This window comes from Panthera onca, chromosome B4, assembly GCF_046562875.1.
Source record: "Panthera onca isolate mPanOnc1 chromosome B4, mPanOnc1 haplotype 2, whole genome shotgun sequence".
Classification (NCBI taxonomy): domain Eukaryota; kingdom Metazoa; phylum Chordata; class Mammalia; order Carnivora; family Felidae; genus Panthera; species Panthera onca.
This window is the reverse complement of record NC_138345.1, coordinates 35,857,183-36,831,997: the sequence shown is the minus strand read 5'-3', so window position 1 is coordinate 36,831,997 and position 974,815 is coordinate 35,857,183. Positions and strand designations below refer to the sequence as shown.

General features: G+C 38.5%; 6 protein-coding genes, 1 long non-coding RNA gene, 2 other non-coding genes and 6 pseudogenes across 53 annotated transcripts; 7 read left to right on the top strand and 8 right to left on the bottom strand.

Moving 5' to 3' along the window:
- The first annotated feature begins 56,634 nt into the window (after window positions 1–56,634).
- Window positions 56,635–218,520, top strand: WNK1 (WNK lysine deficient protein kinase 1). 21 transcript variants are annotated; one of them, XM_060658778.3, is made up of 30 exons: window positions 56,635–58,446; window positions 128,348–128,520; window positions 143,140–143,360; window positions 146,027–146,184; window positions 169,750–169,838; window positions 171,652–171,871; window positions 172,946–173,279; window positions 174,369–174,556; window positions 182,774–182,857; window positions 189,639–189,785; window positions 191,068–191,526; window positions 192,284–192,565; window positions 193,288–193,376; window positions 193,470–193,632; window positions 194,054–194,170; window positions 194,492–194,665; window positions 194,902–194,959; window positions 195,086–195,208; window positions 195,778–197,225; window positions 198,354–198,437; window positions 200,445–200,528; window positions 201,180–201,240; window positions 204,077–204,150; window positions 205,471–206,126; window positions 206,791–206,993; window positions 208,424–208,618; window positions 209,543–209,635; window positions 211,884–211,925; window positions 214,833–215,020; window positions 215,527–218,520. In XM_060658778.3, exons 1-30 carry the CDS (start codon window positions 57,679–57,681, stop codon window positions 215,842–215,844), a joined length of 7,293 nt encoding a protein of 2,430 aa, XP_060514761.2. In that variant the 5' UTR covers window positions 56,635–57,678; the 3' UTR covers window positions 215,845–218,520. The 21 variants fall into 21 exon arrangements, with proteins under 21 accessions (XP_060514761.2, XP_081652214.1, XP_060514760.2 ...); XM_081796088.1 differs by having other exon boundaries at window positions 189,636–189,785; window positions 209,543–209,614; XM_060658777.3 differs by having other exon boundaries at window positions 189,636–189,785.
- Window positions 218,521–219,066: 546 nt separating this feature from the next.
- Window positions 219,067–252,786, bottom strand: RAD52 (RAD52 DNA repair protein). Of its 6 annotated transcripts, none has more exons than XM_060658799.3 (13): window positions 252,679–252,758; window positions 243,418–243,628; window positions 236,333–236,434; window positions 235,134–235,235; window positions 234,459–234,552; window positions 234,221–234,288; window positions 231,086–231,204; window positions 230,155–230,230; window positions 222,226–222,422; window positions 221,943–222,082; window positions 221,223–221,303; window positions 220,407–220,622; window positions 219,067–219,792 (listed from the first exon to the last, which is right to left on the bottom strand). In XM_060658799.3, the coding sequence occupies exons 3-13, from the start codon at window positions 236,414–236,416 to the stop codon at window positions 219,731–219,733; spliced, it is 1,239 nt and encodes a 412-aa protein (XP_060514782.2). In that variant the 5' UTR covers window positions 236,417–236,434; window positions 243,418–243,628; window positions 252,679–252,758; the 3' UTR covers window positions 219,067–219,730. The 6 variants fall into 6 exon arrangements, with proteins under 6 accessions (XP_060514782.2, XP_060514783.2, XP_060514781.2 ...); XM_060658800.3 differs by having other exon boundaries at window positions 243,425–243,628; XM_060658798.3 differs by lacking the exon at window positions 243,418–243,628 and having other exon boundaries at window positions 252,679–252,786.
- Window positions 237,634–238,055, top strand: LOC132694903 (large ribosomal subunit protein uL14 pseudogene; annotated as a pseudogene).
- On the top strand, window positions 244,668–245,185 carry LOC132695404 (large ribosomal subunit protein eL31 pseudogene; annotated as a pseudogene).
- Window positions 252,787–287,324: 34,538 nt separating the features above from the next.
- LOC132695405 (WD repeat-containing protein 31 pseudogene) lies at window positions 287,325–288,411 on the bottom strand (annotated as a pseudogene).
- A 3,576-nt stretch (window positions 288,412–291,987) lies between these two features.
- LOC132694906 (protein mago nashi homolog 2) lies at window positions 291,988–292,693 on the bottom strand. The gene has a single exon (XM_060658820.1). The coding sequence runs from the start codon at window positions 292,689–292,691 to the stop codon at window positions 292,245–292,247; it is 447 nt and encodes a 148-aa protein (XP_060514803.1). The 5' UTR covers window positions 292,692–292,693; the 3' UTR covers window positions 291,988–292,244.
- Window positions 292,694–301,263: 8,570 nt separating this feature from the next.
- LOC132660451 (U6 spliceosomal RNA) lies at window positions 301,264–301,366 on the bottom strand. The gene has a single exon (XR_009601799.1). It is a non-coding gene; the product is annotated as a U6 spliceosomal RNA (small nuclear RNA).
- A 1,842-nt stretch (window positions 301,367–303,208) lies between these two features.
- Window positions 303,209–827,200, top strand: ERC1 (ELKS/RAB6-interacting/CAST family member 1). Of its 13 annotated transcripts, none has more exons than XM_078450206.2 (20): window positions 303,209–303,311; window positions 343,649–344,473; window positions 399,496–399,912; window positions 415,998–416,072; window positions 422,803–422,958; window positions 424,221–424,313; window positions 427,853–428,020; window positions 448,704–448,871; window positions 477,788–477,925; window positions 479,269–479,409; window positions 481,379–481,519; window positions 491,349–491,542; window positions 510,922–510,933; window positions 529,013–529,148; window positions 555,041–555,172; window positions 593,141–593,301; window positions 695,549–695,693; window positions 736,657–736,755; window positions 782,171–782,359; window positions 821,559–827,200. In XM_078450206.2, exons 2-20 carry the CDS (start codon window positions 343,805–343,807, stop codon window positions 821,694–821,696), a joined length of 3,372 nt encoding a protein of 1,123 aa, XP_078306332.1. In that variant the 5' UTR covers window positions 303,209–303,311; window positions 343,649–343,804; the 3' UTR covers window positions 821,697–827,200. The 13 variants fall into 13 exon arrangements, with proteins under 13 accessions (XP_078306332.1, XP_078306336.1, XP_078306339.1 ...); XM_078450204.2 differs by having other exon boundaries at window positions 303,241–303,468; XM_078450211.2 differs by lacking the exon at window positions 821,559–827,200 and adding an exon at window positions 738,244–738,310 and having other exon boundaries at window positions 303,241–303,468; window positions 782,171–782,283.
- Window positions 523,191–523,297, top strand: LOC132660419 (U6 spliceosomal RNA). Its single transcript, XR_009601770.1, has one exon. It is a non-coding gene; the product is annotated as a U6 spliceosomal RNA (small nuclear RNA).
- LOC144616849 (Y-box-binding protein 1 pseudogene) lies at window positions 582,587–583,523 on the bottom strand (annotated as a pseudogene).
- Window positions 674,232–674,749, top strand: LOC132694908 (SRA stem-loop-interacting RNA-binding protein, mitochondrial pseudogene; annotated as a pseudogene).
- Window positions 755,237–755,587, bottom strand: LOC132694907 (small ribosomal subunit protein eS26 pseudogene; annotated as a pseudogene).
- A 29,018-nt stretch (window positions 827,201–856,218) lies between the features above and the next one.
- On the top strand, window positions 856,219–961,393 carry WNT5B (Wnt family member 5B). Its single transcript, XM_078450216.2, has 5 exons — window positions 856,219–856,818; window positions 947,993–948,144; window positions 949,379–949,626; window positions 954,789–955,081; window positions 959,970–961,393. The coding sequence occupies exons 1-5, from the start codon at window positions 856,813–856,815 to the stop codon at window positions 960,426–960,428; spliced, it is 1,158 nt and encodes a 385-aa protein (XP_078306342.1). The 5' UTR covers window positions 856,219–856,812; the 3' UTR covers window positions 960,429–961,393.
- Window positions 905,842–913,164, bottom strand: FBXL14 (F-box and leucine rich repeat protein 14). Of its 8 annotated transcripts, none has more exons than XM_060628177.3 (3): window positions 912,592–913,162; window positions 911,106–912,113; window positions 907,281–909,711 (listed from the first exon to the last, which is right to left on the bottom strand). In XM_060628177.3, the coding sequence occupies exons 2-3, from the start codon at window positions 912,038–912,040 to the stop codon at window positions 909,624–909,626; spliced, it is 1,023 nt and encodes a 340-aa protein (XP_060484160.1). In that variant the 5' UTR covers window positions 912,041–912,113; window positions 912,592–913,162; the 3' UTR covers window positions 907,281–909,623. The 8 variants fall into 8 exon arrangements, with proteins under 8 accessions (XP_060484154.1, XP_060484156.1, XP_060484158.1 ...); XM_060628176.3 differs by lacking the exon at window positions 912,592–913,162 and adding an exon at window positions 912,215–912,329; XM_060628171.3 differs by lacking the exon at window positions 907,281–909,711 and adding an exon at window positions 905,842–906,022 and having other exon boundaries at window positions 911,106–913,162.
- Window positions 961,394–966,507: 5,114 nt separating the features above from the next.
- On the bottom strand, window positions 966,508–972,979 carry LOC132694910 (uncharacterized). Its single transcript, XR_009617527.2, has 3 exons — window positions 972,691–972,979; window positions 972,489–972,572; window positions 966,508–967,488 (listed from the first exon to the last, which is right to left on the bottom strand). It is a non-coding gene; the product is annotated as an uncharacterized LOC132694910 (long non-coding RNA).
- Between the last annotated feature and the right edge of the window lie 1,836 nt (window positions 972,980–974,815).

The following is a 974,815-nucleotide window of genomic DNA, read 5'->3' as shown; positions in this document are numbered from 1 at the left end:
GTGTGGGATTGTATGTTACTGTGTATAGTTTAGCCCACCCTGACTGGTACAGGGACTTCATCTTTATCTGTAATGTTTTATTCCTTCTTTTTACTTAAAAAAAATTTTTTTTAGCAGTGATTGATTTTTGAGAGGCAGAGAAAGACAGAGTGCGAACAGGGGAAGGGCAGAGAGAGAGAGAGAGGGAGACACAGAATCCGAAGCAGGCTCCAGGCTCTGAGCTGCCAGCACAGAGCCCGACATGGGGCTTGAACTCACAAACTGTGAGATCATGACCTGGGCTGAAGTCGGACGCTTTACCAACTGAGCCATCCAGGCGCCCCTCTTCTTTTTACTTTTAAGGTCTAAAGAACATATAACTGTTAATAGTTATTAATTTTGAGTGGAGAGTTTGAGTGTTAATGTTACTCTCATTATTTTTTGGTATTTAAAAGAAAAGTCATCTGGAATGATTTTTCACAAAACATTTGACATGCTGCGGGTAGGGATAATGTAGCAGGAATGTGTATTTTGGTAAACTCCCCAGATGAATTTGATAATGCTTCCCTACTTCTTCTCTGATCCAAAAGGCAATCTCTTCCTTTTATAGGAGGAGAAACTGAGGCCTAGAAATAATAAGTATCTTGTTCTCCACAGCATTATCAATAATAACCAAGTTATGGAAGGAGCCCAAGTGTTCATTGACTGATGAATGGATATATGTGGTATATATACACAATGGAATATTACTCAGCCATAAAAAAGAAATGAAATCTTGCTATTTTCAATGACATAGATGGAGCTATAATGCATTATGCTAAGCAAGATAAGTCAGAGAAAGACAAATACCATGTGATGTCACTCATATGTGGAATTTAAGAAACAAAGCAGATGAATATGGGGCAGGGGGAAGAGAGGCAAATGAGAAAACAGACTCTTTTTTTTTTTTTTTTTTTTTTTTTCTTTTTCTTTTTTATTTTTTTTTTTTTTAATTTTTTTTTTTATTTTTTAATATATGAAATTTACTGTCAAATTGGTTTCCATACAACACCCAGTGCTCATCCCAAAAAGTGCCCTCCTCAATACCCATCACCCACCCTGCCCTCCCTCCCACCCTGCCCTCCCTCCCACCCCCCATCAACCCTCAGTTTGTTCTCAGTTTTTAACAGTCTCTAATGCTTTGGCTCTCTCCCACTCTAACCTCTTTTTTTTTTTTTTTTTTCCTTCCCCTCCCCCATGGGTTTCTGTTATGTTTCTCAGGATCCACATAAGAGTGAAACCATATGGTATCTGTCTTTCTCTGTATGGCTTATTTCACTTAGCATCACACTCTCCAGTTCCATCCATGTTGCTACAAAAGGCCATATTTCATTTTTTCTCATTGCCACGTAGTATTCCATTGTGTATATAAACCACAATTTCTTTATCCATTCATCAGTTGATGGACATTTAGGCTCTTTCCATAATTTGGCTATTGTTGAGAGTGCCGCTATAAACATTGGGGTACAGGTGCCCCTATGCATCAGTACTCCTGTATCCCTTGGATAAATTCCTAGCAGTGCTATTGCTGGGTCATAGGGTAGGTCTATTTTTAATTTTCTGAGGAACCTCCACACTGCTGAGAAAACAGACTCTTAACTACAGAGAACAAACTGATGGTTACCAGAGCGGAGGTGGATGGGGGTATTGGTTAAGCGAGTGATGGGAATTAAGAAGGGCACTGTGATGAGCACTGGGTGTTGTATGTAAGTGTTGAATCACTAAATCCTATACCTGAAACTAATATTACACTGTATATTAAGTAACTGGAATTTGAATAAAAACTTGAAATAATAAAAAAAGACCAATCTAATGCCATAGCCATTAGGTCTTGCTATAATAATCTTGAATCCAATCCAAGCTTGTTACAGGAAATAGTCCTATGAAGATTTTCTGCATTTGTTATAAAGCTACTATCTGGGACATTGTTCATTACATTACACAACAGCCCCTATGTGAGAAAAACAAATTTTTTAAAATTGAGTTCCAGGAAAATCTTTTTCTATTGTGGATAATTGGTAGGCATCCACCTTTCTTTTTAACTTGTTTCCCTTTTCTTTATGGTTACCAGGAAGCTCAGAGGCAAACATGTCCTCACTATGTATGGTAGCCTTCCTGATTTGCTTCCTCTTAGTTTAAACAATCATGATACTAACTTTATTGTGTGGACATCCTTTGTTTAAACTACCTCAAACTTCCTCAGAAAACAAAAAGGAATAAAGCATGAATCTCTCTATTGACTGTGCTTTACTTCTCCTACAGCAAAGGAACCTCAATCGCAGGAGAAATCTGCTTATCAATCCTTAGCACAACTACGATGCTAAGTAAAAGCCCAATATAATCAAGATGAGTCTCTAACCTGGGATTAGTTCTGATCTCCCACACTGGTATAATAAGGGAGTTCTCTCTGTGGAGGTATATTTTGGGGTGTACTTCATATTTCTAAAGCAGTTTCTACAACTATCTCTTCCTTTCCTTCCCCCACAGTATTTTATACTAAACATCCAAATGGGAAACACAGAGTCAAGATAATTCAAAGGGCTCAGCAATACACCTAACTGGTAAATGCAAGCAAAGGAATCACAGAAGTAGTGAAAAAAAATAGCCTCGTGCCAGTAGACAGGATACTTCAATTCTATTTCCAGGGGTGCCATCGCCTTGCTCTGTGACTTGGCTGCAGTAGGATTTGGTTTCATTTCTGTATAATTCGAACTCTTTGTCTCAGTATTTTTTTTTTAATGAGAAATAATTACTTTCTTATATTAAGTTTTCAAAATAAAAAAAATGATACAAATTTTTTAAAAAACCAAAGAACCAAATAAAGAGTTAAAATATCACACATTAGGAAGCATGTGATCAAAGACACGCTGTGGAGGAAATAAGTTCCTCAGGCATGTAATGGCTTGTGATACAGGAATGAAATCTTAGTCTCCAGGGTGGGACAAGGGTGATGTGGGGGCAAAATAATTTAAGACGTGATTATTTTTCAGCATTCTAAGAGCAGCTTGATTTTATAATGGAAAGGAATGAGAGGAGTAGAATTCATGCCAACATGATCAACTAAGGCCTGTTCCCAAACTAGTACTCTGATGAAATCTATCTTCAGAATTGCTAAGTAGGGGGGCATCTGGGTGGCTGAGCTGGTTAAGGGTCCAACTTAAGCATCCCACTTCACCTCAGTTCATGATGTCATGGTTCGTGGGTTTGAGCCCCGTGTCAGGCTCTGTGCTGACAGCTCGGAGCCTGGCACCTGCTTCGGATTCTGTGTCTCCCTCTCTCTGCCCCTCCCATGCTTGCACTCTGTCTCTCTTTTTCTCAAAAAAAAAAAAAAAAAATTGCTAAGTAGGTATACTTAGTGGTCAATCTGGCGATGTGAGTATTCTCTGTATCTCTGCTGGAGAATCATAATGCACATTAAGGCAGTGAAGGTTGAGAAGCTCTGCAGAAAAGAAACCTGCTTTAACTTTGTTAAACACTGGATGCTTTGTACAAATCTTATTTGAGCATGGAATACTTTGTCCACTCACCTCTTTTAATGTCGTCCACGTCAGCATGAGGAATGTGAATTAAGGCACGATCTTGGCCTCTGAATCAGGAATCTTGGACTCACTTGTGTGGTTCTGTCACAGTGTTACTGAGTACGGGGTCAGACCTGTTAGGGTCTTGATTCCTCCACCTGAAAACTGAGGAAGATACCACTTGTCCACATTTAATAGGGAAAAGTTAGACAATGTCCAAGAGGGCTTTGAACACCCTGGAAACCAGGTTCCACGGAAACAGTGTCATTATCTCAGCCACATCAGCACAATAGGATAATAAGTCACATCATTAGATACAAATCTGGACCTAGAGATGCTCCATCCACACTTAGCTTCCTAGCCAGGTCTCTGAAGGGATTTGTATAAACTCCATACACTTCAGTAAGCAAACCCATTTAATGGTGGTGCCTGTTTCAAACATATACTGAGAAGAGAAGAAGGCAGAAATAAAGAGGGCAGACAAAGTGAAGAATTAGAGGGTGCAGCAGCAGCAATAATAATAGTTAACATCTATTGAGTACTTACCATGCACGAGGTAAGTAGTTGAAACCAACTATATTTAAACTAATCCCATTTATTTAAAAAGAACTTTTTTTTAGCATTTCTTTATTTTTGAGAGAGAGAGAGTGAGTGAGTGGAGGAAGGGCAGACAGAAGGAGACAGGATCTGAAGCAGGCTTTGCCCTGTGAGCACAGAGCCAGATGTGAGGCTCAAACTCATAACCCGTGAGATCATGACCTGAGCTGAAATCATGAGTCGGCCGGGCCACTTAACCAACTGAGCCACCCAAGCACCCCTAAACTAACCCCATTTAATGTTTACCAAAATCCTGATAAAAACATGTTCATTATGACAAAATTGAAGTTTAGACAGAAAGTTTAGTGACTTGCCCAAGGTCATACAGGTATTAAGTGACAGAGCTAAGACCTGAACGGGGCCTAACTCCAGAGCTCATGCTACACTAATGTTTCCTAAAGTGGTTCACATGGGATGATCTTAGGTGCTAAAAAATATTTTTTATTGTAATAATTTTGCATCTTGATGTATATTAGAAAAATATAATATGCATAGCAAACCCATGGTATCATTAATGAATATTATAGGTGAGGATAAACAAAAAATTTAAAAAGTATATTTTTTTAAATATTAAGAAAATTATAGGTGGTATGTGGAAACGTCAAAAATCATAAAGGTAGTTGTTCTACTGACTGAAGTTGGAGAATCTCTGCAATATACGCTTCCATTCCCAACAGAGAGATTAGAGGCAAAAAGCCAAAGGCCAGTTGGATTCACTGTAATGAGGATTGGAGATTGTTTCTGTCTCCACCCCAAAAAAGTGTCCCCTAGGTTCTTTAGAAGGAAGTGGGAGGAAATGAAGTTCTGTGAATGCTGAAGGGTGGCAGCGGTTGCTGTGTTTACCTGGATGGGGGTGGGGGTGGGGCCGAGGAAAATATCTATGATTGTGAGATCTGAATCACAGAAAATCACACACTGACAAGTACTGCCTCCTACAGAGAAGGAAACAATGCCTTCGAATCTTTGGCAACCCTCTCCCTGACCTCCCAACTATGTGCAGGTGCCTGGCAGACCTCCCAACTATGTGCTGTTGCCTCTGTGAAGAAGCCTTAGTTAAGACTTCTTGGTTGCAAAAGAAACCCACTCAACTAGTTCAGGCCAACAGGAAAAAGAGGAAGAAGTATAAGCAGAGGGAGTTTGGTAGATTTACTGGGTTTCTTATAGACCACAAAGTGGAACCAGAAGTACAGATCAGGACCCAAGACTGATGTCTGTTTCTTTGAGTGTCTCATCTTTGCTTCTCTGAGAATCTGCTTTATCTTCTCTCTTTCATAGCATCATCAGACATGACCATCTGGGCTCTAGCTTTCCATCACTTCACAATTCTGGCTCCCAAAGGACAAGTACCAGTGTTTTTAGGCCTTAATTCTAGATTGCCACAAGAGAATCAGTTTGGCTCAGCTTGAGTCAGGAATTCATTGCTGTCCATTGTATTATAGCCAAGGTATAACAGACTCTTCTGAAATCCAGCATCTCCACACTAGTTGGTATTGGGTCCTGTGAATTCTAATAGACAAGACTTGGGTCAACTTCCATGAAATTATGTTTCCTGTGGTCCCCATCTTTGTTGCTCTTTCAGTTCAGCAAGTTCTATTTTGATATTTGGTGTTTCCAATAAATGAGTGGATTTCCTGCATCAGTAGCAATGTTTCTTTCATGGTACCAACTCTGGTTTCCTTGAGGCTTGAAGGTGATGGACACTCACAGGGTGATAAAACTGTAATCATCTGAGATATAAAGGAAAAGAGGTAAGGAGCTGGGCCATCAGTAATGAGTATAGAACACCCACTAGCACTGTGCGAAGAGTTCTGAGGAAATGCTGAGCGATGAGGCTGATTATGATTATGATGATAGTAATGGTGACAAAAGACATTAGAAGCATGAATGTCATGAGAAAACATGAGAATATGGATAGACAAAAGAAGCAAATAGATATTACTGTGTAGTAAAAAAGAATTTTGAATTAAGGACTCAAAGACTTGGCTTTGTTTTTTAACTAGCTTTGTAATCTCAAACTAATGACTTAGCTAATTTGGGTCCTTATCTATAAAAATTGGGATGGTCCTCTAAGTCAGAAATTTCTATGGCCGTACAGTCTATAATTCTATAGCTGGAGGAGAAAAAAGATCTTGGAGTAAATGGGGTGATTAGAGCCAGATGAAGACCGGAAAGGTCTAGTTTCTTAGGAAGATAAATTTTCAGAGGTATTTGAAAAGTTTGAACACAAGTTTTGGTAGAAAGGAAAAAGCAAGGTTTGGGGTAATAAGCAAGGCCTAAGATAATGGCTAATGAGTAGGAATGGGAAATGTAATGCTGGAGAAAGAGCCCTGGACCAAAATGTGATCTGGATAAATCATTTCTCTTTTCTGGGTCTCAGCTTCCTCCAGTTCTGTTTTTCAGAGAAGAAAATTACACAGGGAAGAAATTGGTGATTAGGTTTGTCTAGCTGAAGCAGAGTCTGAGTGGAGTATCAAAAAAATTGAGGTGGGTTGGAGAGAGGAAGGCTGGTGAGGTATCTTGAAACCCGTATTAAGGAATTTCCCTGACTCAACAGGGCAATTGGTTTTTACCATTAAATTCTCCTTGGTTTTTCCCATTAAAATTCCAAGATTGGTACCCTCTCTTCCTCATTGTAAATATTGATTAATCCTATAGAACATTGGCAACGTTTAGGGGAAAGAAATCAAGATTGGGACAAACTATTTTATGCATTGGCAACAACAGCAGGTCTACAAGATGACTCCAACAGACCTTAAATACAGGAAGATAATGTCACTGATGGCAGCTAAAGAAGATGAATTCCAATTCTAGAGAGGAAACAAAATAGGCAATTTCAAAGAAAAAATTCTTCCAATATGCAGAATTACAATCTCCGAACACAACAGTTTGCTGGGCTCTGTTTTGATTTTAATGACTGCATGACTCAAGATGAGAGGCAGCAAGTTGAAACATGAGTAGCTATATCTGGGGGGAAGTCGGTGGCGGGGTGGTTGGCAGGAGCTCATACTCACGCATTTTTCAAAGAAAGTCCTTAAGGGATCCTAGCAAGTCAACTGAAAGGAAACCTTAGTGTCTTAGGCTAAAAGAAGAGTAGAACAAAAAGTCACTGGGTAGAGGTAGAAGATAGAAGGGAAATAGGAAGTATGTAATGGGTCCAGAAGACTTACTTTATTTTTAATTTTTTGTTTTTAATTTTAGAGAGAGAGCACTCGGGGGAGAGGGGCAGAGGGAGAGAGAGAGGGGGAGAGAGAGAGAGAGAGAGAGAGAGAGAGAGAGAGAATCTTAAGCAAGCTCCATGCTCAGCCTGGAGCCTGACAGCAGGGCTTGATCTCACAACCTTGGGATCATGACCTGAACCGAAATCAAGAGTAGGATGCTCAACTGACAGAGCCACCTAGGCGCCCCGAGGACTTACTTTTTTTTTTTTTTTTTAATGTTTATTTATTTTTGAGAGAGAGAGAGAGACATAGAGAGAGACAGAGCATGAGTGGGGGAGGGGCAGAGAGAGAGGGAGACACAGATTCCGAAGCAGGCTACAAGCTCGGAGCTGTAGCACAGAGCCGGACGCAGGGCTCAAACTCACAAACCGTGAGATCATGACCTGAGCCAAAGTCGGGTGCTTAACTGACTGAGCCACCCAGATGCCCCGCCAAGGACTTACTTTTTAACTGTATATTAAGGTACAGGAATTCAATGAAATAGCCTGAGTTCTCTTTGAAGGACTTTAGTGTGTTTTCCCCCTTGTAGCTACACTTAGACCAGAGTACCAGCTTTCCTTACAGAAGGAGAGAGAAGAGAGGAGAGGAGGGAGGAGAGAGAATGATGAAAATGATCACTGTTTTCTCTGAGATAAAACCCCAAGCTCTATTCTATTCTGAAGAAAGAAAACTATCTCTCTGGGATGTTTTTTCTTCACCCATCGCGTCTTATTCAGGAATGAATAACAAAGGGAGTGAAATGAAAGAATGCTAACATTTACTGAGGGCCTTTTGTGTGCTAAGCACTTTCTCATCTACTTCTGTTTCTTTAAATCTTCACATTTTTACAGATGAGGAAATTGGAGGGTCAGAGTATTTAAGTAACTTAAAGTTTCCCCACAGTAAAAGGCAGAAGTGGTATTTGACCCCAGTTCTTCTGACTATTAAGCCCTGACTCTTTCTACCCCAAAGGACAGTGAAGGCCTCTACTGTAGGCCATTAGCCACCAGGGGGACCAGATAAATTGCATGACTTAGAGTAGGGCTCTCAAGCTTGAGAATGTAGCTGAGTCTCCTGGAGGGCTTTTTAAAACCTTGATTGCCAGACCTCTTCCCCAGAGATTCTGATTCTTTAGATCTGGAGTGGGGCCTAAGAATTTTCATTTCTAACAAATTCCCAGGTGCTGCTGATGTTGCCAGTCTATCCAGGGCAGTACTTGAGAATCATTGGCTTAGAGCTAATAGATGTCGAATAGTGGAAAAGCATCTCCCAGTGTCTGTTCTAGTGACAGCGGAGTTAGGGAATGTGCCAGTGTCACTCTTGAATAGGAAGGTTGGCACATCTCAAAGTGTCCTTAGAATAGAATTCTCCATGTTCTGAAAGCTTATGGAACCATGTTTTCCTGATTTCTAATGCCATGGCAAGATCTCACCAAGAAAATATTCCCATTCACTAATGTGTACAGTTACGGGATTGTACCCTTGTGAATTTGTCTAGCTGCTAAAATTTACTTCTGGTGATGCTTTTCTTTTTTTTTTAAGTAGGCTCCACACCCAGCCTGGTGCTTAAACTCACGACCTTGAGATCAAGAGCTGCATGCTCTACTGACTGAGTCAGCCAGGTGCCTCTCTAGAAATGCTTTTGAGTTTATATGTACACATATGTAGAGTTGTGAAAAATGCGAGTTGCCCAAAGCACAAGTATGTTTCCAGCTGAGGTCAAATGATGTGATGTTCTGCCTTGTTGTTTCAGCTCTCATTCTGTAAATAAGTGTCCTATTCAAGGTCTATTTAGTGCCATGTTTTTCACAGTTCTGTACTTTTTGTTGGTGATTTTGCTGTTTTAAAAGGCCTCCAAGTATCGTGCTGAAGTGCTATCTAGTGTTCTTAAGTGCAAGAAGAATATGACTTGCCTTACAAAGAAAGTATGTGTTAAATAAGCTTTATTCAGGCATGAGTTATAGTGGCTGTTGGCTGTAAGCTCAATGGTAATGAATCAATAATATATATTAAATAAGATGTCTTTAAACAGAAACACACATAAACGATGTTAGTGACAATGTTGTGACTAGAGACTCATAGGAACCTAACCTTGTAATTTCCCTAGGAACAATGTTTCAGGATTCACTAACTCAGTGTTCACAGTGACTTCATAGAACAGAACTAGCATGAAAAATGAGAATTGAGTGTATATTGTGAGGAATCTGAGGCGGTAAGGTGCAGGAAGGAACCATACAAATCAAGACAAGAAATGAGGTCCCTGGGTGGCTCAGTCGGTTAAGTGACCTCCAGCCTGACCTGACCTCCAGCTCAGGTCATGATCTTGTGGGTTTGTGAGTTCGAGCTCTGTGTCGAGCTCTGTATTGGGCTTTGTGCTGACAGCTCGGAGCCTGGAACTTTGGATTCTGTGTCTCCCTGTCTCTCTGCCCCTCCCCTGCCTGCTCTCTGTCTCTCTCTGTCTCAAAAATACACATTAAAAATTAAAAAAAAAATTAAGACAAGAAAAAAAGGAGAAAAACTTGAAAATTGACCCAAAGACTATGTAAGGCTTGGCAAATGCAAATATATGTACATAAATTATAGGCAGATCTAGTTATCTCGTGTGCAGAATATAGGAAAATATTAGTGATAACAGTTATTGTAACACCTCAGCCTTCTGCTACTCTCTCCTTGCAGATAATACATGGTGTTTAAAGAGTGAATCTTATGCCCCCATTTTCATCAACTCTGTCTTTCAAGAACTGTCAGAACTCTTTGTACTAATGCCAGGCTTCTCACATTTAGTACCCAGGCCTGGAGGAGGAAGGGCAGGGGCCTCACAGCTGCTGTTTATCTCACTCCTGTTGTAACCAGAGAACAATGGATCCTGCTGATGGAGGGATGAGAATAATACTTCCATTGTTGGCAAAGCAGCTAAAGATGGAGCTCTGAACTTGGAGATCAGTTCCTGCTCATCTCCTTTGGTTCTGAGTTTTTTCAGGAGTTTAGCTGCTTTTCAAAGATGTGCTGTTATTCTGGGAAGTTGGGAAAGAAATCAAGTATACAATACAACGCAGAATCATAACACACTAAAAATGCAAATAATTGGCTTAAAACTCAGACCATACTTAATAAAGAGGACTCCCTTCTCGGAGGTTTGGGTGGGGTTTGCTCTGTGAAATCCCACGTCCTCTGCGTAAGCATAGCACACAGGGAGAGGTCTAGCTTACATGTATGGGATAGTGACAGGACTCTCACTGAGTCAGAACAATTAAAGATCATTGTCAGTTAAGTATACAAGGTACCTTTTTTTTATGTTCTAGCTTGAAAAGTATGTGACTTTTATATGCATCACTGGGGTTCAGTCTCACAGAATCAAGACAGATTCTATGTGCTATTAGCCGTTCCATTTCACTCCTACCAGGTACAGTTTTTTCCTCTGGGACAGTTGATGGCCCAGTGTGAAGGGGCTAAGGGTACCTATTTCCTCAACATTATGCTCACAAGTTTATTTTTATTTTATTTTATTTTTTTATTGCTTTTAAAAAAAGTAGTTTTTTTTTCAAGTAATCTCTGCACCCAAAGTGGGGCTCCAATTCATGACCCAGAAATCAAGAGTCACATGCTCTATCAATTGAGCCAGACAGGTGCCCCTATATTGTTTTAAGATTTCATTTTTAACTAATCTCTGCACCCAACATGGGGCTTGAACTCACAACCCCACGGTCAAGAGTTGTGTGCTCCACCGACTAAGCCAGCCAGGTGCCCCTATGCTCATGGGTTTAAACTCTGTTTTCTCTTACAGCGCATTTGCTTTGTCCTTAACTACCACTTGATGGAACGATGTGCTTATATTCATCTTCTGTGGGTTGGTTTTGTCTCATCTTTTGCTTGATCTGCTTCATGACAACATTCACATTCTATTAATAGAATGTACTATGTTTGCATTTGAAATATTCCTACAGTGACAGTTCTTAGTAATTGGTCAGGAGGGGGTTGGGACTTGAAAAGTGAGTAGGAAGAAGGTAAAATATGGTGAGATGACTGGAAAGAGGGAGTGGGAAGCAGAAGCAGTGTTGCTGCAAGTAACTGTAAACTTTAAATATTCAGAATATTAAGAGAACCAACTCCCCAATCATGTTCTCATATTGTTTAATTTGTTGCCCTTTGATTTGAATATTCAATTGGATAATTTTCCCCCATGTTTATTATTTTCTCTATGTATCTCATTTCTCATCCTCTAGTTCTTCCTTGCTCATCTTTGTTATTCTTTTTACACCCAGTTCTCTGGATTCCCTCAACTTTCTTTCCCACTGTTTCTGTTGGTTCTAAAACCCCTATCTCAAAGCTTTCATAAGACTTTGTATATCTATAATAATAGTTACACATAGAGTGCTTATTCTGGGCATGAAATTATCCTAAGCACTTAATACACATTAAGTCATTTGATTTTTTTTTTTTTTTTTTTAGGAGAAGAGAGAGATTGCGAGCTGGGGAGAGGGGAGGGGCAGAAGGATAGAGAGAGAATCTCAAGCTAAGCATGGAGCCCGACATGGGTCTTGATCCCTGGGATCGTGACCTGAGCCAAAATCAAGAGTTGGACGCTTAACCGACTGAGCCACCCAGTGCCCCTCATTTGATTCTAAGAATACATATAAGAGATAGATTCTAGTAGGACCCTTAGTCCCAGGAGGGGACTGAAGCACAGGGAGGTCATTACCTAACCAACGTCACACAGCTGGGAAGTATAGAACCAAGGATTCAAACCAAGGATTCTGGCTCTAGAGTCCATGGTTTTAACCATCACACATAGACCCCCTTACAGTGCCTGTGGTGCATGATTTTCTGTGCTTCTGAAGCTTCCCTCAGCAGGCTCTCACAAAAACTAATGTGTTGGACATGATGGTATGCCACCCAGACCCCCCTTCAAGGATGGACTTGTGGCCCCAGCTATTTCGAATATAACTAACAGCTACAGGTTTCAGAGCTTATCTCAACTGCAGACAGCCCCCTAGATCAAGGTCATGTTCTTCCCAAGGCAGCTCATATCCAATGACCAAGGAGGGTATAAAGACTGCTATTTTGGCCAAACATGAAATTACTTGATGAGCCATCTTAGTTCTACACTTCCCTATGGGGTTAGGATGAAGCTGCATGGCAGCTCAACTTCTCCTTCTACTCAGTTCTATTTCCTTCCCCTTTCTTCCACAGTTGTTCATCCTAAAGGCACTCAAATAAACTGAGACAATTACTATAGGCCTCAGGCACACACAAAAGACTACAATCCCACTCTGTAGACTAAAATGAAAGGAAAAGAGACAGATGTATAGAAACTGTAAAAACAAAGTAAATATTGATGATGAATTTTAAGATTCAGACTTATCATCTTGTATCACTTTGGTCCAGTTTCTTCCATTCATCATTTCTTGGTGATTTTGTTATCCTCTAAACTTTTATGTAACAATATGGCAATTCTTCAAAAAATTAAAAATGGAATTACCATATGGCCCAGCAATCCTGCTTTTGAGTATATATCCAAAAGAAGTGAAAACAGGGTCTCAAAGTGGTATTTATATACTCATGTTCAATAGTCAAAATTGAAAGATGAATAAACAAAATGAGGTATATGCATACAATGGATTATTCTCCAGCCTTAGAAAGGAAGGAAATTCTGACAAATGCTGCAAAAATGATGAACCTTGAAAGCATCATGCTAAGTGAAAAAAGCCAATGACAAAAAGACAAATACTGTGTGACTCCACTTATATGAGGTGACTAGAGTAGTCAAATTCATGAAAATTGAAAGTAGATGGGGCATCTGGGTGCCTCAGTTGGTTAAGTGACTGACTCTTAATTTCAGCTCAGGTCATAATCTCGTAGTTCATCGGTTCGAGCCCCTCATGGGGCTTCACACTAACGGTGTGGAGCCTGCTTAGGATTCTCTCTCTCTCTCCTTCTCTCTTTGCCCCTCCTCCACTCTCTCTCTCAAAAGAACAAAAAAATAGATAAAACTAAAAAAAAAGTAGAATGGTGGCTGCCAGGGGCTGCGGGTGGGGAGGAGAAAAGAGGAGCTGCTGTTTAATGGATACAGAGTTTCAGGGTTGTTGTTTTTGTTTTTTTTAATTTTTTAAATGTGGTTTTTTTAATTGTTTATTTATTTTTGAGACAGAGAGAGACAGAGCATGAATGGGGGAGGGTCAGAGAGAGAGGGAGACACAGAATCTGAAGCAGGCTCCAGGCTCTGAGCTGTCAGCACAGAGCCCGACGCGGGGCTCGAACTCACAGACCGTGAGACCATGACCTGAGCTGAAATCAGACGCTTAACCGACTGAGTGACCCAGGCGCCCCTAATTTTTTTTAAATGTTTATTCATTTTTTGAGAGAGAGACAGAGACAGAGCATGAGTGGGAGAGGGGAAGAGATAGAGGGAGACATAGAATCTGAAGCAGGCTCCAGGCTCTGAGCTGTCAGCACAGAGCCCAATGCGGGGCCCAAACTCACGAACTGCAAGATCATGACCTGAGCCAAAGTGAGTCACTCATCTGACTGAGCCACCCATGTGCCCCCAGAGTTTCAATTTTACAAAATGAAATGAGTTCTGGAGATTGCATAACAATGTGGATGTGTATTACTGAACTCTGCACTAAAAAAATAGTTAAGATGGTAATTTTTATGGTAAATTTTGTGTCAGTTAAAAAAAAACTTTTATGTGGTTAAGATGTCAAAATTAAATTTGGGCAAGGAAGCATTTAAGAGAACATTTCTCAAACTTTTTCCTGTGTACACAATTCTCTGAAAAATGGTCATAGGCCCGAGATCCTGCCCAGTGTAAGCCTTTGAAGGAGAGAGGTAAATCCTTCCCCACAGGATACAAGCAGAGAAAGACAAAGCCTAGAAGAATCATGGAAAAGAACAAGCAGTAAGTTCTCAGGGGAAATAGTGCCAAAGGCAGGAGTGCCTGCCACAAACTTTAACACGTGGTGGCTGTGGGGACAGGTACTTCTTGGGTCCCACAAAGAAGATCTGAAGGCAGAATAAGGAAGAGAGTGGAGAGAGTGCACAGGTTCATGGCTCAAAACCATCTGGAGTTGGTTGTACACCACAGTCAAAGGAAACTGCTAGGGAAAACCTTTTGTTGTGAATCTCAGAGGACAATCACAACAGGTGCTAAACAGGAAGAACCAGAAAAACAGTTCTTGAGCCCCATTCAGCAACTCTGGAGAAAATGCCTAGAAGGACGCAAAGACTGACATTTTAAAAACAAAGATGGCAGTGCAGGACAGATAGGGTATCAGACAAAGGATTCTGGCAGTTTGTGGCAGAAGCTGAAGAGACGCTGTGATAGTGCATCAAAGTTTCCCTTGAATCCTTGGGTGCCAGGTGGTGATTTGGCCTTGGCCTTGGCCTTAGCTCTTGACAATGAAAGAGGAGCCAAACAAATAGGTGAAAAAGAAAGCTAAACCTTCTAGGGATTTGATTTCAGAGTAACTCTAGCCAACTGCCCAACCCGAAACTACTTTTCTCAATGCATTGTCACTACCAGGCACTGCAGCTATAGATATCCTGTTTGACACACAATTGTCTTTCCCAGAGAAAGTTGTTTTATTAATTTAAGATGGTACAGATTTGCCCTGGATGTTGCTGAAGGGGTCCCTTTGAAGAACTTTTAGCATTATATCCTCCCACCCTCCATCCCTTCTTCCCTTCCTCTCTTGCTCCCTCACTTCCTTCCTTCCTTCCTTCCTTTTGGTACTTTTTTTATTATGACAAAGGACACAATATAAAATTTACCATTTTAAATATTTTAAAGTGTGCAATTCAGTGACATTAATTACATTCACAATGTTGTATAACTATCACCAGTGCCTATTTTCAAAACTTATTTGTGACCCCACACAGAATCTCTGCCCATTAAACAATAATTCCACATACCTCCCTCCTCAGAGCTTGGTAACCTCTGATCTATTTTCTGTCATTATGAATTTATCTACTATAGGTACCTCATATAAGTGGTATCATATAATATTTGTACTTTCGTGTCTAGCTTAGGTCACATAGTATGTCTTCAAGGTTCATCTTTTTTGTAGCATGTGTCAGAATTTCCTTCTTTATTTTTTTTAAATTTTTTAAAAAATTGTTTAATGTTTTATTTAGTTTTGACTGAGAGAGAGAGACAGAGCATGAGCAGGGGAGGGGCAGAGAGAGAGGGAGACACAGAATCCGAAGCAGGCTCCAGGCTCTGAGCTGTCAGCACAGAGCCTGATGCGGGGCTCAAACTCACAGACCGCAAGATCATGACCTGAGCTGAAGTCGGACATTCAACCGACTGAGCCATCCAGGCGCCCCAGAATTTCCTTCTTTAATAAGGCTGAACAAGATTTCATTATAGGTATATCATATTTTGTTTTTCCATTCATCTTTTGAACACATGGTTCTTTCTATCTTTTGGCTATTGTGAAGAATTCAGCTATAATATGGATGTAAGATATCTGTTTGAGTTTCTACTTTCAATTCTTTGGGTGTATACCCAGCAGTAGAATTGTTGGATCATATGGTGATTCTATGTTTAGCTTTTTAGGAACTGCCAAACTGTTTTTCACAGTGGCTGCACTATTTTACATTGACATCAGCAAAGCACAAGTATTGCAATTTCTTTACATCCTTACCAACTTTTGTTATTAACATTTTTTTTAAGTTTATTTATTTTTGAGAGGGCAGGGGGAGAGAATCCCAAGCAAGCATGGGAGCCCGATGTGGGGCTCAAACCCATGAACTGTGAGATCATGACCTGAGCCAAAAATCAAGAATCAGATGTTTAACTGACTAAGCCACCCAGGCACTGTTGTTTTGGTTTTTTAAAATAGTAGCTGTCCTAATGGGTCTGAAGTGGTATCTTAATATGGTTTGTATTTTTCTAATGGCTAGTGATATTGATCATTTTTTTCATGTGCTTATTTACCATCTATATATCTGTCTTGGAATAATATCTATTCAAGTCTTTTGCCCATTTTTGTATTGGGTAGTCTCTTTCATTGTCATTGAATTGTAGGAGTTCTTTGTATATTCTGGATATTAACCCTTTAGTAGATATATGATTTGCAAATACTTTCTTCCATTCTGTGAGCTATCCTTCCACTGTCTCTCTTTTTTTAATGTTTACTTTATTTGAGAGAGAGAGAGAGAGAATGAGTGGGGAAGGGGGAGAGAGAGAAGGGGACGGAAGGTCCAAAGTGGACTCTGCACTGACAGCAGTGAACCCATGAACTGTGAGATCATAACCTAAGCCAAAGTCAGAGGTTCAACTGACTGAGCCACCCCTGTCTTTTTACTATTTTGAGTGTTCTTTTATGCATAGATGTTTTAATTTTGATTATGTTCAATTTATTTACTTTTTCTTTTGCTGCCTGTGTTTTTGGTGTCAGATGCAAGAAATCATTGTCAAATTCAATATCATGAAAATTTCCTTTAAGTTTTTTTCTAAGCACTTTATAGTTTTAGCTCTTGTATGTAGGTCTTTCAACCATTTTTTTAAAAGTTTTTTTGTATATTGTGTAAGGTAAAGGTCAAACTTCCTTCTATTGCATGTGTATATTTAGTTTTCCCAGCACCATTTGTTGAAAAAACTATCCTTCTCCAGTCTTATTTTCTTTTATGTTTATATGTTTTTAGACTCCCTGCATGGTAAGGAAAGTGAGAACTACTCAAATTGGAAGCCATATATAAGTAAAATATATTATATTACAGTAAATATGGTAACAAAACCAGATAACTATGATATAGAACTATGTTAATGTTACAAATCCACGTTTCACCTATGTTATAATCCCTACCTCTGCAGCTTGAAATGCTTCTTTCTTTTATTGATCTCTTAGCATTCATTGTCTATAATATTTTTTATTTTGCATGAGTTTTTTTTACTGAAGTATATTTGACATTAACATTGTCTAGGGGCGCCTGGGTGGCTCAGTCGGTTAAGTGTCCAACTTCAGCTCAGGTCATGATCTCATGGTTCATAAGTTTTGACCCCGCATCAGGTTCTATGCTAACAGCTCAGAACCTGGAGCCTGCTTCGGATTCTGTGTCTCCCTCTCTCTCTGCCTCTACCCCGCTCACACCTTTCTCTGTTTCTCAAAAATGAATAAATGTTTAAAAAAATGTTTAATTGTATAAATTTAAGGTGTTATAATATTTTTAAAATTATTAATTGGCTCACCCTTTACTCTAGCCCCAATTTTTTTTTTTTTTTTTTAGCTTATAAACAACAGAAATTTATTTTTCACAGTTGTGGAAGCTGGAACGTTCAAGATCATAGTGCTGGCATTTTCAGTGCTTAGTGAGGGCCCACGCCCTAGACTGCACCTTGTCCATAGCTAACAAATCAATGCTGGCTGTTGGCAGGAAGTGTCAGCTCTTCCCCACAGGGTCTTCTCTACCCCATATGGCTGCTTGAATGTCCTCACAATATGGTAGCTAGCTGTCCCTAGAGGGAGTAAGAAAGAGGTTTGTATGATCTCTCAATAGCTGGATAACTCATTGTTACTCTCTCAACTTCATGTTAAAGATCCAATTAGACATGATTTTACATGCATTCAAGGTCCTCTAGTACCATGTCATCAAAAGGAGTAGATTATGGAGGCTGAGAAGTCTCATGATCTGCTATCTGCAGGATGGGGGCCCAAGAAAGTTGGTAGTATAGTTCCAGTCCAAATCTAAAGGCCTGAAAAGCAGGGGAATTAATGGTAGAAGTCCCATGGAGAAGCAACCAACTTTTCTCTGGCATAATTTTTAATGTTCTGTGCCAGAACTCAGAGAGTGAGGTGAGGGACACCTACAGAATCCACTCAGCACTCATGCATATACAATCTAGAAGTACAGAGGAGTCAGTGACCCACGAAACTAACCTTGAGCCATGTGATCAAGAATCAATCCTACCTGATCTAGAGTGGATAATTCTAAGTCCACAAAAAGCCTTAAAGTGAAGGAGACGCAATTTCCTATAACAACCATTTTCAGAGCACATCTTCGTATTGGTTTTCTCTCCTTTCTTGTTTTACTCTCCTTACCTCTATGCAATTACTACCCCCCACCCCCAAATACTTTTACTCAAGGCTTGGTTTCAATCCTTGCTTTCCAGGAAGAACACAGGCTAATACGACAACCTTAGTCTTTTCATATCTCTGGTATCTATTTTTAGCTGGAAATAACAAGTGATTTCTTATAACCAGTTAAAAAAGGCTAAGAGGAAAGTAGATGTTGGGAGTCAGCAAAGATTTGACTATGTGATTAAGATAGAAACACTTGATTTCTGGGGCGCCTGGGTGGCTCAGTCGGTTAAGCATCCGACTTCGGCTCAGGTCATGATCTTGCGGTTTGTGGGTTCGAGCCCCGCGTCAGACTCTGTGCTAACAGCTCAGAGCCTGGAGCCTGTTTTGGATTCTGTGTCTCCTCCTCTCTCTGCCCCTCCCCTGCTCATGCTCTGTCTCTCTCTGTCTCTCAATAATAAATAAACGTTAAAAAAAAAAAAAAAAAAAAAAAAGGAACACTTGGTTTCTGTATTAGGCTAAGCCAAGGCAATAGCCTGAAAATAGCCATTATGGAATCAGCTATTTTGAAGTCACTGTCAGTTGACTGGAAGCTATAATTTCTCCTGTGTGTCATTATAGTGCCTCCTTCACAATGCAATGCTCTTTGCAGGGAGAGCTGGTGTGATAGCTTTTCATGTATAACTGTGTCACACTTCTTCCCCTTGTTTGCTTTTTTTTTTTTTAATTTTTTAATGTTTATTTATTTTTGACAGAGAGACACAGAGCGCAAGTAGGGGAGGGGCAGAAAGAGAGGGAGACACAGAATCCGAAGCAGGTTCCAGGCTCTGAGCTGTCAGCACAGAGCCCGACACAGGGCTTGAACCCACAAACTGTGAGAGCATGACCTAAGCTGAAGTCGGACACTTAACCGACTGAGCCACCCAGCCATCCCTGTTTATTTTTAAAGCATACAATTCAGTGGATTTCAGCAGATTGACAAAGTTATGAATCATCACCACTATCTAATTCCCATACATTTTTATCACTCCAAACAGAACATTAATAGCCACTCCTAGTTCTCCCCCTCTTCCAAGTCCCTGCCACCCATGACTCTACTTTCTTTCTCTATAATTGGTCTATTCTGGGCACTTAACATTAATGGAATCATATAATATGTGGCCTTTTGTGTCTGGATTGTTTTATTTACCATAACATTTTCAAGGTTCATCCATGTTATAGCATGTGTCGGTACTTCTGGGGTTTCTTCTTGACATTGACCAGCTCCTTGCTACCAGCTGGGTGTCCTGCAATTCAGTTCACTTCTGACACTAACTCCTGGAGTTAGCATCAGACTCCACAAGGTTAAGGGGTCAGTCCCACAAGACTGCCCCCACTGCAGACACCAGCTGCTTCTGGGGTCCCCAGGCTACCCATATTTCTGCCCAGCCAACTACAAATTCAACCCACATCTTACGTTTGATAATTCACTAGAATAACTCTAGCTCACAGAACTCAGGAAAGCACTTTACTTATTGTTACCAGTTTCAACTCAGAACAGCCACATGGAAGAGATAAATGGGGAGGGTTAGGGGAGGGGAGGTACAGAGCTTCCATGGCCTCTCAGGGCATGCCACCCTCCCAGCACTTTGATGTGTTCACTGACTTGGAAGCCTTCCAAAACCCATTGTTTAGGGGTTGTTTTTATGGAGACTTCATCACTAATTGATTAAATCATTAGCAGTTGGTGATTGAACTCAATCTTCCGTCTCTCTTTCCTTCTTGGATGTTGGGAGTGGGACTGAGACTTCTAGCACTAATCATGGGTGGTGTTGCTTGCAACCAGCTCCCACCGTGAAGCTAGATAGGGGTCCACCAAGAGTCACCTTATTAGTGTGACCTCAGATACGGTTGAAAGGGGCTTGTTATGAACAACAAGAGACTCTCCTAGTACCCTATCACATAGGAAATTCCAAGGGTATTAGGAGCTCTGTGCCAGGAACCAGGAACAAAGACCAAACATCTATATTTCTTATTGGACCAAAATGCTTTATTCCATTTTATGGCTGAATAACATTCCAATGTATAGACATACCACATTTGTCTATCTATTCCTCTGTTGATGGACATTTGGGTTATTTCTACCTCTGGCTATTGTGAATAGTACTGCAGTGAACATGCATATACAATATTTGTGTGGACATATGTTCTTTGTTTTGTTTTTAGAGAGAGAGAGAGTGTGTGTGTAAGTGTGCAGGGGAGGGGCAGAGAGAGAGGAGGAGAAAATCTCTCTCTAAGCCCTACATGGGGTTCAATCCCATGACCCTAGGATCACGACCTGAGCTGAAATCAAGAGTTGGACACTCAACACACTGAGCACCCCAGGGCCCCCTGTGTGGACATGTGGTTTCTTTCCTCTTCAGTAAATACCTAGAAATTGAATTGCTGAATCAAATGGTAACTCCACATTTAACTTTTTGAGCAACTGCCAAACTCTTCCAAACACTCTTATTTTTTTTTTAATTTTCTATGTACACTATTTAGATTTTATCTTCCAATTAACTTTATCAATTCCTTAAAGGAAGGACCAATGTCTTCTACCTCTCCCCAACTGCCACAGTATTGACCCTAACACTCTGCACCTAGTAAGAACTCAGTAAGCATTTGTGTGTGATCATGTAATTAAGACAATATGGCCTTTATCATGGGAGTCTGTAGCAAACACAGTCTTATTGCCAGCTGGTTGGTAGACATATATATATGGCTTTGTTTGCTTTCTTTACTTTTCATACTTTAGGCAACTGTTGTTATGTGAAAGAAGGAGTGGGATTAGAAAGAATGGCTTAGGGGCGCCTGGGTAGCTCAGTCAGTTAAGTGTCTGACTCTTGATTTCAGCTCAGGTCATGATCTTATGGTTGGTTGGTTCGAGACCTGCAACAGGCTCCATGATGATGGTACGGAGCCTGCTTGGGATTCTCTCTCTCCCCCCACCGCCTGCCCCTACCCCACTTGCTCTCTCTCTCTCTCTCAAAAATAAATAAATAAACTTTAAAAAAAAATAAAAAAAGAAAGAATGGCTTACCCAGTCCTTCTGGCCAAGTGCTTATACAGATTCCCAGAGAATGTTTATCAGTTCTTATTCAAAGCACTGTATCCAATTTTTTTTTTGTAGTGTTTATTTTTGAGAGAGAGAGAGGGCACACACAAGTGGGGGAGGGGCAGAGAGAGAGGGAGACACAGAATCTGAAGCAGGCTTCAGGCTCTGATCTGTCATCACAGAACCTGATGTGGGGCTTGAACTCATGAACCGTGAGATAATGACCTGAGCCGAAGTCAGACACCTAACCTACTGAGCCACTCAGGCTCCCCATGTTTTGACCTTATTTTTGGAAAGACTCTTTCTACCTGGCAGTACAATGTTTCCTGGCAGCAGTTTTGGCTTCTCATGATCTCCTTGACATAAATACTAGAAAGCAAATCAGCTACCATGAGCCTGGATAAATTCAATTTACCATCCTACTGGTGACAATGAGGCCTAACGTCAGGCAGAAGTTTATTCTTATTTGGGTGGAAACTCTGTAGATACCCTCAGAGTCTAGCTATCCATCTATCATGATAGTGTCTACTATTCTCCACCACCACCTCCTCTAGAAATTCTTGACACACCAACCTGTACCTCATGTTCAGATAACAAGTACCTAATCTTGTTCTTGTAAAGGAACACATGCTGAAATCCTCTTCTTGTTAAGGAATGTAGAATGATTGGAAAACATAGTGTTTCAGGACCCATTCTTTAAAACTTCCTGCCATGTCTATCTCTGCTTACACCTCTGATTTGGTCTTGTCAAGCCCATGGAAAGGGGCCTGGTACTCCTGGGCAGCCATTTGTGGGAGAGGACTTCAAGTGGCAGGTGAGGTCAAGTCCAATGGTGTGCAGGGCCTAGGCTAGAGCATGCAACCTGAGGTTTTTCAGTAGATCCCAGCATTCCTGAGTATTTTCCAATGCTGAGAAATGAATTTCTGTAATGATAATAAAAACTAAGATGTCCTGAAATGCTCAGCTCAGCTCAAGGGTGATATTTGGAAGTTCTCTTTGCCCTCTGCCTTCAGTTTTTCTGCAGCTACTGCTCTATCATCCCCTAAAACTTTCTGAGCCAGAAATGGGAAGAAAACATGGAGACAACTGGAGGCTGGCTCGCCTCACATTGTCGTGTTCCAGCAAGAACTCCAAGGAGTCCAAAATTTCTATTTAAAACAAGACAACATCGGGGCGCCTGGGTGGCGCAGTCGGTTAAGCGTCCGACTTCAGCCAGGTCACGATCTCGCGGTCCGTGAGTTCGAGCCCCGCGTCAGGCTCTGGGCTGATGGCTCGGAGCCTGGAGCCTGTTTCCGATTCTGTGTCTCCCTCTGTCTCTGCCCCTCCCCCGTTCATGCTCTGTCTCTCTCTGTCCCAAAAAAACAAAAAAAAGTTGAAAAAAAAATTAAAAAAAAAAATAAAACAAGACAACATCATGAAAATACATTTGTCTAAGTAGAGGATATATAATTTTTTAATTAATTAATTAATTTACATCCGAGTTAGTTAGCATATAGTGCAACAATGATTTTGGGAGTAGACTCCAACGATTTATCCCCTATGTATAACACCCAGTGCTCATCCCAACAAGTGTCTTCTTCAATGCCCCTTACCCATTTAGCCCATCACCACTCCACAATCCCTCCAGCAACCCTCTGTTTGTTCTCCATATTTAAGATTCTCTTATGTTTTTTCTCCCTCCCTGTTTTTCTATTATTTTTGCTTCCTTTTCCTTATGTTCATCTGTTTTGTCTCTTAAAGTCCTCATATGAGTGAAGTCATATGATATTTGTCTTTTTCTGACTAATTTCACTTAGCATGATACCCTCTAGTTCCATCCATGTAGTTGCAAATGACAAGATTTCATTCTTTTTGATTGCTGAGTAATACTCCATTGTGTGTGTGTGTGTGTGTGTGTGTGTGTGTGTGTGTGTATATATATACACCACATCTTCTTTATCTACTCATCAGTCAATGGACATTTGGGCTCTTTCCATACTTTGGCTATTGTTGATAGTGCTGCTATAAACATGGGGGTGTATGTGTCCCTTTGAAACAGCACACCTGTATCCCTTGGATAAATACCTAGTAGTGCAATTGCTGGGTTGTAGGGTGGTTCTACTTTTAATTTTTTGAGGAACCTCCATACTGTTTTCCAGAGTGACTGCACCAGTTTGTATTCCCACCAGCAGTGCAAAAGAGATCCTCTCTCTCTCTGCATCCTGGCCAATATCTGTTGTTGCCTGAGTTGTTAATGTTAGCCATTCTGACAGGTGTGAGGTGGTATCTCATTGTGGTTTTGATTTGTATTTCCCAGATGATGAGTGATGTTGAGCATTTTTTCATGCATTGGTTGGCCATCTGGATATCTTCTTTGGAGAAGTGTCTATTCATGTCTTTTAGCCATTTCTTCACTGTTTTTTGGATGTTGAGTTTGATAAGTTCTTTATAGATTTTGGACACTAACCCTTTATCTGTCATTTGCAAATATCTTCTCCCATTCCATCAGTTGTAGGGCTTACAATTTTAGGTAGGGGGACCAGAAAATGCCTCACTGAGATGACATTTATGTAAAGCACTGAAGGAGGTGAGGGAGTGATCCATGTCGCTATTGAAGTAAGAGAGTTCTGGCAACAAGGGGACAGCAAAGAGGCCAGTGGCTGGAGTAGAGTGAATGATAAGGAGAAACATTGGAGATGAGATTGGGAATCAGTGGCTAGATCATGTAGAGAGGAAGTAGGCCATTGTAAGGACTTCAGTTTTTACTTCGGGTGAGGTGCACACTCAGTGGAGGGCTATGAGCCGAAGAGTGACACGGTTATGACTTACATTTTGGAATGATTACTCTCATATATGTGCTGAAATGAGTGAATGAGTGAAAGAAAATGGGGCAAGGAAGAAAATAGAAGAACTAGTTGGCCTTTACTTAACCTGGAAACCAAGAAACAACACTAGAAATGATCTCTTAAAAAAAAAGCGTAACTCCTGATTACCTCCTCACTACATTAACGACCCATGTAAGTGCCTGAACTGCTTGCTGAGGGTCTCTCCTTGGGCTTGCACTTCTTCAGGAGGGGCAGGGAAGACACTTGAGCTCATGAGAGAAAAGTGGCTGGTTGCTGGTGAGGCTGGAACAGGACCGAAGCAGCTCCTGTGTCACTAGAAACCTGATGCTTTTCAGTTGAGTCAGACAATGCCGTGGCTCGGGAATGTTAGGGAAACCTGCCAAGTTTACAGTCCGCCTCTCTCAGCCTAGACAACTTCTGAGAGGAGTGTATCTTTTGAATTTGAAGAAATGAGACAGAGCAGAAGGGAGAACTAACGATTCTCATTAGTATAACAAGCAGACTATGTCAAAATGTGTTGCTGAATCTATTTTGTTCCAACTGTGAGAAAGCAAGACTTATCCATAAACCAAAAGGAAGCCGTAATTGTGGGGTTTAGAATTTAAGGAGCCCCAAAATGGCTTCTCTAGATAAATTTATCTCTGCTAATCATTGTTTACCTCTGTTGTATTCTTTTATTATTAATTTTTTTTAAACTGGAAGTGAATTTTTTTCCTGGTTATAAAAACACATGTAGTACATGGTTAAAAATTTAAGCAGTACAAAGAAGTAAACATGTAAATTCTCAATAATATGAACATGAAAAGTCTTTTTGAAATTCATCTACATATCTCACCTTATCCCAATAAAAATGCTGTCAGATTTTTTTTTTTACAACTAGGCAAGGCAATACTAAAGTAAATGCTGTAAGCAAATATGCAAAAATGGTGATGAAAATTCTGAAAGAGAAAAATAAGAGGGCAAATTAGCCCTAAAAATGAAAATATATTATAAAATTACCATAATTAAAAGTCTGGTAGTGGCACAGGAATAGACAGATTGGTGGTATAAAATAGTATCCAGAAATAGACCCAGGTATACATGGAAATTGGCTGTAAGATAAAGGAAGAATTTCAAGATTTGGAGGGAAAAGATTATTAATAAATAGCATTGGGACATTTAGCTTACTATCTAGAAAATAAAATAAAATCAGATTGTTATCTCATTCCTTATATCAAAACAAATTCCAGATGGATCAACTATTAGATGTTTAAAATGAAACCATAAGAGTGCTGGAAGAAAACATGGGAGAATTTTTAAAAATAATTCTGGGTGATGTTATGGGCTAAATTATATTCCCTGAAAATTCATATGATGAGGTCCTAATCCCCAGTGTCTCAGAATGTGACTATTTTTGGAGGTAGGTCTTTATTTATTTTTATTTATTTATTTTTTTGGAGGTAGGTCTTTAAAAGGGTAACTAAGTTAAAATAAGGTCATTGCTGTGGGCCCTAATCCAATCTGACTTGTGTCCATAGGAGAAAAGGAGGTTAGAACACAGAGACGGGACCACATGAAGACTCAGGGACAGGGCAGCAGCCTAAGCCAAGGAGAGAGGCCTCAGAAGAAACCAACCCTGACGATACCTCAATCTCAGACTTCAGGCCTCCAGAACTGAGAGGAAATAAATTTTCTGTTGTTTTAGCCCCCCAGTCTGTGGTACTTTGTTATGACAGCCCTAGCAAATTAATACAGGTGACTAACATCTTTCTCATCAAGATACGAAATTTAGAAGCCGTAGAAGAAATGATTGATACATTTAACTACATAAGCCTTTAAAATTTCTGCACAGAAATGAAAGCAACTACAACAATTTAAAAGCCCCCCCCCCCCCCACCAAGTTAAAAAGACAGCAAACTGGGGGAAAAATATGACACTCAAAAGGGCTAATCTCCTTAATTTAAAAAAAAAAAAAAAAAAAAAGAGCCCAACATTGCCAGATCTTTCTTTCTTCCTTTCTCCCTCCCTCCCTCACTCTCTCCCTCCCTCCCCTCCTTTTCTTTCTTTCTTTCTTTCTTTCTTTCTTTCTTTCTTTCTTTCCTTCTTTCTTTCAAAGCTTATTTATTTTGAGAGAGAGAGAGAGAGAGAGAGAGAGAGAGAATCCCAAACAGGCTCCTCACTGTCAGCAGGGAGCTCGATGCAGGGCTCAAACCCACAAAGCATGAGTTCAGCACTTGGGCTGAAATCAAGAGTTGGACACTCAACCAACTACTGAGCCACCCAGGCACCCCCCCTCTTTGTTTCAGTAACATCTGGAAATTCTAAATTTTATGTGATAACTCCTAGTGGTTTCACACTGAATCCTAATTTAAATTTTAAGCACTGTAGAGGCCAACACTGTATGAGGCTCCTAGTTTAGGACCTCTAGCCTAGATTACCACCACAGGGGGCCTTCCCTACAGCAGATGAGTACAGAGTGGGCTGTGACTTTTTTAAGATCTCACTGCCATTGAGAGATACAAAAAGGGATTTCTCCTTAGCCATCCAGAATGAATCTCTCCCTCTCCCTTTCTCTCATTGTTTCTCTCTCTCTTCCTCTTCTCTCTCTCTCTCTCTCTCTCACAGCCACAAACACACCCATGTACTCACCCAACTCTTAACTCTTTTTTTTTTTTAGTTTTTTTTAAATTATTTACTTTTGAGTGAGAGAGAGACAGACAGAGCACAAGCAGGGGAGGGACAGAGAGAGAGAGAGAAAAGGAGACACAGAACCCGAAGCAGGCTCCAAGCTCTGAGCTGTCACCACAGACCCTGATGCAGGGCTCCAACACGTGAATGCGAGTTCATGCAAGTTCATGACCTGAGCCCAGGTTGGACCCTTAATCGACTGAGCCACTTAGGCACCCCTTAACTCTTAACTCTTAAATATAGTTTGTAGTTACATTATGGAAGAAAACTATTTCCCCATATGTGACATAATATTTACTGACCCTTCTCTGCTCAGATGGGAATAGCTTTATGATTCTGGTGCGGAGCTATGTCAGTCACTTCCTTTCCCTCTCACTTTCAATGGTAATATGAGGCTCAGAGGCCTCTACATGCGTGAGGAACAGGAGCCTTTACAGAGCTGTCAGTTGATTGATGGATACACTGAGAACCTAAAGTAGCTTTTTAAAAAAAAACTCTCTCTGTGCTTTAAGCCAAATCACATTCCCAGGCAGACATCTCTAGAAGGGAAAGAGGAAATGGGAGACTTTATGATCCACTTGCACAAGAACCTTCTCCTGTGACTAAGCATGTGGTGAAAGTTGGGGAAATATGCCTATTTGCGGGGGGCCAGGGAGGAGGACGCATGTGTATAAAAATGGATAATTTGAAATTTTAACTATGGTTAATTTGGGTAGGGATATTTGGGATGATTTTGATTGTCTTCTATGTAATTTTTTATATTTCATGCAGTTAACTTGTACTGCTTTTATAAACAAGAGGAAGAGCAATAAATGTCATAAAAATGACGTTGTATGTTAATCTCATCTTCCTAACTAGACTGTGTAAACTCTCTGAGAGAGGGACACATTTTTTTATCCTTTCCCATACCTATATTTTAGGGCTCATAATAGGCACTTAAACTGTGGCTGACAATCATTAATTTGAAGTCTTTTCCAGAACTAGTCCCGACAAAACTCATCTAGGCAGAGTAAGTCTTGCCTGGGTCAGAATGACCCTTGAGGATCCATCTGAAAAGCAGAATCTGTGGGTCAGATATGTATTATCCTATACTGACCTCCTAGGCACATCATCATGCCCACTGGGCACCAAGTTTCATAATGCTATATTCCAGGACTCTGCACCAGGAGTCTGTTATTTGGTATTGTTTTAAACTTTGGATAGTATTTACTGGTTTACAAGATCTGTCTATCTATATCTATATCTATATCTATATCTATATCTATATCTATATATCTCTATCTATCTATCAATCATCTTCTAGCATTATTGTGAGGTTTAATGAGATAATGTGAAGTACCCAATACAGTGCTTAGGATGTAGTAGGAACTCCAGGCACATAAGCTCTACCCCCCACCCTACTGTCATTTCCCACTTTGCAGCAAAGCTGGAAGAAGGCACAAAGTCAAAAGAGAGATGAATGGATGACAGCTGGCAATAAGAAAGATGTTAGTCAAATTCCACAGGATTAAATGGCTGTGAATCAGAGGTGTTAAGGTCCACTCCCAAGATTCCAAAGAGCAGCTTTTAGTCTTGCAAGAAAAGTTGGTCAAGAGAGGGATAAGTGAGAGGCCTGCTGGAAGAAAGAAGAAGTAATTATTCCTAACAGAGGGTGAAATTGGTCTTGGGATTCTTTCACTGTAATGAGTGACTATTTTGTTGACCAGAATTGGATTAGCCCAGGGGTATTTAGAGATCTATGTATCTCCCTGGGTCATCTGCATTTTACTGAGGAATAGGAAGATTAATTGCAGGCACCTGCCAGTCTGGTCATCCTACTTAATGTAACCAAGCCTGGAAAGTTCCTCTCATATTCCGGAAGCTGCTCAGTCTCCTTCTTTGATGAGGTTTGCCCATCTGTCCGGAAAAAAGTTCAGGCCACATTTTCCCATGCAATAGAAAAAGCCAATCTCAACAAAACTAGACGTTTGTCCTAAAAATATAGAAGATTAGCAACCTATGTCTTCAGTAAGGATCCCCAGAAACAGATTGAAAGAGGAGAAATTACAACTGATACCAAAGAAATTCAAGGAGTGACAAAAGACTACTATGAACAATTACATGCCAATAAACTGGACAACCTAGACGAAATGTATAAATTCCTAGAAACATATAATCTTCTAAGACTGAGTCATGAAGATGTAAAAAATCTGAATAGATCAATTACTAGTGAGGAGATTGAATCAATTACTGGTGAGGAGATTCCAACCAGCAAAAGTACAAGACCAGAAGGCTTCCCTGGTGAACTCTACAAAACATTCAAAGAAGATTTAATACCTAGCCATTTTTCAAACTCTTCCAAAAAACTGAAGAGAGGAAATGCTTCCAGACTCATTTTATGAGGGCAGCATTACCCTGATACCAAAACCAGACAAGGACACCATGAAAGAAAGAAAGAAAGAACGAAAGAAAGAAAGAAAGAAAGAGGAAAAGAAAGAAAGAAAGAAAGAAAGAAAGAAAGAAAGAAAGAAGAATTACAGGTCAATATCCCTGATCAACATAAATGAAAAAGCCCTCAACAAAATATTAGAAAATTGAATTCAACAATAAATTAAAAGGTTCATACACCATGGTCAAATGAGATTTATTCCGGGATGCAAAGATGACTCAACATCCACAAATCAATCAACATGATATACCATATTAACAAAATGAAGGATAAAAATCCTACATTCATCTCAATTAATGCAGAAAAAGCATTTGACAATATTCAACATAAATTATGATAAAAACTCTTAATAAAGTGGATAGAGATGGAATGTAACTCAACATAATAAATACCATATATAACAAGTCCACAGCTAACATCAACAGCAAAAAGTTAAGAGCTTTTTCCTTAAGATTAAGAACAAGGCAAGGATGCCCAGTCTTTTCACTTTCATTCAAAATAGTATTGGAAATCCAAGCCAGAGCAATTAGGCAGGAAAAATAAATAAAAGTCTCCAAAGTGAAAAGGAAGAAGTAAAACAATCACCATTTGCAGGTGACATGATTTTATAGGTAGAAAACCTCAAAGACTCCACCAAAAAATTGTTAGAACTAATAAATTCAGTAAAGCTGCAGGGTATAAAATCAATGTGTAAAAATCAGTTGCAATTTTATACAGTAACAATAAGCTAGCAGAAAGAGAAAATAAGAAAACAATTCCATTTACAATTGCATCAAAAAAAATAAAATACCTAAGAATAAATTTAACCTAGGAGTTGAAAATCCTATATAATGCAAACTATAGACATTGATGAAAGAAACTGAAGAAGACACAAATAAATGGAAAGGTATCCTATCCTCATGGATTAGAAGAATTAATTTTGTAAAAATGTCTATATTACCCAAAGTAGCCTACAATTCAGTGCTATCCCTATCAAAATTCCAATGGCATTATTCACAGAAAAAAAGCAAACAATTCTAAAATTTGTATGGAGATACAAAAAAAATCCTGAATAGCCAAAGGAATCTTTTTTAAAAAATATTTTTAGCGTTTATTTATTTTTGAGGAGGGAGGGGAAGAGAGAGGATGACAGAGGATCTGAAGCAGCTCTGCGCCAACAGCAGAGAGCCAATGTGGGGCTCAAACCCACGAACCGCAAGATCATGACTCAAGCCAAAGTCCAACATTCAGCCAACTGAGCCATTCAGGTGCCCCATAGCTAAAGGAATCTTGAGGAAGAAGAACAAAGGCATCATCATCCCTGATTTCAAACTGTATTACAAAGCTATATTAATCAAAACGGTATAGTACTGTCATAAAAACAGACACATAGATCAACAGAACAGAATAGAGAGCCCAGAAATAAACCCAGGCATATATGGTAAATTAATTAATAACACAGGAAGCAAGAATATGTGATGGGGAAAGGACAGCCTCTTCAATAAATGGTGTTGAGAAAACTGGACAGCCACATGCAGAGAAGAAAGCTGGACCACTGTCTCATGCCAAACACAAAAGTTAACTCAAAATTTATATTAAAAACTTGAATGTAAAACCATAAACCATAAAATTCCTAAAAGAAAGCATAGGCAGTAAGCTGTGACTTTTTGCATCTGACTCCAAAGGCAATGGCAACATAAGAAAAAATAAATGAGATTGCATCAGACTAAAAAGATTCTGCATAGCAAAGGGAATCAGCAACCAATTGAAAAGGCCACCTACAGAATGAGAGTGCATATTTGGAAATCCTATATCCATTAAGGAGTTAATATCCAAAATGTGTAAAGAACTCATACATTCAATAACAAAGGAACAGACAATTTAATTTAGAAAATGGGCAGAGTATCTGAATAAACATTTTTCCAAAGAAGACATATAGAAGACCAACAGGCACATGAAAAGGTGCTCAACATTACTAATCATCAGGAAAAGGCAAACCAAAACCACGGTGAGATATCACCTCCCACCATCAGAATGGCTATTGTCAAAAGACAAGAAATAACAAGTGTTGGCAAGGATGTGGAGGAAAGGGAGCCTTTGTGCACTATTGGTGAGAATGTAAATTGCTGCAGCCACTATCTAAAACAGTATGGAGATTCCTCAAAAAATGAAAAATAGAACTACCATATGATTCAGCAATTCCACTTCTGGATATTTATTCAAAGAAAATGAAAACATTAATTTGAAAAGGTATATGAACCCCTGTGTTCACTGTAGCATTATTTACCATGGTCAAGATATGGAAATAACCTAAATGTTCATTGATACATGAAAGGATAAAGAAGATGTGATTAATATGTGTGTGTATGTGTGTGTGTGTGTGTGTGTGTGTGTGTGTGTGTGATACTGCATCTCTTTTATATATACCACATCTTTTTTTTTTAATTGATATATATGATGTGGCTAAAAAGAAAGATGTGATATATATGTATGTATTTATGTGCATATATACATAAATAAATATTTAAAAAATAAATTAATCAAAATTTAATAAAAATTTTAAAATTTAGTTTCTCAGACTTACTAGTCACATTTCAAGAGCTCAATAGCCACACGCATAGCTAATGGTTACCATTTGAGCAGCATAGATATAAAACATTTCATCATTGCAGAAAGTTCAGTGAGACTCCACTTTTGCCTAAAGTTTTGTGTGTTTTATAGGTTACAAAAAATTATATTTGGGGCTAGAAAACTGCCAGTACACCCCAGCTGGCCCCTTCTAACACAGCCAGGAAGCTATGGTCTTCATGTTCCAACTATTATTATTAATGAGTATGTAGGTTATTTGATTAAAAGTAGAAGGATCTTTGTTTCAGATAAATGAGTCTTTACAAGAGAAGCAGCCCTTGAAAATCTATATTTGTGGATGAAATTGTTCTACTTTTCTCCTGGAACTACCAGGAAATAAGTTAGCTATCAGATCAGAGCAAACCAAAATTTAAAAGGTTCTCGATGAAAAATGAATGTATTGTTACTTGACTTATTAATATCATTGTTTATAAATTTTTCTAAATTAATAATCAGAGAAAATCATCAGCCAGAACATTGTTTCATTACCCAAGTCTGTAATGAACTTGGTGAATACAGCAGATGTATTCCCTTTCTTAATTAGCCTTTTGGGAGAAACCATGTTTTGAATTCCTGACTGCAGCCCCAGGAGCCTTATACAAAGCATGCTAAGATTAAGCTCTAGAGGAGATCTGTACCAAAAGCTCATTATTACATATGATTTGGTGAATCTTGAACAGAAACTGGCTAACATGCCAGATGTAACCAGCTAACAAAGTAAAAGACTGTGTCAACACCAAAGACAGAAACCAAAAAGGATGTGACACAAACATATTAAAAAGTTGTACATCAAAAAATTGTCAAAAACAAAATTAAAGGGGCACCTGTGTGGCTCAATTGGTTAAACATCCAACTTCAGCTCAGGTCATGATCTTGCAGTTCATGAGTTCGAGCCCCACATCAGGCTCTGTGCTGACAGCTCAGAGCCTGGAGCCTGCTTCAGGTTCTGTGTCTCCCTCTCTCTCTGCCCCTCCCCTGCTCACACTCTGTCTCTTTCTCTCAAAATTAAACATTAAAAAAATTAAAAAAAAACAAAATTAAAGACAGATGACTTAAATTTTAAAATATTGTTATATATGTGACAGAATCGATATCATTAGTATGTAAGAAGTTCTTACAGATCAATAAAAAATGCCTCAGTAGAAAAATGACCAAAGTGTAAGCAAGTCACAAAACAATAACAACCCAGAAGGCTAATAAATAATAGACATTTAGTGTCTAGAATAGTACCTGTCACATGGTACTCAGTAACTATCCACTGCATGAATGAATGTTAAAAAATGTTTGACTTCAGGACTAAACAAATAACTGCAAATTAAATAACAGTGAAATATCATCTTTGCCTGTCAGCTTTGCAACAACGAAAAATAATAACTGTTGATGGGAGGGTAGAGAGGTATAAATTTTTGGTGGGAAAGTTGACAATATGGAAAAAGCTTTGTCTAAACCTTTGACACAGCAATTTCTAGGAAGTTGTTCTATGAAAATTCTTTGAGGGGTGCCTGGATGGCTCAGTTGGTTAACCATCCAAATCTTGGTTTGGGCTCAGATCATGATCTCATGGTTCATGAGATCAAGCCTCACGTTGGACTCCTAGCTGACAGTGTGGAACCTGCTTGGGATTCTCTGTCTCTCTCCCCTCTCTCTCTGCCCCTCTCTGCTTTCGTGTGTGTGTGTGTGTGTGTGCACATGCACACACACACACACACACACACACACACTCTCTCTCTCTCACACACAAATAAATAAACTAAAAAAAAATTTTTTTTAATTATTTGAAATGCTCAAACCTATGTATACAATGGTAAGGTAGATGACACATATTTTTTGTTGTTTGTTGGGTCATTCTTTATAATGTACCCTCCAGGGCTTAGTATTTGGTACATAGACATAGGATGCAACCAAGTCAAGCCACTCCTTCCACAGAATTATCCAAGTTGGAGATGGAAAAGGAGTTTTCTCTTTGTCCTTGGCATTCTGGCTGTCAGGGTTAGCTTCAGAACTGACAATGACAATGTTCTGTACTAGAACGTGGCCATATACAGAAGTAGAAATGACATTGAAAGAAGGAGAGAGACAGAAAGAGAAAGTATTCTGGTGTAATTTGAGTCAGTAGATCCAGTTAACCCTAAGGCTAGTCTACATTCTTCGTTTCTGTGGTTGTATTACGTGAGTAAATTAATGCTACATTTTTGTTAAATTAGCATGACTGTGGACTTCCTATGAAGATGGAAAACAGGGACCAAACTTACCCTCTCACCCAAAACAACTAAAATATTACAAAAGATATTTTTTAAAATAATTATTTTCAAGACATTGAATATCAGGCCATGAAGAACAATGATCCCCGAGAGATGGGAAACAAATGAGGTAAGCCCTATGTTTGCCCAGCTTACTGCCTTGAGCAAATTTCCAGATGGTGGCATGGAAAGGTGGAATCTAGGGAGAGTCTGGCAGATTCCCTGGGGTGAGGAGTTGGAGCAGAGAGTCCAGGGATATCAAGACAGGTCAAGTTTGCAATGTAGAATACTAGTAAGGAGACAGCAATGTACACAGAGAAAAATGACTAACAACAACAACAACAACAACAACAACAACAAAACTCTAGAGATCTTCAGAGGGTCCCTTTCAAGTATGCAGCAGAATACTCCCCAACACATGAATGTGAGGAAACTGTTAAAGAAAAGAACCACTTGAAAGTATTGTGGGAACAGTAACTAGAACTCATTGGGACCAGAATAGTGCCTGTTCCCACCAGCCAGACTGGCAAGCTCATAATTCACAAGGCATTAAGTAAAGTACTCAGAAGGATCTTACCTCAGTCATAGAGCAAAATTGGCCCTAGGCTAAATGTTGCTCTGGGCCTGCCTAACAAATTTTAAAAGCAAGACTTGAAAAGATCAAACTGTTTCTAAAAAACTGTGTTCCAGAACAAATTTAAGAATATAGGGGAGCCTAGGTGGCTTAGTCAGTTAAGTGTTAGACTTCGGCTCAGGTCATGATCTCAAGATTCATGAGTTTGAGCCCCATGTCGGGCTCTCTGCTGACAGCTCAGATTGTGTGTCTCCCTCTCTCTGCCCCTCCTCCACTTGCATTCTGTCTCTCTCTCTCAAAAATAAATAAAACATAAAAAAAGAATATTTATGGAACTACAAAAATATCCAGCATTCACAAAGAATGGCATTAATAAAATATGACTGGGCATACAAAGAAGCAGGAAAATATGAACCATAATGAGGAAAGTAATTAATCAACCTGACCCAGAAGTGATGCAGATATTAGAATTATCAGGCAAGAACATTAAAATAGTTATTATAATTCTATAGGTTTGAAAGTCTAGAGGAAAGATTAGATATGTCAAGTAGAGACATGAAAGATGTATTTTTTTAAGTTTATTTATTTAGAGAGAGAGAGAGAGAGAGAAAGAAAGAGCTTGTGTAAGGGGGGGAGGGGCACAGAGAGAGGATGAGAGAGAGAATCCCAAGCAGGGTCCACACTGTCAGCACAGAGCTCAACCAGGGGCTCAAACCCATGAACCATAAGATCATGACCTGAGCAAAATCAAGAGTCGGACACTTAACCGACTGAGCCACCTAGGCACCCCATGGAAGATATTTTTAAAAACCCAAATTGATGGGAAGCAAGCTGATGCAGCCACTCTGGAAAACAGTATGGAGGTTCCTCAAAAAATTAAAAATAGAACTACCCTATGACCCAGCAATTGCACTACTAGGCATTTATCCAAGGGATACAGGTGTGCTGTTTCAAAGGGACACATGCACCCCCATTTTATAGTTTATAGCAGCACTATCAACAATAGCCAAAATATGGAAAGAGCCCAAATGTCCATCGATGGATGAATGGATAAAGAAGATGTGGTATATATATATATATATATATATATATATATATATATATATATACATACATACAGAGGGTTACTATATATAGTATATATATATACTATATATATAGAGAGGGTATATATATATATATATATATATATATATATATATATACACAGAGGGTTACTAGAGGGGGTGTGGGTGGGGGGATGGGCTAAATGGGTAAGAGGCATTAAGGAATCTACTCCTGAAATCATCGTTGCACTATATGTTAACTAATTTGGACATAAATTAAAAAAAAATAAAATTAAGTATCATGTTGGAAAAAAAAAGAGGAATAAGATACTAAATAAATAAATAAATAAATACCCAAATTGAACTTTTAGAAATGAAAGCTATAACGTATGAGATGATTACTATACTGAGTGTAATTAATGGTAGATTATCCACAATGTTTTCAGAGTTCATGCTTGTTGTAGCAGGTATTAGTGCTTCATCCTTTTTTATGCCTGAATAATATTCATTGTATGGATAGACCACATTTCATTACGCCATTCATTAGTTGATAGACATTGAGATTGTTTCTACTTGTTGGCTGTTGTGAATAATGGTGCTGTGAATATTCATGTGTAAGTTTTTAAGTGGACATATGTTTTATTTCTCTTAACTATATACCTTGAAGTAGAATTTTTATACTTCTTTATCCTTCTGATCTCCATTTATCATATGTGGAAATTGCCTAATTGTACCTGGAATTGTGGGAATTGCATCATAACCCTTTGTGTAACTTTTTGAAGAAGTGACAGTTTTCCAAAGCAGTCACATTACTTTACATTTCTACCAACAGTGAAGTCCAATATACCTATTTTTGGTTGTTGTTCCTTGTGCTTTTCCTGTCATATCTAAGAAACCATTGCCTAACTAAAAGTAACACAAAGATTCAGTCTTATGTTTTCTTTTAAGTGTTTTATAGATTTAACTCTTCCTTTTGGGTCTATGGTCCATTTGAGTTAATTTTTGTGGGTGGTGTGAAGTAGATATTCAATTTCATTTTTTTGCCTGTGGCTATCCAATTGCTCCAGCACCATTTGTTGAAAAGATTGTTCTTTCCTGCTGAGTGGTCTTGGCATTCTTGTTGAAAATCAACTAATCATAAATGTAAGGGATTATTTCTTGGACTTTCGATTCTATTCCTCTGATCTATGTTTTTATTTATATGCCAGTTCCACCCTATGTGGATTACTGTAGCTGTAGTATATTTTTGAAATCAGGAAGTGTGAGTGCTTTAACTTTGTTCTTCAAGATTGTTGGCTATTCCCTTGAGATTCCATACAAATTTTAAGATCAGCTTTCAATTTTTGCAAAGGAGCCAGCTGAGATTTTGATAAGGATGATGGTGAACCTGTAGTTTAATTGGAAAGTATTGCATCTTAACAATATTAAGTCTTTCAATCAATGAACATGGGATGTCTTTTTATTTATTTAGGTCTTCCTTGATTTTTTTTCACAGTGTTTTATAATTTTTAGTGTATAAGTTTTATACTTTTTTTTGCTAAATTTATTCCTAATTATCTTATTCTTTTTAATTTTTTTTTTCAACGTTTTTTATTTTATTTTTGGGACAGAGAGAGACAGAGCATGAACGGGGGAGGGGCAGAGAGAGAGGGAGACACAGAATCGGAAACAGGCTCCAGGCTCCGAGCCATCAGCCCAGAGCCTGACGCGGGGCTCGAACTCACAGACCGCGAGATCGTGGCCTGGCTGAAGTCGGACGCTTAACCGACTGCGCCACCCAGGCGCCCCTATCTTATTCTTTTTGATGCTGTTGTAAATGGAATTGTTTTCTAAATTTCATTTTTTGTTTCTTCATTGTTACTTACAGAAATACAATTGATTTTTCTATATTGATTTCTTTTTCTTTTTTAAAATCATGTTATTTATTTATTTTTTAATGTTTATTTATTTTGGGGAGAAAGAGAGCATGATCAAGGGAGGGGCACAGACAGAGGGGGACAGAGGATCTAAAGTGGGCTCTGCCCTGACAACAGTGAGCCCAATGTGGAAGAAAGAGGCAAACAATAAAACAGACTTTTAACTATAGAGATCAGACTGAGGGTTGCTGGAGGGGAAGTGGCCAAGGGGATGGGTTAAGTGGGTGGTGGGTATTAAGGAGGGCACTAGTTATGAGGAGCACTGGGTGTTGTACGTAAGCGATGAATCACTAAATTCTACTCCTGAAACTAACATTACACTACATGTTAACTAAGTGGAGTTAAAAAAAATTTTTTTTAATGTTTATTTATTTTTGAGAGACAGAGAGAGACAAAGAACAAGCAGGGGAGGGACAGAGAGAGAGACACAGAATCCGAAGCAGGCTCCAGGCTCCGAGCTGTCAGCACAGAGCCCGAGGCAGGACTTGAACCCAGGAACCATGAGATCATGTCCTGAGGCGAAGTCGGATGCTTAACTGACTGAGCCACCCAGGTGCCCCATTAACTAGCTGGAGTTTAAATAAAAACCTGAAATAAAAAATAAAGTCATTTAAAATTTTTATTAGTACTGTTTAACAATGAGGAGTCGCAGTTTATTTACACCAGCAGCCCTAGGGGCAAGGGGAATACATAGTGAGTAGCAATCTGTATAGGTTGGACTAATTATGCAAAAACAATAATCTCCAAAACAATGAGTAGCAATCTGTATAGGTTGGACTAATTATGCAAAAATAATAATCTCCAAAACAAAGGACAGCGGTGAGCTTCGATACAGTTCCCCAGTGATCCCAGAATGTGATAATGCCAGGCAATGGCCCCCAGACGTGTGGTGGTGGGAAATAAGGTATGGAAGAGAAAGCCACAAACCACAAAAATGTGTAAAAATCCCTTCCCCCCCCCCCCCCCCACACACACTCAGATATATAATAGAATTGCAGGGTGATCAATATACCTAATTGAAGGAGGAAGGAAGGATAGGAATTCTGCTGTTAGAGAGAGGATAGGTAGAGAAAGAGAGTTCCTAACCACTATTAACTATATGGTAGGGAGCATTCATGCCCCAGAAAAAAAAGGAGTTAGTTTATCCCCTCAGGGTACCTGTTGGACCAAGCCCACCTCATGCCCATCCAAGATAAGCCTAGGGCTACTGCCCTAATAATGGGAAAGCAAAAAACAAAAACAATAACCAAGAGGGAGGTAATATGAACCAACGATTATTCAAAATTACTTTTCACTTTTTCTCCTCTAGCCAAAAGAAAGACCAGAAAGGAAACAGTAATGTCACAATCAGAGCTTCCTGTCTGTAGGAAGAGTAGACCATGACATTTCCTTCAGCCTAGACATTATTTAGAAGTAGGCCAGAGTTTCATTTAGACTCTCCTTTCCTTCTGCATCCACTCAGAATGAGGTATCTATAAAGTCAAGGGCAGATAACCCAAAATGATTTTAGCTCTAACCAAGGTTTAACTTTCTAAAATGGTATCACAATTCTTGGATTGAGGACCAGTTTGTAACTTGACCTGAACTCTGACCAGGACAATTCTAGGAGGAGAATGCAATAATAGACAGTCTTTTAAAACGTTTTTTCTATATTGATCTTGTATCTTTAAATTTGCTAAACTTGATATTAGTTCTAATAGTTTTTTAGTAGATTCCTTAGGAGTTTTTTAATATATAAGACGATGTCATCTACAAATAAACATGGTTTTCCTTTCCCATCCATTCTAGTTTAATTGCCCTGGCTTGGACCTCTAATACAATGTTTAAAAAAACTGGCAAGAGCAGACATTTTTGTTTTGTTCCAAATCTTAAAGGAAAGCAGTCAGTCTGTCACCGTTAACTATGATGTTAGCTATGGGTTTGCATTACGTTTATGTTTTCTAATTAAGCATCTTGCTAAATTCATCCTGGTCTTTCACCAGTATTTTACACATAGTTTTGAAGTTTACTAATCTCTCAATCACCTATTGGGTATTTAGAATTAACAGAGCTAGTTTTTTTTTTTATATAATTTTATTTCCTGGGGGGCACCTGGGTGGCTCAGTAGGCTAAGTGTTTAACTTGGTTTCGGCTCAGGTCATGATCTCATGGCTTCATGGCTTTGAGCCCCATGTCAGGCTCTGTGCTGGCAGAGCGGAACCTGCTTGGAATTCTTTCTCTCGCTCTCTCTGCCCCTCCCCCCATTCACGCTGTATCTCTCTCTCTCTCAAAATAAATAAATAAAGTTTTAATATAATTTTATTTATTTTTAATTTTTTTAGACAGAGAGAGAGAGAAAGCGAGTGGGAGAGGAGCAGAGAGAGAGGGAGAAAGAGAATCTTAAGCAGGAATCAGAGCAGGGCCTGATGTAGGGCTTGATCTCACAACTATGAGATCATGACCTGAACCAAAATCAAGAGTCAGACACTCAACCTACTGAGCCACACAGCTGTGGCCCCCAAATGGAGCTAGTTTTATCCTCAGTATGTGTTATACAAACAGTTGAACCCAGCTACCGGTTTATTTCCACTTCATGCTGGCAGTAAAAAAAAAAAGATATTTTTACCATAACATTAACCTCCTTCAAGGCTCTCTTAAGCTTCATGCAAATATGGTGGAGGCATAGCATAGTTTTTATAATCCCTTTAATGGCTATTTGAATGATCACAATGCCTTGCACATAGCAGGTTCTCAACAAATATGTGATGTACCGTTGTGGGTTAACTGATAATAGGAGAAGGCATAACATGGAAAAATAAAATCCAAAGGTAATCCAAACTTCAAGTTTTAGATAGTAATTTTTATCCCAGCATCCTTCCCATAATTTTTTCCCTAAGCTCCTTTATCCTTTTGTCTTCTTTATCATATATGTAAGTAGCCTAAAAGGCAAGTCAAGAGAAGAAAAAGGTCTGAATAATCCACAGTCTAGTTTGAACCTGAATTATTAAAAGGAATTGGTATACAATACTATGTTTTTATAACAAATTTTTATCATCAGGAAAATTAATTCTATGTTGGGACTGGGGAGACTTCTGTATTCAACAAGCATTAGCCAGTTTCAAAGGAATATTGTAGGTTTAACATGCCTGGCTAGTAGAAGAATGTCAGAATCATACAGCAAATAATTTAGTTTCCTTAGGCCATAGTTTATCTCTTTTTAAAATGGGGGGTGGAGTGGGAAATAGGACTAGATTATCTCTAAGGGCTCTTCTAGCTTCTTCTAGGACCTTGTTTTATGATTCTATTGAAGACATTTTTTTTTGTCTCTAGGAAGGTATTATTTTATATGCTACACTAAATATAATCCAAAAACACAATGTAGATATAAACACTTTTCCTTTTTATTTTGGGATGGTGGAGAGAGGTGCTAGGGAATTTGTCTAATGTTGACAAGGATCAGGGAATGAAAGAATCTTTGAGTTGAAAGAGTCCTACTCTCCAATGTGGAAATTCCCTTCAATATCACTGAAGATCAGTCATCCAGCTTCTGCTTGAACATTTGCTGTAACAAGGAGTTCGCTGGCTCACAGGACAGTTGATTCTAATTTAGGGCAGCTTTAATCATTACCAAATTCTTGCTTATATTAAGCTGAAATCTGTCTCCTAGTAACTTTTACCCTTCTGCCCTTTGGAGTCACACAGAATAAATCTAATCCATTTTACACACAAGTCCTTCAGACATTTAAAGAATGTTACCATGTCTCCCCCAAATTCTCTTATCCATGCTGTTTCTCAGGTTTTCACTGTTTCTATAGGACGTAATGATTTCCAAGACTTTTGCCATCCTGGGCTCTATTAACTGGGACTTATTTGATCAATTTCTTCTTTAAAAATAGTGCTCAAGGAGCACCTGGGTGGCTCAGTCGGTTGAGCATCCGACTTCGGCTCAGGTCATGATCTCGTACTCTGTGAGTTTGAGCCCCAAGTAGGGCTCTGTGCTGACAGCTCAGAGCCTGGAGCCTGCTTCAGATTGTGCATGTCTCTCTCTCTCTGCCCCTCCCCCGCTCATGTCTCTCTCTCTCTCTCTCTCTCTCTCTCTCTCTCTGTCAAAAATAAACATTAAAAAAATAAATAAATAAAAATAGTGTTCAGAACTGAACACCATATTACAGATTAGTGGTTCTTAAGCTCTTTTTCTTTGATGGGGGAGAAATCAAAGACACACCTTTGGGAGTCCAGTGAAAACTATGCATGCTCTCCTTTAAAAGAATGTAGACAAAAAACTCATCATTGCATAGGCTATTCTGGGAGTTTGAGAATTGTCTAAAACCCACATCTGTAGACCTCAGTTATTAAATGGTATTTATGGAGTATAACAGGTCTATCACTTTCCTTAATTGAATATTTGATAAAGTCAAAGGTTTTTATCCCATGTTTGTTCATTTGAATATTTAGCTTGTCAGTTTTGGCAAATAGTGTATTTCTTCCCTCCCTCCTTCCCTCCTTCTTTTTCTTCCCTTTTCTGTTGTTGTTAATAAAATATCTCCAAAGATTACTTGTATAGATCATTATTTAATTTGTTATTTTTTACATTTGCTCATTTTTGATAGAGAGAGACAGAGCACAAGTGGGAGAGGGGCAGAGAGAGGAGACACAGAATCCAAAGCAGGCTCCAGGCTCCCAGCTGTCAGCACAGAGGCCAACGGCTGGGCTCGAACTCAAGAGCAGTGAGATCATGACCTGAGCCAAAGTCCGATGCTTAACTGACTGAGCCACCCAGGCGCCCCTACAGATCATTATTTAAATGTAAGGTTTTTCTTAAATTTTTTAAAATGTTTATTTTTGAGAGAGAGAGAGAGAGAGAGCGCGAGCACATGCGTGCCCATGAGCGGGGGAGGGGCAGAGAGAGAGAGAGAGAGACAGAATTCGAAGCGGGCTTCAGGCTCCACCCTGTCAGCATGGAGACTGACATAGGGCTCAAACATGACCTGAGCTGAAGTCAGACACTTAACCGACTGAGCCACCCAGGTGCCCCTTAAATGTAAGTTTAGATCTTTTATACATATCTCTGTAAAATTTTATTTTGATCATTTGGCTTGTTGAGATCTTTTAAAATATTGGTTTGATACTCACAGTATTAATTAGCAATCTCTCCAAGCTTCATGTCATCTGAAAATTTAGTTCGTGTTTCTTGTAGTGTTTGCAAAAGACAAATTGTTGAATAGCACAGGCAAAGGACAGAGTTGTGTGGCATATTCCTGAAGAACTCCTTTCAGTATATTAGCTATATTTTTTGACACCTTTCAGCTCACATTTCTCCATCTGCCCATAAAAATGACCTAAGGGGGACACCTGGGTGGTTCAGTCCATTAAGCATCTGACTTCAGTCAGGTCATGATCTCACGGTTTGTGAGTTCAAGCCCCGAGTCAGGCTCTGTGCTGACAGGGTGGAGCCTGGAGCCTGCTTCAGATTCTGTTGTCTCCCTCTCTCTCTGCCCCTCCCCCACTCACGCCCTGTCTCTCTCTCTCTCTCTTTCCCAAAAATAAAAATTTTTTTAAAATAAAAAATGACCTAAGGGATTTTGTACTAAGCCTTGATAAAAAGAAAATGACACTATAGCTTACTTTTTTTTTTTTTTTTTAATTTACCAGGGTTGTACTTTTATCAGAAAAGAAAATGAAGGGCTCCTGGGTGGCTCGGTCGGTTAAGTGTCGGGCTTTGACTCAGGTCATGATCTCGCTGTTCATGAGTTTGAGCCAAGCGTCTGGCTATGTGCTGACAGCTCCGAGCCTGGAGCCTGCTTCAGATTGTGCATGTGTCTCTCTTTCTGCCCCTCCCCCACTCCTGTTCTGTCTCTGTCTCTGTCTCTCTCTCTCAGAAATAAATAAAATATACATTTAAACAAAGAAAAGGAAATGAGATGGGGCACATGGCTGTCTCAGCCAGTATAGCATGCAACTGGTGATCTCCGGGTCGTGAGTTGGAGCCCCAACTTGGGTGTAGAGAGAACTTAAAAATAAAGTATTTTTAAAAAAGAAAAGGAAATGAGGATTATTACAAAGAGTTCAGATTGTTTTAGGATTGATACATATTTATCATTTTTTGCAGCAGTAGCATGCACTCCTGAGAAGATTTATGCAAATAATATATTAATAATTACTAACAGCCTGGTACTGTTCTCAATTTGTTTATATCTACTTATTTATTTAACCTAAAAACCTATGAGGTGGGTACTGTTAGTATCCCCATTTTTTATAGATAAGGAAGAAGGCTGAGGGAGGTTAAGGAATTTGTGCAAGTTAAATAGTCATTAAGTGACAGGATTTGAACCCAGATTGTTTTTTCCTGAGAACTCACATGCAAATTTAGTCTCCTCTCTCATGATTTCTACCCTGCTTCCACAGTACATATCTGTCAAAAAGAATGAACACAGCACCCTTAGCACTTGGTATTTGCACAGAAAAGTATGCTTTAAGATAGACAGGTTTTTCTAATCAGTAAATATGAGGGGGAAAAATGCTAAGATTCAGTAAAAGCCAATGCCTTGGTCTACATGGAGGTTCTAATGTGACATCAGACCACCTACTAGTCAAGTTTAATCATTGGCTGGGTGGCTAGGGCCAAACTGTTCCCTTTCTATTTTTCCCTGTCTGTAATTCGCTTTCGCAATTTCCCCGTCTGCTTTCTCCCATTCTTCTTCCTTCCTCAGCAGGATTGTGGGAAAATGGGAAGAAGAGTAAGACTATGTGAAGAGCTTTCAGTTTGAAAGACAATACAAAATGCTGTTAAAATCGATCTGTACTGAACAATAATCCCTTAAAGACCATTAGCACACTCTAGTAATTAAAACTACAGTAAAATAACCAGTTTTGGTATGCCTTTACATCAACACTTTTTATTTATTTATTTAATTTTTTTTAATGTTTAATTAAAAAAATTTTTTTAATGTTCACTTATTTTTTTAGAGAGAGAGAGAGACAGTGTGAGCAGGGAAGGGGCAGAGAGAAAGGGAGAATGCAAAGCAGGCTCCAGGCTCTGAGCTGTCAGCACAGAGCCCAAGGTAGGGCTGGAACTCATGAACTGCATCACCTTTTATTTATTTAAAAACAATTTTGTTAAGTTTATTTATTTAGAGTGAGAAAGAGAGAGCACATGTGCAAGCTGGGGAGGGGCAGAGAGAGAATCCCAGGCAGGCTCCATGCTGTCAGCACAGAGCCTGACATGGGGCTTGAACTCAAGAATGGTGAGATCATGACCTGAGCTGAAACCAAGGGTCATGTGCTCAACCGACTGAGCTACCCAGGGGCCCCATGTCATTACCTTTTAAAAACACAGATATGCACCCCACTTAGAAAACTATTTAATCCTAAATTAAATGTGAGGATTAGGACAGCTGGCTTCAGTTAAATTAAGAGTTACATAAATAGCCAGCTGCAAGTTTAAGGATTATTGTTGATGAGGGATTTTAACTGTGGAGTGGACTGTTGTCAGGACTAGGCAGGTCAAACTTTGACACAACATTGATTGTCCCTGGTGCTTTTATTTTTTACCTGAAAAAATATGTATAAAAACTGACTGGGAAGGTCTTTTAAAAATCCCATTTTATATTAAATAAATACCCAAAGCCTATAGTGTGTTAGAAGCTGACAAGGTATCATACTATCTAAATGGATTTGTTGACCTTTCAAATGGAGCTTGGCTCTCATGTCGATTTATCACAATTTCCTACTTATTTCCTTCCCCACCTTTTCCCCATTGTCAACTCTTGTTATTCTCAGTGGTCATGGAAAAAATATATTAGTTTGAGAGCCTTAATGTGACCAAAACAACACAGACTAGCAGGTCATCTCTCCTCCTTACTGAACTATTTCTTTCCTTTCCTTTCCTTTCTTTTTTCCTTTCCTTTCCTTTCCTTTCCTTTCCTTTCCTTTCCTTTCCTTTCCTTTCTGGTGTAATTGGTATACAACATTATATTAGTTTCAGATGTATAACATAGTGATTCTATATTTGTATATATTGCAGAATGATCACCACAATTAGTCTAGTTAACATGTGTTTACTGAAGTATTTCATTTGGGCTGATTATAGAGCCTCTAAGAGTTAAAAGCCTTTAACACAAAGCTTGTACCAAAAAACAGAATCTCATTAGTTGTTCATTTTGGTCTTCCCTGCAACTCCTCAAAAGAATGCTCTAGTGATAGTATCCAGCCCAATTATATATTTTCTACATGTGATTAAAATGCAATGGGATTATTAGCTTGCATAGACTTCGAAATGGGGGTGCCTGGGTGGCTCAGTCGGTTAAGCGTCTGACTTCGGCTCAGGTCTAATCTCAAAGTTCATGAGTTTGAGCCCCGAGTTGGATCTGTGCTGACAGCTCAGAACCTGGAGGCTGCTTCAGATTGTGTCTCCCTCTCTCTCTGCCTCTCCCCTGCTCATGCTCTCTCTCTTTCTCCTTCTCTCTCTGTCTCTCAAAACTAAATAAACATTAAACAATTATTAAAAGAAATGGTCTTTTTATGAAGTAAACTGTCATTGTATTAATGTGAAAATAGAAATCAAATTTTGGAAAGGAGGAATGAGTTTAAAGATGAGTTAGGGCAAATTGGATGACTGGGTGAATCCAACTGGAATGGAGAGGGAAAGCAAATGAGGCTCTAGATCCTTTTTTATTTTAATTAATTAATTTTTTAAAATTCTTTTTTATTATGTTTATTTATTTTGAGACAGAAAGAGAGACAGACAGAGTGCAAGTGAAGGAGGGGCAGAGAGAGGGAGACACAGAACTGAAGCAGGCTCCAGGCTCTGAGCTGTCAGCACAGAGCCAGATGCAGAGCTTGAACTCAAGAACCGCAAGATCATGACCTGAGCCAAAGTTGGACACTTAACTGACTGAGCTGCCCAGGCCCCCTGTTTCTTTTATTGTTGAGTAGCATTTCATTTAATGGAAATATCACAATTTATTTACCCATTTACCTGTTGATAGATATTTGGTTGTTCTTTTTGAGCTGTCATGAATAAAATTGCTTTGAAATTTTTCATATAAGTCTGTGTGGACATACGTTTCCATTTCTTTTGGGTAAATGCCTAGCAGTGGATTTGTGGATCATATGGTAAGTGTATATTCAGCTTTATTAAAAAGTCTAACTATTTTCCAAACTGGCTGTACCATTGCATTCCATTTAGCAATATACAGGAGAACCAGATGTTCTACATCCTTGTCAACACTTGGTATTCTCTGTCTTTTTAATTTAGACATTCTCATGAGTATGTGGTACTATTTCATAGTGGTTTCAATTTCATTTTCCTTAATTACTAATGATGTTGTATGTCTTTTCATATGCTTATTTGTCATTCATTTATGTTCTTTGGTAAAGTATCTGTTCAATCTTTTGCATACTTTTTTTTTTTTTTTTGCACTGTTTATCTTAAGGTTGAATTGTAAGAGTTCTCCACATATTCTGTTTACAAATCTTTTCCCAGATATCTTTTTTTACAATATTTACTCTCAGTCTCCGGGCTTTTCATTTTTGTAACATTCTTTTATTTATTTATTTGTTTATTTACTTACTTATTTATTTTAAATGTTTATTTATTGAGAGAGAGACAGAACACAAGTGAGGGAGACACAGAGAGAGAGGGAGACACAGAATCTGATGCAGTGCTGACAGCTCAGAGCTCGATGTGGGGCTTGAACTTACAAACCATGAGATCATGTCCTGAGCCGAAGTTGGATGCTTAACCGACTGAGCCACCCAGGCGCTCCTATAACATTCTCTTTTAAAGAACAGATTTTTTTTTTTTTATGAAGTCCACTTTAATAATTTTTTTCTTTTATAGTTTGTGCTTTTCATGTCCTAAAAATTCTTTACCTAACCCAAGGTCACAACGATTTTCTTCTGTTTTCTTCTGGAAGTTTTAGAGCCTTAACTCTTATATTTAAGCATATGATCCATCTTGAGTTTATTTTTGTGCATAGTATGAGAAAAGAATCAATGTTTATTTTTTTCTATATGGCCATCCAAATGTTCCAGCATTATTTGTTGTAAAGTTATTTGTTTTCCCTATTGAATTACCTTACCACCATTGTCTATGTGTCTTGGCATGTTCTATTCTGGTCCAGTGATTATTTGTTAATCTTTATGTCTGTACCACACTGCCTTGACGACTGCAGCTTTATAGTTAAGTCTTGAAATCAGGTAGTATAAGTATTTCAACTGTGTTCTTTTTGCAAATTGTTTTGGCTATACCAGGTTCTTTGTATCTCCATATAAATTTAGAACCAGTTTGTCAATTTCCATGTTTAAAAAGATTGCTGGGATTTTGATTGAGGTTGTGGTGAATCTATACATCAGTTTGGGGAGAACTGACATCTTAATAATACTGAGTGTTCTGATCTATTTATTTAGGTCTTTAATTTCTCTCAGCAATATTTTGTAGCTTTTAATACCTAAATCTTGTACATAGTTTGTTAAATGTTTTCCTAGGTATGTTCTTGGTATGTTTTTTGACTCTATCTTAAGTGATACTTAAAATTTTGTATTTACATTTAAAAAATAAAAGTTGTATATATCTAAGGTGTACAACATGATGAGCCATTATACATATCCATAGTGAAATGATGAGTATGGTCAAGCTAATGGATATACCATCTCCTCACATAATTACCATTTTGTGTGTGTGATGAGTGCACCTAAAATCTACTCTCTTAGCACATTTCCAGTGTTCAATACAGTATTATTAAGTATAGTCATTCTGCCTATACATTAGCTCCCTAGACCAAATCATCCTACATAACTGCAACTTTGATTTTTTTTTTTTTAACGTTTATTTATTTTTGAGACAGGGAGAGACAGAGCATGAACGGGGAAGGGTCAGAGAGAGGGAGACACAGAATCTGAAACAGGCTCCAGGCTCTGAGCTGTCAGCACAGAGCCCGAAGCGGGGCTCGAACTCACGGACCGCGAGATCGTGACCTGAGCTGAAGTCAGCCGCTTAACCGACTGAGCCACCCAGGCGCCCCCATAACTGCAACTTTGTACGCTTTGACCAACATCTCCTCATTTCCCCACTGTTACCTCCGCCCTGCCCCTGGTAACCACCACTATTCTCTGATTTTATGAGTTTGACTTTTTTTTCTTTTTCCTTTTTTAGATTGCACATGTAACTTAGATCATACAATATTTGTCTTTATCTGGCTTTTTTCACTTATCATAATGTTTTCAAGTTTCATCTATGTTGTCACAAATGGCGGTATTTCCTTTTCTCTCATGGTTTAATAATATTTCATTGTATATTTATACCACATCTTCTGTATCCATTCATTTGTCAGTGGACATTTGGGTTGTTTCATATCTTGGCTATTGTGAATAACACCGCAGTGAACATAGGAGTGCAAAAATCTCTTCAAGATCCTATTTTTATTTCCTTTGGATTTCATTTCCTTTCCCAAATTGGGATTGCTACATCATATGGTTCTACTTTTAATTTTTTAAGAAATCTCCATACTATTTTTCACAACGGCTGCACCAAATTACATTCCCACCAATAGTGTAGAAGGATTCTCTTCTTCACATCTCCTCACCAACACATTATGTTTTGTCTTTTTCATAATAGCCATCCTAACATGTGTGAGGTGTTATCTCATTGAGGTTTTGACTAGCATTTCCCTGATGATTAGTGATGTTAGTCACCTTTTCATATATCTGTGTGCCATTTGGATGTCTTCTTTTGAAAAATATCTATTCAGATCCTTTGCCCACTTTTTAATTAATTAAATTAAATTTATTATTTATTTATTTATTTTGCTACTGAATTGTAGGAGTTCCTTATATATTTGGGATAGTAATCCTTTATCAGCTATCTGGTTTGCAAGTATTTTCTCCATTCTGTATGTTGCCTTTTCATTTTTCTACTTGTTTTCCTTGCTGTGCAGAAGCTTTTTAGTTTGATGTTAAGTCCCACTTGTTTATTTTTGCTTTTGGTGCTTATGCTTTTGGTATTATATCCAGGAAATCGCTAATTTTGTTAAGTTACCTATTTGTGTTTTCTTGTAGTTCACTGAATTTCTTACAGAGGATTATTCTCAATTCTTTGTCAGACAGTTCATAGATCTCCTTTTGTTTAGGGTCCATTATTGGAGCTTTATTAGTTTACTTTTGTGGTATCATGTTTCCTTATTTGTGATCCTTGTTGCCTTACATTGGTGTATGTACCTTTGAAGGAGTGCAGGCTGGCTTCAGCAGGGAAAGCCTTTTACAAATCGGCCCATCCAGAGATCCTAGGTGGGTTGTCTGGTGGTGTCCATGGGTGGGCTTGCTGCTGGAATCCTTGGTCAGGAAGATCTGGTGCTTGGGTCAGCAGTTGGGCAAGATTGGTGCTTGGGTCCAAAGGGGTCAGCCTGGTGCCTGAGTCCATGGGGCATGGGCCTGGAGCTTGATCTCATGGGGGCAATCATAGTGTGTGGGTCTGTGGGGCTGGCCCAGTACCAAGGTCTACTAGGGCAGGCCTGGGCCCTGATTCTGCTGGAACCTGGGACCTCAGGGGTCAGTCTGGCACTGGGGGTAGGTCTGGGGGCTGGAGTCAGGGGAGCTGGTCTGGAGGGTGGGGCCACCTGTCTCTGAGGTAGACCTAGTCGTGGGGTCTACAGTGAAGTTGAGTGTTTGCTTCTCTCTTCTTCTCCCACTGGGAGGATATATCTCTCTGTAGTGGACTGCCTGGTCTTGAGGAAGGAGTGACAGGAATAATGTGAAACTGTCTTTCCTACCCTCCCAATGCATCTTTCCTTATTTCTTTGCTCCACCCAGTGCTATAATACCCACCTGAAATCTTTAGCTCTTGTGAAGGTATTTTCATGTGTAGATATTTGTTCAAAGTGATGTTTCTGTAAGGGATCAAACACTGTAAACTTGCTGATATCTGAAAGCCAAATGATATTTTTAAATTTTATTTTTTATTTTTTTTAATTAAAAAGAATTTTTTTTTTTTTTCTTGAGAGAGAGTGCACATGTGCGCTAGCAGGGGAGAGACAGAGGGAGAGGGAAAGAGAATATCCCCAGCTGGCTCCACACCGAGCTCAGAGCCCAACACAGGGGCTTGATCTCACCACCATGAGATCATGACCTGAGCCAAAATCAAGAGTCGGCTGCCCAACAAACTGAGCCACCCAGGTGCCCCTAAATGATATATGTTTACATTTTAAATTGTCCATTGCTTATATATAGAAATGCAATCAATTCTTGTATCTTAACTTTGTATCCAGTGTCATTGTTAAATCACTTATTAGTTCTATAGGGTTTGTTTTTTAGCTTCCTTAGTATATCCTATATATACCATCATGAGGTCTATAAATAAAGGCAGTTTTACTTCTTTCTTTATAGCGTGTATGTCACTCATCTTTTTCCTTCTCTTATTGCATCCAATAGGATAGCCAGTACCATGTTATGAAAAATGGCAAGAGTGAATATTCTTACCTTGTCTGCCATCTTAGAATTTGTTCTTTTACCGCTAAGCATGATGTTACTCTAGGTTTTTTGTTTTTGTTTTTGTTTTTGTTTTTGTAGATGTACTTAATCATGTTGAGAATGTTCCCTTTTATTTATGGTCACCTGAAGTTTTTTTTTTTAATTAATATTTGTTGAGGTTCGTTGCATGATTTTTCTGAATCTATTGAGATGTGACTAAAAAAATGTCTTTTCAGTTTCCCAACACATTTATTTTTTCAATGTTTCTCATTCCTTGTTTAAATCCTAACTTCCTAACCCACCCATTAATGTTTGTTTTCCTGAAGACTTTAGTTTTTCTTTTATTATTTTTGTATTAATTTTTTTATTAATCTCTACATTCAACATGGGGCTCAAACTCACAATTCTGAGATCTAGAGTTGCACTCTCCTCTGACTGAGCCAGCCAGGTGTCCCTTTTTCCTGAAGACTTAAAAAAAAAAAAAAAAACATTTCTTATAGTGAAGGTCTGCTTGCAATGGATTCTCTCACCAAATACACACCTGAGTTGGGTGGGGTAGTGGCGGTAAAACACACCAACAGGTGTATTTTATAGTAGCTTCCTAGGTAATTCTGATACATCTCTTCCTGTGAGAGCTTGTTAAGGCCTAGAACATGATAGGGATTCCTATTTAAAAAAATTTTTTTTAATGTTTATTTATTTTTGAGACCGAGACAGAGTACGAGCAGGAAAGGGGCAGAGAGAGGGAGACACAGAATCTAAAACAGGCTCCAGGCTCTGAGCTGTCAGCACAGAGCCCGACGTGGGGCTCAAACCCACGAACCGCGAGATCATGACCTGAGCTGAAGTCGGACGCCTAGCCGACTGAGGCACCCAGGCACCTCAATAGGAATTCCTATTTTTAAATATTTTCCCCTATGTTCTTTCTAGATGACATAATACACTTATACTTGGTAATGTCGTATGATGGAATCCTATGCAGCCATTAAAAATTATGTTTCCGAAGAATATTTAATGACATTGGAAATGCTTATAACATAATTATAAATCTTTTTATCACTCTGGAAAGAAAGATACCTAAACATCAAAAGCTGATATTTCAAAGACTAGTAGAGTTTGCTGGGGATTTTTACTTTCATATTCTATTGTATTTTTCAAATTGTATGCAATAAGTGAGAATGTATTAAGATATTCAAACAATATAGATAAGAGTACTCCCCAGAAGTAATCTCCCACTTTTAATTTTGGAGTGTACTGCTCACATTTTTACTCCGTGCATTTAAATACATATAGAAACATGATTTAAAAAACACAACATATGATCTAGTACATATTATTCAGCAACTTGAGTTTTTCACTTACTATTTTTATGCCACTACATATATATTAACCTCCTTCTCTTCTAGTGTTGCATGATGTTCCCAAAATTAGATATACTATAGTTTTACTATTATAGCATATATGCAGATTGTTTCAATTTCTTATTACAGACAAAGCTGTAGTGGATCTTCTTATAGATATTTGTCAGTGCATATATGCAAGGATTTTGGAAGGCAGTTACCAGGAAGGGAAACTGCTAGCTCAAATGCTGTGCACATTGTACATTTCATTTTTTTTTAATGTTTATTTTTGTGAGAGAGAGACAGAGTGCGAGTGGGGGAAGGACAGAGAAAGAGGAGACACAAAATCCAAAGCAGGCTCAAGCCTCTGAGCTGACAGTACAGAGCCTGATGCAGGGCTCGAACCCACAGAATGTGAGATCATGACCTGAGCCCCAAGTCCGACACTTAACTGACTGAGTCACCCAGGCGCCCCACGTTGTACATTTCAGTAAGTACTAACAAATTACCCACAGGAAAGGTTTTTCTATTTAAAAAAAAAAATTTTTTTTAACGTTTATTTATTGAGAAACAAAGAGAGACAGAGCATGAGCAGAGGAGGGGCAGAGAGAGGAGGAGACACAGAATCCGAAGCAGGCTCCAGGTTTTGAGCTGTCAGCACAGAGCAGACATGGGGTTTGAACTCACAAATGGTGAGATCATGACCTGAGCCAAAGTTGGATGCTTAACGGACTGAGCCACTCAGGTGCCCCCCAAAAAGGTTTTTCTAATTTATGCTATCATTAGTAGCACGTGAGTTTCTCCACACCCTTGCCAACACTTGATATTATAAATACTTAAAAATTTTGCCAATTTTATAAGGGAAAAGTATATGTCTTGTTTTAATTTGCCCTTCCCTGGTTATTGAGTTTCATCAAGTTTTTAAGCTTATATCTGTCATTTGGATTTCCTCCTGTCTCAACTGTCTTTTCATATCCTCTCCCTTTATCTATAGGATTGTACTATCCTTTGTGATAGGTGTTATTTATATATTTTAAATATTAGTCTTTTGTTATACAGGTTTCAAAATTTTCTGTCAGCTAATTGTGTTCTACTGAACAGAATTGTCTATTTCAAAATAGTCAAGTATTTTTCTTTATGGCTCTTGGGTAGTTCTTTTTTTTTTTTTTAAGTTTATTTATTTATTTTGAAAGACAGAGGTGGGGGGAGGGGCAAGAGAGAGGGAGAGACAGAATCCCAAGCAGGCTCCATTTTGTTAGTGCATAGCCCACTGCAGGGCTCAAGCCCACATACCATGAGATTGTGACTTGAGCTGAAATCAAGAGTTGGACACTTAACCAACTGAGCCACCCAGGAACCCTTAACTATGAGGATGGTAATTTTGTGACGGGTAGGGGCAGACATTGAAACTAATTTGTTTTTCAAATAAATAACTAGTTGTCCAAACACTGTTTATTAACCTTTCTCCACTGACTTGAAATGCCATCTTCCTCATATATACATAAGATTGTTTCTGTATTAACTTTTCTGTTCTATTATCTATGCTTATCTCAATGTCATAATCTATACTTTTATAATATGCTTTGATAGAAGGCAAGTTCCACCTTCCCCCTTATTTCATTTATAATAAAAAAACGGTTTTAAAAAGTCTATTCTTCACTGTTTAATTGCCTGACTCTCCCTTCTTCCTTGGGTTCCATATGACAGGGAGGTAACATTAAAAATATCCATAGGCAAAACAACGGAGCATGGAAAAGGAAGGAGAGAAAAAAAAGAGAAATGTTTTCAAGATGGTGTTTTTTCCCCCCTATACCTCAAGAAGCTACCCTATGAAATATGCCACGTACAAAATAAGGTAGATTTTGTATGTTTAGCCACTGTTGAAATCAAAGCTGTCTCTGGCTTTCATTACTAGTTAGTAACAAATGGCAGGCACCATCTAAACATAAAATGGATGGGAAATAGAAACATGACTCAATTTGAGAAAATGAGCAAGAGCTAAAATGAACGAAGAATATAGTGAGAGAAAATAAAATACTGGTATTATTTTTATGGACCCATCTGTCAGGAGCTAAAAATCTCTGAGCTTAGTGTGTCCATTGTATCCTGAGTTTTTTCTGCTACCTCTATTTATGCCACGTGATGTTTTATATGAATTATAGAGGGAACAATTCTTTACTTAATAATTGAAATGACAGAGAAAGAGAAAGTACTATTAGGGATATTATAGTAATGAGTAACAGAAATATCTTGTTAATTAGAAGTTGATAGGCATTAAAAAGAAAACCCAGCAAGTAAGTGTCTGTAGTAAAATATACACACTAAACAGTTTAACCTTTAAATCTACATGCCATTGTACACAGTATGGTTATATTCAACTTAAAGTTGTACCTGTTCTCAGAGTAAAGCTAACGTTACACAAGTAGGAGCAGTCTTGTGGGCAAGGGTGGCTTTAGTTCAAGTTAATTAAGTTACTTTCAATGAATTTAGTTGTTTGTTGTTGAAAAAACATGTTGATAAGGCGTGATTGTCAAGGGTCTTGGGTACAATGCAGTGTGTACTCTAGTTACCCCCACTGAATTTATATTTTAAAATGTTCATAGTTTGTTAGCTTCATGAAACCTAGCAACCCTTGTTGCTAAAACCAAATTTTTGTAAACCTGAAAGTGTACTTTTTTGAGAAAATATTGAAGAATAGTGTAACTATTTTACATATCCGATGAAATGGAGCTCATCCCGGTAACCTGTGGGCCTTTCCTAGGAAACTCGCGCTAAGGAATCTTGTCAAGTTGCTTTCAAACTACTCATATTCCAAATGCGGTGCTTGGCTAGCAAGTGTGCTTCTGAGTTCGCTCTATAGTGGGCGCTGGTGAGAGGCAGGAGCCTGCGGAGAGGCAGGAGCCTGTGTACGCTATGTTGCGGTTGCGTACGTTTAAGATCCTCCCGCTTTCACCCGGTGGGCTAAGACTCTTAATTGCCATCTGACGGGTCTGGCTTTTCCCACTCTGTCTGGTGCCCCCTGGTGCTCATCACCTGTACAATCTTGAGTAGTTGCTAGGAGCAAAGGGGTCCAGAGAGCCTAAGGATGCTTTCAAGGAAAGCATTCCATTACTGTGAACTACATAGATCCAGATTTCCTCTATGTCCAAAGCCGCGGAATAAGTTACACATGTACATTCGTGCACCTCTAGAAAAAGGGTATGTTGTTTTACTAAGCCTCCAAGCAAACGAAAGATGGAAATTAAGCTCAACCGACTACATAGGCAAAAGTCAACTCAGCTCTCCCAAGTTTGTGGTAAAAGACGCAAAGATCTGTATCTTTTCTCGGATTCTCCCCTCCACCGCACCGTTAGTATTTTTCTGGCAAAGCAAAGGATTCGCTATGAATCCTGGCTTTCAGGAGAGCAGCCCGTCTTTGAGAATCAGAATATCTGTCTTGGAGCTGGAACTGAGAATGTGGCCTTAATGGCTATGGAAGGGAAGAGGATAAGAGGTAATACTCCCCGTCTCCTTCCCCAACGCATTTAACCAATATTAATCCCATGCACAATCTTCACAAAGTTTCTTTGACCCCACAGAGGGAGTCTTCAGCCCCTCCGGCTTTCTGAGCTCAGGTTCTAGTTCTCTTTGCTTTGCTTTCCTCCTCCATCCCCACACCCCTACAGTCAACGCTACTGCGGCTCTCTCCATTAAAGATGAACAACAGATCATCCTTCATTGCATGGCAACCTCTTAGCTCTCTCTCGCCTCAACGGAGCATGATGGAAGTCTCTCCTCTCGTCCTGCCTCCCTCTTCATTTTTTTCTTCCTTCCCCTTCCCCGCAAATTAAACCCTAAATAATGATTTTCCTAGCTAGCGTTGACTTAAGGATGGGGTTTAGCGACCCACCGAGACGCTCCCATCAGCCTTCCAGAAGGGGCGGTTTCCAAAGAAAACTACAACTCCCATGAGGCATCAGGGTAAAGCAACCACAGAGCATCACGGGAGTCGTAGGCTCCCTCGTCCTCAGTCCCTTTCATCCTTCTAATGCCAAAACTACAAGTCCCAGGGAGCCTCGGTACTAGCACGCCTGCGCGAGAGCCCCGAGAGCAGGGTGGGGGTGGGGCGCCCCGGGCGGCGGGGGGCGGGGTCCGAGCGGGCTGTGTGGAGGCTTCAGACGCCCGGCGCCATTTAGCGCGGAGAGTTTCCCCAGCGGACGCGGCTCTTCACACTCGGCCACTCTGCGCCCCCATCTTCGGTGACAGAAGGCGCCCGGTGGGGGTGACTACTCTTTCCTCTCCCTAACCCCCTTCACCCAGTCCTCTCGGTCTCCTCTACTCTCGGCCCAGAGAAGCAGCGGAGCTCGGGCCCCGCGGTGAGCGGCCCTCCCCTCCCCACCGTTCCCTCCCTCCGTCAGCCCCCGGCACCGGCCCGGGAGGAGACGAGGGTTTGCCAGGCCCGGGGCGGGCGGGGAGGCCTCGGGGAAGGGGGGGCCCGCTCCTCAGGCACCGAGGCTTCGAGGCGTCGGCCCTTCCCGTCCGGTTGATGGGCGCCCTGTGAGACTGGTCCCCCTAGCTGGGGGCGCGTGTGGGAGGAGGCGACCGATTGACCGGGAGCCCCCGGCCGGCCCTCCCTCGCCTTCCTCTGCCCCTCCCACTCTCTTCGGCTGTGGGGCTGCCACCGCTCGGGAGTCCGCGCCCGTCCGTTCCTCGCGTTGCCGCCGCCCCCGGGGCCTAGCCCGCCCAGCTCGGGAAGCGGCGGCGGCGGCGGGGAGCTGGAGCCGCCGCCGCATCCGCCGCATCCGCTTCGACTTGGTGCCGGCCCCTTGCCCTGCCCCTCATGACTGCGGCGCCTCCGCTGCTCCAGCCTTCCCGGCCATCTCTCGCCGCAGGATGGATGCGGACCGTGAGGCGCTAACCCCCGTGGCTCAGCTCCTCGATCGCCCTCCGACGAGCCCGCCTCGTGAGCCGTATCAGCCGCCGCAACTGGGCCCAGGGGCCCGCGTCTCCTTCGGGGCGGCTCGTCAGTGCTGAGTGAGGAGTCGGCCGTCCAGGTGGATCCGAACCCGCCGGCGGCGGGAGCAGTCGCAGCGGACCCGCACACCGCCGCCGCTCCTCGGGCTCGGCCCCTCGCCTTCTCTTCCTTCACGAGTTCGAGCCCGCTCGCCTCGCTCCAGCGGACCGACCATGTCTGGCGGCGCCTCAGAGAAGCAGAGCAGCACTCCGAGCTCCTTGTTCCTCTCGCCGCCGGCGCCTTCCCCCAAGAATGGCTCCAGCTCCGATTCCTCGGTGGGGGAGAAACTGGGCAGCGCGGGGCCCGACGCCGGAACTGGCCGGACAGAGGAGTACCGGCGTCGCCGCCACACTATGGACAAGGACAGCCGTGGCGCGGCCGCCACCACTACCACCACTGAGCACCGCTTCTTCCGCCGCAGCGTCATCTGCGACTCCAACGCCACTGCGCTGGAACTGCCCGGCCTTCCCCTTTCTCTCCCCCAGCCCGCCGTCTCCACGGCGGCTCCGCAGAGCACCCCGCCGGAGCCCCACCGCGAGGAGACCTTGACCGCCACCGCCGCTGCCCAGGTAGCTCAGCTGCCTCCCGCCGCTGCCGCCCCCGGGGAGCCAGCCGGCGCGGGCGCTGTAGCCGCGACCGCCCCCAGCAGTACCGGCAGAGACCGCCAAGTTTCCCAGCCCAACCATGTGGGGAGCAAAGAGGAGCCTCCGTCGGCCAGAAGTGGCAGCGGCGGCGGCGGCGGCGGCAGCGCCAAGGAACCACAGGAGGAACGGAGCCAGCAACAGGATGACATCGAAGAGCTGGAGACCAAGGCCGTGGGAATGTCCAACGATGGCCGCTTTCTCAAATTCGACATCGAGATTGGCCGAGGCTCCTTTAAGACCGTCTACAAAGGTCTCGACACTGAAACTACTGTGGAGGTCGCCTGGTGTGAACTGCAGGTATAGCCCCACTTCTTTATCTTTCGGTGGTTTGGATCTAAATTTGGCTTGGTTAAGCCAGTTTATCGAATTCATCCTTTACAAGTCATTATCTAACTGTTCGCTCGGGGGCTGGGGGCGGGACGGGGCGGGGCGAGGAGTACCAACTTTGCAAGAGATAGAAACTAGAATTTGTGCATGTACCTAGGGTACCCGACGTAGGGTAAGAATTATTGGTAGCCAAAGAGATTTGATACTGGAGAGGGAGTGATGAAAATCATCTGAGTACAAATGCATTACCTACTTGTTATTGTTTTAGTGTCTGGCAGGAAACTCGGAATTAGTGGGAAAGTTTCTGAATTAGGAAAGTACAGAGTCTTCTTGCCTTGTGCATTTCCATCTCATCAGAGGCTCTGCACTGTTGAGCTCCTGGTGTGTTACATGCGCGTTTCCATCCCTGACATCAGGCTGTACTTTTAAAATAAGAACGACCTTGTTCACGAATGACCTTACTTTGGATATATCCTAGTTGGTGATTGCACAGGCATTTAGTATAAACTATATAAAAAAGATTTTCTTCTGAATAAATGCCTCGGGACTAGAAAGGTACAGTAAGTGTTTGATATTGTTCCACCGAATGAAGCTTAAGCCTTTTGGTAGCTGGCAGTTATCTGACAGTGTTAATTAAAACTAGTATGTCTTCAGTCCGTTCTCTATACAGTGAACAGTACAAGAACCCATGTACAATTATAGAAGTGCTTTTAGAGTTGTAATGTCACTATTGTTATTTTAAACTTGTTATGAAAGGTTTTTAAGCCAAACTTTTACGAGAGTCTAAAGGACTCACGGTGCTTTGCTTTTAACCTCTCAGAGAGGTTTTCATGGGGTAAATCATGGTGTGTCATTCTGGTTGACAGATATATTCTAGGTTTAAATAGCTAGGTTTGGGTAACTTGTTGCTTGACCTACAGCAGCTTGCTTGAATGTTCTCCTCGTCCGGAAGTGAACATAGGTTATTGGAAGAAGCAGAGTTCCACTGAGTGAAAAAGTTAGATACATTATACACGAAAATGCCTGTTATCCATATTCTTCTTGTCAAAAAAATGGACCAAAATAGGATATGAAAATAACAATAATCTAGAAGTTTATTTTATCCATTAACTAATATGTTAATACTTAACCCTTTGAATGTCACTTTCCAAATGACCAAGGCCATATCAAATGTGAAGGGAAGTTAACATGTGGAAGGAGGTGAACTTAAAAACTGACAACTTCTTTAGGAACATAATAATTTCTTAAGTTTTACATAAATGGTGTAGAACTTCTAAGGCATTGTGAAATAAAAGGAACTCAGTTTTATGGTGATTTGTATTGGAAAGGGTGCAGCTTTAAAAAAAAATCTTGTCAAACTATGACTTTATTCCTGTTGATCATCCTCAGAAACTTAAGTCTGATTCCTTTTGGTTTACAGGCAAAAATTCCGTTTATTCTCTACATACAGACACTTTTCTCTTGTACAAGGGGTGCCTATTACTGTTGATCCTGGATTTTATTCTTCTGTTATGGTTTTATATTTGAATAGGTACCTTTTGGATACATATTTTTTTTAATTAGTTACCTTACTTTCTTAAGACTGGACCCAAGTAAACGTTGATCACTTTATGGACTAATTTTGTTAGTTTCAATTATTTAACCTTCAAGACTTCTCAGAATATAATTGTGTTTTCCTTAATCAATGGTAATCTTTTGATAGTTTATCTTGGAACTAATGATACAGTGGAAAAAAACTCAATTTGCCTAATGTCATAATTTGTCCTCTCAGTTTTTCTTTGAACTCATGGCTTTTTGGATTTTTGTTCTCTGTCTAGACATGGGCATGGTCAAATTAAAGAATATCTGATATCCTTATATATAATATCACCATCTTATTTTTAAATCAGTTAAGGATTTGGCTGCAGAACCAAATCCTAGTTCACTGAGTGGTACCCTGGTTTAGAAACTTCCTTATGTCATTTGACTCTGTTTATGCAATTTTTCATTTTGTTTTTTAAAATATGATTTTTCTAGCCCCAGGATGTTTTATACAGTATTTTTGGTTTTTTGATCAGTACATTTACCTAATAACTTATTCATTAGGTTAGTTTTGAGTTTTCGTTTTTGGATACAAGTTAAAGCATTATTACTAAATGCTAAATTAGTAATAATGCATTACTAAATTACTAAAGCATTGGGAAGAAAGGAAAGCCTTTTTCACTAAATGTATACTTCTAACGTACATATTTTTCTGGAGGAAGACAGAAATTCTGTATTCAGTTGTTAAATAGTGTATTAAAATTGGAAGAAATCTTAGGTTATTCTGCCCAGCTACTTATTTGATAAATAGCCTGAAATCATGGAGCAGGTAGATGACTTGCATAGATTGGTAAAGAATAAAATTTAAACTGGTTAGGATCTAATGATTTGGGAAATGTTAAAGCTTTTGTAGTTTAGTAGGTGGCTAATTAGTACATCTCAAATGAAGCAGTTGTATTTTGGTGTGGAAGTTGCTGTCAGATTTGGTTTAGAGTATTGATTTTATCAATTTAAATGTACAAATAGGCTTTTTAGGATAGAGAATGGGTGAATGTGGTATATAAATCAAACTTGTTTCTGTCAAGCTAATTTTAAGAGTCACAGTATGCAAGTATCAATTCCTAATAAATAATACTAGGTAATACTTTGATACCACAGGATCTTAGCTGATAACTGATCTTTTAAGCTGCAGATTTCTTTACTTGATTTTATTAGGCAAATAACATGCCTTAATTTTAGTACTCTGTTGCCTTGGTCAGAAAATGTTATTGCCCAACTTTGCAGAGTTTATTGCTTTTCTGTAGAGACATCTTGGTTTTTTTAAGAAATGTAGCATAACTTTTTTAAAGAAAATGTATTTATACATAGATTTGTGAATGATTTTGGTTACTTTAAGTACTTTTCTCCCCAAATTGCTTCTAAATAGAGTTCGCTTGGTAACTTGATATATTCACTTTATATTCTGATAAGATTGTTTCCAGATCTACTTGGAAGGGGAGGTCAAATCATAAATCTTGGTTAAGCTCCAGTGTACTTAGTGCTGGCTTTATCTGGCTTTTTTTTTTTTTTTTTTTTTTTTTGGTAAATTAAGGCTTATGTCTCATCATGAGTATCATGAGTATGTGATGAGGTTTTTTTGGACTTAATTTTCTTTTTTTTTTTTTAAGCTGAAGTATAGTTGATACAGGTGTTATTAATGTTTTATGAAAAGTTTAGCAATGCTGCAGAAATGTGATGTGGTTTGTGATTAAGAAACCATAACTTATTTCTTTGCTTTAGTTCTTAAAATAACCTATTGAACTGAATCTTCCACTTGAATATTGATTTTTTTTTTTTTTTTTTGCCCTTTTTTACATTTGTGCCAAATTCCGTGTTTTTCAGGATGAGAATCTGCAGTAATTTTCAGTCCCAGGAACAAGATTTCAGGGAATAGTCTTTGGAGTTTTGTTTGTTTTAAAGCCTCAGAGTAACTGATGAGTATAAACAAAATTGAGATAACACAAATGTAGCTGTTATGCAAATTAAGGAATGATTGGTAACTTGTTTGAAGTAATCCTTTTTCCCTTCTAATAATACAGAATAGAATTAAAGACAAGATAATTTTGTTAGGTAAGATACGCTTTAAAATGTATGTAAATTTATTGCTGTAGGAAGTAACCTTTGTGGTACAGGTGTTGAGAATTATATTTAGGTTGACTTTTCAGTGATATTTCTTACTTAATCTTTGGGGTTTGAATGTTTTCCTTTTCTGTTATTTACCTTTTTTCTCATCTTAAGTATCACAGTTGTTCCTAGTGGAAGATTGTTTTTGTCAAAAACAAATGGGGACTGGGGCGCCTGGATGGCTCAGTCAGTTAAGCAGCTGACTTTGGCTCAGGTCATGATCTCACAGCTTGTGAGTTCGAGCCCCCACATGGGGCTCTGTGCTGCCAGCTCGGAGCCTGGAGCCTGCTTCGAATTCTGTGTGTCTGTCTCTCTCTCTCTCTGCCCTTCCCCTGCTCACACTCTGTCTGTCTCTCTCTCAAAATAAATAAACATTAAAAAAACAAACAAACAGATGGGGACTCTATTATTATCTGGTGGTTGAGTTCATTTCTTGACATTCAGGTTTTAGTGCATGATCCTGGTCATTTGAAAGTCATTCTACTTAATCTCTTTGGAAACATTCAACTAAAACTGGGCTCTCATTTTCAGAAATCATTCTAAAGCTGTTATTTGGGTTTTCTAATATAGATTTAAGATTTTTTAAATGAAGCTGTAAAAGTAGCAAGAGTAGTTATGCTCAAATTATAATTTCTGAAAATGTTAGTATAACATGAAAAAATTCATTAATAGTTATTAGGTTTTGCTGTATCAGTTCTTTATTTTTAGCATCTTGCATTTTATTTGAGTTTTTTTTTTTTTTAAGTTTATTTATTTTGAGAGAGAGAGTGTGTGAGCAGGGGAGGGGCAGAGAAAGGGAATTCCAAGCATGCTTCTGCACTGCCTGCTCAGAACCCCATGCAGGGCTCAATCTCACGAACTGAGGTCCATCATGACCTGAGCCAAAATCACAAGTCAGACGCTTAACTGACAGAGCCACCCAGGTGCCCCTATTTGAGGATTTTTTTTGGTTTTCTTTTCTTTTTTTTCCTTTTTTTAACAGGACCACTGTAGTGGGCAGAAATATGTGAGACTTAGCATGCACCGCCTGAATTTAGATTTGAAGAGGGCATTATTTTTCTGCAGTATAATATAGTAAATAAGAACTGCCTGGAAAAAAAAAAAAAACTGCTTGAATTCAAATCCTGACTCAGCTAATGATTGTGTCACCTTGGGCAACTTTGGGCCAATTTCCTATCGATAAAATGGAGTGTAATAAGAGTACCTACTTTATAGAGTTGTTGTGACAATTAAATGAATTAATATAAATGTAAAACATTTGTGGGAGGACCTGGCACATAAGTATTAACTGTGATGATACAGCATCTCTTTACGCTTTTTGAGGATATCCGTGAACATTTTGTTTGATTTGAAAAATCATGTAGCAAAACTCTTTACTGTTGGCTGTCACTCTTACAGGGGGAACTTTGGGGTTGAACATGTTGTTATCAGTGCTTTGAAATTCTTTAGCTTTACCTGTCTTCTGCCTTACTTTGTAATTTCATGACCTGTCACTTTCTCAAATGCCAGCCTTTCTGAATTACTGCCCTCCAGAATTTGCTAAGATCTTTTTCCTTTTGGGATCATTCTTACAGTATTCTTCAGATTGATTAGAAGTTGTTTATATTCTTTGTTTACTTCACTAGTCATTGAGCTCTTTGAAGGTATAAGTTCATTCTCAATATACTTTAGTAAATACTATATTCTTTTCTAAGTTAAAAATAGTTGTAGATCTCAGGGATGTTTTCTCCATACTTTCCTCTCTTTGGTCCACAGCTCATTCTCTAATCTTGTATTTGGAGAGTTTACTGTAGTATAATACAATACCATATAATGGAAAAGACTTCGAAGGCAGAACATTTGGGTTCTATGTTATTCAGTTATCTGACCTGAGTAAGGAACTTAATCTGTAATGCTGACTTATTAGTAACATGATTTAACTGGATTGTTGAAGATAACTGGAAAACTATGTGAAGGTGCTTGAAAACTGTAAAGTGTTACAGACAATAAAAGGATGATGGTGCTTTAAAAAATCCAATTTGAAAGGCCATAAGTTATTGCTTATTACAAATTGGTTGAATATTTTAAACTTCTTAGTTAAAGTTGGGTTTTAAGAACTTTTTGGCTCTTACTTTAGGAATTGTATTAAATCTTAAGACAGGGGAGCAGCTTTTCAGACTGAAGAGAAATTGCCAGAAGCTCTTCTTTTTTTTTTTTTTATTTTATTTTATTTTATTTTATTTTATTTTATTTTATTTTATTTTATTTTTAACGTTTATTTATTTTTGGGACAGAGAGACATAGAGAGAGACAGAGCATGAACGGGGGAGGGGCAGAGAGAGAGGGAGACACAGAATCAGAAGCAGGCTCCAGGCTCTGAGCTGCCAGCACAGAGCCTGACGCGGGGCTTGAACCTACAGACCGTGAGATCATGACCTGAGCTGAAGTCAGCTACTTAACTGACTGAGCCACCCAGGTGCCCCAAGAATTTACTTGTTGGTATTGCGACTTGAATCTTAGCATTTCAAGATAGACATATTAAGTGTGCTATACTAAATGAATGTGTTTAATGATTTTTGGAAAAGAATCCTCAGTTAAGCTGTTTGTCATCACAAGCAAATAATACAGTTTCTCTATGAATTTAAGCTTTCTTAAGAAATCTGCGGTCCATGAGTTCGAGCCCCATGTTGGGCTTTGTGCTGACAGCCTCAGAGCCTGTAGCCTGCTTCGGATTCTGTTGTCTCCATCTCTCTCTGCTCCTCCCCCACTTGCACTCTGTCTCTCTCTCAAAAATAAACATTAAAAAAATAATAATTTAAGAAAGAGTGTTTAGAAATCTACTTGATATAATCATCATATTCAGGTTAGTTAAGAAGAGCCACACTAATTATTTCTGTAGAAATAATTGCCTTTTATGTAGCCAAAGTTCAGCTTCTCAGAGACAGATGTCTTTTTTTGTCAGTATGTGCATGGTGGATGGTCTTATGTTAATCAAACACAAACTAATATATAAACCAAACAGTGAGAGGTAAAACTAATTAGTAAATCAAATCATTATTAATATGTACATTTTCTCTTAATAGAAGTAAAAGTTTCTTTGGAATAATGACAAGATCATCTTAATGGCTAATAGTTTTGAGCTAAATAACCTGGTATATCTTTGTGGATACTCTCCTTACTTGGACTGGTAGGTCATTGTGGATTAAGGTCACTTTGAGAAATGCAATAGATCATCTCTTTAACATGCTGAAGAATTTCTAGATATCATTATTATATTTATATTTACATGCTCTTTGAATGCTTCACACACCTCTCCCACACAAATACTCAGGTATAGGCAGTGGAGAGTAACTAAAGAATTTTAAGCAAAGAAGTTAGGTAGATTTGCCTAGTGGTAATTGTGGAGAGTGGACTTAAGGAGTACAAAGGATATGTAGAGTTTAGTTAGGGGTATGAGCATGAGATTTCTATGGCCTGAATGAGGGCGGAAGTAGAGGAGTATAATCTTTAAATATTTAGGAGATAAAATATCTAGGATTTAGTGATGAATTGGCAATTTGGAGGAAAAATGAAGGAGATAAAAGGGTAGGGATAGATGATTGTGCTGTCAGGTGAGGGAGGGAATAAGAAAGAATTACGGGTTTTGTTCTTGGGGGGAGGGGAAAGCCTGTGGAGATATATATTCAATTTGACATGTTAAGTCTGAGGTACTTGTGAAACCTCCGTGAAGAAGTTCAGTAGGCATTTGGATATATTATTGAAGCTCAAAGCATAGGTCCAGGATATAACTGTAGATTCCCAAATGTCTGTGTTAGTCATAGCTGAAATAATGCAAGTAAATGAATTCATCTAAGGAGGGGATATATATATATTATATATATATATATATATATACACACACACACACACATACATAGAGAGAGAGAGAGGGAGGGAGGGAGGGAGGGAGAGAGGACAAGACAGAGGAGAATAATTTTCCCAGGGCAAAATGGGTGGGCAAAGGAAAGAAAGAACCCAGGGGTTAGACTAAATAGAAGAATGGCAATATCAAGGGAATAACATTTAATTTTTTTTTTTTAACGTTTATTTATTTTTGAGACAGAGACAGAGCGTGAACAGGGGAGGGGCAGAGAGAGAGGGAGACACAGAATCTGAAACAGGCTCCAGGCTCTGAGCTGTCAGCACAGAGCCTGACGCGGGACTCGAACTCACAGACCTGAGATCATGTTCTTTATGCCATCTAATATGGGATATACCCATATTCCCATATCCCCAGGTATAATACGGCGAGATCATGACCTGAGCCGAAGTCGGACGCTCAACCGACTGAGCCACCCAGGCGCCCCTCAAGGGAATAACATTTAAAAAAAGTTTTTTAATGTTTATTTATTTTTGAGAGAGAGACAGAGCATGAGTGAGGGAGGGGCAGAAAGAGAGGGAGACAGAATCTGATGCAGGCTCCAGGCCCTGAGCTGTCAGCCCAGAGCCTGACGTGGGGCTGGAACTCACGAACCACGAGATCATGACCTGGGCTGGGTTGAAGTCGGACACTTAACCAACAGCCACCCATATACCCCTATCAAGGTAATAACATTTTAAGAAAGGAATATAGCAGAGAAGTTCAATTTGCATAGTAGTAATTTTGGAGAATATATTTTAGAAGGACTAAAAAAGAATTGTAGAGATTAGTTAGGCTTTTGAAATCGTTTATTGCATTTGACTGTTAAGTCATTAACAACAAAATTTGCAATTATCTAAGAGAGAAGTGAGTAGGGGTAGATATAACACTGGTAACATCCTAGATTTATGTACTGTTCACTAGCCTCCTATGGTTATTTAACTTAATTAAAATGAAATAAGTTTTAAAAACTGTGTGTTTCAGTTGCACTAGCCACATTTCAAGTGCTCAGAAGCCATGCGTGCCTCCCATATTAGATGGCATAAAGAACATTTCCATCATTGTGGGAAGTTCTTTTGGAATGTGCTGTATGTAGATCTGGGTTGAATTGTGTGTGGGTTTTTTTTTTGTTTTTAATAGCTTGATTGAGGTATAATTTATATACTATAAAGAATATACAGTGTGGTGCTTTTATAACTTAAGTTACATATTTTTAAAATGTGTTCTGTATTAATAAAGTAAAAATAGCCATCCTTTTTTTGAAAAGATGTACAAAGGATGCTATCACAAACAACACATATACATGCAGAATTAACAAAGATAAACATTATGTCACATTTGCTCCAGATATTTGGTGATCCTACAGTTTCAGAATAGGAAATTTGCAGTGGATTTAAGGGAATGGCTGAGGAAGGTTAAGAACTAGAGACAGTAGGAAGACTAGGCCATTTCTTTAGACAAGTATGAATGAGTACGGGGCAAGAAAGATTGGCTAAGTAGAAGGCATGATCAAGGATGAGATGGATAGATAAGCAAGGAAAGGTCTTCAAAAGTTAAAGCATTGAAATACAGTATTTTGTCTGTTTTCTCTGCCTCAGTATCTCTTTTTTGTCTGCTTATTCTGCCTTAGTATCCATCCTAAGGGTCTGTCCTAAGCTAATTAGTTGTTTTAGTTTTGGTTATTCTTTGTGGATAGTTACATTTAATCTAAGTAAGTTTTCATACACCATGCAATTTATCAACTGGTATCCAGAATATTCACTTATGCATTGAGAATAATGTCCTGGTTAAACAAAGTTTGCTTCTTTCCTATAATCTCTGGCTTGCATGTTATATTTATTTACATAATAGTGTGGTGATACATACTTTATAAGTGAGCCATCTCTCTGAAATGACCATCTTTGTGTGTCTCTTGAGGAAACAGCCATATTTCAAATAAATTTTTATTGCAAGAAATATCCTGAATTACTCTACTGTTTCTAGGTTGTGGTAAAAATGGACCATTCTACAACAAAAACCCTAAATACTGCATAACTTCCTAAGGCCTTTTTTGCAAAGTGTTCCTTGTTAATTAATCTAGAAATATATTGATAATTACTAATAGCTAGCTAGTAAGAGCTCTTTTTTGTGACAGGCACAGTACCATGCCCATAATTGTTAAAGATTTATCATTTTCACAATAGTACAAGGAAGATACTTTCTTTTTTGTTTATTTTTGAGAGAGCCGAGCACAAGCGGGGGAGGGACAGGCAGACTCTCTCTCTCTCCCTCTCTCCCTCTCTCCCTCTCTCCCTCTCACCCTCTCACCCTCTCACCCTCTCCCTCTCCCCCCTCCCTCCCCCCTCTCTCCCCCCTCTCTCTCTCCCTCCCTCCCTCCCTCTCTCCCTCCCTCCCTCCCTTCCTCCCTCCCTCCCTCCCTCTCTCCCTCCCTCTCTCCCTCCCTCCCTCCCTCCCTCCCTCTCTCCCTCCCTTCCTCTCTCCCTCCCTTCCTCTCTCCTTCTCTCCCTCCCTTCCTCCCTTCCTCTCTCCCTCCCTTCCTCCCTTCCTCTCTTCCTCTCTCCCTCCCTTCCTCTCTCCCTCCCTTCCTCTCTCCCTCCCTTCCTCTCTCCCTCCCTTCTTCTCTCCCTCCCTTCCTCTCTCCCTCCCTCTCTCCAAAGCAGGCTCCAGGCTCCCGGCTCCCAGCTGTCAGCACAGAGCCCAGTGTGGGCCTTGAACCCACAAACCGCGAGATCATGACCTGAGCTGAAGTTGGATGCTTAACCGACTGAGCCACCCAGGCACCCCAAGGAAAATATATTCTTAATTTTATATTTGAGGAAACTAACTCAGGTTTAATAACTTAAGATCATGGCATACCTTGTTTTTTCCCAACTGCAGAATACTTCAGTTAAACAGGATGGGGAGGTTGAATCCTAGTGGAATTCTAAGTCTTTTTGCTCTATTTAGCAATTATAATTCATTGTTGAGCATCTTACACCTTTTATATATACTTTCACTTCATGAAATAAATCTCTACTTAAATGGCCTTTTAGCCAGTATACACATGTAGCTCTATAAGGAGGGAGATGGCAGGATTTTTTAAAATTAACTTTTGGGTGTGTTCAGAGTTTTTTAGATGCTATTTACATTCATTGGTTATCACAGGATGTTCTGTTTAGACTTAAGTATTTAAGGTGAAGCAGTATTGTTTCTAAGGGTCTATGTGTATTAAATTTCTATCTAATAGAGACAAATTGAATGGCTATAGTATTGTTAGGATTTTTGTCAATGGTCTTTAGCAACTTCTATGTATAAAGATTGTTCATTTTCAAGTTTTACATTGTTAGTAAAAATTAAACTTCTAAATTTCCAAAATTGTTAGGTATCAATGCTATTTTTACTCAACCAGGAAAGCAGAATTAAGGATATTGGAGTACTTAATGAACAGATCAACATGTTAATTGCTATTGTATAATTTCCATAGGACTTAGTTTTATTTACTTTGAAGATTGACATTATAGTTTGTTAGTTTAGTTCTTGATACTGATAGTATGAATTGACTTTTTCCCCCTTGATTTTTTTTTAATCTTGTTATCTTTTTTCCCTTCTCTTCACTGTTTACTTTGACATATTACATATACTGTTGATAAGGATTTGACTCTCTTTTTGTATGAACTCCAAATAGAAATCTCATTTAAATTACATAATTATGTTTTGAAATCCTCTGGAATGAATAATTTATTCAGCATTGTTAGGGGAATAAGATGTTACCTCACCTCCAGTAAGATTTACAGATAATGAGATTTTCTTCTTGAAAATATCAAGACTTTGTATTAACAATTTAATAAAATTCTTAAAGTGTATCAGTTATTATTTGCCTATGTACCCACTAGCACAGACTGATATATCATCCCATAGGCCTGGATTCCTGGATGTTCTTTAGACTAAAATGGTACTTTGAAGTCAGACAATTACCCTGTTATATACCAGGGGTAATCCATACTTGGGCACAGAAGTATGTGCAAACCACGTAAGCGTATCTTGCCTCAAATTATGGCAGATTGTTCAAAACATTCTTTTTTTAGTTAGAGTAGCTAGGTCTGTAGAGGTTTCCAGCTTCAGCAATGTACTGTACAAATCACCCATCCCTCTTTCATCCCCAAGCAGAGGTTTAGGCTTTCATTCTCCCTTCCCTCAAGGTATGTTGTATTATTGTGTATGTTCAGGATGGGGCAAATTTTCCTGCCAGTGGACCTCATTCAGGGTCATTTAAGTCTGTCAGAATTTCTGATAGTGGTAAACTTAAAAAGGAAAGTCTTGGAGTCCCTATGTTTACCAAAAGACTTTTTTTTAGCCTTTTTTTTTTTTTTTTTTTTTTGCATACTTCTACACACTTTCTCTTAACTCAGTACTATTTAATGTTTTTTATTTTTATTTTTGAGAGAGAGAGAGACAGAGACAGAGACAGAGCGTGAACAGGGGAGGAGCAGAGAGATAGGGAGACCGAATCCGAAGCAGGCTCCAGGCTCTGAGCTGTCAGCACAGAGCCGGACGCGGGACTCGAACTCATAAACCGCGAGTTCATGACCTGAGCAGAAGTCGACTGAGTCACCCAGGTGCCCCTTAACTCAGTAGTATTTAATATTATTGGTGGGGATGCTTTTATCAAGTCAAAAATAGAGCCTGCTGTGTAACTTCTCTAGGGCAAGAGATATCTGTTTGCTTCAATTACATGATTGAAAAGGGCCACTCAAATGGTTCTTCCCAGAGCAAAGAAGGTGACTCCCAGGTGCATGGCTCTTTTCTGCCTAGACAAAAAAAGCCACCAACAATTTTTAAATGGTAGACTCTCAACTAAATATTAATTTTGCCTGACCAGGTACCCTACTACATAGAGGTGCTAGTTTAGATATTATTTTTGGTGGGCAAATTATTTGTGTTGCATTTACACCTTTGTCTCTACAGATACCGCACCCCTCTCCCACCCCCAGATATAAGTTGGGAGGGGGTCATAGTGATACTCTGCTGATAAGCATTTGTTGGCTAAAGTGTAGCTTTGATTTCTGTGATAAGAATCTTAACTATTTTCTATCCTTGCAAGGACAGATGTGAAACTTCCATATTTGCCATAAATACCACTATTACAGGCTTTCACGGGTCTTATCGACATTCTACTTTCACATTCTTTCTGTTGTTGCTTTGGGGATATGATGCAGTTTTTAACCTTAAAGGAAAATAGGTGATACAAACGGTCTTGCATTTACTTTGAAATTGTAGGAGATCTTGAGTATCTTATTTTAATGCTTTAAACATCTGTCATCCTTAACCCTCTTCACAAATAAAGATGGCTTTTTTAACAACCAGTACTTAGCTAACTTGCACAACAGGATTTTTTTTCCTTTTGTATTTATATGATAGGTACTGTAATGCCTCAAAAAACCTTTTCACTATGAAATATTTAACATAACAATTGTCCCAGATAGGCCAGAGCTGCTTTCTGTGTCCTTTTGTTGACTTGTCCCTATTGTTTTTTGGTGATATCCTTACTTTCTGTACAAGATGTTCTTTCCCCACACTGGCCCTTGGAGAAATGGAGGCAGGTTCCTTATATAAGGAACATAGAATGGAATTCAGAAAGGAGCGTCTAAGTTCAGGTGTGCTCATGGCTACTGGGGCATTGCTGTTTCCAGATTTTTTAGTGAAGAGTTAGGAAATATTTATAAGTGTACATAGTTGTTTGTCCTCTTTGTATATATGTATATATATAGAGTTGTCTGTATACATTGGAAACCATGGGTTCACAATGATAGATCTAATTCCAGTTCAACATGGAGTTCATTATGGTTTTTCCTCCAAGTATATTTTCCTTCTCCAGTAGTGAGAGACTTGTTTCTCATCATGCTAAATATATGGGCGAATTTGCATAGTCCATGTTAATGTAGAAATGGCATAATAAGGAATATATATTTGATCTTTGCCCCTGGCTCATGACAGAGCTCCTAAACCTCTTGGAATTTCCGGAATGATCTCTTGCCCTAGGTATCTTCCATTTGACTGCTCCAAGATTGTATCCTTTAGAATTAACTGGTAAGTAAACTGTTTATGAGTTCTTTGAGCTACTCAAGCAAATTATCAAACCTGAGGAGAGCATCATGGGAACGCCTGATTTATAGCATGTTGGTCAAAAGTATAGGTGGCAGCTATACTGGGACTTGCAGCTAGCATCCAAAGTGGGGGCAGTTTTGTGGGACTGAGCCCTTAATCTGTGTGGTTTGCTCTCATTTCAGGTGTTAGTGTCAGGAGTGAATTCTAGAAAATTGAAACATTTGTTGATCATGTGAAAAACCACGCATTTGGTGTCAGAAGTGTTGAGAGTAAAAATATGAGTATGAATATAATCTCTTAGCCCCTCTAGGCTTAAGTCCCCTCTGGCACCCTTCTCATTGTAGGAGAGCTGCCATCTTTTCCTCTAATACCTTCCTCTCTGGCAGCAGTATCCTTTTAAAATTAATTTACTATTTCTACTTTCACATTCTTTCTGTTGTTGCTTTGGGGATATGATGCAATTTTTAACCTTAAAGGAAAATAGGTGATACAAACGGTCTTGCATTTACTTTGAAATTGTAGGAGAAGATTACAGTAATCATCTCACTGAAACTCAGAATAATTCCCAATAAATGCAGATAACTTCTATGACTTATAATATCAAATTCAGTATTAATGTTTTCTAAGGTTTTTTTGTTGAAAATTCAGCATCCAAATTGAGATGTGCAGGTGTAAGTGACATACTGGATTTTGAAGACTTAGTAAAAAAAACAAAGTTAAAATATTCCAATTAAAAAAATCGATTAGATGTTGAAATGATCATGGTTGGATATATTGAGGAAATAAACATTAATTTCATGTTTCTTTTTACTTTTTTAAATGTAGCTTCTTGAAAATTTAACATTACATATGTAGCTCACATTGTATTTCTGTTGGCCACCTGTGATTGTGTTAAAATAAAATGCTGTGGAAGAGTTGATGCTACAGTAAATTAAATGTGCTATATATAGTCTTTTAAAAAATGTTAGCACCTTCCTTTTTGTGGTTTCTTTTATTAGCACCCTTTACAAACCATAATTCTTTTGCTATTGCTGAACAGAGAAATTTGGTTTAAGTCTTTTCTATTTGGTTTGTGATGCTTTTAATACCTGATTATTTTATGAAAATTGGCATTTAGTCTTTAAAATTTTGGGGCGGCTGGGTGGCTCAGTCAGTTAAACGTCCAACTTCAGCTGAGGTCCTGATCTCACAGTTCGTGGGTTCGAGCCCTACATCGGGCTCTGTGCTGCCAGTGCAGAGCCTGGAGCCTGCTTCTGAATCTGTGTCTCCCTCTCTCTCTGCCTCTCCCTCACTCACACTCTGTCTCTCTCAAAAATGAATAAACATTAAAATTTTTTTTTAATATTATCTTGTATTTTGTTATTTACCAGCATGTCTATATCAGAAATGGTACTTCTTATGGTCTTGTTGAGTATTTTAGTTGTTGTTAAGAATATTAGAAGTCAGTTTTTACTGCACATATCTTGAAATATTTGTAAGTATTTTTGTCTATTTCATATAAATTGCTAATGCATGTTTGGATATATACTGAATGTGTAAACTTGCTGCTTTATTTATATTCTTTAATAATTTCTGGCCATTGTGTCTCCTTAAATTTCTTAACCTATCTAGTGCCCTTATTCATATTTTAATCCTATTGAGGAAGAGGTTAAATTGATTTTTTTATATCATTTGCTTATAAAAGAGATACTATTTGTAGTTCACCTATTTGGTTATGTTAACATTTTCCAAACCAGTTAATTCTTTGGCTAGTTGGTCCTATATAATAATAAGGGTGAAAAGATTAGTGAAAATATCTCTAACTAATAAAATTAGAAAATATCTGAGATGCCAAGACAGTGCTTTTCAAAATCTAAATGGTAATTTAATAACCACAAAAGCCTACTTTCCTTTTTGTATAAGAGCCTTTTGATAGCCATTGTTTAGAGCTAAATGCTATTTGATTTTGACTCAAGTTATCTGAGTTATAACTTCATTTATTTCCACCTTAGGTTTTGTGTTTTTTTAATTCTTTCTTTTTTTTTTTTTTTTTAACGTTTATTTATTTTTGAGACAGAGACAGAGCATGAATGGGGCGGGGGGGGTGGGGGGGTGGGGGGGAGGGTCAGAGAGAGGGAGACACAGAATCTGAAACAGGCTCCAGGCTCTGAGCTGTCAGCACAGAGCCCGATGCGGGGCTCAAACTCACGGACCGTGAGATCATGACCTGAGCCGAAGTCGGCCGCTTAACCGATTGAGCCACCCAGACGCCCCTCCACCTTAGGTTTTGTAACCATCCTTAAATCACGTACAAAAAAGATTTTTAAGAAAAAATTTTATAGAAGTAATAATGCATTCTCATTATAAAAATAAGGAAATTTGACGGGCATGGCTCTCAGTCGTTTAAGCATCCAACTCTTGATTTTTGGCTCAGCTCATTATCTCATTGGTTTGTCAGATCGGGCTGCACGTGGGGTTCTGTGCTAACAGTGTGGAGTCTACTTGGGTTTCTCTGTCTCTCTCCCTCTGCCCCTCCCCTGTGTGCTCTCTCCCTCTCAAATAAATAAACATTAAAAAATTAGGAAATATGAGGGAAAAAGGAAACAAAAATGACCTGCAGTGAATCCCTTCATCCACAGATAAGTATTGTTACCATTTCTAACAGTCTAACTTCTGTGTTTGATTTTTTGTTTTTTATAAAGTGTGATCAGATTGTGTGGTGGTAGCTTGCTTATTTTACTGTGTAGCAAAAGCATTTTCTCATTTAAAAATTTGAGGTGTTTAGATCAGAACAACAAATACTGTTTGTATATTGTAATCCTAATTGGGGTATGTGTTCTCATAATGGTGATTGTTCTGTATACTTAGCATAATTTGCCTGATTTACCTCACAGGGGAAAAAAATGTGTCTTATGTTAAAAATTAGAAACTTTAGATAAAGATACATATTATTTGTACACTGTCCATTGTTTTTGAGACTTTGTACTACTACTGCATACTGCACATGCAGTTGTGACATCAGTTTCAGAACTAACATTTAGATCTTAGAGTATATAACACTTGAATTCCTTCCTCCTTGCCTATGTATTTCTTTTTAATTCTCAAGAGAAAATCAACTAGAATGTTTGGCCCACAAAGGCTAACGTTTAGTTATAACTAAATCTAGGAAATTGGTCATTGATGCATTTGATCACTCTGAACAGAAATTTAAAACTCATGGTTCCAAAGCTGATTAATATTTTCACTCTCAGCCTTTTTTCAGAGATTTGCAGAAAATTCATTCACTACCTCTGATGATCTTGGGCATGGTCAGAATATTTTAAATCAATAGTTTGCTTTTAGAACAGCATGACTCTGATGGTGAAGTTTTATGAGAGCCAAGTATTAGGGGCCTTCAATAGTACATTGAAAGTTCTTTGAGGAAGTTTAGTTTTGTATATTGACTAAACTACAGGGGGAACACCCTTAGTGTGCTTTTTTTTATTTCCTACCCACTCAAGATGACTTAAATCTTCTTCCTTTATTGAAATTTTCAGTTAAGTCCATTCTAGAGCATACCAAAATCTAGGAAATTCTTTAATTTTTTAATTTTTTTAATGTTTATTTATTTTCAAGAGAGACAGACAGAGTGTGAGTAGGGGAGGAGCAGAGAGAGGGAGGGAGACACAGGATCCAAGGCAGGCTCCAGGCTCTGAGCTGTCAGCACAGAGCTCGTGCCCGACGTGGGGCTCAAACTCACAAACCGAGATCATGACCTAAGCTGAAGTCTGATGCTTAATTGACTGAGCCCCTCAGGTGCCCCTGAAAATCTAGGAAATTCTTAATGAGTTTAAAGGGAATTACTTCCTAATTGGTTTTTTCCATTGTAGAAATAATATATACTCAGAGACCTTTTAGAAGACAGGAAAAAATAAAAACAAAAAATAACCCCACTAGAGGTCTTTCACTAAAAGGACAATACCAGTGTATCAGTTTGGAATATTTTCCTTTTCTCTCTCCCTTAAGATGGGTTTTATATCTACTCAACAGATACTTATTAAACTCCTCCTATATGCCAGGTACTATCTTAGTTGGCAAATAAGTTCCCTGCCCTCATGGAACTATGTTCTGCTGCATGTATAATTTTATGATACTTTTATAATTCATTAGAACATAAGAATTAGTATAAACATTTTAACAGCTGTATGATAGTTCCTTATGCAGAAACATCATGATTTACCCCCAATTGTTATTATTTTTTCTCTCATAAATACAGTACGCATGAGTCTTAACCTTACAGAAATGCCATATTACCATTTTACTAAAATTTAATGTGTTGTGTTGTGACCTCACCTAATTTTGTTGGTCATTATTCCTTTGTACAACTCCTCCTTCCTCCAGTCTTTGGATAGCTTCACATAGTCCAGAGTGTTATCAGGAAAGGGCTTTCCAGTCTTCCACCTGCACTGCTTATCAATGACATGCTATTTATATAAACCTGGAAGGTTCTTTTGAAGGCTGACTTACAGAGAACTTTGGGTAGTAGGATCATTTGCAGATTTTTTAAAACGAAGTTCTTAACATTATTGTCTCTCTCTTACTCTCACTTCTGCTCCCATCCTCTTCTTCCATATGCCACTCCCAGTGGGGGCCAGGTGTATTGATCTTGATCTGGGTGAATCCTCCAAGCCCCTTCTTTTCCCCCAGTTTCTACCTCTTCAGCTGTTCATTGTTTCCATCCCCTCTCTCTGTAGTACAGGCCAGCTGAACTTCTCTCTTTGGGCATGGGGTTTCTCAAGACAGCTAAGGGGATTGTCTTCTAACTGCTAGTTCTAAAATAACACAAAAGACCTTGAGACAATGGCTTTGGAATAGGGGAAAGGAATTTACCTATTGCCTTGCAAACAAAACACATGTTAATATGCCAAATTTCACCGTCTAGACTTTTTTTTTCAGGATTAAATTTCAGAATGGAATTAACTGGTTTCTAAGGTTATGAACATTTAAATATTTTCTATAATCAGATTGTTTTCCAAAAGAGATATGTTCATGTATAGTTTCAGCGACCCAAGTGAGAGCTATTTTATCAATACTATCATCTTAAAAACTTCTCACTGCTTTATATTTTATTCTTTCTCCTATATACCTGATAACAAATTATATATTGTCTTCTATCCTTTGATTTATTTTGCCTACTTTCAGGTGCTTTTCTCCCCTAATCAATTTTCACAAATTCTTCAAAGCAAAATTAATAGTCCTTTGTTTTATTTTTGGAAAATCAGTGCTGGGAATTGAGTGTCAACAATATAATACTCTCTTTTTTCCTTCATTAAACTTTTTTAGAGTGGTTTTAGATTTGTAACAAACTTGAGAGGTACAGAGATTTTTCATACACCCCATACTCCCCCTCCCCCCATTCATAGCCTCCTCCATATTGATGTCATTGACTAGAAAGGTACTTTTTTTCTTTTTTCAGCCAAGGATGAACCTACCCTGATACATCATAACTACCCAAAGTCCAAATTTTTCCTTAGGGCTTTTTTCTCAGGGTGTTATACATTTGGTGGGTTTGGATAAATGTATAATTACTTTTATCTATTATTATTATATCATACAGAGTATTTTCACTGCTCAAAGAATCTTTGGTGCTGTGCCTATTCATCTGTCTCAGTTTCACTCCTAGCAACTACACATCTTTTCACTGTCTTCACAGGTTTGTCTTTTCCTGCATGTCACGTAGTTGGAATCATACAGTACACACACAGTCTTTTCAGATTGGCTTTCTTCTCTCTCTCTTTTTTTAAATGTTTATTTTTGAGAGAGAGAGAGAGAGAGAGAGAGAGAGAGTGTGTGTGTGTGTGTGTGTGTGTGTGTGTGTGTGTTTGTGAGTGGGAGAGGGACAGAGAGAGAGAATCCCAAGCAGGCTCTTTGCTGTCAATGTGGCAGATGAGGGCCTCTATTCCACGAACTGTGAGATCATGACCTGAGCCAAAATCAAGAGTTGGACGCTTAACCCAGGTGCCCCATATAGGCTTCTCTCACTTAGTAATGTGCATTTATGGTTATTCCATGGCACCTTTTCATGACTTGATAGCTCATTTGTTTTTACTGCTCAATAGTATTTCATGGTGTGAGTATACCAGTTTATCCGTTCATCTACTAAAGGACATCTTAGTTCCTTCCAAGTTTTAGCAGTTATGGATAAAACTGCTGTAAACATCTGTGTTGCAAATTTTTATGTGGACTTAAGTTTTCTACTGCTTTGGTTAAATGCCAAGGAGCATGATCAGATGGTAAGACTACATTTAGTTTTGTAAGAAATTTGTCACATGTTTTCCAAAGTGGCTGTATCATTTTGCATTCCCATGAGCAATGAATAAGAGTTGCTGTTGTCTACGTGCTGGCCAGCATTTGAGATTTGGTGATCCAGATGTTGGTCATTCTCATAGGCTTGTAGTGGTATCTTATTGATGTTTTAATTTGCATTTTCCCAATGATCTATGTGGAACATCTCAGATGCCTATTTGCCATCTGTGTATCTTCCTTGGTGAGGTATCTGTTAAGTCACAGGCCCATTTTTTTTTTTTTAACAAGGTTTTTTTGTTTTTTTATTGTTGAGTTTCAAGAGTTCTTTGTATATTTTGGATAGTAGTCCTTTATCCAGATGTATCTTTTGCAAATATTTTATCTGTTTATTTAATATTTACCTCTGGCTTGTCTTCTCATTCTTTTATGTTGTCATTCTGTTTTCTTTTTTATTAAAAAATGTTTTTAATGTTTATTATTTTTGAGAGAGACAGCAAATGGGACGGGCAGAGAGAGAGGAGACATAGAATCTGAAGCAGGCTCCAGGCTCTGAGCTGTCAGCACAGAGCCCAATGCGGGGCTTGAACTTACAAGCTGTGAGATCATGACTTGAGCGTAAGTCGAATGCTCAATCGACTGATCCACCCAGGCACCCCTGTTACTTTTAATTATAGTGAGCCTTCCCTCTAAAGTTAATAAGTGAATTTCTAATTTCTCATCTTCCTGATCTTGATATTAAAAACTTAGTTTGTCATTTTGGGCATATTTTTGCTAGAGTGTTAAGATACAAATTTTAATTTAACACAGAAATAGATTTTTTTTTTTAAGAAATGCATTGACTAGAAAAATCACCAAATTTCTGTTTTATTTTTTAAAAAGTTTTTTTAATGATTTTTTTAATGTTATTTATTTTTTAGAGAGCACGAGATCTCAGGGGAGGGGTAGAGAGAGGGAAACAGAGGATCCAAAGCAGTCTCCACACTGAAGCACAGAACCTGCTGCAGGGCTCGAACTCATGAACTGTGAGATCATGACCTGAGCCCAAGTTGGACGCTCAACTGACTGAGCCACCCGGGTGCCCCTGGAAATAGATTTATTTATTTTTTTAATTTTTTTTTTATTTTTAAAAATATTTATCTTTGAGAAAGAGAGAGGGGTGGGGGAGGGGCAGAGAGGGGAACAGAGGATCAGAAGCAGGCTCTGTGCTGACAGTAGCAAGCCCAACATGGGGCTTGAACTGACTAACTGTGAATGGTGACCTCAGTTGAAATCAGATGCTCAACTGACTGAGCCACCCAGGTGCCCATGGAAATAGATTTTTTTTAATATTTATCCTTTTATTTTTCCTAGCTCCTCTTCAATGTTTAAAATTTTACCTTTACAGTTTACATTAGTGGTTATTCTCTCATTTCCATGCTTTTGTGTTTTTTTTTTTAATTTTTAAATTTTGTTTTAGAGAAAGTGTGAGTGGCAGAGAAGGGCAGAGGGAGAGAGAAAGAATCCCAACCAGGCTCCACACTCAGTGTGGAACCCAGTGTGGAGCCCGATCCCTTAACCCTGGGATCATGACCTGAGCCAAAATCAAAAGTCAGATATTCAACTGACTGAGCCACCCAGGTGGCCCTCTATGTTCTTTATTAGTATTTGGAGAGTAAATCAAGAGATTATTTACTGTGATGAGGTAAATAGCATATCAAGTAAGATGGCTTCTTGTGACACAGAACAGTTTTTAATTTAGTTGTCTTTAAATTTCTGCCTTGGGGCACCTGGATGGCTCAGTTGGTTGAGCTTCTGACTTCAGCTCAGGTCATGATCTCACGGATCATTAGTTCGAGTCCCGCCCGCATCGGGCTCGCTGTTGTCAGCACAGAGCCCACTTCGGATCCTCTGTCTCCGTGTCTGCCCCTCCCCTGCTTATGCTCTCTCTCTCTCTCTCTCTCTCTCTCTCTCAAAAATAAATAAAAACATTAAAAAAATAAATTTACGTCATACTGTAACAAGTTGTGGTGTGGGGTCTTTTTTTTTTTTTTTTTTAAGTTTTTTAAGTAAACTCTATACCCAGTGTGGGGCTTGAACTCACAACCCTGAGATCAAGAGTCACATGCTCTTCCAACTGAGCCAGCCAGGTGTCCCAATGACAGATGTGTTTGTATTACTGACTGCTTCTAGGGTCTAACGTGAGGTTTGGTCAAAAGTTTGAAGTGTATGTGTGTTTGTGTTTGAAAGACTTGAGAAAGGGGTGGGGATTTTGTACTATTTATGGGCCAGGTCCTGTGTTTTACTTATGTTCTCATCTAATTCTTGTGACATCTACAACTCAGTCACCATCTTACAGGTGAAAAGGCTGTAAAAGTTAAATAATTTGCCAAGATCATAACCAGCAAATGGTAGAAGTGGAAGTTGAGTATGGATCTTTCTTGTTTCTTTTCCTTTTCATTTGCGTTTTAAAAGCTAACATGCTTCTCTTCAAACTTTTAAATTATCATGTAGTGCACGCTAAAATGGATTGTTCCAAGTTGTGTCTGTGTGTGACTTAAAGACCAAATTGATAATTCTTCAGTTTTTAATCTGGTGTTTGAAGTATGTGAAGTTAAAATTGGGTCTCAATGTATTCCTCCTTTTATGGCATTTGTAAGTGGTCTGGGTGCTTTGAGAAAGAAGTTGTATGGTTTAGGGGTACCTGGGTGCTCAGTCGGTTGGGCGTCCAACTTTGGCTCAGGTTGTGATCTCGTGGTCTGTGGGTTCAAGTCCCGTGTTGGGCTTTGTGCTGGCAGCCGGAGCCTGGAGCCTGCAGCCTGCTTTGAATTCTGTATCTCCCTCTACCCCTCGCCTGCTTGTGCTCTCTCTCTCTCTCTCTCAAAAATAAACAAACATTTAAAAAAAGAAAAAAGTTGTATGGTTTTCCAAGGACTTCTAAGAGGCAGTAAAAGAAAATAGGGATCAAGGTAAGAATATGAACTGAGGAAAATTAACCAACCAGTAAGCCTGTGTATGAGTCATTTTTGACTAGAGTTTTTATATATACCTTGTGGGTGCCTATTCAGAAGTGTTGAAGACAAAGGATTGGACAGGTGACCTTGGTCCCTTTTATTACTATTCTGTGATTTATTGAGAATTACGTGCATATGTTAAACTCATTCCATGATGCACAGTGTTATCTCACTGGGTAAAAATCAGTCAGCATCTGTGCTTTTCATTTGCAGTTTCTAAATAGCTAAAGAGTTAGATTGATTTCTGTGTGGAAGACCAGATTTTGTCATGGAGGTAGATGTGTTTGTTACTTTCAGCCAAACATAATCTGCTAGAATTTTGAGATAGAGCTAGATAGGGTCTACCATGGAACTATTAACCAGCTATATAATTTCTCATTATTATTTTGAGCAAGGAAGCATTTGTAGAGAAACAGTGAAGGCAAAGCTGGCTCTAAGTGTGCTACTTCTTTTGAAATGATAAATGGTAAATATTTAGTATCAGAGTTCATTGTAGTTACTCAAGGAAACAAATACTAATATTACATGTATCTATTATAGAAACTACTTACTACAGACTCAGGAAACTTTAGAATGTTTGGCTCCCAAACGTTTACAGAATTTTTCATCTTTGCATCTTGTTGAGATATGACAGGATTGTACTATTAAACCTAAGCTTTGAGTAGTATTTAATTTTGAGTTGTAGCCACAGGTAAATATAACTCAAACATATTTCATTTCATTTTCTAAATTTTATTTATTTATTTTGAGAGTGTGCGTGTATGAGTGGAGGAGAGTTAGAGAGATGGGGAGAGAGAAAATCTAAAGCAGGCTCCATGTTATCAGCGCAGAGCCCAAAGCTGGGCTCAGTCCCGAGAACTGTGCGAACATGACCTGAGCCTAAATCAAGTGTCAGGTGCTTAATCGACTGAGCCACCCAGGTGCGCCCCTCAAACATATTTCAGAAGTTTTGATGACGGATACCTTGTTAGTTGGTTTAGAAGGACTTAAAGCTTCACTTATTTAATACCCTAGCTAGAAATCTGTAGTAGTAGCTGGCTTCTGGTTTCCTGATGATTTAAATCAATTTTCACCTACAGGAATTATCTTCCAACCTAAGTGATTTCACATCATTGCTCATTATATAAGGGTTAAATTTGTTTAAACTGTTTAATTAAGCTGTGGGAACCAGAACAGGGCTACTGTCTAATAGTTTTTAATATATAGATTTTTTTGTACCTGTGAGTATGATTTTTTTTTTTTTTTTTTTTTTTTTTTTTTTTTTTAATTAACCCCCAACACACCCTGGGCTCCACCATCTGGCCCATGTACCTGTGCTGGTTGCTGATTGGCTCCCACGCTCCGCCAGCATGCCCCTGCCCACCCTGCACCCACATCTCTAAGGCATTGCCTATTTTCCTATATTTTCGAAAAATGAGTGAATAAACTTGGCAGCTCCTGTATTTGGCATGTGAGTGGTACTTGCTTTCAGATTTAGCGTTCTCTGTTAGGAAAATGTACTTGATTGTGTTGCTGTGAGTGTAATTTAAACATACACACATACATGCATATTTATTTATAAATTCCCCTTCCCTTAATCTTCTAAGAGAAAAATTCATATTCAATCTTGTGAATTGGCTGGACTGTAGATTAAAAATATTGGATTTTTTAAATGTTTTTACCACTCTAGCACAGGTTTGAGAAATAATAAGATATTTCTCTTTGTTTGGGTGTGAAGGACACTGCCTGAGTCAGTTTCCCTTCTCCCTCCCCTGTATTTGTTTAAAATTTCTATGTGCCTCTGTAAGGCAGAAGTCAGAAGAAATAACTTTATATCTCTGCTATTCCCAATGTTTAGCAATTTTTAAAATCTGAATTTTTGTTGGTTATCATTAACAGTTTAAATGTAAACACTGAATGTTCTTTATAGAACTAATTTGAGGCATGGAGGCATTCTTTGCAAGAGTTGTGAGTTTGTTACGGATATTGGAAGAGAGGATGTAGAAATAAGGCTTCGCTTGTAGTATGCAGTGATGATGATCTGCCTACTTTCAGCTATCACATATGGTTAGACTTCAGTCCTTACATTTTTCTTCTCTTTACTGACTTAGTTGTTGACTTATTGTCATGAGATGAGAATTAAATATTTTGCATATGCTTCAAGGTTTTAGTATTCTAAATGAGATCTCTTAAGTATAATGTTTATATAGAGTGAGGTATACAGATCACAAAAAATATGGTCTGATTTAATTAGATTTGTAGAGTTTGCTTCTAAAATTTGGACAGAATATAGAAATTTAAGAAAGTTTCAGTTATACTATGGCTTTGGTCATGCATTTTCAGAAGCAGTGTGTTGCATTCCTAACTGTAATGTATTGCATGCACTGCTGAGCATAATGGGAAAAGAAAAGTGCCATAAAAACCTAAGTACCAAGTAACTAGCTGGAAAAAGCTTTTAATGGGAGAGCTGGTGAGGTCATTAATCTGTTAGAATAGTATTTGAGGAAATGGTTGCATGTGTTAAGTTGCAATTTCTTTTTGTTATTAGAAACCAAAATAGGAAATTCAGAATTAGCACTTAAATGCTGATAACTTTTTTTTTTTTAAGTGCCTTTTTGCAGCCCAATTTAGTGCAAAGAGAATTAGAATGGGAGACTTGGTTTTAATGCTAAGTATTGTATACAAGAATGACCTTGGATAAGTATGTTGTCTTATTAGTAAAATGGGTGGTAGAATTGTTAAGGATCCTTTTAGCTTTAGGCTGTTGCTTTAAATGTGCTTCTTATCCTCTCTTGAACAATCAAAAAGGAGGATTTTTAGTTTGATTCAGTTTGATTTCCTCCAACAGTCATCCAGTTACTAAATGTATAGATTTTCTGTAGATAGACTGCTTTGCAGTGGCTTTCAAACCTTTTTGACTGAGACCCATTCTGAAAAATACTTTTTACATTATATTATGACCCAGCACATACACAGATAAATGGACAAGTTTCACTAAATACCTTACTAGCGATGAGTTATGTTTTCTGTTCTATTTCGTAAGGGGGGGGGGGGTAAGTCTTTATAATCCACTCTTTGAAAATGTTTTCTTCATTTAGAGTGTAAACTTGAAGCCGGTTCTTTAAGTTAAATTAAGCAATAAGTCATTGATAAATACTTGCCATAAAATGAAAATATAGTGGCTATATGAATTTTAGCTCCTGCCTTTGTTTATCATAACACAAGCCTTGAACACAGTGTTCCTTCTTACTAAGGAACAAATGATTTGGAATAACAGCTGAAGTTAGGCACATGTAAAGTTCTAAAGTTGCTGGTCTTCAATGTAGGTAATTTAATGATCTGTTTGTATTGTTCCATTTCTTATTTAGTTCCTTATTAATAGGCACAATACTAGCATTGGCTGTAACAAACTCTTGCCACTAGAAATCTTCAGCACTTTTTTGAATTTGAGTTTTTGGAAGGTATATTGTGGCAAACACATTTAATTTTGAGGAGTTCTTGTGCTGTTATTTTAAGTGAGTTTTTTGCTTTTGTGTTCTAACCATCAAAATACTTTTTTTTTTTTTTAAACTTGCCAGTCTTCTAGTTCTATATCAGATTCCTGTATCTCTTCCCCCTGCCCCCTCCATATTGAATTCTTACAGGATTTATAGCTTATGTTTTCTAATCTAAGGATTAAGATAAGGTTTTCTAGGAATATTACTTAATATTTGTATGGCCCTGGACATCTCACTCCCTTAAATTCAGAGCCTTTTCCTTATCTGAAAATGTTAATTTTGTGTACTTGACTGGATTATTTTAAATAACAGCCAAAATATATAGTATATTAACAGTACAGTGTGAAAATTTATACTATTTTAAGTCATTATCATAGACTTGACTTTGGAAATTAACTTCTGAGGTTTTTTTTTTTTACCTGAAATGACCCTGAAAGTTTATGAGCTAATTATCATTTCATTGAAGCTTGAATTTGAATCCTGAATTCTGAGAGAAAATAGTGTAGAGGCAGTTAAGTAGCTATTTAATCTAGCAAGTCTAGAACAGTGCCAGTGTTCTGTAGTACATGATCTTACTCAATTTTCCCAGTAACCTGTACATAGAATTTTGTCATCCTCTTTTATAGATGAGAAAACCAAGGGAACTATTTGGTAGAATAACGTTTGTAAAATTAGGGATCCTCCCCTGGGACTTAGTTGTGTATGATTGAATATATCACTTCATAGCTCCTAAATTTCTGACATTAATTAGAATTTAGAAATCTAAATCCAAGGAAAACATGATGGAAGTAAAATAGAGACTTCAGGACACCTGAGTGGCTCAGTTAGTTAGGCGTCCGATTCTTGGATTTTGGCTCAGGTTGTGATCTCACAGTTTGTGAGTTTGAGACCCACGTTGGACTTTCTGCTGACAGCTAGGGCCTACTTCTGATTTTCTCTCTCCCTTTCTCTCTCTACCTCTCCTCTGCTCACACTCGCTCGCTCTCAAAATAATTAAATAAACATAGTGAGAGACTATCATAAGTATACTTATCTATGACAAGTTAAATAGATTAAAAAAAATAAATGTCTTAAATCAGCACTGTCCTAAATAGAAATATAATGTGAACCATAGATGTAGTTTAAATCTTCTATTAGCAACATTAAAAAAAAAACAAACCACAAAACCCAAATAGGTGGAATTAATTAAACATTTTATACAGCCCAATATATCTAAATATCATTTCAACATGTGATCAGTATAAAAATTATAAAGATGTTTTATAGTTCTTTTTTCTATTAAGTTTTCAAAATCCAGTTCATATTTTACACTTAACTGAATTCACACTAGCAACATTTCAATGAAGTACTCAATAGCCATATTTGGCTAGTAACTACCATTACTGGATAACTCAGTTTTGAGGTTTCCAGTTTTGTGTGTATGTGTATGTGTTTTTCCACATCTGAATGCTAAGAACCTCATTAAACTATACTTGAGTCACCTTTTCCTAGCATCTCAAGAAGTTGGTGATAGTTTTAAGTTATGCCAACTTAGTGAAACTGTTTGCAGGTATAGATGAAATACGAGTGTCTGAGTTCTCAGTTTCAAGTTTAAGAGAATGTATTTATCATAAAGGTTTTCATTATTAGAGTACTAATCCTGGCTCATTATGCATATTTTGGAAGATATAGAGGTGGAAAGAAAAACTGCCTATTTTTCTTATATGCAGAGGAATATTAATCGGCCATAAAAAAGAAGGAAATCTTGCCACTTGCAACAACGTGAATGGACCTTGAGAGTGTTAAGTGAAATAAGTCTGATAAAGACCGTTATGATCTCATTTGTATGTGGAATCTAAAACAGAACAAAACAAACTGAGCTCTTAAGATACAGAGAACAGGTAGGTGGTTGCCAGAGGGGAGGATGAAAATGGGTGTAGGGAGGTCAGAAGGTATAAATTTCCAGTTATAAAATAAATAAATCCTGGGGATATAATTTACAGCATGGTGACTATAGTTAAATACTGTATCACATATTTGAAGGTTGTAAAGAGAGTAGAACTTAAAAGTTCTCATCACAAGAAAAACAGTTTTGTTTTGTAATTCTGTATGCTAGACTAATCATTTTACACTACACAAATACCAGTCATTAACATTGTACATCTGAAACTTGTATAATGTTATATGTCAGTTATACTTCAGTAGAAAACAAACAAAAACCCCAAAACTTTCCACCATCCAAAAATATTGTCAGTATTTTAGTGAATTTTCATCCAGTATGTTATCTATGTGCAGGTTTTTCTTATGGTTTGGTTTTTGTCTTTCATATGGTCACTAGTGTTTTGTTTTATAATACATAGTTTAGTATTTAACATGAATATTTTTATGGCGTTTTTGTTTTAAAAGTAGTTTTATTGAGGTATAATTGATGATACAAAAAAAAACTGCATGCATTTAAAGTGTAAAATTTCATAAGTTTCGATACATGTACAAATCTGTGAAACTATCACTATAGTCAAGATAATGAATGTATCACCTCCAAAAGTTTCCTTGTGTCCCTTTGTTTGGCTTTTTTCATTCAGTATAATTAGAATGTCACCGTGTTTTAGCACGTAACAAAAGCTCAGTCTTTTTATGATTGAGTAGTATTCCACTGAATGGATGCACTAAATTTGTTTATCTGTTTACTTGTTGATGAACATTTGGGATTTTACAGTTTTTGCTATTTCAAAGAGGGCTGTTATGTATATTTGTGTGCAAGTCTTTGGATATGGGTGCTTTCATTTCTCTTAGGTAAATACTATGAGTGGAGAGGCAGGGTCATATGTTAGGTGTAGGTTTAATTTTTTGAGATACTGCCAGTTTTCTAAAGTATGCCATTTTTCATTTCTACACGCAGCGTGCGTGTGCGAGTCCAGTTGACATACAGCTTCACCAGTACATGGTATGGTCAGTCTTTTTTTGTGTTTTTTTATTTAAAAAAAATTTTTTTTAACATTTTATTTATTTTTGAGACAGAGAGAGAGAGAGAGAGAGAGGGAGAGAGAGAGAGAGCGAGCATGAACGGGGGAGGGGCAGAGAGAGAGAGGGAGACACAGAATCAGAAGCAGGCTCCAGGCTCTGAGCCATCAGCCCAGAGCCCAACGCGGGGCTCAAACTCTCAGACTGCGAGATCCTGACCTGAGCTGAAGTCGAACGCCTAACCGACTGAGCCACCCAGGCACCCATGGTCAGTCTTTTTTTTAATTTTAGACATTGTGGTTTTAATTTGCATTTCCCTAATGAATAATGTAGTTTAGTATCTTTTCATATGCTTATTTGCCATCTCTATATCTTTGGTGAAGGGTCTGTTCAAATATTTTGCGTCTTTTTTTTTTTTTTTTTTTCTGTAGGTTTGTTTCACTGTTGAGTTTTGCAGGTTCTTTATATATTCTGGATACAAATCCTTTGACAAGTAAATGAACTTGTAAATATTTTCTTATAGTCTGTTGCTTTTCTTTTCATTTTCTTCACATGCCTTTCAAAGAGCAGTAGCTTTTAATTTTGATGAAGTCTAATTTATCAATTTGTTCTTTTATAGATTTTCCTTTTGGTGACATATCTAAAAAAGCTTCGCCAAACCCAGCATCACAGAGATTTTCTAAAAGTTTTGTAGTTTTAGGTTTGCATTTAGGTCTAGGAGTTAATATTTGTATATGGTATGAGGTATAGATTGAAGTTCATTATTTTCATGTATGAATATCTAATTGTTACAGCACTGTTTGTTGAAAAGACTGTTCTTCACTGAATTGTTTTTGTACTTGTGTTGAAAATCAGTTGCCTGTCATTCATCTTTTGGTCAGTTTTACTGAGATACTCATATATCATAAAATTCACTCATTAAAAAATGTGTTTTTGGCTTTTACTATATTCACTGAGTTGTGCAACTGTTACCACAATCAATTTTAGAACATTTTAATCACCCTAAAGGAAGCTGTTTATGTTAGCAGTCACTAATGAAGTTTTATATAAATTAATAACTTTTGATAAAAGTTGAAATGTTACTGCTTCTGCTCCTTCCTTCCCAAATTTTAAGCTTTGATAACATTTTGTATCACACTGATAGTAGTCTCCAACAGTTTTGCAACTTTTATAGTATGACTATATCATAAATTAATCATTTTTGAGGGGACATTAGGCTATGTATTCAGATTTATACCTTCGTGGTAGTATAAGTAATATATTAAGTATTCTTGCTTAGTGCAGACATGTTTGTGTAGGATGGATCCCCATAGCAAAATTGCTAGGGAATTAGGTATGCACATTTATTATTTAAGTTTTCAGTTTTATAATTCTGTACTTACATAATTTGAAAAGGTAAATAGTTCTGTGCAGATGACTGCACAGTGAAAATAGCAGTGCCTCTGTCCTCTTTCTACCTTCCTCTTCCTATTTCCTAGTCCCCAGAAGTACCTACTTTCAGTTTTTTTGCTATTTCTTTTGGTGTTTACTTCCATGTATCTTTGTAACATACTACAGTTCTTAAGTTTTTCAGTTTCAGCATTATCTTTTAATTCTCCCTATGGATTAATTCTCACATCTTTCATGCATACTTTTCTCTGTCATTTCCCCAATGAAGTTGGAGTATTTATTTAGTTTTTACATCATTATGATTATGTAAGTGCTCTACAAAGCTGAGCTTAATAATAAATATGATTACTTCATTGTACAACCTTTTGCTTTCTCTAGAATTAATACTGAGTTTTTGCTTAGTTTTCTGTGTATTTATTACATGTTTTCCCTAAATTTCCCTACTGTTTGAATCTCCTGCCTAGATATTCTTCCATTTTGGAGATGCCTCTCTTAAGGACTTATACCCTTCACCAATCTATACTGATTGCTTTCTAGGTTGATGCCCAGTCTAAGGGTCTAAAATCACTCACTTATTTTAGGAATTCCTTTTTATCTCTGGCTGATGTTGAATTTTGTTTCTAGAATCCCATTTATTTCTTGATCTCTACCTCATTTTTGAAAGTATACCTTTTTTGTTGTTGTTGTTTTAAATGTTTATTTTTGAGAGAGAGAGAGAGAGAGAGAGAGAGAGAGCACGAGCGAGCCAGCAGGGGAGGGGCAGAGAGAGAGAGGGAGACACAGAATCCAAAGCAGGCTACAAGCTCTGAGCTGTCAGTACAGAGCTCCACATGGGGCTCAAACTCGTGAACTGGGAGATCATGGCCTGAGCCAAAGTTAGACTTTTAAATGACTGAACCACCCAGGCATCCCTGAAAGTATACCTTAATAGTTGTTTGAGAATGGGCATGTGGAAGAGGTATATATTTTTTTAAGACCTTGCATTTCTGAAAATCTCTTCCTTTCCCTTTCTTTTACTCTCCTCTTTAATTGGTATTTTGGATACTGAATAGATAAGAACTAATTTTCCTTCAGAATTTTAAAGGCATTGCTCTATTTCTTCTAACTTCCAGTGTTGCTGTTAACGTCTGATGCTTCTAAGATTCTCTGTCCCCTGTAACCTATATTTTTCTTTTCGAAGTTTTTAAGTTTCTCTCTATGACCTGTGTTTTGAAACTTCACAGCAGTATGCCTTGTTGTGGGTCTTTTGTTTTTTGTTTTTTTCCATTATGGCCCTTTGTGTCTGGAAATTCATTGGTTATCAACTCAGATAAATTTTCTTCTGTTTTATTTCTTATCCTCCATTTTCTCTGTTGTTATATATATGTTGTTTCTCCTAAACCAGTGGTCTAATTTCCTTATCTTTTCTCCTTTTTTTTAATGTATTTAATTATTTTTGACACAGAGAGAAGAGAGAGAGTGTGTGCACAAACACAAGTGGGAGAGGGGCAGAAAGAGGGAGACAATCTGAAGCAGGCTCCAAGCCCGTCTGAGCTGTCAGCCCAGAGCCAATCGAGGGGCTCAAAATCATGAACCATGAGATCATGACCTGAGCTGAAGTTGGAAGCTTAACCAACTGAGCCATGCAGGTGCCCCCCCCTCTTTTTTTTTTTTTTTAATATCTTTATGTTTTAGTTCTATTCTCTAGATTTCTTCTTGGAAGATCTTGGATTGACCATGGTATTGAGATTTTTTTTTTTTTTTTTTTTGCTATCATATTTTTTTAACTTCCAAGAAATCTTAAAAAAAAAAGCACCATCTTATTTCACGTATACGAGGTTTCCTCATTTTAGAGTCTTTTTCTTTTTTTTCCTTGAAGTTTTCAATTCCTTTTAAAGCTTCTGCTCTTTCCATTTCTTTACTGATTTTAGTTGTTCTTTGATATTAAAGGCTTTCTGCAAGTATCTGATAAGGCTTGATAATGTGCTGTATTTGAGTTGGGCATTGAAAAACTGAAAAATTTTGATGGCTGGGACTCTTTTACTGTGAGTCTTATTGTGATTTGATTGGATTGTTGAGGAACCTGTTGGGGAACCTAGATGTTAGAATCTTTAGATCTTTCCATTTATTAGTCAGATTCCTAGTTTTTTGTATATGGCGAGAATAGCTTATGGTTTATGTGATTTCTACTCTAGGGGTTTTATTAAAACCACTTATAGCTTAATATGTGGGTATTTTAAAATTTGAAGATCTATGATCATTTGAATAAAGTGTTTTTATTAGGAGACAATGTTCTGTATTTGTTCATCATATTGCTTAAATGACGTATATTCTTGCCTTGTTCAACCACTTGATTAATTTTTGAGAAACATGTATTAGCCCTATAAAATCACTGTGAATTTTGGGGCTCCTGGGTGGCTCAGTCGGTTAAGTGTCTGACTTTGGCTCAGGTCATGATCTCACAGTTCGTGAGTTCTAGCCCCACGTGGGGCTCTGTGCTGACAGCTCGGAGCCTGGAGCCTGCTTCAGATTCTGTGTCTCCCTCTCTCTCTGCCCCTCCCCTGCTCACAGTCTGTCTCTCTCTGTCTCTCAATAATAAATAAACGTTAAGAAAAAATTTTAAATCACTATGAATTTATGAGTTTCTTTTGTATCTCTTTCTGGATCATTTTATTTATTTATTTATTTATGTATGTATGTATGTATGTACTTGAATGTTCGTTTATGACAAATGTTTCCCTATTGAAGCATACTAACCATACAGATAATTTAATAATCTAGCTAGTCATTCTCAGCCATGCTGTCGTGTATGTCTTTCTTCATTCCTGCGTACCACTTTCCCCATTCCTCACATATATATACCGCTAACCCCAGCCTTCCCCCTCCAGTGGAGCTCTGTCCTGCTTCTTGGTGTGCATTTGCTGTGCACTCTTCTTGGAATGCCTTACACCTTTCTCCATCACCCACTTACTGAATAGTCACCTTAGATCTTCACTAGAATAGGACAATGTGCTCTAAGTGTTTGCAAGGAAGGAGTTGGGAATGGGATGCCATCCCCAAAGAGCTTAAAAACTGTAAAACCCCAGGGGGCGCCTGGCCGGCTCAGTTGGTAGAGCACGTGATTCTTGATCCTGATCTCAGGGTCATGAGTTTGAGCCCCGTGTGGGTGTGGAGCCTACTGCTGAGTTCTGTGGTTCAGGTTATGAGGATCGTTGTGTTAATCCTCAGATCAGTTTTCTAGGTGTGCATGATGGTTTAGTGTTGATCTGGCTGTATTTCATGGACACATGACACAAAAAAAACTTCCATGCTGTTCTGCCATCTTGGCTCCTCCTTGAATCATTTTAATTTAGATCTATTTCTTATACAACGCTTAGCCAGAGTAAAAGTTTTAAAAAAGCCTGTTCAAAAGGTCTCTTTTATTTACTTATTTACAAAGAATTTTTTAAGTTTATTTATTTATTTTGAGAGACAGAGTGAGCAGGGGAGGAACAGAGAGAGAGGGAGAGAGAGAGAATCCCAAGCAGGGCCAGAACTCATGAACCATGAGATCATGACCAGAGTTGGATGCTTAACTGACTCAGCCACCCAGGCACCCCCAAAGGTCTCTTTTGATAGAGAACTATAACTTATTCACATTTATAGTGATAATCGATTATTTGGAGTTGGACTTCTCCCTGCCTTCTCTGTTGTTGTTGTGGTTTTTTTTTTTAAGTTTATTTATTTATTTTGAGAGAGAAAGCACGAGTAGGGAAAGGGCAAAGAGAGAGAGAATCCCAAGCAGGCTCCTTACTATCAGCACAGAGCCCAATGTGGGGCTGAATCCATGAACTGTGACATCATGATCTGAGCCCAAGTTGGATACTTAACCTACTGAGCCACCCAGGCACCCCTTTGTGTGCTTTATTTTTGCCTTTCTTTTTTTGGCCTAATTTTCTTTGATGCATTTTTGTCTCTAGTGCTGTGTACATTCCACATTTTTTGATAATTCATGTGATTACCCTAAAATATGTGTTGAAATCTGACATTCTCGTACTAGATTATTAATTTTTAAAATGATACAGTTTCTCTTATGTCTTGTATAATGAAGAGCACAGGCTCTAGATGAAGACAGCTTTGTATTTGGATCAAGGATCCTAGTACTAACCTTGCAGGGGTGTTGTTAAGGGTGTTAATATACATAAGACTAGAACAGGGCCTGGCACTTTAGTAAGGAATCAATAAATATTATGCTTATACTAGGTGTCAGTTATTAACAAAAGCTTGAAACTATGTTACTATGTTAGTATAGTTCTTGTGTAGCAGTAGGTGATGCTTGCCTGGTTCTGAACCTGTTTCTGTATATTTTAAGAAATTCATTTATATCCTTTTTACAATGTTGTTTTCATTGTTCTGTAATGTGTGTGGGCTGTTCTGTAGGAAGGACTCAAGTCTGTCTTCTGTTCAGCTGAGTTTTCTCCTTTTATTTCTTATGTTTTGACCTTTATTTATTATTTATGACCCTTTCTTTTTTCTTCCATCCCCTCCTCCACCTTCTGGACAGGTTCATCCAAAAATGTTAACATCTCTGAAGGTGGTCAGGAGTATCTGAATGCTTTAATTACACATTCTGTGTATTTGTGTGTAATTTGGGTATGAGAGATAGTGTCAGGGTTCTCTAGAGAAACAGGACTAGTAGGAGATATTTATTATATGTGTTTTTTCTACACCCCCAAGCAATTCTTTGACACCACCTAAGTGTTGGTATCCTGCAGTTTAACTCAATTTGGACACTATGTACCTGGAGATAGTGTCCTACAAAACTGCCCCTGCTCCTGCTTCAGGCACCAATTGCAAGTCTAGGTTGTTAGCTGTGCTATCTGGCTATAGATCAGAGGTTCCAACAACTTCCCTATCCTGTTTAGTTAATATGCCACAGCAGCTTCCAGAACTCTGGAAAACGTTTTAGTTACTATATTACTGGTTTATTATAAATGGATATAACTCAGAAACAGCCAGATGGAAGAGATGTATAGGACAAGGTGGCAGGGAAGGGACACAGAGCTTCCATGTCCTCTCCAGGTGTGCCACTTGCCCCAAATCTCCACGTGTTCCCCAATCTGAAGCTTTCCAAACACCATCCTTTTGGGGTTTTTATGGTAGCTTCATTGCAGTGATTAAACTCGTCTCACAGAGCCTGACACGGGGCTCAAACTCAGTGAGCTGTGAGATCATGACTTGAGCTGAAGTCTGGGTGAGCTGGGTGACTGAGCCACCCAGGAGCCCCCAAAAAAGATCTTTTTATTTTTATACATATGGTGAGACAAGAAACATTCATTAGTCTAAGTTTAAAACACTTCATAATACTCACACTCTCACCTTTTGGCTCCAATGGGGAATAGAAGTTGATTTTACTCAGAACCTATAGGTAGAATGCCCACAATGGAGGAGGGAGATTAGGGCATTTTATATGTTCATCATTATATCAAACCGTCTGCCTTACCCCCCCCCCCCCAAGACCTCAATGCAGCTACTCCTCTACCCTCAGGCTAAAAGTGAGAGAGTTGATTAATAAAGTTTTCTGGAGAAAGAAATTCGCTACATGGAAGTTGGGGAGGTGGGGGAATAATGAAAGTTGTAGGCAGAAGAAAACAGAAGTCTAAAAGTGAGAGAACTTGGCACAGAACTACAGTAGTATATATTAAGTATATAATTAATATAATTAATTGATTAATAAAACAATTTTTCCATTTTTATAATATTGTTATGGTTACAAGACAAAAACCATACAAATAGGAATAGGTTTACATTGTTTAATATTAAAGCCATATGTAAATGTTTATAGCAGAACCTAAAAGTTCCTTCTTGCCCCTACCCTGCTGCTTTTACCTTACCCCAGAGGCAACCATATGTTTGTGTGTGCTTCTAGTTCTCCATGCATTTACACCAATATATGTTCCCATTTGGTGGTGGGGAGCTTGTAAACATTGTTCTTTGACGTGCTTTTTCTTTTCCTTAACTCTGAATCATGGAGATCTTATCAGGTCCTGTGGAACTCTGAGGAAAAGAGATATGATTTGGATTCAAATACTGCTAGCCATTAAGCCTCTGTTTTCTTTATTTGTGAAATGATAATGATACTATCTACCTTTTAGGGTTGTGACCGAGATTAAATGAAACTATCTATGGGTTCTTTAACATGGTACCTAGTTCTTGGTAAACTAACATGTGGTAGCTACTATTATTAATAAACAAAACCAGTATACTTTTATATTGTCCTCCTATACCTGAGAAATGAACTTATAGCAATAAAGTTCAATCAACCTACCCTCTAAATCTAGAAAATAAAATCTTTATGGGGTCTACCACTGATGGCAGTGATGACTGTTACCAAATGATTAAAGGAGTGTTTCATAAAGAACAAATCAGACCTTTCTCTGGTTTTTAGAAGCATTGAGATACTAAGCTATTAGTTGTTTATGGAAGAACTTTATAAAGCAGAGCTCACCAAAGTTTGATGACCTGAAAAGTCTATAAAATAATGAAGGAGAAAGCATATTGGTTTTCCTAATATTGTCATATTAAAATAAGAAGACACCCACAAAAGAGCTAAGTAGTAAATTTAGGAGAAAAATAAGGATTATATTTCTCTATTCAGTGGGTAGTAATCATTGGAACTAATTATTTCAAGGAAAAAGAGGGGGTAATAAGTTTTTAAAGGATTTGGATAATAGAAATTCATATTGAGTGACAGTATTGTTTTAGGACTCCCTCCACAATCCTTTCTGAAGGAAACAGACCATTTCTTCTCACTATACAGTATATATGTTCTTTTCTGGCACTGAGAACACTGGATTAGAGAGACCGTAAGTTTAACTAAATATTGGCTTTCTTAAATTCCTTTGATGATGGTTTGTATTATTTTATTAGCTTTACATTTGCGTTTTTAAAAACAGCTCTATTGAGATAATTCACATATATTACAATTCATCTATTAACATATAATTCAGTGGTTTTTAATATAGTCACAGAGTTGGTGTAGCCATTATAACAGTCAGCTTTAGAACATTTTCATCACCTGCCAAGGAAACCCCATTTCCCTCATTTCTCTCTCCAACCCCTCCAGCTTTTTAAAAAAAAAAAAAAAAAAAAAAATTTTTAACGTTTATTTATTATTTTTGAGACAGAGAGAGACAGAGCATGAACAGGGGAGGGGCAGAGAGAGAGGGAGACACAGAATCTGAAACAGGCTCCAGGCTCTGAGCTGTCAGCACAGAGCCCGACGCGGGGCTCGAACTCACGGACCGTGAGATCATGACCTGAGCCGAAGTCGGACGCTTAACCGACAAAGCCACTCAGGCGCCCCTCCAACCCCTCCAGCTTTGAGAAGCCTCTAGTTTATTTTCTTTCTCCATAGATCTGCTTTTTCTGGACATTTTATATAAATGAAATAATACAGCAGATGGTCTTTTGTGAGTGGTTTATTTCCCATAGCATAATGTTTTCAAGATTTATCCATGATGTAGCATGTATCAGTACTTTATTCTTTTTTTTTTTTAAGTTTATTTATTTTGAGAGAGAGGGAGAGTGTGCGTGCATACGTGCGTGGGTGAGTGGGGGAGGGACAGAAAGGGAGAGAGAATCCCAACTAGGATCCATGCTGAGCGAGCATGCAGCCCCTTGCAAGGCTCAATCTCATGATTGCAACCTGCGCTGATAACAAGAGTTGGACGCTTAACTGACTGAGTCCCCCAGGCATCTCAGTACTTTATTCTTTTTTATGGTTGAGTAGTATTTCATTGTATGGCTATCCTACATTTTTATTCATCAGTTGACATTGTGTTTTGCTTTTTTTGGTTATTGTGAATAATGCTGGTATGAACATTAATGCACTGGTTTTCATGTAGACATATACATTCATTTCTCTTTGGTAGATACTGAAGATAAGAACTGCCAGGTAATAAGGTAGCTTGATAGTGAATCCTTTAAGGAACTGCCAGCCTGTTTTCCAAAGTGGCTGCACCATTTAACATTCCCACAGCAATGAGTGAGGGTCCCAGTTTCTCTGCATCTTTGTCAACACTTTATGTAAACCTTTTTTACTCTAGCCTCAAGTGAGTGTGGTGTCTTATTGTGGTTTTGATCGCATTTTTCCAGTGATTTGTGATGTTGGGCACCTTTGTAGCCATTTGTAGATCTGTTCATATCTTTGTACATTTTTATTTTGGGTTGTCTTTTTATTGTCAGGTTGTAAGAGTTCTCTATATAGGCTTGATACAAGTCATTTCTCAGAGATAAGATTTTCAAATATTTTTCCCACTCTGTGGGCTCTTTTTACTTTCTTGATAGCATCTTCTAAGCACAAGAAGTTTTCATTTCAATGAAGTCTCGTTGATTTTTATTTTGTCACTTGTGCTTCATATCTAAGAAACCATGCCAAACCAAAGGTCACAAAGATTTACTCCTATGTTTTCTTCTGTTTGACAGTTTTAGTTCTTACGTTTAGGTCGCTAATCCATTTGAGTTGATTTTTCTATATGGTGCAAATGACGGGCCAATTTCATTCTTTTTGCAAGTTGGCATCCAGTTGTCCAAGCAACTTTTTTCCCCCAAAAAGACTGTTTTTTCCCCTATTGAATTGTCTTGGTACCCTTATTTAAAACCAGTTGACCACAGTTGTTAGGGCTTATTTCTGGACTCTTCCATTGTTTATCTTTATGTCTTTCCTTGTGCTAATCCTATACTGTTTTGATTACTGCAGTACTACTTTGTAATAAATTCTGAAATCAAAATGTGAGTCCTCCAGTCTTGTTCTTTTTTTAAGATTGTTTTGACTTCTTGGGTGCCTTGCATTCACATATGATCAGCTAGTCCATTTCTGCCCAAAAAGGCAGACTTTAGGAGGAATTTTGGTAAAGATTGCATTGAATCTGTAGATCAATTTAATGATTATTGTCTTCTTAAGAATATTAAGTTTTCTGAACCATGAGCATGAATGTCTTTCCATCTGTTTAGGTCTTCTTTAATTTCTTCAACAATGTTTTATGCTTTCCAGCATACAAGTCTTACATTTCTTTGGTTAAATTTATTATGAAGTGTTACATTCTTTTTGATGCTATTATGAGTGAAATTTTTTAAAAGTTTATTTATTTATTTTGAGAGAGAGAGAGAACAAGCACTGGAGGGAAAGAGAAAATCCCAAGCAGGCTCCATGCTGTCAGCACAGAGCCCAGCACAGGGCTCAAGCCTGCTAATCACAAAATCATGACCTGAGCCAAAATCAAGAGTCAGATGCTAACTGATGGAGCCACCCAGGTACCCCTGCCCCTTTTTTTTTTTTTAAGTTTATTTTTTTTAGTAAGCTCTACATCCAGTGTGGGGCTAGAACTCACTACAGAGATTAAGAATTGTATGCTGAGCCAGCCAGGCGCCCCTGAAATTTTTTTTAATTTCGATTTTGAATTGTTACTGTGTGGGAACACTACAAGTCTATAGAGAAACAATTGATTTTGTATATTGATCTTGTATCCTGCAACCTTACTGAAGTTTTTAGCTCTAGTAGTGTTGTTGTGGAAGATTTTTTTACATGCAAGATCATGTCATCTGCAAATAAAGGTAGTTCTACTTACTTTCAAATCTAGATGTCTTTAAAAAAAATTTTCCCTCTAATGGTCCTACTAGAATTTTCAGAACGGTGTTAAATAGAAGTAGTGAGAACAGATATTCTTGTCTTGTTCCTGATCTTGGAGAAAAACATTCTCTCTCTCTTTTTTTTAAACGTTTATTTATTATTTTTGAGAGACAGAGTGTGAGCAGGGAGGGGCAGAGCGAGAGGGAGACACAGAATCCAAAGCAGGCTGTAAGCTCTGAGCTGTCAGCACAGAGCTGGACGCAGGGCTCAAACTCACAAACCATGAGATCATGACCTGAATCGAAGTCGGATGCTTAACTGACAAAGCCACCTGGTGCCCCTGGTCTTTCACCATCAATTTTTTTTTAATTAAAAAAACATTTTTTTTTTTTTTTACATTTATTTTTGAGAGACAGAGCACAAGTGGGGGAGGGGCAGAGAGAGAGGGAGACACAGAATTGGAAGCAGGCTCCAGGCTCTGAACTGTCAGCACAGAGCCCGACGCGGGGCTCAAAGTCATGAACTGTGAGATCATGACTTGAGCCGAAGTCGGACACTTAACCGACTGAGCCACCCAGGCGCCCCTTTCACCATTAACATTAAATATTATGTTAGCTATAGATTTTTTCGTAGATGCCCTTTATTAGATTGAAGTTGTTCACTTCTAGGTTGTTGAGTGTTTTTATCATGAAAGGGTGTTGAATTTTGTTCATTGCTTTTTCTTTGTCAACTGAGATGATCACGTGGGCCTTTTGCACTGTTAATGTGGTGTATTGCATTGATTGATATTCAGATGTTAAATCATTGTTGCATTCCTGGGATAAATCTCACTTGGCCATGGGATACAGTTATTTTTATTTGTTGCTGGATTTGCTTTGCTTGTATTTTGGTGAGGATTTTTGTGTCTATATTCATAAAATATATTTTCCATAGTTTTTCTGTAATGTCCTTATCTGATTTTGACATTAGGTTAATACTGGCCTCATAGAATTTCTATTCTGGTTTTTGGAAGAGTTTGTCAATGATGTTATTTCTTTAAACCTTTGATAGTGTTTATCAGTGAAGCCCTCTGTGTCTGGGCTTTTTCATTGTGAGAAGTTTTTAAAAATTACTAATCCCATCTCCTTACTTGTTATACATCTTGTCAGATTTTCTATTTCTTCTTGTGTCAGTTTCCATAGTTTATGTCCTTCTAGGAATTTTTCCATTTCATCTAGATTACCTAATCGGTTGCTGTTTAGTTTTCCATAGTATTTCCTCAATAGCAGGTCATTTAAATTTAATGGGATTACTGGAGCACCTGGGTGGTTGGTTCAGTCAGTTAAGCATCCAGCTCAGGTCATGATCTCATGATTCTTGCATTTGAGCCCCGATGTTGGGCTTTACAGTGACAATCAGAGCCTGCTTGGGATATATTCTCTCTCTCTCTCTCTCTCTCTCTCTCTCTCTCTCTCTCTCTCCCCCTCTCTTTCTCTCTCTCTCCCTGTCTGTCTCTGTCTCTCTCCCTCTCTCTCCCCCTTTCTCAAAATAAGTAAAGTAAACTTAAAGATTTTGAGGGGAGCCTAGGTGGCTTAGTCGGTCCGACTTCAGCTCAGGTCATGATCTCACGGCTGTGGGTTCAGGTCATGATCTCACGGCTGTGGGTTCAAGCCCTGTGTGGGCTCTGTGCTGACCGCTAGGAGCCTGGAGCCTGCTTTGGATTCTGTGTCTCAGTCTCTCTCTGTCCCTCCCCCACTAGTGCTCTGTCACTCTCCCTCTCAAAAATAAACATTAAAAATTTTTTTTCAAAAAGATTTTGAAAAAATTTAATAGGATTACTAATATCGCAGGTTGTTTTCTGTTTGTTCCCTTTATTACTTTTTATTTATTTATTTTTTAACATTTACTTATTTTTGAGAGAGAGAGAGACACACAGGGCACAAGTGGGGGAGGGGCAGAGAGAGAAGGAGACACAGAATCTGAGCAGGCTCCAGGCTCGAGCTTGTTAGCACAGAGCCCTACTCGGGGCTTGAACTCCGGAACTGCAAGATTATGACCTGAGCTGAAGTCAGATGCTTAACCAACTGAGCCACCCAGGTACCCCATCATTTATTACTTTTTAAAAATCTTTTTGCCTTTGGGTTAATTGAACATTTCTGTTTTATCTCCATATTTGGCTTAATAAGTATTTGCCTTTTTTTTTTTTTTTAAATCTTTATTTTTGAGAGAGAGGTAAAGCGTGAGTGGGGGAGGGGCAGAAAGAGAGAGACACAGAATCCGAAGCAGGCTCCAGGCTCTGAGCTATCAGCACAAAGCCCAGATGGGGCTTGAACCTGCAAATCGTGAGATCATGACCTGAGCCTAAGTCGGACGCCTAACTGACCCAGGCATCCCAGTAAGTGTTTTGCTCTTGATATTTTTAGATGGTTGCAAAAAATCCTGAGAATCATTTTAGACTTCTTTTTTCCTTTATATCTTCAGTACTTCCCATTTCTAATCAACCACATTGTCCCCTTGATTCTGTCTTTTCTGTATCGATGCAGTTGTTACCAAAAATGACTTTCCTAATAAGTCTAAATACATTTCTCTAATACGTGTTTCACACCAATGCCAGTGTGATCTTTTGAGAATGCAGATCTGATCACATATTTTAAAATTTTCACTGGTGTTCTATCCTCTATAATGTAAATTTGTAATATAAATCTATTACAAAATAGAAGTCTCCTTATTGGGGTATGAAGTTGTCTCAACATTTTACTGATGTTTATCCATCATCCTCTATTATCTTTTATGCATACTGTTTCTTTTCATTTCCACGCTCATGTTGTTATTTTTAAATTCCTAATAAATTCATGTTCACTTTAAAATAAATAAATATTTACCTTAAAGATCTAAATTGATCTTTTTTTTTTTTTTTATCTCTTTGCTATACTTGGGTATTCTTCTAATATTGATTGTATCCTTATTGTGATTGTTTCCCCAGTACACAGATTCTTTGAGACTCTTATTTTTATCTTTAGATACACATGTATCCAATAAAGGTTGAACAGGGTTTGGCTAGAATTTGGTACCATTTTCCTATTTTTATGATTCCTTTTTTTATAAGGCAAATAACAGATCATTGGTTTTCGGTTAATAGTAATACAAAATTTCCTTTTATCCGTAAGTTTTATAAAAATATGGACTTTTGAATGTTAAAAAAAAATTATGACAATATAACAGTTCAAATGGTGGTATTGAAATGATTGGAGGGTAATTGTTGCAGTTGCAAGGTCAGATAATCTACCCATGCTAAACCTTTTTTAGTCCATCAAAGACAGCCAGTTTATATTCTCTGCTTTGTAAGATGAAAAGATAATACCAATCTTACTCTCTTTTCTTCAATTCTATCTAATCTTCATTGTATGTTTTTTAAATTAGCAACATGATTAGTATTAACAATTTTTTTTCTGTCCTTTAAAAATATCTAAAAGTGAAAATCAAGTGTTTATGACTGCCCATATTTATGTCTGAGCCAAGTAGAATGGATACAGTTCCTTTACTTTGTACAGCTGTTTTTCTTACAGTTTCCAATTACCTTTATGCTTTTCTTATCACATTTTCTTTTTTTTTTTTTTAAATTTTTTTTTCAACGTTTTTTATTTATTTTTGGGACAGAGAGAGACAGAGCATGAAGGGGGGAGGGGCAGAGAGAGAGGGAGACACAGAATCGGAAACAGGCTCCAGGCTCCGAGCCATCAGCCCAGAGCCTGACGCGGGGCTCGAACTCACGGACCGCGAGATCGTGACCTGGCTGAAGTCGGACGCTTAACCGACTGCGCCACCCAGGCGCCCCTCTTATCACATTTTCAAGTCTGTTTTTAATCATCCTGTCTAATATATTGAGTCTTCTCACTCCTAGAGAATTCTTTCAGAGTTTTCTATACCCCTGTTCTGGACTTGCTCTCTATACTAAGTATACTGCACAACTTGTCTGTCTCCCCCCCCCCCCCCCCCCATGGGTTGAATCTCCTTCCTATCCCCTAGATAATTTTGGGTTTTGGAAAGTTGTCATAATAGGAACAGACCTCCTTTTCACTATCATCCATTGTATTAGGTTGTTAACAACTGTTGTAAGTATGTTTTTCTGCTTTTGGAAATGTTTTGATTCTTGGATAATTTCCACTCCTCTATTTTTCTCTGTTCTTTTTTTCTGGGGCATATTTATTTGTATGTTGAAACTCTTGTAATGACTGTACTCTCCCCTCCTTGTACCTCCCTAGCTTTGCTCCTACCCCTTTGTCTCTCTTTTTTTTTTTTTTTTTTTTGACGTTATTCTTACAAGCTTTCTTTGGGTTTTTATTTTGGTGAGCATATCTTTTTTTTTTTCTTTTTAACATTTATCTTTAAGAGAGAGACAGAGTGCAAGTGGGGGAAGGGCAGAGAAAGAGAGAGACAGAATCTGAAGCAGGCTCCAGGCTCTGAGCTGTCAGCACAGAGCCCGACGCGGAGCTTGAACCCACAAACCGTGAGATCATGACCTGAACTGAAGTAGGACGCCTAACCGACTGAGCCAGCCAGGCGACCCTGGTGAGCATATCTTTAATTTGTAAGAATTCCTTCTGGTGTTCTTCCCTTCATCATCATCTGTGATTGTTTTATATTCCTAAAATTTTTAAGGTACTGTAAAATTTTTAAAGAAATTATGAAAATGAATATTGATGTAGAATGAGAAAAGAATCACAGCTTAAAAGAACTAATACCAAAAATACCATAAAATCCGGAAAAAAATTTTTATTAACTGACTTAGCTCTGAATCCTTTTTTCCACTGCATTTTTTGGCTTCATTCTCTTTGATCACCTTTTCATTTGTCAAGGAGTTTGTGATATTTTATAGAGGGAGAATAAGGAGATCATTCAGATTATCCTCTAGCATTCAAGTTTCTTACTACATAGTTGTCAAAATGTTTTTTTCCATTTCAGTCACTTGCAGTAATATTTTTTGAGTTAAAAATATAACACAAAATTTACCATTTTGATAATTTTTCTGTGTATAATTCAGAGATAATAAGTATATTCACAATATTTTGTAACTACCATTACCTATTTCCAGAACTTCTCATCATCCCAAACAGAAACTCTGTTTTCTGTTTGGTTTACTCTAATTCCTGAATTTTTTCTTTTTTTCCTGAGATAATATTCCCTTCACTCCTCCTTTTTATGGCAGGGTGAGGAATTTTATCTTTTTTTTTTTTAATGTTTATTTATTTTTGAGAGACCATGAGGAGGGGAGAGGCAGAGAGAGAGGGAGACACAGAATCCAAAGCAGCTCCAAGCTCTGAGCTGTTAGCACAGAGCTTGACGCGGGGCTCGAACCCATGAACCATGAGATCATGACCTGAGTCGGAGTCAGACGTTTAACCAACTGAGCCACCCAGGCGCCCTGGGAATTTTATTTTTACAGATTCTCCTCAAGTCTGATGATTGTCTACTGATATTTAAGAAAAAGGCTTACTGTGAGCTCTGAATGTGGGTGGACTAGTTGTCAAACTTCACTTTCCCATGAACAGTCAGGGAAATGACTGATTCATTTTAGAATTCATTCATTCATTTTAGAGACAAAATGACAGAACTACTGTTAAGGGGTTTGTTTAGGGGTACTAACTTCTGCTTTAATTGCCCCATTAGTGGCTTTGATTTCTTTAGAGTAAACCATAGTTTTTTCTCTCCCTCCCAAGGGTAAAGTCTTGGCTGAGCATTTTGCTGTGTATAAGAAACTGAAGGGGCATTGATTAGTCTGCCCTACAGACATTTTTCTCTTTTTCATCTGATCTCATTTCTGCTTTCCTGAGCCTTTTCTTTTAAGAAAAGGATTGGCTACCTTTTTTAGGTACCGTCTGTATTCTAGGCTGTTACTTTTTGGGCCAAAAATGTCAACTTTTGCCAGACATCTGTCATCTGCTGAAGACTCTTCTGCATCCTCTTATATAGTTTTGCATTTTGTATTTAGTTCTCTAATTTTCTTGGGTTACTATATTAATGGGGTCTGGAGGGAAAATAAGTAACAGTAAGGTAAGATGTTTATACTGCCATCTTGACACTCCTGCAAACTTCTCAAATGATGTTAATGATGTTGAATTTCCTTTCTGTATGGAGTGACAATCTTGTTCCTTGGTTTTGGTTGTTTGCTTAGCAGAGCTAAAAATTGGTGTATGGGGGCAGGGAGGTTTTAAGATGGTGGCTGACAACTGCAGATACAACTTTCTTATTTTTTCACTAAAATAATCATGAAATCAGGAATGAAAGGAAACTAATAATACTATAAATGAAAATTGATTGACATAAAGACAGAAGTGGGAATAAGTGTTACTAATGATGAGGCACATTGAGCCAGATAGAGGAATACTATGTGGATTTCAGCACATGGAGTATATTCTGACCTTGTTTTTTGAAATAAGGATTTTTTTTTTTTCCCTGCTGATCTTTATCCGGTGATCTTTATCCCTGTCATTTGTTCAAAAGTCAGACCTGGGGCCTGAGCTAACCAGAAAGTTGAGCAGCCATCAACTTCACCCACTCTTTTATGAGGTGAACTGAGTGTCCCTTTTCCATGCCTCAAGTGTGTGCCCCTCACAGATTTTCTGTATGTAAGCATGTCAGTAAATGAGGTGGTGGGGAGAAAAAAAGGACTGTGTAGGTGGTAACTCTATTGTGCATGTAGTGTACTTGGGATTGTTCTCCAAAATATGGTACATATACTTCTAGAGATAACAGATTTTTTTTTTTTAGGTGATATATGAAAGAGCATTTTAATGCTTTTATATTTGTTTTAGTTACCAGCAATACTAATTGGTTAAGAGGATGCCAAATTAGGTATTAAGTAAAGTTCTGTGTTATAAATAACATTATCAAGTAAATGTTATTATAGCTGGTATTGGTTTTGGACAAAAGTTGTGAAAATGATAGGCAAGTGACAGAAGTTTGAGATCTCCACTAGATAAAAGCTTATTAGGAACTTGCAGTAGTATTGCTATTTATGAGCATAAATAGAGGAAGATCTGTCCTTGTTCAAGAAAGAGCCAAAAAACAAAGCAAAACAACAAAAAATATATATATATCTAAGAAGAGAATCCAGAAGAATCCAAAAGTATTCCAGGAGTATCCAAAGTATAAATCAAAATGCCACCATATTCAGTAAGATTCACAAAGACTTGGCTTATGGCATGTGAGAAAGAAAACGAGAATATTTTAACGAGGTATAAAGAAAACAGTAGAGTTTAGATTCACATTGAACTTAGTAAAACAACAACAAAAAAAGAGCTACAGAACGCAGAAGAAAGAAAAATTATAATGATGACATAAAAAAATAAATGAGTTCAGAGAAGAGAGAAACAATATATGGATACTTGATATTTCTAAAAGACCAATAATTTGGGGGTGGATCCTCAGTAATTAAAAAATTTGGGGGGGTATGGTTGGCACACATTGTTACATTAATTTCACGTGTGCAACATAGTGATTCAACTTCTCTGTACATTATGCTGTGCTTACCACAAGTGTAGCTACCATCTGTCACCACACAATGCTATTACAGTATCATTGACTAATTCCTTGTGCTGTGCCTTTCATTCCTGTACCATATTCATTCCTAAAGGACCAATAATTGATAGACTAGAAGAAAGCTTTTCTGAGTTTTGAAATAGAAGTTCTTTGTACATAGATTGAAAGAACTCATTTTATTCTAATCAGAAAACCAAGACAAGGGACTCACATCTTAGACACTCTCTAGCAAAATAATTGAAATTTAGATTGGGAAGGGGTGCCTGGCTGGCTCAGTCGGCACAGCATGCAGTTCTTTATCTCGGGGTGATGAGTTCAAGCCCCTGATTGGGTGTAGAGATTACTTAACAATAAAATCTTTAAAAAAAAAAAAAAGGGAAAAAAGTTTGGGGAAAGGTCAACTTATAAATATCCATGTAGAGAAGTACTTTTATTTACTAAAGATCTAAAATCATATTCTTCACTCCAATATTAGATGCTAGAAGACCATGGCATCTACTGTGCTTAAAGGGAGTATTGAAACAAGAATTAAGGCATCAAGGGTTGAAGTCATCTTATAATGACTAACAATATGTAGGAAAATGGTTAAAATTGTAAACATGGCAGTAAAGGGAATATAAATGCCATGTGAGGAACAGTCTGTGGCATCAAAAAGGAAACAATAGTCAATCTACAGATTACTTTAACAACTAAAGTAGGTAAGGTAAGTGGTAAACATGTTTTGAATTCAAAATAAGGCACTCCAAAGATCCTGCTACTAGATATAAGTTAAAGAATGTTGTTGGACAACTTAGAAGTAAGTACTAGTAGAATTAAATAAGGTATCTTCCAAATCACTGAGGGAAAAAAATGAAAAGGAAAATAATTCCATCGTATACCTATATTCAGCCATTATGACTAACAAAATTGTATTCAGCCATTATGACTAACAAAATTACAGTTTTATTTGGTTCAACTTTATAATATGGTTAATTGTATTTCTGCATTTTTTAAAAATCCTGAAATCTCCACTCCTTTTTGAGTTTAAGTGCAGACACCACACCCTTATTACACTTCGAATTGTTTTTGTTTTAGCATTGTACTGAATAATCCTGTATATTATTTCAATAAGAATTTGGTTTGGCAGAGCTGACCTTAGGATAATAACGTACTGTTGATACAGTTCCATTATGACTGACTGTGAGATACCTTTGACTTGTTGCTGAAGCCATGATACTAAACAAATCTTATTTCTTTTTTTTTAATTAAAAAAAATGTTTATTTTTGAGAGAGAAAAAGAGCATGAGTGGGGGAGGGGCAGAGAGAGAGGGAGATGCAGAATCCAAAGCAGGCTTCAGGCTCTGAGCTGTCAGCACAGAGCCTGACATGGGGCTGGAACTCCCAGACTGTGAGATCATGACCTGAACCAAAGTTGGACACTTAACTAACTGAGCCACCCAGGCACCCCTATTTCTTTTTTTAAAAAAAGAAGGTAATGGGGAAAAAAAAACACCTTTATTTTACTTAATTTTGAATTACTCTTTGAACAGAAGTATGGAGGTATAGGGGATTGGAATTGATTTCTATGGCAGAGTTTAAAGGTTGAGACTGGGGAATTGTTTATTTCTAAATGAAACTATTATATACTTCTACATAAACTGAACCTTCATTGTTGAGATGGGTAGTAAACAAGATACTTCTGAACCTGCAATTGATTTCCTTGTTGTCATTAAAACTTTCCAGCCAACCCAAGGTCATATGTAAAATACAGTTAGATCTAATTTTGTAAAATTATGTGGATGTGTTCAATAAATAAGAGCTTTCTTCCACAGTATCCATATCTTGAAAATGATGAACAAATTTAGCTAAAAGAAAATGTGCATGTTCTTTTTCTTCTAATTGACAAGCAGTTTCTAAAAGTATTCCAGGGGTGCCTGGGTAGCTCAGTCAGTTGAGCGTCTGACTTCAGCTCAGGTCATGATCTCACAGCTCGTGAGTTCGAGCCCTGCATCAGGCTCTGTGCTGACAGCTCAGAGCCTGGAGCCTGCTTTGGATTCTGCATCTCCCTCTCTCTCTCTGCCCCAACCCACTCGCATTCTGTCTCTGTCTCTCTCAAAAATAAATAAACATTAAAAAAATTTTTTTAAAGTATTCCAACTAGGGTGCCTTGGTGGCTTGGTTAAGTGTCCACTTTTGGCTCAGGTGATGATCTCAGGGTTCGTGGGTTCAAGCCCCGCATTGGGCTCTGTGCTGACAGCACGGAGCCTACTTCAGATTCTGTGTCTCCCTCTCTCACTGCCTCGCCGCCCCCCCTCCCCCCCGCACTCTGTCTCTCTCGTTCTTTCTCTTATAAATAAATATTAAAAAAATTTTTTTAAATAAAAGTATTCCAATTCAGAGATCAGTGTTATGGATTGCAAATTATAGTTAGGTAAATAATGTTTACTTTGAAAGTCCATAATTATTGCCACTAATTTGACCAGGGTATTGCTGCTAATTTGACAAGGATAGTCAGGTATATTCTGAGGATGGCTTTCTCTGTTGGAATAGGAAATTAGTTCATTAAAAAAGATCATAAGCAAGGGACAGCTGGGTGGCTCAGTTAAGCGTCTGACTTCAGAAGTTCAGTTCTCTCACAGATCGTGAGCCCTGCATCGGGCTCTGTGCTCACAGCTCGGAGCCCGAAGCCTGCTTCGGGTTCTGTGTCTCCCTCCCTCTCTGACCCTCTCCCCCTCACACACTCTCGCTCTCTCTCTCACTCTCTCTCTCTCTCTCACTCTCAAAAATGAATACACATTAAAAAAATTTTTTTAAAGATTATAAGCAAAAAAAACAGATTCAGAAAAAGTTCAGAGATACCATTTATATAAAAATCAAAATATATAAAGCAATATTATTCATGAATGTATACATAGGTTGTAAAACTAAAAAAATACACATAGGGGTGATGACTGCCATATTCTAGATAGTGGCTAGGTATGGGGAAGGAAAGAAAGAAATGGTATTTTTATTTCATATAAAATAATCTAAAGCAGATATGGCAAACCATTGTGACAAATGCAGAGAAGCTGGATATATAGATACGTATAACATTTCTCTCTGCTTGGAAAAGTTCATGTAAAGTTTCAAAGTATTTAAGTTCCCTATATATCCACTGATCATATCATAACTGATTTTTTCTAATGTTTTTATTTATTTTTGAAGGAGAGAGAGACAGAGCATGAGCCCGGGAGGAGCAGAGAGAGAGGGAGACATAGAATTTGAAGCAGGCTCCAGGCTCTGAGCTGCCAGCACAGAGCCCGACGCGGGGCTCGAACTCACGAGCCGTGAGATCATGACCTGAGCCAAAGTCAGACGCTCAACCGACTGAGCCACTCAGGCGCCCCTGATTTTTTAAAAAGATACATTAGGGGCGCCTGGGTGGCTCAGTTGGTTGAGTGTCCGACTTCGGCTCAGGTCATGATCTCACGATTTGTGAGTTCAAGCCTCCGTCAGGCTCTGTGCTGACAGTCCAGAGCCTGGAGCCTGTTTCAGATTCTGTGATTCCCTCTCTCTCTGACCCTCCCCTGCTCATGCTCTCTCTCTCTCTCTCTCTGTCAAAAATAAATAAACATTAAAATAAAATAAAAAGATACATTAAAACCAATTCATTGGGTGAAATGACACTTGGATTAAGTTTTAATAATCATTAATGGGAACTAGTCTACTTCCAAATTAAACTTATTGAGAGGTTAGTATTGAGGTAGAATTATTTATTTGCCTTGGAAATAAGAAAATGTGAGATTTGTAGCTTACTTTTTCTCTTATTTAGGGAGTTGATATGATTAGTAGACATAATTTTTTTTTAATTTTCTTTTTTAATTAATTTTTAATTTACAACCAAGATAGTTAGCATATAGTGCAACAATGATTTCAGGAGTAGATTCCAGTAATTCATCTCCTATGTATAACAGCCAGTGCTCATTCCAACCAGTGTCTTCCTTAATGCCCCTTATCCATTTAGCCCATCCCCCCTCCTATAACCCCTTTAGCAACCCTCTGTTTGTTCTCTATATTTAAGAGTCTCTTATGTTTTGTCCCCCTCCTCATTTTTATATTATTTTTGCTTTCCTTCAAGTTCATCTGTTTTGTATCTTAAATTCTACATATGAGTGAAGTCATATGATATTTGTCTTTTTCTGACTAATTTCGCTTAGCATAATACCCTCTAGTTCCATTCACATAGTTGCAAATGGCAAGATTTCATTCTTTTTGGTTGCCGAGTAACACTCTGTTATATCTACACACACACACACACATCCGTATTTATATACATACATACACATACACACCACATCTTCTTTATCCATTCATCTGTTGATGGATTTGGGGGTCTTTCCATACTTTGGCTGTGGTTGATAGCATTGCTGTAAACATTGGGGTGCATGTGCCCCTTCGAAACAGCACACCTGTATCCCTTGGATAAATACCTAGTAGTGCAATTGCTGAGTTGTAGGGTAGTTCTATTTTTAATTTTTTGAGGAAACTTCACACTGTTTTCCAGAGAGGCTGCACCAGTTTGCGTTCCCACCAGTAGTGCAAAAGAGATCCTCTTTCTCCGCATCCTCACCAACATCTGTTGTTGCCTGAGTTGTTAATGTTAGCCATTCTGACAGGTGTGAGGTGGTATCTCATTGTGGTTTTGATTTGTATTTCCCTGATGATGAGTGATGTTGAGCGTCTTTTCATGTGTCTCTTAGCCATCTGGATGTCTTCTTTGGAAAAGTGTCTATCTTGTTTTTTGCCCATTTCTTCACTGGATTGGTTTTTGGGTGTTGAGTTTGATAAGTTCTTTATAGGTTTTGGACACTAACCCTTTATCTGATATGTCATTTGCAAATATCTTCTCCCATTCTGTCGGTTTCCTTTTAGTTTTGCTGTTTCCCTCACTGTGCAGAAACTTTTAATTTTGATGAGGTCCCAATAGTTGATTTTTGTTTTTGTTTTCCTTGCCTCCGGAGACGTGTTGAGTAAGAAGTTGCTGAGACTGAGGTCAAAGAGGTTTTTGCCTGCTTTCTTCTCTAGGATTTTGATGGCTTCTTGTTTTACGTTTAGGTCTTTTACCCATTTTGAGTTTATTTTTGTCTATGTTGTAAGGAAGTGGTCCAGGTTCAGTTTTCTGCATGTAACTGTCCAATTTTCCCAGCACCATTTGCTGAAGAGACTGTCTTTATTCCATTGAATATTCTTTCATGCTTTGTCAAAGATTGGTTGGCTGTATGTTTGTGGGTCCATTTCTGGGTTCTCTATTCTGTTCCATTGATCTGAGTATCTGTTTCTGTACCAGTACCATACTGTCTTGATGATTATAGCTTTAATACATCTTGAAGATTTTAATACATCTTTTAATACATCTTGTGATGCCTCCAGCTTTGGTTTTCTTTTTCAGGATTGCTTTGGCTATTCGGGGTCTTTTCTGGTTCCATACAAATATTAGAATTGTTTGTTCTAGCTCTGTGAAGAATGCTGGTGTTATTTTGATAAGGATTGCATTGAATATGTAGATGGTTTTGGGTAGTAGCAACACTTTAATAATATTTGTCCTTCCAATCCAGGAGCATGAAATATTTTTCCATTTTTTTGTGTCTTCTAAAGTTTCTTTCATAAGCTTTCTGTAGTTTCCAGACATTATTTTTCTCTTAAGTATAAAAGGATTATATATAATATCTCATATGTATTTCAAGATATACATCAAGTACCTACCTAATGTAGGAAGTAGAACATTATCTACAACTTTGAAGTTGTCAATGTGCTTCTCCCCAGTAGCATCCCCTTGCCTCCCTTATCCTGAATTTTGCATTTCATTTTCTTAAGTGTCAAGAACAGGGTCCCTCAAAATTAAGTAATTTTAGAGTTTTGTGTGTGTGTGTGTGTGGTAAAATATACATAACATTAATTTATAAAAATGTACCACTTTGTAAGTGTATAATTTCAGTGGCATTAAGTATATTCACAGTGATGTGCAATCATCACCACCATCCATATCCAGAATTTTTTTTTATCATCCCAAACTGAAAATCTGAACTCATTAAACACTTTCCATTCTACTCGTCCCTCAACCTCTGGTGGTAACCTCTTTTTTATTTTTTGTATCTGTGAGCTTGCCTATTCTAGGTACTTCATAGAAATGGAATCATGTAGTATTTGTTTTTTTGCATCTGGATTATTTGACTTAATATAATGTCCTCATGTTTCACTATGTCATAGCATGTGTCAGAATTTCCTTTTTAAGGCTGAATAATATTTTGTTGTACATATTTATCACATTTTGTTTTTACCCATTGGCTATTGTGAATAATGCTTATAGGAACACCAGTGTACAAGTACTGACACCCAGCTTTTAATGCTTTAATGCACATTTTCTTTTAGCTAATATACCAAGGAGTGAACTTAACTGGATCATATGAAATTCTATGTTTAGCTTTTTGAGAACGTGCCATATTTTTCACAGTGGCTATATCATTTTACATTCCTACCAGTAATGCACAAGGGTTCCAGTTACTCTGCATCCTTGGTAACACTAGTTTGTAGGTTGTTTTGTTTTTTTAAATAATAGTTATCCTAATGGGTTTGAAGTGGTATCTCATTTTAGGTGTGTTTTAAAGGGAAAAGCTTAGGGGACCTTAATGTGACTTAAATTATTAAAATGTTACATGTGTAAATATACAACAGACTACACAGTCATACACAACTGTAAAATCAAAGCAGACTTGATTTAAATGCAAATTAAAACCAACTAAAATTAAATTAGTGTTTATCTAGTAGTCTGAATCAAATTGTTGCAGCAACCCTTCCCTTGTAAATAACTTAGTCTGGGAGTACCTAGGTGGCTTAGTTGGTTGAGCATCTGACTTTGGCTCAGGTTATGATTTCATAGTTTGTGGGTTGGAGCCCCATGTCAGGCTTTGCACTGGCAGAGGTGGAGCCTGCTCAGATTCTGTCTCCCTCTCTGCCCTTCCCCCCCATTCGGTCAGTCTCTCTCTCTCTCTCTCAAAAATAAACATAAAAAAAATTTATATGTAACTCAGTCTTACGAGAATGTCTTTTTCAGTTACAAATTATAACTTTAGCAATTTTATCTTTAAATAGTAAAGAAATTCAGAGTAAATAGTTGACTGGGGAAATATGCTGACATTAGGATATGCCAGTCTATCTGCAGCCAAAATTAATTTATTTACAGAATTAACAATACATGGAATTTCTAAATTGCCACTTAGGTTATTTGATTGCTAATGTAATTTAAAAAATAAACTGTCTCTGGGGCGCCTGGTGGCTCAGTCGGTTAAGCGTCTGACTTCGGCTCAGGTCATGATCTTAAGGTTTGTTAGTTTGAGCCCGGAGTCATTTGAGCCCCATGTCGGGCTCTGTGCTGACAGCTCTGAGCCTGGAACCTGCTTCGGCTTCTGTGTTTCCCTCTCTTTCTGCCCCTCCACCACTCACACTCTGTCTCTGTCTCTGTCTCTGTCTCTGTCTCTCTCTCAAAAATAAACTTTTAAAAACATAAAAAAAAAAAGTTACAGAGAGGGAGGGAGGCAAACCATAAGAGATTCTTAAATACTGAGAACAAACTGAGGGTTGATGGGAGGTGGGAGAGAGGGGAAAGTGGGTGATGGGCATTGAGGAGGGCCTGTTGGGATGAGCACTGGGTGTTGTATGCAAACCAATTTAACAATAAGTTATATTTTTTAAAAAAGACAATAAAAAAGATACAATGTCTGAAAAATGAAACTGTTGCATTCAACATACTTGGTAAGTTTTTAAATAAACTTATGGCATGAAAAAAATAAAAACATAATAAAAATAAACTGCTTTTTGGTCAACTAGTTGAGTCAGAATATGCATATATAAATTTGTAATTGTCTAAGTACAGAAGTCTTTTACCTATTCCTAATATGTCTGTAGTCCCAAATTAAGGAAATGCTAACTTGATGACTTTTTTCAGCAGTCTTTTTCACTACAGTGTAAAAATGGCCAAATGTGAATTAAATTCAGGAATACATATGGGATAATAAATCCCTATGAGTGGAGTAGCTGCCACAAAAATAATGCTCTTTATGTAATTATTTTCACAGTCTTGAAAGCTTACATGCAGTATGTTGAATTGTCAAAATAATTCTTAGTCAAAAAAGATGATGTTTCCATTTTATAGACATGGAAACTAAGACTCATGTCGATTACTTTAGCTATAGGAGTGCACAAGAAGAGATAAACATGGCATGTGAGAATATAGGAATCTACTCTCTGTGGTTTGTTATTTGGAAGTGTTGGGGAAACAAGGTGGATGAGAGTGGCTTTTGAATTTGGATTAAATGTAATATTTTTCAGATATATTTGTCATAAATCCTCCCTCTGGTAATTGATTCACTGGGGTTAGGGTAATGCCCCTAGAACCTTCTTGAGTTAGTTGACAAGTGCTCCAGAAAATTCTTATAATTAGGCAAAGTTGGTTGATTTTACACAATTTCGAGCAAGGAAGGGACTTGGCATGATAAAAATAGTGTTTGGGGGAACGTCTGTGTCTAAAGGATAGTTGAAGTAGGAAAAGTTAATAGTTATTTTGACATGAGATAGTTGTATGTTTTACTAGTTTGCAGCAGTGGAATGAGAAGTGGAGAATGATGGAATTACATCATGGGATTGAAAAGTTCACCTTCGTATTGCCTGGGAAGACAAAAAAAGAGAAATTGGGCCATTTAAATGGATAAGCTAATTTGTGGAAGAAACTTTGTAGGGTTGGAGATATATTGAGTCTTGGGTCATAAATTGTGCAGTAGATATTTGTAAATATTAATTTGAATTCCAGAATTAGTAAAGCATTACATTAAAATAGATCCTTTCAAACATGAACATAAAACTTCATTAAGGCAGGTGCACTTGTGCAAATTGGGCTTTCTGTTTTTGTTTTTACTTAGAAAATAAGCTTTCTGCATTTCTGGGTCTCCCTGTAAAGTGGAAATATTTATTCCCTGCCCCCAAGTAGGTATGAGAAGAAGGGAGAGGTTAAGACTGAGCTGATAAGGAGAGGATTCTAGAAGAAAAGTGATACACAAGTATTTAAATTTAATATGAATGTGCATGTTAGAGTCTTCTCCCATGTTCATTAGTTCTCTATCCTCCAACCCTCCCCCCCCCACCCCAAAGATTTAAAAAAAATTTTGCCTTGGTCTTGTTTCCTTAGGTGAATACCTTGTCATGCACATTAAAAAGAAAATGAATTGGGGGCACCTAGGTGGCCCAGTCGGTTAAGCGGCCGACTTCGGCTCAGGTCATGATCTCGCGGTCCGTGAGTTCGAGCCCCGCGTTGGGCTCTGTGCTGACAGCGAGCCTGGAGCCTGTTTCAGATTCTGTGTCTCCCTCTCTCTGACCCTCCCCTGTTCATGCTCTGTCTCTCCCTGTCTCAAAAATAAATAAAATGTTAAAAAAAAAAAAAAATTAAAAAAAAAAGAAAATGAATTGTATTCTTATATACTGGACTTAATTTTATTGATTTCTGGATGAAATGAGACAAGTTTTGGATATCAAGCTCAGTGAATTCCCTGATGAGATTCTTGCTTTACAGTGTGTGCCTACAGCATTTGCTTTCCTGTGGGGGCAGATTCTTACCTGGATGACCCCACTAAGTTTCAGTGCTAATAACTCTGAGTTTTCAGTTCTGTTCTGTTGGTTTCCCCTTTGGCAACCTTTCATTGCCCCCATTTTAAAAACTTTGGAAACTTTCTTGTATCCACTACAGGGTATCATTTGTCTCTGACATATAAAATTTCCTTCCTATAATGAGCAAGAAGTTTTTAATCTTTATCCCTGTCCACATTCAACTTCCCTTCTTGTCCCTTTCTCAGCCCTTTTGCTTTCTTTGCAAAGTTTTATTCTAAGGCCCTACCTATAACAATTGGACTTTAGCCCTCTCAGTTAATTGCCTTCACATTCAAATAAACTTTTGAATTTCAATAAAAACTTTTGAATTTATGTGAATGGCTAAACGTGTTCTGAGTTTTGCTATTTACAATGGATACTGTAAGTGAATATTTAGTGAAAATAGTTTTTTTTTTAATAGGATTAATGTGTTTACTTTCTTTTTTGTGGTTCAGCTGTTCTAAGCTGTTTTGTAGCGTTAACATAAAGCTTTCTATATTTGCCAGGTTCTAGGTATGTTTGAATAGTTTGGTTTTTGTGGCCCCCTCACCCCACAAAGAGATGAGTGGAGAGAATCTCTTAGGCTCCAAATTTATATATTTGTGGCCCAGATTTGGGGATGAATTGGAGGATGCTTAATGATAGAACTATATAAAGTAGTCTAGTTTGGGAAAGCACTGTTAACTTTTTTGTGTAAGTAGATCTTTTTTTTTTTTTTTTTTTTTTCTGCTTTGGAACAGATAACCTTTTTGTAAATAAATGAAATGCAAATAAAGATGCCAGATTGGGGAAAAGGGACTGATTGGGAGGAGTTATAACACCAGGGTTTGTTTTGTTTTGTTTTTACTATTCTTTTGATGACCTTTTTTGTCTCTGAAACTGGTACTTACTATTTCAGAATAGTTCTTAGAAGACTCCATGGAGAAGCAAGTAACACAATGTCATTTTTAAATATCCCTCTACCCTCCCTCACCCCCATAATTATCATTATCTATTGACCTGTTTAGGAAAATTCAGCTAACTGGACTCTTTTCTGTAGGACAGACCCAATTCCTCTCTTAAGGGTACCAGACAGGAAGGCTATAAAGAAATTTGTAGGGAGTTTACTCTGTAGATTTGACCACTTAAAATCCAGATTTAATTTTCACATTATATTTCAAAACACCTTAAAAATACTGTTAATCGTTTTTGTTGTTAATATTTAAGAGTTTTTGTATGAAAATCATTATTTTGCTTCTATTATTTATTTTCCCACCTTTCCCCAGGCCTTCAAACTCTAATTATTCTGGAATTTTCAAGAAAAAGAATACAAGTTACCTACATAGTTTAAAAAACAAAGTATTTCATAGATAGAAGTATAAAATACTTCTGTCATCCTAGAATTGTTATTAGACCATGTAGGCCTATAAGAGATAGATATGCCAGACTTAAATAATTATTTATATGATGCCTATCTTTCAAAATACAGAATATTTCTTTAAAAAAATTCTTTATCAGGCGATAACTGAAACTGATGCTGCATTCAAAAGCAATGTTTCAAACTGCTTTCACCTTGAAGACAAGTTTTTATTTCTATATCCCAATACCCACAAATAGTATCACTTTAAAAGATGGAAGAGATGCCCAGATCTTTGCTGAGTCAGTGTGGTGCAAAAAATGATAAGAAGGGAGGACTCCAATATTGACCTAAAATATTTTAATCAAGGAATTCCAGGCACTTCTCCCCACCCATATTTTGATGTATAAACTTGTCATCTGTGGTCTTAATTTAGCGGTAAAACTTTGAATATTGCTAAAAATAAAATGCTACAGAAGCTTAAATGCTAATAAAACTTGAGGGCCAGGTATTTTGGGGGTTTGCTTCTGGGGCTAATTAAGCAATAAGGATAGAATTGCTACTTCAGAAAATACTTAAATTTGAGAATAAAGGGAAAATGCCTCTAGAGGATGTTTAAAATAACTTCTTAAAAGCAAGCAAATGAAGATGTACAAATTGCTCTAAGGCCATTGTACTAAATACTAACATTGTGTTTCTCACCCAAGAAGAAATTGCATCAGCACATAATCCACGGAGCACTGTTATTTGGATGGTACTGAGATGAACAATTGTTTTAGTTGTGGCCCAGCTCCCCACTTCCACCCCTCAGCAGCCTGGAACTGTGCGTGTTATAGGAGGTCATGTGACAGTGATCCTTGGTTTTGTTCATTTAGCCTGTCAGAGCAATTTTATGTAGGTGGAAAGAAATGAATGAAATGAATAGAGTGGGTTAGCTGCATCAGCTCTAGTTTATACTGAAGATAATGAATGATAATGTTTCAAGCCCCCAGGAATATCCAGCTTGATAATGCTGGAGAGAAGGTGCTAAAAAGCAACAGTGGCTAATCTGTTCTAAATCTCATTTGGTTATTTAAAAATTTTATCATTGTCTTCATGATAACTTGATTGGCATGGTAATATTTAAATAATATATATTCCTCTTACTGTACCTTCAGTTATAACTTAGTAAAGAGACTAGTCCTTTTCAGTGAACCCTAGTTAATAACAGAAATCTCAGTATGACTTTTCTGAGAAGAAAATAGTTAGAAACTTTACAAAATGTTTAAGATGTTTGTTTCTAGTATAGTAAATGGAACATGAGCTTTGAATCAAATCTTCATTTAATTCTTGGTTCTGCTTTTCATGTGAACTTAAGGGATATATTAATTTTTTTTTCTGAGTCTGTTTATTGTGTAAAAGTCATACTACCTAGTATTTCACAGAGTTTTTCTGAGAATTAATGAGAACAGAATTAAACAACCAGCTAATAAGTAGGAAACACTTGGCAAGTATTTTTAAAACCCCAACTGTCCTTACTGGTCTGTGAGCTTGTTGGTTTTGATCTGTTTTATTATTGTCTTAAAATGTTGGGGTCTGTTGGGGTACCTGGGTGGCTCATTTGGTTAAGTGTACGACTCTTGATTTTGGCTCAGGTCATGATCGTGAGTTTGAGCATCTGGCTCTGCCCAGTCAGCGCAGAGCCTGCTTGGCATTTTCTCTCCCTCTCTCTCTGCCCCTCCCCCGCTCTCTCTCAAAAATAAATAAATAAACATTTAAACAAATTTAGGGGTGCTAAAATAATTTACTTCTGAGATATTTTATGAAATGCTCCTAGATTAAAAAATAGATTTAGTCATAGGTACAAGTTGACAAATTATTGAAAGAAGCACCAAATTACTTGTTTGAGTTTTTTCTTCACTTAGTTGATAGTCTGTACTCATGCAATTACATATTTCTAATTTTAAGTAAGGTTCTCAGACCCCTTAAAATAAATCTTGAATAATTTTCAGGGAGGATAAAAATTACAGGTATTTAAAATAGCCTCTCTTGCAGCAGAGGTGACTTCTAGGCAAAATTAGATAAAAGTTAGTATTTCAGTAGAATTTTAAGACTGTCATTTATTGTGTTCTCAAGGAAAATTGGTTGTAGTTTTTAGGTGAAGAAAAAGTCCCTGAGTTCTTTTTCTCCCCTTCCTTTTTTGTATTTTGTTATAAATAAGTAGTTGGCAACTGTTTAACAATGGGCTTTTACAAATTATTTTTAAAAATCAAATGGCAGCAGCTGTGGTCTTTTTTAGACTTACTGAAATTCAGAGTCAATTTCAACTTCAATTCTTATCTTTCTTTTAAGTCCTAGAAGTTTCTTTTATTCCTGGGAAATGCTAACTGCTTGTTAAGGATATACACGCACTTCTTTCTTTTCTTGGAAAGCACTTTCATGGATTCATTCAACGTATGGCTATTTAGCAAGTTATGCTAGGTTGTCAGATACCAAAGATAGAACACTGAAAAAGCATTTTGTCACTGCTTTTAGAATAAGTCTCAATGCAATATGACTTGTGATTAAGTGATACAAAAGAGGCATATACATAGTTTGTAAAAACATATAAATAAGGAAGGAGGATGATAACCTAGAGTAAGAGACAGGGGAGGTGTCCCTGAGGAAATGAATTGAATTGATCTTTGAAGGATGACTGGGCATTAACTAGGCTAAAAAGGTTGATAGAAGGGCATCCTAGATAGAGGACATGGCACGTATGAAGGACCTGTATGGGAAGGAGCATAACATGTTTGAGAATGCAAAAGGTTAGAGTGATAAGAAATGAGGCTTGAAGAAAGGGCAAGGACCATATTATGTGGGACTTCGTAGGTCACAGTGATTTTTCACCTTTGTCCTAAAGGCTGTAGAAAGTTATTAAACAGTTTAAACAGGATTATGACAGTATTTCATTGAATCTAAAACTGCAGTTGTGTGATGCATTCTAATTTCAGATATGTGAAAAATGGTATTTTTAAAGATTATGTAGGCATACCTTAGAATTGATTTAATTGGCACTAAAAAATTCTGACTGTATATGGCAAAAATGGAATAACAGATTGTATAAGGGTAAGATTAGGTTTGGGAAACAACTTAGTAGGTTATTGCAGGAATTCAGAAGAGATCATGATGGCTTGAAATAGGATAGTGGTGGTAGAGAAAACATAAGTAAATTACTTTGAGTAAGTTTCAGCAGAAAATTTACCCAAGCCTTGTGTACTTTAAAACATTATTGAAAACTTGGAAATACAGATGTGATAAACAGTCTTGAGATTTTAAATATAATTAAAATTTAAGTAAAATAGACTGATCTGTGCTAGTGTCTTTCACATATAGTAACAATTTCTGCCCAGAGTTACGTATCAGTTGAGAGAAAACATCTCACAGTTGAAGGTTCAGTATGTCTTTTAAACTATGTAAGAATTTTGTGAAAGCCCTCTACAGAAAATCAGTCAGACTTAAATTTAATTTCCTATTTGTACAACAGTGACTATATTTACATAATTTATATTTAAGCTATTACTCTTTTTTTTTAATGTTTATTTTTGAGAGAGAGAGTGTGTGAGTGGGGGAGGACCAGAGAGAGAGGGAGACACAGAATCCAAAGCAGGCTCCAGGCTCTGAGCTGTCAGCACAGAGCCAGACGCAGGGCTCAAACTCACGAACTGTGAGATTATGACCGGAGCCGAAGTCAGACGCTTAACCAACTGAGCCACCCAGGTACCCCAAGCTATTACTCTTAAGTAGTACACTCCCTTATCCTGTATAATGTATGTTCCAAATTTCAGCTAAAATGGTCTAGTGTAAGTAGTTTCCAGCAGTTCTGAACTATGGGTGAATAAACAAATTTAAATAAAATATAAGTTTAGATCTCATAGTTCACTGTTATTAAAGTTTGAATCTCCTCACCTCCAATCTATATCCTACGTTTCCAATGTTTACTTTTTACAGATTCTTGTGGTCTTAAGCATTTCAAGTGTTACATGACCAGAACTGTGGGGACTTTCATGCCTGTGATCTCACTTTTAATCCTTAGAGTATCCTGCTGATATGGGTTCTTCTTACATGCCTAACTCTAGCTTGTGCACACTTGTGCACACAGAATTGGGTCTTTTGTGATATGCTCTCAGTATATCCGGTTTTTTCCTCTTTATCATACTGAATAAAAGTAATGCCTGTGCCTCTTACAGTGTAAAGTCTAGAGAGCAGGAACCTTGTCTCTGATGCTCATCATATCCTGTTGTCTGATGACAGGGTACTCAAATATTTGTTAAAATCAAGCAAATGTTTATGAAGATACACTATAATTGCTAAAAACTAAAATGGAGGTTGCATGCTACAGAAGATAAGAATATTTATCAAGACAGTCAAGAAGGTAGACTATATATTGGGGTGTCTAGGTGGCTTAAGCATCCAACTGTTGATTTTGGCTCAGGTCATAATCTCATGGTTTGTAAATTTGAGCCCTACATCGGATTCTGTGCTGACAGTGTGGAGCCTGCTTGGGATTCTATCTCTTCCTCTCTGCTCCTCTCCCGCTTACGCATGCACTCTCTCTCTTTCACAATAAATAAACATTTAAAAAGAAAGTATACTATATGTTAAAACAAATAATGTCAGTTTTAGGTAGAAATCATAATTCATTTGGCTCATGTGTTCTATCTTTTTTTTTTTTTTTAATGTTTTATTTTTGAGAGAGAGAGAGAGAGGGAGGCACAGAATCCAAAGCAGGCTCCAGGTTCTGAGCTGTCAACACAGAGCCCAACACGGGGCTCGAACCCACAAACTGTGAGAGATCATGACCTGAGCCAAAGTTGGGTGTTTAACTGACTGAGCCACCCAGACACCCTGTCATGTGATTACTGTCTTGTAATTGTGTTCAGACTGAATTAACTTCATAGTTTCTTTAAGTTTTCTTATGTATAAGCAATCAAGGGTTTTTCTTCTTTCTGTATAAATTTTCCTTAAATGAGGAATATTTAGGAATGAATGTATGGTAAGGAAGATTTTTAAAAAACATTGGGAAGTTCTATTATAGATCAATAAATAGAAAATAAAACAAGCTGAAAACTCTTCCCACTGTAAAACACTAGATATTTTGAAAATTTTGATCAAAAGCACAATAAAAACCTATCCTTTTAAGTGCATAACTAAGCTTGTAGATATGTAAGGATGATCTCCCAAGATCTAAAAACTAAGAAGAAACAAAAAAGTAGAGTGGGAGAAGTGTGAACTGACACTAGGACTTTTCTGAGACAGTTGCCAGTCTCATTAATAACTAAGGTATGGTTTTACCATCTATCTAATGATAGATGAAGTCTCAAGCCCAAGCAGGTAGTGGAACTGAGATGCAATAAAGTTGTTCCTTGAAGAGCTACACCTTTAATGAAAATATGGACTAGAGAAAAATTAAGTTTCTGAGACATGGAAAACAGAAGGTTCTTCAGGTCAGGTGAAAAAAAGTTTACCCTGAAAATTTATAAACAAGGACATGTATTGACACACATAATAAGATTTGAGTTTGAACTGATTGCATGGAGTTAATGGCCAAGACTAGTAATATTCCTAGGACATTAGGCCTAAACAAACTCTGAACTGATCCACCGATTTACCGGGATACATCCACAACTGGGCATATTCCAAAATATAAATCACAGTTTAAAGTAACCATTTTATGGGCGCCTGGGTGGCTCGGTTGGTTAAGCATCTGACTTCGGCTCAGGTCATGATCTCGCAGTTTGTGAGTTTGCACCCCGCGTCGGGCTCTGTGCTGACAACTCAGAGCCTGGAGCCTGCTTCGGATTCCGTGTCTCCTCCTCTCTCTGCCCCTCCCATGCTCATGCTCTGTCTCTCAATAATAAATAAACGTTAGGGGCGCCTGGGTGGCGCAGTCGGTTAAGCCTCCGACTTCAGCCAGGTCACGATCTCGCGGTCCGTGAGTTCGAGCCCCGCGTCAGGCTCTGGGCCGATGGCTCGGAGCCTGGAGCCTGTTTCCGATTCTGTGTCTCCCTCTCTCTCTGCCCCTCCCCCGTTCATGCTCTGTCTCTCTCTGTCCCAAAAATAAATAAAAAACGTTGAAAAAAAAAAAAAATAAAAATAAATAAACGTTAAAAAAAAAAAAGTTAAAGTAACCATTTTATTCAATATTGTAAGTCACATGAAGAAACAAACCACCACAAGTGAACCAAAACCAATAGGCAAAATCAGAGCCCCAGTAACTCAGATAAAAGTATAATTGAACTGAGCCTTTAAATTATTTTAAAGAATTAAAGGACTAAAAACGGAAATGACAAAAAAACATCAAGTTAGTGTTGGAGTGGGTAGTGAATGACTGATTTAATAAAGACACAAAAAGAGATTCAATAAATCAAAATGCATTACAGTTAAAAACTAAATGGCAAGTGCTACTACTTTCCTCAGTCATCTGGTTTTATATACTTTGACTTTGTCCTTTCACTCACTGTCTGTTCTCTAGAAAAGGAACATTTTAGGAGGATAACCCAGGATCTCTGCTGCCATGGACCTGAGTCTCAGTGGACAGGGTATGACTTGTGGATGATTGCAGCCTTTGGTTGAGAGTGGGAATAGAAGTGATTAAGGACTGTGAAAGGGGATTTTATGGAACTTTGAGAGAGGTCAAGCTTGCAGTGATAATTTAGAGATGGAACAGAAGGAAGGTCTGCAGAAGGTGCTGGGAAAACTTACAGGTTCATGAAGCAGGGAATGAGAATGAAGGTTGTAGAGGTTCATTGCAAATTCAGCTGCCAGTTATCATGTCTCATTCAAAACTCCATGTGTTAGGGTTACCACTGAGTGGGAAGGGACAAATCCTACCCCCAGGCATTGGGCCTGGTGAAGTGGCAGCAGAATTCCTTCCCCACTGAAACTATTAGTTAAGTGCCTAGCCTTCTTGTTCTTTTTTCTCTCCTAGCTTTGTTTATGATGCTAATGAGGAGAGTAGGGACTGGAGTGGTGGCTTGAGTACTTCTGGTGACAGATTGACAACTTTGTTTTATTTTCTTTATGGATGTTTAAATATGTGCCTCTCTTACCTATATACCTAGCCCTCTAAGACTTGTATGGTTAGTTGGAAGTGTTCATATTTTTTGTGTTCATTCATCACTTATTTCTGGATCAGGGACTGAGACCTTGCCACATGTCTTTTGTATCCCTTGCTCCTTTGGACTTTAAAGTTTGATTAATCTAAACAAATTTTTAGGAGGTAATAACCAGTTTAGATCTAGTAGTAGCTTAGGAGTGACTTAGTGAGCAAGATCTCAGAACATTGTCCAGAAGATAAAGAAATGGAAAATGAGAGAGAAGTTAAAAGATAGGAAGAATGGAGTAGGTTACACACAAAAACACAGACACACAGCACATATAAACACATACGTAAATCTTAGAAGAGAAAGGAATAGGAGAAGGCAATATTCAAAGAGATAATAGTTGATAATTTTCCTGACTTGAAGACAAATACTTGAAACTTGTGGCTTAAAAGCACACTCAGCGCCATTATATATACATAAAACTAGATGCCTGGTAGTGGAAGTACAGAACACAATTTAAAAAAAAAAAGTCTTGGGGCACCTGGGTGGCTCAGTTGGTTAAGCATCTGAATTCAGCTCAGGTCATGATCTCACAGTTTGTGGGTTCAAGCCCCACAACAGGTTCTGTGCTGATAGCTCAGAGCCTGGCGCTGCTTCGGATTCTGTGTCTCCCTCTCCCTCTACCCCTCCCTGCTTACACTCTGTCTCTCTCTCTCTCTCAAAAATAAATAAACATTAAAAAAATTTTTTTTAAGGCTTTAGAGCAAGTAGAGAGAAAATACAGATAAATTTACAAAGGAGGACATTTATACTGACAGCTGTAGTAGACAACAGAACACCGCAAAACAGTATCTTGAAAATGCTGAAAGAAAAATAAGCCAACCTAGAATTCTACACCCATCTAAATTATCATTCAAGAGTCGTGATGGAATAAACATTTCAAACAAATTAAGATTACACCACTATTGGAATGTTTACTGAAAGAATTGTGAAAAATGTATTTCCCAAAAGAAGAAAAATAAGCCCAGATAAGGGAATAAGGAGCAAAATGGAAATGTGAATAAAAAGATATGTGGGTATATATAAGTAAACATATACTGTTTAAATAGTAATTATAATGTTGTCTTAAAGAGTAGTAGGATAGTAGGGAACTAAAGTATCAGGCAAAAATAATATATAAGATAATTGATATCAGAGGAGTGATGAGAATAGTACTTTTTATGGTATATAAATTTACAATAAAAATTTTTTTAATATATACTACTTGGGAAAAAGAGTTGTTGGGAGAGCAGATTATCTGTACAATCTCCATGTCGTTACAAGTTCTATGCCTTTAATTAAAATTCTTGATAATAGCCTGATATTTTAGGTGGTTTATGCTGTAATTTCTATATTATAAAAATAAAAGTCTTATTGGAAAAAATAGCTAAGATAATTTAGAAAATAAAATTGAAGAAGGTGTTATAGGAAGTGGTTCTACCAAGAATGAATTATTATTTTTTTTATTTTTTAAGTTTTTTTAAAAAAATGAATTATTTTAAAACTATAACAAGAAAGCGTGATATTAGTGCAGAATAGACAGACCATTGTAATAGAATATAGAATCCAGAAATAGAATTACACTTATATGGAAAGGATGGATTGTTCATCCAATAGTATTGAGTTATTGGTTAATATAGAAAAAAACAGCCAGTCCTTCTTTTATCCAACCAAATAAATTACTCAACAAATAAATTCCCAAGTGTGGCAAACAAAACAAATTTATATTTTAAAAAGGAAAAACATATGGCCTCAGTGTCTAGAAGAATTACTTGAAGACATAAAGCCACAAAGTAAAAGATAAATTGAACTATAGTCAAATAAAAACATTGAAATCAAAAGACTTCATAAGCAAGGTGGAGATACGAAACACAAATTGAGAAAACATATCTGTAACATAAAATTAATAAAGAATTAGTATCCAAATTTATATTGAGAACTTCTACAAAGAAGGAAAGCAACAAATGATATGATTGGACATCTCACAGAAGAAGAATATGAAGTAGCCTGCAAAGAAAACAAAGTTTTTCTCACTTATTTTTGACTCTCAAAATGTAAACTAAACAATAGGATATGAGTTTATACCCATCAAATTGATTAATGTCTGATAATACCAATTGCTGGTGACCGTGTGCAGCAGAAACCTTCATACAATGCTATTAAGAGAGTATATTTGGTACAGTCCCCTTGAAAAACAATTTGTTGATACCTATGAAAATTGAAGGTGCCTATTTCTTATGTATGATTAATTCTAGACATGTATCCTAATAGTATTTTTTTTGTGCCTCAGATCTCCTTTGAAAGCTAGAATAATGTTTTAAGTCTGTATAATAAAATACATAGGATTAAAATGGAAACTGATTATACTGAAATAGTTACAAAAATTTTTAAATATGTGATGTAGTATGCATTATTAGTGCATACTAATAAGAGCAACTGAAAGATCTAATAGCTGTCAATTTCAAAGTAATTTGATGTAAATGGTATTTTGAGATAATCTATAACCACTGTTACATGATATCAAAATATCTAGGGCTATTGGTGACAAAAATCACAAGGATTGCTGAGTGCTCTCAGGTATATATATTCATAATTGATGTATGGGCTTATTTCTGGACTGTCAACACTATTCCTTTGGTCTATACATCTGTCCTTATGCCAGTACCACACTGTTTTGATTGCTGTAGCTTTGTAATAAGAACCTGTGTCCTAGACACACACTTTAATGTATGTCCAGGGAGATTAATACTGTAACACCACTGCAGTATTGAGTAGCAAAAAATGGGGAAGAGTCTAAAGATTAATCAATAGGAGATTATATAAATTGTGATATATTTAGACAGTGAGTAACTGTAACAGTGATAATGAACAAAGCCAAGTTACAGTAATATGGTAGATATCTTGTAGTCTCCTTGTGTATCATCACGGGTGATCTCAATACTGAATGAAAACAAGCTTTCAAAGAAAACATACTCTGTAACATCATTTTATGAACTTTTAACATTTTAACCCAAAGTGTAAATACCCATTTGGGAATGGTATGTCCAAATTCAGGCTAGTGGTTATTAAAGGGTAAGGAATAGTGACGGGGGAAGGACAATCTAGTTACATAGGAGACTTTAATTATATCTAGAATGTTTATTTATGTGATGGACACATTATTGTATGCCTGGAATATTTTGTTAAAATATGTATTGCATGTTTTGATAGAATATTAATATGGCAGAGATAGTTTCAGTTTTAATATATAGAATAATTCAGAGTTTGTTTGTTTGGGATTTTGTCAAGGGAAGATCAACAAATTGTTTTTCCCTAGTTCATTTCAGAGAAGTGAATTAACTTACATAGTGCCAGGTGCTTTAAACATGTGATAAAGCATACCTAGTAGATTAATATATTCATAAAGAAAATTCTGATCAAAGCAAAGACAGAACTAGAATTTATATTTAGATCTTTTTACCTCCAAAATCTCATACCATATTGTTAAGTTGCATATCTAGCAATAAATGACTTATTTTAGAAGTGGTAAGTTAACTGCACCTACAAAATGAGACCATCTCTGAGGCATACATTAACAATAAAGATGCTGAAGTAATCTCAAGCATGACATTATAATCTAGTTTTCTTAAAGATACTTTAGCCTGTTGTCATACTGCTGAAAGGCTAAAGAAATTATTGGTCTTTAGCAACTGTAGTGTTCCTGTTTGAAACAGTATTGATCATCATAATTTAGTACACATTTAGCATTTAAAATTATTTTTGTGTGTTTTTCTATTTGAACTATTTTATTTTTATCCAAGTATAATTAACATATAGTGCTATATTAGTTTCGGGTATGCTGTATGATTCAACAATTATACCTTTCTCAGTACTCATCATGATAGTGTACTCCTAACAGCATTTAAATTTAACTGTGTGACTTCGTGTTTTGTTATTTTAAACCACGTTCTGTTCTGGTTCTTGATTTTAGGATCGAAAATTAACAAAGTCTGAGAGGCAGAGATTTAAAGAAGAGGCAGAAATGTTAAAGGGCCTTCAGCATCCCAATATTGTTCGATTCTATGATTCCTGGGAGTCCACAGTAAAAGGGAAGAAGTGCATTGTTTTGGTGACTGAACTAATGACATCTGGAACACTTAAAACGTAAGTCTATCAATATTATCAAAATTGACCAAGAGGTACGAAAGAACTTGAATTTTCCTATTTTATCAGTCCTGCTTTTGTCACCCAGTGTACCATGGAGGGAACAATCGTTCCAACTGTTATTAGCACATTTTCTTGCCCACAAAGTCCTCTGGTGTATAAAATGATTTGATAATTATTCAGTAGTAATATTAAAAAGAGAAGTTATTACAGAATAAACCTAGTTATTTTAAACCCTGTTGATTTGGGGTTCTAAAATTGAATGGCTAAGGGATTGTGAAATCAAATGGCAAGGTAGCCCTCTAGTGGTTAAAATGAGGTTGAAGCTTATTGAGAGGACTTCTCCATTTATTTTTATCACCTTGTACAGTTTTTGCTGCATCTCTGCAACTATTATGTCAAATGCAAATTGTGCTGTAGCAGTTATCACTAGTTTCATTTGTTATAGTATTAGAAATTAATGCCCAAACAGCTAGACTCATCATTTCTTTCAGGAAAACAGGTCAAATGCAGAAATTTCTTGTTCCCTATTACAGAGTTTTAAAGAGTTGGAGTTTAGCCTTTGGGAATCACAGGTGTTTTCCTCACTCAGAGAGGAAAGTACAAACGACCCTTGAACAGCATGGAAATTAGGGGTACTCACCCTCCATGTAGTTGAAAATCTGAGTATAACTTTTGAATCCTCCAAACAATTACTTAATGGCCTACTGTTCCAGCCTACTGGAAGCCTTACTGATAACATAAACAGTTGATTAACACATATTCATATATGATATGTATTATTTACTATATTCTTTTTTTTTTTTAATGTTTATTTTTGAGAGAGAGCACAAGCAGGGGAGGGACAGAGAGAGAAGGGGACAGAGGATCCAAAGTGGGCTCCATGCTGACAGCCCAGTGTGGGGCTCGAACTCATGAACTGTGAAATTGTGACCTGGACCGAAGTCAGACGCCTAACTAACTGAGCCACCCAGGCACCCCTTATTTACTGTATTCTTATAATAAAATAAGCTAGAGAAAATAAAATTATGAGAAAATACATTTACAGTGCTATACTGTAAAAATCTGCATATAAGTAGACCTGCAATGTTCAAACCTATATTATTCAAGGGTAAACTGTAGTATAAATTATATGGTTTAAATTTTTTTATTGTGAAGGAATTGGATTTTTTTTAAGTATCTTTTTTTGTTTGTTTAAGTTTATTTATCTTGAGAGAGAGAGAGAGAGAGAGAGAGAGAGAGAAAGCCAGGCAGGGGCAGAGAGAAGAGAATCCCAAGCAACCTCCATGCTGTCAGTGCACAGAGCCCGAAGCGGGGCTCAAACTCATAAACCATGAGATCATGACCTGAGCTGAAACCAAGAGTTGGACACTTAACTGACTGAGCCACCCAGGTGCCCCAGATACAGATTTTTTTTAATTGTCTCTTTAGTATGTATTAATTTCTGACTACTTTTCTTTAGTTAATACTACTGAACTGATTCATCACAGGTCTTTGAAACATAGTTTTATATTTCCTGAATGTAGTCACTTGCATGTGTTCTTGGATGCTTAAGATTAACACACTGAAAAGCCAACAAATTATTTCCCCCTAGCAAATTCTAGTTTCCACACCCAGCTTCTCAAGTATTTATGGCAACATCTTTACCCTAGTCATCCAAGCTTCTTGTTATCCAGATGTCTTTTTCTTTCACTAGACTGTGCTCCCTAGCACTATGCTTTAAACTTGGTAAGTATTTGAATGAATTGAGGGAAATTGTGTGGTAGTAGTAGTTTGTGTGTATATCTTCATCTTGAGATTCTTTTCACCAGTTTGGACATATTAATGGACTGTCAGTAGTCTGTCAGGCATATCCTACAGGAGTACTCTATAACAGTTTATTTGTTTTAAAAAGTTTATTGAAAGGCTTTGGGTAACATAGACTAAGCTTCTTTGGAATTCCACTCCCACCCCCACCCCCACCCCCACCCCCACCCCCACCATCAACAAACTAAAATGTGGAATATAATAAAAGCTTTTTCAGTACATACCCAAGTTTTTAAAGAAAGAAAGAGTGACCTCCAGATGAAAGGACAAGTGGAGGTAACTAAAGACCTAAACAGTAACCAATGTTTTGGCAGTCTGTTGGGTTTTCACATCATATATAGGGCTTGAGTTTTGGATACCAAGAGTTTTATTGTCCATGCCAGGACAAAAGGCCTTAGAACTCAGCAGAGAGGGGAACTTGAACTTAGCCTGTGTCAAAACCTGAATTATTAATAAAAAGGGAGAACTCTTCACCCCAGCCAGTGAAAGCTACAAGGAATTTTGCCCCTCTGCCCAGCACTTAGGATAAGAGGGGGAGTCCCTATGAAAAAAACCAGAAATCTCAGGTCATGTGTAGATGGCTCTATAATATAAATGTAGACTACCAGCTTGGTGCAGGGATCACAAATCAAGGAATGAAGATTCTAATTGGTCCAGAATCCAATGAAAACTCCGAGGGACATTTTCAGCATTTCATTGGTCATTATGTACGTGGATAAAACAGTCCCCAGTGAAGGTGACCTCACAAATTACAAGTCACACACAGTAATATGATGATCAGATACAACTGGAAAATAACATTGGAATCAAAGATGCTATTGACAACTCTGAAAGTGAATACAAAATAAGCTTATAAGTACAAAAAGATGTCACTAAAGGTATATGTAAGTATATACAAGTATATAAAGTGATAAAAGGAGAGAAACCATGATTAGAAACCATAGTGAAGGAATATAACTACATCAAAAAAGTTCAGGCAGGGGCACCTGGTTGGCTCTGTCAGTAGAGCACGCAACTCTTAATCTCTTGGGATTATGAATTTGAGTCCCATGTTGGGCATAGAGATTACTTTAAAAAAAAAGAAAGAAAGAAAGAAAAGAAAGTTCAGGCATAATTAGAAAAGATCCAAAGACTTCTAGAAATAAGAATAAATCATTGGAATGCCTGGGTAGCTTAGTTGGTTGAGTGTCCAACTCTTGAATTCAGCCCAGGTTATGATCTCATACTTCATGGGTTCGAGCCCTGTGTCAGGCTCTGTGCTGACAGCACAGAGGCTGCTTGGGGTTCTCTTTTTTTTAAGTTTATTCTTTAGTTTTGAGGTGGGGGGGGGGGGGAGAATGAGCAGGGGAGGAGCAGAGAGAGCAGGAGAGAGAGAATATCCCAAGCAGGCTCATGCTCCACTGTGAGCCTGATGCACTGCTTGATCCCAAAACCCTGGGATCATGGCCTGAGCCAAAATCAAGAGTCGGATGCTTAACCAGCTGAGCCATCCAGGCATGCCCCCCCATCTTAATCATTTTTAAATGTACAGTTCAGTAATGTTAAGTACATTCACATTGCTGTGCAGCCATTCTCCAGCACTCTTCAAACCTGCAAAACTAAAACCCATTAACATGATTACCCATTACCCATTACTCCAGCCCTTGGCAACCACTGACTGCTTTCTGTCTCTGGTTTTATCTGATCAAGATATTTCATATAAATGGAATCATAAAATAACGGGGTCTTTTGTGTTTGGCTTCTTTAACTTAGCATAATGTTTTCAAGGTTCGTGATGTAGCATGTATCAGTATTTTATTCCTTTTTATGACTACATAACATTTTGTTTCATGGATATACCACAAATTTGTTAATCCATTTGATCCATTTCCACCTTTGGCTATCGTGAATAATACTGCTATAAAACATGTGTGTATAAGTTTTTGAGTATATGTTTTCATTTCTTTTGGGTGTATGACTACAAGTGGAATTGCTGAGTCATGGTAATTCTATGTTTAATTTTTTAAGGAACGATCAAACTATTTTTCACAGCAGCTGAACTGTTTCACATTCCCACCAACAATGTATAAGAGTTTCAGTTTCTCCATATCCTTGCCAACACTTGTGTTTTGTATGTTTGTATGTATGTATGTATGTATGTATGTATATATGTATTTTCATAGCCATCCTACCAGGTGTGACATGGTATCTCATTGAGCATCTTGTCATGTGCATGTTGGCTATTTATCTTTGGACAAATATCTATTCAAGTCCTTTGCCCATTAAAAATTTTTTTTTTTTATTGTTGAGTTGTAAGAGTTCTTTATTCTGTAAGCTAAACCTTTCTCAGTACATGATTTGCAAATATTGTCTCCCATTCTATAGGTTATATTTTTACTTCCTTGATAATGTCCTGTGATATACAAAGTTAATGTTGATGAAGTCCAACTTACTTGTTTTTTCTTGTTTGTACTTTTGGTGTTCTATCTAAGAATCTGTTGCCAAAACCAGGGTCATGCAGATTTATCCCTAAGTTTTCTTCTAAAACTTCTACAGGTTTGTCTCTTATATTTAGGTTGTAGTTTTAATTTTAAGTAAATTTTTGTGTGCAGTGTGGGATCCAACTTAATTCTATTGCACAGGGATGTCCAGTTATCTAGCACTATTTTGTTGAAGAGACTGTTCTTTCCCTATTGAATGGCCTTGTACTCCTGTCAAAAATCCTTGAACTATAGATCTATGGGTTTATTTCTGGACTCTTGATGCTATTCTTTTGGTCTACATATCTGTCCCTATAACAGTATCACACTGTTTTGATTACTGTAGCTTTTGTAATATGTTTTCAAATTCAGAAGTGTGAGTTCTCCAATTTTGTTCCACTTTTTCAATATTGTTTTGGCTATTTGGGACCCCTTGCAATTCCATGTGAACTTGAGAATTATTTTTCCATTTCTGCAAAAAGGCTGATAGAATTTTGATTGTCAAATACAGTTATAGATACGTTGAATCTGTAGGCCACTTTGGGTAGTATTGTCATTAACTATATTAAGTTTTCCAACCCATGAACATGAGATATTTTTACATTTTATTTAGTTTTTCAATGGTTTTTTCTAGTTTCCAATGTTTAAGTCCTTTGCTTTGTTGGTTAAATTTATGCCTAGGTATTTTATTCTTTTGGATGCTGTTGCAAATGAAATTATTTTTTTAATTTCCTGTGTAGGTCGTTAATTGTTGGTATATAGAACACAACTCATTTGTGCATGTTGATCTTGCACTCTTGCAACTTTGATGAATTCTGTTATTAACTCTAGTTGTGTGGGTTGGGGGCGAGAGTATGTGTGTTCGTTCTTTGGGATTTCCTATATATAGGATGTTGGCATCTATAAATAATAGTTTTACTTCCCTTCTAATTTGAATACTTTTATTTCTTTATCTTGCTTAATTGCTCTGGCTAGAATTTCTAGTACAATGTTGAGTAACAGTGGTTATCCTTGTCTTATTCCTAATCTTACTGGGAAAGCTTTCAGTGTTTCACCATTAAGTACGATATAAGCTTTGGGTTTTTCATAATTGTTCTGTCATGTTTTCTCCTTATTCCTAGTCTGAGTATTTTTATCATAGAAAGATACTGGATTTTGTCTAATGCTTTTTCTGCATAAGTTGAGATGATCATAGTTTTTTTTTTCCCCTTTGTTCTATTAATGAAGTATATCATGCTGACTGATTTTTTTCTAAAATTGAGAGATACTTCCATTTCATGGATAAATTGCACATGGATAAATTCCATGTGGTCATGGTGTATAATCCTTTTACTGTGCTGTTGGATTCAGTTAGGTAATGTTTTCTTGATGACTTTTGCATCTATATTCATAAGAGATATTGGCATGTAGTTTTCTTGTGGTGTCTTTGCTATCAGGGCTGTACTGGCCTCATTGAATGACTTAAGTGTTTCCTCCTTTTCTACTTTTTGGAAGAGTTTGAGAAGGATTAGCCTTTTTCCTTTAAATGTTTGGTAGAATTCAACAATGAAACCATGTAGTCCTGGACTTTCCTTTGTTGGGAGGTTTCTTGAGGGAATGTTCCATGTGTTCTTGAGAAGAATATATATTCAACTGTTGTTGGGTGTCATGTTCCACATATTTCTGTTATGTCTAGGTGGTTTATAGTGTTGTTCAAGTCCTTTACTGCCTTAATGGTCTTCTGTCTAGATACTTTACCTGTTTTTGAAAGTAGGCTATTGAAGTCTCCAACTATTGCTATAGAACTGTGTACTCCTCCTTTCAGTTCTGTCTATATTTGCTTGGTGTATTTAGGAGCTCTGTTTGTGTATTATGTTTATAATTGTTCTAATCTTCTTGAGAAATTGACCTTTTATCAATATATAATATTCTTTATCTCCTGTATCAGTTTTTTATTTTGTCTATTTTATCTGATACTAACATTGCCACCTCACTCTTTTGGTTACTGTTTGCATGGAATATCTTTTTCTGTCCTTTCATTTTCTGGGTGGGTCTTTGAATCTAAAGTGAGTCTGTTGAGACAGCATATGGTTGAATCGTGTATCTCCATTGTGCCATCTCTGTCTTTTGATTAGAAAATTCAGTCCATTTATACTTGAAGGAATTAGTGATAAGGAAGCAATTTTGCTAATTTTTTGGTATATTTTAATACCTTTTTTGTTCCTTGTCTCTGTTGCTGTTTTTATTAATTGATTTTTTTTTTTTATTGTACCATTTTAATACTCTTCTCATTTCCTTTGTACGTGTTTTTTAGATATTTTCTGGTGGTTACCTTAGGAATTACAATGAACACCACAAACAGTCTTGTTTGAAATGTTACCAACTTAGCTTCAGTAGCTTCAGAATCTTTGCTCCTATTATACAGCTTTGCACCTCTTTTGTGTTTTTGTAGATTTTGCAAAGATGCAAATTGCATCTTTATTCATTGTGTTCCCATTAATTCAGATTTATAATTAGTGATTTATGTGTTCGCCTTTTAAATCATGTAGGAAATGAACAAAGGAGTTACAAACCAAAAATATGTTAATACTGGTTTTTATATTTAGCGATGTATTTACCTTTACCAGAGATTTTATTTCTTCCTAAAGCTTCAAGTTACTGTCCAGTGCCCTTTTGTTTTAGCCTCAAGAACTTGCTTTGCATTTCCTGTAGAGCAGGTGTTCTCACAACAGGCACCTCAGCTTTTATTTATCTGGGCATGTCTTAATATTGCCTTCATTTTTGAAGGATACTTGTGCTAGATACAAAATTCTTGGTTGATGGTTGGAAAACCCCTTTCAGCACTTTAAATATGTCATTCCTCTGCTTTCTAGCCTCCATAGTTTCTGCTGATAAGTTGGCTGATAGTCTTGTTGAGGATCTCTTGATCATGATGAGTTGCTTCTCTCTTGCTTTCAAGATTCTCTCTGTCTTTGACTTTCAGCAGCTTGAGTGTAATATATCAGTGTGAATCTCTGTATCCTTCATGGAGTTTGTTGAGCTTCTTAGATAGGTAGAATCATGTCTTTTAGCAAATTTAGAAAGTGTGTGGCCATTATTTTATCAAATACTCTTCTCCTTTCTTATTTGGGTCTCCAATTATGCATGTTGATCAGCTTGGTGGTATCCCACAGGACTCTTAGGCTCTATTGAGTTTTCTTTGTTTTTCTTTTCTTTCTGCTCCTCAGACTACATAATTTCAATTGACATATTTTCAGGTTTGCATGTTCTTTCTTCTGCTTGTTCTATCTGTTGTTGAAACCTTTTAGTGAATTTTTCATTTCAGTTATTTCATTTTTCAGACTTCTGCTTGGGTCTTTTTAATAATGTCTTTATTGGTATTCTCTGTTGAGCTAAAATTTCCTGTACTCTAGTATTTAGCAGCCATTGTTCTTAGTATTTAGTCTTCCAATTTTTTAGGATGGATACCATAATTAACCCTATTTAACCATGAGTTAGTTGTCAGTTCATATTAAATAATTCAGCTTTGAAAAGCTGATTAGGAGCTATGGTTATGAGGGCAGGACTTTTCAACTGCTAGGCTTTTCTTCAAGGTGATTGGGCATGCGTCAGCCATAATGAAGGACTTGGAGATTCTGTTATCAGGGAGAGCCTTTATTCAGTCAGTCAGTCAGTCAGTCAATCTTCTGCACTGATGGTATTTGGTTGTCACTTTTTTCCTATTGGTTAAGGTGGTACTTAACTAATATCCCTAGCTTTAGCACCACTTCTCATTGTCATATTTAGCTTTTCTGGGTTTAGAAATGTCCCGTTTATAGTTGTATGGGCAAATTGGATCTATTCTTGTCCACAATCTTCCCTTTCAAATAGTGCTGTGGTAATCATGTGTATACCTATGTCCTTATTTATTTCTGTAGAAAGGTTTCTAAAAACAAAAAGTGACTTAAAGTACAGTAAAACCTTGGATTGTGAGTAACTTGTTCTGCGAGTGTTCTGCAAGACGAGCAAACATTTCTAATAAATTTTAACTTGAGAAGCAACTGATGTCTTGTAATACGAGTTGTATGTGATGCTTGATCACAACTGAGCCAGTGGTTCTTGAAGTTAGCTTTAATATACAAGTGCTTTGGGCTACAAGCATGTTTCCAGAACAAAATATACTCACAAACCAAGGTTTTACTGTGTATGTGTAGTTTTATTTTAATTATATGTATATGTTGATTGAATTAAATGTAAAAAGAAAACTTAATAGTCTCTACTAGAAGTGGAAGTGACTTGGTTATTAACATTGTCTGAAATGTATGCTATATCGAAGGTTTTAAAATCCAGAATGTTTAAAAAAAATTTTAATGTTTATTTTTTAAAGAGAGAGCGAGAGAGAGAACGAGAGATGGCACTAGTGGGGGAGGGGTAGAGAGAGAGGGAGACACAGAATCTGAAGCAGGCTCCAGGCTCCACGCTGTCAATACAAAGCCTGACGTGGGACTCAAACTCACCAACCTCAAGATCATGACCTAAGCCGAAGTTGGATGTTCAGCCAACTGAGCCACCCAGGCATCCCTAAAATCCAGTATGTTTAAAATTGAACTTCATGAAAATTAAAAATTTCTGTACATTGATATTATCGATAGAGTAAAAAGAGAATTCACAGAATGGAAGAAGATATTTGCAAATCATTTAACTCAAAAGGGATTAATGTCTAGAATATACAGAGAATTCTTAAAACTCGACAACATTAAACACAGCAAACAATCCTATTCAAAAATGGGCAAAGAAAAAAAATGGGCAAAGGACCTGGATAGACATTCCACTAAAAAAGATATACAAATTGGCCAAGAAACACATGAAAAAGATGCCCACCACGACTAGTTATTAGGGAAACACAAATCCAAATCACAATGAGATACCACCTGATTCATACCTGTTAGAATGGCTAGTATCAAAAAGACAAAACAAGTGTTGGCAAGAATGTGGAGAAAAGGGAACAATTGTGCATTGTTGGTAGACATATAAATTGATGTAGCCATTATGGAAAACAGTATGGGGTTCCTCAGAAATTTAAAAATAGAACTACCATATGATCCAGCAGTTTGACTTCTGGGTATTTATCTGAAGAAAATGAAGACACTAATTTGAAAAGATATATGTACCCCGTGCTCATAACAGCTTTATTTACAGCAGCCAAGCCATGGAAGTAACCTAAGTGTCCATCAGTGGAGGAATGAATAAAGAAGTGGTGGTGTGTGTGTATGCATGTATATACACAATCTGTATATACAATAGATTATTATATTATTCATCCATAAAAAAGAAATTTTGACATTGTGGATGGACTTGGAAAGCATTATGCTAAGTTAAAGAAGTCAGATAAAGACAAATACTGTATGATCTCACTTCTATGTGAATCTAAGAAAAATGAAAAATAAAATACCCAACAACAAAAACCAAACTCATAAATACAGAGAACAGATTGGTGATTGCCATAGGTGCAAGGATGGAAGTGGAATGTGTATAATGGGTGACGGTGGTCAAAAGGTACAAGCTTTTAGTTATAAAATAAGTTTTGGGGGGGGGGCGCCTGGGTGACTCAGTCGGTTAAGCGTCCGACTTCGGCTCAGGTCACGATCTCGCAGTCCGTGAGTTTGAGCCCTGCGTCGGGCTCTGTGCTGACTGCTCAGAGCCTGGAGCCTGTTTCACATTCTGTGTCTCCCTCTCTCTCTGACCCTCCCCCGTTCATGCTCTGTCTCTCTCTGTCTCAAAAATAAATAAACGTTAAAAAAAAAAATAAGTTTTGGGGATGTAATGTACAGCATAGTGACTATAGTTAATAATGCTCTATTATATATTTGAAAGTTGCTAAGAGAGTAAATCTTAAAAGTTCTCATCATAAGAAAAAATATCTGTGTGGTGATAGATGTTAACTAGACTTATCGTGGTGACCATTTTGCAGTATATACCAATCGTCTTGAAATCAATCATTATGTTGTACATCTGAGATAAATATAATGTTATATGTCAATAATATTTCTACTTAATTACCATAAGATCTAACACTTTCACTTGTGGGTTTATACCTAAAAGAATGAAAGCAGAGTCTCAAAGAGATATTTGTATACTCATATTTATAGCAGCATTATTCACAGTAGCTAAAAGGTAAAAGCAGCCCAAGGGTCCATTAAGGAAAGAATGGATAATCAAAATGTGGTATATATGTACAGTGGAATATTTTTTAGCCTTAAATGGTAAGGAAGTTCTAACATATGCTGTAATACAAGTGAACCTTGAGGGCGTTGTGTGAAGTGAAATAAGCCAGTCACAAAAAGTCACATACAAATATACTGTTTGATTTCACTTTATGAGTTACCTAGAGTAGTCAAATTCATAGAAACAGAAAGTGGAATGATAGTTGCCAGAGCCCAAATGGAGAAGGTTTTTGGGAATTACTGTTTAATGGGTATAAAGTTTCAGTTTTTAAGATGAAAAGAGTTCTGGAGATAGATGGTGGTGATGATTTTCTATTAGTATGAATTACTTAGTATCACTGTAAAATGGTAAATATTGGGGTGTCTGGGTGGCTCAGTCAGTTGAGTGTCTGACTCTTGATTTCTTCTCAGGTCATGATCCAGGGTCACGGGATCTGCACTGAGTGTGGAGCCTGCTTAAGATACTCTCTCTTGGGGCACCTGGGTGGTTCAGTCAGTTGGGCATTGGCTCAGGTCACGGTCTCATGGTTTGTGGGTTCAAGCCTCGGGTCGGGCTCTGTGCTGACAGCCCAGAGCCTGGAGCCTGCTTCGGATTCTGTGTTTCCCTCTCTCTCTGTCCCTCCCCTGCTTGCACTCTGTGTCTGTCTGTCTGTCTGTCTGTCTGAAAAATAAATAAAAATTAAAAAAAAAAAAAGATACTCTCCCTCTTAAGGGAGCCTAGGTAGCTCAGTCAGTTAAGCATCTGACTTCAGCTCTGGTCATGATCTTGCTGTTGGTGAGTTCCAGCCCTGCATCAGCCTCTGTTCTAACAGCTCAGAGCCTGGCTCTGGCTTCAGATTCTTTGTCTCCCTCTATCTCTGCCCCCCCTCTCAAAAAAGAAACATTTAATAAATATTTTTAAAAAAAGATATTCTCTGTCCCTCTGCCCCTTTCCCCGACTCGCACGTGCATTCTCTCTCAAATAATTAATTAGTTAAATGGTATATATTATGTGCATTTTATCTTAACAAAATGGGAAATCCACTGTGTTGAATTTTCTCAAAAACTTGATACATAGGAAAAGAAATTTTTTTCTAATTTTTTTTTCAAATGTTTACTTATTTTTGAGAGACAGAGTGCACGGGGGAGGGCCAGAGAGAGAGGGAGACAGAGGATCTGAAGTGGGAAGTGGCCACTGCGCTGACAGCATAGAGCCGGATGCAGGGCTTATACTGAGGAACCGTGAGATCATGACCTGAGCCGCAGTCGGTCACTAAACCGACTGAGTCACCCAGGCTCCCTTGAAAAAGAAATTTTTAAAGAGCAATGTCCTTCATGAATATCAATGCAAAGATAATAATATAATAGCAAATTATATTATAAAATAAATAATAGCAAATTGGATCCACCAATCCAATATATCAGAATCAAAGAGGGTATCACAAAGTTGGTTTAACATTGAATTAATCAATGTTATTCACCACATTAACAGAATAAAGGAGAAAATTCATATGATCATTTCAAAATATGTGTAAAAGTATTTGACAATTCAGTATCTATTTGTGGCTGAAAACTCTTATTCAAACTAGGAATAGTGGGGAACTTCTTCAAACTGAGAAACAACTTCCACCAAAAAGCCTATAGCTAATGTTGAGCTTAACTGTTTCCCGTGAGATGAGGAACAAAGCAAGAATGCTTTTTTTAACCACTTACATTCACTGTGGTTTTAGAGGCCCACCCACTGCAATAAAGCATAAATATAGGGAAAACTAGTATTACGGGCATAAAGATTGGAAAGGAAGAAATAATACCATTGCCCTTGATTGCAGATTATGTAATTGTTTACATAGAAAATTCCAGTGATTCTAAACAAATTTTTTTTTTTTTTTAAATTTTTTTTCAACGTTTTTTATTTATTTTGGGACAGAGAGAGACAGAGCATGAACGGGGAAGGGTCAGAGAGAGAGGGAGACACAGAATCGGAAACAGGCTCCAGGCTCCGAGCCATCAGCCCAGAGCCTGATGCGGGGCTCGAACTCACGGACCGCGAGATCGTGACCTGGCTGAAGTCGGACGCTTAACCGACTGCGCCACCCAGGCGCCCCCTTTTTTTTTTTTTTTTTTTTTTTTTTTAATTTTTTTTTCATAAACAAATTTAATGAAGTTAAGAGATACAAGGTTACGATATAGTTACCTGTTATATTTTATATAATTGATCATTTTATAAATGATACAGACTCAACTTATCCCCAAAATTTTATTAAACAATTTTTCAGTTATACAGAAAAGTTGAAAGAATTACACAATGAACACACATATTCACTCCCTAGATTCTGTAGTTTATTAACTTGCCGTATTTACTTTACCACATATGTCCTTCTGATTATTCCCCTATCTTAATTTTGTTCATTCCAAAATAAGTTGTTGCATCAGTAATATTTCACATGTAAACACTTAAGTGCTCATTTCATTAGAGTTCTCATACTGTATTTATATGCTTTGTTTTTCCTTACAGTGAAATTTAAGTACAGTGAAAAGTGTAACAGTGGTATCATTCTGTGAGTTTTGACAAAAGCATTTACTCATGCAGTAAAAACTATTAAGTTATAGAACATTCTTATTATCTTAGTAAGTGCTCTTATGGCTCTTCCTAGGTAGCCCTTCCTCACCCTTCAGAGGTAACTATGTTTCAATATTTGTTTAAACTATAAAACCAACTTTCACCATTAGTTTTCTTTGATTACCTCATCCAAGTGAAGTAGAATTTCATTTTAGTTCCTGTATTAGCTTTTTAGTTAAAACCTGTATGTGTGTGTGTGTGTGTGTGTGTGTGTGTGTGTGTGTGTGTGTGTTTTAAAACAGTTGCTGTGGAGATTGTGTTTATATCTGTAACTTTTCACAATAAACTTTGGGTTGATACTGTACAATTTCATGTAAAGTAAAGGAACCTTACACAGATAAAGTTTCAATTATCCCTAATACTTGTTTTTTATGCTATATAATTTTTATGTATGCTACATTCACATATTCTATAGAACCTATAATACAGTGTTATAAATTGTCCTTTAATTAGCCATACGTATTTTAAAGATAGCATGAGGCTAATGTAATATTTTATATCTTCATACTTTTCCTGAATATTTTCAGAAAAAAAGCCAATCCAGAAACTTTATCTTTCCCTCAGTGAGTAGCATCAGAAATCTCTGTTCCATTCGTTTAGCCATTAGCTGGGCTGCTTTGAATCTGCTGCTCCACATATACGTATTTCAGAGGTCAACCAGAGATTTGGGCAGAATGAATATGCAGGATTTGGGGCTTCTCTTCAGTATCACACTTCTCTGTCCTGTCCACTGGAACTCTCTGTGGTGATGAAAATGTTTTATATCTGTACTATCCAAATGGTAACCACTTGACACATGTGGCTGTTGAGCACTTGAAATGTGGCTAGTGCAGCTGAAAAATAGAATTTTTAATTTTACTTAATTTATATTTAAGTATATTCACATTTATTTAGTGAATACTATATTGAGCAGACTATCATGATAGAAAGTTCTGTTGGATAGCACTGTTCTAGCTGCTATGGTCATCTTGAACTCTGTCCTCCATTCCTCAGCTAATAAGGCTGTAGGCTTTTATTTAGATTTGAGCTGACCTACAGAATCAGGCAGGAGCCTTTCCTCAGCTGAGGAGATTTAGAAAATAGGAAACTCAAGCAGTGCTTTCTTTTTTCCCTAATATGAACTCCCTTCCAATTTATGCCAGATTTTGATTGCTCTCCAGAGCCTTGAGGTAGTTGTTTTTTGTATATTTTTACTACAGTTTATAATTATATCTGTATCTAGTAAGAATTATTCCACCATTTACCAGAAGTCAAACTCTATCCCTTAACTTTTATTTTTTATTTTTATATCTGTTTATTTTTCTACCTCTTAACTTTTAAGTTATTTTAGTAGTGACCCAACTTTAAGGAATTCATTTTTTTGTGCTTTGTTATTAGAATTCATTTACCAACCACTTATTATCATCCTTTCCCCTTTAACTTTGCTAAAAGTATCACTAACCTTTAAGGTTACTGAATCTTAATATTGTAAATTTGATACTCCCATCTCAGATATGTTAGAATTTAATGGAATTCTTCAAAGCAGCAACCTCGTATCATTGATAACCTGTTTGGTATACTTTGCCTTCTCTAGGTATCTGAAAAGGTTTAAGGTGATGAAGATTAAAGTTCTAAGAAGCTGGTGCCGTCAGATCCTAAAAGGACTTCAGTTTCTTCATACCCGAACTCCGCCTATTATTCACCGAGATCTTAAGTGTGACAACATCTTTATCACTGGCCCTACAGGCTCAGTCAAGATTGGAGACCTAGGTCTGGCAACCCTGAAGCGGGCTTCTTTTGCCAAGAGTGTGATAGGTATGTTTCAGGTGTAGCTTGCATCCTAGCTGGGTTTCTGATATTCCTTTTATTTAGAAACTTGACCCTCTCAGAGCTTTTATTATGTGAAATAAACTTTCAGAAATCCATAGCTTGAACTCAGGAAGTGATCGTTTCTACTTATGAGATGTGGAGTTCTCTGTATGCTTCTAGAATCATCTTGAAGACTAACGATGTTTTGTAAAATTATGTGAAGTAATGTGAACTTTGTTGATAAAACCTTATGTAACTATCAATCTTACTGGGTTATCCTGTTGATACTTAGTATTATATAATTATGTATGTAATAAATATAGTTACTTTCCTATAAAGGAAACTGAATTTATATGCAGTTTAGTTTCTAAAAAAAGTATTAGATATATATTATTATTCAAAAGTATCTACCTGTTAAGACTTTATTTTAAAATGTGAAAATAAGAGTTCTGAAAGCTTGGTTTTCTCAATTATTTTCTTATAGTTAGCTTCAGAAGATATATCTGAAAGGAGACTTTTTTTCAACCTTAGTGGTATTTGGGGTTGGATAGTTCTTTGTTGTAAGGGCTTTCTTGTTCATTGTAAGATTATTTGGATGATGCCAGGAGCACACCACACCCCCTTTAAACTCATCTCCCCCCCCCAACCCCACCAGCCAGTTGTTAAAACTAAAAATGTCTCAGGACATTGCAAAATGTCCCCTGGTAAGAAAATTGTCCCCTCTTGTTGAGAATCACTGATAACAAAATTGTCCCCTCTTGTTGAGAATCTCTGATCTAAAGAACAAGGCTGTCCTTTCAGACTTTCAACTACATGTTAGAGAGTTGCAGCTGGGAAAATAATTTAATGCTTATTATTTTGGTAAGCTTTCACTCTCTGAAGAGAACATGACAGTTTGAACACTTGAAATCACATGTACTTTATTCTCCCTCTCAAAGATGGCAACAATAGGGAAACCATTCATTTTTAAGTGGGCTAGAATTTTACGTGTTAATAAGAAAACTATATAATACCAGTAATGTATACATTCTTATCAAATAGTGTTCTCTTTAGAGGGGTACCCAGGTGGCTCAGTCAGTTAAGTGTGTCTGACTTCAGCTGAGGTCATGATCACACAGTTCATGAATTAGAGCCCCACGCCTGGCTCTCTGCTAACAGCTCAGAGCCTGGAGCCTGCTTTGGAGTCTGTGTCTCCCTCCTTCTTTGCCCCTTCCCTGCTCACACTAAGTCAGTCAGTCTCTCTCTCTCTCTCTCTCAAAAATAAGTAAACATTAAAAAAAAATAGAATATTGTGTGACTTGGATTAGGAATGCTGTTTTTTAATTTTTTTTCTTTTTTTTTAAATTTCTTTTGATTTTTTTTTTTTTTACTTATTTTTGAGACAGAGACAGAGCATGAGCAGGGGCAGAGAGAGAGGGAATTCGAAGCAGGCTCCAGGCTCTGAGCTGCCAGCACAGAGCCCAACGCAGGGCTTGAACTCACGGGACCGTGAGATCATGACCTGAGCTGAAGCTGGATGCTTCACCGACTGAGCTACCCAGGCACCCCTGTTTTTAAATTTTCTTAATACAGATTAACAAGAAGAATTGGAAAAGTTATTTAAAGCTGAATTTCCTTTTTTGTCTTGTTATAGGAAAAGGAAACATTTATTTCTTTGACTTTTTAGCACCTTAAAAATCTCTAACCTGGGAGAGGTGGTTTTTTTTTCCTATTTTGCTTAAATCATTGTGTGTAAGCCTGTTCTTGGAAATATCCTATAATTTGAAGTACCCAGAATTAATTTCTTTGGAAACATTAGAAAACCTGGTCTATGGAATCACACGTGCTATGCTCATAACTCAGTCTGTATTTGACTTCTCTATTTGTGTGTGTTTGGTTTTTGCCTGTAAAATGTCCCTTACTATTTCTTTATATGCAGTAGGCTTATTTGTGTACTGCAGGTGGTATGGTAAGTCTGTGAAGAAAGGGGCTCTGGAGAGTGGCCTTTATAGACAATTACACTTTACTTTATTCTTTTAAAAAACACGGAATATTAGATTTTTCACTGCAAGGTCTCCTTTAAAAAGTGAAACTGATCAGGTGGAATGTTAATGGCAAAAAATTAGCCATGAATATTATCCTTGCATCTACCATACAGTAGGGGGCAGACAAGTATTTTGATCTTTTTTTAACTTGTCCTGTCTTACTGGTGCCATTATATCTCTATTTCTTTCTAGTCTCTTACCTTTTCCTTCCATTTGTTTTCATGATGAGTTATATTAATTTATCTCATATCCAAGTCTCTGTTTTGACATTGTATAACAGTAATCCGTTTGGAACAGTAAACAGACACTTGACCCTGTTCCAGTTTCTTTTATGAAGGCCATGCAGCAGAAGATCTGTAAGATACTTGGTGGGACAGACTAAGATTTTCTTCCTCCTCCCTGCTCCTGCCACTCTACTCTCTCTTCCCTCCCCTTCCATTCCATTCCCTCTCCTTCCATTCCCTTCCCTCCCCTCTTCCCTCCCCTCTTCCCTCCCCTCTTCCCTCCCCTCTTCCCTCCTCTTCTCTCTTCCCTTCCGTTCCCTCCACATTCTTCTCTCTCACGGGTCAACCCCTCTGCTTCTCCCCCAGGTGAGTAACATCTGTAGCTTCTGCTCACATTAAATCTGAATTGTTCTTTTAATTTAAGGTACCCCAGAGTTCATGGCCCCTGAGATGTATGAGGAAAAATATGATGAATCTGTTGATGTTTATGCTTTTGGGATGTGCATGCTTGAGATGGCCACATCTGAATACCCTTACTCAGAGTGCCAAAATGCTGCGCAGATCTACCGTCGAGTGACCAGTGTAAGTCTTCCCCTAAATGATTATTGAGCTTAGGTCACATCTGAAAAGGAATGCCAAGGTGGATAACATCGAACATGCAAAAGGAAACAATGGTAGAAAGCACACTCAGTTGTTGGGGGAAGAGGGAGTTGAAAGATTTTATTTCTCTGATTTAGTGAGAGCAAAAATAAAGATCAGAAAGTACCACTATATTCTGGATCCTCCTTGCCTTCATTTAAACTTTTCTTTTGAGATATATTTAAACATACTGTCATTACTAGTTTTCAACCCCCTGTTTATTCATCTAAGTTCTCATTCCTTCCCACCATAAAAGGTTTTATCTGAATTAAAAAGTAGTGCTCTTAAGTTGCTTTGTTCACAGACTTTTCCTTAAATGTTTTAAAATTTATTTATGAATTTATTAAATCATTTATAAATACCACAGGGTTTAAGGCCTAACAGTAATTTCTGGATCATCTAATAATACCCTAACCTATTAAAATATTTCCCGTTATATCGGCTTATAGTCAGTGTTTAAAATAGGGCCCATTGGGGGGTGGGGGGGAGGGGAGGGTGGGTGATGGGTATTGAAGAGGGCATCTTTTGGGATGAGCACTGGGTGTTGTATGGAAACCAATTTGACAATAAATTTCATATATTAAAAAAAAATAGGGCCCATCAACATCCACGGAAAATATTTTACTGTTACGTTTCTCTCTTTTTTTAATGTTTTTATTATTTATTTTTGAGAGAGAAAGAGAGAGAGTGAGCAGGGGAGGGGCAGAGATAGAGACACAGAATCCGAAGCAGGCTCCAAGCTGTCAGCACGGAGCCTGATGTGGGGCTTGAACCCGCAAACCATGAGATCATGACCTGAATCGAAGTCAGATGCGCTCAACCAACTGAGCCACCCAGGCGCCGCTGTTACGTCTCTTAATGTGTAACTATTATCCCCTACTTTTTTTTTTGTCTCAGGCTGGGTAGGGCAAGAGAAATGTAGTAAACGTAGTTAGTTTAGCCTTCAGAGAATTCTAATTAAGTATTGTAATCACTATTCCACAGTTTTGCCCTTAGAAAGTTCATCTGCTTTACCTCTTAGAGTTCTGTGAATTTCAATTTTAAGTCTTTTATTCTTATTCCCCTTTCTTCCCCCAGTACCTAATAATTTACATCATCATTTTTTTCCTTTAAGGGTAAGATGGGCTATTTACTGGGTAGTTCCCCCTGTATTTTATTTAGAATTCTTGAAACCTCAAGAAGTATATTTGATTTCTTGGTTTTTTTACTCACTAGTTCCTATTTATCAGGTTCTTGGTTCAAAATAACTCTTAGATACAAGCCTTCTTCATTCCCATTGTCAGAACTCTAATACTTTTACTTCACACCTTACACTATCATCTTGAAGTAGTTAACGTTATGAATTTGTTTTTCTGCTTCACTTGAACTAGTTGAACTTTCTTGCTATTTCTTTTTGGTGTAAGGAACTTAAAATGATACCAGTTTGCTTGTGAAAACATGTAGAAATTCTTATTATCTTTACTATTCCTTACTTTTATCTAAACACCTTTTTAAGTCAGGCCACTTCTCTTTTTATTGTCTTGCACATATGCCACATCCTTCCCCTTTTCCTGTCCCATTTGTACATGCCATTTACATTCTGTACATGCTCTTTTGCTATCCAGTCAGTTCTTATACTGTATTTAACAGACTTCCCTAACAAAATTTTTTCTGATGGTCCTCACTGAATAATGATTTCTGCCTTCTCTGAGCTGAGCTTCTCAACTGATTGGAATCATAGTTTTATTTGTAATTGATTATTTTACTTATGAGTTCAAAAATTGAATTAATATAAAGCATTTAAAATGATGTTTAGTGTTATATGTATAAGTACTTGCTGTTTATTTTTATTGCTTTATATTCTTTAAAATTTGTGATCTTATCTCTACAAAATATTTCTGTTTAACTCTATTCTTATCTTTAGTACCTGTTAGTATCCCATATATAAAATAAGTCTCCAGTGCAAATACATGTGACATTTTCTGGGTCCCTGCTACATGCCAAGTCCAGAGTAATTAAAGATGAATAGTATACATAGTCCCTGTCTTCAGAAAATTAGCTCTAATATAGAAGACCAGTGTATAAGCAAACAGTTGTAATTACAGTATGATGATAATAGCTTATTGGCTGTTTGTATGTCTTTTTTTTTCTTTTGGAACAATGCCTATTCAGATCCTTTGCTCATTTTTTAAAAAAAAAAATTTAACATTTATTTATTTATTATTATTTTTTAATGTTTATTTATTTTTGACAGAGAGAGAGGCAGAGAATGAGCAGGGGAGAGGCAGAGAGAGAGGGAGACACAGGATCCGAAGCAGGCTCCAGGCTCTGAGTTGTCAGCACAGAGCCTGATGCGGGCGGGGCTTGAACTCACAGACCGTGAGATCATGACCTGAGCTGAAGTCGGATGCTCAACCGACTGAGACACCCAGGCGCCCCAACGTTTATTTATTTTTGAGAGAGAGCAGGGGAGGTCAGAGAGAGAGGGAGACACGGAATCAGAAGCAGGCTCCAGGCTATGATCTGTCAGCACAGAGCCGAATGCAGAGCTCAAACTGACGAACTGTGAGATCATGACCTGAGCCCAAGTCAGACGCTCAACCGACTGAGCCACCCAGCCACCCCCTTTACTCATTTTTTTAATTGGGTTATTTGTCTTTTTATTATTGAGCTGTATGAGTTCTTTGTATATTCCAGATAGAAGTCCTTTGAGATAGATGATCTCTAATTATTTTCTCCCATTCTGTCAGTTGTCTTTTCTTAATAGTGTCACTATCTTGCTAGTACCCTTTGAGGTACAAAAGTTTTTCATTTTGATGAAGTCTGGTTTATATATTTTATCTTTTGTTTTGCTCACGCTTTTGATGTCATACCTGAGAATCCATTGCCAAATCTCAAGTCATGAACATTTACCCCTATGTGTTTTCTTTCGGGAATTTTATAGTTTTAGTTCTTTTTTTTTTTTTTTTTAATGTTTTTATTTATTTTTGAGACAGAGAGAGACAGAGCATGAGCAGGGGAGGGGCAGAGAGAGAGGGAGACACAGAATCAGAAGCAGGCCCCGGGCTCTGAGCTGTCAGCACAGAGCCCAGAGCGGGGCTCGAACGCACAGACTGTGAGATCATGACTTGAGCTGAGGTCAGACACCTAACCAACTGAGCCACCCAGGCGCCTCTAGTTTTAGTTCTTACAATTAAATTAGATCTTTAACTCATTTTGCATTTATTTTTGTTTATTTTTTTTAATGTTTGTTTATTTTTGAGAGAGACAGAGAGTGAGTGGCGGAGGGGCAGAGAGAGAGGGAGACACAGAATCTGAAACAGGCTCCAGGCTCTGAGCTGGCAGCACAGAGCCCAACGCAGGGCTCAAACTCACAGATTATGACATCATGACCCAGGCTGAAGTCAGACGCCCAACCGACTGAACCACCCAAGCACGCACCCCTTGTGTTTATTTTTGTATGTGGTGGTGAGAGGTAAGGATTTTAACTTGGTTCATTTGCTTGTGACAACTATCCAGTTGTCTCAGCACCATTTGTTGAAAAGACTAGTCTTTCTCCATTGAATGGTTTTACCCTTGCTGAAAATCATAGGCATATGGGTTTATTTCTGTACTCTCAGTTCTGTTCCATGGATCAATATGTCTTGTTTACCATTGCTTTGTAGTAGTAGTAAGCTTTGAATTAGGAAGTGTGAGTCCTTCTATTTATTCTTCAAGTTTTGTCTCTTCTTGGTCTTTTGTAACTCTGTATAAATTTTAGAATCAGCTTGTCAATTTTTACAATTCAGCTGGGATCCTGATATGTATAGCATTGAACGTATAAATAAATTTGGAGAGTATTGCATCTTAACCATACTGAGTCTTCTGGTTCATGAACATGGGATGTTTTTCCATTACTTAGATCTTTTGTAATTTTTTTCAGTGGTGTTTTATAGTGTTCAGAGTATAAGTCTTGTATTTTTTTTATTGTTTATTCTTGAGTAATGTATGTGAGGGGTACTATTATAAATGGAATTGAATTTTTATTTCAATTTTTGATTGTTCATTACAAATACTTTTGGTTTTTGCATACTGATTTTGAATCAACAAACTTACTGAATTAATTCTAATAGTTTTTTAGTAGATTCCTTAGGATTGTCTATATACAAGATCATTTAATCTGCACATATAGCTCTTAGAAAATACAAGGCTAGGCAAGCGTGGGTGTGTGCTTTCCTTGTAAGAAAGAATTGAAAAAATAAAGTCTGGCTCTTAGTTTAATGAACAGAATTTCAGGATAAAGTTGAAAAAACAAAAAACTGGGTAGGTGTTGGCTTCTGGGAATTTTCTGATGAGAAAAAAGAGACCTGTTTTTTGATATGTCAGATTCCACTCCTGTTGTATTTATACAGTCTGTGTGTGTGAGAAGATGAACACATAATTCTCAACTTTTTCATTGAAATAACCAATAAGAGTATTTTTAAAAATTAACTATAGGAATAATAAATAAAGTTTCATAAAAGGATAATTTGCCCTTTAAGGTGGCTTGGAGTTTATTTCCTTTCATTAACTCTCCAGATTTTGCTAGAAATGACAGAATGGTTGACAAAATACTGAATTAAAACAAATCTGAACCACCCAGTTGTTTTGATAGGTCTTATACAAATCCTTGCTTGAATTCAAATATGTGAATTTAATCATTTATTCTCTTACATATAATATTACATTAAAGTTACCTCACCAGATCTACTCATACTAATTTTTTAAACCTAATTTTTTTTACGTTTATTTATTTGTTTTGAGAGAGAGGACACATGTGTGCAGGGGAAGGCCACAGAGAGAGGGGGAGAGAGAGCAAGCTCCACCTAGTGCAGAGACCAACTCGGTGCTTAAACTCACCCAACCATGAGATCATGACCTGAGCCTAAGTTGAGAGTTGGATGCTTAACCAACTGAGCCACCCAGGTGCCCTTTAAACCTAATTTTCAAGGAAGAGTTAAGAGTTGGAGTGTAGAGAGACACAGGAAACTGTATATACCTGAAATGTAAGGTGGTTCACCAATATTTGATAGTTTTCAGGGGGTGTTATAACAAAGTACCACAAACTAGGTGATTTAAACCAGCAGAAATTTATTGTCTCAGAATTTTGAGACCAGAAGTCCAAAATGAAGCTTTTAGCAAAGTCATGCTGTCTCTAAAACATGAAGGGGAAAACTTTTCATTGCCTCTTACCTTCTTATGGTTTGCCAGCAATCCTTGGCATTCCTTGGCTTGCATCTGCAGCATTTCAATCTCTGTTTCACATGGTGTTCTCCCCCTCATCTGTCTGTGTCTCCTCTTCTTATACAGACACCAGTCAGATTGTATTGAGGGCCCACCCCACCCCAGGATGACCTCATCTTAACTAATTACAGTTGCACTGCTCCTTTCTTCTTCTTCTTCTTCTTCTTCTTCTTCTTCTTCTTCTTCTTCTTCTTCTTCTTTTTCTTCTTCTTCTTCTCCTCCTCCTCCTCCTCCTCCTCCTCCTCCTCCTTCTTCTTCTTCTTCTTTTTATTTTGAGAGAGAGAAAGAAAGCTCTAGTCAGGGAGGGGCAGAGAGAGAGGGAGAGAAAGAGAATCGGAAGCAGGCTTCATGCTGTCAGCACAAAGTCTGGCGTGCGGCTCAAATCCATGAGCTGAGCGCATTAACCATGAGATCACAACCTGAGCTGAAGTCAGAGGTGAAGGTACCCAGCAATGATCCTATTTTCAAATAAGGTCAGATTCTGAGATACTGAAGGTTAGAATTCATATCTTTTTTTAAGAGAGAGCAAGCAAGCAGGGGAGAGGGGCAGAGGGAGAGAGAGAATCTTAAGCAGGCTCCACACTCAGCACAGAGCCCGATGCGGGGCTTGATCTCAAGACCCTGGGATCATGACCTGAGCTGAAATTAAGAATTGGGTACTCAATCAGCTGAACTACCTAGGTACCCCAGAAGTTTGACATACCTTTTGGGAGGGCACAGTTCAACCCATAATAGTTCATGGGTTCATCCAGCAAATATTTAGGTCTGCTTTCTTTGTTCCAGACTTTTTTCTGGATACTAGGTATTGCATATTCTTGTTAGGTAAAACCCGAATCTTTGTCTCTTAAGAGCTTAATAGGGGAAGGGGAAGAAACAGTTTAACCCAGACAATTAGTTACCTTATGGTATAAAAACAATTATTCTAGGGATAGGTACTTAATGAAAGCATGTAAGAGTGGTGCCTAATTGAGTTTGGACAGGTTGGGGAGATTAGAAAGGGAGAGATTAAGATAGTGTTGCATGTGAGAAATCTATATATTTGTATGTCTATAGAGTTTGGAAGCAGGAAAAGAAAGAAAGGATAAAAAGAAGAAAAGAGAGCTTAGATTATACTCCAACATTTGAGGAACCATTGCAGCACTTTACACTGGGTAGTTGTAATAAGATCAGACTTAAATTTTAAATTTTTAAAAAAATTGTTCTGGCTCCAGAGTAGAGAATGGATTTATGAAGAAAGACTAAAAGCTAAAAACCCTATTTTAAGAGGCTGTTGCAGTAATCTGAAGGAATGACGGATAGATTAGGATTTACAGTAGAGTGAATGGATGAGATATGAATTAGAATTCAGTTAAGCTAAGTTGTTCTTTTTGACTTACCATTTATGAAAATAAATATGGAATAAATACCCATTGTAAATATATATCCTCTTAAAATAAGATGAATCTTGGTCATTAAACTTGATTATGAAGTTAAATATATAACGTTAGACTTTCAGACTATAAAATTTACAATTTGTATATGGAATAGTTTATATATTTTATTTACTAACCATATATTGCTTTTCTTCATCCCATCATACTCTAAACCAGGGATTAATGAACTCTGAACCATGGGCCAGATCTATCTTGTTGTACAGTGTACAACCCATGACTAAGAACGGTTTCCACATTTTAACTAATTGGGGGAAAAAATCAAAAGAAGAAAAACATATCATGTGAACATTTCAGTGTCCATAAATAAAGTAATAAAGCACAACCACACTTGTTTCTGTATTATCTTTGTTTTCACACAATACAATGCAGAGTGGTAACTGGAACAGAATGTGTGTTCCAAAATGTGCTGTTTGGGCTCTTACCAGAAAAAGTTGTTGAGAGGCACCTGGGTGGCTCAGTCAGTTAAGCCTCCAACCTCAGCTCAGGTCATGATCTCGCTGTTAACCGAGTTTGAGCCCCACGTCGGTCTCTGTGCTGACAGCTCAGAGCCTGGAGCCTGTTTGGATTCTGTGTCTCTCCCTCCCCTTCCCCCTCCCCCTCCCCCTCTCACACTCTGTGCCTGTCTCTCAGAAATAAACATTAAAAAAATTTTTTTAATAAAAAAGAGAAAAAGTTGTTGACTTCTATTGTAAACACATGTCACCAGAACTTTAAAAATTCTCCACTGAAGAGTTCTGTAATTACTAATCTGTAAAAATGATGATAATGTTCCTCTAGTAGGATGCTATTAATATAAGAATCTCAATACAAGCAAGTAATTACTTAAATTGTTAACTAAAAATTTGTGGGTAGTCTTTTCTCTCAGTCAGAAGTGGAACTATGGATTGCCTGGGTGGCTCAGTCAGTTAGTTAAGTGTCTGACTCTTGACCTTGGCCCAGGTCATGATCTCATAGTTCGTGAGTTCGATCCCCATTTTTTCAGTGGCCACATTTTTTGATATTGGCCTAAGAAATAACATCTTAAACCCAGTATTATTGCTTGAGGTGATCATTCTGGATTTTAAACACCAGGGTTTATGAACCAATAACTTTTGTTTACCTTTATATCAGTGCTGAATGTTTGATATCAAACAGACTAGATATGAAATACACATTAGATAGGCAAATATTTAAACATTCTCTGCTATCTCTCAGCCATACCAGCCTCCTTTGTTGGTCTTGGAATATTTCTATTTTGAAATGGGAATAAATTTTGTTATGTACCAGCAGACCATGGCTCTGCTTTTTTGTAGGCTGCTCTTAGAGACACTAGGAGGAATTGACTGGGCTGTCTCTATTATTTAGTGATAAGTGTCTCTGATTAATTTGCTAATTCACTTCCTTATTATTTTTCTAAATAAAGGTTGGTATTGAAAATGTTTTGAGGGATGATGGAATTTTAGGTTTTCTTAATATAAAATGAAGTATAAAAATAACTGCTATTTACAGAAATCAAGTTATAAACTTTTATGGTAGTACCAGTTTTTTAAAAATGCAAGTTTTATAGGTGGCCAGTATTAAATTTTATCCTTTTTCTGTACCTAACCCAGCAAATATGATTAACTGATTAAAAATAATGACTGTGGGGTTGCCTGGGTGGCTCAGTGGGTTAAGTATCCGACTTCAGCTCAGGTCATGATCTCATGGTTCATGGGTTCGAGCCCCGTGTCAAGCTCTGTGCTGACAGCTCATTGCCTGAAGCCTGCTTCAGATTCTGTGTCTCCCTCGCTGTCTGCCCCTCCCCCACTCACACTCTGTGTGTGTGTGTGTGTGTGTGTGTGTGTGTGTGTGTGTGTCTCAAAAATAAAGATTAAAAACAATTAAAAAAAAAATAATGACTGTAGGATGAGTAGATGAAAAACATAGCTAAACTGTTGATTTAAAAAGTTGCTCACCAGAGGCTCACGGCCAAAATGAGTGTTTTAGAGTTATATGGCTTCAGACTGTTAGGCACAGCACTGCCATATGATCAGATAAAAATTTATATAAGAAATTATTTGATAAAAGTAAAAAAAAAATTTAAGAAAGGCATTTGAGACACTAAAAAACAAATGTATCTTTATTTGCATATGCAGACTCTAGTTCAAAACCCCCTTCTCAAATGAGAGAAGTCTTTTCATGTTAATTTAATAGAACCTAGAAAGACCAATATCATTTTCCACATTCTTAGTACTTACCCTGTTTTTATTTTTTTCCCTTTTTTAAAGATAAAATTCACATACCATAAAAATTCATTTTAAGATGTAAAATTCAGTTTTTAAAATATATTCATGCTGCACCTTTCTATCACCCCCCAAAAGAAATCCCATATCCATTAACACTCACTCTCCATTCCCCCTTCCAACGAGCCTCTGGCAACCACTCATCCATCTACTTTATGTCTCTCTGGATTTGATTTGCCTGTTGTGGACATTTAATACAAATGAAATCATATGATATATACCCTTTTGTGTTATGCTTTGTTTGTTTTTCTGTTTTGCCTTTTGTGGCATGCTTTGACTTAGCATAATGTTCTGAAGGTTTATCCATGTTGTAGCAAGTATTAGCATTTCGTTCTTTTTATAGCTGAATAATACTCCATTGTATGGATGGATATACCACATTTGTTTCCCTTTAGTTCTATAGTTCCTTCTCCTTCTCTCGTTGTTAAACTGTTAGAATCTATAGCCACCCTCCCTTCTGGAAAGGGACTGCAGAACAGAAAAAATGAAATATATATTGTCTTAAAAGATACTGTCCAAGAATTTGATTTATCAAATCTTTGTACATACTGTACTGATAGCATAGCATATGACACATTGAGTCATTTAGTAATAGTTTGAAGAATAAATGATTTAATTAAAGGAATCCCAAATATAGTCAGTTAGACACTTATTTAAGTTTGGGAGGTTGAATTAACCTTGCAAAACAGGAATGAAACTTAAGGTCACCTTTGAAGTTTTAACAAAGCTATCCTAAAATGAAATTGAATAATACTAAGTAGAAACAGATAACACATATAAAAGCAATATATTTTCTATAATGGGTAAAACTATTTGGTACCAAAAGAGCAGAAAACAAAAACTTAAAAAGTTAAGAGTCAAAATTCCAGGACAAGAAGGATATGTGAAAAAGTCATCTATGCATGTATTTTCCATCGATTATCAAATCTCATAGTTGTAATTTCTAAACAACTATTTTATAAGTAACTCTTTCCATTATGAGGCTAGGTCTGTATTTTGTTGGAAGTGTTTCAGTATAATTTTTACCCTATAATCACTCTCACTTTATTCTCTGAGATTTCATAGGGAAAACTAAATCATAAGTTCACTTGCTAGTACCTCTGACATTTCAGGACAATTCCTGATTCATGGATCCTTTCTCATTGAGATCCATCATTTTCAGTTTTTAGAACTACAGGTTTCCCTCACTGTCCACAAACAGAGCATTCCCTTGAAGTCTTTTGTAAGCTGAAAAGGCATAAAAGGGAAGGAATAATTATTATTAATATAGATTCATATTAAATTTTTTGAGCATTCTCAGACTCCAATTATAACCTCTTTTAAGATTTTCTAATACCGTAGGATATATCTTGCTAACAGATGCATAAAATAAGTTAAAGCGCAGATGTTCACAGGCACAATTTAAAGCTATGGTGTCTTGATGCTAAATGTAGCTCCCAGGGGAAGGAGCTCAGCTTTGCCACTCTTGCTTTGATGGCTCACTGCAAAACAGGCCCTGAAATCTACTTTTGCTTTTTTTCATAAAAGCAAAAATCCTTTTTGGATTTCTTTTGGTTAGTGAAAACAGGTACTCATGTAGGTCTTTCATAAAAGCAAAGTGGTGTGGGGCACCTGGGTGGCTCAGTCGGTTGAGTGTCTGAGTCTTGAGTTCAGTTCAGGTCATGATCTCATGTTTGCTGAGTTCGACCCTGCGTCGGGCTTGGAGTTGAGTGTGGAGCCTGCTAGTGATTCTGTCTCTTCCTCTGCCCCTTGCCTGCTTGTCCTTTTTCTCTCTCTAAAAAACTGAAAAAAAAAAAAAACAAAAAAACACAAAAAACCAAACTGTCATAATGTAAACTTTCCAAAAGCGGGGGATACCTGTTCCTTTGGATTTCTTGAGGGAATGTGTAACTGGAAAAGGAAAGTGCTCAGCAGTTGTTTCCTTTGACCTAGAAGAGACTAAACAGGAAGAAGAATCATAATTGGAGATAAAGAACTTGATAAGGTTATAAGACATTGCAAAGGCCTGGTAGAGGTTTGAGATTCTGTCCGTTAAGATACTTTGAGAAGAGATTAAGATAGCAGCTACCAGATTTGAATGATTTAATTCAGTGACTGTCAAACTCTTTTTACCAGGACGCTTTATAATCATAAAAATTATTGAGGACCCCAGAAAGCTTTTGCTCACTTATGTTATATCTATTTTACTGTATTAGAAACTAACACAGTCTTATAATGTAATAACATAATAAGCCCAATAATATGTTGACATCAATAACATTTTTATAAAAAAATGTTTTTGTCCAAAACTAATTTTATTTTTTTTTTTTAATTTTTTTTTTTCAACGTTTTTTATTTATTTTTGGGACAGAGAGAGACAGAGCATGAACAGGGGAGGGGCAGAGAGAGAGGGAGACACAGAATCGGAAACAGGCTCCAGGCTCCGAGCCATCAGCCCAGAGCCTGACGCGGGGCTCGAACTCACGGACCGCGAGATCGTGACCTGGCTGAAGTCGGACGCTTAACCGACTGCGCCACCCAGGCGCCCCTCCAAAACTAATTTTAAAGATTTAGTGAAAAGACAGCATTTTTACATTTTTGCAACCATCTTTAATGTCTGGTCAGCAACAAGACAGCTGGGTTCTCATGTCTGCTGTATGAAATCTGTTGCAGTATTTTTTTTTTTTTATTGAAATATATAAAGAAAAGCTGGCCTCACACAGATATGTCATTGGAAAAGAGGTACCTTGTCCATCCCCTGAAAGAGTTTTGAATACTACACTTTGAGAGTCTCTAATTAGATCTTTGCTATGCAAAGTGTAGTTCCCCCACCAGCAACATTGACATGCCAGGGCACTTGTGAAAAATGTAAAATTTTCACTTCATCCCAGACAGCTCAAATCAAAATCTGCATTTTACGAGTTCCAATGGTGATTCATATGTACGTTAAAGTTTGAGAAGTATGAGCTGGAACAGTGATCACCTGACGTCCCTTCCAGTCCTGTGTAACATAGACTAAATAAGATAATGCCAAAACGTTATTTGAAAATAATTATTCCATCATTCATGAAATTTTTTTACTAGCATTAAAAGTAACCAGACTGGGGGCGCCTGGGTGGCGCAGTCGGTTAAGCCTCCGACTTCAGCCAGGTCACGATCTCGCGGTCCGTGAGTTCGAGCCCCGCGTCAGGCTCTGGGCCGATGGCTCGGAGCCTGGAGCCTGTTTCCGATTCTGTGTCTCCCTCTCTCTCTGCCCCTCCCCCGTTCATGCTCTGTCTCTCTCTGTCCCAAAAATAAATAAAAAACGTTGAAAAAAAAAAAAAAAAAAAGTAACCAGACTGATTTAGAAATTTTATCCTACTTAATTGCATTTTTTTTCCTGACTTATTGAGGAGTTGCTTTTTTACTTTTTTATTTTATTTTTTTACAGAGAGCATATGAGTGGGGGAGAGGGTCGGGGTCAGGGAGTAATGGGGGGGGAGAATCTCAAGCAGGCTCTATGCTCAGTGTGGACCCCGGTGTGGAGTTCGATCCCACAATCCTGGGTTCATGACCTGAGCCAGAATCAAAAGTCAGACACTCAACCAATTGAGCCACCCAGGTGGCCCAGGAGTTGCTTTTTTAAAAAGCAAAATAATAAGTCAAGCTGTGGAAGAGATGGAATAAAAAGCTTGAGAAGTTCTTTAAGTCAGTGGAGCTGTGTTAGGATTCTTAGTTTCTAGCGATACTGCAGGCATTCACTTGTGCTTTATTTTTCCTCTCAGCTGTGAGAATTTAGTTCTGTATTATCTACAGTCCCTTATTCTGTCCTGTCAGTCATTATATTTCTTATCTGGGAAATGCTGTCTTGATTTCACCAACCTCCATCTGTATCTTCTGGCTTCCAATTAAGAATAACATCATCCATGTCCTTTTTTAGTTTTCTAAAATTTTTCTCATGTTTTGAGTGCTGAGATAAATGTGAGGATTGAAGTAAATACATAGATTATATAATGATTTATATAATTATGTAAGCAATAATGATGACTCTTGTGTTGAAATGCACCCTGATTGTTAAGTCTGCTTTGGATATAAATTTAACTAATGTTTTAAAGTGTATGTTAGCATCAGTGCCTAACTATTGGTCATTTAATAAGGAAGCATGTTGGTTATCTATTCAGAGCTCATAGGGCTCCCTGATGCAAATCCCCCACCACCCCTACTAATGCCTTACCACCACCATCAGCCAGTGCTCCTGCCACTCCATATTTCTGGTTTCCATCCCAGATCTACTATGTATACCTTAGTATAGTCAGTAAACACTGACATAGTAATTACAGTAAAGAAGGTGGATTTCATAGACATAAAGAAGTAGGGGATTTTGATCTCCTTCCAGAGGGTCAGAGACAGTGTTCCAGTAAAAATATGTTTAAGCTGAGAACTTTAGTGGCCTATTGTGACAGAGGTGGTGAAGCAAATTTTGTATGAAGTAATTATCAGTAGCTTCAGCTCCTTGGCACTCTTTATCAGGAATATTTTAGGATTTTTGGAAGAAAGTCATGCCAGTATCATTCTCCTCTATATTCCCATCATACTCTACCTCTGTTTTATTAATATAATAATTATTATGTTGATATTAACTATTGTTCCTCCCCTCCCCCATTAGAACTGAGCCCCTCAAGGACAGGTTTCTTTTTTCCTCTTAGAGAGCAATTCACTACTACATGTCTGACCCTGCAGTGGTGCACTGTCATACAAGTAGTGGGTGACAGCAGTGTAAATATTAATAAATAATACATCATTTGTGCCAGGCATTGCATCAAACACTTTGCATATGTTACATAGCTTAATTCTTCCAGTAACCTGGGGGTGGTAAAGAGTAAATGCTACTATTATCAACATTTTGTGAATATAGGTCTGAAGCCCAGGAAGTCTAGCCCAAGATTACATATTTAGAAAATAACAGAGCATTCTGTTATTTTTGTTATTATCTGATTCCAGATCCCCTGCTTATATCAAAATGCTGCATCAAATCCATAAATGTCAATTACAGTGTCAAATCTGTGACCTAAGGGTATTTAAACTTGTCTGTGTAAGTGCTGATGTGGAGGGGGTAAATATAGACTGTGGTTTAGTAATTACATTCTATAGTGCACTGATAATAAATTGTTGCATGTCATTGTTCTGTACATGCAGTTTATTCAGGTCTGTACTTGAAATATTACTTGCTCAGAGAGGCTTTCCCGAAAATATTTTTTAGTGTGCACACACTTCTATCCCCTGATGGTTTTATTTTTCTTCATGGCTTTTGTCACAGGTTTATAGTATTCATCTGAAGCCCCAGTTAGTATACAAATTCTATGAATTGGAGATTTTATTTGACTTGTTCGTTGGCTGTATTTGTAGTATTTAGAGACTGGCAAGTCATAGGCACTCAGTATTTGTGAAATGAACACACGGATACAGAACTGTAGAGAGTGAAACCCAATTTTACGTTGCCTGTGGAGGAACTGGGCTCTGGAGTTGGGTCTCCTTGAGTTTAAATCCCAGCAATGTCCTTTCCTAGCTGTGATACTTTGGGCAAGTTATTTAACTAATCTGAACCTAAGGGGTTTATGAGGATTAAATGAGTAATGTGTGTAGAACATAACAAAGTGCCTGACATGCAGTTATCAATCAGTACTTAGTAGGTATTGCTGTTATTATCGTTAGCATCGGTATTACATGCTTAGTAGTGAATTACGTTCTCTCATTCCATTCTTTATCCAGTGACATTCAGTAAATCACAGTTATAAAATGTGTTTAATGAACTTAAAGTCAAGTTTTTTTTTTAATTTTTTTTTTTTTTAACGTTTATTTATTTTTGAGACAGAGAGAGACAGAGCATGAACGGGGGAGGGTCAGAGAGAGGGAGACACAGAATCTGAAACAGGCTCCAGGCTCTGAGCTGTCAGCACAGAGCCCGATGCGGGGCTTGAACTCACTGACCGCGAGATCATGACCTGAGCTGAAGTCGGCCGCTTAACCGACTGAGCCACCCAGATGCCCCTAAAGTCAAGTTTTAGAATGAATGAGCTAACATTTATTTGTTATTTTGCTTCTTGCCAATAATCTTGAAAGTGCTTTGCATATACTATCTTATCTTTATCCTGGTAAGTAGATAATATATTCATTTCACAGATAAGAAAATAGAATCACAGGTTAAGCATTTTGTCCCATGGACATGCAGGAGAAATAATAATAATAATAACAATAATAATAATAATAATAATAATAATGGTGGTAGTGGTTGTGGTGTCAGAAATCAAGCATCACTAATATGACAATAACAGACCTTAAAGTTTTTTCTTTACTTGTTTTTTAACTTTTTTTTTAGACCTCGAGGGAAAAACATCTGAGAGTAAGGAAATTAGGGTACATGGACAGCATAAGACTGATATAGCATGTTTTAGCCCTGTATAGAGAGGTTCACAATACCTCGTTTAAAGGAGAAAAACTTCAGTTGTCTTGAAAATCTGCCATTGGTAATGAGAAAATCCAAATAAGAGTAATGAGCACAATTTTTGTCTGCTATTAAAAGAATAGAAACTACAGTAAGCAATGTCGTCAGTTTTTTTTTTTATATGAAGGATAGTGCACTTGAGGTTGGAGCCATACACAAGCTTTCATGAATCCGGAGAGTAATGAGCCTTGGGGAATCATGAGGTAAACTAATTTCCTTTGATAGAGCTAGGTAGATTTTGTAGGAAGTTTGAAGAGGTTTGTTTTCCAATGAGATCATAAGGTATGTTCAAATTCCTGTAAACTAATGGTTCATACCAATAAGAATCTGGCTGAATCCAGCCTCATAACAACCAAGTTAGAAATAATGGGGATTTTTAATTACTTTGTTTGTGTAATTTGACTTTGTCACTGATTCCATTAGCCATTGGATTGCAAGATTTGAACATTCTGTCTGGGAAAAACAGAACTAAAGCAGTTAGGGTGAAATTCCTTTTACTTTTTTATATAACAGATTACAATTCACCCCACCTTTTTTTTTTTAACTGAAACAAGTGATTCCTGATTAGATAGTGTTTGAAAAGTTGAGGAAAACTGTATGTTTTTCTTTAGCAGCTGGAATTTTTATAGTAATGCAGAGATCTAAATCCACTGGAATTAGCTGACATGATTCCTTTATAAATTTTATTCGTGTTTCCATCCAGTAAATTTGGATTCTGCATGTAAAAGAAACCTATGTGTATCATGGGCTATATCTTGGGGACGTTTTGCATGATTTTCAGAGGCATTTCATTATTCTGTGATTTGATTAAAATTAAAGCTTCTTAATCAGATTGTTATTCTTAAACCAAAGAGTTCTGAGTATCATTCTTAATGTTTTAGGTACTAAGGAACTTGGGAAATCCTTATTTCAGAATTTCTCAAAAAAGCTGTTTTGTTTTTTTTTATATTTGCTGAATGTTGCTGTATAATTCACAGGGCGTTAGACTATAGAATAAAAACTGCTAGAATATAGAATGATAGTTTCTATACTTAAGTATGTTATAGCAATATTGAGTTTCTTGGTATCTTAAAAGTAATTTACATGCCAAAAGATATATAGATACTTTGTAATTGCTACCTTCTCATTATATATGATTTGTAGTATACCTTGAAAGAAGTGTAGAACTCAGTTGGCTAAAAAAAGTGGGGAGTAGTAAGAGTATTCTTATTAGTGAAAATGTGCACTAAGTATTTGGTGAACAAGTAACCGGTTTGACTGGACTTATTTTGGGGAAGAGAAGAGTAGAGAAGAAGGTGGAAATTGGATTGTGAGGGCTTTTCACACCAGATCAAGAAAATTTTAAAAACCGGAACATGGGCTAGAAGTAACATTGAACTAGGCATTGTGGAATCTGGATTCTAGGTTTTGCTTTACCATTGACGACGAGGCCGTTACCCATAAAAACCGATTCTGTTTTATTCTAGGTGCTAAAGATGACACAGTGTATCTGGCAGGTGTCTAATAAGGACTAGAGTGGACTAGACTAGATACTTCATAGATGCCAGTTGAATTAATGAATTGATTCTAGCTTTGATATGGCATTAATCTCTCTGGGCCAAAATGGTCTCATTTGAATAAGGAGGACCTCTCAGATTCTTTCTAGATCTGTGATCCTATGGCAGTCTTGTAGATGTGGAGAACTATTAACCATTTTTGAGTAGTGTAATGTGAGTTAAATGATGTCAAGTGACTGGAAAGGGCTAAATGTCAGATGATTAAATGAAGCCAGATGGTTGATCTGGTCACAATATAAAATACAAATTGGAGATGGAGAGAATAGAAACAATGAAGCCCATCTGAAATTGGTTAAGTTTAAAGAGGTGAGGTGTTAATAATCTGGACTTTGGTGGTCACAGTTGTTATGCAAAAGAAGCAGTGATTTTGAGAGGTAACAAAGAAATTAGCAAAAATCTCATTTTGCCTGGCCAGAGATCTTTGACTGTTGGAAGGACAGTAGGAATACTAGTAGCAGAAGTGTTTACCAGTTGCTTTAAACATTTATCTTTGTTTAAAGAGCTCATAGAGAATAATAATACTTAAGTATTTTGAGAGAAGTAAGCATCCAAGAATGACTAAGTTTTCTGTTCTGGATCATGGAAATAGTGATGATACCACTGAAAGAAATGAGGAAATTTAGAGAAAAGCACTGACTTAATTAAAGAGAAAGAAGAATTAGAGCTTAGATGTAAACTCTTGTACATATATGTGAATGATATTTTTATTGTATATGTTGAAAACTCTTATTTTGATATATAGAAAAGACTGGTCTAGATATTTGTGCCTGTATTATACCTCTGTCCAAAAAAAGTGATCTCATTGTGGTTTTGTGTGTTGCCCAGCAGAATTTTAAAATCCAGGTAACAAGTCACCTGTTTTCTAGCTCTTTCATTTTCATTTAGCTAGCATAGTCCTAAGCAAGCTTACTCTCAAACATTTAAGTTAAAGGTAATGCTGGACCACATTACTGTATTTCTGACTAATACCTGACATTCTAAACTACCTAGTTAGTGATGAATTGTGTTGAGCCAAAGATCAATAACAACTAGTACTTTGAATAGGACTTTATTCTGTTACCCATTATAACAGTGCAATGAAAGTGCTTTTTCTACCATCTTTGTTAGTGACATGAAGAAAAACCTTTCCTTAATCACTAAGTCAAAGTAGTAGTTATGTGGGTCCATGAGATCTTCCTGGAAAATGGGAATATCTTTAGGTTTATATGCATGTTGAGGCTTTTAATAAAAGGGAAGGGAGAAGAGTAAATTTTTACCATTTCCATGTACTAATTCACAGCCCTTTTTTTTTTTTTTTTTTTTTCAATGTAACATAAGAGAGTAGTAAGGCTTTAATATCACCTCTTTTTAAATTAGGTAAACATTTAAAACTAGGTAATTATTATCCACAGTTTTCGAGTGAGTTTAAGGGATGTGGTCCAGGTCCCACACACAAACCTGGTGTATGAGAAGTTGACCTGAGAACCCAGCCCAGTATCATGATTTCCTTCAACAGTGTTCTTTTGGCTACACATTCAGAGTTTATGTTTTGGTTGTTGAACTCAATCCCTATTTTCATTTAAAAGCATAGTTCCAACACGATGAGGGGTGAGAGAGTGTTTAGATAAATAGATTTCTAGTGTGGGTTTTGATGTCAAGGAGGCAGAACCTGTGGATATAATGGGTGGAGCTTTGAGCAAGTAAAAATCTCATTTTGCTTGTCCTAGGTTCTGTTGCTTTTAGAGGAGAAACAGGAGGTGCAGAAGCAGAACAGTTTCCCTGTTGTTCAGCCTGTAGCTTTGTTTAAAGGGCCTATCTAGAATAGTAGATTATTGGCTAAGCAGAGCAAACGGAGAATTGGAGAGTCTGAGAGTTGGAGAAGCATGGCTAGTGTTAAACAAGAATCTATGCTTCGATCTGACTTTGATGTCTGCCTTACTTATGCTGTAGGCTAACTTACTCTGTTAATTTAGGTCTTATCAATTTCCTCTCTTTTCCTCTAACTGTAACAAGTGTATTTTGCCTTTTGTGATGGATTTTACAAAGAAAGACTTCTGCTCAGTGTTTGTCATCGTAAATTCTCATTGTTGCTGCTGCCCTCAAAAGGATTGTGTAAATGAGGTGGGTAAGAATTTCTAATAAATACAAAAGGTATATTGTAGCCATTGGGTGATATTTGAAGCAAGTATCAGTTAAAGTACTGAAATTGTTTACTTTAGAATGCTTTTTAAAATACTTGATGTTTTGTGGTTTAGTTAACTTGCACTACATTTCTTAGGGGAGGAAAGAGGCTTTTCTCAATTCTGAATGGTTAGGAAAAGTTTTACTTTTATGAAAGGATACATAAATGTTACCCTAACACATTTGAAACCTAAGCTTTTAAGAAGCAAGTGCTGGCAGTTTTTAAGAGCTAGCTAGAATATTGAACCAGAGAATACCATATTACGACTCAGTTTTATTTTTCCCCAGATTAGTTGGCAAACCATAAGTATATAGAATTCAAAGAAAAATTGAATCTATAAAATCCATGTATTATGTGTTTTCCATTTTTCTTAGTTCAAATCAACATTTTACAAACATTTATATCAACTCCTGATGTACCTTTGGAGGGAGTCACAGTTGTTTTCTTTCTTTCTTTTTCTCTTTTTTGGCTCGAAAATTGCACAAAAGTGGCCTTTGTTTTTGTTTTAAGAGAATACATAATTTTTTTAAAACCCAGAAATATCTTAAATTAGATATTCAAGAAGGTGTTCAAGAAGCGCTTTTGTTGAATGCAGGGAAACATGCTACTCTCCCCGTCAAAAAAACATATCATGGCACTGTTGCCTAAAGAGAGATTCCTGTTAGTTACAAAAGTAAGCAAGAATATTTCTAGAGACAGTGGGGTTGCTGGGTGTAGAAGAATGGAGTGAGCGAGTGTTTCTCCTTAACCAAATTTTTCTTATGTGTAAAATATTTAATCTGCCAATTTATCTGCCTTAGTACTCTTTTTCTGTTTTGTGTTTTTAAACCTCATTCAGAAGAGGTGAGCAAAACTTTGTCTGTACTGGTCAGAACAGGACTAGACTAGTATTTAGTGAGGCTAAATCAGGTAGTAAAGAAAACGAATGACATTAGGAGGATTTTAAAGGCTCTAAGTTGATCGTTTTTGTTGAAGTATATGCACTATGGAGTAGAAAAGATGAAATCTTAGCAAAATATTTTTTCATCATTAGTTTTGTTCTGTCTGGTGCTTAACACCAAGTTTTAGAATAATCTAGACCTTTTTTTTTTTTATTTAAAAAAGTATGTTACCAAAAATATTTTAAAATGCATTGAGTTCTGCCTATTTCTTCACTGGATCATATAAATAAATAAAATAATAAAAAATACATTGAGTTCTTTCATTTCTTAAGAAGCCTGTAAGTATGATAAATGTATCAAAACCTGTGCTTGTTTATTTCAAGCAACTTTCTATTATGTTTCCCAGATGACTTTTCTGTAGGTCACTTTCAGTGTTAGGTTTCATGCTCATTTTTACATTTTGTGGGGTCATTTTCAATATATAATCCCCATATATTCTTCTCAAATGGTTCAGAACACTTCTGCTAGATATTTTGATAATCCTGGCTTCTTGATGGTAGCTGAGTGGTAGCTGAAATTTCTTCTATCTTTTTCATTATCTGTGTGGGTAACAGTAAGCTGAATTAATCTTTTAATACCAGCTGCTGGACTGGTAAGGTATGTCTCAGTTTTATTGGTTACCTTGGCACCTGCAATACCTTTTTTAAGTTGGCAGTGGCAATCAGATTACCAATTATATAGCACTGTTACAGAACTTTCTATATTTGAATCTTGAATAGCTTAACCTAGTAAATTTAAGGTGTTATATTATGCACAGTTTCTGGTTTTACCAGTATGACCTTATATAGCTCGTTTGTTCAACTAATAATTCTATTTATAAATAGAAATTCCTGTTTGTAAAGTAGTGAATGTTTATATGGGTAGGATTAGCAAGAGGATTATTTATTTTTAAAAATAACCAAGGATGAAAGTAGGTTCACTCTACATCTTGGTGATTATTTTTCAAGAGAATTCTTTGCTTCCTTTTAACCCTAAGATTTATTATCTTTCGTGATTGCCTCTGAATTCAAAAGGGACTTTAGGTCAGCAAACTTAGTAATTCAAAGAGCTTGCAATCTAGATACCACATTTGATTCTAGCTGCCGTGAATGTAGGTTGGCAAGTTGGACAGGTACTGTCCCCATTTGCTAGATGAGGAATCTGAAATCATCATTCCAATATGCCTGTGCTAAATTGGAACAGAACTTTAATATAATCAATATATGTGTGTTTTATTAATATGTAGAGTTTTTACTGTCAGGAGGCCAAAGTACATTCCCCTAAAATATATAATGGAATAAGAAGCATTTTTCCTAATTATATCTGTATTCTCTTTGACCACTTTCCTGTAATATTTGAATTGACTTTACATGCAAAGGCCAAGTATGTATTAGTGTCCAGTTTTACCAAAGAACATTCTTTTAGACAATTTTCTGCTGATAGTAAATGTTCTACAAACTTGATATACAGTATTTTAGATTGTTCTTCCCATTATATTTATAAATAACATCTTTAAGGTTTGCTTTTATAGTTTTACATGTTTGTTGTAGAACATTAAAAACAAATATAACACAAAATCTCCAGTGTTTCCACTACCAGAGAACTTTCAGGGAGCATCATCCTTTTTTTTTTTTTTTTTTTTCTCAAAATAGTTCCCATTTTCTTAAGCCCTTTAGTTTGAAATACCATACCAGCAACCTTTTGCTTCAGCAGCATTATTTTTCTTACTCTTATTTGAATTATTATATGAAGGCAAAGACAAGTTGGGAAAACTTACCTGGATTTGAAAAATAAGAAAATTAGGGAAAATAAAATAGTGATCTTTGTAGTCATTACTTAGAAATGAACCTTTTTGGGGCACCTTGGTGGCTCAGTCAGTTAACAACGTCAGCCCAGGTCGTGAATCTCACAGTTCACGGGTTTCGAGCCCCGTGTCGGGCTCTGTGCTGGCCACTCGGAGCCTGGAGCCTGCTTTGGATTCTGTGTCTCCCTCTCTCTCTGCCCCTCCCCTGCTCACACTTGCTCTCTCTCTGTCAAAAAATAAAAAAAAGAAATGAACCTTTTAGGGGCGCCTGGGTGGCTCAGTCAGTTAAATGTCTGACTCTTGATTTGGGTTCAGATCATGATCTCACAGTTTAGTGAGTTCGAGCCCCATGTTGGGCTCCATGCTGACAGTGCAGAGCCTGCTTGGGATTCTCTGTCTCCCTCTCTCTCTGCCCCTCCCCCACTTATGCTGTCGTTGTCTCTCTCAAAATAAATAAACTTAAAAAAATTTATTAAAAAAAAAAATGAACCTTTTAAATACATGGGTTTAACTTTAGGGTCAGTCCTACTGACAGTTCCTTGCTGTGGAAAGTTAGCCCTAGAGGTAGAATCCTCCAAATCAGGAGTTTGAATAACACAGTTGAATAACTGATGAGAATTAGAGTTGATCCTTGATACATGTTATTATAATCCATGCATTTCTGTGATTTGTCAGATTATTTTCACTAATTTTGTTTTAATTGATCTTGTCACTGAGACTATAGATGATTAAAATTTATATACTTTATTCTAACTTTTCTAGGACCTCTCCCTTCTATTTCTATATTCGTATTCCCTGTGTTTTATGTGTTTATGTGCCACTTGGACAGTATATCAGTGCAGCTACTTCAATCCACGTGGTTGCTTAGATAAGGTGGGAATAGCAAATGAGGTGATTTTCTCCATATCACCTCTCAGTATTTTGTTATTCTTACATCTTATGTATATTTTCTATACATTGCTGAAATTTTTATTTGCAAACAATTTACATTTTATGAAGATTCTAAAATACCACTAGGATACTATATAGTATTACATATAATAGTAGTGAGTTTTCTTCTGAAAATAGTTAGAAATCTTGTCTTTTATATGGATCTGATATATCACTTTTCATTTTATGTTTCATATGTACCAGACAATTTGCTCTTCTGTTATCATGCCAAAACAATCCAAATCCTTAACTCCTGTACTCACTGAGTTTGTTGCAGAGTACTGTGATAATAGAATACCTGCCAAACTAAGCATGTGAATTCATGCCCATTCGTGGATTCACTGTTCAAAGTAGTTAAATACTATGTTGATTAATGTGTTAGGGAACAAGGCTGAACAAAAGATCTAACCAGTTAGAGCATTTGGCCTTCTTTTTAGCCAATAACTTCCTTTACCTGAAACACAGCCGAAGATGTTGACAGTAGCCTAAATTTTTCCCTAGCCACATATAGAGGCTATGGAAATAAGAAACCCCACTATCTGACTCTTCTTGTTTTCTTGCCGTGGTTAAATTGCCTCTACTTAGCTCTGACCCTGCAATGGACCAGCTCCTGCAGGCAAATCAGAAAAAAGCCAGGATGGTAAGAAGGCAATCTAATAAAAGCTTAAGAGGCAATTCAAAATCAAAGTTCAAAGACCCTGCCATTATTAAATGTTTCTGTTGCTATTTTTATGTTTCTCAGGGAGTGAAGCCTGCCAGTTTTGACAAAGTAGCAATTCCTGAAGTGAAGGAAATTATTGAAGGATGCATAAGGCAAAACAAAGATGAAAGGTAAGTTGCCACTTTTAACTTAGGTATTGCATAAAAACATAAAATGTAATGATATGTCTGAATACAGTACTCAATCTAAAGTGTATTTAATATTTCACTTGTGATTAATTTCTCTATTTATGTCATGGAATATCTTTAAAATTAGCATTCTGGGGCTGCCTGGTTGGCTTATTTGGTAGAGCATGTTACTCTTGATCTCAGTGAGTTCAAGCCCCACATTGGGTATAGAGATTACTTTAAAAAATAAAAATGTTTAAAAATCTTTAAAAAGTAGACTTCTGTCCATTTAAGGTAATATTGAGACTTGATATACTGAAATGTTGTGAAAATGTAGTGTCATAGGGTTTAAGTGAACCAGAACCATCTTAAACATAGCTGCTACATTCAGATACAACTACTTAACCTGTAGCGTCAGCGTAATTTATAAAACTCAATAGGGTTCAATCTCTTTCTAACCAGCAGATCTGTTTGTTAGTTCTTTACCCATTGAATTCTAAAAGGTGAAATAAAATCTTGGCTCTTGGAAATCAGCTCAACTATACAGGTCTTGATTTGCTGTCATTCTGCCAGAATTGAAGAGCAAAACATCAAAATTCCTTTCAGTAAAAAGAGACAAGTTTGCCCAAAGCTTAGGAGGAGATCTGGCTTAGTCATTTGTACTAACAGGACTTTTCTCAGAGGAGCGGCAAGTATCTGATACATCATACAGCTGATTCATAACCCGTCAGGCATGGCAAAGAGCCAGTGTCTGTTTATGAAAAATAATCTACCCTCACCATCCCCACTCACCTTCCAAAAAAGAAAAAGAAGACCAGCCAGTACAAATATAAATTGTAAGTTGAGTATAATCTATCTCCTTAAGAATGAGAGCAATCAGGTATATCATCCAAATTAAAGAATTCAGTATCTTCACTTCTCCAGTCTCATTCTCTTTTCATAACTCTGTTATTTGGAAGAGCTTAACATCATGATCTTTAAGACTGTCCAATAGAAATTTAGTTTGGGTTTCTAATTTTATATACAGTGTTTGGAAAGGGGAGTCCTTAATCTTCTAAGAACTTTTTTTTTTTACTATAAACAAAGGAGTATTTGTTTCCAGTCTTAAAACATATTGCTATTTCTTTTCTGGATGATACAGTTTACTAGATTACTGGTATTTTGAAACCATTTATCTAAAGAAGATTATTCCACAATCAGACTTTTTGCCTAGTACACAAATTGTTGAACAAGGAATTGAATTTATTGGGGTAAATAAAGTTGTAGTAGAAGGTAAAGAACTAGAAATCAAAAAACCTATTTTCAAATTTTGATTCAACCATTAAGCCTTCTAACTATGAGAAGATTTTCATCCTCTCTGAGCCTCCATTTCCTAAAAATCAAAATAATACCTTACTGGCTGTTGGTGAAGGATTAGATGAGGAAATTTTGTTAACTATAAATTAACATATGAGGAATTTTTGTTAACTGTAAATTTCTACGTAAACTATGTGGTATTTTGAAGCTATCATATTCTGTGTATTATTTGCTGTTACTAGTACATTGTTAACTAATATGAGATTAGATCACTTCGATTAAAAAGTATCACTTTCAACTTTTATTTATAAATGAGACTGTTCTGATGTTCTGTAACTTGAGATCAAAACTGTAATCACTATTTACACGGAGCAATGTAGAAATGAGTTATAAAATCTTTGTTTTTTTTTTAATAGTCCTTTTTTATTATTCCAAGCATGACAATAATCAGCCACACTTGAAAATTATGTTTTAAATTTAATGGTGTTTTGTTTTTGTTTCACTTCCCTCTCTTTGGTAGATATTCTATCAAAGACCTTTTGAACCATGCCTTCTTCCAGGAGGAAACAGGGGTACGGGTAGAATTAGCAGAAGAAGATGATGGAGAAAAGATAGCCATTAAATTATGGCTACGTATTGAAGATATTAAGAAACTAAAGGGAAAATACAAAGACAATGAAGCTATTGAGTTTTCCTTTGACTTGGAAAGAGATGTGCCAGAAGATGTTGCTCAAGAAATGGTAAATTAGCACTGATCTGCTATTTAAAAATTGATACAGACTTACAAATATTGGTATTATTGAGCAAAAAAGTTTATGAAGCAGTGTGGATGGCAGATCTCATTGATACAAAATTGTATTGATTAATGGCCCCAAAGTTATTTTTATTTAAGGAAAAGATAAATAGATGTAGATATATAAGGATGGATGGATGGGTCTAAAATGTATTCTGAAGTAATGTGAAAGAATGTAAGGTCAAATGACTCCTAATCTAGATAAACCTATAGAGTTCAAATGACAATTTATATTTTCTAAATACATAAATACTGATCAGTTATTGGGATAAACTCTATAAATACACTGTGAATTGTTTTTACTTGAGGGAGTTTTCAAGATCAATTTTTAGTAGGCAGCCTTTGATCAATCACTTTTTGAATTATGTCTAAAATATAACTTTTCAGAAATGAAACACTTCACCAATTTTAGGGTTGCCATAGTGCCTAAAATAGTGAATATAAAGAGATACTCCTAGAATATCTCTACTAGAATTTGTAAGAACCATTCAATAGAAAGGGTCAGGTATGAAAGAGATATTTATTTTAATTGTTAGTTTTTTATACCATTAGAGATTTGTGTTTTTATTTGTTTTTTTTTTTGTAACTTTCATGTATTTACCATGGTTGTTTCTGGTTAAGTTGTTGCCTAGTGAAACAAAGTTTAAAACAAGACAGATTAATATTAATAGTTAATGTGAGTGGGGAAATCGAGTGACTAGAATAAAATGAGCCTTATTTGGTTTAAAACCTTTGGTTTTAGGTTCCCCATTGTTTTGTTGTTATTAGGAGTGAAGGTACACCCACCCTGAGAGTTTCTACAAAGATGATGGCACCCACCCTATGAGTATCTATAAAAATGGTGGAGAAATGCATAATGCAGACCAATAATTTCACAATTTGGTTAAGACCAGTCCTTAGAGAGGTCTTTCTCTTCCCCCTTCTTCCTACTTTTTTCCCCACACCTGCTTCTTTTGTTTTATATTTGGTTTGCTTTCTTTTGATATTGTACTGCTTCCTAACGCACTCCTTTATCCTGTAGGTAGAGTCTGGGTATGTCTGTGAAGGTGATCACAAGACCATGGCAAAAGCCATCAAAGATAGAGTATCATTAATTAAGAGAAAACGAGAACAACGGCAGTTGGTACGGGAGGAACAAGAAAAAAGAAAGCAGGAAGAGATCAATCAGAAACACCAGGTAGAACAACAATCAAGTACTTCCCAGGCAGGAGTCAAACAGATCCCATCTGCTAGTACTGGCATGCCTCCTGCTTCTACCACATCAGCTTCAGTTTCTACACAAGTAGAACCTGAAGAACCTGAGGCAGATCAACATCAACAACTACAGTACCAACAAACTAGTATATCTGTGTTATGTAAGTATTTTGGGAAGTGGACAAGTATGCTAAGGATACTCCTAAGTGATTTTTCATCTTTTTACTCATCATTTTTCACTGGCCTCTTGGTTTGAATCATGAAGCCAATATATAATAAGAAATTTGAAGTAATTACCACTAACAGACTAGGACAGGACAGTAAGGAAATGTGATTAGGATATAAAATAATTTGGGGCTCCTGGGTGGTTCAGTCAGTTAAGCATCCGACTTCGGCTCAGGTCATGATCTCACGGTTGTGGGTTCAAGCCCTGCATCGAGCTCTGTGCTGACAGCTCAGAGCCTGGAGCCTGTTTCAGATTCTTGTCTTCCTCTCTCTCTGCCCCTCCCCAGCTCGCGCTCTGTCTCCTTCTGTCTCAAAAATAAATAAACATTAAAAAAAAAAAAAGGATATAAAATAATTTTACAGGTTCCAACATCTTAGAAGTTCCAGTTTATAGATTTCTACTTTTCACAATTCCTTAAAATAAAATGTAATTATGAAACTAATATTACACTGTATGCTAACTGGAATTTAAATAAAAACTTTTTTTAAAACTTACATCTGCAAAAATAAATGAATAAAATGAAATATAACTAATAATGAAAAATGAATAAATTTATCTTAGCTATTTGTAATTGAATCCATTAATCTGGTTCAGCTTTTTTAGCAAAGCTGAATAACATGTAGACTAGAAACTAATGTACCTCTTAGTTTTTGATTGAACTACCTCCTTAATACTAAGAATGCACTGCTCTCCAAAGTTAAGACTTTGAAAGCTACATCAAACCTATGGCTGACTAATAGCATTCCATTTTAGTTCCCTTATTCTTCAGGTAATAAGATTCTATGACAGCCATGCAGTTTTTTTCTTTTTAAAGACATTAAAACTTTTTTCCATATGGATCCTTCATGTTTTTAAGCATAGAAATCTACTTAGTAAAATAACTAGTATTCATTTTTTATTTAGTTCAGGTCTTTACAAAGAAAAAACTAACCCTAGAGTAATGGGTTTGTGATGGGAAAATATAAACCTCCTTTTTGTGATGTATGTCTCTCTGTGTTTTTTTGGCAATTTATTTCTCCCTCAGCTGACGGGACGGTTGACAGTGGTCAAGGATCTTCTGTCTTCACAGAATCTCGAGTGAGCAGCCAACAGACAGTTTCATATGGGTCCCAACATGAACAGGCACATTCTACTGGCACAATCCCAGGGCATACAGCTTCTGTTGTCCAAGCACAATCTCAGCCTCATGGGGTATATCCATCCTCAAGTATGGTAAGTAACTGCATGAGAGAGTGTAAGCCTATAATGAGGGCCAATAGATGTAATATGTTAATTTCAGATTCTTTCTGCTATCCAAGTAATAGCATGAGTTTGAAGTAGATAATATAGATGGTATGTTTCTAAAGGAAATAGGTTTATTATAGAGTACAATTGGAGTAGTTCAGTTAGGCTAGAACATAAACATTAATGTATGAGAATCAGCTAAACTTCCTAGGTGAAGAAACTATGTACAAGATTTAGACTAATCTGTATTTGATTAAAGATAATGCCCTCTTTAGCACTTTAGAGTTGAAACTGTTCAAATCAGCATAAGTTGGACATACAAATGATTTGAGGGTGGGTGTGTGGAGTGTTTTTCAAAAGCTTACTTACTAAAAGAATTACTAAGCATCTTTTATAAGATTTCTTATTGTATAAAACACAGGTAAGACATTCAAACCATTAGAATGCTGCATGTGAGTACTTTAGAGTGAAGAAATCCTTTATTTGTATGACCATTTAATTTAGCGCTTGTGTTCAGTTAACCATCAGTTGCTATGCGTGTTCCTGCCTTAAAGTCTGTGTTGGACACAAATTCCTTCCCCAGTATACGTTCATTTGCTTTTTCTCTTTATTTGGTATGGTTTTATTACAGATTTATTTTCAGAATCCACTTATGGAGATTATTTCCTGAAATATTTTATGCATCTATGTAAACACAGATACACACACACTGCCCCATATTTTACATTAGCCACTCTTGCTTTTCATATAGAAAGTGTTAAAATAGGTATCAGGTAATACCCCATTTCTTTTTTTGACCCTCTGTGAAGTCTTCAGTGCTAAATAAAGTACATCATCTGCTTCAGGAAGGAATTAAGAGAATAACTGGTCACTGTATAGCACTTGTGTAGTGAGATCTTTAGACAGATTTTTTTTCTCTTTCTCAGAAAGCTTTTAAATCAGAATTTTGTGGAACTTTTGCTCGACATTAAATGAAAATCTTTCTCTGTTAAGAAAATACTTCTGCTTGCTCTGCTCTTTTGTCCTACAGCTTGGAATAAAAGACGTTTGTATGTTTCAGAGTCCATTCATGAGTCCTGCATTGGCTAAGTCTCAAGATGAATGGCCACAGTAACGCAAAGAAAACGACTAATACACTAATGTTTTCTACTTTTCTGACCTTTTAAAATAATTAAGTAGGGTAGAAGAATTTACAGAGACTATATAGATGTATTTCCGTGTTCTGACAAATATTATTTGTCAGCATTTCTTGTTCGTTTCTACTCTTGTTCTGGTTGATTTTTTGTGGATCATCATAACTAGATTTCTTTTTAACTATTTTTAATCTCTTTGCTTCCCTCATCACAGGGTAATGAACGTTAGGCGTCTCTATTTTAGAAAAGGAAATAGAATGATCATTTATGATTTTAAATATTTGAGCCACAAAGATAGTTATATTTATTTATTGATGCTCTAAAAGCAGACTGTTAATGACAGCCTTGCCTTTTAATGACAGTATTCTGTGGAGGTATATCATGAAGAGTCATCAAATATTGAGGATTTTTTAAATCTTATGATTCTTTTTCTTTCTTAATGCAGAAAGAATTTACTATGGCTTACAATAATATATCACTTATATGTGCAATAAAAAAATTAGAATAAAAGGGAAACAAGGGTGGAAAAAAAAATAGAACCAGGAATGAACTAAGTATGATAAGTATGATGATGCTTAAGTACTTACTACTGGTAGGCCACAAATTTCGTTCAAAGCATTCTGTGCAGCCAGTTTTGGAAAAGAAAACACAATCAACTATACAGTTCACAATACCTAACGGGAAATGACAAACTTGCTCAGGACAACTTTAACAGTATTAGGCATACTCCTTTTTAGCTGTATTAAAGTTTTTATGTTGAGACACTTCAAACTTTATAAACCTAAGTTGAATCTCTGATAAGCCAGAAAACTCTTATTTAAAGTTTTACTCTTCAGAGACTCACATTTAAGGTATTTTTCCATTGACTACTTTGGTAAAACTATAGAATGTGTCTATGTTGTGAATTACTTCTAGAAAACTAATGCTTTTCCTGTTAGAAAATGAGTTTTTACTCTTTACAGATAAAGATAGGAAATGTAATAAATAAAATACTCTGAGACAACAATTTTTTTTAGTCTGATCCCTTCTAAATAGAACTGAGAAACCTCTGAAATTTCCAGAGTTCCGGCAAAGTAATCCAGTCTTAAAGTCTTCTACACATTATAATGTACATTAAACTAATAGAATTAATTCTTTCTTAATCTTAGTAAGTTTAAAAAAAAACTGTAAGCCAGTATTCATTGTATTCCCTATCTATTCTACTACCTCAGTCAGTTGGCTCTTCTTATTCATACATTCATAACAATTGATGTAATTTCAGAATATTAGGAAGATAATTGATCGTTATCATGGTGGTTCATAAAAAGCCTGTACGTGGCCAACAGTGTAGAGAGCATAGTTGTGATCTGCCAGGTGTGCTTTGTGGAATTATGCCTCCACAAAAAAATTGGATTTGCTGGATTGGGGGAGGATGGACAGTTCTTTAGGTCAGCTATGCCCTATTATCATTGTACATTTGGTTATTTTTTTTTTTCAAAGTATTGTTTTTCATGTGTGTGTTTGTTTTCTGTTTAGCCTCGTCGTGGCCGTAGCATGTCGGTTTGTGTTCCCCATCTTTCTGCTGTTCCCTCTCTGTCCCGCATCTCTCCCAGTGCTCCTTCCACCCCACCACCAGTGCTGTCTGCACCTCTTTCTCCTTCCCTCCTTCGGATTGCCCCTGAGGAAACTTTTGCCGAAAAGCTTTCTAAAGCATTGGAGAGTGTCCTGCCTATGCACTCTGCCTCTCAGCGCAAGCACCGACGCTCCAGCCTGCCTTCCCTCTTTGTCAGTACTGTATGTAACTGTAAACTTCCTGACAAATGAAAATTTATTACCAATGAATACATCCAGGCATCAAGAATTTTAATAAAAATTAGATAAATAAAAAGGACTACACTTATGCTTTCAGGATACCAGTTCTTCCTATAGGAAACTTTTTTGTTACAGGCTTTAAGGGGGGGAAAAAGCAAGGAGGTAATGAGAGAGAATGCTTATAGTGCCCTGGACACATATCAATGTGTACACAATAAAATTTAGTTTTTATTATATTCTCCTATCCCTAACTGACCTATACGAATCCTTGCATTTTCACATATTAATATAAAGAATATGTATTACTTCATTTTAAATTCATTGATTTAACCAAAAGCAGTTTTCTCTTTATCAAAAAAGTAACTCAAATACGTTTTCTCTTCACGTCATTCTAAAGAGACACTAATGAAGCTGAATGAGTCCATTTTTTCCCCCATAGCAAAGAGTAATTGAAGACTGAAAGTTGCTTTTAATTCTTAGCGGTTTAAAGTGATGGTGTTGGCAAACTAAAACATACGTTCCCTCGTGGAAATTTGTCTCTTAGATTGATCAAATAAGGTGGGATCTTGACCCTAATGAATACATTATTTTTTGGAAGGTGCAAAAATGGTAGTTTTATTAAAGCACAAAAACAGGACTCATGGGCAGAAAGAGCTGCTGTGACCCTAGTGAATACATTAGATACACATGTAGTATATAAGATTTTCTTTGGCCCCATTTGTATCTATAAAAGATCTGTCTCTTAAAGTTGTGTTAAACACTGTGGGACCTTGCTGCTGCTTTTCCAGATAGAGAATATAGTTAACATTCTGATCTAGCAATATCAAAATATTCAGATTTGTACTTAGGAGAATGATTAGCCATATATATGTTATGGCTTTGGGATACTCCTTGAATAAACAGTAAAATGAAGCATTCTGGTCTGAAATAGAAGCCCTCTTTTAGCTGTTGTGAAGAAGCAACAGTTGAGCCATTTTGCTAACTTGATGGGGACTATCCCTACTGAAAGAATGAAATTAATCTACTCTTTTTAAGAAGAGTCCATAAAAGTGAATTATTACAGTGTACACTGTTTGCATTTGGCTAGGTAGGATTCTAAAATTATAGAGTCTTATGACTGTAACTGCCTATGTGAATAAAAAAGTGCTGTTAAGTCTGTTATTTATATTATCCTTTTCACTTGATTTGAACACTAAATTATTCACCCCTTAACTAGGATCAGAGAAGTGGACATTCAGCAATTTGACATCTGTAACATGTTTCATGTAGTAAAATTAACTGCATCTAGTTTAAGATAGATAGGGGGGAAGGTATTTCTGTCAGTAGTCAGTAGTGTGTCTTTTACTGTCCACCAAAAATACTTCTTTTGATTTCTAGTTAGATGACATACTGTTAGTTGATAATAACACTGAAGCCTCTAACAGCACAGGATAATAATATAGAATATAGGAAAACTTTGTATAGCAGATTAAAGTGAAGTACCTTTCTTATATCTTAAAAATGTTGAGCTTACTATCTTCCCTTAACTCTTACTATTTTAATTCTTTTTCCACTGATTTAAATATACATTAAGTCTTAAGAGTGAGAATATTAATTGGGGGTAAAAACAGAATAAACACTTAGAAAATTCTTCCATTTCCTTAGAAGATGTTGTGGAAAAGCAGCTCTTATCTAACGCAAAGAATCCCACAGAATAACTTTATTGACCCTGGATGTATTTAATGGATTTTTACTATGCACATAATTTCCAAAAGCATTGTTATTTCTTTATTAATTATAAATTTTGTGTAACCGTTTCATAGGGTTACACAGAGCTACCCAGTTTTGCATGTCTAATGTAATTTCACATATGAATGTATGAATTACTTGTCTTATTCATGTTGATACAGCCTCAGTCCATGGCGCATCCGTGTGGGGGGACCCCAACATACCCAGAATCACAGATATTTTTCCCAACTATTCATGAACGTCCAGTTTCTTTTTCACCACCTCCCACCTGTCCACCGAAGGTGGCCATTTCCCAGCGGCGTAAGAGCACCTCCTTCTTGGAAGCCCAAACTCGCCACTTCCAACCCCTGCTGAGGACTGTTGGCCAAAATCTTCTTCCACCTGGTGGCAGCCCAACTAACTGGACACCAGAGGCCGTAGTTATGTTGGGCACTACAGCCAGTAGAATAACTGGAGAGCCATGTGAGATACAGGTCCATCCTATGTTTGAACCAACTCAAGTTCACGGTGACTATAGACCTGGACTAGTACTTCCAGAAGAAGCTCACTATTTTATTCCTCAGGAACCAGTGTATCTAGCTTACCAGGCCCAGGTGACAGAACAGTATGAGGGTATTCCATACAACTCACCAGTACTGTCAAGTCCTATGAAACAGATACCTGAACAGAAGCCAGTACCAGGGGGCCCTACCTCAAGTTCTGTCTTTGAATTTCCATCTGGACAGGCTTTCCTGGTAGGACACCTTCAGAATTTAAGATTAGATTCTGGATTGAGTCCAGGATCTCCCCTCTCTAGTATTTCTGCACCTATCAGTACTGATGCTACACGTTTGAAATTTCACCCTGTCTTTGTTCCTCATTCTGCGCCCGCTGTGTTAACTCATAACAATGAGAGCAGAAGCAATTGTGTATTTGAGTTTCATGTTCACACTCCAAGCTCCTCTTCGGGAGAAGGAGGAGGAGTCTTGCCTCAGCGTGTTTACCGAAATCGACAGGTTGCAGTGGACTTCAATCAGGAAGAACCACCTCCTCAATCAGTTGGATTACATGGCCGCCTACAGCCTGTGACTGAAGAACAGCGTAATTACCATGCCCCAGAATTGACCGTTTCTGTGGTAGAGCCTATCGGACAGAACTGGCCAATAGGAAGCCCAGAATATTCCAGTGATTCCTCACAAATTACTTCTTCAGACCCCAGTGATTTTCAATCACCTCCCCCTACAGGGGGAGCAGCTGCACCTTTTGGCTCTGACGTCTCATTACCCTTTATCCGTCTGCCTCAGACAGTGTTACAAGAATCCCCACTTTTCTTCTGTTTCCCCCAAGGAACCACATCTCAGCAGGTTTTATCTGCCTCATTTTCTTCAGGAGGATCTGCACTCCATCCACAGGTTATAGGAAAACTTCCACGATTCTTTTAAACTACCCTACTATGCATCATTACATTTAAGTTTTCTATCCCTCCTTTCCATTTATGTGGATTATTTTTAATTTTATTCGTAATAGTATTTCTCCTTTTGGGGGGATTATAAACTACTTGTACATAAGAACAAAATATGAGAGAGAAGCTGCCTCATTTACCTATAATATGTACAAACCCTTGAAAAAGAGAACACAAAAACTAGAACTTTAGTCACTCGTCAAAATCAGTTACTTCTATCCATATGTAGAATAATTTCGATTTGTAGTGAGAATGTAACTGTCTATCATGTAAAGTTGACTCATCGTTGATTATTTATAAATATTAATATGAAGTATTTCTCTCTCCCTAGAAACAAACATGGCTAGTTTTTGGTTTTTTTTTTTTTTAATAGGTTTTTTTTCTGTAAAATTAAAAGAACGGAAAATAGGGAGTTTTTTAAAGAGTATTAAGAATACACAAAATTTTGATTAGTTTGGAGGAATCTTAAAAGAGAAAAGAAACATCTTAAGAATTTAGGAACAAATGAAAATGCCTTTTAAAATGGCATCATTTGAACAAGTCACTGTGTATTATATGTCCAAATAAAATGCTAATCCATAAAATTGATTCTAATTTTTAGCAACAAAATTGTAATCTAGTGTGGGTGGTAGGATTTTTTTTTTTGTTTTTAAGAATTTGTGATAGATGTTGCAAGCTGAGAAACAGATATCTCAGGCCTTGGTTTTTTCCTCAACAAATTAAATTTTGTTATTTATGGGTATGGGCATATGTACTCTCGCAAATAAAGACAAAGTAATGGGCATAACAGAATTCAAGTGGAGTCAGTATTAACTGTCATATATTCCTTTGATATATTTTATCAAATGTATAAGTCTTATAAAATCTATATAGGAGACTTTCCAATTATATATTCAAGGCATTGCTTGGATCTTTTAAATATTCCACTCTTATAAAATACTGTATGTTCTTGATACTTTCTTCCTGTGTTCTTCACTCATAAGGGGCATAAACAATCCCAAAAGTGTACATAAAGTATCAGTTATTTAGAATAGTTCTAGGAAGCAAGAAGATCCAGAAATGAAAATTACGTTGCATCGGCATGCAGTGTACTCACTGTGTGCTCACATTAATGCACTGCTTGTCAGCCTGTATTATAAATCTTAACACACTGCCAGCCATTCTTCTTTAAACTTTCCAAAGTAAGCCATCAGGCAGTAAATTTACATACTGCAGAAAGAATGAATACTTAATAGTGGTTAAGATGCAGTGACATGTGTCAAATCCAAGTAAGCTTCAAAGAAACCCCTCTAAACTGAAATGGAACACCAAAGTTTGTGGGCCTTTTCATTTCCTTAACTTACCTACGTAAGAAATCCTGCATTCATTTCTCACTTTCTCAATTATTTTAACTTAGACTTCTAGGTCAGGGTTTCTCAAATTCAACACTTGATGGTTTAGGTTGGATAATTCTTTGTTGTAGGTCGTGGTTCTGTGCACTGTAGGATGTTTAGCAGCATCCTTGGCTTCTAACTAGTACATGCCTGTAGAAACCACCTCCCCCAGTTGTGACAACCAAAAATGTCTCTAGATACTGACAAATGATCCCTGGAAGGGCAAAATCACTTCTGCGTGACAACCATTACTCTAGGTTAGTGACAATGACAAGTTTTTTACATTTTTAGTAAAAGTCACCCTAGCACTATAAGAAGTAGCAAAAGGAACCAAATTAGCACTCTCAAATACCCTTTGTCTTTAATTATTCCAATACAGGGTTATTTCACATTGGTAGTCATGCTACTTTTTCCTGATTATTATACTTTCAGTAACAATTTTATTATGAATTTTACTATTTTGGTCAGCTAAAATTATAGCCCAAACACAGCAGTAGTAAGTTAGGTTTTAACCACTAGTGGTTTTTGCGTGGGATCAGGATACATTCTGTGATATAATCTGTCTCTAACCCTTTCTTACAAAAGATGCCCCAGTGGTCTCCCATACATACTTAATCAAGCTAATGTTTCATTTTGCTCAGGCAAACTCTCAGGAGTTTGAATGTTTATTGCAAAAGCCTGACCTCTCTGTACTTACATAGGGCTTCGCTAATTTGTTGTATTCACTTTTTTCCTTCAGGCACAGGGGCAAAGCCAGGGTCAACCATCCTCAAGTAGCCTAACAGGGGTTCCATCTTCCCTGCCCATACAACATTCTCAGCAGGTGAGAACAACTAACTCATTGCTACATTTTATATATTAATAGTAACCAAAACACTGCTTAACATCTTTTCATGAATTAGATTCCTTACGTAAATAAATGGTTTGCCATGTTCTTGAAAGAAAAATCAAGAGGCATAACATTTCTTTTAGAAACATTTTAGAAAATCTTCCCTTTTGTTTAATGTATTTTTAAATTATCTACTAAATTTAGACATATGTTGAAATTCAAAAGAATCGTTAACTGATATTTATCTGCCTTCTTAAATACATGATTCTACACATAATCTAACAACACAAAGAATGTCAGTTTTCTTTTTATATTTGTGACTTATCCTTTTATGAGCATTTTGCTATTGCTTTCATTGTATTTGACTAATAATGCTATACTCCTTTTTAATTAATTTCTAATCTGTGAGATGGGGTATCAGATTTTATGCTGAGAGAACTGAACAGCTACGTTAGGAACTTTTTAAACATTTTTAAACTTTGATTTGGGGAGTTTATTCCTAAAAGTCCATAGACCTCAAAAGATTATAGTACAGTGCTAATGTATTCAACAGCAAAACTAGTAATTCTAAAATTAAACATGTATAGTTCATTACTGATATTAGTTAATAGCAATTATTTGCATGGGAATAAGGCTTTTTTGACACTATTGAATATTTTAGCTGTTTCAAATAAAATTGATAGCCACCACATTTGTCGTAAAAACTTCCTGATGAACTATTTCATTGACAGTTCCCTGCGAAGTGTGTTTTCCCAGCTACCAAGTCATAAATTGGTTTCTGTTTCTATTAATATTTTATTTTATTGTATTGTATTGTATTTTATTGTATTTTATTTTTAATGTTTATTTAGTTTTGAGAGAGAGAACAAGAGACAGAGCATGAATAGGGGAAGGACAGAGAGAGGGAGGGAGACACAGAATCTGAAGCAAACTCCAGGCTCCAAGCTGTCAGCACAGGGCCCGACTCGGGGCTCGAACTCATTAACTATGAGATCATGACCTGAGCCGAAGTCAGATGCCTAACCAACAAAGCCACCCAGGCACCCCTCTATTAATTTTTTTAAACAAAGCTTTTAATTTTTATTACAGATGATCTCCTTCCAGGCTAGCATGTAATCATATAGTCATTTGATACTAGTTTAAATTAGTTGTTCCTTGTACAGGATTAGTTTGGTTATATGTACATTTATGTGGTGACCAACAAACAGCCCTGTCTACAGAATTTAAAGGCTGGTAATCATATGCTTTGTCTTGCTCCTGCTTTTTCTTTCAGACAAGTAGATGAATCTGTATATAATTACAGTTAAATTTGAGTAGTCACATTTTTGCCAACCTTAACAAATTGTATTTCAGTTCTATTAACAACCTTTAATGAAAATACAAATTAAAAATTACATGAAGCTGTTTTGAGGGCAGAAGTGCTATCAGGTTCCACTCCTACTTTGTTTATCTTTGGACACAGGCCAACACCAATAAACCTGAGTAAATTTAAGTGCTTGCTCTGTTCTTCCTTCTCCAAAGGAATTTGTTATGTATATTATATGTGGGCATATAATATGTATACTTACTAGCAAATGAAGATAGTGAAACAAACCATTCAGTTTATTAGTAAGAAAAATATGTGGGGGTAAAGGGAGGACAATTCCATAAATGGTCAGGTTAAAAGAATTTAGGTAGTTGACTCTTCTGGGAAAAAATGTAGCTAAATATGGCTGTAATACAATCAAAATTTATGTGTCAGTGATGCTTTTTGTAGATACTTTTATTTTGTGAATTATGTTAAATAGAGGATGATATTTAAATAGAATCATAAAATTGGGCCCTCAAATTATATAAGTATATGCAGTCTAGAATACTTAATTTTTTCAGGGTCGCATAGCCAGTAAGTGGATAGAACTAAAAGTTGTAAGCCAGAATTCAACATTTCTAGAATAGGGTTTTTTTCTATATTAAAGTTCTACAGGGACTTATGATTCTGGAGAGGTACTCAAGAATCTGCATTTATTTGTTTCAGCTACTGGGATTTCATTTTTTTTTTTTTTTTAAAGGTTATAAGCTCTGTCTCTGTACTATATGGGTGGAGTTTATTTTTAGATGTGAGTTTCATTTTTTTACACTGTCGGTTTCCAACCCTACCTTCGGAAACCATATCTCTAATTTTATTAGAGTGAGAAGAGAAATGTCCTTTAGCTGAAATTTACTTTATTCCATGGGTTTTTCTGGACTGTAACCAATAAGGGATTGCTTTTTTCATGTTTTGATCAAGAGTCCCTTCTAGTGGTATGTGTATCTTAATGAGGTTCCAAAAATAGCTTCCTCCTACTAGAAAACTTAGTAGCTCTTTGCCATGTATGCCATAAACCACCTTACTTAATAATTTGTTAGAGGGGCACCTGGGTGTCTCAGTCATTTAAGCATCTGACTCTTGATTTTGGCTAAAGTCATGATCCCATAGTCATGGGATCGAGCTCTGTGTCGGGTTCTGAGTATGAAGCCTGCTTAAGATTCTTGCTCTCTCCCACTGCCCCTCTCCCCCACCCATGCTCACTCTCTTATAGCTCAATAAATAAATAAATAAATAAGTAAAATAATAATAATAGAGCCAATAATAATTTTATATTTTATTTTATGATTAATTTTTATACTACTACTACTATTATTATTATTTCTTATTATTATTATTTCTTCCATTGAACCTTCAGGTATTTCTTAACTTTGTGTTCAACTGAGGCTCATGAACATTTTTTCCATCAAGCACCCTTCCTTATTCAATAGATAGTACATAGTCTGTACAGGCTATTTGAACTGGTTTCATAAGGCAGGTTTATACAAAACATGTTTCCAAGTTGCTGTGCTAAACAATACCTATTTGGCTGAAGTGTTGTTTATTAGCCAGTGAGATTGTGCACAAAAAGATGACCATCTATTCCTGGCCTACCCAGGGGTGCCACTTCTCCCTAAATACTCTAAGGTATAATTGGCATACGTGCCTCTCACTCTTATTTTAAGCAGAGTGATGGTACATGTCTATAAAACTGTTATTTCTCAACAGTTCTCTCTCTCTCTCTGTCTCTCTCTCTCTCTGTCTCTCTCTCTCTTACACACACACACACACACACACACGCGCGCGCGCGCACACACACACACACACACACACACACACACACACACACACCAGTAATTAAACAGATTTTTTGTTTTCCTAACTGAGTTCATGCTCCCAAGGACCATGTGCTAGATAGGCACTGAGGGTCAAGATGGATCAGATATGACTACTTTCAAAGAGCCTAAGTAATCTAGGGGCGCCTGGGTGGCGCAGTCGGTTAAGCGTCCGACTTCAGCCAGGTCACGATCTCGCGGTCCGTGAGTTCGAGCCCCGCGTCAGGCTCTGTGCTGACAGCTCGGAGCCTGGAGCCTGTTTCCGATTCTGTGTCTCCCTCTCTCTCTGCCCCTCCCCCGTTCATGCTCTGTCTCTCTCTGTCCCAAAAATAAATAAAAAAACGTTGAAAAAAAAATTAAAAAAAAAAAAAAAAAGAGCCTAAGTAATCTAGTAAACATATATGTCAACACCTACGAAACAAATAAGCGTAATAGTTAAGATTTATATACAATGTGCAAAGCATTTTACCTGTATTTTTATTTAATCCTTGTATGAACCCTGTAAGTATACTGTCATTATTTTCATTGTGCAGATGGGAGAGCTAAGGTAAGATCTGGAGAAGATGAGTAATTTATCCAAGCTTACACAGCTTATAAGAGGTAGAAACAGAATTTAAATCCAAGTAGTCTGACTCCACAACTCACCACTTAACTGCATCCCAATTATGCCACCAAAGGAGAGAAATTATATCTCTTTCAAGCAGGAAGGGGAATATCAAGAAGGCTTTATGAAAGAGATAGCATTTGAACTGAACTCTGATTGTGAGTTAAACTCATGTAAGAATAAAGAGTGTTCTAGGCCAAAGTGGCGGGGGTGGGGGGGGTCAGTATAAGCAAGGTAGAAAACAACAAAGGTAGAAAACTGAGAACAGAAACCTTTAGTTCAGTCTAGCTAGAACACAAGTAAGTAAGTAAAGGTATAGGTTCATAAAAAAGTTGATTGAATCCACATCTTGATGTAAGCTTGGTTCTGCATTGATAGAAGTGAGAGAGAGTTAAGCATATGCTCATCTGTAAAGTGGTGTATTTTTTTCCTCAAACTTTTCCCTTTCTCTTAGTAAAGAAGGAAATGAACATATTGAAATTTTTATCATATTTGCACATTACGGGCTTTCACTGTCCTTTATTTTGAACAATAAGCAAAAAAATGTTAATGGAATAAAATAAAACTGGTGAAAACATGTGCTTGTAAGGACCTTAAAATAAGTATATGTAGTTGGAGATGTTTATAGACAACATCTGACAGAACTGGTTTTAAAATAAAAGCTAAGAAATTAAATATAGATTTGGTCCTTATTCTTAAGGGAGCAACTTCACTATTCCAGGTTCTATTGTCATTGTGAACAACTTATTCAAAGGTCACTGTAAGGAGGTAATACAAAGATTACATGAATATGAACCTATAAGTTACGACAAAAGCAAAAAAATCCAGCTGTCCTAATGCTATTTATGATGCTTGTCACTGAAAATTTTACACAACTTACAGGGAAAGTATTATACTATGCTCCAGAAAACTAGAGCCTTTGTAGTATAGCTCCAGTGAAGATAAAGAGACTGGTTTATTATGTGGGAAGAGTTTGAATGAGGGAGGCGGAGCAATATTAATATATTATATTATATATGTTAATATATAATTTATATATATAATATATAAGTTAATATATGTAAGTAAATATATGTTAATATATTTATGTAAATGTGCCATCTTATTTAGAGATGTAAATTAATGACTCAGATAATGGTAGACGTTTCAGTGTGAATTCCTTACAGTTAAAATATATTCAAGTTGACCAAAAAGATTCTCTAGTTTTTTATTCTCCTTTCTCAGTGAAAATATGGAAAATTATTTTATAATCAGAGTTGCCTTATATTTGGATATATATATCTTATTAGTTTTTGAAAATAAATGTTATATAATCAGTAGCCAGTTGTTCCTGATTTAAGTTAAAATAAGAATACATTATCAGAAACAAGAAAAAAACAAACACGACTATTGTCATCATTGTGTGTCAGCATTTTAGGGGGTGATTTTAATTGATACAGTGAGAGCGAAGTAAGAAATAAGTATCAGGAGAACAAAAATATTTACAGATTATCACCTAACAAAATCTAGGATGTTCATTAAGGTGGTCAGGATCATAATATATATAAAACAAATAAAAATAAGTAAGTCTTGGGAATGCAGTGTGTAGCATAGTGACTACAATTGCTATGGTATTGTACATTTGAAAGTTACTAAAAGAGTAGATCTTAAAATTTAAAAGTTCTCATTACAAGAAAAAAACTGTGTGTGGTGATAGATGTTAAGTAGGTTTCTTCTGGTGATCATTTCACAACATACACCTATATTAAATCATTATATGTCAGTTAAATCTCAAGTTTTTATGTATACATATACTTATAAACAAATAGTATATCTTTTTACCAGCAGTATCTAGTTAGTTGTATAGACCAGGACATACGTAAAGCTACTGGTTGTAGCATTATTTTAAGTATCAAAAAAATCAACCAAAATGTTCATCATTAGGATATTGATGCCATTGATAAGTTAAATGAAAATAGCATGTTAGAGAACTGTATTTATAGAATGAACATGCTTTTATTTCAATATGTAATTGTGTGTAAATGACCAGTTATATATAGAAAAAAATCCATAAAGGTGATGACCAAACCATTGATAGTGGTTGCCTCTAGAGAAACGAGGTTAGGATATTTCATTTAACTTAACGATCTGATACGTTGGCTAAGAATTTTTATTACAAGCAGCTATTGTTTTGTGTTAACCAAAACAATTTTAAATTACTTAGAGACATTAGAGAGTCTTGAAAGTCATTTGTGAAGTTCAGATTTTTGTTAGGCCAGAGGGGGCCATTAACTTATTACAAAATTTAGTTTTGGGAGTACAATTATGTACCATACATTAAGTTTAGATGTATTAAACCAGAATGCCTAACATGTGGTTGATTCCTAAATGTCACTTATTCCTTTGCCCTGCTTTGAATTGAGTGATTGTGTCCTTGTTTTCAAAGAAGGAAGTATCTTTTTGGCAGTAAAATGAGCAGTCTCTAAGGTATTACAACTAGTAAATGGTAAAGCTAAAATTCCACATTCAGTGTTTTTCTATTTTGTGGCTGTAATCAGAGCTATTCTTCAAGCAAATTAATTACACGGTTGCAAAAATACAATGAGAGAAAGAGCTTAAAGGGAAGAGATTGGATTTGCTTAATATAGGACCAAAGTAAGAACAGATATCAAAAAAATGGGAAAAACCAGAAGGAGATACTGGAGGAGAGAGGACCTATTTGGATGTGTTATCTAAAGATCTTTGTGAATGACCTACTGTGGGGGTAAGGGGGATGATAGGTGAAGAACCAGTAGTGACTCAAATTCTGAAACATTGGTTAATTGCTCTTCATGGTACCATCACAAATAAAGAACACCAGAGGAAAAAGAAATAAATGTGTGAAGGGGAATTGATGAATTTGGGTTTGTGTATGTCTTGATTACTAATATTGTCATTTATAGATACAGAAGGCTTTAGGCAAACGTACTTCCTTAGAACCATGCTATTAATGACTTGAAACAAAACTGAATAATTATACTTTATTTTCAGCAGCAGGGAGTACAGCAGACTGCCCCTCCTCAACAGACAGTGCAGTATTCACTTCCACAGACATCAACCTCCAGTGAGGCCACTACTGCACAGCCAGTCAGTCAGTCTCAGACTCCACAGGTCTTGCCTCAAGTATCATCTGGAAAACAGGTAGCTCTTCATTTCTAAATAGATGCTAAATGGAATCTCCATGTAATTTATATTTTCTCATGGATAGGCTTCTATCTTCTCTAATGTTGAAATACCAAAGTTGGTTATTTTCACCACAAAAATGAATTGACAATTGTTCCTTTTGTGCACATGAATTAGTTAATGTAAATAGGTACATACTGACAGCATTCACAATCCAAAAATGCTTAACTTTTAGGTTTATCAGTCTGAAGTCAGTTGGACAAGTATTAGAACTGGTGGGTTAAGTAACAGTGCTTGGTAACTGAACCTATGACATTTTCTAGAATTGAGTTAGCTATATCTAATTATTCTAGGTTTACAACTATGCTGTATTTTTCATGCAGATTTATGCATTTTTTTCCTCTTTCATTGCCTACTGACAGTAAGTCATAAAAACCCCTTATATGGAATCATGTTCTGTTGTTCTGAGTCGTCCTTTGAATCACTTGAAAAGTGCCCTTTTGAAGGTATATTCTACTGGATGACCTATTTTAAACTTTAACGTTGGGGCTTGTTGTCCTTGTATTTTGGCACAATGTATTGTTTCTGTCGTATTTCATCGCATCTGAGATACTGTCAGTTGTCAAATGCACCATTATGTTATGTAACCAAGTACTGACACACCATTAATTGTAAGATACATCTTAGTTTCACAAAGGTTAAAATGACCAGGTGGTAGAGAGGGATGATTCCATCCTAGAGTCAGTGAAATACGGTACTCATACCTACTTTCATTGGCCAGTGTTAGACTTAAGAATTGTAGAAGCAAAAAATAAAAATAAAAAAAATAAAGAATTGTAGAAGCAATACAGATTGAAATCTAATTCCAGTAAGAAGGGATTTCATTTGAATTTCAGTAACTACTATAATAGCAGTCATAGATGTAGTGACAACAAATATACCAATGGATTAGGGTATGTGAAATATGTCTAAATAGAGCTGTAAAAAAACAAACTCTGCTTTCGGAAGTGTCTTCTTTTATTGTCGAACGATGAAACATTAGTAAAATTTCCTACAACAAAAGATTTGAAACAGCCGGTCTGTCAGCCTCTCTGTCTCCTGTTATCCTTTCCCTATTCTTGTGTGGCACATTAACTTAAACTAATGTATGCAGGTTTGGGTTTTTGGTTTTTTTTTCCTTCTTTTTGGCTAACACATAAATCTTGCTTTTGGCAGCCTTGCTTTTTTCTTTTCTTTTCTTTTTTTTTTTTTTTTTTTTTTTTTTTAAGTCTGTCTGTTTTGTTTTTCTTTACCTTCCCAGCTTCCAGTTTCCCAGCCAGTACCAGCTATCCAAGGCGAACCTCAGATCCCAGTTGCGACACAACCCTCAGTTGTTCCAGTCCACTCTGGTGCTCATTTCCTCCCTCTGGGACAGCCACTCTCTACTTCCTTACACCCCCAGTATCCTGTCTCTCAAATTCCCATATCAACTCCTCATGTGTCTGCGGCTCAGACAGGTTTCTCATCCCTTCCCGTTACAATGGCAGCTGGCGTTAATCAGCCTCTGCTCACCTTGGCCTCATCTGCTACGGCAGCTGCGATCCCAGGGGGACCAACTGCGGTTCCTAGTCAGCTTCCAACCCTTCTGCAGCCTGTGACTCAGCTGCCAAGTCAGGTTCACCCACAGCTCCTGCAACCAGCAGTTCAGTCCATGGGAATACCAGCTAACCTTGGACAAGCTGCTGAGGTTCCACTTCCCTCTGGAGATGTTCTATACCAGGTATTGTTTTGGCTAGCAAAAAGGAGGGCACCAGAGGGTTTGGTTCTAATAGTAAACCATCAAGGACTTGAAAACCTAATAGTTGAGTGTCAAAATAACTAGCAGTAACAAAAGTGTAGCTGATCTCAACTAGAGAAGCTAATACAGTAAAATTCAGAGAAAAGATACGATAGTAATGTTGAATGATTCATTTCCATTTTTCTCAAGACACTTCCTTGGAGGAAGATGGTTCTCTCAATATTTGATGTAAGCTGACTAAATGCTAGATATGGCTAATAAGAGAGTAAGTACATCAGGCTACTTTTTTTTTTTTATAGGTAAGGTAAATAGAGTTGCCAACATGGTACCAATAAAAAGCTTCAGATTAGCCTGTCTTGATATGACTAGAATGATTACCTTGAAGAGTTTTTGCATTCTCTCACTTTAGATTGGCTAGAAAACTGATATTTTTCTAGAAGGAATTAGTTTGTTCCTCCTATTTAAATCTGAAAGAGGAGAAAAACCAGTAATTTAAAGTGTAGTTGTAGAGTCCCGTCCCCTAAATTGAAACCAGTATACCATTTCATTTCAAGAATCATCTTTAAATCTCCTTTAAATTATTAGAAAGAGATGGGACTACTACTATTCTTCTTTACTATGTGCTTTCGTTTTTTGTTGGTTTGTTTGGTTGGTTGGTTGGTTTTTTGTGCATGTCTTGCTGTTTTGCTAATTTGATGTCCCAACCTGCACTAACTCACCTTCCTCATTTCTGTCACAGGGCTTCCCACCTCGACTGCCACCACAATACCCAGGAGATTCAAATATTGCTCCCACTTCCAGCGTGGCTTCTATTTGCATCCCTTCTACAGTCCTATCCCCTCCCATGCCGACAGAAGCACTGGCTACACCGGGTTACTTTCCTACAGTGGTGCAGCCTTTTGTGGAATCAAACCTTTTGGTTCCTGTGGGCAGTATAGGAGGACAGGTTCAAGTGTCTCAGCCAGCAGTGAGTTTAGCACAACAAGCCCCCACTACATCCTCCCAGCAAGCAGCTCTGGAGGTAAATGGAATTACTGCATGTTTATATATATAAAACACACACACACACACACACACACACACACACACACACACACACACAATGGGATAAAAATGACAAAGAAGAAACATAAGGTTCCCCTGTTTAGAACTCATGTGGAGACTATTTTCAAACTAACTTCTAAATGACTTTTTCTTCCAGCAGAATGAAATGCCATTGTGGGGGCCTTGTTGCCACTGGCTGTTCTGTTGGGAAGTGAGTGTGCCTTGGAGAAGATTAACCCTATTAGCACTTCACTTCTCTAGCTAGTACTTTAGTCATTATTCTTAATCCTTTCACAAATTCTTGCCATGGCAGTCATAAAAGTATCTTATCCTGCTGTGCTCCCAGTAATCATTTTTGCCCTATTAGGAGAAAGATAGGAATCATCTTTGCACTTTGCTCTGCCTGTCCTGTTGCACACTTCTAGGAAGATGCTGGCTGCATGCAAGTTGTACTTTCTCACTCCCTAGCAGCTATGTCGGCTGATGTCACACCATGCAGTCTATACCGAGACTTAGCTTTAGAAACTTCCTTTGGAATTTTAAGACCACTGTCTTTAGATGCTGAATATTGAGAATTACTAGTAAATTTAGTGCTTCTAGGACTTGGGAGGGATAAGAAAAAAAAAGTGTAGCTTATTGGAGATGATGAATAATAAAATGTATTACTGCCAAGATTTCCATTATCCTTTCTATTTACAGAGTACTCAGGGAGTCTCTCAAGTTGCTCCTCCAGAGCCACTTCCAGTGGCACAGGCACAACCTACCACTTTGGTCTCTTCTATAGACAGGTATGTAAAAGTAAAATTCTCCTTCCTTAACTGGTAAGTGGTATAAAACTTCAAAACATCAAACCTTTAAACACTGAACTTTATTTTTCGAAGTGCACATTCAGATGTTGCTTCAGGAATGAGTGATGGCAATGAGAATGTCCCATCATCCAGTGGAAGGCATGAAGGGAGAACTACAAAACGGCATTATCGAAAATCTGTAAGAAGTCGCTCTCGTCATGAAAAGTCCTCACGTCCAAAATTGAGAATTTTGAATGTAAGTATTGCTACTGTGTGAGTTTCATATAGTTACTTAATGTCATTTAAATATTTCTAAGGCTCAGGTATAGTTATGAAAGTTTAGAATTTTCTAATCACCCAAATAATACTGTTAAATTCCATATTTTTATGGTAAGGCACTATCTACCTTTTAGAAAAAGTTTTAATTTGTAGAACAGAGACTTTACACTCCTTCCAGACCCTTCAGTGGAAGATGAGGAAATAGCTCAAAGGCCAATATTTTCTTAACGTTTTCTTGCTACCAGTTTAAGAGGTAAATACCAACAAGTCTTCAGGGAATGGTGGTAGCATGAGGCTTAAGTTCAAGTGATAATCTGCATTACTTTCTTAAATTTAGTAATGGAATAATATGTAATATGGCTTAGATATGAAGTACTTTTTCTTTTTTTTCTTTTTAGGTTTCAAATAAAGGGGACCGGGTAGTAGAATGTCAGTTAGAGACTCATAATCGGAAAATGGTTACATTCAAATTCGATTTAGATGGTGACAATCCTGAGGAGATAGCAACAATTATGGTATGTCTGCATTTGGAGTTCCAAATTTTGCTTTAGTACTTTTTTAATAACCACTGCCCTAAGCAAATGTGCAATATTTTGTTATCTGTTTTGCCAGTTCTGTATTTATTTCAACGTGAATATAATTAGCACACCAAACCTGTGATTTAGAGATATTTTTGTCTAGGACCTGTCTAAGTGTTGAAGAATTAACTTACATATCAATGAATAATAGTACAGGTGGTGTGCAGATAGGGCAGAAGTTACAAAAGTGGCAACTGGAATGACTTAAAACATGAATAACACTCTACTAATCAGACTGACATCACATTTCTTTTACAGGTGAACAATGACTTTATCTTAGCAATAGAGAGAGAGTCCTTTGTGGATCAAGTACGAGAAATTATTGAAAAAGCTGATGAAATGCTCAGCGAGGACGTCAGTGTGGAACCAGAGGGTGACCAGGGATTGGAGAGTCTACAGGGAAAGGATGACTATGGCTTTGCAGGTTCTCAGGTAAGTTCAGCATTCCCATAGTGAAGCTTTGTTTATTTAAAATATTGCTATAGTGTTAAATTTGCCATGCAACATGTTCAATGATACCACATTACATCAATGGCTAAAATTATCAAATATTTATGTCCTCTTTGCATGGGGCCAATTGCTTTGCCCAATCTTTAAGATTGTGTTTAGGGGTGGTGGGGGGAAAGATTGTGTATGAGAATGAATTTGGTCACTTTTGTTTGTTGTAGAAATTGGAAGGAGAATTCAAACAACCAATTCCTGCATCTTCTATGCCACAGCAAATAGGTGAATTTCTTTCCTTTCCATGTTTGCTTTTAGCTTTGACCTAAGAAATTTTATACTAATGAAATCTTAAAGCTTCATGTTGGTGACAATATATAGATAATGCAGTTAAATGGTTTCTTTTTACAGGCATTCCTACCAGTTCTTTAACTCAAGTTGTTCATTCTGCTGGAAGACGGTTTATAGTGAGTCCTGTGCCAGAAAGCCGATTACGAGAATCAAAACTTTTCACTGGTGAAATATCAGATACGGGTAAGGAATTGCTTCTACCACAAACCTATATCAATCCCATATCATCTCTGCTATACTGGAAGCTTGGTCATCAAGCAATAATTCAAATGATGACATAGACAATAAAGAAGAGTAGAAAATTGAGATTATAATCAATAGGCAAACATGGAGGAGCGAAATAGAGGATGAATAGAGAGGCTTAAAGAACAAGAGCCAGAAAGGACAGCCACCCTAGATATAGCTTGTGTAATAAATAATACGTAGATACATTAATATGTTTTGTTTCTCCATTTAGGACAATTGTATATGCTTTGAGGTTGCTCTTTTTTTATCTTTCTTTTTGCTCTTTTTTGAAAATTTTTTTAAATTTTCTTTTACCCTCAAAATAGCTATTCATACAAGCTAACTTATTTTCATCAAACTGCTCTTTTACTCTGCTGTTTTAGAAAAAGCCTGTCATTTCCTCGGGAGAAGTTTTAAACCTTGTTGGTATGTGGCAGTGTTGGTAACCCAAAAACAGATTGTTAGGACAATTTTGAATCTACCCTTTTAAAATGGACTGATTATGAATTTTGTATTCTCCTTTGCAGTTGCTGCCTCAACATCCCATGGCGCTGGAATGAACTTGTCTCATTCTGCTTCATCCCTTAGCCTACAACAGGCGTTTTCTGAACTCAGACATGCCCAAATGACAGAAGGGCCCAATACAGCACCTCCCAACTTCAGTCATACAGGACCAACATTTCCAGTAGTACCTCCTTCCATGAGTAGCATTGCTGCAGTCCCAACCACAGCAGCAGCCACACCTTCAATATCAGCCCCTGCAACTAGCAGCCCTCTTAATGACATGTCCACATCAGTAATTCAGTCTGAGATTCCAGTGCCCACTGAAAAAGGGATTGGTGGAGTTGCCACCTGCACAGGTGTGATACCGTCAAGTGGTCTCCCTGTACCTCCTATATCTGAATCACCAGTATTTTCCACTGTGGTTTCAAGCATTACAATACCTACAGTTGTCTCAATATCAACAACATCCCAGCCAGTTCAGGCTTCTACATCTGGGAGTGTTGTTTCTAGCATAGGCACTTTGCCATCTATACCAGTTTCAACGTTAGCCTCTGCTGTGGGCAGTGCTGCTGTCTCAGGTGCTAAGCCTCCACCTGTAGTATCTCAACAAGCGACAGGCAGTACTTCTGGGGTAGCCACGTTAACATCCATTGCTGCCACCACTCCATTCCCGAGCATAGCTTCCCAGCTGCCTCTTCAGCTGAGCAGCAGCACCTCTGCTCCTACTCTAGCTGAAACAGTGGTGGTTAGTGCACACTCACTAGATAAAACATCTCATAGCAGTACAACTGGATTGGCTTTGTCCCTGTCTGCATCATCATCTTCCTCCCCTGGAGCAGGATTATCTAGTTCTGTTTCTCAGCCTGGTGGGGTGCATCCTTTGGTCACCCCATCAGCTATAGCTTCTACTCCTGTCCTTCCTCAAGCAGGAGGACCTACTTCTACACCTTTATTACCCCAAGTACCTAGTATCCCACCTTTGGTACAACCTGTTGCCAGTGTGCCTGCTGTGCAGCAGACACTAATTCATAGTCAGCCTCAACCAGCTTTACTTCCCAACCAGCCCCACACTCACTGTCCTGAAATAGATGCTGACTCACAGCCCAAGGCTCCTGGAATTGATGACATAAAGACTCTAGAGGAAAAGCTGCGGTCTCTCTTTAGTGAACACAGCTCATCTGGAGCCCAACATGCATCTGTCTCACTGGAGACATCACTGGTAGTAGAGACCACTGTCGCACCAGGCATCCCAACCACTGCTGTTGCACCAAGCAAGCTCATGACTTCTACTACAAGTACATGCTTACCACCAACAAGTTTGCCATTAGGGACAACTGGTTTGTCAGTTATGCCAGTGGTCACACCTGGACAAGTTTCCACCCCAGTCAGCTATGTGTCCGCCCCAGTCACCACTACGTCAGGAGTGAAAGCTGGAACTGCTCCATCAAAGCCACCTTTAACTAAAGCTCCAGTAAGATTCTTGTTTTGAAATAATTTGATAAATATGATTATTCTTTCCCCCAACCCCGTAAGTGCCTTTTTTCAACTCAGCCTTGCAAATTAGAAATGTAGTTATAAAGATGGCCTGGCCTATAGTAGACATTAAGTGTTTATTAAATAAATTGAAAATTATTTTAGGATATATATACATTGAACACAAGAGACCTCCTTTTTTTGGAATATGGCAAGATTTGGGGGTTAATTATATTACATGATTTTCTAAGGCTATATAATAATCAGGTAAAATACAGACGTTCCTTCCTCATTGGCACCAGCTAAAGAAATCTGTATCCCAAAAGGAAGCTAAATGCTTCTGCTAGCAATTATACATAGTAATAGCAGTTTACAGTGATCTTTGTTTCAATGAGAATGAAGCAGATTTTCTGCTTTGCTTCAGTTCCACAGTTGTACAATTTGGGGTGTACAAAAACTGGAAGTTGGTGATGAATTTCATATACAGGGAAAAAGAATCTAATCCTAGGAATAAGTTAACTAAAATGTGTTTTCCAATTCCACTATGGTGGATTTCCTCTCCTTCTATCTTCAATCTCTCTGATCTTCTCCAAATAACAAGGCTGTGTTTTTTCTACTATATTCTGTGCTTCACTTATCTTTCTGCATTGCCATTGATTGTAAAATTCTTCTTATAGTCGGCCAGTAATAGAGGCTGTGTACAAATTGCTTAATAGTGTTAGATTTCTGATGACTTTTGTTATCAGACCTGCCCCTTGGTTATTTCTGAATTGTTTTCTCAGAAAAGTCTTTGTTTTAGGAAAAGCCTGATGATACTGTACCAAAACAGTGGCTCAAGAATAACTGTGCCTCTCATGTCCATACAGCCTTTGATTCTGTTTTCCCTAGGGAATAACCTTCCACTAAATTTTACTATTCATTTTATTGGTATGTAGTAGTAACCCCATAATAGTATCATGGTTATAATGTCCTTTATTTAAGATAGATACCAGAATATAAGCCAGATGACAATCATGCCTTAACTATAGATATATTTTATTCTTATATTTCTGCATTTGAATTAGTTGATTTACTGGCCAGTATATAGTCTTTCTCATGGACTTGAATTTCCCTTCATTGTCTGTAGGTGCTGCCAGTGGGTACTGAACTTCCAGCTGGTACTCCACCCAGCGAGCAGCTGCCACCTTTTCCAGGACCTTCACTAACTCAGGTGCCCCAAGACTTGGCAGATTTCTTTTTGTGCTCCTACTTTTTCCTTCACAAAGCTTATTTAAATTCTCCATTGCATGATCTTGGCTTCTGGCTCCTCTTTAGTTTTGACTTAGTAACAACTTTCTCTTAAAACAGTGTATATAGCTAATGATCCAGGCCTTATTTAAAGTAAGAAGCTTCGTGGTTCTTTTGTTCAAGTCATCTAGAACACATTTGATATTAATATTTTTTCATATTTTATGAAGAAAGAAAATAGCAGGGTTTACATTTTACCAGACAAATATAACTCCTATCATTCACAGTTTTCTAGAATAGTGAAATTGCATCTGATGAATGAGATTAGGCTCTAGACCATTGTGGAAGTAAAAAATTACAAGTAATCAGAATTAACTTTGAAAGTTCCTTAGGAAAAGATAACTGATAATGCCCCTTTTCTGTGAGTTCAACCAGTTTTTTCTCTAATGTTTGACATTTCTTTCAGTGACCAACAAATAAAGTAATTGGCTTAAATATAGATGGATATAAGGGTCATGTTTCATGAAAAATATGTCTTTTATCTTTCAATACAAAACCTACACAGTTTAGTTAGCGTGAGATTACTCATACAGGAACTGAGAGCAGTGACATGAATGTGAGATTCCTGTTTCACACTCAGATCTGCTCATTGGGTCTACCCAATGGTGATCAGAATTGCCTGCAATATTTAAATTATCATTTCCCTTTTCTACCCTACCCCACCACCCCACACATTTATTTAGTTGAAGTCCCGTAAGGAAAGTAGTTATTATGAAGCCATTATAACCATGAAAAAGCTTCTGCCGTGAGCAAAGTAGTAAACATTGAAACTAAAACAGGAATTTATTTTAGAATTATATAGAAGAAAAACATAAATTGCTAACACAAGAAGTCTGGATTTATCACTTCTACAGCTGTACAGTAGAATATAAAGAACTTGCCATGATAGAGTAATAACTCCAAAGAGAACTCACTCCATCAGTCACCACATTTTGGAAAAAATACATTGTGAAAGTCTGTAAGTTAGGGGTTTTACACCTGTTTTCTCATTAAAAACATGTATTCAGACACGTATTCAGGCTCAAATGTGATGAGAAACAGCAAATAAGATGTGAGGAGGTGAGGTTTAGTGGATAATGCCTATATAGAGAGGGAGAAGGATAAATGAAGGCTGTAGAAGAATAAGTGATAGAAGCCAAAATAGATGTGGGATTATGGCCTGTATCAAAAGTAAAAAGTTACTGGCCTTGTGATGAATGGTGGTAAGACCTGGTTAACAGGTTGGAATGCCCAGACCTCCAGTTCCTTTTTGCTGCCATTTATAGGGTATAAGAAGTATAGATTAAGACCTAAAGAAAAGAATAGTATCCTTGATAGTGATCAAATACATTAATGCCATCTTTTATTCATAAGGACAAGTTCTCAGAAAGATGTACCAAACTGAAAAAGAAAAAATTAATCTACCAAAATATCTTGATACATTTTTCAGAATATATATATTTTAAGTTTATTTACTAGCAGGGTGAGAGGCAGAGAGAGAAAGGAAGAGACAGAATCCCAAGCAGGTTCTGTGCTATCAGTGCAGAGCATAATGTGGGGCTCAGTCTCATGACCCATCAGATCATGACCTTAGCTGTAATCAAGAGTCAGATACTTAACCAACTGAGTCCCCCAGGCACCCCCAGAATATATTTTTAAAGAGAGGACAGGTAGAAACTTTTGTATCACTTTAAGGAACATCAAACATAGACTTCAAAACTGTAAAAACATAAATATGACTGAATTTCTCTAAGGCTTGGGAAATTGACATAAAATATCATTCAAGCAATATAAGTTAATATTTAATATATTGAGTTTTATATTCAGTGACTAGACAGATGTTACGTTGTGTCAATCTAAAGCATCAAAGAGTATTCCTTATTTAGATGAGCTATATGTAGTGCTTCTGAATATGCCAAAGACCTCTACTTATTGTAGTTGTTTCATTCAGTCCCAGCAACCTCTGGAAGATCTTGATGCTCAATTGAGAAGAACACTTAGTCCAGAGACCGTTGTGGTGACATCTACAGTTGGGGTAAGTTTTGAAAATTTTGCCAGAATCTTTCCATAATCCTAATATATCACATTCCTAAAACATACTCTAACCTATTAATACCTTTAACACCTACAGAGTTAAAAGCATTAATTCAGAGTCTTTGCTTATTCCAGCAAACAGAAATAAAGCAGATTAAGATTAACACTGACCCAGTGGTATAACTGTGGAAAATATTTTATTGATTTGAAAGGTACTTTTCTTGTCTTGCCTCTGGTTAGAATTATACCATAGATGAATTCTATGGGTTTTGTATTTATGCTTTGGAGGAAGCTGTGCTTTAAAAGTTAACTTCTTCCTTTTAAGCTTGTGATACAATAATGTTCTGATTAAAACTATTTTTTTCTATTATTATCCAAGTTATACTCTTAAGTATCCCAGGATAAAAACAAACAACAATATAGAAGCAACTCAGAATTTTTTCTTAAAATTTTTTTGTTTTTGTTTTTTTTTTTTACATCAGACTTACTTTTAGGCTTAAAAAAAAAAAAACTCTGTTGGACACAAGTGTTTCTTCACATATACTATATTTCTGTTGCCCTTTATAAAAACCAGAGGAAAGGCAGCATGGCAACAGTTTAAGAGTGACTGAAGCTAAAGATTTTGTGGTATCTGTGTGTATGTGTTTTGCAGCCTGTGTCCGTGGTGGCTCCAGCAGCAGTTACAGAAGCAGGAACACCGCCTCAGAAGGATGGTGAGAAGCATCCTTCTTCCTCTTATGTTATACCATTTCCAGTCCTCTTTATAATTGATTATAGAGTTTACTATCTCAAAGACATTCTTAAGAATGTAGGTGTATTTGGAACAGTTTTAAAGAACAATTTTACGTATTTCATAACTTAGGAACTTTAATACTAATATTTGGAACATGTAATATTAGCATGCAAAAGGTAATGATAGTTTCTCGGAATAAGACCCTTTGTTATTAGCTAAGATAGACCCTTGCTAAGAGAGAGAAGGAAATTCAGGCCTATTTATAAAAGTTAATTTACCTTAATCTCTTGGCTTTTGTGACACTAGATAGATAGAGGTAGAGATAAGCTTGACTAGCATGGATGCTAGAAATACAAATATATATTGTAATCAGTTTAAACATTATTTTTTTCCATTTCTGGAGTCTTTAGAATTGGCGTGTTTGTACACAGTCTCTTGGCAAAGCATATTTCCAGATTTTGTAACAACTTAAAATTGCCATGAGAACTTTTATGAGCATGCTCTTGGTCATGAGTTCATATCAGCTACTTCTTTTCTGAATTTTGTTGTAAATCTCTTTTCACTGCATCACCAGTCCCCCCACAAAGTAGGAAATTTAAAGCTTCTATTTTCTGTCACCTTTTCTCTTAGAACCATTTATATTCAAAAGGGAAAATAATTAAACATGAGCTGTATTTATTCAGTGTGCTTTTGTGTAACACTTAATATTGTTCCTTTTGTAGTTTATCCATTCTCCTCACTACCACCTACATATGTTTCCCTGTATAACTATTAATAAGATTACCTGAATACTCAGATCTTTCTTTCTTCCTTAAATTCTGAATTTCACTTAAAACCTCTCTAAATTATCTTCAAGGCAATTATATTCTGAATTCACTCTCATTTTAAAAGAAGTGACTTGAAAATCAATGGAGGGGCACCTGGGTGGCTTAGTTGGTTAGTGTCTGATTTCGGCTCAGGTCATGATCTCACAGTTTATGAGTTCAAGCTCCGCATCAGGCTCTCTGCTTTCATTGAAAAGCCCATTTTGGATCCTCTTGTCTCTCTCTGTCTCTGTCCTTCCCCCGCTCATGTGCATCCCCTCCCTACCCACCAAAAAATAAATAAACATTAAAAAAAAATCATTGGAACAGACTAGAGAAGTTTAGAAATGGACAAACTATAAAGAAGAAATATGAAAAAGGTGGGCTTTTAAATCAGTGAGAAAACGCTAGGATATTTCAATAAATGCTTTGTGACAACTGAACAACCATCTGGAAGAAAGCTTAGATGCCAGCCTTGACCAACATAAATTCCAAATTGGTCAAAGATGAAAAATGATAATGTAAAATAGTGCTGTAAAAAAACATACAAGAAATCTTTTTCTTTTCTTTTTTTTTTTTTTAACTGTCTGAAGTAGGATCAACAAACTTTCTGTAAAAGGCCAGAAAGTTGTATATTTCAGGCTTTGCTGGTCATATAGTCTCTGTCACAATTACTCGAATGTCCTATTATAACCCAAAAACAGCATAGGCTATACGTAAATGAATGAGTTTGGCTCTGTAGTCTAATAAAATGTATTTACAGAAAGAAGCTGTGGGCTGAATTTGGTCCATGATCATAGTTTGCTGATCCCTGATACAGAAGCAATAATAGATTCAAAACTTTCTGCATGGAAAAAAAAAGCCATGATGTCCAAAGATAAATGAAAAACTGGGCAGTGGTGGGTATTCATATCACAGAAAAGACTAGTAAGTGATAGCATTTCTAAACCTCTCATTGGTAAACTTAGAAGTTTAATAGCCACCAGTGACTTAACACAACCTCTTTAGAGATCAATTTAGTAATGTGTCTCCAAGTTTTAAATGGGTATGATTCAGCACATCCATTCTTAGGTATTCCACAGATTCATAAGAAAATACTTGGTAGAACACTTATAATAGCAAGAAGTTCTGAAAAACTTAAATGTCCATCCACAGAAGCCTGTTTAAAATATGGTACTTTGTATACATATAGCATACATACAGACAGACATAAAACACTGCAGCCATTAAAAAGAATGAGAAATCAATATGGAATGCTAAGATACATTGTAAAAATATCAAAATCAGTGTTGTATAAAATTGAGCTTACTAGTTGTATAAAATAAAGAAAATGCTTGTATATGTCTATATTATCTCTAGGAAAAAAAACCTCAAGTGGTTGTCCTTAGAAAGGATGACCTAGGTGGCTTGAAAGTTGTTCAAAACTATTTATCAGTGATTCTGACACCTTGTACTTCCTGTTCTAAGATTTTTGCCTAAGTGTTGTATAAACCAAGTTGTCATAGATGATTTTCATTTTAAAAATGCGTCTTTGATATCCTAAGTAAAATCTCATAATTCTCTTCATTTATTTTTATCTTTGAGTTAAAGAATGATAATTGAATTCTTACTACCCATTAACCTTAGTTTTTATAGTATCTCTTATGTTGTAGTTAAGCCTTGAAGCTGCTTTGCTTATATGTAACTTTTATTCCTCCAAACAATAACATATCATCTGTACATGTGTACAAGGAAAAGTAGAGGACTAATGATAAATTTTCAGACTTTGACAGTATTTCACAAACAGTATCTTTCAGACTAAAGGTATCTAGTAAGGAGAGTAAATAATAACTATTTTCCTTTTTGGACAAAGCCCAAGGAGAAAAGAAGGTAAGGAAATTTTCCTTGCCTCAGACCATTTTTCTCACCTCATAGGTACTTTTATTTTGCTGTATTTCTGACCAAAAGGAAAAGAAGCTAACTAAAAAGAGATGCCAACTTAAGTTCTTTTTCTCCTCCATGTACTTGTTTCAGTTTCTCAAATCACAGAAGGTCCTGTCCTGGGAACTAGTTCAGGAACTGGTGTTTTTAAGATGGGACGATTCCAGGTAAGACCATTACTTTCCCTTGCCTTGATTTCCTCTTTGGGGTGAATAGGTATATAATAAAATTATTACTTACCTTTGGGACACAATTGCCAATTTGATGATATATCTTTTTTATAGTTCTTTATCATTTTACCCTCTTAAAAATAATACATGTTTAAAAAAAAAACCTTCTGGGGCACCTGGCTGGCTCAGCCAGAAGAGCATGTGACTCTTGATCTCAGGGTCATGAATGTGAGCCCCACATTGGATGTAGAGATTGCTAGAAATAAATAAATATGTAAACTTTAAAAAATAATAATAATACATGCCAATTAAAGGAATGCAGAATACTTAGTACAGTAGAGAAACAGTATACTGTCTACCCCATCTTCCTACCTACCTCCTCCACCCAGGATTACTTTTTAGGGTGTGTTTCTCCTCATTCCTTTTTCTATGTACATGTGTGTACAATTGACCCTGCTTTTCTGAATGAGATTTTACAGCTTTTTTCCCCAATCTAGTAGTTGGTTCACCTAACCCATTCTCCTATTATTAGTCATTAGGTTGTTTCAAATTTTTCTATCGTAATAAGTAATGTAACAGGAAACATTTTCTATGTTTAGGACAATTTTTTAGGATTAATTTCTGAAATGAAAATACGGAGTCAACATCAAGTGATACATCGTTTTCTTTTCCCAGGTGGTCCAACTAGTGATTTATTTATTTTTTTATTTTTTACTACTTTCACAACTGCTTTCCAGTTATTCTCATGGTAGCACTGGGAGTTGGGGATAGCAGTTGATATTTTTCTCATTTGTAAACTGAGGTTCTGAGAGTTTGTACTGGGCTGAGTTTATAATACATGGACAAATTAGAACAAGGATCTGGATCCTCCTTTTGGTCCCATTTAGTTATGTTGATTCTTGAAGCTTAGCTGGCATTTAACATTCATTGTCTTTAATCTTTGTAGTTTTCATATTCACAGGCAACCTTCAAGATTCCATTCCCTGTTATTTATATTTCCACAAGGACATAAATCTAAGTCTTGTATATAACATGAGATCTGGAGGTAAATTATTAACTTAGTAAGCTTAGCCAGCCACTGAGAATCTGTATCTAATCTGTACATCTCAGTACAGATCTTGTTCTCTATAATGGTATTCCATTTATTTTCACAGTGAAGGTGGAGGGGCTTATGTAAAGAGATACTGACTGGGAAATAAAGTGATTCAATTTTTTTTATTGAATTTTTTTTATTATTTTAATTCAATTTTTTATCATTTTAAAAATTGAATATTGGGGATTTTGTTTTTTAATCTCACTTTTGTCTCTTTCCATCAGGTTTCAGTTGCAATGGATGATGTCCAAAAAGAGGGTAAAAATAAGTCAGAAGATGCAAAGTCTGTTCATTTTGAGTCTAGCACTTCAGAGTCCTCAGTACTATCAAGTAGTAGTCCAGAAAGTACCCTGGTGAAGACAGAGCCTAATGGGATCCGTAGCATCTCATCAGATATGCCAGATAGTGCCCACAAAACTCCTGCCTTGGGAGCAAAGTCAGAAACTGGGCAGCCTACAAAGGTAGGACGCTTCCAGGTGACAACTACAACGAACAAAGTAGGTCGTTTCTCTGTATCAAGAACTGAAGACAAGATTGCTGAGGCAAAGAAAGAGGGACCAATGGCATCTCCTCCTTTTATGGATTTGGAACAAGCTGTTCTCCCCGCTGTGATACCAAAGAAAGAAAAGCCTGAACTGTCAGAGCCTTCACATCTGAATGGGCCATCTTCTGACCTGGAGGCCGCCTTCCTAAGCAGGGATGTGGATGATGGTTCAGGTAGTCCACACTCCCCCCATCAGCTGAGCTCAAAGAGCCTCCCTATCCAGAATCTAAGTCAGAGCCTTAGTAATTCATTCAACTCCTCTTACATGAGTAGTGACAATGAGTCAGATATTGAAGATGAAGATTTAAAATTAGAGCTGCGAAGACTACGAGAAAAGTAAGTGTATTTTCTTCTGTAAAAGAATAATGGCAGAATCATAGTAAGATCTAGCTCCTGGTGCCTAGTATTCTTTTCACTGCAATATGCTTATATCTCATTTCTTTCAAACAGAGGGTGCTATGCAAAAGCTAGTTTCCTCAATGTAGTTCTCATTAGGTCTTGTATTTATAAGGACCCGTAGCATTTCTACTTCTAGAACTTCTTCAGCACCTTTGTATTATTACTATATTATTGTTTTTCTTAATAGCACTTTTTATCATTATTAACCTAATTTAATAGTCTACCAAATGAATCTAGTAATGGATGTAGATTATGTGGCAGGTTTTATAGATCATATTTGACACACTGGTCCAGAGTAGCAAATTCAGTACCCCTGTGTATGCCTCAAAAATCAGGAAATCTTTTCTCCTAACATATCATCAACTACTTGTTGGTTAGGAGCTTATTGGAATTTGGCTTGGGTAATGGAGGCCAAACAATAATGAAGTAACAAACTAGAATCTCAAGGTAATAGAAGAAATTACGTTAAGTACACTGAGGGGGGAAAGATTCATGAGTAGTAAGTAAATACTTGAATAGAGTTTAAAGAATATGTTGTTAAATCTCATTTGAACAAAAGTGATTATCATGTTTTTGATTCATGTTTGGTTATCTTTCACAGACATCTTAAAGAGATTCAAGACCTGCAGAGTCGCCAGAAGCATGAAATTGAATCTTTATATACCAAACTGGGCAAGGTTCCCCCTGCTGTCATTATTCCCCCAGCTGCCCCTCTTGCAGGGAGAAGAAGGCGACCCACTAAAAGCAAAGGCAGCAAATCTAGTCGCAGCAGTTCCTTGGGGAATAAAAGCCCCCAGCTTTCAGGTAAAAAGCCATGGACTAGGTCAGCCTTGGCTGTCCCATCTTTTGTTTCTGTCTCCTGACTCTGTATGTAACCTATTGAGCCATTTGTTGTTTTTGTTAAATTTCAGAGGAGTTTGACTTTCCTAATATTCTTGCTTCCTTGACTTTTCCACTCCTTATATTTATAGTACCTCTATTTGTTGAGTCTATGGAAGGGTGAGTACTATGGCTTATTCCATTGTAACCCATATTACTAACTACCTCCATTACCCAAGCCACTTACAGTTGTTCTTAAGGATAAAACACTTAGCATTGCCTGGTTACTCATATAATTCACATTACACCAAACTCATAGTCAATTGGAAGAAAATACTTTAGTAAAAGTTCAGGTAGGTTTTTCCTTTCAGTGAATGGATTATCCATAATTGCAGCTGGGATGAATGTAAATTTCATTTAGATGTTTGGATATGTCTTAGGTGGTAATTTTCCTGATTAAAGTTTTTATTTCATTTATGTATATTGAAATAAAGAACTTGCTCGTGGCTGTAATAAAAAATAATTCATAATCTCTTGTAATAAACTACAGTTTGTCTATTTTAATGGTGATAGAATTCTTACCCTTTGGTGAAATTATGAGAATGTTAACAGATAATTGGTTGTAAAGTGAAAGACTGAAATAAATTTATACCTCATAGTTGTTCTCCAGGTCTAATATAAATGTGTTGGAAAGCAGTTGCAAACTTCTTAGCAGCTTTCCATTCTCTGGAAGCTTTCAGAAACCCAAACCATTTCTCTAGTACATCAGAACCCATTCATTAGTAGAAATGTGATTATAAAGGATATCAGCTAATTTAGATCCTGATCCCAATTTTGACATACTTTTTGAGTGGCCTGCTAGTCTGCCAATTAGTAGGGAACAGAGAAATTGGTCAATTTCAAGACAGTTGACTAGGGAATAAAAGCCACCTGCCACAAATAATTTTAAATGTGTATTACTCTGTAGTCATCTGCATTATTTTTGACACCACTTTTGTACTTGACCTGACACATACTTAGAAAGAAAACTAAGCAGAGACTGCCCACCAAACCTATTTGTATCCTGCATCAATTCAGTGTTACAGGTTTTTAAAAGCAATGATGGAATTGTAAAATGGAATTCTCCCATATCCACTGCGTGTTCTACTCAGCTGAGACTTGGGAACCATCTAGGTTATCTAAACTAAGTCTTTCGGAATAGTTACTCCAGCCCTATTGCCTATTGATTCTCATGTCATTTCTCACTTCCCCTCCCATTAGTGAGGCCTTTTGTTCTTTCATCACTTACAGCTTTTGACCTATTATTATTAGTCACTTAGTGGGGCACATTGAAGAATAAGAATATAAGAATAGTGCCTGTTAAGTTTATTGAGAAAGCTGGACATGTTTCCTCATGCCACTTTATCTTTTGGCAGGTAACCTGTCTGGTCAGAGTGCCACTTCAGTTTTGCACCCCCAGCAGACCCTCCACCCTCCTGGCAACATCCCAGAGACTGGGCAGAATCAGTTGTTACAGCCCCTTAAGCCATCTCCCTCCAGTGACAACCTCTATTCAGCCTTCACCAGTGATGGTGCCATTTCAGTACCAAGCCTTTCTGCTCCAGGTCAAGGTAAGCAATCAAAGCAATCAACATGTTCTAAAAACATGAAAATGGAGATACTGCCATATCCGCAACAAAAGCCTGATGAGCATCCTATTAAGGTCAGTTGGAAGACCGGCTGACCAGAACACAGCCTGTGTATTAAAACACTTTCGGATCTTGAGCTGGAAAGGGAAGTTGAGTAATGATTATATTAGGTGAATTCATTGCTCCTATCAGATGAAATAGGTTTTTTCAAAGGATTACAGCAAAAGGTTGTATTGTGACTTACATGAGGACTTAACCAAATTAATGACTCATTTGGGATTTGCAACATACGCTTTAATACTAGACTGAGATTTCCTGGACCAAAATTAAGGAGTTTTAGCAGTTTCTGAAAGCTAATGCATTTGCCTAGCCAGTGTAGACTTTTTTAACTTGTAAGTATGGGAGTAGCATTCTAAGATAAATAGCCCTACAATTCGATTTGTTACCTATAATCTACTTCCTAAATAGAGTTTTATTTATTAATGATCATTTAAAACCTTCCTGTAGCAGAACGCTGCTAGTAACGATAGAACGAGAATTGGAAGAACTTAGGTGTCTGGGTGGAAAAGAATAAGAGAAGAGTTAGGTAACTTGCTTAGGTGCTTTTGCCACAATATCACAGATAGTAAAGGTAGATCATCATTGGACTAGGTAAATGTGCTTGCTTGCCGGGAGCACAAACCAGCTAGCATTATTATTCACACTGGGAAAAGCTTCAACATTTTGCAAAGTAAGGGAATTGAGACCTAATATTTCCTGTCCTACCTATCTGACATTTCCCTAGAAGCTTGTTCTTCTGTGTGCCATCTTAGCGCATTTCACCACTCCAGCCTCAAGTTTCTAACATCTTGTAGTTGTGTTCTGTCTCTTCTCTCTCTGTTCTTCCCTGTTTTTCCCCTCTCACAGGCTGTGCGAAGTTTAACTGTGCATCTGAGCAGGTGACATTCAAACCTGGTGGCAGGAGGACCCGATTTCTGAGTACGCCCTGCTTGGCTCTTTGTGTGTAACACCTTTACTCCTTCCTCGTCCTTGTTTTTCTGCTGCTTGGATCTGATGTTTCATGCAGTCCATTTTCATTTGTCTCTTTGTATATCATCTACTCAGTGGCTTGGCTGAACTATTACCCTCAGAAGTTTGGGTCTCTATATTAATTATGATAAAAGATGTAGAAATAAGAACAGGTTTCTATAAACTTCAAAATAACTTTCTGGTAGAATTGCTTCTTTATAGATCCATGACAGAGTAGAAAAGGTGGTAATGCTGTATAGACTGCAGGGTCATTTGGGATAAAGACTGAAGTCCATAGTCCTACTCACTTCCACCCCTTGCTTTGGCATTAGAAGTGACAGAAAGCATCTTGACCACTGATGTACTTAGATCCTGGCAGCAAGGGAAAATTACACCCTATTTTTTTATTCTTTTTCCGAGTAGGTTGAAATCTTTTTTTTCTTCTCAATTTAGCCTGGCCATCTGTCCATTGAAATGATGCTAGAATCTCTTCATTGGATCCTTTCACCACCCTTACCTTCTAACTCCCTAAAGTTGATAGTTCAAAAAGGGTTTCAGTGTAGTTATTCTGATCAAGCATTTATTCTCAAGAACCAGAGCCCAGGGCCTGCCAGTGAAAATGGTCTCTTTAACATGATTGCTAGGATTTCTTAGCTTTCTTAAAAGCAAGGCACAATAGTAAATCACCCAATTTCCCAGCCCATCTTCCCCAAATATGAAATGAAGATGATGCCTCTCTCGTAGGGCTGTTGTACAAAAAAATAAGATCATGTGCACAAACACTGGTAGCTCTTGGGAAGCACACATCATTTTCTTCTAATTAGCCAGTGCCTACCTGAAACATAGTAGGTAGTCAATAAATGTATACTGGAATAAAAATTTTAAAAACAAAAATAAGGCTCAAGTAGAAAACCTTTGTTAGAGTTTGGTTAAAGATCTTCATTGCTGAGGCCTCAAACTTCTGATGTGGTTACTGAAGTGCTTTTTAAATGCATGTGCTAAGGACATCACTGTTGCTGAGGTTCAGAGGTCCTTGGGCCTCATGTATCACTATCCAGGACTATTGAACAAAGAAGGAGGTGGAAGACATTATCCAGTTTGGTAGTTTTCCAAAGCATGTGTGATGTTTGGTTACACTAGGCTGGACCAAGCATGTTAGCACCTTGACACTTAAATAAGCATATGTCCAGCTGGCAAGATGAGATGACATTAATAGGAGGAGACAAGTGTTTCAAAGTAGGTTGCGACATGTCAGGCCTATGCTATACAGCCTGAAACGTCGAAGAGGGAAGAAAGAGAACCAAGGCTTTTTTGTGAAGAACAATGTGAGTGATACATTTCAGATTAATTAATTAAATAAATTCTCACCACACTCTTAAAGGTAGGTGGTAGCACACAATTGTTCAGATGAAAGTGGTTAGAAATAAAATCTTACCACTTCCTTTCGGGTCTAAAACGAGAGGCCCTACATCTGTTGAAGGCACACAAGTATACATCATGTAAGCCTTGGTAAACAAATTACGAAAGGCAGATTTAAAGCAAATAGGGAAAGGAAAACAGGCATTTATTTACCAGGTGTAGGGTCTTTTTAGTTTGGGATGCGTTATTCTGTGCTCTCAAAATAGATTATGGTTTGGAAGCACGGCTTGGCTTAACGCTTTATTTATGTTCAAAAGTTGCTTGTTTTCCACATACTTTTAAAATTTTTTCTGGAGGGGACGGGGTTAGTATGTATGTCTAGGATTTGGAAATATATTAGCCGATTTAAAAGGATTCAAAACTGTAACAATGGTACTGTTAAGTCTACTGTGGTAGGATTGTTTAATGCATTTTATCGAGTGCTTTTTAACAACCCAGTAGGAGAAACAGAAAGTGGGACGGGGTCAGTGGAAAGACTGCTTGGGTATTTGAAATTCAAGCAGTAAGACCTGAGAGACTGGAGTTCTTCCCCCAGGTTCCCCCAGAACCTTAGTGCAGAGCATTACTTGTAGATACAAAGACTGGTGGAAGCTCAGCCGTCAGCCAGGTGCCACTGGCCATCAGATAACCACGTGAAGGCTGACAGCTAGCAAGCTGCGTCCCATAGAACTGTACCCATAGCAGGGTACTCCCAGGTCCCACCAACTTGTCTCTCTTTCTGCTTTCTCTTGCTGGCACTTTGTGTGCTGTTTGGAGATTCTAAATATTTTACACTGATGTTTCTTTGTCTTTAACACGTTGCTCTCTCTTTGTGCTTCAGGGAAGATGGTGAAAAAAGTCTGTCCTTGCAACCAGCTCTGTAGTAATTATCTTTTCTTTCTGTTATTTTTGGTCCTTGATTGCAAAGCCTGTTATCCATGAGTTCTTGGAACCCTGAAGCTTCACAACGCCCTCATTTCCCAACTTCCATCTGTCTAGTTCTGCACCCTGTTCTGATATATTTTTTAACATGCTTAATTGCTGACCTGTGACTATCCTTACAGATTAAGAAATCACCTCCTAGTCAATGCTCTCACATGATGACCCTCTGTGATCCTGGCTTTGTGACAATTATGGATTGATGATGCCCATGATAGAGAGAGAGAGAGATCAGGGATGCCTGGCTCTTTGGGGAGAGCCCTTTAGTTAGCAGATATGTGCCAGCCGCTGTTCTCCCACTGGAAAATCAGCACTGGTCAAAACATGGAAAAGTCCACATCCTCATATCACAGCAGGAGGCGTCTGCTAGATTGTGGAGGAGAAAAGTACTACTTCGTAGAGTCTGGCTTCTTAGGCTGATGGCTTCTCATTAACGTGCATGCAATTCAACTACCCAATCAGCCACCTAGACAGTCAGAAAACTCTGTATTTGGGGTACTGGGCAATAAGCTGTGACTCATAGTAGGTTATCGTTCATGGGATCTGGTGGTGGGACATAGGGGAAATGTATTATGGCAGGAGAAAAAAATGGATTTGGGGTGGTAAAATATATACTACTTCCTAGAGCTTTGCAGCAGAACTGAGAAAGGTCTAGAGGCTACTCAGTGTACTCTCTGGAAGGCAAGTAGCATCCTCAAAAATATATGTATTATAAGTGTTTTTAAACCATTTCCTACTAAAGTGGACTAAATGCACTATCCATGCTTCTAGCTTTTGTAGTCAACTTTTCCCAGGCATTAATTTCTCGTCAGAGAGGGATGTGTTTGTTTCCTTCTTTAATGGGAAAGCCTGTTTTCAGAAGCCAGAATAAGGTTAACTGTACGGCCAACCTCCTCATGGTATAAACCCCACCTTCATAATCCAATAGTGTGTAAGACAGATGAAAATGAAAAATGAAATTTGGTTGTAAAGGAGCCTCACAGCATCAGAGACGACTAGCATGAGACTAGAGAGGTGTGACCCCAGCATGAGCTCTTTGTGAATAAGCAGTGTTCACCTCTACTGAGCTTCTCATATTTGGCTTGTGACAGTTCTTCTCACTTGTGATTGTTTCTGGTTTTCGTTTTGATTGTCTCACTCATCATCAAGCTCACCAGTTATTGTTTAAACAGGAAAATAGCCCTCATGCATGTGATACGCTTGCTTTCTGGATTCTATTACTGTCACGACTGCCACCCTCATTGCTTGTGCTTCCCACTCTGTGCTTCCCCACCACGGTCTCTCTTGCTTTTCAAGGAAAGCTGTTTGTTTCCTGTGCTTTTATCCTTTTCCACTTGGGTTTCCTGTCCCACAGGAGAACTTACTCCGCCCTTTACGCTGTATGTGCAGTAGCTATCCCCTTGTGGCTCCAGTGGGCCCTCAGAAGTGAGCTAATACACACACTGCAGTAATCCATGTCTTGCCTTGGTGGTAAGAAGCATGTGACCTTCCTCACTCTGCAGCTTCACCTCAGAATTAGCTGTTCCTCTAATACAGACGTGCTTGTGTGTGCCATTCCCAGGGCAGTGGGGTATAAACTTGAGACCAGCAGTGGATTATAAAGGGCTTTTAAATGGCAGAGTTGCTTCGGGCATGCTGCTGTGCTCTGGTGCTGCTTCGACCTGGAAAGCAGGAAAATGGATGCATTTATTTAGCCCCCAGCATTATTTGGATATCTTAAGGCCTAGTGGCTCACAACTTACCTTAGTAGCTTTTATTTATTCTGCAGCAAATGTGAATTCTGGTAAGAAAGTGGGGGGTGAGGGAAAAAAAACAAGATTATGACTTTTCTTTCCCTCTTCCCTAAAACTTGCCTCTTCGAATAATCTTCAGTGTGCCCTCCAGCAGAGCCGAAATCAGGCAGGACACAGACTCCTTCTTCCTTTCTCATCAAACCATAGAAATAGAATTCCTTCATCATAACCTCAAAGCTTCCTCCTTCCCTTTGCACTCCTTCCTCAGCTGAATGTTCCTGTTGCTTCCACATACAAGTGCTTGCTTGCTCTCCTGGGAAAGGGGGGAATGGGTGAGAATCCACAAACCAATTGAACCAATTGAGACTGAGGTCATCTTCAGGAAAACCATGTGTTCCTGGAGTTGAAAGATTCAGGCACACCACAGAGAACCTTCCTCATGACTAATCTTGGTTCTTAACTCATAGGCAACTGGGAGAGATTGAAGCCTTCATTCCTCCCGAGTTTGTTTACAAATTTGTGTGTACGGGTCCAGGTGAAAAAGGTTTTTTGAACCGAGCATGCTGTTTCTTTTATCACCTCTTTCTGTTAAAGAATGGCTAAAGACTGTGGCACAGTATCCACATGGTGTGGGAAGCCCATCTTTTCCTGGGCCAAGCATCTACCTTTGCTTTCCTTTAACTCCTACTTTAACCCTGCCTCAGTGCTCGAGAAATCCTCTTTTGCCCTGCATTCTGCAGCATTCTAGAGCCTCACTGACCATACCACACCTCCCTCATCAGCGTGATGCTGGGAATAGAGTACTGAAACTTACTTTCCGTACTCTAGATGCCATGGGAATGGGCAGAAAGGGGTCCCTCCCCTTTGTGCCTACCACCATCTTGAGTTTTTTAGCCTCATCTGCAACTCCTGAAGAGAACCTGTTTTCATTACCCTCTTATGCCAAAACATTTGGCTAAACAAGACCTTGGAACCTTCCCGTCTTGCATGGCTTCCCAACTCATCCTCTCCCCATTCAGTGGCTTGCCATTCATCATCCTGTGAAATTTTCCCTCTTCCTGAAGCCAAAACCCAACCTCCTTTTAATGGTTGTATTCTGTTGCTTCTTTTAATCCTAGGGACCAGCAGCACAAATACTGTCGGGGGAACAGTGAACAGCCAAGCCGCCCAAGCTCAGCCTCCTGCCATGACGTCCAGCAGGAAGGGCACATTTACAGATGATCTGCACAAGTTGGTAGACAATTGGGCCCGAGATGCCATGAATCTTTCAGGCAGGAGAGGAAGCAAAGGACACATGAATTATGAGGCAAGTCTGCTTCCCTTCTTGACATTTCCCTAATCTGTCAAGAGTATCACTTAGCACACATCTGAATTCAGAGAGGATATCAAGTACCCAGGCTAGTGCTTAACATTTCATGCCACAGCCTTCTGTAGTAGCTCATGACTTTTAACCCCTTTAGAAACAAACAAAAATCACCCGGTTGCCCTTTTATTTTTCTTCCCTGAATTTCTAGCTCCCTGTTTGTCAACTAAAGTTTTTTCTCCCCCTTTCTTTCGAAGCCTTGAACTACATATGCATATGTACACAAGCACATGACTCTGCCCACTTCCAATCAGAATAGTTATTCTACCCTAACATGTTAAGTATAAAAAGCCGATAATTATTATGGAAGGTTTGGTGCGAGTTTTGGTTTCGCTATACCCTGTAAGATTAGACCAGCCCCAGTCCTAGAATTATATTTCAGTACTACCCATTTCACACCCATGGGTTACACCCACACCGGACTTTACATGTAGTTGTTTTGTTTTCAGGGCCCTGGAATGGCAAGGAAGTTCTCCGCACCTGGTCAGCTGTGCATCTCCATGACCTCAAACCTGGGTGGTTCTGCCCCCATCTCTGCTGCATCAGCTACCTCTCTAGGTCACTTCACCAAGTCCATGTGCCCCCCACAGCAGTACGGTTTTCCAGCTCCCCCCTTTGGCACTCAGTGGAGTGGGACAGGTGGCCCAACACCACAGCCACTTGGCCAGTTCCAACCTGTGGGAACTGCCTCCTTACAGAATTTCAACATCAGCAATTTGCAGAAATCCATCAGCAACCCCCCAGGTTCCAACTTGCGGACCACTTAGACCTAGAGACATTAACCGAGTAGATTTGGGGGCAGGAGATGGAATGCTGAGGGGTGGGCGGGAGGGGGGAATGGGAAAGTAGCCTATATACTAACTACTAGTGCTGCATTTAACTGGTTATTTCTTGCCAGAAAGGAATGTTTTTAATACCGCTTAGAGCCCTCAGAATTGAGAATCTCCCTCCCCCTTCACCATTTATTGGAGTGGAACAAGAGGGAAAGAGCAGCTTTCTTGTGATGGGGCAGTTTCAAACTTAGGCTTTCCTGTTCTCTACACCCAATAGCAAGGGCTAGGAAAGAGAATCATTTATCAGAAAGCCACAAGAGAGCTCAGTCAGTGGAAAAACCAAACCCCATCTGGATTTTCAAGTGGGTGGAGCTCTAAATGTTGGTACCCACCCCAAATCCCTTATTCCCTCAAGAATCCAAACCACAACACAAAAAAACAAACAAAAAACCTATTGGGCTCTCTCCTACCCTGTTCCCCCCTCCCTTTTTTTTTTTCTTTCTTTCTTCTTTTGTTTCTTTCTTTCTTTTTGCTCTTTAGAACCCAGTGAAAAACACCAGGGGACTGAGGTTTCAACCCTTTCTTATGATAGGTCATTAGTGCTTTTAAGCAAATGATATTAGCAGCTTTGACTGCAGCATTAGCAATTAGGAAAAAAAATTAAGTTCCCTGCGGACATGTAACTTTGCCATCAGTTTTGATGTGGAAACACTGTGATATATAAATGTTGTTGGACAACAGTAGTTTTAAGAGTAAAATACGAAAGGTTTAAAAAGTTGAAAAAAAGCAAGCTCTGTCCTTTACTTATTGAGACACTTTAGATTTTTTCCTTTGTATTTCCATTGTAGTAGATAAATAAATGTGAATGTAAGATTGTATAAATTACTGAACTTGAATACTTCTGTTCTCCCAGTATTGCTTGCTGGATATTTTAGTGCCTTGGACTTCTACTGCTTCTGCCATTAGCACCAACTTCTCATCAGACCCCAAATCAGCAGAGGGCGTGTGAAAGGATAATAGGTCCATGTGACCCCAGCAGAGGATTATGCCAAAGGGAAACTGAAAGAGTATTTTTTTTTTTCTCTTAAGTCATTCAATTTTGTCTAGAGCAGGTGTAAGATGAGCAGGGTGAGAAGTTAAGTTGACATCAGTGGTTGAAAGCAGAAAGTTCTGTTTCAGGAACAGTGAGGAGGGGTTTCATAACAAAATTGGACAATTTAAAAGATTAAGGGTGGTGTGTGATAAATGAAGAAAAAGGAAGACTAAGAATGGGAGAACAAACTCGTTATGAAGATATGTGATGCCTGGCCTGTGGGTGCCATAAGCCTTACTTGAGCCAGGCTGGAACAGACAAGACCTAGTAGAAATGGCTGAATATAAAGGGAGTGGGGGCTAGTTTTTAAGTTGGGAAACTGATAGTGAAGAGTCACAGATGGAGAAAGTTGCTCTAAGAAAAACTGTATGGATTGCTTTCCTCTTGTTGCAAATGTCTCCTGCATTTCCCAGCTTGGGGTACTGTATTTTGTGGAAAGTGGACCCACATCTGAATTAAGCATTGTAAGAAAGAGTGCTTATTCCTACTCATTTCCTATGTGATGTCCAGATGGTTGCAGAATCCTAAGTCTGTTGTGCCACCTCTTTTTCTAGAACTGCAACTGATATTCTCACATTTTCATATAAACAAATACTCCCCTTAAGTAATAACTGCAACCAATCAGTATTATTTAGTGCTATGCCTAGTTGTAATGGGCAGTTCTGTTATTTTCAGAGCTTTCAGGAAATACTCCTAATTGGCTATGTTTAGATCTCTGTTATCTCTGAAGATGGGGAAAGAAGCTAGAACTCTTAATTTAGGGGGTGCTTCTTTTCACTTGAGTTGGGAAATTAACATAGTGCTGATCTCTGACCCACCTCAACTGGCACATCCCAGGAATCCCAATAGGAAGAGCCTGGTTGGCTGTCCTGTCCCGCCGTTCCTTCATGGGTCCTGTGTTAAGTTAGCCTAGGTCCCAAAGACGCAAATGAGAGCTGAAGGTTTAGGAAAGTAGAAATTAACAGGGGTTCCAAGCCCTACTTCAAAGCTGTTTACTTATTTATTCTCTGCTTAAGATCCTTGGGGAGATGGTAAGAGTAAGAATAGAACAAAGAAGGTGCTGAGTAAATGAGAAACGGACCACCTAAGATGAATGAAACTATACTTTCTACTGGAGGAACGAGGGAACCAAATGCAGCACATTATTTTTTGTTATTTTGGCTTAATTTTGAGATCTCTTCACTTACACACAAAAAGTAAGAACTGGTTTTATTTACTGTTGATTTTTCTTCCCTCCTGTGGATGAAATAACTGAAGCCTAGAGGAATGAACTAGCGCTACTGAACTGTTTAAATTATTTTTGTGTTAATAGTACACTTTGAGTATCTTTTTCCACATTACAAAAATCTTTCTGAATTATAAATGTTTTCCTTACATTATTTAACAATGTACACTGTTTAGAAAAACAAATAAACTAAATTCAAACCTTGGGGGTTTCTCAGCAGCCGTTAATTGTACATTTTGCACTAACTCTGGGTGTTGCGCTTCTTGTAAGATTGCGCTTTGTGCTTCAGTTTGTTACCTTTGTAGACTTATTTAATGAAACCATTCAAATAAACCAAACTTGCTTTTGTTGAGCTGTGGGCTTTCATTTCCAGCAAATTCCCTTTTCATAATCTCATTAGCTCACTTTTGAGTTGTGTACAATTTATATAACTAGATTCCTAACTCCAGGACCTCTTTAGCAGTCCTGAACTAAACTAAGATTATGCTTCAGAAAAAGAGTTTTTTTCTGATGAAAGTGGTAAGGGTGTCAAAATCAAAAGATGAACATATGACCAAATCCATGTAACAAGAGGTAGTAATAAGGTAAAAGGAAAATCGGGGTAAGCTACATCATCTTCCGAAGGAACAGAAACGGCTGCCTTCCTGTACTTCAGGAATTCCTTGCCGCGGGTTCATAGCTTCCCACAGATGGGTGTTTGATGCAAAAATTTATAAAAGCCACAGCGTGAAGATCAGATAAAAGGCACAGTCCAAGGTACTGTTTTACTTAAAAAGTAAACCTGCAAACTCATTATTTGGGGAGAAGAATTATGAAACATCTGAAACTATATGAAAAAAACATTTTTTGAGATACAAAGCCACCTTCACATGTGAAATGCAAAAATATAAACACCTACTTACATTTTTTGTTAAAAAGAATTTATTTTGCTTTCTTAAAATGCCTTTTCTTTGGTCCTAGATCATTCCCTTGATAAGGAAAAAGACCACAGGACAGTGACTTCATAAACCTATAAAGGAGAGATTATCATAGATGAAGATGGCAGGCTGGATTGATGCAAAGTAGCAAAACCCCACTCTAGTCTTTGTTCTTAGGATACACAGTGTGGTGTGGACAGCAGTAAATGTGGAGACCTAAAGTTCAAAGAAGACAGACATTAACAATAACTTGATATAGGTGGTGGTTAAAGTCCGTGCTTCATAGTATGGCTTATATTGCTTGAAGGCAGGTAGCCACTGATGACTCCTGAAATGCCTATACTTACTAATGTAAGAGCTTAGGAATAAATAGAGAAGAGCCTCAAGAGCCAGAGAGAAGGTGTTCAATCGTAGAGCCTCCCCACTGCAGTGTGTGACAAGCTTTTTAAAAGGGCTTTCTGACTGCTCTGCTCTGTCTGCAGTAGGCTCCAACACTCAAATCCTCAGGTAAAGTTCAGAATGAAGCAAGGTAAATCCTTGGAAATAAAGCTCATTCCCTAGGAATGATGAAGAATTTCATGACCAAAAAGTAGTTTTCGAAAGTCCTTTTTGTGACAAAGTCCAATGATGTGACCGGAGCCTCAGTTAAGATGGATCCAGTTTCCTTTTCTTCAAGTCTTGGTTCTTGTCATAGAAATCACAGTTTACTATGGAAGAAAAAAAATCATTTAACTACGACTGCCATGATTTTAAAATAAACTGACAGCTAAAATTTGAAAGGCCAGTGGGGCAGCTGGGTGGCTCAGTTGAGCATCCAGCTATGGCGCAGGTCATGATCTCATGCTTCGTGAGTTCGCGCTCACTGCTGTCAGTATAGAACCTGCTTCAAATCCTCTGCCTCACCGCCAACCCCCCCCTTGCTCCTCCCCCATTCATTTGTGCACGCGTGGTCTCTCTCAAAAATAAACATTAAACCTAAAAGATGAATAAAAATTGTTATGAGGGTAGATCTTTGTGTTATCTCTAGATCAAGTTGCAATGCCAAACATGATGGGCCTACTTTAATAGATAAAGTTCTTCAGTCAGTCATGCTTAAGCTTCCTACTATCAAGGGTTATAAGGAGTTACACCTGAAGTCAGGGCCCCCAGAGGAAAAGTTCTGGCGTATAAGCCAGTTATCTTTCATTTTCTTACACTGATATTCCTCTGGCAAAATATTATTATACAACTTCTTAAAATGGAATTCATCATTCTTTCTTTAAAATGCAAAGAATTAACCCAAGTCCTCCCTTCAATTTTTGTTGCTGAACACTCTCGCTACCTGTTATCTCTTGGTTACTGTTGTGAGTTTGGAGTTGCCTGGGTCCAGATTTTGCTTGTGGATCCTGGTGACAGAGGTCCTGTGGGGTCCTATTCCAGGTCACCACCTGGTGTTTCAGGACTGGTGTGGCAGGGGTCTGGAGTGGTTCTGGCCTAGACAAGGGCTTCACATCACTGTCCCCTGCATCTGGATCCATATCCCACATTCCAAGACTGTCTGCAAGGACAGAGATCGTGGGAAAACGCAGCATCAACAAAGAAGTGTTCTCACAAAGCACTGGGAAAAACGTCATAAGAAATTCCATGTCGTGAGTGGACTATGACAGCTTTTGGAATTTCTTTCTCCCCATCCACTAAAAGTATGCCAGAGTTTCTCTTAGGACCATAGATGAGCTGAGTATGTGTTGTCACAACTGCCTGCAGTCCATTACGTGTCCTCTCTTTTTCTAAAACTTTGTGGGGCTATAAGATTAAAATGAGGATTTTTATGTCTCTCTTAAAATGTATTAGTGACTACCAAAAGTGCATTTCATAGGTTTCATTTAATAAGTACCTATATTGGGGCGCCTGGGTGGCTCAGTCGGTATGCATCAGACTTCGGCTCAGGTCGTGATCTCATGGTTCGTGGGTTCAAGCCCCGCACTGGGCTCTGTGCTGACAGCTCAGAGCCTGGAGCCTGCTTCAGATTCTGTGTCTCCCTCTCTCTCTCTGCCCCTCCCTCACTCACATTCATCTCTCTCAAAAAAAAAAAAAACATTAAAAAATAATAATAAGTACGTATATTAATGCTTAAGTCATTCCTTTAGCTCCTACTGACCTGTGAGGAAGTCTTTCTCCGTGTGTGGTTCAGAAACAGTTATGGGGGTGCTGTGCTTCACAGGAAGTGCTGGCAGTGCTGCTACAGTTCACAGGAGAGCAAACGAGAGAGGACAAAATCAGAATCACTCAGTTGTTGGAGGGAGCACCTCAGAAGTGCAAAGCTGCCTAGAGTTACGCTGGTTCCTAGCACAGCCAATAGGAGATCCAAGATTCCTGGTCCCATTCCTACCTACATACAGATCTGCATGAGGCTAAAATCACGATTCTCTTTTCTTCTCACTAAATTGGGGAGAAAACAAGGTTCATTTCTCCTAAAGCAACTATCCAGTTAGTCTGGGATAAGCCCTTTGTTTCTACTCTCTGGGAAAGACAATTATCTTCAAACAATTTTGCCTCATGTTCACAGACGTCTCAGAAAAACTTTCTAATACGGAGATGGCCAAAGTAGCTGAAAGGGGATAAAAAAAGTTATATACCCTAAAATTTCTAGTTCTAGATTATGTCAAGGCCCCTTTCCTTCCCTGAAAATAGATGAGGGCGTCTTTAGAAATGGGGAAATGCATGGCAGGATTTCACAGAGTCTTAATTGCTTAGACTCTATCCTGACCTGATGTCCTACTGAGTTCTGGTTTGGACGTAACCGTACATACTGGCAGAGGATCAGGCTAGTCCCTCGGGACACCTCCCCAGGGCCTCCGCTCTCATCCTCCTCACACACCCTGATTCTTCTTTTCCGCTGATGGAGCAGATAGTTGCACTTGCTGTTTCTCCATTTGTTCCCGGAACTGCTGCTGCAACTGTTTTTGCCGGAGCTTCCGCTGGTACGTGGCATCGCTCTCCATGGCGGAGGCCAGGCTTCTGCATCAGAAGAGCAATAAGGCGGGGCTGAGTTAATGAAGTAAACTCCTGAGGGAGGACACAGACCAGTCTGCTAGCTCAGGAGGTGAAAATGGAGATCAGGAAGACTGAGAAGAGAAAGAGAGGGAACCGAGGCCTCATACCGGGAGCTGCCGGCCTTGTCTTCCTGTTTCACGAGATGGGGATCATCTGAGCGGCTTGGTTTACAAGGGGAGGTCACCTCCTGTGGTTTCGGGGGTCCCAGAGTCACGTTCTGCCGGCAGCTGCTGTATCTTGCTTGTTCCACAGAGGGTTCAAAATCTTGTCTCTTTGCTCTAGTTAAATCCACTTCAAGAGGCAACTAATAAGGGAAGAAAGGAGGTAAATAACTTCTTCCAAGTGCACTTCCCCTTCCTTTTCCCTGCCTTCAAGGTCTAGATTCCTGGAAAATGGTATTTGACCATCCACTATCCATCGTGCCCTCTAGATCCTGAGAAGCTGAGACAAAGGATCCATACTTCGATCTGTGCTTCAACTAACATTTTTAATTATATGGGAGAAGTAAAACAATTTCATTTTCTACTTTATACCTTTCTGTAGTAATCAAATTTTGGTAAAAAGGAATCTTACTTTATGATTCAAGGCAAATGTTCTATATATCCTAATTTGAGTCTTTCGTGGGCAGCTGGATCTGTCTGATGCTGTCTACTTTTTGTCTCTTTTTCGTGGAAATGATCACACATACTCCTTGTGGAGGCCTGTACTTTCTCTGGCCTTTCTTCCAGGACTTCCCCCAAAATACAACACTCCTCAGTACAACACTCACAGGTTGCTGCGGCACAACTAAGTGTCCTTCAAATGACAGGAGGAAGAAGACTTGGAAAGCACTGACGTCTCCCAATTTAGGGTAGTTCCTGCATCTCACCCAATGTGAGAACTAACTGTACTTCATGGCATTTGGCAAAATGTTCTACTTCCAGGCCCTGAGCACTATAGAAACCCAGAGCTTTTCACTTGGGAGAACTGTCTCGATTCATACGGATGCTTATTTTAATAAAGATAATCTGAGGGGCACCTGGTGGCTCAGTCAGTTAAGCGAATGACTCTTGATTTCAGCTCAGGTCATGATCTCACGATCATGAAACTGAGCCCTGCATTGGGCAATGTGCTGTGGAGCCTGCTTAGGATTCTCTCTCTCAAAAAAATAAAATTTTTAATTAATAACCTGAAAATAACTTCATTACATTATGAAATTTCTAATCTACATTGGAAAGTAAATGAGTAGGTTAAAAATAAATGAGCTTGGGGCACGTGGCTGTCTCAGTAGGTGGAGCATGCAACTCTGGATCTTGGGGTCATGAGTTTGAGCCCCACAATGGGTGTAGAGATTATGTAAAAATAAAAATTTTTAAATAAAATAATAAAATAAAATAGCGTAGGCAACACAGATGAACACTGAGGACATTATGCTAAGTGAAATAGGCCAGTCACAAAAAAGCAAGTATGTATGATTCCATGTACAGGAGGTACATACTTAGAGTAGTCAAAAAAACGAGGCAGAAGGTAGAATGGCAGCTGCCAGGGGCTACAGGGAAAAGGAAGCAGGAAGCTACTGTTCCACGTTCAGTTTGGTAAAAAGAGAGTTCTAGAAATGGACAGTGGTGACAGCTGTACAACAGAAGGAAGGTTTTTAACACCACTAACTACACTTAAAATGGTTAAGATGATAAGTTTTGTTATGTATATTTTACTACAAAAAAAAAATGAACTTTGAAAAAAGTTTGAAAGACTCACAATGCTAAGTGCTGCCAGAGACCTGAAACAGCTGAAACTATAAACCACGGTGCAGGAGTGTATGTTAATACAACCACACTGAACACTGGAAAGATCTAAAATGAAGCACATGCCTATTCTCTGACCCTACCCAATAATTCACTCCCAAGATAAATGGGTGTGTATGCACCAAAAGACATCTAAGAATGCTAACCGCAGCCCTATTCAAAACAACCAAAAACTACTCCAAAACTCCGTCTATTAGACAGAATGGGAAAATGAGCTGTGCTGTATTCACACAATAGAAAAGTATACAGCAATGAAAATGCTGTGACATGAGTGAATCTCACAAACATGTCAATTGAAAGCCAGACACAAAACAGTTCATACTGTTTGATTCCCCAAGGTGCAAAAAGGCCAACTAACCTATATTGTTAAAAGAGGTTTTCCTTAGTAGTGATGAGGAGGGGAGAGCTTTGCAGTCACTGCAAGGAACACTATTGAGGCTTCTGGGACACTGATAATATTTTGATTTGATTTCAGATGGTTCTGTGGCTATACTCATCAAGCTGAACATTTATGATATGTGTACTTTTCCACATGTTTATATGTACATGTTAACACTTCAATGGATTTTTATAAAGCACAAACTATACAATTTCATTTATATAAAGTGCAAAAACAAAAAAACCTACAAGACTGGGGCACCTGACTGGCTTAGTTGGTAGAACATCCAATCCTTGATCTCAGGGTTGTGACTTTGAGCCCCACATTGGGTGTATATTACAGAAAGAGAGGAAGAAAAGAAAGAAAAGAAAAAGAAATGAAAGGGAAGGGAAGGAAATCTATGAGGCTAACAGAATAGAGAAGTCTGGACAGTAGTTACTTTTCAAAAGAGAAGTCAAGGTAATGAATGGGAGTGGCAAATAGGGGCTTTGGGGTACTGGTAATGTTTTTTTTATCTGGGAGATAAATAGCTGTGTTCACTACTAAATATTCATCAGGCTGTGCCATTATGAATTATACAGTTTTCTGTGTATAATTTGCACTTCATTTTAAAAATTCATTTAAAAACGGGCACCTGGGTGGCTCAGTCGGTTAAGCCTCCGACTTTGGCTCAGGTCACGATCTCACGGTTCCTGAGTTCAAGCCCCACGTCGGGCTCTGTGCTGACAGCTCAGAGCCTGCAGGCTGCTTTGGATTCTATGTCCCCCCCCACCCCTTCTCTGCCCCTCCCTTGCCTGTGCTCTGTCTCTCTCTCAAAAATAAATAAACATTAAAAAAAAAATTTTTTTTTAATTCATTTAAAAACTAAGAGTAAAAAAGAAAGGGAGGATGTTAGCGGAATGGTAGACTCAGAAGCTCCATGGGCCCTTCCCCTAGAGACACTGAGTTACCAAGATACAAACTAGAATACCTTTCTGAGAACCCCGGTGACCAGCTAAGAAGCGACAGGCCACAAGCCAGCATAAAACCAAGACAAGATTCCAGCAAAAGGGGTAGGAAAACTCCTGGCATTTTGTGTGGCCACTTGTGCCCCCGCCCCTGCCCCTACCCAGCAGTGAGTAGCACAACCAGGAGGAAACCTCACGTACTGAGCTCTTCCTCTGGGATGGAAACAAAGGAATAGACTGTGTATCCAATGTTGTGGCTTGTCTAGAGCTGCCCATGGCATTGCTTTCTGTCTCACCTGACTCAGCACAATGATGGGACCAGCAACAGAGTTTGAAAGCCACTAAAAACAGAGATGAGCACAAGAACACCTTGGAGCTACAGTTATGCAGTCAGATGCCAGGAGGAGAAAGAGATCATAAGAGGTTTGAGAGGTCCTAGAACCTCTAGGTGGGCCAACTGGTAAAGTTCTTCCCCTGCACAAAACCAGTACATAAAGACTGGGACTGGTGGTTGTTTTCTTAAATGCCACATCTCAACAAAAGATCATATGGCATTTAAAGAAACAGGGAAATGTGGACCAAACAAAGTAACAAAATAAAACTCCAAAAACAGACTCTAAAAAAAATGCAACCTATAAACTGCCTAACAAAGAATTTAAAATAACTATCATAAATGCTCAATCAGCTAAAAGAGAACACAGACAGCTAATGAAATTAGGAAAATGATGCATGGATGAAATGAGAACATCAACAAAGAAAAACTATTAAATAGCAACTAACATTGGGGTGCCTGGGTGGCTCAGTCGGTTAAGCGGCCGACTTCAGCTCAGGTCATGATCTCGCGGTCCATGAGTTCAAGTCCCGCGTCGGGCTCTGTGCTGACAGCTCAGAGCCTGGAGCCTGTTTCAGATTCTGTGTCTCCCTCTCTCTGACCCTCCCCCGTTCATGCTCTGTCTCTCTCTGTCTCAAAAATAAATAAACGTTAAAAAAAAAAAAAAAAAATTCTTTAAATAGCAACTAACAAGTTCCAGAGCTGAAAAATATAGTAACAGCTGAAAAATTCACTAGAGGGATTCTACAGCAAACGCGATCTGACAGAGGAAAGGATCAGCCCACAGGAAGACAGGTCATTTGAAATCATCTCAGAGAAGCAAACCAAAGGAAGAATGAAGAAATATGACCAAGCTTAAGGGGGCCTATAGGACACTTGTCACACTATATATTACAAGAGTCTCAGAAGAAGAGAAAGAGAAAGGGGCAGAGAAATTATCTGAAGAAATAATGGGCCCAAAACTTCCAAAATCTGAGGAAAGAATATGTATAAATTCAAGAAGCCCAAAGACGCTAACTAAACTAAACCCAAAGAGGCTCACACGAAAACACATTATAATCAAACTGCCAAAAGTCAAAGACAACACACTAGTTACAAACTACCAGAAAGAGAAATTAAGAAAACAAACCTATTTACAATTGCATCAAAAAGAATAAAATACTTAGCAACAAATGAACCAAGGAAGTAAAAGACCCATACACTGAAAACTACAAGACGCTAATGAAGGAAACTGAAGAACAAATGGAAAGGTATTTCATGGTATGGATTGGAAGAATTAATATTGTTAAAATGCCTAAACAACCCAAAACAATCTACAGATTCAATGTAATACCTATCAAAATGCCAACGGCATTTTCCACAGAAATGGAAGAAACAATCCTAACGTTTGTATGGAACCACAAAAGACCCCAAATAACCGAAGCAATATTGAGAACAAAGCTGGAGGCATCATGCTACCTGATTTCAAACTATATTACAAAGCTATAGTAACCAAAACAGTATTTTCATAAAAACACATAGATCAATGGAAAAGAAAGGAGAGCTCAGAAATAAACCCGTTTATATGATCAACAAATTTATGACAAAGATGCCAAGAATGTACAATGTCAAAAGGACAGTCTCTTCAATAAATGGTGTTGGAAAAATGGATAGCCCATGCAAAGAATGAAACCAGACCACTATCTGACACAATATACAAATATACTCAAAATGAAGTACAGACATGAGTGTAAGACCTGAAACCATGAAACTCCTAGAAAAAAACACAGGTGATAAGCTCCTTAACACTGGTTTTGGTGATGACTTTTTGAATGTGACACCAAAGCAGAGCCAACAAAAGAAAAAATAAACAGGCGGGACTACATCAAACTAAAATGCTTTTGTATAGCAACAGAAACTGTCAACATGAAAAGGTTACCTACTGCATGGGTGAAAATATTTGTAAATGATGGAACTGGAGGGTATTATACTAAGCAAAATAAGTCAGTCAGAGAAATACAGATACCATATGTTTTCACTCATATGTGGATCTTGAGAAACTTAACAGAAGACCATGGGGGAAGGGAAGGGGGAAAAATGTTACAAACAGACAGGGAGGGAGGCAAACCATAAGACTCTTAATACAGAGAACAAACTGAGGGTTGATGGGGCGTAGGGGAGAGGGGAAAGTGGGTGATGGGCATTGAGGGCACTTGTTGGGATGAGAACTGGGTGTTGTACGGAAGCCAATTTGACAACAAATTATATTTTTTTAAAAAATTTGTAAATGATATAATCAATAAGGAGTTAATATCCAAAATATGTAAAAAACTCAATAGCAAGAAAATAAACAATCCAATTAAAAAATGGGAACTGGATCTATATAGACATTTTTCTAAAGAAGACACACAGATGGTCAACAGACACATGGAAAGATACTCAACATCACTCATCATCAGGAAAATGCAAATCAAAACAACAATGAGATATCACCTCACACCTGTCAGAGTGGCTATTATCAAAAAAATAAAAAATAAGCGTTGGCAAGGATGTGGAGAAAGGTGAAACCTTGTGCACTAGTGGTGGGAATGAAAATTGGTGCAGCCACTGTGGAAAACAGTATGGAGGTTCCTCAAAAAATTAAAAATAGAACTACCATGTGATTCACCAAGTCTACTTCTGGATATTTATCCAAAGAAAACAAAAACACTAACTCAAAAACATATCTGCTCCCCATGTTCATATGGAAATAACCTAAGTGTCCATCCACGGATGAATGGATAAAGAAAATGTAGTACACATGCAATGGAATATTACTCAGCCATAAAGAAGGAAACTTGCTATTTGCCACAACGTGGATGCACCTCAAGGGCATTATGCTAAGTGGAATGAGTCAGATAGAGAAAGACAAACATTGTATCTCACTTATATGCAGAATCTGCAGGAGAAAAAAAAAAAAGAGCTCATAGGTACAGAGAACAGATTGGTGGTTGCCAGGGATACAGTAGGTAACAGGCAAAATGGGTAAAGGGGGTCAAAAAGTATAAACCTCCAGTTATAAAAATACGTCATGGGAATGTAATGTACAGTATAGTGACTGTAGCTAATAATATTGTATTGTATATCTGAAAGTTGCTAAAAGAGTAAATCTTAAAAGTTATCATAAAAAAATGTATAACTAGGTATGGTGATGGATGTTAATTAATTAGACTTATTATGTCATTCATTTCATAACATATACAAATATCAAATTATTATGTTGTATACCTAAACTAAAATAATGTTATATGTCACTTATATCTCAATTTTTAAAAAGTCAAAGACAAAGAGAAATCTTGGAAGCAGCAAGAGAAAAATCATCAACAAATCAACAGGCCACAACACAGATGAAACGAGGACATTACGCTAAATGAAATAAGTCAGTCAAAAAAACCAAACAGTATGATTCCACTTACATGAGGCATCTAAAGTAGTCAAATTCATAGACAGTTAAGTGGAATGTGGTAACCAGGGGCTATGAGAAGGGGGAAAGGGGAGCTGTGTTTTGGGTATAGAGTTGCAGTATCTCAAGATTAAAAAGTTCTGGAGATCTGTTTCATCAGTGAACTGTACACTTACAAATGGCTAAAATGGTAAATTTTGTTATGTGTTTTTTACCACAATTTAAAAAAGAGAGGGAAAAAAACCTATGAGTGATATCCCTAACAAACACAGATGCAAAAGTCCTTAAAAAAAATACAAGCCTGGGGCACCTGGGTGGCTCAGTCGGTTAAGCATCCGACTTCGGCTCAGGTCACGATCTCACGGTCCGTGAGTTCGAGCCCCACGTCGGGCTCTGTGCTGACTGCTCAGAGCCTGGAGCCTGTTTCAGATTCTGTGTCTCCCTCTCTCTCTGACCCTCCCCCATTCATGCTCTGTCTCTCTGTCTCAAAAATAAAAAAAAATTAAAAAAAATAAAATACAAGCCTAATAACGTGTAAAAGGATTTTAACAAGGGAGAGTGGAATTTTGACAGATGCCAAATGACACACGCCTCTGTTAGGGTCTCCACCCCAAGAGCCCCTCGAGTACAAGACAGGGAATGCTCCCCGGGGCCTCAGAGAATGTCATGGGGAAGGCAGCCACTCCTCCAGGCACCAGGATCATTCCAGAACCTGACTCAGCCCAGGCCAAGAGTGACTTCAGGGGATACACGATTTCCAGACCCCTCTCTCGCAAAGGCTCAGCTCGTGTGATAGGCAGAGATGGAAACAAGAGGATCTACACCTTAAATCCACTCCAGCTAAGGAAAAGCAAGAAGGTGGAAGAGGTGTGGTTCTCAGTGTTTCTAAGAAATGGTGGTGCTGCAGGGTTCTCAGACCATTCCCGAACACAGCGCTCCATGTAGAAGAAACAACTAGCATACATTCTCTGGGCTTCAATGTCCTCATCTGTAAAACAAGGCCATTGGTTCCTGTTGTTCTGATATTCAAACAAGTCAGAAATACACATTCCAGACCCTCTAAAGGGCTGAGTCTCCCCTTCTTCTCTCTCCATCCCCAAACAGTCACCCATGACACAAGGGAATCAGTAATATCTTTACTGCAATGCATTCCATTCATCCATTTCTAACATACCTGGCGTGGAAGCTTATTTAGTGACCTCAGATAGTCTTTGTCCAGAATACAATTTCCAAGTGCATTCCCAAAACTTCTAAGGGTAAGGAAAAAAAAGAGTGAAACAGGTTGAGAATTATTACATGGTAATATCAGAGAACACAGTTAAAATCTCTGTGCAAGTTGCTTCTCAACTGTGGCAGAGAAGGACCCCAATATACATCCAAAAATGTTTACTGAGCACCTGCCACATTCATGCACTGTTTTAGTTTTAGGTTCTCAGAATACAGCACCATCCCTGCCCTCAGCAAGAGGCAAGGACTATGAAAAGACTCCTTAGCTACCTCCTGCCGTGGAGCACAAATTCCAGAGCAGAGATTTCTGAAGACTGCTCCAATTACCCAGCAACAGTGGGCTACACACACTTAGAGCACAATCCTCCCTGACAGAAGCTCTTCACTCGGGATGCCTGGTTATGTACCGCAAGTTTGTAGTGGATGTTCATTCATACATGTGTTTTTCTAGTGATTCAATTCACTTCAATTCTCAAAGGCCAAAAAAAAAAAAAAAAAGGCAAAATACCCTGTTCTATGTAACTAAGCTGTACATACACAATGAAAAACTGCTTAATGGGGAAGCTGTCTCTGTACTCATGTGGAAAGGTCTCCGATCCATGACTGAGGCAGTGGGTGTGCAAAATCGAGCACAGAACAGAGAAGATAGTATTCTACCATGTGATCCCAAGAGGGGAGACTGACTAAGCATAAAGCAGCATGGGGGACACGTGGGAGAACAGGAAACGGGGCCAAGAGGTACAGGAGAGAGGGAGACTCAGGTTATTTTGATTTTTGTACCACATGAACGTATTACATTCTAAACAAACTAAAACAAAACAAAACTGCTCTGAAACAAGAATCAAAATGAAGCAGGTTAGACTCTAGCTTTTGCTTACCTCAGCGCCCGCTTCAGCCCATCTGTCACCGCCTCCTTCCTTGCCTTCTCCAAAGACAAGGCTTTTGACTTGAGGCCCTCACTGACCCCATAGCCCACATCTTCATGATATGAGCCGTCCTGTGGGGGGAAGAGCCCAACATGAAGAGCTGCAGTCATGTGTCCCTGTCACACAACTCTTTTTGCCCTGACCAGTGCCCACACTGGGCACATATTAACTCAGGAGCCTTGCTAAAGGGCACATGAATGGGCACCAAGAACTGTAAGAGAATTAATTTCCAGCACTATGTCCTTGATCTTATCTACTGGGAAGTATGTGAGACAATTCTCCCTTCCCACCTCCTCTTTTACTTAAAAAAGGCATACAGCTAACCCACCCTAAATCTCACTAGGGTGCATGACCCCAAGGTATAAAAACCTCTGGGACACTAAACAAAAAGAAAATGTGAAATATTATATTTAACGACTCTAATGATTGGATATTAAATCTTTTCACCAGTCAGGTGGTGTCCATTTCTGGCTTTCACCAAAAATGAAGGTAGACCTGATTGAGTTATTAGCTGATAGAGAACCAAATATAATTTTAGATGATAGCACTGTGATTTTTTTAAAAAAAATTGTAATGTTTATTTTTGAGAGAGAGAAACAGAGACAGAGACAATGCGTGAGCAGGGTAGAGGCAGAGAGAGAGAGGGGGAGACACAGAATTCAAAACAGGCTCCAGGCTCCAGCTGTCAGCACAGAGTCAGACACGGGGTTTGAACTCAGGAACAGTGAGATCATGACCTGAGCCAAAGTCAGACGCTTAACTGACTGAGACACCCAGGTGCCCCCGCCCCACACTGTGATTTTTTATATAACTCAGAAAGTTAATTCAAAGAAATGAGTGACACTATAACAAAACTCTCCATTCCCAGTTTATTATGTGAATAAGGTTTTTCAGTACTATTTACTAAAAATAAGAAGTTAGAATAGAATTAATGTTGAATGGTCTGTCTAGGAAAAAGTAATATTAAACTATGGATATATTTTAAAAATTTAATTTAAAAAATAAACTATGGCTATATAAACTACCCAAAAAGAAAAAGCCTCATCCATCTAATTAAGAAATACATTTTCCACAAAAATTTATTTTTATTAAGTATACAAATTTTAATGTAGTTATGTTGTCTCCCTCACAGACACAACTGACTAATCAATTGTGTGTTAATAATACCTATAATAGTAATTCAATCCAGATTTTGTATAATTTATTTTTTTTCTTAACATTTATTTATTTTTGAGAGGCAGAGCAAGACACAGCACAAGCAGAGGAGGGATAGAGAAAGGGAGACACAGAACCCAAAGAAGGCTTCAGGCTCTGAGCTGTCAGCACAGAGCCTGACAGGGGGCTCAAACCCACGAACTGTGAGATCATGACCTGAGCCAAAGTCAGACACTCAACCAACTGAGGCACCCAGGTGCCCCAAATTTTAAAAAATTTAAAGACCTAAGGTCACTGAAAATTTACTCAAAAAAATTACTTTTATATATACATACACACAGAGAGGAATTATACTAAGGTTATTAACAAGGTTCCAAACATATACATTCCAAACATTGTTTTATATATATTGATATATTATATTAGTATAAAGCCACTGGTGAAATAGAACAGGAGTTCAAGAAGAAACAATGTAAAATTTCTCATGATTAAAGAACACCTTGCTCGTGTATTTTTTTAAATAGATGAGAGTATTTAATCATCTATTATTGAAAATCCATTGGTATATTTAAAAATGATGCAACAAAAAACTATGGGAGGAACAGATAAAGGAGATTAAGAGTACACTTATCCTGATGAGCCATGAGAAATGTACAGAATTGTTGTATCACTGTATTGCACACCTGGAACTAAAATATCCCAGTATGTTAACTATATGTGGATAAAAAAAAAAAAGGAAGAAAAAGATACAATACATTTATTTTAGAATGTCAAATTTGGGGGCGCCTGGGTAGCTCAGTTGGTTAAATGTCCAACTCGATTTAGGCTCCAGTCATGAGCTCACAATTTGTGATATCAAGCCCCGCATCGAACTCTGCACTGACAGAGCAGAGACTGCTTGGGATTTTCTCTCTCTCCGCCCCTCCCCAACTCATGCACACACTCTCTCTCTCAAAAATAAATAAACATTAAAAAAAAAAAAGTCAAATTTTACAATATGCCAAGAAATATACCCTTGCAACTACAGCTTTCGCCCATTACCCAGAAGTAGAACATTCTTATGAAAGCTTTCATTTGCCAAAGTAGCATAAAACAAAGAAGTACCATTAATTTGTATGGAAAATTTTTTGAGCATTCCCAGATTCAAAAACTAACCTCTTTTGTGGCACGTGGGTGGCTCAGTCAGTTAAGCATCCAACACCTGATTTCTGCTCAGGTCATGATCTCACAGTTTTGGGAGTTCAAGCCTGGCACTGGGCTCTGTGCTAACAGTGCAGAACCTGCTCAGGATTCTCCCAATCTCTCTGCCCCTCCCCTGCTCACGCAAGCATTCTCTCTCCCTCTCTCTCTCTGAAGACAAACAAGTAAATAAATAAATAAATAAATAAATAAAGGCCTCTATTAGGCTTCTCTGATACATCAGGACACATCCTGCTAATGGAGGCACAAAATAAATCAAAATAAAGCATATTTGCTCACAGATATAGTTCAAAGCTATAGGAGCTTGATGCTGAGGAGCTCAGCAGGGCCACTCTTGCTGCCAGGGTTCACTTTTTGTCATAAAAGTGAAAATCCTCTTTGGATTTCTTTCATTTAAGTGAAAACAGGTACCAGTGTAGGTCTTCCATAAACGCAAAGCGGCATAGCACAAACTTTTGAAAGGCAGAGGACCTGTATTCATACTTACGGTGAAAACTTTTAGGAGTAAACTTAAAATGTGCAAGAAAACAAGGGTTTTTTACAATTCATTTAGGGACACATGAGTAAGAATGTTTGGCTACCACCATCCCAAAGAACACTGGCTGAGCCACAGCTCTAGCGCCTAGCTCTCCAGCTTGGCTGTGCCACCGTCCAGAGAATTCTCTACCTGCTCATTCTCTCTCACCGCCCACCCGATCCTCAGAGGCAGCAGGTCTATTCCATCACCCTCACCTTCAACTGGACTCTCACAAATGCACAGACTCCCACGTAGAACTTGCCATTGTTAAGGTCAACAAAATCTAGGAGTGGGAAAGAGAACCAGTTGAAGAGGATTCTGATCCCTGTGCCTCACCCACATTCCTCTGCTGGCAACCAAATATACCTACCCTACATCCTCACCCACAAAATACTCTCATCAGAAATTAGTGCCAAAGTAAGGGAAAGAAGTTGCCATTGCCAGGAAACATACCCACATTCTGCTGTGTGATAGAGTGTGCCCAGCCATTGTAACCAAACATCTCATTGGCCAGATTAATTACCCTGTGACCCTCGATGTAACATACCTAGAAAAAGAAATTAAACAGGGGGAGAAAAGGGGCTTGTAAATTCCTTGCCATACTTAAATGTGAATCAAAATTTACTTAATTTATTCCTTACCAGCTTTTTTGGCAAAACTGCCCTTAAACATTCCAGGGAAATTCTCAGTGACCTTATTTCAAAGATCTTCCAGAAGAAACCAGTTAGAACTAATATTTTGTCTGAGGGAAGGGACTAAACTCAGAGGGGCAAGATATCCACTCACCTAGCAGTTTCCAAAACTCAGTTCCCAAAAATGTACAAGGCTTGGGTTGACATATATTATAGAAGACCAAAAATATACACAGAAGATACAATTAGAAGCAAAAGAAACATTTTTAAAAGATGGTATAAAAACCCCAAGATGGCAGGTATGGAAGTCTCAAGACAAAACTTGGGTCACTTCAGATGACACTGAAGGCTGGAACCCATCCCCTCCCAAAGACACTCAGAAACACCTAGGACTAGAGACCTTCTGAATCCATGAGGACCCAGAGAGGGAGCTGGCGAGATCATCTGAGTAGCCAGCTATATGGCACCCACTTCTTAAGCATATAAACTCTCCTACCCTCTGGCCGCCTCCAGCCATTCGGCTGCTGATGTATTCTGGGCCCAGCCTTTGCCTCAGAGCTTTCTGGATGGCCTGATATTCTTCGGCTGTGTACTGACACTGCAATCCAGAAAGGAAAAATTAAATTGGCATTTCCTCCATTCCTTATGTCAGCAAGTCTCCCAACTGTTTTGGTCTCCAGACAGTTTTACACTCTTAAAAAGTACTGAGGATCCTAAAAGCTTTTGTTTATGTAGGTTATATCTATCCATATCAGGAATTAAAACTGAGAAACTCTTAAGGCACATCTTCCATCAGCCATCAAAGCAACGTCATCACATGCTGTGTATTCCCTTGGAAGTCCCACTGTTCACTCGCTTACAAGAGAACGAGTGGAAAAGGCAAGTGGTATGTTAGTGTTAGTATGGAAATCATTTCGACCCCATGGACTCTGAAAAGGTCTTGTGGACCCTCAGGGGTCACTGGACCACATTTTGAGAGCCAATGCCTTAGGTGTTACTACCATCCTTACAAAACTTTCTCAAGTAAACTTGAGAATTCATAAACTGAAATGTCCCACCTCGGGGTCTGTATATGACATTTATGCCCGCAAGGGAGTAGGGGAAATCCACCATCCTCTCCAAAGTTTTATACCTCTTCTCTAATTCAACAATTATTTTCCATTGTATACACAGATAATATACTACTACTTGTTTTGATTTTTGTCCCCTTGGCAGTCCTCCCCTTGCCCTATGTAAACAAAATAAATGCTCACAAACAGATCTCTGGTAAAGACAAAGATAGAATTTGAGGGGACAAACTAAGAATCTCTTTTATGTGCACAGCATATCTCCACAGAGAATATGACACCAGAAACTCTGGATGCCTCCAAAAAGGGAACAGGAGTGATGGGGAAGTAGTGAGACTTTTCATTCGCATATAGTCTACGTTCCATTTTGAATGTTATACCATATGAATATGGAGCCTATCCAAGAAAATAAACACAATGTAAATCTAATCTCCAGTACCATCAGTCTTTTGGTGCTAAAATTCCAAAATGCCCTGAGAGTTCACCAGACTCCCAAATAATGCACCTAAAGGAAAAACCACTGATGATAAATAGCGCCCACGTATATGACAGTGCTCTACAAGTTACTTTCTCATATCTTTTCACTTCACCTCATTCTTGCCAGGTATGAGAGAAAACACACAGTTACCTGTCCAAAGCATAACACAGAACTGCCACCAGCAGAAGGATGGCTGCCACGGCCTCCGAGAATCGCCTCCTCAGTCATGGACATGCTGATTCTGGGGGACTTCTACAGAAACAGAAGATTAAAAAAGATCTCAAAGAATGCTAAATGTAAAAGGCAAGAGCCTCTACTAAAACTCAGATGAAAGCATCCAGATGCAGTATCCTACAAATCACTTTATTTACTTGACACTTTTTTATAAGCACTGCCCCAGTCAAGGACTAAGTTCCTCAGTGCTATCATCCAACAGGCCACTGAGATCCTTTAGCGTCCACTTCTATCTTTCTGTTAAAATTTTTGCTGGAGTGGGGGTGCCTGCCTGGCTGGCTGGAACATGCTAGAGCATGCAACTTTTGATCTCAGAGTCATGATGTCAAGCCCCATGTGGAGAGTGTAGCCTACTTAAAAAATTTTTTTTCTTCTTACTAGGGTGATGGTGCTGTTAATAAAGGTGATTTTTAGGAGTGCCTGGGTGGCTCAGTGGGTTAAATGTCTGACTTCAGGTCATGGTTTAATGGTTCATGAGTTAGAGCCCCATATCGGGCTCTGTGCTGGCACTGCAGAGCCTGCTTCAGATCTCTGTCTCCCCTCTCTCTGCCCCTCCCCCATTTGCACCATGCTCTTCTTTCTCTCTCAAAAATAAACATGAAAAAAAATTTTAAGTGAATTTTACAATTAGAATGTATTCTAATTGCAATATTTATAATGCAAAAAGCCAAAATTACAAAAATTCCCAAAGGACAGGAAACACTCACCTGATTACTACCTACTATATAAGCAACATGATCCTGGCTTCAGTGGGGTCAAAATAGAAATATAAGCCACAATAATTGAACTGAACTGCTTTCCAGGAACTAACAAGCTAGCTGGAAGGAGAAGACTAATAGACAGGAAAATTAAAGAGCAAGAGAAGGCAGTACAGACGACCCTAACATTCAGGAAAAGTACAGCGTTAGACCAGTCAGGTCCCTTACAGCATCACCTGGGAACTTATTAGAGGTGCAAATCCTCAGGCCCTACCCTAGACCTACTGGATCAGAAACTAGAGATGAGGCCCAGGAGTCTGTACTTGCCCACTGAGGGATTCGGATACACACTCTAGTTTGAGAGCCAATGCATTAGACTGAGATTGGCAAATGTTTATAGTCCACTAGAAAACAGAATGACCCTCAGAAGGACCCTCTACCTAATTACCCCACACCTGTCTCAAATCAAACGGATTCAGAGTTAGGCCTCAGCCTTTCTGTCCCCTTCTGGCATTCCAGATGTGGAAGTGAGGATGTGGTGAGTCCTCTGATGTGAAATTCCAATTTCCCTGGGTCTTCCAGTAGGAGCCATGATCCACTATGCTGACCACACAGGAGCCCAAAGTCTGTATATCATCTCTGTAAAGGGGATAAGGCACTAAATACACGTCCTGCTGCTGGTGTGGGTGACATGGTGATGGCCACAGTGAAGAAAGGCAAACCAGAGCCCAGAAAGAAAGAAAGTACATCCAGCAGTGATAACTGGATAATGAAAGTCTTACCGGAGAAAAGATGGTGTGTTTTTCTATTTTGAAGGTAACACAGGGGTCACTGAAAACAATAAAGGTGAAATGACAGATTCTGCTATCATGGGACCAGTTACAAAGGTGTGTACAGACCGGCACCCCAGGACTGCATCCAATGCTGGTGTTATTGCATGATCCTTTAGTGTATTTGTTAAAAAAAAAATTAAGAATTATTTGCTCCTGATGTTTGCCTTCCTGTTCTTTTCTGCATGTCATTCTTCTTGGCACCACCTAGCCCTGGCCTACTATTATAGAATACAGTTACTCAGTGCAAACTTGCTGTGGGCACGTGCAAAATAAACAGTACTTGGCAAAAAAAAAAAAAAAAAAGGCTTGTGCCTCAGCAAACTTACGTGTTGTAGTCTCCAGGTTATTTGCTGACAGTAAAACTACAAATCTAGGAATATCAAGTAGTAGGACTCTCCATACAGCATTACAATACAACATTTAAGGGCTCAAGTTCTGTCAGCTTCTGCTTCTATCACCCACTGGCTGCTTGACCAAGGGGAAAATCACATAATCTCTCTAAATGATGTTTTCTCATCTAGAAAATGGCCGTAATAATACTATCACTTCCTAAGGGTTCTGTCGAGATTAACATGATGCTGCATGAAAACTGCATTAGAATAGTGCCAGATGAAGTACTAAATAAATGTTGGCTACGGCTAGGTGCATGTCAATTTTCATATATACAGGATGATGGAAATGCAAAAAACTATTTAAATGATCATAAAACCAGGGTGCCTGGGTGGCTCAGTCAGTTAGGCATCAGACTTCGGCCCAGGTCATGATCTCATGACTTGTGAGTTTGAGCCCCACGCCGGGCTCTGTGCTGACAGCTCAGAGCCTGGAGCCTGCTTCAGATCCTGTGCCTTCCTCTCTATCTACCCCTCCCCCACTCACACTCTATCTGTCTCAAAAATAAATAAAGATTGGGGTGCCTGGGTGGCTCAGGTCATGATCTTGCAGTTAGTGGGTTCAAGTCCTGCATCAGGCTCTCTGCTGTCAGCACGAGCCTGCTTCAGATCCTCTGTTCCCCTCTGTCTCTGCCCCTCTCCTGCTTGTGCTTTCTCTCCTTCCCTCTCAAAAATAAATAAATAAACTTTAAAAAATAAACATCAAAAAAAATTTTACATAAATGATCATAAAACATTACATTCCAGCTAAGAATGAGATATTTAAACCTAGCACTAAAAAAGGAATAGCCTAACTAGATTAGTCAATAATATCTAAATTGCTATAACACAATCACTATATTGGACACCTGAAACTAATTATTACACCTTATGTTAACTAACTAGAATTAAAAACAAAAACTTAAAACAACACTTCACACACACTGGTATGGCTACAATAAAAAAGACAGTGAATAATCAAGGTTAGCAAGGATGTGAAGAAATTAGAACACACACACACACACACACACAATCTGTTAAAACAGGTGATGTGCTGTGGGAGCAGATATGGGCTAAATGGGTAAGGGGTATTAAGGAATCTACTCCTGAAATCATTGCTTCACTATATACTAACTAATTTGGATGTAAATTTTAAAAAATAAAAAATAAAGTTAAAAAAAAAAAAGAATAAAACTTAAAAAACAACAAAACAAAAAACAGGTGTGTGCCTGGCTGGCTCAGCTGGTAGAGCACATGACTCTTGATCTCAAGGTCTTGAGTCCAAGCCTCAGTTTGGGGGTACAGTTTACCTTTAAAAAAAGATCAGAGGCCTTTGGGTGGTTCAGTAGGTTGAGCATCCAACTCTTGCTTTTGGCTTGGGTCATGGTCCCAGGGTCGTGGGATCAAGCCCCACATCAGGCTCCAAGCTGAGCATGTACCCTGCTTAGGATTTTTCCTCTCTCCCTCTCTCTCTCTCCCTCTCCCTCCCTCCCTCCTGTCTGCCCCTTTCCTCCACCTGAGTCCTCTCTTTCTCTAAAAAATAAAAAAATAGGGGTGCCTGGGTGGCTCAGTTGGTTGAGAGTCCGACTTCGGCTCAGGTCATGATCTCGCAGTCTGTGAGTTCAAGCCCCATGTTCTGTGCTGACAGTTCAGAGCCTGGAGCCTGCTTTGGATTCTATGTCTCCCCCTCTCTCTGCTCCTCCCCCTGCTCATGCTCTCTCTCTCTCTCTCTCAAAAATAAACATTTAAGAAAAAATTTTTAATAAAAAAATAAAAAGACCGAAACTCAAAATTGTTACAGCAGGAAATAGTGAAATGAAGATCTTATTTAGAATGTAATTGTAAATGGCAGAAAAGAGTTAAAAGAATGAAATGGATCTGTCTCCAAGGGGTGGAGAACAGTGGAGCAGGGATCTTCTTTTTCAAAATAAAACTTTTAGGGGTGCCTAGATGGCTCAGTCGTTTAAGCATTCAACTCTTGGCTCAGGTCATCATCTCACAGTTTTTGAGTTCGAGCTCTGAGTAGGGCTCTGTGCTGACAGCACAGAGTCTGCTTGGGATTCTCTCTCTCCCTCTCTCTCTAACCCTCCTGATTGCTCTCACTCTCTCTCCGAAAATAAATAAACTTAAAAAATTTAAATAAAACTTTTAGCACTATTTCATTTTCCATATATGTACATGTATTATTTTAATAAAAACAGAAATTAAAAAATTAAATATCTACTATATAAAGCAGAGGTTGGGGGGCACCTGGTTGGCTCAGCCGGTTGAGCGACCAACTTCAGCTTAGGTCACGATCTCATGGTTCATAGATTCGAGCCCTGCATCAGGCTGTGTGGACAGCTAGGAGCCTGGAGCCTGCTTCAGATTCTGTGTCTCCATCTCTCTCTGCCCCTCCCCTACTCACACACTCTCTCTCTCTCTCTCCAAAATAAATATTAAAAAAAAAAAAATTTAAAAAACAGAGGTCAGCAAACTTTTTCTGTAAAGTGCTAGAGAGTAAATATTTTAGGACTTGCAGGCTATGTAGTCTGTCATGACTACACAACCCTGGCATTTTAGTGTGAAAGCAGCCATAGATAATATGTAAACAAATGGGCATGGTTGTGTCCCCATAAGACTTTATTACAAAAAGAGGTGTAAGATTTGGTCCACAGGCCATAGTGTGCCATACTTGCTATAAATAATGTTTTGAACGTTAAAGTCAGATGTGGTTCAACACCCAGTTCCACTCAGTAAGTTACTTACATTGAGCAATTGCTCAAACTCTCTGTGCCCAAATTTCCACATCTGTAAAGGGGAATATTCATAACAGCAACCTCATAAATTTATCATATGATAATGATGTGATTAATAATTATATCCAACAAAAATCATTAGATACTAAAAAGTTGTTGGGAGATGTTCACAGTGTCTCAAATGAACACCTGTCGACTTATTTGTTAAAAACAAAGGGCTATATATTGGGAATGTACCTAATGCTACAGAATTGCACTTAAAAATGGTTAAAAGGAGGGTTGCCTGGGTGGCTTAGTAGGTTAAGCATCCAACTTCAGCTCAGGTCATGACCTCACAGTCCGTGAGTTCCAGCCCCACATCCAGCTCTGTGCTGACAGCTCAGAGTCTGGAGCTACTCAAATTCTGTGTGTGTGTGTCTCTCTCTCTGCCCCTCCCCCACTTGCATGCTGTCTCTCTCTCAAAAATAAACATTAAAAACATTTATGTTTAATGGTTAAAATGATAAATTCTATGTTATATATATTTTGCCACAATAAAAAAAAAAGAGGGAGGGGCGCCTAGGTGGCTCAGTTGGTTAAGTGTGCAACTCTTGATTTCAGTCCAGGTCATGATCTCACAATTGTGGGATACAGTCCTGAGTCAAGCTCTGAGCTGACAGTGTGGAGCCTGCTTAGGATTCTCTCTCCCTCTCTCTCTGCCCCTGCCCCACTTGTGCATGTGCACTCGTGTTCTCTCTCAAAATAAATGAACATTTTTTTAAAAAGAAGGGAGAGTAATTTAACATAATAAAGGTTCATATATCCTTCATGCAAGATCTAAGAGTCTGGTGGCCCTGGCCATCCTGTCGCTGTGTCATCTAGCACACATGACCTCCAAGGTCATCACTGCAGGGGTAGAAAGAGTTGGAAAAGTCACACTGGTTCATAGCTGCCTTAGGCCAGAAGTGATATGGATCACTTCTGGTCACAGTTCACTGGACAGCTCTTGTCACAAGGCCCCAACTTAATTGCAGTAGAGGCTAGGAAATTTAAGGTATTTGAATATTCGGTGACTACTGTCTCTTCCACATCCATTCCCCCCCCAACCCCACTCCAATATGAACCCCTAGAAGGCAGGAGGTTCTTCTTGATTCTTCTTGGCACCCCAATGACTAGCATGGAACCTTGCTCACGCAGGGCTAGGAAGGGAGGGTTTGGTGAGTGATTAAATACATAATGTAGGATATGCAGACAAAGCATATTTTTTAATTTTTTACAAACTAACTTTATAAGGCAAGAGTTACACTTCTCACACTTAAAAAGCAACTTGATACTTTTCTAAACAATATCTTAAAAGATTCAACCTCTTATGACAGAAAAGGACAACTTCGTCCCTGCCCATAAAGTAAAACATGGAATCATTTTTCTTACATTTTTTCCAGTTACTTCTTCGGGGGGGGGGGGGGGGGGGGGGGGGAACAACTTACCTTTTCTAAAACTGTCCACAACCATTTTCCCATTATAAAATTAAAATATCTTTATTGTAGAAACATCTATTAAAAAATAAGGAAGTAAAATTTGGCTGGATCCCCACCAACAGATGACTTTTTTTATATGTGATTGAGTTTGTATTATGTTTAAATTTTTTTTTAATGTTTATTTATTTTTGAGAGAGAGACAGAGCATGAGGAGATGGAGAGAGAGGGAGACACAGAATTTGAAGCAGGCTCCAGGATCTAAGCTATCAGCACAGAGCCCAATGCAGGGCTCGAACCCACGAACCTGAGATCATGACCTGAGCCAAAGTCGGATGTTTAACTGACTGAGCCACCCAGGCGCCCCTTACAGTTATTTATTTATTTTGAGAGAGAGGGAGAGGGAGAGGGAGAGAGCATGAACCCCAAGCAGGCTTCATGCTTATAGTGCGGAGCCCAATGAGGGGCACAAACTCATAAACTGTGAGATCGTGACCCAAGCCGAAACCAAGAGTCAGATGCTTAACCAAGGGAGTCCCACAGCTGCCCCAAGTTTATATGTATGTTTAATGTGTACATGTGTATGTGCATATTTGTTAAACAAAAGGAGAATCAAGTCTGGGAAGCATATCTTATCCTGCACCTCAAATCTTCTCGGCCTTGCCTGTCTCTGAGGCCTTTGATCAGTTTTTCCACCCTGGTTGTCATTAGGTGGAACAAATGGGCATGAGTTTTAAATGAATGCACATAGGTACAACCACTGGTCCCTTACTTCCTGCTCATGGTAATGCCTCTCACTCCCACCCCTGGCCTCCCTCTTGCCTTTGAGGTGTGAGAACCTGTGGGGTCCACCTGATGTCCATACATGTACAACCTGAAGTTTGAGGGAGTTAATATACCAGGGGCAAACCTTTTACCAATAAGATGCAGAAGCTGAGGGAGAAATTCTTCTTCCTTCGGGTGTATTGTCCTGGGACACAGTACTTCAGACATCCTCCTGAGAGACAGCTTTAGGAAACCAGTCAGTTGTACCTTGTTACCAAGCGGTGGCCAGCTTGGACATGTACTCTTGAACCGACTTAATCTCCTCTCCTCAATTCCCCTTTCCTTACTTCTGCTTCCTGAAAAAATAACAGCCCATAAGCTTTTGTCTCAAGCTCTAGGTTCTGGGATACCCAGATATAGAGATACCATGGATGCTCCGCTAATTATCCCTTCAGCTCTTACCACAGTAGTGCACCCTGCCCTAACTTCCAAATGCCAACATTTGTATCTCTTTACCTGAAGGCCTTTTTTGGCATCCAGGGCCCATTTTTGTACCTGTTCATGCTAAGCTAGAAGTGTCAGAGAAATGATGCCCCTGGGAGCAGCCCTCTAACAGTGACTGACTAGAGCTGGTGTTTAAGGACCCTAGATTTCTTACCCCCTTTGTGAGATAACACTGAGCTGTGAGTTCTACATTGGCTCAAGTTCCCCAGTCAAATTAGGTTTGGTTGACCACTGGTGGTGACTGGCTTGACCATGCATGCTCCGTGGACTGCCTTTTCTTTCCCATCTCACTTCCCTCTGCTCTACCAGTACATCCTGGGCTCTACTCTCAGACAAGCTACCTACATTTGGCGAAAAATGTAGGGAGAGCAAAAGATACCTTTACAATGGAAAAACCTGGCAGATGCTTCCTTAATTAGGTAATCAAACATAATGTCACCAGTAATAATCACATCATAAGCTTCCTGATGGATACACTGAAAAGGTCACATCACTTAGAAAGTATTTCTACCAATTTAATCATGACTTTAACTAAGAGGAAATAATCAGACAAGTTGAAATCTACAAGGCTTGGACTCAAACTATGTCAATGTCAATGTCTCAAAAAACCAAAACAAAGCAAAACAAAGAGGCTACTGAATGCCTCTAGATTAAGAGACTAAAGACACACAATGTCTTTTTGCAACTTATTCTCAAGTCATTCAACTAATAAAACATCATTCAACGAATAAAATGTGTGTGTGTGCATGTGCAAAGAGAATGAGAGGAAGATAAATCGAAGTAACAAATTTATGAATCCAGGTGAAGGATACGCAGGCCTCCCTTGTATAACTTTTCTGAAGGCTTCAAATGTTTCAAAACAAAATGTTAGGAAAGACTTCCTGCATAGACAAGGTTATGGCAGCTACATAAATCCAAATATCCCAATACATCCAATGCAGATCAAAAAAGAGGAACAAATAAAAACACAAATATCCTGTATCTTCTAATATAATTAGAAGACTGAAGCTTCCTTTTCAAACCAGGGCCCCGGCAGAATGGCTCCTGCAAATAAGGGCGTTGAGAAGAAGGGCCGTTCTGCCATCATTCTGCCATCAACGAGGTAGTGACCAGAGAAAATATCATCAACATTCACAAGCACATCCATGGACTGGGTTTCAGGAAGTGTGCCCCTCAGACACTCAAAGAGATCTGGAAATTTGCCATGAAGGAGATGGGAACTCCAGATATGCATGTTAACATGAGGCTCAACAAAGCTGTCTGGGCCAAAGGAGTAAGTAACGTTCCAAACTGTATCCATATACAGTTGTCCAGATAATGTTAATGAGGATGAAGATTCACCAAACAAGCTCTATATGTTGGTGACCTATGTACCTGTCACCACTTTCAAAAATCTACAGTTAATGTGAATGACAACTAATCGTTGATTGCCAAATAAAGGTATGCTGCAAAAAAGAAAGAAGAGGAGAAGGAAAAAGAAAAGAAGAAAACTGAAAATACTACAAGTTTCAAAATGCCAGCAATTTCTGGTGGAGATATTTCTCAAATGTTCATCATAACCCTTCAAGGAAAGTAAGGTGAGATGTAGGTGGGAAGAGAAGTGCATACAAGAAAGAGGAGGATGGAGAGCATAAGATGGAACTAAAATTGCTCCCCAGAAAAGAAAACCCACTTTTAGTATGAAGATACTAACAAAGAGTTTCGGTAGGTCAGAGCAGTCCAGAAATAAAAGGTATACACAACTCAAGGAGGCAGTCTTGGAAAGCCAGTGTTTCTGGAGAGAAGAGGGCAAAAAGGAATGAGAGGTGCCCTTGAAACTGTGCCGTAAAGGGCAGATGACAGATCCTGTAAGATAAGAGAATATTTAAAAGTCAGGGGACATATAATCATGCCTCCCAAAAAGCCTTCTAATAAAGAAACCATACTCACTACACTTACAAAAGAATAGAAACTGGGGCACCTGGGTGGCTCAGTCGGTTAAGCGACCGACTTCAGCTCAGATCATGATCTCACAGTCTGTGGGTTTGAAACCCGCATCAGGCTCTGTACTGAGAGCTCAGAGCCTGGAGCCTGCTTCGGATTCTGTCTCCCTCTCTCTGCCCCTCCCCCGCTCACGCCTCTGTCTGTCTCTCTCTTTCTCTCAAGAGTAAATAAACATTTTTTAAAAATTAAAAAAAAAGAATAGGAACTATTCTTGATAGGAATCTTGTAAACCACCTGACAACCAATGTTGTTCACAAAATGCAAAATAAAAAAAAGTCCATGAACTTAAAGACAGTGCAATAGAATTATACAATCTGAAGAGGAGAAAAAGACAGACTGAAAATAATGAAAGAGCCTCAGGGTCCTGTGGAATAATATAAAAACAGCTAACACAGATATAATTGGAAGTCTCAAAAGAAGGGATTAAAGAGAATGGAAAACAAAAACAAACAAAAATTTGAATGGCTTGAAATTTCCTAAATTGGGTGACACGCATATATTTATACATTTAAGGTCAGCAAACCTCAAGCAGGATAAATACAAAGAAAATCACACTTAGACACACCCTAGGCAAATTGCTGAAAACCAAAAATAAAGAGAAAATCTTGAAAGCAGTCAAAGAAAAATGGCCCATCATATACAAAATAATAATAAAAATGATGTCTCCACCTTACAATAGTTTAAAAGACATACTTAGGAATAAATTTAAGGAAAGGTGTAGAAGACCTCCCTGTTGGAACACTACAAACAGTATTAAAAAAAAATTAACACCTAAGTAAAAAGGGAGATGTACCATGTTCATAGATTTCAAGAGTCAATAACCATTAAGATGTTAATTTTTCCCAAATTGATCTAAAGATTAAATGCCATCCCAGTCAAATTCCTCACAGACTTTTTTGTAGAAATTGATAAAATGATTCTAATATTTATATGGAAAATGCAAAGGAACTGCATTAGACTGTCCACATCAATCTTGAAAAACAACAAAGTTGAAGGACCTACACTATGTGACTTCATGACTTACTATAAAAGCTCCAGTAATTAAAATAGAATTAAAACTGACATAAGAATTGATCGGTGGAACAGGAAAAAAAGCCCAGAAACCAACCACCACTCAAACAGTCACAAGAATGCAATCCCGGGGCGCCTGGGTGGCTCAGTCGGTTGAGCGTCCGACTTCGACTCAGGTCATGCTCTCGCGGTCTGTGAGTTCCAGCCCCGAGTCGGGCTCTAGGCTGATGGCTTGGAGCCTGGAGCCTGCTTCCGATTCTGTGTCTCCCTCTCTCTCTGCCCCTCCCCCATTCATGCTCTGTCTCTCTCTGTCTCAAAAATAAAATAAAGTTAAAAAAAAAAAAAAAAAAAGAATGCAATCCCAATCGGAAAGGTACAAATGTAATGCAATGGCATTTTCAACAAATGATCTGACAACTGAATATCTCTATGGGGAAAAATGTTCATAGTTTTCACAAAATATTTTTTATACCATTCACAAAAACCAGAGACAAATCATAGGCCTAAATATAAAAGCTACAACTACAGGGGCACCTGAGTGGCTCAGCTGGTTAAACATCTGACTCTTGATTTCAGTTCAGATCATGATCTCACGGTTTGTGAGTTTGAGCCCTACATCGGGCTCTACGCTGATAGCACATGGAGCCTGCTTGGGATCCTCTCTCTTCCTCTCTCTCTCTGCCCTTTTCTGCCCATCTCTCTCTCCTCTACTCACAAAATAAATAAATAAAAATTTTTAAAAAGCTACAACTATAGGGGCACCTGGGTGGCTCAGTCGATTAAGCATCCAACTTCAGCTCAGGTCATCATCTCACAGTCCGTGAGTTCAAGCCCCACGTGGGGCTCTGTGTTGACAGCTCGGAACCTGGAGCCTGCTTCAGATTCTTTCTCTGCCCTTCCCCTGCTCACACTTTGTCTCTCTCTCTCTCTCTCTCTCAAAAATAAAAAAAGATTAAAAAAAATTTTTTTTAAATAAACATTAAAAAAAAAGGAAAATAAAAAAAATTTTAATAGAAATAACATATAATCCAATAATTAAACTACTGGGTGTTCACCCCTCCTTAAAAAATGAAAACACTAATTTGAAAAGATATATGCAGCTTTATGTTTATTGCAACATTATTTTTTTTTTTTTAATTTTTTTTTTTTTAATGTTTATTTATTCTTGAGACAGAGAGAGACAGAGCATGAACGGGGAGAGGCAGAGAGAGAGGGAGACACAGAACTGGAAGCAGGCTCCAGGCTCCGAGCCATCCGCCCAGAGCCCGATGCGGGGCTCGAACTCACAGACCACAAGATCGTGACCTGAGCTGAAGTCAGCGCTTAACCAACTGAGCCACCCAGGCGCCCCTATTGCAACATTATTTTAAAAAGCCAAGATATGGAAGAAGTCTAAACATCCATCAATAGATGAATAGATAAAATGAAAAAGGATTGAAATCTTGACATTTGCAACAACATGGATGGATCTAGAGAGTATAACGCTAACTGAAATAATTTAGTCAGAGAAAGACAAATGTCGTATGATTTCAGTAATATATAGAATAAACAAATGAATACATAAACAAACACAAAACAGAATCAGACCTATATGGTTGCCAGAGGAAGGGAGTTGGGAGGATAGTCAAAATGAGTGAAAGGAGTAGAAAATAGAGACTTGCAGTCATGCAACGGGAATAAAAGGCACAGCATAGAGAATACAGTCAATGATGTTATCATAGTGTTGTATGGTGACAGATGGTAGCTACACTTGTGGTGAGGCCAGCATAACATACACAGATATTGAATTACTATGTCATACACCCGAAATTAATGTAATGTTGTGTGTCAACTATCTTCAAATAAAAATTTTAAAAATCTTTTCCCAAAAAATAAATAAAATTTTTTAATTAAAAAAAAAAGCTACAACTATAAAATTTCTAGAACAAAATATATGACTATATCTTTACATCCTAGAGGTGGTCAAGATTTCTTAGGACTCAGAAAGCTATAACTATAAAAGAAAAAAATGATAAACGTGACTACATCAAAACGTAATGCTGTGCTTATCAAAGGACACTCTATGAAAATGAATAGGCAACCACAAAAGACTGACATCCAGGATATAAAAAAGAAAAAGATATAACTCCTACAACTCAATAATAAAGACCAATAACCCAATTTTAAGTGGTCAAAATCTGAGCAGGCACTTAACAAAGAAAGATATACAAATGTCAATAAGCACAGGAAAGTGTTCAACAGCATTAGTAATCAAGGACTAAAATTAAAACCATAATGACACACCCCTCTGTACCCTCCAGAATGGCTAAAAATAAAGATTGCAGCACCAAAAGTTGGCAAGGATGTGAAGCAACTGGAATTCTCATACACTGTTGACTAGAAACAAACTGGTAAAACTATTCAGCTGTAAGCACATGCCACCCTTCAAGAAAAAAGAATAATGACTTGAAGATGGAGCCTCAGGTTCAGAGGGTAGAGCAGCAGCCACAGAAGATTATCCCCAGGCCTTGAATCCTAAATGGCCCTTTATGTGCCCTGGAGATCAGTCCTGTTAGGTAGGTGTAGGTACTTGCCTATTCATTTTCATAGAGTTGTCTTTGATGAGAAGTTTTAAATTTGATGTAATCATATTTGTCTTTTTTTTTTTTTTTTAAGTGGGGATTGCTTTCTAAGTCTTGTCTAAGAAACCTCTACACACCCCCAGGTCATGAAGATATGCTTTTATATTTTCTTCTACAAGCCTTAAAGTTTTATAATTTTGGAAATAAAACTGGTAATTTCTTTAGAAATTAAACATGCATCTGCCATATGACCCAAGAATTCTTCTGAAAGATGGTTTCTGAGAGAAATAAACACATATGGCCAAGAAAAGATTTGTGGGACGGAAAGGGAAAGAGCTTGAACCAGGGCAGGGGCTGTGAGCAAGAAATGGATGAATTGGAGAGATATTAAGAAGGTCAACGAGATTAGCAAGAATGTTTTTATTCTTATCCACTTCCTTTTCACCTAAAAGCATTTCTAATTATACACGAAAGGAGGGAGGAAGGAGTAAGAGGGAATGAGGAATGTTACATATGGAAATTTTTCTCTTTTGTCTGACTTTTTCTCATCTTTATTAAAGACTGGACAGGCAGGGCATGATCATGAAGGGTATTGTAAGCCACCTTAAAAAACTTGAAACATTGGGGTGCCTGGGTGGCTCAGTTGGTTCAACTTCCAATTCTTGATTTCGGCTCTGCGCTGGGCGTGGAGCCTGCTTAAGATTCTTTCTCTCAAAATAAATACATAAATATTTTTTTTTAAAAAAAGGTTCTCTCTCTCCCTCTGCCCCTCTCCCACTTGTGCACGCACACACTCTCTCTCAAAAAAAAAAAAAAAAAAAAAAGCTTAAACATTAGCTTGTAAACCATGGGAGAGCAATGGAAATTTTAAACTAAGTCAGTTAAGTCTCTGAAATCTCTTCTTTGTCAACAGTGAATAACTGAGGAAGAGATCAGTTAGAAGTTTATGTTACCACAGTCCAGAGAAAAAATGATAAAGGAAAATCATGGAAATGTTGAGAAAGGATGGACTCTGGATATGGTTTTCAGGAGGCAGAATTGACAGAACTTAGTGATGAGGGAGGTTCTGATTCCAAGGGATAAGAACAGCAGGATTGGGTATTAAGGCTTTTTCTTTTATTTTCATTTATGTACATGCTGCTATATTTGTGAAACTTCAAATGTTGTCTGTTCTTTCAAGTTTTATGCACCTTACACTCTAAGAATTAATCTATGTTCCTACAGCCTTTTAGACATACATCAAAGCACATATTGCACTGTAATCCACACTCAGCCATTCAAGAGCAAAAGAGCCATATACTGGGGCGCCTGGGTGGCACAGTCGGTTAAGCGTCCGACTTCAGCCAGGTCACGATCTCGCGGTCCGTGAGTTCGAGCCCCGCGTCAGGCTCTGGGCTGATGGCTCGGAGCCTGGAGCCTGTTTCCGATTCTGTGTCTCCCTCTCTCTCTGACCCTCCCCCATTCATGCTCTGTCTCTCTCTGTCCCAAAAATAAATAAAAAACGTTGAAAAAAAAAATTTAAAAAAAAAAAAAAAAAAAAAAAAAAAAAGAGCCATATACTAATTACCGATAATTGGCATTAGTGAGCCAATAATGAAATTGGTTATACAGGCAATTCTCATTATTCAAGGTAGTCTATAAAGTCGCCATGAACCCCAAATTATCAAATACCAAACCACTACTCCTAGGAGAAACACAAGATTAGGTTCCTGTGAGCCTCTGGTCACAATATTTTCTTACATCAGTCAATACATAATCTTGTTTGATGTGTGTTTCTGTTGAAAGATACCTTATTCAATACATATTAACTCCTTAACATTGAACCCACAGCCAGCAGCATATAACTCCTACCTGAACAAGCTTATCTAAAGGAAGCTTTCCTTTCTCTGTGAGACATCACAGGCTTCTTACACTGGTAATGCTAGACAGCACTTCAGCAATATGCTTGGAGGCCATTCCAAACTGAAATCGCTAACAAAAAGTATGAAAATGAGAAAAATGTGACACTAAATATACTTAAAAGCACCGTGAGTGTTGAATTAGGGGTTACAAAGAAATTTTAGTGAGTAGGTGAATTCCCCAAAACACATTCCATGAATAATGAGGACTGAACAGGGTTTTTGTTTTGACATAAAACTTCTCTCCCACAGCTAGCTCAGTTATATTTTTCATACTCATCTCCAGCTACACCCAGCTCGTATCACAAGGTAACAACAGGTCATGGCACACATCACACAGAAACAGAAATATTTCTCTGCTTTCACTACAGTTAGTGGTCTAAGAGACAAGACTTTAAAAAGACAAACTTCCCTAAAAGATCCCAGACCCAAGGCCACTAAAATATCTGAGCCAGTCCCGGAGTTAAATAATGCTGGCTTATGAGAATTTAGTTCAAAAATGTGACTCAAACTGTGATTTGTATGGAGGAAAAAGGTCTAGTAATGCAAAAGTAATGCAGAAGTACAAAAAACTCAAATGTCCATTAACTAAATGGACAAACAAAATGTGGAATATCCCTACAACAGATTGTTACTCAACCATAAAAAAGAGCGAAGAACGGGCACAGGCTAGAACATGCATGAACCTTCAAAACATTATGCTACGTGAAATAAACCCATCATACAAAAAAACAAAAACTGTAGGATTCCACTTCTGTGAAATATCTAGAATTGGCAAATTCAAAGGCAAAAAGATGATTACTGGGGTGAGGATAGGAGCAAATGAGAAGTGCCCGCTAATGAGTTGTGGGTTTCTTTGGGGGGTGATAAAAATGTTCTGGAACTAGACAATGGTGATGGTCGCAAAGCCCTGTGAATATACTAAAACCACCTAACTGTTTAAATGGATGAAATGTAATCGTATGTGAATTGTATCTCAATTAAAAAAAAAAATCTATAAAGGCTAAATATGCGGCTAAACTTGAGTATGAAATTCTTTAAAATGGATAATTCCTTCCCTCCTGATATTCATCCCAACTCCGTGCAGCTACCGACACAAACTTCAGCACCCTTCACTCCGGTCAATAAGCAGCCTCTGGAGCTCTCGCGCCGTGCAGGGGGCCGCCACAATTAACAGTACGCTGCTGCACCCCCGTCGTGGCGTCTCGTAGTGTTGGTCCAAGTTTCCTGTGCCCCTGTCCCTCCTAACCACACTCTCAGCAAGCCGTGATCCTGACCCCTACTGTACTAATTAGTACAGGCCTCGGGACACAGGATCACTCTGCCGTGGCCAGGAAGAGCTCAACCGCCGCCCCAAGCGATCTGCTCAGAACCTGCGACGCCCCACGATCCACAGTCCCCAGCCGGAACCACCCCAACTGGGCCGTTCCCCCCTCCCTCCTCACTTACGCGCTTCTGGCAGCGCGCGGTGCACGCAGGGAGCTCGGTCTACGCTATGTACAAAGGGAACCTAGTTTAGATAGAGCCGCGCAGAGGAGACTGGGAAAGCAGTGCCAAAGAACCCTGGGAAGAAGGTCCAAATCAAGAGCGAGCCCTGGGCGGGGAAGGACAGGAGGAGGAGCCGTAAATCAAGGCGGGGAAGGGGAGAAGAGCCGCAAAGCAATCTGCCGAAGCCGTAAAGCAAGCTGGAAGCACGACGCTGACCTCGATGTGCAAAACCACTCCTCGCGTCACTCCCTCTGCCTCCATTTATCCCTGCGGCTGCCTGTAATTCTTGCAGCTGCCCAGGTCTCGGCTGCCCCCTAGTGGGCCGGGTGAACTCACGTGGGGCATTCCAGCGCCTTCATGAAAGACCTCAACAAACCCAATCCAGATAGAATGAGGCGACTGGGCGGAGTAGGAATTTCTCAGTACCCGGCCGTGCACGCGAGGGATTGTGCAGGATAAGAAAAACATGCTTTTAAGTCTTATTAAGAATGGTCATCAGAGCCCTTCATAGATTCCACCCCAGAAAGGAACAGCAAACCGAGGCAGTGTGGACATGTTTGCTCACTAAGCCTTCTTCATCTACTGCCACCTCCGCACACACCCGCTCATCACCTGATGGCTTCTTAAATTAGCTGGGACCGGAGGGAAGTGACAGTATGGCGACATGGGGGAAGGGAGTTCTTTAGAATGGCCCTTGGAACTGTGCCTTGCAACTGGGTGATGACTGCACATCCTGTCAGAAATGTTCAAAAACAAGATTAAAATGTTTAGTCATCACAAGCCCGTCTTAATTACTTAAGAACTCCAACAAAATCATTCTCATACATTTTCAAATTGGTTGTTTCAATACACTCCTTTTAACCAGACGGTTCATTACCTGAGCAACAATACTCCAGGGCAATACATCTAGTCATTTCCTGAATGACTACTCACTCTTCCTAGTAACACCATGGGAAGCTGAGTAAAAAGTCTAGAATCAGACCGAATGCATAAACAATGTATTTGGTAAAGGGAGCATTTCAAATTAACCAAGAAAGGAATGGTTTACTTTTAAAACGGTGCTGGGACGATTAGTTAACTGTCTGGGTTAGATTTCTTATCAAAACGTACAATAAAATCAATTACAATTAATTCAAGAGTGAAATGCTAAACACAGAGATACACATAAAACAAAGTAAAAAATATAGAGATGAGCATCCGACCTCAGAATGGAGAAGGGTTTTCTAAGTATAAAATGAGAAATTGTAAGGTAAAAGATGAACAAATGTAACCAAATAAACTTTTTAAACTTCTGGAAGTTGAAAATAAAATAAACTTTAGAAGTAAATAAGAAAAAGAAGGACTATCATGAATGGCAAAGAGAGCTTGTGTATAAAAAGTTCTAACAACTCAAGAATGACGTGGGGCACCTGTGTGGCTCAGTCACTTAAGCCTAGGACTCTTGATTTTGCCTCAGGTCATGATCTCATGGTTGATGAGTTCCAGCCCCGCCTCCTGCTCTGTACTGAGAGGTTGGAGCTTGCTTGGGATTCTTGGATTGTCTCTCTCCCTCTTTCTCTGCACCTACCCTGCTTACACTCTCTCTCTCTCTATCTCTCTCTCAAAATAAATAAACTTGAAAGAAAGAAAGAAAGAAAGAAAGAAAGAAAGAAAGAAAGAAAGAAAAAGAAAAAGAAAGAAAGAAAAGAAAAGAGAATAACAGACAGGGGAGCCTGTGGCTCAGTCAAACCTCAGTTAAACCTCCGACTTAGCTCAGGTCATGTTCTCCCCGTTCATGGGTTCAGCCCTGCGTGGGGCTCTGTGCTGACAGCGCAGAGCCTGGAGCCTGCTTCGGATTCTGTGTGTCCCTCTTTCTGTCCCTCGCCACTCACACTCTGTCTCTCCCTGTTTCTCAAAAATGAATAAACATTTGGGGCACCTGGGTGGCTCAGTTGGTTAAGCGTCCGACTTCAGCTCAGGTCACGATCTCACGGTCCGTGAGTTCGAGCCCCGCATTGGGCTCTGGGCTGATGATGGCCCAGAGCCTGGAGCCTGCTTCCGATTCTGTATCTCCCTCTCTCTCTGACCCAACCCCGTTCATGCTCTGCCTCTCTGTCTCAAATAAACGTTAAAAAAATATTAAAAAAAAAATGAATAAACATTTAAAAATTAAAAAAAAAAAAAAGAATAACAGGCAAATGGGGTGCCTAGGTGGCTCAGTCTGTTGGTTTGGACTCTTGATTTTAGCTCAGGTCATGATCCCAGGGTCATGGGATAGAGCCCCACGTTGGCTCCACGCTGAGCATGGAGCCTGCTTAAGATTCTCCCTCTCACCCTCTGCCCCTCTTCCTCTCTCTCTCTCTCTCAAATTAAAATTAATTAATTAATGTTGTCTGTTAATATTCAGTGTAGGTGATACTCTTACACTGCTAATAGGAATATAAACTGATGCAACCTTTCAGGAAAGAAAACTGGCAATATATATTGAAAATATATACCCTCTGACCCAGGAATTCAACTTCCAGGACCTTATCAACTAAAGAAAATATCAGGGATGTACACAAAGATTTCTACCCTAAAAATTACTGGAAACAAATTAAAATACCACATTATAGGATCTGTTCAATAATACAGCCATGAATGGGGCGCCTGGGTGGCTCAGTCAGCTGAGCTTCCAACTCTGGCTCAGGTCATGATCTCATGGCTGGTGAGTTGGAGCCCCGGGTCGGGCTCTGTGCTGACAGCTCAGAGCCTGGAGCTTGCTTAGGATTCTGTGTCTCCCTCTCTCTCTCTGCCCCTCCCCCACTCGTGCCATGTCTCTGTCTCTCAAAAATAAATAAACATTAAAAAAATTAAAAATAATAATAATAATACAACCATTAAAAATCATGTTTTGAGGGGCACCTCTGTGGCTCAGTCAGTTGGGCATCAGACTCGATTTTAGCTCAGGTCAGGGTCCCAAGGTGGAGGCTGCTTGAGATTCTCTCTCTTTCCCTCTGCCCCTCTCATCAGCTTGTGCTCTGTCTCTTTCTCTTTAAGAAAATAAAAATAAAAAATAAATCATGTTTAGAAAAATGTCCATTGACATGCAAAAATGTTCAAGATCCTTTCCTGTGGAAAAAGCAGAGTCCCAAACTATACATATAAAACAGCTTACCTGCATCCAGTAGGATAGCTAATAGTAATTTTAAAAATAGAAAATACTGAGGCACCTGGGTGCCTCAGTTGATTGAGTGTCCAACTTTGGCTCAGGTCATGATCTCATGGTTCATGGGTTCAAGCCATGTGTCGGGCTCTGTGCTGACAACTCAGAGCCTCAAACCTGCTTTGGATTCTCTGTCTCCCTCTCTCTCTGCTCCTCCCCTGCTCACACTCTGTCTCTCTCAAAATAAATAAACATTAAAAATTTTTTAATAGAAAATACCAAGTATTGATGAAAAGGTAGAAAAATTGGAACCCCTGTACACTATTGGTGGGAATGTAAAATGGGGCAAACACTACAGAAAATTGTATAGTCATTCTTCAAAATATTAATGGAATTACCATATGATCCAGCAGTTCTACTTCCAGGCATATACCCTAAAGAATTGAAAGCATAGTCTTCTGTTTTTTAATGTTTATTTATTTTTGGGAAAGTGCATGTGTGCAAGCAGGGGAATGGCAGAAAGAGAATCCCAAGCAGGTTTCATGCTGTCAGCACAGAAATAGGCTCAAACTCACAAACTGTGAGTTTGCAATCAGGAGTCTGTCACTTAACCAGGCCACCCAGGTGCCCCCAAAGCATAGTCTTAAAGAGATATTTGTACACCCATGTTCATAGCAACATTATTCACAATTGACAAAAGGAGAAAGCAACCCGTGTCCACTGACAGCTGAATGGATAAGCAAAATGTGGCAAATACATACAAAGGAATATGATTCAGTCTTAAAAAGGAAGTAAATTCTAAGGTAACCAATTGAACTTGGGTGGCTCAATTTGTTAAGCGACCTACTCTTGATCTCAGCTCAGGTCTTGATCTCAGGTCATGTTGTAGTCCATGCTGGGTATGAAGCTTACTTAAAAAAAAAAAAAAAAAGTAAATTCTGACACATAGTACAATATAGGTGAAATTTAAGGACATTATGTTAAATGAATTAAGCCCATCCCAAAAAGACAAATACTGTATGATTCTGCTTATGGGAGATACCTGAAGTAGTCAAATTCATAAAGACAAAAAGTAGAAGAGTGTTACCAGGGGAGAGAAAAGGGGGAAATGGAGAGTTGTTATTTCATGGATATTGAGTTTCAGTTTTGCAAGAGGATAAGAGTTCTGGAGACTGGTCGTACAATAATGTGAGTGTAGTTAATACTACTGAGCTGTACACTTAAAAATGATAAAGATGGCAAATTTTATATTATGTGTATTTTACCACAATTAAATGTTTTTTAATGTTTATTTTTGAGAGAGACAGAGACAGAATGTGAATGGGTTAGGGGCAGAGAGAGAGGGAGACACAGAATCTGAAGGAGGCTCCAGGCTCCAAGCTGTCAGCACAGAGCCCGACACGGGGCTTGAACTCACAAGCTGTGACATCATGACCTGAGCTGAAGTCGGACACTCAGCCGACTGAGCCACCCAGGTGCCCCACAATTAAACTTTTTTAATTAAAATAAAATAACTTTTAAAAGCTTGGCTACAATGAAGCAAATCAATTGCATACCTTCAAAAGTTTCCAGTGAACTGATTAATACCTCATTCTTAAATGTGAGAGCAGTAAAGGATCCAAGGAATATCTTTGACATAAAAGCTATCCAGGGGCGCCTGGGTGGCGCAGTCGGTTAAGCGTCCGACTTCAGCCAGGTCACGATCTCACGGTCCGTGAGTTCGAGCCCCGCGTCAGGCTCTGGGCTGATGGCTCAGAGCCTGGAGCCTGTTTCCGATTCTGTGTCTCCCTCTCTCTCTGTCCCTCCCCCGTTCATGCTCTGTCTCTCTCTGTCCCAAAAAATAAAATAAACGTTGAAAAAAAAAAAATTAAAAAAAAAAAAAAAAAAAGCTATCCAAACAAATGCAAAAGCTACCCAAGAGACAAGGCATAAAAATACTTTAAAATAAAAATACTTTTTTCAAAAAAAAACATAAATAATATTCTCAGATAACAAGATACTGTATTCATGAAGGGAATAGTATGTTCTAGGAAAAAGAAAGATACATTTAAAAAGATCTTAAAAATTAAAAATATGACAGCTAGCATAAACACCTCGCTAATAAGTGTGGAAGATAATGTCAAGGAAATTTTCCAGACAATTGATCAAAACAATGGATAATAGACAGTAAGATAATTAAAGTATCAAAGAAATACAATATCTGATGAATAGCTATTCTGGAAAAGGAGAGTAACAAAACACCAGGAAGAAATTAAAAAAAAAAAAAAAACACAGAAGAACTTTTCAGAACTGAAAGACATAGATCTTCAAACTGAAAGGACCCACTCTAGGGCTGGGTATGATTAATTCAAAAGGAGCTACACTGAAAGGGGCACCTGGGCAGCTCAATCGATCAAGCATCCAACTCTTGATTTCGGCTCAGGTCATGATCTCACAGTTCATGAATTCAAGCCCCATGGGCTCTGTGCTGACAGTGTTGAGCCTGCTTAGGATTCGCTGTCTCCCTCTCTCTCTCTGCCCCTCTCCCACATGTGCTTGCTTACACTCTCTCTCTCTCAAAATAAATAAATACACTAAAATAATAATAATAATAAAACAAAAACAAATATTTGAAGAAAAAGGAGCTACACTGAGAAGTTTTAGATCATAGGAGGTGGAGGAAATATCTTAAATGAAAATATCCAGAATGAAAACCAAAAAAGTATCATTACATATAAAGTATCCAGCTACATCAAAAGTATCAGGAATCAGAATGACATTGGACTTCCCTAGCACAGCAATAGAAGTTAAAAGACACTAAAGCAATGCCTTCAAAATTCTGAAGGAAAACAATTTCCAACCTAGAATTCAATACCCAAATTATCAATAAACTGAGAGTAAAAGTAAAGATATTTTTATTTAAAAAATTCTTTTAATGTTTATCTATTTTTGAGAGAGAGACGAACTATAAGCAGGGGAGGGGCAGAAAGAGGGAGACAGAATCTGAAGCAGGCTTCAGACTCTGAGCTGTCAGCACAGAGGCCAAGGTGGGGCTTGAACTCATAACTGTGAGATCATGACCTGAGCCAAAGTCACTTTAACCAACTGAGCCACCCAGGCATCCCAAAAGCAAGGATATTTTTAGACAAACATATCTTCAGAAAAATTTTTTTTCACTTGTTGCCCACCTTTTCTCAGCAGGGAGAGAAGACTATCTCCATCAAAATGTAAAACAAAACTAAGAAAGAGGAAGGCATAGGATTTAGGAAACAGAACCCAACACAGAAGAAAGGCCGTGAAATTTCTGAGACGGTAAGAAGTAGAAATCTCAAAAAGGCAGCTATGCCTTGGGAAATGGACAGCACAGACACTGTAGAGTGTGAAAGAGAGATAAGGCAGGAGCTACCACCACAACCTGTTGTCTTTGTCTCCAGACTCTTCATTTTCATTGAAAAAAGTTTAATGAGGCTCTACAGGAGCTCTACAGGGGCTCTACAGGAACTTATTGTATTATCAGAGACTTTCCTCTACTTGAAGGGCATTAATTCCTAATTTCCAAAGCTATATTTTCACCTTGAAGAAACCCCTAGTTTTTCTTTTGCAATCCCCATGACCTTATCACTTATGACATCCCATTAGAAGCTGGTTTCGAGAGTGCAACTCTTAAAATTAATGGTGACTACATAGATAAAATATATAATAACTATAGTACTTATATGGTGCTAACTTTGTCCCAGGCTCTGTTCTAAGCAGTTTACATGTATTAACATGTTTAATCTTACAACCTTTACAAAAACCTCAGGAGATAACCAGTGAGATAACAGATTCACTGGATCTAAGATGTCAAGTTTAAGACTTCCATTATTTGGGGTGCCTGGATGGCTCAGTTGGTTAAGCTTCTGACTTTGGCTCGGGTCATGATCTCATAGTTCTGAGTTCGAGCCCCGCGTCGGGCTCTGTGCTGACAGCTCAGAGCCTGGCGCCTGCTTCAGATTCTGTGTCTCCCTCTCTTTCTCTGCCCCTGCCCCATTCCTTCTCTCCTTCTCTCTCTCTCTTTCTCTCTCTGTCTGTCAAAAAATAAACATTAAAAAATTAAAAAAAAGACTTACCATTATTTTATTTACCATTAAGAAGGAAAAGAAAAAATTTACAATTAATGATAAATACTTGCTCACTAATATGAAATTTACACCCCATTACTCTGTTTCCTTGCCTTTTTGCATGTACAAAAATGTTTAGTTTCAATGCCAATTTATACTGTAATCTTTCGAAAGACACATCTGGTGTACTAAGATTGCATATAGTTCATTTCAAGTATGAACAATATGAACTGACAATTATGTCACAATTGCCATCTGGGTGACATTAATTGAAATAAGCACCCTGATTTCAGAAATGTTAAAATAATTTTATCTTAGAATCACATAAATTATCCCCAATTTGCAGATACAGGCACAGAGATTTAGTGGTTTACCAAAAACCCACCCAGATAGTAAGTGACTTAGCCCCAACTTTGAACTCAGGTGGTCTGGCTTCAGAGTTAATGCTCTGGCCACCAAGAGACTTTCAGAGCTGAGTAAGATTACACTTTATGCATCTTCAATAATCATTCCATTTCTGGGGCGCCTGGGTGGCTCAGTCGGTTGAGCCTCCGACTTTGGCTCATGTCATGATCTTGCAGTTTGTGCGTTTGAGCCCCGTGTCTGGCTCTGTGCAGACAGCTCAGAGCCTAGAGCCTGCTTCAGATTCTGTGTCTCCCTCTTTCTCTGCCCCTCCCCTGCTCATTCTCTCTCTCTCTCTCTCTCTCTCTCTCTCTCAGAAGTGAATAAACATTTAAAATTTTTTAAAAATAACAATCATTCCATTTCTGCTAGTAGAAACCACACAAGGTAAGAAACCTTGTCTCACAAGTCAGCAAATCTATTTTTTGACTTTAATTGGAAGAAAGTGCTTCTATATCAAACGTTTGTCCTTCTTTATTCATTCTTTGAGACCACAAAAAACAAGTTGAATGCCTCTCTCATATGACAGTGTTTTCATTTTATTTTCCCAAATAAAGAAGGGACTGGTTGTATTGCATTCATTCAACAAGTATTTATGAACATTTATTATGTGCAAAATAACATGCAAGGAACTGTAGAGAATACAAAGAGAATGAAAAACAGTACCTACTCTTTTTTAAAAAAATTTTTTTAATGTTTATTTATTTTTGAGACAGAGAGACAGAGTATGAACGGGGGAGGGGCAGAAAGAGAGGGAGACACAGAATCGGAAGCAGGCTCTGAGCCATCAGCCCATAGCCCGAGGCAGGGCTTGAACTCACAGACCGTGAGATTGTGACCTGAGCTGAAGTCGGACTCTTAGCAGACTGAGCCACCCAAGCGCCCCAAAACAGTACCTACTCTTAAGGAACTTACAGTGTAGTAGGGAAATAAGATATATACAGAAATAACTACTACACAGTCTAAAAATACGAATGATAAGAGGTCCAGATAATGGAATTTGAGGTGAATGAAGATGTTACTTCCAAAGAGTCACCAGGAAGACTTCATGGAGGAAGCAACATGTGAACTGGAATTTAGTATCTGTCTGAACTGATATCAGAACTTAAGCTGTAGAAGGATAGACACTGTTCTTAATGTAACATCCTAGGAGCATTATTTTAAAGTTTATTAAATTTTTGGAAATGCTTTTTCTGAAGTAATTTTAGTAATTTGGTTTTTTTTTCTTTTTCTTCCTCTTGCTTAACAACGGATAGGTCTCTACCTCTACTTCTCTTACCTATTCTTCCATTATTCCATTCAGTACTGTTTGAAATAAGCTTAAGGATCATCTCATTTAATGTTTTTCAAAATCTTAGAAAAAGTATCCTTTTTTAAAAAATGAAGTTGAGGGGAACCTGAGTGGCTCAGTTGGTTGGGCGTCCAACTTCAGCTCAGGTCATGATCTCACAGCTCGTGAGTTAGAGCCCAGTGTTATATAAATAAACATTTTAAAAAATGAAATTGTAAATATAATCAACAGAGAAAATACAGTGGTTCTGTCCTAATGAAATTGGTCTGGGAACCTGAAGCCCTGTTCTCTTAGCCTTAATGCACCTCTGCAGAACAATCTGAAAATCACTACCCACTCCCCACTCCCCATTCAAAGCTTAAATTAACTGGCAAATAGTCAAGGCAAACAAGTCAGCCAGTGTTTGAACATCTGTCTTGATCGAATATCATAATTTATGCAAAAGTAAGTTCTACATATAAGTAAGTAAGTTATAAGTAATACAAGTAAGTTCACATATATCTAAGTGAACTAAGTTATTATTTTGGAAGTACCGTAGAGGGCAATTATATTGAAATCAAAGACCCAAATTTGAGTCTTACCTCCTCCATTTATTTACGTCTTTCAAACTTTGGGTCTCATTTTCCTCACTTAAAAAAATGGAAATAAAATAGAAAAACTCAGATTAAGGGATATTGTACAAAATAACTAGCCTGTACTCATAAAAATGCCAGAGTCGGGGCTTCTGGGTGGCTCATTCAGCTAAGCATCTGACTTCGGCTCAGGTCATGATTTCGCAATTTGTGAATTCAGACCCTGAGTCCGGCTCTGTGCTGACAGCTCAGAACCTTGAGCCCATTTCAGATTCTGTGTCTCCCTCTCTCTCTGCTCCTCCCCGCTCTCTCATGCTCTGTCTCTCTCTCCCTCCTGCAAAAATTAATAATCATTAAAAAAAAAAAACCCAGAGTCATGAAAGATAACGAAAACTGAGGACTTGAACACAGGAGACATGAAAACTGAATGAAATCTACGATTTCAAATTTTCTTTTTCTTTTTTAATTTTTTTAATGTTTATTTATTTTTGAGAGAGAGACAGAGCATGAGCAGGGGAGGGGCAGAGAGACAGAGACAGAGACACAGAATCTGAAGCAGTCTCCAGGCTCTGAGCCTTCAGCGCAGTTTCTTCTTTTTCTATAGATGGTACTACTGGGATAATTGTCAAAATTTGAATAATGCCTGTAAACTAGCTAACAGAATTATATTGATATTAATGTCTTTATTTTAAAATTTATATGGTGGTTGTATAAAAGAATATGCTTGTTTCTAGAAAATACACATTGAAATATTTAGCGGTAAAAGGTTACAACTTTCAAATAGTTCAGAAAACAGACAAACAAATATAAAGCAAATGTAGTTAAATGTCAACAGTTGGAGAATCTGCGTGTAGGGTCTATGCAAATTCCATATACTACCACGACTTTTCTTTAAGACTGAAATTATGTTAAAATGAAATGCTTTTACAGTGGAGGTAATACCTGCTTATGTACTTCATATAATTTTGAGAAAGATCAAATAAAGTCTTGTGAGTCAAAGAGCTTTATAAACTGTAAGTTTTCCTACAAATGTAAAACATAATTATTGCTACTGAAAAGAGCTTTATAACCTATAGGGCTCTCTACAAATGTAAAACAATTATTTTTACTGCATTTTTATAGCTTCCACAGAGAATAAATCTAGTTCTGTATCCATTAACTCAATTATAGCTCCTCTGAGAGAAGGCTTTTAATAGTCAAGAAGGATTGCCCTTTGGTTTCATTGTTTTAGAGGGTCAGTGATCAACAGTAACTTTATTACCTCATTTATTACAAAAAAAATCTATATCCTAAGAAATTGTCTCTCGTTCTGTATTTACTGCCTGAGACTAAATGTCCTCCAATGTCCCTTTCCAACACTGGAATTTCATGATTTAACAAAAGCAATTCAGAAAAGCTATACATGGAAGGCCTGGTGCTTCTTATCCCTGTCCCATTTCACAGCTGAACCATGACACTGTCTTCTCTGACACTATGCACTATTTGACCAAACTATGGTAGGCTGGCACATAGTAGGTGCTCCATACTGTAATATATATAAATAAACCTTAGAAGGCAGAGTGAAAGACTTCTGCAAATTTGACCTAGCCCTTCCTTCCTTCCTTCCTTCCTTCCTTCCTTCCTTCCTTCCTTTCTTTTCTTTTCTTTCTTTTTTAGGGAGAGAAAGCATGCATACGCATGCAAGGGAGGGGCAGAGGAAGAGGAAGAGGGAAAGGGAATCTTAAGCAGGATCTAAGCTCAGCTCAGCACCGCTTTGGGGCTGGATTCCACAACCCTGGGATCATGACCTGAACCAAAATCAGGAATCAGACGTCCAACTAACTGAGCCACCCAGGTGCCCCTCTTCCTTATTTCTGTTGTGTTTCTTCTTTTGCCTGATATATTAGTTAGAACCATAAGAAATAGCCTTTTTTTACAGGTCCAAAATGGTTGAATATCAGTAATTTATTATTTGAACTGATTTATTACATATATATTAGGAGGTGTTCCTTATTTATTTATTCTGGCACTAACAGATTTGTAGTCTTGGATTATTTAGGCTGCTTTCCCTCCCCCACTGAATTTGGCCCTTTCAACAACTCATTAATCCTCCTACTAAAAAGCGGGCAGAGAACTAGAACCTATTTTGCTATAGCAATTCTGGCAAAACATTAGGTAAATTAGGTTGAGATTATTGCCTTCAATGTAACCTGGGAATTCCTGTAGATTTTCATTGTTCATGAAATATCAGTTTCCTTTGTTGCCAAGTAAAATCAAAAGTTGGTTGTATGCAATTGTTCTTAAGCTAATGAAAGTCTTGGAGGAACTAATTTGCATATCAATGGCAGAAATAAAAACAGGCACCATTGTTTAAGTTCTGAAAGAAATCTTCTGCAAGAATCTGGGCTCTCTGCCTGGTATCATTTCAGTCTTTCTTGTTGACAAATTCCTTATTTATATAAGGTTTTCACTGTGTTGGACTGTAATTTATCTGTTTACTTGTATGTATCTTCCTCAAGACTATGAATTCCTGGTAGGAATTTTGTATGGTGCTAGGCACAGAGCAGGTTACCCATAAATAGCTACTGTGGGGGGGGGGGGGGGAGTAGGGGCGGAGGGTGGGTATAGATGACTTAATGTAAATTTTTTGTTGTTGTTTTTGCTTTTTTGGGTGTTTTGTTTTGTTTTTTGTTTTTTTGAGACAGAGAGAGCGCTTGAGCAAGAGAGGGGCAGAAGGAGAGAGAGAATCTTAAGTAGGCTCCATGCTCAGCAGGGAGCCCAACATGGGGCTCAATCCCATGACCCTGGGTTCATGACCTGAAGTGATATCAAGAGTCAGATGCTTAACTAACTAAGCCACCTAGCATCCTCAAGGTAAGTATTTTTATCTCTCAGTCCAGAATCTTAAAGATAGCCTTCATAAATTGTCCCTTTAATGCCTTAGTTATGTTTTCATTTAAAAGAATCAACTTACACAAGCAATAAAAGCAAAAATAGACAAATGGGACTATATCAAACTTAAAAAGCTTCTGAACAGCAAAAGAAACAAAGTGAAAAAGCAAACTATAGAATGGTAGAAAATATTTGCCCACCATGTATTTGATAAGGGATAATATCCAGAATTCTAAAGAATTAATACAACTCACTAGAAAAAAATGTTCAATTAGAAAATGGGCAGAGAAGGGAGCCTTGGCTCTAAAGCGTCTGACTCTTGATTTCGGCTCAGGTCATAATCTCACAGTTTGTGAGTTCAAGTCCTGTGTTGGGCTCTCTCTCTGCCCCCTCTGCCTCACTCTGCCCCTCCTCCACTCACTCACTGTCTCCATCTCTCAAAATAAAGAAATAAACATTAAAAAAGAAAGAAAGAAAATTGGCAGAGGAACTGAACATATGTTTTTTCAAAGAAGACATACAAATGGTTAACAGGTACATGAAAAGTTGATGAACATCACCCACTAATTATCAGGAAATGCAAATCAAAGTCACAATGAGATATCACCTCACACCTGTTAGAATGGCTGTAATCAATAAGATAAGGAATAACAAGTTTTGGCAAGGATATGGAGAAAAGGGAACCCTTTGGTCTCTGTTGGTGGTAATGTTAATTAGAAAACAGTATTGAGATTCCTCAAAAAAAAAATAATATTAACATATAATCCAGCAATCCTAGTTCTGGGTAACTATCCAAAAGAAATGAAAACAGGACGTTGAAAAAATATCTGAACTTCCATGTTCATTGCAGCATTATTCATAATAGCCAAGATATGGAAACAACCTAAGTGTCCTTTGAGGGATGAATGGATAAAGAAGATGTGGTGGGTAGATAGATAGATAGGTAAATAGATAGATAGATAGATCAATCAAATGTTATTCGGCCATAAAAAAAAAAAGTAAGGAAATTCTGCCATTTGTGACATGAGTGGATTCTGAAGACATTATACTAAGTCTTATACCCAGTATACTCTCAGTATAATGAGTACACTCATTGTACTGAGAGAAAGACAAATACTGCAGGATATCACTTACATGTGGAATCTAAAGAACCTGAATCTGTAGAAATAGAGTAGAGTGGTAGTTACCCAGAGCTGGGGCAAAGGGTGGAAATAGGGAGTGTTAGTGACAGATCTGCAGTTAGAAAATGAATAACTTTTGGGGATTTAATGCATATTGTAATCATAGTTAACAATACTGTATTATATACTTTAAAGTTGCTATGAGACCCCATCTTAAATGTTCTCACCAAAAAAAAGAAATGATAATAATGTGGCGTGGTGGAGGTGTTAGCTAATGCTACAGTGGTAATCATGTCTCAATACCTAGTGTGTCAACTCAACATATTATATACCTTAAACTTACATACTGTTATATTTCTTTTCTTTTTTTTTTTCAGGTAGGCCCCATGCCCAACGTGCGGCTTGAGCTCACACCCTGAGAACAAAAGTCACATGATCTACCTACTATGCCAGCCAAGCATACCCATAATGTTATATTTCAAGTATATCTCAATTAAAAAAAAATCAGTTTGATTTATGTCATTGAAATGAAACAACTATTATAACTTTACAACTTTATAAGAAACTGCCAAACTATTTTCCAGAGCAGTTGTACTATTTTGGTTTCCCAGTAGCGATGCATGGAAGTTAGTCTTGTTCTTGTTCCACATCCTCATATACACTAGGTATTACCAATCTTTTTAAGTTTAGCGGTTCTAGTAAGTATGCAGTTCGCTCTAACTGTGATTTTAACTTGTTTTTTCCTAATGATTAATGATGGCAATCATCTTTTCATGTGTATATTTCCCATCTTTGTATATTCTGTGGTGAGGTGCCTATAAAATTACTTGTCCCTTTTATTTATTTTTTTTAATTTAATGTAATTTATTTATTTTAACTTGTCCCTTTTAAAGAAATCAGATTGTCTTATTGAAGTGTAATTATTTTATAAAGTCTTATTGTTTTGTAATATTTTCTCCTGGACTATGGTTTGCCTTTTATCCTTTAACAGTGTCTTTTGAAGAAAAGTCATTTTTAATTTTGATAAAGTATTATCAATTTTTTATAGTTTGTGCTTTTTATGTCTATTTAAAAAATCTTTGGTTGACTCAGTGTCAGAAAGATTTCCTCCTATGTTTTCTTCAATAACTCTTTTAGTGTTAGTTCTTGTATTAGGTGTATGTTCCTTTTCAAGTTGGTTTTTGTATACGGTGTGAGCTAGATGTCAATATTCTTTTTGTTTGCATATGTGTATTAAGTTGTTCTGGCACCATTTATCGAATAGATTATCCTTGCTCCGTTGAATTGTACTGGCACCTTTGTCAAAAATAAAACAAAACAGGGTTGCCTGCGTGACTCAGTTGATTAAACATCTGACTCTTGATTTCAGCCCAGGTCATGATCTCATGGTTTCTGAGATTGAGCCCTGTGTCAGCTCTGCACTGACAGTGCAGAGCCTGCTTGGGATTCTTTTTCTCCCTCCCTCTCTGCCCCTTTCCCACTCTCTCTCTCTCAGAATCAATAAATAAACTTTAAAACAAACAACAACTCGGGACACCTGGGTGGCTCAGTCGGTTGAGCATCCGACTTTGGCTCAGGTCACGATCTCTCGATCTGTGAGTTCAAGCCCTGCGTCGGGCTCTGTGCTGCCAGCTCAGAGCCTGGAGCCTGTTTCAGATTCTGTGTCTCCCTCTCTCTCTGTCCCTCCCCTGCTCATGTTCTGTCTCTCTATCAAAAATAAATAAACGTTAAAAAAAAAGTTTTTTAAATAAATAAATAAATAAAATAAAACAAACAACAACAACAACAAAAATAATTGACCAAGTATATGACAGTGTATTTCTGGACTTTATATTCTATTCTATTGGTCTATATGCTTATCTTTACAACAATACCACCATTGATTACTGATTACTGATTATTGATTACTGCAGCTTTCTAGTAAGTTCTGAAATAAGTAGCTTAAGTTTTCTAAATTAAAAAAAAGTTTTTTTAATGTGTATTCAGTTTTGAGAGACAGAGTGCAAGCAGGGGTGGGGCAGAGAGACAGGGAGACACAGAATCTGAAACAGGCTTCAGGCTCTGAGCTGTCAGCACAAAGCCTGACATGGGGCTCGAACTCATGGGCCGTGAGATCGTGACCTGAGTCAAAGTTGGATGCTTAACTGACTGAGCCACCCAGGTGCCCCTTAAGTTTTCTAAATATTTTTCAAAATTATTTTGCCTATTCTAGGTCCTTTGCATTATGTAAATTTTAAGATAAGCTTGTCAATTTCTTCCAAAAAAAAAAAAATCCTGCCAGAACTTCACTTTGGGTTATGTCGAATCTATAGATCCATTTGAGGGAGACTATCTTAACAATACTTCTGGTCCATGAACATAGTATATCTCTCCATTTATTTAGGTATTCTTTTTTTTTTAATGTTTTATTTTTTCACTTTATTTTTGAGAGAGCACAAGTGGGTGAGGGGCAGAGAGGGGGGACAGAAGATATGAAGTGAGCTTTGCACTGACAGCAACAAGCCTGATGGGGGGCTTGAACTCACGAACCAGGAGATCATGACCTGAGCCAAAGTCAGATGCTCGACCAACTGAGCCACTCAGGTGTCCCAGGAATTCTTTTTTTTTTTTTTTTTTACAAACTTTTTCTTTAAGGTTTATTTATTTTGAGAGAGAGAGAGAGAGCAGACATGGGAGGAGCAAAGAGAGAGGGAGAGAGAAAGAATCCCAAGGAGGCTCCACATTGTCAGTGCAGAGCTCAATATGGGTCTTGAACTCACAACTGTGAGATCATGACTTGAGCTGAAATCAAGAGTCAGACACTTAATCACCTGAGCCATGCAGATGCCCCTATTTAGGTATTCTTTCATTTCTTTCAGCAATATTTGTAGTTTATTAAATTTATCCCTAAATAGTTTATATTTTTGATGCTTTTAAAATGGTATTTTTTTTAGTTTCAAATTGTTTGTTACTAGTCTACATAATATGTAATTGATTTTTTTATCTTCTGCCCTTGTTAAACTTACTTATTAGTAGCTTTTTTGTTTTTGTTTTGCTTTTATTTTTAAAAAATGTTTAATGTTTATTTATTTTTAGAGATAGAGACAGAGCATGAGCAGGGGAGGAACAGAGAGAGAGGAAGACACAGAATCCTAACCAGGTTCCAGGCTCTGAGTGAGCTGTCAGCACAGAGCCTGACATGGGGCTTGAACTCACAAACCATGAGATCGTGACCTGAGCCAAAGCCAGTCGCTTAACTGACTGAACCACCCAGGATCCCTAATTAGTAGCTTTTTTTTTTGTAGTTCCCTTAAAATTTTGACATAGATCATTATGTCACACCTGTGGATAAAAACTGTTTTATGTCTTACTTTTCAGTCATATGCCTTTTTGTTTATTTAGGCTTCTTGTATTGATTAGGATTCCTGTTTGTTGAATAGACATGATAAAAGCAGACATTCTTAAAATTTTTCTCAATCTAGTGTCTTTCAGTCTTTCATCATTAAACCTAAAATTAGCTGTAGGTTGGTTGTTCTTTTTTTTGGTAAATTATTATTTTTTTACTGTATTTATTTTTTGAGAAGGAGAGCAGGGGAGGAACAGAGAGAGTGGGAGAGGGAGAATCTGAAGCAGGTTCCAGGCTTTCAGTGCAGAGCCTGCCACGGAGCTTAAACTCATAAACCATGAGATCATGACCTGAGCCAAAATCAGGAGTTGGATATTTAACCGACTGAGCCACCCAGGTGCCCCTGGTTTTTTTTTTTTTTTTATTAATAGATGTACTTTATCAGATTGAGAAAGTTCCTTTCTATTACTACTTTACTGAGAGGTTTTTTTTTAATTTTTTTTTAATGTTTATTTATTTTTGAGACAGAGAGAGACAGAGCATGAATGGGAGAGGGTCAGAAAGAGAGGGAGACACAGAATCTGAAGCAGGCTCCAGGCTCTGAGCTGTCAGCACAGAGCCCGACGTGGGGCTCGAGCTCACGGACCGTGAGATCATGACCTGAGCCGAAGTCGGACGCCCAACCGACTGAGCCACCCAGGCGCCCCAACAGAGAGTTTTAATCATGAATTGATGTTGAATTTTCTCAAATGCTTTTACTGAAGCTATTAAGAAATCATATGATTTTTATTTTTTAGCCTGTTAATATGAATCACATTAATTTATTTTCTGATGTTAAATCAATCTTTCATTCCTGGGGAAAACCTCACTGAGTCATGAGATGGTTTTCGTATTGCTAGATTTGATTTGCTAAAGCTTATTAGAGATTTTTGCATTTATGTTCATGAGAGATATTGGTCTATATTGTTTTCTTATATTTGTCTAGTTTTGGTATCAGGTTGAAACTTGTTACACAAAACTATCTAGGAAGTATTCCTTCTTTGATTTTCTGAAATAGTTTACAGAGAATATATATTATTTTATCACTGACTGGCAGAATTCATTAGTGAAGTCATCTGAGCTTGAAATTTTATTTCTGAAAAGGCTGAAATTTTATTTCTGAAAATATTATTATTATTATTATTATTATTATTATTATTGAGATATAGGTGAAATATAACATTTGTTTCAGGTGTACAACAAAATAATTATATATTTGTGTATAGTGTGAAATGATCACTACAATAAGTCTAGTTAACATCCATCACCACACATAGTTATGAATTTTTTTCTTATGATGAGAACTTTTAAGATCTACTCTCTTAGCAACATTCAAATATTCAATACAATATTATTAAGTATAGTCATTATGCTGTACATTACATTCCCAGGACTTATTTATTTTATAACTGGAAGTTGGTACCATTTAACCACCCTCACGCATTTCACCCACTCTCCATCTCCTACCTCTGGCAACCACCAGTCTGTATTTATGAGTTTATTTTTTGTTTATTTAGATTCCACAGGTAAGTGAGATCATACGATATTCGTCTTTCTCCATCTGATTTATTTCACTTAACATAATACCCTCAAGGTCCATCCATGTAGGCACAAATGGCAAAATTTCCTTCTTTGTTGTGGCCAAATAATATTCATATGTGTGTGTGTTAGTGTGTCACAATTTCTTTATCCAGTCATCCATCAATGGACACTTACGTTGATTCAATGTCTTGGCCATTGTAAATAATGCTGCAGTAAACATGGGGGTGAACATAGCTTTTCAAGTAGGTATTTTCACCTTCTGTGTGTGTGTGTGTGTGTGTGTGTGTGTGTGTGTGTGTGTGTTTTAAGTAGACTCTACACCCAACATGGAACTCAAACTCCTGACCCTGAGATCGAGTCACCTGCTCTACTCATTGAGCCAGCCAGGCACCCCTCACCTTCTTTGGGTATATACTCATAAGTGGAATTGCTGAATCATATGGTAGGTCTACTTTAAATTTTTTGAGGACACTCCATACTGTTTTCCATGGTGGCTGCACCAATATTCATTCCCACTAACAGAACACAGCACAAGGATTCTCCTTTCTCCACAGCTTCACCAACTCTTACTTCTTGTCTTTTTGATAATAACCGTTATAACAGGTGTGAAGTGATATCTCATTGTGCATTTTCTTATTGACTGATGATGTCAAGCATCTTTTCATGTATCTGTTGGCCATCTGTATGTCTTTTCTGGAAAAATGTCTATTCAGTTCCTCTTTCCATTTTATTAACAGTTGGGTTTGGTTTTGTTTTGATTTGGTTGTTTAGTTACTATTGAGTCATATGAGGCTTTTAAAAATATTTTGGCTATTAATTCCTTATCTGATATATGTTTTACAAGTATTTTCCCCATTTCAATAGGTTGCCTTTCTGGAAAGGTTTTTGTTTTTGTTTTTGTTTTTGTTTTTGTTTTTGTTTGTTTTTAAGTTTATTTATTTATTTTGTGTGAGAGAGAAAGCAGGAGTGTGGGACGGGCAGAGAGAGAAGAGAGAGCTAGAGGAGAGAGCACTGGCAGTGTGGAGACCCATTTGGGGCTCAAACTCAGGAACTGTGAGATCATGACTTGGGCCAAAGTCAGACACTTAACCAACTGAGCCACCCAAGCACCCAAGGTTTGTTGGGTTAAAAAAAATTTTTTTTAAGATTTTATCTTTAAGTAATCTCTATACCCAATGTGGGGCTTGAACTCACAAACCTGAGATCAAGAGTTGTATACTCTATCAACTGAGCCAGCCAGGACCCCCTGGGAAGGTTTTTTAGTACAACTTCAATTTCTTTTAGAGATGTAGATATATTTGCTTTATCTGTTTATTTTTGAGTTAGCTTTGGTAGGCTTGCCTTCCAAGGAATTTTTTCATTTTATCTAAGTTGTTAAATTTATTGGCATAAAGTTGTTCATAGTAATTCCCCTTCATCCTTTTAATATCTGTAGTACCTGTAGTGATGTCTCCTTTCATTCCTGATTTTGGTAATTTGTGTCTTTTTTTTCTCCATTAGTCTAGCTGGGGGGTTTATCAATTTTATTGATCTTTTCAAAGAACCAGTTCATGGTTTTATTAATTGCTATTTTTTTTTTACTTTTAAATTTTATTGATTTTTTTTACTCTTTGATCATTTCCTTTCTCCTGCTTACTTTAGTTGTTTTTTCTTTTTTTTTTTTAAATTTTTTCAATGTTTATTTATTTCATATTTATTTATCTTTGAGAGAGAGAGACAGAGTGCAAGTGGGGGAGCGACAGAGAGAGAGGAGATGCAGAATCTGAATCAGGCTCAGGGCTCTGAGCTGTCAGCACAGAGCCTGACACCAGGCTCAAACCCATGAACCAGAAGATCATGACCTGAGCCAAAGTCAGACACTAACCGACTGAGCCACCCAGGAGCCCCTAAATGTTTATTTATTTTTGAGATAGAGTGAAAGCAGGGGAGGAGGAGGGAGGGCAGAGAGAGAGGGGAACTGAGAGAAGATCTGAAGTAGGCTCTGTGCTGAGAGCAAAGAGCCAAATGTAGTTCTCAAACTCAAGACCCACGAGATCATGACCTCAACTGAAGTCAGAGGCTTAACCGACTGAGACACCCAGGAGCCCCTGCTTACTTTATTAATTAAAAAAATTTTTTTAAATGTTTATTTATTTTTGAGAGAGAGAGACAGAGAGAGAGACAGAATGCAAGCTGGGGAGGAGCAGTGAGAGAAGGAGGCACAGAATCTGAAGCAGGCTCCAGGCTCTGAGCTGTCAGCACAGAGCCCAACATGGGGCTTGAACTCATGAACAATGAGATCATGTCAGCTGCTCAACCAACTGAGCCACCCAGAGCCCCCAGGCCCTGCTTACTTTAGTTTGAATTTCCTTTTTCTTTTTTTCTAGTTCCTATAGTGGAAGCTAGACCTTCAATTTTTAAACACATCTTATTTTCTTTTTTTCTTTAATGTTTATTTCGAGAGAAAGAGAGAGAGAGAAAGAAAGCAGGCGAGGAGCAGAGAGAGAGAGAGAATCCCAAGCAGGTTGTCTGCTCCTAGCACAGAGATCAATGTAGGGCTCCATCTCAGAAACCTGTGAGATCATGACCTGAGCTGAAATCAATAGTCAGATACTGAACTGACTGAGCCACCTAGGTGCCCCAATAGTGTAATCTTTTATATTTAGGTCTTTAATCTAGAATTTTCCCTTAAATGCAGTATTTGCTAAGGATCCATGAGGGATGTGACCAAAGCATTCCAGATTTGCAGCTTCTTAATTCTGTTACTAATAGGGCAAGAGATTCTTAGATCAAATTTTTCCTCTAAAATTTTTAGAGAAAGACTCTGATTGACTAGCTTGAGTCAAATGCCCATTATTATGGCCCAATTAGTAAGATGCCTTACCAAGTGCTAGGTAGACAAAACAATAGTCAATTATAGAAGTGGTAAGATAAGGAGTGCTTGGGTGGTTCAGTCAGTTAAGCATCCAACTTTGGTTCAGATCATGACTTCACGGTTCATGTGTTTGAGCTCACCTCAGGCTCTCTGCCATCAGCACAGAGCCTGCTTTGGATCCTCTCTCCCTCTTTCTGACCCTCCCCTAATTTCTCTCTCTCTCTGTCTCTCAAAAAAAAAAAAAAAAAAAAAAAAAAAAAAAAAAAGAAGTGATAAGATAAATATACCTATTAATTAGAACTTAAAGTTAAAAGTTATTTAGGCTTCAGATATAGGAACAGTTGCACCCTATTTGAGGAATCAGATAATTCTTCATGACAGAAATGACATTTTCAATGGACTAAGTATGGGTAAGATTTAGACACATAAGAAATTATATGTGTAGTGACTTTTAAGTAGAAAAAAACAATAAAAATCCAAGGGAAGGAAATTAGGACTGTGTCCTAATTGGATGAATGTGCCATATTTGGACCATTGGACACAAAAAAGTATTTGTAGAGGACAAATTGCCCAATGGCAATTACCCCAACTCTTCACCTTGCTAACAGAACCCCGATTTGGGATGACAATGAATCTTGATTGATCTAAGTTTCTTGTGGCAATTCAGTCCCCTTTTGCCTGATACTTTCCTAGACTCCCTTGAACAAGAGGTAGCCATATGACTCAGTTCTGGACAACAAAATGCCAGTGAACATCTCCTGGGTTCTTCTCTGTCTATTCACTTCTATTTGGCACTATACCAGGCATCTTGTGTCCAAATGGGAAAGGACAAGAAAATTACAGTTGCCAACCCAGAGTCCTGACATCATCAAAACCAGGTTCAGCTTCATGGGCCCAGTCACACAGGCCTCAGCACTTAGAGCAAACTTATACTTAGTTTAGTACTCTGCTGTCATTGTCCTAAAATTAGGAATAATCTTTAAGAAGAGACCATGCATTACCATTTTGCACTGGGCCTCATAAATTATGTAGCAAATCCCAATTGGAGTGACAGTGTTAATTCTGGAATCTCTTATTTCCAAAATTCTTGTTAACAGTAAGTATCTTGTGGACTAGCGCACTGTTGTTGGGTTTTCTGTTACTTGCAGCTAAACACATTTTGATACAATATATAAATTTGAAGCAAGATTTACCTATAACAATGTTTCCAATAAAATCACTGGATTCTCTGGTGTGCCTGGCTGGCTCAGTCTATACAGAGCCTTTCTTTACCTTGGGGGTCAGGAGTATAAGTCCCATGTTGGATGCACAGTTTACTTAAAAAAATTTTTTTAATAGAAATCACTGGATTCTCACTTCAGAAAGATAAAGACTGAAGTTATGGAAAGAGCATGAATTTTGTGGTCAGGCAGCTCGTACAACCTGAGCATTTTGCTTTAAGCCTCTGAACTTCAGTTTCCTTTTTCTTAAAATGGGAACAGTTGACTCTAGTCAGAGTTGCAGGATTAAATGAGTTAAAGTGTGAAGCACACAGCTTCATATCTAATATTTAATAGATCTTCCAGTAATGTTTGTTACATTTGTTCTCAGTTCTATACCTTACAATAAGCCCACCTGATAAAAGCATTAGAATTCCATGCAGATCAAAGTCCTTGCTTGGGAAAATTGCCTTCAGATCTCGGTAATAATAATAACAACAACAACAACAACAGCAACAATAACAAACATTTCAGAGGCTAACAAGTAGATAACATTGTTTAACTTGAAGAATTAAAAGAATCTGAAGAATGAAATACAATTTTTACTTATTAAGAATTACCATTTTGGTATAGACATTGGCAAAAATGGGCTTTATCCCATTCATTTTCTCCTGTTATAAATAATATTTGTTTGGAGAGGGATCCATCATTTATTTATTTTGCTCACTGCTCTCATTTTGGGCAGTGCTTGGCAAGGCAGCTTCATCTCTGCTCTTTGCACCTCAGCTGGGGTGGCTCGACTGGGGCCTGGAGGAGTTGCTTTTCAACATGGCTCATTCACATGTGCTGACTCTCAACTCAGATTTCTGTTGTAGATAGAGGCTGGGGGCCTAGATTCTTCTCCAGATGGGCATTTCCACAGACTGCTTAGGATTTCTCACAGCCTATGACTAGACTGTAAGAGCAAGCATTCCAGAAAGGCAGAAACGTGTGTTGCTTTTTATGACCTAGCTTTAGAAGTCACATAACATCCACCTGGAAATGATAAGCTGTGTTTATGTGAGAAAATATAGCCTCGCCTCTCAATGAGATAGTGGCAAAGTCACAGTTTAAGAAGAATGTGTGAAATGGGAGATATTCCATTTTTGGCAAATACTATCTGCCACAGAATGGTAATGATTCGGGCCAGGACATGAAGTGGTTGGCAAGCCCATCATGTACTTTACATTTAACTCAGGCTGAAATTGGAAGAATCTGCCTGGGGGTGGGGGGTGGAATTGATGCAGTGATTCAGAAGTCCTTTTATTTTACATAAAATGAAGGTGGGTGGGGTGCTTCAGTGATAGGATAGAGTCTGGCTTCAGGAGATTGGTTGGCATTTTCCTCAAACATCACTATGTGGGTATTAGTAACTCGGCCAGATTCCAAATCCAGTAATAACATTCTGTTTCTTTGAATTCTCCATGATCCCCATGGGACATAGCATTCTTTCTGTTTCCTGTCCTTGTCTATTGTATGATGGCAGCTACACTACTTACTGAGTCACTGCCACTCTATTCACCAAAGAAAGATGTATTTAGGCTTATAGTTTAATATTTTCACAGAGGAATTCTGAAGAAATCAAAATTTTAACCTTGTTTATTCAACAGTACACTAAGTGTTCAATATGCATTATCTCATTTAATTTTCAGAACTTCTCTGAGAACTAGGCACTATTATCACTGCTATTTCATAGTTAAGGAAGTGCATTTTAGAGAAGTGAGGTAATTGGCAAGGTTAGGGAGTATCAGAATAGCAACTCAAACCAAGTCTGATTCCAATGCCTCTTAACTCTACCCTCCTTTTATGTTTAAATAAATATTTTTATTCATTTAACACATTTGTTAGGCCCTATGGTGACTTAGCATTTTTGCAGACATGATAATTCACCTGTGAACAAAGCAGGTAAAGTGTGTTCTGTCATGGAACCTACTTCTAGTGGGAAGAGAATAACATGCCAGTTGAGATGTTGAGATGACATTAAATGAGAGTGAAGTCTGATGATGACTTGGTGAAGACGTGGCTAAGTTTGGGGGCAAACTGAGCAATTCTGGTTGGGAACAGCAAATACAAAGGTCCAAAGGTGGGAAGGATTTGGGGGAATCCAACAGGAAATTGGTACAAGATGTAGGGAGCAAGGCCACAGAGGTCAGATTATGCAAGCTTTATAAGCAGGGTAAAGATTTTGGACTTTATCTCAAGCGATAGGAGAAGTCCTTCAGAGATTTAAAGAAGATAAGTGATTTGGGGCACCCAGCTGGTTCAGTCGGAAGAGCCTGTGTCTCTTGATCTTGGGACCATGAGCTCAAGTCTTATGTTGGTTGTAGAGATTACTTAAGTGAATAAACTTAAAAAAAGAAGATAAATGATCTGTTCTGGGCAAAAACATCACTCCAGTTGTGTGGAGAACAGACTGTAGGGGAATAAGTGCAGATGAAGAGGACTGGTTTGGAACTGATAGATGGTGGTTTAGTGAAGCTATAGAAAAGATAACAGATTTGGGAAATGTGTTTACAGAGAATCTGTAGACAATCCAAATTTCCAAATTATAGCGCTTGACCATAGTTTGAATAATGGAGATAAAGAAAGTAACTGAGGATCGCACTTGGCTCTTGGCTTGAGTAACTGAGTAGGTGATGGTGCAGTTGGGGAACACAGAGGGTGGAGCAGGTTTGGAGGAAATCAGGAGGTGTCATTGATATACATGTATAATATTTAAAGCCTGGAAGTGGATGAGATCATGTAAGAATTAAGTGTATAGAAAGAGGAGAAGGAACCCCAAGACTGAATTCTGAGTACTCTAACATGGAGAGGCAAGACAGAGAAAGAATAAACAAAGAAAAATGAGGGGTGCCTGGGTGGCTCAGTTGGTTTAGTGTCCAACTCTTGATTTTGGCTCAGGTCATGCATGATCTCATGAGTTCGTGAGTTTGAGGCCCGCATTGGGCTCTGTGCTGGCAGCATGGAATCTGCTTGGGATTCTCTCCCTCTCTGCCCTTTCCCTGCTTGCATGCGTGAGCACTCTCTCTCTCAAAATAAATAAACTTAAAAAAAAAAAAAAAGAAAGGAAAAAGAAAAGGAAAAGGGAAAGGAAAAGGAAAAAGAATGGCCAATGATGGGGCGCCTGGGTGGCTCAGTCGGTTGAGCGTCTGACTTCGGCTCAGGTCATGATCTCACACTTGTGGGTTTGAGCCCCATGTTGGGCTCTGCGCTGACAGCTCAGAGCCTACAGCCTGCTTCAGATTCTGTCTCTCTCTCTCTCTCTCTGTCTCTCTCTCTGCCCCTCCCCCGCTGGCACTCACTCTCTCTCAAAAATAAATAAACATTAAAAAAAAAAAAAAGAATAGCCAGTGAGGAAAGCCAGGAAATTATTTATTTTAAGCTGATTTGTGTTATTCCAAAATGTGTATGTTGAAGCCCTAAACACTAGTATCTCAGAATGTGGCTGTCATTGGAGATAAGGCCTTTAAAGAGGTAATTAAGTTGAAAGGAAGCTCTTAGACTGGGCCCTAATCCAATCTGTCTGGAGTCCTTATAAGAAGAAATTGAGACCCACAGAAAGATGCCAGAGATGAACAAACATAGAGGAAGGACCGAGTGATGGCACCGCAGGAAGGAACCTGTCTGCAAGCCAAGGAGAGAGACCTCAGAAGAAACCAAACCTGCTCACACCTTGGTCTTGAACTTCTAGCCTCCACAGCTGTGAGAAAATTCATTTCTGTTTTTTAAGTCTCCCAATCTATGGTATTTTATGATGGCAGGCCCAGCAAAGCAATAAGGTATTTTATTCCAGAAGCAAAAAGAAGAACATGTTTGAGAAGGAGGGAATGTTTAGCTGTGTAGGACCTTGACAAGGGTCAGGATGAGATAAGGATGAAGAAATGATCAAGAAGATATCTTGATGACTCTGAAAAGAACAGTTCTGTGGAAGCCCAAGTGGAATTGACAAAATGGGAAATGAGGAAGCTGAAATGGCCCCCATGGACCACACTTTCAAGAAGTGTCAGGAAGGTAATCTGAGAAATGGGTGTAGATGGAGGGCAATGTGAAGTCAAGGAAGACATTGTTTAAGACAGTTGTTAGTGCAGGTTTGTCTGGGCTTATTCTTCCAAGATTTAAGGAGTATGAATGAGACTGTAACAAAAATAGAGGAGCAAATTTTTTTAAAGAAAAGATTTCATTTATTTAGCTTAAGTCTCATGCTTCCATGTGAAATGTGTGGGTTCTTTCTGTTTTGCATAGAGTGCTGTATAAAATGCCAGTTAACAAATATTTTACCAGCTACAGGATCCTATAGTATACAGTAATAGTTAACATTTCTCATTCATTCATGTATTCACCTTTCATTAAATAGATATCTATTAAGATACTCCTTTGTGGAAGATACAAACGTAGACATGGAGGATAGAGCAAAGAACAAAAGAAGTCCAGGCTTTCATGGGGCTTGTGTTCTAGAAGGCAGAAGCATAATAAGTAAACAAATAAGCATGTAATATGGCTGGAAGAAGTAAGTGCAATGAAAAAAATGAGGCAGAAGCTAGAGAGTGATGACAGAAATGGTATTACTATTACTATTGTTGTTATTATTATTATTTTAAGTAGGCTTCATGCCCAGTGTGGAGCCCAGTTAGGGGCTTGAATTTGTGACCTTGAGATCAAGAGCTGAGCTGAGATCAAGAGTTGGACACTTAACTACCTGAACCACCAGAAGCCCCAGAAATGGTACTCTTTTAGATGGAGTGATTCCTTGGGGAAGCCATCTGATAAGGTGACATTTGCAAATAACTAAATGAAATGAGTGAGAGGGTATAGAGAGAACTACACTCCTTCTCCTGTTGTGTGTCTCCTTTTCTCTCATGATATTGTCATGCTCACAACACTTCTGATACCAGATGTGTGGGTTTTCCACACATCAAGCAATTCTCTGCAACACTGGCTGGGTGTTCTACAGTTCAAATCATTTGTGACACTAACCTGACTTAGGCAGACCCCACAAGTTAAGGGCTCAATCCACAAAACTGCCCCTCGCTTCAAACTCTGATTATAAGTAGAAGGTCCCCAGGTTGCCCACCATTTTTGCCCAAGTTGGCTACAAAAGCAGAGGTTCCCATTACCTTTCCTTTTTGGATCCAATTATTTGCTAGAACAGCTCAAGAGAAGAAACACTTATGTTTACTAGTTTACTATCTAATAAAGGATATAATAAAGGATACTGATGAACAACCAGAAGAAGAGATACATATGAAGAGGGCCGGAAGGGTCCTGAGCATAAGAACTTATGTCCTCATGCACTTGGGGTGTGCCACCATTCCAACACATGGATGTGTTCACCAACCCAAGAGCTCTCCAAACCCCACTTTCGAGATTTTTGTGGAGGCCACATCACATAGATATGATTGATCATTAACTCAATCTTCAGCCCCTCTCCCTTTCCCAGAGAATGAGAAGTGGAATGAAAGATCTTTCTGGTGACCAGCCCCCATCCTGAAGCTATTGAGAAGCCCACCAAGAATTACTTTATTAAAACAAGAGATTCTTCTATTACCCAGGAGATACCAAGTTTTCTAAATCTCTGTGTCAGGAACCAGGGTCAAAGATCAAATATTAGAACAAATGATAACTGCTAGTGCTCTCATCACTTTGGAAAATATAAGGGTTTTAGGAACTCTGGGCCAGGAACCAAGGATAGAAACCAACATATTTTTATATTTTTTTCTTTCTTTCTCTAGTTTTATTACATTGTGTAAGCTTAAGATGTATTATGTGATAAATTTGATATACATATGTACTGTAAAATAATTCCACAATAAGGTTAGTTCACACATTCATCACCTCACAAGTTATCTTTTGTGTGATGAGAACTTAAAAAATTTTTTTTTTAGTTTATCCACCTTGAGAGAGAGAGCACACATGGTAGGGACAGAGAGAAAGGGAGAGACACCTCTAAGCAGGCTCTGTGCTGACACAGAGATCATGACCTGAGCCGAAAGCAAGAGTCAGATGCTTTACTGACTAAGCCACCCAGGTGCCTCTGTGTGATAAGAACTTTTAAGATATGTTCTCTTAGCAACTTTCAAGTATACAACATGGTATTAACTAGAATCAGCATGCTGTACATTACACCTCTAGAACTTATTCATCTTGTAACTGGAAGTTTGTACCCTTTGAGCACCCTCAGCCATCCTTGTCCCTGCCCCCTCTACCACCAATCCACTCTGTTTCCATAAGTTTAGGGTTTTTTTTTTTATTCCACGTATAAATCAGATGATACAGTATTTGTCTTTCTCTGACTTTTTTCATTTAGTATAATGACCTCAAGGTCCATTTGTGTTGTCACAAATGTTAGGATTTCCTTCTTTTTTTTGTGGCTGAATGATATTCCATTTTATTTGTACAGTTCACCCTTGAACAACATGGGGTTGAACTGCCTGGCTTCACTTATACTTGGACTTTTTTTTTTAAGACTTGAGAGTAAAAGCCACAAGGCATTTACTTACAACTGCCTACCTCAGTCCCCATGGGACCAAACCGAGGGTGACTGGCACAGAGGACAGGCTTGCTGTCCTCTGAGTATATGGGGAGGCCACAGAGGCTGTCAGCAGCCCCTGGTTTATTCCGTATCTTGACTGTTGTAAATAATGCTGCAATGAGCATAGGGGTGGGGAGGAGGAGTATGTCTTCTCAAGTTTGTGTTGTTGCTTCCTTTGGATATATACCCAGAAATGAAATTGCTGGATCATACGGTAATTCCATTTACTCTGAGTAAGAAGGAAAGCCATTGAAGTATTTTGAGTGGAAGAGTGACATTACCTATGTAAGTTCTATTTTTTTATTTTTTTCAACGTTTTTTATTTATTTTTGGGACAGAGAGAGACAGAGCATGAACGGGGGAGGGGCAGAGAGAGAGGGAGACACAGAATCGGAAACAGGCTCCAGGCTCCGAGCCATCAGCCCAAAGCCCGACGCGGGGCTCGAACCCACAGACCGCGAGATCGTGACCTGGCTGAAGTCGGACGCTTAACCGACTGTGCCACCCAGGCGCCCCTACCTATGTAAGTTTTAAAAGGATCTTACTAGCTTCTGTGTTCAAACTAACGGGGGCAAGGATGTCATAAAAGGAGATTAGTTAGAAGCCTATTTCAATAACCTGGATGAGAAGTGATAGTGACCTGAGCTGGAAATAGAAGTGTTGGACAGAAGTAGTTGGATTCTAGATAACTTCTGAAGGTGTAACTCAAAGATTTGCTGATGAATTGGGTATGGGCTGTGAGCGAGAGGAGTCAAGAATTTTTCTTTAACTTTATAAAAATTTCAGGGTGATTTTTGTTTTAATCATAAATATTACTCTTAGTTGTTGAGTGGGTTATTCAGCTATTAGAACCAAAGCAATTTAGTCAAACTTATTACATATGTGTTAGCACAATCCATGTCACTTGGTTTTCTACTGCTGAGCCCCTGAAATAATGTTTGCATTTACTGTTTATAAAGCCAAAGGGTTTTTTTTTAATTAACAAGCCCAAGGATTCACTAAGGAATATATTGTTTGCTCTACAAAATGTACTGAGTTATTAGCATTTGAGAAAAATGTCCAAATCAGTCTAGGCAAAGGTGTTAAACTAAATTTATTTATTTATTAAATTCATTTTTCATATTGCTGCTATTAAGTTGGCCTCTTTTTCTTTTCCTTTTTAAAAAAATATTTATTTATTTTGGGGAAAGTGCAAGTGGGCAAGGGGCTGAGAGAAGGGAACAGAGGATCCCAGGTGGGCTCTGCACTGACAGGCTGACAGCAGTGAGCCCAATGTGGGGCTCGAACTCATGAACTGCAAGATCATGATCCGAGCCAAAGTCAGACGTTCAACCAACTGAGCCACCCAGCTGCCTCAAAGTTGAACTTTTATGGGGCAAAGACAGATTTTCACATCTTTTCCATTTTTTCTTACAAATGAATCCTGAAAGGATTAAATACAGCTGCTTTGAAAACTTAAATTTGAGCAAATTCTGAGTGAAAATGTCTGTTATATATATATGTATCATATATAATCAATCTCTTTTTTAAAGATATTAGCAGATTAGTGGTGTTTGGCTGGCTCAGTTGGTAGAGCATACGGCTCTTGATCTCATAGTAAGTTCAAGCCCTATGTTGGGCATAGAGCCTACTTTAAAAAGAAAGAAAAAAGCAAAAAAGCATTATAGTACAATGTGAGCTACATAGGTTATTAAACTTTATATGCCCCAAGTTTTAAATATTTAATATTTTAGATAGACATCTACAAAAAATGTGTTAGACACACCTTTGCTTTTACAGAAGATCGGTATACATAATTCAACACTTTCTTGCTGTCTCAGGGTCTGTATTATTAACACCTATTATTAGTGTATGTATTATTATATATTATGGTTATGTCGTGCTCAAGGCCTCCTGATACACATGAATTAGCCTTTTTGCTTCCTGATTATTGTCCCTCTGGCAGAGACTGCTAGTTGCCTACCAAATCTATTATCTCCCTCTTTGTTATGAACAGAATTCCAAATTTTAGCTGCTCAAACTTCTTTTAAGAGTTAGATATATATTTAAAAAATTTTTTATTTATTTATTTTGAGAGAGAGAGAGAGAATAAGAGAGAGAGCAGGGGAGGGGCAGAGAGAGATAATCCCAAGCAGGCTCTGCACTGACAGCACAGAGCCCCATGTGGGGTGCTCTCACAAACCATGAGATCATGGCCTGAACCAAAGTTAAGAGTCAGATGCTTAACTGGCTGAGCCACCCAGGTGCCCCCAGATAAAAGATTTTATTTCTCAACTTTCCTTATATGTAGATCTGAACAGGTGACTAACTTCCAACCAATAAGATTTAAGTAGGAGTGTTGTATGGAATTTCTAGAAATCTCCTTAATATGAAAAATGTATTCTGCTTTTCTTCTACCTACTTACTATTGGTTTTATTAGTGTCTGTCTTGGACCCTGAGGGGATCTTGAGATTAGAAACCATGAACTAAAGATAGCAAAGTGGGAAAATTGGAGCTTGGGTCCCTTAGTGAGAACTGAGAAATGTCTTCTTCATATATCTTACCTACTCTTCCAGTGATGTAATCTTAATTTAGTCTTTATTTCCAGAATCACATTCTTTTTTTGGTATTGTTTTATTATCTCATTTTGCTGATTAATGTAGGCTTTGGATTCTTACATAGCACAATGTAATATAGTCAAGAAGCTATCCGTAGATTATATTTAAAAAAAAAAAAAGCAAGATATTTATAGACAAAAATAAAGGAACATTTCTTTTAACCAAAATTCTTCCTGAAATTCTTGTAGTTTGAAAGGTTGGCCTATTAGCAATCATGGTTGACAAAGATAATTAGCTGTTTGGTTATAATGACAACTGGAGGGGTGCCTGGCTGGCTCAGTCAGTAGAGCATGCAACACTTGATCTCAGGGTTGTAAGTTTGAGCCCCATGTTGGGTGTAGAGATTACTTAAAAAAATAAAATCTTAAAAAAAATTCCAACAATTGGAAAGAACAGCAACAAAGTAGGAACTGTGAAACATTGATTTAGAAAGGCAGTTGGGAGTGGGCATTAGGAGGAAGTGGTTGCAAATGGTAATTGAGAAAAACATTTGGGAGTAGGTGGTTCATGAGACAAGGTGCTATCTGAAGAAGAAAGTGAACTGACAAATGAGTTATTTTGGGTAGGGTATCATAGCAATTTTAACATTATATTAAATACTTTTCTCATCAAAAACCAAAGCCAAGCATATCCCTTGCTGAGACTTTGGATGGCTGTATATAACTATTCTCGTCTATGAAAATATAATTGTAGGAAGTTACCCAAGCAGAGACATATAATCCATATGTATACATTCATATGTTACAGGGTACAGAAGCCATTGTGGGGAAGGACATGGTATTTTTTTTTTTTAAAGGCATTGTCATGAAGGCAGAAAAACTACCTCTCCCTCTAGTGTGAGATTTGGTAACTAAGATAAAACTAATAAGTAGAATTTAGAATCCTGTACAACCCCTAATGGAGGAAATAGGAAGCAGTGTTTATTTTTTTTATTAAAAATTTTTTTTCTAATATTTGTTTATTTTTTGAGAGACAGAGACAGAGCATGAGTGGGTGGAAGGGCCGAGAGAGAGGGAGTCACAGATTCAGAAGCAGGCTCCAGGCTCCCAGCTGTCAGCACAGAGCCTGATGCAGGGCTTGAACTCAAGAACCATGAGATCATGACCTGAGCCAAAGCAGGATGCTTAACTGACTGAGCCACCCAGGCGCCCCAGAAAGTAATGTTTAGAATCTATTACTAAGTTCACCTTTAAGTACAGTTAGATAGGTCAGAGCCACAAAGGTGAATAAACCTGACAAAACCTGTGGGTAAGATTTTAATTTTTTAAAAGTATAATTTTTATTTATATTCTATTTGTTTATTTAAATATACTAATGATAGTTATAAATAAATATGGAGGGGCGCCCAGCTGGCTCAGTCAGGAGTGCATTTGACTCTTGATCACAGGGTTGTGTGTTCAAGCCTCACATTGGGTTTAGAGATTACTAAAAAAAAAAAAAAACCAAATAAATAAATTAAAAAAAAAGGGAAAATAATCACATTTGCTAGTTTTTCCTATAAAATTTGTGGAAAAGTTCAAAAGTATAATGCCTAACAGGAACATCTTATAACTAGTATCTTCTACATAATTATATTAATTATTTTGGAAAGCAATTTGGTAACTTTTATTAAAAGCCAAAAAATATTTTTTTCAATTATCTCATTTTGAGAATATATACAAAGGAATTAATTATAAAATATGGAAGGAATATACACAAAACTTTGTAAACACAAAGCTTGAAGTAACCCAAATGTCCAATATTATTTGCTCATTCATTTATTCATTAAGCAATTTTTTCTAAGTGCCAACTATGTTCCAAGCACTAGGCATAAAACAGGGAATAAAAGAAAGTTCCTTCCCTCATAGAACTTATATTTCAGAGGAGGAGATAGAAAATAAATAAACAAGCATTGTACATACAGATACAGATATAGATGTATATGTAGATATACATATATTATACATATATACATATATATATACATATACATGTGTATATATATATACATATATATACATGTATATATATATATACATATATATATATACATGTATACATATATACATATATCTACATATACATCTATATCTGTATATCTATCTATCTATCTATCTATCTATATATATATATAGTATGTCAAATGGAGAAAAATGAAACAAGTGGGTGGGGGGCAGGGAGGACATGGAAAGATGGCTTTTCTTTTGTTTGTTTGTTTTTTGTTTTATTGCCCCAGCATGTAGAGAGATAGCTGTTCTGCATAGGGAATCAGGGAGGCTTCAGGGATGGTTACAGCTGAGACCTGAAGGAAGTAAGAAAACAACCCTTGAAGCCATCTGGCAGAAGATGTGCCCATGAGAAGGAGCAAGTCTTGAGGCAAGAGCATGCTTGGCATGGTTGAGAAACAGCAAGGAACTCAGTACAACTGGCACAGAATGAACTAGAAGGAGAATAGCAGATAAAGTCAAAGAGTCAGAGGGAACTAAATCGTGTAGGAATTAAAGGCCATTATAAGAATTTGGATTTTACTGTGAGCAAGGTAGAAAGCCACTGGAGTGCTTTGAGCATGAAGGTGAAATAATGTGATCTAGCTTTTAAAAGGATGGGGGGAGGGGTGGGGAGTGCTCCTGGGTGGCTCAGTTGGTTAAGCATCTGACTCTTGATGTCAGCTCAGGTCTTGATCTTGGGGTCCAGAGTTCAAGCCCCAAGCCTACTTAAAAAAATAAATAGTTTCAGAATTACTATTCCATTGATGCCACTAACAATAAATCTAAGTAACTTTCAAATATTTTTGTAGTTATTAGACTATATATTATTTTTAATTTCTTTAAATGTTTATTTTTGAGAGAAAGCACAAGCAGGGGAGGGGCAGAGAGAGAGGGAAACACAAAATCTGAAGCAGGCTCCAGGTTCCATACTGTCAGCACAGAGCCCCATGCGGGGCTCAAACTCACAAGCTATGAGATCATACCTGAGCCAAAGTCAGATGCTTAACAGACTGAGCCACCCAGGTGCTCAACTATATATCATTAAGGGTACATAGTCAGCATGCTATGTTCAGAAGTAACTTGAATGAAGTTTTTGTCGATATGGTTATGTATCTGAGTAGGTGAATTCCTCTGCTAAAACTTGCATATAGTGAGAAGACGCTGTCAGCAACAGCCAAGGAAGTCAAAGGTCTTGATCCATCCAGGGATAAGGTGAACAGGCAGGCTCCAGTAAATCTTCACTTTGCAGTCATGTGATGAGGTAGCAGTTATAGACATCAAGGCCAATGGTCTTGGTAGAAAGACACAGGATGCAACAGGGAATACTCCTTATATTCATATTCTGTTTGTATCTGCCTTAGGTCCCACAATGTAGTTCCACAGCCTTGCCTTCCAAAGCCATTGCTGTAGGAGATATACTTGTGTTTGTCCTCACTGAGCTTGCAGTAGGTCTGAATATGCTTCTTTGCAGGAAATATATGAGCTACCTATAACCCTTGACCATCCCATAATCTAATGGTTTTATCTTCAGAAGCCTGTATGGTTTTGGGGGGACCCAGAACAGATCTGTGACCAGGTCCCTGGGGTGAAAGCTTTCTTTGAACACTGTCCAGTCCCAACATCCCACAGAAGCAGGGTGTTGTCCTGAGAGCCAGTGCACAGGTGTGACGAGTCTAGACTCACAACCAATCCAGTGAGCACCATAGCGTGATGGCAAGAGAACCACTGCCTTGGTTGTAGGGCACCATCCAAGCCCTACATCATGACCATCCTGTCATGGCTGTCAGGCTGAAGACCTGGCTTGGTTTGTTAATACAGGCTATCTTAATGATTCCTCCTTAATGTCCTTTGAACCACATTTCTAGTTTTCCAGTTATAGGCCACAACTGTCTTATCTTTCCTGCAGAGACATACAGGTATGAATTCAGAGCAGCAACAACAGAGACAGACAGTATCCACGTGAGCTGGGCTATACTCCTGACAAGTTTTAGTTTGAATTCTCTCTTCTACAATTCCATCGAGCCTGCTGTATTTATAAGCGCTGTGTTTGGGTTTGCTTTGCAGCTTCCCCATCACTGCATGGAACCCACACAAAGCCTTCTGAGGAGGAGCTTGCTTTGGATGACGCCTGAGCAACAGCATTCCTTGTGGCTGGAAGTTGTGTTCCTCCCAAACGAATGGCATTTTCTTGGGAGGCTGCCATTCAATGCTTTGTAATGTTTATCCTTTGGAAAATAGTTCAGGCAGCCACTTCCTAATCTCTGTAATTACAGCGGGCTGGCCAGGCTGGGAGCTGAGACCGGTTGGGGGCGGGGTGGAGGGGTCCACAGCCACCACACTCCACCGCCTCACAGGCCTCCGCCCCTAGCAACGAGGCTCGTTGCTAGGACATGAGGTGTTTTGCTAAGAGTTTTTATCATAAATGGGTACTGGATTTTATCAAATATTATTTTATTTGTGAATCTTTGATATAACTTTTTAATATCTTAATGTAGTAAATTAATTGATTTTCTAATATTAAATCACATTTGTACACTTGGGTAGGCCCAACCGAATTATAATACACTGTCTTTTAAATATATTGTTGCATTTGGTTTACTTAATATTTTTGCACCTTTAGTCATGAGTATTGTTACTCTGTAACAACGTTCTTATACTGTCCTTGTCTGACTTTGGTATTAATGTTTTATTAACTTCAGTAAATGAGTTGGATTGGGGGCATTTTCTAACTCTATTTTTTATAAATTCTCCAGAAGAGTTGAAAATAAGTTTAAAATTATTTGTTCCTTAAATATTTTGTAGACCTGATTTGTAAAGCCTTCTGGACTTTTTTTTTAATGCAAGAGTTTTTAATATTTAATACCAAGAAAATTTCTTTGTTATAGAAACATTTGGGCCTACTATTTCTTCTTCGATCAGTTTTGGGAAGTTATAAACTATATTTTTCTAGATATCTCCACATGTTCACTAATTTCTTTGATCACTATACTCCTTTCAGAACTTTTTCTAGGATTTGTTCTCTTTTTTAAAAAATGTTTATTTATTTTGAGAGAGAGAGAGTGAGTGCATGTGCATGAACGGGGGAGGGGCGGGGGGGGGGGAGAGGGAGAATCCCAAGCATGCTCCACGCTGTTAGCACAGAACCTGACTTGAGGCTCTATCCCACCAACTGGAAGATCATGACCTGAGCTGAAATCAAGAGTTGAACCCCCAACAGACTGAGTCACCAGGCGCCCCTAGGATTATTTTTTTTCTGAAATATCATTTACATTTTCCTTTAATGAAGATCAATTAGTAATAAACCCTGTGCTTTTGTTTATTTGAAATGTCTCTGTTTTGTCCTTGGTCTTATAAAATAGCGTTACTGGGTACACAATTCCAAGATGTCTCTCCTCACTTGAAGATATTATTCTGTCTTCTGGCTTCCCTTTTGTGTTAACAAGTCTGCTGTCACTTTAATTACTGTGCCTTTGTAAGTAAGCTGATCTTTTATTTGTCTGATGTTATGAGTTGAATTGTATCACTCAAAAAGATATGCTAAAGCCTTAAGCCCCAGTACCTAAGAATGGGACCTTATTTTGAAATAAGGCAATTGTGGATAATTAGTTAAGATAAGGTTATATTGGAGAAGTCATTAATCCAATATGACTGGTGTCCTGTTAGGAGAGGAAAAGAGACACACACATATGAAGAGATATCATATGATAATGGGGGCAGAGATTGAAGTGCTGCAGTTACAAGCTAAGGACGGACAAGGTTTGCTACAGATCATCAGAAACTAGGAAGAGGCAAGGAAGGCTTTTCCCCACCAGTTCAGAGGAAGCATGACTGCTGACACCTGGATTTTGGACTTCTAGACTCCAGAACTATGAGACAATAAATTTCTCATATATTAAGCCACCCACTCTGTGGCACTGTGTTACAGCAGCCCTAGGAAAATAATGCAACTGATTTTACAATATGCAGTCCAAAAAAAAAAAGTGTTGTCTTTTATGTTGTCAGTTTCAGTCAATATTCTAGGCTGGATTTCTTCTTACTTAGTATTTTTAGTGACCTCTAATGTGTGGATTTATGTCTTCTATACATATGGAAAGTCCTCACCCATTACATGCATATAAGCTCACCTCCATTCTCTCAATTCTCTTTTGGGGACTTTAGGCAGATTTAAATTAGGAAACTGCCTTCATGTCCTTAGCCTGCCACATTTTCATTCCCTTGTGTTTTTGTGATGCTTTCTAGGTAGAGGTTTGTGGCAGAGAGGGATAGTTGTCGTTCACTAGCCCTTTTCTCCTTATTTCAGTAATAGAACTTCTTAAATTTGATGGGTCCATGACCATCCACAATAAAGGCTATATTTCCAGTTTGTCCTTGAGCAAAGAATGACCATGTAGTGAGCTTTTGCCATGGAAATAAGCAGAAGTGGTGTGCACAAGTTTTAGAAAAAAATTTTTTAAAGGTAAGGTCAAGAGGCGCCTGGGTGGCTCAGTCAGTCGGTTGAGCGTCTGACTTCGGCTCCGCTCAGGTCATAATCTCCCAGTCTGTGAGTTTGAGCCCCCCCACCCCCCCCAGCCATCGGGCTCTGTGCTGATAGCTCAGAGCCTGGAGCCTGCTACGGATTGTGTGTCTCCCTCTCTCTCTGCCCCTACCCCACTCATGCTCGCTGTCTCTCTGTCAAAAATAAATAAACATTAAAAAATAAATAAATAAAATAAAGGTAAGGCCATGTCTTTTTCCTTCTCTCTTGTCTTCCCCCATTCTACTCCATGAGAAGAGTATACTTTTCCCACAATTATTTTGGATCTGGTCGTGCGATTTACTTTTGCTTTGGTTAATATAATGTGAGCAGGCAGGACATATGACACATCTGAGTGCAGCCTTCAGAGGTTTTTGTTTTTGTTTTAATATTTATTTATTTTTGAGAGAAAGAGACAGAGTACAAGCGGGGGAGGGGCAGAGAGGGAGACAGTATCTGAAGCAAGCTCCAGGCACCCCTTCAAGGAATTTTTGTGGCTCAGCCTCTTGTGTTCTGCCTTCCATCATGAGGAAAATATAACGCAGGTGACTAGTGTTCCTTATGTCCCAATCCTTGAATGGGAGACATGTGAGACTGACTGAATTTGACTTGCACTTAGATCAGGGACACAGCAGCTGAACTGCCCCTCCCTCCAGCTGTCAATTTCCGACTAGGTGAGAAATAAATATTTGTTATTCATAAGGCACCGAGTATTTGAGGACAATTCTTTTGTTTTGTTGCAAGCCAGCAATTTATTGAAATTATGTTTTTTAATGATTTATTTCCCACTGTTCAGCTATTATGAATAATGCTATTACACTCATATACAAATTTTCATGTTTTCTGTGGACGTTTTAAACTCTCAGGTATATACCTAGGAGTGGAATTGCTGGGTCTTATCATAACTCTATGTTTAACTTTTCAAGGAAGTGCCAGAATGTTTTACAAAGTGACTATGGCATTTTGTGTTCCCGCCAGGAGAGTATGAGGGTTCTGATTTCTCTGCATCCTAACACTTGTTAATATAAGTCTTAAAAAAAATTATTATAGCCATCCTAGTGGGTGCGAAGTGATATCTCATTATGATTTTAATTTGCATTGCCCTTATGACTAATGATGTTTAGTGTCTTTTCATGTGATTTTTGGCTATTTATGTATCTTCTTTGGAGAAATATCTATTCATAATTTGGACCCATTTTTTTTTTTTTTTCAGGCTTTGATATGTTTTATTGGAGCAAAATCTCAACAAAAAGTTGCTTTCATTTACAGAATTTAATATGTGTGAGGACTATCTAAACCACTTGGAGCCAAGTGAGAATAACCATTAAGCCTGTTTATGTATTTTCTTATTTTCAGTGGGCATACAAAACAAGAGTTTCACATTTATAAAAATCCCAATATTGTAAATGACAAACCCATCCCTTAATTAAATATAAAAACAGCTTTTAAAAAAACATACAACTTAGATTGGTTTAATCTTGAAATGTAATCCAATAAGACTAAAAACTAAACATTTCAGGTCCTGTACCAAGTAGTAAAATACTCGAAGGCCTTCAGGATCCTTTGACTGATTTACATCAATAAGAGAACCTATTTTTGATGTGGTAAAAGAAATGTGTTCATCTCCAATTACAATTTCAAGTTCCTGTCGGCCAACTCTGTCAGGGGGAGGCCACAAAGCATCATCTTCTTTTGTAATTTCACTGTCGTCAATGATTCTCTTCAGTTCTTCCATTACACTCTTGTGTACATAAGCCTCCTTTCTGATCATGACGTCATTTTTGTAGTTGCTGTTGTTGGCATATCTAAGCTTTCCGTCTGGCCGAAACTCGAACTCCAGGAACTCGTGTCCAAACTTGCCCTTGTGCCCTACGTAGTAGCGCAGGTAGAAATCACTGGCCATAGCCATTTTCGTCCTTGGACCCATTTTTTAATGGGGTTGTATTTTTATTGTTGAATTTTAAGAGTTATTTATATATTCTGGCTATAATATCAGATATATGGTTTGCAAAATTTTTTCCCATTCTGTGTGTTGTCTTTTCACTTTTCTGACAGTGTCTGAGTTAGTCTATTAGGGCTGCCATATCAAAATCCCATAGACTGGATATGACCTCACTTAACCTTTATCATCTCTTAAAAGGCCCTGTCTCTGGGGGTGCCTGGGTGGCTCAGAAGGTTAAGTGTCGGACTCTTGATTTTGGCTCAGGTCATGATCTCGTGGTTCCCCGAGTTCGGGCCCCCACACTGCACCCCGCATTGGGCCCTGCATCTGGCTCTGTGGTATCAGCGTGGGGTCCACTGCAGATCCTCTGTCCCTCTCTCTGTCTGCCCCTCCCCCAAGCTCTCTCTCTCTCAAAAATTAACATTAAAAAAGAAAATAAATAAAAGGCCCTGTCTCCAAATACAGCCATGTTGTGGGGTAAGGTTTCCACATATAACTAATTAGGAGAACACAGTTCAGTCCAAACAATCTGCCTTCTGGGTATACCCTTCTCACATGCAAAATACATTCACCCCCAATCCCAAATTCTTAACTCTTTCAGAACCAAATCTATGTCCAAAGCCTTATCTAAATATCATCTAAATCAGGTATGGATGAGACTTGAAATATGATTCATGCTGAGGCAAAATTCCTCTTCCAGCTGTGAGCCTGTGAGACAAATTATGTGCTTCCAAGACAGAAAGGTGAGATAGGCAGATCATGACCTGAGCCAAAGTCGGATGCTCCACAAAGCCTGGAGCCTGCTTCAGATTCTGTGTCTCCCTCTCTCTCTGCCCTTCCCCCGCTCATGCTCTGTCTCTGTCTCTCAAAGTAAATAAACATTAAAAATTTTTTTTAAATTTTTTAAATAAATTAAAATTTAATGTTTATTTATTTTTGAGAGACAGACAGAATGCAGGTGGGGGGAGGGGCAGAGACAGAGGGCGAGGCTCCAGGCTTCAAGCCCAATGAGGGGCTCAAACCCATGAACCATGAGATTGTGACCTGAGCCAACGTCAGGCGCTTAACCAACTGAGCAACCCAGGTGTCCTTAGACATCCCCATTTTAAAAGAAAGATATCAGAAAGAAGAAAGGGGGTGGGTCCAAAGGAAGTCCAAAACTTAGCAAGGCAAATTCCATTAGATTTTAAGGCTCAAAGTAGTCTTTTTTGGCTCAGTGGTTTGCCCTTTGGGCTTAAGGGGGTAGCAGCATTATCCTCTTGGTCCTGGGCAGCAGTTTTGTTCCTGAGAGATTGGTTGGTAGCAGCCTGACCTACTGAAGCCAAGGATACAGCCTTGCCCCCCCAGACCTGTATCCTCTGAGTTCATGGTAGGAATGATACAGCCCTGCTGATCTCTGAATAGCTTTTGGTGTTATTCCTCCCTTTCCTTGAGGATAATGGGGACTGGCAGCCAGAGAACTCTATTGTTTTATCCTGTAGAATCCCAGAAGTCTGACAAGATTCCTTTACTTTGTTGATTCTATCCCTTTTATTCCCAGCTGGCAGTGTTTCTTCTGGTATAATCTCACTTCTTTCCTGGATACTTCTGAGATGGCTAAGTCCATGAATCACACTATGGGGAGAAAGAATTTTTTCTCTTATTTCAAGGTCCTTCTAGCTGGACTAAGAATCAAATTGATATGAGACAGATTAACAAGAGAAAATCAAATTTAATTGCGTACATACAGGGAATCCACACAGACAGGAAATTCCAAAGACATTCAGGCAACATGATGCTTATTTTTTTTTTTTTAGTTTTTTAACGTTTATTTGTTTTTGAGGCAGAGAGAGACACAGCATGAACGGGGGGGGGGGGGGCAGAGAGAGAGGGAGACACAGAATCGGAAGCAAGCTCCAGGCTCTGAGCCATCAGCCCAGAGCCCGACGCGGGGCTTGAACTCACGGACCGCGAGATCGTGACCTGAGCTGAAGTCGGACGTTTAACCGACTGAGCCACCCAGGCGCCCCAACATGATGCTTATATGAGCTAAAAAAGAGGTATCTGAGGATATAAAGGGGAGAAAAGACTACTAGCAGGAAGGTGAAAGATGTTTGGAAAACCAAGGTTACTCTAATATGTAGATAAGTTTCTTAGGTAAAGAGAAATCTCTGTTAATAACTCTCTTCCTGGTACAAAGAGGCAGTTGAGGGGGAGGTAAAATGCTTTTTTTCTGAATCTGCTGGGTTTTGTTTTTAATTCAAAATAATGTTCATGCTAAAGTGGCCCATCTTAGGGCAGCCTGTCCTTGGACTCTACAGCACCTATGATCTCTTTATCAAATGATTTTTCTAGCCACACCCTTAGTGTGCTCTCCAGAATATACTTTTCTTATTTCTAGTATGGATAGTAATTGGGTTCTGCACCCAATTCCAACTTGTGGGAAGGAGGTGGGTTTCCCCACATCATCAAGGAGTAATTCTCCAGATACCAGCTGGATATCTTACATTTCCACTCAGTGGACAGTATCTACCCAGAGATAGTATCAGATCCCATAGGTTATGGACTCAGTCCTACAAGACTCCTGTCACCCCCCTCTCTTCCCTACACCTTCATATGTCAGATGCAAGCCTATGTTATTATTTGTGCTTCTGGCCAACTGGCTATAAATCAGAGGTTCCCATGCCCCTCTCTTTGGGATTGATTAACTTGCTAGAGTGGCTCACAGAACTCAGAGACACATTTTCCTAGTAGATTACTGGTTTATTATAAAAGGATATAATTCAGGAACAGCCAGATGGAAGAGAGGCATTAGGCACAGTAAAAACATGGTAAAAGGACACAGAACTTCCATGCTCTCTCCAGGTACATCACTTTACTCATACCCTCCTTGTGTTCACCATCCCAGAAGCTCTCCAATCTCATTCTTTCGGGTTTTTGATGGAGGCTTCATTATGTAGGCAAGATTGATTAAATCATTGGCTATTGGTAATTGATTCAAACTCCAGCACCTCTCTCTTCCCAAGAGCTGGGGATTGGTGGGGAGACTGAAAGTTCCAAACCTCTATTCCTGTTTGGTTCCCCTGGTAACCAGCTCTCATCCTTAGGTGCTTTCCAAAAGTCACTTCATTAACATAATCTCAGTTGTGGTGGAAAGGGACTTGTTATGAATAACAAGACACCTATTTCACCTTTATGTCTCTGAAGTGATTTCAGGAACTGAAGACAGGAGACCAAATATTATGACGAAAGATGTTCCCGTTGCTTTTATTGTTCAGGAAATGCCAAGGGTTTTGGGAACTGAGAACCAGGAACAGTGGACAAAGACTGAACATATTTGAGAAATATTTTTTGGTCCTCTGAATGACCAAATATAAATCATAATATCACAGATAGGCTAAGAATTTTCCAAATCTTCATTTTGGTTCCTTTTTGTTGAATAATACCTTCTATTTATCTCTCTCTTCCTGCATTTTACTATAACTAGTAAGAAGAAATGAGACTGCACCTTTAACACTTTGCTTAGAAATATTCGACTTTATTACTTTATTTTTTTAATTTGAGAGAGAGAGAGAAGGAGAGAGAGAGAGCTGGAAGAGGGGAGGAGACAGAATCTGAAGCAGGCCCCAGGCTCTGAGCTGTCAACACAGTGCTGGATACAGGGCTTGAACTTGCGAACTTTTGAGCAGTGAGATCATGACCTGAGCTGAAATCAGAGGCTTAACTGACTGAGCCACCCAGGCGCCCCATCAACTTTATTACTTTTAAATTATTTCCACAAAATACTAGAACACAATTTGGCCAATTTCTTTGCCATCTTATAAGGGTCAGTTTTCTTCCAGTTTTCAGTAACATGCTCCTCATTTCTGCTCCAGATCTCACCAGAATCACCTTTAACATCCATTTTTGTACCAACAGCCTCTCTTCAAGGCAATCTAGGCTTTTTCTTTCTTTTTTTTTTTTTTTAACATTTATTTATTTTTGAGACAGAGAGAGACAGAGCATGAACGGGGAGGGTCAGAGAGAGAGGGAGACACAGAATCTGAAACAGGCTCCAGGCTCTGAGCTGTCAGCACAGAGCCCGACGTAGGGCTGGAACTCACGGACTGCGAGATCATGACCTGAGCCAAAGTCGGACACTCAACCGACTGAGCCACCCAGGCACCCCTATCTAGGCTTTTTCTAACAAGCACCTCAAAATTCTTCTAGCCTCTATTCATAATCCAATTCCAAAGCCACTTCCACATTTTTTTAGGTATCTGTTGCAGCAAAATCCCACTTCTCAGTATCAAAATCTGTACTAGTCTGGTAAAGATACCATAACAAAACATCAGGGACTGGGGGCTTAAACAACAAAAATTTATTTCTCACAGTTCTGGAGGCTGAATGTCTAACTAAGATCAAGATGTTAGCATGTTTGGTTGGCTTGCAGATGGCCATCTTCTGGTTGTGTCCTTGTGTGGCCTTTTCTCTGTGCATATGCCCCAAGTGTCTCTTCCTCTTCTTACAAGGACATCAGTCCTATGGGATTAGGGTTCCCACTCTTATGACCTTATTTAACTGTAATTACCTCTTTTAAGGCCTCTCTCCAAATAAATTGAGGGTTAAGGGAAAGGGTGAGGAACTTTGAAAGAACACAATTCAGTCCAAACCAGTATACTTGAAGCACAAAAGATTTTTTTGTTGTGGTAAAATATAATACAACATAATAGTTACTATTTGAACCATTTTTGACTATACAGTTGTGTGGCATTAAATATATCCACATTGATCTGCAATCATCATGACTATCATTTCCAGGACTTCATTTTTCCCCAAACTGAAGTTTGGGAAGTACTCTAATTCCTAAATACTAATGTTATATTCTCCTTGCTCCAAACCCCTGTCAACCACCCTTTTACTTTCTGATTCTATGACTTCAAATACTCCAGGTTTATCGTATGGGATGGAATCATATAATATACAGTCCTTTTGTGATTGGGTCATTTCACTTAGTATAATGTCTCCAAGGTTCATCCATGTTGTAATGTGTCAGAATTTCATTCCTTTTTAAGGCTGAATAATACAAAAGTTTTTCATTTTGGTGAAGTCCAATTTTCGTATTTTTTTTTCTTTTGTCACCTATAGGTTTGGTTTCACAGCTAAGAAACAATTGCCTAATCCAAGGTCACACAAACTTATACCTATGTTTTCTTTAAGAGTATTACAGTTTTTGCATGTATATTTAGGTCTGTGGTCCATTTTAAATTAATGTTGGTATATGTGAGGTCGGGGTCCAGTTTCATTCTTTTGCATGTGGATATACAATTGTTATAGCACCTTTTGTTGAAAAGATTATTTTTTCCCATCAAATTATCTTGAAGTTCTTGTTGAAAATCAATTGTCCATAAATGTATGGGTTATTTCTTAACATTCAATTCTATTTCACTGATATATATGTCTATCACTATTCTAGTACTATACTATCTAGATTACTGTAGTTTTGTAGTCAGTTTTGAAATCTTGAAGAATGACTAATTTTTTTATTAAAAATTTTTTTAATGTTTATTTTTGAAAGAGAGAGAGAGAGTGTGAGTGGGGGAGGGACAAAGAGAGAGGGGGAGACACAGGATCCAAAGCAGGCTCTAGGCTGTCAGCACAGAGCCTGATGTGGGGCTCAAACCCACGAACTGCAAGATTGCAACTTGAGCTGAAGTCAGATGCTTAACTGACTGAGCCACCCAGGCACCCCTGTTCTAATTATTATTTTTTAATTGTTTTGGCTATCCTGAACCCTTTACATTTCCATGTGAATTTTAGGATCAGCTTGTTAATTTTGGGGGAAAAAAGGCAGCTGAGATTTTGATAGAATTGTATAGAATCTGCAGAAAAATAGGGGAATATTGCCAGTTAAATACTATTAAATCTTCTGCCACCATTTCTTGATGAACTATCTAGATTCATGATTTAGCTTGCTTATAAATCCTGTACCATGTGTCTGCCTACCCTCTCAATATAGACTAACAATTCCTTGCTCCTCCATTGGTTACTTTTCCTACTTCTGACAACACGTTTTAACAACCAGAAAAGTTTTGTCAATAATAAACATAATCTCTTGAATGCTTTTATCGTTTACCTTTCCTTCCTATGTTCCACATCTTAAAGTTAAAATACCGTAAAAGGGTATTTTTACCTTTATATTGTCAACAACAGTATAATTTATAAACTATGCTTTAACTATGTCAAGTTATTTATAATTTATTAATATGTTGGGTCTAAAAGTTGAACACCAGAAAACAGCATTTTCTAAGCTTTCTATCACGGTCATTCAGTTGAATTCTCTTTTCTTCAGATTTCTCTCCCAGTAGCCTAACCTTTTGGGGCTTCCCTGAATTAGATCTTCCCTGTCCTCCTGAATTAGATCTAGTGACCCCTAAATGTATTGTCAAATACGCTGTTTTCTACCTCATTTTGCCTGAGCACATCTTCAAGAAACTCTTTTTTTAAAAAAGGTTATGTGGGAGTATAGGGGTGCCTGGGTGGCTCAGTTGGTTAAGTGTCTGGCTCTTGGTTTCAGCTCAGGTTGTGATCTCAGGTTGTTATCTAATGGTTCATGGGTTTGAGCCCCATGTCAGGTTCTGTGCTGGCAGCCTGGAGCCTGCTTGGGATTCTCTCTCTCCCTCTCTCTGCCTTACCCCTGCTTGTGCTCTTTTTCTCTTTCTCAAAATAAATAAATAAATAAATATTAAGAAAAAGGGGGTATGTGGGAGTTTAACTTTATGAGTCCCTGCCTATCTGAAAGTGTTTTCATTCTACTTCATTCATTTTACTTAATGATGATTCAGGTAGGAATGGGACTTTTTTGAAAATTAAATTTTTTTCTTAGGTTTTGAGGTCAAGAAATATTTCCCTCAGAAACTTGAAAGTCCGGGGTGCCTGGGTGGCTCAGTCGGTTAAGCGTCTGATTTCAACTCAGGTCATGATCTCACAGTCTGTGAGTTCGAGCCCCATGTCGGGCTCTGTGCTGACAGCTCAGAGCCTGGAGCCTGTTTCAGATTGTGTCTCCCTCTCTCTCTGACCCTCCCCCCGTTCATGTTCTGTCTCTCTGTCTCAAAAATAAACGTTAAAAAAAGATTATAAAAAAAAAAACTTGAAAGTCTATTTTCTTTCATTTAGTGTTGATGATAAGAATTCTAATGTAAGCTTGATTCTTATTCTTTTATGGGTCACTTTTTTTCTCTTTGGAAATTTAGGATCTGAATCTTCTCTTTGTCTTTGCATTTGTAGTATTTACAAGGTTGTTTTTTATTTGTTTTTGCTCTGTACTAGTAGACACTTTAAGCTCTGGCAGATTTTCTTCCAGGATTTTTGAGTAATTTTCCATTTTCTATTTACTTTGTTTTCCTCTTTTTTTATATTAGTCCTTTTGGATTCTTACTCTTATATTTTCTCTTGCAATTTCCATCTCTTTGCATATTTTTTCTATTTAAAAAAATTTCATTGGCTTAATCTTTTAACACTTCAAGTGAATTTATAATTTTGGCCATTTCTTCTTTCTAATTTTAAGACTTACTTTTTATTCTCGGATTGTTACTTCATCTGGGTATACTGGTATACTATTCTTGTTTCCTAGGTGTAATAAGCCTAGGAGCATCCCAGTAATTATTTAAAAAAAATTTTTTTTAAAGGTTTTATTTATTTTTGAGACAGAGAGAGACAGAGCATGAACGGGGGAGGGGCAGAGAGAGACAGGGAGACACAGAATTGGAAGCAGGCTCCAGGCTCTGAGCCATCAGCCCAGAGCCCGACGCGGGGCTCGAACTCACGGACCGCGAGATCGTGACCTGAGCTGAAGTCGGAGGCTTAACCGACTGAGCCACCCAGGCGCCCCCCCCAGTTATTATTTTTAAAGTTCTCTGAAGTTTCTCTATTTCTTCTATGGCCATTCTCTGTTTATCTTTCTCCCCTTCCCCCGCCCCCTAAATTGGAGACTTCTTTTGAATATCTAATTATCTAATCCTTGATTGTCTGTTCATGTTTAAGATGAGGTAATTGGAATGCTGATTAGGAATCTTGTGAACTTGGGAAGGTCTTGCCAACTTGCACAACTTCACTCAACGGTGAGTGGGTAGAAAACTAGCTATTGTGCCAGAATGAAGACTGCTTTAGTCATTAAATGTTCAAATAGCTGCCCAACTCTTCCCCAGAGATTATGAGAACTCTTGATTTTTAGCCTGGGATAAATGCCTGGTTATGGTATCTGAGATAAGGGAGGGCTCTTCTGTTCTATGCAGAGATCTTTATTTAATCTCCCTGTTGGCTACAGCACCATCTGAACCTATTCTACATTATGGTTTCTTTCATTTTGTTTAGTCAGACTGCACTCACTTGGTATGTAAAATTAAAAAAATTTGGTGGTCTCATTCTCATTTTCTATTATGTATGAGTTTGTATCATTTTTAAATTCCTTTATTAGCATTTTAATGGGGTCTCAGGAAGAAGAGGTAATGAATGCATGCGCTTAGTTAGCTAGCTTATATATATTTTTAAGTACAGTTGACAAGCAATGTTACATTAGTTTGCAAATATGGAACACTTCATAAATTTATATGTCATCCTTGCACAGGGGACAGGCTAAACTTCTAACATTCCAATTTTAGTATATGTGCTGCCAAAAGGAGTACTCACCCAAGCTTTAATAAAAAAAAAATACTAAATGTAAGTTAAAAAAAATACTAAATGTAAGTTTAAAAAAAGACAAGTGGAGCAGAGTAGGACATAAGAAAAAACAACTAGTGGAATGGCAAAAAACCAAACAACTCCCTCCCAAAACACAGAAAAACATACTACCACAATTCTGAGTCTGTGATATTGATAGTATCCTGTGTATGTATAATTTAGGGCTTAGCACAGAAACGCTTCAGATCCACACATTTAGTGACATGTTGGATCTCAGACATCTAGTTCACACCCCATTTTACAGTTAAGAAAAGCAGAACTCAGAAGTGAAGTGATTTTCCCAAGGTCACACAAATAGAGAGTGGCAGAAGGGACACTAGGATGTGACTCCTACTTTCCTCTTACCTCACCACACTTCTGGGGAGTAACAGGATGAGCAGATCAGCAGTTAGATGAGGAAGATTTTGAAAAATAATCGACATAGCATGGATTTTTTTGGGGGTAAAAAGCCACATGTCTAAAAAAAAAAGAAGTATTTTCGGATGCTTACTTGGCAGCTATACAATCTTCTCTGGCAGCACAGTCTGACAATTGGTAGGCATATGTGGAATGTACTGAAGGGGGCGACTGTACAGCAGGACGGGGAACTGCAATAATCCAAGTGCTTGGTGATCTGGGAGGAAACAGAGTCTGGGCAGCATGAAACAGAATTTGGTGAATGAATGAATGTGAATACTGAGGGAGGGAGGGGAAAATGTTAGTGGGATTATGAAGGAGTGTGAATTGGTTAATTGTAGAGAATAAGCAGGGGCAAATGAGGACTCAACTCCTTTTAATGTCATTTTAAATTATTCAATGCAACCTAAAAGGCTGGGAACAAATATAATTTACATCACTCCTTCTTTCTGGTTCAGGGATAGTTTACCTAAATTCTTAAATTAAAGGATGCAGTTGTCCTCTTTGCATAGCTCCAACAAAAGAAAATCTACGAGACAGCACAAGAAAACTGGGTTTCCTGAATAAGGTACCATTTGCTTGGCCGACTCGCCTAGCTGCTGTGAAGACTGAGTGAGACAACGTAGCACCGCATTTGGCACATTGCGGGAACTGAAAGTGGACCTCAAATTCCGCCCACGTTCTCCTCTCCCGCCGCGCTCAAAAACCACGTACACTAGCGTGGGTCTTCCGCGAAGCCTAAGTTCTTTCCCTAAGGTCCAGTGGACAGCCCCACGGCCACATTCGCAAAAGCTAAGGGTGAGGGCGAAAAAAAATCCAATTTCCCTCCGACAAAGAGTTCCCACCGCGGCCGCGGGAGCGCAGCCCGGAATGTACAATTCTAGACCAACTCTCAACAGCAGTGACTGTCCTGGGGCTTGTGTAACGGGCCCCGCCAAGGAGGGGGTTGGGCGACTCTAAGGTTTGGGAAAGCGACGATTCCGCTCTTCGGGCCTGGCCGGTCCACTTCCTACGGCAAGCAGAAGGAGACAAACGGCGCCTTGCCTCGCTCCCACCTACAGCCTCTTCCCGTAGCCGGCTCCCGCTCTCCCTTCCCGTGGCTGCAGGGGCCGCGCGTGGGGGGTGTGTACGCCCCGCGACCGTTGCCCTGCTTGGGCGCGCAGCCGCCGCCGGAACCCTGAATCACCCCACTCCCAGCCCCTGACCCGTCTTCCTCTGGAAGTCGCCGGAGGCCTGCGGGCTGCCAAGTCGCGCTCCCAGGAGAGTGCAGGAAAGCTAGGTGGCCCGGCCACGAGGAGGCGGAGCTCGCGGTGTCTCGCGGCCCGGGCCCGGGCCCTGGGGCGGGGCTAGGTGTCTCGCGCAGGGGGCGGGGCGTAGTGACGTCGGCGGGCGCTGGGGCCGTACTGTGGCTGTGGCGGCGGCGGCGGTAGTGGTGGCGGCGGTGGTGGCGGCTCCCGGGAGGCAGCAGCAGCAACAGCAGCAGCCCTGAGGAGGGTGAGACGGCCGCCGTGGCGGCAGCTCGGAAGTCGGGCGGGACCGAGAGCTTCCCGACTGCCGCTGGCGCTGAGGTTTTTTGCCTTTTCTTAGCCTGCTTCCTCACGGCCCTGGCTAGGGCTGGGCAGCGCGCCCCCGGGGAGGGGCGGAGCTGTAGGTGAGGCTACAAGACCCCCTCCCCCTCCTCTCCCTACCGGGGGAGGGGGGATGGGAAAGTCCGGGGAGGGGCGGACCCCACCCCACCCCACCCCAGCCCACCCCAGCCCACCCGCGGGTTCCACCCCACAGAGCTCCAGGATTGGGCGGGAGCTGAAGCGATAGATGAGGGGAACCCGAGGTGGGAGGTGGGAGATAGGGGTTCTGGGTGCTTGGAGAACGGAGGGTTTCTGAGACGTGATGTTGAGGGCGAGGTAGTGGCGAGATGGAGAAATTGGGGAGCCATGAGGAGGTTGGGGTGCGGTCAGGGTGGATCTGTGTGGTTAGGCGACTGATGTAAAATATTGAAAGAGGTGAGGATTTTTTTCCCCCTTCTGTTAAATGGTAAGATAGGAGATGAAGGGTTGTATTGCAAAAGGAAGAAGAGCTGTGGATGTTGCCTTTGAGGCAGTTGGAGAAGCTGTTGCACTAGGTCTCATATTTCTACTTTAGGGTTATTATGGTTATTATTTTTCTTCTTCCTGGCGGGGTGGGTCGGAAGGGCAGAGAATCCCTCTGCTTTTGGCGCAGGTGGGTAATTGGTGAGGGTGGCTGGGTTTAAAGTTTTACACCCTTCAAGAAGAGTGAGGTCTTGGATTAAGACAACTTCATTCTGGCAGCAACATTAGGGAATAGGTCCCATTACACCTAGTTCCTTAAAGGTGTTACCTTCCAGTCTTTTTTCTGTGCCTAAAAGATCACTTTATACCACCTTATTTGCAAGCTTTATCCTGGCCTCTTAAGAGAAGGCCTGAAAATCAGGTGGTTGCTTTGGAAGACACGTTTCTGAGTAATGGTTGCAGGTGGTTGTGGTTGACTGCTTTGGATGGATAATTTGAACAGTTCTTTTGGAGCTAATTATATGAAAAATACATGTTTTAAAGCACAGCTGTCTTTTACAACTTGTTTTTCAATAGACTTTGACATTTGGGCATTTTGTGTTCAGCACAATTATTCGTGCTTATTTTTATTTCTCAATTGCAGATGCTATTAGACACTTTAAAAATGAACTGAAATAGCTTTTTTTTCTAGGTCCCTCAATTTCTGAGAAATGTTCTTGGAGTCAAGTGCTTTTAAGATGCTCTTTAATAACATTTTGGGGGCATGTGTCTGACTTCATGGAGAGATGTTACTAAGAGTAAACAGTATTCAGTGTTCTTCACATCAGTGTTTCACAACTTTATACATTAAATCAGAATCTCTTCTCAATTCCTGCTCCCTATTAGATTACAGTATTCACTGACCTTACCTATCAGTGTCATTTAAGATGTTTCTTACTCAGAAAATAGGTCCTGTGATATACATGTATTATGTAATGGGTGGAAGTAGGCATGATTCTCAATAATTCATTTATGGAGGAAGAGCAGCCGTCATGAAATGGAATTTAAGCAGTGACTTTCCCAAGGCTTACTCAATTTATTTGGGAACATAGCCAGAGAAGTGCTTTCCTGTTACCCAAGAGAGAAATATACAGATTTGAGTGTCAGTAGTTGTAGATCATTGCCTTTTTTAACATGCCTAATTAATGAGCAGACTATTATCTTCTAGAAAATAGTTCTGCTTGAAGAAACTTACAGGCAACAGATGATATAATAGATATTAAGTGAGAAAGAGTGTCTCAGGTTTGTAATTCTAAAGAAAAGATTCAATTAAATGTATTCAGACAGGTCAAATTATAAGTTGGTAAATGAATACTTTTGGATTACTTAGAAGCAAAAATTAAAATTCACATATCTAGTTTTGCCTTTTAAATTATACTTTGATTTAATTGGGTATGCATGAGGACAAATGTGAACTAAAATGTCAGGTGAAACTATATATATTGCTAACATGACATTTACATTGTTGACAGTGGGATGCAATTCTTTGTAGGAATGCAGTCATGGGATTTGGGGGAAAGTATAAGGTAGAAGTGATCTATTTCTCCTTAGAGTTTTTTTTATGCCAGAAAAAACACTACCTATTATTTTTCAAGAAAAGTCACTTGCTAGTCATTACTGTGATGTTCTTGTTGAATCTACTGAAGTCTCCCTTGTCCCCTTTTTTACTAAAGTCAGGTAGGTATGTCTGTGTTAATTCAACATTAATACTGGGAGCAGGATAAAAGTGAAGGTTCTGTTAGCAACAGCTGCTCTTTTTCTACTCTCAGTTAATGCTTTTATAAGGAGTAAAAGAGCTGTTAAATGTGCATTTTCACATACTGTATCAAACACCTTGATGGAGGAAGACCAGAGAATGAAGTATTTTGGTTAACCAAATCCGTATATTGATTATCAGTTTTCAAACAAATATAATGTAATAAACAGCATCAAGGTTATGTAGAATATAACTTATTTCTATAAGTCTTCAATATCCGAGCCTTGGGACACTGACTCATTCAATGGTTATTTACTGAGTATTCTTCTGGGTACTTTTTTTAGCCATTGAGGATACAGTAGTGAACAAAGCTGTCAAAAATCCCTGCCTTCATGGAACTTACCTTCCAGATACCTTTTGGGGAAATGAAGAGAAACCTGGCAAAGAAGATTGATAAGAGGTCATTGGGTTAGGAAAACCAGGAGAGTGTGATTTACTAGAAATGAAAGAAAATAAGTTTTCAAGGAGGAGGGCATGATCAAGCGTGTCATTGTTTAAAGATGTGTCAGAGTGTTGGGTAAGGGAGGATTTTGCATGATTATTGTGTCTAATAGAAATATGACTAAATGCTTTTTAGTATGAGGTGACACAGATGCAAGAATTTGTCAGTTTTTAACTTACCTAGATTGATTTTTTTAAAAAGATATATTTCACTTTTTATTTTTTTCAGAACAAAATAGGCAGCCTATGAATGTATAATACTAAGGACAGATATGATCTTTTATTAACTTTGTTTTTTAAATATATTATTAACTATTATACTCATTAAAAAAATAGGTAATACACTTATCAAATCATAAGATATAGGTAGAAAAGAGTAAGACTCCTGTCCCATCACGTTGTTCCTGAAGGCAATCACTGTTTCCAATTTCTTGTTTTTCCTAACCAGTGAAATTTTGTGCAGTAATATGGTTTAGCTATTTTATTTTATTTTTTTAATGTTTATTTATTTTTGAAGGACAGAGAGAGAAAGAGAGAGAGAGCAGGGGAGAGGCAGAGAGAGAGGGAGACACAGAATCCAAAGCAGGCTCCAGGCTCTGAGCTGTCAGCACAGAGCCTGATGCAGGACTTATGAACCACAAGATCTGACCTGAGCCAAAGTTGGACCCTTAACCAACTGAGCCACCTGGGCGCTCTGGTGTTAACTATTTAAAAAAATTTTTTTTTAACGTTTATTATTGAGAGACAGACACAGAGCGTGAGCAGGGGAGGGGTAGAAAGAGGGGGAGACATAGAATTTGAAGTAGGCTCCAGGCTCTGAGCTGTCAGCACAGAGCCTGATGCAGGGCCCAAACTCACAAACTGCAAGATCATGACCTGAGCCGAAGTCGGTCGCTTAACCAACTGAGCCACCCAGGCGCCCCATCTGGTGTAACTATTTTAAAATCGCATGAATAGAACAAATATTTTATCTTCTAGGTTTTTTTTTTCCACCTTAGTATTTTCATAATTTAAGTCTAGCTACCTGCATACCTTTTGTTTTTATTTTCCAACAGCTTTGTTGAGAAATAATTCACACACCATACAGTTTACTCATTTAAAGTGTATAATTCAGTTTTCTGGTGTGTGTAACTACCACTACAATTAATTTTAGAACATTTTCTTCATCCCCCAAATAAGCCCCAAACCCATTAGCAGTCACTTCCCTGACTTTTGATTTTTAAGTATTGTTTTGTACATCATGGGGGGAAAATGTTTGTGAAATACTTGATTACCAACTAAATGGCAATTAAGCCACTTAGTGTGTATTTTTAAATATTCTGTGCATAAGTTTGTGTAAAAGTCAATTTAGCATTTTATTTGGTTGAGTACATACTTGTGAAATGTGATGAAGTGTCTTGTTTTCATTATTCCTTCATTTATTACTCCTAAAGCTTTTGATAAAGTGCTTGGATTATAGTAAGTACTCCATAAAAATCAGCTGCCCTGATGGTGATGATAGGGTGTGGTGATGGTGATAATGATGCCTGATTTGTGGAATTCCTTTAGGATATTATGGAACCTCAGGGAGTTCTCAGGAGTCTGGAAAACGAGACCTTTTTTTCTAGGAGGAAGGAAGTGAATCCTGAAACCTTTAGGCCAGCATTGTCCAATAGAACTTTCTGTGATGATAGTCATGTTCTATATACCATTTGATACAGTAGCTACTAGTCCCATGTGCCACTGAACACTTTAAATGTGGTTAGTGTAATTGTTGAGTAACAATTAAAATTATTAATTTTGTTAAAATTAATTTAAATAGCCACCGTGACTAGTGACTGCTATATTTGGCAGCACACTGATACATTTATAGATTGATGAATCTAATACTGAACTCTGGCAGTATTTTAGAATACGTTATTTAAAAGATAGTTTTAGAAGCCTTGTTAAGGGATACAGTGATCACTGGGATAAGACGTGGATTTACGAGGTCACTTCAGACAACAATTCTAGTTTTCTAGAATTGACATGGTCCCTAAACTGATGAATAAAGGATTTGTAGTAGTTATAAGATATCTAGACTTCAGCTAGATCTTTTCATGCTGTCTTTGTGGAAAATATGAGTTATTTTATGACGGACTGTCATGTGTTTTCTACTGAGCAAATAGTAGATACTTGCTAAATATTTGATGAATGAATAGATGAGACTACAATTAAGTGAATTCCCAACTGGCTGTGAATGGCTATAGCCAGAGAATAGAGTGTTGATGGGTTTGAGGAACTGCTGTTAGATCCATGTATATATTGAAATAACCCAGGGGTGGTGGTATAAAAAGGTAGTGGCAGTGTGAACTAGGTGCCAACATCTCCTCCCTGAGTGTGGAGGATGTCCAGGTGGTCATTAGCTGATAGTGAAAAGGCAGAGGTAGAAGTCTGTGTTGCTGAAAAACATGAAAGTCATGCTTTTACAAAGATTTTACATGGGGGTTCAAGATTTTATATGGTCTGGAGGTGGCATTGGAAGAAAGAGGGGTACCATTCTCATTTCCCAATATTGGGTGTGGAGTGTGAGAGACTTGATAACCTCCACTTGAAAGGGCTGCTTTGAGACTTTCTTCATGATGGAATGAATTTCCTTGAGTATTTTTCTACACTGGCTTCTTATCATCACTTAAACTTTATTTTTATTACTTATTTTTTTAATGTTTATTTTTGAGAGAGCACGAGCAGGGGAGGTGCAGGGAAAGAGGGGGACAGAGGATCAGAAGTGGGCTCCCCATTGACAACAGAGTCTCCAATGGGGGGCTTGAATTCACAAATTGTGAGATCATGACCTGAGCAGAAGTTGGATGCTTAACTGACTGAGCCACCCAGGCGCCCCTTGTTACTTATTCTTATTGTAATTAAAAAAAAAAGTTTATTTATTTTGAGAGAGAGAGAGAGAGAGAGAGAGCGCGCGCGCGCGCGCGCGCGCGCGCATGAGTGGGGGGAGGGGCAGAGAGAGAGGGAGGCACAGAATCGGAAGCAGGCTCCAGGCTCCGAGCTGTCAGCACAGAGCCCAATGCAGGATTCGAACTCACAGACCGCAAGATCATGACCTGAGCCGAAGTCGGAGGCTCAACCGACTGAGCCACCTAGGCGCCCCAGAACCTGTTTTTTAAAAATGTTTTATTTAGTTTTTGAGAGAGAGCATGAACCAGGGAGCGGCAGAGAGGAGGACAGAGGATCTGAAGCAGGCTCCATGCTGACAGGCTGACAACAGCACCCATCACTTAAACTTTAAAATGTCTCTTGTCTTAAAAAAAAAAAAAAATAAACAAAATGTCTCTTGTCTTAACAAAAATCTCTTCTTCATACTTTCTCTTAGTTGCTCTCTGCTTTATAGCTACAGGTTTTTGAAAGACTTGTCTACATTTGCTATATGTCTCCATTTTTTCACCTGTGATTCTCTTCTCACCCTATTTCTGTATTGTTTCTGTCTCCACAATTTCATTAAAACTGTTTTGCTGGGTTACTAATGTGTTTAAAGCCAATGGCTATTTTTTTATCCTCTTATTTAACCTGTTAGCTGTACTACTTGTCTATTGCTATGCAACAAATTACCCCCCAACTTAACTTAAAACAACAAACATTTATTGTTTCACAGTTTCTGTGGGTCAGGCATCTGGGTGTGGTGTGTCTGATTCAGGGTCACTCATAAGGCTGCAGTCATCTCAAAGCTCCACTGGGGGAGGGTCTGTTTCCAAGCTCAAGCATGTGGCTGTTGGCAGGCCTGAGGTCCTTGTTGGTTGTTTGCTGGAGAAATCAGTGTTTTTGCCACTTGGGCCTCTGCATATGAGTACTTGCAACATGGCACCTTGCTTCTAGATTGAGAGCTCTGTGGAGAAGGATGGGAAATATTAGCTACAGTTTTTTGTAACATAATCTCGAAAGTGCCATTCTATCACTTGATCTATTCTGTTCATTAGATTGGAGTGTCTAAGTCCAACATATGCACAGGGAGATTCCACAAAAGCATGAATACAAGGAGGCAGAGATCATTCAGAGCCATTTTCAAGATTGCCTACCACAGCAGCATTTGATACAGTTTATTTCCTCTTCCTTTATAACTCTCACTTTTGGCATCTTCAGATCATGCTTCTATATTTCTTCCTGGTTTTCTGGGCTTTCTTTCTGTCACCTTTGTTGAATTTTTCTTTATCCATTCATTAAGTGTTTGAATTTCTATGAGTGATCTCATCTTCTATTTCATTTTTCATCTATATGCTGAGTATTCATTTATCTGACTTTAGCTTTTATCTCTTTGCTGAGTGTAAGGACCATTGTTACTTAATATTTCCATTTGGATGCTCCTTAAACTCAGAACAGCCAAAACTAAATGTATTATTCCTGCCCTTCTCTGGTGTTCCTTAATTCAGTGACACTATCAGTTGCTCAAGCTAGAAATGTGTGTAGTATTGTTGATTTTTCTCATTCCTCTACCTTCCGTTTTACTATTCCTGTTGATTTTATAAAAGTCATTGCTGTCCAATGATGGTGTAAATGTTTTTATGAGGTAGTGCATCCCTTGTTAGATTCCAAGCTTTGAATGAATGTTTGCTAGGTGATTTTTAAGGTTCCTTCCACAGTTTTGAGGCTGTGTTGGCAACTAGTGTAGAGTTTTGATTAAGAAACACATGATCAGAGGTGTGCTTTAGAGATGTAGCAACTCTTGAATGCATTAAAAAAAAAGACTGTTATTTAGGTCAATTTTAGGTGCACATCAAAACTGAGTGGAAGGTACAGATTTCCCATAGACTGCCCGCGCCCCCCCCCCCCCCCCCACCATGCATAGCTTCCTTCATTATCAACATCTCCCACCAGAGTATTACGTTTGTTAAAATTGATGAGCCTTGATCAACACATCATTATGGTTTGAAGTCCATATGAACTTTCACTTTTAGTGGTTCACCAAGAATAAAACTAATCCTATATTCCTTTTATTTTTCTTTATTATGGTGTGCTTTGTGACGAATGGACAGTAGTTTTCATCAGACAGTCCTTATGTATATACATTTTCATTTTTCACTTATTGTTTTACTTTTGGTGTGAAAGCCCTTTGTGTGGAAATTAGGTAACTAATGGAAAAAGATTGTCTGAACTTTAGTTAAATATCTCTGAAATTGTGAAAATATTTCAAGAAATAAGTTTGGACCTTAAACATAATTTTATTATAGGAATATAGTTTATCAAGTAAAGGAATTAATTTCTCTTAGAAGTCCTTTTTTTAATTTTTAGAATTATGTTTATATATTTATTTTTGAGAGAGAGAGAGAGGAAGCCGGGGAGGGGCAGGGAGAGAGGGAGAGAAATCCAAGAAGGCTTGGTGCTGTCAGTGAGGAGACTGATGCAGGGCTTGAACTCATGAACTGTTCTAATTTATAGGAGCTGAAACCAAGAGTCAGATGCTTAACTGACTGATCCACCCAGATGCCCTTGAAGCCCTTCCTGAATGTAACACACATACAGAAAAGTACATAAAGCAAATGTGTAGCTTCACAAATGTATCAAATAAATACTTGAATAACCATCGTTTAGATCAAACACTAGCACCTTGCTAGCATTCCAGATACTTTCTTTGCCTCTTCCCAATCACAACCTATTCTTTCCACCATAAAGGTTACTGTTGCCTTGACTTTTATGGGAATCATTTCCTTGCTTTTCTTTATATAAACCTGTATTTAGTTTTGCCTGTTGCCAATTTTTTATACATGGAATCATATCGTATGTATTTTATGCTTGGCTGCTTTGACTTAAAATTTTGTTTGTGAGATTTAGATTTGCTGTATGGAGCTGTAGTTTGTTTATTTTCATTGCTAAATAGTCTTCCATTGTATAAACACCACAATTCAAATATCAATGATGAATATTTAGGTTGTTTCCAATTTTGGGTCATTAAGAATTATGCTGTTATGGTCATTGTTTGGTGCAAGTCTTTTGGTGCATGTCTGTCTGTCTTTCTTTGAGAGGGTGCATGTGAGCGAGGGGTAGAGAGAGGATGGGGGTGGGGAGAGAAAGAGAGAATCCCATGAGGGGCAGAGAGAGAGAGAAGCAGGGCTCACCCAGTGCAGGACTGGAGCTCACCTGAAGCAGGGCTCGAACTCATGAACTGTGAGATCATGACCTGAGTCAAAGTCAGATGCTTAACCGACTGAGCCACCCAGGTGCTCTTGGTGCATTATTTCTGATGACTACATAGCCAGGAGTGAAATTTCTGGGTCATAGAGTATGCATATGTACAATTTTAATAGATAATTGCCAAATAATCCTGTGTGGTTGTACAAACTTACATGCACCAAAACAATATTTGAGAGTCCTTTTGTTCTGTATCTTTGCCAGTACTTGATATTGTCAGTGTTAATTGATTTTGGCCATTCTGGTGGATTTATGGTGGTATCTCATTGTTTTGATTTGCATTTCACTGATTACTAGTGAAGTTGAATAACTTTATGTCTTTTGGTCATGTGGAGACCTTTTGTGAAGTGCTTTTTATTATTTATTTATTTACATTAAAATTTTTTTAATGTTCATTTTTGAGAGAGAGGGAGGGAGAGCGAGCAAGCAAGCATGAGCAGGGGAAGGGCGGAGAGAGAGAGGGAGACACTGAAGCAGGCTCCAGTCTGAGCTGTCAGCACAGAGCCAGATCCAGGGCTCGAACTCACAAACTGTGAGATATGACCTGAGCTGAAGTTGACGCTTAACCGACTGAGCCACCCAGGCGCCCTGTGAAGTGCTTTTTAAAATATTTTGCTCAATTTTTCTGTTGGTCTTTTCTGTCCTAATTTATAGGAGTTATATATTTTGGATATGAGCCCTTTGTTGGTTTTTGTGTTGCAAATATTCCACTCTGTTCTTCTGCTTGCTATTTTGCTCTCAATAGTGTTTTTTTTTTAAATTTTTTTTTTTTAACGTTTTATTTATTTTTGAGACAGAGAGAGACAGAGCATGAACAGGGGAGGGTCAGTGAGAGGGAGACACAGAATCTGAAACAGGCTCCAGGCTCTGAGCTGTCAGCACAGAGCCCAACGCGGGGCTCGAACTCACAGACCGCGAGATCACGACCTGAGCCGAAGTCGGCCGCCCAACCGACTGAGCCACCCAGGTGCCCCTCTCAATAGTGTTTTTTGAAGAACAAGATTCTTGTTTTTGAAATTTCTAAAACATTTATTTTGAGAGAGAGAGAGTGTGTGTGTGTGCGTGCATGTGCATGGGGCAGGGGCAGAGAAAGAGAATACTAAGCAGGCTCTGGTTGTCAGTGCGGAGCGTGATTTGGGGTTCGATCCCATGAACCGTGAGACCATGACTTGAACTGAAATCAAATCAGGCAGTCAACCAACTGAACCACCGAGGCACCCCTTGAATAAGATTTTTAATTTTAGTATACTCTAGCTAATATTTTTTTTATTATTAGTGCTTTTTATGTCTATATTAGGAATCTTTTCCTACCCTAAGGTCATGAAGTCATACCTTTCTTATATAGCACTGCCTATTAACATTATAGTCTGTCTATAGTTGATTTTTTTGTGTATGCATGTGGTTTTTTTTTCCCCATATAGTTAGCTGATTTTCTCAGCACCATTTATTGACAATTCTTTCCTTTTCAAAACTGCTCTGTAATAAATAAAGGCTCTTTATTCTGTTTTACTGGTTTCTCTATCTTGGTCCAGTGCCAAACTGGATTGTAAGTCTTAATATCTGTTGAAGTGCTTTCACGTTTTTTTTTTTCCTTCTTTTTTTTTCTTTCCCAAGAAGGTTGTTGTCTTCTTTTTCTTTTTTTAAAGTAAGCCCTAGGCCCAACATGGGTCTTAAACTCATGGCCCTGAGATCAAGAATTGTATGCTCTAGGAGCTCCTGGGTGGCTTAGTCGGTTAAGTGACCGACTTCAGCTCAGGTCATGATCCCACGGTTCGTGGATTTGAGCCCTGCATCGGGGTCTGTGCTGACCGCTTGCTCGGAGCCTGGAGCCTGCTTTAGATTCTGTGTCTCCTCTTCTCTCTGCCCTTCCCTGCTTGTGCTCTGTCTCACTGTCTCTCAAAAATAAATAAATGTAAAAAAAAAAAAAAAATTACAAAAAAAATTGCATGCTCTACTGACTGAACTAGCCAGGCACCCCCGAGAATGTCTTCTTGACATCCAGTGTCATAATCAGTAATCAAGATAGTATGGTATCATCATAGGGATAGCTATATGTAAGAGTAGAAGAATAGAGAGTCCAGAAATGAACCCACACATTTATGGTTGGTTGATTTTCAATAAAGGTACCAAGGTAATTCAATGGAGGAAAGGATAGTCTTTTTTTTTTAAATTTTTTTTTTTTTCCAACGTTTTTTATTTATTTTTGGGACAGAGAGACACAGAGCATGAACGGGGGAGGGGCAGAGAGAGAGGGAGACACAGAATCGGAAACAGGCTCCAGGCTCCGAGCCATCAGCCCAGAGCCTGACGCGGGGCTCGAACTCACGGACCGCGAGATCGTGACCTGGCTGAAGTCGGACGCTTAACCGACTGCGCCACCCAGGCGCCCCAAGGATAGTCTTTTTAACAAAAGGTACTACAATAATTGGATACCAATATGCAAAAAAGTGAACCTCAGACCTTACCTCACAGGAGAAAATATTTGAGACCTTGGGTTAGGGAAGGATTTCTCAGATATAACACCAAAAGCATGACTCATAAAAGAAAAATATTGACAAATTAACCTTTATCAAAGTTAAAAAAAAGTTTTGCTTTTTTTTTTTTTTTTTTAGATTTATTTATTTTGAGAGTGCATGTGTATGCACACATGAGCAGGGGAGGGGCAGAGAGAGGGAGAGAGACAATCTCACGCAAGCTGCATGCTGATGTCATGGAAACTGATGCAGGGCTCAATCTCAGGAACAGTGAGATCATGACCTGGGCTGAGATCAAGAGTCTAGTGTTTGAGCCACCCAGACACCCCAATAAAGCTATTTTTAAAAAATAATGTTTTGGTTATTCTTGGCCTGTTGTATTTCCATATAAATTTTAGAATCAGGTGTCAAGTTAAAAAGAAACATTGGTGTTCTGTTTGAAATTACATTGCATTGTGTAATGGTTAGCACTCTGGACTCTGAAATTACATTGCATTTGTAGCTTATTTTGGTTTTAACTTTTTTTTTTTTTTTTTTGAAAGAGTGCGTAAGAGCACTAGCTGAGGAGAGGGGCAGATATGAGAGAGAGAGAGAGAGAGAGAGAGAGAGAGAGAGAGAGAGAAAGAGAGAGAATCTTAAGCAGGCTCCATGCTCGGTGTGGAGGCCAACTTTGGGCTCCATCTCATGATGCTGGGATCATGACCTGAGCCAAAATCAAGAGTCAGACGCTCAACCGACTGAACCACCCAGGCACCCCATTGATTAATTTGGGTAGAATTACTTCTTTATAATGTGGAGTCTTTGAATCATTGAATGTGGCATTTTTATTTATTTATGTTTTTCATTTCACATCTCAGTAATGTTTTATAGTTTTCTGTGTAGTACTACATATCTTTCATAGATTTAGTCTTAGGTTTCTGATGGTATTATTATAAGTGGGATTTTAAAATTTATTTTCTATTTGTTGTTGGTAGATGGAATAAAGTTGAATTTGAATATTGAGTCTATTTTGCCAGGTTTTGACCAAATCTGATGATTTTTAATAATTTTATCTGTAGATTCTCTTGGCTTTCCCATGTATATAATCATGTCATTTGTGAATAATTACTGTTTTGTGTCTTTCCTGCAATTCTTATATTTTTTTTTCTTGTCTTACTTTTGGCTAGAATCTCTGGCATGTTGAATGGGTTGGTGATAGGAGAGATCCTTGTTATTTTCTTGTTTCAAAGGGAATTTTTTTTAAGTTTTCACTATTAAGTATGATATTGTCAAGCATATACACATAAGGTAGGACAGGTCCTTACTGATTTGACTGGTATAATGAGCCTTCAGATTTAAGCATTTGATGGAGAGGGGCCAAGATGGCGGAACAGCATGGAAGTTGTTTTTGCGTCTCTCGTCCCTGAAATGCAGCAAGATCAACACTAAACCATCTTGCACACCTGAAAACTGATTTGAGGATTAACACAACAATCTGCAAAACCTGAACCATGGAACTCGGTAGATTTAAGTAGTTTATCACTTATGTGGGCAGTGGAAAGATGAATAAGCCAAAGGTGCCAGCTCCCTGTGACCCTTGTCCCACACATCAAAAAAGTCAACACCAGATCAAAAATATTGCCAATGACTACACTATGAGCTGTGAGACACCCTGTTGATGGAGGGGCCTGTTCTAATTTGACACAAAAGGGTTCTGCAATCTGTAGCTCTGTTCTGAGATGGGTAGGCCGAAAGTCACATGCCTCATCAGAATCCAGACAGTTATGAGAAACTGTTTCATGTCATCCTCCAAGGGAGATAGGGAAGTGATGGGAGATGGCCTGGTAGCAGCTCCTTATGGGCCTCCTATCCTTTCCTGATTTGGGGGATCACAGGGCGTTCTGCCAAGACTCTAATAAGCTCCAGATTGCCCGGTATGGAATAGCAGAACTGTTCCCCTATGGATACTTGTTGTTGGCTTTTGCACATATTCTTTGTTAGATTAAGAGTTTCCTTCTACTCCTATTGTAAGAATAGAAGTATTTAATCATTAATACTAAAAATCTACCTGATGCATTTCCATATCTATTGAGACAGTAAGAATTTTTTTTAACGTATTAATGTGGTTTATTACATGGATTTTGAAATAGAATTTTTACTGGGTAAAGAGTTTCTAAACGTTTGTTTTCCTTTATTAGCCTTCACTTATTTGGGAAAAAACCTGTTGATGAGACTTTGTTTTCTTTGGCTGCTTGCCTTTTTTCCTCCCATAAGTATACATGTAATTTTGTCCTTGTACATATAGAATTTACTGTTGCTGACCTTTCCAAGGAAGAAAGACTAATACGAACTTATGATTAATCAATAAGAAGTTATTAGAGATAGAAGAGACTCACAGGATTTCTTATGAAACAAGAAATAGCTATGTTTTACATCTTTTTGAGTACATCCCTGCAGATATTTTAGGATACATCCATACAGATGTTACACAGGTGACTTTTCTATCTTTATGGCAATACTGATTTCACTTTCATTAGTGGCAGATAATTTTGAGTATTTCAAATAGTTCTGCTTTCCTTTTCTAAACTGCTGTCTTAAATTTGGGCTGGACTTTTGCTTGATGTTTTTCTCCCATCAGTAAGTTGAAAATAAGTACGGAGAGTTCTTGTAAGTAGAGAAAGTAGAGTTCTTGACTGTTTCACTCAATTTTTCTGGTGGCTTTTCTGCTGGTCTGCTGGTGGTTAATTTTATAGTATTGCCATGTTGCTGAGTCCATTTTGAAATAATTTGGTTTTTCTTATGCTTAGGGCTTGGTATTTTTTAATTTTAATAGAGCAGCAATTTTTATCTGTTTTTCTGGTTATTAAAAATAAGTTAACTGAAAACACTCTTAAATGCAGAGAACAAACTGGTGGTTGTCAGAGGGGAGGTGGGTGGAGGGATGGATGAAATAGATAATGGGGATTAACAGGTAAAAACTTTCCATTATAAAATAAGTAACTCATGGAGATGAAAGGTACAGCATAGGGAGTATAGGCAATAATATTGTAATAACGTTTGGTGAGCACTGAGTAATGTATAGAATTGTTGAATCAATATGTTGTGCAGCTGAAACTCATATAACACTATATGTGTTAATATAATATTAAGTTAAAAAAATATGTTATATAATATTTATTAATAAATAATATAATATATAATATATATTAAATAAATAATTTACATATATTATATAGTAATGACGATATTATATATAACTATTATAACTATATATAATATATAACTATATATATAACTTATATGTTATGTATAACTATATATGATATATAACTATATATAATAACTATTAATGAGCAATATTATATATATAATTATATATAATAAATACTAAATTATATTATATTAATTAATATATAATATTAACAGTTAAAAAAATAAATTAATGGAAAATGGATATAAATTCTTTGGGTTTATAGTCACAGCTATATATGTATAATATAATTTTTGGCCACAACTATATATGTATAAATAGTTCTACATAGCAAGTATATGTGTGTATTTTTTATTAAAAAATTTTTTTTTCAATGTTTATTCATTTTTGTGAGAGAGAGAGAGAGAGAGAGAGAGAACAGGGGAGGAGCAGAGAAAGAGGGAGACAAAATCAGAAGCAGGCTCCAGGCTCTGAGCTGTCAGCACAGAGCCCGACGCGGGGCTCAAACTCACAAGCTGCGAGATCATGACCTGAGCTGAAGTCAGACGCTTAACCGACTGAGCCACCTAAGGCGCCCCTTATTATGTGTATTTTTTAAAGTATTGATCAGGATTTCCTTGAAAAATTCAAAAGTGGATTGGTTCTTAACAAATTCATGTTAAAATTCTTTTGAATAGCATAACAAAAATATCTCCTTTACCAAATTTTTATTTTCATAGTTGTTCAAGAGTATGTGTCTATTTCCCTTTTTCTTTTTTCCCCTTTCTTCCCTCATTCAAAAGAAATTTATGTAAACTCTAATATACTTTATTCATGTACTATGATGTATATTGTGTTCTGTGTTAGCAATATAATGTTTGAAACATTTTCTGTGTCCTCAGAATGCTAGTGACTGGGAAGGAAGACAAGTAAACAGGCAATTTTAATGGAGTGTGATAAGTGTTAATGATATGGACAAGAACTGGAGTAGAAGGGAGTGGTGAAAGATGAGGCTGGAGATTGGGCTTGGATCATGAAGAGCTATGTAAATCATTTTAGAGTCTGGCATTTTACCTTGGGGCAATGGCAAGGCTTTGGAGACTTTTGAATAAAGTTTATATAAACTTACATTTACATTTTATAAAGAACGTGTAGGAGCAAGCTAAGTGAGGAGGCCAACTAGGAGGCTGTGGCCTTAATCCCATTAAAGGTTGAAAACCAAAATAGTGTTAAGTGGAAATAGAGACACATACAGAGTTGGAAGCTTTAAAGAACACAGGACTGGGTAATTCAGAATCAGTGTGTGTGTGTGTGTGTGTGTGTGTGTGTGTGTGTGACATATGTACATGCACTTTTGTGGGGGGAAAGGACAGTTGGCAGTTGATGGGGAGGGAGGAGACTAAGGTGATTTTTCAGACTTTCAGATGGAGCAGGTAGGCTAGAATAGTGCTGTCTAGTTTTAGTAGGTACTAGACATATATGACTATTTAAATTTAAAGTAAATTAAGTGAAATAAGATTTAAAATTCAGTTCTTCAGTGCACTAGCCATATTTCATGTGCTTAATAGCCATGTGGGACTAGTGGCCTCTATATTAGAAAATTCAGATATAGAACTTTTCCATTGTCACAGTTCTGTTGTACAGCACTGGTCTGCAGTTTTTGGTACTTACTACCTTTTCCCCTCAAGTCAGAATAACAGGTGGTATTTGCCCAAGTTTCCCAAGAATTCTGGCTCCACAGTACATTTTAAGGGATTCTGTGAGTCTCACACAGTCATCACCACCACTACCACCAACAACCACTCATCATCAGATATAGAACACTTCCATAATCAGAGAAGGCTGTTGTTGGAGCACTGAGCTAGAGGGATAGTGATTGAGCTATTGATTGCTGTGGTAGGGGCAACAGGAACCTCTAGAAAGTGCTGCATAGTAGGAATGTGAGCCACATATGTAATTAAAATTGTAGTATTCACATTATAAAGTAAAATTATTAGATTTTATAATTTTTATAACATTTTATTTAATCCAGTACATCCAAAATATCATTTTCAATATGTTGAAACATATCATATTTGAAAAACTATTAATGAGCAATTTTACATTATTTTTTCATACTAAGTTTTTGAAATCAATTGTATAGTTTTATAGCATATCTTAATTCATATGCTAAGTTTTTAATTAGAAATACTTAATCTGGGGCACCTGGGTGGCTCAGTCGGTTAAGTGCCCGACTATGGCTTAGGTCAGCATCTCATGGTTTGTGAGTTCGAGCCTGGCGTCAGCCTCTCTGCTGTCAGCATAGAGCCTGCTTCAGATCCTCTGTCCCTCTCTCTCTCTGCCCCTCCCCCACTCATCCTCCCTCCCTCCCTCTCTCTCTCTTCCTCTCTCAAAATAAATAAAAACTTGAATACTTAATCTGCATTTAGATTTCATAAAATTTACAGTTGAAAAGTGGATACACATATCCAATTTTTCCCAAATGTGCTTAAAAGTTTTCTAGTAACTGAATTATCAGCATTTAAATTTAACATTTTTTTTTTTTTTAATTGGACATGGACCCCACTGTGGGGTTTGAACTCACAGGACCCCTGAGATTAAGACCTGAGCTAAGATCAAGAGTCAGATGCTCAACTGACTGAGCCACCTAGGTACCCCTTAAATTTAACTTTTAATTACAGTGACATAAAGTGAAAAGTTCAGTTCCTCAGTTTCACTAGCCACATTTTAAGTGCTCAGTAAGTACATGTGGTTAGTGACTACCATATTGGGGAATGCGGCTCTGGAATAACCAAGTGCATTCACTTGATGGTTGGAAATTCAGGTCTAGTAGCTCAGGAAAGAGGTATAGACATAGCTAGATGGCAGAGACTCTGAGGAAGAAGGAGATAAAAAATAAGTTTATGATTTGGACAAACTAACATTAACTTTTTCTGTGCTTCATTATAAAAATCTATAAATGTATCTGGTATGAGTAAAACAGTAAGATGAGTATGCAGCATATTGTAGTGGTTAAGAGTCTGACTTTAGAATCAGATGTGTGATCACGGGCAACTTTCTGAGCCTTCCTAAGCCTTATTTTCCTCATCTAGAAATGGGACAATAAAATCTTTCCCCTGAAAGCTTTGCTGGAAAAGTTAAAGGAAGAATTCATGATGAGTATTTACCACATGTAATACCATGTGTCATTTTTAACTTGCCATTTCTTTCTTGTGGAGTGTACCATCAATTTAATAATTTATTAAAATTATACATGTTGATATAAGCTGAATCCTAATTTCAGAAACTTTAAATTATGAAAGAATATATATCTTAAAATACAATAGAGGTACTTACTGTTCATACTGATGAGTACTCTTTATGATCCACATGCTATGTTGAATGCTTTACATGATGTGAAAAGTTTTTATTTTTTTAATGTTTATTTTTGAGAGAGAGAGAGAGAGAGCGAGCGAGCATGAGTGGGGGAGGGACAGAGAGAGAGGGAGACATAGAATCCAAAGTAGGCTCCAGGCTCTGAGCTGTCAAAACAGAGCCTGATGCAGGGCTTGAGCCCATGGACTGCAAGTTCATGACCTGAGGTGAAGTCAGACACCTAGGTGCCTCAGTGATCTGAAAAGCTTTTAAAAATGCAGTGTAGCATATTTCTGTTGTAAAGTTTCACATAAGCACATTTTGTAATAGAAAATCTGTTTTAATTCTGGAACTTTGAAATGTATCATGGTCTAAGTTTTTGTTTTAGTTACTCCAGGAACTGTTGAATTCTGCTTGTGTCTCTTTGGATACTCTTAAGTTTATGATTTTGTAGTACTCTAGGCTAAATCTATAGAATTTAAGGGTCTGTAATTCTTCATTTGTGTATATACATGTAAAGAATTATGATTAGGGGCGCCTGGGTGGCTCAGTTGGTTTAAGCGTACGACTTCGGCTCTGGTCATGATCTCGCGGCTTGTGGGTTCGAGCCCTGCCTCGGGCTCTGTGCTGACAGCTAGGAGCCTGGAGCCTGCTTCTGATTCTGTCTCCCTCTCTCTCTGCTCCTCCCCTGTTCATGCTGTATCTCTCCCTCTCTCTCTCAAAAATAAACATTAATAAAATTTTTTTTTAAAGAATTATGATTAAATACCCTTGGTAGAGTTTATTCAGAGAAGCGTGGTAACAGGAGCAGAATGGACTCTCCCAGGTCAAAGAGAAAGGAATTATGTTTTTAATGGCTCTACAAATTCTTTTTTTCAACTTTTTTCCTTAAGTCTCATCTTGCCCATTACATCTGTCAGCGTGCCATTTTTCAGGTGTACTGAGAAGACAAGAAACTTTTTTTTAAAATGTTTTATTTTTGAGAGAGAGAGCACGTGCACGCGTACACACACACACACACACACACACACACACACACGAGTGTGGGAGGGGCAGAGAGAGAGGGGGACAGAAGATCTGAAGCGGGCTCCCTGCTGCCAGCGAGCCCAGTGTGGGGCTTGAACTCACAAACTGTGAGATCATGATCCAAGCCGAATTTGGACACTTACTGACAAGAAACATTTTTATAATGCTTACCCCATATGTGTTGTATACCTGGTATGTGCTAGGAAGTCTTGCTGTCTTTTTCACTGTAGTTCCTGTATACTCAGGTCCGAAATAATATTGGACATTTTGCATCTATATTAGGAAACAAAGTACTTTGAATACACATGCTTCTATTATTTTAGGGAAGAAAATCAAATATTGGGTGCCTACAATTTTTCACTTTAATTTTTAACATTTACAAAATGTTTCAGACATGCAAAAAGATAGAATTGTATAATTAATACCTGTGTACCCACCACCTAGCTTAAGAAATAAAATAGTGTAGAGTTAAAAGCTCCTTGTGTAGGCCACCTGGTTGGCTTAGTCGGTTAGGTGTCTGACTTCAGATCAGGTCATGATCTTATGGTTCATGAGTTTGAATTCTTCATTGGGTGAGGTCGAGCCCTGCTTCAAGTGAGCCCTGCCTCTCTCTCTCTCTCTCTCTGCCCCTTGTAGGATTCTCTTTCTGTGCCCTTCACTCGTGCACTCTCTCTCTCAAAAAAACAAGGCTCCTTGTGTAGCTTTCACTGATTATAAATGTCTTGACCAACAATGGTGTGGATATTTAATTTTCTCCACTCATACAGGTCTAAATACAAGATTTTTTTGGGTCAGAATTCATAAATTCTCAGATTTTAGAAAGGGGATATGATGCATATACTTACTATATGTTGTCTAATTTTCCAAGCAAGATTGAGGGAGCATCTTCCAGTTCCTTCATCAAACACAGAGGTGTTTTTGCATCTGTTCAGGTGTGGTTTTGCCACCAAATTGGTTATAAAATTTTTTGATTTTCAGAGATTTTTGGAATTCAAGTTTGTGGATAACGACTTATGAACATGTGCATCTATTTGTTCACTGTATTTATTATTTAATCAGTCTTGTAGGATTTGTTCATCTTTCTGTTGAACTGATCATAGCGTAGTATGAGATGTATAAAGTGAAAGGTAATAAGGTTACAATTCAAACAATTTAATATTTTAGGATTTTAAGATATCAGAATATCAGTAAGGGCTGAAGTGGTTTGGAAAGGCTATACAACCTAGAACTGGACTCTTTTGACTAAGTGGCACAGATTGTGATAGAAGTAGAGAACAACTATGATTAATAACCTTGTATATGCTTGTAAGTATCTGTTTGATAAGGTGTTTGTAATGGTGAGAACTTTGATAGACCTTACAATTAACTTGATTAACTGATTGATAAGAATTATTAAAAACTACAATTACCTTGACTATAACTGAGTTAATCACCTTCTCACCCTTCTACAAGGAATAATGAAATGGCAGCTGTGATAAGTGTTAAGTGTTATCGCTGCTGCCAGCAGAGGTGCTTTTGGCTAGGGATGTCACTAAAAACAGTGCTACTATAGCCACATAGTTCTGTAATTTTTGTTCTCTAGGAGAATCAGATTAAGGTTATACAACCTGATGCATGGTGTTTAACACAGTTGATAAGCTGTACATATACTGAGGCTGGAAGCAGAGACATTTGTGCTTTCTTTAACTGATAGGTGGTGGTGATGATGATGATGATGATGATGATGATGATGATGATGATTTTGAGAGAGTGTGCACATGAGTGGGGAGGGGCCATGGGGGAGAGCAGTGTCTTAGGCTCCCTGCCCAGCACAGAGCCAGACTTGGGCTCGACCTAACGACCATGAGATCGTGACCTGAGCCGAAATCAAGAGTTCTTAAAATCAAGGTTCTTAACAGACTGAGCCACCCAGGCGCCACTATTATTATTATTATTATTATTATTATTATTATTATTACTTTTAACCTACTTTATCAGCCAGGGACCTAACCCATTAATTAGTGTATAATAGTGCTGAATGGTTGAGGTCCTAATTTACATCTTTATAGTGAGGAGTATGAGTGTGTGTGTGTGTGTGTGTGTGTGTGTGTGTATAAAAGTAATGCATGCTCACTGTTAGACAATTAAAAAGAAAAGTATATGTGCAAGGGAAAAAGTGGTTCCATCTGACCTTTCAGAAATAGTGTCTATCTTCATCATTTCTGTGTGTATACAAACATACATATGTGTAACCTTTTGTATACTGATGGGATTGCATTATACAGTTCTTTTGTAACTTCCTTTCTCAGCTCCCTCAAAACATATCATAGATGTCTTTATAGAGGTCAGATACAGATACAGAGATTTAAGAACTTTTTTAATAGCAGTATTTTATAGATTTGAGATATCAATATTTAACTTCTTGGTAGAAACTTGTTTTCTCTCTTTTTGCTGGTACAAATCATACAATAATGAACATCATTGCACATATATCCTAAACCAGTGAAATTTTAAAAAGATGCTTATTTTGAGAGAGAGAAAAAGCAAGTGCATGCGTGAGTGGAGGAGGGGCAGAGAGAGACAGAGAGAGAGAATCCCAAGCAGGCTCTGTACTGTCAGCACAGAGCCCAATGTGGTGCTCTATCTCAGGACCTGGGAGATCATGACCTGAGCCAAAATCAAGAGTTGAACTCTTAACCAACAGCCATCCAGGCACCCCAAACCTGTGAAAATTTTGTTTATTTTTATTTTTTTTAATGTTTATTTATTTATTTTTGACAGAGAGGCAGAGAATGGGCAGGGGAGAGGCAGAGAGAGAGGGAGATACAGGATCCGAAGCAGGCTCCAGGCTCTGAGTTGTCAGCACAGAGCCTGATGCAGGGCTTGAACTCACAAACCGTGAGATCATGACCTGAGCCAAAGCTGGAAGCTCAACCGACTGAGCCACCCAGGTGCCCCTAAACCTGTGAAATTTTTAAAGTGGGACTTCTAGGTCAGAGGGCGTACACACTTAAAATTTATTGATAGATTCTGCCAGATTGTACTTGAATGGGATTTAAAAAAATAACCATTTTTTAAAAATGTTTCTTTATTTTTGAGAGAGAGAGACAGAGTGCAAGCAGGGGAGGGTCAGAGAGAGAGGGAGACACAGAATCTGAAGCAGGCTCCAGGCATGACCTGAGCTGAAGTCAGATGCTTACTGACTGAGCCACCCAGGCGCCCCTAAAAAGGTTTTTTTAATGTTTTTATTTATTTTTGAGAGAAAGAATGAGTGGGGGAGGGTCAGAGAGAGGGAGACACAGAATCTGAAGAGGGCTCCAGGCTCTGAGCTGTCAGCATAGAGCCCGACCCGGGGCTCGAACCCGTGAACTGCGAGGTCATGACCTGAGCTGAAGTTGGATGCTTAACCAACTGAGCCACCCAAGTGCCCCAAACTTGATTGGGATTTTACAATTTTGATCTGTTAATCTTTTCATGGAGTGCTTAAGACAGCAGCATATATCTTGCCCCTAGTGAATTTGTATAACCCTTTAACAAAATGAGCAGGATCTTAAAGATGTTTAAATACAGTGTTTAAAATATTCAATTCATTTTCTGATAATAAATGCTAATTAGTGATGAGTATAACCCATCACAGTAGGTTGGACTAGTAATTTTGAGATTTAGTCATAGTTTCATATATAATGCTTTAAATAGCTAATGGGTGATATATTTTCTAGTTCACCTTACAAATAACTCATAGCATGTCTATGGCAGCCTATCCAGTTGTAATTGATTTGAAGTAGGTTGCTATGTTGCTATTGAAGGATTTTCTGCTTTTGTTAGACTTATGAATATTTGGTGTTCCTTTGGAGATTCAGGTTGTAGAGAGCTATTATTATCTTTCTAATCTGTGAGGAAAGAGTTGAGACTACCATTTGTAAGTTGTATGTTATGCTCGTAGCTATTTGTGGGATGAATGAGAATTAAAGGCTGACATACAATCATTGTGTGTGGAAGCCTTTTTATTTTTAGGCCTGTGGTATAGTCCAGGATTCTGAGAGGGTGTATATGGGTGTCTGTGGGGTGGGGCCCAGCTGGGGTGTGTTTTCTCTCAGGATGTATATAGATACTGGTACCAGTGCTCTTCTTATAGGGAAAAATGATTCTGAGACTTTCTGGTATTCTCTTTATGGTTTTCCTAACTTAGTTCACAGGCTTTGTGTGGTGAGTATTTATAACGCACAGGTCTGAACTGAGTTTTGTTGTTGTTTTAAGACCTTGCAGAGATTTGGTAGTGAATATGGGAAGTAGGATTTAGCATGTTAAGAAAAACCCTAGATCACAAAGAATTGACCTCCACAAGCTATGTCTCTTTCACCTTCCATGTTTTTCTGTTTTGTCTCAGCAGCAGTTTGGTTCCTTTTGGAGGCTTTGAAGTGCGTTATTTTCAGCATTACTGCCCCCCCCCTTTTTTTAATGTTTTCTTAATGCGAGTTGGGAAGGGGCAGAGAGAAAGGGGGCAGAAGATATGAAGTGGGCTCTGCACTGACAGCAGTGAGCCCGATGTTGGGCTCAAACTCATGAGCTGTGAGATCATCACCTGAACCGAAGTTGGACACTCAACTGACTGAGCCACCCAGGCATCCCCATCATTACTACTTTCCTTGTGGCCATCTGTATATTCTGGTTAAGATATAGAAAAAAACACTTTTCCTAGGAGCAGTTAAAATTGAAAATTTCCAGAAGGAACTTTACTAAAAGAACTTAGGGAGGAAAACTCCAAATCTCAACTGCCCCCATATAGAAAAATATGAGAAATGGTTTGTTAAAAGCAGTCCATGTTTATTGTAAAAATTATAAATTTACAGACAGGATGCTACTTTCTTATTCTAACTTAATCTTTAGTTGATAGTTGTTGGACTGGTTAGAGCTTATGTAGTATATAGATTCATTTCCTTCCACCTCAACTCTGTCTCAAGTTGATGTTGGTGAATGGATATTATACAGAGATGTAGAATGGCTTTCATATTCTTGATGGCCTGACCTTCCCACTTCTTTTCTCCCCAACTTTATCCATCTGTCTATAAACATACAGTGACTGAATGCATGCTGTGATGCGCTAATGGGTAAGAGGTGTGTGTGTGTGTTTACTAAAATACTATTTTCATGGAGTATATGGTATAGTAAGAAATACAGACAAAACACATAAAGTATATTCATAAATTGTAGTACATTCTAGGAAGGGAACAGGCAGAATTACATGTTCTCTGCAGTTCCTATTACTACTTGGTTCTGCAGTGAGTAATGTTTACATTATCATCATATTTTAAACTATTTATTGGTTTTCTGTTTCCAGAATTGATTTGTAGACCAAAGAAGACAATTGTAGATCAGAAAATAAATGTTATATACCTATATGATGTAAAAGTAATGATTAGGGTGATGCATGTGAGGTACTTGGGTGTACTGGAAACCTAGATTCCTCATCTTACCTTGAGGTAGGTGATGGGAGGTTAAGAGTTTAAATTTGGTGGAGGAAAAAAACAAACAAAGCATATTACTTAAAATTATAAAGGTAACCATTAGAATAATTAAAAATAAACTGTAACCCAATAAAAATTGGGAAAAAGGTGGTTATGAGCAAAATTCCTTGTCTTTTATGGGGAGAGACTCAAGAAAATGCTTAAAGTTTAGATAAATCAACAAATAAATGCTTATTCATTCATCTAATATATTTATCACCTATCTTTTATGTGCTATGCCCCATTCTAAGTGCATAGGTACAACAGTGAATAGAAAAGGGAAAATTTACTGGCCTCATATAGCTTTCATCCTAAATATATCTTTTTAAAAAAAATTTTTTTTTGATGTTTATTTATGTTTGAGACAGAGACAGAGCATGAATGGGGGAGGGTCAGAGAGAGGGAGACACAGAATCTGAAACAGGCTCCAGGCTCTGAGCTGTCAGCACACCCCGACGTGGGGCTCGAACTCCCGGACCACGAGATCATGACCTGAGCCGAAGTCGGCTGCTTAACTGATTGAGCCACCCAGGCACCCCTGTCTTTTTTTTTTTTTTTTTTTTTAAGTTTATTTTGAGAGAGAGAGGGAGGGTTTGAGAGAGAGGGAGAGAGAGAGAGAGGGAGAGAGAGAATCCCAAGCACGCTCTGCGGTATTAGCACAGAGCCTGACGTGGGGCTTGATCCCAAGAACTGTGAGATCATGACCTGAGCCAAAATGAGGAGTAGGACACTTAACCGATTGTGCCACCCAGGTGCCCCGTGGAACTTTCTTTCAGTCTAGTGAAGGAGACTGATAGTATCAAAATGGTGAGGTGAAACAAATTGCATAATATGTGGTAATAAAAGCTATGTAGAAAAGGCTAAATAATTTAGAATTATGGAGATAGCCACTAGACTTAAAAGCAGAATGGTTAAGAGTGGTTATCTGTAATGAGAAGGATTGAGGAGGAGAGACTTTAACTTTTATTGTTTGAACTTTTATTTCTACGTGCATGTGCTGTTTAATAGTAATATTTAATGTTATAGCTATAAATATATTAACACATAGTACCAAATTGGACACCAGATATATTTGACTGCAAATATGCTTATAATTTTTTGGAGATTATTCTTTCTTTCTTTTTTAAATGTTTATTTCTGAGGGAGAGAGAGAGAGCACATGCATGCATGAGCAGGGGAGAGGCAGAGAGAGAGGGAGACAGAGGATCTAAAGGATCTGCACTAACAGCGCAGAGCTGGATGTGGGACTTGAACTCATGAACCATGAGATCATGACCCAAGCTGAAGTCAGATCCTTAACCAATTGAGCCACCCAGGCACCCCTGAAGATTATTATTTAAAAGGAAAGTCATAATATCAAGATCACAAGATAACACTTCATACAAGTTAGGACAGCTGTAGTAAAAACGATAGACAGTAACAAGTGTTGTTGAAGATGTGGAAATATTAGAACTCTTATACTTTGTGACTGACAATGTAAAATGTTGCATGGGCACCTGGCTGGCTCAGTTGGAAGAGCAGGGACTCTTGATCTCGGGGTCACGAGTTTGAGCCCCAGGTTGAGGGTAGAGGTTACTTAAATAAATAAACTTAAAAAAAAATGTCAAATGTTGCAGATGCCTTGGAAAACAGTTTGGCATTTCCTTCAGATGTTACAGGGAGTTTTCATATTGCTCAAATAATTTTACTCTGTGGTATATACTTAAGAGAATTGCAAACATATGTCCACACAAATATGTACATGAATGTATCATGGTAGAATTATTTATAATAGCAGAAACCCAAATGTCTATCAAGTGATGAATGGATGAGCAAATGTAGAATTTCCATTTAATAAAATGCTGTGCAGCCATAATATGGAATGAAATGCTGATACATGCTACAACATGAATGAACCTTGAAAACATTATCCTAATGAAAAGAAATAAGACACACAAGGCCTCATATTATACGATTCCATGTATATGAAATATCCACAGTAGGCAAACATATGGAGACAGAAAGTATATTGGTTGCAAGGGCCTGGGAATGGGAAATGGGGAGTTACTGCTTATGGGTTTGTGGGATTTCTTTCTGCAGTGGTGAAAATATTCTGCAGTTAATGGTATAGTTGTACTGCCTTGTGACTATACTAAAAATCACTGAATTGTACACTTTAAAATTGTGAATTTTATAATATCAAATTAACATCAATTAAAAGATGTTGAAATAAAAATAGAAAGGCATACAAAGAAAAGTATGTTGTTTCTCAGTGGAGCGTGGAAGGAGAAAAACAAGGGTATTAGAATAAGGGGCTTTTATCAAATAAATGACCATCTGGCCTTTTTAATATGTCTCCCACTTTCAATTTGATAATGTCTATCAGTGAACTGTTGTTGATGATAATGTATCATAGCCCTTAAATATGTTGGGCTGGGAAAATAAAATTAACGAGCATCAGCAGCTTGGAAAGAGGCAAGACTGTATAGGCAATAGGCTGTTTAGAAGACTGCTGTAGTAGTACTGGCCAGACAGGATGAGGTTGTAGCTGTAGGGAAATGAAATATATTAGAAAGATAAAAATTGATGGTACACAGTGATTGATTAATTAATGAGAGTTGAATGGAGGAGTGAAAACGGAGTCAAAATGAATTCTGTCAAAGTAGGGAACATAGGAGGAGAAGCGCTTGTCTTAGGGAAGATGTATGTGTAGTTAGAGGTGTTGAGTTGCCTATGGAAAATCTTGGCAGACGTATATAGTAAGTAGTTGGTCATACAAGTTTGCAGGCCAAGGGAGAAGTAAGAGTTGGGAATATTGATTGAGAAAACCTAAACTAAAGTAAGCACCTACCTAAAATAGGTGATAGTTGAAGCAAGTTGAGACAGTGGTTGTGGATAAGATTGCCCAGGGAAAGTAAAATAGCAAGAGACAACAATATGGTTAGGGATAGAGCTGTATGCTGTATAACAGTGTTTTAAAGATAGAGGAAGAGAAGCCAATAAAATGTATGAAAGAGGGATTATCTTGGAGAAATAGTAAAACCAGAAGAGTAGTATCAGAGAGACCCAGGTAAGAGTTTCAAGATAGAAGTGGTCAGTAGTGTCAAATGCAGTGAAAGTAAAGAGAATCCGTTGGTTTTGGCTATAAGGAAACCATTCTGGCTTTATCCTAGAAGTGGTAGTGAGAGTTTATAGTACGTAGGGCCTCATGCCAATATATTTCTGTTGGATATCTTTATACCACCCATTCCTGAAAAAGTTTTATTTTTTGTCCTGATTATAAAAATAGTATGTGCTTGAGAAAAATCTATAATTTAGTGAGAAAGTGAGATCACCACCAGAAATCTTACCCAGGGTTGTACATCCTGCTGAAACCTCCAAAAAAAAAAAAAAAAAAAAAAAAAATTGGTGGTGTCTGTGTTTATAACTTTTTCTTTTTTTTCCTTGGTTTGACAATAGGATCACAAACATTTTTCTGTATCATTAAGTATAGAGCTACATCATCATTTATAATGAGGTGGTATATTAGTTTTCTAGGTCTTCTATAACAAATTACCATAAACTTAGTGATGTAAAAAACCAGAAATTTATTCTCTCACAGTCTTGGAGGGTAGAAGTCCAAAGTCAGTATAGGCAGGCCTTGCTCCCTGTGAAGGCTGGAGAGAGAATCCCTGGTTGCTTTCTTCTTGGCTTCTGGTGGCTCCTGACAGTCCTTGGCATTCTGTGGCTTATAGCTGTGTGACCCTAGTCTCTGCCTCCATCTTTACATGTGTGTCTTTCCTGTGTGTCTCTCCTGTGTGTCTCTCTATGACTGAATCTCTTTTTCTTTTCTCATAGAATCACATCATTCATTGGATTTAGGGCATACCATAATCCAGTATGAACTCATCTTAACTTGATTATATCTGCAAAGACCCTATTTCAAATAAGGTCACATCCTGAGGTTCTTAATTGACATGAATTTTGGGGTGACACTATTCAACTTGTTGCAGATAGTAATTCATTTTATAGTTTTGCCTTAACTTATATAGCCAATGCCCCATTGTTGGATATTTAGATTGTAACTTTTCACTATTGTGAACATAATGAGGACAGAGAATAATATATGCAATAGAACCCAGGTGATCCAGCTGGGCACCTTTTGGCTCTCCCTTGCCCCATCTTAACAGTGGATGGACATGTGTGGCAGTCCTGGCCTGAGATGAATATGATGATCAAGGGCTGAGGCCCCTTTGGGAATGAAACTTGATGTTGCTATCAGATAAGTCACTAAGAGCTGTAAACAGGGAGAAATTAGTATAGGAGGGAGAAGATGAGTACGATTTGTGTTCTTGAGAGATTGATAGCAGCAGTAGTTTGTTCTAGTAACCTTCCTCTTCTGTAATTCCCCTCAAAAACAGAGGCTTATGAAAATCATGGAGGAGCTGCTTCCTTTTCCTGTGTGGACAAATAATTTTGCAGTGCAAGGGGTGGACTGTACTGTTCAGATCTCCTGTTGTGGGTAGCATAACTGCCTCACTGTCTCCACTGTATTGCCTTTGTATTTTTGTCAAAAATGAGTTGTCCATATATGTGTGGTTCTATGTTACTTTTTAAATTATGAAAGTAATTCATATTCCTGTTACAACCTCAATCAGTGTAGAAAAGAATAATGTAAAAACCCATGTCTCCTCATGGCTTCTTGAAGCCACACGTTCTTCTAAATTAAAGAACATATCTTGTATATCTTGTATCTCTTATTACATACAGACTTACCTTTTTTTTTTTTTTTTTTTTTTAATTTTTGAGAGAGAGCACGAACGGGGTGAGGGTGTGCAGAGAGAGAAAGGGAGACACAAAATCTGAAACAGGCTCCAGGCTCTGAGCTGTCAGCACAGAGCTCAATGTGAGGCTCAAACCCACGAGCCATGTGATCATGACCTGAGTTGGGGTTGGACGCTTAACTGACTGAGCCACCCAGGCACCTCACCTTATTCTTTTTAATAGCTGCACAGTATTACTATAATTTTAGACTATTACCAGAGTCTTGTTATTTCAAAGAATTCTGCAGTTTTTTCTTACTCAATTTTCCCACTTGTGTGAAAATATGTGTAAGATGAATTCCTAGAAATATGATGACTAACATTTATTGAAAACCTACCAAGAACTACATAGATATTTTATACTTACTCACTCATTGATTTGGTCCTTATAGCTAATTTTTGAGGAAGATACTACATCCATTTTATTGATGAGGACACTGAGGGTCTAAAAGATGTATTTATTTGTTGAATCTTATACATTTAAATAGTGGAGCGAAACCAACCCAAGCCTTTCCTACTAGTTACTGCATGACTAAGCCTCAGGAGCACAGTAAGAATTCACAAGAAGCTTGTTGGGATGAAATGTGTATAAGGTCTGTGTATTGAATTTTGTTACTGCATATTTTTATACTTATTCCCCAGAAAAGATTTCAGGTCTCATTTTTGTTTTTCCTGGTTGGGCATAGTGTTACTGATATGCCTTAATACAAAGGGCAACAGTGTTAAGGAGGATAATATAAAAATTATGCCCATGTATTCTGAACACTATTGCTTGATGATTTGGAATTCTATTTTTAATTTTTGCCATTGCACTTCATTTGGGGAATTAAAAAAAACTGACTTAAAAATAAATTTAAAAAATGACACTTATTGTTTTAAAAATAAACCTAATAATTTTAATTTTTTATATGATTCCCATCATTTTTTTATTTTTAAAAAAATTTTTTTAATGTTTTTATTTATTTTTGAGACAGAGAGAGACAGAGCATGAGCAGGGGAGGGGCAGAGAGAGGGGGAGACACAGAATCCGAAGCAGGCTCCAGGCTCTGAGCTGTCAGCACAGAGCCCGACGCGGGGCTCAAACCCACGAACTGTGAGATCGTGACCTGAGCTGAAGCCGGACGCTTAACCGACTGAGCCACCCAGGTGCCCCGCTATCATTTTTTTAAAGTTTATTTATTTATTTTGAGAGAGAGAGAGAGAGAGAGAGAGAATCCCAAGCAGGCTCCACATTGTCACTGCAGAGCCAGATGTAGGGCTCGAACCCATGAACTGTGAGATTGTGATTTGAGCCGAAACCAAGAGTCAGATGCTTAAATGACAGAGCAACCCAGGTGCCCCAAAAGTAAACCTAATGATTTTAAATGTTAATTGTCTTGTGCATGTGTATATATGTGTATTTTCTTTTTAATTGAGAGAGAAAGAGGGTACACATGCACACATGTGCACAGAGAAGGGGCGGTGGGGGGAGAGAGAGAGAGAGAGAGGGACAGAGAAAGAGAGAAAATCTTAAGTAGGCTCCCCACACTCAGCCCGATGCAGGGGTCGATCTCACCACCATGAAATTATGACCTGGGCCAAAGTTGGACACTTAACCAACTGAGCCACCCAGCGGTCCCAAGAAGAACAGTTTTCTTAAAAAATTGAAATCTTTAGGGGCGCCTGGGTGGCGCAGTCGGTTAAGCGTCCGACTTCAGCCAGGTCACGATCTCGCGGTCTGTGAGTTCGAGCCCCGCGTCAGGCTCTGGGCTGATGGCTCGGAGCCTGGAGCCTGTTTCCGATTCTGTGTCTCCCTCTCTCTCTGCCCCTCCCCCGTTCATGCTCTGTCTCTCTCTGTCCCAAAAATAAAAAAAAAAAAAAAAAAAAAAAAAAAAAAAAAAAAAAAAAAAAAATTGAAATCTTTAAAAAAATTTTTTAAGTTTATTTTGAGAGAGCGTGTGTGCATGCAAGGCAAGTGCACACACTCACAAGAGTCGGGGAGGGGCAGAGAGAGGGAGAGAGAAAGAATCCTAAGCAGGCTTCTCAGTGTCAGTGTAGCCTGACATGGACCTTGAACTCATGCACTGTGAGATCATGATCTGAACTGAAAATCAAGAGTTGGATGCTTAACTGACTGAGCCACCCAGGTGCCCCTTAAAAAATTGAAATCTTGACCATTCAGTACATTTCTTTATGATTTTCAGGCATAATGTTAGAAGACAAAAATACATAGCAGTATGTATAGAGAAGGAGGTTGTCAATTTATGGAATTTGTCTTACATTGCATTTAGTTGCGGTTTCCATAAATGAATTTCAAGCTTACTACCACCTTCTGAATATAAGAACGATCTTAATGAATTGTATTCAGATTTATGTTAACTTGTGGATTCAGCACACATTTATTACATATTTGATATGTATTAGGCATTATGCCAGGTTTTGGAGATAAGACATTCCTTTGCTTTTAAAGAAGCAATTAATTAACCAAAATATAGTAAGTACATTATTTTAGAAACTCTTGGTTCCATAAGAGGGGCACCTAAATTAGACTGAAGGATTTACGGGTTTGTGTAGGACCGTGACTATTAAATTTAGTTTGGAAGAATGAGTAGTAAGTACTCAATGAGTAGTAAGTAGTTAGCCAGTTGCTGGGGAGGAGGAAGGTCACAGAAGCAAGAAGAGGGCATGATATTTTAGGAAATTGCACGTACTTGATCATGGTTGTCACATGGAAAAGGAGAGTGGTTAAGTAAGCTGCCTTCAGGAGGTAGGCAAGACCGAAATCATGAAAAATCTTATATACACTGCCAAAGAATTTAGATTCTTATTTTGGAAAGCCATCAAAGGAAGTATGTAGGTGTGTTCATGTCATATTTAATTTTTAGAGCAGTGGTTCTTAAGCTGTTTTGTTCCAACATCCCTATATACTCTTGAAAATCAATGAGGACTTTAAATAGCTTTTGTTTTTGCAGGCTGTATCTATTACTATTTACTATATTGGAAAGTAAAACTGAGAAAAATGTAAAGCATTAGAGTATACAAGCATACATTCCATTAGTGGTCAGTGGGATATACCCCATGTCACGTAGCCTCTGGAAAACACTCCTATACGTTTGTAAGAATGTGTAGTGAAAAAGGCAAATAATATCACAGTATTGTGAAAATAGTTTTGCTCTCCTGAAAGGGTCTTAGGGAGTCTTGGAGGCTCCTGACCCACTTGGGGAATCGTTGTATTAAAAGATCATTCTGTCCCTATCAAAATAACACCAGAATTCACAGAGCTAGAACAAACAATTGTAAAATTTGTATGGAACCAGAAAAGACCCTGAATAGCCAAAGCAATCCTGAAAAAGAAAACCAAAGCTGGAGGCATCACAATTCTGGACTTCAAGCTGTATTGCAAAGCTATAATCATCAAGACAGTGTGGTACTGGCATAAGAACAGACTCCTAGATCAGTGGAACAGAATAGAGAACCCAGAAACAGACCTGCAAACGTATGGCCAACTAATCTTTGGCAAAGCAGGAAAGAATATCCAGTGGAATAAAGACCGTCTCATCAGCAAATGGTGTTGGGAAAACTGGACAGCGACATGCAGAAGGATGAACCTAGACCACTTACTTAAGCCATACACAAAAATAAACTCAAAATGGTTGAAAGATCTAAACGTAAGACAGGAAGCCATCAAAATCCTAGAGGAGAAAGCAGACAAAAACCTCTTTGGCCTCGCCCACAGCAACTTCTTACTAAACACATCTCCAGAGGTAAGGGAAACAAAAGCAAACTGAACTATTGGGACCTCATCAAGATAAAAAGCTTCAGCAAAGGAAACAATCCGCAAAACTAAAAGGCAACTGATGGAATGGGAGCAGGTATTTGCAAATGACATAGCAGATAAAAGGCTAGTATCCAAAATCTGTGGAGAACTTATCAAACTCAATACCCAAAAAACAATCCAGTGAAGAAATGGGCAAAAGATATGAATAGACACTTTTCTAAAGAAGACACCTAGAAGGCTAGCAAACACGTGAAAAAATGCTCAACATCACTGATCATCAGAGAACTACAAATCAAAACCACAATGAGATACCACCTCACATCAGTCAGAATGGCTAAAATTAACTCAGGCAATGACAGATGCTGGCAAGGATGCAGAGAAAGAACTCTTTTGCATTGCTGGTGGGAATTCAAACTGGTGCAGCTACTCTGGAAAACAGTATGGAGGTTCCTCAAAAAATTAAAAATAGAACTACCCTATGACCCAGCAATTGCACTACTAGGTATTTATCCAAAGGATACAGGTGTGCTGTTTCAAAGGGGCATATGCACCCCAATGTTTATGGCAGCACTATCGACAATAGCCAAAGTATGAAAAGAGCCCAAATGTCCATTGACAGATGAATGGATAAAGAAGATGTGGTATATATGTATACAATGGACTATTATTCAGCAATCAAAAAGAATGAAATCTTGCCATTTGCAACAACGTGGATGGAACTAGAGTGTATTATGCTAAGCGAAATTAAGAGAAGGATGAGTATTACATGACTTGACTCGTGGAAAGATACAAAACAAATGAACAGAAGGGAAGAAAAATCATATAAAAATAGGGAGGGGGACAAAACATAAGAGATTCAAATATAGAGAACAAACAGAGGGTTGCTGGAGGGGTTGTGGGTGGAGGAATGGACTAAATGGGCAAGGGGCATTGTGGAAGACACTTGTTGGGATGAGCACTTGATGTTGTATGTGGGGGAAGAATCAATCATTGGATTCTACTCCTAAAATCATTATTGTACTATATGCTAACTAACTTGGATATAAATTAAAAAAAATATAAATCATTTGGATGTTGTAAATGAAAAAAAAATTTTTAATGTAAAAACAAAATAAAATGAAATGAAAAAAAAAAAAGATCATTCTGGAGGCACCTGGGTGGCTCAGTCAGTTAAGTGTCCAACTCTTGATTCCGGCTCAGGTCATGATGTCGTGGTTTGTGAATTCTAGCTCCACATCAGACTCCACTCTGACAGTGTGAGGCCTGCTTCAGATTCTCTCTCTCTGCCCCCCCCCCCCCCGCCCATACCCCCTGACCCCTTCCTTCCCTCTCTCTCTCTCTCTCAAAATAAATAAATGAACTTAAAAAAAAAAAGATTCTGGCAATGATGTTGAGAATTGTTTAGAACCTACAAAAAGCAACACATTTTCAGTTGTGATGGAGCATGCACATGTGTATGCATATGGCTACCTGAAACGAAGGTTTCAGGAAACAATTCTGTATTAGTTATCTTTTGTTGTGTTAAAAGTTAAAATTTACTAGATTAAAAAACCAAACATCTCACAATTGTTATGTAGAACATAGCTGGCTCAGGGTTCCAGCTCAAGGTATTTCACGAGGTTGCAGTCATCTGAAGGCTTGATTGGGGTTAGAAGATCTTTTTCAAATCTATCTCACATGACTGTTGGCAGGGGGCTTCAGTTTCTTACTATGTGGCTCTCTGTGTAGGGTAGCTTGAATATCCATACAACATGACAGCTAGCTCCTCACAAAGTGAGTGATCCAAGAGAGTTACCCAAGACAGAAGCACCATTGTCCTTTATGAGTTAGCCTTGAAAGTGATAACATCATCAGAAGCAAATTATTAAGTCTACTTCATATTCAGAGAGAGAGCAATTTTGCTTTCCCCCTTGAAGGGAGTAGTATCAAAGAATTTATGGAGATACCTTAAAACTATCACAGTACTTGTCAGGAGAGTGAGTCATTCATGAGTCTTTTCTTTCCTGTATGCCTTGCTGGGTATGCTAAGTATACAAGGCCCTGAGTGCTCTTAACCTGGGCCATTTCTCAGGATTGTGTTTGTAGCAAGCCAAATTGAGGAATGAGGTAATGTTTTCCACTAGGACAGAGAAGGCTTACTGCTTGTTATGAGTGGTGGACTCCCTAAACTCAGTGTCTTCAGCTGCAACGCAAAGCCATTGCATGTGTAGCATCTCTTTGAGTTCCTCTTGCTACCTGTGGGACTTCGGGGTAACAGTGAGCCAATGTAGACATGATGCTTATACTGTTTGCTGAGCTGTGAGTAATAAATTGTTTTTGTCTCTGAACCAGGAGACTCATGTGTTCTGTCTGATAAGCAGAGGGAGACTTGAAACAACCACAACAGATACTAGATAGGGAACTAAGAAAATATGGATAGGAAGCTAAGTAAAGGACCCTGGGGACAACATTATGGACTCAAACTGTACAGCTGCATGATTTTCTCCAGTAGCAATCAGGATTCCAGTTGTATAATCAGTGAAGGTATTTCTTTTGGATTAATCAAGGACAAGGGAGTTTGGAGCGTGAAATTTTTTTCTTCAGACTTTCATGGTATAATTAATGTACGCTAAACTGAATGTATTTAAGTATATAGTTTGTTGATGGGTACCTGGCTGGCTCAGTCAGTAAAGCATGTGACTAGATCTTGGGGTTGTAAGTTTGAGCCCCATGGTGGGTGTAGATTATTTAAAAAAATAAAATCTTAAAAAAATATATAATTTGATGAGTTTTGACATGTATACACCTGTGAGACCATTACCCCAGTCAAGATAATGAACATTTGCATCACCCCAAAAGTTTCCTCCTACTCCTTTTTGATCCATGCCTCCCCCGACCCCATCCCCAGGCACACACTGATTTGCTTTCTGTCATCAGAAATTAGTCCTAGAATTTTACATACATGGAATCATACTGTATAACTTTTTTTGGGTCAGAATTCTTGTCAGTTATTTAAAGTGCAAGAATTATTATTTTGTGGTTGTATGCCTGGCATATTAAAAAAGAATTTTTTTTTTGAACACTATCTTCTCTGAAGCTTATGAGATTAAAAAGCCAGTATGAAGAATTCAGAACTAGTAAATTTCTTTCTTTGTTGTGTATATGAATATAGTTCTGATAATAACAAAGACTCCACATGCAAATACCGTTTTGGATCTGAAAGTGACTTGGACATTAGAGTGCACCTTCTAATATTGAAAACTTGATGGGAATTTTTGTTATTGGATCTTAGCCTATTCAGTATGATTTAGTTATATGATTACATGAAAACAGAATTCTGAACAAAAGCACAGTTGGGAATTTTTTTCTGGAATGTGGCATTTTGATGTTCTGATGGCATGATTCCTGAGACTGAATTATTCCTCCTTATGTTGTTAGTTTTACTTTGTTCTTTTGCCCAACATCTTTTAAAAAAGACTTTTTCCTTAATAGAAAGGTAAATGTGATTATTTAAGCTTTATACCTGGAAAACCTAAAATTGCCCCAAAGAGTACTAGATTAGCAGGACACACTGCCATAAAACTGTGGAAGCCTTTAATATTCTATGGACAGTTGAGATGTTCTCATCAGCAGATGATTGTGGTTAAGTACAGTAGGTAAGAGCTTCCAGGGCTCTGGAATTAGGTGCCCTGATTCAAATCTTCACCCTACCACTTTAGATGTCACTTAACAGCTAAAAAACTCACTTTCTTCATCTCTAAAATGGAGATAATGACAGTACCTGTGTTATGGGAGCCTTTTATAAATTTTTTTAAAGTGTTTATTTTTTGAGAGAGAGACACAGAGTGCAAGTGGGGGAGGGGCAGAGAGAGAGAGGGAGACACAAATCCAAAGCAGGCTTCAGGCTTTGAGCTGTCAGCATGGAGCCTGACTTGGGGCTTGAACCCATGAACTGTGAGGTTGTGATCTGAGCCGAAGTTGGAAGTTAGACACTTAACTGACTGAGTCACCCAGGTGCCCCAAGGGAGGCTTTTAAATATTAAATTAGATCTTAATGTTAAATATTAAATTAAGCTAAATATAAGTTTTTAGCATAATGCCTGACATGCAGTAAATACTAAATGTTAGCTTTTGTTATTATTATTGAAGGGATTGTGGGTAATAAATGTCTCTTAAGCAATATTCAGATTACTTAAAAAAAGAAAAAGATTTGCATCCCTCTTTGATCTTGAAATAGAATTCATTCAAACAGTAATATATAGGTAATTATTTGTCACCTACCTCACAGTCCAGATAAATTATGAGAAAGGAGGGCTGCCTAGCTGGCTCAGCTGGTAGAGCATGTGACTCTTGATCTTCAGGTTGTGAGTTCCATCCCCATGTTGGGCATAGAGCTTACTTTAAAAAAAAAAAAATCATGAAAAGAAATTTTTGCTTTTTGAGCTAAGGTTAGTCCTGGAGAGAATTTCCTAACATTACTAGTGAAATGTTGCAATTTCTGAACTTGGTGTACTATTGCTATTTCTGAGATGGAACCGTAAAGATTTGGGCTCTGTGTATTTTCTCTTCTGCTTGTTGTTACCCTAGGGCTATCTTTATTAAGATGAGACTGCCAGTGTATTCGTATTTCTAAAGAATAACCTGTTGGAGTTTGACTAAAGTATATGGATTCTTTAAAATCATATTTTTGACTGTGAGTTTCTTGGGTAGTGTTTTCAGTGAAGAATACTTCTTATTTGAGAGAGAGAGTGTGAGTCAGGGAGAGGGGTAAAGGGAGAGAGTGAGGGAGAGAGAGAGAGAGAGAGACAGAGAGAGAGAGAGAGAGAGAGAGAGAGAGAGAGAGAGAATCCCAGGCAAGCTCCATGCTGAGCACAGAGTCTGATATGGAGCTTGATCTCATGAGATTATGACTTGAACCAAAATCAAGTCTGATGCTCAACCAACTGAGCCTCTCAGGTGCCCCTGATTTATTATTATTAAAAAATTTTTTTAATTTTAATTTATTTTTTGAGAGAGAGTGTGAGTGGGGATGGGGCAGACAGGGAGACACAGAATCCAAAGCAGGCTCCAGGCTCTGTGCTATCAGCACAGAGCCTGACGCCAGGCTGCAACCCATGAACCGTGAGATCAAGACCTGAGCTGAAGTCAGACCCTTAACCGACTGAGCCACCCAGGCACCCCAACCCCTGATTTATTTTTGAGAGAAATGTATAAAGTAGATATCTGTGATACGTGTTTTAATTATACTTGTAGAATATGAACATATTTTCCTTTTAAATAATTCAAGTTTTATTGTAGTATGAATATAAAGTGAACCTAAAGTCTCCACCAACATTTTGTCCCTAACCTCTCCTTACAATACAAGTTACTTTCCGCTAGTCCCATTTGGCATTGGCACGTTTTCAAATTTGGCATTTCCCTTGTAAGAATTTTTTTATATATTTTGTATAGATATTTATACATATGATAGGTGTGTGTGTATATATAATGTTTTTAAAACCTTTTTTAATGTTTATTTTTGAGAAAGAGCATGAGCAGGGGAGGGGCAGAGAGAGAGAGAGAGACAGACACAGAATCTGAAGCAGGCTCCAGGCTCCGAGCTGCCAGCACAGAGCCCAACACAGGGCTCGAACTCATGAACTACAAGATCATGACCTGAGCCAAAGTCGGCCACTTAAGCAACTGAACCACCCAGGTGCCCCATGTTAGATACATTTTTCACCTAGTTTTTGGTTTTTCTTTTAATTTTGCTTATAGTATTTTTTGGTATAATACTTTGCCATTTTGACATTATCAAATCTATTATTTGTTTTTCTTTATGGTTTTTGCTTTTTGTTTCTTACTTAAGAAGCCCTACCTTAACTCAAGTTCACAAGGATCTTCTAGTACTTTTGATAGTTTTAAAATTTTATATCTTTAATGTACATAGAATTTATTTCTGTGCATTATGTGAAGTAGGGATATAATTTATTTTTCCAAACACCAGTTCAAACCCCATTTATTGAATGATTTGTCTTTTTCTCACTCTTTTGAAATGTTACTTTTAGGATATACTAAACTTACATATATAATTTAGACGTATTCCTGGACTAGTACTGTACAATTTTAAATACTATGGCTTTAAAAGGCTGTAAGTCCTGAGGTGCCTGGGTGGCTCAGATTGTTGAGCATCTAACTCTTGATTTCAGCTTGGGTCATGATCCCAGGGTTGTGGGATTGAGCCCCGCGTTGAGCTCTGTGCTGAGCATGGAGCCTGTTTGAGATTCTCCCTCTCTCTCCCCGGCTCCCTTCCTCTCTCCCCACTCCCCACTCCCCCTTTGCCCCCTTGCCTAAAAAAAAAAAAACAAAAAAACAAAAACGGAGGGGGGCTGTAAGTCTTTATGAGAAATCCTGGGGGTCAGTCAGATGTGGTTTGGAGTCCAGATTCCCCCCTACCCCCAGTACCCAGTGGGCATTATGCAGTATCCTGTAATCATATACATTGTTTTCTCAATGAGTGTATGAATGATCACACTAAATGAGATAACCTATAAACAGTAGCGACTTCATACCAGATCAGGTTAGGTTTTACTGCTAAGTGAGTTAAGAAGAAACAAAACTTACTTTTAGAGCTTTTTTGATTTTTGCATTACAGGTAAAGGATCATGGACCTGTAATTTATCTTGCTATTTAGGGAACATCTTCCTTCTTTGTTTTTCTGTTGCAAATTGTTTATGTTATTCTTACACCTTTACTCTTCTATTTGAATTTTAGAGTCAGCTTGTTGAGATATATGGAGAATTCTGGGAGATTTTCATTGGGATTTGCAGTATTTGGGAAAGAACTGACAACTTGTACATTATTTTCTTGTCCATGAATATGGATAACTTTCCTTTTGTTCAGGTGTTCTTTCAGTAGAGTTTTACAGTTTTTTCCAAAAATGCTTGCATATTTTTATTAGATTTATACCAGTTTTATGGTTTTGTTGCTACTGTTGGTGGGTTTAAAAAAATTGCATTTTTCTAATTGTTATGATTAATGTACAGGAAAGTACTGATACTTATATATTGATCTTGTGTCTGACTGATTTGTAGAGTTCTATTATTTTAATAACTTGTCAGTTGATGACTTGGGTTTTCCAGTTAGAAAATCATATATTCATACATTGAGTTTTATCTTTTCATTGCTAGTCTTTATACCTCTTATTTCTTTTTCTTTTCCATTTGCATGGTATGGTTTCAGTATTCAGTTTTGAGACATGCAAAATACTGTTAAAATGTTTACAGTGAAATGCGCTATAAACAAATTTTGAATGAATGAATAAATAGATGATAGGGAAATCTCAAGAAAAGTTTCTGAGAGGGAAATGTTTACTATTGGAGGATTTAATGTGTGATCTTTTCATTGCAGATATGGTGTAAGGTATTTCTTCAAGACTGGACAGCCGAAGACCTGTTATTTCTGATTAGCCTTAAGCAGACTTATAGCCACTGAGAAACCTCACAGAATTTCATATTTTGCTTTCTGCTGTACATCTTTCTTGGCACCTGTGTTCAACCTGCAACCATGTATGGAAGTGCTCGCTCAGTTGGGAAGGTGGAACCAAGCAACCAGAGCCCTGGGCGTTCACCTAGGCTTCCACGTTCCCCTCGCTTGGGTCATCGTCGAACCAATAGTACAGGAGGGAGTTCTGGAAGCAGTGTTGGAGGTGGCAGTGGGAAAACCCTTTCAATGGAGAATATTCAATCCTTAAATGCTGCCTATGCCACATCTGGCCCTATGTACCTAAGTGACCATGAAAATGTGGGTTCAGAAACACCTAAAAGCACCATGACGCTTGGCCGTTCTGGGGGACGTCTGCCGTATGGTGTCAGGATGACTGCTATGGGCAGTAGCCCCAATATAGCTAGCAGTGGGGTTGCTAGTGACACCATAGCATTTGGAGAACATCACCTCCCTCCTGTGAGTATGGCATCTACTGTTCCTCACTCTCTTCGTCAGGCAAGAGATAATACAATCATGGATCTGCAGACACAGCTGAAGGAAGTACTGAGAGAAAATGATCTCTTGCGGAAGGATGTAGAAGTAAAGGAGAGCAAATTAAGTTCTTCAATGAATAGCATCAAGACTTTCTGGAGCCCAGAGCTGAAGAAAGAACGAGCCCTGAGAAAAGATGAAGCTTCCAAAATCACTATTTGGAAGGAACAGTATAGAGTTGTGCAGGAGGAAAACCAGGTTAGTTTTATATATATGTTTACCTTTATTGATCAGATTCATGTATATAAATGAAATAAGCTATTCTCTTTCTTTTTTTTTTTTAAGTTTATTTTAAGAAAGATGCACATGTGTGGGGGGGAGGGGCAAAGAGAGAGAGAGGGGGAGAGAGAGAATCCCAAGCAGGTTCTGTGCTATCAATGCAGATACCAGTGCAGAGCTCCACACAGGTCTCAGACCGTGAACTGTGAGATCATGACCTGAGCCAAAATTAATAGTCAGATGCTCAACCAACTGATCCATCCAGGTGCCCCTTAAAGGAGAGTTTTACAGTAGCCACCTCATTGTTGATTTTATACTTTATTTTGGGGTTAGTTAAAAATTATGAAGTGATAAACTTAACTTGGATTTCTTTAGTGTTCCTGAATGATACTAAGAATTAAAGAAGGAATTAGAAATGATCTGTCTTTGATGATGTGAATCTGATTTAAGATTTCTGTTGATTATTTTACCATTCTATTACTAATACTCAGTTCAGGCATTTATATCTGCTGTTTTGGTTATTATTATTATTTTTAATGTTTACTTATTTATTTATGAGAGAGAGACAGAGCGTGAGCAGAGAGAGGGAGACACAGAATCTGAAGCAGGCACCAGGCTCTGAGCTGTCAGCACAGGGTCCTATGCGGGGCTCGAACTTTCGAACCATGAGATCATGACCTGAGCTGAAGTTGTATGCTTAACTGACTGAACCACCCAGGTGCCCCAAATCTTGGTTTTTGAAGAAGGTTGCTAGTTGTATTGTTATGTATTTTAAAGCCCCAAACTTACTTTCTCAGTAATAAAAATTGCTTTTCTCTGATCATAAAAATAGTACTGGAAAACACAGGTATGAAATCAAAATTTATCCCAAATTCTCTTATAACTTTGTTTTTCCATCATTAACATTTTGCTGTTTCTCCCTAATGAACTATTTCTGTGCATATACACATATACAATTTATACAAGTAGAATATTATAGGTGTTAACATTTTGACCTTTTTTAGCCAACATTTCTGCTGTATATTAAAGCTCTATGATGTGTATCTGAATCATTATTTTAATGCCTATATATTGTGCGTGTACTAGTTAAGCTAACATCACAGTTAAAATGTTTCAAATTTATTTGATAGTACAATATGAATTAAAAACTAAACCTTTAATTCATTTGAATGAGCTTTCAAAATAATTAGAAAGTATGAGAATTTTCTTCTTTGTGAGATATATTATAACTTCAATTACTTTGCTTTTACTTTTTAACCAGTGATTAATTTGTCATCACACACAATCTGAATGTGTTATTATTATACTTAAATCTCTTAGCAACCCAACCTTTTTAAAAAAGAGGAAATGTCCTTTAAAAAGTATTTCCTAGGAATTTTCTTGAGTTTGAGTCTTCAAGACTTTAACAACGTGAAAAGAAAGAAAAGAACTAAAAGAGACCCCCGTGTTAGATCTTAAAAGTAAGGACAGGGTTCCTAATGTTGGTTCTGATATATTTATTTATTTAAAATATAGATATCCTGGTCTTGCTTCATAAATAGCTTTGGAGACAGAATCCAGCAACCTATATTTTATTTTTTATTTCTTTTAAATGTGTATTTATTTTAGAGAGAAGGCATGCGAGAAGAGGAGGAGCAGAGAGAGAGAGGGGGACAGAGAATCTGAAGCAGGTTCTGTGCTGTTAGCAGCAAGCCTGGCCTGGGGCTCAGCCACCCCCAGGTGCCCCAAGTTTGGGATCTTTAGAATGGAGTACTTCTAATTCTTTAACTAGTCTAGACATAGGGAATTCATGATGATTCTCCTGTCATCTTTGAGCTCAATTGTGACAGAAGGGAAAAGAAACAAGGGACCGTTGGCCTGATGCTTTTCAACCTTTTTTTCTGCCTACTACACTTCAGGGTAGTGACAGACTCCTATACATAATGATTATTAACTGTGACAGTGACCCTTAGTAGAAGGAATGTGTGTACAAAAAAAAATATTTAAAATCTTAGGTATTAGATATGTTTATTTAAAAAAAAAAAAAGCCATCCAGGTGATTGATAATCTCCTCACCTTGAGAATCATTAATGTACAAGATAAAATATTTAGGTGATCTATGACAATAGAATGGGGAAACACATTTTCTTCAGTTCACATTTATGTTCTCAGAAAGTGAAGTACAACACCAAAAGTTTATCATTCCTAAATAAGAAATAATAGATAACATTCTGAAAGTTTTTACAGTTTGGTGTTGAATTATAAATATCAAGAGAGAAAAAATAAGTTTGCTTTATTTGGTCTTGTGGTAAGGTATCAATATAGCACAGGTCTTAAAAACTGGGTCTGTATTTTGAGGGTAGGTACTAGGTTTTTTTAATTTATAAAAATCAGATTGATAAATTGGAGTACAATAGTATATCAATGCTCAAATATGAGGTACTTTGTATTTAGACAGGAGTCATAGTGCATGATACTTGAGTATTATTTAATCTCAAATGTTAATAAAAATCAGTTTACTTACATTTACCTGAGAAGTGGCTCAGCTATAACTTATTGTTATAAATAGTGAATGAATGAACAGTTCCCTTTATAGTTTCTACCTTTCAATATATTGATAGTGTGTTTGTGTGAATAAATGTAATGTGTATAAATGGAAGTGTATATATAATTTAAAGTGGATTTTGGTAGAAGTTGAATGGAGATAACTGGATTTATTGTTGAATTAGCTAGCCTCTGTGTACCTTTCTTGATGATGCTGAAAATATGCCTTTCACCAAGATGGTTTTTATTATCAAACAATTTGGAAATGTCCATTTTAACAGGAAAAAAATTAATGGTATATGTCTTTATTTTCAAATAATTGAGGCAGCTAATTATGCCTATACTTTGAAAGCTGTGTGGGTAAAAAGCAATATCCTTTCTAATTACCAAGCTACATTGAAAGGCAGAGTATTTGAGTCTTCTGCAAAGAGTGTAGTGGGGACTCAGCACTTCAGTCCAGTGGAAGTGAAACAGTCCACAGGCTATGATGCCAAAAAAACCATATGCACTGAAGGAGGGTGAACACAGCCTTATCTAGATTCCGCCCCTTGCCCTAATTAAGCACCAGTGCTGGCAGGAATATATTCTTCCTGTACCCTCTGTAATTACCACACAATCCTAAAATTGTATAACTTTGGTCCAAAAAGCAAAGGGTGCAATTTTAAAGTAAAGTGAGACATTGCAGTGAGATACAGAGAACTGGGAATGCTAATTAATAGATTATAGTGAGCCAACAGTGGGCCCTAATTAAACTCTGCATTCATTATACCCTCCAGAGCCCTGAGAGGTCGGACATTTTCCACTTTACAAAGAAGATTGGTTTAATAGGATTTACAGTAATTAAACAAATTTCCTCATTCCAGTTTGAGAGTGGGGATTTAGATGCATTCTAAATGTTTGATCTGATTGGGCCACAGAAGTTTGTTCTAGAATCCTGTCAAATGTAAAAACACATTTGCTAAAAATTGCTTAATGTGTATGGTTCATTATTATGGAGTCCTTTTAGAAAATTGTTTCTAAAATAAATACCCAGGTGTTTTTATATCTCATACTCCTTTTGTTGCTGAACTTTCAAATGTTGGTGGCTAGAGATACGAAACAATGCATGGTTTTTAATTTTTTTATTTAAAAACATTTTTTTAAGTTTATTTATTTTGAGAGAGCAAGCCAGCATACAAGTGGGGAAAGGGCAGAGAGAGAGAGAGAGAGAGAGAGAGAGAGAGAGAGAAAAAGAGAAAGAGAATCTCTAGCAGGCTCCATGCTGTCAGTGCAGATCCCGACATGGGGCTCGAATCCACAAATCGTGAGGTCATGACCTGAGCTGAAATCAAGAGTTGGCCGTTTAACCTCCTGAGCCACCCAGGTGCCCTGGGACAATACATGTTTTAATAGGAAAGACCTTTCTTTTTTTTTTCTTTAAATTGAGAATGAGGAAGTTTCTTAGTGTATGTTTGGTGAAGAATAAAAGTCCAGCTATGAGCTTGGTTGAATTGCAGAGCTAAGGCTTTGGATGATTTATGTTTTATTTTATCTAACCAACCTTTAACAAGATATTGTCATACTTCTTTTTTTGATATTATGCCTTGTAATATTTCTCTTATGTTGATTTCACTTGGAAGCTTAGTTTTGAAAATAATTATTTTAAAGCACTTTCATTGGGATTTTGTGTGGTGAGAGTAAATTCTATCTAATACTCTAGTGTGGCAAGTGACTTTAATGTTTTTGTGTATTTTTTTTGTTTTTGGACTCTGATTTTATTCAGGACTTTGATTTTTGAATTTTGATTTTATTTATTTAAGGATCAAGAAAATTTTCAAGTTCAGAAATACAAAAAGATAAACTAACCCTATATAAATCTTTGGTCATTTGTTCTCATTGTTAGGCTGCTGGTGGCTATTAACATTTTTAGTTTTAGGTTGTACCTTGATTTGTCACATGGTGAAAGCTATTTGAATTTAATGTTTTTGTTTTTTTTTAAATTTATTTTTGAGAGACAGAGTGTGAGCAGGGGAGGGGCAGAGAGAGAGAGGGAGACGCAGAATCTGAAGCAGGCTCCAGCTCTGAGCTGTCAGCACAGAGCACGACGCGGGGCTTGAACCCACGAACTGTGAGATCATGACCTGAGCTGAAGTAGGATGCTTAACCAACTGAGGCACCCAGGCTCTCTGAAAGCTATTTGAATTTAAATAAGCTTTTTCATGAGGTTCCTAATTATTTCACTGTCACTTATTAATTTATTTTTTAAGTAGGCGCCATGCCCAGTGTGGGGCTTGACTCATGACCCTGAGATTGAGTCCCTCACTTTACTGACTGAGCCAGCCAGACGCCCCTGTTTTACTCTCATTTAAAGTCTGATCTTAAAATCTGGAATCTGTGTCTTGGACTATTTATTTAACTTTTCTTTTTGATAATTCTGTTTTAACATAGAGATGAATTATGAATGATAAAGCAGAATTATGAGAGATAAACTGTTTAACTTTTCTTTTGATAATTCTGTTTTAACATAGAGATGAATTATGAATGATAAAGCAAAATGATTTATTGTGGATAAATTGGTATGTCCGAATCTATTTTCTGGATGTAATCTTTTTTGGTGTTTCAAAAGTGAGATGTGTTAAAGGAACTATGTAGCATGCCCTGAGAAAATTAAGTCAGATGTAAAATAGATACGTTCCTTTGGGGGAGTTAATTATTTTGAGAAGGAAAATTTGTTCATGTTTGGCTTCTACAAGTTTAAGCTACCTTTCCATTGGATTTTGTCATATCCGAAGTATGAGGTGGGGATAAGAAATTGGCTTCTTGCAGAATTGGTAAATTTGCTCTACTTTGAATGTAGTGAAGTGTTATGAAAAATGATTCAGTGAATCTAATAAAAAATGTTGTGCAAATATCTGATAAGGCTTATTTGTGAGGAGGAATTTGCCAGAGGATTGCAGCTGCTTCTTCCCTCCACATTCTCTTCTTGCATTTCACAGTGCAGTCTAGTGATTTCATCTCAGTGACAGAATAGTTTTTAGGGATTTGTTAATTTATAGTAACTTTGCAGATAGTAGCTTAAATATGAGTTGGGAAATCCACTTTTGATTTTCTTATGTCAAAGAAACCGGAAAATGAACTTGTTTTTTTTAGTTATGTTGAATAAGGGAGGACAGAGTTTTACTTTTTATTTTATTTTTTTAAAGTTTGTTTATTTTGAGAGAGAGAGTGTGCATGAGTGGGGAAGGGGAAGAGAGAGAGAGGGAGAGAATCTCAAACAGGCTATGGGCTGTTAGCGCAGAGTCTGACACGGGGCTCAGTCTCACAAACCTGAGATCATGACCTGAGCCGAGATCATGACCTGAGCCGAAATCAAGAGTCAGATGCTTAACTGAGCCACCCAGGCTGCGTCCCCTCCCCCCTTTTACTTTTTAAAATCATACCGCTCCTAGAACTTGACATCATGTTATGGGTGCCCTGTTTGCCCAGAAGGGTATTGGAGGGGCCTAGAAACCATGCTTACAAGAGGTGGTTGAGAGAACTAAAGAAGGGAAGACTTAACGACATTTTATTTTTATGCTGTGTATTTGATACGCAGCCATGTAGAAGGGAGTGTTTTTTCTTTTTCATTACTTTTTGGGGGGGGAAGGCAATGCTAGAAAAATGAGTGCAAATAAGAAGGTTATAGATTTCTGGCTCCATTGAAGAATATACTGTATTTTCTAACTAAGCTATATCCGTTTGTTGGAAGAGTCAGTTTCAGAAAGTAAGGCTTGACCATCACTAGAATTGGTTACAGGGAAGCCAGAATGTCTTTGGCAACTGTGTGGGTGTGCTTAGTCTATCAGCTCTTCAGAATGTCTGAAGTGGTGTAGAGTAAAGTGGTACTTTGTGAAGAACCATTTAGGGAGTTGCACTCCCCATCTTCCCACCCCCTTTAATCCTTCCCTCCCTTACTTTTTCTCTCTCTTCTTTTTGATAGCTTTATTGAGATACAATTCAGTTCATCCTTTAAAGTGTGTAATATTTTTCTTTCTTAATCTGGGATTTATTTGAAGAGGAATTTGAAGAAAGTAATAGGAAGTTGCCCCAGGGATTTCTTGAACAAGGAAATGAATGACATAACAAAAAGTACTATTTAGGTGCAGTTTTTATTGTTGTCAGCAGAATGGATTGAATCAAGAAAGGCAGGGAAAGAAATTGACTTTGTTGCAAAAGGTCTGGATTAATGTGGGTAATAGGAATGGAGAAGAAGGTGCATAATCATGAGGTATTTTCAAATGAATATTTGGATATCGACTATTATGGCAAGAGAAGACTGTGATGGACCGTGGTATTGAAATGGGGGAAATGTTTTTTTGCCATTGATGAAAAGTGGATAGAAATTAGAAAGTGGAACTGGAAAGTGTGTTTGGAAATAAGAGACTAATGACTTTGACATTAGGTCCATACACATAGATGTTATTATGTGTATGCTTGTTAATGTTGGAAAATTTACTGATCTAGTTAGTTCAGTATCACAAACTCTGCTTGTGGGAGTAAGGAGTGGAGAGGAGGAGAGAAGCTATTAAATGGTTTATGTTTTATATGTATTTTCTCACTGAGCTATTTTTGTGTTTTGATCTTCTTCATTGTGGTATTTTTCTTTGAAGGCAGACAACTTGAGTGAGTCAATTCCTAAAAATCACTGTTCGTTAAAAAATGGTGATAATGGTTGATATTCCTGTCATAAACAAACTTCAGTAATAGATGTCCTTTGTCTTATTTTAGTTAACAAGCTCATTGAAGATCATGAGCTTTGCATAATGAATTTAGAGTACATTTGTCAAAAAGGGAAATATTGCAGAAAATGTGCTTTCAGTGAGAAGATGATTAACTTTGTATTGTTATATGTCCTATTGTTGTCCTTAATCTCATCTTATGGACAAGATTAAAAATGCTTTTTTGAACTGTATTGTTCTTTTTCTGTGTTGCCATATGCATCTCTAAAAATACCAATTTTTTTTTCTTGGAGTTGGGAAGTTTTTAACAGATCTGTCATAATTTTTTCATATTACTCGCAGTAATGCTAATTGAAACTACTTCTTTCTCTTTGTTCTGGCACTCTTTCCTCCTTACTAGGCTCATGGTAAATTGTTACATTTTGACAATTAATGGAAAATACTGGGTTGAAGTGACACCTGTCTAGCTTTTACAGTCATCTGTGGAGGCCTTGTGAGCTAAGGTGAGAAGTAGTTCAACTTTGATATGCACGCTGTACCATCCTTTAACAGCAGCTGGTGGGTTATATACTTCTAGAGTTTATGATATGCAGAGACCTATTTCATTTGAAATCACCCTTTGGATAATTATTCTGGTCTTGGATGACCCCTAAGACACTTGTATGATCCCTTTTAGCAGCAGTTCTCAAATGTTTTGGCCTTAGGATGTTGTATACTTGTAAAAGTTATTGAGCCCCAATCAACTTTTGTGTCTGTGGGCTTTATCAATATTTGCTATATTAGAGAGTAAAATAGAAATTTAAAACAACTTATTATTAATATATTTAAAAGTAAACCCATTAAATGTTAGCAAAAGTAACATTTTTAATGAAAAATAGTTTTGTAAGTCTGATGTCTGGCTTCATAGAAGATAGCTGATTTTCATAACTGCTGCTGCTTTCAGTGATCTATTGTAGTTTTTGTTTGGTTAAAGTATTTGAAGAAAATCAGGTCTCACATAAATAATGCGGTTGGAAAAAGGAGGATTTTAAAAGCCTTTTTAGATAATTGTGGATATATTTTGAAACCACACCAAAATTCAACGAATAGTAGTAGTTTTTTTTTTTCTTGATACTTCATTTGAGGTATGTTTTATATGCCATAAAACTCATTTAAGTGTATAGTTCAGTGACTTTTTTAAAGTAAATTTACTGAGGTTGCAACCATAACCATAATCCAGTTATAGAACATTTTCATCAGCAAGTGGTAGTTGCACTGTGGAATTTGAAATCTTATCAATGAGTTTTCCATATTTTGTTACATTAAAATAAATTGGTCTGTCTTGTACTTTAAGCAGATTTTCATATGTAGAGGATGCACATGAATACATATACTTTCTCCAACACTTGAAACATTATGTATTGGTCATTTGGAAGATACTGGTTCATTGTGTTGTGCAGATCTTCCAAATGTTGCAATATTTCATTAGACAAATTAAAAAAATTTACATTCATTAATATTCTTATCTCATCCGAAAAGATTTGGTAAGCTGTGAAGCTCACCAGACAGGAAATAGAAGCTTTTCAAAATTCTAATTTTTGCTTGAAAATTCAGATTTTATTATTGGCAAGATATGTTGTCAGTTACTGTTTTTGAAGTGACATGTTTGGTTCATTAATTTTTGAGAAAAATTTAGCCATGGATGAGTTTAAATAATCATAGTTTGTCATTTCAGTCTTTTACATTAAAATGATGTTCATTGACTTAACCATTGTATTTCAATATGCAGCAAAAGTGCTTTATGCCTCTTTGAATATGTTACTTGAGCAAAGAGAGACCTGAGTGATGTGACTGGGGTAAAATATTACAGGCAGAAGGGACAAACACTCCAAAGGCCTTAGGGATCTTCTGACTCTGAGAAGAGGTTGCCGCTAAGGTTCTTTACTTGTTTATTCTTTAGCTTAATGTTCCTGTTCTCTTGTCTGTTCAATGTTGTAATAAGATGTTATAGTCTTTTTTTTTTTTTTAAGTTTATTTATTTATTTTGAGAGAGACAGAAAGAGAGAGTGCATGCGCATGTGCGCGGGGCAGAGAGCGCGTGGGGCAGAGAGCACCCGGGACAGGATCCAAAGTGGGCTCTGCTGACAGCATAGACTTTTGCCGACATCAGCAAGACTTTAACTTCTTTGTCATTGTTTAGGAAATTATACTGTTTCTTCAGTCATAGTGAGTAATGGGAAAAGACTGGGTAAAACCTAATAGGTCAAAATTTAGCTCAGACAAATTAAATAGAAGAAGGCTTCACTAGTCTAGAAGGCCAAAAAAGTACTTCAGAGTTTTAGAGTGAGTTTATGTAATTGAATAAAAAGTCCTGCTTTGAGATCTATTGATAATGTTTTCCTTTTCCTGCCAAGCTATGGAAGTGTTCATCTGTTATTTTTTTTGCCTTTTTTAAAATTTTTTTATTTTAATTTTTCATTATGAGAATTTCATTTTATTTTATTTTTTTTAATTTACATCCAAATTAGTTAGCATATAGTGCAACAATGATTTCAGGAGTAGATTCCTTAGTGCCCCTTACCCATTTAGCCCATCCCCCCTCCCATAACCCCTCCCATAACCCTCAGTTTGTTCTCCACATTTATGAGTGTCTTCTGTTTTGTCCCCCTCCCTGTTTTTATATTATTTTTGTTTCCCTTCCCTTATGTTCATCTGTTTTGTCTCTTAAAGTCCTCATATGAGTGAAGTCATATGATATTTGTCTTTCTCTGACTAATTTCACTTAGCATACTACCATCTAGTTCCATCCACGTAGTTGCAAATGGCAAGATTTCATTCTTTTTGATTGCCAAATAATACTCCATTGTATGTATATACCACATCTTCTTTATCCATTTATGCATCGATGGACATTTGGGCTCTTTCCATACTTTGGCTGTTGTTGATAGTGCTGCTGTAAACATTGGGGTGCATGTGTCCCTTTGAAACATCACACCTGTATCCCTTGGATAAATATCTAGTAGAGCAGTTGCTGGGTTGTAGGGTAGTTCTGTTTTTAGTTTTTTGAGGAACCTCCATACTGTTTTCCAGAGTGGCTGCATCAGCTTGCATTGCCACCAACAGTGCAAAAGAGATCCTCTTTCTCCACATCCTTGCCAACATCTGTTGTTGCCTGAGTTGTTAATGTTAGCCATTCTGACAGGTGTATGGTGGTGTCTCATTGTGGTTTTGATTTGTATTTCCCTGATGATTGGTGAAGTTGAGCATTTTTTCATGTGTCAGTTGGCCATCTGGATGTCTTCTTTGGAGAAGTGTCTATTCATGTCTTTTGCCCATTTCTTCACTGGATTATTTGTTTTTTGGGTGTTGAGTTTAAGTTCTTTATAGATTTTGGACACTAACCCTTTATCTGATATGTCGTTTGCAAATATCTTCTCCCATTCCATCGGTTGCCTTTTAGTTTTGCTGATTGTTTCCTTCGCTATGCAGAAGCTTTTTATTTTGTTGAGGTCCCAGTAGTTCATTTTTGCTTTTAAGTATTCATCTATTATTAAATGCTAGTTAAAACAAATTTTTTAATGTTTATTTTTGTGTGTGTGTGAGAGAGAGAGTGAGAGAGACAGAGCATGAGCAGGGGAGGGGCAGAGAGAGAGAGGGAGAGATAGAATCTGGTCAGGCTCTAGGCTCTGAGCTGTTAGGACAGAGCCTGATGTGGTGCTCAAACTCAACGAACTGCGAGATCATGACCTGAGCTGAAGTTGGATGCTTAACCGACTGAGCCAACCAGGTGCCCCATTAAATGCTAGTTTTAATGTTTATTATCATTTATTTTTGATTTAACAAATATTGGGCATCTACTTTATATCATTGTATTTTTCTGGTGAACTACCCTAACTAGAAATAAAACTGAAAGCACTGTGAAAACTTGGTAAGGTGGTAACTTGTTGCCTTGAGTTTTTAGACTCCTGAATTAACACATTAAAATTAAAGTAATTTTAGTGATTTGGAGGATATGTGCAAAGAATACAAACATTTTTCTCTTGGAGTTTTTTCAAACATTGTCTTATTTTATAGGGTAAAATGGATATGAAGATAATAGATTTCTAGAAATATATAGTAACCCTTAGAAGAAGCATCAGTGAAAGAAAGAGCAACAAGTTGAAAAAGGCCAAAAGAACCAGTGTTTTGTTGTTGTTGTTGTTTGTTGATAGCATATATTTCTTTGTCCTTTGAGATTTCTTGGGTAGGCTTTCTTAATAGCCAGTTAGTTTTACATGTGGATAATCAGTAACTATTCTCCTTATTGAGTGTTTTGTGGTAAGGATTCCTCTTTGTCTCATCAGTTACCCATTTTTTACTGTAAAGAAGTTAAAAAGGGGACAGTATATATTGATATATTTTTGGTTGGAGTTGTGTTCACACTAATACTTAATTTAGTTCTTCACTCTCTGACTTTGTTTAATATAACTATATCCATAACCCTGAAAGAAAGAAGACCTAAATTCTTCAAGAATACTGCATACTTTAAAAATTAGCTTTTTTTTTTTTTTTTTTTTTTAAACCAGCAAAAGATAGGTTTATTTGGGAATAACAGAGAATTGCAATCCGGGGCTGGCCAAGCTATGGCAAAACCATAGATGAGTCCACAGAATTATCTCATGAGCAGTGCCTGAGCTCTTTTTTGTTGCCCCAAAAAAGAAGAGAGCAAATCATCGAGAATTTCTTGACATTAGGAATCTGTATTACCATTGCTTAGCTATTGGAATGCATTGTAAAATTTGGAAAGAGAGAGAGCTCAGTTTTAAAGACTAAGAATATTGGCAGGCAATGCATATTAAGCCATACTCATGGAAAATTTTGTATAACTTTTTTTTTAGTTAAAAATATATTTTTTAAGAACTTTAATTCCAGTGTAGTAACATACAGTATTATATTAGTTTCAGGTGTGCAATATAGTGATTCAACAGTTCCATATATTACTTAGTGCTCATCTAGATAAGTATACTCTTAATCCCCTTCACCTAAATCACCTGTCCCTCCACACACCTTCTCTCTGGTAAATCATCAGTTCTGTATAGTTACAAGTCTGATTTTTGGTTTGTGTCTTTTTTTAGTTTTTTTTATATTTTTATTTTGTATTTTATTTTTTAGAGAGAGTGTTTGCATGCTAGTGGGGGAGAGGGGCAGAGAGAGAGGATCCCAAGTAGGTTCTATGCTCGGTGCAGAGCCTGATGTGTGAGTGAGACTCAATTCCATGACCCTGGGATCATGACCTGAGCTGAAATCAAGAGTGGGATGCACAACTGACAGAGCCACCCAGGCGCCCCTTCTTTTTTTTTTTTTTTTTTTTAGTGTAACTTTTACTATTTAGTTTGTACTTGAGCAATACAATATCTTTTTCCTCTCACTAAACTTAAAATAAGGGACTGTTTTTGAACGGTGAGCCCATGATTATGCTGCCTTCTGCTAAAGTTAAATTGTATATGTTTAGGCTTGTTAATTCTGTATGTTTCATTTTGATTTGGTTTTTAAATTCTCTGTATGGTAAAAAAGAGAAATTATGTATTTTTATTTTCTAATACTGCTGGCATAAGATATGAAGAGAAGTTGTCACTGTTTTACTACACAATACCTTTTTTTTTTTTTTTTTTTTTTTGGCCCTGAAATAGAGAATTGGACAGGTTAACATGTAAGTTTTCCTTCATGCTGTAAAATTCTGTGATGAAGAAACTTTTTCATTTTTTTAAAGCTTATTTTGAGAGAGACAGAGGCAGTGTGAGTGGGGCAGGGGCAGTGAGAGAGGGGGAGAGAGAGAATCTCAAGCAGGTTCTGTGCTGCCAGTAGAGTCGGACGCGGGGCTTCAACTCATAAAACCACGAGATCATGACCTGAGCTGAAACCAAGAGTTGGATGCTTAACTGACTGAGCCACCCAGGCACCCCTGTTTTTAATTTTCATAGTATTTTAAAAGCACAACTGAAGGAAGTGTTTTTTTTAGGTTTGTTCATTGTTTATATTGAGTTTTTATTACACATTTTATGAAATCTAGGGGAAATATCTGTAACTCAGGTATTTTCATTGTCAAAAAAATATAGTGTTATAGTTTGGAGTAACGAGTTTTGGACAGCCATCTGTCTCTATTTTTCTTTGTATACCAGCCAGTATCATTGCTGTTGTTGGTCTGAGATAATGGTATTAAAATGAAAGTAAAACTTTAATTAGCTGTTCACAGATAAATATTTGTTTAAGCATAATATTGAAAATAACTTTACACAGTTGTATTATGTGTGTTTACATTATAAACCTAATGGGAGCAAAGTGAAGACTGTTGTATGAGATTTAAAATCTGGGAAGTTGGGGGCCTGCTGGGTGGCTCAGTTGGTTAAGTGTTCGACTCTTGATTTCGGCTCAGGTCATGATCTCATGGTTTGTGGGTTTGTGCCCCGTGTTGGGCTCTGCACTGGCAGTGCATAGCCTGTTGGGGATCCTCTCCCTTCCTTGCTCTCTGCCCCTCTCCTGCTCATGCTCTCCCCCTCTCTCAAAATAAATAAATAAACTTTAAAAAATCTGAGAAGTTGTAAGAATATATTCAGAAAACATTCTTAACTTTGATTATTTTTCATAGATTGATCACCTGAATAATTAGTAACTTAACTCTTGCCACATGGCTCTTCTTCATGGGCATAGGAACTTAGAATAGGTGCTGGATTCTAAGGAGAGAATCACACTTTTATGAGTGTTTCCATTCTTTCCTGTAATTTCCTGGGGTATATTTCTTACTTCTCTGTGAAAGTGTGTTATCCACAGTACAGAGCATTTTCAGTAGATGAGGCAGATAAGGAAGGAGTCTATTTAAATGATAGCAGATAAATTCCTGATTTTCTCTTAGTATTTCTGACAATAGGTACTTATTTTCAAGATGAGGTGTATTGGTTCTCAGTTGTTGGAAAATTATGCTAACATTGGCTGCTCAAATAAGTTGGAGGCAGGAGATATTTTTTGGATTTAGGGTAGAGAGGGCCTGTGACGTTTAGGATATCCCTTCGTATTAAAAAATTCCCCCACATTCCATGATTTTCAAATGTCTTGCCAGAAATTTACGTAGGTGAAATATCTGTTTCTAAGATCCTAACTACATAAATGCGTGCATAATTATATTAACGTTTTTTGAATGGCTTCAATATATGCTGAATTTTCTATCAGTGGGACTACTGTGTAAGTTGATGGAAGATTGTATTTTGTTTGGAACATTACCTAGAGTTTTTCTTATTGGAAAATCACTTTAGCAGCAGCGTTGCCTTGTTGGAAGCAACCACTTATTCAGCCCCTATTTGGGAGTACATGTGTCTCTGGGTGTAGCTGTGCCACAGCATTTACACACACACACACACACACACACACACACACACACACACTTAGCATTGACATATTAACACACATTTTATTATAAAATCCTTTTTTTTCATAGAGCATTATATTTTTTGATTTCTGTGAGGATGGGCTTATTATCCTATGAATTTTCATTTTGGATAGTAAAGGTTACATCACAAAATATTTGTTATTAAAAGGGAAGGGGTGGCTTTGGGTCTGATGAGCTTGAGAATCACTGGTGTAGTGGACAATGAATTTTAAAGAGGGAGACTTGCATTCTTCTTTTGGTCCTGTCCTTGCGCTTCAGTAACTAGGTGTGTTGTTTAATCTTTTTGGACCCAGTTTTTTCATCTGTAAAACCCAGAGAGCTGGACAGGTGGTCTCTAGAGAGTCTTTCTTGTAAAATGATCTGATTTTATTTTTGTCAGTCATTTGAATGGAGTTCTCTAGTAGTCTCTTCACCTTGATTATAATGCCCTAATTTAAGACCGATTCATATAACCAAGTTAGCACTTCTGGGAATGAGAAGTACTTGACTATTATTGATGTTCTTTCCAAAGTAGGCAGCATAAAACTAATGCTTGTATATAAAGAACAGAGAACCTTCATGGAGTTTTATCAGTTGTCAAATGGAAAAAATGCTGTTATGGTTGTGATAGTAAATGAAATTAAAGAAGATAATACGTGTAAAATTATGGACAGGGTTACCTGACATAATAGGTATGCAATGCAATAGATGTTGAATGAGTCAAATATTTCATCAATACAAGTAATAATTGTATAACACTTTTTGAAGTATACAATGTACCTTATAGTCTGCTCTGAGAAGGGAAACTGTAGCGTGGGATCTGTTTTTCTGGAAAGTGGGTCACAATAGATAATAAGTTTCATTTGGATAACTAATCACTAGCAGTATAGCCTTAATATTCCTGAAGGAGTTACCAGGAACTTTGAGTAGGGTAATTAGTGCTCAGAATTTTCAGTTACAGTCATATCCATTATTTAACATTTTTATTTCCATAATGACTCATCCATGAATTATAGAGTGCTTTCCCAAAAGGAATGTAATACTGCTGGAAATAATTTTTTTACTGCTCTGTTTTCTTTTTGTGGTGGAGTTCCTGGCTGGTTAGTTAGACCCAAAACTGTCCATAAATAATTTAAACTATGTGCCTTTGTATGAAGAAGACTTAACCTTCAACAAGGCGGTGGAGATTTTTTGAGAATGGGTAACACAATGCTTATATTTACCCATCAGGTTTATTTTATGTGCTGTCCTTTTTTTCTTTCTTTCTTTCTTTTTTTTTTTTTTGCTGAATTTTGCATAACTATATGTCACTAAAAAGGATGCTTTGCTCACATTGATCTTAAAAATGTTGCATTACAGTGTTTTGCAGGGATTGAGAGGGATTAGGGTGGTTGGAGGGGTGTTGTTAGGTGAAGGGTGGGGCAGTGGTAAAGGTTGAATTTTGCCTTGTGGTTCACTTTACCTCCGTATTTGGGAAGTTGCTTGCTTCTTTTTTTTAAATTTTGGGCAAATGTTCATAGGCTGGAAATGTAATGCAGATAAAACTGCCAGTGCTTTCTGTAGAATTTGAATTGAATTTGTTTCTAAATTTTTTGCATGTGTATGGTTTCTACCTGCTGTGTTGTTACTCTTCCTAGTAGTGAGATAAGAATCACAGTATTGGAAGAATTATACAGTGTTGGTGGTTTTTCTTCCTCTTACCCATTCCATTCATGATTTGACACTAAGAAGTTTGAAAAAATGTTTTTTATTACAAGAGTTAGCTGGAATTAAAATCTAACGCTTGATTATGCCCAGGTTAAGGTGGCATGTTATAGTCCTTGACAGCTATTGCCACCTTTTTCTTGTGACAGATGGCTTCCCCTCCTGGTTGTAATCCACGGCTGGTTTTTTTCAAAGAATGAATGCCATGTGTTCTCCATTTTGGCTGTGATTATCTTCTGCCCACTCATTGGCTTCAGAGGAACTTGAAATTGGATGTACTTGCTGCTGGCATTTATGGCAGGAAGTGGATACAACTGTGACTCTCTTTGCCAGGTGTTCATTTATTAGAAGAATTGTAGCTTCCTAAAATTAAACATTATTTCTTTGTCATACCAAGAGTAAAGTGGAAAAAATAAAGTGAATTTTATTACTTTTTTTATTATTACTTTTTGGATATACTTTTTACTTCATAATGAATAGTAAATAATATTTGGTGGTATATTTATTACAAAATAGGTTTTTAAACCTGAATTTCACATACTCAAAGATTCATGATATAGAGTGCAGTCTGTTTGTACAAGATAGATCTAATAGATCTAATTTTACTGAGTATAATAAATATAATCTTGAAAGGGATTTATATCATTGAGTCTCCAAAAACAATTGAAATTGTTTGTGATGTATGGTATTGAACTTTGATGGTATTGAACTATATTTGAATATGCTTTGTGGTACATATGGGCAATAGTATCTGTTCATTTTAACTTTCTTGCTTAGTATCTCTCTAGTTCATTGGTGGGTATAAATGATATCGTAGGGGGCCACCTGGGTGGCTCAGTTGGTTGGGCATCTGACTTCGGCTTGGGTCATGATTTCACAGTCCGTGAGTTCAAGCCCCACGTCGGGCTCTGTGCTGACAGCTCAGAGTCTGGAGCCTGCTTCAGATTCTGTCTCCGTCTCTGTCTGCCTCTCCCCTGCTTGCACTTTGTCTTTCTCTCAAAAAAAAAAAAAAATAAAAAAAAAGATATTATAGGCACTGAGGAAAATTGTAAGTTTAATCTGAGCCTATTTAAATCTGTAAAAATTCTATTCATATTTGGAGGTATGATGTTTGGCTTAAAAAAACACCTTCTAGCTCAGAGTAAACAAATACAGGGTGTTTCTTGATAAAAAAGGAAACTATAAACAAGTACTTGCATATTCCTGTCATTAGTGTTGAAGTTTATAATTTCTGTCCTCAGAAGTTGCTGTTCTATCAAGAGTCTCCTGTATTTGGCTGAGTAAATTTAGTGTAATAATGGCAAACGTATTGTCCACCCATGGCAGACAGCGTCTAAATCTATCTTGTTAATCTTTCTAGCTGAACCTAGCTAGCTCAGTGGTTCTCAATCTTGGTTGCATATTGGCATTACCTGAGGAATTAAAAAAAAAAAAAAAAGATGCCTAGTCTCATCCTCACATCCAGAAATTCTGATTTAAATGGGACTGGAGCATGGCCTCCATGTGGAGATTTTTAAAAGCTCCCTGGCTGATTCTCATATTTGGTTAAGGTTGAGAACCTCTGGATACTACTAATGTATAAGAGTTGATACTTGAACTGAAACCTGTTTTTCAATCCTCTGTCCAGTGAGTTGGTTTATAAATATACTATAATCTTTGAACATTTAAAAATAACTTACAATTTGGACAGAGTATATTTAACATTGGAAATTCAGAGTATAAATATAACCTGGAGGTGATTAAGTTGTGCCACTATTTTGTGAAATTTTATTTTTTTTAGTATTTATTAATTTTGGGGAGAGCACAAGCAGGGGAGGGGAAGAGAGAGGTGAATAGAGGATCTGAAGTAGGCTGTGCGCTGTGACAGGCTGATAGCAGCAAGCCTGATGTGGGGCTCGAACTTGTGAACTGAGAAATCATGACCTGAGCCGAAGTCGGATGCTCAACTGACTGAGCCATTCAGGTGCCCCAAGTATTTTGTGAAATTTTGAAAGAATTAGTTTCACAGGGTAATTAGAAAGGTGAATGAGCATGGAACAAGAGGTGGTCATATTGGAGTGGGAATACCCAAGGCATGGGGCTCTTGTAAAGAAGATGAGACGGGTGAAAGGAACAGAGTAAAATCAGAATGAGCTCTGGTTCTGGGCCACTTGTAATAAGGGGATGGACTGGGAAGTCTGCATGGGATCTAAGTGTTGAAGCAGAAACTGTACTTCTTCCTCACTGGGCAGGTGTAGCTGGGGCTTACCCTTCTAGAGACCAGGAAGTGATGGTAGTGAAATGAACGGAATGAGAGGGTTCCCTTTCACATCCAAACTTGTTCTCTGCTCAGTGGCAAAAGACTGAAATACCTCTTATTATTAGAGCATTTCTCAAGCTTTAGTGAATAAGGATCACCTTTACATTTATGGATCCTGCTTCCAACATTTATGGTTCAGGACTGCTGGGATAGGGCTCTAAGTCTGTATTTTTAATAAGCACCTTGGTCAAAGTTAACCAGACTTTTTTTGTTTGCTTACCTTCTTCACAATGCTTGCCTTATTTCTTATAACTGTTCTTTATTTAAATTTTTAAAAAAAATTGACTCAGTTTTAAAAAAATGGAATCTTATTTGTGAAATCCTTACTGATACATGTGGAAAACATATCACTTGGACTTAACAAAAAGCTGTAAAAGTAAATACATAACTTTATTTAATAAAGCTTATTTATTTATAGAGAGAGCACAAACAGGGGAGTGGCTGAGAGAGAGGGAGATAGAGCATTCAAAGCAGGCTCCCCTCGGCTAATAGCAAGGAGGGCTCAAACTCATGTGCCATGAGATCAAGGCCTGAGCTGAAATCAAGAGTCAGTCACTTAACCAGCTGAGCCACCCAGGTGCCCCAATACACAATTATTTAAAAAAGGTTTGTATATGTATGTTATCAATGAAGATTATCTTGAATATGATTTTGAGAAGTGTCTGCCTAGTGATTCTTTTTTTTTTTTTTTATTTTTATTTATTTTTGAGACACACACACACACACACACACACAAAGTGTGAGCAGGGTAGGGGCAGAGAGAGAGGGAGACACAGAATCCGAAACAGGCTCCAGCCTCTGCGTTGTTTGCACAGAACCCAACATGGGTCTTGAACCCACGAACTGTGAGATCATAATGTGAGCCGAAGTTGGACACTCAATTGACTGAGCCACCCAGGTGCCCCTCTTTTTTTTTTTTTTTTTCATTTTAGAGAGAGAGTGTTAGCAGGGGAAAGGGCGGGGGGTGGAAGAAAGAGTATCTTAGAGATTGAGAAAGAAAGAAAAGAAAGAAAAGAAAGAAAGAAAGAGTATCTTAAGCAGGCTCCATGCTTAGTGTGGAGCCTGACACAGGGCTCAGTTTCAGGACCTGAGCAGAAATCAAGAGTTGGATGCTTGGGGCACCTGGGTGGCTCAGTCAGTTGAGCGACCGACTTCGTCTCAGGTCATGATCTCATGGTTTGTGAGTTCGAGCCCCGCATTGGGCTCTGTGCTGACAGCTCAGACCCTGGAGCCTGCTTCTGATTCTGTGTCTCCCTCTCTCTCTGCCCCTCTCCTGCTCCTGCTCTGTCTCTCTCTGTCTCAGAAATAAATGAACAACAACAAAAAAAAGTTGGATGCTCAACTGACTGAGCCAGTCAGGTGCCCCGTGTAGTGATTCTGATATAGCAGTTTCTCATTATATTTGGAACTATATCAAATAGAGACAAAAACTTTCATTTGGACTGAGTAGTTTTCAGCTATGGTTGCACACTAGAATTGCCTGTGGTGGTTTTTTTTTTTTTTTTATGTTTATTTTGCAAGAGCCAGAGAACACTGCGTGAGTGGGGGAGGGACAGACAGAAGGAGAGAGAGAATCCCAAGCAGGCTCCACACTGTCAGTGCAGAGCCTTACTTACGCAGGGCTCAGTCCCACAAATTGAGATCATTACCTGAGCCAAAATCAGGAGTTGAATGCTGAAGTGACTGAGCCACACAGGCGCTTTTAAGATACTTTTAGCCAGTCCCCACCTCCAGAAAATCTGATTTAGCTGGTATAGGATAGGAGCTAGGCATCAGTATTTTTAAAGCATTCTCTCAGGTAATCATAAGGTATATTTTAGGCTGAGAATTTAGAGTTTCATTTATATATATATATATTTTTTTTTCCAATGTATATTTATATATGTAGTCTGTATATATTTTATTGAAAGAATCTTTTTTTTAATGTTTATTTTTGGAAAGAGAACACACACGTGCATGAATGGGGGAGGGGTAGAGACAGAGGGAGACACAGAATCTGAAGTCAATTCTAGGCTCTAAGCTGTCAGCACAGAGCCGGATGCAGGGCTCAAACCCATGAACCATGAGATCATGACCTGAGGTGAAGTTGGAAACTTAACTGAGCCACCCAGGTGCCCCAATTTATTATTATTTTTTAAAAAAGTTTATTTTGGGGGAGGGGAGAGAAAACGAACAAATGGGGGAGGGGCAGAGAGAGGTACAGAGGATCCAAAGTGGGCTCTATGCTGATAGCAGAGAGCCTGATGCAGGGCTTGTACCCATGAACCATGAGATCATGATCTGAGCCAAAACCAAGAGTTGGATACTTAACAAACTGAGCCACCCTGGCACCCCACTTCTCCTCTTTTCTATTCTTGATGAATGGTAAGATTTTTTTTTTTATCTAGTCAGATGGCCCTCAAACTTGAGTGTGTATCAGAATACCTGGGGAGGGGCACCTGGGTGGCTCAGTCAGTTGGGCATTAGACTTCGGCTCAGGTCGTGATCTTATGGGTTCATGAGTTCGAGTCCCGCATCGGGCTCTGTGCTGACAGCTCAGTGCCTGGAGCCTGTTTCGGATTCTGTGCTTCCCTTTCTCTCTGCCCCTCCCCTGCTCACCCTCTGTCTCCCTCTCTCTCTTTCTCAAAAATAAATAAACATTAAAAAAAAAAAAAAAGAATACATGGGGAGGGTTTGATAAAGCACAAATTGTTGGAGGCTGCTCTCATAATTTCTTTTTTTTAAATGTTTATTTCATTTCATTTCATTTATTTATTTATTTTTAATTTTTTTAAATTTACATCCAAATTAGTTACCATATAGTGCAACAATGGTTTCAGGAGTAGATTCCTTAGTGCCCCTTACCCATTTAGCCCATCCCCTCTCCCACAACCCCTCCCGTAACCCTCAGTTTGTTCTCCATATTTATGAGTGTCTTCTGTTTTGTCCCCCTCCCTGTTTTTATATTATTTTTGTTTCCCTTCCCTTATGTTCATCTGTTTTGTCTCTTAAAGTCCTCATATGAGTGAAGTCATATGATATTTGTCTTTCTCTGACTAATTTCACTTAACATACTACCATCTAGTTCCATCCACGTAGTTGCAAATGGCAAGATTTCATTCTTTTTGATTGCTGAGTAATATTCCATTGTATATATATATCACATCTTCTCTATTCATCCATCGATGGACATTTGGGCTCTTTCCATACTTTGGCTATTGTTGATAGTGCTGCTATAATCATGGGGGTGCATGTGTCCCTTCAAAACAGCACCCCCTATATCCCTTGGATAAATGCCTAGTAGTGCAATTGCTGGGTCGTAGGGTAGTTCTATTTTTAGTTTTTTGAGGAACCTCCATACTGTTTTCCAGAGTGGCTGCACCAGCTTGCATTCCCACTGCCCTCATAATTTCTGGAGTGGCCTGGAGGGGGCTTAAGAATTTGTACCGACAGTATCCCAGGTGATGCTTATGCTGCTGGACTGTCTGGGCTAGAAATCTAGAACATTAGACTTGGACTTATTTTTTCTCCATCCAGAAAACTTAAAAAAAATGATAAAACAAATATAAACCCATGTTTCCATTACCTAGAATTAGCAGATGTTAATGGTGTGTTGAGAAGTATTTATTATGAATTAATATTCCCTTTTTGGTCATTACAGGCTATAGGTATCTTACTTCACACTTTTGAGTACAAGGAATAAAATATGGTGATTTTTCTGTGTTTAAGATCAGTGATTTTTACGTTAAGCTGTATTTTTCTATTTAAATAGTTTATTTATCATTTATTTGAATAGTTTACAGAATTAATAAGCTGTATTATAACCTGGGAGAAGGAAGGGTAAGCTGTTATGTATGGTGGTATAAGAAGTTTGACAGTGTTGTGAAAACAGGAACTCAGAACCTAAAGGGATAACTGTATCATTTGTTCAGTTCTAAAATAGCATGTTCTCCCTAAATATAACTGACATTCTGAACAAAGAATGTCAAGAAGAAAGAGTATTGATGGGTGTTATTTATTTAGTAAACACAAATTCATAATCAGTGCCATGCCATCGACTTGATTCTGGAACAGTTATGGTAGTTTTCATTGCCTGGCTTTTTGTCATGCTTTAAATAGATGTTTCATTTTGGTACAGATCTCTCTAGCCAAGTTAGTTTTGTGAGATAGCTATGATGCTGTTTTTATATTTTTCTGAAGGACATTGTTAATCACCTCTGTGTTTGGTTTTTTTTTTTTTTTTTTTTTTTTTTTTTTACATCTTGGAGTTAATGTAAGGATACCCCAAACTTGCTAGCGTCTGTGAATTTCCCTCACCACTTTTTGTAGTAAAGATTTGTGCATAGCTCTGTAAAGTATGGACTTACTATCTAATAGCAATCCTCTCACCCTCCCTTCCTCTTCTTCCCTCCCTTCCTCCCTCCCTTCCTCCCTCCCTTCCTCCCTCCCTTCCTCCCATCCATACATCCATCTGTCCATTCATTCATTCGTCATACCACAGTATGTCTTGTAATTATAATCTTGACACACTTGTTTCTTTCTCCTTTCGTTCCAGACTCTTTTCCTGTTTGCTTTCCTTCTTAGATTATTTGTTCCTTCTTCCTAGAATTCTTTATCTTCAGTCATAGAGTATACCTTAGGAAAATAATGCTTTCCATTTTTCTTTCAATAGGGAGGCTAGCTTATATTTGCAGCTCACATAGTAAGTATGTGCACGTATAGATAGATAAAAGCAGAGACCATACAGATTACTGAGATGTTTGCTTCAGTTTTTCGTACAATCTGAGGATTTACTCTTTTCTGCGGAGACTGCCTCTTCTTTTTTTTTTTTTTTTGGGCAAATGAGAGTGTGGTCTTTAAGCCAGCCTTGATTTCCTGGGTAGTTATTTGATTATTTTTCAAGTGTTTGTAGTAATTGGAACTAATGTGTCAAAGCACACTACTTATTGTATTTCTGGTTTCCTGGTCTTCTGGATTCAGAAAAAAAATAGGGTATTATCATTGTTTCTTAACTGAATTTCCCATATTCATGGATAAGGATCTGAAAATTCACAAAGAAGACATTATTTTACATATTATATGCTGTAGAAATACAGGTATCCAAAGTTTGAACTATCACAATTTTCAGTTCATGAGAATTAGCCAAACTTTGAAATCTAAGGCTAGTCATTCATTAGCTGACTGCCTTTCTTGTAGAGGGCTGCTCTAAAGCCAGATGATTTTCTAGGACCTGGGTATGTTTTATGATGAACATCACAAAACAACTACATTTGGTTAGAAATAGCACTTTTAAGATATTCGTTTTTGCCTGTCATTCATGTGTCACTAGGATTCTTGCCCCAACACTCCTTTTAAAAATAAATCACTTAGTTTGTACCTTGCCTCTTTGTATATTTACCTGACCTTAGATGGTGCAAAGTTCAGCATTTAGGCAAAGCGGGTGGCAGTGTTAACTGTTTTTCTCTGGTATGTCACTGTGCATTATATGGGATGGAATGCTTTGTGGGTCTTCTGTGGTTTCCTGATGAAAGAAAGCTGGTCCAGCTGCATTCACTGTCACAAGATGACCTTTGTTTCTACTAGTCTCTACTTCAACATACCATTGTCTAACCAGTCTATCAATAAATATTTATTGAGTGCCTACTGTGAATGCCCAGTAGTATGCTGAGTGCCTTGAGTGATTTTTTTAAGAAAGGGGGAGTGGGGAGAAAGAGAAACAGGCATGCTTGTGAGGAGTTTAAAACCATGTTGTCATGAAATATATATGCTCTGTGGTTTCATAAAGATGAGTTTTAGGAATGGCAGAATTCTAGAGTATTTTGGCTTAGACTAGCTTCAAGATTTGAATTATTCATAAGAATAAGCTGTTTCTTCACTGAGGTGCCACTTGTTCATGTAAGTGGAATATTATTTAATGTTAAGAATTTCCTTAAATTTGGAATTTATAGATCTAAAATAATTATTATATCTTAAAATACATAGTGTATTTCCCACAATTTCAGGATTTATTTATTTATTTATTTATTTATTTATTTATTTATTTCACAATTTCAGGATTTAAAAAAGTTACTGAAATGGAAGGGTACTCATATATGGTATATAAATTTTTGGAAGAAGTATGGAGTCATAACATAGTGTTAAAAGCACACGAACTATGGAGTAGGGCTGGGGTGGTTCTTCTCAAGGTGATTTAGGGCAGGTTTCTTTTTTTAATGTTTATTTATTTATTTTGAGAGAACCTGTGAGTAGGGGAGGGGCAGAGAGGGAGAGAGAGAATTAGGGCAGGTTACTTTTCTTCTCTGTGTCTCGGTTTCCTTAATTGTTTAAAAAAATTTTTTTTAATGTTTATTTATTTTTGAGAGAGAGAGACACAGTGTGAGCAGGGGAGGGGCAGAGAGAGAGAGGAAGATACAGACTTTGAAGCAGGCTCCAGGCTCTGAGCTGTGAGCATAGAGCCCGACATGGGGCTCAAACCCACAAAGCACAAAATCATGACCTGAGCCGAGGTTGGACACTGACTGAGCCACCCAGGCACCCCTTGGTTTCCTTATTTGTAAAATTAAAATAATAATAGGGCATCATGGGGGATATGCGAATTTTATATGAGTTAAAATATAAAATACATAGAGCGTTTAAAATACAGACTGGCATGTGGTGAGCACTAATTAAATGTTAGCTGTTTTATTTTTATTATCTTTTTTTTTTTTTTTTTTTTTTTTTTTTTGAGAACGAAAGAGAGTACATGCACACAAGTGCACATGCATGGGGTGGGAGGGGCAGAGAGAGAAGGAGTGAGAGAATCTTAAGTGTGGAGGCCAACTTGAGGATCTCATAACTGTGAGATCATGACCTAAGCTGAAATCAAGAGCTGGATGCTGAGCCATCTGAGCTACCCAGGCGCCCCTATTATAATCTTTTTTATTTTTTATTTTTAAATTTTATTTTTTTAGAGAGACAGAGATAGTGCAAGTGGGGGAAGGCAGAGAGAGAGAATTCCAAGCAGGTTCTGTGCTAGCAGCACAGAGCCTGATGTGGGGCCCATGAAACTTGTTGAGATCATGACCTGAGCCGAAATCAAGAGTCATACACTTAACTGACTGAGCGACGCAGGCGGCCCTAATAATCTTTTTTTAAAAGTTGAAATTCAGCATAGGAAAAACTGTTTTTGAAGAATACTCACCAAAATATTTTAAGTGATTTTCTCTGATGAGTAGCATTGTGGTTTTTTTCTTTTTGTTTATCTGTAATTCCTTTTTTTCCTCTTATGATGGGCATGCTTTTCTTATAAAGTAAAAGATAATGAGGAATAAGATTTAGTCTGAATGTTCATATGAATTGTTATACAGTGAAAGCTAGACTTTCATTTACTTGCTAGTGAACTAGTAAATATTTGAGTGGTATTGAATGGGCTATGAGGGTATGATTTTATCTTTAAGTTATTCTCAATTTAGTATAGGAAACATGGTAGGAATACAGAAGGGAAGAAGTTCTAAAGGCTCTCTTCTTCAATTCTCCATCCACCTCTTTCAGAGTGTGCCTGGCAGGTGCAATACCAACATTAAATTTGCAGTGACTGGTTTACTCTATTTTAAGGTTGAATACAACTTAAAAATTTTTTTTTTGATAGACCTCTAAATATTAGGAAATTTTCTTAGATTGAGCTAGATGTACTTGCCCCTGTAACTACTTGACATTTATTGTAGGTTTTCAGTTTGGAGTTAGGTAGGATAAATCTAATGTTTCTTCCAGGATAATGATATAATAGAAAAGGAGTTTATCAAGTGGATATTTGAGTAGTTTACAGAATTGCTGGCAGGCTTGTGAGACTTAGCTTCTACCATGTTCTGTATACTGGGGCCATAAAGAAAAGCTGCCATTGCTTCACCGGATCCTAGGGGAAATTCTTCAGCTGATGTTTTGATGCCACTTAATGGCCAAGAATTGACCTTGTAATCACTGGGAAACTGCTGCTATTTGCATCTCCCCCACTTGGATTCCTCTGTCACCATCTGCACCAGTAAAAATGGAAATAGAGCCTCTTTCTTTTTGTTACTCAATTCCATGTCAGTCTTATATGTATACATCTGAGTGGCAGGGTCCAGGTCACATGCCTGGTTCTAGCTACAGGGGAGTGTGGGAATTTGAGTTTTTACTCTTACCTTGGGGAAGCAGGACTCGTGTACAAAGGCTACTTGAAAGATTATGAGAACAAGCACATGAAAATATGTTCAACATTATTAGCCATTAGGAAAATGCAAATAAAAACGGTCCACTAGGATGGCTATAATAATGCATAATAATGAAAAAAAAAGGATAACAAGTAAGGATGTAGAGAAATTGGAACACTTTTACATTGCTGGTGGGAAGGTACAATGGTTCATCTGCTGTGGAAATCAATTTGGCAGTTCCTGAAAAAGTTAAATATAGAATTACCATATGACCGTGCAGTTTCACTCCTAGGTATATGCACCAAAAAAAAAAAAAAAAAAAAAAAAAAAAAAAATGAGAACTGACATTCTAACAAGTTACGTATATATACCTGTTTATAGCAGCATAATTCACAATAAGCCAAGTTGGAAACAGTCCACATATCCATCAGTGGATGAATGAATAAACAAATTGTGGTATATATACACAACAGAATGTTACTCAGATGTAAAAAGGAATGAACTTCTGATAACTTATTGTGTGGGAGTACCTCCAAACCATTATATTAAGTGAAAGAAGGCAGATAAAAAAGGTCACATACTGTTTGATTCTATTTCTATGAAATATCTATAATAGACAAATCTGCAGAGCTAGAACACCAGTTGGTGATTGTTGGGCTGTGGGGAGGGTGTAGTGGACGGAACCTGCTTAATGAGTAAGGAGTTTTACTTTGGAGGAATGGAAGTATTTTGGAACTAGATTAGAGGTGGTGGTCGCACAACATTGTGCATATACTAAATGCCACTGAATTGTTCAGTTTAAATGGTTGATTTTATGTTATGTGAATTTCACCTCTCAATTATTTTTTAAAAAGCTTATGAACAGCCATTAATACAACAGATGTTCACTATGAAGATGATGATGATTTATTTAGTATGGGCTGAAGGCTTCACATACATTGGTTCTAATGTTAGGGACAAGAAAACAACTCGATTAGTGGATTAAAAAAAAATCTTTACAGTTTAAAATACTGACATTGACTCACTTTAAACCTAGTTTATCAATCAAATAGAGTGAACTTTTGAAATCTAATCAAAGACTGGCCAGTAGGGAGCACTCTTGTTACTTAACCTTGCTCTGATTATGTTTAGAGCATCTTAAGTCATAAGTTTAGATTTGTTGTATGAATTTGATACTTTGGAAATTGCTGATTATGCTGATTATGAACTTGCAGTTCTTTGAATTGTGTTTTATCTTCTAATTTTCAATATTGCAGTTGAAAAGCTGTTTTCTTTTTTCCATAGAAGTTTGTATTTGAAGTTCGGTTTTCTTTATTTAAAAGAAACTATGAAAGTTATAGTTAAGAATTTAGTAAAAATATGTGTTCTATGGCATGTTTAAAATAAATAGTAAATTACTTTTTTTTTTTTTAAACTTGGAAAGGGATTTCCTTTTCGGTAGTCCATTTCTTTTCTTTTTTTGTTGCCTTGTTTATTTTTTAAAAATGTTATTTATTTATTTTGAGAGAGAGTGAGTGAGTGGGGGAGGAACAGAGAGAGAGAGGGAGAGAGAGAATCCTAGGCAGGCTCTGCACCTGATGTGGTGCTCAAACCCAGGAACTATGAGATCATGACCTGAGCCAAAATCAAGAGCTTGACGCTCAACCGACTGAGCCACCCAGGTGTCCCTGTTTGTTTGTACCTAGTTCTAAATCTTGATTTTAAATATACTTTTTTGTGTTTGTCAGATACTGATGTTTTAGGCATGACTGTTCCATTGAAAACAGTGTATGAATGAAAGTTTGCCTCCTTCAGTAGCACTTTGAATTTAAAAACTGGTGGTCATTTTTTTCATGAAAAAAAAAATTTTTTTTTTAAGTAAGGTTTATGCCCAATGTGGCACTTGAACTCATGACACTGAGATCAAGAGTTGAATGCTTTACCAACTGAGCCAGCCAGGTGCCCCCTGGTGGTCATTTTTATGAAAAATTTTAGTAACATTTAGGCGTTAACATTAATATTTCTTTTTAAGCCATAGTGATTCTAAAATTTTGAATCATTTTAGCGATATGTATTTTAATTTGACATAAACTAAATGCTTTTTTGGTCATAATTTGTAGAGATATGTCATATTTCCTATATATGCCTAAATAAAAATACAAGTTTCATGATAAAACATTTGCTATCTATGGGAATTGTACTTAGATATTTTAAGTGTTATTTTTTTTTCCTGAGAAAATAATGTTGGTTGTCAACCACTAAATTGATTTGACAACTCATTTTGTAACAAGTCAGCTTGAAAATCACTAGTATCGTGTTTCTTCTATCACATGGACACCATCAGGTTCTGTAAAATTTCACTATAGGAAGGTTAGGGTTTGGGGGAGACTACTCAAAATATATGCAACTTTGTAACCACAACAATTAACAGAAATAATAAATGGTACCTCAGGAGATAACTTGGATAGCTCCAGGGTGGCAGGTCATTTTGGCTGGAGTCTGTTCCAGCAGCTATTGAAAACTCATAAAAATAATTGAGTGGACAAGCTTGCTTGCAGTGCTGAGACAATGCAGATGGAAGTGGATTTCTGAGCACAAGAGGAAGTGCAGCCTGCCTTGAGCAGAGAGCCAGGAGTGCTTAGGGGTGTGCTCCTGTTGGAAGGGAGTGCCCTGGCTGCAGGTGCTCATTTTTAATTTTCCTAAAATAGAGCAGAAAGGATTCCTGTTTATGCAACAGCCAAGCTGAGGGCATTTTCCTTTCTGCTGAAGGCTGTAATTCTGCTTCTGCCCTTTGTTGTTTCTTTGCCTAGGAAAAATTGCTTATGAATCAACACAGCTTTGATGTGATGATAGTTCTCTATTTATCATAATTATGTATGAGCTAATACATAATATAAAAACATAGTTTATAGCAAAACAGACTGTATGTGTGTCCTTTGGAGTTTGCCGCTCTGACTGTATTCCATTTTAGCCCCTGCTTTTTAGAGTAATTGCCATAGCTGGTTGTGTTAGCTTGACATTTCAATTTCAAAGATCTTATTATAGTCTTGTTCCAAATGTCAAGCAGTGACTTCAGAGTTTCTGAATGATAGACATAAACTCTTACTAGTGCTTTGTTGGAGCATAAGATGATTCTACAGTTTCTTTATTTCTGTCTGTGTCTGTAAACTCTCTGTGTATTGCTTAGATGAGAATTTCACTTGAGTCTAGAGATTACATTTATATTGTCTAATGGAGCTTTTATGTATTGATTTCAGGTTATTTGCTAAGTTTAACACTACTGTGAATTTTGAACTTGGTTAGAAACTTGATGACACTAGGTGGGGAGGGGATTTTCCCAGGAAGCAGATTTTACATATAGGCCAAATTTAAAAAAAAAAAAAAATTTTTTTTAAGTTTTTTAGAGAAAGGAAGAGCATGAGCAGGGGAGAGGGGCAGAGGGAGCAAGAGAGAGAATCTTAAGCCATAACCCTGGGATCATGACCTGAGCTGAAATCATGACCTGAGTTGAAGTCAGGAGTTGGAAGTTTAACTGACTGAGCCACCCAGGTGCCCCAATATTTTCTTTTTATTTTCTAATCTGAATTTACACTTATTTCCTTAATCTTCCTGAAATTTATTTTATAATTTTGTGTGAGGATAGCATACTTATTTTGGTATTTTCCTAATAATAATTCCTAATAATTTCCTAATAATTGTTAAATGATTTTGATTGTGGCATTTCCTTTTTCTTTATTAAGTGCTTAATTATTGTAAGATCTTTTCCATTAGCCTGTCGATATTCTTTTTCTAGTACTACATTGTACTAATGCTCGTTTGGCATTGAAAAAATTTTCCTTTATGTAAATATTTGCGTTCTCAACTTTTTATTCTTATGTGCTGCCAGATATTTTTACCCCACTCTTTTTACATGCTAGCTGCCTCAGGTCTCAGCTTAAATGTTACTTCTCCAAAGGGACCTTTCCTGTCCACTCTATCTAAAGTAGGACCACCTGCTCCTAACCTGCCATGTTATCCTGTTTATTTTTTTTCTTTTCTTCTTAAAGTTTATTTATTTTGAGAGAGCAAGAAAGAGTGCATGAGCACATGGGCAGAGAGGGAGAGAGAGAATCCCAGGCGATGTGGGACTTGAACTCATGAACTGGGAGATCATGATCTGAGCTGAAATCAAGAGTTGGATGCTTAACTGACTGAGCCACCCAGGTGCCTCTCTTTCCTTTCTTCCCTTCCCTCCCCTCCCCTCCCCTCCCCTCCCCTCTCCTTCCTCCCCTTCCTCGCCTTCCTCCCCTTCCTTCCCTTCCTTCCCTTCCCCCCTCTTCCCCCTCTTCCCCCCCTTCCCCCCCTTCCCCCCCTTCCCCCTCCCCTCATGTCATTCCTCCACTCTTCAGACCCACATATTCAGTTGGTCTCTTGAAACCTTTTCTCAGTATCTCAAAGGCTCCTTAAATTCAGCTCATGATTTTTCCTCAATTCTTGTCCTTCCCTATTTTTTCCCATTTTTATTTATGGTACTACCACTTGTCCAGGGTGTTTAAGTCATGAACTTTAGAGGCTTCCTTGATTCTCTTCACGTGGACATTCAAATTCTGGTGATTTGTTTTCCTTCTTAAATATTTCTCTAAGCCATCTGTTTTTCCACCCCCACTGCCACTACCATCATAGTTTGGTCATCATCGTTAGCTAGATTATTGCAACAGTCTCCCAATTTTCTCCAGTCTTTCTCCTTCCCCATAATGTGCAGCCACATTGCAGCCAGTTTTAACTTTTAGTGATGTTTGAGTCCTGGCTTCACACTCACTAGTTATGTGAGTCTCTCCAAACCTTAGTCTCTCCTTACCTCTTAGTCTCTCCAAACCTTAGTTTCCTCACCTGTAAAACAGTTATAATAAATCTTACCTCATGTAGCTATTGTAATTTAATGGCATAATATATGCTTGGTATGTGGTAAGCACTTGGTAAATATTAGTGATGATGATGATGATGATAGTACTCTGCTCAGAACTTTTTAGTGACTTCCTGTTGCCCTTAAAGTCTATTAAAACTCTTGCCACACTTCCTTTAAAGTTCTTGGTGCTTCAGTCTCCTTAGTTCCTCAAATGTGTCCTGCCTCATCCTTCTGTAGGGTCTTCATGTAAGTTGTCCTCTCTTCAGAGAATAAGTGTCATTTCTTTAAATAGTTAATGAACATAAGTTAACCTGTTCAAATCTCATTTAGTCCTCAAATCACATTTTTTTGGTGAACTTTTTGAGACCCTTCCAAGGTGGGTAAGGTCTCTTTGTTATATATTTTCTTACTTCCTTGAATTTGTAGCTTTTCTCCCTGTTTGCATTTATAATTGTGTATATGTATGTTCATGCATGTGTGTATGTGTTTTGATTAATGACCATCTTACCTATCTTTATGTGGACACAGACCATGTTTATTATTCCTACTTACCATTGTGTCTATAGCAAGGAACATAATGCCGGATACATAGTAGCTACTAAAAATATTTCTTCCATCCGTGCGGGATTATACTTTAGTATTTTTTCTTATAGTTTTCATTGTTTAGTTAAGTTTCTTTTTCCATGGTACTGCCTCCTTATCTTTATAGGCAAAACTGTCTGATGTAGATTCATTCATGTTAATTACTAGCTCTTGTTATTGATAGTGAGGAGTCCTAGGGTGGCCAGAGTTGTTCTTCTCAGGATCTGTGTTATTCTTCTGGTATTGAAATAGGTTAGGGGTTAGTTTTTCTTCCTATGATAAAGTACTGGTCTTGAGTTGCTGGGGGCTTCATGTTTTTGTGGCACTGCTCTATAGGTTGGAATTAAAATTTTCTTTTGCTTAAGTCTATATTAGAAATAAATATGAAATATTTTAGGTTCACTAAAGTCATTAAATATTCCTTTGCAAACATCTCATTTAAATTTTCTCGTTTTTGACTTCTGGGGAAGATAGCAGAATAGGAGGACCCGAAACTCACCTTTTCTCGTACATACAACTGGGTAATACATCAGTGCAAATAAACCAGAAAACAACCTGAAGACTGGCTGAATAAACTCCACAACTAAATATAGAGAAGAGGCCACATCAAAGAGGGTAGGAAGGCTGAGGACTCAGTGGGTCTGACTTCTGGAGGGAGGGAGCCGTGGGTGTGAAGAGGGATGAGAAATAGACTAGCACACTGGGGAACCTGCCTGGGGAAGGTGAATCCCCAAAGCACTTGGCTTTGAAAATCAGAGGGACCAAATTTTCTGAGTTCTTACAACCAACGGGAAAGCCTGGAACTTTAGAAAATCAACAGACTCACCTCCAGGAGACCCTGGAGGGCAATAGGAAGCAGAGGCCCCACTCTTAAAGAGACAGCACCACAAGTAGCCCTTGGAGATGCTGCTTAGAATCAACAGTTTGAAAAATGTCTGGGGCCTATGGGAGGGAGAGTTGTTTACTAAACTCAGTTTGCTGAGGGACTTCTCTAGGAAGAAAGGAACTGACTGGCACTGGCTCCCTCCCCTGCCCCCCCAGCATAATCAAACTAGAGCTGTGCTGGCGTTCACTACCTAACTTGCTTATACTATGCACCACCCCCTCCAACCTGGCCTGTGTCAATCCCAGTCAGTACTGTGTGTCCACACCTAGAGAAGACCTGTGGAAATCTTGCCAACACTACGTCTCCTGACATCCTGCAGAGGATGACCACACTTTGTTAAAGCTGTACCTGCTGCCCGTGCATGCACTTTGTGGAGCAGCCCTGGCTGGTCTGATCTTAGCAGCAGCTGCTTATCCCTGTGGAAGAGAGTGTATGCCTGCCCACTCCTTTCAAGAGCAAGAGACTTAGCTGACTTTCCTAACACACAGAAATGGACGCAGAGAGTTAAGCAAAATGAGACAGAGGAATATGTCCCAAATGAAAGAACAGGACAAAAATCACAGCAAGAGACCTAAGCAAAATGGAGATAAGTAATATAACTGATAGAGAAAGTGATGATTATAGAGATACTTACTGGACTTGAGAAAAGAGTGAAGGATATCAGTGAAACCCGTAACACAGATAAAAAAGAACCAATCAGAGATGAAGAACTCAATAATTGAAATTAAAAATACACTTGATGGAACAGATAGCCGGCTAGAGGAAGCAGGGGAACAAATTAATGACCTGAAAGAGTAATGGGAAGTAATGAAGCTGAGCAAATGAGAGGGAAAAATGCAAAATGAACACAGACTTAGAGAACTGAGTGATTCCATAATATGGATCTTGGGAGGAGAAGAGAGAGCAAGGGGCAGAAAATTTATTTGAAGAAATAATAGCTGAAAACTTTCTGAATCTGGGGAAGGAAACAGATATCCAGATCCAGGAGACACAGAAATCCCCCAACAAAATCAGCCCAAAGAGGTCCACACCAAGACACATAGTAATTTAAATGGCAAAAAGTAGTGATAAAAGATTTATTGAAAAAATTTTTTTTAATGATTATTTTTGACAGAGGGAGAGAGAGATATAGAGCATGAGCGGGGAAGGGGCAGAGAGAGAGGGAGACACAGAATCCGAAGCAGGCTCCAGGCTCTGAGCTGTCAGCACAGAGCCTGACGCGGGTCTTGAACTCATAGACTGCAAGATCATGACCTGAGCCAAAGTCGGATGCTCAACCAACTGAAGCCATCCAGGCGCCACGATAAAAATTTTTTTAAAGCAGCAAAAGACTGTTACAAACAAGGCAACCCCCATAAGGCCATTTGTGGATTTTTTCAGTAGAAATTTTGCAGGCCAGAAGGGAGTGGCATGATCTGTTCAGAATGCTGAGAGAGAAAAATCTACAGTCAAGAATACTGTACCTAACAAGGCTATCATTCAGAATAGGAGGAGAAATAAAGAGTTTCTCAGACAAAAATTAAAGGAGTTCATGACCACTGAACCAGGCTACAAGAATTCATAAAGGGGACGCTTTGAGTGGAAAGGAAAGACCATAAGTGAGAATATGAAAAGTAGGAAACACAAAAACAGTAAAAATAAGTATATCTGTAAAAATCAGTCAAGGGATTCACAAAAGGATGTAAAATATGACACCATATACTTAAAATATGGTGTGGGACAGGAGTAAAGAATGGGTTCAAACTTAAGTGACCATCAAGTTAATATAGACTGCTACCTGCAGAAAGTGTTATATACAAATCTATTGGTAGCCATAGATTGAAATCCAGTAAAAGAGATGCAGAGAATAAAGAGAAAGGAATTCAAATATATCACTAAAGAAAGCCAGCAAACCATGAAAAAGAGCAAGAAAGGATCAGAGGAAAACTATAAAAGTAACAAAAGTGGCAATAAATATATATCTATCAGCAATTACTTTGGATGTAAATGGACAAAAGGGTGACAGAGTGGATAAAAGAAAAAGGCTCATCATATGCTGTTTACAAGAGACTCCTTTCAGACCTAAAGTCACCTGTAGATTGAAAGTGAAAGGTTGGAGAATCATTTATCATGCAAATAGATGTCCAAAGAAAGCAGGGATAGCAATACTTACATTGGACAAAGTAAACTTTATTTATTTATTTATTTATTTATTTATTTATTTATTTATTTAAAATGTTTTATTTATTTTTGAGAGAGACAGAGAGACAGAGTGTGTCACTAGCCATGAAATCATGACCTGAGCTGAAGTCAGACAACTGAACTGACTGAGCACCCAGGTGCCCCCAGAATAGACTTTATTTACTTTACTTTTTTTTTTTTTTTAAATTTACATCCAAGTTTGTTAGCATACAGTGCAACAATGATTTCAGGAATATATTCCTTAAGGCCCCTTACATATTTAGCCCATCCCCCCTCCCACAACCCCTCCAGTAACCCTCTGTTTGTTCTCCATATTTAAGAGTCTCTTATGTTTTGTCCCTCTCCCTGTTTTCCTATTATTTTTGCTTCCCTTCCCTAATATTCATCTGTTTGTATCTTAAAGTCCTAATATGAGTTAAGTCATATGGTATTTGTCTTTCTCTGACTGATTTCCCTTAGCATAATACCCTCTAGTTCCATCCACGTAGTTGCAAATGGCAAGATTCTCTGTTCTTTTGAATGGAGTTTAATACTCCATTGTATATGTATATATACACCACATCTTCTTTATTCATTCATCCATGGATGGACATTTGAGCTCTTTCCATACTTTGGCTATTGTTGATAGTGCTGCTATAAACATTGGTGTGCATGTGTCCCTTTGAAATAGCATACCTGTATCCCTTGGATAAATACCTAGTAGTGCAATTGCTGGGTTGTAGGGTAGTTCTATTTTTATTTTTTTGAGGTACCTCCATACTGTTTACCAGAGTGGCTGCACCAGTTTGCATTCCCACAGAATAGACTTGAAAGCAGTCTGTAACAGGAGATGAAGAAGGACAGTATATAGTAATAAAGGGGACAAAAAGATATAACAATGGTAAATATTTATGCAACCAATATGGGAGCACCCAAATACATAAAACAGTTAATAACAAATATGAAGGAACTTACTACACGACTAGTAGGTGACTTCTAACACCCCACTTAAATCAATGGACAGATCATCCAAACAGAAAATCAACGAAGAAATGGTTGCTTCATTTTTAACCTTTTTTTGAAGTTTATTTATCTTGTGAGAGAGAGTGGGAGAGCATGTGCGCTGAGTGAGCAGGGGAGGGGAGAGAGAAACGGAGAGAGAATATCTCTGTGCTGATAGTGCAGAGGCCGATGCAGAGCCTGATGTCACAGACTATGAGATCATGATCTGAGTTGAAATCAAGAGCGGGACGCTTAACCAACTGAGCCATCCAGGTGCCCCTAAAAATGATGGCTTTAAATGACACACTGGGGGGCGCCTGGGTGGCTCAGTCGGTTAAGCCTCCGACTTCAGCTCAGGTCACGATCTCATGGTCCATGAGTTCGAGCCCCGCGTCGGGCTCTGGGCTGATGGCTCAGAGCCTGGAGCCTGCTTCCGATTCTGTGTCTCCCTCTCTCTCTGACCCTTCCCCGTTCATGCTCTGTCTCTGTCTCAAAAATAAATAAACACTTAAAAAAAAAAAAAAAAAAAAAAAAAAGACACACTGGGCCAGATAGATCTAACAGATACATTCAGAACATTCCATCCTAAAATGACAGAATGCATATTCTTTTGAAGTGTACATGGAACATTCTCCAGAATAGATAACATATTAGGCCATAAAACAAGCCTTAACAAAATTTAAAAGGTTGAAGATATATCATGCATCTGTTCTGCCCACGATGCTATGAAACCAGACATCAACCATAAGCAAAAAATTTGGAAAGAGCACAAATACATGGAGATTAAATAACATGATACTAAACAATAAAAACTCTCAATAAAGTAGGTTTAGAGGGACCATACCTCAACATAATAAAGGCCATATATGAAAAAGTCACAGTGAACATCATACTCAATGGTGAAAAACTAAAAGCTTTCCCCTAAGGTCAGTAACAAGACAAGGGAGTCCTTTCTCATCACTTTTATTCAACACAGTACTGGGTCCTAGCCACAGCAATCAGATAAGAAAAAGTAATAAAAAGCATCCAAATTGGCAAAGAAGAAAGAAAACTTTCACTACTTGCAGATGACATGATATCATATATAGAAAACCTGAAAGACTCCCCGTCCCACCACCAAAACTGCTAGAACTGATAATTCAGTGAAGTCACAGGATACAAAATCAATCTACAGAAAACTGTTAATTTCTATGCAGTGATAATGAAGCAGCAGAAAGACAAATTAAGAAAAACAATCATAATTGTACCCAAAATTATAAAATACCTAGAAGTAAACTTAACCAAAGAAGTGAAAGACCTGTGCTCTGAAAACTGTAAAACACTGATGAAAGAAATTGAAGAGGACACAAGAAATGGAAAGACATTCCATGCTCATGGATTGGAAGAACAAATATTGTGGAAATGTCCATATTGCTTAAAGCAATCTACAGATTTTTTTTTCAACGTTTTTTTTATTTATTTTTGGGACAGAGAGAGACAGAGCATGAACGGGGGAGGGGCAGAGAGAGAGAGGGAGACACAGAATCGGAAACAGGCTCCAGGCTCCGAGCCATCAGCCCAGAGCCCGACGCGGGGCTCGAACTCACAGACCGCGAGATCGTGACCTGGCTGAAGTCGGACGCCTAACCGACTGCGCCACCCAGGCGCCCCAAGCAATCTACAGATTTAATGCAATACCTATCAAAATACTAATGGCATTTTTCACAGAACTGAACAAACAGTTCTAAAATTTGTATGGAACCAAAATGTCCCTGTATAGCCAAAGCGGTCCTACAAAAAAACAAAAAGCAAAAAACAAAAACAAAACTTGAGGTATCACAATTCTAGATTTTAAGTTATTATAAAGTTGTAGTCAAAACAGTATGGTACTGACACAAAAAATGATTCATGGAACAGAATTAAAAGAAAATAAACACACAATTATATGGTCAATTAATGTTCTGCAAAGGAGGCAAGATTATGCAATGGGAACAGGACAGTCTCTTCAACAAATGGTTTTGGGAAGACTGGAGAGCTACATGCAAAATAATGAAAAGTGGGCCACTTTCTTACACCACACACAAAAATAAATTCAAAATTGATTAAAGACCTCAGTGTGAGACCTGAAACCATAAAAATCTTGGAAGAGAACACAGACAATAATTTCTCTGACACTGGCTATGGCAACATTTTTCTAGATATGTCTCCTCAGACAAGGAAAATAAAAGCAAAAATAAACTATTGAGACTATATCACAATAAAAACCTTCTGCACAGAGAAGGAAACGGTCAACAAAACTAAAAGGTAACCTGTGGAATGGGAGAAGATATTTGCAAATGACATATCAGATAAAGGGTTAGTATCCAAAATATGTAAAAAACGTATGCAACTCAATAGCTCAAAAAGCAAATAATCCAATTAAAGAATAGGCAGAAGACATGAACAGACGTTTCTCCAAAGAAGGTATACAGATGGTCATTACACATGAAAAGATGCTCAACATCACTCATCAGGGGAATGCCAGTCATACCTCACATCTGTCAGAAAGACTAAATCAAAAACAAGAAACAGTGTTGATGAGGACGTGGGGAAAAAGGAGCCCTCGTGCACTGTTGGTGGGAATACAAACGGGTACAGCCACTGTGGAAAATAGTTTGGAGGATTCTCAAAAAATTAAAAGTAGAAGTCCTCTATGATCTGCTAATCACACTACTGGGTATTTACCCAAAGAATACAAACACACTAACTTGATAGGATATACACAGCCCTATGTTTATTGCAGCATCATTTACTATAGCTAAAGTATGGAAGCAGCCCAAGTGTCCATCAGTAGATGAATGGATAAAAAAGATGTGGTATATATTATGTAACGGAATGTTATTCAGCCATAAAAAACAATGAAATCTTGCCATTTGCAATGACATGGATTGAGCTGGAGACTATAATGTTAAGTGAAATAAGTCAGAGAAAGACAAATACCATATGATTTCACTCATGTGGAATTTAAGAAACAAAACACATGAGCAAGGAAAAAAAATAAGATAGAATCAAACTAAGAAACAGACTTTAAACTATAGAGAACAAACTGATGATTACCAGATGGGAGGTGGTGGGGGGATGGGTGCAGTTGGTGATAGGAATTAAGAGTACACTTATAATGTTGAACACTGAGTAATGTATAGAATTGTTGAATCACTATATTTTTACACCTTAAACTAATATAACACTATGTTAAAAATTATTTCCTTTTTTTTTGTTTAGATATCTTAGTTTAAACAAGTAGGTTTATTTAACATGCAAATTTTCCCTGTAATATGTGGATCAAAGAATTTGTTATGAAAATCTGTCAAGAAAAACAATTATATAGGGGCACATTGGTGGCTCAGGTGGTTGAGCATCCGACTTCGGCTCAGGTTGTGATCTCATGGTTCGGTTCTTGGATTCAAGCCCTACATCGGGCTCTGTGTTTACAGCTCAGAGCCTGGAGCTTGCTTTGGATTCTGTGTCTGCCTCTCTCTCTGCCCTTCCCCCACTCATGCTCTGTCTCGGTCTCTCAAAAATAAATCATAAAAAAGTTAAAAAAAATGGTATAGGCATGGGGCGCCTGGGTGGCGCAGTCGGTTAAGCGTCCGACTTCAGCCAGGTCACGATCTCACGGTCCGTGAGTTCGAGCCCCGCGTCAGGCTCTGAGCCCCGCGTCAGGCGCTGGGCTGATGGCTCGGAGCCTGGAGCCTGTTTCCGATTCTGTGTCTCCCTCTCTCTCTCTGCCCCTCCCCCGTTCATGCTCTGTCTCTCTCTGTCCCAAAAATAAATAAAAAACGTTGGAAAAAAAAATTAAAAAAAAAAAAAATGGTATAGGCATGTATTCCAGTTCATATATTGTTTAAAAATGCTTTAAATATTAGTAATCAATAGGTATCTCGACATTTTCAAATACTTGATACTAAAACCTTGTGTGTTTGTTTATTTTTGCAATAAATATGAATAGGATAGAAGGGAAACTGTTGAAACTGTTGATTATTGTTGCTTTCAAGTTTTCAGGGTCCTCATGTCAAAGATGACTTTATAGGAATCTTTGAGATCAAAATTTTAGTATTAAGATTAAAGTAGTTTCCTGTTGTGGGGATTCTCAGAGAAAGATGTCATTTTCAGATGAAGGGTGAGAGGAAGAGAGAAATTAGAATTCTTCCCAATCTCTTTTTCTTTTCTCATTTTTTTCTTTTAGAGACAGAAGGTTCTATGGGTAGAATGTATGTGTATTTTTAAAGAATTCTCGTGCCTCAGAATGAAGGCATTCTGCTCTGCCTTCCATTCTCCAGCTTCATAATGAAAAACTTTGAGAATACTCTGTTTTTTCCTTATGGGTGGAATTGAATACATAATCATTTGGCTTTTTGCTTTTTTTTTGTTTTGTTTTTTTCAAATAGCAACTCCTTCCATTTCTACCAAAAGTTTCTTCCTAGGAAAGTGGTTATATGAGTAATGGAAAGTGTTGTATGATTAATGACTCTATAGGTATGAAAATTCTAGGCTTGATATTTGTACCCTTTCATCATCTGTATTCAGCTGATTGTATATTAAATTAAAAAAGCTAGATGACTGGTAAAGTTAAAGAACACACTCTGCTACCTAGCAGTTGCATCACATGTGTACAAGGAGATAGATATACATGCATTTAGTATAATAGTGAGAAGGTGGAAAAATACCTAACTCTTCCTCAGTAGGCCAGTGGACAAATTGGTATTTACTCATAATATGGAATATAGGTACAAAATCCCTTCCTCCAAAATACTAAGGTCAGATGTATTTTGAAATTTAGATTCTTCCAGGTTTTGAGGGGTAATCCAGTACATATTACGTTTGTGTTGGGCAGCACTAAGTAATCCAACATACTAATAATGTATCTGTGGTGAAACTTGGGAGTATTCACATTAAATGAGAATAAAGAAATGGTTCATAGTCTCAGCAATTGAGGGCTTGTTGGATCATATGGTAGTTCTAGTTTTAATTTTTTGTGGAACTTCATACTGTTTTCCATAGTGGTTGCTCCAGTTTTCCGTTCTCAGTCACATTAAGTTGAGTAACAAAACAAAGTTGCAAAGAGAAGCATGTACAGATGACATCATTTATGTGAATTATAAACAAGTAATTGTGTGTGTGTGAGAGAGAGAGAGAGGGAGATCTGAAGAAAATAAGGCAAATTGTTGAGGTGATTTCCGTACTTTGTTGCATGTTTGAATGAATCTTTATAACCCTAAGTTTCTGTCTTTTTCTCTTTTACCTTTTTAAGAATGTATGGCTACCACTGAATTAGGTGATAGAGCATCCTACAAAGCATGTTTAGAACTGGAAAAGTTCTTAAATTTCCTAAATTACTGTCCTTTTAAGTGAAGTCATTACTAGTTGTTAAATTATCTTGAATATCTATTTTTTCCTTTTCAAACCTGTATCTTTTTCGTTTTTAATGTTTTTTTTGAGTGTAGTATACATACAGGAAATACTCCAGCATCATAATTCTATGAATTTTGACAAATGCCAATACCTTATAAAGACACAATATTGTCATCATCCATAAAGTTCGTTGCACCCTTTCCTGGTTAGTATCCTGCCCTCCAACAAATAGTGTTCTAATTTCTTTCACCTTAGATTAGTCTTGCCTGTTGTAGAACTTCGTATAAATAGGATTATCTAGTCTGTACTCTGTTGTGTTTGGCTTCTTTTCAGTGTGTTGTTTTTACATTATCCATGTTTAATGTATCGATAGTTATTCTTTTTAACATTGAGTAGTTTTCTTTATATGGATGTTGCATAAACAGTTTATCCATTCTCTAGTGTTTGGCTATTCTGAATAAAGCTGTTGTCAACATTTTTATACACATGTGCTTGTGGCCATGTTTTTATTTCTCTTGAGGAGATATCTAGGAGTATAGTTGCTGGGTCATAGGATAGATGTATGTTTAATTTTATGAGGAACTGGCAGACTAATTTCCAGAGCATTGATGTAATTTCACATTCTGGTTGTTTCACATCTTTGCTAACATTTGGTGTTGTTTAAATTTTAGTTATTCCAGTGGGTGTGTGGTGGTGTCTCATTCTGTTTTAATTTTCATTTTACTAATTACTAGTGATATTAGTTTTTCATTTCCACATTGGCTAGTTGTAGATTTCCAAAGTGTCTTTCACTCATTTTAAAAATTTTAAGTTGTTGGGGCACCTGGGTGGCTCAGTCGGTTGAGCGTCCGACTTCGGCTCAGGTCATGATCTCACAGTCTGTGGGTTCAAGCCCCGCATCAGGCTCTGTGCTGACCGCTTGCTCAGAGCCTGGAGCCTGCTTCAGATTCTGTGTGTCCTCTCTCTGCCCCTCCCCTGCTCACGCTTTGTCTCACTCTGTTTCTCAAAAATAAATAAATGTAAAAAAAAAATTAAAAAAAAATTTTTAAGTTGTTTATTTTTATTTGTGAGTTTCAGGAGTTGTTTATATATTCAGGACACAAGTCCTTTGACAGTTACTATTTTTCCCAGTATGTGGCCTATCAATTTATTTTTATAATGATCACTTTGAGAAAAATTTTGATAAAATTCTATTTTGATTAAGTCCAGTGTGTCAGTTTGTTTGTTTATTTATTTTTAATGCTTGTTTATTTTTGAGACAGAGAGACAGAGCATGAGCAGGGGAGGGACAGAGAGAGAGGGAGACACAGAAGCAGGCTCCAGGCTCTGAGCCGGCAGCACAGAGCCTGACATGGGGCTCGAACTCATGAACAGCAAGATCATGATCTGAGCCGAAGTTGGATGCTTAACTGACTGAGCCACGCAGGAGCCCCTGTCAGTTTTTAATTATACCAAGTGTGCTTTCTAACATAGATATCTCAATATCTTTTATTTAAAAGTATGCAGGGAGATGAAGTGATGGTGCAGATCACTTCAAATGCAAATATGATGTGGTAAGTAAACTCCTTGCAAATATGGGTGCAGGAGTTAAATAGTTGTTTGAAAATAATGGTCACAAATATATTTATTGGGGCTTATATGATAGAATTGGTGAGAGTCAGGAAAGCAAATTTATTTTCCCTTTAAATACCCCATGAAGATTCCATCTGGTGTTCTTATTTGCTTTTAACAGTGCCACTGAATCATGAAGCAGTCTTTAATACTATCTCTTTACTACCTAAATTCATTTCTTTTCTGTTTATTAATTTTTCAAAAAATTTTGATTAATTACTAAAGATTTCTTTTATCTGCTTAACATTTTTACAGAAGCATGTGCAAGGGTCTTAGACATACCCTGTTTGATGATTGCCATGGAAATTATTAAAGGATTGTGTACAATAAATATTTATATTTATATCTCAGTTACTTTCAAGGAAGATTCAAGATTTTATCTATAAAAGCGTCATATTTTTGTTGTTGTTGTTGTTCATGTTTTTATCCCCAGGTGCCTTTTTGTTCTTATCAAGCTTCTCTTTCTGTCTCTTGTTAATTACACTTCTAAAACATTTGTGTAGAGAAATGCAGTTAAATTTTACATGTTGATCTGACATTTACCAGGTTGCTGAACTCTTTTTTTTTTTTTTTTTTTTTTTTTAATTTATTTTTGGGACAGAGAGAGACATAGCATGAACGGGGGAGGGGCAGAGAGAGAGGGAGACACAGAATCGGAAACAGGCTCCAGGCTCCGAGCCATCAGCCCAGAGCCCGACGCGGGGCTCGAACTCACGGACCGCGAGATCGTGACCTGGCTGAAGTCGGACGCTTAACCGACTGCGCCACCCAGGCGCCCCTTTTTTTTTTTTTTTTTTTTTTTTTTTTTTTAATTTATTTTTGGGACAGAGAGAGACATAGCATGAACGGGGGAGGGGCAGAGAGAGAGGGAGACACTGAACTCTTAATGATATAGATGTCTCGTCTGTAATTTCTTCTGAATTTTCATCATATAATCTTTGTATAATGACTGTTTCTTCTTTTCTAATTCTTCTACTCTTTATTGTCTTCTCATCTTACTACACTTGTTCTTAGTATTTCTAGAACAAATTACAGTAGTGGACTATGGCAGTCTCTCAGTTGCCTGTATTCAGTTTCATTCTGATTTGCTTAATAGCTAGATTTGATTTTTATAGGAAAGCATGTTTAATAAAAATATAAGTATTGAAATAAGATATGAATAATTTTGGTTGGTTTGGTCTGGTTTACTGATGTTCTCTGTATATGTTTTACGTAATTTTCTCCAGACAGAATTAATTTTACAAGTAATTTTGTTTGGCTTCATCTCATTTTGAAATTTTTTGGTGATCGTGTATGTCAAAGCATCTTAAACAGTAGTACTGTTTAAATGAATGCTTTTCTCTAAGACTGTAAGGTTATGATCTTTCTGTACCTTCAATATCAGTCTTCCTTGCTTCTCTTCCTCTGGAGGAAAAGGTGGGGGAAGGAGAGCGAAATTCTATAGTTTCTGATAAGCTGTGGGTACACAGTGACTTCATTGTTGACATAGCTCTGTGGGACACAGACATTAGACCCTGTCAGCTTTACGTTGTGTGCAGCTGAATGTCAGCAGGGACTCCCTTCAGATGGCCAAGTTTCTTGCCTTCTGTGTGTATTCATTCAGCAAAATCTACTCTCCAAAGCAGCATTGCCAAGATTATATCACTTTCATAGCTGATTGGCATCACTTAGCTCTTTGTTCTTTACTCTTCTTTCTTTTTGATTCATATACCAGTATTTCTGTGACCAAGATTGGGGATTTCATTTACCTTTGTTTCAGGTGTTTGAAACTGTTGGGTTGTAAAGAATGAAGAAAGAAGTGAGTTTGATACTTGAAATGCTGCTGGAATGAACACTATCTTTTTGGTTGCTTATAGTTCTGCCATTGCATTGTTACTGCTGAGTGTTTTCAAGTTAAATACAATGGAAGTGGTTGTCCTAGGATCTCTTTGCTGGTCGATTTTACTTTGAAGATTTTTTTTTTCCAGTTATTTTGATGTCATTTATAGTGAAATGAATCTCTTCAATCCTGATATTGCTTAGCATAATATTTTTACCATTGTAATTTCTGGTTTGGGATACTGTCCTTTCTTTCTGCACTTCATTCACCAATTCCTTCTTTCCTCTTTCTGTCTTTCTTTTAGTTGGGGAAATCAGAACAGTTTTCTGGAGGAGATAATGCCTGAGCTTAGAATAAAAGGACAAGTAGGATTAAACTGGGAGTGAAAGAGGGAAAGGGCAGAGGAGATCACATAAGTAGAAGTTAAGGGGTAAATAATAAATAATATGGTGCTTGGGTATCTAAAAGCAATTTGGCATTTCTAGGACTTGTACTAAAAGCAGTTTATTGTTACTTGAATTGTTGATTATCTCTGAGGTCATAAAATATTAAATGTACAGTTGACCTTTGAGGAATGTGGGGATTAGGGGCACTGTCCTCTGCACAGTTGAAAATTTGCATGTAACTTTTGACTCTCCCTCACCGCCCCCCCCCCGCCCCCCCCCCCCCATTAACGGTTAATAGCCTACTATTGACTGGAAGCCTTACTGATAACATAGAGTCAGTTAACACATATTTTGTATGTTATTATGTATTATATACTGTATTCTTACAATAAAGCAAGCTAGATGAAAAGAAAGTGTTATTAAGAAAATCATGAGGTCCCCTAAAAAAAAAAAAAGAAAATCATGAGGAGGAGATAATGCATTTACTGTACTGTTTATTGAAAATAATATGTGTGTAAATGGACCCATGCTGTTCAGACCCACGTTGTTCATTCAAGGGTCAACTTATTTTGATAGCATTTTCATTTGTTCTTTAACTTCCATTCTGGGTTGTACTAGCATAAAGATATAGGTTCTACGTTTTTCCTGGATTCAGTAGTGGAGAGTAGTTGGTAGAATTCTGGTATAATTGCTTGTTCATTATCTTCACTCTTTGTCTTTTTTCAGAAGAGAATGAGCGTAACATAAGGGTAATTTAATTAACCATTTGAATTCTGGTGTGTTGTTTCTTAATCTGAGAACTTGGGTTTGGTTAATAGTTGATAGTTTACAGTATACTTTTCTGCACAGAAAATAAATCCTTGTAGTCAACTGAAAGAATAGTAGACTGATGATTACAAGAAATGAATTACCTTAGAGGCTTTTCCTCAGTCTCTGAGGTTTAGCCTGGTTAAATTTCTCACCGACTTCCTTCTAAAGTGATAGAAATTAAAATACTTTCTTTTCATATTAAAGATTCACGAGTCTAGCTCATAGTGATCTCTGATAGGTTCTTAAGCTTCATTTGAATATCTTGCATGTAGAATTAAGTGCCTTACATGTATGTGTCTCATTTCTGTCTTGAATATTCTTAACTTTTTAAAAAAAATGTTTATTTAATTTTGAGAGAGGGAGAGAGAGAGTGTGAGCTGGGGAGGGGCAGAGAGGGAGACAGAGGTTCCAAAGCAGGTCCTGTGTAGCAGAGAGTCCAATGCGGGGCTCAAACCCATGAACCAACCACGAGATCATGACCTGAGCCAAAGCCAGGCACCCAAATGACTGAGCCACCCAGGCTTGAATATTATTCTTAATCTAAAATTTAGAATAGGGTGTAGTGCTGATGAGTAACTATTATGTTGTTCTTTTTTTTAACTATTATGTTTTATCAATTTGTAAGCTTTATTTTTGGATAAGAACTCCATGTGCTTTGTATAGTATTAAAACTATGAAAGATTCCTGTTGACTGTTGATTATCTGAAAATGCTTCTCTTTGCTTTGGATCAAACATGAATAAATCCAGAGACACCTGGCTGGCTTAGTCAGTGGAGCGTGTGACTCTTGATATCAGGGTTGTGGGTTTGAGCCCCACGTTGGGTATAGAGATTATTTTATTAAAAAAAAAAAAACAAACCCATGAATAAATCCAGAGGATATAGTTAAAATTTTTTATTAGGATTGTGTTTCGTATTTTGGGTAGTTTTTATTTAAGATAGAATTTTTAAAAATGTTTTATTCATTCAAATGTTTATTCATTTATTCATTGGTTCATACTTACAAAGCAGGTTCCAGGCTCTGAGCTGTCAGCATAGAGCCTGACTCAGGTTTTGAACCAATGAACCCTAAGATTATGAACTGAGCCGAAGTCAGACCTTTAACCTAGTGAGCCACCTAGGCACCCCTAAGATAGAATTTTTTGTGTTAGTTGGTAAAGAATTGTTACAGAATATGAGTTAATCATTGTATTATAGGGGAAAGATACAGCTCTCCAGGGACTTGATTTGCATGTTCTACTAGCTGTTACTTTCAAAATAATTTCTCAAAATTTGTTTTTCTCAATCTTTCATCAAAAACTTATTGAGCACTTAATATACTGAGCACTGTGCTGTACCTCATAGTAAAGAGATGACAACCGTTAAAGTCCTAGAAAGTTTTTATTGAAGACAGAGACAAATATATTTCAGATTAGTCTGGTAAGTGCTATTGTTAGGGATATAGTAATGTAGCGGTACAGATCAGAACCTCAAATGGCCTGAGGAAGCTGTAAGCTTGACTCAGATGACTTCAGTAAGAATTATTATGGGCTCTTTTGCATCTTACATTAATGAAATTTACTTAATATATACATTTACATGTTTCAGAATAAATTGTTCTTGATTTAACATAATAGGGTGCAATACTGGTATTTTTTCTTTTTTTAAAATGTTTATTTTTTTGGGGGGGACAGAGAGAGGAAGACAGGATCCAAAGCAGGCTCTGCACTGTCAGCGGAGAGCCTGATGTGGGGCTCGAACTCACAAACTGTGAGATCATGACCTGAGCCGAAGTCAGAAACTTTACCACGTGAGCCACCCAGGCACCCCTATACTTGTATTTTTTTTAACTGGTCATCTTGACACATAGTTCATGGAGTTCTCTATGATATATTGTTTGAAATGATGATCACTTTTTGTATCCATAATACAGTAGTCTCTCCTTTGCATCGTTGCATTTCCTGTGCTTTCAGTTACTGGTGGTCACCTGTGGTCTGGAAGCAGACCTCATTTTTCCTTCTGACTTTCTTGTTAGAAGGTCCCTTGTAGCCTAACACTGCCTCACAATGCCTACCTCATTCACCTCACTTCTGTTTAGTCATGTAGGCATTTTATCATGTCACATCATCATCAGAAGAAGGTTGAGTACAGAACACGAGATTATTTTAAGGGAGAGACACCACATTCTCATAAATTTTTATTAGTATACTGATATGTTCTATTTTATTTTAGCTTTGTTGTTAATCTTTTACTATGCCTAATCTATAAATTTTATCATAGGTATGTATGTATAGGAAAAAACATAGTATATATGGGATTTGGTACTATGCACAGTTTTAGGCATCCATTGGGGGTCTTGGAACATATTCCCTGTAGATAAAGAGGGGACTACTGTATTCTTTTTTTCTAACTAAAAATAGCTCTAGACTACAAAATTCTGTCAATTTAGAAATCAGGATAAACTGGACCAAAGCACTCTGTTATTCCAAGAAATTAATGATTATTTTTGGGAAGTTACGCCTTAGAGGAGCTTCTGATATTTATCTAAAATATGTTATATGAAGAGCTGTGGTGATTTTTTGGCCATTTGTTTCAGATGTATTATTTTTCTAATAGAAGTCATAGTCTCTGTCGGAGATTTAAAAATGTTCATTCCTGTTGTTCACAATACTCTATCATTTCATTGAGGCAGAGTGTCATATAATAATAGCACAATCCTTGGATTAAATTTTAAGCAGTTACTGGGGCACATGGATGGCTCAGTTGGTTGAGTGTCTGACTTTGGCTCAGGTCATGATCTAATGGTTTGTGGGTTCAAGCCCCACTTCAGGCTCTGTGCTGACAGCTCAGAGCCTGGAGCTGCTTCAGATTCTGTGTCTCACTCTCTCTCTGCCCCTCCCCTGCTTGCGCTCTGTCTCTGTCTCTCTCAAAAATAAACATTAAACAAAAAAAACAATTAAAAAAAATTTAAGCAGTTACTTTTCCAGTCTTTCCAGATCACCTGAATGTCAGAGTGAAAAGTGGTAGACTACTGAGTGTTGGTATAACATTTGGAATATCAGAAGTCGGAGATCATTTTGGAGAATGTCATGAGGCAGAATTCCCAAATAGAAATTCTCCTAATGTCTTACAACTGAGGTCTTCCCGCTAAATTCAGTATGTCTTTTTTTTTTTTTTTTTTGGTTGATCATTATAAATGTCTATGGGATGTATAGGTTTGCTCAGTTTATCATCTGTATGAATATGCTGGAGAAACAGTAGCATAGTTTCTTAGCCTGTTGCTTCTTTCTTCTCCCAAGGAATTTGGCAAGAATTTTTGTAAAGTAAAGCTAGCTTGAATGTAGCCTAAAGTAGGGATTTATTTCAGTGGAGAAAATTGCTGTGTAGCTTTCTAGGCTACCAGTCAGACCATCATTTTATTTCTATTTTGTAGATAAATGGGTGCAAGCAGAGCTGAAATTATAACATTAATGGTTATAATTTCTATATTGTCAAAATAATTGCCATGCCAGATTTAATCAAATTGTAAATGCTAAAGTATATGTGAGGCTATTAGCTGTAGTCAACACCTGTTTCTCCTAACCTGAATGAATTGGTGATGAATGTCCAAAAAAGGAGGAACAGTTGTACCTAGCAATCAGTTTCATTGTTGAATTTAACTTCTGATACTACCCTCACTCAGGCTTTAACTGGGTTTTTTGACTTTCAGATGTAAAGAAGGAAAATAGAATTGATAATAAGCTCTAGAGAATTACTAGCATTTTGACACATCTTTTCATTAAAGATTTTGAAGTTCAACAACTGTTAAGAATCTTTAAAATGTGATGCTGAAAGTTAAATGCATTTAAAAAAATCCTATTCCTGAATTAAAATATCTGATAGTCTTATTATAAATGTATTCTTGGTAAGAAAAAAGCAGTGGTTTTCAAAAGTTTGAAGATTACCAGAATTGAAAATTCACTACTTGCTAAGCCTAATAGGAAAACTAGAAATTATGAAATAAACAGTTGATGTGTTTGCACTGAAAAAAAAAAAAAAATCTCTATGATAGTCACCATAAAATTTGTTGGAAGAAAAATGACGGACTTGGAAATATATTTGTAACATACACAGTAGGCAAAAGGTTATTTTCCTAAGTGGATTAGGAAAATTAAAAAATGGGCAAAGAACAAGGACAGATGAGTAACAAAGGAAGGAATACAAAGTGCCAGTAGATATGTGAATAGGTATTTAGCTGTGCTTATAATCAAAGAAATGCCAGAAAAAGAAAATACCTACAGTTTTCAAATATATGGGGAAGTGGCGACTCCCAGATATTGTTTGGTGGAAGTTTAAATGTGTCAGACCCTTTTAGAGATAATTTTTAATATATAATCAAAATTACAATTGCATATCCTCCAATTCAGCAATTCCCCTTTGAGAATTTATCCCCAGTAAAAATTTGGATACATGTACAAAGATATACATATGAAGGTGCCTGTTGTAATAGTGAAAACAGAACCAACCTAAATATTTATCAATAGTCATAAATAATTTAATATCCATAAATTGGAATTTTATGGCAGGTATCATTTTTCCTCATTTTCTTTATTACTGTAAAATACATCTTTTATCTACCATCTTAGCTACTCTTCAAGTGTATCGTTCATTGGCATAAAGTACATTATGTTGTGCAAACATTGCCACCATCCATCTCCAGAACTCTTTTCATCCTGTAAAACTATACCTGTTAGTGACTTCCCATCCCTCCCCAACCCCTGCTTTTTCCAGGCTTTGGCAGCCACTGTTGTTCTTTCTGCTTCATATGTTTGACTAATCTAGATACCTCGTGTTAAGTGGAATCATATAATAGTTGTCTATTGTGGTTTAGTTAGCATTATCCTCAAGTTTCATCCATGTTGTAGCATGTCAGAATTTCATTCTTTTTTAAGTTTGAAAAGTATTGTAAGCACTTTTAAAAATTTGTTTTTTATTTTATTTTTATATTATTTTTAAATTTTATCTATTTCTGAAAGAGAGAGTGCAAGCAGGGTAGGGGCAGAGAGAGAGAGGGAGACCCAGAATCTGGAGCAGGCTCTAGGCTCCGAGCTGTCAGCAGAGAGCCTGATGTGGGATGCAAACCCAAGAACTGTGAGAACATGACCTGAGCTTAACCAACTGAGCCACCCAGCCGCCCTTTTTAAATTGAAAAATATTTTTTTTTAATGTTTTTTTATTTTTGAGAGAGAGACCGAGTGCAGGCAGGGGAGGGGCAGAGACAGAGGGAGACACAGAATATGAAGCAGGCTCTGGGCTCCTGTCAGCACAGAGCCTGATGCAGGGCTTGAACCCATGAACTGGGTGATCATGACCTGAGCCAAAGTTGAATGCTTAACTGACTGAACCACTCAGGTACCCCTAAATTTAATTTTTGAGTGGGGTAGCACATCTATTTTGTTCAAATTTAAGAGGAAGGTTGGGAGGAGGGAAGATGGGAAGTGATTGCTAATAGGCCTGGGATTTCACTAAGGGGTGATGGAAGTGTTCTAGAATTAGATATGTGTGTTTGATGTACAACTTTTAATATGTTGAAAACTGAATTATACACTTAAAACAGGTGAACTTTATTATATGTGAGTTATATTTCAATAAAGCTGTTACTAAGAAGATTTCAATGTCAATTATACTTCAGTTAAAAATTTCTGGAGGAATAAAAAAATTTCAAGAGGAATAGAATAAATTTCTAGTAAAGTGTTCTTATAAGTTGTCCTTCAGCTATTCTAGTTTTACTTTTTAAAAAATTATTTCTTGTGTAACTTTCCAGAAATATTTTTATTTCTTAAGAATATTTTATTTTTTACTTACAGTAGATAGTAAATATTATTCCCTTTCTTTAACAAAAGTGGTAGTAAATTGAGCACGGTTTTCTGTACCCAAGCAATTATCTCTGAAATCTGTTTCTCTTATTTTTAGGTAAAAAGGTGGTTTTTGTTGTTGTTGTTTTTTTAATTACAAAAGGATTACATGGTTAGTTAGTACAAAAAAGTATGAAGAAAAAATGTAAAAGCTATTCATACCCAGAGATAGTCGTTGGTAATTAATTGCTTGTATCCTTTTAGACTTTACTCTAGATGTATATACACTTTTAAAAATTAGATTGAGATCATCCTATACTTAGTCTTGTGTGGTCTGCTTTTTTACACTTAAAACAGTATATTGTGACGATAGATTTAAATCACTAAATACCAATCTACATTGTTGTTGTTATTTTTTTTAACGTTTATTCATTTTTGAGAGACCGAGCATGAGCAGGAGAGGGGCAGGGAGAGAGGGAGATACAGAATCAGAAGCAGGCTCCAGGCTCTGAGCTATCAGCACAGAGCCTGATGCAGGGCTTGAACCACGAACTGTGAGATTGTGACCTGAGCCAAAGTTGGATACTTAACCGACTGAGCCATCCAGGTGCGCCTACATTGTTATTTTTTTATGGATGTATAGTATTAAATTATGTGGACATTTCTCATTTACTGTAACTCATCACCTATTAATATCTATTTAGGTTGTTTCTAATTTTGTCACTATTATAAATAAGAATAAGTATCTTTGTACATACATCTTTGTATCCTTGCCAGATCATTTATTTGAGATATTTACTGTACTGCTATTTTGTAGTCTGCCAGAATTTTTCAACAATGTATGTTTTATAATCTGCAAAGATTTCCATGATATTATTAAAATCTCTGTGAAAAAATTGTGCAGGTATATAAATCCTTATTTTAAATATGAGGAATCTGAAATGCAGAAAGTGGCATTGTATCCAAAATTGCATAGCAGTTAGTGTGAGAGCTGGAACTAAAAGTCATGTCTTCTGATTGTGGGTTAGTGTTCTTTCCACTATGGCATACTGCCAGTCTTTAAACCTTTAATACAAAGAGTGATTTTTGTTGTTGTTGTTTCTTCATTTCTAAAAATATGAATCTTGTGAATACTTTTAGATTCTTTGTCTAACGTGCTGGAAATTTTCCATTCAGATTAAAGGTTCATATACCTTCATTAGGTGTACAGGCTAAAGATATGCTGTCTCAAACATTTTGTAATTTAACTGCATTGACATCTTTGTTTAATTACTCACCTATATTATTATCCTTCCCTGTATGAAAAGCTCACATGGTGAGGTATTTCCCCATCCCCCTGGTTTTTTTTTTTTAAGTTTTTAAAAAAAATTTATTTATTTTGATAGGGGTGGGGGGAGGGTGGCAGAAGAGTGTGAGCAGGGGAGGGGCAGAGAGAGAGAATCCCAAGGAGGCTCTGTGCTGTCAGTGCTGAGCCTGACACTAGGCTTGAACTCACAAACTGTGAGATCAAGACCTGAGCAGAGATAGAGTCAGAGCTTAACCAACTGAGCCACCCAGGCACTCCTTCTCCTCCCCTTATGAAAGCTTCAAGTTATGTTATTTTCTTCGGGTAGCACTAGTTTCTGTGGGCTGGGAAAATTCCTTTGATTTCAATGACAGGTCCATCATTTACTGTGTGATCTTGGGCAAGTTACTTAAATCTCTAGATTTAAAAAGACCTGACAGACTTTGGCTCAGGTCATGATCTCGCAGTTCTTAAGTTTGAGTCCCATATCAGGCTCTGTGCTGACAACTTGGAGACAGGAGTTTGTAGATTCTGTGTCTCCTTCTCTCTCTCTGCCCCTCCCCTGCTGGCTTGCACGCTCTCTCATTCTCTCTCTCTCTCAAAAATAAACAGTAGTGGGTGCCTGGGTGGCTCAGTAGGTTGGGTGTCTGACTTCGGCTCAGGTCATGATCTCACATCTCGTGAGTCCAAGCCCCATGTCGGGCACTGTGCTGACAACTCAGAGCCTGGAGCCTGCGTCTGATTCTGTTGTCTCCCTTTCTGTCTGATCCTCCCCCACTTGCACTCTTTCTTGCTCTCAAAAATAAACAAACATTAAAAAATATTAAAAAAAATAAACAGCAAAAAATCTCCAAGACTAGTGTCATCATCAGTAAGAATAATAATAATAGTAAAAAAGTAGTAAAAAAATTAATAGTACACATGTCATGAAGATTAAATGAATCAACACATAAAAAGTGTGTGGCATGTAGATGCTACTCATTAAATGTTAGTATTATTTAATGTGTAAACTTACTTAAAAAGTCATTTTGTGTTTTGATATCCTTTGTATTATTTGGTGAAACTTTTGTATGATGTGTTTGTATTCCTGTAGATTTCCCCTTTCTCCTCCCCTCCCTTTTAGTTCTGTGAATATTTCTGTTAATTTCGAACAATGCCTTTATTTTGTCATGGCTTATGCAAAGTGAAGTTCTGCCATACTTCTCTTGTTTCCTTTTGGGAGTAATAGAGGCTAAATTATTGACATTTTATAGATTATCTCAATCATATTTTTTTTAATTTAAAATTTTTTTTTTTTTCAACATTTATTTATTTTTGGGACAGAGAGAGACAGAGCATGAACGGGGGAGGGGCAGAGAGAGAGGGAGACACAGAACCGGAAACAGGCTCCAGGCTCCGAGCCATCAGCCCAGAGCCTGACGCGGGGCTCGAACTCACGGACTGCGAGATCGTGACCTGGCTGAAGTCGGATGCCCAACCGACTGCGCCACCCAGGTGCCCCATCTCAATCATATTTTAAGACAGTGTAAAATTACATGAATTCTAATTTGTTAAATTCAAGTTCTGAGAGCCCTGGTAGCTACTTTCTGACTTTCCCAGTCTGCTTTATTTTTTCTTCTTGAGGAGGGAAGCTGACTTGGGGTTTTCTGTTTTGTCTTGGTTCTAGCACATGCAAATGACAATCCAGGCTCTCCAGGATGAATTGCGGATCCAGAGGGACCTGAACCAGCTGTTTCAGCAAGATAGTAGCAGTAGGACTGGTGAACCTTTCGTGGCAGAGCTGACAGAGGAGAACTTTCAGAGGTTACATGCTGAGCATGAGCGGCAGGCCAAAGAGCTGTTTCTTCTTCGAAAGACTTTGGAGGAAATGGAGTTGCGTATTGAGACTCAGAAGCAAACCCTAAATGCTCGGGATGAATCCATCAAGAAACTTCTGGAGATGTTGCAGAGCAAAGGACTTTCTGCTAAGGCTACTGAAGAAGATCATGAGAGAACAAGACGACTGGCAGAGGCAGAGATGCACGTCCACCACCTAGAAAGCCTTTTGGAGCAGAAGGAAAAAGAGAACAGTATGTTGAGAGAGGTGAGTGCTTTTTCAGTTGTCTTGACTTACTGATTGTCTCTCCCACCCCGCATTAGTCAGCATCTTGACTTAGATAAATTTACATACTCCATTGAGTTAGCCCGAAGGGAATTTCTTCTTTGATATTTAAGTGCTTCACTGATTTCTGATTTGCTCTCTTGTATGAGATGGCATTGACTAGTATGTATACTGGCTTGATAAATTTCTGGGTCTTTCTGCCCCCCCCCCCCCCCCCCCCCCGCCCCCAATCTGGTTTCTGTAGACACATTTTATTGCTAGAGGGACACAGAATTTTCTTAGTTTGTTACTCATCTCTTGATTTGTTCATAGAGACACACACAGCAAAAACAGAATCAGATTACCTAATTATTGTTTAATTTCAGAATATTATTAAGAGAAAAAGTGTTTACTTCAGTTTAGATGTGCTTATATAGTCCTTGTTAGTAGTAATGGATGTTTGCTCTGTGGTTGCCATAGAAACTTGCCTTGCTCTAAAAGATATGTAATAAAAATCATTTGCTGCCATGGAGGCACAGTGAGAAAGAATTATATAGAGCACACTGTCAGTTATTTTTTATAGAGGAAACTCAGATTTAAGCTGGCCACTGTGACTGTTGATAACCTTTCACTTTTCTAGGTAATGATTCATTTTAAGAAAACATAAATGAAAAATACATCTTCCTTTGAATTAAAAAAAATCGACAGCTGTAATTCTCTATATGTGGCCAGAGACTTCAGATAACTTTCCCATTTGGATACGGAAAAAAAATCACAGAATTGTGTTACTGTCAGTCTGAATGAAGTATGAGGAAAGGAATTAAAGCATGGAATATTCCCAAAGCAGCAAAATAGTAACTGTAGAAGGATACTTCTATATTTGTAGTTCTATAACTTCTCCTTTTGTAAGGAATATGAAATATTTACAGTGAGGACATTTTATTTTTGATAAAGAGGAAATTCAGTGTTTTTTAAAAACATGATTTTATTACATAGTAAATTCATGGTAGCTTATTGTAGTAAAATTAGCAAAAACTTAAAATCCCAGGTATCATTACCTACTGATAACTGTTATGCATATGTTTCCAGTCATTTTTATTATGTATACATTCCTTCTGCATTAAAAAAATTATTTATTTATTGTGAGAGAGGGGCAGAGAGAAAGAGAGAACCCTAAACAGACCTCTTGCTGCCAGCACAGAGCCTGATGCAGGGCTTGATCTCACAACCGTGAGATCATGACCTGAGCCCAAATCAAGAGTTGGATGCTTTACTGACTGAGCCACCCAGCTCGCCACCCTTCTGTATTTCTTTCTCTTAAAAAAGATAGAATACTGTACATTAGTATTGTCTAATAGAAGTTTCTGTGATGATGGAAATGTTCTGTATCTGCTTTGTTCATTATGGTAGCCACTAGTCACATATGGTTATGGAGCTCTTGAATTGTGGCTAGTGTGACTGAGGAACTGACTTAAATTTTATTTCACTATAACTAATCTGGAATTAAATTTAATTAAATTTAAATTTAAGTATCTATGTGCAGCTTGTGGCTACTGTGTTAGTGTAGTATGCATAATGTAATGTCACATGCTTTTCTTGATAATGTATTTGACCATCTTTTGTCAGGTATATGTAGAGTTTTGTAATTTCAGATGAATTTATAACGTTTGATTGAATATTGAAAATTTAGACCACTATTAATTTTTCAGTAGTATAAAACTGCTGTGCTGAATATCCTTAACCATATATCTCTGTACATTAATTTTTTTCTTTAGGATAAATTCCTAGAAATGAATTTGCTTGAAAGGTGTGTACATTTTTGAAACTGAATAATCTCATCTTCCGGAGTGATTGGACCAGTTTATCTTCCCAGCAGTGTATATAACATGTTGTTAGGATTAATCAGCAGCTATGTACATTTTAGGCTCTTCACATTATCAGACTGTAATATTTTAGGAAATTTTCAGTCAACTGGTATGTTACAGGCACATCCTGAGTTTGTTTCAATTTACATTAAAGACTTTATATTTTAATGAGATTACTTAGAGCCTGGCCATAGACTTTTGTTAGAGAAGTTGTAATAATCTCACACAGCATGCAACCTGAAATGTTTCCCAGCATCATGAATTTTGAGTGTTATGTTTTTACTGCTTCTGTTCTGAATGTTTCAACCTATGCCCATTTATTTATTTGAAAGCATTTTAAATTGAAGTATAGTTGACACAGAACATTACATTAATTTTAAGTGTACAGTATAGTGATTTGACACCTCTGTACATTGTGCTGTACTCACTACAGGTATAGCTACCATCTGTCACCATACAATGCTAGAACAGTACCAGGGACTATATTTCTTGTGCTCTCCTTTTATCCCTGTGACTTCTTCATTCTGTATCTCCCACTCCTCTTTACCCATTTTGCTTATCCTTCAACCCATCTCCCCTCTTGCAACCATCAGTTTGTCCTCTATAGACTCTTTCTGCTTTTTGTTAATTTATTTTGTGTTTTAGATTCCACATATAAGTGAAATATATGGTATTTGTCTCTTTCACTTATTTCACTTAGCATAATACCCTCTAAGTCCATCCATGTTATCGTAAGTGGCTAGATTGCATTCTTTTTTATTATGCCTATTTACTTTTGAGTTTTGGAGTTAATAAATTGTGAACAGTTAAGGAGTGTGAAAAGCTACATTGTTACTCTGGCAGAGAACAGAGATGTGGTGAATTTGAAACAGTGGTAGAAAAAAACATGAATATAAGACTGATTTTTCAACTAACAAGCTCTACAATATCAAGTCCCACTTACGTACATAGTGTGGAAGAAATATAGGTAGGCCTTATCAATCATACCAACACACAATTCTAGTTGCTGTTAGTAACATAGCATCATCTTACAGGAAAACACAGTCATACAAATTAAAATTACTTAAGAGCAGGTGGAAATGATTGTTTCAGAAACAAATGTCTAGAATTCTAGTTCTCTTTTCTGTTTCTCCTATTTACCTTCAAGACTTAGACCAAATTTTAGTTCTTTGAAGTTTTCCTTGTGTAGCTGTATACTTAAATGTAGATGAACCAATCCTATGATAGTATATTTATATTTACCTGTATGTTTCTTCATTGTTTGCTTCATTTTTTGCATCAAAGATACATTTTTTAAATATTTTATTTATTTTATATATATATATATATTTTTTTTTTTTTTAAATATTTTTATTTATTTTTGAGAGAGAGAGAGACAGAGCATGATGGGGGGAAGGGCAGATAGAGAGAGGGAGACACAGAATCTGAACCAAGCTCCAGGCTCCAGGCTCCAACCTGTCAGCACAGAGCCTGATCCTGGGCTCAAACTCATGAACTGTGAGATCATGACCTGAGCTGAAGTCAGACACTTAACTGAGCCACCCAGGTGCCCTTAAAGATTTTATTTTTAAGTAATCTTTATACCCAACATAGGGTTCGAACCCACAACCTGGAGATAAACAGTTGCATGCTCCCCTGACTGAGCAAGCCAGGCGCCCTCAAAGATACATGTTTTTAAAAAAATCTTTATTTTACCAGTGTTTATCAAATACACAGTGGGTACTCAAGAAATGTTCGTTGAGTAAGTTGAAATGTAGGCCAAAAAATTTAAACCTAGAACTTACAGAAAGAAGGATAGCATTTCAAGTTTTTTTTCCCCAGTGAAACCACTGGGTTCTCAAATCTGATGAAGTTTGGAAAACAAGTTAAACTCAAAACTAATTTTACTTATGAGTTTAGTTATACATATTATAAATAAAATATTAGCAGATAGAATCAGCATTATGATAAAAGGATAATACTCTGACCAAAAGGAGGTTATTCCAGCAATGCCAGAATGGCTTAATTTATCATACACAGTTACAATTTGTATTAGATAAAAGGAAAAGAGAATCTTGTGGTATTTGATGGCTGTCTGAAATATATTAGATAAAATGTTACAGAATTTTGATTGAAAATGAAACAAAATGAACTAAAAATAAGAATTGAATACTTTTAAATAAGATTTAAATAAATAATAACATAATAAATGTATATAATAACCACATTTCAAACTAATAGCCAGCATCAGGCTTACTGTGCCATATTAGAAATTCCCACTGAAGTTAGAAAGAGGTCAGGGGCACCTGAGTGGTTCAGTCAGTTAAGTGTCCAACTTCTGCTCAGGTCATGATCTTGCGGTTCGTGAGTTTGAGCCCCGTGTCAGGCTCTGTGCTGACAGCTCAGAGCCTGGAGCCTGATTTGGATTCTGTGCCTCCCTCTCTCTCTCTGCCCTTTCCCCACTCATGCTCTGTCTCTCTCTGTCTCTCAGAAGTGAATAAACATTAAAAAAAATTTTTTTTAGAAAGAGGTCAAAGATGGTTGGGTTCATCAGTATTTAACATTATTCTGGGTGTGTTACATGGTACAATTAGGTAAGGAAATGTAATAAATAATATCAGTAATGGTAATGGAGAGGAAAAGGCTAATTTTTCATTATAGTGTAGATGGGAACATCAATATAAAGATGTCACCTTACCCCAGATCTATAAATTTAATGTAATCCTACTGGGAATGATTTTCAAACATGCCTTAATGATGTTGTAGTTTATTTGCAGAAGAACAGTGTAGGAACACTTGCTTAAGCAGATCATGATACACATATTTTATTTTTATTTATTTTTTATTTTATTTTATTTTTTAATTTTTTAATGTTTATTTTTGAGAGAGAGAGAGAGAGAGAGAGAGAACGAACAAGAGCAGGCAGGGGAGGGGCAGAGAGAGAGGGAGACACAGAAACTGAAGCAGGCTCTAGGCTCCCACCTGTCAGCCCAGCCCCACACAGGGCTCGATCCCATGAGCCATGAGATCATGACCTGAGCTGAAGTTGGGTGCTTAACTGACTGAGCCACCCAGGTGCCCCTTTATTTTTTATTAAAAAAATTTTTTTTAGTGTTTATTTTTGAGAGAGAGCGAGAGAGCGAGAGAAAGCAAGTGAGTCGGGGAGGGGCAGAGAGAGAGGGAAACATAGAATCTGAAGCAGGCTCCAGGCTCTGAGCTGTCAGCACAGAGCCCGATGTGGGGCTTGAATCCATGAACTGTGAGATCATGACCTGAGCCGAAGTCGGATGCCCAACTAACTGAGCCACCCAGGTGCCCCATGATACACGTATTTTAAACCCAGTGATCTTAAAATGTACTGGCACAACAGTGGATAGCTGGATCAATGAAACAAAATAGAAACCAGAAATAATACGGTTTTAAAAATCTTATTTTGTTTTAGAGAGAGAGAGAGCAGGGGAGCAGGGCAGGAGAGAGACTGAGTATCACAAGCAGGCTCCACACTCAGCACAGAGCCCAAAGCAGGCTCGATTCCAAAACCCCAGGACCACAACCTGAGCCAAAAATCAAGAGTCAGACACTCAACTGACTGAGCCACCCAGGCACCCCGGAAATAATACAGTTTTAAGTATATGATGGATGTTTTAAATAGTGGCCATCCATTTGGAAAACAGTTACATAGTTACATCAAATTCTAGATGAAATAAAGAGCTACTTTATAAAAAATAAAAACTAGAAGAAAATGTAAGTAAAAAGCTTTTAATATAATTTTGAGAGAGGAAAGAATCTTTCACTGCCGTAGGAAGAACTTTAAAGAATTAAATTTGTGGGGGCGCCTGGGTGGCTCAGTTGGTTGAGTGTCCGTTTCTTGATTTCAGCTCAGGTCATCATCCCAGGGTCGTGGGATCAAGCCCTACTTTGGGCTCCATGCTGAGTGTGGAGACTGCTTAAGATTCTTTCTCTCCCTTTCTCCTTCTCCCTCTTTGCCTGCCCCCCACTCATGCATGCTCTCTCTCTTTCTAAAAAAAAAAAAAAAATAAAAGAATTAAATTCGTGTATGTTAGAAAATACAGTTAACAAAAAGTTAAAATGATGATTTGGGGTAAAGTTTTCTAATGTATGGCTAACCTGATACATAAAGATTGTTTCTAAAACAAGAGACTACTGGCACCACTTTTCCTTTTTTATTTATTCAACAAATAACTATTGAGCCTTCGATATGTATTTGATCCTAGGATGGGCATGGGTATACATTTTTTTATGTCAGACCACATGGTCTCTGCCCTCCTAGAACTTAAAAATCTAGTGGGAGACAGTAAACTGATAATTATGGGATGTAACTACATGATTGGGTGGAGTCTAATTTTGTTGGGGAGGGGATTTCTGTAAATAGAATAAGCTCGTATGAGGAGGTGCCCCTGAGGTAAGGAGATTGGAGGAAAGACAAGGAGAAAGTCATGCTGAACATTTGGATAAAACTGTTTCATGAATAAAGGTTAAAAGTTGCGAAAGGCCTGATGGGAAGGAATTTTGAAGGAGCAACAAGGAGGCTAGAGGGCAAAAGCAAATTGTATAAGGTGAAGGCTGGCATCAGATGACAGGGTGAAGAGGTATCCAAGGACAAATCCATTCCTTTCATTCTTCAGATATTTACTGGCACTAAGCATGTACAAAGCACTAGGGAAATAGTGAACAAAACATGCCCTTTGGGAGATAAAGCACTTGCCTTCATGATCCTTGCAGGTAATGCAACAGTTATATTCAAAGTGCAAGAAAAATCCATTCCAGTATTTAACCAAGGGAATGTTAAGATCAGGTTTGCTTTTTACAATTTACTCTGGTCATGTTGAAAATAAATAGGGGAGGGAGAGTCAAGAGTGGACAAGGAAGTCTAATAACAGCTCTAATCTAGGGTAGGTGAGTGGTGACTTGAAATGACTTTTGCACATTATCGCACTAGTAGATCAAGGGAATCAAAAAGAATTGTGAGTTGGCAATACCAGGATATCCATAGGTTTTGTTATTTATTGGATTTTGTGTTCATCTTTAAAGAAAAAGAGTATTTCATCAATCCTAAGACTCACAGTTTTTCTTACTTTAGCAATATGGCATTGAGTTAAATTTTATCCTTGGCAGTATCTTACAGTCTGTCAACAAGGCAGTAGTGGTGCTGATTTGTTTGCCTGTGCATTCAATCATAGCTGCTCAGTTTGTTACCACTGTAGTTGAGGGTGTGAGCTTTGTTGGTATTTCTCATGTTAACTTTAATTGTTCAGTATGTCATCAGTAATATCATGTGATGAATCAGCATTGACACCAGAGTTGCTGGCATGGGGAAAGTTATGAAAACAGTTCAAAATGGCATATAGTTAAAATATGGTTAAATAAGTAAAAGAGAACTCTAAGTTCTACTTTATAGTCAGTATAAAATAAAAATTCTGGATGATAAAGCTTTGTGTAATTATTTATTTGGAGGCATTTCCCCCCTTTCTTTCCAGTACATAAAACAATAGTATATATTATAATCAGTGGCATCTTAGATTTGATGAAATACTGTAACATTAAAATAGCATTCCAGTAGCATTTGTGATTAGTTTTCTATTTTGTTTATAAAAATTATTCTGTAGATAACAGATAAATAATTCCATCAAAGAAAAGCCAAAGAAGACAATAATAAATTTAAATTAAGCATTGTGTTTTCTTTATGCTAAATTACATTGTTGTGGGACTACTTATTGTTAGATTTTATATTGTTTACTGTAGTACCTTTCCTTTGATTGGTAGAATAGTGAAGACATATGGTGGACAAACATTGAACTACAGTCAAGACTTGGCTTGGTCTGTGCTTGGGGTTTGGGCATACAGAGTGTTAAAGAGCTTTACAGGTAATTCTGTTATACACCATAGTTTGAAAACCCAGTTTTGGTTCTCAGTCTGTTGGCAGAACACACCTAAGCTGACTATGGACTTTTTCGGATCTGCATACCAAACATTATCTGTTGGCCAACTAAACACATTGTTTATATACCTATATGTGCTCTCAATTTTAAAAGTGTAAATGCTATTGTGGTAAATAAAATATAAATTTGTTTTAAAACATTAATACATTCATGCTGGTTTTTATCTCTTTAATATTTCAGTCAACAAACCTTGTTAGTATAACTTCTATCATGTTGGGGTTTACAGAAATGTTTGAGGTTAAAAGTATTAATATTTGACTAGGTTCCAGCATAGGAATTCTGAATCTAACTAGTGTATCTGAGGGATGCCTGTTATCATTAGCAGTTGTAAGGTATAAGCAGAGGAGATTGAGAGAAAATGTGTCATTTGTGCCCTATTTCTATTTTGACAAGAAGATGATGTTTTCTCAGAATAAAGCCATTACTAGAGGTGGTAAAAGGGTTAAAGTACAATGGTGTCTGAGAGATACAGAAAACAGTGAGGATTCTTTCCATTTATTCTCCCCTTCTTCTTTATTTCTGTCTCCTCTGTGTTTTGAGTACACTAAAGCCAGAACTTGTATGGAGGATTGAATCTGTAAAGGGGCCTCACAAGTAATCTGGAGCTTCTACCCTTGAACCAAGGGTGCTGGAGGCTAAAACCTGAAACTTGAAAAAAGAAATTTCAGACATAAGTACTACTTGTCAGTCACAAATACTTCTTTCTCTCAGTTGTGTAAGTAAAAGTTGACTTTTTAAAAGAAACTGCCAAAGAGAGAAAAATACGAAGATTTATTCCTAACTTGCTTGTTTTCTAACTCTAGGTTAGTTATTATTCTGGTAAATTAATGAGAGAAAATGAACATATTTTCTGTTGTTTACCACAGTTGACAGTGTAACAAGATCCAGATAATTCTACCTGTACTTTAATTGTTTTTGGATGAGAAATTTCAGGCCACTGGAGTGAAATAGAGTGAGCAAATAGAATATTCTAGTTCTTGTATTTATTTGAATAGTACATTCATTTCTATTTCCAGTCTCTTTATTAACAGTGCATGAGTCAGAGGCTTGATGTACTCAGTTGGAAAGGGGAGTTTATCAGCTCACTGACTGCAAGATGTGTTCATAATGAGTTTTAATGTGCAGGCCTCTGAATGGAAATTTGTTACGAATGATAGGTTTTCAAATGTCTTAATAGGAAAGCTTTATGCCTGTGGATGGTTTAAAATGCAGCCTAGTTCCTTAGCAAAGGAGGATTTTTTGTTCAAATGGATTTCTATTTTCTTTATGTTTTGCATATGTGGTTGCTAGGATTTAAAGTAAAATTGTTATAATTTAACTTTATAAAACATTTGGAAATTGACCTTATTTGGAATTAGGTAATAGGAAAGAAGTCAGATAAAATTAATTTGTTCAGTATCTGAATTGTGAGGTATCAAGGAAATGCAGTTTTAATATTTTCAAGTAGATATAGAAACACCAAATGAGAAATGTATAGGTTATAGGATTTTATTAATCGATGAAGATTATTTACAATTAGTAGGATTCATTTTATTTTTCTATATGTACACTCATTTTATTGAATAAATATTACTAAATATCTGCTGTGTGTCCAGTTGGTCATCTTATTTACAGTGTGGAGAATAGGTTAAATGTGTACAAACTCGAGGCTCATAGGAAGCCGGTGGATTTGTTGTTTTAGTGTAGGTGAGAAATTATTATGGCTTAAACTAACGTGTTGAGATTTTGTCCTGCATTAGTGTGTTCTGGATTTTACTGTCTTCCTTAAATGAAGTGTTGTGGATTAACTTGATCTTTATAGGACTTGCTTTTAAATTCTGTTAGAGCTGATCTAGATAGCCTTTCCTATAGAGGCCTTAATTTCTATATAGAGAATTTTGAAGATCTGGGAAGAATGAAAGGAGAGACTGGTGTTTGGCTTGAGCTACTGGGAGAGCAGTGCTGTTTAGTGAGATGGAGAAGACTTACCTCTCATCACACTCATCAGATGATTGCGACTTCTAAGACTTGGACTTTCTGGTGTCTCTGTTAAATGCCTCTGATGTTTTCTTTATTTTGGCCCTTTGGAACTAAAATTTCCTTAGCCTCATGTGAGTTCAGGTAGTTGCTCAATTCATAGCTCTCTGGGTAGTTGTTCTATCCTTAGTAGTTGTTGTTTGACGTTGTGGAGTCTTGCCCTGTGCGTACATACTTAGTATTTGGCCAAATACTCAAGGGGACCCCTGTCAAATTAGATACTGCTGCTTTTATGGCTAGCTTCCTTCTCTGTGATACTCTGCTCTGCACATTTTCACTGTCTTTAGGAGTCTTATCCATTGATCTGTCTTCTGAGCTCTGTATGACTGCTCTTTTCTGTTTGGCTTTCTCTCCTTGCATCATATTCTGAAGAGCTGGTTTGGGCCATCACATTTGTTTCTATTCTTTCAAGGATCATAGATCAGTGTGCCTTTTTCCAGTGTCTGAAAACAGTTATTTCATGCATTTTATCTAATTTTAAAATAGTTTAAAATGAGTACAACAGGAGGGTCAGTCTTCTATTCATTTTGGTCAGATCATGTTGATTTTGTAGAGAATGAGAAGTGAATGGGAAACTCGTTGAAAGATTCAAAGCAGACTAAACTCCCATGGTTTGTTGATGCTTTATCAAGACTACTCTGGTGCTCTCTTGAGAGTGGACAGAGGAAATGGAAGGAAATGAACAGCTGTTGTAGTAATGTGGGGTTAAACTGAGCTGGAAATGGAGTACAATGGAATAATTCAAGAAATATTTTGAAGATGGAGCAATCACTGCCTGCTACTGAATTTTGAACATCTGGGAAGAATGAAAGGAGACACTGGTGTTTGGCTTGAGCTACTGGAGGGTAGTGATGTTTAGTGAGATGGAGAAGACTTACCTCTCGTCACACTCATCAGATGAATAGCTAGATTAAGGAAGGTAAAATTAAGTTTTGTTACAGATAATAAAAGTTAAATTATCTACTAGACCTCTAAATAGAGATGTCAAATGGACAGTTGGATAAAGGAGTCTTGAAATCAGAGCAGAGGACAGGCCTGGGAATTCACTAGCATTTCAATTGAATTTTAAGCAGTGTAGAAGATTAGAGAGTTTCGATGGAAAAGAGAAGAGAGTTTAGGGACTGGTCACCTGATCACTATAGTATTTAGGGGTCTAATTTTGAAGGAGGAACCTGTAAGAGAAATAGAGGAGCCCTTGGAGAAAAAGAAAAATAGGAGAGTGTGGTGTCATAATAGTCAAGAGAAAATGTGTATATAGGAGGGAGTGGCCCCACTGCTTTGAATGCCTCTGAGAGTTCTAGGAAGATGAGGACAGAAAGGGGTCCACTAGATTTGGCACCCTGGAATTCATTAGTGATATGGATGAATTGTTTGGGGAGGTCGAGAAAGAATTAATTAAAATAATTAAATTAAAGTAACAGTCTTCCATTGTGTTACTAAGGAGATCAACTTTGGGAGACTGTTGCTGTAATCCAGGCTAGAGATGATGGTTCCATAATCTCTAGGAGCGCTGAAGAGTCTGGGTTCAGAAGTTATATAGCCAAAAAATAGCCTCAAATCCATCATGTTCCTTTATTGGTTTAGTCTAGACAGTGGTGCTCCTGGTGCAGGACACAAACACGGTAGCTTGTTTGGCTGACACCACTGACACTGCTCCCTACCCTTGGAATCTCTGCCATTCCTGAGACTGGGAACTTGAGGTGGCTGTTGCCTCTGCCACTCATTGACAGAGTTGTCTCTATTCATGTCCCTGCTTCTGTTACAAGATTCTGATTCAAAGTAAGTGATGTATGTGTCTCATTGGGGAGATTAGGTCTTGTGTCTGGGCTTTAACTGCAGGAAAGGCTGGGGAAAAAAGTAGGTGGCATTTTTAACTTCTTTTGCAGAAGGACTCTTGGCTTAAAATGTAGAATCCCCAAATGTAGAAGGGAGATTAGATACCATGGCAAGAAAAAGTGATAAGTGTCCACTACAAGAATAGAAAAATATATTTTCCAGTGCATCCATGGAAAGGTAATACAGTTGACTTTTGAATAATGAGGAGGTTGGGAGCTGACCCCTATGTAGTTGAAAATCTGGGGCGCCTGGATGGCGCAGTCGGTTAAGCGTCCGACTTCAGCCAGGTCACGATCTCGCGGTCCGTGAGTTCGAGCCCCGCGTCAGGCTCTGGGCTGATGGCTCGGAGCCTGGAGCCTGTTTCCGATTCTGTGTCTCCCTCTCTCTCTGCCCCTCCCCTGTTCATGCTCTGTCTCTCTCTGTCCCAAAAATAAAAATAAAAAATAAAAAAAAAAAAACGTTGAAAATCTGTGTAGAATGTCTGACTCCCCCAAAACTTAACTACTAATAATCTACTACTGACTGTAAGTCTTACTGATAACATAAGTGGGTGATTTACACACATTCTGTGTGTTATATGTTATTTACTGTATTCTTATAATAAATGAGCTAGAGAAAGGAAAATGTCATTAAAAAATCCTAAGAGAAAAACATTTGCAGTATTTTACTGTATTTATTAAAAAAATAAGTGGATCATTACAGTTCAAACCCTTGTTGTTCAGAGATCAACTGTAGTCGAATCTGTGGGACTGGGGAAGGGCTTCCTTGTATGATTGGTGTGCACATTGTTCAACCAAACAAAAGCTTCCTGCTGATGGAGCAGATGTGGCCTAAAACTCAACCAGTGCTTCATGGTGAGGTTGCATCTACCCCAGAGGGGTTGCTATTGTCTAATTCATTTCAAGTTTCTCTGTGGGCTAGTGGAGTCCCTGGATTGGGGCAATAGAATTGAGAAGAGTTCCAAGGATGGAACTTAGAAAATGTCTGTGCTTAGGATAGGAGAAAGGGCAGAGAATAAGCATTTAGAGCTAGGATAATTCATTAATGGAAGGCAGTTAGAAATCTTAAAGATGTTCTCCCTTAACACTCTCTGTTTTCATTTAAAAAAGTCAGCTACTACATGGAGTTCAGAAAAGATGTGGATGGACAACAGCTCTTAGATTTAGAAATAAGGAGATCCTTTTTTGATACTTTAGAGAGAGTGCTCCAATACAGGGATGAAGATGAATACTAGCTGATAATTTATTCATTTATTCAGTCTTTCCTTCATCTAGCCAAAGAGGAATGGATGTGGGGGAGAAATCATTTTTAATGATTGCTTACATGTCAGACAGTGTCTGGAATACAAAAGGCAATTTTGCCCTGAAGGAGTGTACAGGCTGGTATGTTAGAGAAGAAGATCATTCCAAATAGAGTGTACTAAGTGTTAGAGGAGGGCTGTGTAGAAGTAAGAGGAGGTGTACATAATTCAGCACATGAGAAGATTCCCTCTTTAGCTAATTCTTGAAAGTTTGGTAGCCATTCATTATTCATTCATTCATCATTCATTCTTTAAATGTCTCTTAAGCACTTACTGATGTACCAGCTATTGTCCTAGGCACTTTGGATTCAACAGTGAATGAAACAAAGACCCTGGCCCTCTATGTTCTTATAGAGGCACATAACATACGTTAGAGGGTACATGCTATGGGACAAGAAAAAGTTGAGTAAAGTAGAGGGAAAAGGACATATGGGTTCTTTTTTGTGCATTTTAAGTTTTCAAATAAGGTACATTACACTAACATTAAACATTAATTTTATAATGAAAAATTTCAAGCTTACACAAAAGTAATGAGAATGGCATAATGAATCTCCATATGCCTATCACTCAGATATACCAGTTACCAAAATTTTGCCACACTTGCTTCATGTGTCCTATTTTTGCTTTTTCTTCTTTTTTTACCAAAGATTTAAAAAGAATTCCTGACACGATGTAATTTACCTCTACACACTGTAGTACGCATCTCTAAAACATAGGGACGTTTTCTTGTATAACTACAATATGATTATCACAACTCATAAACCTAATACAGAAGAGGCATTTGAGTCAAGACTTGAAGGACACAAAGTCCTCTCTATGAGCTCAGGAAAGAGAGTTTAGGCAGTGGGAACATCTGGTGTAAAGGTCCTAAGGAACAGGACAATGCCTAGCATATTTGAGAAACAGCAAGGAGTCCTGTGTGGCTGAAGCATGGTGACTGAGGGAAGAGTGGTAAGAGATAAGGTTTTGTAGGCCACTGTGAGGGGACTTTGACTCTGCTGTGAGTCAGACAGAGAGCCGTGACAGTTTTGAGTAGAGGACAAAATTAATTTTGTCAAAATTAATTAATTGGACAAAATTAAATTTATATTTAAAAAGGTCATTCTGGGGGCGCCTGGGTGGCGCAGTCGGTTAAGCGTCCGACTTCAGCCAGGTCACGATCTCGCAGTCCGTGAGTTCGAGCCCCGCGTCAGGCTCTGGGCTGATGGCTCGGAGCCTGGAGCCTGTTTCCGATTCTGTGTCTCCCTCTCTCTCTCTGACCCTCCCCCGTTCATGCTGTGTCTCTCTCTGTCCCAAAAATAAATTAAAAAACGTTGAAAAAAAAAATTAAAAAAAAAAAAAAATAAAAAGGTCATTCTGGGGGTGCCTGGGTGGCTCAGTCGGTTAAGCGTCTGACTTCGGCTCAGGTCACGATCTCACAGTTCGTGAGTTCGAGCCCCACGTCGGGCTCTGTGCTGACAGCTCAGAGCCTGGAGCCTGTTTCAGATTCTGTGTCTCCCTCTCTCTGACCCTCCCCCATTCATGCTCTGTCTCTCTCTGTCTCAAAAATAAATAAACGTTAAAAAAAAAAAATAAAAAGGTGACTCTGGATGCTCTGTTGAGAATAGAATGTAGGGGAGAAAGATAAAGAGAGGGGGGCCTAATTAGGAGCTTGTCGTTGGATTAGAAGATATATTTTTGTTAGTGGCTCGCTCCAAATGGTCATAGTGGAAATGACAAGGAGTGCTTGCATTTCAGATATGTTTTGAAGCTAGAGTTAAATGTATTTCCTGATTGACTGACTTGAAAGAGAAAGGAAGGCATTAAGAAGATTCAGGTTTTTCACTTGAGTAAGTGGAAGGATGGAACAGCTTTTGGATCACCTCCAAGAGTTTACTCTTGGGCCTGGAGAGTTTGAGGTGTTTGTCACACATGTGGATCGAATACCTTGTTGAATATTTAAGGCTGGAGTTAGGGAGAAAAGTAGCAGAAAGCGTGGTCAGAAAGGGTGGTATGTATTAATAGTGGTTTGCACTATACTTTCAGCAGCCAGCTGGTGTGAATGTGGATGTTAAGAAGATACTGGTGTTTAAACTGGTGTTTAAACTGTTTATAATTTAGAACTTTTATCAGTTCTTTCTGTCAGTCTTTCAGAAAGAGGTAACTCAGTGAAGTGTGCAGTTCTGTTTTCTTTTTCTCAAACCATTCTTTCTGGTCAGGCAAGAATGAATAAATTAGGTGAAAGGTGCAATTAAAGTATTATACATTCCTTTTGTTATGGTTAAGTATGGTTCAGATGGAAAGTATTCATCTGTGTATTCTTGGGTCACTAGAAGTTGTCCCAGAGTATTTTGAAAATGTTGACTGATTAACTCAGAGACATTCACAAAATCTGACAGGAAATAGCCTGAGGTGGTCCAATAACTTTGCTGTAACCCTGGAAGGCCATGAATGTGATACTACTACCATCAGTTCCTTTCTTCCTGATTCTGAACTCACTAAAATTTAGATTAAAAAGAATAGCTATGTTTTTATGACATTTTATAAATTTAAATATGAACTACTTAGGAAACTTGTCCAACAGCCTTATCTTCTTTTTTCTTCCCAGTTGTTGCCCTATTGGAGAGAGATTTTCATCATAGGTAGCCAGGTTGTTACTCTGGTGTGTATGTTATGGAAAGGATGTGGTTAACACAAATGCTAAAAGCTACTAAAAGCAGCTTTGTGCAATGCAGACTGATTGTGACTACCTTTATTTCTCCTTTGAAAAAAGACTATTTCTAATCTTCCTTTTGGATTGTTTGGAGTTCTGATTTGTATATCTTAGAGTCATGTGGAGGATTGATACACCAATCTCGGGTTGTGGTGTAGTTTTCATCTGTTGTTCTAATGTCATCTCTGTGACTAAATTTAAATAACTAGGTGTTCGAGATGGGGACTCTTTGTGCCTGTGTATTTGACCCACATACCTCCCTAGCCTTCTCTGATCTGCTGGGAAAGGTCTGGTAGACAGGGATCAAAGTGTCACACGGGACTGGGGTTATCATCTGTTTTACTCAATTATTCCCTCTTCCCTGTCCTTCCCTACCCTCCCCATGAGCAAAAATAAGAGTGAAAAGGAGACACTTACTCTCTTTTGCTTCTCTTGTATAGGAGATGCATCGGAGATTTGAGAATGCTCCTGATTCTGCCAAAACAAAAGCTCTGCAAACTGTTATTGAAATGAAGGTAAGAGTCTCCAAAGAAGCTTATGAGTCAGTTTACACTTTGAAGTGATTACATACTTTCATGTGTGAGTTTTAGAAAGTGGTATGTAACAATATTTTGCTTATTTTGTAGATTTAAGAAGAAATAGTAAGACAATGAAAAGACACTTTAAAAGAACTTTAGTTTTATTCCCTTTTAGTTATAGATCATAAGTCAGATGGGACCAAAAAGTTGTCCAGAATTCCTTTAAATCGGCTGTGTTTAAGCCTTTTGATCTCAGGACCCTTTTATTCTTTTAAAATGACAAGCTCATTCATTTATTTTTAGAAAATGTCTGCCTAATATTAACTCTAGTAACCATAGTTTGTCAATTGTTCTTTCATGTAAAAATGATGTTCCATGAAAAAACCTAATTCAGCTTGCAATTCAAAGAGGCACACAAGTGCTATTCTAAGGAACTACTATCATACTTCAATGTGCAGAAATGCCTAGCTCCTTCCCATTTCATCACACAGAATATTAAAAAGATGTGTTCCTAAGGTTTGAGATTAATTAAAAGTAATAATTTTTACTGCTTCATTAAGGACATTCTCAAAGGAAGCAGTCTTTTTAAAAAAATTTTTAAGTAGGCTCCACACCCAGCATGGAGTGCAATGTGGAGCTTGAACTCATGACCCTGAGATCAAGACCTGAGCTGAGATCAAGAGTTGGACGCCTAACTGACTGAGCCACCCAGGCATCCCCAAAAGGAAGTAGTCTTTTAAAATTTTTATTTCTTGAGGCTCCTGGCTAGCTCAGTTGGTGGAGCATGTGACTCTTGACCTTGAGGTCGTGAGATACCTCGAGGTCATGAGTTTAAGCCCTACATTTGGCCTAGAGCTTACTTAAAAAAAAAAAACAAAAAACAAAAAACTTTTTTTAATAAATTTTTTTTTTCTGTGAGTACCCGATACTGAAGAGTGCAGTCACTGCTAGCGTGGTTTGGTGCTATTGCCTGTTGTCTTAAGACACAAGCAGTTTTTTCCCACCATTGCTTTTATACCTGAAGTGCAAATGGTAACATAGTGGAGAGGGCAAATCAAATCATGGTATTATTATGAAAATAGTTTTGACTATGCAGACTTCTTGAAAAGGTCTGGGGGGACCCAGAACATAGAACATGGACCATGCTTTGTAAACCTCTGCTTTAAGTTAATGAATAGGTAGAAATCTTTAGGCTTTATGTTAGGTTGATTAAGAGCTTGTCTTCTTAAATTCCTTGGATTCAAAATTTGGCTTTACTTGAATCAGTTGTATGACAATAGAGCAAGTAATTCCTAACCTCTCTATGCCTCAATTTCTTTATGGCTAGAAGGCGATAGTAATAGTATGTATCCCATAGGTTGTTTTGAGGTTTAAATTAATTATAGCAAGTAAAACACTTTGAATACTACCTGGCATATAGTAAACTGTTAGCTGCTGCTCCTGTTACTATTTTTATGAAAAACATATTCTTTTTTTTTTAAACAACATACTCTTTCTTACAAAAGCTGAAAGACTTATAGGTAAGTCTTAGCTTCTTCATATTCCCTAAATCTTAGCTTCTTCCTATTCCCTAAAAAGTTTGACACTGTTTTTGTTTTGTGGGCCTTTATTCAATAGTTGTTGGTATGACAAGAATATTTAGTTATTAGTATATAGTTTTATGTAGAGAGATGCTTAAGTACGGTTGTAAGAATTTCTCTCTGAATTTAAATGATTTCATTCTAAAATTTTGTTTATTTGTGTGTATTTTTATTTCCAGTGGGGAAAGATTTACCAAACAAATTCTGAATTAGTGGAATTCTGGGTTCTTTGTAGTTAGGCAATTAGTAAGTAGTCTTGAACATAATCTTGTAAAGAGTCTTTAGAAAGGTTCAATTGTATGTTCTTATTTCCCACAAATCTATTTGTATGTTTTATTTCCTGAGCCCTGTTGAAAAGTAAGAATAAAACACATGAATATACCTATGTTTCCAAAATTCTTTTACTTCCCTTTTGATAGAATGGGGAAGTGTAATAATTAACAGGCAGTGGAGCTATTTTAAGTTGTGTTAACTTTCGGCCATTCTGTTAAGAAAGCCTGAGATAATGGTGGCCCAGTTGGGTCAGGTGGATGCTATCCTGAAATCACAGCTGAAATAGTTGAGTTGCTGAGAGTGTGGCATGATCCTGAGAGAATTATGAAGATCTAGAATAGTCTTGGGGGGAAATGGGAAAAGAAGATGATTGATAGACAGTAAAAGAGCCCAACTATCTTCAAGGTGATGTAGTTTTCTTTTTTCTCTCTTCCGCCTTTTCTTCCTCCTCTTCCTCCTATCTTTGCCTTCACCTTCCTTCTCTTGCTTTCTTCCCTCCTTCCATCTTCTCCTTCTCCACTTCCCCTTCTGCTTCCTCCTCCTCTAATTTTTTTCCTTTTTCCTTTCGCAGTGGAGGAACAGGGAAGAATTACTGTACTGCTATAGGTTACAGTTTTGCTAGGTAGATAATGGCAGAATTATTGGAATGCACATGAATTGAGGATGATGGTGAGAGAGGAGTTTGCATGATCAGTCCAAGAATGTAGTGTGGATAGAAAGGAAGAGAATTCAGACTGTACTGACAGGTTGGGAGAAAATGTGACCATTAGTGAGGTGAAGATCTCTGTGAGGTTGAGGAATGGCAAATAGAGGATGATGGTGCACTAGGCCTGGGGAGAAGCCTGCAATAGGCCTGGGTGATGATAGGATCCAGAGGGTAGTCCTGTCGACTGGATAGCTGAAGTGGACTGGTGGTTGAGGTCATTGAAATTCAGACATTGAAATCCTAGGATGATGGCAAGAGTGGCATTTGAAGGGAAGATTGATTGTGAGCCAGGTGCCAAAGACGTTTTTCTAATGGCCAAGAGGGATGGGGAAGTAGTGAGGAGGGGGTAGAGTGAAAAGGAGTATGAGCTGTAAAATAAAGGGAGCAGCATTGAGGAACTGGGAGGTTGCCTATACTTTTTCCCCTGCTCCTTTCTGGTACTGGGGGATTAGTGACCCTCATTGTAGAGAGTTCAGGGAAATTACATCCTTTTGGAAAGCCAGGTTTTACTTGGGGTAGGGAGACAACTTTTGCAAAAGAAAAAGTGAGGATTTGGGAAATTTAGCAAGCAACAGGGGATTTCAATAGGTTAGTGGAATTGGCTGATTAATGATGGGGAGACCCAGAGCTGGGGAAGTACAGAGTCGTAAGATGAAAAGGAATTTATTTACTTAGTTATTATACATTGTAGGAGTAAGAAACCTTGTTAGAAGGACTGTTCTCAAATAAACCCAGTCTCAGTCTGATTGAGTTGGTGCTAGAATTAGTTGAGCATATCAGATACTACTTTTCTGTCCTGATTTCAGCGAGTAGCCTGCCACGTCTCTTATCTGGGCAGTCAGTGCCTTCTTCGTGACTTTCAGTTACAGTTTGGTCCCTTTTGGGGAGGAACTTTTATGGGACATGATTTGGTAGTGAGGGTGCTGATTTGGTCAAGAGCTGCCCATGTGTTTGTGTTGGAGTTAGAGGAGAAAATGGATAATGTGTCTTGGGGGCCTTATGGCGGCTTTGTAGAGTTAGAGGCTGTCTGTGTGATGTGTGGAGCTTGAGTTGATTGCTGGAGGTGATTTTGTCTTGTGTGAAGCACCAGTGATGCTAGAAATACACTCCTTCTTTCCACTGGCTCCCTTTCATTATCCATCTTCCCCTCCCAAAACTAATGTCAGAGGTAAACCACATTTCATTTGCAGGTTAGTCGCATGTGTATGCCTAGTATTTCAGTTATTATTCTTTTTTTTTTTTAAGTTTATTTGTTTTGGCGGGGGGGCAGAGAGAAAGGGAGAGAGAATCACTCTGTGCTGTCAGCATGGAGCCTGATGTGGGGCTTGGTCCCACAAACTGTGAGTTCAGGACCTGAGCCAAAATCAAGAGCTGGATGCTCAACCGACTGGGCCACCCAGGTGCTTCTTTAGTTATTCTTAAGGGACTACATCCTGATCTTTCTAGGAAGATTTATAATAATGTTAAAGGTGAATTTTCAGATAGTGCAATTGAAATAGTTTACAGGCATACCTCGTTTTATTGCTTCACTTTATTGTGTTTTGCAGAAACTGTATTTTTTACAAATTGAAGGTTTATGGCACCCCTGCATCAAGCAGGTCTTTTGGCACTGTTTTTCCAATAGCATTTGCTCACTTCGTGTCTCTGTGTCACATTTTAGTAATTCTCTCAATATTTCAAACTTCTTCATTACTGTTCTGGTGATCTGTGATCAGTGGTCTTTGATATTACTACTGAATGTTTTGGGGTGCCACAAACTGTGCACATATAAGATGGCAAACTTGAGAAATGTGTTCATTCTGCCTATTCCACTGACCTGCTGTTCCCCCGTCTCTCTCCCTCTCCTTGGGCCTCCCTAGTCCCTGAGACACAACGATACTGAAATTAGGCCAAATAATAACCCTGCAGTGGTCTCTGAGTGTTCAAGTGAAAAGAGGCTCATATCTCTCACTTTAAATCAAAAGCTAGAAATGATTAAGCTTAGTGAGAAAGGCATGTCCAAAGCTGAGATAGATTGAAAGCCAGACCTCTTGCACCAAACAGCCAAATTGTGAATGCAGAGGAAAAGTTCTTGAAGGAAACGAAAGGTTCTACTCTAGTGAACACACGAATGATAAGAAAGTTAAACAACCTTATTGCTCATATGGAGAAAGTATTAGTGGTCTGGATAGAAGATAAAACCAGCTACAATGTTCACTTAAGCCAAAGCCTAATCCAGCACAAGGCTCTAAGTCTCTTCAGTTCTGTGAAGGGTGAAAGAGGTGAGGAAGCTGCAGAAGAAAAGTTTGAACCAACAGAGGTTGGTTCATGAGGTTTAAGGAAAGAAGCCATTTCCATAACATAAAAGTGCAAGGTAAAAAAAAAGAGCAGGTACTGATGGAGAAGGTGTAGCAAATTATCCAGAAGACCTAGTTAAGATCATTGATAAAGGTGACTCCACTAAACAACAGATTTTCAATGTAAATGAAACAACTTCCTTTTTTTTTATTGTTAATTAAAAAATTGTTAATGCTTATTTATTTTGAGAGAGAGAGCGAGAGCAAGAGTGAGAGAGCGCACAAGCAGAGGAGGGACAGGGAGAGAGGGAGACACAGAATCTGAAGCAGGCTCCAGGCTCTGAGCTGTCAGCACAGAGCCTGACGCAGAGCCCAAACCCACAAACTGTGAGATCATGACCTGAGCCGAAGTCAAATGCTTAACCAACTGAGCCACCCAGGCACCCCTATATGAAACAGCTTTCTATTGGAAGAAGAAACCATTTAGGACTTTCATAGCTAGAGGAGAAGTCAGTATCTGGCTTCAAAGCTTCAAAAGATAGGCTGGCTCTCTTGTTAGGGGCTAACTCAGCCGGTGACATTTAAGTTGAAGCCAGTGCTCATTTATCATTCCAAAAACTCCGAGGGCCTTAAGAATTATGCTGATTCTACTCTGGCTGTGCTCTGTAAACAAAGCCTAGATGGCAGCGCATCTGTTTGCAGCATAGTTTACTGAATATTTTAAGCCCGCTTGTTGGGACCTACTACAGAGAGAAAGATTGCCTTAAAAATATGGCTGTTCAATTGACAATGCACCTGCTCACTGAAGAGCTCTAATGGAGATGTACAAAGAGATTATTGTTGTTTGCATGCATACTGACAAAATATTCATTCTGCAGCCCATGGATCAGGGAGTCATTTTGACTTTCAGGTATTATTATTTAAGAAATATATTTGTGAGGCTACAGCTGCCATAGATAGTGATTCCTATGAAAGATCTGGGCCACGTAAATTGAAAACCTTATGGAAAGGATTTGCCATTCCTGATGCCAGTAAGAACATTTGTGATTCATGGGAAGAAGTAAAAATATCAACCTGAACAGGAGTTTGGAAGAAGTTGATTCCAACCCTCTTGGATGACTGTGAGGGGTCCAAAACTTCAGTGGAAGAAGAGCTGCAAATGGAGTAGATATAGCAAGAGAACTAGAATCAGAAGTGGAGCATGAAGATGTGACTGAGTTTATTGAATCTTATGCTAAAACTTGAACATTTGAGGAGTAGCTTCTTATAGAGGAGCAAAGTGAGTGGTTTCTTAAGATGGACTCTACTAGTGAAGATTGTTGAAATGACAACCAAGTATTTAGAATATTACATAATCTTAGTTGATAAAGTAGCAGCAGGGTTTGAGAGGGTGGACTCCATTAAATTTTTTTTAAATGTTTATTATTTAAAAACATTTTTTTTAATGTTTATTTTTTGAGAGAGAGAGAGAGTGTGAACAGGGGAGGGGCAAAGAAAGAGGGAAACACAGAATCCGGAGCAGGCTCCAGGCTCTGAGCTGTCAGCACAGAGCCTGACGTGGGGCTCGAACCCACGAATTGTGAGATCATGACCTGAGCCAAAGTCGGATGCCCAGCCAACTGAGCCACCCAGGCGCCCATATACTCTCAACTTTAAACAAAAGGGTGCAGACTGGAGGAGGAGACAGAGGAAAAATCATATTATAGGTACGAGCTATCTTCCTTTCACCTAAGTGGCCATAAAGGATATATTAATTTAGAAGCAAGACACCAGTTGCTAGACAGCAGTTTTCCTGCATATTTATCTTTATTGAATTCAACATCTGTAAAGACTGAGATTTTCAACTTCTCTGATTCTTTGTGAATAATGTCTAAATCTTCCATTGTCTTCAGGATTCAAAAATTTCCTCTATGGAGCGTGGACTCCGAGACTTGGAAGAGGAAATTCAAATGCTGAAATCAAATGGAGCCTTGAGTACTGAAGAACGGGAGGAAGAAATGAAACAAATGGAGGTCTATCGGAGCCATTCTAAATTTATGAAAAATAAGGTAATGGTGTGTGATACTGTAATTTTTAAAAGAGGTTTGAGAAGTTGATACATATTTCTGTTTCCTTAGTGATGATGAAGAGCTTCACATTGTTTTATCAAACTTCAGGGAAGAAGACTTATAATTCTTTCGAATTGAACTTTCCCAGAATTAAAGTTAGAATTACTGATAAATAGTTATTTCAAGTTTTCCCTTAAAAGAAAATTATTCATTGTATAATGCTGATAATGTATTGTCACAGTTTAACATTTATATCTGTTAGTACTTCAGAGGTGATTCAATAAATTCCATCAAATTGAGTTTTTCTCAGAACATGAGACACCAAGTTCTTTACCTCTTGTGTAGTTGTATTTTAATAGTCAAACCCTGAGAGGCTGAACCCAGTCCCCCTACCTTTTTTTTTTTTTTTTTTTTTCCCCTGAAATGGCTTAAATCATGTTTTCCCTTCAAATACAGTTACATAAAAAGGAAGGCCCTTTGGTCCGTTCCCTAGAAAAGATCCATTTGTATCAGGTTTATTGTTTCCCATGTGTACTTCTGATATATCTATAGTAGGATACCTACCAGAGAGACATGTCAGTTCATATGTATTAACTAGGCACAATATTTTTTCCTTAGATCCAAAGCCATTTAGTTTGATTCTATACCTATTTAGGCAAATTGGAAGATCTAGTTTATTACGGCTATCAATTTGCTAGGTTTGTTTTGGTTTAATTAAAAATCTAATTGTGATGATAAAATATTAGCTAGAAAATAAATACCTCCTGCATCCCAATTGTATTAGTTCGCCAGTTTCTCAGAACAGAAAACTATAAAGGAATGATACACCATTATTCTAACTCCCTCTCTGGTTTCTAGTTTCTTGCTGTGGTATCCATACCTGGCATAAAAGTCTGTAAAATATTCCTTTATTATTTTAAGAATCTGTTATCAGTGACTATTGACAATTTATGTTAATTTTAGAACTTAACAATTCACATATCCAACTTTCTGTTAGTTTGTATTTTTCACGCTAATTTGAGAACAAAATATGCTACAGTATAATTTCTGCTTTCCATTTGCTGATGGGCACATTTGAGTCCATTTAAAAAATCCTGTGAATGAAAATAGAGAATCATCTAGGGTGCTTTGAAGAGGGAATTAAGGGAACAGATTTGATTGTGTTATTTAAATTATTGTCATTTCCAGTTACTGCTCTGGCTGAAAAGCAGATAATACCTAAATTGACACATAAGTGAAAAAGAATAACAATGTCGTGACAGGTAGAACAACTGAAGGAGGAGCTAAGTTCGAAAGAGGCTCAAGGGGAGGAGCTGAAAAAGAGAGCGGCTGGTCTTCAGGCTGAGGTCTTTGCCGTAAGATTTACTCTTTGTGAGCAGTGATCCCACAGTGGGACCCTGCTGGCTCTGGCTTCTGGGTGGCTTATACTTTCATTCTCTTTGGTTGGCAGCTTTGCCCAATACTAGCACTAACCAGCCTGCTCTGCTCTTTAACCGACTCATGTTCACCAGTTTGACCCATATGTCACTTTGTGTGCAGTGAGCCTTCACATGTTCTGGAAGCCCTATATCTGGTTCTTTATTGTTGCTTTTGTCACTGTATGGATTGTACTTCAAAATTTGTTTTTTCTTAAGTCCTTTCCTTTTGTAGATACTTGCTGTTTATATGAATGATGATCTCTCTTCTTTGGTATAAGAATATGTAGATATTCTAGGTTGTAGTGTTTATCTGAATTTAAAATTCTTTTTTTTAAAAGTGAGGTATAATTGATACATGTACAACATAATGATTTGAGATCTGTCTATCTATCTGACCTCTACAGTAAGTCTAGTTAACATCCTACATAGTACCCATGCATAGTTACAATTTTATTTTCTTCTTGTGATGAGAACTTTTAATATCGACTCTCGTAGAATTTGAAATTCTTGAGTAAAGTGCTTTAACTTCATATGTATTATCTTTAAGTCACCATTAGGTGATTTTACAACAGATGTTACTTTTTTTAGAACAGATATATAGAAAGTGATTTGCTTAGAGTTATCTAGTAAATTAGAATTAGCATGAAACATACTTTAAGTGTCTAAATCTAGTTTAATCTTCTGTTTAAAGAACTTAAATTCCATTTCAAAATACAATAAAAAAATAATAAAGTAGCTAACATGTAAGTAAGCATTTATAACCTGCTAAGGTAGGTATATTATCACCCCCAAATTATAGATGAGGAAACTGAGGTAACAGAGTGGTGCTTAGGAAATATAACTAGTGCCTGAAACCAGTATCGCACTGTATGTTAACTAAAATTTAAATTAAAAAAAAATATATAGTTAGTAAGGGGCAGAGTTTGGTTTTTATGTAAGCAGTCTGATTCCAGAACCCGTGCTGGTAAGCTCTTCAGTCTACTTACTGCTCTGTGGCTAGGCCATGTGCACATATGTCACACAAATGTCAGGAAAAACTGCTCCTGAAAGTAATTGTGGGATAAGACAGGAATGCAGCATTATTAAAACAAAACCAAACAAAACAAAACTTGTGCTAATTTGATATTTTTGCTATTTATGGACCACTTTATAATACAGATAATAAAGTGACATATTTTGTCTAAAAGGGACTAATTTGGTTTTGGTTTACAGTAACTGTATTATCTAGAGGAGTAGTTGATCTATAACTTTACTTTTTTTTTCCTTACCTATTATAAATATTTCTTTGTTATACCAAGCAACAGGATAAGCACATTCCATACATTATTTTATTTAATGTCTAAATACAGTAACATTAGTTTACTTGCTCCATTTTACTGATTAGGAAAACAAGACTTAGAGAGGTAATTACTCAAAGACACACTTATCCTCAGGTGTGATTGCAAAGCCTTGTGCTCCTAACTTTTATGGAAAATGTGTGCTTCTAAACTCTGCTTTCCATTTAGAATATTTTCTTCCTTTTTCATTCTTTATGGTCAATATAGTAATATTTGAAGATTATTTAAAAATGTAGATGCTGAGGAAACAAGGATTTTATATTTATTTTTAATCACATGATTGGAAGTAGTTGGAAATTTGAGTAATCTTTAAGCCGTAATAGTTCTTTAGCTGAGGAAGTGATAAAATTTTAAACATTTCTCCTAATCAATTCATACCATAAGTGTATTTTTAGTGCAACCTGTATGTTAAGGATAGAAAAATACTAATATGTGTTTTTTGTTAGGAAAGGGATGTCATGAAAGATGCCACAGCATTACAGTATGTGGTAACTCAGGGTACATCTGTATATTACAGGATGAAGATAGCTGCCATTTACAATTATCTTCCACTGACATTCTTAGTATCCTATAGTAGTTTGCATACAATAAACATATAGAAATATTTGTTGAATGAATGAATAATTAATTAAATCTGCAAATAGAATTTTCATGCATATGAGAAAAGGCTTGTCTTGTTGCTAAGCAAGAAGAGTAAATTAGAAATTAATTTTTAGTGCTCCTTAAAGTCTAATTTTAATTTATTTTTTATTTTTAAAATATTTTTATTTATTTTTGAGAGAGAGAGAGAGAGAGACAAAGCATGAGCAGGGGAGGGGCAGAGAGAGAGAGAGAGACATAGAATCTGAAGCAGGCCCCAGGCTCTGAGCTGTCAGCACAGAGCTTGACATGGAGCTCAAATTCATGAACTGCAAAATCATGATCTGGGTTGAAGTCAGTCACTTAACTACCTGAGCCACCCAGGCGTCCCAAAAGTCTAATTTTAATTAAAGTAATATTTATTTCACACTTCCTCATGTGAAATTGTTCTCAAAATTGTCCTTTATACCTCAGATTATTATAGTACAGATTCTGTAGATGTAAAAAAATACAAAGTACTTTTCGTTTCATCAGTAATGCTGAAATAAATTATGGACTTCTTATGGGATTTATACTTCTGGTCATTAATCTGTTAGTGCACAGCTAGCTACCTTGCTAGGCACTAGACAGAATGTAAAAGCAATTCTGATTTTTGTTTATTTGTTGTACATTTACAATAAGAGCCTATTTAGAAAATTCTTAGATGTAAATGAGATGTTTGAAATAAAAATTTTTTAAAGTTAAGATGAGAAATTTATGGGAGAATGAATGGATGCCTCTTGACTTACGGATTTTCTGTCAGATAATTCAGATTCAAATTACACATGTAGATTCTTATGGCTGAGCTTTTATGCATTTAAGTCATATACTTTTATCCACCTAGTTCATACGACATGTTGTAGATGATAGAACTTTGTTGGTGGAATCTTTTTTTAGGTCAGTATCTCTAACTCCTCAAAATTATGTGATTTCTAAAAGGCACAGGTTTATAATGCCTTAAAACACTAATGGTGGCTTTTTAAGATAAGGATTTTATGTAAACTTTTGTTTGTGAATGAAAAAATAAAAAGTATACTAGCAGCAGCTTTCAAATTTCGCTTTAAATGGCAATGCTAGGAGGTTTTCTTTTTTCCTTCTGTTTTACATCTACACTAATCCTGCTTTATGTTTTAAGAGGTCTGACTTAATAAAATGAAAACTGATCAGCACAATAGTATTCAGGTGCTTCCTGCTATCTCATAGTAGTCTAATTGGGATTTTTCTCTGTCTATTCTTTTTCTAAGAGATTTTGAAGAGTATTTAGGAAACACAATAATTGAAAACTGGGATATCCCTATTTGTTGAAAACCTGTTTTTTTTGTTTTTGTTTTTTTGTTGTTGTTGTTGTTTTTTGTGGTGGGTGGTTATCCAAGATTAGGTGATACAAAAAGATAAATTGTGTTTTGTCATAAAACTAATGCTATAGTTAGTATTTTGTGACTCAGATCTGTCAAAAAGATTCAGATCAGAGGTGATTGTTTCATTTCTTTTTTACTTACAATGTTCTGTTTTTTCCTCTAGATTGGTCAGGTGAAGCAGGAGCTGTCCAGAAAGGACACAGAACTACTAGCCCTACAGACAAAGCTAGAAACACTCACAAACCAGTTTTCAGACAGTAAGCAACACATTGAAGTGCTGAAGGAGTCCTTGACTGCTAAAGAACAAAGGGCTGCCATCCTACAGACCGAGGTAAAATGAATTCTGGAATTTTCAGGGAGCCAATTCCTTGGCACCTTTCACGTTCCAATTCCTTGGCACCTTTACCTGTGCTGTTTTTGTTAGATTTGGGAGATATGAATAATGTAATGATTAATTCTTTAGCAGTGTGATCAGTTACTGTAGTAAAAATGTAACTATCTTGTTTCAGTTCTTAGATCTAATAAATTAAATCTGGTGCAGTTTGTGTATGTTTTTAATTCTTTAGATGTTCCCTAAGTTTGTGCTTCTAACATTATGAAATGTAACGGTAGTTGTTAAAAAGAAATCTAAATGAGTATTTTGTTCTGACCCATGTGAATTTTCTAGTCGTGAATGACAGTGACCTTGGTTACCCTGTGTTTAGATTATTAAGTGTTCTTAATTTTTGATATAATGAATAGCTTTATGTAGGCAAACTGCAGAATCTAGAAGTGTTTTAGATAGATCTTGTTTTGAATCATAGATAGTTAGATGATGTGCCTTCGTATCCTGTGTGAAAATCAAGTTATTATTTTTAGAGATCTTAGATTATTCAGTTTTTCAGCCCTGATTTTAGGTAGGAATACCCTAAATAATTCCATACAGATGAGAATCTGTCATAATTGTAATGATCAAAGAGAAGGAATTCATGATGTTATTTTGATTTACTATCTTAAATATTTTTTTAAAGATATAGTGAAATAGGGAATTTAGGTAGAAATAGGTAAGTAGTTCTGCTTTATAGAAGAAAAGGCATACAATGTGGATTAGTTTTTTTCTTTTCATTTAAAGAACCAGATAAGTAAATAAGGGCATAGTTAGAGAAAAGGGAAAAGAGGAATTAGGAGTAAAAAGAAGGTATAAAAACATAGACCCAGAAGATTGAGAATCTTCAAGTGAGGAGGAATGGGTAAATGGCCAAAACTCTTTCATGTAATATTTTATTTTTGTACAGTTTGGGACTTTGCTGAAAATGAGGGATTTGGATGATATGTTTGTAATTTTCCTTATAACCTATACTGTTTCTATTTCAGTCATGTCTCATGTTATCATGATAACTTCATTTTCCCTCACAGGGATATTTTGGATAAAATTAGATTTTGGCTGCAGGGCCATAGTTTGAAATTCAGCTTTACCACTTATTCTCAGGTACATGATCCTGGGTTATTTAACTTCATTGTGCCTCACTTTCCCCACATCTGTAAGATGACAAGAGTAGGAGTGTCTGCCTCATCAGCCTAGTGCCTGGCACGCAATAAAATCTTTGTCTATTCGTTATTGTCATCATTATAGCTATTGTAATAAAATCAGCTAATATATAATCTCTGAAAATATTAAGAGAACACAGTTGGTTTTCTCTTCATTGGCATAAAGTTTGTTTAAAAGATATGCAATTTCATATGTTTATTTAGCTAATTTTATGTTCATCCAGGGAATTACAAATATAAAATTATCTGGAAAATGTTACCTGCAAAATTACTAATGGCTTTATTAGAATTTTTCACCCCAGTAACTGGTGTGCATGCAGTACTGCAAAAAGGTCAGAAGAGGGTGCCAGTGTTTTAGAGGTGAGCCTATGTCCAAGTTTACTACTGTGATAGCATTGGCTGGTGGTTGCAGGTGTGTGAATCAGAGAACCAGGCAGTTGGTTAATGATAATGCAAACATTTAAAAGCTTGTCACAGTCGATAATAAATTACTTTTTCCTCTTGGCAATCCATCCTTTTCTTTGTACCCCTCTCAAATAATGTTCTTATTCGCTAGGTCTCACACAGATGGGCTTGTGATTGATTTCTTGTACCATAGAGACTAAAGACTATTTGTGGTCATTCTTGAATGGTTCTTATATTTGTTTTTAGCCATTATGGAAGTAACTGAGTTTCAGTGATTACCCCTATAAGTTACTAGGACAAATTGCTCAAATATGACTATCTCATCCAAAAGGATGACAGTGTAAAAGCTAATGTCCTTTTGAATCTAGGATGATTATATGAATGTGATATGCCTATTTGTTAGCATGTACTTTTTTTCTCAAATTACTTTGGTGACATTTGACCAGGGTCACTTTTTCCAAAGCATCTTTCTCATGAGAGCCCAATAAAAGGCAGTTTGAACCAGCTCTTTGAACAAATTCTCATATATTTTCTGTAATTTGCTCTTAACTGATCTAGTTCTCATTTCTTCAGCTGTCTTGGACTTTGATCTAATGCTCACATCGCTAAGCGTGTGTGAAAAAGAACATGGATCAAGGAGTTTTTAAAAATCCTTAAAGTAAAATGGGGATATGGGAAAGGACCTGATTTTTTTCTTTTCTTTTTTTTTTTTCCTGTTCATGGTCCAGGGAATGAGGCCCTCTTGTGATGGGCAGTGTACAATATATATAGTATCTCTGGAATTGCTCCTGTTTTATGAACATCTCTTCTAATCTGTTAACCTTCACAGAAGTGGTCTGGATCTAGTAACATAGTGGTTAAAACCATGGGCTTTGGAGTCAGACCTAAATTTGAAATGCAACTGTCTGTGTTCATTAGTTATGTGATGTTGGATGAATTACTTTACATCTTTAATCCTTTATTTCCTCATCTGTAAATGAGGATAATGATAGTACCAGCTTCCTAAGGTTTTTGTGGCTAGAATAGATGTTTAATTATGTAGCTCTCCTCTGAATTTAGAGGGAATTATTAAATGCCAGTGGATTTCAAATATTTTTAAATATTTATAAGCACTTTTATTTGATCTCTGTTGTTTTATGTGATCCTCACATTAATGGTATGGATTAGGTAAGATAAGGATTGTTGTTTTTATTGTTGAGAGTTACATGAAGTTTTAAATTAGCACATTACTTTTGATTGGCACTTGGGGCCACTCTCACTAATACCCTGGGACTTTCAGGAAATTATAATATAATATTTTCAATAAATTTTCTATTTTATGCCCACTTTCTTGTTTCTAAGTCTTGATGACATACCGTGGACTTTACAATGAATTTATTTTGTTTGAGTTCTCAATGAGCAGAGCTGATTTTATCAGTATGTTAAAATAATGGAAGCCTTATTGCCTCAAAGCAGTACAATTTTTTTGTTTTCCAGAACATTTAATTTTAGAATTCTATTTATTTTTTATTTTTTTAATGTTTATTTTGAGAGAGAGAAAGAGAGTATGCCCATACACACAAGCGGGGTAGGGGCAGAGAGAGAGAGAGAGAGAGAGAGAGAGAATGAATCCCAAGCAGGCTCCATGCTCAGTGCAGAGCTTGATCTCATAAACTCTGAGATCATGACCTGAGCCAAAATCAAATATCAGATGACACCCAGGTGTCCCTAGAGTTCTGTTTATTACAGGTGAATGGTATCATCCATTTCTTACTGACAGTTTATAGGAAGTGACTTTTCTTTCATAGTTGGTCAGAGACTCAGCATCCAGCACAAAGTAAAGAACTGCCCAGGCTCTAGCATGTTTAGGCACTGGAGCTTAGGCATTGTTGTTTGACATGCACCTTCTGCTTGCATTCCCAACCAAGCACCCCAATATGCTGTGCTCTTCAAACTAGAGTTTTGACTTCCCCAGTATATTTAGAGTTAGTAATACACCCTTAGGGCTAGAGTGCATTTGAGAGATAATCTAGTTAAAAAACATATTTGATAATACCTAACATTAAATGCTTTCTGCATATCATGCAGGGGTGTATACTTTCTTTCATTTTCTTAGTTAGCATTACAGTAATCTTCTAGCAAATAAGAATTGTCATAATGTTTTATAGGTGGCACACTGAAGCTTGGAGAGATGGAGGTTACATGACTTACTGCCTGGGATTCAGAGTCTGATCAATTGAAACTCCGAAACTTATGTTCTTGATCATAATGCTATAATGCCTCCTTGTGTGGAATCTGAATATATGTGTATATATGAAACAACTCAGAATAAAGGAGGACTTGGCATCATGTGGTGGTTTGGGATATTTTTCAGTGACTGTTTCTCTCCCAGTGTTCTAGGTGGATCATTGTTCCATTACCATTGTGAGCAGTGTTTAGCCAGGTATGAGTCATGGGGTAGTGGTGGGGGCAGGTACTGCAGTATAACATTGGTGTGGTATTCAAGTGAGCTTGTGAAGATGGCCTGTCTAGCTTCTGAGTGCCCCTTCTTCCTTCTCATTCTCTCTATACCTGAGTAGAAGATCATTTTAGAGAAAGAGTGTTGGCAGAGTAGAGGTACATATTACTATACCAGAGGCTTTCAGATCTGGGGGGCTTCCTGCCACCACCACCAGTCTTCCAACTCCAGTGGTGAATTAGCACCATTCACAGTGGTGAACGTGTCTTGTTTGTGGAGATGCTAATAATGATAAACTTGAGAAAATGCCAGGAAAACATAAGTGTTAAGTATTGCTGTTAATATACTAGGAGAATAAAAACAGTGTATAAATTTCAAATCTTCAGTATAAAATTTAGTCTATCTAGTGGAGAATAGAAAAGAATGAGGCAGTGAGGATGGGGAGAAACAAGATGGTATGTAGACACCAAAAATGTTGGCCAAAATTGTATGAATATGGGAAAGGCAATATATGCAATGAGTTAAACGTAGATTAAAATACAGACCTCGAGGTGCCTGGGTGGCTCAGTCAGTTAAGCATCCAACTCTTGGTTTCAGCTCAGGTCATGATCTCACAGTTCGTGGGTTCAAGCTCTGCATCGGGCTCTGTGCTGTCAGCGTGGAGCCTGCTTGGTATTCTCTATCTCCCTCCCTATCACTCCCCCCCCCCCCCCGCTTGCACTGTCTCCCTCTCTCTCTCAAAATAAATAAATAAACTTAAAGAAATAAATAAACTTAAAAAAATACAGACCTCAATTGGGCTAAAAAATAAGATACAGAAATATCTTGTCAATAAGAGTTAAGCATAAAACAAAAAATAGCAGAATTAAAAATAAAAAATAGATAAAATTTAAAAAATAAAAGGTTTATCAAGAAAATATGCCCTCCCACTTATTTTAACATTAATTAAATTATCTTTTAAGGCAAAGAAGTTATAAAGCACAAAGAGCGATGTTAGGTACTGATAAAAAGAGCAGTAGATCAAGAAAATAAGATGATTGTGAACATTTATGCATCCAACAGCATTGCCTTTAAGTGTGTAAAACAACAGTGGTGAGAAATAGATGAAACCAACAGTTGCAGTTGCTCATTAGTACAGATTGCTTTCAGAACTTGATCAAAGAAACAAAAGTAAAAAACAATTCCGAAAATTTCAATAACATTAATAAGCTCAAATAGGTATTCTGTAAAATATTGCACTAACAAATACAGAAAACACTTTTTAAGAACTTCTTGAATAGTCATAAAAATCAAATGTGTTAGGCCACAGAGGATATGTCAAAATTCCCAAGAATTAAAGTCACCTGGACTGTGTTCTTTGACGCCAATGTAGCAGAATTAGAAATCAGTAATGAAGGGGCGTCTGGGTGGCTCAGTTGGTTGAATGTCCGACTTTGGTTCATGTCATGATCTCATGGTTCATGAGGTCAAGCCCACATCTGGCTCTGTGCTGACAGCTCAGAGCCTGGAGTCTGCTTTGGATTCTGTGGTTCCCTCTCTTTGTGCCCCTTGCCTACTCACACACTCTCTCTCAAAAATAAATTAAAAAAAAAAAATCAGTAATGAAGAATTGCACCATAAATAAATTTGGAATCTGAAAATGTAGTACTTTTAGTATAATCGACACATAATATTACATTAAGTTTCAGGTGTACAACTCAGTGATTTGTTTATATGTTATGCTGTGTCCACCACAAGTATAGTTACCATCTGTTCCATTATGTTGCTGTTACAATATCATTGTATTCATTATGCTGTGCATTTATTCCTGTGACTTACTTATTCCATATTTAGAAGCCTGTACCTCCCACTCCCCTTCACCCAATTTGCCTAACCCCCCACTCCCCTGCCCTCTGGCAACCATCAGTTTGTCTTCTGTATTTATAGGCCTGATTGTGCTTTTTTTATTTATTCATTTTTTTGTTTTTAAATGTCACTTAGGAGTGGAATCATATGGTATTTGTCTTTCTCAGTCTGACTTACTTCACTTAGCATAGTATTCTCTAGGCCCATTCATATTGTCTCAAATGGCAAGATCTCATCCTTTTTATGGCTGTGTAATATTTCATTGTATACATATCATGTTTTCCTTATCCATTTGTCTATTGATGGACACTTAGATTACTTCCATATCTGGGCTTTTGGAAATAATGCTGCAGTAAACATAGGGGTGCATGTATCTTTTTGAATTAGTGTTGAAAATATACTACTTAATGACCATGGGTTGAAGGAGACTGGAACAGAAAGCAAAAGAAAATCTGTGGGGTACAACTAATCCTCTAGTATCTAGAGGTAAATGTCTAGTTTTTATGTTTATTGGAAAATAATAAAGAATAAATGCAAATAAGCTAAGTATATAAGTCTGGAAACTAGGAAAAAAATAACAAAACCAAAGAAACAGTAAAATGGAGGGTAACAGATACTAAGTAAGCAATCAGTAGAGGATAAAATAAACTAAGTGTTGTTTTAAAAAGGCTAATCAGATAGGAATGTCTCTTACAGAATGATAAAGAAGTAACTACTAGCACCATACAATTTAAAAATAATAAAAGACATTTATAAGCAATTATATTCTGATAAGCTTATAAAGACAGAACAAAAGAATACATTTCTGGAAAATATGACAAAGTAGGTTCAAGAATTAATAGAAAACATGAACAGTAATCATTATAGAAAATTAAAATGGTATTCAGCCTCAACCCTATCTCCTTCTAAATCCTGTGACTCGGCTTGCCAGGAGAACTTTATAAAACATTAAAAAATAATCATTTTTTATATTTAATGTTTTCCAAAAAGTAGAAGAAGCAAGAAAGCCCAAGACTCTACAAGAGGATACAAGGAAAAAGAAATAAATTCAGAGATCTGTTATCAATAAGTGGTATGATTTAATACTGTAAGATATCAGTTCTCCCCAAATAAGTGTTTACATATTTTTCAATTCCAATGAAAATACTCAGCAGTGTTTTTTTAGAAACTCATTTTACTTTAAGTTTTACATGGACAAGTCACAAAAAATGTATCATTTCACTTGTATGTGGTACCTAGAGAAGTCAGATTCATAAAGATAGAAGGAGAATGGTGGTTGCTATGAGCTGGGGAGAATGGAGAAGGTTTTTTTTTTTTTTTTTTTTTTTTAATGGAACAGTTTTTGTTTCGTAAGATGAAGGGAATTATGGAGATTAGTAATACAGCATTGTGAATGTACTGAACACCATTGACTTATACACTTAAAAATGGTGAAGATGGCAAATTTTATGTTATGTGTATTTGACCACAATTGAAAAATTTTAAAACTTACGTTGACAAATAAAGCTATTCTAACATTAAAGTGAAGAAAAAGAGGAAAAGATGGGTAGATCTGCCTTAATAGATTTGAAAATATACCACAGAGCCATAAACCAACCTGAATATTCACCCTGGAATTGTGTAGTACTGGCAAAGGAATGGGCAAATAGACCAGTGGGAAAAAAGAGAGTTTAGACATGTATATAGATGGGACCATCATAAACTAGTGCAGATTAAAAGAATGTTTAGACAATTGACATACAGAGAATGAAATTGGCCGCCTATCACATACCAGATAAAACAGTGGACTCCATATTGATTAAAGACCTCAGTGTGAAAGGGAAACCTATAAGCCTAATTATGAAATGTATATTAGGTGGGATACATTTAAGATACATTTTAAATGACGCCATCAAATTTAAGTATTTCAATTCAAGAAAGAACTCTACTGGCAAAGTTAACAAATATGTGACTGATTAGAAGATATTTTCACTCCCTCCCAAAATAACAAAGATTGGAATATAGAATAAAAAAACAATGCTTATAAATCAGTAAGAAAAAGAGACTATAGGATGAGAGAGAGGATTTAAGTAGGCAATTAACAAACAAGGAAGCCTAAAGGGTTAGCAAATAAATATAGCATGGGATCCTCAATTTTGGAGACAATGAAATATATTCCATTGTTCAAATTGGTAAAAATTAGAAATTGAGTTAATATTCAGTGCTTGTAAGGTATATGGCATAGTTGGCTCCCACTGACTCACAGGAGAACATATATTATAAGGGTGCTCACTGTAGAACAAGGAATTGAAGGCGGCCCCAATGGTTATTTCTAGAGGGGTTGGATAAGTAAAATATAGTGGGTATATACCATGGAATACTATGTAAAAGTCAAAGGCAGTGATCTTAGAAGTAATCATAAGGTCATGGATATATATAGAAGTAAGAGAATGAGGTATATAGCATTCATATGAGTTAAAAAATATGTATAAAAAATAAGCCTCTGTATTTTTAAGTTAATGCATATTCAGTTACATATTAAATATATTAGAATGGCTGCATATTGATGGAGGAATGGATGTTGGATGTGGATGGAAAAATAATAAGGCACAATAGAACTTTGCATGGGTCAATGATAGTTTTAAGTGAACTGAAGATTGAGTAATTTATTTCTTTCTCCAAGTTGATGAAAGTGTGAAAGCAGTAATTCTGACTGTGTAACTACTGTGAGGTATGTCGGGTATGGTGTATTTACCACATTGATTCTCAGAGTTGTTTTGGTTTATCTCTCTGACAGGGCAGATGTCTCTGTTTTTTCTCATCCCTTCCAACACCGAGCATCTGTCAACAAGGACTCTAAGTACAGTTGTTCTGAAGGGTTATTCTTTTTGGTAACTAAGGGGCTTATATTTTAATGCTGACATGTGGAGAGCAGACATTGGCCCTAAATGGGGTACAGATTTGAAACCGAGTAAATCTAGGACTTTTGTGAGAAAAAGTGGATTAGAAAAAAATTAATCCTACCAGTATTAATTGATAATATTAGAAACTGACTTACCTGGTTTTAGAGTTGGAGGAAAGGTGTCTTCTCATGAGCTTTGAGTTTGAATATGCATAGCTGCTGCCAACATAGATTTCAGCCTAGTCCACACAGATTCCCACAGATAAGAGCCATGCTTAGAATGAACTTACTACCCCAAATTAGTTAATCACCTATGGAATTTATTCTGAACCAATATCAAAAGTAAGAACAAATAAGAATGTTTAGACCCTTAGGAACGTTGGATAATAGAAAGAGACCATAAATGAAATGATTAAACTAAAGGATGGAGAAGTAAGCATAGGAGCACTCTTTAGAATGGAAGAAAAAAATACAACTTATTGGGCTGTTGTTTCAGGACCATTGTGAGTAAAAGCTGAGCAGTGTAATAAAGGGCAACACTAGCTGTAGTTGTTTAGTGTCTTTTAATCTTGGCTTTGCCAGTTACTTGTTAATGTAAGTTGATACTTTCTGTGCTTCAGTTTCCTCATTTGTGAGCATAGCATTACCTTCTAGAATGTTATGAGAGTTAGTGCATGCACATATAGCACTCAATAAATACTACCATTGTTACATACATGAAGGAAGGATTTAAAACATGAACAAAGGGCAAAACACTATACATAATACCAGGCAGGTTGTTAAAGAACAAAACAGAGTTTTAGATATGAAATATATAATAACTAGGGGTGCCTGAGTGACCCAGTCAGTTAAGCATCTGACTCTTGATCTCGGCTCAGGCCATGATCTCATGGTTCGTGAGTTCGAGCCCTGCATCAGGCTCCATGCTGATGGTGTGGAGCCTGCTTGGGATTCCCTCTCTCTCCTCTCTCTCTCTCTCCCCCTCCTGTGCACTCTCTCTTTCTTAAATAAATAAATTAATTAAAACTATTAAAAGAAATACGTAATAACTAAAGTGGAAGAACAATGTAGTAGTAAACTGCAAAGTAGAGCTGCAGAGACAGTGAATTGGAAAATACATCTGAGGAGACGTTATCCGGAGAGCAATAGGACACATAAGAAGATAGAAATTAAAGAGAAGTCTGTCGAAATAGAAATCTAACATATATAAGAGAGTTTCAAAAGGGGAGGATAGAGGAAATGGGAGGCAATTTTAAAAGAGATAATTGCTGAGAATATTTCTGACCAGATGATAGGAATGGACCTTCTGTTAAGGAGCAAATAATTCTTGAGCAGGAAGATATCCTCACCTACCATAAATCACAATGAAACCATAGATAAACTGATTTTAAAAGCCACCAGAAATTTGGGGTACCTGGGTGGCTCAGTCTGTTAAATGTCTGACTCTTGATTTTGGCTCAGGTCATGATCTCATGGTTTGTGGGTTCAAGCCCCATGTTGGGCTCCACACTGTCAATGTGGAGCCTGCTTGGGATTCTTTCTTTCCCTCTCTCTCTGCCCTTTCCCCACTCACTCTCACTCTCTCTCAAAATAAATAAATAAACATTAAGGAACAAAAGCCACGAGAGAGGAAAGATAGTTTACCTATGAGGGATTAACAGGCCCACAGTAGGCTTTACAACAGCAACAATAGGAGCAAGAGAGAATATGGTAGAGTAAAACCTTCAAAGTTCAGTGAAAACCTTAGACAACTGTTTCTTTCTTTTTTTTTAATTTTAAAAAAATGTTTATTTTTGAGAGAGAGAGGGAGGGACAGAGAGAGAGGGAGATGCAGAATCTGAATCAGGCTTGAGGCTCCAAGCTGGCAGCACAGAGCCTGATGCGGGGCTTCAACTCAAGAACCATGAGATCATGACCTGAGATGAGATCTTTAACCGACTGAGCCACCCAGGTGCCCTCTCAGTTCATAATTCTGAACCCGGTGAAACTATCATTTATCACTCGAAGTAGATTAAAGAAAGACTTTTTTCCAGACTACCACAGACTGAGAGTTTACTCCCTATGGATCACATAGAAAGAACTGCTAAAAAGAAAAAATTGTCTCTACAAAGAATGGGTGAGATTCAAGAGACAATAGTAGAAAAGGGTTATTAATGTGACAAGTAGGAAAAAAAACAATCAAATATCAATATAAGAATTTGGCACAAACCTAACAACAATAGTGTCATTAATACCAGAACTTCAAAATTAGTTAAGGTTATCCAGTAAAAGTGAAGACTTTTGGAGAAAGATCATAAAAGGTAGAGTTTATCACTTGCTTCTCCTTGTTGGTATGAGGTTGCTAAATGATAGAGCAGGTGAAATTCCGCATCTAGATTGCTTTTGTCTTCTCCATCCAGAAGAATATCATAGGACTGAAAAGAGTAGGTTGTATATTCTAATAGTGGAAAAATGAAAATGAATACCCAAGATGTGTGAGAAGAGAAATTATAAGAAAGTATTCAAGAGATCTATTCAAAGTGTGATTCTGAGATCAGCAGTGTCTACTCGCCTAAGAACTTATTGGAAACAAAATCTTGAGTCATACTTTAGACCTTTGAATCAGAGTCTACATTTTAAGCATCCTTAGTCTGTAAAGTGCTGTAAAATGTTTTGTTTTGTTTTGTTTTTGGCTAGGACAGTTTAAATCCCAGGTGCAAATTAAATTACTAATCAGTTATTGATTATCATTTAGGAATCATGAAGATAATAGCAGTTTTTAAGATTGGCTTTGAGCAAATGGCACTATGATTTTCAAACAAGAGAACAAAGAGGATTGCCACCTCTGTGCACCTAAGCTTTTTCCTAAGTGCTATTTTATTTTATTTTTTTAATTTTTTAATGTTTATTTTTGAGAGAGAGAGAGAAACAGAGCATGAGTGGGGGAAGGGCAGAGATGGAGGGAGACACAGAATCCGAAGCAAACTCCAGGCTCCAAGCTGTGAGCACAGAGCCTGACTTGGGGCTCAAACTCACAGACTGTGAGATCATGACCTGAGCCAAATTCGGATGCTTAACTGACTGAGCCACCCAGGTGTCCTGCCCCCTAAGTGCTATTTTAGAATGGAATATTGAAGGATCTTGAGGTGGAAATGGTCATTACTGAAAGTCAACATTAAAACTAGGTCACCTCAGGGATACCTGTGTGACTTATTCAGTTGAACATCTGACTTTGGCTCAGGTCCTGAACTTGGGGTTCACAAGTTCAAGCCCCACATTTGGCTTGCTGCTGTCAGTGCAGAGCCCTCTTTGGGTCCTCTGCCCCCGTCTCCCTGCCCCTGCCCCACTTGCATTCTCTCTCTCAAAAATAAATAAAAACATTTAAAAAATAAAAAAAAAAATTAGGTCATCTCAGGCTAATTTTATATTATTCTTGTATCTGGTAAGATATATAAGATATATCTTATAGTTTATTATCCTATATCTAGGATTTCCAGTCTGGAAGATCAGGAGTATATGAGAAATGTAGTAGACCTATACCTCTTCAAGGCGCTGGCAAGGCAGTGTAAATAAGATGGAGAAATGGAAGCTGGATAAGATGGTAATTAGGTTTTTTCATAACTATAAATTTACTTTTCCCAAAAGGTGATGTTTAATGATGTATGTTAACTTACATAAAAATTTCTGGTAGTATTTATTATGTATCCCTCGAATGTTAACTCTTCCTTGTTAAGTATTTTTATTAATGAATCAGATGGAAAAAAATATGGAGGAAGGATGGGTAATGTGCATATTAGATAAGAAATTCAGCATTCCAAAAGATCTTTAAAGAGAGTAATGGGCTAAACCAAGCAGGATAAAAATTTAAAAGGATGACTGTAAAAATTGTTAATTTTCCATCTCTCCCTCTCTCCAACAAAAAGCTAGCCCAATCAATCAATCAATCTACCAAACCCATAAAAACTGACAAAAGCATCTGTGTAGTGGCTGCCAGAAAACCCCTTCAAAAACAAAAAAACATATGCAATCTTCATTTGTTTTGAAAGTGCCTAGATAAGGGTAAAGTAATCAGACGTAAAATATTGAGTTCTGGATACAGTGATTTAAAGGATGTTGGCACACTTAAGCATGTTTAGATGCAAAGAGTCTGAAATCATGGCATATTAAGGAATAGTTGAAGGGTAGCTTGGAAAAGAAATGCTCTTGGGAGTACATGATAGTCTGCATGTATCTGAATGGCTATTACGTAGAAGAGCATCTGGCCTAAGGGGTTGAACTTGGGCCAGTGGATAAAACTACAGAAAAAGCCTTTTTTTTTTTTTTTTTTTCTTTCTTTTCTTTTAAAACTTCTGGATAAGAGATAGCTTTTATGCCTGGTAAAAGCAGAGTATGGGCAGCCTCTGGAGAGGAACTGTGTACCTGAGTTTTACTGGAGGTGTTCAGATACTAGAAAAGCCTGCTTAAAAGGGATATAGAGACCCAGGATTTAGAGGAGAGATTCAATCAGGTAAGCTTACCAGGTCCTTCCAATGAGGAAATGGTCTCTTTCTGTGATTCTGAGGGTTTCCGGCACGATTATAAGGCTTACTTAATTTTAGTCTGGTACCAGAATGAGGAAGTGTTACAGACTTAGAGTGTTACAGGCTTAGAGAGGTCAGGGTAGAAGAACTAGGTTGGCCAACTGCCCTGCATTATCAGATTTGCAGAGACCAACATTAACATTTCTACTGAGGCTACATAGCTGAATATAGCTTATTACTGTATACTTTGTGTAGTTGTTATTGTGTTGTCTTTACTATGAATTTTCAGGTGGAGACAATATTGACATTGGTTTCTTAGACTAAATTTGCAACTTTTCTGTGTGTGTGTCTTCGTGAGTAAAGTACAAATTATGTACTGTGGAAAGGCACATCTACATCCTTGGCCTTTTTGATGTTTCTCTGAGCTCTTCAACTTTTTGTCAGGTATAAGGCTTTAAACAGCTCAATGCTGTTTGCCAAAATAGCCTTTTAAAAAAACGTTTACTTGTGGGTGTTGTCAGTCTTATGGTCCAGCGTCCTTCATTCAGCCTCCATTCTAGATGAGATTAATGAGAAATGTGGTGATAGGAAATTATACTTAGTGATCTTGGGCAAATCACTTAGTTTGGGCATTGATTCATCAGCTTGAAAAAAGTTTTTTTTTAACATTTATTTATTTTTGAGAGACAGAGTGAGACAGAGTATGAGTGGGGGAGGGGCAAAGAGAGGGAGGAGACAGAATCCAAAGCAGGCTCCAGGCTCTGAGCTGTCAGCATAGAGCCTGACGCAGGGCTTGAACTCACGCACTGCGAGATCATGACTTGAGCTAAAGTTGGATGCTTAACTGACCAAGCCACCCAGGTGCCCCTCATCAGCTTTAAAATACACAGAGTTTAGATTAGTAATTTTTAAAAAGTTTATGAAATACTGCCAAATACAGAAAGAAATGCAGAAAGTAATATAATAAACACCATCAGATTTAATCTACATTAATGTTTGATCTCATTAGGGGATCTTTAAAGGTTCTTTAAAGGAAAAGGTTCTAAAAAAAAAATTTCTATTCTATTCTATTCTATTCTATTTTATTCTATTCTATTCTATTCTGTTGTATTCATTTTAGAGAGAGTGTGAGCAGGGGGAGAGGGGCAGAGAGAGAGAATCCCAAGCAGGTTCCACGTTTAGCACAGAGCCTGACTTGGGCTTGATCCCCTGTCCCTGGGATCATGACCTGAACCATAGTCAAGAGTCGGACATTCAACCAACTGAGCCACTCAGGCACTCCAAAATCTCAGTCTAAACTAAATATTCAGTGGAAATCTGGGTTAAGTAGAATATTTTGTTAAAATCTCAGGGTTTTAGAACTGTTTGAGGTTAGGAATAAAGATTTGGAAGCTGTCACAATGGATGTGGTGGCTGTAGCCTAGGATTGAATTGGTTTCTCCAGAGGAAGTTATATAAAGTGAGATGTGAGGAGGGGAAAATGACAGAGGAGCCTGTGAAGAAAACTGAAAAGTTGTGGTCAGAGAATCAGAAAGGAGTGAATCATGGCAAAGCCAAGATAGGAGTTCTAGTAAACAAGCTATTGTATCCATGCAGTTACTACTGCTATTGTGTATTTAGATTCATGATGTAAATAAGATAGCTTGAGAGTTGATAGCTTTTGATCAGAAGTGAGTCCAGAAGAGCCGGGTAGCCATTTTTCTGTTCATGTCCAATGGTAGAGAAAATCTTATAGAGAAAAACCTTCTGTGTTTTTGAAGTTGGCATAACCTGTTTGCCACAGACCTTGACGCTTGGCAAGCTAGGTGGATGCTGTTCCTCCAGTGCAGTTGATGTGAATAAACAAGGTCTTATTCCTCCTACCAGGAATGGTATTAGGGTGATGATTATGTGTCCAGCTCGTCTCTGAGGGGCTTTCCTGAATGTGTTTTTTTGTGGTTTGCAAAATATGGACCTCACACAAAATTGTACTGTGAACTTAGCTCACTCCAAACCAAAAAGATCAATGTAGAATTCAGAGCAACTACTCTAGTAGTAGCAGAGTGGTTTTTGTGGTTATTTTTATCTTAGATCTCCAGACAAACACATTTAAATTCTTCATTGCACAAAAAAAGTAGACCAAGAAAAAGTGTATTACAGTAAGTGATTTGAATTGAATACTTCGTAAAGACAAGATCATTTAGTAATTCTAATTACTATGGACTTGAGTATTTCTGTACCTAATATTTGTTATATGAGATCTATTTTATACCAAAGCCTGCATTTCCAGCTACTCTTACACTGAAGGTTTGTATGTTTAATACAAGAGTTTTCATTTTTTACTTTTTTTTAGTCACCAATTCCTGTGGGTCTCATACCTGACATTCCCTCAAAATGGCATGCAGGTATCTATGACTGGTTAGCACTGGCACATTTCCAAGGTCACTTAGCTGAGTGAGGGATCTAATGTACAAATGCAGCTAGGATATCTAGGTACTTTTGGTAAAGAAGTAGAAATATGAGGTCTTATAGTTATTGTCCTATGAGACTTTGGTACCAACAGAATGAGAAACATTTAGAAATGCTGAGGGATGTATTTCTGCTGTATTCTGATTTCTTACCCACAGAAGGAAAACATTTCATTTTTCTGAAATTAATGCTGAGAAGAACTGAGAGACAAAGAAATTAGGCAGTTAAGACTTATCTACAAATTTAAATGTCTGGACTTTTTGCCTTTATAATAAGAATTCAATAATATATTTCAGGGATATTGAGTGAAATGTCTTTTAGGAGGTTGCTTTGTCTTTGCTTGTGTTTATTGGGATATGTAGTATATGTGTTTGAAGTAGAATATTCAGGGGCACATGGGTGGCTCAGTCGGTTAAATGTCCCACTTCTTTCGCTCAGGTCATGATCTCATGGTTCATGAGTTTGAGCCCTGCATTGGACTCGACAGTGACAGCGCAGAGCCTGCTTGGAATTCTCTGTTTCCATCTCTCTCTGCCCCTCTCCTGCTTGCTGTCTCTCTCCCTCTCTCAAAATAAATAGATAAGCATTAAAAAAGAGAGAAGTAGAATATGCAGTATACAAAATACAAATGAGAATGTAGAAATTAGGTGCAAATGATTTAGTATATGATTTATTTTTAAATTTTCTGACGTGTACTTTTTTAAGACTTTGACCTCTTTAACTGTGCAGAACTGTGATTTCAATAAGCACCCTCTTGAATCACCGTGACTGATGCCCTGTAATGGATTCAGCTAATAGGAACCAAATCTGATACTGTCAAATAGGATTAGTAGCCACACAGGCCAGCTTGAGCTATGCCTGAATGCCAAGTGGATAAGGGTCAATGGGCTCTTTTGGCATCTTAAGCAGCCTGGTTGTGAATTTCATATTCCACAAAGGTCTTTGCTCTGTGGTGGTGGTCCATTTCTTCAAATTGAATCAATATTCAGTTCTGACATTGTCTTGTGGACTTTTTTGTTTCTTTGCATGGTAGAGTGTTTCTGATTTTAATAGGTTGGTGATGGAAAACCAAGGAAATGTAAAGACTTTTGTCATCTTGCACTTTAGAAAGGACTGTTGGGGAAATCATGTAATTCATCTTTTTTGCATTGAATTTTAATTCTTGCTCTGAGGTCTTTAGTGCTGAATTCAGGCACCAAAACTGTGTATTTTTAGTTGTTATATTTCTTGGATTCACTGGGTTTTATTTATTGTAGTTCTACTGTTTGTCAGTAAACACATTTTTTTTTAAATCACTTTAATCTTTTCGTTTTCCATATCTCTGAGAAAAATTTTAAATAGGCTGGCTATCTTAACACATGTCGTTTACATTTCATAAAGTATTCAAGAGAAGAACACATTTAGATCTTCTTTGATTTCTTATTTGTAATTTTCAGCATATAGATCCTTTATAAGTTTTGTTAGGCTTATACCTAGGCATTTAAATTTTTTTGGAGTGATTGTAAATGGTCATAAATTTTGAAAATTGAAATTCAGTATTGGATCCTATTTTGCCAGCTTATAAAATATCTACATTTTTAAAGCAACTATCAATATTCCTGTATTTTCTTTAGTATTATTGTTAAGAATGAAATATTTCAGGCACATAAAATACAGATTAAATAATAAAACACTCTAAAATAGTATCATGATGTGCAGAAGTTTTAAATTTAAATTTAAAAGTATTTTTCTATATTTTCCTTCTAAAAGTTTTAAAGATTTGCTTCTCAAATATAAAATCTTTAATTTACCTAGAATTTATTTTTGTGTATGAGTTAGAGATCTGACCCCCTTCATCAGTATGGGTAGCCAATTGTTTAAAGACAGTTTATTGAATACTCTGTCCTTTTCTCGCTGCTTGCAGTATCACCTCTGTTTTTTATATGTATGGGTTCCTGTATGTGTGGGTCTGTGAGCTTGGCTCCCGTTTCTCTTGCAAAGGTCTGTTGGTTTCTTTCTTTCTTTCTTTTTTTTTTTTTTTTTTGGTTTCTTTCTTAATAAATACCATACTTTCTGCTTTTGCTTTTTAAGAAATAAAATTTATTGGGGCACCTGGGTGATTCAGTTGGTTAAGCCTCTGACTTCGGCTCAGGTCATGATCTCACAGTTCGTGGATTCAGGCCCTGCATCGGGCTCTGACCACTGGAGCCTGGAGCCTGGAGCCTGCTTTGGATTCTGTGTCTCCCTCTCTTTCTACCCCTCTCCAGCTCACACTTTGTCTCTTTCTCTCTCACAAAAATAAATAAACATTAAAAAATTAAAAAAAAATTTATTGACATAAACTGCATATATTTAAAATGTACAGTCTGGTAAGTTTTGACACACACACACACACACACCTGTGAAACCAGTACCACAGTCAAGATAATGAATATGTCCTACAGATTTTCATGTATCTCTTTGTAATTCCTTTCTTTTACTTTTCCCTGATATTCTTTACTACTCCCTCCTCTTCCTCTTCCCAGGCAACCTTGATCTATTACTGTTCTATTCTATTACTGTAATTAATATACATTCTCTAGAATTTTACATATATGAAATCATATATATTCTTTTTTGTCTAGTTGTTAGTGGGGTAGTGTATTACAGAATTAGTGGTTAAGATTGGAGGATCTGGAGACAGACGAGTTAATCTTAATTCCTGCTATTGTTTATTTATAGCTACTTTTTCTCAGTCCCAGTTTTCCAGGTCGCCAGGGGAGAGTGAAGTTTTCCACAGGGATAATGCAAGTGAAGAAGATATGATGCTTGAGGATAGAATTGTGAGGATTTTTAATTTACCGTAGGTATGGTTGGCAAGCACATACATGACTGTATGCAGAAAGGTTCAGAAGTCTGAGAGTAGAATGAAGAAAACCATTTAATAGAGAAGAAAAGATGTGTAAAATGAATATGACTAAAATAAAAAGGAGGTGCTATGAGGCTGTGTTGAATGATTGTTCAGGCTGGGAGAAAAAGAAGTAAAACCAGAATAGGGATGAATGATAGAGAAGAGATTTTAGATCAGAGGTTATGCTGTGCACAAAGAGACGACTTAGTAGGCTAGAAGAAAGAAAACAGTTGTGTTTCAGAAATAAGAATTTAAGAGTTTGAAAGTTCTTAGGTGGACCTTTCCAGAATATAATAAGGTTACCATATTTCCTATTAAAATAGAATACAGGAAAATTAGAAGTGACAGGTATTTATTGAGGGGACATGGTAGAATTTGTGGTAAAGAATTATAAATGGAGCCTAAAAAGATTACTTCCCCAATTTCTGGCTTGGTGGGACTAGTGACGTTGAAGTGGTTGGTAGAAGTGTAGTTTAGCAGAGTAAAATTTGGTTTATTTACATGTTTTTCCTTTCCAGCACAGACCAACATAATTTGTAAGTATGTAATGACTTAACTATAGCAGTCTCAAATGAGACTAGTCTCATAGGATATTTTCCATAATACTTAGCAGTAAGTGTTACCATACACAGTATTGGGTCTCAAATACCTTATAGTTTAGATATAATATTAGATTGTCCTTGAGAGTTTTGGTGTACTTTAAATGTGAGTCATTACTCATGCTACCTGTTTTTTCTTTGTGGGCTGGTTAATTAGCCAGGAGAAATAATACAGGACAAGTTCTAGGTTAAAGATGTTTTATAGAAATATACTTGATGTCTTAGATTTGCACTTTCACTGTGGAAGCCACCAGCCCACATGTGGCCATTGAGGCTTGAAATATGGTAGTCCAAATTGAGATATGATGTAAATGTAAAAATTACAATATGCATTGGACTTTTAAGACTTGGTATAAAACAAAGAATATAAAGTAAAATGGCTCATTAATAGTTTTTAATATGGATTACATGTTTGAAATGACAGTATTGTAGATAGATTAAACAAGATACAGTATTAAAATTAATTTTATCTCTTATTTTTTAATGTAGCTGCTAGAAAGCTTAAGTTTCATTGTGATTTGCATAGGACTTAACATATTTCTGTTGAACAACACACTGTCTTAAGATGAAAGAAATGTATGTACCTCCCTCGTTTGCTATAATAGATGTGTTACTATTTGCTGAACTTTAAATCTAGTGGAAAAGCAAAACAAAGAAACAAACCCAAAATAAATTTAATGTGTGAGTATGCTTGATAAAATTTGCTTTGAGTGGATTTAAAAATATGCACTATTATTAGGTTTCTAGTTATTTGAAAATTATATTTAATGAGAGGTGTTAAACTTGGGGGGATAAAGGTAACTGGATGCTAGGCTTCAGCTGACTAGGCTTGGGGTCTGAAAATAGACCTTTGCTTTTTCCTTTGTACAGATGTCTCAGTGCATTATGGGATTGTCTGTCTAAAAAGCATCACATTCTACCATTAGTTTGTATTATGTGATACAGTAAGTGTCATGCTTGGTGATTGATACTTAGGGTTTTCTTTCTAATTTTAGATTTCTAAAGCAGTGTGGAATCATTTGGGAACTTGTTGGAAAAACTAATTCATTTAAAAAAAAAAAAAAAAACCCACAACTAATTCATGAGCCCTAAACCCATTGAATCAGAAGCTCTGGTGGCTGGGCCTGGCAATCTGTTTAAACACTCCAGATGGTTGTAATGCACCTAAAGTTTGAGAAGCATAGTTGTAGATTATACTACTTTTATAGAAGTGGCAAAACTCAGTCTCTTTATAACAAGTCTCCATTTTGTCCCTTGATTCAGATATATTTATCCTGCTATATCGTATATTTAACTAATGTAAATTTTATTTTTGTTACAAAACTGCTCATAAGGTTTATGGTTTAGTTTCTAAATAGCAATGATTATATTTAGAGTGGTATTTTATTGATTCTAATGAACGCTTACTATATAAGTATCATTTGGGCAATTGTACACATCTATTTGGAAGGAATTACATTCCTTTCTTTTCATTTAATCATTTGTAAAAATGTCACATTCTTAGGTGGATGCTCTCCGATTGCGTTTGGAAGAGAAGGAAACCATGCTGAATAAGAAGACAAAACAAATTCAGGATATGGCCGAGGAGAAGGGGACACAAGCTGGAGAGATACATGACCTCAAGGACATGCTGGATGTGAAGGAGCGAAAGGTTAATGTTCTTCAGAAGAAGGTAAGGTGCAGGTGTTCTGAGTTTAGTTTCCTACACTTACCATACATCCCCATTCCTACCACTAAGTTATACCTAAATTCTGTCAAAGTTTCTTTCTTATTCCACTGTTTATATTTTTATGGTTAGTAAATGAAAGTGTTGTTGCAGTAGGTAGATTGTTAAAACTGCTCTGTATATTCAATTTTTAAAGTAAATGCGCTTAGTGTCCATAGTATTTTTGATGCTGCTGTTTCTGAAAAGTGCCTCATAGGTCGCTTTGTAGGTTACTTGTAGGTTCCTCATGATTGTAAGAGGCTAACTCTGGAGTAAATAAGAAAAGTATCAATAATTATTCCCCTCCCTTTTTTTAAGCTTAAGTAAGGGATACTCTTGAGATAACAGTTATAGTAGACAGTAGTATTTATTGCTCATCTCCACTGAGATGACAGATTAGAAATATTCGATCTTGTTCCAGTTTATTTTTAACCTCTACCTGGGGCACCTGGGTGGCTCAGTCAGTTAAGCGTCTGACTTTGGCTCAGGTCGTAATCCCAAGGTTCATGGGTTTGAGCCCTACGTTGGGCTCTGTGCTGACAGCTCAGAGCCTGGAGCCTGCTTCGGATTCTGTGTCTCCCTTTCTCTCTGCCCCTCCCCTACTCATGCTCTGTCTCTCTCCGTCTCTCATAAATAAATGTAAAAAAATTTTTTTTTATTTTTAACCTCTAATAGCCAAGGAATAAAACTCTCTTTACTAAACCTCACATTCAGTTCTTATTTATTCATTCATTCATTCATTCATTCATTCAGTGCCCATGAGCATGGGAGGGGCAGAGAGAGAAGGAGAGAGAGAATCCCAAACAGGCTGCATGCTCAGCTTGGAGCCCAATGCAGGGCTTGATCTCACGACCATGATACCATGACCTGAGAGGATATCAAGAGTTGGACCCTTAACCAGCTGAACCACCCAGGCGTCCCTCACCTTTTCTTTGTAGTACAGAAGACCATGTCCTGTATTTTACCAATAGTATATTAGTTTGGTTTTCATTTGCTTTCTGTATGTAAACATAAATATTTGATCACTTTAAATATCTGTTGACTATATCTTGTCAACAAGATAAATTGTTTAAATTATTATGCATATAATCTCCTCATCACTCTTTCTCCTGACATGCTTACTTTTAAAATAATTTTTGTTATTTTTTAGTTTTTCTTTTTAAATTTTAATTCCAGTATAGGTAACATACAGTGTATACAATATAGTGATTCAGCGATTCTATACCTGTGTCAGTGCTCATTGTGATAAGTATACTCTTAATCCTCTTTACCTATTTCATCCATCCCCTACACACTTCCCCTCAGTTAACTATCGATTTGTTTTCTACAGTTAAGAGTCTGTTTTTTTTTTATTCGTTCTGTTTCTTAAATTCCACGTATGAGTGAAATCATATGGTATTTGTCTTTCTCCGACTTTTTTTTCACTTAGCATTATGTTCTCTAGCTCCATCCACGTTATTGCAAATGGCAAGATTTCGTTTTTTTAAATGGCTGAATAATATTCCATTGTATGTATATATACACCAGTCATCTATTCATCTATTGTTGGGACACTTGGGCTGCTTCCATAATTAGGCTATTATCAATAATGCTACAGCAAACATAGGGGTGTATATATATTTTCAAATTAGTATTTTTGATTTAACAAATTTAAAAATCTGCATCTGTTGACTACTTTTTATGAAAAATAGTTTACTTATGATCTCTCCCATCTTGATTTTTGTTGGTAAGCTTTGTTGTCTTATTGAATCCATAATACTTTATGGATTTACAATGTGTTGCTTTTCAAGGGGGAAAGACATTTTTACTATAATTATAATTCATATTGTTTAGCTTTTACTTCTGTGTTTAAGTGAATTTAATGTTTGTTACTAGTTTTACAGTGTCACAGCTAACTATTGCCAAGGTAAAATTTTTTTTCTTTTTTTAAATTGTTTTTTAAATTTTTTATTTAAATTCTAGCTAGTTAACATACAGTGTAATATTTGTTTTAAGTATACAGTGTAGTGATTTAACACTTCCATACATTATCTGGTGCTTGTTACAAGTGCCCTCTTTAATCCCCATCACCTATTTTACCCATCCCTCCACTGACCTCCCCTCTGGTAACTGTCAGTTCTCTATAGTTAAGAGTCTGTTTCTTGGTTTGCCCTCTCTCTCCCCACCCCCCTCTCTTTTTTTACATTGCTCATTTATTTTGTTTCTTAAATTCCACAGATGAGTGAAATCATACCATATTTGTCTTTTTCTGACTGATTTATTTTACTTAGCATACTCTCTAGCTCCATCCATATCATTGCAAATGGCAAGTTTCATTCTTTTCTGTGGCTCAGTAATATGCCATTGTATATATATGCCACATCTTCTTTATCCATTCATCAGTTGATGGACATTTGGGCTGCTTCCATGTCTTGGCTTTTGTAATAAGGTTGCTATAAACATAGGGGTGCATATATCCCTTTGAATTAGTGCTTTTGTATTCTTTGGGTAAATACCAAGTAGTATGATTGCTGGATCTTAGGGTAGTTCTATTTTTAACTTTTTGAGGAACCTCCATACTATTTTCCAGACTGGTTGCATCAGTGTATTCTCACCAAGAGTGCAACAGGGTTCTCCTTTCACCACCTCCTCACTAACACCTATTGTGTCTTCTGTTGTTGGTTTTAGCCATTTTGACATTTTGATATGAGGTGATATCTCATTGTGGTTTTGATTTGCATTTCCCTGATGATAAGTGATGTTGAACATCTTTTCATATGTCTGTTGGACATCTCTATGGCTTCTTTGGGAAAATGTCTGTTTATGTCTTCTGCCCATTTTATAATTGGGTTATTCATTTTTTTGGTGTTGAGCTTTTATAAGTTCTTTGTATATTTCGGATACTAACCCTTTATCAGATATTTCATTTGCAAATATCTCTCCCATTCCATAGGTTGCCTTTTAGTTTTGTTGATTGTTTCCTTTGCTGTGCAGAAGTTTTTTATTTTGATGTAGTCCCAATAGTTTAGTTTTGCTTTTGTTCCCTTTGCCTCAGGAAACGTATCTAGAAAGAAGTTGCTATGGCTAATGTCAAAGAAGTTACTGCCTGTGTTGTCTTCTAGGATTTTTATGGTTTCAGGTCTCAAATTCAGGTCTTTAGTCCATTTTGAATTTCTTTTTGTGCATGGTATAAGTGGTCCAATTTCATTCTTTTTCATGTTGCTGTTCAATTTTCCCAACACCATTTGTTGAAGAGACATTCTTTTTTCCCTTTGGGTATTCTATCCTGCTTTGTGGAAGATTAATTGACCATGTAATTGTGGGTTCATTTCTGGGGTTTCTATTCTGTTCCATTGATCTGTATGTCTGTTTTTGTGCCAGTACCATACTGTTTTTATTACGGCAGCTTTGTAATATAACTTGAAGTCTGGAATTGTGATGCCTCCAGCTTTGCTTTTCTTTTTCAAGGCTGCTTTGGGTATTCAGGGTCTTTTGTGGTTTCATATAAATTTTAAGATTGTTTTTCTAGCTCTGTGAACAGTGCTGTTGGTATTTAGATAGGGATTGCATTAAATGTTTAGATTGCTTTGGGTAACATAGACATTTTAACAATATTTGTTCTGGGGCATCTGGATGGCTCAGCTGGTTAAGCTTCTGACTTCAGAGTTCCCTGAAGTTCGAGCCCCATGTTGGGCTCTGTGCTGACAGCTCAGAGCCTGGAGCTGCTTTGGATTCTATGTCTCCCTTTCTTTCTGCCCCTCCTCTGCTCAAATTCTCTCTCTTAAAAAAAAAAAAAAATTAAAAAAAAGCAATATTTGTTCTTCTGAATGGTGAGCATGGAATGTCTTTCCATTTCTTTGTGTTTTCAATTTTTCATCCATGTTTTATGTTTTTCAGAGTATAGATCTTTTGTCTCTTTGGTTATGTTTATTTCTAGGTATCTTAATTGTTTTTGGTGCAGTTGTAAATGGGATTGATTCTTTAATTTCTCTTTCTGATGATTCATTGTTGGTATATAGAAATGTAGCAGATTTCTGTAGATTGATTTTGTATCCTGAGACTTTATGAATTCATTTGTCAGTTCTAGCAGTCTTTTTCATGGAGTCTTTTAAGTTTTCTATACATAATATCATGACATCTGCAAATAGTGAAAGTTTGACTTCTTCCTTGCCTATTTGGATGCCTTTTATTTCTTTTTGTTGTCTGATTGCTATGGCTAGGACTTCCAGTACTAAGTTGAATATAAGTGGTAGAAATGGACATCCCTTTCTTGTTCCTGACCATAAAGGAAAAGCTGTCAGTTTTCCCCACTGAGGATGTTATTAGCTGTGGGTTTTTCATATATAGCCTTTATGATGTTGAGGTATGCTCCCTCTAAACCTACTTTGTTGAGGGTTTTTATCATGAATTTTTGCATCCACGTTCATCAGGGATCTTGGCCTATATTTCCTTTTCATTGTGATGTCTTTATCTGGTTTTGGTATCAGGGTAATGCTGGCCTCATTGAATGAATTTGGGAGTTTTTATTTTTGGAATAGTTTGAGAAGAATGCATAGTAACTCTTCTTTAAATTTTTGCTGGAGTTCACCTGTGAAGCCATCTGGTCCTGGACTTTTGTTTGTTGGGAGATTTTTGATTATTAGTTTCTTTGCTGGTAATCGGTCTATTCAAGTTTCCTATTGCTTCCTGTTTCAGCTCTTGTAATTTGTAGTCTAGGGATTTATCCATTTCTTCTAGGTTGTCCAATTATTAGCATATATTTTTTCATAATATTCACTTATAATTGTTTGTATTTCTGTGATGTTAGTTGTTATTTCTCCTCTCTTTTTTGCGATTTTATTTGGGTCCTTTCTCTTTTCTTTTTGACAAGTTTGGCCAAAGGTTTATCAATTTTATTAATTTTTTCAAAGAACTAGCTCCTGGTTTCCTTGATCTGTTCTATTTTTTTTCTTTAGTTTCCGTATCATTTTATTTCTGCTCTAATTTTTATTATTTCCTTCCTTCTGCTGACCCTAGGCTTCATTTGTTATTCTTTTTTCTAGCTCCTTTTGGCGTAAGGTTAGGCTGTTTATCTGAGATTTTTCTTCTTAAAATAAACCTGTATTGCAGTAAACTGCCCTCTTAAAACTACTTTTGCTGCATCCCAAAGGTTTTGGGCCATTGTGTCTTTATTTTCATTTGTTTCCAGGTACTTTTTATTTCTTCTTTAATTTCTCAGTTGACCCATTCATTGTTTAGTAGCATATTGTTTAACCTCCATGTATTTCTGGTCTTCCCAGACTTTTTTCTTGTGGTTGACTTCTAGTTTCATACTGTTGTGGTTAGAAAAGGTTCTTGTATGACTTCAATTTTTGTGTTTGTTGAGGCCCCTTTTGTAACCTAGTATGTGATCTGTTCTGAAGAATGTTGCATGTGCACTTGAAAAGAATGTGTATTCTGTTTTAGGATAGAATGTTCTGAACATATCTGTTACATCCATCTGGTCCAGTGTGTTATAAGCCATTATAATAATGTTGGATGCATATATATTTATAATTGTTATATCTTGTTGGATTGTCTCCTTCATTACTGTATAGTGCCATTCCGTCTTTTGTTACATACAGTCTTTGTTTTGAAGTCTAGTTTCTCCGATATAAGTGTTGCTATTCCTGCTACTTGACATCATTTGCATGATAAATGTTTCTCCCCTCACTTTCAATCTGGAGGTGTCTTTAGGTCTGAGGTGAGTCTCTTGTAGGCAGCACATAAAAGGATATTGTATTTTTAATCTATTCTGATACCCATGTCTTTTGATTGGAGCATGTAGTCCATTTACATTCAAACAAATTATTGATAGATATGTATTTATTGCCAATTTATTACTTGTTTTGTGGGTGTTTCTGGAGATTTTTTCTGATCCTTTCATTTTTTTCTTTTTTTCATGTTTTTCTGATTTTCTTTAGTGATATATTTGGATTTCTTTCTCTTTATTCTTTGCATGTTTATTAGTGGTTTTTGATGTATGGTTACCATTAGGTCTGTATATATATATATGTTACCAACGTGTTCTGCAAATATCAGTCTATATTCAGGTGATGGTCATTCAAGTTTGAACCGATTCTTTTCTCCTCTCCTCCCCATTTATAGGTATATGTTATTATATTTTATATCCTTTGTATGTGAGTTCCTTGACTGTTTTTTACAGAAATATTCATTTTTACTGCTTTTGTTTTTCCTGCCTTCATACTGTCACTTTTGGTTTCTTTTTACTACTCAAAGAGTCCCCTTTAATATTTCCTGCAGGGCTGGCTTATAGTGCTCATGAACTCTTCTGATTTTTGTTTGGCTGGGAAACTCTTTATTTGTCATGCTATTCTGAATGATAGTCTTGCTGGATATATTGTTCTCAGCTGCAGATTTTTCCCATTCACACTTTGAATATATCATGGTACTACCTTCTGGCTTGCCAAGTTTCTGTTGAAAAATCTCCAGCTAGCCTTATGGGTTTTCTGTTGTAAGTTAATGAGTTCTTTCATTTTGCTGCTTTTAAAGTTTTTTCTTTATCACTGTATTTTATAAATTTAATTACAGTATGTCTTGGTGTTGGCCTGCTTTTCTTGATTTCTCTGTGCCTCCTGGATTTGGATATTTATTTCCTTCCCCAGATAAGGGAAGTTTTCAGCTATTACTTCTTCAAGTAATTTTTCTGCCCCCTTTTCTCTCTCTTCTTCTGGGACTCCTATAATACAAATGTTACTACATTTGACGGAGTCACTGTGTTCCTTAAGTCTGTTGTTGTCTTGCATAATTCTTTTTTCTCTCTTTTGTTCATCTTCATTGCTTTCCATTACTTTCTCTTCTAATTCATTCCTCTGCTTCTTCCTGCCTGCTGTTCAATGCATCAGGTGTGTTTCTAGTCTCATTTATTGCACTCTTCTCTCTTATGGATTCTTTTTAGCTCTTTTATCTCTGTGGTAAAGGTGTCACTGATGTCTTCTTTTCTCAAACCTCAAACTCAAATGAGTATCCTTATGATGTTGTTTTGTTTTTTTAAGGATATGTGTATTTTTTTTTTTATTTTAGAAAGAGAGAGTGTGTGAATGGGGGAGAGGGGCAGAGGGAAAGAGAGAGAATCTAAGCAAGCTTTATGCTCAGCACGGAGCCTGAAATCAAATCAAGAGTCAGATGCTCAACTGACTGAACCACCCAGGTGCCTCAGGATTGTTGCTTTAAATTCTTCATCAGTCATGTTCCTTATATCTATTTTGCTTGGATCTCTGGCTGTGGTTTTATCTTGTTCTTTCATTGGGATAAATTCCTCTGTGTTTGCATTTCGTCTAAGTCTCTGTCTTCTTCTCCGTGTTAGAAAAGCCAGTTAATGTCTCCTGCTCCTGAAAGTAATGGATTTACGAAGAAGAGTTAAGGTAGTGTCCAGGGTTTGGCATCTCAGGGACTGCCTCTGGTGTGTGCTCTGTGCAGTCTGCTGTTGTGTTCTGGTTGTTCTGTCCTTCAGGTCAGTTATCTGCAGAGGCTCTCCTTGCCTCCTGTGGGCAGTGTTTTGTCTCTGGCCTGGATGTGGTGAGTTTTAGCTAGGTGTGGTCTGGTTGGCTTGTGAAATGAGAGTTGTCATCATTTCCACTGTAACTGAGGCCTTGCCAAACTCTCTGGTCCAGAGATGTGGTATGGGCAGGGCTTTGTGCTGGTCTTCTGGGGGAGGGGCCTGCTATGCTCGGGTTGGGGCAAGGGTGACTGAGAAGGGCAGTTCCACTAGAGCCCAGGGGCATGGGGCTTAGTGTAAGCAAGTTAGTCAGCCTTTGGGCACTGTGCTGCCTCTTGCAGGTGGTTCTGTGTTTAAGATGAGGGGGTAGGGGAGGGAAATGGCTTCGTAAGCTCCCTTGTTCCCAGAGAGGTGTCTCCATGAATGCTGCCTCTGAGGGTAGCGCTCCAAGAAGAGTGAATAATTTCTGCACTGTGTACCTCAGGTGTTCTTCACATCTCTGTTTCCATGCTGTTTGCCCCCAGGTCGTTTGCTTGCCTTCTGTCCAGGAGCTGCACAGTGGATGTGGCTTCTTCTCTGCCTTTAGTTGTGGAATTTGTTCTGTCAATCCTCAGGTTGATTTTGGGGGAATTTAGGATGATTTGATAGTTATCTAGTTGTGTTCATGGGAGGAGGTGAGCCTAGGGTCTTCCCTGCCATTTTCCTGCTTTGTACTCCAAGGTTTAAATTTTTATTTAATTCTTGATTGCCCTAGAATTCCATTGAATAGGTTTTCAAGAAAGGTCATAGGTATGATGTTTTCTATGTTCTTGCTTATTGATTATGTTATTTATATTATCTTCTTTACATTTTATAACTAATTGTTACAGAGATGCAAAGAATATAGAGAATAATGAGTAATGGTAGTTACTCAGCTTAAGTAAAACTTCAGGGGTGCCTGGGTGACTCAGTTGGTTAAGCATCTGACTCTACTCTTGATTTCAGCTCATGTCACAATCTCATGGTTGGTGAGATCGAGCCCTGTGTTGGGCTCAGTGCTAACAGCACAGAGCCTACTTGACATTCTCTCTCTCTTTGCTAGTTACCACCTCCCCTACAATAAATTAAAAACTTAAAAAAAAGAAGTGAAAATTCAAATACAGTTTATGTTCCTTGGCATATCTTTACTTGATAGTATTGTCCTCCATTCTGTCCCAGAGTTGAACACTTAATTTTGGTACTTATGAATGCCCTCATATATTGGATCAGGATGCATACTTTTGTACTTTTATAACCTATGTATATATTAGTAAAACATAGGTAATATGAGAAGTATTTACCCTGACTGTAACCAAGAGAATGTAAAATAAGACCAGATTAACATACAATTTTATACCTGTACTTTTATGCTATGTTGGTGAAAATTAAGAAGTCTGTGACAGTATCAAGTGTCAATAAATATGGCACCTGGTTTTCTTGAAGAGCACTGTTGGATTTTTAAATTGGTACAAATATTTTGGGAAGGAGTTATGAAGTTAAACATAAGCATACCCTCCCCGATACAGATACCTTAGATGAACTCCAGTATATGTGTAGGAATGCTCATAGTAGCCTTATTTGGCTATAACAAAACAAAACTGGGAAACAGTCTACAAATGTTCATTAAGAGAAGAATGAATAAGTAAATTTGGTGTAGTCACACAATGGAGCCTCTTATTTTAGGGCAAAGGAATGTTTAGGATAAAAATTCAGCAGAGTCATTTCTTCTAGATATAGGGAAGGCAAGGGAAATGGCATAAGGAGGGATATGTAAATATCTTAATATAGGGAATGAGTTTGTATGTATTTAACTTATTATTCACATACTTCATAACATATATGTATATAATAAATATTATTTGACATAAATGAAAATAACTAAGCAGATTAAGTGTTGTTAAACTTGCATGGTTGGTACATTGGTGTTTATTAGTTTCCCTTTGTTTGAATATTAACTTAAAAAAGGCTTAAGAAGAAAAACCCCATCTCTCTTTGTATATATCTGTATTTTCTTTGGAAAAGAAAAACTGACTCTTGGTTTTGGTTCAGGTCATGATCTCATGGGTTTGTGAGATTGAGCCCCTCATCAGGCTCTGTGCTGACAGCGTGGAGCCTGCTTGGATCTCTCTCTCCCCCTCTCTCTGCCCCTCCCTAGCTTGCAGTCTCTCTCTCAAGGTAAAGGAATAAACATGAAACAAAAAAAAAAGAGAGTAAAGTATCTTTAAATTTTTTTTTTTTTAACGTTTATTTATTTTTGGGACAGAGAGAGACAGAGCATGAACGGGGGAGGGGCAGAGAGAGAGGGAGACACAGAATCAGAAGCAGGCTCCAGGCTCTGAGACATCAGCCCAGAGCCCGACGCGGGGCTTGAACTCACGGACCGCGAGATCGTGACCTGAGCCGAAGTCGGACGCTTAACCGACTGAGCCACCCAGACGCCCCAGAGAGTAAAGTATCTTAAAAAAAAAAAAAAGAAAAAACTTTTCATACATTTCACTTTAAATTTGTTCCTAATTTTATAATTCTAAAATTAGAGCCATCTTTCTCTAGAAGTTTGTTTGTACATTTTGAAACAATGTTTGATACAGATGTAGAGGCTTATTTGATGAAGTTCAGCTGTCTGATTAAAATTTTTTGTATGAATTCTCTGGCAAGTGAATTCATTCATCTTATGGTCAAATGTATCCAATTATGATGAATTAATGACTCGGACAGTTTGAGCCTTTATTCTTGAACCAGAATTTGGCTACTTACAGTGTTTGCTGATTGAGATTAACTTGGGGCCATATTGAATAAGTATAATTCTCCTTCTGTAGGATGACTTTTTAGATATTGGGAGCTTGCTCTTGGACAGCCCTCACATCTTATTTTCCTAGGTGAAATATTTCTGTTCCTCTCAATGTTCTCATTTGCCCTTAATTTTTCTGATGGGAGTTATTTGTCTGAACTTATTTTTCTTCCATACTTTACTTGACCAGTTGGAATTTTGGATCTAATTGCAAGAGAGAGAATTAGAACATTATGAATATTCTGTTCTTGGTCCTAGCTGATACGTGATATTGGCAACTCTCTGAAACTCACTAACCTTCAGTTTTTTCATTTATAGACAGGGTATAATAGTTATTTCAGGAGGTTTTTGTTAGATGATGTAATGTGTATGAAAGTACCTTGGAACCTATAAAGTGTTACACATTGTGGATAGAAGGTGTTAATATTGTTTATTCTTACTTAATTTTACTTTGCTAAATTCAGCCAATTAATCTTTGAGGATCTTTTTGAATCTTGATTTATTTAGTTTGTCTCCTTCAATTTTATGCCTTCTACCCATCTGTGAGCATATTCTTTATACTTTCATATAAGTGATAATATATTGAATAGGGCCAGAAAAGACTTTTGTGGTATATTGTACATCTGTCAGATTTATTTCTCAAAACAATTCTCAAAGCTCTTTTTGTCATCTAAAAATTTTTATTCTTGTAAATTTGTAGGTCTAGCCATTTTAAAGATTCTTCTTTCTCTTCCTCATTCAGACTCTTACATATCTGTCTTAAAAAATCTGAGTCAGTTGGGGCACCTGGGTGCCTCAGTCGGTTAAGCATCTGACTCTTGATTTCAGCTCAGGTCATGATCTCATGGTTCTTGAGTTTGAGCCCCACATCAGGCTACGTGTTGACAGTGCAGAGCCTGCTTGGCATTCTCTCTCTCCCTCACTCTCTGCCCCTCCCCTGCTTGTGCTCTCTCTCTCTCTCTCTTGTAAAATAAATAAGCTTAAAAAAAAATCTAAGTTAATTGGAGAGATCACTCTGTATAATTCTTTCTTATAGTGATGCCTGGGTTATTAGCCAGTGATACACTCAACTGTTTTTGGCTTTTTCAGGACCACTACCCATACATTTTTCTAGATTTCTAAGCAATGTATATATATATATACATATACATATACATATACATATACATATACATATACATATACATATACATGCATATATATATATATGTGTGTATATATATATATATATATATACACACACACACACACACAATGGAATATTGTTTGCTGTTTCTCCATTTCTTCACTACCACATCCACTTACAGTTGCATAGTCAAATTGTGTTTGTGGCTTCCCAGTATTCCTAAACTGTCTTCATTCATCCATTCAGCATAGTACCTTCTACTATATAGTAGGCACTGTGCTAAGTACAAAGACAAATAAGATGTGGTTTCTGCTCTCCAGAAAGACTTTAGAAAGACTTTAGAAATCTAAAGTCTTAGATTTCTGGGAGTCAAAAAAGTGGTGATACAGATAGTATATAGTGGGGCACAAAGCAAGGAATTTTAGATTTGAGCTTGTGTGAAATTGAATGAATGTTTGCTAAGCAGATGGGAAAGGAGTGAGACATCCCAAGCTAAGAGAGCAGTGTGAATGAAAACATGAAATAGTGTTCTTTTCCACATTGTCATGCCTTGGAATTCTGCCTTTGCTCTTCAAACATTTTGTAATAGGAATTCTTACAAGGTTCTGGTAGAGCACTGTCTACAAATGACTTTTCTTTCTTATTATGAACTCTCCTATTACCTGGTCACTGGGACAATTATTTCCAGTTCTTACATAAGGAGAAAGTTTTCAGTGAATATACTCATCTTTATTTTCCTTTTAGTTTATTTAGGAAACTAATAGAGTTCCACTTTTCTTTTCTCTGGCCTTGAATATTTACTGTTAAAAACTAGAAATTTATCTGCAGTAGGTAGTGAGATACAACCTTTCAGGTAGAACGTCAGCTATTCCTGGAGCAAAGTCTTAATTCTGCACACTTAACCTACTTTGCTTCTTTATACAGAGACTTAGTCCATAAGGAAGAGGGGTAAGTTAATTGCTTTCATCTTTTTTCTTATTTCTGACATCTGCATTTTGTAATCATTTTTTTTCACAAATATTTATAATGGTATGTTTAAGTAATATTTAAATATTTTAATATTTAAGAAGGAATGCCAGGAAGCATATTACTTTGGCATTACTTTTGGCATATTAGATATTCATTTAAAACATCATTGTTTTCTGAGAATAGTAGCAGCTGTGATAGTGGCTGGATTGTGAGTCACATACTCTGCACTATTTTTGACTCTGTCTCAGCCACCACTGCCCACCCACAATCTTCTAACTCTCTAGGTAGTTTATGTATTTGTGTGCACTGGAATAGCCCTGTGCTCAGAGAATAAAATGGGACAATAGCAGATGGCTAGGCATGCTGTACAATGGGATTAGCATTGGGCTCCTCCTTCTCAGGGTTCTCCCCTATGGTTTAAAGTAGTTTTGTGTTACAGTAAATTTCTTACCTTTATAGTAAATTACTGACCTGGAAAATGTAATTGAGCATTTGAATCTGAGCTGCATTCAGAAATCTGTGTTAAAATTGTACAGCTTCTTGCTTGATTGATTATAAATGATAATGTTGCTTGGAGTTTAATTTGCTGATGCAGATGTTACCATCATTCCCGTCTGTGCTTCTGTAACTTCTGTGTTTTGCCTTACTTGTTTCTCCAGTTTTGTTGGTTTTGGTGTTTAGAGTTTAGATTTAAGAGTAGCAGAAAGTTAATTAATATATAGAATTAGAAGGTTGCAGGTGGTTTGTTTGGTCATAGATTGGTTCTTAAAATTTTCTCTGTTACTGGGTAACAAAGAAAGTTTTGGGTAGCAAGTCAGAAAGAATAAGTTTTTAAATATATTTTATTTGTTTTCTTCATAGTATTGACTAAGGTAGTGTTCATGTCTTCACTTTTTCCTTAAAATGGAAAGGAGAATATGGTTTATACTAAAAACAACATTTAGTAATTTTACTCCGAGAAAGTTAATATTTTATTTATGTATGTTTTTATTTTATTTTTGAGAGAGAGAGAGAGAGAGAGAGACAGAGTGTGAGTGGGGGGAGGGGCAGAAAGAGAAGGAGATACAGAATCTGAAGAAGGCTCCAGGCTCTGAGCTGTCATCACAGAGCCCGACGCGGGGCTTGAACTCACAGACGATGAGATCATGACCTGAGCTGGAGTTGGACACCCAACCGACTGAGCCACCCAGGCGCCCCGAGAAAGTTAATATCCTTAAAAAATTCTTATTTTTAATAAGGATTAATTGCAGTGTTTTCTAAATGTTATTTTTAAGTCACAACCCAGCTGTTAATGAAGCTAAAATTAAGAGAAGACAAAGTCAGTCTTCATATAACCTTCCCTTTCCCCACCCTGCCACCTCTTTTTCAAGTAAACCTTAAGGAGGTCAACAGCTAAACTTGGAAAGTCTAATTTAACTTCCAGTGTGTCAACAGATAACTATTTTTAAGTGATGTTGATCTTATACAAGTGACATTTTGTAATGATTGATGCGTTATTCCCTATGGAAAGTTTACCGTGTTATAAATTGTTTTAGTTATGATATATTCCTGCTTACCATCCCTTCTCCTTCCAGAACATTTTTATCTGAAAAAATAAAAACAATAAAACAAACACAGCACCCATCACCCTACATTCTGATAATTCTGATAATCTAGAAACAATAAATTTCAGATATAAGCAATTAAAACAGCAATAGCAATAGCATTGCTTTACAATAGATGGAGAAAAACCTATTGCTATATAAATGAACTATTTCTAAGGCTTAGTGACTTAAAGAACCATTTCAGATTGTTTACTTATTTGTGAATCATGAATTTAGGAAGGGCTCTCAAGTAGTTTGTCCCTGATTTGTTTGGTGACAGCTAGGGGTGTCTGCAGTTGGATGATCCACTGCCAAGCTGGCTTTTTCACTTGCATACATTCTGCATAGGTACTTCTTGGCCTCTGGCTGCATGGTTACATGATGTCTTTTGCCTCAGGGCTTCTGCATATGCCCTGGGTATACCACAGCATGATAGGAGTAGTCACACTTCCTATGTGCCACCTGATTTCCACAGTCACAGGTGTTAGAAGCAGAAGCTGCCTGATGAGTTAAGGGTTATATGCTATGAATTGGTTTGGAAGTGTCAGAGGATTCCTTTTGCTGTATTCTGTTTGTCATAGTAGCCACAGGATTGATCTTGATTCAGGGGGTCAAGAAATAGACTTCAGTTCTTAATGGAGGCATGGCAAAGCCACATTGCAGAAGAGCATGTAAGGTGGGAGGTATTGCTGTGGCCATCTTTGGAAAATATCTGCTCCAATTCAATAAAAATGTTGAATAAGAGATTGAGAATATGAGAGTGAGAGAGAGAGACAGAGACAGACAGAGAGAGAGAGAGAGAGACAGAGTGTGTGTGTGTGTGTGTGTGTGTGAGAGAGAGAGAGAGAGAGAGAGAGAGAGAGAGTGATAAAACTCCTCTCTTTTTTGTTGTCTTTTGATGTTGCAGCTTTATTAATCATAATGGAAGAGGAACTTTTCTGTTTCTGTGTTCTACTCAGTGTTTTAATCTGTTATTCATAGAGTTTCTACTATCATCCATTGTTCCTAACAAGTCCCTTCAAATCAGAAAAAATTCTAAGCAGTTGAAATTTTTTTACCAAGTTCAGGAATTATCACAGGGTATAAAAATACGAAAAAAGAGTACAAAGGAATAAGGTGTTAAAAAAAGGTACAAAGGGTGGACTCATAGCAGAAGGTAAATTAATGCTACACATTTATTTTAAAGATTCACCTCAGGTGAGAAGTACAACTGTCTAGATGAAAAGTTTGCGTATTAGTGCTCTAATGTGGAAGATAGTGCTATCTAGAAGATAATTGGACTGAATATGTGTGTAGATGATACATTGAATGCAAAAGGATTTTAAAGTCTGTTAAGAATAGAGAAACTTGGCTAAATTGTTTTGTGTTATTTGGGAGTAAAACAGAATACATCTCAGGCTTAGAGAAGCTTCATGCTTCATTGATGGGTGTTGTGGAATTCTGACTTTTAAGCCAGCACTATGGGTTAATTAAATGGGTTTTTAAAAATAGAGCTATAATTCACATAACATAGAATTTACCATTTTAAACTGTAGAATTCAGTTGTTTGTGTATACTTACAAGGTTGTGTAACCATCACCACTATTCAATTCCAGAACATTTTCAAAAAGAAACCCATTCCTGTTAGCAGTCATAACCCCTATCCTCTGGCAATGTCTAACCTACCCTTTTTCTCTATGGACTTGGCTGTTCTGAATATTTCATATAAATGTAATAATACAGCATGCAGCTTTTTGTGTCTGGCTTTTTAAAGGTAATGGGTTTTAGGTTCATTCATATTGTTGTACTTTATTCAGGCATCAGTCTTCATTCCTTTTTAATGGCTGAATTGGAATGAATATACCACATTTTGTTTATCCATTCTTCAGTTTGTGAACATTTGGGTTGTTTGCACCTTTTGCCTATTACGAATAATGATTCTACGAACATTGATGTACAAGTTTTTGTATGAACTTGTGTTTTCATTTCTCTTGTGTATATATCTAGGAATGGAAATGATGTTAACTTCAAGTTTAACTTTTTGAGGAACTGCTAAACTGTTTCTAAAGCAGCTATATGATTTTACATTCCTATCAACATCTGTTATTTTTCTTCTATAAATAGCCATTCTAATAGATATGTAGTGGTATCTTTTTGTGGTTTTCATTTGCATTTCCATAATGACTCATGATGTTGAACATCTTTTCATGTACTTGACCATTTGTGTATCTTTTAGAGAAATGCCTATTCATATTATTTATTTTTAAATTGAGCTATTTATCTTTTCATTGTTGTGTTCTGGAAAGTCTTTATATATTGGAGACTCCACCCCTATCAGTTATGGGATTTGCAAATATATCTCCCCTACTGTGGTTATCATTTCACTTTTTTGGTAGAGTCCCTTGGTGCACAAGAGTTTTAAATTTTGATGAAAGTCAATCTATCTGATTTCTTCTTGGTTGCTTGTGCTTTTGGTGTCCTATCTAATAAACCTTTGCCTAATTGAAGGTCACAAAGATTTCCTCCTACATTTTCTTCAATGAGTTGTATAGTTTTATTTATTTATTTTTAATATTTTATTTTTTGAGAGAGAGCTTAAGTGGGAGAGGGGCAGAGAGCAAGGGGATAAAGGATCTGAAGCAGGCTCTGCACCTACAGGCTGACAGTAGCGAGCCCAGCATGGAGCTTGGATTCACGAACTATTGCAACCATGATCTCAGCTGAAGTCGGATGCTCAACCAACTGAGCCACCCAGGTGCCCCTATGAGTTTATATAGTTTTAGATTTTATATCTAGATCTTTGACCATTCCAAGTTAGTTCTTGGTGTATGGTAGGGGTCCAACTTCATTATTTTGTATGTGGATATATCCAGTTGTCCCAGCACCATTTGTTGAAAAGACTGTTCTTGGGGCACCAGGTGGCTCAGTTGGTTAAGTGTCTGACTCTGGCCACAAGTCATGATCTTGCTGTTCTTGGGTTTGAGCCCTACATCGGGCTCTGTGCTAACTGCTCAGAGCCTGGAGCCTGCTTCTGATTTTGTCTTTGCTCTCTCTGCCCCTCCCCCGCTCATCTATTCATTCATTCTCTCTCTTTCTCTCTGAAAAATAAACATAAAAAAAAAAAAAAAAAGACTGTTCTTTCTCCATTGAATGGTCTTAGGACCCTTGCTAAAAATCAGTTGGTTGTAGACATGTGTGTTCATTTCTGAACATTAATTCTATTTCTGAGCTCTTAATTCTATTCCATTGGTGTATGTCTATCCATGTGTGATACCACTCTGTCTTGATTACTCTAGATTAAAAAAAATTTTTTTTAATGTTTAGTTTTGTGAGAGATACAGACACAGTGGGGGAGGAGCAGAGAAAGAGGCAGAGACAGAATCTGAAGCAGGCTCCAGGCTCTGAGCTGTCAGCACAGAGCCCGACATGGGGCTTGAATTCACGAACTATGAAATCATTACCTGAGCCAAAGTTGGATACTTAACTGATGAAGCTACTCAGGCACCCCTGATTACTATAGATTTTTAGTAGGTTTTGATATTGGGAATTGTGAATCTTCTACCTTTGTTCCTTTTCAAGATTGTTTTTTGCTTTTGGGGGTCCCTTTTAATTCCATATGAATTTTGAGATCAGTGTGTCCATTTCTGTAAAAAAGAAATTTGGAAATTTGGTAGGGACTGTGTTGAATCTGCTCATCAATTTGGAGAGTATTGCCAGACAATATCAAGTTTTTCAGTTGATGAACATGGAGTATCTTTCAACTTCTCAAGGTTGTCTTTAATTTCCTTTATCAGTGTTCTGTGGTTTTCAATTTATAAGTCTTGAACTTCTTTAAATTTATTCCTAAATATTTTTTTCTTTTTGATGCCATTACCAATGGAATTGTTTTCATTTCATTTGCAGATTATTAATTTTTAGTGTGCAGATACACAACTGACCTTTGTATATTGATTTTGCCTTTTGCAATTTTGCTAAACTTGTTTATTAGCTCTAACAGTGTTTTAGTGGTTTTTTTAGTATTGTCTGTATGTAAGATTATGCCACCTGCAAAGAGATGGCTATACTTCTTCCTTTCCAATGTAGCTGCCTTTTATTTTTTCTTTCCTAATTGCTATTCCCAAGTTGTTCAGTACGATGATGAATAGAGGTAGTGAAGCCTGTATCCTTGAATTGTTCTTTACCTTAGGAGAAAGGTTTTCATTTTTCATCATTAAGTATGATGTTAACTTCGGATTTTTTCATAGATGCCCTTTATCATGTTGAGGAAGTTTCCTTTTGTTCCTAGTTTATTGTGTGTTTTTATCATGAAAAAGTGTTGTACTTTTTTTTTTTAATGTTTATTTATTTTTGAGACAGAGAGAGACAGAGTGCAAGTGGGGGAGGGGCAGAGAGAGAGGGAGACACAGAATCTGAAACAGGCTCCAGGCTCTGAGCTGTCAGCACAGAGCCCGACGCGGGGCTTGAACCCACGGACTGCGAGATCATGACCTGAGCCGAAATTGGACGCTTAACCGACTGAGCCACCCAGGTGCCCCAAAAAGTGTTGTACTTTGTAAAATGCTTTTTCTGTATTTATTGAGGTGATTGTGTGATTTTTGTTCTTTATTCTGTTCATATGGTACATTATATTGATTGATTTTTGTATGTTTGAACCAACCTTGCATTCCTAGGATAGGGATGGATGTGATTTTAAATAGCCTTGTCTTCATCTGGAGAATTGTGGAAACTTATTCTACCAAAATTACCATGTTGGCAGTAGCAGTGGACCTGAGAGAATACAGCCTTTGGATAAATGCTTTATTTTTAAGTGTTGCAATATAATATAAATAAGAGCTATTTAAGAGCTTATACTGTAGTGCTTTGTAAAATATAGAAGTAATTTTGACCTTTGTTAAAATACTGTTTCCTTTGACTTTTAACTGTGTTTGAATACTTAGTGAATAACTTGGAGATCTATGTTTATCTGGGTCCATTTGCTGTTGATAGAGTGCCATATAAATACTCTCAGAGTCTTACAAGCTCTAGTTCAGAGTGCCCTGATTTGTTTTGACTGAGCACACATTTTAAACTGGAAAGTGGTAGTTAGCATGCAAATAGGAAAGGGTCAGATCTCTATCATGATAAAGATTATTCTTACAGGTCTCTCAGGAGACCTTGTAGCAGGAACTTGTCAGAGTAATAAATAGATAGATAGATAAGTATCTAGAGAGGGACAAAGGATTAAAAAAAATACCTGATCAAAGTTTTGAAGCACAGTCAATATTTTCTTCTGCTTAAGAACTGCTTATAATTTGACATGAATTAACTTGCATTGCATTCTCACCTGTGGGAATGGCTGTTTGGATAGATGCCCAGGTACCTGTCAACTTTAGTTAAGAAGTTGAAATAATTAACCACCTGAAGAAGTTATTAAATAAATCAGACTTCGATGGAGTAGCTTTTTGTGCTGTTTCTTCTTTCTACTATATCAATATGTACACCCTAACTAGAAAATAGCTTCAAGCATCAGACATGTGTTTTGTCCTTTGTTTTCCTGTACTTGCCAGATCTGGTTACTTTTTTCTCCTAATCCTTTTTTTCCTAGAGGAGTTTTTTGGATTAGAAAATTCATCCAAATCTACCAAGGAAAATTTATTAAATCTGGTAAGATCCTTAGGTTTCCATTGCATATACACCAGGAACCGTTGTTTGGATCTATTTTCCCTGCATGTCACCCAGGCCAGACTCTTATTTTATATACAACAAATTTGGCAACATGGTTTTTTGTTTTTTTTTTTTTTTCTTTTTTCTTTTTAGAGAGATGTGTGCACAAGTGCAGGTGAGGGGCGGGGTGGGGAGGGGAGAGAGAGAGAGAGAGAGAGAGAGAGAGAGAGAGAGAGAATATGATTGAATGAATGAGTGAATCAGTCAATCCTAAGTAGGCTCAATGCTCAGCAGAGCCTGATGTGGGGCTCAGTCCCACAATTGTGGGATCATGAGCTGAGCTGAAATCAAGAGTCAGGCACCCAACTGACTCACCCAGGTGCCCCAGTAACATAGTATTTTTTATAAAGCAGCTAAGTGAGGAATTTTAAGTGAAGTGTGTATTCATTTTAAACAACATTCTGGGTAAAAGAATGCCCCTGATGAATGAGCTTTAACACTTCCCCTACCCTTTTGACAATCTGATGAAAGCCGTGGGTTCTCTCCATATAAAAATGCACATAGCTCATTTTTGGGACATCATACATCCAGGTCATCCATGAACTCTTGATTAAAAATGCCCCCCCAAAAAAAAAAAATGCCCACCATCCATGAAACAGACAAGTTTGAGATACAAAGGCCTCTAGGTTTTACAAAACCATAAAATTATGTATGTGGTTCAAATACAAGGGAAGTTGAGGTCAGTTACAATTTCATGTTAACTGTCATTTAACTAGAAAGAGTATATCTGCTGGATATAGTGGATACTGTGGTGAGTGACCTATATTCCCCTTGAGGGTCTAAGGATGTATTCGCCCAGGTGCTGGAAGTACTGTTGACATAGTCCTTAGTTGTTAGCCCCTGTGGGCTAAAGAGACCTCCCTTGCATAAAGGCATACTGCTTTCCATGGATGTCCTAAATTTATCTCTGAGGATATAAGGGTTTGAATCCATTGCCCTGACTTGAGACAACTCTGAAAGATCATCCCAGATTCAGAGTTCCTCATTGGGTCATCTGAATCTTTTGGGACTTTGTGGCATCTGAATTTCTCCCTCTGCACAATAAGGCTCTCTCCCTACCACCTTCCTTTCCACTGGTATTAATCTTAAGAGCACCCTCTAATAAACTTCGTGCAAGTAAAATCTATCTCAAGGTCTGCTTCCTGGGAAACCCAGCCTTGTCACATTAGGGTTGAGTATTAGTACAAGTTAGCGTACAGGCCATGAAAGGAGGCTTGGCTAAAATAAAAGTTTAGTGAGGGGCGCCTGGGTGGCTCAGTCACCCAGTTACTTTGGCTCAGGTCATGATCTCATGGTTATTGAGTTCGAGCCCTGTGTCAGGCCCTGTGCTGACAGCTCAGAGCCTGGAGCCTGCTTCAGATTGTGTCTCCCTCTGTCTCTTCCCCTTCCCCACTCACACTCTGTCTCTGTCTCTCTCAAAAATAAAAACATTAAAAAAAAAGTTCAGTGAGATGAACTTTAATTTAGACTCAAAATATGTGAAGCATCTTATCAGTATTCCTTCAGACCTTATATTTCCAGTGGTTTTTGGAAATCTAGGTTTCTTTGAATTCATTAGTTGTCTCCCACTTTTTTTTTTTGACCTTGCAGAAAACCGCCAAAATCTCTGATGGCTTGGTTTGTTTGCCACACAATATGAGCCTGTGAAAGATGTGGGTTAAGTAAAGAGTTGCTCACACGTCCTGCAGAAACCCCTAGAGGTTTCTCAAGTTGATAAGTACATATGATAAGGGAACTCCTGTTGTTAGAATCCTAATCATATTCCTTCCACAAATCCTAAGATTTCTTTCTTGGACAATGTTTAAAAAATTATTGCTTTTATTATTATCATTGAAAGGAAGTATTCTAAATATTTGAAAAAGATGGAAAACCTTATAACAAGGAAAATTCTATGTAAAACTAAACTTTTCCCTCCTTCAAATTGGGGTAATATTGTACATACTTTTTGATAACTTGTCTTTTTCCTTAATAGTATATGAAAAGCAGGTTTCTACATCTTCACTTAATCCTTAAGTATATGAATTGTAATGGTTGCATAATATTACATTCAGTGGATAGATTGTATGTAACTTAGCTAGCCACCTATTGTTATGTATTTGATTTTTCTCTACTTTGTTATTGTTAATAAATAACACAGAATGATTGCTTTTTCTTTGAAACTAAGCCTAGTGTGCTTGCTTTAATTAGTTATTTAAAAATATTGAGTTCTTTTATCACTAAAATGTAGTGAACTATTAGATGTAAGACTTTTTAAAAAAAATTTCTAATGTTTATTTTTGGAGACAGAGAGACAGAGAGAGAGAACAAGAGGGCAAGTGTAAGCAGAGGAGGAGCAGAGAGAGAGGGAGACACAGAATCTGAAGCAGGCTCCCTGCTCCAAGCTGTCAACACAGAACCTGACGTGGGCGGGGCTTGAACTCACAAACTGCAAGATCATGACCTGAGCTGAAGTTGGACACCCAACTGACTGAGCCCCCCAGGTGCTCCAAGACTGTTTTATCTAGATAGCCATTGTTACTATACAACTTAAAGGGGTAGCATTCGTATGGATGATGTGAATTGAGTTCCTAAGTGCAGTGTCACTATTAACAGAAGGATTGCTGTTGTACATTTATGGATCCTCTTTGAACAATTTTAGCACAGGAAGGTCCGGCAAATTTTTATATATGCCTGCCAGATAAAAAAGAAGTATTTGAGACATTTATATAGTTGTCTACCAAGCAGATCTTAACTGGCAGTGACCTTTGGTTTCCCCAGCTTTTGTTCCATATTATCCAGTTGTTTTAATGCAAGAGGTCCCTAGTTCCATTATCTGTCCCAGAGCAGGTTTATCAGGAAACTTATTTTCCCTCTCAGCAATTAATGAAATCTGTCAGGAGCAGTGAATTCTGAATGTATTTTCCTAAAGATCATAGCTACACCTTCTGTATAGTTCGAACTGAACAGTTTTTAAAATAAAATATAGTAGTACTCTAATGAAATTTATTACTTTTTAAATGTTCTCAGCTTCCCCCTGAGAATATAGTTGTATTTTAGAATTGAAGGAATGTTAGTGTTCTTTTGTTTTACAGATAAAATAATTAGAAAGATCAAGTAACTTTCCCAGTATGATGTAGCCAGCTATTTTTTCATTACAGTAATCTACTCTAACTCATGATGAGAGAACAGTACAGTTGAGAAGGAAACTCAACCAAAGAAATAATTGGTTACCATCCATAATCTTTGCTGGACTTATTAAAGACCATAAACAGTGATTAACAATATAGATATGGAAGCTTTTCACAACCTAAACTGAATTGAAAACATTGCTTAGAATTGCTCATGATTTTGTTGTGTCTAGAAACACATTCCTGGACAAGTAAAAGTTAAAGGCCAGTATAGTTTGGGCTTGTTGGTACTTCTTGCCAGATCACAGGGTAGTAGACAATTGCCTAGAAATTAGGGGACTTAGTGAATTTTTCCTTTTTATATTTTATTAATTACTGTAGATCCCTCTTTGCTCCTGATTATGATCATTCATGTAAACTGTACTTCTGTCATTGATATTGAAAGGTATTATTAACCTAGTAGGTGAAGGTCAGAGCCTTTCTGAATAATTTGATTTACATAGTAAATTGATGCTGATGACTACTTAGAACAACTGTGGAGACATCATCAAAAACATTCTTTAAATGATGTTTAAAGTAGCTAGGTGATTGCAAGAAGTGTTTTTTTGGATACCTTGTCCTTAGAACTGTATGCTAGAGGAAGTCTCTTCTACCTTTACTCAGTGATTAGAACCTTAGAGTCAGAGTAATCAGTTCCACTTGACTAGGAATAAATCATTCACATTGAAACATGATAGTTCCTGACAACTGGCAATGCTGATAAAATTAAAACAAAAGATGTGAAGAAATCTGTGCCAATGTGGAACTGGTATGCAGATTTGATGAATTCACATGTAGCATGCGTTCGGCATTAGTCTTTCTCTGATTACATACATTTTTTCTCTGTAAAATAAAAATTGTATGAGGAGAAAAAGGTTCTGTATAATACAATAATTAGGTTTTTCTTTCTCTCTCTCTCTCTTTCTTTCTTTCTTTCTTTCTTTCTTTCTTTCTTTCTTTCTTTCTACAGCACAGTTGACAGAGCTATACTATGATTAGAGAGGGCAATGTCATCTTTTTGTGAATAGTTATTTAAAAAAAAATCTTGAATTCTTCATTGTTCTTTATGGTAAAAAACTGTATGTATAAACCTGAGTGATCCCCCTCTTCCCTATTTGTCATCAAGGACAGAGATATATAGAATAAACAGCAATTCCTTTGATCTCTACAGAATTTAAACTCATGCAGCAATTGAATATACACTAATAGGTACTTCATGATCTATTTCTATATCAGATAGGGTTTGTGGAAAGTACAAAAAAAGCCCATAGAATTATAAAATAAATAATTTTCTACAACAATCATTTATTAATTTTCAATGTAATTAAAAACAAGTGAGTGAAGGAAAATCTTTTTTTGCAATTTCATTGTCAAGTGCTTTCTAGTCCAAACTAGCTTCCTTCTACCCCTTGGAAGTCAGGCTAAACTGACTATTTTAGTAGTATGATGATACTGAAGTCCTGATTATCAAGTGTCTTTGCCTCTGCCCACTAGCTTTAGTGTATTGTATTTGGATATATGTTCCTTACATGGGAGATGTACTTTTGCATTTGCAATGGTTTCCTATCTCCACCATTCATGCTTTTCTTCAGTAGGGGATAAGATTTTGGTATAAGTGACCACAGTAATAATGTACCATGTCTATTAGTAAACACTACTTAATAATAAGGGATAGTTTCTGTAAAGATGGCTTGAGTCATTTGTATGATTGATTTTTTTTTTTAATCACAGAACATATTATTTATAGCATGGTGATTAAGAGTAGGATTCTAGAGCTGCATTGCCTAGTAGTTATCTCATAGTCTTCTGGTGATGCTTAAATCTTTGTTATATATAAAGTTCTTACAACAGTACCTCACATACAATGTTCTTTTTAAACGTTAGTAGTCCCTTTTATCACCACTACCTCCTCCTTGTCACCACCACCACAATTATTATCGTTAGTATTATTATTAAGCTTATTGATTTATTTTGAGAGAGAGAGAGCAAGCAAGAGCGTGTGCATGCAGGGGAGGAGCCCTGTCAGCGTGGTCCCAACACAGGGCTCGAACTCACAAACTGTGAGATCATGACCTGACCCAAAATCAAGAGTCAGACGCGTAACCAACTGAGCCGCCCAGGCATCCCTTATTATTATTTTTGTTGTTATTGTTATATTATTTTGTTATTTTAAGGATTCTGTGGTTTCTATTCCTACACAGTGGAGATGTCTTGTTTTATTTTGTTTTTGTAGATAGTCTGAGTATATTTAGGGGAGTATTTTTCTACTTAACATGATTCCAAATATCCATATTGTTCATATTCAGTTATGTGCACAGCTGATCTAGTTTTTTTCTTGGCTGTTGTATTCTAGTTTTTTCCTTGACTGTATTCCAAACTTTTTGTAAATCATTTATTTTAGATCCTGTGGATAATTGAATTTAGTATAGAAATAGGAAACTGTGTATTTTATAGAAATTGCCAAATAAATACTGAAATAACATGATAATGGGACTATCCGGGTGATCAGCTTTTACATCTTCAACATTAGGTAAGAACACGATTTTGAATCACCACCAAAGTGAGGGTGTGTAACAGCAGCTTTTAGTACATTTCATGTTATCCATCGTGTTGCTAGGTAAACTAAAAGAGAAGTATTTTTGTACATACTCCTCCTCCCAGATACCACACACAGCATCTTTTGGGTTTATTCAGTGCTTATGTGGCTAGTTTGCACATATCTATGTCTTTTTCAACTCTTCCTCGCTGATGGCAGCTTGCCCAAAGGAGGCAATTTTACTGTCCATCGTCCTTCATTTTGTCAGTTCTTTTCAGTATGGAATGTTTATTCCGCCTCCTTAGAAGTGAATAGCCATTCTTTTCCTCTCCTCCAACTCAACAATCTGTTTAGACAGCTGGGTAATTGAAAAAGAAAGTAGCTTACGGAGAACGTGTTAATGGGGATTTTACCAAGTTTAGCAGCTTCTGCACCTGAGTATATTATGAAACGTTTTTGCCAGCAAAGAATAATGGATTCCTTTAATAGTTTTACTATGTATAAATTATAGGAGTGGTATTGTTAGCAGTTTAACTTCTTAATTTCTTTCTTAGATGCTGATGATAGGGGAGAAAGAAAGATATCCTTATGATGCTTGTAAGGGCTATTTGTATATTAGGTGGTCTCCTAAAACAAATCTCTATTTTCTTGTATGTAAAACTTGGTTGTTTCTGTGAAATTTCATTTTAAATAATGGCTCTTGTATGCTTTTTCTTGACAAGAAAGTCTGATTAATAGCATGGTCATATCTTTTCTTTGTTTAATAAGGTTTGTATGTTAACAACCAGAATGACATGCATAGCTGGTTAAACATGTAAAAGCAGGGCATTGCATTCTCCATTGCATATGGAGTATTATATTTTTGAGTGCCAAAATTCTCTTTAGTGGTTGTGAGTATACCTAAGTGGTGATCCATATGAGATTCTAATAATAGTGTCTGATTTAAGGTAGACTAATGGTTTTCATTTGTGGTGGTCTTTTTCTGATAGTAGGTTTTCAACTTTTAATGTCATTGAAAAGACTGGAACCCATTTCAAGCATTTCAGTGGTTTACCTGTATGGTTGTTTCTTTGTTAAAGAATAAAAATCTAGGGGCACCTGGTTGGCTCAGTCAGCTAAATGTCCGTCTCTTGATTTTGGCTCAGGTCGTGATCTCATGGTTTGTGAGATTGAGCCCTGCGTTGGGCTGTGGTCTGACAACATGGTACCTGCTTGGGATTCTCTCCCCCTCCCTCTCTGCCTCTGCTCTGTGCGCGTGCTCGCTCTCTCTCTCTCTCTCTCTATCTCTCCCTCCCTCCCTCCCTCTCTCTCTCCCCCTCCCCTCCCACTCTAAATAAACAACAATACAAACCAAACCAACCAACCTACCTACCTACCTTAAAAAAAAAATGAATAAAAATCTAAGCCTTACACAGTATTTAGGGTACCTTATTTACCAGATGTTTTTGCATAGCTTATTTATTCTGCTTGTGGAATTCTCATTGACTTTAGAGAAGGACTTGATTTTTTCTTCCCCTGTAGAATGAGGAAGTTCCTTAAAGAGCTTATATTAAATTGATTACTGCAGAAAGTTATCTGAACATTGTATCTAGGCTTCTTTTATAGTTACTTTCTTGGCAGGAGTTTATGTGTATGCCTAAATACAGTCTCTAAAAGTGTGAGCTTATATATTATTCATTTACTGATTAATGAACCAGTATTTATAATAGACCTAACGTGTGCCAGATATGATGATAGAAAATTGGGGTGGAGGTGTAGGATCCAGTCTACTTGTGAAGACGTGTATCAAACAAAGAATTATAATATGGTCAGGGGTTAGTGTTACAATGTGTATATACAGATTGGAGAATAGAGATAAATGTGGCAAACATATAGATATATGAAAGAATGGAGAACATGTGTGTATGTGTATGTATATATAACATGTATATGTGTAATAAAATACAAAGAGCATTTTATTCTCATGGAGGTAAAAGCAAGGAAATCTTTTCAAAGGAGATAACTTTTTTTTTTTTTTTTTCAACATTTTTTATTTATTTTTGGGACAGAGAGAGACAGAGCATGAACGGGGGAGGGGCAGAGAGAGGGAGACACAGAATTGGAAGCAGGCTCCAGGCTCTGAGCCATCAGCCCAGAGCCCGACGCGGGGCTCAAATTCACGGACCGCGAGATGGTGACCTGAGCTGAAGTCGGACGCTCAACCGACTGAGCCACCCAGGCGCCCCTCAAAGGAGATAACTTTTATGTTGCTTTTTGAAAGCCATGTAAAGTAAACCAGCTAGTTCTAGTATTAGCTCAAGAGACTAATCATATTTTGCAGCTTGATTTTTCTCTCTAGAACTTATTGCCATCCTACATTCTATATTTATTTCATTCATTCATTGTCTACTGCATTAGGATGTAATCTCTTTGAGGATAGGGATTTTTGTTGTTTTTATTACTTCTATATTCTCAACACCTAGAAAAGTTTCTGGCCTATAGCAGTAGCTCAAGTATGTGTTGAATGAATGAATGAAATTTGTGAGTTCTACAGTAATTGCCTTATTATTTCTTTTAGTTTATTAAGGCTGTCTCTTGGGGCACCGGGGTGGCTCAGTCGGTTAAACATCTCACTTTGGCTCAGATCTTGATCTCATGGTTTGTGGGTTCAGGCAGGCTCCCTCTGCCCCTCCCACACTCACTCTCTTTCTCAAAAATAAACATTAAAAAATTTTTTTTTACAAAGGCTATCTCTCTACAATCCCTTTATTTATTTTTTTACTCAGTATCTTTCATTATGGGTACTTGAGTTTCCTATGATAACATGCTATCTCCATGTTTCTCAAACCTACTCCCTCCTTTCCATCTCTCTTAGCTCATCTGGTCTTGAAAATCTTTTACCTGAATTGATAAGCTCTAATTGTTTTCCATGTAAGTCCCCTTAAGTTATTTCTCCATAGCCATCAGAATTATCTATCTAAAAGACAGAACTGACCAGACCATTTCTTTGTTTAAAAACACCTAATGGTTGTCCTCTGTTAGAATAAAATCTGTCTAGTATAGATCACACACAGAGCCATCCATAGCATGGGTTCAGCTCCATAATGTATATGAAGGAATGAATAATTTCAATAAGGAATTTCATTGAAAATGCTTCCTGTTTGGATAAAAGAAGATCTAAGATTATATCTTAACACTAGTGTTTAAGAACAGTTTTTCTTTATACAGCTAATTTGTCTGTCTTACTGGCTTATTCTAATCCTCAATTCACTGTGATTTACAATGTCATTATTGAAGTAATCCAATTTCTCATGTCTTTCCTCTCTATAATTCCTCTCTCCATCCCATCTCTATATCTTGGGTATTTTCTCTCTAGCTACTTTCCTTATTTCTTTAGAGACTTATATATATGTGTATGTGCATCTTTTCTCTGTTCTGGATATAAATTCTAACTTTAAAATTTTGCATGCAGTTTTGAAACCCTTAGGATTAAATTATTTCTATGGAACACACTCAGAGATAACCCTGATCTACCTGTTTTCAATTTAAAATTATTTTTATTGTGACTATATTTCTCTTAATTTCCTCCCCCCCGCTCAGATTGAAAATCTTCAAGAGCAACTTAGAGATAAGGAAAAGCAAATGAGCAGCTTGAAAGAACGAGTCAAATCCTTGCAGGCTGACACTACCAACACTGACACTGCCTTGACAACTTTGGAAGAGGCCCTTGCAGAGAAAGTGAGTGACTGGTTTGGACTCTTCATAGACACATTTCCTCTGCTTTCTCATTAATGTAAAATTTTCTCTAGTAATGAGACTTGGATATAAAAGGCAGAAGATGTCCCTTGGGGCAAAAGAGAAAAGAACTTTCTGTACTATTGCTGACATAGATAGTATAGGGGAAAGAAAATCCACTCTGTTTTTGTCAACTTAAGCATCTCTTGTTAGGCAAGATGGATTCCACAGTAGAGGGCAGTGGCTGAACTTTGTAAACAGTAAGCCATATTTTCCCCATTTACTATCTTCTGAAAAAAAAGTTCTTTTTATTTATCTCATCAACTAGAATTTGGGGATGTAGAATATTAGACATTGACCATCAGGAAGCACTATATTATTAGTTCTCTTTTACTATACCACACTGGTACCTAATATAGTCATGGATTTTAGTATTAATACATTTAGTATTAATACGTTAATACATTTAGTATTAATGTGTTAATACATACTTGCTATTTTTCTAGTCTTGGCCTTGCTACTGCATTTTGTGTTTATGAGCAGACCTAATCTTTCAGGAATGGTTGACTAAGTAAATAAGTGGCCCAGCCGGACAAGTGTTTATGTCTTGGAAGGAGGTTTAAGGAATCTTGGTGGGGCGTTTTAATTGGATTTTTTTTTTTTTTTAAAGGAATAAGGTCACTGTTTTTTAAGCGTCTTGGACTCAGAATGCTTCAGACTGTATGCCAGGGATCAAGGCTTGATCCCTGAATAAATTCAGAAATAATACCCAGAAATATGCTTAAATTGCTTCAACTTTTAGACTTCCTAAGTATCTGTTGACAGAAGTTTTAACAGCTCCTCTCTTTTACCCTGCTTTTTTATGCTTTAAGCTCAGTATGTCATAATCTCCCCAATCTCCTCCTTTTTTGGTGTGTGAATTGTGAGTTGTTTCCATTGCCTTATGGGCAACATGTGAATTACATATAAAAAAGGAGTATTTGTTGACTATTGCCCTTAAGGTAGGGGTGTGTGTGTGCGCGCACGCGCGCATGCATGTGCCCGTGCGTAAAGTTTTTGGATACTTGGGAGTTAAATGGGTTTTTCCAAAAGAATACTTTAGGGGATTCTAATACTATTTGAGATTATAGGAACAGAAACCCAGGGGAGTCAAAAGACCAAAGCCACATCTTTGTTATAGCAAGATGAGTAGGAGGTATGACTTCTTTAAAAAGTAAATTATTAACAACTTACCACTGTCTTTTGAATGAAGCATGGGAGTGTGAAATTTTATCAGCTAAAAGCTGAATTACACTCATATAAGTAGGAAAGGAATTTTCTTATGTATTGATGTGCTCTCTTATCAGGAGCGGACAATTGAACGCTTAAAGGAACAGCGGGACAGAGATGAGCGAGAGAAGCAAGAGGAAATTGATAACTACAAAAAAGATCTTAAAGACTTGAAAGAAAAAGTCAGCTTATTGCAAGGCGACCTCTCAGAAAAAGAGGTTAAGATCACCAAAATAGAATGATTTGTTTAGTTGGTGCATTGTATGTATATGTTGATGGTCTTTATGTAATGCATATAAAAATGTATTTGAGAAAAGGTTTTCTTAATATTCTTATAGTATGCCTTTTCAGAAGACCTTAAGGAGTATTTTGGAAAGCTTTGCAGAGGTGTAGTAGATTGGATCATTCATTTCCTAAGTCTTCTCTCTTTCAATATGTTATGAGTTGGTTTCTTACTTGTTAATGACATTTTTATAGATTCTAAAAAACTGAAGCAGTTACACATGGAAAAATACTGTGCTAATGGTAAGAAAGGTGATAGATGAAAAGAATATGCAAATGGAGGACAACTTATTTACAATAGCTCTTAAAAATTTTTTTTTTAATTTTTAATTTTATTTTAGAGCACAGGAGTTGGAGAGACGGGCAGAGGGAGAGAGGGAGAAAATCTTAATCAGGGTCTACACTTAACATGGAGTCTGATACAGGGCTCAATCCCACAACCCTGGGATCATGACCTAAGCTGAAATCAAGAGTCAGATGGCCAAGTGACTGAACCACCAGGCACCCCTATGGTACCTCTTAGGTACCTCAATATTGGCAGAGAAATCTTAAGTGATTGCTGACCAGTTGGGTGACTTAGTAGCCTTGCTTTGGGAGGATCCTGTTAATGTGACCTAAATAGTAGAAATACCTAATGCCTTATGATCATGTAATAATACATGAGCTTTAGAAACATTCTTGGGTTTTCTTTCTTATATCTTTTAAGAAAATTTATGGTGGGGTGCCTGGGTGGCTCAGTCAATTAAGTGTTTGACTTCGGCTCAGGTCATGATCTCGTTGTTCGTGGGTTTGAGCCCTGCATTGGGCTCTGTGCTGACAGCTCAGAGCGTGGAGCCTGCTTCAGATTCTGTGTCTCCATCTCTCTCTGTCCCTCTCCCACTCGTTCTCTCTCTCTCTCTCTCTCCCAAAAATAAATTTACCATAAAAAATTTATGGTAATTTTTATTTCTAGTGGAACTTCCCTTCTAAAAGGGAAAAGTGTTTTATATTTATGTTGGTGTAGCTACCACAGTAACTAGTAGTGACTCCTACTACTAGTGACTACTTTATTCACAAAGCTCAATCTCCTTCCATTTATTTTGTGGGAATGGATATGTACTGATAGAACTCTTTTAAATTAAAAAAATTTTTTTTAATGTTTATTTTTGAGAGGGGGAGAGAGAGAGAGAGAGTGCAAGCAGGGGGAGAGGCAGAGAGAGAGAGGGAGACACAGAATCTGAAGCAGGCACCAAGCTCTGAGCTGTCAGCACAGAGCCCGACGTGGGGCTCAAGCCCACAAACTGTGAGATCATGACCTGAGCTGAAGTCGGACGCTCAACCAACTGAGCCACCCAGGCGCCCCTCTTTTAATTTTTTTTTGAATGTTTATTATTTTTTTTGAAGGAGAGAGAGAGAGAGAGAGAGAGAGAGAGACAGAGCATGAGTGGGGGAGGGGCAGAGAGAGGGGGAGACACAGAATCCGAGAGAGAGAGAGAGAGAGAGAGAGAGAGAGAGAGAGAGAGAGAGAATGAGTGGGGGAGGGGCAGAGAGAGGGGGAGACACAGAATCCGAAGCAGGCTCCAGGCTCTGAGCCGTCAGCACTGAGCCCAACACAGGGCTCGAACCCATGTGAGATCATGACCTGAGCTGAAGTCAGAGGCCCATCCTACTGACCCACCCAGGCACCCCGATAGAACTCTTAAATCACAATTCAATTGGTATTTCTTGGGAATTCAACTTATTTTAGTTGGGACTTGAAAGCTGAGGCTAACATTGTTTTATATTCCATGAATGTTCTTGAAATGGAAACTTCAGTATATAATAATGAACAGAAAATATAAGCCACCAAGATAATAAATTAAAAAAATTTTATTTCCATTTTGTTTGTAATTAGTATTTATTCTAGATGTGTATTGCTTTTTTTAGGCTTCACTTTTGGATCTGAAAGAGCATGCTTCTTCCCTGGCTTCCTCAGGACTGAAAAAGGATTCACGACTTAAGACACTGGAGATTGCTTTAGAACAGAAGAAGGAGGAGTGTCTGAAAATGGAATCACAGTTGAAAAAGGTTAAAGAAAATTTTTATACTTTTCTTACTTTGCTTAAATAAGAACATAGTAGAAAGCTCTACAGGGTTCACATGTAATAAATTACCAATGATGTAATAATCCCCTAGAGTTCAACATGTCATTTATACCTTCATCAGTTCTCTTCGTGTATTTACCCTGTTTTATTTTACTACTGAAAACCCTCAAATTCTTAGAAAATTGACAGTTCAGAGGAAGAGTAAAATATAAGACCACAATGTAAAAATCTTAATTTATCTGGTATTTTTCTTCTATTAGCATCGGGCTTCCTAGGAGATAATTTAGCAGTGATAGTCACCCATAGGGGCGAGTATTAGGATTGATATAGATATTTATTGTCCATTTCTCTGATTTATTTCTAAGATTTATATGGCAGTTTGTAGGTTTCAAAACACTTTCGTATTTATAATCTCTGAGCTGTCAACTCTGTGAGTTATTGGAACTGTGACTTTTGAGCAGTGAAATTAACTGGGTCCAATTCATATGATGACTAATGAAAACAGGTACAGCCTAGTCTTGAGACTTTAAGATGTTTTTTGTTTTTAAAGTTTACTTATTTTGAGAGTGAGTGAAGAGCGTGTATACACACACGTGTGCGAGTGGGGTAAAGGCAGAGAGAGAGGGAGGGAGAGAATCCTCACTGTCAATATGTCAACATGGATCTCACGAACCATGAGATCATGACCTGAGCCAAAATCAAGAGTCAGATGCTAAACTGATGGAGCTCCCCAGGCTCCCCAAGACTAAGTTATGTTCTCTTTCTATATATTGGGTGTATTCAACATGATATCCTTATAATGAATATTTCATGTAGAGTATGTCTAAAGCAAAATCACATTTTTAAGCTAAAGAGAGGAAGAAAATCCAGTATCTTATAGTTACTTTTGAATAAGTAGGAAAATACTATTTGTGAGATTATGGACTCCGATTATAACCAATTCACATTTGATAGTTGGCTTTTTTTCTTCACTGGAAAGGTGGAAATAATTTTCTATTTAATACCTGAAAATCAAAGGTGAAGCTGTTACATGTATTCAGAGTTATAAAACAGAGCAGGAACTATCAAGAGTAATGTTATTCATTAATATTCTAAACTCCCCTGTTTGTGACAATCCCACATTTTCTATTTGTTTACTTTTAATCTTCTTGTTATCATGGCCTCTTATATCTTAGGCTTTATCTGTAGGTTTATGAGAAAAAATAAAGTTATCTTTGGGTAGAGGAGGCTGATGGCTTTCCTCTACTTTGATTTATTATCTGTTTTAGTAATGGCCATTTTTCTTTTCATATTTTTCTTTGTTTCATTCTGGATCATTGTTTCTTTTCATTTTAGTTCATTACTGATATTTTCCTTTTAAACTGCTTCCACAGTTCCCAAGTCCAACAAGGAGGTTATTTGTATAGTTTTTATTTGTTTTGTTTGTTTTTTGCCTTTTCTCACCTCTTTTCCTACCTTCTCTGGTTTTAATTGAACATTATATATAATTCATTTTTCTTGCCCCTTTAAGCATATCAGTTGTATTTCTTCAGTTTTTTCAGGTGATTGCCCTAGAGTTTGCAGTATGCATTTTTTACTTATTTCCCAACTTTATTGAGATATAATTAACAAATAAAAATTGTATATATTTAAGGTTTACATGATGATTTATGTATACATTGCAAAATGGTTACCACAGTCAAGCTAGTTAACACATTTATCACCTCACATAGTTATTATTTTATTTTTTTGTGGTGAGAGCGCTTTTAAAATATGCTCTCTTAGCAAATTTCAAATATATAATACAGTATTATTAAGTATAGTCACTATTCTATACATTAGATCCTCAGAATTTACTCAAAACTGAAAGTTTGTAACCTTTGATCAACACCTCCTCATTTCTCCCATCCAAGTACTAACCAGGCCCGACCCTGCTTAGCTTCCAAGATCAGACGAGATCAGGTACGTTCAGGGTGGTATGGCCGTAGACAACACCTGCTCATTTCTCTACCCTCTAGCTCCTGATAACTACCATTCTAGTTTGCTTCTATGAGTTCACCTTTTTTAGATTTTACGTATAAGTGAGATCATACAGTATTTGTCTTTCTGTGTCCAGCTTGTTTCACTTAGCATAATGCCCTCCAGGTTCATCCATATTGTCACAAATGGCAGGATTTCCTTATTTTTATGATTAAATAATTTTTTTATGATTAAATAATATTTATGATATATATGATATATATGTATCATATATATATAGTATATGCACACACAGAGACACATATTTCCTTTATCCATTCATCTGTTGATGGATACTTAGATTCTTTCCTTATCTTGGCTCTTGTGAGTAATGCTACAGTGAACATGAGAGTGTAGCTATCTCTTTGAGATACTGATTTCATTTCTTTTGGATATATATCCAGGGATGGGATTGCTGGATCATATAGTAGCTCCATTTAAGAATTTCTGAGAAAGCTTTGTACTGTTTTCCATAATGGTTGTATGAATCTGCATTCCCATCAGTGGGGTACAGGGGTTCCCTTTTCTCCATAGTCTTGGCAACTCTCATTTCTAGTCTTTTTGATGATAGCCATTCTAACCAGTGTTACGTGTTATCTCACTGTGATTTTGATTTGCATTTCCTTGATGGTTAGTGATGTTCAGCTACTTTTCATGTACCTGTTGGCCATAGTTTGTCTTCTCTCTTCTTTGGAAGAACTATCTATTCAAGTCTTTCACCCATTTTAATGGGATTATTTGTGTTTGTGCTATTAAGTTGTATGAGTTCCTTACTTATTTTGAATGTCAGCTGTAAGTTTTGAAAATGTTTTCTCCTATTCTATAAGTTGTCTTTTCATTTTGTTGATAGTTTTCTTATAGAAGCTTTTTACTTTGATGGAGCTTTTTACTTTTTACTTTCATATAGAAGCTTTTTACTTCTATTTTTGCTTTTGTTGCCTGTGTTTTTGGTGTCCTATCAAAAAAATCACACAGTGAACATTTTTAATCAAAGTTCACTTTCAGAAAATGTTATCCCACTTTGTGTCGTGCAGGTACCATACAACAGAATCCTCCCAATTCCTTCTTCCCTTCACTGATGACATTGTTATCATTCATTTCATTTATCCATATGTGATAATCACCCCAATACATTACTATCCTTACTTTAAAATCATTACCTTTTAGATGAAGAATAAAAATAATAAAAGGTGAAATTTTAGCTTTATTCTTTCTTCAGTTCTCTTTCTTTCTATATGTATATGTGAGTTTCTGACCTATATAATTTTCCTTCTGCATGAAGCACTTCTTTTAATATATTTTTGCAGGGTAAGTCTACTGGCTGTGAACTTCTCAGTTTTTATTTGTCTAAGAAAGTCTTTATTTCTTGTTCACTTTTGAAAGATATTAAAAATGGTTATAGAATTCTAGGTTGGTGGGCTTTTTTCCTAACACTTTAAAGGTTTCACTCTGTTGTCTTCTTACATGATTTCTGATGAGAAGTCTACTGTAGTTCTTAACATTGTTACTCTGCTGGTGAGGTGTTTTTTCCCCCTCTGACTTCTTTTAACCTTTTTTCTTTGTCTTTCATTTTCTACAGTTATAGTATGATGTGCTTACACATAGATGCTGAGTATTTATGTTGCCTGGTGTTCTGAGCTTCCTGATTTGGTGCATGTCATTAATTTTGGAAAATTCTCAGCCATAATTACTTAAAATATTTTTTTAAATGTTCATTTTTTAGAGAGAGAGAGAGAGTGAGTGAGCAGGGGAGAGGCAGAGAGACAGGGAGACACAGAATGCAAAGCAGGCTCCAGGCTCTGAGCTGTCAGCACAGAGCCCCATGTGGGGCCTGAATTCATATGAGCCGTGAGATCATGACCTGAGCCAAAGTCGGACATTTAACTGACTGAGCCACCCAGGTGCCCTTAATATATTTCTTTTTTTCCTTTTGGTATTCCACTTATCTATATGTTTCACCTTTGAAATTACTCTGTAGTTCCTAGATGTTCTCTACTGGTGTTTAATTTATTTATTTCATTTTTAAAAATCTTTTTGTTTTGGGAAGTTTCTATTGACTTGTCTTCATGCTTACGGATTGTTTCTTCAGCCAAATCCATCCTACTAATGAGTCCATCAAAGGCATTAATTTCTCTCACAGGTTTTTTATACCTAGAATTTCCTTTTGACTCTTAAAGTGTTCACCTCTCTGATTATATCACCCATTTGTTCTTGAATATTGTCTCTTTTCCCATTAGGGACCTTAACTTTTCATCAGTTGTCTTAAATTCCCTGTCTGATTAATTCCAACATTTCTGTCAAATATCTGAGTCTGATTTTGATGCTTACTGTATCTCTTCAGACTGTGTCTTTTCTTGTCTTTTATCACACCTTGTAATTTTTTTGTTGAAAGCCAGATATGTTGTATCAGGTAGCAGAAACTGAGGTAAATAGGCTTATGTGTGAGGTTTTAATCTGGCTAGAAGTTGAGCTGTATTTAATGTTTGCTGTAGCTGTAGGTGTCAGAGGCTTCAGTTTCCTCTAAGTGTCCTTGTCTCTGTTGACTTTGTGCTTCTGTCTTCAGAGAGTCTGCATCTTGTAGCTCTTTCAGCTGTTACCCTTTGTTATCATACGAGAACCCTATTGTTGTGGTGGTAAGATGTGGGAAAAGATAAACTTTCTATAATCTGATGATTAAGTCTTGGTCTTTTATGAGTCTCTGTCCCTCGCTGTGACCTTCATGAAGGTTTTCCCCCTTAGCTAGAGGGGGCTAGAATGGGAGGAATGCCCATCTACCAGGTGGGATAAAACTCTGTTAAAATCTTTGCTCCTGGAGAGTCTGCCTTTGGGTAGAGTATGCTTTGGGCATTTATTACCCCTCCACACCCTTACCAGAACCACAAGGGGATTTTTGTGAGCTCTTCACTGTGAGAACTTGGTGAGGTTCCTGGGGGTAAAGACTGTGAAAGAGTGGTGGGTGTGCCCTGAAACTGCAGCTTCTAGGGCTTTCTCACTCTCATGCTTGTCCATACTCAGCCTCTAGTATTTCCTCAAAGTTACCAATTAAAGTGTTTCTGCCAACAGCTTTGCTCCGGGTAAGTAGATCCCAACTGTGACCCCCTGGATTTGCCTGTGTCTCTTGATTTTGGAGTTGTAGTTTGCCCTTTGCCCTCAGTTCTCTGATAGGTCCAAGAAAAGTAACTCATATTCAGTTTTTTAGTTTTTTCTTATTTTAAGAATGGTAGTGGTGACTTCCAAGTGCTTTACATGTTGGAGCTGAATTTATAGCAGTTTTCCATATAGAACAGACTTACTCATTCTTGTTTTATGAAGATATATATGTGAGTTTTGCCATTTAGAATAACATCTAAAATAAACCTGCAATAAAAATACAATTATTGCCTATATTTGGGAATCAGATTTAGTTTTATTAATTAATACATAAATATTTATGGAATCAGTAGGTTACCTCTCCCAGGGTATTTGAGAGTATATCACAGAAGTCTGAGTTAACAGTATACATGTCTTATGTAGATTTTTTAGTTCTACTAGATGTCAGATGAACTTGAATATTTTATATATTGTCAAAGTGTTTCTAAAGTCATTAATTTACGTTGGAAATTACTTCTCAAGAAAGGAAAAAAAGACAATTTTGACTTTAAAATATGTCTTAGAGTAAATGAGTATTTCCAATGTACAATTGAGATAAGAGTTAGGCAATAAAATGTAAGACTCAGAACAATTTTTATCTCATTCTCGTAATAAATACTTCCCTTGCACATTTTAAAAGCAGAGCAGTGAAATAGAGACAAATACCACATGATATCACTTACATGTGGAATGTAAAAACAAAAACAAAAACCTGAACCCATAGATACAGAGAACAGATTGGTGGTTGCCGGGGGTGGGAAGTGGTGGTGTATAGGTGAAATGGGGAAGGGATTCAAAAGGTAAAAACCTACAGTTACAAAATAAATAAGTCCTGAAGATGTGATGTGCAACATGGTGACTGTAGTTAATAATACTTTTTTGTATATTTGAAAGTTGCTGAGAGCAAGTAGATCTTAAAAGTTCTCATCACAAGAAGAAAATTATTTGTAAGTTTGTGGTAATAGATGTTAATTAGGTACATTGTGACCATTTCACAATACGCTGTACATAGTCAAATCATTGCGTTGTATGCCTGAAACTAATATGTCAATTTGATCTAAAATAAATAGAACCAAATATTGTCATATATATATATTTTTTAATTTGCTACAGTTTTAATTCTTCTTAGTAGCTTATTAGGCCTAGGATTTTGTTATCTTTGTCTTTTTGTGTTAACGTTTTGTTGTTGTTTTATAGCTTACTAGTAGGTTTATTTTTATTTTTTTACATAGATAAAGCTTATTTTATTTTTTGGTTGTGGGAACTTTTTTAAATGTTTGTTTATTTTTGAGAGAGAGCATGCATGAGTGCTCTCAAAAGGGGGAGGGGCAGAGAAAGAGAGAAGGACAGAGGATCTGAAGCTGGTTCTATGCTGACAGCAGGGAGCCCGATGTGGGGGTCAAATTCATGAACCCTGAGATCACAACCTGAGCTGAAGTTGGACGCTTAACTGACTGAGCCACCTAGGCACCCCGGTTGTGGAAACTTTTAAAATCTATTTTCTGAAGGGTGCTTGGGTGGCTCAGTTGGTTAAGTGTCTGACTTTGGCTCAGGTCATGATCTCATGGTTCATGGGTTCAAGCCCCATGTGGGACTCTGTGCAGACAGCTCAGAGCCTGGAGCCTGCTTTGGATTCCGTGTCTCCTTCTCTTTCTCTCTGCTCCACTTCCATTCATGCTCTGGAACAGAATAGAAAATTCAGAAATGAGCCCACATTTATTTGTAGGTTGATATGAAGTGATATTTGGCACATTTTCTTGCTAAAAACCGTAAGTGGCATAAGGTTGGAGTTCTAACTTATATTTATTCATAAGGCTCTGATTATTATTGAAATTTTCAAAGAAATTTCTCTATTTTGTTTGTAGTAGAAGGGAACTAATCTTGAGATAATGATAAATTCAAGACATTTTTTACTTCTAGCTTAGGAATTTATATCCTAGATATGAATTTGGGTATTTTATGTCTTCAGCATGAGATAATGACCTTAAAATTATTAAGAACAGTCTTGAAATTCAACTTCTGAATTATCAGAATTGTAAAAAGTGCTAACTTCTTTTTTTTTTCTCCTCTGGGAAGAAATCTCTCTTCCTAGAAAATTTTTTTATTGTTAATTTTTTAAATTATATTTTTTAACCTTTTACTTTTTTTTCTCTTGTTTGTTCTATTCTTATACCATTTCATTCTACCTTTTTCTCTTCTTTTCTTCCTGACTCTTCTTCCTTTTCGGTCCTGAAAATAGTTTTAAGCCACCCATTCAGACCAGTAAGTGACATGACAGAGTAGTGCCATAAAGCCTAGGTAGATGTTTTTTTCTGTATTTTGTATGAGAGGTTTTTTTACTACTCTAAAAAAAAGTGAATGCACAAGACCTTCTCCCTTCCTCAAGTAGGAATTCTATAGACTTTCTAAAATGACTCCTTTCTAAAGCATAGAAAGTATAGATTTGGAGTGAATACAAAGTTGAAAAGTTTCTGAGATCAAAATCCCTCCCCTCCCCCCCCCCCCCCCCCAGGCTTTGAGATGTGTTTGCATTTCTGCTGCTTTTGCCTTGTTTTGTTTTTTTTTTTTGTTTTTTTTTTTTTGTTTGTTTGTTTTTGTTTTTTTTTGAGACAAGAGAGACCTAGCATGAGTGAGGGAGGGGCAGAGAGAGGGAGACACAGAATCCGAAGCAGGCTCCAGGCTCTGAGCTGTCAGCACAGAGCCTGACAGGGGGCTCGAACTTGTCAACAATGAGATCATGACCTAAGCCCAAGTCGGACGCTCAACTGACTGAGCCACTCAGGTGTCCCCATTGCCTTGTTTTATTCTTAATGATTAATTGATTTGGAGTTGCCTCTCTTTCCTCCTTTCTTTTCATTTTATTTATTTGTTTATTTATAAATGCTTATTTATTTTGAGAGAGAGCACAGCGTGAACAGGGGACGGGGAGAGAGGGAGAGAGAGATTCCCAAGCAAGCTCTGTGCTGTCAGTGCCGAGCCCCACAAGGGGCTCATTCCCACAAACCGTGAGATCATGACCTGAGCTGAAATCAAGAGCTAGATACCTAACCAACTGAGCCACCCAGGCGCCCTACCTATCTTTATGCTAGATTTTATCTTGTGGCTTTTAACACCACTGGTTTAAGGTAGAATTTTGCTAACACATTAAAATACATCTTCCAGTGAACATTTTTGTTTTTTTTTAGTGTTTGTTTATTTTTGAGAAAGAACGCAAGCAAGGGAGGAGCAGAGAGTGACAGAGACAGAATCTGAAGCAGGTTCCAAGGCTCCAAGCTGTCAGCACAGAGCCCGACATGGGGCTCAAACTCATGAACGGTGAGATCATGACCTGAGCCAAAGTCGGACACTTAACTGACTGAGCCACCCAAGTACTCCAGTGGACTCTTTTTTAAAGGCCACTGTTAGTAACTGGATTTTTAAAACTGGTTACACCTGAAACAAAAATTATTGCAGGATTTTAATCTTAGAAGTACAGCTTTTGCTTTGACAAAGCATTTAGCCCAATTTGTGGAAACATTTCTCAAGTTAGTTTTCAGAACTTTCCAGATTATTTCTTAACAACATATATTTACTCCTTTAGTATTTTTTCAAACCTTTTTAAAGAACTGAGTATATTCTATTGTCTGTTAAATAAGGGAAAATGAAACATCTTCACTATGACCTTTTCATTAAATACATTATACATATTCAGAAGGAAAATTGAAGACTTGATAATTAGTTTTTAATTATTGAAATTGCTTTGCATTCCAAAATGCATTGGAGTTACTAGTTGGCATTTGCAACAGGATTCTGAATAAAAATTTTCTTCTTGGTTCTGAAGGTGATCGTTGACTTCTAACTTTGCTTGTTCCATGTTACTTTGTAAAACCCTGAATTCTTGCCTTAGGAAGGTACCTATGTGTGGATAGCCATTTTCTTAACCTAACTTCATTTTCATGGAAGTATTTCATCTGCAGAATGTATGTGATTCTGTATGCTCTATGTGATTCATACATGTTTGATAAAGCAGTATATAGGAAAAGGGAAGGAAAGTAAGGGTCAAGTGCGAATTTGATCTCAGCATTGGCAGTGGTTATAGTAACATCAGCAGTGGATCTCTGGTGATGCCTTTTTGAGAGATTGGAGAGATTATCTTGGAGAGGTCAATAGTAGTCTAATGCCTTGTTTGTATCACTAGACTCAGAAAAATCTCTTGTCTTATGATGATTTTTGGCCTAATAAATATTCAGAGATGTCTAGTAGTACATATAAACCCAAACCTGTTTGAAATTCATGATAATTATTTCTCAACTTATTACTAATATTTTATTTATATAATATTTAAGCAGAGAAAAACTTTATAAATTGAAGATGAGCTATTAGATATTTGATAATACTATGTTTAAATTGGAATGTAGGGGTGCCTTGGTGGCTCAGTCAGTTAAGTGTCTGACTCTGGCTCAGGTCATGACCTCCCAGTTCATGAGTTTGAGACCCCGTGTTGGGCTCTGTGCTGACAGCTCAGAGCCTGGAGCCTGCTTCAGATTCTGTGTCTCCCTCTCCCTCTGCCCCTCCCCGGCTCACGCTCTGTCTCTGAAAAATAAACATTAAAAAATAAATAATTTGAAATGTAGATAGTGCTTTGGAACTGTAGTGTTCACTGCCACTATATGTGAATCATGAAATTTGAACACTTTTCTTTGTAGGCACATGAGGCAACATTGGAAGCCAGAGCCAGTCCAGAGATGAATGACCGAATACAGCAATTGGAGAGAGAGACTGCCAGGTACAAAGATGAATCTAGCAAGGCCCAGGCAGAAGTTGACCGCCTCTTGGAAATCTTGAAAGAAGTGGAAAATGAGAAGAATGACAAAGATAAGAAGATTGCAGAGTTGGAAAGGTAAGGAAAGGGAAGCTGAATGGTGGACTCTCTATGTTAGAAATATTAAAGTATGTTTTTAAAACTGTATACTTTTGGGGGTGTACTTTTTCAGTGTATCTGCCTCTTGGAATTTAGGTTCTTGAGTGCTTATGTTATTTTTTTATTCTACTTTTTATTATAAGTCATTGTAAATTCATTGCTGCAACATCTAAAAGGTGACATAGGATGGAAATATATTAGGAAGCTCTGGACATCAACATCATTAATTGGAAAGTGAGGAAGTATTCATTGATTGAGAAATTGAAGTTTTCTACTGGCTAATCAGTAGAGTACAAATAGCTACTTGCTTTTTAATTACTTTATCTACATAGTAAAGTAGATGAATTCTTTAAAATGAGCTGTGCTTATAGATCTAGCTAGACAGCTCTTTTATTTCTCCCTCTAATTAGAGTGTTTTATACTAAAGATTAAGTATTTGTTTTTTGACCTCTTCTTTTACAGCATGTATTTAACATAAATTTACACGTACATAGAAGCAGTTCTTCTAGTAGAACTTCATTAACCACCCATGTTCTTTTAAATAGTCAGAGATGACAGTGACAGAGTGAAGTCACTAACCTCTGTAGCTTCTTGGAGCTGATTTCTAGGAATATTTTATTTTCATGTTCTTGAAGGTTGGGAAATCTGAGACAACTTTCATAAATTGTATTAAGTTTAAAATTTATGGGTGACTGGTAGACTTAATACTCCCCTAGAATTAATTTTTCTCCTATTCTGTACCCATAGAATTTTGAGTTTCAAGAAACCAAAACAATAAAGTTTAATCCTCACAATTTTTCTTCACTATACTGAAAGTGTTAATAACATAGCTGGTTGCATACTCGCTAGATTCCTTTTACTTTGATATTAATTCTATTTGTATTTCTGGTTCTGGATAAGATGAATGGATAGAATTCTTCAGGTCAGAATTAAGAAATTACTAGAGTCTCAAGATGAGATTATGTGCCTTTTTTCATGTTTGCACTGCACTTCCCTCCCCCCCCCCCCCCCAGGACACACACACATTTACATACTCACATGGATACATGCCTCCCTGCTCTGTGTTGGCCTGAAATCAGCAGCAGTACTGCATAGGTTTTAAAATACAATACTTTTGATGGATTAGTGACTTCCCACTAAATATTTTAGTATTTCAGAAAAGAAATTCCTTGATAAAGTTTCATTTTTCAGTTTGTTTTCTTGTATTAGATATCTACATTGAAATGATTGCTTGTTATTTCAGACCACTTGCTTTGAGAAACTTTGATTCATTTTTGGATCTAATGCTGATTTTTGGAGATGGGTGTGACTTGAAAGAGAGTAAGAAATAGGATTAAATTTATATTTCAGACTCAAAGCACAACAAATAGCTTTCATTATCCACTGTATTTCTCACATTTTGAGAAACTTGTGAATGATCTGTGCTTTCCACAAAATGTAACTTAAAAGGTTGAAAAGCACTACACAGTTTTATCCTCTCGCCAGGTAGCACTGTAATTTTGTTTCAGGATTTGACACAAAGTTTCTTGGCTACCAAAAAAGGAAGTTTTTAAAACTCACTTTTTGTTACTGGCTTTATAATTTCTTGTTCAGTAATACAGTTTAAGATTTGAATAATAGTCAAAGAGAGTCAGGATTATATTATTTATGCCTTTTGTTCCCATATTTAGTACTGAGATGCATGTGTGTGGCTGCTGTGTTTCTTACTAACCATTTGCTTCTTGTGTTGCCATTCCACTATTTCCTATATGTGGGTGTCTGTCTCCCCATAATTTATCATTTGAATTTCTTCACCTTTCTTTTGATTTGTCTTACCATGGTCCTAATCCATTGGGATTTTGGTCTCTGTGTTTTTTATGTGTGTTCCCTCTTGGCCATGCTGTTTCTCAGAAAGCCAGTCTCCCGCAATTTGTACCTTCCACGCCAGGTTTCTGTCCCTGCACCGTCAGGGGGGTTTGTTTGGGACTTCCTGGGAAAGTGAGTGTTATGTAAGGCTACAGTTCTGTAATAAACTGAATTGCTACTGCTGCTTTTGCTACTGCTGAGGCTTGCTGGGAATTTTGCTTGATCAGAATTAAAGAACAGCCAGTATAGGTCAGTTGAACTGTACCTCTGGGGACATTGTTTTGAGGATAAAGTATGTGTTCTCTGTGGTAAGATTCAGATATTGTTGATTATGATTGTCTTTGTCTTTGTTTCTAGCCCATCTTGTATGTGGTTGTTCCATTGCTGACATGCCCTTTAAGTAGTGGCCCCTTAATGTGATGGTAGTTCCACACATAATTCAGGATATAGAATTCATTTCTAAAGGGTGTTCAGCAACCTTCTAAATGCAAAAAAAAAAAAAAAAAAAAGTGGACTGTTATGATCATTGAACTAGAGAAAATTCTTAGTGTTCTTTGCAAATTTCATAGTATTTATGTAAAGATCTCCAGTGTTAAAAGGTTTAGATTAAATCATAAAGAATTCCTAGGCCTTTTCTTTGTGACCTAGATAAAAAAGAATAGTCCCCTACATTGCTCTTGTAGAACAATAGTAACTCCTGTAGAGGATGATTCAGTGTTGTACCACTGTTGTTCTGTTGACCTACTGCAGTTTTTAAAAGGATTATGTAAGGCCACCCATATATTTGCACATACAAAATACCTTCCCAATTAAGTGTAAGAGATACTACTTCTAAATTAATATTCTAAACTGTGGTGTATATAAATTGGGAGTTCAACCAGAGGCAGAACTAGTAGGGTATATCTATATATCTGTATATCTGTATATCTCTATATATCATTTATACAAGGAGATTTAAAAGATTTATTGCAAGGAGTTATTTTGCATGATTGTGTGGGACTTGGCAAAGGAAGTCTGAAATCTGGATGGCAAGGTGACAGGAAGAGAGCATCAGCATCAAGATAGAAATCCCATGGCATGGGCAAAAATTCAGCCAAGTCCACAGGTAGAATTTTTTTTTTCTCTCTTAGGAAAACCTCAGCCCTGTTTTTAGGAGCCTTCCAAAGGATTCAGTTATGCCTATTCATTATCTGGGATAATCTCCTTTGCTTAAATGGATTAAAAGATTGATTGATTCATTGATTATTATTATTTTTAGAAGATGAATTGTAACTTTCATAGCAGCATCTAAATTAGTGTTTGGTTAAGTAACTAAGCACTTTAGGCTAGCCAAGTTGACATTTAAAAAAGTTTTCACCTAGTGATTTTGGATAGCCTTTATAGCTCAATTTAAGGGAGAAAAAAACATAATAATTAAAAAGCCCTAGAGCTTTACCTGTCCTTATGTAAGTAGATCAATTTAGATTAGCCTTAGAAACCCTGATTGTAATTGAGAATTTCTTTTCTAAAGTGATTATATTAGAGTTTATATTTAGAATTATAATGGAGAGGCTTATCTTGGCATAATGTTTAAAATATTGAGAGAAGAGTAATTGTAGAGTGATAGAACTCTGATTTAATATCTTTTCAGATTTCTGGTTTACTATCTTTTCAGACTTCTGCAATAATTCTTTAAAATTTTTTTTTTAATTAAAGAAATTGTTTTTATTGAGGTCTAGTTGGCATATGACATTATATTAATTTCAGGTATACAACATAATGATTCAATATTTGTATAGATTGCAAAATAATCACAATAACTGTGGTTAACATCTGCAAAAAGTCAGAGTTTTTTTTTTTCATGTAATGAGAACTTTTAGGATCTATTCTCTTAGCAGCTTTCAAATACACCCTACAGTATTGTTAACTATACTCATGTACATGACATCCCCAGAAAGTTTATACCTTTTGACAATCTTCACCCATCCTCAACCCATAACTCTGGCAACCACTTATCTGTTCTCTGTATCTATGAATTAGTTTTTCTTTGTGTGTGTATATATTTTAATTGAAGTAGAGTTGACATACGATATTATATTAGTTTCAGGTAGACAACATAATGATTTGATGTTTATATATACATTATGAAATGCTCACCACAATAAGTGTAGTTACTGTCTGTCACCAAAGTTATCATAATATTACTGACTGTATTCTCTATGCTGTGCTTTTCATCCCCATGACTTAATTCTTTTATGCTGGAAGTTTGTACCTCTTTTTCACTTTTACCTATTTCTCCCATTCCTCCTCCCCCCATCCCTGCCCCTGCTTCTAACAACCACCAGTTTGTTCTCTTATTTATGTGTCTGTTTCTTTTTTTGTTTGTTTTGTTTTTGGTATTTGTTTTGTTTTTTTGTTATGGTATTTGTCTTTTTCTGTTTGACTTATTTCACTTAGCATAGTACCATCTGGGTCTATCCAGTTGTCCCAAATGGCAAGATTTCATTCTTTTTTATGAATGAGTGATATTCCATTATAAATATATATACAACATCGTATTCATCCATCTATTGATGGACACTTAGGTTGTTCCCATATCGTGGCTACTGTAAATAATGCATCAGCAAACATAGGGGTGCATATATCTTTCTGAATTTTTTTTTTTTTTTGCTTTCTTTGGGTGAATACCCAGAAATGGATATCTTATGGTATTTCTATTTTTAATTTTTTTGAGCAACCTTCATACTGTTTTCCTTGGTGGCTGCACCAGTTTACATTCCCACCAGTAGTGCACTAGGGTTCTCTTTTCTCCATGTCTTCACCAACACTTGTTATATCTTGTCTTTCTTGATACTAGCCATTATGACTGATGGGAGGTTATATCTCACTGTGGTTTTGATTTGCATTTCCTGGATGATTCATGGTATTAAGCATCTTTTGTCAGTTGGCCGTCTTTGTGTCTTCTTTGGAAACATGTCTATTCCATCCTCTGCCCATTTTGTAATCATTTTTTTTTTTAACGTTTATTTATTTTTGAGAGACAGAGCATAAGCGGGGGAGGGGCAGACAGAGAGAGGGAGACACAGAATCCGAAGCATTTTCCAGGCTCTGAGCTGTTAGCACAGAGCCCAACGCGGGGCTCAAACTCACCAACTGCGAGATCATGACCTGAGCCGAAGTCGGAGGCTTAACTGACTGAGCCACCCAGGTGCCCCTTTAATCATTTTGTTGTTGTTGTTGAGTTGTATGAATTTTTTATATGTTTTGGATAGTAACCCCTTATCAGATATATCTTTTGCATGTATCTTCTCCTATTCGGTAGGTTGCCTTTCATTTTGTTGATGGTTTCCTTTGCTGTGCAAAAGCTGTTTGATTTGATATAGTCCCAATAGTTTATTTTTGTTTTTGTTTTCCTTACTTGAGGAGAAATATCCAGAAAAAAAAAATACTGCTAAAACTGATGTCAGAATACTTATGGTTTATATTTTCTTTTAGGAATTTTATGGTTTCAGGTCAGACCATTAGGTTTTTAATCCATTTTGAGTTTTTTTTTTTTTTTAATATGGTGAAAGAAAGTGGTTTTACTCTTTTTTGTGTAGCTCTTTAGTGTTCTCAGCATCATTTACTGAAGAGACTGTCTTTTCCCTATTTGTATTCTTGCCTCCTTTGTTGTAGATTGTACAAGTGTGGGTTTATTTCATGGATCTTTATCTTGTTTCATTGACCTGTGTGTCTGTTTTTGTTCCTGTGCCATACTGGTTTGATTACTGTAGCTTTGAAGTAGAGTTTAAAATCTGGGATTGTGATACCTCTCTTTGTATTTCTTTTTCAAGATTGCTTTTGCTATTGAGGGTCTTTTGTGGCTTCATACAAATTTTAGGATTATTCTAGTTTTGTGCAAAATATATTGGTATTTTGATAGGGATTGCATTGAGTATAGATTGCTTTGGATAGCACGGACATTTTAACAATATTAATTCTTTCAGCCGTGAGCATATTATATCTTTTCATTTGTTTCTGCCATCTTCAGTTCAGTAATATTCCTGAACTCACTTTAGAAGTATTTCTGAAACTAGACTTATGTTTTGTGAGAGAGTATATTTTCATAAATTTTAAGCTATTTTGGGGTTTTACTCTGGGTGGCTCAGTTGGTTAAGCATCCAACTCTTCTTGATCTCAGCTCAGGTCATGATCTCATGGTTCATGAGTTTGAGCCCTGTGTCAGGCTCTGAGCTAACAGCCTTTGGATTCTGTCTCTCCCTCTCTCTGCCCCTTCCTCGTTTACACACTCTCTCTCGAAATAAACTTAAAAAAATTAGAAAAAGTTTAAGCTATTTTGAAACAAGATTTTCTGTAATTTAACACCCAAAGATTTCAAACTGTTACAGTTATTTACAAACTTATTTCCTCCTCTTTTTCTTTTAAAAATGTTTCTATAGTAGAAGCAACCATTTTGAAAAGATTTAAAGTTTTGAGAAGTTAAACAAGCATTGGAAGTGTTAAGACAGACACAGGTTAGGGACCTTGACCAAGATTGAGCTGTCTTTATCTACCGAATACTTTATGAATCAAAAATTAACTTCCTCACTGTTTTACTTAGTGCCTCAAATCAGGGGTGATTAAATTGTTATGACAGTTTTGGTTCTTTTAAATAAGGCAGTACTTCAAGGATACCAGTTAAAGCAGTTATAAATTATTCTACTATGCTGATGTCTTCAGATATGTGCACACAGCTCTCAGTCCTTTGTTACCTTCATTTTAGTCCTCTCTTTCTTTGTCTCTTCTCTTCCTTCATCCCCACCTGAATGCCTGGAACAGACCTTGTCCCTTCACTTTTGGAAAGGGCATTATACAAGAGATTTTTGCCCTCAATCAGACAACTACTTTAAAGAGTGATAGATTTTGACCTTAAGCAATTTTTTTTTAATGTGTCTTTCTTTTCTTTCTTTCTTTCTTTCTTTCTTTCTTTCTTTCTTTCTTTCTTTCTTTCGGTTTTAGAAATTGTTTTTTATTTAGCAAAATACTTCTTAAATTGATCATCTCAAATTAGAGAAGAATATATTTAGCCACTTTCAAAATTATGTATACAAACTTTTATTTCTGTCTGCTTAATTTGGTTTTACTAAATGCTCACTCTAACAAAATTATGTGGAGAATAAAACAAACAATGCCTGAGAGCAATTTAGTGTGAGTCTGTAACTTTGGTGGCATGTTCTTTGGGAATTTCTCTTTTTTTAAAAATTTAATTTTTTTAATTTACAACCCAGTTAGCATATAGTGCAACAATGATTTCAGGAGTAGATTCCTTAATGCTCCATCCCCATTTAGCCCATCCCCCCTCCCACAACCCCTCTAGTAACCCTCTGTTTATTCTCCATGTTTAAGAGTCTCTTATGTTTTGTCTCCCTCCCTGTTTTTCTATTATTTTTGCATCCCTTCCCTTATGTTCATCTGTTTTGTATCTGAAAGTCTTCATATGAGTGAAGTTGTATATTTGTCCCTCTCTGACTAATTTCACTTATCATAATGCCCTCTAGTTCCATCCACGTAGTTGCAAATGGCAAGGTTTCATTCTTTTTGAATGCCGAGTAATACTCCATTGTGTGTGTGTGTGTGTGTGTGTGTGTGTGTGTGTGTGTGTACCACATCTTCTTTATCCATTTATCCATCAATGAACATTTGAGCTCTTTCCATACTTTGGCTATTGTTGATAGTGCTGCTATAAACATTGGGGTGCATGTGTCCCTTTGAAACAACACACCTGTATCCCGTGGATAAATCGCTAGTAGTGCAATTGCTGGGTCATAGGGTAGTTCTATTTTTAATTTTTTGAGGAACCTCCATACTGTTTTCCAGAGTGGCTGCACCAGTGTGCATTCTCAACAGCAGTGCAAAGGAGATCCTGTCTCTCTGCATCCTCCCCATCATCTATTATTGCCTGAGTTGTTAATGTTAGCCATTCTGACAGGTGTGAGGTGGTATCTCATTGTGGTTTTGATTTGTACTTCCCTGATGATGAGTGATGTTAAGCATTTTTTCATGTGTCAGTTGGCCATCTGGACACTTCTTTGGAGAAGTGTCTATGCATGTCTTTTGCCCATTTCTTCACTGGATTATTTGATTTTTGGGTGTTGAGTTTGGTAAGTTCTCTATAGATTTTGGATACTAACCTTTTATCTGATATGTCATGTGCAGATATCTTCTCCCATTCTGCTGGTTGCCTTTTAGTTTTGCCAATTGTTTCCTTCATTGTGCAGAAGATTTTTATTTTGATGAGGTCCCTGTAGTTCATTTTTGCTTTTGTTTCCTTTGCCTCCGGAGACGTGTTGAGTAAGAAGTTGCTGTGGCCAAGATCAAAGAGATTTTTGCCTGCTTTCTCCATGAGGATTTTGATGGCTTCCTGTCTTACATTTAGGTGTTTCATCCATTTTGAGTTTGTTTTTGTGTATGGTGTAAGAAAGTGGTCCAGGTTCATTTTTCTGCATGTCGCTGTCCAGTTTTCCCAGCACCACTTGCTGAAGAGACTGTCTTTATCCCATTGGATATTCCTTCCTTCTTTGTCAAAGATTAGTAGGTCATATGTTTGTGGGTCCGTTTCTGGGTTCTCTATTCTGTTCCATTGATATGAGTATCTGTTTTTGTGCCAGTACCATACTGTCTTGATGATTACAGCTTTGTAATACACCTTGAAGTCTGGGATTGTGATGTCTCTTGCTTTGGTTTTCTTTTTCAAGATTGCTTTGGCTGTTTGGGGCCTTTTCTGGTTCCATACAAATTTTAGGATTGTTTATTCTAGCTCTGTGAAGAATGCTGGTGTTTTTTTTGATAGGTCTGTCTTATATGGCTTTTATGATCTCGAGGTATGTTCCTTCTATCCCTACTTTCTTGAGTGTTTTTATCAAGAAAGGATGCTGTAATTTGTCAAATGCTTTCTCTGCATCTGTTGAGAGGATCACGTGGTTCTTGTCCTTTCTTTTATTGATGTGATGCATCACATTGATTGTTTTGTGGATATTGAACCAGCCCTGCATCCTAGGTATAAATCCCACTTGGTCTTGGTGAATAATTTTTTTAATGTATTTTTGGAGCTTGTTGAGGATTTTTGCATCCATGAGGTATCCATGAGGATATCTTGTTGAGGATTTTTGCATCCATGTTCATCAGGAAAATTGGTCTATAGTTGTCCTTTTTAGTGGGGTCCTGTCTGGTTTTGGAATCAAGGTAATGCTAGCTTCATAGAAAGAGTTTGGAAGTTTTCCTTCCATTTCTATTTTTTGAAACAGCTTGAAGAGAATAGGTGTTAACTCTTCTTTAAATATTTGGTAGAATTCCCCTGGAAAACCATCTGGCCGTGGACTTTTGGTTTTTGGGAGATTTTTGTTTACTAATTCGATTTCTTTCCTGGTTACGGGTCTGTTCAAATTTTCTATTTCTTCCTGTTTCAATTTTGGTAGTTTTTGTTTCTAAGAATTTGTCCATTTCTTCCAGATTGCCCATTTTATTGGCATATAATTGCTCATAATATTCTCTTATTATTGTTTGTATTTCTGTTGCTTGTGATCTCTCCTCTTTCATTCTTGATTTTATTTATTTGGGTCCTTTCCTTTTTTTTTTTCTTTTCTTTTTTTTTTGGATCAAAGTGGCTAGTGGTTTATCAATTTTTGTTAATTCTTTCAAAGAACCAGCTTCTGATTTCATTGATCTTTTCTATTATTTTTTTTTTTTTAGTTTTCATAGCATTGATTTCTGCTGTAATCTTTATTATTTCCCAGATTGTGCTGCTTTTGGGTTTTATTTGCTATTCTTTTCCTAGCTCTTTAAGGTGTAAGGTTAGGTTGTGTATCCAAGACCTTTCTTCCTTCTTTAGGAAGGCCTGGATTGCTATATACTTCCTTCTTATGACTGCCTTTGCTGTGTCCCAGAGGTTTTGGGCTGTGGTGTTACCATTTTCATTGACTTCCATGTACTTTTTAATTTCCTCTTTAATTTCTTGGTCAGCCCATTCATTCTTTAGTAGGATGTTCTTTAGCCTCCAAGTATTTATTATCTTTCCAAATTTTTTCTTGTGGTTGATTTCAAATTTCACAGCATTGTGGTCTGAAAATATGCATGGTATTGTCTTGATCTTTTTGTACTTGTTGAATGCTGATTTGTGTCCCAGTATGTGATCTATTCTGGAGAATGTTTCATGTTCACTGGAGAAGAATGCTGCTTTAGGATGAAATGTTCTGAATATATCTGTTAAGTCCATCTGTTCCGGTGTGTCATTCAAAGCCATTGTTTCCCTGTAGATTTTCTGTTTAGATGATCTGTTCATTGCTGTAAGGTGTTGAAGTTCCCTACTATTATGGTATTATCAATGAGTTTCTTTATATTTGTGATTAATTGGTTTATATATTTGGGTGCCTCCACATTTGCAGCACAAATGTTTACAATTGTTAGGTCTTCTTGATGGATAGATCCCTTAATTATGATATAATGCCCTTCTTCATCTCTTGTTACCGTCTTTATTTTAAAGTCTAGCTTGTCTGATGTAAGTATGGCTACTCCACCTTTCTTTTGTTGACCATTAACATGACAGATGATTCTCCATCCTCTTACTTTCAATCTGAAGGTGTCTTTAGGTCTCAAGTGGGTTGCTTGTAAACAGCATATAGATGGATCTTGTTTTCTTATCCATTTTGTTATCCTATGTCTTTTGATTGGAGCATTTAGTCCATTGATGTTTAGAGCAAGTACTGAAACATATGAATTTATTGCCATTATGTTTCTTGTAGAGTTGGAGTTTTTGGCGGTGTTCTCTGGTCCTTTCTAGTCTTTGCTGTTGCTTTGATTTTTTTTTTTTTTGCCTTTTCTCCCCTCAGAGAGGAGTCCTTAAAATTTCTTGCAGGGCTGGTTTAGTGGTCACAAACTTCTTTAATTTTTGTTGGGAAACTTTTAATCTCTCCTATTTTGAATGACAGCTTTGCTGGATAAAGAATTCTTGGCTGCATATTTTTCTGATTCAGCACATTGAATATATCTTGCCACTCCTTTCTGGCCTGTGAAGATTCTGTGGATAGGTCTGCTGCAAACCTTACCTGTCTTACCTTGTATGTTAAGGACTGTTTTTCCCTTGCTGCTTTCATGATTCTTTCCTTGCCTGAGTATTTTGTGAATTTGACTACGATATGCCTTGTTGATGGTCAGGTTTTTTTTAATCTAATAAGAGTCCTCTGTGCTTCCTGGATTTTGATGTCTGTGTCTTTCTTTCCCCAGGTTAGGAACGTTTTCTGCTGTGATTTGCTCATATAACCCTTCTATCACTTCTTCTCTCTCTTCATCTTCTGGGACCCCTATGATTCTGATGTTCTTCCTTTTTAAAGAGTCACTGATTTCTGTAATTCTTAAATTGTGCTCTTTTGCCTCAGTCTCCCTCTTTTTTTCTGCTTCATTATTCTCCATAATTTTGTCCTTTATATCACTGATTTGCTGTTCTGCCTCATCCATCCTTGCTGCTGTGGCATCCATTCAAGATTGCAGCTCAGTTATAGCATTTTTTTATTTCATCCTGACTAGCTTTTACTTCTTTTATCTCCACAGAGAGGGATTCTAATCTATTTTCGACCCCATCTAGTATTTTTATTATTGTGATTCTAAATTCTGGTTCAGTCATCTTCCTTGTATCCATCTTCCTTGTATCCTTAAGTCCCTGGCTGTCCTTTCTTCCTGCTCTTTCTTTTGGGGTGAATTCCTTCATTTCATCATTTTGACGGGAGAAAAGGAATTAATAAGGTAAAAAAAAATTAAAATTAAAAAATTAAAAACAACACACACACACACACACACACACACACACACACACACAAATCAAATAAATGATGCTAGATCCTAGGTGTGTTTTGGTCTTGTTGTTGAAAAGGAGCTTGATAGATTAGAGAAAACACACACACACACACACACAAATCAAATAAATGATGCTAGATCCTAGGTGTGTTTTGGTCTTGTTGTTGAAAAGGAGCTTGATAGATTAGAGAAAAAAGGTAAAAAAAAGGAAAAAAAAAAAAAGGAAAAAAGGAAAACCTTTGAAAATTTGAAAAAATGAATACAATGAAATAGAATAAAATGAAATGATGGAAGTAAAATGGAATTTGAAAAATTTACAAAAAGTATAAAACGCAGTAGAAAAAATTAACGAAAAATATTTTTAATAAAAATTGAAAATAAAAATAAACTTTTTCTTTCTATATTCAAGAAAAAAGAATTGAAAAAGAGGGACAAAAAAAGAAAATTGAATAGATGGACGAGCGAACAGACTGAAATACAATTGAATTTACTTTGTTTTCCCCTAGAAGACAAACTGTAAAGCAATTTATAGTCCATAAACTAAGCAGGCGGAGAGACTTGTGATGTTCCTGAAGTGCCAGGTTGGCCCGTTGGGCCAGGCTTAGTGTAATGGCTCCGTTCTCCACTAGATGGCACTGCTTAGCTTAGTGGGGTGGATTGTTGTGGTGCTTGTTGGTGTGTATGTGCATTCATGGGAGGGGTGAAAAAATGTCACCCAGCTACCCAGTCTCTAGTATTGGAACTCTGTTTTCCCGGGTCAGCAATCATGCACTCGTCCTTTGTCTTTGGCTTCCGTCCACACCCTGCTTTTACACTGTTGGTGATCAAGCTGTCAGGTTGCCAGGTGGCACCTCCCTCCTGAGTTTTATCTCACATTCAGCTGTGTTTCCTAACCCCTCACTTCTGAGGGACTGTGGCTTTGTCCCCCTCAGACCTTCTGGGGGAGGGTCTCACCAAGCAATGGCTGGGTGCCGGTCACACCCAGGAATATTCACAGGACTGTGCTGGTGCTGATGCCCAGAGACTGTGGTTGGGTGCCAGCCCGCCCCAGAACATGTTCACGTGATTGTGTAGCAGCAGCGTTTCAGGGATTATGGAAAATCTCAACACACATCTGGCACCAGGCTTCACCCTTAATGACCTTGTTCCAGCACCAGTGAATGTGGTTGTTCTCTGGGGTCTGCTGGCACCTTTGCCTGTGGGTGGGCCACACTGCCTCTACCAAATGTCCTTCCAGCAGGGGAACTGCCTCTCCCCATGTGGCCCAAGGAGCCCCAGACCTCACTCTCTTGGGGATTTGCCCTTCCCACCAGAGCACCGCCAGGTATCAAGCTGTGGAGTTTCAGACTCTGCGCTCCCCCCCACCCCCAACCCCCGTTTATAGAGTCTTAGTGGAATTTAAACCCTCTCCTTTCTCCTTTCTCCTTTCTCCCTTTTTAGTTCAGTCCCTGTGGCTGTTTCCACTTTCCACTTTCTCTCCGGCTGCTTTTGGAGGGGGTGCTTTTCCGGTACTCTCCCCCTGTCTCTGTCCTTTCTCCGCAAGCAAAAACAGCTCCCTGCCCTCCGTGGCTTCGTCTCTCCTCTAGTTCACCTCTCTGTGCTGCGTACCTGCTGAGTTCTGTGGTTCAGGTTGTGTAGATTGTTGTGTTAATCCTCAAATCAGTTTTCTAGGTGTGCAGGATGGTTTAGTGTTGATCTGGCTGTATTTCATGGACGCAAGATGCAAAAACAACTTCCATGCCGTTCCTCCATCTTGGCTCCTCCCAGCTTTAACATGTATTAATTTTTGAGAGAGAGAGAGAGAGAGCGTGTGTGTGCATGCTAGCAGGGAAGGGGCAGAGAGAGAGGGAGTGTATGCATGTGTGTGCATGCTGGCAGGGAAGGGGAAGAGAGAGAGAGAGAGACAGATAGAGAGAGAGACAGAGGATTCTGACAGCACAGAGTCTGCTGCGGGGCTTGAACTCATGAACTGTGAGATCATGACCTGAGCCAAAGTTGTATGCTTAATCAACTGAGCCACCCAGGTGCCCCCAAAACAAATTTTTATTGTGACAGAAATGGCCTTATTTCCTTTGAAATGTGGGCATTACTCTTACCTCATTTGTATTCAACGATCAGTTCTTTTTCTTTACTTTAGTAAAAACATTAAGAAGCAAACTGGCATATATTGTGGGTGGAGAATTCCTGTAGGAACTCTGCAAGCCTTATAGGTCTTCTTTTGGTATGTGTCAGGTAGATCTTATTTTTCTAAGAAAGATGTCCCAAAAATTTTAATGTAATTTGTTTAATAGTTGCATTTGTTAATTTTTGCTGCCCCTTCTGTCTCATGACTGTTTTGTTTTTGGAAAGGTACCTTGTCCCTCCCTCCCTTCCTTCTTCTCTTCTCTTTCTCCTTCCTCCTCCCCCCTCCTCTCTGTGTTCAAGTTTTTATTAATGAGCTTACCTTCTAGAAGGGGAAGACAGAGACAACTAGATGATTCAGAGGCTATTCACTTGATGATCTTGCTGAGGCCAAAGGCTTTTCCCATGTGCTGGGATGCTGTCTTTAGAGGACAGGTACTTTGGAACTGGCATGTGGGTTGCTTTTTGCCAGGTGCCAACAGGTGTCAGTCACATGTCTGACTGTTAGCCCTTCTGTCAGTCTAGACTCATTAAAGAGATACTTCTGGCCCCAGAAGACTAAGACTCCCAACAAAGAGCAGCTGTTGTCTTTTCCTTTGTGATGATGCTAGCACAGGTATCTTTCCATGGCTTATGTAGTAGCTGGAAATTTCAGTGATAAGGTTTCAGTTTGAGGTTTGGTTGAACTGTCCTGTGAAGTAATACTCAACATACTCAGTTAAATTAAAAAAAAATTTTTTTTACAGAGAGAGAGAGAGACAGAGCATGAGTGTGGGAGGGGCAGAGAGAGAGGGAGACACAGAATGTGAAGCAGTCTCCAGGCTTTGAACTGTCAGCTCAAACTCATGGACCACGAGATTATGACCTGAGCCAAAGTTGCACCCTCAATTGATTGAGCCATGCACATGCTCCCCAACCTACTCAGTTAATATGTACCCTTGGATATAGGATTATCATAGACAAGGGACTTCTTGTTGAACTTTGTACTCTTAAGTGTGGTCTTTTAATTTTTAAGATCAATATTGAATGATAATGGCTGAGAGGTTGTTTGGTGTGAAGACCAGTAGATAATTTTGGATCCTGGACTTTTAATTTCAGACCCTAGAACTCTGTGTAGGTAGAGACATGAAACAGAGAAAGCCAGGATACTACTACTGCTACTGTTCTAAGAAAGCAAGAGAATCAGAGACAAGTTTTGTTATTCATTCATTCATTCTTTCATTCATTCATGTACACACACACACACACACACACACATTATTAGTCCAGTTATATAAGTAATTATAATGGAGGAAACTTCATTTTTTTACTTTTTTTTTTTTTTTTTTGAGAGAGAGCGAATGAGAGAGCGTGAGAGCACTTGGGGGAGGGGCAAAGGGAGGAGGAGAGAGAAAATCTTAAGCAGCTTCCATGCCCATTGTGGAGCCTGACACAGGTGCAATCCCACAAGCGTGAGATCATGACCTGAGCTGAAATCAAGATGCTTAGCCGAGTGAGCCACCCAGAGGCTTCTAGTTTTCTTTACTTTTTGATGGTTAATTGTATTTTCTTTGGTAACCATCTTTTTTTAGACCTCATCTAGAACTACTAGTTTTAGGCTTTTGCATCATGACTAAGCTTAAGTTTTATGGGCTAGCAAGAAAACCTAAACTACATATATAATGTTATTTCCAAGGGAATTAAATTCTGATTCATTAACAATTGGCTTTATTTAAAAAGTGGAATATGATCTAGTCAAACATTTGGAGTTACTTTAACTGATTTTGTCCCCCTATCCCTGATTTTGTGTTCTCACTTTGCTCAGAATTTAGGCTCAAGGTAATCAGCCCCTGAATTAGCTGTCTGAGCTGCTAAAGTAGTAACTCAGTCTCATTTTGGTAACCGAGGTAAATCTGCACTTCGGTAGATTAAGGTCAATGTACTGAGCTGAGCTTGAACAGAAAGAATGGGGTTGTTTTCCTATCCTTCCAAGAGTGAGATATAATCTGGGGTGTTATTTGCATGTGTGTATGTGTAAGAGAAAGAACTTTTCTGGTAGTATTTGGAGAAATTAGGGAAGGTAGTTGCTAGGCTTAAATCTCATGGCTCAAGGATTTGGCCTTTTGAGTTTTTGATTTGATTTTAAAGATTACTAGTGTCTGAAATTTTATGTTATGAAAATGGAGTTGTTTTTATTTTTTATAAATATTCTAAAATACGTTGACAAATGTGAACTAGTTTACAGGATGATTATTTTCAATTTTTGGTTTGGTAGTCTTAGTAGAATTATTTCGTTTTTCAGAAAAAATGGACCTCAAAATTAGATGAGTCCATTTTTGTTTACTGCTTTTATTCTTTTCTCTTTGACTAAAATGTTCTCTTTTCATATTCTTTTGTGGGAATCTGACCCCTTTTAACTGTTATCTTTTTGGAAAAGAAAGCCAGCTATACTGACCTCTCTGAGGTAGTAGTTTCTCTTTCCTTTATGTGTGCCATTCTTACAGTGTCTATCATGTTTTCCTGTGACTATACATTATTGAGGGTCTAATCAATATATATGTTAATACTTAAAGACAGAGCTCCTTTCTCATTTCACTATCTGATCATCCCACATTTCTTCCCTTTTTAATCTATCACCTGTATATTCAGACCATTCATCAAACAGGTGGATGTTTTTGTCCCTTATCACTTGTTAGTTATATTGCAAATATTATTTTATTCATTTTTTTCTGTATGTTTGTAATGTGTTTACAATTGTGCATATACTTTTCCTTCTGTAAGAATATAAGTAAATTCATATCTATAAAATATTTTTATATAATTTAGTATAATCCAGGGGATTATTTTTTGGTCTGTATGTTACATAGAAATATAGATAATCTCCTTCCTCTTTTTTCATAATGAAATACCAACTATAACTTTCATTTTTTACATTTTAACCTCTCTGAATCTGAGATACATGTATAAATAATGGCATGGCATAATTTAATTGGTATAATTTTTTCTTTCTGAGTGATACATAAAGTAATGGCACATCTTCTGTCTTTGTTGAATTGATACTGAAGATGCATGCAAAGAGGAAATAAAATTGTTTCAGAGAACGTGGGAGTGAAAGAAAGTATTTCCAAATTTACTTTCCTTTGTACCCCATTTTAAATGTGTGTACAGCCAAATGAATACATTTACTATCATAATTATATATTTGACTGTTTTACCTACTTCCTTTTTATTTATGTAGGTCAACCTAAAAATGTTTTGGACCTCATCTTTGGAAAAATGTACTTTGTGTTTCTGATTGTTTTATATTGGTATCATAGTATATTTAGGCATCTACACAATATACTCTAACAACGATTACCCACATATTTAGTCTTCATATTTGTAAACTTTTTTTGGTAAAGAAATGCTAAATTGATACTCAGTTTAATGTCTTCAGAGATCTTATGTATAGAAATTAATATTAAGCTATATATAGCTTTGGCATAAACTAGCATATGATTCATGAGGAAAATGGTTCCTTAGGGAAGAATTTCCTTACTTTTAAATTCATGGTTATGTACCTTTGACCCATGAAGTTCAGTGTCAGAGCATATGGTCTTCCTGTAGTTTGAACAGAAGAGAAATGACTACTGCTGCTTTGGGGGTTGTGTGTTCTTGCTTGAGGGAGAATGGACTGTTTAAAAAAAAAAAAAAAAAAGGAAAACGGGAAAGAAAGATACTAAGAATATTGTAACTGTAGATGACTGGTTCTTTATCTGATCCTGCTTGCTTCAGCTTGCTTTCTGAGGAAGCTGCTTGTTTCTTTCTTCTTTATCCTTGATGAATTTCACTGATTTCATCTAAAAGAAGAATAAATTACACAGCATTACATAGTTCTATTATGTCATCTTCCCAAAGTTTCTTGTGGGCACAGCACCTCATCATTGGTTACTACAATCTTGATAGGAATTTTTGTTTAGTAGTTACCTTAAGTTTTTACTTAAAAGTACAAATATTAGAATTATATACAATTATTCTATATGCACATTTTTCCTTCAAAATTAATTTTCCTAGAGCTATATAGTTTGATGCCAAAAGGAACTATGTATGACTCATGAACAATAAAATGGGTAAGAAGTTGCTTATTGTTGAAAAGACTAAGCTTAATTTTTTCCCCCATGGATTTACCTGAGTCTTATTTAAAGCCTTGCAACTATAGGAAATTTCACTTAATGTCATTGTTAATGTAAAATTATTCTAATTTATTGTGTCATAACCAACAAAATAGAAAAGGTAATTGGAAACAATCATTTAGAGAATGGTCTATTTTTTTTTTTTTTTTTTTTTTTTGCCTTTGAACATTATCTGCATTCTCTACTGTTTTATATATGCCAAAGATCCATGGATTTGTTTTATACATTTCCTTTAGGAATCTGTAAGTCTCACAGAACATGTCAATATGCCCAGGGAGATGTCAGCAGACTACATTTTTATCCTGGATCTGCCACTTACCCACTGTGTGATTGTGAGGAAGTCATTTTTTTTCTCTGTTTTTCATTTCTCTTTATCTCACATAATGGGAATAATAAATCTTGTCATGCTTACCTTTCACCATTTTCATAGTGACTTTTAAAATCCCTGGTTTTAAGTATTGAAACATTAGAAAACAAAGTACAAATTGAAATGGTGCTTGCATTCAAGAAATAAACCTTTTGTTTTAGATTCTTAATAAGTAAAATTTAGATCCTGAAGACAATCTGGATGGCACTGGCCATTCGATGTCTGAGTGTTTGGAGGATAAGACTAACTTCAGTGAAATTGATTAATTTTTAAAAAGGGAAAACTGCCTGTTATTATAAAAAAGCAATAATGAACCACCAGGGCTACATGCTGTATAGCAATATTAAGCATGGCAACTTCGCATCTCTAACTGCTGAGCAGCATTAGAAACAGATTGATATTTATAAAGCTGTGTATTCTTGTTCATTATTGCTTTTAGATTGCACCATTTGAGGTGGGTTTAGGTAGATTCAGAATGAGAAAATAATTAAGTTCTAATTAGGAAAAAATTGTTACTGTTTTCACATTTGGGACCAATTCACTTCCACTAGTGAAATAAACTAGAATTCTGTATTCTACAGAATGAAATTATTGATTTTTTTCTGCTTTTGTTATGGATAACCTGGATCCAAGAAATGGAGTGGGGTGGGTAAAGGAGTAGTCAGTTATAAGGTGGATATGTATAAAATTAAGATGATTTAAGTTGTGAGATCACACTTTGCTACTTAAATGAAAAGGGGAGCTGCTGACCTTCTCTTCTTTTTCTTCGTGTTTTTTTCCCCTGCTCCAAGAAATGGTAAATTTTAGACTAAATTTTTTCTTTGAAACTTACATTAAGGTACAATGGTGTAATCTAATATGAAAACACACTTGTTGAGCATTACAAATTTGAAATTACTAATTTTTAATGCCTGTGCAGGATGTGTATTATACCTTTCCCTCCTCTAATCCTGTGCTTTATGTTTTGTCTGTGTCTATGAATAACATTATTTCCTGAATATTGTCCTTATTAATAATTCTTTCTAACTTTCTCTTTCACATTTTCTTCCTGGATTTGCTGTTTTCTTCAGTCTCACTTCAAGGTCAGTATGCTTGTACTAAAACAATGTTAGTATACCATGCTCTTATCTTTATCTTGAACTCTAATAAAGAACTGAAATGACAGCACTTACTACTGCAGGAAAGACATGTCTAGAAATCTAGTTATGAGTGCATAAGATATAGATGAAGAGTAGATTCAAAGTTCTGTGCTTCAAAAGATAGTCAGAAATCAAGAATCGGACTGAGCATGTTTTGACTGAGAGCAAAATGAAGATGAAAGGAGCCACCAGGGGAATGAGAAGAAAAATGGTTTTAATGTAATTAAAATTTCATCAGAGACATAAAATGTAGCGTGAATATTGGAAAGAAAGTGCTGTAGTCTGTGGGTTTTTAGAAGAAACTTGAAATTATTTTATATACACAAACTTATACACCCTTTAAATTTGGTTTTGTTTTGTGATTCTGCTGAATGGTAGAATAAATGAGAATATAAACAGCCACCCCTAGTTCTGTTTATATGTGCCAGAGGCACTGTGGTAGACCTTTACATATTTTATTTCCATTGATCTTCCCAACAAGTATGTAGAGAGATTGATTATTTCCACTCTTCAGGTGAATAACACAAGGGCCGACCAAGCCCATTAAGTAATTTGTCCATCTTTATTATGAAGAGAAGTTAACAGCACAGATTATCATTCTGATGAGGAACTAAGATTAGGGAACATGATTTCTGTAGGCTCAACCAGTGAATAAATAATGGAATTTATATTTGAAGCCAGATCTCATTTTGGCCTCAGGGCTTTATGTATTCTGTGCTCTCTACCATAGGAATTAAGAGTGTGAGCTATAGAGCCCTAGATAACTTGAATTTTTTTAGGTTTCTCATCTGTAGTTTTTTTCATCTGTAAATTTGGGATAATTATCTAAAGGGTTGTTGTAAACATTGAATGAGTTCATATGAACAGCGCTTAGAAGATACAGGGTAAACAATCAATATATAGAGCTATTATGATTACTCCTTTTTGCATTTTTTGCGGAGTCCTGTTTGATCCAGGATATGATAGCATGATGTGATATATTTCAGGTTCTTTAAAACACTATACTGTTCCTTATTGACTCATACCACTGTTAATAGAAAGTGCAAAGTAGAATCCCTATGCAAAGTTATATATGTGTAGAAAATGAGAAAACATCATACTTCTTCTGCAATGATATTTTTGTTAAGACTCCACTTATCTTTTCAGGCGCTAAATTTCTGTTATAGATAAAATATGTGTTGAAGCTTTTTAGGAAAAAGATTCTCTTTCCCATTTCTACTCCCTGGTATTTCTTCTCAGTGTTTAAATTGATGACCTAAATGATATTTCTGAAAAAGTTCCCTCCTTACCTTTGACTCATTTAAGAATAAAGTAATTTGTATGGGTTGTAAATACATTAAAAAAACAAACCCTTCTTTCATAATTATTTATACTGATATAATTTAAAAAATTTTTAATGCTTATTTATTTTTGAGACACACACACATACACACACACGCACACGCACACACACACACACACACACACACACACACACACACACAGAGTGGAGTGGGGGAGGGGCAGAGAGAGAGGGAGACACAGAATCCAAAGCAGACTCCAGGTTCTGCGCTGTCAGCACAGACCCCCACACAGGGCTTGAACCTACCAACCGTGAGATCATGACCTGAGCCGAAGTTGGACGCTTAACCAACTGAACCACCCCAATATTGATCTTTGTCAGTCAGATTTACACTATCCTCTTCCTTCTCTATTAACAGGGGACCACCTCTCCTTTGCCAAGTAAATAGACCTTTACGGTATCCACAGTTTTGAGTTTATATTTTCACTGATAATTGACCTTCTTTTTGTTTCTGTGGAACTAATGGCCCAGCTCTTTTCAAAGGCTAAATTTTCCTTTTCTCTTTTACTTCCTTCTTATCAGTTTTTAAACCCTTGCCCCATAGGTTAAGTTCTCCTTCTCTTTATTTCCATTCTGTTCCTCTCCACAGATTCTCCCAAACATAAAACAGGTACTAGTTTCCCCTCATCCTTAAAAAGAAATGTAAATAATCCTTGTCAGTATCTTTTCCTTGGCCTTAGTTCAGTACACCATCTTAATTTTACATTTTACCTTTTTATTCTGTTGACTTGCACAGTTTTTGAAAGAATCATTTATGCTTGCTGCCTCCACTTCCACACTTCCGTTTATTTTTCAAATGTAATTTGGATTCTTCTCTCACTGCTGTGGTAAAATGGCTTCAGTGATATACTGGTTGCCAAGTTTAGTAACTTTGTTTGTCTTGGGTCTATTGACCTTTCTGGGGTGTTAGATATTATCGATTACCTCTTTTCTTTCTAGGAACCCTTCTTTTGTAGTTTATGTGATACTGTTTTCTGCTAGCTCAGGTACCACCTCATTGACATTTTTCAGTCTGTTTTGCTTTTCTTCTTTTACATGTTTCTTAACTCTTGGGATTTCTCATATTCTTTTTAAAAATTTCATTTTCATTTACATTAGTGGTTACCTGCCTTATTACTTACTACCAAAGACTCAGTTTTATTTATTTTGTTTTGTTCAGGTTTTTATGGAACTTTTATTTCAAACCATATTTATTACAGAACAAATCTTACATTGTTTGCAATAAAAATAGCAAGCACAAATACTGCATTTAAAAAGTGATTTTCCCATTTTCTACTGTAAACATTTTCTTCACACATTATAGTAAAGCAGTATGGGTACCACTTAAGTAATTTTGAGGGTGGTACAGTCTGAACACAATTCAGCTTTAGTAATGAAATACCATGAAGGATTTTGCCTTGTGTTTGGAGAACTTTCATCTCTAACTTAAGCATCAGGTGGACATATTTTTACAGGAAAGTTTTATCGCTTTTGTCTTTTGTGTGACAGGTTTTGACCTAAATATCTCTAAACAAAGCCCTACAAAAAGCCCCAGAAGAATTTGTGTGTGAAAGTCATTATTGTATACATAATTCTGTGAGTTACAGGTTATGTTAATTATAATGTTGTTAGCTGGTTCATTTTAGTAGTTGTTATTCTAGCAGTAAATGCCATTAAGCTATACTTATTTCTCAATAATTTTATTTTCCAAGATATACAAAATAAAACAGGTTTTGTTTTTCCAGTGGCAAAGATCATTTTGGTTGTAGTATGTAAAAAAGGTTTTCTTTGTTCCAGGTTGGAATTTAGTGCAGTACTTTTTTCTATACAGAAGCATTTCACCATTTTAATTATGGTTTTGCCAAGTCCAGTTGAACAGATCATTAAGAGAATATTGATGGCTTGAGATTGGATTGGATATTTGGATAACTTCATTATGGGACCATGGGCAGGATACTTAACCCTTAAGTGTTTGTTTTAACCACCTGTTTTGTATTAATAGTGACACTTAACTGTAGTGTTTGCTTTTTAGTGTCCTCCTCTAAGCTTTCTTGGTTTGTATAGATTTATTTGTTTTCTCTTTCTTGTCCTTTACTGCCTTTCCTCTGTCCCTGCTTCCATTTAGTACAGAGAGATTTCATTTAGTGTGATAATGAGTGAAGATTCACATTCTCTGTTCTTAAACATATATACATGTCTTTAGTTACTATTCAATGACATATCCCCAGAGAAAGAATACAAAGAAATGATTCCATGAATAGATGAAAATATATGATTTCATTCATAATTCATTGTTACTTTTGATTTAGCACCTTTGGCTAAAGGCAAGACATTCAGTAGGTGAGGCTTATAAATATCCTCTCATTTACTTACTTCCTGGTTTACACAAATTGTGCTCAATATTATTATTACCCCTATTTTATTTGACAGTGCCTGTTGCAGATTTATCTTTAAAACAGATGTTTGGAATCTGTGGGATATTTTGTATCAACAGCATTTAGACCAGAGTGCCTCTATTGTTCTGTAATAAAAGCTAAATACTTTATGCCTTGCTCAGATGCATTCCTGTTTTTATATAGTCTCTTTCATCTAATTTGATGAAAGAGTTCTACATTGATTTCCAAAGTCTAAGTCAACTAGCCAGTTTTCTGATTGCACATCTTAGAATTTTTTTCATTGTTGTCTGACAGTAGGCACTAAAACCTCATGTCATTCACAAAAAGAGAACTATAGTTTGAAGCCTTCATTTTTTTTTCTTTTTTCTTTTTTTAGCTAAAGTCTTCAGAACTTTATAGGCCTAAGAGCATTTCTGACCTTGTGGGATCTATTTACAAGGAGTTTGATTTATAGACACGAGTATAATCTAGGAGAATGATCTGTTGTTAATTGCCTTTTTTACTTGTCATTTGGTTGGCGTTCTTTTTTTTAAAATTAAAAAAATTTTTTTTAAATTTATTTTTGAGAGAGAGAGTGTGAGCAGAGAAGGGGCAGAGAGAGAGGGAGACACAGAATCTAAAGCAGGCTCCAGGCTCAGAGCTATTTGATGTGGGGCTCAAACTTGTGAACTGTGAGATCATGGCCTGAACCGAAGTCAGAGGCTTAACTGACTGAGCCATCCAGGCGCCCCTTGTTGGCTTTCTTAAACAGCCTTATTGTTGAAGAGTGTATTTCCTTATTTTCTTTCCTTTCAAGCAATAATATTGCCTAGTGTTTTTGTAATGGGTCACGCAAGCACAGTGTAGCCACAGCCTGCATAACTACCTTCTCCTGAAATACAGTGTTCTTACTTTGAATGATTCATTGGTAGGAAAAAAAAATGTGTGAACACATACTTGTACTGATCTACCTAACTGTTCTACTGAAAAGTATTGAGTTTTGTGCTATCATGCATTGAGAAGTGGCAAATGTAGCTTTTCATGATGGCAATTATAGACAATTATCTGGCATTCTGTAGCTAAACATGATAAATTCAGTAGAGAAGGGAAGAAAGATTAAATTTACAGTTAGTTAAAATTTGAATTTGTATATGATTGCCAGATTTAGCAAATATACATATGGGATATCAGTTAAATTAGTATTTCAGATAAGCAATGGATACTTTTTTAGTATTAATATCATACAAATACTGGGACATACTTATACTAAAACACTTCTCCCTTCCCTCAAAATAAATAAATAATAAAGCCTTATAAAAGTCTTTTGAATAAGGTGTGACAAAAGAGATAATGTGATGATAAACATTAAGGTGGTTGGTATACGGTGAGAAACTTACAAAGGTGGTTATTATAGTATTTTATCTAACATAATGCTAGACTTACATTGAAACGTAGAGTATTCAGTCTCACACACACCCTTCCCACCACCTGCAGAGTAAAAAGCATATTCTGTGATTCTGTGCAAGTTGATGATGGGGAATTTAGGTATTTAAATTTATGTGATAAAATACAATAGAGAAGGAATGCTTTATCTTGTTTTGTATTAAAGGACAGTTTTTCTAAAAAAAAAAAAAATAAGGTAGATATGTGTTTGTGTGCATGCATATGTGTGTGAGAAGTAATGTTTCTCGCTGCTTGCTGTGCCAAATCCTATGCTGTGCATTTTCCATACGCTATCTTATTTATTCCACATAACGACTCTATGAGAGATCCCATATCACAAGTTAAAAGTTTAAAAAACAACAAAAACCAAACATGAAGCTTAAAGAGGTTAATGATCACATAGGTGATGAATAGTAAATCAGATATTTAATTCAGAGCTCTCCAACTCTTAAAAGCTTTGTTTTTAACCTCTTCATTACAGTATTCCTATCAGGGGCTCTCACATCCCTGGGGACTTTGAACATGTTTTGAGATTTACGAGTTTATCATGCTGATGGGTTATTATTTTGTATTTTCATTTCAGTGACAATGTAAAACACAATTTATGTACATATTTTGGATCATCTGGGTGAAATCCTATAACTAAATGGCATATTTATCCATAAGCATTTGCTTTGTGGTTATGATATCATTGTTATCAAGTATTAACTGCTGTAATTGCGATGGGCCAATGAAAAAAGGAGGTGGTAGGCTTAATAATGGTCCTTTAATTTCAAGCAAAGTTCAGATGATATTATGATGTGCTGTGGGAAGCAAACTTGTTTTTACCAGTTTGACAAAGAAAAGTTTTGGGACAGTTTAATTTTCTTATGTTTCAAAAGCACTTGGACCATAGTAGTAAATACCTTAAGTGCACTGTGATCAGTGATTTACCTGTATATTAAATCAATATTGGCAATTTGAATTTCACTGTATATTTTAGTCTTTCTTTAATTTGTAGCTCTAGAATATTTGTATATTTCAAATATTATAATTTGTGAACAGAGAATCTAGAAAATCTTTTCCTTTACACTCCTTACACTTTCCTTTACACTTTACATCCTTTACACAATGTACCATACTATAGTTCAGGTACAGACCCTTTAGTCATGGGGATGAAGCACTTCTGCTCAGGGGGTGCTGGAATGCTTTGCCAGCATGCTGCCATTTTAATATCATTTTGAAGGATGAGTACTTGTATGCTAGGCAGAGATAGTGTAAAGACATTAGGACAACTGAAGAGACCAAAGTAAAAGAAAAACACCCCAAAACAAAAAACCTGCGGCGGGAGGGAGTGATAGAAATAAAGATTCTTGAGGGCCTTTGGTGCTAATTAAGGAAGCTTGAATTTTATTATGAGGTCAGTATGTCTCTAACAAAAACAAAAAGCAGGCAAACGTAAACTAAACTTTTATAATTCACTTACGGCATGCTGAGTTTTTATAAATTATGTTTGTGTGTAGTCATATCTCTGTTGGTTAAAGACCCCTTGGAAGTGGAGTTTAAATATTTTTGTGATGAAAATACAATGTAAAATTTCAGATTCATAGATTACAGTTTTGATTTTTTTTTTTTTTTGCCTCCCTTTCTTCCATTAGGCCAGTACTATATTTATTATTATTTTTTAGGTTTATTTTTGAGACAGAGAGAAAGTTGGGAAGGGGAAGAGAGAGAGGAAGATAGAAAATCCCAAGAGGGTGCTGCACTGTCAGCACAGAGCCATATGCAGGCTCAAACTCATGAGTTGTGAGATCATGACCTGAGCTGAAACCAAGAGTGCCCCCAGGCACCCCTAGGCCAATGCTTTATTAATGAAATCAGAAACTAAACTTTATTCTTTTCTCTCATTTCAGTGGAATGCTTTAGTGATTAATAATCTTCTCCCCAGTTGATTTAATGATTTTCATTGTATTTTACCCAAAATTTATGAAGAAAACCACTTATGGAGTTTGCTGATTATTCGTATTTATATGCACCTGAGAGAAACTGTTACCATTATCTACCTTTTCATTTATTATCTGCTTTTTATTAATGCTTTGTTTCCCAAGGTAGCCTCCAGCTATTACCTCTCCATGTGCATGTTATAGAGAAATGTCCAAGTTAAATTAGTTTTTAAACTGCTCCCTGTGAAACCACCAGGTGAAAAAGTACAAACAGCATACTCTTTCTGCACACATAACTTAGTATACTGTTTTGTGGTGTGATTAAACTGTAGCATTCACAGTGCTCATTACTGACAGAGGCTTGGGGTACTGAAAGTAAATGCATTCATTAGTATCTACAAAGCACTTTTCAGACAGAAAGAGGGAAACAAGATAGCAGGAAATAAAAAGCTATATTGTCTGTTTCATTGTTCTGTTCATGCTAGAATATTACTTTTCCTAGGTCATGGGGTCAGCATTCTCCTAGGTCTGACTTCCACCAAGAATGGTTGAATCTCTGGATGATTCTGTGAGGCCTGAGGCATATAAACAGAAAATATATGAAAGGGAGAAGAAAATTAAATAAAGTAGGAGTATTGGGGAAGAATAAAATTGAAAAGGGAGAAAAAAATAGAAGAGAGACATGAGGATATGTATATATCTCTTAGTACCAAAATTTTGCTCAAAAGTGTATAAAGTTGTATGTCCTGTTTTAGATGATAGACATTAAGATAATGCATAAAATAAATGGATGCTCTCCATAAAAATGCTTGTGCTTTCCTCTGTCATTATCAATAAGTCAAGGAGAAATCCAGAGTGAGCAACACAGAGCAGCTTTCTTTAAAGAATAAAAACAATTGACAGTATATTTATTCTGTCACAGATCCAAAAAGTCAAGTCAGTTTTTTAAGACAGGAATTTTTTTTGTTTCTCTGTTTCTCTAGCACATATTCAGATTTCTTGGCACACTTCAGTCATAGCACTGTGACATATCCTTGGTCTGCTTTTTTTTAGACTGTATAAATTGATTTTAAATATACCGACAGTCATGGATTCTTATCTTTATACAGTTTGGGAAACAGTCATCAACCGTTGTAGTAAAACAATTCCACAAATTATACTAAGAAATGTGAGAATGGGTTCTCTGTTTTTCTTTTCTCCTCTGTTTTGGTTCCATTCTTAAGCAGTGTCTTTTCTTACATTTGGGGGATTGTATACCTGTTCTGGCCAGCATAAAGCTTCCCTCTTTTCTTTCCTGTGACTTTAAGTATGTGGAGTTGATTGTTTTCTTTTGGAATTCTACACCTTGGCTTAGTATGCTGCAAAGTACAGTGCAGCTCTGATCACCACTTCTATACTCTACAGCCTCTGCACTGAGATACTGCATATTTCTTGGAAAAAAAAGTCACACAACTGTCCTGACAGGTCTCACTGCAGATTTATGGCCACATATTTCAAATGTGCTCCCAATTATACAGGCAGTTCTAATACAAATGCCTGTTAAATTTGATTTTACATTTTCAGAGATGATTATATCCTGCTCGCTCTTCTTTTGTCAAATCCACAAAATCCCCGCCTTCACCTCATAGCTGCTGATTTCACTTCATATTACATTGAGAAAATAGGAATCAGATGCTACCTACTGCATCTTCCCACCCTTAGATCTCCTGGCTTACATGCATCTGTACAGGTGTGTTTTGTGTGTTTTCTTTACAGTGGTTCACTGTTCTAAGTTCAACTCTGCCACTTTTTCTCATAATCTTATCCTTACCCAGTTCAAGGATGGTGCTTTCTCAATTATCCTTCTCTCTGCTTTATTTTTAAAACTTTACTTTTTCCTAGTTTATTATCATAAGCATGATTTAACATTTCCACCCTCCATCTTTGAAAGTCCTTTCCTTGACATGATAGTCCTTTCTAGCTGGCACACAATTTTTCTCTGTTCCTTCTTAACAAATCTTGTTTAAAAAATTGACTGTGTATAATTGCTGTCTGCATTTCTTCACCTTTCTTCAAGTTTACCAAGTCAGACTTCTCTTTTATCTATTTTTTAGTCTATTTTTATCACTTCCCTGAAACTGCTTTTGCCAGGGTTTACGGTGGTATATTTTCAGGTGCCAGGTCCAAAAGTTACTGTCACCATCTTGCCTTTCCTTTCAGCGTCATTATACACACTCCCTTCCTTGAAAGGTATTTTCTTTTGGCATTTCTGATAGCAGATTCTACTTATTTTCTCTGTCCTTCACTTGTCATGCCTACTCTGTTGTCATTTCTGGCTCTGCCGTATTCCCCTAAAGCTTGAAGGGCTCCATTCTCAGCCCTATTGTCGTTTTTACATATACTTTCTGAGAAGATGTCTTCAAGCCTTGTGGCTTTCATTATTACTTATGTATTTATAGCTCCCATCTATCGTGTATGTGGGACATGTCTATCATGTATATACGTATGTCTACACGTACACAAAGGAGCTCCAGAGTAATATACTAATTATTTCCATGATGTCTTTAATTAGATATCAAACTTAACTTTACCCAGAGCAGATCTCTTCATTTTTTCCATTCTTTTCAAAATTTCTTCCTCCAGTATTCCCCAGTTCAGTAAATGGTATCACCATTCACTCATTGCTCAGAAATAAATCAACTAATTCCTGATTTTTCTCTCCTGCCACTCCCTATATTAAATCTATCAGGAAGTCCTATCGTACATCACGAATATATCTGAAATTCAGCCATTTCTCTCCATGCCCTCCTATGAAGTATTATCTCTTACTCATACTATCAGAGTAGCTTTCTAACTGGTACCCTTGCTTCTACATTTTGCTCTACTAGTCTCTTCTCCATGGCAGCTAGACTGAACTCTTAAAGCATACAGTAAATGCTGTCACTCCTTAAGACCTTGCTCTGCCCTCTATATTCAGAATAAAACCCAAACTCCTTACCATGGTTTATAAGGCTCTGCATCATCTGACTTCTTGCTCCTTTTGTGACCTCACTACTTACTACTTACCCTTTGTAATATACCACCATATCGACTTTTAAAAGAAATCTGCCAAGCTTTTGCTGTCCTCACAGTATTTGTACTTATGTTCTTTCTCCCTCTTTCCCTAGGCCTTTACATGGCTTGCTTTTCACATCCTCCATCGCAGTTCCTCAGTGATGTCTACCCTGACCATTGTAGCTAAATAAACTATTATCATATTCAGCATCTCTATTATTTTGCTCCATTTGATTTTTCCCATAGGACATGCCACTGTGCTGTGTGATGCAGATTCTTTGTTAGTTGAAATTGTTTTGCCTCTTTCAACAATAAATTCCCTGAGGGCAGTGAGGTTGTATTCTGTTCCTTAAAAGAGAAGCAGCCCTTATTCGCAACAACGTGGATGGAGCTAGAGTGTATTATACTAAGCAAAATAAGTCTATCAGAGAAAGACAAATGCCATATGATTTCACTCGTGGTATTTAAGAAACAAAACAGATGAACACAGAGGAAGGGGAAAAAAGAAAGGGAAGAAAATCAAGAGAGACTTTTAACTACAGAGAACAAACAGGGTTGATGGAGGGGAGGTAGGTGGGGGATAGGCTAAATGGATGATGGGTATTAAGGAGGGCACTTGTGATAAGCACTGTGTTATATGTAAGTCATGAATCACTCAGTTCTATTCCTGAAACCAATATTACACTATATGTTAACTAATTGGAACTTAAATAAAAATTTGAAGGAAGAAAAAAAGCTATGTACGCCTTTTTGGTATTCAGTATATATATGCCAAATAGCTAAGTGGAGGCTAACGCTTTCTTAGAAAATTTCACGGTTGGGTTTAGAATGCATGCTAGTTTTAAATTATTGACAAGTATGTAGCTTTCTCATTTGATAGAAATTTGAATTTTTATTGGGTTATTTTTATTAGTACTTTATGATACCAAGGAATTGCTTCCTAAAGCAAAGGCATTTCAGTAACCTACAAAGCTCTGAAGCAAGGATTAGCAAACTACAGGCCTCCTGTACCCTTTATATAGCCTGCAAGCTAAGAATGGTTTCATGTATTTAAAATAGTTAAAAAAACAGAGAAGAGTGTGTGACTCAGATTGTATATGGATTACAAAGTATAAATACTTACTATCTGGACCTTTACCATAAAAAAGTTAGCTAAGTAATGAATCATCGAATTCTACTCCTGAAACCAATATTACACTCTGTTACTAAACAGAATTTAAGTAAAAAATTGAAAAGAAAAAAATGAATTATTCTTTTGTAGATCAAAAATTAAACACCAGTTTATGGATGTGGGGGAAGGTGGACAGTGAAAACCACATCCTGTGACTTTTTGTTCTGAAATAAATAGAAATGAAAAGATTAAAAAAATTTTTGCTTGCCTTTGCTGGAGGGTTTGGCCCTTCATTGCTTGTGTGACCTCATCTGCCAGTATGCTGTGTCTCTCCATCTACTTTGATCACACTGGCCAGGCACCTTCTTCTATCCGGATCTATGATTTGCTGTTTTCTCTGTGTGGAGCACTCTCTCTTCAATATGTGCATAGCTGTGCTTACTTCCTCATTTCCTTTACATCTTTACTTAAATATTACCTTAGCAGAGTGGCTTTTCCTGAGCACTTCATTTAAAATTGCAGTCTCACTGCTCATTCCCACGCTCCTCTTTTCCTCTTTTATTTTTTCCATTGGATTTATCACCATTTGACATACAGTGTATTTTACTTATATTCTCTATCTTCCCATTGACTGTAAACTCAGTGAGGGCTGAGATTTTTGTCATTTTTTTTCACTGCCATATTCCCAAGATAATACTTAGCACATAGAAGCTTTCATGAAATATTCATTGAGTTAATGGTAATAGATGAGAGTTATTATGAGAACCAACCTTAAAAAAAGAGTTTTCTGTCAAAACACTTGAATTCAGTTAACTTTGAGTAACTGCTATGAGATAGGCCTTGCCTCAGATCTGTGGAGATTTATAATACAAGGTCCTTGCCCACAAGGAGATCAGTGTGGTAGTGAGAACAAACATAGAAATAAATGAAATTAAATGTAAGATGGGACTAGATATGTTCTTCTCTTGAAGTGCTTGAAGAGCACTGTTGAATTGGTGCTCGCTTTGGCAGCACATAAACTAAACTTAGAACAATACAGAGAAGATTAGCATGGCCCCTGCACAAGGATGCCAGGCAAATTTGAGAAGTGTTCCAGATTTTAAAAAGACAAAAACAAAAACTGTTGAATTGATAACTAAAGCATTTTTTGGTAGAATTTAGGAGTGTTTATATAAAACTCCAAATTGTTAGTGATTTTATATTCTATAATGAAATATTTTCTTTTTTTTTGGTATGGCTTATCATTAGATTGCTAGGGATACAGTGCCATGAAAATAAAAATCCTTATTTAAAGCAGCTCTTAAATAACCCAAAACATTGTAATTAGACATAGAATATGTAAAAAATATTATTTTTAGTTTCTTATATACTTTTGGGGATGATATAATATGAAATTGCTATTTTTAAGCCAAGTGTAGGTATTCAGGTAGTGTTAAGAAATTTCACGTCTTAGTTTTTATGTTGTGTCAATGGAGGGTGTTCCTGGGAAGGTTGAAGGAGAGGGAGTGTCTGTGTGTGTATGCACATGCAATATCTGTATATTCTCTCTATATGTAAACATTTATGCATAATAAAGATGTTTAATATGTAATACCTGAACAATATTTTGCTTGAAATTAATGTATTTTTAAGCTTTTTTTTCTAGCTTAAACTGCTTTTCTCTAATGAAAGCACAAATAGCTGAGTCAGATTTGATTTTTAGTATTTCCTTAAACCTGACAATAGTAGCATTCTATTTTTTTCCTAAATGTGCTTGGGAGATTTTTATGGTAGGGTGACCTACTACACTAGCATTATGTATCTGTCATTTTGACAAAGCAAAAAGCCACTAGGAGTGTAGTTTCTGAAAAAAGTATGATGGTGTCTTAATAGAATTTAAGTTTTGAAGGAGAACAAGAACTAGTCCTTTCCTAATAAACTTTCTTAGGTACTTAAAGATAAGGAAGATGTTCATTTTTCAGTGCTTACATTGTTTTGTAATGTTAAACTGTATTTTCCCTCAGAGCCGTGTTTTGGGTAAATTTGTCAATAGAGGGGATGTAGTTTCCTTTTTATGCGTGTGTTTAACAAATATTTAATGAGTATCTACACACAAGGAGGAACTATGCTATGAGTTGTGAGTTATGAAAATATATCAGACATGGACCATGACCTCTAGGAAGGCATTTTCTCCCCTTCCTTCCTTCCATCCTTCCATCCTTCCATCCTTCCATCCTTCCATCCTTCCATCCTTCTTTAGGTGTTTTTATTTTTAAGTAATCTCTGTACCCAATGTGGGTCTCGAACTTACAGCCCCAAGATCAAGAGTCGTGTGCTCTACTGACTGAGCCAGCCAGGTGCCCCTAGGAAGGCATTTTCATAGGTATAATGAGATATACATGTGGATTACACTAATATGAGGAACAAACTAACATGTCCTAAGATGTATTTAGTTAAAATGAGTATGGGAGCTGAGGAGAGCCAATAGTAGTTATGACCTAAGAGGTTTACCTAAGTTTGAGTTTGGATTTTAAGAGACAGAGGCTCAGGGAATAGTAACAAAGTAAATAGGGGCAGATTTAGTAGATCTAGTGTGAGCCTGAGAATTCTGTATTTTTAACAAGCTCCCAAGTGATGCTGATGATGTATGTTCATGGATCATACTTTGAATAGCAAGGTGGTAGATCACATCTTATAAAACTTCTTGTGATAGAGATCAGTAGAGATAAATCTGTCTTCTTTTCCATTTTTGCATTTCTCTCTTCTTACACATTAATTTATTCATATCTGTGTGAGAATGGAGAGAGTTAAATTCATTCATTATTCATTCATTCATTCATTCATTCATTATTTCATTATTTATTATAATAGTTGGGAACTCCTCAATTGAGAATCACATTTTAAAGGATTAATTCATTTCTGAATCTCCTTTCTCCTTTTCTTGCTTGAAGGATATTAAAGGATATAACTTCACTTTGAATTTAACCCCAGTTAATTAATTCAGGCTTAATAGCAGTCTAAGAGAGTTAAAAAAAAAAAATCTATACTAAGCCATTTAAATCCTTTTCTTTCTGTTTAAGGTATGGGTTTACTAACATATTTGGGTTTTCTTGTATACCCAGATTTAAATCGAATTACATATTGATCTATTTATAAGAGAAAGTAATTTCATGTTTCACAGATTCTATTACATCTCAGAATATTTATTCCCAAACAATTCCTCAAGTTACATCTTTCCTTTTACTTATCACGTATGTTGTGATAATACTGCTGTTTGTGTTCTTTGCCCAAGAAACAGTGTTGAAAAGGATATTAGACAAGAAAGTTGGGTGTATTCATCCACTCTAGTTAATTTGTGAATTCAGAACTTTCCATATATTTGTGTTGCATGTGCACGTAAACATTATACAAGAAGGTGGGGTAAGAGAGACAATGGGAGAGATATTGATTTAATACTCTTAAAATTTTCTATACTTTTCTTGGTTGCCTGACTTATTAGATAAAATCATTTTATTTTCCTATTTAATTATCCTTTAGTCTATAGAGTGAAAATGTAGAGCTAAAGCCAGAAAACTAAGTTAAAGAAAAGAAATTGAAAACATGAAAAGAAAATGGAGTTGGAAGTGGAAAATTAAAGACCAAAAAAAATAAGGGAAACTTAAATGTGCCATACTGGACTACTTTCTGTTAGTCTGATATAGATGAAGATCCTATTTTGAGGTAAAACCACATCTCATTTTTAAAAACATAATTTTAAAATGTTTTTTAAAAGTATTTTGTCTATTTTAGAAAATTTAGAAACTACAGAATACCATTAAAAGAAACATTAAAAACATCCTAAGTTTTTTCTTTTTAATTTTTTCAGTTATGTATGTGTGTATGCACACATATGTTTAGGATCATGCTTTGTATTCATCTTGGTATTCTATATTTATTACTTAGTATTTTGTCGTGTCTTTTTGGAGTTGATGGAGATAATCATTAAAAAAATCCTATGACCAATATTTTGAAGATTAAAATTATCTTTTTGTTTTTTTTTAAGTTTATTTATTTTTGAAAGAGAGAGAGAGAGAGAGAGAGAGCATGAGCTGGGGAGGGGCAGAGAGAGAGAGGGAGACAGAATTCGAAGCAGGCTCCAGGCTCTGAGCTGTCAGCACAGAGCCTGATGTGGGGCTTGAACCCATGAACAGTGAGATCATGAACTGAACTGAAGAACTGAAGTTGGAACTTAACCTGCTGAGCCACCCAGGTGCCACAAACATTAAAAAAAAATTGTTTTTATTATTTTTGAGAGAGACAGAGTGAGGGTGGGGGAGGGGCAGAGTTAGAGGGAGACACAGAATCCAAAGCAGTCTCCAGGCTCTGAGCTGTCAGCACAGAGCCTGCCAGCGGAGGGGGGGGTTTGGTTCAAACTCATGAACTGAGAGATCATGATCTGAGCCAAAGTCAGTCGCTTAACTGACTGAGCCACCCAGGCACCCCCAAACAGTTTTGGTTTTTAAATGCATACTACAAGTTGGATTGGAATGATTATTGGGATAGGATAGGGGCAGTGGGATTTTTTATTCTCTTTTCTGAAACACCACTAAAAACACCCTGACCTAGTTCTATGGCTTGTGGGTAAAGTCAGGATAAAAATAAACCACTCATTCTCAGATAATAATAACGATAAAAAGTACTGAAGAATGAAAAGGGTTTTGATTGGATCAACAGTTGAGTCTTTAAGGTTGGCCCGCTAACCAAAAAATACACAGGTGATTTTAATTAGGTTTCTTCCTCCATGTGTCATAATGCTCCAAATAACCAGGTTACTGCTATGGCTTTAGTGGTTGCTAGCACCATCTGGAATAATCCACAGATGCAGGGTGAAAAGAATTTATATACCATCTAAAATTTTTTTCACTCTAAAAACAGCAAATATTTGTATCAGTAAACTAATGTTATGAGAAGTTTAATTTTGAGAAAGAGCAATTTGATTCATGAAAAGAAAATCTTGCTTCATTTTTTGGTCTTTTCTAATGCAAAGGTCCCAATCTGTTTTTTTCCATTAGGATATAATTGATATCAGATTAATAAAAATCAAAACATTAGCATAGAAAATTATGTAGTGAGGAGAATCAAATATAAACATGATTTGCATTTTTGTTTCTTTTACTGGTATCTGTTTTTATTCTCTGTGGCTAAATATTTCTGTGGATATTCAAGATTGCAGAAAGTACAGATCTGAAATGTGACCTTAGGATAGCCTATTAGTGTGCACTTCCATCAGACCTTTTATTTTACCATCTATGTCACTAATTTACTGTTTGATTTTGAATAAATTTTCTATTTTTACTATCTTTTAAGTGTTTTTATTTATTTTGAGGGAGAGAGTGTGTGCACCCATATGAGTGGGGAAGGGGCAGAGAGACAGAGGGAGAGTGCGAATCTCAAGCAGGCTCTGCGTTGTTAGTGCAGAGCCCGATGTGGGGCTTGATTTCACGAACTGTGAAATCATCTCCTGAGCTGAGGTCAAGAGTTGGACGCCTGACTGAGCCACCCAGGCGCCCCTCATTTCTAAAATAGAAATAACATAGTGCCCACTTCACAGGTGTATGGTGAAGTGAGGTGAGATAGCACACAGGAAAACGCACAAGGGGCACCCAGCAGCTGTTTGTTGTATTAATCAGCTCTGGGGAGCCATCCTTTCTGGATAGAGTATTCTTGGCTGCAGGCTTTTTTCCTTTAGCACTTTGAATATATCATGCCACTCCCTTCTAGCCTGCAAAGTTTCTGCTGAAAAATCAGCTGATAGCCTAATGGGTCCCCTTGTATATGACTGTTTTCTTCTCTCTGGCTGCTTTTAAAATTCTCTGTCACTCCTCACCATTTTAATTACTGTATATCTTTGTGTGGACCTCCTTGGGTTGATTTTGTTGTGGACTTCTGTGGGCTTCCTAGATCTGGATTTCCATTTCCTTCCTCATATAGGGAAGCTTTCAGCTATTATTTCTCCAAATAAATTTTCTACCCTCTTTTCTCTCTCACTTCTTTCTGAGATTCCTATATTTCCAATGTTATTACACTTGATGGTGTCAATGAATTCCCTAAGTCTCTTTGCATTTGTTATTATTATTTTTTTCCTCTCTCCTGTTCAGCTTGATTGTTTTCCATTACTCTGTCCTCCAGGTCACTGATCCGGTGTTCTGCTTCCTCCAGTCTATTTATTTCATATAGTGTATTTTTAATTTCATTTACAGAGTTCATCTCTGATTGGTTTTTTATGTTTTCTATCTCTCTGTTAAGGGTCTCACTGAGGTCTTACTCTTTTTTCTCAAGTCCAGTGCGTATCTTTTTGACCATTATTTTAAATTCTCTATCAGTAAAGAACGGGTTCAAGCTTAAATGACCATCAACTTAATATAGGCTGATATATGCATAAGATGTTATGTAGAAACCTAATGTTAATCGCAAGTCAAAAACCAGTAATAGATATGCAAATAAAAAAGAGAAAATATTTCGTAACATTGATGTCAGTAGCCTTTCCCTATTTCCAACATAAATCTCTGAATTGGTTTCTTTTCTTCTGCTATTTCAGACTATCCTATGTCTTTCTTTTGTTTTATAATTTTGTGGTTCATAAAGTACTTGCTTGAACACATGTTTCTGAAACACCATTGTTACCAATTTGTTTCCATTGGTAGGAAAGAATTTTGAATTGTTAGAAAAATTTTGCAGCAGAAATTCTTTGTTGGTTTTCAGCCAGTTTTTGGCATCAGTGCTATCTATTTCTAAATAAAAATATTCTTTTTTATGCAGATATATGAAAAGCTTGATTTTTCTCCTCCCTTATCAATAGGCAAGTGAAAGACCAGAATAAGAAGGTAGCAAATCTGAAGCACAAGGAACAGGTGGAAAAGAAGAAGAGTGCGCAGATGCTTGAGGAGGCTCGACGGAGGGAGGATAACCTCAATGATAGCTCCCAACAACTACAGGTTAGAACCCGAGGAGAATCTGAAAGGATCGGGTGAAGAGATTGATCCATGATTGCATGTTGTTTTTCTCTTCATCTTTATCCTCCTCTTTTTTCTCTTTCTAACCCTGCTTGCTGCCTTCCTCTGAGACCAACTGTTTAGCAATAAAGGAATGGCTTTAAATAGAAAAGGCAAGTTTTATTCCACAGCTTTGTGAGGACACCTCAGCATAGGAGAAAGTTCATCTTCAAGTTGATCGCATTTAATTGGTAAGTTCAATGTCAGTTCAATGAGTGGGTTCTCTTAAGCTTCAGGGTGGTCAGTATTACTATTTGCCATTTTCCTTCATTACAGTACATTGCTAATCTTGGCTAACGTCTGTTTAACTTCATTCTGTTTTTTTATTCTTCTTTTACCTATATTCTCTCTGCTTTTTCCTTTCTCTCTTTCTTTCCCTCCTTTTTAAATATTCACTTTAGAGAGCATATTTCACAGTCATACAGGATGTATAAACTATACTTTTTCACTTCATTGGAGTGATAATTTTTCAAAAATTAGGTGTAACTAAACTCCATAACAGTACTAGTGACGATATGGTAAGTTCCTGTTATGTGCCCATTACTTGAACTCAGGCCTTTGGTCATTCATTATTTCTAACCTTGACATTGATCTTGTGGGGCAGGTGGTTTTGTGCACGTTTTACAGGTAAGAAAGTGACTCCAAGAAATTGAATTATTTACTTGAATACACACAGCTCTGTAAGTGGCTCAGCCATGATTTTACGTGAGACTTTCTGGATCTGTAACCTGTCAGAATGAAGTTTAAATTTTAGAGAAGCATATCTGCTAATTCTGCTAAGCTACCGCCACTTTGTTTTTCTCTCATTGAAACTTTTAATTTGGTTTGAGAGAGAACTTATGCCACAATTGCATTATCATGCAATCTTTACTGAAGAGATTTGTGGGACATTTTTAGACTTCACAACAGATCCACTTCAGACACAAAAATCTGACTTTTTAATTTCTTTTTTCATTCCTGTTTTATATTCATTTTATTATACAGTGCATGGTCCTTATAGAAACAATACACATCTTTTCAAATGCAGCACCTTTTGATAGAAGCAGCGTACCGGTTTTCCCTCACTGTTGCCAACAGTAGTTGATATTATCAATTTTCTTCCTCCTTTTTAAAAAGTTTTTTTTTTGTTTAATGTTTATTTATTTTTAAGAGAGAGAGAGAGAGACAGAGTGCGAGCAGGGGAGGGGCAGAGAGAGAGGGAGACACAGCATCTGAAACAGGCTCCAGGCTCTGAGCTGTCAGCACAGAGTCTGACACGAGGCTCGAACTCAGGAATGGCAAGATCATGACCTGAGCCAAAGTTGGACGCTTAACTGACTGAGCCATGTAGGTGCCCCCCCCCTTTTTTTAAAGTGCCAGTCTGATGGATGGAGAATATTTAATTTAAAAACAATTTTTTTTGAATGTTTATTTATTTTTGAGACAGAGGGAAACAGCACACGAGTCGGGGAGGGGCAGAGAGAGAGGGAAACACAGAATCCGAAGCAGGCTTCAGGCTCCCAGCTGTCAGCACAGAGCCTGATGTGGGGCTCGAACCCATGAATCGTGAGATCATGACCTGAGCCGAAGTCAGACGCTTAACCGACTGAGCCACCCAGGCGCCCCGGAAAATATTTAATTTTTGTTTTAATTTACATTTATTTGATTACCAGTGAGGCTAAGTATTTATTCATGTCTTAAATTTTCATTTGTTAATATAAATCAAATGCTGTCTCTCTTCCGTGTTGGCCTTTTCCCCAAGGATTTTTTTGGTTTGTTTATCCCTGTTTTGAGAACATATAAATATTTGCCTATAAATATTTTTAAGTTGCTCTGGACTTCCATTTTTTACCTTTACTTCTTAATTTAAATTATTTTAGGATATTTTGTGTGGTGAGGGTCTTATTTTTCTTCATGGCTAACAATTTAACTAGATCATTGATAGGAAATTATTTCATTGCTCATTTCATTGAACAATTAGGCTATTTCTAGGATTTCATTCAGCCTCCTTTGTTGAACTAGTATCACAATGTTTTTAATTACTGAAAATATTTAATTTATAAGACAGGCCCTTATTTATGTTACCTCCTTAATTTTTTCATTTGTCTTCTGTCCTCCACCCCTTTAATGTTTTCTGTTACCAGTCTGCGTAAACCGAAAGATGCCCTTTTAATCTTTTGTCAATTTTTATGTTATTATCAAAAGAGCCTTCACATGTAATCTCCTATTTACTCTTTGTATGATTTGAGAAATAAGGACATCAGATTATTTATTTTATATATTACATAGAAAACTAGTTTAGAGTGGATGAATGACTTTTCCAAGGTGTCTCAGTAAGTGATGGATATAAAAATAATGACAAATGATAGCTCATGGCCATATGCAAGATACACATGGATGTAGTTCATTTAAATATAGTGAAAAGAGTATAGGGTTACAACTAGGATATTTTCCATGTGATCTCAGCTCTTGTACTAACTAGCTCTGCCACTCACTTCTTAACCATGTTGTTGCAAGTGACAACCAGTGGTAGTCAACATCCCTAGCACCCAGATTGTGATCTCTAAATATGAATCTCCACTAAAAAAAGCTAGTGATCTTGGAGAAATGGCTAATCAGAATTCATGAAAGTATAATAGTAGAAAAGCAATTGATTTTGGACTTGTATTAAAAATAGTTCTAATACCTGAATTTTTTTGTGTGTTTTAAATTTCTGCATATATATTTGGGTTCATCTGTTGATGTTTTTGTGAAATAGGAAATGTAAAGGGAAGGAATTATTTTAGTATTTCCACTATAGGCATAATAATTCTAGGATTAAAGTATATTCTTTATCATGTTAAAATATGGTATATTTAATTTTTTCAGATTTGATGAATAATGAATAATCTTTATCAGGTGCCACCTTGCCTTCCAAAGTTTAATTCTGATGATGTTAGTAAATACATAGTATGTTTTCTTTTGTTTGTGAAGATTAAAACCTGGTTTAAAACAAGGTTAATTTTCACTTTTTGTTATTCAGTGACTGCCAGGTATGGTAGTTCATTGGTGTCTTCACTCTTCCTAGTAGAAGTTACAGTTTGCCACAAAGCAGTGGTGGCTGCTTTTTAAGTTTTTTTTTTTTTTTTTTAAATTTGTCTTTCATTATTCTGCAAGATTAAATACGTTAGAAGAAGTACATAAAATACACATATACACACAATGTAAATAATACATGTAAAGTGATCATCTCAAGAAATTAGAAGATTACTGGCATCCCAGAAATCATATGTATATTCCTTCCTGATCATTTTTTCCTCCCTTCCTCTAGAGGAAATTATTATTTTGGCTTTTATTGTTCTTTGCTTTTCTTTGCAACCTGTGTATATATTAAATAAGTATAGGTTAGTTGTGCATATTTTTATTTTATGTAAATGAGTCATCATATTCATTCTTCTGTGACTTTTGTTCAGCATCACATGTGAGGTTTATTCATGATAGTTGAGTGTAGCATTTGCACATTTGATGTCCTTGCTGTACTGTTTTTTTTTTTAATTCAAAATCCTATGTTTTATCTTGAAAGTGTTTTGAAAAGATAACTTCATTTCTTTCAATTTTCCATTTTTTTAATATTCAGATGGAACTAAAAGTATTCCTTTTTGGCAGAACGTGAGTTTGGAAATAAGTTGTTACTTTACTCATTGTTTTTGGTTCAACACATTAAAAATGTTCTAAAAAGATTAAACAAATTCCTTACATATGAAATGAAAATGATACCTGAAAGTGGAGAGAACCTAGGAATCCTGCAGACTGTAAACCTTGGCATTGTTTATCATGGCCTTAGATACGAGTGCCCTTTCTTAATGTAGGACATTGACATTCCATTGTATTCTGTTTGTACTTTTGTGTTATGTATATTAACTTGTCTGAGATTTTTTGGTTGTAGAAGCCCCCTTTTACTCTTAAAAATTATTAAAGTTCAAAACATGATTTTTTAATATAGGTTATAATTACCATATATACATATGCAGTTAACTTACTGACTCAGCTATCCATCATCTTGTTGTATCTGAAGATATAGCTCAGGCAATATAAAAATACTTATATAAATGGTTCTTTACAGTATTGTGGGTAATTGTGAAATATTAGAAACAACCTAATTGCCTGTAGGTAGGAGAGGACTTGAGTCTTCTATGGTACATCCACAAACTGGAGACTTGGCAGCTTTAAGAAAAAGTGAGGAAGATCTCTAATGACCTGATATGGACATCCTGTTAAGTTGGGGGGAGGGGGGAAGCACAAAGACTATCTATAGTATGCTACTCTTGGTATAAGAAAATACACTTACATCTCATCTTTTTTTTCCTTTTTCAAAAGAAAACAGGAAGGATAAACTAGAAACTAAAGAGACCAGTTATCTATGGGAGTGATGAGAAGAGTGGAAAGAAAGGGGAAATGGGATTGGGGTGGTAGGTTTGAGGAGAACCTTCTGTTATGTAATAAAGACTTTGACTCTCTGAACCATAGTACTATTTCACATATGCTAAAAACTAGGTAAACAAAACCAATCAAGATGTGGGGTGGGGTGGGGTGGGGGGAAAAGCCAAAGAGAATACAAACACTAACAGATAAACCTGTTTTATAAATGTATAATACAAACACCCTCAAAGGGCTGGGGAAGAAAGGAACTAACCTAAATAGTTTTGGAAGACATTGTCTTGACTGAATGCTAGAAAGCTAAAGACAAAGAACTATACATAAATGTTGTAATCTGGTAATAAATGTGTTTCTCACAAAGGATAGGCTAGCCATTCTGAGAGCACTTGATATGTGTACTAGAATTCAAGTAAATATAGATAATGAGGGCGAGCTTTTCATTGTTCAAGCAAGAAGTTATAAATAAGTGAAGTGGGAAGGCTTAAGTAAACCCTGTAGCGTTGTACTGGCATCAGAGATATTAGTATGAATTCATGGTATTTAATTTATATGCAAATAAATATAGAAATACTGATATGTATGTATGTATGGGGTTGTTATATATGCTTATATTTCCTCACTTTGTCCACCAAGAGGGCTTAGAAGTAGTAAGCACACCTAACACCCAGATTCTGGTTTCTATACACCTTTCTTCAGTAAGATGAACCAAGGCATCTTGAAGAAATGGTTGATTTCAGGGTTGGGGCAGGGAAAATATGCAGTGAGCCTGGATAACTTTGTGGTTCCAGAAAATAGGAAAATGCTCAACAAAAGAATGCAGGCTTGTGAAAGAACATAGGAGCCAACCTGAAGGAGCACCTAATGTCTCATGTTAAAACAATTTGAGTAAAAAGATAAATAATGGTAATATTTGAATTTAATCCATAGAATGAAATAAATATGAGCTCATACTGATATAAATAATCAAATGCATAAGTAAGTAGGGGGGTGAAGGCAGTTCTTTCCCGAAGAAGATTTCTAATTAGTAAGTGTAGAAGGATGCAGATTTTTAAAAATCACCACGAAACAAACACCTCAGTAATAAGTGTTGCAGACCAGATCCAGTGATGGTTGTGAAAATTAGTGGGTGAACATTTGAGGAATAATAGTCTCAAAATATATTCCCTGAGATGTTTATTAGGTATAAAGGGAAGACTAACATTTCTGTGAACAGACCTAATAGACACCACTTTAACAGAATGATTCAGGTTAGCATTAGCAGTAGTGAGATATTGACATCATGGTCCCCTTGATATGATATACTGAGAAAGTAGATAATCTCATATCTGTGCTCTTTCTCCAAAATGTATAATCTTATTCCAGTTATGAGAAAATACCAGACAAATCCAAATTCTGGAACATTTTTATAAAATAACTATGCAGTACACTTTAAAAGTGTCAAGATTGTGAAAGACAAAGACTGAAAACTATTGTAGATGGAGTGGCACTTAGAAGAAATGTTAACTAAATGAACTGTGGGATCCCAGACTGGATCCTAAAACAGATACAGGACATTAGGGGAAAACTGTTGAGATTAGAAGAAGGTCTTTAGTTTTGTGAAGAGTATTGCACCAATGTAAATTTCCTAATTTTGATCACTGTACTATGGTTATGTAAGCTCTTAACATTAGAGGAGGCTGGGTGGAGGGGTATATGGGAACTGTGTACTAATTTTGCAGCCTCTCTGTATTTTTATAATTAGTTCAGAATTAAAAATCTATTTCAAATTGTCATTGACTCTTTTCTCAGCACTTTTTTTTTAATGTTTATATATTTTTGAGAGACAGAGAGATAGAGGATTGAGCATGGGAGGGGCAGAGAGAGAGGAAGATACAGAATCTGAAGCAGGTTCCAGGCTCTGAGCTGTCAGCACAGAGCCTGATGTGGGGCTCAAACCCACGAATTGTGAGATCATGTGAGATCATGACCTGATCTGAAGTCAGAGGCTTAACCGAGTGAGCCACCCAGGCACCCATCTCAGCACTTTTAATTATCCACTTCATGTTCTCATTCCCTTGAAATAAATGAGCTGTGAATTTCAAAAACATCTTACCTCCAAGCTTAATGATACAGGATAGATACCTTGGGCTTTTTTCAAATACCATTTCTAAATTCGCAAAGCAGATATTACTGTGTTCTCCATATTGTTTGATATCCTAAAGCCTTAGTTTAATTTAGAACTTAATTGAACAAGTTGATTGTTCTGAAAATCTGACCTAAATCATAAAGCTATGATATGAAAATATGGCTATTTTATTAGAGTTGATGTACCTTGATTAGTCTATATCCCTCCAAGATATCAGGCTTAATTTTTACTCATTTTCCTTAGACATACTTGATGTCTTTTATTTATTCAGTATAAAATTATCAAATGCTTTCCATGTGTAAAAGTCTGTTGCTAGACTTGATTAGATAGTAGTGAAAAGACATGCTCCCTACAGCCTCTGGAGCATATTGCCTTATGGGGAAGACAATGTAACATAATGATAAAAAGTCCATAGAAATTAATTTTGGGGACTTGAGTTTAAAAATCATATTGAAGTCTGTAGGAATCAGTCATATCGTCTAGAGGTAAAATATTAACAGAAGAACCTGGACTTAGAGCTGAGCTGTTGGAATCCTCAGTAGGTAGAGATGGGTTTGGGTAGGAGAGGGTGGTGTTTGAAAAGAAACTAAAATGAAAAGGCCAGTTGAGATGGGAGAGAAAAAGGAGAATATGGCATTATAGAAGGCAAGAGAGAAGATGGTCTCCAGAGTGGGGAGTAAGTGCATCATGGTAATGGTGCTGAGAGTCTGAGAAAGAGGACAGCATCATTGAGTGGTCTGATCCAGTGTATTCAAAATGGTCAAGAAAGAGCAGTGATCTCCCTGGGCTAAGGTAGATAGATGTCTTCCATTCTATCTTATTGACCTTGGAGATAGTAGATGGTCCTATACTGATCTATACACTTGCCTTGGCCAGTTTTTCTGTCACACACTCACCAAAATTCACTGCCCTTCACAAAGTCTTTGTAATGTCTATCTTTAGGTATATATGTGACTGATATTAAGACTTGATTATACAATGGTTACTTAAAGTGTTTCTAGTATGATCCATATATACATCTAAACTATTTTACAATTCCATTCAATATTCATGAATAAAGTACATGAATGATAAAAACAATGCTGCACATATTGGTGATGACACATATTGGTGATGAGCCTTTTCTGCTATTGTGTTTTTTAATTATAATGCCTCTTCTCTTGATAGACTGCATTTAATTTTGCTGAACTTTCTGTTTCCCTTACTCAAGAATTTAGCTCTGTATTAAATTTAGTTCTGAGTTGTTTCATTAATATTTTTTTGTAAGCTGTATTTCACCTTGATTGGCTAAATAAGATTTCAGAATAATCTGTAGTTGTCCTCAGTAAACATTTATTGTGTGCCCGTTATGGAACTGTCACTGTGCTGAGTGCTGTGATATGCTCTTTCTGTCAAAAGGTGTGTTATAGTGCAATTTGTAAGTAATTGCTGTATAAAAAAACGAAATTAGGCAAATCCCAGCAATAAGGACCTCCTAAATAAACATTATATGAAAGCATAATCTTAGCTGATTTGACTGATGGTGATGTTGCGATTAGGAAATCTCTGTTGAAAGGCTGCCTATCTTTATAAGGTTCAGATCAGATGCTTCCTCCCTTGTGAAGCCTGCCTAAATCCTCACAGTTGGTATTAATCAGGCCTCTGTTGTAATTCCATTAGACTTTGTTTCTGCTTTGATATCTGTTTTATCCTACTTATATTACATACTAATAATTTGTGTGTTGTTCCCCCCATATATTTGAGTTTGGGAATTAGGTCTTGGTACGTTGTACATAGTTGGTTCTCTCTAAAAGTGTTTATTGATTTCAGTTGAATTGATAGATGTCCAGAACACTCATTCACAAGCATCTTAGCCTGGCCTTTGGAGTCTCCCATCAACCAAACCTTTAAGTATTTCTAACCTCATTTTTAGGTGAGATACTTCCTAGCATAGCTACTATATTCTAGAGAAGCTATAGTGTTGATGTTTCGTAAATACAGTTTGTTGATTTTCTAATCTATGCTCTTTTTCTTATACAGAATCTTTTCCTGGTGGATTTCCAGTTTTACCACCTAAACATTCTGGCTTAAAATTAATCTTTGTTTATGATCTGTACCCTGTTTTGTTATTGTCTTATCTATTGTTCCTCAGCCTATATGTTTAATTATACTTTGTCATTTTATACTTTTTAATATATTATAATTGCTTTTGTATGATTTAATCACTTTCTCTTCTGTGCTAGTTTATGTCTACCTTAGGTTAAGGGCTGTTTTACACATATCTTTTCAGCTTTTCTTAAATATTGTCTTACATAGGCAGCCATTCACTAACTGCAGCTATAATTGTTACAATAAAATTTAAGTTACAAATTAAAAAAAATTGTATGATGCTACAATATTTAGCATTCTAGTAGTCTTTAAAATTTCATAGATTACTCTTTAAGGACTTTATATATATATATATATATATATATATATATATATATATATACACACACACACACACACACACACACACACATGTTTTAAATGTTTATTTTTGAGAGAGAGAGAATGAGAATGAGCAAAGGAGGGGCAGAGAGAGAGGGAGACACAGAATCCGAAACAGGCTCCAGGCTCTAGGCTCTAAGCTGTCAGCAAAGAGCCTGACATGGGGCTCAAACCCACGAACCATAGGATCGTGACCTGAGCTGAAGTCAGATGCCCAACCAGCTGAGCCACCCAGGCACCCAGGACTTCAAATATTTTAACAAAGAAATGTTATCTGCAGTTAGTTGAGAATATTTACCTTATATGTTTTTATTTTTTAAGTAGTAGCATTCACTTTGTCTTTTGACAAAACTACAAGTTTTAGTCATATTCTAATAAGACAAACTAGACTGAAGGTGGGTAGGGATGAAGCTCGGTTTGATAGTGGTTTGGTGCTTTGTTTTTATTTATAACAAAGATAAGTATTTGAATTTAACCTTGAGAGAGGGTACTGTCACAGAGATTAATGGGACTGCTGAAAGAACACTGTGGCTCTTGTGAGTCAACTCTCCTGAGACCAATGAATATTAACAATAAAGTTCAAAGAAAATGAAAACAATAGAAATAGTGACAGGAAAACTTTATGTATATTTAGACATATTCTCTTTTCAGAAGCATTATCAGTGAAACATTTGTGTTTTTCTTTAAAAATTGATTGGATTTGCTGTAACAAACATTCTTCCATTTGGGTAAGAGATGTTTTTCCTTTCTGAAATGAAGACTACTTATGTTTGGTTTTCACATTGGCCATGGGGGTAATTATTTAAGAAAACATTAAAAAAATTAAGATTCTCTGATCTCTTTCTAGAAATAGTATGTGATGTGTCACCTAATATATTAGGTACCTGTAATATATTAATGATGTTCTTGTAAAAATCAATTTTGGTTCCTTAACAAATATTCTCCTTGACCTATTTAAAGATTTAATCCTATGTCATTTCTTCCTCTTTAATTTTTTTCTTTGGCAAAATAGGTCTTTTTCTGTCTAGAATATGGACATAGGTGGGTGTTTATGGTGTTCTCAAGAAATATTAAATGGACTTAGGGATCACACTGGAAAAGTATATACAAATTAGATCCATTTTTACAACCTTGTGCATAGTTGCTGGAATTAAGTTGAAAATTTGGCTTTCCTGTAGGTGAAGCACCTACTCAAATTTTTGGCATGTGTGCAGTTTTTAAAAGGTTTTAGCCCAAACTGTGCTGCTTTTTACCATTTAGAAAACAAAAACCAAGTCATAAAATTATTCTAAGGAACTCTACAGTGGTTGAAATAGACTCTGCAGATACTTTTCTCTCTGGCCAAAGTTCAGTTCTATTTGATTGCCAGTGAAATTTACCGAAAGAATGTTTATTGATAATATTCATGTGTAGTCTACTAAGATGCTTCCTACTGTTAAGGTTAGCCCTATTCTCTCTCTCTCTCTCTTTTTTTTTTAAATATTTATTCATTTTTGAGAGAGAGAGAGGCAGAGAGAAAAGGAGACACAGAAACCAAAGCAGGCTCCAGGCTCTGAGCTATAAGCACAGAGCCCGATGGAGGGCTTGAACTCATGAACATTGAGATCTGACCTGAGCTGAACTCAGACGCTTAACCAACTGAGGCACCCAGGTGCCCAAAGGTTAGCCCTATTCTATGGGAACTTTTAGCCACATCCTTTTAGCTTATTATAAGAATGCTCCCCATAAAATAATGGCTGGTTAAAGTTACATTTGGCACTAAAATTCTTACAAGTACTATATCCTCACCTCAGTAAAATTAATGGGTTTTTTTTTTCGTTGACTAGAGTACTGCAGATACCTCATTTTATTTTTATTTTTATTTTTTTAATTTTTTTTAATATATGAAATTTATTGTCAAATTGGTTTCCATACAACACCCAGTGCTCATCCCAAAAGGTGCCCTCCTCAATACCCATCACCCACCCTCCCCTCCCTCCCACCCCCCATCAACCCTCAGTTTGTTCTCAGTTTTTAACAGTCTCTTATGCTTTGGCTCTCTCCCACTCTAACTTCTTTTTTTTTTTTTTTCCTTCCCCTCCCCCATGGGTTTCTGTTAAGTTTCTCAGGATCCACATAAGAGTGAAACCATATGGTATCTGTCTTTCTCTGTATGGCTTATTTCACTTAGCATCACACTCTCCAGTTCCATCCACGTTGCTACAAAAGGCCATATTTCATTTTTTCTCATTGCCACGTAGTATTCCATTGTGTGTATAAACCACAATTTCTTTATCCATTCATCAGTTGATGGACATTTAGGCTCTTTCCATAATTTGGCTATTGTTGAGAGTGCTGCTATAAACATTGGGGTACAAGTGCCCCTATGCATCAGTACTCCTGTATCCCTTGGATAAATTCCTAGCAGTAAATTAATGGTTTAATCCTTTCCTTTGTGTTGTTGTGGAGACTCCTCCTTTGTATTTGGAAAGTGAAGTCTGTAATAAGATTCTTATTTTTAAGAGAGAGCAGAAGCAGGCTTTATATATCCCTTTTGCTAAGACCTCAAAGGCAAAAGTCATCCTCTTATAGACCACATCAGTTATTCATTATTTTAAATAAAAGGTTATCTTTGGCATGTTTGGTAAAGACTTTGAAAATTTATGCTTGTTCTTTTAATAAGCATTATATTTTATTTTATTTTATTTTATTTTTGAGAGAGAGAGAGAGAGAGATGCACACAAGCACGGGGAGGGCAGAAAGAGAGGGAGAAGGAATCTGACCGCACAGAGCCCAACGTGGGGCTCAATTTCACAAACTACAAGATCATGACCTGAGCCATAATCAAGAGTCAGTCACTCAGTCAACTACCCCTGTGCCCCTCTATAAGCATTATTGATCAGAGGAGACATGTACTAGGATTAGGCTAACCCTAAGTCCTTGCTCAAGTTTTTGATACCAGAATTTTTAAGATAAGAACCTGGCTCATCTACATGGGATATTTTTACTATATATTCTGTAAAATTTATGTAGGGGTGCATGCCATCAGTGCGGAGCCTGCTTGAGATTCTCTCTCTGCCCTTCCCCCCTCAAATAAATAAAAAAGCACCATTGTATATGTATATATTTCTGTTTCTTTAATGAAATGCATCTGCTCTTGTTTGACTTTGATTTTTAAAAATTAAGGTTATAACAGAGTTCAACTTTGAGTGCGGGAGATGTTTGAGGGACTATGGACAGAAGGGGGAAGAAAATACCTTTAAATTTTATGCCAAAGCATTTCCTTAAAATAAAAAATAGTTGGTGTATAACCAAATTCTGTCTCTGTGTTAGGGTGGCTTTCTTTTCATAAAATTGACTTCATCAGTGCATCTAGCTTCAATTTTTTTCTCCCAGTTAGCATCTAAGCAGTTGGTAATTGAATTCTGACATGTTGAATGATTCTAATGAAATCTTCTGCATGTGTTTGTATGCTTGGAGGATGGGGAAAAGAGAGGAAGAATAAGCAGTGGGGTTGAGAGTAATAAAAAATTACTGTCTTTTTATGTTAAGGATAATGGATAGCAGTTAACATTAATATCTTTCAGAACATGTTAAAGCTTCTCTGATAAGTGGTGTTTATTCCAAAGAAGCAACTCTTACTATTAACCCAAATAAATGACCTCCATAACCAAGGCAGAGTTCAAGTTGGGAAAGTGATGAGTGAACATGGGAGGCTGGGTTACCTTGGAGAATCTTTGTGAGATTTGCAGTGACCTTCCCTCTGCTGTTGACAGAGGGAGAAGCTTAAGAAGATCTGTCATTATCCAGTGATTTCTTTCTTTCTTTTTTTTTTTTTATGTTTGTTTATATTTGAGAAAGAGAGAGAGAGGGAGGGAGGGAGGGAAGAGCAGAGGGAGAAGGAGACACAGAATCCAAAGCAGGCTCCAGGCTTTGAGCTGTCACCACAGAGCCTGATTCTGGGCTTGAACTCAAAAACCATGAGATCATGACCTGAGCCGAAGTTGGAGGCTTAACTTATAGAGCTACCCAAGTCCTCCTCAGGTGACTTCTTTTTATGGTACTGTAGTATTGTACCGTTTTTCCTTTTAATTGTGAGGAAGATGTTTGAAGAGAACAAAAAATTATTTTTAATTGCTGGGGTTTTTTTTTGTTTGGTTTGCCTTTGCTGTCCTTAACTAATGTTTGATTTGAAGGAAAGGCTGTGGAGACTAGAGTCTTAGAGCTGCAGTGGTATATAGTTGATGTTGACAGAGCTGATGTCAAGAAGCAAAGTTCATATGAGTCTATTAGGGGAATTAGTAGTATGGGATTTGCTAGAATCTGGTCTTCTTGTTAATTTGCCTCAAGTTACAGCTGCCACAGCTTTTGCCCTAATCTCATTCGACTATAGGAGTCTTCTTATTTAAGGATATGAAGAATTCTTTGGTAGCTTCCCACTTCCTCTCTCCCTCTACCATACCCCCAGAACTAGTCATACACACCCCCTGCTTTGAACCCTATATTCTGTAAATGAAGTGATCTTATTTGACCTTATTTGATAAGTGTAGTTGTCATAGTAAGTAGGCTTCAGCACCTAATCTCATGGTAGGAAAACTGGTCTTTGTTAGTTTTGATGAGTGCAAACATAACTTACAGCAGTTGAAGTAAAATTCTAAAGATATTGCTCTCATTTTAAGTGATACAAACTATTTAAAATGGTAAAGCATGTTCCTTTCCTGTCTCCAGGTGGCTTTTTTTTTTTTTATTTTATTTTTTTTATTTTTTAATATATGAAATTTACTGTCAAATTGGTTTCCATACAACACCCAGTGCTCATCCCAAAAGGTGCCCTCCTCAATACCCATCACCCACCCTGCCCTCCCTCCCACCCTGCCCTCCCTCCCACCCCCCATCAACCCTCAGTTTGTTCTCAGTTTTTAACAGTCTCTAATGCTTTGGCTCTCTCCCACTCTAACCTCTTTTTTTTTTTTTTTTTTTTTTTTTTTTTTTTTTTTCCTTCCCCTCCCCCATGGGTTTCTGTTATGTTTCTCAGGATCCACATAAGAGTGAAACCATATGGTATCTGTCTTTCTCTGTATGGCTTATTTCACTTAGCATCACACTCTCCAGTTCCATCCATGTTGCTACAAAAGGCCATATTTCATTTTTTCTCATTGCCACGTAGTATTCCATTGTGTATATAAACCACAATTTCTTTATCCATTCATCAGTTGATGGACATTTAGGCTCTTTCCATTTTTGGCTATTGTTGAGAGTGCCGCTATAAACATTGGGGTACAGGTGCCCCTATGCATCAGTACTCCTGTATCCCTTGGATAAATTCCTAGCAGTGCTATTGCTGGGTCATAGGGTAGGTCTATTTTTAATTTTCTGAGGAACCTCCACACTGCTTTCCAGAGCGGCTGCACCAATTTGCATTCCCACCAACAGTGCAAGAGGGTTCCTGTTTCTCCACATCCTCTCCAGCATCTATAGTCTCCTGATTTCTTCATTTTGGCCACTCTGACTGGCGTGAGGTGGTATCTGAGTGTGGTTTTGATTTGTATTTCCCTGATAAGGAGCGACGTTGAACATCTTTTCATGTGCCTGTTGGCCATCCGGATGTCTTCTTTAGAGAAGTGTCTATTCATGTTTTCTGCCCATTTCTTCACTGGGTTATTTGTTTTTCGGGTGTGGAGTTTGATGAGCTCTTTATAGATTTTGGATACTAGCCCTTTGTCCGATGTGTCATTTGCAAATATCTTTTCCCATTCCGTTGGTTGCCTTTTAGTTTTGTTGGTTGTTTCCTTTGCTGTGCAGAAGCTTTTTATCTTCATAAGGTCCCAGTAATTCACTTTTGCTTTTAATTCCCTTGCCTTTGGGGATGTGTCGAGTAAGAGATTGCTACGGCTGAGGTCAGAGAGGTCTTTTCCTGCTTTCTCCTCTAAGGTTTTGATGGTTTCCTGTCTCACATTCAGGTCCTTTATCCATTTTGAGTTTATTTTTGTGAATGGTGTGAGAAAGTGGTCTAGTTTCAACCTTCTGCATGTTGCTGTCCAGTTCTCCCAGCACCATTTGTTAAATAGACTGTCTTTTTTCCATTGGATGTTCTTTCCTGCTTTGTCAAAGATGAGTTGGCCATACGTTTGTGGGTCTAGTTCTGGGGTTTCTATTCTATTCCATTGGTCTATGTGTCTGTTTTTATGCCAATACCATGCTGTCTTGATGATGACAACTTTGTAGTAGAGGCTAAAGTCTGGGATTGTGATGCCTCCTGCTTTGGTCTTCTTCTTCAAAATTACTTTGGCTATTCGGGGCCTTTTGTGGTTCCATATGAATTTTAGGATTGCTTGTTCTAGTTTCGAGAAGAATGCTGGTGCAATTTTGATAGGGATTGCATTGAATGTGTAGATAGCTTTGGGTAGTATTGACATTTTGACAATATTTATTCTTCCAATCCATGAGCAGGGAATGTCTTTCCATTTCTTTATATCTTCTTCAATTACCTGCATAAGCTTTCTATAGTTTTCAGCATACAGATCTTTTACATCTTTGGTTAGATTTATTCCTAGGTATTTTATGCTTCTTGGTGCAATTGTGAATGGGATCAGTTTCTTCATTTGTCTTTCTGTTGCTTCATTGTTAGTGTATAAGAATGCAACTGATTTCTGCACATTGATTTTGTATCCTGCAACTTTGCTGAATTCATGTATCAGTTCTAGCAGACTTTTGGTGGAGTCTATCGGATTTTCCATGTATAATATCATGTCATCTGCAAAAAGCGAAAGCTTGACTTCATCTTTGCCAATTTTGATGCCTTTGATTTTCTTTTGTTGTCTGATTGCTGATGCTAGAACTTCCAGCACTATATTAAACAGCAGCGGTGACAGTGGGCATCCCTGTCGTGTTCCTGATCTCAGGGAAAAAGCTCTCAGTTTTTCCCCGTTGAGGATGATGTTAGCTGTGGGCTTTTCATAAATGGCCTTTATGATCTTTAAGTATGTTCCTTCTATCCCGACTTTCTCAAGGGTTTTTATTAAGAAAGGGTGCTGGATTTTGTCAAAGGCCTTTGCATCGATTGACAGGATCATATGGTTCTTCTCTTTTTTTTTGTTAATGTGATGTATCACGTTGATCGATTTGCGAATGTTGAACCAGCCCTGCATCCCAGGAATGAATCCCACTTGATCATGGTGAATAATTCTTTTTATATGCTGTTGAATTCGATTTGCTAGTATCTTATTGAGAATTTTTGCATCCATATTCATCAGGGATATTGGCCTGTAGTTCTCTTTTTTTACTGGGTCTCTGTCTGGTTTAGGAATCAAAGTAATACTGGCTTCATAGAATGAGTCTGGAAGTTTTCCTTCCCTTTCTATTTCTTGGAATAGCTTGAGAAGGATAGGTATTATCTCTGCTTTAAATGTCTGGTAGAACTCCCCTGGGAAGCCATCTGGTCCTGGACTCTTATTTGTTGGGAGATTTTTGATAACCGATTCAATTTCTTCGCTGGTTATGGGTCTGTTCAAGCTTTCTATTTCCTCCTGATTGAGTTTTGGAAGAGTGTGGGTGTTTAGAAATTTGTCCATTTCTTCCAGGTTGTCCAATTTGCTGGCATATAATTTTTCATAGTATTCCCTGATAATTGTTTGTATCTCTGAGGGATTGGTTGTAATCATTCCATTTTCATTCATGATTTTATCTATTTGGGTCATCTCCCTTTTCTTTTTGAGAAGCCTGGCTAGAGGTTTGTCAATTTTGTTTATTTTTTCAAAAAACCAACTCTTGGTTTCGTTGATCTGCTCTACAGTTTTTTTAGATTCTATATTGTTTATTTCTGCTCTGATCTTTATTATTTCTCTTCTTCTGCTGGGTTTAGGCTGCCTTTGCTGTTCTGCTTCTATTTCCTTTAGGTGTGCTGTTAGATTTTGTATTTGGGATTTTTCTTGTTTCTTGAGATAGGCCTGGATTGCAATGTATTTTCCTCTCAGGACTGCCTTCGCTGCATCCCAGAGCATTTGGATTGTTGTATTTTCATTTTCGTTTGTTTCCATATATGTTTTAATTTCTTCTCTAATTGCCTGGTTGACCCACTCATTCGTTAGTAGGGTGTTCTTTAACCTCCATGCTTTTGGAGGTTTTCCAGACTTTTTCCTGTGGTTGATTTCAAGCTTCATAGCATTGTGGTCTGAAAGTATGCATGGTATAATTTCAATTCTTGTAAACTTATGAAGGGCTGTTTTGTGACCCAGTATATGATCTATCTTGGAGAATGTTCCATGTGCACTCGAGAAGAAAGTATATTCTGTTGCTTTGGGATGCAGAGTTCTAAATATATCTGTCAAGTCCATCTGATCCAATGTATCATTCAGGGCCCTTGTTTCTTTATTGACTGTGTGTCTAGATGATCTATCCATTTCTGTAAGTGGGGTGTTAAAGTCCCCTGCCATGACCACATTCTTATCAATAAGGTTGCTTATGTTTATGAGTAATTGTTTTATATATCTGGGGGCTCGGGTATTTGGCGCATAGACATTTATAATAGTTAGCTCTTCCTGGTGGATAGACCCTGTGATTATTATATAATGCCCTTCTTCATCTCTTGTTACAGCCTTTAATTTAAAGTCTAGTTTGTCTGATATAAGTATGGCTACTCCAGCTTTCTTTTGGCTTCCAGGAGCATGATAAATAGTTCTCCATCCCCTCACTCTCAATCTAAAGGTGTCCTCAGATCTAAAATGAGTCTCTTGTAGACAGCAAATAGATGGGTCTTGTTTTTTTATCCATTCTGATACCCTATGTCTTTTAGTTGGCGCATTTAATCCATTTACATTCAGTGTTATTATAGAAAGATATGGGTTTAGAGTCATTGTGATGTCTGTATGTTTTATGCTTGTAGTGATGTCTCTGGTACTTTGTCTCACAGGATCCCCCTTAGGATCTCTTGTAGGGCTGGTTTCGTGGTGACAAATTCCTTCAGTTTTTGTTTGTTTGGGAAGACCTTTATCTCTCCTTCTATTCTAAATGACAGACTTGCTGGATAAAGGATTCTCGGCTGCATATTTTTTCTGTTTAGCACACTGTAGATATCGTGCCAAGCCTTTCTGGCCTGCCAAGTTTCAAAGGAGAGATCAGTCACGAGTCTTATAGGTCTCCCTTTATATGTGAGGGCACGTTTATCCCTTGCTGCTTTCAGAATTTTCTCTTTATCCTTGTATTTTGCCATTTTCACTATGATATGTCGTGCAGAAGATCGATTCAAGTTACGTCTGAAGGGAGTTCTCTGTGCCTCTTGGATTTCAATGCCTTTTTCCTTCCCCAGTTCAGGGAAGTTCTCAGCTATAATTTGTTCAAGTACCCCTTCAGCACCCTTCCCTCTCTCTTCCTCCTCTGGGATACCAATTATGCGTATATTATTTTTTTTTAGTGTATCACTTAGTTCTCTAATTTTCCCCTCATACTCCTGGATTTTTTTATCTCTCTTTCTTTCAGCTTCCTCTTTCTCCATAACTTTATCTTCTAGTTCACCTATTCTCTCCTCTGCCTCTTCAAGCCGAGCCATCGTGGATTCCATTTTGTTTTGCAATTCGTTTAAAGCGTTTTTCAACTCCTCGTGACTGTTCCTTAGTCCCTCGATCTTTGTGGCAAGAGATTCTCTGCTGTCCTGTATACTGTTTTCAAGCCCAGCGATTAATTTTATGACTATTATTCTAAATTCACTTTCTGTTATATTATTTAAATCCTTTTTGATCAGTTCATTAGCTGTTGTTATTTCCTGGAGATTCTTCTGAGGGGAATTCTTCCGTTTGGTCATTTTGGAGAGTCCCTGGCGTGGTGAGGACCTGCAGTGCACTTCCCCTGTGCTGTGGTGTATAACTGGAGTTAGTGGGCGGGGCCGCAGTCCGACCCGATGTCTGCCCCCAGCCCACTGCTGGGGCCACAGTCAGACTGGTGTGTGCCTTCTCTTCCCCTCTCCTAGGGGCGGGATTCACTGTGGGGTGGCGTGTCCCGTCTGGGCTACTTGCACACTGCCAGGCTTGTGTTGCTGGGGATCTGGCGTATTAGCTGGGGTGGGTAGGCAAGGTGCACGGGGGCTGGAGGGGCAGGCTTAGCTCGCTTCTCCTTAGGTGATCCACTTCAGGAGGAGCCCTGTGGCAGCGGGAGGGAGTCAGATCCGCTGCCGGAGGTTTGGCTCCGCAGAAGCACAGAGTTGGGTGTTTGCGCGGAGCGAGCAAGTTCCCTGGCAGGAACTGGTTCCCTTTGGGAATTTTGGCTGGGGGATGGGCGGGGGAGATGGCGCTGGCGCCTTTGTTCCCCGCCAAGCTGAGCTCTGCCATCCGGGGGCTCAGCAGCTCTCCCTCCCTTTGTCCTCCAGCCTTCCCGCTTTCCGAGCAGAGCTGTTAACTTATGACCTCCCAGACGCTAAGTCGCGCTTGCTGTCGGAACACAGTCCGTCCGGCCCCTCCGCTTTTGCCAGCCAGACTCGGGGGCTCCGCTTGGCCGGCGAGCCGCCCCTCCGCCCCGGCTCCCTCCCGCCAGTCCGTGGAGCGCGCACCGCCTCGCCGCCCTTCCTACCCTCTTCCGTGGGCCTCTAGTCTGCGCTTGACTCCGGAGACTCCCTTCTGCTAATCCTCTGGCGGTTTTCTGGGTTCTTTAGGCAGGTGTAGGTGGAATCTAAGTGATCGGCAGGACGCGCTGTGAGCCCCGCGTCCTCCTACGCCGCCATCTTCCGGCACCCCCTCCAGGTGGCTTTTAAGTGAGTTGTCTGTGGTATACAGTACATTCTAAATTTAAGGTTGCCTAAATTCGTTAAATAGAGTGAAATTCCAAGTTCGAGCAGGTGAATGAAATTGAAGTTTCTTCCTCTATGTGGTTTTTTCCCCCCACCCTGCCAATTTAACGTTTTTCTAAATAGTGAGGGCTAGACAGTTGGCTAACTCCAAATAGTACAAATAATTCTTCTCTATGTAATTTTAAATTAGACTGTTTTTTTTTTTTTTTTGCTAAATTTTGTGATTTTTTTCCCCCTTAAGAGTAAAATCAATTATAATGAAAATTCATAGGGAATTCATAGGTGAGGGCCAATTTCCTTAAAAATGGGTTTGTTCCCAAAAGAAAGAAACTTAACTAAAATGTGAGGACTAAACCCATTAGTATTCTCTATTACATATAGCTATTTAAACATTTGCCCAGTAATTTTTTTCAGTTGACCTTTGATTGATTGGCATATCAAGTATTCTTAGTACTGAACTACTAACAAATTAAGTTCGATTACTTTAATTTTTACCATAATCATAAGAAAATATTTCACTAGAGGAGTGCCTGGGTGGCTCAGTTGGTTAAGCCTCCGACTTCGGCTCAGGTCACAATCTCTCAGTTGGTGAGTTTGAGTTCCGCATTGGGCTGTGTGCTTACAGCTCAGAGCCTGGAGCCTGCTTCAGATTCTGTCTGTCTGTCTCTCTCTGTCTCTGTCTCTGTCTCTGTCTCTGTCTCTCTCTCAGAAACAAACATTTTAAAAAATTTATAAAACAAATATTTCATTAGAACTCAATCCCATCATGAGTTTTATTCTGAATAATTGTTGACAAAATGTATATTTTGCTGATAGCCAATGGATATCCCAATTTTGTGAAGTCTGCTTAATATTTGTCTTTTACATTTTAGGTAATCTAGTGTTAATTTGGTTCCATTTTAATATACTCTCATAGCAAAAGCTATGTCTTTCTAGTAAGACCCTGTTATCCTAACAGGTATTCTACTCTCAAGCAGTTATGATATTCACTGTTATCATGCTTCATTGCTTCATTTGATAATTCAGTTTTCTTATACTAAAGGTATACTCTAACATGCTGTGATAATCATCTTCCAAGATTGCCCCAGGTCATTGTCACCTCCTGGTGTTTGAGCCTTTGTGTATCCTCTCCTACATTGTGTCAGGATTAGTCTATGTGAACAGTAGAAAATGTCAGAAGTGATAGTATGTGACATCTGAAGCTAGATCATAAAAGACATTGATGCGTCTGCCTTGTTCTCTTGGATCACTTGCTATGAGGAAAGCTAGGCGTCATATCGTAATGACACTAAGGCAGCCCTGTGGAGAGGAACAGAGACCCCTTGCCAGTAGGTATCACCAACTTGCCAACCATGTAAATGGAAGCAGAGGACTGAATCCTGACTGACGTATTGACTGTAACCCCATGAGAAACCAGAACTGTTTGGCTAAGCTGTTTTTGAGTTCCGGACCCACAGAAGCTGTGTGAGATTAAAAAAATGTTCACTGTTGTTTTAAGCAGCTATGTTTTGAGGCAACTTATTATATTACAGTAAACAGCTAATACTAGGCACTTTATATCTTAGGTATTAAAGTGATATGCCATATGCTGAATTCTTTTTCCTTTAAATCCATAGTTTGTTTTTCTCTGTTGGCAGAATAGTTAGTGCTATTTGAATTAGGGCTTGGTGCTGTGTCTTACACATATGCTGTTGGGATGTTTAAACTTTTATCTCAAAAATGTTCTTATTAAGATATACCATCATTACCTAATGACTGGAAAAGAATTTCTTTAAAAATATTTCTTAATGTTTTATTTATTTTTGAGAGAAAGAGAGAGAGAGATAGGGTATGAACAGGGGAGGGGCAAAGAGAGAGGGAGATACAGAATCTGAAACAGGCTTCAGGCTCTGAGCTGTCAGAGCCTGACACGGGGCTCGAACTCATGAACCTCAGGATCATGACCTGAGCCGAAGTCGGACGCTTACCCGACTGAGCAACCCAGGCGCCCTGGAAAAGAATTTCTGATAATTTTGACATGCTATACAAATTATTGGCATGAAAAAATTCAACTTTTAAGTAAAAAAACGAGGAAGAGAGTGTCTTAAAATTCGTATATGTTTTTTTCACCATTAGCACTATCTTGCAGTATATTTGCCCAGACTGTTCTCTTTCCATAGTATATAGTTAACCCATATGTTTAGAGTATCCGTACCTGAAATAGTTACCACATTTATAACTATTGCCAGAAATTCTTGTATTTTTACTAATTTATTTGCATTACGTGCTTCTCTTTTAACATATTTTTAAATTTGATATTGTTTTTTTTTTTTCTGAACAATACCTATTTATATCATTTACAAAGTGAAATAATGCTACATGGCTGACAGTTGTGATAGCCCTCAACCTCATTCTTGTCTAACCTGGATTCCTGCTCCCCTGAGACAAGTACTTTCACCGTTTTGGTTGTTTCTTCTGTTTACTTCTCCCTTTCCAAATAACATTCTTATATTGTTGTTTTCTTATTTTCCTTATTTGGACATTAGTTACCTACTGACTTCTTACCATGAATGATAAGGAATTAGCCTTTTAATGCAAGTTATCACACACACTTCCCTCCTTCCATCTCGTAGTTTATTAAGTTTTACCTTATTATGTCTCAGGCACGTAGTATATTATGATTACATTTCCTTTAGTTTACCTTTAGTTTTTCCTGTTGATAACAACAGCTTTCGGTTTTTAAATTTGTTTTATTATGTATTTGTATACATATCACCAGTTTATTCCCAAATTCCTTTCTCCTACTCTAACATTCCTTTCATTATTGGTACTATTGTAGAATACATCAGCCCTTATTTATTAACCTGGTAATCTATTCATCCACCGTTTTTTCTTGGAAACACCGTTCCGTGAGTATCTATCCTCTCCTCCAAATTGTAATTATTCTCTAAGCTTGTCATTACCTCTAGGTTCCCTTCACCACTCATTTGTGGTAGACTCCTTTTTTTCTGGATCCCATGTCTTCCTCTTTGTATGTTTACTTCTTAAGTTTGTTGGAGCACATTCCTACTAACTTTCTGAGAGAGTTTGTGGTATGAAGTAAATTCTTCCCTTACATTTGAATGATAGTTCGGATATAGAATTTTAGATCGGAAAGCATCTTTCCTTCAGAGTTTTGAAGGTATTACTTCAGTGGTCTTCGAGTTCCCTAATGTGTTTCCAATAAAAAATTCCAGTACCTTCCAGTTTTTTATTCTTTGTGGGTGATCATTTTTGGTCTTTCCAAACTTTTAAAAATCTTTTCATTAGTATTCTAAACTTAAAAAAAAAAAGAGAGAGAATACCCATATTATGGTCTAAGTGTAGAAAATGTCACTGAAAGTGTAACAACAAGAACAGATAATTATAAATATGATCTGTCAGTGTGTTTAGGTGTGCCAGTGTGCCAGTATTTGTAGAACTGAAAGATTCTATTCATTTTTGGCATTTAGATACTTTATTAAATGAAACAGATTCATTTTATTTTATTAAATGAAAATTTATTAATATTTAATTTATTAAAAATTCATTAATGTTTTATTAAATGAAACAGTTTCAAGGTGTGTAATTCAGTACAAAGGAAACTTCCTTGGTTTACCTTATCAGACATCTATTAAGATTCTGAAAATAAAGCTGGAGCCAAATTTTACTCATTAGACGGATTAAGTAGTTATGGACTTTATTGGTGTTGGTTTTGAAGGTGATGAGGGTATTTGGTGTCTTCATTCTTCTGTTACTACCCTGGTTTATTACAGCTTCCTTAGAGCAAATGGTTCCATACTTAGTTTTACATTGATCTTAGATAGTATAAGTTATGTAATTTTTCGTATTTCATGAATATTGTTTAATAGTTTTCTTCTTTTTATTTATGGTGTTTCTTGGCTTTTGTTCTTTGTCCTTATTATGGACACAGATTTTGAGCAAGGCTTTGTTTACCACAAAGTCCAGAAAACTTTTAGAAAAAAATTTTTTTTCTTAAGTTTATTTTGAGAGAGAGAGAGAGAGGGAATCTCAAGCATGCTCCACACTGTCAGCACAGAGCGCAATGTGTGGCTTTAACTCACAAATCTTGAGATCATGACCTGAGCCGAAACCAAGAGTCAGATGCTTAACCGACTGAGCCACCCAGGTGCCCCCTCTGGAAAACTTTGCTTAAATAAATGGCCTGGTGCACTGAGCTCATATGGTAGACTGATTTTCTTACTGGTTTTGATGAAACTTTCAGTATGAAAACCTGTACTGATTATCTGCATTATGATAAATTATTAAGTAAACTCTCTCTAAAAAAGTTTTACTGATAAAACTGCAAAGCTGCAGTCCATGCAGAAATGCAGATAAGCCTGTTTGTTTGAAATAGGTTCTGGGAAGTTCTTTGGGATAATTTAGATTAGAATAACAGAAGCCTCTCAGGAGATCTTCAAAAGACAGCTTAAGAGTGAAGAAAATAACTGACCGGACAAAAACATAATTCTGAGTTATTCACAACCAGTTGATAATGGGAAACATTAGTGATTCTTTTTGCTTACAATTTGTAATTCAAAATCCCATTTGAGAGGACTGAACTCACTGATCTGTCTCTTTCTACATAATCCTTCTGTTACATTTCATTTTCTTTGAATTGAAACTACCTTGGACTTTGTTTTTACTGGCATCATTTCATTTCCCCTGGCGTTGTTTTAGGAACCTTCAGCTGAAGCTTCAACGGTTTTAGAAGCTGCACTCTGCTACTCATGGCAAGCCACCTGGAAGCATTAAGATTTCAAGAAAGCATTTTTTGATAGAGCTAAACTGTCCTGTACAAGGCAGAACCTTACTTACAGGACCAAATCAGGGTATTTTATAACATTTTCTACTAGAAGAATGAACACTTAAAAAAAAAGGGGGGGGGGGAACATGGCATGCATTACTGAAATGTGAATATTCTTTTTTTTAAAGATGCTATTCTTTTAGTGCTGGAAGAAAAATCTGACTAACCTTTGACAGATTTCAAGTTCTGGATTTTTGAAGACAAAGTTGTTAGGAAGGACTTTCTGTGCCTTGCACTTATAAAAGTGAACTACAATCTAATTAAGTGAGAGTTGCACAAAAAAAAGACAAAATCCTTTCATATCTTTTACTGATGGCAAGTATTCTGAAAGTTGGAGAATGTTTTAGTAACTCTTGTTCTTGTGTTTTTAATTTAATTGTATTAATAAAAGGCAGCACTTTATTTTTAATCTTTTGGTTCTAGAAGAATTTAAAGAGGAAATGCTTATAATCTGATGAATCTAATTCTTAATATTGCTTGGCCTTTGCTTCATTTATCCTTCTTATTTTAAGATCTTTCCTTTATTACATGTTCTTAAAGTCCTATAGGATTTTGTCTTTCTGATAGAAATCCGTATTTACCTTCCCAAGAGTTAATTTTTCAGCTTATTTAGAATATCAATGCTAGTGGGAATTGGTTGGCTAATGAAATTACTCATCCTTAGCCAGATCACTTATATCCAGTTATCGTATTTAGTTTTCTCATATGAAATTAAGAGAAAACTTTGCTGTCTTTAAATCATTAGGAAACATCACTTTCATTTCTTTTTTTCTAAATTAGTTTGCTAATGAGTGTCTATATGAAGAATATAATCTGAAGAATCATGCTGTTTATCTAACTTTTTCATCTAGGCTGAACTTTTCAGGGAGAGAGAATGTTTTCGTATTGTGTCTTACTACTTAGGCTTCATCAAAGCTGGCTTAAAGCCCAGTTTAGAGAGTAGTTCAAAAACAGCTTTGTGTTTTTAAGTAATCAAGCCCTTGCTGTGTGTGCTGCTTAACACAGTTTTATTCTCTGTGTTACAGAGAACAAATCCATCACAAGTTTCTCTTGCTTAACTAACTTGATGCTTTGCTCTTAATAATATTCTTCAACCTCCTATTAGACTTCTTTTCTTCCCTTGTTCTTTCCTCTGTGAAGATATCTTTCTGGCTTGGATTTATTTCTGAAGGGAAGAATATTTAATAAGCAAATAACCTTTCTTGATAAATAGGCTCTCTTGGGTTAACTAATTAGTCTACTTCACCTGGTCTTCCATCGTTTTCCAGGACAGTCTCCGTAAGAAGGATGACAGGATTGAAGAGCTGGAAGAAGCACTAAGAGAAAGTGTACAGATAACTGCAGAGCGAGAAATGGTGCTAGCACAAGAGGAGTCAGCCAGGACCAGTGCTGAAAAACAGGTCTGCAATTTTATACAGTTACTGGCAATGCTGCTGGTTAAACAAAAGGTAAAACCCAACCAGTATAGTTTAGGCAAACTCTACATATGTTTATAGGGTTTCAGAAGCACTTCATCAGGTACAAGTATTTGGACCTAAATAAGAATTGAAATTCTTATGTTTGCATAAGACTTGGCTCATGTTAATTGACTTATGATGTTAAAAATCTCTGCATTCATAATTTGGGACTTATTTCACAAAAATTATGTAGTATATGCTCATGTATCTGTTGAGATGAAATGGAGCTTGTCTGTGTATTGCAAGGCTGGTCACAATCCTGCTTTTAAATTGAATGGGAAAACACAAACAGATCTGAGTTAAAATGTTAATTTTAAATAGCAGATAGTTTATTTATACCCTGCCTTGTTCAAGAGAGCAGTTAAAGTTATAACAAGTTAAGGTGAATAGCAAGTATGAAGGACATAGATATCATGACACTTGAGACTAACCAATCAGTATGTCTCAACCCTGAGGTGACTTATTAAAGAGTTCTACCGTTGCTGTGTGTGGTGTTTGCTTTATATATTTTTCTACATCTTTTAGATCCTGTGCAGTGGCTTTTAACTTTTTTGTTAGGAGGAATAACTAAAGATGGGAAATGTGAATGGAAAAATGGTTTTAACAAGTGAAGTCTCTAAGATCAGTTTCCATTTTGAGAATATGAATAGAGATTTTGAATCTTCCTTACACAGAGATCGTGGCATTTAATTTTTTTAGTTATTGTTTCCTTTCCATTTCTTTGTTGGAGAAATATGGTAAAAAGAGTTCATTGAGAGAGTAACCTGAATCTTTTGGGAACCCCCATGATGAGACCACCAGTGGTCTTGTGAGTTAAGGTATACTGTTGCATAACAAGGAAGAAGGTGCATTCTGAAAGCAGGCATGGTGTAGTGTGCGCCTTAAGGAGGTCCTTTCTTAACTGTTAGTATGAGGGTATGTTTTCTTTAATGTTAAGTGTAGAAAGACAAACTGATATTTATTAGCAGAGATTGAACTTTTCATGTCTTTCAGTGCCTTGTTCCTACATAAATGCCTTGTCCACTTGTAATTTGAGTATTTCCTCGTGTACAGTTAAGTAGAGCTTGGGTAGTGGAGAGCTTCAGAGAAGGGATGGTGACAGTCATTGTTCCAGGGTGAAGAGGTGTTTTCTTTTATTGATTTTACCTTTTGTACATTCTTACCTTCATTTTCAAAATGACCCCATTTTTTCTTTCTGTGAAGATTTTTTTCTGTTTAGGAATCATTATATAATGACAAGTCTTACATACTGGGAATCATAGAAATGTTGACAATTAATAATACATCCTGTCATTATAGCATGTAAACTGGTATGTGTTTTTAAAACGTATTATTGTGTGAACCTAGTTATAATTTGCTTTTTGGGGGGTAGATTTATTTACAAATTTATGTGTTTGTGTATTGTTTATAATAGACTTATTTTAGATCAGTTTCTTTTTTTAGTTCACAAAAAAGTTGAGCAGAAAGTTCATGGAATTCCCATATATTCCTTCCTCCACCTCAGTTTTCCCTAGTGTTAACATTGGTGTGACAGATTTATTAAAATTGATGAGCCAGTGTTGATACATTATTAACTAGTCCATAGCTTACATTTTGGATTGCTCTTCATCTTGTTCACTTCTCTGGGTTTTGCCAAATGTATAATATCATGTATTCCCCATTACAGTATCATGCAGAATAGTTTCACTGCCCTAAATGTCCCCTGTGCTCCACTTATTCATCCTTCCTCCACCTCTGTAATCCTTGGTCTTTTTCCTGTCTCTCTAGTTTTTCCTCTTCCAAAATGTCGATATAGTTGGAAACACAGTTTGTAGCCTTTTCACACTGGCTTCTTTCATTTAGCCTCTGCATTTAAGGTTCTTCTGTGTCTTTTTGTGGCCTGATAGCTCATTTTGTTTTACTTCTGAATAATATTCCATTGTATTGACATGCTACAATTTGTTTATTCCTTTACCTACTGAAGAACATCTAGATTACTTCCAGTGTTTGGCAATTATGAATAAAGCTTCTATAAACATTGTGTGTAGGTTTTTTTATGGACATAAATTATCAACTCAATTAGGTAAACACCTGGGAATTGCTGGATTGTATGGTAAGATTATATTTAACTTTGTGAGAAACTGTGAAACTGTCTTCCAAAGTGGCTATATATAATTTGCTTTTAATTGCATGCTTTTTTCTTTCTCTCCTCCCTGTTTATCTTTTTCTTCTTTTCTACCATGCTGCTACTCATTGCCTATCTGAAGCTATTGAGTAAAATATTGCATGAGACCAGTCATTTGAGCTCTCAGTGGTTTAAAGTATGAAGAAGCCTCTTTTATGTTTGTATTTCTGAGGCTATATAATCTTAATCCACTGTCCCCTCCTGCTGTCATCTTCTGTTCTTTTATTTTTATCTTTTTCTGTCTTTCAGCTCTGCTGTTAATTTTACTTATATGTATTAATTGTATACACCAGGGTAATCTAGAAATATTCATTTGAAACATCTTAAATGGGTAAAGCTTTTTTTTTTTTCGTTTTTTTTTTTTTTTGGCTAGGGACATTTCTGTCTCTTAAATTTAGCCTCTGAGAAGAAATAACACCCTCTAATAGAAGGAGAATATCTGCATTTCTTGATTTCTTAAAGTGCAGAGTAAAATTGGGAACAGTCTCTCTTACTAAAATAAAATACAGAGCTTTTTAAAGTTTGAGAGGCAAAAAAGGGTCAAGGGAAAACATTTCTTCTTACAGGATCCCATTACAGTTTCTTTATTCCCAATACATGCTGTTCCATATTGAGCCTATGCCCCCAAATATAAAGATACATAATGATATAAAAATATAAAATATAAATGATATAAAAATATAAAACATAAATATAAAAATATAATGATCCAGTGAAGGAAGATGTCCTATAACCTGTGTTGGCAAATGGAGAAGTGAAAGTGAATATAATCCCATGGAGGGAAACCCAAGGGCTCCTTTTACTTTTGCTTTGTGCTTTTCCACATGGATTTTCTTTTTCTGAAACTTCTCTCTGCTCAAGTTTTAGCAGGTTTTGTGTTTTGTTGAATATGAGAATCCATTTTCCTAAAATGAGAATAGAATAATTTTGGCTGTCTTAAGTCTCGTAATTGTGAGGAGGTAGGGAGCAATTTCTTTAGTTCAGCAGTGCTGCTGTAAGGTTAAATTTTTGAAATGCTTTTTTTTTTTTTTAACTTGAAAAGAATACTTTAAATATCTTCACTAAGATTATTTTTTTAAGAAGTCTTTTACAACTACATTGCTAACCAAGGATTTAAAAAACCCCTCTAACGTAACACATTTTCTTGTGGCTCAGTAGGCTGGATTTATATGTTCCTAAAGTGCATTTTTTAATGTTTTGAGGGATAAAGATATATCCTCTCAATATAACTAACATTTACACGAGTTCTGACTTTTGTTTTAAAATCTCATTTTTAATAGTGGTATTCATTTTTTAAATTGCCATTTTGATATTATTTGGCTTGTATGTTAAGTTTAAATTTTTGACCCAGAAGATCATAAGGTTATACCTGTGATTTGTATGCAGGTACTTATAGATTAATGAGCATTTTTTAGGATTACATCTTAAAAATTTTTTCCCAGGTATTATGCATTCCAGTAATTAAAAGCATTTGAACAACAAAAAATGGCACTCTTGATTAAACTGCATTTTACAGCCTACCTTGGGCCAGCTTGGTTTTTACTCTGGATCTCACAGTTGTACTATCCACTTTCTTCCTTCAACATGCAAGTTCTTTTCCTTTCCTGCCAGCTAGACAGGCAGGTGGGAAAGACAGGCTTTTGGCCTTCCCTGTCAGAAGTTCTTGATTCTTTATTGTGAAAATGGGCAGTATAGTCATTTAAACTTGATCCAGTTTCTTTGCATTTTGCAAAGGTAAATAGCTAAAAAAAAAAAGTAAAATAAGAAGGCAGTGCTTATGGAATGTACAGTGCATATTGGTGACAAATGCTTGCTTCATTATGATTCGCTTGCTTCTCCTGTTCCATTGTTTCTTTTGAAGGCAGTGGATTTTTTCTTGTGTTTCTATCTTCTTCAATTTTGACTTAATCAAATTTCTTATCCTCAGTCATGTCTGGTTTGTCAGACACAGTTGTGGAGGAAGTGGAGCAAGGCACATGAGTGAGTGGGGCCCAGTCTGCAACTGGCAACTGTCAAGTGTCCCATCTCTTTTTTTATTCTTAAAGATATATTAAATTCCCTATTGGTTGCAAATCTATCCAATCAGTTACACAGCATTTATCACCGTGATACCCAAATACTTTTTCAAACAGAACAGTTGCCACTACTGAAGCATCACTAGTAACTGGGTAGCCTATAGAAGATGATGTATGCTAATCAAACTATCATTGTACTCTTCAATCTTTTCCATTGCCTTCTTAACTTTTAGCTATTCCCAGAGTTGACAGTTTATTCTTTGGTCATATAAACATAGTCTTGTACTGGTCTGAATATTTATAGTAAGTTATATTTCTCATTTTTTAAATTAAGTGGCAGTAATGCTCAGAAAATAAAATAATGACCCTTTTACTTATGCTGCCCTTTCTACAAACTTTTATTGAATACCTTGTAGTTTTCCAGACTCTACAGTAAGCACTGGAAATAAAAAGGTAATAGAAATAGCCTCTGTCTCAAGAAGTTCATAGTTTGTTTGGAAAGACTGAAGAATGAACCTATAATTATGGTTCAGTTTGGTAAGTGCCGTGGTAGTGATCTGAATAAGAAGAGGAGGGACAGGCATACAATCCAGATTGGAGAGATCTATAGAAACCTTCCTGGAGGAGATGGCCAATGCATGAGCTGAGTCTTAAAAAGAAAGAACTAAGCAAAAAAGATGTGGAAGGATATTCACCATATTCCATGCAGAGGGATCAGCATATGTGAAAACTGGAAGCATCCAGGAAACTTTAAATAGTGGTTAGTAGCTATAATTTAGGATAAATATGTATGGCATGATCTATGGGAGGGAGAACTATGGGAGGGATAGGGAGGTGCCTGCAATCTGATCATGCTTAAGCAAATTTAGTCTCATGTTCTACTCCAGCATTTCATTTTATGTTCAAGGCAGTGGAGAACTATTGAAGGAATTTAAGCAGATAATATTTTTTCATGGGTTTGCTTGCTCATTCATTCATTCATTCATTCAACAGATCAACAGATCTTTATTGAGTATCCAGTGGTGCTGTGGTAGTCTGGGGTGATATATTGTGATGAATACAGCAGCTGTGGTCTCTCCCCTAAGAGAGCTTATAGTCTGCAGAGAGATACAGATCCTAAACCAAAAAAAAAGTTTTTTTTTTTAAGTTATAATTTGTCAGAAGGTCTGTAAAGAATAGGAACAGGTTTTCTGTAATAGGCAATAATCTGGTGAATTTGGAAGGGTTATTTTTGATTGAATGCTCAGGGAGCATTCTCTGAGAAAGTAACATTTAACCTGGGTCTTTTTTTTTTTTTTTTTTTAAGGCGGGGGGGGGGGGAGAGGGAGCAAGTAAGCAAGGGACAGAGAGAGAGAGAGAAAGAGAAGGGCAGGGTTTACCCCAATGTAGGACTTGAACTTATGAACCATGAGATCGTGACCTGAACCGAAGTCAGATACTTAACCTGGGGTGCCACCCAGACACCCTAATCTGTGTCTTGAAGGGTAAGAAGCCTGCCATGTGAATAGTGGGGAGAAATCAGTGTTGTGACAGCAGGAAGGTGAAAAGAACTAGACATGTGTGAGGACAACTGGTATGACTAAGGGGTGGGAGCAGTGTAAGGTGTGCAGGGTCTTATGTAAGGGGTGGCCAGAAGTCAGGGTTATTTTTTTTAGAATGGTGGAAGCAGTTAAACAGGTTTAATCAGTGCATGGCATTCTTTGATTTGTGGGGTTTTTTAAAAGAAATTTTTTAAGTTTATTTATTGAGAGAGAGAGTGCTTGTGCGAGTGGGAGAGGGGCAGAGAGGGAAAGAGAGAATCCCAAGCAGGCTCCACGATGTCAGTGCACAGCCCGATGTGAGTCTTGAACCTATGAACTGTGAGATCGTGATCTGAGCCAAAATCAAGAGTCGGACACTTAACCAGCTGAGCAACCCAGGTGCCGCTGATTTGTGTTTTTAAAAGGTCATCAGACTGCTGGTTGGAAAATGGATTCAATAAGGCTGAGTGGACGTAAGAAGATCAGATGAGTTGTTAGAGTAGCCTGGGCCAGAGGTCTTCAAACTGAGGTGCACATAGACTTGGAGATGGCATGAACATTTTCCAAAAAGGAGCACGGGCACAGGTCTTCAGCTTCTAAACATACTGTTCCTTCAAATTGATCTAAGATGTGTAGATTCTCTTTTTTCACTTCTCTTTTCAGTGTGCATCCCTCACTTTACAATAGGCACACCTCTCCTGAATCTTAGTATTTTATATTCCTCTAGGAGGAAGAAACCCTCTGGAACAGTAACAAATGGATAATTCCAAATATTAGTGTTAAGAAGATGGATCAGAAAAGTCAGGAGGCGCCTGGGTGGCTCAGCTGGTTAAGTGTCCAGCTTCAGCTCAGGTCATGATCTCACCATTCATGAGTTTGAGCCCCACGTCGGGCTCTGTACTGACAGCTCAGAGCCTGGAGCCTGCTTTGGATTCTGTGTCTCCCTCTTTCTCTGCCCCTCCCCTGCTCATGCTCTGCCTCTCTCTCTCTCTCTCAAAATTAAATAAACATTAAAAAAAAAACCCTCAGATTGTTTATAATTCTTTGTTTCCAATAAAATTGAAGGATAACCTAATTAAGTTGCCAGCTGATAATTATAAATAATTTTTAATGATGGGCTAATATGTGATTTGGGGCATATAATTCTGAAGGAGTGCAAAATTTTGAGATATTGCTATAACAAAAAGCTCTTTCCATTCCTATTTACTTATTTATATAAAGGTTTCTTAGTGCTTACACCTATGGAAATGAAACATACAATAGAATTGGTACTGAATCCTAGGTCTTTTTTCCAATAAGAAATATTTATCAAGGAATATCTAATAAAAGTTTCATTAATTTCATTAAGATAAATGTTTAGTGATAAGATACATTTTTAATAAAATTTTACTTTTTATGTTTAATATTTTTTCAAAATATAAAATATGTATGTTAGTTTCTATTGATTCTGTGTTATAGTAATTATAATGATAACTCAATTTGAAATAATTTACTAATAGAGTTATGACCACAGGAGATTTTATAAGTAAGAAATTTAAATTTATGTATATATCTTTGGTGCAGAAGTACGAGACAGGATCTATACAAACAGTCTAGCATAAAATAAATTATGTCAGTATAAAATTTTAGGAAGAAATGGAACAGAAACATAAGGTCAAAGAGGAAAAAGGAACATAAAAACTTTTAATTAATTAAGAACAGTTTGTCTTTATAGTTAGTTTTTAAATAGATAAAAGTAGATATCAAGTCTCCATAATATTTACATTTAATTGGATACTTTCTTGAAAAAGAGTGATGCTTCATTTTTTAAAAATAAAATTTAAATACCTAAGAAAGCAGGGCAACTGGGAGGCTCAGTTGGTTAAGCGTCCAACTCTTGATTTTGGCTCAGGTCATGATCTTATGGTTCATGGGTTCGAGTCCCTTGTGGGGCTCTGCGCTGACAGTGAGGAGCCTGCTTGGGATTCTCTTTCTCCCTCTCTCTGCCCCTCCCGCTTGCATGACACATGAGCATGCTCGCTCTCTCTCTCTCAAAAATAAATACACATTAAAAAAAAAATTCCTAAGAAATCACATTCTTTGCAACTCTTTAAACTTATGTTAAAAAAATAGATACCAGGTTAAAAGCATAGTTAATATAAACATTTAGTGGGTGTACAAGCAAAATCATGTAGGCTTCTGGTTTAGGCAAGAAGTTGTAAATTAGGTAACAGGTGAGTAAGTTACATAGTGGCAGTGGGGATGGAGAAAAGTGGATGGATTTAGAATGTCTTTTGGAAATAGAGCTAAATAAAAGACTAATAGAGCTAAATAAAATTGCATGTGTGGGTAAGGATGAAGGAGAGAATAAAGATGATTCTCTGATTTCTGGCTAGACAGCTGGGCAGATGTAGTTCCATTTTCTGAGAGGAGAAAGCCTGAGGGAAAAACTTGTTTGAGGATAAAAACCAAGAAATTATGCTAAAGAAATGATAGCTACATTAGTATAAGTAATAAAATTGTTACCATATCAGATTTATGATCAGCCCACTTTTCTCTTTTGAGGTCCAAACTAATGAAGTAGACAGTTGTATACATGTCTGCTTCATACCTTTTTTCATATAATTCATTGACTTCTCAACCTGAAACCATCCAAATCCAGAATTCTTGATTCCTTGCCTCAAACCAGTTTTTCCCTCAGGCTTTTTCAACTCATGTGACAAAACACTCTTATTCTATGAAGTTGAAATTAGTCATGGTGAGTGTTAGGAGAAGCAAGTCTGAGAAAGGCAGAAGTGATAGGTTAGGTACATAGATTGTACACTCTGGTTCTGTAGTTAAAAGCTACTCCAGAACTTTAGAGAAGTTGTACTACATACAAGAAAGTGGGTTCTGGGTTAGAATTCTTGGTTGGAATTATGCTTCCATCACTTAAAAATGGTAATTGTAGGCAAGTTACTTTTTTTGTTTGTTTGTTTTTAATGTTTATTTACTTTTGAGAGAGTAGAGAAGGGGCAGAGAGAGAGGGGAGCAGAGGATCTAAAGCAGGCTCTGTGCTGACAGCAGAGAGCCCGATATGGGGCTTGAACTCACCAACTGTGAGATCATAACCTGAGCCAAAGTTGGAGGCTCGACCGACTGTGCCACCCAAGTGCCCCCAGGCAAGTTATTTGTGTTGGTTCCCTGAGCTGTCAAAGATACTAAATATATCTGCCACACTAAAGAGAGGTGGTATGTATAAAGCACTTAAAGTCGGCATATAGTAAGCACCCAGTGAACATTAGCTACGACTGAAGCTTCTGTTGTTACTACCATGACTCTTGATAGCTCTAAAGGAAGGCTTAAGGCCCCAGAGAAACTTAGTATCTACAGACCCACCTGGTCGATTCAGTACTGGTGATAACATGCTTTTTATTAAAAGTTCCCATTTCCATATATCAAGTTTTAATCCTTGTGACGTTAAGTCACAAGTTTTAATCCATTGCTCAGCCTAAAATGTGTAATATCTGTATCACCTGGGAATGCCATAGCCAACTAGTAAGTCAGTCAACAAGGTATCGTTCTTGTCACTGGGTTATTCATCCTCTGAGAGTCTGTCTTAGGTTAATTCAGGATCTTAGTCTTTATTTTCCAATTTTCTTTTAGGCTCTCCTCGTAAAAATAATTTTAGTGATTTTAGTTAACGGCTACAAATATGTACTGTGGAATTGAATCCTAATGCTATCTTTCAGTTTTACAAAGTCATTTATTACTCTATGCTTTCCTTTAGGAAGGAACGTAGGGAAGGAAAGAAAAATAACACTCTCATTAGCACGATTTAAAACAAAATGTGGATTTGAGAACATTATGCTTGGAGCTTATTTCTAGAAGTAAGAAGATACAGAAAATTTAAGATTAAAGAAAATTGTGTTTGATCCTCATAATCTTGAATTGGAAATATCTGTTTAATATTCATGTCTTTTTTCTCTTAAACACTTAGATGCATATGCACACACATTTCCTGTGTACTGAAAGTACCTAAAAAAGTTGATTATTTCAGTTGCAGTGTACCCTCTCTGGTGCTCAGATGTGGTATCTAAATACCATTCCCTATTAAAAAGATTTGAATTCCAAACAGAAGTTACTTTTTTTTTCTTTTGATATAAAGTGAATTCTAGGAATATACATTTTTATTCATAAGTGCTTATTTGTTACCAAAGTCTCTGGTAGTCTTTATACCAGCACTATCCAGTAGAACTTTGAGCAAGTGGAAATGTTTTATATCTCTCCTGTTCAGTATGGCAACTCCTAGCCACACGTTTCTGTTGAATGCTTAAAATGTGGCTAGAGTCCCTGAAGAACCAATTTGTTTTAACGTTTATTTTTGACAGAGAGGGAGCATGAGCAGGGGAGGGGCAGAGAGAGAGGGGGACAGAGGATCCTAAGCTGGCTCTGCACTGATAGCAGTGAGCCTGATACAGGGCTTGAACTCACAAACCATGAGATCATGACCTGAGCCAAAGTTGAACACTCAAACAACAGAGCCACCCGGGAGCCCCAAGAACCAAATTTTTACATTTATTTAATTTCAATTAAATTTAAATGGCCACATCTAGCTAGTGGCTACTGTATTGGATGGCTGAACTCCATAGTGTGTTGGATGGATAGATACTTCCATATAAACATGTGTACTTAGAAACTACCATTTAATTTTTCCTCCTGAGCCTGACAGAGTTTTGTAGTACTGATAATGTAGAAGGACAAGCACTGATGTAGTTGATCCTTTTTTAATTTTCATTTTTGGGAAAACATCTGTAGTCTAAAAACCTGTTTGTCAAAAGTAATTATTCCTTTAAGAAATAATGGTGAAATAATCCTTTAGATTAGTAAAGGACTAGGTCACTTTCAAAGTGATACCCTAATTGTGTGTGTGTGTGCATGTGTGTGTATTACCCCGTGTTCGTATAATACTAGACACTTCAATTTATAGCATGTGTGATGGAATTAGTATAGGAAAAAGGAGTAGAAAGGTTATAGAAGTGAGAAAGAGGTGTTTGTCCATAGAGAGAATATGCCAGCCCAGCATGAATAGTTTAATGGCCTCCAAGATACCATTTAGTCCATTACGCTGTTATACATTCTATTAATGCTAATTGAGAGTTTACTGTGTGTTAGAAACTGAAAATACATTAGTGAACCAAAAAAATATGGTCCCTTTCCCCCTGGTGTTTATATGTTATGGAGATTAATCACATGATCACAGGCATAAACTTACTCTTTGAGATTGTGATATAGCCAAATAAAAGTATAGTATTATAAAAAGTATAACAAGGGGAACTTATTTAGAATAAATGGTCAGGGAAGGCATCTCTAAGACACTGGTATTTAAATTGACACATGAAAAGTCAATAGGAATTAGATTCAAAACGTCAAGAAATTTACTTCAGTGGAAACCACTTGTGTGGACACCTTAATAATGGTAAGAGCATGGTATAGTCATGCTATAGAGCAAAAAGAGAACCACCAGTTAGTGGAGAATAATTGAGTAGAAGTGAGTTGGTGGCTGAGTGGGTAGGTAGATGAGTGAGTGAGCAAATGAAGGAGTAAGAGAACAGATCCTATGACATGAAACTGCAGAGGTAGGCAGAAACCAGATTATGTAGGATGGTCACATCAGTGATTTCAGGTTTTATCTTAATCATAATGGTTAACCTTTAAATCATTTTAAGCAGAAGAATGATGAAAATCCATTTTATAGTTTGAAAAGATTATTCTGGTAACTATATGAAAAATGGATAGGGAAAAAATAAATAAGGGTAGAAGGGGGAATACCTGTTAGGAAGATACTGCATAATCCAGGAACATAGTAGGGTGTTGGCAGTGAAAATGGAGAGATTTATTTGGAGGCAGATGCAGTAAGATTTGCTGATGTTTTGTATGTGGACGATGAAGGAGAAGGAAGTGGCAGGGCTGATGCCCGTGTTGTCTGCCATGAAAGCTAAGTTGATGGTGGTGGTGTTTATTGAACTATGGGGAAAGCTGGAGGAGTTTAGTGTAGGGATTCAACTATGTGTATGTTAAATTTGAGATACCTGTGCCCTGTTTCCCATAAAGTTGTCCAGTAGGGAGTTGGATACATGGCTTTAGCTTAGAAGTGTGCTATGAGCTAAAAACTATAAACCGGTCACTCTCAAATACACGTAAATTGAGGAGGTACCTCTTTACTCTCTATTATTACTAGAAAATGTGACACAGTGAAAGTACATAGCATTTTACTCTTAATATAATTACAAGGCTTGATATATTGACATTTACTGCTTACCTATTAACTGCTGGTCATCATGATAAATACTAGTATTTAATCACTTAACGAAATTCTTAGATATATTAATGTTTCCTGGAGAGAAAAAGAACATCAGTGCTCATTGAGTCCTTTTGCAGAAGAATGAAGAATAGTTTGCATTTATTGAAGTACATGTCACCTGTGAATGAAGCAGTGTCTTCATCTTTATTTCATTCCCTTACCTGGATAAATCCTACTTCTCCTTCCATAAAACCTTCTCTTATCTCCTGAGTCTGAGTTACATGTCTCTCCCGTGTTTTTCAGCAGTACCCTGTACTGTTTGTTTGGCAACACTGTGTTCTTATTACTTATTTACTGTCTGTCACTTTAAGAGACTATTTCCATCTTCTCTATTAGAATGAAAGCTCCTTGAGGGCAGGGATTGTGTCTTGTTTACTATTGTATCCTGAATACCTACCATTATGTCTGATACATAGTGGCATTCAGGGAAGACTTGTTGAGTGAATGAATTAATTAATGAGTGAATGAGTGAAATTTTATTCTGACATCCTGAATGTTTACACTTCTGGTAATAGAAGTGTCGCTTTATTTACTAAACAATGTAAAGTTTAATTGCAGTTTTATGAGTTTTACGTTAGCTAACAAAAAATATTTTGAATTATTACAAAAATATGTTGAATTATTACAAAAATATTTTGAATTGTTTTTATTCTTTCTTTCAACTCTTATCTACAGGATTTGATGAAGCACTTTGTCAACTGACCAGAAGAACTCAAAAGATTTCACAATTGTAGATTTAAAGAACATTATTTGAAAGGTTATTTTTAAAGCGTGATTTTAAAGCATGGTAGCCAGAATGGAAAAAATAAAATACAGAAATCCTCATTATCCATGACCTGTCCTTCAGTGGGAAATAAGAGAACTTATTATGTCTCATGGGATGAATGTGTAGTACTCTGTCCTATTGTGGCTGATCTTTCAGATAGTAGGAGCTACCTAAAAGTGTATTCTGTATTATGTAGTCTTCAACTCTGAAATAGCAGTTTTTACATGTCATAAAAACATGTAAAAATTCAAAACAGTCTGGGGCACCTGGGTGGCTCAGTCAGTTGAGTGTCTGATTCTTGGTTTTAGCTCAGGTCATAATCTCACAGCTGTGAGATCAAGCCTCGTGTCGGGTTACACCCTGGGCATGAAGCCTGTTTAAGATTCTCTCTTTCTCTCCCTCTGCCCCTTACCCTGCTTGCACGTGCTCTCTCTCGCGCTCTCTCTCTCTCTCTCTCTCTCTCTCTCTCAAAGAAGAAAAATCAAAACATTCTACAGAACAGATATAAACTGTGATTAAATTAGGATGAAAATGTTTTTGATCTTGCTTTATTTCCTTCCAGTGGAACTAATACTTCTGATTATCATTGGTGAATTTGGCATTAGGTTTTTCAAGATTTGTCTCATCTCTCCTGCCTTAAAGATAGTTTCGTAATTTAAGATTGTTTCCTTATATATAGTACTCTAATGGGCTGCATTTATGGTTGATAGAAGTTTCTTAACCTACCATTTTTTTCCCACTGTTTATCCTTTTATGTCTTAAACTGTTCTCTATGTTGGTAGTGCTGGGGATTTTTGAGGTAAGTCGCTGAACAGTCTAAAAGTATTATAAATACAAACATGTTTCTCAGAACTACATAGAATCATTCAGTCTTAGAAGTAAATCCAGTTGTAAATTAGCAGTATAAACTGCTTTTAAAACAGGTTACTGATTTCTGCAGAAGTCATCGTTTTTAGTCCGTGCAGATTGAAGGTACTATTGTTCAAAGATGCTTCATTTAAAACAAGATATTATTAATGAACCACTGCATTGATAAACTTATGGAAAGTACATTAATATTCTAAGAATCTTAGATGGTGACAGTTAAATTGACAATCATTTTCTCATTAGCTTTGTGTAATCATTTCAGTATTTAAATCAAGCTCTGTCAAGGGGAACTTAGTAAGTTTCATTGTAGACTATTGCTCTAATGTCAATGAGTTTGAATCTCCTTTGTTATGGTGACTGGTTATGAAATCAGTCACTTGACAGACCCTGAAGTGAGACTGCTGGAAATACGTCATGTCTGCCTTCATGGTGACAGCTGGCTACAAAACAAACCCCACCAGAGCCATTCTGCAATTGACAAGGGACTTCAAAGGCCAACAGGGCTGCCACTTCAAAGAGAATTCTGCCATCTCTGGCTTGTTGAAAGAAGAAGTTAAATGGCTATACCCTGCCATAGCAGAAATCTCCATGTTTAGACTTCTCCTTCTTTTGATCTTAGAAAGATGTATGAAATGGGCTTTAAGTTAGGGGAATGATATAGTCTGTAGCAATGGCAACCCGGTGTTATTCTGCATTTCAATCCACTTATTAATGGAAATTACCCAAATATGTTCAAATAACACTAGGTCTAAAAACTCAAATGTCTCAGAGGAGGAATGTTCAAAAGAAGAATTGAAACTTCGTGTTAATGTTGTAGCCACTTTCACAAATGTGGAATAAGTCAGATGGTGAATAAAATGGAGCTCTCGATGTGTTTTTAAAACTCTCCTTCAGTTTCTCCTTTTTATCCCCTTTGGTAGGATCGTATTCTGAATATTGATAGTAAGAATCGCAGACAATGAAAACCTGTAGTCTCAAGACCAATTTGCATAGGTTAAACAGACATTTCTCCCCTTTTAGTAACTCTGTACTTGAAGTTTTAAACTACCTTGTATTGTTTAAAATGTTTTTCATCCAGTTTTGTTGGAGATGATTTTGAAGTAATTACCTTATCATTGTATTGAACAAAGAGAAGATCTCAGAGTTTTAATAAAACTTTTAAAATAAAAGATCAGAATACTAAAAAGCATCTTGAAGAATAACAGTGAAAAGGCAGCACATGAATTCTGTCATTTAGAATACTGATAGCCCTGAAAGATCTTCATTTGTTGGAGTCATATGTAGTACACTTGAAAAAGAAGACAGATAAATAACAGAGCAGTAAAAATATGGAGATTCTATATATGGTATTAAGTGGGAGTAGAGCTTAGCCTGTAATAATTTAAAATTATTAAAACTCAGTGGCATGACCTTTTTAATATTACATGTTTTTCCCTATCATCTATGTATTATAGAGGGATCAAGCTAAGAATCCTTAGAGTATTTTACCTGATCTTCTGTTTTCTTTTTTTCTCTTAAAATGTCTCCTTAGATAAAATAAAAGGGTTGGCTTGGCAGTAGCTTTAGTCACTATAACTTCCTCTATAATTTTGCCAGATGGGGTCAGTAGACAACAAGAAATTCTGAAGGGAGACTGAAGCTCCCAGGAAATAACCACATGACCAAAAAAATCTTTTTACACATGAGTGGTTTGTAACAGTAGTTTTTAAAGTAACGCTTTTGTGTTTGCCTTTTTTATTACAGGTTTTTACTCTTGAAAATTATTTGATAAAATAGTACATGATTATATTATCCCAGAACTTCAAGAAATACCTATGTTTCTAAATTTTGGCTTGAGTTTTTCCTTTTCCTTCAACAGAAGGACCACATCTGTGTTTTCAGAAGTTATAATCAAATGAAAAATTAACTGAAGTGGAAAAGAAATAAAACTTTGGCACACCCCAAAATTGAACCACAGAGATGAGTGCCAGAGTCTATAGATACTGGTTTTCAAAATAGACATATTTTTGTACTTTCTGACTAAACTGCATAACCACTACTGCACTGGGGAGCCCTTTTGGAATCTATGTGGCAGATCTGTAACAGATGATATTTAGTTTGCTTGTAATGAGTTCTTGGGGTGTTTGGCCCTTATTCTGTTATCTCCTACTGAGAAGTTTGATAAACCAAGTTATTGACGATAGAGGCAGTCATCCAAGATATCGCTGAAGGTGAAGTCATGAAAGCCAGATGGCGTCCCACTGATTTTTATATGCAGTTTATGTTCTCCTTGGCTGCACCTTCCTGGATGTTTTCAATAAAACATATTTTCCTAGAGAAATATGCACAGCAGGATTTATCCTACACAACAGATAGTTTTTGTGTGTGGCATGTCCTGGGCTCTATTTTGGCATTCACTTGTCCTTTCCTCTTATCTCTACCTTTTTAAATGAATCAATAAGAGGTAATAAAGGCTAGTATAAAGTGCACTGAACCAGAAGTCAAGTGATATGGGTTCTAGTTCTTCTATTTACTGGCTGTGATTTAGGGTAAGGCTCATAATCTTTTTAAGCCTCTGTAGTAGAGTGAAGTAAATTCTTATCCCCACAATAATTTTGCTTTGGTAGCCTATAAAAACAGTATACAAATGTTGAGCATTATTATGACCAAAATAACCATGTGTGTGTTTGTGTGTGTGTACATACACACTTATGTGATACTTACGAGATCTCTCTTGGTATCCTTGGGTTTCCAGACCTTAAATCCCACCCTTTTACTTTTCTTCTTTAGTAGTAAATTTTTGATAAGGTCAAATAGCTGTCATTTAATTTGCCATTTTTTTTGGTAACCATTTTCCAGGGGTTATATTGAAATAATGTTTTCTCCATTAAATATATCTGTAATTGATGAAATTACACTCCATTTATGTCTAGATAGCTGTTTGACTTTGTTTTTCTAGCAATGCAAATGAGAAGGATTAAAATTTTCAGTTAAAATGCCAGTAAACTTTCATTGTTGAGAACTTAAGGAAAGAGTATGAAGTTGTTTTATTCAAATTACTCATTTGATCTTAGAAAAAGGGCTCAAGCCCTAAATGCTCTGTTCTCTGTTGATGACTTTATGCTATTGAGGGGATTGCTGTTTTTTGTGATGAAATGAAGTTAATGTTTTTTTCTGTGTGAAATGACCAAATGATTTCAACTACAAAGGAAATTTGTTTTTAAAAACTGGACAGCTTGTACAGCCCTCCTACCATGTACTTTATCCTGTTGTCTTGACTTCCTAATAATTCAGAAAAAAACCCAAACTTTTTTCAGAAGAGAATTTACTAGAGCCCGAAGTTCGAGGGAAAGTCTTGTCATCCCATCTCTATTTGTATTTCCCTGATATACTCATTTGTCAAATTCTAATGAGATATAAGGAGGTCTCAGACCCAGATGCAGAAGAGTGTAAAATGATGGCTGCCACATCTTTGTTACTGCTGCTGGAGAAAGAAAATGTGATGTTATTTAGATTATTTCTGTCCTTTTTTCTTCTAGGAGTAGAGTCATGGAGTCTGTGTCAACCCAGGCAATTATTTTTGTTTTACTTGATTCTGGTATGAACTCTTTGTTGCTGAAATAAGCGAATTATAGGAGATAGTAATCAAGTAACAGTTTTCTTTAAAAAATAGTTTGGAGTTTAATTCAGATTTTTAGTTTTTCGTCTTGATGCTTTGTTACCAAAAAATCACCTAACTGGAATTGGCACTAAGATAAACATTAGCCCTTCTTAAAGCCGCTTTCCAACCTCAGTGACACAAATTATGAGATTCATAGCAGCAGGGGGACATTTGCTTTGCTTTGAAAATGTGCACCCACATTTTATTGATGTCTGATTTTTAAAGCTCCCCTTAGGAATGATGAGGGCTTATTATAGGATTTATCTTCCTAAGCTTTCTGAGTTGATAAAGAAAAAAGAGAAATTGAGATGGCTTAGGGGAAAAAAAGCATTTCTTTCACATTGTTGTGTCTCTTTTTAAATTTTTAAAAACGAGATCTTGCCATATGCAAAACATGGGTGGACATAGAATGTATTATGCTATGTGAAATAATCACAGAAAGGCAAATACTATATGGATTCACTTATATATAAAAAACAAAACAAGTGATCAAAACAAAACAGAAACAGACTCATAGATACAGAGAACAAACTATTGGTTATTAGAGTAGGGAAGACTTCAGGGGAGTGGGTGAAATAGGTGAAGGGAATTAAGAGGTACAAACTTCCAGTTATAAAATAAATTAGTCATGGAGATGTAATATACAGCATATGGAATATAATCAATAATACTGTGATAACTTTATATTGTATGGTGACAGATGGTAACTAGACATATTGTGCAGATCATTTCATAATGTGTAAAAATAATTGAGTCACCATGATGTACAGCTGAAACTAAAAGGATACTGTATGTCAATTATACCTCAATAAAAAAAAAATACTATCTTCAGCTGAAGATTTATTACCATAGCACAGTATTACTGGAAACTTAAAGGCAGTTGGCAATGAAGAAATATAGTCAATCAATGTGCACTTACCTCCTCTAAAAGTCAGTCTTAACTCTGTGGATTCTTATAAACCATAAGGCTTTTATAGAAATACCCAGCATTGTTAAGTGTCCTATGGGAATGTGAGCCATATTTTGAGGGATGGTAAAAACATTTTGTAAATTCCTCACCCATGGAGCACATTAATTATTTAAAGTGTCATTTGCTGATTTTATTCGCCCTCAAAAACCTTTGACAGTGTTGACTTATTAGAGAAATGCACCATTATTTGAAAAGTCAAGAAATCTAATGACTCCTAAGATGAATTGTAGAAATATGGTTTCTTTTTCAGTGCTATATATGTGACTCCTACTCATATTTGGGTTCTTCATAAAGTCAGGAGTAAAAGATGGCAGTAATACCTTACAATTCCTAACTTGAATATATTGCTAAATTCAGTGGTATCTGTTACCATTAGGTTACTTCAGGTATCACTTATAATATCTTATTTTCAATAAACAGAAAATTATAATCACGTGCTATCATATAAGTCCTATGCATTTATTTTTTTAATGTTTATTTTGAGAGAGAGCACACACATGTATGTGCGGGGGAGGGGCAGAGAGTAGAGGGGACAGAGGATCCAAAGTGGGCTCTGTGCTGACAGCAGAGAGCCTGATGTGGGGCTCAACCTCATGAACTGCGATATCATGAGCTGAGTTGAAGTTGGATGTTTATCCGACTGAGCTACCCAGGTACCCTAGTCCTATGCATTTAAATGAGGACTAAAAGAAAATAATTCATAATTCTTAACTTTGGTATCATCTGCTTTATTTTGAAATTCTGGTCCAATGGAACCAGTGTCCACCCTCTTGAAAAAACCTAGTAGAGTTAATTTTACTGTGCCTTTCATCCTATAGTTCATTAGACATTGCCCAAAGAATAAGCTTTCAGTCGTCTATACTGCACCATTTTCCCTATCTGTTCAGTACTTTCTTGCCTTAACATATTCTTCAACTGTTGTTATTCCTTCTACATCTTCCTACTAAGGTACTAAAAGTCACGAATTCATTTGTCTTCATTCATTCACTGATTCACCAGATAGTTATTATCTACTCTGTGCCAGGCCCTGGCACATACATTCTTAACTTCCTCCTCCTCCTCATATAATTAACATGATGTTATATTAGTTTTAGGTATACAGTATAATGATTCAACAATTCTTCTATTACTTAGTGCTCATCATGGTAAGGGAACTCTTCACCCCCTTTATTCCACCCCCCCCCCCCCCCCCCCGCCCTCCTCTGGCAAGCACCAGTTGGTTCTCTGTATTTAAGAGTTTCTTTCTGGGACGCCTGGGTGGCTTAGTTGGTGAAGCGTCTGACTTCTGCTCAGGTCATCATCTCACAGTTTGTGAGTTCGAGCCCTGCCTCAGGCTCTGTGCTGACAGCTCAGAGCCTGGAGCCTGCTTCAGATTCTGTGTCTCCCTCTCTCTCTGCCCCTCCCCTGTTTGCATGCTGTCTCTCTCTCAAAAATAAATAAACATTAAAAAAAATTAAAAGAAAAAGAAATGTCTACATTTCTTTAAAAAGTTTGTTTCTTTGTCTCATTTGTTCATTTGTTTGTTTGTTTCTTAAATTCCACGTATGAGTGAAATCGTACTGTATTTGACTTTCTCTTTTTCTTCCTGAGCCAGCCTTCACCTTATTTGTCTGGAGTATAATTTGGCCTCTCCCCTGGCAACTTCCAGCAACTCTTTCTGGTGTTAAATACGTGTTTATTCTGAACCTCAGGGTTAAAGGTAGGACTCTCATCCTTCTTGTTTCCTGTTCTACCTTCAGAGCATTATTCCATCACATTCTTAAGGTTAGAACCCCTACTTTTAGTCTCATGCTGTGCAGGTAGAGCATTGAAGGCTTTCATTGAAGACTTGTTATCTCACTGACTTCAGAATCTGCATAGATAATTTGTTACTTTGTCCTTTCAGGTTCTTGACCAGTAGCCTGTCTCCCTTGACTTTCTTCATCCCATATTTGGCATTCTAAACCTTGTTGTAATCTAGCCCACCTCCACATTCACTGATTACAGTACCTTCCTCTATAAACACAATTGCCTGTTATTTCAGCTTTCTTGTTCATTTGAACTTCTTTCCCCCCCTTTTTTTTATTGTAATCCAGTAGCCTCGTCTTTCCTTCCGTCTGTATACCCTGTCTTTTCTTCCCTCTCTATTTAGTTTATATTCCTTATTCCATTATTTTAGTAATTCTCATTTTCACATTCTGAATCCTCTTGCTCCTTTATTTAATCAGATCCCATTGGTACCTTCTTGTTGCATTTTGGGATAAAAGCCAAAATTCCTAATAATGCCCTACAAGATTCTTCTACATCTAGCCCCTTCCTCCCTCTCCTGCCACATTTGCACCCTTCTCTTTATCAGACCTTGTATCTTTTCTCTATGTGCTTTCCCACTTTAAGGCTACTCTACAAGCTGGAATGCCCTTTTTGTCCCCATCTCCTCTTTACTTTTTTGGGGAAACTCTCTAGGCCCCCAAAATATAGATCAAGGCCTCATGTTACTTATTCTCATGGTGTTATATATCTTCTACATAACACTATACACAATTTATAATTAAATATTTATGAATTTTATTAATTAATGACTGTGGACTCAGAGCTCAACAGCTAGACAGAAATACATCTGTTCTGTTTTCTGTTGCACCTTCAATGCCTAACACATAGTACCTGCACAGGGTAGGAATTAAATGTTCAGGGGATGGGAGAAAAGAGGCAGAAGGGAGAATGGAAAGATGCAGAACTGGGCCTGGGAACACTTCCCAGAATGATTTATTAGATATAATTATGGAAAACTGTTTTAGAAGACTGGTATTGTAGCAAAGCAACATTAACTCTGAATGCAATGAAGTCTAACTGCCTAGCTTAGAATCCTGGTTCTGTCTCTTCTAGTTGTATGACCTTGAATAAGGCACTTTAACTCTCCAAACCTGTATTGTCTTCTGTAAAAGTGAGATAATAATAATACCTAATATCCAGACTCATAGGATCATTATGAGGATTTAATGAAACAGTGTCTGTAAAGCATTTATTAGAACACTTCAAAGTATTCAAATAATGTAAGTTGTTATTGTTGTTATTACAATAGCTCCAGCTATTCCCTATTCATAAAATACTGTACTATTGGTGTGTATCTTGTCAAAGAATTACCATACATTGACAAAAAGAACATAACAGGAGAAAGAAGATTTCTAGTATAAATGCTAGCATATATCTGTTTCAGAAGTTCTGTAAATTTAAATTCTCAACAGAAGTGATTGTGTGATACCTTAAGGTGTGTGTTGGGAGAGGATGGTAGGAAGTTTATATGTATACATGTAAGTAAGCTCTCACTAATATTTCAAAAGTGCTTCTCAACTCAGGAGCTTGGTAACAGTTTTTTCTTTTGAAAAATTTTTTTTGTTAATTGTATAATGGAGTGGGTCGTAATCTAGAATTTCTTTGAAATCAAAAGAGTGGACTTCTCAAGTGAAATGATTTCTGTGATGAATGTTTAACCTCTAGGTACTTCTTTCGTGCACTCCTTTCTTCTAATCACTTCATTCCTTTGGAGACTTATGCTTCTTACCCTCCTAAGAAACTATAGCAAGATTTTCCACAAGCATCTTGGAGACTGCAAGAGTATATTCCCCTCGGCTGGGGAACAGAAGAAGGTGGGAAACTTGAAGATGCGGTCTCTGCCAGCACCTGAAGCACCTAATTGCTTTGCTTTCTTAAGGAAAATGGGTCTGTGGTAAAGCCATAATTTGTTTCTTCTTATTCTGAGTAAAAGTTTATTAGCTTGTGATTTAAGCAAACCATCTGGTCCTGCTGGCACTGTACACTGTCAAGCCCTATGCTTTCTCTTAATATGTTACTGGAGGCAGTTAAGTTACATACTTGAATCCCAGCTCTGGCCTGGACTTTCTTTGTTTCTTAAAACATATGTTTTTGAAGACATACTGTGACCTGGAGCACGTTTTTAAATGGTGGAGAATTTCTTCGCTCTTTAGTGTGGTATATATCTCTTCTTTTCTTCTACTCAGCTTTTGTCTCTCAGTGACTATACCTAAAACTGTATAGCTGCTGTGTGGTAGGCGTGTGATGGAATAGATACCCAAATGAAGGTAGTTGAATGTGTTCTCTGGATTGTGGAAAAGTAACTGAGTATTTCAATTTGACCTTGAAACTATTTCCCTGGCTGGAGCCCAAGCACAAATGAGATAATTATTTTGAAATCCTGGTCTGTGGTACCACTCTAGCCTTAAATACAAACATGTTTTAAAACTTATTTGGTTGTATATATAATCTGAAGTAGGAATACCCTGTGGGTCTGGCACTATAATGGACGAGAATGTTAAACAACCTTTAAGAAAGTTACATTTCACTAACAAGCAAAATTCTATAAGTGAAAGTATGGAAGTTAAAACATGTCTGTAAACACAGCAGACTAGATGCTGGGAAAATAACTGCCACACAAAAAAAAATTGAAGATGGTTGATAAAATATGTATCATAAATTGGCAAGAAAGTAAGAAACTCTCAGGAGATGATTAGTCAGGAAATTCAAATATAAGTACTTGATAAGCTGTTGTACTTGAATATTAGGCTTTGTATCTTGGCAGAAGAAAGAAAAGGTCATGGCAGCCCAAGGTAGAGAGCCTAATATACAACCAACTTCCCCATCCATTTTTTTTTTTTTTTAAGAGAGAGAGAGTGTGCTTGAGTCGGGGAGAGGGCAGAGGCAGAGAGAGAGAATATTAAGCAGGCTCCATGCTTAGTGCATAGCTTGACACAGGGCTTGATCCCATGACTCTGGGACCATGACCTGAGCCCAGATCAGGAGTCCAGCACTCAACTGACTGAGCCACCCAGGTGCCCCATTCCACCCTTTTTAAAAACAATGCACAGTGCCCCAAATTGGTCCTTTGAAAACATTAAGAAAATTGACTGGCCTTTGGTGATACTAAAAGGTGAACAATTTTTGAAGTGATAAAGAGCTCCTAACTACAAGTCCTGCAAGTATTAAAAAGATACAAGGATATTTTGCCAATACATTTTAAATTTAGACTAAATGAGAAAATGCCAGAAAGAATGAAACTTAGCAAGACTAGCTAAATGTGAAAAAGAAAACCTGAAAAGAATGAGTCCATAATAAAATTTTCCCACCAATTTCAAGCCTGGAGCATTATACTGCTGATTTTTAATAAACATACAAGGAACAAATAATTTCAGTTTTACAGAAAGAATTCAAGAAAATAAAAAAGTGGGAGTAATTAATCACCAACATACTTTATAAGATTAGCAGAACTTCGTGTCAAAACTTGACAGAGTTAATACAAGGAAAGGAAAAATTTAGGCCTGTCTCAACTGTGAACATAAATGAAAATTTTCTAAACAAAATATTGCCAACTTAAAGTTAGTGTATGTGGGGACTCCTGGGTGGCTCAGTCAGTTAAGCATCCGGCTCTTCACTTTGGCTCAGGTCATGATCTTGTGGTCATAGGATTGAGCTCCATGCTGAGCGTGGAGCCTGCTTAGGCTTCTCTCTCTGCCCGTACCCACCCTCAAAATAAATAAATAAACATTTAAAGTTACTGTATGTGAAAGAGAAAAATATGCATGAAGACATTTTAGGCCTATTCCAGGAGTCAAGATTGATATCATTAGAAAATTAATTACTATAGTCTATGACATTAAAAGCTGGTAGGAAAAAGTCGTATGATCATCTCAAAAATGTAGGAACTTTACTTAATTTTTTAAAACTAGCTAGCAATAGAATTGTTTTTAAGTTTTTATTTAAATTGTAGTTAGTTAACATGCAGTGTAATATTAGTTTCAGGTATACAATATAATGGTTCTACACTTCCATACATCATTACCTGGTCCTCATCACAACAAGTACTGTCCTTAATCCCCATCACCTGTTTAACCCATCCCCCCCCCCACCCCCCATCAACTTCACTTCTGATACTCATCAGTTTGTTCCCTATGGTTAAGAGTCTGTTTCTTGGTTTACCCCATCCCCTCTTTTTTTTCCTTTTGCTTGTTTCGTTCTTTAAATTCCACATAGGAGTAAAATCACATGGTATTTGTCTGTGACTGACTTATTTTGCTTAGCATAATATTCTCTATTTCCATCTGCATTATTGCAAATTTCAAGATTTCATTCATTTTTATGGATGAATAATATTCCATTGTATACACACACACACGCACGCACGCATGCACACACACACACACGACATCTTTATCCATTCATTAATTGATGGACACTGGGCTGTTTCCATAACTTGACTATTGTGGGTAATGATGCATGTAAATGTAGACATTAGGGTGCATGTATCCCTTTGAATACCTAGTAGTACAATCGCTGGATCATTGGGTACTTGTAATTTTTTTTAAGGAACCTCCATAACAGAATGGCTGTACCAGTTTGCATTCCCACCAACAGTGCAAGAGAGTTCCCTTTTCTCCACATCCTTGCCACCACCTGTTGTTTCTTGTGTTGTTGATTTTAGCCATTCTCAGTGGTGTGAGGTGATATCTCATTGTAGTTTTGATTTGTATTTCTTTGATGATAAGTGACGATGAGCCTCTTTTCATGTGTCTGTTGACACTCTGTATGTCTTTTTTGGAAAAATGTCTAAGAAGGAAACTTCTTAACCTGATAAAAAATATCTATTAAACATATCTATTAAAAATTATACTATAATTTATACAGATAATTTATACTATAATTTATACAAATAAAACTGTTAAAGCATTTCTTTTAGGATGAGGAATAAAATAGAGTACACACTGTCATCATATCTATTCAACATTGTGGTAGACATAGGCAATGCAGAAAGGCAAGCAAAAGTAACAAATATACAGATTGGAAGGAAAGAAAACAATTGTTTTCTTATTGTACATATGATGTGGTTTTGTAAATAGTAAATTAAAAACCTATAGATAAGAGCATTTAAGAAGATTACTAGAGACAGTATCAATATCAGTTGCATTTCTATAACCTGTATCAAAGAGAAAATTACATTTTAAAAAAAGGTGCTGTTTACTAAAACATTAAGAAAATCATATAAAGTGCCTTGGAATAAATATCATTAAAATGTTAAAGATTTTTGTGGTGAAAATTATAAAACTTTTTGAAATATGTTATAGTCCTAAATCTATGTCTCTTTCATGAACTGTTGTAGAACAGTGCCTGGCCTATGGTAGACTCAATAAATATTTTTTGCAGAAATTAAAAAATAGTTAAGCTTCTGAGAAGAGAAGGACTTGTTCTACTAGATATTAAGCCTTATAAAGCTATAGTTAAATTAATGTTTTGGTGTAAGAATGGACAAACTAGTGGATCATAATAGCATAGAAACATACCCATACTTATGAAAATACTTGATGACATGTCAAAGGTTAGGATAGAATGGATTGTTTAAAAATGGATGTTGGATGTCCCTATGGGGGAATATGAAATTGGCCCCCTACCTCACACCATACACAAAAAAGCAATTTCAAGGAGTTTAAAGACCAGATGTTAAACACAATACTTAACACTCTTAGATAACTTTTCAGTCAGATAGTGTATAACAACCACAAAACAACAGCAAATTGTGATGGTTAGTTTTATGTGTCAACTTGCCTGAGACACAGGGTGCCCAGATATTTAGTCAACTTTATTGTACATGTTTTTGTGAGGGTATTTTGGATGAGATTAACATTTAAATTGATACACTTGAGTAAATTAGATTGCCCTCTCTAATGTGAGTGGCTCTCATCCTGTTTTATTCAGGCCTTCTGGTCAGTTGATTCCCCTCCCCCAAGTAAGAGTAAATCCTGCCTGATTGTGTTTGAACTGGGATATTGGCTTTTGCCTGCCTTCGGACCCTAATTGGAACACTGGCTCTTCCTGAGTCTTGAGTTGGCGCCAGTCTTTGGACCAGAATTTCACAGCTATCTCTCTTGGGTCTTGAGCTTGCTCATTTAGTTTGCAAATCTCGCACTTGTCAGATTCCATAATCTCATGAGCCAATTACTTATTTTATATATATATATATATGTGTGTGTGTGTTTTATAATATGAATGTTACACATTATATATAATTTCTTATAAAATGCACATCTTAATATATGTGTAACATTTTATATATTAGTATAATAGTTATAGTATGTTATATTAATGTAATTAATGTAATTACATCTAATTTTATTAACATTAATATAGTTTTTATATATATTTATTTATTGGTTAGGTTCCCCCAGAGAAACAAAACTAATGGGACATATATTGAATGAAATGTGTGTGTGTATGTGTATGTATGTATATGCATGCATATACAGCCCTACCTTGGAGATATTGCCAGTTTGGTTCCAGACCACTACAATAAAGTGAATATGGCAATAAAGTGAATCAAATAAATTTTTTTGGTTTCTCAGAGTGTGTGTGTGTGTGTGTGTGTGTGTGTGTGTGTACATATACATATAACATATAACACATAACATATACATATAAACATATATATATAATGTTTTTGCTATATTGTGGTTTATTAAGTGTGCAATAGCATTATGTCTAAGAAGACAATGTTTGTGCCTTAATTAAAAAATACTTTATTGCTAAAAAATGCTAACTAGCATCTGAGCTTTCAGCAAGTTGTAATATTTTTGCTGGTGGAGATTGCTTACTTTGATATTGATGTCTGTGACTGATCAGGATGGTGGTTGCTGAAGGTGGGGGTGGCTGTGGCAATTCCTCTTTCTATTTTTTTGTGTTTTTAGGACAACTTTCTAAGACCTTTATTAACAGGTACTTGCTCTTTGTTGACTTTTTTTTGAAAAAAATCAAGTTGTAATCTTTTATTACAAACAGGAATGAGGCTTTTAACAATATTAGCTTGACCAGATATGAAGCAGTTTAAAAACCTTTAAGGGTGTATTGAGAAAAAAACAGGCTTTTTTTTTTTTTTTTTTTTTTTTTTTAGCATATTTGCCATTACTAAAAAGAGATGTCTTTCAGCAAGAATAATAAAAACCCTGTGATGCTCCATAGATAATGCAGATAGTTCAAGTTATCTGATTAATGGGCAAAAAGCAAGCACTTAAAATCTTACACTCCAGTCTTTTGTTCATTTCTTATTGCCGGAATATCCTATTCATTTCTTCTTGTTGGATGACTGACCCAGATGATGGTAGAGATGCTATACCAGCATTTACTTGGCCCTGCCCTAGTCTGTGGGGCAGGGACCCAGAGGGAGGCAGGTGAATTCTTAGCTGGTGGATCATCTGCTTTTGTCTCTTGCCACCTTGTCGTTTGGGGTTTTTTGGGCATATGTGTAGGTGATTGAAGTTGTGGAGGTAGCAATATTGAGGTGACTGCTTACCTTGGGTCTCATCTTCCTGATTTCCTTAACTTCTTCATTGCTGTCCTCTCTGGACTGTCTTTGCTGAGGAGGCCCCCTGTGGAATTGTTGTCTATAACCCTGATACATACTCTGTCTCACTGGTCTACCTATTCTCCTGAATTCTGGTTGTCAGCACTTTGAGCACTTTTCCCTGCACAAGCAGATTGGAAGACAGTGGTTGATGCCTACAGGGTCTCCACATGAGTAAAATGGGAACTCTTGCCTGCGGTAGGGTCTGGCCTTGGGAGCACTCTCTGATCTCTCATGCTTTCCCTACCTTCACTGTTCTGGTAATTCTGCTGGTAATTGATGGAGGACCCCTGCACTGTGGATAGTGTCTATAATGCTAAAATTTGATGCATATTTACTGCCTTGTAGTCGAGCTCCACCAAGGCCTGTAGCATTTGTTACCTCCTCACCCTTTGTCTTTCAACCACATCAGACTCTACAGTCTCTCCATCTCCCACACTATGAAGGTACTTCTTGGGGTTATTCCTCTTTATGGCAGTCAGGTGTACAAATACATCTTCCTTGGTGTCATTACTATTAATGAAACCATATCCATTTCTTACATTGAACCATCCTACTGTTACCAAAACCTTCTTGTACATGCTGGTGGGCACCCCGATGGGAGGCCACCATCACCAGCTGTGGGATCAGGCTTGGCGTCAGCAGTGGTGGGGCAGGGGCAGTGGTTGGGTGACTGGAAGGTCTCCACTTTGCTGCTCATGGTTGCTGTGATGGTGACGGGGCTGGTTTTGGCAGCTGCAGCTCCTCCTGGGATGTTGATGGTGACTAGGCTAGAGTTGGCGGAGCTGCTCAGAGCTCTCTGAGGTCTGCTCTTTTCGCCCACTACCTATTGCAATTTCTTCAGATAAGAACACTGTGAAGTTTGCCACATCAGCTCTTTTTTCACAGACAATTTCTCTGTAGCCTATGATGCTGTTTGGTAGCATTTTACCCACAGTAGAACTTTTTTCAGAGTTGGAGTCAGTCTTCTCAAAGTCTGCTACTTTATCCACTGAGTTTACATAATATTCTAAATCCTTTATTGTCATTTCACCTGTCTTTAGAGCATCTTCAGGAAGGAGTAGATTCCATCTCAAGAAACCACTTACTTAGCTCATCTAAAAGAAGCAACTTCTCATCTGTTCAAATTGTATCATAAGATTACAACAATTAAGTCACATCTTTAGGCTCCACTTCTAATTCTAGTTCTCCTGCTATTTTTATTCTATCTACCATTCCTTCCTCCACTGAAATCTTGAACCCCTCACAGTCATCCAGGAGGATCGGAATCAACTGCTTCCAAATTCCTGTTCAGGTTGATATTTTTACCTCTTCCCATGAATCACAAATGTTCTTACTGGCATCTAGAATGTTGAATTTTTTTCAGAAGATTTTCAGTTTTCTTGGTCCAGATCCATAGAGGAGTTCCTATCTGTGGCAGCTGTAGCCTTTCCGAAATGTATTTCTTCAATAATAAGACTTAAAAGCTGAAACGACTTCTTGATGGACTGCAGGATGGATATTGGTTTAGAGACATGAAAACAACAATAATCTCATTGTACATCTCCATCAGAGCTCTTCAGTGACCAGGTGAATTGCCAACGAGCAGTCATATTTTGAAAAGAATCTCTTTTTTCTGAGCAGTAGGTGTCAACAGTAGACTTAAAATATTCAGTAGACCATGTTGTAAACAGATGTGCTGTTATCTAGGCTTTGTTGTTCCATTTATAGAACACAGAGCGCAGTTAGTATGATTCTTAAGGGCCTCAGGATTTTTGGAATGGTAAATGAGCACTGGCTTCGACTTAAAGTCATCAGAAGTGTTAGCCCATAATAAAAGAGCCTATATTTTGAAGCTTTGAAGATAAGCATTGACTTATCCTCTCTAGCTATGAAAGTCATAGATGGTATCTTCTTCCAGTATAAAGCTGTTTCATGTACATTGAAAATCTGTTGTTTAGTGTAGGCCCCTTTATTAATTATCAGTGCTAGATCTTCTGGATAAATTGCTGTGGCTTCTACATCAGCACTTACTGCTGCTTCACCTTGCATTTTTATGTTATGGAGACAACTTCTCTTAAACCTTATGAGTAGTTCTCTGCTGGCTTTAGATTTTTATTCTGCAGTTTCCTCACATCTCTTAGCCTTCATAGAATTGAAGAAAGTTGGGGCTTTGCTCTGGATTAGGCTTTGTCTTAAGGGAACACTGTGGCTGGTTTTATCTTCTGTCCAGACCACTAAAACTTTCTCCGTGTGAGCAATAAGGTTGTTTCACTTTCTTATCATTCGTGTGTTCACTAGACTAGCACTTTTAATTTCCTTCAAGAACTTTTCCTTTGCATTCACAATGTGGTTGCTGGTGCAAGAGATCTGGCTTTCAGCCTCTCTCAGCTTTGGACATGCCTTCCTCTCTAAGCTTAATCATTTCTAGCTTTTGATTTAAAGTGAGAGATCTGTGACTCTTTCTTTCACTTGAACTCTTGATGCCATTGTAGGGTTATTAATTGGCATAATTTCAGTATTGTTGTATCTCAGGGAATAGGGAGGCCTAAGGAGAGAGAGCGTGACAAGGGAATAGCCAGTTGGTGGAGCAGATAGAGCACACAATATTTGGCAAATGGCGTCTGCTATCTTATTTGGGTGCAGTTTATGGTGCTCCCAAAAGAATTATAGTAATAACATCAAAGATCACAGATCACACATCACTATAATGTATAATAATAATGAAACAGTGGGGTGCCTGGTGGCTCAGTCGGTTAAGCATCCAACTTTGGCTCAGGTCATGATCTCACGGTTTGTGGGTTCGAGCCCCGTGTCGGGCTCTGTGCTGACAGCTCAGAGCCTAGAGCCTGCTTTGGATTCTGTGTCTTCCTCTGTCTCTGTTCCTCCCCATTCATGCTCTGTCTCTCTCTCAAAAATAAACATTAAAAAGATTTTTTAAAAAATAATAACAATGAAAATGTTTGAAATACTGGGAGAATAACAATGTGACAGACGTGAATTGAGAAAATGCTGTTGAAAATATGGCAACAGAAGGACTTGCTTGACACAGGGTCACCACAAAACTTCAGTTTGTAAGTATTTTTTACAATTACAGGTCTTTGAAGCACAATAAACAAGGTATGTCTGTACACACACACATACTGTATTCAGTGTATATCCCATTGCTTCTCTTTCTCTTCAGAACTCTAGCACACCTATAATAATCATTTATTTCTTCATCACAAAGATTGGAAGGTTAGTAGAGTTGGCTTTGCTTTAGTCCTTGACTGGGTTGGCCGTGCCCACGTGGCTCTTTCTAGGACCCAACTGAAAGGCAGCAGCTACTCAGAATGTTGGGTTTTTTGGCAGTGGTAGAACTACAACCTAACTACATGTATTAAGAGCCTCAGCTTGTGTCTGAATTGCCATCCCAATGGCCTAAGCAAGTTATATAGCCAAGCCAGAATAAGGGTCATTAAAGGCAGTATACTCTGCCCATCATGATACTATGGGAAGGATGTGGATGAATACTAATAGTGTAGTGTAATGAATAATTGGGACCGCTAATTCAGTCTACTGAAGGCAGTACAAAAGTGGGGAATATTGTATGACCCTGGGTAGAAGAAGGATTTCTTAAACAGGATGTAAATGTCACAAATCTTAAAGGCTTAACGAATTTGTTTATATTAAGATATTTTTGATCATACAGAGATACCATAATGAAAAGGAACACATAGTGTACAAAGTGGGAGAAGTAATTTCCTAAATATTTAATTGATGAAATGTTGGTTTCTGAGAATATATGTTTAAAATTTCTCCAAATCAACGAGAATAAGAAAAGCCAGTGGAGGCAGGGGGAGGGGCAAAGATTTGAGTGGCAAAGAAGCAGCAGCACATATGGTCCCTAAACAAATGAAACATGTTTAACCATACTGGTTATTATTGAAGTGATGAAAGAACTTGATAAAATATTTCTTGAGAAATTTATAAAGAGGAAATCAGGTTATTGCTATCTGCACCCAGTGATCAATGTTGTTGCTAAAAGTTGGACAACCATTATGTGTCTCTTCATATGCTATAACATGAAGTACACAACTTTATTTGTGGAGTACTGTTGTTAAAAAGACAAATTGAATCTCAATCTAATGAAGACTTTAGATATAACTTTCATTTTATAGGAAACACGAGAACAAGAGGAACAGCATAAATAGCACCATAGAAAAAATAACCGACTGAACCCAATATGTGGGGCATTCTATAGGATATGTGACTCAATTTTGTCATGAAGCTAATGGCATGGAAAATTAAAAATGTTAAGCAATATGGCAGCTGTCCAAGCACCTTTGAGTCAAAAGAATATCGTTTCCTCATTGAATTGCCTTTACATTCTTGTCAAATCATATTGCCATAACAGGGTTTATTTCTTGACTCTCAGTTCTTTTTTTTTTTTTTTTATCTTTTTCCATTCTTATGCCAACACTACCTTGAAGTTTTGTAGTAAGTTTTGAAGTCAAGAAGTAAGAGTCTCCCAATTTTATTTTATTTTTTTCAAGATAACTTTTCTTATTCTGGCTCCCTTTCATTTTCATGTGGATTTTAGGATCAAGTTGTCACTTTCTGCAAAAAAGACAGAGTTTTGATAGGGATTATGGTGAACCTGTGGATCATTTTGGGGAGTATTGTAATTTTAACAATATTAAGTCTTTCAATTGGTGAATGTGATGTTTTTCCATTTATTTAAATCTTCTTTAATTTCTTGCAGTAATCTTTCAGAATTTTCACTATACATGTTATGCATTTTAAAAATTAAATTTATACCTAGTTATTTCCTTCTTTTTGATACTATTTAAAAAAATTTTTTTTACATTTATTTATTTTCGATAGAGACAGAGCACAAGTGGGGGAGGGGCAGAGAGAGAAGGAGACACAGAATCCAAAGCAGGCTCCAGGCTCTGAGCTGTTAGCACAGAGCCCGATGCGGGGCTAGAACTCACAAACCACAAGATCATGACCTGGGCCAAAGTCGGATGCCTAACCGACTGAGCCACCCAGGCGCCCCATTTTCTGATGCTATTTTAAATGGAATTGTTTTCTTAATTTCATTTTTGGAATGTTTGTTGCTTGTGTATGGATAGACCATTGGTTTTTGTGTATTGATCTTGTATTCTGCAACTTTTGTATACTTGTTGATTATAATTTTTTAGAGGATTTCTTAGCATTTTTCACTATATAAGATTATGTCATTTTCAACCAGAAAAAGTTTTGTCTTCCTTTCCAACATGGGTACCTTTTAATTTTTTGTGTATTCTAATTTCCCTGGCTATTACTTCTAGTACAATATTAAACAGAAATGGTGAGAAAGGACATTCTTTCTAGTCTTGTTCTTAGTGCTGGCCTTAGAGGGAAAGCATTACGTTCTTCATCATTAAAGAGTATATTAGCTGTGGGTTTTTCATAAATGCCCTTTATCAGTCTGAGAAAGTGTTTGTTTTTTGGGTTTTTTTGTTTTTGTTTTTTGTTTGTTTGTTTTGAGAGAGCGTGTGTAGAGGCAGAGGTGTTGGGAGGCAGAACAAGAGAGAAAATCTTAAGCAGGCTCCACACCTAGGAAGGAGCTGAATATGGGGCTTGATCTCACAACCATGAGACCATGACCTGAGCCAAAATCAGGAATCGGATGCTTAACTGATTGAGTCACCCAAGCACCCAAAGAAAGGTTCTTTGTATTTTCTTGACTGTTTCTGTTATGAAAGGTTGTTAGAAATTGCCAAATGCTTTTTTTCTACATCTACTTAGATAATCATATGGTGTTTTTGTCCTATATTCTATTAATATGGTTTATTGCATTTATTTTTTATGTGTTAAACCAACCTTGCATTCTTAGGATAAATCTCAATTTTTAGATCTTACCGGGTTTGGTTTTTTAGTATTTTAGTTTGATTTTAGTTTTTGAATACCATCTGTATTCAGAAGGTATATTCTTATGTAGTTTCCTTTCTTGTGATATATTTTTCTTGTTTTCTCGGAAGGATTTCTGTGTCATGATCCCTTTTTGCCATGATTCCCATTTCTCTTACTTTCTGGCCTACATTGTGTAAAGTTCACCTTTTGTACATTTCTTGCCCAAATCTAGAATCAGCTGTATTTTTAAGGAGCCCTTTCAATTTAGTGGGAAACTATAGCCTGGGTGCTGTGGTGTTCAAACTTGTTGGCTCTCATTGCTTTTAATTCCTGAGTGGTGAATTATATAGGTGTATGTTGTCCTTTTGGTTCAGAAATACACACATAGAATAGGTCCCTTTTTTACATGAAAAAACATAATGTTGGATGAAATAAAGTCAGGAGGCTCCATTTATACAGTGTTCATAAACTTAATAGAATAAAGCAGTGATTTATTTTTAAATACATACGAAAGGCAAAAATAAAGAAATGGAAGAGATTAAGTAACAAATTAAGAATGGTAATGACCGGAGTGCCTGGGTGGCTCAGTTGGTTAAGAGTCCAACTTCGGCTCAGGTCATGATCTTGCAGTTCGTGAGTTGGAGCCTGAGTTGGGCTCTGTGCTGACAGCTCGGAGCCTGGAGCCTGCTTCGGATTCTGTGTCTCCCTCTCCCCGTTCCCCTCCCCTGCTCACGCTCTGTCTCTCGCTGTCTCTCAACAATAAATAAACGTTAGAAAAAAAAAAAAAGAATAGTAATGACCTATCATAGGGGACTTGGGGGATACAGTTGGATAATTGCACTTATAAAGCTAGTGAGTATAAAAGATATAAAGTATAAAGGATAGTGAGTATATAGATGGGTGTATTGCTCTTGGTTCTGGAATATATACATATTCCTTTTTTATATACATATAACATTTCACATTGCTTATTCGTTAAATTTTAAGGTGTTTATGAACAATATGAAGCATTGTCAAATTATCTTTTCTACAGTTTGTAAGTAGTTTTTACATAATTTCAGATCTTTTGCCAGTAGGCTGAAAGTGCCTTCCTATCGTGGCTGTAAAAGTCCTCCTACTGTTCAGAGTGCTGACTTAGTTGGATATCCAAATTGATAAAAATGATATTTGACCATGCAACTGTATTTATTCAGTTGCATATATATTGTAGCTCTAAATGTGAAACATGTAATTTAATAAAAGATTTAGAAGAAAGAATCTTTCCATGATCTTGTGGTAGACAAAATTTTCTTATCCAGTATACAAAAAGCTCTGAACGTAAAAGACATATAAATGAAAAAAATTAGTTAGCTAAACCCCATTAATATTAAAAACTAGTTTTTAAATTATTTTTAATTTAAAAAATTAAAATGTGGATATACCTGCCTTCCAGGTATTATGCTAAGTGAAATAAATTAGAGAAAGACAAATACTGTGTTATCTAACTTATATATGAAATTTAAAACAAAACAAAATGAATACAGACTCACAGAAAAAGACATGAGTCTTGTTACCAGAGGTAGGAGGTGGGATGAGTGTGATGTGGAGGAAGGTAGTCAAAAAGCACAAGCTTCCAGTTATAAGATAAAATAAGTAGTAGGGATGTAGTGTACAACATGATGGCTGTAGCTAATAGTGCTCTATGATAAACGTAGGAATGTTGTTAAGAGAGCAAATCCTAAGAGTTCTCGTCAAAAGGAAGAAATCGGGGCACCTGGGTGGCTCAGTCGGTTAAGCATCTGACTACGGCTCATGTCATGATCTTGCAGTTCGTGAGTTCAAGCCCCGTGTCAGGCTCTGTGCTGATGTCTCAGAGCCTGGAGCATACTTCAGATTCTGTGTCTCCCTCCCTCACTTCCCCTCCCTTGCTTACACTCTGTTTCTCTCTCTCTCAAAAGTAAATACACATTAAAAAAATTTCAAAAGAAGGAAATTAGTTTTTTTCATTCTTTTCTTTTTATTGTATTTATATGTGATGATACATGTTAGCTGACCCTATTGTAATCATTTCACATATAAATATGTAAATCAAACCATCATGCTGTGTGCCTTAAAACTACACAGGGATTGATGTATGTCAATTATTTCTCAGTAAAACTGGAAAAAAGTTTTTTGTTTTTTTTTTTAATCAAAAGTTCCTTCAGTAAATTTTGCTATTTTCACACAGTGGAATTCCTATCTCATAGACATAACACATGAGTGAAGAAAATCTGTACTTAAAATTACATTCTATGTAATTCCATTTGTATAAACGAATAAGCAATACTAAGGTAGAATGCTAGAATAATGGCTACTCTTCATCTGGAAAGGGGATATGAGATGCATTTCTGGGGAACTCTTCATATTCTGTTTATAAGTCTGTGTTCTGATTACACAGGTGTGTTCAACTTAGAGAAAATTCTTCAAGTTGGATTTTTCATTTGTGGATTTTTCTGTATTTGTGTTGTATTTCAACAAAAAGCTTACCAAAAATTTTAGAGTATATATAAAGTGGACTTCCTATTTGTATAGAAAAGGAGGAATAAGTTGTTTTTATATGCTTGCTTATGTATATACATAATATCTAAATTATATAAGAAACTGATACCATGCCTTGCTTGGAGTAGTGAAAGATGAGAGGGAGATTTTTTTGAGATTTAAGGTGAGTTCATCATAGATGGACACATACCACACTTTATTAGAGCTTCTATAAAGGGTGCTGTCCATTACTGATTTTCTGTTACAAGAACGTACCTTGGCATATCATTTCAGTTCAGTTTTAAATAAGATTTTACATGAATTAAACTGATTAAAATGGAATCATCCTTACTGGTAGTTTTCTAAAGGGTGGATAGTGATTTATATTTACGCAAAGCTTGTAGATATGTCAATTCATATATATTCTTACAACAGTTATTTTCAAGCTATTAGCTGAGAATTAACTTGATCACTTCTGAAAATATACACAAAGTAAGGTGATTCAGGTGCCAAAACACTAAATGTGTCTGTTTGCTATCACTGTTTAGCAGCTGTTACCAATCAACGTGGAAACTTTGGTTGGGTATAAGGCACTAACTTCCTGGGGTCTGTTAACAACTCTGATTTGTTATATTGCAGTTTTGTCTCTACACTGTTCTCAGTTTTAGTATCACACAAGTTGGTTTTATGTAGGAATCAGTGAATGGCAAATCCCCCACCTCTTCCTCTGAAAAGGCTTGTTGTCACCAAAATTATTTCTTGGCAAGCAGCAACCTGACATAAACTCTTGTGATTGGTGCAGTTGGCTGGTTGATTACCTGGTTCAGGTTGATTTTTGGTATTAACACATTTTTGCCAGCATATATTTTCCTTCCGAATTAAAATGAACATGTCTATTTAAGTAATTCTGATTTGGACACCACCCAGCTTGAGTGGAAAAGATGGATGAAGTACATACTGTGTTCTCTTAGTTCCTTGTGTTTTAGAGTTCTGTCTTCTTTCCCTCAGGATTTTTTTCAAATCTTTTTAAAGCATTCGGTCTCCTCTGTCTTCTCTCTAGGTGGTTATGTATTTTTCTTCCTGCCTTCCTTGAGAAAACTCTACCTACCTGGCTTTAGAACAAGAAACTGTCTGATTAAATTCTAGCTATTTCTTCAAAAAGAAATTTTTTAAAGGTGTAAACAGAAAAATTTTTGGATGAATAAAAATGACTTATGTATGTTTATACTGAGTGTTATTATAGTCAAGTTTATGTCTTAAAATCCTTATAGAAATATTTTCTGTGATTTTGTTCCTCTATTTTTATCTGTGTTATACTGTTATTTTCATGAGTATTTGTGGACCACTTCCAAATCTTCAAGAGGGACTAACTGTGGCAGAGTGTGACTTCTTGAACTGATACCTTATATGCAATTGTGTTTATCAAAAAGGAAATGAAGTTCTTTTTGGTGAACCTGAAAGGCATTACAGTGGAGGGAAGACCAGAGATTTATTTCTTTATCTGGTATATTCTTTTTTTTTTTTTTTAATTTTTTTTTTTTCAATGTTTATTTATTTTTGGGACAGAGAGAGACAGAGCATGAACGGGGGAGGGGCAGAGAGAGAGGGAGACACAGAATCGGAAACAGGTTCCAGGCTCTGAGCCATCAGCCCAGAGCCTGACGCGGGGCTCGAACTCACGGACCGCGAGATCATGACCTGGCTGAAGTCGGATGCTTAACCGACTGCGCCACCCAGGCTCCCCTATCTGGTATATTCTTGATATATTTGTTTGATCCAGAAAGAGTACAGAATTTTTGATGTGTGTGTGTGTTTTTAATTTGTAGACCCAGAAATTGCCCGTTACTTTGCTCCTCTGTCTTTAATTAATCAAAATGTTCAGTTGTTTTTTTTTTTTTTTTCCATACTTACCATAGGTGGAGGAGTTACTGATGGCCATGGAGAAAGTAAAGCAGGAACTGGAGTCCATGAAAGCAAAGCTGTCCTCTACCCAACAGTCTCTGGCAGAAAAGGAAACTCATTTGACCAATCTTCGGGCGGAGAGAAGAAAACACTTAGAGGAAGTTCTGGAGATGAAGTAAGTGTTTATAATCTTCCTTTTCAGGTATATGCATAGTAGAAAACCTGTTTCTCATTACTTTCATCCTCTGGCCCTACTTATTACTCCTAACACATTTAGCTTAATTTTAATGTAAACTTGTATTTCTCCCTAGAACAAATTTGGAACAAATTCTGGTCAAAATAGAATTATTTTTGCCTCTTCATTGAATTTTAAAGTCCTCGTGTGTGTGTGTGTGTGTGTGTGTGTGTGTGTAACCATATCCAGTTGCATCTCTGAAATTTCTAAAATTGTATGGAAAATTCAGCCATTATTTTTGAGTTTACTGAGGAACATGACTGTTGGTTCTGAGGTCATATGATAGCTAGGGACTTTTTTAAAACATTTTTTATTATAACCACTTCTGAAAGTATGTAAAAGTAGAGAGAATAGTATAATGAGCCCGTATGTACTTATCCTCCATATTTAAGAGCTAACAGTTTGCCACATTCTCCAATTTTTACAAAGTCGTCAATTTTAACAGAACTTTGATGTACATCATTTTCCTACTACTCTCCTGAGATAATCTGTAGTGAAGCATGTGCATGTCTGCTGGTACACAATAGATGCTTTTCCTTCATTGTGAACTTTGGAGCTCTGGTTTCTTTCTCTTTAAAACAAATATGTCTCTTTTGAGAGTTCAGTAGTATTTTCTCCTTTATTATTCCCAACCTTCACCTCTGTGTTGTCATCCTGCTCCCAGGTTTTATGAAAAATTTATCCTGGGATAGCTTGGTTACCTTCTTTACTTCAACAGCTACCTGTATTTTTGTTGTCTTCCCTTCTATTTCGGAAGAGATACTCTCTCTCCTTCAGCAGCTTCTGGCAGCTGTCTGGGCAGCTTCTGGTCTCTGTCACAGGTTTTAAGCCCAGGTCCACAGCTCTGCAGCCTTCCTTTGTTAATTTTCTCCCATATAATCTGTGCTCACTTTCTATTAGTTTCTTCTTCTCTCCATAAATACTGGGTCTCTTTGACCTACGATAAACAAACTTCTCAGACCAGCTAGTGCTTTAGGCTAATATCCAAATTATAGACTAGAAGAGGACCTTACCATTATACCTTAGTGTGAATTTTCCACGGCACATGTGATATTCTGATAGCAACCTAAGAGTCAAGGAAGAAATTCTTGTGGTGTCACCTGCATTTATGGATTTTTAGACCACAGTGCAAGGTTAAAAGATTCTAACCTTTTAGAAAAGCATTACAGGTGACCTGCTCTTGGAAATGACGCATACTTGAAGCCAGAAATAAATCGACATGCTTGGGAGAATGGAGAGAGAGGTTAGGGTTCTGAGTATCATCAGGACAATAGAAGTTGGTGAATATGCTTCTTAGGGAGCAGTTAGTGAAGGAAATATAAGACAAGTTTTTTGTCACTGGTGGTTAAAATTCAAAACCTGATATTTTGGAGATGGAGTAATAGAGGTAACTTTTGGTGATAAAGCATACAATCATTTGGGTTTAAGAGATCTGGGACCCATTACTGAAAACATGGTAGGAGTTGAGAAGCAAATTAAATCAGAGCCCAAAGTAATTAAGGAAATGGACGAATGATGGATATAATGTTGTGGAAAACCAAGTATCACATGTGATCTTCCAAAGCAGAAACAGCCCTCACTAAAGTAACAGTGTGTAAGTTTTGTTTTGTTGTCTCCATGTACTTGACTTCACTTGTCAGATCTTTCCTACTAAGTACAAATCTGTATATAGCAAAATAGTGATGTATTTGTATAGAAATTTTCCTTTATTATTAGGGCCTTGCAAAGACATGAAAGAAGTTGTAAAAGAATGTTTGACTTCAAGCTATGAAAAGGAAGTTGCAATTTTTTTTTTCTTTTTTGGTACCACAGTGCTACACTCTGTTTTGAACTTCACTTTCCAAAGCAGGTCAGAGATTACATTTCTGAAAAATACTGTGATTAGCAAAACTATTTTTGGTGATGTCAAGCACTCACATAATAAGACAGGGATAAAAGATTATGTAGAGAAATTTGTAAGTAGTATTGAAATTTAATACACATTAAATGAAAGTTCTAGAAATAAAGTGCTAAAACCTGGCTCTGATAGATGACCTCTCTTTTTTTTTAATGTTTATTTATTTTTAGAGACAGAGAGCACGCGCATGAGCAGGGGAGGGGCAGAGAGAGAGTCTGAAGCAGGCTCCAGACTCTGAGCTGTCAGCACAGAGCCCGATGCAGAGCTCGAACTCATGAACCGTGAGATCATGACCTGAGCTAAAGTTGGACCCTCAACCACCTGAGCCACCTAGGCACCCTTATATGACCTATCTTTTTTTTTTTTTTTTTTTTTAATGTTTATTTATTTTTGAGACAGAGAGAGACAGAGCATGAACGGGGGAGGGTCAGACAGAGGGAGACACAGAATCTGAAACAGGCCCCAGGCTCTGAGCTGTCAGCACAGAGCCCGATGCGGGGCTCGAACTCACGGACCACGAGATCATGACCTGAGCCAAAGTCGGCCACTTAACCGACTGAGCCACCCAGGTGCCCCATGACCTATCTTTTAAATCACCTTCTTCCATAGCTCAGAATATATTCTGTGGTATCATGATGTTCTTAGTCAGATTTTTCATAAGTTTTGTGTCATGCAGATTTGCCAACATAAAGTTTTAAAAGTAGTCCTTGCTTTAATTTGCATTTAAATTTCCCCTTGTTGTCTTTTAGTTTCATATGTTAGTAAAATTGTTGTTTAATACCTTCCTTTTAATAAGTTCTCTCAGCACATTAGACCTAATCCTCTATCCAAATATTGTTAAGAGAGTGGTGGTTTTATTAGCAGATCCTCTCTGTTTGCACTGCCCTGTAAGCCAACCCACATGGCACTACCAAGTCTGTGAAGCAGCAGATATTTTATTCTTTCCCCTAGAACAGTGAATTGAATTCCCTATTTTTTTTTTTAGTGTAAATTTCCAGGGGCACCTGGGTGGCTCAGTCGGTTAAGCGGCTGACTTCAGCTTGGGTCATGATCTCACAGTTCATGAGTTTTAAGCCCTGCATAGGACTCTGCTGTCAGCATGGGGCCTGCTTCAGATCTTCTGTCCCCCTCTCTCTCTGCCCATCCCCTGCTTGTTCTTTTCCTTCCCCGCCCCCCTCAATAAATAAATTTTAAAAATGTAGATTTCCAAAGTATGCATACTTATAAATGATTCATAAAACCTCAGTTGAAAACTACAACATAAGTGTAATTATACACAAAACACTATGGTTGACATATAGTGGGTTCTAATGCAGTGAGCTTTTGATTCATTTTCACTAATGTAGCTAACCAAGACAATAGCCTTTCTTCTGCTATATTCTGGATTCCTTTTCTCCATATGTTGAACAAGTTCTGCTAATCTGTCCTCATTTGAGCTTATCTCAGTTTCTACAACTTTGCTCAGAATTTACTTCATTCTTTTGTCAATTTGTAAGATGTTTACTACGTCCAACTAGTTCTACATGATACCTGCCTCTAATTACTTGTGGCAACTAGGAAGAACATACTTCCTGGAATAAAAGAGCCTGAATCAGAACTTATTAGCTCTATGACTTCAGCAAGTTCTTTAACGTCTTGGTGCCTCAATCTGCTCATTTTTAAAATGGCAAGTAATGGGGCATCTGGGTGGCTCAGTCAGTTAAGTGTCCAACTTCGGCTTAGGTCGTGATCTCACGGTTTGTGCATTCGAGCTCCACATTGGGCTTTGTGCTGACAGCTCAGAGCCTGGAGCCTGCTTCAGATTCTGTGTCTCCCTCACTCTCTGCCCCTCCCCCACTTGCACTCTCTCTCTCAAAAATGAACATTAAAAAAAATGGCAAAAATAATTGCTTCTGCTTCACAGAATTTTCATGACAATAAAATAAGAAATTAAAAAGGAAAAAGGCAATAACCTTACCTGTGGATATTGACAGTGACAACCAGATTCTTCACTGTAATCATGGCAGGACCCACCATATTTTAAATGTTTACAGTGTTTAATTATTGATCATTGAATACATGAAAAGAATTGTTCATTATAACCAGAGAACTTGAAATGCAGAAGAAATATGAGAGGAATGTGATGTACAAGAGACTGAAACATGCATATATGTGACTTCAAACCTAGAGTAAGAAAAGTCTCCCCTGAGGAAAAGGCAGCCAGCCTGTATATATAAAAAATACAGAAAATTTGTTAACAAAGCGCTAGAATAGTCTAGTTTTTTGCAATAATCCTGACCACATCAGACCAAATGGAATGACCTAATCATTCTTTTCCAACCCTAGCATTTATGATTGTAATTTTTGAGCATCTGTTACAAACAAATGGTGGCCATGAGTTTTGGGAGACATATGAAACTGTTCACTTGGTAGCATGCCAATGAGTCAGTAGAAACATTTGAGTTGGTTAGCCAGCTTTGAAAGGAGCATTTTTATTGGCAGATCCCATGTTGGTTCTTCTTTTACTTATGCTGTGGTTTTGTTAGCCATTATTTTTTAATTCTGCTTTTATATTAGTCTCTTTCCCTAAGAAATGAAGGATGAATTGGAGAAGGGAAAAAATAACAAAATAACAATGCTAATAACCATAATAAATGTTAGGTATCAATTCAGGTCATGAGTTTGAGTAGTAAGATCTAGATATGGTTCATCCTCTGCTGCCTCACACTCACACTCCTGCTGCTGTGTCACCTTATGTCAGTACTATGAATAAAAAGACTAATTTTTCATTTTTAATAAACATTTTTATTAAACTATGAATATGACTACCCTGAGAACAGGTTTATTTAGGGAAGTGGTGGAAAACCTCTTTAGTTTCTTTGAGAATCCAGAGTTGTTTGATAAGTAGCATTCCATTAGTAAAGTTGGCAGAGAAATTCAAACTTCTGGGGCTAAATTATATACTCTTGAGATGCCTTTTGGCTAAAGAAAGATCTGACTTCCCACAAATAAAATAAATTTTTGCATGTACCTAGAAGGAGTCCAATAATATAATCTAAGTTCTGACATTTAAAGAATCTTTGCCTTTTAAGTGAGAAAAATAGAATTTATTTAGAATTTAAGCTATAGAAAATGGTTACTCAAAAGAGTCCAGGCTTTTTTGCCTAATACTTTGGGGCTAGTATAGGTTAGGTGTTAATCTGTTATACCTTGAATAATTAAAATTAGTTTGTGTTATAAATTATTTTTGTATTACTAATTATTTTTATTCTGATATCCTGTAGTATTTCATTTTTAAATTTATCGTAAAGTTGCTGACATTAAAAAAAAATCCCATTTGGAAATTGATCACAGTCTTCCAAATTAACCACAAAATTGGGGAGTTACACAAATTATATCCCAGGAACAGTTATACCCTAGTAACAAATTGAAGCGCATTCTAAGTTACATAAGAATATGTGTACTTTTTGCAAAGCCACATTTATCTATGGTTCCATCAGATGCCTATCTTGGAAGCAGTAGACCTATGATAAAAGACTTATGGTGAAGTTGGAAGCATTTTTCACAGCGGCCTAAAATACAGAAGTTTAAATATTCTTTAGGAAATCACATAAATATAAAAATTTCCTATACTTGAATTGAAAAAGGAAACAAAGTATGTTGTATAGCATAACTATCAACAACACTGGTGGGCCCATCCTTGTTGAAATGATAAAGCAGGATGTGTGTCTGTAATCAACTATCCCTTGGGACTTTGGGTTTTCCTCTCTAGTCTTGATTAACTCCTTAATTTTGCCTCCTTTTTTTCAGCCCTGATCTCCAGCTCACTTATATACCCACCTTATGGAATGATCTTAACTGTTACTAGCGTCTTTCCTCATCAGACTGATAGTTTGCTTGGGGCTCTAAGTTGTTATAGAACAGTGGAAGAAATGGCTTTAATGGATGTAGTAATTATTAGAATTTTTTACCTCTTTGTGCTCCTAAACTTTGATCGTGATGCTCAGCTTCTCACAAAACGGCATGTGTATTACAAATGTTTTTCTCAAATCTTTTTATTTTCTTGTGACCTGAATTGGAATCAGTTACAAATAACCCCAAATATCCCATGCCTTTCTCCTCCCTTAAAGCCTTAATCCACTTTTTTGCCATTTAGAGTCAGGTGTAACTTTTTTTTTTTTTTTAAATGTTTATTTATTTACTTTTGAGAGAGGGTGCGAGCACAAGTGGAGGAGGGACAGAGAGAGAGAGACATAGAGAGAGAGATGCAGAATGTGAAGCAGGCTCCAGACTCCGAGCTGTCAGCGCAGACCTCAGACCCATGAACGGTGAGATCATAACCTGAGCCGAAGTCAGACGCTCAACCGACTGAACCACCCAGATGCCCCCAGATGTAACTTCTAAACAGAAGAAACCATTTTCTTAAAAAAAAAAAATCATGCTTCTTAATCATCTTTTTCATGTGAAGAGCCTCAAATGACTGGAATAATCTCTAAGTAGCAAGTAAAGCATTGAGCTTTACAGATAAAGGCTCCCAAAGTACCTCTCTTTTTCAGCTTTTATAGTGCTTTCTCTGCCCCATGGATATATATGGTTTGTATGTAAGAATGTCCCCCTCTCTCCGGCCCTCCCTTCTCTCTCTCTCTCTCTCTCAAAAAAAAAATTGGAGATAAAAAGAAATGGAGCTTCTTTTAAAGTAGTGAGAAAAAATTATTAGCCTAGAATTCTATGGCCAAATAAAAAGACTCTTAAAAAACTAGGATTAAATATAGACATTTTCATATAAACAAACATGAAAAGTCTTCATTTCTAGAAGGCACACTCTTCTATAAGAAGTTATGAATGGATGTTTCAGCTGAGAGGAAATGAAACCAGATGGGAACATGAATCGGTAGGAAAGAATAAAGAACACCAAACCTGGTAAATTAGTTGAGATTTATAGAAACTTTTTTTTTTTTTATCATTCTTTAAAAGACAACTGACTATTTAAAGCAAAAGTAATGGCATTATTTGGTGGAGTTTATGATGTATATAAAAGGGAATATGACCATAATAGCACAAGAGGTTGGGGAGAAACTTTATATTTTAAGGTTGTTACCTTTGTGAAATAGAAAGTAGGAAGTATCAGTTGTGAAGATTTATAATTTCTGATCTTAATGGACTGTGGTAAGTTAAGGATGCATATTGTTAGCTGTAAAGGAACTTCAAAAAGTTAGCCACAAAAACAGAAATAAAAAAAAAAAAAAAACAACCTTCCCTGAAAATTCAGTAGAGGAAATAAAACATAATGCTAAAATTATTTCATTTACTCAGAAAAAAAAGGGCACGAAAGGAACAACAGAGCAACAAAGAATAGAAGGGATAAATGTATGATAGATAGAAATTCAGTGTATCAATACTTATGTCACAGTGAAATGGGCTAAAACATTAAGGATTGAGATTATCAGAATGAATTTAAAAAAAGAAGCAATGTTGTCTGTAAGACATATACTGTTATAAACACAGATCTTGAAATTAAAGAATGGAAAAAGATGGTCCTTGTAAATAGTAATCCAAAAGAAACCTGGTATGGCTATATTAATATCAGATGCAGGAGACTTCCAAAGAGTCTTCCTGAATTAAAGGAGGATTTATCATAATGATAAAGGAGACAATTCATTAGAAAGACACAGCAGTTCTTTACATAATGTATATACCTAATAACAGAGCTTCACAATTCATGAAGGGCAAACTGAAAGAACTAATGTGAAAAACAGACAAATCCATAGCCCTTAGTCATCACTGGAGATTATAACCCCTCTTTCTCAGAAATTGATAGAATAAGTGAATAAAAAAATAAGCAGTAGGGGCATCTGGGTGGCTCAGTTGGTTGGGTGACCAACTTCGGCTCAGGCCACAATTTCGCAGTTTGTGAGTTCGAGTCCCGCATCAGGCTCTGTGCTGATTGCTGGGAGCCTGGAGTCTGCTTCGGATTCTACCTCTCTCTACCCCTCCCCTGTCATGCTCTGTGTCTCTCTGTCTCTCAATAATAAATAAATGTTAAAAAAGTAAGCAGTAAAAATACAGATTATTCGAGACTATTAATTTGACTTATTTAATATTTATAGAATAGTACACCCAACAACTGAAGGACGTATATGTTTTCTGAATATGTATGGAATGTTCACCAATGTAGACCATATGCTGGACCATAAAAATAAATTTAATAAGTTTCAGAAGACTAAATATGTCAGAATTGTTCTCTGACCACAATGGAATTAAGTTAGAAATTAATAAGATATCTGGGAAGGCTCTCAAATGTTTGGAAATTAAATAATACAGTTCTAAATACCACGGCTCAGAAAAATCATAAGGATTATGAGAAATCATTTTGAACTTAATGAAAATATAAATGTTAAATTTTGTGTTATATAGTTGTACTAGTACTTAAGTGGGAAACTTCCACTTTTGAATGCCTGTATCAGAAAAGAAGAAAGTACAAATTCAGTTATCTGAGTTTCTACACTACAGTATTAGAAAAAGAAAGACCAAAGTGTAAACAAAAGTAAATAGAAAGGAGGAAATAATAAAGATAAGAGCAAAAATCAAGGAAATAGAAAACAGCACAGAAAATTCACAAAGTCAACCATGGTTTGTCAGAGAATTAATAAATTGATAGGCCCCTAGCAAGACTCATCCAAGGAAGAAGGAAGACACAAGAATTAACAATATTTGGAATGAAAGAGGGAACAAGGGATATCATTCAAGATTCTAAGGACATTTGAGAAGACAATAAGAATATTTAGGGGCACCTGGGTGCTCCGCCAGTTAAGCATCTGACTTCTGCTCAGGTCATGATATCATGGTTTGTGAATTCGAGTCCCGTGTCAGGTTCTGTGCTGACAGCTCAGAGCCTGGACCATGCTTCCGATTCTGTGTCTCCATCTCTCTCTGTTCCTCCCCTACTCATGCTCTCTATCTCAAAAATAAACATTAAAACAAAAAGTGTTTTTTAAATGAACATTTAGAATACGTTTATACCAATAAATGTGATAACTTAGGTACAATAGACAAATTCCTTGAAAAATAGTTCATCAGAACTGGCTCAGAATTAGGAATATAAAATCAACCAGCCTGTATCTATTAAAGATACTGAATTTATAATCAAAAACATTTCCACAAATAAAACTCCAGGCCCAGATGTCTTCACTGGTGAATTATACTAAACGTCTAAGTAAGAAATATTAATAATCTTTTTTTAAATTTTTTTTAATCTTTATTCATTTTTAAGAGAGACAGAGTGCAAGCAGGGGAGAGGCAGAGAGAGAGGGAGACACAGAATCTGAAGCAGTCTCCAGGCTCTGAGCTATCAGCACAGAGCCCAACACAGGACTCAAACCCACAAGCTTTGAGATCATGACCTGAGCCGAAGTCGGACGCTTAACCGATTGAGCCACCTAGGCACCCCAGAAATAATAACAGTCTTATAGAAACTCTTTCAGAAAATAGAGAAGGAAATACTTAATTCATCTTTGAGACCAGAATTTGCCCCACATCTAAATCTGGCAAGGACATGATAAAAGGAGAATATCAAAAGTCAGTCTACCTCATGAACATTGACATTAAAGTCCCCAACAGCCTTGGAAAATTGAATCTAACATAAGAAGAAAGCTAACATATTAACAGCCAAATTAGGCTTATTTATGGAATGTAAGGTTTGTTCAGGTATCAAAAATGAATTTATTAAATTCACTACATTAAGAAAATAAAAATGATACAATTATCAGTACATTGAGAAACCTGTTTTGACAAAAGGCAACATCGATTCATGATAAAAACTCTTAACTTACTTGGAGTAGAAAATAGTTTCTTCAGTTCAATAAAGAAAACAAATGAAAAATTCACAGCTAGCGTCGCACCTAACGATGAAAGTTGAACACTTTCCCTGTAAGATTGCAAAGGATATAATGATGTCCATTTTTATAAGCGATGAATCATGGGAATCTACCCCCAAAGCCGAGAGCACACTGTATATGCTGTATATTAGCTAACTTGACAATATATTAAATAGATAAATGAAAAAAAAGATGTCCACTTTTATCCCACTGTTCATAATTACATTGGAGATCCTAGTTATGTAATTTTGTCAAGAAAAGAAAGAATAAAATTCAAAAGGTAGTACAGTATTCTTTATACACAGATAATGTGATTAAGCAGCGCAATACATAAAAATCAGTTGTATTTCCATATACTGGCAGCAAATAAATGGAAACTGATATGTTAGAAAATGTTATTTATAATGGCATCAGAATACATAAAGTATTTCTGAATAAATTTAACAAAAATCATATAAGATCTTTACACTAAAAACTACAGAATATACTCAGAGAAAAATTTAAAAACACCTACATAATAGAGATATATCTAGTTTATGATTTGAATAAGGAAGCTTTAAGATACCCATATTCCCCAAATTGATTTATATTTGCACCTCGATCACAGCCAAAATCACAGGGGGTTTTTGGATAGAAACTGACAATTGGAGTCTAAAATTTATATGGAATTGCAATGGATATGGTAGGGTGAGTCCAATTTTGAAAGGAACTGAGTTGGAAGACTTGTACTATCTAATTTAAACTCTTGCTATAAAATGACAGTAATAAAAAAATGTAGTATTGGCATGAAGACTGGCATATAAAATAATAAAACAGAATAAAGAGTATAGCAATAGACTTACCTATTAACAGTCAAAGGCACCAATGGAGAAACAGACATCTTTTCAATAATTGATGTCTGTAGGGTCAATATGAGGTAAAAACCTTATACTATATGCAAAAATTAATTCAAAATGCATCTTAGACTTAAAAATAAAGGGTAAAACCATAATCTTCTGGAGGAAAACAGGAAGCTTTGGAGTAGGCAAAGATTTCTCAGTATACAAAAGACACCAACCATAAAAGAAAAAAATTGATAAATTGGACTTCATCAAAATTAAAAGCTGTTCTTCAAAAGACACCATTAAGAAAATGGAAATAACTAAATGTTAAAGATAAAAGGTATATATCTGTAAAGGATTTTGTACAGAACTTTACAAATGATGTTAAATATCTATTACCTGTGTGTTTCTTTAAAAAATTGTTTTTAATGTTTATTTTTGAGAGAGAGAGAACTAGCACAGGAGAGGCAGAGAGAGAGAGAGAGAGAGAGAGAGAGAGCTAGCAGGGGAGAGGCAGAGAGAGAGGGAGATACAGAATCCAAAGCAAGCTCCAGGCTCTGAGCTGTCAGCACAGAGTCCAATGCAAGGCTCAAACTCACAAACCATGAAATTATTACCTGAGCCCAAGTTGGATGCTTAACCACCTGAGCCACCCAGGCGCCCTGCATGTGTGTTTCCATAGGATTTACCCCATTGTGTTACAGTCATTTTTTTGCAGGCTTTATTTTCCTCCAGACACCTGACATTCAGAAGTGTTGCTTATTTTGGATCTCTGGAAATAAGCCTAGTACCCAACACATAACTGGCACACAGTATGTATTTTTTGAATTGTACTAAATTATTTTTATCTTCAAAGTGAAAGTATTCTAAGAGAATATAAAGGCAAATAACTTTTTAAAATAGCCTTTGTGTTATTTGTCTTTTCTACAAGTTAGATTTTCAGGACACATTGAACATCGTTTAGCCCAGGATTCATCTTTTCTCTCTGGTTTAATAATCTAGGAAATTAAATAAAAGATGCTTATTTGGGGGGCTCCTGGCTGGCCCAGTCAGTAGAACATCAGACTCTTGATCTCGCCATTGTGAGTTTGAGGCCCACATTGGGCGTGGAATTTACTTTTTTTAAAAAGATCCTTGTTTGGTTAGGAACTGTTGCTATGGAAAATATTTGTGATACACACATCAATTTCAGACCTAAGTCATTGTCTGAGAGAAAACAGATGAACCTCTTATTTTAACAAAGGATATCTTTGCTGTGCATATGAAAGCAGTTGTGGCTGGATTCATTCTTTGTCTTTTCTTCCACATAGTGACATTCTTATAATACCCCATCAACACTGGTATAATTTTCCACTCAGAATGAAGTTATTTCTTCTCAGTGTGTTTCTGACCAATGCATTTTCTGGTTAGAGATACTGTTGCTTTTTAGAGCTAGGTGGTTGGTTACTAACTATTAGAAATAGCAAGCACTTTTGGTCTTGAAATTGAACTTGAGTTTCATAGGTGGTAATGTACACATCTAGAATGGATTTACCAAAATATATCTCCCTCTTTAGGGCTCTGGCGCCATGTTTGGTGTTAGCTTTCAAGCTCAAAGTACCCACAAATATAGCAGTCCTTTGGTATTCCTTTGTCTTTGGGTACGCCTACCTCATACAACCTTCCTTTTCTTTTGTTATTTCTTTGGGTTTTGTTCTTTTGGTTTTTAGTTTTTTCGGTTGCCTTTTGTTTTTTGGGTTTTTGGAGTCTTGTTTTTTGTTTTGCTCTCATTTCTTTTTCTTTGTATATGCATTTTCTTAGCTCATTTATAAAACATTTGAAATCCTTAGGATTATCAAATTGCCTTTATCTAATGGTTAAATTTGGAATTGGGCATTAAAATCATAAAAAGAGCAAGACAGTGCAAATAAGATGATTCTCTTATAAAAGTGTGATTGATTCAGATATGCTCTATGGATATTATTTATTTTTTAAAAATAATCAAGATCTGTATTCACTGTTCCTTTTTTCTTTTGTCAAAAGGCTGATATTAGAAATATTCATTTCCCTGCTCCCATAACATGAAATATAATAAAGTTCCATGTTACTGCTTTCATTTTCTTTTTTTCATCTTAGGGAGTGGCCAGTATAATGCATATTACTGAGTTGAATATGAACTAGATAAAAGTACTATCATGACCTTTCTAATATCCAGGTGCTTTTAAAAATGTTTATTTATTTTTGAGAGAGGGCAAGTAGGGGAGGGGCGCAGAGAAGGGGACAGAGGATCTGAAGCAGGCTCTGCCTTGCTAATAATAGCAAGCCCAGTGTGGGGCTCAAACTCATGAACCGCAAGATCATGACCTGAGCCAAAGTCGGATGCTCAACTGACTGAGCCACCCAGGTGCTCCTAATATCCCGGCTTCTACTTGAAACATTTATTTATAAGCAATTCCTACTTTTATTTTATTTATTCCTACTTTTATATCTAATTGTGTTGTACTTACAGGTTTGTCTTTAAAAACCTTTAGAAGGTCCATATTCCAATCAAACCTGTAATTTTGTCTCTAGATAAATTTCTGGCTTTATTTCCCTTTATACTTTTTATCTTCCTTCTCCAGAAACATCTAATTATTCAAATTTACCTTATATTCTCCTTCCCTAAATACTTTTACTAAAACCATTCTTCAGTCTTAAATGCTTTCTTCATAATTCTGCCTTTTATGGTTCTACTTTTTTCTCATGGCTTACACCAGATCACATTGGCTATAGAGAAACCTGCCTAATCTTGTTTGTCAGCCCTAGTTCCCCTACACTTCAGTCTCTGTTTTGTTTCTTTAGTGCATTTTACAATATTTATGCCTTGTTTCTAGTCTTAATACATTTCTGAAATTATGCTAAATATGGTGGATAAAGTACTCATTGAGATATGTGTTTGTGTGTTCCTAACTTTACAGAGCTTATAGACTTAAACACAGAGTTTTTTATAGAATGAGGCATATGGTTCTGTGGGTGAATATAAAAATAAAAGGCCAGTATGAGTGGAGTGCATCCTTTGATAAGACATTCTGGAGATCATGTATTTTAAAAGAATTGGTTTTATATGTGTGAAAGTTTTGTTTCTACGTGTAAGTCTTTAATATATCTGAATTGTTTGGTGTGAGGAAAATGTTTTTAGTTTTTCCCCTTTGGAAAGTCGGTTCTGCTGCCATCCATATAACATAGTGAGTTCCTGCTTGAGTCTGTTTCTGGACTCTGTACAATTTTCCATTCACCTATTTGTTATTGCTGTGCTAGTTCATTATGATTTTATTTACTGTTTTACTTTTAAGTTCTGGTAGTGGCAGAACCAATCTCTATTCAGTGTTCTGTGTCTGAATTGTTTGGAACCCTTACTCTTTTCATATTAATGCTATTTTTTTTTTTTTTTTTTCAGTTAAATGCTCTGATTTTTATTGCTGGTGTGCAAAAGGGTTATTTTTTTTTTTTAAAGCAGATGTTGCTATTGTATACCCTATTACCCCTTTATTAGTTTTATTAGTTAGAGTAGCACAAGCTGTTGTAAAAAACTCACCCCAAACTTTCTGTGACTTAACACAATAAAAGTTTCTCACTTATCTAACAGTTCAGTGCTATTATTTCTGATTAGTGGGTACTTTCAAAATCTATACTGTATTTATGTCCTGTTTTCATTCGTATACTTTTTGACTCCCCCCCCCCCCCCCACCATGTTCGATGTCACTAGAAGTTTGACTCCTTTATATTTCTTTTTAAGGAGCCAGATTTGGATGTTGTTCAATATCTATTTGATTTTACTCCACTGGATTCTCTTCTATTATGAATTTCTTCTATTTTTCTTACATTTACAATGTTTGGTTTTTTCAAGTTACTCTTTTCTTCTTTTTTAAAACGTTTTTTCTTTTTCTTTCTTCCTTTTTTTTTTTTTTTTCTTTTGAGAGAGAGAGCACGCACATGAGCAGGGGAGAGGGGCAGAGGGAGAGAAAGAGGGAATCTTAGCAGGTTCCACATTCAGAGTGGATCCTGATGCAGGGCTCAATCCCATGACCCTGGGATTATAACCTGAGCCCAAATCAAGAGTCGAATGCTCAACCGACTGAGCCACCTAGGCGTCCCACAAGTTACTTGAGTTGAATATTTTTAGTTATTATTGAATGCTATAAATTTTTTTTCTAAGACTCCCATTAGCTATATCCATATTTTGATATACAAAAATTTCTCATTTTGTATTATAATAGTCTTTTGGTTTCCTGAGCTTTTCTCCTTAATCCATGTGTTATAGAGGGTAGGGTGGTTTCATTTCATGAAATTAGGGAAAGTACTCAGTGTTGATTTCACAATATTATTGCATTGTAGTGAGAAAGCATAATCTATAAAAGGTAAGCAAAGGAGACATAAATATAGCTACAGTAGAAATGTTTAAAATTATCCACCGAATGGGTATACTGGCCTCAGATTGTATGTTGATTGTATCCTCAGGCTGTTATCAAGATGATGCTAACCATTTTCAGGTGTTCCTTAGATACAAGAACCACTTTTTCAGAAGCCTTCTCCTGCCTCCTCCATATAGGCTTCCCTTCGACATCCATTTGGCCAGCCTGAATCATATGCCAAGTGATTGGGAAAGGAAAATAGGATTACCATTTTTACCTTGTTTTAATTAGAATCTACCTCTGAGGTCGAGATGGGGTCTTTATCTTTGATCCACACTGTGGAAGGAGTGAATACATTAAAAATGTTGGAAGGAAGAAGCTAAGAGGTAGGAGTAGTATGGATGTTGGTTAGACATCCCAGACATCCCAATATAGTCTTCTACAATTGCCTCCTACTTGCCTCATTTCAGTATGCCTTAAGCATCAGCAAATTGATTGGAAGGGATAAAGAGGATGATACATGGCATTCTGTAAGGAGAGCCTTTGTTATTTCTTTTTTTTTTTTAATTTTTTTTTTTAACATTTATTTATTTTTGAGACAGAGAGAGACAGAGCATGAATGGGGGAGGGACAGAGAGAGAGGGAGACACAGAATCGGAGACAGGCTCCAGGCTCCGAGCCACCAGCCCAGAGCTGGACGCGGGGCTCGAACTCAGGGACCACGAGATCGTGACCTGAGCTGAAGTCGGACACTTAACCGACTGAGCCACCCAGGTGCCCCCTGTTATTTCTTTTTAAATGCCCTTTAACACAGCTCAGTTATTTCCAATTTTTACAATGTGAATTCTACAGTTTGTTGTAACTTTTAAGTTTTTCTCATGAGAATTTTTCTTATATATATAGGTTTGTAATTTTTGATAATGAACTCATCTTCTGTGGGACTACTTTTCTTAGAAGTCTTATTTCTTTAGATCAGCTTTGACTTTGTGCAGGGACCAAATACATTCACTGTTTCTGGATCAATTTTTATATGAATCGCTGTGCTTGGAATTCTGTATCGCGTGAACCTAATGATTTTTCACGGATGACTGTTTTCCCACTCATAACTGTAGACTCTTTGCTGCTCCATTGGCCTGGTAGGCAGAGTTTTTCTGGTCCCCATTTTACAGATGGAACAAACCTTTGTGACTTTCTTTAGCTTTATACATATAGATCATTTCCATCTCTTCCTGAGCCTGAATCCTGGAATCTCTTCCCTAGTCCTTAGCTATTAAGGCCTCTAACCTGGTTTTTTTTACCCCTCATGAGCCATTTCACTTAAACTCCATCAGTGCTTTGACTTTGGGTTTGGTCTTCGTTATTGGCATTTCTGGTTTAGCTCGTGCTTGATACCTAATTATTTTCTGTTTTATGAGTAATTTCATGAGTTTGGAGCACAAGGGGAGGGCCTTTTTATGTTGGCTTAGTTCATAATGTTAATCAGAATTATAAGTTCCATTTAAACTAAATTTATTTTCAATATGGTAGTTTTTTTTCTCCTTCTCTCTTAATTTTTGCTGGCCTTTATTTTTGTATACATACTTTTCCTTCCTGAAGTCTTCGAAATCCATAACAAGAGTTTTGATTGTTACTTTTTAGACATATTATATGTTTCAAAAATTTTGTTTTTTCTTAAGGGATGGAGTAGATTACAACTCTCTCGAACCAAAATTTTATGTGGAAAGGTAGCAAGAGGCAATGATGAAAGATGTGCTCGCCCCTCTCGATCTGTATTTCTGAAATCTTATTTTGTTCTCTTTTAGTTTTTATAAGGTAGAGATTTACTTCTGCTTAAAAACTTTCATCTTTACCCAAACTTTGTGTGTCTTATGGAATAGTTTATTTTTCCAATATACTTTAGAGGAAAAAAAAAACCTTTCTGTTCCCAGCCTGCTCATGATATCCAACTCCTGTTGCTTTGGCTCAGAGTTCCATTCTACCTCATGATAAACACCTTCGTATCTCATTATATCTTAAATTCTGTAAGCTCTAGGAGCCGACTTACAGAGGAAACTTACTGTACTATCTAAATGAGCCATGACAAGCCTGGGAGTGGAATTCACTGCTGGGAAGTAGACCAGGTGGTATTAAAGGGGTTTGTTCCATGTGGTAATTGCTCAACCCATTAATACTGAAGTAGAAACTGGAGGAGTGAACCTTTTTGGCTACTAATTTCCTGAAGAGATAAGACAGTCACACTGTGCTTGTGTATTTCTATCTTTCCATGTAAAAAATGTGCTTAAGGACTTTTCTTGTTATTTCTAGGTCTGATTTTTTGTTTTACTTTTATTTTGTTGGCAGGCTTACTGTAATTAAAACCCTCAGTATTAAAATTCTAAGACACCAGGAGGTGGGTTAAATTGTTACACTATACGGCACAGAAAAAAAAAAAAAAAAAAAAAAAAAAAAAAAGAAAGAAATTGTTACACTATTAAATAGACTCTACAGCTCTTCTCGCTAGGAGTGAAGTAATATTGTTCAAAGATGTCAGTAATTTCCAGATGTGCAAGAGAGACTAATCAGAGTGTTTCTTTACCAAAACAAACACACATATTCTAGTTGGGTCTGTGCTAATTAAGAGTATTTTCCTCTCATTTTATTGTTACTCCATTGGTTAGAAAGTATCCAAATAATTGTACTACACACACACACACACACACACACACACACACACACACTCTTTTATGCATTTATCATATGCAAACAATAGAAATATTTTGACATGGTTGTGTTAGGGGAGGTTTCATATAGGGATAGTGTGGGTAAATACCCTCTTCTTCCCAGTCACCATCCTGGAAAGTACTGATGGACTCCAGAGCAAGAAAAGCCCTAGAGACCATTTATAACCCATCTCTTTTATCACTAAGTTGAGAGCTATTTTAGCAAATGGCAATTGTTGTCACTTTCTTTGGATAAAAAATAAATTAATTCTGTTTTTGTGCAGATAATCGGGTCACTTAATTTTGAGCCAATAAATACAGAAGGAATATGTAAATTTAGTAAGTGTTTCATAAAATAAGTTCCTTACTATTTGATTCTCAGTTGAGGTATTTTCTTCCCTTTTTTCAACCCCCCAAATCTCTCCATTCCTCCATCCCCCTCTTTGTGGTTTTGAACATAATGCTTTTAGTGAGTCCATAGGCCCAGGAATTGTGTTTATCATGTTTTAGTACTTGGGATTGAGTAGAATTTACACACTGAGTTTCAAATAAAGTGACTTCCCTTTGAAGTCAACTCTGGGTGTCACCAGTAGTTGAAGGAGTTTCTTCTCATCCTACCACTTTTTAGCTTTAGTGCTTACCTGTTGCATCTTTCTAATAATTACATCTTTGTTTTCACTTTTAAATCATAAGATAGTTCCAGAGCTGTGTTTGGTCTTTATTTTAAACTAACACCAGAGTACCCCTATAGTCACCAGTCACCGTTTAGGTAAGTTGATGATTCCTTTATTCCACCCAAGATTTTTATTAAAAATCGAGCAGTTAGTAATTTACTTGCTTTTTAGGTCAGAGGAGTCCTGTCATCTGTGGTATTCCTTTTTCATCTGAGCTTCTTAAAGAAGTGCTATAAATAGAGGCTTTCAACTTAGAAAGCACTGTGTATTTCATTGACTAGAACTGAACTGTAGGCTAATAAAAAGTACCAAATGAAAATATTATGGTATCTTATTGCATTCTATTGTAGATATAATGTGGTGTGAACAGTAGTAGCTTTGATTCATTGTAAATCCCATCTGAATACTGACAACATGGTTAAAAATATCAGGAGATAAATCCCAAAGGTCACATTTGTGGGAAGGCTCATTGTGCATATGCAAGACCTTATTTCATTATTTAAAAAACAGCGGTATAGCTCGTAAGGTAGGGCAATGTTCTAGCCTCTGACAGGGATAAAGGGAACATGGGAGGTGAGTGGCTGCTGAATTATGATAGTTTTGCAGTTGAGATTCTTTTTCTGTTTTAGCTCTGTTTCTAAGCTTTTTTCCATGAATGGTAGTGATCACTTCATAGGCAGTTTCCCCTTGGATCACAGTTTTGCAGCAGATTAGAAGCTGATAAAGACCTGAGATTTAAAATGAGCTCACCTTCAATTATATTAAAATGAGGAATTTTTAATGAAAAACAAAGACCATTTATGTTGTTCCACATGCACAAAATGAAGGAGTACTTGATATTTCTTCAAACTTACATGCTAGGCATGATCTTATAACATCCTTAAAGGAAGTCCATTTACTTAGAGTAGGACAGAGGTTCCCAAACTCTGTTGGTTTCAGTATAATCGGTAAATTTTTCATGACCTCTTGGCCAAAATAAATACCCAACAGTTCCTAATAGTGATTAAGTTCACACAATTTAAATATTTGTATTCTAATTACTTAACTTATTGATTACTTAAAAAATAATAGAGATACTTTGAATGAAAAAATAACATTTTAATTTCATTCTTAAATCACTTTAACTTACTAATGGGGTGTGTGCTTGTTGGGTGTTGCAGTTTTTCACATCTTAGTTGCTTTTAATCACAACAACCATCAAAAACTCAGTTTCACAAAGATAGATTGTCATGAAAAGGTATATCATCATCTAGTGTTGAAACTATAAACTACGTTGAGCTAGTAATTTTCACATTGTCTGACAGATGTCACTATGTTTCCCCCAAAAATTTAAAATATTTTGCAGTGCACCTGTGAGTTTACCTGATGCTTTGGGAACTGTGGTAGTATCATAAAGAGTAAGATTAGCTAATAATAAGTATTGATGGCATCTTATTAGTTCAAGAGTAACTATGCCCTGCCAAACTGTAGGGGAAGTGAGTAAATTGTATACTTGCAATTAACAGAGTCTTCATCTACCTATGGGGAGACAGCATGACATATTAATTAAGAACAATAGCTTTCAAATTCCTTTGACTTTGACCCCAGTACAAAAACATTTTACATCTCCCTGTCCTGTTCTGTCTTCTTTCTTGCTCCTCCCCTCTTTTCACCTCTCTTTCACTCTGTCACACACACACACACACACACACACACACACACACACACACACTTAACTGAAACATGCATTTAACAAAACAGTGCATTTACTAAGACTCTGGGACCTGGTTTGGTTTTAAAATAGCCTTCACCATTTCCTATCTGTGCCATGAGCAAGATATTTAACCTCTCAATTACTCAGTTTCCTCATTTATAAAATGGGAATTAATAATCTACAGTGTTGAGGGGATTAAATAAATGTATGTGAAACACTTCAAACAGACTTTGGCTATTAATTACTGATGTATTATTTATTACTAAAATATTAATTGAATAATCTCAATGAATAATCCCCAAATATCCTAATGAGGTTAGTACATTAGGGAATTAGAAGAAAACCATTAGTAGTTTCAACCTCTAGAAATGGTACTATATATAGTTAAAAGACCAAGTTTTTTTCTGGGTTTTACTCCTAGGCAGATAAATTTTGTAGCACTTACCAAAGATATTTTGCATTTACCTTTCTGAGTTTGGATCTAGTTGAGAGTTAAAGTCAGAAGAGGGAGATGAAAATAATATGTTTATACTGATAAAGCTGATCAGAATACATGACTTTATATTTGCAGCCAGGGGGCCTTTCTAATATTTTACTCCAGAATTAGATCTACCCACTAGCACAGCTGAATAACTACATTTTACTATATGGCAAAGAGCAGAATAGGATGACTTTCTACATAGACAAATCAGAGGAAAGGAGGGCACAGGGGGCTGAAACAACCATGGCCATCCCTCTTCCCCCTGTTTCTTTGTTTCTTTGTGGTTTTTTTTTTTTTCCTGTCTTTTAATAAATGTCTGGAATAGTACCTATGTCTCAGGAACCATACTGGACGTTAGTAATATAATTTTGAACAAGATGTGTTCAGTCCCTGTCTCTAAAACCCTAGTGAGGAGAGTACACATTACACAAATAATTTAATTATGATTGTGATGTCTAACTAACAAAAAGTATAGTATTAAATGAAAATTATAACAGAGTCTGAACTAATCTGCAGTGATCTTCCTTGTGAAGTGGCATTTAAAACCTAAGGAATGAGACTGATGTCAGCAAAATGATGGCATAGGAATTTCTAACACTCTTGCCCCTGCCAGAAATATCAATTTGAATAACAGTCTCTGTGCAAAAATACCTTCACAGGAACCAAGGATTCATGTGAGGCATTACAGCATCTGCATAAAACACAGAAATAAGAAAAGACACACTGAAGAGGGTAGAAAAGATAGATTCACACTACTCCCATCACTCCTCCTCCAAGCACAGGCAGTATGGTACTTGCATGAAAGCAGACAAACAAAACAGTAGAACAGAATTGAGAGCCTGGAAATAAACCCCTGCACCGTACAGTCAACTAATATTTGACAAGGGCGCCAGGAATACTCAATGGGGAAACATAGTCTCTTCAGTGAATGTGGTTGGGAAAACTGGATATTCTCATGCAAAAGAATGAAACTGGACATCTATCCTGTACCACACAAAATTAATTTGGTATGAGTTAAAGACTTAAATGTAAGACCATAAAGTATAAAACTACTAGCAGAAATAGGTAAGGGGGGTGTGAAATCCTGATCATTGGTCTTGGCAATGATTTTTTTATGTGATGGCAAAAGCTAAAACAACAAAAGCAAAAATAAATAATTAGGACTACATCAACCTAAAAAGCTTCTTCATGGCCAAAGAAACAAACAAAGTGAAAAGGCAACCTTTGAAATGGGAGAAAATACTGCAAACCATCTATCTGATAAGGGCTTAAATACATAAGGAATTCATATAATGCAACAGCAAACAAAACAATCCCCCAAAAACAAAGCATCTGAGTTTTTAAATGGCAAAGGAATTGAAATAAACATTTCCAAAGAAGACAAAAATGGCCAATGGGTACATGAAAAGATGTGCAGTATCACTAATCATCAGGTAAACGCAAATCAAAGACACAATGAGATATCACCTCATACTTGATAAAATGGCTGTTAATGAAAAGACAAAAGATGACATACAAGTGTTGGCAAGTCTATGGAGAAAAGAGAACCCTTTTGTACTATAGATAGAAATGTAAATTGGTACAGCCACTATAGAAAGCAATATGGAGATTCCCTAAAATGTTAAAAATAGAACTGCCATATTATTCATCAGTCCTACTTCTTTGTGTATTATCTGAAGGAAATGACACTATTTCAAAGAGCTATCCATATTCTCATGTTCATTGCAGTGTTATTTACAATAGCCAAGACATGGAAAACAACTCAATATGTCCATCAATGGACCAGGTATAGAACATATGGTATAGGTATATACAGTGGAATATTATTCAGCCATAAAAAAGGAAACTCTCTCTTTTACGATCCTATGGGTGGACCTTAAGGACGTTATGCTAAGTGAAATAAGTCAGACAGAGAAAGACAAACACTGTATGTTCTCACTTTTTTATGAAATCTTAAGAAAACTGAATTCATAGAAATGACTTAGAATGGTATTTGTGGTAATCATTTTGCAGTATACACATGTGTCAGATCATCATGTAGCACACCTTAAACTTATATGTTATATACCAATATTTCAGTAAGCTGAAGAAAGTACACTTTTTTAAAGTAAATTTTTAAAGATTCAGATTAAAAAAAAAAAAAAAACCTGAGGAATGAGTAGGAGAGCCATATTACTAGGGGGCCAGTAAAGGATTAGAAGAGGAGAAGAATATTCCAAGCAAAGGAATCAACATGAACAGAGGTCCAGTGGTGGCAACAAGCTTAGTTTATTTGAGGATCTGAAAGAAAGCTAGTGTGGGAAGTGTAGACAATGGGTTTGAAAATATCCAAGATATGTGAAGATGGCAGGACTTACATCATGTGGGATCTTTTAGCCTGGGTCAAGGATTTTACACATAAATCTTGAGAGAATTGGCTTAGTTTTAGTTTCCTGCTCCATCTTTAATGTTGAATTTTACAATTTTGATGTAATATGTGTTCACTTACATGGATGCACTATTTCTGAATAATTTCTTCCTTTCCCATTTTCCCTTTGAGACTTTGTTCTTTAAGAAACACAGTGAAAAGCCTCTGGTTTTATTTGGAATTAAATTAGTCTTTAAAGTTATTGCTTTCAACTGCTAGGAATTTACCCAAGAGATACAGGAGTGCTGATGCAAAGGGGCACTTGCACCCCAATGCTTATAGCAGCACTTTCAACAATAGCCAAATTATGGAAAGAGCCTAATTGTCCATCAACTGACGAATGGATAAAGAAGATGTGGTTTATATATACAATGGAATACTACTTGGCAATGAGAAAGAATGAAATCTGGCCATTTGTAGCAACATGGATGGAACTGGAGAGTGTTATGCTAAGTGAAATAAGTCAGGCAGAGAAAGACAGATACCATATGTTTTCACTCATATGTGGATCCTGAGAAACTCAACAGAAGACTAGGGGGGAGGGGAAAGGAGAAAAAAAAAAGTTACAGAGAGGGAAGGAGGCAAACCATAAGAGACTCTTAAATACTGAGGACAAACTGAGGGTTGATGGGGGTGGGGGGAAGGGGGAGGGGGGTGATGGGCATTGAGATGGACACCTGTTGGGATGAGCACTGGATGTTGTATGGAAACCAATTTGACAATAAATTTCATATAAAAAATAAATAAAGTTATTGCTTTCAGCTACATACTGGGTAATAGATTGATTATTGTTATTGTAAGTGTAATGTGGCAGCGGTTATTGGTTTGCTTATGATATGATCTTATTTTAGACTAGAAATTCTTGGAAATGGTTGGTATCCGTGGCAGAAAATTTACAAGCACTATTGTATTTTATTTTATTTATTTTTTTTACTCAAAAAAGAGTGATTGCTTTCTCGGGGCACTTGAGTGGCTCAGTCGGTTGAGCAGCCAACTTCAGCTCAAGTCATGATCTTGCAGTTTGTGGGTTCGAACCCCGTGTCAGGCTCTGTGCTGACAGCTCAGAGCCTGGAGCCTGCTTCCATTCTGTGTCTCCCTCTCTCTCTCTGCCCCTCCCCTGCTTGCGCTCTGTCTCCCTCTAAGATAAATAAACTTTGGGGTGCCTGGGTGGCTCAGTTGGTTAAGCGGCCGACTTTGGCTCAGGTCATGATCTCGCGGTCCGTGAGTTCGAGCCCCGCGTCGGGCTCTGTGCTGACAGCTCAGAGCCTGGAGCCTGTTTCGGATTCTGTGTCTCCCTCTCTCTGACCCTTCCCCGTTCATGCTCTGTCTCTCTCTGTCTCAAAAATAAATAAACGTTAAAAAAAAATTTAAAATAAATAAACATTAAAAAAAAATTTTTTTAAAAAGAGTGATTGCTTTCTTATATAGAGTTATCAGTTATCCTTCTGGCTATTGCACTTGAACTAGCCATGCTATCCTTTTTTCTCTGGAGGTATATAACCCAAAATAAGTGTTTTCAACAGCTGAATAGAATGGTATTTCATTAGGTGTGAGTAATTTGAAAACTTTCCTGTTGGTTTATATGATTGAATTTGTACTATGGAAGATTAAGCCAAATATTATTTATGCTTCCCAAAATACATAATTGCATTGTTTGAGGACTATATACCCCTTTACCCCCCAAGAACATAATTTCATCTTTTGCATTTCAGTTCAGAGGTTGAATGGCATATTTCCTTCTCTTAGCAGTACATTTTCTCCTGTCTATAGCTACTGTTTGTATTATTTCATCAGTAACAGGAATAAATGGGGCTCTTTATTTGTAATCACAGATATGATTGTATACCCCCATATAGAGTTTTTGTTGTAAATTTAGTACTGCTGAAAGTACTTTTAGTACCTCGATCTTCACCCCTCGTCTTACAACTGAAAGGTGATAGAAAAAAACATTTGCGGGGGAGAATGATATGTTTGCTTGTAACCCACAAACACACTGAGGGTGGTAATGACTTTTCCAATGTATTTGTCTCTCAGAGAAGTAAAGTAGTTGTTCTTTTTAGAAACATTTAATATATTGATTTGGTAGATTCTTTCCTCAGTCCTAAAATAATTACTTCTATTAAATTACATTTATTTTTAGGCTTGAATAATCTGCCATATATATGAATTGGTCCATTCTTTCACATGAATTGAATTTGTTTTGAAATATTTTACTTGCAGAGTGTCTTAGGTTTGTGTTTCCTTTGTTTCTGCTGCAGCCACTTATATTTTAGCATTTAGCCTGTTATCCCTGCCTGAATAACTGCAACCCATCTTCCCAACTCTCCTCTCAACTCCAAGCTATCTGACGTATAAATGCTGGAATGATTTTTCTCAATAATTACTTTTGACAGTACTTTAATATAATTTAGCATTGTCTTCATTTTTAACGAAAATCCAAATAATACCCTTATTTCAATAAAAGTATAAGAAAATATTAATAGAACAGGGTTTTTTTTTTTCTCCCCTAACAAGAACTATGGAGGAAGGCAGTCTCATACAGCTTTTGTGGTTCTATGATATCAAAAGGGTCTGGGCTCATTGTTTGTTTTCCACTGTTCTCTCGTACATGGCTTTTCTCCTTATGCTTGCAAAATGGTTCGGTACTGTGACTTTGCATGCATATTGCAGATGATGAAGAAGCACATACAAGCAGCAAAAGGCATTTGCCAACTGAGTCTAACTTAAAGAGCCACCCGCTAGATTTCCTTTTATTTCTTACTGACAAAGGAGCTTAGAAAATCATGTTTTCATTGGGCAAGGACTCTCTGATTCAAAATCTAGATTCCATTAGTAAACAAAGATGATGGAATAGATATTGAACAGGTGACTATAACAGTGTCTACCAAAGTTTCCTGTTCAGAAAAATCACTCCATTTTGCCTAGCATATTAGTCTTCAGCTGAGATAGAGTTGGAAGACCAGAGTTAGACATTTAGAGGCAGTAAACCACTGAGCATAAAGAGGGTAGTTGCCTCCCGTATGTAATTCAAATTTTATTATAAACTAAACAAAATATGTGAAAAAAGGATCAAAAATGTTCTGATGTTTCCCATTACTGTTTTAGTATTTTTTCAAAAATAACAAATGTTATTTTTAAAACATTTTTTTTCCGTTTTTGTGGTGGTGGCGTTGGGCTAGAGGGTGTTATGAGCCTACATGCTAAGCTTACTGCCTACCAGTATTTCAGCAGTACTTCCTATATACCTGTTGTATTAGAAAGATGCCAACATTTTAACTTCATGGATATGTTTAATTCACTGTAGAGCCTTGAGGAAGTTATTTAACCTGTCTGAGCCTGCCTTTCTTTTTCCTTTCCTGCCTTGCCTTCCTTCCTTCCTTCCTTCCTTCCTTCCTTCCTTCCTTCCTTCCAGCTTATTTTGACAGAGAAAGAGGGAGAGAGAGCAAATCCCAAGCAGGCTCCACATTGTCAGTGCAAAGCCTGATGTGGGGCTGGAACTCACGAACTGTGAGATCATAACCTGAGCCTAAGTCAAGAGTCAGATGCTTAACCAGCTGAGCTACCCAGGTGCTCCATCCTTTGTTTCTTTATCTATGAAATGAGAGCATTGGTCCTGAGACAAAAGTAGGTAAAAACATAAATAAGTAATGCACAAAAGTGGAAATGCATTTGGCCAATAAAACTATTTTAAAAATATTAAGCCTCTCTTATGACAAAAGAAAATTTAATTTAAAAGATGTCTTTCTCAAACATCTAACAACAGACATAATACCCTGTTACAATTAGATTATACTAGATAGATAGATAGATAGACAGATAGATAAGGTTTTTCCTTTCCTGGTGCTGTTCTACCTGCACAATATTCTATTTATTTACATTCTAGACTAGGTATATTGAGAGACAGAGAAAGATAAGAAACACGTTGTAATATAGTTTACAGAAAGGAAGATGAATCATGGCTCCTACCTCTCATCACTTTATAAAATTGATAATTATATTATCTCCAGAAGCACAAATCCACAGTTTAAATGGTAAACCTCTTTTTTATGCTAATAGGCACTTTGAGACCAACTGAGCACTGTTAAATATATGAGAAACCCTTGTAATCAATTTGCCCTTAACCCTTGACATACTTGTTAGATTAAGCCTTTATTTTCACTCTGTTAAAGATACTAACAGAATACCAGAACAGCTATTAGACTACTCTCTAATGTACTCTGCATATCTCATTTAATCTTTTGAGTTGTATGATTGTTATGTTTCTTTGCCTGTATATCAAGAATATAATTAGGGGTGCTTCGGTGGCCCAGTTGGTTGAGTGTCCAACTCTTGACTTCAGCTGAGGTCATAAGTCCCAGGGTTGTGGGATCAAGCCCCATGTCCAGTTCTGTACTGAGTGTGGAGCCTGCTTAAGATTCTCTTTCCCTCTGCTCTTCTCCCTGGCTTGCGCTCTCTCTCTAGAATAAAAAAGTAATAATAAATTTTAAAAAATATATTGTTAATTACAGTATCAATAACTGGAATAAGTGTTTTTATTATTACATGAAACAAATGGCGTTTATAAGACCAAATATTTTTATGAAACTGAAGCTAAGGGCTCTTGGATTGGCTCAGTTGGTTAAGTGTCTGACTCTTGATTTGGGCTCAGGTCATGATCTCATAATTGGTGAAATCTATCATCGTGGAGCCTGCTTGGGATTCTCTTCCTCTTTATTTGCCCCTCCCTGTGCTCACTCGCTCTCTCGAAATAAATAAACTTAAAAAAAAGAAACTGAAGCTAAATATTGTGGGAAGAGGATACAAGGAAGGCATGTAAGAATCATTGTTGAATCAGGTTAAAAGTGAAATAATTATTAGATATTGGGAGAATTTTTTAAATCAACAGGTGTTTTAAACTGAAATTGCTTTCAAGTATCTTTAGATTCTAGTCCTACTTTAACAAAATGAACTGGACAGAATACAAAAAAGTGCACAATTTAGGTCAATGGGTCATATGGTGAGAGCTTTGGACCTTGGCTACAACTAAAATTTGTGAAGCAGTATACATTTATATATATAATTTTTCCATTCTTTAGTGAACTTTTTAAAAATCAACAAGCAGAATTGAGTGTCATATAAAAGGGCATCTTGTATAGTTTCTTATAAATAATTTGTTGATTCTGGGAACCTCAAAAGGGAAAGTTTTTATATAGAATGTTGTATAGTATAAATTATTGATAAAAATGTTATAAATACCTGATTCTGAAATGATAAATAACTAAAACCTACAGCACCTTTTCTGTGATGTATTATCTTTAAGATGTACTACAAACTAGGCTAATTTTTTTCGTATGGATTTAGTTTGAATTCCAAAGATGAATTTATCCACAGATACTTTAATTTTTTACATTCTAATATTTTTTTCAACCCTCACAAAAAGTAATTCTAATCCTTGGGAAGTCAGGACAGCTTCATCATGATATGACTTGCCTAGGTTTGATATTTTACTGAGATACCTGCCAATTGGAATTAAGACTCTATGGGTATAATCAGGATAGACTTAATTATTGGCTTACTATATTTAAATCAGAATGAACAGCTTACAGAATTTTGTACCCATGCCCTGAAAAAATGTGAAGCTGTTTTGGACTAAGATTTCATAGCTTTTGTGGCTAATGAGGCATGAAATAAATTGGCAAGCTCAAACTGCTCAGAATACAGTGGTACAGTGTGCATTTTCTAATTCCCAGCCCTTGGGATTCCAGCAAAGGTCACAAATTAAACAAAGTCGGGATTAATCAAAACTACAATCAAATAAAACCCAATCATTAATCCTCTCCTGAGTTACAATGGAGTGATTGTGTAATTGTGTGAGAAGCACTGGAGAGGGCTCTTTTGTAGTATATAAGAAAATCAACATTAAGGTGTCAAGCAGAAAAATGAAACCCTGCAGGTGAAGCTGTCTCTGGAGCCAAGAGAAACTGGCAATTTATGCAGAGTTGCAAGTGAACCTTTGGAGTATTGAAAAGGGTGTTGGCACTAGCTGTAGAACATGTGGGTCTCTCAGTGGGGCCCTCCATAGAGATTAGTTTATGGGCCGCAGCAGGCCCTGTTTGCTGAGAAGCTTAGTGTTTGGGTGTAGCAGCTCCAAGCAACAGTCTCTCCAAGGTTAACTGCCAAAAATCTACTGTGTAATTCTCAGCTCTTTGTAATTTTGAAATAGAGTTTATAGAAAAGCATTTCCTCTGTGGGAGTAATTGTCAGAATATGTTATTCCCAACGAAAAGAGGAAAATTCCCAAAGAAGAGAATTTTGAGCCCATATTTCTTCTGTGTTCCTGACTTTTGAACTTACTGATGCTTGCTTTATGATTGCTGTCTCATTATTTCTGCTATTTTGTATTCCACAGTGATTATCTTCTTCATTTTTCATCCCTTAGTGTCAAGTCAGTGTCCATTTTGCCTATTTTTAAGTCAGCAGTGATATTATCCAGTTATTCTAAGATTATAATTTAAGAAGCAATTTTGATGTTTATCCCCTATTGTTTATGTTATAGGTGGGTATATTTTTGTATGTGTGCTTTAAGGATAGCATTTTGTCTTATTGGTTAACTTTCTGCTTTGTTTCACATCCCAAATAGAAAAATCTTAAATCATTTACTCTATCTCTGATCTGACTACTGATTTGAAAGCCTCAAAACAGATGATTGCCTGTTATTACATGACGTAGACTGAGTTTCTGTATTACAGAATTTTTTTTCCTTACCCTTTTGGGTTTTTTTTTTTGGCAATTTGTGTTCCTTTTTTTGAAAAAAATTTTAATGTTTATTTTTGAGAGAGAAGGAGAGAGAGAGAGTCAGGGAGGGGCAGAGAGAGAGGGAGACACAGAATCAGAAGCAGGCTCCAGGCTCTGAGCTGTCAGCACAGAGCCCACCACAGGCCTTGAACCCATGGAACCGTGAGATCATGACCTGAGCCCGAGTCGGTCGCTTAACCACCTGAGCCACCCAGTCGCCCCATGCCATTTATGTTCTAAGCCCTTAGTGTATTCAGAACAGTGTGAGGTGCTGTATGATATACCTATTCTTTTCTTTCAAGTAATTTACCAGTTAGCGGCCACATATACTTATAGCTGGTTAGTCCCGTAAACTTGTGTTACTAAAAGTATCACTTGGGTTTTGTTGCAAGAATTTATTGTAACGAGGTATTATTTCAGATTTCATCTTTCCATTTAGGTTCCTATATATTACATTTTTATATATGACTAAAACATCACAAGTAGAGTTTTATCATTGGAAAATAAAAGACTTGGAATTTTAATAATTTGATTCTTGTTTTTAAACTTCTGGCCATCACAAAAATATACTTGTGTGTTTAAATTCTGCATTTCTTCACTTAATTATTATACATTTTCATGTTCAAAGTAGCTGAAGATTTGGTAGAAATGGAAAAGCATATAGAATACTTGTGTATCTGTTTATGTTTTTGTGATGGGGTAGGGTTATTGTTTCATTTTATTTTACATTTGTGTTTCTGATTTTTTGTATGTAAATGGAATATTAGGTACATTGTTCTGCAGTTTGTATTTTTAACTGAAGAATATGTCATGGTTATTTTTTAACATCAATATTAAGATGTTATATTCTGTTTAACAACTGGTTAGTGTTCCATTATATAGATGTTACATTGTTTTTTAAAATGCTTTCTCTGTGGAAGGCCATTTAGATTATTTCCAGTTATGCAATATTGCAAACAGTACTGCAGAGAACGTGATTATACTTGCATCTTTTCACATGTAAGCATCTCTCTCTAGAATAGATTCTTTAATGGAATTATTGAGTCAAAACATAATATATATTTATTTTGGTATCTGTTGTTGTTCTCAACAAAGTCTACCACATACGCTTTTGCCAACTGTGGATGAGAACATATATTTCCCCACACTGTTGGGCACACTGTGTGTGATCTCTTTTAAACTTTTGATGACGTATTTTTATATTCAGGATATCTTTCCATATCATTACTTTGTTTCTTCTCTAGTAGTGTAATATTCCATGGTACCATATTTAATTAGTTCTCTGTTGTTGGGCATTTAAGTTACTTCTAATACTGAGCTATTTTACATACAATGCTACAAAATAATAATAAATTTGTAGTAATACAAAATTTGTATAAAGATACGAAAAACCCAGTACAAGAGATATTTTGCCTGTATGCAGGTATATCTGTAGGATGAAGTCCCAGAAGTGGAATTGTAGGATTAGATGGCATATGTGTCCGTAATTCTAGTTGATATTATTAAATGAAAAAAGCAGAATGGAAGACGGTGTGCATAGCATACTGCCATTTGTTTAAAAGAGGGAGGCATAAGAATATACATATGCAGGCACAAATACTTGTTATTTTCTGGGTCAATGGAAGACAGAATGATGGACAAGGGTTAGAGGGATATTCTTCACTATATATGTATATATATACACACATATGTGTGTATATGTGTGTATATATATACATACACACACATACACACACACTTTTGAATAATTTAACCATGAGAATATATTACCTATATAATATTTTAAGTATCTTTTAATATAGTGATAAAAGCCTGAGCTTTCAAGTTAGAACTAAGTTTAAATGTACACTGTGTGACCTTAGGCATTTAGTTTACTCTGGATCTCAGATTCTTTGCATATGTATATGAAATGAGTGAATACTGTCTTGTAGAGTTAGGAAACTGAAATAAGAAATTGTATGGGAGAGTATATACACAGTGGCCAGCACTTGACACATGTAAGTAAATAGAAAGGTCTTTTAGATTTCTTTTACTCCTTCTGCCAGAGTTATTCCTGCAATATGAAATTCTGAGAGGTAATGTCTAGAGTGATGAAACTTAGTCACAGAATGTCTGTTGTCAATTCCACTGTATTAAAAATATATTTTTTTAATGTTTATTTATTTTTGAGAGAGAGAAACAGAATGTGAGCAGGGGAGAGAGAGAAGGGGAGACACAGAGAGGGAGACACAGAATCTGAAGCAGGCTCCAGGCTCTGAGCTATCAGCACAGAGCCTGGTGCGGGGCTTGAACCCATGAACTGTGAGATCATGCCCTGAGCTGAAGTTAGACGCTTAACCGACTAAGACATCTGGGCACCCGATTCCACTTTATTTAAATGTGAACATAGAGGCAGAGGCAAACCATTTAGTTTACTAGGAAGGAGGCCTTTATCATGGCTTGATTTTTTTGACAGTGGCTTCTCATGTTATAAGATGGTGAAAAAAATGAATGTGAATGGGAAACTAAGAAACATGTATACACATACACACACACGTAAGAGCTGTTCAGTGCTTCTTTCAGTAACACACTTATTCAGGAGCTGTGGTTGATGCAAGCAGTCCTCAGGCCAGGTTCTTATGTTATCAGGCATGTATGTTGCAGTCTTACATTAGTGTGTGTGTGTGAACTGGAGCTGCTTATGAGCCACTAAAATATAGCCAGTGATAATCTGGGAAATTCTGTAAAGAAATAAATTTTAATTAGTGATGTGTATATACCCATAGTAGAAGAGTATCAGTTTTTTGAAATAGCAAGTACTACAGGGGTGCCTGCCTGGCTCAGTTGGTAGAGTATGCAACTCTTGATCTCAGAACTGTGAATTCGAACCTCACGTTGGGTGTAGAGATTACATACATACATACATACAAGCATACACATATACATACATACATACATATATACATAAAATAACAAGTATTACATATTATCACTACAATATGTTTAAATGTCTTATGTTTCTTCCAGATTCACTTCATTAATTTTTACTTCTAAATCATTTGTACTTCAAAGACTTCATAAAACTTTTCTTGTCAGGGATGTCAAATTAGAAAAGATTGCTGACAAGTTTATTTCTATGCCTTGGGCATAAGTCTCCAATGTCAAAGAATTGAAGAAGTCCTAAATGCAATTCTTTGTTGTTGTTGTTGTTGTTGTTTTCTTTATGCTCCTCCTAAAATTTTGTATCCTATACACTAATTTTCATCTTTTTTTTTTCTCTGCCTTGGTTTGCTTGGGAGTGCTTCAAGTCCACCCTCTGCCGCTTTGGATGGTCAGCAACTGTAAAAGATAAATTATTTACTAACACCACTAAATGTGTAGCTATGAAAGTCTCTCTTTTTATACTTAAGAGAATAGAAAATGATTTTAGGTGATTTAAATTGACTCAGCAGGATATTAATCTAACTATTCTCTAAACTTTCCTTTGAAATGTTATAAGAATTCATATTCAGAGGCATACTCAAGCACTGTAACTTATTGTAGAATTAACTTGCTTTCTACTTTTTTTCCTGTAAGTCTTTGGATGACCTTTGCCAATTCAGTAAAATATCTAAACATGTAATACATACACACATTGCATTCTATCTTATTGAAAATAATTTTATTCAGTGACACTTTCATTTTCAAATGCAGAGCATTCTGATATTTTATATTTTTTTCACTTGTTTTAATATAGTTAGAGCAGCACTAAATTAATGGATATATTACTGTGTTCTTTACTTTGTTTATCACAAGTTCTGGTGACCAGCATTTCTAACTCTTTGAAGATATTGTAACACCTCAGTGTCTTTCAAGTATTTTCCTTGTAAGGTCAGTCTGGACATAAGCTGCCTTACTTACAAGCATAGTTTCTACATGTAGACTACAACATACACAACTATGCAGCAGGTCTGTAGTTTTCTATTTGTATCCCATTCTACCTATATCTTATGGAAGAACCATCCAATTTATAGAACATTTGAAAACACTTTTGGGAAATTTTCACAATTTCTGGTTCGGAATTTTTTTTTTAAGTTTATTTTGAGAGATCACGAGTAGGGGAGGGGCAGAGAGAGAGAGAGAGAGAATCTCAAGCAGGCTCTGTGCTGTCAGTGTCAGAACCCTAGGCAGGGCTTAATCCCACGAACCTTGAAATCATGACATGAGTTGAAATTAATAGTTGGATGCCCGACCAAGTGAGCCACCCAGGTGCCCCTATTTCAGAATTTTTTTGTGTGTCTGCAAAGCTTGGCTAACAATAAAGAGTTGGTTTGTTGCCTTTTTTTTTTTTTAAAGAGTCTTTAAAATGACAAAAAATACTGTGAAGAATAAAATGCCTCCTGCTCTTTCCAGAATGATTCTGATATTCACCTTGGACTCATCCCTCTGTCACAATTATTTTAGCTCTGAGTCCTTTTGACTCTAATATACTTGCTTTCTCTTGTCCTCTTCTTTTTAGCACAACTGCCACTACTGTAATTGGTACCTTCATGATGATTTTTGCTTGAATTTCCTTAATTGCTTCCTACATGGTCTATTTGTCTCATTGTAGTACATGCCTCATATTGCCTGCTATAATGCCTAATATAATAGTTCAGATATGCTGAATCTTCTACTTAAACTTCTTTGATGTCTATCTCCTCTCCTCATATACCTCACACACAAAAATATTTTTCTTAGTATGGTGTTTTTAGACCTTCATGATCTCTTTCTTGCTTTCTGCCATACCTACATGTAGTTCAAGTTCATTTACTCATTGCTATGTAGTATTCACGTCATAGCATAATTTATTCATTCGACCATAGTTAGAAATTTGAGTTGTTTCCAGCTTGGGGGTAATACAGGTAAAACACATGTTTTATTTGCCTCTTTACCTATAATCTCTTCCATATAGATACTGAATTTATTAAAGCCATATATTCTTTTTATCTTTCTAATTTCCAGCACATTTCTAGCACATTGCATGGCATATAAGTGATTTTGAAAGAATGGAGAGAGAGGGAGGGGGAAGGTTACTCTACTGTTGTAACATAAATCAGACAATACCATTGACCTTTGTAGAATGGTAATTAAAAAAAAAAAAAAACCATCTGCCCTATATTTCTCAGGCTCCTTACTGCAGCTGTGTTGACTCATAGGCCTTTGTAGTGGAGAAGCAAACTCTGAGTATCTCTTAAAAAGTTTAGGGATTTATTAAGATGCCACTTCTCCATATCTATACTTAGTAAACCTTCCACTCCTTCTATGACTATTGAGCACATTTCATTTCTCTTAGAGACAGATTTGTCTACGTGAAATTTGGTAGAATATTCATATATACAGTTAAGCTGTTACATTTGCTGGAAGAATACTGATGACATGGAATCAAATCTACACCTTTCTGAACATTTCCATCCCAAGAATCCACTAGGAATGAATGAATTAACCTTACAATTAGCAAAAGAGAATCTTTATCATGGATTATAATCTGAGGAGATAAAGAATTATGAATTCCAGTTTCTTGTTCAGATCCATTCATAAACTCAGTCTTTACTAACTTTATCCATAATTGTATTGCATGTTCTTATTCAGGAAATTATGATGATGTGATTGAAGCATAGTGAATAGCTATTTTGCTGTAGATTTAGTTTCTTGATATGCTGCTACATTGCTTGTTTTCCAAACTAAAAGTGAAAACTGAGGCAAAAAAGGTAACCCTTTCAGATCATAGTCACTCTAATAGGAATCAGGATTGAGTCACTGGGTAGAAAATAAAAGTTTGTTTGCCTTTAATACATTTGAGAAACAATACAATCAACCCTCATTTGTGGATTCTGCCAATTTACCTGCTCACTAAAACTTACTTGTAAATCCAAAATCAGTACTCGTGACACTTTCATAGTCATTTGTGGACATGGACAGAGTGGCAAAACTTTATGAACCACCCTATATGCCCATCACCAGCTGAGGTTGAACTGATTTTTTGCCTTCTTGTGTAGCTCCCAAGCTGTAAACAAGTATCATTTTCACATTCTGTTTAGGCCACATGTTTCACATTTTTGCACAAAATGCTATTTAGTGTTACTAAGACACAAAGGCTATGCTGTACCTTGTAGAGAAAGTATGTGTGTTAGTGAACCTCCATTCAGGCATGAGATACAGTGCTGTTGGTGGTGAATTTAGTGTTATTGAATGTTAATGAATATATATATATATATATATATATATATATATATATATATATGAATATGAGAATATGTAGCAAAAGAAATTTAAGCTTGAGATAAAGTTACATATATTTCATATATGTTCTTTTATATATATATACACATATACATATACACACACATATAGTCTTAAATACTTACATATATATATTCTTAAATTTATTTTGCTGCATATGAGACAGGTATCTCTTCTAAAACTAGCAGTCGCTTGCTGCACATATACCCAGTGGAGTCTGATTGTCAGTGATGGTTTTATTTAATCAATTATACATTTAATTGTCAGTATGTGTGTGTATGTTCACGTTCAGTAAGATACCTGTAAACAAGAACACACATAAAATACAGTTATATGATGAAAATGTTGTAACCAGAAGCTTCACCAGTCCTAAGTCTGTATTTCCCTTAGGAGCACAGTTTCAGTATTTGCTATTTCAGTGTTTGCAGCTACTTTATACAATATAATTACTACAAATAAGGAATATTAACTATACTTGATTGCCTTTTACTCATACTGTCATCAAGCTAAATGTATTCCTATTTTCTCAGTTTTTTTCCTTTGGCACTTACTACAAAACAATTGTCCTTCACTTTGCTGTTAATATATGTAACTTAATCTCAAGCTTAAATTTCTTTTGCTACATATTCTCATATGGGACAGGTATCTCTTGTAAAAGTAGCAGTTGCTTGCTGTACATATATCCAGTGGAGCCTGGTTGTCAGTGATGGTTTTAATCAATTATGCATTGAATTGTCAGCATAGAAAATGCAGCTTCTGCTTTGAATTCTGTTTTACTTCAGAGTATAATTTCAAGGCAAAGTAGCTTCATTCCTAGAAACTTGAGACCTCTAAAACGTGTTGTATTCCTGATGAATGTTCTCTGTGGGTCCTTCAAATCAGAATATTTTTTACACATGGTTTTAGGTGATATACTGGGAAAGCATGCAGTTGCCTTAGAAGCCTTTATAAATAACACTTGAATATTTGTATAATACATATTTCTCTTCCTTTAACATTTCCTACTCCTCTTCTATAAATTTACTGAGCACACTGTCCCCAACTGCATGGTATTAAGCATTTCTCTCCTTTTTTGCTAAGAAAATTAAAGATGAAGATTCACTCCCATATTAATAGGATATTCCTAGAAATAAGGGGTTATTTCTTTCCGTACTATGTTCAGCCATGCTAATCCTTTTAGAACCAATGATCAGAGCAATTTCTGTGTTTTAATGCTTTGAGATGTAGTCATCTTCTTCCAAGTTTGTTATAGGAGAGGGAATAAATGTCCCTGTGCTCATATAGGATTGTATACTTGAATTGATATCTTACTTTTCAATTAAGTGATCTAAGTCCCCCATCTGTTAAAGTATTTGACACTTGAATTAGACATATCCAGTGTTTAGAATTATGGGAATTTCTAATCTACACTTGGGGGGGGGGGGGGATACCTGACTGGAGACACCACCCTTTTCAGTATGAAATTGCAGAATTTGTTTATTTACAAAAGTTGAGGAGCAAACTATTATCTTTTTGGTCCTCATTCTGTGTGGATGCTCTATAGTATTTGTTACCCTGCTAATTCCTACCACCCCCTTTTTTTCCTTGAAGCTGTTTCCTCCCTTTGACTGTATGATACCTCACTTTTATGAGATACAAACTTCTTGTTTGTCTTCTATTCCTTTTAATCCTTTGACAATGGGCAATAGTAAGTAGCTCATTATGAGTAGAATAATGAGGTTAGGGGGAAAGTTAGAAGCATGCTATAAAAACATTAATATGTGTTTCCAAAGATCTTGGCATTTTCTCTGTGTTTTGAGCTTTTATGCAAGGATGTAAAAACAAGCTTGTATCTCCTTGGCAGATCACTCTGGTCACAAAATGGGAAGAAGGAGAGTAGAGATTGGGGCAGGAAGAATCTGTCAGGGAGCTAGTACATTATGCCAGAGAAAAAGTCTTCAGTAAGAAAATGGCAAAAGAGATGGCATGTTCCTAATCAGCAAAACATAGAGAAATAAGGTTACTGATACCTTTTGAGGGTGTTAAGAAGCATGTAACATACATATTTTTTTAATCACGGACTTCAGAGTCAAATAGAGCTGGACACAATTCTATAGGTGTGACTTTGGGCAAATTCATCTCTGAATCAATTTTCATCACTTATGAAAATGAGAATACTAACCAATTCACAAAGATGTTGTAAGCATAAAGTGAGTATTATCAACGTGTGAAAAAAACTACAAATGCATGGTGTACATAGTAGGTCTCTGCATGTTGGTTTCCTTTCTTCTTTTCTGTTCTTTTAGTTTACATTTAAGGAAACAGGCATTCAGAATGGCTAAGTAATTTGTGCACAGTCAAAAGGCCAATTTAGTGACTGAACTGGGACTAGATCTGAAACTTTGATTGCCCATAGATTCTTTCCACTATATCAAACAACATCCATATTCATTTATTCTCATGTATACAATTTTCAGTGAGAAAAAACAAAAACTACTGGTTTATCTTTTTTTCCCTCTTTATAAGATCTAGTAGTACTTGTAGAAATTGCTAAGATTAAGCATTCATTATACTAACCCCATTCCAGAAAGGTGGGTGTTGAGTTCCAGCATAATCATCTTCACTAATGATAATTCCATAATTCTCAGAAGGTTATTTTTAGGTTCACCTCTTCTCAACTGATGAAATTGTCCATATCTGAATTTTTATCCTTAGTGAAAGGTGCTATAACTGGCTCAGTAGTCATTTTTCCAATTTGGGAATGTTTATATTTTCTAAATTTTTACTTCTAACTTGGTTTTCCAGTTTGCTAAACTCAGTTTGCCCATGTTAGAAGAGCCAAAATATCCCTGATTTTGCTAGATTAATTGAATTATATCTGACTTCATTTTTCACATCTGGTTTTCCTTAGTCTTGCTGGTTAAATTTTAATGTGAATTTGTATGCCTTAATAGTAGATTGATAAAAAGAAAACTCGAGGAATTAAGAAACCCAACTCTCTTTTGCATCTCTCTTATTGCCAGGCCTCTTCAGCATCACAATAGGAAAAATTATATTTGAAAAGTAATTTTGTATCTTCAAAAAGAGGGCCCAGGGGCGCCTGGGTGGCTCAGTCGGTTGAGCGGCCGACTTCGACTCAGGTCATGATCTCGCAGTCCGTGGGTTCAAACCCCGCGTCGGGCTCTGTGCTGACAGCTCGGAGCTTAGAGCCTGTTTCAGATTCTGTGTCTCCCTCTCTCTGACCCTCCCCCATTCATGCTCTGTCTCTCTCTGTCTCAAAAATAAATAAACGTTAAAAAAAAATTTTTTTTTTTTTAAAAAGGGCCCAAGTTGATAAATAGTACGTATTTAAAGAGGATTATGAATATTTAACTTTTGACAAATAATTTTGGACATGTGTGAAGTATAGAATAATTCTAATTTTAATGTAAACATGCTTGATGACTTGAATTATAAGGCTGGTGATAGAAAAATGAAAGCTTACAACCAAAGATACCACATTTATAGTTACTGGTCATGTATTGTGCCTTTGCTTTAAGGATTAGCTTTCCCTCCTGCCAAGGTAAGTTGTTAACTTCTTCCATTTACATATTGTAACTTTTCAAAGCACTTTTATATACTAATGGTGTACATATGTAAATAAACAATTATATTTCAGTGTAAAATATGGCCAATGTTTTTTATTCTTTTACTGCCACACCATTTGAAAAAGACTTCAAAGGTTATTGTTCCATGCATATTGTAAACATTGGGAATCATATGCTATATTTGTATAAGAAAAGCAGTCATATCTAGAATACTTCTAAAATATGTTTTTTCAGTATTCTTTAAATAAGTTTTCTAAGTATGGGCAGAAAATGTAGCAAATTAGTTAGAGATTAGATTAGTTATTAACTATGGCTACATTTTACCCAGAGAAAAATTGAAAACTTGAACCCACATTCCAAGATAGAAAAGGCATTAGGAAAATATTTTGCTTAGACCGAATGATTGCTTTTGTTGCCTTCTCTGAAAACAAACAAACCAGAAATCCACACATACTCCTCATTTTAAATGTGCAACATGTAACCACTTATTTTCTTGAAGCCTATATTGTTAGCTTTTCTACTTCCTAAGATACTTCATTGCCTTTCCTACGATTTCACTTCTGCTGTTTTACCTTCTGAATCTTTTCTCTGAATCTCTATCAGACTTGAACCCAAGTATTAGCATTATATTAAAGGTAGGTTAGTGCTTTTATCTCCCCCAGTTTACATCTTGATTGTCTTGCTCTTAGTTCTGATAATAGAGTATTTGGTGCCTGTTTAATCGCATCTCTAGTGTTAGTCATTTCCTATTTTGAGTTGAGTTAATTAATCTGATAAATTAAAATTAATAAATAAGGTATAGTAAGCTTAAAAACTTATGGATTTGCTTTTGCTTTAGGGAAGTCAGGAAGTCCGGCTGTTGGTGAGTGGCTTAGTCTTCTCTTACCATTGGCAGCTGACAGACATACTGATGAGGTGATGATGAACTCAAAAGTCTGACCAGTGCCTGAGTGGGAAAAGAACCCAGACAGTAGGCATGACTCACTCTGGAGCCTGCCAAGATTTTTACTTTTTAATAGAATGCATTTCAAAGTTAACAGGTAGACTTTGCTGGATACTTGTCAGAAATGTAACTTGTCATTCATGGATACCAAAGATATGTTATCTTACTCTGGACCTAGCAAGTCAGAGGTCTTAGTCACAGTCACTGGGGGTAATCTAGTCATAGAGAAAACATTGTAAGTAGGATTTGATTAACTGTGTGTGTGTGTGCGCACGCTCATGTGTGTGAAAGAGAATTAGTTGCAAAGAATTAACACTAGCCACATTTTACAAGGTGGTTGAGATAAATATGTATATCTTCTCCATGCTGATCTCCCCTCTTCAGATTCCCAATGAGCCGACTCTTCCTTTGAGCTTCCATACTGTATGGAAGCTTTATACCATATAAGATACCTGTATAAGTATATATACCTTTATAAGTATAATACCCTTGTAAGATATTATAACATGTATAAATCTGTATATCTTTTCATTACATTAAAAAATTATGTGATACATATTGTATGCTAAATAAGACATCAGAATTATTAGCTACTCATATTCAGTTTCTGAAAATGTTTTCTAACAATCCCAAAATCAGTTCAAAACAATGTCAATATTTAAAATAAGTCTTCTAGTTTTGTTTTCATTATGAGTGCTGGTGAATCTCTTATAATCCCAAATTCAGTTTATACTTCCATTCACCCCCCTTTTTTCAGGTTTCACAACAGTGAAGTATTTAATATCTTATACCTCTATCCTCGTTTACATACTCTTCCTCCACTGGGAACAGCACCTCATATACATGTGCTTTGTAGCCCACACAGTAGGCAACTTGAAGTGAATGTACCAAAATTTTTTAAGTTAATTACTGGATATGTAACTAAACATGAAATATTGATGGACTTTGAAAGTCTCTAAAATTTAAAAATCTCAATTATATGTAGTACAAATGTGAAGATTTTTGTAATGTATGATACTCTGTATTACTCAATGTTTCTTTTATAAACACTCTTGTAATAAATATCTTTACAATAGAAAAAGTTTCTCTGATGAGTTGAAATGTCACCTTCTACTAGACAAGAAGAGCTATATGTTTCTTCCTTTACTTTGGCAACTGTGATTTTTTTTTTAAATAAGCCACTCAAATGAAAGTATAAGATAGTTTTAAAATTTCTGATACTTCGTGTATAATTCAAACAATAACATTTTATGTGATTTGAATGTTTAAGACGTGGGCTGTTTTGTTTTACTATGGAAAGTTTTAAAAATATTCAAAAGTTGAACAAATAGAACAATGAATCTTTGTATTTACATATCAGCTTCAACAGTTATCAACTTGTGGCTGATTTCATTTTATCTCTATTTTCACTTCTCCCATTCTATTTTATTTTGAAGCAAATTATAGACATCATATTATTTTTATCCTAAATCTTCCCGTATATATTTCTAAAAGATGAGAATTCTTTTTTTTTTTTAATTTTTTTTTTTTTTTAACGTTTATTTACTTTTGAGACAGAAAGAGACAGAGCATGAATGGGGGAGGGTCAGAGAGAGAGGGAGACACAGAATCTGAAACAGGCTCCAGGGTCTGAGCTGTCAGCACAGAGTCCGACGCGGGGCTTGAACTCACGGACCGTGAGATCATGACCTGAGCCGAAGTCAGACGCTTAACCGACTGAGCCACCCAGGTGCCCCGAGAATTCTTTTTAAAAACATAGCAACAGTACCATTATCACAACTAAAAATTATTAACAGTAATTCTTTATTCTCACCAAAGTTAGTGTTAGTATTTCCCAGGTTCTTCCTTAAATGGTTTGTCCTTTTGATTATTTATAGTTTATTGAGCTTGGCATCACAATCAGTCTATATATTTCAGTTAGGTCATGGGTCTCTTAATTGTATTTTAAGTTACCCTTCCATCTTTTTACCTCTTTCAATATATTTGTTGGAAAAAAAAAAAAAACAAACAAACAAGTTCTTAGCTCTGCATTCTCGAGTTTGCTAATTGCATCACTGTGAAGACATTTAACATATTCTTCCATAGTATTTTCTGTACATTGATTCTTAGATTTATAGGCCTATCCATTCAATTGTTGTTTTCACTAATCATATTCTTGCTGGTAGTGCTGGTATTTAAAGACATAGGTCAATATTAGAGATAAAATCTCTGCCACATTTTTGGCTCTATAAATATGAACAAGTTAATTAACTTATTTATGGTTTTCCTATCTCTAACATGAAGATAATTATACTTACCTCTTTGGGTTGTAAAAATTAAATTATTATCATTACTGTCTGTAGTTGTGGCATTCATGATCATAGTAATCAAAAGATCCATCAATGGCTTGAAATTGGTCCACGGATTTCAAGAAATATTTGATGGAACGATGTCCTACCATATAATGAAAAATTTGCCTTTTTGGTATTCGTAGAGAAGCTCTTTGGCTTCCCTTTTTCAATTTTAGGCAGAACATGAAATTTGGAAAGTTTTTTAAAAATATCTTACTTAATACCCATCCAGTTTTCCCCTAATCTGCAGTAGTGGTCCAGCAGTTTAGGAGATTGATAAGGAAGAAACAGAAAAACCACATATTTAAAAAGAAAATATTCTGAAGAAAAGGAGTTTGCATCAGTGTTTTTGGAGTCTATATTGATGCACATTTCAGACAGAAAATGTCAGGGCCTTTTTTGTTTAGCTTCCATTGATAAATTTCAAGGAACCTATAATGTACCATTTTAAACTAGATTAGAGGTTGAAAAAAATGCCGACTGTGTCTGGAGGTTTGGTGAAAGTTGCTGATCTTGTCCAGTAACCCCTGAGTTTGGCTTTGTGTCTCATTCTATTTAATTAGCATTTTCTACCATAGGAAAACCTCAGAAGCCAAAACAACTGATTTTATTGTCAAGCATTTAAATGAGGGCATGTTTCATAGAACTCTGTAAGTTTAACATTAGAAGGGCATAGTTGGAAAAGCCAATTCAGTAAAAAGAATGTTACAATTTTAACTTCTCCAATTCTATGAATTCAATTTGCTTTTCAAATTTGATTTTTTAAAATTTTTAAAATGTTTATTCATTTTTTTGAGAGACAGAGTATGAGCATGGGAGGGGCAGAGAGAGAGGGAGACAGAATCTGAAGCAGGCTCCAGGCTCTGAGCTGTCAACACAGCCCGACACGCGGCTGAACTCACAGACTGTGAGAGCATGACCTGAGCTGAAGTCGGATGCTCAATTTGATTTTTAAAGATTATAGTTCTTATAATTGACCTGTTCCTCCTTCTTGGGAAAAAATGAATAAACAAAAGTGTGTAGACGTTAAAGAATAAGGATAATAGTTTTGACTCAGCATTTCTCCTTTCATGAATATAGCTTATTCCTTATCTCTTTCATAGTATATGGAAATTTGTCTACTGATTCCTCTTTACTTCCCCATGCCTGCTTGCTTCTTTGTGTCTGTCTTTCTTTCTTTCTTTCTTTCTTTCTTTCTTTCTTTCTTTCGTTTTTTCATTATTAATTATAACTATAGGATACAATTATTTCAGTTTGATTATTTGCTTTAATTTTATAATATGCAAAATCACACTGAAGTCAAATAAACCTTCTCAGTTTCAGGGACCTGCTTGTGATATGAAACAATCAATCTTCTACTTTGATATTCATGATCCAAAGGCTTCTCATTTCTTTTTTGGAGAAAATGAGGCCAAAGCTAATATGGCATCAGTCCTAAAACTACATTTATTTCTTTTCCTTAAATTATTTTCTTAAATTTCCTTAAATTATGAATTTTTTACATATATGGTGTGAATCCTTATTTTATGAAAGTAAGGTAGAAAAAACCTCACTATACTGATCTGTAACCTGTGGCAAAGTGGAATAAGGTTAGAAGCAAGACATTTTACTCAAAGCCTGTTAGTTAAAAAAGAGTATGTCAGACTTTGGTTTAACAAGTCCTTGGCCTGACAAATTAGATTGAAGAACTAACTTCATTAAATCCCATTATTCCACCTAAATTGCCTGATCATCAGGTGATAACTTCTAGACAGCCTTGGGATGATCCTGAATCTATAAAGCCAGAAGTATTCATAATAAAAGGTCACTTTAGTATACTGCGTTTGAAGCAGAAAAGCAATTAATCCAGAAAGGGTGCAAACTAAGTTCTAGTCCTGCATGATAGTACTGTTTCCACATTGAACTTTGTTAAAACATTCTTTATCAAACCCAGAAAGATTATACGCCAGAAGAACTTGGGACAGGCTAGGTGCCGTAATTCTCTGTGTTTGAAATGTGAGATTTTAGATGTAGAGCAAAAACTCTCCCATGAATTTTAATAGGAACTGTTTAGAAGAGCAAATGTTTTTGGTTAAAAATCCATGTATTTTTTGGTTTGTTTCCTGTTTATGAATAATTCATAGGGTAATATCTTCAGTCATTTAAAATAATTTCTCCCTCTTGAAAAGGTTAGGGATTGCCAACAGAAAAGTAAAACTTCCTGTTTCTAGATGTCCTTTTCCAAAATGAAAAATATGGCACAGTCACATTACTCCAGGCTCAATTTTTCAATAATCTTTTACTGTGCTATTTTTTTAAATTAATTTCAAAAGTCTGTGGATGACACATAAGATTATCTACAGTCTACTAAAACTAAATTATTTCCATTGGTAACAACTGCATAGCACCTATCATGTTAACTCATTTATAGTGGTCCATAAATTCTGGGGTTTTTCTTTGCTCTTTTTATATCTAATGTTGAAAATCAACACAATTTAAAATTATTTCATGGCGTGGTTTTAGTTCTAAATCTTGTGTCCTAAGTTTTCTAGTTGCCATATTACTTCAATATATAGCCTCCCCTTTTTTTTAAGGGCCAGTTACTCTGGAGAGGAAACCATAAGATGTTTCTATTAAGGTAACAAAAATGATTTTTACATGTCTTTGTGGACCTATCACTTTAGAAGCATTTCTTATATCTTTATAACAATGAACTTCTTACAGATTATTTTTAGCACAATAAATGTATACTCACAAGTATTTAAATTACTTAGAGCAGCATTTAAAGGCCTTTTACCTTCATGAATATAAAGCATTAAATGATATCTAGCCTGAATAAATTCTTCAATAGAAAGTTCTTCACATTGCTTGAAGATTGATCTTGGTTCTTTTAATTACTTATCCTGATTTTCTTTCTACCTCTTTGGCCATTTTTTAAAGGCTCCTTTTTCTTTCCCTTAAGGTTTATGCTCCCCATGAGTCCATTTTTAGTTCTTTTCTACTTCCTCCCTTATATTTTCTCCCCAAGTAATTTTAACTGTTTAATGGCTTCTACCATCTATATGCACTGATGACTTCCAAGTACCAATAGATACACACACATTGTTTACTCCAGCCCATGTGTCTCTTCCAGGCTTTGGACATTTGTATCAACAATCAATTGTAAATGACCTACTAAACATTCCAACAATCTCATCGTGGCTAAAATTATACTCATTTTCTTTTACAAAAACACTCTTGGGCTTCCTGGCTGACTCAGTCAGTGGAGGACGCAGCTCCTAATATCAGAGGTGGGAGCTTGAGTCCCACACTGAGAGTAGAGATTACTTTAATATAGAACAACAACAACGGGGCACCTGGTTGGCCCAGTTGGTTAAACGTCCAACTTTGGCTAGGTCATGATCTCGCGGTTGGTGAGTTCCAGCCACATGTCGGGCTCTGTGCTGACAGCTCACAGCCTGGAACTTGCTTTGGATTCTGTGTCTCCCTCTCTCTCTGCCCCCACCCCTCACTCACTCTCTCTCTCTCAAAAATAAATAAACATTAAAAAAATAAAATAAAACAACAACATAAACGACTCTTACTCCAGTATATCCAGTAGTAATAAATGTAACCCATTCACTCAGTTGTTCAAGGCAGAAACTAGTAAATAAGTACTAATGACTTACTTTCTCTTGCCCCCAACAGCTTTTTCAATCCTGTGTCTTATTGATCCTTTGAATTATATCTCCACATAACATTGCTTTTCTCCCTGTAGCAATGTTTCTCATATTTTATTGCTTTTGTTTTTGTAACACCAGTTTAATTAATTGACCCTCTAACCAGTTTTTCCTTTGCTAGTTCTTCTGTTTCTTCCAGATTAATACTTTTTAAAATACATGTGTGGTCATATTATTTCCCCTTAAAACTTTCCAAAGACTATTCATTGCTTTCATGATAAAATTTAGGCTCCTTAGCATGTTATTCAGGGTTCTTAATCTGACCCTTTCCTTTTGTTCACCACTACAGGGCCCTTAGTACCTTACTTTCATCCTGTTTCTTCCTCCCTAACTCCTCTCTCTGTTTTTCTTTTTTTCTCTCTCCCTTCACCCATCCTTCTCTTTCAATTTGGTACCACAGCAGGAATAGTCACCATTTTCTGAGTTTGATATGAACCTGTCTTAACTGTTTTATCATTTTCTACCACCAATTGAAATTATCTGTATGCATGTTTTCTTTTCTATTAAATTGTAAACATCTTGAAGTAGTGTTAGGAGCTGTTTTATATCCTGGCAGTATAACTGTGAATAAGATGCAATCTCTGTTCTGAAGGAGGAAGGGAGAGTTCTTTTTCATTCTTGGAACTCCTCAAGAGTTCATTTGATACATGAATAAATGTCTATTTAAAAGGTAACTTTTTTTAAATCTTAGAAAAAGTTTTATTTTTTGTCAGTTTCTGTATATACATCTAATATTTCAAAAATAATTCTAAAAAAAACAGGGAGGGGGACAAAACAAGAGACTCTTAAATATGAAGAAACAAACAAAGGGTTACTAGAGGGGTTGTGGGGGTGGGGGGCTAAATGGGTAAGGGGCATTAAGGAATCTACTCCTGAAATCATTGTTGCACTATATGCTAACTTGGATGTAAATTTTAAAAATATAAAAATTTAAATAATAAATAAACTTAAAAAAATAATTTTATAACAGCCTAAACCAAATATTTAGTGATCCCTTCTATGAATGAAATCCTATTTGGTATGCAGAAAGATGCAATAAGTACAACAACAATGATAATATCATTAGATTATTTCACATTTTCTGAATATATACTGTGTTGTTAATTTATGGAAGCCTCACAGCAGCCTGTGAGAAAGCTGCCTTCAGTGTACTCCTATAACTGAGGAAACTGAGAGTATAATAAAGTGAGAGTAATTTTGCCAGTTATACTAAGAAATGGAAAGGAACAGATCTAAAACTTTGGTTCCCTTTTGCTACCTAATGCTACCCTTATAAATCTCACCTTATTGAGGAATAGGGAAAACGTGAATAATTAAGATACTGATAAAGGAGACGTTAAAGTAATCCAGGGAAGGGATAATGAATTAGGGTTGTGTTAGAGGGAGACAATAAAGAAAATTTGAGGAGGCAGAATGAACAGAAGATTTAATGACAAAGGGATATGTGGACTCTGAAAGAAAGGGAGGAGTCAAAGATGATTTAAGCTAAAAGGTCCCAAGACTTTTGACCTCACTGTCCTGGTGTGCTTGGTTTCTCCTTTAAAGAGACTGGAGAAGGGGTGCCTGGGTGGCTCAGTTGGTTAAACGTCCGACTTCAGCTCAGGTGATGATCTCGCGGTCCGTGAGTTCCAGCCCCGCGTCAGGCTCTATGCTGACAGCTCAGAGCCTGGAGCCTGTTTCAGATTCTGTGTCTCCCTCTCTCTCTGACCCTCCCCCGTTCATGCTCTCTCTCTGTCTCAAAAATAAATAAATGTTAAAAAATGTAAGTAAATAAAGAGACTGGAGAAGAGTTTAACAGTTCCCACTGGAAGCAAATTATAAAACCTGAGATGAAAATATTTATTTATTTAATTATTTAGCCTGTCTCAGTGAATGCTTATTCTCTCAATTTCTCAAGCCAGAAATCAGTACTCTTCTCAACCACACCTTAAAATAATGAAGCTGTGTCACCATTTAATCAATATTTCCACTTAATCATATTACATCACTCAAAGCCATCCTCTTTCTCTTAAGTAGTAAACTTCTGCCTAAACTTACATTCTTGTTTTTTCTCTGCTCTACTTCTGCAAATTTCTAATCTATCTTTATTCTTTTCCCATTTAGTTCGGTATATCACTTGCTGCTTGAGTGATCTTTTCTCAATGTAAAGCTAATCCTGTCTCTTGACTGCTTAAAGGCTTAGCCTGGCTCATTCTGACTTTCAAGATAAAAATTAACTACTTGGCAACAATATGTGCTGGGCCCTTCAGTGTCTGCATTGTGCTCATCTCTGTAGCTTTTTACATTGCCCTTTCTTCACATTATTTTTGCCATACTTTTTCAATTCCTAGATATGGCTGTTTATTTTTTTTAATATCCTCACATTTTATTTATTTATTTACTTATTTATTTTGAAATAATCTCTGTGCCCAATGTAAGGCTTTGAACTCATGACCAAAAGTGGCATGCTGTACCAACTGAGCCAGCCAGGCACCCCTAGACTTGGCTGTTTAAATTTAAATTAATTAAGACTAAATAAAATTGTAAAATCTGTTCCTCAACTTGTCCAATACTTGCTGTATTGGACAGCACAGATAAAGAACATTTCTATTATTATGTAAAAGTTCTAGTGGATATTGCTCTTCTTGAGTATATTAAGCTCTCACTTCCTGGGCACTTTGGTGGCTCAGTCAGTTGAGCGTCCAACTTTAGATTTCGGCTCAGGTCATAATCCCAGGGTCGTGGCTTGAGCCCCACATCAGGCTCCATGCTGAGCAAGTAGCCTCCTTAAGATTGACTCTCTCATCTTCTGCCCATCTCCCCCCACACATGCTCGTACTCTCTCTAAAATAAAAGAAAAGCACTCTTTTCCCTATGTCTTTATGTATGCTGCTCTCCTTTTCTAAATGTGTAAGGTGCCCTTCCTTGTTTGGCCTAGCTAACTCTTTTTCCATTAAGACTCAGTATGTGTGTCACCCATTTCTGGAAAACCATATCTGACATCATCTTTTTCTGTCTCCTCTAACCCTCAAGTCCTAATTCTTGTCTTTTTTGCCTCAATATCTATTCCGTTTAAATTCAGTAGTCAGTGTTCAGTAGTAAGATTCTAGCAAATACAAAGTATTGAAATTTTGTGTAAACTGTAGTTTTACTCTTTCTATATATATATTTTTTAAGTTTTATTTTCATCATCTGGTGCTCATTATGACAAATGCACTCCTTAATCCCCATCACGTATTTCACCCCTCCCCCTACCCACCTCCCCTCTGGTAGCCATCTGTTCTCTATAGTTAAGAGTCTGTTTCTTGGTTTGTCTCTCTTTCTCTCTCTTTTTTCCCTTTGCTCATTTGTTTTTTTTCTTAAAAACAAATAATCATATGGTATTTTTCTTTCTCTGACTGACTTGTTTCACTTAGCATTGTACTCTCTAGCTTTGATGATGAAAGAATGATGGCAACATCATTCTTTTTTATGGCTGAGTAATACTCCATTGCATCACATCTTCTTTATCCATTTATCTATTGATGGACACTTGGGCTTCCGTATCTTGGATATTGTAAATAATGCTGCTACAAACGGGGGTGCATGTATCTGAGATGGAGATATTTAAATCCTAGAGCCAGGGGTGGTGGACTCAGTGCTGAAATTTTAAGTAGTATCTTTTGTTTTATGGCTGAGAATCAATATCCTCTATAATGTAGCTAGGAACAGCAACTTCACTTTTTATAGGAAATTAAAAACCATTGCTATTTTCTATTATCTTCTTTTGTGAGATATATAATTAACATGGTATATGACTTTGGTGCAAAATCAACTAGTACAAAAGCACTTAGGAAAAGCAACAATACTGCCTTTTTTGCCCCTAGTCCCACTTCCTGGAGTGTGTTATGTTTTTTTCATTTTGAAGTCTCTTCATCACTCCATGCTCAGTACCATTTTTTTCTTACTGCCTCCTTGCTACAAAGGTCAAAATTTAGCTCAAACTGTTGCCTGCCTTCCCCCACTCTCCCAGTGTTTATATTAGCATAATAATTATTTTAGCGCTACTGTTTGTTGCCTGTGTGACTTTGAATTATAGACTTAAAACTCTAATTTCTGTTCTATCAATGTCTCCTAGGCTCTCTGATGAGAGAGCAAAATTAGTTCATCAGTACATCTACTCATCTCCACTTCTTTCCCCATCTAGCTTTCAGCTCCTAAATTTTGACAGTAGAACTTACATTTTTATTCATTTTATCAAGACCTACAGCAGTAGTTTAAAGTTGAAAACTTGGGGCACCTGGGTGGCTCAGTCACTTGAGTGTCTGACTCTTGATTTTGGCACGGGTCATGATTCCAGGATCGCAGGATGGAGCCCTGTATCGGGCTCTGCACTGAATGTGGTGCCTGCTTAAGATTCTCTCTGTCCCTCACCTCTCTCCCCTGCTTGTGCACTCTCTCTCTAAAAATTTAAATTAAAAAAAAAATCTAAAAATATATTAATTAAAAATGTATTAGGTTTTAAAAACTTGTAAAATTGAAAACTCATTTTTGTTTTCTGTTTTGGCAAATTAGCAACAATTACTTGTTCAAATATTCTTTCCCCAGTCTCTCGAGAGTTCTTCTGCAACTCCTAATAGACTTATATTAGAGTCTCTCAATATTTCTTCCAAGTCTCTTAATTTCTCTACCTGTGTTTATCTCTTTATTTCTCCTCTCTGTGTTCTGAGTGAATTCCTAATACTGTCTTCCAGTTCATTTATTCTGTCCTTAAACTGTGTTTAGTGGTAAGTCTCACACTTATTTAGATTTTGTTTTTAATTTCAGTAACTTATTTGTTATGAAGTATATTACACTTATAGGAGAATGTATTTTGTTCAGTTCACTACATTTTCACAAGTTGACAACTTATATAAATTGGTCTCAGTTCAAGGAACACAATATTACCAGTACTTCAGAAGCCATCTTTGTGTTCCCCTCCAATCTGTAACCTTTCCCCTCAGTAACCAGCGTTCTGACTTCTGAAAACATATATCGGTTTTCCCGTTTTTGTATTATATAAAATGGAATCATAAAGTAAATACTGTGTCTGAGTTCTTTCATTTTACATTTTTATTCAACTTGTTCCATGTAGTTAATAGTTCTTCCAGTCTCATGCTATTTTATTACATTGTATGACTGTATCACTTATTTATCTAGCACTTACCTGTCTAATAATTCTTGTAGTGTTGATGGAGACATAGATTATTTAGTTAAGGGCACTTAAAAACAGTGGTGCCAGGAACATGTCCAGTATAATGGTGGTTCCTGACCCAGCATGATATTGAAGCTTTTGCAAAGATCAAGTCACAGAGCCAGTAAAATGCCTTGGTTCTGTTTCTGTTCTTGAGTCTGTCTTCTTGATTCTCTATGCCCTGATCCTAGAGAGCAATTAATTATTGGGAAGGGTGAGGGATGGAAAATTTTGGCTTCTAGCTTTAAATAATGAACTTGTATCTTCCATAAACTGCTTTTAGGCCCATCATCCTATGGGAGCCAAATTCCAACCACCCCAGCCTACTTGCTGATCCAGATTCCAGGCAGGCTGTGTATCCAGCCCCTGCATATCACTTTATAGTTCTGATCCATTTCTGATCCACACATATGTTTAAGTTATATTTGATCCCAGCCATAGCTTTTTAGACTGCTCTCTATTTTATCTGTCACTGCCATATATTTTATGCTTGAAAGCATGAATTTAGTAAAACATCATGAAGAGAAGTCTTTCTTTGAAGAGTCCTGGGTTTTGGAGTATATCCATATCTGTTTTTCCCCCTTTGTTTAAGCTCAGAATAGTTCTAGTATTAGTTCTTTGGCCATTTCCTTTCCTTTATTTTCACGATTCTTACCTTCTAAAGCCTCTGGTAGTTGGATTTGGGATCTCATCAGATTAATCCTCCATTACTTTTACATTTTTAACTCTTTGTTTTTTTCTTCCTTCAGTTCTGGTTTTATTTTCTTGACATTAGCTTCCTCCTTTTGAATTTTTTTATTTTGGTAATGAAATTCTAATTTTCTTATAATCTGAATGTTCTTTTTCACAGCCTCTGAAATCTTGTTTTGTAGCTTTAATATCTTCTTGAATTTCTCTGAAAAAAGGAATTAGATCTTTTTAAAAACTATTGTTTCCTGAATTGTTTTTCCTCCTACCTCAATTATTAACATCTAAAAATTTTTCTCATTTTAGAGGTTTATCACATATATCTGATGATCCTTAACTGTCATTTATATTTAAGAACTGAGTTGATTGTAGTAGGTGGATGAATTGAGGTTCCTTTGTTGGTGTTTGTAGGTTTATTTCTCTGCTAGGTATCTCCTCTGAATGATTTAGCTGATATGTACTTTCATATATTTAAGCTGAACTTGTCAACTGGCAGAGATCAGTTTAGGATGGATGGGTGTAGATTCAGCTGTTCGGTTGGAGGTTATCCCCAAATCCAAGAATGAAAAATTTCCTCAAGGCCACCAACCCATATGCAGCTTGTATCTCCCCAGCTAGTTTATTTAGTATCATAGAGAAGATCTCCAGGTTTCTTGGCCTGCGTGTTATAGGTGGGGAAAATAACAAGGTGCTTGTCCAAAAAAGAGGATAGGAAAGTGAGGAGGAGCATTACAGCTATTCAGCAGATAGACTTTGAATGGAATCCCTTATTTTTGGCTTCTCATTTCTATCCCTTACATATGCGGATTTCAAATCCTGAATTTCTTTGGAGTTTTGCAGAGGAAGATCTGCTCACATCTCAACATTAGTCCTCTACTGCGTGAATCCCGCCATTTCTGTTCCTGTCAGCCTACTAGCTTTCTTGTTATTTCTTCTAGAAATGTGTTGAACTCCCCCATCTGATATTAATACTAAAGAAATACAAATACAAAATAAACCCCTAAAAGAAAAGCTATTACCTTTTGTATTTCTTTAGTATTATTTCCATGGGGTCTCCATTGGAGTAGAAGAGCTTTCAGACACCAAGCCAAAAGAGATAATTGGAAAGTTCATATCACTAGTGACAAATGATGCAGTTATTTAATACCAATTGATTCATTCACTACTCATTATATAACCTTTATGTGTTAGAAACTGTTCTAATATCAAGAGATATACTTGTGATTAATATACACAATGTCCCTGTATTTATGGAGTTTGCATTTTAGTGGGGAGAATGTAAATACAATAAGTAAGTAAATAGTTTTAGCAACGATTAAGTAACAGGAAGAAACTGTAAGAGTTCTTTCATAAAGATAGACTACTAGAGCAGTTTGATAGTGTACTGGGAAAAATTTTAGATCTAGGAAAAAATTTTAGGTCTAGGAAAGCTTTTAGTGCATTTTTTTAAAATTTATTTTGAATTCCAGTTAGTAAACATACAGTGTAATAGTTTCAGGTGTACAGTATAGTGATTCAACACTTCCGTACATCACCTGGTGCTCATCACAACGATACCCTCCTTAATCCCCCATCACCTAGTTAAGCCCCCTCTCCTCTGGTAACCATCAGTTTGTTCTCCGTATTTAAGAGTCTCTTGGTTTGCCTCTCTCTTTTTTTTTCCCCTTTATTCATTTGTTTTGTTTCCTAAATTCCACATATGAGTGAAATCATATGGTATTTGTCTTTCTCTGACTTAGTTTACTTAACATTATACCTTCTAGATCCATCCATGTTGTTGTAAATGAATTTTTCTATTACAGATAATGCTGCTGTAAACATTGGGGTGTATGTATCCCTTTGAATTTGTGTTTTTTTATTCTTCTGGTAAATACCTAGTAGTGCCATTGCTGGATTGTAGAGTAGTTCTATTTTTAACTTTTGGAGGAACCTGCATAATGTTTTCCACAGTGGCTGCACCACTTTGCATTCCCACTGACAGTGCAAGAGGGTTCCATTTTCTACACATTCTCCTCAACATCTGTTGTTTCTTGTGTTGTTGATTTTAGTCATTCTGAGATGGGAGGTGATTTCTCATTGTAGTTTTCATTTACATTTCCTTGATGAAAAAAGATGTTGAACATCTTTTCATATGTCTGTTGGAACTCTGTATATCTTCTTTGGAAAAAGGTCCATTCAGTTCTTCTGCCCATTTTAAGAAAAAAAAAATTTTTAATGTTTATTTATTTTTGAGAGAAAGAGAGAGACGGAGCGTGGGCAGGGGAGGGGCAGAGAGAGAGACACACACAGAATCTGAAGCAGGCTCCAGGCTCCAAGCTGTCAGCACAGAGCCCAACACTGGGCTCAAACTCACGAACTGTGAGATCATGACCTGAGCCTAAGTCCAACACTTAACCAACTGAGCCACCCAGGTGCCCCTCTTCTGCCCATTTTTAATTAGATTATTCATTTTTTTGCATGTTGAGGTTTAGAAGTTCTTCATATATTTTAGATACTAACCCTTTATTAGATATGTCATTTGCAAACATCTTCTCCCATTTTGTAGTGTGCTTTTAGTTTTGTTGATTCTTTCCTTCATTGTGCAGAAGTTTTTAATTTTGATATAATCCCAATAGTTTATTTTTTATTTTGTTTTTCATGCCTTGGGAGACATATCTAGAAAGAAGCTGCTATGGCCAATGTCAAAGAAGTTACTGCCTGTGTTTTCTTCTAGGATTATTATGGTTTCTTGTCTCATCTTGAGGTCTTTAATCCATTTTGAAATTGTTTTTGTGTATTATGTAAGAAAGTGGTCCAGTTTCATTCTTTTGCATATGGCTGTCCAGTTTTCCCAACACTATTTGTTGTAGATACTGCCTTTTTCCCACTGCATATTCTTTCCTGCCTTGTCAAAGATAAATTTACCATATAATCGTGGGTTTATGTCTGGATTTTCTATTCTGTTCCATTGATCTGTGTGTCTGTTTTTGTTCCTGTACCATACTGTTTTCATTACTACGGCTTTGTAATATAACTTGAAGTCCATTTTGTGATGCCTCTACTTTTGTAATTTCTTTTTCAAGGTTGCTTTGACTATTCACAGTCTTTTGTGGTTCCATACAAATTTTAGAATTATTTGTTCTAGCTCTCTGAAAAATACTCTTGGTATTGATAGAGATTATATCAAATGTGTAGATTGCTTTGGGTAGTAAAGACATTTTAACAATATTTGTTTGTCTAATCCATGAGCATGGAATATCATTATTGCTGTACAGAAATGCAACAGATTTCTGTATGTTGATTTTGTATCCTGCAACTTTACTGAATTCGTTTATGAGTTACAGCAGTTTTTTTGGTGGCATCTTCCAGGTTTTCTATATACAGGATCATGTCATCTGTAAATAGAGAAAGTTTTACTTCTTCCTTGCTGACTTGGATGCCTTTTCTTTTTGTTATCTAATTGCTGTGGCTAGGACTTCCAGTACATCTGTTAAATAAAAGTGGTGAGAGTGGACATCCCTGATGTTCCTGATCATAGAGGAAAAACTGTCGGTTTTCCCCCATTGACAATGATATTAGCTGTGGGTTTTTCATGTACAACCTTTACTATGTTAAGGTGTGTTCTCTCTAAACCTACTTTGAGAGTATTTTTATCATGAATGGATGTTATACTTTGTCAAATGCTTGTTCTACATCTACTGAAATGATTATATGGTTCTTATACTTTGTTTTATTAATGTGATGTGTTATGTTGATTGATTTGTGACTCTTGAACCATCTTTAGGGCTTTCTTGAATTTTGTCTCCTTAATGTTGAAAAGAAATTAGCCATGTGAATATCTGGGGTAAGAGCATTCCCAGTAGAAGATGGTGCAAATACAAAATCCCTGAGGCAGAATTAAGCTTAGGCTATTTGAAAAATAGAAAAATGACCATTGAGTATAGTGAAAGAGGGGATTCATAGGAAATGTACCCAAAGAGGAAATAGTACATAGGAAATGTGTCCAAAGAGGTTGGAAACACCCAGGTCATTTAAGGTTTTAAAGGAGGTTGAATTTTATTCTAAGTGGAATAGGAAGCCATTGAAGTATTTTAAATGGGGTTTGGTATGGTCCATTTTATGTTTTTAAAGCTTATAGATACAGAATGTATTTTGTAGGTTGAGCCTTTGGCATTCTCATGGATTGAATATTGGGGATTAAGAAAACAAAGGAATCAAGAATGGCTCATTTATTTTTGTCTCGAATAATTGATCCTGTTTAGTTCTAGGAATGCTCTTTATTTTCCTGTGGTGCTGTGCCCTGGGTGGCTGAGATTTCTGCTCTGGCCATAGTGGTGACCCCTACTTCCAAGATTTCTAGTTTACACTCAAAGTCGCAGACATTTATTTGGCATATCCAGGGTGGGTGAAACCATAAGGACTTATGGGCTTACCAGTATGCTGGAACTAGTCTTTTCCCACCAGGTTGTCATGTTTTTGAATTAAATGGTTTTTTTTAATTTAGAAAAAAAATTTTTTAACTTTTATTTATTTTTGAGACAGAACATGAGCAGAGAAGGGGCAGAGAGAGAGGTAGAGACAGAATCTGAAGCAGGCTTCAGGCTCTGAGCTGTCAGCACAGAGCCTGACACGGAGTTCCAACCCACAAACTATGAGAGCCAAAAGTCAGATGCTTAACCGACTGAGCCACCCAGGCGCCCCTGAATTTAAATTTTTAAGAAGTTATGTGAATGTAAGGAGTGCACTGTTAAGTCCACATAAGTAAGAAGATTCTGCCTTGGCTGTTTGCTCCAGTTTTTCAATCTTGTAAGCCTATAAAAGCAAATTCAGGTGTATTCAAGGACCAAACAGATCATATAAATTACTGAAATGAGACATAATATAATAATTGAAATGGGACAGTCTAAGGTACTCCAGTTCATTGAAAAAACAAATGCCAAGCAAATAAAAATATAGGAAACCATATTTATACCACAGGACACGATTTCTGATATCTCTCTACAATTTTTTTCAGTTCTTGAGGTTGGGTGGGGGGCAGAGTGCAAAGACAGAGAAGTAACATCAGCTTTGTGGCTGCATAAGATGTTTCTCATTTTAGTCCTTCCCGCATACCCCCAACAATAAATACTTGGCATCCATACACAAACAGAAGTCCCTTTGTGGGAGCTATGGGATTTCCTACTGTACACCAAAGGACCTGGAAAGAATCTTGCCCACCCATGTATCATGTAATAGGCAGACAGACCTTGTTCCTGCCTGTGGACACTGAAGTGATCCATGAATCAGCTCCAGCCTCTCTTAACTGAGGTGTGGGAGCCCCCGGAGAACACTAACTTAGTCACCAACAGAAAAGAAAGCCTTTGTGGAAGTCTAGGTACACAGAGAATACAGTACTCCATTGGAACAAACAAAATGTGAATTTGTATATACTGATGAGGGATATGGCTCCTACTTCAAATGTGAAGACAGCATAACACTCAAAGGGACATCAATAATCAAGTAAACATGACACTACCACAGGATCGTGGTAATCTTCCAGTTACCAAACCCAAAAACATGGAGATCTACAATTTATGATGTAAAGAGTTCAGAATAGCTGTTATAAAGAAATTCAGTGGACTACAAGAAAAATTCAAGAAAACACAGACAATTCAGCAAAATCATGAAAACAATGCACGAACAAAACAAGAAGTTTAACAATGAGATAGAAACATGAAATGGAACTAAATAGAAACTCTGATGCTGAAGAATTCAGTGAATGAATTGAAAAATGCTTCCATAGCAGACTTGATCAAGCAGAAGAAGGAATCAGTGAAAATGAAGACAGGAGCTTTGAAATTATCCAGTCAGAGGAGAACACAGGAAAAAAGAATAAAGAAAGTCTACATGATACCATCGAAAGGACCAATTTGTGAATTATTGCATTTCCAGAAAGAGAAGAGAGTAAGAAGGGAACAGGAAGTTTAATGAAATAAAAACAGAACTTCCAAAATATGAGAAGAGTATAGATATGGAAGTTCATGAAGCTTGTACAAGTCACCAAAATCAACTTAAAGAAATCTTCCTATGCAATAGTACTGGAAGTCCTAGCCCAAACAATCAGACAAGGAATAGAAATTAAAGGCATCAGAATTGGAACGAATGAGGTAAAATTGTCTTTATTTGTAGGTAACATACTTTTATATATAGGAAATACTAAAGGTACCACCAAAAAAAAGACTATGAATAGCCAAAGCATTCCTGAGAGTGAACAAAGCTGGAAGTCTCACACTCCCTGATTTCAAATGATATTACAAAGCTATAGTAATCAAAACAGTATGATGTAGGTGTACAAAAAGATTGGAATAGAATTAAGAGCCATATATAAACCTACACATATATGGTCAATTAATTTATGACAAAAGAGCCAATAATACTGACTGAGGAAAGCACAGTCTCTTAATAAATGGTGTTGGGAAAACTGGACCACTATCATACATAAAAATCTGTTCAAAATTGATTAGAGACTTGAACATAAGACCTGAAACCATAAAACTCCTAGAAGAAAACATAGGGATAAGCGCCTTGACATTGGTCTTCATAATGATTTTTTGTATTTGATACCAAAAGCAAAGGAAACAAAAGCAAAAATCAGTAAGTGAGACTACATCAAACTAAAAATCTTCTATACTACAGAGGAAACCATCAATAAAACAAAGAGCAACCTATGAAATGGGAGAAAATACTTGCAAATCATATGTCTGTTAAGGATTAATTTGCAAAATGTATAAAGAACTCATGCAATTCAATTGCAAAAAAAAAAACAAAAAAAAAACCCCACCTAGATAATCCAATTAAAAATGGGTACAGGACCTGAATAAACATTATTCCAAAGAAGATATTCAGATGACCAATAGATATATGAAATGATTCTCAACATCACTAATCATCAGAGAAATGCACATCAAGACCACAAGAAGATATCACCTCATGTATGTTAGAATGGGTTCCATCAAAAGGGCAAGAAATAGAAAGCGTGGGGAATGATGTGGAGAAAAGGAAAGTCTTGTGCACTGTTGGTGGAAATGTAAATTGGTGCAGCCATTATGGAAAACAGTATGAAGCTCTTCAAAAGCTTAAAAATGGGACCTACCATATGATCTAGCAACTTCATGTCTGGCTATATATCCAAAAAACCCAAAATCACTTTCTCAAAAAGATATCTGCACCCTCATGTTCATTGCAGCATTATTTACAATAGCCAAGACATGGAAGCAACCTAAGTGTTCATTGACAGATGAGTAAATGAAGAAAATGTGGCAGATAAAAATACAATTGAATATTATTCAGCAATTCAAAAAAAAGGAAATTCTGTCATGTGCAACAGCATAAATGGACCCTGAAGGCATAATGCTAAATCAGAAAAAGACAAATACTCTATGATCTCACTTATATGTAGAATCTAAAAAACCAAACTCAAAGAAAAGAGAGAAATTATGTGGTTTCCAAAGGTGCGGAATGGGGAAATTGGTCTGGGTTAAGATGTTCAAAAGATACAAACCTCCAGTTATAAGATTAATAAGTACTGGAGATATAATGTCATGTACAATATGATGACTATAATGCTGTTAAAATGTTCTCTTTATAAAAGAGTGCTGATATATTTAAAGTCCAAGATAAATATCTTAAGAGGAAATGAAAATCACTTGTAATCCTATCTAGAGCTAATTAATTGTTATACAACTGTTCAGACTTCATTCTGTGCCTTCAGAAAAAGAATTTTCCAGTTTAGCAATAAATATGAAAATCTTTCAGGGATGCCTGGCTGGCTCAGTTGGTGGAGCTTGTGATTCTAGATCTTGGGGGTTGTAAGTTCAAGCCCTACGTTGGGTGCAGAAATTACTTTAAAAAAATTAAATCTTAAAAAAAATCTTTTAAAATCAACTAATGTTGATCTATATCATTATTTTCACTGGTAACATAATATTTCTCTAAATGATATACCATGAATTATTGTTTTGGCCCCCTTATGTTAAGGATATTATGTTTTCTATTTCCTGTTATTTTAACTCTAAGTGATGTGTTGACACTTTATTCCACTTCTGTCTTTACTGCTCTTCCAGAGGAAAAAATACATATTGGTTTAAAACATTAGATATTAACATTTCTATTTTCCCTTGAAATTGTTCATTCTATGCTATATGAAATATGTGACAGAATTTGTGGATTGAATGAAGATTCTCAGAATTAAAACCTATCTCCCAGAAATACACATTATCTGCTAGAGAAATTTAGTTATTTAACATATTCAATCATTAAAACTGTTGAATGTCTACTATGTATCAGGTGTTGCTCTAAAACAGACTCTCGTAGTCATTATATTTATCTTTTTTAGCTTGCAGTTGTCTTTTTAATAAAGTTTATTTATTTTGAGAGACAGGGTTGGGGGGGGAGAGAGAGAGAGAGAGCATGCATGAGCAGGGGAGGGGCAGGAAGAGAGAGAGAGAGAGAGAGGGAGAGAGAGAGAATGGATCTTGAGCAGGATTCACGCTTAGCATGGAGCCCCATGAGGGGCTCAATCTCATGACCTGAGGCAAAATCAAGAGTTGGATGCTTAACCACCTGAGCCACCAGGCACCCTACAGTTGTCTTTTTAATTCAAGAGATTTTTACTGAGATGAACACATAACATAAAATACACCATTTCAGTGATTTTTAAATGTACACTTCCCTAGTGTTATGTATATTTACACTGTTGTAAAACTGATCTCCAGATTTTTTTTAATTTTGCATTAAGCACTTCTTTTCCCCTTCCTCTCTGCCTCTGGTAACCACCATTCTTCTTTCTGTTTCTATGGTTTTAACTACTATAAGAATAAGTAGAGTCATACAGTATTTGTCTTTTGTGACTGGTTTGTATCTCTTAGCATTATGTCCTCAAGATTCATCCATGTTGTAGCATGTGACAGGGTTTATATTTTTTTAATAGGCTAGGAATTTGAGATTAGCTTGGCATACTGTAGGTATTTGTATTTGACATGTTTATTTCTGAATCACAGAATAGATACTTCAAAGTTTGAACTTTTGAAAAATGTTTATAAGAACTTCTTATATTTCACAGAATGTTAAACAGTTTGCCAGTTACTTATCTTTTGGGGAGAATTCATAGATGAAGGCCATGGAAAATAGGAAATCATAATATATTGTTATGATAGATATAATGGAGATATAAACAGGGTTCAATGGAAGCTTGAAGAGTGGGAGGCACCCAAGTCTACCTGGAATTAAGGTAGACTTCATAGACCCTTTTGCTATTTCTTAAGGAGAACTGAGAGAAGAAAGCATTGGAAGTCCTGTATTCTTAATAGAGAAAATAGAAGATGAAAAGTCACAAAGGTGTGAAATATTAATGTATATTCAAGGTGGAACAAATAATATTCAAGGTGAATTCTGAAGGATAAAGCTGGAAGGACCTTGGGTACTATACCACTAATTATAAATTTTATTCTGTAGGCTTAGGGAGCAGGAAAGTGACATGATCCAATCCAAATTTCAGGAAGATAATGCTGGCTCTGTTAACAATGGAGAAAGACCAGTAAGGAATCCATTAGATGGGTCCAGAAGGGAATACTCTCTAAATTTGGGAATTGGCACACTCATAGAATTTGAATGAAATAAATATCAGTATATATGTAGTCTGTCTTTTTTGAGTGTCACTCATGCTGTCTATAACTCCCTCCAGTCCCTAAACTAGCCAGTCCTGCCACTAGACAGTTTTGAAATGTTTGTTAAGAAAATGTCCCTGTTTTGACAGACAAGAATAGGAGCACCTGGACTTAAAGGCGACTTTACAGCTCCTCTGGGGATTTCTCATGTAGGCAACACAAGATCAACAGAGCCTTGTGCAAATAAGCTTTATAAGCAAGTGACCATTTTTTTCCATTATAGATTCCATCACTCCAAAGAAAGTACCATTTGTTACAACTAGTATTTCCCCTTTTACCTGTATCACTGATTTTTAAATATTTCATGGGACAATTAAATTTTAAAAAATAATAAATTGCATCAGCTTTGATACCAGTCTTCGTATTTTACAGTTTCAGAACTCTGCCTCTCATCATTTTGGCATGAAAATATCACATTCAGTCATCATGCTGCTTTTAATTTAAAAGGTTCCTATAAGCTACATCAGGAGCGTCATATCTAGCATAGAAACTACAGGTCTATTCTTCCTTGAAGCAGATTGTAACTTTAGAGTTTATTTATATTGGTATTGATACCGAGTTATTTTTTAGGAAGTTATGGGGTTACTGTCAACTCATTACTTTCATCACCTTTTTTTTTTTTTTTTTACCATCACTTACTTTCTACCCTCTCTGCGCATCTGTGTCTTGCAACTTCTTCACTCTCTCCCAACTCAAGTCTCAGATACTTTAAATATTTCATTCTCTGCAGTGGTAAAGATCAGCTCATATAGAATTCATGATAGTGCTGGGCTTCCCTTTAATAGTGCTTCTAAACTACATGCTAATATGCTTAAAAAGCCTATATTCTGAAGCTTATCTTTTAATCATGGATTTCATGTGTAAAAACATTTTTATCTTTGTTCACAAATAAAACATGTAACTATAGTTTCATAGAACCAAAGGCAGGGGAGTGTCCACTTTTGGGGGAAGGTCTTTTTTTCTTTGTCTCTCTTTTTTTTTTTAAGTTCACTGATCCACTCCTGTGTGTTGTTGTGTGTATATGTGTGTGTGTGTGTGTGTGTGTGTGTGTGTGTGTGTGTGTGTGTGTGTGTGCGCGCGCGCGCGTGTGCGTGTGTGTGTGTGCGTGTGGTTTGTTTTGTTTTTTTGCTAATCATGACCTTGTTTTCAGGATGCGGTAGATCCTGTCAGCATCTCAATGGGGAAAAGAGATTTTTAATACACTTTAAAAATAATATTTTCTTTGCTTTGAATCAAGAAGATACAGATTTCTTAGCAGGAGGAAAGACTCTGGAACCAAATGATAGTTTATATTTTGAAACCCTTCTACAGTACATTTTGGTCATCATGTTGTAATGTAACAAAGCAAACAGTCCTTAGCCACACGAGTCTAGGGAAATAAGACTCGTGACTTGACTAGAGGTTAAAAGATATAATTGGAGACAAATATAAAACACAGGCTATAATTGGGTTTCTTCTTTCTGCTTTTGTTCTCACAGCCCAAACTCTGTAAGGAATATTAATATTTGTTAATTTCCTACCATGTGCCAGATTCACAGTTGTAATGAAGCATATTATTTGTAACTGCCTCAGTCTTAACAACTACTCTGGGAAGTTTAAGAATCCGTATTCCCAATTTATAGATAAGAAAAATGAAGTTTGAGAAGTCTCTTGTCTCAAGTCACACAGGAAGTATATGACAACATTGAAGTCCAAAGCACCTGCTATTGTGTCTGATAGTGTACCTCAAGTCAGAGTTTTTTATTTATCTATTTGTTATTCTTTTTGAAAGTTTAAGCTAGAGCAAAAGTAGAAAGAATAAGGCAAAAATTAGCTCAAAGTAAAGTACTTAGGAAATAAACATTACTTGTACTAGGCTATTGTCTAGAAGAAGGAAGCAACCATGTTTGAGATTAAGGTGGGGGTAGGAAAGGTATCAGTGAACACTCACTCCACCTTAGAAAAAACACATCCAAGAATTTCATAACCAGCTAAATAATTCTTTAAGTATAATGGCAAAATTAACATCATCAGGCATGCAAAAACAAAACAAACAAAAAAAAAAAGAATTCAGTATCCATAAATCTTTTCTGAACAAGCCAATTAAAGATAAAATTCAATAAACAAAAAAGAAATCAAGTAGGCGAGTACTGATTCTTGTCATATATCTATGCACATATACAAAAGGGAAAATAGGGAGAACATAATGGAACCATAATAACACTCCAGCTTGAATATAAATTGAATTTAATTTTAACAGAATGAGCAAATGGAATTTCAACTGAGTATTTCTTTACCACATAGGAAAAGAATTTCCAAGATACCCTCTGAAGGGTAAGGAAAAAGATTAAGAGATTAGGGTCATGTTTTTCATTATTTAATCTAAGTTTTAATTCACCCTGTGCTCTAAAAAATTAGCAAATTAACACTTCTTACCAGTATATAAAGATTTTTTTTCATTTCACCTTCACCAAGGTTTGTAACATTTACATTTGAATTTATAACTAATTCCCAGATTTACTTAAATCTGGATTCTACATTTAAATTCAGTGCTTATCACTAACCGTTATCACATTTTCTCTTTACTTTCCTAAATTCTTTGCTTTGTTTCTTTTTTGTTTGTTTATCGAATTTTATCTTTAATTGGCTTTTTCAGGAAAGATTTGTGGATACTGAATTCTTTTTGTTTGTTTTTGTTTTTGCATGCCTGATGATGTTAATTTTGCCATTATACTTAAAGAATTATTTAGCTGGTTATGAAATTCTTGGATATTTTTCTAACATGGAGTGAGTGAGTGTTCCCTGATACCTTTCCTACTACCCCCACCTTATCTGAAACCTGATTGCTTCCTCCTTGTAGACAGTAGCCTAAGGGCTCCAAATGGAGTCACTCTGCTTTTCTATAGCCTGAGGGGTGTAAGGAGAAGGCACAGCCCTCAGCTAGGGCCCTGCACAGTCTTTGTTGGACAACCTGGGCTCAGTTTTTTTGTCTTGTGAAATTTGATAAAATGTCACATACTCACTTTGGTAGGAGTGAGGAGAGTTCAAATCATTTGTGAAATTCTTTAGTGATCCCCGGACAACAACCTATCCTGGTAGGGTTTTTTTGCCTGTACTGAGGCTTCTGTAAATAAGTATGTTTCTTGATTTTCATTTCTTGAGCTGTCAATTCACCCTTCAATCTTATTTTCTCCAAATTTGGAGTTGTTACTCAGAATCCTCAGCATTTTGTTACCTCACTTTTTTTTTTAATGTTTATTTTAGAGAGGGGTTGGGGCAGAGAGAGCTGGAGATAGAGTATCTGAAGCTGGTTCTGTGCTGACAACAGAGAACCCAGTGTGGGGCTCAGACTCACAAACTGTGAGATTATGACCTGAGCTGAAATCAAGAGTTGGTCACTTACCCTACTGAGCCACCCAGGTGCCCCTAAAATTACATATTTTAAGTGTTTGTGTAATCTGGTTATATTGAAAATTTAACACAAGTCTGTTAATTCAATAAGTGTTTACCAAATACCTATTTTAGATGCCAAGGAGGGATGTACAAAATACTTTAAAGCATGGTCAAGATAAAAAATAGAAACATATACATGGTTGTGTGTGGCCACATTGTACCATTCACATATTGACAACAACTCAAATTGTACTGTGCAGTTGGCCATGTATAAAAGTAGTACAGAATTCTGGCAGTCATCAAATTACATGAGAAGGGACATAGGAATTGATGGGCAGTGACAGCTTTAGAAGGTTATGATGTCAGAAAAGGATTTTGAAAGCTGGGTAACGGTTGATAAGACATAGAGAATTACAAGTAACTGAGTAATATTGAAGCATAAATTAAAATGGGTGAGGAGGGAGATAGAGCCATAATCATAGCTCATGAAAGGCCTTATGGACCATAACTAAGGAATTTAGCCTTTATCCTATATTAGTTATTTATTTCCACGTAACATGTTATCCCAAATTTAATTACCGAAAACAAAAATTATCTCAGCTTCTGATGGTCAGGAATTTGGGAACCTCTTAGTTGTGTGCTTCTGATACCAGACCTCTCACGAGATTGCAGTTCAGATGTCAGCTGAGGCTGCAGTCATCTGAAGTTCGATTGTGGTATCAAAAACTTTGGCCAGGATGGCAAACTCATGTAGCTGTTGAGAAGAGTCCTCATTTTTTCATTGGCTATTTGCAGGAGACTTTATTTCCTCACAGAATGGGCCTCTCTGTAGGACTGCTCACAGCATGGCAGCTGGCTTCCCAGAGAGTGGGTGATCCCTGGGTGAGGGGACACTGAAGACAGAAGCCACAGTATTTTTTATAACATGATCTTGAAGTGATTTACATCACTTCTACCATCTTATATTGATCACACAGATCACCATTGGTATCATGTAGAAAGAAGGTACAAAAGGGTATAATTACCAGATTGTGGGGATCAATGGGGGCTATATTGGGAGGCTGGTTATCCTATCCTAGGAGCTATAAAAAGCTATTGAGTGTTTTGAGCGTAGAAGTGACATTTATATTTGCATTTCACATATATGATTCTGCTGTGAAGAATGAGGTATAGAGGAGAAAATTAAAGTCATGAAAATACTGTAGTAATCCAGAGTTTTTGAGATCCTGAAATAAAGCAGTGCTTACGAGATCTAAGAGATTGAGAAATATTTGAAAGAAAAGACATAATAATTTATTGGTTTTGATTGGTTGTGGTGAGGTAGGAAATAGAGGAGTTAAGGATGACTCTTAGGTGTCTGAGTTGAGAAACAGGTGGATATTGGTCCACTGAAATGCAGGACAGTAAGATAGATATAGCCAATAGACATTTGGATATCGTAGGTCTGAAGTTCAAACAGAAGGGAATGAATAAGAGTATAAAATGAGAGGAGGACCGTAAGATAGATCACTAGGGAATTCAACATGTGGATGCGAGGGAAATGACCCAGCAAAATGAAGAAGAAATGTTATGAGCTAGATAGTAAACCAGCAAAGTATGATTTTAAGGAAGCCAAGGGAGAATATAGTGTTGAGAAAACAAGGAAGTATAGCTAACCTATAATCATTAAAATGAGAAGCTCAGTGAAGCTCTGAAGTATAGTTTGGAAAGCCTAAACTAAATGCTTTAATTTAGTGAGTTATATGGTAACCCTAACCTCAGTGTGAAAACAAAATATAAATAATTTTTTCCAAGGTAGTATTGTTAGGATTTTAGGATACCATTTCCATTACCCCCTCCAAAAATACACACACACACACACACACACACACACACACACACACACACGTGTACATCCACCCTCCCACACACACACTGAGTCCTCATAACTTTACAAGACAAAATTAGCTGTTTCTCCACCTCTTCCACATCATAAGACGATGGACAATAAAAGGAGTCAGCAAACCTTTTTCTGTAAGGGCCAGATAGAAAACATGTTAGACTTTGTAGGTCATATGGTCTGTTTTATAACTATTCAACTGTGTCATTGTAGTGTAAAAGCAAGCATAAATAATATGTAAATAAATACATGTGGCAGTGTAACAGGACAGCTTCATTTACAAAAACAAGTGTCATAGCAGTTTTACTTCTAGGTGTATACCCAAAGGAATTGAAAGCAGGAATTCAAACACATATTTGTACACCATTGTTCATTGCAGCATTATTTACAATAGCCAGAGGTGGAAGCAACCTAAGTATTTATCAACAAATAAGTGGATAAAATGTGGTTTGTGTGTGTGTATACACGCAGTGGAATATTATTCAGCCTTGAGAAGAAATGAAATTCTGGCATGTGCTGCCACATGGGTGAACCTAGAAATTATTATGCTAAGTGGGGTCCCCACCTGGGTGGCTCAATGGGTTGAGTGTCCGACTTCGATTCAAGTCACAGTCTTGTGGTTCATGGGTTTGAGCCCCTTGTGAGACTTTGTTGCTGACAGTGTGGAGCCTGCTTCAGGTTCTCTGTCTCCTCCTATCTCTGCCCCTCCCCCATTTGCACACGCGCACCCACACGTGCTCTCTCTCAAAAATAAACATGTTTAAAAAATTTAAAAAAAAGAAATCATTAAGTGAAATAAAGCCATACACAGAAGGACAAATATTTTATGGTTCTGCTTATCTGAGGTACTTAGAATAGGCAGATTTATACAGACAGAATACAGAATAGAAGTTACCAAGAGCTGAGCAAGCGGGGAATGGGGAATTATTGTCTCATGGGTGTAGAGTTTCTGTTTAAAGATATGAACACATTCCAGAAATGGATAGTGGTAGTGGTACAACACTGCGGTGTACTTAATGCCACTGAATCTTACACTTGATGGTTACAGTGGTAACTTTTATGTACATTTTACTACTACTACTACTACTGCTAATTATAATCATAATAAAATAGGCAGCAGGTAAATTTGGCTCCTGGGTTATAGTTTACCAGTCCCTGGACCATAAATTCTTGAGTGCAGAGATTGTGTTTCTTTCAGCTTATATCCATAGTGTCCAACACCTACAGCTGTTTTATTGAAGATGTACAGAAGTTCAGCGTAGCCAAATGAAATTAAGAATTTGGGTCTTCCTTTTTTTACCTGTGTATTTATTTTCATAGTCTGCTTAATGTTTATTTAGTACTTGCTTAATTTTTTATTGCAGATTGAACACATTTACTCTGTGATGTCTAGAGATCACAGGAGGAAAAAAATACTTAAAAAACTTTTTTTTTAATGTTTATTATTGTTGAGAGAGTGCGAGTGGGGGAGGGGCAGAGAGAGAGGAAAGCACAGAATCCGAAGCAGGCTCCAGGCTCTGAGCTGTCAGCACAAAGCCTGATGCAGGGCTCGAACTCATGAACTGTGAGATCATGACCTGAGCCAAAGGCAGATGCCTAACCAACTGAGCCACCCAGGCGCCCCGTATATTTTTTTGTCATTAAACATTAAATGACTCCGATTCCTCCATATAATTGTGAAAAATGTCGTTTCTGATAAGCTCATATTATACATAACATGTTTATGTTTTCTCTTTACACATATAAATAAAAGCCTTACATTTTGCACAGTAACTGGCTTATCTTTTTTTTTTAATGTTTATTTTTGAGAGAGAGAGAAAGCGAGCACAAGCAGGGGAGGGGTAGAGAGAGAGAGAGGGAGACACAGAATCTGAAGAAGCTCCAGGCTCCAAGCTGTCAGCACAGAGCCTGACGTGGGGCTTGAACCCACGAACCGCAAGATAATGACCCGAGCCAAAGTTGGACAACTCAACCGACTGAGCCACCCAGGCACCCCATCTGGCTTATCTTCATGGTAGAATCAGTGACAGTAAGTAGTCTGGGTGAGAAGTGGACCTGAGTGACAAGAATAGGTTTGTCGTCTTGTGTAGCTGCATGTCGATCTGTAGAAATCACTAATACTGGAGAGAATATTGAAAGGGTTTTTCTTAGGTGAAAACCTGTACTTTTTTCATATTACATTATATCCTTTACATTTCTTCAGTGCTATTTGTAAATATTTATTAATGTTCATATATATTTAATATAGGTCCCTCTTTACAAAGGAGGAAACTGAGAGGGTAAAACTTGGTAAACTTTAAAGGGGATCATAATCCTTAATGACAGGAGGAATTTCATGTTTCAATTAAAAACCTTAGTCAGCTATGGCCCAACTCAAAAAATTGACAATCCTCCTTTTATTTCTAGGAGAATCACTGATTGATTGACCCTAACAGAGTAAGTAGATATTATCAGTCAGCTGATACTCAGGAAACAGAGTATGTTGTGACATCTGTGGGATTTTGTTGTTATTTTTTGAGCAGTAGGAAAAAGTGTATTAGAGTATAAGATTAGAAAGTAAAAATAGTATGAAAGCTCTCTTTACAGAGGGGACATTCGAAAGTGAATGCCCCTGACATTTGTTTTTTTAATAGCTAGATAGTTTTGAAGTTTTTTGCTTTTTGTTTTTTTTTGTTTTGTGTTTTTTTTCTAGACTTGGGGCCAGAATCAACTGAGGATGGTATTTTATAGTTCATAGTTTAGAATTGAGACAAGCACAATTGTTCATCTTTCGGTATCCTCTTGGCAGTTTTCAAATGTATTTTTTGAAATATATCGTTGAAATACTAGGTTATATTTTAGTGCCAGTACTAGTGTGCTAGAGCCACAGTTTACTTTTTCAAACTGTGCTTACCTTATTAGTCAATTTAAAATACACCCAAATCAAGGGGCGCGTGGGTGGCTCTGTCCCTTGAGCAGCTGACTTTCGACTCAGGTCATGATTTCATGGTTTGTGAATTTGACCCCTGTGTCAGGCTCTATGCTGACAGCTCAGAGCTTGGAGCCTGCTTTGGATCTGTGTCTGCCTCTCTCTCTGCCCCTCCCCTGTTCACACTCTGTGTCTCTCTCTCAAAAATAAATTTTTTTAACGTTATTATTCATTTTTGAGAGAGAGAGTGCGAGCAGGAGAAGGGCAGAGAGAGAGGGAGACACAGAATCTGAAGTAGGCTCCAGGCCTGGGGTTTGTACTCATGGACTGTGAGATCATGACCTGAGCCAAAGTTGGATGCTTAACCAACTGAGCCATCCAGGCACCCACCCCTCCAAAAATGTCTTTAAATGCATCCAAATCAAAATTAACTACCTTGAAGAGGGAAATTGAAGTAATATGGTAATTTCCAGGTAGAGAAATTCTGTAAAACTCAAGCATGTCTGTTTTGATAATCCTTAAGAAGTATTTCCTACAAAATACTAAATAAATGTTGTGATTGTTATCAAGTTTCACATTACCCCAGAAAGTATTCATTTGTTGTCAGGTTAAGAATTCAAGGCTTTTCTAGAAGAGAACTTTTCGACATTTTTCAAATATTTCTCCAATATGTTGATTCTTTAGAGTGTGATCCATTTTATTTATTTATTTTTTATTTTTATTCTCAAATTAGTTAACATACAGTGTAGTCTTGGCTTCAGGGGTAGAACCCAGTGATTCATCACTTACATATAACACCCGGTGCTCATCCCAACAAGTGCCCTCCTTAATGCCCATCACGCATTTAACCCACTCCCCTACCTCCACCAACCCTCAGTTTGTCCTCTGTATTTAAAGAATCTTTTGGGTGATCCATTTTAAAGCTTATCTGCAGTGTTTATTTATACTGTCTGGCAGGCCATGAAGGCTTGTGGCATTTCCTAGTGAGAAACAACTCCATGCATGACTGATGTAAGTGATCTGCCAACTGCCTCTTCCTGATTTGAGTGTCTTTTCTAGCAAGACACAGATGCTTGAAGTGAGCCTGAGGTCATTAAAAAGGAACATATCTGCCCCTTTTGTTTACTGAAGCTTTAATATTTATTAATTAAAGAATTTTTATTATTGAATTCTTTCTAGGAAACTTGTTCAACTGTATGGTCAGTGGTAAAGTATCAGCTTAAGGAAAAAATTGTGTAATGTCTTAAAACATAATATGACAAGATTTACAAAGACCTGTGTCCCCTAAGATTTATGAGCAGTCATATCATCAACATGTAGTTTGTTTGTAGTTGCTGAGAATTCCCATAGTCCTTTCTTTTTTCTCCTTTTGATTCACTGGAAAGCTTTTGCCTCGATAGGTCTATGAATCTGTTATTTTAGTTTGCCTTGATCTCCAATTGCCATGCTCAAATTTTTGAACACCTCATGCATGCGTACAGTCCAGTCATTTTGATGACTTGGGAAGGTGTGAAGAGGCTAAGGAGCAAGACTACGTATTTTCTCTTAGTCTGATTCTTACTGCAAAGGAATGTAGTAGAACACTGCAGCTTTTTGTACCTATTGGCTGCATGTGCCCAAAACATAAACAGTCAAAGTAAGTCTTTATTGAATAAAAATAAATTTGCCTCAGTTGTATCATAGAAGATCAGGGCGTTGGGATCAGTTCTGTGGCCATCATGGGGAGCCCCAACACTTTTTCTCCAGGATTTCTTCAAGAAGAAGTATAAAATAATATTAGTATGTCATGGGCCTTTGATTCGGAAGCCTCAGTAAATTCGCAAACTGATATTGATTATCTAGCTATAAACTGTTCAGCATCTTACTCATAAGTAGTTCTTTTTGATAACTGGGAATGTGGTTTTGTTTATTTTAGTGGCTTTAAGCATTTTATTCAGAGTTGAGGACATAAAAAGAGAGTTTGATAATTATATGTAGATGCTAATGTAAAAAGCCCTTAGGAGTTCAAAAATCATGCCTTTTACAACTGGTTATATTTCCAGTTTTTCCAAACAAGAATATGGAATTATTGCCAGTCTTGGTTTAAAGTATACATGATACCTATATAAATCATACTGATGCAGAATAGGTCTCCAAACCCAAAGAATGCCCTGGCAACTTTGTCTCTAGGATTGCTCTAAATGGTGTTCCTTATTGAGTTATCTAGAGGGAAACCAGGTTCAGTCATTTGCTTTTTTATTTTAGGTACCGAATGGTGCTCTTGCTTTATGAGTTTTAAAGCCTGGGAAATTTGACACGGGGAATATTATTTTTTGAATGGGTAAATAAAGTTAGGGAAAAACAGGGAACAAAAGAGATCAAAGGATGCGATGCATTCAAATTTATTCTGTAGTTCTGTTACCATAATAATTCACTCAGAGGGGATTCATTTTGAATTTTGTATTTAGTGTTAAAAGGAACAGAGCTGGGGCAAGTGCAGGCCAGCACTGAGTAACAATGGTGGATTGAGATCTATTGTATTTTTAAGTGATTCCAGGGCTGTCCAGGTGTCCTGATTTAAAGGCTGCTTCTTGAGTCAGGAAATTGTATCTTGTTCTGAGGTTTACTGTAATAAAGTACACAGTCCTAGGGGATGGTACTGCTGGCCTCATGAATCACTTTACAGGCTGGCTGTACTGACCCAAGCCCCATGATTTATTTATGTCATACCAGAGTAGGAATGGCAAATATGTAAGGCACACATGGTTTCTGGGATGGTTCTTTAACAGGAAAACTGTCATAAATCCATAAAGTGAGATAGGGCAGAGCAGCCGCAGCTCATGTCATGTCCAAGAGATCTCTTCCTATTTTATAGTGATGTATAGTTCTAGAACTGGGTAAGTTTAGCATTTTGCTTGGAATGTGTCCTTGGGCTTTTTGTGTGCTATGTTTTAGTCCATCCAGTCTTGGATTTATTACTTACATCATCTTCTGCATCTATGCTTGTGATTGCCAGTATTGCAACAAGATTAGAATTTTACCTAGCATTTGAACTTCATTTGATTCCCCGCACTAATAAGAGATGCTCTTAGAATTGTATTTAGGATTTGTATGGCTAGTCAGATATTGAGCCAAAATGGACAAGATACTAATTAATTCTTCACCTTAATCTGAATGAAATCACGTTATTTTAATTAATATTTTTATTTTGAGATGATTGTAGATTCTGTAGAATCACATATAGTTGTAAAAAATAATACAGAGAGATCCCCAGTTTCCCCAGCAGTAACATCTTACAAAACCAGGATGTGATATTGTGTACAGTATCACAACCAGGATATGGACTTTGATATAGTCAAGATACAGAACACTTCTATCACTACAGAGATCCCCTTTTATACTCACACCCACTTCCCTCTCACCCCACCTTCCTTGTTCTTGGCAGCCAATCTGTTTTCCGTTTTTATAATTTTCTCATTTCAAGAATGTTATATAAATGGAATCATACAGTGTATAATTTTTTCAGATTGTTTTTTACTCTGCATAGTTATCTGGAGATTAATCCAGATTGTTGCATCTATCAGTAGTTCATTCCTTTTTATTACTGAGTGATATTCCATGGTATGGATGTGCTATAGTTTGTTTTACCGGTCACCTGTGGAAGGACATCTGAGTTGTTTCCTGTTTTTGTCTATTTTTTTTTTATTTATTTTTTTTTTAAATTTTTTTTTTTCAACGTTTTTTTATTTATTTTTGGGACAGAGAGAGACAGAGCATGAACGGGGGAGGGGCAGAGACAGAGGGAGACACAGAATCGGAAACAACCTCCAGGCTCCGAGCCATCAGCCCAGAGCCTGACGCGGGGCTCGAACTCACAGACCGCGAGATCGTGACCTGGCTGAAGTCGGACGCTTAACCGACTGCGCCACCCAGGCGCCCCCCCTGTTTTTGTCTATTATGGAAAAAACCTATAAACATTTGTGTACAGGTTTTTGTATAACTTAAGTTTATGTTTTTCTAGAATAAATGCCCAGATGTACAGTTTCTAGATGATATGGTAGTTGCATATTTAATATTTTAAGAAACTGTCAAACTGTTTTCCAGACTGGTAGCACCATATGACATTCCCAGCAGCAGTGCGTAAGTGATCCTGTTTTCCCACATCCTTGCTAGCATTTGGTGTTGTCTCTATTTTTATTTTAGCAGTTCTGATAATTGTATAATGCTAGCTCATTGTGGTTTTTACTTTGCATTTCTCTAAGGGAGAATGATGTTGACTATCCTTTCATATGATTGTCATCTGTATATTCTTTTCAGTGAAATAATTCTTAATGTCTTCTTTCCATTTTCTAATTAGAGAGTTTGTTTATTGTTGCATTTTGAGAGTTCTTTAGTCTACTCTTTTGTCAGATATGTGGTTTGCAAATATTTTCTCCCAGTCTGTATCATTCTCTAAACAGAGACTCTTAACCATGACTTTAGTTACTAAATATATTTGTTATATTAATTTTATTTTTTTAGGGCAGTTTTAGGTTAATAGCAAAATTGGGTGGAAAGTACAAAAAATCTTCATCACTGCCATCCCCATGTATACATAATCTCTCCCATCAATTGTGGGTACCAGGGTATATTTGTTAACAATCAATGAAGCTACATTAATACATTGTTGTTACCCAAAGTCCATAGTTTATATTAGAATTCACTCATAGTTTTGTACATTCTGTGCATTTTGAAAAATGTATAATGTTATGTATCACCCATTGTAGTATCATATAGAATAGTTTCATTGACCTAAAAATCCTTGTGCTCTCATTTATCTCTCTCTTTCCCTAGCCCCTGAAAACCATTTTTTTTACTGTCTCCATAATTTTGCCTTTTCCAAAATGTGTAGTTGGAATTTTATAGTACATACACTTTGCAAAATGGCTCTTTCATTTAGTAATATGTATTTGAGTTCTTGTCACATCTTTTTATGGCTTTTATAGCTCATTTCTTTTTAGTGCCAAATAATATTCCATTGTCTTGATCTACCACAATTTATCCATTTACCTACTGAAGGACATCTTACTTGTTTCCAGATTGTGACGATTATGAGTAAGGCTGCTATAAACATCCCTGTCCAGGTTTTGGGATGTAAGTTTTATGTGAACATAAGTTTTCAGTTCATTCAGATAAATACTGAGGAGCATGATTGCTAGATTGTATGGTAAGAGTAAGGGTTAGTTTTTTGAGCAAAAAACTGCCAAACTGTGTTCAAAAGTGGCTGTGCAGTTTCTCATTCCCACCAGCAATGATGAGAGTCCGTTTTATTTCACCAGCATTTGACATTGTTTGTGTTTTGGATTTGGGCCATTCTAATAGGTGTGTAGCGATACCTCATTAGTGTTTTAATTTGTAGTTCTCTATTGACATATGATGTTGAACATTTTTTCATATATATATATATCTTCTTTATTTTACACATATTTTCTCCCAGTCTGTGGCTTGTCTTCTCAATCTCTTGATACTTGAAATTTTTAAACACATGTGCTTTATGAAATAATGGTATATGCTTATTTTACAACATAAGTATCCAGAATACAGACTTATTTGCTTAAATTAAATAATTTAAGATTCTTTTGTTTTAATGGAGAGACAATATTAATGAAATGTAGAAGAAATAATTCTTAGATACACATGTTAAGCAAATTGGAGTTTATTTTCCAATTTTATAAGTATCACAGATAACTTTTTAGAAGGAAACAAGCAATTCCTTTTTAAAATATAATTGAAGAGCTGATAAATAAATTACTACTTAGTGTGCACTGCCTCAAAAGGCCTCAAAATCCATTAGGCCACCAGTTTCAACCCAGTACAACATATTGAAATTCCCTGTTCTCCCCGGAGTTTCAAAAGGCCTAAAGCTTCAACCTACCTTATTGTTTCACAGAGTTCTTAGGGCACTCCAGGCTCAGTCTACCAACAGACTTCACATGTACCCGTGTTCTAGTTACCTAGATTTCTCGGGGTAACATTTTAAGATGGAGGCCTTATCTTGGCTCAGTGCTTAATGTGACCTTTGTCACATATAAGACATTTAATGAATGTGTACTGAACTGAGCTGAACCACCAAGGGCAAGAGGAATTAGAAGACTGAATTTTAAGTGAAAAGGATGAAAAAGGCACTAAGAAAGGAAAGTATGTATTTGGGAAACATGACAATTTTCAAATGACTAAAGCATCATGCTGGAACGTTTGGATTGTAGCCAAATTGTGAATGGTTTGATTGTCATGTAGCTTGTAAATTTGTGTACTTACTTTTACATAGAATGGTGAATTTTTATAGCTAGAAGATATTTAGAATTTATATTGTTAATCCAAAAAACGTCCAATTGAGATCTGTCACTAGATTCTCATAATTTCTCATTCTCCTATTCCTTCAGTCTTAGGTTCTTTTTAAATTTAACTTTATTTAATTTATTTTTTTAATTTACATCCAAATTAGTTAGCATATAATGCAACAATGATTTCAGGAGTAGATTCCTTAATGCTCTTTACCCATTTAGCCCACCCCCCCTCCCAAAACCCCTCCAGTAATGCTCTGTTTGTTCTCCATCTTTAAGAGTCTCTTATGTTTTTGTTCTCTTCCCTGTTTTTATATTATTTTTGTTTCCCTTCCCTTATGTTCATCTGTTTTATATCTTAAAGTCCTCATATGAGTAAAGTCATATGATATTTGCCATTCTCTGACTAATTTTGCTTCACATAATACTCTCTACTTCCATCCATGTAGTTGCAAATGGCAAGGTTTCATTCTTTTTGATTGCCGAGTAATACTCCATTGTATATCTATATACCATATCTTCTTTATCCATTCATCCATCGATGGACATTTGGGCTTTTTCTATACTTTGGCTATTGTTGATAGTGCTGCTATAAACATTGGAATGAATGTGCCCCTTCGAAACAGCATACCTGTATCCCTTGGATAAATCCCTAGTAGTGCAATTGCTGGGTCATAGGGTAGTTCTATTTTTAATTTTTTGAGGAACTTCCATACTGTTTCCAGAGTGGCTGCACCAGTTTGCATTCCAATTTTTTTTTAATGTTCATTTATTTTTGTGGGGAGGGGCAGAGAGAGAGAGAGGGAGACACAGAATCCGAATCAGGCTCCAGGCTCTGAGCTGTCAGCACAGATCTCAATGTGGAGCTTGAACTCCAAAGCTGTGAGATCATGACCTGAGCCAAAGTCAGATGCTTGACCAACTGAGCCACCCAGGCACCACCCCCCCCCAACCCCCCGCTTCAGTCTTAGGTTGTTAAAGCAGGTATCCTCAAGTGTACTGGCACGTGCAACCAGAATTCACAGAAATTTGCAAAAGCTAGAAACACATAATTAGAGATTATCTGGAATATTTTTTGAGACTATTACACTTGCTTTTGTTGCTTTCTCTCTTTCTGTTTTTTCAAAGTACATCCAAATAAAACTTCTTATATTCATCATCTCCTGTGTAAGACAATGTATGTTTATAATAGAACTGTTTTGAAATACCTTCTTTTTCACATGTAATAATTAAATGCCAATTCAACACGTGTACTCAATCCAGTCTCTTAGTTCTCATCGTGATAAAATTCTAGGGTATGAGAAGCAATTAAGTCTTCTTACACAGATGGTATGAGAAGCAGTTAAGTCTTCTTACACAGATGTGTACTTGGACAAATCAAATAATCAACTATAAATTAATATATAATGTTATAATGTTGTTGTAGTTGTTTTTACAACTTCACAAAAAGCTTTTAATTTTCTTATCTTGCTAGAAGAGTAGCAGAGATAAAATGTACTAAGAATTCCTGCGCTGGGGGTGCCTGGGTGGCTCAATTGGTTAAGCATCCAACTCATGATCTCAGCTGAGGTCTTGACTCAGGGTCATGAGTTCAAGCCTCACATTGGGTTCCATGTTGGGTGTGAAGCCCACTTAAAAAACAAACAAGCAAACAAACGAAAAAACAGAATTCCTCCTCTGCAGAGAATGTAACAGAAACTACAATAGGCGTACGTGGGTGGCTTAGTTGGTTAAATGATCTCGCAGTTTAGTTCATGAGTTCAAGCCCTGCATCAGGCCCTGTGCTGACAGCTTGGAACTTGGAGCCTGCTTCAGATTCTGTGTCTCCTTCTCTCTCTGCTCCTACTCAGCTCATACTCTGCCTCTCTCCCTCTCTCTTTCAAAAATAAATAAACATTAAAAAAATAATAAAAAAAAGAAACTACCATAGAGCAGATAACAACTCCAATCCAATCAATAGATAATAATAAGCCCCTTTGTCAACTGTGATACAATTCACTAGAAGTTATTTCGTTTTGCCTCCTCTGACTCAAGCAAGAACATTCCCCAATAATGTTATATTTTAATCTCCACAAAATTTAATAGTATAGTCTAAACATGAAAGAGCCATAGAAGAGGCACATTTGTTTTTTGTACTGTTTATAGTAATTTCTTAAGGCTTACTGTGTTCTCCAAAATAACCAAAGGAGGAGTTCCAACATCAATTAACTATTGTTTAATTGAGATCGTAAGAATAGGCTTTATACATGTACAACTTACAGATTGCTTTAAATAAGATATCAGGGAAAGGGAGTTGAGTTCAAGATGGTGGCATAGGAAGTTCATAAATTCACTCCATGGGCTGATGAAATTTCAATGAGGATTTGGAATTGAACTGATGCCATACTACTATGAGAAATTTGGAGAGGTGCCTGAGTGGCTCAGTCGGTTAAGCATCTGACTCTTGATTTCAACTCTTGATTTCGGTTCAGGTCAGGATCTCTTGGTGATGTGATCAAGCCCTGGAGCACTGGGTAGATCCTGCTTAAGATTCTCTCTCTCCCCTCCCCCACTTGCGTGTATGCACACTCAAAAATAAATAAAAATTAAAAAAAGAAATTTGGAGACTGTGGGGAAAAAAAAAAATAAATAAATTCACTCCATGGACAGCTACATATGGAATAATTTCCTCTGGAAAAGGCCAGAAAACTGGATGAGCAGAGCCCCCACACAAAAGGACAGCATCAAGATGCGTAGGAGAGGCAGAGACACTGTCTTGCCAAAAAAGACACATCCTATTTGGAGCAGTTCACAGTCATGAGGGATCTCAAAAATACTGAACTATTCTCTCATGATGCTCCATATCAGGCATGCCAGCTTTTAAATCCAGCACAAGAGAGATAAGACCCCTAAATGCCAGGTTTTGAAAAACAAGGACTATGAAAACCGTAGATTTATAGGGAACAGAGACCTCCCCTCCCCCAAAGGGCTCACTCACAGACTCATTCTCCCTGAAACCTAATTCAAAAATACCAATTTGAAAAGCAAGTAGACCGGTTGTGGAGGAGACTCACTTACTAATCTTAAAATGCCTACTGGAGAGGTAGGAAGCTTTTGGGACTTTTTTCATGGATGGAGTCATTGGCAGATCCAATTGTAATTTCATCCTGCCTTTCCATTGTCACAGCCAGTAGATGCCATTTTGGATCTGTCCCTCTACCCTGCTGGAGTCAGTGAGTGTGCCCTGCTGAGAACTCTGCCCCACATCCTCATGCAAGGATGTGTCACAGCCTAGCCCACAACTACTTTCCAATGCCAGTCATATATTGGAGCTGTGCTGGCCAATAACCTTGCCAACCACTACACAACAGATACGGCCACATTTAGTAGATGGGAGTGCACATCCCACACAGGAGACATCCCTTGAGTGCCTAGCTTTGGTCGTCAGAGGGGATTACATTTCTGGGATCCATGTACCATCTCCTTAAAAAGGTGGCTCCTTTAAGATTGGGAGAGATATATCTTTTGCCTAATACATAGAAACAAAGTTGGGCAAAATGAGACGGAGGATAATGTCTCAAATGAAAGAACAAGACAAAACATTGGAGAAAGACATTAATGTAATGGAGATAAATCATCCACCTGGTAAAGTGTTCAAAGTAATGGTCATAAAGATGCTCACCAAACTCAGCAGAAGAATGAATGAACAGTGAGATCCTCAACAAAGAGAAAACATAAGCTTCAAACAAGTTACAGAGCTGAAGAATATAATGACTGAACTGTAAAGTACACTAGAAGGAGTTTAACAGCACAGTGGGTGAAACTGAAGATCAAGATCAGCAAATTGGAAGACAAAGCAGTAGAACATACCCAGATAAAGCAGCAAAACAAAAAAGAATTTTTAGAAATGAAGATAAATTCACTTTAGAGACAGTTTCAAGTAGAATAACATAAGGCTCCCAGAAGAAGAAGAGAGAAAGGGCTAGAAAACTATTTGAAGAAATAAAGGCTAGAAACTTCCCTAATCTGGGAAAGGAAACAGACATACAGGTCCAGGAAACCCAGAGAGTTCCAAAAAAAGATGAACACAAAGCAATCCACACCAAACACATTACAATTAAAATGGTAAAAGTTAGAATCTTAATAAATTAAAAAAAATTTTTTTTTTAACATTTATTTATTATTGAGAGACAGAGAGCATGAGCATGGGAGGGAGAGACAGAGAGAGGAGGAGACACGGAATCTGAAGCAGGCTCCAGGCTCTGAGCTGTCAACACAGAGCCCAACACGGGGCTTGAACTCACGAACTGCGAGATCATGACCTGAGCCGAAGTCAGACGCTCAGCCAACTGAGCCACCCAGGCGCCCCAAAGTTAGAATCTTATAAGCAGCAAGATAAAAACAACTTAATATATACAAGGGAAACTCCATAAGGCCATCAGATTTTTCGGCAGAGACTTTGAAACCAGAAGAGAATGGCATCCAACAAACAGTTCTCAACCTAGCAAAATTATCATTCAGACTTGAGGGAGAGATTAAGAGTTTTCCAGACAGATCTAAAGATGGCAACTTCATTAGTGAGAGACTCTGTGGCACTGTGCATGAGTACTAGCCCTCCTGTGGCTTCTGTCGGAAAAATTCCCTGGACCGCAGCCTCGAGTGAGCTGAGAGAACACTTTGCCCAGTTTGGCCATATATGAAAGTGCACTATATCTTTTGACAGAGACTGGATTTTACAGAGGCATGGGTTGGATTCAGTTTTCTTCAGGAGAAGAACTTCAGAATGCACTACAACAAGAATATCATATTATTGGTGGAGTAAAGCTCCATATTCAAGCTCAGAGACCAAAAGCTTTGCAGGGGAATCAAAGATCTGATGAAGAGAAGGATTTTTGAGACTATTACTACAAGCAAAAGTTAAAGGAGTTCATCACTACTCAACTGACCTTACAAGAAATGATAAAGGGGCCTCTCTAAACTGGGTGGGGGGGGGGGACGGAGGGGGGACACTAATTAATTACAAGAAAACATAAGAAACTAAAAATCTCACTGGAAAAGGTAAATATGTAGTAAAAATGATGGCTCAATCACTTAAATATGAAGGTTAAAAGACAAAAATAGGAAAATTAAAACTACAGTAATTAGTTAAGTTTAGGCATTAGGGATGCTCAGAAATGAAAAGATGTAAAATGTGTCATCAAAAAAAGATTGCATGGGCAAGAGGGCAGGAATGTAAAATTATGGAGTGTGTTCAAATTTAACTTGCTGTCAACTCAAAATATATTGTTCTAGGGGCACCTGGTTGGCTCAGTCGCTTGAGCATCCACCTCAGCTCAGGTTATGATCTCTAGTTCATGGGTTCAAGCCCTGCGTCAGGCTCAATGCTAACAGCTCAGAGCCTGGAGCCTTCTTTGGATTGTGTGTCTCCCTCTCTCTTTGCCCCTCCTCCGCTCTCATACTCAGTCTCTCTCTCTCTCAAAAATAAACATTAAAAAAAAATACATCATTCTGTACATAGGAAGCTATATGTGAACTTGTCAGTAACCACAAAACAAAGACTTAAATACCGAAAAGCACATGAGAAAGGACAGAAAGCAATTCCCAAAATGGCAGTAAGTACATACCTATCAATAATTGCATCATTACCATATGTGTGTGTGTGTGTGTGTGTGTGTGTGTGTGTATTTATATTTATATAAATGTTTATTTTCAAGAGACACAGAGACATAGTGGGGAAGGAGCAGACAGAGAGACATAGAGAGACAGAGAATCCAAAACAAGCTCTGTGCTAACAGCACAGAGCCTGATGTGGTGCTCAAACCTATGAACTGAGATCATGACCTGAGCCAAAGTCAGACGCTTAACTGACTGAGCCACTCAGGCACCCCATTAATTGCTTTAAATATAAAGAGACTAAACTCCAGTCAAGAAATTGAGTGGTGAGGGGCATCTGTATGGTTCAGTCGATTAAGCATCTGACTTTAGCCCGGGTCATGACCTCATGGTTCATGAGTTTGAGCCCTGCATTGGGCTCTCTGCTGTCAGCACAGAGCCCACTTTGGATCCTCAACCCCCCACCTTCCTCAGCTCCTCTCAAAAATAAACATTAAAGAAAAAAAGAAATTGAGTGATGAATGGGTAAATAAAAACAAGACCCATCTCTATGCTGCCTATTAGAGACTCACTTCATAAGTAAGGACACATAGAGACTGAAGGTGAAGGGATGTAGAAACTATACAAATGGAAACATAAAACTGGTGTAGCTATACTCACAGCATACAAAACAGGTTTTAAAACAAGACTGTCATGGGGCACCTGAGTGTCTCAGTCGGTTGAGTGTCCGACATCAGCTCAGGTCATGATCTTGCAGTCTGTGAGTTCGAGCCCTGCTTCGGGCTCTGTGCTGACAGCTCAGAGCCTGGAGTCTGCTTTGGATTCTGTGTCTCCCTCTCTCTCTGCCCCTCCCCCGTTCATGCTCTGTCTCTCTCTCTCTCTCTGTCAAAAATAAACATTAAAAAAATTTTTTTAAATAAAAAAAAAGACTGTCATAATAAACAAATAAGGATATTACATAATGATAAAGGGATTAATCCAACAAGAAGGCATAACATTTATAAATATATATGCACCCAACATAGGAGTACTATGGTATATAAAACAAATATCAAGGGACCTAAGAGGAGAAATTGACAGCAATACAACAATAAAGGACTTTACTTCTCCTTTACATCACTGGGTAGATCATTTAAAGAATCATTGGCCTTAAATGACACATTAGACCAAATGGATTTAATAGGTTTATACAGAACATTCTATCCAAAAGCAACAGAATGTACATTCTTCTCAAGTGCACATGAAACAGTCTCCAGATAGATCATGTTAGGCTGCAAAACAATTTTAAATAAATTCAAGAAGATTATATTAGGCATCTTCTCTGAACACAGTGGTATGAATCTGAAATGAATCATAAGAAAAGTGGAAAAACCAGAGAAATGTGGACATCAAGCAGCATTCAACTGAACAACCAGTGGGTCATCAAAGAAATCAAACTTACCTAAAGACAAATGAAAACAGAGATACAACATATAAAAATCTTTGAAATGCAGCAAAAGTGGTTCTTAGAAGATCATAGCAATAAAGATCTAACAAGAAACAGGAAAAATCTCAAACAATCTAACTTTACACCTAGAAAAAAGAAAAACAAATGAAGTCCAAAATCAGTCAAAGGAAGGAAATTATAAGGATCAGAGCAGAAATACATGAAATAGAGACTCAAAGAAACACACAAAAACAAAAGAAAAAGATCAATAAAACAATAAGGTGGTTCTTTGAAAAGATAAACAAAATTGACACACCTTTGGCTAGGCTAATCAATAAAAAAATAGAACAAGCTTTAATACAATCAGAAGTGAAAGAGGAAAAGTTAAACCGACACCACAGAAATGCAAAGAATCATAAGAGACTACTATGAACAATTTTATGCCAAAAATCTGGATAACCTTAAAGAAATTGATAAATTCCTATAAGCATACAATCTTCCAAGCCTGAATCATGAAGAAATAGAAAATCTTTATACTAATAAAGAGATTGAATCAGTAATCAAAAAAACCAACAAACAAGAGTCCAGGACCAGATGGCTTTACTGGTGAATTCTACCAGGCATTGAAAGATTTAATACTTACTCTTCTCAAACTGTTGCAGAAAAAAGAAGAGGAAAGAACATTTCCCAACTCATTTTATGAAGGCAGCATTACCATGATACCAAAATCAGACAAAGATACCACACACACACACACACACACACACACACACACAATTACAGGCCAGTATCATTGATGAACACTGATGGAAAAATTCTCAAGAAAATATTAGCAAACTGAATTCAGTAATACGTTAAGAGGACCAAATACCATAATCCGATAGGATTTATTCCAAGGATGTAAGGATGGTTCAATATCTACAAGTCAAGCAACTTGATACACCACAGTAACAAAATGAAAAAATGCTATGTCATCCTCTCAATAGATGTAGGAAAAGCATTTGACAGAATTCAACATCCTTTTATGGCAAAAACTCAACACACTATATATAGAATAAACATACATCAACATAATAAAGGCCATATCTGACAGACCTACAAATAACATGATACTCTGATGAAGAAACTGAAAGCTTTTTCTCTAAGATCTGGAACAAGACAAGGATGCCCACTCTTACCACTTTTATTTAACATAGTATTGGAAGTCCTAGCCATAAAAATTAGGCAAATAAAAAAAATAAAAGACATCCAAATCTGAAAGGAAGAAATAAAACTATTTACAAATAACACCATACTATACATTAAAAACCCAAAAGACTCCACCCAAAAAATGTTAAAACTAATAAATGAATCCAGCAAAATAGCAGTATACAAAACCAACTTACAGAAATCAGTGGCATTTCTATACACTAATAATGAATTATCAGAAAGAGAAGAAATCATTCCCATTTACAGTTACATCAAAAAGAATAAAATAACCAAGAAAAAATTTAACCAAGGAGGTGAAAGACCTGTATGATGAAATTGAAGAAGACACAAATAACGGAAAGATATTCCATGCTCATGGATTGCACGAATTAATATTATTAAAATGTCCATACTACCCAAAGGAATCTATGGATTCAGGGCAATACCTATCTAAATTCCAATGGCATTTTTCACAGAACTAGAATAAATAATTCTTTTTTTTTTCAATATATGAAGTTTATTGTCAAATTGGTTTCCATACAACACCCAGTGCTCATCCCAAAAGGTGCCCTCCTCAATACCCATCACCCACCCTCCCCTCCCTCCCACCCCCATCAACCCTCAGTTTGTTCTCAATTTTTAAGAGTCTCTTATGCTTTGGCTCTCTTCCTCCACTCTAACCTCTTTTTTTTTTTTTTTTTTTTTTTTTTTTTTTTTTTTAGAAGAAATAATTCTAAAACTGGTATGGAAACGCAAAAGATCCTCAGTAACCAAAGAAATCTTGAGAAAGAATAACAAAGCTGAAAAAATCACACTCCCTAGTTTCAAACTATACTACAAAGCTATAAAATAGTGTGATATAGGGCATAAAACAGATATACAGATCAGCAGAAAGAATTGAGGTCCCAGAACTAAACTCAGACATATATGGACAACTAATTTACAACAAAGGCACCAAGAACATGCAATGGAGAAAGGACAATCTTTTCAGTAAATGATATTAGGAAAACTGGACAGCCACATGCAAAATAGTGAAACAAGGCCACGATCTTACACCATACACAAAAATTAACTCAAAATGGATTAAAGACTTGAATGTTAGACTTGAAAACATAAAATACCTGGAATAAAACATAGTTGATAAATGTTGATATTGGTCTTAGTGGTATTTTTGTGGATCTGACTCCAGAGGCAAGGGAAACAACCAAAAATAAATAAATGGGATTATATCAAACTAAAAAGCTGCACAGTGAAAGAACCATCATCAAAACAAAAGGGATACATAGTAAATGGGAAAAGTTTTTGTAAATCATATATCCAACAAGGGATTAATATCCATATTACATGAAGAACTCATACAACACAACAACCAAAAAAATAATTAAAAATGGATAGACATTCTGAAAAGACATTTTTCCAAGGAGACATAGAGATGGCCAACAGGCACATGAAAGGTTGTTCCATGTCACTAATGATTAGGAGAGTGTAAATTCAAGTTATAATGCAGTATTACCTCATACCAGTTAAAATGGCTATTACAACTGTTATCAAAAAGACTAGAAATAACGAATGTTGAAGAAGATGTGGAGAAAAAGGATATCTGATACACTCTTGGTGGGAATGTAAAATTGGTATAACCACTAGGGAAAACAGTGTAGAGATTAATAAAAAAAAATTAAGAATAGATATGAACCAGCTCTTCCTCCTCTGGGTATTCAAAGAACTCATAAATGCTGATTTGAAAAGGTATATTAAAAAGAGGTATGTTTATTGTAGCATTATTTATAATAACTAAGAAATGGTAACAGCCTAAATGTTCCTTGATGGGTTAATGGATAAAGAAAATATTGTGTATGTGTGTATACACACATACACATACATACATACATACATACATACAAACATACATACATATAATTGATCCCTTTACTCATTTTGCCCACTTTCACCCTCCTCCTCTGGTAGCCACTAATCTGTTACCTATATCTATCTATATATCAATATAGATATAGATAATGAGTTTTTCTGTATTTTGTTATGTTTGTTCATTTGTTTTGATTTTTTTAGATTCCACATATGGATGAAATCTTATGGTATTTGTCTTTCTTTGTCTCACTTATTTCACTTAGCATAACATCTTCAAAGTACATCCATGCTGTTGTAAATGGCAAGATTTCTTTTTTTTTCATGGCAGAGTAGTATCTCACTGTGTGTGTGTGTGTGTGTGTGTGTGTGTGTGTGTGTCTACTCCTCAACCTTTTTCAATATGGCTTCTACTTCTAGCCATGAAACTGCTTTCCACAGTAACTAGAAATATTCTAAAAACTAAATCAAATGGAAATTTTGCATTCCTTATTTTGACTTGTTTATAAACACTTTAAAGTATTTGATGACTTCTTATTGCTTGAAACATACTTTCTTTGGCTTTCAAGATACCACTGTCTTCTTGTTTTCTTATTCCTCTAAGACTGTCTCCCCCCCCCAACCCCCCCACCTTAGTTCTTTTATAGACTGTTATTCTACCAGTGCCATATGCCTCTCTTCTGATCTTGGTGGTTTCATTATTTCAGCTACCTTCTTTACTGACCATTTCCACATTCATCTTTAATTCAGGGCCTGGCCCCAGGCCCATCAGTTCAACTGCCTACTAGATATCTCTTTTCTCAAATTCATAGGGTTATTGTAAGGATTAAATTACTTAATCTATTTAAAATGCTTAACAGAGTAGCCAACTCTGTGGTAATCAAGTTGGCTGTATTGATCATGGTGAATTTTTTCCCAGTGCATTTATACTCTTTTATTCATTCTTTTGAGATTGTTGGCTTGTTGTTAAGTCATCATATTCCAAACAGTTTTCTTGGAATACTGGTATTCCTACAGTTGTTTATTGGTATTCCCCAGAAAACTGAGGAAGTAGGGTTCCATGGTCACCTAGGTTTGGAAAATGGCTTATAAAAGAGTTGGCACCAGATAGTAAATATGTTGAACTTTGGGGACAATTTGGTGTCCGTCACAACCACTCTGATTTTCTGTTGCCTTGCTAAAGCAGTCATAGAAAATACATAAACAAATGTATATGCTTTTTCCCATTTGTAATTTGTTTATGGACACTGAAAATTGCATTTCAAATCATATTCATAAAATATACTACAAATTACATTATGTCATAAAAGTATTTTGGGGGGGGCACCTGGGTGGTCACTCTGTTAAGCATCCAACTTGGGCTCAGGTCATGATCTCAGGGCTTGTGAGTTCGAGCCCCATGTCGGGCTCTCAGCTGTCAGCACAGAGCCTGCTCTGGATCTTCCGTCTCCTTCTCTCTCTGCCCCTCCCCTACTTGCTCTCACTCTCTCAGAAATAAATAAACATTTAAAAAATAAGGTAAAGTTCCCATAACATAAAATTAACCATTTAGAAAAAAATAATTTTCAGGGGCACCTGGGTGGCTCAGTCGGTTAAGCAGCCGACTTCGGCTCAGGTCATGATCTCACGGTCCGTGAGTTCAAGCCCCGCGTCAGGCTCTGTGCTGACAGCTCAGAGCCTGGAGCCTGTTTCAGATTCTGTGTCTCCCTCTCTCTGACCCTCCCCTGTTCATGCTCTGTCTGTCCCTGTCTCAAAAATAAAATAAAAAAAAGAAAAAAAAAAGAAAAGAAAAAAATAATTTTCTTTTTGTGGTTTCAGCCACTTAAAAATGTAAAAGCTATTTGCTTACAGGCTGTATGTCAACAGATGGTTAGTCTGATTTGGCATGTGGGCAGTAGTTTGGCTACCCCTGCTTTAAAATGTAGCCTCCCATTAAAGATGTGTAACCTACACCATAAAAAGCTCTTGTGAGTTCTTCACCAGGGTACTATTACGCCCAGTGTTCCTTCTATTTATTTGACCATGGAAAACTTTTTTTCATGGGACATTTGTTAACATCTCTTTCCGTACTTCCGTGGAATACACTTTTGAGAAATACTGACTTAAAGAACAACTGTGTGTGCTAGAAGTGAAATTTGGGGCTGTGGAACAGACTGGAAATAAGAGAAGGTATCTTGTCTTTATTACTCCTTTGATCAGGTGAGCTAACCAGTCATAGAGAGGATGCACTATGGAAAATGGAATTACCCCTATAAGGAAGGCACCAGTTAGGTGCTATAGCCAAGTCAGATTGGCTGAGTTGAAGGTAGACTTGATAACATTTATGCCATAAATCAGCTTTCAGAAATAGAGAAAATGCATATATTGCTATAACATAAGACAAAGTAGAGGGACTCTAAGAGAAATAAAATATTCAATTGAGGAGGAAGAGGCCCAGAGGCTATAAACAAAATATAATCAGTAATAGTTATCATTTTCTCTAGTTTTAAAATCTTTACTCTGTGTGTGTGTGTGTGTGTGTGTGTGTGTGTGTGTGTGTGTGTGTGTGTTTGCGTTTGCGTTTGCGTTTAAGTAATCTCTACACCGAGTATGGGGCTCAAACTTATAACTCTGAGATCAAGAGTCTTAACACTCCTCTGACTGAGCCAGCCAGGAGCCCCCGACCCAAATTTTTTATTTAAGTTTACATATAGTAAAATCCCAAAACTTGTTTCGAAATAATATTTTCAGGGCCTGGGTGGCTCAGTCAGTTGTGTGTCCCAACTTCAGCTCAAGTCTTGATCTCACGGTTTGTGAGTTCGAGCCCCATGTCAGGCTCTGTGCTGACAGCTCAGAGCCTAGACGGAGCCTGCTTCAGATTCTGTGTTCCCCTGTTTCTCTGCCCCTCCCCAGCTCACACTCTGTCTCTCTCTCTCTCAAAAATAAATATTAAAAAAATATATTTTTTCAGTGGTCGTTTTCCTATATCTTTGAGAAGTAAATGTGTGACTTAGTAAGCAGTGATGTTTATTGCTTTACTACTTTTGAGTAATATTTTTCCTATTAAAAATAATACCATTGCTATGCAGAAAATGTCAAAAAACACTTATCAGAAAATTCTGCATTTCCCATTGTTTTATGCCTACTGTAATCATGTGCCATATGTGTGTATATATATATATATATATATATATATGAAAAATTAGGTATAATAACCATGCTTTTCAAATTATGTTTGGCATTTTACAAGTAGCTAGAACCTAAGAAGAGATGCAGAGAAGGTGGGATCATCCAAGCTGGCAACAATAATAATTCATCTGCCAAATGCAGGCACAACTCCTTGCCCATGCCTATAGAATTTCTCCACCAGATGTTTCATTCCAAAGCTGTGTAGGAGAGGAGTTGGTCTTACAATTTTTGCCAACAAATTAATAGCAGATGGATAATACAATTGTTGAATAATTAACAGAGGAAGGTAATAAATTACTGAATTTGTTTTCATCTATTTTGGCCAATAAATGCTTTTGATCACCTTCAAGATCTCAGCAACACCAGTGTCTCTAGTCCTTTCTCAGCACACCTCACATTACTAATCTATGTGCCTGCAAATTTTATATACTTCATCTACAACCTAAGGAATATTGTGAGTATTTAGTCATGGGAACAGTACCCACTTTTTTCAGGCAGTGCACCAACAATTCAAATGTTACATGTTATGTATAATGTTGGATATTGGATATTTTGTGAAATCAAGACACACTTAGCTCTCGATCATTCTGCAAGGTGGAGAAATGAGTGCCATGATACCATCGGCATTCTTCTAGCAAATGTCATAGCAAACAGACTTGGAATGCAGTGGAAGCTTAAAAAAAAAAAAAAAAAAAGCAAGCTTCCACGGTAGCATAGTGTGGACAGCTGGTATGGACATGTTATCCATCTATGACTGGAAAAGGTTAACTAAACAGTGGGACAGTGACAAAGTACAGGGATTAATTGCTTAAAGCATTCAATAATTCTTAAAACAGACATCTAAATAAATGGAGGTATGCTGGAGTTTGAATTCTGAGAAACAATGTTAAGAGTTTATTTTCCTTTGGAAATAGAGACATCCTTAAGAAGACACAATAAATGGTATAGCCTGAAAGTGTGAGTACGACAATAACAGGTGTGCCTTATTTTGAAGGGACTACATCTTTATAAGAGAGGTTCATATTCTGAAATTTTCTGTTCATATTACACCATTAACCTTGAGGCAGAACAGACATACTATTATGAAACAGTAAAGACAAAATAAAAAAAAATATATATAAATCTTTTTGTACATATCATCCCCAGATGTTACTGTGAACCCACCACTTAGCTTCATCTCTTGAGGCTCATGCTAAGCTGTTCCCCCCACCCCCAGCACTTCCAACAGAAATCAGTGGGTTTAAGAACATAATTCACTAGGGATTTTGATAGGATTTGAATAATCCCCAACAAAAACTCCCTTGACTGCCAGCTATTTTTAAAGACAGAGATTTAGAAAGTAGAAGATTCTGAGTTCACCTGTCTGTCTTGTGATGGTCCTTGCCGTAAAGGAGGAAATTTGCCTATGAATGCATTATGAGATGTTTGCCTAAACCTTTTTTCAAATAATCTGTTGGGTAGAATTACACTGCAGAAGTCATCTCTGCATGATATTTCTGAGTCCAGTGATGGTCAATATTATTAATATCTGCAGTATCATCAGAATTTAAGAGTTTAAAATAACTGGTTATTTTCACTATAGAATTAGAAGGTTTTTATGTATTTATTGAATTAGGAACAGTAAATGCAAATACTAAATAAAAATTGAGGCTTGGCAAGCATGTGAGGAATCAGGGATACCTATAATACCTTACTGTTGGTCTTTTAAATTAGTTCATCTTTCTGTAAAGTAGTGGGTCTCAAAATTACCTTGACTGCTACTTAAAAGTTATAGATGCCCATCCTTTGAAATTCAGGTGTAGTAGGTCAGCAGTAGAGCACAGACTTCCATTTTTAATAATTTATTTTATGTTGGAGATCCAAATAATGGAGAACCATTATTTGTAAGGCAAGTCTGAAACATTTTTTAAAGTTATACTACTTTCCACAGCTATTGACCTAATCATTCTTGAGCTCTTCTTGGGTTTTGCAGGTAAATCTATTTCCCTCTCATAGCTGTTTTCCTCAGTAGACACTTTGGATTGCTGTTCATGTTCTAAGAATTTGCTTATCCATTTTCTCTTTATATTACACTTTGCCATAACTCTTGTATTTTCAAGGTTAGGATTTGTTTCTATTTGTTGTTATCCTGATATTTGAGAGTGATTTTTCTAAAGGAGAAGGGAGCTGAGAGGTTTTTGGTCTGCCATCTTGAAATAAGGAATCCAAAATTTTAATTAGAACTCTATTAGAGTTTTTAAAATTTTGACCAGGAGGGAAAAAGAGAAGGCATAGAAGTTTAGGGAAAAGTAGGGTCGGTGGAGTCTTTTTTTTTTTTTTTTTCTTTTAAGATGAACATCAATAATTGTAGCATGAGGAATTGTAGCATGAACAGTGAGTCATTTTAGATCAAATAAAACATATGTTTTTATTTATATGAGTTCTCTCTGGAAATAGCTGGACATTAGGTAGAAATCACTTATATACAGAACCAGAGATAGGGACAATTCACTCTAATGAACTGTGACTACATAAAGAACAAAGTCTAAGATTCTTACCTAAATGATATTGTTTTCCTTTCTGTATCTGTTTCATTATAAGTTGTAGTTCATTTTAATTTCATTGTGGTAAGTACACTTTTTTTTTTTTTTTTTTTAAGAGAGGGAACATGAGCAGGGGGAAAGGGAAGAGAGAAAGTGAGAGAGAGAATGAATCTTAAGCAGGCTCTACATTCAGCACAGAGCCTGACGTGGGGCTTCATTCCATGACCCTGGGATCATGACCTGAGCCAAAATCAAGAGTTAGATGCTCAACCAAGTGCATAAAATATTGAAGGGAGTTTTGATCTCTGCATATCTGGATATCACAAAAAATACATCACTCACTAGAATCTTTTAATATGGAGATTATGTAGATGCATTTTATATACAGTTTGGTATTTGAATAATTTATAGCTCTAGATTTCTTTTAAAGATAGGTACTATGTACCATTATTTTACAAATTAGTGTGGATTCTGTAAATTTTTAGTGGATCATATTCTAATCAAGTAAAATGACACATTAAACGAGTAGATATTATCTTAACAAAGTAATCCTTTTTTTCTAGCATTTTTTTAAAGAGTGTGTTCTGAGTTGGGTGCCTTGGTGGCTCAGTCAGTTAAGCACTGACTTCGGCTCAGGTCATGATCTCAGGGTTTGTGAGTTCAAGCCCGGGACCAGGCTCTGTGCTGACAGCTCAGAGCCTGAAGCCTGCTTCAGATTCTTTGTCTCGCGAGAGCGCGCGCGTGCTGCTCCTCCCCCACTCACACTCTGTCTCTCTCTCTAATATAAATAAGCATTAATATATATGTGTATATATATATACATATATACGTATATATATACACACATACATATTCTGAGACTAATTCTGATCTCTTAATTTCTAGTTTTTAGATTCCAGGTATATGGTCTATTTTACTATTTAGAATTTTCATGAAATTGGTTTTATAAAAGTGTCTCCAGGAAAGCAAAACTCTGGAGCGTTGCACCACATAATGCATCATTTATATGATTGTGATTATTTATTGAGTTGAAGGTGTAGTTTTTGAACTTTTTACTTATTGTCAGCTAATCAGCCCCATAAAGGATGAAACTAATAGCTGACTCTTCATTACGAAACAAGGGGAGAAAGAGTAGAAAGAACGTCCAGAGTTTATTGAGACCTTATTTACAGTCAGGGAAGCTGCATTTTACTTAAAATACTCATGGAGGAAGAGCTGGATTCTGGTTTCTTAAAAGGAAGCCATGCTGTTTCTGCATGAAGTTCTTTATTAGACCTTTTATCTCCAGATTGTTTTATTCTGTTGCTAGTACTTTTTCAGGTGGTGTTGTCTTATAGCTGCAGAGAAGCTTTTGTGTAATTGAATATTTATTTCAAGTTTAACCAAATAGTAGAGCTTCTATAAATATTACCTTCTATTTCTTGAACAGATTTTTAGTATTACTGTAAATGACTGTTAACATTGACAGAAAACAATTTTTTCACAGAAATTCTAAGTTACTTCCAGTCTGTAGATGTAGCGCTGAAACCATGTTTCTATATTATACTTTTAAACTAGACTTAATAAGGGAGAGCAGAAGGCCAGTTTCATTCACTAAGTCCTGTCAGTGCTTCCACCTCAGACCTTTCCCCATCTGTTCAGTCCGTCTGGTTTTGCCTCTTGCCACCACCACTTCCTAGTCCAACAATGACTGAATAAAAGGCATAGATTCTTAGAGATCTGATTTTCTTGTTTCAAAACATGAGTAAAGAAAAGAAGTTTGAAAGAAGACTTGGGAAAAATACTTAACAGTGTATATTTTATCTTAAAGGTCACTTAAATTGGGGGGAATAAAAATACATTGTATTTAAAGACATTATGCTAAATGAAATAAGCCGAATACAAAAGGACAAATACTATCTGGTCCTACTTATCAGGTTAACTAGGGTAGTTAAATTCATAGAGAAGCAAGTGGAATGGTAGTTGCCCTGGCTGGGGGAAGAGGGAATGGGGAGATAGTGTTTAATGGATACAGAGTTTCAGTTGGAAAAAAAAAGTTCTGGAGAAAGATCATGATTTTGATGGTTGCAGGCCATTGTGAATATACAGTGCCACAGAATCATACACTAAAAAATGATTAAAAAAGCAAATTTGATGTGATGTATATTTTACCATAATGAAAAAATACATTGTGCTTATTGTTGTTGTGTTTGCTGTGTAACATTCTTCTTTTAGAAAATCTTAATGACTTTAAAAATAACTTTATTGAGTTACAATATCAATACAATAAAATGTATACATGTTAAGGGTACAGTATAGGAGTTTGACAAATGTATACACTGTGTAACAACCACCATAGTCAAGCTATAATACATTTCCAGAAAGTTCTCTTGCTTCCCTGTCTAGTCAGTCTGCAGTCCCCAGCTCCAACCTCTGGGAACCTCTGATTTCCTTTCTCTTTGTGGATTAGATTACAATTAATTCTTATTTTTTAAAACAAATGGAAAAGATACGAGCTTTTATTTTTTTCAAACAAATGTAGATACAAACATCAAGTTTTTTGCCAGTCTGAGAAACAGGCAAAGCTTCATAACAGAGAAATGTCACAGTCGAACTAAATTTTCCAAACTTGTCATAATCTGTAGTGTGTGGAGATATCAAAACCCTCGTATTTTAGAAAAAGTGAGGAGAAAAACTGAATACAGATTTTCCCTGCAAAATTTTGTTTAATCAACCGTACTTACTAAGCTATAACTACTACCAGTTTCTTTTAACTTTGATTCTTTTCAAGGACTTCTGAAAAATAAGGTAGTCCGTATTGGGATAGCTCCTCTACCCACTCTTATGTCAGTGTATTTCTTAATATAAATCAGTTTTCTTCCCTTATTTCAGGCAGTAGATATAAAGCAAGAGAAGATTGAGAAGATTCCACATTGTTCTGGGCAAAGGCCTGGCTACTGTAATGTACGAAGATTACACAAGGCAGAACCCCAGCAGACACTATTGGATCAAATGCCCTAAGATAGTCTCTGTTTGGTGACATTTGAAAGTTACTTTCCAGCATCAAAACATAAATGTGATATTTATTTTATATTTCATATTCATTGTATAATATATCAGTTTATCATAGTCCCACATGTGATCTTGAATCCCAAATTTAGACATAATTTTATTCTTTGTTCCTTAAAAATTATTTTTGTAATATGGGAATTTGATTCGTAATAAATCTCCAGCAATAGCATCCTAACCTTTCTGCTTTGAATATCATCCATTCCAGTCTCCCCTCTTTGCCTCTGAATCAGTCTTTCTAAACCTCTATTTTACTTTTCTAGTACTTTTGGTGCTTCCATTTTATCAAAATCAAGTTACTCTTTATTCAGTATTTTGAGTAACTCCTATATGTCAAGTTTTGGTCTGAACCCTCAAGGATTTCATAATCCATGTTTATTCCTTTCTGCTATTCCAGACCATCTCTACTCTGATTCAAAGCCACCTTTTCAGCTTCTCTCATTGTTTCCTTTCCCCATAGAAACCCTCTAATCCAGTTACGCCATGTGTCCTCACATATGCCTGTGCTTTTACACTTGCCACTTTTTCTGTCTTTTTCATTATCTCTGTCAGGATAAGGTCCCTCTCAATTCCTATGTCCTCGGCCTAAGGTGATTTCTTTGTCTACTGTATTCCTTGAGCATCCACTACCCATATGATTTATTGGCACTTACCATTTATTATCTCATCTTATTAGTTATATTGAAATCTTACAGTTAAAGAGGGTAGACATACCACTCAAAAACAAAACCATTTATACAGTATCTCTAATAAGCTCTCCAAACACCCAGTCATGGGAAGCTCTACCAATTTTTAGGCCTCCCAATTCTACTTATTAACAAGAGTTAACACATTAGATGTTCATTTTATATAAACTGAAATCTCTTTGTGACTTTCCTCCCTTCAGTGCCATTTGTGCCCTCTAGAGGAATACACATTAAATGTCTTATTTCTGCTATTCCTGCTCTTGTTATTCGGACAGCCATTATCATGTTGTATGGATAAATCTTTTTGGATTAACATGCCCTTTTATAACCCTATCCTGTCACCTTCCTTTGGATACCCTCTAACACTGTATCTTAAATTATGTCATCCAGAATTGAGCCTACAACTCTAGTTGTCATCTGTCTACTTAGAGTAAAACAAATCTTTCTTTAAATGAAATGTAAATTAGCCAAAGTTAGTGTCTCTTTCCAGTCTTGGTTTCTTTCATATTTTCAAATTTTTCCCTGTTCTCACTGCTCATTTGCCTTCCATGCTACTGGGACCTGCCCCCCCCCCCAAAAAAAACCCCACTTTAAAAATACAATGAAACATAGCTTTAAAATAAGGGAATACATTGGAATAATTGGGAAAACAAACCACCACATTGGATAGAAATGGAGTCAGAGTTGAAAGAGGTATTAGTTCAGAATACATTTGTGAAGTACCTACTCCATGCCAGGAACTATTCTTGGCACTTGGGGTATATTAGTGAACAAGACATATGAAGATTCTGCCTTTATGGAGCTTGCATTCCAGCTATTTCAAAATAAAGGCTTTAGGCAAAAAGGAACACTGGCGAATAATAATACCAAAGTATAGAGAGTAACTCATACCAAATAAAAGAAAAAAATTGTAAATTTTTAGGCACGTGAAATACAGAAAATTAATTATGCTTACAAGCTTCTGGTGTTCAAAGCCATGAATTAAGACTCTAGAAGGAAAATAGTATATTTTAAAAATTAAAGATAGGGGTATTATTTACAATAGCCAGAGGCGAAAACAACCCAAAGTCCCATCAGCTGATGAATGGATAAACAACGTGGTGTATACCTACAGTAGACTATTACTCAGCCTCAAAAAAGAAGGAAATTATGACACATGCTACCCATGGATCAACCTTGAGGACACTGTGTTAAGTGACGTAAGCCAGACACAATAATACAAATACAGTGGGATTCCCTTTATATGAGGTTCCTGGAGAGATCAAATTCATAGAGACAGAAAATAAATGGTGATTGCTAGGAGCTGGGTTGGGGAGGCAGAATGGGGAGTTGTTTAACAGCTACAGTTTGAGTTTTGCAAGATAAAGAGTTCTGGAGATTGGCTGCACAACACTGTGAATGTATGGAACACTACCGAATGTAAACTTAAAAATGGTTAAAATGGTAAACTTTTTGTTATGTGTATTTTATCACAATTAAAAATAAAAACTTAAAAAAAATTAAGTTAGTGAGCTAATAAATTGAAAGACCAACAAACCCATAGAAACATTAGAAGAAAAATTTAAAGATATAAGCCATAAACATAATATAGTTGGGGAAGCCAGCCCTGCACATGTAGATGAATTGACTGATATTTACAGAGCACATACCTGTTAGTTTCATTTAAACTGTGAATTGACAGGAAATGCTAAATAGAGAAAAGTTAGCAGTCAAGTGAGGAGTCAGGTTTTAAAGGCAAGAAAGCTACAGGCATTTCAGGTAGAAAGCATAGCATAAATCTGAGTGAAAAGTGGTAACTCAGTGATATAGGGTCCTTGAAGGACAGTGAAGAAGAAATGGGTTTAAAATTGTAGCTGGTTAAATATTAAGCCAAAGCACTTGATGTGGTAAGAAACCAGATTAAAATGAATTGGGAGAGTTGGACATTATACAAGGACAGAGAAATCAGAATGGGTTCAAGAATGATATTGACCCATGATAAAAGGATGGTAGTGACTATGATAATGAACCTGGAGATACAAAGCCACGATATCATTAAAAACTATTAGAAAGGAAGAACCAGCAAAATGTGAATATTGGTTATGGAAAGCAAAGAACTCAAATTATTTAGATGTTGTCAGCCAGTGGATCTAGAAATACGGTGATTTAATTAACACTGAAAGAGAAATTTGTTATGGTAGATGGAAAATTTTATTTAGTGTTGATATTCTACATTAAAGATATTTCTGGGTACCTATAGTGGAGATAATAAGACATTGACCGAAGCTTGAAAGGTCAGGCATTTCAGTCAAGCTTGCCCAGGTAGCCTCACCTGCAAACTGGTTTTTACTGAGCTTAATTAAGGTAGTGTGTGTGCCATATCTGAGACCTCTGTAAGTGAAGTTGGAAAAAATAATAATCAAAAGGATTTTTTTTTTCATCTCATTGATGGAAGAGTGGAAGAGATATCACAGTAGTTTACTACTCACTCTGGATAGTTAAATGGTTAAATAACAAGTAAAGGAGGCATTAGAATCAAGGAGGCATCGATAAGAGAATCTAGATTTCAGATTTATCTTAAAATTGAAGTAGATTAAACTATGCTTACATGTCCATGATAATAATACATCCAAAGCAACTGACGTATTCTTGCTTTCATCTGATCTCCCAATGTTTTCAGGAGTTTGTGAAACTTGATTGTGTAATCATTCAATTTGAAATACCCAGTTGGAGGAAGAGGGAAAAATAAACCTTCGTGGCATCCCTTCATCCACACTCCTTTTCTGTCTGGTATTTCTACTAAAAACACATATTTGGGATTCCCTGTTAAATTGTTAACCACCATCATTCCAACACTGATTATATTTCTTATTTACTAGCGATAGCTGTCTAATGTTTTGTTGTTCTCAAGGATTCAGGCATTTTCAAAAAGATTTTGAGCTCCATTTGCTTTGAGTATTTGCCTCCTGTTTCCAAAATTTCTCAGAAGGGAGAAGGGGATGAAGGAGGTGGTCTTACTATTTCTTGAAGCTCAAATGACACAGAAGAGTACTTTTAGAGACATCTTGATTCTATTAGATTTTTCAGGTCAAAGGGCAGGTTCAACTGTTATGTAGTTTAAAGCACCAGGGATGGAGTGAAAAGACCTCTTTAATGACTTAAAGTTGGGTTTCTGCTACTACCCACTCATTATGCAAGTAATATGGCATGTTAGTCAAGCAGTAGGGGGTCACTAATCACTTTGAAAGGTTCTGTGTATACATTTTTTTTTTTTTTAGCTGAGGGAAAGACTTTAACAGAAGAACAAGGAGAGTAATTTAGCAGGAAGAGCATTGCAGTTCTTATTTTGCTCCGGGCTGTGGCATACATATATTACCTTTCATATTATATGTGCGTATATTACTCCCTTGGGGCTCATGGGAAATGAAGTCAGAATGTGCTTCACTAGCGAGTCTTCCTTCCTCTTCTGTAGATAGACTTGAGTTAGTAAGACTCTTAAAGCCAATAATTATTAATCCCTATCAAGGTTCATTTTCTTTAAAATAGCCATATTTGATTTTGAATAGATGACTTCCACATCTCAAGCAATTGACTCTGAATAAAAAGGAGCTGTTTCTGGTATTTTTATTTTCTTCTTTATAGTTTTCTGTATCTTCCAGTTCTTCCATGAATGCAAATTACTTTTATCAGTTACCCTTTTTGTTCCCAAAGAACCAGTTATATTTAAGAGTTAAGTGGCTACTGAAATAAGATTATTTTTGTAATTTGTTTTTTTTTTTCCACGCTAAATTCCATTTCCTCTGAAAAGCAGGGTGTTGGCTAAATTTTTTTTGTTTTGACACTTTTGAGTGCTCTCTGTAAAACTTAACCACGTAAGTTCACCTGTACCACATGGTCTTTACTACCAGATGTATTGAGAGAACAATAATTTTTCTTATTCCCAAAAATTAGATGGCTGTTACTATTTATTACATTTAATATTCTTGCCTCTCTTTGGAATTTTTTCTTCTGAATTTTTAATGAAGTTGTTCTCCCCTATAGTTGTTCATTTCAAATTTACCAAAATTGTAGACAAGAGAACAATACTATCTCTTTCTTTCCAAAAACAAAAGAAAAACCTAAAAACTAATATACTCATTAAAGATTCTGACATTACCCAATATATATGTGCAATATATAATAAAAATATTTTATTCTGGACTATCAATTGCCCTTTGTAGGCACATACACATGCAGAAATCAGTATCAAGGGTATACTTTTAAAATGGAAAGGACAATGGTATGTTAAACTGTTAGGGAATTTTCAGTGATTGTGAGCGATGGGTATGGGAGATGAAGTTTTATTCTGTGCAGTTTGTAGCATATTATCAATGCTTAATAAAAAATAACATAAATGAAATAATAAAATTTCAATTTGAATTTTATATAAAAAGAGAAAAAGATTTAAAATGATATATCTTAGTAAAAAGGCATTATTGTAGTGGCTCACACTTTAGTGCCACATCCTTTATTTTGAAATTTAGAATCTGAATTGTCACCTGTTATATCATATTGCAGTTTGGGAATGTGACATTTTACCCCAGAGATTAACTGTACCGCACTAGCTGGCCAAGCATATCATTTATAAAAGAATTTGGAATTCGGTCAAGATGCTTCACCAACATAGAATAATGTTTACTATTTCACATTATGAGGCTTTCCTTGAGCACAGAATGGAACTCAGATCCCATCACCTTTGTATCTCGCATTTTGCAAAGATGCTTATTACTTGATCTAATTGCATACAGTCATTTATCTTTCATTCATCTTCTGTTATTTGCCTGCTGCTAAATGTGTAATTCTGACTATTGGTGCACAGAAATGCTGCAGCACCCTTATTGAGAAAACACATTTCTCATTCCAGCGTTGTCAGTCTTTGAGCTTCCCCAAAGGGAACAGATGACAGCAATCAGCAGGAAATTGTGCATAGTGAGACCAACTTGAACTCCTCCACCTTTAAGCTCATTTCACCACTTAACATTTTTTTCAAGTGGTCAGTGGATATATTTAGACTATTGTTATCCCTTTGGTGTTGATTAGAACTTCACGAGATAAGCCATCTGCCATTTTTTTAGAATTATATAGAGTGTGGGGACAGTGGAAAATTAGACTGGGGTCACTGAGAATCTTCTTTCCTTCCAACAGCAAAGACTGGTTAAACAAATCTTCATTTCCATGATGTAAGCTGATCTATATCCTCTATTTGTTAGTACTGCTTGTTCAGAGTTCTCCAGACCTACCCATCCAGAAAATAGAAAATCCTTGTCAGAATATGCAAAAGATAGTCTTCCAGTTTGTGGCTAAACTAAAACTCTTCCAGATGACTGCTATTGAAGCATAATTATCTTAACAAAAGACAGAAGCAAGGTTAAACTTGGGCAGTTCATTCTCAGATTCAGCATTTCCTTAGGTCAAAAGCTCAGGCCACTTAAATAGTTCCTGTAAGTCAAATCTGCCTTCTTAGAGATGACTTAAATAAAAGATGCGCTATTGAGGAAAGCATTTTTGACTGTGAGACTAATTGTTCACCAACTTCATTCTGATTATTTTGTAAATTTCTCCTGTTCACCCCTCTTTTAAATCCCACCTTCTTTTCCTCTGGATGTGAACCAAAAAGTCATTAGCCAAACCACAAGGAATCTGTAAGGTTTAAGTTATTGTTTCAAAGTGCACAGATCATTGCCAAATAAAGCCATGACTGGAAACGTATTTGCATTGATGAGAGAAAGAGAATTGTAGATGTTTAGAATGCTCCAAGAACAGATGGCTGATTTTCTAAATCCTATCTACTAATGTTTACAATTTGTTATTCACTCTGTACATAAAAATGTTTTCAGTTTCAGTAATGCCTCAATTTGCCTGGAAGGTACCAAATGCTTATCAAAAGAATAAGTTAAATGAGTCAAATGTATGGGTGACAGTATTATTCTTAGTTTAAAAGTCGTTAGTTTTGTTTACTTTTCGAGTTTAACTATAACTATAGGAGCTCTTTATTAAGATGTCTGTATAACATGTGATAAAGACATTACAATCAGAGAAACCTGAGTGGGATTCCTGGCTGCACCATTACTTGGTGTGAATTTGGGCAAGCTATATAAGCTCTCGGAGCTTTGGGTTCATCACCCATAAAATGGTGTGATAATAATAGTAACTTCAAAGGATTGTTTTCAGGATAAATGAAAGCCCTGGAATTTTCCTTATTTTGTAGGCAAGAAGCTCTTCTGGCTGCCATTAGTGAAAAAGATGCCAACATAGCTCTTCTGGAGCTTTCATCCTCTAAGAAAAAGACCCAAGAGGAAGTGGCTGCACTGAAGCGGGAGAAGGATCGTCTGGTACAGCAGCTCAAACAGCAGGTATAACTAAATGCCAGGGAGGGCCCCACCATAGAGGGTCAGTAGGTCCAGCTTTCACACCGTTCCCTGCCTTTATCTTTGCCAGCTTGTATTTTAAGGTCTCGTGTCTCATATTAGACATCTGATCTTTGTATCTAGTTAATTTTCATAAGCAGAGACTTTAATCTTCACAAATCTCTGGCTATATCTAGGAATTAGAGATGTCACAAGTCTCTCATGAGAAAGTTTTTTTGGTTTTGTTTTTGAGAGAGAGAGAGCGTGCACATGCTCAAGCTGGGAAGGAACAGAGGGAGAGAAAGAAAATCTTAAGCAGGCTCCACACCCAGCACAGAGCCTGACCTGGGGCTCAATCCCACAACCATGAGCTCATAACCTGAGCTGAAATCAAGAGTTGGTTGCTTAACCAACTGAGCCACCCAGGCATTCCTGAGAGCATTTTTTAACTTGTGCAATGGCTGGATGAAATTAATGAAATTTTCCCCGGGTGAAATGAAAAAGGCTGATTTCTTTTGAATGATCCAACCAGAGTCCCACTGTAGAAGGCATATTTTTACTTAAACAATTCTAGCTATTCAGAGCTAAGTATGTTCTGAAGGTAAGGGCAAAGTTTTGCCCTTTTCTTTTCCAACCTAAACCCTCCCCAAATGTAATGCTTAATATTTATGTAAAACCTGTGGAAATAAAAGCTAAACACTTCCCTTTTGTTGATGGTTGGACAATGTTGTAAATGTACTTAGTGGACAGAACTATATACTTAAAAATGGTTAAAATGATAAATTGTTTGTTATAGATATTTTACCACAATTTTTAAACTGGGGGGAAAATCTTTGAAAATAAACAGAAAGCTGAATCTAAGTCCCCTTCTTTATCTTTAATGCTCTTCACTGGCCATTCTTGTACTGTTTTCAGTGTCCACAAGTCATGTCTTCTAGTATCATCTCCTTTATTCTCAGATACATTTTCTGTGCGTTGTGTCTGCCTTCATTTGCTCTTCTGTCTGAAGTAATAAGACTGGGAAAGAGTTTTTCAAGTGAAGGAATTTCTTCTTTTCTACTCTAGGGGATCATTAATTGATAGTATTTTTACATAATATTTAATGTTCAAATTAACAAGAATCAGTATTTACACAATAAAAATAATTGTGGGCCATTATTAAAACTGTGTAGAACTAGATTTTATGTTTCTGTGGCCAACTTTGCTGAGAAAATACCAAAAGATGTCCCTTTTCTTTTCTTTTCCTTTCTTTTCTTTTTTCTTTTTTAAATATAATTTATTGACACGTTGGTTTCCATACAACACCTAGTGTTCATCCCAACCAGTGTTCGTACATGCTACATTTACATCCCTCCTCAATGCCCATCACCCACTTTCCCCTCTCCCCCACCCCCCCATCACCCCTCAGTTTATTCTCAGTACCCAAGAGTCTCTTATGGTTTGCATCCCTCCCTCTCTTTTTTTCCTCCCTTCCCCTCCCCCATGGTCTTCTGTTAAGTTTCTCAAGATCTACCTGTGAGTGAAAACATATGGTATCTGTCTTTCTCTGACTGAGGATGTCCCTTTCTACAGGATAGATAGATGACCAGCAAGAAAACCCAACCCACTGCTCATTTATAAGCAAAAGAAACTTTTCCAGTGTCCTAAAATAATTTGTCATAAGAAGAGGACATCAACCAGTATTTGGATACTGGTTAAGTAAAGCAGGAAGAATGTGCTTAATTTTAAAGACATCTGGGGGTGCCAGGGTGGCTCAGTTGATTGAGTATCTGACTTTGGCTCAGGTCATGATCTCGTGGTTCATGAGCCCAAGCCCCACATCAGGCTCTGTGCAGACAGCTTAGAGCCTGGAACCTGCTTCAGATTCTTGTCTCCCCCTCTCTGCTCCTCCCCTGCTCACACTATCTCTCTCTCAAAAATAAGCATTAAAAAAAATTTTTAAGACGTGTACAGTAGTTCAAAACTAAAATTTGGCTTATCAAAGCTGATAATATGAGTTGAATGGTGGTTGCAATGGCCTAGGAGGGTAGGGGAAAATGTGTGGAGATGTTGGTAAGGGGTATGAAGTTTCAGTTATGCCAGATGAATACGTTCTGGGGATCTAATATACATCATGGTGGCTATAGTTAGAGTGGTTTAGTCAGTGAAGCATCCGACTCTTGATTTCAGCTCAGGTCATGATCTCACACTTTGTGTGATGGAACCGCAGGTGGAGCTCTGTGCTGATGGCACAGAGCCAGCTTGGGATTCTCTCTCTCCCTCTCTCTCTGCCCCTTCCACACATGCTTGTGCATGTGCGCTCTCTCTCTCTCTCTCTCTCTCAAAATAAAAAAAAATAAACTTTAAAAAAAGGTAACTGTGAGGTGATAGAAATGTCAATTAGTTTTTATTAGTTTTGTTGTGATAATGATTTCATAATGTATACATATATTAAAACATCATGTTGTATACCTTAAATATGTGCAATTTATATTTATTAGTTATACTTCAGTGCGGGGGGCTAATATATGAAAAAGGACAGTATCGTTGAAGAAAGGCGTTCACTAGTTTGTGAATATGTGTATGTAGCAGTATCAGTTCTCCTAAGTAGTTAGACCTAAATATATAGACATAAGATTTAAATAGTTAATGGTCTCTCTACTCTAGGATACCAAAGATAATAAAATGTCTAGCAGACTAGAGTACTCATTCATAGTACTCATTCATAGTAGCTTTTGATTACTTGGTTCTCAAGGCTATATGTTTTCAGTAGGTGAAAGTTAAAGATATCAATTAACCCATGAACTTATAATCTTTAAAAATAATGGCTTAATGCCTTTACATCTAACTATATGCCCTGAGTATTCTATAGTGATGTGATCTATGTAAGGAGAAAGATAAATGTAGTTCTTGGGAGTCCTTCCTAACAGTGTTTTCCTGTCTCCTTTCCATGTAAAGTTTCATATTCCTGCTGTCTCAAAGAGTATCTAGGATGCTATGAGCAAGAAGGAACCGGTCTTGCCAAAGATATTTGATTCTTTAATTTTTCTAAGTGTGTGTACTAACTTTTAGACAAGGGAGAGGCCTTTTGGAAAGCGGATACGGCATCAATATTGTTTTAATTTAAAGCTTCTAGTCCTTGACTTGCTGGAATGTGCCTCAATCTAAAGGCCATTTCCTAACAAGGAAGCAGGCAACGTTGACCGGGCTTTCCAGTAAATGGAGCTGCCACTGCCTGATGGGCTCTTGGCATTCATGGGCAGTTCCTATTGTCAGAAAGAGATGAAGCAACAAGGGATTTACAGATTTGGGGGTCACCCTCTAAGATGGTCCCAATTTACATACCCACCCCAGGGTAACTTATTTCCGTGACTCATTCATGGCAAAGCAGCACTTGGAGAGGCTGCATCAGAGGAAGGGGCCAGAGCCAATGAAAAAAATAAAACCTAAAGGTTGTCTAACAAACTCCAGATGTGCTGTGGTGGGTGCCAACCAGTGTGTTCGGATTATAAGTCATGAAGAAGCCCCTGCTGTGATTGTCAAGCACCCACGCTGGATTTAATGTAAACTCACATGGAACCCTGGAAAGCATTAACACAATCTGTTGAGCCACAGCAGCTGTCACAAGATGGCCTTTCTCTCAGCATTATTTTCTTCTTTTCACCTCAAGAATTTTATAGCCTCCATATTGTATTTGCTGTTAGTGTGAAGTCTGGCTCTGCCCCTGTGTGTGCTCTATGCAGATGTGCCGTGGGCAGATTGGGCTTTTTGAGACAAGCTACATGGTTGGGTTTGTTTTGTTTTGCTTTCTTTTGTTTCTGTTTTTTTAAAGGTCAACTATAACTTTATGAGTAAATGCTACAAACTTAAACTGATGTGGTTTGAATCTAGACAGTCTCATTTACAACTATAATTTTGGAATCCTCTGCATTAGGATGAAATGTCAACAGTATATTCTTTTATTCCAGCATTGTCTAGGCATGAGGGATATAAAGACACAGTACTTGCCTTAAAGAAGAAGCTCACAGGGTAGTGCTTAAAATACTAGTTGTTCTAAACATTTGGCAAAACCATTCTGTCGAAAGTAGTCTTACCATCATTTCCTGCTGACAGCCTCAGCAAATCATCCCTGCATTACGTGATTTATTTGCCCATTCATTTCACATTCTTTGAGTATCTACTGTGTGTCAAATATTGTATAAATGGAAAATGAATGTCTTCCTAGTTAACAACCTGGCAGAAAGCTAATCAGACCTAGATTGTACCTCTCTCTAGCTGTCTCTTTTACCAAAGAAACAAATTATTTCTCTGAGATTCATCTATAGAATTTGGATAATGTTACCTGCTTCACAGGGTTGGTGTGAAATTAAAGAATACAGTAAACCCATAGCACTTAGATTTCCACTTTCAGAGATCCCTGTTTCACAGTGAGAACTGTGCTATCTCTAGGTGATACATGCTACATTGAGGGAGGGGAGAGCTTCAGTAACTATGGCTCTCCTTCTCAGTCATCTCTGATAGCTGTTTACTTTTCAGTATGACTATTGTATTTAGAATTATATAGCCAGCACATTGTGTTCTACTCCTGTGAGGAAGAACATATTTCTCAGAGCACTTAAGAGAATAAGTGGTACTTTTTATCCTTCCTTTTTCTTTTTACCTGTTTTTTCAGTAATAGAACTATAATACAGCATTTTTCAAAAGTAATTCTGATATATCTTTTTTAAGTCTTATAGTTTCATCATAGATGATCATTGTTTAAACGCCCACCTGCCTGAAGTTGTCAGGGCTAGGAACGTGACCACACCCAAACATGTATTCTCACTCTCTAGTTCTGTGACTTTCTGCTTGCATACATGCCTCTTCTAGCCCTGGCTCATACAAGTTCTCAGAAATATGTGAAAATAGGATAACTACAAAAATAGCTACCACTTATCAAGTGACTATAATATGCTGGGCATAGTTGCTTTATACACATCATATCTAATCCTCACCACAGTTCTGTATGGTATTATCTCCGTTATGTAGATGAAGCACCTCAGACCCCAAAAGATTAAATTTCTTGGCTAAATTTCCACAAGGACTAAGTGGAAGTTCCAGAGTTCATTCTCTTCTTATTCTTTCCATCTTACATGGAAATTCCAGACAGTTGGTAATTAGGAAAGTTGTATTGCAATTCGAATAATACAAACAATGCTGTTTTAAGTTTTTATGACAGTTGTTTGTTCCCCTGAGAGATGGGAAAGGGTATTTTTTATATTTCAGCACTTCCCCTCTCTTCCTCTGAAGAACCTGAAACAAAAAAGAAATGGTGTGATTTGACTCTGTTCTCCAAATTACTAAGAGAAATGATACGAACTTGAAGCTGCAAAAGTACGGTGAGGTATAATTTAGCTTCTTTTCTGTCTTTGGAGATGGCAGTACCCTATCAGGACTAAACATGCTGTTGTTCTAACAGTGCACCTTCACTTTCACGTCCTGCCTTCTTTGAACCATCTGCAAATGGCTCCTAAAAGCACCAGCTGGGAGCCAGCCTCTCAGAGACTTTGACCACCCTGAATATATGGAGACTTTCCAACTTCAGAGTGATTATAAAAGAGTGTTTGGTCCCCTGGATCCCTGACCAGTGTACGGGTAGTGAAGAGATATTCTAACCCTGCAGCTGTCCAGCAGGTAGCCTCGGTTGCCAGTTTGTTTGGCCTTTATGTGGGGTTAAGAAAATTGCCCACATAAGCTCTGCTATCCCTGACCTTTATCATGTGTGAACATGACATGCATGAAATAAAGAACAATTACAGGTTCCTTCTAAGAGCAGACAGTCATAGTAGTCATTTCAGGGTCCTATGGGTTTAAAACTATTGTTCTTAAAGAATATCTAGCTGACCACCCACTTGAGATTTAGACAGAATTAATTTAGTTGCTTTTCGGGTTGAGTTTCTTTTTGAAGAAAACAAAAATGAGAAAAATAATCTGTAGTAGCTACCTCTAAAATATTAATTTTTCATAATCACAGATTACCCTGGAAACTTGATGATGTTATCCACTGTGAACTTTTCAACTCTTGAGTTCTGTAGGCAAATGCTCTACTTTCTATAATAGGATAATGCTAAATTAGGTCTAAGTAAGATAAGTAGTCAAGTCAATTCACTCATAATGAGAAGCACAGAATTTTGATTGGTTCCTTTTTTTTAATCAATCATTGCTTTTGAGTTATATCACATAAAATGTTTTAAGCTTTAACCTTTTCTTCTCAAATATTAATTTCTCATATTCATAATTTATTATGAAAATCATTGTCAGCATTAAACCTGTGATTCTTTATACCTTCTATATTCTCATACTCCTGCAAGACCTGAACTATTCTCATTGATGATGTATTAAGACAACTATCAGGAAATGTCCTGTGTGGTGTACTGACATAAAAATCAGTTGAGTTTTTAAAAGATCTTTATAAAGTCAGAATGGCCTCACATCTTTTATTATACCCTCACATTTGGCTATATGTGACGCAGAACATTCATCTTGCTCCCCTTTGGGAGAAAAATTTCGCAAAATTTTGTCATCATTTTCTAACAACATCTCCTGTGAGGAAAAGAGGTTATTAATAATGTAGTTCCAACTTAGAATAAACTGGGGGTTGATGGGGGGTGGGAGGGACGGGAAAGTAGGTGATGGGCATTGAGGAGGGCACCTGTTAGGATGAGCACTGTGTGTTGTAAGGAAACCAATATGACAATAAATTTCATATAATATAAAATAAACCTACCCCAGGAAAACAAAAACAGTAACAACAACAACAACAAAAAATAACAATAATGTAGTTCCAGAGGCGCCTGGCTGGCTCAGCATCCAACTTTGGCTCAGATCATGATCTCGCAGCTTGTAGGTTTGAGTGTCATGGCGGGCTCTGTGCTGACAGCTTGGAGCCTGGAGCCTGCTTGGGATTCTGTATCTCCCTCTCTCTGCCCCTCCCCTGCTTGTATGCGCTCACTCTCTCTCTCTCGCTCTCTCTCTCTCTCTCAAAAATAAACATTAAAAAAAATAGTGTAGTTCCATTTCACAGAAGGTAAAATCAAGGCCACTGACCAGCTAACAGCATAAATCACCTATAGGTATCAAAGGCTTATAAGAAGAGTAGATCTGTACTTTAGCACAGATAGCATACACCGTCATATCAGTGTTCCTAATTGGAACTCTGTGGCTATAATTCAAGACAACCTTAACATTTTCCCTGCTGTCCAGGAATCTCTTCTTCCTTGACCCACACCCTTTACAGTTAACAGATCCTTCTAGACACTCACCTAAATTAATTTTAGCAACATTTGCCAATTATTATTTAGTGTTTACTATGTACCAAGCCCTCTTCTAGGTGCTGGTGATAGAAGGGTGCAAGCAAACATGGCTCTTGGAGACTTCTCTTTATTGTATGTTCAACTACTTCGGCATTTCTAGGTATTTTGTCACATAAGAATTTTCACGTCACCTAATGTGGCAAAGAAGTTGCTGTTCTTTCATACTACACAAGAAAATTGAGCAAAAACATATATCAGTGATTTGTCCACAATTTCAGATTGTTCAATCTGTCTCATTTTAAGAACTCTAAACTAATTTTAATTTGTCCTTATTTTATATATTCTCAACAAATTGTCAGTTTCCAAAATGCTCAAATAGAAGAATTATAAATAGATTAGGGATAGCTAAGTTCACTAGCTGAGTAGATGTGAAGAATCATAAATAATGCATATACATATTTTAGTGGATACAGAAAAACTTTGGATAAGTTGCTGTGTATCTGTGCTTCATTTCCCCGAAGTAAAATGATTATTGTCTCTCTCCTGTTTCTGTTCAGGAAGTTTGAAGATGAGTTAGAACCAAGATCTTCTGGAGGACAGTAATACATAAGTACAGAGCTGTGTGATGTGTATATATACCTACAGATAGATGTATCACTCAGGGAAGCTAGCTGTCAGACAGATACTAATGCCAAGGTTCATCTGCACAGTGCTCAGCTGACCAGAGCCTGCTCCTGATCTCTTCTCACTGTTCAGTCTGAATATCCCCTTTCTGTTCATGCAACCTTTCCCAGTTGTCCCAGTTCTGCTGCCTTGCAGTTACACCCAGGTGATCCCTATTGATACTGGAGGTAATCCTATACTCTTCAGTCAAGTGTTTCCATATACTTTCTTACTTTTCTATTGTGTTGTGTGTATTTTATTTGTTTAACCCTCACAAGACCACTTTAGTTCCCTAATCTCTAAGTTATTGATAGAAATGAGTTTCTTCAGTGTTGCTCCAAGTATTTTCAAGAAGCACAGTATGAAAACTATCTGAAGTGAATTATACTTTAAGTAATTGTCTTTTATTCAGTTCTGCTCACTCTCTAGATAAGATTTTTCGTCTCTTGCAAGGAGCTACATGTGACATATGTGATACCTTGCATGATACTTTTATTTATTGCTTTATTGGATAGTGCTAAGGACTTTGACAGCCACTAATTAGGCCCAGGAAACTGGCCTGTGCTTTGAATTGGCACTTACTGCATCTAGCATTATACCTTCATGCATTTGTAAACCCATATCTATACATTCTTCAGACTTCCTTATCCTTGTTAGAATGCTGGTTACTGATAATGACAGTATTCAATGTTCTATCCACATAGCTCACTCAGAAACAACTTATTCTATAATATAGACTTGTTCTCTTTTGCTTCCTTTATTTGGGTTATTTTATTACTTTTGTTAATAGTAAACTGAATGTGTGTATAGGTTAATACCGTTCTTATTTTGACTGTAGACCCCTTTTCTCATGTTATAAGGCTGACCATTGGCCCAGATGACAAAGAGAGATATGTCATCTCTTCCTCCTCATAGCATTGAAGGCTACCATTATAGTAGCATGATATGCTAACTGTGAAGTTATAGTTGAAAAGGTACTTCTCATAACCACTCCAGGCATTTGGAACTTTCCAAATAAACTATCTTTTGGATTAAATTTCTCATGCTTATCCATGGTCCAAAGGAGAATAAATTTTTGAAAGTTCAGTAAATTCCTTTTATTTGGTACTGAGGGTTAGGGTGCAAAAAAATATCATTTGTTCCAACTCCAACTTTGAGGCACATGTTTTGTTTTGTTTTGTTTTTATCACAGTTTCAATGAAAGAAAATGCTATTTCAATATTGATTCTAAGTAAGCCAAGCTTAAATAATTTTATTTTGTTTGAAGTGTCTTCCTCTACCTATCTCATAGTTTTGAGTAAAGAATGTAAATCTATTGCTTTGTGTGTAAAAATGTGATTGCTTCTTATTTACTAAGTTTTGGGAAGAACTGGCTCAAGTTTGTTCTGAAAAATGAAACTATGGGTCAGGTATGTTAAAAAAAAACACACCAACTCAGATTTGGTTTTCATATTCTTAGCCCCAGGCCCCAACCCACTTACTGAAGTGACATTTAGAACTGCTGAGTTAGAGCATGATAATAAATAATTGGATTCTTACTTTTCAGACTTACTGTTGGTTCTCTGTAGTATGCATAGTTGTTTCTGAACAGAGCTAAAATAATGTGAGGACATACTAATCATCTACTAATATGAACTCAGTTTGGTGAAAGCCATGACTTTGGATTTATCATTTTCTTTTACTAAAAGAAAAAAAATTTTGAAAAATCCTTTTAACTAGCCAAGAAAATAGACATTTCAGTAGGGTCCTTACTCATGTTAAAGATTTTTCCATAGGAATGAAATTTGTCATGGAAGTGTGTTGCCAGTAAGTTTATTATTTGTTAAGTTCCCAGTAAACACAAAAAAGGACCAAGCTGTCTTTGGGGTGGAAACATGATTGCTTTTCTTTCCTCTTACATAAGAAGCAAGAACGAACAAGGATACACCTTCAGGCCTCTAGTTGGAAGTCTCCTTAACTAAATCACTCAGTTCATTAAGTGCAGTTTTTTACTTTTCACATTACAGCTGGTAATGTTGTTGCTGAACTTTCTGTTCCTACTTAACAAGGATCCCCATAACATGTGGCTCACTTCTCTTGAAGACCCCATTGATAGTCTCATCAAAACCTGTATCTCTACTAACAGTCTATTCAAGGCACATTACATTTTCACTAACACTCTCCTCAAAATCTTTCCAGCTCTTCCAGCTTCCACCCCAGTGCCCAATTCCAAAGCCGTTCCCACATTTTAGGTTTTTGTTGTGGCAGTTACCAAAATCTATTATCTGTTACTGCATAAAAAATACCTTGAATTTAGTGTCTTAAAATACCAAACACTTAGGGGTTCCTGGCTTGCTCAGTCAGTGGAGCATGTGACTCTTGATCTCTGGTTGTACATTTAAGCCCCATGTTGGTTGTAGAGATTACTTAAAAATAAAATCTGACACACACACACACACACACACACACACACACACACACACACATCTATTATCTCACATTGTATCTTAGTGTCAGGAATCTGGGAGCAGCTTAGCTGGTTGTTCTGACTCAGGATCCCTGATGAATTTGTAGTCAGGCTATTGGCCGGGTCTACCTGAATGCTTGACTGGAACTACAAGATTCACTTCCAGATTCACCCATATGACTCTTGGCTCTACACCATTTAAAGCTTTTCTAGAAGGTTACTCAGTACATGGTAGCTGGCTTCCCCTGAGCATGTGATCCAGGAGAGAGGAAAAGAGCAACAAAGATGGAAGCCACAATGTCTTTTGTAGTCTAATCTCAGAAGTGACATACCATTACTTCAACCTTATTCTATTAATTACATAAACCAACTGTCTATGATGTGAGAGGGAACAACACAGTGGTGTGAATAACTGTAAACAGGGATCTTTGCAGATTGTCTTGAAGGTTGGCTACCACAAGTGAATGAATAAACAATTTGTGGTATGCTCATGCAATGAAATACTGCTCAACAATAAATAGGAATGGACTACAAACACAGCAATGCAGGTGATTCTCAAAAACACAACTGAACAAAAGAATCCAGACAGAAGAATATTCCATATTTATATTAAACTCTAGAAAAGACTTTTAATTTATGACCTCAGAAAACAGGTAAGACAACAAGGCAGAACTGATTTCATCTTCCCTACCTCAACTCATAAGCGGGGCCTACATTGGGAAAGGAATAAGTTCCATTCTCTCTCCTTTTTTTTCCGCTTCCTTTGGTGTTGGGGTCCTCAGTGCTGATGCTGCCTCTCTGACCAACATTGGCCCCCAATTCCTTGAGGGAAGCAGTAACTGAAAGACACAAACCTGGCTGCTTTCTGTAATGTTACTTGACTCACAGGAAAGTTCTATATCCTTGCCATGCCAGATAGTGAGAGTGAGAATCTATAGGCTGCCTCAGTACTTCTCTGTCCATTCTTCATCTATCGCCAGTTTCTTTTTTCCTTCTCGGATAAGGCAAATCAACAAGGCTGATTGATGCCTAAGGAGGTACCAAACACAGGAACGAGATGCCAATTTCCTTTTCTTTTACTCTTACCCAGAGTTTAGGATTGAATATACTAGGATTTAGGATTGACTTCTCTTCGAGCCCTCTCGCTTAGCTTGGACACAGGGACCCTACTGTACACTTACATAGATCCCTGTGCCATCAAGACTACTCTGCCAGTCCTGGCACCACACTCCCAGCCGTCTCAGGCTAAAAAGGTATGTGCTGACGTGTTGAACTAGTGGACAGTCATGCCTTTTCTGCCACCTCTTAGTAGCTCTATATAATATGGCTTGGTTAGCTCTTCTTTGTCCCCAGCTTTGGTCCCTGGTCACTAATTCTGGAATAGCTGGAAAAACTCATTCATCACAGTATTAAAACTAGCTTAAAAGTGGCATCTAAAATTGGAGAGAGAACAATAAAACTGTGTTGCATTCTTTAGAAAGAGAATATTAATAAGGTAAAGCTACAAAGAGCTCCGGAGCTGTTAATGAACAAAGGTGAAAATAAATAGCAAGTGTTGAAGTAACTCAAGTGCTACTCTGTAGCTGTTGGTGAAAAGCAAAATTTAGTAGGCATCTGTCTCACTAAGCAGTTTAAATTCTTGATGATGAGACCAGCCCAAGAGAGCATTCACGTATCCACTTGTCCACCACACATATATAGTGCCAGGTATCTTTTACTTGACTGGGCAGGCATTCCTGAGAAGACATATACGTTAGGCACTGCTGGAGAACCCCTTGATGTTGCATTTAACTGTGCCTGCTTTCTCCTGTATTGGCCGTCTACACATGTCCACGTCTCAGCTGTCCTATATGACATTATCTCCTGATAGTGACTGTTATTTTATGATCAGAGAAAGTGAAAACCTTCTGTCTAGTTAAAATACACAGTATTCAGACATTGCCAGAATAGAAGATTGCAGTTCAGTCAGTATTTAATGATTCAGTGGCCCTTTCTGATTTGGTCAGATAAAAATGTTAATCTCTTTTTAGTTATCCTATCTCCCTTCAATTCTAGGGTTAGTTGTTGTTGTTGTTGTTGTTGTTGTTTTGTATTAGGTATTCAGTATACATACTTCTTTCTCTACACCACTACAAACATTAAGATCAGCTAGATTTTTCCTACTGATGATATCCAGATTTATTTGAAAGGAACTGGATGCAAAGCATTTTCCATTCACTGTCCTCACCTCTGGAATTGCCTTCTATTTCCTCGTCTTAATCTCTACTTTAATCTTCACTTCAAGACTCATCTTTGTAGTTTGGAATCTCCTAGCCATGAAATCTTTTTTTTTTTTTTAACCATTAGCAAATTCATTCTGTGCCTTTTTTCACTCACACATTCATCCTCCTTTGGATATGAGTTGAAACATGGGAGGGGAGGAAAAAAGAAAAAGAAATTATTCACTTGTACTACAGTTGTTTTTAACGTTATGTATTCTAAGACAAATTATTCTCATTGGTGTGGCTGTTTCTTCAAATATAGGAATTCCCATTCTGTAACTGTTGCTGTCTGGTTTTCTTGTTGTATGAAGCCATGTGGTACAGTAGAAATAACACCAAACTGAGTGTCAAGAGACCTGAGCTCTAGCTCCAACTCTATTGATAGCTAAGCATATAATCTTAAACCATAGTAATACCATCTAATATGCACAGTTTACAGCTTACAAAGTATTAGTCAAATACCTTAGAGCACCTAACCCTGTGGCTAAATGGGCCAGGCAAATATGGTAAGTTAAAGAAGTGAATAAAGTGTGTAAGACAATAAGAGAGAGAGAGAGAGACTCTGTGATTAAGTAGGGGCCAAATGCTTTTTCTGTAAAAGCAGCCATGTTTTCTTTTTTTAAATATAATTTATTGTCAAGTTAGCTAACATGCAGTGTATATACACTGTGCTCTTGGCTTTGGAAGTAGATTCTCATGATTCTTCACTTACATACAACCCCCAGTGCTTAGCCCAACAAATGCCCTCCTCGATGCCCATCACCCATTTTCCCCTCTCCCCCACCCCCTGCCAGCAACCTTCAGTTTGTTCTATGTATTTAAGAGTTTCTTATGGTTTGCCTCCATCTCTGTTAGATACTATTTTTCCCCCTTTCCTTCCCCCATGGTCTTCTGTTAAGTTTCTCAATTTCCACATATGAGTGAAAACATATGATATCTGTCTTTCTCTGACTTATTTCACTTAGCATAATACCCTCCAGTTCCATCCTCGTTGTTGCAAATGACAGGATTTCATTCTTTCTCATTGCCAAGTAGTATTCCATTGTATATATAAACCACATCTTCTTTATCCATTCATCAGTTGATGGACATTTGGGCTCTTTCCATGATTTGGCTATTGTTGAAAGCGCTGCTATAAACATTGGGGTACATGTGCCCTTATGAATCAGCACTCCTGTATCCTTTGGATAAATTCCTAGTAGTAAAAGCTGCCACGTTTTAATTCCAACTTGTGGCCATACATGATGTGAGCTTTGTGTTACACAGGAGTCCATTCTTTTCTTCAGAGTCCACGAATTTATATAAATCTCTTTTCTTGAGATATAATTGACATATTAGTTTTAGGTGTGAGCACAATTTGATATATGTATATACTGTGAAATGATTACCATGATAAGTTTACTTAACATCCATCACACAATTAATTACACATTTTTTTTTCTTGTGACCTGCTATCAGCAACTTCCAAATACACAGCATAGTATTGTTAACTGTGGTCACCATGCTGTACATTACATCCCCAGGATTTATTTATACTGTAACTGGAAGTTTGTGGTTTCTTTTAATTTTTTTTTTATGTTTTTTTTTTTTGAGACAGAGGGAGACAGAGCATGAGTGGGGGAGGGGCAGAGAGAGAGGGAGACACAGAGCCTGAAGCAGGCTCCAGACTCCGAGCTGTCAGCACAGAGCCCGACGTGGGGCTCAAACCCAAGGACCGTGAGATGATGACCTGAGCTGAAGTCAGATACTAGCTGACTGAGCCACCCAGGTGCCCCAAGAAGTTTGTATTTTTTTGACCCTCTTCACTTATAAATCTCTCAATACCTGAATGTTGGCATTTAATTAATTTTTTTTGTTTTTTATATAAGCCAGGCCATAAGCTGCCTAACTTACCTCTCTGTTTTATCTTCCTCATTTATAATACTGTATGGATAGATAAAATTAATTTTGAAGTTTTGAAGTCTAAAAGTTCTTTATTTTCCATGTTTTGACAAATTAATTACTTAGAGTGATATTATCTGCTAATTGCTGACATTAGGAATATTTTTAAAAGATGCAATTATAAAGCATAAGAAAACAGACTGCTCAAATCTGTCTATAGAGATTTGCTTACTTTATGAAAGTAGTAAGTATTGCATTTTGAATTTTTTTTTAAAAATCCTGGTTACTTAGTATCCCTTTAAAGCCTTTTTTTGTATTCTACAAAGAAATAGATCATCTTTTGATGAGTTTTGCTTGTTTGGAGCTAAGTGAAGTCCAGAGGTTTGGAGATATGGGGAAATCTGGATTCCTCCCAGTCTCCTTTCATCCATCTGTTCCATCTTTTTTGTCATCAATTCCAGATGTAGAAAAATTCTTCACAAAAATTTGATAAGACTCTTTCTTCCCTTTTTTTCTAGCATCAAATCTAACTTGCCCTTCCTATTGTCAGACTGCTGCCTTTTATGATGCAACAGGGAATTTATAAATCTTCTGAGTTTCCTGATCCCTCTTGAATTGTCTCAATGCAAATAAATCAGCCTAGGTTTCCTGTCCCCATGCTTGTACCTCTCCTATTCCTGCTTCTTGGTCTATGTCTGTCAGGTGGCATGATTTATAACTGTGTTTCTTGTGCTCATTGACCTTGGTCTGAGGATCTCATTAAGCATAAGTAGAATTTAGAAAGATTGGTTTGAGAACGTTTCCCCTTTCCTCTACTAAACTTGTCTTGGTAGGAATCAGTCAGACCAGTATTTTCCACAGAGAATATTCCTACTGCCTCTTTTGGTCTCTTTTTAACTAATGTGAATACTTATTAAAAGTGAATATGGAGGGGCACCTGGGTGGCTCAGTCGGTTAAGCGTCTGACTTTGGCCCAGGTCATGATCTCGTGGTTCGTGGGTTCGAGCCCCATGTCGGGCTCTGTGCTGACAGCTTGGAGCCTGCTTCAGATTCTGTGTCTCCCTCTCTTTCTGCCCCTCCCCAGATCACGCTTGCACTCTCTCTGTCAAAAATAAATAAAAACTTAAAAAAAATTTTAAGTGAATATGGAATTAAATGATACTTATATTCAAGAATAGGAAGAATGGTATTAGGTAAACTACAACATTTGCTATCAGAGTGCCCTTTACATGGGTAGTTAACACAACCAATTAAATCATCTGTACTGCTACATGGTTCTCTAGAAAACAGTACTAAGGGGGCACTTGGGTGGCTTAGTCGGGTAAGCACTGACTTCGGCTCAGGTTGTGATCTCATGGTTTATGAGTTCAAGCCCTGGGTCGGGCTCTGTGCTGACAGCTCAGAGCCTGGAGCCTGCTTCAGATTCTGTGTCTCCCTGTCTCTCTGTCCCTCCCCCACTCGTGCTCGGACTCTCTCTCTCTCTCAAAAATGAATAAACGTTTTAAAAAATTAAAAAAAAAACAGTACTCATGCCATTAGTCACTTCACAGATAATAATATCTAACATTTATCGAGCTAAGCTTTGTTTTGAGTGCTTCACATGAATTAACTCATCTTTACAACAACGCTGTTAAGTAGAAATCCTCATTTTACTAAGGAGATCCTGAGAGAAAGATGTTACGTAATTTCCCTCAGTTTACATAGCTAGTAAGTGACTGAGCTAGGAATCATAACAGATGCTATTACTCCAGTGCTGACACTACTAATCACTCCACCAAAATATGTTGCCATCACTGTGTGCTTTTGGTTAGAGATTTCAGTAGCCGTCAGCCATTATTAATGACCCTATAATTCTCTTGTGATAAATATTACTTTAATAATCTTTTACTTATTTGTTTATATTCCAGTATAATTAACATATAGTGTTTTATTAGTCTCAGGTGTACAGTATAGTGATTCAATAGTTCTATACATTTGTCAGTGCTCATCATGATACGTGTACTCTTAACCCCTTCATCTGTGTCACCCATCCCCCGTCCTCCACCCCTCCCCCCCAACCATCCCTCTTGCAACAACCTGTTTGTTCTCTGTGTTTAAGAGTCTGGTTTTTGCTTGTCTCTTGTTTGTTTGTTTGTTTGTTTTTCATTTATTTTGTTTCTTAAATTCCATATATGAGTGAAATCATATGGCATTTGTCTTTCTCTGATTTATTTCACTTATATTCATTGTACCCTCTAGATCGATCCATGTTGTTGCAAATGGCAAGATTTCATTCTTTATTATGGCTGAGTTATATTCCATGGTATATATACATACCATGTCTTCTTTATTATTTCATCTATTGGATAGACACTTGGATTACTTCCATAATTTGGCTGTTGTAAATAATGCTGTAGTAAACCTAGGAGTGCATATATCTCTTTGAATTAGTGTTTTTGTATTCTTTGGGTAAATACCCAAAAGTGCGATTACTGGATCATATGGTAATTCTGTTTTTAATTCTTGAGGAACCTCCAGACTATTTTCCACAGTGGCTGTACCAGTTGCATTCCCACCAACGGTGCACAAATGTTTCTTTTTCTCTACATCCTCACCAACACCTTTTGTTTCTTGTGTTGTTAGTTTTAGCCATTCTGACAAGTATGAGGTGATACCTCATTGTGGTTTTGATTTGCTTTTCCCTCATGATGAGCGATGATGAACAGCTTTTCATGTGTCTATTGGCCATCTGTATGTATGTCTTCTTGGAAAAATGTCTGTTCATGTCATCTGCCCATTTTTTTTTTTTTTTGTTTTTGTTTTTTTTTTTTATTTTTTTTTTATTTTTTAATATATGAAATTTACTGTCAAATTGGTTTCCATACAACACCCAGTGCTCATCCCAAAAGGTGCCCTCCTCAATACCCATCACCCACCCTGCCCTCCCTCCCACCCCCCATCAACCCTCAGTTTGTTCTCAGTTTTTAACAGTCTCTAATGCTTTGTCATCTGCCCATTTTTTAATTGGATTATTCATTTTTTGGATTCTAACCCTTTATCTGATATGTCATTTGCAAATATCTCTCCCATCCCATTGGTTGCCTTTTAGTTTTGTTGATTATTTCCTTTGCTGTACAGAAGCTTTTTATTTTGCTGTAGTCCCAATAGTTTATTTTTGCTTTTGTTTCCCATGTCTCAGGACACATATGTAGAAAGAAGTTGCTCTGGCCAATGTCAAAGAAGTTATTGCCTATATTCTTTTTTAGGATTTTTATGGTTTTAGGTCTCACATTGAGGTCTTTAATCCATTTTGAATTTGTTTTTGTGTATGGTGTAAGAAAGTGGTCCAGTTTCATTCTTTTACATGTAGCTCTCCAGTTTTCCCAGCACCATTTGTTGAAGAGACTTTTTCCCATTGCATATTCTTTCCTCCTTTGTCAAAGATTAATTGACCATATAATCATGGGTTTATGTCTGGGCTTTCTATTCTGTTTCATTGATCTATGTGTCTGTTTTTGTGCCAGTATTACACTGTTTTGTTTACTATAGCTTTATAGTATAACTTGATATCTGGGATTGTGATACCTCCAGTTTTGTTCTTTTTCAAGATTTCTTTGGCTATTCATGGTCTCATGTGATTCGATACAAATTTTAGGATTGTTCTAGTTCTGTGAAAAATGCTGTTGGTATTTTGATGGGGGTTGCATTCAGTCTATAGATTGCTTTGGGTAATACAAACATTTTAACAATGTTTATTCTTCCAATCCATGATCATGGAATATTTTTCAGTTTGTTTGTGTCATTTTCAATTTCTTTCATCAGTATTTTATAGTTTTCAGAGTACTTGTCTTTCTTTTTTTAAGTTTATTAATTTTGAGAGAGAGAGCGCGTGCGCATGCTCACATGCGAGCCAGGGGAGGGGCAGAGACAGAAGGAGAAAGAGAGAATCCCAAGCATGCTCCACCCTGGCATCACAGAGCCTGATGCAGGGCTTGAACCCACAAACCATGAGATCATGACCTGAGTGGAGATCAAGAGTTGTCTGCCCAACTGACTGAGCCCCCCAGGCACCCCTCAGAGTACATATCTTTCACCTTCTTGGTTAAGTTTATTCCTAGGTATTTTATTATTTTTGGTGCAATTAAAATATGATTGTTTTCTTTTTTTAATGTTTATTTAGTTTTGAGAGAGAGAGGGCGCACACAGGAGCAGTGAAGGGGCAGAGGGAGAGAGACAGAGTATCCCAAGTGGACTCCACACTGACAGCTGAGAGCCCGACATGGGGCTCAGACCCATGAAATGTGAGATTGTGAGATCATGACCTATGCTAAAGTCAGACACTTAGCTGATTGAGCCACCCAAGTTCCCTGGATTGTTTTCTCAATTTATTTTTCTGTTACTTCATTATTAGTGTATAGAAATGCAACAGATTTCTGTAGATTGATTTTGTATCTTGTGACTTTACTGAATTTATTTATCAGTTCTAGTAGTGTTTTGGTGGAATCTTTAAGGTTTTCTATGTATAGTATCATGTCATCTGCAAATAATGAAGGTTTTACTTCTTCCTTAACCAATTTCAATGTCTTTTATTTCTTTTTGTTTTCTAATTGCTGTGGCTAGGACTTCCAGTACTATGTTGAATAAAAGTAGTGGGAGTGGACATCTCTGTCTTGTTCCTGACCATAGATAAAAGCTCTCAGTTTTTTTTACCATTGAGTATGATGCTAGCTGTGGGTTTCTCCTATATGACCTTTATTATGTTGAGGTATGTTCCCTCTAAAGCTACCTTATTGAGGGTTTTTAACATGAATGGATGTTGTACTTTGTCAGATGCTTTTTATGCATCTGTTGAAATGATCATATGATTTTTATCCTTTCACTTATTGATGTCATGTATCATGTTGATTGATTTGCAAATATTGGACCACCCTTGCATCCCAGGAATAAATCCCACTTGACTGTGGTAAATGATTGTTTTAGTGTTGTTGGATTCGGTTTGCTAATATTTTGTTGAGGATTTTTGCATCTGTGTTCGAGATACTGGCCTGTACTCTTATTATTATTATTTTTTTGTAGTGTCTTTATCTGGTTTGGGGATCAGGGTAATGCTAGCCTCATGGAATAAATTTGAAAGCTTTCCTTCCTCTTCTATTTTTTGGAATAGTTTGAGAAGAATAGGCATCAACTCTTCTTTAAATGTCTGGTAGAATTCACCTGTGGAGCCCTCTGGTCCTCGACTTCTGTTTGTTTGGAGTAATCATCTCTTATTTTAAATTACAGTAAAAATATATAAATTACCATAAAGGACTTCCCTCAATTTTGAAAAATTATTCAGAATCTTGACAGGTCAAGATCTCTTCCCCATCTTATATCAAAAGATGTCTTCTCATTTCAGCAGTAATCTTAGAAATTATTGACTAGGTTAATGAAAGCTAGAGGTCAGAGAGTTCTGATTCAGAGAGTATTTGAAATCAGATAGCCCAGTTTGAAAAGTAACCCTAAATTACCATCACAAATAATTCTGGTATTAAAATACTGTTACTACCATATATACTTATACATGGAAATCTGGCCTCAAAATATGACACAGAATTTATTAAAATAGCTTTTGTTCACCAAAATTTTTTAGATTTAACAATCAATAAATTCGCATTCTCAGGAAGAACTCATAGAGATGAGAGACTGAAAAGTTGTTATTGAAACCCCAAAATTAAGAGTTTAATTAAGTAAATTGGTGAGCTTTAGTACAAAAAAAGTATGTGTAATAGTTGGTTTTCAATGCTTAAAGTTTATGGTATCACCAGTCATGTTTCTGAATAGGGCATTTTGAATTGGATATGATGGTTTTCCTGGACTTGTATAAAATTACAACCTACTAATGGCCAAATCTAAAATTATGGGATCTCTGAAAACAATTTTGATCATGTACCTTCTAGACCTCCCTAGCTTTTAACTAGCTGATTCATCAGAAATACAAGAGAGATTGTATTGATAGTACTATGTTTAATTATATAGATGTTCTCTTAACAAGTTTACCCAAATTGCGTACCTGAAACCAATACCAAATTGTCTGTTAAGACTCACAATGAACATATTTAGGAGCCTAGTTGACTCTTCATTGGCTCTCAGTCACTGGCCTGAATCCAGTGAAAGCACACAGATATACTATATCCCTCTAGTCTGTGTTCAACATTTGTTAATATCAGTCATTGCTAAATGGGTGCTTCTTAAAATCAAGTTATCTTTTGTAATGGTTTTCCCACACTTGCCTCTCTATCTGCCTTATTATTTAGAAAAAATAACCAAGCAGAATTATACGGTACAGGAAACCAGTTTTCATTGCTGGTTGCACTTCAGCTGATTGCCATCATTGACTGTATTTAGACATTGAAACAATGGTCATAGCAGTATTTCCTAATCCCAGATTATCATCTTGAATAGTAACGATATTACTAGCTACCACCCTGGCAGCTATTCCTATGGCTGTGCAGTGAAATAACTTTTTTCTCTTAATATATAATAGGAGAGAAAGCTAAATTACATCTTTTACTGAGACTAAGATGGGTTTCTCACTTTTATGTCAGTTGGTGAGAGTAATCATAACTTAGCATCTTTACATTACCATAATATTATAATTACAGAAAAGAGAAAACATGAGTTATAATTGAAAGAAATGACTCTCCATCAGAGATTATTTCCTCTCTTGCTTAAAGCTTCTTGTGATACAACCTTTTGAAAAAATCTTTTTATTAAAATATAACTTAGCACATAGAAAAGTCACATCATAAGTGTACTTGTCAGTGAATTTTCACCAAGGAACATATTCGTGTAACCAACATGGACATCTAAAAAGCAGACCATTAACTACCAACACCCCAAAAACTAACCCTCATTCTCCCTTCCAGGCACTGTCCTCTGCCTAGACCTACAAGAGTAATTGCTCTCCTGACTTCTAATGGTATTGATTAGTTCTACCTTAAAATCAAAATTTTAAGTTTAAGATATTATGTCAGTGGAGCTGCTTCAGGTAGGGGGGTCCAGAGGCAAGGGTGAGTGGAGCCGGCTCATGCTCAGGGGTCAGAGCTTTGAGCCTCACAGGCTTATTCACAGGTCTTGAAACAATGGAATTTGTTCTGCTGGGTTTCAAACTTGCTTGAGACTGATCACCTCTTTATTACTTCCAGTTTTTCTCTTTTGGAATGGAAATGTCTATCCTGTCTATACCTGTCCTGGCATTGTAGTTTAGAAAAAACTGATAATTTGGTTTTTAGTTTCACATGTCTACAGATAGAAAGGAATTTTCCCTAAGATGGATCATACCCAGAGTATTCTTGATCTGATTTTGATGATGAGATTTGAGACCTGAGCTGATGGTATTTACATGAGATTTTAAAGGTAGAATTGATACTGTAATAGGTTAAGACTTTGGGGGATGTTGGGGTAGAGTGAATGTATTTTGCATATGAGAAGGATATGAATTTTGGGGGGCTAGAGAACATGCTGTAATGTGCTGAATGGTACTCCCTAAAAGCATATGTCCATGTCCAAATCCCTAGAACCTGTAAATGACCATCAGGTCCAAATAATTTCCAAATAATTGGAAAAGTAGTCTTTGCAGATGGAATTAACTTAAAGATCTCAAGATGAGATCATTCTGGATTATCTGGGTTGATCCCAAATCCAATAACAAGCCCTTATAAGACTCAGAAGAGAAGACAGACACAGGAGAAAGTGGTGTGAAGGCACAGGCAGAGAGACCAGAGTGATGTAGCCATGAGCCAAGGAATACCAGCAGCCACCAGAAGCTGAAAGAGATGAGGAAAAATTCTCCCCTAGAGCCTTCTGAGGGAGTATGGCCCTACCAGCTTTCGGACTTCTTGCCTTTTAAAACTATGAGAAAATAAATTTGTTGTTTTAAGCCACCAAGTTTGTGGTAATTTGTTATAGTAGCTTTAGGAAACTAATATTTGGGTGTACACAATATAGCTTCTTGGGTCCTTCATATTAACAGTTTTATTCTCCTATGTCTTCAGGGTTCTATAATATATAAATAGAACTGGTTATAAAAATATATAACTTTTTTAAATATTTATTTTTGAGAGAGAGCAGGAGTCAGGGAGGGACAGAGAAAGAGGGGGAGACATAGAATCTGAAACAGGCTCCAGGCTCTGAGCTGTCAGCACAGAGTCTGACACAGGGCTCGAACTTGGGAATGGTGAGATCATGACCTGAACCGAAGTCAGATGCTTAACCAACTGAGCCATCCAGGTGCCTCTAAATATATAACTTTTTAAATGTTTATTTATTTTGAGAGAGAGAAAGAGAGCACGTGTATGTGGGGAAGGGCAGAGAGAGAATTCCAAGCAGGCTCCACACCGCCAGCATAGAGCCCAATGTGGCGCTTAATCCCACAAACCGTGAGATCATGATCTGAGCCAAAATCAAGAGTTGGACGCTCAACTGACTAAGCCACTCAGGCGCCCCCAAAATATAGAACTTCTAACACTTATATTCTGAATTTTATTTTGTCTCAAGTTTATTCTGGGATGTGGAATAGGAATTCAGTTTAACCTTTTATTTTGTGCCAAGCATTTTTCTAGGTGTAGGGATGCAAAGATGAATGGTACAAATTTATTGCTTTTGAATGCGTTTGGTTTGCTCTTTATTTGAAAGAGAAGTATACATTATTTCTGTGTAATGATTAGCATTCAATGATAGAGGTATGCATTCTATCAGTAGGCCTTGTTGAGACAACCAGGAAGTAGCCTGGGTCAAATAATATTTTCTGAGAAAGGAGAATCCTAAAAGACTAACAAGAGGTAGCTTCGTGGGAAGAAAAATAAAACTGGAAAAGAATCCTTTTTAGGCAGAAGCATCAACATGACCAAGAGTGCTGAAAGCATGAAGCATCATGAGATCAGAGAACTATGAGAGATTCATTATTACCAAGTATATACTGCTCATGGGAGTGACATAAGATGAGACTCTAGAACTAGAAAAGAATATCATAGAAAGCCTTGTATTAACAATGCTTGAGGTTGGTTTGGAATTGATGTAGGTAATGCCAACCTGTGGAGAGGTTTTTAGTCTCACTGATGTTTTCAGAATATTGAGGTAATTCACTATGGCAGTTAATAGAAGTTGGAGGGAGCCTGAAGTGATAAGAGGATGGTAAGGTTAAAAACAGGAAGATTAAGAGTCTTTTTCACTTATCCAGATATGATATGATGAAACTAAGAATACAAGGCAGAATCAAGAGGATTCTGGTAAAATGGCATAGTAGGAAGCACCAGGAATCCCCACCAAAACAGTTGAACTGGCAGAATCTGTCTGTCAGTGTAACTTTTTTGGAACTCTGGAATCTGCTGAAGGCTTGCAGTTTCCAGGGGAAGACTTGGTAAATTATGGTTAATTACAGTCAATTTCAGCTCTTAGCAGACTAACAGCTACCCATCCTCCACTACCAGCCATGTGGCAAGCAGATGTGCATGTGTTCCTGGAGCAGCTTGCACACAGCTTTTGGGAGACAGGATTGGCAAAACGGGCCCCGTCCTCCAAATTCTTGGGATCTGTGCTCTGATCACTGATTGCTGCTTCTGATCACTGAGGTGCTGACAAAGAAGCAGGTAGCTATTGTTGTTGTTTCTTCCTTACCCCCATTGTCCTAAGGCCCTCCTCCTCTGGCTGAAATGTCTTCTAGCGGACCTAACCAGCTAGCACCATTCTCCCCGCTTTCATTCTTTGCATTTTTCACTATTGGGAGCCAGACTTTAAAGACCAGGACATCAAAAACAATTGAATATACAGGAAAAATTAGAAAATGACCATGCATTCAGAAAAGACATGAAAAGACCTTAAGTTTACACCTCGTGCTCATACACAGCCTACAACGATCAGTCAATAAAAAAATATTTTTAAAATAGAAAAAATTAAAAAATAAAAAAAAAAACAAAAACAAACCCTAGGGAAGTGGAATAATTTAGTTTCCAGAGTTACTGCATTAGATTCAGATGTCCAGTATTCAGCAAAGAAAATCACAAGGCACACAAAGAAATAAGCAAAGTTTGTGCCAAAGGAAAAAAATAAATCAACAGAAACTGTACCTGAAAAAAATTTAATGGCAGCTATATTAGACAAAGACATTAAACCAGTAGTCTTAAAGATGCTGAAAGAACTAAAGGGAGATGTGGGAAAAGTCCAGAAAAGTATGAATAAAATGGAAATATCAATCAGTAAATAGAATATATAATAAGAAACCAAAGAAATTCTGGAGCTGAAAAGTACAATAACTTTTATAGTATAATAAGTACAATAAGGCAGAAGAATCTGTGTACTTGAGAATAGGACAGTGGAAATTGTCAAGGCTGAGGAACAGAAAGAAAAAAGATTGAAGAAAAGTGAGCATAACCTAAGAGATAACAAATGAATGAACATATATGCATCAGAGGAGTCCCAAAAGGAGAAGAGAAAGGATTCGAATATTTCAAGAAATAATGGCTTAAAACTTCTCAAATGTGATGGAAGACATGAACATAAGCATGCAAGAATCTCAACAAACTCCAAGTAGGATGAATTCAAAGAGATCCATACCTAGCCATATTATAATTTCAAAAGATAAAGAGAGCACTTGGAAAGCAGCAAGAGAGAAGTGAATCATCACATACAAGGGGTTTTCAGTATGATTTTCACCAGATTTCTCATCAGAAACTTTGGAGCCAGAAGACAGTGGTCCAATGTATTCAAAGAGATAAAAAAAAAAAAAAAAAAAAGAATCCTCTGTCTGGTAGAACTGGCCTTCAAAAATGAAGGAGAAATGAAGACATTCCCAATTAAACAAAAGCTGCAGGAGTTAATGGCCACCAGACCTGCCCTACAAGAAATGCTTAAGGGAGTCCTCAAGGTGAAATAAGAGGACCCTAGACAGTAACTTGAAACCCTACAGAGAAATAAAGATTTCAATATAGGTAAATAAAAGGGGACTTTTAAATCTAGTATTATTGTAACAGTAGTTTGTGGCTGTACTTTTTGTTTTCTGTATGATTTAAGAGGCTAATACACTTTCAGAAAACAGTTATTAATGTAAAAGCTCATATTACTCTAACAGGTTTGTAACTCCACATCTTGTTTTCTGTGTAATTTAGGAGATGAGTTAAAATTTTTTTATTAGCTTATTTATTTTTTGAGAGAGAGAAAGAGAGCAGGACAGGGCAGGGGCAGAGAGAGAGGAACAGAGAGGGAGGGAGGGAGGGAGAAAGAGAGAGAGAGAGAGAGAGAGAGAGAGAGAGAGAGAGAGAGAGAATATGAGAATGAGAATATCCCAAGCAGGCTCCACACTGTCAGCTCAGAACCCAATGCAGGGCTTGAACTTAGGAATTGTGAGATCATTACCAGAGCTGAAATCAGGAGTCAGATGATTGACTGAGCCACCCAGCTGCCCCAAGGAGATGAGTAATTTAAAAAAATTACTAGTTTATATTTTCAAAGGTACATAGCATATAAAGATGTAATTTTGTGCATCAAAAACTGAAAAGCTTGGGGACACAGCTGAAAAGAAGCAGAGTTTTCTTAAGTTATTGCAGTTAAGTATAAATTCAAATTAGAGTGTTACAACTTCACGATGTTAAAATGTAATCCCCATGGTAGCCATGAAGAAAACAGCTATAGAATATACACAAAAGATAATGATGAAGGAATTTAAACATTTCACTACAGAACAAAAATAAGCCAACACAAAAGACTGTAATACGAGAATTGAAGAATAAAAAAGCTATAAAGCATATGAAAAACAAATAGCACAATGACAAAAGTAAGTGCCTCCTTATCAGTAATTACCTTAAATGTAAATGGATTAAGCTCTCCAAAAAACAGATTGGCAGAATGTATGAAAAACATGTGATCCAGCTATGGATCCAGAAGTTCTGCCTTTGGGTATATACCCAAAAGAATTGAAGGTAGGATCTCAAAGAGATATTTGTAAACCCATGCTCATAACAGCATTATTCATAATAGCTAAAATGTGGAAGCAACCCTAGTGTCTGTCAGGGGACGAATGGATAAGTAAAATGTGGTATATAATGTTGACTTTTCAACAGCATAGGTGTGAACTACATGGGTCCCCTTATACATGAATTTTTCCAGTAAATATGGTACTATGAATATATTTTTATGATTTTCTTAACATTTTTCTAGCTTCCTTTATTACAAGACTACAGTATATGATACATGCAACATATAAAATATGTGTTAATCTTCTCTTTGTGTTATCAATATGTCTTTAGGTCACCAGTAGGTTACTAGTAAAATTTTTGGGGAGTCAAAAGTTGTATGCAGATTTCAACTGTGTGGTAGGTTAATGCCTACAATCTCCATGTTGTTCAAGGGTCAACTGTATGTACAATGAAATATTATTTGGCCTTAACATGGAAGGAAATCCTGTAATATGCTGCAACGTGGATGAAACTTGAGGACAATACGCTAAATAGAAATAACCAGTTACAAAAAATCAAATACTGTATGATTGCACTTATATGAGGTCCTTAGTGTAATCAAAATAAATAAAGACAAAAAGTATAATGGTGATTGCCAGGCACTACTAGGGAGAGGGGATATTGGGCACTTATTGTTTAATAGGTATAGAGTTTCAGATTTACAAGATAAAGGGAGTTATGAAATTAGATGGTAGCATTGGTTGCACAACAGTGTGACTGTATTTAATAACACTGAACTGTAAGTGCAAAAATGGTTTTACACTTTTTTATGTATCTTTTACCATAATAAAAAAAGAAAAAGGTCTTAAGGTAAATTTTTTTAAAAATATAGGGCAGTTGAGATGAAGAGATAGTATATACTATAGGTTATAACATGATAGCAAACACCACGTAATCTCAGTGGTTTAACACTGTAAAAGTTAATTTCTCAGTTATGTAGAATCTACTGCATTTCTTGCTGACTCTGAGGTGTTGCTCTCCATGCAGCAATTCAGTGATCTCAACCTACTTAAGTTTTTATATCTTAACTCTGTCACTATGAAGTCTCCTTAGTCATTGCGGCAAAGGAAGAGACAGCTGGAAGATTGAGTGCTGTTTCTTCTATGCTTAAACCCTGAGGTACTTCTACCCACACACCATACGCCAGTCAAACGTCTGTTTTGGGTGAGTAAGTGGAGGTAGTTCCACTAGTTGAGACAATTATTCCAGAAGAAAGACCATATATGGAGGAGAATATGGCACATTGCTTTTCAGGAGAGTTGAATGTAATGTATCTATGGGATATACCCAGGTAGAGATATCAAGAAGCCTATTAGACTGATAAGTATGATGTTTTGGATAAAGATGAGAGCTAGATATTTTGGAGTCATCAAAACAGAAATGCCTATAGTTAACACCATAAAAATAGATTACCTTATTCAAGAGAAAATACAGGCACATTTTACTTTTTACTGTTTTCTGAGATTTATATTAAAATGTTAATTTACACATCCCATTCTTTTCATCCTTACATAATATAACTCAATGAGCATATGCCCACTATACAACTTATTGTTAACTAATTTCAGAATTTACTTTATTGGATATGAACTGCTACAGTTTTTTAATGAGATTTCAGGGCTTTTAAGACCTTTTTTCCATGTTGTGTGTCTTAAAAATGCCTCAAACATTTACGGCATAATATATCACAGGCAGTTGTGATATTATGTACCCCATAGTCATTTCACTATTTTGACATTATGAATTTAATATGTCCCAAGGAGGATGGGGGTATAAATGGTACACTTAATATTTCAAAGAGGTAAAATAAATGTAGGCCAAAGAAATTCCTTAAAGAAAATAATTCAGTCCAAATCCTATCAGTTGCAGGTTATTTTCTTTGTTTCTCTTAAAGCGTCTTAAGTTTTCAATATTTCTGCATTTGATTCCTTAGCAAAACTATGAAATGTCCTTTTGTTTATACTCTTGGGCCAGTTAACCTATTCATTTTAAGTGCCATTTAATTCTTTGATATATTTAGATAGTTGAACTTCAAAATACCAGTAGAAGTTTGTTTTTTTGTTTTTTTTTTTTGGTAAATTATTTCCTTCTAATCATAATAAAAATTCTATATTATGAATAGTAAATGGCTTATTAAAAAACATTTTAACAGAGATAAGTCAGCGTGTTTGGTGATGATCTTATCTCTTGATATAATTAGAACTGATCTTAAAGGCTCGTCCATCAAAAAAAAAAAAAAAAAAAAAAAAAGACCCGATAGAATAAAAATGGCTCATCCGTCAAAAAATAAATAAATAAATAATTAGAACTGATCTTCAGCCAGTAAATTTCTGCATATTTCTAAAACAGTGTAATCCCCAATAACATAAATTAATAGGTTTTAAAAAATCAATTATATAGTAAACACCAAATGTCCATTAACATTGATTAATAAGTCAACAACTTTAAAAATTAGTAAAGTAATTTTTAAGTTATAAAAGTAAATATTAATGTATTGATAAATTACTGAGTTGATAAAATTAGTATTTATTGTCATAAATCTAAATGGGAAGGAGCTACATGTGGGACAAAGAAGGAATTTTTTTTAACCTAAAACAGAAAAGAAAATTCAACATACCTACCTCAACATGCTTAGGAAGCCCAGAGGTATTGTCAATTCTTCTGGAAAGGTGTAGAGGACATTTAATTACAGTAAATCCTTGGTTTGCGAGCATAATTCATTCCAGAAACATGCTTGTAATCCAAAGCACTTGTATATCAAAGCAAATTTCCCCATAAGAAATAATGGATGATTCATTCCACAACCCAAAAATATTCATATAAAAATTATTACAATACTATAATACAAAATAATAAAAGACAAAATATAAAGAAAAGTAAATTAACCTGCACTTACCTTTGAAAACCTTCATGGTTCATGTGAGGGAGACAAGAGAGAGGAGGGTTACTGTGTAGGATGACTTTCACTGTCACTAATGGAATCACTGCTATCTATTGGCTGAATGAAATCTTTTTATGTGCAGCTTTAACAAGGAACCTATCCAATGATAGGTTGGATCCAATTGCTTTTGCCTCCTTTTGAGGATTTCACGGAAATGTGACTTTGCATTGATGCTCACCCACAATCCCGCAGCAAGAAAAAGAGAGAAAGGGAGGGAGAGAGGGAGAGAAAAAGAATAACATTGGCTCAGGTGTGATCATGTGATATTTGGCATCACATACTATTCATATTGCAAGATATCACTAGTTTATCAAGTTAAAATTTATTAGAAATGTTTGCTTGTCTTGCGAACACTCTCAGAACAAGTTACTCACAATCCAAGGTTTTACTGTACTTCTAAAATGAAACTAATGTCAAACATGAGTTTTGGGTGATTAGATGAACCCAGTTGTAACAATAGGGCCATAGTATTTTTCTGTGGTCTTTGGAATCAAGTGATTATTGTCTAAAATTTTTGTTTTGCTACCATGCCCCTTTCCTTTCTAGATCTGTTGCTAGAGAACAGAGGCTTTTGCTGTTTGTTAACAGTTGGTATTTCCAGGTTGCTGGTTTCTCTAGCTCCAAGTCTAGATATATGAACAAAAAGGAAATCCAAGGAACTTACCATTTGTATCATTCTTTGGGTCCCAGTCTCCCTAATCAATCTACTACCTTTTCTCCACCATTTTTATGTTTGTGTGGGTTTGGGTTTGTTTTGGGTATAGTTTTATATGTATATATACATAGCTTATAGACAGTTTTTAGTTGTACTTCTGTATTTCTTACAAGGTTTAGGGAAAAGTATATCTGCTCCATCTTCTGGAAGCGGACGTTAAAGCTAACATTTATTCTTGAAGTAAGACAGGCAGAACTCCTTTTCTATTTAGGAAAACATAGGTGTGTTTTGGGTTTAGACATCAAGTAATAGGCTAAATTGTAGCGCTTATATTTTAGATAATCCAGTGTTTTTGGAATTGTAATTTTCATCACTACCCTTCCCCCAGCCCCAGTCATATATTTATGTGTCTTAGTAAATGTTACTTCTAGTAGCAGACAAGTTTTGCTGTCTAGTATCATTACTTCATTCAGTGTCTAATTTCTTCTCAATGGTCCTTAATCGGTATCCATTCCTTCTTAGTATCTGTATACCTGCGGCTTCTTATTTCTAGAAATCAAAGTTGCTTTTTTTTTTTTTAGATTTTATTTTTAAGTAATCTCTACACCCAGAGTAGGGCTCAAGCTTACAACCCCAAGATCAAGAGTCACATGCTCTACCGACTGAGCCAGCCAGTTGCCCCTAGAAATCAAAGTTTTTAAGATACTTGAGTTTATCAAATTGTAAGTGAATTATTTGAATCATAAATATATAAGATCATTTTAAAGTACTTCTCTGTAATTTAAGAAGTAACTTGGGAGAATGGAGAGGACACCAAGAATCATCATATACCAGTTTTAACAATTTACCCGCATATAAAAGTTTGTACAATCACATAGGTACAGAGAAAGCCTTTCATACTGAATTCTCACAGAATAGGAAGAAAAGGTGGTATTGCAAGCTTTGGCCTTAATGTCAGTTGCTCTCAGTATGAATAGTTTCCAGTAAGAATCTGAATACTTTCATATCCCCTGGGTTTATTTAAATATACTTCCGTGTACATACACTTGAGTGTACAATTTGTAAATAACTTATATTTTGAGTCAGTTTTATTCCTTACTTTCCCACACGTGAACCACGATTTTGTAAAAAGAAAACATAAAATTTCCTCAAAACCTATTACTTTAAGGATTTCTGATTCACATGATCTAAAGTGGTTTTTTTAAATATAATTTCTAATATAATATACACATACAGTGTATACAGTGTGTTCTTGGCTTCAGGAGTAAATTCCCATGATTCATCACTTACGTACAACACCTAATGCACATCCCAACAAGTGCGCTCCTCAGTGCCCCCCACCACCGCCATCAACCCTCAGTTTGTTCTCTGTATTTAAGAGTCTCTTATGGTTTGCCTCCCTCTTTGTTTGAAACTGTTTTTCCCCTTTCCCTTCCCCCATGGTCTTCTCTTAAGTTTCTCAAATTACACATATGAGTTTATCAATTTTTTTTATTCTTTCAAAAAACCAACTCTTAGATTCAGTGATCTGTTCTGCTGGGTTTTTTGGATTCTATATTGTTTATTTCTGCTCTAATATTTATTATTTCTCTTCTTCTGCTGGCTTTGGAGTTTCTCTGCTGTTCTGCTGCTTCTGGTTCCTTTAGATGTTAAAGTGCTTTTTTTTCCGATTACATGTGAAGAAATTTAGTGTCACTTCTCTTTTTTCCTGGCCTTCTATGTCTAGAAAATTTTAACTTATACTCAGCCACCCAGATAGCCTTAGCCATAGATAAAACTCTGTGGTAAATGTTCCCAAATCCTGGCCTTTGTTGATTCCTAGAATAAAAAACAACTGCCTACATGCTCTTTTTTTCTTTAGGTATTATGGTGATTCTCACTGGATCTAGCTAATATTCCCCTTAAACATTCTGATTGCTTTCCAGAATGTAGAGTGACCATATCTTTGAGAATAAATATAGCTGGCAGAAATGATCATGATGATATTAAAACTGGAATAGGGCTACTTTAGGCTTCTTAAAGGATGAGGAAATATGTGCTAGAAAGTAAGGTAGTGATCGGGAATAAAATTTCAGTCGTACTTTGTTTTTGAACAGCCTCATTTTAGACATTAGTTTGGGTCAGTGTAGGCAAGTGTGTGTATGTGTGTGTGTGTGTGTGTGCACGTGGCTGTGCAGTTACATAGCCATGGAATGTCGTGAAATCTTTGCAGTATACACAAAGAGCTAGTAACTGTGGTAGCCCCTTGAAGAGGAACTGTCGGGAGTAGGAGGTAGACATAATTTTATGGTTGTAAATTCTTGTATCACATAAATGTACAAAAATATTCAAAAGAATAATAATTAAGTTATTTAAAATAACAAGGCAGTGATGGGGAGAATTGGTCAGTTTGGGTTTCTGTAGCTGAGATTCTTTATGGTTTCATTTTTCTTGGTGTATAATAGAAAGTGCTTGCCGAATAATAAGCTTCAAGATTTCATCAGTAAACTAAAAATAGTAATCAGGACCAAAATTAAACTACCAAACCGATTTATTTAAGAGTCAAAACGGAATCAGTGGAAAATACACTTCACTGTTATAGAACTTAATTGCCAGTTGAGAAAATAAAATAGGATGTAAAGGTAATCTGACTATGACAGCTGTTGGGCTAAATTCAGCACATGTTTCTTCTAATCTTATTGCCATCCCCTTCCTATTACATTGCCTCACATTGTTCTTTCAAAAGCTGTTCAACCAGTGGAAAAGAAATTTTCCCAACTACAAAGATAATGTTCAGTCATTTGTGTATAAAAAGACAAATATATAGCACAACTCAAGAAAACTTAATGACTGGGGCACCTGGCCAGCTCAGTTGCTAGAGCATACAACTCTTGATCTTGAGGTTTTAAGTTTGAGCCCCACGTTGGGTGTAGAGATTACTAAAAAAATAATAAAATTTAAAAAAAATAATAATGACTAATCTATATTTTTTCATGAAACAAAGTTTAAAACAAAGCTCGAAGGTAATCTGTTGAGATTTTGTTAAATGTATAACCAGCACTGAATTTGACACACCCAACTGAAATTGTTAGGAGTTATGCTTTTTTCATTTTGTGTATCAGATATCAATATAACTAAAGTTTAATTACAGTTCACTATGATAAAATTATTTCCAAGGCTCAACAAATATATGCAGAAGTAATTTTAATATTTTCTTAATAATTGTAATTGGAAATAACCCAAATTAGTAAGGGTAAAATTTATTCACAGTATGTTTTCTAAAATATATCAAAATATTTCCAACTATTATTATTTCTAAAACTTATTTAGGTAGGCTAATAATATTATCACAAACTGAAAAGCAAAGATTAGTGAACTAGATAACTGATTAGAATTCAAACCTTTTCTTTTACTATCTGTGTTCAGATAACTAACATACACCATTTCTTACCTTAACTAAGTATTTTTCTGTGAAATACAGTTTCTCTAATACCTTGTTTGAGCACTGGCATCTTAATATTAAAAGAAAAGATTACAGAATAAATAATGAACTCCTTTTCCTCTGAGTGAGTATGTATGCCTATATTCATGGATATGCATTTACAACTACAGAACTTTATTTTAGTAAGTTTCTTCCTTTCTTTTTCTCTCTCTTCTTTTCTTCAGACAATCTTATTCTGTATGTCATTAGGACCAGAGGAATTTAACTATCTGCACATGCACATGGCATGGTTTAAGAGGGAAAATATCTGGATATAAAATATCTTTCATGTCAGTAAAACATAAAGGACTTCTTCCTTTTGCTTGTTGGTCTTATCTTTAGAGGAGCATAGAACAAGAGCTCCTTAGGAGCACAGAATCATTTATACAATCTGTATAATTTCTAATGTTCTGTGAGCTGTCAGTATTTTAGAGCTCAACCTCATGACTATGCAGGAAGCAAACTTAAAAATCAAATTTCTGAATACTAGACATAGAAACACTAGACTTTGATTATCTTTATGTCTTACAGAAATGGAGAATAAGTTCTTATGACTATGTCATAAGACTATGTCTTCATTCACTTTACATGTATTTAATAAGTAATCTTTGGTGATCAATTCCTTTGGGAGGATTTCATATTCATTCCTAAGAAATATATGAAATACATTCTGCCTTCAAAGTGGATTTGTATGTTCTTTATTAGCACTTCTTTTAAGTTGGTTTTAAACTTAAACTGGGTATCACATATTAAAGATTGTGTTGTATTCTAAGAAAATAACTAGCCAAGTTTATTTTCAGTGCGCATTACTACTAAAGTCAACATGAAAAAGTTTCTTAACCACATTCTTAACCAAAAGTGAGCAAGTGTTTTGCTCACTTTCCGGGTACACCTCTTTGCCCTTTCCTCTCTCCTGTCTCCCAAGAGCTACTTTGTAGAAAACTTTCCATTTGTCATGAAATACCACATGACATAAGAAAAATTACCCTACATATTTCAAGGTCGCCCTAAGTCATCTCAAAAAAGAGAAATTTGGTTAAGTATTTTCTTTGCTGACATTATATACTGGAGAGAGGAAACGACTTACTAATGTGCATGTATTGTTAGGTAAAAATGTGGAGAACCTAAATGCCCAACTATATGAGACTCAGTGTCCATTCAACTGAATACTATGCAGCCACTTAAAATTAGATTTTAGAATAATATTTTTTTTTTTTTGCTTTCAGTTCTTTTGTTTTTATCATAAGTGACTCTTTAATCCCCATCACCTATTTCACCCATCACCTATTTCACCGCATCTCCCCTCTGGTAACCATCAATTTGTTCTCTATAGTTACGAGTTTATTTCTTGGTTTGTCTCTCTCTCTCTCTTTTCTCCCTCTTCACTGCAGGAATAAATTTAATATAATGAATGTGTCAGCCTACTGACTTTTAAAAATTTTATAACTCACATTTTTTGCTTGTAATTTTTAAACCCTGTAGAAGGACCACATTGTTCCATGAATATTTTTAAACTATAAAACATATGTAATAAAAAAATAGCTTAGAGAACAATAAGATACATAAAATAAATAGGACTGTGACAGTACAGAAAATAGTAATATCCATCCATATACTCACCACACAGATTAAGAAACATATGTGAAACTGCTAGAGATAACTGTCACCCATTCCTGATCACATACATCAGTCCTTTACCCTTTCCCACCTTCCACACCACTAATATCTCCTTTTCTGTACACTTGTACTGTATATGTACATACTCCAGAGCAGCTGATACCATTATTTCATATGCTTTTAAGCTTTATGTGAAGGGTATCATGACTTGTAAAACATGTTCTGTCTTTCCATTTGATGTTATTCTTTGGTGCTCTTAATTACTATTTTATGATTTCATTCACAGATCATTTTTGTTTAGAAAAATACGTACTTTCCTAATTTCTTCATATTTTACTAGCTATTGCTATGTTTTCTTTTTTCATATTACGTATTTACTTGGTTAATACTTCTATTTAACAGTCATCTGTCTCATAATTTGTAGATCTCATGGATATTTTAGGCAGTGAGATAATGCAAATATTGAAAGTTTTATCTTTTCCTTTTCAATTTCTATATCTTTGATTTCATTTGATTTCCTTATTGCCCTGGCTAGGACTTTCATTATAATGTTGAATAGGATGGGGCACCTGGGTGGCTCAGTCGGTTAAGCATCCAACTTCAGCTCAGGTCATGATCCCATCGCTTGTGAGTTTGACCCCCTCATTGGGTTCTGTGCTGACAGCTCAGAGCCTGGAGCCTGTTTTGGATTCTGTGTCTCCAGCTCTGTCTGCCCCTTCCCTGCTTGCTTGCTCTCTCTCTCTCTCTCTCTCTCTCTCTTTTTTCTCTCTAAATAAGCAAACATTAAAAAAAAACTTTTTTATTAAAAAAATAATGTTGAATTGGAGCAGTAGTAAAAGTTCTTTTTTGTCCTTCAATTTAATGCTTTCACTTCAAAACTTTAACCATTATGCAAGATGTTTGCATTACCTACATAGTGAAATGAGAGAGTTCATGTACTGTTGATTTATTAATATTTAATATTTCTTCTTGCATCATTTTTGGTAAGTTATTTTTTAAGAAAAGTATCCCCTTTACCTAAGTATGCAAATGTATTGGCATACGTACAGTATTTGATGGTTTTTAAAATTTCTGTCTATAGTTATACCTCCAATTTGGTTCCTTCTATTATGGGTCTATGTCTTTTATTCTTGACATGTTTTGCTGAACATTTATCTATTATTAATTTCAAAGAACCTGATTTTTATGTTGTTATTTCTATTTTTAAAAGTTCATTGGGGTACCTGGGTGGCTCAGTTGGATAAGCATCCAACTTTGGCTCAGGTCATGATCTCACGTTCATGGGTTTGAGACCCGTGTCAGGCTCTGTGCTGACAGCTCAGCTGGAGACTGCTTTGTATTCTGTGTGTGTGTGTCTCTCTCTCTGCCCCTCCCCTGCTCATACTCTGTTTCTCAAAAAATAAAACGTTAAAAAAATTTAAAAAAAATTTTTTTAAGTTCAGATAAACAACTAACATTATACCACAAGGACTAGACAAAGAAGAAACTTAGCTGAAATTTAGTAGAGGAAGGAAATAACAAAGAAAAAATCAGAAATAGATAAAATAGAGACCAGAATAAACAATAACGTAACATTGAAAGTAATGACCAGTTTAAAAAAAATAATAAAATTGGCAATGCTTTAACTTCATTAGTTAAGCGAAAAAAAGAGAAGTCTCAAAAACCAAAATGAGAAATGGAAGAGAAAATAATACAACAGATAACCACAGAAATACATAGTGTGATAACAGATTACTGTAAACAATAATAACAAATCAGATAACTTAGGAAAAAAACATAATTCCTAAAAACACACATGTTACCGAGAATGAATCATTAATCTTGACTCCAAAAAAAATAAGAAATCTTCTTAGACCAATAACATGAAAGAATGAAAGTTGAATTAGGAAATCAAAAATCTCCCAGCACAGAAAAGTGCAAGACTATGTGGCTTCATTGGTGGATTCTACCAAACCTTTAAAATTTTTTTAAAAACTGGGGCTACTGTGTGGCTCAGTTGGTTAAGTGTCTGACTCTTGATTTCAGCTCATGTCATGATCTCACAGATTGCAAATTCAAGCCCTGATGGGTCTCATCACTGACAATACAGAGCCTGTTTGAGATTCTCCCTCTCCCTTTCTCTCTCTCTCTCTCTCTCTCTCCCCCCCCCAAATAAATAAATAAACTTAAAAAATTTTTTTTAAACATTAAAAAAAATAATGACAGTGGTGCCTGGGTTGACTCAGTTAGTTAGGCATCCGACTCGTGGTTTCAGCTCAGGTCATAATCTCACGGTTCATGAGTTTGAGCCCTGAGTTTGGCTCTGTGCTGACAGTGCAGAGCCTGCTTGGGATTCTCTCTCTCTCCCTCTCTCTCTGCCTCCTCCTCCCCCCCTCTCAAAAAAAAAAAAAATGAATAAACTTAAAAATAAGTAAAAAATTAAAAAATAATGACAATCTGGGTGGCTCAGTCAAGCATTCAACTCTTGATTTCAACTCAGGTCTCTCTCACTCTGTATCACAAAAAAAAAAAAAAAATAATAATCTTTATCAAAATCTTACAAAAAATGGAATAGAGGAAACACATTCAAAATCACTCTATGAGGCCAGCATCACCGTGATACCAAAGCAGGATAAAAACAATACAGAACAAAAAAATCTAGTTTGCCCAATATAAGAATTGCTACACCAGCTTTCTTTTGACATCCATTTGCATGGGACATGTTTCTCTACCCCCTCACTTTCAATCTGCAGGTGTCTTTAGGTCTAAAATGAGTCTTCTTATAGGCAGCAAATAGATGGGTCTTGTTTTTTTAACCATTCTGACCCCCTATGTCTTTTGATTGGAGCGTTTAGTCCATTTACATTCAAGGTAATTATAAGTAGATATGTATTTATTGCCATTTTATTACTTGTTTTGTCATTATTTCTGGAGATTTTCTCAGATCCTTCCTTGTCTTTGTCACTTTTGGGCTGTCCTTTACACTCAACGAATCCCCTTTAATATTTCTTGCAGGGCTGATTTAGTGGTCACTAACTCCTTTAGTTTTTGTTTGTCTGAGAAACTCTTTATCTCTCCTCTTCTAAATGATAGCTTTGCTGGATAGAGTGTTCCTGACTACAGATTTTTCCCATCCAGCACTTTGAATATATCATGCCAGTCTCTTCTGGCTTGCCATGTTTCTGTGGAGAAATGTCCAGCTAGGCTTTGAGTTTTCCTTTGTAAGTTAGGGACTTCTTTTGCTGCTTTTAAGACTTTTTTCTTTACCACTATATTTTACAAATTTAATTACAATATGTCTTGGTGTTGGCCTGCTTTGTTGATTTTGATGGGAGTTCTCTATTCCTTCTGGATCTGGATGTCTGTTTCCTTCCCCCAGATGAGGGAAGTTTCCTGCTATCATTTCTTGAAATAAATTTTCTGCCCCCTTTTCTGTCTCTTCTTTTGGGACTCTTATAAGATGGATGTTACCATGTTTGAAGGAGTCACTGAGTTCCCTAAGTTTGTTCCTGTGTTTTATAATTCTTCTTTCTCTCTTTTGTTCAGCTTCTTTATTTTCCATTATTTTTTCTAGGTCACTAATTCATTCTTCTGCTTCTTCCAGCCTGCTGTTCATTGCATCACGCCTGTTTCCAATCTCATTTATGACATTCTTCATCTATGATTGATTCTTTCTTAACTCTTTTATACTGGTGATAAGGGTCTCACTGATGTCATCTATTCTTTTCTCAAGCCCAGTGCGTATCCTTAATGATTGTTACTTTAAATTCTCCATCAGGCCTGTTACTTACATCTGTTTTGCTTAGATCTCTGGCCGTGACCTTATCTTCCTCTTTCATTTGGGATGAATTTCTCCATCATGGCATTTTGTCTAAGTCTCTGCCTTCTTCTCTGTGTTAGAAAATCCAGTTATGTCTCCTGCTTCTCAAACTATTGTCCTTAGGAAGGAGTCATGTAGTGCCCCGGCCTAGCACTTCAAGAAATGTCTCTGGTATGTGCTGCATGCACTCTGCTTTTGTGTTTTGGCTGATCTGTCCTTCAGGCCAGTCATCTGCGGAGGTTCCTCCTTGCCTGCTGTGAGCAGTGTTTGGTCCCTGGCCTGATTGTGGCAAGTTTTAGCCAGGTATACTCTGGTCTGGTTGTGAAATAAAACCTGACACCAGCTCCACCAGAGCTGAGGCCCTATAGAACTCTCTGGTCGGGAGATGTGATTTATTTTGAAAAACTGAATGCTTATTGATGGTGTAAAGAAAAGCTATTGAATTTTATATATGTAGCTTCTGTCTAATCATCTCACTGAACTTTATTATAAGTTGTAACAGTTTTTCGGTTGATTCTCTTAGATTTTGTAGGTATGTCATTTCACTTACAGAACTATTCCCCCTAATGTTTATGGTCTGTATATAATATAACATACCCCCAAATTGAATAGTTGTTTAAAAAATGAGTAGTTTTTATAGTAACATGGAAATATGGGTCATACATATCATGAAGTGAAAAAAGAGTTACAGAGTCCTATCCTAGATATAATATAATCCAGTCTTTATTGTATTTTACTTTTTTAAACCTTTTTTTTTTTTTTTTTTTTAAGTGGACCTTACTCCCATGTGGGGCAATGAATTCATGAATCTGAAATCAAGAGTTGCATGCTGTACTGACTAAGCCAGCCAGGCACACCATTCCAGTCTTTATTTTTAAAAATAAAGCAAGCACTGGGGCACCTGGGTGGCTCAGTCAGTTAAGCATCCGACTTCAGCTCAGGTCATGATCTCATGGTCCGTGTGTTCGAGCCCCATGTTGGGCCCTGTGCTGACAGCTCAGAGCCTGGAGCCTGCTTTGGATTCTGTGTCTCCCTCTCTCTCTGCCCCTCCCCCACTCATGCTGTCTCTCTGTCTCTCTCTTGAAAATAAATAAACATTAAAAAGATTTTTTTAAATAAAAAATAAAGCAAGCACTGCATAGAGGGCTTAATTTGGGAAGATTACTCTTTCCCTCCAAAATCTCTATACTAATTTTGGTGCCTGTCATAGTTTGCTTGGGCTGCCATAACAAAATACCATAAACTGGATGGCTTAAACTGCAGAAATTTATTTTCTCACAATGCTGGAGACTGAGAAGTCCAAGATCAAGGTGCCAGCTGATTCAGTTCCTGGTGAGAGTTCTCTTCCTGGCTTGCAGAAGCCAACTTCATAATGTTTTCTCCTATAGTGGGGGTGGGGGGGTGGTGAATGAAAGTGAGAATGAGAATGATCTCTTCCTCTTCTTAAAAGACCACAGTCCTATCAGATTAGGACCCCACCCTGATAGCCTTATTTAACCTTAATTACCTCCTAAAGACTCTAGCCAGATATACTTACATTGAGGGTTAGGACTCCAACATGAATGGAGACAGAGGAGGGGTGCACAATTCAGTTCAGTGCAGTGCCTAAATTTTCCCTGATATCTTCAGAAATCTGATGTTCATTTTATTTCAGACAGAATTAATTTTATTGTTTCTTATGACATTCTTTTTTTTTTTTTTTTTTTTAATTTTTTTAGTGCTTATTTATTTTTGAGAAAGAGAGAGATCACAGTTAGGGGAGGAGCAGAGAGAGAGGGTGACACAGAATCCGAAGCAGACTCAAGGCTCTGAGCTGTCCGCACAGAGCCTGATGGCAGGGCTCGAACTAACGAACCGCGAGATCATGACCTGAGCCAAAGTCAGATGGTTAACCGACTAAGCAACCCAGGCACCCCTGTTTCTTATGACATTCTTAAGGTACTTGTTACTTTTCAGTGTATCATAGAAATTTTTATCTCATTTTAACTTCATGAACCATTTCTTCTTAGACACAAAATAGAATGAAGCTAATGGCGGACAACTATGAGGATGACCGCTTCATGTCCTCCCGTTCCAATCAAACCAATCACAAGCCCTCCCCAGACCAGGTAAGACTGCTCTTGAATGTTTTATAGAAACAAATGTGCTTTTATTTCCTTGTATTTTATACCAGCATGTTACAAATTCCAGAATATAAGTTAGAAAAATAAAATTAAATCATCAGTTTCTGATATCTCCTTCACTCATGTTTTTAAACACAGATTCAGTTTTTCTATAGGAAGGTGGTGGTGGATGATTCTGAATATTTTAAGAGGAGATACTTGAAAGTTTGAGGACTATAAAAAATCATTGAATTGGGTTGAGAAAAAAGATTAATCTCACAGATATATACTAATTTGTAAATGTCCTACTTTTCTTATTAAAACAATGCCTTATAAAAAAAAACTCTTTTGAGTTCAATAAGGCACAACTCTGTTTAGAGATAACTATTGTTTAATTGCAAATTTTAAAATATCTGATCATCACCCATTATAAAGAGTGAAAATTTCTTCTCTCTCATTTCCTTGGTTGATCCCTCCAGTATTTGTCATTCTTAAGGAAAATTATTGCCTTCAGCTTCTCATCAATGCAAAAGGGGCATTGATGAGTCTAAAGGGAGCCATATTCAACTCCAGTCTTTTGGAAGAACTGAACTCTCCCAAGATCTTGAAAATGATGGATGGGAGAGAGTGGTGAACAGATTACCTCATATCCCATTGCCAAAAATCAGATTTCAACATCTCCATCACACTCAATCTTAAAATGTATAGCTGAAGGAAAAAAATAATAATAATAGTTAAGTAATTACATCCATATGACTAAAAAGTCAAGGGAAACTCCCCCACTAAACATCCCCACTGAATGATAGCCATGGCATTGTCTTAGAAGAAGAAATATTGCAGATGAAAGCAGCAATAATATCCAAATTGCGATTTTTTTGTAAGATACAGAAGGCAGAGTCATAGTTTGATGACATTTACTAAACCAGTTTAGGCAAGCCTTATGTTTTAGAGGGAAAACAATACCAATCTTAATGTAGGCAGAATGGAGAACTGTCTGTCTGAGGTCAGCAGTCTTTCTTTGCCAAGAAATACTTTTGCTTTCTCTGCCTGTTCTTGATACCCAGAATTAAATTTATGCCAGTGCATATAAGATGAGTATTAGATTCTTTCCTTGAAATAGGTTTTGATAATGTATAAATACAAGAATTGGATGCCTGGGAGTAGTGGGAGGCAAACAGAAATGGGGAAAGTTTGAAGAAAAGGCAAAAATAAAGAAAAGCCTTCAACCTGATAATGTTGCCCAGATCTTGCTCTGAAATGGAGACAGTATCCTGGAAAGGTAGGAAGAGTAGAAGTGTAACAACAAACTAATTACTAATTTGAGTATGTTAGGGAATTTAGGGAATTAGAATCTAATATAAGAAGAGTCAAGAATTTAGAGACCATTTTCTTCTACTACATTATGCTTATGTCTTTGTTTTAAATACTAACCAACTCTTTTTCATTCCCATGCTGCTCTGGGACATTGTTCCCTTTGTCAACTCTCTCCCCTAGGATGAGGAGGAGGGTATATGGGCATAGCCAATCAGATGCTCTTAGTTCAGCCATTTTGTTCAGAACGGTGAGAAACACCTTTCCTTAACTATAGAAATGTTTTCTGTTTGTTTGCTTTCATTTTTTTTTTTTTTTTTTTACACAATCATTCTCACATCTTGTTTCTTTGTAATTCATGAAATTGTTTGGTGTGCTTTCTGTGTTCTCATTTTCACATGACTCCTGTGTGTATTGCTATGCTTCTGACATAGTGGGGTTGGGTTTTGTGGCTTTTTTTTCTTGTGTGTTAATAGTCACCTTTATAATTTCTTTATGTACATTTTTGGGAGAACTTCCAGGGCATATAAATAAATTTCTCCTTTTGTGATTTTATTAATAAACTACCTTATCTAGTGTGATTCAGCAGTGTCCTGGTAAGGTTCATAGTGACTTACATCAAACTGGAAGTAGAAAATTGTTCAAAAATTCTGCCAGTAGGTTTGGGATATACTTTTTATGATAATTAATTATAAATATATGTCTTTAAAAAAATTGTGCTGTGAACTAAAACTTTTTGTTTCTATCTGTAGAAGGATGCTCTGAATTCCCAGGGTCAGTGGTTCTTACAGAGTGCCTACATCCCCTAGGGCTTTGACATTACTCTCAAACTGTCCTTTAAGAAGTAAAGAAGTAAAGGAAGACCTTTTAAAAAATTGGTCTAAAGAATTCTTTCCCTCTCTTTTATGGATTGCTGCTGTGTTAAACAGTTGCCAGGACACTGTCTAGATTCTCCTTTCCAGGCCAATTGGCTAGAAAATACAGTCCAGCTGTGGCAGTATCTCCCTTTGATCTGATGCCCTGGAGGTTTGACTAAGGAAATCCTTTTCTTAGAAAAAAAAATAATTACAATTAATAAGTTCACACATATTGGTGGCCTTGCACTCCCTGGATTCACTGCCCTTGCTTATTGGTGATCTCACTCTTTTGGAGTCAGTTCTCCCTGAAAATTCTGTGTCTTAGTGTTATACTTCTTAAAATGATGAGAACATGTGTAAACCTCTCACTAGCAAACACAGCCAAGAAGGATGATGAGGTAAGTTGTGGAAAGGGGCATATACTGTGAAGATGGGAAGCTTTCCAAATGACTTTATCCTGAGGGTGTAAAAGGCGAAATGTATACCAGCCAAAAACCTCTTTCAGTTAGAGTGTTGCATGCCAGACAAAGCTAAAGCTGAGAAAATTAGTGTGCTAATTCTCTTTATCTACACTACCCCCTGTAAGGGTAGCTATTTGTCATCGTGAAGGATGTGGGGGCCATACAGTAGTTGAATATAGTTTACCAGTCCCCTCCTTCTAAATGAACCTGCCATGTCTATTTTGGCAGAACATAGGAGCCTCTTGGCATGCCTTAGCAGGAAGCACGTACCTGATGTATATGAATAGGATTGTATTGATTGTATACCCTTTTTCTAGCCAATCAGAAGAAACAAGTTAGTGGTACAGGAAGAAGGCCCATATGTAACTTCACCAGGAGACTGAAAAATGAACAAACCTTCACGTACACTTGTTCCTAAAGTCTCCACTGTATTTTCTCTACTTCCCTAATAGAATAACTCCTACAGAGAGTTGAAATGCTAGTAATTTTTTTTTCCAAAAGAAGTTTCCTTTTTCTAAATAAGTTTATTCCAAAAGTTTATTTTTTCCAAATAAAAGTACAGCTTACTGCACTAAAATATTAACTACCATTGGTTTAACACAGTGGAGTTGTAATTAGCTGGTCTTAAGTGGAGTTCCTATGATACAATACTTCCAATTTTCTAAAATGTGCTATAAATGTCATATTATCATAAGGGTTTCATAAGAAATGCGTGAGTGACTGCAGATGTAATGACTTGACCTCCAGTTTTCCTCACTTGTTTTCTTGCAGAAAAGTTTTTCCTAACAAAACTTTAAACTTTTGAAATTGATGATTTACCTTATAAAACTTAAGAATATAAATAATACTTTACATCTCAAACCTTTTGTAAAACACAGTACATATCAACAGCAAAACCTAGGTCTTACTAGATATAATCAATACTCAGGAAGAGAATCATAGAAGTACGGAGCTGAGAGGGGTCTCGGTAATTTCATAAGAAGTGGCAGAACATGATGGTTAAGACTCTAGGCTTTGGAGCAGAATGTCTCTGGTGAAATCTTAACACCACCATGTATTTAACTTGTGACTTCGGACAAGATACTTAATCTCCCTGCAGTTCAATTTCTTCATCTTTCAAATGGGTGTTGTTGTGAAAAGCAGATGAGTTGTGAAAGGCATAAACTTTGTGGAGTTAGACAGCACTGCTTTGCATCTAGACTCCTCCACCTTCTTCGTGGCCTGGGGAAATTAACTCAGTTTTTTTGTGAAAATGGGTTTATTAATGGACTACTTTGTAGGGTTGTTGGACAGATTAATAAGTTAATGTATGTAAAATGAATTGAACAGTGTCTTCCACCATGTACTCTGCTTATATTATTATATTTGTTGTTGCTGCTGTCATCATTAACTTGAATCCACCTCCAGGAAGTAGTCAGCATTCAGTAAGTGTCAGTTACTATTTTTATTAATATCTATTCCAGTGCCCTCATTTTATATTTTAAGGGTGCTAAAAAAAATTAAAAAAAAAAAAAAAAGATTTAGATATGACATTAAAGCCCCCAGGCATTTCTGTGGTATGGAAAGAGGAACTAGTAGCTGACAGTGAAAGAGATAATCTAAGACATATTGATGATTATATCTCCCTTTCTGTCACCAAAAGTTTAATCTCTTGTATGCTGAGGAATTTTTTTCCCTCGAGAAAACACCTTGAATTTTTCTATAAAAGAGATTTATTCATTGAAACTTTCTTTGAAAGAGTTTGCTGTCAAGAAACCCTCCTCAGACACACAGAAGAAAGCAAGTGTTACCTCCAGTTAGAAAGCATGAAAGTCCCAGGGCACCTGCATGGCTCAGTCGGTTAAGTGTCCAATTTCAGCTCAAGTCATGATCTCGTGGTTCGTGAGTTTGAGCCCTGTGTCAGGCTCAGTGCTGACAGCTCAGAGCCTGGAGCCTGTTTTGGATTCTGTGTCTCCCTCTCTCTCTACCCCTACCCCATTCATGCTCTGTCTCTCTCTCCTTCAGAAGTAAGTAAACATTTTTTTAAAAAATGTATTTAAGAAGAAAGCATGAGAGTCCCTTCTCTTTCCCCTCAGCCTATAGGAAATCCATGTGAAATGTGTTCCCACTATTTTCCATCCCTTTAATTTGTGTTTTCTTCTTTCTTGTTTTTCCCTTACAGTAGAAAGTAGTCCCCATGGGCGCAGGGACTTCAATATGTTTACTTTTCTATTTCTATCATCTTGGGCACCTGGGTGGCTCAGTCAGTTGGTTAAGTGTCTGACTTCAGCTCAGGTCATGATCTCACGGTTTGTGAGTTTGAGCCCCGCATCTGGCTCTGTGCTGACAGCTCAGAGCCTGGAGCCCACTTCAGATTCTGTGTCTCCCCCTCTCTCTGCCCCTCCCATGCTCATGCTCTGTCTCTCTCTGTCTCTCAATAATAAATAAGCGTTAAAAAAAAATGTGTATTTCTATCATCTAGAAAATTCCTAGTATATAGTAGGCCCTCAGTAAGTTTATATTAAATTAATTAACTTTTGAATTAATGAAATCCAGAGAAGAAACAGTAAAGTTTACACTGAAACCAAGAGCATAGAATTAGCTGTTAGCTTTAATGTCAGCATTACCAGTACAAGAAAGGGAAGTTTTGAAAAGGAAGATAGGAAAAGTGTCTAGAAACAAAAGACCTGTACAGAGAAATGTTAAGAATTTAAAGGAAAGCCATAATTAAGCCCTAGAATCAGGCTCCCATAATTTCATTCTAAATAAAAAAGAGTTGACTATAATTGAGAAATATTTTCTGTTGAAAACTGAACATCCTTCGGGTAGAAACTTTCCTCCTAGAACCTGTGACTCATAGCCATTAGAAAGAACCTGGAGCATAGTAGATACCATGGCCATGTGTTCTTTGTATACTTCATTCTGTGGAAGCGCTTTATGTAAACTAGCAGCAGACCCCCTCAAATAAAGGATGTATTTGTCAAGAGACTTACCATTTGGTCTTGGAATAAGACCATTCCACTGACTAAAATCTGAAAGAGTTGCCTGACTATTCGATCAGCACTATAGCATCTCAAAACATGTTTTGGACCAGTATGTTATGAAACTTTTCTTTCTTAGAGATATCACTGGTAAGACAAACTTTTAATACAAATGTTTAATTTTTTTTAATGTTTATTTTTGAGAGAGAGAGTGACAGGAGCGAGGGAGGGGTAGAGAGAGAGGGAGACACAGAATCCAAAGCAGGCTCCAGGCTCCAGCTATCAGCACAGAGCCCGATGCGGGGCTGGAATCCACAAACTGGGAGATCATGACCTGAGCCAAAGTTGGATGCTTAACTGACTGAGCCACCCAGGCACCCCATTTTTTTTTAATGTTTATTTTTTATTTTTGAAAGAAAGAGAGTGCGAAGGGGAAGGGGCAGAGAGAGGGAGACATAGAATCTGAAACAGGATTCAGGCTCTGAGCTGTCAGCACAGAGCCTGACATGGGGCTCGAACTCATGAACTGCGAGATCAAGACCTAAGTCAAAGTCAGACACTTAACTGACTAAGCTACCAAAGGTGCCCCCAGAAGTTTTTTATTTTAATGAAGTTGAACTTTTCAATTATTTCTTTTATGGATTGTGCCTTTCGTGACTAAAAAGTCATTGTCATACCCAAGATCACCTAGGTTTTGTCCTATATTATCTTCTAGGAATGTTATAGCTTTGCGTTTTACATTTAGGTCTATGATCCATTTTGAACTGATTTTTTGAAGAGTGTAAGGTTTGTGCCTAGACTGATCTTTTTGCATGTGGATGTCCAGTTCTAGCATCATTTTTTGAAAAGACTCTGTGTGTTCCATTTTATTGCCTATACTGTTTTGCCAAAGATCAGGTGACTCTAAGTATGTGGGTCTGTTTCTGGGCTCTCTGTTGTTTCCCACTGATTTATTTGCTGGTTCTTTTGTCGATATTATATTATCTTTATTACTGTAGCTTTATAGTAAGGCTTGAAGTCAGGTAGTGTCAGATCTCCAACTTTGTTTTCTCCTTCAAAATTATGTTGACTATTCTGTATCTTTTGGCACTCCATATGAACTTCAGAATCAGTTTTCTGTTTTCCACAAAATAACTTGCTGGGATTTTGATTGGGATTGCATTGAATCTAGAGATCAGGTTGGAAAGAACTGACATCTTGACAATACTGGGTCTTCCTATCCATGAACCTGGACTGTCTCTCCATGTTTAGTTTTTTCATTGATTTCATTCATCAGAATTTTGTAATTTTCTTCATATAGATCTTGTACATATTTTGTTAGATTTATACTTAAGTATTTCATTTGGGGGGATGCTATGTAAATGGCATTGTGTTTTTTATTTCAAATTCCACTTGTTCACTGTTGGTATATCAGAAATCAATTGATTTTATATTAACCTTATACCCTACAACCTTATTATTGTAATTGTTAGGGTCAGGCGTAAGGCAGGGTAAAGATAGGAGTCAGAGGCTAGAAAATTTTAGCAGTCAAAGGCTTTATTTGGGAACTAAGGTCTCGGGCGAGGTTCCGTGACTCAGGGAGAGAGAGAGGAGTCAGGGAAGTCGCACCCAAGTGTGGTGGGGTTTTTAAGCTGCAGCGGTTCCGGGTTTAGGTCTGGGTGGGCCTTTTTAGCATCAGGTGGTGCTGTTGCTCGGTGATTGGTTGACCTCCAATTCGTTCTGGCAGCTACTAGGGGCTTTTCGTTGGGTTGCGCTGGCAAGATGGCTGTCCCCTCTACTGTGGTTCCAAGGACATCCTAACAGTAATTAATTGCTTATTAGTTCCAGGAGTTTTTGTTATTGTTCTTCAGTCATTTGGATTTTCTACTAGACAATAATGTCATCTCTGAGTAGAGACAGTTTTATTTCTTCCTTCCCAATCTGTGTGTCTTTTATTTCCTTTTTTTTTTTTTTTTTTTTTTTTTTTTTTTTTTTTTTGTCTTATTGCATTAACTAGAACTTCTAGTACAATATTGGAAAGAAGTGGTGCAGGGACCATCCTTGTATATACCTGATCTTAGTGGGAAAGCCTCAAATTTCCCACCATTATGTATGATGTTAGCTTTATATATATTTTTTGTAGACATTCTTTATCAAGTTGAGGAAGTTCCCCTCTCTATTCCCAGTTTACTGAGAGCTATTATCATGAATTGGTGTTGGATTTTGTCAGGTGTTTTGTCTACATCTATTAATACAATTATGTGATTTTCCTTCTTTTGCCTGTTGATGATCATGATGGCTTACACTAATTGATTTTCAAATGTTGAACCAGCCTTGCATACCTGGGATAAATTTTACTTGGTCTTGGTGTATAATTTTTTTTTATGCATTGTTGGATTCAGTTGCAAATATTTTGTTGAGGTCTTTTGCATCTATGTAAATGAGAGATACTGGTCTGTAGTTTTCTGTTCTTCTGATGTCTTTGCCTGGTTTTGGTATTAGGGTAATGCTGGCCTCATAGAGTGAGTTAGGAAGTATTCCCTCTGCTTCTGTCCTCTGAAAGAGATTGTAGAGAATTGATATAATTTCTTCCATTTAAGGAAAACGGGTAAAATTTATCAGTTAACCCCTCTGATGTAACTACTTTCTTAGATGTTTACCTTAATCTTTATAATAATATATCTTACAGTTAGTAGACTACAAATGCATTTTCCTTAAAAAATTATAAGTCCTAGATAAATTTCTTTATGTAGATACAATATTCCTTGCTTGCTTTAAATATCGCTAACATGTATTAGAGAAAGACTCCAAAATTATAAGGTCTTTTTAAACCTGGCACTCACATCCTGTTATTTTATTTAGTCATCTCCATGTTTAAAGAAGAGTCCTATTCTTGGGGGGAAATTTTGTCTTCTGTAAAATAAATTTCTGCATTGAAACTCATTTTTTTCAATTAATTTTCCATATCAAAATGGAAGCTATGTTTTTAATCAGATTTTGTTCAAAGTAAAAAAAAATTTTTTTTAGACAGAAGCAGTGAAGGAAGTGGGAAGTTGTTTAATGGGTTTAGAGTTTCAGTTTTGGAAGGTGAAAAATATAGAGGTTGGTTGCACACCAGTGTGAATATACTTAACACTGCTGAACTGTACACTTAAAAATGGTTAAATGGAAATTTTTATGTTATGTGTATTTTACTACAGGTTTTTGTTTTTTGTGGGGGTTTTTTGCCACAATTTAAACAACGTTTCAGGGGCGCCTGGGTGGCTCAGTTGGTTAAGCGTCCGACTTCAGCTCAGGTCACGATCTCGCAGTCCGCGAGTTCGAGCCCCGCGTCGGGCTCTGGGCTGATGGCTCAGAGCCTGGAGCTTGCTTCCGATTCTGTGTCTCCCTCTCTCTCTGCCCCTCCCCCGTTCATGCTGTGTCTCTCTCTGTCTCAAAAATAAATAAAACGTTAAAAAAAAAAATTTTTTTTAACGTTTTTAGTGAAAAACGACTAATGGTGATCTGGCAAAATGTATTCAAAATATGCACTATTATTTGAAATATTATATAAGTAAGACAGAGAGGCACCCTTCTTTACCAGATAAATACCTTAAAGTTTTGAAATGGAAAAGGACTGCCTTTGAGCTTTTGTTTAGCTTTTTGTTCTCTACTTGGGAACAGAGCTATTGATTTTAGTAGTTGATCTCTTAGCATATTAAAGAATGTGTACTGTTTGGGGGCTTCCGTGAGTTGAACTACTTAGGATAGGAAGCTCCTCCAAAAGGATCATTTACATAATTTATTGTTTTTAAATATGTTCACACTGGGGCTTACTTTAACAAAGGTACACAACCCATACTTACTACCAAGACTTTATGTAGCCAACCTAGCAGCTACATGCTGAGTTTTTAAGTGAGTTGAAACACTAAGTAATTTTACCAACTTCAATTATATGGGATCTTTGCTTTTTTTTTTTTTTTCAACATCTTATTATGAAACTTTTCCAACATACAGGAAAGTTGAAAAAAATTGTCTTAAACCTAGAGTCTCTTAAGATTTTGTTACGTTTACTTTATCACATCTTTCCATCTGTATGTCAACCGGTCTCATTTTTTTCATGCATTTCAAAGTAAGAGACACTTGTATCCATCACCCCATGCTTATTAATTAAAATTCAAAATTTTATGAGTTTTTATGAAAATTTTATGAAAATTCAAAAATTTATGGTTTCTTTTTTTATTAGTGAAATGTACCAATCTTAAGCTATGCTATTCTATGAGTTTTGTGTGACCTAAACTCCTATTAAGATATAGAAAGGGGTTAGCAAATATTTTTTTAAGAGTTACATAGTAAATATTTAGGTTTCTGTAGCAGCTACTTAAGTCTACCACTGTAGCGAGAAAGCATTAGTGGACAATAAGTAATTAAATAAGAATGGTTCTGTTCCAATAAAACTTTATTTATGGTCACTGAGATTTGAATTTCATAGAATTTTTACATATCATGAAATAGTTTTCTCCAACCATTAAAAAGTGCAAAAATTATTCTTAGCCAACAGACATGCAAAAATAACGGCTGTCTGGATTTAGATCATTTGGTCATTGTTGTTTGCCAAGCCCTGATACAGAATATTAACATCTCCCAAGAAAATTTTCTCTCACCTCTTGTCGTTTCCCAGTCTGTACCTACGTACTCACACCTAGAGGCAAACACAGTTAATGTTTGTGTGTTTGCTTGACATAAATTAATTTGCCTGTTCTAGAACCACATATAAATGGAATCATACAGTCTGTACTCTTGTGTAAGATTTATTTTACTCAGCATAATACATTTAAATTTCATTCATTTTTTTTGAGTAAGGACCTATATGTGAGACCTGAAACCATAAAAGTCCTTGAAGAGAGCAGAGGTCTTTGACATCGAATGTACCAACATCATTCTAGATATGTCTCCTTAGACAAGGGAAATAAAAACAAAAATAAACTATTGGGACTACATCAAAACTAAAGGTTCTTCACAGCAAAGAAACAACCAACAAAACTAAAAGACATCCTACTGAATGGGAGATGTTTGCAAATGATATATCTGATAAGGGGTATCCAAAAGATATAAAGAACTTACACATAACTCAACACTAAAAAAATAAATAATCCAATTAAAAAATGGGCAGAAGACATGAACAGACATTTCTCCAAAGAAGACATCCAGATGCCCCACAGACACATGAAAAGATGTTCAACATCACTCATTATCAGGGAAATGCAAATCAAAACCGCAATGAGATATCACTTCACACCTGTTAGAATAGGTAAAATCAAAATCTCAAGAAATAACAAGTGTTAGAAGGACGTGGGGAAAAAAAGGAACCCTCATGCACTGTTGGTGGGAATACAAACTGGTGCACCCACAGTAAAAAAACAATACAGAGGTTTTTCAAAAATTAAAAATAGAGCTACCCTGCAATCCAGTAATCACACTCCTGGGTATTTAGCCAAAGAATACAAAACACTAATTCAAAGGGATTTATGCACCCCTGTGTTTAGTGCAACATTTACAGTATAGCCAAATTATGAAAGTAGCCCACATGTCCATCAACAGATGAATAAAGAATGTATGGTATATATATACAATAGAATATTATTCAGCCATAAAAAAATAATGAAATTTTGTCATTTGCAGTACCATGGATGGATCTAGAGAATATTATGCTAAGCTAAATAAGCCAGTCAGAGAAAGACAAATACCATATGATTTCACTCATCTGTGGAATTGAAGAAACAAATGAATAAAGGGGGAAAAAAAGAGACAAACCAAAAAACAGACCCTTAACTATAGAGAACACACTGGTAGTTACCAGCAGAGAGATGGGTGAGAGGATGGGTGATATAGGTGAAGATTAAGAGTACATTTATCATGATTAGCACTGACTAATGTATAGAGTTTTTGAATCGCTGTATTGTACACCTGAAACTATTACAACACTGTACATTAACTACACTGGAATAAAATAAAATAAAAAATAAAATTCATTTTTTTAATTGTAGATGTAGTTCATTTTTATTGCTTAGTTGTATTCCATTGTGTGGTGACTGATCACAGTTCATTTAGATCTCTTTGATCAGTTTGACAGACAAACTGGCCTGTCTCCAGTTTGGGGCAATTATGGATAAAACTATTCTTAAACACGTCTTTAGGTGGACAGATGCCTTTATTTCTTCAGGTAACTACCTACAAATGGACTTACCTTTGTTATTTGATAGGTATCTCTTGAGTTTTATAAGAAACTGCCACTTTTTCAAAGTGGTTATATCATATTTTTTGCTCCCACCAGCAACAAATGAGACTTCTGGTTGTTCCACATCCTTCTAAACATTTGATACTTTCCTTTTTTTTTTTTTTTTTTTTTATTTTGACCATTTTTATGGCTGTATACAGGTATTTCATTGTGGTTTTCATTTTAATTCTGTCACTGATTAGTGATGAGCACTTTGTCATGTGCTGACTGGCTATTTGCATGTTTTCCTTTCTGAAGCATCTGTTCACATTTTTATTTTTAATTGAATTTTTGTCTTATTAAGTTGTAAGCATTCTTTATATGGTTTAGATACCAGTCCTTTTTGAGATACATATCTTGCAAATATTTTCTCCTAGTCTGTGGCATGTGTGTTCAGTTTTTTAATGGTATTTTTTCATTATCAGAAGTCTTTAATTTACTGAAGTCTAATTCATCAGTTTCTAATGGTTATTGCTTTCTAGTTTCTAAGAAACTTTTGCCTAACACATAAGAGCTAAAATATTCTGTTTTTTTTTTCCTTTTTCCAGACACTTTATCATTTTGTGTCTACATTTAGTTCTGTAATCCACCTCTAAGTTTGATATATTTTGGTAAGGTAAGGGGTCAAGTTTCTTTTTTTTCCCCAAATGCATATCCAGTTGTTCTTAAATACTATTCTTTCTCTATAGAATTCCTGTGCACCTTTGTAAAAAAATCAAAGATGTAAATATGTGTCTATGTTTGTGCCTCTTCTGTTTTATATTACCACGCTGCCTTAATGCTTGCTATAGTTTCATAATATGTTAAAATCAGGTAGTGTAAGTCTTTCAAATTGTTAATCTTTTTTTTTTAAGTTTATTTATTCATTTTGAGAGAGCACAAGTGGAGAAGGGGCAGAGAGAGAGAGGAAGAGAGAGAATCTCAAGCAGGCTCCACACTGTCAGGGCAGAGTCCAATGCAGGGCTTGAACTCACAAACCATGAGGTCATGACCTGAGCCAAAATCAAGAGTTGGACACTTAACCGACTGAGTCACCCAGGTGCCGCATCAAATTGTTAGTTTTTATTAAAGTTGTTATAGTTATTTCAGGTTGTTTGCATTTTCATATAGATTTTAATCTGTCAGTTTCTATGACAAATCATGCAGGGAGGGTATTTAGATTGCATTGATTCTGTAAACTAGTTTGGGGATAGTTGACATTTTAACACTATTAAGTCTTTCAAACCATGAACATAGTATAGTTCTCCATTTAATTAGATCTTCTTTAACTTGTATCTACAATGTTTTATTTCAGTTGTTTGCTGCAAATATATAAAAATACAGTTGTTGTTTTTTATATTGAAATACCTTACAGTTTTGCTTACCTCACTTATCCTGGCAGTTTTATTATTATTTAGTTTAAAATATTTTCTCTTCTTCCTACAGATTTGCAAAAGTGTCTAATTGCAAATTGGGTCATATTTTTATTGATTTCCAGGTGAATCTCATTGTGATCAGAGAATATACTTTGTATTATTTTAATATTCTATATTTTCTGAGGCTTTCATTTTCTGTCCCAGAATACAGTCCATGTTGATGAATATACATGTGCTCCTGAAAGGAATGGTATTCTTTAGTTATTGCATATAGTGTTTTATAAATATCAGTTAGGTCCAGGTGGTTGATAAAATCGCTCACAAATTGCATGACTTTACCAAAAACTTATGAGATGGAGATGTCTATTAGTTGCTGAGAAAGAAATATTAAAATATTCAAGTATAATTGGAATTTTTGTATTTGTCCTTTGAATTCTTCGATTTTTGCTTCATACATTTTGACATTGTTATTATTTGCATACCCATTTATGATTGTACTCTTATTAAACATTCTTCTTGTCATTATGAAATATCCTTATTTCTAATAATACCCTTTGTCTTTAAATTATTAGTCTTAAATCAACAGGGAGCAATGTAAAGTGACAGTAGAGGTCACTTAAGTGTTGTCTGGCAAATTAACAGGCATTCAATGAATACTTCTTGAATATTGACTTTCTCCAGCTTTAGTTTTTCTCAAGATTGCTTTTCTTCTTTTCTTTAATGTTTATTTATTTACTTTAGAGAGAGAGAGGGTCAGAAAGGGAAGGAGACAGAGAATCCCAAGCAGGCTCCTGTCTGTTGGCACAGAGCCCAGCATGGGGCTAGAATTTACGAACTGAACCGTGAGATCATGACCTGAGCCAAAATCAAGAGTCGGATGCTTAACTGACTGAGCCACCTGGGCACCCCTCTCAAGATTACTTTTAGATAGGGGCGCCTGGGTGGCTCAGTCAGTTAAGCGTCTGACTTCAGCTCAGGTCATGATCTCACGGTCCATGAGTTCGAGCCCTGCATCAGGCTCTATGCTGACAGCTCAGAGCCTGGAGCTAGCTTTGGATTCTGTGTCTCCCTCTCTCTCTGCCCCTCCTCTACTCATGCTCTGCCTCTCAAAAATGAATAAATGTTAAAAAAAAAAAAAAAAGATTACTTTTAGATAATTCATGACCTTTTATGGGTCCTTAGAAATTTTAAGATTATTTATTCTATTTCTGTGAAAAATGTCATTGGTATTTAAATAAGGATTGCATTGAATCCATAGATTAGATTGCTTTGTGTAGTTTGGACATTTTAATAATATCAGTTCTTCCCATCCTTGAGCATGGAATATCTTTCCATTTATTTGTGTCTTTGATTTCTTTCATTAATGACTTACAGTATTCAATATACAGGTCTTTTACCTTCTTGGTTAAATTTATTCCTAGGTATGTTATTCTTTTTTTTTTTTAACATTTATTTTTGAGAGAGCGCAAGTGGGGGAGGGGCAGACACACACACACACACACACACACACACACACACACACACACACACAGAATCCAAAGCAGGCTCCAGGCTCTGAGTTGTCAGCGCAGGGCCCGACACAGGGCTTGAACCCACGAACTGTGAGATCATGACCTGAGCCAAAGTTGGATGCTTAACCAACTGAGCCACCTAGGCGCCCCTCTTTTTGATGTAATTGTAGACAAGATTGTTTTCTTAATTTCTCTTTCTGATAGTTTATTATTAGTGTATAGAAACAACAGTTTTTTGCGTATTGATTTTGTATCCTACAACTTTACAGAATTCATATATTCTAACAATTTTTTGGCACAGTCTTTAGAGTGTTCTATACATAATATGTCATCTGCAAATAGTAACAGTTTTACATCTTCCTTTTTGATTTGGTTGGCTTTTATATCTTTTTCTTGCCTAATTGCTTTGGATAGGACTTCCAATACTAAAAAAAATGTAAAAATAGACATTCTTTTTTTTTTTAATGTTTGTTTATTTTTGAGAGAGAGCGAGTGTGTGTGCAAGCTAGGAAGAGGCAGAGAGAGAGGGAGACAGAGGATCCGAAGCAGGCTCTGTGCTGACAACGCAGAGCCCAACACAGGGCTCGAGCTCATGAACTGTGAGATCATGACCTGAGCTGAAGCCGGGCGCTTAACCCACTGAGCCACCCAGGAGCCCTGGTAAAAATAGACATTCTTGTTTTGTCCTGATCTTTCAGGAAGCGCTCTCAGCTTTTTGTTACTGAATATGTTAACTGTGGACTTGTCATATATGACCTTTATTATGTTGATGTGTGTTCCCTCTATACCCACTTAGTTGAGAGTTTTTATCACAAATGGATGTTTAATATGGTCAAATGCTTTTTCTGCCTCTATTGAGATGACTATCATCATTTTATCCTTCATTTTGTTAACGGTGTATTGCATTGACTAACTTGCAGGCGTTGAAGTATCCTTGTACCCCTGGAATAAATCCCACTGGATCCAAGATGTGATCCTTTTAATGTATTGTTGAATTCAGTTTGCTAATATTTTCTTGAGGTTTGTGTGTGTGTGTATGTGTCTATGTTCATCAGAGATATTGGCTTATAATTATTTTCTTTCTTGTGGCATTTCTGTTTTCTTCTAGTTTTGGTATCAGGGTAATACTGGCCTCATAAAATGAGTTTTCAAGAGTTTCCCTTCCTCTGTTTTTTGGAAGAGTTTGAGAAGAATTGCTGTTAATTCTTTAAATATTTGGTAGAATGCACCAGTGAAACCATCTGGTCCCAGGCTTTTCTGTTTGGGGAGATTTTTGATGACTGATTCAATCTCCTTACTCAATATTGGTCTGTTTAGATTTTCTATTTCTTCATTATTCAAACTTGATAGGTTGTACGTTTATAGGAATGTATCCTTTTCTTCTAGGTTATCCAATTTGTTGGCATATAATTGTTCCTAGTAGTCTCTTATGAGCCTTTGTATTTCTGTGGTATCAGTTGTAACATCTCCTCCTTTATTTCTGATTTTATTTATTTAAATCCTCTCTCTTTTCTTCCTTGGAGAGTCTAGCTATTGTTTGTCAATTCAAAACACCAGCTCTTAGTTTCATTGATCTTTTCTATTGTCTTTTTGGTTTCTATTTCCTTTACTTCTACTCTGATCTTCAGCATTTCCTCCTTCTATTAACTTTGGCCTTTATTTGTCCTTTTTCTAGCCCCTTGAGGTATAAAGTTAGATTGTTTATTGAGACTTTTCTTGTCTTTTGAGGCAGGCATTTATCACTATGAACTTCCCTCTTAGATTGGTTTTAACATTTTAAAGAGAAATAAAGTAAACATTGAAGTAGTCCCCTGTGATTTTCTTTACTGGCCATCTGCTGAAAGATTATGTCATGAGAAGAGCTGATGATATATATACTTCACAGGTCAACAGTAACTCACTAACCCATAGCCAGAGAAAATACCAGAATGGCTTGGGACCTCAAGAAGCTTTTATTTGAATCTTTAAAACCTAAGAAACTTTTCTTTTCTTTTCTTTCTGTTGAATTGGTTGTTAATCTCTTTTTAGCTTTGGAATAGCACTTTTCTGCTTAGACTAGAGGAAAATTAAGATTTTTTGCTGTCAGGAATTATTTCTTTCAAAGTGGTATTTCTCTTCTATAAAAGGGTACACTTATATAATTTTGTTAAGGCACTTATACTGAATTGTGTTTAATAGTTGGGAGTGAGAGTACTTTTTGGTATGTGATTTTGCTACTTCTCCTGTGGGGATAGTAATATTTTCCTGCAAGAGTGGATGCTTCCGCTTCTACTTCCTGCTGTCCTCTTTCCCCCAAACTTATAAGAGCCCTTGATAAACAGAGCGGAGAAACAAGCATTGTATACCAGTGTTCTCACCAGCCTCACCAGATCCTGACTCTTTTATTCCACTAAGAGAGGTGCCAGTCATCTATACCTGCTCAGCCTTATCTCACAGCAAAGATTGAAACAAAAAGAATTCGTCACAAAAATAATCACTCCTCTGTGAACAAAGGTTCACATCATTCCTCCTTGATGTGTTTTGGCCTTTCCAGAATAACTGTGGGACAGTGTTGATCTGTTTATATGACTTGGACAGAGCTGTTAGGTTTTTAGTACAACCTTTCAACTGCCAAAGTTGTTTTTCTCTGACAGACTGACTGTTAGGATCAACTATCATTTTTCTGGCCCTTAGATATTAAATTCCTCAAACTTCAAATATGTCTTTTCTGTTTCACATTAATTATCCAAGAAAAATGTAGACAGCTGTTTGTATAATTAAAAAAACATTAAATGAAGGTCAGATATTTTAAGTAATTCATTAACCTCTTAGATCCTTAGTTTATTCATCTCTAAAATGAGTGTGATGATAACTGTCCTATTTCTCTTAAGGCAGTGTAGTGAGTGTGAAAGTTGTTTATAAGTCCATAAGCTGCTATGCAAATAGTAGGTGCACAGCCAGCATTCACTTCAGATAGCTTTTGTGTGGTATTTGAAGTGTAACACAGGCAGTTTTCATTTTTAGTTTTAGAACATTTTTTACAGATACATCAAAGGAATGCTGATGGGAAAAGGATATAGTTGTTTGACACCAAATCTCTGTATTTTAAACACCACCTTTCTGTATTTTTAGGGTTAGTCAACATTTTCTGAAGTCACTGTGCTTTGTGATAGCCTGCAGATACTCTCAGAATTCTAGAACCTTTGCTCTAGACTACAGTTTTTGCCAAATTCAGACTACAACTATGTTACACGCTTTGTGGACTGTAATAGTTGATATAGTAAGATAAAGTAATGCAGGGGCACCTGGGTGGCTCAGTCGGTTAAGCGGCCGACCTCAGCTCAGGTCATGATCTCGCGGTCCGTGAGTTCGAGCCCCGCGTCGGGCTCTGTGCTGACAGCTCAGAGCCTGGAGCCTGTTTCAGATTCTGTGTCTCCCTCTCTCTGACCCTCCCCCGTTCATGCTCTGTCTCTCTCTGTCTCAAAAATAAATAAACGTTAAAAAAAATTTTTTTTTTAATAAATAAAGTAATGCATGCTAGCTACAATATGAAAACTCTATCAACATTATCATAAAAATAGAATACTGCTTTTATTTACTAACTGTAATCATTCCCCAGTTTTTTCACTGTTTTGTGTACCTTTGTACTTCTAAATTCAGCTTACCATTCTTTCTTCCTTCATGATTTAGAATGATTTGTGACTGAACCAGATTTTATCTTCAATGTTTTTCTTTTTCTTTCGTATTTTTAAAGTATGATTTCCATTTTATTTGTTTTCCAGAGGATAGCTTTTCTTCAGACTTAAAAACTCACCTCCTTACATTGGCTTTGGCAGAGGTGATAGGGTAGCACCTGCAGATCTAAATCCCATTGGGGGGTGTTTGGTCCTTCTGGGCTTCACAAAAGTCATACCCTACTACCTTGCTACAAATGGCACAACTCCTGCAGTAATGTAGTTTCACTTAGAGCTTGAGAAGCATAAAGGTGTGAAAGACCCTTGCTTCAGAAATGTCCTGATAGCTATAGCCTCTGCTGTGTTTCAAACCATGAACGTTTTAATGGCCTAGTCCTTGGGCACACATCAGGCACAGCGGGTGCAATGAACAAGCTGCACATAACGTTGGCGGCCCTTTTCTTCATGATAATTGTTTCTTCTTTCCGTGGTCATCTTGGAAGCAAGCACCCAAGAGCTCTGCTTTTTCTCATGAAAACATTTTTCTGCTGTAGAGGTATTATAACTGTTGGGATTCCTTCAAGATGGCTGCCTCTGCTCTCCTTCTAAAAGCCCACTAGGGTATTTAGGCCCCCAGGAGCCACAACACACTGGTACTCCTGGTGCATTTATGCATCTTCTTCCCGATTAGGATTTCTCTGATAACTGGTCACCAACCTAGAAGTATCTCAGAACTGCCCCCCCTCCCTGGCCTTTCACTTTTTTTTTTTTTTTTTTCCCTTAAAGCCTAGACAGAGTCTTCCAGAACTGGATGACCATGAAGATAAATAGAGGCATGCCCAAGCCCATTTCCCCATTCCAGCAGCAGACAGCAAAGGAATAGGTCTCACTGTATCTCCTAGATTTATATATACTCTCTTCTCTCTACTTGTCAGAATGCACACTTCTGTGCATAAATGACTGTGTGGGGACTTTCTTTGTGTGAGAACTAGGAGTCTTAAGGAAGGCAGATTGAGAAAAATTGGATTTGTAGTCAACACTAATCACTTAGCTTCGAAAGGGAAAGAATTACCCATAATCCCACCACTCTGATGCAATCTCAGTTAACATTCTGTTGTCTCATAGTCCAGTGTTACTGTTTTTCTTAGGTATTTTCTTAGGTATTTCTTTCTCAGGTATTGTCATAACTGTGATACATGCACATTAGGGCACTTAAAAATTTCTACTTTCTGGGGCGCCTGGGTGGCTCAGTTGGTTAAGTGTCTGACTTTGGCTCAGGTCATGATCTTACGGTTTGTGAGTTCGAGCCCTGCGTGGGGCTCTGTACTGACAGCTCAGAGTCTGGAGCCTGTTTCAGATTCTATGTCTCCTTCTCTCTCTGCCACTCTCCTGCTCACACTCTGTCTCTCAAAAATAAATAAATGAAAAAAAAAATTTTTTTAATTAAAAAAAGAAAAAATTTTCTACCTTCTTAAAAATGTACTATTATGGGGCGCCTGGGTGGCTCAGTCGGTTAAGCGTCCGACTTCGGCTCAGGTCATGATCTTGCGGTCCGTGGGTTTGAGCCCCGCATCGGGCTCTGTGCTGACAGCTCAGAGCCTGGAGCCTGTTTCAGATTCTGTGTCTCCCTCTTTCTTTGACCCTCCCCTGTTCATGCTCTCTCTCTGTCTCAAAAATAAATAAACGTTGGGGGGGTCCGGAAGATGGCGGCGTAGGAGGACGCGGGGCTCACAGCGCGTCCTGCCGATCACTTAGATTCCACCTACACCTGCCTAAAGAACCCAGAAAACCGCCAGAGGATTAGCAGAAGGGAGTCTCCGGAGTCAAGCGCAGACGAGAGGCCCACGGAAGAGGGTAGGAAGGGCGGCGAGGCGGTGCGCGCTCCACGGACTGGCGGGAGGGAGCCGGGGCGGAGGGGCGGCTCGCCGGCCAAGCAGAGCCCCCGAGTCTGGCTGGCAAAAGCGGAGGGGCCGGACGGACTGTGTTCCGACAGCAAGCGCGACTTAGCGTCTGGGAGGTCATAAGTGAACAGCTCTGCTCGGAAAGCGGGAAGGCTGGAGGACAAAGGGAGGGAGAGCTGCTGAGCCCCCGGACGGCAGAGCTCAGCTTGGCGGGGAACAAAGGCGCACGCCAGCGCCATCTCCCCCGCCCATCCCCCAGCCAAAATCCCAAAGGGAACCAGTTCCTGCCAGGGAACTTGCTCGCTCCGCGCAAACACCCAACTCTGTGCTTCTGCGGAGCCAAACCGCCGGCAGCGGATCTGACTCCCTCCCGCTGCCACAGGGCTCCTCCTGAAGTGGATCACCTAAGGAGAAGCGAGCTAAGCCTGCCCCTCCAGCCCCCGTGCACCTTGCCTACCCACCCCAGCTAATACGCCAGATCCCCAGCAACACAAGCCTGGCAGTGTGCAAGTAGCCCAGACGGGACACGCCACCCCACAGTGAATCCCGCCCCTAGGAGAGGGGAAGAGAAGGCACACACCAGTCTGACTGTGGCCCCAGCAGTGGGCTGGGGGCAGACATCGGGTCGGACTGCGGCCCCGCCCACTAACTCCAGTTATACACCACAGCACAGGGGAAGTGCACTGCAGGTCCTCACCACGCCAGGGACTCTCCAAAATGACCAAACGGAAGAATTCCCCTCAGAAGAATCTCCAGGAAATAACAACAGCTAATGAACTGATCAAAAAGGATTTAAATAATATAACAGAAAGTGAATTTAGAATAATAGTCATAAAATTAATCGCTGGGCTTGAAAACAGTATACAGGACAGCAGAGAATCTCTTGCCACAAAGATCGAGGGACTAAGGAACAGTCACGAGGAGTTGAAAAACGCTTTAAACGAATTGCAAAACAAAATGGAATCCACGATGGCTCGGCTTGAAGAGGCAGAGGAGAGAATAGGTGAACTAGAAGATAAAGTTATGGAGAAAGAGGAAGCTGAAAGAAAGAGAGATAAAAAAATCCAGGAGTATGAGGGGAAAATTAGAGAACTAAGTGATACACTAAAAAAAAATAATATACGCATAATTGGTATCCCAGAGGAGGAAGAGAGAGGGAAGGGTGCTGAAGGGGTACTTGAACAAATTATAGCTGAGAACTTCCCTGAACTGCGGAAGGAAAAAGGCATTGAAATCCAAGAGGCACAGAGAACTCCCTTCAGACGTAACTTGAATCGATCTTCTGCACGACATATCATAGTGAAAATGGCAAAATACAAGGATAAAGAGAAAATTCTGAAAGCAGCAAGGGATAAACGTGCCCTCACATATAAAGGGAGACCTATAAGACTCGTGACTGATCTCTCCTTTGAAACTTGGCAGGCCAGAAAGGCTTGGCACGATATCTACAGTGTGCTAAACAGAAAAAATATGCAGCCGAGAATCCTTTATCCAGCAAGTCTGTCATTTAGAATAGAAGGAGAGATAAAGGTCTTCCCAAACAAACAAAAACTGAAGGAATTTGTCACCACGAAACCAGCCCTACAAGAGATCCTAAGGGGGATCCTGTGAGACAAAGTACCAGAGACATCACTACAAGCATAAAACATACAGACATCACAATGACTCTAAACCCATATCTTTCTATAATAACACTGAATGTAAATGGATTAAATGCACCAACTAAAAGACATAGGGTATCAGAATGGATAAAAAAACAAGACCCATCTATTTGCTGTCTACAAGAGACACATTTCAGATCTGAGGACACCTTTAGATTGAGAGTGAGGGGATGGAGAACTATTTATCATGCTACTGGAAGCCAAAAGAAAGCTGGAGTAGCCATACTTATATCAGACAAACTAGACTTTAAATTAAAGGCTGTAACAAGAGATGAAGAAGGGCATTATATAATAATCACAGGGTCTATCCACCAGGAAGAGCTAACTATTATAAATGTCTATGCGCCAAATACCCGAGCCCCCAGATATATAAAACAATTACTCATAAACATAAGCAACCTCATTGATAAGAATGTGGTCATTGCAGGGGACTTTAACACCCCACTTACAGAAATGGATAGATCATCTAGACACACAGTCAATAAAGAAACAAGGGCCCTGAATGATACATTGGATCAGATGGACTTGACAGATATATTTAGAACTCTGCATCCCAAAGCAACAGAATATACTTTCTTCTCGAGTGCACATGGAACATTCTCCAAGATAGATCATATACTGGGTCACAAAACAGCCCTTCATAAGTTTACAAGAATTGAAATTATACCATGCATACTTTCGGACCACAATGCTATGAAGCTTGAAATCAACCACAGGAAAAAGTCTGGAAAACCTCCAAAAGCATGGAGGTTAAAGAACACCCTACTAACGAATGAGTGGGTCAACCAGGCAATTAGAGAAGAAATTAAAACATATATGGAAACAAACGAAAATGAAAATACAACAATCCAAACGCTCTGGGATGCAGCGAAGGCAGTCCTGAGAGGAAAATACATTGCAATCCAGGCCTATCTCAAGAAACAAGAAAAATCCCAAATACAAAATCTAACAGCACACCTAAAGGAAATAGAAGCAGAACAGCAAAGGCAGCCTAAACCCAGCAGAAGAAGAGAAATCATAAAGATCAGAGCAGAAATAAACAATATAGAATCTAAAAAAACTGTAGAGCAGATCAACGAAACCAAGAGTTGGTTTTTTGAAAAAATAAACAAAATTGACAAACCTCTAGCCAGGCTTCTCAAAAAGAAAAGGGAGATGACCCAAATAGATAAAATCATGAATGAAAATGGAATGATTACAACCAATCCCTCAGAGATACAAACAATTATCAGGGAATACTATGAAAAATTATATGCCAGCAAATTGGACAACCTGGAAGAAATGGACAAATTTCTAAACACCCACACTCTTCCAAAACTCAATCAGGAGGAAATAGAAAGCTTGAACAGACCCATAACCAGCGAAGAAATTGAATCGGTTATCAAAAATCTCCCAACAAATAAGAGTCCAGGACCAGATGGCTTCCCAGGGGAGTTCTACCAGACATTTAAAGCAGAGATAATACCTATCCTTCTCAAGCTATTCCAAGAAATAGAAAGGGAAGGAAAACTTCCAGACTCATTCTATGAAGCCAGTATTACTTTGATTCCTAAACCAGACAGAGACCCAGTAAAAAAAGAGAACTACAGGCCAATATCCCTGATGAATATGGATGCAAAAATTCTTAATAAGATACTAGCTAATCGAATTCAACAGCATATAAAAAGAATTATTCACCATGATCAAGTGGGATTCATTCCTGGGATGCAGGGCTGGTTCAACATTCGCAAATCGATCAACGTGATACATCACATTAACAAAAAAAAAGAGAAGAACCATATGATCCTGTCAATCGATGCAGAAAAGGCCTTTGACAAAATCCAGCACCCTTTCTTAATAAAAACCCTTGAGAAAGTCGGGATAGAAGGAACATACTTAAAGATCATAAAGGCCATTTATGAAAAGCCCACAGCTAACATCATCCTCAACGGGGAAAAACTGAGAGCTTTTTCCCTGAGATCAGGAACACGACAGGGATGCCCACTGTCACCGCTGCTGTTTAACATAGTGCTGGAAGTTCTAGCCTCAGCAATCAGACAACAAAAGGAAATCAAAGGCATCAAAATTGGCAAAGATGAAGTCAAGCTTTCGCTTTTTGCAGATGACATGATATTATACATGGAAAATCCGATAGACTCCACCAAAAGTCTGCTAGAACTGATACATGAATTCAGCAAAGTTGCAGGATACAAAATCAATGTGCAGAAATCAGTTGCATTCTTATACACTAACAATGAAGCAACAGAAAGACAAATGAAGAAACTGATCCCATTCACAATTGCACCAAGAAGCATAAAATACCTAGGAATAAATCTAACCAAAGATGTAAAAGATCTGTATGCTGAAAACTATAGAAAGCTTATGCAGGTAATTGAAGAAGATATAAAGAAATGGAAAGACATTCCCTGCTCATGGATTGGAAGAATAAATATTGTCAAAATGTCAATACTACCCAAAGCTATCTACACATTCAATGCAATCCCAATCAAAATTGCACCAGCATTCTTCTCGAAACTAGAACAAGCAATCCTAAAATTCATATGGAACCACAAAAGGCCCCGAATAGCCAAAGTAATTTTGAAGAAGAAGACCAAAGCAGGAGGCATCACAATCCCAGACTTTAGCCTCTACTACAAAGCTGTCATCATCAAGACAGCATGGTATTGGCATAAAAACAGACACATAGACCAATGGAATAGAATAGAAACCCCAGAACTAGACCCACAAACGTATGGCCAACTCATCTTTGACAAAGCAGGAAAGAACATCCAATGGAAAAAAGACAGTCTCTTTAACAAATGGTGCTGGGAGAACTGGACAGCAACATGCAGAAGGTTGAAACTAGACCACTTTCTCACACCATTCACAAAAATAAACTCAAAATGGATAAAGGACCTGAATGTGAGACAGGAAACCATCAAAACCTTAGAGGAGAAAGCAGGAAAAGACCTCTCTGACCTCAGCCGTAGCAATCTCTTACTCGGCACATCCCCAAAGGCAAGGGAATTAAAAGCAAAAGTGAATTACTGGGACCTTATGAAGATAAAAAGCTTCTGCACAGCAAAGGAAACAACCAACAAAACTAAAAGGCAACCAACGGAATGGGAAAAGATATTTGCAAATGACACATCGGACAAAGGGCTAGTATCCAAAATCTATAAAGAGCTCATCAAACTCCACACCCGAAAAACAAATAACCCAGTGAAGAAATGGGCAGAAAACATGAATAGACACTTCTCGAAAGAAGACATCCGGATGGCCAACAGGCACATGAAAAGATGTTCAACGTCGCTCCTTATCAGGGAAATACAAATCAAAACCACACTCAGATACCACCTCACGCCAGTCAGAGTGGCCAAAATGAAGAAATCAGGAGACTATAGATGCTGGAGAGGATGTGGAGAAACGGGAACCCTCTTGCACTGTTGGTGGGAATGCAAATTGGTGCAGCCGCTCTGGAAAGCAGTGTGGAGGTTCCTCAGAAAATTAAAAATAGACCTACCCTATGACCCAGCAATAGCACTGCTAGGAATTTATCCAAGGGATACAGGAGTACTGATGCATAGGGGCACCTGTACCCCAATGTTTATAGCGGCACTCTCAACAATAGCCAAATTATGGAAAGAGCCTAAATGTCCATCAACTGATGAATGGATAAAGAAATTGTGGTTTATATACACAATGGAATACTACGTGGCAATGAGAAAAAATGAAATATGGCCTTTTGTAGCAACATGGATGGAACTGGAGAGTGTGATGCTAAGTGAAATAAGCCATACAGAGAAAGACAGATACCATATGGTTTCACTCTTATGTGGATCCTGAGAAACGTAACAGAAACCCATGGGGGAGGGGAAGGAAAAAAAAAAAAAAAAAGAGGTTAGAGTGGGAGAGAGCCAAAGCATAAGAGACTGTTAAAAACTGAGAACAAACTGAGGGTTGATGGGGGGTGGGAGGGAGGGCAGGGTGGGAGGGAGGGCAGGGTGGGTGATGGGTATTGAGGAGGGCACCTTTTGGGATGAGCACTGGGTGTTGTATGGAAACCAATTTGACAGTAAATTTCATATATTAAAAAATAAAAAAAAAAAAAAAAAATAAAAAATAAATAAATAAATAAACGTTAAAAAAAATTTTTTTTTAAATGTACTATTATATCCCACCTATGAAACTGACAAAATATTTTTTCTTTTGTGTCCTTTATAAGGCAGTTATATTATTTTTATGGCCTTTTACCTTGGTGGTAAAGGGTGTTTGTCTTTAGACCTAATTTGAATGCTGCTCAGTAGCTATGTAATTTCCCACAAATCACTTAACCTCTTCCCTAAGTGTTCCTCATTTGTTAAATGGCAATAACAAAACCTGCAGCAAAGGCTATTGTGCAGATTAAATATAATAAGGTATTTAGTGCACTTAACCCTTTGCCTGGCATGTAGGAAGTGCTAAATAAATGACAGTAGCAAAGACATTCTTAGTGTCTGTGATACAACCCTGGAATATTTATGAGATCCATTGATGCTACTATTTATTTTATAGATTTTTCCTGCCTCCTAATAGAGTAACATTACTTTTTTTTTTAATTTTTTTTTTAACGTTTATTTATTTTTGAGACAGAGAGAGACAGCATGAACAGGGGAGGAGCAGAGAGAGAGGGAGACACAGAATCTGAAACAGGCTCCAGGCTCTGAGCTGTCAGCACAGAGCCCGATGCGGGGCTCGAACTCATGGACCGTGAGATCATGACCTGAGCCGAAGTCGGGCGCTTAACCGACCAAGCCACCCAGGCGCCCCTAGAGTAACATTACTTTAATTGCACAGATAACCCACAATCCTAGTAATTATTTTTTCCTGCAGCAAAAGAAATTAATCTTCTTTTCTGAATCTCTAATTGAATTGTTAAAGTTTGCCAGTAGTGCCTGAGCAACAATATAGGTACCTCTCCAAGGCCTCAAGGCATGGGATGTTAGCCATACATATTAAGTCAGACCTGATTACCTTTAAGGAGCACCCCATGATGGCAGGTGACTTTTTCTTCTGGAGTTTTCTGACCTGAAGGTGATTTTCAGGCAATAGTAAGAAGTAGAAACCACCACCTCTATACTGGAGTCTAAATTAATTCTGGACACACTTGACAATTACGTAAGTTCCACAGAGGCAAAGACCTCTTAGACTACATGAGAAAGTTGTAAGTAATTTGGGAGAGAAACCTTTCTCTTGATGTATTCTTAAGACATCATTTATACTGTTCCATAGGTACATCCTACATTTTTATAGTTTCTGCTGAATGATTTAAGGTGACATTGTCCTGTGACTCATGTGATTTATTTCTTAGACTCAGAACTACGGTATTTTAAATGTTTCTGGAACATATGCTCTCAGATCCTTTTAAAAAGTTGTTTCTAAGTGTTTTATTTATTTTTTTGAGAAAGACAGAATGCAAGTGGGGGGAGGGGCAGAGCACGGGGGAGACACAGAACCCAAAGCAGGCTCTAGGCTCCAAGCTGTCAGCACAGAGCCTGATGTGGGGCTCAAACCCACAAACCGCAAGATCATGACCTAAGCCAAAGTTGGACGCTTAACCGACTGAGCCACATGGGTGCCCCACCATTGGTCCTTATCTTAATGATTATGAGCATTTGACTAATGGGGAAGAGCTGTCTTTGTCCTGTTTGAGGTGCAGTTTGTGATTGAGACATTCTTCCTGGACAATAAAAATACCCTTACACTTTGTGCAAAATAAAAGTTTTCACATGTCAGTTGATTTTCACAGTCATCTGAAAATGTGGAGACCCTGCAGAGCTCAGTATATATTTATCAAATGAAAAAGCTGGTGAGTTTTTACCATAAAGGGAAGTTGCATATAATTTATTTAAATTTTTATGCATTAGTACCAGATATTTTTAATCTTTTAAATTCTTCTGTACCTTAACAGGTTATTTATCCTATAATCTGACCCTATTCATATGTATCAGTTTCCCAGACTGATCTAGCTCCAGTCAGTATCTAGTGCACATTCTAGAATGTACCATTAAGTTCACCATGCACACCCACCAGTTACCATATGATAGGACCCCCTTTTAATAGTTTTGGAAGACAGGCTTAGCAGTTGCCTATTATATCACATTTTTATTTTGTAGAGTTATGTTTTGGAGGACATGATTTGAATCACATTTTATCTGAACTATTAAACAACAATCTTGTTACAATAGGGTTCTACAGTATTCCTTTCATTAACTTGTCCTCAGCTTCTCACTAATTTGTTATTTTCTATACATTCTCTCTGTCTTTAGGATTACTATCTGTTTTGGGTTAAAGGAATATTTTCTGAAATACAAAAATGCATCATCAACCAAAACAAAAGAGTTATTCTCCATTGATGTGTCTTCCTCCTTCTTCCTGATCCGAAGATGACGAGGCTAAAGTTTCCAGCTGGATTTGGCAGTTAGCATTTCTGGGATAAATTAAATGAGCACACTTGATTGAGGTGTAGCTGGACTGTATCAGTGTCTTCCTATTATCCTGGGAGATCAAAGCAGAGCACAAAATGGGGCTTAGTCTTTAAAATATTTGAAACAGATGGCTGGTTCTTTTTGGTGAAAATTCAGGTTTTAAGGCAAACCACTTGTTAGCAAGACTTCATTTCTTTTCAGTGAAAGATAGTCAACATTGAATATGTACCACTCTTTCTTCCTCAATTTCAAAACTAGAATTACAAACTTTTTGTATGAGGAGGGATTTGGCAAACCTAGAAAGCACTTGGACTGTCTGCGTTCCTTTTCATGTGAATATAAAATAAGTTATTCAAATTTTGCTTTTGTCATTTTGGATATTAAGTGAAAACATCTTAAATGTTTAAATTTTCATAGTGATTTTGTTGGTGGGTCACTATTTAGAATCTAACATTCATATTGTTATATCCTCCAGAAATTGAATCAGAATGTTTATCCCTCACTTCATGTTTTAATAAGCTGAAAAGCACATTCTCCATACTCCTTTATCATTGACATCTGGGTCCTAAGTTCACATAGAATAATTCCGTAAGTGTGGTTTGAGGTTTTTATTGTTTGGTTTAAAACTGACTGAAATGAGAAAATTAAGTCAAAAATATTTTTTGGGAGTCTACTTCTAATCCAAATACTGCACTGCGTATATGGATTAAAATATATGTTTCAAGACTGTAAAACAAATACTAAACCACATTTTCTCCAACAGAAAAAATTATACAAGGTACAGTAGGAAAACCCAGGCCTCTCCAAGAAACTCAAGGTTTCACAGAGAAGGTGACAGTGAGCTGCCTCTTGAAGGAGCAGTTCTCATTTGCCAAACAGATATAATTTTAGACAAGGAAGCATAAACAGCATAACAAATTTGGTATACTCTTAGTAGTTCACTGTGGATAATGCTTAAGGTGTAATTAATTATTTCTATATAACATATTACCCCCAACTTGTCAGCATAAAAGATAATAAGCCTTTGTTATCTCAGAGGTATCTGTGGGTCAGGAATTCAGGAGCCACTTAGCTGGGTAGTCCTTACTTAGAGTCTCATGGGGTTACAGTCAAGATGTCAGTTGGGACTGCAGTTATCCAAAAGCTTGACTGGGAATGGAGCATTCAATTTCAAGATGGCTCATCTACAGTTCATGTTGGCTGTTGGCAAGAGCCTTCAGTTCCTCCCTGTATGGATCTCTCCATAAGGCTGCTGGAATATCTTCGTGACATGGTGGCCAACTTCAGCCAAAATGGATGATTCTGGAGAAGAGAATAAGGAAGAAGCCACAAATGCCTTCTGTGACCTAGAATCAGAGGGTACATACCAGCACTCTTACCATATTCTGTTTCTTAGAAGCAAGTCACTAAGACCATCCCACATTTAATGGAGCAGAGTATCTCAGGCTCTACTTTTTGAAGAGAGGCATGTCAAAAGAATTTGTGGAGTTATTTTAAAACACCAGAGAGTATCAGGGTAGGAGGAGGGCAAGCCATGAAAGCTGGTGCAGTCAGCAGGTAGATCATGAAGACCTTAGTATGCCATGTAATCTGTACAGGATGGACAGAAAGAGAATACTGGAAACGAGAAGGTCAGTTAAGATTATCTTCTTATTTTGTCTTGGAGAGTGATGCTGAAGGCCTGAATAGATGCAAGGATGGAAGAGTTAGTAAAGTGGGAATATATTCATTATCAAGAAACTTTGGTTCTTCTAAGAAATGTCTCCAACCGTTTCCAATCTTCTTTGGGTTAGAAAATAGAGAACATAGTATAAAAGCCCAGTTATGGTTTAGGAAGTTAACTTGCCCACAGGAACTATTCAAATAAAAAGCAGTGAATAAAGCCAAGGGGAGAAGCATCAAGCTGTGATCCACAGCCACTAGCTGAGTAACATAGCTCCTAACCATGTTTACAAGTCAGGTTGCCTCTCCAGGTCTTGAATTTTTCATTTAGAAAGTAGGGCAAGGAGAAGGGGAAAAGATTACCTATATGATCTTTAAAATTCCTCCTATCTTTTAGCTCTGTACTGAAAATGAGTACAAGATGCTGTTTTGGTCCAATTAGTGTTTCACGCTTGTTTAACCTTGAGAATGTTTGACTCTATAGAAATATTTGACCTATTCACAAACATTTAAATCAGGATATACCAGTGTCAAGGAATTTTCACTGAATTTTTGCGGGAGCTGAAACTAAGTTAATTCTATTTAACTTCTTTATCAGTGTTCCATACATGTAATTGAAAATGGCTAACGTTTTCAATATTCTTATTCAATATTCTTATTCTAGTATTTTGCTGAATCATTTTAGTATCCTTTCTTTTGCATTTGCCTATTGCCAAATTCACTTTTCTATTACATCAACGTTTTATTTTATGTTAATATCACTATTGATGCAAATAATATTCATTATGAATTGATTCTTTTATATATATATATATATATATATATATATATATATATTTTTTTTTTTTTTTTTTTTTTTTTTTTTTGCATCATGATAAGTGTACTCTCTTTATTCCCCATCCCCTATTTTTCTCATCCTCCTACCCCCTCCCCTCTGGTAACCATCAATGTGTTCTCTATAGTTAAGTCTTTGTTTTGGTTTGTCTCTCTCTCTTTTCTTTTCCTTTGCTCATTTGTTTTGTTAAATTCCATATATGAGTGAAATCATATGGTGTTTGCCTTTCTCTGACTGACTTATTTTGCTTAGCATAATACTGTCTAGCTCCATCTAGGTCACTGCGAATGGCAGGATTTCATTCTGTTTTATGTCTGAGTAATAGTCCATTGTATATATATACACCACATCTTCTTTATCCATTCACCTTTCAGACACTTGGGCTGCTTTCACAATTTGGCTATTTTAAATAGTGCTACAATAAACATAAGGGTGCATGTATCCCTTTGAATTAGTGTTTTTGTATTCTTTGGATAAATACCCAGTAATGTGATTACTTGATTGTAGGGTAGTTCTATTTTCAGTTTTTTGAAGAACCTCCATCTATTTTTCACAGTGGTTACACCAGGCTACATTCCCACCAGCAGTGCATGAAGGTTCCTTTTTCTCCACATCCTCACCAATACTTGCTGTCTCTTGTGTTCTTCATTTTAGCCATTCTGACAGGAGTGAGGTGATGTCTCATTGTAGTTATGAATTGAATTTTTTAATGGTAGTTATTATTTCTTAACTAATCTGTGAGACAGTTATAAGAATTTCCTAATATTATAGTTACCCCACTGTCTGGAATTGATCTATTGTACGGATTGGCAAAGTTTTGGGTAAAGGTTTGTAAATTAAAAGCAACCATAGGTAATATGTAAATAAATGAGCATGACTCACAATCTAATATAACTTTATTTATCGATGCTGAAATTTGATTTGTATGTAATTTCCATATGTCACCCAAATATTCTTCCACTCATTTTTTTCAACCATTTGAAAATGTAAAACCCATTCTTAGAAGATGGATTACAGAAAAACAGGCAGTGGTGTTAAATTTGGTCCACGGACTGTAATTTACCAGCCTCTGGTCTATTGCTGATCCAGCTCTTCTTTGTTTTTCTCATTACTCCGCATCCAGTGGTTGTCTTACCATCCATGGTTGGTGGTGGAGCGAAGCACAGTGATAGGGTTAAAATGTCTTAGGGATCAGAGTGTCAGCTAAAGTTATCAAGAATAACTTGTATTTTACATCTATTCAGATCTATTTTATAGATGATGAAACAGATTCTTGAAAATAGTAATAGTTAAAAAAAATAGTTATAGTTAATAATTATTGAACAAGTTTCCTCTGTGGTAGACACATGGATTATTACAATCACATAAAATACACTGTCCCCAAAGTAGCTTGTCCTTGGTCTCATAGCTAGAATGTTGCAGAGCCTGGAGTTAAACCAGTCTGTCTCCAGAGCCCATGCTTTTAACTACTGCACAGTATTGCTCCATAGTTCTGTACTCCCTCACAGAGTTTTTGGTACAATGCAGACATTTTATAGCCACATAATGTGAGGAATACAAATCTGTCTCTCTGGTGAGGACAGCCTCTGGGTGAAAAAGCCTTTTTTCACCAGTCTTTGAAACTGGATGCCCAGTAATTAACATTACCAGCCAAGGGCCTACATGCTTATGGCTACAGTGTTTGAATGAGTCATGCTTGTGGCCACAGCCAGCCACATTGCCTTCCCTGGCAGTAAAGAATGGAGACTACTGTGTCTGCTTGGATTATAGTGCTATAAAGTATGAGATGCCCTAGCAGCTTTTTCTGGAGAAATATTCAAGTCAATATAAGATTCTTAGTAAGATCATAAGATACAGAAGACCATCTAAGTTACTTTAATTCCATGGCTAATTAGCAAAAATTTCATGAGTGAAGTAACTAACATGAGAGCAGATAAGGCAAGCAGCCAGGCAAACAACTCTGCTTTCCTAGAAGGTACAAGTTGTAATTGCTTCAGGAGACACTGGGATGCAAGCATTCCAGTTTAGAGGAGCCTGGCCCCTGTAATCAAACCGCATATTGTGTGTGTGTATGTGTGTGCACACGCACGCATGTGTAACATGTGAACCTGATGCTCTATTGTTGTGCACAAAAAAGTATGATTGTTTAGATGGGCATGTTAATTAAATCAGAGCTGGAAACCTTCAGGTACATAGAACGTACAGCACTGAACTCACAAGATAGTCTGAGACACAAATGTCAGCCTTAGGATGGCTTTGCAGTATTCTTTGAAATGGTACATCTGGGAAATGGTATATGGATGGTGTATTAGATAGATGAATACAGAAGTATACCAGACCAAATGGCGTGAGACTTTATTGTTTAGGTGAAGATGGCAGAGACCTTGCTTCCTGTGGATGATCTAGGGCTTTCTAATTGTTGTCAGCAATAGCATCTCATACAGAAGATCACAGCTGCTGAAGCCTACAAAGCAACTTAGTGTAAAGAATCCCCCAGAATTGAGGGATGCATATATTTGGGCAGATTGCTTGAAGCATGGAGAGAGCTGTTCCTCCTGTTAGTTGCTGTGAAAGTCTATGACACTAAAAGTATACTCCCTGGAAAGAGACCAAGGAAAAGCACTAGTGACATGAACAGATTAACATGGTAAAGAAAAGGTGTGTTCTACATTCTCTTGTTGCTTTTCCTCTTTGGTTGATTTTCAGGGTTGGAGTTTCCACTGCACTTTTTCATTGTTTCCTATTTTCTAAGCCCAATAAAATATTAGGTACTCTGATTATTTTAGAAACATGGTCTCTGTCCTTTGTGTTTCCCACAAAAACTGCTACAGAATTGGATGTGGGTCCATATGTGTGGTAGCTTTATCATGAGTACCAAAAGCTGGAGCTAGAGGCTTGTAGATGAAACAAATTAGGAAGATTCTGTACAAACGTACCTTTTTCCCCCACTGTCAAGTCACTTTATAACTATACTAAGAGCCTCCTTCCTCTGTAATATCGTGTAACTTTACCTTCTTGCAGTCTAGATACACCCCCATTTCTAATTCCTTGGAACTTTCTCCCTTGGTCTGTTGGCACTCCATTCTTTTACTTGCAAGTACTCCGCTGCTCTTCTCTTAGGATCTGTCAGCTCTGTCACAGAGTGTGTTGCTCTTTCCTCTGTTCCTCAGTTTCCAGTGGGACTGCTGCACTCTGCCACTGTACTTCAGACCTGATCTTCAGTCAGCACTTACTGAACTCTGTACTGGATCAGAGGGAATCTGGGCACATGAATCCTTCTTCCAAAAACTGGGTCATATATACACAAAAAGGCTTGATTTGCCCCAGGTTACTTAATCCTGAATTTCTCTGGCTGTTAACTTATAACAGGATTTCTGGTATTTTGTCATAGTAACTTTTCTATCCTCAAATAATAAAAGCTTTGCTTAAGCATCAACTACTAGTAATAATGTAATGGTGATATCTATCAGAGTTTGTGCTTTGCTAAGCAATTTTAACTTTCAGAGAGGAGGAGGAGGGGAGATTAATTCAGTGACTATTTGGGAGGTTTTATTCTGAAATAAAGAAAATGGGTAGAGAAAACCATCTTCTTAATTTTTGTTTTTCCCAAATCCTTTTTTTTTCCACCCAAAGCCTGGGTTACTCCCAAGGTAAAAGGGTAATGTCTGGAAATCATTAATCCATGGGATTTGTTCACGGTGTATAAGATTTTCAGAAAGAATTTGCTTTTTAAATATGATTTCCTGATTGACTACGGCAGACATAAATCCAGGAAGGACGGCTCTGTCAGAGCAGCCAAGATCCCTTTCCAATTCTCAGATATCTGACATTTTTTGGTATGTATGTGTGGAGTGGAAATACAGATTTCTTCGTGTGGGTAGGTCAGGAGGAGAGAGAGGTAGAAGAGGAAAGGAAGAGAATGATGGTGCTACTGGGGCTAAAATAGGGGACCTTTCCTGGAATTAGCCTTAGCTCACTGGGGGCCTAGCTTTATTTAATGTATACTAATGAGAAGGAGAAGTTAAAGAGACAGACACCCTTGTGTCTCCTGTCCTGGTACTGGTTTCAGTTCTTGAAGTGCTCTTTTATGATATTCAGAAACACTTCCATCCTCTCAGTTTGCAGATTTCTAAGCTGTGCTAAACCTGAATATAATGGCTAAGGGCCATTTTGCTCAGATCTTTCCTTCCATCTTGCCCTTGCCGTCCTCTTCCCACTGCAAGGATATCCGTGTGCCTTCTTATACACACCAAATCACGTGTCTAACCTGTCAAGTTTGTTTCCTGGTTATTTCTAACTTTAGCATTAAGAGATCAAATTCCTATATGAAAATCAGTTCTTCTCTAAATAGCAGAAATACCCATTTCTGATATCTCTCCACAGCTATAGATATTTTCCCCTGCGTTCCAAATGATAGATAAACTCTCCTCTCCCACCTGTACCCTCGTAGGGGGTACATTCTTGTTAAGCACTGTTTGATGAGGAGCCATGTCTACCATGTCTGTCTTCAGATAGAATGAGCCCCTCAGTGGCCACAGCCTATCAGTGAGCATTCTATAGTAGACTTCTAAATATCTGCATGGTCCTACTGTGTTTGATTTGACACTAGAGTTGAAATAATAATGTGACTAATGGCAAACTATCTCTGTCTACTCCTCCAACTCTTTTAGGTGTGTACACACACACACACACACACACACACACACACACACACACACAGCTTTAACCTGACCTTAAAATAAGCTAATCACAAAACAGTCTCCTCCAGAGACTGGCCTCTGGGAGCCCTTATACAGATATGTTATCAAATCTCATAGTTACTAGATAATCATACTTTGCCCTTTTCTTCTCCGTATTCCTGTAGACTAGACTATGAGAAGGAGCTAGTGGATGTGTTCCCTATAATGTACATTCTTTGTTAGATCATTCCCTATTTATTGAAAGACTGTCAAAGCCAGGAGGTTCCTTTTGTTTACCCTGGGTACCTCCACTTGGCCTTCTCTTCCTCTTCCAGTGCAATTGGTACATTGCATTGGAAAGAGAAGAAAATGAAATGTTGTGATAAGGTTGTTATTGTGGTTTGCCCAGCAGGCAACAAGCATGTTGCTGTTTTTCAGATCCATCTGTCTAGCAGACATGTAATAATGCCAAGAAGTGTTGTTGTGCATGACTGCAACAAACAATTAGAGCAGGAGTACTTTAGGCTCCACACCTCAAAGGATCAGAATGGAGTGTGAGTTATTAATTTCAACACTCAGGTAGGTGCACAGGCATGCAAGGAGTTGAGGCCACCATTTTTGCTTGCGGCCAACTGCCTAACTAGTTTTTCCTTTTCAATGCAGCATCAGTATTCATTTGGCTCGCCTGTTCCAAAAGTGTGAACCTCTTTTCTCCCTCTTCTGCCTCATTTTTCTCCCCCATGCCTAGAATTTTTTCCCCGTAATTTCTCATTCATGAGTGAATAGCCATGGAACTTAGGTATAGAATGGGGTGGTCACTTACCTGTTTTATTGTGTACACTTTTAGGTGTACACACAAATACTTAACCCCTACATTGTTCACTAAAATACAATAAATGATTTATTGTGGAGAGGCAAGCCTTCAGCCAAGAACTGAATTGAAGATGCTTTCCCATCTTTATTAACTCTTAAGAGCGAGGAAGAATTTTGGAGCATGCACCTATTCTTAGCATTTCTTAATCTAGCAGAGTGGGTGGTTTTCTTGAATCTAGTTCTCTTTCTCTCATCTGACCATATCTTCAGGGTGCCTACTATGTGTCCCCCTGATTGGTTAGCTTGTAGTAGCTTCTGTGCCTCATAGTAGCATTCTCTCCACCTAATGTCCATTTATCTGCACTTCTTCATTTGTACATACTTGTCTGCCCCCTTATTGGTAAATGATCTTATTTTCATGTATCTTACAAATTTCCAAGTGTTAAAGCAGGTACTTGAAATACCTGCAGCCTTTAACATTCTCCGCGAGCATATGAATAAAAGGGCCCAGTGGGAGATTCCCTTCCCTTACCAGTGTGCAGGCCTGCAACACTCTGCTGTATTTGAGTAGCATTTATTATACTGCATAAAATAGGATAGGTTATAACTAAATGAAGAGTAACTAGGCAAAATATAGTTAGTAGCTCTGTAGTTCAGATTTCAAGATTCATTTTATTCTGTACCCTGTTTCCTGTCTCCTTACAACTTTGAGTACAGATTTTTTTTCTCTCTCTCTGTATCCAGATCAAGAAGTAGAAAATGTTTTGTTTTGCTGAAGTGGTAGTATATACTTAAAGAAAAGTTGACAACGGATTTCTGAGCCATGAAACTAAGAGGAAATGACCAGATGTTATTTAAAAATTTTTTAATGTTTATTTTTGAGAGAGAGAGAGAGAGAGAGAGAACTTGAGCGGGGAACAGGCAGAGAGACAGAGAGACACAGAATCTGAAGCAGGCTCCAGGATCTGAGCTGTCAGCACAGTCTGACATAGGGCTTGAACCCACAAATTGTGAAACCATGACTTGAGCTGAAGTCAGACACTTAACCAACTGAGCCCCCAGTTTTTTATAAAATGATTACCACTTTTGTTTGTACTTCAAAACCTATAGCCTTTGGCAATTTTGATGGACACATTTAAACTTTAACAAACCATAAAGCCTTTTTAAAATCTAAAACCTTTGGAGAGAGTTTTTACTTTAAGAACTAGATATTTCTGTTTGTAGTAAGATTTCTGATTAACATTTATTCATCTCAGTGACCCAATAGTCCCTGAACCTGAATTCCTAGTGTAACTGAGTATTTATTTACTATTCCTTTCCTTTACTCAGTGTTAAAGAAAAAAATTATCCATTCCCTTTTTTAAACAGTAAGACAGACTTTATTCAAGACAACTGTGATAGGGATAGGAAGCAGTGCAATGGAGTTGTTCAGTGGGGAGAAAGATTGTGCTTAACAATCTTTGAACTGAATATGGTAAGGAAAACTGGAAATTCATGGCCAAGAAGCAGGGTTGGGATCAGTATATGGACACTTACCAAGACAAAACACCAGGGATAAGGGCACATTCTGGCTAAACTGACCTAATAAGATCCTTGCTGAAGGCAGGCCAGCGATCACCTGGAGAATGAGGGAGGATGAGGAACCTTATCATATATTGAGAGTAATCAAATATCAAGGATGAGAGATTCTTGATAAACCAATTTAGCAGAATTCTTGATAGAGCTAGACAATGTAGAGATGAGCCCAAAATTAGGGCCAGTTAAGAAGAGAGTTCAGGGAGAACCTAACTAAAGTTTGGTGAGAATCTTTGCCACCAGTATATAGATAACATAATGAGAGGGTTAAGTGAGCCTAAGTGATTCCCCAGTCCAAATATTTCATTTACTATAGTAGTAATAGTAGGTCATCTGTAAGGGAGGCTGAAAGAACAGATTCTGCTTACTATAACACACCTATTTTAGGTACTTAGAAAATATTTATGATATAAATGATTGTTTTGCTTTTGTCATGATTTTTATTTTTGGTTTAGGAGACAAATACAGGAAAGTCACATTCTATAAAATTTGGGGAGTCAAATAGTTAAACATGAAAGATAGTTAATGAAGTAAGGGTTAGGATTTGGAGCCCTTAACTTTAACTTGCCTTTAACTTTAGGTTATCTGTTAATTTTTCCTGGAATTTTGGAAGTTTATTAACTTACCCCTAAAAGAAAGGCAGCTATGCTATACTAGAATTGTTTTTCAGTTACTAGCCCACTAAGTACAAAGTAAGTCTAAAGCTATTCTCTCTCTTGCAGGAAAAGTGTCTAGTGAGGGCCATTCTCAAAAGCATATTTTTTTCTATTTGGTAGGGTTAAAAATGGGTAAGACTATACCACCAAAAACATTTAGGGAATCCATTAATTGTCCTTCTGTTTGGGCTTCAAATGAGAAAGCTAATTAAGAAGTTGGATCTCAGAGACCATTAAGAATAAAAAACTTGAGGAGTGCCTGGGTGGCTCAGTCGGTTAAGCATCTGACTTCAGCTCAAGTCATGATCTCGAGGTTTGTGAGTTCAAGCCAGCATCGAGCTCTGTGCTGACAGCTAGAGCCTGGAGCCTGCTTCGGATTCTGTGTCTCCCTCGTTCTCTGCCCCTCCCCCACTTTCTCTCTGCCTCTCTCTCTCTCTCTCTCTCTCTCTCTCTCAAAAATAAACATTAAAAAAAATTTTAAAGAAGAAAAAACTTGGATTTTATAACCTTATATACGAAGACAAAGTTAAACTAAGCTTCACAGCACGGCACAGAGGTTTATTTAGCAATTTGCATGAAGTTGATTTCAAAAGTAAACTTGAAGATAAACCATGAATTTATGCATTTTAATTCTTGTATACACTCAACACATTAGCTCCATTATTTCATGACTTTTTTAATGTAGAGTAGAACCACACCTTATTCTTTTTTTTTTTTTTTAATTTTTTTTTTAACGTTTATTTATTTTTGAGACAGAGAGAGACAAAGCATAAACGGGGGAGGGTCAGAGAGAGGGAGACACAGAATCTGAAACAGGCTCCAGGCTCTGAGCTGTCAGCACAGAGCCTGACACAGGGTTCGAACTCACGGACCGTGAGATCATGACCTGAGCCAAAGTCGGCCGCTTAACCGACTGAGCCACCCAGGCACCCCCACACCTTATTCTTAATATTCCCACCAGCTAAAACTGGATATGGCATGGCACAAAGGCATTCACTAAATGTTTGTTAAGTGAATTATATAACTTTTTAGTTTCAATATATGTCATTTGATATACTATATTTTTTGAAAGAACTCTATTCTTTCACAAATAACTGCATTTAAGTGAGAACATAACACAAAATTCCAGACTTTTGTAAAGAAACTTAACACTAGCCTTCATCTTTCTTATCCTGAAGTATATAATTGGCCAAGAAGATAAACTTAGTTATTGAAGGAGAAAAGAGTTTGAGACTAGATCGATTAATTTTCTTTATTTGTTTATTTATTTATTTGGTTCTTTTTTTTTTTTTTTTTTTACTTTTCAGAGTTAGCCCTCTGCTGGAGCCTCTAGACAAAAATACAGTTAAGAGACTAATGTCTCTAGGCAGTTAATGTTATTTGTTCTGGGACTTTCTTGATACACCTACACTGGGGGACAGAAGTGTAATGGTAACCCAGTGAGAAATCAAAACTACCACTAGCATTTTTGCCATTAATATATGGGCAGGTGAACCTGTCTCTGAAGACTTCAGCAGCAGATATAAAGAGGAACAAGATTTTATAGCCAATTAAGGGTAGTCAGCTAGCCACAGAAGAATCACAGCAAATGTAAAAATAATTTTCCAGGAACACAGTAAATGATGGATAAATGTTAGCTTTTTTAAAAATGGCATCTTCAGGGCATCTGGGTGGCTCAGTCACCCTTAACTTTAAGTCACTTAACTAAGTGTCTGACTTCAGGTTAGGTCATGGTCTCATGGTTCTTGAGTTCAAGCCCCACATTGGGCTGTCTGCTATCAGTGCAGAGCCTGCTTCAGATCTTCTGTCCCTCTGTCTCTTCCCCTCCTCCTACTCACTTGCTCTCTCTCAAAAATAAACATTTTTAAAAATGGCATCTTCTTGGGGTGTCTGGGTGGTGCTTAGTCCATTAAGTGTCCAACTCATGATTTGGGCTCAGGTCATGATCTCAAAGCCCCACACTGGGCCTGTGCTGGGCATGGAGGCTGAGATTCTCTCTCTCCTTCTCCCTCCCCTCCTCATGCTTGCACTCTCTCTCTCTCTCAAAAATAAAATATTTTTTAAAGTGGCATCTTCTTGGGGTGCCTAGGTAGCTCAGTTGGTTAAGCATCTGACTGTTGATCTCAGCTCAGGTCTTGATCACAGGGTCATGAGTTCAAGCCCCATGTTGGGCTCCACACTGGGCCTGAAGACTACTTTAACATAAATAAATAATAAATAATAACAAATGGCATCTTCCAAACAGCAAAATACTAGTTACCCCAAAATCTTAAGTTCCAAATAATATTGAGTACCTATTCATTCAGCCTTTATGATGAAGCTACACCATTCCTTTTTAAATGAGTGCCTAGGGTGGATGCCTGAATGGCTCGGTTGGTTCTGACTCTTGATTTTGGCTCAGGTCACGATCTCACAGTTTGTGGGTTCAAGCCCTGGTGTCGGACTCCATGCCGGCAGTGCGGAGCCTGCTTAAGATTCTCTCTTTTCTCTGTCTTTGTCCCTCCCCCGCTCATGCTCTCACATCCTCTCTCAAAATAAATAAGGAAATAAATAAAAAACAAAATTAAAAAAATAAAACCAGTGCCTAGAATGTGTTACAACGAACTAATCTATACTTAGAGTAAGTGTCTGACAAAGAAACAGTAGAGGGAGAAGAGAAAAGGAGGCTAAATAATGGACTAGTTAAAAGTCTTTCACTGTGCACATTCCATCCTGGTATTGAAGAGTCAAATGGTCTAAGAAAGTGTGTTCAGATATCATAGATACATGGGTTGCAGAAATGGAAAACTGTGGAATTTTCACTCACAGTCTACACTGAACAATACAGGAGCAATTCATCTGTCTTCCAAAAGACCTTTACCCATCTAATCTCACTTAAGTGGAAAGGAGGTTAAAATAAATACCTCAGAAGATCACTGTCCTCTGTCACCATATGTCATCAAATGCTGGCCTCTGAAGTCAGTTTGAGAATCTAGTACATAAGCAAATAAATCCTTTGAGAAGAAACAAAGCTATCAGTAAGTCAACCAAAAAAATCTTATCCCTTTTTGTAATTTAAATTCTTTTCCTTAATAATTTGGTAAATATTAAGACTAGGGGAACATTGCCTTTTGACATTACATTTGATACAAGCAGAAATTATCTCGATAAGTTCATTTTTTAACTTCATTTTGACAAAAAAAGATGTATAACTATTTTTCTGCATAGCTATGGAACTAAGCCTGACCACATTTCTGATAGTTTTTGGTAGGACTTCTTGCCAATGTACTGAGGTTGCATGTGGACAGAAGACATAACTTACAGATCCTGTAAGGCATCCTCATTCCACTTGACAAGCGTCCCTTTTCCCTCTTGAGATTAGGCAGTGGCAGTTCTACCTTGTGGGAAATGCAATTTCTTTTCTAAGTGGCCTGCCCAAGTCAGATAGGGGGAAAAGGAAGAGATAAGGGCATTTCCCACATGATTGACGTGGTTAAATGTGTCCCAGAGAGGCCAAAGTGATTTTTTTAAGAGGGTAGATTTGAGAGCTGTGCTACTTGGGCTGTTTCCTATGCCTTCACATAGTAAGCCCTATGGGGTTTTTGTTTTGTTTTGTTAAAGCAATTTCTTTAGCCATGGGAAGAAAGGACAGACATCTGGGCTGTTGCATAGATGAATTTTTATTCTGGAAAGAATTTCAAATTCCATCATTTTTTAACTTTTCAGTTTGGACTTTGAGGAATTATAGAGTGCAAAAGACTATCATGTTTTTTAGTCAGTTAGCACTTCAACATGAAATGCATTTAAATTAATTTAAATTTACCTTTAAGAACAAGGACCTGAAAAATAAGTTTTTTCATTTCAAGTCATGTAGTAATGAGGTAGTATTTTTCTAAATGTCATTTACTATCAGAAATTTGACTTTTCCATTACTACCATTTATCACATTGTCTCCTTCCTCTGTGGTCATATTCTTTCATGCCAGTTTGCTTATTCAAACAGTAATTACCTAAAATATCGGCTTTTTCAGCCTTGCAGCCCAGATGTGATAACATCTATAGTCCCCCCCCAACACACACACACACACATACATACATACATACATACATACATACATACATACATACACACACATACAGAATAAGTGGTAGTCCCAAAAGTGAATTCCCCCTCCCCTGCCAAATTTTTTTTATCAATGGAAGACAAGGCCAAGCTAAAAACAACAACAACCAAAAAAAAAAAAAAGAAAGAAAGAAAGAAAGAAAAGAAATAGGGCTACATTGTGTGGAGGCCTCAGGGTTGTGGTGTCTTATGGTTCTATTACCATGACTAGGCAGTTTAGTTATTGAAGTGCAAAGTGTGCATGCATTTAAGGGAATACTGCCTTTATATTGCTTTTAAAGATTATGCTTTGGAATTCTTTATAAAATTTTCTGCAGTGAGTATACATTTGTGGCCAGAAATAAAATATAATTCTTTTTGAGAGATTGGTGATGTTAGTGAAAAATTATCCAACTTCCCCACTCTCTAAATCCTCTGCTTTATTCAAAGAGTCCCTTCTTTCTGTGACTGGCAGGGTCAATATGTCTATCATAGGTAGGAAATGCCAGCACAAACTGGTACCATGAGCCTGCTGATTAGGGGTTTCTTATAGAACCCAAGAGCTTTCCATACCAGCACCTAAGTGTTTAACCTTTATCCTTATAGAATTGTGTGTATGAGTTTAAAAAACAAAATAATGCTAAGTTGATTTACTTTCTCTGGTTTGTCTAGCCAGGCTTCAACTTCTATAATATGTAATACTAGATAGGCCTAACCTCTGAACTCTGATCTCTTTAGTAAGCTAAAGATTGTTTTAGTCACTATGCCCTGGCTCTTCCCTCTCTTTTTTTAAGTTTTTATTTATTTTGAGAGAGAGAGCGCACAAGTTAGGGAGTGGCAGAGAGAGAGGGAGAGAGAAAGAATCCACATTGTCCAGATGCAGAGCCCAATGCAGGGCTCAAACTCACGAGCCACGAGATCATGACCTGAGCTGAAGGTGGATGCTTAACCGATTAAGCCACCCAGGTGCCCCTGGCTCTTCCCTCTCAATTATTTCATGGAATTAATATTAGAAAACACAGGAAATGTGATGTATTTATAAAGCCACCATTAAAAACCATGTTTTTCCAGGAATAGGTAATGTTTGAATAGTACTCATAATGTTTGTAACATTAAATGGATAAACAGTGTATCAAGCAAAATATGAAGTGTGATACTGTTAAAGTTGGTTTATATAAGTTTATTAGAAGACTTAGAAGAAAATCAGCCAACATTGCAAATGGTAATGCCTATAGCCTATTTTGTCACTTCTTTTATACTTTTTTCCCATATTTTTCAGAGTAAAATATGTATTAATTTCATAAAATATGTAAAACTTTATTCATTTAAAAAAAACTCTTAAAGAGAAATAAAGGAAAGCAGCAGGAGCAGGCCTCTCGGGAGGCCAGGGAGAAATCAGTGTCACTTTTGAAAGTAATGCCAGTCCTTGTTTCTGTAAAGAAGATTACTGAGCTCCTTTATTCATTAGATGGGTTAGAGGTGTCCTGTACATGAAAAATGCCAGCCTAGTGACATGTAACAGGTGCAGACCTCTGCCTTTTAAGCCCTGGGAACATTTTGAGAATTGCCAGCATTTTGGTGGAGCTTCGCAACTCTCACAGCTGCTATGTGTCAAGCAGGTGCTGCTCTAACATTTCCTTGTTCTGAGATGTGAGATCTGGCCCAACTCTTCCTAAACGCGCCAGGCTTTGACCAACTACCAAGTACCTGACCAGAGTATTGTCATGAGAGCTGTCAAATGAAATTCTGGGGTAGAAGTCATCTGTCATGTGCTTCCAAGTGGAATCAAGGGATAGTTATTCATCCAGAGTAAAGGGAATACCAAAAAAAAAAAAAAAAAGTGCAGGACTGTTTTTCAAGATAAACATCAAACCAGTGTTACAACTGAGAGAATTTCCGAGAGTCCTTGGCTGTGAGTCAGGTGTTTGGTGTTATAGAAGAATTTATCAATCACTGTTTAAAAAGAATATTGGATACCTCTGTGAAATGAATGAGGGGCGCTTAAGCCAGGATGAGGCAGATTTAGTAATGAGTTCACTCATCACATCTCATGGCCAAGAAAAACTTGCACCTTCTCCAGAGACAGAATTTTTCTTCCATTCCAGGAGGTGAAGGAACACATGAAGTATATGCTGTCCAGGCTTTCAGTGAGCAAATTTCGCTAGCATTTTTTTTTTTTTGTAACCTCTTATAAATAAACGGGAAGAGAAATCATGAGGTAACTGGAGTCTTTCTGTATCATGAATGTCATCGTGGTAAAAACAAGTTAGTCCTGTGTTTAATCCCCTGCCTAAGTATGGAACTCTCAGTTTCATCTTCTTCTTTTTTTTTTTTTTTTTTTTTTTTTTTATTTTTGGGACAGAGAGAGACAGAGCATGAACGGGGGAGGGGCAGAGAGAGAGGGAGACACAGAATCGGAAACAGGCTCCAGGCTCCGAGCCATCAGCCCAGAGCCTGATGCGGGGCTCGAACTCACGGTCCGCGAGATCGTGACCTGGCTGAAATCGGACGCTTAACCGACTGCGCCACCCAGGCGCCCCATCATCTTGATAGACTAAGCCAGCATTCCCTACCTGTCTCCCAAAAGGGGGTTTAGATGTGACAGTGTAAATGTGCAAGTGTGTGGAACTGTATCTTTATAATCCTGAAGATTTCAGTGGTGGTTAGAGCAGTTTGACTCTTTGGCCAGTTTTCTTTGACTTGGAAGACAAAGATATTTGAACTTCTTGTTTCAGATTGACCTTGACTTTCCTCAATTTTTTCACTTCAGATCATCCAGCCCCTCTTAGAACTTGACCAGAATAGAAGCAAATTAAAGTTGTATATTGGACACCTGACAGCCCTCTGCCATGACCGAGACCCCCTGATTCTTCGTGGACTCACTCCACCAGCTTCCTATAACTTGGACGATGACCAGGCAGCTTGGGAGAATGAGCTGCAGAAGATGACCCAGGAGCAGGTAAGTCTCTCACTTGAACTTTGACAAGACCCTGTTAAAATTCAGCTGCTATTTAGATTGATGCAGTAGGAGCTACCTTTGGAAACTCAGTGTCCAGATTCAGGATTCTTAGCAAAGGGTAGTTCTTCAACAGATAATAGGAATTACTATTTGCAAAAGTACCACTTTATTCTTCCCTCAGTGTGACTTGCTCAAGTATCAAAAAGGGCTGCATAGCACTCTCAACAATAGCCAAATTATGGAAAGAGCCTAAATGTCCATCAACTGATGAATGGATAAAGAAATTGTGGTTTATATACACAATGGAGTACTACAGGGCAATGAGAAAGAACGAAATATGGCCCTTTCTAGCAACGTGGATGGAACTGGAGAGTGTGATGCTAATTGAAATAAGCCATACAGAGAAAGACAGATACCATATGTTTTCACTCTTATGTGGATCCTGAGAAACTTAACAGAAACCCATGGTGGAGGGGAAGAAAAAAAAAAAAAAAAGAGGTTAGAGTGGGAGAGAGCCAAAGCATAAGAGACTCTTAAAAACTGAGAACAAACTGAGGGTTGATGGAAGGTGGGAGGGAGGGGAGGGTGGGTGATGAGTATTGAAGAGGGCATCTTTTGGGATGAGCACCGGGTGTTGTATGGAAACCAATTTGACAATAAATTTCATATATTGGGGGGAAAAAAAGGGCTACTTAGAAAGGAGAGGGTTAAGGACAGTCTGCTCATATGCCATGTGTTGTTTCATAGAAGCGATGACCACTGATAATTATGGGTACTGAAGGAAAATCTGAGTTAAGGATACTTGGATAAAGGATTCTTGACAAGTCAGTAGCATATATCTTACTCAGTTGTCTCTAGGGAACAGTGGGTTACAACACACTTAAGTTTTTAAGTAAAAAAACCATTCAATGAATTAATGTTGCTTCCCACGCTACATTTTCTGCCTACTGTTGCCTGTAAAATACCCAGTGATTCTCTTTTATTCGTATTGTGATTTTATTTTATTTTTTGTTCTTTTGTTTAATAGAGAAAGGCTATTCTGGACAGAAAAACTGTGAATAAAAGAAACATAAAAATGAATGAGGAGAGCTATAGAGAGCAGACATAGAAAGTGAAGGAAAGAAAAGTTGAATAAATACAGAGAAAGAGAACAGTTTTTAAAACATTGAGTCTAAGCTCCTTTTGTTCCTAGTTTATAGATGGGGTTGATGATATCCCTAACTAGGCTATAATCATACTAACCAAGAGACTTAACTGCACTGGTGGTGTAAATTTACTAAAATTCTGCAGAATTTTGAAGCGGTATGCTGTTGTCCAGCTAAATCCTTGCTATTTGTTAAGCACTATTTGTTCACTTACAATGTGTGAAGGAAAATTGTGTTAAATACAGATACTTCCATGGTATAATGTTAAAGACAGCAGTATTAAACCACAGATCAAGAAATGCAGACTGGAGTTGTAGAGCCGTACTTACTTACCCCTGATATGGATATTGCCTCATAGAACGCATATTTAACAGCCTAATTAGTTATCTACCTCACTTATTTAATTAGTAAAAAGGTAAGGCCTGCCTCTCAAATGTAGCATGTTGCCATAGAAATTTCAATTTCTCTCTTCTTGAAAGAGAAAAATCCAAAGGACAGAATGAAATTGGATTCCGAGTAGCTCCTTTGGATATTAATAACCATGTAGTGAAGATGCAACTGAAAGGCCACTGGAAGCAGAACACATGGCTGGTTAGTTTTCAAAACTTTTACTTCAGGGGCACATAGGTGGCTCAGTCAGTTGAACATCTGACTTCTGCTCAGGTCATGATCTCATGGTTCGGAAGTTCAAGCCTCACGTCAGGCTCTGTGCTGACAGCTCCGAGCCTGGATCCTGCTTCAAATTCTCTCTCTCTCTCTCTCTCTCTCTCTCTCTCTCTGCGCCCTTTTCCCACTCGTGCTCACTCGCGCTCTCTCTCTCTCAAATAAACATTAAAATTTATTTATTTAAAAAACTTTTACCAAAATTTTACAGAAGAACAATGCTTCTTAAAGCACTGACCATAGTAATGTATCAAAGTTTAACCGGCATTAAATTATTTCTTTGTGTAACAGCTTGTCTTTGAAATGAAAAAAGTATTTTAGCTTAGTTCCATTTTTCAAATATGCTTGAATGGGCTTAACTCAGTCTCTCTAAGGGGAAAAAAAATATCTCCAGGATGAGACCAAAATCGAAAATTTCTAACTAAGAATTTTTCAAAAAGTTTTGAGTGAATGAAACCAGGAATTCACTAATAGACTTGCATTACACGTTATGTTACAATCAAGCTACTGTAAACATCAAAACAATTTTGCTCAATACATGAATTGTGTTAATATGTTTCTTCTTGATTGAGAATGTGCTTCAGTCACTGAAGTTATTGCTTGAAGTGTGTGAAGTTGTATCTTTAGCAGGCTTCCCTGGAAAACCTGGGAAACAGGGGACTTAGGTTATCTGTAAAAGAATACAGCAACCAATACCACCTTCTATTGGTGGAGAAACCAATCAATTTTCTGCCTTACCACAAGTAAGAATTTAAGGGAACAATGCAGGCTATTGAGAAAGATGACCCTTAATACTACAAAATGATTTGTCTATGAAAGTATTATGATCAAGGTTTGACTTTACTTTTTGAAGCCCTAGAAACATATGACATGAATCACTGCCAGATACACCCATTGGTTTATTTTATGTGTATGTATTCTGTTTACTTTTTTGTTTTGGGGATGTAGAGTCTTCTGCAACTGACATTTGTTATCCAAATCTGTGTGTCCAGTGTATTTCACTGTACCATGTTCCCCCAGTAACACCCTCATGAGGACAGGACAGGACAGGAATCTTGTCTATATCAAGAAAGATGCTTAGCATATAGTATCTGCTCAGTAAATATTTGTTGAATGAATAAGAGACAGAAGACAGTAGGGTAAATTCTGTACTCCTTATCACATCCTACAAGACTTTCTTTCATTTGGCTTATTTATTAAATACACATCCCTTCTCATCCTAGCCATGAAGCATACCCAGCCACTTCGTTTTAAACTATTTACAGTTTCTATACTTCTGTCCTTTTGCTCATATTGATCCTTGTGCCTAATGTGCCCTTCCCTACTTTGTCTCCCTGGACAGTACCTAAATAGGAATCTGAGTTTTTTGTTTTTTGGGTTTTTTTTTTTATGTTTATTCATTTTTTAGAGAGTGTGAGCAGGAGAGGGACAGAGAGGGGGCAGGGAAGACAGAGGATCTGAAGCTGGCTCGGCACTGACAGTAGAGATCCCCTTGCAGGGCTTGAACTCATGAACCGTGAGATCATGACCTGAGCCGAAGTCAGACATTTAACCAACTGAGCCACCCAGGCATCCCAGGAATCTGTGTTTTTAAGCTCAGCTAAGACATCATTTCTTCTATGCATCCTTTCCTGAAACCCCAGGCAGAATGTGCTGCTCCCTCTTTAGGGTTTTTGTAGTACCTGTAACACTTACACTTACTTGTTTTCATATCTGTCTTCCCATTCTAAGCTTTCTGTCTGTTGAAGACATGAGCTATATAATTTTCATCTTAAAATTAGCACCACATCAACAAGTACCACTTGCTCAGTAACTTAAACGAGTGAGTGAATTCTAGTGAGTTCTGCGTAGTTTACTAGTTTGTATTTCATATTTGAGATTCTTATTTCTCCAACTACAAAAGATCCTTCACTGCCAGAACCATGTCTTATATTTCTAAAGTGCCTAGCAGAATACTACGTGTATAGAGAATGTTTACTATATACTTAGCTGATTATTTATTTGGCAATCCAAGACAGTTTTCTCAGTGCCATTCAGTAGCTTTGGATAATCTATTGATGTCAGGAACCCTTCAGACTCATCCTGAGTCATAATCCTATAATCTACAACCTCCTGGCCTATAGAAATATAATCTTATTTATAAGATTTATTTATAAGAGTTCCTGGAATTTCTTTTTTTTTTTTTTTTACTCACTGGTTTTGGTTTATGTATCCTGAAGCTCTGTTATTGAGTGCATATACATTAACGATTATTATATCTTCTTGATGAATTGATTCTTTTATCATTGTATGTCTTTCTTGAAATCTGATGGTATTCCATGTGCTTTGCCTGATATTAACATAACCATTCTAGCTTTTTTTAGGTTAGTGCGTGCATGGTATATCTTTTACCATATATTTGCTTTTAAGCTATCTATGTCTTTATATGTGAAATGAGTTTCTTGTCACAGATATATACTGTCTAGTATATATCCCACCAACCCAGAGGGCACAGGTCTGGGGGAAGGGCTGTCTCTTCCTCCTTGGTTCCAGAGGGCAAGGCTACCTCCTAGGTTTCAATAGGCTAGGCTATCACCCAGGGCCAGAGGGGTGGAGTTGCCACCCCAGTGGGCCTGGAGGATAGAGCATCCAGCCAGAGAGGATTATTCTCAAGCCTTAAAATCTAGTGGAATTTGCCCTGTGAGGTTTTGAATTTGCTTGGGACCCATGATCCCTTCTGGAATAGGATTGGCTAGCCCATGCCTGTCCCACCATTGTATTTTAGAAGTAGATAATTTGGTTTCAACAGGTTCACATCTACAGAGGAATTTTTGCCTCAAGGTGAATCATACCTTGAGTCTTTTCCACATTTGATTTAGATAATATTTAGATGAGATTTGCAGTTTAGAGTTGAGGCTGAACTGAGTTAAGACTTTTGGGCTGTTGGGGGATGCCCAGCTGGCTCAGTCAGAGGAGTGTGCAACTCTTGATCTTGGGGTTATAGATTTGAGCTCCAGGTTGGGTATAGAGATTACTTAAAAATAAAATCTTAAAAAAAAAAAAGGACTTTTGGGCTATTGGGATGGGGGTAAATGTGTTTTGCATGTGAGAAACACATGGAGGTGGGGTATTACGGGCTGAATTATGTCCCCTCAAATTTTTATATCGAAACCCAAACTCCAAGAATGTGACTGTATTTGGAGACAGAGCCTTCAATGAAGTAATTAAGTTGAAATTAGACTGAGAGTGCGGGCCCTAATCCAATCTGACTGGTTCCATATAAGAAGAAGAGATTAGAACATATGGAGAAACACTAGGGGTATGTGATCACAGAGGAAAAAAAAAACACGTGAAGACACAGAAAGAAGGCAGTCCTCTGCAAGCCAAGGAGAGAGGCCTCAGAAGAAACCAACCCAACCAACACCTTGATCTTGGACTTCTAACTTCGAGACCAGTGAGAAAATACATTTCTGTTATTAAACCACCCAGTCTGGTATTTTGTTATGGCAGCCTTGCATATTAATATGCCTTCTTTTTGAAAGCTATTCTTGTCTGGATATGGAATTCTAGGTTGACTCTTCTGTTTTTTAATACTTTAAAGATGCTGTTACATTTTTTTCTGGCTTACATAAGTTTCATATGAAAAGTCTTTTATATTCATATATATACTTTTTCTTTGTCATGTTTCTTTTTTTCTCTGACTGCTTTCAAGATTTTCTTTTTATCTTTTGTTTTCAACCATTTGAAACTAATGTGCCTACTTGTGTTTTTCTTTGTATTTCCTGTTTGGACTAAAATCCTGTTTTGGATCTCTGAGTCTCTTGGACCTGCATTTTGTTGTCTTTCATTAATTTTAGAAAATTCTTGGCCATTTTCTCTTTATATATGTCTTTGCTTCTTTGTCTCTTTTCCTTCTCTGACTACAGTTGTATATTTGTTAGGTCATTTGATCATGTCCCACATTTCTTGGATATCTGTTTTGTTTTGTCTTTCATGTTATATTTAGAGATTCCTACTATCAACTTTGGTGATTTCTGTTGATCTGTCTTCAAGTTCACTTGCGTTTTTTGTGTGTCTCATAATTTTTTTATTAAATGGCAAATGCTATATGTAAAAGAACAGTTGAAACTGAAGTCAATAATATTTATGTCTGGAAATAGGCATTCCTCTTCCATCAGGCCATTAGTGTTGGGAACTGAGTCAAGTAAGTCAGTAATTGAGCTGGGTTTGAGTTTTGTTTTAGCAGTAGTTACTTCATTGCACACAGGCTTTAAATTTTCCAGCAAATTGCCACTATCATATATTTAATATAAGTTCTAGAGTATTGACTTTTTTTTGTTTTCCTACTTTGTTCTCAGCTTTCAGTACGTTCCTCATGCCTGTGTCATGGAGGGCTCTTTCTTTATCCTCTTGCCCTTCTCCAAGTAGCAGACTGCTCTTGTTACTCAGTCCATTGTTCATGGTTGGGTCAGGGGAGGTTTCTTCATTTTTCTGCTCCAGATTCAGTCATAGGCAGCCTCCGTTTCAGTGTTCCTGCCCCACCCCAGTGACAGACAATTCTCCCCACTCTCAAGTTCTAGACTGCAGGCAGATTTCCTTCTCTTCTCCAGAAGCAGCAGACTTCTGCTTTGAATCAGTTCAGAATTTGGGGGCATAGTGGACTCCCTATCTCTTCTCTGGTGATAGATTCCTTTGCCTAGTGTCAATGCAAGATAGGATAGATTTTTTACTATTGCAGTGGCAGCCAGTCTTTAGGAACAGGGTTCCTGCCCTGCCCCCAGCACACACTGCTTTTCTTGTCAAAGCAGAATGAGGCCCTAGGCACTGAAAGGTTTCTTGCCTCCTCTAGCACACTACTCTTGCTTTATATCCAAGAAGAGTCCAGGGTGCAAGTGGGTCTTGTGTACCTGTCCTCTCATGGCAGGCATTGCAACTTGTGCTCAGACAGCATCTAAAGTATGGATAGATTTCTGTAGTGCTACTGCTCTACCCTCAAACCTTGCCAGACCCCACTTCCTGTACCATGGAGGTAGGGCTATCTTGGGATTCCCACTCTGTCCCTAATCTTTCTAACTAACACACTGTAACAGCCAATAGAATTAGGAAGTAAAGTCTTAACATTGTACAGAATTCTCTAACGGTCCATTTAGGAAATACGAGGATTGATGTCATTTTTACTCCTCGTGCTATGTTCACAGAACTGGCATGGACTTACTCCAATAAAAACATCCCTTTTTTGAAAGGTGGAAGATTATGTATACCCATAGAACTATTAAAGTTTTTTCTCAACCTATCAATAGGTTGGTAGCTTAATGATAATTATAGAATAGCTAGATGGAAGAATGTGATATATTCTTTCTAGGCTCTACCTTGAAATTGTTCATAGCAGTGACTTTTAATTTCTGAGGTTTTGTAGGTCTGCCCCCAAATTTTATACTCTTTGGAGTTGTCTTTGTGTGTGATATATTAGTTTTGATTGGATTGAACTTGACATGGATGACAGACAAGCATGTATACATTAGTGTCATGTGCTACAGGTGTCAGCTTCATGGGAGATGATAAATGGTAGATGATAGTTATTACTGTTTACATGCTCATTATTTTTGGTTAATATTTTACTAAGACTGCCTGTTGAGTTCCACATCAACCTTGGAATTTTGCCTTGTTCTAGAATCTTGAGCATGAAAAAGTCTGACCCTAAATCTTTAGCTATACCTGTGCTTTCTTAATTTCAAGCTTCCTATCATTGTGTATCCATGTTGTGATCTAAGAGAGCAGTCTTAAGTATAGATATTTTAGGAATCACAAAAATGGTTTGCAGAAGATTGAGAAAACCTATAGTTGCCATTTTTTATGTAATATATATTTAATTGCAGTTTTGGTCCACATGTTCTTCTTTGTGGTTATACCAAATTATTTTTAATGAAACATTTCAAGCTTTCAGAAAAAACATAGAGATTAATATAACATCAGCTTTATACTCAGAATTAACAAACACTACTTTGTTATATCTGTTTTAGGTTTTTTTAATTTTTATTTGTTTTTGTTTCAGGTTTTTATTTAAATTCTAGTTAGTTAACATGTAGTATAATACTGGTTTCAAGTGTAGAATTTAGAGATTCATCCCTTATGTATAATACGCAGTGCTCATCACAACAGGTGCCCTCCTTAATACCCATCACCTATTTAGCCCATTTCCCCCTCCCTCCATCAACCCTCAGTTTGTTCTCTATAGTTAAGAGTCTCCCTCTTATGGTTTACCTCCTTTTTTCCCCCCTATGTTCATTTATTTTGTTTCTTAAATTCCACATATGAGTATAATTATATGGCATGTGTCTTTCTCTGACTGACTTACTTCACTTAGCATAATATGCTCTTGCTCCATTCACGTTGTTGCAAATGGCAAGATTTCATTCTTGTTGATGGCTGAGTAATACTCCATTGTATATATATACCACATCATCTTTATCCATTCATCAGTTGGTGGACATATGGCCTCTTTCCATAGTTTGGATATTGTTGGCAATGCTGCTATAAATATCAGTGTGCATGTATCCCTTTGAATCTGTATTTTTGTATCCTTTGGGTAAATACCTAGTAGCACCATTGCTAAATTGTAGGGTAGTCCTATTTTTAATTTTTTGAGGAATCTCCATACTGTTTTCCAGAGTGGCTTTACCAGTTTGCATTCCCACCAACATGTAAGAGGGTTCTTCAGGGCTTTTAAATTTTTTTTGAAATATTTACTTATTTATTTTGAGAAAGAGGAAGAGAGAGCGAGCATGGGGGAGGGGCAGAGAGAGAGGGAAAGAGAGAATCTCAAGCAGGCTCCATACTGTCAGCACAGAGCCTGATGTGGGGCTCGATCTCATGAAATGTAAGGTCATGACCTGAGCTAAAATCAAGAGTCTGACACTTAACCAACTGAGCCACCCAGGCACCCCTTCAGAGCTTTTTTTAATGCTAAATATAGTTAAAGTCTTCTTCATACCCCTTCTCAGTTGCATTTTTCCTGTTTCATCTGTAGTGGCAACTGCTATCCAAAATTGGTATGCATTTTTGCAGTCTACTTTTTTACCTTTTTAATAATGTACATATTTGTTTCCATAAACAATATGCAATATGATTTAGTATGATACAAATTTGAAATAAGTGGCATCATACTATTTAGACCATCTTTCTGTTCTTTATTGTTTACTATTTCCAGGCTCTCTAGTCACTTAGTGTTGGAAAAAGAGACATTGTTGAAATTTTTTCAAATAAATATACATTTTTTACCATTTTACATATGGTTCTGGAGCCCTAAAGAAGCTGTCTTTGAAAAACTAGATTGAGATAGTGTCAAAGTAGAATGCTATTATGGTACAAAGTTTGAAAAACTAGATTGAGATAGTGTCAAAGTAGAATGCTATTATGGTACAAAGTGCCTAGCATTAAGAAAAAGTTTTATTAAGTTCAATTTTAGATTTGAACATCTTCTCTGTTTATTTTAGTCCCATATTTGACCACTGTCTGTTATCTTCCAGTATCGCAGCTCACAATGGAAATTACAGGTCTGTATTTCCCACACTACACTTCTATCTTCTTCTCCTACATAAGGTGCCTTTGTTCCTTTTGTTTTTTTTAATTTTTTTAATGTTTCTTTCTTTTTGAGAGAGAGAGCGACAGAGTATGAGCAGGGGAGGAGCAGAGAGATAGGGAGACACAGAATTTGAGGCAGGCTCCAGGCTCTGAGCTGTCAGTATGGAGCCCAACACGGCCCTCGAACTCATGACAAGATCATGACCTTAGCTGAAGTCGAACACTTATCCAACTGAGCCACCCAAGCACCCCAGGTGCCTTCATTTCTTTGCCAAGTCCTCTTGCCAGCTCTTAGGCAGGAAATCTTGTTAGTGTCTCCATAAATCCAGCACTGAATTGATACTAGCTAACATATAACTAACATCTACTCAAGGAGTTGGATTATTGGTTCTTGGGGCAAGTATTATAGAACTGTTGGGAAAATTGTGGAAACTTTTCAACTAAAACTTTTCTGTATATGCAGACAATTTGAGACTTTAAGTTTTCAGACTTACTTTCAATAGAGCTTGAGAATTTGGGTCTTGGTGTATTTGGGAGGGATAACAATGAGTTTAACATAAGTATTATATATGTTTTTTTAAGGGTTATATTGCTACATAACAGTTCCTTGTTTTCAGAAAGATGTAACAAGGTGGGACACTCCAGATATTTGTAGGTACAGATATCTGAAAGACCACACTCCTATGTATAACATAGCTGCAAGTGATTATGTTCAACTTCACAGTGAGGTCAGGAAGCATTTATAAGTCTCCTATGACTCTCTTATTCATACACTTCTGTTTTGTATAACATAATTTCCCTGCAACAATGAACAGCTTTTCAACTTGTCACCAGCACAATGGCTCATATAAAGTGAATGTGGTAACCAGGTTGGAGCATAATATTGTTCATGGGTCAAAGTATCCTGGTTTGAAGAAATTGTGTGTATTGTGATTTTATGCACACTGGCCAGAATCAATATAATCATCAAAAACTAAATTGATTCATTTGGGAATACCTATAGTTAATTATATACACTTTCAGTATTTTGGTTTGCAAGTGAAGGGATACATGGAAATTATATTTTGAAGACTTGGGTCCTATTCCTTTGGGTTTTTATCTCTACACTTTACCAGGCATACATTGTTCAAATAGTGAAATTAAGGCTATTTCGTCTCTAGCTGTGATCTTGTCAAGTTCCAACAACCAAGTAAATTTGGTACAGGTCACATTTGAGATAGTTTATGGCCAGAGAAGCCTTGTTTTTAAATATCTTGGGTACACAAAAGAACATCCACTATTTTATCTTCCAGGTAATTTTTTTTCTAACTCACATTATGCATTTTTACTTCTTATCATATAAAATTAGAAGTTATGTTCACAATATTGTATTCATTCAGCATTGAGGTTAAAGGGAAGCATGTTCCAAAAGGATGGAATGAATAACCAGAAACTCAGTTGTACACCTTACTGTACTCCAAATTGAGTGAATACTTCTGGAGCAGCGCTTCTCTGAAATGATAGAGGATATCAGAATCTCCCAAAGAACTGCCCTCTACTCTACATTCCCATCTTCGTGATTCTAATAATCAAGGGGAAATGAGGTTAGAGAAAAATAAGGTGAATCCAGGAGTGAACTCTCAGGCACTGTCAGGAGAGAAAATTGATTACTTATGCAGTTTGTAGTATCCTGAAAGATTAAAACATACCAGGAGCCCCCATGGGTGCTCATACAGAATCAAATTACAAGCAACATCTTTACCGTCTTTCCAGTATATACTACTATGAGTTTCATAGTCTTTTTTTCTTTAACATCTCAACAATATCATAACACTAGAGTTCATTTCAACAGAAATTATTTTAAGGAGACCCTAAATATTGCTGCCCAAGTACTCAGGTATTCAGGACTCCTTGGAGCCATGACAGAGTCTAAGGCTATGTGTGGCATAGAACAGCATAAATCCAGAACATCTTATACCAGAAAGTGTTCCAAGAGCGGTGGTATATTTCAGAAGGACATGGGGCTCTCAATGGCAAAATGTTGAAGAATTTGAGCAGCAAAATAAATATTGATAGTAGCAGATTATAACCCATTGAATAAAATAGAAATCTGTGAATCTATACTGGTATGAAGAAATGAATGAATAAACAAATGGGGGAGAAAGGAGAAAGCTGTATCCTATAGTAGAATGTGAGCTAGTAAAGGTGGAAGGAATGATGTAATTGGAGAATCACTATTTAGCAACCATCATAGTAGTAACTGCTTTGGGCAAGAATCATCAATAAATGTGAAAAACAGTAGGTAGAAGTTTGTATTTACATAGTCTGAAAGTATCTCTTCACAAAAAAACTATTCCACTTAATTAGCACAAAATTCTTTTAGTTAATTTGCATTGGAAAAACCCAATAGATAACATTTAAACCAAGTGACTAAAGTTTAACATCACCCTTAGTGGTACAAATAAACATTACATACTTTCTGATTATATGCACTGAGAAGAACACAGGTGTTTTTCTGCTACACAGTATGTAATCTAAATTTAATAATTAGGAAACATATAAAGTTATATAGAGATACAGTAAATGAATGATAGAGGCAAAGATAGCAAAATGTTAGCAGTTAAGTAATCTGGATAAAGGGTTGGAGAGTTCTTTGTATTCTTGCAACTTTTCTGTAAGTTTGAAATTATTTCAAAGTAAAAAAGTTTTAAAAATTTAAGTCAGTAAATATGGGGTTCAGATTTTCATCATCTTGTGAAAATGGAGGTGCTTTAGAGTATTGAAAATATTAAGAAGTGTATTAGTCTAGACGACTCCAAAATATTACCCATAGGCAGCAACAAGATGATGCAACCCTTTACAGAATGAATTTGGGTTGGGGGCAGGGGGTGTGGCACCTGGCTGGCTCAATGGGAAGAGCATGCAACTCTTGATCTTCGGGTTGTGAGTTCAAGCCCCATATTGGGTGTAGAGATCACTTAAATAAATAAAATTGTGGGGGAAAAAAAGAATGAACGTTTTATATATAGACTAATTGTGTAACCCCACAACCAGTTGGTAGACATTATAAGGCAGCTTTTAGTTTAACAGAAAGAAAAACTTCTGTATCTGTCAGCCAAAAAAAAAAAAAAAAAAATAGACAGCCATATAGGAAAGTAGTTCTTTCTTGGAGAAGCTGCTCACTTGCGTTGTAGAAAAAATTCAGCATTGGGGCACCTGGGTGGCTCAGTTGGTTAAGTTTCCATCTTCAGCTCACGTCATGATCTCACGGTTCGTAAGCTCGAGCCCCACATTGGGCTCTGTGCTGACAGCTCGGAGCCTGGAGCCTGCTTTGGATTCTGTGTCTCCCTCTCTCTCTGCCCCTCCCCTGCTCATGCTCTCTCTCTCTCTGCCTCAAAAATAAATAAGACTTTAAAAGAAATGTTTTATAAAAAGAAAGAAAGAAAGAAAGAATTCAGCATTTGGAGATTATTTGAGTCAGATTATTTCCAAGATGTTTCCCCCCTGCCCCCAATCCTGGTTGTCTGTCATTCTAGTGTAAAGGGAATGTAAACAGCCCTAGCCCCCAAAATTTTAAGACTGTATTTGAATATGACATTGTAACTCAAACTCAAAAAATAAATTAGGTAAAAGATTTGAAAAGCAGAAGGTAGGAATAGTTTAAAAATAAACAATTGTTTCAAAAGGGCAGCTTACATAGAGAAATTAAAAGTACAGAACTTAATGATAGGGTAAAGGCTTTTGTCTAAATGGCGAGGGCCCAGGTTTCTCCTTTTTTCTATTCATCTAAGGGCAGAATGAGAGAGTATATTAAATTACAAAAAGATATGTTTCAGTTAAACATGGGGAAAAATCTGTGGACATGGAATAAATTTCAAAGGGATGTGGTAGAATTTCCTTTCAGAGAGATTTAAAAACTAAAGTTGAGTCCCAGACACTTAGTGCCCCCTCCCTAACCCCATCACACTTATCATATTGTGCCCATTTGATATAGATCATCTCATGCTGTCAGTAAATATATATGACCTGTATGTTGAATGCAAATATTTTTGAAAGTAAACCTTTCATTTGTAAAACTTTAGTAGCCCTGGAATTTTTGGTAAAGCCAGTGTTTTTGGTTCCAAAATTGGGCCTTTGTAAACAAGGATTAGCAATGGGTAGTTGTTTTTAAGCCTTAATAAAGAAATGTTTTTTAATTTCAGATGTTCGCCAAATGGCCCATCAGTAGCTAAAATTACCCCCAATTTGGCAGACATAGGGAACATAAAACACTAAACATAAGAGAAAAATGAAAAAAAATTGGACTTTATCAAAACTTTAAACTTGTGCTCATCAGAACATTCACTTTATATGTGTGTGCACACGTGTGTGTATATTGAGCAAAGGACTTCTATCGCAAAGATATTTTAAAAGTTGGTAACAAAAAGACAAAACAATACAATTTTTAAATGGGCAGAAGACTTGAATAGACAATTCACAAAGAAGATACACAAATTAAGCACATGGAAAAATGCTCACACAAATGAAAGCCACAATGAGATTGTGCTACAATCCCACAAAAATGGCTAAAATTGACAAAACTGGTAATACCACTTGTTAGGTGTCAAACAGCTGGAACACTGATACTGGTGAGAATTTAAAGTGGTACAAGACTTTGGGAAGCCGTTAGGCAGTTTCTTATTAAATTAGAAATACTCTAATACTCCTAATTAGATATACTCTTATCCTGTAATCCAGCAGTTCCCTTCTTACTTACTTAAGAGATGTGTCCACAAAAAGATGTGTACAAGAGTGTTGATAACAACTTTATTTGTAAAAGTCCAAAACTGGAAACAGTCCACATGTTCATTAACAAAACAGGTATTTTTAATTATTTTATATCATGAAATGGAATACTACTAAGCAGTAAACAACAATGAACTAAATACAAGCAACTTTATGAATGAATCTCAAAAATACAACATCAAACAAAAGAAACCAGATACAAAATAAAATGTAATTAATGTATGAGCAGAATAAACTAATCTATGGTGGTAAAATTAGAACATTGGTTTCCTGTAGGAATTGACTGAAAGATAGTACAAGAAACTTTCTGGGATGTTGGAAATGTTCTGTGTTTTGGTTGGGGTGGTGGTTATATGGATATATGTATTTATCAAAATTTGTCAAATTGTACACTTAAAGATCTGTGCATTTCACAATATGTCAATGATAGTTAAATTAAAATGAAAACAGAAGGGCACCTGGCTGGCTCAGTCGGACAAGCATGTGACTCTTGGTCTTGGGGTCTTGAGTTTGAGCCCCACATTGGGTATAGAGATTACTAAAAAAAAAATTAAATAAACTAAAAAAAACTTGAATAAAAAAAATGAAAACTGAAAAATCATTCCCCACTGCCAGGCTTCTTTTTAACTTTTTGAAGAAGTTGGACTGATAAGCAGATCCTGCTAAAACTTAAGATGGAATTTCTCCCTAGAGTACAAATTCCTTTTCTCCACCATGAATGCCAGCCTCCCATCAGGGGCCCGACCACACTGGAATGAACTTGTATCAGCCAGTCTGTTCTGTGGGTCATGGAGCTTTGGATTCCATCTCCCTTTCCCAGCACTCTGTCCCATTTTTTAATTTCCAGGGAAGTATTGTTCCAAAACTTGGCTCAGACCTTGTCCTCTCCCTGGATTCCTTCTTCCATTTGTTTTCTTGATTTTGATCAATCACTCTTTGGCATGTATCCCTCTCTTTTCAAGGTGGTGAATCGGGGGGTTAAATGCTGGGGCCAGTATTGGGCACAGGACCTAAAAGTCCTCTCCCTCGCTCAGGGAGTGCATCAGTCATCAGTCACAACATGACATTTCATCCTCCTGTTTTAGCATCTGCACAGATTGCTGTACCACAGAAGTGAGCCAAATGGACTTAGGAGCTGTTGGGGGACAAGGGACAGGGGGCAACAGCAAGAGAAAATAAGAAAGAAAGAAAAAGAATGGTTCTTTGTGGGGCAACAAACTTTGTTCTGGTTCCCAGCCTGAATGTTTCTGATCTGGTTTTCTTCTTTTTGTGATGTTTGAACTCGTTTCCTTAGCTCCAATGTTGAACTCTTGTCCAAAAAACTAAGAGCAGCAGAGTGTGAGAGGCTGAGAGAGGCAAGACCAGCAATCCAGCAAAAATAACTGCAGAGCTGCAAAGATAAATGTGTGCCTGTATCAGGACTGGGCTTGAGAAGTGTGTGTGTGTGTGTGTGTGTGCGCGCGCGCGCGCGCGCGTCTTAACAAATTTATGAGAAAAATCCTGTGGAGTAGCCTCACTGTTTCTCTCCTCTCTGCTCTCACACAGTCTGGCACTTTCTCCTCCTTCTGACAGCTGCCATTAACCTTTTTCTGCAAAGAGCAGAGTATCTTGCCAATTGGATGTTGAAAATTTGGCAGAGAAAAGCTTGTTCAAAAAAAGAAAAAAAGAAGGAAAGAAAGATAGGGAAGAGCTGGGCAGACCCCACGAGAGAGGACAGGGGCTGACAGGGTACTAAGCTGGGCCATAGGACACAAAACTGCTGCCTTAACTGCTGATAAAATCCCCAAAAGCTGAGTTGGGGAAAGGAAGAGGAAATGAGGATTTGAATATAAAAGCAATAAGGACCTCTTTTACATAGTTGAAATTACACAGATATTAAGCATTATCTGCAGCTCGCTCTCAATGTGAGAGTAGCCTTATGGTGTGCACATGAAAGGCTTCAGTTAACTAGGGACAAAACTATAGGTTTGGGGCAGAATGTAGAATAATCTTGCTTGTGGAGAGAGAGGTTAAGAGACCCTGCTAGACCAAAACTTTTTTTGATAGAAAGGATCCATGAACCATTTCCTTTTTTAATTTGCCTCAGAGAAGGGGAATTCTCCTGTTTCTGTTTTGTCTGTAGATCTTGCCCTCCACTTCTTGCCTAGGATAGCTCTTGGTCCCCATTACTGGTGCCTACCTCCAACTAGCCTGGACTAAATAAAAGTGAACATAAAACACCTACTCTGAATTCAGGTCTCACGTGTTCTTGGCTTTGCAGCAAAAAAAATGCAAGAAACTTTTTTAGTTTTTATTACCTCGGTCTTGCACTGGATCCTTTAGAGTTCTAAAATATGAATATGGAATATTTTTTAATTACAAAGCTCTATATTTATAGAGATCTTAATGTTTTCTAGCTGCCCTAATTGCATTTTTTCCTTTGTGTTTAAAGTATTTCCATGGGAGAAGAGGTTAACACTCCTGATTCTGTAGAGCTCCTACAGGAGCAATTATTTACCGTCTTGGAATTTTAATGAGTCTTAACAATTACTGCAGTCCAGTACATTAAACACGGGTCTGTCGTCTCCAATGTCATCTTGCAGAGATAATGCTCCTCCAACTAAGCAAAGAAGAAAATTAATGCTGTGGATGGGGAAAAAAAAAAAAAACCAAAACATGACCAGCATAGGCACGGAAACTTGGAAATGACAGTTTTTTGGTCTAGTCAGAGCATTTGAAATAAATGGTCCTTAGTTTTCTTCCAAACTATTTAATTTTTTACCAAAGGTTTGGTGGGACAGTCCAGAAATAGAAGTAACAAATTTTTTATGGGCAGAGTATCTCCTCTGGTGTATGCCAGGGACTCGCAGCCATGTTTCTGGCCCAGCATACCAGAAGGATTCAAAGCTCCTATAGTAACGGTGGCGAGGTACAAAAGTAATTCTCTAAGGGAGACCTGTTTAAACTTAAGAAAAGACAAAAGGTGTGGGACCAAACCCCTCTCCCAGTGGGACATGACCTCTTAGGTGTAAAATCAAAAGGGTACCATAAAATGTAAGCAGTCTTCAGTTTCCATACAGACAGTACTGCCATTCCTGACTTGGCTCTCCTGTGCCCCATAACGTAAAGCCCTGCTTCCCCCAGAAAGTACAGGGGAAATGCTACCACAACCTCTTTTCCTATACTATTCACTAGTCTGAAGAGTCCCTGCTACTCGAATGACCTAGCCCTTCACAACAGCCACTAGCTATTACTGCTGTATTCCCCGAGTCTCTAAGAGAACCTCCTGCACCCCTTATAAGAACAGCCTGTTTGCTGGAGCCACTGCCATAGAAGTGAGGTTTTCTGCTAAGTCAGAAAGGTGGGACTAGGCCATACTCACTTGCCACTGGGGCAAGTGAAGATGCATTTTTGATGTCTGGAGTTAGAATCCAGAAGGCATCTTGCAGTATGTAAAACGTTATGAATGGTGGTTAAGTTCTGTGACTCCTTACACCAACAATATTGTATTAGTTTGCAAAGCTGCCATAACAAGACATTACAGACTGGGTGGCTTGAACAGCAGTAATTTATTTCTCACCATTCTGGAAGCTAGCAGTCAAGATCAAGGTGTTGGCAGGCTTGCTTCCTCCTGAGGCCTCTGTCCTTGGCTTGCAGATGGCCACCTCCTCACCATATCTCTACGTGACCTTTCCTTCGTGTACGTGCATCCCTGATGTCTCTGTCCAGATTTCCTCTTCTTCACAAAGACACCCAGTCATCAGAATAGGACGCACCCTAACAGCCTCATCTTAACTCAGTTATCTCTTTAAATACACCTCTTTAAGTCACATCTCCACCTACAGTCACATTCTGAGGATATGCGATTAGAGTTTCAACATGTGAGTTGGGGGAGGGAGCATGATTCAGCCTGTAACAAACATTATGGGTCAGTAGTCTCATGGGGACTACTGGGGAACCTAACTACTACTTAGGTAATTGTTTCTGGGTTTCAAACAACTGACTTTCAAACTCTGGAAACAGCATTCCAAATAAATCCTGGGGCCCTGCCTATTAAAAGGTAGGAGGGTACTGCACAATCTGTTACTCACACCCACTAATTACAAAATACTCCCTTAGAGGAGTTGCAGGGCGTACTGGTGACTTCAATCCAGAATACTATGAAAAGAACTTAGCAACTGGACCTTTCTTTAAAAGCTGTGTAATAGATATAAAAGCACCAAACATAAAGTAGACACTTGTTTAGTGAATGAATCAAATCAGGAATTTTTGGAGGTGTTCTTCTACACTGTATGAATGCTATCTTATTGCTTTGTCTACTAATTTTTATACAAAAGACCACCTAGGCACAAAAGAAAATCTCCCTATGCTGTCCTGGTGAAAGCGAGCCTTTAATTTTAACACTGAACAGATCTTGCTATAAATTGTAGTGATGCTTAGAAGCCCTAAAGATTAGGTTTTGATTGATAGATTAGGTTTTAACGTTATCAGAGTAAAAAAAAAAAAAAAAAAAAAAAAATCCTACCCTTTTCTAATGTAAACCCTAAGCCAAAGGTCAGACGCTAACATCCTATTGCCAATTTAACAGAAAAGCATGATATGGTAGTGGCTTAAAAGTAGTATCATAGGATGTTTGATAAAGCTCCTGCCTGATTTCATCTGTTCTTAAATTTCACTGTTCAATTTATTCCTTTGAATCATGTATCCCACCAAAGTACTGCCTTTTTAAATGCAGGAATTTCTAGGAAGGATAGCACATTGACATTACCACCTAGCATGTCTGGTGGGGTATCTGAACACCAGAATGATTAGAATAGTGAGTAACTCAGAAGAGGTCAAAAAAGACCAAATTGCCAGATTAAAAACCAGATTAGGGGCACCTAGATGGCTCAGTCAGTTAAGCATCTGACTTCGGCTCAGGTCATGATCTTGCAGTTTGGGTTTGAGCCCCGTGTCAGGCTCTGTGCTGACAGCTCGGAGCCTGGTGCCTGGAGCCTGCTTCAGATTCTGTGTCTCCCTCCCTCTCTGCCCCTCCCCCTCTGCCCCTCCCCCTCTCATGCTCTGTCTCTGTCTCTCAAAAATGAATAAACGTTAAAAAATTTAAAAAATAAAAAAACGTTAATCTCCTCAGATAACCCAGGCCTGGTGATAAAGCATCATTATACTTTGAATTCTCTGATTTTCAGCTATTTGATACATCAAGAGTATGTGGGAAATCACACCAACCTTTCAGGAGCTTTTAGCCTAAATTTGAGCCAACAGATACTATTCCTTTAAAAAAAAAAAAAAAAAAAAAAGTTCAGCAGGGCGCTGGGGTGGCTCAGAAGGTTAAACATCCAACTCTTGGTTTGGGTTTAGGTCATGATCTCATGGTGGTTTCAAGCCCGGTGTCGGGCTCCACGCTGACAGTGTGGAGCCTGCTTGGGATTCTCTCTCTCTCCCGCTCTCTGTTCCTCCCCTACTTGTGTGTGTCTCTCTCTCTTTCTCAAAATTAATAAATAAGCATTAAAAAGAAAGAAAGGAAAGGAGAGGAGAGGGGAGGAGGGGGGGGAGGGGAAAGAAGAGGAGGGAAGGAAGGGAGAAAGAAAGGAAAGGAAGGAAGGAAGTTCACCACAGCTGGATGTGAGGATGCACCTAGCAGGAAGGTAGGGAATCATCAGAAAGATTATGCAAGAAACTTTTGCAACATTTGCATGCTTGGGTTTTCTCAAGCATCCTATGATGAGACACACAGAAGGCACAATGAGAAATCCTCATGAGAGCTGAAAAACTCCTCTAACTAGAAATAGCCTGCAGGCTTTAAGTTGGGGATCACTGTTCTAATATTATTTTAATATCAGGAATGAGCTATATTTATTCATGGATTGATTAAAGCTGGAGAGAACTTAGAGATCTTTGGATCCCCCCACACACACCTTTTTCTTTTGCACATGAAGAAGCTGAGGCCAGAGAGGTGAAGTGACCTGCCTAAGATGATAAAGCTTAGTGGCACAGTTGGGACTGGACGTCTCCTTCCATTTCAGACATTTTCCCATTATTGCACCTTGTAGCCCTCTTTGGAAGAAGATGTTCTTAGCCCCTCAGAGGAAGCTCTAGTAATAACTGTATTCTCCTATAGTGATATTAAATAATCTGCAGGACGCTGCAAGGCCATTTGCCTTCTAGCCCAAGCAGAGTATGTATCAGCAACAGATAACAGCACGTAGATGCATGTCTGTTCCTGCATTGTGTGCAGACTAAGCACTGTGACTTTCTTTGGGGGAGAAAAGTAAATAGTAGATAATTTAAAATATCTATTAAGTTTCTTTAACTTCCTTGAGGGCTGTATCTTTGCCACCACCTCTCTTGCTCCCTGCACACTCAGTTGAACCCTTAGTGTTTATCTCTTCAATACCATCTACAATACTGCAGCCCACAGGCAGCAGTCCTGTAGGCACTGGGCATAAGGAAAGAGCCACATGCAGGAGATACTGGGGCTATTTATTTGGCCTCCTTAGGTTGTGTGGGGTGGGATGATCCTATGCCTTCTCCATCTTCTCTTGAAGAACTCACTTTCTCACTTGGCTGCTTCTGAAGGTTGAGCTCACCTCCCTCCAGCTGCTTTCTCAGGAAGAGAAGTAGAGAGAAAAGATCTGGTGATCCTTCTCTTCGATAATCTAGGTGAAACTTCCCAGAAGTACTTGCTTTGGTGTGGACTTTCCTTCACAAGCTTGGTCATTCCTTCCATGTGGAAATAAAGCTGGGTGAGGCCATTTGAGCTCTGGACTGCTATGGCTTTTCCCGCACGTTTTGGGGGAACTGTGCTCATGAACATGGTGAACCTCAGCATTCACTGAGCCAGGCTGGCCTGGAGATGGCCCTGGAGCCTCTCATTCTCACCCTTCTTTTTTTTTTTTTTTAATTTATTTAAAAAAAATTTTTTTAACGTTTATTCATTTTTTGAGAGACAGGGAGAGACAGAGCGTGAGTGGGGGAGGAGCAGAGAGAGAGGGAGACACAGAATCTGAAGCAGGCTCCAGGCTCTGGACTGACAGCACAGAGCCTGACACGGGGCTCAAACTCACAAACACTGAGATCATGACCTGAGCCAAAGTCAGACGCTCAACCGACTGAGCCACAAGATACAACTCCAGACCCCCACCTCATCCTCAACCTTCTCCACGTCACATGAGACCCAGTTTGCCATATCACTGTATTATGCTTGCCCCTCACCACTGCTCATGATCCTCCATAAGATGGCCATGTGTACCCAGGGGAGTCGCTCAGAACAGCCCACATGACTCCAGAGCCTTGGTCAGTAATGGCACCCCTTCCAAAGGCCCTTGTTACTGGGCCAGGAACTTGTGCCACACAAAGAATCATTCTGTCATCTCACCAAGGAATCAGGAGACACCACCCAAGGAATGTGTCAGGTTGGCAGTAAAAAAAGAAAAACTTGGGGTGCCTGAGTGGCTCAGTCAGTTGAGCATCCATCTTCGGCTCAGGTCATGGTCTTGCATTCATAGGTTTGAGCCCCACATCAGGCTTTGTGCTGACAGCTCAGAGCCTGGGGCCTGCTTCGGATTCTGTGTCTCCCTCTCTCTCTGCCCCTCCCCTGTTCATGCTCTGTCTCTCAAAAAATAAAATAAAAACGTTTAAAAAATTAAAGAAATTAAAAAGAAAAACTCAAGCAAGATGCACAGCTCCCTGTGGGAGGCTTTCCAGTCTCTCCCTGCCACAGTCTCATCAGAATCAGATCCATGTGCTGGAAACAACACACAGCAGTCCTGAGCATAGAGTGTGCACTGAGCACATGCCACTGCCACTGTGGTGAAGGAAGTTTCCTTCTCTCTTCCTGCTTGGCCAGGGAGATTCTCTGGAACTGGATTAGGCACCGTGCCGGTTTAGCACTAAAATCTCAGCTGCAACAAAACCCTGCTCTTGACCGCTCTGACAGTTTCGGCATAGATTTCTTATTAGTTGTTTGGGTTTTGTTTTGTTTTGTTTTTTTACTCTCTCCCTTTTGACACTTTTCTTTTCTGAGAGCCAAACCAAACACACTGGGCTGGCTGGCTGGCCTGTCTGTGTCTGAGATTCCCAGAACTGTGCTGCTGTTCTGATGGATCCCTTTGGCAAAGAGGGAAATTTTTCTCCATTTTGATAATGACAGACCCCTAATATTAATGTCTCTATTCACATCACTTAACAGATTTGTAAGAGATAATGTGAGATAACTACCAAATCAACTTAGGCAGCCATATTAAAATTCTGCCTCAGTGGAAAATATGGTTATTTGTTTATAACACTCTACACTTTCTCAAGCCTCAAGTTTTACCTCAACAAGTCTTTGGACTGGTAAAGCCTTGTGGAGACCAACCTATCCATCTCTTTGCCTCAGGAGTGTGCTTCATGTGAGCACTCCACCCAGATGGGTAACTGGGTTACTCTTTTTCTTTTCAGCTTTACTGAGGTATAACTGAAAAAATTGTAAGATGTTTAAAGTGTACAATGTAATGACTTGATATACCTATACATTGTGAAAGGATTTCCCCCCTTTGAGCTAATTAACATCCATCACCTCACATATCTACTGTTTTTTAAGTCCTACTCTTTTAGCAAATTTCAATTATACAATACGGTGTTACCAACTGTAGGCTTATTCTTTGAGGGGATGATACATCACAGTTCCTTTGATGTTCCAGGAACATTTTTACACTAAAGATGACATCCCATTCTCTTTTATCAGAGACCAATCAGACCAATGTAAATCTCCTATTGGGTTTCCTGGGGGGGCTTTCTATTTCCACTCTTACCTTTTACAGTCACATCTTCTTTTTTCTCGTCCTACTCTTTCTCTGTTCACTCCCTTCACTTGCACAGAGAAGGCATAACACCTATATCAAGATACAGTCTTGTAGGAAAGTTGGTAACCTGAGAGGTTCTTACAGGCACAGAATACCACATAGAAAAAACTCAAATTATCTCAGCCAGGGAAGAATGCTTTAGGCAGGAAAGCAGCAGCCAGCATTTTTGAGGTGTCTAGACGTAAGTAGCTTAGAAATTAAAATGTTAGTGACATCTGCAAATACAAACTAGAGTTAGAGTTATCAGAAAGCAAAAGTTTGTGCTGGTTTATGTACACATAACTTTCTAAATCTGGATTGCTACATCCATTGTACTTGCCCAGTTCCAGCTCCTGCTCTGTGTAAGGAGATTAATTTAGAGTGGCAGGTGTTAGCAACAAGTGTTTGGTCCCTTAGATTGCCACTGACCCTAATTCATTTTACCTGGGCTACTTGACCTCTCACTTGTTGCCTTTCACAAAATCATGACTCATTCTAACTTTGAAAAGAATAATAAACAACAGTGAGCAATATGACAACTCTTAGATGTCTGATAGTTAGCTAGCAAGACCAAATTTCTCGTAGGATTTTCCTCTGAGGCAGGGGAGACTTCCTCTTTTCTATGGAGACCTTGTGCATCTGGAGACAGTAGAGTTTGATCCTCTAGCTACTCAGTGGTTGGGCTTGAAGGATGATGCATAAGTGTTCCTGAGGTAGACATTTCTGTCAATCTAAATTATACTGGCCACTTTATCCCCTTAGGCTGTAGTTGTCTTACTTACAAGGTTAGAGAATTGAACTGCTGGGGGTTAGTGTAGGAACCTAAGTTTTATGCTTTGTATTAATATAGGCTCCTTAAAAATCTTAACTCTTTATTTCCTTCAAAGTTGGGGAACTGCCAGGGTAGAACTGCAGAATTTGCAGAGCTGTAGCTAAGAAAGAGAGCAGCTTTTTAGTTGCTTTGTTTTTGTTTTCTTTTTAACCTTTGAAAACTAAAGGTAAAAATACATGATGATATTACACTGAAAAATCTAGCTACCCCAAGGCAAACGGCATGCATTCATTTAATCAATATTTAGGGAGCATCTCATATGTGCCAGGCATAACGTGCTCTTGAAAGTACTAGAAAATAGTAGGGTGTAATTTATGATTTTCTTGCTCTGAAAGGCTTAAGTACCTGGAGTTCCCTCCTACCTTGATGCTTCTGTCGTAAGGGAATGATAGGAGGAAGTTCCTTTAGTGATACAAAACCAAAGGAATCTTGGGGAGATCACTTTGGAATATCACACTGGTTCAGGAGTGGAATTTTGAGTTTGGATGATGTATATGCAGGTCCCCTGGCTGGAATGGAGCTAAACTCGTATTTTTATTATGCCATTTTGTTTAAGATTAGTCATGGAGGAGCAGCAGCATCTGTTTACTTTGGGCCTAAGCAGCAAAAGCCTTTTTTTCCTATGAGAACAAAATCAGATATTGCCTGACAAAGGAGTTCATTACAAGTTAGGGAGAAGGAGAAGGCCCAGTAGCAACCTCATGGTCATTACCACTTCCACTCAGCATTACACAGAGCCTAGGGCTGTGGTAGCAGTTGCTTTAGGTTCTAACATGACAAGCAACTGGGGTGGGTGGAGACTTTAGGAAGAAAACTGGGAGATTTAGGCTGCAAGCTCAGACTTGGAATACCAGGGAAGAGAAGGTTTTGGAGTTGGTCTTTTTTTTTTTTTTTTTTAATTTATTTATTTTTGAGAAACAGAGTGAGACAAAGCATGAGTGGGGGAGGGGCAGAGAGAAAAGGAGACACAGAATCTGAAGCAGGCTCCAGGCTCTGAGCAAGCAGTCAGCACAGAGCTTGATGCGGGGCTCGAACCCACAAACTGTGAGATCATGACCTGAGCTGAAGTCGGACGCTCAACCGACTGAGCCACCCAGGCACCCCTGGAGTTGGTCTTAATCTGTGGGAAATAATCATAGGACAAATACTTAAAGAACAACTTTAGTTTTCCCTGTTACTAAATGCTAGAGGGATTCTACAGAGTGAAAAGTGGCCAGATACCTCTAGAAAAGTAAATAACTAGGCAAGAAATACCCACCGTGTGCTCAGATCCCTCTGACCACATACATTTTGTATTTTATGAATAGATATTATGGCAAAATGCATTTCATTTTAGGGGCACCTGGGTGGCTCAGTTGGTTAAGCATTTGACTCAAATTCAGCTCAGGTTATGATCTCCTGGTTTGTGAGTTTTAACCCCACATCGGACTGTGCACTGGCAGCACAGAGTCTGCTTGGGATTCTCTCTCTCCCTCTCTCTCTACCCCTCCCCCTACCCCCGTGCATGCACTTGCTCGCACATGCTCTCTCTCTCACAAAATGAATAAACTTAAAAAAAAAAAAAAAAGATGCCAAAACAGTGAAGGACTCTTTTAAAAAATGTGTTTCATTTTATTCTCATTTCTCAAAAATCCAACCTCAGAAGTTATTTCATGTCTTCATATCACCTAAGTAGATGTAGTTGAACAGCCTGCTGATTTGGGCTGGGGGACTCTAGCCCAGATCTGGCCAGGGTGGAGGACTGTTTCAGCTTGATCCATCACCGCTGAAAGGCTCCAATTATCATGCCGGTGACCAGCTCAGACCTCATGGCCCATGCATCCTGAGACCTAGCTGTTAAAAACCTCAAGTTCAGATTCTTGTCTGCTTAAACCAAACTAAGCATCTCTGTATAATTTTCTGCCCACCACAAAGCTATCTCCGGAAAGGAATTAATCTGAGTCACTGCCAACCACAACTGAATTTATTCAGTTACCTCTCTTGTAACCATCCCTTCTGTATATCCATCCATACGTCCTTTTCTTTCACTTCATCCCCTATGACTGTGAATAGAGCTGTTTACCTTGAAATGAGGCTATTTTCTCTCCTTTAAGACTGTCAAATTAGTGAGTTTGTTAGCTCTCCCTATGCCTTTACTTGGCTGTGGAGAGATAGGGTAGTTATTCTGAAATCATGACCTGTGCTGAGCAGGGGCAACTTCCCTGAACAAATCTGCCCATCCCTCAGCTGCACTTCTGTTTCTCCATCTAGTCCAGCTATGTTCCTTATTATTCTTCATACCATCAGCTCTGTTCTCCTACAGAGAACAGTCCTAACATTGAAGGCAGAAAGGGAACTCGGTTGGTTTCCCTTACAGCTAGGCTTTCATAAGAATATTTTTGGTGGGTGTGAGGTTGTAGAACATCATCTCTGACAAACCTCATTCTGAGCTTCCACTGCCTGCTGGTCCCCTGAGCAGTGGTGGAGGCTGAAGCATTCTCTCCTTCCCTTGTGTTCACACACTTCCAGCTTGTGTTGCTTCGAGCATTCAGATTGAGTTGCTTTTGCGTTTGTGATTCTTGGCTCGAGTCCCTCTAGAAATCATATTACTACTCTGAGTTCAGGGAGGGCTGGAATAGCTACTAGGAACAGAATACATTATAATAACATTCAGCAGACAAAGCCAGAAAATTCTTGCCAGAGACCACCTTAGTATCCTTTACTTGGCCCATACTCCATCTTTTGAGAACTTTAAACAAAGTGAGATGCTACAGTATATGGTTTATGTGCCCTGCTATAAGGTCTGTATCATCACACAGTCTTGATTTTGAGATGCTTCACATTTTATCTTAAAAATCTCTTTGAGGGGCACCTGGGTGGCTCAGTCAGTTAAGCGCCTGACTCTTGGCTTCGGCTCAGGTCATGATCTCATGGTTCATAGGTTCAAGCCCCGCGTTGGGCCTGATGCCAGTGCAAAGTCTGCTTGGGATTCTTTCTCCCTCTCTCTCTGCCACTCCCCTGTTAGCACACTCTCTAAACAAATAAACAAACAAACAAACTTAGAGAAAAAAAACTCTTTGGAAAGTTATCAGTGTCCCCCTCCCCCATCCAGGATTAGCATGCATTCCTTCCGTCTATACATACACCAGTCGTTTCTCAATTGCTAGTTATGTGCAGGGTATTTTGCTAGGCAGCATTGATATGTAAAAAAGAATCCATCAAGGAGTTTGAAGAAGAGCTGGGGAATTAAATAGCCAATTCTTGAAACTCAAGACAAAATTAATACTTCAGCAATATTTACCTCTGAAGAGAACAGAGAAGAACAGCAATATTTACCTCTACCTTCATAGAGAGAAGAGCCAGTTGAGCTCAATCATAAAGAATGAGTAAGACAGGGAAGAGAGGTGTGTAGGAGGGAAGATTATCCACATTCTAGAATGAGGGAACCACATCAAAGTAAAAGCAAAGACAAGAGCATATACCAGGAGGCTATTTGCACGTGGCAAGGCTATAACAGAGGATGAAATTGGGACAGTAGGATGGAGCCAGACTGTGGTTGCCATGCCAGAGAGACTGGCCTCTGTTTTGTAGGTAGGAAATCATTTAAGACGTTGGAAGAGGAGTAGGGAACCTAATCCAACATGTTTTTAGAAAGAGTGCTCTTAAAACCAGGGTTGATGTGCATGTGATGCTATTACAATAAGCAAAAGATCTAGGATAAGATAGCTTGTGTTGGGGTAGTGACCGTGAGATCAGCAAGGAAGAAACTAAACCAAAAGAAACATAGCCTGGAAAGGGCGTTAACAGGAATTTCCCAGAAGAAGAAAAGGCCAATAAATATATTTATGAATGTTTTGCCTCAATTTTTGGCTTCGCTATAAATGAAAAGAATTACAAAGAACTGCAAATGAAAATAGCCCTGTCATATCTGCAAGATCAGGGTGTGTGTGTGTGTGTGTGCATGTGTGTTGCCCCAGTATATTGAGTAGGTGGGGAAATGAGCACCCATATTTGTTGTCTGTGGGCTGAATATTAGTTCAGCTCTTCTGGAACAGTTTGGTAAGATGTCAAAAGCTTTAAAGAGGTGTATACCCTTTGATCCAGGAATTTAAAGAAAACGATCATAAATACGCAAAGACTTATGTACTAGCAAACTCAACATGTCACTATTTATAAAAAGAAAAAATTGAAAACAAACTAAATTTCTAATAATGGAATTATTTAAATTAAAATACATCAATAAATTTGATTACAATATGACCCATTTAAAAATTGTGTTTTAGGAGCACCTGGGTGGCTCAGTTGGTTGAGTGTCTGACTTCAGCTCAGGTCATGGCTTGGGGGTTTGAGCCCTGCGTCAGGCTCTGTGCTAATAGTTTAGAGCCTGGAGCCTGCTTTGGATTCTGTGTCTTCCTCTCTCTCTGTCCCTCCCTTGCTCACACTCTGTCTCTCTCTGTCTCTCAAAAATAAATATTTTTTTAAAATTTTTAATAAAAATACAAACTGTATTTTAGAAGAATTTATAATGACATGAAAAACTCCTTGTAGTAATTATTAAGTGAAAACAACAGTTTACTAAACAGTATGAACAGTACGAGTTGATGTATAAGTGGAACATTCACAAAGAAGTATTTATTAAGCATTTGAAAAATAGTCAAATTCAGGAGAGAAGGGAATTAGAATTATGTTGACATACCCTGATAATCCTTAAATTTAGGTCACATGAGGGTTCGTTTACTGTTTTCTTTTGTGTATGTGTGAAATTTTCTATGCTTAAAGTTGAACAAAACCCACAAAAACTTACCCCAAAAGAAATCATAAAATGGGCAAAGGAAGTAGATTGTGTCAATGCACTAAAGCACTTAGAATAATACCTGGTCCACAATAAATGTCCAGTAAGTTAGTTGCTGTTATTATTACCACTTTATAAATAAAGCTCAAGGAAAACAGTCTAAGCAGAGGACAAAAGACGAAGAACAGAGGAACGTCCCCTAAAACTCAGGTTTTGCATGTGTGGGAGGAAGCAGAAAGAAGAGGAACAGCAGCAAGACAGACAAGAAATATAGGGACAGGCAGAGAAGAGCCAGAAAGTCAAGTGGGAGAGAGATTTTAGAAGGAGGTGTTATCAGAACAAGTATCACAGAGGAGTTCAAGGATAAGACAGTTAAGACCACTGGATTGTGCTGTTAGGTAATCCTTGAGGTTTGGTTTGTTTGTTTTTTTATAACATGCATACAGAAACTACACAAATCATAAGTATGCAGCTCAATGAGTTTTTACACACTCCTATAATGAACACCTGAAAAAGCAGAAAGTTACCAGCACCTCAGAAATCTCTTGTCATGCCGCTACTCCACCCTCCACGGGTAACCTGACTTCTAACACTTCATTTTGCCTGTTTTTTAATTTTATATACCTGGAATCACAGATTATGTGTCTAGCTTCTTTCATTCAATGTCATGTTTATGAAATGTGTCTATTATGATATACATATACGTTCATTCTCATTGCTGTATGATATTCCATTGTATGAATGAATATACCACAATTTATCACCTAGTTGTTGGTGGGCATTGAGGTTATTCCCAGATTTGGGCTGTTTTTCTGGGTCCCCTTGTCTGTTCCATTGGTCTGTTTGCCTGTTCTTGTGCCAATAGCAAGCTATGCTAATAACAGTAACATAGTTCATGTTCTTACACTTTGTTGTTTGAGATTGCTTTGGCTCTTCTTGGTTCTTTGCATTTCCACTTACGCCTTGAATTAGCTTGTCAGTTTACATGCACACATGCCAGAGTGTTTTATTTGGATTGAATTGAATCTGTAGATTAGTTTGGGCAGAATTAATTCTTTATACTATTGAGTCTTCTGATCCATGATCATATTGTATTCCTCCATTTAAGATATCTTTTATCTCTGTAAATAATGTTTTACAGTTTTCAGTGTGGGAGTCTTAGCTTAGTAACTTTTGAGAGAGCAGTTTCAGTGAATAGCAAAAACTAAATTCTTAGATGCTAAGGAGGAAAATAGGAAACAGAGGTAGCAAATATAGACTGTTCTTTTGAGATGTTTGGTAGTGAAAGAAAGAGAAAAATTGGGACTAGCTTGTGAGGGAAGCAGATTCCAAAGGTCATTTCAGGATGAGAGCGCCCTCTGAAGCCATGGTGAAAGACCAGGGGAGAAGGAGATTGGAAACACAGAGTTAATTGAAGGGACAGGGTCATAGAAGGGTGGCTACAGGGTACCTGGAAAATAGATTAGGAACAAGGAGTGTTGTGAGGTTGTTTTGAGGTGTAGTGTGTTTCATGTCTGCATTACCTTAGTAACAATTTCCTCAGACTCACTGGTTGCTTATTCAGTGAATGGTACTAACCCATCATGAGTGCTGTGCTCTTGGTCACTAATGGCCCCAGACCCCATTCAGAATGTTTGGAGCAGCAAGACTTGTTGCCCTCATAGTCATCCCTAATCCACATTTTCAAATCCCTATTTCATTGAGCAAAGCATGTTATTTTATATTTTCTCATACCTATTCATCTATTACTACAATAATCTCTTCCTTCAGAGTATCTTCATCAAATTAAGGTTTAGTAGAATTGGGTTTTTCCACTCAATCTTGAGGTACCCAAGAGACTTGAGGAAGATTTTGTAGTGATATTTTATATATGGAGGGAAACGAGGGTGCTGAGATAAGGGATTTAATGCTTAAGTTGCAGCGGGAGCTTGCGGGATTCGTGGGAACAAATCTACTTTGCAGCTTTGTAGAAATTATTTTACGTTGGAAGTGTTTTCAAGTTTGTTGTTTGGTTTAGATGCAAAGCTTTCAATATGTACACAGAAAATTGCATCTTTCTATCTAGAGAGGGCATCGTGCAAACTTAGGTGCTGCATATAATTATGGTGTTTTAAGAAAGTAAACCAAGAAGACAGTATTTTTCACCTCAGTACTTGCAGTGGTGGAATTAGCCTGCCAATATTAGAAAGTAGAGAATAGGAAATAGAAGATCTTGTTGGATTACTCAGTCTTAATATCCACTAAGTTTGGATATGTAACTTTAACAAGGAAAGGAAAGAGGGGAGGGGAAAAGATTTAATTCCTAGCAGCTAGGGTGTAATAAGAATTTACGTTAAACCCCAAATATTACATGTTTGTACTTTTTGGGAAATTCTTTTCTGATGTTAAATCTAAAGGGGCCTTCTTTGGGGAGGAGGTGAGAGTTGAATAGGCAGGCATAGGGGCAGGGTGTGGGCAGGGGTAGAGGGAACAAGAAGAGTGAGATATCTGGTAAATTATACTTCAGAAGCTAGAACACACTTTTCCCAATTTATCCATAGGACCCACTACATACTGATACCGTATAAAAACTTCCTTTTTTAAACATGTGATGTGTATGCTAAAGAAATATTTTAAAATAACAAGGTACTAATATATTTCAAGATTTGTTTTCACACCTGTGCTGTATAACACATCTGTCTACATTTTTAGTTTGATGGCTTCACATTGCCTTTCTTTCCTAAGTGGTCTTTTTTTTCTCTCACACATTCCTGTACTCCTTTGACTTCAGAATGACTAAAGCTTTGCATTTCGAAGTCAAAATAAAAAGCCTCATTTTAAATGTAATTCAGGTTTCACACAAAAAATTGATCTTTGAGATTTTTTTCAAGACAGGAAATTTTAGCATATATTGGATCAAGTGCCAATAAACTCTCTCCCTGCTCAGCCATGCCCACATCTAATACTGCTTTCAGATAAAATGCAAACCATGCATAATCCCTGGAGAATAGAGAAAGCTCCACCAGATGGAAAGCAACTCCAGCTAATGAAGGAACACTTCCTTCTCTAAACTCTTTTTTTCCTTCTCTGAACTATTTGATTCTTCTGATCCTCTTTTTAAACACCTTTTTCCAGGCAAACCATTCATTAGCCCTTGGAAAAAGCATAGCCTATAGTCTGCCTCTGGTTTTTTTTTCCCGCTAATCTTTTTCTACCACTTCTACTTATGTTTTCTCCTCCACTGCTCAACCACTCCTCCAGCTTCTTGTGTACACCCTCCTGACATTTGTAGGTAATAATCGCATTCCCTTCGCTTAGTCTTCAGTTAGTTCAGGTCTACTACTTAGTTCTAATCCTGCCCCATAAAATGATCCTTTCAGCTTCTTAGTCATGCCTGCCATTTTCCTTTGAACTCATTCCAGTTTGTCTCCATTTTTCTGGTAATAAGGTGCCTGAAATGGAACGCAGTGCCCTAGGTGTGGCTTCACTGAAACCATGTAAATAGAGTGAGGGTCCTCTGAGGGATAGTGCCCAAGCCTAGCCAGCCCAAGGACCTTTTGTCACCTTCAAAGAACTGGTACTGCTTCTGTCGAGACCCAGTAATTCCTGTATTCCTGAACTTCAGTGAACAGCCAAGTGCATTTCCTCCTCTGTGCCTCTGTGAATAGTTCATACGATTTCTCCAGACCCTCTTTCCTGCCCTCATCTCAACATCCACGCTCTTCAAGAAACTTCCTCTTCCTTCTCTCCTTTTTTTCTGTCTTTGCAGTTTTATTTTGCTGTAATTCACAAACCATGCAATTCACCTATTTAAAGTATACAATTCAATAGGTTTAGTACATTCTCAGAATTGGACAACTGTCACCACATCAATTGTCAAACATTTTCATCATTCTAAAAAGAAACCCATATTTATTAGCAATCACTCCCAATTACCCCATCCCACCCCAGCCTTAGGCAGCCACTAATCTACTTTCTGACTCTGGATTTGCCTATTCTGGACATTTCATAAAAATGGAATCATACAGTATGTGGTCTTCTGTTGACTGGCTTATTTGACTCAGCATAGTGTTTTCATGGTTCATGTTATATACCATGTATCAGAACTAAATTCCTTTTCATTGGCAAAACAATCAATACTTTTTGAATGAATATTTTATACATTTCTATTTGCCCCTTTTCAGTCTTGGAATATCAGAATTATATGTTTAAGAACACATGCAGCTTTGAATATTTATATTATATCTTTTTATCCAAATTTCTTATAAAATTGATGCTGCTTGTGGTATTAAATAATACAGAAGTATATAGAGTAAACAAAATTAATTAAAGACCTAAATCTGAGACCTAAAACTGTAAAAATGCTAGGAGAAAACACAGGCAGTAATTTCTTTGGATTTTTGCCTTAGCAACATTTTTCTAGATTTGTCTCCTCAGGCAAGGGAAATAACAGCAAAAATAAACTATTGGGATTACACCAAAATAAAAAGCTTTTGCACAATGAAGGAAACCGTCAACAAAACAAAAAGGTAATCTACTGAATAGGAGAAAATATTTGCAAAGGATACATCCAGTAAGAGGTTAATATCCAAAATATATAAAGAACTTGTACAACTCAACACCAAAATAATTAACTAATTAATTAATTAATTAATTAAAATCTTATTAAAAATGGGCAGAGGACTAGACATTTTTCCAGAGAAGACATACAGGTGACCAACAGACATATGAAAAGGTGTTCAACATCACTGATCATTAGGGAAATGCAAATCAAAACCATGATGAGGTATCACCTCATACCTGTCAGAATGGTTAGAATCAAAAAGATAAGAAGTAACAAGTGTTGATGAGGCTATGGGGAAAAGAAGACCCTTGTGCACTCTTGGAAGTAATGTAATTGGTACAACGTGGAAACCAGTGTGGAGACTCCTCAAAAAAATTAAAAATAAAAACACCATATGATTCAGTAATTCTACTAATGGCTGTTTACCCAAAGAAAATGAAAATACTAATTTGAAAAGATACATTCTTCCCTATGTTTATTCCAGCTTTACTTACCATAGCCAAATTATGGAAGCAATCCAAGTGTCTGTCAATAGATGAACTGATAAAGAAGATGTGATATGTGAGAGAGGGAGGGAGGAAGGGAGAGACGTATCTACACATACACATATATACAATGGAATATTACTCAACCGTAAAAAAGGAATGAAATCTTGCCATTTGCAACAATATGGATGGACCTAGAGGGCATTATGCTAAGTGAAATAAGTCAGAGAAAGACAAACACCATATGATTTCACTTATATGTGGAATCTAAAAAACAAAACAATTGAATAAACAAATAAAAAGCATAAACAGACCTATAAATACAGACAACAAACTGGTGGTTTTCAGAGAGGATGGGGATGGGTGACTGAGCAAAATGGATGAAGAGGAGTGGGAGATACAGGCTTTCAGTTATGGAATGAATAAGTCATGAGGATAAAAGGTACAGCATAGGAGAATATAGTCAGTGGTATAGTGATAGTGTTGTAATGGTGACAGATGGTAGCCACACTTGTGGTGAGCATAGCATAACATATAGGTATGTTCAGTCACTCTGTTGTACACCTGAAACTAATGTAATATTGTGTGTCAACTGTAATTTAAAAAAAAAAAAGTATAGAGAGTAAAATTGAAAGTCCTTCCATCCCTTAGCAGTATCAAAGTACCCACTTCCCCAAATCTATATCAACACGGATTGTTAACAGTCTTTTGCTAGTGTGATAGGGGGAACAAAACTCTATCTTGTTTAATTTGTATCTCTTTAACTACTCATTAGTAATTATTAATACTCAGTGAGGTTGTGTATTTTTTATGTGCTTATTAGCCATTTGTTTTTCTTCAATGAGTTTTTTTGTTCATATCCTCTGCCCATTTTTCTATTATTAGGCTTCATAATACATTGATCCCAATCCTTTGTCTTTTTTTCCTTTATTTATTTTAATTTATGTTGAGGTATATTCTCTCTATACCCTCTTTGTTGAGAGTTGTTATAAATGGATGTTGAATTTTATCAAATCCTTTTTCTACATCTGTTGGGATGATCATATGACTTTTGGCCTTCATGTTGTTACTGTAGTTTATCACATTTTACTGATTTGCAGATGTTGAAGCATCCTTGCATCCTTAGAATAAATCCCACTTGATCATGGTGTACATCCTTTTAATGTAGTATTAAATGCAGTTTGCTAATATTTTATTGAGGATCTTGTATCTATGTTCATCAGCAGTATTGGCCACAATTTTCTTTCTTTGTGGTATCTTTTCTGATTTTGGTATCAGAGTAATATTGGCTTTGTAAAATGAGTCTGGCACTGTCCCTCCTCTTCTATTTTTTGGAAGAGTTTGAGAAGGATTGGTATTAATTCTTCTTTAAATGTTCGATAGAATTCACCAGTGAAGTCATTTGGTCCTGGGCTTTTGTTTGTTGGGAGGTTTTTGATTACTGATTCAGTTCCCTTGCTAAAAATCTGTTACAATTTTTTATTTCTTCATGATTCAGTTATGTAGGTTGTATGTTTCTAGGAATTTATGCATTTCTTCTAGGTTGTCCAGTTTGTTGGCATATAATTTTTTATAGTAATCTTTTTTGATTCTTTGTCTTTCTCTGGTACAGGTTATAACATCTCATCTTTAATTTCCAATTTTGAGTTCTCTTACTTTTTTTCTTGGTAAATTTAGCTAAAGTTTGGTCTATCTTTTCAAAAAACCACCTCTTAGTTTCATTGATCTTTTCTATTGTCTTTTTAGTCTCTATTTCATTTCTATTGTTTTTTTAGTCTTTTTTGTTATTTTGTTCCTTCTGCTAACTTTGGGCTTAGTTCTTTTTCTAGTTCCTTGAGGTATAAAGTTAGGTTGTTTGAGATCTTTCTTGCTTCTTACTGTAGGCATCTGTCACTGAGTTTCCCTCTTAAGAACTGTTTTTACTGTAGCCCATAGATTTGGTATGTTGTATTTTCATTTTTGTCTCAAGTAATTTTTTTAAGTTTATTTATGTATTTTGAGAGAGTGCGAGCAGGGGAGGGGAGAAAGAGAGGGAAAGAGAGAGAATTCCAAGCAGGCTCTGCCCTGTCAGCACAGAGCCTGATGCAGGGTTCAAACCCACAAACCGTGAGATCATGACCTGAGCCAAAACCAAGAGTCAGACGCTTAACCAACTAATCCACCCAGACGCTCCTCAAGTAATTTTTGATTTCTTTCTTGGCCCTTTGGTTTTTCAGTCACATGTTGTTTAATCTCCAAATATTTGTGAATTTTCCTGTTTTCACTTTGTAACATTTCTAGTTTCATATCATTGTGGTTGGAAAACATGCTTGATGTGATTTCAGTCTTAAATGTATTAAGATTTGTTTTGTGGCTTTCATATGATCTATCCTGGAGAATGTTTTGTGTGTACATGAGAAGAATATGAATTCACAGTATAATTTTTAAATTTAGATCTTTAGGTAATTTCAAATTTATGTTTATGTATGATATGAGCAGGAATCTGACCACAACTGGGCCCAGTTGACCTAATACAGTTAATTGATTTCAAATGCCTCCTGATCATATTCTAAATCCCATTGATCTAATTTCATCAGTACAATACTCTTCTAATTCGTGGCTTTTTACAGTATGTTTTGTAATCTGGTAAGCCAGTCCACACATTGTTTTTCTTCCTTTAAAATATTTTCTTGGTTCCTGTTGTATATTTATACATAGGGATAAATTTTAGAATTAGTTATCAGGCTCTGAAAGAGCCTTTGGGATTTGGTCTGAAACGTATTTATAGTATATTTTTAGGTGAAAACAAAATCAGCTCACAAATAATCTATATACTATCATTGCCATTTTGTTTCTAAAATTACACGTGTGTCTGTGTGTGTGTGTGTGTGTGTGTGTAATAAAACAAAGTCTCAAAGAATATATGACAAAATATGTAGCAGTGGTTATCTCCTGATGCTAATATTACAGTTGATTTTTTTTTCTTGGTGTTTTTGTTTTAAAATTTTTCTACAATGCATACATAATACTTTTTGAATTAGAAAAAAAAACCTGAAAATTTTTAAACTAAAATGAATCCATTAAGTAACTTCGTGATTATCTGCTTAGCAGAAGCCAAATTAGAAAAATATTTCATAGGAAGTGACTATTTGACTTGTAGAGAGTGAAGTGCAGATACCCGACTCAGAATATAAATCAAAGATGTTCAGAATATTCCTAGGAAGGACTGAGATGGGAAACTGAGGCAATACAACCTCACAACCTCCTCTGTTACTTTGTGTGATTGACTTCAGTTCTGTTCAAGAGATTTGAGAATAGTGGCCTTTTCACCTAGCAGTATTTCTGGGTTATATTTTGTGCAGCTGTATTTAAAAGGCACTTTGCTTCTTTGGTTTCCCCATTTCAGAGATTCATATTCATATGACACAGTCAGACCTTGAGATGCGTCAAGACTTAGAGTAGTCTAAATCTGGTCCTTGCATGTCCTGGTATTCAGTCAACATTTAACAGAATAAAGATTGCAAAATCTGTTCCTAACTCTTTGATATATTTGAAGACGCAGCATGCTAATTCTTGGCTCACAGCATGTGGATTCTGTCAGCAGTGTAATTAAAAGTTGGTTCTTAAAAAAAAAAACAACTTGGTTCTATTTGCCTTTTAATCTACATGCTCTGTCTAGGTAATCTTACCTATTCAACAATAATTGTAACAACATCTAACATACAAAATTTTCTGTGTGTCAGGCATTGTACTGCAGTTTATATAAGTAGCTCATTCAGTCCTTAAAACAGGGGCACCTGGGTGGCTCAATCTATTGAGCTGTCAGCACAGAGCCCGCCGCGGGGCTCAAACCCACAAACCATGAGATCATGACCTGAGCCGAAGTCAGATGCTTAACCGACTGAGCCATCCAGGTGCCCCCGTGTTAGCCCTCCTTAACTCTCACCTGGGCTTGCCACAAAACTTCTTTTAGCTTAGTGTTCCCTCCACTCAGGCTAACGTGTTTTTATCTTCACAGGTCTCTTCTAAAAAAATGAAGCTGACCATGTTACTACACTGTTTGAAAACTCTTGGACTTCCTTTTTGTGGGTGTTTCTTTCTTTGTTTTTTAACCAGATTCAATCTGAACTCCTTAGCTTTACAAACAGTGTGGCCCTGTCTGTGTCCTCATCTTCATTGTCTTTCTTTTATTTATTTTTAATTATTTTATTTTAATTTTATTTTTTTAATTTACATCCAAATTAGTTAGCATAATCAGCTTCATTTTGTCACTCTCTGCCCAGCCGCCTTACCTTATGCTCTAGCCATGCTGAGAAGCTCCCTCTTCCCCAAGGTCCCACGCCCTTTCTTAGCCCTACACACCTGCCCTTGTTTCATGTGCTTGAAAGCCTCTTCTGCCTTTGACCTCCCAGCAAACTCCCGCTCAGCCTTCAAGATTCACACCACATATTGCCTTCAGTAGCATCTTCTCACACTCCTCCAGGATGCAAACAGCCCTATTATGCCTTCCACTACAGTGCATGTCTGAGCCTCGGCCATGGCCCCTACCATCCTGTGTTGTAATGATCTGTTTGTGTGTTTTCTTCCATTAACCCAAGTGGATCTTCAGGGAAAAGACCAGATCTGTTCCATCTTTCACCAAGTAGTAGGCCCTCAATAAATGTTGTTTTAATGCTTGAAGGAATGTCCAAGAGAGTGTTTGAAACAACAGGAAGTTAGAATTATATTTCTAAGCATCTTAAATGTTTCTCAAAATAATCTCTTTAGCTATATGAGCAGATAGTCTAATGTACTGAACAAAAGTGGTATATAGCAAATGGGGAAAGTCTTTTAAATTATAAGTTTCCCTAGGATGAGAACCATTACACAAGATTAAGATCCTACCTGAGGTCATGCATGTATCCCTTTCCCCATCCTGGACAGAGGTGTGACATTGGGACACAGTGGAGAGAATGTTCCACCTGGAATGAGGGGACTGGAGCTGGGGCTCCAGCTCCGCAGATTACTGGTGAACTAGTCACACCTTCACGAACAAACACTTGATGTTAACGTTTACACTTTCCTGGTTGTTAACGTTGATGCAGGAAGACTTCACATAGAAAGTGCCTCTCTTTTTTTTTTTTTTTTTTAATTTTCGGCTTTATTAAGGTTTAATTGACAAAATTGTGATCTATTAAGTGCAGATGTTGATTTGATAGACATTGTGAAGATTCCCACAGTCGAGGTAATACATCTGTCATCTCACATACTTCCTTTTTTCCCCTTATGAGAACACTTAAGTTCTACTCTCTTAGCAAATTTAATTCTACAGTATGATGTTATCAACTGTAGTCATCGTATTATACATTAGATCCTCAGACCTTATTCATGTTATAACTGAAAGTTTGTGCCCTTTTACCAACCTGCTCCATCTCCCCCACCCCCCAGCCCTTGATAGCAACCTGTGAGTTTGACTTTTTCCCCCCAGGTCCCACTTATAAGTGATACCATGCAGTATCTGCCTTTCTGTCTGGTTTATTTCACTTAGCACAAGGCCCTCCAGGTTCATCCATGTTGTTGGAAATGCAGTTTCTTTATTCATGGACAGTAATTCTTAACCCAGTGCAAACAGGGTAATTTTATTTTATCTGAAATCCATCTTTTCTTTCCCTTTCAGCTTCAGAATGAGCTAGAAAAAGGTGAACGGGACAATGCAGAACTGCAGGAGTTTGCCAATGCCATTCTCCAGCAGATAGCAGATCATTGCCCCGACATCCTGGAGCAAGTGGTCAATGCATTGGAAGAGTCATCCTGACCCTGCTTTATGGGGAGTAGCCAGCCCAGCAGCCTGCTATAGTAAATCCAGGTGCCAAGAAAGAAGAGCTGGAAGGAACAGGCTCCCAGGAGCTTCTGGCACCCAACAAACACTACAAACTGTATCCCATCTTGGTTGGTCCTTCAAGTATGATTCCAGCATCCTTTCTACAGCTCTCATCTTAACTCTGCCTTTCTACTTTGGATATTGTCTCTACACTAATTTTCTTGATGTCCAGGGTAGGTAAGTGGCCAAGTTTCCATGAAGAACTGCCATCTGGTCATCAACAGTGGAGGACTGTGGAAGCTGGTGGTTCTGCCCTTACAGTGGGACATGGAGTAGGTAGCCTGTTTACCCTCTGTCCTTGACATGAGAACTAAATCTGGAATCTCCTTGGAGTTCAACATATTGAAAGAAACTTCCCAATGGACCAGAGAGCTGAGTGTTCTAATATCACAACAGGTGCTTTCTCCTAAAAGGGTTAAAAAAAAAAAAATCTTAAAAAGAGAGAGGGGGAAAAGAGAGAACAGGGACAAAGAGAAACTGACTCTTCTTACTGTTTCTTTTGCTCACTTTCACATGTAATGTTTTATGCAGGGGAGCTGCAAGCAGGCCTCATGAGGGCTTAGTGAACACTAATACCAAAAGTTTGGAGTCTTCACCCAGTCCTGTCTGTCTCACATCCTTGCTCTTCTCAACCAGTTAATAAGAAGATGGTGTGAACAGTTCTCCCCCGATCCCTCTTGTTTAAGACCTTTGACCTTATTATACTTAATCTGTCAGATTATACGTCTCAGTCTGAAAGAGAAGAGGGGTTTGACACGAACCTTGCCATCAACCACCTGCTGCTCTGCTTCTGTAGAAGATGACCGCTCCTTGGGCCCAGGCTGGTTTCTCCTAAACATCTCCCTCATCAGCATTCTAGTCCCCTGAGCCCCTAAAGAATGCTTCTGCCTTCCCACCATCCATGTTCTATGTATGCTCTTGCGGCCCAGCGGTTGCTGAAGTTTATGACCCACCTTCTACCCTTTTAGCTTTACTCTTGATGTGCACTCCCATAACCATAGCCTCGTGCATTGTCTGGAACCTCCCTTCTGGCACAAATGAATGTTTCTCATCCCACACACATTCCTTCCTCCATTCTTTCATTCAAATAGTATGTATGAAATGCCTACTATGTGCAAGTCACTGTTAGGTACCCATCCTTGAAAAAAAGTCTCTTTTTAGTGAGGGAGAAATGTAAAGGACTCTGAGACATACCTTGTTTGAGTCAAAGCAGTAAAAGGTATACCTATCTTCTCCCTACTCCTTCTGAGTAGAAGTTATCTTTTTCATAAAAAAATCTTTTACAGATTAGCATTTCTCACTATAATGTAATTGATGAGTTCAGGGGCAGGGAGCTGAGTCACTTACTTGCCTGCAGGATCTTATTTGGTGGTTCAGGATTTTTATTTGTCGTCGTTACCCTGCAAGAGTATAGTGTTTAGGGGGGCTGCAGTAGTAGATAGTGTTTTCTTCACACATCTGTGTACACCACGTGGAACCTGGCCAGCTCCATGTTGCGGATCAAAAAATTGACCCTAAAGTTGCAAATCAAGTTGAAGGTATTGGCATTTTGAGGGGCATTTTTCCCAGGCTTAGACAATGACAGTCATAAATAAATAATCAGGCACCAAGAAAGAGACCACTTAACCCAAATGTAGCCTTTAACCACCTCTCCAGCCAGACGCCCACCAGATACTCACATCTTCTGATAAGAGTTGCTGGGCTAAATGCTTTTGTCTTGCATTTTGTCCTTTCCCCCTCCCCAGTTACTCACCCAAAGAATGATGCTGCCTGTAAAGTCATCACAAGCCTTCAGTCCAGTATCTTCCCACCAGCAGCTCTTGACTGTCCCATTAACTTATATGGTCATATCTCCAGCTGCCCTGATTCCCTGCTGTAAAACAGCCTCTCCTATGAGAAGCTGTAGACTGTTTCTTATCGAAGGTTTAAGTGGACTCTGCTCATAAACTTCTTACTGAGATGCTTCCTGATAGCCAGGCTGGCCAGAAGCAGGGAAAGTGGGAGATGTAGGGGTAAGATAGTAAGTGGTGGTCGTTTGTGGTCAATCACCTCAATTCCATGTATTTATTGCACTGCCCATAAATCATGTAGATAGCCCCCAGTATTTTAAGCCTGGTGTATTAGCATCTCACTTTATCTACCATAATGCAAGGAACCGAGGTATGATAATAGCCTTCACAGGACTACGGCAGAACAGAGAAGGCAGGAGAAGAGGCCATCCACAAAGAAGTGGCCTGGTTCTGGCTGACTGTTCTCTAGCAGCTTTGGCAAGGGAAGGCATCAGCAGGTCTCCCTGGGTCCTGCTCATTCTGTCTTTGCTGTCAAATACAATACCTGTCACTTTTGCCCACTCGGTGCATGACTCTCACTGCACTTCCTTTCTTCCCCTTTTCATTTCAAGCCTTCTTGTTGCTTCTTCTCCAAAACTTTATTGAAGTCCTCTGGACAAATACTTCTAGTAAGAAAAATATCTGGGGCAAATATTATCTGTGTGGTCTCTGTGAACCGTAGCAGGGATCTCCTTGATTTCTCTTGGGTGGTCATTCTAGCATCTCAAATGGTTCTGGGGACTGTTTGGTTCTAGATGAAAGTAGGTTCTGGCTAAACTTTAGTAGTGAACGTGACCTGACTGTATGTTATAGGGACAAAATTAATACAGTGTCCAGCACTTAGAGTATCTTCTTGAGTTGAGATAACTCATTGAGCCAACTTTTACTAAATGCACTATTCCCATCACACAAAGACTTATCATTGCATGACACTCTTCTGATGTTCATGGTTTCACTAGGTCACTCAACTGCTGCCGAAGGTCTAGAGCCTTGAAAGCTCATTGCACATTGCCTATTATGTTCACCAAACTCATCCATTCCATTGGCAAGTCTAGTTACCCCTTAGCACCTAAAGATCTGTACCCCAAATCAAGGTCATCACGAAAGGGGACAAGATGAAGAAGAGTGAGTGGAATCCAATGTGGGGCTGAAGAAATACAATGTGATTTTCTCATCTTTTCATATACCTCTATTCCAGGTACTCATTGAGTTCTTGATGAAGTATCTGAATTGAGATTTACAAGGACTTGGATACTATTTGAAATGGAAAAGATTTTAAATAGGCTTTAATATATTAAGAAATATGAATGGGAATCCCTAAATCCATCTCAGCTCTAACCTTTAACCTAGTATCTTATAACCTAACAAAGATCAAAGTGCTTCCCTCTCTCTTCCTTACAGTTGGTCTTTAGAAATATTAGTGAAGCAAACTGGACCCAAGACTGCCTTTGGTGTCAGTAGTAGCAGTGGGACTTGACACCTTTTGTCAATAAAAGTCTGTTTGGTTTTCCACGGGAGCTCATTGGCTCACCCACTCCCCAGAGAGAAGAGGAAGTCATTACAAAGTTTTATTAGTCATCCCTCCCCTGTGACATTCAGGATTGGCATTTGGATTTGCTGCTGATCCCAGAACCATCCTGCCCTCCCCTTTGACCCCAGCAGTGAAGCATAGGCCCGCTGGCTCCCCTCTCGGGGGTTTTGAGGAAAGAGCAAATCAAGGAATATGTTGTCGCATAGAATGTGACCCTCACGTGGCACTTCCTAAGTTACCATGGGCCCTGTGTCAGCAATATCAGTAACTCCCACGTCTGCCTCCCCAGCCTCATGTCCCTCCTGCAGGAGTTCAGAACTGGAGAAGCAGGTAAGGAGACAGTAGATGTGGTGTGGATGCTACCCTTTGCAAGCCTGCAAGGCCGACCCCTCCATCACTGCCAGTCCCTGGGCTTCTCAGAACAGCGACTTGAACTGGTCAAAGACATGTTCTAAAAAGAATCTGGCATTTTCCCCACGCGGACTAGGGGAATGTTTGGGCAAAAACACACACACACATTACAGGGAAATCCTTCTGAACAAAATGGCTGTCTTTATTTACTCTTTTTAAGCAAAAACTGTTTCCAAACTTTTTAGTGTCAAAACTGTAACCAAGCATCTCCTGATTTCTTCCAACGTGTTTGGTGAGTGCTGTGACCCTATTGTAGGTATTTCTTCTGACTCTTTTGGGGGAAAGGTGGTTTTAGGGATTGATTTTGGGGGGAGCGGATTTTTGTCCCATCCCACCTCCTCTTTGTTTCTCTGCTTGTCGATATTGTCTGTGTGGCTCAGAGCATTGGGGCAGTTACATTGTGTCCATTGTTGAGATTATTAAGATATTAAAAAGTAGTTTGTAGAACTGAAAAGTTAAAGAGCTGTGTTTTTAAAAATGCAAAATGATATCATGTTAATAAAGGAATTCAAGCTATGGGGCAGCCCAACTCCTCCCCCTCCTCCCAAGTTGGCTTAGGTGGCACCTGGGCTAGCCACTTGGGAAACACGATGACCACACTCTAGGTAGGGGACTGCCTGAGCGAAAGAGATAACTGCTGCGTAAAAGGAATTGGAATCTGGGGCTCAGAGAGTCCCCACTGTGCCAGAGATTTCCTATACATCCTCAGGACCCCTGGGTAGAGGTTTCAAATTTTGTGACCCCATAACCACCCTCAAACCCACATTGGTCCCAGCTCAGTGTGCCTAATACTGTGTGGTAACCTAGGCTTGACTCGGAAGCGCCACACCCGGCAGCCCTGTACAGGCCACAGAACCTCTTTCCTGCCCACTTGGTGCTATATCATCCAGTGACTCATCCACTACAGGCCAAGCAGTGGCCAGCCTGGAGCCTGCAATCCAGGTGAATGAATTGTACTCAGATCTCAGTTCCTTCTGGCTTCAGTCCCTAGATTCCTTCCCCTTAAGCCTTTTAGACCCTACATCTCCCAGGCCCAGGCTGTCTCTCTTGGCCCTAGAGATGCCCTGATCAGGAAAGGACGGGAACCCTGCTGAAGCCAGAGCATTCGCCCCGGGCCAGAACAAGCGCTCTGAGCCCAGCCCTTCTTTCCACACCGCACCAGTATTGCATTCACGCTCCAATGCAGCCAGACCTACCTGAGGGCAACACACCATCCGTTCTGGCCTGTCTGCCCACGCAGGACTAGCCGACTAGCCCAGGAACCTGCTGAGCACACCGTGATGTCCAGGATGGGGACTCGGGGGTCTCTCTGGGACTCGCCCCCTCTGCTTTGGAAGAGGGGAGCTGCACTTTAGTGAGGAGCTGAGGAGCACTGGGCACTGACTCCTAGCTTGAGTTCCTTTTGGTGACAGTAGCAGCCACAATGATGGTGTCTGTGATGCAGATGCACCTGCTGCCTTCAACTGTGTGTGTGTGTGTGTGCGTGCGTGTGTGTTTGCGTGTGTGTGTGATGGCCAGAGTCATGTTACTGACAGGATAATGACATTACAAAGAAATTGTGTTATAGTCAACTTTGCCTTGATAATTATTGTAAACACTTTGTCCATTTTTTCTTTTTTATTCACAAACTAAATCCATCAGGAAATTATAAAGTTATTTAAAAATTGTGTGCTGTGTCTTTCTTTGAGTCTCATTCAGTCTGATTATCCAAGTGAGATTAGTCCTCAAATGCCAGAAAAGCAGGGAGAAGCCAGTGGTCTCCCAGAGATTAATGCTTTGGTAAGTAAGCCAAGAACCAGTGGGGCTCCAGGTTAAGGTGGGGCTGGAGGAGCCCAAGGCTGTCTCAGTCCTGAAGGGCCTGGCGGGGTGATGCCCCCAAATGAGTAGGCCTCCTTCAGGCTCCCATCTGAACTCTGGATTGGCAGCCCCTGAGTTCCTTTTTTTTTTTTTTTTTAATTAAAAAAAATTTTGTTTTAATGTTTATTTTTGGGAGTGAGAGAGAATGTGAGCGGGAGAGGCACAGAGAGAGAGGGAGACACAGAATCTGAAGCAGGCTCCAGGCTCAGCTGTCAGCACAGAGCCTGCCGTGGGGCTCTTAACCCATGAACCGCAAGATCATGACCTGAGCCGAAGGCAGATGCTCAACCAACTGAGCCACCCAGGAGCCCCCTGAATTGCTTTTCAAAGTCAATTTCCACCTTCCTTTCTCCCTTACATGCTAGGCCCTGAGCCAGTTTCCCCGTTCCGCATCTAACTGCGTTTCCAGAGCTTGTACTCAGGTGAAGGGGCAGCCATGGCATAGCTGAGGTGGTTTCATTCAGGACTGGGACTAAGGGGGCGCCCAGGCGGCTCCGTCAGTTGAGCGTCTGACTCTTGATTCTGGCTCAGGTCATGATCTCATGGTTCGTGGAATCAATCCCCCGAGTCAGGCTCTGTGCTGACAGAGGGGAGCCTACTGAGGATCTTTCTCATTCTCTCTCTCTCTCTCTCTCTCTCTCTCTCTCTCTCTCTCTCTCTCTTTCTCTTTCCCTCCCCTGCTCATGCTCACTTGCCCTCTCTAAATAAATGAACTTTTTTTTTTTAACTGGGACTCGGGCTTCACAGGGGTGCATCTGATGTATTAGCTCAGGGATGTGGGGTTTGTAGGAACCAACAGAAAGTGCCAATACCAAGAGTCAAGGAGCTAGAGAACCTGCGTTTGAAAATTCCCCAGCTTTGGTATTTGTCTTGGTCTTATGCTCAATAAGAAGTTGCTCTGGGGGACTTCTTTGTGAGAATTCGCTTTCTACTTAGCTCCGTTTCTGCGTCTACTCCAGAAGGGAATCAACCTGCTCGCTGCATGCACTCCCTCTCCCATGGAGACTGCTGCCCACTGTGCTATGGCACTTGGGAATTGGACAGGAGAGTCAGACGTCGCCCCTCCTGGCAGGTTCTCCCAGCACCTGGGCTCTAGCCCTGCCTGCCTCCAGCTGGCACAGCTGCTGAGAAGTCCCACCAGGTGGAGGAGCACCTGGGAGGCCGTGCTATTTGCAGGACTGGAAACCTGATGTTGCTCGTCATTTCGTCACAAAGCAGGAGTGATTCCACTTGCAGAACGTGTATCATACTGCAGGATATAAAATCCCAACCGCCAGCAGATGTGTCCACAGGAAGCTGTCAGATTACACTGGTCAGCTGTTTCCAGGGTTTTCCATTAATCTTATTTCACTATTTGTTTATTCACTCTGCGGTCTACCAGCACTCAGTTGCAGACAAATGGACACAGAGACCACAAGGTTTAAGGAAAATATGTGAGAAGAGAACTTGCAATTGAGAATTCCATCCATTAACTTGTTTTTTTTTTCTCTGAATTGGGAAAAGACTGCTATTATTTGATTTTTGAGGTGGAATGTCCCAGGCTGGCTCAAAGATGATTAAGAACTAGCTAGATCCGGGGGTGAGGGAGTGTTCTGAGCTGGTTTGAGATCCACGAGCTTTCCCAGATGTCCTGGAAAAAGCCCTGGTTTCCCAGCCTGGAGCCCTTGGCTGCCCCTTGATCTCTCACCCTCTTTTCAACCTTCCCCTTGAAAATAAGGCCGCCTTCATCGAGGTCACAAGCCACAGCCATAATGAGGATAATATATGATTATGTGTTTCCCTTTTGAAAGCTCCTTTAAGAGTGTAAAGCATAAAATTGCTTTTTTCTTGTCTGCAATTTGCTTTAAGATAATCCAGTATGTGTGTTGAGAGGTGGTGAGGAGCAGGTTATAAGTACAGAAATATAGGCCACAAATCAGTAACTGTTGAAGCTGGGGGCTGGGTGCACCGGCTTCATTATACCATTCTGTGATTGCGCGTGCTGGGAATTTTCCTGAGTTCAAGAGTCACATCCTCCAATTATACTTGCCCAGTCATCACACATGCACCTTTTCCCCGAGGATCCCAGTAACCCACCTTCACAAATTGCCAGCAGAGCACTCAGTTCAGTGTGCACGCTCTGCTGTGTTCTGGGTACCAGCCATGCAAGTAATACCAGCTTGGGGCACGTTTCCCATGTGTCAGGCTCAGCTCTCAGCCCCACACACGTTTTATCTCCTCTTCATAGCAATCCTATGAGGTAGGTGCTGTTACCCCCATTTTACAGATGAGGCACGGGCCAGTTAAACAACTTTCCCCAGGTCTTGCAGCTTGTAAGTAGTAGGGCTGGAGTTTAAACCCAGCCCTGTCTCCAGAGCTTGTGCTTTTCAGCCCATTCCTGTGGCCACTTCTCTTAAGGAGCTCATAGTCAGTACAGGACGAATCCCAATAAATTGTGGGAACACAGAGGAGCAGGCAATGCTCTTCACAGAATTTCAACTTTGACCTGGAAAGATAAACTGAATTTTGCCAGCAAAGGAGTTCAAGGATGGACGAGGCAGAAAAGAGCCTGAGCAAAAACAGGGAGGTGGGAAAGGACACCATGTATTTGAGGATAGCAAGCAATCTAATGCCAATAGGTCAAATACTGCTTGGCTCAAAACCATGGAGGAGAAGACAGGGAGGCTGCAACATAGCTTAAAAGGAGGTTGGATGGGCCCATACTGTGAGAGATCTCTACCGTCCTGGAAAGGAAGGCAAGGTAGAGCATTACCCACACCACCAGTGACCATAACTACAGCCACGACTAGAGCTGATGAAAGAAAGAAAGAAAAAGAAAAGAAAGAAGGAAAGAAAAAGGAAAGAAAGAAAGAGAAGGAAGAAAGAAAGAAATTAAAGAAAAGAAAAAGAAAAGCACCTGGGTGGGTCAACTCCAGGAAGTCTCCCATCCTAGTGACCATGGAGGCTGCTGGAGATAGGAGCAGGCTGTGGCTGGAGATGTTGGAGGGAAATCGCCCAGTGTTACAAGGCCAAGAAGTGATGGGCCTAGGGTCAAACCTGGGTCCGTCTGATTGCCAATCTTTGTCCTTGGTTCCCTACTCCAGAAGGCTCTGTGGGATCCGGGACTCTGAGGAGACTCCCTGCTAGCCTTGCAGGGTGTGAGGCATCGAGGCCAGCCTGGGGGCTGCGGGTGTTCAAAGGAAGAGGAAAATAATGTGTCTTGCTCTTTCACCAGCAGGATGGATGAGTCACACAGGATTTTGTGCTCTTAAGCTCTGGGCGCCATTTCTTCCCCAAGAATCAGGCAATGAAGCACTATGAATGCTCTCGGCCCTTGATGAGAAAGAAATGAGGTTTGAAGCCTTGGTAATACCACGTCAGCCCTCCCTGTCCACAGAGACCATTCTCTTGCCATGTCTGATGGAAGAAGTAATTGCCCCACCAGAAGCAACATTCACAGGGTGACTGAGGGATCCGCACATCCTCATGTTGGTCCTCGGTCTTGCTTCTAGCTGTGCCACGACAGCATGCTGACCTTCATCTTTCCCTTCCTGCATTTACACTCCTTCCCGTCTCTCAGTCTCAGTGCCCCCAGCCCTTCAACCTTGGTTGTGAGGGTGAAGAACTTGAACCATGTTCATTTAAGAGGGAATGTTGGACACGAGGAAAAAATGTCCACCAAATGTCCGCAGAGTTTCCATGCCAAAAAGCCACCTCTGTGGCCCCTGGTGGAATTCACACTCAAGAGGTGGTTCCTTTTTGGTTTGTCTTGGGCTTGATTTTTTTTATTATGATTTTATTCTTTAAAAAAAAATTTTTTTTTTACATTTATTTATTTTTTGAGAGACATAGAGCACAAATTGGGGAGGGGCGGAGAGAAGGAGACACAGAATCTGAAGCAGGCTCCAGGCTCTGAGCTGTCAGCAGAGCCTGACACAGGGCTTGAACTCACAAACTATGAGATTGTGGCCCGAGCCGAAGTCGGATGCTTAACTTACTGAGCCACCCAGGTGCCCCTATTATGATTGTATTCTTTAGCATTGTCGGAAATGAAGCTTTGGAGGGAGTCCATTTGCGATCTTGGAGTTGTGTGCACAATTTAATGGGGTGGCATCCCTGAACTCCTTACTGTGTGTTTGTGTGGCATAGATGTGCTGGGAACAAAGCCCAGCGATGAGAACTTCTGTGTGATGTGCTACGACCCTGCTGTCCCTCCCATGGCAGCGAGCTGGGCGTCCAGGTAAATGGAGAACCAAGTGGACAAAGGCAGCAACCTTGGAAACACAGGGCAGGCTCCAGGGTGAATGAGTGACTGAAGTTTTTCTTTGATCGTTATCATGAGTATGGATGTCAGGAAGATCCTACAGCTTTAGGAGTCATCTGACTCTAGGAAAGAAGAAAACTCAAGAAGCCAGTCTATCTTCCTGGACATTCCCACCACACGAAGCTTCTGAAAGGACACCTGTCCAGGAGAGGCTGTGCTATCCCAGGGAGGCTGTCTCTGGGCCACACTAGCTCCTTGCCCAAGTACAGCGTCTGTGGGGCCAAATGGCTGTGAAGAACACAATGCTTATCCCTCTTACTGGGTAGAGAACAAGAGCAATGTAGGGATTGGCATGTGGAAACCTTGGCTTTGAAAATGAAAGAAGACCTAAGTTCTCGTCTTATCTGCACTGCTCATTAGGTGTGTGGCCTTGGAGAATTCACTAGACCTCTTTGGCCTTCAGTTTTATCACTTTTTAAATGTGTTATTTATTTATTTATTTATTTATTTATTTATTTATTTTAAGAGAGAGAGATCAGGGGAGGGGCAGTGAGAGAGGGAGAGAGAGAATCCCAAGCAGGCTCCACATTGCCATCCCAGAGCCCAATGCAGGGCTTGAACTCACAAACCATGAGACCATGACCTGAGCCAAAATCAAGAGTCACTTAACCGACAGAGCCACTCAGGTGCCCCTCATTTTTTAAATAGAAATAACAGTGTCTACTTCACAGGTGCATGGTGAAGTGAGGCGAGATAGCACACAGGAAAGTGCAGGAGAGGCACCCAGCAGCTATTTGTTGCATTAATAAGCTCGGTGGGGGGGGAGGGGGGCTGTCCCTTGCTTGGGAACCCCTTGCTGGGCAGCACCCACCAATGGTAGGGTAGAATTATCCCCATGGCCTATGAGTAAATCTACATACTGTTTTGCCTCAAGACTTGAAAATGAACCATCACCTATTTAAAAGTTCATCTCACTCTGACCAGAGCCTACAAGTGCTATTTCCCACTGTGTGGAATCCCACAGATGGGAAAACTGAGGCCTGGAATGGGGAGTCTCAAGTGGGGAAATCGCCACCCACCTCCACCCCCTCCCCCTGTCCCAGGCTCCCTCCCAGCCCTGCCCGAACTCAGGAAAGCACATCAGACAGCTCTGGGCCTGCCTTCTGGGAGTCTGGCCCCTGGGCTTAGGCTGCAGTGCCCTCCCCCAGGGGAGCCAGATGCCAACAATCATATTGCTTCTGCTTTAGGAGGAAAAAAACCCCAGATGCCAATGTGCCTGCCTCATCAGCTGGGGCCGTGTTATCCTCCTGCAGGGATGGGCTCTTGAATGCAAGCTTTGTCTGCCCTGCCTGTTAGTCACTGTGACAAAAGAGACCCAGGGAGACTGGAGCCCGACGTTGGATTCTTTGGCCAGGACGTCACGTCGTGGAGTCCAGGCCGCAGCGTGCAAACAAACCCTGGGTCCAATACCTCTGAGCTCTCCTACGTGGACTAAAACTTGCAAAAGGCACTCGAGTTGTCCCCATTCAACCCCAGAAGTGACAGGACACTTTGACCTCCATTTCCTTTTGCTCTGTCCCTGTCTTCTTCTCCCTGTCCCCTCTGCCTGGAAGGCCCCTGAGGGCAGGAAATGTGTCTGCCTCCTTTTTGGCTCCCCTGCGGGCCCATAGCACATACTCCAGAGCTTACGAAGCCTTTTGAGCTGGTTCACTCCATTGTCGGCTTCCCTCGAGGTTTGTATTCTGGGATACGCTTTTCCACAGCTGGCCAGGTTTTAGCCTATGTCACTGGAAATGTATCAATCCCCGAAATATTCACACAGACATCTGTCATGAACCCAACTTCCCCTGTGGGCAAGACAGGTCAGAACAAGCCTGTGCCAGAGCTACTTGATGTCATGGGGAGTCCCGTCGGCTGCTTCTTCTGTCAGATTATTTGTTTCCAGGCCAGGCCAGGGAGCAGCAGGCTCCCTGTTACTGCATCTCGGACACAAACAGCTGGGAGAAAAGCAGCTCGGGTTTGACCTCCGAGCCTCGAGATCCCGTTTGAGGGTCTTACCAGGGCCTTTCTATTCTCCCCTGTGCTGAACTCTTCGCTTGGGTCCTCTGGTGTCTTTGAGCTTTTATTTCCTTCCACTGGCTCTTAAGAAGTCTGATAAGGGCTCCTTCTGGACCTCACCGACCTTGGTGAGGGAGCAAAGACTCAGAATCTAATGCAGGTATTAGTTCTTCAGAGGAAAATCTTCATGCTGAAGGGCTCATTTAAAGTCTTGGGAACTTGCCAAGGACTGAAATGCAGCCAGTCTTTCTAAAGGTTCCTCCTGTCCCTCTGAGTATGTGTATACATACAGCCATACACCCTAACTCTATGTTAATACACACACACACACACACGTATATGTAGGCTCTGGCCAAGTGTGAGGGTCTCCATGTTATGAAGGAAATAAGTAAACAACCTCAACATTTCTGTTTCCCTCTGAGGCTTGCAAAGAAGGTGTTAAGAGCACAAGATTTAAATCATAAACTTTATTAAAAGCCAAACAGCCCAATGTGTGACTCTTGCCAACTCGGACAGAGTCTTTGGGGTAAAGCTACACTGAGCTAATCCAGAAGGAATCAAGTAGAGGAAGACAGTGAGTGGGAGTGAGCCAAGCCATCCAACCTATGGAAGGCGGAGTGGGGGCTGCCACGCTCCGATCCAGCCACACACCCTGGCTGAGTGAGGAGATGCGGCCGGAGCCCAGGTAAGGCCTTCAGGGTACTGAATTTTTTTCTACCTTTCCTACTGTTTCCTTAACAAATGGAGCCTCATTTATACCTGAAGGACTCACGGCAGGGCAGCAGAACTTGTAGTCCAGCCAGTCCCAGAACTGGCCCAAATTGCCCACTGAGTAGCCTTTGAGAGACAAGCAGGAAAGGGAAGCCCCAGCCCCTCAGCCACCAAGCCCCTCTCCACCCAACCTGAGGCAGCCTCCCTCCTCCAAAGATCAGCTGCCCCTTTACTGGGGGCAGGGACTATGCCCACAAGACACAGAAATATAAGCAAAATCACTGCGTGCAAGGAGTTCTGAATCCAGTTGAGGGATCAGAACAAAGACATGAATCAGCAGTGAGCAGCATAACCCAGGATGGGATCAGAGTGGAGGGGACCAAGAAGAGGAGATTTTACAGTGCAGAGGGAACCACTCTTAGCTCCAGCCCAAGTTCAGCTCCAAGATGTCTTCCTAAAATGGCTCTGCCAACCCCGGGCACTTCACTAACACTTAGCCCAGCTCCCGTCCTCCATCTGTTTCAGCTCTGAGGACATTTCTGCACCAGTAGAGTCTCTTGTGACTTTGTGTCATTGAACTTGAAGAGTCTCATCTCCTGTCTCTAACACAAGCCAGCCAAGGACAAGAGCCTGCCTCTGCAGAGCCCTGTGGTGCCTGGCATAAGCCATCCCATTCCATACATGACATAAGCCCTCCATCCCTGAGCTGGCCCCTGTGGGATCTCTGATCTGAGGGGGCTGGTGAGGACCCACAGGCAACACTGGTGGGGGCAGGAAGGCAAGGAGCTGCGGTCAGTAGACACAGGACCACACTGGTCTTCTTCTGGTCAGCTAGAATTCAGCCATTTTTCCTATCTTAATAAAAATATCGGTTTTATTATAACGTGTTAAAATCTTCAGCACAGGGGCACCTGGCTGTCTCAGTTAATAGAACAGAGACTCTTGATCTTGGGGTCATGAGTTTGAGCCACATGTTGGGTGTAGAGATTACTATAATAATAAAATAAAATGTATTCTTAAAAAAAAATCATAGCTGGGGACTAGCCACAGCATTCTTCTAAGTCTCCTTCATGTAATCTCCTGGGAGCACCGAGGGCCTTTGCTCAGAATCTCTGCAACCTTCAAAGATCTGAAACGTGGGGGTGGGTCTGGCTGGACTCCATCTAATCCCCTCGGCACAATTTCCCATATACGTGTGTTTGTGGGTGCCTCTGTAAATAGCGATTAAATATTCTTGCCTGGATGTCTGTGTCTGCAAAGCAGGGCTTCTATTAAATGTAATTACTTCCTCCCGGAGTTTCTTTGAATTCTCCCTCCCGAGAGAGAGAGGAAGAAAAGAGAGGTGTGTGCCTCGAGCCCTGCATGTGAAATGAGGGCCCGGAGGTGGCTCACCAGGCTGTAGTGATGGGTCACACTTCCTCCTGACAGCTGGGAGATAGCCCGTGACCGAAGGAAGGCTGGGCTGCTCTACCTAAGCCCTCCTCACCCACACCTGCCACTAATCTGCCCCATGGGGACAGCTTCTCCAACCCAAACCTGCCCAGCCTTTCCCAGCAGCTGCCCTTATTTTCTTTCTCTTCCATTTCCTCCCTTTGCCTAAAAAGATCCCACCACACACACACAGACACACACACAGACACACACACACACACACACGCACACACACACACAATTGTTTTCTTCTCTTCCTCCATATGTAGCAACCAGATTAGGAAACAACAGGGGCTGGGAATTATGCTGGTCTGCAAGCTGGAGGTCACTATATTCAGGTGCGGACTAGGGATGGTTTCAAGGTCTGATGTGTTTGTTCCCAGCAAGTCTGGGAAGGAATGTGTCCTGAGTCTCCAGGACACAGAATCCCAGCTGTTGGCAGCTGGGCCAGGTTGGAGGAGAAACTCCATCATTTACGTTCCGTGCCTCTCACCAGCTTTTCTTGGGATGCCTTTTGAGGTTTGCTGATATGTGTCTGTTTCCAGGTTTGCGTCGGCCACTGTTGACTGTGGGTAACTTTAGTTACCAGGGCAAACCTGGGCCCCGCCAGCTCCCCTCTGCGCCTCCTAACGCCTCCCAGCCCAGAGGCGGCAAGCTGACCCAAACTGGCGAGGCCACCAGTGCCTGCCTCTTCCTCCCCTTCACCGCACACAGCTCTCAGTTCACACAAAGCACCCCTTGGGGTTGTTGTTGTTGTTCACAGTGGCCCTCTGTGAATTTTAAAAATGAGAACTAGAAGAGAGTTATTTATACAAATACCTCAACAGGAGGTTATTTATATGAGAACATACAGCATCCTTGATCATCCAGCTGCTGAGTTAAAGGGAAGGAAAGAAGCCTTTATTAAGTGCTTATGATGAGTCAGACACTGAGCGAACCCCTTCATATGTTCCTGAGATCACTGTCCACGTTTTATACAGATGCTGAACGAGAACATGGCCCACATCTGTTTTATCATCAGTGCATCCTCGTGCTTAGAAGAGTGGCTGGAGCATTCTAGGTGTTCAATAAAAATGTGTTCCATAAACGAATGGAAAGGAAACAGGGGCACAGAGGGGGATGCTGCTTATGTGGAATCTCACATCCTGGCCATGACCAGATGGATAGTGGTCTACGCCTGCCTGGCCCTCAGCCCAGGCTCCTTCCTTTCCGCCTTCCATGGATCTTCCTCATCTTCTCTGGATGCAGCTCATGGGGCTCTTTCAAAGATTCCCCCAAACGGTATGGTGGTTCTTCAAAAAATTAAACACCTAGGTGGCTCAGTCGGTTAAGCGTCCAACTCTTGATCTCAGCCCAGGTAACAGAGTTCAAGCCCCATGTTGGACCCCACGCTGGGCATGGAGTCTACTTTAAAAAAAAATTAAACATACAATTACCATATGATCCACCAATCCCACTTCTGGGTATTTATCCCCCAAAGAATTGAAGGCAGGGTCTCGAAGAGATATTTGTACACTTGTGCAGCATCATTCACAACAGCCAAAAGGTGGAAGCAACCCCAGTGGCCAGCAATGGATGAATGCATCAAGCAAAATATCCTTCAGTGGAATATTATTCAGCCTTAAAAAGGCAGACAATTCTGACACATGCTACAATGTGGCTGAACCTTGAAGACATTATGCTAAGTGATTAGGATGGACACAAAAGGACAAATGTTGTGTGATTCCTCTTATATGGGGGACCTACAGCAGGCAAATTCACAGAGACAGAAAGTAGATTAGAGGTTACCAGGGGCTGGAGGAAGGGCAGAAAGAGAGTTGGTGTTTAGTGGGCACAGAGTTACAATCTGGGAAGATGAACAGTGTTCTGGAGATGATAGTGGCCATTGTGGGATCACAATGTGAATGTGCTTAATGCTACTGAGCTGCTTAAACAGGGTTAAAATGGTCATTTTTATGTTATCTAAATTTTATCATTATAAAATTTAATTAAAAATGATAAATACGGGGGCACCTGGCTAGATCAGTCAGTAGAGCATGTGACTCTTTTTTTTTAGGGTGGGAGAGGGGCAGAGGGAGAGAGACAGAGGGAGGGAGAGAGAATCTTAAGCAGGCTCCATGCTCAGTTCGATCCCATGATGCTGGGATCATGATCCGAGCCAAAATCAAGAGTTGGGTACTCAGCTGACTGAGCCACCCAGGTTCCCTGAGCCGGTGACTCTTGTCTCAGGGTTGTGGGTTTGAGCCCCATGTTGGGTGTAGAGATTACTTAAAATTAAAATCTTAGGGGCACCTGGGTGGCTCAGTCAGTTAAGCGTCTGACCCTTGATTTCTGCTTAAGTCATGCTTTCATGGTTTGTGAGTTCAAGCCCTCCCTCGGGCTCTGAGCTGACAGTGTTTGGGATTCTCTCTCTCTCTCCCTCTCTCTCTGCAATCCCTCCTCAAAATAAATAAATAAACTTTAAAAAATAAAATAAAATCTTAAATAACAATAATAAATACAAACAGAAAATAGAATAGAGTTAATTTAGTGTTTTTCTTTGGAATGATGGAAAAGTTTTAGGTGTAGACTGTGCTCCATGGTTATACAGTATTATGATACTTAGTGCCACTGCACTGTATATCTATGAATGGTTAAAATTATAAATTCTATGTCATGTATTTTTTACCACAATTATGTTTTTTATTTTAAAAGCTGCTCCCATACCCGATTCTTACAGTCTTGGACACTTGGTCCAAGCGACTTGGTCCTTGTCACTCCCTCGACTAGAATCTTTCAAAGGCTCCTTTTAGCCAAGGATAAAGCCTGAACTCATCAGCCTGGCACCAAGGCCTCTCCACTGGTCTGGTCACTGCTCGTTGGGCCTCCCACCTCCTTTGCTCAGCGTTGGCCCCTTTAAAGCTAGTGTCTCTGGAATAGTGAATGGCTCAGGCAGCACCATGCCAGCCCCGGCCATTTCCCCAAGCTGCCCAGGGGCTTCCATCCCTGATGCCCAGGCTGTCTGGCCACTCTTGCTCCCTCTTGTCTGCTCTAAAACTACACCTGAGGGCTTCTTCCATTTTCTAAATGGGGAATAGGGCACTAGGAGGTTGAAACAACTACCTTTTATTAGATTTGTTTGGTTTAGAGCAGAATGCTCCTGAGGAATTCACTTTCTATTAAAGAAAGGCTGCTTTCGATTAAGGGCATCGTCGTCAGAGAACAGTGGGGGTTGCCCTAACTTCCCCTCTTACTCTTTAAAGCAGCCGGTTCTATTTTTGAACAGATATGTATGTTAGAAAACGCTTTCTTAGAGGTTCATAGATAACGAGAGCTGGAAAGGATCTTAGAAATAATCCTGTCCACCCTCTTCATTTTAAACAGAAGAGGGGAGCCTGGGTGGCTCAGTTGGTTAAGCGTCTGACTCTTGGTTTCAGCCCAGGTCATGATCTCATGGTTTCGTGGGTTCGGGCCCCACATCGGACTTTGCTGATAGTGTGGAGCCTGTGTGGGATTCTCTATCTCCTCTCTCTGCCCCTCCCCAACTCTCTCTCTCTCTTTCAAAAAATAATAAATAAACTTGAAAAACTAAATAAAGGTAAACATAAGAGGGTCTAGAAATAATAAGCAATGTGGTCAAGATCCCACTTTCGGCAACACCCAGGCCCCTGCTCTTTAGCCTTGGGCTCCCTCCAGCATGGCACGTGAGACTTCTGAGCTGGGGTGACCCAGCTCCAGCTAAACTAGACACTGGCTAGAGTTCCCCCACTACAGCCAGTTCTTCCTCCTGCCGTAGCCCGACAACGTGCCTCCCTGCTCAGGGAACCTCCCTGTCTACAGGCAATGAAGAGCACATCTGCCCTGAGGTTAACCCAAGAGCCAGTCTGCTAGAGGCGAGACACAGCCTGAGCCTGGATACCATCCCCCAGCCCTTTCTTTCTACCTCAACAAGAATAAATCTGTTCTACGAGAAATAGCAAAGATCAATATTATTTACTGCACCTAGAAATGGATACCCCATCAGGGCCTCTTATGGAAACTGCAGCTCACATTTATTTAATAAGCTGATGATATCTAGTGGAAACAGCAAAACACTGTGTGCAGCTTCCAAACTATAATGTTCACTTAGATTCTAAAATTGTCAGTAGATACGAAACTTTGGGGATTAGATGGGGATTCACCCCTTCTCCATTTTGGAACCATAAACTATATCTGCTACCTAGGTTTGTACCAAATTCAATTTCTGTATCTGAAAAAAATGTTAATATATATTCAGCTTCACAGAGAGCCCCTGAAATGGCTTGAGGAAAAAAAGCCCAAATAACTTTGAAATAACTTTCAGAATTAACTTTCCAACCTTATAAAGGTATTTGGAATAGTCTTTCAAATGAATTATCGTGGTATCTGAGAAATAAGAAGACTAAAAAATATTTATGCTTTTGGGGCACCTGGGTGGCTCAGTCAGTTAGGCCTCCACCTCTTGATTTCCGCTCAGGTCTTGATCTCACAGTTCATGAGTTCAAGCCCCGCATCAGGCTCTGTGCTGACAGCTTGGATCCTGAAACCTGCTTCAGATTTTGTGTCTCCCTCTCTCTCTGCCCCTCCTCCACTCACACTCTGTCTCTCTCTCTCTCTCTTTCTCAAAAATAAGTAAACATTAAAAAAAAATAAAAGAAAATGAGTGTAATTTGGAATGATTTTTAGTGACTCTAAATTGAGTCCTAGTATGTAATAATTTATTTTCAAAGTGTCCAGAAATAATTTAGTAATTTTCTCTAAATGTTTTGCTGGAGAATAACATTAATCTTTTTTTTAATGTTTATTTTTGAGAGAGAGAGAGAGAGAGAGAGAGAGAGCATGAGCAGAAGAAGGGAAGAGAGAGAGAGAGAGGGAGACACAGAATCTGAAACAGGCTCCAAGCTCCAAGCCATCAGCCCAGAGCCCAGTGCGGGGCTTGAGCTCACAAACCATGAGATCATGACCTGAGCTGAAGTTGGACACTTAACCGACTGAGCCACCCAGGGGACCTAATCTTTTTTTATTTTTATTTTTAGGTTGGTGTTTGAATCCTTAGAGCAGAAGGTAGCCAACTTTTTCTGAAAGCAGCCAGAAAGTAAATATTTTAGTCAGTGTTGGCTTCATGGGCAGTCACACAGGACCCTGCCTTTAGAGGGGCCATCACACTGGGTTTAATGCTCTATTGTTGCCATCGTGGAATTCTTAATAATTTTTTAACAAGTGGCCACACATTTTCACTTTGGACGGTAAATTTGGTAGCCACGCTTGCTCTCAGGTTCGTATAGTCTCTAATACAACTGCTTAGCCAAGCTGCTGCAGCACTACAGCAGCCATAAGCAATGTGTAAATAACTGCATGTGTTCCAATAAAGCTTTATTTGTAGACACTGAAACTTGAATATCATATAATTTTCACATGTCATGAACTATCAGTCTTCAAAAAAAATTTTTCCCACCATTTAAAAATGTAAAAGCCATTTTTAGCTTGTAGGCCATGCAAAAATAGGTAGTAGTCTGGATTTCACCCCTGAGGTATAGTTGGCCAACACTTAGTCTAGAGAAAAATCTGTGGAGACCGCCATTTTCCTCTTGTTGAAACTCCAGATGTTGGCTAGGATTCCTGGGAAGTTACTGGGCTTACACACAGGTCATGCTACTGTGCCGCCATATTGGAATGGCATGTTATCAGTTAAGAGCTGTGTGTGTCTGCATCATGGTGGAGAGGAGGGAAATGTACCTTCTGGGAATACCTTTCCAGGGAATTCACCTTTTCCTTCTGACACCCTGGATCTGACCCAACCAATGAAAGTAGAGATGCAGATTCAGCCACCACTCCACCTCCCTCACCCTACAAAGCCACTTTAGTCTCTAAGTTGTGATGTTGGGTCTGCTTCTTCTGCTTGATCAGAGAACAGGAGGGGCACTAGAGACCTCAGTGTCAACACATGTGCTGAATCCTTCCTGAAAGCATCTTACATGTGTTTCTCTGGGAAGCGATGTTGATGGCAGAACCCCAGTCTGGCCCCAGAGCATCAAGGCTCAGGAACACCCAGAACTTCTGTCTTAACGGCATCCCTGAGCAGATGTCCACTACAGCTTACTGGCTCAAGAACCCTCCAAGAAGAACATGGAGACAGAAAGGAGAGGCGGCCTTTCCCACTCACTGCCTTTGACACAAGCTGCTACTCCAGGCATCTGAGTTTCACAAACACCCTCCTCCTGCTGGCCTGTCTCCCTCAGAGCCTCAGCCTTGACTTATGTTATGAAAGGCGATGAGATCAGGCCCACTCAGTAACAGCCCAGCCCTTTCCCCAGCCACTAATTCTTCTTCAGTTACATGTTCTATGGCCCCCTCCTAATGTGCTCATCCCGAGAGATGGATGACCGCGGCTAAGTGCTGGTGTCTGAGTTCATTCCAGACTCATGTCTTGAAACTGAAGGAGCCAAGTCAACCCCCCAAGGAAGGTTATAATTGCTGAAGGAAATAATCATGAGGAGAGGGGTGGGGGGGTGGGTTATGGTGAAGATATTGCACATCTGGGACCTTTGCAACTCAGAATTCTCCATGAAAGAAGAGAAGAAGAAAGAATTAGAACATCACTGGCGGCTGTATCTCAGGCCACCACTACGCTCTGTGGTGACTGTGTCTGAGACAGTTTCATCCAAATAGGTGACCAGGGGTAAAGATGGATATCCAGTCGTGGGTGTGAGAATAAGCTCTCATTGTTAGTGGCTGTTTTATTTATTTTTTAAATGTTTATTTATTTTGGGAGAGAGAGGGGAGGGGAGGGGTGGAGACAGAGAGAGAGAGAATCCCAAGCAGACTCCGTGCCGTCAGCGCACAGCCTGGTGGAGCCTGATGTGGGGCTCCCTCAGGAATCTGTGAGATCCTGACCTGAGCTGAAATCAAGAGTTGGACACTTAACTGACAGCCACCCAGGCACCCTTAGTGGCTGTTTTAAAATCAGTTAACCAATTGGGTTAAGGGCTGTTGAGAATACAAAGCGGGCTAATTAGCTAAGAAACTCACCATCCTGTTAGAAAGGTAAAACGGACATATAAATAGACATTCAGTGTCAACACAAGGCCATATGTGATAAGATCATAATTCACTATTTCAACGCACCTGAGTGCCTCCCATGTGCTAGGTAGAGACAAAAGCTCTTGAGTGTTGGGGTAGCAGAGTGGGCTTCGCAGACAGTGAGGACTGTGAAGATGGATAGAATCTAGATAGGCTAAGGACAGCGAAAGGATCTCTGGAAACAATGATGTGTGTAAGTCAGTCTGGAGCCATAAAATATTTCAGCTGGAGGAGACAGTCCATATGGACAGCAGCGGGAGGGACCACTGGACATTACTTTTTCTTTTTTTAAAAGTTTTCTATTTATTTTGAGAGAGTGTGTGTGTGTGCGTATGTACACACACATGTGAGTGGGAGAGGGGCAGAGAGAGAGAGAGAGAGAGAGAGAGAGAGAATCCCAAGGAGGCTCTGTGCTGTCAGCGCGGAACCCAACTCAGGGCTTGATCCCACGAACCCCGTGAGATCATGACCTGAGCCAAAATTAAGAGTTGGAAGCTCAACCGGCGGAGCCACCCAGGCGCCCCCTGGACATTTCTTAAGGAGACAGTCGGTCAGGGCCTCAAGTGCCCAAGCACCAAGTCAAAGATTCGGCCCTCATTCTCAGTGGCCACCTAGACTTATGGGCAGGAGAGTAACATGCAAAAGTGGTATTGAAGAAAATTCATGAGCTTTCAGAAGGCAAGGATTTGTTCTGATTAGCTTACATGGATGCCATCAAACAGGATAGCCTGAGGAGTGAGCCATTCAATTCACAATAATTGCAATATGTACACAGGGCTCATTTCTGAGTGCTTTGGCAGGCAAAGCAAAGATGATCATTTATTCCTCCTCTCACACTCAACCTCGGAAGCTCATATGCATTTCAGCTCCCTAAAAGAGGACAGGCTTTAAGGTCAGACAGACTTGGTTTGCAACACAATTCTGCCACTTTCGGCCTTGGTCTCCCTGTCTATAAAATGGGATAATACACACTTTGCAGGGCCATGAGGAGGTCAAATGCTGATCCTTGGAGAGTGCCTGGCTCAGGTCTGGGCAAAGGGTAAATGTTCCATCACACTTACTTGGCCCTTTTCTTCTTTGTCTCTTGAAGAGCTAAGTGCATTTTTTTCCAGTCTTTTTTTTTTCTAATGATTATAGATTCATAGGAAGTTACAAAAATAGTACAGAGACATCCCCTGTACCCTTCACCTAGTTTCTGCCAATGGCCACATCTTACATAACTATAGTACAGTAGTAAAACCAGGAAACTGAGATGGTGTAATCTCCAGACCTTACTCAGATTTCACCAGTGTGCTCATGGCACGCATGTGTGTTTCCAAGCAATGTTATCATGTGTAGATTCTTGTCAGTCAAGATAGAGAATTGCTTCATTGCCACCCCCTTATGCTATCCTAAATAGCCACACATATCCTCCTCCCTCCCTCCCACCTCATCCTTAACCCCTGACACCACTAATCCATTCTCATTTTTATAATGTTATCCATTTGAGACTTTTATTTAAATGGAATCATGGAGCAGACAACCTTTTGAGTTTGGCTTTTCTCAGCATAATGCCTCTGAGATCCATCCAAATCATTGCATGTTCCAAAAGTTGGTTCCTTTTTATTGCTGAATAGTATTCTATGGTGTGGATATGCCACAGTTTGTGTAAACAGTCACCTACTGAAGGGTATCTGGGCTGTTTCCAATTTTTGGCTATTACAAATAGAGCTGCTATGAACTCTCACATACAGGTTTCTGTGTGAGCATAAGTTTTCATTTCTCTGGGATAAATGGCCAGGTGTGCAATTGTGCATTGTGTGGTCGGTGTATGTTGAGGTTTTTAAGAAATTTCCAAACCACTTTCCAGTGTGGCTGTACAATTTCATATGTTCCCTGACAATGTATGAGAAATCCAGTTCCTCCATACTCTGCCAGCATTTGCCATTGTCACTTATTTGTACTTTAGCTACTCATTAATACGTGTGTAGTGATAGCTCATAGTGGCTTTAGTTTGCATTTCCCTAGTAGTTAATCACACACACATTAATTTTGTATAAAGCGTGAGATGTAGATCGAGGTTCACATTTTTAATCTATGGATGTCCAGTAGCTCCAGCACTGACTGTTTGTTGAAAAGGTGAATTATTTTTATATCTTTACCAAAAGTCAGTTGGGCACACTTGTGGGGATCTGTTTCTGGGTTCTCTGTCCTTCCACTAACACCACACTGTCTCAGTTACTGTAACTATATAGTAAGTTTTCACATCAAGTAGAGTAATTTCTCCCACTTTATTCTTTGAAACTGAGTGGATTTTAAGACAATATTCATCTTAGATTTCGTGTTAGGCTGAGACCAGGCACAGGAAATTTCCACATAAATGGGGTGATTTGAAAATTTTTTCAGGAAGCTGTAAAAAGGTGTGTTTTTTCCACGAAAATGAGTGAACCCATTCTTTCTCTTTTTTTATTGTTTGTTTTTCTTATTATGGTAAAACATACACAACATAAAATTTACCATTTTAGCCACTTAAAAAAAATTTTTTTTAACGTTTATTTATTTTTGAGACAGAGAGAGACAGAGCATGAACAGGGGAGGGGCAAAGAGAGAGGGAGACACAGAATCTGAAACAGGCTCCAGGCTCTGAGCTGTCAGCACAGAGCCCGACACGGGGCTCAAATCCACGGACCGTGAGATCATGACCTGAGCAGAAGTCGGACGCCCAACCGACTGAGCCACCCAGGTGCCCCATTTTAGCCACTTTTTAGTTATTTTATTTTATTTTAATGTTTATTTATTTATTTTTGAGAGGAAGAGAGTGAAAATGAGCAGAAGCAGGGGCGGTGGGGGGGAGGGGGGAGGGAGAGAGGGAGACAGAGAATTCCAAGCAGGCTCCATGCTGTCAGCGCAGAGCCTGATGTGAGGCTTGAACTCAGGAACTGTGAGATCATGACCTGAGCTGAAATCAAGAGTCGGACACTTAACTGACTGAGCCCCTACCATTTTAACCATTCTTAAGTGTACAATTTAGTGCCATTAAGTATATTCACATGGTTATGCAACCATCCATCTCCAGACTTTTTCATCATCCCCAACTCAAATTCTGTGCCCATCAAATAACTAAAAACCCACTCTCTTTTCCCTCAAGCCTCTGGCAACCACAAGTCTACTTTCTGTTTTTAAGAGTTTAAGTAGGTACTTTCTGTAAGTGGAATTGTACAATATCTGTCCTTTCGTGTCTGGCTTCTTTCACTTGGCATAACGTCTTCAAGGGTCATCCACATTGTAGCCTGTATCAGAATTTCATTCCTTTTTAAGACCGAATAATGTTCCTTTTTACTCATTCATCAGTCAATGGACATTTAAATCGTTTCCACCTTTTGGCTCTTGTGAATACTGCTGCTATGAGCCTTGGTGTACACATATGACTTCAAGTCCCTGCTTTCAGTTCTTTTGAGCATAATACCTACAAGTGGCCCATTCTTTCTTAGGCCTGACTCCGGACTTGTTCAAACATTTGCTTCCTTCTCCTTTCAAGACCCCAGGGGCCATCAGCAAGTGGGTCCATTGGGCCACTAGGGGGAGCTCCCCACCCTGGGATTTGGTGGGGTCTTCCTTTGTTTGCAGCTTGGTGGAGGTGAGAAAGGACACGGTAAGACTACAGTGAAGGAAATGGCTGCCCTCCCACGCTCTCAGAGGCCAATTCTCATGGGTCTGACCCATTCACATCCTCAGCAGACTTCGGGGCTTTTGTTCCCTGGAGTTCCAAACACACCCTCGAAATTGCTTTATTAAAAGGAATACGTCTGAGCCCCCAGGGGTGAGAGATTGAGGTAAGAATCAAAGAACTGCCCTTTCCTCAATTCTTAGTTTGGGGAAAATTGGTTTCCCGCCTCATTGTGAACTTGAACAGATTATATATATAAAAAGCACTTTATCTTAGGCATTTTTCTTAAGTTCCCTGGCCCCCCTCTTCCTCTCTCATGATTTATAGAATTAGGGCCAGAGTAGATTTCCTGTCCCTGGATGACTGTAAGAGGTAGGAAAGGAGACTAACTTCTGGTCTGTGGTGGTCTGGGGCAGGGAGTTTGACCCAACTAGCTGCAAGGGTTCTCTCCAGACAGGCTCTTCTACAGCCAGTGTGCAGCTGACCTGGATCCCTGCTAGCCAAGGAGTTGCGTGTAGGTAACTTTACCTCAGTTTTCTCATCTTTAAAATGGGATAATAAAAGCGCCAACCTCATAGCGTTGTTGTGAGGATTAAATCCCTTAGCCCACTGCAAGTGCTTAATTAGAACAGGTCGTTATTATTGTTGTGCTGGTATTATTATAATTCTCCTGCAGAAGTGAGTCCTGGACTAAGGCATACTTTCTCACACCAAAGGCCAATAGAATATTAATAAAAATGAACAGCTATCTATACGGTACGGCACAGTTGACAGCACCCCCCCCCCCCATCAGTAGCCATGGAAACTATCCTAATCCAAAAACTTTTCCTGAGGACTGAACTCCTGAATCCATGCTACCAAGACTGTGCTTCTAATGCTGGGTTCTGCTGGAGAAGGTGTTCCCTCCCCCACCCACAGAAGACCTCAGCTCCACCCCGACCACCATGCCTGGTCCCCTGAAGGGAAACCAGAGAGGAGGAGGCTTCCGGGCTTGGTTCAGGAGAAGATGGACATCTCCTTTAGTTAGAAACAGAGGCCGAATGGAGTTCCTTCCACGGCTTTGCTTCTGTCTCTCTCGGCCACCCTTTGGAGCAGAGCAGAGGTCAAGTGGGAAGTCCCAGAAACAGCCCCGGGTTAAGTGGTTCCCCTTGTTGTAGCAGCCTGTGTGGGGAGGAGTTAGTGGACAGAAAGGATGGCACCCTGGGGCTGCCCGGTATCTCATCCTGGGGCTCCGGGATCCGAGTTTCTACCTGTGAGGTCAGCTGCTCAGAACATCCTTTACTGCTCCCAGCCAGCCCCTCCCTGACCCCAATGAGATTGGAAATAAAGTTGCAGTGGGTTCTGTGAATCTCACCCTGGGGGCTGGGGTGTGAGTGAGGTGTTAGTGTTACTCGTGTAGGGGAAGACACACCATCTCTGGCACGACCTACATCAGGACCGCCTTCTTAGCAGCATGAACTCTGGAACCCAGTCCTCAGCAGGTGGCACTGCTGGCCTGGGGCAGGAAGCAAGGGCCTGTGGTCAATACCCTCCCTTGACTCCCTTCCTTCCTCCTGTCTTTGGCCCTTTGACAAGGCTGAAATCACAGTGTTTCAAACAGTGGAGAGAATGCCGCAGGGGCCCCTCCAGCCCTGGCATCTGCTGGTAAGAGTGACCCGAAGCCCTCTCAGGCGGGGCTCAGTCCTCACAGTGCTTGCAGGCTCCCCTCTTGTGCACCCTCTCAGGACACCCCATGCCCAAGTAGCCCTGGCTGCACACCTCCCTCTCCTACTTCTGCCAGCTCTTAGATGGCTGCTCCCCAGAGAAGAAACTCCCCTTCCTCTTCCTTTCCCGGCCCAACTGCCAGTCTACCTGGTTCATTCATCTTTCCCACCACATAAAAGGCACACGGATCTGGCTTGGACCGCAGTAAATATTTATGTGCTTGGTATTTGGAGCAAATGAGTGGCCTCTGTCTGCCTGGGTCACTGTCATCAACCATCATTGCAAGCAGGGCCAGGCCGAGAATTCTCTAAGTGCAAAGGGAGAAGGTTTTAAAATACCGATTGTGACCAGATTTGTTCGGATCCTTTATTTGGCAGAATGAAGGCATCTTTGAAACACACACTCAAAACCCCTCCCAGGGAGGGAAAATCTTGAGGACTGGGTTGCCTGGCTTAGCTTTCAATTACCTGGGCCTTCACTGTTAGCTTCTGGAGACCCTGAACTTACTGCAAAGCCAGATGGACATTTAAAAAAATTTTTTTTAAGGTTTATTTATGTTTTAGAGAAAGAGACAGAGTGTGAGCAGGAGAAGGGCAGAGAGAGCAGGAGACACAGAATTGGAAACAGGCTCCAGGCTCTGAGCTGTCAGCACAGAACCCGATGCGGGGCTCGAACTCATGAGCGGTTAGATCATGACCTGAGCTGAAATCGGACGTTTAACCCACTGAGCCACCCAGGTGCCCCCCAAAAGGACATTTAAATTAAGGAAGCCAAGCGAGCAGCTCCTGGCTGCCTGCCAGTGGTTGGGGCGGTGGGGAGCCAACAGAGGCAAGTAGCTGCCTGGGTGGTAAGACCCAGAGGCACTGGGGAGGCTCCCGTGGGTCCCTCTACCTATCCGTGGGGCCCTGAAATATCTCCTGCACTCAGAGGTCTCAGTGCCTAAAATTCCACCACTGGAGAATCATCTGCTGTGGATCTGGTGGATCTTCTCTTTCCAGAATTTCCTGTTAAAGCACACCACAGATGGCAGCCCAAGAATGAGATAGGCAGGTGGGGATACAGGTATGGTTATCAGGCTACAAGAAGGCAAAAAGGAAATTAAAGGGGCAGGTAGGAGGCCAGGCATGAAGGAGGACCTCAGCACTCTGCGTGAGGGTGAGGTCACTACCAGCCCTTCCCCTCCCTGGGCCAGTTGCCTCTTGCCCTGTTCTCTCCTCATCTGTTTCCCTCCTTCCTACTCAGGCTTGGGAAAAGCAAGTCAGCACCTCCCGCACATTACTAAACCTGTAAAAACCACTGGCATTTATCTGTCCCTTCTCCTTTAAAAAAAAAATTTTTTTTTAACGTTTATTTATTTTTGAGACAGAGAGAGACAGAGCATGAACAGGGGAGGGTCAGAGAGAGGGAGACACAGAATGTGAAACAGGCTCCAGGTTCTGAGCTGTCAGCACAGAGCCCGACACGGGGCTCAAACTCACGGACCGCGAGATCATGACCTGAGCCGAAGTCGGCTGCTCAACCGACTGAGCCACCCAGGCGCCCCTGTCCCTTCTCCTTTTAGGTCTCAAGGTGTTCAGGGCCCATATTTGAAACTTGGCAGGAAAGGAAATTCGCACTCTGTCTCCTTTGATCCATCTTTCTCAACCTTGGTGTCTTTTTTGTTTTTCCCTAAAGACTTTATTTTTAACTAATCTCTACACCCAGTGTGGGGCTCAAACTCACAACCCGGAGATCAAGAGTCACGTGTTCCACCTACTGAGCCAGTCAGGTGCCCCTGGATCTCGGTGTCTTTATGGAGACACATGAAGTCTCAAGGACTTTCAGGACTGGAGAAATGTTCAAATCTAATTCACAATGGAGCTGGTTGCTATTTTTTAGGAGTCATTTTTTTTTATCAAAAAATTTAATTTTTTTAATGTTTATTTATTTTTGAGAGAGACAGACAGTGTGAGCAGGGGAGAGGCAGAGAAAGATGGAGACCCAGAATCCCAAGCAGGCTCCAGGCTCTGAGTTATCAGCACGGGATTCGACAGGGCTCAAACTCATGAACGGCAAGATTGTGACCTGAGCCAAAGTCAGATGTAGGTGATCCTATTGGCCAAAATATTTAAGAACCTCAAGAATTAATGCAGGATGCCCAAGCTAGTTCTGCGTTAGGACCCAGGTGGCTGCATAAATGCATAGTGAAAACCAGAGAACAAGGAAGGGTGTTAAACTACATATGTTAAGTTTAACCTTCTGAAAGGGTAACAACTGTCTATTACAATGATATGTTTTCACTTGTTACTGTTTGCTTCTTGGGGCACAACCACTTTCCTCAAGCCCAACAAATACTTCAGATAGGAAACTGCCTAGCAAGGCGTCCCAGCCCCATGGAGCGGAATTCAGGAGTTTATAAATGCTTTTGATGATAATTACAGGTTAGGAGACAAACTGTTACTTACCTTGAGATGTTTGGATTACCTGTGGATTTCCTTTATCATCCTTATTAGTACCATTTAGCAAAAGTTAACTCAAACACGGTGGTGATGGCGGAACCTGGAATCCAGTGTCATTTGGGCAGAGTGCACCCCAGCAAGACCTGGCCAAGGCCAATGCAGGAAGAAACCAGGCTGGTGGAAAACCAGGTAGATTTGAGCTCTACCCCACCCCCTTTCTTTCTACCACCACTGCAGTGTAGCCTGAGAGGACTTAACTAGTAATTTCCTGAGGCTTGGGGGTGGCCACAACCTTCCCCAGGGTTTTACACATTCCAGCAAGTGCCTTTCCACCTTGTAGGCTGGGTGCCGGAACTTTGGGACCCTGTGACTGAGTCTCACACTGGGCTGAGGATCAGAAATCATCTGTGGGGCCTTAACAGTTACAGACTGCAACCACATATACGTAGAAGGCTGGAGGTGCCGCCTGGAATCTGGTTTTAACATACATTCTTTCCTGAGAAATTCCAATAAACCAGCAATTCAACCCATCAGTGTCCAAGGAAGCCTCCCAAGGAGCTACTTCAGAGCTAGTGACCTTGACACTGGCATAGGTATGTCTCCTGCTTGGGGCCACTTCAGTGCTCCTCACTGCAAACGCAGCCTCCTTTCCTCCCCCCTCATTCTCAGGGTATCTGCCTTTCCTGGCGTCCTGTCTCTGGAGAAGAAGGAAGAAGGGGCCCCTCAGGCTCTGGAATGCTACCCCCCCCCCGGCTGAGCTCCTGGCCTCCCTCCTCCCAGGGAGTGGGGTCTTGCTCCAGCCCTGCCCCCTCCCTTTCTAATGGCGGGGATATCCCACCCTCCCCGCTTTTCTTCTCTCTGCTTTCAAGCGTGTCCAGGGCTCCCTTACCGTGAAAACCACATCACTTGACCCCATGCACCACCCCCTCCCCCCCCTGCCCCCGCCACACGGTCTGGTCCCTCCCCCACCCTCCTTAGCTAAACTTGCAAGGATTATCCACACCTACTGAGCAAGTGCTCTGCCAGCTCCTCCAGCCTTGACCCTCACACCCGCTCTCCTATTTCCCAGCTCCCTTCACTCAGACCCCATCTCCCACCACTCTGACCTTTAACCCTCCTTCCCGTTCTCTATTTCTTGCTGTCAACACTTGATGGCCCTACTGACACACACATTTTGCAACACAAAATGTTGCAGTCAAATTCATGATCTTCCACCCACACTTCCATCTTTCTCCATTTCCCCTTTGACTCAACCATAGATTCATTTAGTTCTGGAAGAAATCTTAGGGATTAGTGGGATCCATGTTCTTTAGCAGTGAGGACACTGAGGTCCAGAGAGAGGAGATGAAGTGTCCATGGTAAAAGAGCTCTTCAAGGAAGGAAGCGGGGGACAGCCCAGGCCTCTACCCTTAGTCCCGATGGCCGTAAGCTGGTATGGCTTTAGCACCTAGGGGTATATGGCATGGGCATTGGTCCTTTGTTTTGTTTCTGTCCACTTGTACCCCGGCCCCACCACTAGAGCAAAGCTCCTTGAGGGTGGTGCTCTGTCCCCCTTTCCTCAGTGGGTTCCTCAGTACAGAATACACAAGAGGACTTCAGTCAAAGCTGAGAAGGGGAAAACAGGAGGGACATGGCACTGTTAAACTGTCACAAGGAAAAATATCATTTCCTGATAACAATTCCAATTAGTGCCTCATTTTTGGTCAAGCATTGGAGCAGCTTATTTTTTAAATTGTTTTTAATGTTTATTTTTGAGAGAGAGAGAGAGAGACAGAATGTAAGTGGGGGAGGGACAGAAAGAGAGGGAGACACAGAATCTGAAGCAGACTCCAAGCTCTGAACTGTCAGCACAGAGCCTGACGCTGGGCTAGAACTCACAAACTATAAGATCATCACCTCAGCTGAAGTCGGACGCTTAACCAACTGAGCCACCCAGGTGCCCCTGGAGCAGCTTATTAACAGGACCACATTTGTCAGCCCTTCTGGTTGTCCCTTTATTGGACCTTGACAGGTGGTACTGACTTGAAATGCTTGCCGTCCCAGTCAGTGGGGGTCTCTGGGTTTTGCCGATTTTTAGTGACACCTTCACCTCCTTCATTCTAGATATTTGTAAAGCAGGAATTCATTCAAGGGACAATTTAGGACTCTGTCTTCTCTTGGGTGAAAAAAATGGGGATTAAAATCCAAGAGTTCAAGAACCAAGAGCAACATTAGACTATCTAAATGGAAAATCAAGTCATGTCTATTTAACAGTAAAAAGACTATTATTAATATTTATTGAGCATATACCACACAAGGCATGATTCTTGGGGAGAGGTTGTTGTTTTTTCAAAAGTTTATTTATTTACTTTTGAGAGAGAGACAGACAGACAGAGAGGGAGAATGCAGGAGAGGCAGAGACAGAGGAAGAGAGAGAGAATCCTGAGCAGGCTCCATGCTATCAGCACCGAGTGTGACCTGGGGCTCGAACTCACCAACTGTGAGATCATGACCTGAGCCGAAGTCGAAAGCTCAACCAACTGAACCACTCAGGTGCCCCAAAAGACATTAAAAAAAAAAAAAAAAAAAAAAAAAAAAAAAGAACCCACCAGTTTTTTTAAGCCCTTGTTCCTAAAAAAACATCCAGATAACAAGCACAAAAGGAGCCCTGAGTAGCTTAGACAGCAGAGGTACAGCACCATGAACCAGCTGTCAGGATATAAGGTCACTAGCTTTGCCTCTATGATTGTTTGGGGCTGCAGATGCTCATCAGGCTGGTTCCCCAAGAAATTTTCGGTGCATCCCAAATAAATCCTTTGAAAGGGGCCAGAGAACAGACTGGGGCAGAATGAAGAACTTTCCAGCAACAGGGACCGCCAAGGAGCCAGAGCAGCAGTGCTACCTGAAGCCCTTCCTGCTGGGGCTGGGGCGGGTAAGGGGGCAATTGCCCAAAGAATGCACAGTCCAAGGGCCAGAGGTCAGCCCTAGACGTACCCCCATGGGAAAGCCACAGAGAGCTTAGGAGATGGAGTCTGGCTCCTCTCTGACTCTTTCCAACGAGGTTTTGTTAGCCCATCTGGCTTGGAAGAGACCTCTGGGGGTGGTTGGTGGCCTGTGAGGGCATGGCGGGGGGGGGGGGGGGGGCAGTGTCTCCAACAAATGGAGCAGGAATCAGTACACGTTTTCATAGGCCCAAATATTTGTTTTTTCTTTCTTTGTTTAAACCACAAATGCCAAGTCAGGATATGTTTTATTTGGGGGAGAAGGCGAGAGACCCCACCCAGCAATCACAGACAAAACATGGGTGAGATCTGTCCACATTCCCATCAGCTTGCCTCCAGGGCTGGCTCTAGACTCCCCAGCAGTTCAGTGACTCAAGCAATGGGGCTCTCACCACTTCCCTTGGGAATCTGGCCCAGGACTCTGCTGGCTCCTCATTCGAATGTTTTCCCAGTTACTGGGCCACAAGCCCCTTTCCTGGGGCCATTGCAGCTTTCCTCTGTGGGCCACAAGTTTTGACTCATCCTGGACAGAGACTACGGTAGGAGGAAAGGGACTACGTAGGTACCGGCATTCAGGTGGGAGTGCTGTCATCTGTCACCTGCTCTTCTCCTGGGTTGTCAGCTGGAGACCAAGCAAAGGTGTCCCTTCTTGTGCTCATTCTACACCCCAAATGAGAAGTTTGGCCCCTAACTCCACCCCACTCCTTTAGATTGAAACTTCCCTAGGCTGGGAACTGGTCTGAGTCATCTTTGTGTGTTAAGGGCTCGATAAACGCATGCATGAAGGGGACCTCCAAATCCCCCCAGGTTGCAGTCCAGAGTGATAGGAGCCTCCTGGACAGATTTTCCCTTGACCTCCTGCAAAGACCCTACCCCCGGAACTGATGCTTTCTTCTGAGGAGGAGAGGAACTGAGCCTGTTTGTAATTTGACAAAGTGGATTCAAAGCTTTTATGGCTGCTTTAGACCAGCTCTGCTCCCAGTTCCATCTGTCCCCAAAGATAAAGCCTTGAACTAGCTCCCCCCAGTGAATGCAGGACCATCCCCCCCCCCCCCCAATGGCAATTATAGGCTATTCATTTAAAGTTGCTGGACCTGGTCTCATAAACCCCATTCACTGTGAGGTGAGAAAAGTCGTAGAGAACCTCCGGCCCAAGGCAGCACAATTCCAAGGAAGCCTTTCCCTCTAATTAGTCAGGTATTTGCTAAAACAGCTCTTACTTTCCTTATTGTAAAAGCCAGAGGACAATAGGTCCTTATAGCCAGGCCAATGTGGTGGGTTCCTGGTCCCTCATTCCCTCACACTCCCTGTGGCCCCTTCCCCCACTGAAAGCGGAGGCTGTCACCTTGTTTGGTTACTAATTAAGAAAAGGCAAAGCCTTCGATTATTACTATTGTTTTGTTTTGTTTCCTCACTGTACTGCATTCAAAGGCAATTTCTTTAGCAGGGTGACCTCCTACTCACTCAGGGAAGAGACTGGGTCTCAGAATGTAAAAGAAAAGGCATTTGGAGGGCACGCCTCAAACCTTGCTGGCTGCTCTTTGTTGGTGCCCTGTTACTAGCGTCCAGCAGCCGGGGCTGGAGCTCCCGCCTCCTGGGAAGCCTTGGCTAACTCCTTGGACAGCTCACCCAGAGGTGCTATGAGCTAATCTACCAACAGGACTTGGGGACCTCAATGAAAGTATTTAAACTTCGGTCTGAGCTCAGGCTAAAAACTGGGCTCTAGTGACTTTTCAGGCTACTAACTCCCTTCAGTGATTATGGACTGGTCGTGCCAATGTTCTGTGCCTCAGTTTCCTCATAAAAAGGCAGGCGAATATTTCAGCCCCAGAGCTGTCGCAGAAGCCATCGGAGAATGCATTTCCCATTTGGAAACATTTTACTTGGTGTACCCCCTCCTCCACCAGATTTCCTAGTCCCAGAGATTTCTGCTGGGTGCTGTAGGAGAAGGGGGGGGCGGTCCAAGATCAAGAGGGGATATAACTTGAGTTTGTAAAGTGGATATAACAGATCTCTGGGGGTATTCAAAGGAGGACGAACGCGTGCGAGTGGCTGATGTAAATTCAGGAGCTATGGCCGGAACCTTCCCTGCTCTCAGAGCCTCCAGCTCCGCAGCGCCAGCCAGGAGCGTGGGGTGCCCCGAGGGGGCTGCTGGACAGGGTGAGTCCCTCAGGTCCTCGCAGAGGACCAGGTCGAGTTCCGGGAGGAGGCCGCGGTTGTGCTGGGCCGGGGGAAGGGGGCGGGCGGCGGGCCTCTGGGGCGGGCCCCCACCCCTCGGCACCCCCGCGTCCAAGCCCGGGGCGGCTCTGCCGAGGGGCGGAGGGGCAAGGCGAGTGCGCCCGTGGGGCGGGAGGCAGGTGCGGAGTTCACGGTCCCCGCGCCTGGGAGGAGCCCTGGGGAGGGGTGTCGCGGGCTCCGCTGGTGGGAAGGAGCGAGTCAGGGGCTGGCGCGGCTGCCGGGGGGCGGGGAGGAGGCGCGGGAGGCGGGGCGGAGGCGGCGGAGCCCCGGGGATCCACTCGCCCAGCGCTGGCCTCTGCACTCCGAGCCGCGGCTGCCACCCGCCCCGCAGCCAACTTGGAGCCGAAACTTCTTCGGGTCCCGCGCTCCGGAGGAGAGCGCGCAGCCCTGCGACGACCGACGGCGGCGGCCCGAGCCAGGCGCCGCGGGCCCAGGGCCTCCCTCCAGCTCGGCCGCGGGCTCCGCTCCCCGACCACCCCCGACCGCTGAGCTCGGGGGATCCCGGGCGCCGAGCAGGGAGCCCTCCCGGCGGCAGCCCGGTGCGCGGACTCCGAGACCCGGGACCGCCGGGGGAGGGGAGGTTCCGCTGCCCCCGCGGAGTTGGCTCCAGCGTCTGGGGGGCAGAGCAGAAGCCCCGGCGGGCCCCCCAGAGCGGAGCGCGCGGGTCCACGCCGCCAGCCCAGCGCCGGGCGGCGGATGAAGAATCCGGTGCGGGATCGGAGCGGCCCGCTCGCTGAGAGGAGCCGGTAGGATCTGCTCCGGGCGTCCCCGGCGGGGCAGAGCCCTCCAGACCGCACGCCGGCGCGCCCGGCCGACCCAGCGCAGCCGGGCGCTGGAAGACCTGGGCCGAACGGAGCGGCCAGCCAGAGCCCGCGGGCCTGCCAGGCGGCGGGACATGCAGGTAAGCGCCCGGCTGCCAGCTGTGGGAAAAGGAGCCGGCGGGCCTCCGTCGCCGCCCCCGGCCCCTGGCCCCCGGCTGTCGCCGCCCGAGAGGCGTCCTCGTCCTGGCTTCGGCGGCCGAAACTTCCCGGAGCGCCCCGACTTAGCGGCCCCCTGGGCGTCCGCCTGCGCTCGGCTCCCGGCAGCGGGAAGGGCCGAGGGGCGGCGCGGAGGCTCCGGGGAGCGGGGCCCTGCGCTCGGCGGGGAACCTCGCGGCGTTTGGCTCGAGCTGGCGGCCCGGGGTCAGGTGGGGGGCAGGGAGCGCCGGGGAAAGCGTAGTGCCCCGGCCGCGAACAAAGCTGGGGCGAAGGACTCTCCGCGCGCGACTGCCTCCAGTGAGCGTGCGGGGCTGGGCACCGAGGGCGCGCTCCTGGCCGCGGGCAGGTAGGCTAGGGCTTGCTCGCCCTCCCCCTGCAGCCCCGGCGCCCGCCGCAGTCCTTCCCCAGGGTAGGGCGACCGAGGAGGGGGCCGGGGCGGCTGTAGCCCCCGGGCGCGCGCAAGGACCGTCTCTGGTTCCTGCTGAGTGCGAGCCCCTTGGAGCTTCTTGGTCACTTTTCCGGGCTTGGTCGGCCCAGCTGGACTTCTGTGCTTGAGGTCTGCGTCCCGCATCAGCAGACGGGAGCGAGGACTACATCTGGATTTTTTTAACCCCCAGGAGCGGGGTTACTTTGGTGCCCGAATTCCTGCCTAAGCCTCAGAGCAGGTAAAGCGCTGAGTGGAATTGGGAGCTTTCTGTTTTCTTTCATTGCTCCTCCGCTCCTGTGCCTCATCCATCCCAGCCCTGGGAGAAGGTGGGTGGGTGGGTGGGGGGAGGGTGCCCTCTTTCTCCATTTTCTCGTGGAGCCTCAGTGGATATTTGGCCATGCACTCTAGTCAGAGCCGCATTTCCTAGATATTTCCATCCTGCGAATCACTGTGAGAGATGATTCAATTTGCTTGGAGCATGATTGCTTCTGTTTTGCAAGAGGGAAACTGAGGTGGCTCAGGCCGTGGGTTGGTTACCCAGCTGTGAATGGAGGCATTTGCTCTCCACCCTGTCCCTGCCCGCCTCCCCCCCCCCCCCCCTTCACTGCTTTGCCACCTGATCACATTGGCAATAGCTTTCAGTTACTACCACCCTGGGCAGAGTTTTAACCTGGTACCTGGAGAGAAAGGTTCAGGATCATGTTACCAGTCCCTTGAACTGCTACAGTAGCCCAGGAATGTGCCCACTTGACAGAGAGCTGTCACGGGGCATCTGTGCCATGTCATCCATGTTGGTGCAGAAAACCTTGGGCCAGCAGGGCAGGGCCAAACAGCAGCACTTAATGCGCACACGTGGGTGGAACCTTAGGGTGACTCCTTCTGTGGCTGGCCCCTAAGGCAACATAGGGCCCTGGGAGCAGCAGGCACACCCTCAGAAAGTGTGAGGACCCTTTCCTGGACCCAGCCACACCTCCTGCTGTCTGATTCAGCTGCGGGCTTTACTTATCAAAGGCAAGACTCCCAATCTCAGCCAGGGATGAGTGGATGCCAGGCCTCAAGCTTGTGCCCACACGCCTGTCCAAGGCTCACACACACAAGTCCTGGCAAACACACCGACCTATGAGTGGTGGTTTTTCTCCATTTCAAAATAGTGTCTGTTCTCTCTTTGACACAGAAGATTTGTGGTTATAAATAGCAAGGGGGAGGTGTGTCTCCTGGGAAGGAAAGGCAATGCCAAGAGACCTCTTTTGCACAGTTGTGAGCCAGGAGCAATGTAGCTGGGCCCTTCATTGTGATGCCAAGTCCATGAGCCCAAGAGAAGAAGCAGACTTCACAGGGGGTCTGTCTCCACACTCAAACATGCAGGTGGAACTCACACCAGGGTAGGAGCTGAATGGAATACAAGGACCTAAAGAGACAGTGGTGGATAAATACCTAAGGGCAGCTGTGAGAGACAGCTCCTCTTTCTTTCCTGAAGAAAATCAGACAGAGGGTGTGTGGCACACTGAGGGCGTTGGAAGCGGGGGCTTCTGACTGCCAGGGGTGCAGAAGCCAGCCTTGGAGAGCTTGCTGGCCCTCTTCCATCTGTGGATTTCCTACTTTCCCAGGCTTTCGCTTCTTATGTATTTGAGTATGAATATATGAGTGAGGGTGTGTGTGTGTGTGTGTGTGTGTGTGTGTGTGTGTGTGTTAGGTGTTTGCTCAGGATGTCTGAAACCAGACCCCTCTTAAGTTCATTTGGTGGCTGTAGTATCTTGAAGGGTATCTCACTGACTTGGAAAAAAAAAAAGTTTTCTAAAATTTTTTTAAAGCCCAAAAGCGTAAGTGAAAGGGATACTGCCAAATTGCTGGGCGCCATATGCTGTGAAAAGCAAAAATCTGGGATTGTTATTCACCTGAATATCCACCCCCCCCCCCCTTTTAACTCTAGTGGCAGCTGAAAGATTTTTTGTTTGCTTTTCTTCAAGAAGGGCAGAGGACTAGGCTAGTCTGTTCTAATTTTTACTTCTAAGATAGTTCTGTTGGTTTCTGGATTGCCACATCTGGCATCTCCAGCAGGGGAGGAAATTTTTATATGAGGTGATAGTCCTTGCCTTCTCTGAAATAAAAAAAAACAACATGTCCACAAAAGCTTTCCTGTTCACTCTTCTGGTTTGGTCCTCCCTAGCTCCTTTTCAAACTACCTGCCATTTATCTCTGTAGTCTTCTAAACAGGTCTTCCTTCAGACTCCACCTTTGTTCACCCCCACACCTGAACACAATCCTGAGTGTTTGTAACTCCTTCAGGTCTCTTTAAGACTCACAACAGCACTAAGCTATAAAGATCCTCTAAGGAGGAGAGAATATGGAAGCTCCCCAGCCTCATCTGGGCATCCCTGCCTGGTTTCTACTGAGCATCTTTAAACTGTATGTAGGAATCCAGAAAAATCCAGCAGAGGGGTTGGGAGTAGATATCATGATAGAGATGAGAAGGTCTGGTTGTTTCCAAATTGAGCCACCTTTTAAAGTAATAATAACCTTCTATCCAACTCTGAGGAGCATGGTGGCTAGCTTGTTGGTGGAGCCAGGAGCCAACCTGGGAGCCCACCTGCTGTTGGGGGTAGTTCCTGTGCCCTTCCTTCAGCGACAGGTCCCCCAACTGCGCAGAGCAGGTGACTGCTCTGCTCCTACCGGGCCCTCTCCCCCTGGCAAAGGCTCTGTTTACCTGGCTAAATTTAAACCTCCGCCCCCTCCATCCCAGTTTGACCCTCTGGCTGGCGGTCTGGCCACTGGGCTGGCTGATCCGGCAGCATTTCCTGACTTCTTTGCCCCTGCGGTTGCAGTTGGGTCTTTTTGTGCTGCATGAATCCTCTTCCAGACTTTCTAAAGTTGGTCTCTTTCCTCCCTGCTTCTCCACCCATGTGGCGTTCTTCCCAACTCCTTTCCTCCTGGGTGACTTGGAACCTGGTTTGGTCCTCGAGGGAGACCCTCCAATTGCCGCGCACGGAGGTTTTAGGACACGTAGACACATGTTGTCACCGAAGGTCCCCAGGGCTGCCATGCTGACTGACCACTACCCAGCCCCGCCCGCCTGGTCTGGGACCCCCTAAGGGCAAGTACAGTGCTGGCGGCAGTTGCAGTCCTTAAAGGCAAAGGAGTGTTTTCTCAATTTCTTTTTGCACCCCCAAACCTCCAGCCCCCCTCCCCCCGGCCCCCCTTAGATCCCAACCTGTCTGTATGTCCGGTTCTTGGCATCAGCGTCTTTTCCTGTGGTGTTGCAGGGAAGGTTATTTACCCTGGTGGGGATGGGGGGCAGGGGAGGGGGGCGGGAGCGAGGTGCATTGCAGCTTCTCCTTTTGAGGTGTCAGCTCTCTCTTCCATAAAATGAGGGCGCTGGAGGCCCCTTCCCGTGCTAGCGTTCTGTCGTCTTCAACAGCTTTAGCCGATTCCGCTTCGGAAATCCCTCTGCCTTGGCCGGGCCTGGGGAGGGGAAGCCGCCAATCAGAGGAGGTGCGTTCCCACCGGAGGGGCGGGCCGGCCGGCTGCTTTCACAGAGTTACTGTTTCACAAACCGTGGTCGCGCAGGCAGGGTTTGTGGTCGCGCCGGAGGCTCTGGTTGTGCTCCTGGCTTTGGGCTCCGGCCTGGCAGGGGCCTCTGTGGTTAGTCGGCCTCCCGAGGAGAGGATTACCTCGAGGCTCCGTCTCCAGCTTCGGGTGACTTGAGGCTGGGTTTCCAGCCCTCTCTCCTCTACAGCCCCCTTGAGCCCCAGAAATGCGAACCCCTCAAAGGTTGCTCCTGTCTGATTAATTGATAAAGGGTCAGGAGAGGATTTCCCCAGGCCTGGGAAAGCTTAGTTAGAAAAGGCAGTGGGTTAGAAGTTTTTGGTTTGCAAACTTTAGTCCCCAAAGGTCACTGTGGAGTTATCTAGAATGTTCAGTGGGTAGATTTGCTCTGATTCCTGCTGGGAGAGCAAAAGATATGGTAACAAAGCTTTTCTGACACTAGCTGGGGGTGATCAGGTGTGTTGCTGAGGGTCCTTTGCTCTCCTTCCACAGAAGGGGAGCTCGGCTCCCTGCACTTGGGGCATCTCCTGGGTCTGAACCAGGACTCCTGCACCCTCCTGCGTTTCTCTTTCCAGCAAATATCCCATGTGATCCGTCTTCCATTGCTGCAGGGGGCTGCAGTTCAGAGGAGTCTCCTCATAGATCATCTCTAAGATTATGTATTTCACCTATACTCATTGAGAAAGTTCTCCTGGAAAAAACTGAGTAATGAATTACTAAATATTTCACCCAGATCTTGTTTGGGGTGCATGAGTTGCAATCAAGGTAATTAAACCTTAGAGAGATTTTGTATATAAGGTTAAAACTGGAAAATTCCAGGTCGCACTCTGGAGCAGGAGCTGGTGAATGGGACTCAGGCTGGGAGGAGGGGAGAAGAGAATGGGGAGGAGTTCTAGACTGCACTATCAGATTATGCCCTGAGACCTGAAGCTATAGAAGGCGAAGACAATGGAGACCGGGGCTTTGGAGTCAGGCTGCCTGGGTGTGGAACCCCAGCACTTAGAAGCTAGCTGTGTAACCTCCGGCCAGGTAGGTTACCTGACTTCTCTGTGCCTCAGTTTCCTCAGTTGTAAAGTAGAAACAGTAACATGATACTTATGTATTTGCTGTGTGGAGGGGTGTAGTAAGAATTAGTGTATATAAAGCACTAAAACTGTGTCCAGGACTTTGTAGGACTGTAGAAGTGCAATGTTACCATGCTACTGATGAAGGCCTGTTGGCAGGACAGGGAGAACTACTTGGCCCCTGCCCCCTACTTGCTCTGCATTTAAAGATGGAGGCTGTTTTGTGTGGGACATTAGCAGCACACTCATTGCTTAAGTCAGCATGTGCCCTCCAGTTCTCCAGGGAGCCTCATGAAGAACACCGACCCTGTCCAATCAGGCATAGATGTTTTGATCGTCGCATCAGTGGGAATTGAGGGTCCCCGTTTGTGTAATGACCCATAACAGGAGAGCATAGATGTTCAGGGGTGGCTGTCGTGAAGGGAGGGAAAAGTGGGGCACTCTTAGGAGGAGAGTGGATTCTGATGTGGTCCTGTAGAGTTGAGGACTGAACAAGTCTCCAGCTGAGAGGGAAGGGGTCTTGCTGACCCCATCTCAAAAAGTCTGTTGTTTTTACTAAGCAGATGCTGAAACATTCCCTGTATTTGAAACCACTCAAATTCTTGACGTTTGTGTTTTCTTATTCTTAAAAAGGTAACCTCTGTGATACCAAATCGCAAATAAGCATTAAATATAAAGGGGAAGATCAGATTTGAGACTTTTCCTTTTTCCCCTGGGCTGGATGTGTCTACCACCGTGAGACCAAATAGTACAGTTACTTAGAAAAGAGACACTTTCAGGTCTCATTCTCCTGTGTCCCCAAAGGCCAAGCAGGTAGCCAGAATGCATGAGGGAGGAGCTGAGAGTTTGTAATACAATAGTGAGTGAAGGAGAGTTCCCTGTGACAAATTGAGAGCGTATTCCCACTTAAAGTCATTCCAGTTGAGACATTTAAAATTCATTTTGTTGGAGGGGGGAGGGCTAGGTGGCTCAGTTGGTTAGGCATCGACCCTTGATCTCAGCTCAGGTCCTGATCTGGTTCATGGGATTGAGCCCAACGTTGGGCTCTGTGCTGAGAGTGTGGAGCTTGCTTAGGATTCCTCTCCCTCTCTGCTCCGTCCTTGTGCATGCACCGCTCTCTCAAAATAAATAAACTAAAAAAAATGTTTTGTTTTGTTTTTTTTTAAACTCGTGGTCAACCCTCCCAACACCTCTCTCTGTGTTAGGGAGCCTCAGGCTGACAAGCAGGGACCCCCTTGCTTTCCCAGGTAAGATCCCTTCTCCAGAATGGACGTGAGGCTGCCTCTAGAGGGTTGCATTGGGTCCTTTAATTTGTCAAAACCCAGGGATTACCCATCCCTAGTCCTAATCTCCTAACCTAATCTCCCAGTTTCTCAAAGAGAATGAGGCCTCTTTCAGAGGTGTCGGAAACAGAGCCATTACAAATGGGGTTTCTTACAGACTTTGCGTATCATTCGTGATGTTCACAGGGAGCTCTCACACCTCCCAGAGAATACCCTCCTTACCTTCACTGCAACTTGAAAGAAATACAACCCAGCCCTGCACAAAGGTCTCCTAAGCTCACCATAGCCTCCAGCAGTTCCCTCTCCACATCCACTTCCTGCCACACGTAGGTGTGCATGATGTTAGGGAACCCCCCCCCCCGCCTCCCCCCCCACCTCATTCAGGGCCTTTGCACCTGCTGCTCCCTCTGATTGGACTGCTCATGCCCCCCCCCCCCCCCTCAGATGGCTCCTCGCACCCATTTGGGTCTCAGCTTCTCAGAGAGATCCTGCCAAGCAGAACTGTCACCTGCCCCCAGGCACTCTGTTTCCTCTGGAGCACTTACTACCATCTGTAACTCTCCTGTTTATTCTTTTTATTCTTTTTATTTTTTTTCTTAAATGTTTATTTATTTTTGAGAGACAGAGCTCTCACAGGGGAGGTACAGAGACAGGGAGCCAGAGGATCCGAAGTGGGCTCTGTGCTAATAGCAGAGAGCCCGATGTGGGGCTCAAACTCATGAACCTCGAGATCATGACCTGAGCCAAAGTCAGACACTTAACCACCTGAGCCACCCAGGCGCCCCTATTAGTTCTTGTTAAAAGTCTGCCCCTGCCCCATGTTTGTCTTGTTCTGCACTGCATCCTCAGAGCGAAAACAGTGTCTGAACAGTGTCTGAGGTTAAAAGATAGTCAAGCTATATTTGTTACTGTTGATCTGAGGGCAATGAATTGTGTAGCATGTTCATTGCTAGAAATGGGCCCATTTTGCCTAATAAGTATGCCATCCCTTACTGATTTTCTGATGATGGTTGAATTATTCATATAACAAATATTGATGTAGGCATGTCCCAGGTGCTAGAGATATAAGACATAGTTCCTGAACTTCAGTAGCTTTTGTTCTAGTAACTTCTACTGCATGCAGATAGCAAGTGTGCAGTACTTCAGAAGCTCTCAACTCTTTTATTCTCCCATAGCCTATGCATTAGACCGATCTTTGATCGTGCGCATCACAGGCAGTTTGGGGATGCAGTAGAGGGTGGAAATGCAGAAGGAACAGGAAGCCAGAGGAAGCCGTTGAGGCCCAGTTCTAGATCCATGACTTGCAGCACTGACCTGACCTGTTGCTCAAGTCCTGGGTCCTCACTTGCTCTCAAGGGGATCATTCCTCCATGCTGCCATTACTGGTGGGATATTTTTCACCCATGTGTGTGACCAGATTGAGAGACAGTGAAGAAACTGATTTAGGAGTTCCCTGGGTATCTTGTATCCCAGGCACTCAGTCATTCCAGATTGGCACCATCTAGAAGTTACTAGATCTTATCTCTTTGGTCCTAGACTGCTGAGCACAAGCATCCAGGAAAGCCACATCGAGTATCTTTCGAAAAGAACTGATAGGAAAAGCTCTCTAGTTTGCCACAGGCAACTGTACCACTACCTCCTGTGATGTGTCATAGCCTAGTTTCCCTTCTCTGTCACTGGCAGCAGCTGTCCTGGTTTCCTTTATCTCCTCAGACCTCTTCTCTCCTCTGCATCCATTCTGATGGCTGTAAGTACTGTCCCCTTCCTTCCCATCTCACGTTTTAATCTCCTGCCTGCTGGTCTCCCCTGACCTTCAGACTGGTGTGCCCAACGGCGTAAGCAGCGTCTCGTCTAGGAAATCGAAGAGGCATCCCAGCCTGCCTTCTGACCTCTTCCCTTAAACCTGCTCTTCGCACAGGCTTCTTCTCCTCACCCTTCCAGTTTCTCCACCATAAACCCCGGAGTCATTCTTGATTTCTCTCTCTCACTGCCCACATCCAAACCACCAGGGAATCTTGCCAAGTCTACTTTCAGAAGATACTCAGATCCATGACTATTTCTCACCTTCCCCACCCCTCTCCTGTCTCATTCCACCAGCAGCTTTCTGTGGGATCACAGTGATGGACGGACTCCTCCCTGGTCTCCCTGTTGAACCACATCAGATTGTGCCACTGAGCCCTCCGCTGGCCTTCCATCTGGTGCAGGAGAAATGCAGAGTCCTTACGACAGCTCACTCGCCTGGCTGATCTGACCCTTGCTTCCCTCCGTGACCTCTGTTCTCTCCCTTTGCTGCATCACGGTGACCTTCTTGCTGGTCTGTGAGCCCAGCAGGCACGCAACTGCCTTGGGGCTCCGCACTTTGCTTTCCCTCTACCTGCACTGCATCCCACTCTCCTGCTCCTTCCTCTGGCCTTCCGTCAAATGTCATGTGCTTGTGATCTTCCTTGACCACTGTATAAACCCCAAACCTCCTACCTATTCCCCACCCCCTTCTCTGCCTTACTTTTCTCCATAGCACTTATAACCATTGGACATGCATATTTATATATATTTTACATGTTTGTTCTTTGTCTGATTCCTCTTTCTAGAATATACACGTCACAAGGGCAGGGATTTTGTCTGTTTTGTTATGTGGAACAATGCCTGACACATAGTGGGTGAAGGAATTGAAAGAACGGTGAGGGTCTCTCACATCACGTGGAAGGGCTACAAGGGGAAGAGGTGGTCCTTCCTCGGCTCTGTGGTTTCCCCATTCTTCTTCCCCCTCCCTCACTGGAGGGCAGACGCGGGGCAGCTGGTGAGACTGTGTGGCATACCTCTCTTTGTTCTGACGAAATTAAGACAGGTTCATTGAAAAACAATTTTTTTTCATTTTTTCAATCCATTCATATTTTCAGGGAAAAATATTGGAAAAATAAAAATGTTAATTCCAAGTTAGAGGTAATCATGGATAATATTTTGGAGCATTCCTTTTCAGTCTTCTCTGCACATACGTGTACAGACACATATGTGTTCGTAGACGTGTGTGTTCCTTACGTGCTTGCTCCTTTCCCAATGGTGACACCTTAAGGATGAGGACGGTGCCCGTGCCGCTCCCCTTCAGTACCTCACAGGGCCTGGCCGGAGCAGGTGCACATAGGGCCGAGGAACAAGTGTGTGGTCTGTCACCTGGCGAGCAGTTGTAGTCTGTGTGGAGCCAGGCCCTGGGTTTCTTTGCCTTTCGTCTCATGAGCCGCAGGACCAGCGTAGCATCTCTACCACTTGTGTTTCCTTACAGTTCTAAAACTGTATGTCTAAATCTCACCCCTATTGATTGTTTTCGACCTGATAATTCTTGGTTGAGGAGGGTTGTCCCGTGCATTGCAGAATGTTTAGCCGCATCCCTGCCCCCTGCCCGCTAGATGCCGGTAGTGCTAAGTCAGAGTGTTGCTAGACATCGCCAGCTGTCCTGTGGGGGCAAAACCTCCCCCTGGTTAAGCACCACTGTCCTAAAGTGTCTCTGTTGTCTCCCTTGTTTCCACGTCCCCTAAATCCTTTGGAATTGTCACTTGTCTTGCATCCTGTTTCTGTGCCACTGCCTGAGTGTGAGTTTTTATGCATCAGATGTGAATTATGGCCCCAACATTCTCACCTGCTGTCTGTCCCTGGTCTACCCACACAAGGGCACCCCTCACCCTGCTCGCTGTAGGTCCCTCTCCTGCTCACAATTCTTGGGTGACTCCTCCTTTGCCTACTGAATAGACATCTTTACTCTGCTGTTCAGTGCCCTTCAAAATCTTACCCTAACTTACCACCTTTCCAGAGTTCTCTCCTACTGCTTCCCCTACTTCTCAGGGTCTGCTCATGCCTCTTGTTCCTCTCAGACCCCTTCCCTTCCTTTTTGAAGAACCTACCTGTTCTTCAAGGTATGGCTCAGATGCTACCTCCCTGGTCACCTCTGTCAGAAATGATCTCTCTGTTGCTTGGAGTTGGCTTCCCGAAGAGCTGTTATATCAGGAGACATTCGTTACAATGGCCCTTTTCACACTTTGCCCTATATTGTAATTACTTGCGATGGGGTCTTATTTTCACCACTAGTTATGTGGTTGGCTAAGCTGTCTTCTCAGGTAGAACTTAGGTGAGTTCCCACGTGCAGCTAGGACTATATGTACCCAGATCACCTCAGGTGATTTCCCTCAGCCATCCTACTGATTAAACGGGTGCCCAGCCAGAAGAGGCTTTGTTATTTACTATGTACTTGTTTAAACAGAGTATCAGCTGGGGTGCCTGGGTGGCTCAGTTGGTTAAACGTCTGACTTTGGCTCAGGTCATGATCTCACAGTTTGTGAGTTCAAGCCCTGCGTGGGGCTTTGTGCTGACAGCTCAGAGCCTGGAGTCTGCTTCAGATTCTGTGTCTCCCTCTCTCTCTGCCCTGTCCTGCTCATGTGTGTGCTTGCTCTCTCTCTCTCTCTCTCTCTCTCTCAAAAATAAACATTAAAAAAAAACAGAAGAATTGAGTATTGTATAATTTGATTTGTTTCAACATTGAGGAGGCAAAGGAGACCTGAAAATTCACTTATGTGCCAGCGACTTTTTATCAAGGTACTGTTCAAAGCTCTGTAGTTCCTGGCTCTTTGGAATTTTCCATGAGGACCCAATCTGAGAGGTGGGTTCTGAATAGCAGAAATGACACCCTACGTATCTTTGCTTCTCTCTTCCCAGTGACAGTCCCAGCATTCAGCATTGTTTTTACTTGCTTAATAATATTGATAAATTAGTGAGCTGGTAGCTTCAATTTTTTAAAAACAATCTTTAAGTTTATTTATTTATTTAAAGAGAGAAAGCACAAGTGGAAGAGGGGCAGAGAGAGAGGGAGAGCGAGAATCCCAAGCAGGCGCCACACTGTCAGTGCAGAGGCCAATGTGGGGCTCAAACCCATGAACCACAAGATCATGACCTGAGCCAAAGTCTGACACTTAAATGACTGAGCCATCCAGGTGCCCTGAGCTGGTGGCTTCTAAAGAGGTTATAATCCGCAGTTTAAGAAAGCTGGTCTTGAATTGTCTTTTTTTTTTTAATTTATTTTATTTTATTTTATTTTTTGAATTGTCTTATATCATCAATACTAAGATACATTTTCATATATCTGAGATTACGATGCATCTTAAAAACATTTTTTAATGTTAATTTTGAGAGGGAGAAAGACAGAGTGTGAGCAGGGGAGGGGCAGAGAGAGAGGGAGACACAGAATCTGAAGCAGGCTCCAGGCTCTGAGCTGTCAGCACAGAACCCAACCGGGCTCCAACCCATGAACCTCAAGATCATGACCTGAGCTGAAGTTGGACGCTTAACTGACTGAGCCACCCAGGTGCCTGTAGGATGCAACTTAAAATCAGTATGTGTCATAGTTCATTTGGGAGAACTTTGCAATTTAGAATCCGTAGCATCTCATAAATAAGGTAATGTCATTGATCACTATTTACTAGGATGATCTGATGTCATTTCTTGGTACCCGCCTTAGTGCTCCCTTGGAAATGTGCTACTGTTATTTTGCCAAATAGGAGAGTTAGAGAGTCACCTTCATGTTGAGCATCTACCAACTAAGAGTTAAAACTGAGATAGGAAATATTAGGCAAAGACCAGATGTCCCGTGGATCCTGGACACTGGTGTTCGAGGACTCTCAGTTTCCCAGGCAGTCACTTGGGAATCAGAAGTCTGTGGTTTCTGCCCCTGTTTACCAGGGATCTTGGGCAGAAGATACCTTGGACAAGTCTCCCTGTCCTCATCCGTAAATGGGTTTATAACGTAGCCCTGCCTTGTCTAACTCATAGAGTAGTTATTAGGATTGAGACAGTGTGTGTGAAAGTGGTTTCTAACCAATGTAAGGCACTGTGCCTACCTGTAGGAGGATGTGTGGAGTGGAAATGTGACCCAGACGGAGACTTTTTTAAGTCCACTGACAAAACGCAGCTCCAGGTGACTCAGCAGTGATTCATACCTGGCACTTGTCTTATTTCTTTATTTCTAGGAAAGAGTCTTTGAAACTTTGCAGAAGCTTGTCTGGTGAGGTAAAATAGTATCCCAAAGGATCAAAGAGAAGTAACATCCTACAACTAGAATATGCACTGTTTTGCTTTTTTTCCATTTCGTATTTTCCTGTTTCACTGCCTTGACATTGGAAATTTAGTCAGATAAAGTATCATTAATATTAACACAAATATCTTTCTCATGAAAGAGTAAGTCTAATCTCTTATGTACAGTGCTTGAGAAATCAAATTCTGAGCCCAAAAGGTACTGGCCCAATCCTGGCCCCAAAACTGACCAGGAGTGGGAATATCGCACAGAGGTGACCTTGAGCAAGTTACCCACAAACTTGACCTCAGTTTTGTCATCTGCTGAAACCCTTAAAAGGCCGTTGTGAGGATTACACAGAATGCTTGGAAAGCACTTAGCAGGGCCTTGCGCATAGAAATCACTCAGTAGATGTTTGCTCTAATTGTGCTCCTGAACAACCATGAGAAATGCTATTGTGCAGTCACAGTAACTAGTTCTGCTGACACTATCCAAAGCTTGGTTGTGTCTGGAAAGAAGGGATGGAGTTGGTGTTATTTTCATAGTTAAGCACGGGCTTTAATAAGCTACACAAGCATGTCAATTCAGCAATTATCTGACCTCAATAACATTGCATTTTCAGATACGGACAGTGTATTATACTGTAGCCAAATCAAGAGAATCCTGGTCAAAAGCTTACCAGGCAGCTTTTAAATATTTTTCTTTCATATTAGATTCTTGAAGCGTCCTGTTAACCATCCATGTGCTGAGGAGTAGCCTTAAGTGGCATTTTTTATCCTTAAAAACTTGCAATGCCTGGCGGTGCCTGAGTGGTTCAGTCAAGGTAAGCATCAAACTTCAGCTCAGGTCATGATCTCACAGTTCACAAGTTCAAGCCCCACATTGAGCTCTGGGCTGACAGCTCAGAGTCTGGAGCCTGCTTCAGATTCTGTGACTCCTTCTCTCTGCTCCTCCCTTGCTCGCACTGTGTCTCTCTCTCTCTCAAAAATAAATAAACATTAAAAAAAAAAACAACAAAAAAAACTTGTGATGCCTGCCCTCAGAGAGGGAGTTGTGGAGAGATGGTGTCCGGCTGAGATGTCTGGCTCAGTAGGGGACACACGCTTCTGAGAAAATACCGTGAACTTACTTCCACAGTCTGTTTATAGCTGCAGGTTAGGAAAAGTCTTAGTGCCCCAATTCAGACTTCATACATTCTGCCCTGTTCCTTCACATGCCGCCCTCTGTTGCCACAGCTGAGCAGCAGCGATGCTTACTTTTCCTTTTCAGTCAACTTTATTGAGATATAATATGCATACAATAAAATTCACAGGTTGTGAGTGTACACACTTCAATAAATTTGGACAGATATAGACAACCATGCAACCACACCCCAATCATATTTTGACTTCCTGAGAAAGTCCGCTGGCAACTTGCAGTCTCCACAGACTCCCTCCCCCCCCCCCCACCTCAGGCAAACACTGATCTGATTTATGTGAGTAAGTCACTTTTACCTATTCTAGAATTTCATACAAATAGAATTATACCAGAATTCTCAGTTTTTTCTTGGTGTCTGGCTTCTTTTGCTTAGCACAGTATCTGTGAAATGTGCCCGTGTTGTTGAGGTATTAGTAGTTCCTTCCTTTTTATTGCTGAGTAGTATTTTATTGAATGAATATGAGACAGTGTATCCCCTTTTGGTAGATATTTGGATCATTCTAGATATTTGGTTAATATAACAACCTTTTTTTTTTTTAATGCTTATTTATTTTTGAGAGAGAGGGAGAGCAGGGCAGGGGCAGAGAGAGAGGAGGACAGAAGATCTGAAGCTGGCTTTGTGCTGACAGCAGGGAGGCCAATGTGGGGCTCGAACTCACAACTGTGAGATCATGTTCTGAGCCAAAGTCGGATGTTTAACTGACTGAGTCACCGAGGCACCCCAATAATCTGGCTTTTAATTGAGATATTTAGTCTTTCAATTTAGTTCCATCTTTACAATTTTTACTTTGAAATCAATGTAGACTTACAAAAATGCTGCAAAAATAGTTCAGAGAATTCCTGTATATACTTCCCTTAATTTCCCTTGTATTAACATTTTACACAACCGGTGTGCCTGGGTGGCTCAGTCAGTTGAGTGTCCAACTCTTGATTTTGGCTCAGGTCATAATCCTAGGGTCATGGGATGGAGCCTTCTGTTGGGCTCCATGCCGAGCGTGAAGCCTGCTTGGGGTATTTTCTCTTTCTCCCTCTGCCCCTCTCCCCCACTCTTGTGCTCTCTCTTAAAAACAAAAAATTTCGGGGCGCCTGGGTGGCTCAGTCAGTTAAGTGTCCGACTTCAGCTCAGGTCACGATCTCATGATCCGTGAGTTCAAGCCCCGCGTCGGGCTCTGGGCTGATGGCTCAGAGCCTGGAGCCTGCTTCCAATTCTGTGTCTCCCCCTCTCTCTGACCCTCCCTCGTTCATGCTCTGTCTCTGTCTCAAAAGTAAACATTAAAAAAAAAAAAATTAAAAAAAAAATTTACACAAGCACACAACAATGGTCCACAATAAGAAATTAGTATCGTTTGAGTATTCGTAAGTAATTCACAGATCTTCTTCCAATTTTGCCTATTTTTTTTCCTATTGTCTTTTTCTGCCCCTGGATTCAACCCAGTATCTCACTTCCAGTCAGTGACACTTCCTCAATGTTTCTTTTGTTTTTCATGACCTTCACATTTTTGATGTGCACATTTAAAGAATGTTCCAGTTTGGGCTTGTCTGATGTTTTCTCAGGATTAGATTGTGGTTATGCATTTCTGGCAGGAATACTACAGACGTGATGCCGTGTCCTTCTCAATGCATCATATCACAAGGTACATAAAGTTAGTATTTCTTACTACAGGTGATGTTAACTTTTGATCATTCAATTTTTTTTTAAGTTTATTTATTTGGACAGAGCAAGTGGGGGAGGGTCAGAGAGAGAGGGGAGAGAGAGAGAGAGAGAGAGAGAGAGAGAGAACCCCAAGGAGGCTCTGTGCTGTCAGCATGGACCCCATGGATCCATGAGATCATGATCTGAGCTGAAATCAAGAGTCAGAGGCTTAGCTGGCTGAGTCACCCAAGCACCCCTAATCATTTAATTTTTGATATGGTTTGATGAAAGTCTACCATATTGCTATTTGTTTTCCACTGATCTCCTCCCATTTTTGTTGTGGTTATTGTTTGTTTGGTTTTGGTGGTCCTCTGTGGCTGCAAACATCCTTTGCTTCTCAGGGTCTGTTTAGAATCAACATCACACCTCTTCACAGTCCACACTTTACAGAGTTGATATTTTACCTCAATATATGTTACAAACCCCTATTTATAGTTACTGCTTTTGCTTTAAGCAGTTGGTTGTCTTTTAGGTAAATTATGAGAAGAAGGAAAACAGTTTTTTCTACTTTACAGTCTTATTTATCATTTCGGTTGCTCTTCATTTTTTCCTGCGGATCCACGTTTCCAGCCTGACAGATATGCTTTAGTATTTTTTTGTCGTGCAGGTCTACTGAAAGTGAATTCTCTCGGCTTTCATTTATCTGAAAATGCCTTTATTTCATTCATCCTTGTTTTTGAAGGCTAGTTTTGCGGGGTATAATTTTTTTTTCTTTCTGTACCTCGAAGCTGTTGTTTCGTTGTGTTCTGACCTCTGCCGTTTTTGATGAGAAGTTGGCTAGCTTTTTAAACGTTTTTTGTTCCTGGACACAATGTGTTTCCACAAGCCCCAGTCCCCACTGCTTTCAAGATTTTATCTTTATCTTGCAGAATTTTGACCATGATGTCCTTAGGCGTGGTTCTTTTTACGTTTATCCTTCTTGGAATCTGCTGAACTTCTTAGATCCATCAGTTATAGCAGGATTCATCAACTTTGGGAAATTTTAGTCATTATTTCTTCTGATGGGTTTTTTCTTTTTTTTGATGCCCCACTATCATCCTTTTATTGTTATCTTTTAATTGCATTTAGTTTCTGTTGCTGTGTCTTAATGCTCATTGACTCTTCTGCCATCTCCAATGTGATGTGAAGATTATCCAGTGAATTTTTCATTGTAGTTACTGCACTCGTTAGATCTTAAATTTTCATTTGGTTCTTTATATAGTTCCCATTTCTCTGCTGAGATTCCCTTATTTCCATATTAAGACCATATTTTTATTATGTTCTTTGAACATACTTTGCTTACTTAAATGTAGTTATAATAGCAACATCAAAGTTTTTGTCAGCCAAGTTGAACACCTAGGCCTGTCAAATTTGATTTATTTTGACTATTTTGTCTCAAATTTTTCCTATTTATTTATTTGTTTATTTTTGTCTGGTGATTTTCTATTGAATATTAGATGATAATAGGTTTTAAAGACTCTGGATTTTGTTAGCATCCTCTGAAGTGTGTTGACTCCTGTTTTGGCAGACAGTTAAATCGCTGGCTAATCACTGTGCCAATGTAGGTTTGGTTTAACACTTTGTTAGTGAGGATCTGTAGAAAGCACAAATTTTAATGTAGCAGGACTCAAACTGTAACTTCATCTTTCCTGCAGGTCTTGTTAGGGCTCAGCGTTTTTAATTTTTTTAATGTTTATTTATTTTATTTTTGAGAGAGAGAAAGACAGAGCACAAGTGGGGGAGGGGCAGAGAGGGAGGGAGACAGAATCTGAAGCAGCCTCCAGGCTTCACACTGTCAGCGCAGAGCCAGATGTTGGGGCTTGAACCCATGAACAGTGAGATCATGACCTGAGCTGAAGTCGGACACTTAACTGACTGAGCAACCCAAGTTCCCTAGGGCTCAGTTTTGGACTTTATTAGATTGAGTCTAGAAGAAGTCTTACTGTAGGGCATGGCCCTTACTCGTATGGCATGTGTCAGCTGGATTCCAGGGGTGTTAACTACCACTTACTATATATGTATACATATATACATATACATATACATACACATATACATATACATATACATATACATATACATAAAGTTTTTTTGAGATATGATTCACATTCCATACAATTATTTAAAGTGTACCATTCAGTGTTTTTTATTATATTCACAGAGTTGGGCAACCATCACTACAATCTATTTTAGAACATTTTCATCCTCCCCCCTTCAAAGAAACCCCACCCCTATTTGTAGTCACTCCATTTTCCCCAGTCTCCCTACCAGTCCCAGGCCACTACCAATCTACTTTCTGTCTACATATTTGTCTATTCTGGACATTTCAAAAAATGGAATCATGCAATATGTGGTGTTTTGTACTGGATTCTTTTGTTTAGCATAATGTTTTTAAAGGTTAATCAATGTTATAGCACCTCATTTCTTTTTCTGGCTGAATAATATTCCATTGTATGGATATATCACATTGTATTCTTTCATCAGTTGATGGACATTAGGGTTTTTACTTTTTGGCTATTATGAACAATGTTGTTACCAATATTTGTATGCAAATTTTTGAGTCTCTTGGGCAGACACCTAGGAGTTGAATTGTTGGGCCATTTGGTAACTCTGTGTTTAACCTTTTGAGGAACTGGCAGACTGCTTTTCAAAGTGTCTCTACCATTTTACAGTGCCACCAGCAATGTATGAGGCTTCCCATTTCTCCACATCCTTGTAAGCACTTGTTATTATCTGACTTTCTTATTATAGCCATCCTAGTAGGTATTGGTATGGACTGAATTATGTTCCCCTCAAATTCACATGTTGAAGCCATAACTCTCAATATGATGGGATTTGGATATGGGGCCTTTTGGAAGGTCATAAGGGTGGAGCTCTCATGATGGGATTAGTGTCCTTATAAGAAGAGATACAGGAATGCACATACTCTGTCTTTGCCTTGTTGAGGAGGTGACTGTCTACAAAATAGGAAGGAAGACTTCGCCAGAACTTAACCATGCTTGCACCTTGATCTTGGACTGCCAGCCTCCAGAACTGTGAGAAAATAAATTCTTGTTGTTTAAGCCATCCAGTCTATGGTATTTTGTTATGACAGCCTGAGCAGATTAAGACACATTTGAAATGATATTTCATTATGGGTTTGATTTGATTTGCATTATTGGCCATTTGCATATCTTCTTTGGGGAAATGTCTATTCTGATCCTTTGCCCATTTGGAAAACTGGATTGTCTTTTAATTATTGAGTTGTGAGTGTTCTCTCTCTCTCTCTCTCTCTTTTTTTTTTTTTTATGTTTATTTTTGAGAGAGAGAGCACGTGGACCTGTGTTTGGGGAAGGAGCAGAGAGAGAGGAATCCCAAGCAGGCTCCACTCTGTCAGTGCAGAGCCCAACAGGGCTCAAACTCATGAACAGTGAGATCATGACCTGAAACAAAATCAAGAGTCAGACGCTTAACTAACTAAGCCACCCAGGCACCCAGAGTTGTGAGTGTTGTTAATATGTCGTGGCTTTTTAGATCTTATATTTGCACACATTTTCTCCTGTTTTGTGGGTTGCTTCCTCTTGGGAGCATTGTTTGCACTACTAAAAAGGAAAGTTCAAAACATATTGAGCAGCTAATACAGGTCTCTAGGCATCCTGCATTGTTATCAATAGATGAAGTGACCTGAACGTGTTGAGAGAAGCTGGTTAAGCTGTGATAAATTGCCAAAATACAAATTGCTTATATAGAGAGAGTATTTAATGTTGTTAATAAGTAGAAAATCCTGTAATTGTCACTAATATTGTTAAGGTTCCAGGAGCTCAGAAGCCTAGGGACTTTCCTTTGGAACAGATGACTTGTGCATCAAAGCCCCATCTGACAGTTGGCTTGTTGAGTAGGAGTGTTGGCTGAATGAGGCACCTAGTGGTTAGAGCTCAGGGATCTTAGGAATGTCCAAATTCCACAGTAACTTGAGCTTTATGTCCATAGTGTCTTTGCATAATTTTAGAAGCTTATAGGTGAATGAAAGTCCCCTGAAAATAAAAGTAAATTTTTTGTAATGGAAGCATGTATCATTATGTGTTGTGAGAACTCTTCCCTCCGTTCCCACAAAATACTACATGGTGTGTGTCTGTTAAATGTGAATTGAAATTAATTTAGTTCTGTGTTTCATGACACTTCTCAAGATAATTGGAGCTAATTAGAGATAACACAGGATTCTGATTGAACATTATCATCTTGCTAAATATTTTGGAAAGTATTTCTAGGAGTCATATTTCAATGGCATGTCCATCATTGAGGGTGAGTCAAGTCTCCCATGCCAGCCTGTTCTTTCCATCAACTAGCAAGCTTGTAGTTCATGGGAATCATTTTCCCAGAGCAGGTGATAATACGATAATGCTTTACATGTGTGTGTGACCTCAGGCAAATCATTTCACTCTGCCATTTGCCCATTTGTATGGTAGTAAGAAGGCTTTGAGGTGTTTGGATTAAAGATGAGATAGACAGGTCCTGACTTGGAGAGGTCTGGATTGGAGAGCTCACCATCTGCCCTCAGGCCGATACTTGCCTTTCCTGAGGAACAGTTTCTTGAGGAGCTCATGTGTGTGCCCCCACTTCCCTGGGGTGTTGTGAGGATCAGTGCAGGGATGTGTGAGGGGACTTTGAAAATGGCCCTCTTGTCCTCAGATGCGAAGGATCACGAGAGGTACTGTTAGGGCTTTTTGTCGGTGGCCACCTTGTTACACAGATTGCCCACATCAGAATGGGCATTGAGAGAGGTCCGGGAGGTCCGGGACAAGGAATGTGGGAATTTCCCACTTTGGGGCTTTTGCGAGTTCTCCAAACCGATGGACAACGTGGGCCCAGATTGTTTCTGTACAGTCCTGTTTACTAGGCTGTCTCACGTGTCACTTCCCCCAGGTGATTTCTGTGGTCTCGGGAGATCTGAGAATCCTGTGTTCTGAACTTGCTGTCATTTCAGAGCTGCAGAGGCTTGTCAGCATGGCGGCACGGCAGATCCATTTAATCCTTATGGAGTTCCTTCTTGGCTCTTTCCCTGGGGACGCGTTTTCTGTCAGCCATCCCATATCAAACATGCATCCGTGCCTCAGCTTCAGGATTTAGGAGGGTACATGAGGTGAAGTGAAGTAAATGAATTCCTGTGGACAGCCGTTTTCCCTCCAACATACGCTGTGCTTTCTTCAGAAGGGATCTTTCTCTAGAGGGGAAATAAAAACCCTTTTTAAGACAGATAACTGAGTCATGTGGCTCACACCCATGCATTAAGCTGAGTGTAGACAGTTGGGATTTTACTGTGTCCGGTTGTTCTAGCAGAAGGCAAATCAGGTGTCCTGAAATACGCTGGGGCCCCTCCGGGCACTGTCGTGGAAGAAGTCCTACGGTGAAGGTGCACATATGCTTGGAATCATGATGGCAGCTCTGGGTTCCACAGACTGAAGTCAATTCACCAGTCACCGGGGCAGATGCCCTGCCCTGCCATCGTGGAGGGTCCGGCATCAGACAATGGCTCTGATGCGGTGACAGGGAGCCACTGCCATCCCAGGACCTGCACAGTGATTCTGGCGCTCCACCCTTTGCTCTGTGGTGACAGCACGAAGCCTGCGTGGGATCCTCTCTCTCCCCCTCTCCCCCTTGCATGAGTGTGCTCTCTCTCTCTCTCAAGATAAATGAACATTAAAAATAATAAATAAACAAATGAATGAATAACTCAGTCATTTCTTCAGTCACATTACTCACATGAAGTGACAACAATATGAAGAACTGTGACCAATTCTGCCATTCAGAGGTGATAACAGTTTTGTGTCACTATGGCATAATTTGCAACATTGAGATTTGTTTGGCAGTGTTGACATTTGCATGCAGATTTCGGAGTTGTTCAACTATGATAAAATGTGTGCTTGAGTGTCAACTTTCATTGACTGATGCTGGCTTCCTTGGATTGTATACTTTGTTAAGAAAGATTGTGAGGCCAGGTGTGGGTTTAGCAGGAAAGATTGCCGTGATCCATTCCTGATGTCTTATGACTGGCGTCTGGGTAAGGTTAGAGGGAGAGGGGCCTATATGTGACTATTTGCCCTCCCAGGGTTTGAGTCTGGAGAACATTTAGAAGACCACTATAATAGGGGTCAGGTGGCACAATGAGATTCCACCAAGTGTGGCACAGGGGTAGATTTGATAAGACTGGTCACCTATGTAGTCATGGGCAGTGACTTAGTCTACTTGAAGTCTGCCTGATTGGAACATGGTTGTGGCACTCAAGTGAATGATGATGTTAGGGGCTGGACTGAGGGGAAGTGGGAGGATTCACTTTTGGACATGTTGAATTGGAGGTGGCTAGTCCATCCAGGAAGTCATAAATACGGCACTGGAACCCCTTTCAAGTTGAGCTGTGGAGGTCAGGAACTGAGGGTAACATGAGGGGTCAGCAGAGGTAAGGATAACTTGGAGGTGGGTCAGAAAGGGGCATAAGATACTTGAGAGACCAGTGTGGGCAGTGGAGCAGGGTCCCAGAGGCCTGGGGAGGGGAAGGGCTGTAGATTACAGGTGACCAGCAGCCTTCAGCCCCAGATATTCAGTAGCTCTTTCACCCCAAGGTTATCTGATTCTTCCCCTCCTACCTGTGATCATGCTATGCTTTCTCACTGGGAGAAAGCATACCCTTACTGGGCTGCCGAGCTTCCCTCTCACAGGAAATTTTTATTTAAAATTTTATTCTCAAATTTTTACTTAAATTCTAGTTAGTTAACATAAAAGTATAATATTGGTTTCAGAAGTAGAATTTAATGATTCATTACTTACATACAACACCCGGTGCTCATCATAGCAAGTGCCCTCCTTGATGCCCATCACCCATTTAACCCATCCCTCCCCCCCCTACCCACCTTCTCCTGATCCCTAGCTCAGCCTTTCTTGGTGCCCAAAGAACCTCTGTGGGGTTTCTAAACTTTCCTTATTGGGTCCTTTTTTCCTTCTGATCGAAGTTTTCCTGGCTTCAGCGTTCAACCAGTTTGTCTTCCCTGTGGGACTTCTTCAGGCTTTCTGTATTATTTCTCTGCTCACTCTGGGCCTCCCGCATGACCCTTCATCGTTAGTATCACACCCTTTCTCAGAGTCACGCCTACTTCTAGTTCCATTATCTTCTTAGAATAAATGTTAGTGTATAGAAAACCCAATCGTATTTCGATTACTCTAGTTCCAGCCTGACTACTTATTCTCAATCCATTCAGCAGTGGGTTTTAATGGCTGAAAGGCAGGCTGGAAACCATCTCATCCAGCACTTTCCCACATGTGTTTCTCCCTAGAGGTTAATAGATATTTGGTTCCAGGGGGAGAGGGGTGGTGGAGAATTGCATGATTACATAAGCTTGAGAAATGCTGGTTTCAACCAAATTAAACACTTTTGTTTCCCCCTACCACAGAACTTTAATGTGTTCATATGCAATGTGAATCCCTCAGGAGGGGGAGTGTTTCCCATGCTTACTTGACTATGAAACCCTCTTTTGTCTGAGCAAGTCCCTGCCCTTGTCCATCGCCATATTTAGTAGATGAGCAAACTCGCAAGTTCTGAGAATCTGACATCACTGAGGTTATTTGCCTCCAGTAGACTCCAGTGACTGCATCATGGCCACTCCTTGATGTTTATGAACCTCTGACAATGCATGTGGCAATGGTTTTAACTCTGTTGTGATGTCTGGGGAAAACTGTTCTGAACTTTCCCAACTGAAAATAAGAATTAGCCACAGATTCTGAAGAGCTCACAGCCAGTTTAAGCCCTTTTATTAGGGACCCAGGAGCAACAGTGTGGCCCCACGAGGAGCTGGACCCTCACTCCTGAGTGTGGAGTTCCAAGCCCTTCCTGCCTGAGTTAGCCTGCCCATGGGCCTTTGTACATGCCCTCCCCACTGTTGGCAATGCCCCTTTGCACCTTGCAAACCCGTGAAATGATGACCTTTACCACTAGATTCACTCAGAGGGGTGCTCTTTTCATGCCTCCCTGACCTCCATGGGCAAGGTTACTTTCTTCTCAAAGCTCCCAAAATCTAACAAAATTGTCCCCCCAAACTCTAACACACATCTAGCACATCCCTTTAACTATCTGTATTCATCTTTCCCTTCACTGGACTTGGGCCCTTAAAGGCGGAGACCTCTTCCCATTCATTACTGTGCCCGCAGAAGCACACCGTGCTTAATCCAGAATAGATCTTGGTGAATTTGGTTAAATGCATGATCCCTCTCTGGTGAGGCTAACCAGTCAGAGGAAGTGGCAGAAAAGCCACCAGTGTGGGAAATCCATGGAAGCCTTTCAGAGACAAATGGCTTGTGAGGAAGCACTTGGAGGAAACCATCAGACTGACAAGCAAGAGAGGGAAAAACTCTTCCAGGTGCAGGGTAGAGTGGAAAAGGAAGTCAATGGAGGCATGACAGGGAAAAGGAACAAAGAAGGCAGAAGAAATTATTCTCCTGGACAGAGTGGGGAAGTGAGGTAGGGCAGAGGAGCAAAGGAGAGCTGTGATCTGGCAAAAGAGAAGGTGGAGGGCTTTGAAGGCCCAATGTGCTGTGCAGAGAGGTGAAGGGAGGTGGAGGGAGGCCTTGCCCACTGGGGAGGCTCTGGACCCATATGGCCTCCAGCTGCCTGGTGGTTCTCTGGCCAATCCCTTGCCCAGATGTTCGCTCCGTGCCCAGGGCAGGCTCTGGCTGGCTCTCAAACATTTAAATAACGGAAACCATCTCAGAGGAGGGTGTATTTTTAGCCAGGGGCTCTGGCTGTGGTAAGCAATGACTCTAATCATCCTGATAGTTACTGGAGTGTCAGAGAGCCTTGGATGGCCGAGTTCGAATTGAATTCTAATTCTGACCTTCCTCCTGACAGACCGTGAGGTGCTGGGAAAGCCACCTGATCCTTTCTTCTAGATCACTCTTTGCCATTTGTATGTAGGAAGAATTGCAAATTCCCATACAAAGGATTGAACTTAAAAAAATGAATATAGGACATTTTTCAGCTAAAAGATGCTACACCAAAGTGTTAATAATAGTTCTCTCTAGGGGCGCCTGGGTGGCTCAGTCGGTTAAGTGTCTGATTTTGGCTTGGGTCATGGTCTCAGCGTTCATGAGTTCAAGCCCCACATCAGGCTTTGCACTGACAGGTGCAGAGTCTGCATGGGATTCTCTCTCTCTCTCATCTCTCTCTCTGCTCCTCCCCAACTGTCAATTGTGCACCTGTGCTCTCTCAAAATAAACTTTAAAAAAAAGATCAAATTTTTAAAAAAGTTCTAAATGGTAGAGTTTTAAGTGTTAGTTCTCCCTATTTCTTATTTTCTAACATTTCTAAAAGTAAAGAGATAATAAAATAAAACCGAAAAGTTACTTTTAAGTATGCAAATGCTAAATAATTGTAATAAAACTTGAAAACATGTAGTATGTATTGGGATAACAGATTTGACCTGCTCTTTACTTGACTTTGACATTGACTTAATATTTGGCAGCCAGCTTCTCCATACCTTTGCCGTGTATTAGAAGGAAATTTAGGAGAAGCCTGAGTGGCTCAGTCAGTTAAGCGGCCAACTCTTGTTTTTGGCTCAGGTCATGATCTCATGGTTTGTGGGATCGAGCCCCTTGTCAGGCTCTGTGCTGACAGCATGAAGCCTGCTTGGGATTCTCTCTCTCTCCTCTCTCTCTCTCCCCTTCCCCTCCCTAAATAAATAAATAAGCATAAAAAAAGAAATTTAGAATGCCATCTATTAAGACAAATATTAACAGTTAATGCCAGTGGTAAAGTGCCACTGAAATTCAACGACAGTACCCCTGGTTGCAGTCTGAGTTTGGTTTCTTTCTGAGAGGGCTGTGGTCAAAATCTCACTTCTGTGGCAGTGGGAGAGAGGAGGCCACTTGAGAGAGTCCTTATTTCTCCCTGATGATGGGCAACAATTCCTGAACCCCTGGAACATTATATCAGGTCCATTGGATCCCTGATTGTGAGTTAAGAATGGATTACACATGAGGTCACAGTCAGGAAGGCCTCCATATGTCTTTTGATCCTTGGGGTGCTGCCACCTATCAACTTGGGCAATAGAAGTGGGACATTCTCCTTTCAACCCAACTTTGTATCTGGTGGCATACGGACTTAGCTATTCACTGAGCTGAAGAAGATGTATGTTCTGATCAGAATCATGGAAAAAGACCTTTAATTTTTCAATTATCGTCTGACAGGGTCACAAACATTACTGTGTTGCTGTTGTTGTTTTAAACACAGTAACAACATTTTTAGTGTATATAACATAAAATTGACCACTGTTAAGTATTGCACTTCTGGGCGCCTGAGCGTCCGACTTTGGCTCAGGTCATGATCTCATGGTTCATGAGTTCGAGCCCTGAGTCAGGCTCTGTGCTGACAGTGCAGAGCCTGCTTGGGATTCTCTCTCTCTTCCTCTCTCTCTCTCTCTGCCCCTTGCTTGTTTTCTCTCTTTCTCAAAAATAAATAAATAAATAAAGATTAAAAAAAAGTATACACTTATGTGGCTTTAAGTACATTCATGTTGCTTTGCAGACATCACACCATCTGCCCCTAGAAATTTTTTGTCATCCGCAACTGAAATTCAACCCATTAAACACTAACTCTCCAATCTTCTCCCTTCCCTCTGGCTCCTGGAAAGCACCATTCTGCTTTCCGCCTCTATGAATTTGACGACCGTGGGTACTTAATGTTAGTGGAATTATACAATAATTGTTCTTTAGTGTCTGGCTTATTTCATTTAGCATAATGTCTTCAAAGTTCATCTATGTGTCATTGTATGCATGGACCACATTTTTTTTAAATGTTTATTTTATTTTTGAGGGAAAGAGAATGAGTGGGGGAGAGGCAGAGTGTGTGTGGGGGGGGGGGGCGGTCAGAGGATCCGAAGTGGGCTCTATGCTGACAGCAGTGAGCTCGATGTGGGGCTCAAACTCACAAACCGTGAGATCATGCCCTGAGCTGAAGTTGGATGCTCTACGACAGAGCCACCCAGGCACCCTGGGCCACATTTTGTTTATCTGGTCATCCATCTTTGAACATTATTGTTTTTTAAAGTTTCTCTAGTTAAGATGTTTAACACCTGATAATATGTTTCTCTTGCCCATTGGACTGTAAGTTCCTTGATGATTTTATTCATCTTTGTGCTCCTAGTGCAGTGCAGTGATCAATAATGTGTTGAATGAGTGGATAAATGGATGAACTGGCTGGTGCTTGGATTTGAACATTTGCCCCTGAATCAGAACCTGCTCTTCACTTGAACCTGATGTTCTGGGCAAATGGAGCTACAAATCTTTACTTTTCTGAGCCTTTGTATCTGTGACATTAGGACATCGTACTTGCTATTAGATCATTTGCCTGATCGAATGCTCTTTGAGCTTTTCAGGTTAAAATTGCTATTAAAAACACTCAAGACATCAACACTAACACTCTTTTTCCCCAGAACCTCTACTTGAATTTGAGAAATTCAAAACTGCTCCATTTAAAACCATTCAAGACTTGTCATGGATTTATGTTTAAAAAAAAAAAAAAAAAAAAGGACCTGATGTAATATGGAAACAAAATGCCTTGAAATATGCCAAAATCCATGTCTTTTTTTCTGTTTCTGCCATAGCTAGGGCCTCCCCCATGACATATCCTCTACCGGCTTCTGAGCCACCAGATTCTCCTATTTCCTCTTTTTCTCCATACTCTTTGGAGACCCTAACTTATGGTGAGTCTGCCTTTAGCTGTCTTTTCTTTCCCTAGATAATTTTTTCTCACTTCATCCAACCTATTGTCTCGATATGGGTGATTCCCAAAGCTTAATCTCTGCCCAGACTTCTCTCCTGAGCTTCACTTCTGTGTTCCAGCTGCCTCTAGATATTTCTATCTGGAGAAGTTCACATGTCTGACACGACACCTACATTTCTTCCCACCTGCCACCGTTCTTCCCAGGAATCCATCTTTTCTTTTCCTTGACCCCCAACATCTCATTAATTACCCAGCAAATATCTGTTGATACTGGATGATACCAAACGGTGAGTGCCAACATTCTCAGTACATAATTAGTGGGTTAATCCAACCTTTCCAGGAAATGAATTGTCAAGCCTCTAATCCACAGTCTCTCACAGCTCTTTTGCCTCTATTTCTGTTACATCATGTGTCAGTTTCCTAGGGCTGCAGTAACAAAATCCCACAGACTAGGTGGCTTAAAACAGCAGAAATGTATTATCTCACAGTTCTGGAGGCCACAAGCCTGAAATCAAGGCATCAGCAGCATTGGTCCCTTCTGAGGCCTGTGAGGCAGAATGTACTATGCCTCTGTCCCAGCTGCTGGTGGGTTAGCAGCAATCTTTGGCATCCCTTGGCCTCTGCACACACACTCCAGTCCCCCTTCTTCACATGACAGTCTCCCTGTGTCTCTGCACATGGTCTTCTCTCCATGAATGTCTCTCTGTCTGAATTTCCCCTTTTTATAAACATACTGGTCATAATGGATTAGGGCCCACCCTAATGACCTCACTTTTAACTTGATTACCTTGTAAAGACCCTGTTTCTGAATGAGGTCACATTATAAATGAATGAATGAATGAAGTTGGTCTTAATCCAACTTGGCAACCTCTGTCCCATCATTCCCATTCAAGCGCATTGTCCTCTGGCCCAATTTTTGGCTTCTGTTCTCCATGCTATTATTCCCTTTCCCAAGTTCAGATTCTAGCCCTCAGCCAAGGCCCATCTCAAGTTCACTCCGTGCTGCCACTGGCCCAGCCATTGTCTACCTTCTCCTCACCCTTGCTCATAATGCTGTGCTGGTGCCTCTTCTGTGGCTCTGTTAGCTTCAGCTTCGTGTGGCAGTGAGGTATCACAGAACTTTACTCCTGTTAAAAGGGATCTTACAAATGGACCAAAACCAAGATGTCTGCATTTGATCACTTGGGAACATTTAAAAAATCATGATAGATCCCTGAGCCCCACATTCTGACCAGCAGGTGTGGGTGGGGGTCTGGAATCTATACTTCCAAAGCTCCTCCAGGAGATTCTGATACCCAGTCAAGTTTGAGAATGAGCCATCCAATCCAAGCTCCTTATTTTACTTACAGGGAAATTGAAATCCAAAATTATTTTTTTTAAGATTTTTTTAAGTTTATTTATTTATTTTGAGAGAGAGAAAGAATGCATGAGTTGGGGAGGGACAGAGAGAGAGGAAGAGAGAGAGTCCCAAGCAGGCTCTACACTGCCAGCACAGAGCCCAATGTGAGGCTCAAACTCATGGGATCATGACCTGAGCTGAAATCAAGAGTCAGATGCCTAACTGACTGAGCCACCCAGGCGCCCTGCTCCAAAATTGTTATATGACTTGCCCAAGGTCACATAATTAGTAGCAGAGCCATCCAGTTATATGGTTCTCTTACCTTCTCAGTCAAGTGGAAGCAGTTGAGGAACAAAGTCTGGACCTCTCTTATTTCTGTAACCTACATGCTACCATCCACGTACATCAGTCAAGACGAGCAATTCACAGTAAGTGCTACTATTAGGTGACTAGACTAGTGGCCATGCCGAAAGCTTCCAGAGGACAGGTGCCAAGGCTGTCTTTGCTACTTTGTATTTGCAGCGTCTGGCATAGTGCCTGGAAAATAGTAAGGTGCCCAGTTAATATTGGTTGAATGAACGAAGCATCTACCACGTACCAGGCACTATAGTAGATGCTTTGCATATATCATCTCATTTCATTTATCTCAACTATGACCCTCTGAAGTAGGTTTTAATACTCCCATTTTACAGATAAGGAAACTGAGGACCGGAGGTTAGATAACTTGCTCAGAGTCATGCAGCCAATAATTGACATAACTGAATTTTAAACCCCAGTTCTGTATTCAGTGTTGCAGAATTTACACGCACTCAGGGCTCAGCTCTCTGCCAAAGCTGTACATCACCCCAAACCAATATCTAGTGCAAAGGTGTTTAAAAGCCCCAGATGTTTAGAAACTTCAGTGTAGCTCTCAACTGTAGCTCAGCCTTGCTGCCCCATGAGGTAATATGAAAGGTTGATACACTGAGAGTTTTACTGTATCTGTTACAGAACATACAGTACCCTGACCACTTGATTGCTTCTGTGTGTGTGACTCAGTACTATCAAAAGCTTTTACAAGTGTTTCATCCTCTTCCTTGCTTTTTTTAAAAATGCTTTTAAGATTCCCCTCCCTTTGTAGGGCAGAAGTGCCAGGACCAGGGCAAGCAGAGTTCAGAGAGTGTCCCAGCATGAACTATTCTAATGCCAGGTTTCAAATACAAACTAATGGTTGGGAAACCCGAGTCGGGGGTGCAAGTTGGCTCCACACACCCCGTCCCCTGCCCAGATTACTTGCGCGGTGAGTGGGTTCCATCTGTACCAGAGGCATCACATGTCAAGGACTCAGTGCTAGAAATGGCAGCACTCTGATCCTAGCTGTCAGGCATGAGAGGGAAACCTAAGTAGCCACATCCCAGAGACAGTTTCAGCTCTGTCATCTGAAATGTTTCTGTTTCTTTTTTTTCTTTCCAATTTGATGTTTTACTTGGATCTTGGCCTTGAGTCTATTCTCCATGTCGACAGTTTCCTCGTTCCTTGTGGCCTCCTCTTTGTTACTTCCGTGACCATCCTTTCTGAGGCAGCAACATCTTCCCTCCCCCACCCAACCTCAGAGGTGTGGGAATGAGTAAGCGGGAAGCCCATTTGCAGGTTCTTTCCCAGAGGGGCCAGCCTCCCACTCTGATACCCTACCTCCTCCTACTTCTAAGCCCACTTCCCCTCTGTCCCTGAATTTTTGAAATATGTACATACATTTCTTTCGAATTCCTACTTATTTTTCATTTAAATTTTTCACTTAATTTCATTCAAATTCCTACTCATTTTTCATTAAAAAATTCTTTTAATGTTTTTATTATTTATTTTTGAGACAGAGAGAGACAGAGCATGAATGGGGGAGGGTCGGAGAGAGAGGGAGACACAGAATCCGAAGCAGGCTCCAGGCTCTGAGCTGTCAGCACAGAGCCTGATGCGGGGCCCGAACTCACAGACCGTGAGATCATGACCTGAGCCGAAGTCGGATGCTTAACCGACTGAGCCACCCAGGCGCCCCTCCTCTTTTCATTTTAATGGACTTGAACATAATTACTTTAAGGACTCTGGTCTTGTAAATAACCTAAGGCTCCTTACTGACAAAGCTGGGATCAAGAGTGCACTCCTGGAGGAGTCCCACTGAGGCCATGGGTGGGCCTTGGGAGTGCTGACGGTTCCTTTCCTCTTCTCTGTGCCAGGATAGCAAATTGCATATCATGTCTGACTACCTGGAGAAGCTGAATGAAGTGAGGGATCCCAGGGAGTGGTGTTTCAGTGTTGGGTTGTGGAATACACGGCCCTTTTATGGTGAGGGACTCATCTGCTATCTGAGTTATCAGATCTACCACCACAAGGCCAATATTTACACTATAGGCAAAGTCTTTTTACAGTAAAATCCAAAACACTATCCACATTCCTTTGTAGAACAGTACTAAGCTCTTGCTCATTAAATCTTACTGGAGTTTGTAGACCATGAGCTGGATTCTAATTTTTTTTATTGTAGTGATATGTGTTAAATGGAATCTGACCTATATTACTTCCACCACAAGGGAATTCAGAATTACCACTGAAGTTAATGTGGTACAGAGAACCCCAAGCTTCTCATTCTCAGGATATGAACAGGAGTGAGTAATGAAAGCATCGAGTCAGTAATTTTTGTGGCTTAATATTGCCACATGTAGATTTGTAGGCTCAGAATGGATTCTCCGAGACAGGATGCTATAGTAGAAAGAGCAAGAGATGAAGCATCCAGAAAGTAGATTGGTCCCTAGCTCTGCAATGCTGGGTAGTCTACCTGACTTCTCTGTGTTCCCATTTAGTCACCTATAATGTAGATGGACCGGGCTGCACAAGTGGTTTTTGAGACAGTTCTTACTAAGGAACTCGTATGGAGATCCTTTCCCTCTCCAAGGTTCAACTGCATAAATGCTTTTCTTTCTTCCTTTTTTTAATGTTTGTTTATTTTTTGAGAGAGAGAGCATGAGCAGGGGAGAGGTGGAGAGAGAGGGGGACAAAGAATCCAAAGCCAGCTTTACACTGACAGCAGAGAGCCTGATGTGGGGTTCAAACCCATGAACTGTGAGCTCATGACCTGAGCTAAAGTTGGACATTTAAGTGTCCAACTGAGCCACCCAGGCACCCCTGCTTTTAAATCTTTTGCTTCAACATACAATTTTTGGTGGAAAAGCAGAGTTCTATTTCTTAGGGGAAAAAAGTTTAAAGCCATTAGAGTAGATAATCACCGTCTCTCTCTTTGTGATGCACTATAAATAGGTCTACCCATCAAATTGTCTACACCACTGGATACTACTCTCATGTCTTTTTTAAAATATTTTTTAATGTTTATTTATATTTGAAAGAGACAGAAAGACAGAGTGCAAGTGGGGAAGGGCAGAGAGAGAGGGAGACAGAATCTGAAGCAGGATCCAGGCTCTGAGCTGTCAGCACAGAGCCCCATGCAGGGCTCAAACTCACAAGCCGTGAGATCGTGACCTGAGCCAAAGTTGGACGCTTAACCAACTGAGCCACCCAGGTGCCCCTCTCATGTTTTTTTTTTTTTTTTTTAATGTTTATTTATGTATTTATTTTGAGAGAGAGAGAGAGAGAGAACAAGGAGGGGAAGGGCAGAAAGCGCGTGAGAGAATCCCAAGCAGGCTCTGTGCTGTCAGAGCCTGATGTAGGGCTCCAACTCAACAAAGAGTGAGATCATGACCTGAGCCAAAATCAAGAGTCAGACACTTAACCGACTGAGCCACCCAGGTGTCCCTACTTTCATGTTTTTGGGAAGGGTCTCTATACCAAAAGCACAAGTCAGCCACGTTCACCATGTATTCAAACTCATACCTTGGGGTCCTTATACTAGAGTCCAAGCCAGGAGGTCCTTTTGGGCAGCAGGGAGAGGATTCTTATCAGTGTCCTTATACTGGGCATAGGCAGCAGTTTCTCGAACAATCATAAGAGACAACGTTCTCCAACACCTTGGCCATCCTGGCTCGACTAAAGCAGAACTTGGAAGCATGAGATTCCACCTCTCTGGACTTCCTAAGCTGTGTAGTATGTAAATCAGTCTCTTTGGCTCTGAGATGGGGACCAGGAGAATTTGGTCCCATCAAATTGACAAGGTAATTTAAGAAAAGGCAATGTGAGATGTGACAATGGGACCATTCTTTCTTGTTATCAGCCTGGCCTCCCCTTGGTGTATGCATATTCTGTCCCCAGTGATTCTTCCTTGATCCCTGCTTACAATGACCCGCCACCAGGAACCTTCTTCTGTACTGAGAACGTGCAGCCATCACTGCTCAGCTGCCTCGTTTGCCTCTACTGCACTTCCTTCCACCCCTTGTCCCCAGTCCTCTTAAATGTTTATTCTTTCATGAAGTATTTCCTGACTTATGGAAGTGAAATGATCCAATTTAGATTGTAAACTGGGAAATTATTCCTCTGGACCAGGGAGAGAGAAGAGAGAAAAACAAGAAACAACAAACCCAAACAGAATACGTGAAAGGAAGACATACGTATTCTGTAGTTTCCATTAAAACGAAAGCTCCATGGGAAAGACCATTGCAACTGTGAAATATATGGTGAATTTCTTTCACATATAGACACTCAGGAAACATTATTAATGAATGATAATGATTTGTCACATGACTGAAAGTGTTTTCAGGGAAGGAACAGGGATAGAAAAATGGAGACATTCTTATACTCCATGGGGAATTGCTAGGCAGACCATCCAGATGCTGTTGGGGGTGGGGGTGGGGGTTGTGAATTCCTTGTGTGTCGGCTATCGCTGTGTAATCTCAGTTTTCTCTCTCAGAAATATATGTCATCATTGTATGTATCATAATTTTATGTAAATATGTGCATATATACATATACACATATACATATGTACATATATAAACATATACATATATATATAATTAAAGTGTGCTTCTTTGAGGTCATTTTGGGCTGGGCAGTACAAAGTGTAGTCCTGAAACATTAAGAATAACCTAGAATAGGGGTGCTTGGGTGGCTCAGTTGGTTGAGCGTCCTATTCTTGGTTTTGGCTCAGGTCATGATCTCGCAGTTTCATGGGCTCGAGCCCCGTGTCAGGTTCTGCACTGGTGGTGCAGAGCTTGCTTGGGATTCTCTGTCTCCCTCTCTTTCTGCCCCTCCCCACTAGCACTGTCTCTCTCTCAAAATAAATAAATAAACTTTAAAAAAATTAAAAAAAAAGAATAACCTAAAATAATTACCTTTTATAATGTAATCATAATAATCTTAAAAGCATCTTCATGAGGATGAGGTGTAAAGAACTACAGAACAGAAAAGGATGCATCTTTATCTCTATACTTGCTAATATAATCAGTATTACCCTTATGTGCAAATGTATATGTATTTATGGAGACTGTGTGTAAGTCAAAGAATGCGATAGCCTGAGCTCATCCCATCTCTTTGTCTTGCCTTAGCATTTCTCTCCGTTTTATTTTTCTTCTCTTTCTAAGTTGAGGAAAGGTAGTGGTGGTTTGTGCAGATCGTCTGTGTGGTGAGGGAGCCACTGGTCAGGGAGTGGAAGAGTAAGCGGGGGAAGGAAGGAGGCCAGGAGCAGGTGAGCTGCTAAGCTGGTTACTGCTGGGGGCCTTTGACGTTAAATCCTCTGGAGAACGTAGCCAGAATGGAACACACGGCCCAGGGACTCCTGTTAGTGGCCGAGGGCCATCCCAGGGAGCCCTTAATTCCCCATGCCTAATTCCTACCAGTATGGGCAAAGAGAGCTTTGCTAAGAAATGTGGTATCTGGCAGTTAAAAGGTGGGCTTCTGTGTCCTGAAGTGTGGAGGGGAGGGGCCTGGGTGGGCACCAGCTGCGTGCTCTACACCTGCAATGTGTATTTGCTGAATTGTTCTGTATTTCACTCTTTGTGATTCCCTACAGTCTTTCCTGGATCTAATGGCAAGGATTATGTATTGTACTTTGTGTGGTTTTACAAGTGAAAAAAAATGAGGCAAGGGAAGGCCAGTCAAGCTAAGCCAAGGACTAAGTGAGCAAAGCAGAATAGAACCCAAGTTTCTTAACAATTTCACTTATTTTAGTCTGAGCATACACTAAATATTCAATAAATCTTTGACGATAGGATCATGGAGACCAAATGGTATTAATTCTCCTCTGTCTCTCTTGATGTTTACCCCTTCAGTGGTCTCCCGAGTGATTGTGGTAATGCTGGGGGGAGTCGTGGCGCCAGGGGCAAGGAGAGACGCCAGCCTTGTCACAGCTCAGCTCCTCTGCCCCTGTCTGCTGAATCGAGTGAGAGATCCCTGCAAGACAGTGGCACATTAAATATGACATTATTGTCAACAGTCCTCGTACCGTGTGGCATTTATTACTAATGCTCAGTCATTGCCATGACCGTTTGACTGGACAGTCCTTCAATCACAGTTTTTGAATCTTGTGTATATCTTAGATTTTAGATATACTTGTGTATATCTCCCAAAGCATGTTTTGTATAGCCGTAGTCATGAAACACTTGCTTTTTTTTTCTTGCCTTTTTTGAGAGAGCGAGTGAGCCAGAGCATGAGCAGGGGAGAGGGGCAGAGGGAGAGGAAGAGAGAAGATCTTAAGCAGGCCCCACATCCAACAAAGAGCCCAGTGCGGGCCCAGCTCACACCCACAACCCTGGGATCATGGCCTGAGCCAAAATCAAGAGTCAGATGCTTGGGGTGCCTGGGTGGCTCAGTCGGTTAAGCATCTGACTCTTGATTTCGGCTCAGGTCATGATCTCACGGTTCATGAGTTCGAGCCCCGCATAGGGCTCCTCACTGACAGAACAGAGCCTGCTTGGGCTTCTCTCTCTCCCTCTCTCTCTGCCCCTCCCCTGCTTATGCACTCCCTCTCTCCCTCTCTCTCTCTCTCAAAATAAATGAATAAACTTAAAATCCTTGAAACATTTTAATCATCTTATGTTGTTGCTTTGACTTTGAAGTGGTTACCTTGGGATAGGGACACAGCAGTTATCAAAGAGTGACTTATTAATAAATCTGGGCTTTTAATAGATATCTCACTACTTAGGTTAGTGCAAGTTTGTAGTCATTACTAAAGGCTTCATCTGCCTCCTTCAAGTCAAAATCATTTGAACCTAGTGTGCAAAGTATGTGTCTTCTGCTCCACTTGTTCCTCAGATATTTACTGAACACCTGCAACATAGCAGACACTTCCCTGAGTATAGGGGCCACCAGGGTGAAGACACTTCCTGCGCTTTGGTCCCATGAGACCTCACCACCCTGAGCCTGGTGGTTCTATGAAGTCTTAAGCTCCATGACTGGAAATGCTTTTATCAAGGATGGGGAGGGATGATCCAAACTGTAGGGAACAAGAGAAATGACAGCCAAGTTTGCCTGGAGGAGTCAGGAAAGGCTTCATGAAGGTAGCAAAGAGGAAAGGAAGATTTACAGGCAGGTAGGCAGGGATGGAGCAGTGTAGGTGGTGGTATGCATGCAATGGTTTTGATGGAGGAAACATTTTTTTAATGTTTATTTATTCTTGGGAGAGAGAAAAAGCATGAGTGGGGGAGAGGCAGAGAGAGAGAGGGAGCCAGAGGATCCATAGTGCAGAGCCTGATTCACGGCTCAAACCCACAAACCGTGAGATCATGACCTGAGCCAAAGTTGGATGCCTAACTGACTGAGCCACCCAGGCACCCCTGGAGGGAACATTTTTTATAACAACTTTCCTGAGATCTAATTAATGTACAACAAAGTGCACTCATTTAAAGTATACAATATGGTGAGTGTTGACAGGTGTATGCCCCATGAAATCACCACCACAATCAACATACAGAACTTTTCTTCATCCCAAAGTTTCCTCCTGTACCTTTGCAAACATTTTAATGCAAATAATGTGCCTTTTAAAATTCAGGGTGCCTGGGTGGCTCAGTAGGCTAAGTCTGACTCTTGTCTCAATGTGTAAGCAACAGCTAGAAAAGCAAAGCAAAGGTAAGTCCTGGCATTGTCTGCGAGGCATTCTCTGATTCCTAGGTCAGGTTAGGGCCTTTTGATTTGAGTCTCTCACCCCCAACCTATACAAGGTACTTCTCCTGTCAAAACATTCATCCTGGGACGCCTGGGTGGTTCCATCGGTTGAGTGTCCTGCTCTTGATTTTGGCTCAAGTCATGATCCCACAGTTGTGAGATCGAGCCTCACATGAGGCTCGATGCTGAGAGTAGAGCCTACTTGAGATTCTCTTTCTCTCTCCCTCTGCCCCTCTCCCCTGCTTATGCTCTCTTTCTGTCTCTCTCTTTAAAATAAAAAATAAAATGTTTTTAAAAAAAACATTCATTCCCCATTTTGGTAATTACTTACTAATTGTTTCCTTTCTCCACAAGGCTATAGGCTTGTGACACTGGTGCTAAGGTTGGTTCACTGCTATATCCTCAGCCCCTCTCACAGAGCACCTAGTAGAAACTCAACACATATTTGCATGCCTGTCAGCTGAATGTCTCCCGAACCACCATAACTAGGAGATTCTTCTAGGGAGAGGGAGTGATGCAGAGAGGACACTACCAGACAGGCCAGAAGCACTAAGACCAGAGCCTCATACAAGGTGTTGTAGGGATGCATAGCAGAAAGTAATGGAAGGTTCTACAAAGTTCATTTGAGCCAGGTCTTGAGGAGTGAGGACAAGTTCTTCAAGCTGGGAGGGAAGAACATTCTAGGCCTGGGGTTACAAAATACACGAGGCCACAAAAGCGTGAAAAGGTTGCATGTGACCAGCAGAAGAGGCTGGAATTTGGGAGGATGAAGACTTGCAGGCGATGAAGCTTGAGGAGTAACTGGGGCCCCTGCAGGCTTATGGCAGCTGATAGCAAGGAGTTGGGACTTGACTCTTAATGTAACAGGAAGTTAGTGGAGGTTTCTAAGCAGGATAGCCATATGATCAGATTACAGTTTTAGGAAGAAATCTCTGGGATAGAGTAGAGAGGTTGTGAACCCCTCCCCCTGCAGAATGCATTTTGGGCAAGCACCAAGCACCCAGGTGGTTCTTCCACAGGTCAACACAAGACTACACCTGGAGAAGCAGTGGGATGAATAAGAAGTGGGGAGGGGAGAGGTGCCTTGGGAGGCAGGCAGGAGTCTGCTGGGAGCTGAGGGCCAGCTAGTCATCCAGAGGAGCCTTTAGAACCCTCTTCTGAGGCATCTAAAACTCAGGGCCGCCTAGGGCCTAGAGCATCAGTGATGCTTATGTCACACGACACTTTGTGGTCCTGCCACGGGCATGGTTTAGTGGTCGGATATGGGCAGAAAACCTTGGTGACACGGCCAGAAGGATCCTACCTTACTTCAGACGTAATCTGGTCACAGCTCCTGGTGTTCTGATGACTGTTTTAGTCTAATGTGAGCATGATTATTCCTGTCAGAAAAGTTTTGGTAGGAGTTCATTGGAAAAGGCAGGGGTCTTCTTTATAAGTCATGTTTGACGAGCTTAACAGTGTATTTCAAAGGTACTTTTTTGCCAGCAATGACAAACAAATTGCTCCTGAACTAGATGGGAAAGATCTAAGGACATCATCTAAGCACAACAGTATCAAAAGTATCTCCACTTGTCTTTATTTGCCCTTAAAAATCTGTACAAACAAACATGAACAGACTCTGGACTCTAAGACTAATATTTTCTGTGGACATATATGGACAGCTAAGCAAAACCCCAAGGGAGAAAAAACTTCTATTAAAATAAAAATAAAGATTCCCCACAGCTTTATCCTTTGCTCACTGGGGTCCCTTTATTCCACTTTGAGATAAAAGTACTTCAGTTTCTCAGGGGATGCTGATTAAGAGTTGAACAAAAAGAAAGTATTTTTTATGTATTTATCTACCTACCTACCTACCTACCTACCTTCCTGCCTACCTATCTCTGGCCCTGAATCTTCCAGCCATAAGCATAGAACTTCGTGCGTGGCTGGGATAATGGCACTTTGAGTAAACACTAACACTGCCACTCAGGAAAAAAGCCATCCTCCTCATTGGTCAGTGAGAATACTGTGCTCACCGCTTCTACCCCCATCCAAAAGCCCATATCTGAAGCTCGTGGAGGGCTCTTTGAGATCCGAATCACACCCCTCGCACCTCGCCACCCCCACTGCCTGGCACACTGTGATCCTTGCCCCTGGAGTTGCTTTTGGCTCCTGTCCACGCTGTGTCAGCATCTAGAGCTGACAGTCGTGGGAGCTTATGGAGGCATCTGGTGGTTGGTCGGGAGGAAAACAGTGAGTGGAGAGTGTGTGGTCAGTTTTCACATGTGCACTGGAGGAAGCGCACAGAGGGTTACCGTCTCTGTGGGAGTGTCTTTGGGGAATTGTCTGTACTTGGGTCCTGGGGAATTATTACAAAGTGGTATGAACCTGGCTGGCTCAGTCGGTAGGTAGACCAAGCAAGCCTTGATCTTGGGGTTGTGAGTTCGAGCCCCAGGTTGGGTTAGATTACTGAAAAAAATTCTTTTAATAAAAAATAATAACAAATAAACAAAGTGGCTTGCAGGTTGGGCACAAACTCTGAACTTCCTCCCTTCACAGGGTCTTCAGTGGAGAAGGTCCCGTCCTAAGAAGGCAACTCAGGGAAACTTCCCCTTGCTTGTGAAGCCTGCGGGCATGTGTGTTTGTGTCCACACTGAGATGCACATGACAAATTGTACACAGTGCCTCAACACAGACCAACAGGTTTTTTCTGTTTACATTTAACTAGCTTTGAACAGCAAGAGGAAACCTTAAATGTCTCTTTTCTTCTCACAAACCCTTTCTCTAATAAAATTACTGGAGATAAAGCAGGGAATAATTAAAACAGCCGTTTAAATCAAGGACCTGGTTTGGCTCGGCCTCCCTTGGAGACGTTTTAGCTTGTGCTGTGCTAATAAAGGCCAGGCAGGCTAAGCTGACCTGAGCGAAAGGCAGAGTGGCCGTTCCAGAGGCTGGGGGGAGGGGGTCTTGTAGGCCACTGTGGCTCATTTAGCCCCTCACTCAATATTTTTGTCCCATTGAAATCAAGTTGAAGCTGACATGGAGGGCAGCCTCCAGGAGGTGGGGGAGAGACCAGGAGGTCAGGAGAGATGAGGAAGAGAGTAGTTCCGGTGTGGAGTCGGACTAGGCTGTCACTCTCTGGGGAAGCTGGAAAGAATTTAGTGTTGTATGTCTACAAACCTCAGTTCTGCCTCCTTATCTGTCACTGGCTGGTTCCTCCTGCGCAGAGAACTCTGTAAAGCAGCAACCCCCAACTTTCTTTTTTTTCCCCCTAAAACACACATGAGGCACACTCCCATGGGCATATCCAGATTACAGGCTGCGGCACAGATAAATCAGGCTGTGGGTTGGGAGCAGTTCCCAGTGAAACTCCACTTCTTTCTCTCCCACTCAGACCTCCATACAAGTAAGTGTAAGACGTTACTCTATATCCCGAGCCCTGGGTGCAGGATTCTGGCCAATAGTGGCTGCCAAGTAAATATTTACTAAGTGAAAGATAGCCTGAATCCACACTAATTTGTATTTTTGAACAGTCATTCATAAATTCTAGCATTTTAACTATTAGTTGGCAATTAATCCCAATAAGCCAACAGGATCTTGTGATTGCGAAGGGCCGTTATTGTAGGTTGGTCAGAAGGAATATTTGTTAGCATTTTTATGGGCTCTCAAAGTAGTTTTAGCTCTAAAACTGATAAAGCCAAGCACATGCTTTATCAGTCCTGCCACTTGACTGTCAGCACTATGTAGATAAACTCATAATAGTTCCCAGAGAGGAACTTTTTAAGAGATTCTTAAGCAGGAAACCAAGGGAGAGAGATTCTTAATGTTGCCTCATTACCATAGACCCTTTGGGGGCTTAACGTATTCTGACAAAAGGTTAATTTCAAGATCTTATACAAATGAAGGATAAGATTCTGCATCAGATCCAAATTTGGGGCATTTTGTCACCTCACTGCTGTTGGCAACTCTGAAAGCTGGAGTTGGTCCAAAAGGACACAGACCACTCCATCTCCTAGGGCATCTTGGGGCAGGGAGATGGTATTAGATGGGGACTGAAGGGCAATTTTACCTTGTCATCCAGATTTTTCTATTCTGGATGATTTTTTAAAATAAGGATTTATGTATCACTTTTAAGAACAGCAGGCATATTTTAAGTAGGCATATTTTAGTAAAAATAATAAACTGTGGTGTCAAGATTGCCAATCAAATATAGTCACGGCAGTTGTCACTCATCTGGCCACCAACAATCTGGATGATTCTGGAAAGTTCCATAGCTGTTGGGAGGTGCTGGGGCAGAGCAGGGGAAGCAGGGAACCAGAGTCAGGTGCACAGCAATCCCAAGCAGGGTCTGTGGTTGCTGAAACCAGATTGTTAGGCATGGAAGCGGTGGTTTAGGGAGTTAGGTGAACCAGATGATAAGTGCCCATAATAATGGAAAATGAGTGCACAGGGAGAATTTCAGAAATAAGAAGCAATACAGCACAGGTGATTTGAGCAGGAGTTAGGTACAGACCTTGGTTATTAAGAGCATGAGAGAAGGATCTAGAGAAAAACACTGTAGAGAAACGAGGCTCCATTTCTCCCCATTGCCTACCCTGCCTGGTGCAATCTGAAGAATACTTCATATTTTCTCCATGGATTCAAGGGCACTTCCCAACTATTTTAGGTATGCCAGCTAGACACAGTGAACTCTGGACCGATAACATTTCAGCCTCAAGATATAATTTCCTTCTCTCAGGAGGCCTTGAGCAAAATTTTCTGTTAGTTAATTTGAAAGCCCACACTTTGTACTTCTTAGTTCTAATTGTGGTCATCTTCTTTTCTGAATGGTCTTAGGTTGGTTTTTACATACTTTTGTGATCTAATAAGAGTCTGAAAGATGTTTACATCCCAATATTCAACCGCCCTGAAAAATCGGAGATGCATTGTCATCACTGTTTTAACAAATTACTGTTTTCAAATTGCTATTTTACCCTTTCCCAAACTGATTTTGGTAGGAAGAGTGACTTCTGAAACAACCCATACTTTGTTCCATACAGTATGTTAAGAGGGTGGAGAAGCATAAGAATAGTGATGAGTATTAAGATAATACTGATAAGCCCAGGAAAGAAGCAAACAGGCATTCTGAGTAATGATTCGGGAAGCGTATCCGGGAGAGGAAGATTTTGAACAACTCTACCTGTAAGACAGACTTACCTCATGATTTGCTCTTTCTTTAAGGAGCCAGGCCCACTTAGACTCTTCTTTAGAGATAGTCCACTGTCCTCTCTGATGCCCTTGAATGTATCACTTCACCTTGCTGAACAAGTTCATCCTCATGTAAAGCAGGGTGAAGATTATTCGCTCCTAGAGAAAGCTGTCACAACATTTTGATAACCAGCAGAAGTGATTCAGCAAGACTGTCTGTCATTATCTGGTGAGAGGACTCCAGAGGGTAGAGTTTCTTTAGGGAAACTATATGGCCCCCTCCTCCTGCAACACCCACCAAAAGAAGTATGAAGGCCAACATAATGTACTGCTATGGTGTTAGTATTAAATGTAATAAATTAAATATAATAATTGTGCTTTTATCCATCTGGTTCTCTATTGCTTAGGGTTTTAGGGAAAACTGAAAAATCAATAAGGCAAAATATGTCAATAAGGCATTTATACTGATGAAAACAGACAGGAGTTGTTTTTTTGGTTTTTTGGTTTTTGTTTATTGGTTTGGTTTGGGATTTTTTGGTTTTTGCTTTTGACTAGAGATATTTTAGGGACTTTGAAGAAAGGACCTGAAAATTATTACTCAGCCTGGTATTTATTTTGCAGCATATGCTGACTTCTAACTTTCAGAGCTGACCAGCCTAATCCTTGATCATCCCAGAATGAGTTTAGGAATTGTGATCATTTCCTTTTTACTGGGTATTTGCATACATCACTCACCAGCTAGGTTTAGAAGGATGAGCAGCAGTCTCTCTGTGCTGAAATAGAATGATGTGAATTTAGGACCAACCTGAAATGTTCATTTCTCAGCCCTTAATGAGCATTTATGTAGCATGAAAATATAGAGAGAAGAAAACTGTCTTCCATAGTGTACTTTTTTAAATAGGCTAATAAGAATGGTTGGGGTTTTATATTTTCATCTATGTTTTGCATTAGGACTTTCATGGATATTTGCTCTGTGTTGAGGGGAAGGGTCAATGTATATAAATAAGAAGAAGGATATCTGGCAAGATTGGGAACATGACCTCTTGCCCTCCAAAGCCTGGGAAGCCCTAGTGAATGCTCCCAATCTTAGCAGTGTATGGACACGGTGTGAACTCTCCCCTCTGCATACAGAGTGGGGGTTAGAGGTTAATGAATGAGTGCTCTCCTCACCCACGAGATCCTGTTCTATGGTGGTTTTATAAATAAGGGCTTAAATGGGGTCAGAATAGGACCTGCGTATTGCTTCCAACCCTCTAACTCTTTTTGAAGAGATGGCGTTCAGAGATGACACCCTTCCACCAGGGAAGGGAGGCGTGGGGCTCTTGGGCTTGAGGAACTGGACGGCTGTACTGGTTCAATATGTCTAAGAGAAGGACCAAATGGAAAACAAAGTGGGGGGGGGGGGTCCTTTGCTGCCCCCTATTCTTCTCTAGTAATCCCTTAAAAAATAATTGCAGACCCAAACCTCTGGCCTCTAGCACATTTTCCACTTGATTAGAGGCCTTTGTGAGGTCGGGAAAGGGACCCGCGGCCTTGTACATTGTGCTGAGGCCTGAAATGTCCAGCTGGGATTTTTTTCCATCAAAAGGGGATTTTAGTAAAACCATTATCAGGGGCTTAAAGGAGAAAAGCTGTTGAGCTGCAAGTGAGGGGGTAGATTAGCATTAGCAGGCTTGTTCTGGGCACTGGTGGAGGGGTGGGAAGGTGTCTGCAGCCCTGCGCACAAGTGCTGTGGTTTCTCTGCAATTCCCTGGCAGGTGTAGAGGCAGGAGTGGGCACAGGAGTGGGAGCTGCCGGGCTCGGGAATGGTCCATGGGGCTTTACCTCCAGGGCATCAAGTGCGAGGCAACCCAAATGAAGGAGGATTGCAAGAAAAATGCAGGGTACCTGCTGGGTGGTATATGAGAGGCCCCAGACGTGCTTCATTGTAGGTTATGTGCCTCTGTATCACCTGGAACCCTCCCCCCACAACACACACACATACACCACTCTCTGGGCCCCTCTTTACACTCTCTGTAGACGGGGCAACCAGAACTCAAGGAGCCTGGAAGTGGCTGTGCTGGATCACTTTAAATTTTTTTTTTAAAATGTTTATTTATTTTTGAGACAGAGAGAGACAGAGCATGAATGGGGGAGGGGCAGAGAGAGAGGGAGACACAGAATCGGAAGCAGCTCCAGGCTCTGAGCCGTCAGCCCAGAGCCCGACGCGGGGCTCGAACTCACAGAGGGCGAGATCATGACCTGAGCTGAAGTCGGACGCTTAACCGACTGAGCCACCCAGGCACCCCTGGATCACTTTAAATTAAGGACGTGGATGTGTGTGTAGACACCTTTATTTCTGTGGGGCAGCAACAGAGGGGACAGAAGAAGGTTAGGAGAGCAGCGACAGTGGCTGCCCTGTGTGCAAATAAGTAGTCTGGCTGTGTGGACTGGCAGCCCTCTTGGGTCAGGGCTTGCGGAGTACCTGAAATTGTCTTCTTGGGTTACTAGAGTTGTCGCAATACCTTCTTTGCTGCAACGGAGCATGGAAAGCTGAGCCGTGTGGAGCTGGTAGGCAGCTGGTAGGCAGCGTTCAGGCCACTGGAGCCAACCGCTGCCTGTAGGGCCCGTGTGAGGGATGTCACTCACCAGTGGCCCTGGAAACGCCTGCTTTCTTTCTCCCCGTGTACACTGTCTCCCTAGCTTGCTTTCCCTGTACAACCAGGATGCGGGATAGAACATACCGCTCTCCTGACCGCAGACGCTGACGGCTGTGGGGGGTGGGGTGGCCCCTGTGTCGGAGCAGGATGCTGGCAGGTGCACAGGGCCGTCACCTTCCATGCACGTCCTCAGCCTCGGGCTCACCTCAGGCCAGCCTTGTGGCCTGGTAGCCGGAATGTTTGTCTCAAGTCGGATTCACACAAAGCAAGAGGGCCTGTCTTTTGAAGATGTGTGCTAGCCCAGGAGAGCTGTTCTTGGAGGCTGTGAATCAAAGAGCAACCCTGCTAGTTCCTTCCAACGACCGTCCTAAGAAACTGCGAGTCGTTAGTCTGTGCTTTCCCTCACTTAATTTCATTGCAATTGCTCTTGGTTATTCTGGCTCCTCAGCCTGCCCCGTGTTGTCTTGTCCTTAGCCTCACATGGAGGGATGCAGGCTCCCCGGCCTTGCTACCACCTCTTTTATTTGGGTTGCTGTCCCTCAGTCTGTGCTTGGCATGATCACCTAACAATGGCATATTTCAGCTGCAATGTCCGTAGAGCTGTCTGGGGAGATTTTCTGCTTTTGTAAGACATTCATGGATGATGTCGGGATTGCTAATTTGCTTCGTGGCTGGGCCCTGAGTTCCAGAAGTTTTTCCTTTTCTCTCATTCTCCAACCCAAACTATCCTCTGTATTAGCTAGTAAAGCTGTGCCCTCCACAGTGAATGCAGCTTGGTAGAAGTAGCCACGGGGGATATCCACCTTCCACCTTCCACATTTTCATTCCATGTTTGCACCAACTGCTCTTCAGATCCCGCTTTGAGCTTTGATTCCCTGAGGCCAGACTACGGAGCACCTGGACAGCAAGAGCCCTCAGGCCTCTCCAGCCCTCAGCCTGCCCCTTATTGTGTGGTTTATGGAATCTGGCCAACTTGGCTTAGAAGTTCTTTTCTTTTTGTTTTAATTTCTCCTACCTTTTCCTAATGTCTGTTTTCCATAGGAGGAATTTAGATACGTGAGCAACCTCACACCTTTATCAGGCTCTTAAACATTTTCAATGTCATAGACTCCTTTAGATTTTATGAAAATGCCTTCATCTGTAATAAAGATGCTCATTTTGTAATAAAAATAGACACTCCTAACATTTTAAAAATACTTTTGTTTTTCCTCAAAGGCTCTCTAGAATTTTTCATTACAGATGATATGCGCTTTTTTTTTTTTTTTGCCATAAAAAAAGCCAGAACTTCTACTCTTGCTGTTAAAACTCTCTCCACGGGGGCACCTCTCTCAGTCAGTTGGACGTTCAACTTCAGCTCAGGTCATGATCTCACAGTCCGTGAGTTCGAGCCCTGCATCGGGGTCTGTGCTGACAGCTCGGAGCCTGGAGCCTGCTTCAGATTCTGTCTGCCTCTCTCTCTGCCCCTCCCCTGCTCATGCTCTGTCTCTCTCTCTGTCTCAAAAATAAAAATAAAAACATTTTAAAAAATTAAAAAAAAAAAACCTCTCTCCACGTATGACTAAAATTTCAGCCCATTTGTTCTCCCAAACTTCCCAAATATGACAATCTAACCAGATTTGTACAAGATGGTCTTTAAGAAAAATTAGAAATTGATGTTTGATTCCCACAGCCTCCAAAAGCAGAGCACTGTGAGCTAAATCAGGGAACCTTTCTGAGGTCACATCTGTTACCTTGCTCGGAGAACAAAGTGCTGTACACCTGGGCTCCTTTGAAGAGCTTCACTGATGTTTTAAAATTTAATTTCATCTTTTTTGGTAATAATCCCTCCTTTGTCAGCTCTTAGACCCTGGGGAAATTCTTTGGGTTGGGGGGAAGATGGGGTGGGGGTGGTGACTGGAGGGCATTTGTCTGAGGGGGAAGGTTTGGGCGCCCCACTGGAAATAACCTCCAATTCGCAGACAATGCTGCCGCCTGCTGACAAAACATAGGGCTTGCAGGCTTTGTGGATAAATACGTTTCCTCTTTCTACTTTCCATCTTCCACATTGGAAAACAAATTTCCATTCATTTGTAGTAACTATGCTCTATTTTTCTGCCTTATAGTGGATCTTAAAATCATCTTAGTAGACTAGCGGGAAAGAAAAATACAAGGTTGGACTCCCAGCTACCTCTGATACTGGTGTAAACCTGATTCATAGCTGCGTCACAGTGAGGAGGATCAGTCTTGGGTGAGTGGGAGAGGTTTCTTGTTTTTTGCGGGGAGGGGGAAGGTCAAGGAGCAATGTAGAAGAAGTCAACATTTATTTTCCACCCCTGCCTTTCAGTAAAATGTAGTGCTTGACTTCTGTCTCCTAACTCGCATATGTGCATTTTTTCAATTTTTTAAAAAGATTTTATTTTTAAGTAATCTCTATACTCAACATGGGGCTTGAACTTAAAACCCCAAGACCAAGAGTTGCATGCTCTACCGACTCAATTTTTGTTTCTAAACTAAGCAGTAATGAGGCTGTTTGCTGCTAAATCCTATGTCGTACTTACTCAAGTGAATTTCTGCGGCTCCTCTTGTGAGTCCACTGAAATTTAGACCTTCGTGTGTGGGAAGAAGATAGGGCAGCTGTCTTCCTTTGGGCCATGCTGCTCTAATTGTCGCCAGTTGACTCTGAGTACAATGGCAGGGCATCTGGCTAAAGTGCACAGACGTCAGCTAGGGTTGGAAGAGCCAGTCATCTATTCCAGATTCACAGAATGAGGAGACCTTGTCTGCTCCCTGCAGCAGCAAGCTGTGAGCCTGATAAAGCTTACATCAGAGAATCTGGTCAGACCATTTTTACAGAGTATTCCTGAAACTCTGTAAATTGTGTGTATTTGGAATGAACTAGAAGAGCTAGAAATTATCACTTTAATTTTTTCATTTCCATGTTGTTTCCTTTGGACACACCTACTGGTCTGGTCCTCTTTTTTGTTGTTGTTTTTTTGGTTCACAGTAGTGAGCTTTTGAGCTATGAAGCTAAGGTTTAAAACACTGAAGTATAATGGAAGGTGCAAATTAGTTGCCTTCCATCTAAGAACATTAAGAATTTGAGAGGCATAACTGTTGTTAATTCCTCCCTTATTTCATCCATCTGTCCACTTTTAGCCTCAGTGATTTTACTAAAGATTCTAGGAATATTATGACTAATTCTTTTGGTTCCTCCCTATTTAGAGACCATTTCTCAAAAAGCAAATGGTAGCACACAAATGTGTGCATTAAAATGCCAGTTTAGGGGCGCCTGGGTGGCGCAGTCGGTTAAGCTTCCGACTTCAGCCAGGTCACGATCTCGCGGTCTGTGAGTTCGAGCCCCGCGTCAGGCTCTGGGCTGATGGCTCAGAGCCTGGAGCCTGTTTCCCATTCTGTGTCTCCCTCTCTCTCTGCCCCTCCCCCGTTCATGCTCTGTCTCTCTCTGTCCCAAAAATAAATAAAAAAAAAATTTTAAAAAAAATAAATAAATAAAATGCCAGTTTAGGGTAAGGATTTCCTAAGGAGAAATATTATTATGGATGTTTGCAAACATTTTCATATTCTTTTCAGATGAGGAAAATAGTACTTGCAAGCCGTGCTGAGTTATCCCTTGCTATTTATAACAAGTTAATCTGGTCTCAAAGAATGATTTTCCCACAGGCCAGGTCCAGTGACTTGAATCCATGATATGAGTAGTAATTACTGACAGACAGCTGTGTGCGAGGCCCCGTCCTTCTGGAGTGTGGATTACATAAACTGAGGAGCAATAAACATAACAGAGTGCCTGATACTAACAAATTAGACCCTTGTACTCTTTCTGGACAAGAGGGATTTGTAACTAAAACATCTGGTAAGTCAAGCCTTTTTACCTTTGAATGAAGAGGAAATAGCTGGTGATCCTGCAACTTGATTCTACTTTATAAGGATTGTGTGACAGGCATTGTAGTGTGCTGAACATGGGCGAACTCTTAACACCAGCACAGACTTACAGCATTCGTACTTCGCATCACTATTTGTGACAAAGCAGTGTTCTGGAAACTGGCTCAATTCCTCTGAGGACAACAGGGAACAGATTTAACACTACTAGCTACTTCAGTACCCTAGAGCCCTTTACCAACTTGCACTAGTTTTCCAGCTTCTCAAATAACTCTATATATGATGCTGACAAGACATATCTAAGTTTGCACAACGTAATAATACATATTAAATAGTAGTAACTTTCAGCAGTTGGTGGGGTTTGTTTTTGTTTTTGTTTTTTCCCTACTCCCAATGAAAACAGGCCCTGGTTTAGCACCTTTCTGAAGCCAGAGGTTAGGGTGGCCCTTTACAATACCTCAGGGAAAGATCAAAGAGCTACCTGCATGCTTATCACCCTCTGAGGTGGTCAGTCAAGTCTGCAGCAGTCGGTTCTGATAAGTACTCCTCATATCACCGTGGCAAAACCCTCCTACCTTTGTCAAGCCTCTCTCCCCATTTATAAAATCAACTGTGCGGTATCAACCAGATTTGTGAAAACAAACATTTGAGACAGAAAGTGAACACTGTGTCATGACTAAATTCTCCCAGCAGGTTGCATTCACGTCCCTAACACTGTCCCCTCTTAAGTTTCTTTGCTGCTGCAGAAGACCTCATTCTTTTCTTTGCAACTGACACTATTTTCCACCATCACAAATAAAAGTGAACTTACAAGGATATGTGGCGTTTGTGTTTTACACAATTATAGTCTAAGCACAATGAGATAATAAAAACCGAAGTCTTTTTTTAAGAAAAGAATGTGCACTTTTCTGGGTTAACAAACAGCAAGCAGAGGAATTCCACTTCTGTTTTGTTTTATTTGTGGGGATGCTCAACATACCACCCCCACACTAGTGCTGCACAGTTAAGATCTCAAGCTTACTTTCTCTTCCACCTTAACCGGAAGACTCGACTTTACATAGTACCAAATGTTCTGGGTTGGTACAGGCAACTCCACCAGGCAAAATCAGAGCAATCCCTGGAAAAGAGGAAAAGACTGAAACTGATCATTTGTGGACATTTAAATTTACTCATTGTCTAGAAATACTCGTTTTCTATGCAAGACCTGAAAGTACATGCTCTTTCCAGCTGTGCACTTACCTTTGCTAAGTTCTAAACTAGTAGTTGCCAGTGACCCAAATATGAATGTCTTATCTGTTTGATACCATTCACTTTTCAAAATATTTTAACTTGCTACATCATATTGGAACAAAAACAAGATATGCGACCCAAGCACAGGCCTGTGTTTGACCATAGCTTTCCAGTTTCTAATCCTGTGCTCCACATTATCTCATCAGAAAGCCTCTCCCCTGCCTCCATAGGAGTTCAGAGGCATACAGAGTTTAGGTCTTGCCCTCTACTAAGTGGATAAAATGAACTTAAAAGGGAGTGATGTGAGATGCAGGGAAGAGAAGGGCACCAGAGAGGGCGACTGATACATGACTTACTGTAGCCTCCCTTTCTCCAGCAGGGCAGCTGAGCTGAGAGCAGAGGCCAGGGGCTCCCCCTTTCAGGGGACTGGCAAAAGACGGTTGTCAGAGGCTGCATGAGGTCTTGGTTTTGTTTTACAAATCTGATCTTTTAATCAAGAGGTTCTTATTCCTTGAAAACACAGTGGTCTCTGGGGGCCATACCTTTCCCCTTTGAAAACTTGAGTTCACATTTTCTAAGTCAAAAGTAAAAAAGGTTTTACTAATTCTGAGACCAGCGTCTATCTAGTAACTGCTGCAGGAAAGCACCAGGATTTAGGGAACAGGCCATACTTCAGTTTCCATATCAAGTGTCCTTTTTAAAGAGAAAAGTCCTTACCTTTAAAAGGAAACTCCAATGAAAGAAACATTTGCTTTTTCAGATCTTTGTTGATTTGAATCAGGAAAGAGTATGATCAGTTTGAATTTTCTAAACTATTTAAAGACAGGCTGTAAGTTAGGCAAGTATCCCTGTCTCTGTTGCCAAATGTGGGGTAAATCAGGTGTGGGGCAGGGGGGGCTCCCCCACTTTAGGACTGAGGAATCTCACAGGAGGGAGTCCACAGCAGGGAGCATCATGCAACAATGCCCAGCACTTCTAGCTAGAGGCCTAGCATGGTCCTTATGGGGCTGCAGAAACTGTCTGAACCCCAGTGAGGTTGCACTGATAATCTTTTCCAGACAGACTTCAAGGGCTATTGCCCAATGAGGCTCAGAAAAGAAAGGTATGTGGAGCCCTGTTCTCACCACTACCCAGTTTCTATGAGGTTTATTACTTCTAGATGATAAAGTTTACACTAAAGTCCTATTTTGGTTTTTCACTTCTGAAGTTTCAGCAAATACCTGAACCAGGTTTTCCTGTTATTCTAAAAGTTGCCCTGAAGTGCTTTTTAACTTTTGTAGCGCCCACAAAACATCTTATCATTTTCTTTAGTGCTTCTAATTCCTGTAGGTATGGTGGAGATCGGATCCACCCATATTCCCTTTAAGTAGTGCCCTGTGGCACGAGCTTGTCCACACTGTGATCAATCAGCTGCCACTCATTTCTGTGAGGTCACCTTACTGGAAACCAAGGTACGATCAGTAACTAAACCTTCTCAGGTACGGAAGGGAGCTGGACTTTGGAACTGGACTTGGTTTGAGTCCTGGTTCCCCTCAATTAGTGGCTGGGTGACTTAAGGCAAGTAGTATGCCTTATCTGGAAATAAGGATACCTGTTTCAACAGGTTGCTTTGAAGACTAAAAGGAGAAATATTCAGGTACCATGCAAAGCATACCATAGGTTCTCAACACATACTCATTTCTTTCTACCCATGAAGGTTGAGAGATAAACAGTTAACCTTGACTGATGAAAGTAAATGGTTTATTCATCGTTTCCAGAGACACTCCAGATATAGTAAGCATACCCAGTTCAGCATGAGGACAGTAGGCCCATGATCTTAACTTTCAAACATTCATTCACCGACCTTTAATCAGGCTTATATTTATTTAGCCTTGCAAGTAAAAAACAAAACCAAACAGAAAAGTGGAAAACTTCCTGTTAGTTGGTAGGACTGTGTATTAAAATGAAGAATGTGAGCACAGAGTCTAAGACTTAGGAGGTGCTCAAATTTTGATGGACTGAATCTGTACAGTCATGCAGTCTGGGAGAAAGAAAGATCCTCTAAGGAACTTAGAGCTTATGGAACCTTCATGCATTATAGTGCCAAATCAGAAAGCTGACCCTAATTCCAAGTCCAGACTTCTTATTAGGGTTCACACATCACCCCCCCCCCCCGCCCCCCGCCCCAGGCCATAAGCACTTGCAACCTAAGAGGGAAGAAAGAGATCCACACCTTCCCCAAAGAAAAGGAAGATGGATCTAGTGTCAGGCTCAATTAGACCCAATTGTGATAGCTCTCCAAAAAGGAACAATGCAGCTTTTGTGATAGGCTCCAGCAGAAAGCTTGGAAATTTTACAAAACAACCTTACCCCGAGAGAAACTTGGGTTCTAGCTCTCTTCCTGGAAAGAGGGGTCTTTGCAGGAAAGTTTTATACCACTCTTACTATCTCTTGCTGGGATCAGTATTTTTGGTTTAAAAAAAATCTCAGAAACGAGAAAGACCTATGTGAACCAGGAATATGCACTGCTCCACTGTTTGAGCGCTTATACCCTTCCACTTCCACAGCCCAACCACAGGGTGTCGATTATTTAGTTAACGTCTACCAAAGGGAACTCTTTGCTAGAATTGTTGGTATTCATTTATCTGCCCTGAAGAATTCTGTCTAAGAACCCTCACCACAGTGGATAGAGTGGCCAGCTTCAGAGCTGGAAGTGCTTAAAATGCAAATGTGCAAGAACTCCTGGCCAACCTCCCCATCCCCCAGGAAAGTGCTTAAATACAGCCAGGCCTGGAGGAGAATGTTAAAAAGAGGGGCTGAACTGCCTTCCTCCTCTCCACTAGGACCCTCACTCACACTGTGAGATTCAGCATGCATGAGTGAGCAAGAGAGAGAGCGAGCAAGGACAGCGCTCTTTTAACTTTCTGAACAATGGCTTCAGTTCCCTCCACCCTTCACCATTTCACATCCTCCCCACACCCACTCAGAGTGGAAAGAAACCCCTCTTTCTCCCCCACTTCCACATCCCATGAGCCATTATTCAACAGGACCCCTCGATCTCATTTCCACTCTGGGGAAACCGTGACTCTTACAGATCTCGTTTTTAAAAAGTTCCATTTTGTTCAGCTTTTTAAAATTTCCATGTTGTTGACAGTTTAAAACCAAGAATTATACCAATCTCCAGTCCAGTCACATTTCTAGAAACAAAACATTTAGATGTCAGTGGTAAACCTTATACAGAATAAATGTTTAACTGTGAGCTTACTCACACCACATAGGATGCACCAAACCCTATACCTTATTTCCTCTTAGAGTACACAAACAGCACCTCCTACTTTGGCGTGGGCCCAAACACACACTGCCTTCAAAATAATTCACAGATACAAGGTTTTTTGTTTTTGTTTTTTTTTTTCAAAAACATACTTCATATTTCCTCTTTTATTATATAAATATCAGTTTAACCTTTTACTGTAAGAATATAAACGTTTTAAGAGGATCTTTGTTATTATTTATACAAATTCACAAACAGTACAATTAATTGATAAAGGTCTCTGGGTTTCTTTAACTCCATGGTCTCGCAGGTTGCTGTGGAGGATTCTAAAAAAATAAACAAACAAAAACTCCAACAGAAATATACATCCTACTCAAAAGCAATTTTTTTTTTTAAAGCCACGAGTCCCAACCCCCACCAAAATAAAGAAAGCCATCTATTCCTCCATTTAGAAACAGATTTTTGTAAAACCCACAAACTCCCATTTTATTAACAGAACAGAGATGAGACAGGAGTTTCAGTCTCCTCCCCTTCACGTTACAGCCCCAGGGGCTCCGTAGGCCAACTCTGCCCCTCTGCTTCCAACAGGAAGCCTCACTGTGTGACCTTTTTGTGGGGAAACTTGGAAGAGGGTGAGGGTAGGGCAGAATTTGCATATATAATAATCACTTTCAAGACACAATCTGCGTCTCAAGCAAACAAACAAAAGTTCAACTCTCATTTCTTCCACACATTTGTGCTATAAATTAAGTCAAGATTTATGGACACCATTGGGCCCTCAAATCCCAATGGACGGGGAGAAAAAATTCTAGCCAGAATGTGGAAGTGGACACACTGGATGGATGGGGTTTGGGAAGAAGCCAAAACAAAATGGACGTACAAACCCAATGGGCATCTTTCCAGTCTAGGCACAAAAATGTTTCAGTCTCAAAATATCTCTCTTGTAGAATTCCAGGGCTTCAGAGAAAAAAGTAAACTAAAACGAGGTAGCCAGACATATATATATGTATATATATATATAATTTATATATATATAATATATAGACTATATTCAGCAGAAAAAAAAAAGGACCGTGATTTCGAATTTCTCTAAAAAATGAAAACAAGAAAAAGAAAGACAATAAAAAGGAAATGAACGTGAATAGCAGAGCACTGTAGGAGAAGGGAGGAGAAGAGCCTGGGATTAGTTACAAAGTGGAAGGAAGAAGGGTGAAAAGGCTGTGGTAGTTGGGTTTGCTCTTTATACATTTCAAAATAAAAACCAGATCACAGTATTCAAATGAAAGCTTAAGTGAAGGCAGACATTTTCCTCAACTCCCCAGGGTTTTAAGGACTAGTCACTCCCCACCCCCTCCCCCATTTCCAAATGCAAAGCAGTGGGGGATACAGTAGCTCAAACAGTCCTCCATCCCCCTGCCGAGAGAAGTGGGTGGGTAAGTAGCTGATTCAATCTCTCTATCCTCAGGGAAAAAGAGAGGGGAGTTAAGGTAGGGGTAGCAGAGGAACCCCAGATGCAATGAGAATGGGTGCATAGTGGGCCGAGGTGCTGGAGGAGGGAGAAAATGAGCCTGAGGCTTCGTGTCACTGCCCCCATCTCATCCACTACAATGATCTATGTGTAAGTGTGCATGTCAAGTGTTGGGGGGGGGGGGGGGGAGGTGTGGTGGTGACTGGAGGATGAACAGGGTGGGACAAGGGGAGCAGGTGCTGCTGCCCTCACCTGACCTTCTCACTGTCCGTCATCTGCCAGAGTCCTAGGTTGAGTACCTTGAGGCAGGGCAGCTGCGTGATGCGCTCCAGGCCGCGCTTGGTGATTCGGGTGCAGCCATACAGGTCTATGCCAGTGAGCTGGCTCAGGTGCTCCGCGATCAGCTCCAGGCCCTTGTCTGTGATGCGCACACACTGTCCGATGTTGAGCGTGCGCAGCCCATGCATCTGCCGCACCATGCGGTTGATGCCATCGTCGCTGATGTGGCAGGAGCAGAGGGACAGGGACTTGAGGCCGTCCAGGCCCTGAGCTATGTAAGCCAGACTCTGGTCCCCCACCTTGTCACAGAACGACACATCCAGCCCCGAGAGGCGAAGGCTGCCCATGGCCAGATGCATGATGCCAGTGTCACTGATGTTGTCGCAGGAGCGCAGGTTAAGGCTGCGTAGGCTGCCCATGTGCGACAGGTGCAGGAGGCCCGCGTCCGAGATGCCCCCGCAGAAACTGAGGTTGAGGAGCCTCAGGCCCGTCAGCCCCCGGGAGATGTGCTTTAGAGAAAGGTCAGTCAGCTTCTGGCAGTCCTGCAGCGTAAGCTGCTCCAGGCCCAGGCAGCCCTCGGCGGCGCTGCGCGTCATGCCGGCCAGGTGCCCTATGCCCACGTCCGAGAGGTGGCGGCAGCTGCGGAGATTAAGGCTCTTGAGGCGCTGCAGGCCCCAGGCGATGAGCAGGAGGCCGGTATTGGTGATGTTGCTGCAACCCCCCAGCTCCAGCACCTCCAGGCCCTTGAGGTACTGGGCTATGCGGCCCAGGCTGCTGTCGGTGATCTGCTTGCAGAGACTCAGGTTCAGGGCACGCAGGGAGCCGATCTCCTGCACAAACGCGTGGCCCAGCCCGTTGTCAGTGAGGTTGTAGCAGCCGCTTAGGTTGAGGCTCTCGATGTTGGCCATGCCCTGGATCACGTAGCTGAGGCTGCGGCGGAGGCTCAGGATCTGCACACGGCGGATACCCCGGGCCTGCAGGCTGGGGAACAGCGACGGGTTGGCCCGGCGCAGGTGCAGCTTGGCCTCCACCCCCCGCCACACCGACTTGTGGTAGGCGGCGTCCCGCCAGGCCGTGCACACCTGCGCCGCGCGCCCCTTATCCCGGACGTCCAGGTAGCCGAAGATCATGGCCAGCAGCTCGGGGAACAAGCACGAGATGTGGGTCTCCATCTTCCTCCTCCCCCCTCCGCGGCGCCGGGGGGAGGAGGCGCGGGCCCCGCCGCTCCTGCCCCGAGAGGCGACAAGAGCGGTTCGCCCCGGCCGCTGCCGCCGCCGCCTCGGGCCCAACGGACGGCTCCTCCCCGCCTTCCGGCTCCGGCCGCCGCCGCCGCTCCTCCTCCTGGTCCGTCCGTCCTTCCTTCCTTCCTGCCGGCTTCGCCTCCCTTCCCTTCCCTCCCCCCGCCCCGGGCTCCGCTCGGTCCTCACATCCCGGGCGGGGAAGGCGCCCTCTCACTCACTCCCGAGCCCGGCCGGGCCGCCGCCTCCGCCGCCTCCGCCGCCTCGGGTCTAACCACGCCGCGCTCGGGCCGCGCCGCTCCGCCCGCTCCGCCGCCGCTCCCACGCCCCCTGCCGCATCCTCTGCCTCCTGCCACTGCCGCCGCCGGCCGCCGCCGCTGCTGCTCCGGGCCGGGGGGCCCCGGGGGCTGCGAGCACGGGCTCCGGGCGCCGAGGAGGCTTCCTGCTGCCTTTGTCTCTCGCCCGCTTTTCAAACCTCCCAGCCCGGGCCGCCCGCACTCCACCGCCCAGGCGGGGGGACCTGGAGGCCAATCCGGGCCACCGGGCGCACGTTCCTTCTCCCCCCCGCCGTCCGCGGCCAGTTGGGAGCTGCCGGCCCGGGCACGGAGGACGCCGCGGCCGGCGCGGCCGGAGCGCGGCTCGGCGCCGGGCCCGGAGCGAGCAGGCGGGCCGCGCGTTTGGTAGAGTCCGGGCCGGACCCCTCTGCCCGACTGCTCCTTCGCGCGTCCCCTCCCTCACTCCCGCCGCGCTCCCCCCGCGCGCGCTCGCGCAATGGTACGAGCCTGCGCTGCCGGAACTGTCGGAGCCGTTACCCTGGAAACCGAGTTCTTCCTAGTCTGGCCGCCCCGATTTTTAACCCTGTAGGCGCCATTTGAGAGCAGCTGTCAGCCAGGCTCTTCCCCACCCTTCTCCTTTTCACCCCGTAGCCCGCTATTGAGCCATTCCCTTTCTGGGCCACGCCCCAACCCCATTCCTTCTCTTTTTCTTTGCTGCTGACGTCTGCGCAGTCTTTTCCCATAGTTTACCCCTGCAATTCCTGACCCCTACTTTACACCCTTCTCCCTTTATTATCCTTGCAAGACCCTCTTCCAGTGGTAGTACTCAATAATCATCACTCCAACTCTCCTTCCTTCTTTTACTGTCCTTAATGCCCCTTAACATGTCTCTGCTATCACACCCCCAATTCTTCCAACGGGGCTGTTTCCTACGATTCCTTTCTCTCCAGTCTTGTGCCTCAAATTATGAAGAAACTCGACTTTATTCATCTCCGCCCTAGCTTATCACTGGCCCTCTCCGGCCCTCGTGCTAGAAGTATCCATTGCTGCTTCCATCTAGCATCTTCTGGTTGTGTCCATACGCCTCTGTGAGTACTTTCTACATCAAAACTTCCCTCCACTTCCGCACTTGGCTGCTGAACTGTGAAGTGAACTGTCGGGAGCGCCACAGATGTCCTCCCATCTCCTCAGCCTGCTTCACACTTAGAAGGGAGCAGCCGTCCCTAAGCCTTGTTTTGTGATCTTTTCCTTTCTCCCCAGCCTTTTAGACTACATACAGTTTTACGGACACTTGTATGATAGTATATTTGTAGGTACAAACACAAAGATACTGTTTAAATAAAATACAATGACTATTGGGCTTGGTTTAAAATGCTCCAAGCAAATGTCTGTTGGTTTGTCAACTGTTTCATTGAACCAGGGCAGTGCTCTCTTCTACAATGTGGCTCCTGAGTCTGAAATGCCCACACTGAATATAGGATTTCAGAGTTTCCTTTTAACTATCCCCAAACCATGAATCTTTGCATCAGAGAAAATGACCCTATTTTTAATGAACTTATGGGTCCGTACAACTTGATATAGGACAACCTGATCTGTTTATCGGAAAAGGAAAATGGTTTCATTGATTGTTTGAGGACCTGAACAAAATTTTGAATGGGCTCCATTTTCAGTATATGAGATTAGCTTTTGGCCACTTCTCTTTGCTCAAGAGACCAATACAAGTGCATACAGATTCACTAATAGGCATAATATATATTACACACACCCCCATCCACCTCTCCTGTTTCTTAAAATTTTTTTAAAGTTTTCTTTATTTTGAGACAGAGCGACCTTGTGCACACAAGTGGGGGAGGGGCAGAGAGAGGGAGAGAGAATCCTAAGCAGGCTCAGCACCCTCAGTGCAGAGCCCTAACCCACAAACTGTGAGATCACGACCTGAGCCAAAGTCAGAGGCTTAACGCTCAACTGACTAAGCCACCCAGGTGTCCCTACCTTTCCTGTCTATAAATCAGGAAATGCAGAAGCAAAAACTCTTACACATTTGCCACCTCACCCACATTACACATGATGTGAGGCCCATAGATTTTTATAACCTCTCTGAAATAATGGACTGTACTGTTAGTCACCTAGATGATCCAGATGTGCTGAGGCAATAATTTCAGGCCATACCTGAGCCAACACTCTTCTCCTAGAGTGTATCTGGCCTTATGTTTGTCTCAGTCACTTATGACTAAATTTTTACCTTAAACTCTACATGAAAGTCACTTTTTTGTTGTTCTGTAGATGTAGATGTATTTGTATCGATGTCAAAGTATCAGTCCAAAACAACTTAATCCTACTTAACACAAAACAAAGTGCTAGACCACACATGGGGTAGGGGGAGCGGGTTTGTAAACTGGGAGCATGACCTGAAGAAAAGGAGCTTACTGGTTTTCCTCCTCTAGACAGGGTATTGTTCTCAATTCTCAAGAGTCATTCAGTGATGCCCAGAAACACTTTCTCTAGAAGTTGGCCACTTGATCCTACTTCTACCAAAACTTTTTCCTGAGTTTTATTAATACAGAGGCTTTTGTTGAAGACGTTCAAACATATTTCAAGGATTTGCAGTAATATGATTATTTTCATGTTCAACAAATAGGAAAATAAACATCAAGAAGCATCTCAGAAAATGAACATTAGTGGAGAAAAGGAAGTGTGGCATCAAATGAGCCCTATGCTGTCTGGAGATATGGTGACTTTTTATAGCATTGAGAAAATGTCTCCCCTTTCTGGGTGTCAGTTTCCTTATGTAACAGTAGGGTGATTTGACTGGATAATCTTCAGGGACCCTTCCAGTATTAACACCCTGGGAGACCATGAGCCTAGATTAGTCCTACTGGCTTCTCAACCCTGGAGCTTGTGCATTGTTCTTAAGACAGGCCAGAGTTTAAAATATTTTCACATGCAATGGCTCCTTGGGGATTTTGGTTTAGGCTCAGATTTGGGACACAAAAATGGATGGAGCATATTAGAGAGCAGAGACCTTGATTATCTGAGAAAGATGGATACCAATGTAGAAAATCCTGTGGATAGCTGTTTATCCCCCCCCGCCCCCCCCCCCCACTTTGCTGAACTTTATTAAAGCAAAAGCGAAGGTAAATCTCTAGAACATAGTCAATTTTCTGGGATTCTTCCCTCAAAAATATGACAGTTGATTTCCAAACACATGCCAGAGTGTACATGGTTCCCAACTATACTTAAGTCAGTGAGAAGCTGAAATCCTAAGATGTACATCTTCCAACTGTCTGTGGTCTGTCTTTGGATCAACAGTAATTGCCTGAACAGCTACTATGGCTTCATTAATTTTTGCCTGTAGGTCTCTGAGCTCTTCTATGTGCAGCAATTACAGATTTTGAGCACTTCCTTAACAACTGCATCTCCAGTGTCAAAACCAAGAATGTATTTATCTAAAGTAACAGGCAAGCCCTCTTTTGTTTGATGTGCTTTAGCAACTGCATCCTGCTCAGGTGCTCCTGGACCAAAATGCGAGTTGCCTTAAGCATTACCAGGTAACCATTAAGATGCTGAATCTGAAGAAAGTTAGCCAAAGCCATTACACCAGCCTTAAGATCAGGATTATTTACATCCAAATTGATCAGTGCCTCTACACTGTCAGCATTTTTTGTATTATCAGGTAGCAAGCCCTTGTATTTTTCAGCATTGCCTCCATACTCAAGTCTAACGGCTAAACCAAGAAGCCAGTCAATTACTTCTTGTTGATCTTGAATCTTGAAAGGACAGTTAACATGTCTGAGATACTTTTCAAAGGACTTGGACCAGTCACTGCTGTGGATGTTTCTTAAACTACCTCTGCCTTCAATCTTGTGGTGTTTGATTTTCTGGTCTTCAAGTCAAACAATAAAGTTTCTAAATTCTGTTTCAGTTTTTCAGTTGAAGCCAGCAGGGTTGTGGTAGTTGAGGGCCATCAGCTTGCCTTGGAATGTGGTCCCTGCTTCTTGCTTTGGTTCCCTGGGCGTGGGTTGGGAGGGGGAGGCAAGGAGGGGCAGGCAGCACAGGCACTGTTCGTGTTCTAAGGACTTGTTCAGATTTTCGTATATGGTTCCATAAGTTGCAACCAGAAAGGAGTTTTTTTCTGAATGAGCTATTCTGTATAGAAACAAAAATGAAAGCCCTGTATAAGAAGTCTCTCCAAAACTTTATCAAGAATTTTAAAGGAACTAGATTTTCAGATGGGTGTGTTTTTCATCTGGGTGAGGCCTGGGAAAATTGAGAGGCCCAACCCGGATATCAAGCTTACTTAAGGGTGTGTGTACTTCCTCGTTTAGAGAAGGAAGATCTGGCAGGAAAGATCGGAAGAGATCTGCAGCTTTTTTTTTTTTTTTTTTTTAATTTTTTTTTTTTTCAACATTTTTTATTTATTTTTGGGACAGAGAGAGACAGAGCATGAACGGGGGAGGGGCAGAGAGAGAGGGAGACACAGAATCGGAAACAGGCTCCAGGCTCTGAGCCATCAGCCCAGAGCCTGACGCGGGGCTCGAACTCACGGACCGCGAGATCGTGACCTGGCTGAAGTCGGACGCTTAACCGACTGCGCCACCCAGGCGCCCCTAGAGATCTGCAGCTTTTTAAAGTCATTCAAAAAAATATAGATCCAAACCTAGTGACCCTGAGTCTAGCTGGTAAGTGTTGGATCAAAGGAGTTAAAATATGTTGTGTGTGTTTTGTATTAACTCTAAAGTATCCATGGGACTACTGTGTAGTAGACACTCTGTAAAGGTTTTTGAACTGAAATGAATGAGAACAGTAATAACATAGTATCTTTATGAAAGACTTCATGCATATCAAAACGTCTCCAAGAATCTGGACAACCAATAGCAACGGACATCTGAGGTTTATAAAATGGTACCTTTCCAACTACTTTCCAACTTCAAGATTTCTTGATGGAAACATTCTTTCTATTCCTTCCTAGTCCAGTAAAACCTTGGATTTCGAGTAACTTGTTCTGCAAGTGTTCCGCAAGATAAGCAAACATTTCTAATAAATTTTAACTTGATAAAAAGAGCTATGTCTTGCAATACAAGTAGTATGTGAGGTCGAATGTCACATGATAATAACTGAGCCAATGGTTCTTCAAATTTGCTTTGATATATAAGTGCTTTGGATCACAAGCATGTTTCTGGAAGGAATTATGCTCGCAAACCAAGGTTTTACTGTATTACTAAACAAGAGTTTCTTGGGGCATCTGTCAGACATTTCTCCAAAGAAGATATACAAATGGATAATGAGCATATGAAAAGATGCTAAACATCAGTAATTGTTAGGGAAATGTAAATCAAAAGCACAATAAGATACCACTCACATCTATTAGGATGGATACTATTAATAAAATAGAAGATAACAAGAGTTGGTGAAAATGTAGAGAGACTGGAACCCTGGCATACTGTTAGTGGGAATGTAGATGGTTCAGCCCCTGTGGAAACTAGTATCGTGGGTCCTCAAAAACTTAAAAATAGAATTACCATAGGGGCGCCTGGGTGGTTCAGTCAGTTGAGGGTCTGACTCTTAATCTCAGCTCATGTCTTGATCTCAGGATGGTGAGTTCGAGCTCGTTGGGCTCCACACTGGGCATGAAGCCTACTTAAAAAAAAAAAAAAAATTAAACAGAACGAACATTTTGAAATAAAGATATGAATAAAAGGAAAAAATCGGTGAAAATTATTCTCATATCAACAAATTGCCAGGAATACCCTGAAATATTTGTTTACTCTTCCTAGGTTATTAATTTGCTATATCCTGTAAACATGGGCTTTATCCACCACAATAAAAATAAGGACTTGGGGTCTGGGTAGCTAGAGCCCTCTCATTAGGATAGCTGTGCACTTTATTATTATTATTATTATTATTATTATTATTATTATTTGAGGGGGGCAGAGGGAGGTTTCCCAAGGAATTTATTTGGGCCAACTTGGGGACAGGGAAGCTTTGCATCTGAAAGAAATTGTTGGGCCTCTTGGTGGTGAAGTGTGGCTCTCCCTGGGGCCACAGGACCAGATGGGACAGTGGGAACTTGATCTTGGAGTCCTGGAACTGCTTGGCTGCCAGTGGGCTGCCCTTGCTGGCTGCAGTCCCCACCTTCATCATCTGGATGGAGTGAGCGCTGTGCCAGTGCCTATGTCAGGACAGTACCGGGTGCCAGAGCCTGCAGTGGTCGGTCCCCGTACTCCGGGTACGTGCCGTCGGTGCCATTGCTGGAGTCATAGCGCAGCCAGGCTCCGAAGCTCTTCCCCCACAAGGGGCGTTTCTTGCACCGTGTCCGCAGCAGACAGTTGCGCCTGAAGACTTTTTCGTCTTCCTCAGCTGAGACACAAAGTACCAGAAGGGGGGGCTTGGTCACAATATGATTAGGTGCAAAAGATTCCCTGGCCATAGAGGGGCTGAGTGCTGCATTGGGGGTGGGCAGGCCGCCCCCCACCACCTTGGACCATTGTAGGGTGCCCGAGGCCTTCGTGGGGGCACTCTCGGCCTGTCGCCACCACCCACGAAAGGCTACTGTGCACTTTATTGTCTGAACTAGAAAAATTCATGAGAGTGAAAGGGGTTGCCAATAATGATCACCCCCAGATGAATGGTCACTCCCTCCTTCTACCCTGGAAGTGGGGTTGCCATTTGTAAGTTGTAATTTGCAACTTTTGAGTATTAACTTTAATGTATGTTTTCATATTTTCAGGCACCTAACCAAAGGATTAGAAGTACTCTGATAGTGGGGTGCCTCGGTTAAGCATCCCACTCTTTTTTGGGGCACCTGGGTGGCTCAGTTAAGCATCGGACCTCAGCTCAGGTCATGATCTCATGGTTCGTGAGTTCAAGCCCCATGTAGGGCTCTGTGCTGACAGCTCAGAGCCTGGAGCCTGCTTTGGATTCCATCTCTCTCTCTCTCTCTCTCTCTCTCTCTCTCTCTGCCCCTCCCCTGCTCATGCTCTGTTTCTCTCTCTCAAAAATGAATAAACTTAAAAAAATTTTTTTTTAAAAAGCACCCCACTCTTTTTTTTAAATACAAAATTTATTGTCAAATTGGTTTCCATACAACACCCAGTGCTCATCCCAACAAGTACCCTCCTCAATGCCCATCACCCACTTTCCCCTCCCTCCCATCCCCCATCAACCCTCAGTTTATTCTCAGTTTTTAGGAGTCTCTTATGGTCTGGTTCCCTCCCTCTCTAACTTTTTGTTTTTCCTTCCCCTCCCTCATGGTCTTCTGTTAAGTTTGTCAGGATCCACATATGAGTGAAAACATATGGTACCTGTCTTTCTCTGCCTGACTTATTTCACTTAGCATAACACTCTCCAGTTCCATCCATGTTGCTACAAAAGGCCATATTTCATTCTTTCTCATTGCCAAGTAGTATTCCATTGTGTATATAAACCATAATTTCTTTATCCATTCATCAGTTGATGGACATTTAGGCTCTTTCCATAATTTGGCTATTGTTGAAAGTGTTGCTATAAACATTGGGGTACAAGTGCCCCTATGCATCAGGACTCCTGTATCCCTTGGGTAAATTACTGGCAGTGCTATTACTGGGTCATAGGGTAGGTCTATTTTTAATTTTTTGAGGAACCTCCACACTGTTTTCCAGAGCAGCTGCACCAGTTTGCATTCCCACCAACAGTGCAAGAGGGTTCCCGTTTCTCCACATCCTCTCCAGCATCTATAGTCTCCTGATTTGTTCATTTTAGCCACTCTGACTGGCTGGTATGAGGTGATATCTCGGTGTGGTTTTTATTTGTATTTCCCTGATAAAGAGTGACATTGAGTATCTTTTCATGAAGCATCCCACTCTTGATTTGCGCTCAGGTCATGATCTCACGGGTTCATGGGATCAAGCCCTGAGTTGGGTTCTGTGCTGACAGTGTGGGGCCCGCTGGGGATTCTCTCTCTCCCACTCTCTCTGCCTCTCCCCTGCTCGTGCACTCTGTCTCTCTCTCTCTCAAAATGAATAAATAAACTTAAAAAAAAAAAAGAAATACTTTGATAGAATACCAGCTATTATTTGTTAATATTAACAAAAACCTTAGATACTTGTTACAAAGCAGATAGCATCTTTGAAAAAAAAAAACAAAAACAAACCTGTGTTGTAAATATAGCTATTTCCAGGGCAATGAACACCTAAAAAGGTGGATTTTCACTCATTCAGTAGTTCAGGAAATGTTGAAACAATTTTTGTGCACTGCTCGGTGCTTTGAAGCAGACAAAGATGTTGAAGTGATATTTCTGTCTTTAACGGTTTAGACCAAGCAATGAGCTAGAAAACGCCTACTCATAGTGATGTGTCTGTTGGTGTTACAGTGCCGACAGAGTGATAGAAATAAAATGTTTCCATTGAGAGGGTAACCATAGGGAAGCCTAGAATTTAGGAATCGTTTTGATGGAAGGAAGGTCATTACATCAAGTAGAAACTTGTTTAGACAACAGGCTGAAAATTTTCCTTACTTGTTTGGAAAGAAATAAGAACACTATAGCAGCAGCCATACATTGTCATACTTTGTTACGATTCTTCCCCTTTGAGACACCAGGTTAATTTTAAAAATCATCTTTTCAAAGAATTTTTGGCTCTTTTTCCCTTCAAGAATAAAGAAACTTTAATTATTTTTTTTCTAATTTTTTTTATGTTTATTTTTGAGAGAGAGACAGAGACAGAGAGAAACAGAGAGAGCACAAGCAGGGGAGGGGCAGAGAGAGAGGGAGACACAGAATCCAAAGCAAGCTCCAGGCTCCGGCTGTCAGCACAGAGCCCAACACGGGGCTCGAACTCATGAATAGTGAGATCATGACCTGAGCCGAAGTTGGATGCTCAACCGACTATGCCACCCAGGCGCCCCAGGAAACTTTAATTCTTATTCATCTGGAATTAGAATTCAGTATCTAAAGTCAGAAAATTTTAGTTCATGGTTTGGATTTTCTACTGTGTTTACAAATCCAATTGCCCTGAAAAAATTTTTTCTTGATTGGCAGTCTTTCTCCTCATTTGCCCAATTCACTGCTCTCTGACAATAGAGCTTGATAGTACACATCCAGGCAGGGATGGAGAAGAGGAGCCATTCAGTGTTCTGCCTGGCCCCTTAAAAGGCCCCTTAAAAGGTGCAAAGGTGGTTCCCACGTGTGTTTCCCGTAAGTGCTTGCAACATGGGAGCCCCTGAGGTCACCTCTGTTCCCAAGATAGCATCATGAGCTAAATCTACACCAGATTTGGAGTCTGAAGTTGTGCATTAGAATCCTAGCTCTCCTATTATAATAGACACATGGCCTCAGGCAAAGTGACTGAAATTCTTTGAGCTTCAATTTCCTCATCTATAAAGTGAAAGTAATTCCTTTCACAGAGCTGTTGTCCAAATTCCCTAAGGAAAAAACAATCCACAGGAAAGGAAGGGCCTAGTGTAGGACCTGGCACATAGTAGAGATCAAATAAATGCTGTGTTTTGGGTTTTCTTTTAAAAATGCACTGTGGGGGAAAAGAAAAACCCACACAGGTGTGCCCTCAATTTGTACAGATATACATTTGCTGACAGTTGAACATTTTTTTAAACGTTATTTCCTGTTTTTAAGAAACGTGCAGGTTAAAGGGGTGGAAACACAGCAAAAGTGCAAGAACATAATAAAATGATCTTTCAGTTAGAGCAAGCCATCTATCTCTCTCCATCTCATTTTCTCCTCCAAAAGTCAGGAAGAGCAGCAGATTCCATTCAGTCACCAAGAAATGGTCCCAGACCACTTCTGCCAGAACAACATCCTTCCTGTTGCCTTCAATGTATGATCTCACTACCAACTCTCACACTCTTGCTTGGAGCCACGGTTCTCAAACTTGAGCAGAATGACTTTGAACACTTCTGAGTCAGAAGGTCTGGGGTGGGGCCGAGAATTGGCATTTCTAACAGGATCCCACGTGATGTTGATGCTGTTGACTGGGATCACAGCACTGACAGCCCTGGTGAACTTCCTACTACCCAGTTTTCTTTCTCCTTCTTTAAGACTTCTATTAAGGAGCACCTGGGTGGTTAAGCATCCGACTTCAGCTCAGGTCATGATCTCGCAATTTGTGGGTTCGAGCCCTGCGTTGGGCTCTGGGCTGACAGCTCGGAGCCTGGAGCCTGCTTTGGATTCTGTTGTCTCCCTCTCTTGGCCCCTCCCCCACTCACACTCTGTTTCTCTGTCTCTCAAAAATAAATAAACATTAAAAATAAATTAAAGACTTCCATTAAATGATACTTCCTAAAGGCTCTCCCTTTTTAGCAAAATAAAAATAATTCACAGAAGAAAAAAAACGATGTTTCCCACCACTCATCTTTCATCTTTTAGATCATAAGCTCATGATGACTGAATTTTTCCCCCCAGTGATAGAGTGAAAAGAATATAGGTTTTGTAGTCAGATTCTGGTTTAAAATCTTGATTCTATCACTTATTACTTCTGTGACATTGGACAAATTATTTTAATCAGTTGGAGCCTTGGTTTTCTTACTATGCAATGGGACTAGTGATTTTTGTATCTTGGGAGTTTTGTGAGAGTACAGTTCCTGACCATAATGAAAATAGCTAATATTTATTGAGCATTTATTTTGTATTAATCATTCTTTTAAGGTCTTTACATATATGGACTTATCTATTCTTCACAACAGCTAAATAGTACAGGCTAGCAACAGCTAATCAGCTAATAAGTGGAATCTGAACTAAGAAGAAAAGTCCATTTTACAGGTGAGGAAACTATGGCACAGAGAAGTAACTTGCTCAAGACAAAACAGGTAGCGGAACTGGAATCTGAACTTTCATTATACCTTTCATTATACTGAACATCATTATACCTTGCTAGGATGTGGTTTCTGTATGACATCAAAGAAGAAGGGGTCCAGGAAAAAATTTGTTAACAGTGGATGAGATAGTGACTGTACCGTAAGCAATATTGGGCCAGGGCAAGGTGTGGCTTTCACACAAAACGCTTGAAGACACTGATTTGCTAGCCAAGGTAGGTTGGTATTTGTGTGCCTGTATGTGTGTGTGTGTGTGAGAGAGAGACAGAGAGAGAGAGAGAGAGAGAGAGAGAGAGAGGGAGAGAGGGAGAGAGAACATGTGCAAGCCTGTGTGATGTGCACACTGTGGGTAGATATGCTGATAATCCATTTTACATTTCCAGACCTACAGCTGGATGCCTGGCTGGCTCTGGCCTTGTAGTGTCCCCAAGGAATGCACTTGTGTGTAATTATGTCACCCTCTAGTGGTTACTTCTCCATTAGCCCTTCCTCCATGAAACTGCCACTCCGTGTCAGTGCTTCTTCCAAATGAGACTCAGTGAGCAGAACCTGAGGGAGACTGCACCGAGGGGCTGAGAGAAAGGGAGCATGGCCCAGGGCAAGAAGAGAGAGGAAGAGTGTGAAGGAAGGGAACGCACCACCGGAAATAACCAGTAGTTCACTTCTGGCAGGGGAAGAAGGGGAGGCAGGAAAGGCAGAACATTTTGGAGCAAGGGGGGGAAGGAAGGAAGATGGGCTCAAGTGAGAGTCCTGATATCACTTTTCACCCAGTACCATTTTGTATTTATGGGATGGGACAGTTAGTGCATCTAGAGCTCTTTCCAGAGCTTCAGTACTGAGGGCTGAAGTGGGATTACACAAGGAATATTCTTAGCCAGTTTCAATTCTCTTTTCCAAGGGAAGTAAGCACAGACTGTGGGGCTAACAAAGGCTGGCTACTTTCCAGGTTTTCACCACCCTGGAATGGACAGCTAACTTTCCTCCTTCTCCGTAGCCTGAGGCTGTGTTCTCTCTGCCAGTGAAGGTCATCCTCATAGATCTGTCATATCTTGATAAATATTTCAAAAGGCAAGGATGGAATCAAGATCAATCTTCCTCAGAACTGGTTTGTAACTCCACATCGGGTCTGGAACTCTGCTGTCTAAAACCTTACTGAGCCAGAGTTTGAAGGTTATTCCTATTTTGAAAAGGTACTGGGGCTGAGCCAGGTTTTTCTGGAAAGTTCTATGTGGATGAACCAAAGCATTTACATTTCTTACATAATGCCAGACCCAGAGGAGTCTGAGGCACCAGCTCTGTTGCAGAGCTCACAGCCAGCTTCCCTTTTCTGCCAAGAGGGTAGGGTTAAAGGTTTAGAAAATAGCCAGAATTAACTCTTCACACCCCAGAAAAAAGACAGTTACAAAAAATTTTTAAGAAAAGAGAATTAAAAGAAAAAAAAGATAAAAAGCAAATCTTTACATCATGTGATAGGTTGTTTTCCTGGATACCAGTCATTCCCCAAACTGCCAATACACGAAGCACTGGCTTTCCCCTCTTCAAAGAGGAATGTGAAAACAGTACAAAAACTCTGTTCAAATTTTTTCTAAAGTTAAAACAACTTCTCTTAGTTTTGAGACCTAGAATTCAGTGAAGTTTTTTTATTTGTTGTTTACTTTTTATTTTTATTATTTAAAAAATTTTTTAAATGTTTTTATTTATTTTTATTTTTAAAAAAAATTTTAAACGTTTTATTTATTTTTAAGACAGAGAGAGACAGAGCATGAGTGGGGATGGGGCAGAGAGAGAGGGAGACACAGAATCTGAAGCAGGCTCCAGGCTCCAAGCTGTCTGCATAGAGCCCGATGCGGGGCTCAAACTCACTAACTGTGAGATCATGACTCGAGCCAAAGTCGGATGCTCAGGACGCTCAACCGACTGAGCCCCCCGGGTGCCCCTGTTTTTATTTATTTTTGAAGGAGAGAGAGAGACAGAGCATGAGCGGGGGAGGAGCAGAGAAAGAGAGGGAGACACAGAATTGGAAGCAGGCTCCAGGTTCTAAGCTGTCAGCACAGAGCCTGATGCGGGGCTCGAACTCAACTGTGAGATCATGACCTGCCTGAGCTGAAGTCGGACGCTTAACCAACTGAGGCACCAGGCGCCCTTACTTTTTATTTTTAAACTTCACTTACCATTTAAGGCCAAAGTGTTCAAGTAACTTACTCAAAAGATCTGTTGTAACCATCAAGAATTCTTTGATTTAGCTGGGTGAGGGCATGACCCGAAATTGGAGTTGTCAACATTCTGACATAATAACAAAACTTAGTAATTAGGTGACACCTTCCCTTTAAAGCTTTGAGAGCACTGTGTAGACATTTGATGACAGCACTTATTTGTTTGTTTTGCAAATGGAGAAAATAAGGCATAGAATAAAGAAGGGATTTTCTCAGGGTCCTGGGAACCGTTGAGGTTGAGTGCATCATTCCTCTGACCTGCAAGCATCTTTGAATTCCTCACTCAGGTGCGCACTCAGGATCGCCTCTGTACGCGATGTTTCAAGAAAACTCATATGCCGTGGGAAGCATAATCAGTTATTGGCAGAAGTACATAGAATTAAATTTGATCACTTATGCTACTAAGTGATTAGGATTGCCAGTTGATTTAACTACAATAAAGGAGGACAAGTGAACATTTTATTTTAGAAAGAGTGATTATGCGTGTCACCCAACCATGTTAGTGACAAAGTGCTTTGGGAAAATAGAAAACAATCTTTGGAATCCTTTTTCAGCCTAGTCCTCCATTTTTCTGATTTTAATGCTATAAATTTTAAAAGTTTGGCATAATTTGAAAAACAATATGAAGACTAAGAGATTTGCTCGCAAGTGAATTAGCTTGCATTGTGTTTTCATCAGCAACATGCCTTAGTCTGTAATGCTTCACTATACAGATGGCATATCAGCTGTCATATGCTACCCTTAATATCCTAATTATCATAATTTTCAATATAAACATAGCATTTATTAAAAACTTTCTGGGGGCTCCTGACTGGCTCAGTCGGAAGAGTGTGTGATGCTAAATCTTGGGGACATGAGTTTGAGCCCTTGTGCAATGGGTATAGAGATTATTAAAATAAATAAATAAACTTAAAAAAAATTCTGTAAGGTGGCCTAAACTGGTAGATAGTTGCAACTACTACATGAATTAATATGTGAACTAAAGTTTTGCTGTGTTCTGTAGCATGAAGATAGTAAGTGCTTAAAATTTGAGTATTTCTTAATCCTTGACCAATGTAAAGAATCGCATGCTTAACATTAGATCATCTTAAATTCTCCATGGCTCTGGGAGAGAACTGGTTTTTCAATCTAATGCATAGATCATATTCCAAACTGAGGGGTTTGTTTGTTTTGTTTTGTTTTGTTTTGTTTTGTTTTTTAACAATATCAAGTTTAAATTCTACTCCTGAAACCATTACTCCAGTATTTGTTAACTAGCTTGGATTTAAATAAAATTAAAAATAAAATTAAAAAAATCAAGTTTTAAAATTCTGTTTATTTAAATTCTGAGACAAAGCTGGAAACAGGAGAATTGAAGACCTGAAAACAACATTGTCTGCCATTGCTGTTCTGCCATGGAAAAGAAATGGCGTGCAAAAAAAAAAAAAAAAAAAAAAAAAAAAAAAGGAGGTTGGCAGGAATTAAATTTGTGGTGTTATGCAAGAGAAGGCATCCAGATTACATATAAAAGTTAAACTGTTTCACACCCTGTTCCTAAACATAAGGGATATGCAAATATGTGGCAGCAGTAGGTTGAAGCCTGAATGTTTTCTTAAACATTTCTTAAATGTTAAGTATCCTGAAAGATTCCCAAACAAATAGAAAATTCTACTTTGAATGAGTGTCTGTGGTCCTAGATCCTGCTGAGTGGACCTCCTTTTAATGTCCCTCCTGCTCACAAAAAAAGAGTAAACTATCTCTAACATCCAAATAAAATCCACAACAATAAAACAATTTTTGAAAGGCATGTTAGAGATCCAACTGGATTCTCTTCCTGCATTTTTCTGTAGCATATCAATTTGATTTGCTTCATGGTTAAATGGTTCTTGGTCTGAGTGATGGTTTCATGGGTGTATACAAATGTAAAAAATTCATCAGGCTGTATATTTAAGATTTGTGCATTTTTCTCTGTTTTGTCTCAATAGTAATAATAATTTTAAAAAGCTGTTTGTGTGTTTAAGTCAGAAGGGGGTTTAATGGGTCAAGGAAAGTTTACTTCTGTGCATACAAATTATCACAAGTTCTGTTTGTTCAACAGGCTAACCAAACAGGTAGAGATTCTGCAGCAGCTGCTGCCTAGAATTTAACTGTGATGGGAACTCGGCCCTACCCCTCAACCCCACAACCCTGTCTTGCTTGTAACTGTCACTCCCACCCTGGACCTTCCTGACCTGGCTGCTCTCACTCCAGAACTAGGGTGAGAGTTGTATCTCTTTTGTTACTCTTCACCTGCAAGCCTCATCCCCATCCCTCAGCCCCTGGTACAGTGTGTGCAGTCTGCACTCAACAAATATTGCCTCTAATTCTGATCATTTTCTTTGATTAATATGTGTTGGGGGTGGGGACCAGAGTGGGAGGGGAAGAAGAAGCTGTTTTTTTTTAATGTTTTAAGTATTTTAATTTTTAAAGTTTCTTTATTTATCTTTGAAAGGGAGAGAGAGCACGAGCTGGGGAGGGGCAGAGAGAGAGGGAGACACAGAATCCGAAGGAGGCTCAGGCTCCGAGCTGTCAGCAGAGTCCAATGCGCCCACAAACTGTCTGTGAGATCATGACCTGAGCCGAAGTTGGAGGCTTAACCAACTGAGCCACCCAGGCGCCCCAAGCTGTTTTTTTAAAGAATAGATCAGTGAATGAATCTGTATTGTGGGAAGCAATCTGGGGTGGGGGCAGGAGCTGGAATAGAGAACACACAGACATTTCTGGTTTTGCCTCAGTCTTTGAGAATGTTTTCTTAATGTTGAAAAAATGCAATAGTTTTATCATTTGCTGCACACCATTCCATGCTGTTCCCTACGAACCAAATCAGGCCACATTATACTTGCTATGTTATCCCGTGCTGTTTTTCATTGACTTTTTGGTTGTTGATATTGGCTTTTAGGGTTTGGTGTGTGGTTTCTCTTGACACAAACATGAACACATTTACCACTGAAATTTTCCTAGGGGTCTGGTCATTTGAAGCTGGAAATTGTCTTCGGGATACGTTTTCACATTCCTGTTCTTGCTTTCATCTGTGTGCCACCCATGGCATTAGGCTTTCTGTGGTGTGGTGGATGTGCTACATGTAAGTAGAAAAATGCAGCTTCTCTGATGCAGCCAAGAAGACAAGGAAACCATGGTAATATTGTGTGCTATTAACGCACATTTGTTTGTGGTCTATCAGAGCTTCAGGTCCAGCTGTCTTTGCCTATTACCGCCATCCCAGACAGTGACATCCACAAGGACAAGGCCCTTTTGCAGAATATCAAGGACACACCTCCCTTATTCGTGCTCCAGTGGCTGAGATCCGACAGCACTCCTGCTAATGTTTTCTCGATTTGAGCTCGGTGGCACTGGCTACTGGGCATTTTTTTGCAGAGGATCCTCATTAGAATTCCCCTCTGTGTCAGTTTTTTAAATCTGTTTTTTAAACAAAATCTCTAAATGCTTTTGAAACCCACAGTGTTGTTTTATTTTGCTGATAGAACCCAGATGGCAGGAGAGAGTTTTTTTCCATCATTTGAATCGCTGCACATGTACTGTATCACCTGGACACAGAAGGGTGATGTCAGGACAGTGCTGTGGCCACAGAGCCTGGTTACGCTCAGGAAAGCAGCGGAGCCAAAAAATGCCTTCTGATTCAACACTTCCGTTCTCTGTGTGACTTCAGCACATATCTAGTTACAGGGTTTCTTTTGGCAAAAACAAATTTTTGTGTGAGAGTTAGCCAGGCAAAGCCAGTGTCTCCTTGGCCAGTTGAGTTTGAGGACCCATCTGCCTCATACATCATTAGCAGCATTGTTGGTTTAGGGCCTCTCCATAGAATCTTTATTCATGGAGAAGTAGAAAGAAGCTCTAACAGCCCAGCTGGATTTCCAGGTCCTGAGTGGAATTTGTAACCCCTTTGACTTCTCAACTGAGAAAATTGGATGCGGCTGTCACAGAAAGAGAATAAATATGGAACCCCACAATGCTATGCTTGCAGCTACTTTTATTCCATTGAATTGGACACATAATAAAAGGCAGGCATACTCTGGGAGGCATAGGGCTGAACCAATGCGAGGAGCCCTACAGTCTGTCGGTTGAGCTGGTGACAGTTGTAGGCAAGACACTTTATGCCCCTTTAGTTGGCCACTGGCTGAAAGATGCCGGCAATAATATCCTCTTCTGTGATCCTACTGCCAGTGTTCTAGTCTTAAAACTAAATGACCTATGAAAGAGGAAATACAAATGTCTATAACCATCTAACAGTGTATATACCCTCACTAATAATCAAAGAAATGCAGTTTAAAATCAGATAGGCATTTTCACCTATTATGAGAAAATATTTTTTTAAATGACACTATCTAAATATCTTAATTACCTTTTTGTCATTTAAAACTATAACCTAGTCTAGTATTTTATTAGGCTTTATTTTCATTAAAGGTTGGAAATCTTAAAAATAGTTTATTTTGAAAGAGCAATAAATTGCCCAATGTACTTAATGAGCAAATTTAACTGGATTGGTGGACTGGCCAATAGATGCCAGAGATGTTAGGGGCTGCAAAAGACGTTAGGGATTGTACAGTTCAACCTTTTATTCTGTAATTGAGAAATCAGGGACCTAGAGTAGCTGTGTGACTTGTCTAGGGTCGCACAGTTATGAAGAGCTGGGACTGCATTCGTAAAATATCATGGGCTGTTATTCAGACCTTGCTGTAGATAAAGAGCTTAATACAGGATTCAACTTTTTTTGTCTTTTTTAATACCTCAAGGATGTTGTGCTTTACTATCTTTCTAGGCAGACAAAATGTCATACACCTCAAAGAACAGGAATTCAGGCATTGTTACCTTCACTCAATCTGTCCTTTATGTGACTGAGTGGCTGGATACCTCTATATATTTTTAATGAGGATAGCAATCTATCTGTAATTGAAGTCCCTTTGATAGTCTTAGTAGAAACCACTTGAGCAATTATAAATAAAAATAGGGTGTTTACAGTCCAAAAGGGGGATATTTTAAAAGTATATAGATGATTCTAACATCAGGCAGAGTTTCTGTTAAGGTAAATGTTAGCTTCTGTAATGAACAAACACCCCAATGTAAGTTGGCTCTAAAACCATCAGAGTTTGTTTCTAGCCCAAGTAAAAGGCAAAATGCATGTTCCTTATTGGCAGGCAGTTCTCCAAGGGGTAATTTTGGGGCCTGTCTTGTGACTCTATCCTTAGCTCTCACTTTGAAAGCCACTATGCTTGGGGCGCCTGGGTGGCTCAGTCGGTTGAGCGTCCGACTTTGACTCAGGTCATGATCTCACAGCTCGTGGGTTCGAGCCCCACATCGGGCTCTGTGCTGACAGCTCGGAGCCTGGAGCCTGCTTTGGATTCTGTGTCTTCCTCTCTCTCTGCCCCTAAGCCACTTGCATTCTGTCTCTGTCTCTCTCAAAAATAAACATTAAAAAAAAAAAAATAGAAAGCCACTATGCTTATCTGCATCAAGGTGAAAGAAGGAAAGTGAGCATGGATGACTATTTGTGGGTGGATTTTGTGGGCCAGGCATGGAAGTGGTAGACATCATTTCTTCTAACATTCCATTAGAAAGAACCCAATCACATGATGGCATCTTAGTGCGGTGGAGGCTGGAGGATGTAGTCAAGCCGTGTGCGGTTTCAGTGACTGTTAAGTGAGCTCTGCCATGAATAGCTTTGAGGGTCCAAAGTAGGAAGACAGCATATGGGGTGAAGTATCTTCTTAGGCAAATATACATATATGTGTATATACATACAAACCCAGGAGTGTAGAAGTTATTGATAATTATTTCTACTATTTTTTGTAAAGATTGTTTTTAAGGGGTGCCTGGGTGGATCAGTCGGTTAAGTGTCTGACTCTTGGTTTTGGCTCAGGTCGGATCTCACAGTGTGTGAGTTGGAGCCCCAAATCAGACTCTGCACTGACAGCATGGAGCCTGCTTGGGATTCTCTCTCTCCCTCTCTCTCTGCCCCTCCCCTGCTCTCTTGCTCTCTCTCTCTCTCTCTCTCTCAAAATAAACAAATGAACTTTAAAAAAATTATTTTTAAGGAATCCCTTAATCTAATGTGGGTCTCAAACTTACAACTCTGAGATAAAGAGTCACATGCTCCACCGACTGAGCCAGCCAGGCACCCCTATTTCTACTATTAACTATAATTTTTTGTTAATTTTGATATAGGTATTTCCGTGGACTCATTCGAGGTGTTATACATACCTCAAGCTGTTTATTTCTTTAGTAGTGGTGACTTTTTGATCAATGACATGTATTTGCAAGATGGCCAGATTTCATGGATATCAAAACTGTTCTGGGGCACCTGGGTGGCTCAGTCAGTTGGGCATCTGACTTCAACTCAGGTCATGATCTCACACTCTGTGAGTTTGAGCCCATGTTGGGCTCTGTGCTGACAGCTCAGAGCCTGGAGCCTGCCTCAGATTCTGTGTGTGTGTCTCTCTCTCTTTACCCCTCCTCCACTCACACTCTATCTCTCTCTGTCTCTCAAAATAAATATTGAAAAACAATTTTTTTAAATAGTGGGATCTCCCCAAAGCCACATGCACATATACTATCATCAGTATTTTTTATTTCAATTCAATAGTGACCAAATGCAAGTGGTCTGAGGGCCTGTACTGGTGGTTGATTCCACCACTAACATTCATTATTCTCATGGCTGCATAATGCACAGACCACACCTCCTCCCCTTCTTTCCACTCAGGCTGACAGTGTTCTCCTTCGGCCCCTTATCATGTTTCTGCTGGATTAGTCCTCCCAGCTGGGCTCTCAACCCTTAGACTCTCATTCTCTATACTCCATCAATCATTATTGCTGGCAAACTATAAGCAGTTTTCCTAAATACAGATCTGATGATGCCTCTCTTCTGTTTAAATGCCTTTGATGGTTCCTAGGATTACAGAATAAAGCCCAAACTCCCAGGTGGGACCTCAGAGTCTTCCATGGGCAAGTCCCAGTATGAAGGTCCTGCTTCACCAAGAATTAATGATTTGTTTTTCTTTGCATTTTGGCTTTGTTTTCCCTCTCTCTCTCTCTCTCTCTCTCTCTCTCTCCCACTCCTCTCCCTCCCTCTCTCTCTCCCTTTCTCTGTGGACATGAAATTGTTGTGTGATGTTCTTCTCATTCTTAGAATGTGTCATGTGTTTTCAGGCCTCTGCACCTTTGCCCAATGGGAGGGTCTCCCTCTTCCATCTCCACTTGTGGGAATTCTGCCTGTCCTCTTAGGGACAAGTTCAAATACCACTTCTATCATGAAGAATGCCCTCCTTTGGAATTAATAAGTTGATTGTAGAACTAATACTTGAATACAAATATTAGCATAACAATTGGATAGCAGTTGGTATCTCCATTGTAACATGTCACTCGACTAAATATTGTAACTCGTACATGTCTTGTCTCAAGTCTACAAGATTATAAGAATTTCTCTTACTCTTTGAGTAAGACCTGGTAGGTGCTCAATAATATTTATTGATTTGGGGGCGCCTAGGCGGCTCGATTGGTTAAGCATCTGACTTCAACTCAGGTCATGATCTCATGGGTTCGGGACCTTTGTGGGTTCGAGCCCCGTGTCAGGCTCTGTGCTGACAACACGGAGCCTGCTTCGGATTTTGTGTCTCTCTCTCTTTACCCCTCCCCTGCTCGCACTCTCTCTCTCAAATATAAATAAACATTAAAAAATATATATTATTGATTTGAATTGGAGTCACAGAAAGAATTCCATTTACATTACTTTCTGGCATTTTCACTGGGTCTGAACTTTTTCCTTTTTTCTTGAGTAGCAAATGTAAAATAGCTACTCATTTAGTTCTGATCATGAAAAATTGCTTCCTGCTTCATTACATTGTCTCCTTTTCCTAATGACAACTCTAAAGATGATGAGTGGAGGTTGTCATTGAAGTAGAAAATGTCTATATCTCTAGCTGGTAGGTGGGATGTTGGTCCTGGGCCATGGGTTCCAGAGTTAGTTGCCCTGACTCAAGTGCCCATAGTAGTTTACATGTTCCCTCTATTACAGCCCTTGTTGTGCCAACCTTAAATAGTAGACTTCATATGGAGCTTTTGGTTTCATATGAGTAATAATTTGTTTATTTGCTTAGCTTCCATTCTAGACCAGCACCATCCATAAATTTTTTGTGATGATGGAAATGTCCTATTGAAAAGCCACATGTGGCCAGTGGCTACCATACTGGACAAGACAGTGATATCGAGCTCCTGGGAGAGTAACATCTTAATAATTTATTATAATCTCCTATATAGTGCTAGGTGCTCAGCAGGCCCACAATAAATGTGTGTGAAATGATGAACATTTAACATTCATCGAATGGCTGCTGAATTCAGGGTGCTTGCCGGGGGCCATTTGTGCATTGCCTCCATTTTCTGTGGAGCCCCGAGCTGAGGTGGCCCAGACCCTGAGGCTTGGCATCCATCACTGCAACCTTCACCAGGGAAGCAGGCAGCAATTGGGAGCCATTTAGCAAGAGGGTTGGTGCTCTGTGAAAGAGGCCTGGCAGAGCCATAAAAGAAACGAAAGAATCTCAGCGGTAAACCAAAAGCCTCTTTAACATGCCCAGGCCTGAATTTGGTGATCATGCTTTTTCCTGAAGAAGCTTCAGAATTGGATTTTATTGAATTCCCCAAATCAGAACCTGTGAGGCCCACAAACCTGGCCTGAAGACGGCTGGCAGAGACTCCAGCGGTGGTGAAGGAGATGGGCATGTGTTCAGCATGAGCGGAGGTGAGAAAGGTGGCTGGCGTGGCTTCTCACCTGGTGAGGAAGGAAGTAAGGTTGCATCTGAGAGGGACTGAAGGATTTCTGTCTATGGTTTTCATTAGAAAGCTGCCTGGCACTTCTTCCCTTTGAGCCACAGCACCACCTAAGGGTCAGTTTGAAACGCAGGAATAACAGCTAGGGTGAGTAATAGGTAGACCCGCATAACTTAGTTATTGGTTTCCCCCCACCTAAAAACGAAGTGTAGGGGTGCCCGGGTGGCTCAGTCGGTTGAGCGTCAGACTCGATTTCGCTGGGGTCATGATCGGGTCATGATCTCATGGTTCGTGAGTTTGAGCCCCGTGTCAGGCAGGCTCCTCACTGATAGTACAGAGCCTGCTTGGGATTCTCTCTCTCTCTTTCTCTCTCTCTCTCTCTCCCGTCTCTTCACTCTCTCTCTCTCTCAAAATAAATAAATAAACTTAAAAAAAAAGTGTCGAAGTGTCATTTCTGCATGAGCAGTAAGCTCTGGGGGGGAATTAGCTTGCAGTCTGTCTGTTCCCACACTGCCATTGGAGCCCTGCCAGCCACGGGCACACCTGACCTGGGACAGCTGGAAGACAGGCCCTGGCACTCACCACTCAAGGCCTCTGGATCTAGGGTGGCTGCTTCTGCTGTTCTTTCCACTGTAATAGTCACCTCCCACTTGTTTATAAAAAACGAAGTAACTATCCTATTTTCCATTTGGAAATTGCCAATTTTTGAAGCCTAAGGTTGGCAGCTTCAGTAAGATTCCAAGAGAGCAAGAAGACTAGAATGAGGTGAGGCAATAAATTCTCATCCAAACTTAGTTCCTGGGATGAAATTACAGAACTGTTTAGAAGAAAAGAAGAATTAGCATAACTGTGTTCCTAAAACTCCATGTGTGCAAATCCAGATTTATAAATAGTTCAGAATGACTACTCAATTAGTAAAATGACTGTTGTATATGTAATATATATAATTATAATATATAATACACGTATTACGGTTCCTTTAACTAACAGTGGCATACTTAAAAGCCTTTGGGCACCTGACAAGCAGGATGAGTTTGTGAAGCAGCCAGGAGAGATGCAATAGAAAACAGCAGGGATTTGGGGAGATGAGGAGGGCTGTGTACCTCTCACCCACTCACCGAGGCAGTCATATTCCCCAAATTTAAAAATATTGTGTTGGCCAAAGAGATTTTGTTGTCTGCCAGTTGGTGATCCTGCTTTTTTAAACAGTAAGATTGCCCCAGGTCTTTTTACAATACACTTCAGTTTGCAAAAAAAGGAACACGTTTACTTAACAGCACAAGATACATTTTTATTCTCATTAGCCTGTGGCATAGAGAGGTCATCACCCCGCCCAGGATGGGGATCCAGAATTCTATTTCTTTGCTTCTTTCACTATCCAAGCCAGGAAATTTGCAGAAGTGGGTGGCAATTTCCCAGGAAATTTTTTTTCCCCATAGGACCAGACCCAGTGAAAATAGGTTACTTTGAAGAAAGATGAGTGCATCCAGACAGCTTTCGCCTCAACTCCCTAAGTCTCTTGAAACAAAGTCCACACCCATGGCTTGCCATGCTTCTTGAACAATTTCCTGTACCACACCGATCTGTGGCTATACCTTTTCTGCCTTCTTTGCTAGAGAATCTTTTGAAATTATTCAGGATTTAGGAGAAGGAAAAATTCCTTTCTTATCTTCTGTGCAGAATAAGACTTCTGATGAGGTTTTGCTTGGTCCCCAGGGAAATGACTGATTTCCTCTGCCCACCCCCACCCCCCCAACTGTAACAGATGAGGAAGAGTCAGCTGGGATGGGCCACATCTGGGAACCACACAGGGCCTGAAGTCTCTGGGATTTGCTCTGCCTGGGGTGTGGGGTTATTCTCGCCCAGTAGGAGAGGCCACTTTCACACTTCTCCAGACACTAGGAACTGGAGACTCAGGAATCATTTTTCTCTGAAACATCAAGAACTAGATTTTAGTGTGGAGGCCTCAGGATCTATTTCTGTGTCCTTGTCATCCTGTGCTGTGATTGCATCCGTTTTGCTCCATATTTCCCACATTGTGGGAAATTTCTCATCGAGAATGGCAAACACAGTTTTGAGGACGGGCAGTTTTGCATTTTTCTTGAGGGCTAGAATTAAAATCTCATCGAGCTCCTGCCCCCTTCTAATCCCCTTCATCCCCCGTCCCCAGGGCATTATTTCTCCTGCAAATGAGAGAAACAAAACACACACACTATTTGGGAGATGAGCAATATGTTGGTAGCTGGGATACCTGCTCCAAAAAAATATATTTTTTTAAATGTCTTATTTATTTTTGAGACAGAGAGAGACAGAGCATGAGCAGACAAGGGGCAGAGAGAGAGGGAGACACAGAATCAGAAGCAGGCTCCAAGCTCTGAGCTGTCAGCACAGGGCCCGATGCGGGGCTGGAACTCACAAACTGTGAGATCATGACCTGAGCCGAAGTCAGACGCTTAACTGACTGAGCCACCCAGGCGCCCCCCAAAAAATATTTTTTAATTTTCATCTCTACCAAGCCTCAGGGAAGTAGATCACACAAAAGAATGCTCTGACTTGGGGCTGAGAGGATTCATTGAGAAAAGCCTGGAAGGAAGAACTAGAGACACCTAGAGAGAGAGAGAGAGAGAGAGAGACCCTTGGGAGAAATAATTAAGGCTGGCGGGGGGGGGGGGGGGGGGAAGGCTATGTTAATTGAGCTGAGAAGAAAGATGAGCACCTGGGGATTCTTTTGAGAGGTTGCAGGATTGTCTGATCCAGTCTTGGGTACATAATTGCATTCATCTTTCGTCACTACTTTAAAAATATATTTTTGGGGGGCGCCTGGTGGCTCAGTCAGTTAAGAATCTGACTTCGGCTCAGGTCACCATCTCACAGTTTGTGAGTTTGAACGTGCGCGTTGGGCTCTGTGCTGACAGCGTACCTACTTGAGACTCTCTTTCTCTCTCTCTGCCCCTCCCCCGATCACTTGTGCTCTCTGTCTCTCTCAAAATAAATAAATAAAAAAAAATCCATATAAGAGAAACAGCTAGCTATAGGACTAAATGGTAAATATTGGAAGACAAAATAAAAGGGGAGGAGACAGCGCTGGTTTTGCCAGAAGGTGATTTTGCCAGATCTGCATTTCCTGGAGTGAGAAGAGAAGAAACAAAATGCTGAGCCAGCCCCTGGCATGGTCATGGCAGCTGCTGTTACATGTATAGTTAATCCAGGCCTTGTACTCCGTGTACAGTACCCATGTGGTTTGCACTGAACCTGCCCTCAGTTATCCCAGGTGCTTGTCTCTGTGCCTGAATTGTTGAACATGCATTTAAGGCGGAGGTTTCTCTTTGAGTATGAGGACCCTCTTTTAAGCTCCCCACCAAAAGGTCATGTGCCCCATGAGACTATAGTTGTATTTTCCACTAAGAAAATACATAAAGATCCCCTCGTTAGGTATTAATGAGATTTTTTTCTCATTTTATTTTATTATTTTTAAAAACTACCCTTTAGGTCCAACATGGGGCTTGAACTCCTGACCTCCAGATCAAGGGTCACATGCTCTGCCAACTGAGCCAGCAAGGCACCCGATTTTTTGTTATCTTAAAATATTTTTTGTTGTATAACATAACCTATACAGAACAGTGCACGGAGCGTATACCCACAACTTAATAAGTTGTTATAAAGGGAACTGCCATGTACCCATTACCCAGGTTGAGAAATAGAACATTGTTGGTGCTCCAGAAATTAATTCTCTTATGTCCTCTTCTCCTCACAATTCCCTTTCCACCCTTGAGGAAACCATTCTCTTGATGACAGTTACCATAATTGTTTCCCTGCTTTTCTCTCTGGCTTAGCCACCCATGTATGGGTCCCTAAACAATATAGTTTCGCTGTAAATGGAATCATAGTTTATATATCCTTTTGTTATATATCCTTTTGCTTCTTCTCAACATGATGTTTGTAAGATTCATGCATGCTGTTGCATGGAACTGTAGTTCATTCATTTTCATCACTGCCTAATATTTCATCGTGTTAATATATCACAATTAATTGGTCCATCCATTGTTGATGGATATGTGTGTTGCTTCCAGTATGAAACTGCTAATAGCACAGCTATTCTTGACATGGGTCCTGGTGTGCACGTGGGCAGATGTCTCCAGGAAAATGGAATTGCTGCCTCATCAGGAACACTTTTTTTGGTTTGTTTTTTTTAGAAGGTTTATTTATTTTCGAGAGAGAGAGAGAAAAAGAGTGTGAGTGGGGAAGGGGCAGAGAGAGAGGGAGACACAGAATCCGAAGCAGGCTCCAGGCTCTCTGAACTGTCAGCACAGAGCCCGACACGGGGCTTGAACCCACAAATCATGAGATCATAACCTGAGCCGAAGTTGGACACTTAACCAACTGAGCCACCTAGAAGCCCCAGGAACACTTTTTTAAAATAGTAACTGAGGAGCCTGGGTGGCTCAGTTGGTTAAGTGTCCAACTCTTGATTTCGGCTCAGGTCATGATCTCATGGTTTGTGAGTTCGAGCCCCACATTGGGCTCTCTGCTGTCAGTATGGAGCCACTTTGGGTCCTCTGTCCCCCTCTCTCTCTGCCCCTCCTTCCCTTTTTCTCTCTCTCCCAAAAATAAATGAACGTTTTTTAAAAAATGTAACAGCTTTATTTACCATACAGTTCACTTGTATAAAGTATACAATTGAGTGTTTTATAATATATTCCTGGAGTTGTGCAACCATTACCACAATCATCAGTAACACTTAAAAAATTTTTTTTGTTTATTTATTTATTTTGAGAGAGCACGAGCAGGGGAGGGGCAAAGAGGGAGGGAGGGAGAGAGACGCTCTATGTGGCCAGTGCAGAGCCTGACATGGGGCTGGAACTCATGAAACTGTGAGATCATGACCTGAGAAAAAAATCAAGAGTCGGATGGATGCTCAACAGACTGAGCCACCCAGGATCCTCCATCAGTAACACTTCTAAATGAATTAGTATTTGATTAATTACAAGGGTCTACATACATGTAGACCATTGCAGTAGAAGTAGGTGGACATATTTATTCATTCCAGAGGTAATGCTTGGTTTGCGTATGTTCTGTGGTTCTGTGCACCCCCCCCCCGCCCCCGGTAAGGAACCACTGCTTTAAGGAACTGACAGGTAGAAATTTGTCATTAAAATAGATACATGTTCCTTGAAAGATTTGCTGCGTTAATTCCATAGTACTACAGACTGCTTTAGGGCAGTGGTTCTCAAATTTTGTTGTCCATCAGAATCACCTGGAGGTGCCTGGGTGGCTCAGTTAAGACTCTTGATCTCAGCTCAGGTCTTGTTCTCAGGATGGAGAGTTTTCAAGCCCTGCACTGGACTCCACGCTGAGTGTGAAGCCTACTTAAAAAAATTGCTTGGAAGGCCTGTTTAAACAGATTGCTAGGCACCACCCTCAGAGTTTCAGATTCAATAGGTCTGGGTGGGGCTTGAGAATTTGTGTATCTAATCAGTTTCCAACTGATACTGATACTGTTAGTCTGGGGACCATACTTCTGGTAGCTGGCTATTACCTTGGAAATTAGAGGACTGGGGGCAGAAGGAATTCATTCCATTATTAAATAGATAAGAATTAGGAAAAAGACACTTACCAATTGTTGAAGGGAAAGGAGGCAATTCACAGGTCCTTGTAGTAGCTCAGAGTCTGACAGCAGGAAAGAGAGGAGGAAATATGTGCTGTAAATACTATGGAGACACAGTCAAGAGAACTTGACAATTGGTTTGGCCTGGAGGGTAAAGGACAGGGAGGAGTCAAAACAGGCAGCAAGATTCTAAGCCTGGATCCAGGGAGAGAATTGGTAGAGAACTAGCAAGATGGAGCAAGATCATGAAAGAAGAGGAGAAGAGGGTGGTCGATCAGTATCTCAACTTCTGCGCTTCTTGACTCTCTGGGAGGATTTCCCCAACCATCAATTCACTGTCAAGAGGTGACTGATTATTGCCTTCAGGTCCCATTCTTGCAGGGTGAAACCGGAAGCCAGAGATCAGGAAAATTTTCCTGGGCCGTTGATAATGAATGCCTAGTGGGAATTCAGTAACAGTGTTCAGAGGGACTACATAAATTTAACGAATAAGAATGATTCTGAGAACACTGGAAATCATTGAAGCCCTTCTTTCTTTTTTTAAAAAATGTTTTTTGTTTTTTTTTTTTATTGTAGAGAAAGAGAGCACCAGCAGGGGAGGGCAGAAAGAGAGAGAGAATCCCAAGCAGGCTCCGTGCTGTCAGCAAAGAGCCCGACACAGAGCTCAAACCCATGAACTATGAGGTCGTGACCTGAGCCTAGATCAAAGTCAGATGCTTAACCAGCTGAGCCACACGGGAGCCCCTGAAGTCCTTACTTATTGCAGTACCTCTCCTACCTTTCTCAAAGCACCTTGAAATTTTCTGTCCCCAATTAAGGGGATAGATACGTCAGTAGAAACGGCTTTTTTGTGGGCTGGGCCATATGGAAGCCAAAAGGGCTCCTTTGTCTCCATGAGAGGCTGGCCTTGATGGCCTGCCTTCTATTTTCATGGGATCCAAAGAGGGCTTTTCTTGTTGTTCAGTTGGCAAAGACTTACTGAGCACCTTCCAGTTACCCTTGGGTACGCTCCTAACCACCGGGGAGAAAATGGTGAACAAGACCGTTGGAAAGAAACAAAATACAAATAAACGGGTAGCGTGCCAAATTATGCCACCTTATAGTAAATGCTGTGACAAAAACATGGAAGAAGCTAGGGAGAGGATGATGGAGGTGGAGCCATTCTCTGGATATGACGGGCAGGGAAAGTTTCTTTGAAGGTGTGACCTCAGGACAAAGGAGCCTGATCTGCACAGAGAGAAGGGAACAATTCCCAGAAGTCAGCAAGGCACAGAGGGGAGAAACAGCATGAGGGGTGGGTAAGGAAGTATATATAGCAGTTTGCAGTTTCTGGAGCACAAAGTGAAAAACAAAATAGGATGGAAAGGTTGACAAGGGTCAGATTTTTGCAAAGCCTTGCATAATGTGGTGAGGAGTTTTGATTTCATCCTTTAGGAGGTGGGGAACCTTTGAAGGGTTGTAAGCAGGGGAGTCACATGGTCAAATATGAGTTTTGAAAGGAGCTTCTCGGTAGCTATAGTCATTGAAAGGTAATGCAATTTTATGCTGTCAAATAGACATAGTCCCTTAGCTTCTCTGCTATGAGGCATCTAAAACTTCTTTCCATGCTCTCTCCGAACTTTACATTTCTTCACATAACCACTCTGCTCCTCACCTCTGTCAGGGTTTCCCATGAGCACCTCACATCATGCCGTCTTTCCTGACGTTTATCTCTTGGTTTGTCTTTTCCCACCCAACATATACATAAATTCCAGCTCTCTAAAAACTATTTTTCTGTTTTATTTTATTTTATTTAAAAAAATTTCTTTTAACGTTTACTCATTTTTGAGAGACAGAGACAGAGTGTGAGTGGGGGAGGGGCAGAGAGAGACAGAGAGAGAGAGAGAGAGAGAAAGAGAGACACAGAATCTGAAGCAGGCTCCAGGCTTTGAGCTGTCAGTGCAGAGACCAACGCCGGGCTTGAACTCAAGAACCATGAGATCATGAAGCTGAAGTCAGATGCTGAGCTGACTGAGCCACCCAGGCGCCTCTATTTTTCTATTTTAGTATCTCCAACTTTAAACAGCCAGACCTATTCACAATCCAGATATCATTTTGGATGAAGAGAAGTCTGGATTCCCCCCAAACACACTTTGTGTGTGTGTGTGTGTGTGTGTGCGTGTGTGCGTGCGCGCACTTATACTAGTAACTTTGCAATCAGCCTTTTTTTTGATAAACATTGCTTTTTGTGCTACTTCCTATATATCAGGATGTTGTGATCTGACAGTCATACTGTTCACAGCCCCAGTAGCAGGACAATGGTGGAAAGAACAAAAACAAAGCGGAGAGGTGTTATGTTCCAGTGACGGGAACTACCAAGCATGGGATATATTTGCCTGTGTTTGGGGAGAAGTAGAAAGATCTGGATTCCAAGCCAGGGTCTAGCCTTCACTTGCTGTATGAGCAAGTTTCTTAACCTCTTCATACCTTAGTTTCCCTATACTCAAAGTGAGGATAATAATGGCATATACCACATAGAATTTTAGTGAAGAATAAATGGGAGAATTGGATGAAAATGTTTGGCTCAGTGCATGTAGGAAGTGTCAGTAAGTGTTCGCTCATATTTAGTATTGTCACCGGCTATCAACCAAGAGCCTTTTTTTTATTGTCTAGTAAAACTATACCAGCCACAATGGGGGCATACAGGAAAGTAGGGGAGGTGAGTTCTGACCTTCAGGGAGCTTTGGATCTACTGGAAGAAATATGCACAGTTCCAAGACAGCCTGTGTGGGATGGGGTGCTGCAGACTAGTTCCCTGTCTTCACAGGTGCCGAGGAAGTCCCAAATCAATGGAAAGGTTTTCATGGCATGGGATTAATCAAAGACAGCTTTGTGGAGGAAGTGAATCTTGAGCATGGACTTGGAAGTATTGCTGTAGATGAGAAAGCATCCCTGGGAAGAGGATCAGTAGGAGGGCTTGAGAGAAAAGAGGGCTTATTCTAGGAGCAGAGGGAGACTGGAAAAGATATCCCATAGCAGGAATTTCAGGAGAAGGATGAAATATAAAATGATGCCAGGCTGGGAAGTTTAGAATGATTGAAGACCTGGGAACCACCGTAGGTCCTCAAATGGGAATATTAAGATGCACAATTAGTATTTTAGGATTAGTATTTTAACGTGGGTTATGTGGGAGCCATGGGTTAGACTACAGAGAACTGGTCTGTGTAAGGAGGGTGAGCACTTACCTGAAAACAGGGAAAGGAAATATGTGAACCAAGTGCCTTTTAGGAGGTGCTTGTCAAGTGTTTTGAGATCCATAAAGAATCTTTCTCTACAGGGGCACCTGGGTGGCTCAGTTGGTTAATGGTCTGACTCTTGATTTCAGCTCAGATCATAATCTCACAGTTTGTGGGATAGAGCCCTGCATCAGGCTCTGCGCTTGACAGAGTCTGCTTGCAATCCTCTGTCTTCCCCTCTGTCAAAATAAATAAATAAACATTAAAAAAAAAGAATCTCTCTCTACAGTGGTAAAAGCAGCCACGGGAGAGGAGAAGGGTCTATCACTCCTGTCCCTTCCCTCCCCCACCCCTGCACCGCCATGGAGATCATCCAATAACTGGCAGATACCTGGACATGAGTGCAGCCAGAAGGTCACAAAAGGAGGCAATCCCTTCCCAAAGACTGTTAAGAGGGTCTCTCTTGTTATGTCAGGAATGTTAACAACATTGGAAATGTATTTTTTAATGTTTATTATTAATTTTTTTAGAGAGAGACAGAGAGTAATTGATAGTGATAAAGAGAGAGATAGAGACAGAGTGCAAGTGGGGGAGGGGCAGACAGAGAGGGGGACACAGAATCCAAAGTAGGCTCCAGGCTCCGAGCTGTCAGCACAGAGCCCCATGCGAGGCTCAAGCTCACGAACCGAACTGTGAGATCATGACCTGAGCTGACGTCAGATGCTTAACTGACTGAGCCACCCAGGCGCCCTATAAATGTATTTTTTATGTAGAGTCCACACTCTAGCTTGGACTCACAGCCCCAACATCAAGAGTCCCAGGTTCTACCTAGTGACCCCAGCCAGGTACCCTGCAAATGTATTTTGTAATTACACATTCCATAGCTCCTCCTTGGGTCACACAGAAAGAATTAGCCAGTGGCAACCAGGAAAAGGCTCCCATGGAGGCTGTTGGTTATTTTGGGGTAGGTTTCTAGGTGTGAGGTGCCTGTCTGGGGCAAGAGGGCAGGTGTGGGATGTGACACCATTTCATGTGCGACTCCTGTATGTCACTTGAGTCCTCAGGCTCTGGGGCAGGTCAGTCCTGAACACCCGGTGGTGGTGGCTTTTGTGAACAGTTCATGACCATGTCAAGCCCTTGCCGACTGGGTGGGGTTCTCATGGTTTCAGCCCTTGCCGACTGCTCTGAGGTGTGTGTGGAAGCACAGAGGTGTCCCTTTCAGGACAGCCTGGCTGGGGTCAGCCCCACTTGCCCACGTCTCTCTCCTTGGTCTCCTATCTCTGGACTAACTGCATGTGGCCACTTAAAGGAATGTAAATTGGTGACTGAGTCCACCCAGCAAAAGGAAGAGGACCTGGAGCCCTGTATTCAAATATGCACCCCTCTGGTTGGGTAAAGGTGGGCATCACATCTCAGTAAGGGACCTCAGACATGGCACAGCAGGGTCTGAGATGTGCAGCAGCGTCTCCCCCCCCACCCCCCGCCACCTGCCTGTCCCCACAGCAGTTTGAAGAGAGGTGGGCTGGGCAGACATTGCAGAGTAGGGCTTTCCTTAGATTCCATAAAGGACCCTAAATAATGTAAGCCATCACCCCTTACTATTCTTGATCCTTGTCCCCTAACACATCGGGTGTTCACTTGTTCCCTGCCATATCCCTGGCACTTAGAGCTGTAGCTGGCACATACTAGGCCCCCTGTGTGCATCTGATTAATGACTTTAATGAATGAATGAATAACTGACTGAAGAAGTAGGGCAGAGCAGATGTCTGACCAGCTCCTTCTGGCCCTCTGGAAGCATCTCTCCCATCCCCGAACCTCTACTACTGAAGGACAGAGACCCTGGATTCTCTCGTGCTTAACTTTGTTGTTTGACATGACATTCACCTCTCCTAGGAAGGGGAGCTGCTTTGGTTCTCTGAGGAGATCTGTAGTTATGACAAAAGGCAGCACAAGGAATTCCCTTCCCTGTCTTTTCAGTATTTACTAGCTCTTTCTTCCTATGCAGAGGACAGCATCCCTTGGTTGAGTCCTGCTGTAAAACTCACCAATGACCCACAAACCGAGCTTTCAATGTGTCTCACTCATTAAGACCAAACCATGAGTCCCCGCTCAACTTCCTTCCACCCCAGTGGGATTGAGGCAGAAGTTTCTATGCTGCCCATGCTGATGAAACCAATCCCCAATCTTCTCTCTTCTCCTCCTAGCTCCGCACAAGGAAAGCAAAGAATGTAAGTGAGGGCAGAGTGGCCCTGGGGTTTTGTGACCATGCAGAGGGCAGCTCACGTCTGCCTGCATCCTGAGTGACAGCATCCTGGGGGGAGGGCGTTGGGGTTCAGTTTCAGGTGTCATGTATCTGGAAGACAGAGAAAGAAGTCCCCACATGTGCTACCATCTTTTTTCTTTTCTTTTTCAAGTTTGTAACATATATTTTTTTAATGAGCTGAGAGTTTGATGGAGAGCGCAGGGTGGTAGGAACAGCTGTCAGCAGTGAGTCCTATCTCAGTCCATGTCTGAGTCCGGTCTCAGCTCTTGTTTGCGAGGGGCGGGATTAGAAGCTATTGGGAAGTTTGGCCTTAGCTGGCCTGTCACTGGGGAGTCAAAGCCACAGTGACCATTAGCAGGCACTGACTCCTGTCCTTGGCTCAGAAACAGTACCCCCCCCCCCCATGGCCTCAGTTGAACCTAGGATTTGAAGAACCAGAAAGATTTCAAAGGAGCTTGAAGAAAAGGTGTGACAGAAGTGAGAGACGCTGGTATGAGGGGGGCATCCCTGGGGATAAGAAGTGTCACCCGTGGGGAGACACAACTGAGCACTCTGGCAGTGGAAATATATGAGGATGTTTGTGGGGCAGGCGGGAGCAGGGGCTTTGCAGGAGGCAGGGCGGTGGGAGGGCGGGGGTGGGGGAGGGAGGAGGACCACAGGGAATGGGGGCAGCTCTGACTCCTCAGTCCCCAAGAAGGACTGGTAGGTGGAGTTGAGGATGTTTGCACAAGGAAACTCTTTGAAGCTCTTCTCTGGTCCTCCCCACTCTGGACCTGGTTCCCTCCCCTCCATAAAGCCATTAGCTTCTGGTGCCAGCCCTATCTCTGCTCCATCTCTCTTGGTTCCAATCGTTGCATTCACAGACCTCCTGCCCTGAGGGAGGGGGAGGATTTATGGGGGGTAGAGGGGAGAGGGGGAGGGGGCATCCTTTAGAGGAGGAGAGGTCTGTTAGGAAAGTAGGGTGTGGGGAGCTGTTAGTCAGCCGGGCTAGAGGCCGGATCATTTCCGAGCTGGCTCTGCATGACAAAGGGGAAAGGAGCAAGTTTCTTCTTTGATCTGCCCCCTGCCGGCCCCACACACCTGCCTGTTGGTGCTCCCGCCCCAGCTGAGATCTCAAGAAGGAAAACCAAAAGGGGGTGGGGACCAGGCTGTGGCCCAGCTTCCCTGGATCCTGCTCAGGCCACCTTCCTCTCTTGGTGGCCCCAGGACAAAAATATCTCCTAGGCTGATGACCCGAAGCACCTGCCGCCCCCTCCCGGAGAGCCTGGAGACCCAGGGCTGCGGGAGCAGTGCGGTGAGATGAGGCGGGGGCGGCGTGGAGCGTGCGCGCCAGTGTGTGTTTGCGCGTGTAGAGTCGGAGGTGTTAAGGGGTCCTGGGAAGAAGACTCATTGGGGATGTGGGGTCACGCCCTGGATGGAAGCTAAGGGAGAAACGAGATGGGGGTGGGGGGTGAATGGGAGGGGGTGTGTTTTTATAGACTTACTCCAGGATCCAGAAGCAACGATTTTTCGTATGTTTCCAAGGGCTGGAGGAAAGGTGTTCTTTCGCGGATACAGGCACAGGCGTCAGTTACAAAAAAATATGGCAAAGATGTGGGAAGCTCTTGAGCTACTAGGGAAGGGGTCATTGCTTCTGGAAGATGCGTCCTGGGCACAGACATTTGAGGCAAAAGTTGCAGACCAAAGCTGGCTGTGCCCCACTGTTGCTGTCTGTGCTCCTGGCTGCCCTTCCAGGGCCACAGCGCACAGGAGGGGAAAGAGGCCACCCAGGAAGACGCCGCCTCATCCGCAGGGGCTTTAGGGGCACACGGCTGGCTGTGGCTTTCACATTTCTCAGAGAAGTTGTCTTGAGAAGGTGCAAAATCCTCGCCCTTCTGTCTGCTATATTCCTGGTAATGGGAACGTGGGAATGCTGGAATGTGGAAACTTTCTTGGAGTGAGAAGAGTACAGATGGGAGGGAAGACACCTATTTGGCTATAGGTAAATCCAACTCACCAATTGTTCTTAGCCCGCGAAGGAGAGCCTCTGACTGCAGTGAGACATAGAGAGAGGAGGCGATGGGTACCCTGGTTTCTTTGGATGTTGGGGAACGGCAGGTGTCTGCTGCAGCAACCAAAGCATCCTCTTCATGGTGCACGGAGCACCATTCTTGGAATGACTTGTTTTCATTTCTCTTTTCTAGTTTCTCAGCTCATTGTTTCCTTTGGAATTAGGTCCTGAGTAGGGTTCCCACAGTTTGGGGTAAGAGACATGGAGGCTCCTATGGTGAGCAGAGTAGCAGTAAGAAATGGAGGTTGGAAAGAGGCTGAATTTCTTTGGGGGAGGTGGGGGGGAGAGCAGAACTTGACATTAGACCCACCCAGAGCTCATCCTTTGTGCTTCCCTCCTCCTCTCCCCTGGTCCTGCCTCATCTGCTCCATTTCCACATTGATTCTCTCTCTGTTCTGCTTTCTCCAGGGAGCCCCATTTCAGAAGCCGACTGCCCCCGGGGTCTTCCCAGGGCACTGGGGAGGGCCGAGGCCGAGGCCGACCATGCCCAGTCTGCTGCTGCTCGCCGCTGCACTGCTGTCCAGCTGGGCTCAGCTTCCGGCCGAAGCCAGCTCCTGGTGGTGAGTGAGAGGGGCTGAAGTCCTTCTCTACAACCTACGCCTCCTTTGGTAATTAAATGTGGAGAAGGGTCACCGTGTGTTGTGATCATTCCTTTATTCGTAGGAATCCTGAGGACTGCTTTTATCCCAGGAAAACTAGGACAGCTTTTTCTCTCACAGGCCCCCAGAGGTAAAGGTTCACCAAGAATAAAGGATTAGTTCATCTGGTGTTTTCCTCTGATCCTGTCTGCATTCCCCTTTTCCTGGACCTTCCTCCGTCCTCATGGGTTGTTAGAAATAGCTCTTGTGTTGCTCTTGGATCAATAAGGATATTGATTTTTTTTTTCTGGTGGGGGCAAGGAGAATAGAATTCCTATTTTAGAAGTCTGATGACCAGATGAGAAATTGAGAGATATGCAGGACTGTGCGTGGCTTTCTTTTGTGTTTTGAAGACTAATGTCATTGCCAAGTCAACATGGAAATGGCAGGCACACCCCACCTATTTTGCATGGTCTGCACTCCCCCCCCCCCCCCGCCCCACTCACATTTTTATTCCGATGGCAAATTTAACTGAACACTTTACTATATCTGGTAGAGGATGGAGCCAAAGGGAGAGCCCGTGAACTGATAGAGTGGGTTAGGGGATTTGTGGGTGGGATATGGAAGCGAAAACATTTAGACTATGTTGTGATGTATGAAAATTGGCTTCTGTTTTTGAGGCATAAGGGGAGTTCTATTTCAAGGAGTTTTTCACTTTCCATCACATATCCTGCACTTGGGCTAAAGTGAACAAGTCGTCCCTACCCCTTGAACAAGTCACGTGCTCTCCTGTTGAGGTTTGGCCATTTCTGTCCTCTGCTTGGAATCAATGTCCTCTGCCCTCTCTGTCACCTTCTCTGCCTGTCCCCCGCCCTCCCCTTTTTAAGACCCGGTTCACACCATCGCCTTGTAAAAGCTTCTCTCCAGCTGTAAGAGCTCTTTCTCTATCTGATCACTGTGGATGCAGAAGTTCAAGTCTGCCTTTGGCATTTGACATCTCATGCGTCATCTGTGGCCGTGCCTCAGTTTTCCTCCGTTGCCCTTTGAAGGCAGGTGCTCTGTTTTACCTACCAATTTTTCTTCCCAAGCCCTTAGTACAGGGCCTTGTACACAGAAAGAAAGTGTGTGATAAATGTGTTGAATGAATGACTTAATGCTGCACATGGCATATACTCACTCCTTGGCCTTTTTTCCGCTTTCTGGATCTCTGCTGTAGGTCATTAGCTGTGAACCCGGTGCAGAGACCCGAGGTGTTTATCATCGGTGCCCAGCCCGTGTGCAGCCAGCTTCCCGGGCTGTCCCCTGGCCAGAGAAAGCTGTGCCAACTGTACCAGGAGCACATGGCCTACATAGGGGAGGGAGCCAAGACAGGCATCAAGGAATGCCAGTACCAGTTCCGGCAGAGGCGTTGGAACTGCAGCATCGTGGACAACACGTCTGTCTTCGGGAGAGTCATGCAGATAGGTAAGAGGCCTCCCAGACACCGCCTGGCTAAAGGAACTGGGCTCACCCGGCCTGGGTGCAAGTACCTCGGGACTGGCGCGGAGAGCCCTCACAAGTGTCCAGTTCTCTCGAGGCTTGGAAGCAGTGTGCAAGGCGACGGGGAAGCATTCAGGAAGCAGAGTTTTGGATGATGTGTGGGTGGCACAGCTCAGTGCTCAGCTGGTGCTCCGCTGCTGGCCTCATCCTGTTTGGGACAACCAAACTTCCTCACTCGAGAAAGGTGGCAGAACAGCCGAGCTGAGTTAGAGTGGATTAGCAAGACTGCCTGCCGCCACTGCCCTTCGCCCCAGCACAGGGCAGCTCCCGTGCTCCTGCTCTGGTGGCAGCATTGGGTAGAAAACCAAAAAAGCCTGTATGACTTTTGCCTCTTCCACTTGGACCCTGAGAGAGATAGAAACTTTGAGCCAAATTGCTGATAGCTATCATTAACCTGACCCAGATCCAGTCCTGGCTTTTTCATTCCAAAGGGGATGTGTGTGAAAGTGGGGGAAGGGGACAGACCCAGAAGAAAGAGGAGAGGCCACCACCTCTTCCTGGATTCCTGTCCTTTCCCCTCTCCCACTTGGACCCTCTGGCTGCCCTATTGCTTGGATGGAGGTGTGATCTGGGGTCTAATTGTTTTAGGTCCTTTTGAAATGCAATCCTCCTCTCCCTGGCAAGAAATTGAGAAATCCGGCCCTATTCTACTGGGTCTGATCCCCAGGGCCATAAAAGGAAGGTGTTAGAGCACTGTATTCTTCTGTCTGCTATTCTACCAAAAAAGTTTCTCCTCCAAGGATGGCATTCCGGAATTACCTGAGGCTGAGTTTTCCCCAAAGAATGCTTTTAGCAGCAAGCAGGGTGTTTGGAAGACCTCTCCTTCCTGACCCTTTTCCCTATCTCCCCTGCCCCATATTGACAAGCGAGGACCAGGGGAAAGTATGCTCTGAACCTTGCTGTTCTCTTCCTTCCTTCAGTATTCACTCAAGGGCCATACAAGGAATTCTCATGTGTTCCTGCAACAGTCTTATCAGGCAGTTTTCCTAAAAAAGAATGGACTTGGGTTAAGTGAGAATTGTTTGTAGTTTATTGATTCTTCTAAATACACTCGGTATATGGTGAAGTCTTAGCAGCACTGCCTGCTCTGGGTTCTGGGGGAGGAAAGTAGGAGACCCAGGTATAGAGAGAGGCATCCACTAATCACTGTAAGGGAACTCCTGTTTGTTTGGGACCTCATGTGTGCCTGACATTGGCTAGATCCTTTTCATGTGTAATTTTGTTTGAGTGAAGGCCAAGAATTGAGCTTTACTTCAGGAAAGAATCCAGATTTGATTGGGGGAATGACCTATGAAAGCAGATCTTACCATTGTCTCTGTACGCTATTCTGTTACAAATGGAACCCTCCGCTTGACTTCTTTCCACAGTTTCTTTTTGTAGCTTCCCTGCAGACAGACTTATACTACCCAGGAAGTTATCCTCCAGTCATCCCTTTGGGCCCAGGGTGGCTCCTAGTGAGTCTTCTGTCTGCTATCTTGTGTTACAACTTCCAAGAAAGTCCTGCCTTTTTTGAAGCTGCTGCAAGACTCCACCAGCAGAGGGCAGCAGAGTAGCTTGGAGGGAGCTACTGACACTGCCCCCAGCCTTGGTCAGGGGAACATGGGGGCACCTTCCTGGCAGTGGGTGTGGAGCAGAGACAGAGAGCATGGAACTGTCCTGCTGTCTCCTAGGGGATAGATGGCAGGTATCTCCAACAGTTCCATGGCTGCTGGTTTCTTAGACTTTTTACTTGAGATGGTTTGAGTTTCCACTCTGAGTTGTTCCACATATAGAGAAACTCCCCACCTTGCTCGTCCATTCTGAAGCCCTGCATCATGTCTTGTTTTCTGGGAATGGCACTATGGTCTGTACTAACCAGGCCTGTCGGAGGACCCAAATGCTCCCCCTGAATGCAGAGCCACCCACACTCAGTACCTAATGATGCCCCCAACCAAAAGAGGCAGAGTAATTGCAAGGACAGCTAATCCACCTGAGGACAGACTGGGATCTGAAACCATCAGGACAGACCAGGACCATCAGAGCACATAGTGGCTGCAGTATTATGCTCAGTTGCAGGTACGTTATTTTGAAAGGCAGTTCTGGGAGGAGTGATTTGGCTCTGAAAAGCATGTTTCCTAAAAAACCGAGGAAGAGATCAGACGTGTAGCCTGGAAAAGAGAAAACATAAAAGGCGTATCAGTTGTTTTCAAATGCTGAAAGGCTGTCAAATGGAAAGGGATTAGACAGTGTAGCTCCAGTGGGTGGAAGTTATAGGGAGGCATTTTTCAACTTACTGTAAGAAAGAATATTCTGGTGAGTAGAGTCATTAATAGATGATGGGATGGGATGGGTTGCCTTGAAAATCCAGCCTGCTTCCCTGAAAAATGCGTGAAAGGAAGACTCACGGTGGGTGGGTTGTCACTGGGCTGCAGATCAGAGGCTCCTTCCTGTCCCAGAAGGCCCAATCAGGGGCTTGAGGCTCCATTTTAGCAAGACTTCTTAGACATGGCTCCCTCAAAGAGGGGCCTAGGCCCTCCTCCCTAAAGGCCTTTTGGTCACCCTAGCATCCTGGTTGCTCATTCTCATAGTCTGACTACCCTAGATTAGATAAAGCTCCAGTGGTTTCAGCACTGACTACATGTCGAGCTTGATGGCTGAATCATGAGAGTGACTTCCTGCATCACCTGGGTTTTTCTTGCGTGGCTCCTAGTCCACATCTGACCAGAAGCTGACCCCTGGTTACTTGAGAAACACTGACTTGCCCAGTCTGGTCTGGTTGCAAGCTTCACCGTGTCCTGCCCAGACAATTGAGAAGTAGGGCAAAGTTGAGAGATCACTCTAGACCTATTGATGAATGCAGGCCACTTCCCTGTCCACCTGCCAAGACAGGATTATGGGATGTCTGCTTCTGACCACAAGACTCAAGAGAGGAGGAAATGGAGAACAGAAGATTCTGCCTAGTTTAATCCCTGAGATCAAGATTGGATCTCAGATTCCTGCTAAGAACCTAGCCCTTTTCTTCCATACCTGAGTTTTTATGAGTGGTATTTATTATGACAGCCTTACTGAAACAGAATTCGCATGCTGTATAATCACCATTTTAAAGAGTACATACAGGTTGGTGTATATTCAGAGGATTGTGCAACCATCGCCACTGTCCAATTCCAGAACATTTTTGTAACCCTATGAAAAAACCTGCATACCTGTTAGTAATCACTCTCCCTCCCTCCCCTTCTGCTGAAACCCTAGGCCATCACAAATCTTCTGTCTCTATGAATTTTCTTATTATGGACATTTCATATAAATGAGATCATACACTATGTGGTTTTTTTGTATCTGGTTCAGTACAGATGCCAAATGCTAGGGGCACCTGGCTGGCTCAGTTGGTGGAGCATGTGACTTTTGATCTTGGGGTTGTGGGTTCCAGCCCTATGTTGGGTGTAGAGATTACTGAAAAATAAAATCTTTTAAAAAATGTTAAGTGATTCACTCAGTATAATGATTCAAGGTTCATCCACATTGTAGCTTGTACCAGCACTCGATTACTTTGTATGGCTAAATAATAATTCCACCGCTTGGATAATGCCACCTTGAGTTTACCCATTCATCCACTGATGGACAATATGAGCTCTTTCCATTTTTTTGTCTATGATGAATAATGCTTCAGTGAACATGCAGGTATAAGTTTTTGTGTGAGTGTATTTTTATTTATCCTGGATATATCTTAAGAGTGGAATTGCTAGGTCATATGGTGATTCTGTGTTTAACCTTGTGAGGAGCTGCCAGACTGTTTTCCAAAGCTTAAGGTTCCCACTAGGACTACATGAGCATTCCAGCTTCCTCATATCCTCACCAACTTGTTACTAGTGCCTTTTTTTTTAAAGCTTTTATTTTTTTTTAAGTCATCTCTACACCCCCTGTGGGGCTTGAACTTACAGTCCCGAGATCAGGAGTCGCATGCTGTACTCACTGAGGCAGCCAGGCACCTTACTATTGCTTTTTTGACTATAGCCATCCTCGTGAGTGCACAGTGGTATCTCACTGTGATTTTGATTTGCATTTCCCTAGTGGCTGAATATTATTTTTTCATAACATTTTTTATTGAAGTGGAATATAACAGGAGTTTTTTGTGTTTTTGTTTTGTTTTGTTAATCTCAGTAAGATCTCTTTTTAAGTTTATTTATTTATTTATTTTGGGGGTGGGGAGTGTGCATGCAAGTGAGGGAGGAGCAGAGAGAGAATGAGAGAGGGAGAATCCCAAGCAGGCTCCATGCTCAGTGCACAGCCCATGCTGAGCCTGATGTGGGGCTCGGTCCCACAACCCTGGGATCATGACCTGAGCCGAAATCAAGTTGGACGCTCAACCGACTGAGCCACCCAGGCACTCCTACATCATATGAGTTTTTAAGTGGTTAGAGGAATACAGTTCAGATTTTCTACTGGGAGTGATTTGGATATTTGGAGAGACCATGCTGAGGGTCCTATAGATGTGGTTTCCCAGTGCTCATGAGTTGGGAGGCAGTGTGGACCCCATAGAAGACAGAGGGAAACAGCTTGGATGATCCTGGACATTGTAATTCGGGTTCACTTCTACTCCTGGTCTTTGCCACTATCTAGCTAGATAATGGCAGCAATAAAAAAGGCAGATGCATGGCCCATAGAGTGGTGAGAACTTGGCATCTGTGAGGGAGAGGTTTGTGCTAGGATACAGTCTTACTATTGGTCCCATGATTGCTACTCTGTCTCATCTTCCTCCCACAGGTTCTATAAACTCCTTAATGCCCACTGTCCCCTCCAGTTAGGTCTGCGTCCTAGGAATCTGCTGGCTATGTACCCTTCCCTGGAATGGATGTTAGTGCGGGCCAAGGCTGGAGGGGTTCATTCTACTGTGTGTGTTCACAGGGCAGAGGAGGCAAATTTATGCTCATTATCAGGAGAAGTTTCTGACCATTAGAGCCATGGAAAGTGAAAGGTGCTTCTCCTGACATCATTTCCCCTGGAGTATTAAGGCCCAGGCGATGGTTTTGGGTCCAGGAGAGACAGAAGGAAGGAAGGGGCCTCCCCAGAGAGCTGGCATCCTTCACCACCTCTCTTGCCTTCTCTTGCAGGGAGCCGGGAGACGGCCTTCACCTACGCAGTGAGCGCGGCAGGCGTGGTGAACGCCATCAGCCGAGCTTGCCGCGAGGGTGAGCTCTCCACGTGTGGCTGCAGCCGGACAGCGCGGCCCAAGGACCTTCCCCGGGACTGGCTGTGGGGCGGCTGCGGGGACAATGTGGAATATGGCTACCGCTTTGCTAAGGAGTTCGTGGATGCCCGCGAGCGGGAGAAGAACTTTGCCAAAGGGTCGGAGGAGCAGGGCCGAGTACTCATGAACCTGCAGAACAATGAGGCGGGTCGGAGGGTAAGCTGGAGCTCTCCCACCTCCACACATACCGTGGGGTCCCTGGCTCGTTCCTGGGCTGAGCCAGGAACAGTGGCTTGGCTGTGAAAAAGGGGGTAGGTCTGACCATGGTGATTCTTACCTACCGTGGCTGACCTGGATTCCTGCATTAATGCCCCATTCCATTTCACAAGGCTCTGTTTCCCAACGGGCACATGCAGGTGTAATTTTTATAAACCTCATTTATTTTTTCACAGGACATCTGTCCCTATGGGACTTAGGAGGCATCAGGATTCCAGGCATACAGAGTAGAGTTCTTGTCTGCCCTTCCTTTGTAACGTGAGCAGATAGGATGGTGGGAAGTTTAGGCCATTTGACCTAGCCAAGGGTTTATGATTTGTTGGAGGCTCAGGTAAAAGCAGAGCTGACTTTTAAGAGCTGCCACCATGCGTGTCCAGAAGCCCAATCCAAAAGCACATGCAAGTGCTAACATCAAACACAGTTCTGTGCATGAGTGGAAGCAGGATGGGTAACCACCTTCTCAAGGCTGTGTCACCAATGTGATGCGAGATGTGACTGTTGGGTGAGCCTCCGTTTCAGTGGAAACTATAATGTGGGGTTTGAGGTGAGCGTGGTTTATTGCACATGCAGAGCATACCTGGGCAATGGCTCTAGCTTTCCTTTGTGGTGTGCTGAGGAGCACGGGCCTTCTCTGCCTGCCCCTCGCTCATGAAGGCCTCACCGCTGAGCACATGCTCTGCCTCCCCTTCCCTTTGCTGCTCCCGACATGATCTGTCTCTGCTGCAGGAAACCAGAGGGCTCGCTGGGGCAGAAGCTCTCCTTCTGCTGGTTTGGTACATCCCATGTGCAGGGGAGTGTGGATGTGCGTCCAAGTCTCCTCCTAGAGAGGTCTGAGGTCTGAGCTCTGGGGAGTCCCTCCTGGCACAGGGCCAGGGGACTGCAGACCTCTTAGGAAACCACACAGACTTCTTTCTGGGAGTTCTGTCTGCACTCAGGTCTGCATCAAGCCAGTTTGCAAGGTACTGTAGGGACACCAGAGATGAACCCGTTAAACAGTGGGGCCAGCAGCTTCTTGAGAAGAAATACATTGAGAAATTTAGTGTTGGTTCATTGGTGATTCAGCAATAGGATATGGATGTATTTCTTAAAAAGTTTATTAACTTAAAAAAATCAACTCATGTTTCATAGGAACACATATTGAATAAATGGAACTGAAATGTCTTTTATAGGAACTGGGATCTGTGATGTTGGCTTGGTAGAACATGGTGCACTTGTGTAAACTTAGTATCATCAATAGTGTGATGTCAAGTTGAAATTAGAATTGGTTACTTAGCCAGTGTCTTTCTTACAAAGCCCATACCCGGAGGCTGAATCTGGGGTTGGGGGGGTGGTATTAATCTGTGGTGATGATAGGAATTCTGGGTGTTGCTCCAGTACAAACCAGAGCAGAGAGAGCAGCACTGTCTTAGATGACCTTCCATTCTCAGGGCATCTCCGGGGCCACTTCCTTCCGCCGTCCCCCAGGACTTTGTCTCTGTTTGGCAGTCTGCTTGCCAGTCTTTGGGTATCTACCATGAGACATTTGGCAAAAAAGGTTAGGATCTTCACTTTATCTCCTGAATGCCCAGATTCTATCCAGTTTTCAAGATCCCACTTCAAACAGCACCTACTCCTTAAAATCTTCCCCACCCCCCATAATTAGTAGTCTCTCTGCCTTTGAACCACAGTAGAGCAGTTGCTACGTTTCTTGAGGTATTCCTTACTCTACCTCATCCCACTGGCTGTGACTTCCTGAGGACAGGGATTCCATCTATAGCTCTTTGAAACAACGCTCACTGTGCTTTACATGAGTGGGCACATGCAAATGTGCAGAGCAAAGCCCCCGTATTGCTTCCTAGGAAGAGGTCAAATTCATGGAAGGCTGTTTCCCGTCTCTGCTCTGTGCTATCCTTGGGGCGTTGTGGCAGATGCCGAGGTGACTAGGCATTCATCCTAATCGGGACTCCATTTCAGTCACAGTCTTGACCCCACTTCTGCTGGCTCCTCATTTTATTGCCCTTAATTGTTTGTTTGTTTGTTCTGGCCCTTATCTTGGCAAACCTTCCTTCCATCTGCCTTGTTTCTCACTTACACACCTTTCCTGTCTTCCTCTGTCTGTCTCCCTGCCTTTGGGCCCCCTTCCTCCAGTCTCCACACCTCTTCCACAGCCTTTATCTCTCCCTTTGCTCCTGTCTGCTCCAGGTTGGGAATTCCTGTCCCTCTCTATTTTTTCTCCCCTCTCTGAGGAGCAGGCCTCTGCCATCAATCACCATCTGAGGCCAAAGGTATTCACCTCCCACCTCCTCACACCTACACAAACAGTTCCTTAGGAAAGACTAAAATGGCGGCAGGGATCGAAAATTCCCTGCACTCGTATTCTACAACCAATTAAAAATTTTATTTTTAAGTAATCTCTACACTTAACATGAGACTCAAACTCACAACAGCCCCAAGATCAAGAATTGCACACTCCACCGACTGAGCCAGCCAGGAGCCCCAAACCATTTTTTTAACAGACTATCTAGGATCTGACGTGTTGGCCACAGAATAAATCTTGGGCATACTTTGCAAGCAATTTCTCTTGGCCTTTGAGAGTCTCTAGTAACCCCATTCTAGACATCGATGGCAAGAGCAGTGGGTTGATACTGCCTTGTCACTCAAGGGCTTAAGCATTTTCCAGATAAAAGCTGCCTAATCCTTGTGACATTCCTATCAGTTACCAAGCTCAGTCACACCATTAGTGCAGAAGAGGGACTTAGGGCTTTGCCAAGGAGCAAGATGTAGAACCAAGAAAATATTTTAAAACTTTGTTGCTTTTTCAGTTAGCAGAAAAGGCCAAACATTGAGATTTCCCCCCCTTTTCCTGTAAGAGGAGCTTATATATATTATCAATAGTAAACTATTTGAATATACAAATATTACAGTGTCTCCATAGATGAAAGGTGGAATGAATGTCTGCATAGTGAAGATCCGTGACACTCTTCCTCTTGGATTTGTTTTACGAAAGCTCCGTTCTTACTCTGCAGAGTCGTCTCCGGCTCTCCTTCCCCAAATCTCCCTAAGTGTTTGCTTCCAGTAGAGATGCTTATCCTGTTCCCTTGGTCACTTAGTGGTGGGGTATACAGTTTTAGGCCCTTAATGTTTCCTCTTTCCAGCAGCACCAGATGCCTGACCTCCCTCTCCAAACCGAGGACCATTTCCAGAGGAATGTCAGGCCCCGGCTCAGACTGGGGGATTTGTGCCAGAAGGGGGTAATTGCAGACCCTGTCTTTGAAGTGCCTGTTGGAATGGGGTGTTGGTTCCTTTATGCCCTGGGCCTGGAGCTGCCAGTCAAGTGCTGGGCCTTTAACGCTAGGGAGGAGGCTCCTTCCTTCTCCACCCTAAGCTGTTTTTAAGCCCCAAGATTGGAGTGCAAAAGTGCTAGTCATCCTGACTCCCTTCTGGGTGGCCCTGGCCAGATTACTGAGCCTCTCTAGAGCTTCAGTTCCTCCACCACAAAATAGTGGGGATAATTCCACACCAGAAAAAAAATCAGGAAGAGTTTTGACAATAGTAAGATGAGCTGATGATGGTTAAGCTATTTCTTGCACCTGCAGTGGTCTCTGTGCAGTGCTGAATAAAGACACAATCTGGGGACTCTTGAAAAGAAATCCTAGAGAAACCCTTGAAAAAATGAGTCCCGACTCCGTCCATGACAATAGCTGTGGCATAAGAAAATGTTTTGCAGCGGGCTTGCATTTTTATCTTGCCATCTGTACACCCGGGCCTGCCTCCAGGGCTATTGGACACAATGCATCGGTATGCTTTCATTGAAAAGCACTTTGTAAGCAGCTTTTTGGTCTACGCCTGCTTTTAAAATTTTGATTTGGGATAACCCAAGTTCAAATCCACTCCACATTGTTGTGGTTCAGTGGCTTCAGGGATTTGTTTTCAAATACATCACCTCTGTTAGTGGGCCCACTGACCTACTCTTGCAGTGCACAGGGCCTTACCTCTCTGCCTCCACACTCAGCCCCTCCAGGGGGGACGGGGTCTGCGGGTGCTGTGGTGCAAGAAAACGGTCTTGTTCACAAACACCGTGTGGTGTGTGGCGAGGCCCCTCTGACTGTGGAGTTGAGGACCAAATGTTAACACAGAAAAAGGGACTGTTTAGTTCTTAGGGGATTTGGCAGAGTCAGAGACAGCTTTTTGCTAACCAGGGCCATGCCAGCAGTTTCTGTGACAGGCTAGCAGTACGACTGGATTTTTTTTTCCCCGATTGTATTCCATATGATGCAAAAGCTGGACACTGTTTGCTGGTTTGTGTTTGTTTGTCTGAGACTTTGGTCAATAGAAATATCCCTGTTTTCCTGATGGTAAAGATGACACATTGATCATAACAAGTTTCAAGCAATGGGAAAAAGGGAGCACCTGGGTGGCTCGGTTGGTTAAGCATCTGACTTTGGCTCAGGTCATGATCTCACGGTTTGTGAGCTCGAGCCCCACTTCTCTCTCCACCCCTCGCCTGCCCCTCACTCATTTATGCCCCCTTTCTCTCTCTCTCAAAAAAAAAAAGCACAAAAAAGAAATGGACAAAGTAGAAAGGGCAAGTGCACCAGATGCCATCCTTATAGCTGATCAGACACAGACACTGCCTCCCCTGTGTTTTTCTATGCGGTGCTCCCTTTATCCACTTTCGATTTGGGTGACTGAGGATCCTGGAAAGATCTTTCTATACTTTTGAAAAACTACTCCTCACCTCCCCAACCATTAGCCGTCTTCAGTATTTGGCCTGTGGCACCCCCAGCCACACTCTTGACATCTTCCAGCAGCATGCTCCCTCTCATTGCCTTCTTTCTCCTCCCCTCAGGCTGTGTATAAGATGGCAGACGTGGCCTGCAAATGCCACGGCGTCTCAGGGTCCTGCAGCCTCAAGACGTGCTGGCTGCAGCTGGCCGAGTTCCGCAAGGTGGGGGACCAGCTGAAGGAGAAGTACGACAGCGCGGCCGCCATGCGCATCACCCGCAAAGGCAAGCTGGAGCTGGTCAACAGCCGCTTCAACCAGCCCACCCCGGAGGACCTGGTCTACGTGGACCCCAGCCCTGACTATTGCCTGCGCAACGAGACCACAGGCTCCCTGGGCACTCAGGGCCGCCTCTGCAACAAGACCTCGGAGGGCATGGACGGCTGCGAGCTCATGTGCTGTGGCCGCGGCTACGACCAGTTCAAGAGTGTCCAGGTGGAGCGCTGTCACTGCAAGTTCCACTGGTGCTGCTTCGTCAAGTGCAGGAAATGCACTGAGGTCGTCGACCAGTACGTGTGCAAATAGCCAGCGAGGGCCCACTCCTCTGGCCTCGCCTCTGCTCTGCCTCACAAAGTTTATATTATAGAAATCTATATAAATCTATTTTATATTTGTATAAATAAATGGATGGATGATAAATAATTAAAAGAAGAAAATGGAAAGGAAAAGCTTATTTAAGAGACGCTGGAGACCTTTGAGGATTGAACTGTGCTGGTTCTCTACTCTGGGTGGGTGGTGAAAGGGGATTCTCCCCCTCCCTCTGGTGGGTCCTTGCAGTGGGTAGGGACTCGGGGATATTCACTGTCAGGCCACCACGGCCTCGAGGAGACTCATGGTGGTTAGATGGAGAAGATGCTTTTGTCTGAAGTCTGGAGTCTTTGCTGGGTGGACAGCCGCCCTGTGACCCCCGTCGTTAGCCAGGAGGCCCTGTGCAAGGTGGCAGAACTCAGCTCAAACCATTGCATCCTCAGGGTCTTGTCAGAAAACCGATCATTTCTGTAAGAGGCCCAGGGCTTGCTTACCCTTGGGTTTATGTGCACCCTTGCAGAATCCACAGTTACAGGAACGAGGACAGGTCCCATGTCATCTCTGACCGGTGGCCACAAAGTAGACCTGCATCTCCCCAGACTCCTGGGCCTGACTTTCCAGCGAGAATTATTCTCCCTCCACAGTTCACTAGCTCCTGCAACCCATTCCCTGTGCCGAGGGGAAAGCGAGTCCCTTGGCCTGACTTGTTAGGAGACATGTGAACGGAGTATTTGTGCCACAGCTGCAGAGAGCCAGGAGCATAACTGGACCAAGTGAACATTGATTGCACTGTGCTCCCGCAGGGAGGGGCAGCTGGGGTGTTGCTGTCACTTCCTCCATCACGGGGGCCCCACCAATGACAGGACACGTGGCCAAGTCAGGCTCCGCTGGCCCGGCACCGTCTTTTCATCTCTGCCCCAGATGTACAGTTTCTCTCTGATATTAAATACCCTTCACTGGAATTTCTCTCCCTTTCCTTTTTGGACACGCGATTATGTTTCATGAGTCTCCTTTTATGTTTGATCTGATCCTTAGAACCCTGCTCCACGGTGCACGTATGGGAGAAGGTAAGGGCATGGAAATGCTTTAGAACTCTAGCCTGGTGGTTGGAGACAGAATAGTATGAAAATTAAGTAAGTTTATGCATTTAAGCACTCTCCCCAAGGGTTAGCCCGAAGTTAAATACTCATAAATGATAGCTATTAGTATTACTATTATGAAAAAAATATCACAATTATAAGCAAAAGAATTCAGAGATTTCAGTTTAAACCTCATGTCTACCTTCCCTTCTTCCATTTTACAGCCCACCCAGTTATCCCTGGTTTGGTCACTGGGTCCTTGGTAAAGCACAGGTGATGGGGACACTCTCTGCAGCCTTCTCTATGTTGTGATCTCCTGTCTTGGACTCCAGGATGTGGAGACGGGAGAGAGAGGGAGACAGAGTTCAGGGGTGATCCACAAAGGGAGATGTTATATTGTAGAACAGGAGGAAGTAGTTATGGGGAGACACATTGATCCAGGTGCAACGGAGTGGCTAGCCTGCAGGTGACCCAGTAAGTAACCACATAAAAACACCAGTTTTATTCTAGAAAAGTTTACTTCTGGGGAAATAATGGAATTAAAGGAGTTAACTTGGGTTGTAATGAACAAATTATATTGCAAAACAATGTGAAAGAGGTTCTGTCTGAGGGTATTCATGGTCATGTATACTACTTGTATCTTCAGTGCCTAAAGAAGAACCTTCTGACTCGACATCAAAGAACACCAGACCTAGGGTTATTTCACTAGTAACTGCTCCTCACACTGTTACTCAGATGCCTTTGGTTGACATTTTCAAGATGAGTAGTCCATGAAAGAAAGGGATTGAACTCATCTGGCACACACAAGATCAACGCTGTGTCCTCATCTTCATTAGTTGGCATTTAGCCAAACTAACGTGGTCACACAGACCAGCCATGATAATAAGGGTTTTGAAACACTGGCTGGCATTATTTCCTACATCACTGTTGTAACTCCTGGAGAGTTACCTTATGTCAGGTGCTCAAAGTGTCTAAGAGCTGAAATCCAATTCATCTTTAGAAACTTCGGGAAATTAGATGACAGTGACTGGTCCACAAAAAGTGACTTTAACGTTCGTGAAAAGGAGATAGATCATCCCTGTTGTGTTGAGGTTTTCCTGCAGAGTCATGGCAAGGGGATTGAGTAAATATTAAATGTTTTCTTGAGAAAGCAAGTCACATGTTCCAATACCAATGTGACTGTTGCATCCGTTGACCACCAAGGTTAGGAAAGATTTAACCTTCAAAATAGATTGGGATGGAGTAATAGTTACATGCTTGTTAAATCCTGATGAATTGGCAGTTGTCTGTGTTGTGACCAGTAATGCTGTAGGAATGTGGCTGGAAAATACCAACCTAAGAAAATGAGATTCTGCTCAGAACCACACAGTGTTAGAGCAGGAACAGAAGGTGGCAGTCAGATCTCCTGCTCCTGGGTTTCCAGATAAGGGCCTCCAAATCTTGAGTAGGTCCCAAAGTCTAGTGTGTGTAAAAATGCAGAGGCCTGGGCCTCCAGCATCAGAGATTTTTATTCAGTTGGTCTGGAGTGGAGCCAGGACAACTGTCTGAACCTTTAACAAGACCCTGAGGGGATCCTCTGCTGATGGTCCAGGCACTACACTGGACCTATGGTCAGTAAAAGTGAGCCCAACATCCACAGGGAGACAGGCATCTGAGTCGTCTCAGCAACGCTGTGCAGGATTATTTCCTGGTACCTGAAATTTATTATGGTTAACCTAGAGTCTAACTGAAAGCGCACTGCATTGGATGTAATGCCTGGACCAAGCAGTCCTAACCATCTCAGGGATCCTTTTTATTGAGAGGGGAAAGAGCATTCTGGCATAGAGCAGAACTGATTTGCCCTGGGATGTTCTACCTCCCTCTTCTGCCTAGGACTGGTCGGGGGAAACCTACAGATCTATTCCAAATATAGTACGGTCATATTTGCTTAACTGTCTGCATGTATTCACCTTGTCTTCAAGATAAAATTCGGAGAAAGGTATGTCTGACTGCCTCCACTTAAAAGTAGATAAGCGGGGGGCGACGCCTGGGTGGCTCAGTCGGTTGAGTGTCCAACTTCAGCTCAGGTCATGATCTCGCAGTTCGTGAGTTTGAGCCCTGCATTGGGCTCTGTGCTGACAGCTCAGAGCCTGGAGTTTGCTTACGATTCTGTGTCTCCTTCTCTCTCTGCCCCTTCCCCACTCATACTCTGTCTCTCTCTGTCTCTCAAAAATGAATAAACATTAAAAAACATTTTTAAAAAAAGTAGATAAGAGGGTAGGACGGCAGTCACAACCAGGGTTAAGATGAGGGTGGGCCTACATTCATAAAAGCGTTCTGATGCAAGTCTCTCAAGAACTTGGATTCGAAACCCTAATTTGGAGAACTCAGTGGTCATCCGCTGCCTATCCTCTGAGGTCAGAGACAATACCTGCTATTTGTATTAAAACCCCAAATTAGTTATTGCTTCTGAAATTCTGCTCTGCTCACTGTCTTACTTAAGCTTTGTCATTCGCTGGAGTTCTAGGAGCTAGCAAGACATCTGTGGTTGAGATTGCTCCACGAGATACAGATCTCACAGCTGCAGTAGCTTATCAAAAAAGAAATCTATTTCTTGGGCAGAGAGCCGCACGATCCAGAGAAGGTGGAAGAAAATAGTCATTTCCATCTTAAAACAGGCTCTGACGCATAGCCAGACCCCACTGACACTGGTCACATGTATTTTGGGAGAACTTCAGTGTGTGTATGTGTGTCTGTGGGTGGGTGTGTGGGCATGTGCATGCATGCTCATGCACACCCATGCACACAGGAATGAATGTTTTTCATTAATTTGGGAGGAGAGATGGGGAGGCACTTGAGGCAAGGAAGCTGTAAAAAAAAAAAGTAAAAATAACCATCATTTTTTCTGGCTGAGATGTTGCAGGATGTGGATTGTCCATCTTTATTGGAAATCTTTGCGCCTTGGTTGGCTAGTGATGACAAACTTCCTATCTCTAGAAGGGATGTTGGGAAGCTGAGAAGGGCCACCAGAGACATGCTTGCTAAATATTTTCCTTACTCCTTTATAGCAAAGGAATCCCTGCGCTGTATTTATACCAAAACAATAAGTAAAGGCTGCTTTCATTCCTGGTTTTACATGAGAACTATGGGTAATTTGCCCATAAATAGGGAGATATGAGGGTCAGACAGGCAACAGGGAAGACTGAGCTCTCCCACGTTTAATTTTCTAGATTGTTTGAGAGTTTGGGCATTCACCCTGTAGATTATCCACATTCTTTGCTTTCTCCCTCCTGCTGCCTGCCTTTTGCTCTTCAATCTGTTCATTTGCAACTCTACCAGAGGCAGCAACAGAAGATAGAACCAAATCAGTTCATTTGGGCCTCCTAAGTAGTTTTGATAAATAACTGAGTGGGAAAAGGAGTGGCTAAAATTAGATTTTAAAATTATCTGTGAATTTAATGTGTCACTTATGTGTATTATCTGCTGCTCCCCATGATAACTGAAAATAGACTGAAGCTGTCCACAGCCAAAGCAGGTAGGAAATCATAGTATCTATTAAGAGAGTTTGTCTAGGTGTGGGGCCTATCAGCAAAGCATCAGAAAGGGCCTAAGATGTAAAAGAAAAGACACTATAGAAAGGGTGAAGCTTTTTTTTTTTTTTTTTACCATTTAATTTAATTTATTTCTTAAATTTACATCCAAGTTAGCATATAGTGCAACAATGATTTCCGGAGTAGATTCCTTAGTGCCCCTTACCCATTTAGCCCATCCCCCCTCCCACACCTCCTCCAGTAACCCTCTGTTTGTTCTCCATATTTAAGAGTGTCTTATGTTTTGTCCCCCTCCCTGTTGTTATATTATTTTTGCTTCCCTTCCCTTATGTTCATCTGTTTTGTATCTTAAAGTCCTCATATGAGTGAAGTCATATGATATTTGTCTTTCTCTAATTTCGCTTAGCATAATACCCTCCAGTTCCATCCACATAGTTGCAAATGGCAAGGGTGAACCTTTTTTAATCCAATCATATTGTAAAGCTAAAAGGAGTGAATATTGTTTTAAGTGTCCCTGGCCCTCCAGTACATTTTCTAAGATGCCCGGCGTGTGCCCTATCTGTTGGGTCAATCAGTCCTTTGGCTAGTACATGATTTGAAGTTTATATCTTCTCTCATATACTTATACCATTTCCAGAGACTGTTTAAGTGGAAGAGAAGTTTCATGAAGAAAGGATTTTGAAAAATCTCTCGTGCTTCCAGCTATGTCTCCCAGAACTTTAAAAAGTGCCTAGTGCAGAGGAATATTCAGTAAATATTTTCTGAATGAATGAATGAATGATGATTCTTACTGAACAGATGAGATTAACTGCCCAGGCCATTGTGTAGTTTGTGCTCTCACAGTTGTAAGCAGCAAAAATCAACTTGAATCAGCTTAAAGGGAGTCAGGTAGTATAAGAGTTAGGAGAGTCTCATTGACTCCAGGGTCTTTGCGGGGCTGAAGGCAGATAACTTGGCTCTCTCTCCCTCCTCCTCACTCTTCTCTGTGGTCTGCTCTCCTCTGTGCCTCTGCAGACCAGCTTCCTCTGCCCCTCATGGGGAAACATGGCAGCCAACAGAATCTGAGTTAACAAGCTCCAGCTCCAGCCATGGGAAGTGACTCTGAATCTCTCCTAAACCTTGTGCCAAATTCCTGGGCCAGGGCTCTCTCCACCATCCTGTGACCTTACAGTGGTTCAGGGTCAATGAAGTAGAGGAGTTTATGAATTCATCCAAGGGGCACCTGGGTGGCTCAGTCAGTTAAGCATCGGACTCTTGATTTCAGCTAGGGTCATGATCTCACAGTTCATGGGTTTGAGCCCCTGAATCAGGCTCTGTGCTGGCAGTGTGGAGCCTCCTTGGGATTCTCTCTCTCCTTCTCTCTGCACCTCCCCTGCTCTCTCTCTCTCTCACTCTCAAAATAAATATTTTTTAAAAGAAAAAAAAAAAAAAAAAAAAGGAATTCATCCAAGCAGGAGAAGCCACTCCTTTCTCCATCAATTTCCCTGATGACAGATCAGACAGCATGTATAATCTAGCTTGTTGTTGTGCATGGAAATACCTAGGTGTTTGTTTGTTTGTTTTTCTGACATAACCTAAGCAATTCGCCCTGGGAATGCTCATGAAGAGTCTTTTATCTGTGGAAATGCATAATTATGGGACAAGTCCTGAGACTCTTCTCAAAGAGGTAAAAACCTGAGCCCAACAGTGTGAAGAGGAAGGCTCCTGTTCCCTAAATCACTGCAGGGATGAGATGGATGCCCATTGATGTGTCTGACAGACACAGAGGAGATGAGGATGCTAAGAAGCAGATGACTAGATAAGATTCAGTGACAACACCTGGCTGACATTCCATCCCGCAGACGTAGCAATTTTTTTTACACTGAACTCTATTTGAAGAGTCAGCCATTCCTGTTAATGATTTAAAGATATCTTCCTTTTGGTGGTGTAACTACAATGTCAAATGCTTCCTTCATACTTTCCCTAGTTCTTCGAAGTCTAAGTACACGCCAAAAAGAACATGTAAGAGATAAAAACAAACAAAAAGAATACGTATGAGAGATAAGGATTACAAGATTTTTCTGTAAATCTTCCATACCTCCCAAGGAGTGACACAGCAAACATCTCAAACTTTACCCATACCCTGTGGCTAGCCTTCTTTTGTCCTTTTTGCTTTGAGAGCACAAGCCATCCAGCCTTCAAATCTTGAGCTGCGGACAGGGAAGACCCATTTGTAAGGTAGAAAGTAATTCCTCTCACACTTGCAAGGTGCTATGTTTCCTTCCTCATTTGACGTTCTGACTGACAGATCTAACGGCTCATCTGCCGGCGCCAAGACTGTGGGCTCATGAGGCTCCCTCTGGGCGCTGGGCTGTGCTTCTATCTGACCACACAGAGTCGCTGTTTTACCAGTTCTAGCCAGACGTTTGCGTGGCTCACACCTTGGTTCAACAGTTGGGCAGTGGGGTCCTGGTGAATTAATGGCAGAAACGAAATCTGAACATCAAACGAAATCTGACTTTTAGATTTTTATTTGTTTGTTTGTTTGAACCAATTTGGAAAGAGGTGTTATTCTACTTATTTTTAGAGATGAGTGTGGAAAGTAATAGAGTTAAGGAAACCATGAGATTAAAAAATCAAGCAACCGGGCTGCCTGGGTGGCTCAGTTGGTTGAATGTCCACCTCTTGGTTTTGGCTCAGGTCATGATCGCAGGCTTGTGGGATCAAGCCCCATGTTGGGCTCTGTGCTGAGCATGTAGCTGCTTGGGATTCTCTTTCTCTCTCTCCCTCTGCCTCTCTTCCCCACTGGTAAAAAAAAAATTGTTTAAATCAAGCAACCATTGGGGGAGGGAGAAGGAAACCATGAGGACAATGCCTAGTCCTGCTTGGCTGGGCCACTGAACTTGAGTGATGACAATGGAGTGTGGGTCAGGGAAGTGGCTGCATACTGGGCATGCCTTTGGTCAAAGTTTATTCCTTGCTCTTAAGTAGTTTCTATGCTGCGAAATACTTTGCGTGCTTTGCTTGAAGGTTATCATTATAGACGTGGGGAATAATTATAGCTACCAATTATCTAGTGCTTACTGTATACTGGCTGCTCTATATATATTACACATAATTCTCTCAGTACCTCTGTAAGCTAGGCATTATTATCCACATGTGACAGATGGCAAAACTAAGACTCAGAGAGGCTATGTAATATCATTTGACTCACACAGCTAATAATTGATGCTGACACCGGAGCTCTTTCTTGTTCCTTAGTGGATTTCTGGGTAATTATAGCATCTAGTCACCTGAAATAAGAGGTGCCTATTTCCTTTTAAGTCTCAAGGTGTGTACAGTAATCTTCCTCATCTAGCCAGCATGAATTTTGGATGAGAAGAGCGACTGAGGAAATTTCTTTTGATGGGGCACATGGTGGAAGGAACTTGGTGATCTCAAATCTAAAGTCAAAGGACAGGGGTGCCTGGCTGGCTCAGTTGGTAGAGCATGTGACTCTTGATCTCTTTTGATCTCAGGGTTGTGAGTTTGAGTCCCATGTCAGGTGCAGAGAGTATTGAAAAATAAAATCTTTTTAAAAAATTGAAAAGATAAAGTAAAAGGACAAAGCATACAGAGCCAATTACAGGAAATCAGGCACAAAATGACCAGAGTATATTTATGTACATGTTGAAGCAAAGAGAGAGCTGTGTATTGCTGAACTTGGGGAGTTACATGTCTAGGACCGTGCAACCAACTAGGCAACTCACAGTATGAATTACAGAGCTGCCTTTGTGGTGGGGTCATTGTACACAAGAGAAGTGGCTTTTTTTTTTTTTTTTTTTTAATAAGCTCCACGCCTGACATGGGGCTTCAACTCACAACCCTGAAATCAGGAGTCATGTGTTGTACCGACTGAGCCAGCCAGGCACCCCAGTTTTTTTTTTCTTTGCGAATCTTAATTTGTTCTGGCAATGTAAGTAACACAGCATTAGGACTTAAGCCCTCAGGCTAGGTGAGACATTGTGGCCCTTGGAGAAAGCACCAAGCTGGCAGGAGGCCGTGAGATGGAAAGGGGATGAGCCGTACAGATGAACAATGGGTAGGTTTCATGTGTCAAATCCCAAGTGCTAAGAGGGAGAGGAGGAACTGTCCCAGCCTTAATGTGGAGCTTTGAAAGAAAAAAATACCCTTCCTTTCAATTATTAAGGACAGGTCTGAGGGGGAAGGGGACAAGTCAAGTTGCTCATAGCTTGCCCTTCTATGGACCTACAGGGTCTATGAACAGAGGAAAGAATGGGGATTGGCTGGTGGGAGAGCAGGAGTGGGAAGGGGAGTCACACAGTTCCCTGGTTTATGAGTCAGTCCCTGTGCTGACCTTCATCCCCCAAAGCCAAAGCAGCATCTCTTCCTTCTGAGGAGATGGCCTGAGCTCTCAGGACTGGATGCGTCAGCTTTCTGGCCTTCCCCATGATCCTTGGTTACTGGGATTCCCTTGTATCTCAAAAGCCTTGGAACAGTAAAGTCTCTCTCCAGGAATTTCCTTTCCAGTCAAAAAGCAGCCAAGTCTCCTGGCAGAAATGTCCTTTCCCTACCAGCAGGGTGGAAATCTGGCCAGTCCTCAGGAAGGGGCCTCAGAGGCCATTCTCTTCTCTGCTGCTTCCCCTGTATTTACCCAAAGGAAAACTCTCTTTCCATTGCCTTTCCCAGGTATTAGGAGTCTGAGGTTTTGAATAATAGTGGTCTTTACAATTCACAAGGGCTCTAAAAATGTCTGATGGCAAACAGACAAAACCATGAGCTGAGCTTCTGAACTTCCGTTCCCCAAGTGCTCTTCCAGCTGTCCAGTCTCTATGCCAGGACTTAATTCTTCTTCACAAAGAAGTAATTTCTATCGCAAGGAAAGGAGACAATCTGAAATACTTTTGAATTACGTGACCCATTCAGCCATTTGAAAGGCCCCATCTCCAAACCCAGTATAGCCTTGGCCCTTGACTAAACCAGTCAAAGCGTGGAGGCTGTGTGCTCCGCAATGGGGTCAGAGGCACTGTGGGGACAGTGACACTGAGGGCAGGACACTGAGGGCAGGGCACAGAGGGTGTTTTGATGCCAAGTGAGAACGTGGAACTCTTCTCGTCACACTTGCCAGGTGTGCCCAAGGGAGTGTCTCACCCGGGCATCTGGGCTCAGAGCAAGAGTAGGGGAGTGCTGTGGAGTGAGCAGCTCTTGGGGTTCCCCATCCTCCAGCTGCTCGGGGAGAAAGGAGACCCAGTCAAAGCAAGATGGGGTTTAGTGTCACAGGAGAGGAAGCTTGAAACGGACATCAAGCAGAGCTTGGATTGCAGCTGGTTATTTTGAGTTCAGTCTGAAGCAATGCTCTCTCTATCTAGTGTGTGGAAACAGTGAAATAAGCAGTTATGTTCCCCTTTTGGTGGTGCTGGTAAGGAGGGAGTTCATTGCTTGCTAGGCACTGGTTCCTCATTGCTTGCCCTCGATCTGGCTGAATTGAAAACTTGGGACTCTCAGGATCTAGACCTAGAGATACTGCTGAGTGAATCTGGGGTGGGGCCTCGGAACCTGTGTTTTAAAAAGACCCCTTGGGTGATTGTGCTCAGCAGCAAGGTTTGTGAATTGCTGATAGGTTACCATGTCTGACTACACCCAAGTGTTCCATGCAGTAAGATTGGCTATTGGCAGGAACAGTTGGGCTTAGAAGTGTGACCCAAGTCCCAGGGTGTTAGAGGTCTGAGGATGGGAATTCAGAGTCAATCATCAATGTCTACACACTCAAGAGTCAACTGGGAGGAGTGCCTGAGTGGCTCAGTCAGTTAAGCATCGGACTCTTCATTTTGGCTCAGGTCATGATCTCGTGGTTCCTGAGTTCGAGTCCTGCATTGGGTTCCACGCTTTCAGTGCCACGTCTTCTTGGGATTCTCTGTCTCTCCCCCTCTCTCTCCATCCCTCCTGCACATATGTGCTCTCTCTCGCTCTCTCTCAAAAATAAATAAACTTAAAAAAAAAAAAGAATTCTCCCCTACATTTGACAAAGGCCTAAAAAGAGAAAGAAAAAGGGTGAACTGGGAGGGAGACTGGTAAACTGTCCCGGATTAGAATCTCCCAAGAGACTAAGAGCAGTACAGTCTGTCCCCAGATCCTCCTACATGAGAAGATGTGTAAATGTAACCTCCTAGACCCGTTTCTAATCTCTACTGTGGTCAGTTGACTCCCCTAGTTTTGGAGAGTTGCACCAGACACAGCACGCACAAGCAGCACTGCTCTCAGATTGTACAAGACTACACGCCTTGTGTGCAGATCTGGGCAGACCTGAGAGATAAGAGCTCAAGAGAAGCCTCTGAACGTTGTGGGTTCCCATGCCAGCCAGAGCAGGGCAAAGCTCTGCTGAACTGAACAGTTGCACACACTGGCTGGCTCTGCCCCAGGACTGACTGGCAGAAGCCAACTGGGGCTTTGTGTTCTCTAAGCAAAGTGCCCAGGGAGCATCTCTGTTTCTGTTTCAGCAGTCCTGAATTTGGGTTTGGCACCAAATTAAGAACTCACCCCGATGAAAATTTGGTTAACCTGTAGAGTCAATATGAACTTTTGATGGGCATGGAGACCCAGGGCCAGAGACCAGAATTCTCATCAGCTCTGTTGACAATTTGTGTAAGAACCTTAGACAAAAACATCAGGCTTCCAGGCGTTAGCTTGCTTATCAGCTCCTGGCCAGCTCTACCTACCACTCAGGGGTTGTGTAAGGCTTAGCTGCCACAGAAGATGAGGAAGTATGTTGAAAATGCACACGATCCATTCCGGTGTTAGTTATTTCAGTTATGCTGTGGAGTGTTGTGAACTGACCCAATCCCTGTTTCTAAGCCTTCTATTGCGTTTTCCCAAAAAACACTTATTCTGCCAAACAAACTTTTTTTTTTTTTTGGTAACAAAAAAACCCCAAGGTGGATATAGAATAGCCAGACAGAGGCTATTTGTCACCAGGACAGGTAACTGAGAATTATAGATCTCATTCCCTAAGAAAGTTAAGAAAATAAGATACATTTAGATGTTTGGGAGAATTTAGTACAATCTGGGGACAGGGAGAAAAACAGACACACTCAGGAGACTCAGCTCAGCTACTCAACTCTGTGAGTCCTGCCTCCCTTAGGGAATTAACCAACCTCTAAACAAACATTAGCAAGGGCACAGATCTGGTGCAGATACTTGGCTTCTCAAGCAACTAGCTAAGTGATCTCATGCAGTTTCCCTGGCAATAAAACAGAGATAATAATATCTTTACCTCAAATAAGATAATGGATGTGAAAACCTTTTGTGAAATATAATCCTTTGAGAGATTGAGATATTGGTATAGATACACTGAGACTGTATTGAGGCAAAAGCAAAGAAAGCATGATTTTTAAAAAGTACAGGATTATGACATGTAAGATCTTGGGAATCATCTCTTGATTGAAGCCAACTACATCTGTAAGGAATCTCACCTGGATTTCTTTAGTCTTTTGTATACCCGGAAATCCACCGTTCTTTCCTATGTCAACTTTGGTCTTTCCTGAGAGGGTCATTAACTGAAAAATAAGTGAATGTTTATAAATTAGAATTTCAAAAACGTGAAAATTCAAAATTAAGTAGAAAACCCGCTCTTCTTCAAAAGGGAGCCATTTTTTAAATCTCCAGTCTGCTTACCATTGTTTCTGGGGTACAAAGACCTTAGGAAACCTCAAAAGGACCAAGAAACCTGGACTAGAAGCAGAAGGAAAGTAGGGTTATCCTTGGGGCTCTCAGAAGATGTGGACGGGGAGCCAGATGCTCAGAGGAATTCTGGGATTTACTCTGCCTTCTTCAGGTTCTGGCCCCGCTGCTCATAGCTCTTTCTTTTCTGTGGCCTCCATCCCATGCTGTGGCAGTCACACAGAGGGCTGAGAATCGGGGAAGTGCCCCCGCCCTCCAGAAAAGTTCTCTGATGGGGGAAGAAGATTCTTAGGATCTCAGGTTGGACGTTGGAAGGCATTTTCTGAGGGATAACTCCCCCGGTGGGGTGGGGGGGGGGGGGTTTGTGTTACCCTTGTACAAATGATGATTTCAAGGACACAGGAAGTTCTCTTGGGCTGTTCTGAATAATTAAGATTACACATTCCCTTGTTTATCTAGGGGAAATGCCTCCCAATTCTAAACATTTGACTTACAAATTCCCTTTCCGAGAACAATGCCCATTCATGAGTTGGGGACATTCTGTACAAACAATGGCTGGTCAGCTGTCACAATTCTCAGGACAGGGAGGTTGTTAGCATGTCACCCCTACAGAGTGGGGTGTGTTTAGAAACTCAACTCTTAGGGGCACCTGGGTGGCTTAGTCGGTTAAGTGGCCAACTTCGACTCTGGTCATGATCTTGCGGTCCGTGAGTTCAAGCCCCGCATCGGGCTCTGTGCTGACAGCTCAGAGCCTGGAGCCTGTTTCAAATTCTGTGTCTCCCTCTCTCTCTGACCCTCCCCCGTTCATGCTGTCTCTCCCTGTCTCAAAAATAAATAAACGTTAAAAAAAATTGTTTTAAAAGAAACTCAACTCCTAGTGTTTGTTAGGGACGCATAAACATAAAAGACAGGTCCAGACCTGTCCAGAGGAACATGCCCTGTGCATGTGACAGTCACACGTCCTAACGTGTCACCTAACCTTTGCTCTGAGCTGAAGAATATTGGGTAACTGTGACCTCCACTGAGGTCATAGTAACACACCTTCAGATATTATCCAGGCTAACAATGTTTAGAAAAAATTAACTCCCAAGTAGCACACTTATCATTTTTCCTGCTTATCTTTTTTTTTTTTTAAGATTTTATTTTTAAGTAATCTCTACACCCAGCATGGGGCTCAAACTCACAACCCCAAGATTGAGAGTAGCATGTTCTACCGACTAAGCCAACCAGGCACCCCTCTCCTGTCTTTTGACAATACAGGAGTAGAGAAACTCTTTGGAAATCAAAACACTGAGGTTATCTTTTTTTTGCATTTCATGTAGAGAGTTTCTTTCTTTCTTTTTTGCATTTCTTTCTTTTTCTTTTCTTTCTTTATTTCTTTTTTGCATTTCATGTAGAGAGTTTTATTTATTTCTATTTCAGCTTTTTAAGAAAACATCATTGGCATAAGTACTGTACAAGTTTAAGGTATACAGCATAATGACCTGACTTACCTATGTTGTATAATAATTGCCACAGTAAGTTTAGTTAATGCCCATCATCTCAGATAGATACCAAAAAAAAAAAAAAAAAGAAAGAAAAAGGAAAGAAAAAGACAAAATGCTTTTTTTCCTCATAATGAGAACTTTTATGATCTACCCTCTTAGCAACTTTTAGATGAACCGCATAGAGCAGTGTTAACCACAGCCATCACGCTGTCATTACGTCCCCAGGACTCATTTATAGAACCTGGGCTTCTTCCAAATCCCAATTTGTAGAGTTCTAGGCAGACATAGATTAAGATTTTCTGGGACTTAAAGGCTATACAATGGAGGTGGGGGAGACAATAAAAAAAATAATGAATACCAAATTATGAATAGCAAGAGAGACACCCTGAAGCTTAAACTTCACTCTGGTTCTAGGGAAAGCATCCAGAAGATTCCATGAAAATCTTATAGAGGCTTAAATTGTTTTTTGTAAAACATTCTCACTCCTTCTTGCCTTAAGTGAATTCTGGAATTTCCTTGACAATGTCCTCAGTTGAAAAACTTGCTAGGGTGCCTGGGTGGCTCAGGCTTAGCTTTAGCTTAGGTTTTGACCTCACAGTTCGTGAGTTCAAGTCCCCATCAGGTGAACTCCA

Coding starts and splice junctions, on each gene's coding strand:
- WNK1 (XM_060658796.3), top strand. CDS start 57,679: ATGTCTGGCGGCGCCTCAGAGAAGCAGAGCAGCACTCCGAGCTCCTTG. Junction 189,786..192,283: donor AAGTATCATCTGGAAAACAG/GTAGCTCTTCAT, acceptor TTTCTGTCACAG/GGCTTCCCACCTCGACTGCC. Junction 194,960..195,085: donor TTCTATGCCACAGCAAATAG/GTGAATTTCTTT, acceptor TTCTTTTTACAG/GCATTCCTACCAGTTCTTTA.
- RAD52 (XM_060658798.3), bottom strand. CDS start 236,416: ATGTCCATGACTGAGGAGGCGATTCTCGGAGGCCGTGGCAGCCATCCT. Junction 222,423..230,154: donor TAAATAAGCTTCCACGCCAG/GTATGTTAGAAA, acceptor TTCCCTTATTAG/TTGCCTCTTGAAGTGGATTT. Junction 219,793..220,406: donor CAGTAACCAAGAGATAACAG/GTAGCGAGAGTG, acceptor TTTCTTCCATAG/TAAACTGTGATTTCTATGAC.
- LOC132694906 (XM_060658820.1), bottom strand. CDS start 292,691: ATGGCTATGGCCAGTGATTTCTACCTGCGCTACTACGTAGGGCACAAG.
- ERC1 (XM_078450206.2), top strand. CDS start 343,805: ATGTATGGAAGTGCTCGCTCAGTTGGGAAGGTGGAACCAAGCAACCAG. Junction 529,149..555,040: donor ATAGCTCCCAACAACTACAG/GTTAGAACCCGA, acceptor ATCGTTTTCCAG/GACAGTCTCCGTAAGAAGGA. Junction 695,694..736,656: donor TACAGCAGCTCAAACAGCAG/GTATAACTAAAT, acceptor ATTTCTTCTTAG/ACACAAAATAGAATGAAGCT.
- WNT5B (XM_078450216.2), top strand. Junction 948,145..949,378: donor GCCGAAGCCAGCTCCTGGTG/GTGAGTGAGAGG, acceptor TCTCTGCTGTAG/GTCATTAGCTGTGAACCCGG. Junction 955,082..959,969: donor ACAATGAGGCGGGTCGGAGG/GTAAGCTGGAGC, acceptor TCCTCCCCTCAG/GCTGTGTATAAGATGGCAGA.
- FBXL14 (XM_060628170.3), bottom strand. CDS start 912,304: ATGGAGACCCACATCTCGTGCTTGTTCCCCGAGCTGCTGGCCATGATC. Junction 909,712..911,105: donor ACGGACAGTGAGAAGGTCAG/GTGAGGGCAGCA, acceptor TTATTTTTTTAG/AATCCTCCACAGCAACCTGC.